This window comes from Suncus etruscus, chromosome 7 (genome assembly GCF_024139225.1).
Source record: "Suncus etruscus isolate mSunEtr1 chromosome 7, mSunEtr1.pri.cur, whole genome shotgun sequence".
NCBI classification, from domain to species: domain Eukaryota; kingdom Metazoa; phylum Chordata; class Mammalia; order Eulipotyphla; family Soricidae; genus Suncus; species Suncus etruscus.
In genome coordinates this window covers 66871447-67892938 of record NC_064854.1, presented here as the reverse complement: position 1 = coordinate 67892938, position 1021492 = coordinate 66871447, and the positions used below count along the sequence as shown (strand labels likewise).

The window sequence follows — 1021492 nt, the reverse complement described above, 5'->3', positions numbered from 1 at the left end:
TGGATTCACCTGATTCACCTCTTTTCCTTAAGTTTCTCTATTGGATTCACCTGTGTTCTTTAAGATTCTTCTTTTTTCCTGAATGTTCTTTGCTGAAGCTGGAACAATTGTACAGTGATCTTTGGGTTATTCCTATTGGTTTCTTTTTACTCTTGATTTCTGCGTGCATAATTACTCACTTGTGATTTGATAATATTGTGTTCCTCATGAATCTTCTAATTCATATTTGATTTTGCTGTGCACTCACTGTTTCTAATTCTTTGTGAATACTGTTTTCTTGTATTTCTTCATCTCATTATTTGATTCACCTGTGTATTTAAAGTTTGTTTTTCTTTCTTGAATGTTCTTTGCTGAATGTTGAACTATTGTGCAGTGATCATTTATTTTTGATTTATGCTTTTATAATTACTCACTTGCGAGTTGACTATATTGTGTTCCTCACGAATCTTTGTCTTCATATTTGATTTTGCTGTGCCTCAGTTTCTATTCCAATACCTTGTGAATACTGCTATTTTCTGGATTTCTTCATCTCTTCTTTATATTGACCTGTGTTCTTTAAGTTTCTTCTTTTGCCCTGAATGTTCTTTACTGAAGTTTGTACAATTCTGCCGTGATCTCTGTGTTATTCCTATTGGTTTCTCTTTAGTCTTGATTTCCGCGTGCAAAATTAGTCCTTTTTGAGCTGACAATACTGTTTTCCTCCTGAAACTTCTTATTAATATTTGAAGTTGCTGTGCAACTGGTTCTGTTCTAATTCTTTGTGAATACTGCTTTCTTTTATATTTCCTCATCTCATTAATTGATTCGCCTGTGTTATTTAAGATTCTTCTTCCTTGAAAAATCTTTGCTGAAGATTGAACAAACGTGCAGTGAACTTTGAGTTTTTCCTATTGCCTTCTTTTTACGTTTGATTTATGATTTCATAATTACACACTTGTGACCTGACAATAATCTGTTCCTCATGAATCTTCTTATACATATTTGATTTTTCTGTGCCTCTTTTTCTATTCCAATACTTTGTGAATACTGTTATTTTGTATATCTTTATGTATATATATTTGATTCACCTGTTCTCTTTAAGATTCTTTATTGGATTCACATGTGTTTTTTTTTTTTTGGTTTTTGGGCCACACCCGTTTGACGCTCAGGGGTTACTCCTGGCTATGTGCTCAGAAATCGCCCCTGGCTTGGGGGGGGACCATATGGGACACCGGGGGATCGAACCGCGGTCTTTCCTTGGCTAGCGCTTGCAAGGCAGACACCTTACCTCCAGCGCCACTTACCCGGCACCTCACATGTGTTTTTAAGTTTCTCTATTGGTTTCACCTGTGTTCTTTAAGTATCTGTATTGAATTCACCTGTGTTCTTTAAGTTTCTCTATTGGATTCACCTGTGTATTTTAAGTTTCTCTATTGGATTCACCTGTGCTCTTTAACTTTACTTATTGGATTCACCTGTGATTCACCTGTGTTCCTTAAGTTTATCTATTGGATTCACCTGTGTTCTTTAAGTTTCCCTATTGGATTCACCTGTGTTCCTTAAGTTTCTCTATTGGATTCACCTGTGTTCCTTAAGATTCTCTATTGGATTCACCTGTGTTCTTTAAGTTTCTCTATTGGATTCACCTGTGTACTTTAAGTTTCTCTATTGGATTCACCTGTGTTCTTTAAGTATCTCTATAGGATTCAACTGTGTTCTTCATGAATCTTATTTATTTTTGAGTTCGTTGTGACTTTCTTTTTATTCTATTTTTTTATGTGTACTGCTTTGTATTTTTGTAATTCTTCTTCTCTTTATCTGTTTCACCTGTGTTCTTCGAGTTACTTCTTCCTTGAATGTTCTTTGCTGAAGCTTGAACAATAGTATAGTTATCTGTGAGTTTTCCTATTGGTTTCTTTTTACTCTTGATTTCTGCCTGCATAAATACTCACTTGTGAGTTGACAATATTGTGTTCCTCATGAATCTTCTAATTCATATTTGATTTTGCGGTGCACTCACTGTTTCTGTTCTAATTCTTTGTGAGTACTGTTTTCTAGTATTTCTTCATCTCATGATTTGATTCACCTGTGTTCTTTAAGTTTCTTCTTTCTTCCTGAATGTTCTTTGCTGAAGCTAGAACAATTGTACAGTGATCTTTGGGTTCTTCCTATTGGTTCTTTTTACTCTTGATTTCTGCGTGCTTAATTACTCACTTGTGAGTTGTCAATATTGTGTTCCTCCTGAATCTTCTAATTCATATTTGATTTTGTTGTGCACTCACTGTTTCTGTTCTTATTCTTTGTGAATACTGTTTTCTTGTATTTTTTCATCTCATGATTTGATTCACCTGTATTCTTTAAGTTTCTTCTTTTTCCTGAATGTTCTTTGCTGAAGCTAGAACAATTGTACAGTGATCTTTGGGTTCTTCCTATTGGTTCTTTTTACTCTTGATTTCTGCGTGCTTAATTACTCACTTGTGAGTTGTCAATATTGTGTTCCTCCTGAATCTTCTAATTCATATTTGATTTTGTTGTGCACTCACTGTTTCTGTTCTTATTCTTTGTGAATACTGTTTTCTTGTATTTTTTCATCTCATGATTTGATTCACCTGTATTCTTTAAGTTTCTTCTTTTTCCTGAATGTTCTTTGCTGAAGCTGGAACAATTGTACAATGATCTTTGGGTTATTCCTTTTGGTTTCTTTTTAATCTTGATTTCTGCGTGTATAATTACTCACTTTTGAGTTGACAATATTGTGTTCCTCATGAATCTTCAAATTCTTGTTTGATTTTGCTGTGCACTCACTGTTTCTGTTCTAATTCTTTGAGAATACTGTTTTCTTGTATTTCTTCATCTCATTATTTGATTCACCTGTGTTTTTTAAGTTTGTTCTTCTTTCTTGAAAGTTCTTTGCTGAATGTTGAACTATTGTGCAGTGATCCTTTTAGTTTTGATTTATGCTTTCATAATTACTCACTTGTGAGTTGACTATATTGTGTTCCTCACGAATGTTTGTCTTCATATTTGATTTTGCTGTGCCTCAGTTTCTATTCCAATACCTTGTGAATACAGCTATTTTCTGGATTTTTTCATCTCTTTTTTATATTGACCTGTGTTCTTTAAGTTTCTTCTTTTGGCCTGAATGTTCTTTACTGAAGTTTGTACAATTCTGCCGTGATCTCTGGGTTATTCCTATTGGTTTCTTTTTAGCCTTGATTTCCGCGTTCAAAATTACTCCTTTTTGAGCTGACAATACTGTGTTCCTCCTGAAACTTCTTATTAATATTAGAAGTTGCTGTGCTACTGTTTCTATTCTAATTCTTTGTGAATACTGCTTTCTTTTATATTTCTTCATCTCATTAATTGATTCGCCAGTGTTATTTAAGTTTCTTCTTTCTTGAAAAATCTTTGCTGAAGATTGAACAAACGTGCAGTGATCTTTGTGTTTTTCCTATTGCCTTCTTTTTACGTTTGATTTATGATTTCATAATTACACACTTGTGACCTGACAATATTCTGTTCCTCATGAATCTTCTTATACATATTTGATTTTTCTGTGCCTCTTTTTCTATTCCAATGCTTTGTGAATACTGTCTTTTTGTATATCTTTATGTATATATATTTGATTCACCTGTGCTCTTTAAGATTCTTTACTGGATTCACATGTGTTCTTTATGTTTCTCTATTGGTTTCACCTGTGTTCTTTAAGTATCTGTATTGGATTCACCTGTGTTCTTTAAGTTTCTCTATTGGATTCACCTGTGTATTTAAGTTTCTCTATTGGATTCACCTGTGTTCTTTAAGTATCTCTATAGGATTCAACTGTGTTCTTCATGAATCTTATTTATTTTTGAGTTTGTTGTGACTTTCTTTTTATTCTATTTTTTTATGAGTACTGCTTTATATTTTTGTAATTTTCTTCTCTTTATCTGTTTCACCTGTGTTCTTCGAGTTACTTCTTCATTGAATGTTCTTTGCTGAAGCTTGAACAATAGTGCAGTTATCTTTGAGTTTTCCTATTGGTTTCTTTTACATTTGATTTCTGCGTGCATAAATACTCACTAGTCAGCTGACAATATTGTGTTCCTCATGAATCTTCTTGTTCATATTTGATTTTGCTGTGCCACTGTTTCTATTCTAATTCTTTGTGAATGATGCTTTTTTTTTGTATTTCTTCATCTCATGATTTGATTCAATTGTCTTCTTTTTTTTTTTTTTTTTTTTTTTTTTTTTTTTTTTTTTGGTTTTTGGGCCACACTCGGTAATGCTCAGGGGTTACTCCTGGCTATGTGCTCAGAAGTTGGTCCTGGCTTGGGGGACCATATTGGACACCGGGGGATCGTACCGCGGTCCGACCAAGGCTAGCACAGGCAAGGCAGTCACCTTACCTTTAGTGCCACCGCCCGGCTCACCATTGTGTTCTTTAACTTTCTTCTTTTTTTCTGAATGTTCTTTGCTGAAGCTGGAACAATTGTGCAGTGATCTTTGGGTTATTCCTATTGGTTTCTTTTTTTTAACATAATTCTTATTTTGGTCATAGTGGCTTTCATATTGTTGACAATAATATTTTAGGTACATATGTACATAAAATCAGGGGGGATTCCTATCACCGGTTTGTCTTCCCTACTCCTCCGTTTTTGTCCTACCTTCCATATCCACTTCCCTCACCCCCAGCGCTGCTAGAATATGTGGTCCCCTCTGTACCTATCCTATTTCTCCGTAGTCTTACTCCTGTTTGGTCCTGATGCCTCCTTTATTTCCCCCTCTAATTGGTGGGCAGGACTAGCTAGTCAAGTTATATGGTTTGTTTGAAGAGGAGAAAAATGATAAACTGGGGTAAAATTCTAATACACCAGGAATAAGCAGAATTCTTCTAGATGCTCTTGCCATCGGTTTGAGAGATGAAGGAGAAAAAGAAGGTGAAACAGTCCACCCCTACAAAATGAAGTGTCAAATATCTATTAAGAGTTCCAACAATAATGCTAAGCACCCCAAAAACAGAACAAAACAAACAAACAAACAAAAATGCTGTGGTCTTGAGAAAGGCATCATGGCAGAGCCCATGAAGAGAGAAAAGGAGGGCCCTGAGAGATCACATGGAGGCAAGGCGTCTACCTTTCATGCAGAAGGTCATCGGCTCGAATCTCTGCGCCCCACATGGTCCCTCGTGTCTGCCAGGAGCAACCTCTAAGCCCGGAGCCAGGCTTAATCCCTGAGCACTGCCGGGTGCCACCCAGAAATCTGAAAAGAAAAAAAAAAGAGAAAAAAAGATAAGTGGGGGGCAATAACTTCAATAACCACACTAAAACAAAGAAATCGACCAAAAATAGATAGGTAAATAAAAATAATAATAGTAGTACATGAAGATAAAAAGTAATATATGAAAAATAAACAATGTGTTTTTTTTCCCTCCTGCCCAGGCACAGTAAATATTGGGGTCATTCAAAAACGGATTCACATGGCCTAAGAGATATGGGGTTTCTTGGCCCTTGGAGTATATTGTCATGGGATCAACTATAGACTCTGTTAATGATCCTTTATTCTCCTGGTGGTGCCTTTGTGGAGTTTGGGAGGCTTCTGCTCCATTCTGGGTGTTATAGTGAGACCTTTGTATCTAGAGATCTCAGTATCTGCACAGTTACAGGGGTGGGACTTATGATGAAGTCAGTCTTTGTGGTTGTAGAAGTTCTGTTCCCTCAGTGTCACTCCAGTCCATCTGTTGTTGGTGGTCTTGGTCTTGGCACTAACCCTGGGATGGCACCTAGGATAACGCCTTTCCTTGCGTTTCCAGAAGCCCCATTCCGTTACAGTTGTCTCTGCCAGACCTTTGGAACTGGGGATCATGGTTGTTGTGCAGGTCGTAGCTCAAACCCTAGGCTAGGGCTTTTTTATTGGTCCCAAGATATATACAGTCTGGTCCTGGTTCTAGCAGTCAGTCCTCTGTAAATTGCGTTTTTGGCTTCTGGACCTACCAGCGGGTGACAAATCTTCTGATTTTGTTTTATCGGTGGCTAGTAGGGCAGGATAACCTGCTCTTAAATTAAGTTGTTCCCCTTTTCTTGGTGTCAGGATATCGTATTAGAACTGGCACTCGTTGGTGTTCCAGCAGTAATAAGGTTGTTCCGGATGGGGTTTGTTACCTGCAGCTGTTGTGAAGGACTGTGCCATTTCTGTGACTGGGATCCAGGGTTCAAGGTTGGATGGATGGGATCTAATCTCCTGAGGTCTAAGTTGATTCCACATGACATATTTTTAAGGTAGGAGTTATCCCTGTATTGTAAACAACTCTGAGTTTCTATCTCTAGTAGATAAAAGCTCTTTTTTATGTGAAAGCTTTCCCCTTTTTTTAGTGTGCCTTTGCAGAGAGAAATGGTGCTATGTTATATTGTTGGTGCCTTTGGGGGTGGACAGAGAGGAAAACAAAAGCAGGTCACATACCCAAAAAAGATTAGAAAAAAATAGGATTAAAAATGTATGTGCTCACATATGTATATGTGGACAAGGAAGTTAAAAAATGAATTAACGGAGTATTTAAAGGACCAAAGAGGTGCAAAAGACTACCTTACATTTGGGGAAAGGCAGGTAAAGAGGTGGTGTAATACAGGTCTTATGTTTATGTTGGGAGTATAGGTTTTCCCGTTGTCTTTTGGGTTTTTCTTGTAGTGTGTGGGTTTCCAGGCACCTTTCCATCACACCCCCTGACCTTCTTCAGATTGGTGAAAGATTTGCAGCAGGGAGGTCTTGGGAAGGGTTCTTGTATTGGGGCTACTTTTGGAACTAAGTCCGGTTTCAAGTAACAGTCCTCCTTAGGGGGAGATGGTAGGGAGGGCCACGCAGCATGGGTCTGAAGGGGAGTTAGTTGCCTTTTCTTGCAGGAGACGAAATGTGGGTTTGACTGGGTGTCTCTTCGTTTGGGTACTGGGTACTGGTTCATTGGGGTAGGAGGTCAATCTTGATGCCTAATAGATTAAGGACTGAGGGTGAAGAGTGTTAATACAGTGGGAAGTATGGATGGGAATGAGGGATGAGGGGGTATTTGGATTTCCAAAGGGGGGAAAGGGGAAGGTATATAGTAAGGGTAGGAAGGGAGAAACGAGAAAATACATTGGAAAGGAAGGGAAAAGAGGAAAGAAAAAAGTAGACAGAAGAGTGGAGAAGAAATGATAAAAAGAGAAAGTAGTGAGAAGAGAGGAGAGAATAGCAAGGGAATGTGGGTTTGCTTGAGTGTGTTCTATGAGTATAGTCTGTAGTTTAAGTCCGTATGTCACGGGTACTGCTTCAGTGGTCTAACTGGCCACGTGCTTCGATTCCTAAAAGAAGGTATAACCTTGAAAAAAAGTGTATGTTAAAGAGTTTTCTCGGGACCATCTCGTAGTGCCAGCTAGGAATGGTATCTCGTGTGGTATCCTGAGCTGCCATCTTGGTTTATCCACCCTTTGTATCCAAGGATGTCTGTGGACAGAAAAGCTGAGAGGTTATTTTAAATATAGTAAAATAAGGCATTAAAACATGATGTTATGGGATGATTCCATTAAAGTCAGTGATTTCCAGTGGTAGTCTTTACCTGTGATCCTGGTTACGATTTCCAAGGGATTATTGTGGGCCTTTGTCATAGAAGGCTGATTACGTACCTGTTCTCCCTATGCTGTCATTTCTGGTGCTGCTGTTTTCTTTGTGGTATAGAGTGGTCAAGAGTTTGCGTTGTCCCTTTTTTCATGTATTTTGGGCGCTGGACTCGAGTATATGTTGGCTATTACAGTGTTTAGAGATTCTACCCTATTAAACCCTATTATTTGATTGTTGAGTGTTAGTTGTGTATAAGATGTATGTTCTAGGTGCTTGAGAATAGTGCTATCATTCTGTGTTTATCTTTGATCTTCTGACTTATTTCGTTTAACATAACATGTTCTAGATCCATCCATGTGGCTGCAAAGTCTGTGATTGTATCATTTCTGACTGCCATGTAATATTCCATTGTGTATAGATACCACATCTTAATGATCCATTCATCTGTTGTTGGACATCGAGGTTGGTTCCAAGACTTGGCTATTATACTGAGTGCTGCAATAAATAGTGGGGTGCGCACGTATTTTGGAATGAATGTCCTTCCAACTTGGGGGTATATACCGAGGAGAGCAATCGCTGAGTCAAATGGCAGCTCAATTCTGAGTTCTTTGAGCACTCTCCAGACTGTTCTCCAGAGGTGTTGGACTAGGGGGCATTCCCACCAGCAGTGGATGAGAGTTCCTTTCATACCGCATCCCCACCAACAGAGATTGTTCCCATTATTTTTGATGTGAGCCATCCTTACTGGTGTAAGGTGGTATCTCATTGTTGTCTTGATTTGGATCTCTCTGATGATGAGTGAAGGTGAGCATGCTTTTATGTGTTTGTTGGCCATCCTTCTGTCTTCCTCAGAGAAGTATCTATTCATTTCTTCTCCCCATTTTATGGCTTTATTTGGTTTTGGGTGGCTCAGCTTTCTGAGTGCTTTTTATGTTCTAGATATCAGCCATTAATTTGATATGTCGAGTGAAAAGATTCTTTCCCATTCTGTTAACTGTCTTCTTGCATTAAGTAAGGTTTCTTTCGCCATGTAGAAGCTTTTTAGTTTGATATAGTCCCATTTGTTTATGTTTGATGCTAAAGTTCTTGCCATTGGTGCTTCATTCTCGAAGACCTTTTTGATATATAGGTTTTCGAGTGTTCTACCTATTTTGTTCTCGATAAACTTGATAGATTCGGGTCTGATTTCAAGGTCTTTGATTCTTTTTGAGTTGACTTTTGTATAAGGAGTGAGCTATGGGTCAATTTTCACTTTCGTACATGTGGTTTTCCAGTTGTACCAACAGCATTTGTTGAATAGGCTTTCTTTGTTCCATTTTAAGTTCCTGCCTCTTTTATCAAATATTAGTTGGCTGTATATCTGGGGGTTTATGTCTAGGATTCTGTCCTGACCCACTACTCTGAGGTCCTGTCTCTGTTCCAGTACCATGCTGTTTTGATTACTATGGCTTTATAGTATAGTTTCAAGTTAGGTAAGGAGATGCCACCCAGCTTCTTGTTTTTTAGTATTTGTCTGTGTCTTTTGTGGTTCCAATGAATTTTGTGATTGATTGTTCTATTTCTTTAAAGAATGGTGTTTGAATTTGGATAGGGATTGCATTAAATTTATATAGTAGTTTGGGTAGGATAGTCATTTTGACTATGTTAATTCTACCTATCCATGAGCATGGGATATTCTTCCATTTCTTTAGATCCTCTTCAATTTCTTTCTGAAGTGTTTTGAAGTTTCCCTGGTATAGGTCTTTCACTTCCCTTGTAAGGTTGATTCCTAGGTATCTGATATTTTTTTATACTATTTTAAATGGAATTGTATTTTTAATCTCTCTTTCCTCTACTTCGTTGTTTGTATATAGAAATGCTACTGTCTTTTGTGTATTGACTTTGTATCCAGCCACTTTGCTGTATTGGTTGATTATTTCTAGGAGTTTTATTGTGGACTCTTTAGGCATTTCGATGTATATCATCGTATTGTATGCAAATAGAGATAGTTTGTGTTCCTCTTTCCCAATTTGGATTCCTTTGATTCCCTTATCTTGTCGGATTTCTATTGCTAGGACTTCTAAGGTTATATTGAATTAGAGCGGAGAGAGTGGACAGCTTTGCCTAGTTCCTGATCTTAGTGGTAATGCTTCTAGTTTCTCGCCAATAAGAATAATGTTGGCTATCGGTTTTTCATAGATAGCTGTAACTATCTTGAGGAAGGATCCTTCTAACCCTATTTTGCTGAGTGTCTTTAACATGAAAGGGTGTTGGATTTTGTCAAACGCCTTCTCTGCATCGATTGATATGATCATGTGGTTTTTGTCTTTCTTGTTGTTGATGTGATGTATAATGTTGATTGATTTGCGTATGTGAACCAACCTTGCATTCCTGGTATAAATCACATTTGGTCATGATGTATGATCTTTTTGATGAAGTGCTGGATTCGGTTTGCTAAGATTTTGTTGAGTATCTTTGCATCTATGTTCATTAGTGTGATTGGTCTGTAGTTTTCTTTTTTGGAGGTGTCTTTACTATCTTTTGGACGGAGTGTGATATTGGCCTCATAAAAGGAATTGGGGAGGATTCCAGTTTTCTCTACGGTTTGGAAGAGCCTATGGAAAAGTGGTAGTAGGTCTTCTCGAAATGTTTGGTAGAATTCCCCTGTAAAACCATCTGGGCCTGGACTTCTGTTTTTAGGGAGTTTCTTAATTACATCTTCAATTTCCTCTGAGGTGATTGGTCTATTTAGGCTTTCTAGTTCTCCCTTTTCCAGTCTTGGAAGATGGTATTTTTCTAGGAATTTGTCGATTTCTGCTGGGTTCTCTAGCCTAGTTGAGTATAGTTGTTCATAGTATGATCTCATGATATGTTGTATTTCTGGGGGTTCTGTTGTAATCTCTCCCCTTTCATTTGTGATCCTACTGATTTGGGTGTTTTCCCTCTTTTTTTTGGCGAGTTTTGCCAGTGGTTTGTCTATCTTGTTTATTTTTTCGAAAAACCAACTCCTAGTCTCATTGATTTTTTTGTATTGTTTTCTTAGTTTCTATGTTGCTTATTTCGGCTCTGGTTTTTATTATTTCTTGCCTTCTGGTCGTGGTTGGATTTCTCTGCTGCTGCTTTTCCAATTCCTTGAGGTGATCGTTTAAACTGTTGATTTTATTGTTTTCCGGTTTCTTGACATAGGCCTGTATTGCTATGAGTTTCCCGCTAATTATTGCTTTTGCTGTGTCCCACAAATTTTGACAAGTTGTCTCCTCATTATCATTTGTCTCAAGGAATCTTTTTATTTCTTCCTTGAGTTTTTCTTTGATCCAGCTGTTGTTGAGCAGCATGTTGTTTAATCTCCAGGTATTAGTTTTTCTCCATTGTTTCTTCTTGAAGTCAATTTTGACCTCTATTGCATAGTGATCTGATAGGGTACTTCTAATGATCCTTACATTTGTGGTCTTATATAGGTTGGCTTTGTATCCTAAGACATGGTCTATTCTGGAGAAGGATCCATGTGGGCTTGAGAATAATGTGTATTCTGCTTTCTGGGGGTGGAGGGCTCTTATTGCTTTGCTATTTTTCTGTTTGGTGGATCTGTCCAGTGGTGATAGTGGAGTATTGAAATTCCCTACTATTATCACATTTCCTTTCATGTGTTTCTCCAGGTTTGCGAGCAGTTGTCTCACATATTTTGCTGGCTCTATATTAGGTGCATAGATATTGACCAGGTTTAGTACTTTTTGATCTAATGTTCCCCTGATCAGTAGGTAGTGAACCTCTTTGTCTTTGATCACTTTCTTGAGTTTGAATGCAATTTGGTCTGATACAAGAATGGCTGTCCCTGCTCTTTTTTGTTTTCCATTGGCCTGTATAATTACTTTCCATCCCTGTATTCTAAGCTGGTGTTTATTCTGTAGTTGTAGGTGTGTTTCTTGGAGACAGCAGAAGTCTGGTTTATTTTTCCCAACTTAGTTCTCTACTGTGTCTTTTATTTGGAGAGTTTAGTCCATTAACATTTAGGGAAATTATTGAAAAAGAGGACTGTTGTGCATTTGTATTTTGTGGAGTGGTTGAAGTTACAATCGGGGGTTTGGATTGTGTAATTTGTCTCTGAGTAGGTCGTTTAAGATCGGCTTAGTTTGCATAAATAGTTCAAGTTCGTTCATGTTTGAGAATGTTTTTAGTCTGCCCTCCCATATGAATGATAGTTTTGCTGGGTATTGGACCCTGGGTTGGAAATTTCTTTCATTCAGTCGTTTAAATATGTCATTCCACTGTCTTCTTGCTTGAATTATTTCAAATGGGAGATCTGGTTTGATTCTTATGTCCTTTCCTTTGTACTTGAGGTTTTTTCCTCCCTTATTGCTTTAAGGAGTTCCTCTTTCTCTTTGTTTTTTTTTTTTTTTTGTTTGTTTGTTTTTTTGTTTTATTTTTTTTTTGCCATTTGGATTATTATATGTCTTGGTGTTGGTTTATTAGGGTCTATTTTATTAGGGATTCTCTTGGCTTCCTGGATTTGCCCTGAATTTTCTTTCCAGAGGGTGGGGAAGTTCTCTGTTATTATCTCCCTGACTACCTGTTCTTCCCCTTTCCCTATTTCCTCCCCTTCAGGTATACACACAATTCTTAGATTGTTTCTTTTGTCCTTGTTCATTAGATATTGGATTTTTCCTTCCAGTGCTTTGCGTTTTATTTCTTTGTTGGTTTCTTGATCATTTATTTTTGCAGTTTTCCTTCGAGTTCTTCAATGTGCTTCTCCAACTCTGTGTTTCTGCTCGTAAGGCTTGTTACTTTGTCTTTTAATTCCTTCATTTCCTTTTGTATGGACTCTCTCATGTTCTTTGACTTTTCTTCTTTAATTTGGTTGATTCGTTCATCCATGGATTTCTTATATTTGGCAGCTAGGGTTTCTTTGATTTCTTTTATTAATTCTTGCATTTCCTTCCTCATGGCCGCTTTTAGGTCTTCTTCCCATGGATCTTTGTGTTTTCCTGGACTTGGAAACTTGCTAGGGTTTGTCACGGTGTCTCTCGATATTAGGGATCTCCTTGATTTATGCATATTTCTTTGTATTTAATGGTGTGCTTTGGAGTGCTGTGGCTTTTAATTTCGGCCTGCTTTGGTCCCCTGTGGTGTGAAGATGGGTCCCTTTCCTGAGAGTGGTTCTAGAGGGGGCTGTTGGGTGAGCTTGTTGAACCTAGCTCTTTCTTCTCCCCTTTGCTACTTAGTGGTCAGCCTTGTCACTTTTCTGCTCCTTATTTCAGTCAGCGGTGCAGTTCCGCTCCTGGCCACAATGGTTGCTGGCGTTGTTTAGCCTAGCTGTCTGTCCTCCCTCCTCTGGGAGTTTATGGTGCTCTACCCGTTCCAAGCCTCTGCTGAAAAAAAAAATTCCCTCTGCCAAACCCTGCAGACTCTGCCCTCAGCCTTGTGGAGTCCCAGGTCCGTTCCAGGGTTCAGGGGGCGGGGTGGTGGACTGCTCTAGGTCACCCAAGGGTCCAGGTGGCCGACCCAATCTCACCCCGTCAGTTGGTGCTAGTCTGTCCCAGTGGCGCAGGTGAAGGATTCTCCTCCCCCCTCCTACCTTCCACTTGGGCTTGGGGTCCCTGGGGCAGCTTGCTTGGATTGCCACGCCACTGCAGGGCTGGGCATCCACGTGGGTGGGAGGGACTTACCCAGTCGGCTCTCCACTCGGGCTTGGGGTCCCTGTCACTGGGGCGGGCGTCCACATGGGACGATAATAAAATCTTAACTAATCATTACATTAAATGTTTTGTTAATGATAAAATATAATATCAATATAGAAGTTATATGCATATTTACACATATTTTACTGAAGTATTCTAAAGATGTACTTGTAAGAATAAGACAATAAATAAGAATAAAAAGAATAAGATAAAGTGAACTTTATTATAATCATATATGCCATGATACTTTGTAGAATCAGACACACAACCATGGAATATGTGTTTTGTTATTTGCTTATTTTTGTTTTTTTGGGCCACACCTGTTTGATGCTCAGGGGTTACTCCTGACTAAGCACTCAGAAATTGCCCTTGGCTTGGGGGGACCATATGGGATGCCGGGGGATCAAATTGCGGTCCTTCCTTGGCTAACGCTTGCAAGGCAGACACCTTACCTCTAGCGCCACCTCACCAGCCCCTTGTTATTTGCTTTTGACATATGAAAACAAGATGTACAGGGCTGAAGCGATAGCAGAGTCTTAGAGCATTTGCCTAGCCTGCTGAAGACCCGGGACAGACCCGGATTTAATCCTCAGAATCCCATATAGTACCCTGAGCCTGCCAGGAGCAAATTTTGAGAGCAGAGCCAGAAGAAACCCCTGAGCATCACTGGGTGTTGCCCCCAACAAACAAACAACAACAACAAACTGAGTTGTACAAGTGCAAAATTTATTGGCACAATAGCAACTAAAATTTAGATTGGAGTATGGGGGTGAAGGAGAGAGGGCTAAGGTTTCAGATTAATTGCATAAGTTCATTTTCTACTGAAAATATCTAAAGCACTGGAATTTGCAATAATGTATTCCTTATGTCCTTTTTACTTTAAAACAGCTCTACCTTACAATTAGCTAAAAGGAAAAATGACAACTGGTTCCGTTATACTCAACTTGTATTCAATAGTATGTTCAGTTGTGAAAAACCACTAAATGGACTGATTAAGATAAGGGAACAAGAAAGATTAACAGCACACACCAAAAAAAACCACAGTCCTTAATCTATATTTAATTGAAGATTTTTCTTTACAAAGCAACTTCAGAAAGTGCAAAATTTCAATGCTTCTTAGACATGACTCCTTAGTCAACTATTTTTCTTTAAGCAAATAGTTATATATTAAACTTCTGCAGTATGAAAAATAAAGATAACAGTAATAAGAAAAAATATAAAGACCCACCTAAATTTAAGGGGAAAAAAGATGATATAACTGATAAAAATGTTCATAATATTCTATAAAATAAAGCAATAATGGTTGGTAGTTTATGCAGCTGACTTAAAAATAGGTAGAAGTTTTATATAGAATATAATTATATTGAGATGAAAGATTATGCATATGTATCTAAGTAAGTTCCATCATAAACTTTGTATAAATGCATCCCTATTAGATATCCCTAGACAACAAATTCACTTCAGAGAATAAGTTTCTCTTTATGCTCAGGATTCTGTGTACCTCCACTTAGAGTGGTCCAAGTAGGTCAAGAATAGTAGACTTTTGTTAGTTTATATGACATTATTGTTTGTCACTTCTCTGTACCAAAAATGAGTTAATAATATCAAGAAGCATTCTGCATTGATAACTATATATAATATTTAATAATTGGCAAAATATAGGTTGAGTTATTATGACTAAAATCAACTCTATTGCTCCTGGGATATATTAAGATACATTCAGGTAACATTAGCATCTCATATAAAACAAACCCCTTGAGGGAGGAAAGACAGTGCAAGGTTCAACCCCAATTTTATCTCATACATTTTGAAATACCACTAGAGTTTTATTAGGACAAATTTCTAAGCATGCAGCCAGGATTAAATCCTGGTCACATAAAAGCCCACCCCAAGGAAGAAATAAAGTGAATGTTTAGAATAAATTTCTTGTTTTCATATGAGTTTATCTACATATTTATTAAAAACTTTTCATCAATTATGTTCACTAAATATTATGTAGATACTTTTCATATGTACATAATAAAATACAATATTATATAAGATACAAAGAGATATAATATGTGTAAAATTTAAAAAGAATAGTGCAATAAACAAATACATGCTTATCTACAACCATTTTACAAAACCCATCAATGGTGCCAGATGAGAAGGCAGTAATGAATGCACATAGGAAAATTGGTTTTATTCCTAACACCTCATGGTTACACATGTGCAATCTGCATCATTTCAGAGTATGACCCCAAACTTCCCCCAGCAAATCACAGTATTACTATCACTTTCCAAGTCTTCTAAATGTTATGTTTTATTTTCCCCATTCCAAATAACCATAATCATATTTCTTATGATTTTTTCCTCTTTACAAAACTCACAAAATATATGCAAATAGCAAGCAGTTTACTTCTTTGAGAGTTTGTTCTTTAAATGAAAGTATCAACTATTCTATTGCATTTAGCTTTTTTACTTCAAAGTTATTGAAGATGTATGAGATTGTAATCTACTTATTTTACTGCTGTTTACTATTTTCCTAATATGACTATTCCACAATTTATATATTCAGCCTATTATTGAATCATTTCCATGATTATATATTCTGTTCACAAACAGTGCTTCTAACACTGTTCTGGCACATACTTCTTGTGGTTTTCAGGAATACAGACAAGAATGAAATTTGTAGGTCATAGAATTGGTGCACCTTCAATTCAATTGGAAAAAAATTAAATAATTTTCAATGACAGTTTTAGTTTACAAGTCCACCAAGTATATAAATTGTTTTAATAGCTCCCTAGAGTAGGAAAAAAATACCTTTTCTTAGATTGGCGGTTGGAGGGTGGAGAGATAACACTGGGGTAAGATGTCTGCTTTACAAGCAGCTAACCCCATTCAATTCTCCTGAGCACCACCAGGAGTGGTCCCTAATAAAAGATTTATGAGAAAGCCCTAAACACTTTCATGTAGCCAAAAAAGAAAAAAATACCTTTTTATCAAATGTAAATATATCTTATTCTGGTGCTTATGAACTAACTTCTCATTGTAGTCTTTATTTAATTTCTATTCTCCTGCTTCTGAATGAGATTAAACATTAAGGAGTCACTCTTGGCAGTATCCAACAGTGCTTGGCAGACCATGTGGTGCTGAGGATCCAACAAAGCCTCCTTTATGCAAAGCATTCCAGTTTACAGAACCATTTCCCAACCCATTCCAATTATTTTTGAACTTTCGATTCTCAAATGAAATACCTCTTAGAAATTCTATTTATTTTGTATTTGTTCTTAAACCCCAATTTTTTACTCACAGTTTTCTCCCATTACCCTATCTTTAAGAGTCACTTAATCACCATTAACGTAAGATACACACTTATCATAATTAAGTGTATGTTTCATGCTTTTTCTCAGAACTTCGGTTTTGTTGATTTGCTTAATTATTATAATTTTGCCTCTTCCCACCCTTTGACTAAGGAAGCCCCCATCCACCACCTTCCTCTCAAACCCATAAACAATTTCAATCCTTTAACCATAGCAACAAATTACCTCAAATTTCTCCATAATTACCCTCTTTGCAAATGGATTATAAGATATTTACCTCATAAACAATGAAATAGCATCTTTAGAGCACAGAAAGTCTTAGAGTATCAAATTATAAGGACTGTTTGCTAAAATATTAAGAAATAATTCAGGGGCCCGGAGAGATAGCACAGCGGCGTTTGCCTTGCAAGCAGCCAATTCAGCAACATAAGTGGTTGGTTCAAATCCCGGTGTCCCATATGGTCCCTCGTGCCTGCCAGGAGCTATTTCTGAGCAGACAGCCCTTCCATACAATATGATCGTAACAGCCCTTCCATACAATATTTTACAAGCCAGGAAAGAGTGGAATGATATATTCAAAATATTATATGAAAAAACTTTCAGTCTAGAGGTTGTTACCCTACTGAGCTATAATTTAGACTTGAGGGAGGGATAAGGACCTTCCCATGCATATGAACTGGTAGCATTTGCAACAGCTATATCAATTCTCCCCAAAATACTGAAAGGCTGTTTATAAAAATACAGAATTATTTTTAATAATATTTTTTATTTTGACCAAAGTGGATCACATATTTTTCACAGTAATATTTTAGGTATATAGTAACATTGAATCAGGGGCATTCCCACCACCAATGTTAACCTCCCCCCCACCATTCATGTATCCTATATCCTCTTCCTTTGCTCCCTGGGCTGCTAGTATAAGTGGTCCCCTCTGTGTCTAGCTTGTTGTAGATTGGGTATCAATCCTGTTGTCATTGGCTTTGGATTTGGTAACTAAGTCTGATCATTTTTTATTTCTACTCAATGTTCATACGACTGTTTGGTCTTGGTAACCTCCATTATTTCCCCCTCAGTTTGTGAGGCAGAACAAAATAGTTCACGTTATGTGGTTCTGTTTGAAGGAAAGAAGGAAAAGAAGGGGGAGCAAAAATGAAACAAGCAAAAACTTGAGGAGTTCTTCTTGAGGCTTCTTGAGAAGAAAGGCAAAAAGGAAGAAAAACATAGCAATAATACTAAAAAAAGAATCAAACTAAAAACCCAAAAAAGCACCACAGCAATAAATACAACAACCAAACAATACTCTCAATCCCAAAATAAAAACAAAACAGAGCTCAAAAACATAAATCAAAACAAAATAAAAAACAATAATAACACTAAAAAATTAATTTGTGCTTTTTTTTTGCATAGGCACAGTAAATATTGGGTAGGTTAGAAAGGGAATTCCCTTGACCTAAGAGATACAGGGTTTCTCTGCCCTTGAAGTATACTGTCATGTGCATAACTCCTAGTTCTGTACCTCTTTGTTTACTCTCGTCTAGGTCCTTTTGTGGTGTCTGGAAACTATTCACTCAGTCATGGATGATGAGATCAGGCCTTTGTAACTAGAGGTCTTGGTTGTTGTACAGATTGTAGGTCAAAGCCTAGACTAGGGTCTTTTTATTGGTCCCAGGATAAGTTCTGTCCAGTCATGGTTATCACAGTCAGTCTTCTCTTTCTCTATCTATCATCTTTATCTATCTATCTATCTATCTATCTATCTATCAATCTATCTATCTATCATCTATCTATCTATCTATCTATCTATCTATCTATCTATCTATCTTCATATACAAAGCTACAAAGCACAGAGTCAGTAACACTAAAACCATGATATCTATGCTGCAACATGATAATGGGCCACTTTTTAAAGTGGCAGGCAAGCCTGGAGATATGGAAAATGTAGGGTATGATTGATTATGAAACACTGGTGGTGGGAGTTAACATTGGTGGTATGATTTGTTAGGTTTCAGTTATTGAATATACACCACCCTTACCAGTGTAAATTTTCCATTTCCCTCCTCTGCCACCACCTGCCTGTCTTCAAGACAGACATTTTAGTTCTCTCTCTATTATTGTCATAGTAGTTGTTACAGCAGTTATGGGCTGGTCCTTCCAGACAAAACTTTATTGTCTCTGGGTATTATTATCATACTCTCTTTTATTTTATTTTTCTTAAATCCCACAGACAAGTGAGACTATTCTGTGTCTATTATTCTCCTTCTGACTCATTTCACTCAGCATGATAATCTCCTGTATCTATCCATGTTTGGGCAAATTTCACGACTTTGGTTTTATAATTAATTATTGTATTCTACACAATACCAGTCATTTAAAGTTCCATGTCTTGGTTTATACACAATATTTGGTTAATTTTTCAAGTATTCTGAGTCCTTTAATAAAATAATACATTTTATTTGAATCATTAAGTTCAACTTTTTTTTTTTTTTTTGGTTTTTGGGCCATGCCCGTTTGACACTCAGGGGTTACTCCTGGCTATGCACTCAGAAATCGCCCCTGGTTTGGGGGGGACCATATGGGACACCGGAGGATCGAACCACGGTCCATCCGCTTGCAAGGCAGACACCTAACCTGTAGTGCCACCTTCCCAGCCTCCAAGTTCAAATTCTTAATTGTGTTAATTAGATATTTTATTCTCTAATTTTATAAGTCTAGTCTCTTAGCTATAATGTGTTCAATTTCTTTCTATTGTACGGTATTTCATTTCATATATATGTTTTATTAATATGTATCTATTATGATATGATGTATATAAATATCTTCAGTATATTATTTAACTTTATTTAACTTAGCTGATTAAATACAGTTATTATATTATATATAATTATAAAATAAAGGCATACAAATTAACATTTCTATAATTTATTTATTTAAAGAAAATGTATCATATAGTTGATCATAATACATTTCCAGATAAGTGAAAGTGAAGTTATTGAAAGAAATAAAAAGAAAAAATAAAATAAAAGAGAAGGGAAGGGAGAAAAGAAAGAAAGAAAGAAAGAAAGAAAGAAAGAAAGAAAGAAAGAAAGAAAGAAAGAAAGAAAGAAAGAAAGAAAGAAAGAAAGAAAGAAAGAAAGAAAGAAAGAAAGAAAGAAAGAAAGAAAGAAAGAAAGAAAGAAAGAAAGAAAGAAAGAAAGAAAGAAAGAAAGAAAAAGAAAGAAAAAGAAAGAAAGAAGAAAGAAAGAAAGAAAGAAAAAGAAGAAAGAAGAAAGAAAGAAAGAAAGAAAGAAAGAAAGAAAGAAAGAAAGAAAGAAAGAAAGAAAGAAAGAAAAAAAAGAAGAAAGAAGAAAGAAAGAAAGAGAAAGAAGGAAGGAAGGAAGAAAGAAGGAAGAAGAAACAAGAAAGAAATACAAAGTACAGTGTCAAGCACATTTGTGAAAATTATTGTATCTCCACTGGAGTCATTAATTTAATGGCAAAATGTTTAGTAAGCTCTTGTTATCTGTTTTTCTGTTAAATTGGGGGTGTTCCTTTAGTTATGGCAGTCTTAAAACAAAGAAAATTGTCCAGAAATTCAAAGGACTATCACTAATTTTATGATTTGTAGGGGCATGTATTCAAGTGGCCAGGCATCCTGGAAGAAGGAAGATATTGGGAGAGGGTGCCTGCACTCTTTCCCCAAAGCCCTGGTGATATCAGCCCCAAAATTGGCATACCTGAAGTGTGGTCAGATTGGTCTCCATGAAGGGACCATAGAGGGTCAGTGATGAGGCATGGCTGTTGGGGAAATGGTGATTATGGGTGATGGAGACAGCAAGCAGAGCTTTGGCGAGATGGGAGCTTGACCCACCAACACCTCCTGAGGTGATATGATTAGCTTTTTGCTGGAGAAAAGAGTGAGTCTGTGGATCTGACGTGCTTCAAACATGGTGACTGCATTTTTGGTCCTGGTTACAGACAAATTAACCTTCTTAAATTTTGCTAACAAACTGACATTTTGTATTCTTTTAAATTACCCTTTTATACCTATTTCTTGTGTCATAAAATACATTTACTTTTTTGATTATCTTTGTTCAACATATTTTCCTTCTACCTATTCAACTTTAAATTTCTAAAACTGAATTTTTCATATAATTCTGTACTTAGGCCCTGTTTGAGAGAAATTTATTTTTGTACATACATATGCTTGGGCCATCTGGCTCAATAATAAAGCCAGCTGGCTCAATAATAAGGCTCAAATGTGAGACTGCTTATCTTGGATTGTGTCTGAGATCAGAGGGGCTATTCAAGTGGTGCTCGGTGCCATAGAGGTATGTTCCAGGTTATGTTCATGGGACAAACATGTAATCCCATTAATAGAGGCTAACATGTAACCTAACTACCATAATATCTTTCAGTTCTTTTTATTGATCTATTTATGTATTTATTTATTTAAATAAGTTTTATTTAAGCACCATAGTTACAAAGATGTTTTTAGTTGGGTTTCAGTCATCGAATGTATACCACTCTTCACCAATACAACTTTCCAGCCAAAAATATTCCCATTTCCCTCCCCCTCCACCCTGTCTGTCTTTCAGACAGGCATTCTATTTCTCTCTCTCACTCTCATTGTCATGGTAGTTGTAATGTAGTTATACTAGGCAGCTATTAGGAAAAATGAAGTCAAGAAAATTGCCTATGCATGGATGGTCATAAAGACTAGTTCATAAATAATTTAGTTTTATTATACACTGAGTTTTAATTTTAATAAAATTTTAGTTTTAATTTAATGTAATCCTATTTGTTTATCTTTGCTTCTATTTATTAGATAGTGGTGTTTTCTCCTTGAACTTGCCTTTAGTCTAAATGTCATGGAGTACTTTGCCTCTTAGATGTTCAGTTTTGATATTAAGGTCTTTAATCCTTTTTTATTTGACCTCTGTTGCATGTTGTTAAAGAGAGGTCTAATTTTTTTTTGTATGTGGTCGATCAGTTGTCCCAACACCACTGTTGAAGAATCTTTCATGGTTACACTTTGTGTTCTTGCCCCTTTATCAAAGACTGATTTTATGCCTGCGGGTCATTCTATGAATACTCATATCAGTTCCATTGAGCTAAGAGTCTGTCTTTATTCCAATACCATGCCTTTTTAATGACTATTACTTTGTAGTACAATTTAAAGTTGGGGAAAGTGATGCTTTCCATCTTCTTTTTCCTAAGGTTTGCTTTAGCAAATGTATTTCAGGAGTTTTTGATCCACTTCTTTGAAAAATATCATGAGTATCCTTAAAGAGATTTCATTAAATCTGTACAATGCTTTGGGGAGTATTGCCACTTTAATGATTTTAATTCTCTCATTCCAGGAGTAGGGTAGATGTCTCCATTTCCTTGTGTTCTCATCCTTGCAAGGAAATTACTAAACTACCTCTCCTACAATTGATGGTCCAAACAGTATATTTCCAAAGTCAGAAATAGAACTAAGCAAGAGTATATGCTTTGGAAAAGATTTTATGTGGCAAAGCCTTCTTGCCTCCAGTAAGTCTGAAGAGGATTTTTTAAGTATTATTTTTATTTTGATCATAGTGGCTTACATATTGTAGACAATAATATTTTAGGTACATATTTACATAAAATCAGAGGGAATTTCCATCACCAATTTGTCCTCCCTACACCTCCATTTTCGTCCTACCTCCCATATCCTCTTCCCTCATCCCCAGGGCTGCTAGAATATGTGGTCCCCTCTGTACCTAGCCTACTACTTAGTAGTCTTGCACCTGTTTGGTCTTGGTGCCTACCTTATTTCCCACTCTAACTGGGAGGCAGGACTAGCTAGTTCAAGTTACATGGTTTTGTTTCAAGAAAAGAAAAGTAATAAACTGGGGTAAAAGTCTAATACATCGAAAATGGGTGGAATCCTTCTAGAGGCTCTCATCATCAGTTTGAGAGATGAAGAAGAAAAAGAAGGTGAAACACTCCACCAGTACAAAAAGAAGTGTCAAATATCCAGTGAGGACTCCAACAATAACTATAAGCATCACAAAACAAAAAACAAACAAAAAAAACAACAACAATGCCATGGTCTTTAGATAAGAAACATGGCAGAGCACATAAAGAAAGAAAAGAAAAGAAGAGAAAAAAAAGTATAAATGGGGACAACAACTTCAGTAACCACACCAAAACAAAGAAATTGACCAAAAATAGATAGGTAAATAAAAATAATAATAATAAATGAAGATAAAAAATAATATATAAAAAATAAACAATGTTTTGTGCTTTTTCCTTTTTTCCCCCTCCTGCCCTGGCACAGTAAATTTTGGGTTCATTCGAAAAGGAATTCACTTGGCCTAAGAGATATGGGGTTTCTCCACCCTTAGAGTATATTGTCATAGGATTAACTATAGACTCTGTTCAGGATCATTTACTCTCCTGGTGGTGCTTTCGTGGTGTTTTGAAGACTTCTGCTCCATCCTGGGTGATAAAATCAGACCTCTGTATCTAGAGATCTCAGTATCTGCACAGGTCCAGGAGTGGGACTTATGATGAAGTCAGTCTTTGTGGTTCTAGAAGTTCTGTTTCCTCAGTGACATTTTCATCCATCTTCTGTGGTTGGTGGTCTTGGTCATTGCACTGAACCTAGGATGGCACCTAGGATAGCGTCTTTCTTTGTGTTTCCAGAAGCCCCATTCCATTGCAATAGTCTCTGCCAGATCTTTGGAACTGGGGATCATGGTTATTGTGTAGGTCGTAGTTCAAACCCTAGACTAGGGCTTTTTTATTGGTCCCAAGATATGTACAGTCTGGTCATGTTTCTAGCAGCCAGTCATCTGTAAATTGCGATCTTGGCTTTTGTACCTACCAAAGGGTGACAAGTCTTTTGATTTTGTCTTATTATTAGCTGGTAAGGTAGGATAACCTGCTCTTAGGTCCACTGTTCCCATTTTCCTCGTTGTCAGGATATCATATTAGAGCTGGCACTTGTTGGTGACCCAGAACTATTAAGGCTGTCCCGGATGAGATTTGTTTCCTGCAGCTGTTGTGAACAACTTTGTCGTTTCTATGTCTGGGATCCAGGGTTCAAGGCTGGACGGATGGTATCTAATCACCTGAGGTCTAAGTTGAGTCCACATGACATACTTTCAAGGTAGGAGATATCCCTGTATTGTAAACAACTATGATTTCCTATTCCTAGTAGATAAGAGCTCTTTTTTATATGTAAGATTTTGCCTTTTTTTAGTGTGCCTTTTCAGGGAGAAATGGTGCTACTTTATATTGTCGGTGAATTTGGGGGTGGACAGAGAGGAAAACAGAAACAGGTCACATACCCAAAAAAGATAAAAAATAGGAATAAAAATGTATGTGCTCACATATGTATATGTAGAATAGACATTTTTTTAAAAAAATGAATAAAAGAATTATTTAAAGGACCAAAGTGATGCAAAAGACTACCTTACATTTGGAGAAAAGCAGGTAAAGAGGTGGTGTAATACAGGTCTTATGCTTATGTTGGAAGTACAGGTTTTCCCATTGACTTTTGGGTTTTTCTTGTGGTGTGTGGGTTCCCAGGCAGCTTTCCTTCACACCCCTGACCTTCTTCAGATTGGCAAAAGATTTACGGCAGGGAGGTCTTGGAAGAGTTCTTGCATTGGGGATACTTTTGGAACTAAGTCCGGTTTCAAGTAACAGTCCACATTAGGGGAAGTTGGTAGGGAGGGCCTCACAGCTTGAGTCCACAGGGGAGTTGGCTGGCTTTTCTTGCAGGGAACGAGGTGTGGGTTTGACTGTGTGTCCCTTCGCTTGGGTGCTGGGTACTGGTTCATTGGGGTAGGAGGTCAATCTTGATGCCTAATAGATTAAGGACTGAGGTGAAGAGTTTTAATATGGTGGGAGGTCTGAATGGGATTGAGGGGTGAAGGGATAGTTGGATTTCCAAAGGGGGGAAAGAGAAGGTATATGAAAGGAGTAGGAAGGCAGAAAAGAGAAAATACATTAGAAAGAAAGGGAGAAGAGAAAAGGAAAAAAGTAAAGAGAAGAATAGAAAAGAAAAAAAATAAAAAAAATTAGTGAGAAGAAAGGAGAAAATAGCAAGGGAATGCTAGTTTGCTTGAATGTGTTTGATTAGTAGAGCCTGTAGTTTAAGTCTTTAAGTTGCAGTTACTTCTTCGGTGGTCTGACTGGTCACGTGCTTCAATTCCTAAAAGAAGGTATAACCTAGAGATAAAGTGTATGTTAAAGAGTTTTTCAGGACCATCTCGTAGTGTAAGCTAGGTATGGTATCTCGTGTGACTGAGCCCTGAGCTGCCATCTTAGTTTGTCCACCCTTTGTATTCAAGAACGCATGTGGACAGAAAAGTTGAGAGGTTATTTTAAATATAGTAAGATAAAGGCATTAAAACATAGTGTTATGGGATGTTTCCATTGGAGTCAGTGATTTCCTGTGATCCTTTATATAATCTCTAAGGGATTATTGTGGGCCTTTGTTGTAGAAGGCTGAATACATACCTGTTCTCTCTATGCTGCTGTTTCTGGTGTTGCTGTTTTCTTTGTGGTATAATGTGTAGTTAAGAGTTTGTGTTGTTTCTTTTTTATCTATTTTGGACACTGCTCCTGAGTATATGTTGACTATTACAGTGTTTGGAGTTTCTACCCTGTTAAAACCTGTTATTTCATTGTTGAGTATTAGTTGTGTATAAGATGCATGCTCTAGGTACTTCAGAATAGTGCTATCATTCTGTGTTTATCTTTTGTCTTCTGACTTACTTCGTTTAACAGAACATGTTCTAGGTCCATCCACGTTGCTGCAAAGTCTGTAATTGTATCGTTTCTGACTGCCATGTAATATTCCATTGTGTATAGATACCACATCTTTTTTTGTTTGTTTGTTTGTTTTTGGTTTTTTTTTGGGCCACACCCGGTTGTGCTCAGGGGTTACTCCTGGCTGTCTGCTCAGAAACAGCTCCTGGCAGGCACGAGAGTCCATATGGGACACCGGGATTCGAACCAACCACCTTTGGTCCTGGATCAGCTGCTTGCAAGGCAAATGCCACTGTGCTATCTCTCCGGGCCCTAGATACCACATCTTAATGATCCATTCATCCATTGCTGGACATCGAGGTTGGTTCCAAGACTTGGCTATTATACTGAGTGCTGCGATAAATAGTGGGGTGCACATGCATTTTGGAATGAATATCCTTCCAACTTGGGGGTATATACCTAGGAGAGCAATTGCTGGGTCAAATGGCAGCTCAATTCTGAGTTCTTTGAGCACTCTCCAGACTGATCTCCAGAGGTGTTGGACTAGGGGGCATTCCCACCAGCAGTGGATGAGAGTTCCTTTCTTACCACATCCCTGCCAACAGAGATTGTCCCCATTATTTTTGATGTGAGCCGTCCTCACTGGTGTAAGGTGGTATCTCATTGTTGTCTTGATTTGGATCTCTCTGATGATGAGTGAAGGTGAGCATGTTTTCATGTGTTTGTTGGCCATCCTTCTGTCTTCCTCAGAGAAGTATCTATTCATTTCATCTCCCCCTTTTCTTATGGCTTTATTTGGTTTTGGGGGGCTCAGCTTTCTGAGTGCTTTGTATGTTCTAGATATCAGCCCTTTATCTGATATGTCGAGTGAAAAGATTTTTTTCCCATTCTGTTAACTGTCTTCTTGAGTTAAGTAAGGTTTCTTTCACCATGCAGAAGCTTTTTAGTTTGATGTAGTCCCATTAGTTTATGTTTGATGCTAAATTTCTTGCCATTGGTGCTCCATTCTAGAAGACCTTTTTGATATATAGGTCTTCGAGTGTTCTGCCTATTTTATTCTCGATAAACTTGATAGATTGGGTCTGATTTCAAGGTCTTTGATCCATTTTGAGTTGACTTTTGTATAAGGAGTGAGCTATGGGTCAATTTTCACTTTCGTACATGTGGTTTTCCAGTTGTACCAACAGCATTTGTTGAATAGGCTTTCTTTGTTTCATTTTAAGTTCTTGCCTCTTTTATCAAATATTAGTTGGCTGTATATCTGGGGGTTTATGTCTAGGATTCTGTTCTGACCCACTGTTCTGAGGTCCTGTCTCTGTTCCAGTACCATGCTGTTTTGATTACTATGGCTTTATAGTATAGTTTCAAGTTAGGTAAGGAGATGCCACCCAGCTTCTTGTTTTTAAGTATGTGTTTTCTATCCTGGGTCTTTTGTGGTTCCACATAAATTTTGTGATTGATTGTTCTATTTCTTTAAAGAATGGTGTCTGAATTTGGATAGGGATTGCATTAAATCTATATAGTAGTTTGGGTAGGATAGTCATTTTGACTAAGTTAATTCTACCTATACATGAGCATGGGATGTTCTTCCATTTCTTTAGATTCTCTTCAATTTCTTTCTGAAGTGTTTTGAAGTTTCCCTGGTGTAGGTCTTTCACTTCCCTTGTAAGGTTGATTCCTAGGTATCTGATATTTTTTGATACTGTTTTAAATGGAATTGTATTTTTAATCTCTCCTCGACTTCATTGTTTCTATATAGAAATGCTACTGTCTTTTGTGTATTGACTTTGTATCCAGCCACTTTGCTGTATTGGTTAATTGTTTCTAGGAGTTTTACTGTGGACTCTAGGGTTTTCGATGTATAATCTGCAAATAGAGATAGTTTGTTTTCCTATTTCCCAATTTGGATTTATTTGATTCCCTTCTCTTGTCGGATTGCTATTGCTAGGACTTCTAAGGTTATATTGAATAAGAGTGGAGAAAGTGGGCAGCCTTGCCTAGTTCCTGACCTTAGTGGGAATGCTTCTAGTTTCTCGCCATTAAGAATAATATTGGCTGTCGGTCTTTCATAGATAGCTGTAACTATCTTGATGAATGTTCCTTCTAACCCTATTTTGCTGAGTGTCTTTAACATGAAAGGGAGTTGGATTTTGTCAAACGCCTTCTCTGCATCGATTGATATGATCATGTGGTTTTTGTCTTTCTTGTTGTTGATGTGATGTATAATGTTGATTGATTTGCGTATGTTGAACCAACCTTGCATTCCTGGGATGAATCCCACTTGATCGTGATGTATGATCTTTTTGATGAAGTGCTGGATTCGGTTTGCTAAGATTTTGTAGAGTATCTTTGCATCTATGTTCATTAGTGAGATTGGTCTGTAGTTTTCTTTCTTGGTGGTGTCTTTGCCATCCTTGGGAATGAGTGTGATATTAGCCTCATAAAAGGAGTTGGGCAGAATTTCTGTTTTTTGTATGGTTTGGAAGAACCTATGAAAAGTGGTAGTAAGTCTTCTTGGAATATTTAATAGAATTCACCTGTAAATCCATCTGGGCCTGCGCTTTTGTTCTTAGGGAGTTTTTTAATTACATCTTCAATTTCCTCTGAGGTGATTGGTCTGTTTAGGCTTTCTAGTTCTTTCTTTTCCAGTCTTGGAAGAGGGTGTTTTTCCAAGAATCTGTCGATTTCTACTGGGTTCTCTAGCCTAGCTGAGTGTAGTTGTTCTTAACATGATCTCATGATATGTTGTATTTCTTGGGGTTCTGTTGTAATCTCTCCCCTTTCATTTGTGATCCTACTGATTTGGGTGTTTTCCCTCTTTTTTTTTTTTTTTTGGTGAGTTTTGCCAGTGGTTTATCTATCTTGTTTATTTTTTCGAAAAACCAACTCCTGGTCTCATTTATTTTTTTGTATTTTTTGTTAGTTTCTATGTTGTTTATTTCTGCTCTGGTTTTTATTATTTCTTGCCTTCTGGTTGTGGTTGGATTTCTCTGTTGCTGTTGTTCCAATTCTTTGAGGTGATCTTTTAAACTGTTGGTTTTATCATTTTCCTGTTTCTTGGCATAGGCCTGTATTGCTATGAGTTTCCCCCTAATTACTGCTTTTGCTGTGTCCCACAAATTTTGACATGTTTTCTATTTATTATAATTTGTCTCAAGGAATCTTTTTATTTCTTCCTTGATTTGTTCTTTGATCCAGCTGTTGTTGAGCAGCATGTTGTTTAATCTCCAGGTATTAGTTTTTCTCCATTGCTTCTTCTTGACATCAATTTTGACCTCTGTTGCATAGTGACCTGATAGGGTATTTCTAATGATCCTTACACTTGTGGTCTTATATAGGTTGGCTTTGTATCCTAAGACATGGTCTATTCTGGAGAATGTTCCATGTGGACTTGAGAAGAATGTGTATTCTGCTTCTGGGGATGGAGGGCTCTATATACGTCTATTAGTCCTAGATCTTCTAACTTTTTATTCAGAGTTCTTATTTCTTTGCTATTTTTCTGTTTGGTGGATCAGTCCAGTGGTGATAGTGGAGTATGGAGGTCCCCTACTATTATCACATTTCCCTTCATGTGTTTCTCCAGGTTTGCGAGCAGTTGCCTCACATATTTTGCTGACTCTACATTAGGTGCATACATATTGACCAGGGTTAGTGTTTCTTGATCTAATGTTCCCCTGATCAGTAAGTAGTGACCCTCTTTTGTCTCTGATCACTTTCTTGAGGTTGAATGCAATTTGGTCTGATATAAGAATGGCTGTCCCTGCTCTTTTTTTTTCTATTGGCCTGAATAATTACTTTCCATCTTTTTATTCTAAGCCTGTGCTTATCCTATATTTTTAGGTGTGTTTCTTGCAGATAGCATAAGTCTGATTTATTTTTCCTAATCCAGTTCTCTACTATGTGTCTTTTTTTTTGTTTTTTTTTTGTTTTGTTTTGTTTTTGTTTTTTTTTTTGGGTCACACCAGGCAGTTCTCAGGGGTTATTCCTGGCTCTATGCTCAGAAATTGCTCCTGGCAGGCACGGGGGACCATATGGGACACCGGGATTCGAAACAACCACCTTTTGTCCTGGATCGGCCTTTTGCAAGGCACGCAAGGCTGTGCTATCTCTCTGGGCTCTACTATGTGTCTTTTAATTGGAGAGTTTAGTTCGTTAACATTTAGGGAGATTATTGAGAGAGAGGACTGTTGTGCAGTTATGTTGTGTAGGGTGTTTTTTGTTACAATTGGGGGTTTGGATTTTGTAATTTATCTCTGAGCAGGTCATTTAGGATCAGCTTTGTTTGCACAAATAGTTCAAGTTCGTTCTTGTTTGAGAATATTTTTAGTCTGTCCTCCCAAATGAATGATAGTTTTGCTGGGTTTTGAACCCTAGGTTGGAAATTTCTTTCATTCAGTCGTTTAAATATGTCATTCCACTGTCTTCTTGCTTGAATTTTTTAGAATGGGAAATCTGGTTTTATTCTTATGTCCCTTCCTTTGTATTTTAGGGTTTTTTTAATACCTTATTGCTTTTATTTTGAATGAGAGATCTGGTTTGATTCTTATGTCCCTTCCTATGTACTTGAGGTTTTTTTCTCCCATATTGCTTTAAGGAGTTCCTATTTCTCTCTCTCTCTCTCATATTTTTTTTTTTTTTGCCATTTGGATTACTATATGTCTTCGTGTTGGTTTATGAGGGTCTATTTTATTAGGGATCTTTTCACTTCCTGGATTAGCATTGAAGTTTCTTTCCAGAGGGTGGGGAAGTTCTCTGCTATTATCTCCCTGACTACTTGTTCTTCCCCTTTCCCTACTTCCTCCCCTTCTGGTAAACCTGCAATTCTTAGATTGTTTCTTTTGTCCTTGTTCATTAGATACTGGACTTTTCCTTCCAGTGCTTTGAGTTTTATTTCTTTGTTGGTTTCTTGATCATTTTTTGTTTGCAGTTTTCCTTCGAGTTCTTCAATGTGCTTCTTCAACTCTGTGTTTCTGCTCGTAAGGCTTGTTACTTTGTCTTTTAATTCCTTCAATTCTTTTTGTATGGAATCTCTCATGTTCTTTAACATTTCTTCTTTAATTTGGCTGATTCATTCATCCATAGATTTCTTATACTCTGTAGCTAGCGTTTCTTTCATTTATTTTATCAATTCTTGCATTTCCTTCCTCACTGCTGCTTTTAGGTCACCTTCCCATGGATCTGTGCATTTTGGCAGACTTCAAAACTTGCTAGGGTTTGTCTCTGTATCTCCAGATGTTAGGGTTCTCCTTGATTTACCCATATTTTTTTTTTGCATTTATTGGTGTGCTTTGGAGTGTTGTGCCTTCTAAATTTAGCCTGTTTTGATCCCCTGTGGCATGAGGATGGGTCCCCTCCCTGAGGGTGGTTCTAGAGGGGCTGTTGGGTGAGCTCGCTGAGGTTTGGCTCCTTCTGTGCTGTGGCCAGATTCGTTACTTTGCCCTTTTGTTGTCAGCTAGTGCTGGTCCTCTTCTGGCCACAATGGTGAAGGGTGCTGTTGAGTCTAGCTCTTTCTCCCCCCCTCTGCTACCTGGAAGTCAGCCTTCCTTCAGTGGGTCTGGTCAATTTTCTTCTCTTTATTCCTGTCAGCAGATACAGTTCTGCTCCTGGCCACAATGGTTGCGGGAGCTGTTGAGCCTAGCTCTCTCTTCCTCTCTTCCCTCCCTTATCTGGGAGTCAATGAAGCTCCGCCCCCTCTGAGTTTCGGCAGAAGAAATTCCCCCAGCCAATTCCCCCTGTAGCTGCCCTCACCCTTGGTAAGTCTCAGGTCCACTTCGGGGCTCAGGGGGCTTGGCTGCTCTAGGTTACCCAAAGGTCCAGGTGGCAGGCCCAAGCTCACCCAGTCTATTGGTCCCAGCCTGTCCCAGTGGCGCAAAGTGGGTCTGGCGCAGGTGACTCTGGCTGGCTACGTGCCAGGGAACTGCACTCCCCTGTCTAAGCTCGGGTCGGGTGGGGTAATCTCTGGGGACAGGAGAGTGAGGCAGCAGGTAATGGGTTCTCTGCGCATGCAGGCTGGTGGGCGTGGAGGTCTCCGTGTACCCACGTAGAGCGGCCCCAGGTGAATGCACTCACCCTGGGCACCGGCATGGGGGGGTCACGTAGGCAGGAGTCCCTGTGCCCAGGTGGAGCGGCCTCAGGGCACTGTACTCACTCTGGGGACAGGCACGCAGGCTGGTGGGCGTGGAGGTGTCCATGCTCCCACGTTTAGTGGCCCCAGGGGAATGCACTCACCCTGGGCACTGGGGGGGTAGTGGACGCGGGGGGGGGGTCCCTGTGCCCAGGTGGAGCGGCCTCAGGGCACTGCACTCACTCTGGGGACAGGTATGCAGGCTGGTGGGCGCAGAGGTCTTTCTGGAGAGGATTTTATGCAAATTTCATACCATCAGTGCTGACCAGAAATCCCCAGAATTGGTATAGAATTTTCCTTTTGAAAGAGGCTGAACCTGTAAGTTTGTTAGGTGTTCACTCTTGGTGTGGAATAAATCCATTGAGGTCTGTTATTTTTAAGCACTTCTAAGTGGATCTTCATATTTTTATACTTTGTATATATCTGCTATTAAAATGTCATGATAATAATATATTCTAACAATAATAGTAATATAAATAGTAATATAAAGGCTAGGAATAACTTCCTCAAACATCACTAAATCATTACTTAAACATGTAAGAGCTCTGTAGTATACAGAACATTTGAAGTCATATTTATCTCTTAATAGTTCTTATTGGAATTATTAAAAATTATGTCAAATTGTGTCAAAATTTGTTTTTGCAGTATTGAATGCAAATTACCTTGTCTTTCTATGCTTAAAATAATCATACACTGTTCCATAACTGAACACAATATATATATATATATATATAAATAAATATTTAGTAAGAGATGTTATCTAAATTGAATCTAGAAGCTAACTCTAAACAAATCTGATTGGCACTAAACACAGAAGCTAAGCCCTTAGGGACATAAATTTAGCCTGAGATAAGATCTTATCAGGAAACAGATAATTCTGCAAAAACCATAAAACATCTTTCTTGTACATGCATAGAACTTAATTTTTTTCCTGGTGCATATGTAGCTGTATCAACTGCTTTTCAGTTGAGGCAGTAAATCATTGGTAAAAGTCATTATTAGAAAATGAAAAATATTTAAAGTTCAGAGTGAGGTTTATCCCTATTTGGATTTACTACAACAATTGTATTTTTGAGCTTTCCATTTGCCCACATTATCTTTTATTTATTTATTTATTTATTTATTTATTTATTTTGGCTTTTCTTTTTAACTTATTGACTAGATTTTTTTCATTCACTTTTTTTCCTTTAAGATATTTTAAAATATTTTTCGGTATGTCAACGTCTCAGAATCAGAAATTAAAATGTTTACTTTTTCTAAACAGGACTGTATTAAGCTTTTATATCTAATCTTGCCTTCCTAACTGACTTGTTTGTAACTATTATTGAATTTGATAATTCAATCCTATTTAAACCTATAAAAAGGAATATTTTATGTTATTCATGCTTAATATTTGATTTATGTGTGTAGCATTAAAGAAAATGACACTGGAAGGAACTCAGGACCTCATCCTTGCAAGGCAGTTATCAGATCATCTCCACCATAATTGATCATATTTGTCCTTTAATATTTTATTTATCTTCTATGTAGGTTGGCTTTCTTTCTTTTTTTGCTTAGAGTCTCTTTTAATTGTTTATTTTTAGTTAATTATTTTTTTTTAGGGGCCATGCCCATCGGTGAACAGTAATCACTCCTAGTGATATTCAAGACATCATTACTCTACTTTAACCCCAGTACTCAGGATGCTTCTCCAATCCCACCAGATGTTATCACTGGCACAAGTGTTAAGGTGTCTGCCTTGCCTGCACTAGCCTGCACTAGTCTGCTGTTCAATCCTCCAGCATCCCATATAGTCCTCCAAGCCAAGTGAGATTTCTGAGCTCAGAGCCAGGAGTAACCCCTGAGCCCCCCTAAAAAAGATTGTACAAATTATTGTACTATAATAAAGCCATAAATTCTTCTAATGTATAATTTATTTTATACTCATTTGATGTATATCATGTCTCATTTTTGTATACTTGCAGAATCATCACAATATATCTATTTATCAAATTTCATTATTTTCAAATTTGCAATTTTATACTATTGACCATAGTTCTCATGGTGTACATTATATTCCTATGACTTATTTATTTTATAACTGGAAGTTTATACTCATGTATTATTAATTGAAGTAAAACTTATTATTTATTTGATGAAACTTCTAAAATATTATTTGTTTGATAGCTCTACTAAGTTATGATTGCAAGAAGAAATATTTTTATTAAATTTCTTAAAAAGGATGTAGCAACAATATAAATATGTTAAAATAACACTCAGATCAAATATCCATAAAAATATTTCAGAAAATACTCCTACTGAAGAGTTAGAAAAAGCAATTATCAGTATTTTATAGTAATTTTAATTTGCTAATTTTCATTGTATTAACAGTCTCAAAGAGCAGTTATATAAATTCATAAGGAATCTGTTAATATTTGAATAAACCTATGATATCATTTAACTATATTATACTAAATCCAGAAAGTTTATATCAAATAGCCCATCAAAACTCTGAATTGAGTTTTTATTTGATCCCTAACTTGCTATCTCTCTCATGTCTGTCCTAGACTAGAAATAGAAAGATATGCGAAGGTTTTAATTTTACTTGATCTTGATTTTGTTTTTATTAGATAGAGTTGGGATCTTTTCCTGGAAATGTCTAGGGACTTTGTTCAGCTTTCTCCCCAGTTCAAAATGCCAGTTTTCAGGTTACATAAAACTGATATAAATTTCACCTTCTAGTATATTACTGAGACTCTTTGAAAAAAAATTTTCATTAGAATAACTGGTTTTATTTTCCCAGACACATGTCAGAAACTAATATATATATATTAGTTTTTATATTTGCTTTGTGGATCACACCCAGTTGATGCTCTGGGGCTACTGCTGGCTATGTGCTCAGAAATCACTCCTGGCATGGAGAACCATATGGGACACTGGGGATCAAATAGCGGTCTGTCCTAAGGTTAGCATATGCAAGGCAAACATCCTACTGCTTGTACCACCACTCTGGTCCCAGAAACCAAAATTTTTAAGGAGAAACAAACTGATATATGCCAACCAACATGTATTGCTAAACTATAGCAAGCACATTTTTTATCTAAATATTTTCAAATATTGTCTTCATAGATTTGTCTAAAACTAGATTTTTCAAGCTAAGTTATATTGACATTTTGGATCAGAAAATTTATGACATCTACCTGTGATACACAAAGAATTATACCTCCCCTTTCCTCCAACTTTCTGAGCTATTTTCCAAAAATAAGTTCATATCTTAAAATTGTCCCTTAAGGAGAAAAATCACCAATGATATAAAATATTAGTCCTGTATAATTGCATAATTAAAAATTAGGTGACTTGAATTATGAAGTTATAATCTATTATTTTTGATGTATTTAAAATGATTTAAAGATTTCAAAACCTAAAATGTAGACTATATTAGCTTAGTTCTAGTGATTTGACAGCTGCTTGGCATTGAATAACTATTGTTGAATTAATTGATAAATGAACAAATTTATTATTTACCTATAACATGAACATCTAAATAAATGAAATAAAATGTTCTGTTTATATCCAAGTATGGTAAGTGATCAAGCTCATAATCAGGGCAGAAATGAATACTCACTTAGGGGAGTAGGCTGACCAGAGAGAATTCACACTCAAATAAAATATCCATAATCAAATATTTTAGAAAAATACCACTAACCAGTGGGGATCAATTATACTAGCAGTCTGGGGGGCAAAGAAGAGGGATGCTGGAAACAGAGTTGGAGGGAGAACACTATGGTGGGAATACTCCTGATTCAATGTCACTGTGTCCCTTAAATATTACTGTGAAAGACTTGTAATTCATATTGGTCACAAATAAAAATTATTTTAAAAATGAAAGAAAATACCACTAAAGAGGTAAATAAACAATTATCTATAATTAATAGTGACATACATGATACCCTGAAAACCAGTGTCAAAAGGAAAGAGAGAAAAAGAGAGAAAAGCAAAATGCCTTCCCCAGTAACAGGCAGGGGTGGGTGGGTGGGAAGGAAACTGCAGATATTTGTGGCAGGCAGGAAAAATGCACTCATGAAGGGTGGTGTACATTCTATGAAAGAAATTTAATCATGAACAATTTTGTAACCACAGTGCTTAAATAAAATAATTATAAAACTATAAGGTGTAAATTAAAAATATATAACACAATGTCCTTATGTTGGGTGAGGCTGCCCCAGGCAATGTGTTGTAACCCCTTACGCCAATGGGTCTGATGATGCAGGGTAGTGGTGGAGAAATAATACACAGCAGTCAGATAAGATATTCATCAGAGTCAGCTCCCTTTATTTCTCAGTTTTTTTCTCTGTCACTAAGTCTCTCTGTCACATGCTCATTTTTTGCCAAGCTTTCCCTATGCTGTTTTTCCCATCTCTCTCCTCACAAACTCTGTCTTTCCCCCAAAGCCAACACTTTTTTTTTTTAAACAGCCCACCCCATCCCAGGTGTGAGCAGGTCTGATTATACAGGGGAGATTAATATCTCTAAAGAAAGTTTAGGTTGGGGGAAGGGTTAAAAAAAGGAAACGTAGACATGTCTAACATACACTTGTCAGAGCTGAAGTTCTGGCTGGTTCCATAATCAACTCTCACCTTGCCTGAATAAGTAATTTCCATGGCTTGTATGTACTAATATGAATATTTTTAGCATTAAGCTATAATTAAAGTATATATTCATGTGTATACAAAAATGTTTACTTCAATTTGAAATATGCCTCAAATATCTAAATTCTGGAAAACTAATTTGGATTAGAAATATCAATATTTTGAGTAAATGTGTTCCTTTACTACAACCATGAAGATGAAGAAACAATGAGAGTTTAAGAACTCAATATTGAACTAGACAAAATCAACGAAGACTCAAAAAAATCACATCTGCTATTTAAAAGGCTTTATGAGGGCCAAAATCTTGATATATTGGGATTCCTTTGTTGCAATTAGAAATAATTGTGTTTATGTAATTGCAGCGTTAAGAATACCATGTACTGGGATTGAAGAGATAGTGTATTAGGTAAGGTGCTTATCTTGTATGACATTGACATGAGTTAGATTCCAATACCATATACCATACTCTATGACTCTTCAGAAGAGATCTCTGAGCAAAGCCAGAAGTAAGGCCAGAAGAGCACAGCCATATTTGGACCCAAACAAACCAAAAATAAGGCAAAGAAAGAAAAAAGAGAAAGTAAGAAATATAAAAGATATTTTTATAGTTCAGAGAGATAAAGGAAATTTTTGCTATTCCAAACATTCGACAGTCTTAGAAGTCTATCTTGAAGGTACTTCAAGAGAAATTTTATGAAATTTATTTTTTTTTATTTAAACACCTTGATTACATACATGATTTTGTTTGGGTTTCAGTCATGTAAAGAACACCACCCATCACCAGTGCAACATTCCCATCACGCAATGTCCCAAGTCTCCCTCCTCCCCACTCGACCCCCGCCTGTACTCTAAACAGGCTCTTCATTTCTCTCATACATTCTCATTTTTAGGACAGTTCAAAATGTAGTTATTTCTCTTACTAAACTCATCACTCTGTGGTGAGCTTCCTGAGGTGAGCTGGAACTTCCAGCTCTTTTCTCTTTTGTGTCTGAAAATTATTATTGCAAGAATGTCTTTCATTTTTCTTAAAACCCATAGATGAGTGAGACCATTCTGCGTTTTTCTCTCTCTCTCTGACTTATTTCACTCAGCATAATAGATTCCGTGTACATCCATGTATAGAAAAATTTCATGACTTCATCTCTCCTGACAGCTGCATGATATTCCATTGTGTATATGTACCACAGTTTCTTTAGCCATTCGTCTGTTGAAGGGCATCTTGGTTGTTTCCAGAGTCTTGCTATGGTAAAGAGTACTGCAATGAATATAGGTGTAAGAAAGGGTTTTTTGTATTGTATTTTTGTGTTCCTAGGGTATATTCCTAGGAGTGGTATAGCTGGGTCGTATGGGAGCTCGATTTCCAGTTTTTGGAGAAATCTCCATATCGCTTTTCATAAAGGTTGAACTAGACGGCATTCCCACCAGCAGTGGATAAGAGTTCCTTGCTCTGCTAGAGCCTCTTTTCGGCCCACTCCCGAGAGGTTCACGCAAGAGGACAGTAGACAGACATACACAGGTAGCACTCACAGTATTTCACAGTCGGGCCCCACTGGGCAGTCGTAGTTTCATGGATTTTCCCAGCCTGATGTTACAAACAGGGGACCCAGCTTCTGCAAAGCCTAGCCAGTTTTTATGTTCTGGAGTCCCGCCCTGGAAATGGCCTCTGGGAGAGCGAGTTTTCTGGAGCCTCTTTTCGGCCCACTCCCAAGAGGTTCACGCAAGAGGACAGTAGACAAACACAGGTACCACCCCTGAAATTTATTCAATTAAGATTCAATCTAAGATATAACAATCTGGAATCCATAATCTTGGATTATATTAATTCAGTGGTGTCTGTGAATCCTTGAATTTGCATTCAAAATTATAGATATGATTAAAAATAAATCATTAAAAATAAATTTTGATTTTTCAGGGATTTTTTTTTACCAAATTTCCTTACCATCTAATCTGAAACTCCAGAATCAAAGCTTTGCAGATGTTTAGATATTCTGAAATGATGGATTCAGCATCTGTCATCAGATATTAAGGACATCATAAATATTTTAGAGTGAAACAACTAAATACTGTTAGCTATTTGAGTATGGTTAAAAAAGAACACCATACAAACCCATAAATGTTAACTTCATTTTTTATATCTTGTCTTACTTCCTTTTCCCCACCTTCATCTTCAAATTGTCCTGAGCTTTAAAATAACTCAATCATGGGCCTGGATGGATAGCACAGCAGCATTTGCCTTGGAAGCAGCTGATCCAGGACCAAAGGTGGTTGGTTCAAATCCGGTGTCCCATATGGTCCCCTGTGCCTGCCAGGGGCTATTTCTGAGCAGACAGCCAGGAGTAACCCCTGAGCACCGCCGAGTGTGGCCCAGAAACAAAACAAAACAAAAATCCCAAAAAATCCAATTATTTCCATGCTTATGGATAGGCAAAATAAATATTATCAAAATGACTATCTTACCTAAACTACTATAGAGATCCAAAGAAATAACTGTAAAAATTCAGACAATATTCTTAAAGGACTTACAACAGTCAATTGTAAAGTTTGTTTAGAACAGTTAAAAACCCAAAATAGCCAAAACCGTACTATGTAATAAGAAACTGGGCGTCATCTCATTACCTAATTTGAAGCTGTAATACAAAGTCATAGTGATAAAAACAGCATGGAATAAAAAGAATAAAGATAAACTTTCAGAACAATGGGTCAGAATAGAATATCCAGTGACAACCCTCAAAGTATTGGGTCAACTAATTTTGATAAAGAAGCCAATGACATGAAATGGAATAAAGGCAGCCTCTTCAACAAATGATGTTGGAACAATTGGATAACCACATTTAATAAATTTAAGTTGGATCTGTATCATGGACTTATTCAAAATGGATAAAAAAAACCTTAACATCATACCTAAAACAACAAAGTACACTGAGTAAAACACTGGCAGTTCATTTGAAAATCTAGACCTAAAAAGGCCTATATATTTTTAATGTTATTTTTTATAATTTTTATTTTAATCATAGTGGCTTACTTATCGTTCTCAGTAATATTTTAGGTACATATTAAAATTGAGTCAGGGGAATTCCTACCACCGAATTGTCCTCCCTCCATCCCCCCTTTCCCGTCCTGCTTCCCATAGCCTCCACCCTCACCCCAGGACTGCTAGCTTACTACTTAGTGATCTTACAACTGTTTGGTCATAGTACCTCCATTATATCCCCCTCTAATTCGGAGGCGGGACTAGATAATTAAAGTTATGTGGTTTTGTTTGAAGAAAAGTAATAAGATGGGGTAAAAATCAAGTATGCCGAAAATGGGCGGAGTCCTTCTAGAGGCTTTCATCCTTGGTTTGGGAGACCAAGGGGAAAAAGAAGGTGAAACACTACAACAGTATAAAAAGAAGTGTTGGAGATTGTTTGGAATAATTAAAAAGCCCTCTCACTAATCAAAATGGAGTTTCTGAAAGTCTTAGCCAAAGTGCTTACAAGCTGCATGTGGCCTTCTTTGCCCTTAAACCCAAAGAAATAGAAATAGCCTAGAGCTAGGGAGTTACTAGGCTCCAAGATGTCCTTGTAAAGACAGGGGTCAAAAGGTCCAAGCTGAGATTAGATTTTGTATTTTGTTGCTCAAAGATAATGTAAATCTCTTGACTGATGATAATCTTATTAACCTTGGAAAATCAAGATGTTCCCGTGGAAAGTTACAGCAATTTTTACTGTGCCTCGCCCCTACTCTCTCTGTTTTGCATTGTCTATAAAAGGTCTATTTTTTCTTTTATTAAACGGACTCTTGATCGGAAACCCTCGTCTCGAGTCTCATTATTTCCCAGTCCCTCTTCTATTTCAGGCCGGATTCTTCTTCGAGAATTGCGAATTACTGACGTGGTCCCCAGCTTTACCCGCTGGTCGGGGTCCTTGGAAGACCACAAAGAAGTATTGAATAAAATATCCAGTGAGCACTATAGCAATGAAGATAGGCACCATATACTTGCCATGGACCTGATATAAAAAACATGACAGAGGACAAAACGGAAGAAGAGAAAAGACAGAAAAAATAAATAATTATAAAAAATGAAGACAACCAGTTCAATATCCACACCGATTCAAAGAAATCGACAAAAACTAGATAGATAGGCCTATATATTTTATATGTAGTATATATTAGAACAAAGTCACCGAATTATTTAGTCTTAAGACTTCACATTTTCTCAATGATTTCTTTTTTGAGTATCTTGCCTTCGAGTCTTCCTAAGACTCCAAGATTCCTAAGAGATCTTTTGTTCAATTTTTCTTTGTAAGTTAAGGCATAATGTTAGTACCACTAGAGGGCACAGAAAATTTCTAGTGCTTTAACTCCATGTTATTTTTCTTTTGTATCATCCTTTTTATGCAATTTCTAAATACATAAACTTTAAAAAGATCAAATAGCTGCTTTCACTTTACTTCCAAAAAGATTTTCTTAAGTAGTCAGCTGAAATACAATAGTATCAGATATGGACATGCTAGAAAAATGAAATCTGGTGTATCCGAATATATCTATAGACTTTTATGAATAAAATTGAAGAAAGTGTTAGAAAAATGAGAAAAAATAAGCATGATCTAAAACAAGTGATACAATAAGATTTTGTACTCTTTAAAAAATTTAATGCAATTAAATTTTCCATGTAGTCCTGACTTCAAGGAAAAATGAAGATGATATAAAGACTAATTCTGTATTTAAAATAAAATACAAATATATGCTTTGAAATAATATAAATTTATTAATACTTTTATTTTGGAAAGAAAAACTTATTTCAAAAGTTAATGTTATTGAAAATATTATTGGGTTATTGATCCTACCCTAATCAATAATGGTGCCCCACCCTAGGGTGTGACCTGGTGATAGTATACTGGATTATTCCTTATTTGCTATTCTGCTCTCACCCCAGGTGGTACCTGATTCTTGTGTATAAAAATCAAGGGTCTGAGGAAGGCAGGGGTCATTCTGGTACAAATTCTTCAGCCTTATCCAATGAATGAAGCTGATATCTCCTGAAGCCTGACTGCCTGTGATTTTTCTACCAGCCACTATCCTGAACTCTCAGACCTGCTGGCTGAACAGGGTGGCAGATGAGTGGTCCGAGCTGGAGGAGAAAGACCTTATCCTTCATCCCATCACCTTCCAGCCCCATCAAGGGCTGACTTGCAACAAATATGTTTTTAAATTTTGTTTTTACCTGGGCCTGGAGAGATAGCACAGCGGCGTTTGCCTTGCAAGCAGCCGATCAAGGACCAAAGGTGGTTGGTTCGAATCCCGATGTCCCATATGGTCCCCATGCCTGCCAGGAGCTATTTCTGAGCAGACAGCCAGGAGTAACCCCTGAGCACCACCAGGTGTGACCCAGAAACCATAAAAAAATTTTTTTTTACCCTAGAAGTTTGAATCATAACTCAACTAACTATTCTATATTTGGAAAATTACTATTTTTCTCATACCTTAATTTCTTCCCTTATAAATTAAATATGATTGCAGTGTGGACTTATGAGTTATTGCCAGAATCAAGTGAAATAATTACTGTAAATCATAGTGTCTGATGTAAATTAAATATGTGATAGTTACTATTTTTCTTTTCCTTTTTTTGGGGGGGTTTGGGCCACATCTAGCAGCGCTCAGGGGTCACTCCTGGCTCTACACTCAGAAATTGCTCCTTGGCAGGCTCGGGGACCATATGGGATGCTGGAATTCGAACCACTGTCCTTCTGCATGCAAGGCAAATGCCTCACCTCCATGCTCTCTCCAGCCCCCTATTTTGCTTTTTTAATGGTATTACATTATTGTAGTAATTTCTAGTAAAATGAATATTGATAGTTGTTGGAATGAAAATGACAAGAACCTTTAAAACAAAGATCTGTCTGTCTCCTACAATCTTCTCTTTAAAATTACACACTGCCAACTTTCTGCTTTCCTTAGGCCACAGTGGTATTCTGAAGGTATTTCCAATAATATTTATTCATTAAGTGAGGTAGAGGGATAATGATGGGATCTCTAGTATTTTAGAATTTGAATGTAATCTGGCTTGGTTTAGGTGATCTTTAATGATTCCTTGGGTTCTCTGTTTAAATTCTGTTTTGTTTTGTTTGTCTATTTGCTTTTTAGAAAAATGTGAAAAATTTAGCATTATATCACTTACAAATTAAAAATGTATGGACAAAAGTGGAGCACATATTTTACTTGTTGGAATACTGGGTTTGAGTTCTTACCAGTATGGTTCCCCAACCACCAAACTTAGTATATACCCCAAGCACCACAGAGTGTGACCCTCAAAGAAAAACAAACAAACAAAAAAACTCCAAAATTATTGACTGAAATGGTATACTTCTATTCTATTGTAGGAATTTGTCTTCCAAATAAAAAACTCAAGGACGGAATGCCCCTAGGTAAAATAGAATGCAGAAGGTTTGCAAATGTGTCTCCAATAAAGAATAGAGTGGCAGAAAAAAAAATAAAATAGCTGAGAAGTCAGCAGGCTGTAATTGTGTCCCCAAACAAGCAGATAATAAAAATAAGGCCTTACAGATGTAGATGAAATATCTATCAAAAAAATAGAGTAAGAAATTGTTACAATGTTACCCTATACTTAAAGGGTGTCAACTATGTAAAATACCTTAGTCTCTGATATTTATCTATTGTATATTGTATCATACCTATTGCATATTGATATTCTATGTTGTCTAAATCAATAACTCATGTCTTGGTAGCCTGGACAGGTGGACTGCGAGACCACCAATGGCTGCTCAGGAGACCTAAATCTTGAACAGCTATTGTGTATTTGCCTCCTTATACATTTGTTTCTCTCATTCTCTGTGACTGATGCCCGCTAGATTGGGGTGATGGTAGGAGATCGAAACTACTACTGATTGGCAATAGACACACTAACATCTTAAAGTACATTTAAAGTAATAAGAGGAGGTCAATATTTTTTTATTTTTTAATATATTTTATTTAAACACCTTGATTACATACATGATGGTGTTTGGGTTTCAGTCATGTAAAGAACACCACCCATCACCAGTGCAACATTCCCATCACCAATGTCCCAAATCTCCCTCCTCCCTACCCGCCCCCTGCCTGTACTCTAGACAAGCTTTCCATTTCCCTCATACATTCTCATTATTAGGACAGTTCAAAATGTAGTTATTTCTCTAACTAAACTCATCACTCTTTGTGGTGAGCTTCCTGAGGTGAGCTGGAACTTCCAGCTCTTTTCTCTTTTGTGTCTGAAAATTATTATTGCAAGAATGTCTTTCATTTTTCTTAAAACCCATAGATGAGTGAGACCATTCTGCGTTTTTCTCTCTCTCTCTCTGACTTATTTCACTCAGCATAATAGATTCCGTGTACATCCATGTATAGGAAAATTTCATGACTTCATCTCTCCTGACAGCTGCATAATATTCCATTGTGTATATGTAAGAGGTCAATATTTTTACTAAGTCAATAGCTATAGAAAGATAGTTTTCAGACACAGCGAAGGTTTGCCATTCTTATTTGTTTGATCATGGGGTTATGAGGTAACAGGAGGTAAATGAAAGCTAATCAAAGTGTGGCATGGCTTAAAAATGCTAAGAACTAGGATATTTAGGTTCTGTCTCTATGCCTTGCAAGTCAGTGACTTGAACATTTCCTTGAACAAAGGATAATAGATTTCCATTTCATCAAGAGTAAACTTCCTTTTTGCTTTATACTTTGAGGGCTCTATGTATTATTACATACATTACACTTAGGATGGTGAATCTTACAGGGAATCAAAGAGCATCCATTTCACTAAAAAGTGGCATTTATATTACTCACAAGTTGATAGGAAGCTTACACATGAGCTGATGGGAATGTATATTGAAGTGGTTTGTCTGGAACAAATAGGAAAACAGAGAAGTTCAGAAAATTTTAAAAAGCAAGAGATAAAATAGAGTTTCTGTGTTTTTGGTGCAACCAAATCAGAGATAGTTATTCACCTTAAAAGTGATTCATGGATATCATCTCTAGCTCTTGTATAGGATTTTCCTTATTTCTCTTTTAAAATATCCTTCAGCAGGGAAAATAATGATGGACCCTAAAACACACTAACATAAATAAAATTGTAACTGCTTTCAGTTGAAACCATTTCCATGTAAACTTCAGAGAATAAAAGTTTTCCAAGATCATAAATTTCAAGACAGGCATCTTAGAAAATGTGTAAAGAAGGGATAATTCCTACAGTGCAAATCCATCTGGAAAGGACAAGGAAAGTCCATCACATCACATCCTTTACATTGGCGGTTTTGTTTTTTGTCTATTTGCTCCTTACCTTATATATCTCTTGATAATGTGTGAATGTAAAAACTGTGCGTGTAAAGATCAGGTACAGAAACTGTACTATTTTACTCTGCGAACTATGCCACCCCTCTTCTGATATTTAGGTCTCAGTATTTCACCAAAAAGAATAGAAGGCAGTCTCCTAGCAACCTCTGTATTCAGAAGCACAACAATAACAAAAAACTTAATCACTTTGTTTTCCCCACTCTTTAATTTCTGCCTTTTGAGGAAAGTTAGCGGGTAGTAGGACTGTAAAGGCAACACTGCACAAACTGAGAATCTAAGAGGCAAGGCCATGAGCTGGGTTTCCTGTGCCCCTCCACATGGGAGATACCTAGCTTGGACTTGCAGCTAAATGCCTCATCCCCAAAGGTGCTCTTTTGTGGATCTACCCAACCCACACTGTTTGGTAACTTTGTTCGGAGGGGCCAAAGGCTATGTGGGAACAACAAAAGAACTGAAAGTACAGATTGCAGATTTCTAGCTAATTTCTTACTACTTTCTTCTCCAGAGCTCTGAACTGGGCGTTTATGATAGAAAAACAACAACAACAACAAAAAAGAAATAATCAAAAACCAACCTCAAAGGTCATTTCCAGTTCTAAACCACTACTGACCAAGCGGTCTGTTTTTGAATTTTTATGCTTTGTTTGTGTTTACACTTTTAATGACATTTGCTTTATCGATCCTGTGATTTCCTCAATATTAATTCTACACCCCCTCCCCCGTCTCCTAAATTATCACCGGGAAATGAAGCAGCTGGGTCTCTTCCAGGGACATGTGTCGGTATATGGCTAGACTTCCTGCAGACCCAACAAGTCTGGTGGCACCACCACCTTGTAAACTGTGGGATAGGAACGACCTTATCTACACAACCTAGAGGTGGTGGTTGCTGAAAGGAATGCTGCTTGGTTACAGGGGAAAAAATCGTTTTTATTTTTCCTGTCTGCAAAAAAAAAGTGGGGGACAAGCTTTTCACGTTGACAGACAGCCTGCAAGAGAGTCATTGCAGTCTCTAGCTCTCTCACCCTGAAAGTCCCTCCAGGGAAACTCCGCGGGGTTCTAAATATAGCCACAGCAAACACCCACCACCCGCAGGCGCCGGGGTCCTCGGTGGCCAGAGCGATGGGGACCTGGCGCCTGAACCAGGCGCTCTGAAAATCCTCTTGGAAGAGCGAGGCGCAGAGCATCTCCCCCACACCTCGGGAGCGCGGGCGTGTGAAGTGCCACCGGGCTGAGCGAAATGACTCTGGGTGTCGGGGCTTCGCGCACAGTCACGTGGTTGCGCGGCCATCTGGGCCCGGCGGATTCCAGCCTGTGTTCCCGTGGAGCCCGTGGGGCGCAGCTAGCCTGGAAAGCACCACCCCGATCCCTCAATCGCTCAACAGCCAGTGCGAGGGCAAAAAGAGGGCTCAGGGACACCGCCGCGCTGATAATGTAAAGCAAAAGTAAAGAAAGCACTTAACTAAAAGCTCAGGCCAGGGCGGAAGGATGCGTGGGTGCGTGCACCCCCAGAGGGAGTTGCGAGCCTCGGCAGCTTTAAATAAGACTTTGTCTTTTCTTTCGTGCTGCCTCGGTGTTGGGGGTGGGGGGAAGAAAAAGAAAAAGGAACATATTCAACTACTACTACCTTGCCTTGGCTTTATCTGGGTGACCATTTTCTAGACTTGAGGGGATGGGCGGTGGGGGTCCAGCCACTCTGGAGGAAGAAGATCCCAATGCTGAAATCCATCTACTTTCCTCTACTTAGGCGAATACAGTGGCGCTCAAGGCCAGCTGCCACGACAAGTGGGTGGCACGGAGTCGCCCTCAAGGGGGGCTTTGGGCCGACGGATTATCAAGTGATGGGAGGACACAAAGGGCGTCTTGCCCGGTGTAAGTCACGCACAGCCTGCGGGGGTGAGCTGCGGGGGGGTACGGGAGGGAGGGCTCCCCAACCTCCCAGATGTCCACCCTCAGACCACGGAAGGGATTTTTGGCAGGTCATGACTTTTCGGGACTTGGGTGGACTTATCCCGACCCAGAGGACCGAGTCCATTATCCCAGGCTTCTCCTGGAGCTCAGGTGCAGCGCGGGTGCAGCTAAGTCCTAGCGGAGTCGCCCCTTTCCCCACCACCCCCGGGCTGGGCATTTGCCTGGTTACTCGAGGGGTGACTGCTGTTGCGAGCATGCTAGTCCCAGACATCTAGAGGGGGCTTGCTGTTGAGAGATGCCCGGTGTCTGCTGCCTCGCCAGCTTGGCCGCCCGTCCATGAAGTCTCCTGCACTGTGAGCGGTCCAGGGCTCATGGGTCTCTTGGGCCAGCGCCCGAGCATGCAGCCTCTCGGCAGCTCCTCCGCCAGCGGACTGGCGGCCACCTAAGAGCCGGGAAGCCCGTGCCGGCTCGCACCTCTCGCGCCAGGGTGGCGGGACTTGGTGCGGCGGCTTAGCGGTGGGAGAGGGCGGCCGCCGGCCCGCGTGTCCAGGGACTTCTCCAGGTACCGGGTCGCTCGCACCTTGCAGACGGTGCAGAGAGTGCCTCGGAGAGAGACAGTGAAGCTGGTCCCCTCCAGAGGCGGACGTCGTCTGGAAGTGGGGGTGAAGACGGGGAAGAAAGGGGGAGTCTGGGGCAGGGTGTGTGCGCGCGTAGGAGCGCGCCTCGAGGCGCCCCGCACTCCCCGCCCCAGCCCGAAGGGCCCTTGGAAAGCCGGGAGCGGTGGTGGCGGCGGCGGCGGAGATCAGAGGCACCGGGCTAAGCCCCGCTCCAGGGACGCCCCGCGACGCGACAGGTCCATCCAGATCGTGCAAATTGGGGAGCCACAGGCGGCCGGAACCCGGGTCTCCCAGCGCGGGAGGTCCCGGGCCGTTGGGGCGCCCCGTCGGCCGCCGCTTCCTCCTCGAGAGCCTTGGGCGCGCATGAGGCCGCGGCCCCGGCGGCAGGCACGGGCGCCCCCTGCTCCCTCTCCGTGCCGGCGGTGATGCCATGCCCCGCCACCACGCGGGAGGAGAGGAGGGCGGCGCCGCCGGGCTGTGGGCGAAGGGCGGGGGCCCGGGCAGCGGCATGAAGGATGTGGAGTCGGGCCGGGCCCGGGCGCTGCTCAACTCGGCGGCCGCCAGGGGCGACGGCCTGCTGCTGCTGGGCACCCGCGCGGCCGCGCTGGGCGGCGGGGGCGGCGGCGGCCCGAGGGACAACCGGCGGGGCAAGCAGGGCGCCCGGATGAGCCTGCTGGGGAAGCCGCTCTCCTACAGCAGCAGCCAGAGCGGCCGGCGCACCGTCAAGTATCGGCGGGTGCAGAACTATCTCTACAATGTGCTGGAGAGACCCCGCGGCTGGGCGTTCGTCTACCACGCGTTCGTGTGAGTACCCGGGCGGGGGTCGCTGTCCCCGGGGTGGGGGTCCGGAGCCCCCGGGGGTCGTGCTCGGCTCAGCTTCCGCGTGTGCACCCCTCGTGCCACCCCCAGGCCTCACACACACAGATTCAAAACATGCACACACAGTTACACGCATACACATACACACACTCGCGTGCACACGTGGTGCGCTCTATTTTTTTTTACACGTGTTTACGCTATTCCTCCTCCAGCCTGCCACTTGTTCGGGCGCCACCTCTCCAGCCCATGCACTCTCCTTGGGAAGCTGCCCCGCCGCGCACACTTAGACTACATAGGGCTGCGATTGGTTCTTTGGGAGCGTTTAGGTTCCGAAAGATACGAATACTTGGACCTCCGCGGCTTGGGGCGCCCGGGAGCTGGGAGACGGCGAGGGGAGCCTGGTGTCTGGTGGGAGTGTGGAGAAGATGGGGACTGACGGTGTGATCGGACCTGGTGGAGTTGGGAGCGACCCGGGTCGAGGTGCTGGGGTGGCCGAGCAAGGGGAGCTCCGCTAGGTTACCAGAGCGCCGGAAACACGCCTCGCCGCCACCCCTCCGAGCAGGAACGGAACCTGTGTCAGCTGCTTGTCTTTCTTGCCACAAAAGGTGGCCGAGGTGTGTGTCTGGAAGGAGGGCCAGGACTTGGGGACTCCGCGCAGGTGGAGCTCCAGCCCAAAGGATGAACAGATTGGAAAACTTGCCGCCTGGACCGTGACCAGGCAATGAGGTGTGTGTGTGTGTGTGTGTGTGTGTGTGTGTGTGTGTGTGTGTGTGTGTGTGTGTGTGTGTGTGTGTGTGTGTGTGTGTGTGTGTGGTAAGTTCTCGCTATCTAGCAGAGAAAGCTTATGAGAAAATGATTGAAAACAAATGTCTATTTTTCCCTCAGGCACTTGAAACTTTTCAATGGCTTTAAAGTTTACTACTGTCCCCCCCCCCTCCCATCAAATAAAACAGTCCATCATTTATTCTGGCTCTAGCGATAGAATTAGACTCCTCTGGACTTGTTTAGGTACTTTGTATGCAGTTCTCTCTCTCTCTCTCTCTCTCTCTCTCTCTCTCTCTCTCTCTCTCTCTCTCACCCGTCTCCTTTCCTTTTCTCTCCCTTTCTCCCTTTCTCTCCCTTTCTTTTCTTTCTTCTTTCTTTCAGAATTTATAGATGCTTCAAAGTAGAAGAAATAGTAGAGTCACCCAAGATAGGAACCTGGAGACTATTCTCGACTCTTTCATTTTTTGTTTCTCATTTGACTCCTACTGGCTACCTAAATTATCATTAACTTTTGCATGTTCACTTTGTAAATATTTCCCAACTATATTTCTTTCTTTTCTTTGTTACTCTCATTATCTCTCTTTGTTTCACAAAATGTCTCTTTTGAATCATCTGAATTTTCTCCTGCTTAGTCACCTGCACTGGTTTTAGTTTTAAGATTTACAAATATTTCTTCCATTGCACAATGGATTTGAGAGTGAAGAATGGAATCAGGATGGTTTGTAGAGAGATTATAGTAATCGTCCATTTGTTCATGCATTTTATTAATAAATTAATTTTATAAATACTTCTGTTTTTTGCTATGTGACATAGACTTTTTGAGAAAAATTGGAAAAAAAAGGAACTAAGAAAATAACTATAGGAAGGAGGACTTTAATTGGGGAGATATTAAGGAAACTAATTAGCAAATTATTTTAAAATATCTGATGTATTTTGTGAGAATAATAATATTGATATGGATGACTTAGGGGATGAAGGTGCCCCAAATATAGGACAAAAGGTTGAATGGCATTAGTTTAGATTTGGACTTGTTCCATTTCAGGTGTTTGTAGGACTTTTATGTGGAGATTATCAATCATAAAAATACAAGTGTTATCCAGGGAACCATAGAGATAGTATAGTAGGTAAGATACTTGCATTGCTTGCAGCTAGCACAGGTTCAAACTTCAAGTTCAAAAACTTGTTTTTGATTCTGCTAGGAGTGATCCCTGAGTACAGACAGGACTGATCCCTGAACATTGTCAGATGTGGCCCCAAAACAAACACAACAAACTAATACTAACCAAAAAATATCCAGATGTTATCCAGTCATACACTCCCTTTTTATTTCAGAACCCCCAGGAATTCCTAACACATAAATATTAATATATTTGAATGTATGTGTTAAACATCTATAGCTTTATCTTGCTATCTAGGTTAGAGAGTTCAACAAGGACATTAATAGCAGTTTTAGGTGCTGGTATTTAAAGCAATGAATAGAGAAACTGTGACAGCACAGGAAATGAAAAGTGAGATGAGGAAATGGTGGAGAACACTGTCTACAGAAGATCAAACAGTGGGTAGAAGAATAAGAAAATACAGAAAACTCTGAGGAAGACATGAGGAAGTCACCAGCAAAGCAAAGTGGTTACTTATGAACTTTCCATAAATTCACAAAACAGTAATGTATATGGTTAGCTGACTTTAGGACTGCAGAAAAGACTAATAAAGGTATATTATGTTCAAATTGTTAGTCATGAAGGAGGTTTCTAATGCTCCTTTTTTTCTTGTTTTGTTTTTGGGCCACACCTGGTGATATTCAGGGGTTACTCCTGGCTATGAGCTCAGAAATCGCTCCTGGCTTGGGGGACCATATGGGATGCCAGGGGATCGAACGGCGGTCCATTCTGGGTGAGCCGCATGAAAGGCAAATGTTCTACCACTGCACTATCGCTTCAGCCCCTCTAATGTTCTTTATTAAAGCAGCTTCTGTGGTGTCAGAAATTTTAGATATAAAAATATATAAGAAGAATATAAGATATAAGAAGAATCATGAATTATTAAGAACTGAGAAAGGTAATGTAGAAGTGTAAATCAACTGCAAATCCCTTTGAAGATCTTATAAGACCTTTTATAATATTACCTTTACCTATTTTTCATGTCTTGTCTCTGATATATGCCCTGAGACTAGCAGTAATGAACAACAGCTGTACCTTTTCTCATGCTTTTTTTCAAAATACTTCCCACATTATGCACTCTGACTGTCTAATCTCTATCTTTTCATCAAGGTACAGGTCAAGAATTAGGGTCAGGTATATATCATCTCCATGTCAGAATGACTTAATTGTTCTATGTATAGGGTTGCATGGCACTCTAAGAAAGTCAACCGTACAGTGCTTGCCCAAATTATTGTTATTGTGAGCTATTTGGTTTCTTTTCTCCACAAGTTGGTAAATTTCCCATATAAAAAAATTCTCTCTCTGAATTGAAGGGCAATGTGTCTTTCATATAACAGGTCTTCAGTATGTGCTTGCTTAATAAGAAAACACAGAATTTTCCATGGAAGTTTCCGGTAGAAGAGTTTCAGAGTGAGTTAAAACTGAAGGAATTACTAAGTCTTTTTGAGTTTCTTAGACCTAATATACTGATGATTCATTTTGAGGAGAAAGGTAAATATCTAGACGTGAAAGATTGTTGTTTTTCTTCCAGCATACCCATTAGTTAGTGAGCTGGGATATTTTTAAATTATCTATTTATTTATTTATTTTAATATTTGGGGTCTTTAAAACTTTATTTATGGATAGTTAAGTTGTGTCTGTGATCAAGCCCAGAAGTTGAAAGATATTATTGCTAGTCTAAATTTCTATCCAAAAGAGGAGGAATTTTATTAATAAGAAGTGAGAACATTTTTACCACTTTGTGACCTCATATCTAAATTACTTTCTTCTATGAAGTCATCTTATTTTATTTATTTACTTATTTTTGGTTTCTGGAGCACACTGGGCAGAATTCAGGGATTCCTTCTGACCCTGCACTCAGAAATTACTATTACCAGGCACTGGGACCATATGGGCTGGGGATCAAAAGTGGGTTGGCCAAGTGCAAGGCAAACGCCTTACCTCCTTGGCTCTATTGAAGTCACTTCAATCTCCTGAAAAAGTAAGTGTGAAACACCCAAAGAAAGCGATCTTCTAAAGTGTTAATAAGAACACTCTGCTCTTCATCCAGTTCCTCAAATGCAGGGGTTGTATTTCTTGTTCTCTGTTGTAACACCAACACTCAAAACAGTGTCTACTGCATGCAGATGGATTCATTTACTCATAGATCAGATCCCCAAACTATTGATTCCCAAGCATCTGGTGGAATTTTACTTATGCCAAAAATCAAATATTAACGAATTAATGTATTAATTGCATGCCAGTTTGGTTCTGAATTATGTTGATGTCTATACAAACTAATGTTTACATTTATTTTTCTCCTGCATTTCTTAAAAAATATTATTTCTGGGGGTCAGAGTGATAGCACAGAGGGTAGGGTGTTTGCCTTGCATGCGACTGATCCAGGTTTGATCCCTAGGTATGGTCTCCTAAGTTTGCCAGAAGTAATTTATGAGCACAGAGCCAGAAGTAACCCCTAAGACACTACCAGGTGTGGCCAAAACCCTCAATTAAAAATGATTTATTTCCCCTAAATGTAAAAAGGCCTTATGTGGCTTTATACTCTGCAACTATAACAACTTAAAGTGGCCCATATATTTTAAATATATACAATATATATAAATTTATACAGTTTATACAATGCTATTTGAGGATTATATTACAACTATAAATATTGAAAGATTAATTATTAAGATCTTGGTAACAGGAATGTTATAACCTAAAATAAAACATATATAACATGTAATGAAGTTTTATTATAAGAAACAATATGAATAAGAAGTTATCCAGCAAACTTTTGAGAATTTCTTGAAAAGAACTGGTGCAAGTTTTAATGTTTAACTGCAAATGGCTATTTTGGCAGATGAAAAAGCCAGCATTCATGTTTTCTCCTAGCTTAGTGCTATGAAACTAGTTTAACTCTTAATTGTGGAAATGCTGCTGCCCTTGCTTATGATTTGTAAATTTCTTTTAAATTTCTATTCTTTAATTATTTCTAAATATGCTATTATAATTTTTATTTCTTTGCAACCTGAAAAATAGATTGGCCACACCAGTGTTGCTGTTTTTTTATTTTTATTTTTATTAAGACCAATGTGAATTACAAATCTTTCACAGTTATATTTAAGGTACATAGTGACAGTGAATCAGGGGAATTCCCACCAAGAGTGTTGACCTCCCTCTGCCACTGTTCTCAGCATGCCATACCTCCACCCTTAGCCCCCTGAAATGCTAGTGTAAAAGGTCCCTTTTGTCTATAGCCTGTTGTAGTTTGGGTCTCTTGAGTCTATTGTTGTTGTCTTTAGGTTGAGTACTTGGGTCTTATCATTTTTTAATTTTTACTCAATGCTCATGAGATTGCTTTGCCCCTGGTACCATTCACTTTCTTTTTCTCAATTTGTAGGAAGCCACAGAAATATGAGGCCAAATAAAATGATTTATGCTCTATGGTTCTGTTAAAAAATAAAGAAGAAAGCTGGTGGGAGCCCCTGGCTAGAAGCTATAAATATAAATATAAAAGAATAAAAACAGAAAAAAGAAGAAAAAGGGAAAAAAAGCAAAAGAAAATAAAAGGAGGGGGCTAATGTGGCAATTTTGTTTTTGTTTGTTTGTTTATTTTTATATGGGCTTAACAAGTATTGAAGAAATTAGAAAGGAAATTTCCTTGGCCTAAGATACAGGGTGTCTCTACCCTTGAAGAATACTGTCATGAGACTGACTACAGGCTCCAGATATGTTCATTGTCAAATCCCAACATTTTTCTTTATGGTGTAATTAGAGATCTTGGTTTTTGCACAGATCCTAGAATGAAGTCTAGGATAGAGACTTTTGTTATGGTTCTAAGAAAATTTCTGCTCAGTGTTGGTTGTTGTAGTTGGTCTTCTGTACTTCTGTAATTAGTTTTCTTGGTTTTTGCACAGATTCTATGATAGAGTGTCTTTTGATTTCATTTCACCATTAGGAGGCCACAGCACTGTTTTTTTTTTTTTATTGGGGGAGCAATTGCGGTGGTGCTCAGGTGTTACTCCTGGCTATGTGCTCAGAAATCACTCCTGGCTAGGGGACCATATGGTATGCTTGGGGACTGAACCCAGGTCCATCCTGGATCTGCCACGTGCAAGGCAAACACCCTGCCACCTGTGCTACCACTCTGGCCTCATTACAGCACAGTTTTTTAAAATTATTGATGTTTTCATGGTTTCCAGAGTCTCAGGTGAGAATGTGATCTTGTGCTATAACTTTATTTAAATTATCAATCTCCTAAGTGTTATTAAATAAGTTGTTTCTAAATTTAATTTTTTAAAGGCTGGAGAAAGTAAGTATAGAAAGTAATTTACTTGTCTTAAATTAACACACAAAAATAAATGGCCTTCCTATACACCAATAGTAATAAGGAAGAAATGGATATTAAGAAAACAACCCCATTCACAATAGTGCCACACAAACTCAAATATCTTAGAATCAACTTGACTAAAAATGTGAAGGATCTATACAAAGAAAACTATAAAACTCTGCTCCAAGAAATAAGAGAGGACACGTGGAAATGGAAACACATACCCTGCTCATGGATTGGCAGGATTAACATAATCAAAATGGCAATACTCCCGAAGGCATTATACAGATTTAATGCGATCCCTCTAAAGATACCCATGACATTCTTCAAAGAAGTGGATCAGGCTCTTTTGAAATTTGTTTGGAACAATAAACACCCTAGAATAGCTAAAGCAATCATTGGGAAAAAGAATATGGGAGGAATTACTTTCCCCAACTTTAAACTTTACTACAAAGCAATAGTTATCAAAAAAAAGCATGGTATTGGAATAAGGACAGGCCCTCAGATCAGTGGAATAGGCTTGAATACTCAGAAAATGTTCCCCAGACATACAATCACCTAATTTTTGATAAAGGAGCAGGAAATCCTAAATGAAGCAGGGAAAGCCTCTTCAACAAGTGGTGTTGGCACAACTGGCTAGTCACTTGCAAAAAATTGAAATTATACCCCCAGCTAACATCATGTACGAAGGTAAAATCCAAATGGATTAAAGACCTCTATATCAGACCCGAAACCATAAGATATATAGAACAACACATAGGCAAATCACTCCAGGACATTGAGACTACAGGCATATTCAAGGAGGAAACTGCACTCTCCAAGCAAGTGAAAGCAGAGATTAACAGATCGGAATATATATATATATATATATTTTTTTTTTGGGTCACACCTGGCAGTGCTCAGGGATTACTCCTGGCTCTATGCTCAGAAATCGCTCCTGGCAGGCACAGGGGACCATATGGGACGCCGGGATTTGAACCACGGACCTTCTGCATGAAAGGCAAATGCCTTACCTCCATGCTATCTCTCCAGCCCCTATGGGAATATATTAAGCTGAGCAGCTTCTGCACCTCAAAGGAAATAGCGCCCAGGATACAAGAGCCCCCCACTGAGTGGGAGAAACTATTCACCCAATACCCATCAGATAAGGGGCTAATCTCCAAAATATACAAGGCACTGACAGAAATTTACAAGAAAAAAAATCTAATCCCATCAAAAAATGGGGAGAAGAAATGGACAGACACTTTGACAAAGAAGAAATACAAATGGCCAAAAGACACATGAAAAAATGCTCCACATCACTAATCATTAGGGAGATGCAAATCAAAACAACTATGAGGTACCACCTCACACCCCAGAGATTGGCACACATTACAAAGAATGAGAATAAATAGTGTTGGTGGGGATGTGGAGAGAAAGGAACTCTTATCCATTGCTGGTGGGAATGCCATTTAGTTCAACCTCTATGAAAAGCGATATGGAGATTCCTCCAAAAACTGGAAATCGAGCTCCCATACGATCCAGCTATACCACTCCTAGGAATATATCCTAGGAACACAAAAATACAATACAAAAATCCCTTCCTTACACCTATATTTATTGCAGCACTATTTACCATAGCAAGACTCTGGAAACAACCAAGATGCCCTTCAACAGACAAATGGCTAAAGAAACAATACACAATACACAATGGAATATTATGCAGCTGTCAGGAGAGATGAAGTCATGAAATTTTCCTATATATGGATGTACATGGAATCTATTATGCTGAGTGAAATAAGTCAGAGAGAGAGAGAGAGAGAGAGAGAGAGAGAGAGAGAGAGAGACAGAATTGTCTCATTCATCTATGGGTTTTAAGAAAAATGAAAGACATTCTTGCAATAATAATTTTCAGACACAAAAGAGAAAAGAGCTGGAAGTTACAGCTCACCTCAGGAAGCTCACCATAAAGAGTGATGAGTGTAGTTAGAGAAATAACTATATTTTGAACTGTCCTAATAATGAGAATGTATGAGGGAAATGGAAAGCCTGTCTAGAGTATAGGCGGGGGTTGGGTGGGGAGGAGGGAGATTTGGGACATTGGTGATGGGAATGTTGCACTGGTGATGGGTGGTGTTCTTTACATGACTGAAACCCAAACACAATCATGTATGTAATCAAGGTGTTTAAATAAAATATATATAAAAAAGAAAGTAATTTACTTGTCTTGCATGTGGCTGACCCCAATTTGAAAGTCTGACACCACTTATGATCACCAGAGCTCTGCAAGGAGTATTCCCTGGGCATAGAGTTAGGGGTAAGCTCTGTACATATCTGGTTTGGTCCAACCTCCCCATTCCAAATAGGTTGAAATTTTTTATGTTGCATATATACACATTTTTTTTTTTTTGGTTTTTGTTTCACACCCAAATCGCTCCTGGCAGGCTCGGGGCACCATATGGGATGCCGGGATTCGAACCGGGATTTGTCCTGTTTTGGCCGCGTCAAGGCAAACACCTTACTGCTATGCTATAGCTCTGGCCCCCAAATGATGGTTTAAGGACTCTTTTTTTTTCTTCTGAGTCATACCCGGTGATATCAGGGGTTACTTCTGGCTCTGCACTCTGACATCACTCCTGGCCTGCTTGGGAGACCATATGGGATGCTTGGATTCAAACCACCGGCCATCCTGAGTTGGCTGCGTGCAAGGCAAACGCCTACTGCTGTGCTATCTCTCTGGCCCCCAGATTTATTAATATAAGGTGAAGGAGTTGTATTAAATCACTCAGTGAGGAAATGTCACCTTATCGTTCTTATTTTCAATATACTTGAAAGGGTAGCAATCAGAATACTGTTAATTATGAAATGAATCAGAAGTGAAGAGAGGGAATAGCAAATGTAGGCAAGGTATTCAGTAATTTTATAAAGTATGTAAGACGAGAGATTGAGCACTAACTAGAAGGAAATATATCACAACGGAGAGGGTAAGAGAAGACAAGTTATAGGAAAGTTAAAAATAATTATAATATATTCAGTAGCTGAATATTTTAATGGCACCCCAAAATGCTGTATTTTAGTACAGGATGGTTTCTATATATTTTATAATTTATGCTCTTTGATGGTGGTTTTTAAGTAAATGTAAAACAAACCATTAAGTAGCAGGAATTAAATTCCAAAGTCCTGTGTTTAGTAACAGAAATGGTATCATTATTGGCCTTCACAGAAAGAGTTGACCATATTTAACTAAAGCCATATGATTACATATATTTTTCCAGATTAAAACATTATCTTTGGGGGCTGAAAATATATTGCAATGAATAAAGTACTTGCCTTGTAAATAGCAGACCCAGGTTTGATCCTTGGCACCTCATATGATACCTTGATTCTGCCAGGAGTGATCCCTGGACTCAGAGCCAGGAAAAAATCCTGAGAACCAACATATGTAACCAGTTAAAAAAAGTTATCCTCATACGTTGTATTAAGTATTAATTATAGAGTCCTAGAGGTGCATGGACGGATGGATGGGCCTTTTTCGGCTCTGCACAACACCTGCAGCCCCTAAGGCAGATCTGTAGGTATCAAGGTGACAGCAAAAAAAATGATCCACAGCAGTCAGATTTCAGGAGAAGTGAATTTTTATTAGTAAGGCCCTAACCGCCATATGTATATCTTACATGACTTCTAAGCTAAGCAGCCTCTCTGCACCCAACCTGTCTCTCTTCTCTCCATACAGCCTCTTTCTTGATGAGCCTGTCTGTTCCTAACCCCAAGCAACCTCTTAAATTTAGCAACCACAGACCCCTCCCAGCTAAGGGAGGGTCTCCTCTCCAGGGGAGATAGGCAGGAAGTTGGGGGAAGGGTAACATCTCAAGGTTCTTTGTTTGAAAAAAGAAAAGAAAAAAACACTCAAATATTTCAATTTTAAATTGGAGAGGATTTGATTTGAGACCACACCAGGTAATATTATGGGGTCACTCCTAGCCTAGTCCCTGGGATCACCCTGGTTGGGGAAGTGTTGGGAAACTATGTTGCATTCAGAAATCCAGCATGTAAGGCCCGTGTTCAAATCTTTTAAAGTTATTTCTGACCCAATTCTAAATGTTTTAAAAAATTATTTATACCATATGTATATGTGTGTATATATGTATAATAATTTAAGTAATATGTCTTAATAGGTTTTAAAATTTTTATTGTTTTCATTCCCTAAAATGTTATATATCTTCTGGCATAATTTTAGATTTTAATTTAATATATAGAAATAATTGTTTTATATATATTTAATATCACTCCTCACTCCTGGCAGTTCACAGGGATTCTTACGTGGTGCCACGAATCAAACCTAGGCTGCCTGGTTGTATGGTAAAAGTCTTACTATCTTGTACTTCTTTTCAAGTTCCTGAGATTTATTAATACTTATTCATATAGTTTTAATTCCTTAAAATATTAGATGGTATTTTCTTGAACTTTGACAATACCGGATAGGAAGATATTATTATCTTTACATACATATATTTAATTTTACTACCAATGATACTGTGCAAGCAGTATCTATCATCTATCTATCTATCTATCTATCTATCTATCTATCTATCTATCTATCTATCTATCTATCTATCTATCTATCTATCTATCTGCCTGCCTGCCTGCCTGCCTGCCTGCCTGCCTGCCTGCCTGCCTGTCTGTCTGTCTGTCTGCATGATACCCTATGCTGACTTCCCTGGTTTCTGTAGCTGTGGAAAGAAGCAATATTCTCTTCTCAGTACACACCACAAACGCCTTTCCAAAGTCCAAAGTGCAACCTCATCTATGCCAGCATCCACGAAACCTGGCATGATGCTTCCATTCATATTGAATTTGCCATGAATAATGCTAAATTCAGTGAAAGTTGGTTCCTCTCTATGGTACTTGTTGTTATACCTGACAGAACTTTCTTATCAGATTGTTTATGTTTCATTGTTCCCTTGCTACATATGTGTTCTTATCCACCAAGTTGTCTTGTACATATTCTTGTACATATTCTTTATATTTAAGTGTTCATTTACTGAATAATCAAAATTAAGGTTTTGTTTAATTTAATTTAGTATATGATCTACTTTACAAAGTGACTTTTCTACTCAAGCTCTATTAGTCTACCTAAGGTCTATTATTCCTTACTGTCAATACTTTTATATTTAAGTGGAAAGTTATTACCATAGGAACTTAGATAAAAGAAATAAATTTGCCCCTTGATAGTGAAAATGTTAGTTACTTAGTACCTACTGATTGGTTACAGAGACTAGCTCCAACTGTATACTTACACATATAGATCTTAGGACCGCAGAAATCTTGGGAGCTGGAGGAAATATCAAATCTCTGACTTGGGCCAAAAGGTCTTTCTCCACATGACATCTCTGCTTTTACTCTGGTTCTGATCTATCTTCTTCCTTCTAAACAGTTTCCTTTATTTAGTTTGTTGTCCCTGGTCCTTTATAACTTCACTTTTACTCTCTCTCTCTTTCTCTCTCTCTCTCTTATTATGACTTGAACTCTAACTAATGGTATTTTCCCATTTCAATTTTACAGACAATTTACTCATCATAGGCATATATTCATATTTTCATTTCATGTTTCTATCAGTTGGCCAACTGGGAAAGAATATCTGATACAAAAGTTTTTGACTGAAGTCAGGCAGTATTTTCAGTTTTATGAACCATAACAAAAGAACAGTGTTGCAAATATGCATAATAGTTTCCTTGAAAGTTTATTATATAAACTAGTAGTAGCCCAGATATGACTCCTGGGACAAAGCTGCTGGCCTCTGGCCTAAGCAACAGAGATATAAAGGAAGCATCTGCTGATAACCCTTACAGAAAATCAGAATAGAAATAGGTAATAAACTTAAGATCTATAAAACCTGGACAGCATCTAACTTTTCTATGTTTATGCTTACCAAGGAACTTTCTGATGAGTATTTGCATTTGCACAAAACTGCCAATAAGAAGAGACTAAAACAATTATGTGCATTTGAGAACTTGAACTAGAGAGTTTTATGACTTTAATAAGAGTATAAAGTAATGGTAATCATATATCAGTGCTTACAAACAAGGTTGAATAGTGATTTGTAAAGGAGACAATGGATCTGAGCTCTACACTTCCTCTTGGGAAGTCATTTCACCTACATTTATAAAATTCTTTTTTTTTTTTTTTTTTTTTTTGGTTTTTGGGCCACACCTGGCGGTACTCAAGGGTTACTCCTGGCTGTCTGCTCAGAAATAGCTCCTGGCAGGCACGGGGGACCATATGGGACACCGGGATTCGAACCAACCACCTTTGGTCCTGGATCGGCTGCTTGCAAGGCAAACGCTGCTGTGCTATCTCTCTGGGCCCTATAAAATTCATTCTTAAAATAAGCTTATCACTTGTTTGCTGAAGTCATTTTTACAAGTATGCTAATGTTTTTGAATGAATTTTTATTATATTTTTTATTGTATTGTGCATATAGGCAATTGAATATATTCAAAGTTCCATATTCTCAGTATTTGAGAAGAGTGATGGATGAAACTATGCTGGAAGAAATTTAATTATATATGATATGAATTATTTTAGATTACATCTAACAACAGACATAGGCTAATAGTCCATAGGAAACTATCAAAACTTAATGAATTCTGATGACAATTAGATAGTGCTGTGTTATATCACCTTTTCTTTATACATTGTCAACTTAGTTTCGGCTGTTTTTCAACAGGGTGATAAAAATCAAGGTGATATGGGAGATGGGAAATTAATGTCTTCAGATTAATTAGAAGAAAGTTTATCTGAGAGTTACATTTATATTTAGTGCTTTTCATAGATGGCAAAAGAACACCATGATATTTTCAGGAAAAGGAATATCAGTCAAAAATTAAATATTTTCCCCATTTCTAAAGTTGCCAAATATGATGGCAAAATTTTAAAATAATCCAAAATATCAAGCTTAGAGCTAAAGATAAGCCAAAAATAGATGCTTGTAAGTTCTGAACATTCCAAAAGGAGGAGACCTCAAGGACTCTAAACCCAGCACAAAGTAAGAACCCAGCACATCAGTAAGAAACTGAGAGCTACTATCTCTTCAGACTTCAAAAGGGTCAGGGGTGAATGAAGACCAGAATTTAGCATTTACCTGAAGAGAATTTCCACACTCTATGTTATATACTTGCTGGATAGTCCAACATTTTTATTGATCATTTGTTTACAATATTATGTGATTTCATTGAGTTAACATCATACATACCTCACACATAAATAATTCTGTGTCTTCCCACTACCAAAGAGGTCCTTCTCATTTATCAAACTTACCCCCCTTTTTGGTAAATATTCCATAACAGTCTTCACTTAGTCTAGGAAGCAAATGAATTTCTTTTGATGACCATTTGGTCATTCATATTCCATACATGCAACCATCTAGTATTATCTTTCACTTTAATAATTTCACATAGCATAACCACAAGTTCCATTCACAGGATCATAATTTTTGACAGAATTGTACTCTGTTGCTTATACAAACCATGCCTTTTTCTTCTAATTATCTGTTGATATGCATTTATGTTGACTCAAGTTCTAACTTGTATATAATGCTTCTATGAATACAGTAGAAAATGTGCTTTCAAGTTTTTCATATCCTTCAGTTAAATGCTTAGGAATGGATACATTTCTATTATAAGGAATTTCCATTTTTGTTTTTAAATGAATATAAGCAGCCTACATTCCTACCACTAATAGTTTTATTAATTCACTTTTTCCTCTATTCTATTTACTTAACTTCCATTCCATGTGTGTGTGTGTGTGTGTGTGTATGTGTATGTATGTGTTTGTGTATGTGAGTATGTAAGAGAGAGAGAGAGAGAGTAGGGATTTGAGTCACACACTGTTGTGATCCTGAGGGCTCTAGGAACCATATGTGATGCTACTAACTGAGCTTACAGAATTAACCATGTGCAAAGCAAGTATCCTACCTACTCTACTATGTCTCTGATCTTTTAGTTTCCAATTTTTAAAATCTGTAGTGAGCATTTACGTAAGAATATTTCTGTTGCCTAAGTGCCCTGAAGTTCATGTCTTTTGGGGATGCTGGAGAACTGGATGTTTTATAAAACAAGTTACCCAAAGAACTCCTAGTTTGTGTCACCCTTAGCATCTGAAAAAAAAAACATCATTTGCAAAATTAGAATCCATCAAACTCTGCCAAGAACCATGTTAAGTATGTATTCACTATGATAAGTAGAGCTCAAATAAATTTTATAACTACAAATTCTCAGAAAATATGTATCATTATTGAAGGACAATAAACTTTGATGGTGTATATTGAAAATAAGACATTAAAGAGAATCCTATTGTTATAAAATATTAAAAAAAATTTTAAGTCATGTGAGCCAGACAGGACTAAAAATAAAAGTGTATCTTGTCTCACATCTGCCTTGTTCTCTAAAGATTACTTCCATCAAGCAATGCCTTTTTAATACTTTTGAAAACATTTCATTTGTATACAAATAAAAAAAGAAATATGTACATATTTATGTTTGTTACTAGAAGATTCCAGAATTTTAATAAAGTGTATGCCCTAAAGTCAATAGCATGAGTTATTCAGGCCATTTTCAGACAAAATAATAAGGTCCAAAAATCAGAATCTCCACATTTTTCATGTTCCCAATAGACATAAAATAAGGCAATTCTCTGCTTATTTCCTCTGCCCACACTGTAAACAAGTCAACTTTTCAAGGCCTATTTAGTGTCATATTTTTCACAGTTTTTTTTTCTTTTGCTTTAGAGGTGATTTTATTCTTTGAAATAGTTCCCACTATAGCTGCAAATGCTTTTTGGTGCTCTAATTGCAAAAAAATTGTGATGTGCCTTGCAAGACAAATACATAAAAATATAAAACAATTCAAAATGTAAATTACAGTTAATTAACTACATATTAAGCTTTTTTAAAACTGTAACACATACAAAAGTTATGCATCTACTCATTGATAAAATGTGCTCAAAGGCTCCTGAATTCTAATCCTTTACTTACTCTGGAAACAGTATTTCAGAACTCACTAGTTCAGTATTCAAGGTGACTTTATAACATATCATGAAATTGAGAATTTATAGTGTTTTTTTAAAGTGGGTACGGTGTATGAGATAGACAATGTATTGTGTTGATTTATTTACCTAATAATTCTTTATGGAAACCATACCATGTCAATTTATTTCATTCCTTTTTGAAAGATACAATTTTCTTTTGGACAATTTTACCATCATTGACTTAACTAGCTGCTAATAAGAGAGTATTAAGCTATATCTGAAATTTTAATTTTGTATCTGAAATTTTTTTGTTTTTGTTTTTGGGCCACACCCAGTGGCACTCAGGGTTTACTCCTGGCTATCTGCTCAGAAATAGCTCTTGGCAGGCACGGTGGACCATATGGGACGCGGGGATTCGAACCAACCACCTTAAGGTCCTGGATCAGCTGCTTGCAAGGCAAACGCCACTGTGCTATCTCTCCGGCCCCTGTATCTGAAATTTTTAAAACAAAAAATGTTTCAAAGAATATTTTATGCTTACCTCATTGTGAATGTAAAGATAAAAGAACTCTGGCCTCTGTTTGAAATTCCTATTAACTATAACTATAACTATCTTCAGACTGAGAAAGATTATTGCAGGCATTGGACCATAAGTAGCAATGCTCATGGATTTCTACTGCTCTGTGCTCAGGATCACTCCTGGCAATGTTCAGAGCATCTGATGAGATGCCAGGGGTCTAACTCAAGTCAGCTGTATGCAAGATATATTTCCTACCTGCTGTACTGTTGCTGTACACACATGACAGACTTAGGGCATAATAAATGAAAGCTCTTTATTTTCTCCAGTCATTTCTCCACCTCAAAACTGAACTAGCTAAAAGATGCTTGAAGAAGCTTATACAGTTCACATCACTTTCCCAAGGTATGTACATGACAAAAAAGACCAATTTATAGGAAACAATTTTAAACATATACCTCAATAGCTATCTCCTCATAGTATGTTAATGAAACTATAAACATTTTCTCCCCTTTTTGGGGGCCAAATTTGGCAGTGCTCAGTGGTTTCTTCTGTTTCTGCATTAAGGAAATACTCTTCTGGGGGCTGGGACAAAAAAGTAGGGCATTTGCTTTGCATGTAGCCTATTTAGGACAGACCTTGGTTTGATCCCTAGGCGTCCCATATGGTCCCCTGGGCCAGGAACAATTTCTGAGCGCATAGCCAGAAGTAAAGGAGTAACCCCTAAGCATCACAGGATGTGACCCATAAAAGCAAAAAATAAATAAATAAATAAATAAAAAGAGGAACTACTCCTGATTTGCTCTCAAGATCATATGGGATGCCAAGTACTGAACCTGGGTTTCGGCCACATGCAATGCAAATATCCAACCTGCTTACTATCATTCTAGTCCCAAACCTTCTTAATGATAATTACTAGCTACAAAACATATATATAGAGAAATATCAGAATTACTCATATAAGGACATTTTAGCCATTCCTATATGCTTTTAATTTTTAGTTTTGCTTTTGGGTCATACCCAGAGATTTTTAGGGTTTACTCCTGGTTCTACATGCAGGACTGAACCTGTGTGCTTCTATATGCTAGAAGAACCATACAGTGTGTCTGGAGTGGAACCTGGGTAGTCCATATGAAAACCAAGCACCCTACTATCTCTCCAGCCCCATCTTTCATATTTTCAAAAAGACATTTTTATTTCAAAGCTACTGATGTGCATCACTTCTCATGAAACAAAGCACAGAATTTCAGGAGTTAGGAAAATCTTATTATTCAACTCCTTCCTAAGTTTGTATGTTTCACCAGACCCAGTCTCATTTGGTTTTATAAGCTTAGTGTTTTTTTTTTAACCTACAAATGTTTGTTTATTTGAATTTCTGGAATGAAATTTTCCTGCCCCCAAAACGACATATTCCCTAGGCATCAAAATATTATGTTAACTCATTTATTCATTTCCTTATTCCTTAAATATGTTTTAACATGTGCTAGTCGTAGTCTTGGAGTAATCATTCTTATTTTATTCAGGATAATTCTTCCTTGCATGTGTTTGTTCCACCTGGGCGAGAGGTACCTCTGCATTGGCCACCAACTCCTACTGGTTCTCCACCTATTGGGGTGGTCCTACTCTTCCTAATAAAGACCTCAGGTCAGAGATACTTATAGTTTCAGTCCCACAGCTAGCTTGTCTGCCTGCTGATACCTTTTTGCCTGCTTGCAGATAACTTGTGGTAGAAGTTCTGAAAACGAGTTTGATCGTCTAAGCTGTGTGAATTATTTCCTATGTTGGCATTGCTTCCAGACCCATGTTCTATACCCTGGGATGGAGTGGGGTATCAGGCTTCCACTACACCTAGTATTACATTTCCTTACTCTAAAGAGGCTAAATTGCTATACTTGGTTGCAGGCATTAAAACTAATCAGTGTATATGTGTTTGTGTGTGTATGTGTGTGTAGAGACAGAAATAATATAAAGAGCTTTCCTACTTGCATATTTCCACACTTATCAGATGGTATGATTGGTGCTTAGAGAGATTAATGATTTGCTCTAAGTCACTCATATTTCATGGAGTAACTAATTTTTCATTCCCCTTACATTGGGCATAGCTGCTGAGCCAATGATTATACCTTCATCTACTTTTGAAATTTCCCTCGCACAATTCTATTAGGAAAGTTCTCAGACTCACTCTCAGTGAGTTATGACCAAACTCTGTCTGGGTCATTCCGTTTGTCAGGAAACCATGTTATTCATCTCCCTCTGCTACCACCATCCCAAACTTTTATTAATAAAAACAAATTAGTTTAATCCTTTTCTTTCTGGGGTAAGAAAAGGAGGAGGAGGTCTCTTTTCTTAGGCTTTTACATTTGTAAGACTTTCAGTATAAAGAAGACAAGTTTCCTATTAGTCTCCAAGTCCCGAATCATTCTCTTTATCTTTTCATTTGTCTGTTATGCAGCCTACTCTTTCTCCTCCTTCCCTATAGTTCTATCTGGTGCCTTTCCCCAAATTCTTTGGGACTAACTGCTTTGCACTTATCAGCATCACTTTTAGGGACTAAAGTTTACTTTCAAACATGATTTACTCTTCAAGCCTTATAAATCTTTTACATTTATCAGACCAGATAAATGTGAACTGCCTTCACAGTTGGCTCTCCAAGTACCAGGGTCCTTTCTAAAGTCTCTATTCCATATATGGCATAAGGGTCTCAAACTCAATTTACCTGCAGGCTGCAGGAGGCAAAGTCGGGGTGATCCTTGAGTGCAAAGTCAGTAGTAAGCCTTGAACATTGGGGGATGTAACCCAAACAACTAAAACAAAACAAAACAAAAAAAGATTCCTCTAGGGCAGGGCCACAAAATGTTGTACAGAGGGCCATTTGCAGCCTGCGGGCTGCGAGTTTGAGACCCCTGAATGCCTTCTAGAAGACCTATCACATTGTATGATTTATTCTGATTGCTATACCTAGTTGTTCTAGCCTATTCTACCTACTTGTTAAACTATTTTGGTTCTTTTCTTAAGCATGTTTTCTTTTCTTCCCCTTGAAAACTAAACATTCTCATATGAACATGATGCTGCAAATACTGTGGACTCTTACTTAAGTCAATGAATTTTCTTTTCTTTTGGTCACACCCTCAGGTGTGTGGCTCTACACTCAGAAATCACTTCTAGCAGGTTTGGGGGACCATATGGGATACTGGGATTCCAACCACCGTCCTTCTGCATGCAAGGCAAACGCCTTATCTCCATGCTATCTCTCATAGCCCTGAATTTTCTTTTAAGTGTGTTTCCTCTTCCTTTATCCTGACTTTGTACACTATTGCCTTATTTTTATTGCCTTTTTATTTAATTTTTTTATTTCCTTTCTTCATACTACTCTCAGCTCACTGCAATCCTGTAGATGCTATGTTGCCTTAGTCTTTCAATTCTCATTCTTTTCTTTTTGGTTTCTGGATCTTACTCCGTAGTACTGGATACTCCTGGTTCTTTTCTCCAAATTCCCTTCCAGTAGTGTTCAGGGGAGCATGTGGTGCTGGGTTTCAAATCTAGATCTCTTCACACAAAGCATATGCACTGCTTCTGAATCTCACCTCCAGCTATTAATCATTCTTTGACACGAATCTTTCTCCCAAATGTGAAATCCCTAAACCTTGTTCCCAATATTTTCTTCCAATACCTTTATGATTTTTTCATCTATTAAACCTACGTTGGTAGTTATACCCTCTTTTTTCCTTGCCTAAATCATAATAGGCTTTATGTGTGCTTGTGCAGCCTATCTAACATGCCAAGATACTTATTTTTTAACAACTGCTTACTTTACCTGTGGATCTTAAAGCAAGAATTTTTGAAAAATGTTATAACAGTTTTATTGTGTACATCTCCTTTAAATGTATTTTCAGCTGCCAACGTGTCTGTCTATAGTAAGACTTCAATATAGAAAGGTACTCTGGAACAACCCAAAACCAAAAATAATTCAGCTAATTGCCTATACCCTATTTGGCGGAAAAAATAATGATCCCTCATTGATGACAATTGTTAATTATGTTACTAATCCTTGTATTGGAAGAATATTATTTTTTTAGCACACTGTGACAGTTTCTTGACCATTCTTATTTATGGTTGTCTAGGATACCTCACTTATGCCATCAGCTTTTTTTCTATTATCCATTTCCTGCCCTGAAGCTTGGAATAAGACTTCATACCCACACGCCCTTTAAAAAGAGTTTTTAGCAACATGACCCAACTAGTTTGAGAACAGTAATCTGTAAAGTAGCTCAATAAGTCCAATACTTGCAACAAAAGTGTTTAAACCATGTAAGGGAATCTTTCGAGCTAAAAATAACTTCCACTTTCAGTGGAATGATTATGGACCAAGTGGGGCTGGAGCAACAGCACAAAGGGTAGGGTATTTGCTATGCACACAGCTGACTGGGTTCAAACCCTGGCACCCCATATGGTCAGCCCAGCCTGCCAGGAGTAATTTCTGAGTGCAGAGCCAGGAATAACACCTGAGCTCCTCCAGGTGTAGGTGAGCCCCACCAATATATATGTATATGATTCCCCCAATATGTGTGTGTGTATTTGTGTGTATGTGTGAGAGAGGGAAACACATTAAGAAATTGCAATGAAAAAATTCTTACATTACTGGCCTAACCTTCACTCTGACATACTACTCTCTAATCGAAGAAACAAGCCATCTTCCACATGAGTTGAGGAAGCAGACCAAATCATATGGAGCATTTCTAAAATGTTCCAAAAACATAAAATATGGTAACTAGTCATAGAACTTTAAGCTCTATGTACATATGGGCATATTTTTCTTCCCTGTAGTAAAAGTAAAAATATTACAAATTAAGACTGCATATTAAAAGTGAGTAGATATTTTTGGGGGGTTTTCCGGCCACACCCGTTTGATGCTCAGGGGTTACTCCTGGCTAAGTGTTCAGAAATTGCCCCTGGCTTGGGGGGACCATATGGGATGCCGGGGGATCGAACCACGGTCCTTCCTTGGCTAGTGCTTGCAAGGCAGACACCTTACCCCTAGCACCACCTCACAGGCCCCGAAAAGTGAGTAGAATTTTTTATTAGATTAAAATATGCTGATAGTAAGCCTTCTGGAAAGGGAAAAAAATGCCCAAAGTATTAGGAAGCAATATTGGTTTCCTTTGTTTTTAAAAATACTTTAGAGCAAATTAAACATTCAGAATGTTTTATTAACTAAAACTTTGAGTTTAACTCATTTAATTACTACTCTTTGTAAATTTGGGAAATCCTGTATTTGGTCTTTGTGTGAAAACGCCCTGCACAGAATGCCCTCCTGCCCAAGCCACTGAATACCAGTTCTAAAGTTTTGCAAGAGAACAGAAGAACCTACAATTAACAATTCTCATTGTGATGATACTAAAGTTTATCTAGAAAATTTATTCAATAGAAGCAATAGCTAAATGCCTTTGGAGAAGAGCCAACCTTTGCTTGTATCCTAAGTCAATTCAGTAAGATTTTTTTTTAACACAGTCAAGAGCAATTTCTTTTGGAATAAAATTTATTTAAAAGAGTAGGCTTTTTATATCCATTTAACTGCTGTAGTTACTATTAAAACTCTTACTATAAAATTAGGTTAGGTTACTGAACAAACATTGAGTATGCCCTGACTTTACAAACAAGAAATCACAGAAATGCACTTGAATCATAAGACAAGGCAGCTACATTCTCGTTTATATCTAATTTTAGACTAATTCAAATGTGAAAAAAATTAATAAAATGATAGTCTAGGGGCTGAAACTATATCACAGCAGTAGAGCATTTACCTTGCACAAGGCTGACCCAGGATGGAGCTCGGTTCGATTTTTGGCATCCCATATGGACTCCCAAGCCAGGAGTGATTTTTGAGTGCATAGCCAGGAGTAACCCCTGAACATTACAAGGTGTGGCACAAAAACAAAAAATTAAAATAAAATAAGAATGAAAAGGTAGTCTAAACTAGGTGCACACTTTGTGGTAAAGGTTATGAGACTAGCTTCAACAAAATTTTACTTGCAAAATTTACAAGTAGGAAAAATACATGTTTTTTTTTAAATCACATGTGTACTAGTTGTTTAAATTGCTTAAGTCCATGTTTAATTTTCTAATTAAATCAGAAAACTGCATTTCTCTATTGCCAAATTATAGATTTGTTTCTTGGCTCATAAGTAAGGAAATTCCTAATGATAGTAACAGTGTGATAAATATTTTTAAGTTCACTGCTACTTAAGTGTATGTGGCAAGATAAATTTAGCTATCTTAGGTGCCATCCTAGGTACAGTGCAAAGACCAAGACCACCAACCACAGAAGATGGATTAAAATGACACTGAGGGAACAGAACTTCTAGAACCACAAAGACTGACTTCATCATAAGTCCCACCCCTGGATCTGTGCAGATACTGAGATCTCTAGACACAGAGGTCTGATTGTATCACCCAGGACAGAACAGAAGTCTTCCAAACACCACAAAAGCACCACCGGGAGAGTAAATGATGCTGAACAGAGTCTATAGTTAGTCCCATGACAATATACTCCAAGGACGGAGAAACCCCATATCTCTTAGGCCAAGTGAATTCCTTTTCGAATGACCGCAATATTTACTGTGCCAGGGCAGGAGGGAAAAACAAAAAAGCAAACAGCACAAAACATTGTCTATTTTTATATATTATTTTTTATCTTCATTTATTATTATTATTATTTTTATTTACCTATCTATTTTTGGTCAATTTCTCTGTTTGGGTGTGGTTATTGAAGCTGTTGTCCCCAGTTATACCTATTTTTTTCTCTTCATTTCTTTTCTTTCTTTATGTGCTATGTCATGTTTCTTATCTCAAGACCATGGCGGTTTTTTTTGTTTGTTTGTTTGTTTGTGGTGCTTGTCGTTATTGTTGGAGTCCTCACTGGATATTTGACACTTCTTTTTGTACTGGTGGAGTGTTTCATCTTCTTTTTCTCCTTCATCTCTCAAATCGATGATGAGAGCCTCTAGAAAGATTCCGCCCACTTTCGGAGTATTAGACTTTTACCCCAGTTCATTACTTTTCTCTTCTTCAAACAAAAACTAGCTAGTCCTGCCTCCCAATTAGAGGGGGAAATAAGGGAGGCACCAAGACCAAACAGGTGCAAGACTACTATGTAGTAGGATAGGTACATAGGGGACCACATATTCTAGCAGCCCTGGGGGTGAGGGAAGAGGATATGGGAGATAGGACAAAAACAGAGGTGTAGGGAGGACAATTTGGTGATGGGAATTCCCCCTGATTTTATGTAAATATTTACATAAAATATTATTGTCAACAATATGTAAGCCACTATGATCAAAATAAAAATTATATTAAAAAAAAAGAAAAAGAAAAAAAAGATAAATTTAAAATCTCTTAATGTGGGGCCAGAGTGCTAGCACAGCAATAGGGGATTTGCCTTGCATGTGGCTGATCTGGGACGGACCCAGGTTCAATTCTCAGCATTTCATATGGTTCCCCAAGCCTGCCAAGAGCAATTTCTGAGTGCAGAGCCAGGAGTAACCTCTGAGTACTGCCAGGTGTGGCCCAGAAACCAAAAAAAAAAAACTCTTAATATAATATTTCTATAATTATTCACATGGTATAAAATAATTTTATTTATAGCACAATTCCAAAATGAAAATTATGATCTTTGAAAACTTGTCCACCAGTCCCTATAAGGGTACTCCTGACATTTTTCAAAGAAATATATCAAACACTTTTGAAATTCATATGTAATAATTAAAATTTCATGAATAACTAAAGCAATCCTTGAGAAAAAAGAACAGAGACACAATTTTCCTAAATTTAAACAGCACTATAAAGCAGTAGTAATTAAAACAGCATAGTACTGAAATTAAAGACAGACCTTCAAATCAATGTAATAGAGTTGAGTATTTTCTGTAAATGACCCTCAGGTATATGAGTGATTAATCTTTGATAAAGAAACAAGAAATACAAAGTGGAGTAAGGAAAACCTTTCAAAAGAGTGGTATTGGGAAAATTGGTCAACTACCTCTAGAAAAGTGAATCTGAACTCTCTATAACAATATGCAAAGAAGTCAAATCAAAAATGATTAAAGCCTTGATATGAAATAAGATGCATAGAGGAAAACATAGGGAGAACACTCCAGGGCATTGACGATATAGACATCTTCAAAGATGAAATGCCACTGTCCATGCTAGTGGAAGCAAATATGAACAAAAGGGACTGCATTACACTAAGAAGCTTCTACACCTCAAGGTTAAAGATGAGTAGGATAAAAAGGCTACCCATGAAATGGGAGAAACTATTCACCCAACACCTATCTGATCAAGGGTTAATATCTAAGATATACAAGGCACTGATAGAATTTAGCACACTCCCACAAATTAACCCTGTGCAAAAATGGAAGAAGAAATGAACAAGTATTTTCTTAAAAAAATACAGATGGGGTGGGCTGAAGAGATAGCATGGAGTTAAGGTGTTTGCCTTGCATGCAGAGGACGGTGGTTCAAATCTATCCATTCAGTTAAATGGCTTACTCCATTGTTTCAGGTACCCTGCCAGTCTGGGTACTAAACACCAATATTAAGGCATCAAAATGTGAATTATTCAGGAAAAGTGGCACTGAAGTATATTAAAATCCCAAGGGAGATGATTCTTTCTTTTTTAAAATATGACAAAACTATTCTTGTATAGTAAACATACTAAAACAAGCATTTACTACAAGATTTATGATTATGAAAAAAAATGGTACCTTGTGAAGGGGAATGTTCCTTGGATTGCTCTAGGTGACGGTACAGGGGAAATAAAAATATACAATGGATTCATGCAGTTTTATATCTGTTCTTACATTTTGTCTTTATGACATTAAGAATATAGTTCTAACAGTTCTAGTTTTATTGATGAGTAAAATCAAGACTTGAAGGTTGATTTTCTTGAAAAATTACCAGTCAAAGTGGAATGTGATATAGAACATAAAAGATCCAAAGGGTCCAAGGATACCCAAATTATATCATGTTTAAAAGGGACTTAAGGAATAGAAAATTAGTTCCAGTTCCATTCACCTAATTTATAGTCAACAAGCTCTATGATTTTTTTTGGTGAATGTGTAGGACAGAAGAAACATAAAAAGGGAGGATGGAAGAGGATAAAGTGGGAGGAATGGGAGAAAAAAATGAGAGAGAAACTTCATGTTGGGAGAAATGATTCAGAAGTTAATATTCCTCACTGTTAGATAGAAGTACATAATTAAAACTTCTTAATCTTCTGAAACATCTAACTAAAAAAGACTCAAGGGTAGAAAGCCTACTTTTTCTTTTTGCTTGTCACTAGCACTTTTTAAATTGCCTATACATTAAAAATGTTTATTGTTTGATTTCTTTTTAATGATATAGTGAACATTTGAAGTGTTTATAAATTTAATTTTGATACTCTATTGCTTATATAGAAGTCCTATTAAAAATTAAAATTAAAATATATGAGCACCCATATATAAGTGTGAGTATTAAGAGAGGACATAATGAAGGGTATTAAAGAAGCTTACAAAAACCTGTTTCTTACCCTATACATTCTCATCATTATTCTATAATTCATAAAATAACATAATCTGAGTTTTATATATCAATATTATAAAGAATAATGATTATGTTTTTAAATTATTTTCTGTTATACAGTTTTATGGCAAATTTTTTCTCTAAAAATAAACTTAAATAACAGACATTTACTCAAAATTTCAGCTGTCCACTCGCTTTCCTTATGACTATAGAATTATATTATTTTTTCTTCATTGATGGTATAGAACTAGTCCCATTGACTTCTAATACCATTTTAAAGAGTTATACTGTAAGTTAAAATTTTTTTCAGTGTATTCAGAATTTTCATATAATTGAAGTACACATTCCAAAATCATACTATTTTAACTGAACAACTTTCTTTGCTAGTGAAATATTTTATTTTAATGAAAGATTATACTTTTAAATCATAGGGCAGTTTAATTCAATAATGTAACAAATATAGTAGTAAAAAATGTGAGTCAGATTTTGAAAAAGGCAGGTTTAAGAGAATAATTTCTAATTTGTAGTAAAATCCAAGAGTATTTCTAATAAAAATATTTTATATACTACCACACCAGTGTATTGCATTTTTCTTCTATTTTGTCTTTTCACCAAAGCAATCATAATCTAATTTTTTCTAAAAACAGAATACACACAATGACATGCACATATATAAATACACAGATGCACCACCTTTTATTAATTCATGTTCATGTCTCATGACTATCCATTCTCTGAGCATCAGTTACTGCTTAGTTCACTATCAAAATATATTCTGTTGTTTCCTTAAGCTTCTTCCTTTAGAAATCTAACTTATTGAAGGCAGGTATCATTTATTTCAGCTCTCAAATAAGCATCCCATAAGTGTACAATCAATAAAAAAAGCATTACATATGAACAAAATCCTACTGTTATACTATTCGCATATTGTGATCTCTGTTACAAGAAATGAATTTTTTCACAGAGCAAATGATTTATTTATTCTCCTGACAGTATGAAATAGTTAAGTGTCAAAACTTCTAAGCCAATTTGAAAATATTTTAGAATATTTAGATGTATAATTTGGGGTAGGAAGTTGGGCAACAACTGGCAGTGCTCAGAGGTTTCTCCTGGTTCTACACTTTGAAATCACTCCTGGTAGGCTCGAGGAACTTTGTGGGATGCCGGAGAATTAAACCCAGGTCTGCCGCATACAGGGCAAACACTCTACCTGCTGTGTTATAGTTCCGACCCCGTATTTTTTTATTATATTTAATTTGGCTAGATGGCTATTGAAACAGGTAAAACTAGATAGCACCTAATTATATTAGTAATTCCAAACATAATTCAAGTAAGTGTATTTTATTTGTCTAATAAAGCCAAAGATGACAAAATGTCATTTTAAAAACAGAAAAAATTATATTGAAGTTATAATTTAGTATTATATTAATTAGTATCATTAGCTATCTAACTTGTGAAAGAGAACATTTAACAGTCAGGTAAAACAAAACATTTATCAATGAGACTGATTTTATTAAATACATTTAGATATTTTAGTCACTGCAATATTTACTCAAAAAAAACCAAGCTTCTGGGATTTCTGGGATCTCTTTGCCATCTAGTGAATAAAAATGTGTTAAGTTCATGTTGTTGGTGACCTTTTAGCAAAATTTTCATTTCTTAGTCATATTCTGCAGTGGTGACCAAAATATGATGCCAGGAACTTTGTCATCTGAATGTCTTTAACATGTAATTTTCAACTGTATTATGCCATTCTAAATTATATTATAGTAAGTGAAATGGATGACACATTGATGACGGGAATGTCGCACTGGTGATGGGTGGTGTTCTTTACATGACTGAAACCCAAACACAATCATGTATGTAATCAAGGTGTTTAAATAAAATATATAAAAAAATAAAGTAATTTACTTGTCTTGCATGTGGCTGACCCCAATTTGAAAGTCTGACATCACTTATGATCACCAGAGCTCTGCAAGGAGTATTCCCTGGGCGTAGAGTTAGGGGTAAGCTCTGTACATATCTGGTTTGGTCCAACCTCCCCATTCCAAATAGGTTGAATTTTTTTATGTTGCATATTAGCTTTATAGACATTAAATTTCTTAATTATAAAAATTTCTTTAGTAATACCATTACTATTTTTTAAATTAAATTAAATTTTATTCAAACCAGTGATTCACAAAAACCATAATTGTTAGATTTCAGACATAAAAGTGTCCACTTCCCTCCAACAACAGAGAGCATCCCATATCACCACCCTATGCTTCCCAGCCTGCCAGTATAACAGGCCCATTTTAAGTTTAGATTGTTAAATTTTGAGTCTCTTGATTCCATTGTTCTGACTTTGGCTTGAATATTTAATTCTGTCCATTTTAACTTCACCAGTGTACTTAAGACCACTTGGCCCCTGTCCCCATCCTTTCATATTTGAGTTTCTTCTCCATTCAGTATCTTTCCTTCTCACTGTACTCTGGGCCAATTGCATTTCTTCATGCTCTTATGCTAAATACCACAATTAAGTTAAACCATTCTGTATTTATTCTTTGTCTTCTGGCTTGCTTCATTTACATAATATCTTTCAGTTTCATCCATGTTGTAGCAAATTACATAATTACATCATTCTTTACACCTTTTTAGTATTCTATTGTATATATGTACCACATCTTTGTGATCCACTCATTTGTTGTTGGACATCTAAGTTGATTCCAAGTCTTAGCTATTGTATTGAGTGCTGCAATGAATAGTGGTGTGCATACATCCTTTTGGATGAATGTTTTTCTGTGCTGGGATAGATACTCAAAAGTGTGGTTGATGGGTCATATAGCAACTCATTTTTTAGTTTACTAAGGACTCTCCATACTGTTTTCTATAGGGGTTGGACCAGGCAGCATTCCCACCAGCAGCGGATGAGATTTTCTAATCATCACATCCCTGCCAACACAGTTTGTTCCCAATATTTTTTATATGTGCCATCCTCACTGGTGTAAGATGATATCTCATTGTTGTCTTAATTTGGATTTCCCTAATAATAAGAGATGATGAGCATTTTTTCATGTGTCTGTTGGTCATTTGTTGGTCTTCCTCAGAGAAGTTTCTGTTCATTTCTTCTCTCTCCATTTTATGATAGGGTTTTTAGGTTTTGTAAAGTTAACTTTTGTATTTTGTATATCTTAGATATCAGACCTTTATCTGAGATGTCGAGTGCAAATATTTTCTCCCATTCAATTAGCTGTCTTCTAATTTTAGCTTGTGTTTCTTTTGCCGTCCAGAAACTTTTTAGTTTGATGTAGTCCCATTTATTCAGATTTGATTCTATAGCCCTTGTCCTTAGCATACTATCACTGAAGACTTCTTTGAGGTCTAAGTCTTGAAGCATTCCACCTATGTTTTCCTCAATGAACTTTATGAATTCAGGTGTCAAGACAAGTGGTCAGCTGAGGAAAGAGCATGGAGGAAGGGATTGGTAGTTGATACCATTATTACTGATATATATTTTAAATAGACTAGAATAATGAGATAAAGAGAAGTTCAACATGTTCAAAGTCAGCCACAGAGCTAATAGCAAGACTTTTAGCCAAGTTAAGTTGTCCAAGAACCCATATATATTTATTTATATAATATAATTTATATATAATGTAATATAATAATATATTAATTCTTTTTTTTTTTTTTTTTTTTTTGGTTTTTGGGCCACATCCTTGAATCCAAGGATGCCTGTGGACAGCTGAGAGGTTATTTTAAATATAGTAAGATAAGGCATTAAAACATGATGTTATGGGATGATTCCATTGGAGTCAGTGATTTCCTGTGGTATTCTTTACCTGTGATCCTGTTTACGATCTCCAAGGGATTATTGTGGGCCTTTTTCATAGAAGGCTGATTACATACCTGTTCTTTCTATGCTGTTGTGTCTGGTGTTGCTGTTTTCTTTGTGGTATAACGCAGTCAAGAGTTTGTGTTGTTCCTTTTTTCACGTATTTTGGGCACTGCACTCGAGTATATGTTGGCTATTACAGTGTTTAGAGTTTCTATCCTGTTAAACCCTATTATTTGATTGTTGAGTGTTAGTTGTGTATAAGATGTGTGTTCTAGGTGCTTCAGAATAGTGCTATTATTCTGTGTTTATCTTTGGTCTTCTGACTTACTTCGTTTAACATAACATGTTCTAGGTCCATCCACGTTGCTGCAAAGTCTGTGATTGTATTATTTCTGACTGCCATGTAATATTCCATTGTGTATAGATATCACATCTTAATGATCCATTCATCTGTTGTTGGACATCGAGGTTGGTTCCAAGACTTGGCTATTATACTGAGTGCTGCTATAAAGAGTGGGGTGCACACGTATTTTGGAATGAATGTTCTTCCAAGTTGGGGGTATATACCTAGGAGAGCAATTGCTGGGTCAAATGGCAACTCAATTCTGAGTTTTTTGAGCACTCTCCAGACTGTTCTCCATAGGTGTTGGACTAGGGGGCATTCCCACCAGCAGTGTATGAGAGTTCCTTTCATATCACATCCCTGCCAACAGAGATTGTTCCCATTATTTTTGATGTGAGCCATCCTTACTGGTGTAAGGTGGTATCTCATTGTTGTCTTGATATGGATCTCTCTGATGATGAGTGAAGGTGAGCATGTTTTCATGTGTTTGTTGGCCATCCTTCTGTCTTCCTCAGAGAAGTGTCTATTCATTTCCTATCCCCATTTTTTATGGCTTTATTTGGTTTTGGGGGGCTCAGCTTTCTGAGTGCTTTGTATGTTCTAGATATCAGCCCTTTATCTGATATGTCGAGTGAAAAGAGTTTTTCCCATTCTGTTAACTGTCTTCTTGCATTAATTAAGGTTTCTTTCACCATGCAGAAGCTTTTTAGTTTGATGTAGTCCCATTTGTTTATGTTTGATGCTAAAGTTCTTGCTATTGGTGCTCCATTCTTGAAGACCTTTTTAATATATAGGTCTTGGAGTGTTCTACCTATTTTGTTCTTGATAAACTTGATAGATTGGGTCTGATTTCAAGGTCTTTGATCCATTTTGAGTTGACTTTTGTATAAAGAGTGAGGTATGGGTCAATTTTCACTTTCGTACATGTGGTTTTCCAGTTGTACCAACAGCATTTGTTGAATAGGCTTTCTTTGTTCCATTTCAAGTTCTTGCCTCTTTTACCAAATATTAGTTGGCTGTATATCTGGGGGTTTACGTCTGGGAATTCTGTCCTGACCCATTGGTCTGAGGTCCTGTCTCTGTTCCAGTACCATGCTGTTTTGATTACTATGGCTTTATAGTATAGTTTCAAGTTAGGTAAGGAGATGCCACCCAGCTTCTTGTTTTTCAATATGTGTTTGGCTATCCTGGGTTTTTTGTTATTCCAGATGAATTTTGTGATTGATTGGTCTATTTCTTTAAAGAATGGTGTCTGAATTTGGATAGGGATTGCATTAAATCTATATAGTAGTTTGGGTAGGATAGTCATTTTGATTATGTTAATTCTACCTATCCATGAGCATGGGATATTCTTCCATTTTTTTAGATCCTGTTCAATTTCTTTCTGAAGTGTTTTGAAGTTTCCCTGGTATAGGTTCCCTTGTAAGGTTGATTCCTAGGTACCTGATATTTTTTGATACTATTTTAAATGAAATTGTATTTTCAATCTCTCCTCGACTTCATTGTTTGTATATAGAAACACTACTGTCTTTTGTGTATTGACTTTGTATCCAGCCACTTTGCTGTATTGGTTGATTATTTCTAGGAGTTTTATTGTGGACTCTTTAGGGTTTTCAATGTATATCATCATATCGTCTGCAAATAGAGATAGTTTGTGTTCCTCTTTCCCAATTTGGATTTCTTTGATTCCCTTCTCTTGTCGCATTGCTACTGCTAGGACTTCTAAGGTTATATTGAGTAAGAGCGGAGAGAGTGGACAGCCTTGCCTGGTTCCTGATCTTAGTAGTAATGCTTCTAGTTTCTCGCCATTAAGAATAATGTTGGCTGTCGGTCTTTCATAGATAGCTGTAACTATCTTGAGGAAGGATCCTTCTAACCCTATTTTGCTGAGTGTCTTTAACATGAAAGGGTGTTGGATTTTGTCAAACGCCTTCTCTGCATCGGTTGATATGATCATGTGGTTTTTGTCTTTCTTGTTGTTGAAGTGATGTATAATGTTGATTGATTTGCGTATGTTGAACCAACCTTGCATTCCTGGTATTAATCCCACTTGGTCATGATGTATGATCTTTTTGATGAAGTGCTGGATTCGGTTTGCTAAGATTTTGTTGAGTATCTTTGCATCTATGTCCATTAGTGAGATTGGTCTGTAGTTTTCTTTTTTGGAGGTGTCTTTGCCATCTTTGGGAATGAGTGTGATATTGGCCTCATAAAAGGAATTGGGGAGGATTCCTGTTTTCTCTATGGTTTGGAAGAGCCTATGGAAAAGTGGTAGTAGGTCTTCTCGAAATGTTTGGTAGAATTCTCCTGTAAATCCATCTGGGCCTGGACTTTTGTTCTTAGGGAGTTTCTTAATTACATCTTCAATTTCCTCTGAGGTGATTGGTCTATTTAGGCTTTCTAGTTCTCCCTTTTCCAGTCTTGGAAGATGGTATTTTTCTAGGAATCTGTCGATTTCTGCTGGGTTCTCTAGCCTAGTTGAGTATAGTTGTTCATAGTATGATCTCATGATATGTTGTATTTCTGGGGGTTCTGTTGTAATCTCTCCCCTTTCATTTGTGATCCTACTGATTTGGGTGTTTTCCCTCTTTTTTTGGTGAGTTTTGCCAGTGGTTTGTCTATCTTGTTTATTTTTTCGAAAAACCAACTCCTAGTCTCATTGATTTTTTTTTGTATTGTTTTCTTAGTTTCTATTTTGTTTATTTCTGCTCTGGTTTTTATTATTTCTTGCCTTCTGGTCTTGGTTGGATTTCTCTGCTGCTGCTGTTCCAATTCCTTGAGGTGATCGTTTAAACTGTTGATTTTATTGTTTTCCTGTTTCTTGACATAGGCTTGTATTGCTATGAGTTTTCCCCTAATTACTGCTTTTGCAGTGTCCCATAAATTTTGACAAGTTGTCTCATTATCATTTGTCTCAAGGAATCTTTTTATTTTTTCCTTGAGTTGTTCTTTGATCCAGCTGATGTTGAGCAGCATGTTGTTTAATCTCCAGATATTAGTTTTTCTCCATTGTTTCTTCTTGAATTTTATTTTGACCTCTATTGCATAGTGATCTGATAGGGTACTTCTAATGATCCTTACATTTGTGGTCTTATATAGGTTGGCTTTGTATCCTAAGACATGGTCTATTCTGGAGAAGGATCCATATGGGCTTGAGAAGAATGTGTATTCTGCTTTCTGGGGATGGAGTTCAGTCACGTTTTTTAATTGAAAAGGTCTTAGAAATTTATGATTAAATGCTTGAAGCATTTTTTCTTATTTTTGAATATCAATTCATGTATTTCTCCATTTACTCATTCAGTTTATAACAGAACTTTTTCAGTGAAACAAATTTATATATTTTAATGTACTTTCTCAGTCAAAATACATGATTTATTTTACATTTGATAATTTTTGTTTACTGCATGAACTATAAAGTCTCAGAAGAAAAATAGGGTCTTGCTCACCCGCTGTGGCTCAGAGTTCACGAATGTGCCAACATTCTAAAACACTCTCCTCTAATAAATGGCTTTATAGAAAAAGTTTTATATATTAATACATGATTTCTAATTATAACTATTGTATTTTTCAGTTTTCTGTGATTGCTATAGTTTGATAAGTCTATGCAAACAATAGTCATTAGTTTTTTTGATATTCTCAAATATACCCTTTCTCAGATGTTACTTTCCATTCTGACTTCTCCAACTTTAATTTTCTTGATAAGGCTCTCAGATACTGAAAGACTTGATTTATATAAAGATGTAAGTATTAGAAAATTCCTCACAATGCTTGCATTTTACTTTACATCTTACATTCCAATGAATCAAAGCCATATGTTACATTTTGGAATCTGTGAACTCGAAAGCAAAATAAAAAGTACAGGCATTTCTTTAGAATTTCTAAAGTATTTCCCGATGTGTTCAGATCAATATATATTTTTATTTATGTTCTAAATTATTTGTGTATAAGGGTAAAAAAAACCAGGACTACAGAGACCCTCTGATAATAATTGTATTCAGTTGCTTTCTGTGTGTGTTTGTGTGTGTGTGTGTGTGTGTATGAATGTGAAGAGTCAATTACTTAATATTTTATGGAGTGAAGAAAGGTTTTTATTTTTTCATATTATGATGCTCAGGGCTTATTCCTAGTTCTATGCTCATGGCTCACTTTTATCAGTGCTCAGGGTACCATACACAATCCTGGGTATTGAACTGGGATTTTTTTTCACTAGCAGAAAGTTTAGTGAGCTCTTATTTATTTTTTAAAGAATGAGAATTTAAAAATACAGTAAAAACGGTGTGGGTAGCTATTGTTTTTTGCATAAGCCTGCAAAATATGGGGGAAATGGGAGGGAAAAGCCTTGGCCTAAGTGCGAGACCTTACCCCTGAAATTTTCTGGCGTAAGACCAACTCAGCACTTCAGGATACTAGGTTGTTAAACCCCTTATTCATTCTCTTTGGTCATGGTAAAAATTTATCACATATTCGCTGTTGTTGGTGTCAAGTTTCTGTAGTTAAAGAATTCTGGTTTCTGTATATCTTCTTCATCGAAGTCAGGATTATGTTGAGCATCCTCTAGTTTCACCTCACCATTAGTGGGCAATGCAGAGAGCCCAGCCCTGCAAGCAGGTTGTTGCTATTACTAAATCGTCTGGTTGTTAAGAGAACCCTCTTTTCAGAAAGTTCATGCCAGTGCAGCGGTAGGCTCCTGATTGGTTAGGTTTGCTTCCTGGTGATGTTATAGACAATTGTAGATGTATCTGTAGATGGTATCCATGGTTCAGGGGTGTATGGGTAATGCCTGTTCCTCTGAGACATGAGCCAAGTCATTATGACCATGATGAACTGGAATTTTTAATATTTTGAGCAAGTACCTCAACATATGTGCTATTTTTTCTGGGCCCAAGACAGTTCAGAAGTTAAAATAAGGTCTTGGAGAAGTATCCTCCACTGTACACTATGCTTTAGTGTACTTCTTTAGTAAACTTTAGTTTACTTCTTCCAGTATGCATTCTAGGTATTGAACGTTCCAGAAGACTTTATATACTTTAAAAAAAATTTTTTTTTATTTAAACACCTTGGTTACAAACATGATTGTGGTTGGGTTTCAGTCATATCAGATGATACCCCCCATCACCAGTGCAAGATTCCCATCACCAATGACCCAAATATCCTTCCTCCCCTCCCCGCCCCTACCTTTACTCTAGACAGGTTTTCCACTACCCTCATATTCTCATTGTTAGGATAGTTCGCAATGTGTTATATCTCTAACTAAACTCATCACTCTTTGTGGTGAGATTCACGAGGTTGGCTGTAACATCCAGCCCTCCTCTCTTTTGTCTCTGAAAACTGTTGAGAAATGTCTTTCATTTTTTTAACCCATAGATGAGTGAGACCATTCTCCGTCTTTCTCTTTCTCTCTGAGTTATTTCACTCAACATAATAGATTCCATGTACATCCATGTATAGGAAAATTTCATGACTTCATCTCTCCTGATGGCTTCATAATATTCCATTGTGTATTTGTACCACAGTTTCTTTAGCTATTCATCTGCTGAAGGGCATCTTGGTTGTTTCCAGAGTCTTGCTATGTTAAACAGTGCTGCAATAAATATAGGTGAAAGTAAGGGATTTTTTGTATTGTATTTTTGTGTTCCTAGGGTATATTCCTAGGAGTGGTATAGTTGGATCATATGGGAGCTCAATTTCCAGTTTTTGAGACTAAAGGAATCTTCAAGGAGGAAACTGCACTCTCCAAGCAAGTGAAAGCAGAGATTAACAGATAGGAATATATTAAGCTGAGAAGCTTCTGCACCTCAAAAGAAATAGTGCCCAATATAAAAGAGCCACCCACCATGTGGGAGAAACTATTCACCCAATATCCATCAGTAAGGGGCTCATCTCCAAAATATACAAGGGCACTGACAGAAGTCTACAAGAAAAAAACATCTAATCCCATCAAAAAATGGGGAGAAGAAATGGACAGACACTTTGATAAAGAAGAAATACAAATGGCCAAAAAGCACATGAAAAAATACTCCACATCACTAATCATCAGGGAGATGCAAATAAAAACAACTATGAGGTACCACCTCACACCACAGAGACTGGCACACATTACAAAGAATAAGAACAAGCAGTGTTGGCGGGGATGCGGAGAGACAGGAATTCTTTTTTTTTTATTTATTTAAACACCTTGATTATATACATGATTGTGTTTGGGTTTCAGTCATGTAAAGAACACCACCCATCATCAGTGCAACATTCCCATCACCAATGTCCCAAGTCTCCCTCCTCCCCACCCGACCCCCGCCTGTACTCTAAACAGGCTCTCCTTTTCCCTCATACATTCTCATTATTAGGACAGTTCAAAATGTAGTTATTTATCTAACTAAACTCATCACTCTTTGTGGTGAGCTTCCTGAGGTGAGCTGGAACTTCCAGCTCTTTTCTCTTTTGCGTCTGAAAATTATTATTACAAGAATGTCTTTCATTTTTCTTAAAACCCATAGATGAGGGAGACCATTTTGTATTTCTCTCTCTCTCTCTTTCTCTCTCTCTCTCTCTGACTTATTTCACTCAGCATAATAGATTCCGTGTACATCCATGTATAGGAAAATTTCATGACTTCATCTCCTGACAGCTGCATAATATTCCATTTTGTATATGTACCACAGTTTCTTTAGCCATTCGTCTGTTGAAGGGCATCTTGGTTGTTTCCAGAGTCTTGCTATGGTAAATAGTGCTGCAATGAATATAGGTGTAAGGAAGGGGTTTTTGTATTGTATTTTTGTGTTCCTAGGGTATATTCCTAGGAGTGGTATAGCTGGATTGTATGGGAGCTCGATTTCCAGTTTTTGGAGGAATCTCCATATCGCTTTCCAAAAAGGTTGAACTAGACAGCATTCTCACCAGCAGTGGATAAGAGTTCCTTTCTCTCCACATCCCCGCCCAAACTGTTTATTCTCATTCTTTTTGATGTGTGCCATTCTCTGTGTTGTGAGGTGGTATCTCATAGTTGTTTTGATTTGCATCTCCCTGATGATTAGTGATGTGGAGCATTTTTTCATGTGTCTTTTGGCCATTTGTATTTCTTCTTTGTCAAAGTGTCTGTTCATTTATTCTCCCCATTTTTTGATGGGACTAGATATTTTTTTCTTGTAAAGTTCTGTGTGTGTCTGTATATTATGGAGATTAGCACCTTATCTGATGGGTATTGGGTGAATAGTTTCTCCCACTCAGTGGGTGGCTCTTGTATCCTGGGCACTATTTCCTTTGAGGTGCAGAAGCTTCTCAGCTTAATATATTCCCATCTGGTAATCTCTGCTTTCACTTGCTTGCAGATTGCAGTTTCCTCCTTGAATATGCCTGTAATGTCCTGGAGTGATTTGCCTATGTGTTGTTCTATATATCTTATGGTTTCGGGTCTGATATCAAGGTCTTTAATCCACTTGGATTTAACCTTCGTATATGATGTTAGCTGGGGGTCTAAGTTCAATTTTTTGCAAGTGGTTATCCAGTTGTGCCAACACCACTTGTTGAAGAGGCTTTCTTTGCTCCATTTAGAATTTTCTGCTCCTTTATCAAAAATTAGGTGATTGATGTCTGGGGAGCATTCTCTGAGTATTCAAGCCTATTCCACTGATCTGAGGCCCTGTCCTTATTCCAATACCATGCTGTTTTGATAACTATTGCTTTGTAGTACAATTTAAGTTTGGGGAAAGTAATTCTTCCCATATTCTTTTTCCCAATGATTGCTTTAGCTGTTTGAGGGTGTTTACTGTTCCAAATGAATTTCAAAAGTTCCTGATCCACTTCTTTGAAGAATGTCCTGGGTATCTTTAGAGGGATGGCATTAAATCTGTATAATGCCTTGGGGACTATTTCCATTTTGATGATATTAATCCTGCTAATCCATGAGCAGGGTATGTGTTTCCATTTCCATGTGTCCTCTCTTATTTTCTGGAGCAGAGTTTTATAGTTTTCTTTGTATAGGTCCTTCACATTTTTATTCAAGTTGATTCCAAGTTATTTGAGTTTGTGTGGCAATATTGTGAATGGGGTTGTTTTCTTAATGTTCATTTCATCCTTATTACTATTGGTGTATAGAATGGCCATTGATTTTTGTGTGTTAATTTTGTAGCCTGCCACCTTGTTATATGAGTCTATTGTTTCTAGAAGCTTTTTGGTAGAGTTTTTAGGGTTTTTTAAGTAGAGTATCATGTCATCTGCAAACAGTGAGAGCTTGACTTCTTCCTTTCCTATCTGAATTCCCTTGATATCTTTTTCTTGCCTAATCGCTATAGCAAGTACTTCCAGTGCTATGTTGAATAGGAGTGGTGAGAGAGGACAGCCTTGTCTTGTGCCAGTATTTAGAGGGAAGGCTTTTAGTTTTTCTCCATTGAGGATAATATTTGCCACTGACTTGTGGTAGATGGCCTTCACTATATTGAGAAAGGTTCCTTCCATTCCCATCTTGCTGAGAGTTTTGATCAAGAATGGGTGTTGGACCTTATCAAATGCTTTTTCTGCATCTATTGATATGATCATGTGGTTTTTATTTTTCTTGTTGTTGATGTTGTGTATTATGTTGATAGATTTACAGATGTTAAACCATTCTTGCATTCCTGGGATAAAACCTACTTGATCGTAGTGGATGATCTTCTTAATGAGCCATTGAATCCTATTTGCCAGGATTTTGTTGAGGATATTTGCATCTGCATTCATCAGCGATATTGGTCTGTAATTTTCTTTTTTTGTAGCATCTCTGTATGGTTTAGGTATCAAGGTAATGTTGGCTTCATAAAAGCTATTTGGAAGTGTTTCCGTTTGTTTGATTTCATGAAAGAGTCTTGCCAGGATTGGAAGTAGTTTCTCTTGGAAAGTGGGAAAGAATTTATTAGTTAATCCATCTGGGCCTGGGCTTTTGTTTTTCGGCAGACATTTGATTACCATTTTAATTTCATCAATGATGATGGGGGTATTTAGATATGGTACATCCTCTTCCTTCATCCGTGGAATATTATAAGAGTCCAAGAATTAATCCATTTCTTCCAGTTCTCATTTTTAGTGGCGTAGAGTTTCTCAAAGTAGTTTCTGATTACCCTTTGAATCTCTGTCATATTAATAGTGATCTCTCCATTTTCATTCCTAATATGAGTTATCAAGTTTCTCTCTCTTTCTCTTTCTTTGTTAGGTTTGCCAGTGGTCTATCAATCTTGTTTATTTTTTCAAAGAACCAACTTCTGCTTTCGTTGATTTTTCGGATTGTTTTTTTGGGTTTCCACTTCATTGATTTCTGCTCTCAGCTTTGTTATTTCTTTCAGTCTTCCTATTTTTGGGTCCTTTTGTTGAGCACTTTCTAGTTCTATATAGCTGTGTCATTAAACTACTCATGTAAGGTCCTTCTTTCTTTCTTATGTGTGCTTCCAAAGCTATAAATTTTCCTCTCAGTACTGCTTTTGCTGTATCCCATAAGTTCTGAGAGTTTGTGTCTTTATTGTCATTTGTTTCCAGGAACCTTTTGATTTCCTCCTTGATTTCATCTCGGACCCCTTGGTTATTGAGTATGAGGCTGTTTAACTTCCAGGTGTTCAAGTTTTTCTTCTGAGTCCCTTTGGAATTCACAAATAATTTCAGGGCATTGTGGTCAGCGAAGGTAGTCTGCAAAATTTCTATCCTCTGGATATTATGGAGGTATGTTTTATGTGCCAGAATATAGTCTATCCTGGAGAATGTCCCATGTACATTGGAGAAGAATGTGTATCCAGGTTTCTGGGGATGGAGTGTCCTATATATATCCACTAGGCCTCTTTCTTCCATTTCTCTCCTCAGGTCTAGTATATTCTTGTTGGGTTTCAGTCTGGTTGACCTATCCAGTGATGACAAAGCCATGTTGAGGTCCCCCATAATTATTGTATTGTTATTGATATTATTTTTCAGATTTGTCAACAGTTGTATTAAATATTTTGCTGGCCCCTCATTCGGTGCATATATGTTTAGGAGAGTGATTTTTTCCTGCTCTACATACCCCTTGATTAATATAAAATGTCCATCTTTGTCCCTTACAACTTTCCTGAGTATAAAGTTTGCATTATCTGATATTAGTATGGCCACTCCAGCTTTTTTATGGGTGTTGTTTGCTTGAATAATTTTTCTCCAGGCTTTTATTTTGAGTCTATGTTTGTTCTGACTATTCAGGTGCGTTTCTTGTAGGCAGCAGAAGGTTGGATTGAGTTTTTTGATCCATTTAGCCACTCTGTGTCTCCTGACTGATGCATTTAGTCCATTGACGTTGAGAGAATGAATTGTCCTGGGATTTAATGCCATGTTTATATCGAAATTTTGTGTGTCTTTTGGGTAGTGTTGTCTTAAATTAGGTCTTTCATTTTTTCTCTTAAGAGTGGTTTTAAGTCTGTAATGTTTCTGAGCTGTTTTTTTTTTCTGTGAAACCATGTATTCTTCCGTCAAACCGGAAAGTGAGTTTTGCTGGGTATAGTATTCTAGGTGAAGCATTCATTTCATTCAGTCTTGTCACAATATCCCACCACTGCTTTTTGGCCTTGAGTGTTTCTGGTGACAGGTCTGCTGTAAATCTCAAGGATGCTTGCTTGAACATAATTTCCTCTTTTGATCTTGCTGTTTTCAGAATTCTGTCTCTATCTGTGGGATTTGTCATGGTGACGAGGATGTGTCTTGGGGTGGTTTTTTGGGGGTATCTTTTGGTTGGTACTCTTCGAGCATGCAGGATTTGATCACATATATTTTTTAGCTCTGGATGTATCTCTTTAATGATGTTCTTGACCGTTGATTCTTCTTGGAAATTTTCTTCCTGGGTTTCTGGGACTCCAATGATTCTTAAGTTGTTTCTGTTGAGCTTATCATAGACTTCTATTTTCATCTGTTCCCATTCTTTGACTAATTTTTCCATTGTCTGTTCATTTGCTTTAATTTTTTTTTCAATCTCTCCTGCTGTATGGAATTGTTATGTATCTCATCTTCCACAGCACCAAATCTATTCTCAGCTTCTGATACCCTGTCCCAGAGCTTATCCATTTTGTCATTCACTTTGTTTACTGAGTTTTTCAGGCCTGTTATTTGACATGTTATTTCAGTTTGGAGTTTTGTGATTTCTGCCTTCATATTTTCTTGGTTCTTATTAGTGTTCTTTTCAATTCAATCCATGGTTTCTTTGAGTTCATTGAGCATCTTCCATATTGCTAGTTTAAAGTCCTTATCCGAGAGGTTGATTAGTTGGGCGGTCATTATCTGGTCATCAGAATTGTCATCTTTATTCTCTATGTCTGATGCTGGCCTGCATTGTTTCCCCATTGTCACACTTGTATTGTGGGTTTTCTACGTGTTGTGGTGGTATTAATTGGCTATATGATGCAGGCAGCACACTTCTCTGGCTCCTCCCTTTCTGGATGGGCTGACTTGCCTCTAAGGGAGGGGAGTCCTCCATGGATGAAGCCTCACACTTGATCAAATCTTAGGCCCGAGCACACAGCAGAGAAGACAGTCCAGAGAGAAATGCTTGCTTCTGTGATCCAGCACAGTTATTAGTGTGATTTTTTCTTCTTGTTGTGATGGTGTTCTTTTCTTAGAAAGAGCACACGGCCTTGTCACAAAGCGGAGCTAAGTGCTCTGCTGGAGCCTCTTTTCAGCCCACTCCCAAGACGTTCACGCAAGAGGACAGTAGACAGACATACACAGGTAGCACTCACAGTTTTTCACAGTCAGGCCTCACTGGGCAGGTGTAGTTTTGTCACTGGGATTTTCCCAGCCTGATGTTACAAACAGGGGACCCGGCTTCTGCAAAGCCTAGCCGGTTTTTATGTTCTGGATTCCCGCCCTGGAAATGGCCTCTGGGAAAGCGAGTTTTCTGTAGCCTCTTTTCGGCCCACTCCTGAGAGGTTCACGCAAGAGGACAGTAGACAGACATACACAGGTAGCACTCACAGTTTTTCACAATCGGGCCCCACTGGGCAGGCATAGTTTTGTGGATTTTCCCAGCCTGGCGCCACAACAGGGGACCCCGAGACAGGAATTCTTATCTACTACTGGTGGGAATGCCGACTAGTTCAACCTTTCTGGAGAGCTATATGGAGATTCCTCCAAAGGCTTTATATACTTTTAAAGGATTCTTTTAAACAGACTCTTTTTGTGTGTGTGTGTGTGACTTATTTATTGTTTGCCTTAAATGATATTTTATTCCAAATATATGTTTGTTTTTTTATATATATATTTTTAATTTATTTAAACACCTTAATTACATACATGATTGTGTTTGGGTTTCAGTCATGTAAAGAACACCACCCATCACCAGTGCAACATTCTTATCACCAATGTCCCAAGTCTCCCTCCTCCCCACCTGACCCCCGCCTGTACTCTAGACAGGCTCTCCATTTTCCTCATACACTCTCGTTATTAGGACAGTTCAAAATGTAGTTATTTCCCTAACTAAACTCATCACTCTTTGTGGTGAGCTTCCTGAGGTGAGCTGGAACTTCCAGCTCTTTTCTCTTTTGTGTCTGAAAATTATTATTACAAGGGTGTCTTTCATTTTTCTTAAAACCCATAGATGAGTGAGACCATTCTGCATTTTTCTCTCTCTCTCTGACTTATTTCACTCAGCATAATAGATTCCGTGTACATCCATGTATAGGAAAATTTCATGACTTCATCTCTCCTGACAGCTGCATAATATTCCATTGTGTATATGTACCACAGTTTCTTTAGCCATTCGTCTGTTGAAGGGCATCTTGGTTGTTTCCAGAGTCTTGCTATGGTAAATAGTGCTGCAATGAATATAGGTGTAAGGAAGGGGTTTTTGTATTGTATTTTTGTGTTCCTAGGGTATATTCCTAGGAGTGGTATAGCTGGATCGTATGGGAGCTCGATTTCCAGTTTTTGGAGGAATCTCCATATCGCTTTCCATAAAGGTTGAACTAAACGGCATTCCCACCAGCAGTGGATAAGAGTTCCTTTCTCTCCACATCCCCGCCAAAACTGTTTATTCTCATTCTTTTTGATGTGTGCCATTGTCTGTGTTGTGAGGTGGTATCTCATCGTTGTTTTGATTTGCATCTCCCTGATGATTAGTGATGTGGAACATTTTTTCATTTGTCTTTTGGCCATGTGTATTTCTTCTTTGTCAATGTGTCTGTTCATTTCTTCTCCCCATTTTTTGATGGGGTTAGATGTTTTTTTTCTTGTAAAGTTCTGTCAGTGCCTTGTATATTACAGGCATCTTCAAGGAGGAAACTGCATTACAGGCATCTTCAAGGAGGAAACTGCACTCTCCAAACAGACTCCTTTTTAAAGTTTTCCCTGGAACTACAGCAATCCAGTCACTGACTCCTTTTCAGTGTTTCTTCAGCATGTGAGCCTTTTTAAAATACATGGAACCTTAGTGTTAAACAACTGTTGACTCCTCTCAGCTCCATAATTTTCATCTTAATCTCAGGGACAAACTAACTGAGTAAATACATATTAAGTTATGTAGAGACTAAAACCAGATATCAATTTGAATTTTTGAGTTGTTTGAATGCTTTAATATTGCAAAGTAGCCAGGCTTAGAGCATCTTGGATTAGCTTCTCTCTTTTCTGAGTATTGGCTACTTCCTCTTTTGCCTCCAATAGACACATTTTGTGTAGTTATTTTTTTTAAATCTGTTTTAGAATGGTCTGTGGGTTTAAAAAGTGTAAAATTTTCAGATGTATTTAACTACATTCAGTTTCAAAACTATGCTGTGCATCCAATTTAGCAATTATTCTGATAACGTAATGTCTTTTTTAAATTTCTATTAGGAAAATTTTTGTTTCCCTTATGGTTGATGCCCAATTGGGATTGGTTTATTTCAATATACCAAATATATTTGAGTCTCAATTTACATTATAACTTAAATGGTATGATTCTGTTTTCAAATCATCAGCCAAAACCTCTTCTCTTTATCCAAGTATCCGCTAAATATCTACACATTGCTCTAACAGTTCTTGCTGAGATACACAAGATACACACCAAATACCTGACCATCCAGTTCTCATTCCAAGCCATACTCTATCATGATTAATTGGATATATTTTTCTTCTCTCTCTTCCTCTTCCCCTTCTTCTCACCTGGCCCTCAGTAGATATTTTTTACATTATATGTTCCACCTGCAAGTTACATAACAGACGACAAAAAAAGTGACCTCCCCAAGCAAACAGAGGTAAATAATCTCCACAAATAATTTAATTATTATAATTTAAATTATTTGGTAATTAAAGTTCATTATTTTTAAATTTTAATAATGCTTTTATAATTAATTTTAATTATTAATTTGGTAATTACTTTTAATTATTAACATAAGTTTTCTCTCAAATCCCAAGCCTAGTTGATGAGGTAACCATGATAAGGCCTCACTTTTCTACTTCTCACCATTTCCTCCATTCTTGGATTGGTATTTACTGGTGAGAATAAGCATAATTTCTTGTTTCTGCTTTTGTCCTTTGCAGTCTGTATTCAACACAGAACCTGAGTGAGATTGTATTCTTCTTCACTGATAAACCTATAGTGATATTATCAAAATTTTATGAATAGTACTAAACCAAAATATGTTTTATTAGTATATGAATATACTATATAATTATTTGAGTTGTTAATATCTTAGTATATGTTCATAGACAATTATTCTGTTTACACAAATTATGTGGAAGAGCTATGCTAAAAATGTGTATGCAGATTCTCAATTTATCTTTGTTATCATTCTTATTTTAAACATGAGATAACTATATAAAGCAAGAATAACAAACTCTCAAAGTTACTCGGATAGTTAGGTTACATGTCTTTGAACTTGAGTTTCAGGAGGCATAGCATGGACACTTGAAATCAAAATTCAGTTTTCTCTAAGTTTAACTTCTTCATACAGCTATTGTTATAAATAAGATCTATGTGATATCCTATATTTATGAATGATAATAAACAACAAAATATATACATATATGGGCTTACTTCTTAAGTAAGGGCTTACTTAAGGCTTACTTCTGAGTCTCCTGTCAGGGAAAATTCCTGGAAGAATTTGGGGGGATCAAACACAGTACTGGGAATTACACTCAGGTTGACTGTGTGCAATCCAAGTACTTAACCCTTAATATCTCAAGGCTCAAATTTGTACTATATTTTGAAAGTTACCTATTTGAGTAATTATTATCCTGTTTCTATCAAATAGTTAACAGTTCACCAAGTAACCACTAAATATTTCTCTTGACCCTAAAACCTAGCAGTGTTTTGTTTTGTTTTGTTTTGTTTCTGGAGCATTTTAGCATTAAAATTTTGTTATTAGTCTTATTTTGATTTTTCAACAATGGGTGTGTTTTTTAAATCATTGTTCATTAGTAAGTGATAATATTCTTGGAAAATGCATTCATCAACACTTTATGAGTACTATCAGGAACTAAGAGGAATGTAGGTATCAGAGAGATAGTACAGTAAGTAAAGACGCTTGCCTTGAATACAAACATCCTGGCTTTGTTCATATTTGATCTTTAGAATCCTACTAGAAATTATCTCTGAGCTCTGAGTCAGAATTAAGTTCTGGGTACAGCTGGGTGATGCACCAAAATCAATATATGTATATATATATATATATATATGTATATAAGTCATATATATGATGCATTTAAAGTGGGACTTAGCCAGGAAAGTCTATACATAAGTTGAGTTCAGAGTACTTGTTCTGTGTATATTTTACTTTATAGCAAACAAAAAATACTTTATTTCTCAAGAAATTTGTGGCTTTAGCAATCCTGGAGCCAAAGCGGTGGCACAAGCAGTAAGGCATCTGCCTTGCCTGTACTAGCCTAGGACGGACCACAGTTCAATCATTATATATATCAATCAAATATATATATATGTATATAAGTCATATATATATGACTTAATAACAATGACTGGAACCCAAAGCTTACTAACTTAAATATTGGAACACTCCAAGACCTATATATTAAAAAGGTCTTCAAGAATGGAGCACCAATAGCAAGAACTTTAGCATCAAACATAAACAAATGGTCTTCAAGAATGGAGCACCAATAGCAAGAACTTTAGCATCAAACATAAACAAATGGGACTACATCAAACTAAAAAGCTTCTGCATGGTGAAAGAAACCTTACTTAATGCAAGAAGACAGTTAACAGAATGGGAAAAACTCTTTTCACTCGACATATCAGATAAAGGGCTGATATCTAGAACATACAAAGCACTCAGAAAGCTGAGCCCCCCAAAACCAAATAAAGCCATAAGACACATCACTTGGATTTTCTGAAAAGTCTAATTTTATCTACATCACAAAAAAATTGCATTGAAATTTACAGTCTGAGTTCACCTAAACCAATGTTACTTCAGGAGTACTTCTCAATAGATTATTCCCTCTGCCTCCCTCTTCTGGTATTTTTGGCAACTAAGACTAAACTGTGCAGCACTAATATGTAAGTTGATAGACTTGCAGAATAAGATAAAGAAAAAACATGTCTAAAAGAATATTAAGCCATAAATCATGTTAATTTTATGTTGTGCTCCAATCTGTAAATTCACAATGTGTGGCTATAATTTAAATAGAGATAATAGATTATGTAGCCTTTTACATCTCTAAAAGCAGTAAGAACTAAAGGTATATTAGTAACTTAATTCTGAGCAGAAGACAGTACCACATTATATATATATATATATATAAATTTCATTTGATAGCTACTTAGATCTGAGGATGTACATGGAATCTATTATGCTAAGTGAAATAAATCAGAGAGAGAGAGAGAAAAACGCAGAATGGTCTCTCTCATCTATGGGTTTTAAGAAAAGTGAAAGACATTCTTGCAATAATAATTTTCAGACACAAAAGAGAGAAGGGCTGGAAGTTACAGCTCACCTCATGAAGCTCACCACAAACAGGGATGTGTTTTGTTAGAGAAATAACTAAATTTCGAACTATCCTAATAATGAGAATGTATGAAGGAAATAGAAATCCTGTCTAGAGTACAGGCGGGGGTTTGCTGGGGAGCAGGAAGACTTGGGACATTGGTGATGGGAATGTTGTACTGGTGATGGGTGGTGTTCTTTACATGACTCAAACCCAAACAACACAATCATGTATGTAATCAAGGTGTTTAAATAAAAAATATATTAAAAAAAAACAAAAAAAACTAAAGAAAATAGAACTAGGTAGTATTCAGAATTTACACTTGATAAACTTTATGGAAAAAATTTATGTACTATTAAAATTTTTGTCACTCATAAAAATGAGTTTTCTTAATTTTTTCAGCACTTTCTTTAACGTGCCAATATTTAAGTTAGAGGGATCACATTAAACCTGTACAATGCTTTGGGGAGTATTGCCATTTTAATGTTGTTAATCCTGCCAATCAATGAGCAGGGTAAGTGCTTCCATTTCCACGTGTCCTCTCTTATTTCTTGGAGCAGAGTTTTATAGTTTTTTTGTATAGGTCCTTCACATTTTTAATCAAGTTGATAACAAGATATTTGAGTTTTGTGGCACTATTGTGAATGGGGTTGTTTTCTTAATGTCCATTTTTTCCTTATTACTATTGGTTTATACAAAGGCCATTGATTTTTGTGTGTTAATTTTGTAGCCTGCCACCTCGCTATATGAGTCTATTGTTTCTAGAAGCTTTTTCATAGAGACTTTAGAGTTTTCTATGTAGAGTATCATGTCATCTGCAAACAGCGAGAGTGACTTCTTCCTTTCCTATCTGGATTCCCTTGATATCTTTTTCTTGCCTAATCACTATAGCGAGTACTTCCAGTGCTATGTTGAATAGGAGTGGTGAGAGAGGACAGCCTTTCCTTGTGCCAAAATTTAGAGGAAAGGCTTTCAGTTTTTCTCCATTGAGGATAATATTTGCCTCTGGCTTGTGGTAGATGGCCTTAACTACATTGAGAAAGATTCCTTTCATTCCCATCTTGCTGAGAGTTTTGATCAAGAATGGGTGTTGGACCTTATCAAATGCTTTCTCTGCATCTATTGATATGATTATGTGATTTCTATTTTTCTTGTTGATGTTGTGTATTATGTTGATAGATTTATGGATGTTAAACCAGCCTTGCATTCTGGGATAAAACCTAGTTGATCGTAGTGGATGATTTTCTTAATGAGGCATTGAATCCTATTTGCCAGGATTTTGTTGAGGATATTTGCATTTGTATTCATCAGTGATATTGGTCTGTAATTTTTTTTTTATGGTAGCATCTCTTTCTGGTTTAGGTATCAAGGTGATGTTGGCTTCATAAAAACTATTTGTAAGTGTTCCTGTTTTTTTGTATTCATGAAAGAGTCTTGCCAGGATTGGTAGAAGTTCCTCTTGAAAGGTTTGAAAGAATTCATTAGTAAATCCATCTGGGCCTGAACTTTTGTTTTTGGGCAGAAGTTTGATTACTGTCTTAATTTCCTCAATAGTTATGGGTGTGTTTAGATATGCTACATCCTCTTCATTCAACTGTGGAAGATTATGAGTCCAAAAGTTTATCCATTTATTCCAGATTTTTATTTTTAGTGGCATAGATTTTCTCAAAGTAGTTTCTGATTACTCTTTGGATCTCTACCATATCAGTAGTGATCTCTCCTTTTTCATTCCTAATATGACTTATCAAGTTTCTCTCTCTCTCTTTCTTTGTTAATTTTGCTAGTGGCCTATCAATCTTGTTTATTTTTTCAAAGAACGAACTTCTGCTTTTGTTGATGTTTTGGATTGTTTTTCGGCTTTCCACTTCATTGATTTCTACTCTCAGCTTTGTTATTTCTTTCTGTCTCCCTATTTTTGGGTCCTTTTGTTGAGCACTTTCTATTTCTATGAGCTGCATCATTAAGCTATTCAGGTATGCCCCTTCTTTCATGATGTGTGCTTGCAAAGTTATAAATTTTTCTCTCAGTACCACTTTTACTGTGTCCCATAGGTTCTGATAGTTTGTGTGTCCATCGTCATTTGTTTCTAGGAAGGTTTTGATTTTCTCTTTGATTTCATCTCAGACCCACTGGTTATTGAGTATGAGGCTGTTTAACTTCCAGGTATTAAAGTTTTTCTTTTGTGTCCCTTTCAGTTCACATATAATTTCAGGGCCTTGTGGTCAGCGAAGGTAGCCTGCAAAATTTCTATTCTCTTGATATTATGGAGGTATGTTTTATGTGCTAGCATGTCGTCTATCCTGGAAAATGTCCCATGTACATTAGAGAAGAATGTGTATCTGGGCTTCTGGGTGTGGAGTGTCCTGTATATATCTACTAGGCCTCTTTCCTCTATTTCTCTTTTCAGGTCTAGTATATTCTTGTTGGGTTTCAGTCTGGTTGACCTGTCAAGTGTTGACGTTGCCGTGTTGAGGTCTCCCACAATTATTGTGTTGTTATTGATATTATTTTTCAGATTTGTCAACAATTTTATTAAATATTTTGCTGGCCCCTCATTCGGTGCATATATGTTTAGGAGAGTGATTTCTTCCTGCTGTACGTATCCCTTGATTAATACTAAATGTCCATCTTTGTCCCTTACAACTTTCTTTTTTTCTTTTGGTTTTTGGGCCCCACCCGGAGGTGCTCAGTGGTTACTCATGGCTGTCTGCTCAGAAATAGCTCCTGGCAGGCACGGGGGACCATATGGGACACCGGGATTTGAACCAACCACCTTTGGTCTTGGATCAGACAACTTTCTTAAGTATGAAATTTGTATCATCTGATATTAGTATGGCTACTCCAGCTTTTTTATGGGTGTTGTTTGCTTGGATGATTTTCCTCCAGGCTTTTATTTTGAGTTTATGTTTGTTCTGACTATTCAGGTGCATTTCTTGTAGGCAGCAGAAGGTTAGATTGAGTTTTTTGATCCATTTAGCCACTCTGTGTCTCTTAACTGGTGCATTTTGTCCATTGACGTTGAGAGAAAGAATTGTCCTGGGATTTAGTGCCATCTTTATATCAAAGTTTGGTGTTTCTGTGGGTCAGTCTTGACTTAAAGTAGGCCATTCAGTTTTTCTTTTAAGAATGGTTTGGAGTCTGTAAAGTTTCTGAGCTGTTGTTTTTCTGTGAAACCATGTATTGTTCCTTCAAACCTGAAAGTGAGTTTTGCTGGATGCAGTATTCTAGGTGAAGCATTTGTTTCATTGAGTTTTGTCACTATGTCCCACCACTGCCTTCTGGCCTTGAGTGTTTCCGGTGACAGGTCTGCAGTAAATCTCAAGGTTGTTCCCTTGAATATAATTTCTCTTTTCGATCTTGCTGCTTTCAGAATTCTGTCTCTATCTGTGGGATTCATCATTGTGACTAGAATGTGTCTTGGGGTGTTTTTTTCTGGGGTCTCTTTTAGTTGGTACTCTTCAGGCATGCCGGATTTGATCGCATGTATTCTTTAGTTCTGGTAGTTTCTCTTTAATGATGTTCTTGAGTGTTGATTCTTCCTGGTGATTTTCTTCCTGGGTCTCTGGGACTCCAATGGTTCTTAAGTTGTTTCTGTTGAACTTCTATTTTCATCTGTTCCTATTCTTTGATTAATTTTTCCATTGTTTGATTGTTTGCTTTAAGGCTTTTTTCCAATTTCTTCTGCTGTATGGAATTGTTATTCATCTCATCTTCCAGTGTACTAATTTTATTCTCAGCTGCTGTTAACCCGTAGGAAAGCTCAACCATGTTTTTCTTCAATTCATCTACTGAGTTTTTCAGACCTGTTATTTGACCTGAAATTTCAGTTTGGAGTTTTCTGATTTTTATCTTCATATTCTCTTGATTCTTATTAGTGTTCTCTTCTACACTTTCTTTGAGTTCTTCGAACATCTTCTATATTGCAATTCTAAACACCTTATCTGAGAGACTGACTAGTTGGTTGGTCATGTTTAAGTCATCAGAGTTGCCATCATCATTCTCTATGTCTGGCGCTGGCCTGCGTTGTTTCCCCATTGTCACACTTGTATTGTGGGTTTTTCTACGTGTTGTGGTTGTATTCATTGGCTAAATGGTGTGCACGGTTGGGAAGTGAAGCGGAGTGGCCATGCTCCTCTGGCTCCACCCTTTCTGGGCTTGTAAACTCACCTCTACGGAAGGCTCCAGGGAAGGCAAGCCGTCTGCAGATGAGCCACACACATTGTGAAATCAGGCCAATAATGGAGCACAGCACAGAAGACAGGCAGATAGGGGTGCTGGCATTTGCATTTCAGCAGAATTCAGTGGCTTCCCCTTTCTGAACTTGTAAAATCAGCCATTTCTTATTCACTCACTTGCTCACTGGGTAGCTTTAGAATGCAGTTTTTGGGGGTTCGCTTCCCAGGGCTCTGAGGAGAGCTTCAAGGATTCAGAAAAGACAGAGAAGCATAGGCCAGGTTCTCTTTAGGTACTCAGTTTCCTCAGAAGAAGCACAGCAGGGCATAGACTTCACAGGTGAAGTAATCAGCCCTTCACCTGGCAGTCCCCACAGTCAGCCATTTCTTACTCACTTGCTCTCTGGGTAGCTTCAGAATGCAGTTTTTTGGGGGTTCGCTTCCCAGGGCTCTGAGGAGAGCTTGAAGGATTCAGGAAAGAAGAGGAGCTCTGGACAGGCTTCTCTTTAGGTCCTCAGTTTCCTCAGAAGAAGCACAGCAGGGCAGAGACTCCACAGGTGAAGCAATCAGCACTTCACCTGGCAGTCCCCACAGTCAGCCATTTCTTACTCCCATCATAGATGTTTTGTCGCACATGTTAATTGGATGTAGCTTTCTATATGTAAATATATTTTAATATAATAACATTTATTTTAGGATGAAAAGCTTTTAATATGCAATCAAATCTTGCTTATAAATAAAATTATTACCTTTTCAAAAATATTCATATAATGAGTAAAAATTTCAGTTCTAAAACTGTTTTTTTTTCCTAAAACTGTTATTTGGGGGCAAAATATAATTCTATAATATGATACTTAAAATTACTAGTCTTATTATATATATTATTATATTCATATAATGAGTAAAAATTTCAGTTCTAAAACTTTTTTTTTCTAAAACTGTTATTTGGGGGCAAAATATAATTCTATAATATGATACTTAGAAATTACTAGTCTTACTTGATTAAAATAAAAATTGCTGGGGCCAGAGAGATAGCACAGTGGTAAGGCATTTGCCTTGCACTCAGCAGACCCAGCACTGATGGTGATTCAATCCCCGGCATTTCATATGGTCCCACGAGACTGCCAAGGGTGATTTCTGAACTCAGAGCCTGGAGTAATCCCTGAGCGCTGCCGGTTGTGACCCAAAAAAACCCCCAAAAACACATAAAAAAATAAGACTTGCCTTGGATATTTCAAAGGAGAATCAGTAATATTCTTGTCAACTTATAATAAGTGCTGGGCTGAATTATATAGTGTAATGGCTATAATATGATAAATCATTTTTGAATCAGAGACCAATGCAGTGTCCATGTGCTTTCTTCCATATTATTTTTCATACATAATCGCTTTTTCAAATTTTCATTTGGTCATTCTTTCTGTGGTGCCATTTGTCAAGAGCATCCTATGTGAGTGTGATTACAGTATATCAAAGGTTAAGTAAACCACAAGTTGTCCTTAAGGCAGGAGCACCTTGAGACCATAGCACCAGTAAATATTATAGGGCACTATTTCTCTACCTTGTTGGAATTGTCTTTAAAGCTGCTAAATGACCATATAAATTTCATCCATTCTTGCTTTTGTTCCTTTTAGTATTAGAATCAGTCACTGAAGGTTGGCGTGATAGTACAGCAGATTTGGTTCTTTACTTACACTCAGCCAAACTGGATTCAGTTCCTGGAATTCCATATGGTGCCCCTAGTCTTCCAGGAGTGATATCTAAGTATAGATCCAGGAGTAATCCCTGAGCATTGCCAGGCATAGCCCAAAACTAAAAAGGGAGAAAAAGAAACATTACCAATGTTGAGCTCCAGAAATATATCACTTGTATTATTTTATGCATTTTATGATTTCAGATTTGATACCCAAGTATTCAAAACTTTGAGTTAATTATTATACTTGATGCTAAAAAGTGGTCGATATTTTTCTTGCATGCTTCAACAATATTACTTGTTGACTAGCTCTTCTATTTTCACATTATATGAATGTGGCTTCTTTATGACAGGTTAGCTTTCTTTTAGATGTGCAAATTATTCTTGAATGTTCTATTCTATGCCATTACATTGTGTGCCTGTTTTTGCACCATTGTTTTAGCTTCCATTGCTTTGGAGTTAAAAAGTAAACTAAGGGACTTCATCAAATTAAAAAGCATTTACATGAGACAACAACGATAAAATCCTACAATACCAAAAAGACAACCTAACAACCAGAGGATATATTTTCACATTATATTGGAATGTATGTAATAAGGAGCTAAAGTCCAGACTATGTTGGGAACCCAGACAACTCAACAAGCCTAATCAAAAACTAGAAAATTGCTTAATTAAAACATAATCAAAATATATCAATGAATAGGCACATCTCTACAGAAAACATATAGCAGGCCCACAGACACATAACAATGCTAAACATCATATACTCCTAAGGAAATGCAAATAAAAATTCAATGAGATAACATATTTGAGAATGGCTTATATATAAAGAAGGTAGAAACAATAGAAATTTATTATGATGTTGAAGAAGAAAATATTTAGTACATTGTTGGGGATATAAATTGACAGAGCATCAATGTATACTTCCATCAATGGAAAAATGTATATAATTTTTTTCATAATTTATAAAAAATAAAATCAAACTCCATGAGCACCAGTAATATCACTCATAGTCTGCTATACAATGAATATGAAAACATTAATATGAAATTATACCCTAGCATTATAACTATTATTCATAACAGTCAAACTATAGAATCAACTTAATTACTCATCAAAAGATGCTTAAAGTACATGAAACACTAATTTGTCATTAAAAGATGAAATAATGTTATCTGGGTCAAGATGGATGGCTTTTGAGTTGCTTATGCTGAATGAAGTAAATAAACAAGTGCAACAAAGTTGCCAGGAGTTTTCACTTATAGAAGGAATATGAATATAAAGCAAAATGAACTGAGAAGATACATTAAAACTAATGCTGTGGAAACTATGGGGGCTAACAGAAGAAAATGCAAGAGAGATAGGAAAAATGGGTCAAGGGGTCTTTGTAAAGGTTGTATGGAATTGACACTTTGGTAATAGGTGGGATGAGAATTATATATCTATAGCAATACTAAGCTACAAATTCTTTTTTGGGAGAGGGTTTTGGGGGGTTTGGGTTACACCCAGCAGTGCTCATAGTTTACTCCTGGCTTTATGCTCAGAAATTGCTCCTGGCAGACTTGGGGGACCATATGGGATGCCGGGATTTGAACTGGAATCTGTCCTTTCTTGGCTGCGTGCAAGGCAAATGCCTTACCGCTGTGCTATCACTCCGGCCCCTAAGCTACAAATTCTTAAAGTCTATTACATAGTGAAGTCAATTCAAACAATTTTTAATTAATCATTGTTTGATTTGTCATGAATTATCACCCTTGGCTTCTCAATGAGTTTCCTAACTATCTGGACTTCTAATGAATTCATTTTCGTTTCCATAATAAACATAAAAGGAAACAAATACCAGCTAGGAACTACTACAGTTGTGGTCGTACAATGGGAAAAATTTTATGGCTCTCTTATCAATACCTTATTGATAAGAGTTAAAAAAACTACAGTTTAAAATATTTGATGAGCATATTTCTATACATTAAAATGTAAAAATTAAATATTCACTTTCTAGAAGTTAATAACAATAAAGAGAAAATAAATAGAACCATTTATATTATTATAAAGTATTTAATGTCATCAAAATTTAACCTCCAGGCACATATGTTACTTTGGTACATATGGTACCTTGGTGTCTGAGCACATGTCACCTCATCTGCCTTCTTGAGATGTGGACCTTCCTACTTTCATGCTTGCAGTGTACCAGGGCTTTCTCTACCTTTGGAGAAGCATTACCCTTTCTTATCCTCATCTTCCCCTTACTCAGCACCTCAAAATAAAACTCATTTTTTTCTTTTAAAAATATAAATTTTCAGTTCTAAACTTATACAAGTTTTAGCAGCGTATAAAAATTTAGCAAAATGAATAAATTTACATGCTAATTTATAGGGAATCCTATTCTTATCCCAACTTCTTAACATTTGCAAAATGTAAGTATCCATGTCATAAAATAAAATAATTTAAAATAAAGGAGGATTTAAAATTCTTAAGTAGTAAAAAATACATCAATGCCAATGTCAGGAAATAGAATTATTTAAAAGAGAGTTTATATTAATTTTTACTTTTTTTAATAGTCCTGTAAGTTATTTGTTCCTATTCTGAATCCATCTATATCTAAAAATTTGAATCTCTAATAGTCTCAGCTTGAGCCTTATACTGGCTCTTGTTCTGAATGTGGGTGCTGTCTATTGATCTCCTAACTCATGGTCATGGCTTCAATATGCAGAGGAAATCAGGATTTGCCTCCTAATTTTTGAGAGAGTGCTGAAATCAACCACTTGGTTTTTGAAGGTTGACCATTAACAAGAATAAAACAAGAAAATCAGCATTTGGGAAATATCCCCAAACTAATTGTTGCTAAGTAACAATATCTGCCAGTAGATGCGAAATGAATAAATAAAAAATGTAAAATTAGAAAAATTAAATGAGTAGATGAAATTTGAAGAAATACATTATTAACATATTCTCAAATATCACCCCACCCAACCTCTTTTTTACAAAGAGGAAAACAGTTCATTTATAATGGAGAAAATAGAAATGCCATTTATCCAAATGGTCAAGATTCTATCAGTAGTAATATATATTCCTGTCATGATTCCCACTAGGATGTAATGGAGTGAGTTAAAATCACATATTATATATTCATATTAACACCATAATCTGAATACAATAATTATGAAAATTATCATACATAGAACAGATTGAGGAAAATTCTTTCAGAAAATTGACCAATACTATTAAAGGACGAGAAAGGTAAGTAAAACTTTCAATGACTGAAGGAGTCTAAGGAAGAGCAAATGCAATATAGGAAATCAGTTTAAATCCTATGAGAGAGAAGACTTTCATGAAAAAAAATTACTGAAAGTTAAATAAAATTTGAAATTCAGTCTATAAATAATAATATGCTAAATATTTGATTTGAATAATTTTACTGTGTTTGAGTTAACATTGCAGAAGCTGGAAGGATAGTTTAGTAATCCCTACTATTTTTGTTGTCTCTGTTTTTTCATTTTGAAATTTTACAATGAATGAATTCCAAATTCAAAAAGTAATTTATATAAAGGGAACTTGACAGCTAAAGTCAATATAGTCCTATAGTGTGGACTCTACATTATTACTGTAAAGTTTCTTTCCTCCAATTTACAATTGGATGAGAACATTAAAATATATCAGTAGAATGAAAACTGATACAAAGAAGACATATTATTTCTGGTGAATGTGCATTTTTATGTCTTTTTGGGGTAGTAGATTTTGGAAATTTTTCTTTCAGTATGACATGTTATAGAACTTGAAGAACATATTTGACATAGACAGAGAAACACCAGGCAGAGAGACATCAGCATGAAGATAGAAAGTCTGTGTGGGTATTTGGAACTAAAAAATGTCTCATTTTGTCAGATCATATAGTGTAATTTGTGTATTTTTCTTGGAAATTAAAAGGATGACTAATCCTGGTTGCTATAAAATACCATAGACTAGGATCAGTGATGGCTAACCTTTTTGAGCTCGAGTACCCAAACTGTTGCACAAAACCAAAGAATTTCCTCAAAGTGCCAGCACATCAATTAAGCCTTAATAAGAAGATTTTAGTATCTAAAAACTCTTTATAAATTTTATAAATTTATTAATTTCAGACCTTCCTGCGTGCCATCTGCAAGGAATCCCGTATCAAGGTACTTGCTGATGTGATTGCTGATGAGAGATTTTTTTCTGGTAATGTGAGACATCTGTGTAGAGAAGGAGAGAAGAGGATAGAGGAAATCGGAGAAAAGAGATGAGAGGAAAATTAGAGAGAGGAAAAAGAATAGAAGAGGAGCTGAGAAAAAGGGATGGAAGAGATCAGAGGAAGTAGGAAGGAAGATAGAGAAAATACAAGAAGAGGAGATGGAGAGGGGAAAGTGAGAGGAACAGAGAAGAGAGGAGTAAAGAGAAGAGAGGAATAGATAGAGAGATAGATAGATAGAGAGAACGAGAGAGGTGGGGGAGCTTACTCTTCTTTTCTATCAGACCCTACTCTTAATAACCTCAATTGACTTAAATTGCTTTCATAGTCTTTTCATCTTCAAATATACACACATTAGGAGTTGGACATTAACATAAAAATTTTAGGGGCTAGAAGGATAGTATAGGTGGGCAAGTTGAACCTGGCCTGGAGTAAAGTTGATGTTTTTTATGAATAAGCTTCAGCCAGTACCTTATCCCATTGGTGACAGCTTTCTGATATGTGTTGGGGACAATAGACCTGTAATCTTGCATTCAAGTAGCTGTCTTGGACTCCAGAGACATAAAGGTTCATTTTCACTTTTGTCCTTTGTGCTTCCATTTGAGTCTGGGGCGATGTAACAGTATGGAATGTCTTATGCTCCTGATAATTATGGTTCACTTATAAAATAAACAATTGAAAAAAATCACACTGAATGGCAATTAAAAAAGGGTGGTCATATCAATAGACGCAGAGAAAGCATTTGATAAGATCCAATACCCATTCTTGATCAAAACTTTCAGCAAGATGGGAATGGAAGGAACCTTTCTCAATCAAGTTAAAGCCATCTACCACAAGCCAATGGCAAATATTATCCTCAATGGAGAAAAACTAAAAGCCTTTCCTCTAAATTCTGGTACAAGAGAAGGCTGTCTGCTCTCACCACTCCTCTTCAACATATTACTGGAAGTGCTTGCTATAGCAATCAGGCAAGAAAAAGATATCAAGGAAATCAGATAGGAAAGGAAGAAGTCAAGCTCTCACTGTTTGCAGATGACTGATACTCTACTTAGAAAAACCTAAAGACTTACAAAAAAGCTTCTAGAAACAATAGACGCATATAGCAATGTGGCAGGCTACAAAATTAGCACACAGAAATCAATGGCCTTTTTATATACCAATAATGATAGGGAAGAGATGGACGTCAAGAAGGCAATCCCATTCACATTAGTGCCACACAAACTCAAATATCTTAGAGTCAACTTGACCAAAGACGTGAAGGACCTATACAAAGAAAACTACAAAGCCCTGCTCCAATAAATAAGAGAGGACACACGGAAATGGAAACACATATCCTGCTCATGGATTGGCAGGATTAACATAATTAAAATGGCAATACTCCCCAAAGCATTGTACAGATTTAATGCAATCCCTCTAAATATACCCATGACATTCTTCAAAGAAGTGGATCAAACACTTATGAAGTTTATCTGGAACAATAAACACCCTCAACTAGCTAAAGCACTCCTAGGGAAAAGGAAAACGGGAGGCATTACTTTCCCCAACTTTAAACTGTACTACCAAGCAATAGTTATCAAAACAGCATGGTATTGGAATAAAGACAGACCCTCAGATCAGTGGAATAGGCTTGAGTTCTCAGACAATGTTCCCCAGACATACAATCACCTAATTTTTGACAAGGGAGCAAGAAATCCTAAGTGGAGCAAGGAAAACCTCTTCAACAAGTGTGCTGGCAGAACTGGTTAGCCACTTGCAAAAAAGTGAACATAGACCCCCAGTTAACATCATGTATGAAGGTAAAATTCAAATGGATTAAAGACCTTGATATCAGACCTGATATGGTATATAGAACAACACGTAGGTAAAAGACTTCATGACATTGAGACTAAAGGCATCTTCAAGGAGGAAACTGCACTTTTCACACAAGTGGAAGCAGAGATCAACAGATGGGAATACATTAAGTTGAGAAGCTTCTGCACCTCAAAAGAAATAGTGCCCAGGATACAAGAGCCACCCCAACGAGTGCGAGAAACTATTCACCCAACCCCATCAGATAAGGGGCTAATATCCAAAATATACAGGGCACTGACAGAACTTTACAAGAAAAAAAATCTAATCCCATCAAAAAATGGGGAGAAGAAATGAACAGACACTTTGACAAAGAAGAAATACAAATGGCCAAAAGGCACATGAAAAAATGCTCGTCATCACTAATCATCAGGGAGATGCAAATCAAAACAACGATGAGATACCATCTCACACCACAGAGATTGGCACACATCACAAAGAACGAGAACAATCAGTGCTGGCGGGGATGTGGAGAGAAAGGAACTCTTATCCACTGCTGGTGGGAATGCCATCTAGTCCAACGTCTATGGAAAGCGATATGGAGATTCCGCCAAAAACTGGAAATTGAGCTCCCATTCGACCCAGCTATTCCACTCCTAGGAATATACCCTAGGAACACAAGAATACAATACAAAAACCCCTTTCTTATACCTATATTTATTGCAGCACTATTCACAATAGCCAGGCTCTGGAAACAACCAAGATGCCCTTCAACAGACGAATGGTGAAAGAAACTGTGGTACATATACACAATGGAATATTATGCAGCCATCAGGAGAGATGAAGTCATGAAATATTCCTATACATGGATGTACATGGAGTCTATCATGCTGAGTGAAATAAGTTAGAGGGAGTGAGAGAGACGCAGAATAGTCTCACTCATCTATGGGTTTTAAGAAAAATAAAAGTCATCTTTGCAACAATCCTGAGACAATGAGAAGAGGGCTGGAACTTTCAGCTCACTTTATGAAGCTCACCACAAAGAGTGGTTAGTGCAGTTATAGAAATAACTACACTGAGAAATACCATAATCATGTGAATGAATGAGGGAAATGGAAAGCCTGTCTAGAGTACAGGTGGGTGGTGGGGTGGGATGGAGGGAGATTTGGGACATTGGTGGTGGGAATGTTTCACTGGTGAAGGGGGGTGTTCTTTACATGACTGAAACCTAATCACAATCATATTTATAATCAAGATGTTTAAATAAGGAAAAAATGCAATAAAAATGGAAAAAAAAAGGTTGGTTATGGGGCCAGTGAGGTGGCGCTAGAGGTAAGGTGTCTGTCTGCCTTGCAAGCGCTAGCTAAGGAAGGACGGCGGTTCGATCCCCAGCGCCCCATATGTTTCCCCCCAGCCAGGGGCAACTTCTGAGCACTTAAACAGGAGTAACCCCTGAGCATCAAACGGGTGTGGCCTGAAAAACCAAAAAAAAAAAAAAAGAAAAGAAAATAATAATAATAATAATATAAATGTTGGTTTAATTAAAGTTATTGAGTTGAGAGAGGTGATGAAAAAAGAGGACAATGTAGGAGGTCAAATAAACCAAAGGAGGATGATTTAGACAGAAGTGATTATTACTTGATTTGAGAGGATGGAAGGAAAGACAACAAAGGAGAAGGTAAGAGGAAGGAGAATTTGGGGTAAAAACTTTAATAAGGTAATGGCAGAACTTACAAAATTGTGGACATTGACATTTTATATCTTTTATTTTCTGTTGCTGAAAAGTGACTCTATTGATATCTAATTCTTTGATACACTTTTTTTTTTGGATTACCAAAGTGGATATTGAAAATTATTTTTTATACCGGTACTTGTTAAATATTTTCTACTGTTGTAATATATAAAGTGAATGAGGACTGCCACAAATGCATTAGATTCATTACATCATTTAATTTTGAATTTATTTTTATTTGGTGCATGCTCAGAAACACTTTACTATTGATAAATTTTTCCTGAACCTGAAATTAGTTTTGTCATCCAATATGAATTCATGAACAACTGTTTATAAGATAGTCTTTGGGCCGGAGAGTGTAGCACAACATGTAGGGTGTTAGCCTTGCACAATTAACCTGGGTTCAGTCCCCAACGTCCCAAATGGTTCCCCAAGCCTACCAGGAGCACAGAGCCAGGAGTAACTTGAGAGCCACCAGGTGTGGCCAGGAGCAAGCAAAAGATAGTTTAGAAGTAGTAGGCTTAGCAACAATCCAGCCAATATTCTCAAACCAGAAATTTTCCACTGCAGCTATCTAAAGAGGTGAATATGAAAAAAAAATATTGCTAGAATTTCAGTGGTCTTACACTCACAAATTAGTTTTTTCATTTTGATGAAACATTTTAAATTCACTATTTCTAAATTTGAAGGCTATGAAACTAAGAATATACAATTTTAAGTGTCACTACATATCCCTTTCTCCTAAATGGGAAAAATGATCTTATCTATTTTGTTTTCCCAACATCTTTGTAATAATAAAAATTAGTTTTCTTAACTAGATGGACTTAGATGGGTTGGAAAGATGCTAAACAAACACCCTTATGAAGGTTAAATGTTTCAAATTGTTTTTTGATAGCCTTAAGTAAAGTTTTTTAATTGTGGTTATTTGATCTATACAATTTTTTGTATTTTTTTCTTTGTAAATGTGCTGTGAGAATAACTTCATGGATGCTACTGGATCTCTCACTTTAATATAATTCATTCATAAAGACTGGTAGAAAATTCTTTGCCACCTTGCACTTTAAAGTTTTCATTATGTTAAGCACTCTACAGTTTGGTCTTTAAAATATACAGTAGTAATTTTATGCATTGTCAGAGCTTTCTGAGGCAAGGAATACAACATTATTTTCTGTTTTTATTTCACAGAAGATATTATACAGTGGTTACTAGGGATCACTAGGTTTTTAAGAGTCAATATATAAAACATTCTTAAGGACACATAAGACTTATTTATGAGCTTATTTGTTAAATTATCAAGTTAATTGTACTTTCTGGTCAAAGGATTTCTAAGAAATTATGGAATTCTCATACGTTGCAAATAAACATTTAATTTCCAGGGAAAATTATAAAAATAAACCTAAGTTATATTAGTTTACCTTGGAATTGAAGTAACATTTAAATTAAAACATGTGCTTTTATGTTCTGTTGTGGAAAGCTAGTTTTGTCTATGAGCCACTAATTTCAATGTTCAACTCTGGCTCTGGGGTCTGTTTCTTTATTATCTTTCAGTCTTGCCTCTTAAACAGACAAACATTTGAGTATAACCATCAGTAAGTTTAAGTGACTGGACAATAGTGAGAACTGCCAATGAGATAATAAGTATGAACTTTTCTGGAATGCTTTTGAGGGTTTGTACCTGAAATTCATCTTCTTAATTTGCCATAGATTCTTTTCAAAGAATTCTCCCATAACTTATGGGAGTTATGCTTCCATAACTTTCTACTATACATTTTTAAAGTGATGATTTTATGAGATGGAAGTAGTGTCTTAGTAGAATTGATCCAATTTATAATTGAGGGAATAAATCATTGAATATTTTAATGTAGTTTAAACTAGGAAAAATTTTCTTCTTTTAAAAAAAAGTATATCCAGTCTAAAGCACAATGACTTTTAAACTATGGGTTATTCTTTATATCACTATTTACATAAATTGAGGACATTATATCTCTGGAATTTATTGTATTTGATTTAATTAATTCTTAGATTCATTTTTCTGGTTGACCAAGGGAGAGGACATATCTGCCTTGATGTTCTATGCATCTCCCTAGTGTTCTGTAAAAAAGATAGATTTCTGTTGAACACAAAGAGACTGCTTAGCTTATAAAATAGGAATTATACAAGTGTGAGAATACATTATATCTAGAAGAATGGAAAATTCTCCCTGGTTTTTCACCTACAACTTGTAAAGTGTTGTTCTTCACTCATGAAGAGCACAACATATTTATTAGAAAGAATTTTATTCTATTATAAAAGCATTTATTGGTCAGAAATGATAGCATCTTTTCGTGGAATGTCAGAAAAAAGAGGATGGTATCTATAATCCTGATATTCAAAGTGAATTTTGGAATAAACAGCTAAAAATTTTTATAGATGAGAACATAAGTGACAAAATGAAATAGAACAGACTTTGGTAATTAAAACATTTTTTCTATTTCCTTATCTACAGAATGTGACATTGACTTTTTGAAATACCATCAATTCATAGTATTATTTTTTAACTTTTTATTTGAAGCATTGTGATTTACAAATTTACTCACAGTTGAGCTTTAGACATACAGTGTTTCAGCACCAATCTCAAAACCTGTGTCAACCTCCTTTCACAAAATTTCCTAGAGTTCATCCTATACCAGCTCCTTCCCAAAGCATTAATCCTCTTGGCCCCTTGCCCCTGGTATTTTATTTCTGTGTTTGTCCTCATCCATTCAATTTCTGTCTTTTTCCTCACATACTCTGGGGTTAAAAGTGTTCTAGGCAGCCCCCATTTAATTATTGCATTTCTTCACAGTTATTTTAAATACCACTTAAAAATTATATCATCTTGGATTTTTTCTTCTTCTAGCTTGCTTTATTTAACATGATGTTTCCCAGTTACATTCATGTTGCAGTAAATTAAATGAATGCAACATTCCTTACAGCGATGTAGTATTCCATTATACATATATATATATATATATATGTGTGTGTGTGTGTGTGTGTGTGTGTGTGTGTGTGTGTGTGTATACCACATATTCATGATCCACTCATCTGTTATTGGCATCTAGGTTGATTCCAACTTTTAATAATTGTAGTGACTTCTGTGATGATAGTGGCATGAATACATATTTTTTGAATGAATGTTTTCCTGCCCTGTGTATAGATACCTAAATGTGGAATTCCTGGGTTATGTGACAGCATGATTCTGAGTTTACTGAGAATCTTCAATATTTCAACCCACATGAGTTGAAGCAAACAACATCCTCACCTGAAATAGATGAAAGTAAGCAGAGACAGCTTATCTCTGCTGATGTGCACGAGTTGTTATGGGTGGGGTGTTTCTCAGCCACCAAATGAACCTGAGTAGGGAAGAAGCTGAGCAAAGACCATTTAAAATGTCTCCCGAGAGCCCAAGCACAGGTATCAGGCTCCACCCTCCGTGGGTGAATAAAGAATGAAGAAAGAAAGATGGAAAGAAAGAAAAACTGAGATAAAGAAAGAAAGACAGACAAAAAGAAAGGAAGGAAGGAAGGAAGGAAGAAAGATAGGTAGATGAAAGAAAGAAAGAAAGAAAGAAAGAAAGAAAGAAAGAAAGAAAGAAAGAAAGAAAGAAAGAAAGAAAGAAAGAAAGAAAGAAGAAAGGAAGGAAGAAAGAAGTAAGAAAGAGAAATAGAAAAAGAAAGAAAAAGAAGAGAGAAAGGAAAGAAGAAGTAAGAAAGAGAAATAGAAAAAGAAAGAAAAAGAAGAGAGAAAGGAAAGAAGAAAGGAAGGAAAGAAAGAAAAAGAAAGGAAGGAAGGAAAGAAGATCAAAAAATAAAGAAAGGAAGGAAGGAAGATCAAAAGAAAGAAAGGAAGGAAGATCAAAAGAAGGAAGGAAGAAAGAAAGAAAAAGAGAAAAAGGAAAAAAGAAAGAAGGAAGAAAGGAAGGAAGGAAAGAAAACAAAGAAAGAAAGAATAAAGAAAAGAAAGGAGGGAGGGAGTAAGGAAAGGAAGGATGCTGCTAATAAGCATTAAGAAATGTTAAAAATTTTTTTTGGTTTATTATATTAAATGAGAGTGAATTTATAACTAACTTCAAAAAAGCAGGAGGATTATGAATGGCTAAAAAAATATGTTGACCATATACTTAAAGGTTTATCATTGGATATTCTATTCTGACCCATTGGTCTGAAATTCGGTCTTGCTCCAATATCCATGCTGTTTTGATTACTATGGCTTTGTAGTATTTCTTTAAATTAGGTAATGAGATGCCTCCCAGTTTCTTGTTTTTCAGTATTGTTTTGACTATCTGTGGGCTTTTATGATTCCACAAAGTTTATAATTGCTTATTATAAGTCCTTGAAGAATGTTTTCTGAATCTAGACAGGGATGGAATTGAATTTATATAGTAGACTGTGAACTCCTTAGGGCCTCCAATATATAGTGTCTTGTCATCTGCAAATATAGACTGAGTTCCTCCTTTTCAATATGGATCACTTTGATTTCCTGCACTTGCCTGATTGATATTGCCTGATTTTTGTTGCTTCTAACAGTCATTCCAGTAAGAATTGAGATACTGGAGATCCTTGCCTTGTTCCTGACCTCAGTGGGAATGAATTTAGTTTTTCACCATTAGGAATAGTATTGTCTATGGGCTTTTTATAGATAGCTATTACTATCTTGAGGAATGTTCCTTCCACCACAATTTTGCTGAGGGTTTTGATTTATGATGGCATTTGTATCTTGTCAAAATATTCTCTGCATCAATTGATATGATTATGTGATTTTATCTTTCCTTTTACTGATATCATGTGTGGTGTTAACTGATTTGCAGATATTGAACCATCCTTGCATCTCTAGCATGAGATCCACTTGATAATGTTATGTCATTTTTGATGTGCTATTAGATTTGGCTTGGTAAGATTTTGTTGAGCATTTTGGCATCAGTGTTCATCAGGAAGATTGACCTGTAATTTTTTTTTGATATATCTGTCAGCTTTAGGGATCTGCATAATATTAGCTTCATAGAAGGTGTTAGGGAGGGTTCCTTTTTCTCTGCTATTTTAGAAGGGCTTAAGGATCAATGGCAGCAAAACGTTGAATGTTTGAAAAAAACTCACTTATAAAACCATCTGGGCCTGGATTTTATTCTTGAGGGACATTCTTTTTTTTTTTATATTTCTTTTTTTTTTTGAAGAATTTCTCATTTTGGGGGACACACCTGGCAGTAGTCAGGGGTTACTCCTGGCTCTGCACTCAGAAATTGCCCCTGCCAGGCTTGGGGTATCATATGGGATGCTGGGATTCGAACCAATGTACATCCTGTGTTGGCTTCATGCAAGTCAAATGTCCTGCCACTGTGCTTTTGCTCCAGCCCTGAAGAGTTTCTTTTAAAAAAATTTATCTTTATTTAAACACCATGATTACAAACATGCTTGTAGTTGGGTTTTAGTTGTAGAAAAGAACACCCCCTCCCATTCACCAGTGCAACTTTCAGACTACCAATGACCTCCTTCTTTCTCCTCCCCCTGACTTATTTCACTCAGCATAATAGTTTACATGTCCATTCATGTATAACAAAATTTCATGACTTAATTTTTGGTGACTATATAGTATTCCATTGTGTATATGTACCCGAGTTTCTTTAACCATCTATCTATTGTTGGGCATCCGAGTTATTTCCAGATTCTGGCTATTGTAAATATGTTGCAGTGAATATAGGTGTGCATAAGGCATTTTTGTGTTGTGTTTTGTGTTTCGAGGGTATATTCATAGGAGTGGTATAGCTGAGTTGTATAGGAGCTCAATTCCCAGTTTTTTTAGGAATCTCCATATTGTTTTCCATAAAGGCTGGACTAGAGTACACTACCACTAATATCCATCAGATAAGGGACTATACGCGCTACTGATGGAACTTAACAAGCAATAAACATCTAACATCAAAATAAAAATGGGAAGAAGAAATGAACAGACAATTCCTCTAAGAGAAAATACAAATGGCCAAAAACACATGAAAAAAAATGCTCCACATCACTAATCATCAGGGAGATGCAAATCAGAACAATAACAAGGTACCATTTCATGCCACAGAGTCTGGCACACATCACAAAGAATAAGAACAATCAATGCTGGTGGGAATGTGGGGAGAAAGGACATTCTTAATTACTTTTTTAATTTTTCTTGCTTGTGATTAATCTATTTAGATTATATACTTCCTCCTCATTCAGGCTTGGGAGATTACATCTTTCTAGAAAGAAATGTTTATTTTTTCTATGTTCTCTAGCTTAGTAGTGTAAAAGTTGTTCATACAAGATCCTATGATGTCATGGATTTCTGGAATTTTTTTTATATTTCTCTTTTTTCATTTCTGATATGATTTATTTGAGCACTTTATCTTTTTTCCCCTCTGAGTCTTCATGGAAAATTTTCTAATCGTGTTTCTTCTTTTGAAAAAATAGCTCCTGGTTTCATTCATTCTTTGTATTACTTTCTTGGTTTTTATATCATTTGTTTCTGCTCTGGTTTTTATTATGTATTTTCCTCTACTAGTATGTGGATTCTTTTGTTGTTAGTTTTGTAGATATTTAAAGTGTGTAATTAGGTTGTTATTTTATTTTTTTTCTTCTCTTCTGTATGCTTGTATTGCTGTTTTCCCCTGATTACTGCTTTTGTGTCCCATAAATATTGGTACTTTATTTATTCATTATCGTTAGTCTAAATTAATCTTTTTATTTCTTTCTTCATATCCTCTTTGATTGATCTGTTATTAAGCAGCATGTTGTTCAGTCTTTGGCATTAGAATTACATTATTTTATGATCAATTTATCTGTCTGATAGGATGCTAGGTATAATTCTTATGTTTACAAATTTATGTAAATTAGACTTATATTCTAAAATGGGATTTATCCTGGTAAATGTTCTGTGTGCACTAGAAAAGAGTATTCAGCCTTTTGAGCCTCCTGCATAAATTCCTTAGCCTCATCTCTTCTCATTTAGGGCCTTACTGATTGTCCTTACTGATATTCTGCCTAGTGAATCTATCTAGTGGTGAGAGTGGCATGTTGAAATCTCTAACTACTATTGTATTTCCCACCCATTTGTTTCTCTAAGTTTGTGAGCAAAAGGCTTATAACTTTGCTGACCCAACATTTGATGTGTATTTGTTGATTATAGTTAGTACTTCTTGGTCTATTGTTCCCATGATCAATAATAAGGGTCCATTGTTTTCTCTACTTTCTTTTTGATGTTGTTTGCTTTTTTGGGCAGCACCTGGGGAAGCTCTAGGCTTACTCCTGACTCTGTACTGAGAAACTGCCCCTAGCAGGCAGGGGGGATAATAAGGAGATGCCAGAAATCAAACCCAGGTCAGCTTCATGCAAGGCAGAGTCCCGTCCCTACCCTTGTGCTATTGCTCAGACCCCTGTTTTTTCTACTTTCTTTAGGTTGAATAATATGATGTAAGTATGACTGTCCAACTTTTTTTCCTCAGTGGCTTGTATAATTTGTTTTCTATACTTTTATTCTATACTTGTGGTTATTCTGAAATTTTAGATGTGTTTCCCAAAAGCAGCAAAAGGATGGCTTTTGTTCCTGATCCAATTGTCACACTATCTTTTATTTATTTATTTATTTATTTATTTATTTTTGGCCACACCCAGTGACACTCAGGAGTTGCTCCTGGCTATGTGCTCAGAAATCGCTCCTGGCTTGGGGGACTATATGGGATGCCTGGGGATGGGACCTCGGTCCACCCTAGGCTAGCGCGTGCAAGGCAGACGCCTTACTGCTTGTGCCATCACTCTGGCCCCACTCTGTACCTTTTGATAGGAAAGTTTAACCTATAGACTTTAAAGGATACTATTGGGGGAGAGAGAGCTGTTATACCTTTATTTTGTAGGTTTGCTGCTTCTACAATTACTTATTTGGAGTCTATAAGAGGCCTTCAGTGGTTTATTTAAAGTCAGTTCTCATGAATGTTGCCAGTTCTTTTTTGTTTGAGATCATTTTTATCTTTCTCTCAGAATTAAATGAGAGGTTTTCTGGGTAGTGATTGAAAGGTTTTTTTCGGGGGGGCGGTCACACCCTGCAGCGCTCAGGGTTACTCCTGGCCCAAAGCTCAGAAATTGCTCCTGGCAGGCTTGATGGAATGCCGGGATTCAAATTATCATCTTTCTGCATGCAAGGCAAACACCCTACCTTCATGCTATCTCTCTGGCCCCAAAGGTTTTTTTATTGAGTAATATCTCTCCCACTACTTGTTTTTTTCCTTTTCCTTTTTCCTCACCTCTGGTTTTCTTATAATTCACAGATTATTTCTTTTGTCTTTGTTTATTATGTTTTTGTTTGTTTGTTTGTTTTTAGGGGGTCACACCCGGCAGCGCTCAGAGGTTACTCCTGGTTCCACGCTCAGAAATTGTTCCTGGCAGGCTTGGGAGACCATAAGGGATGCTGGGGTACAAACCAATGAACCAATGACCTTCTGCATAAAAGGCAAACACCCTATCTCCATGCTATCTCTCCGGCCCCTTTATTATGTACCTTACGTTTCCTTCCATCCATTTGTCTCTCGTCTCTCTTTGCTTTTCCTACCTTCTTATCAATGCTGATTAGTAATTTGTCTTTAAGTTGATCTATACAGTACTTCTGTGAGAGTCTTCTATTATGGCTTTCTAGTATGTTCTTTAGCTCTTTAATTTAATTTGTATGGATTCTTGTATCTTCTGAAAAATTTCTTTGATTTGGTTGAATTGCTCATCTATTGATTGCTTAATTTCTCCAATTAGTGTGCTTACTTAATTTCTGTTGCCAATGCATTGAGTCTTGAATTTAGTCCTCATCAACCAGGCTCAAGCATTTTGATGACCTTGCATATTTGCCTAGGTTTCTCTCCCTATCTGTGACTAATTGAGTTCATTACTTTCCTTGGGTCCATGGTTTTTCATCCCCTGGTACCCTGAGCCTGCCAAGAGAGATTTCTGAGCAGAGAAAGAAAAAGAGAGAGGGGGGAGAGGAAGGGGAGGGGGGGGCAGGCAAGGTGCATCTGGCTGATGCATACTAGAGCAGGTCGAGCCCTGCCGGCTGGCTCTGGCTCCCTCTTTGTAACCATCAGGCCCCCCCCCCTTTTGTCAGTTGGCAGTTACAGGGGGCATTTACAATGTGTTGACAGTTGGGGGGCATTTAATAGGTCATTACATCCTTATAGTAATACGTATACAGTAACATACATTCAAACAAAAAATATTGTAAGCCAATATTTCCGCCATGAAACTTTTCTTCTCAGTAAAATGACTCTGCAAGTTAATTTTGCATTTTTGTACTTTGCCTGACATTTGGTAATATAAATTCATTGTCTTGACTAAATTAAAAACCACATTAAAAATAAGAGAAATTGTTCTCTTTTAATGTTATGCAACAATCAAGTCTAACAATAATCAATATAGTATTATGCAAGTAGAAATTAGTAGTATGTTTTCCTCTTTGTCTTTGTTGGGTTATTTCCAGTTAACCCAGGAGGAAACCTAAATCTCAATTTATAGTGAATTTTGTTGTTATCTGCTACTTTAAGTGGGTGTTCAGCAAGTAGCATTAGAAGAAAGAGCACTAAACTGCAATTAATGATTACAAATCACAAGTTGCTAAAATAACACTTACTAATTGTGTACCAAAGCTTTTGAGTAAAACAACATAGATTGGTGATAAAACCTTTGCTCATCCTGTTACTTGCTTCTGTAAACCATAATGCACATCAAATGACCTGTGTAGTTACTATAAGTCTCCTAAGCACACACATTGATCCTGTTTGTTTGAGAAGTCACAGCATTGAGTTGTTAAAAAGCAGGCATTAATGTTTGCTTGTGTGATGACATTTGCCTCTCATTACTATGGGTATAACAATAATGAGGATAAAAGGAGGAAATACCACCACTCATTTGGCAAATACTGGCTGATACATATTTTACAGCTATATTTTTTGTCTCTTAACTTTGCATCTCTTCAAGGTAACTTTGTCAGCCTTTTAGTTTTGAGAGAGATGAATGTCTCTGAAGAGTGAAATGATTTTTCCTGTACCAGATGACTAATAGACATGGAGTTGTAACTGAAGGATAGACATGGCCAAATTCAACTCTCCTTCGTGTGTAGTTAATTTATGGATAAATTACATCTACAGATGTCACAGATTATAAATTACTGAGCATATGCTTTATATAACCCAAAATAGTCAAACACATGTGTGTCCTGTAAACCCCATTTTGACTGCTTTGGTTTTATATCTTGCCATTCATAGTTGTTCATTAAACTTATTGCTATGATTTGTCTTTCTCCCTAATGCTGTGATCTTAGTCTAGTCAGGAAGTATAATAGAGTTTAAAGGCATCAATCTGTGAACCACCTATGCCTGTCTGACTTATAGAAATAGAATTCTTAAATATTCTTTAAAATACTGCAATATTTTCCTGAGAGCTTTCTAGGTGTACTCAGTTCTTGAAAGTTCTTACCCAAAGGAATTTAGGAAATTCCTGAAGTTTTCTAGATTTGAAAATATTTTAGCAGCAGAAGTTAACCTGCTTCTATGAGGCCCTTCAGGTTCTTAGAGAAAATATCTTGATTGAAGTCTTATTTCTATAAAATAATCTATCATTAAATGTATTTTAATTTTAAGCAGTCCTATTAGTGACATAGAAAAGATATACAAATTCCTTTCTTTGTCAATTTCTTTGGCCAGCACAATTTATTATTATTGATGCTGTTTAAATGTGTGACTTAACACTTCTGATCAAGGATCACTCTTGCTCTGCACATAGGGATTGTCTGGTGGTGTTCTTGGGCCATCTGGTACTAAATATTGAACCCAAGTTATCTGCATAAAAGGCAAGTGTCCTACCCACTTTATTATTTCTTCTACCTCTACATATTTGTCTTTGTCTTTTGTCCTTTAAAAAACTATTTAGATGAAATGAGTACCTATTATCAAAACTTTCATACATTTAATGAACAATGTTACTGTCCATTCAGCACCATACAAGATATCCAGAACCTCCACTACTCTCTTAGGTTACCTTTAGTTCACTTACCATTCTTTCTCTCTCCTTACCTCTGGTATGATTTTTCAAGTCTGCTCTCAAAGATCAAGGTTTGGGAGCTGGATCGTTAGTGCAGTGGAAAGAGTCCTTGCTTCACACACAAGATGACTTTGAATAACAATTTCCAGCATCCCCCAAAGCACTGCCAGGAGTAATTCTTGAGTATGGGATTAGAAGTAACTCCTGAGCACCTCTGGGTGTGACCCTCCAAAAAACAAACAAAAATAAAAAGGGTCAAGGGTTTGCCATTTTCTGATACTGTTTATGTACAACAGATGAGTGTGAGATTATCCAGTATTTATCCTTCTCCCTGACGTATTTCACATAACATATTCTTCTTTAGTTCTATCCAAGTTGCAATAAACTACAGTTTAATCTTTTCTTACAGATTTATAGTATTCTATTATTATATGTCATACAACTTATTATTCATTCATCTACTGTTGAGCACTTGGGTTGTTTCTAAATTCTGGCTGTTGTACTTAGCACTGCAACGAACAAAGATGAATTCATAACTTTTCAAGTTATACTTGTCACTAGGAATGACATACTGAGTTTCAACCCAGAAAGGTGTATCATCTGGAGGGATCATTTGGAGCAGTATCCTTGTTAAAGAGTAAAATACATCTATGATAAAGACACAACAGTGAACATCACAGAAAAAGTAAATTTACAAATCAGCAGTTTTGGTATTTCCAGTACCATACCTTTACGTTTCCTTTTCTAAAAAATTGTAATAGTGATAATGTAGGGGTTTATGCATAAAACATTCCTTTTTAGGAATGAATGCCACACACTCCTTCCATCCATTATGTTCCACTGTCCCCATTTCTACCAATCTGTCCTCTCCCCAAGTCCCTTTTGAGTAATATGCTTCCTACCAAAGATCAGTTTTCAGTATCTCTTGTCTTTGGGCACTTGTTACTTACTGTTCCTTTATATCCCAGAAATGAGGGAGGTCATTCTGTACCTGTTTCTTTCCTTTTGAGTTTCACTCAGCATAATATTTTCCAGATCCATCCAAATTACTGAATATTGTGTGACTTTATCTTTTATTTTAACAGAATAATATTCCATTGCATATATGTGCCAGCACTTATTTACCCAATAATCTGTTCCTAAGCACATGGGTTGTTTCTAGAAGTAAAAATAGAAGACAAGAGGCTTGCTTGGGCTTATACAACTTATGACCATGATTAGTCCTAAAAGTTGTTAGTAGATTCTTTTTTATTTCTCTATATTTTACTTACCATTCATCTCTTTGCCCTATATCTCTCTGCTATTTTATGAAAACATACCTTATGTATTATTTAGAATTGTGAACAGTATACTAAAAGAATTTCTTTTGTCACACATTGTTAAATTGACTTATATAAAATATTGATATCACCACAAAAATTACTAATTATTTTCTTTAGAAGTCATTAACAGTGACAGATGCAATGTGTATGTAGTGTGAACTTAAATGATGCTGTTTATGTGATGCTGTTGATATTAATGTCTACATCCATTCTCTCAAATACACATAGAGCTCTGAGACAATATTTAGCTTCTGGAATGTTGCAAAAAAAAATACCCAACAAAAATCCTACTGCATGATGTTTTGTGCATTTTAAGTTAGAATATTACAGTAGATAAATTTATGCAATTCTTTTAATCATTTGATTCCAAATAAAGATACTAATATATGGTATGTATAAAATATCACTTCAAGAACTATAAATGAGTTATGAATAAGCACTCATAACTCAAATAGCATTTCAAGCACTATAACTGAGTTATATTTATATATGAATTATGTATAAATGAGCCTTAAAGAACATTAAAAAGAGTAAAAATGACAGATAACCTTTTACTTCCTTCATAGTTAACAGTTGCTAAGTATGAGATAATGATTCAGAAATAACCAGAATTATAAGCTGTTGTAAGCTTGAATGCAAGTGAAATATCTATAAATTAAGGGGAACTTAGAATTTCAGAATACTTGATATAATACATTTAAAATAAATGTTTATTTCTATTATCCACATCCTTGTTTAACTTATATCAATTATACAATCTCTTCATAGCTTCAAATATAAAAAGAACTCAAGTTATAATGAATTTCAAGTTCTATTTTATAAATATTGTTTAGAACAAATTGTTTATGAACAAAATGCCAAATGAAAGAAGGTCTTATATGGAATGTTTTTACAGTTTACATGGGGTAAAACCTGCCTTTCATAATTGCTCTGCAGTTGACCCTTTAGTCCTATTTTGAGTTACCAGATGAAAATAGGGTTTCCCTTTAAGAGGTGGTTGCTAAGGGCAACTAGTACTGACGCCAAAAGATGAATACTCTACCTCCTTGGTATAATGCCTACTTTGTGTGCTAAATAAAGAACTAAATTGCAGAGAAAGAAGTCATGTAAATGTGAAATATCAGAATTGAATAGAAACAGAAATTTTAGAAGTGTGGAAATCAGAAGAAATACTTTTAGTACTTTGTATGTAATATCCTGATATTCATTTATAATTCAAATTAAAAATATATAATTGGGCCTCCAAAGTGGTACTCAAGAGGCCCCAGGACCTTACCAGTGGTTCTTTAAACTACAGAGTTCTTGGAATTGGTATGTTGAATCTGTTAGAAATTATCTGGTTCACCAGATCTCTAATTCCAGAGGTCTAACTTTGAAAACTGAGACTGAGCAGAATTTCTGGAACTATGCTGAAAGACTATACCCTAGGCTCTGCTCTAGGTTCTGAACAAAAATCAAGACCACTAATTACAGAAGACTGATTACAGCAGAGATGGAACAGAACTCCTAGAACCATAATGCAAAACTCTCTCCTAGCCATCACTCTATGATCTCCAGCTACAGAGTGGGATATCATCACCCACATCTGACTGGAAAGTTTCCTGGCACCATAAAAGGACTTTGGAGTGTACAAGTGAGTGAGCATGGAGCTGTTCCATGGCAGTATGAAGGGCAGAGAAACCCTTTATCTCTTAGGCCAAGGGAATTCCTGCTGTAATTTTCCTTATATTTACCGTGCCTATGCAAGAAGAAGAAGAAGAAGGAGAAGGAGAAGGAGAAGGAGAAGGAGGAGAAGGAGGAGGAGGAGGAAGAACAATAACAACAACAACAACCAGAACAACAACAACAACAACCTTTTTTTCATTCACATAATCATGTGAATGAATGAGGGAACTGGAAAGCCTGTCTGGAGTACAGGTGGGGGTGGGGTGGGATGGAGGGAGATTTGGGACATTGGTGGTGGGAATGTTGCACTGGTGAAGGGAGTGTTCTTTTCATGACTGAAACCTAATCACAATCATATATGTAATCAAGATGTTTAAATAAAGGAAAAAAATAAATAAAAATAATGGTAAAAATAAAATAAATAAAAATATTAACTAGCTACATGAGATATATAGAGAGGAGTAAAGAATAATTGCATATTTTATATCTTCTCATTTATCAAGTTTGTGCTTTGAGTGATAGAGTGACAGTGGTGGAGGGACTTGGGCACATTGGTAGTGGTTGGGTGTGGCAATTTTGGACAACAACCTATAAATATTATAAATATATAAATAAACATTAACACTATTATAACCATGTTATCTAAACCATAATATAAATATTTATAAAAATAAAAAAAGAAGTTGCTGGTCTTGTTTTTTGTTTGTTTGTTTTCTTTTTTCTTTCTTTTTTTATTTTCTTTTTCCATAGCTGATGGTTTTGGTTTTTGGCTTATTATGTGTTTATTCTTCTTGTAATCTTGTTGATACTCCCTTATTGTTTTTTGTTTCTGGTTGGTCTGTTTTACTACCTTTTCTTCTTTTTTTTCCCTTTCTTCTTCTAAATGGATATTTATAACACCTAGATGGAATCCTCCTAGTTTTTCTCTTTTTTCGTTTGCCTTTTCCCCCCTTTCTTCTTTTTTCCTTTTTCCCCCAGATGGCACCAAGGCCAGACAGTTCAATGTTTATTTGGTGGAAATAAAAACTGATCAGACATGAATACCAAATCTAAAGTCAATGATGAGAGAATTGATACCCAGTCTACAACAAGCTCTACAAGGGGGGAACAGTTGCACTAGCATTACGGGGTAAAGGAGGGAGATGTGCTATCATTCCATATTTATCCTTCATCTTCTGGCTTACTTCATTTAATATAATATTTTATAGATCCATCCATGTTGTTGCTAAATCCATGACTGTATCATTTATAACTGCTATATAGTATTCCATTGTGCATAAATACCACATCTTCATGATCCACTCATCTGTTGTTGGACATCGAGGTTGGTTCCAAATCTTGGCTATATAGTGGAGTGCACACATACTTTGAGATGAATGTCCTTCCGACTGATATCAAACAAATTTTAGACCTATACTTTGATATGCTTAGGATATCCACTTCCATTTCATTCACTGTGATTGCTGTATTTTTTTTTTTTTTGTGGTTTTTGGGTCACACCCGGCAGTGCTCAGGGGTTACTCCTGGCTCCATGCTCAGAAATTGCTCCTGGCAGGCACGGGGGACCATATGGGACGCTGGGATTCGAACCGATGACCTCTTGCATGAAAGGCAAACGCCTTACCTCCATGCTATCTCTCCAGCCCCGTGATTGCTGTATTGAAAGGTAGAGTAAACCCACCTTTAATAAATATCCATGGAAATCCTGCTTCAACTTTACATTTCACATAAGGAAAATTATTACTATTCCCAGATTTATCAGATACTCTATACATACAACAACAGGTGATATTTTACATTTCTACCATTTTACGTATATTAATACTTATTAAGTTAATTCATAATTTGACTTTATTTTAGAAATGTAATGAAAACAAATAATTATAAGTGGGAATTTAATGGCAAGGATATTGCAGGAAAATCTGTAGTATTTACTTATAAAAATGACAGAATATTTTATTTGGATATAACTTTTTTGTTGTTGTTTTTGTTTTTGGGCCACACCCAGTGATGCTTAGGGGTTACTCCTTGCTATGTGCTCAGAAATCACTCCTGGTTTGGGGGATCATATGGGACACCAGGGGATCGAACCATGGTTTGTCCTAAGTTAGCCACGTGCAAGGCAAACTCCCTACCGCTGCACCACTGCTCCGGCCCCTTGGTACAACTTTTGTAGCTTAATTTGTACCTGATCAAGGTAAAAAAGGATACTTGATTAAACCTTTATGTTCAGGAAAATTTATCAAGGTATCAAAAAGATCAGACTTTCTTAATTGTATGTTGCTGTGCAAAGAATTACTAAAAAGTACATTGTGTCTACAATATTTTGACACAATGTTAAACTCTTAAGAAAAATGCACAGTTTGTTTTACTTTTAGAATATGTTAAAGTTTTTTCTAGAAGTAGGCAGAAGAAAGGTAATAATAAAGAATCAGGGCAAGAAGGGGCCGGAGAAATATAATGGAGGTAGGGCATTTGCCTTGCATGCAAAAGGACAGTGGTTCAAATCCAGTATCCCATATCATCCCCCGAGCCTGCCAGGAGAGATTTCTGAGCGTGATGCTGGATGTGACTCCCCCTGCCTAAAAAAAAAAAACCAAAAAACAATCAGGGCAGAAATAAGTGAAATAGGATCCAAAACTATGATACAAATGATTAGTGGGACAAAGAGACTACTCTTCGAAAAGAGCAATAAAGTTGATAAATCTCACCAAGAAAAGAGGGAGAAAATCCTGATTTAAAAATAATAAGAAATGTACAAGGTTAATATGAATATTTATATGCAAACATGTTGGACATTAGAATAAATGAATATTTTTCTATATCATATCCTCCCATATGAACCAGAAAATAATTTGTATCTTAAATAGGCCAATTACAAGTATGGAAATTGGAATTTACATATAAATTTACTATAAGAAAAATATCCCAAAATTTTATGTGACTTCTAAATTTTGAAGGAATTAGTATGCATTTTTCTAAAAAGATAAAGCAACTACTTTCAAATACATTCTACAGAGTTAACATTACTTTGATCCTCAAACCAGAATAAAAAAGAATGACAAATATCTCTGGTAAACATAAATGCTAAAATCTCCAATAAAATCCTGGGAAACCCAAACCACAGAACATAAGAATCATCTATTATGACCAAGTGTAATTCATTCTAGTGATGAATTATTTTCATATACGGAATAATTCAGTATATGAAAACTAATAACTACAATATGATACAGCAAAAACATACAGCCAAAGTAATTCTGAAAGAAAAGAAGAAAAACAGAAGCATTTAACTCTTAACTAAAACCAAGTTACCAAAAAAATAATAATTAAGACAATATGGTACTGGAAGAAAAATTAGCCACAAACTAATGAATAAATTAGAGAGCCACACAAATAAATATACACACATATAGAAAACTTAAAATATGTTAAATATATCAAGTCCACATAAAAGAGAAAAGAAAGAGGTTTATTTTTTGTTTGTTTTTGAGCCACAACTGCAGGGCTCAGGGGTTACTTTTGGTTCTGAGCTCAGAAATTGACCCTGGCAGTCTCTGGGGACTATATGGGATGCCAGGAATTGAACCCAGGTTGACCACATACAAAGCAAGAGCCCTAATACTATTACTATTTTTATTTGGATACAACTTTTTGTTGTTGTTTTTGTTTTTGGACCACACCCAGAGATGCTCAGGGGTTACTCCTAGCTATGCGCTTAAAAATTGCTCCTTGCTCTCGCAGTTGGACCCAGCAGAGCGCACATGCCAGGAAAGCCGTCCCTCTTTTTTTCTGGTATGTCAGGGTCCCTTGTCAGACAGCGGGCCACAGATTTCTTGGACTGAACACTGGGTCCAGGAGACTGGGACCCCCCATGCCAGGTGGGTCTTCATGGCCGGCCCTGGCAACTCGGGCCCTGGGGGGTGGGTGGAGGAGGGAAACCCCTCCCCTATGTATATTGGACCCCCTGTTTTGTTTGCTAGTAATACTATTTTTTCAAAATTGCATGGTTTTAAAGCATTATCCAAAAATGTTCCTGATCCTAGACTGTTCCTAGGAATAGAATCAGGATGCCCAAGATTTTGATAAAACACTCAAATTGACCTTTATTGTCTAGTCTTCTATGTATTGCCTCTCCTCTCACCCATGTGTCTCTCCTACCTCCTCATACCCAAACCCTGAACCATTATCTTCCCCTTATTCAACCCTCCTTATCCTCAGTTCCTAATTGGGTAGACACCAAGACTGACCTTCTGCCCCAACACCACCATCCAGCTCCTCATTGAAAGACACCCTCTTGGTCCCCAGCTCATGCCTCTACAAATAACTACAACCAACACGCCTGTTGACCCATGCTTTGTGGCCCCTCATGCCCCCATCAAACTATGGACTGTTGCATGATACCTGAATCAGCTTCAGCAAAACCCCTATCTCAAGGACAATATAGGGTTCTGTAATGCCGCAAAACATGTCTCAAACTCAACTATCATCTGTTGTCTTCAAATACCCTTGTTTTCTTTCTTTTGTATATCTCAGATGTATTTCCTTAACATCTATAACTCTTTTCGAATATCCTCATATAGTGACAATTTTGCCCACTAGATTAGTTTGATTGTCCCCGTGTGAGATCTGTTTTATAAGCAATACTGGTATAAGAGTAACTTTGTATAGATTTCACGTTTATACCAAGTTACGGGAAATGTTGGACTTTATTCTTCGGTCCCCAGATGCACCAACAATATCTTGTGGCATTGCTTCTCTTTTGCATAGGCACATTAAAATGGGAAAATAATACATATGCAAACAATTTCTTATCTAATAGAGATGGGAACACAAATTTGGTAATGTAATTAGGCCTTTTACCCTGAACATTGGCATAATGATTTGGCTCAGGTCTCAGAAGAATGGGCATCGTCCACACACACCTGAACAATGGATACCATCTATGGAAACAACCACCATTGTCTTTTTTTTTTTTTTTTGGTTTTTGGGTCACACCCGGCAGTGCTCAGGGGTTACTCCTGGCTGTTTGCTCAGAAATAGCTCCTGGCAGGCACGGGGGACCATATGGGACACCGGGATTTGAACCAACCACCTTTGGTCCTGGATCGGCTGCTTGCAAGGCAAACGCTGCTGTGCTATCTCTCCGGGCCCCCACAATTGTCTTTAACATTACCAGGATCCAAGCCTCTGCCAGAGAAGACCTACCACTGCTTTGGCATTGACTTACTCCAAAGAGTGCTTCCAACACCCAGGTGACTCAGCAACAGTCTGCATGCAGTGCAGGTCGCTCTGCATTTAATGGTATGCTGAAATAGGCTTTACGTGTGGGTTGCACTAAAGCAGTCACTGGTAATCTTTTACCAGTCTATAGTTTCAAAACATTAATAGTTCTCACTATCATTGAATTATGTTTTTGTGTATGCAGAATGTCCATTTTGTACTCTGCCCTTTCGCACACTAGAACTGTAAAGAAAGACTTCATCATAGGCTCCACTCTTTGACCTGTGCAGATAGATACCAAGATTCTAGATACAGAGGTCTGATTTTATCATCTTTGACAGAACAGAATTTTTCCATACACCACAAAAGGACTAGAGGAGAGTAAATGAACATGTATGGAGTTTGTAGTTATTCCCATGACAGTATACTTCAGGGGTGGAGAAACCCTGTATCTCTTAGGCCAAGGAAAATCCCTATCTAATTTCCCCAATATTTACTGTGCCTATGCAGGAAATATAAAGAAGCACAAAATAATTTGGGGGGGGGGTTGTTATTGCTGTTGCTGTTTTTATTTTCATTTTGTGTGCTTTGTTTTGTTTTTATTCCAGGACCGTGGTTATTGTGTAGTGGTTATCTTTATTGCTATGGTGCTTTTGGAATTTTTTGTTTGATTTTTCTTTTTGTATTGTTGTGTTTCACTTCCTTTTTCCTTTTTTCCCTTTCTCCTCTCAAATTAATATTTATAGCCTCTTCTTAGAAGGACTATGCCCATTTTTTGCTTGTTTAATTTTTACCCCATTTTATTTTTTTTTCTTTTTTCTTTTCTTCAAACAGAACCACATAACTTGAACTATCTTCTTCAGCCTCTCAAATTGAGGGGGAAATAATGGATGGTACCAAGACCAAACAGTTGTATGATCACTAAGTAGTAATAAAAATGATCGGACTTAAACACCGAACCCAAAGCCAAAGGCAATAGAATCGATACCCAATCTACAACAAGCTAGTCACAGAGGAGACCACTTATACTAGCAGCCCGAGGGGTAAGGGCGGGGGATATGGGATGCATGCTGGGGACGGGGGTGGAGGAAGGACAACTTTGGTGGTGGGAATTCCCCTGATTCAATGTCAATATGTACCTAAAATATTGCTGTGAAAGATTTGTAATCCACTTTGGTCAAAATAAAAATTATTATAAAAATAATAAAAAAAATAAAAAGAGTGTGTCATAAGTCACAGAGTGTAGGTTTGGATCAAGAAATAAAAGCTGGGCCTGGAGAGATAGCACAGTGGCATTTGCCTTGCAAGCAGCCGATCCAGGACCAAAGGTGGTTGGTTCGAACCCCGGTGTCCCATATGGTCCCCCGTGCCTGCCAGGAGATATTTCTGAGCAGACAGCCAGGAGTGACCCCTGAGCACTGCCGGGTGTGGCCCAAAAACCAAAAAAAAAAAAAAAGAAATAAAAGCCATCTATTTACTGTTTACTGAAAACATATCTAAAATTTCAGGATAGACACAGAGTCAGAGTAAAATGATGTTAAACATTTATACAAACATTGGAGAACAAACACAAACACACACAAATAAAAGCTGGGGAAACCATACTTATAGTAGTCCAAATTGAATTTAGCCTTAAAAAAATAATTTGAGAAAAGGATGTGCACTATTTATTAATGAGGGAAAAAAGATCATGAACTGCTAACCCTAATTAACACACTCACCAAATGTTGATTCAACAAATTTTGTAAGGCTTTTGTTCACAAAGCTAAAGAAACACATGGAAGTAAATGTAACAGGAGTGGGAGACTTCAATATGCTACTCTCATACTAGATAGATATAGTAGGCAGAGTATCAATTAGAACATAAGGGCCCCAAATGAGAAACTAGAAGAGCTGCACTAATGGATTTATATAGGGCTTTTGATTGTCAAAAAGCTGAATACACATTCTTCTCTAGTGCATACAGACTTTCTCTAGGATAGATTGTTTTAATACAGATCTAACTTTCAAAAAAAATCACAAACAGCATAACACCAAGAATCCTCTCAGACCAAATACTACAGAAATAGAAATTAATTATAAATAAAAAGATGTGAAGAAATTCAAACATCTTAAGACTGAACTACATGCGGCTTAATAACAGTTTGATCAATGAGGAAATCAAGAAAAATAAAAACATTTTTTGTTACTACTAATAATGAAGAAACAAGATACTAATATGAAACACAAGAGCAATCATTAGGAGGAAACTCATATTGATACAGCATACATAAGGAAAGAAGAAAAAGATAAAATAACAACTAATCACACACCTTATCTATCTGGAATACTAACAACACAAGAAACCATACACTAATAGAGGAAAATACACAATAAAACCAGTGCAGAAATAAATGATATAAAAACCAAGAAAATAATACAAAGAATGAATGAAATGAGGAGCTGGTTTTTTAAAAGAAAAAACTTGATAGTCAATTTGTTATGATGACTCACAAGGGAAAACAGATAAAGTACTCAAATAAATCATATCAGAAATGAAAGGGGAGAGATTACAAAAGGACTGCAAAGAATTCAAGACATCATGAGAGTATATTATGAAGTTTATTCTTTTTTTTTTAGTGTTTCTTTTTTTAAACACCTTGATTACATACATGATTGTGTTTGGGTTTTAGTCATGTAAAGAGCACCACCAATCACCAGTGCAGCATTCCCATCACCAATGTCCCAAATCTCCCTCCTCCCCACCCGACCCCTGCCTGTACTCTAGACAGGCTTTCCATTTCCCTTATACATTCTCATTATTAGGACAGTTCAAAATGTAGTTATTTCTCTTACTAAACTCATCACTCTTTTTTTTTTTTTTTTTGGTTTTTGGGTCACACCTGGCAGTGCTCAGGGGTTATTCCTGGCTCCAGGCTCAGAAATTGCTCCTGGCAGGCACAGGGGACCATATGGGGCGCCGGGATTCGAACCGATGACCTCCTGCATGAAAGGCAAACGCCTTACCTCCATGCTATCTCTCCGGCCCCTAAACTCATCACTCTTTGTGGTGAGCTTCCTGAGGTGAGCTGTAACTTCCAGCTCTTTTCTCTTTTGTGTCTGAAAATTATTATTGCAAGAATTTCTTTCATTTTTCTTAAAACCCATAGATGAGGGAGACCATTCTGCCTTTTTTTCTCTCTCTGACTTATTTCACTTAGCATAATAGATTCCATGTACATCCATGTATAGGAAAATTTCATGGCTTCATCTCTCCTGACACCTGCATAATATTCCATTCTGTATATGTACCACAGTTTCTTTAGCCATTCGTCTGTTGAAGGGCATCTTGGTTGTTTCCAGAGTCTTGCTATGGTAAATAGTGCTGCAATGAATATAGGTGTAAGGAAGGGGTTTTTGTATTGTATTCTTGTGTTCCTACGGTATATTCCTAGGAGCGGTATAGCTGGATCGTATGGGGGCTCGATTTCCAGTTTTTGGAGGAATCTCCATATTGCTTTCCATAAAGGTTGAACTAGACGGCATTCCCACCAGCAGTGGATAAGAGTTCTTTTCTCTCCACATCCCCGCAACACTGCTTGTTCTTATTCTTTGTGATGCGTGCCAATCTCTGGGGTGTGAGGTGGTACCTCATAGTTGTTTTGATTTGTATTTCCCTGATGATTAGTGATTTGGAGCATTTTTTCGTGTGTCTTTTGGCCATTTGTATTTTTTCTTTGTCAAAGTGTCTGTCCATTACTTCTCTCCATTTTTTGATGGGATTAGATGTTTTTTTCTTGTAAAGTTCTGTCAGTGCCTTTTATATTTTGGAGATTAGCCCCTTGTCTGATGGGAATTGGGTGAATAGTTTCTCTCACTCAGTGGGTGACTCTTGTATCCTGGGCACTATTTCCTTTGAGGTGCAGAAGCTTCTCAGCTTAATATATTCTCATCTGTTAATCTCTGCTTTCACTTGCTTGGAGAGTGCAGTTTCCTCCTTGAAGATGCCTGTAGTCTCAATGTCCTGGAGTGTTTTGCCTCTGTGTTGTTCTATATATCTTATGGTTTTGGGTCTGATATTGAGGTCTTTAATCCATTTGGATTTTACCTTCAGACATGATGTTAGCTGGGGGACTAAGTTCAATTTTTTGCAAGTGTCTAGCCAGTTGTGCGAACACTACTTGTTGAAGAGGCTTTCTTTGCTCCATTTAGGATTTCTTGCTCCTTTATCAAACATTAGGTGATTGTATGTCTGGGGAACATTTTCTGAATATTGAAGCCTATTCCACTAATCTGAGGGCCTGTCCTTATTCCAATACCATGCTGTTTTGATAACTATTGATTTGTAGTACAGTTTAAAGTTGGGGAAAGTAAGTCCTCCCATATTCTTTTACCCAATAAATGCTTTAGCTATTCTATGATGTTTATTGTTCCAAACGAATTTCAAGATTGCCTGATCTACTTATTTGAAGAATGTCCTGGGTATCTTTAGAGGGATTCCATTATATCTGTATAATGCCTTGGGGAGTATTGCCATTTTGATTATGTTAATCCTGCCAATCCATGAGCAGGGTATGTGTTTCCATTTACACGTGTCCTCTCTTATTTCTTGGAGCAGAGTTTTATAGTTTTCTTTGTATAGGTCCTTCACATTTTTAGTCAAGTTGATTCCAAGATATTTGAGTTTGTGTGGCACTATTGTGAATGGGGTTGTTTTCTTAATGTCCATTTCTTTCTTATTACTATTGGTGTATAGAAAGGCCATTTACTTTTGTGTGTTAATTTTGTAGCCTGCCACATTGCTATATGAGTCTATTGTTTCTAGAAGCTTTTTGGTAGAGTCTTTAGGGTTTTCTAAGTAGAGTATTATGTCATCTGCAAACAGTGAGAGCTTGACTTCTTCCATTCCTATCTGGATTCCCTTGATATTTTTTTCTTCCCTAATCGCTATAGCGAGTACTTCCAGTGCTATGTTGAATAGGAGTGGTGAGAGAGGACAGCCTTGTCTTGTGCCAGAATATAGAGGGAAGGCTTTTAGTTTTTCTCCATTGAGGATAATATTTGCCACTGGCTTGTGGTAGATGGCCTTAACTATATTGAGAAAGGTTCCTTCCATTCCCTTCTTGCTGAGAGTTTTGATCAAGAATGGGTGTTGGACCTTATCAAATGCTTTCTCTGCATCTATTGATATGATCATGTGTTTTTTTATTTTTCTTGTTGTTGATGTTGTGTATTATGTTGATAGAATTATGGATGTTAAACGATCCTTACATTCCTGGGATGAAACCTACTTGATCGTAGTGGATGATCTTCTTAATGAGGCATTGAATCCTATTTGCCAGGATTTTGTTGAGGATCTTGCTTCTGTATTCATCAGGGATATTGGTCTGTAATTTTCTTTTTTTTGAGCATCTCTGTCTGGTTTAAGTATCAAGGTGATGTTGACTTCATAAAAGCTATTTGGAAGTGTTACCGTTTGTTCAATTTCATGAAAGAGTCTTGCCAGGATTGGTAGTAGTTCCTCTTGGAAAGTTTGAAAGAATTCATTAGTTAATTCATCAGGGTTTGGGCTTTGTTTTTGGGCAGACATTTGATTAACGTTTTAATTTCATCAATAGTGATGGGGGTGTTTAGATATGCTACATCCTCTTTCTTCAACCGTGGAAGATGATAAGAGTCCAAGAATTTATCCATTTCTTCCAGGTTCTTATTTTTAGCGGCGTAGAGTTTCTCAAAGTAGTTTCTGATTACCCTTTGAATCTCTGCCATATCAGTAGTGATCTCTCCTTTTTCATTCCCAATACGAGTTATCAAGTTTCTCTCTCTCTTTCTTTGTTGGTTTTGCCAGTTGTCTATCAATCTTGTTTATTTTTTTATAGAACCAACTGCTTTTGTTGATCTTTCGTATTGTTTTTTTGGGTTTCCACTTCATTGATTTCTGCTCTCAGCTTTGTTATTTCATTCTGTCTCCCTATTTTTGGGTCCTTTTGTTGAGCACTTTCTAGTTCTATTAGCTGTGTCATTAAGCTAGTCAGGTAAGTCCCTTCTTCCTTCCTGATGTGTGCTTGGAAAGCTATAAATTTTCCTCTCAGTATTGCTTTTGCTGTGTCCCATATGTTCTGATAGTTTGTGTCTTTATTGTCATTTGTTTCGAGGAAAGTTTTGATTTCCTCCTTGATTTTCTTTTGGACCCACTTGTTATTCAGTATGAGGCTGTTTAACTTCCAGGTGTTAAAGTTTTTCTTCTGTGTCCCTTTGGAATTCACAAATAATTTCAAGGCCTTGTGGTCAGCGAAGGTAATCTGCAATATTTCTATTCTCTTGATATTATGGAGGTATGTTTTATGTGCCAGCATGTAGTGTACCTTGGAGAATGTCCCAAGTACATTGGAGAAGAATGTGTATCCAGGTTTCTGGGGATGGAGTGTCCTATATATATATCCACTAGGCCTCTTTCTTCCATTTCTCTCCTCCGTTCTACTATATTCTTATTGGGTTTCTGTCTGGTTGACCTATCCAGTGCTTACAAAGCCGTGTTGAGATCCCCCACAATTATTGTGTTGTTATTGATATTATTTTTCAGATTTGTCAACAGTTGTATTAAATATTTTGCTGGCCCCTCATTCGGTGCATATATGTTTAGGAGAGTGATTTCTTCCTGCTCTACATACCCCTTGATTACTATAAAATGTCCATCTTATAAAATGTCCCTTACAACCTTCCTGAGTATAAAGTTTGCATTATCTGATATTAGTATGACCACTCCAGCTTTTTTATGGGTGTTGTTTGCTTGGATAATTTTTCTCCAGCCTTTTATTTTGAGTCTGTGTTTGTTTTGACAATTCAGGTGCGTTTCTTGTAGGCAGCAGAAGGATGGATTGAGTTTTTTGATCCATTTAGCCACTCTGTGTCTCTTAATTGGTGTATTTTGTCCATTGACGTTGAGAGAAAGAATCTCTTCACTGTATGGAATTGTTATTTATCTCATCTTCTACAGCACCAAGTCTATTCTCAGCTTCTGATACCCTGTCCCAGAGCTTATCCATTTTGTCATTCACTTCGTTTACTGAATTTTTCAGGCCTGTTAGTTGACATGTTATTTCAGTTTGGAGTTTTGTGATTTCTCTCTTCATATTTTCTTGGTTCTTCTTAGTGTTCTGTTCAACTCGATCCATGGTTTATTTGAGTTCTTTGAGCAGCTTCCATATTGCTTGTCTAAAGTCCTTATCTGAGAGGTTGATTAGTTGGTTGGTCATTATCTGGTCATCAGAATTGTCATCTTCATTCTCTATGTCTGATGCTGCCCTGCGTTGTTTTCCCATTGTCACACTTGTATTGTGGGTTTTTCTACGTGTTGTGGTGGTATTCTTTGGCTAAATGATGCAGGCAGCCATACTCCTCTGGCTAAGCCCTTTCTGGATGGGTCGACTTGCCTCCAACAAAGGGAGTCCTCCGTGGATGAAGCCTCACACAGGATCAAATCTTAGGCCCGAACACACAGCAGAGATTACAGTCTGGAGAGAAATGCTGGGCTTCAGTGATCCAGCACAGTTCTTAGTGTGATTTTTTCTTCTTGTTGAGATGGTGTTCTTTCCTTAGAAAGTGAGCATGGCCGCGTAGCGAAGCAGAGCTAAGTGCTATGCTGGAGCCTCTTTTTCGGCCCACTCCCAAGAGGTTCACGTGACAGGACAGCAGACAGACACACACAGACAGCACTAACAATTTTTCACTGTCAGGCCCCACTGGGTAGACGTAGTTTCGTGGATTTTCCTAGCCTGACGTCACAAACAGGGGACCTGGCTTCTGCAAAGTACTGCTTATAGCCGCTTTTCACGTTATGGAGCAGTTCCTTGGCGTTCTCGCCCAGGAATATCCTCTGGGAGAGCAAGTTTTCTGGAGCCTCTTTTCGGCCCACTCCCAAGAGGTTCACGTGACAGGACAGTAGACAGACACACACAGGAGCACTCACAATTTTTCACAGTCTGGCCCTACTGGGCAGGCTTCATGAAGTTTATTCTTTTACGCTAGAGCACCTAGATTTCTGGAAACAGATAATCTCACAAAAATGAAGGAGGAAAATGTAGATACCCTAAACAACAATCACAAATAAGTAAATTGAAAAAGTAACTAAGACTCTGCCCCAAAATAAAATTCCAGACCCAGATGTGTTTATAGATGTATTTTGTCAAACATTCAGAAAAGACTTAATACCATTGTTCTTTAAAGTCTTCTAAAATACCAAAATTTGGGAACCTTCCATAACACCTTTTATGAAGCTAAATTATGCTGATAACCAAAGCATATCATAGTAACAAAAGAGAAAATTTCAGACCAATCTTACTGGTAAACATTGATATCCTCAACAATAGCTTAGCAAACCAAATCTAAGAACACATGAAAAATCATACATCATGTTCAAGTGGATCACATGGATATAAGGATAGTACAATATATGAAAACCAATTAATGCCATATAGGACATCAGTAAAAAAATAAAATCATATAATGATATCAATTATAATACAAAGAAAGCACTTGACAAGATCCAGCACCCATTAATGATTAAAACCCTAGCGTTTTAATAGGGATGAAAGAAGCCTTCCTTAAGATAGTCAAAGCTATGTATAAAAAGCTCATAGACAATACTGTTTTCTTTCATTTTTTTGGTTTTTGGGCCACACTCAGTGATGCTCAGGGGTAACTCCTAGCTATGTGCTCAGAAATTGCACCTGGCTTAGGGACCATATGGGTCATCGGGGTATGGAACCACGGTTCATCCTAGGCTAGTGCAGTAAGGCCTTACCTCTTGCACCACCACTCTGGGCCTGATGATACTCTTTTTAATGGTGAAAACTGAGTGCATTCCTTCTGACATCAGAGAGAAAACAAGGATGTTCATTGTCTTCATTCTTATTCAATAGAGTGTTAGAAGTCCTATCAACAGCAATCATATGAGAGAAGGGAACCAACGTGATTCATATTGGAAAAGGGAATTAATATATCCCTATTTGCAGATGATATGACACTACATATTGAAGACTCTAAAGCGTTCTTAAAAAAGCTCCTGGAAACAATAAACCAATACAGCAAAAAATGATTAGCTACAAAGTCAATACACAAAAAACATCAGTTGTATTCCTTTATTCTTAAAGGAGAAAGAAATCAAAGAGTCAATCCTATTTAAAATAGTGTCAAAAATCAATCAAGTCTGAGGAATTAATTTAACTAACTTTGTAAGTAATAAGGAAAATGTCAAAATACTTAAAAAAAAACAATTGAAGACCTAAGGAAATGAAAAACATTCCATGTTCAAGGATTGGAAAAAAAAAATCAATGTTATCAAAATGACCATCTTCCCTAAATTAGTATATAAATTCAATGCAATCCCTATCCATATTTAGAAAAAAATATTCAAAGACTGTAAAACAGTCAATTGTAAAGTTTGAAAAAAACCATTAAATCCTTCAGATATCTAAAATCATACTGACAAAAAAAGAAAAAGAAAAAGAAAAGAAACTGGGAGGCATCTCATTATCTAACTTGACAGTGTTCTACAAGCCATGATGATCAAAACTGCATGGTATTGAAAGAAAGACAGACTTTCAGACTAACCATTCAGATTAGAATATCCAATTATGCACCTCTAAGTAAATGGTTAACCAATTTTTGACAAAGGAGACAGGAACATGAAATAGAATAAAGACAGCCTCTTCAAAATATGGTGTTGTGACAATTGTATAACCACATTAAAAAAATTAAAGCTGGATTTCTATCTCATACTTTACAGAAGAGTCAGATCCACGGAAGTGGATCAAAGACCATGAGATCAGACCCGAAAACAAGTTTGAGGAAAACATAATCAGAACACCTCAAAACTTAGATCTCAAAGGAGTCTTTAATTAATGTCAATGGCAAAGGCTACAGAATCAACCCGGAATAAATGGGACTACATCAAAGTAAAAAGTATCTGAAAGAAAAAAGAAATTTGGGTTAAAACTTAAAGATATTTGACTGAGTTGGAGAAAATATTTTAGTCAACATATCAGATATCTAGGTTGATATCTAGGTTTTAAAATTACTCTCAAGTATTAATGCCCTGAAGTCTAAAAATTCATCAAAATGGGACAAGGAAAATAACAGAAACCTTTCTGAGGAAGACCAACAGGTGGCCCAGAGGCACATGAAAAAAATGCTCATCATTTTTTACTATTAGGGAAATCCAAATCAGATGACAATGAGATATCACATTACATTGGAGAGAATGGCACATTCCAGAAATACTGGGAAACATCTATCTTGGTAGGAATACCAAAAAAAGGAATTCTCATCCACTTCTCATGGGAATGCTGTCTGGTTCAACCCTATGGAGGGTTCTCAGTAAACCTAGCCTCTAGCTACAATGTGAGCCAGCAATCTCACTTTTGGATATCTATCCCTAAGACAGAAAAACAAAAGAGCACCCCCTTTATTAATTGCAATACTGACAATATTTCTAATAGTAGATGTCCAACAACAGATGAGTATATCATGAAGATGTGATACATATATACAATGGAATATAGATAGCTGAAGAATGAAGCAATCATGCAATTCACTGTAATGTGGATGGGACTGGAAGATATGATGTTAAATGAAGTTAGCCAAAAGAAGAAGAATAAATACAGGATGTTGTGTGATAGTTGGAATAATTGCATGAACAAATGCAATGGTTTAAATGGGAGTGGTCTTAGCCCCAATGTATATTGAGAAAAAGGAAAGAAAGTGAATAGAGGAGAAAGGTGTGAATTATGGAGAACAGGGAATTCAGGTACATTGATGGTGCTAAGAAAGGGCAGAGCTATATATCTGATCCATGGAGTTGACAACAATGAAATCCTGAGAACGAAACTTTAGAAACCATGCTTAAAAACGACCTGTTATGGGGCCAGAGCAGTGGTGCAGTGGTAGGGCTTTTGCCTTGCATGTGGCTAACCTAAGAAGAACCATGGTCCGATCCCCTGGCATCCCATATGGTCCTCCAAGCCAGGAGCGATTTCTGGGTACATAGCCAGGAATAACCCCTGAGCATACTAGGTGCAGCCAAACAAACAAAATACCCACCTGTTATAATGGCAGACAGGGGAGGGGTGATAGTGATTGTGGTAGTGGTGATGGTGGTGGTATGATATGCACTCTGGGAACATTGGGGGAAGGAGGTTACTGGTGATAGTATTGGTGGTGAAACATTGTGTGTCTAAAACTCTCATTTCACTAAGCATAATACTCTCCAAGTCCATCTATATATAAGCAAATTTCATGAGTTCATTGTACCTAAAAGCTGCATAGTATTCCATTGTGTATATCTACCACAGATATGCTTCAGATTCTGGTGTAAATAATGCTGCCTTGAAAATCGGAATGCAGAGGGCTTTTCTGAATTTGAGGGGGGGTGTTCCTAGGATATATCCCTAGAGTGGTATTGCTTGATTATATGATAGTTTACTTTTAGTACTTTGAGGAATATACATATTTTTCCCCAAAGGCTAGAGCAGACTACATTCCCACCAACAGTGTCCAAAAGTCCCTTTCTCTCTGCATCTGCAACAGCATTGGTTCTTCTTTTTTTTTTTTTTTTTTTTGGTTTTTTGGGCCACACCCGGCAGTGCTCAGGGGTCACTCCTGGCTGTCTGCTCAGAAATAGCTCCTGGCAGGCACGGGGGACCATATGGGACACCGGGATTCAAACCAACCACCTTTGGTCCTGGATCGGCTGCTTGCAAGGCAAACGCCGCTGTGCTATCTCTCCAGGCCCGGTTCTTCTTGATCTTCGTGATGTGTGCCAGTTTCTATGGTGTGAGATATCTCATTGATTTGCATCTTCTTGCTGATTGGTGAGGTGGAGAATTTTTTCTGTGCCTCTTATCCATTTGTATTTATTATTTGAGGAGATATCTGTTCATTTCTTTTCCCATTTTTGCATGGACTTAGATGTTTGTTTCGTGCTAAGTTCTACCAGTGACTTGTTTATCTTAGATGTTAACCCCTTATCTGAGGGGGATTGGGCGAGTAGTTTCTCCAATTCTGTTGAGCATATTGGTATCCTAGTTACTGTTTCCTTTAAGATGCAGAAGTTTCTTGGTTTATTATAGTCCAATTTGTTTACCTTTGATTCCACATGCTTTGGCAAATGGTGTTTCATCCTTAAAGTTGGATTTAGTTTCAATATCATAGAGTTTTCTGCCTATTTTTTCCTCTGTGTGCATTATGATTTCATGTCTGATATCAAGAAAGTTAATGCAGGCCCGGAGAGATAGCACAGCGGCGTTTGCCTTGCAAGCAGCCGATCCAGGACCAAAGGTGGTTGGTTCAAGTCCCCGGTGTCCCATATGGTCCCCTGTGCCTGCCAGGAGCTATTTCTGAGCAGACAGCCAGGAGTAACCCCTGAGCACCGCCGGGTGTGGCCCAAACACCAAAAAAAAAAAAAAAAAAAAAAAAAAAGGAAAGAAAGTTAATGCATTTTGATTTGAACTGTGTTTAAAGTAATTGATCACTCTTTCCAACAGCCTTTGTTGAGGCTTTCCTTGCTCAACTATGTATTTTTTTGCCCTTTTATCAAAGACTAATTGATCATACACCTAAGACTCAGTCTCAGAATATTCAAGTCTATTCCATTGATCTGACATCTGTCTTTATTCTGGTACCACATTCCTTAGTGATTCACAGTAAAATTTAAATTTGGGGAATGTAATGTTTCCCAACTTTTACCCAAAGTTTGTATTAGCTATTTGTGAATGTTTACTGCTTTCTATGAATTTTAGGAATGTTTGATTCACTTCTTTAAAAAATGTCCTGGATATTCTTAATAGGAATTTTTGTTAAAACTCTACAACTGTACAGTGCCATTTCTATTATGTTAACCCTCCAATCCATGAACAAAGAGTGTATTTTTATTACCTTGGTCCTCTTTTATTTCTTGGAGCAGTGATTTGTAGTTTTTTCTGTATAGGTTTTTCACCTCTTTAGTTAGGCTGACTCTGAGGTACTTGATTTTCTGAGTTACAGTTGTGAATGAATTATTTAAATACCTTTTTATCTTTTATGATTTTCATATTAGTAAAATACACATTTTTATAATAATTTTGTGGTCTGCTATTTATGATATAGTATTGTTTATAGAAACTTTTTGTATTCAGGATTTTCTAAATATAGTATTATGTCATCTGAAAAGAGTGAGAACTTGACTTCTTCCTTTCCTATGTGGATGGCCTTGATATAGTTTCTTACTTAATTGCTATGGCAAGTACTTCATGTATTATATTGAGTAGAAGTGGCAAATGGGGGCAGTCTTGTACAAAAACTTAGAGAAAAGAATTTTAGATCCCCCCCCCCTTTGAGTACAATGTTTGTAAATGGATGCTGGTAAAGGACTTTAGCTAACTATATTAAGTAAAGTTCCTTCAATTATCATGTTATGCAGTATTTTTTATCATGAATGAGTACTGGACTTGGCTAATGCTTTCTCTGACTATTGATATAGCCATATTATTTGTCTTTTATTTATATAGTGAATTATATTGATTAGCTTGTGTTTGTTAAACCACCCATACATCTCTGGAATGAATCCTGCATGGTCATGGTCTATAACTTTCTTGATGAACGGTTGGATTTTATTTGCTGGTTTTTTGTTGAGGATTTGCATCTGTATTCATTAAGGATATTTTCTCTCTTTTTTGTGGGGTGTCTGTCTGCTTTTGGTCAGGGTGATTTTATCTTCATGGAAACTCTTTGGGAGTGTTTCTGTTGCTTCAATTTTCTGGAAGAGAATGAAAAGGATTGGCTGTAGGTTCTTTTTAAAGGTTTCCAGAAATTTACTAGTGAATCTGTTGAAGCCCGGGATTCTGTTTTGGGGTAGCTTTTGAGTAAATTTAATTTTCTCAATAGCAATAAGTCTGTTTATATATTCTAGAACATCTTGGTAAAACCTCAGGAGCTTATTTAAATTCTTTTTTAAATAATTTGTCCAGAATCATTGCACACAGATCTAAAATTATCTCAAAGTCAGCTCAGTATAAACTAAGAAATTCAGGAGCTTTATGTATATATGTATGTCAGCATTTTTAAGCATTCATTTGAGCTGATTCTTTCTAGCATGTTTCCACACATCAAGTCTTGTTTATAATATATGCTTTCATTTTCAGTTAGCTTGTAATAATGTACATGATTCTGCAAGGAAATCATTATCCACAATAATGACAGTGTGTTTACTATTTTTTGCAAAACTTGTAACACTACTCAATCTATATGATTATTATGTAGGCTTCTTAGTACACAAGTTTTATAAATGATTTACTTGAAGTTTTTAAATATAATATTTATACGGGGCTGGAGTAGTAGCATAGTGGTAGGGCTTTTGCCTTGCACGTGCTTGGCCCAGGACAGATACTGGTTCAATCCCCAGCATCCAGATGGTCCCCTAAGCCAAGAGCGACTGCCAAGTGAAAAGCCAGGAGTAAATCCTGAGTGCCACCAGTTATGACCCCCCAAAAAATCTTAAAAAAACAAATATTTTTACATTTTGTGTGTCGTAAAATATGACCAAATTATACATTTTAAAGCAAAAGTGAATTTTTATCTTTATATCTAACATATTTTCATGAATTTATTATTATTTTATAATTTTACTTTTTCATGAATTCCTTTTAGTAAGGCATCATAATTTACAGTTATTAATAGTGGCTTAGGCATATGGGTATTTAGCACCAATACTACCACCAATGTCAACTTCTCCCCAACAGTGTTCTTTCATCTCTACACCATCACCCTGTAGCTTAGTAGACATCTTTCTGTGCTGTTTATTAAAGTCAGACCACATGATTTCAGTATTGTGTCACCTGTGTTTTGGATTTTTAGCTATATCATTCCTTTATACCATTAACATATCTGAATCCCATTATGAACTTTTATGTTTCTGTATTTCTATAAGAGAAATAATCTATATGTGTCTCTCTTCTTGACTAACTTTATTGAGCCTGGTACTCTTCAGATTATTTATGTAATGGCAAATTTCATGATTTTGTTTTTTCTAATAGCCAAATAATATTCCTCTCTTTGTATACCATAGTTTATCCATTTATCAGAGACATTCTCATATATGGACAGATAATCTTCCACAAAGGACCAAAAAAAAAGCATGAAGTGGAATAAGGAAAGATTTTAAGATTTAAATGAAGCTGGGAAAGCTGGTCAGTTACACAATTAGGGCAAGTAAATGAATTCAGAGCCATGTCTCACAGCTTTCACACAGTTAACTAGAAATGGATTAAAAAACCTCCATATTAAACCTAAATCCATAAGTTACATTGAAACAGAATACAGTAAGTTATTGAATCTAGAAGAATTTTTAATATTAGTACCTTTGGCTAAGCAAACAACACAATGGAACTATATCAAATTAAGATGCTTCTACACTGTTATGAAAAATGGGTCAGAATTAGAAAAAAAGTCCCACAGACCGAAAGAAAATATTTGCCCTTTACTTATATAACAAATGGTTGATCTCTAAGAATCTGTAAAGCATTTTACAACTAAACAAGAAAAACAATCAATTCCATCAATAAATATAAAGACATGACAGAAACTTCCCCAAAGCAGACCTAAAGATGGTCAACAAATATATGCAAAAGTCTTCACATTACTAACATCAGGTTAATGCAAATCAGAACAATAATGATATTTTATATCAGTGACACTATCACATATCAAACAACAAAAACAATCTCTTGTATAGATATGGGAAAATAAATTCTTATCTAATGTGGTGGAAATTTCAATTGTTTTGGAAATCTGTAAGTACATTTCTTGAACATCTTGAACGTTCTTGAAAAAATCATATCACCATATGACCCAGCAATTCCACTTTCAAAGCCTCTCTTCTGAGAAGCATTTGTCCCCTCATATTCATATCAACACTATTCACAATTGCCAAAATATGGGTCTATCTTTTTAAACAAAAATTTAATCTTTAGGGGCTGGAGCAATAGCACAGTGGTAGGGCATTTGCCTTGTATACAGCTGATCCAGGACGGAGCTTGCCAGGAATGATTTCTGAGAGCAGAGTCAGGAGTAACCCCCGAGCATCGCCAGGTGTGGCCCCAAAACCAAAAACCAAAAATAAAATAAAATAAATAATAAAAGTACTTGTCTTTAGAGTTACAAAGACTTGGCTTTGAATCTTGAATTAGGTATAACATTTTTGTACACATATTTTTTTTTACCATTAAAGTACTCAACTCATCAAATGATGTGAAAATTTAATGAATTATTATTAAAGTAATGAAATATAGCTAATCTTCAGTCAATTAAAATCATGCTATTTTATCATTATGTAATAGTAAGTTTGGGTGCACTTAGAGGAAATTTAACTAATTCTGAGTTTTTGTTTGTTTTTTAGTTTTTCGGGGCACACCCGTTTGATGATCAGGGGTTATTTCTAGCTAAGCACTCAGAAATTACCCCTGGCTTGATATGGGACGCTGGGGATCGAACCACAGTCCTTCCTTGGCTAGCACTTGAGACACTTTACCTCTAGCGCCACCTTGCCAGCCTCTCTGAGTTACTTTTTAAAGTGATAGGCAGAAAAAGGAAAAATGTCCATTCTGGAGAGATTTGTCTTCTTTCTCAAAGTGCTTTATCTTTGAAGAAGAGATATTGTTTTATCTCTCAAAGTTCTTCAAGAAAGAATAAAATTTTTCTTTTTTCTTTTTTTTTTTGTTTTTTTTGGGCCACACCTGCTTGATGCTCAGGGGTTACTCATGGCTAAGTGCTCAGATATTGCCCCTGGCTTCGGGGGACCATATGGGACGCCGGAGGATTGAACCTCGGTCCTTCCTTGGCTAGCGCTTGCAAGGCAGACACCTTGCCTCTAGCGCCACCTCGCCGGCCTCAAGAAAGAATAAAACTTTTCTATCAGAAAAGCCAGTGAAGTATGGGGTATAAAACTTAGGTGGGAAATATGACTCCTGCTGGTTCAACTCATATTTTAGTTTATAATGAATAAAGAAAATATAATTTGAGAGAAATACAATTATATTTTGTTCTTTTTATAACATGAAAATCCTAACACATCACAAATAGCTATTAAATAGAAAATGCATGAATAAATAAATGCTGGTAAATAATCTTTATTGATTCTCATAATATAATGTCCCTTTACAGTTTTACATGCATGTTTGAATTGCACCTCAAGAATTACTTTTAGAAAACAAAGTTAGAGAATTTTTACATTTAATATAAAAATGACAGCTGATAAGATATAAACATGCACAAAAGCAGACCTGAAATGACCTTATGTTCGAGAATAGGAAAAATAACCATTAAAAATCTTTTCATTTAAAGTATTGTGATATACAATAGTTGAGTTGTAGACATACAATGTCTCAAGTAGCATCTTTCTTATGGCACTGTCAGTCTTTGAACTACCAGGAAGTTCTCAAAGAAGTTTATATTGGTAGAGATTATCTTGATGTGAATAAGCTGCTGTCAGCTCAAGAGTTCACACCCACATTACCCAGAATTTTTTTTAATAAGTAGTGGTAGTAAAGTGGACAGTCACATGAAAAACAATGAAAATTATACCACAGTCTACTACCTTCCAAAAATAAATTCAATGTGGAATAAAATCTTGTGTGTAGGATATAAAATGATAAAATACATAGAAGATAAAATAGCAATGCAACTATTTATATGGGCCTTACACATAATTGCAGGCTTATGAAATAGTACAGCAAGTAGGGCACTTGCCTTGCACACTGTCAACTAATTAGTTTCCTAGAGCCCCATATGTTCTCCTGAGTACTTTTAGGAATGACAAAGCCAGAAAATCTCTCAGCACATCCAAGTCTGGCCTCCAAATAAAAACAATCAAATAAATGTTTTCGACTTGACACTAAAAGTAAGGGGGAAAAAAGGAAAAATAAACAAACAAAATCTGGCTCAAATCCTCCCACAACAAAATTAATTGGCTCCAAAATAAAAATATATCTTAATAAAATGAAGAATGTATGTGAATACATATGGGATTCCGGGGATCCAACCCAGATCCCATATGGTCCCCCAAGCCAAGAGCGATTGCTCACATGTTAACTGAACTCTGGTAAAGAGTCAGTAACAGTTGATTCTGTTTTAGGAATAGTGCCACAAACTGTATGGCTTCCAAAGCAGCACACTTCCGTAGCTTAACTTCTAGAGTGGCTTCTATCCCTTAATGAGGAGAGCTAAGACATTATAAGACACTATACTTTTGAATTATAATGTCAAGCTTTTTTTGGGGGGTTGTTTGTTTTTGTTTGTTTTGGTTTTGGTTTTTGGGACACATCCTGTGGCCCTCAGGGGTTACTCCTGGCTCTGTGCTCAGAAATTGTTCCTGGCAGGCATGCCGGACCAAATGGGATGCCAGAATTAGAACATCGTCCTTTCTGGATCGGCTGTATGCAAGGCGAACACCCTACCACTGTGCTATACTCTGGCTGCTGTTTTGTATTTTAAATAATTTTACTACCTTCTCTTTTGCTTTCTTACTACTGTAAACTCATAGCTACTTAAGCTTCTGGAACATTTGCTTTTAATTTTCCATGGACCAGATTATTATTCATATAGCTTCTAAAATGATAGATGACAAGAATCTCAGGGAAGGACTCTTCCGCATTTATTTACTGAAATTTCTATTGATTTAAATGTTGTGTATTAAAGAATTTTCTGCTTAACTGCACACTCCCACTCTTTGCGGCAAGTTTTCTATCATGGACCAGATGTCTTGGCCAGTATCTCTATTGCTTTTGGTATTATTCCCATATTACTTTATTTTATATTGTACAAAATGAGTATGATCATCCTATGTCTATCTCTCTCCTCCTGACTCATTGTGCTCAGCATAATACTCTTCATATCCAGCCAAGTATAAGCAAATTTCATGATTTTATTTTTCATAATTGCTTTATAGTTTTTGTTGTGTAGATATACCACATTTTCTTTACCCACTCATCTGTTCTTGGACACTTGGGTTGTTTCCAGATTCTGGCTATTGTGTATAGTGTTGCAATTAACGTAGGAGTCCAGAAGCATCATGTTTTGGGCCTATATGGTATATTTCCAGGAGTAGTATTACTGGGCCATATGGAAGCTCAATTTCTAATTTTTCAGAAATGTCTATATTGTTTCCCCAAAAAGCTAGGCCAGTTTACATTCCAATCAGCATTGAATGAGAGTTCCTTTCTCACCACATTTGTCCAGCACTGGTTGTTCTTGTTCTCTATGGTGTAAGTTGGTATTGCACTGTAGTTTTGATTTGCATCTCCCTGATGATTAGTGATATGGAGCATTATTTCATGTGCATTTTGGATACCTGCATTTCTTTGAAGAAATATCTTTTCTCTTCATCACATTTTTGATAGGATTGGATTTCTTTCCTGTTAAGTTCTACTAGTGCCTTATATTTATTAAATAATAACCTTTTGCCAAATTGTTCTATTGGGGGAGCGCAGTTATGGCAGAGAAACCACTATGACAATAATAGATGGAAATGATCACTCTAGACAAGAACTGGGTGCTGAAAGGAGGTAAAGTGATGTGTGTGATGCCCCTTCAGTAAACATATGCAAACCACGGTGGTTAAACAAGAAAAAAGAAAATATAATGAGAGAGAGAGAAATAGAAGGAAACTCTGATATAAAAGCAGTATGGAGGAGGGTTGGGAGGACAGGAAGGAAACTGAGTAAATTGTTGGCAGGAAATATGCACTGGTAAAGATATGGGTGTTCAAAATTGTATGACTGAAACTGCCATGAACAACTTTGTAACTATCTCACAATCATTTAAGTAAAATTATTTAAAATAAAAAGAACTTTCTCATTTTTTAATTGACTCTCACTATTTCATCTCATTGATGTTTCAGCATTTTTAAAATAAGTGAGTATGGTAAAATATATTTACTTTATCCTTTGTTCCAACAGAATCTAGATAATGTTTGATATGCAGTTTCCTTCCATTTCTACCTTTTGTAATTTTGAGCCAAAAATATGTTAATCAACTAAAGCTTTTCTTAAGATAGAAAAAGCCAATCAGTGTGTGGTAGTATCGATATTGGATGTGAATCATAATTTCTTTTGACATAAAATATCCAGAAACAAGAAATATTAGATATAATTTTTGCTCTTAGTTTCAGATATGTTAAACATAAACCACCAAAATTAAGGGATTTATTCAGAGTCCTGAGATGGTGAACATTGTCAAGATTTATAAGACAATCTTTGGTTTTTAGTTTATTGCTTTATTTCTCAAATCTTCTTGAAAAGATTCAGTCATCTAAAGTAGTTATAGATTTATGTTTATATTTATGTGTAGAGTTGTCAATCTCCTGTGAAATTACTCCTGTAGAGAAAAATGTATTCAGATTTAGAAAATAGACAATGATCAAGCATTAATAGTTCTGTAATTTTCTAGCTGTGTGATACTGAGACATTTTAACCCTCTCACCATCATATTTTTTACCCCACAAAAGAAATTTTCATACTATTATCAACATCACTATTGTGTTATATAGAATTTACAGACTCTATTATTTTAAACATTACCTGGCCATTAATGTCCAATAAGTGAGATGAAATAATTTTTATATACCTTCTTTCCCTTTATCAAAAATATTTTCCTGTTATGATTACATAACAACTTTTGTAGTGATTCTATTACTTTTGGTTTCTAATACATCTTAAAGAAATCATAAAAGAATTGAAGAGATAACATGAATGCAAAGTATTTGCCTTGCACACAGCAGGATTTGATCTCTGGCACCTCATATGTTCTCCTGATCAGTACTAAGAGTGATCTCTGAGCATAGTACTAGGATTAAACCCTGACTGTGTGGCCTAAAAATTGAAAAGGGAAGTTTATGAATATATTTAAATGTTTGTTTGTTGTAGGTTCTTTTTCATTTGAGTCTGGTTCCCTGCTTAGACAGATGAAGAATTGAATGTCTATTTATGAAGCATTTAAGTACACAAAATATTTCTCAAAAAGAGATCTTAGATCACCTGTATAAGAATGGCTTAAGAGCATCTATTCAGAAAAGATGATTCCTAGACTCCACCAAAGTCAAAATGAATATGATTCTTTAGCAACGAGAGAACTTTGTTAAAGAATAGCAAAGAGAAATTACTGTGACAAACTCAAAAGATGATTTTTAACACTTTTTTAGGAACACTGATGTAAAAGAATCATCCTAAATACCAGATTACTTGGCCTCAGCTATTACTTGAATCATACCAATTACTATTCAATTTAAATAATAACTTTGTTTTTCAGACCGCACCCAGCAGTGCTTATAATGTACTCCTGCTTATGTACTCAGGAATAATTCCTAGTGGTACTTAGGGGAAATTTTGCTATACTAGGCAATTGCTCTGCCCATTGTATTTTCTTGAATAACTTTTAAATTATATGAGAATGTACCTGTGCAGTATTATGATAGGCTGAAGACTAGCCCCAAAGATATCTATACTTTGGAAATCTGTCACATTATTATGGCAAAGGTGCTTTGCAGATATGTTTCATTGAGCATCTTGGAATGGGAGATGGTCCTGATTGCCTGAATGGACCATTATAAATAATGTGAGAACTAAAACAAGTGGTTTAAAAAATAGTAAGTAGAGGTTTTGAAGCCAATAAAGACAGAACCTCAGCAATAGAGGTACCCAAACTCATTTGACCTATCATTCCTTTTTCAGAAGCACTCAGCATCTCCCTGATAATTTTAAGGGAACAGAATGAGCCTCTGTTCAGAATCATACCTGAATCACAGTGCTGCGCCTTGGGGAAGATCTCCTAATTTGAATAACATTGCTCTAGTATTCATAAAGAGGAAGATAACCTTCTCTCGAGGCCTTGGCACTCAGGTGTGCGTGGCTGCAGGGTTATAAGTCCCCGGGTTTGAGGCGAGGGGATGTACTGATGGAGCTGGACCAGGGAGGTGTGGATCACGCCCAGATAATCGTGGAGCTAGAGAATTCCACAGGCAGCGGGTGGGTTCATCGCTACAGTCTCAGTCTTTGGAAAATGAGGTGTAGGATGTGCTTATGATCCTTGGTTTCCCTTGCAGATCATGATGATTGTATGCGCAAAAAATATATAAAAATGATAACCTGCATAGTTATATTGAGCCTGATCATTTGCACTTCCTTAGCATTCTGGATTATGTCCATGACTGCAGGCACCTATTATGGTAATACAACCTATATCTCCATGGCACTGGCTCATCAAAACTTACTAAATGGAAAGCAGAAAGAAAAAAGTCTAGATTCAGAATGTAAGGTCAGAGAAATTGGCTTCAGGTGTTCTGTAATGCAGCTGTGCCTACAGAGCTAGCTTTGTTGTACATGATTGAAAATGGCCCTGGGGAAACCTCAATAGCTTTTTCCAAGCAGCATACTGCCTCTTGGATGTGTCTATCTCTCCTGGCTGCACTGTCCTCATGTGCTGGAGATACATGGTCTTCAAAAGTTGCCACTGTCCTCAGTAAAAGCCCACCAAGGGTGATAACAACCTGGAGAAAAGTTCCACAGAGGACCAATGAAGGAGTCATAATCTTGGGTCTTATCTGTAGTCTCCTTACCAGTCGACCTTACTTACTTAGACATTTGGTCTGTGTTAATGATTTGGACCTTTCTGCTCTTCAGTGGCCAATTATTGCATTTGGGTGCATGGCTGGATTACTAGGATTAATTCTGGATTCATATTTAAGTGCTACAATACAATTTTCTGGTTATCATGGAAACACTGACCTGTTGTTAGTCAATACTCCCCACAAATGAGGTGAAGCACATCTCAGGAAAGCCCATTCTGGAAAACAACACAGTAAATCGGTCCTTGTTCTCTTGCTCCCAACAGCTACTTGGGGGTTTTGGCCCAGGGAATAAACTTTATTTCCTTTCCAACCATTCTGTTAAATTTGCCATTCCATGTTTCATCCTAAAAGGAAGAATTGTCTGACAAAGAGGAAATGCCAACTCCCCTCATATCCCATTGTCATGGAATTCCACCATTTTCCTCTCACCAATTCCCTTGGAAACCATCTTTCTTAGATAGGCAAGAGTACATCACAGTTATCCTTGTATTTGCTCTGCTAAATGTGACTTCTTAAGCAATGAAGCTACACAATTTTCTATCTATTGGGGTATATTGAATTGAAAGTTCTGGCATGATATATAGAAATGCTATTTGTTAAATCACTTATAGAGACTAATGTGATAATAATTTGTGAATGGTTTTTGTTCAGGGAAGAACCAAAGTAGAGAGTATATTTCAAGCATGTATATAAGCCTGTATTTAATCCCTGCAACCCTTCCCCACTGAAAAGAAAAGAAATAGACATGATTCTCAGCTATGGGAGAGAAATGCTTATATGTCAGTTATCCAATGGTCATGTCTGTCTGAAGTGATTTTAATTGATGGCATCTTTTTGTTATGTTCTGGATTTTTTTGTTACTTGCCATTTGCAATTGTGAAAAGTGTAAAGTTCAGTGCCTAGTGAGCTATGAGGCACATTCCACATTTGTTATTCCATTCTCAGGGCTAGTGATTAAAAGTAAATGCGGGCCTGAGCAATAGTAGACTTGACCAACCTGGGTTCTTTTCTTGGTATCCAATATGGTCACAGCCTGTCAGGAGTGATTCCTGAGCCTAGAGCAGGAGTAATCCCTGAGCACCTCTGGGTGTGACCCAAGAAGCAATAAATGTCTTTTTATGTATGTTCATTAGACTGTATAAGAAGTTAGAAGATAGATAGATAGCATGAAGGTAAAATGTTTGTCTTGCATGCAGAAGGTCAGTGGTTCAAATCCCGGCATCCCATATTGTCCCCTGAGCCTGCCAGAAGCGACTTCTGAGCATGGAGCCAGGAGTAACCCCTGAGTGTGGCCGGGTGTGACCCGAAAACCAAAAAAAAAAAAGTTAGAAGTTATTTTTATGTAAAAGCAAAGGAGACTTATTATTATTATTATCACTCATGGTGGCTACTTGCCTTACTCACTGTACTATTGCTCTTGTCCCCTTCTGTGAGTTTCTACGCATTTGTGATTTGGGCAATTTATTTACACTCAGTCATATGGATCTTTATCTAGGAATCGAAATGGTCTCCTCCCCTTGGAAAAAAGTCAGTTTGTGAGGGCCAAAAAGATAGTACAAAAGGAAAGGTGCTTACTTTGCACATGTCCATCCCAGGTTCTTTCCCCAGCATCACCAGGAATGATGTCCAAGCATAGGGCCAGGAGTAAGTCCTGAGCACAGATGTGCCCCTCTACCAAAATTAAGTCAGTTGGTATGATGGTAGAATGAAAGTAAATGCTCCAAATAAAAATTATCATTTATTTTCTCTCATTGTCTTGGCAAACTGTTTATCATGTTTTGTATTTACTTACATTTTATTTGAAGTTTTATGATTTATAATACTGTTGATAAGGTATCATGATACAGTTATCCAACAGTAAACCCATCAGCCGTGTATTCATTTCTTTCCAACATTGTCCCATGTTCCCTTCACATCTATCCCTCCTCATACCCCAGGTAAGTTGAGTTCGATAGACCATCTTCTTTGGTCATTTGCTATTCTTTTACTATGGTTCTTAATGTCTCATATATGAAAGAGACAATTCTGTATCTGTCTCTCTCCCCCTGACTAGTTAAACTTAGTGTGATACACTCTAGTTCCACTAACACTGTGGCACACTGAATGACTTCACATTTTTCTATAGACATATAATAGTTTATTGTTATATATGCTATTGTTTCTTTATTCAGTCATCTGTTCTTGAACACCTATGATTATTTTCAGATTTTGGCTACTACTGAGAGCAATTTTTTTTCTAAAATAGTACCTTTGTGCTCTTGTGATAGATGCCAAGAAGTGAAATTTCTGGGACTGGGTAGTGTGAAAAGTCAATTTTCAGATATTAATTAGGATCAATATTATTTTCCTAAGAAATTGAATCAAATCAACATTCCTGTTAACAATAGCATCGGCTTCATGTCAGCACTGTTTCTCTGTGTGTTCAGGTGAGAGAGGAAAATAAGACTAGTTCAGGGAAAGTAGAATAACCAGAGAGAGAGAGAGAGAGAGACAGAGAGAGACAGAGAGACAGAGAGAGAGACACAGAGAGAGAGAGAAGCAGGTTCTGAAAAGAGTAGTGTTAGGGAAAATAAATTAATTTTCTGTCATTGCAGCATAATGAAAAACCACAAACTTCTTGCCTTAGAGCAATACAAAGCATGTGTTAGAGCAACAAATATATGATATGCACACTGTCAGTCTCATACATGTGAGGTGATATTTCATTGTTATGATATTTTTGATGATGTTTTGATGTTTTGAGGCTCACAAAAAACTAATTTTTAAGGACTTACTCCTGGATTTGCACTCAGGAATCACTTTTTGTCAGCTAGAAGATTATAAGAGGTGCTAGTATTTAGGGTGTTTTATAGTTCTATACAAATTTCAATAGAATTTGTTGCTGGAATTATTTTTACTTCAACTCCATATCACCTACTAAATATGACAGGTATATTAGAGTTGGTAGTAATTATTTTATAATAAGGAGAAAATTAAACTAGTTCCTTTAAAGGAAAAATTTCTTTACACATATTAAATAAATGCTTCAGGATAGAACTCATATCATTTTAACTTTTAAAGCAAGAAAAATTACCCTTTTTACTTTTCTCTTTGTAATTTATAGAGTGACTTAATTTGGTAAGTAATTTAGAAGATTAAACTTAACTAGATTGCAAGTAGGAATTCCTTGTGATCAGTCTGAGTCTGTTCTTTGTAGATTTTTCCTAAAGCACAGAAAAGTAATTACAGTGGTTGTTGGATCTCTACTGAAAACAGCCCAAATGTCTTGGAAAAGTGTCCATTTTGCTTTAAGAAGATATTCTGATTCAGAATGCCCCACCCCTCGCCAACAACAAAAACATTTAAAATAAGAAATGGAAACTTTATCAGAAAATAATAGAAATAACTGCTCTGTGGAGAGATTTGTGTGGCTATTTTCTTCCTTGGTCACCATTCCTTGAGTGAAAAGTGAGAGGCAAACAACATTGCTTGCAGCCTATACTCCTCCAGTGTCTTGATAAGGTCTGGCTTTACACAGGTATAAACATAAATTCATGTTTTTTCATAATATTTGTGACCTCTCACTGTGGTTGTCTCTCAGTTAAAAAATGTAATTGAGTCTGATCGAAACTATATTACTTAATTTACCATAGGCTTTAGGACAAATATACAAGTCATTACATGGTTACATGTAAGGAAAATGAGGGAAGAAAGGGAAATAGGCCATATGACTTAATTTTTAATAATTATAATCTTGAACTGCAGTAATTCTTAATAGATAAAACACATTTTCAAGTAATATATAAACTTTCTGTCATTTAATGAAAGATAGGTAGCAAGAAATTTTCAATTTATATAAGTTTTCTGCCTAAGCTGGAAGATGCTCTAGATTTCTGGTTTGAGGGAAATTTTACTGATTAATTTAAAATAGTATATATAGTTGCACAAAATAGCTACAGAATTTGACTTCTCAGAGCAGATAAATTTCCTCCTAAATTTTAGCATTAAAATATATAGGACTCAAAAATTATTACCAGAAACAACTAATACAGGGGCCAGAGCCATAGAATAGCAGATGCAACACTAGTTTTCCACATGGTTGACTTGGATTAGATCCCAAGCACCATATATGGTTGAATTATGAAGATGTAGATATTATTGTAGATATTATTGTAGATATTATGTAGATATATATGTATATATACATATATATATATGTAATGGAATATTACATTGCACTAAGGAATGGTACAATTATGTAGTTTGCTGCAAGATGGATGAAACTGGAAGACATGTTAAATGAAGTTAGTCAGAAGAAGGATAAGTACAGGGTGTTAATACAAGGAAATGTAATTGTTTAAAGAGATTACCTAAATCATTTGATCCAGAGTACAGTGTGAAAGAAAGAGATAAAATGGAGTGTGAGAGAGGTGGAATAATGGCTGGCAGGGGTCAAGAGCATTTGGATACATTGGTGGCATTAAAGAAGGACAGAGCTAAATATCTAATACCACAGAGTCAACAACATAAGACTGAAACTTTAATAATTAAACTTAAAAAGGTGCTTGTCAAATGGAAGGCTGGAAGTGAGATGTATGATAAGAATCCTGGGAACATTTGTGTAGGAAGGTTGAAATTGGTGGTGGGATTGGTATTGGAACATTGTATTTCTTTCTTTTTTTTTAATTTAATCAACTTTATTACATACATGATTGTATTTGGGTTTCAGTCATGTAAAGAACACCACCCATCACCAGTGCAACATTCCCGTCACCAATGTCCCAAATCTCCCTCCTCCTCACCCAACCCCCGCCTGTACTCCAGACAGGCTTTCTATTTCCCTCATACATTCTCATTATTAGGATAGTTCAAAACGTAGTTATTTCTCTAACTAAACTCATCCCTGTTTGCGGTGAGCTTCATGAGGTGAGCTGTAACTTCCAGCTTTTTTCTCTTTTGTATCTGAAAGTTATTATTGCAAGAATGTCTTTCATTTTTCTTAAAACCCATAGATGAGTGAGACCATTCTGTGTTTTTCTCTCTCTCTCTGACTTCTTTCACTCAGCATAATAGATTCCATGTACATCCATGTATAGGAAAATTTCATGACTTCATCTCTCCTGACAGCTGCATAATATTTCATTGTGTATATGTACCACAGTTCTTTAGCCATTCATCTGTTGAAGGGTATCTTGGCTGTTTCCAGAGTCGCATGTGAGTAACTTACATAAATTATAGTAATTTCATTAAAAAAATTAAATGAGGTGCCAGGGACCCAATGGTAGTGTCATATGCAGATAATGTCACCCTGACTTCTTTGCTATCTCTCCAACCCCACTGCTTGTACGTTTAAATGCATATTAATGGTTCTTCGAATGTATCTATGCTCCACTGAGTTGTTGTATTTTTATCTTGCTGGTTTCAATAGATACTGACTGAGTACTTTGTAAGAGCTGCATGTAACTAAAATAATTGGTTGTTTGAATTATAAGTAGTCAAAAGTAGGCTATTTGAATTTTAAGAATTTTATTATATTTATGATTCTGCTCATAGTTTCAAAATTTGTTCATAATTTTGTAATTAATATATGCCCCAAAATGTCCATTTTAATGTATAGTTTTTAGTTTTTGTTATACAATTTTACATATGGCTTTATTAATTTTTGGTTATAATTGTTACATTTTAATTTCTGATCCCTTATAGTTTTTTTTTTTTTTTTTTTGGTGTGTGTAAGATGAAGATGCAGCCTGTTTTCTTTCCCAATGTTTTTTTTGCATGGTGTCCAGTTGTCTCCAAAATATTAGTTTTTGTTTTGTTTTGGTTTTGGTTTTTTGGTCACACCCAGCAGGGCACAGGGTTACTCCTGGCTCTATGCTCAGAGATCTCTCCTGGCAGGCTCCGGGGACCATAAGGGATGTTAATTTTTCTTTTTCTTTTCTTCTAATTTTTCTTCTTCTTTTCTTCTAATTTTTCTTCTTCTTTTCTTCTAATTTTTCTTCTTCTTCTTCTTCTTCTTCTTTTCTTCTTCTTCTTCTTCTTCTTCTTCTTCTTCTTCTTCTTCTTCTTCTTCTTCTTTTCTTCTAATTTTTCTTCTTCTTCTCCTTCTTCTTCTTCTCCTTTTAATTTTCTTCTAATATTTCTTCTTCTTTTCTTCTAATTTTCTTCTTCTTCTTCTTCTTCTTCTTCTTCTTCTTCTTCTTCTTCTTCTTCTTCTTCATCTTCTTTGTCATCGTCATCATCTTCATCTCCTTCTCGCTCTCTCTTTTCCTCTTTTCCTTTTTTCTTTTAGACAACGTGCTACTGAAGGTGTACAAAGCATATCACTTTCTCTCCTTTCAGAACTTTGTGTTCAGAGTGATCATTTCCAGCTGTCATTGATGGTCACTTTCAAAATTTGCTTTATTTAAAAAAGAAATTTGTTTTATTTTAATTGCTCAGAAATTGCCCCTAGCTTGGGGGGACTAGATAGGATGCTGGGGGATCGAACTGCAGTCCTTCCTTGGCCAGCACTTGCAAGGCAGACACTTTACCTCTAGCGCCACCTCACCGGACCCAGAAACGTACTTCTTCATGAAATTTTCCTATACATGATGTAGATGGAGTCTATTATACTGAGTGAAATAAGTCAGAGGGAGAGAGATAGAATAGTCTCACTCATATATGGGTTTTAAGAAAAGTTAAAGACATTATTGTAATAATGCCCAGAGACAACAGAGTTGAGGGCTAGAAGGACTGGCTCACTATGTGAAGCTCAGCATAAAGAGTGGTGAATACAGTTAGGGAAATAATTACACTAACAACTAGCATGACAATGTTAACGAGTGAGAGAGGTAGAATGCCTGTCTTGAATACAAGCGGGGGGGGGGGGCATTAGTGGTGGGAATGTTGCACTGGTGAAGGGAAGTGTTCTGTTTATGACTGAAACCCAATCATACTTGTAATCATACATTGTAGTCATACAATCATACTTTTAATCATGTGTGTAAATAAAGTTTTTATAAAAAATAAAAAATTGTACTTCTTATGAGATGCTATTTCACAAACAAATTAATTTTGAAAAAAATGACTCTTTATGGTAATTTCCCTGCCCAAGAGCAATCTGTTTTTTTTTTTTATTGAGACCATTGTGAATTTCAAGTCTTTCACAGTTGTATTTTAGGCATTTAATGGCAGTGAATTAGTACCATACCCACCATCAGTGTTGACTTCCTCCAACCTACTTCCCTGCATGTATCCCATACCTCCATGCCCTGTTCCCAAGACTACCAGTGTAACAGGTCTATTTTGTGTTTAGCTTGTAGTTTGTTGTCTCTTGATTCTACTGTTGTTTGACTTTGGGATGGGTATTTAGATCTGACATTTTTTCCCCCTTCTAAGTGGCTCCTGAGACCACTTGGCCCTTGGCCCATCCACTCCCCCCCCCCAATTTGTAGTAAGACTTAGAAATAAGAAAAAAAGGGGGGATGGGTCAAATGTGACTTTTTTTTTGCATAGTTACAGCAAATGTTGGGGAAATTAGAAAGGAAATTTCATTGGCCTAGAGATACAAGGTGTCTCCAACCATGTTGCAAACTGTCAAAAGACTGACTACAGGCTCCAGGCTTGTTAGTTGTCCAACCCCAATGTCTCTCTTTTTGGTCTCAGAGAAAGTTCTGCTCAGGATAAAGTCTTTCTTTGTGGTCCCAAGGCAAATTCTGCATAGTCATGAATGTTGTAGTCAGTCTTGTGTACTTAGAGATCTTGGTTCTTGCACAGATCCTAGGACAGAGCATATTCTGATTTCATCTCACCATTGGGTGGTAAGATATATTGATCTGCCCGTAGATCAAGTTGTTGCTGTTTCCTCATCATCAACAGGGTGTTCTATTGACCTACCCTGGAGCAGGTTGGTGCCAGGTTGGCCTATGGGCCTCACTAGGGGGATTTTGATTTCTGGTGCTGGTGCAATAAACTGTGCAGGTACCAATGTTGGGATCTGAAGGGTTGGACACTTGATGTCCAATCCATTGAAGCCCAAGTCAAGTCTCCATGACAAACCTTTAGGGTAAAAGACAGCCCTGCACTATAAAATTTATAAGTTTTTGTCGCTATTAGATAAGGACTTCTTTCTATATGTAAGATTTCCCCCATTTTAGTGTTCTTATGTAGAAAGGAATGATGTCACCTGATAGTCCTGGTGCATATGGGGGAAAAATAACAATATAAACCTGATTTTAACCTGAGCTCATAATCTAACCATGACTTTTCCTTTTATAAAAATAATATTTTTATTTAAACACTGTGATCACAAACATAATTGTACTTGAGTTTCAGTTATAAAAAGAACACCTCCCCCTTCACCAGTGCAAAGTTTCCACCTCCAATGCCCCCAGTTCCTTCATCCTCCACCCCCCATCTGTACTCAAGACAGGCTTTCTACATCCCTCACTCAATGACATTGTTATGATAGTTCTTAGTGTAGTTATTTTTCTAACTGCACTCAACACTTTGTGTGGTGAGCTTCATATCTTGAGCCAGTTCTTCTGGCCCTAATCTCTGGGAATTATTTCAATGTCTTTAATTTTTCTTAAAACCTATAGATGAGGAGTGAGACTATTTTGTATCTCTCTCTGACTTAGCATAATAGATTCCATGTACATCTATGTATAGGAAAATTTCATGACTGCATCTCTCCTGACAGCTGCATAATATTCCTTTATACATATGTACCACAGTTTCTTTAGCCATTCATATGTTGAAGGGCATCTTGGTTATTTCCAGAGTCTGGCTGTTGTAAATAGTGCTGCAATGAATATAGGTGTTAGGAAGGGATTTTTGTATTGCTTTTTTTTAGTTCCTAGGGAATATCCCTAGAAGTTAACCATGACTTCTCTACTTGAATTTTCTACTAAGCAGACACACAGCAGATATGGGGTAAACCTACCTTTACATAGGGAAATAGACACTAAAAATTATAACTATTAAGAAAATGCATCTGCAAAAACATACAAAAGAAATATAGAAATCTTCTTTAAGTCTTTTGAGATAGGTGTGTAGAATACAGAGTGTAATTTCATCCAGTGTCATGGTCTTATGAAGTCTGAGAACTGGTTCACAGAAGTGGGGAATCAAGTAGTGTCCTTGAGCTGAGGGTCTCTCAGGAGCTGTATCTCATAGCAAGCTACAGTCTACATTGGGCCGAGATGGAAGGAAAGGGCCGAGAATGGGTCTACAGAAGTGGGTTTGCAGATTCTTCCAAGGGTGAGACAGGGCAGGTTGAGAGGGTGTCCTTTCACTTTGGGAGTTGGCTGGCAGCTTGCTGGGGTAGGGTGAAGTTTCTGGTCCCTGAGGAGTTAAGAACTAATGGTGATAAGAATGTTGCACTCGTGATTAAAACCCAACTACAATCATCTCTGTAATCAAGGTGCTTAAATAAAGATATTAAAAAAAAGAACTAAGGGTGAAGAGGTTAAATAGGGGTAGATAGAGGATCAGAATTGGGGTGGTGAGAGGTTAGAGGAGGACTTGTAAGGTGGTAGATGGGGGTAAGGAGGAAGGACATTATATAATAGGAACTATATCAATATAAACCAGGATTATGTACAATATAGATTAGATAGGCATACAGGAATCAACCACATGCACACTCTCACACAAAATCACACACATATAGACATACAATGGAGATCTATTTGTAGGTTACAGTTGAAGGAGTTACCTTTATAGAATGGGTCAGAGCTCTTAAAACAATAAAAAAAATGATGCCAGAACGTGTGGGGTGTTTGCCAGTATCTAGGCAATTCATTGATGGTAGGGATAAATTTTGCTAGATAAAGCTTCTGGGGTTAGATTTTGATGGAGCATTCTTAGAACAATAATACTTTTCCCATCAAATATAGTAAGCATTATGATAGTGAGCTCTGTACCCCATGGCATATTGTTTACTATGTCTGAAGCCTCCAAATTTCTTTCATGGAAGCAATCTGACAATATGGACCTTGTGGTCTAATAGTAAGATAGCTTGGCTTAAAAAACAAAAACAAATTGTAAAAAGCATAGTCAATGAACCAGGCCTGTAATAAACATCTATGGTGTGCAGTTGCCTATTTCAATAGTCTCTGTGGACATAAGCATTAGATCATGATAGTGGGTATAATCATATGGAAGATAGATAAGAGGGAGTGTTTTGTCAAGGCATTATCATGTTGAGGACTGTATTTAGAGTATAGTATGATAAAACACTATAATGCAAAATTCAGTTGACCAACCTATATCTTCAAGAACCCCTGCGGACAAAAAATATTTAAACAGTTATTATAGACATAATTAAGACATTGAATCATTCTAAAAGTGAGCTCTGTAGTGTGAGTCCTTGGGTTCTGTATGCATACTGCACCTGTTTCTGTGGATAGAAGTAATAGAACAAGGACCGGAACAGTGGTGCAGAAGTAGGGCATTTACCTTGTATGCAACTGACCTAGGACAGACTGCGGTTTGATCCCCAGGCATCTCATATGGTCCTCCAAGCCAGGAGTGATTTCTGAGTGCATAGCCAGGAATAACCCGTGAGCATCACCGAGTGTGACCTAAAAACCAAAAAAAAAAGAAAAAAAAAGAAGAAGAAGTATTAGAATATTGTTATAGGTCTCTATGATGAGTGGGCAGTCTGCTTTTCTATTAGGTTTGTTTTTTTATGTCCTTTAGAAACATTTCAAAATTGTTTTTTATATATTTCTGACATAGTTCTCATTAATTGCCTTTTGTTCTTATTTTACCTTGGACTTAGAAAATACAACAAAAGCCCCCAGATTTGTCTATTGCATACAACATGAGCAAGGCACAGACTACATAGAAAGAAGGTTCTGGGAGATAGAATAAGTGTAATTAATAAGTAGAAAAGAAATAAATCTAAGGATTTTTATCGTTTGAATTTGGCTAAATAAATTAGCTAACCCATGTAAAAGTGACTTTAAGCAAGATAAATTTTTTCACTTAAAAATTAGTTCTGCATATCAACTTTAAATATCAGTGGGATTACATAAATATTAGTGATTCCTATCTTTTATTGCTATACTAGTATCTTCATTGTATGATCCCATTTTTAAGTTTGCTTTATGATTCCAAGAAGACTCCTAACGTTAGCCAACATATACTTTCAGACATGAGAATAGACAGTCAGGGAAAAAGGTAGTACCATAAACTGAGGTAAACTTCCAAGACTCTTCAAAAGCTCAATTCTTTTTTGTTTGTTCATGTTATTCTTACCAGTATAAGGGGCTTATCCTAAGAATGTAGTGATTATGTTGCAATGGAAGAAGGAGAAATAGATTTATGGAGTTAACTTTCTATTACTGCCACTAGAAAGAAGCATTTTTTTTTTCTCCTCAAAGTATTTTCAGAGGAAAAAAAAAGAGACAATAAAAAGCAGAAAATAGGAAACTGAATAGAGTACAGTTTGATTTAATTCTATCTTTAAGACCAGTTAAGACAACTTAGCTTCAGCAAAATATGAACCTAGAAATCACCATTTAGTCTTACAGTTTATCAGAATTAAAATATTTTCATGAAAAATTAAATCACATTTTCATTTTTTTAGAACTAAGAAACCATTTTAAGGAGTTAAAATAGTACTCCCACGGTCACCACTTATACAGATTCATAAAATTTTGAGGTCATAGTCTCTGTCTTTGTTTTAAAGGATTCTAAAAAAATACATAAATGATATATTTTTCTCTTTAGAAGGCACCACACTGGCAGTTACAAGCAATTTCCTGAGTTTGAGGGAAGGTTGGAGTAGGTGTTGAAGAGTTTTCATCCTGTGGGCCTTGTACACTCAGTTTTGATATATAAAGAATAGTATGATTGGTTTTTGCTGTGGTTTTGTTTGTTAGGATGTTGATTGATTTTGTATTGCTTATTTGGGGATTTTTTGTTATGTTTATATTTTAATGAAAACGTACTCAATGTTGATTGTGATATAGTTTTACTTTACCATAATACTAATAGACTAGTATTATTTCATGAGATTTATCTTAGCTGTGTGTATGAGTGAATGATTTAAAGTAATACATTTGACCTACATGTTTGAGATCCTGGATTCTCTATCTAGGACAAAAAGATATCAATGGTCAGTATGAAAATTGTAAAAATATGAGATCTTGACCGCCTCATACAACAGAGAATGGCACACATCACAAAGAATGAGAATAAACAGTGTTGGCGGGGATGTGGAGAAAAAGGAACTCTTATTCACTGCTGGTGTGAATGCCATCTATTTCAACCTTTATGGAAAGCAATGTGGAGATTCCTCCAAAAACTGGAAATTGAGCTCCCATACGATCCAGCTATACCGCTCCTAGGAATATACCCCAGGAACACAAAAATATAATACAAAAAATCCCTTCCTTACACCTATATTCATTGCAGCACTATTTACCATAGCAAGACTCTGGAAACAACCAAGATGCCCTTCAACAGACGAATGGCTAAAGAAACTGTGGCGCATATACACAATGGAATATTATGCAGCTGTTCAGGAGAGATGAAGTCATGAAATTTTTCTATACATGAATGTACACAGAATCTATTATGCTGAGTGAAATAAGTCAGAGAGAGAGAGAAAGAGAGAGAGAAATGCAGAATGGTCTCACTCATCTATGGGTTTTAAGAAAAATGAAAGACATTCTTGTAATAATAATTTTCAGACACAAAAGAGAAAAGAACTGCAAGTTACAGCTCACCTCAGGAAGCTCACCACAAAGACTGATGAGTTTAGTTAGAGAAATAACTATATTTTGAACTGTCCTAATAATGAGAATGTATGAGGGAAATGGAGAGCCTGTCTAGAGTACAGGCGAGGGTCGGGTGGGGAGGAGGGAGATTTGGGACATTGGTGATGGGAATGTTGCACTGGTGATGGGTGGTGTTCTTTACATGACTGAAACCCAAACACAATCATGTATGTAATTAAGGTGTTTAAATAAAATATTAAAAAATAAAATTGTAAAAATGTAAGAATTGTGATAAATAATATTATTTATTTCTCTCTTATAATATTCACTAACAGCATAAAACGTTTGATAATAGTGCTATATCTTATTGACTTAAATCATCTTTGAGAAGCTTTGCGATGTACCCACAAATAATACAAAAGAAAAAAATCTATTTTAATTTTAGCATTTCCTGCCCTTTCAATGACCTTTCAGTAACTGCTCATTTTTTCATTTTACTCTGATTAGTCTGTTCTTCTGAACTTCTTTCATTTCATAACAGAAAGTCTGAGCTTTTGCTGCTTCACTAAATTTCATTTCAAACCCATTATTTCTTAAATGATAATATAGACACCACTTTTACAAACATAACATTTAAAGAGAATCATTGTCCCATAAATAATTTGTTTCTCTATCAGAGATTGCAGCAGAATTATAGATGGTATATTCAGTGAGTGAAAACTGAGGGCTGAGAATCTATTAATTCTCACAGCAGCTCTTCTGCTAGTTTATGGTCCCAGGATTTAATATCATTCAGAGTCTGCTTCATATGCTACAAATCTTTAATATGAGAGCATAAAATTAACTCAGAGTTTTTAGAAAACCTACACCACTGTAAGCTTAGGTTATTGTGTTCATTATCTACTGCAATGTTATAGTTAACCAAGGTATAATGGCTCAAAACAATAGAACTACATTATCTCACTAAATCTTTGGGTCTGGAATCGAGGTACAACCCATCTGTTTTCTTTGCTCAAAACCTCAGCAGACTGAAACCAAGGTGTGGCCACCCAAAATAGAATTATTTACCAAATTAATCATTTTTCCAGACATTTTTATTATAGTAATCCAATAAACTTTGATGTCTTTTTTGAATAGCATCTGCAGAGAGCCACTTGAGTGTTTCTATTTCAATTATCTCTAGTTCAAAAATTTGTATGTAATTTTTCTTTTTATTTATTTTATATTTTTGTTTTTGTAATTTTTCTTATTTTCAGTTCAAGGCACTAAAATTTCCAGTTGAATCTGAAGACCTATTGAATGCCCTAGTGGTGAAGCAGTTTGGTGGAAAGGTGTTAAGGGAGATCAAGTCTGAATCATTTTGAGTGGAGGAAGGAAAGTCATTTTAGCAGCCAGGATCAATTTGTCTTGAGAAAACTTTCCTAGTAGTGAGTAATTGTAAACTTTCTACAAATGTTGGATTTTCCCTGGGTAGTTGTTGTACAGAGAGGCAGAGGTAATTTGCAACATCTATCTCAGTGGACCTGGGCCCATATAGGATTGAATTACTAAGAGACGTGGTTCTCTTACACATGAGTGCACATCAACATGTGTGAAGCTTTGGATTCTATCTTTGTCACCACTAAAGAGATTACAATAGATTCTCAAAGGATAAGCTGAAGTTTTATCACATTCTATGTTGTTTAAAGTCATGGTCATCAAACCATAAAGAAGATGAAAGTCTGGCAGAAGTCGGGTCCCCTGTTTCTGACATCAGGCTGGGAAAATCCATGAAACTACGCCTGCCCAGTGGGGCCCAACTGTGAAAAACTGTGAGTGCTACCTGTGTATGTCTGTCTACTGTCCTCTTGCATGAACCTCTTGGGAGTAGGCCGAAAAGAGGCTCCAGCAGAGCACTTAGCTCCGCTTTGCTACACGGCTGTGCGCTCTTTCTAAGAAAAGAACACCATCACAACAAGAAGAAAAAAAATCACACTAAGAACTGTGCTAGATCACAGAAGCAAGCATTTCCCTCCGGACTGTCTTCTCTGTTGCATGCTCGGGCCTAAGATTTGATCCAGTGTGAGGCTTCATCCACAGAGGACTCCCCTCCCTTAGAGGCAAGTCAGCCCATCCAGAAAGGGAGGAGCCAGAGGAGTGTGCTGCCTGCATCATATAGCTAATGAATACCACCACAACACGTAGAAAAACCCACAATACAAGTATGACAATGGGGAAACAACGCAGGCCAGCATCAGACATAGAGAATGAAGATGACAATTCTGATGACCAGATAATGACCAACCAACTAATCAACCTCTCAGTTAAGACTAGCAATATGGAAGATGCTCAAAGAACTCAAATAAACCATGGATCGAGTTGAACAGAACACTAATAAGAACCAAGAAAATATAAAGACAGAAATCACAAAACTCCAAACTGAAATAACATGTCAACTAACAGGCCTGAAAAAGTCAGTAAACAAAGTGAATGACAAAATGGATAAGCTCTGGGACAGGGTATCAGAAGCTGAGAATAGACTTGGTGCTGTGGAAGATGAGATACATAACAATTCATACAGCAGGAGATATTGGAAAAAAAACTTAAAGCAAATGAGCAGACAATGGAAAAATTAGTCAAAGAATGGGAACAGATGAAAATAGAAGTCTATGATAAGCTCAACAGAAACAACTTAAGAATCATTGGAGTCCCAGAGACCCAGGAAGAAAATTTCCAGGAAGAATCAATGGTCAAGAACATCATTAAAGAGAAACTTCCAGAGCTAAAGAATATATGTGATCAAATCCTGCATGCTCTAAGAGTACCAACCAAAAGAGACCCCAGAAAAACCAGCCGAAGACACATCCTAGTCTACACAATGGAATATTATGCAGCTGTTCAGGAGAGATGAAGTCATGAAATTTTCCTATACATGGATGTACACGGAATCTATTGTGCTGAGTGAAATAAGTCAGAGAGAGAGAGAAAAATGCAGAATGGTCTCACTCATCTATGGGTTTTAAGAAAAATGAAAGAACTTCTTGCAATAATAATTTTCAGACACAAAAGAGAAGAGCTGGAAGTTACAGCTCACCTCAGGAAGCTCACCACAAAGACTGATGAGTTTAGTTCAAGAAATAACTACATTTTGAACTGTCCTAATAATGAGAATGTATGAGGGAAATGGAAAGCCTGTTTAGAGTACAGGCGGGGGTCAGGTGGGGAGGAGGGAGACTTGGGACATTGGTGATGGGAATGTTGCACTGGTGATGGGTGGTGTTCTTTACATGACTGAAACCCAAACACAATCATGTATGTAATCAAGGTGTTTAAATAAAAAAAAGAAAAATAAAAAGAATGTCTAATAGATTAAAAAAAAAGAAGATGAAAGTTTGTGAAGAGTTTCAAGTGTGGCTGAACACTTCTGTGGGCTCAGCTGTGCAGATGGAAGCCAAGCATCTAGGAAGTAAGAAACATCCATTAAAGGCAGTAACCCATTTTATACCTTAAACTCTAGTTCTGTAAGTTCTTATTTATTTGTCTAATCATATCCTCCTCCCTCTAATTTGGACTTGATAAATGCCAACATAGAGAATTTGTGGGAGGTTGAAGGTTAGGAATTATTCTAAATTTTTCAGGTGATTAAACTCTTAAGAAAAAGTCTTTTTCCAGTGCTTGCAATATAAAGAAAACATGACTGAATAATAGTACCAGGAGGCTTAAATATGAAAATTACACTAGTTATCAGTAAATTAGAGAAACTGAGTCCAGAGTGAGTGGATATGTAGGGCATATGTCTTGCACACAGTCAACCCAGGTTCAATCCCCAGCATCTCATATGGTTCTCCGCTGAGCTTGCCAGAAGCAATATCTGAGCATAGACCCAGGAGTAACTCCTGAGTACTGCTGGTGTGATTAAATAAGCAATAACAACAAATAAATAAATAAATAAATAAATAAATAAATAAAAATTAGAGAAAAGAGCCTCTGTTTAAAGGGTGGATTTAGTAATACATTATTGTCACCTATGACTGGAGATAAAACATAAGGATATTAAGAAATTTAATGGACAGAATTGAGACTTAGTTGATTTAAAGTTGACCACTAACAAAAGGTCTATGGTTAAATACAAAATGCCACATGAAATCACCTTCTTCGTTTTCTCTTGTCATCCTATTAGTAATAGTCAGGAAGACTTTGATTTAATAAAAAGTACAAAATTTACTATCTTACCTTCAGCAGCCAACCTGTAAGAAAGAGTGTCCTTAAGGTGAATGAGATTATTATCTTCCAACTGGAAAAGCAAAAATTCAAATGTCTTGTAAGGCATTGTTTCTTTAAAATGAATGCTTGTGAATCACCTGGGATATATTTAAAAAAAAAAAACTACAATATTTTTTGCTCCATAAGACGAACCTGGCATTTATAATAGATGCACATAGATTTTTATTTCTTTATTTATTGTTTTTTTGGGCCTCACCCGGTGACGCTCAGGGGTTACTCCTGGCTATGCACTCAGAAGTCGCTCCTGGCTTGGGGGACCATATGGGACGGGGGGAGGGGGGATTGAATGCTGTCCTTCCTAGGCTAGTGCTGACAAGGCAAATACCTTACCTCTAGCACCACCGCGCCGGCGCACATAGGTTTTAGACAAGGAAAATAAGAAAAAAGTATTCTAAAACAATTGGTGCATTACAATACACCGGTAAACAGCTGGTTAAACATATTTACCTAACTTTTTTTTTTACATCAGTAAAGAAAAAACATTTTTTAAATACTCAGGCTTCAGCTCCAGGCAGCATTCACTCCATAAAATGCACAGACATTTTCCTCTGTCTTTTGGAGGGAAAAAAAGTGAGTCTCATGGTATGAAAAATATGGTAATCTGATAGTGGTAGAAAATTGGTATCAGAGGTGAAACATTACATTTTGAACAACTTTCCCAGTGATATTGATGCTTCTAATCTGTAAGTATCACTTTAAGTAACATACTGGCACAGCTGAATAGGATGACATACTCTAAAAGATTTGTTTATCACTTTGTGAAAAAAGTTAAACTGAAAGTAAGAAGAAAATACTTATCTGATGCAACTAAAGTAGAAGTTAAACAATTAAACAAGCCTCCAGGAAAATAAGAATGACAAAGGAGACAAATATATTTGCTTTGAAACATATTTGAAGTAGGTCTGCCATACACTTCCATTTCACCCCACTCCCTGCTGACCCTTGCCATTTAGCCACAAACATCACAGCATTTAATTGCTATCATATATTAGGGAGCAACAAAATATTCCTGCCTTTTGAGTGAATTTAAGATTTGGTCAAATATTCTAGAGTAATATGATGGAGGTCAGAAGGATAGTGCAGAATGGCTAGGTTTCAAGAGACGTTTACTGTCTTTCATTGCAGTAGAGATCCTTTGAATATGTAATGCACTGCTATTCAAATATCATCTAATATATTTGTTTCACTTAAGACTCAGGACAATAAAATATACCTTGATATTACATTCAAGCACCCATTAGATCTCCCAAGGCTGCCAAGAGTGGTCCCTGAATATGAAATAAGTAATAATATTAGCCCTGGAAACTGCCAGCTGTGACCCCAAACCCAAACCCAAAACAAACAAAAACAGGGTTGCAAATGCTCTATTTGATCTGCTCACACGAAGAAATATAACTTTCCCTGCTCCTCTTTCTATTGCTATTTATATCAGCTGCTGTCCCTTCAGGGGATCAGTTTTCTTCTCAGTATTTGATATAAATAACCACAGTTCTCTAAGTAAGATCTGTCCAAGACTTACAGGTAGTTTATGGGCTGATATCCAGTTATTTATTTTTATGTTTAGGCAATGATATGCTTTTGTTAATAATAGAAGTAAATGATTTTCTATAAAGCACCTGATAAAAAGTATTTGATTAAAACTGATACATTTCTAAGCAAGTGGCTGTGGTGGTCTTTTGAGGCCATGCCCTTGAGTTGACATTTCTCTGAGAGAGTGCAGTGAAGTCCAAATGCAAAACATAACATAATGTGTTGAAGAGAGTGCAACTGTTTGATTTACCCAAGTCTGCTCTAAGATCTTTCATACCTAGGGAGTGTGGGCTTTTGCCAATTTTCATGCCCTTTACACTATAACAAAAAATTACCTGAATTTTTTTTCCTTTGAGGAAAAATATCAAGCAATAAACTAGAATAAAAATCTTCCCTTTTTGTTGTGCTGTGTTGCTTTACTTCTTTTGGGGGTTTTTTGGGTCATACCAGGCAGCGCTCAGGGGTTACTCCTGACTCTATGCTCAGAAATTGCTCCTGGCAGGCTCAGGGGACCATATAGGATGCCAGGATTTGAACCACCAACCTTCTACATACAAGGCAAACGCTTTACCTCCATGCTATCTCTCTGGCTCCTACTATTTTTTAATTTCATGATAGATAAACAAAAATGTTTCAAAAGAAAATATCTTTTATGGGTGAAGACAGCAACTAATATTTTTAGCTCAAAAAAACCCGCCAGTGTTGAAAACTATTCTTTGAAGCTTCTACACAAAAATTAAAAAAAAAAAGTTTGATTTTTTTTTAAATCTTTTTAGATAAAGCATGATTCAAATGAGACTTTTGACTTCAGGTTTCACAACATTCATAAAATACTTAAAAGATTTAAATGGCATTGAATGGGATAGACATAAAAGTGCAACTATATAAATAAATATAGTAATAAGTAGTGCCTTAATCTGCTGGTAATATCTAAGTATTGTTTAATCAAATTAATGAAATATTTCATAATGCAAATACTGCATTTTATTAAGTATTTTTCATGATTAGTGATTAAAATTTAACTCAATGTGTTAATAATTAAGTGAAATTTAATCTAATGTTACCTGCAGCTCTATAATTTGCATTACAAAATAAACTTGTAAATACAAGCCCATTTTATTTTTATTTTTATTTATGGAACATGATAAAAGAATGGCAATTTCAAAAATTCAGCTTTTCAATGTCTCTAGTAGTGACATACTTATTATTTGACAGCTTTGAAGACTATATTGGATCTATCTTTAACACCTACTTTTCTTTTTTCTCTTTTACTGTATCAGAGATAGAACATAGCCCCCCCTGCAGGCAAGGTATGCATTTTACCACCGAACCCATTGTTTGTATTAATACCAGAACTTAACACTTAATTTTAGCTTTCAGTGTTATGGTGAAATAGTGATTCTAATTTAAATTCTATCTATTTTATAGAGGTATTTTCTAGGTGAAATATTGTATGCATGTGCATTTTTACTGTGCTTCATTTGATAGACTAGGTTTTGTAGCTATAAGAAAAGTTAGCACAGTCCCAAATATAAATATTTGAAAAGCAGAAGTTAATTGTGTGGCCATGCATCATGTTTGCAGTAGCTGTGTGTTGTATCCCTAAGCAAGTCTGGCTATTTGAAGCCCCATGATCATGTATACTTCTGTCATCACAGCATAAGTGGAAGATGCGTGTGACTCATACACATAAAAGTTTCTCTAAGAAATGGCATAGGCTGGTGAGATAATACAGTTGGGTAGGGCATTTGCGCTGCATGCAGCCAAACCCGGGTTCATTTACTAGCATATGGTTATGCAAGCAGAACTGATTCCTGAGAATAGAGCCAGGAGTAATCCCTGAACATCACCAGGTATGACCCCAAAAGCATAAAAACCAACCAAATGAAAAAGATATGGCAGGTCCAATTCTTCTCCAGTTTAATTGACTAATACATCTTAAACCTAAAACCAGTGAAGTACAATTTCACCATATCCTAGAAAAATATGGGAACTGGGCATATATTCAAGATATAATAATTGTTATAGATATTTTCATGTAAAGCTGCACTTTATTCTGGAACAGATCTAGTGAAAATTACTTTGCCTTTTAATATTATGGCAAACTATTAAACAACTGCTATAAATCATGGATTTGTGTAGCTAAGTTATTATTTTTAGTTTTCAAATATTTTTACTTAAAGAAAATGCATCGTATAGTTCACATATAGTTGATCTATGATCATTTGTTTCCAGATAAGTGAAAGCAAAGTTACTGGGGAAAAAGGAAAGAAAAAAGAAAATGGAAGAGGAAAGAAAGAAAAAGGACAAAGGATAGAGGACAGTGGCAAGCTCATTTGTGAAAATTACACCAATGAAGTCATTAATGCAATGGCAGAAGGTTTAGTAAGTAAGCTTTTGTTATAAGTCCAGTCTGTCAAATTCAGGTTTTCCTTTATGGATGACAGCATCAAACAAATGTGGTTGTATAGAAATTCAAAGCTATGATATTATGAATTTTAGGGAAATATACTCATCTACCATCTGCCTTCTGGAGATATCAGCCCAACATTCAGCATGCCTAAAGTGTGGTCAGATAGGCATCCCTACAAGGAAATAGTAGAGGGCCATAGATGGGGCAGGCCATGGAGAAAACTGTAATTCTGGGCGATGGAGGCAGCCAGTGGGACTTTAGAGTGTTGGGGCTTGGCCCACACTCTTTTTTTTTTTATCATACAGCTTACAAGCTCTTATATTTATTTTATGCTTATTTCTGCTCATTGATATGCAATATTTCTCACAAAGTGAAATAATTCCACATTATTTCCTACCTTGTCTTAGATTCTTTTTCCTAATAATGATCTGCATTATTTATTTTGTTTGTATTATAAACACTTTTTTCCCCTTATTTTAAACATCTTGATTACATATATGATTGTGACTGGTTTCAGTCATGTAAAGAACACCCCTTTCACCAGTGCAACATTCCCACCACCAATGTCCCATATCTCCCTTCATATCACCCCTCCTCCACCTGTACTCTAGACAGGCTTCTACTTCCCTCGTTCATTCTCATTGTTAGGATAGTTCTAAATGTAGTTATTTCTTTAACTACACTCGCCACTCTTTGTGATGAGCTTCATGAAAAGAGCTGGAAGTTCCAACCCTCCTCTCATTGTCTCTGAGGATTGTTGCAAAAATGACTTTTATTTTTCTTAAAACCCATAGATGAGTGAGACTATTCTGCATCTCTCTCTCTCTCCCTCTGACTTATTTCACTCAGAATGATAGATTCCATGTACATTCATGTATAGGAAAATTTCATGACTTTATCTCTCCTGATGGCTGCATAATATTCCATTGTGTATATGTACCACAGTTTCTTTAGCCATTCATCTGTTGAAGGGCATCTTGGTTTTTTTCCAGAGCCTGGCTATTGTGAATAGAGCTGCAATAAATATAGGTGTGAGGAAGGAGTTTTTGTATTGTGTTCTTGTTTTCCTAGGGTATATCCCTAGGAGTGGAATAGCTGGGTCAAATGGAAGCTCAATTTCCAGATTTTGGAGGAATCTCCATATCGCTTTCCATAAAGGTTGGACTAGACTGCATTCCCACCAGCAGTGGATAAGAGTTCCTTTTCTTGTAAAGTTCTGTCAGTGTCCTGTATATTTTGGATATTAGCCCCTTATCTGATGGGGTTGGGTGAATAGTTTCTCACACTCGTTGGGGTGGCTCTTGTATCCTGGGCACTATTTCTTTTGAGGTGCAGAAGCTTCTCAGTTTAATGTATTCCCATCTGTTGATCTCTACTTCCACTTGTTTGGAAAGTGCAGTTTCCTCCTTGAAGATGCCTTTAGTCTCAATGTTATGGAGTGTTTTACTGACGTGTTGTTTTATATACCTTATGGTATCCGGTCTGATATCAAGGTGTTTAATCCATATGGATTTTACCATCGTACATGATGTTAACTGGGGGTCTATGTTCGCTTTTTTGCAAGTAGCTAACCACTTCTCCAGCACCACTTGTTGAAGAGGTTTTCCCTGCTCCACTTAGGATTTCTTGCTCCTTTGTCAAAAATTAGGTAATTGTATGTCTGGGGAACAATGTCTGAGAACTCAAGCATATTCCACTGATCTGAGGGTCTGTCTTTATTCCAATACCATGCTGTTTTGATAACTATTTCTTTGTAGTACAGTTTAAAGTTGGGGAAAGTAATGTCTCTTATTTATTTTTCTCTCAGAGTACTTTAGCTATTCGAGGGTGTTTATTGTTCCAGATGAGCTTCATAAGTGTTTGATCCACTTCTTTGAAGAATGTCATGGGCATTTTTAAGGGGATCGCATAAAATCTGTGTAATGCTTTAGGGAGTATAGCCATTTTAATGATGTTAATCCTGCCAATCCATGAGCAGGGTATGTGTTTCTATTTCATGTGTCCTCTCTTATTTCTTGGAGCAGGGCTTTGTAGTTTTCTTTGTATAGGTCCTTCACGTCTTTTGTCAAGTTGACTCCAAGATATTTGAGTTTGTGTGGCACTAATGTGAATGGGATTGAATTCTTGACTTCTCTTCCCTATCATTATTGGTGTATAAAAAGGCCATTGGTTTCTGTGTATTAATTTTGTAGCCTGCCACCTTGCTATATGAGTCTATTGTTTCTAGAAGCTTTTTGGTAGAGTCTTTAGGGTTTTCTAAGTAGAGTATCATGTCATCTGAAAACAATGAGAGCTTTACTTCTTCCTTTCCTATCTGGATTCCCTTGATATCTTTTTCTTGCCTGATCGCTATAGCAAGCACTTCCAGTACTATGTTGAAGAGGAGTGGTGAGAGCAGACAGCCTTGTCTTGTACCAGAATTTAGAGGAAAGGCTTTTAGTTTTTCTCCATTGAGGATAATATTTGCCATTGGTTTGTGGTAAATGGCTTCAACTAGATAGAGAATGGTTTCTTTCATTCCCATCTTGCTGAGAGTTTTGATCAAGAATGGGTGTTGGACCTTATCAAATACTTTCTCTGTGCCTATTGATATGATCATGTGATTTTTATTTTTCTTGTTGTTGATGTTGTGTATGATGTTGATAGATTTATGGATGTTAAACCATCCTTGCATTCCTGGGTTGAAACCTACTTTGTTGTAGTGTATGATCTTCTTGATGATGCATTGGATCCTATTTGCCAGGATTTTGTTGAAGATCTTTGCCTCAACATTCATCAGGGATATTGGTCTGTAATTCTTTTTGGCAGCATCTCTGTCTGGTTTTGGTATCAAGGTGATGTTGACTTCATAAAGGCTGTTTGGAAGTGTTCCATTTTTTCAATTTTATGGAAGAACCTGGCTAGGATTACCTAAATGTGGAAGGTTGTAAGTGTCCAAGAATTTTTCCATTTCTTTTAGGTTCTCATGTATAGTAGCATAAAGTTTCTCAAAGTAGTCTCTGATTACCCTTTGGATCTCTGCAATGTGTGTCATCATCTCCCCCTTTTCATTTCTAATATGGGTTATCAGGTTACTCTCTCTCTCTCTTTGTGAGTTTTGCCAATAGTCTATCAATCTTGTTTATTTTTTCAAAGAACCAACTTCTGCTTTCGTTGATCTTTCGGATTGATTTTGGTTTTCCACTTCATTGAGTTCTGCTTTCAGCTTTGTTATTTTTTTCTGTCTCCCTATTTTTGGTTCCTTTTGTTGGTCATTTTCTAATTTTTTGACTGCGTCATTAAGTTATTCAGGTATTCCCTTCTTCCTTCCTGATGTGTGCTTGTGGAGGTAGGTATACATTTTCCTCTCAGGACCACTTTTGCTGTGTCCCATAGATTCTCGCAGTTTGTATCTTCATTATCATTTGTTTCCAGGAAAGTTTTGATTTCCTTTTTGATTTCATCTTGGACCCACTTGTTGTTCAGTAGCAGGGTGTTTAATTTCCAATAGTTAAAGTTTTTTTTTCTGTGTGCCTTTGTAGATCACATCTAATTTCAGAGCCTTGTGGTCCATAAAGGTAGAATGCAAGATTTCTATCCTCTTGATTTTATGGAGGTATGTTTTATGTGACAGCATGTAGTCTATCCTGGAGAATGACCCATGTACATTGGAGAAGAATGTGTATCCAGGTTTTTTGGGATGGAGTGTCCTATATATCTACTAGTCCTCTTTCTTCCATTACTCTTTTCAGGGCTAGTATATATTGTTGGGTTTCAGTCTGGTTGACCTATCAAGTGTTGATAGGGCCATTTTGAGGTCTCCCACAATGATTGTGTTATTATTGATTTCTTTTTTCAAATTTGTTTTGGTATCAAGGTGATGTTGGCTTCATAAAAGCTGTTTAGGAGTGTTCCTGTTTTTTCAATTTCATGGAAGAGCCTGGCTAGGATTGGTAGTAGCTCCTCTTGAAAGTTTTGAAAGAATTCATTAGTAAATCTATCTGGGCCTGGCCTTTTTTTTTTTTTTAGGCAGATTTTTGATTACAGTTTCAATTTCCTCAATAGTGATGGGGGTGTTTAGATATGCTATATCCTCCTTACTTAATTGTGGAAGGTTATAAGTGTCTAAGAATTTATCCATTTCTTCTATTGATGCCTTCTTTCAGATTTGTCAGTAACTGTATTAGATAATTTGCTGGTCACTTATTGGGACATAAATGTTTAATAGCTGATTTCTTCCTGTTGCGCATATCCCTTGATTAGTACATAGTGTCCATCTTTGTCCCTTACCACTTTTCTGAGTATAAGGTTGGTGTCATCATATATTAAGATGGCCACCCCAGCTTTTTTGAGGTTGTTGTTTGCTTGGATGATTTTCCTTCAGCCTTTGATTTTGAATCTATGTTTGTTCTGACTATTCAGATGTGTTTCTTGTAGGCAGCAGAAGGTTGGTTTCATCTTTTTGGCCTATTTTGCCACTCTTTGTCTTTTAATTGGTGAATTTAGTCCATTGACATTGAGGGAGATGATTGTCATAAGATTTAATGTCATCTTTGTAAATAAGTTTGCTGTGTTTGTTGGTCTCTCTTGTCTTAGAGTAGACCTGTCAGTTTTTCCTTTAAGGCTGGTTTTTCATCTGTGAAGTTTCTGAGCTGTTGTTTATCCATGAAGCTGTGTATTCTTCCTCCAAACCTGAACGTGAGTTGGGCTGGGTGCAGTATTCTCGGGGAGGCATTCACTTCATTCAGTCTTGTCACAATATCCCACCACTGTCTTCTGGCCTTGAGAGCTTCTTGTGACATGTCTGCTGTAAGTCTTAGGGATGCTCCTTTGAATGTAATTTCCCTTTTTGATCTTGCTGCTTTCAGTATTCTATCTCTATCTGTGGGATTTGTCATTGTAACGAGGATGTGTCTTGGGGTGTTTTTCTTTGGGTCTCTTTTAGCTGGTACTCTTTGGGCATGCAGGATTTGATTGCATGTAGTCTTTAACTCTGGGAGTATCTCTTTGATGAGGTCTTTGACAGTTGATTCTTCCTGGAGATCTCCTACCTGGGTCTCTGGGACTCCAATAATTCTTATGTTGTTTCTATTGAGTTTATCAAAGACTTCTATTTTCATCTGTTCGCATTCCTTGAGTACTTTTTCCTTTGTCTGGTCGTTTGTCTTAAGGTTCTTTTCCAATTTCTTCTGCTGTGTTGAGTTTTTCTGCATCACATCTTCCAGTGCTCCGATCTCTCCTCAGCTGCTGTTACCCTGCTGGCGAGTCCACCCATTGAGGTTTTCAGTTGAGCTACTGTGTTTTTCAGATCTGTTATTTCAGTTTGGAGTTTTCTGATTTTTGTCTTTTTCTTCTTGTCAGATCGATCTATGCTTTCTTTGAGTTCTACAAACATCTTCCATATTGCTATTTTACGTTCCTTATGCGAGAGGTTAATCAGGTGGTTGGAAATATTAGGTCGTCCGAGCTTTCATCTTCATTCTCTGTGTATGGTGTTTGCGTGCGAGGTTTCACCATTGTCTCGCTTGTAGTGTTGTTTTTCCTGTGTGTTGTGGTGAAGTTCATTGGTTATAAAGAGTGCATGGCCGGGAAGCTTCTGCTGCCTCTAGTTGACAGTTCTTTGGAGGTGTGCTCCCTAGGCCTCTGAGGAGACCTTCAGGTATTCAGAAACACAGACACGCACAGGAGAAGTTTCCCTTGAAGTCCTCAGAGTCTTGGCCCACCCTCTCCTTTTGAAATGGCCAGTTTTGTGCTGGTATAACCATAATCTTTTACAACTCAGTTAACATCTCACTCTAAAAAGTAGTGAGTCTATGGAGCTTGCCTGGTTCAAACATAGCGACTGCATTTTTTCAGTTTTCTAACTTTTAAAAATGTTAAAAGCTTTTAAAATATAATTTTACATTTTCAAATATTATCACCTTAGTTTTATTACTGACCAAATATACAAAGAATTATGATTAATAAGCTTCTTTTTAAGTTTATTTATTTTATTAAAACCATTGCTATTTACAAAGTATTTCATAGTTAGCTTTCAGATATAAAATGAATCAGGGCCAATCCTACTACCAGTGTCAAACTCCCTCCATATTCTCAGAATGTATCCCATTCTTTGCCTCCCAGCCTGCCAGTATAACAGGCCCTTTTAAAATTTAGATTGTTAGAATTTGGATCTCTTGATTCCATTGTTATTGACTGTGGCTTGGATATTAATTTTGTCCCTTTTTCTTTTTATCTCCACCAATGCACCCACGACCACTAGGTCCCTGGTCTCATCCTTTTATATTTGGGTTTCTCCTCCTTCACTCAGTTTCTTTCTTTCTCCTCACTTTACTCTAGGACCAAGGGGTGTTTGAGACAACTCCAGCATCCAAGTTTTTAGAAGGTATCCTTAGAACCATACAACTAGGGATGAGGAGATAATACAAAGGGTATGGCACTGGCAGGTAGCTAACCTAGGTTTGATCTCTTACAGCACTTATGATTTCCAGAGAACTGTCAGGAGTTGAACCCAGTGCATGGAGCCTAGTATAAGTACTGAAGACTGCTGCAGTTATACAAATAAAACAAAACAGCTAGACTAGGAAATTTTGGAAGGAAATACTTGTTTTGAGGGAGAAACTTGTTTCAACTGGTTATGCAGAAAATGAGAGGATCATACATTTATAGAGAAGAAAGGATTGGCTAAATTAATGAAAAGCAAGTTATAAAATCTTATGCAGAAATTCTAATCTTTAGGCATTTTCTTTCTTTTTTCCCTTCCTTCATTCATTCCTTTCTTCTTTCTTTCTTTCTTTCTTTTTCTTTTTTTTCTACATTTTGTTTTTGTTTTGGGTCACAATACCATGGTACTCAGTGTTTATTCCTGGTTTTCTGCCAGAAGTTATTGCTGCCTGGATCAATGTAGTGCTGGGAATGCAAAGTAAACAGCCTACCCGCTGTGATATCACTCCAGTACTGACATTTATTTCTTAATAAGGACACTTATATTTTTTTAAATATCAACACCTTTTAATCTAGTGACTCAGCTTTTCTGAGCCTTTATTTATCTTGTACTTTATCTTTAATGTTGTGCCATTTAAAAATTTAACAAAGGCATTTTAGAAACTAGGTATTTCTTTACTTCTTTAAATGAAGGATCAAATAGAAAGCAGTATTTCCTTCCTACTTTTTTTGTCACTCTTAAAAATTTCTTGAATTGTGGGCACCAGACTTAAAAATTAATTATAATAGCAGATCAATAAAAATTAAATGTGTAAATCAATTAAGTATATATAATTTAATACTCCATGTAGGTTTGAGGCTCCACCCCTACATCTTTTGGCTTGTTAATAAAGGTAGCTTTAGGTTTTGATGCAGTGGTTTAAACATCTTTAAGACTGTGTTGTGGCACAGCCCTGTGGTCTGCTGTCAAAAGACAGCAACATTGCAAAAACTGTGCAGTTGGGCTTCCTTTCAACTGAATTTACAATTAGTTTGGAATAAAAGCAACTTTTAAGACAAATATTAGTGTGCTGTCTTGATTACTAGACATATTGAATTTTCAATTTTTTGTTGTAATTGGTTTGGGGGAAACATACAGAGGTTCTCAGGGTTCACTTCTGACTCTGCACTCAGGGATAACATGGAGTGATACCATGTGAAGACAAGCACCTAATATAGCCCCAAGTTGCAACTATATTTTGTTTAACAAATTCTTCAACTGAATCACCATGCAATACATGAGTACATGATTTAGAAAGTTTCTTGTGATTGAATTTCAGTCATAAAATGTCCAGCACACATCCTTTCACCAGTAAATCCTTTCACCTGCCACCAAAGTCCCCAGTTTTCCTCCCCCACCCCACCCTACTGCTCCTCTGGAGCAGACATTTTCTTCTTCTTCTTCTTCTTCCTCTCTCTCTCTCTCTCTCTCTCTCTCTCTCTCTCTCTCTCTCTCTCTCTCTTTCTCAGACACTGTGGTTTGCAATATGAAGGGCTATCATAATGATCACGTAGTCTCCTTTCAGCACCCAGTTCTTGTCCAGTTTGATCATTTGCAATTATCACTGGAATACTGGTTCCTTCTTCACCCTCACTGTGCTTTCTGTTCTTTGTGACAAGCTTTCTATCATAAACCAGTCTTCCTGATCTTGGTTGCTATTGTCTTTGCACACCAATTTCATATTATCTTTTTAGAAAATTTTTAGAATTTTTAGAAAAATTTTAGAAAAAATTCCCACAAGTGAGTGTGACAATTATGTGTTAACCCCGCTGGTTCATTTTACTCAGCATAATATCCACCATACTCATCCATGTAGAAAAAAAATATCATAACTTCATTTTTTACCTACTTTATAGTATTTAATTTATAGATGTACAACAATTTCTTTGTCCACTTATCTGTTTTCTGATTATTGTAAAAAATGCCACAACAACTATAAGAGTGTATATTGTTTCCTGCATTGTGTTTTTTGGGACTTAGGGTCTATGTAACAGTAATGCTGGGTCATATGGTAGCTCAATTTCTAGTTTTTTGAGGATAGTTTATATTGTTTTCCAATAAAATCTAGTCTAATCAACATTTCCACCACATCTCCACTAGCACTGGTAGTTCTTGTTCTTCTTGAAGAGTGCCAGTCACTGTTGTATGACATATATTTCATTGTTTTTATTTGCATCTTTATGATTATTAATGATGTCGAGCATTTGTTTCATGTGCTTTTAACCAATTATATTTCTTGTTTGAGGAGTTTTCTGTTCATTTCTTGTCCCCAGTTCTTTGATGGGTTTAGTTGTGTTTTTCTTGGTAAGCTCTACCAGAGCCTTATATATCTTAGATACTAATCTCTTATCAATTGGTTATTGGATAAACAGTTTCTCCCAATACATGGCAGTCATTAAATCCCGTTCACCATTTCCTTTGAGGTGCAGAAACTTCTTAAGTTAATGTAGTCCCATTTGTTTATATCAGCTTCCACTTGCTTAATCAATGGTGTTTTATCCTTGAAGGTCGTTGGCTTCAATGTATGTGCATTAAACCTATACAACTGTTTGGGGTGTAACAAACCCCTTACTTCTTGAGGCAATATTTTGTACTTTTCTTTGTGTAGGTCTTTCACCTTTTTAGTTAATTTAATCTGAAAGTATTTTATTTTCTGAGGTAAATTGTGTATGGGACATAATACTTGATATCCTCTTATAAGTGAGAATCTTGAACTCCACCATGCTGAATTAGAACCTGTACTTTAGCAAGATTCTCAAGTCAAAGGATTACTCATTAAAGTTTGAGAATCAGTGATGTCTTAATATTAGTCACTATAAAGAAATGATTGTGTTTCTATACTTTGATTTTTCATAGTTTAAAAAGTTTTATTGGGCTGGAGCAATAGCACAATGTTAGGGCATTTGGCTTGCACACAGCTGACCTGGAACTGACCCAGCTTCCATCTTTCGCATTTCATATGGCTGTCACGGGGTGTAGCCCCAAAACCAAACTGAATGAATGAATGAATTTTTAAAAGTTTTATTGCCATTGCTTTTAACATATTCAAAATATAAAGGCCAGAGTGATAGCACAGCAGATACAGATACAGCATTTGCCTTGCAAGTGCTGGCCCTGTTCAATATCCAGCATCCCATATGGTCCCCCGAATCTGCCAGGAAGGATTTCTGAGCACAGAGTCAGGAGGAATTCTTGAGTGCCACCAGGTGTGGCCTTTAAACAAAAACAAATAATACATTTAAAAGATATGAGGCCAATACTGATAAAAATTCTAATAATAATTACTTAGGTAAAAATCTCATTAAATAAAATTATTTACATATTGGAGAGAAAGGTTTTGTGTGTGTGTGTGTGTGTGTGTGTGTGTGTGTGTTTGTTTATGTTCCACACACAGCAGCACTCAGGTGTTACTTCTGACTCCGCCCTCAGAAACCACTCCTGGCAGTCTCAGGGGACCATATGGGATGTCCTGCCCTCTGTGCTATTGCTCCCATCCTGAGAGAAGGCTTATATGAAAAAGTACATCAAGAGTACATACTTGCCAGGGGTTTTCAGTGAATATAAGTAGGAAATGTTTAGAGGGAGGAAAAACTCCCAACCACTGCATTTAGGCAAATAATGCCTTGCATGCCAGAAAAACTGTTTTCCTTCACTGCCTTTAACATGTTCACACATGAATGTATTTCATTAAGAAAAAGGCAAGCCTTTAGAATGGTACATCTGGTTTTATGAGAAGCAAACAGATGTGTCACACATGTGTTCATCTCCTCCTTGACCACTAGCGATTTACCCATCATGACTCAGTTTTCTTGTTTTGTTGGATCTTGAACAGGTTCTAAATTATTTACTTACTTTTCTCTCTTTATATTCACCACTTATTGGTGTGATAGAACCTTGAAATTCAGAGGAATTTGAGCAAGCTATAAAAGGAATTCTGAGCACTCTAAAATGTTTGTTCTTAAAGGCAGATCCTTGCTCTGATGTCCAGATTGAGGTGCTGACATGAGATCAGATGGTACTAATGTATCCAGCTAATTAGAGTGAACTTTGTTTATAGTTTAAAATTACATGTTATTTTTAGTACTTTTATTTGCTACTTATTTTTCATCGGAGAGTAAGCATAATTGTCATTCAGAAATATTATAGGTGACATTGGTTAGTCACATAATCCTAAAGTCTCCCTGTTCATGGACTAACACATATAATTTTAAATCAGTAAAAGCTCCCAAACTTAACAATCTACTATTAAAAAGTCATTGTGACCCCTTCCTCTAACCACCCAAAAGTAAGCAAAAGAAAGGATTGGGCTTGATTTTATTTTATTTTTCTTTTCATGCTTTGCTTTCCATTCCACCCAAAAAACAGCAAGGAAATTGTGCAAACATAAGGAAATTGTGCAAACATAGGTAGATAGATGGAAAACTACAAGTTACAAATAGCCCACATAGGGAATACCGCTTAAACAGTCCTGGAAAACTTGTTTTTTTTTTGTTTTGTTTTGTTTTGTTTTTTTTAATTTTACTTATATAATTTAGGATTGTTTTGACATACCATTATACAATCCACTTACAATTTGCCTTTATTATTATTATTACTGTTATTAGTATTAGTATTAATTTGTTTGTTTTAGGACCATGCAGCAGTGATCAGGCCATCCTCTGTACTTAGAATCATTCCAGATGGGGCATTGGAGACCATAGGTTGTGCTGAAGATTGAACCTATATGGGCCTGTAGCCAAGCACCCTACCACTATATTATCTGTCCAGTCTCTTTTCTTAGAAGATATATTTGTTTTTCTGAAAGCATTTTATTTAATTTATTTTTTATTATTAAAATAAACAAATTTATATTGCTTTTAAGAGAAACAAATACTTTTCAAGAGTCAAATTATAATCACAGAAGTAATTCTATGAAAAAAGAAGCAAAAGTCTGTGATGTGGTTGAGAGATAGATGTCATGTCTCACATGTATGAGGGTCTATGTTCAGCTCCTGTCATAGCAACACAACTTAAAAGACTTTAAAAATGAGACATCATTTTTAATAATTGAAATGATTAATTAATTAAATTATTAAGTAATTTTAAATTGTTATTACTAATAACAATAAATTTAAACTCCATACACTCTGAGTACCCTATTATCCAAATTCTATTCAAAATAGCACATAAAAATTTTATGTACAGTTTGTAAATGAAGAAACTTAACTGACAAAGAAGCACACAGAGTGAGTCATTTGGCACTCTTTGAGAAGGAACTCCCAAATGCATTTCCTTTATGAATTCAAAATTCTTAAAGCCATTCAGAATGAATGTCCCCTAAATAATAATAATTTATAATGCCTGACATTAAATAAATTTCTATATCATTTGAGATCCATTTTCTGAGAAATAAAATAATCAAAGTCAACATGACATGTTTGGAAATGCAACACTACTTAAAATTTAGTCAGGTTAGCTAATCTTCAATTATTTGTCAATTTGCTTTAGAATTTATTAATTTTATGACAATAAAATAAGATAATGGTGGATTTGGGTAATATACTGAAAAAAGTAATGAGGTTTTTTTTTCCATTTATGTAATCACAGTATTGTTAGATAATTATAAATTTATGAAATTATAAGAAATAATACACAGATACCCTTTATTTGTGAATGAAAAGTATTTGCTCATTTTCTTTCAATGGTAACATCTTGAAAAGCTCTGTAAATAAACTGGATTATTAACCTTGATTGATATAATTATGCATAACTGTGATTGAGATAAAATTGTGCAACACAATTTAATCATCACAAGAGGCTCTTCTTTTCACAACTAAGCTTTTTTTTCTAAATTCTTTCTTTTTAAATATGTTTTATTACAGTAACTAATTTCTCACTTAATATCATTGAGATTTAGCACTGTGTAGATCTGTAAGACCAGCTACACTGAGAATTAATTTGTCCCCTTTGTCCTGATTTGCTTCTCAAGCCATTCTGCTTTGCTATTTCCTTATATATTAACTCTCAGTGATTTCTAGTTCAAAAGTTTATTATTGTCTCAGTTCAGCAGTTTATTTTCTTTATGTACTAATATGAGTAAAATCATACAGTACTTCTTAGTATGCTTTATTTCACTTAGCACAGAATCTTGAGGCTACATACATTATTACATATGCCAGGTTTTCATCTGGCTTTCTTGCTAAACTATATATTGTATTGTGAATATATAATACATGTATTGTAAGTATGATGTTTTAAAGTCAATTTAATTATAAAAAAGCCTTAACAGTAACATTTCTGTTTTGGGATGTTTTGTTTTGTTTTGGACTTTGGGCCACACTCGAATGTGCTCAAGGATTGTTCTTGGCTCATTCTGCATTTAGGGATTGCTCCTGGCAGGTTCAGGGATGCCAGGGAAAAAACTGCCTGTGCAAAACAAAACCACCAATTTGATATACTATGGCTCTGACGCAATGCTAACCAGTTCTAGATTTAAGTATGTTTCTGAACTAAATAAGTTTGAAAATTTAAATCTGAAATGCTTTAAGTGAAATAATATAATTAAAATACTAATGTATCATAGATCATAATGATTTTGACTTAGAAGAAAACCTACCAAATTCCTCCAACTACTACCAGTAAGCAACCTAATGCAATGAGCTGAGGCAGATCCTAAGTACCACCAGGTATGGTCCACAAATAAAAACAGAGAGAAAACAGAGAGAAAAAAAGGAAGAAGGATAAAATACAAAAAGGATACAACTTTTTCTATATAAATTGCCTTATCTGATTAGAATATTCCTAAAAAATTACTGATAAATCTGCTTCCATCCATTCTCTTCAAAATATATTTAGTGAGCTTCATCAACTTAGTCTCTCAAATCTCTTACATCTTCAAGATAATATTAGTTGACTAAATATATTATTTTAGAAGGTTATTTGGTTACAACTTGTATGTCTCCTACCATCTAATAAGAAGTCAGTGATTTGGAACAAAAGAAAAATCTATTCATATTCAGCTTAAATAAAAAAGTTTATTCACAGTAGTGATGCTAGAAGGAGAGACAAAGGGAGCAAAAATGTTGCATTTTATCTTCATCTTAAGTTATGGACAGTGCTTTTGATAAAAATATTAAAAGATATTCCAATGAAAGGTAGACATATTTACACTATAAAATCATCAAATAGTGTTAGACATGTAATTATTACTTTTAAAAGTCAATAAATATCAGTTTCACATAGTTAATCTTAATTGGTTAATTCTGGATACTTTGCCTTTGGCTTATTTTATGAAAAGTCAGTTTTAAAATGTAACAGAATTAAGAGTGAGTCATCCCTGTGATTTATTGTAAAAATCAGTCAATCTATTTTCCAGGTATTTTTCAAACACCTGCTGTGTTTGAAGCAAACTGTAGATGCATATTGATTGCCTCTGTATATTAATTATTATTAGACTACTTTAAAGGATGAGTGATTATCTAAATGCTCATATAAAAATCCTCCAAATTATTAGCACACAAATAACTGTTGTGGTTCAATTATGCATTCTTTTTATTACTTTACAATGACCAGTAACCCCCTACTGCAAATATCAAACACTTTTGTGCATATATCCATGAAAAACAAAGAAATACAGAATTGGAAGCTAAGGAAATAATATCAAAAATGGCAAATCAATTCACATTGAACTAGAGGATATATTGTTAAGAGAAGGCAGAAGGATAAATACTGGATGATCTCATGTATCAGTGGTAGAATATTAGGACAAAAAATGCAAGGTATCAAATGGTGGATATACCTGAATTACAATTGTCCCTAGATTATAGAAATGAGGAATGCATAAAAGTAAAAAATGGGGTGGGTCAATAAGAGTCCGAGGTAAAGTAACAGAATAGGGTCAGTGACCTCTGGCACATAGGTGATAATAGCAGTTACTCTGGTCCGGAATAAAGTTTAATACTTTAATATGTCTGCCAAAAAGACCCCCACACTGGCCAACCAGGGTCATCTCCCAAAAGAGATGAGTCCTGCCCAAGGTGAAGAGGAATATTATATATAGGGAAGGGATATATAGATATAGGGATAAATTATATATAGGGAAGGGATATATAATATAATAAATATAATAAAATATAATATAATTATATTTTATTATATTATTATATTATATTATATTATATTATATTAATTATATTATATTATATTATATTATATTATATTATATTATATTATATTATATTATATTATATTATATTATATTATATTATATTAATTAGGCAGAGAGGTCCCAGCTTTCTGATATCTTTAAAAGGATTGGCTATTGTGTAGGGTTACCTTCCTACTGCTCCCTTGTTCTTCCCTGATAGGCTACCTGGTATGGCCAGGTAGCTTGGGATGGTGCCTATGGAAATAGGCTTGTGAAGACCTAGCATGTGGTTCTCACAAAGTGGCATCTCTCCCTGCTCAGAACCTGAGAGGCTTGCCATGTGGCCTTTACAAAATGATGATCCTCCTTGTTCAGAAGCCAGGTCCCAACACAGTGAATATATAAACTACAAAGTATAAAACCCAAACCACAACAACCAAACATAAATGTATCCCTGTTAACAAAGCAGGCTGTGGGGTGGTGGGATTGGTGTTAGAACATTATATGCCTAAAACTTAGTTATGAAAAACTTTATAAATTGTGTTGCCTTAAAGAGTATTTTTAAAAAATGTGAATTCAGTGTATACCACATCTGATTTTTGTAAATGAGGGTTTCATTAATGCAATTCTGATTTTTGAAAAAAAAATCAGTGAATGGTTGGTCTATTTCTGTTCTTTGACTTATCTGCATGGATTTAACATATATATGTATGTATATATATGTATGTATGTATGTATGTATTTGATTTATCTGCATTACTTCCTCTTGGTAGTTGACAGTAGAAGATGCCTTTGGGCACATTACCTTGTTTATTTGCTTGCCTGTCCATGGATGCAGTAGTATCCCCATACTGTCAGTTTTTTTACCTGGACTTCAGCTCACGTATTTTTCTTACGCTACAGATCTTTTCTTATGGGCTATGGAAAGCCATAATTTTTATATCTTCGTATAAAAAGAACATAGCTCTCTTAAGGATTTCTACTTTCTCTACCTCCTTTGCAAAATAGATTCCTTTTCACCTCTACACAAATGCAAATTTAGCTTGTTTTGAATTTTTAAATGACTGAAAGCATTTTGAAGTCCAGCTTTGCAGGTTTTATATAACAGAGCCTATTTATCCCACGAAAAGTTGTGAAAAAAATAAATAAATGAATTTATAAGTAGGGTATGTCTATGTATAATTTCATTTTGAAGTATTTTTTAAGGATTACACATTAAAATACCAATGGTTCTTTTTATATATAAAGGTCAAACTAACTTCCTGAAATGCAGTAACTGAAAAAGTATTGTAATAACTTAGAAATTAGGAGGCAATATATTATAAAAAAATAATAATAAGTTAAGAGGCATGTGGAGGTGATAGTTTGTAAGCAGATCAACAATATGACATAATTAAATTCCTATTTGTTTACTTAATTTATTTTAATTCCTATAAATTGTATTCATAAGATTATTAGCCAGGTATGTGCTTTTTGTAATATATTCTATTAAAATAATTTAGGTAAAACATATTTGAAAACAAATTATATCCATTTTAAAATTCATATTTAAAAATTAAAAAATTTAAAACTCACAAGTAATCCATAATTGTTTATCCTTTTGAGCCTGAACTGCATATAAAAACCTCAAAATATTAGGATTCTATTGAAATAATTATTGCATAAAATCAGAAGAAAGGCCAATTTCTGCATATTGAACCTGGGGTATAAAAAAGCAATTAAAGTATAAATAATAATGTTAATGTCTGAAAAATAATTTTATTTTCATTTTGCTGGGATGAATGTTGTGACGACATTTTACATTTTATCTGGATTAATATAAAAAGAAACTGGACTATAGTAGATTGTTTAAATTAAGAAGTCCATGTACCATTATCTGTTCACCCTTAAGAAACCACTTTCAATGGAATCATAGCAGTAGTAGTGAGTAATGAAGCACAGTTTTTCTATGGAAAAATTTTTTTAATATGTATTGTTATTGGGCCAAACCCAGGGATGCTCAGAGGTTACTCCTGACTCTGAGCTCAGAAATCTTTCCTGAATTGGGAGACCATATGGGATGCTGGGAATCAAACTGAGGTCTGTCCCTGGGTCAGCTGCATGCAAGGCAAATGTCATACTGCTGCACTATCATTCTGGCCCCAATTTAATATATTTTTAAGGAAGATATATACATCATTTGTGTGTTAAGGTTTTATGTTGCCTTTCAGAATTTTTTATTATGAAAAACAGTTAATGTTATGGAGATTTACATTGGGTTGAAATTTATTTCTAAGAGCTAATCTTCAGTAGGAAGCTTACCACAGTGGTGAATGTGGTAGGGAGGGTACAGTAGGATAATAGTAGAAAGAAGTAGACACTAGTGGAAAGTGTGGTGTTGGAATGTTGTACATATAAAACCCTAACAAAAACATTTTTGTGAACTATGGTCTAAAATAAAGATTTGTTAAAATAAAAATTCCATTTTTCAGATAGAAGGAACTTGACAAAGTTAATTATGAAGTTTAAATGATGTCTCTTTGAAGTTGAGGAGTTCAGAATGAGTCAAAACAATTCAAAAAATGTTAATATACGAGGCACAAACTAGGTCTTCAGTGGCTGTAGTGGTTGATAGTTTCTGCTCTCAAGTAATTTCCACTCACGTAAGGAATTGAAGTAAATTCAGCAAAAAAGACTAGAAAATAGTCATGTTGATTATAAGTGCTGTAAGAAAAAAAGTAGGGATTTAGAATGCCCAGAGTTTTCCTGTGGAAGTAGAATTGGAAGTCCCTACTGTATGTAGGCACTGCAGGAAAGTTTTATATTTTTAAACAAAAAAATATAACATTTTTTTCAGACATGAACTGATTTTGAGTTATGGTCTCAAAACATAGTTTTTCTTAATAAATGTGAATTTCCTTGTGTAATTCACTTAACTGGGTTCAGTTCTTATTTCTTTCATCAATGCTACCTTCCTTTTTGTTCACATAAATACTCTTGGAAACTGCCAAATCACAAGTATAATGTTTTTCTATCTTCATTTGATGTTCAAGATTTTAAAGTCTTTCTATTTGAATATTTTTGTGGTGACTGTAAAAGTATAGTATTAGCAAATCTCTAGCCACAGATAACCCAGGGGAAGGATTAAGGAACAGGTGTAAATTTTCTCTTTGCATCTGAAGCAGTTACATAAGTACAGAGAGCTTAATAAAAAAAAAAAAGTGGAAAACTGAAGCCTGAGCTGAGAGCCATGATAGAAAAAAAGCCTCTGATTTTAAGAGTTGCCATGTGATCAGAAATCGCTCTTGGCTTGGGGGACCATATTAGACTTGGGGAAATGGAACCACGATCCATCGTGGATCAGCTGAGTGCAAGGCAAACACCCTACCGCTGTGCCATCAATCTGGCCCGAGAAATAGTATTATTAACATCTCTGTGAATAAACATAAATTTCAACATGACTAATTATCATAAATATTTATTGAAATAAGACTTAATAATTGGGAAATGATGTCTGGCTTTCAAAAACTTTTCTGGATTAAACAGGTTTAATGCCAGCAGGAAGTCAGAGATAATACTTCTTATTTCACTTGGACCTGTGTCTCCAGCACAGAGCCCTCACTGAGCTCCATTAGAAATGCATACATCTCCCTGATGATTAGTGATGTGGAGCATTTTTTCTTTTTTTTTTTTTTTTTGGTTTTTCGGGCCACACCCGTTAGATGCTCAGGGGTTACTCCTGGCTACGCGCTCAGAAATTGCCCCTGGCTTGGGGGGACTCCGGGGGATCGAACCGTGGTTCTTTCCTTGGCTAGCGCTTGTAAGGAAGACACCTTCCCTCTAGCGCCACCTCGCCGGCCCCTTGGAGCATTTTTTCATGTGTCTTTTAGCCATTTGTATTTCTTCTTTGTCAAATGTCTGTCCATTTATTCTCCCCATTTTTTGATGGGATTAGAGATTGGTACACATCACAAAGAATGAGAACAAACAGTGTTGGCGGGGATGTGGAGAGAAAGGAACTCTTATCCACTGCTGGTGGAAATGCCGTTTAGTTCAACCTTTATGGAAAGCTATATGGAGATTCCTCCAAAAACTGGAAATCGAGCTCCCATACGATCCAGCTATACCACTCCTAGGAATATACCCTAGGAACACAAAAATACAATACAAAAACCCCTTCCTTACACCTATATACATTGCAGCACTATTTATCATATTAAGACTCTGGAAACAACCAAGATGCCCTTCAACAGACGAATGGCTAAAGAAACTGTGGTACATATACACAATGGAATATTATGCAGCTGTCAGGAGAGATGAAGTCATGAAATTTTCCTATACATGGATGTACACAGAATCTATTATGCTGAGTGAAATAAGTCAGAGAGAGAGAGAAAAACACAGAATGGTCTCACTCATCTATGGGTTTTAAGAAAAATGAAAGACATTCTTGCAATAATAATTTTCAGACACAAAAGAGAAAAGAGCTGGAAGTTCCAGCTCACCTCATGAAGCTCACCACAAAGAGTGATGAGTTTAGTTAGAGAAATAACTACGTTCTGAATTGTCCTAATAATGAGAATGTATGAGGGAAATGGAAAGCCGGTCTAGAGTACAGGCGGGGGTTGGGTGGGGAGGAGGGAGATTTGGGACATTGGAGATGGGAACGTTGCACTGGTGATGGGTGGTATTCTTTACATGACTGAAACCCAAACACAATCATGTATGTAATAAAATTGTTTAAATAAAATAAAATATATTAAAAAATAAATGAAACCCAAATTAAAAAAAAGAACTGCATACAGTCAAAATTGGTGGGCAATAAATAACTATTATTAGGATTACTCTCTGAGAGTTTAAAAATAAGGTATCTAAATCCAAAAATAGATACATAAATTTTGGGAGCTATTAAGTCTAAAGTTAAATGTCAAATATTACCACATAAATTCTTTTTCTCCAAGTCTTTCAGTGCTATGCTGCTTTAGTTATACATAAAAGAAATAATAGTGGTAGAAGAAAAAGAGGTCAGGTCAAGCTAATGTGGATAAAATACCTACTGTCTGCTTCATATGATAATATTATACTGCCTCCTTCCATTTTCCACTAACTCCATGGTAGAATGATGATTGTACAGCTAAACATTTTGGAATAATTTCTAGTAGAAGCATTTCCAACATTTTACCTATCATATAAAGAGGACTGTCTGAGTTTGAGTAGAGTACGTCTTCCATCTTACTGGGTACAGTCCTATTTATTGACCTTTCATTTTCAAAATATGGTTTGGGTAAAAATGTAAAACCCAGGCCATTTGCTATTCATCTAGTCCTCTAGAGGTAAATCCTTCCTAGGGAAAACACTGGGAAACACACAGTGTTTGCACTCATAGATAGTAGATCTTTTCAAATAAAATGAAAATAACTTAAGTATTTCCTTCCTCCAAATAACACCACTGTCATACATTTACACAGATATATTCAATATTTGTGCAAATTGAAATGCTCTCAGTTATAAAAACATGGTAAGAAGAAAAGAGAAGAATATTGATAAGATATGCAAACAAGACATCCCTTGCTAAGAGTGCAAGAAGCTTAGCATTACTGAGCACTCAGCATTTCTGTCCCAGGATGGCAGTGAATGGTGAACAAGTAATTGTACTAGATAAAGTGTTCTTTTGCCAGATGATAGGTTTTCTTTTCACAATAAGGGTGTATTATTGGATTTTGTTTATTCTTGGTCATTTTAAGAATAAACAAAGTCATTTAATTTATGCTTTGCCCAGAAAAGCTTTTGCTGAAGAGCAGTCTGAGCATTCCACATTTAGGTTTTTAGAGTGTTGCAAGGCCTCAAGATTTAAGAACAATTAGAATTAAATAAGGAGAGGCTTGTCCAGCAGCTGAACATTATGGAAAAAAAAAGAAACCTGTAATTTGGCTTTTGATTTATGAATTGAACCCAAATTAAAGTTGAATTTTTTCAAATAGGGTGTGTGTCTTATGTATTATTGCATGAGGTTAGAGAGTTCATATTTAGACGTACCAGATCAGTTTTGGATAAAACTGAAAAGCTTCTTGGTTGCTTTCTTATCTTCCTAAAAATAGCTGCATATATCTACCAAAGCTATATAAACCGGATTTTCTATGGAATCCTCTGGGCTAGAAGGGGTCAGGTAATTATTTTTCACCAGTCATTGGTTGACTGGTTTTTGCTGATTTGTACATCACTCCTCTTCTTTATGTAGCACTGATATCTATTAGCAAAAACTGCTTAACTTACCCTAAAGGCACAAGCTTATTCGTATCTACTTATCTAAAGGAAAAAATGTCTATATTTGATAGAAAATTTTGCCAAGAAAAATTTAACAGAAAGGAATATATGTTGCACATATTGTGTTTAATACTTTTAATTTCCATTACTATTTAGTTTCTGATTCTTCATTTAATTTCTAGTCATAGCCAGATTTAATCCATGATGATAGTTATCCTTTACATTTTATGATTTTCAGGGCTGTCATCTACACTTGACATTTTGAAGTTATCCTTTAGGCAGTCTGATTTTTATTTTTAGATCTAAAGTTTAAGTTTCAAAAAATATTTAAAGGCTAAGGATATGGCCTAGGTGAGAAGTATTTACCTCACCAATTTCAACCCTGCTCCACATTGCTATCCTCCAACACTACCAGGAGTCACCCCTTTAAAACCAATATTAAGATTGAACAGTAATCACTGTATTTGTCTGTTTTCTCTTGGGAAGATAGTAGCTATAGGAAAAATCTCTTTAAAAATGGTTAAAACTAATTGTGATCATTTAATGGAGTCTGAGATAAGAACCTATTTTTTTTTGGGGGGGGGGGGCCACACCAGGCGTTGCTCAGGGGTTACTCCTGGCTGTCTGCTCAGAAATAGCTCCTGGCAGGCACGGGGGACCATATGGGACACCTGGATTCGAACCAACCACCTTTGGTCCTGGATCGGCTGCTTGCAAGGCAAACGCCGCTGTGCTATCTCTCCAGGCCCTGAACCTAAATATTTTTAAAGAATCAAAACCCAAGTGTTTAAGTGAAGTCTGGACATAATTATAGTGACAAACCATGTGCCCAGCATGTGTAAGTCCCTGAGTTCCACCCACCATCACACATGGCCTAGTATATCCTAGTAGTTGCTTTAGACCCTGTTTATCACTGGATGCAATTTCTAATATTTTAATAAAAACCTCAACAGATAAAAATTATTATTGTTTTCATGGCTAACTAATAGTCATATAAAAAGTGTAGCTTTATTCTTTCTTTTGATTCCCCCCCTTTAGCCTTTCTACCTAGAATGCTTTAGTAACTGCATTTATAAGTAGTAATTAGCATATCTGTGTCTTAATTAACACACTAAATCACGTTCATATACTCCGATTCTTAACTGTGAATTATAATATAAATAGCTAATGAAGCTCAACAATAATTTAATCTTCCAGTATTATAAAAATATGCATAATTCTTCTTGTCACTTTATTTTTATGTTTGACAGTATTTGATGTATAGTTCTAAAAGACTTCTTTGCAGCATTTGCAGGATGCATACTGTCTCATTGAGAACATGCATTTCTCTTTCTCTATTCTCAAAATTCTATATAGAAATTTATTTTAACTATATAAACTATTTGTCTACTTAAATTTATTTCAACTATATAACTATTTTGTATACTAAAAATTCTGAGGAAGAAATGCAACAATCTAAACAGTTCACCAAGCCAAATTACATCAGAAATTGTATTTTAGGATATTCTTTTTTTTTATTTTGGTTTGGGTTGCATCTGGCAGAGCTCAAGGGTTACTCCTGGCTCTATGCTCAGAAATCGCTCCTACCAGGCTCGGGGGACCATATGGGATGCTGGGATTTGAAACACTGTTTTTCTGCGTGCAAGGTAAACACCTTACCTCCATGCTATCTCTCCAGCCCCATTTTAGGATATTCTTATCCCTAGTAGTAGTGGCTAGTAGTGGGAAGAGTTGGAAGAAAACTTTGTAAGCACAAGTAAAAGTTTCCTCGATAGTGTACTTAAGTGTCTAAAAGCTACAAGATTAAAAGGGCAGGTTTTCCTTATTTGTCACACACAGCACTTGAGACTGTAAAGGAATCTGCAGATCCCACCTCCCTACTCCTCACTTGAAGCAGTATGAGAGACATGGCCATGAAAACAATACCCCATCTCTCCCAACAGAGGGGAGAAAATAGTCATGTTATCCAGAGACCTCATATAGGAGACCAGTCAAAAATATTTTCCTGGGCCGGAGTGGTGGCTCAAGCAGTAGGAAGTTTGCCTTGCGCAGCTAGCCCTAGGACGGACTGTGTTTTGATCCCAGACATCTAATATGGTCCCTCAAGCAGGAGCCATTTCTGAGCGCATAGCAGTAGTAACCTCTGAGCATCACGGGGGTGGCCCAAAAACAAGCAAACCATAAAACTTCCAGGCATCCTGTTAACGAAGAATTTATAAAATCACATAAAATGTTTTCTGGGGAAAAAAAAGAATAGAGAATTCTAAGAATGCTTCTTTTCCCTTTTTATTATATAAATATATATGTATTTCATTTATTGTAACATCAGATTGAAAAAACATTAGAGTGTGGTCTTAGTTTGTAAACAAGTCTAATGAGGAGGAGGAGGAGGAGATAAAAATGCCAGCAGCACAGATTTAGGATGTGTTTGAAACATAAAAACAGTGATTTTGCTACTCAGTGGGCCACTTTCAGATGATTTATATTTTTTCTTTTATAAGGGCCACAGGCAGTGGTACTAGGAGTGGATATCTCGTACCATTCTCTAAAGGAATTTTCCTGCCTAACTCTATCTGTGGGTCTCAGATAGAAATATTATTTTTGCGGGGAAAAAAAGTGTATGTATGGGCCAAATAAGAACACTATTGTAACCTCTGAGAAAGTTAATTTAGGTTGACACTCAAAATTAAGCAATATTTTCCTAGAAATTAGGGGAAAATATATGACCTATTGCCCAAATAAGAAGATAGCACTATCTTGTGATTGAAGTAGTGAATTGATTTTATGTATTGCTTGCAAAAATTGAAAAGGTTATGTTAACTTCTGAATCTCAAAGGTTACTTAAGTATGTTACATTAACCCATTAAGTTATTTGTTTTCTTGTTTTCTTAATGACCCTTTTGTGAAATATCAATTATCAGACATTATTTAATGATTTTGATAATTCCATTAACATTTAGTTATAGCAAGAAAATTAAATAGATTTTTTATTATTCTATAAAATATTTAAGCACCATGATTACAAGTATGATTGCATTTGGGTTTCAGTCATAAACAGAACACCCCTTCACCAGTGAAACATTCCCACCACCAATGACACCCCCCCCCCCCTTTGCCTGTATTCAAGACAGGCATTCTACTTCTCTCACTCATTAACATTATCATGCTAGTTGTTAGTGTAGTTATTTCCCTCTTTGTGGTGAGCTTCATATTGTGAGCCGGTCTTTCTGGCCCTCATCTCTATTGTCTCTGAGCATTATTAACATAATGGCTTTAATTTTTCTTAAAACCCATATATATGTGAGGATATTCTGTGTCTATCTATTTCTCTCCCCTCTGACTTATTTCACCTCAGCATAATAGATTCTATGTATAGGAAAATTTTCATGACTTCATCTCTCCTGACTGCTGCATAATATTTCATTGTGTATACGTGCCATTTATCTGTTGAAGGGCATCTTGGTTGTTTCCAGAGTCTGGCTATTTTAAATAATGATTCAATGAATATAGGTGGATAAAGGGATTTTTGAATTGTATTTTTGTGTTCCTAGAGTATATCCCTAGGAGTGGTATAGCTGGATCATATGGGAGCTCATTTTTCAGTATTTTGAGGAATATCCATATTGTTTTCTATAAAGGTTGGGCTAGACAGCATTTCTACCAACAGTGTATGAGTCCCTTTCTCTCCACATCCCCTCCAACACTGATTGTTCTTGTTCTTTGTGATGTGTGCCAGTCTCTGTGGTGTGAGATGATACCTCATTGTTGTTTTGATTTGCATCTCCCTGATGTGGAACATTTTTTATGTGTTTTTTGGCCATTTGTATTTCTTCTTTGAGGAAGTTTTTGTTCATTTTTTCTTCCCAATTTTTAATGGGGCTATATTTTTTCTTGTTAAATTCTGTCAGTATCTTATATATTTTCAATATTAGCCCCTTATCTGATGGGTATTGGGTGAATAGTTTCTCACATTCCGTGGGTAGCTTTATATCCTAGGTACTATTTCCTTTGAGGGGAAGAAGCTTCTCAGAGGGCTGGAGAGATAGCATGGAGGTGAGGCATTTGCCTTTCATGCAGAAGGTCATTGGTTCGAATCCCAGCATCCCATATGGTCCCCCTAGCCTGCCAGGAATGATTTCTGAGCCAGGAACCAGGAGTAACCCCTGAGTGCTGCCAGGTGTGACCCAAAAACCAAAAAAAAAAAGGAGCCGGAGAGGTGGTGCTAGAGGTGCCTTGCAAGTGCTAGCCAAGGAAGGACCGAGGTTCTATCCCCCAGTGTCCCATATGGTTCCCCCCAAGCCAGGGGCAATTTCTGAGCACTTAGCCAGGAGTAACCTCTGAGCATCAAATGGGTGTGACCCAAATAAAAAACAAAAAACAAAAAAAAGAAACTTCTCAGCTTAGTATATTCCCATCTGTTTATCTCTTCTTCCACTTGTGTGGAGAGTTCTGTTTCCTCCTTGAAGATGTCTTTAGTCTCAATGTCAACAAGGTTTTACCTATGTTTGTTCTATATACCTTATGGTTTCTGGCCTGATATCAAGGTCTTTAATCCATTTGGATTTGCCTTTGTGCATGGTGTTAGATGGGAATCTGAGTTTGCTTTTTTGCAAGTGGCTAACAACCAGTTGTGCCAACACCACTAATTGACGAGGCTTTCCTTGTTTCATTTTGGATTTCTAGCACCTCTTATCAAAAATTAATTGATTGTATGTCTGGGGAATAGTCTCTGAATACTCAAATATATTCCACTAATCTGATAATCTGTCTTTATTCCAATACCATGCTGTTCTTTTTAAATAATGATTGCTTTGTAATACAATTTAAAATTGAGACAGTAATACAATTTAAATTTGGGGGAAGTGATGCCCGCCATATTCCTTTTCCCAAGGACTGTTTTAGTTATTTGTGGGTGATTATTGTTTAAAATAAATTTCAGGAGTGTTTGATCCACTTCTGTGAAGAATGTCATGGGTATCTTTAGAGGGATTGCATTAAATCTGTACAGTGCTTTGGGCAGTATTTTTTTTTTAATGATGTTAATCCTGCTAATCCATGAGCAGGGTATGTGTCTCTATTTCCTTGTGTCTTCTCTGATTTCTTGAAGCAGTGTTTTGTAGTTTTCTTTGTACAGGTCCTTCACCTCTTTAGTTAAGTTGACTCCAAGATATTTGAGTTTGTGTGACTCTAATGTAAATGGGATTGTTATTTGTTTTTTGTTTGTTTTGTTTGGTTTTTTTTTTTTGACTACACACTGTGACACTAGGAGGTTACTACTGGATATGCAGTCAGAAATTACTCTTGGCTTGGAGGACTATATGGGATGCCAGGGGATCAATTGTGGTCCATCCCAGGCTAGCTTGTGCAAGGCAGATGTCCTACCTCTTGCCCCACCACTTCAGCCCCCGGGATTATTATTTTTTTTTTATTTTTGGTTTTTGGGCCACACCTGGCATTGCTCAGGGGTTACTCCTGGCTGTCTGCTCAGAAATAGCTCCTGGCAGGCACGGGGGACCATATGGGACACCGGGATTCGAACCAACCACCTTTGGTCCTGGATCTGCTGCTTGCAAGGCAAACGCCATTGTGCTATCTCTCCGGGCCCATGGGATTATTTTTCTAATGTCTATTTCTTCTCTATCATTAGTGGCTTATAAGAAGGCCACTGATTTTTGCATGTTAATTTTGTAGCCTGCCACTTTGCTATATAAATCTATTGTTTTTAGAAGCTTTTTGGTAGAGTCTTTAGGATTTTATAAATGTAGTATGTCATCTGAAAACAGGGATAGCTTAACTTCTTTCTTTCCTATCTGAATATCCTTGATATATTTTTTCTTTCCTAATTGCTAGGGCAAGTACTTGCAGTACTATGTTGAATAGGAGTGGTGAGAAAAGGGCAGCCTTGTCTTGTACCAGATTTTAGAGGAAAGGCTTTTAGTTTATCTTCATTGAGAATAATATTTGCCATTGACTTATGGTAGATGGCCTTGACTACACTGAAAAAGTTCCTTTTATTATCTTGATGAGAGTTTTTATCAAGACAGGGTGTTGAACCTCATTGAATGCTTTCTCTACATCTATTGATATGGACATCTGATTTTTATTTTTATTTTTGTTAATATGGTGTGCTGCAGACGGGTTAGCGTTGCTAAGCAGAACCTTCGTGGGGTCCGGGAACCTTTCACGGAGAGAGAAGCGGGAACACAAGTGGACGAATATGAAATATGAATAAATGAGACCACACAGAATGCTTTGTATGGGGATCCTCGCCCAAGGGACGAGAGACAAATTTATTTTTCAGCGGATGACATAAGCACAAACTCTGGTATGCAAGGTGTTCTCAAAGAGCAAGGAGAGCAATACAATGGGGAAACAAGCCTTGAATTTACATATTAAAAGACCATTCTTCAGGTGAGAAAGAACTCTAATGGAGGGCAGTGAAACCAGAACTGGGGATGTTTTTGCTTTAGCAAAAAGCAGGTTTTTCAAGAAACCAGGAGGAGAGAGATAGAGATATTTATGGTGTTTTATGTAGTAGCCGGATAATAGATTTTAGGGGGGACGAAATAATTGTTTACCATCATAGAGCTAGAGCTAGACTCAGAAAAACAAGCTGTTGGCGCCAGGTTATACGAACTAGCCAGCAGGGAACTTTTGGCGGGCTTTTGGTACTGACATTTCCTTGTCTGTAGGAGAGCTGAGGCTGGATTTCTATAGTGGTCAAATAGAGAGAAAAATGTAATGTTACAGCCATGTTGAATTACCGCCAATGATCCACGCAAAGGGTCAAATGATTGACTTCGCTAAGCGGGCCTTTTGGCAAATAATTCTTTTGGAGAAAGGCACCATGGAAGGAAAAAACCATATCTGGTGTGTGCTTTCCTTAAATGGGAGGTAACAATGGTGTATTATGTTGATTGGTTTATGGATGTTAAACCATCCTTGCATTCCTGCGATGAAACCTATTTGCTCATGGTGAATGACTTTCTTGATGAGGCTTTAGATCTTATTTGCCAGGATTTTGTTGAGGATCTTTGCATCTGTATTCATCAGGGATATTGTTCTGTAATTTTCTTTTTTGGCAGCATCTCTGTCTAATTTTGGTATCAAGGTGATGTTAGCTTTATAAAAACTATTTGGAAGTGTTACTGTTTCTTCAATTTTATGAAAGAACCTGAAAAGGATTGGTAGTAGTTCCTCTTCAAATGTATGAAAGAATTTAATTGTTAATCTATCTGGGCCTGGGCTTTTGTTTTTTTTGGAAGACTTTTTATTAACTTTTTAATTTCTTCAGTAGTGTTGGGGCTGCTTAGATATGCTGCATCATCCTGATTCCATCGTGGAAGGTTATAAGAGTCCAAGAATATATCCAGTTCTTTCACGTTCTCATATTTTATGGCATAGAGTTTCTCAAAGTAGCATCTGATTATCCTTTGAATCTCTGCAGTATCTGTAGTGTTCTCCCCCTTTCCGTTTCTAATCCAGTTTATCAAGTTTCTCTCTCTCCCTTTCTTTTGAGTTTTGCCAGTGGTTTATCAATCTTGTTTATTTATTCAAAGAACCAACTTTTGCTTTCATTGATCTTTCAGATTTTTTAATTTCCACTTACTTTATTTCTGCTCAAAGCTTTGTTATTTCCTTCTGCCTACCTATTTTTCATTCCTTTTGTTGATCATTTTCTTATTTTATAAGCTTTGTCATTACGCTATTCATTTAGTCCCCTTCTTCCTTACTTATGTGTGTTTTCAAAGCTATAAATTTTTCTCTCTTTACAACTTTTGCTGTGTCCCATAAATTCTGATAATTTGTGTCTTTATTGTCATTTGATTCTAGGAGTGTTTTTATTTCCTTTTTGATTTTATCTCGGACCCACTGGTTTTTCAGTAGTAAGCTGTTTAATGTCCAGGCATTAATTTTTTTTCTGTGTCCCTTTGTAGTTCACATATAATTTCAGTGCCTTGTAATCAGTGAAGGTATTCTGTATAATTTCTATCTTCTTGATTTTATGGAGTTATGGTTTTTTGAGTCAGCATGTGGTCTATCCTGGAAAATATACTATATCTATATCTTATATATATCTTATCTATATCTATATCTATATACATATATATCCCCTAGTCTACTTTCTTCCATTTCTCTTTCAAAACTAGTATATTTTCATTGGGTTTCAGCCTGGTTGACCTATCAAGGGGTGACAGGGCAGTTTTCTATTGATATCTTCTTTCAGATTTGTCAACAATTGTATTAAATGTTTTGCTGGTTTCTCATTTGGTACATATTTTGTTTAGGAGTGTAATTTCTTCCTGTTGTACATATCCCTTGATTAGTACGAAATGTCCCTCTTTTCCCTTATAATTTTTCTGAGTTTAAAATGTGTGTCATCTGATATTAATATTGTTTTGTTTTATAAAATTGTAAAGCATCATAATATATCTTAGCATGACTACCTAGTTCTGCATCATATTTCTATGTCTTCCTACAAATTGAGGGAAAAAAGAAAAAAAAAGTGGGTGGTACCAGGGGCAAAGTGGCCTCATGAGCATTGAATAGAAATAAAAATGATGAGATCTAAATATCCAACACGAGGTGAAGGACAATAAAATCCAGAAACCCAAACTAAAACAAGCTATACACAATAGGGACCTGTTACACTATCAGTCCAGGGAGCTAAGGATGAAGGTATAAGATGCATAATGAGAATAGTGGAGGAGAGAGGTCAACACTGGTGATGGCAATTGCCTTAATTCACTGTCATTATGTACCTTAAATATAACTGTGAGAGACTTGTAATTCACTTTGGTCTCAATAAATATTATAAAAATTATGTCACAAAATATAAAAGTGATCTGCAGGATTATCTGCCTAAGTGGGTTGTGGCTGTTGTGGTGTAGACAATCCCAATTTCTTTGCTTCACCAGAAAATTGACAAACCAAAATCACTGGAGGAGAGTTTAAGCATCTGTTTTTTTTTTAAATAGCTCATTAGGTGATTCTATATGCAGCCAGAATTGAGAACAATTAGCATGATCATTGATAATGCCTAAGAGAAATGCAAAGAATGAACTATATTCTGATCATTATAAACATCTTGTGAAAAGAAAAGAAAATTCTTCACCTTTAGAAGTGTCTTTCTCCCTCTTTGTGTGAAAACAGAGAAATTCATATAAAGGTGCAAGTTAAATGATAGACTTTTTCATTTTAAGGTGATGAAATAGAATTTGAAGTTCAGCAGGCTTTGGGATGCAGAGGACTCAACAGCTGTTAATTCAATTCAAGTGGAAAGTCAGTCAGATGAAGAACTATTTTTAGATGCTGTGCTGACAGGTGATATCTTCTATCATGCCCTACTAGAGAAGGCTTGCTTAGTGTTAATATGAATTTATAAATCACATTCAATAAAAGAAACAAAATCTTGTAAATCTGTAATCAGAGAAGGCAGCACAGATGTCTTTTCAATATCACCTAAAACAATAGACTGAGAAAAGCTTTAGGAAATATTGGAAATATGAGAAAATACTGTTTAAAAACAAAATTTTGATGACTGAAACTTCTTTTCAGAAAAAATAAATTCCACAAAATGCTGTTAATTTTGTCAATTTCCCTCCAATAATGTACTCAGAGTTCATGTCACATCTACACCACACCACACATCTTTTTAATTTTGGTTGTTAATGTTTGAGCCCCATATTTTTATTTTTTGTTAATTCCATAGGTTGGATATTTTGTTCTGTCCTTCCTTAACACCATCAATGTACCTGAATCCCTTTGGAACCTATCTCCCTTTGTTTCATATCTGTCTTTCTTCTTCTTCTTCTTCTTCTTCTTCTTCTTCTTCTTCTTCTTCTTCTTCTTCTTCTTCTTCTTCTTCTTTTCTTCTTCTTTTCTTCTTCTTCTTCTCTTTTCTTCTTCTTCTTCTTCTTCTTCTTCTTCTTCTTCTTCTTTTCTTCTTCTTTTCTTCTTCTTCTTCTTCTTTTCTTCTTCTTCTTCTTCTTCTTCTTCTTCTTCTTCTTCTTCTTCTTCTTCTTCTTCTTCTTCTTCTTCTTCTTCTTCTTCTCTCTATTTCATTCTTTGTTATTATAATCTGGGGCCAAGAGTGTTCTAGACAACTCCCCTTTAATCCATTGCATACCCTGATGCAGTTATTCTAAATACCATATGTAAGTCATATTATCCCTTACTTATCCTTCTTCTTCTGGCTTATTTCACTTACCATGATATATTCTGTAGTAGATGCCATTAATGTCAAATCGTGGGTGAGTTCGCAACCTCACCCAGATTGGTGTATGGTGGGTAGAAAATGACTGAGAGAAGTGAACTGAATCAAACTTTCTAGAGTGACTACAGTGAGGCTACTCTATATTACCAAGGCATAGAGTGTATTTAAACAGTTAAATAGCCAATAGGATTTACCTGGACGTGGAAAGATTGAACAAAGGGAAGGAAAAGTCCTTAGTGGTCAGCGTGTTAAAACTATTGACATGACCTAAGTGACTGGTTAAATGTGACATGTGTGATAAGGGAAGCATAGAAGGTGGGCTTTATTGTGATATGCCAGGTGTTTGCTCTAACAGGCACTCATTTTCCTCTCCCTCAGCGAAGAGGGGAGCCTCTACCTACAGGGGTCATTTTTGTGGGTGCTCCATTTGTTGGGTATGAGAGTCTGCTCTGCTAGAGTGATAATAGTAACAGGGCCCAAGCCTGTCTCTGAAGGACCCAGGCTACAATATTTCTGTTCTATCCATGTTGCAATAAATTGCATGACTGTATCTTTCCTTATAATCAGGTAGTATTCCATTGTATATATGTACCACATTCATTCATGATTGTTATTCTTAATTTACCCCTGTTTAATGCAAATTTGATATCTCAAAAATAATCTACAATTCTAAGCCCCTACTAATATAAATAAATGATTGAAAAATAAGATGTCAAATAATATATGAGGATGAAGAAAAGAAATCCTCTATAGGTAATTCAAATAATGGTGTAATTAGCTCGCCCCAAAAGAGTGGGATATTGCCTCCACCTCCACTTGTTACATAGATTAAGCCTAATGCCTGCCATTTAGAATTTGAAGAGAATGGAGAAAAAGTAACTTTTGATATAGGAACCTTTTATGGGGTGTTGGGGTCACACCCGACGACACTCAGGAGTTACTCCTTGCTCTGCACTCTGACTATGCGGGATGCCGGGGTTCGAACCGGGGTCATCCTGGTGGGCTGCATGCAAGGCAAACAATCTACCACTGTGCTATCACTCTGGCCCCTGATAAAAGAACTTTTGATACAATAAACACTATGAATGAAGGTGTTAAGATCAATATCAAGTCATATTGATGTATACTTAATGTGTTTCATAACAATAACAATGTACTTCTACTGTCTTCTTTCCAAAACCCATAACTCACAGTCTAATTATGAAAATAGCATCATACAAAACCATGTTAAATAACATTTTATAAATAGAAAATAGCTATCATTTTGTATTCTCAAATAGTGTCAAGATAAAAATAATAAGGAAAGTCTAAGGAGAACTTGGACTTGAATTGTCCTTATAAAACATAATCTAATTTGAGATTCTAGAATCAAAAAGGGATAGTAAGTCAAAACTAAGATAATTTAAGCTAAGTATAGGCTTTAATTAATGTATAAATACTGGTTCACTAATTATTTATATGCTCTATTGTAAGATAGTAACATATCCTGGAACTAGGTATTATGCTTGCAAACTTAAGTCTAAAATTATTCCAGAATAAATGGTATTAAATAAACTAGATTATGTATTTTGTTAAATGAAAAAGAATGACTTACCAGAATCAAATTAATGGTAATGAGAAAATGTAAGAATTGACAATAACTAGTATCACAACCCAATAGCAGCACTTATTCTTTGCCTTCTCTACAAGTTTGAGTGTATTTATAGTGATTAAACTATGAATGTGAATTTCTTTTTGTTTATTCTAATACATTAAGGTTGTAGCTTTCTGCACTATAACTTAGTGATATTTTAAGTTAAATTTTTATATTAAATTTTATTTGGAGCTTAGTGGTGAAATAGGGAATGTTTTGTTAATAATTACAGGCTATTAAAAATAAATTTTCACTCCAGTACACTCTTTCAATAAATATAATAGAAGAATCATAGAATGTTGGAATGGAAAGGGACTTTTAAGAGATTAGTTCTGCTCCTTAACTTCATATGAAATACTGAATGCCAGATAATTTTAGACTTGTCTAGAGTTATAATAAATTGACAGGAGAGCTGGAATTCACTTATTTAATTTAACAAGCATTTACTGAATATTTATTATACTTTATAGTCTGTTAATCATGCTAGAGTTATAAAAATCAATAAAAGTTTGTTTTTCAAGAGTAGATATAGTAGGAAGAGGCAGAGAAATGAGTGGATAAATATATGCAACGTGGAAATAAGCCAGTGGACATGAGCATGAGCAGACATGAAAGTAAAGAAATTCATCTAACACCACTAGACATTACCTGAGCCTTTGGAAGATGAACAGGATTTATACAGATGAGGAGGACGGGAGCAGATATTTCAAACAAAGTTGTTTATATGATACAAAGGCAGGAAAGGTGAAAAAAATGAATACATTTTGTAAATGAAACTCTATGCTGCCTTCTATTCTTATAAAATAGTGTAACAAGGAGAAAGCATAATTATGTTACATCTAGTTCATGGATTTTTTATTTCCCATTTAATGAACTGAGTCTTCATTCTGTAAGAAGTGGAGTTATTGGAAACTTTTAAAAAATTTTAGGCCACTCATATAGATTTGTGGAAAATAGAATTGAGGACGAAACTAATTCTGAGAACTTGGTCAAAGAGGTTTATTCAGTTCTCAATAGACAGAGATGAAAAAGAATGATTTAGGGTGGTAGTATGAAATACAGAAACAAGACAGCTCAGAAAGAAATTATTTTTAATTCTTGGACCTTATGCTTGTTGCATTCTTTTTTTTGAAATATTAAGGTAGAGTTGGATAGATTAAAATGCTGGCTAAATCATTTTTATCAGCTACCCAGCCTAGGGGGTCTTTAGAACCTCAAATTTCAAATATTACATATAGCCTCAAATTCCAGTTGCCCATTTCCATTCTGGGAAACACCTCGAATGTCAACAAGTAAAGCAGTCTTGGATAAGCATTAAAAAAAATTATAAACTTATCTTATGACAAAAATGTATTTTATGACATTAGCTTCATTTTACCAAGTCTAAATGAAAGAAGATTCTCTGTAAACCTGGGAATTTCCATACTAAATTTTTGTCTCCTTTCTTAAATTACAGGATGAATTCTTCCCAATTTCATATTTGCCTCGAGCTTACCATTACCTTGAATCCATGCCTTTGCACATGTTAGACTTTTGTAAATATTAATGATTGTGACATCTAAAAAGAGAAAAATAGAAGAATATTAATATAAAATATAGTAAGTTCAAATTTGAAATGTTAAATTTGAAAGGCTAAAGAAGTGGAAAGGTGACCCAGTGACATATGCTTTATATATATGAAGCCATGGACTTAGTCCTTGGCACCAAACAAACCTATAGAATCTATTTGAATTATAAATTTAAAAGTCACTAGAGTAGTTAGATCTAAATTGAAGGAATATATTCTAATTTGAATGTCATAGGTTATGGCAAGAAACAAATTGTAAGGGCCAGAGAGATAGCATGGAGGTAAGGTGTTTGCCTTGCATGCAGAAGGATGATGGTTCAAATCCCGGCATCCCATATGGTCTCCAGAGCCTGCCAGGAAAGATTTCTGATTGTAGAGCCAGGAGTAACCCCTGAGCGCTGCTAGATGTGATCCAAAAAATAAAAGAAATATATTGTATAAGTGATGCTATTTCTGAAGTTTTGCCTTTAGGATAGTTAGAACATTGGAAAGAATAATAGTTAAAATATGCAGATTACAAATTTCAAGAAAGTAATGGAAAAAATTCTGCCCCCTAATTTAATGAAATAAAAACCTAAATTAATTATTTTTAAAAATGAACTGTAAATATTTGAGGGGTTCGGGGAATGGGGTCACAAACACTTTTTTTAAATATAATTTTTATTTTGATCATAGTGGCTTACATATTGTTGACAATAATATTTTAGGTATATATTTACATAAAATCAGGGGGGATTCCCATCACCAAATTGTCCTCCCTACACCTCCGTTTTTGTCCTACCTCCCATTTCCTCTTCCCTCCCCCCCAGGGCGGCTAGAATATGTGGTCCCCTCTGTATCTAACCTACTACTTAGTAGTCTTGCATCAGTTTGGTCTTGATGCCTCCCTTATTTCCCCCTCTAAGTGGAGGCAGGGCTAGCTAGTTCAAGTTGCGTGGTTTTGCCTGAAAAAGAGAAAATAAATAAACTGGGGTAAGAGTCTAATACCCCGAAAATGGGCAGAATCCTTCTAGAGGCTCTCATCATCGATTTGGGAAATGAAGGAGAAAAAGAAGGTGAAACACTCCACAAACACTTTTTTAATTATTTAAATTCATTTTAATTAAAAAATAAAGCAAAACCTACCAGAAAAGAGAAATTTAGAGAAGGATCACAGTGATAAAAGATAAAAGTGATAAAAGTGATAAAACTGTGATAAAAGAGGCACTAAAAACAATACCTAAAGAAAGCATTAAATCATATAGTGTGGAGTATTTAGATGTTTTCTGTAAGTTATTTTTGTCAATTGATTTCTAATGGTAGTGAAGTGTGTTTATTGATATTCGGTTGATTAAAAAAGTGGGCACCACTTTCTATACTGGAGATAATTTGGGTAAACTGGAAAAAAATGGCAAAGAAGCAACTAAAGGCAAAACTAAGGAAGACTATTATTTCTGTTTGTTTTATTTGGGATGAGATGCCTAGTATCTCGGATTTCTATTTTCAATGAGATGTTTCCTTATAGGTCACATCTGTAAAGCAGATATTGATGAGAGGCTGATGTTGATGAGGCAGAATTTAGAGAAGCAGAAAGACTGAACAGAAGAGCACACAAAAGAAGGGAAAATGCTCCTGTACTTTAAAAGAAGGAAAGAAGGAAGAAAGGAAGGAAAGAACGAATAAACAAATGAATGAATGAACAAACAAATGAAGAAAGGAAGGAAGGAGGAAGAGAGAAAGTCAGGAGAGAGGAGGAGGAAGGAAAGATGAAGGAGGAAGGAGGGAAGAATGAATGAAAAAGGAGGGATAGATGGAAGGAATGAGACAAGGAAAAGAGAGGAAGGCAGGAAAGATGGAGGGAAGTAGGGAAAAAAGAGAAAAGAAGGGAGGGAGAAAGGAATGAAGGAAAGTAGGACAGAAAGAAGGAAAGAAGGGAGAGAAGAGGAAGGAAAGATCAAAAAATGATTTAAGAAGAAGATAGAGGAAGGAAAGAGCAAAAGAAGACAGGCAGGAAGGGGAAGGAATGAGGGAAGGAAAGAAAGAAGGAAGAGAAGGAGGAAAGAAAGAACAGAGGAAACTAGGGAAGGAGGAAAGGAGTGAGAGGAGGGAAGGAAGAAAGAAGGAAAGAAGGAAGAAAAGAAAGGACAGAGGAGAAGGAAAGAGGGGAGTAAGGAAGGGAGGAAGAGGGAGGAAGGTATGAAGGAAGGAGGGGAGGATAGAAAGGGAAAGATAAGAAAGAAGGAAGAAAGGAAGGAGGGAAGAAAAGAAGGAAAGAGGAAAGGAGTGAATGATAAAGATAGGAATACTTGTTTGTCCAAGAAAAGGTGATGCCAGAGCCCTGGGAAGCGAACTCCAAAAAAACTACTTTCAGAAGCTAGCCAGCGAGCCAGTGAGTGAGTAAGAAATGGCTGCATGTGGGGGTTTCCAGGCAGAGTGCTGATTGCTCTACCTGCAGAGTCTCCACCCGGCTGTGCTTCTTCTGAGGAAACTGAGGAACTGAAGGGAGCCCTGTCCTACTCTTCTCTGTCTTTCCTGAACTCCGGAAGCTCTCCTCAGAGCCCTGGGAAGCGAACTCCAAAAAAACTACATTTGGAAGCTAGCCAGCGAGCCAGTGAGTGAGTAAGAAATGGCTGGGTGTGGGGGTTTCCAGGCAGAGTGCTGATTGCTCTACCTGCAGAGTCACCACCCGGCTGTGCTTCTTCTGAGGAAACTGAGGACCTGAAGGGAGCCCTGTCCTACTCTTCTCTGTCTTTCCTGAACTCTGGAAGCTCACCTCAGAGCCCTGGGAAGTGAACCCCCAAAAAACTGAAGCTACCCAGCAAGTGAGTGAGTAAGAAATGGCTGGGTGTGGGGGTTTCCAGGCAGAGTGCTGATTGCTCTACCTGCAGAGTCTCCACCCGGCTGTGTTTCTTCTGAAGAAACTGAGGACCTGAAGGGAGCCCTGTCCTGTCTTTTCTGAATTCTTGAAGCTCTCCTCAGAGTCCTGGGAAGCGAACCCCAAAAATACAGCATTCTGAAGCTGCCCAGCAAGCGAGTGAAAACTACGCCTGTCCAGTAGGGCCCAACTGTGAAAAACTGTGGTGCTGCCTGTGTGTGTCTCTCTACTATCCTGTTGCATGAACCTCTTGAGAGAGGGCTAAAAAGAGGCTCCAGAAGGCACTTAGCTCCACTTCGCTACGCAGCCGTGCGCTCTTTCTAAAAAAAGAACACCATCACAAGAAGAAAAAAAACCACACTTAGAACTGTGTTGGATCACAGAAGCAAGAATTTCTCTCCAGACTATCTTCTCTGCTGCTTGCTCAGGCCTAAGATTTGATCCTGTGTGAGGCTTCATCCACGGAGGACTCCCCTACCTTGGAGGCAAGTCGGCCCATCCAGAAAGGGCGGAGCCAGAGAAGTGTGCTGCCTGCATCATATAACCAATGAATACCATCACAACACGTAGAAAAACCCACAATACAAGTGTGACAATGGGGAAACAACACAGGCCAGCATCAGACATAGAGAATGAAGATGACAATTCTGATGAACAGTTAATGACCAACCAACTAATCAACCTCTCAGATAAGGACTTTAGACTAGCAATATGGAAGATGCTCAAAGACCTCAAAGAAACCATGGATAGAGTGGAACAGAACACTAATAAGAATCAAGAAAATATGAAGACAGAAATCACAAAACTCCAAACTGAAATAACATGTCAACTAACAGGCCTGAAAAAAATCAGTAAGCGAAGTGAATGACAAAATGGATAAGCTCTGGGACAGGGTATCAGAGGCTGAGAATAGACTTGGTGCTGTGGAAGATGAGATACATAACAATACCATACAGCAGGAGAGATTGGAAAAAAAAACTTAAAGCAAATGAACAGACAATGGAAAAATTAGTCAAAGAATGGGAACAGATGAAAATAGAAGTCTATGATAAGCTCAACAGAAACAAATTAAGAATCATTGGAGTCCCAGAGACCCAGGAAGAAAATTTCCAGGAAGAATCAATGGTCAAGAACATCATTAAAGAGAAACTTCCAGAGCTAAAGAATATATGTAAACAAATCCTGCATGCTCGAAGAGTACCAACAAAAAGAGACCCAAGAAAAACCACCCCAAGACACATCCTAGTCACAATGACAAATCCCACAGATAGAGACAGAATTATGAAAACAGCAAGATCAAAAGGGGAAATTACGTTCAAGCAAGCATCCTTGAGATTTACAGCAGACCTGTCACAAGAAACACTCAATGCCAGAAAGCAGTGGTGGGATATTGTGACAAGACTGAATGAAATGAATGCTTCACCCAGAATACTATACCCAGCAAAACTCACTTTCCAATTTGACGGAAGAATACATGGTTTCACAGACAAAAAGCAGCTCAGAAACTTTACAGACTCCAAACCAGTCTTAAGAGAAAAACTGAAAGACCTAATTTAAGACAAGATTAACCAAAAAACACACCAAATTTCGATATAAAGATGGCATTAAATCCCAGGACAATTCTTTCTCTCAACGTCAATGGACTAAATGCACCAGTCAAGAGACACAGAGTGGCTAAATGGATCAAAAAACTCAATCCAACCTTCTGCTGCCTACAAGAAACGCACCTGAATAGTCAGAACAAACATAGACTCAAAATAAAAGGCTGGAGAAAAATTATCCAAGCAAACAACACCCATAAAAAAGCTGGAGTGGCCATACTAATATCAGATAATGCAAACTTTATACTCAGGAAGGTTGTAAGGGACAAAGATGGACATTTTATATTAATCAAGGGGTATGTAGAGCAGGAAGAAATAACTCTCCTAAACATATATGCACCAAATGAGGGGCCAGCAAAATATTTAAAACAACTGTTGACAAATCTGAAAAAAAATATCAATAACAACACAATAATTGTGGGGGACCTCAACACGGCTTTGTCAACACTGGATAGGTCAACCAGACTGAAACACAACAAGAATATACTAGACCTGAGGAGAGAAATGGAAGAAAGAGGCCTAGTGGATATATATAGGACACTCCATCCCCAGAAACCTGGATACACATTCTTCTCCAATGTACATGGGACATTCTCCAGGATAGACTACATGCTGGCACATAAAACATACCTCCATAAGATCAAGAGGATAGAAATTTTGCAGACTACCTTCGCTGACCACAAGGCTCTGAAATTATTTGTGAATTCCAAAGGGACTCAGAAGAAAAACTTTAACACCTGGAAGTTAAACAACCTCATACTCAATAAACAGTGGGTCCGAGATGAAATCAAGGAGGAAATCAAAAGGTTCCTGGAAACAAATGACAATAAAGACACAAACTATCAGAACTTATGGGACACAGCAAAAGCAGTACTGAGAGGAAAATTTATAGCTTTCCAAGCACACATCAGGAAGGAAGAAGGAGCTTACCTGAGTAGCTTAAATACACAGCTAATAGAACTAGAAAGTACTCAACAAAAGGACCCAAAAATAGGAAGACAGAAGGAAATAACAAAGCTGAGAGCAGAAATCAACGAAGTGGAAACCCAAAAACTAGTCCGAAAGATCAACGAAAGCAGAAGTTGGTTCTTTGAAAAAATAAACAAGATTGATAGACCACTGGCAAACCTAACAAAGAAAGAGAGAGAGAGAAACATGATAACTCATATTACTAATGAAAAAGGAGAGATCACTACTGATATGACAGAGATTCAAAGGGTAATCAGAAACTACTTTGAAAAACTCTATGCCACTAAAAATGAGAACCTGGAAGAAATGGATAAATTCTTGGACTCTTATAATCTTCCACGGTTGAAAGAAGAGGATGTAGCATATCTAAGCACCCCCATCACCACTGATGAAATAAAAATGGGAATCAAATGTCTGCCCAAAAACAAAAGCCCAGGCCCAGATGGATTCACTAATGAATTCTTTCAAACTTTCCAAGAGGAACTACTACCAATCCTGGCAAGACTCTTTCATGACATTGAACAAATGGAAACACTCCCAAATAGCTTTTATGAAGCCAACATCACCCTGATACCTAAACCAGACAGAGATGCTACGAAAAAAGAAAATTACAGACCAATATCGCTGATGAATGCAGATACAAAGATCCTCTACAAAATCCTGGCAAATAGGATTCAATACCTCATTAAGAATATCATCCACTATGATCAAGTAGGTTTTATCCCAGGAATGCAAGGATGGTTTAACATCCGTAAGTCTATCAACATAATACACAACATCAACAAGAAGAAAAATAAAAACCACATGATCATATCAATAGATGCACAGAAAGCATTTGATAAGGTCCAACACCCATTCTTGATCAAAACTCTCAGCAAGATGGAATGGAAGGAACCTTTCTCAATATAGTTAAGGCCATCTACCACAAGCCAGTGGCAAATATTATCCTCAATGGAGAAAAACTAAAAGCCATCCAAGGCTGTCCTCTCTCACCACTCCTTTTCAACATGGCACTGGAAGTACTTGCTACAGCGATTAGGCAAGAAAAAGATATCAAGGGAATCCAGATAGGAAAGGAAGAAGTCAAGCTCTCACTGTTTGCAGATGACATGATGCTCTACTTAGTAAACCCTAAAGACTCTACCAAAAAGCTTCTAGAAACAATAGACTCATATAGCAAGGTGGCAGGCTACAAAATTAACACACAAAAATCAATGGCCTTTCTATACACCAATAGTAACAAGGAAGAAATGGACATTAAGAAAACAACCCCATTCACAATAGTGCCACACAAACTCAAATATCTTGGAATCAACTTGACTAAAAATGTGAAGGAACTATACAAAGAAAACTATAAAACTCTGCTCCAAGAAATAAGAAAGGACACGCGGAAATGGAATCACATACCCTGCTCATGGATTGGCAGGATTAACATCATCAAAATGGCAATACTCCCCAAGGCATTATACAGATTTAATGCCATCCCTCTAAAGATACCCATGACATTCTTCAAAGAAGTGGATCAGGCACTTTTGAAATTTGTTTGGAACAATAAACACCCTAGAATAGCTAAAGCAATAATTGGGAAAAGGAATATGGGAGGAATTACTATCCCCAACTTTAAACTTTACTACAAAGCAATAGTTATCAAAACAGCATGGTATTGGAATAAATACAGACCCTCAGATCAGTGGAATAGGCTTGAATACTCAGAAAATGTTCCCCAGACATACAATCACCTAATTTTTGATAAAGGAGCAGGAAATCCTAAATGGAGCAAGGAAAGCCTCTTCAACAAGTGGTGTTGGCACAACTGGCTAGCCACTTGCAAAAAATTAAACTTAGACCCCCAGCTAACATCATGTACGAAGGTAAAATCCAAATGGATTAAAGACCTCGATATCAGACCCCAAACCATAAGATATATAGAACAACACATAGGTAAAACTCTCCAGGACATTGAGACTACAGGCATCTTCAAGGAGGAAACTGCACTCTCCAAGCAAGTGAAAGCAGAGATTCAGATGGGAATATATTAAGCTGAGAAGCTTCTGCTCCTCAAAGGAAATAGTGCCCAGGATACAAGAGCCACCCACTGAGTGGGAGAAACTGCTCACCCAATACCCATCAGATAAGGGGCTAATCTCCAAAATATACAAGGCACTGACAGAAATTTACAAGAAAAAAACATCTAATCCCATCAAAAAATGGGGAGAATAAATGAACAGACACTTTGACAAAGAAGAAATACAAATGGCCAAAAGACACATGAAGAAATGCTCCACATCACTAATCATCAGGGAGATGCAAATCAAAACAACAATGAGATACCACCTCACACCACAGAGAATGGCACACATCACAAAGAATGAGAATAAACAGTGCTGGCAGGGATGTGGAGAGAAAGGAACCCTTATCCACTGCTGGTGGGAATGCCGTCTAGTTCAACCTTTATGGAAAGCAATATGGAGATTCCTCCAAAAACTGGAAATCGAGCTCCCATAAGATCCAGCTCTACCACTCCTAGGAATATACCCTAAGAACACAAAAATACAATACAAAAACCCCTTCCTTACACCTATATTCATTGCAGCACTATTTACCATAGCAAGACTCTGGAAACAACCAAGATGCCCTTCAACAGACGAATGGCTAAAGAAACTGTGGTACATATACACAATGGAATATTATGCAGCTGTGATGAAGAGAGATGAAGAGAGATGAAGCCATGAGAGCCAAGAGAGATGAAGAGAGATGAAGCCATGAAATTTTCCTATACATGGATGTACAAAGAATCTATTATGCTGAGTGAAATAAGTCAGAGAGAGAGAGAGAGAGAGAAACGCAGAATGGTCTCACTCATCTATGGGTTTTAAGAAAAATGAAAGACATTCTTGCAATAATAAATTTCAGACACAAAAGAGAAAAGAGCTGGAAGTTCCAGCTCACGTCAGGAAGCTCACCACAAAGAGTGATGAGTTTAGTTAGATAAATAACTACATTTTGAACTGTCCTAATATTGAGAATGTATGAGGAAAATGCAGAGCCTGTTTAGAGTACAGGCAGGGGTCTTGTGGGGAGGAGGGAAATTTGGGACATGGGTGATGGGAATGTTGCACTGGTGATGGGTGGTGTTCCTTTTATGACTGAAACCCAAACACAATCATGTATGTAATCAAGGTGTTTAAATAATAAAAAAAAAGGTGATGGGCAACAGAGGGATGATGGTGTTGCTGTTTGAAGACATTGTCTCTTCTTATTTATTTATTTATTTATTTATTTTCTAATAGGAGGTAGAATCATTTATATTGAATGACAAAGTCAGAGAGTCCTAGGAGATCAGTAGGTTTGTATGAAGACTAAGAACTGTAGGCAAGGGAATTAGTGAGGATTTAAAAGAAATTAAACTAAGACTGTTTAGAGTAGGAGACTTAATTTTTGTCAGCAATAATCTGCATGCTTTGTGTGTCTTTTTTCTTTCACTTAGCTAGCAGAATTTTAGATATTTATTAAATATCCTTTAATCTATTCTTGGCCTAATGCATCACAACACTGTTTTGTAATTTAATACCCATAGTTAATGTTTAAGTTCTCCAAGATTTCATAGAGGATGAAAAGGAATAACAAATGTCTGTCCAGCTCCAAGCCAAATATTAGAAACCAATAAGTTCTATTGCTCCCAAGTAATTAGACTATTAATTATTAAAATACATTTTGCTTCAGGGCATTAAGGTACTAAGGAAGATATGTCACTAAATAATCACATTAAATATGAAGTATTGATAAACTTAGAGAAGCCAAAGGAGGCCATTCTTCTGAGTTTCAAGGTCACCTTAGGAAGTTGACACCTGAATATCAAAAATATAAGTCAGTATATCCCAGGTGAGCAAAGAGCAGAGGCACTCAGACCTGGAATTAATAAGTTCAGGCCTGAAAGCATCATGTCTCAATTTACCTGGGATACAGGGTGACTATTAGGCTATAGGTAAGAGAGTTAGAGGAGATACAGAACAAGATAATATGTGTATTGTGCCTAATAATAACTTACTTTGTTTAGTGATAAACTGACTCCTTAGATTTTTAAAGGAAATAAAGTCATTACATTTGAGTTTTAGATGCATAATCTAACTGTAAAGATCAGTTACATTACAAAATTAATCATTATAAAATTTAAAATTAATAATTGCAATTATTAATTATAAAATAATTATAAACATTGCAAATTGTTAGGACTAGAGAGACAGTTCAGCAGGTAATGAACATGCTCTGCATGTGACCAACTGGGTTCTATCTCTACCTTATGGTACCTTAAGTATCTGAATACTGAATGAAGAGCCAGGAGTAACCCCTGAGTATCGCCAGGTGTGTATATAAACAAAACAAAACAAAACAAAAAGCTGAAAATTGACAATCTATTGACATATGAAAATGGATTCAGTAACTATCATTGTTACATGAAATAAGTATACTTATTACCATTTCTGAGTAAGGTATTAACAAGTCAAGTAACTTTTTCAAGAACTCAGTGCTAAAATGTGACAGACACAGGACATTGTTTGGGCGGTTATGTATTATGATGACTATGGGTAAAAAAAAATGCTGAGGAGTAGGCATTAACAATGAGGCTCCGGCAGAGACAGCACTGAGGCCATTATATTTCCCTGGTATTCTTTCTTTTCTCTTTCTCTCTTTCTCTCTCTTTCTTTCTGTTTTGTCTTTTTCTCTTTCTCTTTTCTTCTTTCTTCTTTCCTTCCTTCTTTCTTTCTTTCTTTCTTTCTTTCTTTCTTTCTTTCTTTCTTTCTTTCTTTCTTCTTTCTTTCTTTCTTTCTTTCTTCTTTCTCTTTCTTTCTTCCTTTCTTTTTTCTTTCTTTTCTTTCTCTTTTTCTTTTATTTCTCTTTTTCTTTCTTTTTTTCTTCTTTTGTTTTCTTTTTCTTTTTTCTTTTCCTCTTTCTCTATTTTTTCTTTTCTTTCTTTTTCTTCTTCTTTTTTTACTTTCTCTCTTTCTTCTTTCTTGTTTCCTTCTTTCTCTTTTTGTAGATTTGCAGCTTTTATATAAGCACAACTCTTACCACAATGGTAGTGAATGGAATAATCTTTCAAAATCTTGCCCGTGTAGTCAGTGCTTTCAATGTTCCCTTGTTTGAAAGTAGGGTCTTTACAGTTGTGCTTAATTTTTTGTTTTTGTTTTTGTTTTTTTTTGGGGGGGGCCACACCCATTTGATGCTCAGTGGTTACTCCTGGCTAAGTGCTCAGAAATCACCCCTGGCTTGGGGGACCATATGGGACGCAGGGAGATCGAACCGCGGTCCTTCCGTGGCTTGCTTACCTCTAGCACCACCTCTCAGGCCCCATAGTTGTGCTTAATTTTGAAGATGATGTTTATTTTATTAGAGTGGGTCCTATACCTAATGGAGAAGAATATGAAGTCAATCAGATTTGAGTGATGAAATCACAAGCCAGAGAAACCAATATCACAAGGAGGAAAGAGCAAAGGCAAAATCTGTCTCTCTTATATCACCTTTATGATTAATGGTGTCCCACTAACACCTTGCCCTCAGACTTCTTGCCTCCAGGTTGTCAGTGATGAAATTTCTGTAATCTTAAGTACCAAAGTATATGCCTGTGCTTTATTAAAATGTTAAAAGGAAGTAATACAACCTACTTCTTTATTAAGTTCAATTTCCATTTAGGGTTATAATTCTCAAAAAAACATAATAATTTACAAATAAGTGCATATCACTGAAAAGTTTTTTATGAGCTCATCATCTTTGTTGTATCTTACAACCTTTACAATAGATTTATTTTTTTCTTAATTCTCAAGGACACCTCTTGCTTTTACCTTCACATTATTAAAGTTTTTCTTTTTGTTACAGAAACAGAATTATTTTTGCTCTTGCCTGGCAGTAACATGCAAACCAACTTTATAATTCAAATACTGCCTTCATGCTTGAAAGAGTGCATAAATATGCTCAATTGTGCTTTAAACTTAACTTTTGTACTGATATAGGAGCTGACAGAAACTTTTGTTTAGGACTGAAAATATTGGGGATTATTTGCACAGTGCCTGTTAAGTGACTTAAGCAAACACAGAAAAGTTTTTTCATATTTTATTTGAAACTTTGAAGTTCTAAAATATAATCTGCAGAAATTTAGAGCTACTTATTGACTTAACATGTAATTCATATGCAACACAATGGAGTTAAAATCATTTTAACTTTAATTCATGTCATTTGTTTATTTTTGTCACAAAACATTTGCTTGTTGACATGTAATTTTATATTTGTTACCTATTACACAGATATTCCGGGATAGGTACTATTCTCCATCTGTTTTCCATAGAGAAAAGCTGGGCACAGATGTTTAGGTTTTCTGCAGTTGGTTATTCAGACTCATGCTCACAGCCATGTCCAGACACACACATATGTGCACATACACACACCACACTCCCACAAAAGCTTGAAGTGCAACTATATGCTACAAGGAGTAGATTTGTTAACTTGAGTGGTTCTGCTCAAGCATCTTGTTTACTTCTTGCCACCTTGACCTCAGACAGTGCAATTAATCTCATGCTTTCATATAAACAGCAGTAATATAAATTGTGGTATAGTCTGAAACTGTAGGCAGTTAAATATAAAGGTTCCCTAGTAGAATAGATGCAGGGCCTCAATTGGGAATCTGAAAATAGTGCTGGATTCGGTATCAATAGAGTCAACAGAATAGATTTCACAAAGATGTGTGCAAAGTCAATGTAGGTTAGGGAAAAATGGGTAATTCCTAAAGTTCTGTTCATTGAGAAAATGAATGATGAGATGGAAAATATGTTTAAGGTGTTCCTTAAAAAAATGTGATAAAGGGGTCGGAGAGATAGCATGGAAGTAAGATGCTTGTTCAAGTCCATCCATTCCATATGGTTCCCTGAGCCTGCAAGGAGCAAATTCTGAACTCATAGCCAGGAGTAACCCCTGAGCACTACTGGGTGTGACCCCCAAAACAAAAAAAAACAAATGTGCTAAGGAAATTATACTCAAAAAAAGGAAGGTGTTGGCCTCTCAAACACCATTTTCAGAAACTGTGCAACAAGAATATTTAGTTTGAAATCTCCTACTTATGTCTGTAGTCCATGGAAAACAGTTTATAATGTAGGCCTAATACTAAACCTACCAGAAGACTGGAAAAATGTAATTTACCTTGATATAAAATCAATTAAAAGATGCAAAGCAAATTCAAGCCAATATTTGGTTAAACTTTCCTGACCTATTGAATGTGCCTTTACCTGCTCTTTTCAAATCTGATCTCACATGGCTTTATATAGTAAAGAAGAGAGGATTATTTCACTCAAATTTCCTAGGTACTTATTGCCAGGTGAGGAAATTGTAGAAAAAAAGCAAAGATGTCACTGTGTTAAAAGAAAAGTTGAGAATTCTAGCTCCATTAACCTTAGCCAGTGTCACTTAGTTACATTAAAAAGTTCTGAATAAACAGCTTGAGGGGAAAAAGTCATTTTCCTTTTCTGAGTTAATATGTTTCAGTACTGTTGTCTGGGCATCTTTTCAATTTTCCTTTGTTGACTTGGCTGGTTTTGAATTGGAGACTTTTCCCCCTTTATCATTGAAGAGGAATGTTTTTCTATCTAGAGAGCCTGATACTTTGCTGGGAATGACAAGACTTGGATGGGTTTAATATAAAATAAAAAAGCTGGTATCATCATAAAGAACTGAAATATGTTCTATGGTGCTACATGGAAATCAATAGATGGGAAGAAAGATTAAAATGTCAACAGAGCACCTCCCCACTGCCTCTCCTCCTTCTCTAGGTCTGATATTTTCCCCCTATGTAGAGTAATAACATCAGCAAATCCCAAAAGCAATTGACAATACTTTATATTGTCAACACTTTATATTGTCACCTTCTTCCCTCAGAGACCCAAATACCCCTAAATTAACCATAACTAAGTGCTTAAGGCTTCCTTTGACTCCTTCCTCTGGTGATGTCTGCTCCAAATGGTCTAATAAAGTCTCTGTCCCTACTCTGTGTGTGCATAACAGCTGGCACTATATCAGAGTAAGTTTCCTTTACCAACAGTTACTTAAAGTCTGTCATAATGCGGGCCCGGAGAGATAGCACAGTGGCGTTTGCCTTGCAAGCAGCCGATCCAGGACCAAAGGTGGTTGATTTGAATCCCGGTGTTCCATATGGTCCCCGGTGCCTGCCAGGAGCTATTTCTGAGCAGACAGCCAGGAGTAACCCCTGAGTACCGCTGGGTGTGGCCCAAAAACCAAAAAAAAAAAAAAAGTCATAATGCAAGTTCTGAAAAAAATCTTTAACTTAGAGCAGTTTTAAACTTCTGTCTTTAAGCAATATTGTACAATAGAAGTACCATGAAAATTTGACAAGTAATATAAAAGTTAACATTAATGCATTAAAATGGATAAAAGAAGCTGGTGAGATTAATTTTAAAATGTATTATTTAATATAACATCCCAAATATTAACTTAATTAATATTAATTACATATTATAAAATTATATCAAAATACCCAAATAATATGTCATGATAATCACAGTTAATAAGTTTACTTGTAAGATGTTTTGCATTTGATATTAAATATCACAACTCTATTTTTTTTTTTGTTTTTGGTTTTAGGGTCACACCCAGCAGTGCTCAGGGGCTACCCTGGCTCTACACTCAGAAATCAACCCGGCAGGCTTGGGGTACCATATGGGATGCCAGGATTTGAACCATTGCCCTTCTGCATGCAAGGCAAATGCCTTACCCCTGTGCTATCTCTCTGGCCCCAAATATTAAAACTCTTATTTATTTTTATTTACAGTACATTTCCCTTTGAACTAGCCATACTTATTTCTTGACCAAGCTTTTTTTTTATCGACCAAGGTTCTGTGATTTGTAATACTGTTAGTGATAGTTTACCATGCACATAATTTCAACACCACATGCATCACCAATGTACCACCGTTTTTCCTCAGAGACCCAAGTACAAATGGACTAAACCATATTTTAAGTGGCCTATGGCCACAGTCTATTTAAGTGGCTACATTCTAATGATACTCTAGAACTTATGGTTTGTGGTTGTTTTTTATTCATTAAATATTTCTAAAACGAGCTGATGGGGCACCCTGGGTTTTCCCCACTCCCAGGCCGGGCCCGGACACTGGCCTAGGGTGGGGCTTAAATCCCTGTCCTTCGGGCTTGGGAGGGTCTCTCTCCCTTCCTGGAGCAGGATTTTTAGCCAGCATGGGCGGGCAGCTAGCAGGCCTCCGCATGTGCCACCGGCCTCTTGGCCCGGCCTAGGGTAGGGGGGCCCGGACCTGGGTCACCCGACCCCCCTCTCCCTCTTTCCTCCGGATCTCCAGGTGGGTTCCTGGAAGGAGCTGATGGGGCACCCTGGGTTTTTCCCCACACCCAGGCCGGCTCCAGAGGTTGGCTTAGGGGGTGGAGTTTGATCTGGGGGGCAGATAGCTGCTCAGCTATACTCAGGCTGTCACTGGCAATTTCATACCAGTCTACATGTTGCAAACCACTCAGGTGCGCTAGCCCCCGCGCGAACATATGCTCCTCCCAACCATTAGTACCCCAGATTTACCCTTCTTAACTTCAGTAACACACAGTTCTATTCTCTGACCAAAGACATACAGTAGATCTAACAAATCCCAGAACTATTTAGAAGGACACAAATTGAACACATATTGAACACATATATCTTTTGAATATTTTATGGGTATTTTCTTTAACTGATGTAACTCTCTATATATTCTTCTACCATGATGTTTCTATCCACTTTTCATCTTGTCTTTTCTTTGTAAGCTGCTCAGTAAGGATTGTTGGTGGAATTGTCCCTCAGTTTGATGCCTATGATTGAACTATATCATGGAAATTGCTGGTCTTGTTCCTATTGCCTCCAGATGCACCAATAACGCTTCATGGCATTGATCCTTGTTTGCATAGACACATTAAAATGGGAAAACACCATACATACAGATAAGTTCTTATCTAATAAATTTCAGTACAATGTACCTTACACCCTGAACATTGATATAATGACCTGGCACAGGCCTCAGAAGAATGGGCATCCTCCATTCATGCCGGAACCAGGCAAGCTATCTACTAAACATCCAAGGTCTTTTATAGCAACAGCTGGAAGCAATCCTCTACCAGGAAAGACTCTACCAAGGGTCTGACATCGACCCCCTAAAAAGAGACTTCCGTTTACACTGAGAAGACTTGACAACAACAATGACCTGCTCTACAGGATGTGGTTCTCTCTATTGCCCCTTAAGTGTGAGGTGAAACGAGAGGATGCTCTGCACCATCCTGACTGCAATATAGGATATGCAGACTCCAGGATCTTTAATACAGAAGCATGATACCAACAACAGAGACTACATGAGGAATGGAGGTGTATTGCCACTACAGAGGATGACTTGAATTGGACAAACTAGTTTGCCTGGAGCCTAGAGTCAGTCCTGTGCCAGGAAACTTCAGGGGTAGGGTCTCCTTGTATTTAGACCATAATTTGCCTTTCCATGTCCCTTATGTTTTGGTGGGCCTATGCAAACAAATGCCACTTTAATACCGTTTTTTACTATGTTCCCTTGACTCCAATCCTTAAGAAAAACAACCCACTAAAACTTTTGAGGTTAACTTAAACTAGTAAGCATGTGCATGGAACTAGAGAAATGTACTTTGCCCTCAATGTTTAAGGAGTTACATAAGTCTAATGTCTTTAGATTTTATTGTGTGCTGCTAAGAAATCGTATGTACTACAACTGGGGATTTGAGGGACAAAGTAATTGTATTGTACATGGGTTCAGTTTTGTTTTTCTTAATGTTCTTTGGCTGAAAGTTCAAGGCTGGGATATCATCGATGGGACTACCAAGAATTCTGTTTATGGGTGATTGGGCTTCCACTGTAACTTTACCCTGTCCTCTTTCTTTGCATCTTTGTTGTCATAATTAAAATAATAATAAAAATATTTCTAAAATATATCTAATATGTTGAGCTCATGGCATGTGGTATCTAATATGTAGAGCTCATGGCATGTGGTAATGAAGAAAGCAGTCTTATATGAGAAAGTCCAGCTCTCCTAGTCACTTGCCCAAAGCAGATATTTATCTCAGCAGTTTTATCATTGCCCAGAGCCTAGATCTCAGCCTTACTTAAGTAGAAAAATTTTAACTTGATTTATTTGAAGTAATAAAATTGATTTACTGCAGAATCCTAAACTAGTTGAGCCATAAATAAACGCATAAAATATCCAGTGCCCAGACTCAGATAATATGGCTAATCTATGGTGTAGAGATCTAACCACTAATATTAGTTGACAGAATTCTGAGAGTGATGACATAAAAATGAGAATTCCAGTTCATTTGAAATGAGACATGTTAAGAGGTCTGTGTAGTTGGGTCATTTTAATAGAGCAATGGCAATCATCCTTCCTTTACAAGATAAATCCAGTGTATACCTCCTTGTTCTTTATTAAATTTTTTATTTAAATCATCATGATTTACAAAGTCATTCACAGTTAAATTTCAGATGTATGTTTTTAGAACCAATACCATCATCAGTATCAATATCTCTCCATCAATGTTTCTAGAGTCTATCCAGGGATCTCAAACTTGCAGCCCATGGGCCTTAAACGGCCCTCCGGTAGAACATTATGTGGCCCTGCCCTAGAGGAATCTTTTTTGTTTCGTTTTGTTTTAGTTGTTTGGGTCATACCCCCCAATGTTCAAGGCTTACTACTGACTTTGCACTCAAGGATCACCCCGACTTTGCCTCCTGTGGCCTGCAGGTAAATTGAGTTTGAGACCCCTGGATCCCATGCTACCACCACCACCACCACTCCTACCACCCCTACTCCAGCCTGCCATCATAACAGGCCAGTTTTTAAATGATCTAGAAATCATTTATATGCCTTGATATTATGGAAAATAGATCAAAATATAAATTTTAATACATATAATGTATGGAATTCAAATAAAGTGCTACTCTCATTCATTTAAGTATTACAACTGCCTTCATATAATAATGGCAGAATTGAGTAGTTGCAACAGAAGCAACATAGCCTACAAAGTTAAATGTATTAACAATTAACTTATTACAGAAAATGTTTGCCAACCTCTAGCCATAGACTCAGTAGTGTGCCACTTGAAGAGCTCATATAAGTACAATAACTAGTACCCTATTCCAGATTGTTTCAATGAGTCACTGGTGAAGCCCAAGCTTAGTATTGAAAAAGAAAAATTTTATTCTATTTAGTAATTTTTGGTTGTATTCTTCTATTTATTAATTTTTGGACTCAAATGCTCAAATGTTACTCCCAGATCTGCACTCAGAAATTATTCCATATTAATCATATGGGATTTTAGGGATCGAACCTGGTTGGCTGCCTGCAAAGCTAGTACTTTACCTGTTGGACTGTCTTAGCTCTCTGATCCACAGTTTTTATTCTAATATTACATCCAATTCATTAAGAAAGTCAAAATGATGAGAGTGTTGTTTGGAAAATGAAGATTTAAGCCAGAAAAGCAACTTGAATGCACATCCTCAGACAGACCAGCTTCATTAGCATGCCCAGGCACATTCTTTCTACAGGGAGCTCTAACAAACCTTTCATTATTCACCTCTGTGACCATGACATTCCTCCACTTTCAGACTTCACCAGCTCCTGCTGATTGACATGTTCTTCCTGTTCATTCTTTAGTTAATCTCTCATGATCAGCCTGGGGCTATCTATCTCTAAAGTAATTTTGTTTGTCTATTCTGATTCATCATGTGCTGCTTTTATAACTTCTCAAGACCAATTTGACCTTGTTTTTAGTTTTTATTTGTTTGTGTCTAAATATTTTTAGTTGCCTCAAATTCTGTAGCCTAGACAACTTACATTCCAATTGTTGCTTTTCTTGGTGGTGGTGGTGGTGGTGGTGGTGGTGGTGGTGGTGGTGGTGGTGGTATGTGTGTGTGTGTGTGTGTGTGTGTGTGTGTGTGTGTGTGTGTGTGTGTGTTGGTATTCCAGGTTGTACTTAGGATTTATTCCTGGCTCTCTTCACAGTTATTACTTCTGGTGGGTCTTGAAGGACTTTAGTTGTGTTGGGTATCAAACCTGGGTTCACTACATACAATGCAAGCCACTTTCCTTGGTATTTTCATGCTTGTTATAATTTTATCAGTAGTTAAGGAAGTGAATACAAAGTTAGAATAAGATGTGTATGAATAAGAGAGTGAGAGAGTGAGTGAATGAGAGAGAGAGAGAGAGAGAGAGAGAGAGAGAGAGAGAATGTGTGTGTGTGTTTGTGTGTGTGTAGGGACTCAGCCTGATGTTCTCGGCAACTTCCCCCACCCCTTTCTCTTCCCCAAGGCTGCTGCAGTGGCCTAGGCCATAGAAAATGAGCATTAAATGATGACATCGAGGTCTAGCCACATTGACAAATGAACTCATCAGAATGCACTGGAGCAAAAATGTAGGGGCCACATCAAAGACAGCTTTCAGAGTTTGTAAGATTCTGACCAAGGAGAGGAGGCATCCTGGGCCCAAATCCTAGACAAAGTCAAAATATATCCAATATATGCAAAGGAAAAACTATATTCATCAGCAAAACTGATTACGTCAAGTGGAAGAATGCTCTCCTTGGAGCAGCAAGTCCGTGCACTGGAAAAGGCGAGGTCGATTGTCCAACTACGGACCAACTACTCTTCCTGAGACAACAGCCTCTACTCTAGCTCCAAGGGAAGCACCTTCTCTGTCTTCGATTGGGGCTCGAACTGCAGCAGCTCCGAGTCAGAGCCTGAAAAGCCCCAACGCAAGAATAAGCTTTGGATGGAGGCCAGCTAAGTGCTGTGGGGCAGGCCAACAACAACAACAAAAAATCTGTCTTCTCCATATTCTGATCTTCCTATCAGTTCATTGTTAGAACCCTCAGAATAATTTAACATACTTAATTTTTTCTCTCTTTTTTGTTTTTAAATTTTATTTTTACATAGAAGCTCTTGGACAGCAGCTCCTGTTTTCACAATTTCCACTATTGTTTTTTAAAACATTTTCCTTCAGGGATTTCCTATTCCCACCAGGATTTTTTTTAAGACCAAAACACCCCAACTTGGCAGCTTTTTCTGTGGAGGACAGATTGACAGCCGGACTCTGAGCACATGGTGTCCTAATCACCCACCTACTCTGCCTGGCATGGACCCCAGGACTCCTGCTTCCCTACTGCCCAACCTCCTTCCGGGCCTGCCTCACCTCTGATAGACTTTGTGAAACTATGGACTCCTCTACTTTCAGGTGACAACCTGTTTGGAGGAATAAGAATTATGCCCCCTTTTTTAAAGGATATTTTCTTTTCCTAAAATGCTGTTTATTGCACCTGTTGAAAGACCAGATCTTCGAAGAAGCTTGTGATTTAGGAACGTGTTTGGCCTGTTCCACTCCTGCTACTCTCAGCCAGCCTTAGGGAGGGCTGCATGCCCCTTGTGTGGTATGTGCATGGGACAGGTGGCAATAGTGAGATGGGGGCCACCAGAGGGTGGCGGTAGGTGGATGGAACAGGGAGGAAGAATTGGGTGTGAGTTGAGGCTTTGTATTGAACGCCAGTGATAATGTTTTAATATTTATTTCCTGATACTGAAATTTGAATCTAAATGAATCTTCCCTATTTCTGATGATGACGGTATTCCTAAGGGACAGATCCATAAAGTAATGATCAAATCTTTCTTTCTTTTTATGTGTATTTTTAAGAAATAGAGCCAACAGATTTTGCATATAAATACCAAGAGCAATTTGCTGGTACTCAACTGGCATAGCAGTACAGACTTGACCCAACCTTCTCCCAACTCTTTCACTGTCTTCGATCCTGTCCCGGAGTGTGATCCAGCCTTAGTTTTGGCTGGAGTTAACATATCCCAGAAAAGAACTGGTTTTTGTGTATTTAGGCTTCATTTCTTCATCTCTTTCCTATTTTGTTTCAAACAATTGCTGAACTCTAGTGCATACTCTGTAGTCTCAGTTCATGTTTCATTTCATTCCAGAGAAATATAAAATGTATGTTGTATATACTGCCAAGGAATTGTCTTGCCAGTTAGGACTCCCCCTTTACTATAAGATTATAAATAAAAACTTATTTTATCCTTGAAAAAATTTAGAATCGAAGAAAGGCTAAATGAATAGAGAGGAGATTTGCAGATATATGATGTGGAGATGTTAAATTTGAGTCAAAGTGTCTAGTTTCAAGTCCCAACTGCTATTTTCCTTGGAGAACATTTTTGGAAAGATCTCTCCTCCTTTACCCCGACACTCTGACTTTTAGAATGCATGTAACACGGAAAAGTAACCTACATCATAGAACTACATTAGTATGATTTCTCAAGTATGTTCTTCCATATATAATGTCTAACTCATTATAACTGCTTACAAGAAATTATCTCTTCTTTCTCTATGACTATGGTAAAAATTTTTTGGTATTTAGGTATTTAAATGTCCTGACTTGGGGCTGTAGTGGTAGCACAGTGATAGGGCAGTTGCCTTGCATGCGGCGACCCAGGACAGATGCAAGTTCGATCCATGGCATCCCAAATCTTCCCCCAAACCAGGAGAGATTTCTGAGTGCAGAGCCAGAAGTAACATCTGAGCACCATCAGGTGTGGCCCAAAACAAACAAACAAGTCCTGATTTTGTTTATAGATGTAGTTTATAGAATTACATTAAATTATGTAATTGAAAGCAATATTACTTTTCCTTTTCTTCCTTTTGATTTTTCAGGTAACACCCTGCAATGTTTAGGTATTATTCCGACTCTACCCAGATATACTACTTCTGGCAGCCTCAGGGGACCATGGTATGTGGATCATTAACTCCCAGTTAGATATGCACAAGATATCCAAGTGCACCACCCACTGTACTATCTCTCCAACCCCAATAGACAGAAAGAAATATTACTGAAGGTGATTTAATCTTAAAACTTTTTACTTCTTGTGCTCGAGAGATAACATAGTGGGTAGGGCATTCACCTTGCACACAGCTGATCTGGATTTGAGCTCCAGCATCCCATATGGTTTTGCATGTCTGCCAGGAGTAAATTGTGAGCTCAAAACCAGGAGAAATCACAGAGCATCACCAACTTGCCGTCCCCAAATCTACTTCTTGATCATATGTTTTATGATACAAATTTTTAAAATAATTTTAAATAATAAAATTCCATAATTGATAACTACAGTTTGGTATAGCAGCTCTAACTAGAGTAGTTACAAATAGTGAAGAATCAAATGTGTCAGACTTGGTCTTTATGCAATAGTCACCTACAGAGACATTTTTTAAAATTCCAATACCTAGACCTACCTTATATAAGAATTTCTGTGGGGCCCGGAGAGATAGCACAGCAGCATTTGCCTTGCAAGCAGCCGATCCAGGACCTAAGGTGGTTGGTTCAAATCCCGGTGTCCCATATGGTCCCCCGTGCCTGCCAGGAGCTATTTCTGAGCAGACAGCCAGGAGTAACCCCTGAGCACAGCCGGGTGTGGTCCAAAAACAAAAACAAAAACAAAACAAAAAAAAGAATTTCTGTGGATGGTGCTAAACCTTCCTCTTTCAGTCTTTCAGATGAGACCTGTGGGCTTTCAGCATTGGAAGCCACAAATCTTTTGCATTCTATATCATCATATGAGGAAAAATAAAATCCAGAAGTTCAGTTTTCCTCCACCCACTGGAACCTAGACTCAGTTTTTCCAATTACATGCAAATATTCAAGCAACAAAATTGTACTTCTATGAAATATTGTTTAGAGTAATTTTAATGTGTAGATATAAATAATATCAGTGATAGAAAAATTACACGTAAGGGTGAGCAATTCCACAGCAGGGAGGTTGCTTGCTTTGCTGTGTTTGATGCTTAGCACCACCATATAATCCTCAAGCTCCTCCAGAGGAGATCTCTGAGCACAGAGTCAGAAAGAAACCCTGAATAGGTCCATGTTTGCCCTTCCTCAAAATAAATAAATATATAAATAAACAAACAAATAAATAAATAAATAGAGAAAAGGAAAAAATAAAGTAAAATATGAAACCGTAAAAGTAAAAAGAAAGACAAGAAAAATTAACATGTTTATATTTAATTTCTTTTAAAAATTAACAAAATACATATTATGTTTAATGATTCTTTAATTATTTGGTTTAATTTGTGAAATCAATTTCCTATTCTCTTTCTTAAAATGAAGAAATTGATACACAACCAGCAGTAGACTTGCATTTGTTTCCATAGCTAGTTCTCACACAACTAATGTGTGAAATAGCAGGAAATGAACCCCAAAGATAGAACATAATTGAGTATTTCTCCTCCCTAAAAATAAAATCTTGTATTTTGCTATATAGATATGTATATGTGTAGTTCATACATATATATAGACACTGTCTCAGTTGATTTGATCATTTTTTTAATTCTATGGAAATTTTTGTTTAGAAACTAGATAAATACACAAGATAAAGGTGGACTTATAAATTTTATAGGCAATATTCAATAGTTAAAAATGATCAATGAAGTTGGCTTTGAACATAGGGCAAATGTGAGACTGTGAGCTTAATGCCAGATGTTGCTGCATCCACTGAAACAATCTTGATACTACACCTGCCTGAGATAATTGACAAGAAAAAAATCACCTAAGGAAAGATGTAAGATTATATTGGCAGTTTTTTTTTTTATAAATTTAGTGTGTTGCATTATTTTGTTCTTTTGCTTTGTTCTTGGATGCTAAACTTCTTGGATAGAAATGATGAGCAAAAGGCCATTTGGTAATGAGCATGAATTGGTCTCAAGCCAAGAGAACAGAATGGTATTCAGAGGAGGGGATTCTTAAGTGTCCAAATAGAATCAGAACTAGACTCAGCCTGTTAGGTGTTTGACATAATTTGTATCTTCAGAATTTTTAAAATCTCGATTCAAATATTTTCTTAAACACATAACTTTAGTGTTTAAAATCATATGCTAACATTTATTTCCTTTCTTCTTCCTTGAAGACAGTATCTCTGGGTGTCTGTGGAATAGGAGCAGTCATAAGAAACAATTTAGTAGTAAAAATTCCTTTGTGTAAGTGAAAAGGACAGTAAAACTAGGGAAATCATATTGGCATCACAGGAATTTGAAGGCACTGAAGGTGAATGGGGCGGCTAATGCAATCTGGCATCAACTTAAATTACAGATTAAAAGTTTAAAAATAACTTGTAAAGCCTTTTTGTTTAGAAGACTACCTGGGAAAACTTAAATGATTTGAAAGCAAAAGAATGAAAGTATAGATCACAAATTATCAAACATGCGATTATGGAATGAAAGTTTTATGTCCAGAGAATCATATGCAATATTATCTTACTCAAAAAAGATTTGGGGGATATTACATTCTTCCATGTGCCAGAAATTGTCCTGTGTATGCAGGCTAGAATAATAAAGCAAAACAGATAAATGATCTTACATTCCAGTGACTTGTTCTAGTGGAGAACAATTCTCTAAACTATCAATAAGTCAACATATAAGATCACTGAAGCTTTGTGTTTTGATGAAAATGAATGGGGGATTGTCTTGGGGAAAAAACTGTTGATGGATAAGAACCTTCCCTTCTATAGAGAACTTTAGAGGCCTCTAGGAAGAGGTGGTATTTAAATTGAATTATGAGGCTAACAATTATCCACAGAATGAGTTAGGGAAGTAACCTGTTAGGCCAGGGAGCAAGTTATGTGATTCATTCAATAGATGCTCTGCATATGAGATAAGTGAAAAGGTGGCAAGATTACATATATGTTAGTATGTGTTAGTATGAACACCAAATGATGATCAATTGTGGCATTAGCTAAAATAGTATCCAAAAATTGGAATGGGAACTTGAGATGGAAAAAAATCCCCTTGTTTGTTTTATATATATATACACCTTCTTTTCTACTATTCCCAGGTTTTCTCTCTTCTTAAACACACATAGGTAACTGGGTAAAAATTTTAAAATATTGACTTCCAAAACCATCTCTAGCTCATATTTTCATAGCACATATTGCCTTGCCTAAGACTGGTTAATGGATAATTTCTGTTAATTCAATAATTTGGAAACTATTACTTCCAAAGCTGATTTGAAGCAAAAATATTTTTTTTTTTGGGCCACACCCGGTAACGCTCAGGGGTTACTCCTGGCTATGAAGCAAAAATATTTTTACGTCTGTATTTTCATGGAAGAAAGATCAATATCCTACATTCTCTAAATGGAAATCCCAGAAAATAAGCTGTTTTGATACCTTAGTATAAAATGTGTTTGGAATATGGTTTTTTAGACATGGTGGCAAGTCAACTATGGAATACAGCTGTGACTCAGTAGGAACTCGTGTTTGATGTTACAAAAATCTTAAAATATTTGTTTATTTTGTTCTTTTTCATATCTTATAGTTTTTTACCATGATTATTTGTTTCTCAAAGTCAACAATTATGAAATTTTGCAGAATTTATTTTTTTTAATTCAAACTTCTTGTTGCTATTGTTTCTTCTTTGGTAAGATAATATTTTGCTATGTCATTCTTCTAACTTTTGAAGCATACTAACACAAAAATTATAAATACATCTTGTAATATTGTGTATTTTTGAAATCAATGTTTTTCTGGATATCTTACAAGCAAATCAGCTTTTGAATGAAATATATTTTAAACTAAACATAGATCTTAAATTGACAATTATATTCTAGTAATTAAAAAGCCATTGAAAAAAGTATTTCAGTGATGGGTCATATATTTTCATGTTAAGTTAGAATTGTTTTAAGTTAGAATTTTTCTTTCAATTGACTTTGAAATGCTATGACAAATCAACATGCCTCTTGTGTTCTTTGTGTCCTGAAACTTATTGCTACTGTTAGTAACTGGGAGAACATATCTTTCCAATTAATGTGACAAATGAATCTTATTAAATTGTCTTCAACTAAGCATGTAATTAACATCTCTCTTTCAAGGCCATTTTTTGAAAATCAAAATCCAGAGCTGATTTATACAAATTTAGGAATGCACAATATTTCACTGCAGTGGAATTTTAACTATAACGATCTTTTCTTTATGTAGAATGTAAAAATCTATAGTAAGGTATCAACAAGTAGCTCAAAGGAACAGAATCTTAGAATTGGTCTATCTAACTAAGGTTACCAGGGCAATGAGACACGTAGAATTGGGTGGGAATGATGAGGTCGAAAGCATGGCAGACTCTGAGAGAACAGAGTAAAATGTAGGCTATGTTAGTGGTTCTGAAATACTACCACTGATAATATAATTATAAGTAACAATGAATAAAAAAATTTTATAAAACCATGTAATGCCTTATCATGTGTACTCAGTATTTTTATTATAAATCTTTCATAGTAATATTTTAAGTACATAGTGAAATTGTGTCAGGAGCATTCCCACACCAGTGTTGCTCTCTCTCCACCCCTGTTCCCAGCATGCATCCCATATCCCCTTCCTTTGACCCCAGGCTGCTAGTATAAGTGGTCCCCTTTGTGTCTAGCTTGTTGTAGATTAGATTTTGATTCTGTTTTCATTAACTATGGATTTGGTGTTTAAGTCTGATCATTTTTTTATTTCTACTCAATGTTTATACAACTGTTTGGTCTTGGTACCCTCCATTCTTTCCCTCTCAATTTGTGAGGCAGAACAAGTTGGTTCAAGTTATGTGGTTCTGCTTAGAGGAAAGAAAAAATAAAGGGAAAAAAGGGGGCAAAAATCAAACAAGCAAAAAAAAAAACACAACAGGAGGAGTCTTTCTAGAGGTTATAAATATCAATTTAAGAGAAGAAAGAGAAAAAGAAAGAAAAACATAAAAACAATACAAAAAAAATCAAACAAAAGAATTTGAAAAACACCACTGCAGTAAAGACAACAACCAAACAATAACCATGGTCCCGAAATAAAAACAAAACAAGCACAAAAAAGAAGGAAAAAAAAACAAGCAACAACAACAATAACAAAAAATTAATTTGTGCTTTTTTTTTTTTTGCATAGGCACAGTAAATATTGGGGAGATTAGAAAGGGAATTCCCTTGGTCTAAGAGATACAGGGTTTCTCCACTCTTGAAGCATACTGTCCTGGGAATAACTATAGACTCTGTACGTCCTTTTTTACTCTCCTCTAGGTCCTTTTGTTATGTCTGGAAACTTTCCATTCAGTTGTGCATGATAAAATCAGGCCTCTGTAACTAGAGATTTTAGTATTCCCACAGGTCATAGGATCAAGACTAGAATGAAGTCTTTCTTTACGTTTCTAGAATTTCTGTTCCATCTCTGTAGTTTTAATCAGTTTTCTGTAGTTGGTGGTCTTGGTTTTTACATTGATACTAGTATGAAGCCTAGGATAAAGTCTTCCATTATGTTTCCAGAAGTTCTGCTCAGTTGCAGTTGTCTCAGCTAGACCTCTGGAATTAGAGATCTTGGTTGTTGTACAGTTTTTCATCATGAATGGGTGTTGGATTTTGTCAAATGCCTTCTCTTCATTGATTGATATAATTATGTGATTTTTATCTTTCTTGTTGATGTGATGTATGACGTTGATTGATTTGTGTATGTTGAACCATCCCTGCATCCCTGGGATGAATCCCACTTGGTCATTGTGTATAATCTTTTTTATGTAGTGCTGGATTCGGTTTGCTAAGATTTTGTTGAGGATTTTTGGATCTATGTTCATTAGTGAGATTGGCGTGTAGTATTCTTTCTTGGCTGTGTCTTTACCATCTTTGGGAATGAGTTTGATGTTAGCCTCATAAAAGGAATTAGGAAGATTCTTTTTTTGTCTGAGAATGTTTTTAGTCCTTCCTCTCATATAAATGAGAGTTTTGCTAAGTAGTGGACTCTAGGTTGGAAGTTTATTTCATTCAGTAGTTTAAATATGTTGTTCCATTGTCTTCTTGCTTGGATTGTTTCAAATGGGAGATCTGGTTTGATTCTTATGTTCCTTCCTTTGTAATTGAGGTTTTTTTCTCCCTTATTGCATTAAGGAATTCATCTTTCTTTCTTTCTTTCTTTCTTTCTTTCTTTCTTTCTTTCTTTCTTTCTTTCTTTCTTTCTTTCTTTCTTTCTTTCTTTCTTTCTTTCTTTCTTTCTTTCTTTCTTTCTGTCATTTAGATTATTATGTCTTGGTGTTGGTTTATTAAGTTTTATTTTATTAGGGACTCTTTTCACCTCTTGGATTTGCTCTGGAGCCTCTTTCCAAAGGAAATTTTTCTGTTACTATTTCCCTGACCACTTGTTCTTCCCTTTTCCCTTTTTCCTCCCCCTCTGGTATTCCTACAATCCATAGATTATTTCTTTTGTCTTTGTTCATTAAATACCTAGCATTTTCTTCCAACATTTTACCTCTTATTTCCTATGACATTCCTTTGACATTTTTGGCTTGTAGTTTTTCTTCAAGTTCCTCTATGCAGTTCTCCAACTGTGTAATTTTGCTATTATGGCTTGCTAAGACTTTTTTTATTTCTTTAGTTCTGTTTGTATGGACTCTCTCATCTTTTGTAAAACTTCTTTGAGTTGGTTCATTTGTTCATCTATGGATTTCTTAAACATGTTGGGTAGTGATTCCTTTATTTCTCTTGCTATGGCTTTCATTGCCACTTTTATGTCCTCATCTATTGGTTTTGTGCATTTTGGTGGTCTTGGAAACTTGCTAGGATTTCTCTTTATATCCCCTGATGCTGTTGTCTTCCTTTGTTTACCCATATTTCTTTGCATTTGTTGGCTCAGAGCATTCTGCCTTTGGGTTTCAGCCCTACTTTGTCTCCTGTGGTGTGGAACTTGGTCCCTTCTTTGGAGTGCAGCCCTAAGTAGGGATAATGATGGTGGTCGCTGAGGTTTAGCCCTCCCAATACCTCTTAGAAGGAGCAGGGTTGCCTTCTGCCAGCAATCTCCAAGTGCCCACAAGGTGCAGATGTGCCCTCCAAGCCACAACCCACAAGTGCCCACAATGGTGACCTTCTCACTGGGGTAGTCATCCCTCACTTCTTCTTCCTGTACCTGGGAGAAGGTGCAGAATTGCCTCTAAGCCACAGCCCACAAGAGCCCACAATAGAGGCCTCCGTGCTGGTAGTCGACCCTCACTTCTCCTTCCTATACCTGTGAGGAGGTGCAGAAGTGCCCTCCAAGTTGCAGCCCACAAGCTCCCACAATGGTGGCCTCAGCGCTGGTCTGTTGTCAGTATTTTATCATTACTAAGGATGTGGTTCAAAACAAACTTTCACTATAAAGTCTCAGTAATAAAAAGAAAATTTTATTTTTTTAATATTTTTATTTCTTTAAACATCTTGATTACAAATATGATTGTGATTAGGTTTCAGTCATGTAGAGAACACCCCCCATCTCCAGTGCAACAATTCCCACCACCAATGTCCTAAATCTCCCTTCATCCCACCCACCCCCCACAGGTTTTCCAGTTCCTTCATTCATTCTTTTTTTTAAATATATTTTTTAAGTAACATGATCATATTTGGGTTACAGTCATAACCAGAACACCGCCCTTCACCAGTGTAACATTACCCCCTTCCCTCTTCCCATCCCCTGCCTGTATTCGAGACAGGCATTCTACTACAATTGTTTTTAAGTTTAGTAAGTTGTATTTTATTTTCCTTAAAGGATAAAAGTAAAAAAAAAAAGTAAAGATGTGATAGTAGCAATCGCCGTTGTTTGCATAGGTCCAGAAAAATGGGGAAAATGGAAAAAAATCCTTGACCTGATTACTAAAAAGGCCTCACCTCAGTTTATTGGCATAAGACAGACTCTGTGTTCCAGGCAAACCAGTCTGTCCAACTCCAGTCATTCTCAAGGTCCCGGTGAAACTTTTTCACACTTTAGCTGTTGTTGGTATCAGATTCTTATATTTAAAGACTCTGGATTCTGTACATTTCTTTCATCGATGTCAGGCTGATGTGGAGCATCCTCTAGTTTCAGCATACCATTAAATGTGGAGTGATCTGCCCTGCATGCAGACTGTTGCTGAGTCATCTGGGTGTTGGGAGCACTCTTTGGAGTAAGTCACTGCCAAAGCAGTGGTAGGTCTTCCCTGGTAGAGGCTTGGATCCTGGTAATGTTAAAGATAATTGTGGTTGTTTCCATAGATGGTATCCATTGTTCAGGTGTGTATGGGCGATGCCCATTCTTCTGAGGCCTGAGCCAAATCATTATGCCAATGTTCAGGGTAAAAGGCCTAATTATATTACCAAATTTGTGTCCCCATCTCTATTAGATAAGAACTTGTTTGCATATGTATTATTTTCCCATTTTAATGTGCCTATGCAAAAAAGAAGCAATGCCACAAGATATTGTTGATGCATCTGGGGACTGACGAATAAAGTCCAACATTTTTCGTAACTTGGTACAAACATGAAATTTATACAGAGATATTCTTCTACCAGTATTGCTTATAAAACAGATCTCAAAGGGAGAAAATCAAACAATCAAATAACAAATCCAGTGGGCAAAATTGTCACTATATGAGGATATTCGAAAAGAATTATAGATATTAAGGGAATACATCTGAGATATACAAAGGAGATACACGTGACCCTTTTATGTTTTGGAAATAGTCAAGAGGGAGGGGGGTATTTCCGAGACACTACTTTGGTCTGTGATTGGACAAACAAAGAGAGCATGGAGCCATGTCCTCCACTTGTTGCCTGCTGAAGCTTCCGACTCCCCGAGAGGCTTTTGCTTCCTAATTGCTGGAAGTTGAGAGTTCAGCAGTCCCCTAGCCCCTTGCATGAACAAGGAAACCTGGGGTCTCTTTTAAATTGCACTTCACTGGAACCCACTTGCTGGTACCCTGAGCAGGTGTCCAGGAATAACCCTGGGACAGGGAGGAAGGAGAGAGAAGGCTGTGGCGGGGCAACCGAGGCTACATCTTCACCTTATCTTGGCCAAAAAGCCTACAGCATGAAAACTTGCCATGATGCATTGCCTGCTGAAGCTTCAGACTCCACCCAAAAATTACTGTGAAAGATATGTAATCCACCTTGGCCAAAACAAAAATCATTAGTACAGAAAATGGTTAAATGTGTGGTAACAAGAGATGGGAGTGAGAGAGTAAAGGAATAAAAGGAGCACATGAACAATGTTCAGATAATGACTAGCAGATGAAACACAATGATATCCATATATTTCTTATAATATTCCGCCCGTGGGCCCACGCGGTTTCGCACTGGACAGGTTTAATAAGGAAACTTCCCTGATAAGTACTAATGCCAGAACCTATTGTGACCCTTGTCCCGCACCCCCTTCCTAGGCCTGGTTAAGGCAGCCTTTGGTTTGGCGGAGGGCTGCCAAATGCCATGCTTGCAGGACCTCCCAGCTCAGCTCCTAGGAATCAAAGAGGTCCTTCCCGAGCCTGAAGGCTGGGAGGTCGGAGCCCCCTCCCCCAGACCCTCCCTTTGGAGGTGGGAGGTAAATGGGGCAAGCCTAGGAATACCAATAAACTCCTCCAAGGGAACCACCTCGCTGGTTTGCCCCGCCATGTGGCAGGCAAAGCCCTGGAGTACCGGAGGAAGGAGGTAGGGGGGTGCTGGGGAAAAGAAAATTTTAATGGGAATATGGCTCTTTCCAGAATTTTTTGTTTACTTTTGCAACGGAGTTAGAAAAGGGAAGTCTTAGGCAGTAGTGTACACATGTAAGACATGCATGAACTCTATCATGGATCTGCATTCTGGCATTTTAGGAGAGTTTTTAACATAGATAAGATGTTTTTATGCTGTTACATGTTAATAGAGGTTAGAAGTGTTGAATGGAATAGCTTCACTTTGAAATTCTGCTGAGTTTTATGTAGATGAATAACCAGTTATAATCTTCTAAACATGGCTATTATTACTTGGAATAGCTAAGTAAATAAAGACAAATTTTAATTCTTATTTTGGGGAAATGCAACTATTATATTTTTAAAGTGTTAGTAAAAGTAATTCAACTGGAGAGATAGGGTGTTTGCCTTGCAAGCAGCAGACCTAGGACCAATGGTGGTTCAAACCCCAGCATCCCAGCATCTCCTGCCAGGAGCGATTTCTGAGGAGAGACCCAGGAATAACCTCTGAGCGCTGCTGGGTGTGGCCCAAAAACAAAAATACAAACCAAAAATAAAAAAAGTAATTCAAGAGATGACTGTAGTTAGTTTGTTTGGATTCTTCCAAAGAGTTTACCATCATTTAAAAAAAATCACTACATTGATGACAGAAGTGTGCTTAGTGTTTGAATTGCCAATAAAACATCAAGTAAATAAATCATTATTTGCAAAAGCTTCAGTAACAAGACTTCTATGGTTAGGTCCCTGTCCAATGTATTTAATTATATTTTTAATTAAATGTATCATACTCAAATATTAACCTACTAAAATATATTTTGCTATTAATTACTTGCCTACTATATTTTCATTATATCAGGGTTTGAAAGGCATGTGTATAGACACATTATTTTATTTATGAACTTTATTTTAATGTATTAGAGGAAAATATAGCATAATTGGATTTTCTTTCAAAGGAAAGATCTTTTCTTCAAAAGACAGTTGACTAAGAACAATGGCTAAGAACAATAAAGTATATTATTCCTTAAAGGAGTCATGATCACTGCTATACACTTGAACATGTTCAAGTGAAAGCAAAAAAGGGAAAGGCTGCAAAGAGTGATGGGAGAACTGGCCTTGATTTCAGCTTCTGTTGTTCATCAGCCTTGTATCCAACCCTTCAAATGCACGATTTTATTTTTTGTGCACAATGCTTAAAAATGCCATGTGTGCTCCGAATCTCCTGATCCTGGAGTGCCACATTTGGAGCTAATGGCTTGACATTTGGCGAGCAGAGAATGAGAGGAAATGAATAGTTGAATATTCTTGACTTTGCTAGAATGTGAAAATTATTTAAAGTTCTATTAAATAAGTGACAATCTCAGAATCTGATTTAAGGTATCTAATTAAAATTTCACAAAGAATATTATCATAAAATTTTAACAAAGCTCATAGTAGATGCATAGATGCATTCATGTGATATGAACATCCTGCACATTGCTGTGCACATACTTCTTATTAATAGTTCTCGGGACACATCCACAAGTGTTATGAATATTTAAATGTTACACATATGTTTATTTCTTTCTTTTTATTTTTATTTTATTTTATTTTATTTTATTTTATTTTTGGTTTTTGGGCCACACCCGGAGGTGCTCAGGGGTTACTCCGGGCTGTCTGCTCAGAAATAGCTCCTGGCAGGCCTGGGGGGCCATATGGGACACCGGGATTCAAACCAACCACCTTAGGTTCTGGATTGGCTGCTTGCAAGGCAAACACCGCTGTGCTAACTCTACGAGCCCACATATGTTTATTTCTACTTTTAGCTTTGGAGTTGTTTCAGAAGTGGCATCTTCACTAAGCCAAATCCCAGGCATTTAGAAAGTACAAAAAAACTAGAATTTCTAAAGTGAAGCAATTAAGAAAAAATAGGGTAAAGCAAAGACTGAACAAAATGACTGTCAAAAATCTGACACAAAGTAACTTTTAAAGGCACAAAACTTATAAAAAAAAATAATACGTTTTGTTGGCTTATAAAAACCTTGCTGATATATGTTGCTTTTTTTAAATGTTGAATTTTAATACAATACTTAAATTTTTAAGATGATTTTAATTTGTATAATTTCATATGGTCAATTTGAACATTAATGTATTATTTCATTAATTATGGGTTCAGTTAGTTTACATTATTATTTGTTTAATAAATAGTATGCATTTAATATTTAATGAGTATAGCATTGATGTAAGAAGGAAAAAAACAGCAAAGGAGTTGACTTAGGAAGGATTTCACTGAAAAATATTGGCATTTTGCATCCACTTCATAAAGTAGAACATGAGCAGAATCAATCCTTCATGGATTTTCTTTGTTTGCAGGTTGTAGAAACACAAATAAAATTGGTCTAGACAAAACAATGTGTGCTAGCTCATGAAACTAAGAGTATTACTTGCTTCAGGCTGAACACAATATAAGAACTGGATTGATTACTAAATTGCTTTCTCTTTCTCTCTTCCCCTTTTTTTTTCTTTCACTTGGTCTGTCTCTGTTTGTTTTTTTTTTCATTTATTTCTTACCATTTTTTGCTGTAATCCCTCTGAATATAGCCTAATTTAAATTCTCAACATGTTCATTGACAGAAGTTCCATGCTTAAATTATTCTTATTCAAACAGTATGAAATATAATTGGCCACACCCCTCAGTTTTTATATGGAATTTTAAAAGGAAAAAAATGGGATGTGTATTACTCAGCCAATTTGGACTATACAGACATGAATCAAATACTGTGAGCTGGAACATAGTCATGCTGACTGGCCTGACCATAATTGTCCTAGCCAAGGCTATGTACCTGTGTACCTTCATCTGGCAAGAGTGTTATCTCCATCAGAACCCAAACCAGGTGCTTTAGAGCTATAATGGCAATGAAATTTAATACCCTTCAACTGTTTTTATCCCAAATCCAGGAAGAGTAAGTTTATATCAAGAAATTTTGTTATAGTGTGGGGTCAGAGAGATAGCATGGAAGTAGGGAGTTTGCCTTGCATGGAGAAGGATGGTGGTTCTAATCCTGGCATCCCATATGGTCCCCCAAGCCTACCAGGAGTGATTTCTGAGTGTAGAACCAGGAGTAACCCCTGAGCACTGCTGGGTGTGACCCAAAAACCAAAAAAAAAAAAAAAGAAAGAAAGAAATTTTGTTATAATATAACTATATAAACTGTATGTTCATTTTATATGAAGTAAAATAATGAGGAATGACAATTTAAGAATGCAAATAGACGTTTGAATTTTTTGTAGCTGGAATGAATTTAAGTCACTTTTGAGTGACTTTAAGTCACTTATCTTTAAATTGAATCTTACTCATTTTAAGGCCAGGGAATCTTACACTCTAATTAAATATTTGGGAGAAAAATAAAATATGAATCAAAATTTTACTAAAAGCATTCTGGTAAATCCCAAAAACATTTTAAAAATCATCCACAAAATGGTCTATAAGTGTTATTATCAAAACTTTACATAGAACTTAAAGCAAGAAAAATTTTCCTTCATGGTTCTGATTATTATTTCTAAGGTTTGACTATGCAATATCTTATTACTTAGTCTAAAATTTTTAATGAGAGCGAGTTCAGAATTTTTAATCTTTATATTCTTGTTTCTTATGATCATTTCTATTTAATGCACACTTAAGCACTATTGCTAAGTTTTCTTTTCTAGTCAAGAATAAATATTTATGTGTTAATTAAAAATATTTATCTTTAAAAGGTTGCAGAGGCTGAAGAGATAGGACAGCTGTAGGACGTTAGCCTTGCATGTGGCTGACCCAGGACTGATGCAGGTTTTCTCTCCGACATCTTATATGGTCCCCCAAGCCAGGAGTAATCCCTGAGTGCCACAGATGTGCCCCCCAAAAAGGATTGCAAAATGAACTCCAAATGGACAGGTTCTCTTAGTCTTGACAGTGATGTGATTTAGGGATCATATTTCAAGCTATTTATGTAGTTCATAACTACAAGGAGTCAGCAGAAGTCTTTCATGTCTATTCTTGGTTACATTAGTTCATTAGAAATGAATATTGATATTCATGATAAATAATAAGCCCAAGTCAAGGATATGATATTTGGGAATGTCTGAAACACACCAAATCTGTGGACCATGGAGCATAGCACTGTCATATTCATTAGAGAGGGAAATGAATTGAGGATCTGTAGAGTAATACAGAACATTCCCTAAGTTGATAAATCACCTCTACAGAGAATGTTGTTTGCCTTAATAGTCATGCTTGATATCCCAGAAGATTTACTTTGTAAGTGGAATTTACAAAATAATATGAAAAATATCATACTGATTTTTACTGAGCTATCAATGTTTATTTAGGGTTTCAACCTAGTTAATGTCTTTGTCATATTAAAGATAGCAATATTAAATTTTGCAGAAAATACTGAGTTTAACATTTCTAAAGATCAAAAATTGAAATATAAATAGATTTTATAATAGGATTAAAGGGCAAGAAGAGCTAATAGTGAATCTGTTCATTGAACATAATGATATTATTTTCAAGCAGATGAGTCCTTAGCATAAACAAAATTAAGATACTTAGAATAGACATTTAAAACCGATTTCTCTGAAAACATTGACTTTTTCTGTACTGATCTTATCCTTAATTGTGATTTTTGTATTTTGTTTTATTGTTATTGCTTTGGGTTGGGTTTTTATGTTTATTTGGTTGGTTATTTTTTGTGGCTTCACCATAGCAGTTATTTAAGACTTACTGATGGCTCTGTGCTGAGGGAACACTCCTGGTGTGCTACAGGGTTCATGTGAGGTGCCAAGGATCAAACCTGTGTTGACAACATACAAGGTATCAGCTCCTGACTCTTTTAGGAGAAAAATGACAAAGAATCTTACCAAAGTTTTGCAGAAGTAAAGAAATTAGTATTTAGTCCTAAATTCACATGTATTTTAACTAGTTGAAAAATAAAAAAAATGTCATTCACATGACTTTTAACTATTTGAAATAGGACAACATGATAAATAAAATTTAACTTTGGTTTCTCATTCTTTTCTTTCCTTCTTCCTTCCTTCCTTCGTTTCTTTCTTTCTTCTTTCTTTCTTTCTTTCTTTCTTTCTTTCTTTCTTTCTTTCTTTCTTTCTTTCTTTCTTTCTTTCTTTCTTTCTTTCTTTCTTTCCTCCCTCCCTCCCTCCCTCCCTCTCTCCCTTCCTCCTTCCTTCCTTCCATCCTTCCTTCCTTCCTTCCTTCCTTCCTTCCTTCCTTCCTTCCTTCCTTCCTTCCTCCTTCCTTCCTTCCTTCCTTCCTTCCTTCCTTCCTTCCTTCCTTCCTTCCTTCCTTCCTTCCTTCCTTCCTTCCTTCCTTCCTTCTTCTTTCTTGCTTCCTTCTTTTATGGGCTTTTGAGCCACACCTGGTGATGCTCAGGGGTTACTCCTAGTTATGCACTCAGAAATCGCGCCTGGCTTGAGGGACCATACAGGATACTGGGGATCAAATCCAGGTCCATCCTGGGTCAGTCCATGCAAGGCAAATGCCCTACCACTGTGCTATCATACTGGCCCCTATCATTATTTTCACTTATTACAATCAACCACAAATATTATTTATTATTATTGGTAATGCTTCAAAATGCTGTTTGATATCAGCCAATCAAATTACTTATATATGTATAAATAATATAAAATGTCATTTGGATCTAGATTTAAATTCTGGGAAGCATACTTTAACATTTATAGAATGCTTATTTATTTATTTATTTATTTTATTAACTAAAACGTAGAATAGTAGTGTGAACAAATATTAACTGAAAATCAAATTTTGCTTTAATTTGACACAAAAATAGCAACATAGTATTAGTTTTTTAAAAACTAAATAATAATGGGGCCAGAGAGATAGCATGGAGGTAAGGCATTTGCCTTTCATGCAGAAGGCCATTGGTTCAAATCCCAGCATCCCATATGGTCCCCTGAGCCTGCCAGGAGTGATTTCTGAGCATGGAGCCAGTAGTGACCCCTGAGTGCTGCCGGGTGTGACCCAAAAAACAAACAAACAGAAAACCTAAATAACAATTAAACTAAACTTAAAATAAAATTTATTATTAGAATTATACTTTGAATCCTCATTTTTAGTTAGCATCAATTAATTTTTCAGTTCCCAAAATAAGAATTTTACCACATGAAACACATTGTCAATTACAGTGGAGTAATAGTACTATAAAACAGAATTGATTTCAAAGAATTTACATTGTAGATAGAATTAAAGACTTGTAATAACTATAATAATGATTAACAATATAAATAATAACAATAATATTTCTGTGAATATAATGAGATGTGTACAGTAATTTCACTCTATAGCAATTCAAAAATAGTAGACTATTTTAAGAAAAATAGTTTGAGAGATCATTCTAATTTATATTAGTGGAAAACATGTTTAAAAGTTCTCAAGTATGTCATGATTATCTTATCCAGATATTTCCTTGATGTTTTTAGTTTATATTTTTTAAGATAACTTTCAAGTGTGTATTTTAGTTTCAAGATTGAGATTTGGCTTAACATATTGTAATATACAATGAAATTTATACATAGGAATATATTTAGTGAGGAGACATAATAGGTTGATCAAGTTCTCCTCTTATGGCACACTAACATTACTAGTTCAAAGTATTTCTTAATTTATATAAAATACTCAAATTTTTATTGTATTTGCTCATTTAGTCTCCTATTCCTCAATCCTACTATTACATATAGACACCTTGTAGCTATACACACAATAGTTTATAATAATGAATACAAAAGGATATTAATTATAGTTAATTATTATTATTATTGATTTTTGGGTCACACTGGCAGCGCTCAGGGGTCACTCTTTGCTCTACGCTCAGGAATTGCCCCTGGCAGGCATGGGAGACCATATGGGATGCTGGGATTCGAACCACCATCCTTCTGGACACAAGGCATTTGCCTTACCTCCATGCTATCTCTCCGGCCCCATAATTATAGTTAATTATTGACAAAATTATTACCTTTATATATTAGCCAAGATAAATCCTTCATAAAAGTGAACCAGCTATATACAAACATATATATACACACACACAGGGCAGAGACAAATTCATTTTAAGTAATTGGTTTATTTGATTGTGGGGACTAACAAGTCGAAAACCTTTGGACTAGTAACTCTTACAAGAATTGAGGTAGAATTTTTCACTGTTACACTAGTTGTTTCATTGATTGATTGAGATCCACCCATATTACTGATGTAATTTCCTGGATTTAAAGTCAACCTGTGGGGCTGGTGAAATAGTATAGTGATAGGACATTTGCCTTGTACACATTGAACCCTGATGGACCCTGGGTTGATTCCCAGCATCCCATATGGTCCCCTGAGCTGCCAGGAACAATTTCTGATCAAGGAGCCAGGAATAACCCTTGAGCGCTGCTGGGGTTACAATCCCCCCTCCCCCAATAAAGTCAACCTGTTATTAATGTTAACTCAGCTAAAAAATAATTTCACAACATCTTTGATCATTTTTAATTGGTAACTTACTACTGTAATATGGCCAAGTTGCTGACTCATGGAACTATCACACATGACTTCTAGTGCCTGAGGTCAGATCTCTATTTATCTTTTATGGTACTTTATTTAATATGAAATATTAATATATTTAATATATTAATATAAGTTGTATATTCCATTTCCTCTATTGAGGAAAATGAAAAGTCCATTCTAGAAACTTTTTTTTGAGATCTCTAATTGTTTTGGTAGAACTAATTAGCCAAAGTCATACAAATTCAAAATGGATCAAGACCTGCACCTTTTTTTTTTTTTTTGAGGAAAAGTCTATCTATGTTTAATGCCCTTTAAAATCTGTTTGCTTTTTATCTTATCTTATCTTATCTTACATTTGCGTTCCCTGCTTTAAAAATATGTTCACGTCCTTGCTGGGGCTAGCTTTTGTCTGGTTGCATTAGAGAACTTCTTTGAATTCTCTTCAGGTAAGTGAGAACACAAATGACAGCGAAATATGAAGAAATGGGAGAATCACACAGAATTATTTGGGAGAACAGCTTTCTGATTTTTAATGTGAAAAAACAGGGGTATATATGGGGAATTTTGCTAGTCAGTCTTTTCTGTGATATATAAAGAATGGTCACATTTGTTTCTATGCAAAGTACAACATATCTTTCTTGTTAACAGAAGCTTTATCAGTAGACATTGCTTGATTTATGAAACAATTCACCTGGTTTAGGTGGTAAGCAGACCTGATGAATTAATACAAGAGTAAGAGTTCAGAGTTAAAAAGAGAAGGTTAATTTTAACATCTAAAAGCAGTTCCTGTTCATCTAGTTTCTGATGTAAATTGGGAATTTAGCAAGGAGCTGAGTTTCCCTATCAAACTTCCTATTTCTGAGGGGAGAGGCTTTTCTGTAGGGGCAAATAAAGGATACAAACTATATCTAAAAGGGATGCAAATCTATGCCTGGTAAAAGATCTCAACAGCCCAATGCTATATCCTGGCCAAACTTCTTGGATGTTAATTCTGAGGTAAAAATTAGTTAGCAAGTACTCAAAGTGCGTAAGAGATGTCCCAAAAGCAGAACATTCCTTTTTGTTATAAACTGCAAGGGCATTTTAAAGACAAAGAAGATTAGAGTTGTTTTTAAGTGTCTTTTGGTGCTAAGTTTTTCAGGTCAAGAGAAATTTAATCAAGGCTATATTTACCTGTAAAAATTCTTATGTTTGTCTTGTTACTGGAGACAAGTTGCAAAGATTTTTCAAAAAAGTAGAATTTCTTTCATGAGTGCTGAGAGGACATTTTGGTACAAGAGTGTTACACCTGAATATTGAATATAAGTCATTTAAGCCAGTGGTTCTCAGCCTAACTTCTACTTTGGAGTCTTGCATATTTGAAAAGATTGATTGTTGGTTTTCTAGTTAAGATCATGGTGGTGTGGGCTATGATAGTAACTGTAGAATTCAAAGGAACAGAAATGTTCCAGCTGATTTTAATACACTACATGAGCTCAGAACCACAGTGATACATTCATCATTTTCTCATCTGCAGCAATTAAATTTTTTTTGCTCCCTTTTATACTACCTCACAAAGATATTAAAGAAAGTAGAAAATAATGGGAAAGCACTTATGCTGTAGATAAAAAGTGCTACTGAGAGACAAGGTATATGTTATGTTTCTGCTGAAATTATGGTGAGGAAACTATCAATTAGTTTTATTGACATGGGACACTGGGAGCATCTCTTTAATTCTTTAATGAAGCATGCAGATGTGTAAGCAAAACTTACTCAGTCATATGCATATGTACTACAGTCTTGTGTTATACTTGTGGTAGTCTGTTTTAATTATCTGATTTTACATAGGAAAGACAAAATAGTAAGGCTTAAAGTCTGTAATCATCAATGGCTCATAATTCGTTAAAATTTTTCATACAAAAAATTCTTATGTTTAGAAGTAAACAGTTCAAATGTATACACCCTTAATACAGAAGAAAGCAGATTCATATTTAGGACAAATAAATGTTTGTTACTAAACATGAGAAATGACACCTTTCACTATAAAATATCTTGATCAGCCATCCATGCTGAGGGAAGACTTTTCAGTGGGCCTTCTGATGGGATTCTCATTAGATTGTGAGAAGTGATACTTCCTTATCTTCCTTATTGAAGAAGATATTACACTTATTGGGTAAAGTTAGAAAACTAAGAAAAATAGAATAACGTCTTCTAATAATGCCAAATTGATAATCCCACTACTTCTAATATGTTGCTATATTTATTTTAGACCTTTTATTAGTATTAATTTCCTTTTTTCTTTTGTAGTCATCTTGATGATTGGTATTTATTTAAAATGGATTTATTTAAAACTAAAAAAATTAAAGAGTTGTTTTATTTGTTATTTTATGTCTTGAGCCTTAGAAGCCTTGAACCAAGGAGCCTTTCCCAAGCCAAGCAGTGAATGAAAACATAAATAACACCACATTATTTTGGGAGTTATATTCACATAAACTTTCATATAGAAGAACACATGTAAAAGTAATCATTCTGTTGGCTGGATATTTACTACATTTAGTGGAATTTTTCATATAGAGTACTTTCCTATAATTTCACTATAATAATGTTGAAACAAGCATTTAATAAAATGTCTGAAAACAGATACCTTCATTTCAAAGGCTTCCCTTCCCTTACTTTCATTTTTTTCTACAGTTCACAGGTATGGCCTTGATGTGGTTTGGATATTTTTGTGAACTGTTGGAAAATTTCACTCACACACTAATGTTCCAATGAACACAAAATACCTCTTCAAGAAAGCAGTTGCCAGTAAGCAGTATTTTTAGAGACACATGTCACAGTTTCTCTTTGCTCTGTTGTGACTCTTATTGGACCTTGAGCAACTAAGAAACAGCCTTTGAGAAAAAACATTGCCCCACTGCTTTATTATATGCTTTGGGGAGTAAATGTTTACTACATTTTAGGCTCATTCTAATATGTGATTAAAGCATGTTCCAGTTAAATAAACTCTCAGTGAATAACAGGGAGGTTAGTTGTACATGCATGTCATATCCAAGTGTTTGGAATAACAATTAATTCTTTTGGTTTCTTATGGGCTAATTGTCCCTTAAAATAAAATATCATATAATGTGTTGCCTCCTCAGGGAAATGATTTTAATTAGCTTTTAATTCTTTGGTAAATTTTGTCCTTACTCCAGGAGAACAATCCTAAATAAATATTACTATTATTTGACTTGTTAAAAAAATTTTTTTAAGGAAGTAGCAAGGGAATGACACAAGTTACTTATATTTAAACATCAGGTGAGGTGACATTTTATTGCACAGAATATGCACTGTGACATTCTGCCATGTTGGAGTCACTTTCCTCTGGAAACTAGAGAACATTATTTCTAGTTTTTGTCCAAAGTAGTAATTTATTTTTCTTTCCTATCATAAGAGTGGTGAAAGTATCAAACTGTCTTAGGCTCTCATCCTATGGGAAACTTTTTTATTTCTTTTGCTTGGTTTAAAGATGAAAAAAGGAATTACTTGCTACGAAAAAATAATCTAGCTACTATAATATTAGTTCTATAGATTATGACTATAAGCAATTAAAGGGGAAAAGTCATCCAGGTGCTTTTTTGTTTTGCTTGCTATAAAATTAAGTGCCTCTTTGGGTATGTTTAGTTATTAATTATTTTGGGGTTACGAATGAATACAGGAAAAAATATCTGAAACATAAACATGTGTTTTTCATTCTGACATAGAGTTAACATTATTTCCACAGTTTACAATTATGAAGTGTTGGTGTTTTTAAACCTATTTAAAACCACAGAGTAATGTTTCTATTCTGGTTAACCTGGAGATGCTTAGAATAATGTATGTGGTTCTTATTGGTTCAAACTATTTACTTTTATGAGGTTCATTTCAGCATATTTACACAAGAACAGAGAAAATTGTTTGCCTAAAGCTCAGGCATGGCATCATCACAAATGGCATTGCTGAATCATAGATCTCACTAAATGGCCTCAAAATGCAGTAAGTGGAAATTTGTTAGGGTCCCAACCAGTATACAAAATAGCTGCCACTGTTGACCCTGAACTTCCACACTAATTTCCACTGCTAAATTGGTAGAAAAGGGGAAATTCTGTTGACAGTTCTGGAAGAAAAATAAAGTCTTGTGAGGTGTTTTGTTTTGTTTCGTTTTAGTTGGGGGACCACATTTAGTGCTACTCAAGGGTTACTTCTACATATGATGTCACATAAATACTAAGATCTGGTTTATTTTTTGAAATTGTGTTAAAACAGAAGCCCAGAGCAATATGATTCCTATTATGCTGAAAAACATTTGGAAAGTCAAGACTGATTCAATAGCAAAGCCCCTGTATAAGCTGTCATGGATTTAGTGCTAAAATTTTAGACATAGAGTATCTTGGATCTAAGTGAGAAAATAAATGGTGAGAAAGAGCAAGATTGTATGGCGCATATTGTTCCTGGATATTTCTGAATGATGGAAGGAAGGAAGGAAGGAAGGAAGGAAGGAAGGAAGGAAGGAAGGAAGGAAGGAAGGAAGGAAGGAAGGAAGGAAGGAAGGAAGGAAGGAGGGAGGGAGGGAGGGAGGGAAGGAGGGAAGGAGGGAAGGAGGGAAGGAAGGAAGGAAGGAAGGAAGGAAGGAAGGAAGGAAGGAAGGAAGGAAGGAAGGAAGGAAGGAAGGAAGGAAGGAAGGAAGGAAGGAAGGAAGGAAGGGAGAGAGAGAGAAGGGAGGGTAGAGGGAGGGAGGGTGTTAGATTTGTAAAGTAAGAACTACTTTTAAAGGCAAAATTTCCTGAGAATTCTCATTGAAATATTAAGTAAATCTAAGCTCATTCATTGTAAAAAAAAATTGCAGAAATTTTAGGAACAAAGAGCAAATTAATTTTTTTATTTAAACACCTTGATTACATACATGATTGTGTTTGGGTTTCAGTCATGTAAAGAACACCACCCATCACCAGTACAACATTCCCATCACCAATGTCCCAAGTTTCCCTCCTCCCCACCCGACCCCCGCCTGTACTCTAAACAGGCTCTCCATTTCCCTCATACATTCTCATTATTAGGACAGTTCAAAATGTAGTTATTTCTCTAACTAAACTCATCACTCTTTGTGGTGAGCTTCCTGAGGTGAGCTGGAACTTCCAGCTCTTTTCTCTTTTGTGTCTGAAAATTATTATTACAAGAATGTCTTTCATTTTTCTTAAAACCCATAGATGAGTGAGACCATTCTGCGTTTTTCTCTCTCTCTCTGACTTATTTCACTCAGCATAATAGATTCCATGTACATCCATGTATAGGAAAATTTCATGACTTCCTCTCTCCTGACAGCTGCATAATATTTCATTGTGTATATGTACCACAGTTTCTTTAGCCATTCGGCTATTGAAGGGCATCTTGGTTGTTTCCAGAGTCTTGCTATGGTAAATAGTGCTGCAATAAATATAGGTGTAAGGAAGGGGTTTTTGTATTGTATTTTTGTGTTCCTAGGGTATATTCCTAGGAGTGGTATAGCTGGATCGTATGGGAGCTTGATTTCCAGTTTTTGGAGGAATCTCCATATAGCTTTCCATAAAGGTTGAACTAGACGGCATTTCCACCAGCAGTGGATAAGAGTTCCTTTCTCTCCACATCCCCGCCAACACTGTTTATTCTCATTCTTTGTGATGTGTGCCATTCTCTGTGGTGTGAGGTGGTATCTCATCATTGTTTTGATTTGCATCTCCCTGATGATTAGTGATGTGGAGCACTTTTTCATGTGTCTTTTGGCCATTTGTATTTCTTCTTTGTCAAAGTGTCTGTTCATTTCTTCTCCCCATTTATTGATGGGATTGGATGTTTTTTCTTGTAAAGTTCTGTCAGTGCCTTGTATATTTTGGAGATTAGCCCCTTATCTGATGAGTATTGGGTGAATAGTTTCTCCCACTCAGTGGGTGGCTCTTGTATCCTGGGCACTACAAAGAGCAAATTAAGAAAATTAGTGAACAATAATATAGTGTATTTAAAATCATTTGCAGTTGGGTAATTTCCAAATCAAAAACCAGATGTGGACACTTATGCATGGAAGTATAGTGCTAATTTTTCTCTTTTTACCATTACTGAGCATAGGTTGCTTAGGTCAAATGGTTAAAATTAGGGAGTAATCTTTGCAATTTGTGTGTCATTGTTTATTTATTTTTTGATATATTTTGATTTGGGGGCCACACCTGCTGGTGCTTCAAGGTTAATCGTGGCTTTGCACTCAAGATCACTTCTGAGTTCAGGTAATCACATGATGTACTGGAATTGAACTTAGGTTGGCCACATGCAAGTCAAATATATTACCCATTGAGAGTGTATTATGCATAGGCATATCACTTTATCTCATTTTAGCACCCAGTTCTTGTCCAGAGTGATCATATTTGACCATATCTGACCAATCATTGTCAGAGTAGTTCTTTCTTTGCCCAAAATGGACTCCATCATTATTTATGGAAACTTTTCTACATAGACTGGTCCTCCTGGACTTTATCCTTTGTATCTCTCAATATTATTATACTATATTTTTAAATAGCTCACAAATAAGTGAGTATATTCATCTTCATATGATTCATTTCACAGAATATAATACTCTTCATATTCATCCAAATAAAAGCAAATTTCAAGAATTCAGTTTTCTTAACAGCTGAAGTATTTCATTTGGATAGATATCTCACTATTTCTGTATACATTCATCTGTTTTCGGGCACTTGGGTTGTTTTCAAATTCAGGCAATTGTTACTAGTGCTTCAATAAGCATAGAAGTGCAGAGGGCTTTTATGCATTGTGTTTTTAGGTTCCTAAGGGATATTTGTAAGAGAGTACTTGCTGGATGAAATGAAAGCTCAATATCTAGTTTTTTTGAGGAATACTCATATTATTTTCCAAAAAGGATCAACCATTTAACAGTCCCATTAGCAGTGAATAAGAGTCCTTTTCACCCCTCATTCATGCCAGTACTGTTTGTTCTTGTTCTTTTGATGTGTGTTAGTCTCTGGTCATTTGAGATGACATCTCATTGTTGTTTTTATTTGCCTCTCCCTGATGATTAGTAATGTGGAACATTTTTTATGTGCCTTTTTCCATCTGTATTTCTTATTGAGGAAGTGTTGGTTCATTTCCTCTCCCCAGTTTTTGGATGGGTTAGATGTATATTTCTTGCTGAGTTCTTCTACTGCTTTGTATATGTTAGAAATTAATATCAGATGGGTACTGAGTAAATAGTGTGTCCCATTCTATGGGTAGTCTTGGTATCCTAGTCACTATTTACTTTGAAGTGTGGAAGCTTCTTAGATTAGTGTAGTTCCATTTCTTTAACTTTGCTTTCATTTGATTGTCCCTTGGTGTTTCCTTCTTGAAGATGCCTTTAGCTTCAGTGTCATGTAGTATTCTGTCTACTTTTTCCTTTCTGTATATTAGGGTTTCAGGATCTTATATCAGGATATACGATACCAAGATTTTTGATCCAATATGATTGGATCTTTGTGCATCATGTTAAAGAAAGATCTAAGTTCACTTGTTTGCATGTAGATGTCCATTTTGGTGAACACCACTTGTTGAACACCACTTGCTCCAATTTGTATATCCAACTTGTATATTTATCAAATATTAGTTAGTTAAATACAGACTACAATCTCAGAATATTCAAATCCCAAGATATTCATTGAGCTGAGAGTCACTCCTTTTTTTTTCTTTTTCTGTTTTTTTTCTTTTTTTTTTTAGTTTTTGGGCCACACCCAGTGGCACTGAGGGGTTCCTCCTGGCTCTGCACTCAGAAATCACTCCTGACAGTCTTGGATATTTAGTTCTGTCCTTTTTAACACAACCTGTACACCTGAGATACTTGGTCCCTGTTCCCCATCCTTTCATCTTTGTGTTTCTCCTCTTCCACCCAGTTTCATTCCTTCTCCTCACTCTAAGGCCAAGAGTGTTCCAGACAACTCTCATTTAGACCATTGCATTTCTTCATACAGTTATTCTAAATACCACGCATAAGTGATATCATTCTGTATTTATCATTCTCTTGCCTTAATTCATTTAACATAATACCTTCCAGATTCATTCATGTTGCAGTAAATTTGCGTGTTTACATTATTTCTTGCAATTATGTAGAGTTCCATTGTATATATGTACTACATATTTATAATCCACTAATCTGTTTTTGGACATCTAGTTTGATTCCAAGTCTTGGCTACTGTACTGAGTGCTGGAATGAATAGCATTGTGCATACATCCTTTTGGATGAAAGTTTTATGTCCTTAAAATATATGCCTTATAAAGGGATTGCTAGGCCATATGGCTCAATGTCGAATTTACTGAGAACCCTTCCCAGTGTTCTATAAGGTTTTGACCAGACAGCATTCCCACCAGCAGTGGAGGAGAATTCATTTCTCACCACATCCCCATCAGTAGAGATTGTTCCTATTTGATATATGCCAACATCACTGGCATAAGATAATATCTCATTGTTGTCTTGATTTGGATTTCCCTAATGATAAGTAATGATAAACATTTTTTCATGTTTGTTGGCCATCTGTTGCTCTTCCTCAGAGAAGTGGCTGTTCATTTTCTCTCTTCATTTTTGATGAGATTTTTAGGTTTTGTGGAGTTAACTTTTGTGAGTACTTTGTATATCCTATTTATTAAATCTTATTTGATGTGTTCAGTGCAAAAATTTTATCCCATTCAGTTAGCTATCATTTAATTCATCTTTAAATGGATCAGTACATTTCCACTGATTTCTACATGGGAATAATATGTAAACCAACAGTAGTCAGTGTGGAAGTGAGACAAGTACAAGAGTCATTTAGAAGATATAAGTGATATGATACATTTTGAGCACCCAAGTGACAATGGCAGTCAGACAGCTGCATAAGAAGAGTTGGCTGGAGGGAAGATAGTGAGTCTAACTAGGGATTTATTAAGTTGATGATTTGCTGGCAAAACATTTAACACAGGACTGAAGGCGTTTTTAATGGAGAGCTCATTCACATAGAGAAGCAAGTGCAGACTTGGCATTAATAACCAGGGAGAAAGAATTGATAATAGAAAACTAAGTATGATTCTTAAGGAATATCTATTTTTAAGAGAAAGACACAAGTGAAGCAATGACCCCACCACTATCAACAACACACACAATTGAAATAAATATTATAGAGTATTGAGGAAGTTGCAGTGTAAGAAACTATTAGTAAGAAAAAACAGTTAGTCACTTTATTTATGCAACTAAATGTGAAAGCTGGAAAGAAAAGTTGAATATGGTGACCAGGAGGAAGCTGGGACCCTTTAATAACAGCAGAAGAGTAGTCAGGGCCAAAACCATCTGGTAAAAAAAATAAGGGGGAAATATGAGGTGAGAAAGGAGAAACAATGGTCATAAAATATTTTTTTCAGGCTATTTGTTGCTAAAGGGAAAGATGGCTTAGATTAAGATTAATTCTATTCCCTAAAAAAATCACTAAAATTCACATGTAATTTAAAAGGAAAGTAAAGGAATTTTGTAGAAACAGAGAAAACACAATGGGTCCATAACAATAGAAAGACCCAGTGTGCCATCAGGGAATATGCTTAAAAACTAAATGTGGGTGGTATAAGATCTAAAAGCAAGTGATAGTTTATAGGATAAAAGCAACACTTTTTGATATAGTCAAGTTTATCATATCCATGTTATGTGTCATCCAGATTACTGTAACAATTAATGTGGTCTCACCAATAGTTTAGAAGTGGACATAAGGAAACCCCCAGTGGTATATGAACAGTATAATATTAAGTTATGTGGTTTTCCCCCTTGACTATAATTTGATTTCCCAGGAAAGAATTACTTTCTTTCTCTATTATGATTGTTTATAATTGTCCTTCCATTTTTATTATACTGTTGAGATCATATAATGCTAATATATCTAAAATATATTTCTCCAAAATGTAAAAAAGAAAATGAGTTTCTCAGTAATATATTCAACAAAGAACAAGGGGAAAATATTTCCATAAAACTTGTCTTGCATATTACTGAGGGGTAGCATGCCTAACTATTTAATATACTTTCAGCATCCGATTCTTATTCAGTGTGATCAGTTCCAACTATCATTATCATAGTGGAATGGACCCCTATCTGCCCTAACAGCACACCACTGCTATTTGTAACAAGCTTTCTACCATACATCAGTCTCCTGGCCCTCATCCTTATTCTTTCTGTATATTATTATCATGTCGACAATTCTTACTGATGTTAGATCATTATCTTTTTTATTTTTATTTCCTGTAAAAGTGATGAGGACGATTTTTCATGTGTCAGTAAGTAATCTGTGTGTCTTTGGAAAACATCTATTCAGCCCTTCTTTTCATTATAATAGGGTTACTTGCTGTGTGTTATAGAGTTTTATGAATTCTTTGCATAACTTGGTATTTTTATAATTTTTCAGATGAAGAGTACGTGGCTATGTCCTTATTCCATGGGATATAACTTTGTTTAGATGGTCTGTTTCATGGTGCAGAAGATTTTTTTGTTTGATATAACCCAGTTTTGTTTTGTTTTTATTTGTTGGCCATGGGAGTTTAATTTCTAAATACATCTTGTTTTACTTACATTTATGCCAATTTTGTATCTAATGAAATTTTTGTCAATTTGTATCTAATGAAAGTTTTAATCCATTTCAAGTTACTATTTTGCATGAATTGAGAGTCATCCAGCAACTTTCTTTTGCATATTTCTAGCCAGGTTATCCAACACTATTTTTGAAAAAAAAATCTTCAATTTTACTTTTTTGACTTATTATCAGCTAGCTAACCATTCATGTGGTAGTTTATTTCTAGAGCCCCAATTATACTCCTTTGATCTGTTTGCTATGATTTTAATACCATGTTTGTATTACTGTAGTTTAATAGCATAATTTTTTTTAATTTATTTAAACACCTTAATTACATACATGATTGTGTTTGGGTTTCAGTCATGTAAAGAACACCACCCATCACCAGTGCAACATTCCCATCAGCAATGTCCCAAGTCTCCCTTCTCCCCACCCGACCCCCGCCTGTACTCTAGACAGGCTCTCCATTTTCCTCATACATTCTCGTTATTAGGACAGTTCAAAATGTAGTTATTTCCCTAACTAAACTCATCACTATTTGTGGTGAGCTTCCTGAGGTGAGCTGGTACTTCTAGCTCTTTTCTCTTTTGTGTCTGAAAATTATTATTACAAGGGTTTCTTTCATTTTTCTTAAAACCCATAGATGAGTGAGACCATTCTGCGTTTTTCTCTCTCTCTCTCTGACTTATTTCACTCAGCATAATAGATTCCGTACACATCCATGTATAGGAAAATTTCATGACTTCATCTCTCCTGACAGCTGCATAATATTCCATTGTGTATATGTACCACAGTTTCTTTAGCCATTCGGCTATTGAAGGGCATCTTGGTTGTTTCCAGAGTCTTGCTATGGTAAATAGTGCTGCAATAAATATAGGTGTAAGGAAGGGGTTTTTGTATTGTATTTTTGTGTTCCTAGGGTATATTCCTAGGAGTGGTATAGCTGGATCGTATGGGAGCTCGATTTCCAGTTTTTGGAGGAATCTCCATATAGCTTTCCATAAAGGTTGAACTAGGCAGCATTTCCACCAGCAGTGGATAAGAGTTCCTTTCTCTCCACATCCCCGCCAACACTGTTTATTCTCCTTCTTTGTGAAGTGTGCCATTCTCTGGGGTGTGAGGTGGTATCTCATTGTTGTTTTGATTTGCATCTCCCTGATGATTAGTGATGTGGAACATTTTTTCATTTGTCTTTTGGCCATGTGTATTTCTTCTTTGTCAAAGTGTCTGTTCATTTCTTCTCCCCATTTTTTGATGGGGTTAGATGTTTTTTTCTTGTAAATTTCTGTCAGTGCCTTGTATATTTCGGAGATGAGCCCCTTATCTGATGGATATTGGGTGAATAGTTTCTCCCATTCAGTGGGTGGCTCTTGTATCCTGGGCACTATTTCCTTTGAGGTGCAGAAGCTTCTCAGCTTAATATATTCCATCTGTTAATCTCTGCTTTCACTTGCTTGGAGAGTGCAGTTTCCTCCTTGAAGATGCCTGTAATGTCCTGGAGTGTTTTGCCTATGTGCTGTTCTATATATCTTATGGTTTGGGGGCTGATATCGAGGTCTTTAATCCATTTGGATTTTACCTTCGAACATGATGTTAGCTGGGGGTCTAAGTTCAATTTTTTGCAAGTGGCTATCCAATTGTGCCAACACCAGTTGTTGAAGAGGCTTTCCCTGCTCCATTTAGGATTTCCTGCTCCTTTATCAAAAATTAGGTGCTTGTATGTCTGGGGAACATTTTCTGAGTATTCAAGCCTATTCCACTGATCTGAGGACCTGTCCTTATTCCAATACCATGCTGTTTTGATAACTATTGCTTTGTAGTACAGTTTAAAGTTGGGGAAAGTAATTCCTCCCATATTCTTTTTCCCAATGATTGCTTTAGCTATTCGAGGGTATTTATTGTTCCAAATGAATTTCAAAAGTGTCTGATCCACTTCTTTGAAGAATGTCATGGGTATCTTTAGAGGGATGACATTAAATCTGTATAATGCCTTGGGGAGTATTGCCATTTTCATGATGTTAATCCTGCCAATCCATGAGCAGGGTATGTGTTTCCATTTCCGTGTGTCCTATCTAATTTCTTGGAGCAGAGTTTTATAGTTTTCCTTGTATAGGTCCTTCACATATTTAGTCAAGTTGATTCCAAGATATTTGAGTTTGTGTGGCACTATTGTGAATGGGGTTGTTTTCTTAATGTCCATTTCATCCTTATTACTATTGGTGTATAGAAAGGCCATTGATTTTTGTGTGTTAATTTTGTAGCCTGCCACCTTGCTACATGAGTCTATTGTTTCTAGAAGCTTTTTGATAGAGTCTTTAGGGTTTTCTAAGTAGAGTATCATGTCATCTGCAAACAGTGAGAGCTTGACATCTTCCTTTCCTATCTGGATTCCCTTGATATCCTTTTCTTGCCTAATCGCTATAGCAATTACTTCCAGTGCTATGTTGAATAGGAGTGGTGAGAAAAGACAGCCTTGTCTTGTGCCAGAATTTAGAGGGAAGGCTTTCAGTTTTTCTCCATTGAGGATAATATTTGCCACTGGCTTGTGGTAGATGGCCTTCACTATATTGAGAAAGGTTCCCTCCATTCTCATCTTGCTGAGAGTTTTGATCAAGAATGGGTGTTGGACCTTATCAAATGCTTTCTCTGCATCTATTGATATGATCATGTGGTTTTTATTTTTCTTGTTATTGATGTTGTGTATTATGTTGATAGATTTATGGATGTTAAACCAGCCTTGCATTTCTGAGATGAAACCTACTTGATCGTTGTGGATGATCTTCTTAACGAGGCATTGAATCCTATTTGCCATGATTTTGTTGAGGATCTTTGCATCTGCATTCATCAGTGATATTGGTCTGTAATTTTCTTTTTTGGTAGCATCTCTTTCTGGTTTAGGTATCAAGGTGATGTTGGCTTCATAAAAGCTATTTGGAAGTGTTTCTGTTTGTTCAAGTTCATGAAAGAGTCTTGCCAAGATTGGCAGTAGTTCCTCTTGGAAAGTTTGATAGAATTCATTAGTGAATCCATCTGGACCTGGGCTTTTGTTTTTCAGCAGACATTTGAATACTGTTTTAATTTCATCAATAGTGATGGGGGTGTTTAGATATGCTACATCCTCTTCCTTCAACCGTGGAAGATTAGAGTCCAAGAATTTATCCATTTCTTCCAGGTTCTCATTTTTAGTGGCATAGAGTTTATCAAAGTAGTTTCTCGTTACCCATTGAATCTCTGTCATATCAATAGTGATCTCTCCTTTTTCATTCCTGATACGATTTATCAAGTTTCTCTCTCTCTCTTTCTTTGTTAGGTATCCCAGTGGTCTATCAATCTTGTTTATTTTTTCAAAGAACCAACTTCTGCTTTCGTTGATCTTTCAGATTGTTTTTTGAGTATCCACTTCGTTGATTTCTGCTCTCAGCTTTGTTATTTCCTTCTGTCTTCCTATTCTTGGGTCCTTTTGTTGAGCATTTTCTAGTTCTATTAGCTGTGTCATTAAGCTACTCAGGTAAGCTCCTTCTTCCTTCCTGATGTGTGCTTGCAAAGCTATAAATTTTCCTCTCAGTACTGCTTTTGCTGTGTCCTATAAGTTCTGATAGTTTGTGTCTTTATTGTCATTTGTTTCCAGGAACCTTTTGATTTACTCCTTGATTTCATCTCGGACCCACTGGTTATTGAGCATGAGGCTGTTTAACTTCCAGGTGTTAAAGTATTTCTTCTGAGTCCCTTTGGAGTTCACAAATAATTTCAGAGCCTTGTGGTCAGCAAAGGTAGTCTGCAAAATTTCTATCCTCTTGATCTTATGGAGGTATGTTTTATGTGCCAGCATGTAGTCTATCCTGGAGAATGTCCCATGTACATTGGAGAAGAATGTGTATCCAGGTTTCTGGGGATGGAGTGTCCTATATATATCCACTAGGCCTCTTTCTTCCATTTCTCTCCTTAGGTCTAGTATATTCTTGTTGGGTTTCAGTCTGGTTGACCTATCCAGTGTTGACAAAGCCGTGTTAAGGTCCCCCACAATTATTGTGTTGTTGTTGATATTATTTTTCAGATTTGTCAACAGTTTTATTAAATATTTTGCTGGCCCCTCATTCGGTGCATATATGTTTAGGAGAGTGAATTCTTCCTGCTCTACGTACCCCTTGATTAATATAAAATGTCCGTCTTTGTCCCTTACAACCTTCTTGAGTATAAAGTTTGCATTATCTGATATTAGTATGGCCACTCCAGCTTTTTTATGGGTGTTGTTTGCTTGGATAATTTTTCTCCAGCCTTTTATTTTGAGTCTATGTTTGTTCTGACTATTCAGGTGCGTTTCTTGTAGGCAGCAGAAGGTTGCATTGAGTTTTTTGATCCATTTAGCCACTCTGTGTCTCTTGACTGGTGCATTTAGTCCATTGACGTTGAGAGAAAGAATTGTCCTGGGATTTAACGCCATCTTTATTTCAAAATTTGGTGTGTCTTTTGGTTAATCTTGTCTTAAATTAGGTCTTTCAGTTTTTCTCTTAAGACTGGTTTTGTGTCTGTGAAGTTTCTGAGCTGTTTTTTGTCTGAAAACCATGTATTCTTCTGTCAAACCGGAAAGTGAGTTTTGCTGGGTATAGTATTCTGGGTGAAGCATTCATTTCATTCAGTCTTGTCACAATATCCCACCACTGCTTTCTGGCATTGAGTGTTTCTGGTGACAGGTCTGCTGTAAATCTCAGGGAAGCTTGCTTGAACTTGATTTCTTCTTTTGATCTTGCTGTTTTCAGAATTCTGTCTCTATCTGTGGGATTTGTCATTGTGACTAGCATGTGTCTTGGGGAGGTTTTTCTTGGGTCTCTTTTGGTTGGTACTCTTCGGGCATGCAGGATTTGATCACATATATTCTTTAGCTCTGGAAGTTTCTCTTTAATGATGTTCTTGACCGTTGATTCTTCCTGGAAATTTTCTTCCTGGGTCTCTGGGACTCCAATGATTCTTAACTTGTTTCTGTTGATCTTATCATAGACTTCTATTTTCATCTGTTCCCATTCTTTGACTAATTTTTCCATTGTCTGCTTATTTGCTTTAAGTTTTTTGTCCAATCTCTCCTGCTGCATGGAATTGTTATGTATCTCATCTTCCACAGCACCAAGTCTATTCTCAGCTTCTGATACCCTGTCCCAGAGCTTATCCATTTTGTCATTCACTTCGTTTACTGACTTTTTCATTCCTGTTAGTTGACATGTTATTTCAGTTTGGAGTTTTGTGATTTCTGTCTTCATATTTTCTTGGTTCTTATTAGTGTTCTGTTCAACTCGATCCATGGTTTCTTTGAGTCCGTTGAGCATCTTCCATATTGCTAGTCTAAAGTCCTTATCTGAGAGGTTGATTAGTTGGTTGGTCATTATCTGGTCCTCAGAATTGTCATCTTCATTCTCTATGTCTGATGTTGGCCTGCGTTGTTTCCCCATTGTGACACTTGTATTGTGGGTTTTTCTATGTGATGTGGTGGTATTCATTGTCTATATGATGCAGGCAGTACACTCCTCTGGCTCCTCCCTTTCTGGATGGGCTGACTTGCCTCTAAGGGAGGAAGTCCTCCGTGGATGAAGCCTCACACTGGGTCAAATCTTAGGCCCAAGCATGCAACAGAGAAACAGTCCAGAGAGAAATGATTGCTTCTGTGATATAGCACCGTTCTTAGTGTAATTTTTCCTTCTTGTTGCAATGGTGTTCTTTCCTTAGAAAGAGTGCACGGCCTCGTAGGAGCCTCTTTTTGCCCCACTTGCAAGAGTTTCACGCAAGAGGACAGTAGACAGACATAGACAGGTCACACTCACAGTTTTTCACAGTTGGGCCCCACTGGGCCTGTGTACTTTGCGGATTTTCCCCGCCTGCTGTCACACACAGGGAGTCAGCTTTTGCAAAGCCTTGCAGGTTTTCATGCTCTGTAGTCCCTCCCTGAAAATGGCATCTGGGCGAGCAAGGTTTCTGGAGCCTCTTTTTGCCCCACTTGCAAGAGTTTCACGCAAGAGGACAGTAGACAGACATAGACAGGTCACACTCACAGTTTTTCACAGTTGGGCCCCACTGGGCCAGTGTACTTTCGCGGATTTTCCCCGCCTGGTGTCACACACAGGGAGCCGGCTTTTGCAAAGCCTTGCCGGTTTTCATTCTCTGTAGTTCCTCCCTGAAAATGGCGTCTGGGCGAGCGAGGTTTCTGGAGCCTCTTTTTGCCCCACTCGCAAGAGTTTCACGCAAGAGGACAGTAGACAGACATAGACAGGTCACACTCACAGTTTTTCACAGTTGGGCCCCACTGGGCCGGTGTACTTTAGCGGATTTTCCCCGCCTGGTGTCACACACAGGGAGCCGGCTTTTGCAAAGCCTTGCCGGTTTTCCTTAATAGCATAATTTAAAACTGAGGGACATGCAACATTTTCTCCTCAAGATTATTTTGGCAACTGAAAGAGGTTAATGTTTTCATACAAATTTTTGCTTTATATCTTTTAATTCCATAGAATTGTTATAGAAAATTATTGGGGTCTTTACAATGCTCTCGATAAGATGCATGCTGGGAATAGGGGTGGAGGGAGGGCAACACTGGTGGTGGATTGTCCCTCATTTATTGTCACTATGTACCTTAAATATCATTGTGAAATATTTGTAATTCACTTCGGCCACAATAAAAAATTTTAATTGCTATATATATTCCACCACTACTACCCCGAATAAATTCGCCTTGTCTGCATCTGGTTCACTCCATAGATTTTAGTCTCAAAAGTGAAGTAAACCAGGCTATAAAAATTTATGGGTATACAGGTCTTTCAGCTGAAAGCTGGCAGTTTCAGTAGGAGAGGTGGGCCAAGTCCCTAACCTACACAGACACCAATCTGACCAAAACTTTGGGTATGAGGGTATTTGGGCTAACATCTTCAGGACATTTTTGGAGTGAGTGTTGGCAACCATCCCCACATTTTCATATTTCCAGAAGGCTCACAGCTGAAAGTGTGCATCGTGAAAGCCACAGTGCTTAGAATTCCTGGACCATGAGGTTGCATGCAAGGCCATACAACAAGTTCAATTTTTTTTTAATGTTGTTATTGCAGTAGGAGCACAACAGTCAGAAACTAATGAATATCTGAAGATATCTAAAGTTCAGGAACAAAAGAATTAACATCAACTAGTAACAAGAGCTTTGTAAACCTCCTGACAATGGTTTAATAACATCAGTACAAGATGCAATAATTTTCAAAAATTTTCTTGCTGCTATACTCTTTTTCTTTTTTTCTTCTTTCTTTTATTTTTTTAAATAATTTTGCTCAAAATACTTAAAAATGTAATATGATCAATGTAATATCTGGTCTTCAGGTAAAGTAATATATGTACTAAAGATGCTAATTTTGGTACAGAGTGAGGAGTAAGCCTGAGTACCACTGGGTGTGGCCTCAAAACAAAATATTAATTCTTGTGATTTTTTAAAGTATAGATAATTTATATTTCTTTAAGTTTTCTTTTAATAATAACTTATAGTTATTAATACACTATATATTTTATATAGTTTTAAATGTAACGGTTCTACTAACTTATTTCACTTCTAGTTATTTTGAATATAGAACTACCACAGATTTTTGTGTGATGCAACATTACTACTTTACTGTCTTGGGATTTTTTCATTAAAATCTTCGGGGTTATATTTTTTTAATTTTTTATTTAAAGTATTATGATTTACAAAGGTATTCATAGTTGAGTTTTAGACATACAATATTTCAGCACCAGTCCCACCACTATTGTCAACACTTCCTCCACCAGTGTTCTTAGAGATCATCCCATACATTCCCATGACCCACATCCACCCCATCCTGCCATATTTTTAAGTTTAGTTGTTAAAAAATTGGGTCTTATTATTTCAGTTGTTGTTAATTCCGTAGTTTTGAGTTTTAGTTTTGTTTTTCCTTAACACTACTAATGTACCTGAATCTCTTGTATATAAAATCAAGTCATCTGCATATAGTGACAATTTTATTTCTTCTTCAATTTTATTTTTTCCCCTTTCTTGGGGGGTCACACCCAGTGGTGCTCAGGGGTTACTCCTGGCTCAGTACTCAGAAATTGGTCTTGGCAGGCACGGGGATTGTATGGAATGCTAGGATTCAAACCACCATCTTTCCTGGATTGGCTGCCTGCAAGGCAAATGCTCTACTGCTGTGTTATCTCTCTGGACCTTCTTTTTCAATTTTAATACTTTTTTATATTTCTGTGGATGGAGGTGTTAAGCTACATACAATGTGCTCAGGGCTTACTCTCCTAGTAATTCTGATCAAAACAGAAAAAAATTCCTAGTTTCTGATCAAAACAGGTAAGCTGAGTGTAAGTCTCTCTGTTACCTGGCTATCTCAATTGCCTAATTGCTAAAAGTAATACTTCTGTTGTTCTGCTGAATAATAGAGATGAAAAAGAATGTTCTTGTCTTGTGCCTAATCTTAGGAGAAAAGCTTTCACTTTTTGGCTACTGAATATATTGAATGGGCTTGTATAGGTTATGTACTGTGTTGAGATGTATTCTTTAAGTCACCATTGCATTGAAGGTTTTGTAAATTATAAACAAATGATTAATATCATCAAATTTATCTTTATTGATATTGTCATAATTTTTTATCATTTTTATCCTCTGGATGTCATTATAAGATGAATTGATTTGTATATGTTGATGAATCCCTATAATAATAAGTTTCAGTTGATATACAGTCATTTTAATGTATTGCTGAATTTGGTTTGCTAAAATTTGTTGAAAACCTTGGTGTCTATCTTCATAATGAAAATTGGCATCTAGGTTTATTTTTCTGACATCTCTGTTTTGAGTATCAGGAAAATGTTGACTTAATAGAAACAGTTTCTTTTTTTTTTTTTTTTTTTTTTTTTGGGTTTTTGGGTCACACCCAGTAATACTCTACGCTCAGAAATCACTCTTGGCACGCTCAGGGGACCATATGGGATGCCAGGATTCAAACCACCGTCCTTCTGCATGCAAGACAAACACCCTGCCCTATCTCCATGCTGTCTCTCTGGCCCAGTTTCTTCGATTTTTAAGCAATACAGGAGAATAGATAGAAAAATCATTTGAAATTGGACTTTGGGTGCGTTTTAATATTGGACAACTTTGGATTCACTTGCTTTTAATTACCTGTTTGCTTTTTCTCTTTCCTTCTGATTCAGTGTGAGAAATATGACTGAAAATTCATTCATTTCTTTTAGTAATATCAGCGCTGTAATGTGAAGTTGTAGATAGTACTTTCATGGCTCTTCATGTTGCTGAAAGTCAGCACGGTAACATGAAATTGTACATAGAACTTTCATATTTGTTTGTTTGTTTTTTTGGTTTTTGAGTCACACCCGGCCGTGCTCAGGTGTTACTCCTGGCTCTGTGCTCAGAAATCGCTCTTGGCAGGCTCGGGGGACCATATGGGATGCCAGGATTTGAACCATCGACCTTCTACATGCAAGGCAAATGCTTTTACTTCCATGCTATCTCTCTGGCCTCTTGTTTTTGTTTTTGTTTTTAATTTTTATTGAAACCAATGTGAATTAGAAGTCTTTCACAGTTATATTTAAGGTACATAGTGACAGTGAATTGGAGTCATTCCCACCACCAGCGTTGACCTTTCTCCACCACTGTTCTCTATGTGCATTAGAAAATCTCTATTCTGAATTTGAGTCTTGGAGAGCAATATTCTTGTGGTAAGTCACTTGCATTGCATATAGCTGACCCAGTTTAGACCCTCAGCTCCCTGTTTGGCCTCCTGAGAACAGAACCAGATGTAAATTTGATCATCACTAGATGAAATATTTCACAACTACAAAGTATGATGCAATTATGCAATTTGTTACAACTTGGATGGAACAAGAAGATAATCATGTTAAATGAAATAAGCCAAAAGAAGAATAAGTACGAGATGATAACACTTATATGGGATATTTAGAATAATTGCCTTAGGGAATACAAGTGTTTAAATGGGGGTATCCATAGGTCACTGTGGCTGCAAAATATAGGACGGCAAAATAATGAAATAGAATGTAGAAGAGGGGAAGAAAAGCAGAGAAATAACGGTGGGCAGGAGTCAAAGAGATTCAGACACATTGGTGGAGTTAAGGAAAAACAGAACTAAATATCTAAACCATAGAATCACTGCAATCATAAGTCCCAAACTTTTAAAAATCGAACTCGGCCAGAGTGGTAGACAGTGGTAGGGCATTTGCCTTGCGTGAAGCTGACCCAGGACAGATGAGGATTCAATCCCTGGCATCCCATATGGTTCCCTGAACCAGGAGCGATTTCTGAGTGCAGGGCCAGGAGTAACCCCTGAGCGTCGCTGGGTGTGGCCCCAAAAAACCAAAAGGAAAAAAAAAAGAATCAAACTCCAAAAGGTACCTATCAAGAGGACAGATTAGAAAGGAGAGGGAATCTGGGAATATAGGTGGAAGAAAGTTAACACTGATGGTAGGATCAGTGCTATAAAATGAATGTTTAAAACTCAATTATGAACAACTTTGTAAATCATAAAACACATAATACAAAACTAAAAAGTTTTGAAAGACCATTGCTCTATTATTTATATTTAGTTTGACTGAATCCGTTCAATACTGAGAGTGGAATATTAATGTCCTCTACTGTTACTCTGTCATATCTCTCTACAGATCCATTAATAGTAGTTTGATATGTTTTATTCCTTTCTTTTGTTGAATATATATAAGTTTAAGTTCTCTTGATTTGTTGATACTATTACCATTATATAATACCAATCTTAGTCTATTATTAAAACTAAATTCTTATTAAGACACTGTGATTTACAAAGTTGTTATAATAAAGTTTTTTCAGACATAAAATGTTCAAACACCAATCCTACTTCTGACGTCTACTTCCCATCACCAGTGTTCCTTGGTACATTCCCATCTCCTCCAGTCTGCTGTTCCCTTAATGGGAATATAAAATTTCATTTCATATTACATGCACTGATAAAACCTAAAGGAGTGGCAAATATAATTATCAGAAAAAAATAGTGAGAGTTAATTTGTAATGATTGATTGCTATATTGTTAACTTTCCTCACTCTAATAAAGGACGGTCATTTGTATTATTAATGAAAGCCACACTCAGTGCCACATGTTGAGAAGTTTCCCCGGTCCTTAGAGAAGTTCTATTAATGTTTCTTGCAAAACTGATTTCAAAGTTATGAATTCCCTGAGCTGTTGCCTTTTTGTAAACTTAGTATATAGTTCCTTCAAATCTGAATGATAGCTAATTAGAGAATTCTTGGTGAGGAGGTTCATATTTTGTTGAATTTTGTACTCTACTGGTTTAAAAGTCTCAGTTGATAAATCTACTGTATATCTTATGGAATGTTTTTGTATCTAAGTTAATTTTTTTAATATTACTGCTTTATGTATTCTGTCTTTATCATTGGATTTTGTTAGTCTGAGTATAATGTATAATGTATCTTGGAGTTTTCCCAATTGGGTCTATTTTCTCTGGGACCTTTCAAGTTTCTTGGTGTGTATAATCCTCAAATGTGGGAAATTCTTATCAATGCTTTATTTATTGTTTGTCCATCAATTTTTTCTTCTTGTTCTCCAGTAACTTAATTATTCTTATATTGTTCCTCTTGAACTCATTCTATAGTTCTCTGCTCTATGACAGAGGCAAGCAGGGGAGAGGGCAGGGAGGGGGACAGGAGGGAAATGGGGGACATTTGTAGAGGGAATGTGCACTAGTGAAGGATGTTGAACACTATATGACTGAAACTCAATTTAGTAACTGAACAATTTAGTAACTGTGGGGAAACAACTATTTTACAAACAATCTTATAAATAATGGTGTTTAAATAAAGTAATTTTAAAATAAGAAGTTCTATTGATTAAGCATTTTAAGTTTAGCATAGTTTTAATTTTTAATTTGTTTTCTCTACTCATTAAGAATTTAAACCTCATAACTCAATATACTTATGGCACTTTTTAACATATATGCTATATTATTTTATATATCTTTATTTTTCAAAACTGTAGTGTAGAAATTGCTAGGACAGATGTTTTTCAAGAGTTATACAATTTAGCTATGTTCAGTATATGTGCAACTATCTAATAAAAACTAAAAATATTTAATTTACATAAATATTGCTATTAATAGACATCTAAGTCTATGTATTATTTACAATAAAAGTTTTATATTTATCTTTACATGGTTCTCTTTGCTTTGTGCTAATTATTTTTTAAATTTTTTAACATTGGTGGTAGGATTGGTGGTGGAACATTGTATGCCCGAAACAATTCTATACTGAACAACTTTTTAAAAAATCAGTATCTTAATAAAAAATTACTTTTTAAAAAAAGGAAAATAAAAATATGTTGGAACTTGAATAACAGAGCAGGTCCACAAAATTAGATGATGAGTAAGGTGCTTACTTTCCATATGGCTGACCAACCTTTGATCCTCAGCACACCTAGACAATAAGCAAGAGAGGAAAATATTAGGGAGAGTGCCAACAAGTCCACTAATCCATTATAAGTAAAAGCATGTCGTTTTTCTTTTCCTTTTTATCTTGTAAGTAGATTTAATAGATTCGTAATTAAAATATAAGGCCTAAAAAGTAGGCTGTTTTTTATAAATACTTTATTTTATTATCTAATTTCTTATTATAGGAAGAATAAAATACATTACAAATCGAAACACAGAAAAAGCCTGAGGGGAGTTCAGAGAAAATTGCAATTTTATTTGCTTTACCCACAACAAATCAGACTTACTATAAAGACACAAGCAACCCTGGAGATCTCAGGGAAATCCATCATTTATCTACTGTAGTGAGGATCTGCCTCTGGGCACCACAGAGCTTTGAAAACATATACATGCCATGTTTATGAGTCTAGGATTTTATAAATGTATTACAAGAATTATTATTTTCCAAACTATCTTCTGCAGTAATCTTGTGAAAGCTAGGATATTTTATGAGTACATTTATAAATGTGGAAGACTGTATTAAATGATCTCATTGAACATTTAGAGAGACTTCTGGGGAAAGAGGCTGATACTGAGATGATGAATATACATTTCATGACAGGACTAGAAGGAGAAATGAAAGAAAAGTAACAGAGCCCCTCAAAGACTCTGTATCTTCAAAAACTTATTGTAACATGAGGTGATGTGGTAGACAGCGTGAAGTTTAAACAGAGATTAAAAAGACTGAAGGAAAGATGTGGATATATGCAAGAGTTGCAAATTTAATATAATAGTGGTAGAATATTTCACATACTTACCAGGAATTAGTATTCTAAGCAATTTTCAATATGTCTACAGTTTCTTGTACTAAAATACTTATTCCACATACTGCCAAGACCTTCTTTGCTCAAAGAATTGCTTTAAGCAGATAGGCCCTGAGTTCTAATCTCTTTTCTCTGGCACTGGATACAAATTATCTCCCTTCTAATTTTAACTGCAGCATGCACATTAAAAAGGGACAGAACTATTTGTTGTCCTTCCTTTAGTTTTATATATTATTTCTTCACTGAAGAGAATATTTGGAATTAAACATCTCATCACAGCTGATTGCCACAGCCATTTATCTTCCAAATATTTTTCATTGCTGAGAAAAATTGCTCAAAAAATTCAAAGGATTGGAAAAAAGATTACAGTCTTCTCCACATGTCCAGTCAGCTGATAATTTCTAAAGTCATTTTTTTCTCATATCTCTTTTGCAACTATTTTACTAAAAACCCATCATTTCCTACTTGGTCAGCCATCCTCATTTTTTGTTGTTTCTTGGGATCCAATGCCCTAGAAACCTCTCCCTGAAGCAACTGCTGTAGTGTTACTGCCAAAATCGTCTTCACTGAACTATTTAATTGTGTCAGGCTCTTCTCTCCAAGATCTTTGTGTGCTTTTTATTATTACCTAACAAAACAAGATTTTGTAACTTAGTCTTTACATTTAGCATTTACATTTGCTAGTCTCAGAGAGGCTCTTATAGTCATGATCAGTTTTATCTCTAACAATACTTCATGCTTTTTTTTTTTTTTTCCAAAATGGATCTTTGAAAAATCTATCTCCTGTATATGCCCTATCTGACCAACTTTGGGAAGTGATTATCATCCTGAAATGACCAAAGTTGTAGCTCCTAGACATTTTTCATCATCAATTTTAACTTTTCTTATATGATACATTATTATGACTTCACCTGTTCAGGCTACTAAAATAGAGAGTGGGATAACTGATCATTATAAACATGAATTTCTAACAGTTCTGATGCCTCAAAGTCTAGGATCAAGTTGCCCACAGATTCAATACCTGTATGAAAGTGCTCTTTCAGGAGGATGTGAGAATACTTTATGCCCATGTCTGCACTTGATAAAGGAGAGCAGAGTCAGAGCTGTGGTCTCTTTTTCTCAATTTATGAAAATGCTAATTCTGTTTGAGGAGACTCATAACCTCATTTCAACTGAATTATCTCCCTTAGTCCCTTCCAAACTCCAGACATTTGGAATTAGGTGTTGAACATATAAATTTAAAGAAGCAAAAACATGTGTTTTTGTTTATCAGCCACCCAGTCTCTGAGGATACAAGCCATATGGGTGAGTGACTGCTTTCTTGGATCATACTCTCCACCAGTCACAGAAGAAATATGTTTGTAGTAAATACCTAGGGATGGACCACTTGATAAAGTCACTAAATGATCTCATTAGAACTTTCTCCAATCTGTTTTAATAGTGTGAAGTTTAATCGGATTCAAATAATATATTATGATAATAAATAAAGTTCCTAAGTGTTTTCCATATATTGTGTTCCTAAAGTTGTGTATCTGGAAATTTGCAGTAATTCAGATTTCTTTGGTTTCTTTTCTTATTACATTTATCTTCTATTTTTGCTGATCTAGCAACTATTGTATAATGAAAGGAAAGTCAATTTATAAACATTTGGTGATATTTTCTATTACTTCTGTAAAAACTGGTTCTTTTCTATGGTAAAAGTGAAAAAATAGTAACTGATTCACTGTCTTAAACAAAAAAAATTATTTTTAAATTCCATTTTGGAGGGGCAGCACCCAGTAATATTTAGGAGTTATATCTGACTCTGCACTCAGAGCCTTGGAGAACTTGGGTGACTTCATGGGGTGCCAGAGATTGGTTCCGGTTGGCCATATGCAAAGCAAGCCACACCCACTGTAACTTTGATTAAAAGCTAAAGATCAGTATTACAAAGTGAAAACCAAGGTGTTGGCAATGCTATATTACTTCTGGATTACTTCTAAGAGATTACTTCTAAGAGAAGATTCCCATTTTTCATATTTTATGTCCCTACAATCCTTGGCTCAGAGACCCTTATCTCCCAGAGCTCTGCTTCTATAGTTATTTCTCTTTCTCTAACTGTGACCTTCTTATCACCCTCTTATAAAGAACCTTTGATCACCTCGGCTGACTATTCTGAACTTTTCATAAGGTCTTCAAAGACCTTTTCCAAATAATGGTAATACATACTTAAGTTTCTGAGACATTTGGTTTAGGATGTTATTATGATACCTCACTGTATTTCTTAGATATGAATTTGAGTTTGTGTATAATATATTTCACATGCTGAACTGAAATTAAGCACATTAATATTCAAATGAAGAAAAGAAAGTTATTTTTCATCACCATGATGCTTCATGATTGACAGCTTTGCATTGTGCTTCTTAGTTTTCACAAGGTGACTTCCCTCACTACTTACAGAATTGGAGAAGAAAGATATGGTACCTGCCATCAAACTCAGAGCCTCATTAATGTTACACTTGGGATCTGCCACTTAACTATCTCTCGTTATGTTTTTATAATAGAAGAATATTTTTAATATAATTTTTATTTTGATCATAGTGGCTTACATATTGTTGACAATAATATTTTAGGTACATATTTACATAAAATCAGGGGGGATTCCCATCCCCAAATTATCCTCCCTACCCCTCCGTTTTTGTCCTACCTCCCATTTCCTCTTCCCTCACCCTCAGGGCGGCTAGAATATGTGGTCCCCTCTGTATCTAACCTACTACTTAGTAGTCTTGCATCAGTTTGGTCTTGTTGCCTCCCTTATTTCCCCCTGTAAGTGGGGGCAGGGCTAGCTAGTTCAAGTTGCATGGTTTTGCCTGAAAAAAGAAAGTAAATAAACAGGGGTAAGGGTCTAATACCCCCAAAATGGGCAGAATCCTCCTAGAGGTTCTCATCATCGATTTGGGAAGTGAATGAGAACAAGAAGGTGAAACACTCCACCAGTACCAAAAGAAGTGTCAAATATCCAGTGAGGACTCCGGTTATATCGATAGGCACCACAAAAAAACGATTAAAAAATAATAAAAAAATAAAAATAAAAAACAAACAAACAAAAAAAAAAACACGCCGAGGTCTTGAAATAAGAAACATGGTGTAGCACAAAACAAAAGAAGAGAAAGGAAGAGAGGAAAAAAAATAAGAATAATTGGGGACAACAATTTCAATAATCACATCCAAACAGAGAAATCGACCAAAATAGCTAGGTAAATAAAAATAATAATAACGATAATAAATGAAGGTAAGATATATATATATTTATATATATATATATGAATATCCAAGGTTTTGTGTTTTTTGTATTTTTGTTTTTTTCCCTCCTGCCCTGGCACAGTAAATATTGGGGTCATTCGAAAAGGAATTCACTTGCCCTATGCGATATGGGGTTTCTCCGTCCTTGGAGTATAGTGTCATGGGATCAGCTCTTTGCTCAGGATCATTACTCTCCCGGTGGTGTTTTTTTTTTTTTGTTTGTTTTTTTGTTTTTTTTTTTTTGGTGTGTGGAAGACTTCTGCTCTGTCCAGGGTGATACAATCAGAGCTCTGTGTTTAGAGGTCTCAGTATCTGTACAGATCCTGAGGTGGGACTTATGTGAAGTCAGTCTTTGTGCATCTAGATGTTCTGTTACCTCAGTGCCATTTTAATCCATCTTCTGTGGTTGATGGTCTTGGTCTTTGCACTGAACCTAGGATGGCATCTAGGATAGCGTCTTTCTTTGTGCTTCCAGAAGCCCCATTCCGTTACAATTGTCTCTGCCAGACCTTTGGAACTGGGGATCATGCTTATTGTGCAGATCTTAGCTCAAGCCCTAGACTAGGGCTTTTTTATTGGTCCCAAGATGTATACAGTCTGGTCGTGGTTCTAGCAGCCAGTCATCTGTAAATCACGATCTTGGCTTTTTGGACCTACCAAAAGGTGCCACGTCTTCTGGTTTTGTCTTGTCGTTAGCTGGTAAGGTAGGCTAAACTGCTCTAAGGTCAAGTTGTTCACATTTTCCTCATTGTCGGGATATCATGTTAGAGCTGGCCCTTGTTGTTGACCCTGCAGTATTAAGGCTGTCCCAGATGGAGTTTGTTTCTTGCAGCTGTTGTGAAGAGCTGTGCCGTTTCTATGTCTGGGATCCAGGGTTCAAGGCTGGATGAATGGTATCTAATCATCTGAGGTCTAAGTTGATTCCACATGACATATTTTCAAGGTAGGAGATATCCCTGTGTTATAAACAACTATGAGTTCCTATCTCTAGTAGATAAGAGCTCTTTTTTTTTGTATGTAAGATTTCCCCTTTATTTAGTGTGCCTTTGCATGGGGAAGTGGTGCTCCGTTATATTGTCGGTGTATTTGGGGTGGACAGAGTGGGTAACAGAAATAGATTGCATACCCAAAAATGATTAAAAAAAAAGAAATAAAAGTATATGTGCCCACAAATGTATATGTAGGACAAACATTTAAAAAAATAAATTAATTAATTAAATAAATTACAAAAACAAAGAAAAAAAATAAAATAAATAAAATAAAAAAAATAAAATGAGTTAGCGAAGTTTTTAAAGGACCAAAGTGATGCAAAAGACTACTTTACAATTGGGGGAGAACAAGTAAAGAGGTAGTGTATTACAGGTCTTATTCCTATGTTGGAAGTACAGTTTTTCCCGTTGTCTTTTGGATTTTTCTTGTGGTGTGTGGGTTTGAATATTTATTGCATATTTCTAGTATCCCATAGTGGTCAATTGTCAAATTACTTTGACTCATGTATCTAATACATATGATAATATTTGCCATTTTATTTTTATTTTATTTTTTGGTTTTCGGGTCACACTCAGCAGCACTCAGGAGTTACTCCTGGCTCTATGCTCAGAAATCGCTCCTGGCAGGCTCGGGGACCATATCGGATGCTGGGATTCGAACCACCGACCTGCATGAAAGGCAAACACCTTACCTCCATGCTATCTCTCGAGCCCCATATTTGCCATTTTAAAAGTAAGTGCAATCAGGGAGATAGTACAGGTGGTAAGACACATTCCTTTTATGTAATTGATCTAATTCAGTCACCTGCACCACTTATGATCCTGAAGCATACCAGAATGATCTTGAACACAGAACCAGGAGTAAGCTCAGTGGGTTTGCATTTTTTCTGATTATGCAAGTTTTCCCCCAACATTTTTATTTGGACACAACTAACTTTCCCTTTCACAGTTTCCGATCTGATAATAACTGCAGTCTAAAACTCTACATGCTATTGACAGATAATTGGCTTACTTCAGTCCCTGACCTTTGCTGAGTTAACCAGCTGCACACCACTGAGGCTGCACACTAGTGGGCCAAACCATATGTTAGCATAGTAACTCAAGAATTAAAAACATTGAACTGAAAAAGATACTAATTGACTTAGTAAAGCAAATACACATGGAAACCCATTCAACCTATTGAATTTGAAGGTAATTCTTTTGAAATCAAACACTTTTTTTTATGGCCAACTTAAAGTTATTAAATTTCATCTATTTTATCCACCATATATGCCAATGTTCTATTTGCCTGTCTAGTATACATTATGCTTATATGCATATACTTACATTAATGTAAGTTTTAGTTAGGTTCATTTTCATTTTCTCAAACTTTTTTATGTATTAATAAGTGCAACTTTAGTATTTTTTGAAATTCTTGTTTAGAATAGGATCATGATTTGCAATGAATAAAATTAAACATGAGATGTTTGATCTCCATATTTGTTTTAGAAAATTAGTTTCCTTTTCTAAATAGTTGTTTATAGTATGTTAAAATAATAAACTAATTGCAGGCTTCCTAAGTACTACTTTAGAATTAATTGAACCATAGAAATTGAACAATAAATCAAAATTTTCTGTTCTTTCTATGTAGAACACTTAGAGGGAAAAGCTGTGAAATAATGAAAAAATACGTTTTAAAGGAGAACAAATTGAAAATTAAATTCGGAAATTGTTAGTTTTATTCCTTATGTCAATGTATTATTTTTTTATTGTTACATGTTCTTAAAAATAGACTTTCATAGATGTCCTTCATTTTCTGCTTGATGATTTTTGTTGTTTTCTATTTCCTAAATAATTTGACAGGCTGCAAGCTTAGCCTGCCTTTCAATTTACACATTTACTTATTAGAGTAAAGTCAATATTTTTATCCTAGAATTGAGTATATGCTTTCCAATGGTAAGAAACAGAAAAACCTACAAAGAACAAAGCTGTGCCATCCAGCAATCACTTTCTGGTGAAAAGGAGTATTATTTCATGTGAATAAAGTCAGCTATCAGCTTCATCTATGTTTCTAGCAAAGTCCTACATTTAATCCTTCCATTGCTTGCTCACTTGCTCTCAGACACTTTAAACTTTATACTGCAGTTATTAATGTTAGATAAAATAATAATTCCCTGTTTCTAACATGATTCTGATCATAATTAGCCAATGTGTAAAGAGCTTTCATTGTTTATCAAATGACACATTTTATAGCCATTGTCTTCTTTGATCCTCATGGTGCTGAGAGATGAATATGACAGGCAGTAATAGTTTCATCTTGACACATGAAGAGCCCTCTTCAAGCTTCAGTGCTTTGGAGTGTTTTCTCTGGGCTGTGTTGTTAGCCATAACTACCAGGTGAACTTATTTCCAAGGTCCACTTGTGGAGAAATAAAGAGCAAAATCAAAAATCACACACAAATAAAACACATTTTATTCCAGTATATCTTGATTTCATTTTGCCTTTATTCCATGGTATAATTCCATGGTATAAGGCGGTTAATTACCACCTTGTATTCAATTCACTACCTTCTATGCATTTAAGGGTTTTTCCCATCACCTCTTCAAATTCCACTGCAAAGAAAAATTTTCTGTTCCCTTACTTTGCTTTCTTTTTTTCTCTTGCATTCATTACTTTTGGATGCACTTAATATTTACTTATTTACCAATGTACTTTTTCTCTGGTTTTTCCTTGGAAATGTAAGATGCTTGGAGCTGTGTTTTTTTTGGTTTTTTTTTTTTTTTTACTTTTATTTCTCATAATTCTAATACTGCTGGCAAAGAGCATCATCAAATGTCAGCCTGAGTCACTCTGTACAATAAATACCAGTCCTGAGGACAGACAGGTCACCTGATTGCTGTGCTGGAGAGTTCTGTCCTTTTCACAAGTGAAGGTATGCATAGCCCTTTAAATAAAGTAAAAGGAGTTTTATAACAGTCTGGTCTCAGGTAATAGCCATTTACAGAATTTCTGGGAAACCCATGTGGAATCTTGAGGACCCACAATTAGAAGAGTTTATGAGAAGGGCCTCCTGTTTCTAAGTAGGGAGTTCAGGTGCCTTTCTTGAGCACCCCATCGTACTGGCTAGGGTCTCTCTTATTTGTCACTCACACTGAGACTTGAGAAGTGCTATATTCAATGAGTGGATGGATAGATGGAGGATAGATGAATGGATAATTAAGTCAATGATACTAGTTTATACTAAATTTGTATATTAAAGTAAGCAAATGTTACAGAATGCTTTATTTTTCCTTTTAGAGTAAAATTCAATCAGGTAAAATCAGCAAATAAATAAAGTATATTTAGGGTAGGAAAGGACAACTTGGTTAACCAATCTAACCAATCACATCAGCCTTCCTGAAGTAAGTATTGTCCCAGAAATCACACTTCCTCACTTCCTGGCTGAACAGCCACTGATTCTAGAATATTCTACTGCCTCTTCTTTCACAGAGCCATGTTAGAGTAATTTTCTCATACGTCTTCAAAACCACAAAACTACAAGGTAAAGAAATGAAGTTCATACTTGTTTCAAAAGATAAAGACAACTCAATTATGACACTAGAAAACTTAGTCACCAATCATTCTTCCTCTAAGATTAGTCATTAGGTTTTCTGATTGGAAAAAACAAGATAATTCTATGACCTATATTTAGGACACCAGTTATTTTTGTAAATTGGAAGTAGTGATAAATACTGTATCTTTGGTAGTCTTTCCACCTGAAAAGATATAAGACTATTATAAGAAATTAATATTAGGATGTAATATGACATGCTTTTGTTAAAATAGAGACTTTTATTTCAGATCTTTGTTGCATGCCTATTTATTTTAATGCAATCAAATATAAGTTTAGTATTATCTCCTAAATTTCCTACTATGATTTTAAAAGTTGTTTTTAAGCATTCTAGATTTAATAAAGAAAACAAGATTTATATATTTATGTCTATAAATTTTCTATTTATATGCACATATGTTTACATATTTATCTATTTTTATAAATCAGATTAGTAGTGATAAGGCCTATGTCTGCTCTTGTTTGTTCCAGGCTACCATTTGACTCTGCTAAGATGGTATTAGATATTTCTCTCCCTGGTATCAAACATGAATCTGATTCTGCCATACAGATTGAAATATAGTTTTTTTTTTATTAAATAACTGCTACTATGATGGAGAGATACTAGACTTTAGGTAGTGGATGTGTTTACATTTGACTCCTAACGCAAACATTTATGCTCTTATAAATCACTATTACCTTTTTTATTTTAAAGTTTTTAAAATGGTGAGTATTTATTTCAATAATTATAAAGATATGATAAAATCTTAAGACACTAAATAAATTAATTATTTATTTTAAAATGACTTTATTTAAACACCTTGCTTTACAAAGTTGTTCATAATTCAGTTTGGTTTTTTTCACATTTACAAAGTTGTTCATGATTGACTTCCAGTCATATAATATACAACACACTTCCAATGCATATTTTCCATCACCAATGTCCCCAGTTTCCCCCGTGCCCTCCTATCTGCCTGCCTCTGGAGCATGTATTCCCCCCTCTCATTTTTCCTTTTAGATACAGTGATTTGCAATATTGTTACTGAAGGAGTATCATATATATCATTTTATCTCCTTTCAGCACCCAGTTCTTGTCCAGAGTGATTAGTTCCAACTATCATTGTCATAGTGAACTATAGAAATGAAGGCTAGGAGGACGAGTCCATGGTAGTAAGCTTGCAATTAGAGCAGAGAAGGGTTCACTATGACAGTGATAGTTGAAAATGATCACTTTGTACAAGAACTGGGTGTTGAAAGGTAAAGTTATACCCATTTACTAGCTATAGCATATACAGTGCTTAAAAGAAGAGAGAGAGAAAAGAGAGAGAGAGAGAAAGAGAGAGAGAGAGAGAGAGAGAGAGAATAAGAAAAAATGTCTGCAACAGAGGCAAGCAGGGGAGAGGGCAGAAGAGATGGTGGGAGAGAAAAAACTGGATACATTGGTGGCAGAAATTTGCACTGGTGAGAAATGTTGTAAACTGTATAACAAGTTCAGTCATCAATAAGTTTGTGACTGTGGAGGTAAAAACTGTATTACAAACAACCTTGTAAGCACAGTGTTTAAATAATGTAATCATTCATTAAAGAAAAAGATGTGACCATGAGACTCCCATCCTAGTTTATATATATGCCAGGGCCGGGCTGCAGACATCCACAAAGACATGGAGATTCACACCATCATTAAGGTTTCTAGTGTTCCTACATTTATAAGTAATATTCTATTGTAATTTTCTCTTCTGTAATTTTTGGCTATTTAATCACTGATACAATTAGGATACTAAGGAAATATGAGAGTCAAACTTCATAAAAACCTTAAATAGCCTCTACTATGGGATATTTTAAAATGTATTTGTTTATCTTTAGTATTATATGCTGAAAATACTTTTAAAGATTTAATATTCATTTAACTTTTTAGATGATGACATTGGGAAAGATTTTGTTTGAGATTTTATTGGCTTCTAAATTGCTTACGTTAAATACTTGTAGAATTAGGAGCTGAATTAAAACATTTTTAAGATAAAAATTTACATGATTTATTTTAGAATTCTTTTTAGAAATACCTAATGTAGCCCTAAAGAAAATAGAAAATAAATTATGAAATATTTAAACTATGCAATAGTTAGAAAAATGATGTATTTGTCAAATCAGCTGATCGAAAATGCATAGTTAATTATAGTGATAAAAGCAAATTATAAAATAATATGCAAAATTATATTGCTTGTTTCAATTAAACAAGAATCATTAGGTAATATACTTTGTAAGTATGAATACAGTGAATGTATATAAACATAGACTCAAAGGCACATACCTAATTTGTGATAGTAATTGTATCTTTTAATAATAGGAATAAGGGTATAAATATGCACCAACAGATGATTGAAATAAACAATTTCAGGGCTGGAGAGATAGAACATAGGTTACAGTCTGGTATGCAACTGCAACTATGACAATGGTTTAAATCCTGGCACTGCCAGGAGTGGGCACTGAGCACTGCTAGGTTTATGCACCCTCCCTAAAAGTAAGGTATGAAGTTGTTTTATAAAACTAAAATATAACAAAATGATAATTTTAATCTAGGGAATTGCTTATGATAATGTTTGTTATATTATCCTCCATACCTTTCTTTGTTTTTCAGATTTATAAAAATAAATATTTAATTAAATTTGACTTAAATGTAAAAAAATAACTTAATTAACAATAAAGAAAACTCCTATCTCTGTCTGCCTGAAACTGTGCTTCTGAACTTCCGAAGGTTTCCTCAGGGGCCTAGGGAGCGCACCCCCAAAAACACTGCATTTTGAAGCTGGTGAGTGCCTGCATTGTGGGGCCGCGGAATCGCTTTGCCCTGCCCTGCCTTTGTTCACTCTGAGGACTTTGGGGAAAACTCCTATCTCTGTCTGCCTGAAACTGTGCTTCTGAACTTCCGAAGGTTTCCTCAGGGGCCTAGGGAGCGCACCCCCAAAAACACTGCATTCTGAAGCTGGTGAGTGCCTGCATTGTGGGGCCGCGGAATCGCTTTGCCCTGCCCTGCCTTTGTTCACTCTGAGGACTTCGGGGAAAACTCCTATCTCTGTCTGCCTGAAACTGTGCTTCTGAACTTCCGAAGGTTTCCTCAGGGGCCTAGGGAGTGCACCCCTAAAAAACTGCATTTTGAAGCTGGTGAGCAGCTGCATTCTGGGGCTGCGGGATCGCTCTACCTTGCCCTGCCTTTGTTCACTCTGAGGACTTGCAACTAGAGGCAACAGAAGCGCTCAGCCGCTTCGCTTCCCTTTGCAGCCGCGAACTCTTCCTAATCAATGAACCCCACCACAACACACAGGAAAAACCACACTACAAGCATGACAATGGGGAAAACTCGCAGGCAAACACCATCCATAGAGAATGAAGACGAAAGCTCGGTTGATCTAATAAATTACAACCACCTGATTAACCTTTCAGATAAGGAGTTTAGAGTAGAAATATGGAATATGTTTGTAGACCTCAAAAAGAGCATAGATCGATCTGAAGAGAACACAAAAACAGAAATCAGAAAACTCCAAACTGAAATAACAGATCTGAAAAATACGGTTGCTCAACTGAAAACCACAATGGATAGCCTCGCCAACAGGGTATCAGCAGCTGAGGAGAGAATCGGAGTACTGGAAGATGAGATGCAGAAAAGCTCAACACAAAAGAAGAAATTGGAAAAGAACATTAAGACAAACGAACAGGCAATGGAAAATGTACTCAAGGCATGCGAAGAGATGAAAATAGAAGTCTTTGATAAACTCAACAGAAACAACATAAGAATCATTGGAGTCCCAGAAACCCAGGAAGGAGATCTCCAAGAAGAATCAACTGTCAAAGACATCATCAAAGAGATACTCCCAGAGTTAAAGCCTACATGCAATCAAATACTGCATGCCCGAAGAATACCAGCTAAAAGAGACCCAAAGAAAAACACCCCAAGACATATCCTCGTTACAATGACAAATCCCATAGATAGGGATAGAATACTGAAAGCAGCAAGATCAAAAAGGGAAATTACATTCAAAGGAGCATCCCTAAGACTTACAGCAGACATGTCACAAGAAACTCTCAAGGCCAGAAGACAGTGGTTGGATATTGTGACAAGATTGAATGAAATGAATGCCTCCCCAAGAATACTGCACCCAGCCCGACTCACATTCAGGTTTGGAGGAAGAATACACAGCTTCACGGATAAACAACAGCTCAGAAACTTCACAGAAGATAAACCAGCCTTAAAGGAAAAACTGACAAGTCTACTCTAAGACAAGAGAGACCAACAAACACAGCAAACTTATCTACAAAGATGACATTAAATCCTATGACAATCATCTCCCTCAATGTCAATGGACTAAATTCACCAATTAAAAGACACAGAGTGGCAAAATGGGTCAAAAAGATGAATCCAACCTTCTGCTGCCTACAAGAAACACATCTGAATAGTCAGAACAAACATAGACTCAAAATCAAAGGTTGGAAGAAAATTATCCAAGCAAACAACACCCTGAAAAAAGCTGGGGTGGCCATATTAATATCAGATGACACCAACTTTATACTCAGAAAAGTGGTAAGGGACAAAGATGGACACTATGTACTAATCAAGGGATATGTGCAACAGGAAGAAATCAGACTATTAAACATATATGCACCCAATGAGAGACCAGCAAATTATCTAATACAATTACTGACAAATCTGAAAGAAGAAATCAATAATAACACAATCATTGTGGGAGACTTCAACACAGCCCTATCAACACTTGATAGGTCAACCAGACTGAAACCCAACAAAAACATACTAGCCCTGAAAAGTGTTATGGAAGAAAGAGGACTAGTAGATATATACAGGACACTCCATCCCAAAAAACCTGGATACACATTCTTTTCCAATGTACATGGTTCATTCTCCAGAATAGACTACATGCTGACACATAAAACATACCTCCATAAAATCAAGAGGATAGAAATCTTGCAGGCTACCTTTGCTGACCACAAGGCTCTGAAATTAGATGTGAACTACAAAGCCACACAGAAGAAAAACTTTAACAATTGGAAATTAAACACCCTGCTACTGAACAACCAGTGGGTCCGAGATGAAATCAAAAAGGAAATCAAAACTTTCCTGGAAACAAATGATAATGAAGACACAAACTGCCAGAATCTATGGGACACAGCAAAAGCAGTCCTGAGAGGAAAATTTATAGCTCTACAAGCACACATCAGGAAAGAAGAAGGAGCATACCTGAATAACTTAATGGCGCAGCTTAAACAATTAGAAAATGACCAACAGAATGAACCAAAAATAGGGAGACAGAAGGAAATAATAAAGCTGAAAGCGGAACTCAATGAAGTGGAAAACCAAAAAGCAATCCGAAAGATCAACGAAAGCAGAAGCTGGTTCTTTGAAAAAATAAACAAGATTGATAGACCATTGGCAAAACTCACAAAGAAAGAGAGAGAGAGAAATCTGATAACCCGTATTAGAAATGAAAAGGGGGAGATCACAACAGAAATTGCAGAGATCCAAAGGATAATCAGAGGCTACTTTGAGAAACTTTATGCTACAAAACATGAGAACCTAGAAGAAATGGAAAAATTCTTGGACACTTATAACCTTCCACATTTAAGTAAGGAGGATGTAGCATATCTAAACACCCCCATCACTACTGAGGAAATTGAAACTGTAATCAAACATCTACCAAAAAAGAAAAGCCCAGGCCCAGATGGTTTTCCTAATGAATTTTTTCAAATCTTTCAAGAGGAGCTACTACCAATCCTAGCCAGACTCTTCCATGAAATTGAAAAAAAGGGAACTCTCCCAAACAGCTTTTATGAAGCCAACATTACCTTGATACCAAAACCAGACAGAGATGCTGCCAAAAAAGAAAATTACAGACCAATATCCCTGATGAATGCTGATGCAAAGATCTTCAACAAAATCCTGGCAAATAGGATCCAATGCATCATCAAGAAGATCATACACTACGACCAAGTAGGCTTCATCCCAGGAATGCAAGGATGGTTTAACATCCGTAAATCTATTAACATCATACACAACATCAACAACAAGAAAAATAAAAATCACATGATCATATCAATAGATGCAGAGAAAGCATTTGATAAGGTCCAACACCCATTCTTGATCAAAACTCTCAGCAAGATGGGAATGGAAGGAACCTTTCTCAATCTAGTTGATGCCATCTACCACAAGCCAATGGCAAATATTATCCTCAATGGAGAAAAACTAAAAGCCTTTCCTCTAAATTCGGGTACAAGACAAGGCTGTCCTCTCTCACCACTCCTCTTCAATATAGTACTGGAAGTTCTTGCTATAGCGATCAGGCAAGAAAAAGATATCAAGGGAATTCAGATAGGAAAGGAAGAAGTCAAACTCTCATTGTTTGCAGATGATATGATACTCTACTTAGAAAACCCTAAAGACTCTACCAAAAAGCTTCTAGAAATAATAGATTCATATAGCAAGGTGGCAGGCTACAAAATCAACCTACAGAAATCAATGGCCATTTTATACACCAATAATAATACGGAGGAGATGGAAGTCAGGAAAGCAATCCCATTCACAATAGTGCCACACAAACTCAAATATCTTGGAGTCAACTTGACCAAAGATGTGAAGGACCTATACAAAGAAAACTATAAAGCCCTGCTCCAAGAAATAAGAGAGGACACACGGAAATGGAAACACTTACCCTGCTCATGGCTTGGCAGGATTAACATAATTAAAATGGCAATACTCCCCAAAGCATTATACAGATTTAATGCGATCCCCTTAAAAATACCCATGACATTCTTCAAAGAAGTGGATCAAACACTTATGAAGTTCATCTGGAACAATAAACATCCTCGAATAGCTAAAGCACTCCTAGGGAAAAGGAAAATGGGAGGCATTACTTTCCCCAACTTTAAACTGTACTACAAAGCAATAGTTATTAAAACAGCATGGTATTGGAATAAAGACAGACCCTCAGATCAGTGGAATAGGCTTGAGTTCTCAGAGAACATTCCCCAGGCATACAATTACCTAATTTTTGACAAAGGAGCAAGAAATTCTAAGTGGAGCAGAGAAAATCTCTTCAACAAGTGGTGCTGGCAGAACTGGTTAGCGACTTGCAAAAAAGCGAACATAGACCCCCAGTTAACATCATGTACGAAGGTAAAATCCAAATGGATTAAAGACCTTGATATCAGACCAGATACCATAAGGTATATAGAACAACATGTCGGTAAAACACTCCATGACATTGAGACTAAAGGTATCTTCAAGGAGGAAACTGCACTTTCCAAACAAGTGGAAGCAGAGATTAACAGATGGGAATACATTAAACTGAAAAGCTTCTGCACCTCAAAAGAAATAGTGCCCAGGATACAAGAGTCACCCACTGAGTGGGAGAAACTATTCACCCAACATCCTTCAGATAAGGGGCTAATATCCAAAATATACAGGGCACTGACAGAACTTTACAAAAAAAAACCCATCTAATCCCATCAAAAAATGGGGAGAAGAAATGAACAGACACTTTGATAAAAAAGAAATACAAATGGCCAAAAGACTCATGAAAAAATGCTCCTCGTCACTAATCATCAGAGAGATGCAAATCAAAACAAAGATGAGATACCACCTCACACCACAGAGATTGGCGCACATCACAAAGAATGAGAACAATCAGTGCTGGCGGGGATGTGGAGAGAAAGGAACTCTTATCCACTGCTGGTGGGAATGCCGTCTAGTACAGCCTCTATGGAAAGCGATATGGAGTTTTCTTCAAAAACTGGAAATTGAGCTCCCATTCGACCCAGCTATTCCACTCCTAGGGATATACCCTAGGAGCACAAGAATACAATACAAAAACCCCTTCCTCACACCTATATTTATTGCAGCACTATTCACAATAGCCAGGCTCTGGAAACAACCAAGATGCCCTTCAACAGACGAATGGCTAAAGAAATTGTGGTACATATACACAATGGAATATTATGCAGCCGTCAGGAGAGATGAAGTCATGAAATTTTCCTATACATGGATGTACATGGAATCTATCATGCTGAGTGAAATAAGTCAGAGGGAGAGAGAGAGACGCAGAATAGTCTCACTCATCTATGGGTCTTAAGAAAAATAAAAGTCATTTTTGTAACAATCCTCAGAGACAATTAGAGGAGAGCTGGAACACCAGCTCACTCCATGAAGCTCACCACAAGAGTGGTGAGCACAGTTATAGAAATAACTACACTGAGAACTACCATAATCAAGTGAATGAATGAGGGAACTGGAAAGCCTATCTGGAGTACAGGTGGGGGTGGGGTGGGATGGAGGGAGATTTGGGACTTTGGTGGCGGGAATGTTGCACTGGTGAAGAGGGGTGATCTTTATAGGACTGAAACCTTATCACAATCATTTATGTAATCAAGATATCCAAATAAAGAGGAAAAAAAAAAGAACTATGACTTTAATAGGCTTTTTCTCAATATGAGTTTCTCCACTTATAAAGTGACAAATATAAGTAAATTAAGTATAAATAATTCCCTCTCTTTTGGAAGGAAGCTTGCCATAGTATGAAGCTTGCCACAAAAAGAAGAGAGTACAGTTAGAATAGAGAAGGTTCTACTATAAAAATGATAGTTAGAACTGATCACTCTGGACAAGAACTGGGTGCTGAAAAGGAATGAAGTGACATGTACAGCTCCCCCCTTTTTTTTAACTGTAGTGCAAACCACTGTGTCAATAAAAGAAAAGAGTGGGGGAGGAGTGAGGTATAAAATTCCTTTCTCAGAGGGAGGCAGGGGAAGATCAGTAGAAAGAAGAGGGCATCAGGAAAGGTGAGAGAAAAACTGGGGACATTGGTGTTGGGAAATGCGCACTGGTGAGAGTTGTTGTACACTGTATATCTGTAACTCAATCAAGAACAACTTTATCTGTGGGGGATAAAATTGTATTATGAACAATCTTGTATCCACAGTGTTTAAATTAAAAAAAGAAAAAGAAAAAAAAAACAATAAAGTAACTTCCCTAAATTAGAATTATGTTGCCAAACCAGTAGTATTCAAACTAATTTTCCCTTCCCAGGGCCAGAGCAATAGCACAGTGGGTAGGACATATGCTTTGCAAACAGCTGACTTGGGTTTAATCCCTGGCATTTCACATAGTTCCATGAGACTGCCAGGAGTAATTTGCAAATACTGCCAGGTGTGTCCCACAAACCAACAAACCAACCAATAAACAATAAAGAACTTGCTCTCTCCCAAGAGGCTAGTACTCAATATTATGGGAATTTGTCTACCTTCTAAAGTACCTATAGGATACATGATTTTGAGATTTGAATAAAAACCCATCAGAAGATGCTTGTAGACACTTATAACTGATTTTACTAATATTTTACTCATAGATATCTTATTCTAAATAATACTCTAAATGTCAAGAGTTGTTTACAAAATAGTCCCAAGAAACCCCATATTTCTTAGGCCAAGTGAATTCCTTTTCAAATGACCCCAATATTTACTGTGCCAGGGCAGGAGGGAAAAAACAAAAATACAAAAAGCACAAAACCTTGGTTATTTAATATATATATATATAACCTTCATTTATTATTGTTATTATTATTTTTATTTACCTATCTGTTTGGGTTTGATTATTGAAATTGTTGTCCCCAATTATACTTATTTTTTTCTCTTCCTTTCTTTTCTTTCGTTATGTGCTGTGCCATGTTTCTCATTTCAAGACCATGGCGTGTTTTTTGTTTGTTTGTTTTTGTTTGTTTTTGTTTGTTTTGTTTTGTTTTTTAGTCTGGTTTTGTGGTGCTTATCGATATAGCTGGAGCCCTCACTGGATATTTGACACTTCTTTTGGTACTGGTGGTGTGTTTCACCTTCTTTTTCTCCTTCATCTCCCAAATCGATGATGAGAGCCTCTAGAAGGATTCCGCCCATTTTCGGGGTATTAGACTCTTACCCCAGTTTATTTATTTTCTCTTTTTCAGGCAAAACCACACAACTTGAACTAGCTAGTCCTGCCTCCAGTTAGAGGGGGAAATAAGGGAGGCATCAAGACCAAACAGGTGTAAGACTACTAAGTAGTAGGTTAGATACAGAGGGGACCACATATTCTAGCCGCCCTGGGGTGAGGGAAGAGGAAATGAGAGGTAGGACAAAAACGGAGGTGTAGGGAGGACAATTTGGTGAATGGAATCCCCCCTGATTTTATGTAAATATGTACCTAAAATATTATTGTCAACAATATGTAAGCCATTATGATCAAAATAAAAATTAAAAAAATAGTCCCAAGGAACACGTTGTTCCTTGGAAAAATGCTGAGACATTATTTAATTTTATTCGGTTCACTTAAGAAACTTACAATTGGCCTGCTGCAAGGTCCTGTTAATCTGGCTTTTTCTATATAGAAATTGTATTATTATAATGATTGCAAAGTCAAAGGCTTTGCAATATTTTGCTAAAATGCAACTGTAACATCCAATAACATATCTCAAATATATTCCTGAATAGCTATTTTTGTTGTACAAGAGAAAAAAACTTGACCAAACTTGAAAATAAAGAAAAATATACTTACCGCATTAAGGTAAGAGAGAAACTCTTGATATAGGAGAACTAGAACAGCAGGTCAGGGGTCAGGTGCTTGACTTTTATACAGCCAACCCAGGCATCAGTTATGGTCCTTTGAGTTTAATTGGGGTGATCCCTAAGCAAAAATCTAGGAATAACCCCTAAGCACCACCAGATGTAATTCAACAAAGAAACAAGCATGCAAAAGTATGCTGAAATGGAGCAGGGTACACCTAAAAGAAAAATAATTATACAATTAATATTTATTTATTAATGAATATGATACTAAATGTTGAGGTAAATTTAATGATGTTATTAATCATTCAATTTTTTTTCATTTAAAATATTTACATAGTATAATATAAACATGATTACTAATTTGCTTGTCTGTTTGCTTTGCTTTTTGAGCCACACCCTGTGGTGCTCAGGGGTTACTCCTGGCTATGCACTCAAAATTGCTCCTGGCTTGGGGACCATATAGGACACCAGGGGATCAAAGGACGGTCTGTCCTAGGTTAGCACGTGCAAGGCAAATGCCCTACCACTTGCACTTGTGCCACTGCTCTGGCCCCAGCATAATTACTTTTTAAATATGTATCCCATATGTACTTTGCTGGTACTGTCTTATAAAAACAAATAATAATTATCCATATAAAATATGAAAGAATTACTGTCTAAAGCATTGAGTTATTGTTTAGATCTGAATGCTGTACATTTCTAAAGTGTCGTCTTCTAATTGCATAGTACCTTATCTATGCTTCTAGAAAAAGACCAAGTGGGCTGAAGTGATAGTGTAGCCGTAAGTTGTTTGACTTGCATACAGCTGACCCTGGACAGACCCAGTTTTGATCCCTGGCATCCCATATGGTCCCCCTGCACATGTCAGGAGTGATTTTTGAGAGCAGAGCCAGAAGTAATGCCTGAGCATTGCCAGGTGTCGCCCAAAAACAAAAAAACAAAAAAGGAAAAGAAAAAGGCCAAGTAATATAGTTAGGAATATTGAGAAACTTTCAACCTCATTGGAGGAAAAAAAAAACATGAGTTTACATAAAAGACAAAAATTTAATACTATTTATTTAAGCCACAAGGTAAAAATTATCATATATAAAAGTCAGAAATAATAAATTTGTTTCTCAATTTATAGTAAGTAAGATGACATACAATGAAACCAAGTCCTCACTAACATTTGTATTCAAACTTGACTTAGGTATTTTTATTCCTCATAAATGTTATAACATTATTATTTTTAAATGAAATATTTTACTTTGTAATCTTTGCTATATATACTATATATCTCTTTTTATCATTAATGTCAAATATTGAAATAACAATAGCATTCTTATTTTCATTCCTGACAAAATAACTTTAAGAAGCTATCATTTATACACATATTTGTTACTGCCTATAATATTTTAGGATATATTCCAGATTGACTTAACATTAATAAATATAATTCTAATATATGTATCATTGATATATGCACACACATATATATATGTGCACCATGGGTACCAAGTTATTTAGTTTCTTCAAATACTAAAACGCTGACCCATCAAATATAGCAACTTTACCATGCATAAGACTATTGATTGAATAATTGCTTTGCATTTATACTACTTAGGTTATATGTAGAAAGGTTCACCAAATTAATTTACAAATTAAACCTCTGTATCCCATGATCAGTTAATTCAATTCAAATTATTAAATAAAATATTTTCTATCATCTTTGCTAAATTAATACACAAAACCAAAACTTAAAACAAAGTATTTTACTCACAAATTATGTGCTTTCAATTTTATGAATAATGCTTTTATGTATAATTTGTGTTATGTAACTTAAAATAACCTCGATATCTTTAAAATATATATTTCAGGATTGACTGCAGTTCTATTCTCCGGCATCCCATATGGTCTCCCAAGCCAGGAGCAATTTCTGAGTGCATAGCCAGGAGTAACCCCTGAGCGTCACCAGGTGTGGCCCAAAAACAAAAACCAATATATCTATATCTATATCTATATATAGATATAGATATATATATACATATATATTTCAGATCAAAATTTTGGAGAAATTAACTTAATACCACTTTATATATTTGTATTCTCTATTATTTTTTTTTATTTTGAGGGGCCACACGATGACACTCAGGGGTTAACCTGGCTATGTTCTTAGAAATCGCTCCTTGCTCTAGGACCATATGGATGCTGGGGATGAAACCAAAGTTGGCCCTGGATCACTGCGTGCAAGGCAAAAGCCCTACCACTGTGCTATCTCTCTGGCCCCTCTATTAATTTTCTTGTATAAATTATATAAATGTGTGAAGGAAGTTGGTTAGAACATGGAACATTTTCACAGAAGCCATGAGAAAGCCCTAAAGTACATCCAGCAATGTGGCCCCAAAACAAAAACTAAACCTAAAAATCATAAAGTAATTATCATTGCCCCATTTTCAGTGAAAATAGCTACCATATTTTCCAGCGTATAAGACGACTTTTGAAACCTTTGCTTGTTGTGATTGGCTCACTGTGGTACATATAGTTGCAGCACAGGAACGTTCTGTCTGATGCAGCGAATATAGGCCTAAACCTATGTTTTAACTGCAAAATTAGGGGGTCGTCTTATACACATAGTTATTTTATATGCCGGCAAATACGGTAATACTAAGAGATATTATTTTATTTATTTAAAGTAAAACTAATGCCTTGCAGAACAAGAATTACAATCACATAAATCTGACTTCTAGTAAGAATTTGTAATCATTTTAGAACACAAGCCCTTATACTTGACGGGGATGAGCTCACATAATAAGAAAATAACTTGTCTGTATTCTCTGCAAAGATTGCAATCTTTGGGGCTGGAGCTGTGGCACAAGCGGTAGGGTGTTTACCTTGCACGCGCCAATGTAGGACAGACCAGGTTCGATTCCCGGGCCTCCTATATGGACCCCCATGTCAGGAATGATTTCTGAGTTCAAAGCCAGGACTAATCCTGAGCATCACCGGGTGTGACCCAAAAACCAAAAGATTGCAATCCTACAGAGAAAAAGTGTTTAATTCAATCAATTATTTATTCATGTTACTCAAATTAGAAAAGTTTTCAATTGCTTATTTTTATTTTTAGAATTTCTTTAAGCACTGTGGTTAATTGTTCATTGTTGGATTTAAGTCATATAATGTACACCATCCATAATCAGTACACCCTTTCCATCACCATCACCTATGTCTCTCTTTTCCCTCCCACTTTCCAAACCCCCACCCTGCCTTGCTCTCTCCCTCTCTATCACTTGCTCTCTCTTTCTTTCTCTCTCTTCTCTACCTCTCTCTCTACCTCTATTTCAATATTTTCCTCTCTCTCTTTTCTTTTTTGGGACTGTAGTTTGCACTATTGTTAATGTTAATTTAGCCTGTTATTTTCTCCACTTTCAACATCAATTTCTTGTCCAAAGCGATCAGTTCCAAATATCATTGTCCTCGTAGACCTTTCTCTATGCCAGCTACAGTCACTGTTCTTAGTGACAAGCTATCTACCCTGGACTGGATCTCCTTACCTCTGTCTCTATTGTCTCTAGGCATTATTACCATACTACCACTTGTTTATCTCATATTCCACAAATGAGTGAGACTATTCTATATCTGTCCCTTTCCCTCTGGCTCATTTCACTATAGTGTTGTACTGAATATAGGAGTGCAGACGGCATTTTTTGTTTTGTTATGTGCTTTTGTTTTTCTGAGGTATATCCCTAGACGTTGTATTTCTGTCTTATATGGAAGCTCAATTTCTAGTTTTTTGACGACTGTTCACATCATTTTCCAAAAATAATGGACCAGTCTTCATTCCCACCAGCAATACATGAGAGTCCCCTTTTCTCTGCATCCACACCACCACTGGTAGTTCTTATTTTTGTGATGTGTGCTAGTCTCTGAAGTGTGAGGTGATATCATATTGCTGTTTTGATTTGCTCTCTGATTATTAGTGATGAAAAACATCCTCAAGACCACAAAAAAAGCATATAGAAACAATAGTCTTGTATAGTAAAGTGGCAAGCCACGAAGTTAATACACAATAATTCATGGCTTTTCTATACACAAATAATGAAAAGAAGAAAAAGATATTAACAATACAATCCTAGTAACAATTTTGCCTCAGAAAATCAAGAACCTTGACTTAACTAAAGAGATGAAAGAACTCTCAAACAAAATTACCAAATACTGTCTCAAGAAATAAAAGAGAATACAAGAAAATAGAAACTTTTTTCTTTTTTTATGTATATTTTATTTAAACACCTTGATAACATGCATGATTGTGTTTGGGTTTCAGTCATGTAAAGAACACCACCCATCACCAGTGCAACGTTCCCATCACCAATGTCCCAAATCTCCCTCCTCCACACCCGAAACCAGCCTGTACTCTAGACAGGCTTTCCATTTCCCTCATACATTCTCATTATTAGGACAGTTCAAAATGTAGTTATTTCTCTAACTAAACTCATCACTCTTCATGGTGAGCTTCTTGAGGTGAGCTGGAACTTCCAGCTCTTTTCTCTTTTGTGTCTGAAAATTATTATTGCAAGAATATCTTTCATTTTTCTTAAAACCCATAGATGAGGGAGACCATTCTGCGTTTCTCTCTCTCTCTCTCTCTCTCTCTCTCTCTCTCTCTCTCTCTCTCTCTCTCTCTCTCTCTGACTTATTTCACCCAGCATTAATAGATTCCGTGTACATCCATGTATAGGAAAATTTCATGACTTCATCTCTCCTGACAGCTGCATAATATTCCATTGTGTATATGTACCACAGTTTCTTTAGCCATTCGTCTGTTGAAGGGCTTCTTGGTTGTTTCCAGAGTCTTGCTATGGTAAATAGTGCTGCAATGAATATAGGTGTAAGGAAGGGGTTTTTGTATTGTATTTTTGTGTTCCTAGGGTATATTCCTAAGAGTGGTATAGCTGGGTCGTATGGGAGCTCGATTTCCAGTTTTTGGAGGAATCTCCATATTGCTTTCCATAAAGGTTGAACTAAACAGCATTCCCACCAGCAGTGGATAAGAGTACCTTTCTCTCCACATCCCCACCAACATTGTTTATTCTCATACTTCGTGATGTGTGCCATTCTCGTGGTGTGAGGTGGTATCTCATCGTTATTTTGATTTGCATTTCCCTGATGATTACTGATGTGGAGCATTTTTCATGTGTCTTTTGGCCATTTGTATTTCTTCTTTGTCAAAGTTTCTGTCCATTTCTTCTCCCCATATTTTGATGGGATTAGATGTTTTTTTTCTTGTCAATTTCTGTCAGTGCTTTGTATATTTTGGAGATAAGCCCCTTATCTGATGGGTATTGGGTGAATAGTTTCTTCCACTCAGTGGGTGGCTCTTGTATCCTGGGCGCTGCTTCCTTTGAGGTGCAGAAGGTTCTCAGCTTAATATATTCCCATCTGTTAATCTCTGATTACCATTTTAATTTTATCAATAGTGATAGGGGTGTTTAGATATGCTACATCCTCTTCCTTCAATCGTGGAAGATTATAAGAGTCCAAGAATTTATCCATTTCTTCCAGGTTCTCATTTTTAGTGGCGTAGAGTTTCTCAAAGTAGTTTCTGATTACCCTTTGAATCTCTATCATATCAGTAGTGATCTCTCCTTTTTCATTCCTAATACGAGTTATCAAGTTTCTTTCTCTCTCTTTCTTTGTTAGTTTTGCCAGTGGTCTATCAATCTTGTTTATGTTTTCAAAGAACCAACTTCTGCTTTCGTTGATATTTCAGACTGATTTTTTGGGTTTCCACTTCATTGATTTCTGCTCTCAGCTTTGTTATTTCCTTCTGTCTCCTTATTTTTGGGTCCTTTTGTTGAGCACATTCTAGTTCTATTAGCTGTGTCATTAAGCTACTCAAGTAAGCTCCTTCTTCCTTCCTGATGTGTGCTTGCAAAGCTATAAATTTTCCTCTCAGTACTGCTTTTGCTGTGTCCCATAAGTTCTGATAGTTTGTGTTTTTATTGTCATTTGTTTTCAGGAACCTTTTGATTTCCTCCTTGATTTCATCTCGGTCCCACTGGTTATTCCGTGTGAGGCTGTTTACTTCCAGGTGTTGAAATTTTTCTTCCGTGTCCACAAGGCCCCTTTTTCCATTTCTCTCCTCAGGTCTACTATATTCTTGTTGGTTTTCAGTCTGGTTGACCTATCCAGTGTTGACAAAGCCGTGTTGAGGTCCCCCAGATTATTGTGCTGTTATTGATATTATTTTTCAGATTTGTCAACAGTTGTATTAAATATTTTGCTGGCCCCTCATTCGGTGCATATATGTTTAGGAGAGTGATTTCTTCCTGATCTACATACCCCTTGATTAATAAAAAATGTTCATCTTAGTTCCTTACAACCTTCCTGAGTATAAAGTTTGCATTATCTGATATTAGTATGGCTACTCCAGCTTTTTTATGGGTGTTGTTTGCTTGGATAATTTTTCTCCAGCCTTTTATTTTGAGTCTATGTTTGTTCTGACTATTCAGGTGCATTTCTTGTAGGCAGCAGAAGGTTGGATTGAGTTTTTTGATCCATTTAGCCACTCTGTGTCTCTTAACTGGTGCATTTTGTCCATTGACATTGAGAGAAAGAATTGTCCTGGGATTTAATGCCATCTTTATATCAAAATTTGGTGTGTCTTTTGGTTAGTCTTGTCTTAAATTAGGTCTTTCAGTTTTTCTCTTAAGACTGGTTTTGAGTCTGTAAAGTTTCTGAGCTATTTTTTGTCTGTGAAACCATGTATTCTTCCGTCAAACCGGAAAGTGATTTTTGCTGGGTACAGTATTCTGGGTGAAGCATTCATTTCATTCAGTCTTGTCACATCCCACCACTGCTTTCTGGCCTTGAGTGTTTCTGGTGACAGGTCTGCTGTAAATCTCAAGGATGCTCCCTTGAATGTAATTTGCCTTTTTTATTCTTGCTGTTTTCAGAATTTTGTCCCTATCTGTGGGATTCATCATTGTGACTAGGATGTGTCTTAGGGTATTTTTTCTGGGGTCTCTTTTGGTTGGTACTCTTCGAGCATGCAGGATTTGATCACATATATTTTTTTAGCTCTGGATGTTTCTCTTTAATCATGTTCTTAACCATTGATTCTTCCTGGAAATTTTCTTCCTGGGTCTCTGGGATTCCAATGATTCTTAATTTGTTTCTGTTGAGCTTATCATAGACTTCTATTTTCATCTGTTCCCATTCTTTGACTAATTTTTCCAGTGTTTGTTCATTTGCTTTAAGTTTTTTTTTTCCAATCTCTCCTGCTATATGGATTTGTTATGTATCTCATCTTCCACAGCACCAAGTCTATTCTCAGCTTCTGATACCCTGTCCCAGAGCTTATATATTTTGTCATTCACTTCGCTTACTGATTTTTTCAGGCCTGTTATTTGACATGTTATTTCAGTTTGGAGTTTTGTAATTTCTGTCTTCATATTTTCTTGTTTCTCATTAGCGTTCTGTTCAACTCGATCCATGGTTTCTTTGAGTTCATTGAGCACCTTCCATATTGCTAGTCTAAAGTCCTTATCTGAGAGGTTGATTAGTTGGTTGGTCATTATCTGGTCATCAGAATTTTCATCTTCATTCTCTATGTCTGGTGATGGCCTGCGTTGTTTCCCCATTTTCACACTTGTATTGTGGGTTTTTCTACATGTTGTGGTGGTATTCATTGGCTAAATGATACATGCTGCCACACTCCTCTGGCTCTGCCCTTTCTGGATGGGTCGACTTGCCTCCAAGGGAGGGGAGTCTTCATGGGTGAAGCCTCACATAGGATCAAATCTTAGGCCCGAGCACGCAGCAGAGAAGACAGTGCAAAGAGAAATGCTGGGCTTCAGTGATCCAGCACAGTTCTTGGTGTGATTTTTTTCTTCTTGTTGCGATGGTGTTTTTTTCTGAGAAAGAGCGCACGCTCTGCATAATGAAGCGGAGCTAAGTGCTATGCTGGAGCCTGTTTTCGGCCCACTCCCAAGAGGTTCACGCAACAGGACAGTAGACAGACACACACAGGTAGCACTCACAATTTTTCACAGTCGGGCCCCACTGGGCAGGCATAGTTTCTTGGATTTTCCCAGCTTGACGTCACAAACAGGGGACCTGGCTTCTGCAAAGTACTGCTTATAGCTGGTTTTCGAAAATAGAAATTTATACCCTGTTCATGGAGGAGAATGTTGCACTGGTGAATGGTGGTGTTCTTTTCTATAAATGAAATCCACATACAAACATGATTACATGTTTATAATCATAGTGCTTGAAGAAAGGTATTATAATAAAAAATAAAGTCAGGAAAAATAAAAAGTAAATAAAGTGTCAGTATTTCTAAAGCATTGTACAGATTCAATGCAATTTCTATTAAAATTTCAATTCCCTATTTTAAAAATTCCTATAAAAAGTCTAATCCAAAGAAGTGGATCAAACACTCCTGAAATTTATATGAAGAAATAAATGTCCATGAATAGCTAAATCCTTCACACACACACACACACACACACACACACACACACAAACATAGAGAGAGAGAGAGAGAGAGAAAGAGAGAGTGATGGAAAGAATCACTTTCCCCAACTTTAAATTAGCAATCATTAAAACAGCATAGTATTTAAATAAAGACAGACTGTTAGATCAGTGGAATGTACTTGAATATCTGAACCTGGACAACAGGTTTATGAACAATTAATTTTTGATATAGGAGCAAGAACCACAAAGTGGAATAATGAAAGCCTCTTCAACAAGTGGTGCTTGGAAAACTGGTCAACTACATGCAAAAATATAATTGAACTTAATCATTTCCTTAACACCATGTAAAGGTCAAATCAAAATAAATTAAAGCCCTTGAGATCAAACCTGAAACCATAAAGTACATAGAGGAAAACTTTGGCAGAACATTCCATGACATTGAAGCTGAAGGCATCTTGAAGGATGAAATACCGCTGGCCAAAGATAAACAAATTAAACTACATTCAACTCGGGATACACAAAACTCGAGTTTTGTATCTGAAAGGAAATAGTGACTAGGTTACAAAAGCTACCCACAAAATGAGAGAAACCATTCACCTATTCACTCTACACCCATCAGATAAGGGATTAATATGTAAGATGTACAAGATTAAACTTCACAAGAAAAGAATATCTAAACCCATCCAAAAATGGGCAGACGGGTCCAGAGAGATAGCACAGCGGTAGGGCATTTGCCTTGCATGGAGCCTACCCAGGACAGACCCAGGTTCGAATCTCAGCTTCCCATATGGTCCCCCGAACCTGCCAGGGGAGCGTAGAGCCTGGAGTAACCCCAAAGCGCTATAGGGTGTGAACCACAAAAAGCAAAAAAAAAAAAAAAAGGAAAAAATGGGAGAGATGGAATCAGAAGAGGTATCGTCCTTTGAACTGTGAAAAATAAGAGCACCAACAACAGAAAACTAACTTTGACAACTGTGACTAAACAGAACCTACCGTAGGTTGTAGCCCAGGACTACAGCAACAACAAGATGTCTTATTGCAGAGGCCCAACTTGGACAACAGAGACTGAAGAAGCTTTGGATCCATAATATCCTAGGCTTTGGCTTAGGAACTGAATGAAAACAGGGAACAAGGGCCCGGAGAGATAGCACAGCGGTGTTTGCCTTGCAAGTAGCTGATCCAGGACCAAAAGTGGTTGGTTCGAATCCCGGTGTCCCATATGGTCCCCCGTGCCTGCCAGGAGCTATTTCTGAGCAGACAGCCAGGAGTAACCCCTGAGTACCGCCAGGTGTGGCCCAAAAACCAAAAAAAAAAAAACAAAAAACAGGGAACAAGTGTTACAGAAGACTGAACACAACAACAATGATGGATAGGAACCTCTAGAACCGTAGACACTATCCTAGACCCTGACCTATAACCTGCGCAAATACCAAGATTGCTAGCTACAGTGGCTTGATTTTCTCACACACAACAGAGAGGAAAGTTTCCTGGCACCACATAAAAGCCTTTGGGATGGGGTAATGAGTATATATGGAGCCAGGGGTATGCTTCAAGGATGGAGAAACCCTGAATCTCTTAGGCCACGGGAATTCCCTTTCTTCCCCAATGCTTACTGTGCCTATACAAAAAAAAATAAAAAATAAGTAGGAGGAAAGCCAAACCCTGCCACTCCAGCAGCCCTACTTTTTCTTGTTTTGTTTTGATATGTTAGTTTTTTACTTTATTTTCCTTCTCTTTTTTTTTCTACTTTTCTCTTTCTTTTTCACTCTTGTGGTTATTATTTGGTGATTTATTTTTATTTTTATTTGCCAGGTGCATATTTTTCTTCCATTTTTCTTTCTTTTTTCTTTTTTTTTCTTTTTTTCTCTTTCTTTTTTTGGTAGTTATTACCAATTTTTTTCTCCCTTTTTTCTTATCCTTTTTATCTCAATGATGGTGGAATGGATGCTCAATCTACAACAAGCTGTAAAGTGGAGACCAGTTGCACTAACATTCTGGGGAGTAACGGAGGGAGATATGAAATACATGCTGGAACAGGGGTGGAGGGAGGACAGCACTGGTGGTGGGAATGCCTCTCATTCATTGTCACTATGTACCATAAATGATGCAGTGAAAAATTTGTAATGCACTTTGGTCACAATAAATATTTTAAAAAAATGGGAGAGAAGAAATGGAGACATTTACTCAAAGAAGAAATACAGTAGGCCAAAAGGCACAAGAGAAAATATTTTGAAAGCCAAAGAATGATATAGAGATGCAAGGCATTGTTTTATCTTTGATCCTTTTTCTGTTTTCCCTATTTCTCTCACCACACTTGGTAAATAGATGAGTCATCCCAAAAACTGTGCACTTCTCCAGCTTACTCATCTCTACATCTATCCCATAATAAAATATAGTTCTCAAAAAATGATAATAGTATAAAAATAGAATTAAGGACAAATAAGTCCCTATTATTTACATTTATATATCAATCTATTGCATTTTTTTCTTTTGGGGTCATACCTAGAAATTCACAGTTTATTCTTGACTCTGCTCTCAGGATTTACTCCTGGCATTGCTCAAGTGACAATGTAGTGTAATAGGGATCAGACCTGGGTTAGCTACATGCTAGGCAAGTGCCCTAACCCATTACATGTTCACTCCAGCCTCAATATATTTTTTTAGTTTCTACAGTAATGAGTAATTGTAATTCAAATATATAATAATTAGCTAGCTGAGAGAATTATTCAAGTCTTCATTTAAATGTACTGCATAAAAAAATGGAATTGTAGGGGCCGGAGAGATAGCATGGAGGTCGAGCTTTTGCCTTGCATGCAGAACAGTGGTTCGAATTCCAGCTTCCCATATGGTCTCCTGAGCCTGCCAGGACCGATATCTGAGTGTAGAGCCAGGAGTGACCACTGAGCACTGCTGGGTGTGACCCAAAAACAACAACAACAACAACAAATAACAGAATTGTAATGATGGTTAAAAGACCTGCACAAAAATTCTGCAGTGTATATCTAATTAAAAAAATAAAACAATTGTAAAACTATAAACTCTTTACAAGTGGCATCCCTAACATTTTTCTAAATTACTTGAAAGTTGTGACATTTCGTGACCACTGGCACAGCTAAATATAAACAGCTTATTCTGTGCCTGCTCCCTGCACTTTTGCTGACTGACACAACAATTAAGAAAACAAGTTTCCTTTGTAAATTATAGCTCTGTGAAGCTTAGAGTAAGCAGAGTGTACATTAGAAATATTTTTAGCTTAACACGAAACTTTCCAAAGGCTCCTAATTAAGCATTTAAGCCCAAGAAACTATAATTGCAACTGCAAAATAACTGGGAAATCATACCTTGGGCAGAACTGAAACTATTGTTTGGCAAAAACTCTTTAATATCTTAAATAGAATGATATTTCTAATTCTGTCGATGTTGTGAGAAGTTTCAGGTGCAGAGCTTATTTGCAGAGGGTATAAATAATACATATGTAAGAACATATATACAAAATGACTATAAATATTCACCTTTGTGGTTAGAAATGAACACTTTCAGAGTCTTGTACTGAATGCTAAGTAAAGCTTTATAATCCCAAGGGTTAGATATAAGCTCTGGCTATGGGTATTTAGCTGTCAGAAACAGGTATCTTATTAGAGCACTGTCACACAAAACTTGATCTAAAGGAAAGCATTTAATCTTCATGAATGTGTAACATTCCAAAAAAATGGTAATGAAATTTTATGCACATTTCTATACACATTCATACTTCACATAATATTGCATGAAGGTAACATGACTTGCATAGTTTAAATGATAACTGCTTTCAGATTAAAATACTAGTTGCTGGGGCTGGAGTGGTGGCGCTAGAGGTAAGGTGTCTGCCTTGCCAGTGCTAGCCTGGGAAGGACTGCTTTTGATCCCCTGGAGTCCCATATGGTCCTCCAAGCCAGGAGCGACTTCTGAGTGCATAGCCAGGAGTAACCCCTGAGTGTCACCGGGTGTGCCCCCCCAAAAAATACTAGTTGCTTTTACTGAGAAATTTTAGGACCAATATTTATATGTCATCTAGTTATTATTGTCATAAAAAGTCATGCTTTAATTACTGGTACAATTACTGAGATAGAGACATATCAATAGTATTGCAGTTAGAACATTTGTCTTACATGCGGCTGATCTGGGTTCATTCATTCCCTCCAGAAACAAAACCAATTACCTAGATAAATCTTACATGGATGCGTTTAATATCCTGCAATATTAAGTATAATGGTTTTATTTATCATGTTGATATTTATATTTATATTTTTTATTTTATTTGAACGTAGATAGTATGATGATGTTTACAGACTAAGCAATCTCAGAGCACTGTCAGTGGCACAAAGTGGTCATTAGTAAAACTTTCTATAGCTGGCATTTCATAGACCCTGTTCTTGGTATCAGACAGTGTATGTATTTGCTCATTGGATCCCCTAGCCCATGCACTATGTTTTACTTATTTTACTAAAATGAGAAAACTGAGAATCAAGACAGAGGATGTAATCTGTCCAGGATGGCACAATACCATGTCTGAGTTGGATAAAGATCTAACCTATCTGGCTCCAAAATCCTTCTTGAACCCTGAAGTGACATAGTGACAGAAGGCCATTGGCACTCTGCAATAATTTTGAATTTTATGATTATAAATTTAAAGACTACTGTAATCCTATTACCTGAGATATAATAAAATATATTTTGGTCATTGGGCCATATCTGCCAATTATCATCTTCTGCCAAGGCTTATTCCAGGCTCTGTGCTCAAAGTTCATTCCTGGCAGGCTCGAGAGATCCTATAGGATGCCAAGGATAAAACAATTGTTGGCTATTATCTAACCCTAGTATAATAAAAATTTTACTCCTCTTAATATTCATAAAGTTTTCATGTAAAAAGTCTTGAGCAAGTAAATGAAAGAATGGGGCTCCAACATAGAAGATATCAAGCAACAATATAATAATAAATCAAATCATTCATAATTTTCAAATAAATAACTTCATATTGATTTATTATCTGATTCAGAGTAGGCCCTGATGACACTTTCATTTTATTCTAATGGCACCACCTATTCTTACAACAGTGTGATGTCATGTCTGTGAATTTATTTAGATCAAATTTATAAGCTACAAGTGTACTTTTTTTGGTTTTTGGGTCACACCCAGTGGCACTCAGAGGTTGCTCCTGGTTCTGTACTCAAAAATTGGCTCCTGGCACTTTCTAGGGACCATATGGGATTCCGGGAATTGAATCACTGTTGGTCCTGGATTGGCCACATGCGAGGCAAATGCCCTAATGCTGTGCTATCTCTCTGGCCCCACTACAAGTATACTTAAACTAAGGGATTTATAGTCTTACCATTTTTAAAACCAAAGGACCTACCTTGCATGATTATGTACCTTTTTCAAGGGAGTTAAAATACTTTGCTGTTAAAAGTGTCCAATTCATCATCCACTGTAAAGTATAAAAATGTGTCAGCTGCAAAGTAGCAAAAGTGATCTGAATTCAGATTCAATATCAGTTTATTTTAATCAGGTCTAAAATGATGTTGAGTTACAAAGAGAAGGTTATAATCTGTGTGTGAAAATACATTTTTGTTTTATGGTAAAAATGTGGGCATATCTGATGGGTAAGGTATACTTGTGAAGGAACAGAAGTGTTGGACATTGTATGACTGAAAACTGTGTACAGCTTTGTATATTATAGTGATTTAATTACTCTTATCAGAAAGTAATGACAAAATTATCAGAAAATAAAAATAAAGTTATCAAAACTAAATGTTTAAAAATATACATGTTTGAGGAAGAACATGGCTTGAATGAGCTAGCTCAGAGACTGCTTTTCATGAAAAGCAATTATAAACTCTTAAGTTACACTGCCATAATAACCACAAAGAGGTCTGTTCCATTAAGATGACCCCCTGGATAACTGTCATTTAGTGGTAGTTTCCCAGGGTTATATAAAACCCAGCTAAAATATGGGGGGTGTGGGTGCTGGCTGGTGCTGCTGTGGGGGTGGCTGATGCTGCTGTTTCTTCCAGACTGGCTGAATTTCCTTGACAGCTTTGCTGAAAAAAAAAAAATAACTGTTGCCTAGACTGTCCTGTTGCTCCTTCTGCCTATCCCTTTTCCCTTATCCTAGATCTGACTGAATCCTTATGCTCTTTCCTCTCTCTTTCCCCCTCTCTCTCCACTCCCTCTATCTTCCCCTCTTTCACCTCCCCCCTCTCCTTTCTTCCTCCTCCTCTCTTCCTCTCTCTTCCTTTCTCTTATCTCCCTCTCCTCTCTCTCCTCTCACTCTCCTTTCTCCCTCTCTTCCTCTCTCCTGTCTTCCTCTCTCCCTCTATCTCTCTCTCCTGTCTCCCTCTCTCTCCTCTCTTTTTTCCCCTCTCTCCGACTTTCCCTTTCTGCCTTTCTCTTCTCTCTCCTCTCTCCCTCTCTCTCCCTTTCTCTCTGTCTCTTTCCTCTCTTTCTCCCTCCCTTTTTTGACTTAGGTACTTGTTATAAGGCTCCTGGCCTCTGTACCCTGCCTGATCCTTCATTAAACCAGTTTCCAGACAAACAACTCTTGTCAGAGTCAGGCCTGCTCAGACACTGGCAAGTGGCAGCCTCTGGCAATCAACCAGACGCCAGAGTGCTAAGATCAAGGTGAAAAGAAACCAATGTTAAAGACCTGTGACTTCTGCATGAGCCTTTCATTTTTATCCATGATCATAGATTTCAGTTTGTTTGTATCTTCTTTTATAAATGCATGAATTTAGGCTCACAGAAAACCAAGCCTGTGTTTGGTTTTAATTCTTAAACTAAGGATAGTAACTGAAAGAAATGAAAAGAGGGAGGGAGGGAGGGAGGGAGGGAGGGAGGGAGGAAGGAAGGAAGGAAGGAAGGAAGGAAGGAAGGAAGGAAGGAAGGAAGGAAGGAAGGAAGGAAGGAAGGAAGGAAGGAAGGGAGGGAGGGAGGGGGGAGGGAGGGAGGGGGAGGGAGGGGGAGGGGGGAGGGAGGGAGGGGGAGGGAGGAAGGAGGGAGGAAGGAAGGAAGGGAGGGAGGGAGGAAGGGAGGGAGGGAGGGAGGAAGGAAGGAAGGAAGGAAGGAAGGAAGGAAGGAAGGAAGGAAGGGAGGGAGGGGGGAGGGAGGGAGGGGGAGGGAGGGGGAGGGGGGGAGGGAGGGGAGGGAGGGAGGGAGGAAGGAAGGGAGGGAGGGAGGAAGGGAGGGAGGGAGGGAGGAAGGAAGGAAGGAAGGAAGGAAGGGAGGGAGGGAGGGAGGAAGGAAGGAAGGAAGGAAGGAAGGAAGGAAGGAAGGAAGGAAGGAAGGAAGGAAGGAAGGAAGGAAGGAAGGAAGGAAGGAAGGAATAATGTAGGCTCAGATTTTTCTCCATTAGAAGATATTTATTGAGACTACTATCAGTTTTATTGTGACTCCTGGAAAATTCATCTGTTTGACCCTTGCCCCTAGGTCTTCTTTGAAAATAATATTTTAAAACATCTGGTTCCTAGACATGCATTGAAAATTGACAACTAATATTTAAGCATAAAAGAACACTACTTAGAGGCATAGCAGTTCTGTACTTTCTCTAACAAGCTGCATTTTTCTTATTGGAAGTTACTAGCTCAGGACTGGCTTCTGAGATAGCTGATGACCTTTATTTAATATCTTCATGACTCATGGCCTAGGAGATGATGAGGATATTAACAAATTATATGTCACATAGGCTAACTGATTATAATGTATTTCATTACTTTTTAGTGGAATGCCTCAGGCCTTTGTGATGCTTTTTTTTTAAAAAACATCCTTGCACTGTACCGTGTTCAGAAATATTCTGTTCAGAAGCCAAAAGCAATTGGTTGCTTAGAAGTTGGTTCACATATAATGAGAGAAAAAAATTTTAAGAATCCTATTGAATTTCAAAACAAGTTATGAAGCCATTGCATTAAATTATGTTTTATCATTTAATTCGATAATTTTTCTGTATTGTTGTGGTATTTTAATTACCTTTTTCACATCACCTCTCAAACTGAGGTTGTAAGCCTCTAGAGAGACTCAGCCCATTTTCAGCGTATTTGACTTTTGACTTCTTTTTTTTTTCCCTCTTATTTTGTACCCCATTCTACTGCTTTTCTTGCCTTCAAACAAAATCACATACCTCGATTTTTCTAGCTCTGCCTCTTAAATAGAAGGGGAAACGAGGGTTCTAGGACCAAACAGATATGAGATCACTAGAAGTAAGCCATACAAAGAGGGATCCACCTACTCTAGCAGCCCGGGGGGTGATGGTGGGGTATATGGGTTGTAGAAAGGGAACTGGAATGGGGGGGAGGACATAGTTGGTGATGGGTTTTCCCCTGATTCAATGTTAATATGTACCTAAAACACTATTGTGAAAGATATGTAAGCCATTATGGAAAAAAATATGTTTTTAATCAGAAACTTTCTTTGACTTACATGTATTATTATTATATCAATTATATTATATGTTATGTTATGTCACTATATTATGTTATGTTAGCTTACCTCATTATGTTAATCAATTTTGTCTCTTGAATAAATTCTTACAATAAAAATAAAAAAAGAGATGGGGAAAAAAAGAATCATATTATCACCTTTTAAGCTGTTTAAATAGCAGAAGACAATCTAGATGTAGTATTTTTTTATTTTTTTATCTAAGTAACATGATCATAGTTGGATTACAGTCATAAACAGAACACCCCCCTTCACCAGTGTAACACTACTCCCTCCTCCCTTCCCATCCCCTGCCTGTATTCGAGACAGGAATTCTACTACAGTTATTTGTTTTTAAGTTCAGTAAATTGTATTTTTTTTCCTTAAAGGATAAGAGTAAAAAAATATATAGTAAAGGTGTGATAGTGGCAATTGCTGTTGTTTGCATAGGTCCAGAAAAATGGGGAAAATGGAAAAAAAAATCCTTGACCTGAATACAAAAAGGCATCACCCCAGAAGTTTATTGGCATAAGACTGACTCTGGGTTCTTATGCCAATAAACTAGATGTAGTATTTTTAATAGATATGTTGAAAATGCAAGTTTATTTTGTATGTTAGAAATTTCTACTTTTCAATGTTGTCAACATAGATAAGAAATTATTAGTTTATGACTGAAGCCTCATCCCCCACCAAGGCTTCATATGACATGTTTTGTGAAATACAATTTTGTTCTTCTTGTAATATCTGTTGACATGTTGCAACATTAATTAGCACTCAGCAGCCAGGAGCTGAACTCATTTTCAGCTTTTAATCTGGGACCAATTCAACAAGACAGTAATGATCTAAACAAATCTGTCTACTGGTCCTCCAAATTCATAATACACCATATTTTCTGAGCAAAGATATACTGCTGCTTGATACTTATACTATCATAGGCAGGAGTTGCAGCTGAGTCCAAAGATCATTTTCTGAAGCATTCAGCATGTCCATGAAATGTGTAAAATTTTACCTCAGATAAGTTGTAATTTATTTTGATTTTGATTCATATTCAATCAATTTGAGCCTCTTAAAATTTTTTTCATTTACATTTTATAAATTGTAAGTCTTTCTCTAAACATGATAGGGGAAAAGTCATAACTTATTCAGAAGTAGTTTGACAGATATCATATTTATATTTTGAATTAGTATAGAAGTGATAACCTAAACATAGATATATCCATATGAAAATATTTTGTTTATAAATACACATAATATTAATGGATGATTAATTGTTTATTTCTAATTTTCTTCCATTAAAAAAGAGATTTCTCCACAGCTTTTCTAAATTTAACTTTTTTAATTTTTACTTTAACTTTGGTTAAAATTAACTTTAACATTTAAAATTAACTTTGGTAATGAGAAAATGGGGGAAAGGTTTATGTCTGTAGCTCTTATCTGATAACTGTATAAGCTCATGAATCAAGTTTCTTCAATAAAAGTAACAAATATACTTGATTATGTTGTAGAAATATGAAAATCCAGTAGGAATCAGAGAGGTAGTAATGGGAATGGGATATATGCCTTCTCTGTGGCTGACCTCTGATCCTTGGCACTTCATGATCCTTTATCAACTAACATTGCTAGCTTGTAAAATATTTTATCATGATAAATCTCAATGACAAAACTTAATTTCTAATTTAGTTGCTGTAATATATTAAAAACAGAAATATATTAATTATAATGATGTGCTCTGATAAAAGAAAGATGAATCTGGCATCTCAAAATCTTATTGTTTATCAGTAAAATAAGTGATATTATATGATATTTGTCTTTATCTTCCTGTCTTCTTTCACTGAGAATAATGATTATGAAGATACAGCTCTCAATATATGGAATATAGTAGAAGCAATACTTAGGAGGGAGTTCATTGTAATATGAGCTTACACCAGGAAACAAGAAAAATCCCAAATTAATACTGTAACCTCAGAATTAAATAAAAAGAAGAAAATAATAAAAATTATAACAAAAATAAATTTCACAGAAATCATGAAAGCAACGCAAAAGATCTCTAAAACCAAGAACTAATTATAAAAGAAATAAAAAATATATTGGCAAACCTGTAACTAGACTCCTGAACAGAAAAAGAGAAAATCATAATAGCTAGGATCAGAAATATAGCAGGAGAGATTATAACAGTTACCACAGATAGACAAAAGATTATAAAAGATTTCCATAAATCTTATATAAGTAAGCCAGAAAACCTAAAGGAATGAGTACATTTCTAGAATAGTAAAACTTCACAAAGACTGAACAAGGACAAAATAGAAAACATTAATATAATAGTTGCAATTAATAAAATTAAAACAGTAATCAAAAGTTTTCCTCTTGGCGCTGAAGTGATAGTACAATGGTAGGGTGTTTGCCTTGCAAGAGGTCAACCTAAAGCATCAATTACCTAGGAATAAACTAAGCAAAAGGAGGTGAAAGTTTGATATGATGAAAACTCTAAATTATTATCTTAAAAAAAATAACACTGCAAGTTAGTCAGGTACTCAATCCCTAGCAGTTGGGGACTTTAGTTGAACCATATCCTGAGGCACTTGCAATGAAGCAAAACCCTATTTGCCAAGAATCGTCAATGGGAACTCAAGGACTCCAGAGAACCCCTCATGTAACTCCTCTCCAAAAAAAAAGAAAAATGGGAAGATATTTTATGTATTCTATGTTAATGAATTAGAAACATTAATATTGTTAAAATGAACATTGTATCCAAAACATTGATTCAGTGCAATTCCTATCAAAATTCCCTTTCTGGAGCCAGGTAGATATAGAATAAATGCTACTGTAATTTGTATGCAACCCATAGCATTCTGAGAATAACTAATATGGGAGACACTATATTTCCTGGCTTTCACATACACTATGAAGCTATTGAAACCAAAACCATTTGTTACTGGAATAAAATCAGACACAGTCCAGTGGAATAGGATAGGGAGTCCAGAAGTATTCTTACAATAGAAGCAGTTAATTTATGACAAAGTTACTAGTTGCATTAAGTGAAGCAAAGAAAACGTCTTAAAAAGAAAGGATGAAAAGGAAGAAGAGAAGTAGGAAAGAAGGAAGGAGGAAGAAAAGTGGATTGAACTATTTCACTCTATACTGAAAAAATTATTTACACTAGACTTGATGTTAGAGCAGAATGCATTATATACATACACTAAGGAACCATGGAAGAACTCTACATAATATTAACCATGGCAAAGAAACCAACAAAAGAAGTTGTAAGCAAGAATAAATGAGAGGACATGAAACGTATTTTTTCACTACAAAGGAAACTAGAGTTTATATTAAAAGAAACTACTGAATAGGAGTAAATATTTACACATCACATTTCAGACCAAGGGCTAATATCTAAATAATATTAAACACTTGCAAACACACCTACACAAATACTCCACCAGACATAATAACAGAACTGTTGATTGTGTAATTTTGACTGATGTGTGCTCATTCAGTAAGATATATATATATAAGATATATATATATATGTGTGTGTGTGTGTGTGTGTGTGTGTAGGATATGAAACATGGTTATAAAAATGCCTTGTTTTAAATAGAGTTTAAATACACTTGTAAGTAGTAGTGCTTTTCACATTTCTTTTTTTTAAATAGCAAGATTCCTTTTTTTCACATTTCTTAAGTGAAGAATAGCTGAGTAAAAGTTAAAAAGTACTTTTCTCACTTGAAAGTTTTTTATTTAACTTTTCCATAGTTTCAATATTTACAACCATAGCTAAGTGACTGGATAACCAGTCTGTATACGAAAATATTTTACATATACTTACATATGTATACATCTACCTATAAAACCTGCCACATGGCTGACCAAATCAAGTAAATTAATTTCATCATCCCAGAAAAGAAGTGTCTTTTATAGATCTATAATTTCCTGTTTTAATTACATGTTCTTACTGAAGAAAAGATATAATTATAGTTTTCATTGTTTTTGGCCTCACTGAGCAAACAGTTCTTGAAAGTGACATTTTGTACCATAGATAATGATACTTTTCCTTCATTCAAGAACAAGAAGTGCTTTATAAGCATAAGTACGTCATTGACTAGTGTTTATCTTCATTACATTAGATAAAAAACAGCACCAACCCTCACCCAGTGATGTCTTTACAAATCCTCTTCAGTATTAAACATTCAAATTAAGTTTATGTTTTTGTTTTGTTTTGTTTTGTTTTGGTTTGGTTTGGTTTGGGGGCCACACCCGGCGGTACTCAAGGGTTACTCCTGGCTGTCTGCTCAGAAATAGCTCCTGGCAGGCACGGGGGACCATGTGGGACACCGGGATTCGAACCAACCACCTTTGGTCCTGGATAGGCTGCTTGCCAGGCAAACAACGCTGTGCTATCTCTCCGGGCCCAAGTTTATGTTTTTGATAAGAATATAAGAAACAAAGCAATTGTGGACTAAGATATTTGATGAGGTGTAACATTTCTGAACAAATTAAATTGAGACTACTTTAGTTAGTGATCATAAAAATTAAACACAAGCTATAAAAATGCTAATTTGATTACATTATGTATTATTTTTACAAACTCTAGGTTGCAAAGTTATTATCAAAAATGTCAATATGAATGACAAAGGTAATATTTGTTTCAAAGTACACTTTTTTGAAGGAAAGTTAAACAAAATTAGTAGGTCCTAGTTATATGTGTCAGCTCCCTTTATATTGGTAGACAAGGCTATACTATATGTTCTCCATTTATATTAGTCAAGTATTTTTCTTTATTTTGGCAAGATATAAAAGAAATATTCATATGCTTAATGAAATTTGGAAGGACACTAGTGAAATTCTGGGTACTGTTAAAGTAGGTCAAGGAGGTGAGGGAGAACTATGAACAATCTTATGAAAACCAAGTACTTAGAAGTGTTTTAAAGAATCAAGAACATATTAAACTGTATAAATAATGAATGCTATACACTGAGATATAAAATTTGTCATGCTGATTCACTCTCTGGTAAGGATGAGATTTTAAATTAAACTTTAGCTATCACCTGAATATTTTAATGAAAAATGTTGCTTCAAATACATCAGTATATCTGCTTTTTAACTTGAGACTTAATTAGGGAAGAAGTCAAATATAGGGTGCTGTTCAAAATCATTGTAATTCATGTCCACACCTTCTACAGAAGCTAAAATAAGAATTTTATTTCTTATGAGTTGACCATTAGGAATAAATGTTTGAATCTTGAATGAAAAATATTAAATATATTTATTAGACACAGCTACATACACATTATGTTTCTATTTTATTTAAGATTATTTCTGTCACTCAGTTTTCCCCTCTGCTTATTCAAATTTACAGAAAAAATGTCTTTTGAGAGTCGATGAAACATGAAACTGGTTTAGATCACCTCTCAGCATGTATTTACAGATTTAATATTTTTATTACATCATTTAGGCGAACTTCTTTCCTTAAAAGATTCAAAGGTTCTTTGTGAATTTTAGTCCTTAAGATAAAGTTTTCATATAGTTATAAACAGCATACTTAGGGAAATTTAATAATAAAGCAAACACATTATTTTTTAATTTCCTGTTTAATGACTGATTTTCATTTTTTCTTTTTTAAAAGTAATAACTTTATTTAAGCACCATGATTACAAACAGGTTTGTATTTGGGTTTCAGTCATAAAAAGAATACCCCCATACAGGTACAACAATCTCACCACCAATGACCCAATCGCCCTCCTCCACCATCCACTGCCTGTATTCGAGACAGGTATTCTACTTCTCTCACTCGTTACCATTGTCATGATAGTTGTTAGTGTAGATATTTCTCAAACAGTACTCAACACTCTTTGTGGTAAGCTTCATATCATGACCCTGTCCTTCCAGAACCCATCTCAATTGTCTCTGAATATTATTACAATAATGTCCTTTATATTTCTTCAATCCCATAGATAACTGAGACTATGAAGTGTCTATCTCACTCCTTCTGACTTATTTCACTCAGCATAATAGTTTCCATGTCCAGTCATGATTAGGAAAATTTCATGACTTCATCTCTACTGTTGGCTGCATAGTATTCCATTGTGTATATGTACCACAGTTTCTTTAGCCATTCATCTGTTGTCGAGCATCTGGGTTGTTCTCAGATTCTAGCTATTGTAAATTGTACTGCAATGAATATAGGTGTGAGGAAGGTATTTTTGTATTGTGTTTTTGTATTCCAAGATTATATAGCTAGGAGTGGTATAGCTAGATCATATGGGAGAAAAGTTTTCAGTTTTTTTAAGGAATCTCCAAATTGTTTTCCAGAAAAACTAAAAAAGACAACATTCTCACCAGCAGTGAATGAGAGTTTCTTTCTCTTCACATTCCTACAAGCACGAATGTTCATGTTCTTTGTGATGTGTGCCAGTATCTGTGGTGTGAAATGGCACCTCATTGTTGCTTTGATTTGCTTCTATCTAATGATTAGTGATGTGCATCATTTTTCATGTGTTGACCATTGACCATTTGGATTTCTTTTTTGAGTAAGTGGCTGTTCAATTCTTCTCCCCAGTTTTTTTAACAGAGTTAGATGTCATTTTCTTGTTAAGTTTTGTCAGTACCTTGTAAATCTTAGATACTAGCCCATTATCTGACGGGAATTGGGTGAATAGTTTTTCCCTTTCTGTGGGTGGCCTTTGTAACCTAGGCACTATTTCTTTTTAAGTACAGAAGCTTCTCAGCTTCATATAATCCCATTTATTTATCTCAGCTTCCACTCGTTTGGATAGTGCTGTTTCCTTCTTGAAGATGCCTTTGGTCTCAATATTATGGAGTGATTTACCTATAGTTTCTGCAATGAATAAAGTCCAAATGTCTTTTCTGTATAAAAATTTTGGGCCACTGGAAGTATATTCTATATCTATTTTTACCCATTCATGTGTTTAAAAATTTTGGATTAATTTGACACCTTGAACATTGATATTGATAACATTAATACCTTCATAATATGAACAGAGCTATAATGGATACAGACACGCAAATTTACAAAGATTTACACTAAGATTTACAAAATTTTGATTTCATTTATTTTAGATATACTTCTAGAAGTAGAAGTTTTGGCCATATAGTTTTGTGGAAACTTTTTTCCATAGTATTGCATTAAATAATTTCCATTCATTCACACACTTATTTTTTTAGCATTGATCAGCAACTTTTGTGGGGAGTTCTGGTATCTTATAGAATTTTTCTTTCTATAAGCACTGCTCTCTGGTTGTGTCTTTAGCAATTGCTGGTTCATGTTTTCTATTCCTGTGCTTTTCTGTCTGTCACATTTTCATAGTTCTTCTTGATGTAAATTACAATCTCAGAGAAATTTTATATTTCCTACAATAATGTAATGTTTTACTTGTTTGGATTTATTTCCTCATTCCAGCAAGGCCCACAATCTGAATAACACTACCAGTGTTGGAATTGAGGCTTAGGTTATTTTCTTTCCAAACTATCTCTTACTGTATAGGGATTAAGACAAATTTCTAGTAAGTAATCATTTAATTGATTGAATCTTAAAGACCTGAGGCCTATTCACTTTTGAAGTGAATTTTATCATATAACTATTCTCTATGGACACTTCTACTATATATACTTGAAAACAGGGTCTCTATAATAACAACACATAATGCTTCTGTGAAAATTAGAAAATTATATTCTCTTCTAAACAAACAAATTAAAAAAAGGTTTTCTACATCCTATCACCTTATCCAGGCCATGTAGTTTGACCATAGTCAAGTATGGAGGAAACTTTGGCCCTCATATCCTCTCAATATACAGTATACAAATTAGGAAACTCTGTATGATAGTCCAAGGCGAGGTTCAAATTCTTCACTATAAGTCTCAAAGAGCAACTGTAGTTTTTTCACGCAAGAAAATTTCAGTTATTTAGTAACTACTACTTCATTTCCTCTGCAATTTATCTTCTTTGGTTTAGATATTTCAAGTTTCTTTAATTATTCCTCTTCAACAATGTTTTCAAACCCCTTCACCTCCCTGTTCGTTCATTTTGAACATGATTCCAATTATCTATATTTTCCTTGAAGTACACTCTAAACTAAATGAATTAATACTCCAGCTTGGCATCACTAAAATAGAGTGAAGTGGGATTCCAATTACCTTTGTTCTACAATATTCTATGTTTCGTTTAAATCAGCCTATAACGGAGGAAATTTAAAACAGTCCGTCAATAGAGACTGTGTTTAAAAAAGCAAATATTTTAAGTTAACTATAAACAGAGCAAGACAAAGTTGCATTTTTTTAATTTAATTTTTATTTTGATCATAGTGGCTTACATATTGTTGACAATAATATTTTAGGTACATATTTACATAAAATCAGGGGGGTTTCCATCACCAATTTGTCCTCCCTACAACTCCGTTTTTGTCCTACCTCCCATATGCTCTTCCCTCACCCCTAGGGCTGCCAGAATATGTTGTTCCCTCTGTATCTATCCTAATACTTAGTAGTGTTGCACCTGTTTGGTCCTGGTGCCTCCCTTATTTCCCCCTCTAACTGGGGGGCAGGACTAGTTCAAGTTACGTGGTTTTGTTTGAAGAAGGGAATAGTAGTAAACTGGGGTAAAGGTCTAATACGCAGAAAATAAGCGGAATTCTTCTAGAGGGTCTCATCCTCAGTTAGAGAGACGAAGTAGAAAAAGGTGAAACACTTCACCAGTTCAAAAAGAAGTGTCAAATATCCAGTGAGGACTCCAACAATAATGATAAGCACCACAACAACAACAACAACAAAAACAAAACAAAACAAAAAAACCGCCACAGTCTTGAGATAAGAAACATGGCAGAGCATATAATAAAAGAAAAAAAAAAGAAAAGAAAAGAAAAAAGTGTAAATGGGGGCAACAGCTTCAATAACCACACCAAAACACAAAAATCAACCAAAAATAGATAGATAAATATAATAATAATGATAATAAATGAAGATAAAAATAATATATATAAAAAGATAAATAATATTTTGTGTTTTGTTTCTTTCCCTTCTGCCCTGGCACAGTAAATATTGGGGTCATTCCAAAAGGAATTCACTTGGCCAAAGAGATATGGGGTTTCTCCGCCCTTGGAGTATATTGTCACGGGATCAACTATAGCCTCTGTTCAGGTTTCTTTACTCTCCCGGTGGTGTTTTTGTGTTATTTGGAAGACTTCTGTTCCATCCTAGGTGATACAATCAGACCTCTGTATCTATCTATCTCAGTATCTGCACAGTTACAGGGGTGGGACCTATGATGAAGTCAGTCTTTGTGGTTGTAGAAGTTCTGTTCCCTCAGTGTCATTTTAATCCATCTTCTGTGGTTGGTGGTCTTGATCTTGGCACTAAACCTGAGATGGCACCTAGGATAACACCTTTCCTTGTGTTTCCAGAAGCCCCATTCCGTTACAGTTGTCTCTGCCAGACCTTTGGAGCTGGGGATCATGGTTGTTGTGCAGGTCGTAGCTCAAGCCCTAGGCTAGGGCTTTTTTATTGGTCCCAAGATATATACAGTCTGGTCATGGTTCTAGCAGCCAGTCCTCTGTAAATTGTGTTCTTAGTTTTTGGACCTACCAGTGGGTGACAAGTCTTCTGATTTTGTCTTATCGGTGGCTGGTAAGGCAGGATAACCAGATCTTAGGTCAAGTTGTTCCCCTTTTCCTCATTGTCAGGATATCGTATTAGAGCTGGCACTCGTTGGTGTTCCAGCAGTAATAAGGTTGTCCCGGATGGAGTTTGTTTCCTGCAGATGTTGTGAAGGACTGTGCCGTTTCTGTGACTGGGATCCAGGGTTCAAGGCTAGATGAATGGGATCTAATCTCCTGAGGTCTAAGTTGATTCCACATGACATATTTTCAAGGTAGGAGTTATCCCTGTATTGTAAACAACTATGAGTTTCTATCTCTAGTAGATAAGAGCTCTTTTTTATGTGTAAGATTTCCCCTTTTTTTAGTGTACCTTTGCAGAGAGAAATGGTGCTATGTTATATTGTTGGTGCATTTGGGGGTGGACAGAGAGGAAAACAGAAACAGGTCACATACCCAAAAAAGATATAAAAAAATAGCATTAAAAATGTATATGCTCACATATGTATATGTAGAACAGACAATTAAAAATGAATTAAAGAAGTATTTAAAGGACCGAAGTGATGCAGAAGACTACCTTACATTTGGGGAAAGGCAGGTAAAGAGGAGGTGTAATACAGGTCTTATGTTTATGTTGGGAGTACATGTTTTCCCATTGTCTTTTGGGTTTTTCTTGTAGTGTGTGGATTCCCAGGCACCTTTCCATCACACCCCCCTTCTTCAGATTGGCAAAAGATTTGCCGCAGGGAGGTCTTGGAAGAGTTCTTGTATTGGGACTACTTTTGGAACTAAGTCCGGTTTCAAGTAACAGTCTACATTAGGGGAAGATGGTAGGGAGGGCCGCGCAGCATGGGTTCGCAGGGGAGTTAGCTGCCTTTTCTTGCAGGAGACGAAGTGTGGGTTTGACTGGGTGTCTCTTCGTTTGGGTACTGGGTACTGGTTCATTAGGGTAGAAGGTCAATCTTGATGCCTAATAGATTAAGGACTGAGGGTGAAGAGTTTTAATATGGTGGGAAGTCTGGATGGGAATGAGGGATGAGGGGGTAGTTGGATTTCCAAAGGGGGGAAAGGGGAGGGTATATGGTAGGGTAGGAAGGGGGAAAAGGGAAAATACAGTAGAAAGAAAGGGAAAAGAGAAAAGTAGAGAGAAGAGTAGAAAAGAAATGATAAGAAAGAAAGTAGTGAGAAGAGAGGGGAGAATAGTGAGGGAATGTTAGTTTGCTTGAATGTGTTCGATGAGTAGAGTCTGTAGTTTAAGTCTGTATGTCACGATTATTGCTTCGGTGGTCTGACTGTTCACGTGCTTCGATTCCTACAAAGAAGGTATAACCTTGAAATAAAGTGTATGTTAAAGAGTTTTCTTGGGACCATCTCGTAGTGCCAGCTAGGTATGGTATCTTGTGTGGTATCCCGAGCTGCCATCTTGGTTTGTCCACCCTTTGTATCCAAGAATGCCTGTGGACAGAAAATCTGAGAGGTTATTTTAAATATAGTAAAATAAGGCATTGAAACATGATATTATGGGATGTTTCCATTGGGGTCAGTGATTTCCCGTGCTATTCTTTACCTGTGATCCTGTATACGATCTCCAAGGGATTAATGTGGGCCTTTGTTGTAGAAGGCTGATTACATACCTGTTCTCTCTATGCTGCTGTTTCTGGTGTTGCTGTTTTCTTTGTGGTATAATGCGGTCAAGAGTTTGCATTGTTCATTTTTCATGTGTGTTGGGCACTGCTCTAGAGTATATGTTGACTCTTACAGTGTTTAGAGTTTCTACCCTGTTAAACCCTATTATTTGATTGTTGTTAGTTGTGTATAAGATGTATGTTCTAGGTACTTCAGAATAGTGCTACCATTTTGCATTTATATTTTGTCTACTAACTTACTTCATTTAACATAACATGTTCTAGGTCCATCCACGTTGCTGCAAAGTCTGTGATTGTATCATTTCTTACTGCCATGTAATATTCCATTGTGTACAGATACCACATCTTAATGATCCATTCATCTGTTGTTGGACATCGAGGTTGGTTCCAAGACTTGGCTATTATACTGAGTGCTGCAATAAGTAGTGGGGTGCGCACGTATTTTGGAATGAATGTCCTTCCAAGTTGGGGGTATATACCTAGGAGAGCAATTGCTGGGTCAAATGGCAGCTCAATTCTGAGTTCTTTGAGCACTCTCCAAACTGTTCTCCATAGTTGTTGGACTAGGGGGCATTTCCACCAGCAGTGGATGAGAGTTCCTTTCATACTGCATCCCCGCCAACAGAGATTGTTCCCATTATTTTTGATGTGAGCCATCCTTACTGGTGTAAGGTGGTATCTCATTGTTTTCTTGATTTAGATCTCTCTGATGATGAGTGAAGGTGAGCATGTTTTCAAGTGTTTGTTGGCCATCCTTCTTTCTTCCTCAGAGAAGTGTCTATTCATTTCATCTCCCCCATATTTGTATGGCTCTATTTGGTTTTGGGGGGCTCAGCTTTCTGAGTGCTTTGTATGTTCTAGATATCAGCCCTTTATCTGATATGTCGAGTGAAAAGATTTTTTCCCATTCTGTTAACTGTCTTCTTGCATTAAGTAAGGTTTCTTTCGCCATGCAGAAGCTTTTTAGTTTGATGTAGTCCCATTTCTTTATGTTTGATGCTAAAGTTCTTGCCATTGGTGCTCCATTTTTGACGACATTTTTGATATATAGGTCTTTGAGTGTTCTGCCTATTTTGTTCTCGATAAACTTTATAGACTCGGGTCTGATTTCAAGGTATTTGATCCATTTTGAGTTGACTTTTGTATAAGGAGTGAGGTATGGGTCAATTTTCACTTTCGTACATGTGGTTTTCCAGTTGTACCAACACCATTTGTTGAATAGGCTTTCTTTGTTCCATTTCAAGTTTTATCTTTTTTTTTATCTTACCTCTTTTATCAAATATTAGTTGGCTGTATACCTGGGGGTTTATGTCTGGGAATTCTGTTCTGACCCACTGGTCTGAGGTCCTGTCTCTGTTCTACTACCATGCTGTTTTGATTACTATAGCTTTATAGTATAGTTTCAAGTTAGGTAAGGAGATGCCACCCAGCTTCTTGTTTTTCAATATGTGTTTGGCTATCCTGGGTTTTTTGTTATTCCAGATGAAATTTGTGATTGATTGTTCTATTTCTTTAAAGAATGGTGTTTGAGTTTGGATAGGGATTGCATTAAATCTATATAGTAGTTTGCGTAGGATAGTCATTTTGATTATGTTAATTCTACCTATCCATGAGCATGGGATATTCTTTCATTTCTTTAGATTCTCTTCAATTTCTTTCTGAAGTGTTTTGAAGTTTTCCTGGTATAGGTCTTTCACTTCCCTTGTAAGGTTGATTCCTAGGTACCTGATATTTTTGATACTATTTTAAATGGAATTGTATTTTTAATCTCTCTCTCCTCAACTTCGTTGTTTGTATATAGAAACGCTACTGTCTTTTGTGCATTGACTTTATATCCAGCCACTTTGCTATATTGGTTAATTATTTCTAGGAGTTTTACTGTTGACTCTTTGGGATTTTCAATGTATATCATCATATAGTCTGCAAATAGAGATAGTTTGTGTTCCTCTTTCCCAACTTGGATTCCTTTGATTCCCTTCTCTTGTCAGATTGCTATTGCTAGGACTTCTAAGGTTATATTGAATAAGAGTGAAGAGAGTGGACAGTCTTTTCTAGTTCCTGATCTTAGTGGCAATGCTTCTAGTTTCTTGCCATTAAATATAATGTTGGCTGTCAGTTTTTCATAGATAGCTGTAACTATCTTGAGGAAGGTTCCTTCTAACCCTATTTTGCTAAGTGTCTTTAACATGAAAGGATGTTGGATTTTGTCAAATGCCTTCTCTGCATCGATTGATATGATCATGTGGTTTTTGTCTTTCTTGTTGTTGATGTGATGTATAATGTTGATTGATTTCTGTATGTTGAACCAACCTTGCATTCCTTGTATAAATCCTACTTGGTCATGATGTATGATCTTTTTGATGAAGTGCTGGATTCGGTTTGCTAAGATTTTGTTGAGTATCTTTGCATCTATGTTCATTAGTGAGATTGGTCTGTAGTTTTCTTTTTTGGTGGTGTCTTTGCCTTCTTTGGGAATGAGTGTGAATATTGGCCTCATAAAAGAAATTGGGGAGGATTCCTGTTTTCTCTATGGTTTGGAAGAGCCTATGGAAAAGTGGTAGTAGGTCTTCTCGAAATGTTTGGTAGAATTCTCCTGTAAATCCATCTGGGCCTGGACTTTTGTTCTTAGGGAGTTTCTTAATTACATCTTCAATTTTCTCTGAGGTGATTGGTCTATTTAGGCTTTCTAGTTCTTCCTTTTCCAGTCTTGGAAGATGGTATTTTTCTAGGAATCTGTCGATTTCTGCTGGGTTCTCTAGTCTAATTCAATATAGTGTTCATAATATGATCTCATGATATGTTGTATTTCTTGGGGTTCTGTTGTAATCTCTCCCCTTTCATTTGTGATCCTACTGATTTGGGTGTTTTCCCTCTTTTTTTTGGTGAGTTTTGCCAGTGGTTTGTCTATCTTGTTTACTTTTTCGAAAAACCAACTCCTGGTCTCATTGATTTTTTGTATTGTTTTCTTAGTTTCTATGTTGCTTATTTCTGCTCTGGTTTTTATTATTTCTTGCCTTCTGGTCGTGGTTGGATTTCTCTGCTGCTGCTGTTCCAATTCTTTGAGGTGATCATTTAAATTGTTGATTTTGTTGTTTTCCTGTTTCTTGACCTAGGCCTGTATTGCTATGAGTTTCCCCCTAATTACTGCTTTTGCTGTGTCCCACAAATTTTGACATGTTGTCTCCTCATTATCATTTGTCTCAAGGAATCTTTTTATTTCTTCCTTGAGTTGTTCTTTGATCCAGCTGTTGTTGAGCAGCATGTTGTTTAATCTCCAGGTATTAGTTTTTCTCCATTGTTTCTTCTTGGAGTCAATTTTGACCTCTGTTGCATAGTGATCTGATAGGGTACTTCTAATGTTCCTTACATTTGTGGTCTTATATAGGTTGGCTTTGTATCCTAAGACATGGTCTATTCTGGAGAAGGATCTATGTGGGCTTGAGAAGAATGTGTATTCTGCTTTCTGGGGGTGGAGGGCTCTTATTGCTTTGCTATTTTTCTGTTTGGTGGATCTGTCCAGTGGTGATAGTGGAGTATTGAGGTTCCCTACTATTATCACATTTCCCTTCATGTGTTTCTCCAGGTTTGTGAGCAGTTGCCTCACATAATTTACTGGCTCTACATTAGGTGCATAGATATTGACCAGGGTTAGTACTCTTGATCTAATGTTCCCCTGATCAGTGACCCTCTTTGTCTTTCATCACTTTCTTGCGATTGAATGCAATTTGGTCTGATACAAGAATGGCTGTCCCTGCTCTTTTTTTGTTTTCCATTGGCCTGTATAATTACTTTCCATCCTTTCATTTTAAGCTGGTGCTTATCCTGTAGTTTTAGGTGAGTTTCTTGCAGACAGCAGAAGTCCGGTTTATTTTTCCTAACCCAATTTTCTACTATGTGTCTTTTAATTTGAGAGTTTAGTCCGTTAACATTTAGGGAAATTATTGAGAGAGAGGACTGTTGTGCAATTGTATTGTGTGGAGTGGTTGTTGTTACAATCGGGGGTTTGGATTGTGTAATTCGTCTCTGAGTAAGTCGTTTAGGATCGGCTTAGTTTGCACAAATAGTTCAAGTTCGTTCATGTTTGAGAATGTTTTTAGTCTGCCCTCCCATATGAATGATAGTTTTGCTGGTATTGGACCCTGGGTTGGAAATTTCTTTCATTCAGTCGTTTGAATATGTTATTCCACTGTCTTCTTGCTTGAATTATTTTAAATGGGAGATCTGGTTTGATTCTTATGTCCTTTCCTTTGTACTTGAGGTTTTTTTCTCCCTTATTCCTTTAAGGAGTTCCTCCTTCTCTTTGTTTTCTGCAATTTGGATTATTATATGTCTTGGTGTTGGTTTATTAGGGTCTATTTTATTAGGGACTCTCTTGACTTCCTGGACTTGCCCTGAAGTTTCTTTCCAGAGGGTGGGGAAGTTCTCTGTTATTATCTCTCTGACTACCTGTTCTTCCCCTTTCCCTATTTCCTCCCCTTCTGGTATACCCACAATTCTTAGATTGTTTCTTTTGTCCTTGTTCATTAGATATTGGATTTTTTCTTCCAGTACTTTGCCTTTTATTTCTTTGTTGGTTTCTTGATCATTTTTTTTTTTGCAGTTTTCCTTCGAGTTCTTTAATGTGCTTCTCCAACTCTGTGTTTCTGCTCATCAGGCTTGTTACGTTGTCTTTTAATTCCTTCACTTTTTTTTGTATGGAATCTCTCCTGTTCTTTAACATTTCTTCTTTAATTTGGCTGATTCGTTCATCCATGGATTTCTTATACTCGGTAGCTAGGGTGTCTTTTATTTCTTTTATTAATTCTTGCATTTCCTTCCTCATGGCCGCTTTTAGGTCTCCTTCCCATGGATTTTTGCGTTTTGCTGAACTTGGAAACTTGCTAGGGTTTGTCACGGTATCTCCAGATATTAGGGTTCTCCTTGATTTACGCATATTTCTTTGTATATAATGGTGTGCTTTGGAGTGCTGTGCCTTCTAATTTCGGCCTGCTTTGGTCACCTGTGGCATGGAGATGGGTCCCCTTCCTGAAGGTGGTTCTAGAGGGGGCTGTTGGGTGAGCTTGTTGAACCTAGCTCTTTCTCCTCCCCTTTGCTACCTAGAGGTCAGCCTTCCAGTGGGTCTTGTCCCTTTTCTGCTCCTTACTTCTCTCAGCGGTGCAGTTCCGCTCCTGGCCACAATGGTTGCTGGCGCTGTTGAGCCTAGCTCTCTATCCCCCCTCTTCTCTCTGAGAGTCAATGGAGCTCCACCCCCTCCAAGCCTCAGTTGAAGGAATTCCGTCAGCCAAACCCTGCCAGCTCTGCCCTCAGCCCTTGGGGAGTCCCAGTTCTGTTCCAGGGCTCAGGGGGGGTGGACTGCTCTAGGTCACCCAAGGGTCCTGGTGGTTGGTCCTATCTACCCCGTCTATTGGTCCTAGTCTGCCCCAGCAGCTCAGGGTTCTCCTCCCCCCCTCCTACCTTTCATTCGGGCTTGGGGTCCCGGAGCAGAGCAGCTTGCTCAACTTGCCGGTCTAGGCGCCCACCTGGGGGAAGGGACTCACCCAGTCCACTCGTGCCTGCACTCGGGGTATGGGGGGGGGCTTGCCGGGCTAGGCGCCCAAGTGAGGGGAAAGGGGACTCCCCCAGTCTGCTCTTGCCTGTGCTCGGGGTCCTGGGGGAGGGGCTTGCCAGACTAGGTGCCTTTGTGAGGGGAAAGGGGACTTACCCGGTCTGCTCTTGCCTGTGCTCGAGGTCCGGGGGGTGGGGGTGGGCTTGCCGCCAAAGTTGCATTTTTAAGATAATTTTTTAAAGGAATATAAATTTTCAAGTAACTGAGAAAGCAAAAGATAATTTTTGAGACATGTAATTATATTAAATATTAGTAACTCCAAAAGTGAATTGTTTTAAAATAATTTATAAAGAATCATCTTCATTCAAATTTATGTACATAAATATTTATTATTTAATTATTAAAATAAATTTTTGTTTTTGTGTTTGTTTTTGGGTCATACCTGGTTGTACTCAGCGGTTACTGCTGGCTCTGCACTTAGAAATTGCTCCTGGCAGGCTCGGGGACCATATGGGATGCCAGAGATTGAATCAGCATGATTCAATTCAAGCATTGAATCTTGCAGCATGCAAGACAAACACCCTACCATTGTGCTACATTCTGGCTTTGAAAATAATTTTTAATTTGTGCCTCCTTTATTTTATTAATAGTACTATTGCTACAATAGTAATGTCAGAGTTTAATGATATAAAATAATTCATTAACACTATTTAGAAACATTTTAACTATATTTTAGGAGCAAATAATTCATGCTAAAGAAGATAGTGGGGTAATGGTAAAAGTGAAGAGTTTATGTGTTTTCCATGTTAAGAATAAATGTTCTAATTATGCCTTAAGTCAGGGGTCTCAAACTCGCGGCCCGCGGGCCATTTGTTGCCCTGTGTAAACATTTTGTGGCCTGCGGCCGGCCTTCAAATATTGCAGTATTCGCGATTATTTGCTTACCAAATAATCGCAATAAAAATCGCATTAGTAAGAAAAAAAATTGCATTAAACATTTGCAGACCTCGAGCAGTTCCGTTTGGGGTATGCAAATGTTTAATACAATTTTTTGCGATTTTTTTTCTTACTAATGCGATTTTTTATTGCATTTGGTAAGCGAAATCCCTTATGCAGCCCTGCCTCACACCAACTTTGCCTCTTGCAGCCCCCAGGTAAATAGAGTTTGAGACTCCTGCCTTTAGTAATATTGAGATCATTCATGAAAAAGGTCATGAAGTTCAAAATCCTTACGCAGTGTAGTTAAGGCATGATTTGAATATGACATTGTTTTTATACTTATGTGAACTTGAGTTTGATAATTTAGATCCAAAGCAAGAACTGTATTCTAATAATTCTAAAGGTTCTAACTAACAAGATTAGGAAGCAGATAGATCAGTATCTCTGTTAACTTACATTGGTATAATCTTTTCTGGTTTTACCCAGATCAGATTAAGATCTTTATTGAGGATAAATGTGAGGGTTCAAAATGAAAGATGGTGGAGGAAAGATAAAATAAATAAATGTGGCTGTCTAAAATTAGGAAGCTTCTACACACTGAAAGGAACCTGCATCAAAGCTAAAAGACATTTTATCTAACAGAAGATATTTGTACCATATATCTAGGAAGGAGTTAATGTCCAAAATATACAGACTATTGAAATTCAACAATGCAAAACAAAATAAAGATGCACTTATATGAAGAAGATACACAGATATGCAATTGGCACATCATCTTAAATATCAGCTTAAATAAAGATTTATATTAAAAATAGAAACGTAAAATCACATGGGTCCCAGAAACCCAGGATGAAATTCCCAGTGAAGAATCAACAGTCAAAGGGACATCACGGAATGGAAATTGCACCTTGCCTTTCTGACAGATATAACAGAGCTACTCAACAGTTTCAATCTGCAACTTCAAGGCAAAGGGAAGCTCATCTGTGACATGGCATCACATGTGAAAGCATTTGAAGTAAAATTAGGCCTTCTCATCAAACAAGTACAGGAGGAAAACTTCAGTCATCTCCCAACAACTCAAAACCTGTCAGCGGACAAACCATTGTTTGCATTCCCAAAGGAAACAAAACTGGCTTCACTAGAATTGTTGCAAAAGGAGTTTCAATTTAGACTCAAATAGCTTCATCTCCATGAACAGGACATACAGCTTTTTCATAACCCATTTTCTGTTGAGATTGAAAATGTCCTTACAATTTACCAAATGGAATTGGCTGAACTGCAGAATTGTGACTCTCTGAAAGATGCATTTAAGTCAAGTAACCTTTTGAATTTCTATGCATCTCTCCCCTCTGAGACATATCCAAATATCAGGAACCATGCACTCAAAATGGTAACCATCTTTGGTAGCACTTATGCCTGTGAACAGACTTTTTCAAGAATGAAACATCTGAAATCTCCAACCAGATCAAGATTAACTGATGCCCACTTGCATCACTTGTTATGGCTGGCAGTGACAAATATGGAACCGGACATTGACCATCTCCTTAGCCAAAAGCAGGCCCACAGTTCCCATTGAAATACTGATGCATGATCTGTTTATTTATAAATGGTTTTCATTTTATTTATATAAGATATGTGCAGTGTGAGTAGGAATTAGTAGCTCATATAGTCGGGCCCTCCAGCTCTCTAAGGGACCTTAATCCGGCCCCCACTTTAAAAGTTTGAAGACCCCTGCTCCAAACCAACATTAAAAAAGAGCTAAAAGGTTTATATCAGGCAGCACTGACCCAACTAAGACACCAAACAGCTACAAAATGATTACAATTAATACCAGGGCAATCATTGCTATCAATGCCAATGGATTAAATGTATCAATTTAGAGACACACAATGGCAAAAGGGGTCAAAAATTGAATTCAGGGGCCGGTGAGGTGGCACTAGAGGTTAGGTGTCTGCCTTGCAAGTGCTAGCCAAGGAAGGACGGCGGTTCTAACCCCCAGCATTTTATATGGTCCCCCCAAGCCAGGGGCAATTTCTGAGTGCTTAGCCAGGAGTAACCCCTGAGCATCAAATGGGTGTGGCCGAAAAACAACAACAAAAACAAAAAACAAAAAAAAAGATTTTAAAAAATTGAATCCAATATTTTGTGGCCTGCAAGAAACACATCTGAGGGGCTGGAACGATAGCACAGTGGCAGAGTATTTGCCTTGTATGCTGCCAACCCAGGACCGACCCAAGTTCAATCCCCGGCATCTCATATGGTCCCATAGGTTGCCAGGAGTGATTTGTGAGTACAGAACCAGGAGTAACACCTGAGTGCTGCTGGGTGGGTTTGGTCCAAGAGAAAACAAAAACAAACAAACAAACAAAAAAAGAAACACATCCAAATCATCAGAGCAAATATGCATTCAAAGTCAAAGGTAGGAAGACAAATATTCAATCAAGTTTTCTTAAAAAGAGTGGGATGGCCACATTAATATCAGACAACAGACTTTACGTTTTAAAAGGCTATAAGAGACAAGATGATATTTCTAATAATCAGATATGTACAACATATAAGAAAAATAAGTCTTCTAAACATATATGTTCCCAATGACATATTTGCAATCAATGAGGGGGCAGAAAAATATTTAAAACACATTCTCCTCCAATGCACATGGGATATTCTCCAATATAGTCCACATCCTGGGCCATGAAACATATATCCACAAAATCAAAAATACAGAAATTTTGTCAACTACCTTCTCAGATAATCATGCACTGAAATTAGAAGTAAATGATAGACACAGAGAAAAATCTTGAACACCTTGAAATTAAACTCACTACTGGGTTAATGGGTTAGAAATGAAATCAAATATAAAATGAAAAAATTCCTGGGAGCAAATAAGAATGAAGATATAGGGGCTGGAGAGATAGAACGAAGGTAAGGCATTGGCCTCACATGCAGAAGGACAATGGTTTGAATCCTGGAATCCCATTTGGTCCCTTGAGCCTGCCAGGAGTGATATCTGAACGTAGAGCCAGGAGTAACCCCTGAGCACTGCTGGGTGTGACCCAAAAACCAAAAACCGAAAACAACAAAAACAAAAAAACAAACGGAATGAAGATATGAATTATCAGAATTGTTTTCAAGGAATCAGAATTTGTGGGACACAGGAATGTGGTATTAAAAAAAATTCATAGCTTTACAAGTATTCATTAGAAGGAAGAGCCTACATAATTAATGGAAAAACATAAAATTGGAAAATTATCAAATCAATTAAATGAAACAAAAGTAAGCAGATGGAAGGAAATAAAGCTCAGAGCAGAAATTAATTAACTGGAAATCCAAAAATATATCCAAAAGATCAATGATGTCAAGATTTGTTTTTTTGTAAAAATAAACAAGATCAATAAACCACTAAAAATATTCACAAAGATAAAAAAAAACTCAATAAACTGAATTAGAAATGAAAAGGGGGCCCGGAGAGATAGCACAGCGGCATTTGCCTTGCAAGCAGCCGATCCAGGACCAAAGGTGGTTGGTGCGAATCCTGGTGTCCCATATGGTCCTCCGTCCCTGCCAGAAGCTATTTCTGAGCAGACAGCCAGGAGTAACCCCTGAGCACCGCCGGGTGTGGCCCAAAAAGAAAAAAAAAAAAAGAAATGAAAAGGGTATTACTACAGATACTGCAGAAATTCAAAGGGCAATCATAGATTACTTTGTAAAACTCTATGCCTCAAAACAAGAGAACATGGAAGAAATGGATAAATTCCTGATCTCCAATGACCTCCCAAGGTTGAAGCAAGATTATCAGGAATATCTGAACATACCTATCACTATTGGGGAAATTGAATTTGTAATCAAAAGTCTCTCCAAAACAAAATCCCAGGTCAGATGGATGTACTAGTGAATTCTTTCAAATCTTTAGAGAGGACCCACTGCCAATCCAGGAAACTAAAACAAACAAACAAACAAAAAAAAAAACCAGAAACACTCTCAAATAATTTTTCTGAAGTTAACATCACCCTAAAGCCTAAAGTAGACAGAGATGCTCCAGAAAAGAAGAAAAAAATAAAGAAAGAAAGCAAAAAAGGACAATAACAGGAAAATTACTTTGATGAACACAGATGGAAAGATTCTTAAAATTCTAGCAAATAGGATCCAATGGATCTTTGAGGTCATAATACACTATGACCAAGTTGGATTCATTCTGGAGTAGCAAGAATAGTTTAACATACTCAAGTCTATCAATGTAATACACCATATCAACAAAAAAGAAAAAATTATGATAATATCAATAATAGAAAAAGAATTTAACAAGGGCCAATAACTATTCAAATAAAAAAAACTTTCAGTAAGATGGGAATGAAGAAACTTTTATCAATATAGTCAATACCATTTATCACAAGCCCATGGGAAATATTATAGTCAATGGAAAAAACAAAAAGCTTTTCCTCTAAGATCTGGCACAAGATAAGGTTGCCTCCACCCACCACTTCTATTCAATATAAGCCCCTGTGGTAGATGCCCAGAAGTGGTATTGCTAGAACCTCAATTCCTAGTTTTCTAATGTGTCCATATTGCTTTCCAAAAAGGCTAGCCAGTAATTTATCACTTTTTAAACAAAATAATTCAGCTCAGATAAATATTAGTATAACACATTGAAGTTTATGGCATCAATGCATGGTTTTTATGCACCTTCCTGGCACCAATTTTCCAAGATTCTACCTCACCACCCCTATTCATCCCTAAATTTCCTTTTCCATTGATTGATAATTTGAGTTTTATTATCTGAGGTAAAGAGTTTATAATCATTCAGCACTCTCTACTTTCTTTTTATGTACCTCTACCTTCAACAGATGAGTGAGATCATCTGGTATTTGTCTTTCTCCCTCTGACTTATTTTCTTTAACTTAACACATTCCAGTTCCATTCATGTTGCAGCAGACAACATAATTTTACCTTTACTTACAGTTGTGTAGTATTCTAAAAAGTAAAAACAGATCTCCCCTTGACCCTGCGATTTTTCTTTTTGGTGTCTACTCCCAAAACACTTAACTATTAATTTCAGAAATTAATACTTGCCTATATTTACTACATAGTATGATAATTAGGATATGAAAAACCCCAAATGTCCTAACAGAAGTTGTGGCACATATAAACAATAGGCTTAGTTTAGTGTTTTAATTAGCAAATTTTAAATGATGGTTCTTCATATTTTTTGTAACTGTGTTGCATTGACATACAGAGAGTTGCTGTGTACCACCCTCCTCTGTAGAAAACCAGCATTTCTTTCCTATATTTCACTTTAAGCATTCTAGAAATTAAAAAGAGACTCATAGTCAAGTTGAATAATGTCCATATGCTTGAGGCATTACTAATACCCAATTTTGTTTTCTGTTGTAGAGTGTGAACCCAGAAACTAAATAAATGAAATGTCCTAATTTTAACATGCTGTTGGTGGTGGCATTGGAGCCGAATTTTTATGATGTCTCTAGCTGGCAGACCAGTAGAAATTCTTTTCGAGATGACAAAACAACCCATTTAGGACTGCTTATAATCAAAATAACTCAGTATGGAGATTAGCCTGTCTAACACTTAATACATTGAATCTTATAGAGAGAAGGGCTGCTTTAGAAATATTATATGATCCTAGACTGTTTCAGCATTTGTGTTGAATTCACTAATTCTACTTAACTTTTTCAGTTATGGTAAATTAGGGAGACTACATATGTGGTATAAGTTTTTTTATTAATTTTCTGAATTTGGCCAAGTTTGTTCTTCAGTTTATATTTTTATAATGATACATTTTATGTATAGTAACACTTAAATGAAAATCAACATCAGAGAATGAAAAAAGGAGAGTTGAAGCAAAATAGCTTAAAAAAACAAATTCATATTTAGAGAATTTGGATCCAATATGAGTTTAAAGTGTTGTGATGGGCACTTTTTTTTTAACTTTTACTCTCCCTTCATGATACTATAAACATTCCATGAACTTCTACATCATGTAATGTACATCCTAAGGGAAAGGTGCAAAACAAGTTTATCCTGAGGCAAACATGTAAACTATTTCTCACTGTGTTGTTTCTCCAAGTTGTAGAAAGTTTATTAGCTACAAAATTAAATGATGTGCAAATAATGACTCACATGTAAAAGGTTCTTAGCACTCTATTTTTACACTCTAGTTTTTCTATTTCAATGGCATACATATTATTAGCCTTTCTGATAGAAGTTGTCAAACATCTAAAAAAAATAACTAAAATGGTATTATTTAAAATTTACCAAAAGAAGTAAAAAAAAATTGAAATAACTATAACTAAACTTAAGCCTAAAACCTCAAGAAAATGTTTGGGATTTTGGTTATTTGCCCTTTATATCTAAATTTTTCACAATATTATTACTGATAGAGATTATGGTGTTTAAACAAAGTAATTAAAATAAAAATTCCTAATAATGAATATAATAATATGAAAATATCAAGCTATTTTGAAATTAAACATGTTAATATTGTAGAGAAAATGATGAAAAGATAAGGAGATTAAGTAAGATCAGGTCCTGACCCAGATTTCTTAGCAAGTACACACTGCTTCTGGGTAGTTTGGTGTTTTGAATTGGTGTTAAGTTAGTAAAGACACTAGGACATCACTAAGCAATCTATTATCTTTTTATACTAAGTAAAGCTGTATCCTGAACTGTCCTGTAAAGAACACCACCCATCACCAGTACAACATACCCATCACCAATGTCCCAAATCTCCCTCTTCCCCATCCGATCCCCGCCTGTACTCCAGACAGGCTTTTCATTTCCCTCATACATTCTCATTATTAGGACAGTTCAAAATATAGTTATTTCTCTAACTAAACTCATCACTCTTTGTGGTGAGCTTCCTGAGGTGAGCTGTAACTCCCAGCTATTTTCTCATTTGTGTCTGAAAGTTATTATTGCAAGAATTTCTTTCATTTTTCTTAAAACCCATAGATGAGTGAGACCATTCTGCGTTTTTCTTTCTCTCTCTGACTTATTTCACTCAGCATAATAGATTCCATGTACATCCATGTATAGGAAAATTTCATGACTTCATCTCTCCTGACAGCTGCATAATATTCTGCTGGGTATATGTACCACAGTTTTTTAATATCTATTTATTAAAACAGCTTGATTACATACATGATTGTGTTTGGGTTTCAGTCATGTAAAGAACACCACTCATTACCAGTGCAACATTCCCATCACCAATGTCCCAAATCTCCCTCCTCCCCACCCGACGCCCACCTGTACTCCAGACAGGCTTTCCATTTCCCTCATACATTCTCATTATTAGGACAGTTCAAAATGTAGTTATTTCTCTAACTAAACTCATCACTCTTTGTGGTGAGCTTCCTGAGGTGAGCTGTAACTTCAAGCTCTTTTATCTTTTGTGTCTGAAAGTTATTATTGCAAGAATATCTTTTATTTTTCTTAAAACCCATAAATGAGTGAGACCATTCTGCGTTTTTCTCTCTCTCTCTCTGACTTATTTTACTCAGCATACTAGATTCCGTGTACATCATGTATAGGAAAATTTCATGACTTCCTCTCTCCTGACAGCTGCATAATATTTCATTGTGTATATGTACCACAGTTTCTTTAGCCATTCATCTGTTGAAGGGCATCTTGGTTGTTTCCAGAGTCTTGCTATGGTAAATAGTGCTGCAATGAATATAGGTGTAAGGAAGGGGTTTTTGTATTGTATTATTGTGTTCCTAGGGTATATTCCTAGGAGTGGTATAGCTGGATCGTATGGGAGCTCGATTTCCAGTTTTTAGAGGAATCTCCATATCGCTTTCCATAAAGGTTGAACTAGACGGCATTCCCACCAGCAGTGGATAAGAGTTCCTTTCTCTCCACATCCCCGCCAACACTGTTTATTCTCATTCTTTGTGATGTGTGCCATTCTCTGTGGTGTGAGGTGGTACCTCATAGTTGTTTTGATTGCATCTCGCTGATGATTAGTGATATGGAGCATTTTTTCATGTGTCTTTTGGCCATTTGTATTTCTTCTTTGTCAAAGTGTCTGTCCATTTCTTCTCCCCATTTTTTGATGGGATTAGATGTTTTTTCTTGTAAAGTTCTGTCAGTGACTTGTATATTTTGGAGATTAGCCCCTTATCTAATGGGTATTGGGTGAATAGTTTCTCCCACTCAGTGGGTGGCTCTTGTATCCTGGGCACTATTTCCTTTGAGGTGCAGAAGCTTCACAGCATAATATATTCCCATCTGTTAATCTCTGCTTTCACTTGCTTGGAGAGTGCAGTTTCCTCCTTGAATATGCCTGTAGTCTCAATGTCCTGGAGTGTTTTGCCTATGTGTTGTTCTATATATCTTATGGTTTTCTGTTTGATATCGAGGTTTTTAATCCATTTGGATTTTACCTTCATACATGATGTTAGCTGGGGGTCTAAGTTCAATTTTTTGCAAGTGGCTATCCTGTTGTGCCAACACCACTTGTTGAAGAGGCTTTCCCTGCTCCATTTAGGATTTCCTGCTCCTTTAGGTAATTGTATATCTGGGGAACATTTTCTGAGTATTCAAGCCTATTCCACTGATCTGAGGGCCTGTCCTTATTCTAATACCATGCTGTTTTGATAACTATTGCTTTGTAGTAAAGTTTAAAGTTGGGGAAAGTAATTCCTCCCAAATTCTTTTTCCCAATTATTGCTTTAGCTATTCTAGGTTTTATTGTTCCAAATGAATTTCAAAAGTGCCTGATCCACTTCTTTGAAGAATGTCATGGGTATCTTTAGAGGGATGGCATTAAATCTGTATAATGCCTTGGGGAGTATTGCCATTTTCATGATGTTAATCCTGCCAAACCAAGAGCAGGTTATGTGTTTCCATTTCCGTGTGTCCTCTCTTATTTCTTGGAGCAGAGTTTTATAGTTTTCTTTGTATAGGTCCTTCACAATTTTAGTCAAGTTGATTCCAAGATATTTGAGTTTGGTTGGCACTATTGTGAATGGGGTTGTTTTCTTAATGTCCATTTCTTCCTTATTACTATTGGTGTATAGAAAGGCCATTGATTTTGTGTGTTAATTTTGTAGCCTGCCACCTTGCTTTATGAGTCCATTGTTTCTAGAAGCTTTATGGTTGAGTCTTTAGGGTTTTCTAAGTAGAGTATCATGTCATCTGCAAACAATGAGAGCTTGACTTCTTCCTTTCCTATCTGGATTCCCTTGATATCTTTTTCTTGCCTAATCGCTATAGGAAGTACAAGTGCTATGTTGAATAGGAGTGGTGAGAGAGGACAGCCTTGTCTTGTGCCAGAATTTAGAGGAAAATATTTTAGTTTTTCTCCATTGAGGATAATATTTGCAACTGGCTTGTGGTAGATGACCTTAACTATATTAAGAAAGGTTCCTTCCATTTTCATCTTGCTGAGAGTTGCGATCAAGAATGAGTGTTGGATCTTATCAAATGCTTTCCTCCATCTATTGATATGATCATGTGGTTTTTATTTTTTTGTTGTTGATTTGTGTATTATCTTGATAGATTTATGGATGTTAAACCATCCTTGCATTAAACCTACTTGATCATAGTGGATGATCTTCTTAATGAGGCATTGAATCATATTTGCCAGGATTTTGTTGAGGTTCTTTGCATTTATCAGCGATATTGGTCTGTAATTTTCTTTTTCGTAGCATTTCTGTCTGGTTTAGGTAATCAAGGTGATGTTGGCTTCATAAGAGCTATTTGGAAGTGTTTCCGTTTGTTCAATTTCATGAAAGAGTCTTGCCAGGATTGGTAGTAGTTCCTCTTGGAAAGTTTGAAAGAATTCATTAGTGAATCCATCTGGACCTGGGCTTTTGTTTTTCAGCAGACATTTGATTGCAGTTTTAATTTTATCAATGGTGATGGGGGTGTTTAGATATGCTACATCCTCTTCCTTCAACCGTGGAAGATTATAAGAGTCCAAGAATTTATCCATTTCTTCCAGTTTCTCATTTTTAGTGGCGTAGAGTTTCTCAAAGTAGTTTCTGATTACCTTTTGAATCTCTGTCACATAAGTAGTGATTTCTACTTTTTCATTCCTAATATGAGTTATCAAGTTTCTCTCTCTTTCTTTGTATTTTGCCAGTGGTCTATCAATCTTGTTTATTTTTTCAAAGAACTAACTTCTGCTTTCATTGATCTTTCTGATTGTTTTTTGGGTTTCCACTTCATTGAGTTCTGCTTTCAGCTTTGTTATTTCCTTCTGTCTCCCTATTTTTGGTTCCTTTTGTTGGTCATTTTCTAATTTTTTGAGCTACGCCATTAAGTTATTCAGATATGCTCCTTCTTCCTTCCTGATGGGTGCTTGTAGAGTTATAAATTTTCCTCTCAGGACCTCTTTTGCTTTGTCCCATAGATTCTGGCAGTTTGTGTCTTCATTATCATTTGTTTCCAGGAAAGTTTTGATTTCCTTTTTGATTTCATCTTGGACCCACTGGTTGTTCAGTAGCAGGATGTTTAATTTCCAATTGTTAAAGTTTTTCTTCTGTGTGGCTTTGTAGTTCACATCTAATTTCAGAGCCTTGTGGTCAGCAAAGGTCGCCTGCAAGATTTCTGTCCTCTTGATTTTATGGAGGTATGTTTTATGTGTCAGCATGTAGTCTATTCTGGAGAATGACCCCTGTACATTGGAAAAGAATGTGTATCCAGGTATTTTGGGATGGAGTGTCCTGTATATATCTACTTGTCCTCTTTCTTCCATAACTCTTTTCAGGGCTAGTATGTTTTGTTGGGTATCAGTCTGGTTGACCTACCAAGTGTTGATAGGGCCATGTTGAGGTCTCCCGCAATGATTGTATTATTGATTTCTTCTTTCAGATTTGTCAGTAATTGTACTAGATAATTTTCTGGTCTCTCATTGGGTGCATATATGTTTAATAGTCTGATTTCTTCCTGTTGCATATATCCCTTGATTAGTACATAGTGTCCATCTTTGTCCCTTACCGCTTTTCTGAGTATAAAGTTGGTGTCATCAGATATTAATATGGCCACCCCAGCTTTTTTGAGTGTGTTGTTTGCTTGGATGATTTTCCTCCATCCTTTGATTTTGAGCCTATGTTTGTTCTGACTATTCGGATGTGTTTCTTGTAGGCAGCAGAAGGTTGGATTCATCTTTTTGACCCATTTTGCCACTCTGTGTCTTTTAATTGGTGAATTTAGTCCATTGACATTGAGGGAGATGATTGTCATAGGATTTAATGTCATCTTTGTAGATAAGTTTGCTGTGTTTGTTGGTCTCTCTTGTCTTAGAGTAGACCTGTCAGTTTTTCCTTTAAGGCTGGTTTATCATCTGTGAAATTTCTGAGTTGTTGTTTATCCATGAAGCTGTATATTCTTCCTTCAAACGTGAGTCGGGCTGGGTGCAGTATTCTCAGTGAGGCATTTATTTCATTCAGTCTTGTCACAATATCCCACCACTGTCTTCTGGCCTTGAGAGTTTCTTGTGACATGTCTGCTGTAAGTCTTAGGGATTCTCCTTTGAATGTGATTTCCCTTTTTGATCTTGCTGCTTTCAGTATTCTATATCTATGGGATTTTTCATTGTAACGAGGATATGTCTTGGGGTGTCTTTCTTTGGGTCTCTTTTAGCTGGTATTCTTTGGGCATGTAGGATTTGATTGCATGTAGTCTTTAACTCTGGGAGTATCTCTTTGATGATGTCTTTGACAGTTGATTCTTCTTGGAGATCTCCTTCCTGGGTTTCTGGGACTCCAATGATTCTTATGTTGTTTCTGTTGAGTTTATCAAAGACTTCTATTTTCATCTGTTCGCATGCCTTGAGTACTTTTTCCATTTCCTGTTCGTTCGTCTTAAGGTTCTTTTCCAATTTCTTCTGTTGTGTTGAGTTTTTTTGAATCACATCTTCCCGTACTCTGATTCTCTCCTCAGCTGCTGATATCCTGTTGGCGAGGCTATCCATATAGGTTTTCAGTTGAGCATCCGTGTTTTTCAGATCTGTTATTTCAGTTTGGAGTTTTCTGATTTCTGTCTTTGTGTTCTCTTCAGATCGATCTATGCTTTTTTTTGAGTTTTAAAAACATATTCCATATTTCTATTCTAAATTCCTTATTTGAAAGGTTAATCAGGTGGTTGGAATTTATTAGGTCATCCGAGCTTTCGTCTTCATTTTCTGTAGATGGTGTTTGCCTGCGAGGTTTCCCCATTGTCAGGCTTGTAGTGTGGTTTTTCCTGTGTGTTGTGGTGGGGTTCATTGATTATAAGGAGTGCATGGCTGTGAAGTGAAGCAGCTGAGCTCTTTTATTGCCTCTAGTTGACATTCCTCAGATTGAACAAAGGCACAGCAAGGCAGACTGATTCTGCTGCCAGAATGTACTCACTCAGCAGCTTCAAAATGCAATGTTTTTGGGGATGTGCTCTCTAGGCCTCTGAGAAAACATTCAGGGATTCAGAAGCAGAGTCTCAGGCAGACAGAGATAGGAGTTTCCCCTGAAATCCTCAGAGTGAACAAAGGCACAGCAGGGTAGAGTGATCCTGCAGCCAGAATTACTCACTCTGCAGCTTCAAAATGCATTTTTTTGGGGGGTGCGCTCCCTAGGCCTCTGAGGACACGTTCGGGATTCAGAAGCAGAGTCTCAGGCAGACAGAGATAGGAGTTTCCCCTGAAATCCTCAGAGTGAATAAAGGCATAGCAGGGCAGAGCGATCCTGCAGCCAGAATTACTCAGCAGCTTCAAAATGCAATTTTTGGGGGGATGCGCTCCCTAGGCCTTTGAGGACACGTTCAGGGATTTAGAAGCAGAGTCTCAGGCAGACTGAGCCTCATTTCTTGAATTTTAAGTTACATACCAGAAAAAATTTTTTTAAAAAGTTGTAAACAAGCCCTTGTTTCAGAAACATCTATATCTAGAGGAAACATACTCATCAATTTTCTTGGTCTAATTGGAATGTGACTAGTCTTCTTTGGATCTATTTAATTTTTTATATACAAGTGAAGTATTGAAAAATTAGTTTTGTTATTTCTAAGAATGGTCATCCAGCTGGTTCTCTCAGCAGCTAAATTTTTCTTTTCCTTAGCCTTCTAGGGTTTTTTCAATAAAATGTTTTGAACTTAATGAGAACAATATTGTGCAATCACATGCAAAAATGAATCCAAAATGTAAATATTAGATATCTGCAAAGGCTCAAAGAAAATTTTTAAAGTGGGTGTGATTTATAGTGCACATCTTGTCCATTGAGAACAAACTTGTCTGACCCTGTTTGTGTCAAGCTATCTGGTAACTTGTTTATAAGGATTAATATGTTAAGGAGGATCTGGAAAAACAGTAGTGTCTCTGGGCCTACATGATTTAGGCTGATCAGGAAGAAAAGAAATATTCTGAAGTCTCTCAAGTATGGATCATGCCTTGCCTTCCTATATTTTAATTGAACACATATGAGATATACCTTCTTAAAAAACACTGAACATATTACAGAATGTTTGATTATTTCATTATTTCATGCTTGAAATAAACATAAGAGATACACATTTATTAATTGCTTCCAGTTTTAAATCTATGTTCTCCAAAAATGAACACTCTGCCATATTCTTATGAAAAATAATGCAAATGTATTTAGCATAGAGGAAAATAAACAGGCATTTTAAATTTAGATATAAAAACACCATTATTAGTGGTATTTTACCTTAATAGTCACTGAAAGGGTGTATAGGACAAGATTGAACATGAATTTGCAAAAATGCCTTTTTAAAGTTCTTAGTCTAAGTATTGGAGAATAATTAGAAAGAAAACTGACCCAACTTTCTTTTAAATTAGTTGGCATGATATTCATTCAATTTTACTCATTCTAGAGAAGTTCAGCTTTCTCAACTCCCCAAGGAAAAGCTTTCTGATTCCATATCAGAAACTTTACTACAATTCCAGCCACAGCTAGTTGGATGAGGTAAATGGGGGCTAAGAGATAGCATAAAGGTAAGTAAGGTGTTTTTACCTTTCATGCAGAAGGAAGGTGGTTCCAATCCCAGCATCCCATAAGGTCGTCCCCCACAGCCTGCAGGGGAGATTTCTGAGAGTAGAGCCAGGAGTAACCCCTGAGCAATGCTGGGTGTGACCCAAAAACAAAAAAACAAACAAACAAAAAAAAAAGATTAGATGTAAAGAGATCCCATAGGTAGTCTCTCCTAGAGAAATGTTAATTAGCCCTTACAAACAGGAGTCAATTATTTGCCTTCAGGCCTTTGGTTTGAAAGTTCAATTCAGAGTCAGAGCCCAATTACATTTTAATCAGTCAGAACTACACCCATATCCATAGATCTAATCAGGTTGGAGGAGACTTGGGCATGAAAGGAAACAGCTTTTTTTTGTTTGTTTGCTTAGTTTTTGTTCTGTTTTTCTTCTTTTATTTAAACACTGTGATTACAAAATTGTTCATGATTGAGTTTGCCATTGAGTTGGAGTCATATAGTGTACACACCCTTCACCAGTGCACATTTCTCACTACCAATGTCCCCAATTCCCCCACCACCACCTGCCTCTGGGGCAAGCATGTTACTCTCCCTCTCTCTTTCCTTTTTTCCATTTTTAGACACTGTGGTTTGTACTTTTGTTAATAAAAGTGTAAAGTGCATATTGCTTTATTTTCAACACCCAATTATTGTCCGCAGTGATCAGTTCAAGCTATCAATTTCTTCTGGTCCCTTCTCTACGCTAACTGCACTGATCCAATATTTGTAGCAAGCATCCTCCCATGGAATGGTCCTCCTGGCCCTCCTCTCTATTGTCTTTATATATTATTATCATCATACTATCTTCTATTTTTATTACATCCCATAAATGAGTTTATTAAAAGTCTATCCCTCTCTTTGACTAATTTTACTCAGCATAATTCTCTCCATATTATCCATAAGTAAGCAAATATCATAACTTCATGTTTCCTAACAGCAGCATAGTATTCCATTGTATAGCTATACCACAGTTTCATTTGTTCTTGGGCACATGGGTTGATTCACATAGGTTAAAAAATTGATTACCAAAGATGGATTACTTGAAAAGCACCCATCTTTGTATTGGGGAAGGATCCATTTTAGTTTAAAAAAAACATACAATGTTCTGACACTTATCTCTTCATCAGGGCATATTTTCAGCCACAAATTTCCCTAGTTTCCCACCCAAATCTCCAAATTTCCTCTATAGCAGATAATTTACTCCTTTCTTTTAGGCACTATGGCTCACAATACTTTAACTGAGTGAGATTTATTTTCATAATGGTCCCTTTTATATCCTAATTGCGAGATCTACCCCCCTTTGTGGCAAGTTTCCTGCCACAATCCCCTTAGAGTAGTCCCCTTGGCCTTCATTTCTATTGTCTTTGTGTATTATTACCATAATATTCGTTTATATATCTCACTAATGAGTGCAACTATTCTATGTCTATCCCTCTATTTTGTGAGACCTGGACAATACCCTATTTTTTGAAAAATATTTTATAATTCCTGTAAAAACTTCCGTACAGTGGCTGCTGAAGCTTATATAAGAGACTATGAAAATAAAGCTCAATGTTTACATTCACCTCTGGTTCAAATGATTACTGAATAAGACATCTAAAAACTCAGTGAGATCAATCTTTTGCAGTAGATCAGAAGGAACCTGAGCTGATTTTTAAAGAAATCTTTCTAGATACCCCTAATTAGGAATACTGTGGAGAATCTGTTCTTTTGGTTCTTGCATCTTTGAAGTTTCATGTGTTCTTGGGATTATGAGGGCCATATTCTCTAATTAAATTTAATCTATAATTTCCACTACTATTTTAATTTTGCTGCTTGATTCTGAGTTTACTTGAGTTTTAAATTCTTTATTAGGGTCTAGGGTACACCTGATAACACTCGGAGTTTATTATTGTCTCAGATCTTATAAATAATAATATAATCTTCAATAAGTTTTCAATAAACAGCACTCATTATTAGACAGATGAAGCACACATAATCAACAGAGAAACAACCTTAAGAGGAGTTGAAACAGTTGGGCTTACTAAACACTTAAAAGTGCTCAACCCTCACACAATTAAAGACCATTATATCAGACCTGGAACCACACATAAGTTATATGTTATATAACTTATATAGATATTATATAGAAGAACATGTACCATATTTTCCGGAGTATAAGATGACTTTTGAAACAAAAAAAAGTCAACCGAAAATCGGGGATCATATTATATGCCAACTATACCCCGAAAAATGTTTCAATGTGCCGCTAAATAAAAATGGTCTGAATATTGCCACAAAACAAATTTTCCATCTCGATCCTGCAGCAATCACTGCAAGGCTGCTTGGACCACCTCTCTAACTCAGCCAATCCAAGCAGGCTTTTTATACATGCAAATTAGACAATGTTCTGAACCCGAATCTACACTGTAAAAAGCCTGCCCAGATTGGCCAGAGTCAGAGAGGAAGTCTATTGCAGTATAACTTTTGAACCTTTGCTTGTTGTGATTGGCTCACTGTGGTACATACAGTTGCAGCACAGGAACGTTCTGTCTGATACAGCGAATATAGGCCTAAATCTATGTTTTTTTTTTTTTTGTTTTTTTTTTGTTGTTGTTTTTTTTTTTTTTTTTGGTTTTTGGGTCACACCCGGCAGTGCCCAGGGGTTACTCCTGGCTTCATGCTCAGAAATCGCTCCTGGCAGGCTCGGGGGACCATATGGGACGCCGGGATTCAAACCGATGACCTTCTGCATGAAAGGCAAACGCCTTACCCTCCATGCTATCTCTCCGGCCCCTAAATCTATGTTTTAACTGCAAAATTAGGCGGTCATCTTATAACCCAGTCATCTTATATGCCGGCAAATACGGTAGTCCAGCCTTTCTGAAAAACAATATAAACATCACTCAAAAGAACCCTAGGAAATTGACCTTCCCTATACATAATTCGGTAATAATATTCAGAAACAAAAGAATCGTACAAGGGATAGAAGGACTAGTCAGTCCATGGTTGAAAGTTTACTAAAAATAGTGGACCATTGCTGTTAGGGTAGAGAAAGGACCACTATGACAATGATTGTTGGAAGTAATCACTTTGAACAGAAATGGTGAGCTAAAATGGGATAAAGTGATATGCATTACATACACTTCTTCATTAATAATCATGCAAAACTGCAGTGTTAAAAGGATAAAAAGAAAGGGGTGGGAGAATAGTAAAATGTCTGCCAAGATACAAGCAGGTTGGAAGAAAAACTGGGTGGGAAATATGCACTGGTGAAGGATGTTGTATATTGTATGAATGAAGCTCAATCACAAATAATTTTGTAAACACAGTGCTTTAATAAAGTAATTATTAAAAAGAAAAATAAAAGAAAACAGAATTGAATAAGCTAAGGATTGGCAGACTTCAACTGACTTCACGATAATAACAACAGCATATAGGAGACAATAAATAATAATTTTAAAATTCTAAGGCAAATTACCAATGAGAATAATTACATCCCTTTTAAGAGCAAAGGCGAAAATAGATTCAATTTTAGATGTTACAAAAAATAACTATTTAAAACTAAAAGAATTTATTACCATGAAATTCTCATGCTTGTATTTTTCTAAACATTGATTTTAAATAAAGGGGTAAATTATACCAAAAGATAATGAAGAATAATGAGCATAATTAGATAAATATAAGCAAAAAATAGAGAATGTTAATTGTAATAGTGTTAAAAATAGACACTGGAAAACTATAGCAAATATATTTGTAAGATGCAGTATCATAATAAAAAGTATTCTAAGGAAGAAAGAAAATATTCCTTAAAGGAAGATTTGCAATGCAACCAGGGCTGTTGAGTAAATATAAAACCCATAGATAAATCTTAGCAAACATAGACTCTAAAAAAAGATAAATAGTATTAAAATAGCAGATTAAATAAAATAGCTAGACTGGAACAATAATGTATTGGTTGGTGGTGGTATGTAGTTTTAATTATCTTTGCTTTATCCTCGTAAAGGATAAATATTCACAAATTTAGCTTCATATTGGTTAAATTTAAAGTTAAATGTGCATGTGAAAAATTAGAGTGGACACTAAATAAATAATAGAATTCAAAATTACAATATCAGATAAAATTTAGCCACAATATTAACAACAGTGCTTGAAATTCCTGGACAGCTCCAAATATTTTAATACTTTTATCCCACAGAGAACACAACAATTTAACCACCAATGTGATTCTGAAGCCATCTAATGTTCAGACATAAGAGTAGTAACAGAAAAATCAACTAGCAACAAGAGTTTACTAAACCTTCTGAAAATAACTTAATGACTTTATTGCAAAATACAATAACTTTCACAAATGTTCATATTGCTGTATTCTTTTTTTCTTGTCTTTTTTATGTTTTAATAATTTTGCTCCCAGTTACCTGGAAACAAATACATTATGATCAACTATGTCAACTATGTGACACATGATACTTTAAATAATTAATTTTTAAAAATATTATAATCTAAAAGACACAAGAATAATAGCTGCTAGCAAAAATTAATGGGATAAAACTTTTCTTTTTTGTGTGTTTTGGGGGCCACATTTAGCATTGTTCAGGGCTTATTTCTGCCACTGCACTCAGGGATTAATCCTGACAGTTTGGGGACCATATTAGGGTCAGAGGATTGAACTGATTCAACAGTGTACAAAAAAAGAGATTCCTTCTGTAACATCTCTTAGGCCCCTAAACTTTTACTGTATTTTTATTTTGGGTCAAATAAAAAATAATAGGACTCCTCAAAATGAGTGATTCAATGATAACAAAAAGACAGTGAAACAATATAGGAATGGTTTATATTTTCATATTCTATAAAATTTAATATTTTTAATATTGACTTTTTCATACATATATAAAATAAAGTTGAAAGTTTTTCTTCTTTTAACCCTGCTTTTATTTCTAACATTTGGTTTGAGATATTGTAGAAAATGAACTCAGAAGTTTTATACTCAGTTGAGAAAAAGTTAAAAATTTGCTTGATGATTAGTCAGGAACATGGGATAAAACTTAAGTATCTACATAAACTGTAGAAATTCAGCCGAAAATTGCTATTATAATCATTGTACACATCAAATAATTTGAAAATATTAAAGCTGTTTCTTAGTATTTGACTTAATATTTTGTCTGTAACAATTTCAGTTATTATTTGTATTTGTTGATACTGATAATATGATGTAACAAGGTTGACAATACTAATGAAGAACCCTGAATTACCATTAAAAAACAAGTAGGGGGGCCAGCGAGGTTGCGCTAGAGGTAAGGTATCTGTCTGCCTTGCAAGTGCTAGCCAAGGAAGGACAGCGGTTCAATCCCCTGACGTCCCATATGGTCCCCCCAAACCAGGGGCAATTTCTGAGCGCTTAGCCAGGAGTAACCCCTGAGCATCAAATGGGTGTGGCCCAAAAAACCAAAATAAAATTAAATTAAATTAAAATTAAAAAAACAACTGGGAAAGCTTTTAATATGCAAATTCTAAGTTTTGTTTTTCTTCAAGAATACATATAGAAAGTTCAGGTAATAAATAAATAATTAAATATTTATCCAAAGTATAAAATTTTGATTTCTGAAGAATGACACTAAGGAAAATGTCTGTCAATCTATGATTATACTGAAATATTTTTGAGCAAGAATTGCATATCTTGATTTTTCTTTCAACACTCTCGAAAAATTTTTTGATATTACACCCTCATCTCAAAAGTCATTTTATCATATACACTGTACATATACCAGAAATTCTCAGGAAACATCATACTTATTATATTTAATTTATTTATAATGATCACCTCATACATAATATTGAAATTAATATAGTTCTTCATAAGGCTGTTTCCCATGTAAAGGTTTTTTAAAGCATGTACAGAGAGTACGTTTATAGTGGTGAGATTATTGGGGCTAGTAAGGTTTGTTTGAGGTTCAAGATACATATTACAAATTACTCAAAATTAGTTTTTTGTGCCTTACATATATTCTTAGTGTGAAATATTTGTCATGTTTTATTGTATTTTTAAACTTATTTATTTTAGACAATCTAGTTTACAGTTGTTCGTAAAACGTTTATTTCTGACATTCAATATTCCACCACAAATTTAAAAAGTCCCTTCAAAGTGGTTATCAGTTTCCCAAACTCCCTGAAGCTTGTCCTTTGGCAGGTATGAATAATTTACTTAATATTTTGGTTATTACTACTGGGAAATAAAATTATGGATGCCATGTTTTCGCAAAACTTGCCAGGCAATACACAAATTTGAGGAGCTGTTGTGCTGGGCTATGAGCTCATATGGAGACAGCAGTTGTTCATTCATACCCTCTGAAGGGCCCCCTTGTGATCAGCTGTGATTCCCGTATGTCCATGAGTTTTCCCTGATAGCTGGGCCTCTGCTGCTGTTGTTGTTTGTTTGTTTGTTTGTTTTGTTGTCAGACCTGGGTGGGCCACATGGAGAGCAAATGCCCTACCCGCTGTCCTGCTGTGCTATTGCTCTGGTCCCTGTTTGGTTTTTCTCGTTTGGTTTTAATTTGGTTGGTTGGTTGGTTGGTTTTGAAGTTTAGGGCCATACTTGGAGGCGCTTAGGGATTACTCCTGGTTCTGCTCTCAGAAAACGCTTCTGGCAGGCTCAGAGGACCATGTGAGATGCTGGTGGAGCGAACCAGGGTTGGCCATAAACAAGGCAAAAGCCCTATCCTCTGTGCTATAGCTCCAGCATTGTTTTGTTTTATTTGTTTGTTTTTAGTTAACATATCTATGGCATTAACTGCTGGCACAGACAAGGTAGTAGGCTCTGGTTCGTGGGAGTGGCTGTAAGGGACTTCTGGAAGTAAAGAGCATGGGGGAAAGCCATCCATGCTTGGCTCCAAAGCTCCCTGGAGATGTCAGCTACAAAGCTGGCATACCTGTGACTCGGAGACTCTAGAGATGAGTAGTGGGGTTGTGAGTTTGGACCATTGGCATGGCGGCAGTTGTTGGGCAGATTTTTGTGTGCAACAGCAGGCTTCAGTGGGGAGGGGGCAGTGGGGCGGGCTTGCCTCCTTCCTTGGATAAGGATCCTAGGAAGATCAGCTGCTGCGAAGCTGATTTGTCTTTGAGATTTTCCTGTTGGTTGAGTCTCTCTTTCGGCTTCTGTATTTTTATAATAAGCTATTGACTAGTATTAATTCATATTGCTACCACGAACTAATTGAGTCAACTATAGCTACCCTATTTTTTTTCTTTATTGAGATAGTAATGTTTTTATTGAAGTTTGAAAGAATCAGCCTATGGATTTATATTATGGACCTTAGATATAATTTTATATTTTGGATATATACTGATTCAATATATGCTTTTTTATTATTAGTCCCAATCCTTGACTTTTTTAATTTAACATATAATGTTTATTTGAACATACAGAGTTGTAAGGTTTTTCTTCTTTTGATTAGGTATAATTTGTTATGTAGTTTTATATTTTCTACTGAGGAATATGATATTCCTTTCATAGCTACTTGTAGAGGAGTCTTATATACCTTAAATTTTCACTTTATGTCATCTTACTATACCTAATTATTTACATTTTCCTTTTAGAGTAATTATTTGCATTTAGCTTCAATGTTTACATGGATATTTGGGGGAGGGGGTTTGGGCCACATCCAGTGACACTCGGGTTACTCCTGGGTATGCACTCAGAAATCGCTCCTGGCTTGGGAGACCATATGGGACACTGGGAATTGAACCGAAGTCTGTCCTTGATCAGCAGGGGGAAAGGCAAATGCCCTACCACTGCGCTATTGCTCCAGTCCAGTGTTTACATGATTTTTGTTTTTTTTTTTTTTTTTTTTTTTTTTTTTTTGGCCACACCCGGTGACGCTCAGGGGTTACTCCTGGCTATGTGCTCAGAAGTTGCTCCTGGCTTGGGGGACCATATGGGACGCCGGGGGATCGAACCGCGGTCCGTCCTAGGCTAGCGCAGGCAAGGCAGGCACCTTACCTCCAGCGCCACCGCCCGGCCCCTACATGAATTTTTATAGCAGTGACTGATGTGGAAGTATGACTTCTTTATAAAGAGAAAGTAACCTGTCCTACAATTTAGTAAGCTTTTTCTTTTGTTATAACTGATATTTCTTCCACTGTCAGTCAAATGAACTTTGTGTATATTCCATTTTCTTTTACTCTTTTCATGTGTCTGTCAATGATATTACATAACATCTTCACTTTAATACTTTACAGTTTGATTTTAAAAAATCAGTTTATGATAAGTCAATATAAATTGTTTCAATTCATTTGTTGTAGAAATTTTAAGCTTCAACTTCAAATGAAAAATAGATTGCTGAGGGCGCTAAGCAATAAAATAAAGACCTTATAAAAATGAAATTTAAATCCCTTCATTTTGTCAAGAGAATGGAGGTGACTTAAAATGTGTTCCAAACATCCATCATTAAAAGAATGAAGGCTTAATGATTCTTAATGTTATGTGTTATGATTCATGCTGTGAAACCCATAGAGTAACAGTCCTGTTCTTTTCTTCAGTGTTTAGTTTATGCAATAAATTATAGCAAATAATTATTATGACTCTTGGAATTTTTAATATATAAGAGCATTGCAATCATGTTACTTTTAGACAAATATGCTCTATTACTTTTGGTATTTTCTTTTCAATAATAGATATCCTGAAAGTTCTTGGTTTAAAGTTAGCTTGAAACCTGATATTTAGCCAACCAGGCCAAATAGTTTAGGCCTGAGGCCAGTCAATAATGATGCTTGGAGCTGGAGAGATAGCATGGAGGTAGGGTTCTTGCCTTTGCATGCAGAAGATGGGTGGTTCCCTGAGCCTGGCAGGAGCGATTTCTAAGCATAGAGCCAGAAGTAAACCCTGAACACTGCTGGGTGTGACTTAAAAACCAAAACAAACAAACAAAAACAATAATGATGTTCAGTCACAGCAATGTTGGGAGCTCCCAGGGCCACGCTGCTGGGCTCAGGTCTCTTTCGTGCTACACACTTCACAATGCTCAGAGCTGACATGCTGTCAAACTGCTGGCCATGTCAGGTATAAAACAGGGCCTCATATATACAAACCAGACATTCCAACCTTTTGAATTAGCTCCTCATCACAACCCCTTTGCCTGTTACTACATGTTACTCCTGGAAGAGGATATTATGTGTGCTATCACTTCTATCTCTATGTATAAAGAGTCCTAGAAAGTAAAGAACCCAAATGTACAAAAACATTGAGGCTAAAGCAATTTCAGTCTTTGGAAGATCATTGTACTATTATCTCTACCTTGCCTCATGACTTTTATTTCTTTCTATGCTATTACTTCATTGACCTATTGAAACAAAGTCTTAGTAGTTCATTCTCATTCAGGACAGAAGCATGTATTTTCATGTATGTAAAAACAAAGTAATACACAGCACAATATAAGCCAGTCATATTAACAGAAATGTGTTGACAGGCAAAGACATTTTCACAAGTGCCTTTACCCAGTATGTATATTTGTTCAACATTTAGATGAAGACTTTGGATTTTCATCTTTACATTTTAATAAATGTGAAAGAATATGATTTCTCTACAGGGCAATTTGCATATCCATCTATGTCTCCAAAGAACATTTATCAACAGAAACTAAGCATATGGACTTTCTAAAATTAATAAAACCTTTTGGGAACTTGCAGAGTTCTGGAATAGTGTTGGATGCAAGAAGTGATTGTACAATTCAAAACAGGAGATAAAAAAAGAGTGGAGGAGGGTAGGGACACCATGTTTCTAGGCTAAAGTTTTTGCTTTCTATTTTCTCCAACTTTTGCTGTACCTATGCAAAAAACCTGCAACTCCTCCCCTTTTCCTTTCTTTTTTAGTCTTTTTGATAGGGTTTCTGCCTTTTTTATTTAGTGTTTGTTTGTTTGTTTGTTTGCTTGGAGGCTACACCTGATGATGTTTAGGGGTTACTCCTGGCTCTGCACTCAGGAATTACTCCCATAGGTATTTAGGGAACCTTATAGATGCCAGGAATCAAACTCAAGTTTACTGCATACAAAGCAAATAACCAACATGTTGTACTATCACTCTAGCCCCCAAATTTTCCTTTTTATACTTAACAATACATAAACTTATAATTAATATTCTTGAGAAATTTAATATGTAGACAGAAAAATATTTTATGGTCATTCTTATACTATTTTGAATCAGCAGAAATTTTAAATTTTAAGTAACAATTCAATGAAGAAATTGCTTAACAAAAGATAATGCTCTAGGTGTATAGTCTGACTAATCTTAAACCACTTGAAAGGAAAGCATAGGTGTAAGAAAAAGTTACAGATAACAGGATTTGATTGTTATGAGAAGTATCAGACAAAAACTAATCATGTTCTCTAAAAATAGCTTGGGGTCAGACAGAAGAGAAATAAGATATGATGTTGAATTAAAGTTTTTTAAATAAAAAAAGAAACAGGCAGTAACAGCAATGACAGTGCAGAAGTTGAAAAGAAGATTAAGATATAGAAAACTATATAAAGGATCCAGTGTTCAATTTGATGGAACATTAAATTATTGTAAGCTCTTGTACACATCAGATTATTTTCATGGATAGAAACTTGAGAAAAGTAATGGTTATGGTACATTTTGTCAGGAAATAACTAAACTCCATAGTCAGCATATGACTATAGTACAGGGTTAGGGTTGGAGCAATTTTATTTCTTTCTAAATAAATACTCTCTATCCTGGCTTTATTTATGTCTGCCTAGATATAAACTTTTAACTTATCCAGAAGTTGTTCCATTTACATTAAAATAATATTTTTAATTGTGGGCAAAGTGAATTACAAATTTTTCACAGTAATATTTAAGGCACATAGTAGTAGTGAATGAGGGTCATTCCCACCACCAGTGTTGTTTTGTTACATTAAATTTTTATGTGCTTCTTTGTTTGAATTTGTGATAGTCTGATATTATCTGATAATATCATTCATTGACAATATGATTATAATATATTGATTTTATGTATTACACACACATTAACTCACACAAAATTATGGGCTCTGAGGTGTAGTCACTACAGAATTCCTGAATGCACAGTAACTATAAGTAAAATAATTTTAAAAGTGGCATTATTGTGTTTCTTCACAAATCTTTCCCTAAAGGTGAATTTGATTTATTAAAGGATGAATTTAATTTGCAAATTAAATTCATGAACTTTGATTTGGAATTTGATTGCCAAGAGGATGCATTTAGAGGACAACATTTTTCTGTAGAGACAGTACAAGAGAACAAATAATATCAAACAATGACAAAAATTTAAATTATAACTTTATTAACAAAGAACTGGAAAGAATGGATTGAAATGAATAACAGGACAGAGTTAACATTAGGACCACGATGAAGAGTCGTGACCACTTTGGTGGTGGTGTTCATAGCTTAGTACATAAATCTATAAACTTAAATTGCAACAATAACAAAAACCCGATAATATTCTGGTTAACTACTGTTTGTTATTATTAGCTTCCTCAATGAAGAACAAAACTTATATAGGAATATATATAACATATATAGGAATATCAGAGTTTCTGCACAGACTGTGGCAATATAAGAGTTTAAAATTGGTCATCATAAACAGTTTATATTAAATTACACACGATGTTTGACAACCTAATAGAAGTTTAATTCAGAAATCAAAGTCACATTCAGTTGATAAAATAAAAAGGTGAGAGCCATCTAGTATTACTGATCACTGAATTTCTTTAGTGAATTAATATCTTAAATAATAAAAAATAAGAAAGCAAGTAGATTGTGGCCCTAAACTTCAGTGAATAAAGCACTCGCTTTGTATGTGGCCGATCCAGGTTCAAACTCCACCAGGAGTACACCCAGAGCACAAAACCAGGAGGAGTTAATCTGAGTACTATAGTGTGAGGAAGGAAGGAAGGAAGGAAGGAAGGAAGGAAGGAAGGAAGGAAGGAAGGAAGGAAGGAAGGAAGGAAGGAAGGAAGGAAGGAAGGAAGGAAGGAGGAGGAGGAGGGAGGGAGGGAGGGAGGGAGGGAGGGAGGGAGGGAGGGAGGGAGGGAGGGAGGGAGGGAGGGAGGGAGGGAGGGAGGAATGTAAATTAATCTAATTATTCAATGGTTTTTATTATAAAACTAAACTCTGAAGGTGTCTAGAGTTGGCTTTTTTGCAGCCATCAGGAAAGATGAAGTTATGAAATTTTTCTATACATGATGGACATGGAATCTATTATGCTAAGTGAAATAAGTCAAACAGAGAGAGAGCGATAGACACAAAATAGTTTCATTCATCTATGGGTTTTAAGAAAAATAAAAAACATTATTGTAATAATGCCTAGAGACAATAGAGATGATGGCTGGAAGCTCTAGCTCATGATATGAAGCTCACCACAAAGAGTGGTGAGTACAGTTAGAGAAAAAACTGCACTGCCAACTATGGTGACAATTTTAATGAGTGAGAGAGTTAGAATGCCTGTCTCAAATACAGGGGGTGGGGTGGGGGGAGGGAAATTGGGGACATTGTTGATTGGAATGTTGCACTTGTGAAAGAGGGTTTCTTTTTATGATTTGAAACCCAACTACAATCATGTTTGTAATCGAGATTCTGAATAAAGATATTTTTATTAAAAAAAGAAAATTTACACATTCTTTTTTATCAAATACGATTTAGGTTATTTTATTTTTAGTTAGATAATCAAATTAGATAATCACATTACTGCCACTTCATGATGGCACTCTTCAGTTACAGTAATTTATATGTACCTTACAATACAAATTGAACTATTTTATTATAATAAGCTTTAGAATTCTTTTTTGTTTGTTTTGGTTTTGGTTTTGTAGTCACACTCGGTGATGCTCAGGGGTTACTCCTGGCTATGCACTCAGAAATCGCTCCTGGCTTGGAGGGCCATATAGGAAACTGGGAGTTCGAACCTCAGTCCATCCTAGGTCAACCACTTGCAAGGCAAATGCCCTACCACTGCTCCACCATTCCAGCCCCCTTTTTAATAAATTCTTTAAAAGCATCATGATTATAAAATTGTACACTACACTATCCTAGTGCAACTTTACCACCACCAATGCTCTCAGTTTCCCTCCCTTCCTCCTCCAGTCAGTCTCTCGGGCAGCAATTTTTATTATTTGGACATAGAAAATCTATGAATTTATTCAGGTTACTTTTGTAGCCTGCCACATTACTATACAAATTTATTGTTTCTAAAAGCTGTTCGGTAAAATCTTTAGGATATTCTAAATATAATATCATATCATATGCAAACAGTGAGAGCTTGACTTCATCATTTCCAATCTGGATGCCCTTGATATCCTTTTCTTGCCTGATTGCTATTGCAAGAATACTATATTGAATAGAAGTGGTGAGAGGGAACAGCATTTTCTTTGCCAGAACTTAGAGAAAAGGATTTTTATTTTCCCTATGAGTATAATATTTGCTGCAGACTGTGGTAAATGGCTTTGATTATATTGAGAAAATTTTCTTCAATTTCCATTTTTTGAGTGTTTTTTTTTCATGAACAGGTGTTGGATATTATGAAATTCTTTCTCTGAGTCTACTGATATTATCATATGATATTTTTCTTTTTTTAATATGGTATATTATATTTATTGACTTGTATATGTTAAATCATCCTTGGATCCCAGAAATAAATTCTACTTGGTCATGGTGTATGACTTTCTTGATGGACTATTGGATTCCATTTGATATTATTTTGTTGAGGATCTTTATATCTGTGTTTATCAAGGACATTGTGTGTGTGTGTGTGTGTGTGTGTGTGTGTGTGTGTGTGTGACCTCTGTCTGCTTTTGGTATCAGGGTGATGTTAGCTTCATACAAACTATTTGAGGGTGTTTCTGTTTCTTCAATTTCCTGGAAGAGCCTGATAATTCTCTTTAAAGAATCCTGAGTAGGTTATCTTTAAAGATTTGAAAGAATTCAGTAATGACTCCATCATATTTGGGCTTTTATTTTGGGGGAGTCTTTTGATTTTAATATTAATTTTCTCACTAGTTATAATTCTGTTCAAATAATCAGGATTATATTGCTGCAATCTTTGCAGGACATAGGAGTCCAGGAATTTTCCATTTCTTTCAAGTTCTCTTGTTTTGTGGCATAGAGTTTCTCAAAGTAATCTTTGATTACCCTTGAATTTCTGTAGAAACTGTAGTGACCTTGCCCTTTTCATTTCTGATTCAGCTTATTAAGTTTTTCTCTCTTTCCTTGTGAATCTTGCCATGATATATCAATCTTGTTTATTTTTTCAAAGAACTAACTATTACTTTCATTGATCTTTTGGAATTGGCGGGGGGGGGGGTTTCCAGGTCATTAATTTCTGTTCTAAGTTTTATTATTTTCTTCTACCTGCCTATTTTTGTACATTTTGTTGATCATTTTCCAATTCTTTATTTTGGAGACACTTTCTTTCTTCCTTATGAAGGCTTGCAAAGCTATAAACTTTTCTCTTAAAACAACATTGCTGTGTTCCACAAAATCTGTTTAGTGTCTTTATTCTCATTTGTTTCCAGTAATCTTTATACTCCCTATTTGATTTCCTCTCTGATCCACTTATTTTTCTATAGTGAGCTATTTAATTCTATTTAATTCTAATTTAATTTCTATAGTGAGCATTTAATTTAATGTTATTTCTCTATGTCTGTTTGTAATTCACTTCTATTTTCAGTGTATCATGGTCTAAGAAGATAATAGAACAATTTCTATTCTCTTGATTTTATGGAGTATGTTTTATGGCTAAGCATATGCTCTATATTGAAGAACATCCCATTTGGAGATGAATGTGTATCCAGTTTTCTGGGGACAAAGAGCCCTATGTATATATACTAAGCCACTCTCTTCCTTTTTCTTTCTAAGAGCCTGTATATATCCTTATTATGTTTTATTCTGATTGTTTTATCAAGGGGTGACAGGGCAGTGTTGAAGTTTCCCACTATTTTGTGTTGTTATTGATGTTTTTCAAGTTTATTAGCACTTGTTTATGTATTTTTCTGGTCCCTCTTAAGTGCATATATATTTATGAGTGTGATTTCATCCTGGTGCACACATCTCTTGATTATTAAGAAATGCCCTGCTGTGTCTCTTCTAACCTTTGTAAGCCTTAAGTCTGTGTCATCTGATATTACCTTAACCAACCGAGCCTTTTTAAGGTAATTGTTTACTTGAATGAATGTTTTAAAACCTTTGGCCTTGAGTCTATATTTTTTTCTGATGATTTAAATATGTTTCTTGCAAGAGGCAAAATGTTGGATACAATTTTGATCCATTTTTACACTGTGTTTCCTAACAAGTATATTTATTCTATTTATATTGAAAGATATGATTGTCCTGGACTTAAGAGTTTGGCATGTTTGTTGGATCTACCTTGCCTTAAAGTAGGTCTTCATTTCTTCTTTTAAGGTTGGATTTGAGTCTTCGAAGTTTTTCTGTGAAGCTGTGTATTCTTTTACTCAGAAATTCTTGAATTCAAATTGTCATTGCTATGGCTCAATAGTTGGGCCATGATCCAGACAGATCCAGGGGTACTTGAAAACAACTTTGTTATCAGTGCTAACTAGAAATTTCAAATTTATTTCATGTAAAATGGTAAGGGCATGAGAGATTCTACCTGAAAAATACATGATCAAATTTATTTTTCAGAAATAGCCTGTAGCTTTAGAGTGAAGAGTAGAAAAACATGGCCAAAGGTAGTTAAAAAAAAAAAAGAACAGAAGCCTGCCAAATAAGATGTAAATGATAATTGCTCAGGTAGTGTGATAGAAGAAAGAAATATTTTGTAACTGAAACCCAGAAAAGATAAGAGTTACCCATAAGAATATGGTGGCTTCTTGTGGCACATACAATAGAGTGAACTTTCCCAGAGACAAGAAAGACAAGGACAGCTTCCTGTAGAAGGAAGCTTGCCACAAATTGCAGGGGAGTGCTGTTAGGAGAAAGAAGGGACTACTTAGACAATAATATTTGGAGCTGATCACACTGAACAAGAAACTGGGTGCTGGTAAGAGATAAAGTGATATGTATAGCACCACTTCAGTAACAATATTGCAAACCATCGTGCCCAAAAGGGAAAAAAATTCAGAGAGAAAGCCGGAGAATAAAAATGTCTGTCTCAGAGGCAGACAGAGAAGAGGGGAGGGGGAAGGCAGAAGGACTCTGAGGACATTAATAAGGGTTACTATACATTGTATGACTGAAACTCAATCATGAGCAATTTTGAGACTGTGATATACAAAGAAATGGGCAGGGGGATAGTTGTGAGGGTGACATGGGAGGGACTCTCGGAATATTGGTGGAGAGAGGCTGACACTGGTGGTGGAATTGGCTCTGAATTGTTGTCATGTCTAAAACGAAACTATGGCAAATTTTTATTTATTTATTTATTTATTTATTTATTTATTTATTTATTTATTTATTTATTTGGGTCACACCCGGCAGCACTCAGGGGTTACTCCTGGCTCTATGCTCAGAAATTGTTCCTGGCAGGCTCGGGGAGCCATATGGGATGCTGGAATTCGAACCACAGTCCTTCTGCATGCAAAGCAAGCACCATTTCTAAATGCTATCTCTCCGGACCCTTCTGATGAAGTTTTAAATCACAATGTTTTAAATTAAAAAAAAAAAAGTTTTGTTTCCTTAATGTCTGTAAATCTAAGACTGTCCTATGCATAAAAGCAGTGGGATAAACATGAGGAAAATAAAGTCTTTTTTAAATTTTATTCAACACAATGGCATTTTATTTTCTCTAACACTTTTTTTTCTTATGGGTATTATACTCTTTTACCACTAGCATTATAGTACTCTGACTTAGTTTTGCTAATGACTTATGTGCTTTAGGTATCTCACCATATATTTTCTCTTTCACCATGTGGCACTATATATTTGTTCCCTCATTCTTCAGAGCAACATTCAAACACATGAGACTTTCAATCATTAATATCTAGGAAAGGAAGACCTTGGGGAAAAGAATGAGAGAATCAGCAGATGCATAACTGGTGAATTATTGCAGTGCATTTCTATTTATCATGGCATTATGATCTAAATGTTGACAGGTGAATATTGAGTAGAATCAAGAACTCTTGCTGTCACTGAAAATATTACTTGGATCATGGGAATTATATGTTGCTGGCAAAGAGTCATGTACATTGAAGACAAAAGAAAAAGCTTTATTAATACACAAATGGAAAGTTTATTAATACACAAATAAAAAGTTTATTAATACACAATCTGTTTTTGCTGGTGTTGATATTTTATCTTTTTCAAACTACTTTATTAAACACTATGTTTGCTTTTCATAATACATTTAGGTTTTTTTCAGTTACAAAGTTCTTCATGATTCAATTACAGACATACAATGTACAACACCTTTTACCAGTGCACATTTCCCACCACCAATGGCTCCTTGCTCTTTTCCATGCCTGTCCTGAGGCAAGCATTTTTCTTTTTCCATTTTCCTCTCCTCTTCCTTCCATTTTTTCTTCCTTTTAAGAACTATGGTTTGCAATATTGTTATTGAAGGGCTATCATGCAGATCAGTTTATCTCTTTTCAGCACCTAGTTCTTGTACAGAGTGGTCAGTTCTAACTATTATTGCCTAAGTGGTTCTTTCTCTGCCCTAACTTCATACCTCTGCTCTTTGTGACAAGCTTTCTACCATGACTGTTCTTCCTGGCCCTTGTCTCTGTTGTCTCTGGATATTATTACAATACTATTTTTTTTTTTTTTTGGTTTTGGTTTTGGGACACACCCGGTGACACCTATGCACTCAGAAATAGTTCCTGGCTTGGGGGATCATATGGGAGGCCAGAAGATCAAACCACGGTCTGTCCTAGGTTAGCACATACAAGGAAAATGCCCTACCATTTGTGCCACCTCTCCGGCCCCTATGATACTATCTATTTTATGTCCCAAAAATGAATGTGATTATTTTATTTCTATGTCTCTCCCACCAATTCATTTCACTCAGTATAATACTTTCCATATTCAACCATGTATAGCAAATTCATGACTTAATTTTTCCTAACATCTTTGTAGTATTCCATTATGTAGATTTACCACACTGTTCACTAATTTTGTAATGACTTTATTAAACAATAAAGCTTTCCACTATAATTCTTGCTTAATTTCAGTAATGATTTTATGATTTCATACATTTGACAGAAACTGTTTTCCTCTTCTGAATTTATGAGTACCCTCATGCAAATTCAGAATCCTCAGGCTTAACCCCAATGCTGATTTAAGTTTAAATTTAAATTTTGATTTAGATTTAAATTGTGGCACTGGTAAGACGTCAATGTTCTTAAATCTGGATTTCTTGTATTATGTAAATAAAAATTACATTGTCAAATAAATTCTTAAGGAGTTTAATTATATTACGTTTAAATATCTGTTACATATAAAAGGATTTCAATAAAAATTTACTTTCTATATTGTATGCATTCATGACCATTAAGGTAAAAGAAATGTTTGTAAAAGCTGTACATCTAAAACATTTAAAATATCAGGTGGAATAATTTTTACTTTAATTTCTAATTGATGTTTCATAGTTTAAATAGTATTAAGTATAAACTAAAACCCCATACCATATTTACAACCCTGGGTGAGCTGGTATGAAGCAGGGTCATGATGCGAATTAATAAACTAAGCCAGGCATAAGGGAGAGAATTGTGGAGTTGGGTGGCTTCTCACCTCATAGTCTTTCCAGACCAGCCAAATCAAAACCTCTCCTTACTTACCAATTCAAACTCAAGCAGGAGAAGGAGAGTTCAGTGAGAGTCAAAAGTACCTATTCAGGTGGACTTTTACAAGTCAAAGTGGTTAGCAAAAAGAAAAAAAGAAAAAGAAAAAGAAAATTGGGCAATACCTTTGTTTTTGGTAAAAGCAGAGTGTAATCTAACAAGTGAGGTCATCATTTTATAGTTGCAGAGTACTACACCAATTCCTCTGCCAGTGATTCCATATTCCTCCATAATTATCTGTGGTTCCTCCTTCCCTTCCTCCCTTCTTCCTCAGACCCTCAGTTCCATATTTAATTGATCATGTCTCAGAATTTGTTTCCACTGGTGATTGTCTCATCCCCTTTTTGCTTTATACTCTGTGAGTAAGATTGTTATTTACATTTTACTTTCTGACTCCACTTAGCATGACATCTTTAAATTTCCTTCAGTTTCCATTAAACTGTAAAATTTTATCTTTTCTCATAGCTAAATAGTATTACATTGTTAATATATAGCAAAATTTGTTTATCTATCCATCTGTCGACCACTTGTATTGTTTCCAGAACGTATCTATTGTAAATAGTGTTACCATGAACAAAGATGTACATATGTCTTTTGAGATTAAAATGTATGTTCTTTCTATAAATTCATAGGAGTCAGATCACAGGGTTATAAGAAAGTTTTATTTGTATTGTTTTAGGAATATCTAAACTATTTTCCAGAGATGATGAACCATCAAGAGTTAATGAGAATTCCTTTTCAAAAACATCCTTCCAACAGTTATTGTTTTCAGTCTTTGTGATATTAATAGTGTGAGATGTTACCGCTTGTAGTTTTTATTTGCCTTTCCATGATATCAGTGATGATGAACATTATTTCTTATACCAATGATCATCTTTATGTCCTCTTTGTAGTAGTATCTGTTCATCCATCTCCCCATTTACTGAGAAAATATTTCAGTTTTCCTTTTTGTAGATGTTTCCGAGTGCATTGTATATCTTATATATGACCCCTTTGTCAATATATGGTGTACAAATATTTTCTTCCTATCAAATGGTCTCTTTTTATAGTTTTCACTTCTTTCACACTGAAGATTTTTGTGTTGATGCACTCTTATTATATTTCTGTTTTTTATTTCTTTGCCAGTGAGGTCCTATCATTGAATATTACTCTGAGACCAAGATCTTATATTTATATAAATATAAATATTTATATTTATAAAATATAATTTATTTTATAAATTAAATAAATTGATAAAATTTATTTATAAACTCAAGAAATTTTATGGAGAAATATTTGCTATCAGGGTCTGTAGTTCATTTTGAATTGAACTTTACATAGGGTATCAGATAGAGATCTACATTTTTATGCATGTGGCTAGCCAGTTTTCTCAGAAGCATTTGCTGAAATATTTCTTCTTGCTCCATCCACTTCATACACGAGTTCATTTGTCATCAATTAGATGCCCATAGATTTGAGGGTTCTAAATTCTATACCGTTGATCTAAGATTCTTTTTACAGTATCATGCAGTTTTGCTTAATATAACTTTATAATGTTTTATCAGAATTACTTTGGCTATTGGATACTTTATGGTTCTATACTAATTTTAGAAATATTTGTTCTCTGCCCTTAAAGAATGCAATTGAAATGAATTTACATTTTATGAACATTTTAGGTATTTGTTTTTACAATGCATAAATATTTCCTTGTATCTTATGTCTTTTAGAAGTTAATTATAGTTTTCACTGGTCTCAACTTTTCTCAATTTTTTTTCAACTCTTCTCAACTTTTGAACATCAGTGGGAAAAAAGAAATGATTGCATGTTCAGATGTTATTTGTCAAGGTTGCAAACTCAGTGCAAGTTGGGAAACAACACAATGAGGAATTGAAGACATTATAGTGGAAATGCTAGAGAAAAGTTAGAAAAAATTTTTTGATATTTTATTTATGCAGGAAAATGAAAAATAACATTTCTGAAAATGCATTTGTTTGTTTTATTATGAGCACAAGTCTTCAAGAGTCCAGATACCAAAGCACAAGAGAGTAATTTTCAGGGTTGACTCACTCTCATTAGCTAAAGCTGCAAAGTGTACATAAGAGAGACAAGTTTGGGGCAAAGCTAGTGCAAATTATATTATTATTACTTTATTTAAGCACCACAGTTACAACTGTTCATGATTGAGTTTGTCATAGAACATAAATGACCCTTCACCAATGTACTTTTCCTGCCACCAATATACCAGTTTCACTTCCACCCACATATTCGCACCTGACTCTGGGGCAGGCATTTTATTTTTCTCTCTTCATTTTGACTATATTTGACACTATTATTTTTGCACTATTGTTAATAAAAGAGTACCATGCTTATCACTTTATTATTCCCTTTCAGCACCCAGTTCTTGTCAGGAGTGATAAGTTGCAATTATCCTTTTTATAGTGGTTCCTTCTCTATCCTAATGGCACTCACCACTCTTTGTAGCAAGCTTCCTACCATAGACTGGTCCTCCTGATCCTCATCTCTATTGCCTCTGGTTATTATTACTATGCTATCTTTAATTTTTTTATAATTTTATTGTAATCAAAGTGAATTACAAATATTTCACAGTAATAGTTAATGTACATAGTGACAATGAATCAGGGCCATTCCCACCACCAGTGTTATCCTCACTCCACCCATGTTCCCAGCATGCATCCCATATCTTCTCCTTTGCCCCCTGGACTGCCAGTGTAACTGGCCCCTCTTGTTGTAGATTGGGTATAAATTCTATTGTCCTTTACTTTGGGTTTGGTGTTTAAGTCTGATAATTTTTTATTTCTATTCAATGTTCATAAGACAGTTTGGTCCTGGTACCATCCATACCCACCCCCACAATCAATGAGCAGAACAAGATGATTCAAGTTATGTGATTCTGCTGGAAAAAAAGAAAAGAAAAAATAACTGGGAGGAGTCTGTCTAGAGGTTATAAATATCAATTTAAAAGAAGAAAGGGATGAGGCCAGAGTGGTGGCACAGTAGTAGGGTATTTGACTTGTATGGGGCTAACCTAGGATGGACTGCGGTTCGATCCCACAGTGTCCCAGAAAAATTTCTGAGTGTGTAGCCAAGAGTAAACCCTGAGCATCACCAGCTGTGGCCCAAACACCAAATAATAATAATAATAATAATAATAATAATAATAAATAATAATAATAATAGAAGAAGAAAGGGGAAAAAGAAGAAAAACATAACAAACAAAAAATCAAAACCAGTAACTACAAAAAGCACTGCAGCAACAAAAAAAACAACCACCAAATAATAACCATGAGAATGGAAAAAAAAAAAAGGGAAGGAGAGCTGGTGTGGCAAGGTTTGTGCCTTTTTTTTTTTTTTTTTTGCATAGGAACAGTAAGTATGTGGCTTTCCTCCAAAACGAAAAAGTCCACATTTATCTAAAAATATAATCACAGTCATAATTTTTGTTAAAATTGTGTCTTCATTCTGGAGTCATTTTCTTGAATTCCCCCACCCCACCAATATGTCATGTTTAAAACTAAAGGATAGCAATCTTTCTTTCAGTGAAGTACTTCACCATATGTTACAAATACAAACACACAAACTCTGACTAAAATATTCTACCATTAAAAAATGGCAGACTTATTTCTATATTTCTATTTTCATATCTAGTCTTGTATAATTATTTTTATAAGAGATAATATTGTTGAGGCATAAAAATGAATGTCTTGAAATACTAAATCTGTGAAATGAATAGACATTAATAAAAATTATAGCCAGATCAAAGTTTTCACCTATAACAAAATTTTCACATGATTTTAAGACAAAATAGAGCCCTGAACATCAATTTGTTGATTGAATCTATTACTAGTTTATTTATACCTGACATATAATCTTAGAAAATTGATACATGATTTTAGAATCACTCATTGAAAAGTATCTATTTTTAAGTTAAACAAAGCTCTTAGATGCAATTTTAACTACTAGAGTGACAAAATCATTGGCAGTTTCTTTTTTTTTTTTTTTTTTTTTTTTTTTTGGTTTTTGGGCCACACCCGGTGACGCTCAGGGGTTACTCCTGGCTATATGCGCTCAGAAGTCGCTCCTGGCTTGGGGGACCATATGGGACGCCGGGGGATCGAACCGCGGTCCGTCTCCTAGGCTAGCGCAGGTAAGGCAGGCACCTTACCTCCAGCGCCACCGCCCGGCCCCCATCATTGGCAGTTTCTATGGCAGCATTTCTCATTTCATGCCCTCGTCCCAGTTGCTTTATTATTTATAAATAATTTTCAATCAGTGTTAAAGCAGAAAACAACACCATATCACTCTATACATTACATAACTGTACTTAAGTAATTTCTAAGTATCATATCTAGCTAGGAAACTTAAGAGAGCACTGATATTAGCATATGTTCCCTTATAACTTTCAGGGGAATCAATAAGAGAAAAATCAAATAGCCTCAATAAAAATAGTTCATGCACTGATGATTGAGACAGTGTTGCTCTCATCAATATTGACGATTCTTAGCAACTGTTTCCACCACTGGATCAGCATGTGGGTACCACTGTTTATAACCACCTGGGCATGCTTTTTCTATTCTACAGGCTCCTTTCAGATATCCTCTAGATCTTATAGAAAACCTTTTGACCTTAAAATGAAATTTTTGTTTTGATACCAGTTCTCCTGTGTTAGAAGTGAATTTTTCCCTTTTATATCGTGCTCTTAAGAATTTTATTTAGGGGCTGGAGAGATAGCATGGAGGTAAGGCATTTGCCTTTCATGCCGAAGGATGTTGGTTCGAATCCTGGCATCCCATATGGTCCCTGTGCCTGCCAGGGGAGATTTCTTAGCATAGAGCCAGGAGTAACCCCTGAGTGCTGTCGGGTGTGACCCAAAAAACAAAAACAAAAAACAAAAACAAGCAAACAAAAAAACAAAAAAATTTTATTTAATGTTGTGGTGCTAGAGAATGTACAGTGCCTTGTACATGCAAGGCAAGTGCTTTACCACTAAGACGCAGCCTGAATCCTGATTTCACCATTTTTCTTTATTTTCACTCAAAAATGTCCAGAATCACCTTACTACCTATTTACACTAGCATGACATATTCATGAGCAGACTGAAAATATATTAAAAAATAGGATAAATAATTAACCTCTCAATAGTTACTATATATAGTATATATACTATATATATCAGTAGTTTTCAACATTTGTAAGATATGTAGAATTATATAGATTATATAATTATATATATAGAATATATATATATATATATATAAATATATGGCCACCTACAGTCATCATCAGTGGCTCCAGTCATCACCTAAAAATGGCATGCAGTGTTATACTGGTCAGTGACCACAACTGCACCCCATTGCACCAGTGTCTTTTTTTTGGGGGGGGGGCATTGGGTCACACCCAGCAGTGCTCAAGGGTTACTCGTGGCTCTACGCTCAGAAATCGCTCCTGGCAGGCTCAGGGGACCATATGCGATGCTGGGATTCGAACCACCATCCTTCTGTGTCCAAAGCAAACACCCTATCTTCACACTATCTCTCCGGCCCCCACCGTAATGTCTTTTTCAATGCATCTCCTAAGCCCAACAAATGCACTCCCTTCCATAGAGTTGGCAAGATTATTATTATTACAGAGGAATGAGTGGGAGGCAATGTTCCAATATGAATGGGAGAGTGAAGGTAGAAAAACATCCCATTGACTCAACCTAGACTACATGTGATTGAACAGCAACCATCCAACCCCAAAACCCAGATCCCATCCATAAAACCAACACAGTTCCCTGCATCAGCACCAGAAATCAAACTCCCCTCAGGGAGTCCCTAATACTGCTATGGCACCAGCTTGTGCCAGGTTGATATTGACCACAAAATAGCAACAACTTGTTCTAAGAGCAGACTGCCCTACCTCATCACCTAATGGTAAGATGAATTCAGAAGACACTTCATGTGCAAAACCGAGATCAAACAACCGTGACGGAACAGAACTCCTAGAACCATAAAGAAAGACTGGATTCTAGACTTTTTCCTATGACCTGTGCAAATACCAAGATCTCTAATTACAGAGAACTGATTTTGTCAACCACAAATGACCAGAACATTTCCTGGCATCAGTAAAGGACATTGGGGTTTGTCAATGAGCATGTCTGGAGCCTGTTCCCATAAAAATATGCTTTAAGAATGGAGAAATTTGGTATCTTTTAGGCCAAGGGAATTCCCTTTCCAATTTCCCCAATACTTACTGTGCTTATGCAAAAACAAACAAACACAAAACCTTGCCACACCAACCCTACATCCCCCCCTTTTGTTCCCTTTTCCCCCTTCTCTTATTGTAGTCATTGTAGTTGGTGTTTTGTTGTTGTTGTTGTTGTTTTTGTTTTTTTTTTGTCGTGTTTCTTGCCTGGTTGTTTTCATTTTTTTCCTTATTTTTTCTTCTTTTTCTTTTTCCCTTTTCTGCTTTAAATTGATATTGATAGCTCCTAGAACAGACCCCTCCTAGCATTCTTTCTCCCTGCCCCACCCTTTATTTCAACAGAACCAGAGGGCTTGAATCATTTATTTTTGCCTCGTAAGTGTAAGGGGGAAAAAAGTGGATGGTATCAGGAGCAAACAGTTGTATGAACACTGAATGGAAATAAAAAAAAGATCAGGCCCAAACACCAAACCCAAAGTCAGTGACATCAGATTGAATGCCCAATCCTCAACAAGCTATACACAGAGGGGACCAGCTACACTAACAGTCCAGAGTGCAAAGTGGGGAGGTATGGGATGCATGTTGGGAACAGGGGTGAAGGGAGGACAAATCTGGTGGTGGGAATGGCCCTAATTCACTGTCATTTTGTACCTTAAATATAACTGTAAAAGACTTTTAATTCACATTAGTCACAATAGAAGGAAAGAAGAAAGAAAGAAAGAAATAGAGAAAGAAAGAAAGAAAGAAAGAAAGAAAGAAAGAAAGAAAGAAAGAAAGAAAGAAAGAAAGAAAGAAAGAAAGAAAGAGAAAGAAAGAAAGAAGGAAAGAAAGAGAAAGAAAGAAAGAAAAAGAAAGAAAGAAAGAAAGAAAGAAAGAAAGAGAAAGAAAGAAAGAAAGAAAGAAAGAAAGAAAGAAAGAAAGAAAGAAAGAAAGAAAGAAAGAAAGAAAGAAAGAAAGAAATAAATAAAGAAAGAAAGAGAAAGAAAAAGAAAGAAAGAAGAAAGAAAGAAAGAAAGAAAGAAAGAAAGAAAGAAAGAAAGAAAGAAAGAAAGAAAGAAAGAAAGAAAGAAAGAAAGAAAGAAAGAAAGAAAGAAAGAAAGAAAGAAAGAAAGAAAGAAAGAAAAGAAAGAAAGAAAGAAAGAAAGAAAGAAGAAAGAGAAACAAACATCCCTCCCTTTATAGGCCACTTCCAAAGCTGGCCATGATCTTTCTTTCAATTGGCAAACAGTGTCTCTCAGTGGCCTCCTTATCTGTCCTGTGTTTAACCTTGCAATCCTTTTTATGACTAATTTTAGAAGCGTTAAGCAAAATCGTACACTGAAATATTACCTCCAGATAGCTAGCAACTACTTTCTTAGGAATATTCATTTCCTCCTCCAATTCTTGCATAATGAACATAGTCTCTGGAGTAGAGGAATAAGACATGAGTATTCTGGTACATTCACAGAAATGAGTTGTTTTGGAGAAGTCAAGGCAATTCCAGGAAAAGCTACTACAAAAAAAAAAAAAGGGAGGGAACAACACTGCTTAGGAGGGGTGGCTAACAAGTTCGACACAAAGAGCCAAATTTTTAAACTGTGAGAGTCAGAGAGTCACACCACGCAAAACAAACACTCACACAAAAGCATATAATTTTAACAATGATATATTCAACACATAAGAGGCAAAGAGCCGCATTCATTTTGGCCGGGAGCCGCATGAGGGTCGAGAGCCGCGTGTTCGCCACCCCTGGTAGAGGAAGAAGAGACTAGAGCGCAAAAGGGAAAAGTAAGGAGAAGGAAAAGAGAGGTAAGATTTTATTCTTCTTAGGATCATGGTATTTGGAGAAGTCCAAATAGAATTCCAATAGATTCGAGGAAAGAATAAAACTGATAGCAAAGTTTCAAATTAAGAATCAAAGAAAATTGAATGCTACCTGTCCTACATTCCTTTCCCCAAGAGAATATCAAATCAAACAAATAAGTGACTTGATCTAAATAACTACTCAATAAAACTCTGAAGTTATATTTATTAGCTGGTGATTTCTATTTATATGTATATGGTCTTGTAATATTTAACAATGGATAAATAACAATCACATAAATAGGCTCAAGCATACAAGTGGCAAATATAGTAAGAAATGTGTAAAATCCTGGGGCCGGAGAGAACATGGAGGCAAGGCATTTCCCTTTCATGCAGAAGGTCGGTGGTTCGAATGCCGGCATCCCATATGGTCCCCCGAGCCTGCCAAGGGTGTAGAGCTAGGAGTAAGCCCTGAAATGTGTAAAATCCTGAATGTATTCAGAGTCTAGAGAAGGAATTAGGTGGACCTCAGTGAATGAAGTGCCTTTTCTTCCTTTCCCTTTCTTTTCCATCCCAGTTTCTTCTCTTCCTTCCCCTTCCCTATTCATCTCTCTCCTCTTCTTGAACTTTATTGTTCTTTTTTTTTTTCTTCTAGATTGGCTGTTCCCCTCTTTCTCTAGCTATTTCCATACTGTTCCACTTCTAATTCTTTCAGTTGACTTTGTTCCATGCTGTGGCTGTCTTTGCCCTGATTCTGATTAAACTTTTATTTTTTTTAATGACTTTGAGTACCAGGATCATCTAATGAATGAGTTGGCCCATGGTGAGCAAACAGGACAAAAGAGAAAGGAACATTGTTTTTACAGGGTCATTTAGGTCTTCCTATATATCATAAAATAAGGTCTTATGCAACTTTGTTTTGGTAGTGGTTTTTGGGTCCCACCCAGCGGCACTCAAAGGTTACTCCTGGCTCTGTGCTCAGAAATTGCTCCTGGCTCAGGGGACCATACAGGATACCTAGGATTGAATTTAGATCCAACCTGGGTCAGCTGCATACAAGGCAAACTCCACAGCACTGTGCTATCACTCTGACCCCATGTTACACAACTCTTAAAGAAAGAGAATATGAGCACAAATAACCAAAGAATATAGCTATTACAACTTCTGATTTGCTGAACTTTTAGTACTGTACTGGCACAAACCAAAATAAAAATAACAAATAGTTATTTACTGTACGATTGAGTGATAATGGACTCTGTTACTTCTTATCTTTTACTGTTCATTTATTTTTCCCACTTTTTTTTCTTTGCTGTTTTTACTTAAAACATGAGTGTGACTAGTCAAACTAGTCAAACTAGGGTCAAAGTTCTTGATTGTGGTGCTTTCATACTTAAGAGTCAGACCTCAGCAAACATTGTACACTTTCTTGCAGTGTGAAGACTGCAAACATCAGATTTTCCTATATTGCACATTTCTATATTAATGATTGGAGACAAATTTTAAATCTTTGATCAATTATTTTTTTCATAGATCATTTTGGGATTCTCTGAGCCCATATATATTCATCTATATTATTCTAAAAATGACAGATTGATAAACCATAAAAGATATTTTGTTTTATAATACATATCAGAAATGGGTGCATCTACTATTGAAAATTAACATTCATGAAAATAATAACTTTTAATAAAGATATATTTCTTGATTGCCTTTTCAAAAAGATGAAATAATAAGTATTCTTAAGCTTCTGAATAAAGAGATTCTCCCAGAAAATGAATGAGAAAGAGGAGCAAAATATCAGTGTATGTTTCCCAAGACTCCTCTTTTCTTTGAAATCTGTAAACAGTAAATATGCTTATAAAAATCAGTTAAAAGATATCTCTATAACCAGAAAAATTAAAAACTTTATGTTATTTCTTTATGTCTGAATTCTTTTGTATCTTATATTTATAAGAAATCAACATTATTGTAATATATTTAAAAATAATTATTTTCTTTATATATATTTTTTGATTAAGCATATACCAACTGCCAGTTCTTCCAGGATTATTCTAGGCAAAACACATACTTAATTTCATGGTGTTTATAGTATTGATTCAATGATCCAATAGGTAATTAACACTTGATAAGGGACTTTAAGAAAACTAAATGTGTACAATAGTAGTAAAAAAAATCACAAGATGATTTTGTTGTACTCTGAAAGTTGAAATATTCAGGGTTATATGAAAATTAGATAAAGAATTTGTTTGAGGAATTTGCTTAAACTTGAGAAACAGGAGAAATCTTAAGCTGGGTTTTTTCATACCAAAGGAGTTACTTCCAGAGGTGATGGTCAACAATTGCTTAAAAGAAAGTTTTGCATTTGTTTGTTTGTTTGTTTGTTTTTGTTTTGGGGCCACCCCAGGGTGCTCAGGGGTTACTCCTGGCTATCTGCTTAGAAACAGCTCCTGGCAGGCACAGGGGACCATATGGGACACCGGGATTCGAACCAACCACCTTAGGTCCTGGGTCGTCTGATTGCAAGGCAAAGACAGCTGCACTATCTCTCCAGCCTCAAGGTTTTGCTTTTTATTTTTTTTAAAAAAAAGTGTGTGATGCATAACTCAAATCCAAGATGTTGTATGTAAATTATGTGTTCCACTTCTGAATTATTTTCCCTGCTCAGGACTTTGAATTTTATATGAAAAAAAAAATGAAAAGCCAGTAAATGTTTAACTATATATATAAATATATAAATATAAATAATGTTTAACTATATATATATAAATATATATAAATATAAATAATGTTTAACTATATATATATATAAATATTTAACTATATAATTCAATAAGGTTATACAAAGAATACTCTGAATATGTAGGTTAAAGCAACATAAAATATCCAAGAAATAGCAAGGAGTCAGAAAGGGCTGCATCCAACATGGTGAACATAAAAATAAATTATTGATCAGTGGGAGGTAAAGAACAAGAGCAGAGATTATGTGTCTGCTTACTCACTCTTTTGCCTTCAGGGATCCACATTCATTCATTTTAGTAACTCAGGGAAAATGATAAACTACTCTGCTCCACAAAAATTTATTAGTTTGGAACACAAAACTGAAAAGAATTAATATTACTGCTGTAAGAAATTATCAGCTCATGAAAAAGCTAGACAGCATAAAAAACTAACATGCTTCTATTGGTTCTGGTCCATGGTGTCCCCTGAAGTATAATTGTTTTAATTTCCCTCCTATCTCTCTGGTTTTATCATTTATGTTCTGGAAATCAATATATTTTTAGCTATAATTATTACTTCTGATCTTGTAGCTAGTTATGTAAGCAATGGTACTTAATACCTCCCTAACCTTCAAATTATATTAAAAAAAAACAATAAGCAATATTTACAGGGTACAAACAACACTAATGTTCCTTAGAATTTCCAATTTAATTTCTTTGAAAACTGAGATGACCCTGAAAATTCAGGATTCTCTGAATATAATATTTTTAAGAGAAATATATGGCTGTGTTTTTGTTAGAAACTTGTAGGGATGGGACAAATACTGTGCTTCACCACATTTCTCATTACCATAGCAACTTCTAATATTTTATGTTCAACAAATCAGTTGTACTACTTAGTAAATGTTTAGATAGAGTCAAGATTCAGAAGCTTTCTTTTAAAAAAAACTGAAGCCTCATAAACATTGACACAAAGAATTAAATTTTACTAAACAGGATAACTTTGTTCCTACAATAGGAAATTTTATTTTGGTTTCTGTATTACATAGTAGCTCTTTATTGGCCACCTGAAAGTGCTAAAAACGTTTACAACCAAGTATTCTGAACTTTTTATATATGTAACAAACATTCTTTATGTGAACCACTGCTTTGTCAATTATTTCACTTATGACAACCTAATTTTTTTTTTCAGAAAATGTTGCTTGTTAATATTTACTTTGTGAAACTGCTTTATTTGTTTCTCTATTAGAAACCAGAGGCAAGTCGTTTCTGACTGCAAAGTGACAGGCATTTTTTTTTGTATTCATCTATGTCTCTAGATATCATAGAAATTTTCACAAAAGGTTTTTTTAGTTTAGAGTGAGTGATAACATGTTAACAAGAGAAACATAGTAAGTGTTTCACATTCCTAAATGTTTCTAAACAGACAGTATTCCAATATGGAGAAATGAAAATAGTGGGTAAAGAAAAAGAAAGGGAGAAGAATTTGGTTTACTTCTTTTACTAGGAAAGAATATATATACAGAGCATATGATAGATAATATGAATGACACATCAATCATGGTTTTATTTATAGGTACTGAGGAAGGGGAGGGAAAGAATAAAAAAGAGAGTACACCTCTCAAGAGAAGTGCTATAAGCAGTATGTGCTCAGGCACTATGTGCTGAGGCAACACTTAAACTCCTCTTAGTTTAAACTGTAAAGATTTCCACCACCTTTGGTAGTGACACTGATACCCTAATTGGAACTAAAAATATATAATTAAATAAAGGAAATAACTCAAGATAGAAAAATGCAAACTCCTGGGCTTTGAAATATTTATTTTTTCCAAGCTAATTTAAAGTGAGTACAATTGGTTAAACGTAATTTCTGACAAAATCAATAAAATTCTGGATGCAATTTAGAAAATATTAATACAATATAAATAGTTTTGTGAGATAAACTGTACCAAGGGCAGATAATACATTTACTTTACTTTGATTTATATGAAGTTTATATGATTTGGTATTTTTTTGTTGTTAGAATTGAGGGAGTTCACTGCACTATTTGAAACAGAATCAATGTTTATGTCTAACATTTGATTTTCTCATTCTGAGTTAATTTTATTAGATGAATGACTGCTTTTACATGTCATTTTAAATCAATAGAAGCTTGACCTATTTCCATTCCCACACAGTATGTGAACCTGCCTTTTGTCCACACCCTCTTCAGCACTTGTTTCTAATCTGTCTGATATAACCCATTCTCACAAGCATGAAGTAATGTCTCATTGTAGATTTGATTTACATTTCTCTGGCAACTAGTGATGAAAAGAATTTTTTCTTTTATGTGACAAATAGATATTTGTATTTCTTCTTTGGAGAAGTGTCTGTATCTTCTACCCATTTTTATGAGGCTGTTTGGATTTTGTTTTTGATTTCTGCGAGATCTTTAACCTGGATATCTGCTCTTTGTTAGATATATGATGTGTAAATACTTTCTTAGGTAGAAGGTACCTTTACTGTAAAAGCCGTTTCATGTGAGAAGTTGTATTTAGTTTGCTTTCCTTGTTTGGGTATCTGTTCTTTTTTGTGTATTTCATGGCTTCTGACCTAATTCCATTTTGAATTCATATTTGTATGAAGCATAAAATAGTTATCGTTTTCTTCTTCATGTGGCTTTCTATTTTTCTCAATATGTTAAAGAGACGTTCCTCATTTTATGTATGATCTTTGCTTCTTTATTGTCTCTCTACATACATGTGGATTTACAGTAAGACTCATTCTTAATGTGGTTTTTGTATTGTAGCCAGTATTTATTTATTTTTGGTTTTGGGGCCACACCCAGTGACACTCAGGGTTACTCCTAGCTCTGTGCTCAGAAATGCCCCTGGCAGGCACGGGGGACCCTATGGCATGCTGGGATTCGAACCACCGTTGCTCCAGGGTCGGCTGCTTGCAAGGCAAACACCCTATTGCTGTGCTAACTCTCCAGCCCCTGTAGCCAGTATTTTTGGCTTTCTAAGTTATTTGAAACAAAGTAGAGCATTTATATCTCATTTGTTAAGGATGTAATAAGCCAAGAGACATTGATTAATAATTTAGTTAAGGAATTTAATTCTGTTTAACATTTAGTTAAGACTATTTGGGTGTGGGGGGAGGGAGTTGGTTCACACCTGGCAGTGCTCAAAATAACTTCCGGCTCTATGTTCAGAAATCACTTCTGGTGGTGCTCAGGGACCATATGGGATGCTGAGGATTGAGCCTCGGCTATAGCTTTGGCCCCCATTTGTGCATTTTTTTAAATATTTTTATTAAAACCATTGCGATTTATAAGTCCTTTATATATATATATTTACATATATATATAGTGTTTCAGACATACAATTAATCAGGGTCAATCCCACCACCAGTGTCTATCTCCCTCCACCAGTGTTCTCCAAGTGTATCCCATATCACCCCCTGTTTCCCAGCCTGCCAGTAAAACAGGCCCATTTTAAATTTAAGTTGTTAAAGTTTGGGTCTCTTGATTCCATTATTGTTTCCTTTGACTTGACTAGTTCTGTCCTATTTTTAAACTACCAATGTACCTGAGACCACGTGGCCCCAGCCCCTATTTTTTCATATTTGTGTTTTTCCTCTTACACTGTTTATTTCCTTTATTTAGGTATTTTTTTAAAAGATTTTTAGAAGGCTTCAGTCATCATAATCTAACCCATGGTGAGTGAGTCTGAAGCAGGGTCACCACAAGAGTTAATAAACCGAGACATTCATATAATAAAAAAGCCTGGAGTGGGATGGCTTTCAGCGTCATGGCCCAAAGCCCACCAAACAGACCTCTTTTTATTGAACAATTCAATTCACAACCAGGCAGTGCAGGGTCCAGTGACAAAGTACAAGCAAATCCAGACTAGGTGGCTCTTTTATGTGTAAAGAGGGGTGGGTGAAAAAGAAGAATGGGCTGGGGAAAGTCATTGTTTTAGGTAAAACAGGTGTAGTCCAACATACCTTTATCTATGATTCTTAAAAGAGATCTAAAATCATTAAACTTAAATAAACCATATGCAAAAAATACATGATAATGTTCATGCATATGTTGCTTACATTAATTGCTTTCATAAGTTATTTACTACAACACAATTTGGATTCTATTTATTTGAAATTTAACATATGTTCAGACCAGCTATGAAAATGATTGAAAGCAATAAATGTGTAAACCATCAGTTTACATGTTTATTTTTTCTGACAGAATTGGCATATACTTTTATGTATCCAGAAATAATGTAATACTGATACAAACATTTATCATGCTGATATCCAATATGGTATAAAAATGTACATTGTTATCAAAAGTTTGTGTTTTAAAAAATGATCCATAGAGGGGCCGAAGTGATAGCACAGCAGTAGGGCATTTGCCTCCACTTGGCCAATTCAGGATGGACCTTTATTCAATACCTGGTGTCCCAAATGGTCTCCCGAGCCAGGAGCAATTTCTTTTCTTTCTTTATTTAAACATCTTGATTACAAATATGATTGTGATTAGGTTTCAGTCATGTAAAGGACACCCCCCTTCACCAGTGCAACATTCCCACCACCAATGTCCCAAATCTCCCTCCATCCCACCCCACCCCCACCTGTACTCTAGACAGGCTTTCCAGTTCCCTCATTCATTCACATGATTATGGTAGTTCTCAGGTAGTTATTTCTATAACTGCACTCATCACTCTTTGTGGTGAGCTTCATGGAGTGAGCTGGAAGTTCCAGCCCTCCTTTCATTGTCTCTGAGAATTGTTGCAAAGATGACTTTTATTTTCTTAAAACCCATAGATGAGTGAGATTATTCTGCATCTCTCTTTCTCCCTCTGACTTATTTCACTCAGCATGATAGATTACATGTATATTCATGTATAGAAACATTTCATCACTTCATCTCTCCTGACAGCTGCATAATATTCCATTGTGTATATGTACCACAGTTTTTTTAGCCATTCGTCTGTTGAAGAGCATCTTGGTTGTTTCCAGGAGCGAGTTCTAAAAGCATAGTCAGGAGTAACCTCTGAGCGTCACAGGTTGTGGCCCAAAAAGAAGAAAGGAAGGAAGGAAGGAAGGAAGGAAGGAAGGAAGGAAGGAAGGAAGGAAGGAAGGAAGGAAGGAAGGAGGGAGGGAGGGAGGGAGGGAGGGAGGGAGGGGGAGGGAGGGAGGGAGGGAGGGAGGGAGGGAGGGAGGGAGGAAGGAAGGAAGGAAGGAAAGAAAGAAAGAAAGAAAGAAAAGAAAGAAAGAAAGAAAGAAAGAAAGAAAGAAAGAAAGAAAGAAAGAAAGAAAGAAAGAAAGAAAGAAAGAAAGAGAGAGAGGAAGGAAGGAAGGAAGGAAGAAAGAAAGAAAGAAAGAAAGAAAGAAAGAAAGAAAGAAAGAAAGAAAGAAAGAAAGAAAGAAAGAAAGAAAGAAAGAAAGAAAGAAAGAAAGAAAGAAAGAGAGAGAGAAAGAGAGAGAGAAAGAAGAAAGAAAGAAAGAAAGAAAGAAAGAAAGAAAGAAAGAAAGAAAGAAAGAAAGAAAGAAAGAAAGAAAGAAAGAAAGAAAGAAAGAAAGAAAGAAAAAGAAAGATTCATAGATACAAAAGGACATTTTATTTTTATTTGTTGTGTAGTGTGATTTTTGTGTGTTTATTGTTTGTCTTGGATGCCACACCCAAAACAGTGGTGTTCATGGATTACTCCTGTCTCTGAACTTAGAATTCACTCCTGACAGACTTGGAGGACTAAATAGGGAACCCAGGTTAACAACACGCAACGCAAATTGCCCTACCCACTGTTATCGCTCTGGTCCCCAAAAGGATATTGTACAATGATAGAAATAATCTATTATTAAAACAAATATTACTTTTTTATTACATCAGGTTGTCTTCCTGCATCTAAATTATGTTAACTGGTGGAGATAGATAAATTACTATGATAATTCCTAGTATTAAAAACTAATAGTGTGATTGAATATTATCCTAATAAGATTAAAAACAAGATTCTAGTGTCAGAGTGATAGCAATACTCTTTTTGGTGAGCTTTAAACCCTAGGTTGGCCTGCCTGACCTTTGTCTCTATTGTCTCTAAGTATTATTACCAAGCTATCTCTTTCTTTTTTTCTTTTAGCCCAAAAGGAATGAGATTATTCAATGTCTGTTACTTTCCCTAAGGCTCATTTCATTCAGCAAATGGTCTCCAAGTCCATCCGTGTATAAGCAAATTTCATGACCTTATTTTTCTAACAGCAGCATTGTATTCCATGGCATAGATGTACCACAGTTTTAGTGACTCATCTCTTGTCTGGCACTTGGGTCTGGCACTTCATTTCCAGATTCTGGCTATTGTAAGTGATGCTGTACTGAACATAGGAGTGCATGGGGCATTTTTATATATTGTTTTTGTGTTTCTGAGGTACATCCCTAAGAGTGGATTCTGTTTGCGAGTTTGGAGGATCTGTGCATCTGTGTTCATCAAGAATATGGACCTACAATTATATTTGTGGTATCATTGTCTGTTTTTTTGTATCAGAGTGATGTTAGCTTCATAGAAACTATTTGGTATTGTTTCTGTTTTGTTTTGTTTTCCAATTTCCAGGAATAGCTTGAAGAGGATTAGCAGTAGATCCTCTATAGAGATTTGAAATAATTCACTGTTCAGGTATCCTGATCCTCTTGGTCCAGTTTGGAAAGTTGTAAAATTCCAGGAATTTATCTACTCCCTCCAGGTTCTCCTGTTTGTACCAGACAGATTTCAAAGTAATCTCTGATTACCCTTTGAATTTCTGTAGTGTCTGCAGTGACCTTGCCCTTTTCATATCTGATTCTGCTTTTTAAGCTCTCTCATTCTCTCTCTCTCTCTCTCATTCTCTCTCTCTCTCTCCCCCTTTGTGAATCTTGCTAATGGTCTATCAATCTTGGTTTTTTTTATTTTTTTTATTTTGAATTATGAGAACAAAAGATGCAAAGAAAGAGGACAAGGTAAAGTTACAATGGAAGGACAATCACCCATAACATAATTCTCAGAAGTCCCCTTGCTGATATCTTAACTTTGAACTTTCAGCCAAAGAACGTTAAGATAAATAAAACAGAATCCATGTACAATTACTTTGTCCCTTAAGTCCCCAGATTGTAACACATTATAATATTTCTTAACAGCACACAAAGCAATCTAAAGCCATAAAACTTATGTAACTTCTTCAACATTAGAGGCATAGTATTTTTTACATTTCCATGTACATGCATATTAGCTTAAGTTAACCTCAAATTTTAAGTGTTTTTTTTTAAGGGATAGAGTCAAAGGAGCACAGTAAAAACAGTGTTAGAGTGGCCATTGTTGTTTGCATAGGCCCACCAAAATATGAGAGGCATGGAAAGGAATAATCTTGGCCTAAATACAAAGAGATTCTACCCCTGAAGTTTCCTGGCATAAGACCAACTCTAGGCTCCAGGCAAGTTGTCCAATCCAAGACATTGTCCGTAGTGCCAACACACTTTTCACACAGTCTCTGTTGTTGGTATCATGTTTCTGTATTAAAGATCCTATAATCTGCATACCCTACATTGAAGTCATGATGTGGAGCGTCTTCTCATTTCACCTCACCATTAAAGGGCAATGCAGGAAGCCCTGTTCTGTAAGCAGGTCGTTGTTGTTTTCTCAGTGTTAAAGGAAGTCTTTTTTGAGCAGGTCGATGTCTGAGCAGTGGTAGGGTCTTCCGTGGTAAAGGATTGCTTCCAGGTGATGTTATAGACAAATCTCACCATTAAGGGGCAATACAGCAAGCCCTGTCCAGAAGCAGGTCAATCTTGTTTATTTTTTTAAAGAACCAAAAAAACACTTGCTTTTGATGATCTTTGGATTGTTTTATGGGTTCCAGTTCATTAATTTTTGCTCAAGGTTTTCTTTTTTTGTTTTGTTTTTTGGTTTTTTGGTTTTTGGGCCACACCCGGTGATGCTCAGGGGTTACTCCTGGCTATGCACTCAGAAGTCGCTCCTGGCTTGGCGGACCATATGGGACACCGGGGGATCCATATGGGACACCGGGGGATCGAACTGCGGTCCATCCAAGGCTAGCGCAGGCAAGGCAGGCACCTTACCTCTGGCGCCACCGCCCGGCCCAAGGTTTTATAATTTTCTTCAGCACACTTACTTTCAGCATATTTTGATGGTCATTTTCTTTTTTTAATTTATTTTTATTGTGACCAAAGTGCACTATAAATCTTTCACTGCATCATTTATGGTACATAGTGACAATGAATGAGGGGCATTCCCACCACCAGTGCTGTTCTCCCTCCACCCCTGTTCCCAGTATGCATCCCAGATCTTCCTCCTCTACCCCCCAGAATGCTAGTGCAACTGGTCTCCATTTTACAGCTTGTTGTAGATTGAGCATCTATTCCACCGTCATTGGAAATAAAATGATAAGAAAAAAGGGAGGAAAAAATGGTGACAACTACCAAAAAAAGAAAGAAGAGAGAGAAAAAAAGAAAAGAAAAATGGAAGAAAAAAGAAAATGGACCCGGCAAATAAAAATAAATCTCTAGATAATAACCACAAGAATGAAAAAGAAAGAGAAAAGTGGAAGAAAAAAGAGAAGGAAAATAAAGTCAAAAACTAACAAATCAAAACAAAACAAGAAAAAGTATGGGTGCTAGACTGGTAGGGTTTGGCGTCCCCCCCCTTTTTTTTTTTTTTTGCATAGGCACAGTAAGCATTGGGGAAGAAAGGGAAATCCCATGGCCTAAGAGATTCAGGGTTTCTCCATCCTTGAAGTATACCATCATGGGATCAACCCCTGGCTCCATATATACTCATTACCGTATCCAAAAGGCTGTTTTGTGATGCCAGGAAAGTTTTCTCTCGGTTGTGTGTGAGAAAATCAAGCCACTGTAGCTAGCAACCTTCATATTTGTGCAGGTTATAGGTCAGGGTCTAGGATAGAGTCCCTAGGTTCTAGAGGTTCCTATTCATAGTTGTTGTTGTTGTTGTTCAGTCTTCTGTAACACTTGCTCCCTGTTTTCATTCAGTCCCTAAGCCGAAGCCTAGGATATTATGGATCCAAAGGTTCTGCTCAGTCTCTGTTGTCCACGTTGGACCTCTGCAATAAGACATCTTGTTGTTATTGTTGTTGTTGCTGTTGCTTTTTATGTGTCCTGGGCTACAGCCTAGGGTAGGGTTTTCCTTATTAGTCCCAAGGTAGGCTCTGTTCAGTCACGGTTGTCAAAGTCAGTTTTCTGTTGTTGGTGCTCTTATTTTTCACAGTTCAAAAGATGATATCTCTTCTGATTTCCATTTAGTGTTAGGAGATGTGATAGGACAGCCTGGTCTGAGGTCAAGTTTTTCTTTCCTCATTGTCATATCAAAACTGGCACAAGTTGGTGCCAGAGTAGTGTTATAAATCTCCCAATGGAGCTTAGTTCCTGGTGGTGTTGCCCAGAGTGTATCATTTCTACGTCAGGGATCTGGGGTTTCGGATTGGACTAACACTGTCCAATCTCCTGGGGACTGGTTGTGTCCACATGACACATGTTCAGGATGGGAGGCACCCTTCTGCTATAAAAAGTGAGTTCTTATCCCTAGAAGATAAGATCTTGTTTCTGTGTCTATGGTTTCCCCTTTTGTTTACTGTGCCCATACAAAAACATATGGTGTAATACTGTGTTGCTTGGCTGCTTGCAAGGCAAACGCCGCTGTGCTATCTCTCCGGGCCCTTTTGTTGTTGTTTTTTCAGGCCACACCTGTTTGATGCTCAGGGGTTACTCCTGGCTATGCACTCAGAAATCACCCCTGGCTTGGGGGGACCAAATGGGATGGCAGGGGATTGAACTGGGGTCTGTCCTATGCTAGCGCTTGCAAGGCAGACACCTTACCTCTCGTGCCACCTTCCAGGCCCCCCAGGTTTTAAATTTATTTCTCCAGGTCTGCCTGTAACTCACCTCTATTTTCAGTGTTGTATTGTCTGAGAAAATAGAAACAATTTCTATTTTCCTGATTTTATGCCATGTTTTATGGCACAGTGTGTGGTTTATCTTAGGAAATGTCCCATATGCTTTGGAGAAGAATGTGTATCCAGTTTTCTGTGGATGAAGAGCTCTATATATATGTACCAAGTTACATTCTTCTATTTCTTTTCTTTTTTTTTTTTTTTTTTGGTTTTGGGCCACACCCTGTGATGCTCAGAAATCGCTCCTAGCTGGGATGCCAGGGGATCAAACCATAGTTCATCCTAGGCTAGTGTATGCAAGACAGACACCGCTTGCACCACTGCTCCAATCTCAGTGTTCTTCTATTTCTTCTTTCAAGCCAGTAAATACTTCTTGTTTTTTGTTGTTAATTTTTTGGGGGAAGGGTCACACCCAGCAGCGCTCAGGGGTTACTCCTAGCTCTATGCTCAGAAATCGCTCCTGGCAGGCTCAGGGGACCATATAGGATGCCAGAATTTGAACCACCATCCTTCAGCACGCAAGGCAAATGCCTTACCTCCTTGCTATCTCTCCTGACCTTTGTTAATTTTTTTTGGGGGGGGGGATATTCAGTAAATATTTCTTAAGTTTTATCCTGGTTGACCAATAAGGAGTGACAAGGTCGTGTTGAAGTCTCCCACTATTAATGTATTTAAACTTTATTCAAGTTTATTAGCAGTTGTTTAAGTATTTTGCTGGCCCATAATTGGGTGCATATATGTTTAGAAATGTGATTTCTTCATGGTTTACATATTCCTTGATTAGCAAGAAATGCCCACCTTTTTCTTATAAGCTTTATTAGCCTAAAATTTGTGTTGACTGATATCAGTACAGCCACCCCGGCCATTTTAAGTGAGTTGTTTGTGCTTGAATAATTGTTCTCCAACCTTTTACTGAGTCTATTTTTGACTATTCAGATGTGATTCTTGCTGGCAGAAAAATGTTGGAGTTAATATTTTGATCCATTTTGACACTCTGTGTCTAATTGGTGCATTAAGTCCATTGACTTTGAGAAAGATTATTGTCATAGGATTAGGTGTCATCTTTTTGTAGGAGTTTGGTATGTTTTTTGGGTCTGTCTTGCCTTAAAGTAAACCTTTTCATTCTTTTTTTTTTAAGATTTGTTTAGATTTTTAATTGTTCTGAGCTGTTGGTATCCAGGAAGCAGTGTATCTTTATTTCAAGCCTGAATATATGTCTGACTAGATAAAATATTCTTGGTGAAGCTTTTAGTTGAGTTTTGTCAGTATATACTGCCACTGTTTTCAGGCTTTGAGGGTTGTTTGTAAAAAAGCATCTATAAATCTGAAGGATGCTTCTGCAATTTTCCTTTTTGTTCTTGCTGCTTTCAGTATTCTATCCCTATCTGTAGTTTTCATGATTTTGACTACAATGGGTCTTGGGATGCTTTGTGGGGGCATCTCTTTTAGCTGGTACTCTTCAGGCATGCAGGATTTGGTTGCATGCAATCTTTAACTCTGGGAGTTTCTCTACAATGATGTCCTTAACTGTTAATTCTTCCTGAGGATTTTAGTCCTGGGTCTCTGAGACTCCAATGATTCTTAACTTACAAGTATTTAAATACTTATTACTTAAGTATTTATTCCATGCTCTATTTTTATTTTAATTTTTTATTTTTAATTATGAGAACAAAGATGCAAAGAAAGAGGACAAGGTAAAGTTACAGTGGAAGGACAATCACCCATAAACAGAATTCTCAGTAGTCCCCCTGCTGATATCTTAACTTTGAACTTTCAGCCAAAGAACATTAAGAAAAATAAAACAGAACCCATGTACAATTACTTTGTCCCTCAAGTCCCCAGATTGTAGTACATAATATTTCTTAGGAGCACACAAAGCAATCTAAAGCAATAAAACTTATGTAACTCCTTAAACATTGAAGGCAAAGTACTTTTTTACATTTCCATGCACATGCATATTAGTTTAAGTTAACCTCAAAAGTTTAAGTGGGTTGTTTTTCTTAAGGATTAGAGTCAAAGGAGCACAGTAAAAACGGTGTTAGAGTGGCAATTATTGTTTGCATAGGCCCACCAAAATATGAGGGACATGGAAAGGAAAAGCCTTGGCCTAAATACAAGGAGACCCTACCCCTGAAGTTTCTTGGCATAAGACCAACTCTAGGCTCCAGGCAAACTAGTTTGTCCAATCCAGGTCTGTAGTGCCAATACACTTTTATTTTTCACACAGTCTCTGTTGTTGGAATCATGTTTCTGTATTAAAGTTCCTGGAATCTGCATATCCTATATTCCATTAGGATGATGTAGAGCATCCTCTTGTTTCACCTCACAATTAAAGGGCAATGCAGAGAACCCTGTCCTGTAAGCAGGTCATTGTTGTCAAGTCTTCTTAGTGTTAAGGGAAGTCTCTTTTGACCATGCTCTATTTTTATCTGTGTTTATTTCTTGAAGGTTTTTTCTATGGTCTGGTCATTTATTTAAGCACCATGATTACAAACATGTTTGTAGTTAGGTTTCAGTTATAAAAAGGAACACCCCGGGGCCAGAGCAATAGCACAGTGATAGGACATTTGCCTTGCATGCAGTCAATCTAGGATGGACCATTGTTCGATCCCACAGTGTCCTATATGTTCCCCCGGAGCCAGGAGTAATTTCTAAGTGCATATCCAGGAGTAGCCCCTGAGAAAAAAGGCAAAATAAAAATAAAGAACACACCACGTACCAGTACAGCCTTCCCACCACCAGAGACTTCCATCTCCCTCTTCTCCCACCCCTTGCCTGTTTTTGGGACAGGCACTCTTATTTCTCCTACTCACTACCATTGCTATGATAGTTGTTAGTGTAATTATTTCATTAACTGCACTCACCAGTTTTTGTGGTAAGCTTCAGGTCGTGGGCTGGTCCTTCCAGCCCTCATCTCTATTGTCTCTGGGTATTATTACAATAATGTATCTTATTTTTCTTAAATGCCACGGATAAATGAGTCTTTTCTGTGTCTATCTCTCTCCCTCTGACTTATTTCACTTAGCATAATAGTTTCCATGCCCATCCATGTATAGGAAAATTTCATGATTTCATTTTTCCTGACAGCTGCATAGTATTCCATTGTGTATATGTAACACTCATGTGGTATATATAGCCATTCATCTGTTGTTGGGCATCTGAGTTGTTTCCAGAATATGACTATTGTAAATAGTGCTGCGATGAATATAGGTGTGCAGAAGGCATTTTATATTTGTGTTCTAGGGTATATTTGTAGGAGTGGTATAACTAGATCATGTTGGAGCTCAATTTCCAGTTTTTTTGAGAATCTCCATATTTTTTTCCAGAAAGCCTGGCCTAGACAGTATTACCACCAGCTGTAAATGAGAGTTCCTTTCTTCTCACATCCTCACCAGCACTAACTGTTCTTTGTGATGTGTGCCAGTCTCTCTGGTGTGAGATGATACCTTATTGTAGTTTTGATTTGCATCTCCCTGATGATCAGTTATGTGGAGCATTTTTTCATGTGTCTTTTGGCCATTTGTTTTATGATCTTTTCCAACCTCTTTTTTTTTAATGAGGAGTTGTTATACAGCTCATCTTCCAGCTCACTGATTCTGTCCAAATTAACTATTACTCTGTTAGTGAGGCCTTTCAGTGAGTTTTACAGTTTGCTTACCAAGTTTTTCAGCCTTCTTATTCCAGTTTATAGTGTCATTTATACTTTCACATATTCTTATTAAATATCAGTTCGTTCCATGCTTTCTTTAAGTTATTTGAAGATCCTCCAAATTTCTACTTGTCAGGTAATCAGAGCTACCATCTTCATTCTCAAAGCATAGTGGAGGTCTGCATTGCTTCCACATTGTCACAAGTGCACTGTGTTTTCTACATGCCAGTGCTGGGTGGGGATCATTAATTAGGAGAAGAACGTGGTCTTGGAGCTAAGTGGATCAAGCCACGCTCCTCTGGTTCTATCCCTCTGGAGGGGTCATCTCACCTGCACATTGGCAGGATTTTGGCTGCATATGGGAGGTCCAAGGCTCTTCTCTGGTTTTCTCCCTCTGGCACATAAATTATATAATAGCTAATCTTAGTCCTTAAAGCATTTTGTCTGAATATTTATAGATTGGCATTGAATATATATAGCACTTTAGATAAAATGGTCATACTGCTGTTTCCAAATCATGATCATGGAATGATTTTCCATTTCCTTATATCTTCATCAATTTCTTTAAGATTTTTTAAATCTTTATGGTAAAGGTCTTCCATCTCTTTTGTTAAGGTGATTGTTAGATACTTAATTCTTTTGCACTAAACTAAATAGAGTAGCCTTTAATATCTTTCTCATCTGATTCATTATTTGTATGAAATAATACAATTAATTGACTTTGTAGCTGTACACTCTGCTATATTGTTTTATTGTTCTAGGAGCCTTTTCCAGGATTTTATGGCCTTCAATACATATATATATATATATATATATATATATATATAATGTTATCTGCAAATAGAGAGTTTTATTTCCTTTATTCCAATTTGGTTCCCTTTAACTTTCTTCTCTTGCCTGATTACTATTGCTAATATTTCTAATATTGTGTTGAATACAAGTAGAGATAATAAATAATCTTGTGCCTGACCTTGGTGAAAATGCTTTTCACCATTAAGAATAATGTTGGCTGTGGGCTTTTTATAGATAATTGTTACTACCATGAGGAAGGCTCCTTTCACTCCTCTTTAGCTGAGAGGTTTAATCATGAATGGGTTTTAGATCTGTCAAAAGCTTTCCCTAAAACAATTTATATAATCATATAAATGTTTGCCTTTCCTTTGACAGGTGTATTGCTTTTTGTTAATTAGTTTGAGTATACTAAAGTGACTTTGCATCCCTAGAATGAAACCCACTTGCTGTATAATTTTTTGATGTGCTGTTGTATTTTATTTACTAAAATTTTGTGGAGGATTTTTGCACCAATGTTCATCAAGGAGATTGGTCTGTAATTTTGTCTCCTGGTAATATCTGTGTCAGATTTGGGTATGATTATCACCTTAACTTCATAGAAGGTGTTTAGTAGTGTTCCTATTTCTCTCATAACTTTAAGCTGAACTAGAAAGTGATAGTGATAAAATCGACATGGTATTTAAACAAAGAAAAACTTTAAGACCAATAAGTTCAAATAGAATATGCAGTCCTGTCTTCATCCAACTCAAAAGAGCCTGTCATCCCTGTGTCTTCATCCACCTCAAAAGAGCCTGTCACCCCTCCTGCCACCCACCCACCTTTCCAGTCCTTCAGCCCACCATTCCTGCCGGACCTGTTTCTGACTGACTCTGCCTAAGGGGAATGCTGGATTTGATACTCTGCCCAGCAGTCCTTCTATTGCCACCTTTGGCACGTCCACTGCCACCAACGACCCTGCTGACCTCCGATGGGGAGCTGAGTTGCACTGCAGCTTGACTTTAAGACAGGTTATGGGCGTCGGACTTTGCCTACTCAGACCATATATGTGCCCCCGTCCAACTATCAGACATTTGCAATCAAACCATTGTGGTTAACAACTCTTCCATCTTCATTGAAGACCCCAACTCCACTTATTTTGTTTGCTCCACTGGACTTTCTCCCCATATTGTTACTGAAATGTTTCTTGCTTATCATGACTATTGTGTTTTAGCTTTGTTAATGCCTAGATTAACCATTAAACCTGTTGGTCCGGTTTTCACCTCGGACCTCATCCTGCAGATGGTCAATGCCTCTGCCCAGGCACTCTCCGGCACCAGCTATGAACACTGTTGAATCTGCTATTCACCCATTCTACCATTCTATGAAGGAATTGTTGCCTTCAGACTGCATCACTTCACCAACAATACCAACCTTCTGCAATGGGGTATGGAGCCTCAACACCATGGCATGACTTTGAAACAAGTGGTGGGAATTGAACTTTGCTTTTTGGGACCGAATATTCTTCCCCCTATTCCCCTTATTAAAATTTGTAATCAAACTCTTGTTGTTAATTCCTCCTTTCAGTTTATAATTGCCCCAAATTTGGCGTTTTTTGCCTGTTTCACTGGTTTATCTCCCCACATCGTTTCACATTTGTTTCTTGAGTCCAAGGACTACTGTGTTTTGGTTGTTTTAATGCCTAAATTGACTGTTAGACCAGAAACTGATTTATTACCCCTTAAAGATAACTCTGTGTCTCTCTCCCGCCGCAGGAGGAAACCAGTCACTGCTCTTACCCTCACCTTATTGTTAGGCCTGAGTGTTACTGGTGCGGGCACAGGAATTTATTCATTGGTTCATACTCAAGAATCTGTTAATGCCTTAGCTAGAAATGTTGTTAGAGATGTTGAGGAACTTAAAAGAGGTTTAGATTATTTGGAACAAACTGTTGGCTCTTTAGCAAAAGTAGTACAGCAAAATCACCATGGCTTAAATCTTGCCTTTCTGCAGGGTGGGGGGTATGTGCTGCTTTAAAGGAAAAATGTTGCTTTTTTAAAGACAAATCAGGTTTAGTCAGAGATAGTATTAAAAGAGTAGAACAAAGCTTGGAAGAAATAAAGAGAAAGATAGATAAAGATGAATCTTGGTACAAAAACTGGTTTTCAACCTCTCCCTGGTTATCAATATTGTTGCCTAGTCTGCTGGGACCGTTTGTAGGATTTCTCTTGCTTGTTTGTTTTGGCCCATGGGCGTTTCGCCACTTTACCAATTTTGTTAAAAATCAGGTGGATGAGGCTACCAAACGCTCAGTCAGAGTCCACTATCAACAGCTCACCCAGCATGAACCCTGCTCTCTAGAATATGATCCTCTAGGAGATGGTGCATCCCACCACCTAGACTTTAAGGAGTTTGAGCACATTGCTAAACGCAAGCATTTGCTTCTCTCTCGGCTGTGGAAGCGCTTAAAACGGAGATAGTTTGGTGCCAGTGTTTGGGGCAAACAAGACTCTCTAAACTTTTCTCGCTGGCACTGCATACTCAATTGGAAACAACAAATTGTCATGTTCAAACCTTGAAGCACACCAAGTAACCTAAGACAGGCACTCCATCCGCTCCTCTCTCCTCTCTTTATTTTAGAGAAACGGGGGAACTGTTGGAGGCAGTTAGAGCTAGAGAGCAAAATGGAGTCTATGATGCCTGAAACATAAGGCCTGTGTACATGACAGGTGGCCACTGGACCTAAAAGAAATGTTAACCAAACAAGTCAGATGTCCCAGTCAACCACCCGAGTTGATAAGATAAGATCACATCCTGTTAAGCTACCATTGTGAAAGAATGTCTGTATGATATAAGGGTATGCTGTAAAACTGGAAAGTCCATCCTGCACGACCCCCCTATTTTTCTATAGATTCCATGGAAAAGTGCTGACTGTTACTTCCGTATTTTGCTCATCTATAAAAACTAGCCCCCTTTCAATAAATCTTAGCAAAATCAGCAAAAAAAAAAAAAAAAAAAAAAAGAATATGCAACAACACAAACCCAAATATATGGTCAGGTAATTCGACAGAGAAGATGAGAGCATGAAATGGAACAAAGAGAGTCCCTTCAATAAATCATGTTGGACAATTGGATAACAATATGGAAAGAAATTAGGGGCCGGCAAGGTAAGGTATCTGCCTTGCAAGCGCTATGGTCCCCCCAAGCCAGAGGCAATTTCTGAGCACTTAGCCAGGAGTAACCCTTGAGCATCAAATGGGTGTGGCCTAAAAAACCAAAAAAAAAAAAAAAGAAGAAGAAGAAGAAAAGAAATTAAAGCTAGATCTAACCTTACACCTTACAAAAATGTCAATTCAAAATGGACCAAAAACTTGAGATAAGACCTGAATCTATAAAATACATTAAAGAAAACAAAGGTAGAACTCTCCAAATCCTAGACTCAAAGGAGTCTTCAATGACATAATGAGAATGACAAAGGCTATAGAATTAAATTTGAATAAATGGGGTTACATCAATTTAAAAAAAATCACGTATTGCAAAATATAGCTGAGTGGAAGAAAATATTTGCATTGAATACATCAGATGAAGAGTTGATATGCAGGATACAGAAGGTACTCATAAAGATTAACCCTCCCCAAAATTCTAAAAACCATCAAAAATGAAGAGAAGACATGAAGAGAAATCTCTCTGAAGAAGATCAATGAATGGCTAACAGGCATTTGACATCTTCTTCTACCACCTTTTATCCTTTGGAAAATACAAATGAAGCTGACGATTAGAATTCATTTTACACCAGTGAGGATAGCACATATCAAAAATTTGGGAACAATCTGTTTTTGGCAGTGTTGTGGTGAAGAGGAACTCTCATCCACTGCTAAGGAATGCTGTCTGGTTGAAACCTTATGGAACCCTATATGGGGTTCTCAGTAAATGCAGAAACAACTTGCATATGACTCAGCAATTCTATTTTGGATATCTATCTTTAGGACAGAAAAACATGCATCCAAAAGAATGTATGTGTACACCACTATTCATCGAAGCACTCAGTACAATACAATAGTTAAGAGTTGGAATCAACCTAGATGTCCAACAACAGATAAGTGGATTTTCCTGAAGATGTACAATGGAATATTCAATACCTATTAGGAATGATGCAGTCATGCATTTCACTGCAGCATATGTGGAACTGGAAGATATCATGTTAAATAAAGTAAGCCAGAAAATAATAAATACAGGATGATATGACTTATTTAGAATAACTGAAGGAAGAAATGCAATAGTTTAAATGGAGGTTACCTAGGGTATAGTGGCAGCCATAGTATAGTGAAGAGTACTAAAGAATTTTGCTAATAACAAGTAGCAACAAACTTGGCCCCAGAGTATATTGAGAAGTAGCAAAGAAATAGAGTGGGAAATAGACAGATATTAAATAAGTGGAGATAGGTCAAGTGGATTCAGGTGTATTTGTGGCATTAAAAGGACAGAACTAAATATTCAAGCCAGAGCTAACAGTACTAAAAGCATGAGACCCAAACTTTAACATCAAACTTAAAATTGCCCCTCTTAAGATGGCAGATTGGGGGTAAAGTAAAGGATGGACTCTGGGAATATTGGCAGAGGGAGGTTAACACTGGGTATTGGGTTGGTCCTGAAAATTTGTATGTCTAAAACTAAACTAAAAATAACATTGTAAATCACAATATTTTCAATTAAAAATAATAAAGTAATATTATAATGAGGATTTTTATTTTTTAGCTCAAACTCATCAGGACATCATAACTGAACATAAAAAAGTGAACATAATCAAGTCTGGACATATGGACAAAAGATATCTGACTTAGCACACAGCTAAATGCTAAGTCAGTGGCTGAGAAAGCCCAGAAGTAGCCTGAATTAATGTAACAGACAGGAAGATTCAGGACTTTTCATATTAGGTTCTCTCAAAGTGGAAAGAAAGGAGAAATAGTGATTTCGTGGTAAATTGGCTGAAGAGGCACTGAGATCCCAGAAACCTCCCTAATTCTGATCCAACTATGTAGTTAGCCCTCCTGCATCTGGAAAAACAAAAAGTTATAACAATGGAGTCATTATAGGTTGGGGTCCGAGGCACAGTTGTGAATAGTGTACTCAGCAGTGTAAAAGAGTTCCTTTCTCTCCACATCCCCGCCAGCAATGCTTGTTCTCATTCTTTGTGATGTGCGCCAATCTCTGTGGCATGAGACGGTACCTCATAGTTGTTTTAATTTGCATCTCCCTGATGATTAGTGTTGTGGAGCATTTTTTTATTTGACTTTTGGCCATTTGTATTTCTTCTTTGACAAAGTATCTGTTCATTTCTTCTCCCTATTTTTTGATGGAATTAGATGTTTTTTTATTTGTACAGTTCCATCAGTGCCTTGTATATTTTGGGTATTAGCCCCTTCTCTGATGGGTATTGGGTATATAGTTTCTCTCACTCAGTGGGTGGCTCTTGTAGCCTGGGCACTATTTCCTTTGAGGTGCAGAAGCTTCTCAGCTTAATATATTTTGATCTGTTTATCTCTGCTTCCACTTGTTTGGAGAGTGCTGTTTCCTCCTTAAAGATACTTTTGGTCTGGGGCCGGGTGGTGGCGCTGGAGGTAAGGTGCCTGCCTTGCCTGCGCTAGCCTAGGACAGACCGCGGTTCGATCCCCCGGCGTCCCATATGGTCCCCCAAGAAGCCAGGAGCAACTTCTGAGCGCATAGCCAGGAGTAACCCCTGAGCGTCACAGGGTGTGGCCCAAAAACCAAAAAAAAAAAAAAAAAAAAAAAGATACCTTTGGTCTCAGTGTCATGGAGTGTTTTACCTACATGTTGTTCTATATGGTTTATGGTTTCAGGTCTGATATCAAAATCAAGGTCTTTAATCCATTTGGATTTTACCTTCGTACATGGTGTTAGTTGGTGGTCTGAGTTTGCTTTTTAGCAAATGGCTAACCAGTTGTGTGACACCACTTGTTGAAGAGGCTTTCCTTGCTCCATTTAGGATTTCTTGCTCCTTTATCAAAAATTAGGTGATTGTATGTCTAGGGAACATTTTCTGAGTACTCAAGCCTATTCCAATGATCTGAGGGTCTGTCTTTACTCCAATACCATGCTGATTTGATAAGTATTGCTTTGTAATGTCTCCCATGTTCTCTTTCCCAAGGATTGCTTTAGCTATTCAAGGGTGTTTATTGTTCCAAATGAATTTCTGAAGTGTTTGATCCATTGAAGAATGTCACGGGTATCTTTAGAGGGATCACATTAAATCTGTACACTGCTTTGGGGAGTATTGCCATGTTAATGATGTTAATCCTGCCAATCCATGAGGAGGGTATGTGTTTCCATTTCTGCTTGTCCTCTCATTTCTGGGAGCAGGGTTTTATTGTTTTCTTTGTATAGATCCTTCACATCTTTAGTCAAGTTGACTCCAAGATATTTCAGTTTGTGTGACACCAAACTGATATAATTTTAATTAATACGTCTACTTTACTCATTAAAGTATACATTCTATAGTAAACTCAATGTTATCAGTTCTCTTTTTATTTTTTGCTTGTTTACAGGTAAGTGGTAATGAATTTTTTGGGGGGTCACACCAGGCAGAGCTCAGAAATTACTCCTGACTCCATGCTCAGAAATTGCTCCTGGCAGGCTCGGGGGACCATATTGGATGCCGGGATTCCAACCGCCATCCTTCTTCTTGCAAGCAAACGCTCTACCTTCATGCTATCTCTCCGGCCCCAATGAATTATTTTTAAAAAATTACACGAAAGAGAAAATTTTTGAAAATTATTGTATCTTGCAATAAGACCATTAAGTCATTCATTGTGAGAAGACTTACTAAGCTATTTGTTGTAAGTTGATCTTTCTGTTATTTGTTTTGTTTCTGAACATTAGATGACTTTGAATCCACATTGACACTTAAATTGGTGTGTCCTACTTGGATGATGGCAGTGAAAAATTTGGAGATGTCATGGTGGCACACAATCTAGAAATTTCAAGCTCTTGGCTGATATTTTGCTTTTGTTTCAGTTTCAGCTGCCAGGACTTTCAGAAGTACAAGAATGTGTAGATAGGGTGTCCACATTCACTCCACAATGTATTAGTGATGTTAGCCAAAATATCAGCAAACCTGGAGTTTTTGTCAGTTTGGTCAGTTTGACCTTTCTGTCAAAATCCATGGGAAAGTGGTGAAGTTGGACCTTTTTCAAAGCAGCAGTTGTGGATAGTGGGTGCAACTGGTGAGACTTTAATGGGGCAGAAAATTGGTCAACTTCTCCTGAGCCTATCTGTTTTCACCTTGAGGTTGGTGTATCCATTTTTCACATGTTGGTGTACATCTCTTTCAAGAATTGAGTGAGTCAATTGATCTGGCTGAATGTAGACATGGCAGCAGTGTTTGTATGACATGTTTTCCAGCAGACAAACATTCCAGGAGTACAGGAAGGTGTGATGGGAGTGATAATTACAATCACTTCAACAAAGTGCTAGTTATATCACTGCAAATGCGAGAATGCCTGTAGTTTTGATCTATTTGGCAACTCTGCAGTGATCCATGGTTATGTGGTGAAGTTGGGATATTGGCAAGGTGACAATTGTGTTGTAGTGGGTGCAGCTGGTAAGGTTTCATCCTGGTGTTTGGCTCTGAAACTTGTGTATTTTTAGCTGTGAAGGCTTTGTACACATGATTTTTCACAACTTGGTTTACATATCAAAAATTCTTCTTTCATTTCTTTTCCTCAGTATAAATGTCCACACATTTTTAATCTTTCTATACTTTGGTTTCCTAAGTCTTGGAATAATTTAGTAAGTTCAGTTTTCAAATTCTCTGCTTCCATTTTATATTACCCTCCTACAAATACTTTTATGTATTTGCTTGTCTCTGTGATTTATCCACATTTCCAATGCTGTTTTTTTTTTTTTTTGCATATGTGGGATAAAGTCATCTCTGTAATGTAGTGGGGCTATACTAGTCCCCTAGAGAGTGGAGAATATGAAAAGAATAGTAAATTCATAAACACAATGACTCCTATTGACAAATAATACACATAAGCTAGAATTTTAAAGGGAGGAGATAAAAGTTTAGTGTAGTTTACAAATTATGCTTTCTAGTGAGATAGTGGTGTAGATGTAAAGCTTAAGGTGTTCTGAAAATTCTTCTTCATTTGAATATATTGAGGGGCCAGAGGACTTATTCAAACTCAAGGACAACTGTTCTTGAATGCATTGTTTATAAACACAAACCAAATTTAGTCTCATCTTAAAGTCATGTCAACTGAGAGTAGGAACTGTCACCATATATTTGAATCAACAAGAATCTGCCCTGAGGATTATTATAATGAACAGGTATATGCCAGTCATACCACTGTTAGGGATGAGTTATGCCTGCCTCTGCCACAATTATATATTTTCAAGTGAAGCACTTTCATCAAGTTAAAGAAAAATTAGTAATAGTGCTTTACTTTTAATATAAAAGAGCATAAACTATATCTATTAGTTTCATTAATTTTTAAAACATTCTTTCTTAATTTACCCCTTTTTTTTCTTTTTGTGTTTTCATGACCAGTGGTTACACATTATCTTGGTGCTTGCATACTATAGGTGCTGTGTTTATGAAGATTTAAGCACCCCAGTTGTGTGCTGACATATACTTTTTGCCATATCCCAGAGATTACACACTCTGTCATAAAACCAGGGATCCCAAACAGCAGGATCAATAGAATTACACTGGAGTATTTTGTTTTATAAATAGGGTGTTTATAGATATGCCCAGGTATTTATATATAACACCAGGTTCATAGGTTATTTAAGTTTACACAATTCAACTACTCTGAGAGGATAATTTGAAAATTATATAATCCTTTTTTTTTGAGGATGATCATACCCAACAATGCAAGGGATTAATTTTAGCTTTGTATTGGGCTTTGAGGTGTGGAAATGTGGATAAATCTTCACACCTTAAACCTACGGGAAAGGGAAGTAGGTTTAGAAAAGGACTGCTTCAGAAAATAATCCAAAGCAGGCTGGAGAGATATGAAACATGGGTCCAGTGGCCTTTCCACCATGATATGGAGGGGGAGAGAGAAACAAGTGGGGGGAGAGAGAGAGGTAGAGAGAAAGAGGGAGAGAAAGAGGCCCCTCAGATTACAGTATTTATTGGGATGATAGGGCTATCCTTATGGGTGGAGAATAGGTGGCATCAACAGCCTATCTAAAAATTCTTCCCACCCAAGTGTGTTTTTAATATGTAAAAGGGAAGCCATAGTGATTAAGGGTAAAGTCTGCCATGCTATACCAATTTAGAATAAAGACAGACTACTCCAACATTGAGGAATCATATGCAATAGTGTGGATCAAACCAAGATTAAACACATGCAAGACAAGAGCCTTACCCTCTACATAATCATTTTTTAGTTCTCTTCATAAATATTGATGCTACTGAAGGAGGCAATTTTTTTAACTTTTATAATATCTTTATTTAAGCACCATGATTACAAACATGTTTGTAGTTGGGTTTAGTCATAAAAAAGAATACCCCCTTTCACCAGTGTGACATTCTCACCACCAATGCCTCCTCCCCCACCCCATGCCTGTATTCAAGACAGAACTTTACTTCTTTCACTTATTAACATTGTCATGATAGTTGTTGGTGTAGTGATTTCTCTAACTGCACTCACCACTCTTTGTGGTGACCTTGGTATGGTGAACTGGTTCTTTTAACCCTCATCTCTATTGTCTCTGAGAATTGTTACAATATTGTCTTATTTTTCTTAAAACCCATAGATGAGGAGCTGGAGTGGTAGCACAGCAGTAGAACATTTGCCTTGCATGTGGCTGACCCAGGACTAACCTGGGTTTGATTCCCAGCATCCCATATGGTCCCCCAAGCCAGGAGTGATTTCTGAGCACTTAGCCAGGAATAATCCCTGAGCATCACTGGTTGTGGCCCAACCCTCCCCCCTGAAAAAACCCATAAATGAGTAAGATTATTCTGTGTCTATCTCTCTCCCTCTGACTTATTTCACTCAGCATAATAGTTTCCATGCCCATCCATGTATAGGAAAATTTCATGACTTCATTTTTTCTGATGGCTACATAGTATTCCATTGTGTATATGTGCCACAGTTTCTTTAGCCACTCATCTGTTGTTGGACATCTGGGTTGTTTCCAGAATATGACTATTGTAAATAGCACTGCAATGAATATAAGTGGGCAGAAGGCATTTCTGTGTTGTGTTTTTGTGTTCCTAGAGTATATCTTTAGGAGTGGTATAGCTAGATAATATGGGAGCTCGCTGTCCAGTTTTTGAGAATCTCCATACTGTTTTCCATAAAAGCTGGACTAGATGGCATTGCCACCAATAGTGATTGAGAATAACTTTCTTTCCACATCCCTGCCAGCACTGTTTGTTCTTTGTGATGTGTGACAGTGTCTGTGGCGTGATATGGTACCTGAAGAAGGCAATTAAATATTTAAGTAAAGACTGTTTCCTCTCCTTTACTATATAAATCAAATCTGTAGTAATTAGAATACTTTATTGTCTCTTTTCTGGATTTAATGTGTAGTTTATCTTATTCTTAAATTTTTAATTAAAAGGAAATGTTACCTTTTTGTATGCAACATAGAATCTGCATGACATTCTATAGTGTTGCAATTGTTAAAGATACAGCATCACCTCATATGGGAATTGAACAGTAGGAATTTGTTAGTGTCAAATGAATGCAAAGCTGATCTTACTGAGATGATATTTATTTTTAATTACTAACAATTTTGAATACTAAATTACCCAAAATAGCAATCATTTTCAAGTGCATTCACTCTTAAAACTAATCAGGGAACCAGGTTAATAATAGCATATTTGTATTAATAACACAAACACCTGTATTTATTCATTAGAAATATTCAAAATTATATGCTAGTTGATGAGTGTCAAAAACTTAAGAAATACTTGATAAGTTATGTGGACAGTTTCTTGCTATGACTGAATTAACTACATATTGAACATTTTGTTTAGATCTAGAAAATGACATGAAAATTAAGAGAAAGGCTCCAAAGTCAAATTACCCAGATCCCAACCTTAGTTTCAATATCTACTAACTGTAAAATTCTAAACAAGTTGGTTTTCTGTATCTCAGTATCCTCATCTATTTAGAAAAATAATAATAATAATAATAACTATCATTTTCAACATTTACAGAGCTCTAGTTTGCACCAGATTTTGGAGAGAGAAAATAGAAATGAAATGCTTTATACATTTGACCATCCCGATTACTTTATGTAATGAACATTATTGTTTTTCCTCTCACACATAAGAAAATAAGGAAAGCAAGAAATAAGACAGCTTGCTTAAAGGTAAATAAGGTAGCTAAGAGTGAGAGCTTGACTTTAATTCCGGTTATTTCATTTTAAGTCTGTCCTCAAGTATTGCTGAGGAAAAAATTAGAATTAATTAATTGTCCTTAATTCTAAAATAATTCCATATAAAACTATATGAGATAATATACATAAGCTTTTATTTTTATTAATATTTTTATTTAAGCACTATGTTTCAAACATGTTTGTAGTTGGGTTTTAGTCATTAAAAAGTAAATCCTCCTTTACCAGTGCAACCTTTCCACCACCAATGTCCCCATATACATAAATTTTAAAACCAGTTTTTGTTTCTAGTAGCTATTTAGTATCAGTGATCCTTAATTACTGGTAGCAATTTGTGAAATTTATTAACAATATTTCATATGTTGTTTTATGTCTTATGTTATTTAGTTTTCCACTGAAATTCTTACATCATTTAACTGTTTTGTGGGTTTGGTAATGTTAATTTGGATTCAGTATATGCTAAAAGCATCCCTTTTGTGGTTTCTATAATATTCAAGAGTGTGAAATCATCAAAGTGAATATTTATTTAGTAATTTCTTTCCTATTTTTCATAAATACCTATTCATAAAAAAATGCTTCCTATATACCACTTATACTTCTGGGGCATGTTACAATGTATAGAAAGCAAGACATGTAAGACAATACTGGCTATGATAGAATTTACTTCTAGTAAATTATTTTCTCATTGAGTAAATTCCAATTTAAACCTTTAATCCTAGGAAACAGTGCCACTACCCAAATGGCAATCTTCCATTATTAAACACTGGGAACTGGGCCAATGCATTATACGTAATAATATCTCACCAGCTTTTCCCTCACTACTTTAAGAATAGGCACTCTAGCATCTCTGAAAATTGCATCTTAAAATGAGGCCTTTTGGGAAAGAATTTACTGACCACATTTTTTTCCATTGGTACATGAAAGTGGTTTTCCCTATGTCAATACATTCTACTACAATTTAGATGGAGAAAGACAATAGAATTCCAAATTAGAAATGACTTTAAATTAATTCTTGAGAATGAAATTCAACTCTCCATCCTTTTCTTTTATGGTGTTTACTCTTGCACTTCTTTAAAAAGTTATTTTTAAATTCTACCACTATTCTATTTTTTTTTTTTTTAGTTTTGGGTCACTCCTGACAGCACCCAGGGATTACTCCTGGCTCTATGCTCAGAAATCGCTCCGAGCAGGCTCAGGGGACCCTATAGGATGCTGGGATTTGAACCACTGTCCTTCTACATGCAAGGCAAATGCCCTGCTTCCATCCTATCTCTCTGGCCCTCTATTTCAAATCAAATCATTAGTTGTATTATTGAAGGCTTTTTATATCATGTTTTGTCCCATGGCTATCTAAGAAAAACATTTGAACAGAATTCTTATTCAAAATATTTTTCTGTCACTTTATTATTTGAAAAGAAGTCAACAAAAAATTTTACTCCCTAAAAATATGAGATAGCATACATGTGTTTATTCCACTGATCTAGTGATCACTCCTTAAGAGATGACAAGGAAGATCAGAAATTTGACTGTATCAACCATTTTTAAATTTTACACACAAATCAAATTTAATCCACAAATACATGAATTTTATTTAATTCACACAATTCGGACAGTATGTTAAATCAAATATAAATAGAGATTCAGAAAATCCATGTGTCTGGTCAATTTAATGAAGTCAACAGAGCCAGGACAAGCCCAGTTGTGCCCTAAGCCAAAACCTTTGTCTTGCCCATGAAAGTATTTTTGTGAAGATTGTTATCAAACTCTGCTGTTCAAAAGAGAAAATAATCTGAACTTCTTTTAGTAGAGTACACTGTGATAAATACATATGTTAGATTAGCATGAATAATCATAGTTATATGTTTGTACATAACTCACCCAAAAAATTTCAAGAACATTACATGAACAAAACTAAGATAAAAGAAAAGCAAAACAGCTCTTACATAATATGTCATCAGCCATTTTAATGACAATAAAAGTGTCACATTGTTGTATAATGATTTGGAAAATATTTGCATTCATTTTTAAAAATTGTAAAATGAAAAGCCTACAGATAATTTGTGTGACTTTAACTATTTCTCCAAAGAAAACAAATGCCTTTCTTATACATATGTCTTTCCGTATACATACATTGCTAAATTTTTAAGATCTACTTGTCTGAAGTAGGAGGTATATAAATGAGAGAAGAGTTTATACGTCTCATTAAATGGTGATAAAGGTATTTTCCTCTCATTTTTTCTACATGATGCCCAAAGAGATATTGGATTCAGAGTTCATAGAGAGTTAATTTACCATGCTCAAGCCCCAGACTTTGGATTTAGCTGAGTATATTCTAAATTCTATATACCCTAGTTATGCACACTTTAAATTTTCCACCTGTGATTGTGTTAGTCATGTTCCTAAATGATACATAACTATAGAATTAAATAATTAAAAGGCCCTTTGGATGGAACTGGATGGTGATGGGATGCATGGAGGGGCCTTTCTCTGCAGTCCCAGGCCACATGGCTTCACCTCTCTCCAACTGGGGGAATTCTGGATTCAGGAAAGCGGCGGGTAGAAAACTCACATGCAGTCTTGCTTCCAGAGAAATAACATCTTTATTTTCCCTGGCCAATATGTGTGGCCTATATCATAAACCTATTTAAGCACATGCCATCCTTAGCTTGCCCTGCATCTTAACTTTTTTCAGCCATCTCTTCTCCTGCGCCTATCTCCAACCTCGTCCAACCAAATCCCACTTTGCCCGTTCGCCAAAGCTCTTATTAACTCCCAAGACCCCTCCCAGTAATGGGAGGCCTATTAGCAAGTAAGATTAGGCAGGAGGAATTGGGGTGTGGTTACACATAACCACAATAGTTTTCAAACTTTATAATTAACTGAATAGTAATAGTGATCCTCCAGGGCTTGGATCCTCCAAGGCATCGGTTCTTATAGTTCATAACTAACAAAAATGATGTCTAGAGACAGGAGTGAATATTTTTTTATTCAGGGCCAAGAGATAATTCAGAGAACTGGAAAACATTCCTACTTTTCAGGCAGAAAACTCAGCCTCCATCCCAGTTAACAGATAGTTCAACAGATTCCACCAGAAGCAAATATAAACATTGTTATCTAACATTAAAATTAATATACTCCACTTTACATGCTGTTTCTTGTGATTTCTGGACATAAAATATCCATCATTTTACTCTGCAAAAAAAAATAAATAAAGTAAGGATTTTTTAATTCTATAGCCCTAAGTTAGAGAAGAAAGTATGAAGCATTCAATTCTTCTTCATCATTAAAAATAATTTATTTGGGGCCCAGAGAGATAGCACAGTGGTGTTTGCCTTGCAAGCAGCCGATCCAGTACCTAAGGTGGTTGGTTCGAATCCCGGTGTCCCATATGGTCTCCAGTACCTGCCAGGAGCTATTTCTGAGCAGACAGCCAGGAGTAACCCCTGAGCACTGCCGAGTGTGGCCCAAAAACCAAATAATAATAATTATAATAATAATAATAATAATTTATTTGAACTGGTAAACATAATGATTTATTTATCAATGTGTAATAATAATAGATCAGCAGACTCATATAGCAAAGAAATTGCCTTCTCTATCCCCTCTACTAGCATCACTAGGGGTAATCTTTATTTTTAAAAAGCCCAATAGATTTTATTGTGCCACATTCAAAAGCAGACCATATTTTTTACCTTTCTGTACTTCAAAAAGGTAATGAGAACAATGTGACCTAACTATTAATGATCCCTCATGCCCCCTCTACCAGCACCAATCTGTGTGATACTAAAGTTTCCAGATTACAGTTGAGGTGACTCAATGGTCCTTGTACCAGAAAGCCAGAGCAGACCTGTATCCTCAGGTTCTCACATTGAACTCTCCAGGACAGTGGGTGGAATATTGCTGGGATATTCACCCTCAGATCCCTGAGCCCTGCTTGAGAGATCCCTAAAAAAACATCCCATGCCATGCCTCAATCATTATTAAATGCTTTTGTATTTATTTCATTAATATTGAACAATGGGACTTATTAGTGTAACCAGAGGACATATATATTTATAGAGTTATACAGGTAAAAATTTAGAAATAGTTTATAGATAATTTTTCAGTATAATTGTTTGACTATAATGTTATATATAATACAATTTAAATGCAATAACATGAATAAAATATAAAACCTTCATAAATCCTTGGAGTCCAGTTATAATAATGATAGGAAGAGCTACCAGAACACTCACAAGCATCATTCATGTAGCCACGTGTCATTTAAATGCAATTATAAGCTTTTCCACCATCCAAGGGTCAGTCTTCATGATGGGCAAATACTCAATCTTAAAACAATTGCTGGGTTGAACTCTGATCACCAATATCACAACTCTGAGGAAATTTGCTAAGGATCCTTGAGGTCATAAAGGGATTTTTAAAAATGGGTTGACTTCACCAACAGCCAAGACCTTTCTAATACCAGATGGCTCACAATTTCAACTGACCATACTTATCAGCTGAGAGTCATGAGAACAATTTGTTCTGAATCTTCTGGCTGACTTCCACATACAGTGAACATCAAATATTTTCAGTGATTAACATATAAACAGTGCTTCATTCAGTTTGGGCTTCCAATGAAAGAACAATTCCAATTCTTTCGTGTGTGTGTGTGTGTGTGTGTGTGTGTGTGTGTGTGTGTGTGTGTGTGTGTGTGTGTGTTTTGGGCCACACTCAGTGACGCTCAGAGATTACTCCTGGCTATGTGCTCAGAAATTGCTCCTGGCTTGGGAGACCATATGGGATGCCAGGGGATCGAACTGCAGACTCTTCTAGGCTAGCTCTTGCAAGGCAGTCACCTTACCTCTAGTGCCACCGCTCTGGCCCTAAAACATTTCTTTTAATGAACTTATGGGCACTACCAAATTTTTCTCTCTGGGTACACAATTTAAGAAAAAAGAAAATAAAAATTTTAACGTTCTTTTTACCCATACCAGTTCAAGATTATGTTATCTTAAATTTTAGTCTATTGTCAATGTCATTTTTTGCAATGTTCTTATTTACTTAGATTAACTTGAAAAAGGGAACAATTTTACTTTGAACTTGTTAGAATGGTAAAATACATAAAAAAGTACTTTCAAATGGGTGCTCCAAACTGAGTTGAGGTTCGTTTGCAATTAATATTTATTCTCAACAACATTATACAGATGATCTCTCTATGCTGTCTCATATGAAATATGAATACCAGAAGTAATTTTTCCTTTTTTGATAAATGGTGACACCTATATTTCATAGTGTAGAATCATACCAAATAGAATTATATTATTTCCAATCATGTAAGGTTGCTAGACACTTGTATCCATCATGTTGGAACAGAATCTCCTGTGTGTAGTGATGGACAAGAATAGCTGAAATGCATTTGTAGCCTATCTTTCCTTTTTCTTTTAGATAACTTATAAACATCCACATTTGTTAATGTGCTACTTCTGAATGTATTTTATAAAGCTATTTCAATGACATTGCAAATTATTCAGCAAAGATTTAGTTCTTAAGATATATCTTTAGGGCCCGAAGAGATAGAACAGCGGCGTTCACCTTGCAAGCAGCTGATCCAGGACCAAAGGTGGTTGGTTCTAATCTCAGTGTCCCATATGGTCCCCTGTGCCTGGAGGAGCTATTATTGAGCAGACAGCTAGGAGTAACCCCTGAGCACCGCTGGGTGTGGCCCAAAAACCAAAAAAAAAAAAAAAAAAAGAGATATATCTTTAAAATTATTCACATTACACTCCTCTTCACATATACTGAAATTCACTATTTTATCATATTAAATTTGGGCATTTTATCAATGGGGTATGAATGAATATTTCTATCATCATTAATAAATAATTCCTGTCATCCTTTCTCTAAATAATTATAGATTTGGTCAGACTGCTACTCCCACCAAAATTGCACAAAAAGCAAGGGTAATATTTGTCTTCCCTTATCTCTGTAAACTAATCTTGTTGTGAAAAATTATCAATATAATGCTATATTTCATATTGAGAGAAGACCAAGATTACTTCTATCCTAAAATATTGTAACCCTTTCTTTTTTTATTTAAACACCTTGATTACATACATGATTGTGTTTGGGTTTCAGTCATGTAAAGAACACCACCCATCACCAGTGCAACATTCCCATCACCAATGTCCCAAGTCTCCCTCCTACCCACCCGACCCCCGCCTGTACTCTAAACAGGCTCTCCATTTCCCTCATACATTCTCATTATTAGGAAAGTTCAAAATGTACTTATTGCTCTAACTAAACTCATCAGTCTTTGTGGTGAGCTTCCTGAGGTGAGCTGGAACTTCCAGCTCTTTTCTCTTTTGTGTCTGAAAATTATTATTGCAAGAATGTCTTTCATTTTTCTTAGAACCCATAGATGAGTGAGACCATTCTGCGTTTTTCTCTCTCTCTGACTTATTTCATTCAGCATAATAGATTCCGTGTATATTCATGTATAGGAAAATTTCATGACTTCATCTCTTCTGACAGCTGCATAATATTCCATTGTGTATATGTACCACAGTTTCTTTAGCCATTCGTCTGTTGAAGGGCATCTTGGTTGTTTCCACAGTCTTGCTATGGTAAATACTGCTGCAATGAATATAGGTGTATGGAAGGGGTTTTTGTATTGTATTTTTGTGTTCCTAGGGTATATTCCTAGGAGTGGTATAGCTGGATCATATGGGAGCTCGATTTCCAGTTTTTGGAGGAATCTCCATATCGCTTTCCATAAAGGTTGAACTAGACGGCATTCCCACCAGCAGTGGATAAGAGTTCCTTTCTCTCCACATCCCCGCCAACACTGTTTATTCTCATTCTTTGTGATGTGTGCCATTCTCTGTGGTGTGAGGTGGTACCTCATAGTTGTTTTGATTTGCATCTCCCTGATGATTAGTGATGTGGAGCACTTTTTCATGTGTCTTTTGGCCATTTGTATTTCTTCTTTGTCAAAGTGTCTGTTCATTTCTTCTCCCCATTTTTTGATAGGATTAGATGTTTTTTTCTTGTAAAGGTCTGTCAGTGCCTTTTATATTTTGGAGATTAGCCCCTTATCTGATGGGTATTGGGTGAATAGTTTCTCCCACTCAGTGGGTGGCTCTTGTATCCTGGGCACTATTTCCTTTGAGGTGCAGAAGCTTCTCAGCTTAATGCATTCCCATCTGTTAATCTCTGCTTTCACTTGCTTGGAGAGTGCAGTTTCCTCCTTGAAGATGCCTGTAATGTCCTGGAGTGTCTTGCCTATGTGCTGTTCTATATATCTTATGGTTTTGGGTCTGATATCGAGGTCTTTAATCCATTTGGATTTTACCTTCGTACATGATGTTAGCTGGGGGTCTAAGTTCAATTTTTTGTAAGCGGCTATCCAATTGTGCCAACACCACTTCCCTGAAGGTGAGTTTACAAGCCAAGAAATGGTGGAGCCAGAGGAGTACATCACTTAGCCAATGAATACCACCACAACACGTAGAAAAACCCACAATACAAGTGTGACAATGGGGAAACAACGCAGGCCAGCATCAGACATAGAGAATAAAGATGACAATTCTGAGGACCAGATAATGACCAACCAACTAATCAACCTCTCAGATAAGGACTTTAGACTAGCAATATGGAAGATGCTCAACAAACTCAAAGAAACCATGGATCGAGTTGAACAGAACACTAATAAGAACCAAGAAAATATGAAGACAGAAATCACAAAACTCCAAACTGAAATAACATGTCAACTAACAGGCCTGAAAAAGTCAGTAAACGAAGTGAATGACAAAATGGATAAGCTCTGGGACAGGGTATCAGAAGCTGAGAATAGACTTGGTGCTGTGGAAGATGAGATACATAACAATTCCATACAGCAGGAGAGATTGGAAAAAAAACTTAAAGCAAATGAGCAGACAATGGAAAAATTAGTCAAAGAATGGGAACAGATGAAAATAGAAGTCTATGATAAGCTCAACAGAAACAAGTTAAGAATCATTGGAGTCCCAGAGACCCAGGAAGAAAATTTCCAGGAAGAATCAATGGTCAAGAACATCATTAAAGAGAAACTTCCAGAGCTAAAGAATATATGTGATCAAATCCTGCATGCTCGAAGAGTACCAACCAAAAGAGTCCCCAGAAAAACCACCCCAAGACACATCCTAGTCACAATGACAAATCCCACATATAGAGACAGAATTCTGAAAACAGCAAGATCAAAAGGGGAAATTACGTTCAAGCAAGCATCCTTGAGATTTACAGCAGACCTGTCACCAGAAACACTCAATGCCAGAAAGCAGTGGTGGGATATTGTGACAAGACTGAATGAAATGAATGCTTCACCCAGAATACTATACCCAGCAAAACTCACTTTCCGGTTTGACAGAAGAATACATGGTTTTCAGACAAAAAACAGCTCAGAAACTTCACAGACACAAAACCAGTCTTAAGAGAAAAACTGAAAGACCTAATTTAAGACAAGACCAACCAAAAGACACACCAAATTTCGATATAAAGATGGCATTAAATCCCAGGACAATTCTTTCTCTCAACGTCAATGGACTAAATGCACCAGTCAAGAGACACAGAGTGGCTAAATGGATCAAAAAACTCAATCCAACCTTCTGCTGCCTACATAGTAACCCTTTCAAATTGTTTTTGTTCAAAACTGTTCTGCACCATCTTTATCTTCAAAATATTTTCTTTAAAAAAAAATCCAAAAGAAGTTTTTGTTCCTTTTCTTTAAGGACCAGCATTAATATAAAATTATTACAGAATTTTCTGAACTCTTTTTCTCAACAAAACTCCTATTAAGATAACTCACTAAAATAAAAAATCAAGAAAAGCTAAGAGAAACTAAAAATTGTGCTCATAAAGTGCACTAGAAATTTGATATCTTGTTGATATGTTTTGAAATCTCTCCGATAGTAATTTGGACTAAAATCTAGTCTAGTATCCAGTATCAATTCTTCCGCTAGTATCTTCCACAGTATCAGTTCTGCCACTAGCAGCCAGTTTGGGTAAACAAACTGATTAAACGATTATCTATCATGAGAGCTTCATTATCCTCTGCTGGTTCACTTGGTTGGAATCAGAGCACAGTTCCACTATTTCTGAATGGAATTAATATGGCTAGACTATCACTTTGAAAGGAAAAATTTATTTTAACTTTTACATTATACTGGTTTTACGTATACAATCTAGTAGTATTATATTTGCATATATTGTGAAGTTATCATCACAAAAAATCTAGTTAACATCCATGTCCATACAAGGCAAATTAAATTTATCCAAAATTCAGACAGAAAATGCTTATGATTATTGTCCACTTGTTTGATGAGTAAAAAAAAAAAGTCCTATCTTGGATGATGCCATTTGCAAACAACAAGAACCACAGAGATTCTCTGCTCCTCATTCTTTCTTAGCACTTCCTTGTCTGGTTCAAGCATATGTTAGCTACCATATTGTGCATTCACTTATTGCAGTGATTATTGGGATACTCGTAACTGGTGTAGTTATAAGAATGTCAGTGTTTGTTGTCAGTAGGTCCACAGCTATTTGTGCATTGGAGAAGACTGGGAGAAAGGTGAATAAGGCTGGAACTATTGAACAATTTCAGTCTTGAATGTCGAAGCTGTGTACTCATAACTTGGAAAGAAGCCATATCATAAAGAGAGTAACCAAAATATTGACTGTTTTGCTTATAGTGATGTCTTAAAGATTAATCATCCAAATATAAATTTCTACATTATACTAAAATTTTGTGAACTCAATTTTGTTTTTTTTTTTGGGGGGGGTCACACCCGGCAGAGCTCAGAAGCCACTCCTGGCTCTTTGCTCAGAAATCACCCCCAGCAGGCTCGAGGGACCATATGGGATACCGGGATTCGAACCACTGTCCTTCTGCATGCAAGGCAAATGCCTTACCACTGTGCTATCTCTCTGCCCCCTCAATTTTTTATTAATGTTTACATTAGATGTCATATCTCAAGACTGTAAACAACCTTTTCTGGATTTTTCTGTTGTTCTGAGCATGTAGATTGTTTTCTGAAAGTATTAAGTCTTTTCATCCTATGATCTGTGCAAATACCAAGATCTCTAATTACAGGGAACTAATTCTGTCAACCACAACTGAGCAGAATGTTTCCTGGCACCATAAAAGGACCTTCGGGTTAGATAATGAGCATAGCCGGAGCCTGTAATCGTTCCCATGACAGTATGCATCAAGGGTGGAGAAAACCTCTATCTCTTAGGCCAAGGGAATTCCCTTTCTAATTTTCCCATTACTTACTGTGCCTATGCAAACACACACACACACACACACACACACACACACACACACACACACACCTGCACACCAGCCCTCCACCCCTTATTTTTTTTCTCTTTCTCGTTGTTTTAGTTGTTATTTATTGTTGCTGTTGTGGTTTTTGTCACTGCCTTTTTTTCCCTCCTTTCTTCTTTTAAATTGATATTGACAGTTCCTAGACGGACTCCTCCCAGTTTGCTTTCTTTCTTTTTTTTTTCCCCACAGAACCACAGACCTTGAGTCATACTTGTTTTGCCTCATAAATTGGGCGGGGGGGGTGGGGGAGGGAGTGGATGGTACCAGGAGCAAACGTTCTAATAAACATTGAGTGGAAGTAAAAATGATCAGACCTAAATACCAAACACAAAGTCAAGTACAACAAAATCATGATGCCCAATCTACAAGTTATATAAAAAAGGGACTTGTTATACTAGCAGTCCAGGGTACAAAGAGGGGAGGGGATGCATGTTGGGAACTCTGGTGGAAAGAGGACAACACTGGTTGTGGAAATGGCCCTAATTCACTGTCACTATGTACCTTAAATATAACTGTGAAAGATTTGTAATCACATTTGTCAAAATAAAAAATAATATAAAAGAACTTGAAGTGTGGAGAATAAAAAAAGGATTAAGTCTTATTTCAAGTTTCTTCTGCTGCCCACCAAATCTTAAAACAGCAATGTTGAGAATTTTATTATTTTCTTATGCAGAGGAAATGCTTGAATATGGAGATAGGATATTCTTCCCATGATCTAAATTTTCAACTCTGTTCTTCCTTTGTTCTTTCCCACAGAAAGTAATTTTTCTTAACTCCTAGATTTTTGGTATACAGACCTATGTCCTCTCCTAAAATATGTAACCTGTCACTGTTCAAGAAATTTGTGCCTATTTTTATTTTTTAATTGGTTAAAATGTTTCTATTTTATCCTAACTCAAGCTTTTATCTGGAGAAGAAAATTTTTTAGGAATGAGAATGTCTCACCTAGACCAAAGGGTAGTTTAATTTTTAATATATAACAAAGCAGAGCTCATTTCTTAAGAGTATAGAGAAATGTACTTTTATAACTTTATATTCCATCCAGGTTCATTAAATTAAAAGGGAGATTGAAAGAGCTGTATGGAAAACAGTTAACATTTCACCAAGTAATGGGGATCATGTTTCTGAAAGTTGGCTTGTATGGCTGTGGTTAGATGGAAAAAGATAATGTTTGTGCTTGACAACTGAAGTCAAAAGTTTGGAACAATTTATCTATGTGGGGAAAAATTAGCCATTGTAAGATAGCTAAGTTAAAATAAATTTGAAGGACAAGTAGAAAATGGGGTGGGGGAGAATAGCGTGATTAAATATAAATTGTTAAATATGCTTCTTTAATGTGGATTCTTTGTTTCATATAAAGAAGTCAACTTTTAAAAAATCTTCCAAGAAGACACAGATATGAATGAACATAGACACAGATACCCATGCTGGCATTTGTACCACAGGTTTGCAGTTTATTAGGTTTAATTTTCTTCTTGAGATGTTTAATCATTTTTATCACTGAAAGACTTTGTTGATCATGATGCTTGATCCATTTAGGATCTTGCATTTTTGTTTTGTTTTGTTTTGTTTTGTTTTGTTTTGTTTTTCGGGCCATACCCATTAGATGCTCAGGGGTTACTCCTGGCTATGCGCTCAGAAATTGCCCCTGGCTTGGGGGGACCATATGGGACGCCGGGGGATCGAACCATGGTCCTTTCCTTGGCTAGCGCTTGCAAGGCAGACACCTTACCTCTAGCGCCACCTCGCCGGCCCCTGGGATCTTGCATTTTGTATGTGTCATATATACCTGTATGTATATGTGTGTGTCATATATAGCTCAAAGCTTCTCCTAAGCCACATTCTATTTTTTTTTACTTTATTTAAAGAAAATATGTCACATAGTTGACTTATTTGACCACATACATTTGTTTCCAGTAAAGTGAGAGCAAAATTATTTTTAAAAAGAATAGAAAAAAAGAAAAGGAAGGGAGCAAAGGAAGTTTGCTGGGTTTTTTTTGGGGGGGGGGTTGTTTTTTGTTTTGGGCCACATCCGGTGATGCTCAGGGGTTACTCCTGGCTATGTGCTAAGAAATCGCTCCTGGCTTGGTGGGACCATATGGGATGCCATGGTCCATCCTAGGTCAGCACGTGAAAGGCAAATGCCCTACCATTTGCGCCACCACTCTGGCCCACAAAGAAAGTTTTTTATTTAAAGGAAATATAGTGGCATGCACATTTGTTAAAAGTATTAGGTTTTTTTGTTCAACTAAGTCATTAATACAATGGCAGAAGATTTAGTAAGCTCTTGTTAGCTGTCCACTCTGTTAAATTGGTGTGTTCCTATAGGGATGACAGCATCAATCAAATGTTGTCTAGAAATTATGTGCACTGTTACTGACACTGTGGCTTTTAGGGGCATATTCTTACTTCACAGGCTTTCCAGAAGAAGGAAAATATTGGAAGGGGGAAGGGTAGTGGAAGGATATCTGCACTTACTTCAAAATGCAATGGCTATATCAGCCCAAATACCAGTGTACATGAAGTTTGGTCAGATTGGTGTCCTCAAAGAGAATAATAGAGGAGTGCTGAAGCAGGGCCATTGTCAAAATGGTGATTCTGGGTGATGAATGTAGCAGGCCTGGCTTCAGGAGAGTGGGGCTTGGCTCAACCTCTCTTTCTGAGATGGCCATATTTCTGCTGCATGGCAAGTATACCCATGATTTTTCATAGAAATTTTTTCATTGTTTCAAAAGACATTCTAAATATTTATAAAGTATATTTTTATTATTCTTAAAATGAAATTATGTTTATAATGTTGGAAATATGACAGAATATCTTAGCCTCTTACACCAAATCTAAATATAATCCTAAATTCTAAATTACACCATTTCTGGATTCTAAACCTAAGTTCTTATTTTTTTTTTCTTTTTTCATCATTGGCCACACTCAGTGACATTCAGGCATTGCTTCTGACTCTGCATTCAGAAATCACTCCTGGCGGACATGGAGGATTCTATGAAATGACAGAATTAATCCTAGCCTCAGCCACGTGCAAGGCAAATGCCCTACCCACTGTGCTATCACTAGTCTCCTAAGTTCATTTTTAATGGTTAGTTTAGCTCAGTTTAACCATTTTTAATGGTTAGTTTAGCTAAGTTTAGCTCAAGTCTCAGAGTCAAATTACCAAATTCCACCATCTTTACAATTCCCTTTATCACTTTGAAGGTTATTTTTCCATCATCAAAAAATTTCTAATTATTCAAGTTCTTGAATACCTTCCTTAGAAATCTTTAAATTTGGGGCTGAAAAGATAGTACAGTGGTAAGGCATTTTGCCTTGCATGTGGCCTACACAGGTTCAGATTCCAGCATCCCATATGGTCCCCCGAGACTACCAGGAATGACTACTGAGCGAAGAGCCAGGAGTTACTCCAGGGAGATGCAAGGTGTAACCAAAAAAAAAAAAGAAAAAGAAAAGAAACTTTTATTTCTTTAGATAACTCAATGTCATTTTAAGTCAAAAGTCATAGACTTGGGTTTTAAGTTACAGAATCATGCTCTGTCATCGCTCCTACTTTTTTGTTTCTTCCGAAAATCCTCTAGTTACTACTGAATGTAATAAATGCTTATTAACAATTTTCCAGTAAGCTGGTCCCATAAATTCCTTTATTTTTCCATGATGTAATTACTTTTGAATACTTAGTGATAATGTGTGAGACAGTGAACAAGGCTCTAGATATACCAATTGAGTGAAATAAACTTCATCCATGTTCTCATAGGTCTTGTAATTTGATAAAACATACATAATGAGAGCTTTTCCTAACATGCACTTTATGTTAATTATGCATGTACTTGTTTTATGCATGTATTTGCTTTTAAATGATAATTATCATTTTCCCCACAAAGGCTTCAGCCTGATTTGTAGCTAACTGGGTATAAATCAAGATTTTCTTCTGTGAGTAGCAATTTCAATTGGCAAGTAATGAGTCACAGTTCTATTTTCCAGTCCTCAAACGAAAGCAAATTTTTCTGTAAAGAAAATAAAAGAGGAAGTCTGTTAATGGTAAGAATAACTACACAGGGATGTGGCTCAAATGCTAGTGCATGCATCTTATGTGAGTATGCCCCTATGCCATCTTCTGCTGTTTGGTGCCTCCCCCAGCACTGTTTGGTGCCTCACAAGAGCAACAATGAAAAGCAGTAAGAAGAGCTAAAAGAGACAGCACAACAAAAGCCCTTCTTGTTCATATTTAGTTTTCATTTGAGGGTGAAGGGGATTGAGTTTCAGTAGAGTTCAGATGCTGTCAGGACTATACCCAGAAGTGCTAGAAGGTATTTTACTGTAACCATAGGCCTGTATAAACAAGTGTCTTTTTACCAGACAATTCAGTGTAATACCAATTCTGTATTGAAGATGAAAGTGTATGAGGCTAGGGAGATCATACCAGGTTTAGGGTGCATGTCTTGCATATACCTGACCAGAGTTTGATCCCAAGCAAAATGTTGCTTACAGAGGAGGAGCACTTGCTGTAGCCCTGGAGAAACTTGAGCACCACTAAGATGGACCTACTGCTTCCACTTCCACAAAACCAAGCAAATACACATCCACAGCCCATATCACTGAACCACCATTAGAGTTGGCAGAATTTATCTCTAGGAATGGCCCATAGACACCCTCAGCACTGCTTAGGAAACCCCTGTCCAATGAATAAAACTTTAAATAACAATTCAAATTTGAGGATGATTGGGAATAAAAAAAGAACTGGAGGAGGAGATTTAATAGAGGGTAAAGAGATGAACAGGGAGTTAAATAAAACATGGAAATTTGGCAGCAAGTTGGAAACTAGTACAGATCAAAACATTATTTTAGGTTATTTTTCACAGACAGTTCCACAATTTTTCATTGCTTTATTTTTTGCTTCAACATAGCCCTTCATAAAATCATTGCTAAGATGAGTCTGCTTATCATTCTTGTGATTGTATAGTCTGTATAATTATGAATATTATATTTAAATTTAAAACATATATGTGATGACAGAGCACATATAAGTCATCAAAGGCCTTCTGAATTATTCAGTTTATTCTTCTTAAAAGTTAGTACAAAATGTCAGTCTTTTGATTAAATAAAAAAATGAGCAACTAGAGTCCTTTGATGTATTTTTTCTCTAAAATCCTTTTGTATTTTAATTGCTTTAAATGTTGCCAAAATTTATGTTCACTCTAATCTATTACAAGAGTTAGTAGAATATGTAGACATCTAATGAAAAGAGTAAGAGGCATATATTGGTGATCTAATCCCACTTTGAACTGATTGGGTTGTCTCAGAAGTAATGCAGATTGATATAGATGGAACTAGGATCAGACTTAAATAGTGCCTCAGACTATGATGCAATCGTTTTCTTTTGTACTTTCAAAGAATTGTGATGCACCAAAATAGAAATCTTAAGGTTATATTTTTCAAAAACATGGAAAAACAACAGTTATAAAAATAGGGGCAGCAAGGTGGCACTAAAGGTAAGGTGTCTGCCTTGCAAGCGCTAGCCAAGGAAGGACCGCGGTTTGACCCCCGTTGTCCCATGTGGTCCCCCCAAGTCGGGGCAATTTCTGAGCGCTTAGCCAGGAGTAGCCCCTGAGCATCAAACGGGTGTGGCCCGAAAAACCAAAAAAAAAAAAATTAAGTCAACTTTAAAGTGATAATTTTAATAATCAACTTTAAGTGATAATTTTTTTTTTCATTATAGTCCCTGCACCCAGCAATGTTCTGGGGCGATCAGGGTCCTACTCCAAGTATTATTTAGGTGGTGCTAGGGATCTAACTCAAGACCTTATGCAAACTAAGCTTAAGGTCCTCCCTTTCCAACTGTCCTCCCATCTCCTAAAGTACTGAATTCTATCATCCAATGTCACCACTTAATAGAAATTTTTATTATTTTGTTTTGTAAAGTACAAGAGAAAGGTATGAGACTAATAAATTTGAAAACACATCCATGTTGTATGCTGATTTCATTCTCTTTACTTAATCCTTTCATGCATTCATAGTTTCACTTAATACTTAGCAATATTAAATTACAATGGCAATATCTTTTTGGGTTTGGTTTTGGTTTAGGTTTTTGGGCCACACATGGTGATGTTCAGGGGTTACTCATTGCTATGCGCTCAGAAATCTCTCCTGGCTTGTGAGACCGTATGGGACGCCAGGGAATGGAGTTGCAGTCTGTCCTGGGTCAGCCCAGTGCAAGGCAAATGCCCTACTGCTGCGCCATCGCTCTGGCCTCAATAATGACAATATTTTTATAGGTATAAAGTCAAGGAGGATCAGAGAGGTTCTCAAAATCCTCAAATCTAGTAATATTAGATAAGACCCAAAACAGGACCAAATCATTCAGCAGTGTCATCAGTAATTTTTTGTCTCACCCTTGTTCATACATTAATACATTTTCAAGAATACAAAGTATAATTTAGCAATATCTTAAAAATGATTCATTGTAATTTTTAATAATAATTACTTAATTTAAGTGCATGGTTACAAAATTGTTCATGATTGAATTTCAGTCATACAGTGGACCCCACCCTTCACCAGTGCACATTTCCTACCACCAATGGGACACCAAATGGGAGTTTCCCTCCCACTCTTCTGTCTACCTCTGAGACAGACATTTTACTGCTCTATCTCTCTGTCTCTGTGTCTTTCTGTCTGTATCTCTCTCTCATCTTCCCTTTTTTGTCACTGTGGTTTACACTATTGTTAATGAAAGAGACCAGGCATATCACTTTATCTCCTTCTAGCACTCAGTTTTTGTTCAGAGTAATTAGTCCCAACAACCATTGTCATAATGGACCCTTCACTACTGTAATTGCACTCCCTGTTTTTTGTGGCAAGCTTACTACCAAGAACTGGTTCTCCTGACCCTCATCTCTTCAACAAATGGGTTGGAAAGACTGGTCAACTACATTAAAAATGGTGAACTCAGACTTCTCTTTAACACCATGCACAAAGGTCAAATCAAAATGGATTAAAGTTCTTGTTATCAGACCTGAAACCATAAGGTACATAGAAGAAAATGTAGGCACAACACTATATGATAATGAAACGAAAGTGTGATGAAACACCATTAGCCAAGCAAGTGGAAGCAAAAGTAAACAAATGGGTCTACATTAAACTGAGCATTTCAAAGGAAATGGTGACTAGGATACAAAGACTACACACAGAATGGGAGAAACTATTCACCCAATACACAATGAATAAGAAATTAATATCATTGTAATTTTTGACACAGAGAAGAAGTTGTTTTATTTTTTGAAAATAGTGGAAATACCTGTGTTGCAAAGGGAAGAGGCAAATGGTACCTGGAGAGCACATTCAGGGCTTTTCGCATGCTGGCAATGCACTATACCACTTGAGCTATATCCAAGCCATTATGTTCATGGATTTAAGCTTTAAATTTTTTTCTGATCAAAAACTCTTTTATGAAAAACCTATATATTAAATAAATAAAAACATAAATAAAAACCTATATATTAAATAAATAAAAACATAAATTCTTAATGCTGAAGTAAGTTGCAAGGCAAAACTGACACTTTTGCTTTCCCCTTCTCCCACCAAGAGAACTTTGCACTCCTCAGAGATTTCAATAATAACAAACGTTATAATGTTTAATAAAATGTACACCTTCTGACTGAAACCTAATCATGAGCATGATGCTTAAATAAATATATTATTTAAAAAATAAGATTACCGTTGGTCAAATCTAAAAATTTTTCTCAAGAGCCAGTTTGCATAAAGTGCTGGAAGCAGTTGCTGGTCAAACTCACTGGCTTGGCACTAGGCCTAAAAACTTGCTGCAACTTTACAGTGTGATTTTAACACTTTGGCTCATAGATCTTATTTTTTTAATTATCCACCCTGTGCTTTCTCTCCTGTCCAAGGATCTGATTTCTCTAAGCTTTGAAATGTGATTATTTTGACCTAAAATAGTGCTGTCAACTTTGAAAGTTTTTATTTAAAATGCCAAAATTAAGATCGCACTCCCAAAGTGTCCTTCAGGTAGACCTTGAATATGGGGCTTTCTTTAACCAGATTTCATAGATAATGCCAAGGAGCACTTAGAATGAATAAGCTCTTTATTTCCAAATTAATTGTTTCTTGTTATTTAAATTGATGTCCCAACATCATGCCCTAACCAGTTGTCTTAACAAAGACATTGTTCAATATCTCAGACATTTTGCCCCAGCACATCAGGAGTTTAGGATAGTTCATTAAGATAAAATTTCACACTCCTAGTAACCTTTTTATTTATGCTCTAAATTTAATCACACAATTTTTTTTTCTACAGAAAGCCTGATTGAATTTTTGATAATTTAAAAGGTTTCCCAGGAAAAGATTTTATACTTGTTTTCATCTTCCTTTTCTAGGTTATTGTGTTGTTTTTCTATCAGTCATTCTTAAATGTTGTCAAACTTTGACTCTTTGAACAATGGAGTTTTTTAATATTTTATGTTGATATATTAAGGCACAATAAAGTGTAAAATTTACATGAAAGTTCACTCACATGGCACACAATAAACATATGTTTACTTGCAGGAACCTACTTTAAAATTGAGAATCAGGCAATAATTTCTTTTTTTTTTTTTTATGAAAATCAGGTAATGATTTTATTGACATTATCAGTTGTCCTAATTGGCACTGTAGTTTTTGCATTTTCCTTTTATTTTTTTTTTTTGGTTTGTTTTTTTGTTTTTGTTTTTGTTTTCGGGCCACACCCATTTGATGCTCAGGGGTTACTCCTGGCTAAGCGTTCAGAAATTGCCCCTGGCTTGGGGGGACCATATGGAACACCGGGGGATCGAACCGCGGTCCTCTAGCGCACCTCACTGGCCCCTAAGTTTTTGCATTTTCAAAGTACAAAATGCTATCTGAAAACTGGAAACATGTAGAAATATACTGTTTCTAGATCATAAGTAGGTCATATTTTACTAATAACAACAATGAGTATAAAGCTTTGTGGATGGTTATATGTATACTGTTTATTGTACTTATAGTAAAGGGAAAGATTTATAAATTGTTTGACCTTCTCTTTTCTCTTGTATATTTCTGAGATTTGTTTTAATATTTAAGATGCTACCAAGCAGCTTTAAATCAGATTTGTTGCTATGCAGGAGAAACTAAGTTTATCCATCTTTGGCTTCTTTTGTGGCAGAGCTGATATCAATAAGGAGAAAAGAATACATTTAGCTTTCAGGTGAGATCTGGACAATAATGATCCTGCAAATCAGAGGTAAAGAATTTTGCCAGAGGCCTCTTAGATCTTATTTTTGCTTTTTTATATTTGCTCTTATGTTACATTTATATGCATAAACTTGATGCTAACATTAATATATAGGCAAGAAAAGAAAGATGCTTTCAAGTTGCTGTAGTTAAGAAAGTTCAAGGAACACTTTAAGAAATATAGCTTCTAATCAGGTTCAGGTTTCCACAGTTTTAGAAAATATGCAGATAAATAGATTTTCTACAAAAGAAAAACTGAACATGCTAATTGATTTTAGATTTATGATACCTGTTAAAGATTTTGTTAAAATATTTTAGGAAGCATGGTATAGTACATAGTTTCAAGAATATTTAAGTCTACAGGACTCTAAGATTATTATATATTATATATATTATTATTATATTATTTTTGCTACCTAATGTGCTGAATAGTGCTAAAACTCAGAAATTTTGAAAAAATAAGTCTTAGGCATAATGAGAAAAATAAATAACACTATAAATAACACTGTCTTGTTTACAGTTTATAACACAAAGAAATCATTTTATCATTTTTTAAAATTGTTTAGGGGAAAGCCAAAATGAAACTGTTGGTGAATATAAATTTATTTATAAATGGAGATCTAGGAGATTAACAATAAAATGCATAGCTAATGGAGAGTATATTGATTGTGTTTGATTTTTTAATCTAAACTTTAGTCAATAAAATTTTACGTTCAACACTAAAATAAGAAACATATGGCCTACAATGAATATATGGCAGGTAGGATGCTGGCCTTGCAAGAGCTGATCAGAGTTTGATTTTCAGAATTCTACATTGTTTCATGAGCAACTCCAGGAATGGTCCTTAAGTGCAGAACAAGGAATAAGCTCTGAGCACCACCTGATAAGGCCCAAAATTTAAAAGTAAATTAATTAACAAAATATGCAAATATAGTATAAAGTAATTTTGTGCTGCTAATGATAGTCTTGGTTTAGATAAAAATTTATTATTGTGTAATGTCCAACTACTATCAACAACTATTTGTATTTTAAACTTTATTGAAGAAAAAGCAAAATATATATTATATACCCAAAAGAAGAAATCAAATACATTTCTGAACTTACCTGTTTCTAGGAGAAGAAAAAAAGATGTTTGTAGCTGGTTGCATTTAAATAACTAGAGATATTTTCAAATATGTTCAGTCAATTTTCTCTGGAAACTTTGAAAGTTAATTTTTTTCTTTTTTATTTATTTTTAAATTTTTATTGTGTTCAAAGTGAATTACTAATCTTTCACAGTAATATATAAGGCACATAGTGATCATGAATGAGGGGCATTCCCACCACCAGTGTTATTCTCCCTCTACCCCTGTTCCCAGCATGCATCCCACATCTCCCTCCTTTACCCCCACCCATAATGTTAGTGCAACTGTTCCCCTTGTACAGCTTGTTGTAGATTGGGTATCGATTCTGTTGTCGTTGACTTTGGATTTGGTATTAAAGTCTGATCATTTTTTATTTCCACCAAATGAATATACTACTGTCTGGTTTGGGTACCATTCATTTTCCCCCCTCCAATTATGAGACTGATGAAGGTGATTTCAGTAATGTGGTTCTATTGGAGATATAAGAAAAGATATGGGAGGAGTCCATCTAGGTGTTGTAAATAATTGGAAGTTATTTTTTATATGAACTGCCTTTCTAAAATAAAAGATTTTGAAAGATCTTATCTATACTTACCAAAAATAAAGTTTTCTGATGGAATTTTTTATTTTTTTTATTTATTTTTTTTTTTTTTTGGTTTTTTGGGTCATACCCAGCAGCGCTCAGGGGTTCCTCCTGGCTCTATGCTCAGAAATCGCTGCTGGCAGGCTCTGGGGGCCATATGGGATGTTGGTATTCGAACCACGGACCTTCTGCTTGAAAGGCAAACGCCTTACCTCCATGCTATCTCTCCGGCCCTTCTGGCAGAATTTTTAATGCTTTTACTCACAATATCATGGGATTCACAAATAGAATTCTATCAATAAATTATCTATTTTAAATCTAAGTGAAAATATGGGGTTGGAGCTGTAGTACATTGGATAGGGTGCCAGCATGGCATATGGCTAACCCAGATTCAATCTCTATATGTTCAATCTCACCTATATTCATTGCAGCACTATTTACAATAGCCAGATTCTGGAAACAACCAAGATGCCTTTTAACAGATGAATGGCTAAAGAAACTGTGTACTTATACACAAATGGTTCTTCAAGCCCTACCTGAGATCAGAGTCAGGCATAGAGCGTGAACACTGCCAGGTGATGTCTAAAAGCAAATTCCAAAAAAATGAGTAAAAAAATTTAGCTCAAATATTTACTAAAAAGGATTAACTACTTAATTTAACTCCTTTTTCACAGATAAATCTGTATTGATAGAATTCAGTTTATTGTTTATTTGAATATGTGACTTCATTCATTGAAAACAACTTATCATCAACCTTTTTTTAGTATGATAATGTCTAAAATCTCAGAGTTTGTTTAACAGCTGTGCATTATTTAATTGTAAATAGAAAGCATTTTTGTAAAAGACTAAATTTGAAACCTTCAATTATACTATAAATGTTTTTATTTTTTTAAGCTTTTATTTTTAAGATGGCAAGCACACATTTCTTGTAAAGTCAGTCCTGTTGAGTTTTAGTGACTCGTTTGACTTCCCACAAATTTCTCTCATTAAGAAAAATCAACGGGGCCGGGTGGTGGCGCTGGAGGTGAGGTGCCTGCCTTGCCTGCGCTAGCCTAGGACGGACCGCGGTTCGATCCCCCGGCGTCCCATATGGTCCCCCAAGAAGCCAGGAGCAACTTCTGAGCGCATAGCCAGGAGTAACCCCTGAGCGTCACAGGTGTGGCCCAAAAACCAAAAAAAAAAAAAAAAAAAAAAAAGAAAAGAAAAATCAACAAGAATATATTCATACTTAAATGGATTACAATGATATTCTCTTTTTTTAAAATAATATTTATTTAAGCACCATGTTTGTTGTTTGGTTTCAGTCATAAAAAGAGGGGGTAGGAGGCAAGGTAGTGGGAATGCTCCACTGGTGAAGAGGGGTGTTCTGTTTATGACTGAAACCCAACTACAATCATGCTTGTAATCATGGTGCTTAAATAAAGATTTTGTATATTAAAAAAAGAAGAAGAAAACATTCTCGAGCCAGCGTGATAGCACAGCGGTAGAGTGTCTGTCTTGCACGTTTGCCTTGCTGAACCAGGATATATCTGGGTTCTATCCTTGGCATCCCATATGGTCCCTCAAGGCAGGAGTGATTTCTGAGCTCATAGCCAAGACTAATCCCTGAGAGTCACTGGGTGTGACCAAAAAAAAAAAAAAAGAACACATGATCTAGTCACTTCTTTTTTATTATTCTTTTTTAATTTTTTTATTTAAACAATTTTATTACATACATGATTGTGTTTGGGTTTCAGTCATGTAAAGAATACCACCCATCACCAGTGCAGCATTCCCATCACCAATGTCCCAAATCTCCCTCCTCCCCACCCAAACCCCGCCTGAACTCTAGACAGGCTTTCTATTTCCCTCATACATTCTCATTATTAGGATAGTTCAAAACGTAGTTATTTCTCTAACTAAACTCATCACTCTTTCTGGTGAGCTTCATGAGGTGAGCTGTAACTTCCAGCTCTTTTCTCTTTTGTGTCTGAAAGTTATTATTGCAAGAATGTCTTTCATTTTTCTTAAAACCCATAGATGAGTGAGATCATTCTGCATCTTTCTCTCTCTGACTTATTTCACTCAGCATAATAGATTCTATGTATATCCATGTATAGGAAAATTTCATGACTTCATCTCTCCTGATGGCTGCATAATATTTCATTGTGTATATGTACCACAGTTTCTTTAGCCATTCATCTGTTGAAGGGTATCTTGGCTGTTTCCAGAGTCTTGCTATGGTAAATAGTGCTGCAATGAATATAGGTGTAAGGAAGGGATTTTTGTATTGTATTTTTGTGTTCCTAGGGTATATTCCTAGGAGTGGTATAGCTGGGTCATATGGGAGCTCGATTTACAGTTTTTGGAGGAATCTCCATATTGCTTTCCATAAAGGTTGAATTAGATGGCATTCTCACCAGCAGTGGATAAGAGTTCCTTTAGACTTTAGTCTTGACTTTTTTGAGCCTAAATATTATAAAAACCCTATTGTTGCCTACTGCAAGTTTATTTTTTTACTTGTTTTGATTTTTTAGTCATGATGAAATTACAGTTATTTATGATTGGGTATTAGGTATACAATGTTTCAACATAGATCTCTTCATTAGTGTCCACATTCTCTGTCAATGCCCCTTACCCCCACTATTCCCTTATCAGTCTGTATACTACTATACAACAGGTACTTTATATATATGCATATATATAATTTTTGCATAATTTTGTGGTTTATAGTTGTCATTGATAGGACTTATTAAAAACTCTTTACCTCCAACCAGCATCATCTCTTCCTTCTGGTTGAGTGTTTCGTACATCATAGATGTTGCCCCCTCCCTGACCTATTCCCTAGCCCCCTCACCCAAAAACCAAACTGGGAAAAGATTTTTACACCACTATATTTCTTGAAGTGTCAACCAGCATAGATAAAATCTGAGTGGTACATATACACAATGGAATATTACTTGACCATCAATCTATAAAATCATACAATGTGCAATTTACTGCTTCTGGAAAGGTCTGAATAGTGTTTTGCTGAGTGAAGTTAGTCAGAGGAAGTGATAGTGACACATAATCATTTCTCTCATATAAGGTATGTAAAAACAATGGTGGAATAAGGAATATTCAAAGAAGAGAGACACAAAGAACATGAGAACTGGAATTCAGTAGGAAACATATCTTGGTCACCATTATACTTATTCAACCAATAGATGCACATTGCAATTACACCCTTATAGACTTGCATGTAATCCAGAAAACATTAATAAAATGACAGTATTAGCATTATGATGCTTACATTTTTAATTATTATAAGTAGTCTGTGCTCATCAATATCAGGAACAAATCTTACTTCTACTCTCATATATGTCTGTGGACATAAACATTAGATATTATTAGCAGGCATAATAAAGAAGAAAATGAATAATGTAGAATTTTTGTCATGACATTATCATAATGAGCCCATTATATTGTATAGGATTATTATTATAATTGGGATTTGGTTTGTGTAATTACTCTTTGAGTAGCTCATTTAGGGTCAATTTGGTTAGCACAAATATTGTAAGTTCTTTTATTTCAGAGAATGTTTTTAACCCTCCCTCTCATGTAAATGAGAGTTTAGCTGGATAGTGAACTCTGGGTTAAAAGTTTCTTTTATTCAGTAGTTTGAATTTGTCATTCCACTTTTTTCTTGCCTGGATTGTTTCAAATGGAAGATCTGGTTTGATTCTTCTGTCCTTTCCTTTATACTTAAGGTTTCTTTCTCTCTTACTACCTTAGAGAGTTGATATTGCTCTCCTTCTATCTGTCTTCCTCTTTATATATATATATATATATATAGATATATATAGATATAGATATAGATATATTTGCCATTTGGATTACTAAATGTCTTGGTATTGTTCTGTTATGAACTATTTTGTTTGACACTCTTTTTGCCTCTTGGATTCGTAGAAAATCTCTTTCTCAAGGTGGGGAAGTTCTTTGCTATTATCTCCCTCACTACTTGTTCTTCCCCTTTCCTGTTTTCTTCTCTTCTGAAATTCCTATAATTCGGGGATTATTTCTCCTGTCTTTGTATTAAGTACCTTACATTTTCTTCCAGGGTTTTTACTTTCTTTTTTTTTTTTTTTTTTTGGTTTTTGGGCCACACCCAGTAACGCTCAGGGGTTACTCCTGGCTATGTGCTCAGAAGTTGCTCCTGGCTTGGGGGACCATATGGAACACCGGGGGATCGAACCGCGGTCCGTCCAAGGTTAGCGCAGGCAAGGCAGGCACCTTACCTTTAGCGCCACCGCCCGGCCCCTTTCTTTTCATTTTTGACTTCTTTATCCCAGCTGGCTTATAATTTGTCTTCAAGTTCATCTATATGATTCTCCACCTGTGTAATTCTACTATTATGGCTTGCTAACATGCTTTTAGTTCCTTGAGTTCCAGTTGTATGGATTCTCTCATCTTCTGAAAGAGTTCTTCTTTGAGCTAATTGAAATGTTCATCTGTAGCAGGGGTGGCGAACAAGTTCGACACAAAGAGCCAAAATTTTAAACTGTGAGACTCAGAGAGCCACATCGCGCAGTGACCTGCCAAAACAAACACTCACACAAAAGCATATAATTTTAACAATAATATATTAAACACGTATTGCATTTTGCCATTTTGAGTGAGGGTCAAAATCCTGCAGTGATGGTGAGGGTATGCTGCGTCTTCCACACTAAGAACTAACGGCAAGATGTGACCCAACATGTGACACACGGGTCCCCCACTGTCTGGCCCATGCAGTTGTTTCCGAGGGATGGGAGACGGGATGACGCAGCCTGGGGGCAGGACTACACACTTGAAGATCTCTCCTCAGAGGTCCCTCCTCAGAAGCAGCAGAACAAAATCCAAACTTGACAAAGAGCCACAGTATACAAAATAATGATAAGAGGCAAAGAGCCGCATTCATATTGGCCAGGAGCTGCATGCCGCTCGAGAGCCACATGTTCGCCACTCCTGATCTATAGATTTCTTAATTTCACAGGCTAGTTAGTCTTTGATTTCCCTTGCTAACCCATTAAGTGTTGATTTTAGGTCCTCATCTATAAGGTTCAGGCATTTGGGTGGACTTGGAGATTTGCCAGGATTTCTCTCCTTACTCCCTTCAGTAGATGTCTTCTATAGCTTCCCTATTGAACTTTGCATTTAGTGTTTTGGAGTGCTGTATTTATCAGTTTGTTGAAAGAAGTGCTAGATCCAATCAGTCAAGAAGTCTATGATATAAATGGAAATGACTTCGTGCTGATGTGCTAGTGTTTGGGAAAAATGAGGACTGATAGGGAAGGAGGGAGGGAAGGAGGGAGGAAGGAAGGGAGGAAGGAAAGAAGGAAGGAAGGAAGGAAGGAAGGAAGGAAGGAAGGAAGGAAGGAAGGAGGGAGGGAGGGAGGGAGGGAGGGAAGGAAGGAAGGAAGGAAGGAAGGAAGAGAGGGAGGAAAGGAGGGAGGAAGGAAGGAAGGAAGGAAGGAAGGAAGGAAGGAAGGAAGGAAGGAAGGAAGGAAGGAAGGAAGGAAGGAAGGAAGGAAGAGAGGGAGGAAGGAAGGGAGGAAGGAAGGAAGGAAGGAAGGAAGGAAGGAAGGAAGGAAGGAAGGAAGGAAGGAAGGAAGGAAGGAAGGAAGGAAGGAAGGATGCAGGGAAAGACCCAAACAGACAGCCTTGTTTGCATTTGGTGGAAGGGATTAAGGAGTAAGATTACCTATTCCCTCCCTAGCCAAATTAGCTGACTCCAAAGGGTAGATGAGCAGTGATGGCACTGATACACAGAAGAAGACTGAGGGAAGTCTGGAGAGGAGAGAAGGCCCCATTCCTTCAAGCTCGGTAAAGGGGATTAGTACTGGAGCCTCCCTGTTCTCACCCAGACACAGACCAGATTCAGCAATGGTCAATACTCACTTTTTAGAGTGAACCAAAGCACTGCAAGTATAGATTGGTGAAAGATCATTGCTGGCAAATTAAAGCTCATGGTGAGCTTTCCTTTTAAAGAAATAAAAATGTATATGAGAAAAAACACTACTCTGAGGTAAGGAAAGGGAAACTCAAGTTATACTAAATTATTAACCTTGGAGGGGGTAAAATGCATGCAATGATTGTGGAACAATTTGACTTTCTAAATTATACACTGCTGTATAATTTTATGCTGTTTTAACAGTATTATATTCTATAATAGAATGATTTGTAGTTATACTCAGATTATTTCTACCTAAAATTTACAAAGGTTAAGTTAAGAATGCATAATAGATATTACTTGCATAATTTATTTACATGTGTGCATACATGCATAATATAGATAAACAGCATTCTAACCAATTGAAACACTAAGTTTTTTAACTTTTGAAGGACCTATTGTTTATTCATTTCTTAAATGTTTCTGGTTTAAGGAGTGAGAATAAATGTGGTCTCATACTAAGTTTCCCTTTTGAGTGGTCAACCAATTAGTATATGCTAAATTTGTACCTGAAACTAGGTTGAATTTGTACCTGAAACTAGCCAACCTATGCTTCCTAACTATAGTGAACCTTCCTTAATAACTTTTTGCTGTTTCTGAATTTCACTAAGTTTTTTCAGTGGGTTCATTGTTTTTAGAATAGAAAATTCAGATATTTTGGGGCTAGAATGGTGGCACAGGCAGTAGGGTGTTTGTCTTGCAAGTGCTAACCTAGGACGGATCGTGGTTCGGTCCCCATGGTGCCCCATATAGTCCCCCAAGCCAGGGGCAATTAATTTCTGAGTGCATAGCCAGGATTAACCCCTAAGTGTCACCGGGTGTGGCCCAAAAACAAAAAAAAAGGTATTTCTTAATATTTAGTAAATTATTTCTAAAATAATAAAGAAACACATTTTTTGAAATATAAATAAATCATTGAACTAAAAGACTTCTAAGCAGAAGAGACATTCTCAGTTTAGGCAATAATTTTCCAATAGTTTTCCAATTCCTCAAGAGAATTTTTTATTGTTGGTTTTTTTTTTTTTTATCACACCCAATGTTGCTCAGGGTTTACTCCTGGCTATGTGCTTACAGATCCCTCCTGGCTTGGGGGACCATATGGGACACCGGGGGATAGAACCATAGTCTTAGGTTAGCTACAGCAAGGCAGATGCCTCCCCAAGAGAATATGTTTAAGGAAAAAATTTTAATTGGGGACTATATATATATATATGTATATTTCTTATTGGGTGTATTTTCTTATTGGGTGTACATAAATATTACACATATATGTGATGCAAAGCATAAGCATAGTACAGACATAACAAGTAAGACTGTTATAAATAGCTAAAATGTTAGTATTTTAGTAAAACAGTAGCAACAGTTGTAAGGCTCAATAGTTTAATAAACTGATGATTTAGCACAATTATTAATCACCTTTCTTTATTTGGATATAAAACTTGCCAGTTGTGTTGATTTTGCTATTATTCCATTCTTTTTTTCTGGCCTCCTTTACATAGGTCATTGCATTCTCTATCTTGCTTTCTAAAAGTCACTAACAGACTGTTTACTTTTTTGGTCCTTACCTGCTGATTCATTTCTTGGTTGAAAAATTCTCAGACATCAGATACATAAGTCTATGTATCTGTGTTGAATTCAGTCTCAGGGAAATGAAATTATACTTTTGTGACTATTTAATTTCCCTCTTTTTCTGTTAATCTTATTGTAAAGAGCATCTAGAGAATTCTTGACTTTCAGAATTCTGAGAATGCACTGAATGGGAACTTTTGTTGATCTGATGTCATTGCTGTGTTAACTGGCTGATGTTGGAAGGGCTGCATAAAAAATGGTGTTTGCCTTGCATGCAGAAGGATGGTGGTTCAAATCCCTGCATCCCATATGGTTCCCTGAGCCTGCCAGGAGCGATTTCTGAGCATGGAGCCAGGAATAACCACTGAGCGATGCCGGGTGTGACCCAAAAACAAAAACAAAAACAAAAACTAGGTCTGGGACAAATGGTTTCAAGAAAATATCCCTGGCAAATTCATCCATGCTTATTTCTCTTTTATATCCTATATTTTATTTTTGTTGCCCTGTCTACAGATCAACATACCTATCAACTTCTAAGAACTGCAAGTACAAAACTCAAGTGGCTTTACAGCCTATGTTGTTGACTCCATAAGCTGAAAATAGAAACTTGCCATGGATTCTCACCACATGCAATTTTAGTAATGCCAAATTAGACTTTGTAAAAGAGTATAAATATGTTCTAATGAGTTTTGTGTAGAAACTGAAAATTTTATTAAATAAATTAAATAAAAACAAAAAATAATATAAACAGGAGTGATTCTTTGTTATAGCTTTTCCATGAGAGCAAAGGCTGGACTATCTTCCTTGCTACAGGGAAAGATAATTTTCTAACCATGACATTTGTTATAACTTGTATCTCAGCAAATGTTCCTCAGTCTGAATACAAACTTCCCTACCAGAAAGCTAGTTTTCAGATCTTTCCTATTCTAAATCAAATATGAAATACAGCATAGGTCTGGGAAAGAAAATACAAGGGTAAGACATAGCCATATTACTTGCCTAATATTTATCTCACCTGAGTTCTATATCTGGCATGATACTACGAGTTATCTCGAGTTATCTCTCTCTCTCATAGTGTTAGCCCTAATCATCACTGAGTGCAGCTCAAAAGGGAAAAAAAAGAAATACCATCTAATAAAATCTTACATTTTCTGTTCATTAGTGAAATGTGAATTTCTATTTGTTATCAAATATTATATTTAATTAACACAAGTTAATGAATAAAAACTAAACTTAATTATTTAAGATCTGGTAGATGCCTAATATCTGCCTGATGCCTCATAGATGTGCACTTAAATTTTACAAAAGCAAACCAAAGGCAACTATCAAGATTTTAGGGGCCCAGAGAGATAGCACAATGGCGTTTGCTTTGCAAGCAGCCGATCCAGGACCAAAGGTGGTTGGTTCGAATTCCGGTGTCCCATATGGTCCCCCATGCCTGCCAGTAGTTATTTCTGAGCAGACAGCCAGGAGTAACCCCTGAGCAATGCTGCATGTGGCCCAAAAACCAAAAAAAAAAAATTAGAATTAGTTCACATGATTATGTTCTTATATAATACCTTTATACCAGACACAAATTCGACCTATGCATAACAGAAGTCATATTTTTCATTTAAAAAATAAGGAAACAAATTCTTTGAGATCAGAGATTTGACAAGAGTACTGAATGAAACAGATTCTGTAGATAAACAGAGCTAAATGAAGAATAAAATCTTATAAGGAAGAAACAAATGGCAAAAAAAAAAAAAAAGCAACAGAACTAATTTAGTGAAAGCTGGAAGACCCTTGGAATGTCAGTGTGGAAAACAGCCACTATGGTAATAGATGTGGTGTTGGAACAATAAGTGCAGGAAACTATTATTAAAGTATTATAATTGGGCAGAAGCATTATTAGAAGGGAAGAGATATCCCCTTACACAAAATTGCTTGGATTCAATCTCCAGCACCTCATATCATCCCCTGAAGTCCCCTATAGGAGTGGCCCCTAAGTATGGAACTAGGAGTAAGCACTAAGCACATCCATGTGTGATCCAAAACTTAAGAGAACATGTAATAAATCACAGTGCCCCAATAAAAAGAGAAACCTCTATATATCATGCATATAATTTAAGGAATGATATATGTGTGCATATAGTTTGAGGAATGAACCAAATCCTCAAAATTAGCATGTATAACATAGTAATATATATATATATATATAAATGATAAATTGGATTTTACAATTAAGGAAAGTAAGTCCCATGATCTGTAGTGTACTGGAGAGACAGGAAAGACCACTAAGTCTTATGGTCTTATGGTCTACAATGGAGATTCACTTCAGTCCAAACATGAGTACCAATAAAGCCTGATAGTATAAATCCCAGCATAGAAGAAGGAGCCAATATGATGAAATTGATTAAATGTCCATCAAACAATGAGACAGAAAGAAGGAGGAAAATTCTTCTCCAAATTCTCCGCCAGCTCTGAATGCTGGTCACCAACTTTGAAGAAACAATAGTTTTACTGAGTTCACCCACTCAAGTGCTAGTCTCATGTGGAAACAATCAGGCAGACATGTTCAGATATTAGCCTTAATCTGAAACCCTGTGACCAGTCAAGTTGACACAGAAACTGGCCAGCACAAATTTCAAGCTACAAGATGAAAGCTAAACTAAAACCCAGATCTTCTCATGTCTAATCAATGCTTATTCCACAAAATATATCAGACTGACCAAGATGAAAAGGATGTACTTTGGGGAGCCAGAGAGACAGCACAGCTGTAGGGCATTTGCCTTGTACGCAGCTGATCAAGACAGATGGTGGTTCAAATCTTGGCATCCCATAAGGTCCCCGAGCCTGCCAGGAGCAATTACTGAGCTCGGAGCTAGGAGTAACCCCTGAGTTCCACCGGGTGTGACCCAAAAATAAAAAAAAAAAAAGATGTACTTTGGAAAACAAAAGAAAATAAGAACCAATGATACACTGGTGGCCCTTCTTCAACTTACTACTCTAATTAATAACTTGTATGACTATGTAATAGATTACTGTGTCTCATAGTCATCATGTGAATGAGATAATGATTTTTAGGTAAAAAGAAATTTCCAATTTTGAAAGAATTTATCTTTTATGTATTGTAAAGAAAAATTTCAAGCCTTAGAATTTACAGTACTTTTTTTTATAATTTTTATTTTGATTATAGTGGTTTACATGTTGACAATAATATTTTAGTTAAATATTTACATAACATCAGGGGGGATTCCCATCACCAAATTGTCCTCCTTTCATCTCCGTTTTTGTCCTATCTCCCATATCCACCTCCCTCACCCCCAGGGCTGCTAGAATATGTGGTCCCCTATGTACCTATCCCACCACATAGTAGTCTTGCATCTAATTGGTCTAGGTGTCTCCCTAATTTACCCCTCTAACCGGGAGGCAGGCCTAGCTAGTTAAGTTTGCGTGGTTTGGTCTGAAGAAGAGAAAAGTAGTAAACTGGGGTGAAAGTCTAATACTCCTAGAGTGGGCAGAGTCCTTCTATAGGCTCTCATCATCGATTTGGGGGGCGATGGAGAAAAAAGAAAATGAAACATTCCATCAGTACAAAAACAAAAACAAAAAAAAAAGTGTCCATTATCCAGTGAGGACTCCAACAGTAATGGTAGGCACCACACATGCACAAAACAAAAACAAACAAATAAACAAAACAAAAAAACAAAAACCGCTATGGTCTTGAGATAAGAAACATGGCATAGCCCTTAAAGAAAGAAAAGAAAAGAGGAGAAAAAACTAGGTATATCTGGGGGCACCAGCTTCAATAACCACGCCCACACAGAGAGATCGACCAAAAAATGTTTATGTAAGTAAAAATAATAATAATAATACTAAATGAAGGTACAAAATAATATATAATAGGTAAACAAAGCTTTGTGCTTTTTTTTTTTTCCTCCTGCCCTGGCACAGTAATTGTTGGGGTCATTCGAAAAGGAATTCACTTGGCCTAAGAGCTATGGGTTTCTCCGCCCTTGGAGTATATTGTCATGGGATCAACTATAGACTCTGTTCAGGATCATTTACTCTCCCGGTGGTCCTTTGTCGTGTTTGGGAGACTTCCGTTCTGTTCTGGATGGTACAAACAGACCTCTGTGTCTGGAGATCTCAGTATCTGCACAAATTCAGGGTTGGAATTTATGATGACGTCAGTCTTCGTGGTTCAGGAGTTCTGTTCCCTCAGTGTCATTTTAATCCATCTTTTGTGGTTGGTGGTCTTGGTCTTTGCACTATACCTAGGATGGCACTTAGGATAGCATCTTTCTTTGTGCTTCCAGAAGCCAGATTCCTTTACGATTGTCTCTGCTAGACCTTTGGAAGTGGGGTTCATGGTTGTTGTGCAGGTCGTAGTTCAAACCCTAGACTAGGGCTTTTTTATTGGTCCCACGGTGCATACCGTCTGGTCATGGTTCTAGCAGCCAGTCATCTGTAAATCGCGATCTCGGCTTTTTTACAGTACTTTTTATAAAGGATTTTTTTTCAAGCAATTGAATGAGAAGTATTTTTAAGTGCATTTTAAAATGATATACTTGTAAATGATATATACTTGTAAAAAGCATTTACTTTTCTTCAGGGGGCAATAACAAAGTTGGTAAGGTACTTTTCTTCCACTTGACTGTTCTGGGTTTGATTCCTGGCACCCATACAGTTTCTGAGAAGTGGTCAAAAGTGATTGCTATGTACAGAGTCAGGAATAAATACTAAGGACATCGAGTTGTGGAAGCAAAAAACAAACAAACAAACAAACAAACAAAAAACCCTTTCTTTACTTTTAACAAAATAGAAGATGAAGATTTTAGAGATAATCATTAAAGATTAAATTATTATAAAAAAGTATTTTGAAATTTGAGAACACTACCTTTTCTCTGTACTTCACTCATAGAGAGATACTTCAGAAAAGTTCTCAAGCTCTTAGAGAATTTTAGATAATGGAAAAGTTGCCTGACAATTATTATACATAATAGTACCTGTTAAATTTCTACTGTCAATTATGATCTTTCACCAAGCAAGATTTAAAAATATCAAATACTCTTCTGACTGAATGATTTTTCTCTAATACAAATTAAAAAATAGAAGAATATAGAAAGAAACTTTTTCTTTACTTCTCAATAACAAAATAGTTTTGAATTATATCAAAGAACTCAAATTGTCTGACATCACAATGTCTGAATCAATCTGCTCTTTAATATTTTATGAGGGGAAAAATCTTTCTGTGTTATTCATAATTTTTTCTATTTTTTAGCATATATAAATGATAACCTTTAAATCTGAGATAAATGCTAGAAGAAAAGTATGTGCAGGAAGCCCTATGAGTCACTAGAACTTGAGTAGGAGGAGAGACACAAAGAAAACCTTTCCAAGTGGGGATGAAGAACAGAACAAGTTTGTTTAGCTGAGAATGAAAATCACTTTATTGTCCCATCACACCAAATTAAATATTAACAAACTACAGCTCACAGATAAAATTTTACCTATCATCTGCTTTTTAAATGGGTTTTTGTTAAAATACACCTGTGTTCATTCATTTACATATTATCTATATCTGCTTTCTCACTACAACTGTCAAGTTCAGTAGCTTCAAGAGAAACCATATGCCTCGCGAACTCTAAAACATTTACTATCCTCTTCTGTACTGAATAAGTTAGCCAATCCCTGCTGTAAACCATCCTTTGCTACAGATGGCAATGACTAATGGGCAAAGATAGAGCTTAGAATTTCTTACAGCAAGGAGTCAAAAATAGTACATTTTTCTTTTGAATTGTGCAGGTGATATATCTGGGTACTTCTCAGGCTCATACATTTTGAAGAGTCCAAAAATCAGAAGCTATTTCTGGTTTGCAAATGCTTAGTCTTCTTACTACTGCTCTCTAAACAGTAGCAGACATTCAGAATATCCAGAAACAGCTGATTTTTAATTTGTGTGTTTTAGATGTTACCTAATGCATCTTATCCACTCTACTGATGAGAAAACCAAGGAATATTTCCATTTTAAAATGACAGGATAGGAACAAATGAGTGAATCATGAAGATGTGGTACATATATACAATGGAACACTACATAAGGATGACGCAATCAAGTAATCCACTTCAAAGGAGGTGGAACTGGAAGATATCATGTTAAAAAAGAAAGCTAGAAAATGAGGATAAATACAGGATGATGTCATTTATGTGGCATTTTGAAGAACCACAGGAAGGAATGTTTAAATGAGAGTTGCTTAGAACACTCTTTGACCCAGAGTATAGTGAGGAGAATGAAAAAAAAATAGAGTGGAGGGATAGAAAGCAATGTGAAATAATGGAGATTAGGGGTCAAGGGGATTGATGTACGCTGGTGGTATAAAGGACAGAACTAAATATTCAAATCATGGAGTCAACAACATGGAAATCATGAGGCCTAAACTTTAATAACCAAACTTAACAAATTGCCTATTAAGATGGCAGACTAGAAGGAGGAAATATGGGATGGATTCTGGAAACATTGGTTGAGGGAGGTTGACAATGTACTGGGATTAGACTGTATGTGTAAAACTCAACTATGAATGTTGATGCTTTGAATAAAAAATTAATTTAAATAATTTTTAAATGGCAGGAACCTAGATGGATAGTACAAGGGTTAAGGTGCTTTTCTTGCATGCAGTTGACTCTGGTTTGATATCAGTACCACACATGATACCCTGCGTATAGTCAGAAGTGACTTTGTCCACAAAGCTAGTAGTAAGCCACGAGTGCCACTGGATGTGTCGCAAAATAAAGCATATACTAATTGAAGGATGGGCATGCATATATGAAATTTAGGAACTTAGAGAAAAACATTTATTCTAAAACCACTTTTAACTTTGAAAATTTTCCATCAAATTAAGTATATTTTATTTTCAACTGTGTAACTGAGATAGTAATAGACTTTTAGTAAGTCTCTCTAGAGCTTTTACTGAAAACTATATAATAAAATTTGCAACATTTTTGTATCCCTTTTCATTTTTTTTTTGTGGTTTTTGGGTCACACCCGGCAGTGCTCAGGGGTTACTCCTGGCTCCATGCTCAGAAATTGCTCCTGGCAGGCACGGGGGACCATATGGGACGCTGGGATTCGAACCGATGACCTCTTACATGAAAGGCAAACGCCTTACCTCCATGCTATCTCTCCAGCCCCCCTTTTCATTTTTAATTTTATGTCTGCATGTACACACCAACTTCAATGTTTTGATCTAATCTATAGAACAGTGGCAAGAAAATATCCTAAAAGAGTTTCTTGGAGACTGCAAATGTTTGTTTAGTGTCTGTCCACTGTTTACCAACTTTACTGATCCATGAAATAGTTCAGTGACTACATAAATGTATGATGCTTGCTTTCGGAGTTCTTTCAACTGGGGTCACTGAAAGCAGAAAGTGTCATTGAAACCTGTTCCAAGAGAGACATCCATCATCCAAATTCCTTGGGCAGGGACTTCCATGTGTTATAGATTCAGAGTTTATGGTTATTACTCTCTTGAGACATATATCTGCTGAGCTTTTTTTCCTAATGTTGTACCACATCATGAAGTCTACTGCCAAGAGTACACTATTTGGAAAGATTTTGTTTTCTGCTATTGTAGTTACTTTACTATATTATTTCAGTAAGCTAAATAGAGGAGAGAAAATCAGTAGCAATTACTCACTCTACAGCCACCATAACATAACCTGGCTCTATTAATCTTAAATTTTTAGTCTTTTAGAGCTTCTAAACCCTCATTGTGGTTCCAAAGAGAAAGCTCAAGGGTCAGAAGCACCAAAGTTTGACTCCTGGCGCCAAGTTTTATCTTACACTGCCAAGGTGGACCCCAATAGCACCTGTCTTGATCCCTGAGCATAATTTGGAGGTAGCCCCCTCCGACAAAAATTTTCATTGCATGAAAAGCAATGGCTTCTTTTGTGTATATTTTTCACAGAGATCTACAGTCAGATCTTCAAGAAATGGTGATTTCAGGATACCTTTTTTAAACCATATTGATATGGAGCTAATAAAATTCACTACTGATTTTTTCCTTTATTTAAATATCTTGATTACATATATGATTCTGATTAGGTTTCAGTCATGTAAAGAACACCCCCTTCACCAGTGCAACATTCCCATCACCAATGTCCCAAATATCCCTCCATCCCACCCCACTCCACCTGTACTCCAGACAGGCTTTCCAGTTTCCTCATACATTCACATGATTATGGTAATTCTCTGAGTAGTTATTTCTATAACTGCACTCACCACTTTTTGTGGTGAGCTTCATGAAATGAGCTGGAAGTTCCAGCCCTCCTCTCATTGTCTCTGAGGATTCTTGCAAAAATGACTTTTATTTTTTCTAAAAACCCATAGATGAGTGAGACTATTCTGCATCTCTCTCTCCCTCTGACTTATTTCACTCAGCATGATAGATTCCATGTGTAGGAAAATTTCATGATTTCATCTCTCCTGACAGCTGCATAATATTCCATTATGTATATGTACCATAGTTGTTTTTTGAGCAGAAAGAACCCAATTTTATCTTTTTATATATATATATATATATATATATATATATAAAACACCACCCATCACCAGTGCAACGTTCCCATCACCAATGTCCCAAATCTCCCTCCTCCCCACCCGAAGTCCGCCTGTACTCTAGACAGGCTTTCCATTTTCCTCATACATTCTCATTATTAGGACAGTTCAAAATGTAGTTATTTCTCTAACTAAACTCATCACTCTTTCTGGTGAGCTTCATGAGGTGAGCTGTAACTTCCAGCTCTTTTCTCTTTTGTGTCTGAAAATTATTATTGCAAGAATGTCTTTCATTTTTCTTAAAACCCATAGATGAATGAGACCATTCTGCATTTTTCTCTCTCTCTCTCTCTCTCTGACTTATTTCACTCAGCATAATAGATTCTGTGTACATCCATGTATAGGAAAATTTCAAGACTTCATCTCCCCTGACAGCTGCATAATATTCCATTGTGTATATGTACCAAAGTTTCTTTAGCCATTCATCTGTTGAAGGGCATCTTGGTTGTTTCCACAGTCTTGCTATGGTAAATACTGCTGCAATGAATATAGGTGTAAGGAAGGGGTTTTTGTATTGTATTTTTGTGTTCCTAGGGTATATTCCTAGGAGTGGTTTAGCTGGATCATATGGGAGCTCGATTTCCAGTTTTTGGAGGAATCTCCATATCGCTTTCCATAAAGGTTGAACTAGATGGCATTCCCACCAGCAGTGGATAAGAGTTCCTTTCTCTCCACATCCCCGCCAACACTGTTTATTCTCATTCTTTGTGATGTGTGCCATTCTCTGTGGTGTGAGGTGGTACCTCATAGTTGTTTTGATTTGCATCTCCCTGATGATTAGTGATGTGGAGCATTTTTTCATGTGTCTTTTGGCCATTTGTATTTCTTCTTTGTCAAAGTGTCTGTCCATTTCTTCTCCCCATTTTTTGATGGGATTAGATATTTTTCTTGTATATTTCTATCAGTACCTTGTATATTTTGGATATTAGCCCCTTATTTGATGGGTATTGGGTGAATAGTTTCTCCCACTCAGTGGGTGGCTCTTATATCGTGGGAGCTATTTCCTTTGAGGAGCAGAAGCTTCTCAGCTTAATATATTCCCATCTGTTAATCTCTGCTTTTACTTGCTTAGAGAGTGCAGTTTCCTCCTTGAATATGCCTGCAGTCTCAATGTCCTGGAGTGTTTTGCCAACGTGTTCTTCTATATATCTTATAGTTTTGGGTCTGATATCGAGGTCTTTAATCGATTTGGATTTTACCTTTGTACATGATGTTAGCTGGGGGTCTAACTTCCATTTTTTGCAAGTGGATATCCAGTTGTGCCAACACCACTTGTTGAAGAGGCTTTCTTTGCTCCATTTAGAATTTCTTGCTCCTTTATCAAATATTAGGTGATTGTATGTCTGGGGAACATTTTCTGAGTATTCAAGCCTATTCCACTGATCTGAGGGCCTGTCCTTATTCCAATACCATGTTGTTTTGATAACTATTGCTTTATAGTAAAGTTTAAAGTTGGGGAAAGTAATTCCTCCAATATTCTTTCCCCAATAATTGCTTTGGCTATTCGAGGGTCTTTATTGTTCCAAACGAATTTCAAAAGTGCCTGAGCCACTTCTTTGAAGAATGTCATGGATATCTTTAGAGGGATTGCATTAAATCTGTATAATGCCTTGGGGAGTATTGCCATTTTGATGATGTTAATCCTGCCAATCCATGAGCAGGGTATGTGTTTCCATTTCCACGTGTCCTCTCTTACTTCTTGGAGCAGAGTTTTATACTTTTCTTTGTATAGGTCCTTCACATTTTTAGTCAAGTTGATTCAAGGATATTTGAGTTTGTGTGGCACTATTGTGAATGGGGTTGTTTTCTTAATGTCCATTTCTTCCTTATTACTATTGGTGTATAGAAAGGCTATTGATTTTTCTGTGTTCACTTTATAGCCTGCCACCTTGCTATATGAGTCTATTGTTTCTAGAAGCTTTTTGGTCGAGTTTAGGGTTTTCTGAGTATCATGTCATCTGTAAACAGTGAGAGCTTGACTTCTTCCTTTCCTGTCTGGATTCCCTTAATATCTTTTTCTTGCCTAATCGCTATAGTGAGTACTTCATCAGTGCTATGTTGAATAGGAGTGGTGAGAGAGGACAGCCTTGTCTTGTGCCAGAATTTAGAGGGAAATCTATTAGTTTTTCTCCATTGAGGATAATATTTGCCAATAGCTTGTGGTAGATGGCCTTAACTATATTGAGAAAGGTTCCTTCCATTCCCATCTTGCTGAGAGTTTTGATCAAAAATGGGTGTTGGAACTTATCAAATGCTTTCTCTGCATCTATTGATATGATCATGTGGTTTTTATTTTTCTTGTTGATGTTGTAAATTATGTTGATAGATTTACGGATGTTAAACCAGCCTTGCATTCCTGGGATGAAACCTACTTGATCGTAGTGGATGATCATCTTAATGAGGCATTGAATTCTATTTGCCAGGATTTGGTTGAGGATCTTTGCATCTGTATTCATCAGGGATATTGGTCTGTAGTTTTCTTTTTTCGTAGCATCTCTGTCTGGTTTAGGTGTTAATGTGATGTTGGCTTCATAAAAGCTATTTGGAAGTGTTTTTTTTTTTTTTGTTCAATTTCATGAAAGAGTCTTCCAGGATTGGTAATAGTTCCTCTTGGAAAGTGTGAAAAAATTCATTATTGAATCCATCTGGGCCTAGGCTTTTGTTTTTGGGCAGACATTTGTTTACCGTTTTAATTTCATCAATGGTGATGGGGGTGTTTATATATGCTATATCCTCTTCCTTCAACCATGGAAGATTATAAGAGTCCAAGAATTAATCCATTTCTTCCAGGTTCTCATTTTTAGTGGCGTAGAGTTTCTCAAAGTAGTTTCTGATTACCCTTTGAATCTCTGTCATATCAGTAGTGATCTCTCCTTTTTCATTCCTAATACGAGTTATCAAGTTTCTCTCTCTCTCTCTTTCTCTTTGTTAGTTTTGTCAGTGGTCTATCTATCTTGTTTATTTTTTCAAAGAACCATCTTCTGCTTTCGTTGATCTTTCAGATTGTTTTTTGGTTTTCCACTTCATTGAGTTCTGCTTTCAGCTTTGTTATTTCCTTCTGTTTCCCTATTTTTCGTTCTTTTGTTGGTCATTTTCTAATTCTTTGAGCTGTCTCATTAAGTTATTCAGGTATGCCCCTTCTTTTTTCCTGGTGTGTGCTTGTAGAGCTATAAATTTTCCTCTCAGGACTGCTTTTGCTGTGTCCCATAGATTCTGGCAGTTTGTGTCTTCATTATTATTTATTTCCAGGAAAGTTTTGATTTCCTTTTTGATTTCATCTAGGACCCACTGGTTGTTTAGTAGCAGGGTGTTTAATTTCCAATTGTTAAGGTTTTTCTTCTGTGTGCCTTTGTAGTTCACATCTAATTTTAAAGCCTTGTGGTCAAGAAAGATAGCCTGCAAGATTTCTATCCTCCTGATTTTATGGAGTTATGTTTTATATGACAGCATGTAGTCTATCCTGGAGAATGACCCATGTACATTGGAGAAGAATGTGTATCCATGTTTTTTGGGATGGAGTGCCCTATATATATCTACTAGTCCTCTTTCTTCCATTACTCTTTTCAAGGCTAGTATGTTTTTGTTGGGTTTCTGGCTGGTTGACCTATCAAGTGTTGATAGGGCCGTTTTGAGGTCTCCCACAATGATTGTGTTATTATTGATTTCTTCTTTCATGTTTGTCAGTAACTGTATTAGATAATTTGCTGGTCCTCATTGGATGCATATATGTTTAATAGTCTGATTTCTTCCTGTTGCACGTATCCCTTGATTAGTACATTGTGTCCATCTTTGTCTCTTACCACTTTCCTGAGTATAAATTTGATGTCATCAGATATTAATATGGCCACCCCAGCTTTTTTGAGGGTGTTGTTTGTTTGGATGATTTTCCTCCAGCCTTTGATTTTGAGTCTATGTATGTTCTGACTATTCAGATGTGTTTCTTGTAGGCAGCAGAAGATTAAATTCATCTTTTTGACCCATTTTGCCACTCTGTGTCTTTTAATTGGTGAATTTAATCCATTGACATTAATGCAGATGATTGTCATAGGATTTAATATTATCTTTAATATTAATATTATATAGATAAGTTTGCTGTGTTTGTTGGTCTCTCTTGTCTTAGAGTAGACCTGTCTGTTTTTTCTTTAAGGCTGGTTTATCATCTGTGAAGTTTCTGAGCTGTTGTTTATCCATGAAGCTTTGTATTCTTCCTTCAAACCTGAACGTAATTCGAGCTGTGTGCAGTATTCTTGGTGAGGCGTTCATTTCATTCAGTCTTGTCACAATATCCCACCAATGTCTTCTGGCCTTGAGAGTTTCTTGTGACATGTCTGCTCTAAGTCTTAGGGATGCTCCTTTGAATTTCATTTCCCTTTTTGATCTTGCTGCTTTCAGTATTCTATATCTCTGGGATTTGTCATTGTAATGAGGATATGTCTTGGGGTGTTTTTCTTTGGGTCTCTTTTAGCTGGTACTCTTTGGGCATGCAGGATTTGATTGCATGTAGTCTTTAACTCAGGGAGTATCTCTTTGATGATGTCTTTGACAGTTGATTCTTCCTGGAGATCTCTTACCTGGGTCTCTGGAACTCCAATGATTCTTATGTTGTTTCTGTTGAGTTTATCAAAGACTTCTATTTTCATCTGTTCACATTCCTTGAGTACTTTTTCCATTGTCTGTTCATTTGTCTTAAGGTTCTTTTCCAATTTCTTCTGCTGTGTTGAGTTTTTCTGAATCACATCTTCCAGTACTCCAATTCTTTCCTCAGCCGCTGTAACCCTGCTGGTGAGGCCATCCATTGAGGTTTTCAGTTGAACTACCGTGTTTTTCAGATCTGTCATTTGAGTTTGGAGTTTTCTGATTTCTGTCTTTGTGTTCTGTTCAGATCGATCTATGTTGTTTTGTTTTGTTTGTTTTTTGAGTTCTACAAACATCTTCCATATTGCTATTTTAAGTTCCTTATCTGAGAGATTAATCAGGTGGCTGGAATTTATTAGGTCGTCCCAGCTTTCATCTTCATTCTCTGTGCATGTTGTTACCTGGAAGGTTTCCCCCATTGTCAAGCTTGTAGTGTGGTTTTTCCTGCGTGTTGTGATGGGGTTCATTGGCTAGAAAGAGTTGTGGCCATGAAGCGGAGTGGCCGCGCTCTTCTGCGGCCTCTAGATGACAGTTATTTTGGGGGGGTTGCGCTTCCTAGGCCTCTGAGTAGAGCTTCAAGTATTCAGGGAAGACAGACAAGCAAAGCAAAGAGTTCCCTTCAAGTCCTCAGGGTCATCCAAGGCACAGCAGGAGGGTGGAGCCAGCCAAGAACTTTTTGTAGTAGGCAGGATCGCCCACAGGAATGCTGATGAAATCCAGTCTCAGGCGGCTGGAAGCACTATGGCCCAAGATGGCTTTTGTGCCCTTCTGACACCCATCAGAAACCAGCAGGAATCAGTGTGTATAAGTCCGGACCCACCTCTGAAGCAGGCAAGATCAACAGCAGGAACGCAGATAAAATCCAGTCTTATGTAGCTTTGAAGCAGGCAGGATCACCAGCAGGAACGCTGATGAAATCCAGTCTCAAGCAGCTCTGAGGCAAGCAGGATCACCAGCAGGATCGCTGATGAAATCCAGTCTCAGGCAGCTCTGAAGCAGCCATAACTAATTTCTGAGTATTACCCACTACTGATCTTTAATGTAATTTGTCAAATATACCATTTCAAAATAGCTTTTTGTTTTTCTTTAAAGTAAATACCTTTATGCACATCTTTTTTTGCTTTTATTTTTAATCTCCAGCTGTACTCTTCAAATAAATCTATCTCAGAATTATTATTTTTATTTTCAGGTAAAATAATGGCCATTACCACAAAGTTCCAGAAAATCACATTGATTGAGTTATTATTTGTCTACTAAATGTGCAGACTTTTCTATGGAAAAATTATTTAAGCCAAACACTTGTCAAACATCATTTAACATATATTTTCAACCTCTGACATAGCACACTTTCTTATATAAACTTTAGACCCTTTGAAACAAGGCATGGAAAATTTAACCTTGTAGGATCATATTATCAAAACTATTATACTGGATTATTTTCCATGGTGTCAGCCCTGAAATTATCTCTTGAAAAAATGTTTTTGAAAGTACCGACTCTCAGATTTTACAAATATTGCCTTTTCCTTGCCCTTTAAGGATAACTTTCATTTAATTCATGGCTATAATTAGCTTGTTCTTTGCTCTGGCCTCTTTCTACATCCTGAATAATCAGATTGCCTGTTCATTAGACTAGCTGCCTTGGTCTGCAGTCATTAGTGGACATTTTAATGATGAACAAAGATTCATTCCCACGTACTGACTGTGGCCCAACAGTTACAATGGTACTACCCATTTATTTGAGACTTCTATGGGTCATTTGGAGTAATAAGGGCAGCAACACTGAGTGAGGCAGAAACACTGCCTTAGATGTTGCTCACTGAAGCTATATCTAAAGGTTTTCATGAAGAGTCACTCTTTATAATTCTTTATAATTCAGAGTGTAATCTAGATGTTACAGTGTGATGAATGTGGTGCTCAACTGGCTGTTAACTCAATCTGTATTTATTTACTTGTTATTTGCTTGTTATTTAGTTCCTTGTTAAAGTCAAATGAAGTGAGTAACTTGAGAGATACGTCATGCAAAAATGTAGACAGCAGTTTGGATAAAAAGCAGGAGTTGGGCACCAGCTGACACAAGACTTGATGACTCTGGCTGTAAGCAATAAAAGCAGCACACAGAATTAAAACCTGTTATGATTTACATTAGTATATCACAGCATGTAATTGTGCTAAAAAGGGAAAGGAGACAGGCCTTCCAAGATGATCTCTCTGAAGATTAGAGGAAGTTCTGATGAGACTCTCACAAGCAAGAATAACAAGAGAAAGGAGCCATGAGTTTAAAACAATGACTAGACATTAAAAAAGAAAAAGAAAAGGCAGAGTCCCTGCTTAAGGAAGAAGTTCTGGATGGCCTTAATGGATTGTGCAGTTTTACTTTAGAAATTCAATAAGTGGCATTTTTATAAATCTTTCCCTGATACTCTGTCATGATTTTAGATGCCACATATCTGAATCCTGTCTTTATCTGCCTTATTTTTTTTGCTTCTTTCTTATTTGTCACTCTCTAATGCTATGTATTTTTATCTACTGAATTGTATTTTTATCTACTGAATTGCTTATGACCTATATCTCCTACTAGTATATTGTACTGTAAGGGTATGAATTTTTTGTTCATTTTATTCACTACTGTTCTCTGCTGTACTAGAATACCTAAACATTCTGCTTAATGTTATATCCTGATTTATTCATGTTACAGAAATAAATGAATTTATATAACTGTCAATAAGGTAACAAATAATATAAATAAGTTTCCTACCTTCAAGAAAGCAGAGGAGTCCAAAATTTACAAATAAATAAGTTTAGGGTCTAAAGAGAGAGTACAGTAGGTAAGTACAGCTTTTAAGTTGGCCTTGCTCTAGTTTGATCCCTGGAATGACATGTGGTCTCCCAAACAATGCCTGGAGTGATTTCTGAATGCAGAGCTAGGAGAGAATAAATCCTTAAGCATCATGAGATATGGCTCAAAACCAAAAAATAAGAAGATGTTTTTTGGGACCAAAATGCAGAGTAACAAAATATAAAACATTAGAATATTTTTGTTACATGCATTGTTTATGACTTTATTCTTATGAAATATGAAGATTGCTTCATTTTTTTTCTTTTTCATCCATTTTCTTTAAACTATATGCATTATTTCGTTTTCCTTTCTGTATACTTAATGACATATTTTTAATTAATTTTTAGTTCTCTTTTTTAAATTTTTATTTTGAACAAAGTGAATTACAAATCTTTCACAGTAATTTTTAAGGTACATAGTGACAATGAATCATGGGCATTCCCACCACCAGTGTTGTCCTCCCTCCACACCTGTTTCCAGCATTCATCCCATATCTCTTTCCTTTGCCCCCAGGACTGCTAGCATAACTGGTCCCCTCTGTGAATAGCTTGTTATAGATTGGGTAGTTCTCTTATTTTTGAGAGGAGAAAAGAAATCATCTTTCAAAAGTAGCCAATCTTTTAACCCCCACTTTCTGAGAGGTATTTGCTGCAAGAATTGAGGAAGAGCACTGCAGAATGTGATATGATAGCTTGAAATGTGAAACTTTAGATATGATAGATTAGTAGTCTGTATATTTTTATAATAATAATTTTAATTTTGACCAAAGTGGATTACATATCTTTCACAGTAATATTTTAGGTGCATATTTACATTGAATCAGGTGAATTCCCATCACCAAGGTTGTCCTCCCTCCACCCCCGTTCCCAGCATGCATCCCATATTCCACTTCCATACCTCCCCCCCGGGCTGCTAGCATAAGTGGTCCCCTCTGGTTCTAGCTTTTTGTAGATTGGGTATCGATTCTGTTGTCATTGGCTTTGGATTTGGTGTTTAAGTCTGATCATCTTTTTATTTTTACTCATTGTCCATATGCCTGTTTGGTCTTGGTACCCTCTATGATTTTTCTCCTCAATTTGTGAAGCAGAACAAGATGGTCTGGATATTTTTAAACAGTCTCTGAGATCTAGACTTACTGGCAATGGAAGTGCTTCACTACATTCTAGTAGCAAGCAAAGACTTTAACTGGTAAATAAAGTCAAGTTATACTGTTTATGCCAAGGCAAACTGCATAATTTTGTTTGAATGACATCATATTTTACAGACATGCAGAATTTTAACATAATTATGGTTCTTGAGGTAGCATGAATGTTAATCTTAAAGTTTATGTTATTTTATGAATTGAGGCATTTAATTTGCAATATTATTTTTTGTTTGTTTGTTTGTTTGTTTTTGGGTAACACCCGGCAGTGCTCAGGGGTCACTCTGGCTCCACACTCAGAAATCACTCCTGGCAGGCTCGGGGGACCATATGGGATGCCAGATTCAAACCAATAAGGCAATGCCTTACCTCCATGCTATCTCTCTGGCCCAACTTGCAATATTATTAATGATGGTTTCCTATGGATAAATTTCAATGCTATCCCCATCACTACTGTGCACCTTTATTTCAAATCCTCATTACAAACTGTTTTGTAAATCAGTTCTCTCATAGTCTTTGGCCCTTTGTTGACACCTTGCTGTATAACTTTAAGTATCACATATGAGTGAGATCATTTTGTACCTATCCATTTACTTCTGACTTCACTCAACACAATGTCCTCTCTTCCCATCCATGTTGTAGAACATTGTATGATTTTGTTCTTTCTTAGATCTGCAAAGTATTCTGTTGTGTATATAAACACCACAATTTACTCCATTGATCTGTAGTTGAGCATTTGGGTTGTTTCCATATTTTGACTATTTTAATAATTGCTGTGATGAATGTAAGTGTGCATATGTCCTTTCAAGTTTATTTTTTTGTTGGGGGCAGTAGTCAAAAAGTAGTATTAATGGTTATAGAGGACTTACATTGTTTTTGATAAATCTTCATATTGCTTTTCACAAAAGCTAAATCAGATATAATAGCATCATAAAACAGTATTAAGAAAGTTTATGTTTTTGATGTGCAAGTTTAGTGCTCCTCTGTCACCATTGAATTGCCAAAAATCCACCACCAATATTCTTATATCATTATATTCTACAAAATTCCTCTCCACACCCCTATTCCCTTCCCATCTCATCCTTGGTAATCTCAGATAAGATTTCAAACTACAAGGGTTAGTTTTCAAAAGTATTATCTTTCCATTTTCCAAACACCTCAAAAAGACTAGGGGAGAGTAAAAGAGCATGTGCGGAGCCTGTAATTATTCTCATAACATTACGCTTCAATGGTGGAGAAACTTTATAACTTTTAGGTCAAGGGAATTTCCTTTCTAATCTCCCCAAAATTTACTGTGTCTATGCAAAAAAATCAGCACAAAATTTTTTTAGTTTTGTTTTTATTTTAGGATTGTGGTTATTGTTTGGTTCTTGTCTTTATTGCTGTGGTGCTTTTTGGGTTTTTGTTTTATTTCTGATATATTTTTTGTTGTTGTTCCTATTTTATTAGGGGGGTTGTTGTTTTTGTTTTCTTGTTTGTCTGGGTTTTGGGGGGTTGTATTTTTGTTATGTTTTTCTTCATTTTTTTCTTTTTCTTCTCTTAAATTGATATTTATAACCTTTAGATGGACTCCTCGTGGTTTTTTGTTTGATCTCCCCCTCCCCATATTTTTTCTTTCCTTCAAACAAACACATAACTTGAATCATCTGGTTCTGCTTCACAAATTCAGGGGGAAATAATGGAGGGCACAAGACCAAACAGGCGTATGAACATTGAGTAAAAATAAAAAATTGATCAGACTTAAACACCAAATCCAAACCCAATGCAACAGAATTGATACCCAATCTACAACAAGCTAGACACAGAGGGGATCACTTATTCCAGCAGCCTAGGGGCAAAGGAGGGGGATATGGGATGCATGCTGGGAACAGGGATGGAGGGAGGACATCACTGGTGGTGGGAATGCCCCTGATTCAATGTAAATATGTACCTAAAATATTACTCTGAAAGATTTGTAATTCACTTTGGTCAAAATAAAAATTATTTTTAAAAAATTATTTTTTCCATTTGTTTTTATTTATATACTACATAAGATATGTCATCAACCATTTGCCCCTCCCCCTGAATTATTTTACACATGACACTTTCTAATTGCATCTAAGCTATAACAAAAAGCAATATTTTTATTTTCTTGTTGCTGAGTAATATTTCATTATGTGTTTGTACCATAATTTCTCTATCCACTTATTTATAATGGATGTTTGGGTTGTTTCCAGAGCTTGGCTATTGTAAATATTATTTCAACAGGTGTGTCCACATTTTCTTGAATTAATCTTTTGTGTTCCAGGGATAAGTGTCAAGCAATGGTCACATTTTAATGATTTTAGAACTTCATAATGTCTTTCATTTCTATGAAGTTGAACCAGTCAACATTCCTACCAATAGTGAAAGAGGATTTCTTTCCACCAAATCTTCACCAACATTATTTATTTCTGGGTTTTATGACATAGACCATTTTCACTGGATTATGATTATATCTTATTATTTTACTTTCATATCCCTAATGCTGTCATAATGAACGATTTTTATGTTTGTAGGCCACATGTATACTTTATTTGTTGAAGTGACTGATCATTTCCTATCCACATTTTTAAAGGGTTGTTTATTTTGTTTTCAAATTTTGAAAATTCGTGTATCTTAGATATTAGCGCAATGTCAGATATAGATTGTACAAATATTTTCTTCTGCATAGTAGGGTATATTTCTATTTCAGTCATTGTTTCTTGTAGTACAGCATATTTTGTTTGTATAGTATTATTGTTAATTCTTGTTGTTTTATTTAACCAAAGCAGAGTTCTGCCTGTTTTTTTCCACTTTATTTTTTTTGATTTGGGTCTTATATCAATCTTCCTAGTTCATTTTGAATTAATTTTTGTGAATGATATGAGATAAAAATCCAAATAAATTTTTAAAATGTAGGTTACTAGTTTTCCCAGTACTATTATTTGAAGAGACTTTCATTGCTCCACTTATTTTACTTAACTCTTTTATCCTAAGTTAGCTGTCCATGTATCAAATTTATTTATGAATTTTTAATTTTATTATGTTAGAGTGTCTGCTTTCATTCAGTATCAAGCTGTTTTGATTACTACAGTATTATCATATTTTTTAAAGTAAGGAAATGCTAAATACTGATTTTAAGTATTCATTATTTATTCTGGAAAAGACACAATATGTCCTTGCACAACTGAGAACCTAAATGATGGCTTTCTAAGTTACAGGTCTATGATGGCCCCTATAAGAATGCTGCATTATTGACTTGTTCTATTTACCAATAGTCTTCCCCATCCATTCCGCTCAGACATAGATTGTTTCTACCATTTAATAAACTAAAAGTATGTATTTTAACATAGAAAATTTTCTATTAACTTTGGTAGACAAGAATTCTTTTTGGGGGGAGAGGGGCTACATCTGGCAGGTGTTCTGGGATTATTCCTGGCTTTGTGCTCAGAAATCACTTCAGAAGAGGCTTTGTGGGCCATAAGGAGAGCCTGGATAAACATATGTAAATTTCATGCAAGACAAATACTAGATCTTCTGTACTATTGTTTCAGCCCCATAAAATCCTTTTTAGTTCATACAGACAAATCAAGAGTCTCCAAGAAACTTAGACTTGAGATATATGCATACAGGAGGGCAACAAAGAACAGAAATTAGAATCTTCCCATTTTCAAGATATGGAGACTATCTTTCTTTTGTTTGGTTTTTTATTTATGTTTCCTTCTATGTATTTTGGACTTGGGTTTCTAATATCCAAAACTTTAATTCATTTGATTTATTTTTGTTTAATAATAAATTAGTGATTCTGTTCCATATTTTTTATGCAGTATCCCACTTTCTCCAATGTAGTTTGTTGAAGAGATTTTCTGATTTTCTCTTTCAGCTACATAGATGAAATGCTTAAAAACTGTGAGCTTATGACTCTAAATGTGTCCTTCCATGGAGATTATAGTATTGTATTTATTGACAGGTCTTTATTGATATGTAAAGCACTACAAAAAATAATAATGCAATGTTTTAATCAAGTATTACAAACCACTCTAAAGACAATAAAAGTGCTATATTTAATTTATAGTACTTTGTAATGGGAATCAAATAGTGTTATTTATATAAGGTGCAAAATATTTTTTATGGAAGGAGATAGGGTTGTTTTATTTGTTGAAAATATTCTTCTTTTAAGGAAAGTTATGCAGAAAGTAATTTTACAAACTTTCAAGTTTAGAAAGAAATGTAAATATAAACTGCTAAAAGAAAGGATTGGATTTTAGTAATTTCCTTTAATGGTAAGATTTTGATTTTATGAGGCAACAAGTGTCAATTGTCACTTCCAACAACATGTAGAAGCCAGTCTTCATATTACACTCATAAGGATTTTCATCAAATATATTAAACTACACATTATCAAAGCAAAATTTAAAAATACATAAAAATTTATACTGCATTTTAATTCTCTTTGGAAATTTTTCTTAATATACTAACTACTTATTTGCATTTATATTTTAATCCCATGATTCCATATTATTGAACACATCCAAGGTATCTCCCATCTGTCAAAGTTTTCTTAATGAGTCTAGCTGACTTCCAAGGATAAATTGTACCTGGGACAATCCTCAAAAATGCTGGCAGAAAGCAAATGGAAAACAAACATTAAGCAACACTAAAATATTAATAAAGGAACAAGTACACAAACTTGTGAAAAGATATACTTTGAACATAAATAGATCATAAAACTAGCACTGGGATGATCTTTGATAAAAAAAAAAAAAGATGCCTTAATTAAGTATATGGAGGCTGGAGCCATGACACAGTGGCTAGGGCATTTGCTTTGCACACGGCCAACCCAGGCTCAACTCCCGGCATCCAATATGGTCCCCCAACCCTGCAGGAGTAATTTCTGAGTGCAGAGCCAGGAGTAACACCAGATCACTGCTTGGTATGGCCCAGAAAACAAACAAGAATTAAGTATATGATGAAAATTGCACCCCCTTTGGAAACTTGGTGTTTTTTGTTTGTTTGTTTTGTGGTTTTTGGGTCACACCTGGCAATGCTCAGGGGTTATTCCTGGCTCCAGGCTCAGAAATTGCTCCTGGCAAGCATGGGGGACCATATGGGACGCCAGGATTCGAACTGATGACATCCTGCATGAAAGGCAAACCTCCATGCTATCTCTCCGGCCCAGAAACTTGTTTTTCTAATGTTTTCTGCTAAGCCAGGATTTAAGGGGGCATATCTAGATAACTGACTTTCACAGGGGTGAAGAACAAGAGGTTTCGTGTACCCGTTTGATTAAACATTATCTTCCCAACTAATTCAATAATTTATTAATTTTATTTTTGCATTAAGATTTATCAAAGGAAGGTCTGTAGATTCACTGAAGTTTGATTTCTCATTTATAATTTCCATGGCATTATAGTCATTTTAAGTATAATTTAAAATATGAGTTAAAGTATTATAGCTAGTTATTAACATCATGACTTATGTGATTTTTTTTTACTAGTAGATATCTCTCCCATGGGGACTTATTTCATTTAGAGTGACTATTACTTTACTCCTAATTTAAAGAAAAAAACAAGTTCCCTCCAAATCTTACTGACCACAGAGTACCATTATCATTCTCATATGTGCATGCTGATTTAATAAAATTGTGTGATATCTGAAGGATAGAAGGTGCTGAAACCCTATTGCTGCTATACATCTAGATGAGTTGCTGAATTACACAATGGTCCTAGTTTTGTCTTCCTATCTATAAAATGAGAATTTCTATTTCCACTCCATCAATTTGTGAGTAAGATGTGAATAGTTCATGTAGAAGGGACTTAGTATGTTCAATTTATAAACTTTCTATGGTGATAGTCATTATTATCCAACAGAACAGAAGCAAATATGAATGGCTACTCTGATTCTGTTTAAGATTAATATAAAGAAATAAAAGAATACAGGGTGCCCTTCTCAGGTCAACATTCTTTTTATCTAAGGGTGCAGAGAGTAAAAATTTTATAGCCATAATATAGTGTGAATGGATGTGAATTGTGCCAATAAAATCTTTATAAAAATAGACTCTAAGGACCAAGGGAAATCCATTTTACATATCAGATATTCAAAAGGGATAATTCCCATCTTAGGCTTTATTATTTCACCAACCCAAATTATTTAGTGTTTTATGCATTGGAAACAAAAAAAATAAGCTTTCATGATAAGATTTCTTATCAGATTTCTCCTCTTTTGTTGTTTTTCAGTTTCCTTCTTGTCTTTGGTTGCTTGATTTTGTCAGTGTTTTCCACCATCCCTGAGCATACAAAATTGGCTTCAAGTTGCCTCCTGATTTTGGTAAGTTAAACATGTGAGAAAAAATAATGTATATGAAGTTATATATTTTAAGAAATATATTTAATTTTTATGTATTATATCCCATTTTTAAAAGTCTATAAAGAGAAAAGATTAACTGTATATTATAAAATATGCAAATATCACTAAAAACTTTCCCTTTATTTTCATCTTTAGGCAAGCCTCAGAAATATATAGAAATACTTGATAGATTTACATAGCTGTATCTTCTTAGAGTCATGTAATAGAAAGCAAAACTTAGAAACAGTTTTAGTTATATTTTATGGTAATGAAGTAAAAGAAAAATCCTTTTTCTTCAGCTATCTTACTATGTTATGAAAGGATTCAGGACAGAGAGAATTTTTCCAGTAACTGCAATTTGAAAGTAGCTAGGTATAAGTAGCCAAGAATTATGAGAATATAGAACCTCTTGAGAAAATAAAGAACTCCTTCATTTTTAGTCCAAAAATATACATTATAAATTCTGTATAAAATTGCTCAATTAATTTTAAAATGGAAATAAACCTTCAACATATTTACAACTAATTGGTATAATGTCTTTTAAATTCTGGTACATTCTATTACAACTAAACAATACCACTGTATAATTATATTCAATTGAAAGAATGATTCATTTATATCTATTTTGACCCAACACTAAATAAAAAAACATTAAGCTTAAATAAAGATATTATAAAAATAAATATATATCAAGCTTAACTATCTCAAAATTGTCTGGAAAAACAGTAAAAATTAATAACATTTCTTCTATAAAATTATTGTATTCCTAAGCAAACTAACTCTAAAAGAACTACTCAAAGATCAATTTTATAAATCAAATAACTTGTAATAGTAACAACCATATGCAATATTATGGCTTTCTTTTTTATAAATTATCTTTATTTAAACATCATGATTACAAATATAATTATAGTTGTATGATTACAGTCATGTAAAGAACACCCCCCTTCACCAGTGCAGGATTCCCACCACCAGTTTCCTGGATCTACCAACTCCCCACTCCACCAACACCTGTACTCGAGACAGGCTTTCTTTTTCGCTCATTCATTCACATTATTATGATAGTTTTCAGTGTAGTTATTTCTCTAACTGCACTTATCACTCTATGTGGTGAGCTTCATGTCATGAGCTACATGGGAAGATGGGGTAAATAAGGGTTGGGACTGAGGCAGTAAAATATTAGAAATGAGATTTGTAGGGCAGTATCAAGGTCATAATACAAGATGGATGTTATAGATATATAAAATATATGCATAAAATACTATCAATAGGAAAACAAGGAGAAAAAAATCCAGTGACTCTCCCAACATAAACCAGTGCTAGAAAGGCCGGCCCTCCTCTCAAAGCGCATTCCCATTAATGTAGGGAAAGATAGGGGGGGAGCCTGAGGACCACTAAGAGTCCACCTGAACCCACTTCTGGCCATCTGAGCTGGCACCCAGGGAAGACCTGGAGTCAGGGGGAAAAGACAAGGACGGCTGGGGGCCTGCCAAGCCTCCCAGCACTCCCCAGGCCAGGGAGAAGGGCTCCGGAATGGGGCATCCCCAAACCCCATGCCTGGCAAGAGCTGATCTCCAGAATCAAGGAGGAAACCGGACGCCAGATATCTTCCAGCCCTTCTACCCATGCACCTCCACCCTGGAGTACGGAGGGAGGGGGGAAGCCTGAGGACCCTTAAGAATCCACCTGAACCCACTCTGGCCACCTGAGCCAGCACCGAGGGAGGGCCTGGAGTCCATAGGAAAAAGAGGGGGTAGGCTATGGGGCCTGCCAAGCCTCCCAGCACTCCCCAGCCTAGGGAGAAAGCCTCCGGCATGGGGTCTCCCCAAACTCCATGCCTGGCAACAGTTGCATAAGCTCAGTTTTTCTGATCTGTTAGTTCGGTGTGAAAATTTCTAATTTCAGTTGACAAATCTTGATGCTTAATTGTGTTCCAGTTAAGTCTATCAATGCTTTTTTTGAGCTCCCTGAACATTTTCTATAATTCTACTCTAAACTTCTTATTTGAGAGGATACCTATCTGTTTCCTAATTTTTAAATTATTAGAGGAGCCATCATGATTTCTGTAAATATGGGGGTGCACTGCAAAATTACTCCATTGGTACGGCTGTAGATTGCTTCCTACAATGTGCAGAAATGGAATTCAGGGGTTACAAGATAAGCGTGGCCGCAGAGCGAAATGAAACGGCCCTACTTTTCGGGTGTGTGTCCTGGAGAATGATAGACATATAAGTATTAACTTTAATCAACATACACTCACCAAATGTTGAATCAACAAAGTATTTAAGGTTTTTGTTTATATCATGATATTCAAGACAGCATGAGAGCTTAATCTGAACAACTGTACTGTTGATCTAGAGAATCTCGAAAAATGGATAGATCTCTGGAAACATAATCTCTCAAAACTAAATGACGAGGAAGTAGATAGTGTAGACAAACCAATCACAACTAAAGAAATTGAAACAGTAATTAATTATCTCTCCAAGAATAAAAAACAGGACAAGATTGGTTTATGTTATTCAAACATTCAGAATTATCACCATTGATCCTTAAATTCTTCCAAAATATCAAAGCAACAGGAACCCCCGCCTAATACCTTCTATGAAGCTAGTATTACACTGATTCCCAAAGTTGATCAAGAAAGAAAACTACTCTCACTGAAAAACATACATGTAAAAACTTCAACAAACATTAGCAAACCAAAACCAACAGAACATAAAAAAGTGTACATCACTATCAAGTGGGTTTCATCCCAGTGATGAAATGGATTGTTCAGTATATGCAAATCAATCAATATTATATACCACATCAATAAAAGGAAAGATAAAAATCATATGATCATATCAAATAAAGAGAGAAAGCATTTAACAAGATCCAACATCCATTCAGATTAAAACCATCAGCAAAATAAGATGGAAAGGGAACTGCCTCAAAATAGTAACAGCTTTCTATAAAAATACCATAGTCAACATTATTCTTAATAGTGAAAAATAGAAAGCATTCCCACTAAGGTCAGCAATCAGGCAAGAGAAGGAAATTGAAGGAATTCAAATTGGAAAAGAGAATGTCAAACTATTTATATTTGCAGATGACATTATGATATACATTGAAATCCCTAAAGAGTCCACCAAAAGATCTCCTAGAAGCAATAAACCAATATAGCAAAGTGGCCAACTAAAAAGTGAATACATAAAAGACAGTTGTGTCCCTTTATACAAATAATGACTCAGAGGAAAAAAGATCAAAGAATCTATCCCATATAAAATAGTGTCAAAAACCATCAAGTACCTAGGAATCAACTTAACAAAATAAGTGAGAGACTTATACTACAAAAACTTTCACAGAAAATTATCAAACATTCTATGCTCATGAATTGGAAGAATTAATGTTATTGAAGCAACTATCTAACCTAAACCTCTATATAAATTCAATGCAATCCCTAACTCAATTCACAAATTATTCTTCAAAACTTAGAACAGTCAATTGTAAATTTTGTGTGGAACCATAAAAGACACAGGATAGCCAAAACCATACTGAAAAATAAGAAACTGGGCAGTATCTCATTACTTAACTTGTAACTCTACTAAAAAGCCTTAGTGACCAAAATAGCATGGTATTGGAACAAAGACATACTTTTAAACTAATGGTTCAGAATAGAATTTCCAGTGACAAACCCCCAAGTAAATAGTCAATTAATCTTTGATAAAGGAGCTGAGAACATGAAATGGAATAAAGACAGACTCTTCAACAAATGGTGCTGAAACAACTGGATAACCATGTATATGAAATTAAAAATAGATCCATTTCTCACACCTTACACAAAAGTCAATTCAATGTGAATCAAAAAACTTAAGATTAGACCTGAATCCATAAATTATGTTGAGGAAAACAGGCAGAACTCTATAAGACTTAAACCTCAAGAGTCTTCAGTGATAGGAAACAAATGACAAGTGCTATCAAAACAAATCTGAATAAATGGGACAACAAGCTAAAAATTTTCTACATGGCAAAAGGAACATGGGCTAAAAATAAAAAACTGCTAACCAAATGGAATGAAATATTAGCACTCAATACATCTGATAATGGATTAATATCTAGAATATACAAAGAATAAAACAGGTTAACCCCACAAAACCTAAAAATACTATTAAAAAATGAGAGAAAATAAATAGACACCTCTCTGAGTAAGACCAATAGATAGCCAAGGGGCATGTGAAACAATGTTCATCATCACTTATCATTAGGGAAATTCAAATCCTGACAACAATGAGATGTCATTTCAGACTCTCTAGGCAATTGAAGATCAGAAACATGCCAAAACAGTTTCTATGAAACTAACATCACCCTGATAATGAAAGTAGACAGGGACACCACAAAAAAAGAGAGGTACAGGATGGTATCCTTGATAAACAAAGATAAAAAGATATTCAACAAAAATACTAGCAAATAGAACCCAACAAATCATGAAAAAGATGAGTAATTATGGTAATCCCAGGGATAAAAGGATCCTTTAACATATGCAAGTCTATCAACATAATGCACTATATCAATAATAGAAAAATATGGTTATATGATCATATCAGTAAATGCATAGAAAGCATTCAAGTAGATACCTAGTTCCTATTTATGATGATAATGCTCATAAAATGGGAATCAAACAAACTTTTCTCATATAGTCAGAGCCATTTATCACAAGCCCACAGCAAACATTATATTCACTGGGGAAAAGTTAAAAGTCTTCCCTGAAAAATAAAAGACATTATTGTAATAATACACAGAGACAATAGAGATGAGGGATGGAAGAATCCGACCACACTATGAAGCTTGCCACAAAGAGTGGTGAGTTCAGTTAGAGAAATAACTACACTGACAACTATTATGACAATGTTAGTGAGTGAGAGAAATAGAATGCCTCTCTCTAATATAGACAGAAAGTGGGAGAGGAGGGAGATGGGGACATTGGTGGTGGGAATGTTGCACTAGTTAAGGGGGGTGTTTTTTTTATATTTGAAACCCAACTATAAACATTTGTAATCAAAAATAGGGACTCACCTAGAAATATGTTCACTACATCAAAAATCTAAAATTTTAATGTGATTGTTCTTCACCAAAAACTATTTAGACAAAAGAACTTCAAACCTAGTCTCTTTTTCCTTATTTAATAATTAACAAATTAGAAGATTATGCATTTTAATTCTTTATCAATGAGTTGTGTATATAAGTTTAATCAGCTGTAGAATATTGGAGGAAGCAAAAGAAATTTTCATAATTTAGAGTACTTGTTCTTTTAACATCTGTATTTGAGAAATTAATTTGATTTCAAAGTCTGTGTATTGTCTAAATATCTAATAAAATTAACCTAAAGGACACAATTCTAACTAGCACTTTTTGAGTTCCCAAGATTGAATATATTTTAAAAATTACCAAATGATAGAATTAACTTTTTTGGATTTTTTGTTTTGGTTTGGTTTGGTTTTTGGTTTTGGGGCCACACCCGGTGATACTCAGGGGTTACTCCTAGCTACATGCTCAGAAATCACTCCTGGCTCAGGGGACCATATGGAACACCAGGGATCAAACCCAGGGTCGTCCTGGGTTAGCCGTATGCAAGGCAAATGCCCTACTGCTGTGCTATTGCTCTGGCCCCTAGAATTAACTTTTTTAATGTTAGAAAAAGGTATGATTCTCATTTTATTTATTTTTTATCAAAAAATACAAAGCAGAGGAATAAATTCAGGAGAAATATATAAATTATTCATTATGACTGTATATTTTTCACAACACTGTCATATTTGGGTTAGTTTTTGCTCTGCAAGGTTGTAGAGCCCTCTGGGTAATTTTTGGTCAACTGGATCATGGGTTAAATATAAGCACCCAGGAATGAGATTTTTTTTATGTCCTTCAGTGCCAATGATTAATAGACCACATCCTTACTACTCAGGGTTTCCAGAGCCCAGGGTTTTCAAGGCTATACATAGTGGTGCTCTGGAGATATGGCAGGATCAGAGATCAGCCACATTCAAGGCATGTGCCTTAATCCTTGTACTATACTCAAGTCCTTTGATTTTTGTTTCTAACATTTTAAAAAGATGTTCCTCATTATATGCATAAAACTTTATAATTAAGTCATGGTGCCAAAAATTTAAAAAATGTTCTTGTCTACACTAGACCAAATTCCAAAAATTCCATCAATTAAGACCAGTAGAAGTTATTTGTATCAAGAAATCTAAATATTAATTTGTAAGCTATCAAAGGCCTGATTCTTTATTTTTATTAAATCACTGTGGTTGCAAAATTGTTCATACTATGGTTCTTTTTTCACAGATAAAATTGTTTATGATTGAGTAATAGTTACACAATGTATAACTACCTTTACCAGTGTGTATTTCCCAGCAGCAATGTCAGCAGTCTCCCTCTCATCTTCTCTGATGTTCTCTTTTCTCCCATCCACCCACCCTGCTTGATTCTTGAGGTTAGTAGTCAAGTATAAAGTTGTGTCTTGGTTTCAGTTCTCTTTGTTTAGTGGAACAGCATGCTCTTGAAGAAAGTTTTCTGTTGCAGGTTAAACATCTGTGGGAAATTTTGTATTGGTTTGATTTAATTTCATTAGCATAGATTGCATCTTTTAACACTTCATTTCCCACTGTCATAAGAACAGAGTTGTTGGAATAAATTTATCTTTTGAATAACTTTTTTGCCTTCTAGATTAATTTTGGTTTTTTAATACCTTTATGTAAATACCATGATTACAAACATGATTATGGTTGGGTTTCAGTCTTGTAAAGAACACCCCCTTCACCAGTGTGTAATATTCCTATCCCCAGTGTCCCAAATCTCCCTCCTCCCCACCCCACCCCCGCCTGTACTCTAGACAGGCTTTCTACTTCCCTCATTTATTCTCATTATTAGGATAGTTCTCAATATAGTTGTTTCTCTAACTACACTCATCACTCTTTGTGGTGAGCTTCATGAAGTGAGCTGGAACTTCCAGCCCTCCTCTCTTTTGTCTCTGAAAATTATTGCAAGAATGTCTTTAATTTTTCTTAAAATCCATAGATGTGTGAGACTATTTTGCGTCTTTCTCTCTCCCTCTGACTTATTTCACTCAGTATAATAGATTCCATGTACATTCGTGTATAGAAATATTTATGACTTTATCTCTCCTGATGGCTGCAAAATATTCCATTGTGTATATGTACCATAGTTTCTTTAGCCTTTCATCTGTTGAAGGGCAGCAGATTAATCTTCAAGTATTTATTCCAAGTCTTTAAGTGTGGGCGTACAACACCTTTAAAATAAAAATCTCGAGGTCAAGGCTCAGTAGGAGAACATCTGCTTTTTTGATCCCCTCAGTGCCCTGCATTATTGAGACAATGTCACAAACCTGTGTGGTCTCTTGCAGACCAAAACCTAATGTGTATGAGTACCACTATCAAGTGCCTATTCTTTGTCAAGCACCACAGCAAAATGTGTGAGCTTTTGAAACAAGTGTGGAGCCTCTATACCTGGCTCAATGACAACTTCCACAACAAAAGGAAAAGAAATAGAATGAAAATAGATTTCTTCTCCACCTAATACAGGTGATGTACATCATTTGCTGTTTTCATTGAATATGGTCATTTCTAAGACTGTTCACCCACAGCAGAAGGAGGCATGTCATTTTTGTTTTGTTTTGTTTTTGGTCACACCTGGCAGTGCTCGGGGGTTACTTCTGGCTCCATGCTCAGAAATAGCTCCTGGCAGGCTCAGGGGACCATATGGGATGTTGGGATTAGGACCACCATCCTTCTGCATGCATGGCAAATGCCTTACCTCCGTGCCATCTCTCCGGCCCCAGAGGTATGTCATTTTTAATCTTAGCAAGACAGATTGTTTTAGTGAATTTGCAATTGACAGTAATGTTAGAAAGATTCCAGGACACAATTGGATTGTGGACAAGTACTCAAATCATAGGTATATGGTTTTTGTGCCAAAACACCTAGTTTTTGGCAGCTTCTAGATAAAGCTAATGTATCATTTCTGGGTTTGCTTCATATACTAAAACAACTATAGATCTGTTTTTATTTTGTACAGTGTATCAATTCCTAAAAATGTGAACATGTCCAATTTAGGCAGATCTAATTATATCTTAAATGCACTACTGGAGCTTACTATTTAAAGAAAATCTGTAATGATTTCTTTTGGCAAATCAATTGTCCCCTTGAAAACCTAATAAATTTGTAATTAATCTTAGTTACATGTTTTTCTTTTTCTAATATTGGGAGTGTTGGGTTTTTTATAACTGCTACATTATCTAGCACAATATTAATGCATTAGGGTTATTGCTGTTATTTTCCTTCTATTGCTGTTAGCATGAGGTGATACAGAGGGTTAGTCATAAACATATCTACTAAATCTTCACAAAGTAAAAAGGGTAGTATACAAAAACTATATGAACTAAAAATGATGGACTATCACATTGTCTTGACACTTAAAACTCTAGCATTTAAGATTGTTTGAAATGATAAGAGTTTAAGGGTAGGATCTATTTGAGAATATTAAGTGTGTTTGTAATGGAAGTGACAAAGTATGAGATATTAAGCGATCAGATATGAAGAATGAGTGATGCTTCTTTATTTTTAGCATGTCATTGTAATTTACTGAAAAAAGTTCTCAGAATATACCAGTGAAGACTTTTGCTTGTCTTTCATTAAAGAAAATGAAAATAAACTTTAAAATGATTCATAGAGACTAACAAACCTCATCAATCTACTGACTACTGAAAAAGAAAAAGCAGGAATAATTTAACACCTACACTGCATTTTAACTAAGGGATAATAATACAGTAAGTAAGTTGCCCTGTAAAAAAGTTCTTCAGATATCAGAGAAATAACTTATTTGAGTTAAAGATAATTAAATTGTGCCTGGAACAGACCATATCTTTATCTACAATTAAGAAAAGAAAAAATTTTCACATTTCTTATGTTAGCTCTGGTGTCTAACCAAACCATCTGATCTAAACAGAGCAGCCCTGTGCTATTTTGAAACTTGATGAGCAGCCAGATACACTTAGACTATCAACAAGTCACAGCCAGCCTGACTGACATTGATGCTGATTTCCTGTGTTCTCTTGTGCTCCAGAAAAATACATTTAGCTGAGAGTGAAAAAGAAAAGGAAGGTGATCTTATCAGCATTTGAGAGAGAAAAAAATAGACTCCAAGATGTTTAGCAATAGAAGAAAGAATGCCCATTTTTAAACCAACTTTCTTTTGTTAAATCATTTTCAGCATTGAAGGAACTCCTCCTTCCTGGAATGATTTGTTTCTTCCCTCTCTGTCTTCCTTTGGCACTGTGTGCCTGACATCGAATCACCCTCATTATTTATTCACTCAACACCCAATGTAGGGAAGGTATTTTTACAGGAGCTAATAACAAACAAGAAAAAATAACAACCTTCATATAACCCACATTTGGGTTGGATAAACACGATAAAATTAATTTGAAATTCAATACATTAAGTATTATGAATACTTGTAAGTCAAGATAAATGATTAAATAGTGTAATGAAAGTCTGTTTAGAAAACTCCACTGAAAGAGAGATCATGACAGCAGAGACTTTAGCAAAGTGATTCAACAAACCATACAGAGATTATAGCAAAGAACATTCCAAGCAGATGGAGTTTCAGGATAAAAGTCTTGGGCAGGGACATACCTGCTGAGCCAAGGAAAAACTAGAAGATGAGATCAGTTGAAGCCCAGAAAACTGGTGGGGGAAGGAGGTGAGAGAAAAATGAGGCAACAATTGGACTGTTACATTTCCTATAGTTAAAATCCAAAGTTGTGTCAATATAGCACTTAACACAGGTATCTGGTTATCAGTAAATACTTGATGAATAAAGATACACAATTGTTTAGTTATGCATTAATATTGAAATTTTCATACTATCATGTATATGGAACCAGAATTAAAATTAGTCCCAGAATCTGACTTTGGAATAATCTGGAAGTCATAAGCCAAAAGACATTTCAGAAGCATTTGATATCATTCAGTTAAAATGATAGACTCCTCTGGGCCGGAGCAATAGCACAGCAGTAGGGCATTTACCTTGCACGTGACTGCACCCACATGTCTTACACCCAAGACAGACCTGGGTTCAATCCCCAGCATCCCATATGGTACCTTGAGCTAGGATGATTTCTGATCACATAGCCAGGAGTAAGCCCTGAGCATCACCGAGTGTGGCTCAAAAAACAAACAAACAAAAAAGATAGACTCCTGAAAAAACAGAGGGATTGAAACATAGAACCAGATGTATTTGAGCAACATAGAGTTAAGAGGTTAGTTTAAATCAGAGAACCCAAGCCAAAGAAACAGTATGAGTTAAGATATATACTTTGCATGTATCTGACTCCATTCAGTCCCAGGCACCACATGATCTCTCAAACATCACTAGATTAGGTATAGCTCTGCAGTAAAAGATGTGGCCTTGAAGACCCCTGAGCCACCAGGTTGGTCTAGGTAAGCCTCAGCACTACAGGGCTGTTATCATGGCTTCTTCAGGTTCTAGAGCTGGTAATTTTACATAGTTGGACTGCCTCAGAGAAAGTTAAAGAACCTCTCTTCAGAATTGTGATTTTCTATTATAGTTTCTCAAGTAAATCTATATTGCCTCCTTGTAAGTAACATTTTCTCTCTCTCTAGCTTGTATTTTCCATCTATCTCCTTATTGTCTCTGGCTTTCACACACAACTTGCTTTAATTTCTCAATTGGTTTCTGATCCTTTGGATTACCATAAATCTCCAAGTCTTTCCCTGTATCCTGCCCATCCCCTAACCTATCCTCTCCAGGGCCTATCCCTTAACTCATTAATAGTATTAACTAAAAAATGTTATATGTTCTCTGTATGCCCACCTCTGGAAGTTGCCAGAACTGGAAGCCTAAACATGATTGGGCACTGCATGCCCTCAAAGCAAATCTGTCCTCAGCCACTGTTATTCTGTTGGAGAGGCTTTCCAGTGAGGTTTTCATTTCACCCACCAAGTTTTTCAGTCCTGTTATTTCAGTTTAAATTTTTTTTTCATTTCTATTTTCTTATCCTCTGGATTCTTATTTGTGGTTCATTCAGTTCGTTCCATGCTTTCTTTGAGTTCTATGAGGATCGTCCATATTATTTCTCTAAACTTCTTATCTGAGAGGCTAATTAGGTGGTCAGCACTTTTTGGAACATCAGAGCTGCCATCTTTATTCTCTATGCGTTGTGGAGGCCTGTGTTGGTTACCCATTGTCACACTTGTAATGTGGTGTTTTCTACGTGTTTTGTGGGGACTTATTGGCTAGGAGATGTGCACAGCAGCAAAGCAGAGTGACAGGGCTCCTCTGACTCTTCCCTTTGTGGGTGGAGACAGCTGATCTTTGTTGACATGCCATCAGGAGCTCTTCTGGCTTCATGGCCCACAGAGGAGGCAGTTAAAAAATGGCTTCCATGTTCCCTCAAAGCATTTCTAAAGCCTAATTTTCAATAACCTTCCACTGTCTCTAGAATAATGCTTTAAAGTCTTAAAATCATAGGTTTATAGAGACAAATATATAGGTTGATTTTTTATTTTATGATTACCAGTTTAAGATGTATATACATGATAGCAAGAATTAAAAAATTGAAGATATATGTATATGAGAATGTAGACATGTCTTGAGTCATCTTTTTATTCTAAAATTTATATTATCAAAAAACCATTTGCAGAGACTATGGAAGAGATTTGAAAAGCATAGAACACAGGTTTTGCATTACTTGAGGGCATTGGGCTGAATCTAGTATCAAATGGGAATGACCCCCACCAAACCACATCAGTGATGTGTTTAAACACCAATATGTTAGGCCTGCAATGCTAGAGGAGTACTTCTAGAGTGACCCCCAAAAGTAAGAAAAAAACCTGCTTTCTAGACTATTAATCATGCCCATATAGGATAGTTCCCCCTGTTCCATCCAAGGAGGTATTAGGATCATATTTAAGATGTAACTATACATCATTCTTCTACAAGAGCAATTAGAAGGGAAATTTTTATGCTATAAATGGCAGCTTGGCAAACAGCCAAGCTGGGTTTAGTGAAATTATTGCAGGCCTAAATTCTACCAGGGCTGCAAATCAGTGGATCCCACAACATTACCAGGAAATGGAGAACAAGAAAAGACTGAGAATGAGACATGCCCTACAGTCTTGATGTGCTAAAAATGAGATTAGTGCTGCAAGATGTAGCATCCTGAGGAGATATTAAAGGCCCTCCTGGAAGACCAATGCAGAGCAGCCACCATAAAGACATGCAAGACCTATGCCCAAACTTATCTCACACAAGACAATAAGCACCATTCAAGGAAAGCAAGCAGAAAGGGGATCACTGTTTCTTCCTCCTTCCATAAACTTAATACTTTTTAATGGTTTGTTTCTTTTTGGGACAAGTCCAGCAGTCCTCAGGGATTACTCCTAGCTTTGTGCTCAGGAATCATTCTTAATGGTACTTATAGACAGTGCCAGGGATTAAACTGGTGTTAGCTGCATGCAAGGCAAGCACCTTTCTCATTGTGCTAGTCTATTGCCCTCTAAACACTGTTTTCTAAATAAGGTAAAATAAATACAACCTTAAATGCATAAGAAATCCAAACATAAAGAAAAGGTTGTTATGCAGACCTTAAGTGTGATAAGTTTCCTACCCTTTTTGAATTTGTAGTGATAACTGGAGAGAGAATATTTTAACTGATTATTCAACTACTAACCTCAAGTGTTTCCTGTCCCAGATTACTACCCATCTTTCCTGGGTCAATTTATAATGTTTCAAAGCATCGGGAGAATTGTACACTTGAGATCATATGGCTGATTGGGAGAGATAGGTAATTTAGCAGACCTTTACCAGGCTTTGTGTGATTATTGATTTTAAACTTATCTTTTTGGGGGTCACACCCAGCTCTACACTCAGAAATCACTCCTGGCAGGCTCAGGGGACCATATTGGATGCCTGGGATTTGAACCACCGTCCTTCTGCATGCAAGGCAAACGCCTTATCTCCATACTATCTCTCCGGCCCCTCAAACCTATCTTTTATTTCAAGACTGAAATCAACATAAAAACAGAGACATGGGACAAAAAGTAGTATAGAAGTTAGGGAATATGCACCCAGCCTGGGATTGATTCCTGGCACCATATAATCTCCTAAGCATCTCTAGTGCACCCTTGAAGATACCAGAAACCACTGGAATGACCCTGATCTCAACACCTCAGTTCTAGAACAATACCAGCTCCTTAGATTAAACTGCCAACTGAATTGGCTGTGAATTGCTGGAGTGACCCCTGGACTACTAAGTACCACTTGGGAGTACTCTTCCAATCTCTAACACAAAGGCAGACTGTATAGTAGTAGTCTTTGTATTTCCTGTTCTACATTACAGCTCCTTGTACATAGAAGATGAGTGATATGAGAAAATAAAACGACTTGGCTATTCAATCTAAAGAAGCCAGAAGTAATTTTCCACCTGTTACTTTTTTTTATTTTTTATATAACATCAAAAACTATTTGATAGCATGCCTAAATGTTTCTGTTCAAAGACTTCAAGCCCTTTAGCTTGTTTTGCGCATCAATAACTCCATTGCTTAGAACAAAAACTGTGCCAGAAAAAAATCATCAATTGTGTAAAGTGAATCTCTGCATCCACATGTTCTTTCCTCGACTCATTGTAACCTTTTAATATTTAGCATATAAGTACAGTTCTTTAGTAATGAAAATATTCTTGATTCAATTAATCTTTCCATTTGGACTGTATTAAATTCCAAAGGCAATATTCACACATTTGGAAGATCTATGAAAGCAAATATAATTAGTAATATATAGCACAAATTGCAAGATCTAAAATATAATTGTTTGCTATTTTTGCCTCTATTTTGTTTCTTTCTGACTTGATACAGAATATGATTTGCCTTTCTGATGCAAGAAAATGAAGCAATTATATTATAAAAGTAAGTTCTCTTATCAAAGCAGGCTATTATTGTAGAATAATAGAATAGCATACATATGTAGCCAATGAATAGAATCATAAAACTAAAACTACCATCAGTAATTTAACACTAAATTTTTAATTAAAAAGATATTTAATAATAACTAAGTCATTCACTAATAATATTTAGAGATAAAAAATAGGTACTTATGTCTCCAAAGAGCTTCCTAGTGTAGCATTTTAGGTCAGCCAAGTCTAATAAACCAATAACAGTTATCATTCCTCACACATCACCATAATTTATATTTCATTTCTGACTTATATTTTTCTTTAAACATTTCATTAAACAAGCATTTTAATATAGATTTTATTCTCATCTCGATACCCTGGCCTCCATAATAATTGGGTTTAGATTACCATCTTATTTTCTATAGCAGACAGGAGCCCAACAGTGCTTAAAATCTGGGCTTTCGAAGAAATGGCTGACTGTGGGGACTGCCAGGTGAAGTGCTGATTGCTTCACCTGCGGAGTCTCCGCCCTGCTGTGCTGCTTCTGAGGAAACTGAGGACCTGAAGGGAGCCCTGTTCTGTGCTTCTCTGTCTTTTCTGAATCCTTGAAGCTCTCCTCAGAGCCCTGGGAAGTGAACCCCCCAAAAACTGCATTCTGAAGCTACCCAGCTAGTGAGTGAGTGAGTAAGAAATACTTGACTTTGTCTCTAAGAAAAAGCTTCTAGAAAAAATAGACTCATATAGCAAGGTGGCAGGCTACAAAATTAACACACAAAAATCAATGGCCTTTCTATACACCAATAATAATAAGGAAGAAATAGACATTAAGAAAACAACCCCATTCACAATAGTGCCACACAAAGTCAAATACCTTGGAATCAACTTGACTAAAAATGTGAAGGACCTATACAAAGAAAACTATAAAACTCTGCTCCAAGAAATAAGAGAGGACACTCGGAAATGGAAGCACATACCCTCCTCATAGATTGGCAGGATTAACATCATTAAAATGGCAATACTCCCCAAAGCATTGTAAAGATTTAATGCAATCCCTCTAAAGATACCCATGACATTCTTCAAAGAAGTGGATCAGGCACTTTTGAAATTCATTTGGAACAATAAACACCCAAGAATAACTAAATCAATCATTGGGGAAAAGAATATGGGAAGAATTACTTTCCCCAACTTTAAACTGTACTACAAAGCAATAGTTATCAAAACAGCATGGTATCAGAATAAAGACAGGCCCTCAGATCAGTTGAATAGGCTTGAATACTCAGAGAATGTTGCCCAGACATACAATCACCTAATTTTTGATAAAGGAGCAAGAAATCCTAAATGGAGCAAAGAAAGCCTCTTCAACAAGTGGTGTTGGCACAACTGGATAGCCACTTGAAAAAAATTGAACTTAGACCCTCAGCTGAAGGTTAAATCCAAATGAATGAAAGACCTTGATATTAGACCCGAAACCATAAGATATATAGAACAACACATAGGTAAACACTCCAGGACATTGAGACTAAAGTCATCTTCAAAGAGGAAACTGCACTCTCCAAGCAAGTGAAAGCAGAGATTAACAGATTGGAATATATTAAACTGAGAAGCTTCTGCACCTCAAAGGAAATAGTGCCCAGAATACAAGAGCCCTCCACTGAGTGGAAGAAACTATTCACTCAATACCCATCAGACAAGGGGCTAATCCCAAAATATACAAGGCACTGACAGACCTTTACAAGAAAAAACATCAAAAAATGGGGAGAAGAAATGGACAGACACTTTGACAAAGAAGAAATACAAATGGCCAAAAGACACATTTAAAAATGCTCCACATCACTAATCATCAGGGAGATGCAAATCAAAACAACTATGAGGTACCACCTCACACCCCAGAGATTGGCACACATCACAAAGAATGAGAACAAGCAGTATTGTCGAGGATGTGGAGAGAAAGGAACTCTTATCCACTGCTAGTGGGAATGCCATCTAATTCAACCTTTATGGAAAGCAATATGGAGATTCCTTCAAAAACTGGAAATCGAGCTCCCATATGACCCAGCTATACCACTCCTAGGAATATACCCTAGGAACACAAAATTATAATACAAAAATTCCTTCCTAACACCTATATTCATTGCAGCACTATTTACCATAGCAAGACTCTGGAAACAGCCAAGATACCCTTCAACAGATGAATGGCTAAAGAAACTGTGGTACAAATACACAATGGAGTATTATGCAGCTGTCAGGAGAGATGAAGTCATGAAATTTCCTATACATGGATGTACATGGAATCTATTATGCTGAGTGAAATAAGTCAGAGAGAGAGAGAGAGAGACGCAGAATGGTCTCTCATCTATGGGTTTTAAGAAAAATGAAAGACATTCTTGCAATAATAACTTTCAGACACAAAAGAGAAAAGAGCTGGACGTTACAGCTCACCTCATGAGGCTCACCACAAAGAGTGATGAGTTTAGTTAGAGAAATAACTACGTTTGAACTATCCTAATAATGAGAATGTACAAGGGAAATAGAAAGCCTGTCTAGAGTACAGGCGGGGTTTGGGTGGGGAGGAGGGAGATTTGGGACATTGGTGGTGGGAATGTTGCACTGTTGATGGGTGGTCTTCTTTACATGACTGAAACCCAAACACAATCATGTATGTAATAAAGTTTTTTAAATAAAAAAAAATCTGGGCTTCCCTGCAGTCCTTGAAAGGAAATGACAAGTCTAATGGGAGGTGTTCTCCAGCTTGCTGCACTGCTCTGGTCAGGTGGAGCTGGGGTCTCCAATGGAAAGCCGATGTTCACAACTCAGAACCTCAAGAATGCAAAGTAAAGCATATACTCCAAACCTTTGAACTATCTCACTAGCTGTTTCTATTTCTGATTATGCCACAGGAATATTCCAAATAAATGTTTTATTTTAGAATATATGATACTTTATATTTTGACAAAGAGAATAAAAAATAAGTAGGATTATATGCTGTGAGGTCCAGAAAAATTATGGCATAAAATAAATAATGAGAGATATCTGATTACAATAGAAGAAATGATTAAGTCTTCCAGAGGTGGGGGCAATGAGAAAAAGTACAAAAGTTACACATCTGAAGCAAGGTGGATAGATATTAGGTGGTCATATAGATTAAAAAAAGAAAGACTGAAAAAAGTTGGAGCCAAACTATTAAGCACCTAATTTTAAGTTATTCAGATTTTATACTAGAAGTGATAAAATTAAATTGTTTCTCGGTATTTTTGAGATATAATTAGCTTTATAAATTTACAGTAGAAAGCACAATAATTATAATAAACTTAAGAAATATATCATCTCACTAAGCTATACTATAGAAATACATGTTTTCTGCCTGTGATGAGAACACCTGAGATTTATTCTCTTTGTTTTTAGATGGTTTTGGGGGGATTTCCAAGCAGTGCTCAAGAGATTTAGAAACCTAGTGATACTTGACAGACCAGTCTAAAAGTTTAATGCAAGATACTAGTTATGTAGTACTGCTGATAGGGCCACACCTAAAAGTGCCCACATAGGTTTGGAGTTCAAACTCAGATCCTTACACATGCAGGGCATGCATTCTAACCCCTGAGCTATCTCCCTAGCATCCAGAACTTCTCAGAACAACTTTTTTTCTAATCAATCTTGCATTGGTTTATAGCATTGTGCTTGTTTCACCACTAGCGTCATTGTGTTATACCTCTATTACAAATTTATCTTGTAACTGGAACTTTGTATTTTTTTAAATAATTTTAATTTTGACCACAGTGGATTACAAATCTTTCACAGTAATATTTTAGGTACATAGTGACATTGAATCAGAAGCATTCCCACCACCAATGTTCTCCTCCCTCCACCCTATTCCCCTCCTTTACACACACACCCCTAGGGCTGCTAGTATAAGTCGTCCCCTCTGTTTTAACTTGTTGTAGATTGGTAGATTCTGTTGTCGTTGGCTTTGGATTTGATACCTAAGTCTGATCATTTTTTATTTCTACTCAATGTTTGGTCCTGGTACCCTCCATTATTTCCCCCTCAATTTGTGAGGCTGAACAAAATGGTTCAAGTTATGTGGTTCTGTTTGAAGGAAAGAAAAAAAGAGGGGGGGGGGGCAAAATTTAAACAGCAAAAAATGGGAGGAGTCTTTCTAGAGGCTATAAATATCAATTTAAGAAAAGAAAGGGTAAAAACATAACAATACAAAAAAGAAATCAAATGAAAAAACCTGAAAAGCACCACAGCAATAAAGACAACCAAACAATAACTATGGTACCAAAATAAAAACAAAACAAAACACACACACACACACACACACACACACACACACAACCAAGCAAAACTACAATTACAAAAAAATTAATTTGTGCTACTTTTTTTTCGTGGAAATTTGTATCTTTTTTTAACTTCATGATCTTAAAGCTGTTTCATTTTAATTATTGATGTCTACATACCTCAGCATCTTGGTGTTAAATTCTTTTTTTTTAATATAATTTTTATTTTGACCAAAGTGGCTTACATATCTTTCACAGTAATATTTTAGGTACATTTTAACAATGTGTCAGGGGAATTCCCATCACCAAAGTTGTCCTCCCTCAACCCCCGTTCCCATCTTGCATCTCATATCCCCCAACCTCAACCCCCGGGCTGCTAGTATAGTTGGTCCCCTCTGTGTCTAGCTTCCTACTTAGTGATCATACACTGTTTGGTCTTGATAATCTCCACTCTTTCCCCTTCTATTTGAGCGGCAGTACTAGATAGTTCAAGTTATGTGGTTTTGTTTGAAGAAAAGAAAAGCAATAAAATGGGGTAAAAATCAAATAAGCCAAAAATGGGTGGAGTGCTTTTAGAGGCTCTCAACCTTAGTTTGAGAGAGAAAAGGGGAAAAGGAAGTAAACCACCACAACCATTGTATCTTTTGACACCAGTTTCCTTTTCCTCTTATTATCACTTGGTTTAATCACAAAAATGATATCTATTGTTGTATCCACATATAAGTAATATCATGCAGTCTTTGTCTTTTCTCTATGTGAATGTTTCAGTTAATACTTTAAAGTCATCCATGTTGTAATAAGTGGCAAGATTTCCTTTATATGACTAAATAATCTTGCATTTTTGTATACATCTATATACTTATGTGTATGTACACAACCTCTTTAGCCATTCACCCATCACTAAACACTTAAGTTATTCCTATATCTTGACAGTTCTAAGCATTGCTGCAAACATAGAATTACAGATTTCCCTTTGAAAAATCTTAGGGTGTATTTCTAGAAATGTAATTTTTTTTATCAAAAGGCTAACTTCAAGTAGCATAATGATTTGTCATATTTGGTTTGGGGAAATAAAACTCTAGCTGCTCTTCATTTTTACTTTTTGATTGAGGTGCTGTTGTTTACAATACTAGTAATGATGTTTTCACACACACATATACATATATATATATATATATATATATATATATATATATATATATATATATATATATAACTCCAATATCACTCTGACCACTTCTTCAACAATAGATAGTTGAGCAAGAGCAGTGGAGGGAGGACAGGTGAGAAAGGAGACTTTTCCATTGCCCCAAGCCAGAGAATGTGAGCTAAAGAAGAAGCAAATGGGATGAAGAAAAGGGATGAAATTGAGGAATTTTATGGTATGAAAATCTAAGTGGTGTTTGAGGTTAGAAATAGTCTGCACTTTGGGATATAGTCAATAATGGTGTCATTACTTGATGCTAAGAACACAGGATATTTTATAGGATCAGAATAATGACTAGTTTTGTTTAAAATATATCACATTTAAACACAAATGCGGGGCCCTTATTGGGAATTGGAAATTTTTATGTATAGTCCAGATAATTCATAAGTCTAGATTTGGAAATCATGAGAATGTTAAAAAGATGAGGAAGGCCTGTACATTAGAGAGTAAGAAAACTGTAATAGTACTTCCATAATGATGAGTGAATTTCTCTGAAATAAAAATCAATATAAACACTCTTTGTGTAGTGCCCCTGGAAATGTAAACACTAAGTAGTCTTCTGTTAAAACTTAGATATAAGGAAATTCTATTAGATGTCTTCCCTGGGCTTGACACTGCCTGCATTGCCTTCAAACCTGCCCTTTAACTGGTTAGAGCATTGACTTAAAACAGCATTCATACAAGTCTTGGCAGTACTGGATAATGGAAGCAAAATTGCAGGTGGTACCTTTCTCCTTCAAGGAGCTAAATATGAACATTAAATTTAGAGTGAAATTCACTTTAAAATATGTAAGCTTACAGAAACAATCATAGATGGTGCAAAGTACTAGAACACGTTTTTTATGCCTGGAACCTGGGTTGATCCATGGCACCAAATGGTCTCTAAGCATCCATGGGAGTGATCCTTATGCAATGAATATGGTAGTCTCTAAGCACTTTGAGGTATAGCCCCCAAACAAAGCAAATAAATCACAAAGGCTCACTGATGAAAAGCCCTTAAACCAAACCTAGTATTAAAAGCATGTGGCTAGAAAGATCAAATAGGGTTAAGATGCTTGCCCTGATAGAGCAGGAGTGATAGCACAATGGTAGAACACTTGCCTTACACACAGCCTACCAGGTCAATCCCTCAATCCCAGGCTTCCCATATAGTTCCCTAAAACTGCCAGGAGTGATTTCTGTGTAGAAAACCAGAAGTTACCTTTGAGAACTTTAGGATGTATCCCCAAATCCAAAACCCAAACAAAACAAACAAACAAACAAACAAACCCGTTTACAGGACAGAGAGAGCTGTTTCTTAATAATCAAAGGATGTGTACATTAGCAAAAAAAATCACACTTATAAACATATAAGTACTCAGTGAAGGTCCAGCAAAACACCTAAAATAACTGCTAATAGGCATAAGGAAAGCTATCAATAGAAAAAATAGAAAATAGTGTAAAATCACCCCACGTGCTATATCTCCAAGCCCAAGTAAATAAGTCTGAATCAGAATCATGCATGAAATGACCCAAACCAGGATGAGGGTGAAACATGTGTAGTCTGGCAATCTTCTCCCTAGTGTGGAGTTGCCAGAACTACCATTTTTATTGAGTACAGGAACAGCCCTTGGGTGGAGCAATAAACCCACCCAGGTTTACAAGTAAGACAATTTCTGTTTTGGGGTAAATCTAAGTTGTAAACAAATATACAAAGAAACCAGGGATGATCTTTATTTTTAGTAAAATCAGATATAACCCAACCACTGCCCCTTTTTGTTCAAAAATTGTAGGGTACATAAGCCATGTTCTGCTAGAGGCAGGAACCCCAGATCAAAATTTACAGAAGTGGTTATTTTGCTTAGGCACAGTTAGAGTTGGCTGTAATAGCATCAAAGTTTAAACTGTATACATTATTCTCAAAACAATCAGCTTTTTCCATATCTTTGTCTTATACATCTCACAAAACTTTTGTATAGACATATTTGAACATAAACGTTAAAACCTTTCTGCAGATACATTTAATTAGAAAATTCTTAAACATTCCTACACAAAGCACTGTAATACAAGTCTAGAACATTCAAGTTCTTTTTCCATTGATTTCTGTGGACAAAGAGATAAGAACATTTTTGCAGACACAATTTGAGAATAAGTTGTTACATAAAATGCACAATAACACATCAGAGCAATTGGGAAATATTCACTAGGATAGCTGAGAATTTTTTAAAGCTAACAACATGCCTTTGCATGGAATTATGCAAAAAATATTTAATCACTAAAGTTGGATACAAAATTTTCTTTCTTTTTTTTGGATACAAAATTTTCTTTTTGCAGTAGGGCATAAAACAAAACAATAAGATCCATTCAGATAAAACAATTTAACCAGCAATATAGTGAACGATGAAAATAGGATCAAGAGATTAGCCTAAGAGAAAGTTATAAGAAGTTCTGAAAGCAGCTTCTTCTCTGTTGGACTTTGGTTGGGCTTGGATCCTCCATTTTCTGTAGTGTTTTCTGGGGTCTCTCAATAAGCTGCTACAGGTCGGGGGGTTGTGATCCTGGCAAAAAAGCGTCTCCAGTAAAAGAAAGATGGTAGACAGCATATGGGATGCTGCCCAGAGTCTTCATCTCTCTCCCCTTCACTTCCTGCTCCTGACCCGGCTGAGGGGCCCCTGTCATCATAGGTGGTGGGGCAACTGAGGAGACCAAGGGATGAATCTACAGAACCTATGTCAATTGCGAGCACATTCGCTACCTTTCATTGGCATTCCACCAGATCCAGATACATTAGCAGCTGTTAGTCCCCTCTCTCCTTTCACAACATCAAACTCCACCGTCTCCCCATCAACAAAGCTATACAGAAACTTCCTGAGATTGTTTCTTTTTAGAGCTGTCCAGTGAACAAAGACATCTTCTTTGGTGTCATTTCTTTTTTTTTTTTAATTTTTAAACAATGATTCAAAGAAGGAGGATAAGATAAAGTTACAGTGGAAGGACAATCACCCAAAAACAGAGTTCTCAGAAGAAATCCCCCTGCTAACACCTTAATTTTGAATTTACAATCAAAGAACATCAAGAAAAATAAAACAGAACTTATGTACAATTACTTTGTCCCTCAAGACCCCAGATTGTAGTACACAAAGCAATCTAACACAATTTCTTAGCAGTACACAATCTAAAGCCATAAAATTTATGTAACTCCTTAAACTTGAAGGCATAGTAGTTTTTTACATTTTCATACACATGCCTATTAGTTTATGTCAACCTCAAAAGTTTAAGTGGTTTTTTTTTTAAGTTTAGAGTCAAAGGAGCACAGCAAAACTGGTGTTAGAGTGGCAATCTTATATGCATAAGCCCACCAAAGTATGGGGGACACGGAAAGGAAAAGCCTTGGCCTAAATACAAGGAGACCCTACCCCTGAATTTTCCTGACACAAGACCAACTCTAGGCTCCAGGCAAACTAGCCTGTCAAATCCAGGTCACCATCTGTAGTGCCAATACAGTTTTATTTTTCACACAGTCTCTGTTGTTGGTATCATGTTTCTGTATTGAAAATCCTGGTATCTGTATATCCTACATTGAAGTCAGGATGGTGCAGAGCGTCCTCTAGTTTCAATTCACAATTAAAGGGCAATGCAGAAAGCCCTGTCAAGTAAGCAGGTCGTTGTTGTTTAAGTCTTCTCAGTATTAAGGGAAGACTCTTTTGAGTAGATCTATGACAGAGCAGCAGTAGGGTCTTCCCTGGTTTGGTGTCATTTCTGTTGATAAACCCATAACCATTCCAAACATTGAACCACTTGACATTGTCCAGGACTTGGATTGCCACACCGACTTGTCTACCTGACTCAGTAGTGCTTGGGGCATGGGGGTATCTCTGGCTGAGCCATTTTCAGACTCTGAGTCTGCAGAGATGGTAGCTGACTCATCATTCTTCAGAAATGGGGTCTTTCTGGTTTAGTGCCAGTAGTAAATAATAAATTATCAGCCCTAGGAAGGCCTTTAGATCGAGAACTCATCACCACTAGAAAGGCATTCTTTCCCTCTTGTGGCATGTGTGCAAGAGAATTTCTAGGGTGACAGGCATGTACAATTCAGAGTGAGAAAGTAGATGGACCAAAGCAACATGAAGTCATTCAGAACAGAAACCATGTTCACTGATGTTCCAGTGAAAGGCACAGCACATTCAGTCTAGTTTGATGGGACTGCCATGGTGATAATCATTAACCATCACAAGTCATTCACCATCAATGTGGTCTTCTCATGTCCTTGGGTCCTGTGTCACTGTTCAAGGCACCAGTTGTAAAATCACCTCATGTGCTGTATCTCCAAGCCCAGGTGAACGAATCTGAATCAGAGTTGCACATGAAATAATCCAAACTAGGCTAACGGTAAAAAAAAAAATGTGTAGTCTGGCAGTCTTCTCCCTGCTGCTTGCTTGCAAGCTTGAAAGCAGTGAACCCACCCAGGTTTACAAGTAAGACAATCTCTGTTTTGGTGTAAATCCAAGTTATAAACATACAAAGAAACCAGGGATGATCTTTGTTTTGGGTGAAATAAGGTGTAACCCAACAGAATAGTAGAGGGAGACTTCAACATGGCCCTATCCCACCTGTTAACAAATTCTGAGACATAGGAAGGCACCAAGTTTTAAAAGGCACTAACTGCCTGAATCCCTATGCTATTCCTTGCACCGATTGGCCTGTGATATATCACCTCTTGATAGATTCATCAGGTTAAAACTTAAAGATATAAGGATATTCTGGTTTAAAAAAAAAGAAATAGAAGACAGTGGTTTAGAGTGTATATATATATATATGTGTGTGTGTGTGTGTGTGTGTGTGTGTTTTATGTGTCTGTACATACATACATATATAGGGCATTTTATCTCTCCAGAAAGATAAATACACATTATACTTCAATGCATTTTGGAATATTTCAGATAGATTACATGCTGAGCCATAAAATATAGCTCCATAAATTCAATAAGATAGAAATGGTATCAACTATTTTTTCTGACCATGATGCATTAAAAACAGAAGTAAGGGGCTGAAGATGTGGCACTACAGGTAACATGTCTGCTTTGCAAGCGCTAGCCAAGGAAGGACTGCGGTTCAATCCCCCAGAGTCCCATATAGTCCCCCCAAGCCAGGGGCAATTTCTGAGCACTTAGCCAGGAGTAACCCCTGAGCATCAAACAGGTGTGCCCCCCAAAATTTTTTTTTAAAAGTAAATTACAAATAGACATAGAGAAATAACTTTAATAGCTGGAAATTAAATAATTTACTACTAAACAACCAGTTGGTCAGAGAGGAAATCAAAAGATTACTGGAAACAAGAATGAAGGAACAAAATTATCAGAATTTATAGGACACAGAAAAAGTAGTATTAAGAAGGAAATTTATACCTCTGCAAACATTCATCAGAAAGGAAGAAAATGCCTATATAAATATTTTAATGGCACGGCTTAATAAATTGAAAAAATAACAAACAAAATAAGCTGAAATCAGGCAGGAAAATAAAATAATTAATTTGAGATCAGAAATTACTGAATTGGGCCCCATACCAGAGCCTTTCTCCCTAGCCTGAGGAGTGCTGGGAGGCTTGGCAGGCCCCCAGCCATCCGTGTCTTTTTCCCCTGACTCCAGGCCTTCCCTGGGAGCCAGCTCAGATAGCCAGAAGTGGGTTCAGGAGGACTCTTAGTGGTCCTCAGGTTCCCCCCTCCCTCCATACTCCAGGGGGGAGGTGCATGGGGAGGAGGGCAGGCAGACATCTGGCTTCCGGTTTCCTCTTTGATTCTGGAGACCAGCTCTTGCCAGGTATGGGGTTTGGGGAGGCCCCATACCAGAGCTTTTCTCCCTAGCCTGGGGAGTGCTAGGAGGCTTGGCAGGCCCCCAGCCATCCGTGTCTTTATCCCCTGACCCCAGGCCTTCCCTGGGTGCCAGCTCAGATGGCCAGAAGTAGGTTCAGGTGGACTCTTAGTGGTCCTTAGGTTCCCCCCTTTCCTCCGTACTCCAGGGGGAGGTGCATGGGGAGGAGGGCGGGCAGACATCGGGCTTCTGGTTTCCTCTTTGATTCTGGAGAACAGCTCTTGCCAGGTATGGGGTTTGGGGAGGCCCCATACCAGAGCTTTTCTCCCTAGCCTGGGGAGTGCTAGGAGGCTTGGCAGGCCCCCAGCCATCCTTGTCTTTATCCCCTGACTCCAGGCCTTCCCTGGGTGCCAGCTCAGATGGCCAGAAGTGGGTTCAGGTGGACTCTTAGTGGTCCTCAGGTTCCCCCCTCCCTCCGTACTCCAGGAGAGAGGTCCATGAGGAGGAGAGCGGGCAGACATTTGGCTTCTGATTTTGTCCTTGATTCGGGAGACCAGCTCTTGCCAGTATAGGGTTTTTCTCCCCTAGACTTCAGACTTTCCCTGGGCACCGGTCTAGGTGGACTCTACAGGGGTCAACAGGCTTTCCTTCTATCTCTCCTTACACTAATGGGAATGCGCACTGGGAGGAGGACAGGCTGTTCTAGCACTGATTTATGTTGGGACAGTCAGTGGAAATTTTTTCTCTTTGTTTCCATATTGATAATATTGTATGCATATATTCTATATATCCATAATATTAATCTTGTATTGGGACCTTGATACTGCCCTACAAAGCTCATTTCTAATATTTTACTGCCTCAGTCTTTACTGCCAACCCTTACTTCCCCCATCCTCCCATGTAGGTGCAGCTAATGACATGAAGCTCACCACATAGAGTGATAAGTGCAGTTAGAGAAATAACTACACTGAAAACTATCATAACAATGTGAATGAATGAGGAAAAAAAGAAAGCCTGTCTTGAGTACAGGTGTGGGTGGGGTAGGGAGTAGGTAGATCTGGGAAATTGGTGGTGGAAACCCTGCACTGGTAAAGAGGGGTGTTTTTTTACATGACTGTAATCATGCAACTACAATTATATTTGTAATCACGGTGTTTAAATAAAGATAATTTACAAAAAGAAATTACTGAATTGGACACACACAAAACAATTCAAAAGCAAAAGTTGGTTATTTGAAAAATAAACAAGATTGATAAGCCATTAGCAAATGCTTTATTTTACCAAGAAATAACCTTAATAAAACAAATCAAAATAAAATGAGGTATCAGTACAGATACTAGTGAAATTCAAAGTACCATCAGATATTTCTATGAAAAAACTTTATGCCACAAAATGAGAGAACCTGGAAAAATATCTGATGATCTGGAATACCTGAACAAACCTATCATGATTGAGGACATTGAAATCAAACAGCTTCTTAAATATAAAGCCTGGTCCAGATGGATTTACTAGTGAATTCTAACAACTTTTTAAAGAGGTCCTACTGCCAAGCCTTTTCAAGATCTTTTAAAAATGTAAAACAAGAAATAGAAAAATGCCCAATTTCTATAAAGCTAACATCAGCCTGATATCAAAAGCAGATACAACACCAATAAAAAAGAAAATCTGAGTTCTTGATGAACTCATATATAAAGATGTTGTCAAATATCTCATCAAGGACCCAATGGCTCATCAAGGACACCATGATTAAGAAAAATTCATTTCAGAGATATGAGGATGGTTTAACATAAGCAAGTAAATTAATATAATATACCATATAAGCCAGGGGTTTCAAACTCAATTTACCTGGGGGCCACAGGAGGCAAAGTCAGGGTGAGGCAGGGCCACATAAGAGATTTCACTTACAAAATATTCGCAATAAAAAAATCGCATTAGTAAGAAAAAATCGCAAAAACTTGCATTAAACATTTGCATACCCCGAACGGAACTGCTTGGGGTATGCAAATGTTTAATGCGATTTTTTCTTACTAATGCGATTTTTATGATTATTTGGTAAATACTGCGATATTTGAAGGCCGGCCGCGGGCCACAAAATGTTGTACGGAGGGTCGCAAATGGCCCATGGGCCGCGATTTTGAGACCCCTGATAAAAGCAATAACATATAAAAATTATAATCATAAAAATAGATGGAGATAAAGCATTTGTCATGGCCTAACAACCATTTATGATATAAAAAATACTCTTAACAAGATGGGAATTGAAGAAACTTCCTCAGTATACTCAAAGCAACTTACCATACACCCATGGAAAATAATGGGGAAAAACTAAAATCTTTTTCTCTAAATTCTGGCACAGACAGGATTTTTCCCTCTCACTGTATCTATTTAACATAGTACTGGAAGTACTTTCCATAGCAGTTTGGTAAGAAAAAAATATCAAGAGCACCCAGAGATGCTCTTGATTGCCGATGTCATGATATTTACAAAGTGATATTTACAAAATCCTAAGACTACAAAAAAAATGGCAGTCTACAAAATTAAACACAAAACGCTATGGATTATTTATATGTAAATAATGAGAGGAAAAAACATATTTAAAGAAACATTCCTATTAACAATTGAGTCTCGGGAAATCAAGTACCTTGAAGTCAAATAAAGGGGTAAAAAACCTGATATACTTGAAGCAATCCTCAGAGGCCTAGGGAGCGCACCCCCAAAAAACTGCACCCTGAAGTTGCCCAGCAAGTGTGTGAGTAAAGTCTGGTTGTGGGGGTAGCCAGGCAGAGCTGAGCCCTCTGGCCTGCGGAGGCTCGTGCCTTGCTGTGCCTTTGACGACTTTGAAGACTTCAACAATAACACAGTAATTGTGGGAGAACTCAACATGTCCCTGTCAACACTTGATAGGTCAACCAGACTGAAACCCAACAAAAACATACTAGCCCTGAAAAAGTAATGGAAGAAAGAGGACTAATATATATATATATATATATATATATATATATATATATATATATATATATATATATATATATATATATATATATATATATATATATATATATATATATATATATATATATATATATATATATATATATATATATATATATATATAGTACACTCCACCCAAAAAAAACCTGGATAGACATTCGTCTCCAATGTACATGGGTCATTCTCCAGGATAGACTGCATGCTGACACATAAAACATACCTCCATAAAATCAAGAGGATAGAAATCTTGCAGGCTACCTTTGCTGATCACAAGTCTCTGAAATTAGATATCAACTACAAAGGCACACAGAAGAAAAACTTTAACAATTGGAAATTAAACACCCTGCTACTGAACAACCAGTGGGTCTGAGAGGAAATCAAAACTTTCCTGGAAACAAATAATAATGAAGACACAAACAAACAGAATCTAATGGACACAGCAAAGGCAGTCCTGAAAGGAAACTTTATAGCTTTACAAGCACACATCAGGAAGAAGAAGGGGCATACCTGAATAACTTAATGATGCAGCTCATAAAATTAGAAAATAACCAAAAAAGGAACCAAAACTAGGGAGACACAAGGAAATAACAAAGCTGAAAGCAGAACTCAATGAAGTGGAAAACCAAAAAACAATCCGAAATATCAACAAAAGCAGAAGATGGTTCTTTGAAAAAATAAAAAAGATTGATAGACCATTGGCAAAACTCACAAAGAAAGACAGAGAGAGAGATATCTTATAACCCATATTAGAAATAAAAAGGGGGAGATCAGGACAGATATTGTAGAGATCCAAAGGGTAATTAGAGACTACTTTGAGAAACTTTATGCTACTAAAAATGAGAACCTAGAAGAAATGGATAAATTCCTGGACACTTATAATCTTCCACAGTTAAGTAAGAAGGATGTAGCATATCTAAACACCCCCATCACTATTGAGGAAATTGAAACTGTAATCAAACATCTGCCCAAAGAGAAAAGCCCAGGCCCAGATGGATTTACTAATGAATTCTTTCAAACCTTTCAAGAGGAGCTACTACCAGTCCTAGCCAGGCTCTTCCATGAAATTGAAAAAAAAAAAATTAACACTCCCAAACAGCTTTTATGAAGCCAACATCACCTTGATACCAAAACCAGACAGATATGTTGCCAAAAAAGAAAATTACAGACCAATATCCCTGATGAATGCTGAGGCAAAGATCTTCAACAAAATCCTGGCAAATAGGATTGAATGCATAAACAAGAATGGCATACACTACGACCAAGTAGGTTTCATCCCAGGAATGCAAGGATGGTTTAACATCCGTAACTCTATCAACATCATACACAACATTAACAACAAGAAAAATAAAAATTGCATGATCATATCAATAGATGCAGCGAAAGCATTTGATAAGGTCCAACACCCATTCTTGATCAAATCTCTTAGCAAGATGGGAATAAAAGGAACATTTCTCAATCTAGTTAAAGCCATATTCCACAAGCCAATGGCAAATATTATCCTCAATGGAGAAAAACTAAAAGCCTTTCCTCTAAATTCTGGTACAAGACAAGGCTAACCTCTCTCACCACTTCTCTTCAACATAGTACTGGAAGTGCTTGCTATAGTGATCAGGCAAGAAAAAGATATTAAGGGAATCCAGATAGGAAAGGAAGTAGTCAAGCTCTCACTGTTTGCAGATGACATGATACTCTCACTGTTTGCAGAAAACCCTAAAGAATCTATCATAAAGCTTCTAGAAACAATAGACTCATAAAGCAAGGTGGCAGGCTACAAAATTAACACACAGAAATCAATGGCCTTTTTATACACCAATAATGATAGGGAAGAGATGGACATCAAGACTGCAATCCCATTCACATTAGTGCCACATAAACTCAAATATCTTGGAGACAATTTGACCAAAGAAGTGAAGGACCTATACAAAGAAAACTATAAAGCCCTGCTCCAAGAAATAAAAGAGGACACACGGAAATGGAAACACATACCCTGCTTATGGATTGGCATGATTAAAATCATTAAAAGGCAATACTTGGAGCCGGCGAGGTGGCGCTAGAGGTAAGGGGTCTGCCTTGCAAGCACTAGCCAAGGAAGGACCATGGTTTGATCCCCCCTGCGTCCCATATGGTCTCCCCAAGCCAGGGGCAATTTCTGAGCACTTAGCCAGGAGTAAACCTTGAGCATCAGATGGGTGTGGTCCGAAAAACCAAAAATAAAAAAGGCAATACTCCCCAAAGCAATAAACAGATTAATGCGATCCCCTTAAAAATACCCATAACATTCTTCAAAGAAGTGGATCAAACACTTATAAAGTGTTTGATAAATAAACACCCTCGAATAGCTAAAGCACTCCTAGGGAAAAGTAAAATGGGAGGCATTACTTTTCCCAACTTTAAACTGTACTACAAAGCAATAGTTATCAAAACAGCATGGTATTGGAATAAAGGCAGACCCTCAGATCAGTGGAATAGGCTTGAGTTCTCAGACAATGTTCCCCAGACATACGATCACCTAATTTTTGACAAAGGAGCAAGAAATCCTAAGTGGAGCAAGGAAAACCTCTTCAACAAGTGGTGCTGGCAGAACTGGTTAGCCACTTGCAAAAAAGTGAACATAGACCTCCAGTTAACATCATGTACAAAGGTAAAATTCAAATGGATTAAAGACCTTGATATCAGACCTGATACCATAAGGTATATAGAACAACACATCGTTAAAACACTCCATGACATTGAGACTAAAGGCATCTGCAAGGAGGAAACTGCACTTTCCAAACAAGTGGAAGCAGAGATAAACAGATGGGAATACATTAAACTGAGAAACTTTTGCACCTCAAAAGAAATACTGCCCAGGACATAAGAGCCACCCACCATCAGATAAGGGGCTAATATCCAAAATATACAGGGCACTGACAGAACTTTACAAGAAAAAAACATCTAATCCCATCAAAAAATGGGGAGAAGAAATGAACAGACACTTCAATAAAAAAGAAATACAAATGGTCACAAGGCACATGAAAAAGTGCTCCTCATCACTAATCATCAGGGAGATGCAGATCAAAACAACAATGAGATACCATCTCACACCACAGAGATTGGCACACATCACAAGGAATGAGAACAATCAGTGCTGGCAGGGATGTGGAGAGAAAGGAACTCTTATCCAATGCTGGTGGGAATGCTGTCTGGTCCAATCTCTATGGAAGGCGATATGGAGATTCCTCCAAGATCTGGAAATCGAGCTCCCATTCAACCCAGCTATTCCACTCCTAGGGATATACCCTAGGAACACAAGAATACAATACAAAAACCCCTTCCTCACACCTACATTTATTGCAGCACTATTCACAATAGCCAGGCTCTGGAAACAACCAAGATGCCCTTCAACAGACGAATGGCTAAAGAAACTGTGCTACATATACACAATGGAATATTATGCAGCTGTCAGGAGAGATGAAGTCATGAAATTTTCCTATACATGGATGTACATGGAGTGTATCATGCTGAGTGAAATAAGTCAGAGAGAGAGAAGCAAAATAGTCTCACTCATTTATGGATTTTAAGAAAAATAAAAGTCATTTTTGCAAGAATCCTCAGAGACAATGAGAGGAGGGCTGGAACTTCCAGCTCACTTCATGAAGGTCACCACAAAGAGTGGTGAGTACAGTTATAGAAATAGGGGCCGGCGAGGTGGTGCTAGATGTAAGATGTCTGCCTTGCAAGCGCTAGCCAAGGAAGGACTGTGGTTCTATCCCCCGGCGTCCCATATGGTCCCCCCAAGCCAGGGGCAATTTCTGAGTGCTTAGCCAAGAGTAACCCCTGAGCATTAAATGGGTGTGGCCCAAAAACAAAAAAAAATAAAGAAAGAACTACACTGAAAACTACCATAATCATGTAAATGAATGAGGGAACTGGAAAGCCTGTCTAGAGTACAGTTGGGGTGTGGTGGGATGGAGGGAGATTTGGGACATTGGTGTTGGGAATGTTGCACTGGTGAAGGGGGGTGTTCTTTACATGACTGAAACTTATCACAATCATATTTGTAATCAAGATGTTTAAATAAATAAAAAAGAAAAAAAACCTAAATAACGAAGTCTACAAAACATTGAGTCAATAAATAAAAGATAACTCAAAGAAATTAAAACACATACCCTGTTTATTAGAATGGCAATACTTCCAAAATATTGTACAGATTTAATGCAAGTTTCATAGGATACCCATGACATTTTTTAAAGAAATAGATCAAACAGTCCTGAAATTTATATGGACTAATAAACTTTGATACATTTCTAAAGCAATCCGTGGGAATTAAAAAAGAGTGTAGGCATTATTTTCCCCTATTTCAAACTGTATTCTAAAGCAGTAATCATTAAAATTGCATGGTATTGGAATAAAACAGACCCTCAGATAAATTAAATAGAGTTTAATATTCTGAGACAGAATATATAAACTATATGTATACTATGAACTAATTCTTGATAAATGGGCAGGAAATACAAAGTGGATCAAGGAAAGCCTATTCAACAAATGGTATTGGCAAAAATGGTTAACTAACTGTAAAAAAGTGAATTTTTTAACACTGCACAAAAAATGAATTAGACTGAAGACTTTGATATCATACCTGAAGCTATAGGATACATAGAGGAATACATGAGCAGAATAGTCCATGACATTAAAGGTAAAGGCATCTTAAAGGATGGAATACCACTGCCAAGCAAGTGGAAGCAAGATAAACAAATGGGACTACATTAAACTATGAAGCTTCTGCACCACAAAGGACATGGTGACTAGAATACAAAGACTACCCACAGAATGGAAGAAACTATTCACCCAATACCCATCTTCTTGCTAACATCTTGGTAGAGTCGACCAAAAAAATCTAATCCATCCAAAATTGGGGGAAATAAATGAGTAGGTCTTTCCTCAAAGAAGAAATACAGATAGCCAAAAGTCACATGAAAAAATACTCAGCAGCATTAATCATCAAGAAGATGCAAAACAAAACAGTGAGTTATCATATTATACCACAGAGACATCACCAACACAAGAACATTCAGTACTAGTGTGGATGCAGGAAGTAAGGGACTCTCATTCACTGCTGGTAGATATGTTAAGTGGTCCATCCTTTTTGGAAAACAATATAAGTATTTCTCAAAAAAGCCCTAAAAATTGGGGCCAGAGAGAAAGCATGGAGGTAAGGCATTTGCCTTGCATGCAGAAGGATCGTGGTTCGAATCCCGGCATCTCATATGGTCCCCCAAGCCTGCCAGGAGTGACTTCTGAGCATAGAGCCAAGGGTAACCCCTGAGCGTGGCCAGGTGTGAGCCAAAAAACAAAACAAAACAAAACAAAAAAAAAACACCTAAAAATGGAGCTTACATATTTTCCAGCAGTACCACTCCTGGGATATACCCTCGGAGTCCAAAAGGGCATTGTAGGAAAGCCCTTTTTATTCCTGTGTTCATTACAGCATGATTCACAATAGCCAGAAGCTGGAAACAATGTAAGTGCCCAAGAACTGGTGAGTGGATAAACAAACTGTGGTACATCTACACAATGGCAAACTTTCAGCTATTAGGAAAAATAAACTTATTAATTTTCTTTTTTTAAGCAATTTTTTTGGCTTTTCGGGCCACACTCATTTGATGCTCAGGGGTTACTCCTGGCTAAGCACTCAGAAATCGCCCCTGGCTTGGGGGGACCATATGGGACGCCAGGGGATCGAACCGCGATCCTTCCTTGGCTAGCGCTTGCAAGGCAGACACCTTAACTCTAGCGCCACCTCACCGGCTCCTATTAATTTTCTTATACATTGACAGATATAGAGAGTATTATGCTGAGTAAAATGAATCAGAGGGAGAGTGATAGACATAGAGTGATTACACTCATTTGTGGAATATGAATAAAAGATTGAATGGTAAATATCCAGATGCAATAGAGATAAGAGTCAGGAGGACAATTCCATGGTAGGAATCTTGCCACAAATAGTAGGGCATAGATGCGTAGATGGGACCTCTATGACACTGGTATTTGGGAAAGATCACTCTGGACATGAAATTGGTATTAAAAAAGATAAAGTGATAGGCATGATACCCCTCAGTAACAATATCACAAACCATAGTATATAAAAGGAAAAGAAAAGAAGAGTAAATGCCCCCTAAGGCAGGCAGTGGGGGGCAGGTAAATTGAGGACATTGGTGGTGGAAAATAATCACTGGGGAAGGGTTTTGTAATTGTATGGCTGAAACTCAGTTATGAATAATCATGTATCTGAGGAAAAAAAAAGTTGTTTTATGAACAACCTTGTAACTATGGTTTTTAACTAGAGTAATTAATTTTTAAAAGAACGAAAAATAAAAACCATATGCTTTCCCTATCATTGTGAACACTTGACTAAAAAATAGGGGAAATAATGCTATTTTATTCCTAATCTCTTTTGATTTAAAAACTATGATTTACAATAGATGGGAGGGACAGTTTAAGGTATAAAACATTCCATCACCACATACTTCTGTGTGGTCACTCCTTTACATGCATCTCTAATCATAATATCAGAAAAATTTTTAAACATCTTTTCTCCGATTTTAACTTAATTGTCAGAAAAGGGAAATGTAGTCTATTCTCACTCTTCATCTCTGCCAGAGACATTCGTCCCAATCATTACTCAAATTGGAGAATGGGATAGTGAAGGGAATGGAAATATTGCCAAAACTATTACAAGATTCCCAACAGGAAGAGGTTTAGTGGAGAAGGATATGGGATATGGGATATTAGCCTACAGATAAATAAATCAAACCCACTTTAAGTGTTTAAATTTTATGTAAATTTATTTTGAAAAAGTGTATAAAAAGCCAATGTTAGGGGTCGGTGAGGTGGCGCTAGAGGTAAGGTGTCTGCCTTGCAAGCGCTAGCCAAGGAAGGACCGTAGTTCTATTCCCCGGCGTCCCATATGGTCCCCCCAAGCCAGGGGCAATTTCTGAGCACTTAGCCAGGAGTAATCTCTGAGCATCAAATGGGTGAGGCCCCAAAACCAAAGATATATATATATATATATATATATATATATATATATATATATATATATATATATATATATATATATATCCAATGTTAGAATTTTTTTGTTTATCTGCATCCTTTCTCTCCTTTCTGCCATTAAATGATAGGAATTGAACATTGTTCCTCATGTCTTTAGAAGCATTCTCTAAGCTTGGCAGTTCAGGGACACATTGAAAACACACTGAACTGATCTTGGCATAGCATCCACTTGAATCTTCTGACAATTGTAGGAAATCATCTAATGAGGGTATGATATGTATTTTAGCCTCTAGCTTCTGTTTTAGCAGGTGTCAAGAAAAGCCTTATACATAGCTTAAGCTCTCATTCTTCTCATCTTCCTAGAATAGGCATATTTTTATACCCTTTATTTCCATACTTACTTCATGGTTCATCTTTGGTACCCAATTTCTCTCAGAAAAAAATATCCCATCTATACCAAACCCACGTGCATGAAAGGAGTTGCTAAAAGAGATACCAATGCAAGGTAATTCTTTCAAACCCTCAAATTTGAAGCATATTCCCTACTTCCCTAGGTAAAATTCAGGATTTTCATAATCTCTACACCCAAGGCCATCTTGTCTTCCATTCCTATCTTTCATTACTTCATATTGCTCTCCTTCTGCAATTGACTTCAACCATCTCATTTGCTATTTACTTGTTACTCATCCATATGTGGGGCTTTTAAATCAACCTGTTCCTCCTCTAGATATCTGATGGACCCTCTTCATTAACAACTTCTGCCCAGAAAAGCCTATTCTAACTGTTTTTTGACATCTTAGACCTCTTGCCATTCTTTGTAGCACTCATATTCTTATGGTCTATTAAATGTTCTTGTTTATTTGGTTCATTACTTGCCTCTCTCAAATAAAAACAGGGCTTTTACTTTTAATATACTTCTGTGTCACAATCTTCTTGAAAAGTACCTGGCACATAATAAGAATTTAATTTTAAAAAAATGAAAGAATACTTTTTATAGCCAACAACTTTATTAAGAGCAGTTTGTCCTTTCTCATCACCTAATGGTAAGATGAAATGAGAAGACACATCATCCTTTGATCTGTGCAAAAACCAAGACCTCTAACTACAAAAGACTGACTTTGACAACCATAACTGTGCAGAACTTATTCTGGGACCAATAAGAAAGACCCTAGCCTAGGCTTTGACCTAGGATTTGTACAATAATCAAAATCTCTAATTCCAGAGGTCTGACTTTAACAACTGTGACCGAGCAGTACTTCTGGCAGACTCTATCCTAAGCTTTATCCTAGGATCTGTGCAAAAAACAAGACCACTGATTATAGAAGACTTATTACAACAACAGTGATGAAACAGAACTTCTAGAACTATAAAAAAAAAATAAATAAAGCTCTATCCTAGGCTTTGTCCTATGACCTGTGCAAATACCAAGATCTCTAGTTACAGAAGCCTGATTTTATCATTCAGAACTGAATGGCAAGTTTCCTGGCACCATTAAAAAAAAAAAAAACTTGGATTACTATGGTCCCTGCACAAGAATGATATGCAAATTCGTTTTGTCTCATGGTTATTATTTGGTAGTTGTTTTTTGTTGCTGTTGTGCTTTTTTGTAGTTGCTAGTTTGGGTTTTTCTTCTTTTATTCCCTTTTTTCTTTTGAATTGATATTTATAATTCTAGACAGAGTCCTCCCAGTTTCTTTTTTTTTATTTTTCAAACAAAACCACATAACATGAATCATCTTGTTCTGCCTCATAAATTGGGGGCTTTGGGGGGGAGGAAATGACTTCAACATCAAACCCAAAGTCAAAACAACAGAATCGATACCCAACCTACAACAAGCTATACACAGAAGGGATCAGTTACACTAGCAGTTCAGGGGTCAAAAGAGGGAGATATGGGATGAATGCTGGAACAGAAGTGGAGGGAGGACAACACTGGTGGTGGGAATGCCCCCTGATTCATTGTCACTATTTACCTTAAATATTATTGTGAAAGATTTATAATTCACTTTGGTCACAATAAAAATAAAAAATAGAAAAGATCATGATGAAGATTATATATATATATATATATATATATATATATATATATATATATATATATATATATATATAAAACTAAAAAAATAAGAATACGTTTCATGCTGTAGATGATACATGGTGGTCAAGTAATTAATTTGAGAATCCGAATTCAATCCTTGCAGCAAAAAATGATAAACTAAATTTTTATTATATAACATGTCTAAAGTGTTATTTACTAGATGGTATGCTCTACTGAGATTCTAAGCATTATGAAACATTCAGTCATTCAAGCCTCTGGAACCACCCTTTAAAAAATAAGTTTTTATTCTATTTTATAGAAAAACATAACTGGAGCAGATATGTTAAGTTATTGCCTAACATCATATTTGGGCGGAGGTCTTCCACATTCCTAATCTTGGCTCTCTGATAAATAAATGAACAGAAAAATTCTAATTTTTTGCACTGTGACCTACACTTCCTTTCCACTATTACCAAGTTAATTTGACAATGACATAATCAATTTACTGTGCTAGTCCACAACTTCTCTAGAAGAGAAATGTACAGCTTCTTAAGTACCCAGAGAGAGAAACATATGCCTATCAGTGACATCAGGTCACAAGAGAGATCCACAAGAAATCAAAAGAGAGATTGTAAATTGCAATTAGGGATCTGGTGGAGATGTTGCTGAAGAAAAATGCTCAGGTGCCTTGAATCTTGTGCCTCAGAACTTTGCCTCTGATTCCTTTTCTCATCTAAGAATCTGGAGGTTGCTTCTAGAAGTCACAGGAACTTAAAGCTACCTGTGAGACAAACTGACATACATTTGCAAACTAATTTATGCAGCTAGTTTGTTGATGATTTCATCAATTTGGGAAAGCTCAAAATGGTTGAAAAGGTATAATTAGAATTGTTGAGGAGGCATATTTCCTACTAATTTCCTATTGAGTTGGTACTTAGGAAATTTGTGCTAACTGTTGCCAAATAAAGATCCTGCTTAGTTTTCTTTAATTAATAAGATGGCTTGGTTATAATTATTTCATTGGTAGCTTAAAGGCAATAAATCCAATTATGAATCTTGAAAAATATTTTCACTTAGATAGATCAAGCATCCCCCTTGCCCTCTCACTTCTTTTCTTAATTTGCTTAATAAATGCTATCTTAATAAATAATATCCAAAATGTATAATCAAAATTTTAGTGGAATTAAAAAGTTTGAATTAGTGTTGTCTGAATGGATGAGATGAATTGCTTTTGTGTTTTAAACATGATAATATTCTGTTGGGTCTAAATTTACTGTACACCCTCTAACAAAAGTGTCAAACAATGAAAAACTTGTAAAAATGAAGTTTTTCAGCCACATCAGCAATTTATACTCTAATAAAATGATACTCTTTTCTTCTATGTTCAATATTTTTATTGAATCACAATGGCTTACAAGCTTAGAAAGATATTTTTAACTGTTTGGGCATAGACTGTTCTGATACAAATTTATTCACAGGCTTCACTATCAGTTCAATAAATAAATATTGTAAAATGGCATTAATCTTTCTATTTGTATGTATTTAGCATATTTCTTTATTTTTTAATAAATATTTTTATTTTAACCAAAGTGAATTACGAATCATACACAGTGAAATTTTAGGTATATAGTGACATTCAATCAGGGGCATCCCCATCACCAATGTTGTCCTCCCTCTCCCCCCTCATTTCCAGGGGGTGAGTCTTTGTAGTCAGATCCCCCAGGAGACCTGAGAGAGCAAGCTAGAGGATGCTTTCTTTTATCTGCCTATCTTCACAGAATTACAGGAAGAATAACCTTGAACCATATGTAATCTGTTGAGTAGACCTGTCACATGGTTACTTATGCATCTACATGCTTTAGGAGCTTTGGAGTGGTGTCTTAATATAGCACAGGTAAGGTATGAAGGCTGCTGGAACACACCTGCTAGGGAAGGGCTCTTTTTCCTAATCTAGAATAAGCCCAATGATGTCTGCCACAGGCAAGCCTCACCTGAGATGAAGTAGCAAGTAAAATGATGCTAATGTTACATTTTCTCTTAAAAAGAAGCAAATTGTGGAGAGTCTTCCTAAAATATGTTCAAGTAAAAAGAATAAATATTCCTCACTTATTTTTTCTCCATGCAATATTAATATTTATCCATTGTTTTAAAAATATGCCTGTTATTCTAATAAGATGTGAAAATAGAAGAGATTATCATGAGATTATCAAGTAAATACAAAAATGTGTTATAAATCATATAATTGGGTAATTATTATACCTGTTCAGTAGTTTGATTTAATCAAAATTAGCACACACTGACACCAAGAGATCTTGTGGTGAAAAGCCAGTCACTCTCTGATTGCAATTAGTGTCAATAATGCTGAACAGGGAAATTAGAAAAAAATCAGAGGCCAATTAACTTATTTTTATTTTCCTACTCTGGCTAGCTTCTTTTTAGAATTTTTGTCTTTATGGCTTAATAAAGGAATAAATTAAATAGTTTATATTGAACTGAAGGAAATTTCAACAAAGGTTTAGTGAGAGCATAATGTAGGTAGAGTTACAACAAGTGAGTTGTTTTTCAAAGAACCACAGATAACACTTAAATTATTTTACAAGTTTGGCAAATGTCTTCTTATCCCAAATAGACAGAAGAGTCCTTCATGAGTGATAAGTATGTTGTCCACCTTGATATCCTGCTTGGCCTAATAAGTCAATTCATAGGAAAAAATGGAGGAATACCAGGAGATGAAGGCAGATGCAGAGCAATTAGTTATACTAAACAATGCAAATAGTCTAAAGAAGAAGGAAAAGACACATTTTTTGAAAACCAAGGATGTCTCAGGATAAAAGTAATTTATTTGGTCCAGACAAAAGCAGCTGTAAGAACTGAGATGTAACTTCCAAGTAAGAAAAGTAATACATTCTGAACGTTCTTCAAGAGTACACACAGTCCCGACCTAATTCTCAGCCTCTCAGTGGCATAGAAGTCATCTTAGTCAGCTCAGGCTGTTAAAACAAAATATGGAAGTCTGGGTGGCTTCAACAACAGATGTTTATTTTGCAGAGATTTGGAGGCTAGCACTCCAAGATCAAAGTGCCATCTGAGTCAGCTCCCTGAAGAGGGTTCTCTTTCTGACTTGAAGACAAAGAGCTCTCTTCTCTCCTCTTTATCTTATAAGAACACAAATACTATCATAGAATTTCAACCTCATGGCTTTACTTCCTAAATGCCCCACCTCCAAACACCATCATGTTACTGATCAGAGTTACAATGTAAGAATTTGGGAGTGAAGCAAACATTCAGTTCATAATTTAGTCCTAACTCTTGTCTTATATGTGTCTAACTCAACCCACAAGAGATGTATAACCCACAGGAAAAGATGGGATATGCTTTACAGCCAACATAATAATATGTACCAATTTCTTAAGGCAAAAAAATTAATTTCTTAATTAAAATATTGATTGAGGGCCCAGAGAGATAGCACAGAGGCATTTGCCTTGCAAGCAGCCGATTCAGGACCAACGGTGGTTGGTTCGAATCCTGGTGTCCCATATGGTCCCCCATGCCTGCCAGGAGCTATTTCTGAGCAGACAGCCAGGAGTAATCCCTGAGCATCGCCGGGTGTGGCCCAAACCCCCCCCAAAAATTGATTAAATTAATAAATTGTATTTATATTTTATAAATGGGTGTGACCAAAAACAAACAAATCAGAAAAGATAAGTTGTTAGTTGTATTATTCAGAGACAAGCTCATTATTGCCTAAAAAAACAGAATTAGAATTTGTTTAATTTAAAAACTTAATTAATTTAGTTTAATTAAAACTTAGCTTAATTAATTTAATAGTTGGAATTCAAGGAAAATTTTGTTTGATTTTATTCAGTTCAGATATTCTACTCTTTTTTTTAATAATTTCTTTATTTAAGCAACATGATTATAAAAATGTTGATAGTTAAGTATCAGTCATTGAATGTATACCACCCTTCACCAGTGTAACTTTCCTGCCACCAATGTTCCCTATTTCCCTTCTCCCCGAACCCTTGCTTGTCTCTGGGACAACCATTCTACTTCTCTCTTTCACTATCATTGTCATAGTAGTTGTCAGTACAGTTAGTGAGTGCTCTAACTCACTGCTCATTGTGGCAAGCTTCATATCATGGGCTGGTCCTTCCTGCTCGCATCTCTGTTGTCTCTGATTATTATCATCATACTTTTATCTATGTTTAGGTCATGTTTGTGTTTTAATGCTGCCAACTTTAATTCTAACTTGATTTGGTGTTTTGGCAATCATTCATCAAAAAGCATAATAAAATTAGTACTTAGGTCTATTTCAAGGTGCTGCAGCACATTGTTTTCCATTTTTCCAAAGTTTCTGTGACTCACAGATTTAGTTCTAATTCCAACTATATGTACAAACAGACACATACAGATATAAAACTTAAGCCAGTTACGTTTTTGTTTAGTTTGAGGTGGGAAAAAATGGAGAACCAAAGACCTTACTGAGGGGTCAGGGACATCAGGCAAAAACTCAGAAACCAGATTTTATGCCTGCAGTGCATGGCCTCCAGAATATCACAGTGTATCTCTGATCCTCATTAACCCACATCATGCAGCACTGCATTGTCAGGCACTATCACCAAACCATTTGATCTGGTTGGCTGAGTATCTTCAGAAGTGTTCCCAAGATCCCTAAGCATTAGTTGAAAGGTCCTCCAAAATAACAATACAAATAAGACAACATGAGGAAGTCCTAATTATCTGTAATTTAAACTTGGGTCATGTCTGATAAGTAGCCATTGGTGGAGATAGTGGAGACAAAGGGTGACCATAATTTACTTAGGAACACACACTATCTTCTCATGGCCCACATTCTTCCAACCTGTGTCTAATACCTCTGAAAAGCTTACCCTGATTTGCATCTCCCTGTTCATTAGTGATGTGGAGCATTTTTTCATGTGTCTTTTGGCCATATGTATTTCTTCTTTGTCAAAGTGTCTGTCCATTTCTTCTCTCCATTATTTGATGGGATTAGATGTTTTTTTCTTGTAAAGTTCTCTCAGTGCCTTGTATATTTTGGAGATTAGCCCCTTATCTGATGGGTATTGGGTGAATAGTTTCTCCCACTCAGTGGGGGGCTCTTGTATCCAGAGATTGGCACACATCACAAAGAATGAGAACAAGCAGTGTTGGCGGGGATGTGGAGAGAAAGGAACTCTTATCCACTGCTGGTGGGAATGCCATCTAGTTCAACCTTTATGGAAAGCAATATGGAGATTCCTCCAAAAACTGGAAATCAAGCTCCCATACGACCCAGCTATACCACTCCTAGGAATATACCCTAGGAACACAAAATTACAATACAAAAATCCCTTCCTTACACCTATATTCATTGCAGCACTATTTACCATAGCAAGACTCTGGTAACAGCCAAGATACCTTTCAACAGATGAATGGCTAAAGAAACTGTGGTACATATACACAATGGAATATTATGCAGCTGTCAGGAGAGATGAAGTCATGAAATTTTCCTATACATGGATGTACATGGAATCTATTATACTGAGTGAAATAAGTCAGAGAGAGAGAGAAAGATGCAGAATGGTCTCCCTCATCTATGGGTTTTAAGAAAAATGAAAGACTTTCTTGCAATAATAATTTTCAGACACAAAAGAAAAAGAGCTGGAAGTTCCAGCTCACCTCATGAAGCTCACTGCAAACAGGGTTGAGTTTAGTTAGAGAAATAACTACATTTTGAACTATCCTAATAATGAGAATGCACGAGGGAAATAGAAAGCCTGTCTAGAGTACAGGCGGGGTTTGGGTGTGGAGGAGGGAGATTTGGGACATTGGTGATGGGAATGTTGCACTGGTGATGGGTGGTATTCTCTACATGACTGAAACCCAAATACAATCATGTATGTAATAAAGTTGGTTAAATAAAAAAAAAAGAAAAGCTTACCATAATTTTTCTTTGGTAATAGGTGTATAAAACACTTTAAGGTGTTTATTTTTCAAAGTACTATCTTCTCTATGCCATCTGACAAACCTCAAAGAATAAGTGTGGCTAATTGAATTATACTTTAAAAAGAAATTTACACTTTAAAAATGGTCTGAAGACCCTAAGTTACAGTCCTGGTAGCACATGCCATCCACACTAACCTCACCAGGGATAGCCTTGATGGCGTTAAACATTTAAGAACTATTGTATAGAACCATCCTGTCTACTGCCAAGCCCAGCATTGACAGGAGTGATCCTTAGACATTCTCTGAGAACTATTTGAGCAGTCTCTGTATAGTGCTTATCAAAATGTATAAAATATTAAATAAAAGAAAATGGTGTAAAATCTTGAAGGGCTAAATTATTGCCAGAGAAATTTCAGGAAGGAACCAGGGGTCTTCAAACTACGGCCCGCGGGCTACATATTGTATTTATTTCCATTTTGTTTCTTCACTTCTAAATAAGATATATGCAGTGTGCATAGAAATTTGTTCATAATTTTTGTTTTTACTATAATATGACCCTCCAACAGTCTGAAGACAGTTAACTGGCCCCCTGTTTAAAAAGTTTGAGGACCCCTGCCGGAAACCAACAATCATGAAGACCAACAGAGGCATTGGATTTTCTTGTTGTTTCTAACAAGCTTATCTGTATCATCCTAAGCATTCCAACCTACAAGGTCAGCACCTGTGACCTAGTTTTCAAAACCCCACAGTAACTTTTCTCTAACAGATGTAGTCTGACATCTACTTTCTGACATCTACATCCTTCTTTGCACACCCCCACTCACTGTTGTATTTTGACACTTAGTACAAATCCATCATAATCACCACCACCCAGTCAGCCCCCCTCGCAAGCATGGTTCTAAAAGTATTAATGTGTGTTCATCAACTCTGGTCAAATGAGTTTCTTTAAGTTTTGTTGGTGGGGCTGCAAGGGTTAGGGTCAGCCCCCCTCGCAAGCATGGTTCTAAAAGTATTAATGTGTGTTCATCAACTCTGGTCAAATGAGTTTCTTTAAGTTTTGTTGGTGGGGCTGCAAGGGTTAGGGGGACACATCTGTTGGTGCTCAGGGGTTACTCCTGACTCTATGCTCAGTGATCACTTCTAGTGAAGCTCTGAGGATCTTATAGGGTACTTAGAATTGAACCTGGGTCTGCCAATTGCAAGGCAAATAAATACCCTATCCACTGTATTATCACTACATCCCCAAATCTCTTTAGCTTTAAAAAAAATCTCAAAATTCTCTTTCGGCACTCATAGAAGTGCTTTTAATAAGGGAAGTACAAGAGCTCGATTTATGGTTGCCTAGTAAGTATGTGGTTAGTCTCTTTATGCTGTTCAAAAAAGACTAATAACTGAAAGATTATTTACTTTTGTATATTGATTTCCACATTCTAAATTTAAGCATGGAACTATCTTACGATCCTAATTTCCTTAAATGTGTTATGCTAGGAGAATGTTAAAATTACAAAGAATTGTCACTGTGAGTCTTCAGACAGGTGCTTTTTTCTTTTTTTGATATAAGAATTGTTAGAGCCTCTACTCTCAAAAGTGATGTAAATGAAGCACTAAAAATTCATGAGCACATCACTTTGCAACTAAAAAAATCAATTTTCGGGGCCGGGCGGTGGCACTAAAGGTAAGGTGCCTGCCTTGCCTGCGCTAGCCTTGGACGGACCGCGGTTCGATCCCCCTGTGTCCCATATGGTCCCCCAAGCCAGGAGCAACTTCTGAGCACATAGCCAGGAGTAACCCCTGAGCGTTACCGGGTGTGGCCCAAAAACCAAAAAAAAAATCAATTTTCTTTCAGAGGAAAGTCAGGCCAAGTTTCAAAGACTCGCCAGCTGCACCTACCATTCACAATCACCACTTCGACAGTGGTTTAAATTCAATGCCTTACCACTGATATCTAAAAACATCAAACCAACCAAAACTTCAGGTACATTGGTATTTAAGATAAAATCACCAGGACTTTCTTGGAATGAATATAGTCACCCTTCCCTCACCTTCTTGTGTTTCCAGAAGGCCTGGCAGCTGAAACCATGCCCCACATTGCCAAAATATCTGCTATAGAGCTTGGAATTCTTGAACCACATGGCTGCATATACAGTTGTGCAACAACTCCAAAATTTTAAATACTTTTATTCCAGTAGGAACACAATAAAATCAAAGCCACCTAAGATTTAGAAACAAAGCAAATAACAGAAAATTCAACTAGCAGAAAATATTTCAGTAAATATACTGACAATGGCACAACAACCACATTGTAAGATGCAATAATCTTTACACAAATTTTGTTGTACTCCTTCTTTAATAATTTTATTACCACATTTCTGTAAACAAGCAATATAAAATATATTATCTCATGTATACCAAGGGGACAAGCAGTAAGGGTCAACTTCCATTCTCCCAGTGTGTTCAGAACCTTGCTGATGACTGGGAAAGAATAGATCCCATGCTGATGACCAGAGACACTTTATCCCATTCCACTCCAACAATTCCAACAATGCTTATATAATACAAGGGGACCTGGGATACATGCAAGGTGGCAGTAATTGCTTCAGAAGCAATACACAGGGCAATAAAAGTGGCCTGTAATATCTCTTAGTCTGAGCTCTCTGTGAGGGATGAGGAATGACCCAGACTCAAGCTTGAGAATAACAACTAATCATGGGAGATGATGCCCTCTTAGTGTTGTCTTTCCTAATCTCCGTAACAATGTCTCTAAGATGAAGTTGATTCACCTCAAGGAGAATCCCTAAGACAATTGTTCTATGGAGTTCCTGGAGCAATTGTTCCATCAAATTCTGTCTGCCAGTTGGTTTGGGTCTGGCATCATAAAGGAATCCAGCAGGTGGATGTTCAGGAATAGTGGTAGAAAGAATTTTACATTGATAGTGGAATTGATGTTGAAAACTGGAATGGAAGAAATAAATGTATTATGAGCAACGATGTAAATCATGGTCTTTAAGTAAGATAAATGTATTATGAGCAATAATGTAAATCATGATCTTTAAGTAAAATAATTAAAAATAATGGATTATTATCACAAATCCTTTACTTACAGGTATTACAAGAGGATATATGCCAGTCTTCTAATGCTATGTTATTTTAAGTAGCACACTCAGTCACAGAGAGACTTGGAGAAGCAAAAATAGCTGAAAATTGATTATGTTGATATTCTGACTAAAAATTGTAATCTCAATTTTTATGTCTAATTAGGTACACTCTTCAAGAATTAGTTTAAATGTCAGAGTTTATAATGTCCACGTTTTATCTTCACAAAAATTGCTGCTTGATGGCATAAAACCAGAAAATAATGAATGGTCACAGCAGATAGCTTGTAGATTAAATAAAGGTCACTGTATTTTAATTAGCAGTGCTGCTAATTAATGATAAAAATACTAGAACATGAGCCATTAAGCTTTGTGAATTTGTTTCTTCAAAAAAGTCAATGTTAACCACATTAAAAACTTTGAAAGAACAGTAACTGCAAGAACAGAATTTAATTTCAAATCATACAACAAAGTAATATATCCCAATAGAAAGCATCATGGTTCTCTGCATTACATTTTAAGTATCTTCCTTTGTTAAGAACATAAGTTCCATTAGGTTTGGTGTTTTTTAATTATTAACTTATTGACATAAATTTTATTTGCAATATTGTAAATGTTCATTTGCTTTAGGAGTGCAATGTTACCATACCACACCCACCATTAAAGTAGCAATATGACTCCCCATGTATCATAAAATCCTTCTCTTCCACATGAGTGGCTTATTAGATATACTGAGGGCTTTTCTTCCCCAGAAAGACGAATACACATTATAGCACATGGAAAATTCTGTAAGACAGACAACACACTGGGCCATAAAACATACTCCATAAAATCAAGAAAATAAAAATCATATCAACTACTTTCTCATATCATAATGCAGTTAAAATAGAAGTTAATTACAAATATATACAGAGAAATAACTTTAACACCCAGAAATTAAAGAATTCACTATTAAATAACAACTGGCTCAGAAAGGAAATCTAAAGATTCCTGGAAATAAGTGAAAATAGAGACACGAATTATTATATGGTAGGACACAGCAAATGTGGTATTAAGAGGAAAATTTTTAGCTTTAAAAGCATTTATCAGGGAGAAAGAAATGGCCTACATAAATAACTTAATAATTCAGCTTAAGAAATTGGAAAATAGACAACAAAATAACTACACTAACAACTATATAAAAAAAGAGTTGGTTCTTTGAAAAAAAAAATAACCTGACTGATAAAACATTAGCAAGACTCAGAAAGAAAGAGAGAGAAACTTAATAAAACAAATTAGAAAAGAAAATGGGAATGTCACTAGAGACAATATAGAAATTCAAAGAGGAATCAGAGGTTACTTTGAGAATCAATATGGCAGCCTACACAATTAATATGCAAAATTCCATTATTTTTCTATATGCAAATAATGAAAGAAAAAAAAATTAAAAAAGCATGTTATTAGAATAAAGACAGACCCTCGATCAATGGAATAGACTTAAATATTCTAACACTAATACCCAGCTACACTATCAATTAATCTTTGATGAAGGTACAGGAAATACAAAGTGGAGCAAGAAAAGCCTCTTCAACAAGTGATATTAGGAAAACTGGTCAACTACATATAAAAATAGTGAACTCAGACCTTTCTTTAACACTGTGCAAAAAGGTCAAATCAAAATGGATTAAAGACCTTGATATTAGACCTGAAACCATAGGTACATAAAGAAAAATGTAAGCAGAATACTCCTTGACATTGAAGCTAAAGACATCTTAAAGGATGGAACACCACTGACCAATCAAGTGAAAGCAAAAATAAACAAATGTGACTACATTGAACTAAGAAACTTCTGCATCAAAAAGTAAATGGTGATTAGGATACAAAGACTACACAGGAAATGGGAGAAACTATTCACCCAATACCATCTGATAAAGGATTAATATCTACAAGGTACTTATAGCACTTAGCAAGAAAAAAATTTAACCCATCTAAAAATGGGGAGAAGAAATGAACAGACATTTCCCAAAGAAAAATTACACATAGTCACATGAAAAAATACTCCACATCACAATGAGATATCATCTCATGCCACAGAGATTGGCCCACTTTACAAAGAAGACTAACCATTATGGTGTGGATGCATAGAGAAAGAGACTGTCATTCACTGCTGGTAAGAATGTCAACTTGTGCTCTCTCCCTTCCTGGAGCTGGATTTTTAGCAGCACGGGTGGGCAGCTGGCAGACCTCCGTATGTGCCAGCGGCCTTTTGGCCTGGCCTAGGGTGGGGGGCCCGGACCTGGGTCACCCGAACCCCCTCTCCCCCTTTCCTCCGGATCTCCAGGTGGGTTTCTGGGAGGAGCTCATGGGGCACCCTGGGTTTTCCCCACTCCCAGGCCGGGTCTGGGGACCGGCCTAGGTTGGGCTTAAATCCCTGTCCTTCGGGCTTGGGAGGGTCTCTCTCCCTTCCTGGAGCTGGATTTTTAGCAGCACGGGCGGGCAGCTGGCAGACCTCCGTATGTGCCAGCGGCCTTTTGGCCTGGCCTAGGGTGGGGGGCCCGGACCTGGGTCACCCGAACCCCCTCTCCCCCTTTCCTCCGGATCTCCAGGTGGGTTTCTGGGAGGAGCTCATGGGGCACCCTGGGTTTTCCCCACTCCCAGGCCGGGTCTGGGGACCGGCCTAGGTTGGGCTTAAATCCCTGTCCTTCGGGCTTGGGAGGGTCTCTCTCCCTTCCTGGAGCTGGATTTTTAGCAGCACGGGCGGGCAGCTGGCAGACCTCCGTATGTGCCAGCGGCCTTTTGGCCTGGCCTAGGGTGGGGGGCCCGGACCTGGGTCACCCGAACCCCCTCTCCCCCTTTCCTCCGGATCTCCAGGTGGGTTTCTGGGAGGAGCTCATGGGGCACCCTGGGTTTTCCCCACTCCCAGGCCGGGTCTGGGGACCGGCCTAGGTTGGGCTTAAATCCCTGTCCTTCGGGCTTGGGAGGGTCTCTCTCCCTTCCTGGAGCTGGATTTTTAGCAGCACGGGCGGGCAGCTGGCAGACCTCCGTATGTGCCAGCGGCCTTTTGGCCTGGCCTAGGGTGGGGGGCCCGGACCTGGGTCACCCGAACCCCCTCTCCCCCTTTCCTCCGGATCTCCAGGTGGGTTTCTGGGAGGAGCTCATGGGGCACCCTGGGTTTTCCCCACTCCCAGGCCGGCTCTAGAGGGTGGATCAGGGGGTGTAGTTTGTTCTGGGGGGAGGCAAATAATTTCTCAGCTATACTCAGGCTATCACTGGCAATTTCATACCAGTCTACATTTTGAAACCGCGCGGGGGCTAGCGCCCCCGCGCGAACATATGCTCCTCCCAACCATCAGTACCCCAGATTTACCCTTCTTAACTTCAGTAACACACAGCTTCAATCTCTGACCAAAGACATACAGTAGATCTTACAAATCCCAGAACTATTTAGAAGGACACAAATCGAACACATATTGAACACATATATCTTTTGAATATTTTATGGTTATTTTCTTTAACTGCTGTAACTCTCTATATATTCTTCTACCATGATGTTTCTATCCACTTTTCATCTTGTCTTTTCTTTGTAAGCTGTTCAGTAAGGATTGTGGTGGAACTGTCCCTCAGTTTGATGCCTATGATTGAACTATGTCATGGAAATTGCTGGTCTTGTTCCTATTGCCTCCAGATGCACCAATAACGCTTCGTGGCATTGATCCTTGTTTGCATAGACACATTAAAATGGGAAAACACTATACATACAGATTAGTTATTATCTAATAAATCTCATTACAATGTACCTTACACCCTGAATATTGATATAATGACCTGGCATAGGCCTCAGTTGAATGGGCATTCTCCATTCACGCTGGAACCAGGCAAGCTATCTACGAAACATCCAAGGTCTTTTATAGCAACAGTTGGAAGCAGTCCTCTACCAGGAAAGACACTACCGAGGGTGTGACATCGACCTCCTAATAAGACACTTCCGTTTACACTGAGAAGACGTGACAACAACAATGACCTGCGAGAAGACATGACAACAATGATGACCTGCTCTACAGGACATGGTTCTCTCTATTGCCCCTTAAGTGTGAGGTGAAACGAGAGGATGCTCTGCACCATCCTGACTGCAATATGGGATATGCAGACTCCAGGATCTTTAATACAGAAGAATGATACCAACAACAGAGACTATGTGAGGAATGGAGGTGTATTGCCACTACAGACTATGACTTGAATTGGACAAACTAGTTTGCCTGGAGCCTAGAGTCAATCCTGTGCCAGGAAACTTCAGGGGTAGGGTCTCCATGTATTTAGACCATAATTTGTCTTTCCATGTCCCTTATGTTTTGGTGGGCCTATGCAAACAAATGCCACTTTAATATCGTTTTTTACTATGTTCTCTTGACTCCAATCCTTAAGAAAAACAACCCATTAAAACTTTTGAGGTTAACTTAAACTAGTAAGCATGTGCATGGAACTAGAGAAATGTACTTTGCCCTCAATGTTTAAAGAGTTACATAAGTCTAATATCTTTAGATTATATGGTGTGCTGCTAAGAAACAATATGTACTACAACTGGGGATTTGAGGGACAAAGTAATTGTATTGTACATGGGTTCAGTTTTGTTTTTCTTAATGTTCTTTGGCTGAAAGTTCAAGGCTGGGATATCATCGATGGAACTACTGAGAATCCTGTTTATGGGTGATTGGGCTTCCACTGTAACTTTACCCTGTCCTCTTTCTTTGCATCTTTGTTGTCATAATTAAAATAATAAAAAAAATAATTAATAAAAAAAATTTAAAAAAAAAAAAAAAAAGAATGTCAACTTGTCTAGTCCTTTTGGAAAACAATATAGATATTCCTCCAAAAACTAGAAATTGAACTTCCATATAATCCAGTAATACTACCCCTAGGGGTATTCCCTAGGAACCCAAAAACACAATGCAGAAAAGCCCTCTATATCCCTATGTTCATTTCAGTACTACTTACAAGAGACAGAATGTGGAAACAACCCAGGAGCCCATGAACAGATGAGTGACTAAAGAAACTGTGGTACAACACAATGGAATACAATGCAAGTATTAAAAAATGAAGTCATGAAATTTGGTTATTTACCTAGATGGATATAAAAAGAATCTTGTTGAGTGAAGTGAGTCAGAGACATAGGGATAGACCTTGAATAATCTTACACATTTGTGGAATATAAGAAAAAATAAAAGCTAGTATGGTAATAATATCCATAGATAATAGAGATTTGGGCCAGGAGGGCCAGTCCATGGTAGAAAGCTTGCCACAAGTGGCAGGGGAATCCAGTTTGTATTGAGAAGGGTACACTATAAGAATGATAATTGGAACTGATCACTCTGGACAAGAACTGGGTGCTAAAAGAGGATAATGTGATATTCCTGGCATATTCCCTTCATTAGCAATAGTGCAAACCAAATTGTCAAAAATGGGAGGAAAATAGAGAAGAGAGAGAGAGAGAGAGAGAGAGAGAGAGAGAGAGAGAGAGAGAGAAGAGATATAGAGGTAAAATGCCTGCCCCAGAAGCAGAAGAAGGGATAGTGGAAGGGAAACTGGGGACATTGGTGACAGGAAATATGCTCTGGTGAAGGATGGAGTAGAATTGAAACTCAATCATAAACAATTATGTAACCACTAAGCTTAAATAAAGTAATAATAAATAAAAATAAAAATAAATAAAAAAGAATTTGATGAAAGAGAAAAATTCATCATTGCAGACACTTTGAATATTAAAATTAAATTAATTGTACTTGTTTAATACTATCTCAAATTTATTGTCCTTAAAGATTACAAGTAAAATGCAGATTATCTTCATTGTAATATATTAATTAAATATTAATGATGAGAATACAATGGCAACTGTAGAGCACTGACTGATACTGAAACTCAGGAAAATAAACTTTAGAAAATAAACTTTAACTAGAAAATATTGACAAATTTTTGAAAGTAAATTTCTTAGCAAAATTAGTAACAGCTGGAGAATGGAAAATAGCCAACAAAAATCTAGAAGTATTTGGGGGGGAATACTTGATCTCTTTTTAAATTAATATCTTTATTTAAACACCTTGATTACAAACATGATTGTGGTTGGGTTTTAGTCATGTAAAGAACACCCCCCTTTACCAGTGCAACATTTCCATCACCATGTCCAAATCTCCCTCCTCCCTACCCCACCCCCACCTGTACTCTATATAGGCTTTCTACTTCCCTCATTCATTCACATTGTTCTCAGTGTAGTTATTTCTCTAACTGCACTCATCACTCTTTTTGGTGAGCTTCATGGAGTGAGCTGGAACTTCCACTCTTTTCTTTTTTGTGTCTGAAAATTATTGCAAGAATGTCTTTCTATTTGGGTCATCAACATGAATAGCTAAAGAAACTGTGGTACATATACACAATGGAATATTATGCTGCCATTAGAAAAAATGAAGTCATGAAATTTTCCTATACATAGATGTACATGGAATCTATTTTGTTGAGAGAAATAAGTTGGAGGAAGAGAGATAGACACAGAATAGTCTCACCACCTATAAGTTTTAAGGAAAATTAGACATTACTGTAGTAAGGCCCAGAGACAATAATTTCATTTGCTTAAAGGAGGTTCTATTTTCTGGAAAACTGTAAATTTTGTTCAGGGTTCACTTTTTTTCATATGTTGCTCAGTCAATATATAGTAAGAATCAGCTACCCTCTATATTCCAGACAAGACCGATAGATTATTCAGCCTGAAGAGTATTAAAACTTTTTCCCAAATTTGCCAAGTATTCAAGACTTAAAAAGTAATGGTATCCTCCACACCCAAAGTCAACGACAACAGAACCAAGATCTACAAGTTATATATATATATATATACAAAGGGGACCTATTACACTAGCAGTCCAGGGGGCAAAAGGGGGAGGTATCAGATGCAGAACAGGGGAGAAGAGAGATCAACACTGGTGCGGAAATTGCCCTACTTCATTGTCACTATGTACCTTAAATATAACTGTAAAAGACTTGTGATGCACATTTGTCTCAATAAAAATTATTAAAAGAATAAAAAGAAAAGGTATCCCACAAAAAAATTGCAGATATAGGAGTTTCAGATGTTCTTCAGGTTTGGTTGGAATTAATTTGGAAAGAACAGATGTTTGTAATTTTAGAAATTGTAACTTTATGTTTTATGTGCAATGTTTACATGTCCAGAACTATCCATAGAGCTTATTGCGTCCTCAAATGTTTTTCTAACATGTCTGATTTGATATTTAGGAGTTCGTGATGATTGTCGTCTTTGGCTTGGAGTTCATCGTGCGGATCTGGTCTGCAGGTTGCTGTTGTCGGTATAGAGGATGGCAAGGAAGACTGCGCTTTGCCAGGAAACCCTTCTGTGTTATAGGTGAATATCAAATTCTTGCTTTCTGGATCACTGACATGGTTCCTTTTTCTATCTCTTGTAATGTACATTTGATTGGTATTCAAAGCTATAACTCATAGAGTCATATCCTCTTCTGTTTTAAAAGTGATGATTCATTTAATCTTCATAGCAAACTATGCAATGAGTATTTTCATTATTCTCATTTACATATAAAAATGAGGCCAAAATGAGTTAAACTAGGTTGCTAAAAAAAAAACATACTTTTAATAAATGATAGCGCTAGAAAATTCAGTTGGTCTAGTTTTCTAACAGTGATATTTTATTGTACTATATGGTTTCTGCTATTGTCCTGAATCTGGGAAGTATAGATTTTAGGAAGGATAATGACCCCTCTTTGTTCTATAAAATGAGAAGTCCTCTTTTGTGCTTGTGATCTGCTGGGATAGATTGTGCAATATGGTGGTGGTAATTCAATTCGATTGGCATGACTCAAGAATTACTTTCTGTGCTTTAATGCTTGAGCTGTTAACTTTAGTCCTGATAAAGTATCTTACACTCTAAAATCTGAGCCCTACACACTAACGTCTCAGAGCAAATATTGATTCTCTGCACTTCTCTAGCTGCTGAGGTTTCAAATGGATTCCATTTGCCTGCATACCAACTTAAAATCACACTTTTACTGAAGTAACTTTGGTATATAATTGCTGTAAAGTTTCAAGTTAAACTATACATCTTGCTGAAGATACCTTATAGCATTCCAGACAAGAATTCTTGCATTTCCTAGTAATATATTTTAAAGCATCATAAGAAATTTGAGTTTTCCTGGGAGCCGGGAGTCTAGCAGGAGGGGGTTTGGCAGGCCACCACCATGCCGGATGCCTTCTTAACCAGGCTTAGTGGAGGTGCGGGACTTGGGTAACCCCAGAACCCCTCTACCACCTTGCTCCAGATCTCCAGGGCTTCCCCGGGCCACATGCCTAGGCAAGCCGGTGAGTTGGGCCCCTTGGTGGAGCTTGAAGGTACCCTAGGCTTTCCCCATTATCCATTCAGCTCCTTAGGGAGGGTCTGGGTGGGAGCCCTGTACTTCTGACCTCCCAGCTTCTTGAAGGATCTCTCCTTCCTGGGAGCCGGGAGTCTAGCAGGAGGGGGTTTGGCAGGCCACCGCCATGCTGGAGGCCTTCTTAACCAGGCCTAGTGGAGGTGCGGGACTTGGGTAACCCCAGCACCCCTCTACCACCTTGCTCCAGATCTCCAGGGCTTCCCCAGGTCACATGCCTGGGCAAGCCGGTGAGTTGGGCCCCTTGGTGGAGCTTGAAGGTACCCTAGGCTTTCCCCATTATCCAATCAGCTCCTTAGGGAGGGTCTGGGTGGGGCCCTGAACTTCTGGCCTCCCAGCTTCTTGAAGTCACTGGTAATCTCTGTCCAATCTATATTTTCAAAATCGCACGGGGGCGATAGCACAAGAAACTTTAATAGTACTCACTATCATTGAATTATGTTTTTATGTATGCAGAATGTGCATTTTGTTCTCTGCTCTTTTGCATACCCCTTCATAAGTTCATATTTCTCTTTAACTTCCTTAACTCCTATTATCATTACTCCTCATTTACCCTTTCTAACTTAAATACTGTAGAGTCCTAAGTCACAGACCAAAGTGGTGCTCTGGAGTTAACACCCACCCAACTATTTTAAAAGGCATAGAAAGGACACTTACGTCTCTTCAACATTTTATGGGTGTTTGCTTTGATGGCTATAACTTTTGCTGAATATTTTCTTATACAGTGACGATACCCACCCATGTTTTTTATCTTCTCTTTGTGAACTGCTCAATATGAAATTTGGTGTGAAAGAATCCCTCAGTTTAATGCTTATGTTTGAACCAAGTCATGGGTCTTGTTGGAAATGTTCTTACGTCCCCATATATCTGATAGCACCACGTGGCTTTATTTCTTGTTTGCTTAGACACACTAAAATGGGAAAATACTATACATACCAATAAGTTCTTATCTAATAGAGATGGGAACACACAAATCTTGTAGTGCAATGAGACCTTACACCCTGAACATTGACATAAAGACCTGGTACAGGCCTCAGAAGAATGAATTCTCCATTCACCCCTGATCTAGAGAAGACATCTACAAAACATCCAAGGTTGTATATAACATCACCTGGAGGCATTCCTCTACCAGGGAAGACCCTACAGCTGCTCTAACATCGATCTACTCATAAAAGACTTCCCTTAACACTAAGAAGACTTAACAAAAACAATGACCTGCTTACTGGACAGGGCTTGCTGTATTGCCCCTTAATTGTGAGGTTTGTCTATAACATCACCTGGAAGCAATCCTCTACCACGGAAGACCCTACCACTGCTCAGACATCGTCCTGCTGAAAAGAGACTTCCCTTAACAATGAGAAGACTTAACAACGACATGCTTACAGGACAGGGCTTCCTGCATTGCCCTTTCATGGTGAGGTGAAACGAGAAGACACTCCACATCATGACTTCAATTTAGGATATGCAGATTCCAGAATCTTTAATACAGAAACAGGATACCAACAACAGAAACTATATGAAAAGTGTGTTGGCACTACGGGACAATGTCTTGGATCGGATGATAACTTGCCTGAAGCCTAGAGTTGGTCTTATGCCAGGAAACTTCAGGGGTAGGATCTCTTTGTATTTAGGCCAAGGTTATTCCTTTCCATGCCTCTCATATTTTGGTGGGCCTATGCAAACAACAATTGCCACTCTAACACCATTTTTACTGTGCTCCTTTTACTCTAATCCTTAAAATGCACCCACTTTAAATTTGAGGTTAACTTAAGCTAATATGCATGTACATGGAAATGTAAAAAGTACTATGCCTCTAATGTTTAAGGAGTTACGTAAGTTTTATGGCTTTAGATTGCCTTGTGTGCTGTTAAGAAATATTATAATGTGCTACAATCTGGGGACTTGAGGGACAAAGTAATTGTACATGGATTCTGTTTTATTTGTCTTAACGTTCTTTGGCTGAAAGTTCAAAGTTAAGATATCAGCAAAAGTACTTCTTCTGAGAATTATGTTATGGGTGATTGCCCTTTCACTGTAACTTTACCTTGTTCTCTTTCTTTGCATCTTTTGTTCTCATAACTCAAAATAAAAAATTTAAAAATAAATGCAAAACAAACATGGCAGAAGAAACACACACAAAAAAAGAAATTTGAGACTTTATTAAATTATATAACAATTTTAAAAGTTCATTTTTAAAAGGAGAGTTAAGCACAGAGGTTCAATTAGCACCAACCATAGCCCAGTAAATTTTTAGATACTGATTTTAGTAACACCATAGAGAGATCTAATAATCATTTTGAATTGGCCTATAGTTGTAACAAGTTGAAACAAGTAATATGAAGTAAATTGGTTTGTGCCTGCCTGGAAGTGGACTATGCTGGTGGGTAGAAAATTGGGGGACATTGGTGAAGGGAAGATCACACTGGTGGTGAAATTGGTGTTTGAATATTGAATGAATTATTTACAACTTGGTAAATTGTGGTGTTACAATAAAAATTAGAATAAATAAGAGAGTAAATTTGTATACATGGCTTGTTATCCCTACATATTTAAGCATAACTTTTCTATAAATAAAAAATGATCTCTTCAAAATATATAGCCTTCAGTAAACTGAACATTGTTTATGTAATCTTAATGCTATGAAGTTAACATTATTAATACGTTACATGATTCTGCTAAATCATCTTCTACTTTTGTAAGTGAATTCTATACTGGACTGGAGAAATGAATGTGGTATAGCATATTATTTTAAATAATTGCCGCATTTTTTCTCTTACCCGGGACAGAATCTTGTCTAGGAAACAATTACTGAGTCTTTGTATCATCTGATGCTGTTGAAGAACATATCATTCTTTATTAGTTTATTAATTAAATGATTGGTTTTGGGGCCACACCCAGCAGCTCTTAGGGGTTACTCCTGGCTCTTCCCTCAAAAATTGCCCCTGGCAGGCTCAAGGGACCATATGGGATGCAGGGAATATAACCAGGGTTCGTCCTGGGTCGGTAGCATGCAAGGCAAATGCCCTACCTCTGTGCTCTCTCTGGCTCTAACAATATTCTTTTGGAAAATAAAAACCCTAAATTTAGAGTAGGTACAGTTGTTACATTTATCAAATATATTTGGATATATTTTTATTTTTGTTTTCCATCTCAGTTCTAAAGAATCCATTCAAAATCAAATGTTGTCCTTCTTGATGATGTTTATATCAACTGTCCATTTTGAGAAAGTGTTTTGTTTTAATTTACTAGACAATTTAGACATATTCGTTGCCTCCAACACATTTTCCATTGTATTAGTTTTGTTTGAGGGGACAGAAATTGTTGATAAATTCTCATTTCTTTCTTATGCATCAGGGTGGATTTAAGGAAAAATTGGAGAGACTATTTCCCATTACTTCCATTACTGCGAACATTACTTCCAAGGATCCTGTATTATATTCTTTTTTTAATTATCTTTATTTAAACACCATGATTACAAATATAATTGTAGTTGTATGATACAGTCATGTAAAGAACACCCCCCTTCACCAGTGCATGATTCCCATCATCAATTTCCCAGATCTACCTACTCCCCACCCCACCCACACCTGTACTCGAGACAGGCTTTCTTTTTCCCTCATTCATTCACATTGGTATGATAGTTTTCAGTATAGTTATTTCTCTAACTGCACTTATCACTCTATGTGATAAGCTTCATGTCGTTAGCTGCACCTACATGGGAAGATGGGGGGAAGTAAGGGTTAGGACTGAGGCAATAAAATATTAGAAATGAGCTTTGTAGGGCAGTATCAAGGTTACAATAGAAGATGGATATTGTGGATATATAGAATATATGCATACAATACTATCAATATGAAAACAAGGAGAAAAATTTTCCACTGACTGTCCCTACATAAACCAGTGCTAGACTGCCCACCCTCCTCCCCAAGCACATTCCCATTAGTGTAGGGAGAGATAGGGAGAAAACCTGTTGACCCCTATAGAGTTCACCTAGACAGGCGCCCAGGGAAGGACTGAAGTCTAAGGGAGAAAAACCCTATACCTGACAAGAGCTGGTCTCCAGAATCAAGGAGGAAACCGGAAGCCAGATGTCTGCCCACCCTCCTCCCCATGCACCTTCTCCCTTGAGTACGGAGGGAGGGGGGAAGCCTGAGGACCACTAAAGAGTCCACCTGAACCCACTTCTGGCCATCTGAGCTGGCACCCAGGGAAGGCCTGGAGTCAGGGGAAAAAGACAAGGATGGCTGGGGGCCTGCCAAACCTCCCAGCACTCCTCAGGCTAGGGAGAAAGGCTCTGGTATGGGGCCTCCCCAAACCCCATTAAGAGCTGGTCTCCAGAATCAAAGAGGAAACCAGAAGCCAGATGTCTGCCTGCCCTCTTCCCACTGCACCTCCCCCCTGGAGTACGGAGGGAGGGGAGAACCTGAGGACCACTAAGAGTCCACCTGAACCTACTTCTGGCCATCTGAGCTGGCACCCAAAGAGGGCCTGGAGTCAGGGGAAAAAGACAAGGACGGCTGGGGCCCTGCCAAGCCTCCCAGCACTCCCCAGGCTAGGGAGAAAGGCTCTAGTATGGGGCCTCCCCAAACCCCACACCTGGCAAGAGCTGGTCTCCAGAATCAAAGAGAAAACTGGGAGCCAGATGTCTGCCTGCCCTCCTCCCCAATCTCCTCCCCCCTGGAGTATGGAGGGAGGGGGGAAGCCTGAGGACCACTAAGAGTCCACCTGAACCCACTTCTGACCATCTGAGCTGGCACCCAGGGAAGGCCTGGAGTCAGGGGAAAAAGACAAGGACCGCTGGGGGCCTGCCAACACTCCCAGCACTCCTCAGGCTAGGGATAAGGGCCCCGCTATGGGGCCTTCCAAACCCTATACCTGGCAAGAGCTAGCTATTTCCTAATTTTTAGATTATTAGAGGAGCCATCTTGATTTCTGTAAATATGGGGGTGTACTGCAAAATTACTCCATTGGTAAGGCTGTAGATTGCTTCTTACAATGTGCAGAAATGGAATTCAGGGGTTACAAGATAAGCGGGCCACTCTCCTACGCTCCTCGGCCAGGCTTTTCAGGTGTGTGTCCTGGAGAGATTACAGTCCTTGGTGTCTGTAAGCTGGCTCAGCAGAAAAGAGGCAGAGAGCATGGCTGCTCTTCTTTATAAGTCTCTGGGCTTCCAATCACATGGCAGGAATTGGCCCCACCTTTGTTGGACGGGGACACCTTAACGGGTGTGGGTCCTGGAGAGATTACAGTCCTTGGTGTCTGTAGGCTGGCTCAGCAGAAAAGAGCAGGTCCTGTATTATATTCTTATTTTTGAGGTAGAGACTTTCATGGAGATAAGAGAAGAGGTGGGTCCTCATTCATCCTACTACCAATGTTATTTCACAGTATATACTTTTTTAAAAGTCACTGTTTATTCAACCAAATTTATAGAAATTTGGTAGTATGAAGGATTGGGGTTATAATAATGAATCTAATAATATTCTGACTAAAATTTACTGTATTTTTATGCTTTTTAAAAATCTTTATTTTATAATATTTATTTAAGCACCATGATTACAAACATGTTTGTAGTTGGGTTTTAGTTATAAAAAGGAACACTACCCTTCACCAGTGCAACATTCACACCACCAATGCCCCCCATCTACTTCTTCCTCCACCCCTTGCCTGTGCTTGAGTCAGGCATTCTATTTCTCTCACTCACTACCATTATCATGATAGTTGTCAATGTATTTATTTCTCTAACTGAATTCACCAAATACCCCTTTGACTTTTGCTATTGCAGTCTGTCTGGCTGTCTCTCTTTTTTCAAAATAGTTTTATTACTTTCTAGAAATTATTACAGCATTTGGAAGTCATTATGCTAAAGTATAGAAAGACTAAGTTAAGTCCAAATTTTGCAGCCATCTCCAGTTCATATTAGCAAATGCATTTTACTTTTATCTCGAGATATTTTTCTTTTTAAGGTTTTCTGCTCAATGGGACTGGAGTTAAGGCATTTGCCTTTCAGTGCATCCAACCTGGGTTTAATCCTCAGCATCTCATATTAGCCCGGGGTGATTTCTGGATTTCTGAGTGCAAAACCAGGAGTAACCTTTAAGCATCACTGAGTGTATCCCTAAAACTAAATAATAATAGTAATAATAATAATAATAATAGTAATAATAATAATGTTTTCTGCTGAAGCAACAGCATGTAAGACTATAACTTGATATGAGATAGCACAATTGCTTTCTGTCTTATTGATGACCTAAATAAAGCATTTTAACATGGCAGGTAGTCAGCCAAAGTTCACTCACTTTTACAAGGTAAAGTTGGTTCATGGATGACTGCAGTAATATTCTGTTCCATATTTTAAAACCAATTAAAATGAGTTTGTTCCCATTTCAGAGGTAATGCAAATGTATTTATGAACTGCAAGCTAGAGTCCTGTTAATTTTACCTGTTGACTTTCAATAGCTTTCAACTATAGATACATGAGCACATTTCAGTCTGCTCTCTTTTTCTTCCTGCTTCAAATACTTGCAGATTCTTTTTTTTTTTTAATAATTTTTATTTTGACCAACGTGGATTACAAATCTTTCACAGTAACATTTTAGGTACATAGTGAAATTGAATTTTCACCACCAATGTTGTCTTCCTTTCATCCCTGTTTCCAGCATGCATCCCATATCCCCCTCCTTGGGCTTCTAGTATAAGTCATCCCCTCTGTGTCTAGCTTGTTGTAGATTGTGTATCGATTCTGGTATGGTTGGCTTTGGATTTGGTGTTTAAGTCTGATCATTTTTATTTCTATTCGATGTTCTTACAACTGTCTGATCTTGATACCCTCCATTTTTTCTCCCTCAATTTGTGAGACAGAACAAGAGGTTCAAGTTATATAGTTCTGTTTGAAGGAAAATAAAAGCGTGGGGTGGGGCAAAAATCAAATAAGCAAAAAAACAGTAGGAGTCCTTCTAGAGGCTATAAATATCAATTTAAGAGAAGAAAGGGGGAAAGGAAGAAAAATATAACAAGAATACAAAAAAAATTAAACAAAATAAAACAGAAAAGCAACAGGAAGAAATCACATTTTTAAATGTATATTCATCCAATGAGAGACTGGCAAAATATTTAATACAATTGTTGACAAAACTCAAAGAAGGCATCAATGTCAACACAATAATAGTGGAAGACTACAACACTGCCCTATCACCCTTTGATAGATCAACCAGGCTGAAACTCAACAAGAATAGACTAGCTCTGAAAAGAGAAATGGAAGAAAGTGTACTAGTAGATATATATAGGGCACTCCAACCCCAGAAAACTGGATACACATTCTTCTCCAATGCACATGGGTCATTCTCGAGGATTGTCCCATAAAAGATACATCCATAAAATCAAGAGGATAGAAATAGTGCAGAATACCTTCTCAAATCACAATGCACTGAAATTAGAAGTGAACTACAAAGGGACACAGAAGAAAAAATTTAACAGCTGGAAATTAAAAGGCTCACTACTGAATAACCAATGGATCAGAGTTGAAATAAAAAAGAAAATCAAAAGATTCCAGGAAACAAATGTTAATGAAGACACAAATTATCGAAATTTATTGGACACAGCAAAAGCTATACTAAGAGGAAAAAATGTTTAAATCTTTATTTAAACACCTTGATTACAAATATGATTGTAGTTGGGTTTTAGTCATGGAAAGAACACCCCCCTTCACCAGTGCAACATTCCCATCACTAAGCCCCAAATCTCCCTCCTCCCCACCTCAATCCCACCTGTATTCTTGACAGGCTTTGTACTTCCCTCATTCATTCACATTGTTATGATAATTCTCAGTATAGTTATTTCTCTAACTGCATTCACCACTCTTTGTGGTGAACTTCATGTCATGAAGTTCCAGCCCTCACTAAGAGAAAAATTTATAGCTTTGCAAGCACACATCATGATGAAAGAAGGAGCCTACATATGTGCTTCTATTTACCTGGTCTTTATTTAAATACAATTAACACTTATTCAATTACAAATAATTGTTCCAGTGATCTCAGTATTGAAAATGTTTGAAATAACATTGAAAAATAATCTCACTCTTTCTAGCTTTCATTAGCGATCTACCTGAAAATTGCAAATAGTAACAACACTTGTACTTAAATTATAATAATGCTTCAGAATGCCAATAAATTCCTGCTAAAAATTGTTTTCTGGATTCTCTAGTGATTCTAAAAATAAATATATCAGGACTATGTTTTTTATTTCTATAATGCAAATGAAGGAAGCAGAAAATATCATCTAATTTTCTTTTATATTTGATCTAAATGTGTTGATTACTTATTGCTACTTTAACAGTTTTTCTTCAGTGTAATAGTTTCAAAAAGATGACACAAAAGCAAAGAGCAGTGCAAATGTTTTGCCCATAACTTGACATCAGACCTTGACACGACAAAAAACTAACCACATCTTTTTTTTTTTTTTTTTTTTTTTTTTGGTTTTTGGGTCACACCCAGAAATTGCTCCAAAATTGCTCCTGGCAGGCGCGGGGGACCATATGGGATGCCGGGATTTGAACCACCATCCTTCTGCAGGCAATGCAAATGCCTTACATTCATGCTATCTCTCTGGTCCATAACCACATCATTTTAATTTTTTAATAATATCTTTATTTAAGCACCATGATTACAAACATGATTGTAGTTGGGTTCCAGTCATAAACAGAACACCCCCCTTCACTACTGCAACATTCCCACCACCAATGTACCCCATCTCCCTCTCCCCACCCCCTGCCTGTTTTGAGATGGGCATTCTACTTCTCTCACTCATTAACATTGTCATGATACCACATCATTTTTATAAGTAAAAAAAATCTTATTTGGCTAAAGCAGAAATAAAAACTTTATTTAAATCAACTACACAGCCAAGGCGACTATACTGCATCTGTAAGTTAGTCAATCTCATTAAAAGACATTTTAAGCAAATAAAGTATTCTAGATATAAACTAGAGACAGCTGAAACTGCCACTGGACTTTAAACTGAAATGTTGAGGTTTTCTTTCTTTCCACATATACATATGGGGCAGCAATATTCATATATCAAACCAATTTGCTTTCAACCTCAAGAAAGTAGAGACAGAATGAACACTAATCAGGAGAACAATAGACCAAGAAGTACTAACTCTAATAAACATATACTCAGAAATGTATATACTCAGCAAATTTCAGAAGGCTTTTGCTCACAAACCTAGAGTAACACATGGATCCAAACATAATAGCAGTGGGAGATTACAACACACCACTTTCAACACCAGATAGATCCACTGGACAGAGTATCAGTAAGGACATAGAACCCTAAATGACTGGAGGCCTTCCCTGGGTGCTGGGCCAGGTGGCCAGAAGTGGGTGCCAAGTGGACTCTAAAGGGGTCCTCAGGCTCCCCCCCCTCCCTACTCTAGGTGGGAGGGGTATGGGGAGGAAGGTAGGCAGATACCTGGCTTCTGGTTCCCTTTTTGGTTCTGGAGGCTAGCTCTTGTCCAGCATGGGGTTTGGAGAGGCCTTCTCCCTAGCTTGGGGGGTGCTGGGAGGCTTGACAGGCCCCCAGCCATCCCCCCACTTCTCCCTGGACTCCAAGCCTTCCCTGGGTGCTGGCTAGGTGGCCAGAAGTGGGTGCCAGGTGGACTCTACAGGGGTCCTCAGGCTTTCCCCCCATCCCTACACTAGGGGGGAGGGGCACGCGGATGAGGGAGGGCAGATGTTGCACTGGGTTGTGTTGAGTAGTCACAAAAAAAAAGAACCCTAAATGATAAACTAAAAGAACTTTATACAAGAACTTTCATCTTGAATATCTTTGTACACATTCTTTTCTAGTGCATACAGAACATTCTCTAGAATAGGTTACATTTTAGAACATAAGTCTAATTTACAAATTTTCACAAACATAAGAATCATACCAAGCTTCCAATCAGACCCCAATGTCACAGAATACAAGATGTGGAAAAACTCTAATTCCTGGAGACTGAACAGCATGCTACTAAATAACAAATAGATCAAAATGAAAGTAAAGTAAGAAATAAAAAGATTTCTTGAGACAAATTGTTAAGGTCCAGAGTAGAGAGGAATGGGACCACACAATTGAAATAAAACAAAGCAAAGTCTGATTCTGTCAACCAACCAACCTCCTTGGGGTCACAAACAAGATTATATAGGGCTATAAGCAAAAAGTCTTGACCTTTAAGTTGATTGCCTGTTGCCTAAGGTGTTTCTTATGTGTTTCATCATGTCATTTTTATGGCTAGATGTCTAGAGAAGTATATTGCAGTTTATAGGACCTTGAGATCTACATCATTATAGTTGGGATAGAAAGTTAGCCTTTAAATGGAAACTTATGTTAGCCTTAAATGGAAATTTAACTTTGAGTTGTTAAACTGTAGTCCCTTCTGCGCAGGCTTCTTCATGATAATAAACAGGTTTAAAATTTTTTATGGGAGACAGCCAAAGCAGTAGTTAAAAAAAAACTTCCCAGAGAGATAGTACAGTGGCATTTGCCTTGCAAGCAGCTGATCCAGGACCAAAGGTTGTTGGTTCGAATCCCGGCGTCCCATATGGTCCCCCGTGCCTGCCAGGAGCTATTTCTGAGCAGACAGCCAGGAGTAACTCCTGAGCACCACCGGGTGTGGCCCAAAAACAAAAAACAAAAAACAAAAAAACAAACAAAAAACAACTACCAGTGCTAGAGTTATACAGAAAGGGACAAAAAGATAAAAATCAGGGGCCGGAGAGATAGCATGGAGGTAAGGCGTTTACCTTTCATGCAGAAGGTCATTGGTTCGAATCCCGGTGTCCCATATGGTCCCCCGTGCCTGCCAGGAGCGATTTCTGAGCACGGAGCCAGGAAAAACCCCTGAGCACTGCCGGGTGTGACCCAAAAACCAAAAAAAAAAAAAAAAAGATAAAAATCAAAAATATAAAAGCATCTGTGAATACCTGGAGAATCAACAACAATCGGACCAAACTACAAAGAAGAAAAGAGAAACAAAAGAGTAGAAATCAATAATACTTAAACTAAGAAAACAATACAAAAAATCAATAAAGTCAGGAGTTGGATTTTCAAAAGTATAAACAAATAGACAAACCGTTCACAAGACTCACAAGAAAAAAAGGAGTGCTCAAATAAATTGGATATTAGTATTAATCATTTTTAATGGTTATAAATATTTAAAAAAAAACTACTAAGGGACCAGTTTAAGTCATTGTTAGCCTGGTGAAGTTACAAAGTAACTTGACTTGCTTCTATAAATGAAGAAACCTAGAGGAACATGAATAACTAAAAATCATTTTCCATTTCTATAAACTTCAGTGGAACACTATATTTTATGTTAGTCCTCTCCAGCATTGGATGTATTTATATATATTCCAAACATGAATGCAAATGAAAAGAATGTTAAGATAAATAAAACATGAACATTGCCTAAAAATGTATAATGTCCTGTGCCCTTAGAGAAAAATAGAACATAATGGAGAGAGTCTAGTTATAGTGAAATGATGGAGGTAAAAGCAGTCATGAAAAGATATAATAGAACATCATGACTCTTTGTATGAGTTATAGAAGTGAGGTTTACTGTGGGTTTTGAGCATAAACATTTATCAGGAAGTTAAATATTGTGCACCATGGTTTGTTATTTGTGGGAGGCTATGTTTCAGCAAAACAACAAGGTCCTGATAAATGTTTAAGCTCAAAACAACAAGGTCCTTAGTCTTCTAGTCCCAATATTTCAGTTAAGAAAATATTATGCACACATATTTTTGGTATACAATGTAATCTCAACTATATACAAATACAAAGAAAAAATAAGATATTGATAGTTTCCATAGGTAGGGTGGCCAAGGAGAATATCTCTGTGGGCACTCAAGTTTATCATTATATTAATAGGAGATAGCTATCTATGAGAATATTTAGGTACAGATCTTTCCAAAATAGTAGGAGATTATAGGAACACAGTGAGATCTTATACCCTAAAAGCCCATAGGCCACTAGGGACTGTATGTTACTGACAAGAGGCCTTCTAGAGATAGGCCATTAGAAGAAGATATAATAGTTCACTAGGATACCTAATTCTGAAAATTTGGGTAAAAATATTTTGATTTGGCATCAAAAATGAATGTATACTAAAGCTATGGGAATTTCAATCTTCTATACCTATATGAATTTTATATCAACAATATGTGGATTATTTCTCTTTAAAAATATATTTGTGCTTAAATTTATAAATAAATAATTTTATAAATATAACATACTTTTGTTTATGTAAAATAAATAAAGGCTTTTTGTTTCTATATGCTTTTAGAAATTTGTAGTAATCATATTGCAAGTAAGGTGCTTACATCTGATTCCAGGCATTCCATATAGTCAGTCCCTCGAGTCCTGCCAATTGTCATCTCAATGCAGAACCCTGAGCATCTTGGGTGTGGCACCAAAATAAATACAAAACACATGGAATTTCACAAGTAAATTTTTCTACTAGCAACTAGAATTAGGAGATTGAAATGAAAGCTCTTTTTATATTCCATTGATAACTATCACCAATAAACAATTTTCTAGAACCTGTGTACCAAAGTACTCTATTGCATACTCATTAAAACTGTTACAATGCATATTTGTCTCCTTTTTGAGTGGAGAAATTATATGAAGACTTATGATCAATAAGAAGCATTAAACTATCATTATGGGGTAAATTTTTAAAGTGAAGTTTGAAATTTGCCAGTATATGTTCCACTAAATTCAGTGAAAGTCCTGCTGCTAAACCACAGCACATAGCTTTGAAAATGTTCCCAAAAAGCTCTTGCAGTGCTTTTTTTTTTCTTTTCAAAAAATAAATACCACAGAGCAAGTTGCTGCACAGCTGATTGCAGTATTTAAGAAGGTGGATAATGTACTGTGCAGTAGGAGGCTTTTAAAATTAGATTCTAAAGCTTCATGCCTATTAAGACACAACAATGTAAATACATTTTTAATTCTTCAAACACCTTTCTATAAAGGAATTTGGAGCTCAGTTAGAATATAGAATTTATAAAGCGGCATGCATCATCACACTTATCTGAGAGACTGTTTATTCACATTATGGACAGAAAAACCAAGTCTTTATGAAGTAGAGGTCTTTTGTTAGGCCCCCACTCTGTACTTACATTAGGAATAGAAAATCAACTTCCCTATAGCTCATTTCTCTTTTATTTTCTATTTTTTATTTAAACTATTGTGATTTACAAAGTTATTCATAGTTGAGTTTTAGAGTTTCAGTACCGTCCCATCATCAGTGTCAACCTCTACTAGTATTCCCAGAGTCCATCCTATGCCACCATTCCTCACACCAACATATAATCATAACAGGCCCTTTTTTTTTTCATTTTTGTTGTTGAAGTTTGGGTATCATGATTTTATTGTTGTTGACTCTGAGGCTTGGATATTGTTTTGTCTTTTTTAATACCATCAATGGACCTGAGACCCCTTGGTTCCTATCCCCCATTATTTCACATTTGTTTTTTTCCTCCTTTACACAATTTCTTTTCTTTACCTCACTATACTTTGAGGTCAAGAGTGTTCCAGACAACTCCCAATTAAACCATTGCATTTCTTTATGCAGTTACTCTAAATACCATATATAAATAATATTCTATATTTCTTCTTCTGGCTTCCTTCATCACTATAATATCCTTCAGTTCCATTCATTTTGCAGCGAATAGTTTTATTGCATCAATTCTTTCTGCTATGTATATATGTACCTGGTCTTCAGGATCCACTTGTCCATTATTAGACATCTAGGTTATTTCCATCTCTTAGCTACTGTACTGCATGCTGCAATCAATAGTAGTGTGAATACATCCTTTTGAATGAATATTCATTCATTAGAAAGAATATTTTTAAGTCCGGGGGTTAGATACCCAAAAATAAAATTGTTGGGTCATATGGCAGTTCGATTCTGTGCTTACTGAGAATCTGTAAATACAGTTTTTCATAGGGTTTGAACCAGACAACCATTCTCATCAGTAGATGAGAGGTTCTTTTTCACCACATCCCCATCAACACAAATCACTCCTAATGTTTTTGATATGTGCCATCCACACTGGTAGAAGATGATATCTCACAATCTTGATTTGATGACAATCTTGATTTGACTTTCCCTAATGATAAGTGATGATGAATAGCTCATTACTCTTAAAGCACTGTCTCTTGGTGTAGTCAAATTTAATTACAGTATAGTCCATTTAATCTACACATGTAAGAGAAAATGAATTTATTAACAGGTTGATGGGAGATCATGTTATAAAATTTACAAAATTTTTATTTTTGCATGTTCTAATGGTGTTTGATAGCTTGGAAATAAATTATAGTATTTTTTCAGTCACAATCAGCAAAAGGCAACTTGATTTTTCTTGCTTTGAAATGCAAGTAAAGATTATACTTTAAAATTCTTGTTAAAACTTTTTTTCAGAAATTAGGTTTACCAATATTTCTAAACTATTGAAAATAATAATATGTTAATTTCCCTCAACATTTCTTTGCGTCATTAAAGAATGACATCTGGTAAAATATTCCACCACTAGTCTTCTTTAACAGAGGAGGAAGGACTTGGAGAGATAGCATAACAAGTTGGAAGCTTGCCTTGTACAGAACCAACCCAAGTTCATTGTTAGACATCTTATATAGTCCCTTGATCAATACCAGGAGTGATCAGGAGTGAGCATTGAGTCAGGAGCAACACCAGACATGGCCCCAAATTAAAATTAAAAATGGAGGCCAGGACACTCAAACTCATTCTCCCTTGAATATGTAGCTTTGTTTGTTTGCTTTCTCCACTCTAGATAAACCATAATCTCTCTTGAGCTTGTAACTCTCTTTCACTTCACATCTTTCTAAATACATTTTATTCAATAAAAACTTCAAAAAAGAGTGAGCCCTTTTCATATAATTTTTGTGACTTTTGGTTACTCAGGTACATATGGTGTATATATACATATATATGTATAACAATAATCAAATCATTGTATATTTACTTCATTGCATTAGAAAAGAACACAATGTTTAAGAGATGCATGGATAAAAAAATCTTCTCTTTGAAACTAAAAAAATAAGAGGCTAAGAGTTGTGCAACCTAGTGTAACATAAACATACATAAAACGTTATAGTTTATAAATATAGTGTTATATAGTTTATAAATATAATTATAAATAGAAACAAAACAAGAGTATAGAAAGTGTTGAACAATGATAAACCCCTAGGGGCCATCGGTTACCAAACAAATCTCCATTCACTGCCAAAGTCATGTTCACTATGATGCTGTATTGCCAGATTGCCAGATACTACCAGCAATAAACCATAGAGAAAGATAGATTCCTTAAAGTGACTGGAAAGATGCAAATCCTCACATTAAATTTACATCATGTTTCTCAAATGAAGCTCCACAGCAAGAATGGGCTGGAATGATATAGTCAATATACCAAATGAAAATAATTCAACCAAGAATTATCACTTATGTCAAGAGAGCAATGAAGTCCTTCTCAGACAAACAATAGCTAAAAGTTTTTATTTACATTGAAAGAAGTTCTGAAAATACTGAATGACCTCCTCAATATCTTATAATATTAGCTCAGTTATATCACAGAAAATATTAGGGGAAAGTTGCATAGTAATCTACCCACCTGAATGAGCCTAATCAGTAGCTTGAAGGCTCAATTAACATCAAATCACAGACCAGTAAATACTTAGACATTGACTTTAGTAATACTATGGAGAGATATAACAATCATTTCAAATTGGCCTATCTTAATCTAAAATTTGATCATTCCAGTCGTCTTTGTGTTGCAACAAGTAATATGATGTAAATTTGTTTATACCTGCATGGAGGCAGGCCACAATGGTGGTGAGTAACTGCAGATATAGGTGGTAGAATTGGTGTTTGAACATTTAATGCCTAAAATTATAAACACCTTGTGAATCACTCTATTATAGTAAAAATTAGAAATAGAAAAATGGCAAGTCCCCAAAAGTATCCAAAGAATATTAAATGTTCATTTAAGCATATACTCTCAACTATGTTGCAATGCCATTTACAAGAGCTGGGATTTAGACCAGGCTAAATGCATGACAAATGAGTAGATAAAGAATATGTAAGATATATATTTTACACATATGCAGTTGGATATTTTTATCTTAAGAGGAGATTAAATCCTTTTACTATGACATGGATGAAACTGTATGGTGTCAGATTAAGTAAAATAAGTTAAAAAAAACAGCAAAGTAAATACTAAATCATCTTACAGGGAATATGTAAAGAAACAAAGCAAAAGAACAGACATTTCCAACAAAAATAAACCCTTAGACTCTCACCACAAAACTGATTAAACCAAGATGAGAACACAGCAGGGAATAAGCCAAAAGGGTATAGTAGATGGTGAAAAATGTTACTTAGATGGTAGATATATCATGAGAACATTGAATCCCTAAGACATAAAAAATAAAATTTATAAATTAATTTTACCTTAAAATTAACTAAATAAGATATAGGGATGGATTTTTGAGAGACAGAAAAATAGAAACTTTTTAAAGTATACCATTAAATATAAGTATCCTTTTGTGTAAATAATGAGAAAAAATAATAGTCAAATAAAAAACATCAGAGCAGATCTTTGTGCTCTGGGAAATTAATATAAACTTGATGTTTACAAAGATCAAGTGCTGAGAGATCAATTTATGTAAGAAGTCAATATGTAGGGCCGGAGCAGTGGTGCAATGGTAGGGCATTTGCCTTGCATAAGCTGACCCAGGATGGACCAAGATTTGATCCCCCAGTGTCCTCTATGGTCCCCTGAGCAAAGAGCGATTTCTGAGCTCATAACCAGGAGTAACCCCTGAGAGTCACTGGGTGTGATCAAAAAAAAAGTCAATACTGTAAAAATTCCTAACTGGCCATTACTTCAATTTAACTTTACTTGGAAGAAAGCTTTTAATCAAACTTTTCTGAGACCAATATTAATTAAACTTGCAATCAAAGGACATACAGACTCATAAATTAGAACCTCAACATGAAGTCAGGTTGGAAGGTGATTTATTTTGGTATGGGGTCACACCTGTTCTTGCTCAAGGCTAATTTCTGGCTTTGTGCTCTAAGTTCATTCCTGGCTAAATTCCAGAACCATATATGGTACTACAGATTAACCCTGAGTCAATGTTGTGCAAGACAAGACCTCTATTACTCTGGCACTAAAGAAGTCTCCCTATTTTTATTTGTTGGTTTTAGTTTTGGTTTTGAGGGCCACACCTGCAGTTCTTGGGACTTACTCTTGGTTATGCACTCAGGGATCACTCAGGAGCGGTCACTCAGGACTCCCAGGGCTTGAGTCCATTTGGGATGTCAGTACTAAGAATCAAATGCTGGTCAAGTAGTGCACAGCAAATGCTCTAACCACTATACATCTCTCTAGCCCTAAGACAGGTAATGTTTGAAATTGCCACCAAGATACAATGGTGTTTTATAATTACATGTTATAGCCAATATCCAGCATTTGAAAATGTGATATTTTTTTTTTTGGTTTATGGGTCACACCCGGCAGCGCTCTCAGGGGTTATTCCTGGCTCTATGCTCAGAAATTGCCCCCTGGCAGGCATGGGGGACTATATGAAATGCCAAGTTTTGAACCATCATCCTTCTGCATGCAAGGCAAACACCTTACCTCCATGCTATCCTCCGGCCCCTGAAAATGTGGTTTTAAAAGAGCTGATGTATTCCTATTTTCATTTCCTAATATCTCCAAGTGTATCTTCTATCAAGATCAACAGAAAAGTTGTTTACTCTGGAGTTACATTCTTAAAGACTAAATTCATACAGTTTCAACTTTATCTTTACTCTGATTATAAGCAATGTTGGAGCAAATAATTATCCATTTGAAAAAAAAAAGATCAAGTTGGATCTATGTTTGTCTTTTCATATTCTAAGTTAAATGCAAATAAATCTACATTTAAGTTAAGTCAAATCATAAATATTGCAAGACAGAAATTGATACATTCCCTTATAACTTTGGAATTAGGAAGGTCTTTCTAACTATAGCTAATATATAGAGACCATAAAGTAAATATTTATATACTTAAGCTACAGAAAATATTTCTTTTTATGAAAGAGGAGGAGAGGGCCAGAGAGATTGCTCAATGGGTTGAGCACATGTTTTGCATGCTAACGGTTATTGTGATACACCCAGGCACTAAGTGGTTTTCCCTTTCAGCCCCCAAGAATCAGCAATGATGGGGCATCTCCAAGCCCTCTGAGTACTACTAGGTTACTGAACCAGAGAGTGGTTACTGAACCAAACCAGATACTTTATTAGTCTAGAGCTTTTTAAGTGACACACTTGTAAAAATGGTTAATAGGAAACCTAAATAATAATGAATTCATTGATTTTATCTTTGTCTCTAACAGGCTGTTAATTATGGCTTAATCTATACTTTTTACCCTGGAGAAGAGAGGTGAGATGCTTTCCTGGCCTCTCAAGATTAGCCAGTCCTGTTTTCCTTGTTTTTGCCTATCAGAGTATTCATCACTCAATGATTGTGTGATTTGATTCCCTACTTTTTTTTTAACCTTTTTTTTGTTTGGTTTTGATTTTTGGGCCACACCCGTTTGACACTCAGGGGTTACTCCTGGCTATGCGCTCAGAAATCGCCCCTGGCTTGGGGGACCATCTGGGACGCCGGGGGATCGAACCGTGGTCCGTCCTACGCTAGCACTTGCAAGGCAGACACCTTACGTCTAGCGCCACCTTCCCGGCCCTATTTGATTCCCTACTAACTATTCATTCACTCTGTGCAAGCAAGGAGTCTTTGTCCACCCACTCCATGCCCCAGCCATGAACTTTACTTTACATACCCTGGTACTAGCAGATGTTAATCACAGAAATATTTATTTAAAAGTACAAGAAATAGACACATGCAAATGTGCATGCCCATTGCACTCCCTTTAAACAAAATTAAAATAATGAAGAAAAATTTTGTGGGAATTTACTAAGCAAAGAAAGATGAAAAATAAAAATCACCTTGATCTCAGTTAATAGTTTTCAGAAAAAATGATCTTTTTTTTTTTGGTCAATTCTTCAGTTTCCTACTTGAATTAGATTGTGTGAAAATTACAATATTTTGTAATAAGAAGCAGTATTTATTTTTCATTCTTGTATTGTAGCTTCCTTTAATAGAGATTTTTCTTCTTTCTTGCCTCTTTCTCTTTTTTTCTTATTTCTGCCTTTTACAAAATACTTTGTAAGCACGTTATAAGTAATTCTTAGGTCATATGATCACATCTTTAAAAAAATTAACTTGTTTTTTATTGTCCTTTAAACATAAGTGTGTGTCTTATTCAGAAAACTCATGTTGATAGGAAAGTGAGTCCAGAGTAGGGTTTTTCTTATAATTTGTTATGATTTGTTATGCAACAATACATTTCAGTATAAGCTACAGTTTGGGGAATGGATTACTATGAATCCTAATTGTGTCACAAAGTAACTTCTTACACTATCTTGTTCAAATCTTTCTGGGACACTATTTCATTTTTATATTTTTAATATTTTTTATTTAAACACCTTGGTTACAAACATGATTGTGGTTGGGTTTCAATCATATAAGAGAACACCCCCCTTCACCAGGGCAACATTCCCACCACCAATGTCCCAAATCTCCCTCCTCCCCTCCCCACCCCACCTGTAATCTAGACAGGCTTTCTATTTCCCTCATACATTCTCATTGTTAGGATAGTTCACAATGTAGTTATTTCTCTAACTAAACTCATCACTCTTTGTGGTGAGGTTCATGAGGTGGGCTGTAATGTCCAGCCCTCCTCTCTTTTGTCTCTGAAAATTATTGCAAGAATGTCTTTCATTTTTCTTAAAACCCATAGATGAGTGAGGCCATTCTGCATCTTTCTCTGACATTTCACTCAGCATAAAAATTCCATGTACACTATTTCATTTTTAAATACTGATAAAAATAGCAATATGATTCTTAGAGTTCATGCATATTAGTATATAAAAAGCTACAACTTTTTCTAGTTCAGAAATTTTGAAAATTATTTTATTAATAAAAATATGGATTTTAAGTGTTTATTTAGACATTTCTCTTCATTTAAGTTAGAGATAAAGAATTAATATAAAAACAAAGAATATAACATGACTGTATATAGCGATTGGTATGTAGCAAGTAGAAAATTCAAAATTATAATGACTGTCAAGTATTTCTTTTGGCTTGTATTTATTCAAATTTACTCCTTCAAAGCACTACCTTTTCAATCTTCACTGAAGGAAGAGTTCATTTTCACAACTCAGTGTTTATCCCTAAGGATTATCCAGGACCCTAAACTGCATACATTTCTTATTTCTAAAAATAAGAAACTGTGCTTTGGAAAAGACTGACAGCCAGATGTACCAGGTAATACTCAATTTCTTGCAGATAATACTTTGAAATGAATTTTAATCCACAGATGTTCTGGTGTTCTTGGCTAAGTGACATTTTAGCTTAAATGGCATCTCCATCTGTAAAATCCACACAACACAGTCTATTCAAAGAACTTCTTGAAGACATCTTTTCAAAAACTTTTAGTAGTAGGTGATGATATTCAAAGCTCACATACCATCTAAAAATAAGCATCAGGTTTCTCAAAGATAAAGCACATATCCCAGCAAGCCAAGATACTAAGCCTAGATTTAAAGCCAGTATTCTTTCAACTGCTTAGACTAAGTGAAAAAGTGAATTATTGAAAGCTAGATACTTTGTTTATATTCTGTAAATTTAAACCTATAATGACAGGTTTTTGACCGTTGGCATAAAAAATTTCAGTTCTGACACTAAGCATTGAAATGCATCATAAAATGTCAGGGGAATTCAAGTACAGGTTTTAAGTTTGATCATAAAGGTGAGAAGCCAAATCTTTTTTTTTTTTTTAATTTGTAGTCAAATAATAGTCTGAGTCTCTGCTAAATTGTATCTGGTATAGGCTTGCCATTTATTTGATGTGTATGAAAATAGGTTATACTTGAGATAAATTTGAAACATTTGAAGAATTTAAAGTGAAAAAATGCTGTTTCTTATATCCTTTCTTTCACTTGTTTTTTTTAACTTTTTATTGATTCACGGTTAATTATGAAGTTACAAAGATATTTATAATTGAGTTTTAGGTACATATTGTTCCAATCCCAGTCCCTTCACCAGTGTCCACTGCTCCAACAACATTCCAAATTCCCTCCCACCTCCCAACTTGAATCTCCCTTCCCTATAGTCCTATTGCTCCCTTTTTAACTTATTTCCCTGTCCCAATGGTAAGCTTTCTATTGAAGAACAGTTCTGTTAGTCTTCATTTTTTTCATTTCTATTGCCATTGAGAATTTGATATAATGTTAGTCTTCATTTTTTTCATTTCTATTGCCATTGAGAATTTGATATACTACATTTGAAAGAGATCATCTGAGTCTTTTCCTCTTCCTCTGACTGATTTCATTCAATATGATTATGCTTTCCATATCCATTCACATTGCAGCAAACTGTAGGACTTTAATGTTTTACAACTGAACAGTATTCCAATGTCTATATGTGCAATCATTTTTTATCTTTTCATCTTTCATGGACATTTGGGTTGCTTCCATAACTTGGTTATTGTATATAGAACTACAATAAATGCAAGATTAAAGATGCCTTCTCTACATTGCGCTTCTGAGTTCTTGTAGAATTTTTGGGCCATATGCCCAATTTTTAGTTTTTGAGGAATGTCCATATAATCTTCAAAAAAGCTGGGCCAGTCGACATTCCCACTAGCAGTGAATAAAGATTCCCTTTACCCATATCCAAGTCAACACTGATTGTTATTATTCTTTCGATGAGTGTCAGTCTCCATAATGTGAAGTGATATCTTGTTTTTATTTGCATTTCCCTGATAATTAGTAGTATTGAACTTTTTTTCATATGCTTTTATGAAACATTTATATGTCTTCTTTGAGAAAGTGCTTGTTCAGCTTTTCTCTCCATTTTTTGATAGGGCGGAATATTTTCTTTTTCTTGTAAAGTTTAAAAAGTAATTTATAGGAACTGTAGCAGTGGTGCAGCGGTAGGACATTTGCTTTGCATGCAGCTGACCCAGGACAAACCGCAGTTCGATCCCCTGGCATCCCATATGGTCCCCTAAGCCAGGAGCAATTTTTGAATGCATAAGCCAGGAGTAACCCCTGAGCATCACCAGGTACAGACAAAAAGCCATAAAAGCAAAAAAAAAAAAAAAGTAATTTATATATCTTGTATATCAAATCTTTATTGGATAAAATGGTGGGTAAATAATTTCTTTCACTCATAGTTTCTTTTGCTGTGCAAAGCTTATGAATTTGATGTATTTGTATTCGTTTATCTTTTTTTCTACTTTTTTAGTCAGTGGAATTTCATCCTCAAAGATCCCCCTAGCTTCAATGTCTTGAAGAGCTCTGTTAGATTACACCTTATTTTGTCAAAAACGAAGATCTCACCTGGTTTCTTTGTATCTATTTGTTTACAAATTGACTTCACCAAAACAAAGATAGTTTTATATGTAAGCTTGGGCAGGACTGATTCAGAATAGCCTGAACTATCTACCCCTACTATGTCCTTTCTGCCCCACCTGGGGGTGTTATCTATACTCAATAAAAAACAGTTTAGGCAGGCAGCTTGCTGGAGATAAGAGATAAAAAATAATGATCAGACTATATATGTTTCATCCTCAGTCTGGTTTAGATTATATTATCTGGCACCTTGATTCAGGCTCATTTATCTGGGGTTGGAGATACGGTGCATGGTGTGATATTACAGAATTCCATCTGTACTTCTCCTATGTAATTTATAACTGCGTTTTAAATATAATATATATAGTTCATTTTAATTGACTTTTGTGCATGGCATTAGAAAGAGGCTTGGGTTTTTGTGGGGGTTTTTTTTGCAAGTGTTAAAGAATATTTCTTGTGAGCCAACATAAATAGCTTAATGACAAAGCTTATACATTTGAAAATGATCAACAAAAGGAACCAAAGTTAGGTAGGCAGAAGGAAACAACATAGCTTAGAGCAAAAATCAATGAAATGGGAATCCAAAAAACAATCCAAAGAATCAATGAAAGCAAAAGTTGGTTATTTGAAAAAAAATACAAGATTGATACCCCACTAGTAAAACTCACAAAGAAAAGGAGAGAGAAAACTCAATAAACCAAACTAGAAATGAATGAGAGGAGTGGTGGCACAAGCAGTAAGGTGTTTGCCTTACACGCACTGAACTAGGACAAACCGTGGTTCGATCCCCCAGCGTCCCATATGGTTCCCCAAGCCAGGAACAATTTCTGAGTGCATAGCCAGGATTAACCCCTGAGTGTCACCAGGTGTGGCCCAAAAATCAAAAAAAGAAAAAAAGAAAGAAAGAAAGAAAGAAAGAAAGAAAGAAAGAAAGAAGGAAGGAAGGAAGGAAGGAAGGAAGGAAGGAAGGAAGGAAGGAAGGAAGGAAGGAAGGAAGGAAGGAAGGAAGGAAGGAAGAAAGAAGAAAGAAAGAAAGAAAGAAGAAAGAAAGAAAGAAAGAAAGAAAGAAAGAAAGAAAGAAAGAAAGAAAGAAAGAAAGAAAGAAAGAAAGAAAGAAAGAAAGAAAGAAAGAGAAAAAGAAAAAATGAACAGGGGGAGAGCACTGCAGATACTGCAGAGATTGACTACCTGGAGGAACTCTATGCCATAAAACATGAGAACCTGGAAGGAATGAATAAATTTTTGGACTCATAAAATCTTCCATGGTTAAACCAGGATAATCTAGCATATCTAAACAGACCCATCACTGTCGAGGAAATTAAAAGTTATCAAAAGTTTCCCCTTTCCTCCAAAAAAGCCCAGGCCCAGAAGAATTCACTAATGAATTCTTTCAAACCTCTCAAGAGGTACTACTACCAATCCTTTTCAAGCTTTTACATGAAATTGAAGAAACAGGAACACTCACAAATAGATTTTATGATGCTAACATCACCTTGATGCCAAAACCAGACAGAGATGCTACAAAGAAAGAAAACTACAAAGAAAGAAAAAACAATATCCCTGATGAACACATATGCAAAGATCCTCAAAAAGTCCTACCAAATAGGATCCAATGCCTCATCAAGAAAGTCATATACCATGACCAAGTAGGATTCATTCCAGGAATTCAAGGATGGTTTAACATACATAAATCAACTAGTATAATACACCATATCAACAAAGAAAAAAAACATATGATCATATCAATAGATGTTTAGAAAGCATTCAATAAGGCTCAAAACCTATTCTTTATAAAAAAAAAAAACTCTCATCAAGATGTGAAAGGGTGGGGCTCAGAGATAGCATGGAGGTAAGGCGTTTGCCTTGCATGCAGAAGATCGGTGGTTTGAATTCCGGCATCCCATATGGTCCCCTGAGCCTGCCAGGAGCAATTTCTAAGTGTAGAGCCAGGAGTAACCCCTGAGCGATGCCAGGTGTGACCCAAACCAAAAAAAAAAAAAAATATGTAAAAGGGGGCCAGAGCAGTGGCGCAAGTAAGTGAGCTAGCCTAGGATGGACCATGATTCAATCCCCCAGCATGCCATATGGATCCCCAAGCCAGGAGCATCACCAGATATAGCCCAAACCCCCTCCCCACAAAAAAGATGTGAATGGAAGGAACTATTCTCAATATCAAGGCCATTTACCACAAGCTAATGACAAATATTATTCTCAATGAAAATAAACTAAAAACCTTTTCTCTAAAATCTGGCACAAGACAAGACTGCCTTTCTCACCACTTCTATTCAACATAGTGCTGGAAGTTCTTGCGATAGAGATTAGACAAGAAAAAGATATCAAGGGCACCCAGATAAGAAAGGAAGAATTCAAGCTCTCACTTTTTGCATATGACATGATATTATATTTAGAAAACCCCTGGGCCCAGAGAGATAGCACAGCGGTGCTTGCCTTGCAAGCAACCGATCCAGAACCTAAGGTGGTTGGTTCGAATCCCGGTGTCCCATCTGGTCCCTCGTGTCTGCCAGGAGCTATTTTTGAGCAGACAGCCAGGAGTAACCCCTGAGCACCACCGGGTGTGAACCAAAAACAAAACAAAACAAAACAAAAAACCCTAAAGACTCTACCAAAAATCATTTAGAAACAATAGATTCATATAGCAAAGTGGCAGGCTACAAAATTAACACAAAAAATTTAATCACCTTCTTATACACAAATAATGATAGAATAGAAATGGACATTAAAGAAACAATCCCATTCACACTAGTGTCACACAAACTCAAAGACCTTGGAGTCAACTTAAAGAGGTAAAAAGAAAACTAAGAACCCTACTTCAAGAAATAAAAAGAGGACACAAGGAAATGAAGACACATGCCATGACATTCTTCAAAGAAGTGGATCGAGAAATCCTGAAACTCATATGGAACAATAAACATCCACGCATAGCTAGAGCAACCTTTGGGAAAAGGTTTACAAAAGGTAATACAATTTTAAATTGTATTACAAAGCATTAGTCTTTAAAACAGCATAGTATTGGAATAAAGATAAATCCTTAGATCAGTGGAATAGACATGAGTATTTAGTGAATGTTCCCCAGACATACAATCAAGTAATCTTTGATAAAGGGGCAACAAATGCAAAGTGGAGCAAGGAAAGGATCTTCAACAAGTGGTGTTGGCACAACAGGTCAGCCACCTTCAAAAAAGTGAACTCAGACCTCCATCTAACACCATGCAAAAAGATCAAATCCAAATAAATTAAAGACCTTAATATCAGACCCAAAATTATAAGGTATATGGAACAACACATAGGTAAAACACTCCATGACTTTGAGACTAATGGCATCTTCAAGGAGGAAAGAGCACTCTCTAAACAAGTGGAAGCAGTGATAAACAGATTAAACATATTAACCTGAGAAGCTTCTTCACTTAAAAGGAAATAGTGTCAAGGATACAAAAGGATACAAAAATTCTGAGGATACCCTCAGAATTGGAGGAACTATGCACTCAATACCCATCAGATAAGGGCTAATATCTAAGATATACAAAGTACTGACATAACTTAACAAGAAAAATAATCTAATCCCATAAAAAAATGAACACTATGTCAAAGAAGAAATACAAATGGCCAAAAGACACATGAAAAAAAATGCTCCACATCACTAATCATCAAGAAGATGCAAATCAAAACAACAATGAGGTACCATTTCATGCTACAAAGATTGATGCACATCTCAAAGAATGATAACAAGGAGTGCTGGCATGTATGTGGAGAGAAAGGAACTCTTATTCACTGCTGGTGGGGATGCTGTCTAGTCCAGCCTTTATGGAAAACAATATGGAGATGCCTCAAAAAACTGGAAATTGAGCTCCCATATGATCCCGTTATATATATCACTCCTAGGAATATACCCTAGGAACACAAAAATGCAATTCAAAAATCTCTTCCTCACACCTATATTCATTGCTGCACTGTTTACAATAGCCAGAGTCTAGAAACAACCAAGATGCCCTTTAACAGATGACTGACTAAAGAAACTGTGGTACAGATACACAATGGAATACTATGCAGCCGTCAGGAAAGATGAAATCATGATTTTTTCCTATACATAAATGAATATGGAAAACATTTTTCTGAGTGAAATAAGTCAGAGGGATAGAGATAGAAACAGAATAGTATCACTCAGCTATGGGTTTTTAAAAAATAAAAGATATTTTTGTAATCATTCTCAGAGACAATAGAGATGAGGGCTGGAAGTTCCAACTCATGATATGTTCACCACAAAGAACGGTGAATGCAGTTAGAAAAATAACTACACTGAGAACTAATATAACAAATTTTTTTTGGTTTTTGGGCCACACCCGGCGGTGCTCAGGGGTTACTCCTGGCAGGCACGGGGGACCATATCGGACACTGGGATTCGAACCAACCACCTTTGGTTCTGGATAAGCTGCTTGCAAGGCAAACACTGCTGTGCTATCTCTCTGGGCCCTAACATAACAATTTGAATTAATAAGGGAAGTAGAAAGCCTGTCTCTAATGCAGGCTGGGGGTGGGAAAGAGGGAAATTTATGGCATTGGTGATGGAAATGTTGCACTAGTGAAGGCAGGTGTTCTTTGTATGACTGAAACCCAACTACAATCATGTTTGTAATCAGGTATTTAAATAAAGATATAAAAATATCTAACCCCATCAAAAATGGGGAGAAGTGAACAAACACTTTGTCAAAGATGAAATACAATTGGCCAAAAGGCACATGAGAAAATGTTCCACATCACTAATCATCAGGGAGATGCAAATCAAAACAACAATGAAGCATCATCTCACACCACAGAGACTGGCACACATAGCAAAGATCAAGAACAGTCAGTGGTAATGAGGATGTGGGGAGAAAGGAACTCTCATTTACTGCTGGTGGGAATGCCCTTATGGAATCAATTATGGAAGCCTTATGGAAATCAATATAAGATTTCTCGAAAAACTGGAAATTAATCTTCCATATGATCCAGCAACACCATTCCTAGGGATATATCCTAGGAACACAAAAACACAATACAAAAAAAGCCTTTCCCACACCTATATTCATAGCAGTGCTATTTACAATAGCCAGAATCTGGAAACAACCCAGACTCCCTTCAACACATGAATGGATAAAGAAACTGTGATACATATACAATGGAATATCATGCAGCATCAGGAGAGATGAAGTCATGGAATTTTCCTATACATGGTGAACATGGAAAACATTATGCTGAGTGAAATAAGTCAGAAGGAGAGAGATAGACACAGAAAAGTCTCACTCATCAATGGGTTTTAAGAAAAACAAAAGACATTATTGTAATAATGCTAAGAGACAATAGAGATGCGGGCTGGAAGGACCAACTCGCGATGTGAAGCTCCCCTCAAAGAGTGGTGAGTGTAGTTAGAGAGATTACTACAACTAATATCACAATGTTAATGAGTGGGAGAAGTAGAATACCTGTCTCGAATACAGACAAGGGTAGGAAGGAGTGGGGTGGGGGCTTTGGTAGTTTGAATGTTGCACTGGTGAATGGGGGTGTTCTTTTTATGTCTGAAACCTAACTAAAATCATGTATGTAATCATGGTGCTTATAAAGAAAAATATTTCAAAAAAAATTTTAAAAAAGAAGAATATTTTTTGCACCATTTTATACTTTTGCTCCTTTGACAAAGAATAACTGAAAAGAATAGTCTGTTTGTGGGTGTTCTATTCTATTCCACTAGGTCTGTTCTAATTCCAATGCCATGCTGTTTTAACTACTACTGTGGACATAAAATTTGAAGTTGGACAATTATGCCTTCCATTTTCTTTTACACAATGATTGCTTTGCAATTTGCATGGATTAATTTTTCATATAAATTTCAGGAATATTTCATCTATTTCTTTAATAAGAAATACCATGTGTATCCTATAGTCAGGGCATTGAATCTGCATAATGCTTTGAAATCTATTGCCATTTTGAAAATGTTAATCCCCTCAACCCATGAGTGGGGAATGTGTTTCCACTTTATTGTGTACTGTCTTATTTTTTTTGTTGTTGTTGTTTTTGGTTTGGGGCCACACCCGGTGATGCTCAGGGGTTACTCCTGGCTATGCACTCAGAAGTTGCTCCTGGCTTGGGGGACCACAGACACCTTACCTCAAGCACCACTGCACCGGCCCGATTTTTTAAGTGGTGTTTTGTAGTTTTCTTTGCATTGCTCTTTAACCTTTTTAGTAATGTTAAATCCTAAGTACTTGATTTTCTGAGGCACAACTGTGAACAGTATTTTTCTTATTATCTTTTTCCTATTTCATTATTTGCTTATGGAAAATCCAGGGACTTTTTCATGTTAATTTTGTAGCCTGCTACTTAGTGTACAAATATATTTTCTAGGAACTTTTTGCAGAGTCTTTAGAATTTTCTGAATATAGTATCATGTCATCTGCAAATAGTGTGTTTAACGTCTTCCTTTTCTATCTACGTTGATTTATGGTTGTGGTAAATAGCTTTGACTATGTTGAGGAAAGTTTCTTCAATTCCCATCTTATTGAGAGTTTTTAATCATGACTGGTTGTTGGATCTTGTCAATAGATGCTTTCTCTGTATCTATTGATATGATCATATTTTTATTTATTATGTTTATATTGCATTGATTGGCATATGTGAAATCTTCCTTGCATACTTGGTCATGATGTATATTTTTGATGAGTTTTGGATTCAATTTGCTAATATGTTGTTGAGTATCTTTGCATTTGTGTTCATTGCAGATATTGGGCTATAATTTTCTTTTTTTGTGATGCCTTTGCTTTTGGTATCAGGATACTCTTTGCTTCATAGAAAGAAGCAATATTTCTGTTTCTTTAATTTCCTGAAAGACTCTGAAAAAGATTGGCAGTAGATCCTCCTTAGAGATTTGGAAGAACTCATTCGTAAATCCATGTGGGTTTGGACTTTTGTTTTTGTGAAGATCTTTGATTATCATATCAATTTCCTCTAGTGATAGGTCTGTAAAGATATTCCAGATCAACTTGGTTCAGCCTTGGGAGGGTATAGGAGTCCAAGAATGCTATCTATTTCTTGTATGTCATGGCATAAAGCTTCTCAAAGTAGTCTCTAATGACCTTTGAATTTCTGTGATGTCGGTTTTGACTGTTCCCCTTTCATTTTTGATTAGATTAATTAGGGTCTTCTCTTTTTCTTCTTTGTGAGTCTTACTAGTGTTTCATTGTTATGTTTTTTTCTCAAAGAACCAGTTAGTAGTTTCATTAATCTTTTGTATTTGAGAGAAGTGCATGTGACCCAATCCCCCTCAAAAGGCAATGGTTTAGCTTCTCTTATTAGCAAAGATTACAAATATTTAATATCCTAAATATGTAAAACTGCTTAGAATGCTGTATATAGAAAATAATAAATTTTAACATTAATGCCAATAGTCTGTTAGCAAAAAATAAATTAAAAATATAAAAAAATAGGGGCCGGGTAGGTGGCGCTGGAGGTAAGGTGTCTGCCTTGTAAGCGCTAGCCAAGGAAGGACCGTGGTTCGATCCCCCGGCGTCCCATATGGTCCCCCCAAGCCAGGGGCGATTTCTGAGCACATAGCCAGGAATAACCCCTGAGCGTCAAACGGGTGTGGCCCAAAAACAAAAAAAAAAAAAAATATATATAAAAAAATAAACTAAAATATATGCATTATATGAAATGAAGTGTGATGGTGCCAACATTTGGAGAGCCATTTGATTCCAAATCTCAAAATATTCCAGGTGTTAGGAATATGACACATGTGATAACTGGAAGCATTTCAATATTTAATAAAATAGTTGATGCCTATGAAAGCCTATTTGTATATAAGTCTTCATTTCAGTATCATTATAATAGCAAGTGTTAAAGAAACTTCAGTTCCTTAATAAATTATTGTATATTGTATTTTCATAAAATTATGAGAAATTGGGGCTGGAGAGATAGCATGGAGGTAAGGTGTTTGCCTTTCATGCAGGTCATTGGTTTGAATCCCGGCATCCCAAATGGTCCCCCGAGCCTGCCAGGAGCGATTTCTGAGCATGAAGCCAGGAGTAACCCCTGAGTGCTGCCGGGTGTGACCCCAAAAAAAAAATTATGAGAAATTTAGCTTACAGGTAAGCCACTAAAATTAACTAAAGGGATCTGAACAAAACAGGTGGTGAGAGATAGGGGTCTGATATCAGAAATAATGTGTTCCCCCCTTTATTTTCTAGTAGAAAATAAGATAAAATGATTACATTACAAAGATGTTTAGCTATTAGATAAAACTTTATGAGAGTCTAAAATAAGTTATTAAAATTAAAAGTCTAATGTATAGAGACAATTCTAGGAATCAAGGATTCAATTTTTGTGGTCTACCTTGAAATAACTAGCCCATACATTAAATAAGTATGATCAAAATTCAGTATCACTTTGTTCCTTGTCTTAAACAAAGAGCTTTTGGCTTTTCACTGTTATATTATACATAATATATCATATATTAGCTATGGTTCTATTTGTAAACTTTTTATTTATAGTATATTTTTTATTCCTCATTTGTTGGAAGTTTTGCCATAAACTGTTATATTTGTTAAAAATGAAAAAATAGGACAGTCATCATCTTGGGAAGTAACTCACCACTCAATCTGTGATGAGTTTGGCCCTCTCCTCTTAGAAGCCCAAGTGTAAACTTTTCTCTTTTTATTTCTCTAAATAAAAAATATTTTCATTCCCAAAGTAAGTGAAAACATAAAATTGATCATGCTTTTTCTAATACATATCAGAGTCAGTGTTTTCCATTATGACATTACCTATAGCATTTTTGATAAATACATTAAATTATATAATTTCACAACATACATCCTCAATTTTAGGTGTACGGCTGACCTTACTTTAACCTAATCTTTGAGTCCATGCTAGGGTATCTTTAGCCATAATGTATTAGTATGTTGCTGACAAATTCAAAATGAGAATATTTTTTAGCATGTTGCTGACAAATTCCCTTTACACGGGGTCCTTCATGGTTATTTATTCTGAGTAAAGAATATTTGCTTATTAAATAGCAAAGTTACAGGAGAATCTGATAATAGACTCTTTTATAATACCAATGTGCTTCAAAAGTCATTACAAAATTTACTTCATTTAAATCTTATCAGTCTTCTCAAATCTCAAGAATTAATTCATAGGTCATTGTAAACATTTTGTTAAGTATGTAAATCTATTTTCTAATGCCTTATAAATCTATATTGCACATTACCATTGGGCTGCTGATAATAACTTTGTTCACTATTTCCCAACTTGTTTCACATCTGCTTCCTTTGGGAGAGGTAGATTTTGAGAGCCCAGATTCAAGTTTATTTTCCATATCATTTAGAGCTCCTACATTTTTTTAAATTAATAGTGATTCTATTTTTCTCTAACCCATTTTTTCTTGCTATATCCATAAAAGCACCATTTATTTTTAGTGTTGTTTTATTTCTACTTTATCCTCCCTGTTCTTTTTCTTCTCCTTGAATGTTTATTGTATAACAATTTTTATTCTTGTTTTATTACCACCTTCTTTCCAACAATTTTTATTCTTGTTTTATTACCACTTTCTTTCCCTGCCCTACTCATGTTACCCTGGATTTTCTTAATCCAGGAATGATGTTCTGTAACTCTTTAGGACACAGCTTCAGAGACATTTGTCCTGGTTCAGAAATACCAAAATGCAGAAAGAAATGTATCCAATGCCTGGTAGTACATAGTGAGGACTTGATAAAAATTCATGCTAGATTGACATAGGAATATTTATTTATGATATATGACTAGTGTATTATATTCATAATTAGCTGATTAACATGTGAATGGAAACAATGTCAATAATTATCAAAAGCTACCTATAAATTTCCACCTTATACTAAAATGTGGTCTGCTTAAAACAAAGAACCATTTTATATAATTAACTATCTGATGCTACTCTATCTGAATTGCTTTTGGCCGTTTATGTTTCTTTATATACCACATATGAGGGACATCATGCTGTATATACTCCTCTTCTTCTGACTATTTCATCCACATAGCACCAAACTGACCCTATCTTTTTCATAGCTGAATAATATTCCACTGTGTATATGTACTATAGCTTCTAGTTTCTTCATCCAGCCATCTGTTCTTGGACACTTAGGGATTATTTCTAAATTTTGGTTACTGTAAAAAGTGTTTTTATGAATATAGGGATACACATATCTTTATAAAATAATGTTTTAGATCCTTATGGTAGATGACTATAACACTTGTCACTTCTCATCATAATGATCTCCAGTTGACCATTTATATGTCGTTTTTGAAAAACTGTCCATACAGCTCCTGTGCCCATATTTATTGTACTCTTGGTTTTATTTTATATGAGATATTTATATATTTTAAATAATAATTCTTTATAGTATTGATCTGAAAGTATTTGCTCACATTCTATAATTACCCTTTAATTTATTCCATTTGTTGATAGTTTCCTTTGATCTGAAAAGCTTTTTAGCTATAGTCCCCCATAACTCCCTACATGTATGCACGCATGCACGCACACACACACACACACACACACACACAAACACACACACCACCTTTTATCTATTTGGTCTTTGTTGACTTTATGTTAACAAATATGAAAAAAAATTTTGCTCCATCTATGTTCAAGGAGCTTATCCTTAATGTTTTTTCTAGAAATTTTATAGTATCAGGCCTTAAAACCATGTTGAGTTACAAACTGCAGTTCTGCAATTTCTATTTCATTTCAATGCTTTCTTTTTTGTTGTAGTTGTATTTTTTTGTTTTTGTTTTTGTTTTTGGCTTTTGGGTCACACCTGGCAGCGCTCAGGGGTTACTCCTGGCTGTATGCTCAGAAATCACTCCTGGCAGGCTCAGGGGACCATATGGGATGCTGGGATTTGAACCACCGATCTTCTGCATGCAAGGCAAACACCTTACCTCCATATTATCTCTCCAGCCCACATTTCAGTACTTTCTATCTCTTTGCTGTAATTCTCACTTTGTTCATACACTATTCTGACCTCAGTATCTTTATAGCTATTGCTTTATAGCTATTTGTTTTATTAAAATATGTTTCTGGAGATTTATGTGATGTTGTATTTTTAATTTGGAACATATTCCTCTTTCTTCTTGTCCTTTGGCTGACTAATGCTCTCTGTGCTTGAAACAGGCATTTTACCCATTTCTTTTCTTTTTTTTTTTTTTTTTTTTTTTTGATTTATGGGTCACACCCGGCAGAACTCAAGGGTTATTCCTGGCTCCAGGCTCTGTGCTCAGAAATCACTCCTGGTAGGCTCAGGGACCATATGGGATGCCAAAATTTGAACCACCATTTGTCCTGGATCATCTGCATGCAAGGGAAACACCATACCACTGTGCAACCTCTCCAACCCTCAATTTACCCATTACTAACAGACAGGAGATGAAGGTGCCTATATTTATCTCACAAACTTTTTAATGTTTTTTCTTATAAATCTTTGTGATTGTCTAATTTATCTTCTTTGTTTCTAATAGCTCTAAATCATTTTTATTTTTCTTTATTTTTTATTGAAACCATTGTTAATTACAAGTTTTTCACAGTTGTATCTCAGTTGTTACCTCAGTAACTGAGGGCCATTCCCACCACCAGTGTTAACCTTCCTCCACCAAAGTTCCCTGAATGCATTCCATACCTCCACCCCTTGCCCTAGGACTACCAGTGTAACAGATTCATTTTGTGTTTAGCTTGCTTTACTTTGGGTCCCTTGAGTCTATTGTTGTTTAGTTTGTCTTGAGTATTTATATCAGACCTTTTTTTTCCCACTCAATGCTCCTGAGACCCCTTGGCCCTTGGGCCCTATCCACATTTTTTTCTTTATTCAATTTGTAGGAATAATTTGGGCCCTGTCCACATTTTTTCTTTATTCAATTTGTAGGAAGACATAGAAATATGAGACAGATCAAAATGACTCAAGTTCTATGGTTCTATTAAAAAAAAAAAAGGCAGGAGCTTAGAATATAAGAACAAAAAAGGGGAGGGGCAGATGTGGCTTTTTTTTTTTTTTTTTTTTTTTTTGCATAGGCATAGCAAGTGTTGGGGAAATTAGAAAGAAAATTCCATTGGCCTAAGAGATACAGGATGTCTCCACCCATGAAGCATACTGTCAAAAGACTGACACAGTATCCTGGCATATTGGTTGTCCAACCCTAAGGTCTTTCTTTATGGTCTCAGAAAAAGATCTGCTCAGTCATGGTTGTCAAAGTCAGTCTTTTGTAGTTAGAGATCTTCGTTTTTGCACAGGTCCTAGGATGAAGCCTAGGATAATCTTTCTTTGTGGTCCCAGGACAAATTCTGCTTAGTCGTGGTTGTTGTAGTCAGTCTTCTGTAATTAGAGATCTTAGTTCTTGCACAGATCCTGGGATGGAGCATCTTCTGATTTCATTTCACCTTTGGGTGGTGAGTTAGAGCAACCTGCTTTTAAATAAAATTGTTGTTTCCTCTGTTAGAGGGGATTGTTAAGTCCTGAGATTCTAAAGCTATAGCCAGCCACAATAAGCATGTAAAAGCTTGTAATGTGAGAATAAAGCAGTTGTCAAATCCCCTTTTTTGACAGGATGTTCTCACCAAGACGGGCCTAGATGTGGGCTAGTGCCCCTCAGAAACACCAAGGGGAGTTTGTTCCCATCAATATGGCTGGAGATGGCAATAATAGTTAAACAATAAGAGGTTAAGTTCATGACATAAGTTCCAAAAACTACTAAGTGTGCTTAGACTAGATACCAGGTAGCTGCTTGAAATGTTAATCTGATGTTAAAATTTAACTATATATATGATATGATATATATTATATATAATTGAATATATATATTGAATAATTGATACAGGGTACTTACTTAAGGTCCACTTTGTTGGGCATGAGCCCCAGCTAGCTGGAAATTAAACCCCCCTTTTGCTATTACATTATCAAAGCTGGTTTCTGAATTCCACACTGTTGGGGAAGCTTGATTCTGGAACAAACACCTCATCATCAGAGTATTTTATATACCTATCCTGGAGCAGGTTGGTGCCATGGCGACATTCAGGCCTCTCCCAGGGGGGAGTTTGAGTCTAGGTGCTAGTGCCATAAACTGTGCCAGTGTTGGGATCTGAGGTTCAGGGTTGGACGGTCAATGTCTGATTCATTGAGGCCTAAGTCAAGTCTCCATGACAAATGTTCAAAGTGAAATACAGCCCTGCACTATAAAATTTATGAGTTCCTAACCCTATTAAATAAGAATTTCTTTCTATATATAAGATTTCCCATTTTAGTGTGCCTACGCAAAAAAGGAATAATCCCACATGATACTCCTGGTGCATATGGGGGTAAAAATAACAAGTTAAACAATCTCTATAACCTGATTTTAACCTCATAACACAACCAAAACATTTCTACAAGAATTTCCTACTAAGCAGTTCCAAAACAGGAATGGGATAAGCTATATCTACATATGAAAATAGACACTAAGAATTTTAACTATTAAGGAAATGCATCTACAGAAACATACAAAATAAATATAGATATCCCCTTTAAGTCTTTTGAGATAGTTGGGGGTTGTAGAATCCAGAGCACAGGTTCATCTCACTCTGTGGTCTTGTGGAGTCTGAGAAATAGTTTGCAGGGGCCGGGTAGGTGGCGCTGGAGGTAAGGTGTCTGCCTTGCAAGCGCTAGCCAAGGAAGGACCACGGTTCGATCCCCCGGCGTCCCATATGGTCCCCCCAAGCCAGGGGCGATTTCTGAGCACATAGCCAGGAGTAACCCCTGAGCGTCAAACGGATGTGGCCCAAAAACCAAAAAAAAAAAAAAGAAAAAAGAAATAGTTTGCAGAAGTCAGGTATTAGGTAGTGTCCTCATAATAGCTCTAAATTGTATCATGTCCCAAAGAACATAATCACCACTTTTGGAAGCTGGACCCTCAAACAACATTTAGGCCTTTCCATGAAGAAACTAGGAGATGGGTGTTTTGAGTTGTTTGGTTTGGTTTGGATTGGTTTGGTTTGGTTTGGTTTGGTTTGGTTTGGCTTGGTTTGGTTTGCGGGTATCTCCCAAGACATACTCAGGGATAGTTCAGTGTTGGAGTCTTTAGGATTAATTCCTAAACCAGGAATTACCCATACATGTCAGTGCTTAGAGGTCTCCAGGGCTACACAGATGATGCCTGAACACCCATGTGGTGTTTAGATCCAATCAGGCCCTCACGGGCAGTACATATCCCCTACCCTTGTGCTATCTTTCCAGCCCTCAAAAGGTTTGTTCTAGTCCTGTGAGACTTCTGAATGAAAATTCTAGTCAAGATGACCTAGGAACCTTTCCCTTGATCAGCAGTGTCAAAAACTGAGGAATCAGAGATATGTAGCATCATCTCCCAAGTTGCATAGTCACAACTTCAAATAAGTTAGAGACAAAGGCTAGGCATAAGTCTAGAAGCTTCCCTGATCTGTGGGAAAGATTGCAGACAAGCCCTAGATGCTGGGTAAATGAGAAGATTTATCCTCAGAAAAAAATTTTAAAATACATGTACAGAATCCTGTCAGAGGAGGATTGGGTTTTCTGCTATCATTTTGCAGAGTCCTTCAATATAACTAAAACAAGAGCTCACACATTGGTTTGCTCTGGGTTTGTGTGTCTCATGGATGCAAGTTTATTTACTTTCATAGCTAAGCATAAGATAGGACACCTAGCCTGAGGTAGGAATCTTTAAAGATAGGGTGCTAGAAATGAGATCCATATCATTTTCTCTCTGGAAAAACTGGGGTTAGAAGTTTCCTCCTAGGTAGTACTAAAAGGTGGTAAGGTGGTATGAAACCCAGTTAGCAGCAGTACTGTAAACCAGAGTGAAAAACTTATTTGTTTATTTTTATTTAATTAAATAATTGTGGTTTACAATATCATTGATAGTTAGTTTTAGGAATATAATATTTTGATACCAATCCCATCATCAGTGTCAACTCCTTTCACCAGTGCCCAACACTCCATCATCCTCCAACCCCCAACCAACCTCCCTATCTTGGCAGACACTTTAAAGTCTATTGTTTCAGCTTGGATCTTTTGTTTTCAGTATTGGTGAGCCTGTGTTTTGCATGCGTAGTTATACCATGCTCCCAAATCTCCAATATAGCTGAAGCCTAGACCCCCGTTTCGCATTATTTCCCTTTCTCATTTTCTTCACTCTTGATTTCTTAGGTATATATATATATATATATATATATATATATATATATATATATATACACTACATATTCAAAGTTCATTCATCTATAGTTGAATACCTAGGTTGATTCCATATCTTAGTTATTTTACTCATTTGCAAAATCATTTTTAATGTGCTTTTCTTGAAGCAGACTGGTTGGTGTGAGGCAAATGCAGAGGATCAGGTCCATGATTGGTGGAAGAAAATTTACACTGGTAAAGCAGGGGTCTCAAACTCAATTTATCTGGGGGCCGCAGGAGGCAAAGTCAGGGTGAGGCAGGGCCACATAAGGGATTTCACAAAAAATAGTCCTCAAACGTCATTATTAACAGTTTTAATTATTTCTTCTGAACATGAATAGAACATTGAGTGAAGATCATAAACAGTTCTTCTGAATATGGCATCTTTTGCCTATTCCTTGCTGCCAGAGACTTGACAGCGCTTCTCACAAATCTGAACTACATTTGGCTTTAGAGAGGAAGCAGTTGAGACCCTCAGTATGGCTTGAAGATGATCATCATTAAGTCTAGACCTGTATTTTGACTTATTGAAGTTCAATGTGGAGAATAACTTTTCACACAAATATGTGCTCCCAAAAAGGCACATCGTGTGCTTGAACATTCGGGAAAGCTCAGGGAAGCTGGGGGAGGGGGGCAATTCTCTAAAGATTGCCCATGCATGTCTGCTTTTCCACTAATCTCCCTGAACTTGGCTTTGAGATCAGAGTTGCATTTCAGGTCAATGAACTCCATTTTAAGCACAGGAGGGGCATCTTGCACATAAAAGGAAAAGGGGTCCACAAAATTTTGGAAAGTGGCTCTGTGCTTTTTGAAGTCTGCAAATTTGTGATCAAATTTCTTCTCTAGCTTAAAAATAGCATCAACATATTTCTCACCACTGAATGGTATGCCTGCATCCACAAGTTCCTTGCATGCTGGGAAATGGCAAAGGTTTGTCTGAGAGAGCTGGGATTTCCATAACACAAGTTTTGTGGAGAATGCTCTCACGTTGTCATAGGCAGCACTGATAAGCTGCCCCGGGCCTTGTAACATCTTGTTTAGTACATTCAACTTATGTGTGATGTCAACAAAAAAAGCTAAGTCCATGAGCCATTTGTGATCACTCAACTCAGAAACAGCATTCACATTCTTCTCCATGAAGGCTTTCACTTCTCTCAACTCAAAAAATCTTTTCAGGACATTTCCCCTGCTGAGCCAATGTACCATATTTGCCAGTGTATAAGACGATTGGACGTATAAGACGACCCCCTAATTTTGCAGTTAAAGCATAGGTTTAGGCCTATATTTGCTGTATCAGACAGAACGTTCCTGTGCTGCAACTGTATGTACCACAGTGAGCCAATCACAACAAGCAAAGGTTCAAAGGTTATACTGTAATAGACTTCCTCTCTGACTGGCCAATCTGAGCAGGCTTTTTACAGTATAGATTCGAGTCCAGAACATTGTCTAATTTACATGCATAAAAAGCCTACTTGAATTGGCTGAGTTAGAGAGGCTGTCCAAGCAGCCTTGCAGTGATTGGTGCAGGATCAAGTTGGAAAATTTGTTTTGTGGCAATATTCAGACAATTTTCATTTAGGAGCATTTGAAACATTTCTCAGGATATACTTGGCGTATAAGATGACCCCCGATTTTTGGTTGACTTTTTTTGTGTGTGTGTGGTTTTGCGTGACACCCAGCAGTGCTAAGGGGTTACTCCTGGCTTCATGCTCAGAAATTGCTCCTGGCAGGCACTGGGAACCATATGGGACACCGGGATTCCAACCGATAACCTTCTGCATGAAAGGCAAATGCCTTACCTCCATGCTATCTCTCCGGTCCCTCAGTTGACTATTTTTTGTTTTAAAAGTTGTCTTATACGCCGAAAAATATGGTACCTCGGTGAAATAGAGCATATCTCCATATCTGACTCCATTTTCTCTAAAAAAAAGCACAGAACCTCCTGTGCTTTAAAACCCTGGATCTGATTTGCTTGGTGCATTTCACAACAACAGACATCACATTGTCACATGGCAGGCATTTACTGCAAAGGGCCTGCTGATGGATAATGCAGTGAAGAGCAATGGTCTCCTCTACACCCTTCTCTTCAAGTTTTTTTGAACAAGTGCCACCAGTTCATTTTTCCTCCCTGTCATCAATGGCACTCCATCAGTTATTATTGCAACAAACCTCTTCCATGGCAAACCTGCATTCTCAATGGCATCACATAGATGCCGAAATATCTCATTAGCGGTGGTCTGGCCATGCATTGGAATTATTGTGAGCAGCTCCTCTGTCAATTCAAAATTGCAATCAACACCACGGACATAAATTGTGAGCTGTGCAGTGTCTGTTATATCTGTACCTTCATCAAGAGCAACTGAGTATGCATCAAAACATTTGGCTTTCTCACACAGTTGATGATAAATGTCACTTGACATGTCAGAAATGTGCTCTGCCACAGTGTTGGCAGAAAGGCTGATTTTGCTAAACTGACCTTTCTTTTCCAGACAGATAATACTTGCAGCCTGTAACATGCATTTTTTAACAAACTCCTTCTGTGAATGGTTTTCCCGCCTTAGCAATCATCTCACTAACCATGTAACTAGCTTCAACTGATGCAACATTCTCTTTGGTTGCTTTCTTGAAGAAATCTTGTTGCCTCATTAGAAATGCTTTAAGACTGGCAACCTGCTTGGCTCTCTCATTTCCTTGATATTTTGCACATTCCTCAGCATGTTTATTTGAATAATGGCGTTTCAAATTGTATTCCTTGTGCACTGCAACTTTCTCTGAGCAAATAAGACATGTGGGGATGCCCCTGTGCTCAACAAAGAAATACTGTGTCTCCCACTTTTTCTGAAATTGTCTGTGCTTGTCATCAATCTTTCTCTTCACTGCAGGATTTGATGAAGTCATGATAAAGGTATGACAAAATCTAATTCTGTAATAAACTTCTTTCCCTTCTCTCCCTTAGGCCTCCGATAATGCAAGGGACAGCGGGCAGGAGCAGTGGAAATGACGTCTGCGCTAGGCGCAAAGTATTCATGATTATTCGCTTACCAAATATTTGCAATAAAAATCGCATTACCCCCGACGGAACTGCTTGGGGTATAGAATGTTTAATGTGATTTTTTTCTTACTAATGCGATTTTTATTGCGATTATTCAGTAAGTGAATATTGCGAATACTGCGATATTTGAAGGCCAGCCGTGGGCCACTAAATGTTGTATGGAGGGCCGCAAATGGCCCTCAGGCCAAGAGTTTGAGGAATCATTGTTGAAATATTGAGTGGCTGAAGTTCACTCATTAAGTTTGTAATTTCACAGTGACCAAATTAAAAAAAAATGTTTTAAGGAAGATTCCTCCTGTTTTTTATGAAACTCTGCTGGAAGTGAGGCTTATAGTGAGTGAATCTCATCATTTCCAGCCCATGTAGACAGATATTTTCTCATTTGCCCTAGATTTTTTATTTTCCTTCATTATTCATTTTTAGATTCCTTTCAGGGAGAACTAAGCCATATTTAGTTGTTCATTCTGTGAGTCTATTTCAGAGGGAACTTCAAGTGCCTCCTCTGATATCATCAGGGCTTGAACCAGGGTTGACTATTTGCAAGGCTAACTAACTCCCTTTCAGTTTGTTAGCTAGTTTGGAGCATGCCTTCCTTGTTCTTATTTTGGATTGTCTTTTCTTTTCCAGATTCCAGATTCCAAAATACCAAATTTAATGTTCTTCTATAGTCTAGAAACACTTCAAAAGTAGATTGAGGGCCAGAGTGATCATTCAATGTTCTTTGTTCAGCATGTGTTTTGTTTTTCAAATAATTTATTTCTCCCTCTATGGTTTGTGCCATATTTCGTTACATTTTTGACAAAGGTTTTACTGCTTTAACTAGCTGTTAATTAATCACTTCTCTTTTTAATATGATTTATTTTAAGTTTTATATTATTGCTATAGAATCATTTCCTCACATTTGTGGAGGGTAACCTCAGGTCTTTTTATGCCTTCTTTTTTTTTTACTAGTCCCCATTGCCACAAGTTTATCTACAGGACATTAAATAGTGACACAATGAAAGATTATTTCTTAAAAAAAAGATAGGTATCAGAGAGATATTACAGCAGTTATGACTCATGCTAGACTTCAAACATTTCCATGTATTTCTAGAGTTCCCTGAGCACCACTGGAATAGCCCAAATAATCAACTGAGCAGCTCCAAATTCTTGTGACCAGGCAATGAACTCCCAAATTCCATTTGGCTAATACTTACTGGTAAAATCTCTGACATTCTACCATTTGGGAGGCCAAAAGTATAAAATCAAATAAATCTTAGTGAGATTTTATTTGATAAACTTTAATGCCTGTTGCCCACAAACTAATATTGTAGTAGAAATCAGTACAGAATGATGAAACAATTTCTTGATTGGCTTAATGGTAGTTTATATTGCTGATCTAATTATTAAGCCACCAATATGGGAAGAGGAATAAGTTCAAGTTATTGTTTATTTGAATATCACACACAGTGATATTAAAGAGTTGTTCCCTATTTCTCGCAATGCTCAGGGGACCACATGATTCAAACTGGCCTCCCAAATGCAAAGCATCACTCAGCCTTTTGAATAATCTATCTGGCTGTCAAGCTACTTTTGAAGTGTTTATTAATCTAATTAATTCTATCAATATTTATTAAATGTGTGCCATTCCCCTCACACTCTTTTTTGATGGTTGGGAGAGATATAGTATTATATATTTAAGTATTCAACCATATTAAAGCTCCTGTCTATAAAGTATGAAATTACAAAAAATAACAAATTTTAAGTTAAAAGTTAAATTACTCATAACTCATAAACAACTATAATGTTGGTCTAGAAATGTTTTAGTTGGTGCTGAAAGCAAAATTCTAGTGAATTACTAGAGCCTAACTAGTGGATTACAGTATTTTTGTGACTGTTTTCACTCATTGCCATTTGATCGCTCATATGATTTTATTTTACTAACTCTGACTTCCTCATCTGATTTGAATTACAAGGAGATTTAAAATTAAATCTGTGGTTGCCCTTGAGTATTTTGTGACTTCTAACATTTTGATTATACTCCACTGTATGTATAATTTTGTATAATTCATTTCAAGCCACCACTAGTGTTCTTTTATCTTTTCTGGGTTTACTCTAATGAAACTAACACTCATACCACACATTTTGTGCTCTGGTTATCAATGTAAAACTGATTTTATTGAAGTATTACAATGTGTTTTCTGCTTTTATTTTTTTTATTTTTTGTCTGTAAAATAGTATATACAGGATACCTAACTCATTTGTTAAAAGGATTTAATAATATAATTATTTCCTTTTTAAAAAAGTTTTAAAACTTAATAGTAAGAAAATTTAAGTATAGGGGCTGGTGAGGTGGCGCTAGAGGTAAGGTGTCTGCCTTGCAAGGAAAGGAAAGCCAAGAAAGACCACGGTTCGATATCCCCGGCGTCCCATATGGTCCCCCCAAGCCAGGGGCAATTTCTGAGCGCTTAGCCAGGAATAACCCCTGAACCATGAAATGGGTGTGGCCTGAAAACAAAACAAAACAAACAAAAAAAAAACAGAAAATTCAAGTATAGTAATTTTTAAATGCCATATACTATAACACTCCTACTAGTTATTCCATCAATTCTATTTTTAAAAATGAAATACTGGTAAATGGGGTATTATCACCTTTATCCTCCTCTTTTTTCTTCAAAGGAAGTAGAACACAGTGATAATAAAATATTTATCCAAGAAATTTATGTAAAAAATCCATATGTAAACTATTTGTCTTTAAGAGAAATCCTTCCCAGTTATGTTTTCATAAAGAGATCTTTTTACACTGAATTCTTATGTTTTATGTTTGTTTTTCAAGTTTAAAAAATATTATTTTAAACTCTCATTACCACATTAGTAATGTAAAAATTTTAAAAATTAAAATAAAACCTTTATTCACCTACCTACCCCATCTTTCCACCCCCTGGAGAAATTATTGGCATAATATTCGTATAGTCTTATTTGTTATAATTGTACAATGTGTGCTTTATTAAAATAAGATGGTGTTTACTGCTTTGCAGTTGAATTGATTCACTCAAATAATTACTTTGGTGTCTGTGTCAACATACTTCATTCCTTATAATTTCCTGTGTCCCCATCCACAAACCCACATGGCATTCAGATTTGACTGGAGAAGGTCCCTGAGTCTTGTCCTGCCAATCCATGAATTTCCCCTTCTAGTGCTGATCCCTCTGCAGCATCAGGACTATGACTGTGAAGGTCTTTAACCGCTCTAAGGGATGGGACTTCCTTGGTGCAAGAAAGGAGGTGAATGAATACTCTCATGCAAGTAGTTAATTCTGTCTGTGGCTCACAGAAATAGGATAAATAGCACACCCTTGAAGTGAAATTCCCTTTTGATGTTTGGGCACACAATCATACATAACACACTTCAAGCAAGAAGGAAATTCTATCTAAGAATGTGACAGTCATACTAACGTATTTTAAAACTTCCATGTGATACCATTAACCCTCACTCCTCCCACTTCAAAGCTTTCTTCCATCATTCACATATTTACTCTTGTAGAAATTAAGTCCCTTTTTTATCTTCTATTTTCAATGGCTTCTCTTTTTCACTGTGTAACTTCAAAGGGAAGCTCTTTTTGAAGGCAAATGTCAATGTGTCAAATATTAGTCTTATGAAAGGAACAGTGTGTATACCTACACATTCTACCCAATGAGATGTTATGTTATTTCATTTGTGCACAAATTTTACTCATCATTAACTAACTGGGAATAAAGGGTATTCTTTAGAGAGATTATTCAGCTAGTTGAGACCTTTGTCTAAAATGTATGTAAAAATGCAGACTCAAAAACTTTTTTTCACTGAAAGAAGCTACAACAAGTTCTTTGGCAACAAAAGAAGTGGTATTAAATCAAGCTGTAATTTCATGGCTGGACAGGTTGATACTATCATGGTATCAACTTGAAGCCAGGGAAGGGAGCTGAGGCAGAAACTCTTGCTGTCAAACAGGAATGCTAATGCAACTAGAATGTCGTGGAAAGTTACACCATCATCCTAATACTCCTTGCAATACTGGACTGCTTGAAGGTCTTGGTCCAATAAACAGTAAGTGGTTCAGAATTGCCAAGGTAAAGGATAGACTGAGCCAGGAATCAGAACTCAAACGATAGGCAGAAGCTCTCGTCTCTGTCTTCTCCATTCACAGCACTGTGTGGTTTTTGACCAGTTCAGTATTCGCATATGGGTCACCTCAAAACAAGCAAACCCTTTTGAAACACTATTTTGAGAAAAAAAATTCCTAACCATACTACTTATGACTGTCTCAACCTGTTTCTTTCAGATACCATTGTTCTTATCGCGTCAATCGCAGTTGTTTCTGCAAAAACTCAGGGTAACATTTTTGCCACGTCTGCACTGAGAAGTTGTTTCTGCAAAAACTCAGGGTAACATTTTTGCCACGTCTGCACTGAGAAGTCTTCGTTTCCTACAGATCCTCCGCATGGTGCGCATGGACCGAAGGGGAGGCACTTGGAAATTACTAGGCTCAGTGGTTTATGCCCACAGTAAGGTAAGATTTACTTTCTGAGAGATGAACAAGTTTTTCTTTTTAACATTTTAATGGACTCCCACAATATAGAATATGCAAACTTTATATCAGAAAATGATTAAGACAATATCAAAACACAGTGTAAATGAATTACTTAAAAGCCATAAATATCGAAGTAGTAAAATAAAATTAGACATAGTTTTTCTCATACTCCTACTTTTTGACCTCTAAAAATGTTCCATTCCTTTTTATATCCAGGAATTAATTACAGCGTGGTACATAGGATTCTTGGTTCTTATTTTTTCATCTTTCCTTGTCTATCTGGTGGAAAAGGATGCCAATAAACAATTTTCTACATATGCAGATGCTCTCTGGTGGGGCACAGTAAGTATAAACACAGTTTTTATTATTTTGATACTCAATTAAAAATATTAATTCCAAAAAATGGATTTTTGTAAAAATACACAGTGCTTATCTTAAGTTTTCATCTAGTTTGTTCACCAAAGTAAATTTTCTTAAGTGCTATATTTTTCTAGAAGTAAAACATAGCACCTCTAAACTGTCATTAAAATGTTGATAGAATGTTGTGTTGATATAGCACAGATTTAATTTTCTTTTTTTCATTTACATCTCCCTAATGATTAATGATATGGAGCATTTTTTCATATGACTTTTGACCAACAGTATTTCTTTGAGGAAATGTCTGTTCATTTCTTCTCCACAATTTTTGATGGGGTTAGATTTTTGTTGTTGTTATTAAATTCTGTCAGTACCTTGTATATATAAGATATTAGCCTCTCATTTGATGGGTGTTGTGTGAATAGATTCTGCCATTTCATGGGAGACCATTTTACCCTACTCACTGTTTTCTTTGAAGTGCAGAAGCTTTTCAGCTTAATGTAACTCCATTTATTTTTTATCACTGCTTCCATTTGTTTGGATAGTAGTGAAGTTGCCTTTAGTTTCAATGTCATGGATATTTTGCCTATATTTTCTTCTATATACCTTAGGTTCATGTCTGATATCAAAAGTATTTAATTCATTTTGATTTAGTCTTTCTGCATGTTGTTAGATAGAAGTCCGAATTTGCTTTTTTTGCATGTGGCTGACCAGTTGTCCCAACACCACTGCTTAAAGAGGCTTTTCTTGCTCCATTTTGTATTTTTTGTCCCTTATCAAATATTAATCAATTTTATGTCTGAGGGTCATTCTCTGAATATTCAAGTCTATTCCATTGATCTGAGGGTCTGTCTTTATTCGAGTACCATGCTATTTTAATGATCATTGTTTTGTAGTACAATTTAAAGGTAGGGAAAGTGATGCCTCCCACCTTCTTTTTTCTCAGAGTTGCTTTAACTATTCTTGGGTGTTTATTGTCCCAGATGAATTTCAGTAGTGTTTTATCCACTTCTTTGAAGAATGTCATACATATGCTTAGAGATTGCATTGAATTCATACAATCCTTTGGGAAATGTTGCCAATTTAATTATGTTAATCCTCCCAATCCATGAGCAGGGATCCCTTCCTTTTTAATAGTCACTACAAAATAATCCCATTCACAATAATATCACAGAAATTCAAAGACCTTGGCATCAAATTAACTAAAAAAGTGAAGAATCTATACAAAGAAAACTATAAAACATTGCTTCAAGAAGTAAAAGAAAATACAGATTTGAATTTCAGTTGTTGCATTGGGTCATTAAAAATATTCATTTAAGGGGCCGGCGAGGTGGTGCTAGAGGTAAGGTGTCTAGCTCGACCGCGGTTCGATCCCCCGGTGTCCCATATGTTCTCCCCAAGCCAGGGGCAATTTCTGAGCGCTTAGCCAGGAGTAACCCCTGAGCATCAAATGGGTATGGACCGAAAAAAAAAATTTATTTAAAATATTGTCTGGATTAAAAAGAAAGCCTGGGGCCGGGCGGTGGCGCTCGAGGTAAGGTGCCTGCCTTACCTGCGCTAGCATAGGAGACAGACCGCGGTTCGATCCCCCGGCGTCCCATATGGTCCCCCAAGCCAGGAGCGACTTCTGAGCGCATAGCCAGGAGTAACCCCTGAGCGTCACCGGGTGTGGCCCAAAAACCAAAAAAAAAAAAAAAAAAAAAGAAAGCCTAATTAAAGATAAAGGAGTTAAAATATGATGAAAAAAACTATAAAAAGAATATTGTTAACCCTCTCTGGGATCTAAAATTGTAAATACCTAATTTCAAAACTTTCCACTCGAAAGCTTGATAATACAACTGTTAAAGAAAAGTTTACCAAATAAATAAAAGTTATGATGACTTTCAAACAGATAGAAAACAGGCACATGCTGAAACTTCTGCATTTAAGAAAATATTAACATGAGTGCAGAGGATTGCCCAGGTAACAAAAACAAAAATATCAAGAATATTGCACATCTATTTACATATACAGAGAGGCAAAATTGACTTCTTCCACAGTATGAAAGGGAAGTAAATTAAACCTTCAGTAGAAAATATTTATTAATATATCAATAGCTGTGGCTGGAGCAGTGGCACAAGCAGTAAGGCGCTGTCTGCCTTGCCTGCACTAGCCTAGGATGGACCGTGATTCGGTCCCCCAGTGTCCCATATGGTCCCCAAGCCAGGAGCGATTTCTGAGCACATAGCTAGGAGTAACCCCTGAATGTCATTGGGTGTGACTAGAAAACCCCAAAAATATCAATAGCCATATTTTTTGGTATTTTAGATAGTTGATAAGTAGCTCAGATGCCATGCAGAGCACTATAAAATCAGAATTTAATAACTTGAATCTACTGTAACCAACTTTATAATTTTTCTACAAGAGGAAATACTAAACATTCTGAATAGTTTTCCATTAAAGCAAAAAGTATCTCTAGTTTCACAGATTTTATACAGCCATTGCTGGAACATGTGTCCTAGTGAGAATGGGAATGAATAAAGAAGTTATATATGTAGTGAATATTTCTTTACATTTTATTTTTAAATAAATTTAAAGATGATGTTGTGTGAAAATACACAGCTTTGTAAATTTCTAAGAAATGTTTCCATCTTTTTTGGTTTTACAAATTTAACTTCTCTAAAAAACCATCACTAATACTTGTTAAGTACTATATTGCTAATGAAATAAAAATGCATCACCATCTTAAGCTGTGATTAAAATTGTGGCAGATTGGGGGGTAGGAAAAGAAAAGAAAAAAGAAAAAAAATGTTGGCAGATTGCATGTACCTTGAAGCATATATTTAAGTTAATATTTTTGTATTGTTCATTACTCATCAGATGCTTCTCAATGAGAACTAGAAATCTTGTTCTAGGGAGAAGGAAAATTTGCCTAGTATTGAATTTAGGGGATATTGATATATTTGTTGACTGATTAGCTGTAATGAATGAGTAAGAATTAGATATACATTCACCCAAAGATTAGTACCTGTTTTGTTAAGTCAGTGTCAATTTCCACAAGATTATGACATTGCTATAAAAATATTCTATGGGCTTAATAATTCCGTTTGGAACTACATTTCCCACTAAAACCCCATAGCAATAATGAACAATTTAAAAGGGGTAACGTGGGAAAACACAAAAGAACGCTATCATCTGATAGTATTCTTAAGAATACTTTCATATGTGGAAAGCAAATGAAAAATCTATGAATCATGGAGTTGGGGGAGGAAGTGGAGGTGGATAACTATCTAAACTGAGACAACAGGAATCTTTTCCATCATGTAATGAAAGATAGTTTATTGTCTTATAAATTATAATTATGAATTTAAGCCTAGATTTCCCTCCTTTGGACGATTCTAACATGTTTAAATGGATGGGTACTCAGGTGCACTTCCATCCATTAAGATCTAGTTGTTAGATTTATTCAAGCAGCTTGCTCATTAGCATATTCTCTTTTTCTGTCTCTCTCCCCTTTTTCTCTTTATTACTAATAAGGACTGCTGTATTTTGCATTAAATAGTGTGTGAGACACTCTTAATGTACCTCTCACTTAGTCACTAGCTTAGATCTTTTGCCAGAAAAGCCTATTTAGCACATTTTCCACAGTCATATTTGTGACTTTTAGAAAAAGCCACATATTTTGACTGAGGTTTAACCTATACTTCCTATCTGGCCTAAATATATTTCTAGTTTTAATGTAGTCTTGAATTAGATAGGAAATATATTGTAAAATTTCAGGCTTCTCAAAATCAAAAAGTCCTTGTTGGCTCAATATGGATTTCTTGATATTAAATGGCTCACTAATAAAACCAAAATTGAAAATGACTCTTAAGCAAATAAGAGCATTTATATGCATTACTCTTCAATTTTATGTGATTTAAAGGGTTTATTTTGAACAAAAATACAGTTTTGTTTTTTTGTTTTGGGTTTTTTTGTTTTTGTTTTGGGGCCACACCCGTTTGACGCTCAGGGGTCACTCCTGGCTATGCGCTCAGAAATCGCCCCTGGCTTGGGGGGACCATATGGGATGTGGGGGGAATCGAGCCGCGGTCGCGATCTTTCCTTGGCTAGCGCTTGCAAGGCAGGCACCTTACCTCTAGCGCTACCTTCCCGGCCCCTAAAAATACAGTTTTTAAATAACAATTTCTTTATTTAAGCTCTGTGGTCACAAAAATGTTTGTAGTTGGGTTTCAATAGCCGAATGAAAACCACTGCTCACCGCTGTAACATTTTTCTGCCACCAATATTCCTAATTTTCCTCCTCCCCCACCTACACCCCGCCTATTTTGGGGACATACATTCTATTTCTCTCCTCACTAACATTATCATGGTAGTTTTTAGTGCTGTTATTTATATAACTGTGCTCACCACTCTTTATGGTAAACTTTATATTATGGGTTGGTCCATCAGCCCACATGTCTATGGTCTCTAGGTATTATAACCATACAGTCTTATTTTTCTTAAATCTTGCAGATGAGTGAGAGCTGTGTCTATTTCTCTCCCTCTGACTAATTTCACTCAGCATGATAGTCTGCATGTTCAAACATTTACAGGCAAATTTCATGACTTCATTTTCTAATACCTGTATTGTATTCTGTTGTGTAGATGTACCAGTTTCTTTATACATTCATCCCTTTTGGGACACTTGGGTTGTTTCCAAATTCGAGCTATTGAGTTTTGTGTTTTTGTGTTCATCAAATGTATCCCTAGGAGTGGTAGTGCTGGATCATATGGAAACTCAATTACCAGTTTTCTGAAAAATATCCATACTGTTTTCCAGAAAACTTGGATTAGACAGCATAGAACCAGCAGCACTACTGGTAGTTGTTCTTTTTTTTTTTTTTTAATTTTTTTCTTTATTTAAACATCTTGATTATATATATGATTGTGATTAGGTTTCAGTCATGTAAAGAACACCCCCATCACCAGTGCAACATTCCCACCACCAATGTCCCAAATCTCCCTCCATCCCACCCCACCCCCACCTGTACTCCATACAGGCTTTCCAGATCCCTTATTCATTAACATGATTATGGTAGTTCTCTGTGTAGTTATTTCTATAACTGCACTCACCACTCTTTGTGGTGAGCTTCATGGAGTGAGCTGGAAGTTCCAGCTCTCCTCTCATTGTCTCTGAGGATTGTTGCAAAAATGACTTTTATTTTTCTTAAAAAACCATAGATGAGTGAGACTATTCTGCGTCTCTCTTTCTCCCTCTGACTTATTTCACTCAGCATGATAGATTCCATGTACATCCATGTATAGGAAAATTTCATGACTTCATCTCTCCTGACGGCTGCATAATATTCCATTGTATATATGTACCACTGTTTCTTTAGCCATTCTTCTGTTGAAGGGCATCTTGGTTGTTTCCAGAGCCTGGCTATTGTGAATAGTGCTGCAATAAATATAGGTGTGAGGAAGGGGTTTTTGTATTGTATTCTTGTGTTCCTAGGGTATATATCCCTAGGAGTAGAATAGCTGGGTCGAATAGGAGCTCAATTTTCAGATTTTGGAGGAATCTCCATATTGCTTTCCATAGAAGTTGGACTAGACGGCATTCCCACCAGCAGTGGATAAGAGTTCCTTTATCTCCACATCCCCACCAGCACTTATTGTTCTTATTCTTTGTGATGTGTGACAATCTCTGTGGTTTGAGCTGGTATCTCATCGTTGTTTTGATTTGTATCTCCCTGATGATTAGTGACAAGGAACATTTTTTTTCATGTCCCTTTTGACCATTTGTATTTCTTTTTTATCAAAGTGTCTGTTCATTTCTTCTCCCCATTTTTTGATGGGATTAGATGTTTTTTTCTTGTAAAGTTCTGTCAGTGCCCTGTATATTTTGGATATTAGCCCCTTATCTGATGGGTGTTGGGTGAATAGTTTCTCCCACTCGGTGGGTGACTCTTGTATCCTGGGCACTATTTTTTTTTGAGGTGCGGAAGCTTCTCAGTTTAATGTATTACCATCTGTTGATCTCTGCTTTCAATTGTTTGGAAAGTGCAGTTTCCTCCTTGAAGATGCCTTTAGTCTCAATGTCATGGAGTGTTTTACCGACATGTTGTTCTATATACCTTAGCAGGGGTCCTCAATCTTTTTAAACAGGGGGACAGTTCACTGTCCCTCAGACCACTGGAGGGTCTGACTATAGTAAAATCAAAACTTATGAATGAATTCTTATGCACACTGCATATATCTGATTTTGCAATGAAGAAACAAAACAGATACAAATACAATATGTGGCCCACAGGCCATAGTTTGAGGACCACTGCTTTATAGTATCAGGTCTGATATCAAGGTCTTTAATCCATTTGGATTTTACCTTCATACTTGATGTTAACTGGGAGTCTATGTTCGCTTTTTTGCAAGTCGCTAACCAGTTCTGCCAGCACCACTTGTGCAAAGAGGTTTTCTTTGCTCCATTTAAGATTTCTTACTCCTTTGTCAAAAATTAGGTAATTGTATGTCTGGGGGACAATGTCTGAAAACTCAAGCCTATTCCATTGATCTGAGGGTCTGTCTTTATTCCAATATCATACTGTTTTGATAACTATTGCTTTGTAGTATAGTTTAAAGTTGGGGAAAGTAATGCCTCCCATTTTCCTTTTCCCTACGAGTGCTTTAGCTATTCGAGGGTGTTTATTGTACCAGAAGAACTTCATAAGTGTTTGATCCACTTCTTTGAAGAATGTCATGGGTATTTTTAAGGGGATTGCATTAAATCTGTATAATGCTTTGGGGAGTATTGCCATTTTAATGATGTTAATCCTGCCAATCCATGAGCAGGGTATGTGTTTCCATTTCCGTGTGTCCTCTCTTATTTCTTGGAGCAGGGCTTTATAGTTTTCTTTGTATAGGTCCTTCACGTCTTTGGTCAAGTTGACTCCAAGGTATTTGAGTTTGTGTGGCACTATTGTGAATGGGATTGCCTTCTTGACTTCCATCTCTTCCTTATCATTATTGGTGTATAAAAAGGTCATTGATTTCTGTGTGTTAATTTTGTAGCCTGCCACCTGGCTATATGAGTCTATTGTTTCTAGAAGCTTTTTGGTAGAGTCTTTAGGGTTTTCTAAGTAGAGTACCATGTCATCTGCAAATAATGAGAGCTTGACCTCTTCCTTTCCTATCTGGATACTCTTGATATCTAATTCTTGCCTGATCACTATAGCAAGAAATTCCAGTACTATGTTGAAGTGGAGTGGTGAGAGCAGACAGCCTTGTCTTGTACCCGAATTTAGAGGAAAGGCTTTTAGTTTTTCTCCATTGAGGATAAAATTTGCCGTTGGCTTGTGGTAGATGGCTTCACCTAGATTGAGAAAGGTTCCTTCCATTCCCATCTTGCTTAGAGTTTTGATCAAGAATGGGTGTTGGACCTTATCAAATGCTTTCTCTGTGTCTATTGATATGATCATGTGATTTTTATTTTTCTTGTTGTTGATGTTGTGTATGATGTTGATAGATTTATGGATGTTAAGCCATCCTTGCATTCCCAGGATAAAACCTACTTGGTCATAGTGTATGATCTTCTTGATGATGCATTGGATCCTATTTGCCAGGATTTTGTTGAAAATCTTTGCATCAGCATTCATCAGGGATATTGGTCTGTAATTTTCTTTTTTGGCAGCATCTCTGTCTGGTTTAGGTATCAAGGTGATGTTGGCTTCATAAAAGCTGTTTGGGAGTGTTCCCGTTTTTTCAATTTTATGGAAGAGACTGGCTAGGATTGGTAGTAGCTCCTCTTGAAAGGTTTGAAAAAAATGCATTAGGAAATCCATCTGAGCCTGGGCTTTTCTTTTTGGGCAGCTGTTTTATTACAGTTTCAATTTCCTCAGTAGTGATGGGGGTGTTTAGATATGCTATGTCCTCCTTACTTAAATGTGGAAGGTTATAAGTGTCCAAGAATTTTTCCATTTCTTCTAGGTTCTCATGTTTAGTAGCATAAAGTTTCTCAAAGTAGTCCCTGATTACCCTTTGGATCTCTGCAATATCTGTCATGATCTCCCCCTTTTCATTTCTAATACGGGTTATCAGATTTTTCTCTTTTTCTTTCTGAGTTTTACCAATGGTCTATTAGTCTTGTTTAGTTTTTCAAAGAACCAACTTCTGCTTTCATTGATCTTTCAGATTGTTTTTTGGTTTTCCACTTCATTGAGTTCTGCATGTAGTCTTTAACTCTGGGAGTATCTCTTTGATGATATCTTTGACAGTTGATTCTTCCTGGAGATCTCCTGCCTGGGTCTCTGGGAGTCCAATGATTCTTATGTTGTTTCTGTTGAGTTTATCAAAGACTTCTATTTTCATCTGTTTGCATTCCTTGAGTACTTTTTCCAGATCTGTTATTTCAGTTTGGAGTTTTCTGATCTCTGTCTTTGTGTTCTGTTCAGATCAATCTATGCTTTCTTTGAGTTCTTCAAACATCTTTCATATTGCTATTTTAAGTTCCTTATCCGAGAGGTTAATCAGGTGGTTGAAATTTATTAGGTCATCCAAGCTTACGTCTTCGTTTTCTGTGCATGGTGTTTGCCTGCGAGGTTTCCCCATTGTCACGCTTGTAGTGTGGTTTTTCCTGCGTGTTGTGGTGGGGTTCGTTGGTTAGAAAGAGTGCGTGGCCCCGAAGCAAAGCGAATCTGCTCTTCTGCTGCCTCTAGTTGACAGTTTTTTAGGGGTGCACTCCGTAGGCCTCTGAGGAGACCTTCAGGGATTCAGAAATACAAGCAGACAGGCACAGGCAGGAGAAGATTACCTTGAAGTCCTCAGAGCAGCAGGACAGAGCCTCCACAGGCCAGAGAGCTCAGTTTATTAGATGGAGAGCCCCACAGCCAGAATGTACTCTCTGGGCAACTTCAAAATGCAGTTTTGGGGGATGCGCTCCCTAGGCCTCTGAGGAGACCTTTAGGGATTCAGAAATGCAAGCAGACAGCGGTAGTTGTTCTTGTTCTTTGTGATGTGTGCCAGTCTCTGTGGTGTGCAATAATACCTCATTGTTCTTTTGATTTGCATCTCCATGATGATTAGTAATGTGCATTTTTATGTGCCTTTGGCCATCTGTATTTCTTCTTTGAGGAAATGTCTGTTCACTTCTGCCCATTTTTTAATAGGGTTAAATGATTTTTTTTCTTGATACGTTCTGTCAGTATACTGTATATCTTAGATATACATACAATCCCTTATGTGATGGGTATTGGGTGGATAGTTTCTCCTATTTCTTAGGTTGTCTTTGTTTTCTAGTTGCTGTTTTCCTTCTAGCAAGAAAGCTTCCCAGTTGTTTATCTCTGCTTTGACCTGTTTGGACAGTGGTATTTTCTCCTTGAAGATGCTTTTAGGCTCAATGTGATTGTTTCACTTAAGTATTCTATATTTATGTGGTTTGGAGTCTGATCTCCAGGTCTTTCATCTATTTTGAGTTGACCTTTGTTCATGTGTTAGATACAAGTCTGAGTTTGGTTTTTTTTTTTTTTTTTTTTTTTTTTTTTTTTTTGCATGTGGCTGATCAGTTGTCCCAATACCACTTGGGACAACTTGTTAAAGACGATTTCCTTGCTCCATTAATTAGTTTTATGTCTGAGGGGGTCATTCTCTGAATACTTGAATCTATTCACTGAACTGTAGGCCTGTCATTTATTCCAATATCATGCTGTTTTAATGACTTTTTGCTTTGTAGTACAATTTAAATTTGAGTATATTGATGCTTCCCATCATTTTTCCCTAATGATTGTTTTAGCTATTCATTGCATTTATTGTTCCAAATGAATTTCAGGAGTGTTTGATCTACTTTGTTAAAGAATATCATGGGTATTCTTGAGAAATTGCATTAAATATGTATAATAATTTGGGGAGTATTGCCTCTTAAATGATTTTAATCCTCCCAATTCATGAACAGGGTATATGTCTCCATTTCCTTGTGTCCTCTTTTATTCCTTAAGCAAGGTTCTATAATTTTTATAGGTCTATGTAGGTTGAAAACAAGGTATCTGAATTTATGTGATGCTATTGTGAAAGGATTTTTTAAATATCTATTTTATTTATATCATTATATTGTATAAGAAGGCCAATGATTTTTTGATACAAATTTTGTAGCCTGACATTTTGCTACAACAAATCTATTGCTTTTAGACACTTTCTGGTAAAGTCATTAAATTTTTCTAGATATAGTATCATGTCATATGCAAACAGTGAGAGCTTAACTTTATTTTCTATTTGAATGACCTTGATATATTTATCTTCCTTAAGTGCTATGGCAAGTACATCTAGTACTTGAATAGGAAGGACGAGAAAGTACAACCTTATCTTTTGCCAGATCTTAGAGGAAAGACATTCAATTTTCTCCCATTGAGCATAATATTTTCTCTGAGTTGTGCTTAAATGGCCTTGATTATATTGAGTAAAGTTTCTTTTGTTCCTATATTGTTGAGAGATTTTTATCATGAATAAGTGTTGAAACTTACCAAATGCAAAAAAAAAAAAAAGAAACTTATCAAATGCTTTTTCTACATTTATTGATATGACCATGTGGTTTTCATTTTTACTTTTGTAGATGTGTTGTATTACAATGATTAACTTGTGTATGTTAAACCATCCCTGAAGCTCAGGAATGAGTTATACTTGGTCATGTCTATGACTTTCTTGATGAGCCATTGGATCATAATTGTTAGGACTTTTTTCTTTTTTGATTTTTGGGTGACACCATATGATGCTAGGGATTACTCCTGAGTATGTACTCAGAAATCGCTCCTAGCTTGGGGCACCATATGGGATGCCAGGGGATCAAACCATGGTTTGTCCTAGTTAGTGTGTGCAAGGCAGATGCCCTACAGCTTGTGCCACCGCTCTGGCCCCTGTTAGGATATTGGTGATGATCTTAACATCTGTGTTTCTCAGAGATATTGGTATCCAATTCTATTTCTGTGGCATCTCTCTGATTTCTTTTGGTATCAGGATGATGAGAGCTTCAGAAAAACTATATGGGAGAGCTATAGAGATAGCACAGTGGTAGGGCATTTGCTTTGCATGCAGTTGACCCAGGAAGGATGGTGGTTCAAATCCAGGCATCCCATATGGTCTCCCGTGCCTTCTAGGAATGATTTCTGATTACAGAGTCAGGAGTAACCCCTAAGCACCACTGGGTGTGATGAAAACAAACAAACAAAAAAAAACTATATGGGAAATTTTTTGTTTCTTCAATTTTCTGGAAGAACCTGAAAAGGATTTGCAGTAGGTCATCTTGGAAGGTTTGAAAGAATTTGTTCATGAATCCAGCTGGACCTTAGTAATTGTTTTAGAGAAGACTATTTTGTTTTGTTTAAGTTTGGTTTGGTTTGGTTTTTGGGTCACACCCAGCAGCGCTCAAGGGTTACTCCTGGCTCTGTGCTCAGAAGTCGCTCCTGGCAAGCTCAGGAGATCATATGGGATGCTGAAGTTTGAACCACCGTCCTTCAGCATGCAAAGCAAATGCCCTGCCTCCATGCTATCTCTCTGGCCCCCTAGAGAAGACTGTTGATTACAATTCTAATGTCCTCAATAGTGATGGGTCTGTTCAAATATGCTTCATCATCTTGGATGGAGTTATGAGATCAAGAAATAAGATCCGGGCCCAGAGAGATAGCACAGCGGCGTTTGCCTTGCAAGCAGCCGATCCAGGACCAAAGGTGGTTGATTTGAATCCCGGTGTCCCATATGGTCCCCCGTGCCTGCCAGGAGCTATTTCTGAGCAGACAGCCAGGAATAACCCCTGACCACCTTCGGGCGTGCCCCCCCCCAAAAAAAAGGAAAGGAAAGGAAAAAAAAAGAAATAAGATCCATTTCTTCCAGCTTCTCTTGTTTTGTGCCATAGAGTTTCTCAAAGTACTCCCTACTTCCCTTTGAATTTCTGTAGTATCTGTTATAATCTCCTCTTTATCATTTTAATTCGATTTAATAGGTGTCTCTATCTTCCATACTTTGTGACTTTTGCTAATGGTTTGTTGATCTTTTTTATTTTTTCAAAGAACCAATTCTTTATTTCATTAATCTTCTGGATTGTTTTTTTTTAATTTCTAATTCATTAATTTCTGCTCTAAGCTTTATTCGTTCCTTCCTGCTGCCTACTATTGGTTCATTTTGTTGATCATTTCAAATTTTATAAGCTGTGTCATTAAATTATTTATGTAATTCTTCCTTAATATGAATGCTTGCAAAGCAATAGTTTTCCTCTTAAAAGTGCTTGTGCCCCAAAATATCCTGACAGTTTGTGTCATTATTCTTGTTTGTTTCCATAAATCTTTTATTTCCTTTTTGATTTTTGTCTCTGATCCACTGCTGTCCAGTAGTGAGTTATTTCATTCCTAAGAGCTAACATTTTTCCTCTGTATCTGTTATTCAATTTTAATTTTAGTACATTATGATCTGAGAAGGTAGTTTATATAATGTCTATTTTCTTTATGAAGGTATGTTTTATGAGCTAACATGTGTTCTATTTGGAGATTGACTTATATGCATTGTAAGAGAATGTGTATCCAGATTTCTGAAAACGGAGAGCCATGTTTATTATATGTATTTCTGGAAATAGATAGCCATATATTATATTATACATATATAAGGCAGATTATTTCCATTTCTCCTTTCAGAGCTAGTATATTCTTGTTAGGTTTCAGCCTGGTAGACCTATCAAGTGGTGGCAAGGTGGTGTTGGAGTCTCTCATTATTATTATGTTGTCTATTATTGTTGTCTTCCTTCAAATCTGTCAACAATTGTTTTAAACTTTTTATGGTCTTTCATTGGGCATGTATATGTTTAGGAGTATCATTTTTTTCTGTTGTACATATTTCTTGATTATTAAAAATGTCCATCTTTGTACCTTATACATTTTTTAAGTCTATAGTCTGAGTGATCTGATATAAGTATAGCCACTACAGCCTTTTTAAGAGAGTTGTTTACCTGAATTACTGTTCTCCAATCTTTGACTTTGAGTATTGTTCTGACTATGCATATATGCTTCTTGTAGGCTTTTTGATCTATTTTGCCACTCTGTGTCTCTTAACTGGTGCATGTGGTCCATTGACATTGACGGAGATGATTGACATGGAATGTAGTGTCATCTTTTAGGAGTTTGTTGTGCCTGTTGGTTTTTTGTTTTAAAGAAGACCTTTTAGTTTCTCCTTTAAGGCTGCTTTTAAGTCTGTAAAATTTCTGAATTATTGTTTATCTGTAAAACTGTGTATCCTTTCTTCAAACTTGAATGTAAGTTTAGCTGTGAGAATTACTCTTGGTGATGCACTCATTTCATTGAGTTTTGTCAATATATCCCACCATTGCATTCAGGCTTGAGTGTTTCTTGTGATAAAACTGCTGTAGATCTTAGGGATGCTCATTTGAATGTAATTTCCTTTTACAGTATTGCTTCTTTCAGGATTCCATTCCTATATTGGGGTTCCTCATTTTGACTAATATGTGTCTTGGGGTACTTTTTTTGGAGCTCCTTTGACTGGTATTCTCAGGCATGCAGAATTTGGTTGCATGCATTCTTTAGCGCTGGGGGGTTTCTGCAATGATGTCCTTAACTGCTGTTCCTTCACAGATGTTTTCTTTCTGGGTCTCTTTGACTCCAATGATTCTTGTGTTTTTTTCTGTTGAGTTTATCAAAGACTTCTATTTATGTCTTTTCATATTCTTTGAGGGCTTATTCTATTGTCTGGTTTTTTTTTTGTTTTTGTTTTTGTTTGTTTTTTTGGTTTTGGGGCCACACCCGTTTACTCTCAGGGGTTACTCCTGGCTATATGCTCAGAAATCATCCCTGGCTTGGGGGGACCATATGGGACACCAGGGGATCGAACTGTGGTCCGTCCTATGCTAGCGCTTGCAAGGCAGACACCTTACCTCTAGCGCCACCTTCCCGGCCCCGTATTGTCTGGTTTTAAGACTCGTTTCCAACATCTTCTATTGAAGGGAGTTGTTATGCATCTCATCTTCCAGCTCACTAACTCTTTCTTCAGCAACTGTTTTTCTGTTGAAGATGGTTTCCAGTGAGGTTTTCATTTTGCTGACCAAGTATTTCAATCCTGTTATTTCAGTTTAAATTTTTCTCTTTTCGCGGCCAGAGAGATAACATAGAAGTAAAGCATTTGCCTTTCATGCAGAAGGTCATGGGTTTGAATCCCGACATCCCATATTGTCCCCTGAGCCTGCCAGGAGCTATTTCTGAGCATAGAGCCAGGAGTAACCCCTGAGCACTGCCGGGTGTGATCTAAAAAAATTTTTTTTTACTCTCATATACTCTTGATTTCTTTTTTTAATATGTTTATTTAAACACCTTGATTACAATCATGATTATGGTTGGGTTTCAGTCATGTAAAGAACACCCCCCCTTCACCAGTGCAATATTCCCATCCCCAATGTCCCAAATCTCTTTCCTCCCCACCCTACCCCCGCTTGTACTTTAGACAGGCTTTCTACTTCCCTCATTTATTCCATTGTTAGGATAATTCTCAATGTAATTATTTCTCTAACTACACTCATCACTCTTTGTGGTGAGCTTCATGAAGTTAGCTGGAACTTCCAGCACTCCTCTTTTTTTTCTCTGAAAATTATTGCAAAAATGTCTTTCATTTTTCTTAAAACCCATAAATAAGTTTCCAAAGTAGACTTTGATTAACCTCTGAATCTCGGCAATATCTCTAGTGATCTCCCCGTTTTCATTTCTAGTATGAATTATCAAGTTTCTGTGTGTGTGTGTGTGTGTGTGTGTGTGTGTGTGTGTGTGTGTGTGAGTTTTGCCAACAGTCTATCAATCTTATCTTTTCAAATAACCAATTTCTGCTTTTGTTGATCTTTCAGATTGTTTTTTGGATTTCACTTCATTGATTTCTGCTCTCAGCTTTGTTATTTCCTTCTGTCTCCCTATTTTTGGTTTCTTTTATTGATCATTCTCTAGTTTTATAAGCTTCATCATTCAAGTATGCCCCTTCTTCTTTCCTGATGTGTGCTTGCAGAGCTATAAATTTTCCACTCAGGACTGCTTTTTCTGTGTTCCATACATTCTGGTAGTTTGTGACTTCATTGTCATTTGTTTCCAGGAAAGTTTTGATTTCCTCTTTAATTTTATCTCGGACCCACTGGTTGCTCAGTAGTAGGCTGTTTAATTTTCAGTTGTTAAAGTATTTCTTCTGTGTCCCTCTGTAGTTCACATCTAATTTCAGAGCCTTTTGGTCAGCAATGGTATCCTGCAAAATTTCTATCTTCTTGATTTTATGGAGGTATGTTTTATGTGCCAGTATATGACCTATCCTGGAGAATGACCCTTGCACATTGGAGAAGAATGTGTATCCAGGTTTCTGGGATGGAGTGTCCTATATATATTTACTAGTCCTCTTTCTTCCATTTCTCTTTTCAGGGCTAGTATATTTTTGGGGGGTTTAAGTCTGGTTGATCTATCAAGTGTTGACAGGGCTGTGTTGAGGTTTCCCATAATTATTGTGTTATTATTGATGTCTTCTTTCAAATTGGTCAATAATTATATTAGATAATTTTCTGGTCTCTCATTGGGTGAGTATATGTTTAGTATACTTATTTCTTCCTGTTTCACATATTCTTTGATTAGTACAAAGTGTTCATCTTTGTCCCTTACCACTTTTCTGAGTCTAAAGTTGGTGTCATCTGATATTAATATGGCCACCCCAGCTTTTTTTGTTTGTTTGTTTGTTTTGTTTTGTTTTGTTTGTTTTTGGGTCACACCCGGCGGTGCTCAGGGGTTATTCCTGGCTCCATGCTCAGAAATTGCTCCTGGCAGGCACAGGGGACCATATGGGACACCGGGATTCGAACTGATGACCCTCTGCATGAAAGGCAAATGCCTTACCTCCATGCTATCTCTCCAGCCCCTCACCCCAGCTTTTTTAAGAGTGTTGTTTGCTTGGATGATTTTTCTCCAGCCTTTGATTTTGAGTCTGTTTGTTCTGACTATTCAGGTGTATTTCTTGAAGGCAGCAGAAGGTTGGGTTCATCTTTTTGATCCATTTCACCACCCTGTGTCTCTTAATCGGTGTATTTAGTCCATTGACATTGAGGGAGATGATTGTCATAGGATTTAATGTCATCTTTGTGTATAAGTTTAGTATGTTTGTTGGTCTCTCTTGTTTAAAGTAGACCTTTTAGTTTTTCCTTTAAGGCTGGTTTTGCATCTGTGAAGTTTCTGAGCTGTTTCGTATCAGTGAAGCTATGTATCCTTCCTTCAAACCTAAATGTGAGTCGAGCTGGGTGCAGTATTCTAGGTGAAACCTCCATTTCATTCGTCTTGTCACAATATCCCACCACTGTCTTCTGGCCTTGAGAGTTTCTAGTGACATGTCTGCTGTAAATCTTGTTTCTTTGTTTGTTTTGGTTTTGGGGCCACACCTGGCGGTGCTCAGGGGTTACTCCTGGCTGTCTGCTCAGAAATAGCTCCTGGCAGGCACGGGGGACCATATGGGACACCGGGATTTGAACCAACTACCTTTGGTCTTGGATTGGCTGCTTGCAAGGCAAACGCCGCTGTGCTATCTCTCCGGGCCCTGTAAATCTTATGATGCTCCTTTGAATGTAATTTCCCTTTTTGATCTTGCTGCTTTCAGTATTTTATCTCTCTCTGTAGGGTTTGTCATTGTGACTAGTATGCGTCATGGGGTGTTTTACTTTGGGTCTCTTTTAGCTGGGACTCTTCGGGCATACAGGATTTGATTGCATGCAGTCTTTAGCTCTGAAAGTTTCTCTGTGATGACTTTGACTGTTGATTCTTCTTCCTGTGGATTCCCTTCCTGGGTCTCTGGGACTTCAATGATTCTTAGGTTGTTTCTGTTGAGTTTATCAAAGACTTCTATTTTCATATGTTTTCTTTGAGTACTTTTTCCATCATCTTATCATTTAGCTTAAGGTTCTTTTTCAGTCTCTTCTGCTGTATGGAGTTGTTCTGCATTTGATCTTGCAGTTCACTGATTCTGTCCTCAGCTCTTGTTAACCTCTGGAGAGGCTGTCCATTGATTCTTTCAGTTCAGCTACCATGTTTTTCAGATCTGTTATTTCAGTTTGGAGTTTTCTGATTTCTGTTTTTGTGTTCTGTTTAGCTAGAGATATATTTTCTTTGATTTCTATGAGGAACTTTCATATTTCTATTCTAAACTCATTATCTAAGAGGTTAATCAGATGATTTGTATTTTTGGTGTCATCAGATCTATTATCTTCATTCTCTGTGCATGTTTGCCTGCTAGGTTTCCTCATTGTCACACTAGTAGTGTGATTTTTTTCTGCGTGTTATGGTGGGGTTCATTTGCTAAAACAAGTGCACAGTTGTGAAGCGAAGCAGAGCGGCAGTGCTCTTCTAGAGGTTCAGACACAGGACAGTAGAAAAACATGCAAGGCAATACTCACAATCTCTCGCAGTTGGTAAACACTCAGCAGGAGCAGATTTATCCACCTGATGGCACAGAGAACCCACCTTTCTGCCAGTTATCTCTATTGCCAGTTTTCACTCTGAGACCCAGTGTTTTTTTTTTTTTGTTTTTCGGCCCAACTAAGAGAGAGAATTTGCTGGGCCCTTCTCTGCCCACTCAGGAGAGCTTAGTACACAGGACACACACAGGTGACACTCAAAGTCTCTCACAGTTAGTAAACATTCAGCAGAGGCATATTTCTCCAGCCTGATGGCACAGAGGACCTATCTTTCTGCCAGTTATCTCTATTGCTTGTTTCCACTCTGAAACTCCATCCTCTTGATTCTTATTTGTGGCACATTCAGTTCATTCCGCTCTTTCTTTAAATTATCTTATTATCCTCCATATTTCTTCTCTAATGTACTTTTCTGAGAGGCTAAATAAGTGTTTGGCTCATCGGAGTAATGATGGAGGTCTGCTTTATCCCCATTGTCATGGTTGTAATGTGGCATTTTCTACATCTGGTGCTGGTGTTCATTGAACTAGAATAGTGTGTGGCTGCAGAGTGGAGAAGCTACACCCCTCTGCTCCCTGCCTCAGTCTCTGTCAATTCCTATACATTATTATTTAGTGGTGTAACATAACTTGTAAATTTGGTCATTCTATTAAATATTAATTATAATCTTAAAGAAATGTATGGCTAACTACTTCCTAAGTAAAAATAATTATGTAAATAATGGGTACCTTTAACAAAGTCAATTTCAGACTCAATAGCCAAATCAAAACATCTTAATATTTTCTAAGTGTTAGACCTTAGTAAATCATTTTTTTTATTTTTAGAGCCTTGTATGTCAACATTCAATATGAAATGTAATTTGTGCTTTATATAAATACTTGAAGAAAAGATTTATTTGCTCCTGTTTACATTTGATAATGCTCATTGACATATGTGTATCTCCTTGAATGCACCCAGGAAAGCAGTGTGAGTTCTCCAGTTAGCTCTTCCCCTCCTTGCTACTATTTTCATAGTATAGATTATATAATAAATTATCTTCAAAATATTTGTCTACTCCATTGTTTTATCTTATTTTAATTGGACATTTAGGGATTGTTGTAATTTTAATTGAGACTATACCAGTGTCCATTGCCATATTTGTCTTTAATACATTTTTGCTGCCAATAACGGCTGTGCTCATGTGTTAGTTCTGGCTCTGAACCCAGAATTTACTCCTGGCAAGCTTGGGGGGCCATATGGGCTGTCAGGTATTGAAACCATGTCTATCTCGGGTTGGTTGTGTGAAAGGCAAACACCTCCACTGTGCTATTTCTCAGCCAGGTAATATTGTTTTTATTTTATTTTATTTTATTTAAACCATTGTATTTTATAAATTCTTCATAGTTTCAGGGCCGAAGAGATGGCACAGCAGTAAGGTGTTTCTCTCGCATGCAGCAGACAGTTCAATCCCCTGGTATCCCATATGGTTCTCCAAGCCAGGAGCAATTTCTGAGCACATAGCCAGGAGTAAACCCTGAGTGTCACTGGGGGTGGCCCAAAAATTAAAAAAAAATCCTTCATAGTTTTATTTCAGACATAAAATGTATCAGAGACAAACTACTATGTGTCAACCACCTTATACCAATGTTCCCAGAGTGTATACCACAACACCTCCCCTGGGCCACCAGCACACCTGTATAATAGGCCAATTTTAAATTGTTACCTTTGCCTATTCCTCTTCTCTTCTTTCTCCTGAAACTCTCCTAAGAAGGCCAAGAAAAAAACCAGCAAAAACTGTCTCCCAGAGGCAACCCAGCAGAAAGGAACACTTCTTTGTCTATGAAGGTGGGGGGAGGTGTCTGCCCCCTGCTGTGTGCATAGCAACAGGTAGAGAAACTGAAAGGATGTTTCAAACTTTTAAAGAAGACTACTGCCCATTCTTTTCAGGGTCCTTCAGGAAATTGAAGAAACAGAAGCACTCCCAAATAGTTTTTATGAAGTTTATATTACCCTGACAGAGATATCACAAAAAAAAAGACAAGTACAGACAATATCCTTGAGGAACACAGATGCAAAGATTCTCAACAATATACTAGAAAATATGACCCAATGCCTCATCAATAAGATCATATACCATGGCCAACTAGGATTAATTCCAGAGATACAAGGATGTTTTAACATATGTAAATTAATCAATGTAATATAACATAACAAAAGTAAAAATAAATGCATATGATTATATCAATAGATGCAAAGAAAGCATTTGACAAAATCCAAAATTTTCAGGATAAAAACACTTAACAGGATAGGAAAGGAAAGAACTTTACTCAATATAGTCAAGGCATTAATTACAACCCAAGGGGAGCATTATACACATTGGGGGGAGGAGCCTTTTCTCTAAGATCTGGGAAAACATAGGTTTGCCCACCGCTCACCACTTCTATTAAATATAATATTGGAATTACTCACCACTTCTATTAAATATAATACTGAAATTGTTTATAGCTGATATAGCAATCAAGTAAGAAAAATATTAAGGACATCCAGATAAGAAAGGAAGATGTCAAGCTTTCACTGCTTGCAACTGACAGGATACTCTATTTAGTCAATCCTAAATAGTCTACCAAAAATCCTCAAGAAACAATAAATTTGTACAGAAAAGTGACAGGTTACAAAAAACCATGGCTTTTTATATACAAATAATGAAAGAGAAGAAAGAAATATTAAGATCATCCACCCACAGAACGGGAGAAACTATTTCCACAATGTCCATCAAATAAGAGGCTAATATCTAAGATATACAAGGTACTGACAGATCTTAAGAAGAAAAAAACAGGGGCTGGCATGGTGGCGCTAGAGGCAAGGTGTCTGCCTTGCCAGCGCTAGCTTAGGACAGACTGCGGTTTGATCCCCTGGCGTCCCATATGGTTCCCCAAGCCAGGAGCGACTTCTGAGCTCATAGCCAGGAGTAACCCCTCAGCGTCACTGGGTGTGGCCCAAAAAACAAAAGAAGAAGAAGAAGAAGAAGAAGAAGAAGAAGAAGAAGAAGAAGAAGAAGAAGAAGAAGAAGAAGAAGAAGAAGAAGAAGAAGAAGAAGACATCTAACCCCATCAATAAATGGGGATAAGAAATGAACAGACAATTCCTCAAAGAAAAATACAAATGGCCAAAAGATACATGAAAAATGCTCCACATTACTAATCATCAGGGAGATCCAAATCAAAACAACAGTAAGGTACCATCTCACAAGGAACACATCACAAGAAATAAGAACAATAAATATTAGTGGAATGTGGGGAGAGCAGAACTCTCATTCACTGCTGGTGGGCATGCTGTCTAGTTCAGCCTTTATGAAAAAAAATATATAGAGATTCCTCTAAAAACTAGAAATTGAGCTCCCATATGATCCAGCTATACCACTCCTAGGAATATACCCTAGGAGCAAAAAAACACAATGCAAAAATGCCATTCTCACATCTATATTCACTGTGGCATTATTTACAATAGCAGGATGAATGGCTAAAGAAACTGTGGGGCTTTTATGCCCAAGACTGCAAGAAGGGGGCCCAAACCCAGAGAGTCATTTTAAAGACTGCTGCCTTGTTCCCTGTCCAATTTTTAGTCCAAGACATCCAAGAAGATACCACCGAACATAATCTCCAGGACCCAAAATCTGGTAAGAGCCCCACCCAATAACGTGGGTGCTGATCCCTGCCATGTGATTGGGCACACGCGAGCCATTATTAAAGACTGCCTTGCCCAATAAGGAAGAGCATCTTCTAACCCATGAACCCAGCACAGCACATAGTAAAAACCACAACACAAGTGTTGTTATGGGGAAACAATGCATGACAATACCACGTATAGAGAATGAAGATGACCTGAAAAGTCTCTCAGATAAGGAGTTTAGAGTTTTAGTATGGAGGACGCTCAACGAACTCAAAACAGGCATAGATCAATCTGAACAGAACAAAGTGACAGAACTTACAACTGAAATAAGTTGTCAGAAAAACTCAGTAGATGAAATAAACACCTCAAAGAAAAGCCTCTCCAAATAAGTAACAGCAGCTGAGGACAGGGTCAGTGAGCCAAAGAATGAGATGCAGAATAACTCCATACAGCAGAAGAGATTGGAAAAGAACCTTAAAACAAATGATCAGACAATGAACAAACTACTCAAAAAATGTAAACAGATGAAAATAGAAGTCTTTGATAAACTCAACAGGAACAACATAGTAATTATTGAGGTCCCAGAGACTCAGGAAGAGAATATTAAGAAGAGTTGGAGAAAGTGTAAAAAGAAGAGGAAGAACAAGAGGGAAAAGATGAAGAAAGAAAAGAAGAAAAGGAAGAAGGGGAAGAAGAATAAAAATAAAAAGGAAGAAGTGGAAGAAAAATTCTGAGGACTTCAAGGGAAACTTCTACTGCGCCTGTCTGCCTGTGTTTCTGAATCCCTGAAGGTCTCCTCAGAGGCCTAGGGAGAGCATCCAAAAAGAAACTGCATTTTGAAGCTCCCTAGTGAGTAAATTCTGGCTGTGGGGGTCGCCATCCAATAAGCTGAGCTCTCTGGCCTGCGGAGGCTCCGCACTGCTGTGTCTTTGTTCACTCTGAGAACTTCAAGGGAAACTTCTCCTGCCTGTGCCTGTCTGCCTGTGTTTCTGAATCTGTGAAGGTCTCCTCGGAGGCCTAGGGAGCGCACCCCCAAAAAACTGTCAACTAGAGGCAGCAGAAGAGCACATTCACATCGCTTCGCGGCCACGCACGCTTTCTAACCAATGAACCCCAGCACAACATGCGGGAAAAACCACACTACAAGCGTGACAATGGGGAAACCTCGCAGGCAAACACCAAGAGAATGAAGACGAAAGCTCAGATGACCTAATAAATTCCAACCACCTGATTAACCTCTCAGATAAGGAACTTAAAATATCAATATGGAAGATGTTTGAAGAACTCGAAGAAAGCATAGATTGATCTGAATAAAACGCAAAGACAGAAATCAGAAAACTCCAAACTGAAATAATAAATCTGGAAAAACATGGTAGCTCAACTGAAAACCTCAATGGATGGCCTCGCCAGCAGGGAATTGAGGAGAGAATCGGAGTACTGGAAGATGTAATTGCAGAAAAACTCAACACAACAGAAGAAATTGGAAATGAACCTTAAGACAAATGAACAGGGAATGGGAAAAGTACTCAAGGAAATCAAATAGATGAAAATAGAAGTCTTTAATAAACTCAACAGAAACAACATAAGAATCATTGGAGTCCCAGAGACCCAGGTAGGAGATCCCAAGGAAGAATTAACTGTCAAAGACTTCATCAAAGAGATACTCCCAGAGTTAAAGACTACATGCAATCAAATCCTGCATGCCCAAAGAGTACCAGCTAAAAGAGACCCAAAGAAAACCACCCGAGACACATCCTCGTTACAATGACAAATCCCACAGATAGAGATAGAATACTGAAAGCAGCAAGATCAAAAAGGGAAATTACATTCAAAGGAGCATCCCTAAGACTTACTGCAGACATGCCAAAAGAAACTCTCAAGGCCAGAAGACAGTAGTGGGATATTGTGACAAGACTGAATGAAATGAATGACTCACTGAGAATACTGCACCCAGCCCGACTCATGTTCAGGTTTGAAGGAAGAATACATAGCTTCATGGATAAACAACAGCTCAGAAACTTCACAGATGATAAATCAGCCTAAAAGGAAAAACTGACAGGTCTACTCTAAGACAAGAGAGACCAACAAACACAGCAAACTTATCTACAAAGATGACATTAAATCCTATGACAATCATCTCCCTCAATGTCAATGGACTAAATTCACCAATTAAAAGACACAGAGTGGCAAAATGAGTCAAAAAGATGAATCCAACCTTCTGCTGCCTACAAGAAACACATCTGAATAGTCAGAACAAGCATAGACTCAAAATTAAAGGCTAGAGGAAAATCATCCAAGCAAACAACACCCTCATGGTGGCCATTTTAATATCTGATGACACCAACTTTATACTGAGACAAGTGGTAAGGGACAAAGATGGACACTACGTACTAATCAAGGGATATGTGCAACAGGAATAAATCAGACTATTAAACATATATGCACCCAATGAGAGACCAGCAAATTATTTAATAAAATTACTGACATTTCTGAAAAAAGAAATCAATAATAACACAATAATCGTGGGAGACCTCAACACAGCCCTATAAACACTTGATAGGTCAACCAGACTGAAATGCAACGAAAACATACTAGCCCTAAAAAGCGTAATGGAAAAAAGAGGACTAGTAGATATATATAGGACACTCCATCACAAAAGACCTGGATACACATTCTTCTCCAATGTATATGGTTTATTCTCCAGGATAGACTACATGCTGTCACATAAAACATACCTTCATAAAATCAAGAGGATAGAAATCTTGCAAGCTACCTTTGCTGATGACAAGGCTCTGAAATTAGATGTGAACTACAAAGCCACACAGAAGAAAAACTTTAACAATTGGAAATTAGACACCCTGCTATTTAACAACCAGTGGGTCTGAGATGAAATCAAAAAGGAGATAAAAAACTTTCCTGGAAACAAATGATAATGAAGACACATACTGCCAGAATCTATGGGACACAGCAAAAGAGGTCCTGAGAGGACATTTTATAGCTCTACAAACACACATCAGGAAGGAAGAAGGGGCATCCCTGAATAACTTAATGACGCAGCTCAAAAAATTAAAAAATGACCAGCAAAAGGAACCAAAAATAGGGAGACAGAGGAAATAACAAAGCTGAAAGCAGAACTCAATGAAGTGGAAAACCAAAAAACAATCTGAAAGATCAATGAAAGCAGAAGTTTGTTCTTTAATTGATAGATCATTGGCAAAACTCACAAAGAGAGAGAGAAATCTGATAACCCGTATTAGAAATGAAAAGGGGGAGATCACGACAGATATTGAAAGATCCAAAGGGTAATCAGGGACTACTTTGAGAAACTTTATGCTACTAAACATGAGAACCTAGAAGAAATGGAAACATTCTTGGACACTTAAACCTTCCACATTTAAGTAAGGAGGACGTAGCATATCTAAACACCCCCATAACTACTGAGGAAATTGAAACTGTAATCAAACATCTGCCCAAAAAGAAAATGATTATCAAAACAGCATGGTATTGGAATAAAGACAGAACCTCATATCAGTGTAATAGGCTTGAGTTTTCAGACATTGTCCCCCAGATATACAATTACCTAATTTTTGACAAAGGAGCAAGATGTCCTAACTGGAGCAGGAAAAACTTATTCAAGAAGTGGTTCTGGCAGAACTGTTTAGCCAGTTGGGCCCGGAGAGATAGCACAGTGGTGTTTGCCTTGCAAGCAGCCGATCCAGGACCAATGGTGGTTGGTTCGAATTCCGGTGTCCCATATGGTCCCCCATGCCTGCCAGGATCTATTTTTGAGCAGACAGCCAGGAGTAACCCCTGAGCAATGCTGGGTGTGGCCCAAAAACAAAACAAAACAAAACAAAAAAAAGAACTGTTTAGCCACTTGCAAAAAAGCGAACATAGACCCCCAGATAACATCATGTACGAAGGTAAAATCCAAATAAATTAAACACCTTAATACCTGATACCATAAGGTATATAGAACACGTCAGTAAAACACTCCATGACATTGAGACTAAAGGCATCTTCAAGGTGGAAACTACACTTTCCAAAAAGTGGAAGCAGAGATCAACAGATGGGAATACATTAAACTGAGAAGCTTCTGCACCTCAAAAGAAATAGTGCCCAGAATACAAGAGTCACCCACCAAGTGGGAGAAACTATTCACTCAACACCCATCAGATAAGGGGCTAATATCCAAAATATACAGGGCACTGACAGAACTTTACAAGAAAAAAACATCTAATCCCATCACAAAATGGGGAGAAGAAATGAACAGACGCTTTGATAAAAAAAAAAAAGTGATACTAAATAGTATTGCCATTCTCTGACCTGGGTTAAGCCTTCTCTCCTTGTTAATTAATGGATGCTTGGTACCCATTAATTGCTTGAGTACTTTTATGTATTCAATGCCATATCCACAGCCTCTAAATAGTAGGACTATTTATGAAGAGTGAAAAAGGACATTTGAGGAAATGACTGGTAGAGTGGACATTAGAACTCAGTTTTAAACAAGTTTAAATAACTATATGCCCTTCAAATAGAAATGTGAATTTGGAGCTCAGAAAGATGTTCCAGCCTGAAGACACAAATTGAATGTGTATTCAGCAGTAGAAAGGTATTTAAATCTCTGAAAACTTTTACTATCACCTGGTAAGAAAGAAAAACTAAAGGGGATAGAAGAGAAAGGAAAGTTAGAAGGTATAATTTCTTTAAAAGAGCACACTGAGAATCAAATCCTAAGAATCCTGTATTTAAAGCTTGAGTGGAGGAGCCGTAGAGATAGCACAGTGGTAGGGCATTTGCCTTGCATGCAGCCAACCCAGGACGAACCTAGGTTCGATTCCTGGTATCCCATATGGTCCCTTGAGCCTGCCAGGAGTGATTTCTGGGGGCAGAGCCAAGAGTAACCCCTGAGCTCCACAGGGTGTGGCTAAAAAAAAAATCTCAAAAGAATAAAAGATTGAGTAGGAATAGAAGGGACCACAGTAAAGAAATTACCAAATACATGCAGTGCAGGTAGGGAGTTTGCCTTGAACACAGCCAACCCAGGTTCGATCCCCTGCATCCCATATGGTCCCAAATCTGCCAAGAGTGATTTTTGAGGACAAATCCAGGAGTAATACCTGAGCATCACTGGGTGTGGCCCAAACTCCTCTTCCTGCCAGAAAAGTAAAGAAAAAAAAAATGTGGCCAACATTAGTTGGATGCTTCTGAAAACTCTGTTCAGTATCATAAACTCTGATTTATAGGACTATATTTAGCTCTTTTTTTCTTTATTTTTACTTTTCTGACTTTCCTGTTACCCATTTCCTGAATGTGGTTCCCAAGATCTCCTTAGATCTTTTCCTCACACCTTTTGTAATCTAATTTATTCCAAGGCTTCCACAATCATCCTTCTACAGGAAAATCTCATGCCATTCAAACTCTCTTGCTCAGAACTTGTCATTCTTCATTTCCTGTTTAGCATTTCTACGAACATCTTGTCAACTCTTATTTGCAAAGCCAATACCTAATCTTACTACGAACCATTTCTTTCTAGTTTTATTTTATGAGGTAGCCCTGGAAATTATCCCTTATGGTCCACTGAACCTGCCATGAATGATTTTGAACACAGAGCCATGAATTTTTCTCCCCTGGAAATTTTCAAGTCAATATAAAAAATTGGGGGGTGGGATTTGGGCTATACTCAGTGTCACTCAGGGGTTACTCCTGGCTCTGTGTCCTATCTCTTTAACTTTCACAAATAAATATTTATTCTGAACTCCCTAAACATGAATCTTTACTCTCCAATTCCTTATATATACCACTGCCACTTTTCCAAACTTACTTGGCCCCCAAATTCTGCTATTTTGTACAGACTTTTATAAACTCTGGAGAGGAACTGGGATGTTGTGGTAAATCAAATCAGAAGTCCATGGAATCATCTAAGGAAGAGACATGATTAGGTTATTGTTACACCCCACTCAGGAAGGGCACACATCAGAAGCACTTTTTAGCCTTCTTAGGTGTAGTGCTCTCCTGAAAAAGAATTATTTGCCAAAAAGGCCCTCTTAGAGTAGTCAAAATTAGTTGACCCTTTGCGTGGATTGTTTGGCTATAATTCTAAACGTGGCTGTAACTATCTCTCTTTTTATTTTTGACCATTATTAGAAATCAGGCCTCAATATTTCTTTCTAACAAAGAAGCACAGTATCAAATCCCGCCAAAAGTTTTCCACTGACTAGTTTTCTGTAATCTCTGTTACCTTGGCGCCAAGATCATGTTTTTTTTTTTTTTTTTTCAAAACTTAGCTCATGAGTAAAGCAATTTTTGGTTTTCCCCAAAACTCTAAAACATATCTTTCTCTTTCCACTTCCCTGAAAATTACCTGCTTTCTTCTGCTTATCCAAAACAAAGCTAACCCACAACAGAAACTTCTTTTCACCTTTAGTCTCAGTTTTTTAATATGCAGATTTTAGCCATAGCCTTTCATTCTGTTTCCCTGACCATTTCCCACTTTCTTTGATCTCCAAAATTACACCCCGCATTCCAGAGCTCACTCCTTAAAAGTTACCCAGCTCAAAAAATAAATTTGTTTTCGTCTTTCTAGACGCAAGTCCCCATGCATTGTGTGTGGTAATTCATTTCTACAATATTGTTCCGTCTTTCTGCCCATTTCGTGCTCCCACTCTCTCTTCATGAAGGTTTCCCGGACTCCACGAAGAAGCTGCTTAGAGGCGCTGGCGTCTGCAGCAGGTTATCTTTTTTTGGAGATGGGGGTTTACACCCAACAGCGCTCAGGAATAACTCCTGGCTCTATGCTCAGAAATCTCTCTTAGCAGGCTCGGGGGACCATATGGGATGCCAGTATTTAACCACCGACCTTCTGCATGCAAGGCAAACGCCTTCCCTCCAAGCTATCTCTCCAGCCCCAGTTTATCTTTTATCAAAGACACTCTCTGATTTTGCTTTAACAAATATAGTTATCATCTCTTCCACTGATCTCCAGATGAACCATGCCACAGCCCAACTGAACTAAACTATTCAGAATATATTAATTTACTTTCCAAACTTACCAAATCTGTTTCACTGCTATGCCACTGGTCACCTAGTTTTCCCCTCTTTAAATAATCTTTTTTTTTGTTTTTGTTTTTTGAGGGTCACACCCAGCATAACTCAGGGTTCACTTCTGGTTCTGTTCTCAGAAATTGCTCCTAGCTGGCACAAAGGTCCTTATGGAATGCCAGGATTCAAATCACTATCCATCCTCAATCGGCTGCATGCAAGGCAAATGCCATGCAAGGCAAACGCCTTACCACTGTGCTATCTCTCCGGCCCTAAATCATCCTCTTTTGCTTTCTCCATGCATTACCCTTCTTTCAAAGCCTCATTATTTCTTTTTATAAGTCTTCCTGTACATTCCTCAATCAAATTTACTCAATACATTATTTGAATTCCCATAGCAAATTATCAGTTATCTATAATCATTTTTCTGTTATACCCCACTTTCTCCTTTAATGATTTGTGTGTATCATGTCTCCCTTCTTATATTGTAAATATCTTCAGACAGAACTATGTATCTCTCATTTTCTTCCACCACAAATAATAATGTGTGCCTTGTACACATAAGACCTTGAGGAAGAACCTTAATTAACAAATTATTGTTTTGTGTACAGATGTAGTCCTAACTCCATGACAATATCAATTTCTGTATCAGTGATGGTTATCTACTTTCTTAAATAACCTCTTTTTAATCTATTTAGAATAATTGTTAGAAGAGAAGAACAAGTATGTAGGTTGTTCCTTTGCTTAAACAAAGGAAGTTCTGTTCTGTGTCACGGAAAATTAGAGCACAGTAATAAAATGCATCAACAGAACTTGTGGAATAATGATCAGTGGAAGCATTGCATCGTCTCCTGTTCATAGGTTCTAACTTTCCTCTAATATACTTAAGCCACATGTTATGTTTATTTTGTTTTAGATTACTTTGACAACGATTGGCTATGGAGACAAAACTCCCCTTACTTGGCTGGGAAGATTGCTTTCCGCAGGCTTCGCACTCCTTGGCATTTCTTTTTTTGCACTTCCTGCTGTGAGTATTTTCACAAAAAAAAAAAAAAAAAAAAAAAAACCCAAGCAGTTTTAATTAGATCTTAGAGTCTTATTTGTGTGTGAACTTTCACAGTTGGATGTTTTGGGAACCTATCTAAATCTATATTTATCTAATTAATTAGGAATGTACTTTTTCTAATAAATATTGATTTTCCTATATAGGTATATATACCAAATTGGGTAATTTTAAGTAAAAACACCTAACCTTTATGACCTTTATAACCTTATACCAGCTTTATGAGTTCTAAGGGCAAATTATAATCCAGATGCATTGCCTCTTTATCTACTAACATATTTAACATACTTGTAAAGATTTAAAGATCATCTTTTCATGCTGATCATTCCAACTTAGTTTGTAAAAAGTGTTAGTGAACAGAAAAACTGTACACAAATGGAGTATTTCCCTCTTAAGATCATTTGAGTGAAACCCCATGAGACCTAAAAGCTTTTTTTAATTACATCAGATGATTTATCTTTTTTGTCATTAGCATTGATTTTTTTTAATGAGCATTTTCTAATCCTTACCAGAATGAAGCACACATTTATCTTCTCCCCAGTTCCTGATTCATTTTTTTCTACATAGATAAAGCTTGCATAACTGACCATTATTTTATCCCCTTGTTTCTTTAAAGGCAGTTGGCCACAATTTTATAATTTGCCTCTATACACAAGATTTTACTGTTATTTACGTCATTCCTCATGGGAGAAACAAGTCCACAAATACAGGTTGAATCAGTGACATCAGTTATGCTTAAGAACAGAGCCTTGATCTTTCTCCAAAAACAAGCTCACACACACACACACACACACACACACACACACACACACACACACACACAATCCCTGCCAAGCAAAAAATGCAGAAATCCTATAAAGGAAACCAAAGTAGCATAAATTTTTCAGCATCCCCAGCCTTTCACAAACTGGGTTCCTCCTCTCCTAGTAATAAGTGCAGAGCAGTGTTTCTCAACTAGGTTGCCATAGGTCCTCCTGCAGATTCCCTAAGGGAACCACAGGAGAAAAATATATAAAAGGAGTCCATAGTACAAGACTCAAAGACAACCAGAAGGCAACAAGTTCAGAAGGAGACCATGTTCAGGAAAAAATTGAGAAGCACTGATGTAGAGGATGTGCATGTCTTTTCCATGGCCAATGCTGACTCAATGTGAGTGGTTGAATAAGCCTACTCTGCACCCCACAAAGTCATGGAGAGGAAGCAGAAAAGATGAAGCATTTAGACTTAAGTTTTAATGGAAAGACCCATACTATGGTTTTTGTCACATGCTACCAGAGTAATAGCAAGGCATAATAACCAAATAACTTAAACAACAAAAATTTACTGCCTAACAGTTCTGTAGTCTACAAGTAGAAAACCAAGGGCCTTATGACTCTGCTTGGCTTCTACATGACTGACTTGTCCCTGATTCTGTACTTAGTCTTCCTTTTGTGCCTGTATTGAACAAATTTCTGCCTATAGGGCACTGGTCTTATTGGATTAAGACCCAACCATTCTAATGATTTCATTGTAACTTGATTACTTCTGTAAAAATCTTATCTCCAAATCAGGTTACATTTGGTTCTGAGGATTATGATTTTAGAACACATTTTACCCAGCTCAGTATCTTGGGTTAGATTCTTCAATACTGTAAAGAAAGAATTATCACATAGAGAAATTTTGTGATGTTCAATGTGATCATGAATGTCAAGTGAAAAACTTGAAAATGCTGTTTTTATTTGAAAAAATGAAAATAAAAACTTTATCATAGAAAAGTTAGAAAAGTATTTCATGAAAGTTTACTTCTTGCCCTCTTTTAGCTTAGATATTTGTTTCCAATTGTGAAATGACTAAATCAAGGCAAGTCAGAAGGCATCTTACATATCTTGAGTTGACTTACCTATTTTAGCAAATCAGAAACAAAACTCAAAATTCAGATTTCCTATAGGAAAATACTTGTAGAAACAATAAAATGCCACCTCAAAAACACTTTTCCTAAAATAACATTAGAAACTATCTGCTGCTTTTATTTTATTCTTCATCTTTTACTATATATATAACAACTTCCAACAACTCAGAACAGGGGTAAGTGCACCTTTGAGCTGTTCAAATAGCCACTTTGTGGGAGCCAGGAGACAGTATTGTAGTGAAGGCTGACACCTATCGTGCACATGGCCAGGTTTGATTCCTGGCCATGGTTCCCCAGGCAGCCTTAGAGCCCTCTAGAATTGTGCGGTTTAGACCATGCAGTTCTGATATTGTAGGGTCTCAGCACTTAGCCCTTGCACTAAACTGCTCACAGGATTTGCTGAGAATTGTCACCATTTGAAGATAATCTCCCTCTTCCTTCCAAAAATAAACAGTGTACATGTTCTTCTCGTGGGAGAGCCTTCATAGATTGTTCTTTTTTTTTTTTTTTTTAATATAATTTTTATTTTGATCATAGTGGCTTACATATTGTTGACAATAATATTTTAGGTACATATTTACATAAAATCAGGGGGGATTCCCATCCCCAAATTGTCCTCCCTACTCCCCCGTTTCTGTCTTACCTCCCATTTCCTCTTCCCTCACCCCCAGGGCGGCTAGAATATGTGGTCCCCTCTGTCTCTAACCAACTACTTAGTAGTCTTGCATCAGTTTGGTCTTGATGCCTCCCTTATTTCCCCCTCTAAGTAGGGGCAGGGGTAGCTAGTTCAAGTTGCGTGGTTTTGCCTGAAAAAGAGAAAATAAATAAACCGGGGTAAGAGTTTAATACCCCGAAAATGGGCAGAATCCTTCTAGAGGTTCTCATCATCGATTTGGGAAATGAAGGAGAAAAAGAAGTTGAAACACTCCACCAGTACCAAAAGAAGTGTCAAATATCCAGTGAGGACTCCAGCTATAACGATAAGCACCACAAAAAAACAGATAAAAAATAAACCAAAACAAGCTAAAAACAAACACCAACAAACAAAAAACACGCCGTGGTCTTGAAATAAGAAACATGGCGTAGCACATAACGAAAGAAAAGAAAGGAAGAGAAAGAAAAGAAAGAAAAAAAAAAAAAAGAATAATTGGGGCCAACAATTTCAATAATCACATCCAAACTGAGGAATCGACCAAAATAGCTAGGTAAATAAAAATAATAATAACAATAATAAATGAAGGTAAGATACATAGATTGTTCTTAATGTAAAGAAAATTGTAATAAGCTGAGCTAGTTTACAACTCTTTGAAAGTTATAAGCAACACATGTAGATCAAGAAGAAGCAAACTGACATGTATTCAAAATGTGTAAGGAGAGGTTGATAGATAGTATCGTCTTGTATGAAGTCTTCCTGGATTTGATTCCCAGAACCACACCTGAACACAACCAAGAGTAAGCCCTGAGCACTATCCAGTTTGCACATCCCAATACCAAGAAAAAGATGTGTAAGGACTGAACCCAGTTAGTGTGTAGGTAAGCTACACACTCAGTAAGCTGTCTCCAGCACAATTGGATACCCCATTACTATGCTGAAACTTAGCACCACATACAAAGTTAAACTATATTGCTCTATTAACCAAACTACAGTAACCAAACTAAAAAAAAAGTGCACCTATTAAAGAGGAGCACTGGTGGATGGAGAATACCTGGGAACATTGGTGGAGAAAAGTTTACACTAGTAGTAGGATTTGTACCGGGGCATTGTATTCCTGAAACTCTACTATGAATAATTTTGTAAATCATGGTGGTGTAATTTTTTTAATTAAGAACTAAAAATGAAAAGAATTTTTCTCTATTAAGCTAGAGATCACGGTCTAAGCATATTTTTTAGAAATACGAGCTCACTGCCTGAGCAAGCAAAGTCCTTCTGCATTCCTCCTGGACCAATGAATTCCTCCACAGCAGGCCAGTCTCATTTTTAGTACTCTTTCCTTCTCTCTTGCTAAATTCACTTCCTATTAAGCTTTCTTCCTGGGGACCAGGGATATAGCTCAGTAGTAGAGCATGTGTTTGGCCCTGGGTTCATCCCCAGCACTGCAAAAAAAAAAAAAAAAAAAAAAAAGCCTCTAGGCCAGGGAAATGATTTATAAGGCTGGTATGCATGCTTTGTGTACAGTAAGTAAGCCTAGGTTCAATCCCTAATATATCACCAGGAGTACCACCAACCCATGCATCATAGCTTTGGGATCAGCCACTGAGAACTTTTGAGGTCAAACTAGGTTCATTTGGACTGGAAAGCAACTAGAAAATAAATATGTAAAATATTTAGAAAGAAAACATTTTCTACTTCTTGCATAGATAACACCTATCAGCTAAGTACTACAATTTTATCTCTGAAAAATAATATTATGTAACCTTAGAAAATTAATTAAAACAAAAAATTTCTAAGAGTCGTATCTATTAGTGATGATATTTGAAGGGAGCATGTAAATCATACACAAAAAACATAGATGAGTATAGGTATCTAATGTAAGAAACTACTTTAATAAATTTTTTATTTAGGTTCACTGAACTATGTACAGAGAGGACGGTAGAAAAAATTGGAATAGAGTCATGAATGATATGATGAACATACCTGGTTTAGTGATTATTATAATGTACAGTACTGAAGAAGAGATATGTAGCCAACATTTGCCATCAACTAATATATATTTCTAAGCAATGCCCAGTGTGATTTTTTTATTTTAGTTTATCAGATGCTGAATTTTTGCTATGGGCCTGTCATTTTCTCTTTTTTCCTTTTTTTTTTTTTTTTTTTTGGTTTTTGATTGTTTCTGTGGGGGCCACTTCCAGCAGTGTTCATAGGCTACTTCTGGCTCTGCACTTTAATCATTCCTGGCAGTTCTTGGGGAACTATACAAGACATTGCTCCAGCCCCAATGGCTTGTCATTTTCCAAAAAGGAATTAATGCTTAACTGCTAATTATATTTTTTCAAAGCTAAAATAATTGTTATTATTACCGGTAATTCAATGTCTACAAATTTGGAAATAGGCTCTATATGATTCAATTATACTCAATAAACATGCAGGATTTATACTCATAAAATTTATAAATATGTCCATAAATGCTTATAGGATTTAAGAATTAATTTTTAATTTTATGTTCTCTTACATTCTTTTGCTTCATTAAAATATGTTGAAAGAATAATAGAGAACTCATAAGTAGTCATGTAAAACAGGAAAAATGTAGAACATTTTTTTGGTTTGTCTTTGTTTTTGTTTTTTGGGGGGTCACACCTGGCAATGCTCAGGGGTTACTTCTGGCTCTACGCTCAGAAATTGCTCCTGATATGCTCAGGACCATATGGGACACCTGGATTCAAACCACCATCTCTCTGCATGCAGGGCAAATGCCTTACCTCCATGCTTTCTCTCCAACTCCAAAACGTAGAACTTTTAAATGACTAAAGGCTAATTTAAATTGGGAAATAAAGGGCTATTTTATTACCTCTAGATGAAGAAAAATGTTTAAATACATAAACAATTCCATACAGAATGATTTTGTCTTTGTGGAGAAGGGGGTGTGTGTAGGCCACACCTGGCAATTCCTGGCAGATAGTCCTAGCCCTGTGCTCATGAGACTTTCTAGGATTTACTCAGGGGCCATGTAGTGCCAGTGATCAAATCAGAGTCAGTTGAATTCCAGGCAAGCATCTTACCTCTTTAGACCAGACATATTTTTTTAAATAAATTTGGCTTATGCTGGGATGAAGAAATAGTTTCAAGGGCTGGTGTGTATACTTCATAGTTCAGTGCTCTGAGTTTGTTCCCTAATGCCATATGATTGCCTGAGCATCATCAGAAGTGCCACAGCCAAAGACAGTTTAACTTATACCAAATACAACCTGTGCTCATGAAGATTTTAATCAGCAGAAGACAATCACTGAGAACAGAGAGAAAACAGACCTTTAGATATAATTTCTTTTTTTCCTTCTTTATTTTTTTGGGGGGCTATAGGTAAGTCTATATGCAGTAGTATAAGCTGAAGTGTTTTTATTACTTTGATTTTCCTTTTCTGCCATGTTCTTTGGGGAGGGTATTATTTTTTACTTTAATAATTTTTATTTTTAATTAATATTTTTATTTAAACACCTTGATTACAAAAACAATTGTAGTTGGGTTTCAGTCATGTAGAGGTCACCCCCCTACACCAGTGCATAATGTCTTGGTACAGTCATTTACCCTAATTAATAATGAGATTATTAGGTTTTATTAACAGCAAATAGTGTTATTAATAACTGATTTAAAATAATGATAATAGTTTTATCAGGTTATTGTCATAGATGTAGTCACAATTATGAAACCTCAAGATAAGAGGAAGGTTAAAGGTTATCTAGACCCAAAAAATATTTTAACCAAGTTGTCATATTGTTGACACTTAATACCCAAAGATGAGAAACCCAGCACATCCCAGGCATTCTAGGCAATCTTTGATCTACTTTGAAACTTTAAAAACAAACAACCTTCCTTTATCTATGGAAATACTGACAGTATACTTAAAAAATGCCCAATCTACCCTGAAAGTAAGAATTCTTGAAGTTTAATTTTTAAAATACCCTAATAATTTATAGCTGGCAAGAAAAATCTACTGACTTGAAAGTAGTGGAGCTTTTCATCCCATGCCAATAAAATAGAAACTTACAGCTAAAACCCAGAGTCTGAATTTAGCAACTCCGAAAGCAAACCCACGGCTGAAAAAGTATTTTGATTCCACAAATTTAGACCAAAGCAAATTAAAAAGAAGTATATAAAAAAGACAAAAATTGGGGCCAGAGAGATATCATGGAGGTAGGGCATTTGCCTTGTATGCAGAAGGATGGTGGTTCGAATCCCGGCATCCCATATAGTCCCCCGAGCCTGTCAGGAGTGATTTCTGAGCTTAGAGCCAGGAGTAATCCCTGAGTGCTTCTGGGTGTGACCCAAAAAAACAAAAAAACAAAAAAAAGGAAAGAAAAAGACAAAATTTGAGCAGATCAAGCAGAAAGGAATAAATTCAGAAATATAAATATAGAAAGGGCATATTCATCTTACTAACCAACCCAAAAGCCAAACTAAAAACAGTAAGACTAGAAGCATGAGATCAAATTTTGGAAAAAAGAAATATGATTTATAATACCTCCATGCTCTTGTATTTATCACACAGACAAGTGTAATGAAAAATCATCTATATCTTTGAAACTGAGTGTATATCTTATCTGGATAACTATTCTCACTCTTGCACTTAATTTGGATAGCTATTAACTAGGGTGTCATGAAAGGCTTTTTTTTTTTCATTCTTTATTTTCTTTGGTACTTCATTCATCCTTATTTTTTCTTTTATTTTTTAACACCATGGTTAAAAAGTTGTTCATGATTGAGTTTTAGCCTTACAATGTACACCACTCATGCACGTTTCCCACCACTAATGTCCCTAGTTTCCCTCCTCCCACCCCCCCTGCCTGCCTCTGAAATAAGCATTTCTTTCTTTCTTTCTATCTTCTTTCTTTCTTTCTTTCTTTCTTTCTTTCTTTCTTTCTTTCTTTCTTTCTTTCTTTCTTTCTTTCTCTCTCTCTCTTTCTTTCTTTCTTTCTTTCTCTTTCTTTGGGGTTTTTTTTTTTTTTTTTTTGGTTTTTAGGTCACACCCGGCGGTGCTCAGAGGTTACTCCTGGCTGTCTGCTCAGAAATAGCTCCTGGCAGGCACGGGGGACCATATGGGACACCGGGATTCGAACCAACCTCCTTTGGTCCTGGATCAGCTGCTTGCAAGGCAAACGCCGCTGTGCTATCTCTCCGGGCCCTTCTTTCTTTCTTTCTTTCTTTCTTCTTTTTCTTTCTTTCTTTCATTCTTTCTTTTTTTTCTTTCTGTTTCTTTCTCTCTTTAGGCACTGATTTCCACTATTTTAATGAAGGGGTACCACGCCTAACACTTTATTTTTGTTCAGCACCAGTTCTTGTCCAGTATGATCAGTTCCAACTATTATTGTCTTATGGTCTCTTCTCTCCCCTAGCTTCATTGCTCCACTACTTGTGGCAAGCTTCCTACCTTGGCCCTCATCTCTATTGTATCTGGATATCATTGCCATTCTGTCTTTTACTTTTCTTATATTTCACAAATGAGTGAAATTATTCTGTCTACCTCTCTCCCTCTGAGCCATTTCACTCAGCATAATACTCTCCATATCCATCCACACATAAGCAAATTTCTTTTTTTTTTTTAATTTTTTTTGTTTGTTTTTGGGCCACACCCGGCAGTGCTCAGGGGTTACTCCTGGCTGTCTGCTCAGAAATAGCTCCTGGCAGGCACCGGAGACCATATGGGACACCGGGATTCGAACCAACCATCTTTGGTCCTGGATCGGCTGCTTGCAAGGCAAATGCCACTGTGCTATCTCTCCGGGCCCATAAGCAAATTTCTTGATTTCATTTTTCCTAACAGCTTTATAGTATTTTGGTTTGGGGTGGGTTTTTTTTGTTTTTTTGTTTTGTTGTTGTTGTTGTTTTATTGTGGATTTGGGGGGGGGGCATACTTGGCAGCACTCAGGGGTTACTCCTGGCTCTGCACTTAGAAGTGCTCTTGGCAGGCTCGGGAGACCATATGGGATGCCAGGATTCAAACCAGGGTCTGTCCTGTGTTGGTGCATGCAAGGCAAATGCCTTACCTCTCTGCTATTGTACCAGCCCCCAGCTTCATAGTATTTCATTGTGTAGAGGTACCACAGTTTTTTTATCCACTCATCTGTACTTGAGCATTTGGATTGTTTCCAGATTTTGGCTATTGTAAATAGTGCTGCAAAGAACTTAAATATGCAGAGGACTTTTCTGTATTGTGCTTTTGGGTTTGTAGAACATATCCCAAAGCACACTTTTGCTGGATAAGATGGGAAGGAGCTCAATTTCCAGGTTTTGAGGGATATTCATATTGTTTTCCAAAAAGACTGTGCCTGTTGACATTTCCTCCTGCAGTGAATGAGAGTGCCTTTCTTCAAGCACACATGCCAGCATTGGTTGTTCTTGTTTTTCATAAAAGATTTTAAACACATCCTCCATTGTCATTTTACTTCCATTTTTACATAAATGAGAAATATATACAATTTACTAGTCTCACCAAAGGTCTAGGAAAACTCTTAGGCTCCTAACAGCAAGACTATAATTCTTTAACTGGTCCCAATTTTTTTCTGGGTTTTGGTTTGGGAGCCACACTCAGTGGTGATTCAGGATTACTCTTGATTCAGTGCTAATAAGTTTCTTGGTGGTGCTTGGAGAAATATGCATTAATGAAATTCAGGCTGGGTCTCAATCTCTCTCTCTCTCTTTTTTTTTTTTTTGGGGGGTCACATCCAGCAGATCTCAGGGTTTACTCCTGGCTCTGCACTGAGGAATCGCTCCTGGCAGGCATGGGAACCATATGGGATGCTGGGATTTGAACCACCGTCTGTCCTGAGTCAGCTGCATGCAAGGCAAACATCCTACCACTATACTATCTCTCCAGCCCCAGTCTGGGTCTCATATATGCAGAGAATGCACTGAATTTACTGAGCCATCTCTCTGGCCTATATTCTAAATTTAAAGTTTAACTATAATCAGAATGCAATGATTCCATTATTGGATAAGAAATTTTACTTTAATTCTGACGTTCAGATAAATGTCATAGAGAACTAACTGCATATGATTGCATACACACACCAATTCACACATATACACATTTTTAAATTGTGGTCTTTACTTCTAAACATTGAAGGGCCAGTGTAAAAATGCCCCATGAGCCATATTTCTAACCCCAGATAAGTGGGTCTGAAGCAGAGTCACTGCACAAAATAATCCAAACCAGGCTGACGGTGAAATACGTGTAGTCTGGCAATCTTCTACCTCATATAAAGAGCCAGCTACCTGCCAGAACTGCCGTTTTTATTGAGTATAGAGAACACCCCTAGGTAAGGGAGTAAGGACAGAGTAAAGAACAGATAGCTCAGACTATACTGAGCTAGTCCAGCCCAGGGTTACATGTAAAACAATCCCTGTTTGGTGGTAAAACCAAGTTGTAAACAGACAGATTCAAAGGAACCAGGGATGTCTTTACTTAAGGTGAAATCAAGTTGTAATCTAACAGACTAGTATGATAATATATGAGGTTAATATTACTTGCTTTGCATTCCACTGACCCTGGTTTCAATCCCTGGCACCACATATAGTCCCCTTAAGCATTGCCAGGATCATTCCTGAGAAGAAAACCAAGAATAGCCAGCCTCTGTATAATTTTGGATGTTATTCAAAATTCTAAAGAAAGAAATACTGATAAGACACTGCCTAAATGCTTTGCCAAAGAATAGAAGTTATTATTGTTCTGACTGATTTACTTATCAACTTGCCATTAGGTATTATAGTCGAGGTAAATAATGTTTGTCTAAATAGGCAATATTTATACAGACTGCATACTGGTTTTTCTCAGGTTCATTTTTTCTATTTGAAGCCCCATAATTTGCAATACTATTAATGATGGAGGTTCATGCATAAAACATTGCAGCACCACATCTTCCATTAGAGAGTCTGTTTTCCTCCACCATTGTTTCAGGGTCCCCTCCCAAGCCTACCATCTGCACCGTAGTAAGTTCAGTTCTATAAAGCAGTTATTAAGTTCTATTTTCTTATTATTTAAACATTATTATTATTCCCATATATTATTCCCATATTATGCTTATATTATTTTAGAGAATTTTTAAATATGTGCCTTACCTACTTTAAAAAAAATAACTTTTTGAGGTTTCTGGGTCCGGCAGACAGTGATATGATGATATACATCGAAAACCCTAAAGAGTCTACAGCAAAACTCCTAGAAACAATTAACCAATAAAAAATAACTTTTTTATTGAGGAGAGATAGTACAGAAAAAAAGGTGCTTGCCTTGCATGTGGCCAACACAGGTTCTATCCCTTGTACTCCTGAACTTGGTCCCCTGAACTTGTAAGTCACCCATGCATTCAAGGCAAGTATAAAACCCTGAGCACTCCAGCTATGGACCCCCAAAATAATTTTTTCATTCTTTTAAGTTTTTAAAGTATAATTGACATATAACATATAATAGTTTCAAGTACAGTAACACACTCATATTTTTATGTACTAAAAACAATATCTTCAATATATTTCAATGATTTCTATCCCCATATGTAATCACAATTTTTTTCATGTGATGGGAATGAAAGAAAACATGTTAAGAACTATCTTTGCATTTTGTTTCAGGGTATTCTTGGCTCGGGTTTTGCATTAAAAGTGCAAGAACAGCACCGCCAGAAACACTTTGAGAAAAGAAGGAACCCAGCTGCCAACCTCATTCAGGTAAATGTCAATGTAATTGGTTAAAGGCAACATATGTCTCTGTAAGAGTCATAAGTTCATTTTCCAATCTCTGTGCCTCATCACTTAATAGAACTTCTGTTTTGTTTTATTTTTAATAATTGTACTTAATGTACAATCTTGGAATAATAAAACTATATATAGTTCACATAATGAGCCACGCAGTGCTTAGATTAATTGATTCCTCTAGGCCATGCTGAGATTAGTAATTATATTGCTCCTGGAATGACCTAATGTGTTATAAATTACTTGATAAAACAATTAATCATTTAATGATAGAACAGAACATTGTTGGCTATATTGGAATTATATATGCTTCTGTTCTAAACAACAACATATTTTTTCAGAATTTCAAGATTCAGTATCTATATAATCACTTTTAATATTATCTAGGGCAATAACTTGTTATTCTTTTTTTAAAAATGAAGGATTCCAGGATATATAAGCAATAAGAGTACAAAATAATACTATTGTTTGAAGTTAGTCCAGTGTGTGTGAATGTGTGTGTGTGTGCACACGAGTGTGTTTACAATAACTCAGGATGGACCTGGGGCCAAAGAGATAGCTCAACAGATTAAGCACAAGCTTTCATTTAATATCCTTTGGTTCCATCCTTAGCACTACACAATCCCAAATGTGGCCAGCTTTGGCTCCTCCCAACCAGAGTGCCAATAAAGAGAAAATCCTAAACACCACTGAGTGTGCTACAAAACAAAAAATATGAATAAATTACAGAATGGAAAAATTCTTCTTTTGTTATCCATATTTTTGTAGTACACTCATCCTAAAATAATCACCAATATGGAACCAGAGAACAAGAGTACAGCAAAAAGGGTTCTTGCTTTTCATGTGGCTGATTCTGGCCCTACTATAATCTCCCAAGGATGCAAAGAGTAACTTCTAAGAAGAATCTATAAGTAATCCCTGAGCAACCCTGGAGTGACACAAACACTCTCTATGAAAATGCTACGTATGCCATAGTTCCAATCCCTGGTGAGCAAGTCTGAAGTAGGGCTACTGCAAAGTAGTAAATTAAGACAGTCATGAGGAAGAAAGCATGGAATCAAGTGGCTTCTAGCCTCATGGGCTCTGGGCCCACCATACTGAAACCACTTTTTATTTACCAGTTCAAATCTCAAGTGGGAGGAGGAGGGTCTGTAAGAGGCAAAAGTAACTATCAGGCTAATCTAGTCTAGGTAGACTTTTACATGTCAAAGGAATTCCTGAAAAAAGAAAGAGGAAGCTGGGAAATGCCTTTGTTTTGGGTAAAAAACAGTGTTCAAAATTCACCCTTTTCTGTTCAAATAATGTTGATAAGTACATAAGTCTTGTTCTGTTGTTCTCTGTAAGAGACAGGAACCCCCAGAAAGGAGCTAGAAAAGTGACTGTAAGGTGGTGAGGAAATTTTAAGCCAATTGCTTTAGTAGCTAATTTTTAGGAACCACTGTTAGTAGGGTAAAATTGTCTGAGGGTTAGATTGTACATACATCATTCTCAAAACTATCAGCATTTCTATTTCCTTATCTTATACATATCAAAAATTTTTCATAGACTTTTCTAAACAAACATTAGAACCTTTCTGCAGATATATTAATTTGAAAACAAGTTGCTAAGCATTCTTATACCAAACACTATATTACAAGTCCATAGCACCCAAGTTTCTTTTTCATAGACTTCTCTAAACAAAATCATTAGAATATTTCTGCAGATATGTGTAATTTGAGAATAAGTTGCTAAATGATATACACAATCAAGCATCACAGCAATTGAGAAACATTCACTAGGATAGCAAAGGATCATTAAAAATCTTTACAACATTATGCATTTCCCTGGAACTGTGCAAACTAATATGAAACCACTAGAGTTGGATACACAATTATCTGTTTGCAGTGGGGCATAGAACAAAAGTATCAAATAGTATCAAGAAAGTTACCTAGAGGAAAGTTATTTTTTTGGAAATGATCCAGGTTCAGAATGTTGTGAAAGCAGCTTCTGCTCAGTTGACCTTTGGTTGGGCTTTGTTTCTGCAACTTCACCTTCTGTGATAGGCTGCTGAGGTCATCTGATATGGAATGGCCTTTGGTACCTGGGTCAGAATCTGGGTGGGGGTAGTAGAATCCCTGCTAATAGCCCCCCTCCTAAGGGGAAGTCTCTTTGGCTTCTACCCCATCAATGAGCTTGATAAACTGCTGCAGGTTGGGGAGGTACATAAATCAACTTTAATAGTAAAAGTTGTGGGTGTTGGCATCTAGGACACTGTACTTAGTCTTCAGCTCCCTTCCCTTCACTTCCTGCTTCTGTCCTGCCTGTCAGGGGTTTCATCACCATGGGGGATGGGCAGTTGAGCAAGGCTTGGGGATAAATCCACAGATCCTATGTAGATTAGGAGCACAGCAGCTACCTTTCACCTGCATCCCCTTAGGTTCAAATTCATTAGTTGTTTTGATATCCCTCTCTCCTTTCACAATATCAAACTCTAGTGTCCCCATTTCCAATGCTAAACAGAAACTTCTTAGGACTATTTCTCTTAATTGCTGTCCAATGAACAAAGACTTGGCACAGGCCTCAGAAGAATGGGCATTCTCCATTCACCCCTGAACAGGGAAGCTATCTACGAAACATCCAAGGTTTTTTATAACAACACCTGGAAGCAACCCTCTACCAGGGGAGACCCTACCGCTGCTCTGACATGGGCCTGCTCAAAAGAGACTTCCCTTAACACTAAGAAGACTTGACAACAACAATGACCTGCTTAAAGGACAGGGTTCTCTTTGCCCTTTAATTGTGAGGTGAAACTAGAGGACGCCCTGCACCACCCTGACTGCAATGTAGGATATGCAGATTCCAGGATCTTTAATACAGAAACATGATACCAACAACAGAGACTGTGTGAAAAATAAAAGTGTATTGACACTAAAGACAATGACTTGGATTGGACAAACTAGTTTGCCTGGAGCCTAGAGTTGGTCTTATGCCAGGAAACTTCAGGGGTAGGGTCTCCTTGTATTTAGGCCAAGGCTTTTCCTTTCTATGTCCCTCATATTTTGGTGGGCATATGCAAACAATAATTGCCACTCTAACACCATTTTTACTGTGCTCCTTTAAATCGAATCCTTAAGAAAAACAAACCACTTAAACTTTTGAGGTTAACTTAAACTAATATGCATGAGCATGGAAAAGTAAATGTTCTTTTGCTGAAAGTTCAAAGTTAAGAGATCAGCAAGGGGACTTCTGAGAATTCTGTTTATGGGTGATTTCCTTCTGCTGTAACTTTACCTCATCCTCTTTCTTTGCATCTTTGTTCTTATAATTAAAAATAAAAATTAATTTAAAAGACTTCTTTCTCTCAATGTCAATGGACTAAATGCACCAGTTAAGAGACACAGTGGCTAAAGGGATCAAAAAAGCTCAATCCAACTTTCTGCTGCCTACAAGAAACGCACCTGAATAGTCAGAACAAACATAGACTCAAAATAAATGGCTGGAGAAAAATAATCCAAGCAAACAACACCCATAAAAAAGCTGGAGTGGCCATACTAATATCAGATATGCAAATTTTATACTCAGGAAAGTTGTAAGAGACAAAGATGGATATTTTGTATTAATCAAGGGGTATGTACAACAGGAAGAAATCACTCTCGTAAACATAATGCAATGAATGAAGGGCCAGCAAAATATTTAATACAATTGTAGAAAAATCTGAAAAATAATATCAATAACAACACAATAATTGTGGGGGACCTCAACATGGCTTTGTCAACACTGGATAGGTCAATCAGACTGAAACCCAACAAGAATATACTAGACCTGAGAAGAGAAAAGGAAGAAAGAGGCCTAGTAGATATATATAGGACACTCTACCCACAGAAACATAGATACACATTTTTCCCAATGTACATGGGACATTCTCCAGGATAGACTATATGCTGGCACATAAAACATACCTCCATAATATCAAGAGGATAGAAATTTTTCAGGCTACCTTCGCTGAAATTATATGTGAATTCCAAAGGGACACAGAAGAAAAACTTTAACACCTGGAAGTTAAACAGCTCAAACTGAATAACCAGTGGGTCCAAGATAAAATCAAAGAGGAAATCAAAACTTTCCTGGAAACAAATGATAATAAAGATACAAACTATCAGAGCTTATGGGACACAACAAAAGAAGTACTGAGAGGAAAATTTATAGCTTTGCAAGCACTCATCAGGAAGAAAGAAGGGGTCTACCTGAATAGCTTAATGATGCAGCTCATAGAATTAGAAAGTGCTCAACAAAAGGACCCAAAAAAAGGGAGACAGAAGGATATAACAAAGCTGAGAGCAGAATCAATGAAGTGGAAACCCAAAAAACAAAAAGATCAACGAAAGCAGAAGTTGGTTCTTTGAAAAAATAAACAAGATTAATATACAATTAGCAAAACTAACAAAAAAAGAGATAGAGAGAAAAAAACTTGATAACTCGTATTAGAAATGAAAAGGGGAGATCAACCAATATTTCAGAGATTCAAAGGGTAATCAGAAACTACATTGAGAAACTCTATGCCACTAAAAATGAGAACCTGGAAGAAATGGATAAATTCTTGGACTCTTATAACCTCCCATGGCTGAATAAAGAGGATGTAGCAAATCTAAACAACCCCATCACTACTGATGAAATTAAAACGGTAATCAAACGTCTGCCCAAAAACAAAAGCCCAGGTCCAGATGGATTCAATAATGAATTCTTTCAAACCTTCCAAGAGGAACTACTACCAATCCTGGCAAGACTCTTTCATGAAATAGAAAAAACGGGAAAACTTCCAAATAACTTTTTATGAAGCCAAAATGACCTTGATGCTTAAGCCAGACAGAGATGCTACCAAAAAAGAAAATTATAGACCAGTTTCCCTGAGGAACACAGATGCAAAGATCCTCAACAAAATCCTAGCAAATAGGATTCAGTGACTCATCAAGAAGATCATTCATTATGATCAAGTAGGTTTTATCCCAGGAATGCAAGGATGGTTTAACATCCATAATTCTGGGGCTGGAGAGATAGCATGGAGGTAAGGTGTTTGCCTTTCATGCAGGAGGTTATCGGTTCGAATCCCGGCATCCTATATGGTCCGCCATGCCTGCCAAGAGCAATTTCTGAGCCTGGAGCAGGAATAATCCCTGAGCACTGCCGGGTATGACCCAAAAACCGCACACAAAAAAAAGAATCTGTAATTCTATCAACATAATACACAACATCAGGGGCCGGAGAGATAGCATGGAGGTAAGGCGTTTGCCTTTCATGCAAGAGGTCATCGGTTCAAATCCCGGCGCCCCATATGGTCCCCCGTGCCTGCGAGGAGCAATTTCTGAGCCTGGAGCCAGGAATAACCCCTGAGCACTGCCGGGTATGACCCAAAAACCAAAAACCAAAAAAAAAAAAAAAAAAATAATACACAACATCAACAACAGGAAAAATAAAAATCACATGATCATATCAAAAGACGCAGAGAAAGCATTTGATAAGGTCCAACACCCATTCTTGATCAAAACTCTCAGCAAGATGGGAATGAAAGGAACATTTCTCAACATAGTTAAGGTCAGCTACCACAAGCCAGTGGCAAATATTATCCTCAATGGAGAAAAACTAAAAGCCTTCCCTCTTAATTCTGGCCCAAGGCAAGGCTGTCCTCTCTCATCACTCCTATTCAACATAGCACTGGAAGTCCTTGCTATAGCAATCAGGCAAGAAAAAGATATCAAGGGAATCCAGATAGGAAAGGAAGAAATCATGCTCTACCTGTTTGCAGCTGACATGATACTCTACTTAGAAAACCCTAAAGACTCTACCAAAAAGCTTCTAGAAATAATAGACTCATATAGCAAGGTGGCAGACAACAAAATTAACACAGAAAAATCAATGACCTTTCTATACATCAATAATAATAGTGAAGAAATGGACATTAAGAAAACAACCCCATTCATATTAGTGTCACACAAACTCAAATATCTTGGAGTCAACTTGACTAAAGATGTGAAAAACCTATACAAAGCAGACTATAAAACTCTGCTCCAAGAAATAAGAGAGGACACATGGAAATGGAAACACATACCCTGCTCATGGATTGGCAGGATTAACATAATTAAAATGGCAATACTTCCCAAAGCATTGTACAGATTTAATGCGATCCCTCTAAAGATATCCATGACACTCTTCAAAGAAGTGAATCAGGCACTTTTGAAATTCATTTGGAACAATAAACACCCTCGAATAGCCGAAGCAATTATTGGGGAAAAGAATATGAGTGGCATTACTTTTCCCAACTTTATACTGTATTACAAAGCAATAGTTATCAAAACAGCATGGTATTGGAATAAAGACAAACCCTCAAATCAGTGGAATAGACTTTAGAACTCAGAGAATGTTCCCCAGACATACAATCATCTAATCTTTGATAAAGGAGCAAGAAGTCCTAAATGGAGCAAAGAAAGCCTCTTCAACAAGTGGTGTTGGCACAACTAGTTAGACATTTGCAAAAAAACGAACTTAGACCCCCAGCTAACATCATGTACAAAGGTAAAATCCAAATGGATTAAAGACCTCGATATCAGACCTGAAACCATAAGGTATATAGAACAACACTTAGGTATAACACTCCATGACATAGAGACTAAAGGCATCTTCAAGGAGGAAACTGCACTCTCCAAGCAAGTGAAAGCAGAGACTAACAGATGGGAATATATTAAGCTGAGAAGCTTCTGCACCTCGAAGGAAATAGTGCCCAGGATACAAGAGCCACCTACTGATTGGGAGAAGCTATTCACCCAATACCCATAAGATAAGGGGCTAATCTCCAAAATATAAAGGGCACTGACAGGACTCTACAAGAAAAAAACATCTAATCCCATCAAAAAATGGGGAGAAGAAATGGACAGACACTTTGATAAAGAAGAAATACAAATGGCCAAAAGACACATGAAAAAATGCTCCATATCACTAATCATCAGGGAGATGCAAATCAAAACAACAGTGAGGTGCTACCTCACACCACAGAGATCGGCACACATCACAAAGAATGAGAACAAGCAGTGTTGGCAGGGATGCAGTGAGACAGGAACTCTTATCCACTGCTGGTGGGAATGCCGCCTATTTCAATCTTTCTGAAGAGCGATATGGAGATTCCTCCAGAAACTGGAAATTGAGCTCTCATACGATCCAGCTATACCACTCCTAGGAATATACCCTAGGAACACAAAAATACAATACAAAAACCCCTTTCTTACATCTGTATTTATTGTAGCACTATTTACCATAGCAAGACTCTGGAAACAACCAAGATGCCCTTCAACAGATGAATGGCTAAAGAAACTGTGCTACATATACACAATGGAATATTATGCAGCTGTCAGGAGAGATGAAGTCATGAAATTTTCCTAAACATGGATGTACATGGAATCTATTATGCTGAGTGAAATAAGTCAGAGAGAAAGAGAAAGATGCAGAATGGTCTCACTCATCTATGGGTTTTAAGAAAAATGAAAGACATTTCTCAACAATTTTCAGAGACAAAAGAGGAGAGGGCTGGACGTTAAGTCTACCTCATGAACCTCACCACAAAGAGTCATGAGTTTAGTTAGAGAAATACCTACATTGCGAACTATCCTAACAATGAGAATATATTAGAGAAATAGAAAGCCTGTCTACAGGGCCCGGAGAGATAGCACAGCGGCATTTGCCTTGCAAGCAGCCGATCCAGGATTAAAGGTGGTTGGTTCGAATCCCAGTGTCCCATATGGTCCCCCGTGCCTGCCAGGAGCTATTTCCGAGCAGACAGCCAGGAGTAACCCCTGAGCAACACTGGTGTGGCCCAAAAACCAAAAAAAAAAAAGAAAGCCTGTCTACAGTACAGATGGGGGCATGAAGGGGAGGAGGGATAGTTGGGTCATTGGTGATGGGAATGTTACACTGGTGATCGGGGTGTCATCTTATATGACTGAACCCCAACCACAATCATGTTTGTAACCAAGGTGTTTAAATAAAAAAATATTTAAAAAAATAAAACAGTAGAGAAAAAAAAAGAAAAAAGAAATGGCTCCTGACTGGCTCTGGGGACCATATGGGATACTGGGGGTCGAATTTGAGTCCATCCTGGGTTGGCCACGTGCCAGGCAAACGCCCTACCTACCTCTCAGGTCCCCTGGAAAGGCCTTTAGACTGAGAACTCATCAAAGTGGGAAGGCACTGCTTCCCTCTTGAGGCTTGTGCACAGAGAATCTCTGGGGACCCTACACATACTGTCCAAACCAAGAATTGTAGGTAGATGGACCAGAGAAACATGAAGTCTTTCAGAAAGGGGGACATGTGCAATAATGTTCCAGTGAAGGGCATGGCTCATTCAGTTCAGCTTGAGTGGGCTACCATGCTGATGATCCACCAGAGCATCAAGTTATAACTACATTTTTGGAGTCATCTCAGGTTCCTGTTTGAGCCACAGATGTGACAATACCCCAGGTCCCATTTTTCAAACCTAGGTGAGTAGGTCTAATGCAGGGTCACCACAAATTAATAAACCAAAACCGTCATGCGGGTAAAAGCCCAGTATCTGGTGGCTTCTGACCTTGTGGTTTCTGGGCCTGTCAAACTAATTTCTCTTTCTTTACCATTTTCAATCTCAAAAGGGAGGGAGGAGGGTTGAGTGAGAGACAAAAGTACCTATCAGGTTAATCTAGTCTAGGTGGATCTTTACATGTCAAAGACCCTGGTACAAAGGAAAGCAGAAGCTGGGGGAACACCTTTGTTTTAGGTAAAACAATGTTCCAGTGCCCCTTCAAAATAAAACACAAATATGGGTCCAGAGAGATATTAAGATGTTAAGGAGCTTACCTTGCATGTGACTGAATTCAGTTCAATCCTTGGCATCACCTTGTCCCTGGACCATCACTGTGTGCAAGCCACAGGTGAGGGCCTGGAACTGCAGAGCACCACCAGATGTCCTAGAAATCATTCAAGCACCACAAGACCTGACCAGCATAAAATCCTCAAGTCTCCACATTGAACCACTAACCCAGCTGATAAAAAATTGTTAAGAGGAACCCCCCACCCCTGACCTCCTAAGCACCACTTAGGAGCCATTCCCCCCCCAAAAAATGTAAGGCTAATATTTAATTACAAATAAGATTTTAATGCAATTTTGACTTCCTTCTGTTTCTGCCACTCAGTGAAATAATTTCTAAACCTAAAGGTTTGGATGGCAATCTGAAGTGCTAAGAAACTTTTTTTTTTGTTTGTTTTGGGGCCACACCCATTTGATGCTCAGGGGTTACTCCTGGCTATGCACTCAGAAGTCACTCCTGGCTTGGGGGGACCATATGGGACGCCGGGGGACCATATGGGACGCCGGGGGATCGAACAGCGGTCCGTCCTACGCTAGCGCTTGCAAGGCAGACACCTTACCTCTAGCGCCACCTTCCCGGTCCTGTGCTAAGAGATTTACTGTCAAGCTGTAATCACACTTTGTTTAATTTAAGTTTGAGTGTAAGGGCCAACTGGGAGAAAGGGGAGACAAATCTACTCTCCTAGCCTTTACCTGTAGCTAAGATATCCAGTAACATCAACAGAAGTGTATTAGAGAGAAAAATCTTAGGGGGAGGATGGTTCAGTTATATCATGAAGAAATCCTGTTTATCTAATGACTAAATATGAACAAAATTAATTTTAATGATTACATAGTTAGTAGAACAGGTGAGGTGCTTGCCTTGCACACAGTAATGCTGGGAATCAGACTCCTGCTTCCATACATGCAAGTCAACTCTTTGTCATTTCTTGTCTCTTCCTTAACCAACTTAAACTTTTCTCCTTACATTGTTATTTTTTAATTATTATTTTATCCATTATATTTTAATTTTTAACAGTGCTTTCCAACCTATTAATACAAAAGTAGCTTCTGTCTACCTATGGAACCATAAATACATTCCACACATTTCTTTAATACTTGTTCATGTAAACATACTGATCATAAATAAATTTCAAATTTATTCAAAGCAGTTATTAAATTATTTGTTAGATATTTATTTTTTGGTTTATTTTCCTAATCAGTATATATTCAAAATTATAATCACTTCTGTTTATGCATCCTTGATACTTCTGAATATTTAAAGGAACTGTCTAAAAATTTTTTTTTTTTTTTGGGCCACACCCGGCGATGCTCAGGGGTTACTCCTGGCTGTCTGCTCAGAAATAGCTCCTGGCAGGCACGGGGGACCATATGGGACACCGGGATTCGAACCAACCACCTTCGGTCCTGGATCGGCTGCTTGCAAGGCAAACGCCACTGTGCTATCTCTCCGGGCCCCTAAAATTTTTTAGATTATCAGCAGTTCATTGCAAAACGATTAAGATCTTTGAAAAATTTTTACTGGATTTGGGTCAGACCCTGTAGTTTATAGGTCCTACTCCTGGACATTATGCAGCCATCAGGAGAGATGAAGTCATGAAATTATATCATGGATATACATGAAATTATATCATGGATATACATGAAATTTATTGAGTGAAATAAGTCAGAGGGAGAGAGATAGACACAGAATAGTCTTGTTCATCTATGGCTTTTAAGAAAAATAAAAGATATTTTTGCAATAATCCTCAGAGACAAAGAGAGGAGGGCTGGAAGGTCCAGCTCATGACATGAAGCTCACTACAAAGAGTGATGAGTGCAGTTAGAGAAATAGATACATTGAGAACTATCATAACAATGTGAATGATTGAGGGAAGTACAAACCCTGTCAAGAGTACTGGGGGGGGTGGGGTGGGGAGGAGGGAGATTTGGGACTTGGTGATGGAAATGTTGCACTGGTGAAGGGGGGTGTTCTTTACATGACTGAAACCCAATCACAATCATATTTGTAACCAAGGTGTTTAAATAAAGATTTTAAAAAAGAACAAATCCAGAAAACAAACAAACACAGAAAAATCACCCCTACAGGCTCAAGGGACCATATAAGATGGGTCACCCTGGAAAGCCACATGCAAGACAAGTACCTGCTGTACTATCTTTCTGACACTTTTTGTTAATGTTTTTTTATAATTTCAAAGTGAAGAGGATTTAATATATTTTGAGTCCAAGTTAGTATCTGAGACATGTGTATGTGATGATAGGGATCTGAAACAGGGTCACAGCCACAGCAGTCGCATGCAAGGTGTATGTTGTGCCTCCTTCTCTCTCTCTCTCTCTCTCTCTCTCTGGCCCTTGCACAAGGTTGCATCTCTGCTGTGGTTCATATTTCCCTTACATTAGGCAATAATACTTTAAGCGCTGTGAAATGTTTTGGGTCCTCAAACTTTTTAAACAGGGGGCCAGGTCAGTGTCCCTCAGACCATTGGAGGGTCTGACTATAGTAAAAACAGAACTTATGAACGAATTCTTATGCACACTGCATATATCTTATTTTGCAATGAAGAAACAAAACAGATACAAATACAATATGTAGCCCGTGGGCCATAGTTTGAGGACCACTTTAATACATTTTAATTGAATCACTGTGATTTGGAATTCAAGTTGTTTCTCATTGGAATTCAGTCATACAATGTCCAATTCCTATCCCTTCACCAATGCATATTTTCTACCATCAATGTCCTCAATTTTCTTTCTCACCCTGCCCTCCGTCTGCTCTGTCTCTATGGCAGATATATTTCTTCCTCTTCAGTAATTTCTTATTCATTTATCTAGTGATAGTTTCTTGCCTAGTGTAGTTTTTCACTAGTTATGTGTATCTTATTTAATTTTTTTATTAAAATTGGATATTCAAGTCTCAGGGACAGATCAAGAATTTGGTGGCTAGAAGGAATAATTGGCTACTATATTGTGTGAGTCATATATAGAGAATAAAAGGAGAGAATATATCACTTTGTCAACTCTTAAAGTATAGAAAAACAATTTCCAGTTAAACTTGAAAATAGATTACAACAAATCAAGAAACCATATTCATTTATATGATTCTAGCCAGTGCAAAACAAAGCCTTTCTTAGAGGTGACCCGCAGAAGTGGAAAAGAGATTAGTTAAACTTGCTGTTAAGAAATATTATAATATGTTACAATCTGAGGACTTGAGGGACAAAGTAGTTGTACATGGATTCTGTTTTATTTATCTTAATGTTCTTTGGCTGAAAGTTCAAAGTTAAGATTTCAGCAATGGGACTTCTTCTGAGAATTATGTTATGGGTGATTGTACTTCACTGTAACTTTACCTTGTCCTCTTTCTGTGCACCTTTGTTCTCATATAATTAAAAATAAAAAAAATTTAAAAAAAGAAATTAGTTAAACAGGCCTGCTTAGAGAGCTATAATCATGTTTTATGGATCTGGGTTATGTCAGATATATTTTGATCGGTAACTGTGGCTATAGGTAATAATGGAGTGAATTTATCACATTTCTTTTACTTTAAATGTACTTGTTTGGGGGCAAAAAGAGTGTGCAACAAAAAGTATAAGTATTCAAAAAGATTTTTAAAATCTATCAATATAATTTTATTCTTCAAGTAGAACCTGCAAATTTGAGAAACAATTGTTCCTCAATCCAAACAAATGTATTTGTTACATATATAATATATGTATTATTATATGAATATATATTATATGAATAATAATATAATTACTAAATATACTCATTCTTCTTTCTTCCTGCAACCCTTATCCAGAACCTGAGGTTTTGAGCCTTGATTGTATAGTTTTAAAATCTATTTTTTAAGATATACTAAATTAAAAGCAACTTTTATTTGCTGATCCATTTTCTTACCCAATAAACCTGCCTTACTTGCTAAACGCAAAAAGCATCTAGTCCAAGAACAGTCCCATTAATTTTAAGTTCCAACCTCTATCTTTCAATAAGAGTAGAAAGCTGCCTTAATTGCTTGGTCATTTGGTTGGTGAGACAACTAAATCAGCCAGCATTTTCAGGGCTTAGGGAAAGTCGAAAACCTCAGCAGTATGTATGTAATAAATTTAACAGTGTCAATATCTTTGCATGGCTCGTTAAAATTAACTTTTCATTTCTAGTGGCACAATCTGGGCAAAGAAAGCAGCTCTCACTAAACATTTTGAGTACCTTCCCACATGTCACAACTTTTCTTAATACTGCCTCAGACTTGAGAAGGGCTCTTTAGTTTTCTGAGTGCTTCTAACACATTCAGTGACTTGATACCCAGAAGAATAGGATGAGTAAGGACTCAATTCCCTGGTGTTTGTGAATCTGAATCTGTGACTGCTATCCAATAGAAACAGAGTGTGTGTGAGAGAGAGAGGGGGGGGGAGGAAGAGAGAGAGGAAGAGAGATAGACTGAGAAAGACAGAGACAGAGAGAAACTGAAGCCTTGGATTAGACTCTGGTTTATGTCAGACATGCTGTGATAACAATTCTGTGTCTGGAACCATGGAGATTTTAAATATACCTATAAAATTCTGTGCTAGAAGTTTACCTCTACAGACATTGAAACTCTTCAAGGTGGAGCCAAGATCTGTTATCAGAACATAAATGAGGGTGGTAAGTGAAAATTTGTAAAATTAAAACTGACAGGGTAACTTCCTTGTCTGAAGGAAGGTGAATAGAAGTTGCTGCTCTAAGAAAGTAAGCTAGCCCAAAAGGAAAAATCATATAAAAAAAGAAAAATCATATATTAAAATTTGGCTTCCACTAAAAAAATAACTTACCCAGTTACCCTAAAGTGAGATCATCAGCCAATGATCTCAAACATCTATTGAATACAAACAAAATCAGATTAAACAGGGTAAAATGGTATCAGAAAGAAAGAAAGAAAGAAAGAAAGAAAGAAAGAAAGAAAGAAAGAAAGAAAGAAAGAAAGAAAGAAAGAAAGAAAGAAAGAAAGAAAGAAAGAAAGAAGGGAGGGAGGGAGGGAGGGAGGGAAGGAGGGAGGGAGGGAGGGAGGGAGAGAGAGAGAGAGAGAAAGAAAGAAAGAAAGAAAGAAAGAAAGAAGAAAGAAAGAAAGAAAGAAAGAAAGAAAGAAAGAAAGAAAGAAAGAAAGAAAGAAAGAAAGAAAGAAAGAGAGAGAGAGAGAGAGAGAGAAAGAAAGAAAGAAAGAAAGAAAGAAAGAAAGAAAGAAAGAAAGAAAGAAAGAAAGAAAGAAAGAAAGAAAGAAAGAAAGAAAGAAAGAAAGAAAGAAAGAAAGAAAGAAAAAGAAGGAAGGAAGAAGGAAGGAAGGAAGGAAGGAAGGAAGGAAGGAAGGAAGGAAGGAAGGAAGGAGGAAGGAAAGAAGGAAGGAAGGACTCGGGCCTGCCGTCCTTTGTTCACTCTGAGGACTTCGGGGAAACTCCTATCTCTGTCTGCCTGAAACTGTGCTTCTGAATTTCCGAAGGTTTCCTCAGGGGCCTAGGGAGCGCACCCCCAAAAAACTGCATTTTGAAGCTGGTGAGTGCCTACATTCTGGAGCTGCCGGACCGTTCTGCCCTGCCGTGCCTTTGTTCACCCTGAGGACTTCGGGGGAAACGCCTATTTCTGTCTGCCTGAAACTGTGCTTATGAATTTCTGAAGGATTCCCCAGGGGCCTAGGGAGCACACCCCCAAAAAACTGTGTTTTGAAGATGGTGAGTGCTTACATTCCTGGGATGCTGGATAGCTCTGCCCTGCTGTGCCTTTGTCCACTCTGAGGACTTTCAACTAGAGACAGCAGAAGAGCTCAGCCGCTTCGCTTCACTTCGCAGCCACGAACATTTCCTAATCAATGAACCCCACCACAAAACGCAGGAAAAACCACACTACAAGCCTGATAATGGGGAAAACTCGCAGGCAAACACCACCCATAGAGAATGAAAAAGAAAGCTCTGTTGACCTAATAAATTCCAACCACCTCATTAAACTTTCAGATAAGGAGTTTAGAATAGAAATATGGAATATGTTTGTAGAACTCAAAAAGAGCATAGATCAATCTGAAGAGAACACAAAGATAGATATCAGAAATCTCCAAACTGAAATAACAGATCTGAAAAATACGGTTGCTCAACTGAAAACCACAATGGATAGCCTCACCAACAGGATATCATCAGCAGCTGAGGAGAGAATAGGAGTACTGGAAAATGAGATGCAGAACAGCTCAACACAACAGAAGAAATTGGAAAAGAACCTTAAGACAAACGAACAGGCAATGAAAAAAGTACTCAAGGAATGCGAACAGATGAAAATAGAAGTCTTTGATAAACTCAACAGAAACAACATAAGAATCATTGGAGTCCCAGAAACCCAGGAAGGAGATCTCCAAGAAGAATCAACTGTCAAAGACATCATCAAAGAGATACTCCCAGAGTTAAAGACTACATGCAATCAAATCCTGCATGCACGAAGAATACCAGTTAAAAGAGACCCAAAGAAAAACACCCCAAGACATATTCTTATTACAATGACAAATCCCATAAATAGGGATAGAATACTGAAAGCAGCAAGATCAAAAAGGGAAATTACATTCAAAGGAGCATCCCTAAGACTTACAGCAGACATGTCACAAGAAACTCTCAAGGCCAGAAGACAGTGGTGGGATATTGTGAAAAGACTGAATGAAATGAATGCCTCACCAAGAATACTGCACCCAGCCCGACTCACGTTCAGGTTTGGAGGAAGAATATACAGCTTCATGGATAAACAACAGCTCAGAAATTTCACAGATGATAAACCAGTCTTAAAAGAAAAACTGACAGGTCTACTCTAAGACAAGAGAGACCAACAAACACAGCAAACTTATCTACAAAGATGACATTAAATCCTATGACAATCATCTCCCTCAATGTCAATGGACTAAATTCACCAATTAAAAGACACAGAGTGGCAAAATGGGTCAAAAAGATGAATCCAACCTTCTGCTGCCTACAAGAAACACATCTGAATAGTCAGAACAAACATAGACTCAAAATCAAAGGTTGGAAGAAAATTATCCGAGCAAACAACACCCTCAAAAAAGCTGGGGTGGCCATATTAATATCTGATGACACCAACTTTATACTCAGAAAAGCGATAAGGGACAAAGATGGACACTATGTACTAATCAAGGGATATGTGCAACAGGAAGAAATCAGACTATTAAACATATATGCACCCAGTGAGAGACCAGCAAATTATCTAGTACAATTACTGACAAATCTGAAAGAAGAAATCAATAATAACACAATCATTGTGGGAGACTTCAACACAGCCCTATCAACACTTGATAGGTCAACCAGACTGAAACCCAACAAAAACATACTAGCCCTGAAAAGAGTTATGGAAGAAAAAGGACTAGTAGACATATACAGGACACTCCATCCCAAAAAACCTGGATACACATTCTTTTCCAATGTACATGGGTCATTCTCCAGAATAGACTACATGCTGACACATAAAACATACCTCCATAAATTCAAGAGGATAGAAGTTTTGCAGGCTACCTTTGCTGACCACAAGGCTCTGAAATTAGATGTGAATTACAAAGCCACACAGAAGAAAAACTTTAATAATTGGAAATTAAACACCCTGCTACTGAACAGTCAGTGGGTCCGAGATGAAATCAAAAAGGAAATCAAAACTTTCCTGGAAAAAAATGATAATGAAAACACAAACTGCCAGAATCTATGGGACACAGCAAAAGCGGTCCTGAGAGGAAAATTTATAGCTCTACAAGCACACATCAGGAAGGAAGAAGGAGCATACCTGAATAACTTAATGGCGCAGCTTAAACAATTAGAAAATGACCAACAAAAGGAACCAAAAATAGGGAGACAGAAGGAAATAAAAAGCTGAAAGCAGAACTGAATGAAGTGGAAAACCAAAAAGCAATCCAAAAGATCAACGAAAGCAGAAGCTGGTTTTTTGAAAAAAATAAACAAGATTGATAGACCATTGGCAAAACTCACAAAGAAAGAGAGAGAGAGAAATCTGATAACCCATATTAGAAATGAAAAGGGGGAGATCACAACAGAAATTGCAGAGATCCAAAGGATAATCAGAGGCTACTTTGAGAAACTTTATGGTACAAAATATGAGAACCTAGAAGAAATGGAAAAATTCTTGGACTCTTATAACCTTCCACATTTAAGTAAGGAGGATGTAGCATATCTAAACACCCCATCACTACTGAGGAAATTGAAACTGTAGTCAAACATCTACCAAAAAAGAAAAGCCCAGGCCCAGATGGTTTTCCTAATGAATTTTTTCAAATCTTTCAAGAGGAGCTACTACCAATCCTAGCCAGACTCTTCCATGAAATTGAAAAAACGGGAACACTCCCAAACAGCTTTTATGAACCCAACATCACCTTGATACCAAAATCAGACAGAGACGCTGCCAAAAAAGAAAATTACAGACCAATATCCCTGACGAATGCTGATGCAAAGATCTTCAACAAAATCCTGGCAAATAGGATCCAATGCATCATCAAGAAGATCATACACTACGACCTAGAAGGCTTCATCCCAGGAATGCAAGGATGGTTTAACATCCATAAATCTATCAACATCATACACAACATCAACAACAAGAAAAATAAAAATCACATTATCATATCAATAGATGCAGAGAAAGCATTTGATAAGGTCCAACACCCATTCTTGATCAAAACTCTCAGCAAGATGGGAATGGAAGGAACCTTTCTCAATCTAGTTGAAGCCATCTATTACAAGCCAATGGCAAATATTATCCTCAATGGAGAAAAACTAAAAGCCTTTCCTCTAAATTCTGGTACAAGACAAGGCTGTCCGCTCTCACCACTCCTCTTTAACATAGTACTGGAAGTTCTTGCTATAGCGATCAGGAAAGAAAAAGATATCAAGGGAATCCAGATAGGAAAGGAAGAAGTCAAGCTCTTATTGTTTGCAGATGACATGATACTCTACTTAGAAAACCCTAAAGACTCTACCAAAAAGCTTCTAAAAAAAATAGATTCATATAGCAAGGTGGCAGGCTACAAAATCAACCTACAGAAATCAATGGCCTTTTTATATACCAATAATAATAGGGAAGAGATGGAAGTCAGGAAGGCAATCCCATTCACAATAGTGCCACACAAACTCAAATATCTTGGAGTCAACTTAAACAAAGACGTGAAGGACCTATACAAAGAAAACTATAAAGCCCTGCTCCAAGAAATAAGGGAGGACACACGGAAATGGAAACGCATACCCTCCTCATGGATTGACAGGATTAACATCACTAAAATGGCAATACTCCCCAAGGCATTATACAGATTTAATGCTATCCCCTTAAAAATACTCATGACATTCTTCAAAGAAGTCGATCAAACACTTATGAAGTTCATCTGGAACAATAAACATCCTCGAATAGCTAAAGCACTCCTAGGGAAAAGGAAAATGGGAGGCATTACTCTCCCCAACTTTAAACTGTACTACAAAGCAATAGTTATTAAAACAGCATGGTATTGGAATAAAGACAGACCCTCAGATCAGTGGAATAGGCTTGAGTTCTCAGAGAACATTCCCCAGGCATACAATTACCTAAGTTTTGACAAAGGAGCAAGAAATCCTAAGTGGAGCAGGGAAAATCTCTTCAACAAGTGGTGCTGGCAGAACTGGTTAGCTACTTGCACAAAAGCGAACATAGACCCCCCAGTTAACATCATGTACGAAGGTAAAATCCAAATGGATTAAAGACCTTGATATCAGACCAGATACCATAAGGTATATAGAATAACACGTCAGTAAAACACTCCATGACATTGAGACTAAAGGCATCTTCAAGGAGGAAACTGCACTTACCAAACAAGTGGAAGCAGAGATTAACAGATGGGAATACATTAAACTGAGAAGCTTCTGCACCTCAAAAGAAATAGTGCCCAGGATACAGAGTCACCCACTGAGTGGGAGAAACTATTCACCCAACATCCTTCAGATAAGGGGCTAATATCCAAAATATACAGGGCACTGACAGAACTTTACCAAAAAAAAAAAATCTAATCCCATCAAAAAATGGGGAGAAGAAATGAACAGACACTTTGATAAAAAAGAAATACAAATGGCCAAAAGACACATGAAAAAATGATCCTCGTCACTAATCATCAGAGAGATGCAAATCAAAACAACAATGAGATACCACCTCACACCACAGAGATTGGTGCACATCACAAAGAATGAGAACAATCAGTTCTGGCGGGGATGTGGAGAGAAAGGAACTCTTATCCACTGCTGATGGGAATGCCGTCTAGTACAGCCTCTATGGAAAGTAATATGGAGGTTCCTTCAAAATCTGGAAATTGAGCTCCCATTTGACCCAGCTATTCTACTCCTAGGGATATACCCTAGGAACACAAGAATACAATACAAAAACCCCTTCCTCACACCTATATTTATTGCAGCACTATTCACAATAGCCAGGCTCTGGAAACAACCAAGATGCCCTTCAACAGACGAATGGCTAAAGAAATTGTGGTACATATACACAATGGAATATTATGCAGCCATCTGGAGAGATGAAGTCATGATATTTTCCTATACATGGATGTACATGGAATCTATGTTGCTCAGTGAAATAAGTCAGAAGGAGAGAGAGAGAGATGCAGAATAGTCTCACTCATCTATGGGTTTTAAGAAAAATAAAAGTCATTTTTGTAACAATCCTCAGAGACGATGAGAGGAGGGCTGGAACACCAGCTCACTCCATGAAGCTCACCACAAAGAGTGGTGAGCACAGTTATAGAAATAACTACACTGAGAACTAGCATAATCAAGTGAATGAATGAGGGAACTGGAAAGCCTGTCTGGAGTACAGGTCGGGGTGGGGTGGGATGGAGGGAGATTTGGGACATTGGTGGTGGGAATGTTGCACTGGTGAAGAGGGGTGTTCTTTATATGACTGAAACCTTATCACAATCATTTATGTAATCAAGATATTCAAATAAAGAGAAAAAATATTTTAAAAAAGGTGGGGGGGCTCAGAGAGATAGCACAGCAGCGTTTGCCTTGCAAGCAGCTGATCCAGGACCAAAGGTGGTTGGTTCGAATCCCGATGTCCCATATGGTCCCCCGTGCCTGCCAGGAGCTATTTCTGAGCAGACAGCCAGGAGTAACCCCTGAGCACCTTCGGGTGTGGTCCAAAACCAAATAAAGAAAGAAAGAGAGAGAAAGAAAGAAAGAAAGAAAGAAAGAAAGAAAGAAAGAAAGAAAGAAAGAAAGAAAGAAAGAAAGAAGGAAGGAAGGAAGAAGAAGAAGAAGAAGAAGAAAGAAGAAGAAAGAAAGAAAGAAAGAAAGAAAGAAAGAAAGAAAGAAAGAAAGAAAGAAAGAAAGAAAGAAAGAAAGAGAAAAAGAAAGAGAGATAGAAAGAAAGAAAGAAAGAATGAAAGAAAGAAAGAAAGAAAGAAAGAAAGAAAGAAAGAAAGAAAGAAAGAAAGAAAGAAAGAAAGAAAGAAAGAAAGAAAGAAAAGAAGGAAGAAAAAGGAAGGAAGGAACAAAGGAAGGAACAAAGGAAGGAAGGAAGGAACGAAGGAAGGAAGGAAGGAAGGAAGGAAGGAAGGAAGGAAGGAAGGAAGGAAGGAAGGAAGGAAGGAAGGAAGGAAGGAAGGAAGGAAGGAAGGAAGGAAGGAAGGAAGGAAGGAAGGAAGGAAGGAAGGAAGGAAGGAAGGAAGAAAGGAAGGAAGGAAGGAAGGAAATAGAAGTTTGTGAGAACCTAGTATATTTGTTCAACAAAAAGTCTTCCTTTAGTTTTCCTATTATTTTTTAGATATCCCTTTAAATAATGTACTTGGTCTCCAGTAAAGGTCACTCAATTCTCTCTCGTTTTGGCTTGTGAAAATCATCTAGTCTAGAAAGTAACATAAAAGAGAAATAAAATCAAGCCAAAAAATTTTAAATAGGATGATACTTACAGAAGGCTATGTGCATAACTAAAAGGGATAGTTCAAAAAAAGAACTGGAAAATTAAAGAAAAGGTTATATTGAAGAAAAATTATATTAGATTCTCCAGAACTGAAAAGTACCCAATACTGTATTAAAAACTTTCACCAGGGGCCAGAGCCATAACTCAGCAGGTAGGAAGTTTTCCTTGCATGTGGCTGACACAGTTTTGATTCCAGGTATGGTCCCCCAAGCCTACCAGGAATAATTTCTGAGTGCAGAGTCAGGAGTAAGCCCTGAGCACTGCTGGTATGGCCCAAAACCAAAACAACACTGACAACAACAACAACAACAAAACCCTCACCTGGGCTGGAGAGATAGTGCAGTAGGTGGGAATTTGCTTTGCATGCAATCAGTCCTAATTCAACTGCCAATCCCCAGCACCCCATAAGGGTTCACTAGACCTCCAGGAATTGATTCCTGAGGCTCAAAGCCAAGAGTAAACTCTGAGCATCACCAAATGTGACCCAAAAGCAAACCAAAAAATCTTCCCTCCTTAAGGACATCACAGTGGACTATCCAGACACTTATTAAAAGGAAATCCTAGATGCATATGTCCTCTCTGGGCCCACGTTTTGATATACACAAATGTGTGCTGCTGGCCAGCCCAGACATATATTGCCGAGCACTTGTTACCTGAATCTCTCCCTCCTGAGATGTGAATTATCCTACTTTCTTGATGGGTTGTATATCAAGGTTCTCTCTACCTTTAGAGAGCTCTAGTTTTCTCTTTCCCTCTCTTGTCCTCTCTCTCCCCTTCCTCAATACTTTCAAATAAAGTCTGTTTTTCCTTTTAAAATATAATAAAAGTTAAAAAAAATAAAAGAACAATCTCAGTCATAAATGGGATATGGAGAAACAAAGCAAGGAATGGACAAAATTCAATTTTGACAGACCTGAGGTTACCAAAAAGCCACCTAAATAGAATTTTACTCTGTAACCAAAGTACTTTAACCAAGGAAGTCAGAATGCAATCCAAGAAACTTTAGACTTCGCATAGAAAAAGTAAAGGAGATTTTGAGAGATCTTGAACGTGATCATGAAGAGAAATACCAGAACAAAAACTATATCCTGAGAATAGTAAGCAAGAGTCTGGGAACTCCACAAGAAAGATCTTCAAAGAAAGTGAAAATAGAACTGACAATTTTTACAATACATTTGACTAGAGGAATTTAGAATTTTCTTGGAAAACTTGAAAATGTGTTCCTAATGGATCCATAAAGGCAAATTAAGAAATTTATTAAACAATAAATTCTAGTAAAAAATATATTGGAAATAAAAAGACGTTATAGGTATATCACATGATGTAAGGGGAATAGTTAGATGGTCAATATAACACAAACACTAAATTAGAAACTTACCTAAAAATTGTCTGTATCATCAAGAGTGCATTCTGGGTAGTGCCATTATTTTTCATGGTGGAATTTTGTTGATAATACCTATATTTGAAAAATAAGCATAAGAATAATCATTACAACTATTTGTTCTTAATGGCAGGACTAATAGCTATAAGAAAAAGGGAGGGAGGGTCGAAGCAATAGGAATTTTGGCAATTCCTATCCAAACAGTAAGGCATTTGTCTTGCACATGGCCTATCCAGGACGAACCTTGGTTTGATCCCCCAGCATCCCATAGTCTCCCAAACCAGGAGGGATTTCTGAGTGCATAGCCAGGAGTAACCCCTGAGCATCACTGGGTGTGGCCCAAATAAAACTAAAAAAGGCGGGATTGCCTCTAATAAAAATCAGTATGAAACAAGGTAGAAAAAGGACTGCTGCTTTTCATCCTAAATCTTTTAGTCTCCTCTAATCTCTTAAAATTTGCACATAGGGACCAGGGAGGTATCATAGCAGAAGGTTGTTTGCCTTGCATGCATCTGACCCTGGATGGACCCGGGTTCTGGTTCCCGCATCCCATATGGTCCCCTGAGCCTGCCAGGAGCAATGTCTGAGCGTAGAGCCAGGAGTAACCCCTGAGTGCTGCCGAGTGTGACCCAAAAACCAAAATAAATAAATAAATAAATAAATAAATAAATAAATAAATAAATAAATAAAAAAGAAAAGAAAAAAAAAGAAAAGAAAAAGAAAGAAAGAATCAGTTTTATATTAATTGTACCTTTGAATGATCAACTGGTATCAAAATTCCCAGAAATTGTCAAATATAATAATATTGTAAAATTCAATATCAAATAAATGTTCCTTTATATCTTAATTATTATAGTCCATATATTGAATTTCTTTGCTGCCTAGAGCAAGTAGGGTCATCTAAAAATTTTGGTTTTCTTTTTTGGGGAGTGAGGGCATACCCAACAGCTCTCAAGGGTTATTTCTAGCTCTGCGCTCAGAAACCATTCCTGGCAGGCTTGGAGAACCATATGGGATGTCAGGGATCAAACCTAGCTGTCTGCAAGGCAAAAGCCCTAATGCTGTGCTATTGCTCTAGCTCCCAGTTTTTATTTTTTGTTTATTTATCCTTTGAGGTTTTGCTATGTATATTAAATCCCTCTGGGCATTATTTTTTTCTTTGTTGGCTACTATGCAACTTTGGTTTTAAATATAGGAATATCAAAACACAAAACTGAACAAAAAAATGTATTCCCCAAAAAAATTTAAGGCAAGAAAAAAATATAGGAGCATCAGCAACTTGATCATATCATTATACCCTTGAGGCTCAACTAATAGAATGATTAAAAGAGAGAAAGGACAGAACAAAACTATTAGAGATTAAGAATAATAAAGTTGAGCCCAGAGAGATAGCACAGCGGTGTTTGCCTTGCAAGCAGCCGATCCAGGACCAAAGGTGGTTGGTTTGAATCCCGGTGTCCCATATGGTCCCCTGTGCCTGCCAGGAGCTATTTCTGAGCAGACAGCCAGGAGTAACCCCTGAGCATCGCCGGGTGTGGCCCAAAAACCAAAAAAAAAAAAAAAAAAAAAAGAATAATAAAGTTGTGGCCGGCATGGTGGCGCTAGAGGAAAGGTGTCTGCCTTGCCAGCGCTAGCCTAGGACGGACCGCGGTTTGATCCCCAGCGTCCCATATGGTCCCCCAAGCCAGGAGCGACTTCTGAGTGCATAGCCAGGAATAACCCCTGAGCGTCACAGGGTGTGCCCCCCCCCCAAAAAAAAAGACTAGAGTTACTTTCTATACATCCATTTGTACTGTTAACTAATCAGTAATAAGCTATTTGCTTCGTTTTGCCTCCTATAATCAAGATATTTTAGATGAAAATAATAAAAAAAAAGTTTCATAGAAAAAGAGCAAAAAAATTGGCATCATTATTAGGAAAATCTTTAATTTTAAGAACTTGGTGTTTTTTGCCCCAAATTTTTATAGCATTCATAGATGATGGCTTAGCCTCGTTTTGTTGTTGTTGTTGTTGTATTGTTCTTAGTCCAGCCCTCCTCCCTGAACAATCCCATGTGTCGCTAATAATACACAGGACTACTAGTTCTATGTCAACCTTGATTTCAAACTATCTGCATTAGCATAGAGTATGTAGCCTACTAAATTTTCCTGATTAAAGCATCCATTTATGCTATCACAACATTGAAAATTCTCTGTGCATCATTGGAGAAACTACCATATATGTGTTTACACTAATTGCTCTCAAATATTCTATAATATTTGTTTGTACTGCATTTTTAAAAAGTTCAAAGAAGCTTAGCATACTTTTTCACAAACAGCTATGTGAGCTCCAGGCAAAGAAGCCTGCTTTATTCATTTGAAACTTCTTTAGTAATAACTTTTCAAAAATCCCTGAGGCCTTAAATATATATTTCTCTTTTTTGTCACTTTTTGCACATGTTATTGAGGTAAAATATTCATACTGAAGAGTGCATATCCTAGGAGGATAGAGCTCTCCTATGTATTTCAAAACCCTAGAAAAATAAAAATAAAATTGGGCTTGGAATATGGGTCAGCAATTAACTTACAAGTGCAAAGCTCTGAGTTTGATCCCCAGTGTAACCAAAGAAAAAGAAAAGAAACATACACACAATGTGACCAATACCTCCCATATATGCTTTCCATATCACTGTTCCCCTTGTGATAAATGTCATACTTCTTTTTAACAAATTAGATTCTTTTTCCGGTTTTATTTACTTCATAGAGATAAAAATTATACACTGTATGCTCTTTTGTGTCTCATTGCTCCCAACATTATTCATCTAACATTCATCCAAACTGTTTTTTAACATCTTTATTTAAACACCTTGATTACAAATATGATTGTAGTTGGGTTTCAGTCATGTAAAGAACACCCCCTTTCACCAGTACAACATTCCCATCACCAATGTGCCAAAACTCCCACCTCCTCACTTCACGCCCCACCTGTACTCAAGACAGGTTTTCTAGTTTCCTCATTCATTCACATTGTTATGATAGTTGTCAGTGTAGTTATCTCTTTAACTGCACTCACCACTCCTTGTGGTGAGCTTCATAATGTGAGCTGGGCCTTCCAGCCCTCATCTCTTTTGTCTCTGAGAATTATTGCAAAAATGTCTTTTATTTTTCTTAAAATCCATAGATGAGTGAGACTATTCTGTGTCTATCTCTCTCCCTCTGACTTATTTCACTCAACATAATAGATTCCATGTACATCCATGTACAGGAAAATTTCATGACTTCATCTCTCCTGATGGCTGCATAATATTTCATTGTGTATATGTACCAAAGTTTCTTTAGCCATTCATCTGTTGAAGGGCATTTTGGTTGTTTCCAGAGTCTGGCTATTGTAAATACCACTGCAATGAATATAGGTGTGAGAAAGGAATTTTTGAATTGTATTTTTGTGTTCCTAGGGTTATCCCTACAAGTGGTATAGCTAGATCCTATGGGAACTCAATTTCTAATTTGTGGAGGAATCTCATATTGTTTTTCATAGAGGTTGGACTCGACTGCATTCCCAGCAGCAGTGAATAAGAGTTCTTATCGTTCCATGTCCCCTCCAGTACTCTTGTTCTCATTCTTTGTGTTGTGCACTAATCTGTGGCATGAGATGGTACAACATAGTTGTTTTGATTTGCATCTCTCTGATGATTAGTGATGTGGAGCATTTTTTCAGGTGTCTTTCAGCCATTTGTATTTCTTCTTTGACAAAATGTCTGTTCATTTCTTCTCCCCTATTTTTTTTAGATGGGATTAGATGTTTTTTTCTTGTAGTTCTGTCAGTGCCTTGTATATTTTGGATATTAGCCCCTTATCTGATGGGTATTGAGTGAATAGTTTCTCCCACTCAGTGGGTGCCTCCTGTAATCCTGGGCACTATTTCCTTTGAGGTGCAGAAGCCTCTCAGCTTAATATATTTCCTACTGTTTATTTCTGCTTACAATTGTTTGGAGAGTGCTGTTTTCTCCTTAAAGATGCCTTTAGTCTCAATGTCATGTAGGGTTTTACCTACGTGTTGTACTACATACCTTATAAATTCAGGTCTGATAAAAAGGTCTTTAATCCATTTGAATTTTACCTTCATACATTAGCTGGGGATCTGAGTTCGCTTTCTTGCAAGTGGCTAACCAGTTGTGACAACATCACTGGTTGAAGAGGCTTTCCTTGCTCCATTTAAGATTTCTTGTTCCTTTATAAAAAAAAAAATTAAGTGATTGTATGTCCGGGGAACATTCTCTGAGTACTCAAGCCCATTTGACTTATCTGAGTATCTATCATTATTCTAATACCATGCTGTTTTGGTAACTATTGCTTTGTAATACAGTTTAAAATTAGAGAAAGTAATGTCTCCCATAATCCTTTTCCCAAGGATTGCTTCAGCTATTTGAGGTGTTAATTGTTCCAAATGAATTTCAGAAGTGTTTGATCCACTTCTTTGAAGAATGTCATGGGTATCTTTAGAGGGATGGTATTAAATCTGTACAATGCTTTGGGAAGTATTGCCATTTTAATGATATTAATCCCGTCAGTCCATGAGCGGGGTATGTCTTTCCATTTCCACATGTCCTCTTTTATTTCTTGAAGCAGGGTTTTATAGGATTTTATAGGTCCTTCACATCTTTAATCAAGTTGACTCCAAGATATTTGAGTTTGTGTGACACTAATGTGAATAGGGTTGTTTTCTTAATGTCCATTCTTCCCTATCATTATTGGTTTATAAAAAGGCCATTGATTTTTTTTGTTTTGTTTTTCTTTTCTTTTTGGCCATTGATTCTTGTGTGTTAATTTTGTAGCCTGCCACATTGCTATATGAATCTATTGTTTCTAGAAACTTTGTGGTAGAGTCTTTAGGGTTTTCTAAATATAGCACCATGTCATCTGCAAAGAGTGAGAGTTTGACTTCTTTCTTTTTTATCTGGGTTCTTTTGATATCTTTATTTGGCTAATCACTATAGCAAGTACTTCCAGTACTGTGTTGAATGTACCAAAATTTAGAGGAAAGGCTTTTAGTTTTTCTCCATTGAAGATAATATTTGCAATTGGCTTGTAGTAGATTGCCTTAACTATATTGAGAAAGGTTCCTTTCATTCTCATCTTGCTGAGAGCTTTTATCAAGAATGGGTGTTGGACCTTATCAAATGTTTTCTCTGCATCTCTTAATATGATTATGTCGTTTTTATTTTTCTTGTTGTTGATGTTGTGTATTATGTTGATAGATTTATGGATGTTAAACCATCCTTGCATTCCTGGGATAAAACCTACTTGATCGTAGTGAATGATCTTCTTGATGAGGCACTGGATCGCATTTTCCAGGATTTTGTTGAGTATCTTTGCATCTGTGTTTATAAGGGATATTGGTCTGTAATTTTCTTTTTCAGGCAGCACCTCTGTTTGGTTTTGGTATCAAAGTGATGTTGACTTCATAAATACTATTTGGAAATGTTCCTGCTTTTTTAATTGCATGAAAGATCCTGGCAAGGATTGGTAGTAGTTTCTCTCGAAAGTTTTGTAATAATTCGTTATGAATCCATTTGGGCCTGGACTTTTGTTTGGGGGCAGACATTTGATTACCTTTGTAATTTCCTCAATAGTGATGTGGGGTGTTTAGATATGCTACATCCTCTTTATTCAACCGTGGAAGGTTATAAGAGTCCAAGAATTTATCCATTTCTTCCATGTTTTCATGTTTAGTGGCATAGAGTTTCTCAATGTAGTCTTTGAATCTCTGCAATATCTGTAGTGATCTCCCTCTTTTTGTTTCTAATATAGGTTATCAAGTTTCTCTCTCTCCTTTGTGAGGTTTGCCAATGGTCTATCAATCATGTTTATTTTTTCAAAGAACCAACTTCTGCTTTCGTTGATCTTTCAGATTGTTTTTTGGGTTTCCACTTCATTGATTTCTACTCTTAGCATTGTTATTTCCTTCCGTCTCACTATATTTGGTTCCTTTTGTTGATCACATTCTAATTTTATAACCTGTGTCATTAAGCTATTAAGGTATGCTTCTTCTTCCTTCCTGATGTATGTTTTCAAAGCTATAAATTTTTCTCTAAGTACAACTTTTGCTGTGTCCCATAGATTCTGATAGTTTGTGTCTTCATTGTCATTTGTTTCCAGGAAAGTTTTGATTTCCTCTTTGATTTTATCTCAGACCCAATGGTTGTTCAGTAGCAGGCTGTTTAATTTCCAAGTGTTAAAGTATTCTTCTGTGTCCCTTTGTAGTGCACATCTAGTTTCAAAACTGTGGTAAGTGTAGGTAGCCTGCAACATTTCTATTCTCTTGATTTTATGGAGGTATGTTTTTTGTGCCAGCATGTGATCTATCCTGGAGAATGACCATGTATTTTGGAGAAGAATGTGTATCCAGGTTTCTGGGTGTAGAGTGTATATATATATATATATATATATATATATATATATATATATATATATATATACATATACTAGTCCTCTTCCATTTCTCTTTTGAGGACTAGTATATTTTTGTTGTGTTTCAGTCTGGTGTTGGCATGGCATTGTTGAGGTCTCTCACAATTATTGTGTTATTATTTATATCCTCTTTCAAATTTGTCAATAACTTTATTAGATATTTTGATGATTTTTCATTGGGTGCATATATGTTTAATAGTGTTATTTCTTCCTGTTGCAGTTAATTCATGTAGCTATGTACCCTTCCTTCAAACATGAACGTGTGTCTGGCTGGGTGCAGTATTCTAAGTGAAATATCCATTTCATTCAGTCTTGTCACAATATCCCACCACTGTCTTCTGGCCTTGAGGGTTTCTTGAAACCCTTAACATGTCTGCTGTAAATCTTAAGGATGCTCCTTTGATGTGATTCCCCTTTTTGATCTTGCTGCTTTCAGTATTCTATCTCTATCTATGAGATTTGTCATTAGAGCTATCATCTTCATTCTCTGTTCATGGTGTTTGCAAACAAGGTTTCTCCATTGCCACACTTGAACTGTGATTTTTTTCTATGTGTTTTGGTGGGGTTCATTAATTAGAGCTCGTGGCTGGGAAGCAAAGCAGAGCTGCTGCGCTCTTCTGGAGCCTCTAGGAGACAGTTTCGCTGGGTCTTTCTTGGTCTTCTTAGCAGAGTTTCAGGAGACAGGATAGAAGAGGAATAGGAGTAGGGGACAGATTCTTTCAGTCTCTCTCCCTGTTGTTATGCCCATAGCAGGAACTAGACACCTCCCCCACCTTCATAGAAAGAAGAGTTTACCTTTTTGCTGGGGCACCTCTGGGAGACTGTTTTCACTGGGTGTTTCTTGGCCTTCTTAGCAGAGTTTCAGGAGACAGGAGAGAAGAGGGAAAGGCAAAGGTGACAGAACCTTTCAGTCTCTCACCCTGTTGCTACACACACAGCAGGACTCATCCAAATTGTTTAGCATAGTAATGGTGTATTACTATTGCATTTTTCCATTTTGTTATATTATGTATATTTATCATTGCATCTACTTATTTTATTGTGTTTGATTTTCCAGCTTTGGTTTGTTAGGAATAATACTAAGAACTGGAGCCACAGCATTGTAGTTAAAGCATTTGTACACAGATCCCACCACTCATATAATCCTCAATGCTGCCAGGAGTTATCCCTAAGCACAGAGTCAACAGTAAGCCCTGAGCACAGTGTGTCTCTAAAACCAAAAAAAAGAAAAAAAAAAAAAAAGAATAATACTGTTCTGAACATAAAAGTATATTTTCATAATATAGTTAAGCATATTTGTTGAAACTGTATATACAAAATATATCAAGTACCCATATTAACAGCTATAATTGTATCTTAGGATATTTATGACTACTATAATATATATTATATATCATGTATATAATATATAATATATACTACCAAAAAAGTATCAATGTTCAATTTTTCAGTATGCATTATTGAACATTTCATAAAAATATTAGATCATTTTCCAGTTTTGTAGATTTAAATAATATAAGAAAATTAAATTTAAAAATTAAAACTGGGCACATTATCTCACACCTTAGAAAAATTTAAATCAAAATGGACTAAAACCCTGATATCTGACCTGAAACCTACAAACTGCAAGGAAAATATAAGAAGATTCCAAAATTTGAACCTTAGAGGGGTCTTCAATGATATGATGACATTGAGAAAGGGAACAGAATTAAAAATAATTAAATGGGATTATATAAAACTAAATAATTTCTGCATGACAAAAGAAATATATTAAAAAAAACTTAAGAGATACCAAGCTGAATAGAAGATAATTGCACTAAATACTTCAGAAAGAGTTAAAATCAAGGATATAAAAAGTATTCACAGAGATTACCACAAAAATCTTAAAAAATGGGAAGAGGATATGACATACCATTAGTCACATGAAAAAGTGCTCAACTGGGGGCTGGAGCAGTGACACTAGCAGTAAGGCATCTGCCTTACAAGTGCTAGCCTAGGATGGACCATGGTTCAATCCCCCAGTGTCCCATATGGTCCCCCAAGTTAGGAGTGATTTTTGAACACATAGCCAGGAGTAGCCCTTGAGTGTCACCTGGTGTGGCCCAAAAAAAACAGAAAAAAAAGTGCTCAACATCAGTTATTATTAGGGAATTCTAAATTTAAAAAAAATGAAATATCTCACACCAGAGAGAAGTACATATTAAAAAAAAACCTGCAAACAATTTGTATTGGCAAGGATGTGGTGAATAAAAAAATACTCTCCATTACTGATGAGAATGTTATCTGGTCAAACTCCAATGAAAAAAGTATGAAGATTTCTAAGTAAAGGAAGAGTTTAGCTTCCACAAGACCCATGAATTTTACTCCTGGGCATCTACCTCAGGAAACAAAAACATTTATTCAAAAGGACATATGCACAGCATTATTCATTGTAGCTCTGAGGACAATATCTCCAAAATGGAACTACCTGAGTGTCCAATGACAGATGAGCAGATTATAAAGATAATATGAAATGGATACACAATGAAATCATGCAATCTGCTGCAATTTGAATGGAACTGAAGGATATCGTGTTAAGTGAAAACCAGAAGGAAATTCCAGAATGATAATACTTATGTGTGTTATGGAGAATAACAGGACAAGAATCACAGGCGGATAACATGATTACTTCTATTCAGAACATTGGGAGAAAAACAAAGAGGGAAAGAAGTTGAGGTGGGAAGCAACAAGAAGCCGATGGGAAGTAAAAGAGAACAGAGGGTCAAAAAATCTTCAAAACTAGGCAGTATAGAGGAGTAGTATATATATCCAAATCATAGAGTCAATGATAGTGAAAGTAAGATATCCAAAGCACAACCAAACTTAAAAATGTGTCTGTCAACAGATGAGTAGTTAAAGAAAGTGTAGTGTGTCTGCACAATGAAATATATGCAGTCATTAATAAAATGGAAGTCATGAAATTTGCTCATATATGGATAGACATTGAGATTATTATGCTGAATGAAATGAGTCAGAGGGAAAAGGATAAACAAAATAACCTCACTCATCTGTGAGACATAAGGAAAATAAAGACAGTGTGGGGATGATATCCAAAGACAATGGGGAGGAGAATTAGGAAGACCAGTCCATGGTAGAAAGCTTCCCACAAGAGCAAAGAGTGCAGTTAGAGTATAGGAGGGTCTACTATGAAAGGGACATTCATAGCACTCCTTCATTATCAGTAGTGCAAATCAGTGTCAAAAAAGAAGAGATAGAGAGAAGTAAAATATGTCCCCCAGAGGCAGGGTGGGTGGGAAGGAAAAAAATATCAGAAATGGGGAGAGAGAAACTGTTGACATTGGTGGTGGGAATGTGCACTGATGAAGATTGTACATTGTATGACTGTAACTCAATCATTAATAACTTTATCTGGGGGAAAAACTGTAATATGAACAACCTTGTAGCCATGATATTTAAAAATTTTTTAAAACTCAAAAAAATCAGTGTCAGAGAGGTGGTGCTAGAGGTAAAGTGTCTGCCTTGCAAGTGCAACCTAGGACAGACAGCGATTCGATTCCCTGGCATCCCATATGGTTCCCCCCAAGCCAGGGGTGATTTCTGAGCACATAGCCAGAGAGTCAAATGAGTGTGGCCCCCAAAAAAACCTTCAAAAAACTCTTCTTTTTTTTTTTTTTTTGATAAATCTCTGTAAAACAAAGAGTCCAGTTAGAGTAGAGAAGTGTCACTTAAAAATAAGTGCCTGTCAAAGGGGTAGACTGGGGTGGTTTGAGGGGGTGGTGTTGCAAACTAAGGTCACTGTTAAAGAAAAGTTGATAGTGTTGTTAAAACTGATGCTGAAGTTTAGTATGCTAAAACTCAACTATAAATAACTTTAAAGACATTTTTTAATTTAAAAATAATTTTTAAAAAATAAGAATCAAAATATAGTAGAGATATGACCTATTTTTAATAAATTTACCACATAAAATAGGATGTTTCAATTTAAGAATTGTAGTAAAAATTTTATCAGGAGATTGTAAAAACAAAGAACATGCTCAGGAACTATATTAACTGACTTAAACAAAGGAAGAAATTCACCAAAATCAATATAGAAAATAAATTTATGGAAACTCTCAAATGAACAAAACGTTTTTTCAAGAGTTGTCAACTAAGACCAAAGCAGGCAGTCTAAGATTCCACCATGCTACCTGAAGGAATCTCTTTAGTTATCTTTTTGTATTCTCTCCCTTTATTTGTTTTATCTTTCTTTCCTCATGCATAAAATAGAGGTCTTAATCCTAATCCTAACTATGAGCATTAGACAACATTTTTCATTATAAATATCAGCTATAATCATATGAAATAGACAGCACTTATATTTTATATCACAAAGCTATAAACATATTCTTAGAACATAGCATTAAGTCATTGTTTTCCAAATATCATTCAGTGTAATGTTTTCCCAAAGCCCTGCTTTTTGTTATACCTTCACTTTTTAGCATTAGAAGTACTCCATAATTAAACTTCAGAGTATTTCACTACACCATTGATGTAACCTAGCAGTCACTAATTTACTATCTAGCCTCTCTCATAGAAACTTTAGAGATAAAATGTTAGGGGTGTTCAAATAACTAAAAAAAAAAAAAAAAAAAAAAAAAACATTGAATTGGAAGGAAATAAAATTTAAAAAGATCTGAGAGTAGAAATGAGAAACCTTCAAACAGATATGATAAAAATTTAAAAAAATTGAGAGGCAAATCCTTAAAAAGAACCCAGTTAAGATTTGAGGTCAACTTAAGCTAATATGCATGAATATGGAAATGTAAAAAAAAATGCTATGCCTGTAATGTTTAAGGAGTTATGTAAGTTTTATGGCTTTAGATTGCCTTGTGTGCTGTTAAGAAATATTATAGTGTGTTACAATCTTAATGTTCTTTGGATGAAATTTCAAAGTTGGGATATCAGCAAGGGGACTTCTGAGAATTATGTTATGTATTGTCCTTCCACTGTAACTTTACCTTGTCCTCTTTCTTTGCATCCTTGTTCTCATAATTACAAATAAAAAATTAAAAAAAAAATTGAGAGGCAAAATGAAAAACTCACTGGAAGGCCCCATCAGTGAAGTAACAACTACTACGGACAGAATCGGTGAGCTGAAAGATGAACAGCACAAAGCTTCCATACAACAGAAGAAGTTCATAAAGAGCCTTAAAAATAAAAGAAGACAAGAAGAAAGAAATACTTAAAATAACTGCCAACAACAATGGAACTCTGGGATGATTCAACAGAAATGACATAAGACTCGTTGGAGTCTTAGAACACTAGGAAGAAAAAAAACATGAAGAATTAATAGTTAAAAGCATCATTACTGAGAAGTTATCAGAGCTGAAGAATGTTTGCAACCACCTCCTGGATGCTTGAGGTGTACCAGCCAGGTACCTGAAGGCTTTTGCACCCAGAAGTCACATCAGCAGCACCCAGGTGAGAAACAGTAACCCAGGTGGTGAATCAAGAGTAGCTGAACCTGAGCAAGAGACAAGGCTGCAGGGGGAAGACACAGCGGCTGTTGGAACCGGAGGCTTTTGGACCCAAAAGTCATATTGACAGTGCCCAGGCGAGAAACAAAATCCAAGTCGAAGACAAAGAGCCAGTGAAGCACTAAGATTCACTCTAAGCTGTGCACTACTCTTATTCAAAAACATTTGCATATGACATAGAAAACATCACACTACAACCGCAACAATTGAAAACAGTGCAGGGCCCCATCATGCTTAGAAGACAGTAGCTCTGATGACCAAAAGTATATCAACTTACCTATTTACTCTCTCAGATAAGGACTTAAGAGAAGAAATATGAGAGATGTTCATAGAACTCAAAGAAAGTATGGAACAAATGGAATGCGCCACAAATAAGAATCAAAAGGATTTGAAAGTAAAAATAAAAAAAAACTTTAAACTGAAATAACAGGTTTAAAAATGTGTAGACAAAATGAAAAACTCACTAGAAAGCCTCTCAACAGAGTAACAATAGCAGAAGATAAAATCAGTGAGCTGGAAGATGAAATGCAAATCCATACAACAGAAAAGGCTGGAAAAAGTCTAAAAAAGATAACTGATTGACAATAGAAAACGTCCTCACAAAATGGGAACAAACAAGAAGTCTTTGATAAACTCAACAGAAACAACAGAATAATCATTGGATTCCCAGAGACAAGGGAAGAAAACCACCAAGAAGTGTCAATACTTAAGGACATCATTGTGAGAAACTTCCAGAGCTAAAGCATGCATGCAACCAAATCCTACATGCTCGAAATGTATCAGCCAAAAGAGATACAAAGAAAAGCACCCCAAGACACAGCCTAATCACAATGTTGAAGCCCCTGTATAGGAATAGAATGCTGAAAGTAGCAATATAAAAAAGGGGAATTACATTCAAAGGAGCATCCCTAAGATTTACCAAGAATAGTCACAAGAAGCCCTCAAGACCTGAAGACAGTAATGGAATATAGTGACAAAACTCAATGATAGGAATGTATGCCAGAGTACTTCACCCAACCAGACTTACATTCAGGTTTGAAGGAAAGATACACAGCTTCACAGATAAACAAAGCTTAGAAACTTTACATACTCAAAAGCACCCTTTGGGCTGGAGCGGTGCACAGTGGTAAGGTTTGCATGTGCTAATCTAGGACAGACTGCTGTTCAATCCCTCAGCATTCCATATGGTCCCCAAGCCAGGAGCAATTTCTGAGTGCATAGCCAGGAGTAACCCCTGAGCATCACTGGGTGTTACCCCCCAAAAAAGCAAAAAAAATCCTTAAAGGATAAATTAAAAGATCTACATTAAGATAAGACAGACCACAAGAAATACCAAACTCCTACCAAACTACCAAAAGATAACAACAACTCCCATGACAATCATCTCTCTCAATGTCAATAGACTAAATGCACCTGTTAAGAGACACAGAGTGACAAGATGGATCAAAAAGCTTAATCCAACATTTTGCTGCCTACAAAATATATATCTGAATAGCCAGAATTAATACAGACTCAAACTCAAAGGTTGAATGACAATCATCCAAGCAAACAACTCCTTTAAAAAGGCTGGAATGCTCGTACATTTTACAATACAGGGGCACCTTCCACTTTGAACATGTCATGTGGACCCATCTTGGACTCCAGATTAGACAGTGACTATACAACCCAGAACTCTAGATCTCAGACATAGAACCAAAACAGTTCAGACAGTGACTATACAACCCAGAACTCTAGATCTCAGACATAGAACCAAAACAGTTCTCCACAAGAGCTCCAGGAACTAAACTCCCTCTGGGACATTCTTTTTTTTTTTTTTTTGGTTTTTGGGCCACACCTGGCATTGCTCAGGGGTTACTCCTGGCTGTCTGCTCAGAAATAGCTCCTGGCAGGCATGGGGGACCATATGGGACACCGGGATTCGAAACAACCACCTTTGGTCCTGGATCGGCTGCTTGCAAGGCAAAAGCCGCTGTGCTATCTCTCCGGGCCCCCTCTGGGACATTCTTCATACTGTTCAGACACCAACATGCATCAGTATTGATTTGACATCCTAACAATGAAGAAATGGCAACAACTTGATATAAGAGCAGGTTTTCTTATCTCATCACCTAATGATAAGTTGAAATCAGAAGACATTTCATCCTTTGATCTGTGCAAAAACCAAGATTGCTAACTACAGAAGACTGACGGTGACAACCATGACTGGGCAGAACTTATCCTGGGACCTATAAGAAAGATCCTATCCTAGGTTTTGATCTACGATCTGTACAACAACTATGATTTCTAATTCCAGAGGTCTGACTGAGACAACTGCAACTGAACAGAACTTCTGGAAACATAATAAAGTCTTTATACTAGGCTTCATCCTAGGATCAGTGCAAAAATCAAGACCACCAACTACAGAAGATTGATTAAAACAACAGTAATGAAACAGAACTTCTAGAACCATAAAGAACGACTATCTAGACTCCATCCTATGACCTGTGTAAATACCAAAATCTCTAGTTACAGAGGCCTGATTTTATCATTTACAACTGAGCAGAAAGTTTACAGACACCACAAAAAGACCTAGAGGAGAGTAAAAGAACATGTATGGAGCCTGTAGTTATTCCCATGACAGTATGCTACAAGGGCGGAGAAACTTTCTATCTCTTAAGCCAAGGGAATTCTCTTTCTAATCTCCCCAATATTTACTGTGCCTATGGGGTTACTTCTGGCTCTATGCTCAGAAATCACCCCTGGCAGGCTCGGGGGACCATATGGGATACCGGGGTTTGAACCACCATCCTTCTACATCTAGGCAAATGCCTTACCTCTGTGCTATCTCTCCGGCCCTTTCTTTTCTTTTTATTTCAGGCTCATGATTATTGTTTGGTTGTTGTCTGCATTGTGTGGTGCTTTTTGGTTTGTGTGTATGTGTGTCATTGTAGTTTTGGTTTTTTGTTTTGTTTTGTTTTCTTGTTTGTCTGGGGATTTTTTGTATTTTTTTTGTCTTTTTGTTATGTTTTTTTTTCCTTTTTCCCTTTCTTCTCTTAAATTGATATTTATAATGGACTAGATGGACTCCACCAGTTTTTGTTTGTTTGATTTTTCCTTTTTTTGTTTTTTTTCCCTTCTAACAGAACCACATAACTTGAATCATTTTGTTCTGCCTCATTAATTGAGGGGGGGAAATGGAGAGTACCAAGACCATACCAAACAGTTGTATGAACATTGAGTAGAAATAAAATATGATCAGACTTAAACACCAAATCCAAAGCCAATGACAACAGAATTGATACCCAATCTACAACAAGCTAGTCACAGAGGGGACCACTTATACTAGCAGTCTGCGGTGCAAAGGAGGGGATATGGGATGCATGCTGGGAACAGGGGTAGAGGGAGGACATCACTGGTGGTGGTAATGCCCCGGATTCAATGCCACTATGTACCTAAAATATTAGTGTGAAAGATTTGTAATTCACTTTGGTCACAATAAAAATTATTAACAAAAAAAGGCTGGAACGGCCATACTAATTTCAGTTAACACAGACTTTAGACTTAAAAAAGTTATGAGACAAGAATGGACATTTCCTAAAATCAAGGGATATGTACACCAGAAAAAATAACAGTCCTAAAAATATATGCACACATTGAGGAACCAGCAAAATATTAAAAAACAGCTACTGAAATCCTTGAAGGAAGATATCAATAACAATATCAATAATGACACAATAATAGTGGGAGACTTCAACCCTGCCTTGTCATCACTTGATAGGTCAACTAGGCTGCAACTTCACAAGAATATACTAGCACTGAAAGGAGCAGTGAAACAACTTGATTAGATAGATGATAGATAGATATAGATGATAGATAGATAGATAGATAGATATAGATAGATAGATAGATAGATAGATAGATAGATAGATAGATAGATATAGATATGGGCTCCCACCCATAGAAAACTGTATACACATTCTTCTCCAAAGCACATTGTTCATTCTCCAGGATAAACCACATGCTAGCCTATAAACCATACCTCTGTAAAATCAAGAGGATAGAAATTGTACAAACTACCTTCTCACACCATGATGCACTAAAATCAGAAGTGAATAACAAGCAGACATAGAGGGAAAAATTAATACCTGGAAATTAAACAGCTCAATACTAAAAATCCAGTAGATGAGAGGTATCACTTTCCCAAACTTTAAATTGTACTACAAAACAATAATCACTAAAACAGCATGGTACTGGAATAAAGACAGACAGACCCTCAGACCAATGGACATATACTTGAATACTCAGAGAATGGCCCTTAGACTTACCAATCTTTGATAAAGGGGCAAGCAAAAGCAAAATGAAAAAGTAAAGCATCCTTCAACAAGTGGTATTGGGACAACTGGTCCAGCCACTGCAAAAAATCCAAACTTGGACTTCCAGCTAACAGCTATGTACAAAGGTCAAATCAAAATGGATTAAAGACCTAAACTAATGGATTACAATAAACTAAGAAGCTTCTATTATTCACATAAAACAGTGACTGACTAGGGTTAAAAAGAATGGGAGAAACTATTCACACAACACCCATCAGATAAGGAAATAATGACTAAGATATAAAAGGTACTGATAGAACTTTAACAAGAATTAAGACCATCTAACTCATCAAAAAATGGAGAAGAAATGAACATTTTTCTCAAAGAAGAAATACAACTGGCCAAGAGGCATATAAAACATTGCTGCAACATCACTAGTCATCAGGAAGATTCAAGTCAAAACCCCAAAAGAGATACCATCCTCATGCCACACAGACTGATACCACACCACAAAGAACAAGAACAACCACTGCTGGCAATGGATGTGGGGAGAAAGGAACCTTTCATTCACTGCTGGAGGGGAGTACCTTCTAGTCCAGCCTTATTGGCAAACAAATGAATCTTTCTTTAAAAATTGGACATTGAGGGCCAGAGAGATAGCATGAAGGTAAGGGCATTTGCCTTGCAAGCAGAAGGACGGTGGTTTGAATCCCTGGCATCCCATATGGTCCCCCAAGCCTGCCAGGAGCGATTTCTGACTGGTAGAGCCCAGGAGTGACCTCGAGCACTGCTGGGGTGTGATCCAAAAACAAAAACAAAAAAAAAATTGGACATTGAGCTCCCATCTGATTCAGCAATTGCACTCCTAGATGATATACTCTAGGACCACAAAACACAAAAGCCCAATACCATAATGCCCTCTTCACTCATATTCATAGTAGCACTATTTACTATTGTCATAATCTGAAACAACCAAGATGCCCAACAACAGATTGAGTGGCTAAAGAAACAGGTGGTACATCTACACAATTGATACTATGCAGCTGTTAGAAGAAATGAAGGTCATGAAATTTGCTTAAACATGGACTATTTTGTTGAGTGAAATAGTGAAAAGTTCAATAAAATGAATGTCCACGCCAAGAATAATGTCACACAGCCAGGTTATCATTCAGGCTTAACAGAAGGATACAAATCATCAAGGATAAACACGCACCTCGGAACTTTACAGACTCAAAACCAATCTTAAAAGAAAACTGAAGGGACTACATGAAGGCAAGACGAACTCCAAACTTCTACTAAAACAAACTTCTACAAAAAGATGACACTGACACTCCATGATAATAATCTTCCAATGTCAATGGACTAAATGCATCAATCAATATACACAGAGGGGCAAAATGAATCAGAAATGAATTTCACATTTTCCTGCCTGAAAGAAACACATTTGAAATAGAGTAAACACAGACTCAAAATTTAATGTTGGAAGATTATCCTTCAAGCAATTAAACCCCTTAAAATATCAGACAACATAGACTTCAGGGCTGGTAAAGATTATAAGAGACAGAGAGGGTCATTATTTAATAATCAAAAGATAAGTACGATCAAGCAAGAAATCATACTGGCTAAATATATAAATATATATGCTGTCAATAGGGACCAGCAAAATAGAGTTTACACTAAAAAGGTTATAATATTCAGAGATGGTCATTATTTAGTAGTCAAGTGATAAGTACATCAGGAAGAAATTATACTCCTAAACATATATTTACCCAATTAAGGGCCATCCAAGTACTTAAAACTATTGCTAATATACTTGAAGAAAGACATCTGTAGCAACACAATAGTAGTGAAAGACTTTCATATATATATATATATTATAATATATATATATATTTTATTATTATAATAATATAGGCTTTTCATTCTCAAAAGGCTCTGAATATACTTTCTTCTCCAATGCAAGAGAGACCACATGTTTTGCCATTAAACATACTCCATAAAATCAAAGTAGATAGAAATAGTATCAACAATTTACTCTGAGCACAATGCACTCAAAAACACCTGGAAGTTAAACAAACATCGATTAAGAGATTAAATCAAAGAGGCCATCAAAATTTCCTAAAAACAAATGAGAATAAGGTACAAATTGTCGGATATATGGGAAACAGCCAAAAGCAGTACTGAGAGAAAAATGTATAGCTTTGCAAGTATTCCATCAAGAAGCAAGAAAGGTTTCATAAATAATGTAATGGCACACTTAAAAAATAAGCCAAAGTAGTTAAAAATAAGAAAAACATAAAACTAAAGCAAAAATTAATAATCTGAACAGCAAAAAATAAAAAATAAAAAATAAAAAAAAAAACCTATGCTTGATAAACCACTAGGAAGAATTACCATAAAAGAGGAAAGGGAAAAACTTAACACACCGAATCAGAAATAAAAAGGAAAATGTTGCTACAGATGACACAGAAAATCAGCTATACTTTTGAGAAATATTTATTCCATAAAGCAAGATGACATAGAATCAATAGATAAACTTTTGAATTCTTAGAAATGCCCTGAGGTTAAACCAAGTTGACCTGGAATACTTGAACTGACGCCTATCACTAGTGATGAAATTGAAAATGGTAATCAGAAGGCTTTCACCCTCAAAAAACCGATGGCCCAAATAGATTCACTAATGGAATTCTTTCAAATCTCTAAAGAGGACCTATTGCCAATCCCTTTTTTTTTTTTGTTTTGTTTTGTTTTGTTTTTGGGCCACACCCGGCGGTGCACAGAGGTTACTCCTGGCTGTCTGCTCAGAAATAGCTCCTGACAGGCACGAGGGACCATATGGGACACCGGGATTTGAACCAACCACCTTTGGTCCTGGATCAGCTGCTTGCAAGGCAAACGCCGCTGTACTATCTCTCCGGGCCTATTGCCAATCCTTTTACAGATCTTTCTGGAAATTGAAGAAATGGAAATACTCCCAAACAATTTCTATGAATCTACCTAATACCAAAAGCAGACAGAGGCAACACACACACACACACAAAGAATGATAAGCCAATGTCCTAAATTAACACAGATTCAAAGGTCATCTACAAAATATTAACTAATAAAATTCAACAGCTTATCAAGGTTACACACCATGACCAAGTAGGAATTCATTCCAGGGGATGTAATGATGGGTTTAATACATGCAAGTCAATCAATATAATACACCATATCAATATAAGAAAAAACACCAAAAATCATATAATCATATCAGTCAATGCTTGAGAAAGTATTTAACGAGGTTCAGCGCACATTTCACTATAAAAACTCTCAACCAAAATGTAAATTGAAGGAACTTTCCTCAATATTATCAAAACCATTTACCACCAAAACCCATTGCAATCATTATACTCAGTGGGAAAAACTAAAAAGCTTTTTTTCTTAGATCTACACAAGAGCAGGTTGCCCTGCTCCAAGAAATGAGAGGACATGTGGAAATGGAAACACATACCTGCTCATGGACTGGCAGGATTATCATTAAAATGACAATACCCTAAAGACTCTACTAAAAAGATTCTAGAAACAATAGATACATATAACAATGTGGCAAGCTACAATACACACAAAAATCAGTGGCCTTTTTATACACCAATATTGATAGGGAAAAGATAAACATTAAGAAAGCAATCCCATTCTCATTACTGTCAGACAAACTTAAATATCTTGGAGTCAACTTGACTAAAGCCGTGAAGGACCTATACAAAGCAAATTATAAAACCCCACTCCAAGAAGTAAGAGAGGACATGTGGAAATAGAAACACATACCCTGTTCATAGATTGGCAGGATTAACATCATTAAATAGCAAAACTCCCCAAAGCATTGTACAGATTTAATGTGATTCCTCTAAAGATACCCATGACATTCTTCAAAGAAGTGGATCAAACACTTCTGAAATTCATTTGGAACAATAAACACCCTCGAATAGCTAAAGCAATCCTTGGGAAAAGGAATATGGGAGGCATTACTTTCCCAACTTTAAACTGTATTACAAAGCAATAGTTATCAAAAAGCACGGTATTGGAATAAAGACAGATCCTCAGATCATTGGAATTGGCTTGAGTACTCAGAATGTTCCCCAGACATAAAAGCACCTAATTTTTGACAAAAGAGCAAGAAATCCTAAATGGAGCAAGGAAAGCCTCTTCAACAAGTGGTGTTGGCACAACTGGTTAGCCACTTGCAAAATATCAAACTCAGACCCCCAGCTAACACCATGTACAAAGGTTGAATCCAAATAGATTAAAGACCTTGATATCAGACCTGAAATCATAGGTAAATAGAACAACACATAAGTAAAGCACTCCATGACATTGAGACAAAACGTGTCTTTAAGGAGAAAACAGCACTCTCCAAACAAGTGGAAACAGAGATAATCAGATGGGAATATATTAAGTTGAGGAGCTTCTGCACTTCAAAGGAAATAGTGCCCAAAATACAAGAGCCACACACTGAATGGGAGAAACTATTCACCCAATATTCATCAGATAAGGGGCTACTATCCAAAATATAAAAGGCACTGATGGAACTTTATAAGAAAGAAACATCTAATCCCATCAAAAAAATGGGTATAAGAAATGAACAGACACTTTGTCAAAGAAGAAATACAAATGGACAAAAGGCACATGAAAAAAATGCTCCACGTCATTAATCATCAGGGAGATGCAAATCAAAACAACCATGAAGTACCATCTCATGCCACAGAGATTGGCACATGTACATCACTAAGAATGAGAGCCAACAGTGCTGGCAGGGATGTGGAGAGAAAAGAATTCATTCACTGCTGGTGGGAATGCCATCTAGTCCTACCTTTATGGAAAGTGATGTGGAGATTTCTCCAAAAACTGGAAATTGAGCTCCCATATGATCCAGCTATACCACTCCTAGGGATATACCATAGGAACACAAAAATACATGGTAGTAAGTTTGCAACAATAGTAGGTCAGTGAAGTTCAGGTAAAGAAGGGACCACTGAGACAAGGAATGTTGGAACTGATCTCTCTGGGAAAGAAATGGGGTACTAAAAGAGGATAAAGTGATTTGCATGATAGATAACTCTTAATTATCAGTAGTGAAACCACCATGTCAAAAGGAAAAATAAAAGAAAAGAGGGTGAAAGAGAAGAAATAAGTCTGCAAAGAGGCAAGTAGAGGGTAGGATGGGAGGGAAACAGGGACATTGGTGGTGGGTAACATGCACTGGTGAAGGGTGGTGTATATTGTATGACTAAAACTCAATCATGAAAAATTTTGTGAACATGGTGCTTAAATAAAGGAATTATTATATTTTTAAATCATAAAAATAATAAACCTCCATGAATCGCAAAAGCAATCCTTGGGGGAAAGAAGATGGGAGGCATCACTTTTCCCAACTTCAAACTGGACTTTAAAGCAGTATTATTTAAAGCAGAATGGTACTCAAGTAAAGACAGACCTTCATACAAATGAAATAAACTCGAATGTCCTGAGACCCTCAGTTAATCTTTGATAAAGAGGCAAGAAATGTTAAGTGGAGCAAGAAAAGCCTCTGCAACAAGTGGTGTTAGTCAACTATATGCAAAATCATGTTAACTAAAACTTCTCTTTAATGTTGTGTACAAAAGTCAAATCAAAAATGACTAAAGACTTTGATATTACACCTGACACCATAAAGAACATAGAGGAAAACATAAGCAGAGTATTCTGTGACATTGAGGTTAAAGGCATCTTCAAGGAAGAAACAGCACCAGCCAAGCAAATGGAAGGGAAGTGAAACAAATGGAACTGCATTAAACTCAGAGTGTGAGAAACTCGTCACCCAATACCATCTGACAAGGGATTAATATCTAAAATATACAAGAATACTGAGAGAACTTAGCAAGAAAAAAACATCTAACACCATCCAAAAGTGGGGAGAAAAAATGAAATACTCATTTCTTTTCAGGAAGTTTTACCGGAGGAGGTCTTATCATTTCCTTGCCTCCTCAAAAATAGCCTTATATTAAAATTTTTGATACTTCAGTTATTTGGAGCCCAATAGATATAGTACAGCAGGTAGGGCTCTCACTTTGCATAACCCTGACAGTCAGTTGATGGCATTCCATATTGTCCCCTCTAACCCACGGCACCACCAGGAGTAATTCCTGAGTGCAGAGCCAGGAGTAACCTCTGAGCATCCCTGGGTATGGCCCAAAACAAAACATGGGTAATTAAGTTTTTAGTTCGATGTGATTTATTTTGTCAAGCATTTCTATTCCTGCATCAAACTATGTTGAATAGCTGGTAGAAAATGCTTAAGCAGTTTTCTGTACCCTCTGGGCATTTGCTTAGAACTGACTCTGAGTTCTTCCAGCGCATTAACTTACTAATCTCCATTTTCATTTCTTTCTATTTTCTTTGCTCTTGTTCTCCTCTTTGGGCATGTTCCCCTGGATGCAGTGCGTTTGGCGGAGTTATGCAGCTGATGAGAAATCTGTTTCCATTGCAACCTGGAAACCACACCTGAAGGCCTTGCACACCTGCAGCCCCACCAAGTAGGTATTAGTATGACAGCTGGCACCAAGTCACTTCAAATCATAATACACACTTTTCCATTTTGATTTGTCTTATTTCTGTTGCTCTTTGAGTCACATCTGATTAGTAGCAACTCAGACACAAAACAAAATTGAATCATGATTGTTCCTCCAACATATAGACAGCTAATGAATTAAAGTAATAAACTTCTATAGTCACTTACTCCTACTATTTTATGCTTATGTTTGATTGGTTGGTTGGTTTTTGAGCCATACCTGGCAGTGCTCAGGGGTTACTCCTGGCTCTGCGCTTAGAAATCACTCCTGGCAAGCTCAGAGGACCATATGGAATGCCAGCATAGAACCCATAGGTCGACTGTGTGCAAAGCAAATGTCCTACCCACTGTGCTATTACTCTGGACCTTATTTTATGCTTATTTTTAATGTCTCATCTCAAAAAGTCCACTATAATTCTAAAGATGAGTTGCATGGTTCTTGAAAAAAATAGTACTCTTTTAAACTCCATGAATCATGTGACTCCAAGTAGAGATATGTCTTCACACTTTCATTATTTCCCATCTGAATTTCCTGTATTAGACCCTAAGCTTTCACTTGCAGGTCACACTGTCAGTGGAAAAACAGGAGAAGAGGCATGACTTTTACAGGGCTACAGTTTAAAATGAGACTGTTAGGCCAACCAGAATAAAACATGGAACTATCATTCAGAATATAATAGTATGTGGCCAAGAAGATAAAACAAGTGGTAGAACATGTGCATAGTATATGCAAACCCTTCAGAACTATAAAGTACCCTGAGCATCAAGAGAAATGACACCACTCTTTTCGTACCTATTTTAAATGTTATTAGATATTACTTTTATTCATATTTTATTGGTTGAAGCAAATCTCCTGGCTATGCCTAAATTTAGAAGAAAGGGGAGGTGCAAACTTCCTGTGTGTCTGCAAAAAGAAAAGCACTAGAATATTCCATTCCCGTAATTACTCCAATAACTTGCACTTTTTAAATTTTAGTCCTAGAATAATACTCTCCAGCTCAACTAATAGAAAACATCTAATTAAAAAATTCACGTTGAAAACAAATCAATGAAGGAAGCTTTCTGTAAGCCATCCTGCTCCACTCTTAGTTTCCCAGGTTAAGAACCTGACTTAGTATTTTCTAGCTCCTGTTATTCCCCGCTTCTTTGCCCAACAAAACTAATCATTCTGGTTTTTAGGATTCCGTACATTAACTACTATGTTTCAGTCAACGAAAGCTACCTCACACTGATGTAAAAGAGAAGGTTGGGGAAAATTTCATCATTGTTCTCTGGAGCTGCATTCTCACAAGAAGCTGACTGACACACTGGGAAGCAGCAGGACTGACATTAATTGACAACTCTGATCTATTACCAGGCCTGCTCTGGGCTTCCATTTTTAACCTACCAAGTGAAAGTCAAAAACTGGTCAAGATTGGGGCTAGAGAGATAGGACACTTGCCTTGCATGCAGCCAACCCAAGTTCAATCATGAGCATCCCAGAGTTTTTATGGTCCTCATGAGTCCTCCTATCTTTCCTCTGTTTCCCTGTTTTAAGTGAAATGTTGATGGAGGAGAATTTATGTAAACACCTACATTCATCCTGTTCTCCTTTGACTTTCAACTGCCCACATCACTTCCTTTCCTTCCACTTCATTGACCTCTGAGTATGAGCCTCAGTTTACTGAAATATAGAAAATTGTCCAGATTAACACAAGTCACAGTATTGTAAGTTTTTTCCTAAGAATAGTATTTAACTTATTAAAAAATCAAGTTTTATGTATTGATAGGGTCCCTAAATTCAAATTTGGAATATTTGCATTAGAAAGAAAATCTACTTTAAACCATTCTGTTTGCAAACATTTCCAGGGATATTTTTTACATTTCCAGTTAACCAGCTAACTGAATGCAGAGTGAGGTAGGGAAATTCAGATTTAATTTGAAACTTCTTTTTCTTTACAGTATAACATTTAGAGCTTAAAAAAAAAAGAGTGGAACAAGCAAAAAAAAAAAATAAAAGAAAGAAAGAAAAGAAATCAAGGAAACCAGAGGCTGGAGCAGTGGTGCTAGAGGTAAGGCTTCTGCCAGGAGCGATTTCTGAGCACATAGCCAGGGGTAATCCCTGAGCATCAACGGGTGTGCCCCCCCCCAAAAAAAGAAGAATTTAGGCATTTGCTCCAGGCATAAGAAATGCAGCAATTGAAGAACAAGTTAAAATTGAAAAACATGTTAAAACCCCAACCCTAAGGAAAGAGTCAAAGAATAGTGGGGTAAACATTCAAAGTAAATAAATTTTTCAATTTTTCTTTCTTTTTTTCTTTTATATGGGGGGGGTGAACCACACCTTTGACGCTCAGGGGTTACTCCTGGCTATGTGCTCAGAAATCACTCCTAGCTCGAGGGACCATATGGAATGCCAGGGGATTGAACCACACGTGGTCAGTCCTAGGCTTGCACGCGCTAGGCAGACACCTTACCACTTGTGCCACAGCTCCGACCCCAACTTTTTTAATTTTTCAACTCTTGCTCTTGTTCCCAAAGTTTTAGAAATACAATGAGTATTTGGACCCTACAGCCTTCTCACAGGTAGAGAATTAAGGTGGGAGGTGTAACACCCAATTAGAGAGGAATTTACTATACCAGCTCAAACCCACCAGGGATCCAAACCAGCTGTTTTATAGTCTCCTCATTCTGATTTGGTTCAGCTCTTACATGCACTTTATTGCAGTTGTTGTTTTAGAGTTCTGTCTTAGGAAAGAAGGATTTCTAGAAATAACTTGCTTCTCTTGATTTTCTTCTCAAAGGGAGAGAAAAGGGGTCACAGGATGATACACAGGGAAATGTCTGTTTTAGGGAATGAGTTGATATTTTATGAAGCCACAGGGAATTATCAAACTCTCAGCAGGGCATATGGCATCTTAAAAAGTCAGAATTTAGATGTTATCTAATCTATAAGAAATAAAAATAATCAGGCCCGAAGAGATAGCACAGCAGTGTTTGCCTTGCAAGCAGTCGATCCAGGACCTAAGGTGGTTGGTTCGAATCCCTGTGTCCCATATGGTCCCCCGTGCCTGCCAGGAGCTATTTCTGAGCAGACAGCCAGGAGTAACCCCTGAGCACTGCCGGGTGTGGCCCAAAAAAACAAACAAAAAATAAATAAATAAATAATAAATAAAAATAATCAATTAGTCATAAGAAAATCAAGACCTACAAGGAAATATGGTGCCTGCACACGTACACGACTAATTTGTAAAAAGTAAAGTTTTTACAAAATTTTAAAAAAATTTTCAAAAATTTAAAATTTGCAAAAGCTGGTTATTAAAAATGATATCCGTCACTGGGCTAGAAAGAGTTCAGATAGGGCCCGGAGAGATAGCACAGCGGTGTTTGCCTGCAAACAGCCGATCCAGGACCAAAGGTGGTTGGTTCGAATCCCGGTGTCCCATATGGTCCCCCGTGCCTGCCAGGAGCTATTTCTGAGCAGACAGCCAGGAGTAACCCCTGAGCACTGCCGGGTGTGGCCCAAAAAAAACAAACAAAAAATAAATAAATAAATAATAAATAAAAATAATCAATTAGTCATAAGAAAATCAAGACCTACAAGGAAATATGGTGCCTGCACACGTACACGACTAATTTGTAAAAAGTAAAGTTTTTACAAAATTTTAAAAAATTTTTCAAAAATTTAAAATTTGCAAAAGCTGGTTATTAAAAATGATATCCGTCACTGGGCTAGAAAGAGTTCAGATAGGGCCCGGAGAGATAGCACAGCGGTGTTTGCCTGCAAACAGCCGATCCAGGACCAAAGGTGGTTGGTTCGAATCCCGGTGTCCCATATGGTCCCCCGTGCCTGCCAGGAGCTATTTCTGAGCAGACAGCCAGGAGTAACCCCTGAGCACTGCCGGGTGTGACCCAAAAACCAAAAAAAAAAAAAAAAAAAAAGAAAGAGTTCAGATAGACATCCTATGTATCACATTTACTCCAAAAGCAGACATACAACATAAAATATTGAATCTCAGTCACAATCACACATTAATGAATTCAGGTTAAGAACCCAAAGTTCTGCCTAAAACACAGGGATTGCAGCTATAATGTAGCATTACTTTTCTAGAAGTCTTTGTGAATGCTGATTTGTTGGCAATACTTTTTTTTTTTTTTGATCATGGATAACTTTAGCTAAAGGGATTTGTAGCTTTTACTAATATGAAGATAGTACAGATCTTGTTAAATAATGTTATGCTGTATCAGGTTTATTGCACAAAGAATAGTGCAATATCCTATTGTTGTGTTGGGTTAGATTACTCAAAAGATAATGGCTTCTGTGAATTTTGCTTGAAAGGGATTACGTAAATAATTCAATTCTTCAATTTCCAACATGATCATTAGCAAGTGCTATGAATATATTCACTGGTTTGTCATCATTTCTTTTCTGTCTGCCCGCACCTGAAGGAAAGAGCAAGGGGAAGCATCAAGCAGGTTTGTGATTTCTCTTCTGCTTTATGTTTGTTTATAAACCTGATGCCTAACTGATGTTTTAAATGTCTCATGTGAATAAAATCAATCTACAAATACAAGATGATTAAAAGTGACCTTTTCACAAGATTGCCTGTAAAGGATGCTATTTTATTGATTGTTCCCCATCCCCCTGGGGTACACAGTGTCTTTTCCTAACACACTCACTGGGTTGTTGGATTTTTTTTTTTTAATAATCGCAAGGCATGAAGTCAGGGGGTGGTGTCAGGGGAGAGTAATAATTATGGCTGGTAGCTATTCCTTGCTACCATTTTTCTCAAGAAAAATCTTAGCCCTAGTATCATATCCCAGGAGGCCATATAAGATCTATTCCCCTTCATAAGGGATATTCATTTAGAGTAAGAAATCAGGCTTGTTTTGTTTGTTTATATGTTTGCTTGTTTCGGCCAAAGGAACACAGTGCACAAGGGATATGGACAGTCTAGACTCTCTGTGACATCCCCCACTCTATGGGCTACAGTTTACTCAGGTTTGCTTTAGAAAAAAAAATCACCTCTGTCATTTAGGAAGAAGATAATCACCCCCAGAAATGTAACATTCTCTGGGGCATCCAGATAAGGTATCTTATCAGATTGATAGCAGAGAGTCGACCCTAGAGGGACTAGAGTTAGAAGACCTTTTCCTCAGCTTTTATCTGCCTTAGTGAGGAAGGGCCCAGCTTGAGGAGCAATGGCAAAAGAAACAAGGCCTGGTGTGTCTCAGCACTGACTCCTAGGAGCTACAGAAGCAGAGAAGGCAGAAAATTGCAGGTACCTGGAAAGGGAGAAAGAATGTAAGTCTTTTCCCTATGTCATCACTGTTTCAATAAACAAGACATGCTGGCATCACCCTGTTCCCAGCTGAGCCCTGAGTGGGGCCAAGGTGTGGCCAGAGTTTATTTCTTTAGCTTTGTGGTATTATGCTAATGACTTTAATCCTAGTGTATTTATACAAGATTAAAACTAGTTTTGAAAGTTCACAGGGTGGAGAGGGGCTTCTGGACATTTTTGAGCCTTTCAGGTGATGTTTGAAAAGCATTCTTTGTCTCAGAAGCTATTTATTTGTAATCTCAAAAAGATTTGTCTACAAATCTTAAAGGCAAAGATCATCTTTGCTACCAAATCCATAAATTGCCTGTTCTGAGCTCAAGAGCTGTTGAAGAGAAGTGAAGTACATGAAGCAGGACCTCTCTGGCTATGGCAGTCCTGAGTGAGGGATCACTTCAGATTAACCTAATAAAATGACACTTTCTCTAAAAGCTAGCAAGGCAGAAAACAAAGACAGAGTTAGATTGGAATGGGACAACTTGTAATCTGAAGTTCAAATAAAGCTTAAGCTTTATTCTACATAGTTGTAACATGGTTGTCAAGGATAATTTACATGTACGTGGTTTGAATATATACAACTACTAATGTACAAGAAAGAAAGAAAGAAAGAAAGAAAGAAAGAAAGAAAGAAAGAAAGAAAGAAAGAAAGAAAGAAAGAAAAGAAAGAAAGAAAGAAAGAAAGAAAGAAAGAAAGAAAGAAAAAAGAAAGAAAGAAAGAAAGAAAGAAAGAAAGAAAGAAAGAAAGAAAGAAAGAAAGAAAGAGAGAGAAAGAAAGAAGAAGAAAGAAAGAAAGAAAAGAAAGAAAGAGGAAGAAAGAAGAAAGAGAGAAAGAAAGAAAAATATGGAAAGAAAGAGAAAGAAAAAAGAAAGAACAAAGAAAGAAAGAAGGAAAAAAGAAAAAAGAAAGAAAAAAAGAAAAAAAGAAAGAGAATAATAAAAAAGAGAAGAAAAGAAAGAGAAAGAAAGAAAGAAAGAGAGAAAGACAGAAAGAAAGAAAGAAAGAAAGAAAGAAAGAAAAAAGTGAGAAAGAAAGAAAGAAAGAAAGAAAGAAAGAAAGAGAAAAAGAAGAAAGAAAGAAAGAAAGAAAGAAAGAAAGAAAGAAAGAAGAAAGAAAGAAAGAAAGAAAGAAAGAAAGAAAGAAAGAAAGAAAGAAAGAAAGAAAGAAAGAAAGAAAGAAAGAAAGAAAGAAAGGAAGGAAGGAAGAAAGAAAGAAAGGAAGAAAGAAAGAAAGAGAGGAAGAGAGGAAGGGAGGGAGGAAGGATGGATGGAAGGAAGGAAGCAGGAAGGAAGGAAGGAAGGAAGGAAGGAAGGAAGGAAGGAAGGAAGGAAGGAAGGAAGGAAGGAAGGAAGGAAGAAATGTGCTCAAAAGATAACTTACACAAAACAATACAATTCCTCTGACTTCAAATAGTTTATGGGGAAGAAAATAAAATATCAAGGAAAAGAAATATAAGAAATAGAAAATGAGAGCAAGTAAAGGATTTAATAGTAATCTAAAGAAAATAATCTGAAGATTCCATGGAATATTACATTAGCTTTTGCTTTATGTTCCACAAGCAATAGAATTTATTTATTTATTTATTTATTTTTAATTATGAGAACAAAGATGCAAAGAAAGAGGAAAAGATAAAGTTACAGTGGAAGGACAATCACCCATAAACAGAATTCTCAGTAGTCCCCCTGCTGATATCTTAACTTTGAACTTTCAGCCAAAGAACATTAAGAAAAATAAAACAGAACCCATGTACAATTACTTTGCCCCTCAAGTCCCCAGATTGTAATACATAATATTTCTTAGCAGCACACAAAGCAATCTAAAGCCATAAAACTTATGTAACTCCTTAAACATTGAAGGTAAAGTACTCTTTTACATTTCCATGCACATGCATATTAGTTTAAGTTAACCTCAAAAGTTTAAGTGGGTTGTTTTCCTTAAGGATTAGAGTTAAAGGAGCACAGTAAAAACGGTGTTAGAGTGGCAATTATTGTTTGCATAGGCCCACCAAAATATGAGGGACATAGAAAGGAAAAGCCTTGGCCTAAATACAAGGAGACCCTACCCCTGAAGTTTCCTGGCACAAGACCAACTCAAGGCTCCAGGCAAACCAGTTAGTCCAATCCAAATCATTGTCTGTAGTGCCAATACACTTTTATTTTTCACACAGTCTCTGTTGTTGGTATCATGTTTCTGTATTAAAGATCCTGAAATCTGCATATCTTACATTGAAGTCAGGATGTGGATCGTCCTCTAGTTTCACCTCACAATTAAAGGGCAATGCAGAGAGCCCTGTCCTGTAAGCAGGTCGTTGATGTTATCAACTCTTCTTAGTGTTAAGGGAAGTCTCTTTAGAGCAGGTCAATGTCAGAGCAGCGGTAGGGTCTTCCTTGGTAGAGGGGTGCTTCCAGGTGTTGTTATAAAAAGCCTTGGGTGTTTCATAGATAGCTTCCCTGGTTCAGGGGTGAATGGAGAAAGCCCATTCTTCTTAGGCCTGTGCCAGGTCATTATGTCAATGTTCAGGAGCAATAGAATTTTTAATACTGTTTAATATTGCAGAAAATGCAGAAATACTATTTAATAACAATGTACCATCTTAGGAATCAAGAAATATGGCCTTACATAGGCAAAATATGTGCAAAAGAAAATGCACCTATAATGAGAGTTCTCCCTTGGAAGAAAGCACCTTTGGGTCTTACAATTGTTTTCATTAATGTTTGACCTAATTTCAAATGAGTTCATTCACACATTTCAAATGCAGAGCTCCTTTACTACACAGAACTATCAGGTTATTGATATTAACTCAGAGAAGCAGAAAATATCAACTTGAACCTACTTTGTCTTCTTCCAGGTATCTCAAAGCAAGGAATCTACTAAATTCTTCCTCTTGGTTTTTCAATGTATTAAGAAGTGGAAGTAACTCAGTGTAGATTAATTAATTCAGTTCACCAGCCTACTGGTCTTGCATGGCCTGCCATTCCTCCCTCTTACTGTCAGGGCCACAACTAGAGATCAGCTGTGCAGTCAGGCTTTTTTTTCTGTAGAATGAAATGAGGCAGTACATCTTCCTGTGAGGCCCTCATTAAACTAGTTACCCTGATTAGTAATATACGTGTTCAACAGAAAAGATTGGGTCTTTTAACAATGAGGCTAGATGTTCAAACTAAAGTTATTTGTGATGTCTTCAATCACTGAAGAAACATTCAGCAATTTTGCTTTGTTTGTGACAAATCTTTAAAAAAATATATGATGATTTTGCTTTGTTTGTAACAAATATAAAAAAATGTTAAGACAAACTTTTATTTATACTAAATTACTTTGCACATCGTGTTAATTGTTGAGTACAGAATTATTTATGAATGGTGGCAGTTTCAATTCTATCTTGGTGCTTTCTTTTTCTTAAATTACTGCATTAAATATTATTTTTATGATACTAGCAAATATTATTATAGTTGATTTATATCAGACAGAAGATGATTATCAGTTCTTCCTAATTTGCTATGTTTGCATCCTATGTGGATATAATTTTGAAGATTCTTTTTACGTAGTCATATAGGCATATAATTGTTCTATCAGTCATAAATTATGTGAATAAATACTTCAATAAAAAAAAACACTTTCAAAATCACAGTTCAGGGGCCAGAATCACATTTTAATTTACAATGAGTAAGTTTAGGTTTGATCCTCACACCCTATATGATCCCTGGAGCCCCAACTAGGAATGATTCCCAAGTGCATAGCCAGGAGTAAGCCCTGAGCATTGCTGGGTATGGCCCCAAAACCAAACAAAAAACAATTCTTTTAATAAATAAATAAACTACAAACCCCCCTTTCAATTCTGGCACACCATCCCCCAAAAAAAGCCCAACTCTTAGGAACTCAATTTTTACATTTTTGGCACAGGGTCAAAGATAAATTGATGTTTTCCTCTCTTGACACTGCTTTTCTCTTCCTCTTTTGACTAGAAATATAGTTTCTTTGGTGGGGGTGGGGAGGATCAAGGAGGGAAGATGTCAGTTGTGCCACACATGGCAGTACTCGGGGCTTACTCCTGGCTCTGTACTCAGGAATCACTTCTGGCAGTGCTTAGGAGAACACAGGGCTAGAACTCCAGTTGGCTATTTACAATGCAAGCCCTGTACCCACTGTACTATATATAGATACAGCCCCCAAGTGTAACTTCTTTAACAGCATTTAATTAGTCATTTACTTTCCTTCGTCCTTCCATTAATAGCAGTGCTAATGTTTTATGTGGCATAAATATGCTTACCGATTTTATTCTAATTCATAATGCTATTAAGTAACTTGTCCCACTAATTTTTTAACTGAAAATCTTTTTTCTGTTTCAATACAAATTCTCATGACTTTCTCCCTTCCTACTAAAAAGCTCCCTTTTTCCTGACCTCCTGACCATCTTCCTGACTAACTCCCTTGCTTGTGAGTTAGTTATCAGGCTGATCCAAAGAAAGCTTTTACATTTACTTCTTCCTCTCTGTTAAGTTTTAATTGCTACAAGAATAGACCACACCACCAGAAGTTTGGGATTATCTCTAAATCTCTGCCTCTGCTTAGTCTCTCCCTAAGCAATCCTTGTTGAGCTAAATTAGTCTCAATTTATAAGGAAGGCCTTATCAGAAATATTTCTTAGTATACTGACTGTCTAAAGTTGCTTCTAGAGCTTCTTGTGAAGCCATTATAAAAATGTATGTCTTAAAAATACAAGCATGAATGGTATTTTTTGTTATAATGCAAAATTGTGTTGTGATCCACTGACTGCTTTGCCAGAATAAAACAGGATTGAGTTTTGAAGAGGTGTAGTTCTAGTGAGAGAGGTCTCTACGTTAGTGGAGAAGAAAATATGTATGTTCTGAGATTTCTTCTACATTTGTCTTTCCATTATTTACATGTTCTTCCTTTTGTATGCAATGAATAATCTGCATATATTTTAACTCAGAAAGATGCACAAGTTTTTTCCCCATGCCATTATAAATTTATGTGATAATTGGCAAAAATGTTAGATTGTCTCAAAAGCAATCTTTTCAAAGTGGTCTCTGAGGAGAGGGAGTAGAGAGCACTTGCTCGACATGTGTGAGGCACTGGGTTTAATCCCTAGTACCACAAAAAAGGGGGTGTCTCTCTGTTCACATTTATTAATAAGATGTAAACTTTTAAAAAGACACTATAACAGTTAAATTAAAAGATGTTTTTTGAGCCTGGAGAGATAGCACAGCAGTGTTTGCCTTGCAAGCAGCCGATCCAGGACCAAAGTGGTTGGTTCGAATCCCAGTGTCCCATATGGTCCCCGTGCCTGCCAGGAGCTATTTCTGAGCAGACAGCCAGGAGTAGCCCCTGAGCACTGCCGGGTGTGGCCCAAAAACCAAAAAAAAAAAAAAAAAAAAAAAAAAAAGATGTTTTTACAACCAACATAGAACCTTTCTTTTCTATTTAAACCTGTATTGTATAAAATAATTCTTATCTAAACTAACTATAACTGCAGATATTTTAAACTAATCAACGTTTTTATTTCACAATAATCAATATTTATTACAATGGATTCTGTAAAAATGTATTTCTGAGCTTTGAAATACTTTATACCTCAATTATTCATGCCCCATTATTATTTATTATAAAGGTTGCTATATTTTACCTTATTTATATTTTTATTTCATGTGAAACATGCTAGCATATTGGTTACTACTTATTTTAATGTATACTTCAATTCTAATTATTTTAACTTAACCATTAAGAGCACTGAATATGGGCCTGGAGAGATAGCACAACGGTGTTTGCCTTGCAAGCAGCCAATCCAGCACCAAAGGTGGTTGGTTCGAATCCCGGTGTCCCATATGGTCCCCCGTGCCTGCCAGGAGCTATTTCTGAGCAGACAGCCAGGAGTAACCTCTGAGCACCGCCGGGGGTGGCCCAAAAACCAAAAAAAAAAAAAAAAAAAGAGCACTGAATATATTTCAAGCAGCACAATTAAAACGACTTCCTTAGCACCTACTGCTTAAATAGTGCATACTCATATGTGAAAAGCAAAAAAGCCAAATGGCTTTGTTAAAACAGAGAGAGAGTGAAATCAAAGAAGAAATCCCTAAGCCCTTTCCTGGTGGCAAAATGCTTAATAATGTGCTGCTCTTATTTCCCTCACTCCTAGTAAGTTCTGTAGTAATAAGCAGAAGCTCTTCAGAATGTACACCTCACGGAAGCAGAGGTACCCAGCATCCCAGCTATTGACATGAGATTTGAGAATGCCAACTACTCTCAGGTGCATGAAAATCTAGGCTACACAGCCACACTACCTGAGCCCTGCTCAGAGACTCACGTTTCCTAATTACTTCTTGAATGAGGTTCTACACTGCTTGTAATTTTTTCTTGTTGCCTGTTGCCTTGCTTTGATACTTCCTACCCCTGGGATGAGGGATGTCGCGTGCAGTACTGGCACTCAGCCCTTTGGCGCCCCCTTGTGGTAAGACAACTGCTGAGCTGCTGCTGTAAATGCTGGATGGTTGACACAGTTGACATATATGTCTGAGGCAGGAATTTATAAAAATAAAAAACCATATCCTATAAGAGGCTAAATCTCGAATTAAGCATATCAGTGACTAGAGAATTTTAAGTCCAATAGTATTAGTGTAGGGTTAAGACCCCGGAGTACCACCAGTGGGTCAAAAAAAAAAGCTTCTGGATTAGAATCTTAATCTTACCTACATACAGATATGTCAATAGAAAAGGAAATAATGCATTATTTTTCTGATTTGGTAATATGTTTGAGTTATCTTTAAAAAATAGTCTTGATTGGCCTTAGTGATAGCACAGCGGCAGGGCATTTGCCTTGCACACAACCAACCTGAGATGGACCCAGATTCGATCCCCAGCCTCCATATGGTCCCTTGAGCCTACCAGGAGCGATTTCTGAGTACAGAGCCAGGAGTAACCCCTGAGAACAGCTGGGTGTGGCCCAAAAACTAAAAACCAAAAAGAAAAATCATGAGAATTGTATTAATATTAAATATTGGCAAGCATGATGCATTTTTGAAAGACCAAGGGGGAAGTGTCACCTAGAATTAATTTACATTAACTTCAGAGACTTTAAATAGTACTTAGTTTTAATGAATATTATTTTCACTTTCATTCATTATTAGTTAATAAAAATGTTTAATATTTTCATAGAATCCATTTTTTTTTTTTTTTGCTTTTGTGCCTCATCACAGGGATTACTTCCAGCTCTATGCTCAAAGAACACTTCTAGCAGGCTCAAGAGACATTCCAGGTTCTGGGGATTGAACCTGAGTTGTCTGCATGCAAGGCAATCACCCTACCTGCTATACTATGGCTCCACTCCCATATAATCAATTGTTTTAAGATACTTTGTTACTATTTTTAAAACAGCCATGTTAAATTTGATGCTAATATTTATTATAGGTTTTGCTTTTTCCATAATTAAAATTTTAAAATCAGAAAACACATTTTATATTAAATAATTTTATAATCTTTATCTGTTTCCTATTCATTTAATTGGTGTAAAGAAAAGACATCTTTTGAACTTCTTATAAAACTATGAGAACAAAACTAAAAAAAAAAAACCTATGAGAATAGGAGTCAAAGTGATAGTACAGCAAGCATTTGCCTCACAGGCCACTGACCCTGGTTCCACCTCTGGCATCTCACATGGTCCCCTGAGCACTGCCAGGAGTAATTTGTGTTTTAGGTTTCTTTGAGGGGGTCACACCCAGTGCACTCAGGCATTACTTTTGGCTCTGCTCTCAGAAGTTGCCCCTGACAGGCTTGGGGACCATATGGGATGCCAGGATTCAAACCGGGGTCCATCCTGTATTGGCTGCTTACAGGCAAATGCCTTACCACTGTACTATCTCTCTGGCCCCAGGAGTAATTTCTGAGTGCAGAGCCAGGAGTAAGTCCTGAGCAATGCCAGCTGTGGCCCCCAAATAATTTATTTATATAAGAACATAGTTTATTTTAACTAAACTCCACTTTCTATAATAACTAACATGAGGTACTTCCAGAAAGAGTAATTGTATAGGCAAAACACATGTAATGGTAGCAATATTGACTTAGTCTTTAGGTAGTCTTTAGAGATGGGAATAAGCTCCTGAACTCTATTTTCATGCCTATAAGTGATGGAACAAATGTCATAACCTATAAAAGGATTTTTAATTTTTACTATTTAAAATTATTAAATAGAAAAACTGAGCACTATGTGAGAATTCATTCAAATGCTCTGAATGACTTGGAGAACCTAAAAATAAAAAATAAAATAAAAAGCTGCAGTTTGATGGAGTTACCACTGCTGCAGTTGATGCAATATTGTATTTAATCACACCTTTGTCGAGAACAGAGCAATACTTGGACTGAGAGTTTGTTTGCAAAGAACTCCTGACTTCATCACTACACTGCTAGCCTGTTCTTTGCATGTGCCCTTGGCTAGTCACGCGCCATTCAGCTCTGTGTTTTTCAAAGGAGAGCTGTCGATTGCATGGTCTTGTTCATGGTGACCAAGCCTTTCCAATCACCTTGGCCCATTTATTTTGTTTTTGTTTGATTTGTTTTCTTGTAAATGCAAAGAATACGGTGCCTTTCTTTTTATAACGTCCTTTTTTAAGTTATTTAGCATGAAAAAATTAATGTGACTGTTTCTTGTTAGCTAACAAACACATATCCACTAAACACATTTGCTGTTGGCATGCTGCAGTTGGGGATAGTGGACAACACGGTAAGTTGAAGAATTAAGGCCTCCACTTGGTCTCAAGAAGTCCATGTCTCTGAGGACCCTGCCCATCAGACACTGCCCACTGCCAGGCTTTGCTTCAATGAAGAGCTGCTCCCTGTAAATTCCTTCTGAACACTCGCCTTTGTTTCTTCAATCCAAAAGAATACAGGGCCTCTCACTCAAAATTATTGTCATTCTCTACAGTGTCACACTGTAATTTATACATAATGGCAAACAAGCAAGTCATCATTTGAAGCTTCCACATTTTAGTTTCCACAACATTCCTTTAACTGGCTCACTCTTTTTGTCTTCATGGAAGAGGTGAGAAATCCAAAACACCAAGTCCAACATGCCCTTTGCACCAAACCATAATCTGCCACATCTCCTTAGGAAAGGAGAAAGATGCACTCTGAATTTATTGTTATCAGTGTTTCTTTTAACAACCTACATCTGATTTACCAGTAGCTGCCACAGCAAATCAATAACGTGTTTTATCAAAAGGAATTTTGTTAGTGAACATGACATGTCATTCCGTTGGTCGCCATCATGTTCATTATATGTCATGGCTGTTTTACTTTGGATGCTTTTGTCTCACAAGAATGCATAAAAGCATAAACAAATGTGGTGTTCAGTGTCATGAGTTTAATATTCTATATGCAGAACTATCAGCTGCTAGGTGATTGCATGAAATTATGGATATATATGCCTGGATTATAAATGCATGCTGAATGTAGATATATATGTAACCGTTATCCATATTTTTTTACAGAAACATTTAGGAATTACAAATATATGTTCCCAGATGAAAAGTAACTTTTTACATCTCAAGAGTTGTGGTCAAAGCTAAAATGTGTTTGTAAACCAATACCAAATCAGTCCTTTATTTCCAGTAAAATTGGACACAAACAACTGTGCTAGAATTCTGTCCTGTCTGTGAGGAATCCAGGAAGGGTGTGTATATCTAGACAATGAGATTTGTGAAGGGCAAATTGAGAAATAAAATAAAACAAAACCATTTCAATATAAGAAAAATATATTGCTGTGCTCCTACTTGCTCAACCATTTTGTCTGTTGAAATAGCTGATCATACCCCAATGCATCGGATTGCTTACCTAAATAAAGTGGAAGACATTGCTTGCAATGGAATAATCATTCCTCTGTTTTCCACAGTCAGAAGCTAAGTTTTAAGGAACGAGTGCGCATGGCTAGTCCGAGGGGCCAGAGCATTAAGAGCAGACAAGCCTCGGTAGGTGACAGGAGATCCCCGAGCACCGACATCACAGCCGAAGGCAGCCCCACCAAAGTGCAGAAGAGCTGGAGTTTCAACGACCGAACCCGCTTCCGGCCTTCCCTACGCCTCAAAAGCTCTCAGCCAAAACCAGTGAATGACGGTAAGCCCTGTTTTTCCATAAACATTTTTAGTTTGATAGGCTATAGTGAGCAAGACTATGAAGTAATTAATTCGCCATGGTGTCACTTGGAGATAGAAGGAAACAAACTCAGGGAAAGAATTGTTTGTTTCCTGTAAATGTATTTATTCATGGCTGTGGGCAATTGTATAAAGATCAGTTTACTTTTGGAAGCAACTTTGGCAGTTAAATCTGAATTTCAAAGAAGTAAAACAAAATTCATCTTCACCCCAGTCAGTGCTCAAGATTATTTCTATGTTTCTATGATTTCATAGATTAGATCAATGATAAGATCCAAGTATCTGACTTTTGAGAGAGTTAATTCTGAGAGGCAAAGGCCATGACCAAAGCCAACCAATGACTGTCTTGAAGCCCAGTGAAAACAGTGGCACCACATCATTGGACAATGAAAGTGCTCTTTCTTACAGAGATTCCTGGTTCTAATCCATCATTAGATGAAAATCAAGTTCTACTCTCAGGAGAAATTAACAATTCTTTTTTGTCATATTATGGCACAGGAGTTTACTTGCCAGCAAATTTTATTAAGTGCCACATAATTTTCATTTTTATAAAACTTTATTTTTCACTTAAGATAAGCTTGGCTTTTCTAAGTACAACCCCCACGTTGTTCTCCTACTGAAGAAACAAAATCAAGTAGCATCTTCCATTAATGCAAAAATCTGCAAAGGTTGTCAATCCTCCTCTTGTCCCTTAGTTAAACCTATATTTTCCCAGTCCCGGAGAACCTAAAGCATAAAGTTAACAACCAACAGTCATAAGCACATTAAGCTCAGGCTTCCTGTAGGGAAACAGTGAGCTACTACCAGATCATGCTTCAAAGATCACCATCCCTCTTAACACTGTGCTCTTTACAACCCCTCAAAGCCATGTTCTCTAAGTGGGCTACTGGCTGCCAATCTGATGGGCCCCCTTTTGGCAAGGCTTCCCCTTCTCCAACTACTATTGTGCTGAAGCAGGAAGCACCCTTCACCAGCACTGAGACTTATGACCACCAAGCCCCTGAGAGTCCTGAGTTATGAGGAACACAGATTGTCAACAACATCTAAATTCTACAATATTCTCTCTGAGAATTTGCTTGAAAGCCCATGAATAGCCGAGTCAAAAATTACTAGAGTTAGGACTCAGAGGTCCGGAGCATGGGGCTGGACAGATATAATGGAGGTAAGTTGTTTGCCTTTCAGGCAGAAAGTCATTGGTTCAAATCCTGGCATCCCATATGGTCCCCTGAGCATGCCAGTAGTGATTTCTGAGCATGGAGCCAGTAGTAACCCCTGAGCATGCCGGGTGTGACCCAAAAACCAAAAAATAAAGGTCTGGAGCACATGCTTTCTACACAGTAGCCCTGAATTTGATCCCCAACACCACATGATCCCCATTGTACCCTTGGGTGTGATCCAAAATAAAAGAAAAAAGAGAAGTCAGTTACAGGGCAATTAAAGGACTTTATTTAAATATGCTCAAAATATGCCCTTTTTTAAGTTAGGGCAGCTATGATTGGCCATAACATTATACTTATTTCAGGTATACATCATAATGATTTGATATTTTGATACGCTGCAAAATGATCACAAGTCCAGACACCTCTATCACTAAAGTCAGTTTAGGATTTACTCTCATGGCAACTCTAAGTGAATGCTACAATGTGATTGGCTGGAGTTATACATGAAGAATGGAGACAAGCAACAAAGAGGCCAAGAGATGCAGACTCCCAGAATACAATAAATCAGTCCTGGGGCTATAATGAAGGGAGTGGTGACTCAAAATAGCTTTCTAAATGTAAACATTTCTGGAAGGCAATTAGCAAGATTTATTTACAAAATATTTATCTTTTATATAATATGCTTAAGTTTGGCTTATATCCTATCTACCAATTTCATTTCTAGGTTAAAATTATAATCATCATAATAATATGTGAAACAAAAATGATTATAGGGGCTGGATAGATAGCACAGTGATAGGGTGTTTGCCTTGTACGCAATTAACCCAGGACCTGGGTTCAATACCTGACATCCCCTATTGTCCCCGAGTCTGCCAGGAGTGATTTCTGAGTGCCAGGAGTAACCCCTGAGTGCTGCCGGGTGTGGCCCAAAAAACAAAAAAAATTATTATAGATTAAAAATTACTAATTTTAGGAGCAGCCAGAGAGATAGCACAGTGGGTAGGGCATTTGGCTCGATCCCTGGCATTTCATATGGTCCCTTGAGCCGACGATGATGAGTGATTTCTGAATGCAGAGTCAGGAGTAATGCCTGAGTGCCACTGGATGTGGCAAAACAAAAATATGAATTTGGGAATTAGTAGTGGACATGATGCAATATATGCTATTGCCAGTCTGAGAGACTGTTTACCTGGACTATCCAGTGCTGTAAACCATATTACCTCAGTTTTGTTTAAAAAAATTATTATAGGACCGGAGAGATAGCATGGAGGTAAGGCATTTGCCTTTCATGCAGAAGGTTGTTGGTTCAAATCCCGGCATCCCATATGGTCCCCTGAGCCTGCCAGGAGTGATTTCTGAGCATGGAGCCAGGAGTAATCCCTGAGCGCTGCTGGGTGTGACCCAAAAACTAAAAAATTATCATAGTAAAGAAATTGTAATTGCTCCATTTTGCTCTGTATATAAATTCAAATTTTAAAAGAAAAGATTATGGAAAGGTTTTTAATAATGTATGAACCACTTTTTGCAAGTGGTAAATGATATTGTTTTTTTGTTTTTGTTCATCTCTATCTCTTCATTTATCTATACTACATGTGTGCAACATTTGTGGTTTGGAGTTTTTGTAATTTGGGATTTTTTTTGGTTGTTTTGTTGTTGTTGTTGTTGTTGTTGTTGTTGGTGGTGGTGGTGGTGGTGGTGGTGGTGGTGGTGGTGGTGGTGGTGGTGGTGGTGGTGGTGGTGGTATGTGTGTCTGTGTGATGCTAGGAATAAAACCATGGTCACATAAGCAAGGCACGTTATTGCTGAGTCACATATCTGCACTGAATAGATGAATACTTTGTCATAAGACATCAAGAGGATTTTTTTTGTAAACTAATAATTTAGGCCTTCCAGGTTGATGAGAAATCTAAAAGGACTAGTGTTAATGCCTGGTGTTTGGGACCTGATTTTGAATCCTGGCACTTCATGGTTCAGAGCAGAGCAGGGTATGGCTGTGCAAGAGAAAAACCTCCCCAAATAAACAAGGAAAAAGAAGTACCTGCTACACATCTGAAAAACTGTATTTCTTTTTTCTTATTTCTCATGTTGTTCCTAGACCTCCAGGCTTGTAAACTATCAACTTTCTTTGGTTTCACATCTTCATTCCTCCTTGTATATCAGTGTTCATATTTCATCTTCTTTCCTGTTATTTTTTGTCTCAGGAGGAGAGGGTTACATCCAGTAAAGCTAAATGGCTATTCCCAGCTCTGTGCTGAGAGGGATGGGATCATTTGAGGGAACATGTGGTGCTGAGAGTCAGGCCCTGGCCTCCCCCATGCAAAGCATGAGTTCAGTCCATGAATCATCTCTTCAGTCACCCATTTCCTTTCCTGTAACGATGCCAGCCATATTGGATCAAAACTTACCCTAAATACCTTGTTTTCACTGAATTGTCTCTTTGAAAGACACTTCCTCCAAGTACTATCACATTTTGAGATATTGAGGGGGAGAACTTCAACCTGTGAACTTCAGAGAAATAGTTCAGTCCTTGGAAGACCTGACTCATCCACAGTACAGCATTCCTAAGCAAGCCTGGGAGAAGGGAAGGCTTTATGCCTGTAGCCCTGCCTGGCCTGAGCTCAGACTATGCTACAATCCCATACACTAACCTTAGCAAGATGATTCTCTTCCAGCTTTCAGCAGAAAGCAATCAGCATCTTCTTTGTGACATCCTTTGGGTTGACTGAGCATACTAGAAATAAATAAAAATATGTAAAGTATGGATCCAGATTTTGATAAATGAATTTTACTTGTCTGTTTGGCCAGAAGAAAAGACTGCTTCAAAGGCACCTACCACCTATCATGGTATTTTCAAGTTACTGCCAAGATACCTCTCAGGTCAAATAGAAACAGAAGTTCTGTTCTCCCTTTACCAAATCACATATCATAACATGTTTCTACTATCCATTTTCTACATCAGTTTATACCAGTGCAGTCTGCTGGTAACAAAGGGATTGTTTTTCCTTGGTTGGTTCCCATATTGGTTCTGAGTGCCCCAAATGGTGAGAGATTTGATTGCTATTCCTCTAAAAGAGCTTGTAGCTTCCCACATGCAAGAGGACTTGACTCTGAACTCCTCATATTATCCAATATTTCAGTATCTTCACTTCTTATAAGACTTGACATTCATACTGAGAAAAGGGCAAGTTCTTTTTGATTGCATATTTGTTTAATTTATGGAACCGGGGCAGCCACAAGCAAGAAAAGCGCCCTTTTCACTGTACTTTTCTCCAGCCCCCAGGAACTTCTTTTTTTATAGAAAAAGGAAAACAACACCAAGGCATCAATCAAGTTCAGGCTTCAATTGTACATTTTTATTTATAGTGCCTCTCTAGAGCTTAAGTGTTTCCAAAATACATTTACCACCCATACAGAATAGTATACAAGACTACAGCCAGCTCCTAATTATTTCAGATCTGTTAGCTTACTCACTTCTAGGGTTCTTTTCTTCTACTCTTTTTCTTTCTTTTATAAAGGACACTTTGTTGCCCATCAACATGTTCAAGGAGAGTAGGTGAATAGCAGAGAGAATAATAGAGATCCAAATTAGCCTTTAAGTGAATAACCAAGTTACTTTCAAAGAATAAGCCTGCAACTGAAAGATAGCATAATAGAGAAAAATGAAATTTAAGGTTAATTCATAAACTTCAATAACCTTTTCAAACTAATATCCTTTGCTATTTATAGTATATTAATTTAATGATCCTTACAAAAGGTTACTAAATAACCCATGTTGTTTATGCTATAATGTTATGAAACTTACTATGCATGAAAAGCTCATTTGTTTCCTGCTATGCCTCTGTATATCAGAGATATTAATATTTAATTCAATATATGAAAGATATTGAAGCCAGAATTTTACAAGTGAAGAAAGTAAATAAAGAGGAAGATAATCATGAAGAATCAATAATGAGTATTCTTTTTTGGATTTTTCTTTTTTATCTTTTCTTTTTTGTCTCCATCCCACTTCTCCATCTTCAATACAAAGGATACTCTCAATGAACTATCCTCTACCCATCCCATCACTTGATTTTTTTAGACATGCAAGGCATATTCTCTGTCCCTGAGCTTTATGTTGGCCCTTCCATCCCATCTTTATTTCAATTCTAGCTGCCAGACTTCTGAACTGCATGACATCATCTTCAAAAACTGCCAGAGCTGGAAGATTAGGCAAATTGGGGAAATGGCCTTTCCATGACCTTCCTCTGTTTTGACTCAGTATCGAGGAAGATATTCAGAATAATTGCCTTGCTGGTTTGTGTCTATGTCTCTGGCAGGGGTCACCTTATGCTGAGTTCATCTGAAGCTGGTTTCAGGATAGAAAAAATAGTGTCAGGAGGTGGACAATAGTCAGTATCAGGCAGAAAAATGGAAAATGACAGATTTCAAAACACAAAAGTACTATACAGTTAAAACTGTTAAGAATAAAACTAAAAGTAGAAAGAAAATCTAAACTTCTGGTGATTATGAGGGCAGTAATACTTTCTAAACACTGCTATCCCTGGAAACTCCTAAGGCCTTTTCTATTTGCATCTAAAGAATATGGTGATCTTGATAAAAGAAGGCAAGGAAGGAGACAGCTGGAAAACACCCCTATATGATGGTGATTTGTTTCTCTTTATTTGAATATCTTGATTACATAAATGATTGTGATTAAGTTTCAGTCATGTAAAGAATACTCCCCTTCACCAGTGCAACATTCCCGCCACCAATGTCTCAAATCTCCCTCCATCCCACCCCACCCCCACCTGTACTCCAGACAGGCTTTCCAGTTCCCTCATTCATTCACTTGATTATGGTAGTTCTCTGTGTACTTATTTCTATAGCTGTACTCACCACTCTTTGTGGTGAGCTTCATGGAGTGAGCTGGTGTTCCAGCCCTCCTCTCATTGTCTCTGAGGATTGTTGCAAAAATGACTTTTATTTTTCTTAAAAAACATAGATGAGTGAGACTATTCTGCGTCTCTCTCTCTCCTTCAGACTTATTTCACTCAGCATGATAGATTCCATGTACATCCATGTATAGGAAAATTTCATGACTTCATCTCTCCTGACAGCAGCATAATATTCCATTGTGTATATGTACCACAATTTCTTTAGCCATTCGTCTGTTGAAGGGCATCTTGGTTGTTTCCAGAGCCTGGCTATTGTGAATAGTGCTGCAATAAATATAGGAGTGAGGAAGGGGTTTTTGTATTGTATTCTTGTGTTCTTAGGGTATATCCCTAGGAGTGAAATAGCTGGATTGAATGGGAGCTCAATTTCCAGATTTTGAAGGAACCTCCATATTGCTTTCCATAGAGGCTGTACTAGACGGCATTCCCACCAGAAGTGGATAAGAGTTCCTCTCTCTCCACATCCCCGCCAGCACTGATTGTTCTCATTCTTTGTGATGTGTGCCAATCTCTGCAGTGTGAGGTGGTATCTCATCATTGTTTTGATTTGCATCTCCCTGATGATTAGTGACGAGGAGCATTTTTTCATGTGTCTTTTGGCCATTTATATTTCTTTTTTATCAAAGTGTCTGTTCATTTCTTCTCCCCATTTTTTGATGGGATTAGATTTTTTTTTTCTTGTAAAGTTCTGTCAGTGCCCTGTATATTTTGGATATTAGCCCCTTATCTGAAGGATGTTGGGTGAATAGTTTCTCCCACTCAGTGGGTGACTCTTGATTCCTGGGCACTATTTCTTTTGAGGTGCAGAAGCTTCTCAGTTTAATGTATTCTTATCTGTTAATCTCTGCTTCCACTTGTTTGGAAAGTGCAGTTTCCTCCTTGAAGAGGCCTTTAGTCTCAATGTCATGGAGTGTTTTACTGACGTGTTGTTCTATATACCTTATGGTATCTGGTCTGATATCAAGGCCTTTAATCCATTTGGATTTTACCTTCATACATGATGTTAACTGGGGGTCTATGTTCGCTTTTTTGCAAGTGGCTAACCAGTTTTGCCAGCACCACTTGTTGAAGAGATTTTCCCTGCTCCACTTAGGATTTCTTGCTCCTTTGTCAAAACTTAGTAATTGTATGCCTGGGGAATGTTCTCTGAGAACTCAAGGCTATTCCACTGATCTGAGGGTCTGTCTTTATTCCAATACCATGCTGTTTTGATAACTATTGCTTTGTAGTACAGTTTAAAGTTGGGGAAAGTAATGCCTCCCATTTTCCTTTTCCCAAGGAGTGCTTTAGCTATTCGAGGGTGTTTATTATTCCAGATGAACTTCATAAGTGTTTGATCCACTTCTTTGAAGAATGTCATGGGTATTTTTAAGGGGATACCATTAAATCTGTATAATGCTTTGGGGAGTATTGCCATTTTAACGATGTTAATCCTGCCAAACCATGAGCAGGGCAAGTCTTTCCATTTCTGTGTGTCCTCTCTTATTTCTTGGAGCAGGGCTTTATAGTTTTCTTTGTATATGTCCTTCACGTCTTTGGTCAAGTTGACTCCAAGATATTTGAGTTTGTGTGGCACTATTGTGAATGGGATTGCCTTCCTGAATTCCATCTCTTCCCTATCATTATTGGTGTATAAAAAGGCCATTGATTTCTGTAGGTTGATTTTGTAGTCTGCCACCTTGCTATATGAATCTATTGTTTGTAGAAACTTTTTGGTAGAGTCTTTAGGGTTTTCTAAGTAGAGTATCATGTCATCTGCAAACAATGAGAGCTTGACTTCTTTCTTTCCTATCTGGATTCTCTTGATATCTTTTTCTTGCCTGATCGCTATAGCAAGAACTTCCAGTACTATGTTGAAGAGGAGTGGTGAGAGCGGACAGCCTTGTCTTGTACCAGAATTTAGAGGAAAGGCTTTTAGTTTTTCTCCATTGAAAACCTCAATGGATAGCCTCGCCAACAGGATATCAGCAGCTGAGGAGAGAATAGGAGTACTGGAAGATGTGATGCAGAAAAACTCAACACAACAGAAGAAATTGGAAAAGAACCTTAAGACAAACGAACAGGCAATGAAAAAAGTACTCAAGGAATGCGAACAGATGAAAATAGAAGTCTTTGATAAACTCAACAAAAACAACATAAGAATCATTGGAGTCCCAGAAACCCAGGAAGGAGATCTCCAAGAAGAATCAACTGTCAAAGACATCATCAAAGAGATACTCCCAGAGTTAAAGACTACATGCAATCAAATCCTGCATGCCCAAAGAATACCAGCTAAAAGAGACCCAAAGAAAATCACCCCTGGACATATCCTCATTACAATGACAAATCCCATAAATAGAGATAGAATACTGAAAGCAGCAAGATCAAAAAGGGAAATTACATTCAAAGGAGCATCCCTAAGACTTACAGCAGATATGTCACAAGAAACTCTCAAGGCCAGAAGACAGTGGTGGGATATTGTGACCAGACTGAATGAAATGAATGCCTCACCAAGAATACTGCACCCAGCCCGACTCACGTTCAGGTTTGGAGGAAGAATATACAGCTTCATGGATAAACAACAGCTCAGAAACTTCACAGATGATAAACCAGCCTTAAAAGAAAAACTGACAGGTCTACTCTAAGACAAGAGAGACCAACAAACACAGCAAACTTATCTACAAAGATGACATTAAATCCTATGACAATCATCTCCCTCAATGTCAATGGACTAAATTCACCAATTAAAAGACACAGAGTGGCAAAATGGGTCAAAAAGATGAATCCAACCTTCTGCTGCCTACAAGAAACACATCTGAATAGTCAGAACAAACATAGACTCAAAATCAAAGGTTGGAAGAAAATTATCCGAGCAAACAACACCCTCAAAAAAGCTGGGGTGGCCATATTAATATCTGATGACACCAACTTTATACTCAGAAAAGTGGTAAGGGACAAAGATGGACACTATGTACTAATCAAGGGATATGTGCAACAGGAAGAAATCAGACTATTAAACATATATGCACCCAATGAGAGACCAGCAAATTATCTAGTACAATTACTGACAAATCTGAAAGAAGAAATCAATAATAACACAATCATTGTGGGAGACTTCAACACAGCTCTATCAACACTTGATAGGTCAACCAGACTGAAACCAAACAAAAACATACTAGCCCTAAAAAGAGTTATGGAAGAAAGAGGACTAGTAGATATATACTGGACACTCCATCCCAAAAAACCTGGATACACATTCTTTTCCAAAGTACATGAGTCATTCTCCAGAATAGACTACATGCTGACACATAAAACATACCTCCATAAAATCAAGAGGATAGAAATCTTGCAGGCTACCTTTGCTGACCACAAGGCTCTGAAATTAGATGTGAACTACAAAGGCACACAGAAAAAAACCTTAACAATTGGAAATTAAACACCCTGCTACTGAACAACCAGTGGGTCCGAGATGAAATCAAAAAGGAAATCAAAACTTTCCTGGAAACAAATGATGATGAAGGCACAAACTGCCAGAATCTATGGGACACAGCAAAAGCGGTCCTGAGAGGAAAATTTATAGCTCTACAAGCACACATCAGGAAGGAAGAAGGAGCATACCTGAATAACTTAATGGCGCAGCTTAAGAAATTAGAAAATGACCAACAAAAGGAACCAAAAGTAGGGAGACAGAAGGAAATAACAAAGCTGAAAGCACAACTCAATGAAGTGGAAAACCAAAAAGCAATTCGAAAGATTAACGAAAGCAGAAGTTGGTTTTTTGAAAAAATAAACAAGATTGATAGACCATTGGCAAAACTCACAAAGAAAGAGAGAGAGAGAAATCTGATAACCCATATTAGAAATGAAAAGGGGGAGATCACGGCAGATATTGCAGAGATCCAAAGGGTAATTAGAGACTACTTTGAAAAACTTTATGCTACAAAACATGAGAACCTAGAAGAAATGGAAAAATTCTTGGACACTTATAACCTTCCACATTTAAGTAAGGAGGATGTAGCATATCTAAACATCCCCATCACTACTGAAGAAATTGAAACTGTAATCAAACATCTGCCCAAAAAGAAAAGCCCAGGCCAGATGGTTTTCCTAATGAATTTTTTCAAATCTTTCAAGAGGAGCTACTACCAATCCTAGCCAAGCTCTTCCATGAAATTGAAAAAACGGGAACACTCCCAAACAGCTTTTATGAAGCCAACATCACCTTGATACCAAAACCAGATAGAGACGCTGCCAAAAAAAGAAAATCACAGACCAATATCCCTGATGAATGCTGATGCAAAGATCTTCAACAAAATCCTGACAAATATGATCCAATGCATCATCAAGAAGATTATACATTACGACCAAGTAGGTTTCATCCCAGGAATGCAAGGATGGTTTAACATCCGTAAATCTATTAACATCATACACAACATCAACAACAAGAAAAATAAAAATCACATGATCATATCAATAGATGCAGAGAAAGCATTTGATAAGGTACAACACTCATTCTTGATCAAAACTCTCAGCAAGATGGGAATGGAAGGAACCTTTCTCAATCTAGTTGGAACCATCTACCACAAGCCAATGGCAAATATTATTCTCAATGGAGAAAAACTAAAAGCCTTTCCTCTAAATACTGGTGAATTTTTTTAAATGAAATCATAAGGGGGGCCGGAGAGATAGCCTGGAGGTAAGGCGTCTACCTTCCAGGCAGTAGGACGGTGGTCCCATATGGTCCCCTGTGCCTGCCAGGGGTGATTTCTGAGCATAGAGCCAGGAGTAACCCCTGAGCACTGCAGGATGTGACCCCCCCCCCAAAAAAAAAAGAAAAGAAAAAAGAAATCATCAGGAAATGGTCCAGATTAATAGTATAGCACTGATCTGATGCAATTCTGTCACCCCATATGGTCCTCTAAGCCCCACCAGGAGTGTTCCCTGAGCATAGATTCAGGAATAAGTACTCACCACAACTAAGTGTGGCCCCTAAAACAAAGAAACAAACAAACAAAAAAACCACTGGCAGAAACTGAAGGTAGAGCTCAATAAACTAGAACACATGTGTGCAGTAGGACCATGTGGTCCTCCAAGCACCACCAAAATGACCTCTAAACAATAAACTGGGAATAACACCATGTGTGGGTCCCCCCAAAAAAAATAAAAATAAAAATCTGCCTGGCAAGAGAGATAACTCAACAGGCTGAGCATTTGCTTTATATTCAGTCAGCATATTGTCTCATAAGCTGGGTATGACCCAAAGACAAACAATATCTTTCACACACACACACACATACACACATATACACACACATACACACACACAATCCATATATTTTAATATGCTTAGCATTATTTCTGCCAAAGGTATCATTTTAGCTAAACAATTCTAAAGATTCTTCATGGATGCTGTGGAAAATATAACCTTATTCCCATTTATTCAGGAAAAATAGAAAAATGGGCATCACTCTGGGTGTAGATGTGTGATACCTTCTAATGTGGAAATCTCTTTGGGAATATTCCCATGTTTTAGACACGGGCTCATCTCTCTTTTCTCTTAATTTTTTTTCTTTTTTTCTTTTTGGTTTTTGGGCCACACCCGGTAACATTCAGGGGTTACTCCTGGCTATGCACTCAGAAATCGCTCCTGGCTTGGGGGACCATATGGGACACCAGGGGATTGAACCGCGGTCTGTCCTAGGCTAGCACAGGCAAGGCAGGCACCTTACCTCTAGCGCCACCATGCCGGCCCCTCTTTTCTCTTAATTTTTCTTCTCTCTACTTTACTCCTATAAATGAGCATAACAGTTAGAACATTTGATTACAGGGCAAAAAAGAAGCAGATTCCAAATACATTTTACATAAAAATCTTACATAAATGTTCTAAGCACATGGCTTTGTCTGCTTTTACATGTCATTATTTGTCAATGTTTTAAAGAAGTAATGTCAGGTTAGACTTGATAAAATTTATGATACTTTAGATGTAAAGTAAGCTATCACCAAGTGAGGAAAATAGGAGCTCTGATTCTCTTTTCGTGACTTCTTCCATCTGCTTTGGGGGCATTCAGTTGTGATATTTGTACCTAGCCAAGTCAGAAATAGAACTGTGTGACATGGAATGGAGCTATGGATCAAACTCTGACTCTCAGCTCTGCAGAGATCTTCATCACAATTCCATGTGCCTGCCTCCTATGAAGACTGATATTGAGAGTGTGAGAGCAGCTCAAAGCATTTTATCCAAGCATATCCCTTGAAGGGCAGAAAGGAAAATATCTTCTGTTGGTTCCTGTACTTGAGAAATGCTCTCCCACCACATCTTCTTTTGTAGAATTTGAGTCTTCTGCATTAAATGGTCATGAGGCAGAGAATTGGCATTGGCAATGACCACTCAGAAGCCCCTAGATGGGGCTAGACTTCTTTAAAGTCCCTGGGCCTAGCATGTTGGTGAGGGACACAGATTTATGGTTTTAAGTTCCAGGATGGGAGAGCAGAGAAGGAATATATTGCTGTGTTTGAAATAGTCTCCGCTTTGAGATGAAAGCAAAGAGAAAGAATGCTCTGAATATGTTGTTTCCCAAATAATCTATCTATGTATTATTTATGTTCGTCTAAGTATCTATGCTTTTTATTTTTTTAATATTTTATTAAGATTCTGTGGTTTGTGATACTCTTGATACTAGTTTTTAACCCACATAATTTCAACATCACACTCTTCATTAGTATACCTACCTCCCTCTCATCATTTTCTTCTGCTCCTTCACAATTCAAATATGTGTATCAGTCTCCCTTTATATTGCCTTTGGACCTTTACTGCTACTTTGCTGTGTATCTTTAAGTCCCACACATCAGAGATATCATTCTGTATCTATCTCTGACCTTCAGACTAACTCTGCTCAGCATGATAAGAATAACTCTTTAAAGATAAAGACCAGATTCAGAGCTATCTTTTTCCTTTTTTTTTTTTTTTCCACATCATTTCCAAGAAAGAGCGAACATGGGCTGTTATAACTCTGATTTTTAAAAGAATGGAATAGGTAAAGGAAAATATAGGGGAAAATGAGTGAATTAAAATTCAGATTCTCTATTCCCTACATAGTCAGCCCAGGCATTTTCCATGAACAACACCAACCAGGGAAAGTGGAAGTGTGGTGGCCCACACCACTACTTTACTACCCCCACAGCACTGCCCTGCTGGAGAAGCTTGGCTGAGAATCTCCTTCCATTTCAGGCCAATGATAACTACCCAGCTCTTATCTCAAAGTAGTCTAAGTCCTTAGGACACTTGAGGAGGAAGATGGAATGTCTGGTGAAGGATTTGGTATTAGAATGATGTATGCATGAAAAGTGTAATTCACAGTATTATAAACCCCAGTGCCTTAATAAAAATGATTTTTATTTAAATATTTTAAATAAGTAAAAAGTAGTTGTGCTTCAGAGATAATATACCCAGTACTTGTCTTGCAGATGACCAGCTGGAACTTGTTTCTGGCACCACTGATGGTTGCCAAGCACTGCCAGCAGTGAGCATTACTGGGCATGAAAAAAAAAAAACAAACAAACTAATGAATTAAAGTAGCCACTGAGTAGAAAAGCACATCTAGTACCAAGCACTCTGCTCCTCTTAAAGATAGGGAATCTGGGCCTGGAGAGATAGCACAGCGGTGTTTGCCTTGCAAGCAGCCGATCCAGGACCAAAGGTGGTTGGTTCGAATCCCGGTGTCCCATATGGTCCCCCATGCCTGCCAGGAGCTACTTCTGTGCAGACAGCCAGGAGTAACCCCTGAGCAACTCCGGGTGTGGCTCAAAAACCAAAAAAAAAAAAAAAAAAAAGAAAAGATAGAGAATCCTTTATGTTGCTCCTTCCTTCAACTCTACAGGTCCTAGACCCTCTGGTCTGGTAGGACTGTTTTCAGATGATCTGCTTAAGGTCCACAAAAACATGGGAGTTGGGCCAGACAGCAAGTGCCTGGCTGTTACCTATAGCTTTGTGCTTGAGGTGCTCAGGAGACATATGGGGTACCAAGAATTAAAATGAGCCAGCTACATGTAAGACAAGCTCTCTCTCTCTCTCCCTCTCTCTCTCTTTCTCCCTCTCTCTCTCTCCCTCTCTCCTCCTCTCTCTCTCCCTCTTTCTCTCTCTCTCTCTCTCTCTCTCTCTCTCTCTCTCTCTCTCTCTCCCTCTCTCTCTCCCTCCCTCTCTCTCTCTCACCTCAAAAAGGCATTTTCACAAAGTGGTTTTGATAGTCTCTTGCATTGACAAAGTGATGTTTTTTCCCAAGAAGCATTAATTTCAAGTTATCAACATTTTATATTTGACTAATTTATACAAATATTCATTTACACTTATTTCCAATGGCTCCTTTTTCTTTATGTTTTTCTTAGCGTTCCCCAGATGACATTTTTTTGGTGTTTCTACAAAATGCCTAGCACTGTACTTAACATTTTTCCTAATTTTCCATATTGATGATCTGGCTTCAGCCAGAGTTTGATTATAATTTACCACAATGATAATGCTTCCTGACACTTCCTGACATAGTCTGGTAATATCTTTGTTGCATTGCATTGACAGAAAAAAAAAATATTTGTGAAAGTAGTCTTCTGTTAGTACTTTCTGAAGCTATCATATACATCCTGGGCAGAATGTCCTTGAATGAGAAGTGTAAGCTTTTTGTCTAATATCACAAAAAAAACCAAAGCTTTTCTTTCACAGTTAGTGAAAGAGAATTCTTTTTTAATAAAATAATATTTTAAGCACCATGATTACAAACATGGTCGTAGTTGGGTTTCAGTCATAAAAAGAACACACCCACCCACCAAGGGCTGGAGAGATGGCACAGCACTGGGGCATTTGCCTTGCATGTGGCCAACCCTGGAGAGACCCAGTTCAATTCCTGGCATTTCATATGGTCCCCCAGCCTGCCGGGGGCAATTTCTGAGTGCAGAAGCCAGGCGTGGGGCCTGAACGTTGCTGGGTGTGGCCCAAAAACCAACCAATCAATTAATCAATAAAGTTTTTTAGGTTGTTTTTGGGTTTTTGTTGTTGTTGTTTTGGGGATTTGGGGTGTTTTTGTTTTGTTTATTTTTCTGGTTTTGGGGTCACACCCAGCTGCACTCAGGGGTTACTCCTGGCTCTGTGCTCAGAAGTCACCCCTGGCAGGCTCAGGGGACCATATAGCATGCCAGGATTCAAACCAATCTGTCCTTGATCAGCTGCGTGCAAGGCAAACGCCCTACAGCTGTGCTATCTCTTTGGCTCTAAATAAAGTTTTCTTTATTAAAAGAAATAAAAGAACTCTCAGGGCTGGAGCTGGAGCTGAGCGGTAGGGCATTTGCCTGGCACGTAGCTTACTTAGATGGACCACAGTTCCATCCCCCGGTGTTCCATATGGTCCCCCAAGCCAGGAGCAATTTCTGATCAATTAGCCAGGAGTAACCCCTGAGTGTCAATGGGTATGGCCCTAAAACCAAAATAAAAAGAGAGAGAGAAAAAGAAAAAGAACTCCCCCTTTACAAGTGCAACATTCCCCCACCAATGTCCCCTATCACCCTCTTTCCCAGCCCCCTGTCTGTATTCGAGACAGGCATTCTACTTCTCTAACTTATTAACATTGTCATGATAGTTGTTAGTGTAGTTACTTCTCTAACTGTACTCACCACTCTTTGTGGTGAGCTATATATATCATGTGCAGGTCCTTCGAGCCCTCATCTCTATTATCTCTGGGCATTATTACAATAATGTCTTCTAGTTTTCTTAACTTCCATAGATGAGTGAAACTATTCTGGGTCTCTCCCTCCCTCTGACTTATTCCACTCAGCGTAATAGTTTCCATGCCTATCCATATATAGAAAAATTTCATGACTTCATTTTTCCTGATGACTGCATTGTATTCCATTGTGTAAATGTACCACAGTTTCTTTAGCCACTCATCTGTTGTCGGGCATCTGGGTTGTTTTCAGAGTCTGGCTTTGTAAATAGCAGTGCAATAAATATAGGTGTAAGGAAGGTATTTTTGTGTTATGTTTTTGTGTTCATAAGGTATATCCCTAGGAGTGGTATAGCTGGATCATATGGGAGCTCAATTCCCAGTTTTTTGAGGAATCTCCATATTGTTTTTCTTAAGGGCTGGACTAGACGACATTCCCACCAGCAGTGAATGAGAATTCTTTTCTCTCCACATCCCTGCCAGCACTTATTGTTCTTGTTCTTTTCTTATGTAAATTATTTACTTTTATATAAATCATTTATCATAATAAAATAAAATTATTTTCTTTCTTTTTAATATTTTTATTTAAACACCTTGATTACAAACATGATTGTAATTGGGTTCCAGTCATGTAAAGAACACCCCCCCTTCACCAGTGCAACATTCCCTTCACCAGTGTCCCAAATCTCCCTCCTCCCACCCCCTCCCCCACCTGTACTCTAGACAGGCTTTATACTTCCCTCATTCATTCATATTGTTGTGACAATTCTCAATGTAATTATTTCTCTATCTGCACTCATCACTCTTTGTGGTGAGCATCATGTAGTGAGCTTGTAGTGTTCTTGTTCTTTCTGACATGTGCTAGTCTCTGTGATGTGAAATGGTACCTCATTTTTGTTTTGATTTGAATCTCCCTGATGATGAAGCTTTTTTCATGTGCCTTTCGACCATTGGTATTTTTTCTTTGAGAAAGTCTCTGTTCATTTCTTCTCCCCATTTTTAATGGGATTAGATTTTTTTTTTCCTTCTTAGGTTCTGAGTGAAAGAAAATTCTAACAAAAAGATACAGGGCCAAAAAGCTGGCTCAACAGGCTGGACTGCAGACTTCTCAGGCTGGAGGTCCAATTCAACATAGAACTTTGAGTAGCTCCTGAGTACAACCTGTGTGCCCCCAAACATAAAAGGAGTAAAAATATTTCTTGAGAGAAACTAGATTTATTGGGGGGGCACATCTAATAGTACTAGGGTGCTACTCACAGTCAGGTATAGATCTCAGGACTCCAGTGTGTAAAGTATCTGCTCTAACCTTTGAATTATCACCTCTGCCCATGAATAGTTAAATTTCTAAATTGTGGAAATTTGCATTCTAGAACTCACTATATATATATTAAGTCATTAACATGTTTCTATGCAAAAATCTACCAGTAGAATCCTGAGGCACACTTATTTTTTCTTTATTAAGGAACTGATGAAAACCATTACCTGAAGTAATTTTCTTCTCATACATAATTCTATTTTGGTTTTTATTTGTCTTTCAATATTCTTTCTTTTTTTCTCTCTCTCTTGCTCTCTCTTTCTTTTCTTTTGCGTATTAGCCAGACAGGTGCTCAGAATTACTTCAGATTCTGTGCTCAGGGACCACTCCTGATGGGGCTCTAGGAGTGGGGACGATATGGGGTGCCAGAGATGTACCCCCAGGTCAACTGCCTGCAGGACAAAAGCCCAACCTGCTGGAATATAGCTCTGGTCTCTCAGTATTTCCTTATGCAAAGACACAGTCTACTTACTCCTTTTCTTTTCTTTTCTTTTCTTTTCTTTTCTCTATGTTATATGTTGTTCTTTATTGTTCCCAAGATCTGCTTTAGTGTTCCAATGTTCTTGTATTGGTGGGATCTGAAAAAGGTAACTTCTCAAACTCACTACCTTAACCACTCTGTACCTAAGTATCTTCTTGACCTGAATCAGGCAGAAAGTGTATAATCAATCTCTTGACCACTGTTCTCTTAGCCCAAGAGAGAAGCTACACAATTATTCACCTCAGAAGTGACAAATCACATTTTTTTCCTTATGCCTCTGCTCACACAAGCAGTAGGAATGGAATGAACAAAAGTGTGAGTACCAGTAAAGGGTTTTATTGAGAACCAGCTTAGTGACTGGCTACCACAAATACCTTAAATTAATAATGTCTTTCAAGTCAAAAATTTCTATTATCTTCCTAGAAATCCTAACTAATAGAAATATTTCCAGCACCTGAGAAGTGTGTGTCAGTGGTGTCACACCTACCATTAAATCTATGCTTCATAATGTAGCAGTCACAGGATTGGGATAAGCCTTCAATTAGCAGGTTTTAATTTCAACCAGAATGTTATGTGGGTTAGTGTATGTAGACAAAGTGAGTATAGAAAATAATAACCACTTCAAATAACTGGGCATTTGTTCATAAATATTTTCTTTCAGCCCTTCCCAGTTACAGTAACTGGCACAGAGATAGCAGAAGGCATCTTCCCATATTCTCAGACTCCACATGTTTCAAAATTCACCTATAAGAGACCTCTGAAATGCACTCCGAATAAACACAAAGTTGGTGATTACACAAATCACAGAGTTTATTCCAAAATCTAGAGAAGCACTTTTCCACTGGTGATTTTTTTTTCATTCTTATATCTCAAATTATTTCCTACAAAAGTACACTTAGTTGTCTGATTGACAAAAGAAACAATTATGACACTAAAAATTATATATAATCACTTTCATGTTGTGATCTACTTGTAAAAAAAAGATAGGTGAGGTAAAGGCTAGAATCCTTTCTCTGCAATAGACAATTCAAGAAAAGGCCAAACAACCCAGGCTTTGCCTTTTTCTACCTGCAGTAAGTAACTCACTTACAATGTTTCAAATTCTTTTTGTTTTCAGCATCTAGTTGTTCCCAGCTTTTTTCCCCCTCTGTTGCCAAGAACAATGCATACTAACAGTTCCTAAACTTCCAAAATATAGAAATCTCAAATGAATATTGCCTGAGGAAAATTAAACTATTTCTTCAGTGACAAAGATCCATTTGCATATGAAATCTTTAATTTTCATTGGTAGAGATTTGTATATTTTACTCACCTAATGTAGCAACTGGTGTACCACCTCATTCTGTTGAAATCAGTGGCTAATCGTCCTCAAATTGTTTTGAACGCATATACACATGGCTTTATGTCAGGGGTCTCAAACTCGCGGTCCGAGGGCTGTTTGCGGCCCTCCGTACAACATTTTGTGGCCCATGGCCGGCCTTCAAATATTGCAGCATTAGCGATTATTCACTTACTGAATAATTGCAATAAAAATCGCATTAGTAAAAAAAAAATTGCATTAAACATTCGCATACCCCAAGCACTTCCGTTCGGGGTATGTAAATGTTTAATGCAATTTTTTGCGATTCTTTTTCTTTTCTTTCTTTTTTTTTTTTTTTTTTTTTTTACTATTCCCCCCGGGAGAGTGCACCGTTCCTGGAGGTACTACAATACCAGGTTGATGCGTGGAATGGACGGAGCAAGCTCCTATTCCAGTTCCTAGTGCCAAAAATCCATTAAATATATATTCGTTGGATAGACAATGTATCAGATATTAAACTGATAAGAATAGATACTACACTTGATCTTAGCCAAAAGGCCAGGAAGAAATTCGATTTTTTTTCTTACTAATGCGATTTTTTATTGCGAATATTCGGTAAACGAATGATCGCGAATACTTTGCGCCTAGCGCAGACCTCATTTCCGCTGCTCCTGCTCGCTGTCCCTTGCATTATCGGAGGCCTAAGGGAGAGAAGGGAGAGAAGTTGATTACAGAAGTAGATTTTGTCATACCTTCATCATGACTTTATCAAAGCCTGCAGTGAAGAGAAAGATTGATGACAAGCACAGACAATTTCAGAAAAAGTGGGAGACACAGTATTTCTTTGTTGAGCACAGGGGCATCCCCACATGTTTTATTTGCTCAGAGAAAGTTGCAATGCACAAGGAATACATCTTGAAACGCCATTATTCAGCTAAACATGCTAAGGAATGTGCAAAATATCAAGGAAATGAGAGAACCAAGCGGGTTGCCAGTCTTAAAGCATGTCTAATGAGGCAACAAGATTTTTTCAAGAAAGCAACCAAAGAGAATGTTGCATCAGTTGAAGCTAGTTACATGGTTAGTGAGATAATTGCTAAGGCGGGAAACCATTCACAGAAGGAGTTTGTTAAAAAATGCATGTTACAACTGCAACAGAATGGGCCTTCTGGAAGCACAAAGAAAGACGCTAACCTAGGTGCCATCCTAGGTTCAGTGCAAAGACCAAGGTCACCAACCACAGAAGATGGACTAAAACGACACTGAGGTAACAGAACCTCTAGAACCACAAAGACTGACTTCACCATAAGTCCTACCTCAGGATCTGTGCAGATACTGAGACCTCTAAACACAGAGCTCTGAGTGTATCACCCTGGACAGAACAGAAGTCTTCCACACACCAAAAATCACCACCGGGAGAATAAATGATCCTGAGCAAAGTCTAGAGCTGATCCCATGACAGTATACTCCAAGGATGGAGAAACCCCATATTTCTTAGGCCATGTGAATTCCTTTTCGAATGACCCCAATATTTACTGTGCCTGGGCAGGAGGGGAAAAAACAAAAATGCAAAAAGCACAAAACCTTGGTATTTTATGTATATATGTATATATATATACATATATATATCTTTTACCTTCATTTATTATTGTTATTATTATTTTTATTTACCTATCTATTTTGGTCGATTTCTCTGTTTGGGTGAGATTATTGAAATCATTGTCCCCAATTATACTTATTTTTTTCTATTCTTTTCTTTTCCTTCGTTATGTGCTATGCCATGTTTCTTATTTCAAGACCATGGCGTGTTTTTGGTTTGTTTGTTTGTTTTTGTTTTGTTTTTTGTTTGTTTGTTTGTTTGTTTTGCTTTGTTTTTCATCTGTTTTTTTTGTGGTGCTTATCAATATAGCTGGAGTCCTCACTGGATAATTGACACTCTTTTTGGTACTGGTGGAGTGTTTCACCTTCTTTCTCTCCTTCATCTCCCAAATCGATGATGAGAGCCTCTAGAAAGATTCCACCCATTTTGGGAGTATTAGACTCTTACCCCAGTTTATTTATCTCCTCCTTTTCAGGCAAAACCACGCAACTTGAACTAGCTAGTCCTACCTACAGTTAGAGGGGGAGATAAGGGAGGCATCAAGACCAAACAGGTGCAAGACTACTAAGTAGTGGGTTGGATACAGAGGGGACCACATATTCTAGCCGCCCTGGGGGTGAGGGAAGAGGAAATGGGAGGTAGGACAAAAACGGAGGGGTAGGGAGGGCAATTTGGGGATGGGAATCCCCCCTGATTTTATGAACCGTGGGCTAGACAGGGTGGCAGACGCGTGCTCCGAGCTGGAAGAAAAGGGCCTCATTCTCCATCCCACCATCAGTCAACCTCTTCAGGGGCTGACCTGCTACATAACCGTCTAGCCCACGGTTCTGAGGTGAAACGGCGGGTAAACAGCTCGCAGACAATCAGGCTCGTGGAAATATTTGCTTTATTTGGATGGACAAAACTGAAGTCCAAAGACTCAGATTCAGTTCCAGCCAGCAAAAGCCCCCGCCTTCCACAGACCCTTGTTCTTATACTCCAGAGTCAGGTCCCACCCCATGGTGGGATCAGATACCAACCAATGGTGGAAGCAGAATCAGGTCCTACCCTAGGGTGGGGGCAGAATGCCAGGTCACACCCTAGGGTAGGGCACAATCACCTAATCAGATTAGGGTGAGCAACATAGTAATCCCCCAAAATATTTACATACACAACAATTCCCCCTTTTGTTTTTAGTAAACAAACAATATTGTCTACAATTATTAAAAGAAAAATTAGTCACTAATAAAAGAGCGGCTGTTTGCATAAGCGCATCACAGGAAAATGTAAAGAAAAACTTCTAACCTAAGCACAGGGTGTCTAAAACCAGAAACATGTATCAAGGAATCAACTACAAGCTCCTGACAAGATAAATCTAAGACGTACATAGATCTTTCGAAGAGACACCAGAAAGGTTGTGTAGCAGGCAAGGAGAAGCACCTTTTCTTTATTTGTTGTTGTTGTTGTTGGTTTTTGGGTCACACCTGGCAGTGCTCAGGAGTTACTCCTGACTCCACGTTCAGAAATCGCTCCTGGCAGATACCAGCATTTGAACCAATGACCTTCTGCATGAAAGGCCAACGCCTCACCTCCATGCTATATCTCCAGCTCCATTTTCATTCAAGTTCAGGTAGACCAGAAAGCCCATCTTTGAGGGCATTGAACTAGGCCTTTATTTCAGAAGAAGAGGCTCATACACCCTCTGCACAGTGGGGAGCCACTGCAATGATGATCAATAGGTATCTGAACTTAGTCCAAGTTCTTAATCCTGTCTGAAGTCCATAAGATGTCTGAAATTGATGTAGACTATTTATAGATGGGAGCTTAAGTCACAAACCAAAACAAAATGTTTAAGGCAGAGACCCTCCCTGTGTAAATAAACAACTTGAGGGCCCATCCAAAATGGATGGAACCTTCTATAAACCTAGTATTTTGCCTATGATGCGCCCAGCAAAAAACCCTGAGAACAGACAAAAATATCATTTAGGAAATTATAGACAATAATATCTAACTCACAAACCTAAAGTCAAGAAAGCAAAACATTAATGTAATACAACATCGATTCCTAATATTAAAAACTAAAATAGAAAAACATTAATTACGATAGTCAAAAGAAGTGTAGTACCAAATATAACTTCAAAGGATTACAGTTATAGGAAAAACAACAGATGAAATTTCTACAGAGTTATGTAACTCCTTAAACATTGAAGGCAAAGTACTTTTTTACATTTCCATGCATATGCATATTAGTTTAAGTGAACCTCAAAAGTTTAAGAGGGTTGTTTTTCTTAAGGATTAGAGTCAAAGGAGCATAGTAAAAAAGGTGTTAGAGTGGCAATTATTGTTTGTATAGGCCCACCAAAATATGAGGGACATGGAAAGGAAAAGCCTTGGCCTAAATACAAGGAGACCCTACCCCTGAAGTTTCCTGGCATAAGACCAACTCTAGGCTCCAGGCAAACTAGTTTGTCCAGTCCAGGTCATTGTCTGTAGTGCCAATACACTTTTATTTTTCACACAGTCTCTGTTGTTGGTATCATGTTTCTGTATTAAAGATCCTGGAATCTGCATATCCTGTATTGCAGTCAGGATGGTGCAGAGCATCCTCTTGTTTCACCTCTCAATTAAAGGGCAATGCAGAGAACTCTGTCCTGTAAGCAGGTCGTTGTTGTTGTCAAGTCTTCTTAGTGTTAAGGGAAGTCTCTTTTGAGCAGGTCGATGTCAGAGCCATGGTAGGGTGTTCCCTGGCAGAGGATTGCTTCCAGGTGTTGTTATAAAAAACCTTGGATGTTTCATAGATAGCTTCCCTGGTTCAGGGGTGAATGGAGGATGCCCATTCTTCTGAGGCCTGTGCCTGGTCATTATATCAATGTTCAGGGTGTAAGGTCCCATTGCACTACGAGACTTGTGTGTTCCAATCTCTAGTAGATAAGAACTTATTTATATGTATAGTATTTTCCCATTTTAATGTGCCTATGCAAACAAAGAACAATGCCACATGGCATTATCGGCGCATATGGGGGCCATGAGAACAAGTCCAACAATCCCCATGACATGGTTCAATCATAAGCATTAAACTGAGGACTCTTTCACCAAAATTTCTTATTGAACAGCTCACAAAGAGTAGACAAGATAAAAATTGGGTAGAATCGTCATAGGAGAAGAATATTTAGAAAAAGTTATAGCTGTTAAAGAAAATACACATAAAATATTCAAAAGACTTATGTGTCCATTTTATGTCTTTTGATACAGTTGGGGGTTGTTAAATCCAATGCACGACTTTGGTCTGTGATTAGAACTGTGTAGTACTGAAGTTAAAAAGGGTAAATGTGGGGTACAGATGGTTGGGGATGAGAGAGTTAAGGAGTAATAATGAGCTTTGTAGGGGTGGCGAAAGGGCAGAATCTGTTGGGGCAGGAGGTCAGTCTTGGTGCCTAACAAATTGAAGAACTGAGGGTTAAGAGGGTTAATTAAGGGGAAGATAATGAATCCCGATTGGGAGATGACGGAGTAGAAGGGGCTCTGGTGTGGAGGAGGGGAAATATATCAGAAGGGCTATATACATTGTATAGATGAATTGTTTATGGATTAGGCTTGGCAGAGGACCACTGTATAGGAAGTCACATCTACATATAAACTGATTTTACAGACCTATTTGAATATTATCCTCCAAATCAAGGGAATTCCATTTTTTCCCTAGAAACAGTCAAGAATTAAGAATATTTTTTGCTGTTGTTAAAAAGTAGAAATGTCGCACGGGCGCATTTGCGCCCACGCGCTTTTGAAAATGAATACTAGGAAGAAAAGAACACCTGAATGGGGTCCAGTATGCATAGGGGAGGAATTTCTCTCCCCCACCCTTCCCCCAGGGCCCGATTTACCAGGCGTGGCCCTAAAGACCACTCTGGCATGGGGGAATCTCAGTCCCCTGGACTAAGTAGTCAGCCCAGGGACCTATGGCTAGCTGTCCTGCCCAGAGCCCCCAACATACCAGTCGAAGACACCCAGAAGTCCTGGCATGTTGAGCCTTCTAAAGAATAGATCTTAAAAGATCTCATCAAAAATTGTCGCTGTGTGCTGATGGATATTATAACTAGAATTTATTAGTACTTTTACAATAAATACAAATAATTAAATTATTATTAAGCTGTATGATAGGGATGTGGTTTTGTAGTAAAGTATATCCTTACATCTTTGTCTTAGGTTTAATCCTTAACAACACACACACACACACACACACACACACACACACAAATTGTGAACCATTGTGTTATACTGCAACTACTATAATGTTGTTTATTCACTGTACCTTTATTTTTTTTTTAAGTATGCACCAAACTCCATCTTAAACAGATTAATTGTACTTGAATTATTCTTTTTGGGTTTTTTTGTTTTTTGGGGGCCACACCCTGTGAGGTTACTCCTGGCTATACCCGCAGAAATCGCGCCAGGTTCGGGGACCATATGGGACGCCAAGGGAACTAAACATAGTCCGTCCTAGGTCAGCTGCATGCAAGGCAAACGCCTACTTGTTTTTTTTGCTTTCCTTATTCCACTTTTGTGTTTTTTGCCCCTTTATAGAATATTAATTAATTTTATGTCTGGGCGTCATTCTCTGAATACTCAAGTCTATTCCATTGATCTGAGGGTCTGTCTTTATTCCAATATCATGCTGTTTTAATGACTATTGCTTTTTAGTAAAATTTAAAGTTGGAGAAAGTGATGCCTTACATCTTAACTTTCCTAAGCATTATTTTAGCTATTCGTGTGTGCTAATTTTCCAAATGAATTTCAGGAGTGTTAGATCCACTTATTTGAAAAATGTTACTGGTATCCTTAAAGGAAGTGCATTAAATATGTACAGTGGTTAGGGGACTATTGAAATTTTAATGATGTTAATCCTCCCAATCCATCAATGTGAATAAATGCGGGAAGAAAAAAGCCTGTCTCAAATACAGGCCAGGGCAGAGGCTGGAAGGAGGGAGATTTGGGGCATTGGTGATGAGAATGTTGCACTGATGGAGGGTGTTCTTTATATGACTGAAACCCAACTACAATCATGTCTGTAATCATGGTGCTTAAAGATATTTTTTAAAAGATTAAAAAAATAATCCTCCCAATTTATGAACAGGATATATGTCTCCATTACCTTGTGTCCTCTTATTTCTTGAAACAGAGTTTTGTAGTTTTCTTTATATAGGTCCTTCACTCTTTTAGATAAGTTGACTCTGTGGCATAATTGTGAATGGGATTATTTTTTTATATTTTAAATATTGTTATATTGAAAAATACAAAAATGTATCAATTACTTTTTGATTCATTTCTAATTACAATGATCTTAAATATGTCTAAAGAGCATTCTATTCAATATCTTAAATAAGCACCCATTAAAGTACCTTTTAACTACAATTTGATGGACATCTTTTTTTACATAGCTTCATAACTTTATTATTAATACATACATAGTTTCACAATCATTTGTATAAAAAATGCAAATACATTTTACATGGAATAGCAGTATGTAAGTGGAATTTATTGTTTAATACCATTTTATCTTATTAGTCAAAAATTGACCACTGAATTCAAGAGTTTGGAGTTTTCTAGAATTATTTAGTTTTTTTTCAGAATTATCTTTTTTTTTATTTACACATCTTAATTACAAATATGATTGTGATTTGGTTTCAGTCATGTAATGTCTATTTTTTCTCCATCATTATTTATATAAAAGAAGACCATGGTTTTTGCCTCCGCCCCTTCCCCTTCCCCCTGTCGCATCTGTGAGGCTTCTAGAGGCGGCACCAGGTGGGAGACTGTCCTTTGCCTCCGCCCCTCCCCCACGTTGCGTTTGTGAGGTTCCAGAGGCGGCACCAGGGGTTCCTGGATACAAAGTGTGAACATCCTATGGTGGTACCTAGGTGCTCAGTCACACGAGGCACTATACTCTGCTTGAAGCATGAAAATGGCCAGATAAAACTCTTTAACATACCCTTTATCTCTAGATTATGCCTTCTTTTAGGACCTGAAGCACAGGACCAGCCAGATCACCAAAGCAACAACTGAAACCTACAGAATTTTAACACAGGGCCCAAGCATCTAACCCTTTCAACCAAACTAACATGCCCTTGCTCTTATAGCCTCTCTTCTCATTACTTCATATTTTTGTTGTTTTTGGTGTTTGATAGTTGGTTTGTTTTGTTTTGTCTTGTTTTTCCTATTCTCTCTTCTTGTCTCCCTCTTCTTCCACCTTCTCCTCCTCACTATCATCAACTCAATCTATGTCAAATAAAAACCACATGGTTACCTCCTTTATAGGAAAGGAATGCTGACATATAGGATGCTGTCGACAAAACTGAAAAGGGTAAACACCTATATAGATAGAACCTCACTAACATAATGGTCAGTACTCAAGACACAAAACCTATACATACCCAAAAGTTGATCTATTAGTTTCCTTTACTTACAAGTACTATACTTAGTACTCAACACACCTCTTTCATTCCACACCTCTCTACATTAATATACACCTAAGCTAACTTCTATATGTTTATATGTGTGCAGGAGCACACAGAGACAAGAATTCTCCTTAAGGGACAAACCTAAACCACAAACAACTCATGCCTATACCCTATGTAACCCCTCCCATATACTATCCCCTCTCCCTCCTTCAGAAATCCAACTATTCCTTCACCCCTCAATCCCACCCCCGATATCCCCACCACACTCTAACTCTTCACCCTCAGCTCTTAATCCACTAGGCACCAAAAAAGACGTCCTACCACAACAAGCCAGTACCCACTACCCACGTGAAGAGACACCCACTCAAGCTCTCACCTCGTTCCCAGCAAGAAAATATAACCAACACCTAATCACCTAATCACCTCTCCCTAATGTGGACTGTGGCTTGATACCTGAACTAGCTCCAAAGGACCCCCACTGCAAGAACTCTACCCAAGACCTCCCTGCCTGGACCCCACACCTCACAAGGAAATCTCAAAAGACAAGGGGGACCCTATTCTTTCATCATAAGTATAGACCTATATAACACTACCTCTTATCCTGTTTCTCCCCAAATGTAAAGTGATCTCCTGTATCACTTTCTCCCCTTTTTCTTTATTTTTTTCTTTTTTCTTTTCTTTTTTATTCTTGTTAGTTTCTTTTGTTTGTTTTGTCTTGTTTTAGTTTTTTATTGGATTTGATTTGTTTTTTCTTTTGGGTCACTCCTGGCAGCGCTCAGAGGGTGCTCCTGGCTCTGCTTGGAGAACGTCCCTGGTGGGCACGGGGGATCATGTGGGATGCCAGGTTCTGAGCCACTGCCCTTGTACAGGAAGGACAGACGCCTGATCTCCATGCTATCTCTCCTGACCCCACTTTATCCCTTTAATTACATCTTTTATTTAATCTTTTTTTTTAAAAGAAACTTTTTTTTCCTTTAGATATGTGTGAGCATATATATTCTTAGTTTTTGTCGGGAGTCTGGTTTCTTTTCTCTCCACCCCCCAAATCCACCAGCAATATAAATGTAGCACCACTTCCTCCTGCAAAGACATATTAAACAAAGGGGAAATTGTATGTATAAAAACAAGCTCTTATCTACTAGAGATAAGAACTCATACTTGTTTACAACACAGGGACATCTCCCACCCTGAATGTATGTCATGTGGAAACAACTTAGGCTCCAGGGAACTAGACACTAACTGTTCAGCCTTAACTCCTGGATCCCAGACATAGATACGACAGAGTTCTCCACAACAGCTCCAGGAACCAAATCCCCTCCAGGGCATTTACAATGCTGCTCTGACACCAACATGAGCCAGTTCTAAATTGATAACCTGACAATGAGGAAATGGGAACAACTTGATCTAAGAGCAAGTTGTCCTTCCTCATCAGCTATCAATAAGACAAAATCAGAAACCAGGTCACCCTTTGATCTGTGCAAAAGCCAAGATCACTATATATAGATGACTGGTTGTTGCAACCAAGACTGGACAGTACGCATCAGGGACCAACAACAACAACAACAGCAACAAAAAGCTCTAGCCTAGCTTTTGGTATACGATCTGTTCAACAAACAAGAGCTCCAATTCCAGAAGTCTGACTGAGACAACCGCAACTGAACGGGTCTTCCTGAAACATAACGAAAGACTTTATCCCAGGCTCCGTTCTAGGAGCAACATAACGACCAAGAACACCAACTACAGAAGATGGATTAAAATGACACTGAAGAAGCATAACTGCTAGAACCACAAAGAAAGACTTCATAAACTCCATTCCCTGAGCTGCACAGCCACCAAGATCTCTAGAAACAGAGGTCTGATTTTACCATCCAAGACAAAGCAGAAGTCCTCCACACACCATGAAAGCAGCAAGGGGGAGAGTAAATGATCATGCAAGGAGTCTAGAGTTAATGGCATCACAGCATACTTCAGGGGTGAAGAAACCTTGTATCTCCTAGGTCAAGGGAATTCCCTCTACAATATCCCCAATAGTTACTGTGCCTATGCAGGGGGATAAAGAAAAGGAGAAAAAAAAAGCACAAAACAATCATTTTTCCACATGTTTATTTATCGATTGATCAATTTTTTGACGTCTTTATTTTGGTGTGGAGACTACGGTTGATGTCTCCAATATTATTTTATTTTATTTTGTCTTGTCTTTCTCTTTCTTTTAGCACTCAAGCATGATTTGATTTCAGAACCGAGACTATTGTGTGGTGCCTGTCTTTATTGCTTTAGTGCTCACCGGTTATTTAATTCGATATTTTTTTCTGTATTGTTGTGGTATCTCAATTACCTTTTTCATGTCCTCTCTCAAACTGAGGTTGGAAGCCTCTAGAGGGACTCTGACCATTTTCAGCCTTTTTGACTTTTTACTTCTTTTTTTTTCTCCTTCTATTGTGTACCCCAATCTATTGCTTTTCTTTCCTTCAAACAAAACCACATACCTTGATTTTTCTAGCTCTGCCTCTTAAATAGAGGGGGAAACAAGGGAGGGTTCCAGGACCAAACAGATAAGCCAGACAAAGAGGGGTCCACCTACTCTAGCAGCCCGGGGGATGATGGTGAGGTATATGGATTGTAGAAAGGGAACTGGAATGGGGGGGAGGACATAGTTGGTGATGGATATTCCCCTGATTCAATGTTAATATATACCTAAAATACTACAATGAAAGATATGTAAGCCATTATGCAAAAAAATTGTGTTTTTAATCAGAAACTTTCTTTGACTTACATGTATTATTATTATATCAATTATATTATATGTTATGTTATGTTACTATATTATGTTATGTTAGTTTACCTCATTATGTTAATCAATTTTGTCTCTTGAATAAATTCTTACAATAAAAAAAATTAAAAAAAAAAATAAGACCATGATGGTCTGATGGTCCCCTGTGCCTGCCAGGAGCAATTTCTGAGCAGACAGCTAGGAGTAACCCCTGAGCACCTCCGGGTGTGGCCCAAAAAAACAAAACAAAACAAAAAAAAGACCATGAATTTTTTTGTAGCCTGCCACTTTTAATTTAACAATTGAACTTTTAATTCTTGTAAAATATGCAATGGAATTTTGCCAGTACTCTTGATAGTCAATAAGTAAGGTTAATAAAGAATCTGAGATAAATTTGTATTCTAATTAACATAATTTAAGATGCTAATAACACACAAATTATCTTCTCACTGATGTAAGTGTTATAATTGATCCTAAAAAGAAAATCCACAAGTCCAGTAGCATCTCATATAACAATTCTCTCATTAGTGTGAACTAGTATTTCTGAATGTTGATAATTAGCAAGTTTGAGAATAAACAGGATAAAATTCAGGTTAGCCAAGTTGCAAGACTATGGTTAATGTATTGGGTAAACAGAGATTATTATATTTACAGTATTTTTATTTTATTAAAGCACTTTGATTTACAAAGTTATTTATATTTGGGTTTTAGACATACTATGTCACAGGTTACTATTTCATTGAATTCTGTAGTTAGCGGACACTGTACAATGTATATTTAGCTGGCCATGGAATAATCACCATGTGCTTAGTTTGTACTGAAATTTGAGGTAAATAATATTTTGGGAAGTTCCCAAGGATGCAGTTTTGTACAGAATAAGGAGATATTCTATTTCTGAAGTGATTAGAAATGTACAGAACTTTAAAGAGAAAGCAATATGAGTTGTTCTTTTTTGTCCCAGTTTCAATTTTATCTAGCATTGAACACCCTTTTTTATGCTATTGGATTTTTATGTTATAAGGGCTGCTAGGGGTTGGAGAGAGTGTACAGGTTAGGCACTTGCCTTGCAAGCAACCAATCCAAGTTTGATTCTGGCAACTGCATATGATCCCCTAAGCATCATCAGGAGTAAACCCTGAGCAAAACTAGGTATGGCAAACAAAAAAATATAAAGAGTATTGAAATATCACATTTAGGGCTGGAGCAATAGCACAGCAGTAGGGTGTTTGCCTTGCATGCAATTGACCTAGGATGGACCATGGTTCAATCCCCTGGCATCCCATATGGTCCCCCAGGCCAAGAGCGATTTCTGGACGAATAGCCAGGAGTGGCCCCTGAACATCACCAGGTGTAGTCCAGAAAATAAATAAATAAATAAATAAATAAATAAATAAATACTATATTTATTTATTTCTGTTCATTGGTTAAACAGAAATTAGAAAAGATGACAGGTAGGGGCCGGAGAGATAGCACAGTGGCATTTGCCTTGCAAGCAGCCAATCCAGGACCTACGGTTGTTGGTTCAAATTCTGGCGTCCCATATGGTCCCCCGTGCCTGCCAGGAACTATTTCTGAGCAGAGAGCCAGGAGCAGATAGCCCCTGAGCACTGCTGGATGTGGCCCAAAAACCAAAAAAAAAAAAAGATGACAGGTAAGAAACCTTAGGATAAAAAAGAGTTTTTTGAGAGGGGGGCGGGGGAGGGAGGAAGAGAGAGAGAGATCTGTAAATTTAAGTCAAAATAAAAATTTAAGAACTACTTCTCAGAATAATACTAATTTAGATAGCTCAAGCTGGAGCCCAGGTTCAATCCTGGTACACAGTCATTGGAGCACCACCAGGAGTGACACCAGCACCAAGTCGGGCAAGCATGGCTAGGTATGGCCCAAAACCAAAAAAAAAAAGTTTAAACAAATATTTAAACAAATATTGACAAGCAGTAAAGATGACGATATGTTGCAGACAGGAAAGACTATTGTTTTTATAACCAATGTAAAATACCATAAAGTATAATTAATAAGCTGTGATTAACAGGTGAGGGGCAGGATCACTCCCAAACATGATTTTTATGGCAATTCAGAGCTCAGAGTGATGATGTTGGGTGTAGTTCAAAAGGGTTAAAGCATGAGGTGCAGCAGAGCAAACTCGGGACCTAGTGACCCTCTGAGCTCTCTCACCCCAGCATCATAATTGTCATTTTGTATAAGAATTGTATAAAATGAGAGGAGATTATGGAGTAAGTTGGGAAAGTTTATACTATGGTAGGATGGGATGAGATAGGACAGAATAAGAAAGAATCTGTCACAGATAGTTAAGAGCCAGTATTACTTATGAGTTTGTATGATTTTTAAAAGGAATTTTTATTTGGGGTCTGAGTAAATAGTTTAAAGGCCAGAGCACTTATTTGATCATAATACATTTGTTTCCATAAGTTAAAATAAATTTATTAAAAATATATAGAAAATATAAAAGTGGCTGGAGTGGTGGCGCAAGCCGTAAGGCATCTGTCTTGCCTGCACTAGCCTAGGACAGACTTCAGTTCAATCCCCTGGTGTCCCATATGGCCCCCCAAGCCAGGAGCAATTTCTGAGTACATAGCCAGGAGTAACCCCTGAGCATCACCAGGTGTAGCCAAAAAACAAAACAAAACAAAACAACTATATATATATATATATATATATATATATATACACACACACATATATATATATAATGGAAAGAAGGAAGAATGTTACAAAAGAAAGAATAAAGAAAAAGTACAGTAGCAAGCACATTTGTTAAAACTATTAGTTATTTTCATTTTTCGCCAATAAAGTCATCAACAATGGCAGAAGGTTTAGTAAGCCCTAATTGTTATCTGTCCATTCTGTCAAATTGGGGTATTCATATAGGGATGACAGCATCAAACAAATGAAGTGTCCAGAAATTCAAAGCACTATTACTGTTACTAGCGTTTTAGGGGTATGTACTGAGGTGCCATGCCTCCTGGAAGAAGATATGGGGTAGGGTCCCACACTCATTCCAAAAATCCCAATGCATTTAGCCCAAAAACCAGTATACCTGAAGTGTAGTCAGTTTGGTATCCCCAAAAGGAATCATAGAGGGTCAGTGATGAGACAGGGCCATCAGGGAAATGGTGATTCTGGCTGATGGAGGCAGCAAGCATGGTTTTGACAGGGTCAGAGCTTAGCGCACTGTCTCCTCTCGAAAATAACCAGCTTTCTGTTGCATTGGCTGGTGTACCCACAATGACTTTCATGGCATCAGTTTACATCTCATTCAAGAAAAGAGTTAGACTGTGGAGATAGAGTTGAATATAGCAACTGCATCTTCTGTAGCTGTGTACCTAAAATTTTATGGCAGAAAAATTCATATTCACATTCAGAAAATATTCATAGCAGCTTCATTCATAATAACCAAAACTAAAAATAACCTACATGTACTTCAACAGACTTGCCATTGCAGACTGGCCATTCACACACACACACACACACACACACACACATACACACACACACACACAACTTGGAGATTCTTTTGGAAATTATGCTGAATGGGGGAGGACAAAAAAAGCTTGCATCGAAAACTCATATTATATATAATTCCATTTTCAAACATTTTCAAAATGATAAAAACTATAGAGTTGGGGGGTCAGAGTTGTGGCTTTCAAAAGTTATGAGTGAGGAAAGGGTGACAGGTCAATTGGCAACACCATTTCTATGATCTGGAGTTTGTGCTTTGCATGCAGGAGGTCCAAGTCTGATCTCTGCACTTTCACCCTCAATGACCCTCAAACACCAAGCCAGAAGTAGCCCTCAAACACCACAGGGTGTGACCCCAAAATCAAAATAAAATAAAAATCAATAAAGGAGCAAAAGGAGAATTTCTCATGAGTAATAAAGTGTTGTAATCTGACTTTATTAGTAATGTCATCTTAATGGCAAAGTTGTACCACGTTCTGTAACATGGGATAAAATAAGGGAATAGGCATCTGTGTTAATCTGTAGCCACATATTTGAATTTAGAAACAATCTCAAAGTTGGAAGCTTAATTTAAAATAAAGTATAAAAGCAACTAGTGTAGGCTTGGTAAGAACAAAGTATGATGCCCCTCCCCTCACTGCTTCAGCTCTCTTGCTCTACCTGGATATATTTTTTCCAGAAGCAATGATTTCTATTTTTGACTGCTTTTTCTGATATTTATCGGTTCTTATGTTTTTCAAGAGTATATGTGCAGAGCTAAATTTGGGTTTCTTGGCTTCTTTATTTAGATATGGGGTCATTCTGGTCAGTGCTCAGGGAACATTGTGATTATAACCAGAAGTGATGGTGATGGTGTCGTATAGAATCAAACCTCTTCTGGAATCAATTATGCCATGTCCTTGGCTCCAGAGTACACAGGTTTAAACATTTATTTTTATTTCTAAGGAATTTTCGATTCTAAAGGTAAAAATATATTCTTTTGCTTTTGGGAAGAAGTTTGGCATCTGGATTTATACTAGCAGTGTTCAGGAGTTATTCCTGGCTCTCTACACTCAGGTTCCAGGGTCAAATCTAGGAAGTCCATATACAAGGCGAACACCCACTGGACTGTCTATATTCTTTATATTTTTATCCTTATTTTTCTTTGAGGCTTTTGTTTTTGTTTGACTTTTGGTGCATAGGGCTTACTCCTGGCTCTGCACTCAAGGTTACTCCTAGGTGTGTGTGTGGAGGGGGGCGGTCCCCTCAGGGAACCATATGGAATACAAAGAATTCTTTCTAATTTTTTAATTAGTTCATGAAATTGCAGTTATTTGTGTTTAATTTTCAGGCATAATGTTTCAACACCAATCCCTTCTTCCCTACACCATTGATCCCCCCACATTTGCATCCTACTACCCAGTCTGCTTTGACATGAGATGTTTTTTATATATTTATATATATAATTATTTTTGCAATATGGTTTACAGTGTTGTTGCTAATACCTTTCTGGAATATTAAGAATTAAACCCAGGTGGGCTACGTGCAAAGCAAGCACCCTACCCACTGTACTAACACTTCAACCCACTCTTCTTAGGTTTAATCATTTTTTTAATAAATCAAAATGTATGCCTTTGTATTTGGGGGGAAGTGGGGCCTTGCAAATAATGCTCAAAGAATTGAGGGGTCAATCCTAGTGATTCTCAGCCAATTAGGCCAGCAGGTCTACACAAGGGCCTGAAAATACAGAATTAGTTCAAACTGGTAACTCATGACCACCTGTTCTGAAATATTTTCTTAATTTTTTGTTTGTTTTTGTTTGTTTGTTTTTGGGCCACACCCGGCGGTGCTCAGGGGTGACTCCTGGCTGTCTGCTCAGAAATAGCTCCTGGCAGGCACGGGGGACCATATGGGACACCGGGATTCGAACCAACCACCATTGGTCCTGGATCGGCTGCTTGCAAGGCAAATGCCACTGTGCTCTCTCCAGGCCCTATTTTCTTAATTTTTAAATGACTTTTTTCCTTCATTTTTTTTGTTTCCTCTTGTGTAAATATGTTAGGTGGATAGGTGGAGTTTATATTTGTGGATTGGCTCTGGTTTTTTGTTTTTTGTTTTTTTTTTTTATCTTTTCACTTCTTTTTCTGTTTCCTCTGCTTTCTATGAGTGTGGGCAACTTTGTCATCTAAACCTCTTCTTTTTTCTATATATAACTTTTATTGTGACCAAAGTGAATTACAAATATTTTACAGTAATATTTAAGGTACATAGTTACAATGAATCAGGGCCATTCCTACCATCAGTGTTGTTCTCCCTCCACCCCTATTCCCAGCATGCATCCCATATTTTCCTCTTTTGCCCCCTGGACACTAGTGTAACTGATCCCCTCTTTGTATAGCTTGTTGTAAATTGGGTATCCATTCTATTGTCGTTGACTTTGGGTTTGGTGTTTAAGTCTGATCGTTTTTTGTTTCCACTTAATGTTCATATGACTGTTTTGGTCCTGGTACCATTCATTTTCCCCCCCTCAATTATGAGGCAAAACAACAAGTTCTGTGGTTCTGTTGGAAATAGAAAAAATAAAGCTGGGAGAAGTCCATCTATTCTAGACTCTATAAATACCAATTTAAAAGAAGGGAAAAAGAAGAAAAACATAACAAATAATAAGCAAAACAAGCAACTACAAAAAAGTACAACAGCAACAACAACAACAAAGAAAAAACAACCATAAAATATACAAAAAGCGGGGCCAGAGAGATAGCATGGAGGTAAGGCATTTTCCTTGCATGCAGAAAGATGGTGGTTCGAATCCCAGCATCCCATATGGTCCCCTGAGTCTGCCAGGAGTGATTTCTGAGTGTAGATCACTGTCCAGTGTGACCCAAAAAAAAACCCCAAAAAACAAACAAAAAAAATACAAAAAGGAAGGAGGGCTTTTTTTTTTTTTTTTTTTTTTTTTGCATAGGCACAGTAATTATTGGGGAAATTAGAAAAGAAATTCCCTTGGCCTAAGAGATACAGTGTGGGGAGCCAAACTATTGGAACCTAGAACAAGAATGCCTCAGAAATCCCTGACCTTGTTACCCACGTGACCAGAGGCACCCATGCCCTGAGGACAAAGGAAATAGACAAACACTAAAGTAAATTCAAAGCAGCCCAACACATCCAGCCAGAGAGAAAAAGATAGAGCAACTTGCCTTTGTGTTAGCAAAAGATTAATATGTTTACAGCTGCTGTTTTATTTATGCTTGCTGAGTAAAATTTATAAGACCCTGTTTGGATCTTGTGCTTTCAGTATAAACATGTGCTCAGGTCTACCTCTTTATCCCTCTCTATTACCTGCCCCCAGCTTATGCTAATGAGTGCTTGCAATTGTAATTGGTGGAAAACCTGTAACACCCCCTGACGTATTTCGCCCTTAAAAGCTGATCTTCCTGGGCAATAAACCCCTTTTGAACAGCGAGAGTTGTCTTGAGGGTCTTTCTTACTAACTTCTTAAGTTTTCTTCACAGATCGGACCTGCTCGAGTAAACCCACAAATTACTAGCGACCCTCATTCCCACACCCCCTAGGGCCGGGGATCCCCCACCGAGGGTTGCAATACAGGATTTCTCTGCCCTTGAAGCATACTGCCATTGGAACAACTACAGGCTTTGTACATTCTCATTATCAAACCCCGAGGTCTTTTTATGGTGCCAGGAAAAGTTCTGCTCAGTTGTGAATGATAAAATCAGGCTTATATAGCTAGATATCTTGGTATTTGCACAGGTCATAGGACAAAGCCTATGATAGAGTCTTTCCTTATGGTTCTAGAAGTTCTATTCCATCACAATTGTTGTAATCAGTCTTCTGTAATTAGTGGTCTTGGTTTTTGCACAGATCCTAGAACAAAGCCTAGGATAGAGTCTTTTACTATGGTTACAGAAGTTCTGCTCTGTCACAATTATCAAAGTTAGATCTCTGGAATTAGAGATCTTGGTATTTGTACAAATTCTAGGCCAAAGCCTAGGCTAGGGTCTTTCTTATTGGTCCCAGGATAAGTTCTGCCCAGTTGCAGCAAAACCTCTTCTTGAGATTATTATTCCTGATATTATTTCTGAGATTACTGAGATTATTTCTGAGATTGTTTATTTATCTATTCCTTTATTTTAGTGTTCTCAAATGACTTTTCCTTGAAGATATTAATGTTTTGAAACTCTTTCCTTTGTGTTTTGTATATAAATGTGTGTGTGTTACCAGGGATTGAACCAAAAGCCTCATAAACAAAGTGCATACTTTATCGCTGTTACATTCCCATCTCAGTATGTTTTTTAAGTTCATTTTTGAACTTTGTATTGAAAAAGTCAAATATTTAATAAAACTTTGGATGTCCTGATAAAATGTGGAGGACAAGGAATTCTTAAATGCATAATTAGGACTGATCAACATATATTGAATGTATAATTAAGACTGACTAACCAGGGGCCAGAGAGATAGGGTGTTTGCCTTGCATGCAGAAAGACAGTGGTTTGAATCCTGGCATCCCATAAGGTCCCGAGCCTGCCAGGAGTGATTTCTGAGCATAGAGTTAGGAGTAACCCCTGAAAGAGTTAGAAGTAACCCCTGAGCACTGCTGGGTGTGACCCAAAAAAACAAAAACAAAAAAAAAGATTTTCTAACTAGATACTTATCTAGCTAGATTAGGCACTTCTTGAAGAATATGTTGATTAGCATCTTTTTTGTGGGAAGTGCAGCTGAAAGACACACCTGAGGACAACACACTGAGCTAGAAGACGCAGTGCTCAGAAAATATTTCTGACACAGTGCTTTGGTACAGTGCAAGGGATCCTCTTCAACCCTAGAATCTCCATCTCTAGTATCTTTAACTCCCAGATAGGGCTAGTCAGATTCCTTCAAGTTTTTACTCAAATTTCTACCTGGATGATAAAAGTCATGCTCCCCCTTATAATAGCAATGACCCATCACATCATTCAGATGGTTGCTTGACACTTCACTTTTGGTATACCTCCCAGCCTTCAGCTGTGCCTTGCCCTAAGACTAGCAGTCATGCTCCTCCTATGAGGCAGATGCATGCAAACATCCTGTCCTCATTATCCCCCAGAGGTGCTCTGGGCCTTTTGAGTTTTCTAAAGTGTAAGTTTTGTTTCTAAGCTTTTCCAGGTGTTGGCACAGAATTTTTCTCTCTTATATCAGCCAGTCAGTTACCTAACTCTTCCATCTGCTTTCCACTTTCAAACTCTTCTTGCTACCTCACACACACACACACACACACACACAGAGAGAGAGAGAGAGAGAGAGAGAGAGAGAGAGAGAGAGAGAGAGAGAGAGAGAGATACATATAGAGATCTTGTTTTAGTAGCTCATCAATGGAGTTTCAGTAGGTTTTTCAAAGAGATCTAGATTTCATGTGCATGCTCAACCCATCTTCTGATTCCCCTTGCCCAGATCCCAATCTCTGAGGCTCTCAGGATTTTCTCACTGTCTGCAAAGGCAGCTGAATCTTCGCCTCAGCCTTGCTCTGGATACTTGAAGCTACCTTGACACCCCACAGACCCCTCAGTCTGCTACTGTAACCCAATAGAAAGCTTATGTCATAATTGTATGTGTCATGAGATACAATGTTTTTTGTGGATGGCTGGTTTATTTGGGGAGGTTTGGGGAGGTTGGTTTTTGGTTTTTGGATTTTTTTTTTGGTTTGTTTTATTTGCTTTTAATTTTAAACTGCTGCTCAGCTTTTTCAAGTAATCAGGTCTACTTAAAAGTTAATTGCTTAGTGGGGCAGGGCGGTGGCGCTAGAGGTAAGGTGCCTGCCTTGCCTGCGCTAGCCTAGGACGGACCGCGGTTTGATCCCCCGGCGTCCCATATGGTCCCCCAAGCCAGGAGCGACTTCTGAGCGCATAGCCAGGAGTAAGCCCTCAGCGTCACTGGGTGTGGCCCAAAAACCAAAAAAAAAAAAAAAAAAAAAGTTAATTGCTTAGTGCTGAGCAATTCTACATCAGGTAGGGTGCTTTCCTTGCATAAAACCAGAACCAAGTTTTGATTCCCTGCAACTGATATGGTTCTCCAAGCCTGTCAGGAGTGATCCCTGAGCACAGAGCTAGGAGTAAACCTGGAGCAATATCAGGTGTAGCTGGAAAACAAACCAAATGAAAGAAATGGAAGAGGGTAGGAGGCCATTTTGAAGTGATACACTCTGGTGGTGATGCTAGAAAGTCGTATGCATGAAACGCTATCATGAACGGTATTCTGAATCACAGGGCCCACATTTTTCAAAAGTAAATTGTATTTGCCATTTACTATGAAAGTCTTCCCAAAAATTGAGAAAGTCTTATGGTCTCTCTGGCCAAAGCCCAGGGATATGTCTCAATAGTACCGTGCTTGCCACCTATTTTATAGATCTGAGTTCCAACAACAATAAAGTCTTTGGACCAAATTTCTTCAGAATAAGTTATTTACAGAAAACTTTTTTTTGTTGTTTTTTTTTGGGGGGGGCCACACCTGTTTGATGCTCAGGGTTACTCCTGGTTAAGCGCTCAGAAATTGCCCCTGGCTTGGGGGACCATATGGGACGAAGGAGGATTGAACCACGGTCCTTCCTTGGCTAGCACTTGCAAGGCAGACACCTTACCTCTAGCGCCAACTCTCCGGCCCCATTTACAGAAAACTTTAGATCCAAACTCTAGGTATAACTTTTGGGTAAAAAGAAAAGATAGATTTGCATACTTTATCTGCTTTTTAAAAAAATGTATTTAAATCCTTTTGATTTACAAAGTTTATAGTTGGGTTTTAGATAGATAATGTTTCAGCACCAATCCCACCCCAGGATCAAACCTCTCTCCACAAATGTTCCCAGAGTTTATCCATGCCACCTTCCCAGACTGCCATCATATCTGGCCCTTTTTTTTATTGTGGACAAAGTGAATTACAAATCTTTCACAGTAACATTTAAGGTACATAGTAGTAATGAATGAGGGACATTCCCACCACTAGTGTTGTCCTCTCTCCACTCCTATTCCCAGCATGCATCCCTCTTCCCCCTCCCATAATGCTAGTGCAGCTGTTCCCCCCATGTACAGCTTGATGTAGATTGGATATCATTTCTGTTGTCATTGACTTTGGATTTTGTTTTCAAGTCTATATCTGGCCCTTTTTAAATTTGGTTATTAAAGTCTAGGACTCAGGATTTTATTGTTGTTTGACACTGGCTCGACTCAGTTATCAGTTTCTTTTCTTTCTTTCTTTCTTTCTTTCTTTCTTTCTTTCTTCTTTCTTTCTTTCTTCTTCTTTCTTTCTTTCTCTCTTTCTTCTTTCTTTCTTTCTTTCTTTCTTCTTTCTTTTTTTCTCTCTTTTTTTGTTTTTGAGCCACAGCTATTGGCACTCAGAGATTATTCCTGGCTCTGCGCTCAGAAATCACTCCTGGCAGGCTTGGGGAACCATATGGGATGCTGGAAATTGAACCCATGTTCAGCCTGGGTCGGCCGTATGCAAGGCAAATGTCCTCCTGCTTTGCTCTCTCCAGTCCTTGTTCTGTTCTTTCTTTCTTTCTTTTTTTTTCCCTGGGTCACACCCAGCGGTGCTCAGGGGTTACTTCTGGCTGTCTGCTCAGAAATCGCTCCTGGCAGGCTCAGGGGACCATATGGGACACCGGGATTCAAACCAACCACCTTTGGTCCTAGATAGGCTGCTTGCAAGGCAAACGCTGCTGTGCTATCTCTTCGGGCCCTGTTCTGTTCTTTCTTAATACCACCAGTACCACCAGTACACCCCAGTCCTCTATTATTTCATATTGTTTTTTTGTTTTGTTTTGATTTGTTTTGGGAGGGTCACACCCGGCGTTGCTCAGGGGTTACTCCTGGCTGTCTGCTCAGAAATAGCTCCTGGCAGGCACAGGGGACCATATGGGACACCGGGATTCGAACCAACCACCTTTGGTCCTGGATCGGCTGCTTGCAAGGCAAACGCTGCTGTGCTATCTCTCTGGGGCCCCTATTATTTCATATTTGTCTTTCCTTTTTTTTTTGTTTTTTGCTTTTGGGCCACACCCAACGGTGCTCAGGGGTTACTCCTGGCTGTCTGCTCAGAAATAGCTCCTGGCAGGCACGGGGGACCATATGGGACACTGGGATTCGAACCAACTACCTTTGTTCCTGGATTGCTGCTTGCAAGGCAAACACCGCTGTGCTATCTCTCTGGGCCCATATTTGTCTTTCTTGTTCTCTACTCTATTTCTTTTTTTTTTTTCTCCTCACTATACTCAAGGTCTGAGTATTTTTTTTTTTTTTTGGTTTTGGGTCACATCTGGCAGTGCTCAGGGGTTACTCCTGGCTCTACACTCAGAAATCACTCCTGGCAGGCTCGGGGGACCATATGGTATGTCGGTATTCAAACCACCATCCTTCTGCATGAAAGGCAAGTGCTCTACCTCCATGCTATCTCTCCGACCCTGCCAAGAGTATTCTTGACAACTTCCTTTTTTTTTTAATTATGAGAACAAAGATGCAAAAAAAGAGGACAAGGTAAAGTTACAGTGGAAGGACAATCACCCATAACATAATTCTCAGAAGAAGTCCCCTTGCTGTTATCTTAACTTTGAACTTTCAGCCAAAGAACATTAAGACAAACAAAATAGAATCCATGTACAATTACTTTGTCCCTCAAGTCCCCAGATTGTAACATTATAATATTTCTTAACAGCATACAAGGCAATCTAAAGCCATAAAACTTATGTAACTCCTTAAACATTAGAGGCATAGTATTTTTTACATTTCCCTGTACATGCATATTAGCTTAAGTTAACCTCAAATTTTAAGTGGGTTTTTTTTTAAGGATTAGAGTCAAAGGAGCACAGTAAAAACGGTGTTAGAGTGGCAATTGTTGTTTGCATAGGCCCACCAAAATATGAGAGGCATGGAAAGGTATAACCTTGGCCTAAATACAAAGAGACCCTACCCCTGAAGTTTCGTGGCATAAGACCAACTCCAGGCAAGTTAGATCGTCCAATCCAAGACATTGTTCGTAGTGCCAACACACTGTTCATACAGTCTCTGTTGACAACTTCCATTTTTTACCATTACATTTATTATGCACTTATTCTAAATTCCACATGTAAGTTATGTCATCCTGTATTTATTCTTATTCTTCTGACTTACTTCACTTAAAATAATAATTTCCAGTTTCATCCATGTTGTAGAGAACTGCATGGTTGCAATTATTCCTTACAGTTATGCAGTACTTCATTATATATGTGTACCACATTTCATAATCTATTCATCTATTGTTGGATATCTAGGTTTGTTACAACTCTTAGCTATTGTATCGATAGCTATGATGAATAGCAGTGTAAATACATAGTTTTGGATGAGTTTTCTTGTCATGAGAATACATACCCAAAAAGAGGATTACTGGGTTATATGGCAGCTCAATTCTGAGCTTACTTAGAACTCTCTATACTGTTTTCCATAGGGGTTGGACCAGACAGCATTCCCACCACCAGTGGGAAAGAATTCCTTTTTCACCACATCCCTGTCAAGACAAATTGTTCTTATATAAAATGATATAAAATTGTATAAGTGGTATATATAAACTGGTATAAACTGATATAAACTGGTATAAAATGATACCTTATTGTACTACTGATTTCAATTTTCCTAGTAAGTGATGATGAGCATTTTTATGTGCTTGTTGGCCATCAGTTTGTCTTACTCAGACCAAATGTCTGTTCATTTCTTACCCCCATTGTTAACGAGATTTTTTAGGTTTTGCAAAGTTAAACATTGAGTAATTCCACTCAGATGTCTTTAAAATTTAGCCCATGTTTCTTTTGTCATACAGAAACATTTTACTCTAATGGAGTCCCATTTATTCAGATTTGATTCTATAGCCTTTATCATTGAAGATTGCTTTGTGGGCTAGGTCTTGGAGTGTTTTTGTTTGTTTTCCTCCTTGTACTTTATGGTTTCATGTCTGATCTCAAGGTTTTTGCTCCACTATGAGTTGACTTTTATGTAAGATGTGAGATCTGGGTTCAGCTTTAATTTTATACACATAGTTATTTAACTGACCCAACGCCATTTGATGAAGAGAGTGTCTTTATTATATTTCATGTTCTCAGCTCCTTTGTCAAAAATAAATTGACCATATACTTGGAGGCTTGTCATTAGATATTCTGACCCATTGGTCTAAAAATCTGTCTCTGTTCCAATATCATGCTGTTTTGATCACTATGGCTTTGTAAAATATTTTTAAGTTAAGTAATGAGATGCCTCCCTGTTTCTTGTTTTTCAGTATGGTTTTAGCTATCTGAGATCTTTTATAGTTCCACACAAATTTTACAATAAACTATTCTAAACCCTTAAAGAACATTGTTTGAATTTGGATAGGGATTGCATTTAATCTATATATTAGTTTAGGTAAGATGGTCATTTTGAGAACATTGATTCTTATGATCCATGAGTATGGAATGTTTTTCCATTTTCTTAGGCCTTCTTCAATTTTGTATTTAGGTGTTTTGAAGTTTTCCTTCTCACCTTGTTTGTTAATTTGATTCCTAAGTACTTAATGGTTTTTGACATTATTTTAAATGATATAGGCTCTTTGATCTCTTTCTCCCTATAATAACAAACCATGATGAACACTATTTAACTGCTTCATAAATGTTTAAAATACACATCTCAAAATACACAATAAATCTTACTCCTATAACTCATGCAAAAAATCATGGTGTTCTATAATATCTTTCCATGGCTACTTTTACCTCCATCATTCTCTGATTCATTGTAACTAGACTCTATTCACTATGTTTTATTTTTCTCTAAGGGCACAGTATATTATACTTTTGGGGACAGGTTAATATTTTGGGAACATGGATCACCTTAGCATTCTTTATAGCTGCAAAATTTTTGAAATATATGTAAATAAATCTAATGATACAGGGAACTAATATAAAACATAGTGTTCTACTGAAGTTAATAGGAATGGGAAATAATTTTTAGTTATTTATGTTCCTCTAGGTTCCTTAAGTCATATCAGCAAGTCAAGCTACTTTGTAACTTTGAATTTGTGCACCAGGCTAACAATTACTTTAATAGATCACCAAATAGTTTTTAATATTTATAACCGTTCACATGATTTATATAATATCACTTACCCTGGAGATGTCTTCAGTCGGAAAAGACTCAGGAAGCTTCTTGGTATTGTTTTAGTTTGGATGAAATTTAATATAAGCAAGTAAGTTTATTTTATTTTATATTTCATTTTTGGGCCAAACCTGGCTGTGCTTAGGGCTTACTTCTGGTAGGGTTTAGCAGGAGTCCTCAAACTTTTTAAACAGGGGGCCAGTTTACTGTCCCTCAGACAATTAGAGGGTCTGACTATAGTAAAAACAAAACTTATGAACGAATTCTTATGCACACTGCATATATCTTATTTTGCAATGAAGAAACAAAACAGATACAAATACAATATGTGGCCCGTGGGCCATAATTTTTTTTAATTTATTTAAACACCTTAATTACATACATGATTGTGTTTGGGTTTCAGTCATGTAAAGAACACCACCCATCACCAGTGCAAGATTCCCATCACCAATGTCCCAAGTCTCCCTCCTCCCCACCCGACCCCCGCCTGTACTCTAGACAGGCTCTCCATTTTCCTCATACATTCTCGTTAGTAGGACAGTTCAAAATGTAGTTATTTCCCTAACTAAACTCATCACTATTTGTGGTGAGCTTCCTGAGGTGAGCTGGAACTTCCAGCTCTTTTCTCTTTTGTGTCTGAAAATTATTATTACAAGGGTGTCTTTCATTTTTCTTAAAACCCATAGATGAGTGAGACCATTCTGCGTTTTTCTCTCTCTCTCTGACTTATTTCACTCAGCATAATAGATTCCGTGTCACTCAGCATAATAGATTCCGTGTACATCCATGTATAGGAAAATTTCATGACTTCATCTCTCCTGACAACTGCATAATATTCCATTGTGTATATGTACCACAGTTTCTTTAGCCATTCGTCTGTTGAAGGGCATCTTGGTTGTTTCCACAGTCTTGCTATGGTAAATACTGCTGCAATGAATATAGGTGTAAGGAAGGGGTTTTTGTATTGTATTTTTGTGTTCCTAGGGTATATTCCTAGGAGTGGTATAGCTGGATCGTATGGGAGCTTGATTTCCAGTTTTTGGAGGAATCTCCATATCGCTTTCCATAAAGGTTTAACGAGACGGCATTCCCACCAGCAGTGGATAAGAGTTTCTTTCTCTCCACATCCCCGCCAACACTGTTTATTCTCCTTCTTTGTGACGTGTGACATTCTCTGGGGTGTGAGGTGGTATCTCATCGTTGTTTTGATTTGCATCTCCTTGATGATTAGTGATGTGGAACATTTTTTCATGTGTCTTTTGGCCATGTGTATTTCTTCTTTGTCAAAGTGTCTGTTCATTTCTTCTCCCCATTTTTTGATGGGGTTAGATGTTTTTTTTCTTGTAAAGTTCTGTCAGTGCCTTGTATATTTTGGAGATTAGCCCCTTATCTGATGGGTATTGGGTGAATAGTTTCTCTCACTCAGTGGGGGGCTCTTGTATCCTGGGCACTATTTCCTTTGAGGTGCAGAGGCTTCTCAGCTTAATATATTCCCATCTGTTAATCTCTGCTTTCACTTGCTTGGAGAGTGCAGTTTCCTCCTTGAAGATGCCTGTAATGTCCTGGAGTGTTTTGCCTATGTGCTGTTCTATATATCTTATGGTTTTGGGTCTGATATCGAGGTCTTTAATCCATTTGGATTTTACCTTCATACATGATGTTAGCTGGGGGTCTAAGTTCAATTTTTTGCAAGTGGCTATCCAATTGTGCCAACACCACTTGTTGAAGAGGCTTTCCCTGCTCCATTTAGGATTTCCTGCTCCTTTATCAAAAATTAGGTGATTATATGTCTGGGGAACATTTTCTGAGTATTCAAGCCTATTCCACTGATCTGAGGACCTGTCCTTATTCCAATACCATGCTGTTTTGATAACTATTGCTTTGTAGTACAGTTTAAAGTTGGGGAAAGTAATTCCTCCCATATTCTTTTTCCCAATGATTGCTTTAGCTATTCGAGGGTGTTTATTGTTCCAAATGAATTTCAAAAGTGTCTGATCCACTTCTTTGAAGCATGTCATGGGTATCTTTAGAGGGATGGCATTAAATCTGTATAATGCCTTGGGGAGTATTGTCATTTTGATGATGTTAATCCTGCCAATCCATGAGCAGGGTATGTGTTTCCATTTCCATGTGTCCTCTCTTATTTCTTGGAGCAGAGTTTTATAGTTTTCTTTGTATAGGTCCTTCACATATTTAGTCAAGTTGATTCCAAGATATTTGAGTTTGTGTGGCACTATTGTGAATGGGGTTGTTTTCTTAATGTCCATTTCATCCTTATTACTATTGGTGTATAGAAAGGCCATTGATTTTTGTGTGTTAATTTTGTAGCCTGCCACCTTGCTATATGAGTCTATTGTTTCTAGAAGCTTTTTGATAGAGTCTTTAGGGTTTTCTAAGTAGAGTATCATGTCATCTGCAAACAGTGAGAGCTTGATTTCTTCCTTTCCTATCTGGATTCCCTTGATATCCTTTTCTTGCCTAATCGCTATAGCAAGTACTTCCAGTGCTATGTTGAATAGGAGTGGTGAGAGAGGAGAGCCTTGTCTTGTGCCAGAATTTAGAGGGAAGGCTTTCAGTTTTTTCTCCATTGAGGATAATATTTGCCACTGGCTTGTGGTAGATGGCCTTCACTATATTGAGAAAGGTTCCCCTGGATTCCCATCTTGCTGAGAGTTTTGATCAAGAATGGGTGTTGGACCTTATCAAATGCTTTCTCTGCATCTATTGATATGATCATGTTGTTTTTATTTTTCTTGTTATTGATGTTGTGTATTATGTTGATAGATTTATGGATGTTAAACCAGCCTTGCATTCCTGGGATGAAACCTACTTGATCGTAGTGGATGATCTTCTTAACGAGGCATTGAATCCTATTTGCCAGGATTTTGTTGAGGATCTTTGCATCTATATTCGTCAGTGATATTGGTCTGTAATTTTCTTTTTTTGTAGCATCTCTGTCTGGTTTAGGTATCAAGGTGATGTTGGCTTCATAAAAGCTATTTGGAAGTGTTTCTGTTTGTTCAATTTCATGAAAGAGTCTTGACAAGATTGGCAGTAGTTCCTCTTGGAAAGTTTGATAGAATTCATTAGTGAATCCATCTGGACCTGGGCTTTTGTTTTTCGGCATTTGATTACTGTTTTAATTTCATCAATGGTGATGGGGGTGTTTAGATATGCTACATCCTCTTTCTTCAACCGTGGAAGATTATAAGAGTCCAAGAATTTATCCATTTCTTCCAGGTTCTCATTTTTAGAGGCGTAGAGTTTTTCAAAGTAGTTTCTGATTACCCTTTGAATCTCTGTCATATCAGTAGTGATCTCTCCTTTTTCATTCCTGATACGAGTTATCAAGTTTCTCTCTCTCTCTTTCTTTGTTAGGTTTGCCAGTGGTCTATCAATCTTGTTTATTTTTTCAAAGAACCAACTTCTGCTTTCGTTGATCTTTCGGATTGTTTTTTGGGTTTCCACTTCGTTGATTTCTGCTCTCAGCTTTGTTATTTCCTCTGTCTTCCTAGTCTTGGGTCCTTTTGTTTAGCATTTTCTAGTTCTATTAGCTGTGTCATTAAACTACTCAGGTAAGCTCCTTCTTCCTTCCTGATGTGTGCTTGCAAAGCTATAAATTTTCCTCTCAGTACTGCTTTTGCTGTGTCCCATAAGTTCTGATAGTTTGTGTCTTTATTGTCATTTGTTTTCCAGGAACCTTTTGATTTCCTCCTTGATTTCATCTCGGACCCACTGGTTATTGAGCATGAGGCTGTTTAACTTCCAGGTGTTAAAGTGTTTCTTCTGAGTCCCTTTGGAGTTCACAAATAATTTCAGAGCCTTGTGGTCAGCGAAGGTAGTCTGCAAAATTTCTATCCTCTTGATCTTATGGAGGTATGTTTTATGTGCCAGCATGTAGTCTATCCTGGAGAATGTCCCATGTACATTGGAGAAGAATGTGTATCCAGGTTTCTGGGGATGAAGTGTCCTATATATATCCACTAGGCCTCTTTCTTCCATTTCTCTCCTCAGGTCTAGTATATTCTTGTTGGGTTTCAGTCTGGTTGACCTATCCAGGGTTGACAAAGCCGTGTTAAGGTCCCCCACAATTATTGTGTTGTTGCTGTTGATATTATTTTTCAGATTTCTCAACAGTTGTATTAAATATTTTGCTGGCCCCTCATTCGGTGCATATATGTTTAGGAGAGTGAGTTCTTCCTGCTCTACGTACCCCTTGATTAATATAAAATGTCCATCTTTGTCCCTTACAACCTTCCTGAGTATAAAGTTTGCATTATCTGATATTAGTATGGCCACTCCAGCTTTTTATGGGTGTTGTTTGCTTGGATAATTTTTCTCCAGCCTTTTATTTTGAGTCTGTTTGTTCTGACTATTCAGGTGCGTTTCTTGTAGGCAGAAGAAGGTTGGATTGAGTTTTTTGATCCATTTAGCCACTCTGTGTCTCTTAACTGGTGCATTTAGTCCATTGACGTTGAGAGAAAGAATTGTCCTGGGATTTAATGCCATCTTTATTTCGAAATTTGGTGTGTCTTTTTGGTAGTCTTGTCTTAGATTAGGTCTTTCAGTTTTTCTCTTAAGACTGGTTTTGTGTCTGTGAAGTTTCTGAGCTGTTTTTTGTCTGTGAAACCATGTATTCTTCCATCAAACCGGAAAGTGAGTTTTGCTGGGTACAGTATTCTAGGTGAAGCATTCATTTCATTCAGTCTTGTCACAATATCCCACCACTGCTTTCTGGCATTGAGTGTTTCTGGTGACAGGTCTGCTGTAAATCTCAGGGAAGCTTGCTTGAACGTGATTTCCCCTTTTGATCTTGCTGTTTTCAGAATTCTGTCTCTATCTGTGGGATTTGTCATTGTGACTAGGATGTGTCTTGGGGTGGTTTTTTCTGGGGTCTCTTTTGGTTGGTACTCTTCGGGCATGCAGGATTTGATCACCATATATTCTTTAGCTCTGGAAGTTTCTCTTTAATGATGTTCTTGACCGTTGATTCTTCCTGGAAATTTTCTTCCTGGGCCTCTGGGACTCCAATGATTCTTAACTTGTTTCTGTTGATCTTATCATAGACTTCTATTTTCATCTGTTCCCATTTTTTGACTAATTTTTCCATTGTCTGCTCATTTGCTTTAAGTTTTTTGTCCAATCTCTCCTGCTGTATGGAATTGTTATGTATCTCATCTTCCACAGCACCAAGTCTATTCTCAGCTTCTGATACCCTGTCCCAGAGCTTATTCATTTTGTCATTCACTTCGTTTACTGACTTTTTCAGTCCTGTTAGTTGACATGTTATTTCAGTTTGGAGTTTTGTGATTTCTGTCTTCATATTTTCTGGTTCTTATTAGTGTTCTGTTCAACTCGATCCATGGTTTCTTGGAGGTGTTTGAGCATCTTCCATATTGCTAGTCTAAAGTCCTTATCTGAGAGGTTGATTAGTTGGTTGGTCATTATCTGGTCCTCAGAATTGTCATCTTCATTCTCTATGTCTGATGCTGGCCTGCATTGTTTCCCCATTGTCACACTTGTATTGTGGATTTTTCTATGTGTTGTGGTGTTATTCATTGTCTATATGATGCAGGCAGCACACTCCTCTGGCTCCTCCCTTTCTGGATGGGCTGACTTGCCTCTAAGGGAGGGGAGTCCTCCGTGGATGAAGCCTCACACTAGGTCAAATCTTAGGCCCGAGCATGCAACAGAGAAGACAGTCCGGAGAGAAATGTTTGCTTCTGTGATATAGCACCGTTCTTAGTGTAATTTTTCCTTCTTGTTGCAATGGTGTTCCTTTCTTAGAAAGAGTGCACGCTGGAGCCTCTTTTCGGCCCACTCCCAAGAGTTTCACGCAAGAGGACAGTAGACAGACATATACAGGTCACACTCACAGTTTTTCACAGTTGGGCCCCACAGGCCGGTGTACTTTCGTGGATTTTCCCCACCTGGTGTCACACACAGGGAGCCGGCTTTTTGCAAAGTCTGGCCGGTTTTTCATGCGCTGTAGGCCCTCTTTGAAGATGGCCTCCTGGGCGAGCGAGTTTTCTGGAGCCTCTTTTTGCCCCACTCGCAAGAGTTTCATGCAAGAGGACACTAGACAGACATATACAGGTCAAACTCACAGTTTTTCCCCGTGGGCCATAATTTGAGGACCACTGGTGGGGACTAAATATGGTGACTGTTGTTCAATGTTGGCAGCATTCAAGGCAAGCACTTTCCCTGTGATGTTTTTCCATCTCAGAAGCTTATTTTAAAAAACAATGTATACTTTAAGCTAGAGAACAGCAATAGTAATTCTTTTAAATGATATATTTCAAGCCAACATGACAATGTTTTGTAAAGTCTGGTTTCTTATTCCCAGATGTTGAATTACTAATGATGAATATAAACATTCAAGTGTTTGACAATGGACAAAGTTCAATACAATTTATATTTTTTTTTATTTTTTGGTTTTTGGGCCACACCCAGTGGTGCTGAGGGGTGACTCCTGGCTGTCTGCTCAGAAATAGCTCCTGGCAGGCACGGGGGACCATATGGGACACCAGGATTCAAACCAACCACCTTTGGTCCTGGATTGGCTGCTTGCAAGGCAAATGCCACTGTGCTATCTCTCTGGGCCCACAATTTAATTTTTAATACTAATAAGTAATACCCTTTTCTTCACAGTTGGGTAGTCTGCTACAGTGGAAAATCAATATTTGCTGCTGTCTAGAGTTCGTGGCACATAACTCTTAAAACCCTTAGAATCTTAAGAGTGATATCTTTTGTATTCTAATTAGTTGTTTTGTGACTAGGGTACCTCAGAGAGAGCTTATAGAAAGAAAGGTGCCAAAAAACAGAATATAAATAGAGTTCTGGAACTTTCAACCCCACTCTGCACCTTTGGTAAAAGGGCCTAAAGATCTAATTAAACATGCAATGATCTATAATCAAATGAATTGCAATTATGCAATGAAAGTACCATCTATACTATAGAGCTCCAAGAACTTTGAAGTCTTTAAACATACTGAAGTACTAGGAAGTTCAAATCTGGTGCAACATGGCAATTCCACATCCTTAACACGTTGCCCTATTCATCTCTTCTCCAAATCACTTTCCTGAGTTTTGTGTGTTATTCTAGTGAATTGTACACTTGAGGTGGTGAGGTCAGACAAATATGAACTTGTAGTCAGTCTGGTAGAATACCCATTGTGGCTAGTAGCAGGGGTAGACAAAGGAAATGTCTTATCAGACTGAATCTTTTAACTGTGGAGTTTGTGCTAACTCCAGATGGTGTCAAACTAAATTGAATTGTTGAAGACCTAGTTGACACCTAGAGAACTGGAGAATTGGTTGGTATGAGAACTTCATCCTCCACATTTGGTGTCAGAAGTAATTTAAGTAGAAATAGCACACCATGTAGGTATGTTTTTATCTAGAGAGAAATCTCACTTAGTGAGCCTTGATTATTTACCTGCTATCTTTCATATATACAAATATATCCTATACAGAGTACTTTGAACATGCTGAGCATATATCAAGTCTCAATCAGTATTAAGCTATTTTTGGGGTGGAGTCATAGTACAGTAGATAGGGCACTTGCCTTGCACACAGATGACTGATCTCTTCTTTGCATTCCACCTTATACCCGAAGCACTGCCAGAAAGAAATTCCTAAGTGTAGGGCCAAAAGTAACTCCTGAACATCACTATGTATGAACCAAAAACATAACAAAATTAAAAAAAGCTTTTATTAACCAACAAGATTGAAATTCTCTAAGGGATCAATAAATACAACAGGTTAATTAATAATTAATTTGGGGCCCGGAGAGGATAGCACAGCGGCATTTGCCTTGCAAGCAGCCAATCCAGGACCATAAGGTGGTTGGTTCGAATCCCGGTGTCCCATATGGGTCCCCCCGTGCCTGCCAGGAGCTATTTCTGAGCAGACAGCCAGGAGTCACCCCTCAGCACCGCTGGGTGTGGCCCCAAAAACCAAAAAAAAATTAATTTTGTTTTTCTAATAATATATTTATTTAAACACCGTGATTACAAATATGATTGTAGTAGGGTTTCAGTCATAAGTTAATTTTGAAGTGTTAGGAATTGAACCCAGGGTCTCACACATGCAAAGTAAGTGTATAAATACTGACCTAATTGGAAATCCCTGACAAGATTTTTTTATTATTTATTTAAAGCAGTGTGATTTACAAAAATATTTGTAAAGTTTTAGGCATGAAATGTTTTCAGCACCAATTCCACCAGTGTTCAACCTCCCTCTACCAGTATTTCTAGAGTCTATCCCATGCCTCCATTAATCCCTCCCCAGTTTGACATCTTTTAAAGTTATAGTTGTTAAAGTTTGTGTCTCATGATTTTCGCTATTGTTGGTTCCATGGTTTGGATATTTAGTTCTATCCTTTCCTAATACTACCAATGCACCTAAATTCCCTTCTACCCCTGTTCCTATTATTTCCCATTTGTCTTTCTTTATCTCCACTCTATTTCTTTCCTTTCCTTCTCCTCACTATATTCTGGGGCCAGAATCTTAATTTAAACCACTGCATTTTCTCCTCATTTTACTATAAACACCATATATAATTGATATTATCTGTATTTTTTCTTCTTCTGGCTTACATAATTCAACATATCTTTCAGTTCCATCCAAGTGAATTACATGATTGCATCATTCCTTACAGCTATATAGTATTCCATGGTACACATCTTCATGATTCACTCATTTGTTGTTGGACATCTAGGTTAATTCCAACCTTTAGCTATGGTGTACACAATCCTTTTGAATGAATGTTCTCATCTATGGAAAGATACCCAAAAGGGGAATTGCTGGCTCATGTGTCAGTTTGATTCGAATTTACTGAAAAACTCTCCATACTGTTTTCCACAGGGTTAAACCAGATAAAAATTTCACTCAGCAGTAGATGAGAGTTCCTTTTTCTCCACATCCTCTCTAACACAGATTGTTCCCAGCATTTTGTTATGTGCCATCCTCACTCTTGTAAGATGATACCTCTTGACTTTAATTTCCTAATAATAAGTGATTATGAACATTTTTTTCATGTGCCTGTTGGTAATCTGGTGCTCTTCCTAGAGAGGTGTCTGTTCATTTTCTCTCCCATTTTTCACTGGAGTTTTTAGATATTGGGGTTAAACTTTATGAGCACTTTGTTTATCCTAGATATCAACCATGTGTCCTGATTGTTGAGTGGATATATTATCTCCCACTCAGCTGTGTTTTGGGTTTAGCCCATGTTTCTTTTGCCATACAGAAATTTTATTTGATGTAGTATCATGTGTATAGATTTGATTCTTCAGCCTTTGTCATTGGTATTAATCACTGAAGACTCCTTTGAAGTCCAGGTCTTGATGTGTTTCCCTAGGTTTTCCTCATTGTACTTTATTAATTTAGTTCTGATCTCAAGGTCTTTGAATCACTTGAGTTGATCTTGGGTTAGTTGGGGAGATCTGAATTCACCTTTAATTTCTTACAACAATTATCATCATTTGTGGAAGAAGCTGACTTTAATCCATTTTATGTTCTTATCTCCTTTGTCAAAAATCAGTTTAATCATACTCTTGAGGGTTTGTTATTGAAATATTCTATTCTGACCACATTAGTATAAAATGCCTTTCTTTGTTTCAATTACTATGCTGCTTTGATCATATAACTTTCTAGTATAGTTTCAATTTAGGCAATAAAATCCCTCCCAGTTTCTTGGTTGTTTTTTTGTTGTTGTTGTTGTTATTTAGGGAGGGGTATTTTTGCTTGTTTATTTCTGTTTTGCTTTATATAGTTTGGCTATCTGGGTCTTTCAGGACTTCATAATATTTTTATAAGTTTGGATAAAGATTGAATTGACTCTATACTAGTAGTTTAGGTAAGATGCTAATTTTGATAAGATTGCTTCTTCTGATATGAGCATGGAATAATTTTTCATTTCTTAGGTATTCTTCAATTTATTCTTAAATTTCTTTGAAGTTTTATTGATATAAATCTCTTACCTCTTTTGTTGCCTATTTGCTCGGGTTTTGACACTGCTTCTCTTCTTGCTGTTTTTGATGGCCACACCCTGCAGTGCTCAGGGGTTACTTCTGGCTCAGTACTCAGAAATCACCCTTGACAGGCTCAGGGAAACCATAGAAGTCTTTGATAAACTCAACAGAAACAATATAAAATCATTGGAGTCCAAGAGACCTAGGAAATATATCTCCAGAAGAATCAACAGTCAAGGACATCATTGCAGAGAAACTCCCAGAGCTAAAGAGTATATGCCCAAAGAGTACCAGCTAAAAGAGACCTGAAGAAAAGCAACCCAAAACACATCCTCGTAACAATGACAAATCCCACAGATAGGGATAGAATACTGAAAGCAGCAAGATTTAAAAAAGGAAATTACATTTCATAGGAGCATCACATTTTTTAATATCTTTATTTAAAACACCTTGATTACAAACATGATTGTGGTTGGGTTTCAATCATGTAAAGCACACCCCCTTCACTGGTGCAACATTCCCATCACCAATGTCCCGAATCTTCCCCTCCTCCCCACCCCATCCCCACCTGTTTTTTACTGGTATATTGAACTATCCTTGCATTCCTGGGATGAACCCACCTGATCATGATGTATAATTTTTAGTGTGCTGTTGGACCCCATTTGCTAAAGTTTTGTTGAGGATTTATGCATCAATATTCATCAGTAAAACTGGGCTGTAATTTTCTCTATTGACAGTATTTCTGTCACCTTTAGATATCAGTGTAATGTTAGCTTCATAAAAGATGTTAAGTAGGGTTCCTGTTTCTTTCTATATATTTGAAGAGTTTAAAGAGTAAATCTTTAAAACTGCATGTTTGAGAAACCCACCAGTAAACCTATATGATCCTGAACTTTTTCTATTTCAATTTCCTTGTTATTGGCCCATTTAGGCTGTATACTACCCTCCTCATTCAGTTTTGGGAGGTTATCTGTTCCAAAAAACTGTAGGTTCTTTAGCTTAACAGCGTCAAGTTTTTTATAGTAGGTTCTCAATGATGCCTTTCTTGGATTTCTGGGAGTTCTGTAATTTTGCCCCTTTCATTTCATTTTTTCTTTTTTTTAATAATTCTTTAAGACACAGAGTTATAAAATTGTTCATGACTGAGTCTCAGTCATACAATGTACAGTACCCTTCACGAGTGCTCATTTCCCCACCAACATATGTCTGCAGTTTCCCTCCTGTCCTCCCTCCTTGTCTTCTCCTTTGAGGTGACTGAAGAGACACTACTGGGGTTAAGACACTTGCCTTGAATATTCCTGACCCTGGTTTTAGCCCCTGCCACTACATATGCTTCATGAATGGCAGGACCTGCCGGTTCATGGGGTTGCTGAGCCACGTGGCCTGCGGATGGCAGAGAGAAATCCACCTCCCATCCACCGCCATCCAGCCCCATCCTTAATTAATTAATTCAACAGTTTCCCAAGCACAGCTTAAGCATTTGATCTGCCTAAGCACAAAGCCCAGGAATGGTCCCCTGCCATTCATGAAGCAAATGTTCATCAGGTGTATAGAAAGCTACCAGATTTCTAGTAAGATCTTTTAGCCTAAAATTATCCAAGAATTCTCCATTCTTTAAATTTATTAACAGTTGTAGCAGTTCATTTCTCTTTGTGCACATAAACAGGATTCATGCTTTACTGACCGTTTAGAAATGATCAACTATCACTCTTTTTCCCTTTACCAAATGTAGAAATACACCTTCTTTGGAATACATTTAGTGTTTAGGTTCCTTTTTCATGGTTTTCCAGGTATGTAAGATGCACCTTTAGGCTGTTGATTTTATCTGTTTCTTCTTTCCTTATGTAGGAGTTTCCCCCTACTATTTTTGTTGTGTCACAATGAATTTTATAACTTGTTTCTTCATCATAATTTTCTCAAAGAATATTTTTATTTCTTCCTTAATTTCCTCTTTGATCTAGCTATATGTAAAACAGCATGTTGTCCAGTATCCAGGGGTTAGTCTCAATACACACCTTCTGTTGTAATCAATCTCTATATCTGTGATTTTGTGTTCTGATTGGATGCTTGGTGTGATTCTTATGTTTGTGAATTTTTATTTTAGACTGTGTCCTAAAATGTGATATATCCTAGACAATGTCTCATATGTACCAGAGAAGAATGTATATTAAGCTTTTTGAGAAGAATGTTTCTGTATAAATTCATTACTCCAAGCTCTTCTAGTTTCTCATTTAGGGCTCTTATGTCCTTATTGATGTTCTGCCTAGTTCTATCTAGTGGTGAGAGTGGTGTATTAAAATTTCACATGACTGGGCCAGAGATATAACACAGTAGAGCATTTGCCTTGCACGCAGCCCAGTCCAGGACAGATGGTGGTTCAAATCCCGGCATCCTATATGGTCCCCTGTGCCTGCCAGGAGTGATTTCTGAGCACAGAGCCAGGGGTAACCCCTGAACACTGCCAGGTGTGACCCAAAAATTAAAAAAAAAAATCTCACACTAAAAGTTTTACAAATATTGCTGACCCAACATTTGGTGAGTATATAACAATATACAATATATAACAATATACAATATACATTTGGTGAGTATATTGTTATATATATGTATATATATTAAATATATTGGTCTATTTTCTCCAGATCAATAAATACTGTATATTTTATTCTCTAAATACTTTCTTAAGGTTAAATGCAATTTGGTTTGAAATAAGTAAGGTGGATCATATTTTTATTTTACATTAGCTTATATAATTGTTTTTTCATTCTGAGCCTGTGTTTCTCCTGAGATTTTAGATAAGCAGCAAATGGATGGTTTTGTTTTCTGATCCAACCCTCCACTCGATGCCTTTTAATGGAAGAGTATAGTACACTGACATTCAAGTAATCCATCAATAAAAAGGGCTGCCATGTCGTTATTTGCTTCTAAAATTGGTTATTTGGCTTATATAAATCACCTTTTAGTAGTTCATTTAGAGTTAAGCCTTTTCAATTCCTAGCACTATATATGGTACCCTTAGTACAGCCTGGTGTAATTTCTTTTTCTTTTTTTTAATGTTGCTATATTCTTTTTTCTTTCTTTTCTTTTTCTTTTTCTTTTTTTTTTTTAATAATTTTACTCCCACTTACCTGGAAATAACTGTATTATGATCACATGCTCTTTTTATTTTTTTTAAACACCATGATTACAAACATGATTGTAGTTTGGTTTCAGTCATACAAAAAACACCTCCCCCCTTCACCAGTGTAACTTTTCCACCATCAATGCCCCCTATCTCCCTCCTTCGCACCCCCTGCCTGTATTCGAGACAGGCATTCTACTTCTCCTACTCATTAACATTGTCATGATAGTTGTTAGTGTAGTTATTTTTCTAACTGCACTCACTACTCTTTGTGGTAAGCTTCATATTGTGAGCCAGTCCTTCTGATCCTCATCTCTGGGGATTATATCAATAATGTCTTTTAATTGACTTAAAACTCATAGATCAGTGAGATTATTCTGTGTCTCTTTCCCTCTGGCTTATTTCACTCAGCATAATGGTTTCCATGTACATCCATGTATAGGTAAATTTCATGACTTCATCTCTCCTGATGGCTGCATAACATTCCATTGTATCTATGTACCACAGTTTCTTTAGCCATTCATCTGTTAAAGGGCATCTTGGTTGTTTTCAGATTCTGGTTATTATAAATAGTGCTGCAATGAATATATATGAGGAAGGAATTTTTGTATTGCATTTTTGTGTTCCTAGGATATGTCCCTAGGAGTGGTATAGATGGATCATATGGGAGCTTAATTTCCAGTTTTTTAAGGAATTTTCATAAAGGCTGGACTAGATGGCATTCTCACCAACAATGAATGAGAGTTCCTTTCTCCCCACATACCCACTAGCACTAATTGTTCTTGTTCTTTGTGATATGTGCCAGTCTCTGTGGCGTGAGATGGTACCTCATTGTTGTTTTGATTTGCATCTCCCTGATGATTAGTGATGTCAAGCATTTTTTCATGTATCTTTTGGCCATTTGTATTTCTTCTTTGAGGAAGTGTCTGTTCATTTCTTCTTCCCACATTTTGATGGTGTTAGATGTTTTTTCTTGTTAAGTTCTGTTAGTACCTTGTATATTAGCCCCTTATCTGATGGGTATTGGAATACCCAGTGGTTCTTTTTTTGTTGTTTTGTTTTGGTTTTTTGTTTTTGGGCCACACCCAGTGATGCTCAGGGGTTATTCCTGGCTATATGCTCAGAAATCGCTCCTGGCTTGGGGAACCATATGAGATGCCAGGGGACCGAACAGCAGTCTGGCCTAGATTAGCACGTGCAAGGCAGACATCCTACTGCTTGCACCACCGCTTTGGCCCCACACCCACCGGTTTTTAAAGGTTATTACTTGCTTGATACTTAAAGGTGTTGCTTAGTGGTGCTCAGAGGACCATATAAAAGCCATGGCTCTAAATCCTACCCCTTTATGCAGACATGTGCTCCATTCAGCCCACTGAGCCCTCTATCTATCCATCTATCTCATCACTCTCTCTCTTGCTTCAGTATGCCAATACCTGTTTGTTCTGTTTTTGTTTTGTTTGTTGTTGTTGAAGCTATACTCAGCATTGTTTATATCTACTGCTTGCTCTGTTCTCAGGGATCACTCCTTGTAGTCTTCAGGTGACCATGTGGTACAGAAAAAGTAGGAGCTTAGTACATTAAGCTATTTTTATTCATGCCAATTTTGTTAGTTATTATTATTATTTGCTAATTAGATAATAATAAGTATACCTTTTCATAAAATTTAATTTTTTATTTCTAATAAGGTTGAGCAGTTTCCTTTTATGCTATTTATGGCCTTTTCTGATTGACTTTTTTTGCACAAATTTCAAATTTTTATCAGTTAAAATAAACTTCTTCTACACTATAAGTATTATACCTTTTCACTTCTCTTCATTTTTATAATCAAACATTTTTCTTTTCACTCTAATTTATTATTTCAGTTAGTAACATTTTCTGTCTCCATGATCAAAGTTGTCAGCTATCTCCTTTATAATTTCTTCTTTGATCCAGACAGCAAGAGATGACCATTCTTATACAGACAAATAAATATTTTCTTCCAGGTTTTGACAATTTAATTAATTTTGGTCTATGAACATATGAGCTTTTTGCATTTAAAAATATCAGTTATTTCTTCAAAGAGAAAAAATTTCCAAGCACAAAAAGAGTAGTGTTTCAGTCAGATGCTTAAGGAGTAGAAGATGACCAATAGATTCAGGAAGTTGAGAATTTTAGAATTATTTTTAAATAACCCAACTTTTTCCTTCATCAATCCCAATGTATTTGGGGATTTGGGGTTGAGGATATTTGATAGTTCTCAGGCCTTATTCATGATCTTAGGGATCACTCCCAGCTGTGCTGTATGGACCATATATGGTGCCAGGGATCTAAGTAGGGTTGTTTGCATGCAACAAAAGTATTTAACACTTTGTACTATCTGTCTGGCCCTCTCCAGAAGGACTTAAAGTTTTTCATGATATAATCTTCTATTGACTTAGCACGACTTTTGCCTCAATTTGATCCTAAACAAAATGAATGAGTAGTGCCAGGGTAGACGTGAAAAATTCAGTTCAAATCCAGTGGTGACCTAGTCAAATATACTCCTCAGTCTGAGTTGAAATCTGGGGCATTACTCCCCTTATAATTAGTGGCCCTGTCCTCTGGCTTCACACTGGATTCCTCTGGAAAGCTTAAAAAAAAATAGAAGAGGGAATGTAAAGAGTATACTAAAGGTAAGGTTTACCTTCATGTGGCTAATCCAGGTTCAATAACCAGGACCCATCACCCAATATGGTCAATATGGTCTCCTCAAGCGTCCTAGGAGTGATCCCTGAGCACAGAGTAAGGAGTAAGCCCTGAGAACCACCAGATATGCTCCAAAAGCAAACACAAAAAAATCAAGGGGCTGACATATAGCTCAAAATGCTAAAAGTACATCTTTTGTATGTGGGATATCTTAATTTTGTATGTGGAATATCTTATGGTTCCCATAGCGAGTAATACTCCAAACACCACCACCACCACCTGCAAAAAGGGGGAAATATCTCTTGCTGGGGTCCAGTCCTCAATTTCTAACATTTTTGGCACTTAGAACATCCTGAAGGTTTTATAATACACTCTCCTAGTGATTCTAAATTACTGCCAAGTCTGAAAACCCATCATTTTTAAAAAATGAAAAATAAAAGAGGGGCTGGAGCAATAGCACAATAGGGATTTGCCTTGCATGTGGCCAACACAGGATAGACCCCGGTTTGATTCCTGGCATCCCATATGGTCCTCGAGCCTGCCAAGAGCAATTTCTGAGTGCAGAGCCAGGAGTAACCTCTGAATGCCACAGGGTGTGTCCCAAACATCAAAAAAAAAAAATAATAATCTGGCCTGTCAGAGGAGGTGACCAATTGTACCTCCTGTTGTTCAGAGGTGACCAACTGAAACTGTGTGCCTTTTTTCCTAAATATTTGCATTTTGATGGAATGTCCATAGAAGGAACAGAATACTAGTCTTTGGACATGGCAGACGTTCCTAGAATGTTTTTAAATTTTCTTCATTCCCTGTCCCTTTTTGCTGTGGTAGTGGTTGTAATAGCCTGAGGATCACATACACAAAGTGTCATTGTACTCACTCAGGTTTCACATTTTTGTGCTTTTTGGTTTTAGAATAGTCGGGGGGGTGGTTGCCACACACCCCGTCTTTTCTTGATTTTATTTTTGTTTTTGTTTCGTGACCACACCCAGCAGTGCTCAAGGCTCACTCCTGGCAGATTTGAAGTACATGTGATATTCCAGAGATCACTCTTGGGCCAATCATGTTCCAGGCAAGCAGCGTACCAGGAGTGCTATCTCTCCAGCTCAGGAGTTCCTCCTTGCTCAATCCTGCAGGGTCACCCTGGCAGATAATGCTCCATATATGGGGGTGGTGCTACACTTGCCAGGCAAGTACAATTGCCTCTGAGCCAGACCTTCAGAATGTTCTCTTCACCTCTTCTTTCTTTGTTATCTAAAAGCTACCTGGTCCTTTCCAAACACCTTAAACTAGGGCCAGAAAATTAAGGCCAAGGACTGGAGTACATGCTTTGCATACTGAAACCCCCATCAGGAGTGACCCGTAAGCACCAGGCCTGAGAGCAGCCTTTGATCATTGATGGGTGTGGCCCAAAAAGAAAACAAATGTTTTGAAATAGGTTCCCAATTGGGGCCTGCGAGGTGGTGCTAGAGATAAGGTGTCTGCCTTGCAAGCACTAGCCCAGTGTCTCATATGGTTCCCCCAAGCCAGAGGCGATTTCTGAGCGCTTAACCAGGAGTAACCCCTGAGCATCAAATGGGTGTGGCCCCAAAAAGAGAAAAAGAAAGAAAGAAAAGAAAGAAAGAAAGAAAGAAAGAAAGAAAGAAAGAAAGAAAGAAAGAAAGAAAGAAAGAAAGAAAGAAAGAAAGAAAGAAAGAAAGAAAGAGAGAGAGAGAGAGAGAGAGAGAGAGAGAGAGAGAGAGAAGAAAGAAAGAAAGAAAGAAAGAAAGAAAGAAAGAAAGAAAAGAAAGAAAGAAAGAAAGAAAGAAAGAAGAAAGAAAGAAGAAAGAAAGAAAGAAAGAAAGAAAGAAAGAAAGAAAAGAAAGAAAGAAAGAAAGAAAGAAAAGAAAGAAAGAAAGAAAGAAAAGAAAGAAAGAAAGAAAGAAAGAAAGAAAGAAAGAAAGAAAGAAAGAAAGAAAGAAAGAAAGAAAGAAAGAAGAAAGAAGAAGAAAGAAAGAAAGAAAGAAAGAAAGAAAGGAAGAAGAAAGAAAGAAAGAAAGAAAGAAAGAAAGAAAAAGAAAGAAAGAAAGAAAGAAAGAAAGAAAGAAAGAAAGAAAGAAAGAAAGAAAGAAAGAAAGAAAGAAAGAAAGAAAGAAAGAAGAAAGAAAGAAAGAAAGAAAGAAAGAAAGAGAAAGAGAAAGAAGAAGAAAGAAAGAAAAAGAAAGAAAGAAAGAAAGAAAGAAAGAAAGAGGTTCCCAAAATGTTGGGAAGGGGCTGAAAGAATAGTACATAGCCAACCTGCATTCCATCCCTGGAATCTGATATAGTCCCCTGACCCTGCCAGGAGTGACCCTTGAGTGCAGAGCCAGGAGTAAGCAAAGCCAGGTGTGACCACCCCCCAAAAAATCAACAACAATAGCAATAAAAATTAAGGAAACAAAATATTTGTAAGCAAAACTTCACACTGGTAAGGAAAAGAACTGAGAGGGTAGGGACAGAGCTGGCTTGAAAGAGTCTTATCCTGTCCTCATTCTTTGGAGGCCCCTATGTCTGACCACATGATCCCCTCAGAAACAGAATACTTGGCAGCACTGCATAGTCTATCCTTGAGACTGGATGGTGTAGAGATAAGCATCTCCATGAAGTTCTGCCCCTGTGATGCAGATCGCCAGGGCCAGGAGCTAGCTGTGAGAGCTAGCAAATCAGAGCCCACACTGGTACCTTGGGTTCATCCAGGTGTCATGCTTCTGGGAATCATGAGAAACAACATTTAATGCCCGATTAACCTCACTGAAAAGAAAATTGGTATTTCAAGATACTTATGAAGCAGAAAAATGGCATCACAGCCCAGCTTTGTGGCATTATAATAAAGAGCTGACTTCCCTAATTCACTCTTGCTTCAATCTCAGCTAGCAGGGATATATTGCCTATACATGTGCTCTAACCAAATTTAAAACTGACCTTCTTTTGTTTTGTGTCTTTGTTTTTTTTCTGGGTCACACCTCGTTGGTGCTCAGGACTTACTCCTGTACACCAGGTTTTATTCTAGTTGGTGCTCAGGGACCATATGGAATACCAGAGATCAAACTCAGGTGGGCCCACATACAAAGTAGCATCCTACCCACTGTATCATCTCTCTGGCTCCCAAACATAAACTTTATTGGGAAGTGGGGGTGGGAAAGCACACAGGTAGTACACAGGGCTTACTCCTGGATCTTCCTTGTTCTTAAATATTGTTTGGGTTTTATTTTCAAAATGGAGTTTAAGTTATGCCTTGGATGGTGTAATTAAATTTTATAGTTGGGTGTATTTTGGATAAAAACACCTGACAAGAGACACCAATCCTCTGCCCAGTCTTTTTTCCCAAATATCAAGGAGAGCCAAAGAGCTATTAAAGTGGGTAGGGGATTTGCCTTGCATGCAGCCAAGCCATATTTTTATATGATATTGTTTTATCATATGGTTTTATCTGATATTTTATCAGATATGGTTCCCTGAGCGCCTCCAGAAGTAATCTCTGCATACACATCTAGCAGTAAGGTCTGAGCATCAATGAATGTGACCCAAGAACTGAAATACACAATATATATGGATAGACTAAATCTCTGAGAAACAAGGCCAGGGTGCAAGAAAGGAGCTATAGAGTTTTCACAACTTTAGGTAATCTGGTCACTTTGCATGTTCGCAGATCCACTTAAAGTGAATGCAAAGGGACACCTTGCACTGTCCTTACTTGTGTAGTTACAGTACATACATCTGCTGAAAAGTGTAATTCGCCTCCTAATCAAGGGACCCACATTTCATGCCATTTAATTTCTAGGACCTGCATCATGGTGGGTCAGTTGCTTATACTTATAGCTTCATGCAGTTTTTGATCCAAGTTTTTTATCTTAGTCTTTGATCCAAGCATTGTAAGATCTATCTTCTAATAACTTCTGCAGTGTTGTTTTCTGACAATTCTGAGATGGGGTTGTGTTAGAGTTCAGATGAGGGAAAGAAGTCATATACCTCTGTTTTGAAAATTATTATCAAATACTTTTATGGTTGGTTGCTTTGTGAGCTGGTTCAACCTATGTGGAAAACAATACCAAAAAGTTATTTAAAAATAGCCATCATATTACCCAGTAATTTAAATCCTTGGTATCTAGCATCTACTTCAAGAATACAAAAGCAGTATATATGTATATATGTGTACAGGTGGTGGGGTGGGACTCAAGTGGAGAACACTTGTCTTGCAGGGATGAGGTTTCAGTTTTATTCTCTGGCACTAAACAGACACACACATATATTGGTGTAAACCTATGTTCAAAGCTAATTACCATAACCAACGTCTGGTAACAACCCAAATGTCCAACAGGTGAGTGGGTTATAACACAAAACAATACTGCTCAGCTATAATCTTATTTTGTCACAATAGTTGATGGAACCTATAAAGGCAAATATTAATTAATTTACTCATAATTGGTATGTTAAGGAATAATGTCTAATGATAATAAATCCACTGATGCTAACACTGAATGTTACCAAGTGGAACACAGTGATTGCTCATTTTTTCTTTAGTAGTGGGCATGTCAAATATTATACCCCCAAAATATCATATCCTTAAATTTTTTTACACCCTTGTAAACCTTTGGTGTTGTCTTATTATTGATTTGGAACCACACCAGTAAGTGCTCAGGGCTTGTTCTTGACTCTATGCTCAGGAGGATTTGTGGTTTGGGTGGTGCTAAGGGATTGTTGCAAGTCACCCCTGAAAGGTTGCCTGATGGAGGGATGGAGGAATGAGGAGCCTTTCTCTTCCAGCTTGGAGCATGCGTCTGCCACCCTGTCCAGCCGACGGTTCTGAGGTGAAACGGCGGGTAAACAGCTTGCAGACAGTCAGCTTTGTGGAAATATTGGCTTTATTCGGTGGTTATGTTGCAAGTCAGCCCCTGAAGAGGTTGACTGATGGAGGGATGGAGGATGAGGCCTTTCTCTTCCAGCTCGGAGCACACGTCTGCCCCTTGTCCAGCCGACAGTTCTGAGGTGAAACGGTGGGTAATACAGCTTGCAGAACAGTCAGGCTTGTGGAAATATTGGCTTTATTCAGTGGGACAAGACGTGAAGTCCTAAAGACTCAGCATAAGTTCCAGCAAAAAGCCCCTCGCCTTCCACAGACCCTTGTTTTTATCCCCCAGAATCAGGTACCACCCAATGGGTTGGATCAGATACCAACCAATGGGTGGAAGCAGACATCGGTACTTACCCTAGGGTGGGGGCAGAATGCCAGGTCACACCCTAGGGTATGGCAAATCACCAATCAGGTTAGGGTCATGTAACATAATAATCCCCTAAAATATTTACATACACAACAAGGGATGATATCAGGAGTAGCATCTTATTCACTGTTCTATCTCTCTAGCCCATTGTAAATCATTTTTATCTCAATTTTTTTAAGTGGAAAAATATATGAATGTACAGTTGAATTTGTTTTGCTAAGGTTTTTTGTTGAGGATTTTTGCATTGAAGTTCATCAAAATTATGTGTCTGAAATTTGTTTTGTTTTTGTTTTGTTGTTTGGGGCCACACCCAGTGGCATTCAGGGGTTTCTGCACTCAGAAATTGCTCCTGAAAGGCTGGGGGGATTATATGGGATGCCAGGGATTGAACTGAGAGTTAGTCCCGAGTAGGCCACATACAAGGCAAAACACCCTACCCCTGTGCTATTATTGCTCTGACCCCTGGAAAAAAAATTGTATAGTATCTTTTTCAGCTTTGCGCATCAGTGTAAGCCAACCCGGATTGAATCCCTATAACCACATATGGTCCCCCATAACTACCACGAGCAATCCTGATCACCAAGATGTAATAACAAAATCTAATGGCGTGGGGAGAAACAGAAGTAATAAACTTCCTTAAAAGCATAGTAAAATTCGGGCCCGGAGAGATAGCACAGCGTATTTTGCCTTGCAAGCAGCCGATCCAGGACCAAAGGTGGTTGGTTCGAATCCCGGGTGTCCCATATGGTCCCCCATGCCTGCCAGGGAGGGCTATTTCTGAGCAGACAACCAGGAGTAACCCCTGAGCACCGCCGGTGTGTCCCAAAAAAAAACACAAAATAAAACAAAAACCATAGTAAATTCACCTATAATAATATAATAATTCACCTATTATAATTAATATATAAATTTATATAATTATATTATATATTATAAATTCACCTATTATAATAATATAATAATTCACCTATAATAATATAATAAAAATCTGGGAAACACCAGCAGAAACTTCTTTCTTCTCCATCCTTCAGAAATCATTTCCAAAGCCATTTAGTTCCTAATGTGTGTTTCCTTTACATTTGTTATTTGTTTTGCTTTTTTCTGTTCTGGGAGCTATACCCAGGTAGTATATAGAGACTACTCTCAACTCTGTACTCAGGAATTATGCTCAGCATCCAGAGACTGAATTTCAGGCCTCCAAACATGCAGAGGTGTCATTCAGCCTGATGGGCACTTGTATCACCACTGAAAGAGGTTCTTTTTTTTTTTGGGAGGGGAGGGTTTGGGCACACACCCGGCAGCGCTCAGGGGTTACTCTGGCTCTATGCTCAGAAACGCTCCTGCAGGCACGGGGGACCATATGGGACGCCGGGATTCAAAACCAACCACCTTAGGTCCTGGATCGGCTGCTTGCAAGGCAAACGCCGCTGTGCTATCTCTCCGGCCCCCCAAATTTGAGGGCTAAGATGGCATTTCTCAGCACCTATTGGCAAGGGTTATTGTTTGTTTGTTTGTTTGTTCTGGTTTTTTGGGCCACACCTGGCAGTGCGTCAGGTGTTTACTCCTGGCTCTCTGCACAGAAATAGCTCCTGGCAGGCTCGGGAGACCCACACGGGATACCCGGGATTTCGAACCACCTTTGATCCTAAGTCAGCCGCTTGCAAGGCAAACACCGCTGTGCTATATCCAGGCCCCTGAAAGAGGTTCTATAGCTCATACCTCATGTTGTACTATTTTCTTTTTTTTTTTTTTTTTTTTTTTTTTGGTTTTTGGGTCACACCCGCAGTGCTCAGGATTATTCCTGGCTCCAGGCTCAGAAATTGCTCCTGGCAGGCACGGGGGACCATATGGGGCGCCGGGATTTGAACCAATGACCTCCTGCATGAAAGGCAAACGCCTTACCTCCATGCTATCTCTCCGGCCCCATGTGTACTATTTTCATATTTACTTTATTTACCAAGTAGAAATGTTACCACTGTAGAAATGTTTAGAAACATATAGCCAAGAAAAGATAATAAATCATTCTCTATCATCCTGATGTTGTTTCTTTCCTTAGTTGTCACAACATTCCCAGCCACTATCTCCAACCTCACTTTTAACAACCCACAAATACTCCATTGTCTAAGCACTATCAGAATGTTTTCAAGTGAACCCTCATTATAACAATTTTAACTTATTTGCAGTATTCATACTAAAAATAAAACAGTAATGATATAGTCATTTCTTCTTGATTTTATAAATCCTAACTAATTTGGTATTTATTTCATTCTGCCTCCTTTTTTTTTTTTTTTTTTTTTTTTTTTTTTTTTTTTTTTTTTTTTTTTTTTTGGTTTTTGGGCCACACCCTGTGATGCTCAGGGGTTACTCCTGGCTATGCGCTCAGAAGTTGCTCCTGGCTTCTTGGGGGACCATATGGGACGCCGGGGGATTGAACCGCGGTCCGTCCTAGGCTAGCGCAGGCAAGGCAGGCACCTTACCTCCAGTGCCACCGCCCGGCCCCTCATTCTGCCTCCTTTACCAACATTTTCAATTAATTTCCTAAATTAATTTGCTCATTTACAAGGCTGTGATTTTTCTTATCTTCTCCAATCTGCTCCCTTCTTTGGAGGAAAGCTCTCCCCTTGTATCCAAGAACTGAAAAGTAGGCCTTGTTGGAGCTGACAGATGAGCACTTTTGTTCAGCCCATAGGACTAATAAGGTCAAGTGAGTCCAGAATCTATAGATTTAGGTCAATTATTTAAGTTGAAATATAGAAAGTCTATTTCTCTAATTCCAAACAACTTGTTACCTAAATGCTGACTGTTAGTTTCCGAAGAACTGGGCAAAAGAATGAAAATGAGTCAACACCAATTCCAACCACTTTTCACTGAAAAGAGTTCAACAAGCTTCATCTTCCCTGGGAAAACAGCTCCAAAACAGGTAGTCATGTTGAATTCCATAAACTTGATGTGGTAGAATAAATGCTGGGAAAATAATTAACTGGCCTTTTATATACCTTGATTTATAAGCTTCAGAGATGAATTCCTTCCACTTCCATTCTTTGCTAAGACAGCTTCAACACCATGTTCTTGGTTGCCAGTGAGAGTATTACTTAACTGGCAATTTGCTCTTTCAGCTGACACAGCGCTTGGCACAGATGATGTATATGATGAAAAGGGATGCCAGTGTGACGTGTCTGTGGAAGACCTCACCCCACACTTAAAACTGTCATTCGAGCTATCAGGTTGGTGAAAATCTTTCACAAAATTATTCAGAGATCTACCTCAGATTATTTGAGTTCCCAGTGTTGCAAATTTCTTTTTGCTGCAGGTAAAGCTCCAGAAATAATTAACTTCTTGTTTCCTATTCATCTGCATGCCTATTAAATTCAGAAAATTTTCTTCTTCTTTGTTGGTTCAGCACAAAGAAATCAAAGGTGGGTGGGATTTGAAAAGCCAAGCCATGCAAGGGAATTACAAAAATGGCTTGACATATGAATTTGTTGCCTTAACGACCATCAGTGGTGTAAATATGATTGGATTTTCAGTAATAATTTTATGAGTTGATTCTCCAGATTGTATTTTGTACTTAATATCTGAGAAAAAGTCTTTAGGGTTTTTTTCAAACAGGCTTAGTTGTGAAAATGAAAAATTCCAAGCATTCTGCAGTAGATCATGTCTGTTTCAAGTATTATTGTCAAGGACTCATGTTCAGATTGCTTTCCTCAATTGAGACAGAAAACTAAGAGAACCCCCCCAAATTAATTCACCCATATATTTCTCATATCTATTACCACAAAAAACATTCAGGATCAGGACAGATAACAACTGTGTTCACTATCTGTTCCAGCAAGTTCATTTGAAAGAATATCTGTCCTGTATTTTGAGTGATTATTGCTAAAAGTACCTCTGGTCATTTTGTCTATTTATGCTTTTTACAAAAAAGCCCAAGGAAAGCTTAAAATATCCTAACCAATTTAACTATTTGGACACTTTGTCTCAGTTTTTGTATCAGTATGATTATTTGCTCTATTTTTAGTTGGTCATTTAGCATCATGTAAGATGGTTGCTTTATTCAGACTGAGTTACTGGGAAAGCAGAAATAAGTTACAGAAGTGCCTGGAGCAGTGGTGCAGCGGTAGGGCATTTGCCTTGCATGCTACTGACCTATAATGGACCATAGTTTGATCCCCCAGAATCTCATATGACCCCCTAAGCCAAGAGCAATTTCTGAGTGCAGAACCCCTGAGCATCATCGGGGTGTGGCCCCCACTCGAAAAAAAAGAAAAAAAAACAAACAAAAAACAAAAACAAAAAAAAAAAAAAAAAAAGAAATGTTACAGAAATTGAGATTTTGAAAAATTCTGTGGGGCCAGAGAAAATTTCTATAGTGATGAAAATGGATACCCCATAAGGTGCGTAAACCTTTATCATATAGGCAGATTAAAATGAAGTGAAGTAAAGCCCAGAAACTTCATTCCAATTAGAAAAATTGCCTTTCACCCAGGTGAAGCTACTCTCTTATCTAATTGTTATTAATACTCCTCTTTCTCAATGCATCTGTTTGATAAGTGTATGCACACCCTACCTTAGAAACTTAGACTCTTTGGAAACATTGAACACCAGAAGAACACCAAGGGTAATAACAATAAAAGTAGCTTGGAAGTCTTGAGTTAAACAGGGTAGAAAGAATCTAAACTGGTGCTATTTAATACAGTGTCCACAGATCACATGTAATTTTTAAGCTGATTAAATTTAAATTTGATTAAATTTAATATGCAATTCTTCAGTCACATGACCCACATTTCAAGTGCTCAGTTGGGGGTTGTGGGTGTGCATTTCAGTGATAAAGTACATGCCTGGCATGCAAGATACTTGAATTTGATTCCTGAAATTTAAAAAAAAAATAAGTGTATATCATAAATAAAGAGCTCAATTGAGGTCACAGATGTGAAGGACTAGAGAAATAGTACAGCAAGTAATGCAATTGTCATACCCAAGAATGATCCTAGAACTCACACCAGGAGTATAACAAATGGCACAGTAAGATATGACACCCCCTAAGGTGTTTGCCTTTCATGCAGAAGATCATTGGTTCGAATCCTGGCATCCCATATGGTCCTCCAAGCCTGCCAGGAGTGATTTCTGAGCATGGAGCCAGGAGTAACCCCTGAGCTCCTGGGTGTGACCCCAAAAAAAAGATATGACACCCCCAAAAATATATATGTATATATGGTGTTTAGAAGAGTAGAGTATATTTCTTGCACATACAAGACTTGAGATTTAATTGCTAGCAGCTCATGACCTCCTGAACACCATTGGGTATGACCCTGATGGACCCCAATGCCACCCATAGTGATTCACAGACCTCCACTAGGTGTGACCCTCATAACAACAACGAATCAATCGATGATCAGTAGCTATAGATGTCAGAAAGGATAAAGAACATTTCTATCATTGCAGAAAGTTCTATTGGACTTACATTGGAACACTTATTTTTTGTTGATTTAGTAACAAGCTTGAATTTCTTTAGATTTATCAAGACCCTTGGGCCAGAGACATAGCATGGAGGTAAAGCGTTTGCCTTGCATGCAGAAGGTCAGTGGTTCAAATCCCGGCATCCCATAGGTCCCCCGAGCCTGCCAGCGATTTCTGAGTGTAGAGCCAGGAGTAACCCCTGAGCACTGCAGGGTGTGACACACACACACAAAAAAAAAAAACCCTAATTATTAAGACCCTAAAAAGTAAGTATGGGGCAATTAATCTGTAGATTGATAAGCCTAAATTATCACAAGTACAACAATTATATCAAATAGGAACAAATTTTTTAGATTTTTAGCACATTTTTGGTTTCCTAACAGTTATAATTAACCCAAATACATGTAATTCCAGACTTTCTGGTGCTTTCTGCTTTTGCTTGAAAACCTATACAAAAAAAATTATGAGCAGCAAGAAAAAAAATCAAACAGGTTTATACTGCTAACTAAGCATTTTAGCAGCAGTTTAAGCTTTATTTTGTTATGTCTTCCTCTTGAAACTTAAATGAATTTTGTAAAATCCTTTGCAGAATTTCTTATTGGTCCTTATTTTTTATTTATTATTATTTAATATGTCTGCCCCTTTTTCCCATTGTGAAGTTCTCTGCTAGCTATTTTGAGATAACTGAAGTTGTGTTTTTCTCCAAGTATGCCAGTTCTGCTTAGTGGATTATTTTTATTTTTTAATTACTTTCAGTTCCATTTAAATCATTGAATCTCATGAAAACGTATATCTTCAATAGTTAATTACTTCAGAAATTTTTAAACTCATAAGGGTAATTAATTCTTAAAAATTACACGACTGGGGCCTTGGAGAAGATAGCACAGCTGCGTTTGCCTTGCAAGCAGCCGATACAGACCAAAGGTGGTTGGTGCGAATCCCGGTGTCCCATATGGTCCCCCGTGCCTGCCAGGAGCTATTTCTGAGCAGACAGCCAGGAATAACCCCTGAGCACTGCCGGGTGTGGCCCAAAAACCAAAAAAAAAAAAAAAAAAAAAATTCACGACTGGCCCTCCGTACCAACTCCTCCTAACATGGACTGTTATTTGAAACCGGACTTACTCTAAAAGTGTCCCCAATGCAAGAACTCTTCCAAGACCTCCCTGCCTCAAATCTTTTGCCAATCTCAAGAAGGTCAAGGTGTGTGATGAAAAGGTCCCTGGGAATCCACACACCACAAGAAAAATCCAAAAGACAATGGGGAAACCTATACTTCCATCATAAGTATAAGACGTGTATTACACTACCTCTATACCTGCTTTTCCCCAAATGTAAAGTTGTCTCTTTTTTTTTTTAATTTTGATACTCTTTATTTGAATATCTTAATTACATAAATGATTGTGATAAGGTTTCAGTCATATAAAGAACACCCCTCTTCACCAGTGCAACATTCCTGCCACCAAAGTGCCAAATCTCCCTCCATCCCACCCCACCCCCACCTGTACTCCAGACAGGCTTTCCAGTTCCCTCATTCATTCACTTGATTATGGTAGTTCTCAGTGTAGTTATTTCTATAACTGTGCTCACCACTCTTTGTGGTGAGCTTCATGGAGTGAGCTGGTGTTCCAGCTCTCCTCTAATTGTCTCTGAGGATTGTTACAAAAATCACTTTTATTTTTCTTAAAACCAATAGATGAGTGAGACTATTCTGCGTCTCTCTCTCCCTCTGACTTATTTCACTGAGCATGATAGATTCCATGTACATCCATGTATAGGAAAATTTCATGACTTCATCTCTCCTGATGGCTGCATAATATTCCATTGTGTATATGTACCACAATTTCTTTAGCCATTCGTCTGTTGAAGTCTGTCTTGGTTGTTTCCAGAGCCTGGCTATTGTGAATAGTGCTGCAATAAATATAGGTGTGAGGAAGGGGTTTTTGTATTGTATTCTTGTGTTCCTAGCGTATATCCCTAGGAGTGGAATAGCTGGGTCGAATGGGAGCTCAATTTCCAGATTTTGAAGGAACCTCCATATTGCTTTCCATAGAGGCTGTACTATACGGCATTCCCACCAGCAGTGGATAAGAGTTCCTCTCTCTCCACATCCCCGCCAGAACTGATTGTTCTCATTCTTTGTGATGTGCGCCAATCTCTGTAGTGTGAGGTGGTATCTCATCGTTGTTTTGATTTGCATCTCTCTGATGATTAGTGACGAGGAGCATTTTTTCATATGTCTTTTGGCCATTTGTATTTCTTTTTTATCAAAGTGTCTGTTCATTTCTTCTCCCCATTTTTTGATGGGATTAGATGTTTTGTTTTGTTTTGTTTTTTGTAAAGTTCTGTCAGTGCCCTGTATATTTTGGATATAAGCCCCATATCTGAAGGATGTTGGGTGAATAGTTTCTCCCACTCTGGGTGACTCTTGTATCCTGGGCACTATTTCTTTTGAGGTGCAGAAGCTTCTCAGTTTAATGTATTCCCATCTGTTAATCTCTGCTTCCACTTGTTTGGAAAGTGCAGTTTCCTCCTTGAAGATGCCTTTAGTCTCAATGTCATGGAGTGTTTTACCGACATGTTGTTCTATATACCTTATGGTATCTGGTCTGATATCAAGGTCTTTAATCCATTTGGATTTTACCTTCGTACATGATGTTAACTGGGGGTCTATGTTCGCTTTTTTGCAAGTCGCTAACCAGTTCTGCCAGCACCACTTGTTGAAGAGATTTTCCCTGCTCCACTTAGGATTTCTTGCTCCTTTGTCAAAACTTAGGTAATTGTATGCCTGGGGAATGTTCTCTGAGAACTCAAGCCTATTCCACTGATCTGAGGGTCTGTCTTTATTCCAATACCATGCTGTTTTGATAACTATTGCTTTGTAGTACAGTTTAAAGTTGGGGAGAGTAATGCCTCCCATTTTCCTTTTCCCTAGGAGTGCTTTAGCTATTCGAGGATGTTTATTGTTCCAGATGAACTTCCATAAGTGTTTGATTCCACTTCTTTGAAGAATGTCATGGGTATTTTTAAGGAATTCGCATTAAATCTTATATAATGCTTTGGGGGAGTATTGCCTTTTTATGATGTTAATCCTGCCAAGCCATGACAGGGTAATGTGTGTTTCCATTTTCTGTGTGTCCTCTCTTATTTCTTGGAGCAGGGCTTTATAGTTTTCTTGTATAGTCCTTCACGTCTTTGGTCAAGTTGACTCCAAGATATTTGAGTTTGTGTGGCACTATTGTGAATCAGGATTGCGTTCCTGACTTCCATCTCTTCCTTATTATTATTGGTGTATAAAAAGGCCATTGATTTCTGTAGGTTGATTTTGTAGCCTGCCACCTGCTATATAAATCTATTGTTTCTAGAAGCTTTTGGTAGAGTCTTTAGGTTTTCTAAGTAGAGTATCATGTCATCTGCAAACAATGAGAGCATGACTTCTTCCTTTCCTATCTGAATTCCCTTGATATCTTTTTCTTTCCTGATCGCTATAGCAAGAACTTCCATACAATTTGAAGAGGAGTGGTGAGAGCAGACAGCCTTGTCTTGTACCCGAATTTAGAGGAAAGCTTTTAGTTTTCTCCATTGAGGATAATATTTGCCATTGGCTTGTGGTAGATGGCATCAACTAGATTGAGAAAAGGTTCCTTCCATTCCCATCTTGCTGAGAGTTTTGATCAGAATGGGTGTTTGGACCTTATCAAATGCTTTCTCTGCATCTATTGATTGATCATGTGATTTTTATTTTTCTTGTTGTTTGATGTTGTGTATGATGTTAAATAGATTTTACGGATGTTAAACCAGTCCTTGCATTCTGGGATGAAGCCTACTTGGTCGTAGTGTATGATCTTCTTGATGATGCATTGGATCCTATTTGCCAGGATTTTTGTGAAGATCTTTGCATCAGCATTCATCAGGGATATTGGTCTGTAATTTTTATTTTTTGGCAGCGTCTCTGTCTGGTTTTGGTATCAAGGTAATGTTGGCTTCATAAAAGCTGTTTGGGAGAGTTCCCCTTTTTTCAATTTCATGGAAGAGTCTGGCTAGAAATGTAGTAGCTCCTCTTGAAAGATTTGAAAAAATTCATTAGGAAAACCATCTGGGCCTGGCTTTTCTTTTTTGGTAGATGTTTGATTACAGTTTCAATTTCCTCAGTAGTGATGGGGGGTGTTTAGATATGCGACATCCTCCTTACTTAAATGTGGAAGGTTATAAGTGTCCAAGAATTTTTCCATTTCTTCTAGGTTTCTCATGTTTTGTAGCATAAAGTTTCTCAAAGTAGCCTCTGATTATCCATTGGATCTCTGCAATTTCTGATGTGATCTCCCCCTTTTCATTTCTAATAGGGATTGATCAGATTTTCTCTCTCTCTCTTTCTTTGTGAGTTTTGCCAATGGTCTATCAATCTTGTTTTATTTTTCAAAGAACCAGCTTCTGCTTTCGTTGATCTTTCGAAATTCTTTTGGTTTTCCACTTCATTGAGTCCATTTTCAGCTTTATTATTTCCTTCTGTCTCCCTATTTTGGTTCCTTTTGTTGGTCATTTTCTAATTGTTTAAGCTGTGCCATTAAGTTATTCAGGTATGCTCCTTCTTCCTTCCTGATGTGTGCTTGTAGAGCTATAAATTTTCCTTCAGGACCGCTTTTGCTGTGTCCCATAGATTCTGGCAGTTTGTGTCTTCATTATCATTTGTTTCCAGGAAAGTTTTGATTTCCTTTTTGATTTCATCTCGGACCCACTGTTGTTCAGTAGCAGGGTGTTTAATTTCCTCTTGTTAAAATTTTTCTTCTGTGTGGCTTTGTAATTCACATCTAATTTCAGAGCATTGTGGTCAGCAAAGGTAGCCTGCAAGATTTCTATCGTCTTGATTTTATGGAGGTATATTTTATGTGTCAGCATGTAGTCTATTCTGGAGATTGACCCATGTACATTGGAAAAGAATGTATAACCAGGTTTTTTTGGGATGGAGTGTCCTGTATATATCTACTAGTCCTCTTTCTTCCATAACTCTTTCAGGGCTAGTATGTTTTTGTTGGGGTTTCAGTCTGGTTGACCTATCAAGTGTTGATAGGGCCTGTGTTGTAGTCTCCCACAATGATTGGTTATTATTGATTTCTTCTTTCAGATTTGTCAGTAATTGTACTAGATAATTTGCTGGTCTCTCATTGGGTGCATATATGTTTAATAGTCTGATTTCTTCCTGTTGCACATATCCCTTGATTAGAGTTTCTTGTGACATGTCTGCTGTAAGTCTTAGGGATGCTCCTTTGAATTTAATTTCCCTTTTTGATCTTGCTGCTTTCAGTATTCTATCCTATCTATGGGATTTGTCATGTAATGAGGATATGTCTTGGGGGTGTTTTTCTTTGGTCTCTTTTTAGCTGGTATTCTTCACGCATGCAGGATTTGATTGCATGTAGTCTTTAACTCTGGGAGTATCTCTTTGATGATGTCTTTGACAGTTGATTCTTCTTGGAGATCTCCTTCCTGGGTTTCTGGGACTCCAATGATTCTTATGTTGTTTCTGTTGAGTTTTATCAAAGACTTCTATTTTCATCTGTTCGCATGCCTTGAGTACATTTTCCATTGCCTGTTTGTTTGTCTTAAGGTTCTTTTCCATTTCTTCTGTTGTGTTGAGCTGTTCTGCATCTCATTTTCCAGTACTCCTATTCTCTCCTCAGCTGCTGATATCCTGTTGGCGAGGCTATCCATTGTGGTTTTCAGTTGAGCAACCGTATTTTTCAGATCTGTTATTTCAGTTTGGAGTTTTCTGAGTTCTGTTTTTGTTGTTCTCTTCAGATCGATCTATGCTCTTTTTGAGTTCTACAAACATATTCCATATTTTCTATTCTAAACTCCTTATCTGAAAGGTTAATCAGTGGTTGGAATTTATTAGATCAACCGAGCTTTCATCTTCATTCTCTTTGATGTGTTTGCCTGTGAGTTTTCCCCCATTGTCACCTTGTAGTGTGGTTTTCCTGCAGTGTTGTGTGGGGTTCATGTGTTAGGAAGAGTTCGTGGCTGCAAAGGGAAGCGAAGCGGCTGAGCTCTTCTGCTGCCCTCTAGTTGAAATCCTCAGAGTGAACAACGGCACAGCAGGTCAGAGTGATCCCGGAGCCCCAGAATATAGGCACTCACCGGCTTCAAAATGCAGTTTTTTGGGTGGCGCTCCTAGGCCCCTGAGTGAAACCTTCAAAATTCAGAAGCACAGTTTCAGGGCAGACAGAGATAGGAGTTTTCCTGAAGTCCTCAGAGTGAACAAAGGCAGGGCAGGGGCAGAGCAATCCCGCAGCCCCAGAATGTAGGCACTCACCAGCTTTCAAAAATGCAGTTTTTGGGGGTGGCGCTCCCTAGCCCCTGAGGAAACCTTCAGAAATGTCAGAAGCACAGTTTCAGGCAGACAGAGATAGGAGTTTCCTGAAGTCCTCAGAGTGAACAAAGCAGGGCAGGGCAGAGCAATCCCGCAGCCCCAGAATGCAGGAACTCACCAGCTTCAAAATGCAGTTTTTTGGGGGTGCGCTCCCTAGGAGCCCCTGAGGAAACCTTCAGAAATTCAGAAGCACAGTTTCAGCAGACAGAGATAGAGTTTCCTGAAGTCCTCAGAATTAACAAAGGCGGGCAGGGGCAGAGCGATCCCGCAGCCCCAGAATGCAGGAACTCACCAGCCTTCAAAATGCAGTTTTTTGGGGGTGCGCTCCCTAGGCCCCGAGGAAACCTTCAGAAAATTCAGAAGCACAGTTTTCAGGCAACAGAGATAGGAGTTTCCTGAGAGTCCTCAGAGTGAACAAAGCATGGCAGGGCAAGAGCGATCCTGCAGTAAAGTTGTCTCTTGCATCACTTTTTTCTTTAATTACTTTGTTATTTCATTTTTTAAATGTTTGTTCTTTATATATATTATGTGGTGGTGTGTTGTGTGTGTTGTGTGTGTTGTGTGTGTGTGTGTGTGAGCACATAATATTTTCTTTCTATTTTTATCTTTTTTGGGTGTGCGACCTGTTTTCTGTTTTCTTCTCTTTCCACCCCCAAATGCACCGGCAATATAATGTAGCACCATTTCTCCCTGCAAAGACACACTAAAAAAAAGGGGGGAAAATCTTACGTATAAAAACGAGCTCTTAATAAGAACTCATACTTGTTTACAATACAGGGATATCTCCCACCTTGAAAATATGTCACGTGGACCCAACTTAGACCCCAGGTGATTAGACACCATCTGTCCAGCCTTGAACCCTGGATCCCAGACATAGAAATGGCACAGTTCTTCAGAACAGTTACAGGAAACAAATCCCATCTGGGACATCCTTAATACTGCTGGGAAACCAACAAGTGCCAGCTCTAATATGATATCCTGACAACGAGGAAAATGGGAATAACTTGACCTAAGACCTACCTCACCAGCTAACGATAAGACAAAATCAGAAGACTTGCACCCGTTGGTCTGTTCAAAAGCCAAGATCATGATTACAGATGACTGGCTGAATAGAACCAGACCGGACTATATGTATCCTGGGACCAATAAAAAAGCCCTAGTCTGGGGCTGATGAGTAGCGCTAGAGTAAGGTGTCTTTCTTGCAAAGCGCTAGCCAAGGAAGGACCACGGTTAGATCCCCCGGGGTCCCATATGGTCCCCCCAAGCCAGGGACAAATTTCTGAGAACTTAGCCAGGAGTAACCCCTTAGCATCAATGGGGTGGCCATAACAAACAAACAAACAAACAAAAAATGCCCTAGTCTAGGGTTTGAGCTACGACCTGCACAACAACCATGATCTCCAATTCACAAAGGTCTGTCTGAGACAATTACAACGGAATGGGTCTTCTGGAAATGCAATGAAAGATGCTATCCTAGGCTCCATCCTAGGACCAGCGCAAAGACCAAGACCACCAACCACAGAAGAATGGATTAAAATGACACTGAGGGAACAAACTTCCAGAACCACTAAGAAAAGACTTCATCATAAGTTCCAATCCTGGACCTGTGCAGATACTGAGATCTCTAGATACAGAGGTCTGATTTTATCACCCAGGATGGAGCAAAAGTCTTCCAAACACCACGAAAGCACCTGAATGGAGTCTATAGCTAATCCCATGACAATATACTCCAAGGGTGGAGAAACCCTGTATCTCTTAGCCAAGGGAATTCCTTTTCGAATGACCCCAATATTACTGTGCCTGTGCAGAGGGGGAAAAAAAGGCAAAAAGCACAAAACATTTTTTATCTTTATTTTTTTTATTTACCTATCTAGTTTTTGTTGATTTCTTTGTTTTAGTGTGGTTATTGAAGTTATTGTCTCCATTTATATTTATTTTTCTTCTTTTCTTTTCTTTCTTATGTGCTCTGCCATGTTTTTTATCTCAAGGCCATGGGCTTTTTTTTGTGGTGCTTATCTTTATTGTTGGAGTGCTCACTGGATTATTTTATTTGACACTTCTTTTTGTACTGTTGGGGGTGTTTCACCTCCTTTTTCCCCTTCATCAATCAAACCGATGATGAGAGCCCTCTAGAAGGACTCCACCTATTTTCGCGTTTTTGATTTTTACCCCAGTTTATTACTTTTCTCTTCTTCAAAACAAAACCACATAACTTATCTAGTCCCACCTCCCAGTTAGAGGGGGAAATAAGGAAGGTACTAAGACCAAACAGGTTTAAGACTACTAAGTAGTAAGCTAGACACAGAGGGAACTACATATTCTAGCAGCCCTGGGGGTGAGGGAGGAGGATATGGGAGATAGGACAGGAACGAGGTGTAGGGAGGACAATTCGGTGACGGGCATCCCCCTGATTTTATGTAAATGTGTACCTAAAATATTATTGTCAACAATATGTAGAGCCACTATGATCAAAATAAAAATTATATTAAAAAATACGTGACTGAAGAAACAAACCAATACAGTGAGCAATTCATAAAGGGGGCATCAAGCTATAGACACACTAATATACTATGGTCCTCTCCTTGGGCATGATTCATAAAATAAGCTGGATATCAGGTGACTGCGAGATTCTTTTGCCAGAACCTGCTTCACCTCAGGTTATATGAAATAATAATCTGACATGCATATTGCTGATTTCTTGTGTCACCCAGACACTATTCATCTCTAAAATGGAATCTTTGTTTGGGTTGCTGGTCTTGTGCACTAATTATTTGATAATTTAGTCTGAATATTTATATATGTCATTTTGTCTTTCAGTAAATCTTATAAAGATAATAATTTTGCTTTAGAACAATTTAAATTTAAAGTGTAATAGAATATATTTGTTTCCTGTAAGATGACAACATGGAAAATAATATTTGCAAAACGTAAAGTATGTATTGTTATTTTAATTGCTTATTTACAAAATTGGTTACAAAATTGTTCTTCGTTAGAATTCAGTCATACAATGTACACCATCCTTCGCTTCAACAATGTCTTCGGTTTCCCTCCCACTCTAAATCCCTGACCACCCCTGCCTTTGTTCTAGGGCAGGCAGTTTGCCTCTCTCTCTCTCTCTCTCTCTCTCTCTCTCTCTCTCTCTCTCTCTCTCTCTCTCTCTCTCTTCTCTCTCTTCTCCTCTCTTCCCCTTCCCACCGCCCTTTTTTTTGGTTTTTGGGTCACTTCTGGCAGAGCTCAGGGATTACTCCTAGCTCTACACTCAGAAATCGCTCCTAGCAGACTCAGTGGAACCATATGGGATGACAGGATTTGAACACCATCCTTCTGCATGCAAGGCAAAACGCCCTACCCCCATGCTATCTCTCCACCCCATAGTCGACACTTTTTAAGGTTAGTCTTGAGTTTGCTAAGTTTCTAAGCTGTTGTTTATTCATGAAGCTGTGGATCTTTCTTTCAGACCTGAAAGTAAGTCTAATTGGTGAAGTATTCTTGCAAAGCATTTATTTTGTTGAGTTTTTGTTACTATATCCTACCACTGTCTTCAGACCTTTTGCTCTTTGTGATAAAGTCTGCTGTAAATCTTAATGATACTTCTTTGTATGGATTACTTTTTTGGGGTGGGGGTTTCTCTTTTAACTGATACTCTTTGCATCCAGAATGTGGTTGCATGCACTCTTTAGCTCTGAGAATCTCTCTGCAATGTTGTCCTTGACTACGATTTTTCATGCTGATTTTCTTCCTGGGCCTCTGGACTCCAATGATTCTTATGATTCTGTTGAATTTATCCCAGATTTCTATTTTCATCTGTTCACGTTCCTTGAGGATTTTTTTTCCTCAAATGTAAATGACTGGTCATTTATTTTTGGGCTCTTTTCCTCTTCTGTTGTGTAAGTTGTTAAGGAGCTCATCTTCCAGATCACTTATTTTTGTCCTCAGCAGCTGTTACTCATACTGGTAAGACTTCCAGTGAGTTTTTTATTTCATCTACTACCAAGTTTTTCAGTCCTATTTCCATTGAATTTTTCTTCATCTCTGCCTTTCATATTTTCTTGAGTCTTGTTGTGATTCTTCAGTCATTCCATGCTTTCTTTGAGTTCTTTGAACATCCTCCATTTTCTTCTCTAAAATTCTTATCTGAGACTAAATAGGTGGTTGGTACTTGTAGGGTCATCAGAGTTACCATCTTCATTCTATAAGCATAGTAGAGGGTCTATATTGTTTCAATATTGTCACAATTGTATTTGCGCTTTTTGCAGTGTTGTGTTTTCTACATGTTATGCTGGGGTTTATTAACTAAGAAGTGTGCAGTAATGGAGTGAAGTGGAACAGCCATGCTGCTCTGGGCTTTGTCCTTCTGGGTGAATTCAGCTCACCTGCTGGAGGTGAGGTCTCCAGTGCAGGTGGAGGTCGAGGCTTTCCACCAGATTTTTTTCTGACCAGTTGGCAGGGTCCCAGGCTCCAGAGGGTGGCCAATGGATTTTCCAGGAATTGTTATTAATATGGTTATTAATAACCTATCACTCTCTAGTCCTACAACTTCTCCACACAGCAGTGCTCAAGAGCTACTCCTGGATCTGTGATAAATTGCTCCTAGAAGTGATTGAAGGGCCATGGGGTGTCAGGTATCAAATCCAATTCACCATATACAAAGCAAATGCCTAACACCTATACTCTCTCTAAACACTTGCTTCTACTTAATTTTAAAAGTAAATGTTTTCAGGCAGTGAAGTGATGAAGGCCATTCTCTGACTTGTGCGATTATTCAATTGCACTTTGAAACTTTTTTTAAATGAGTAACATCATTTTAAAATTTTTCTTTATATTAGTTTTAGAGCAAAACCAGATGGTAATGGAGTTTTTGCTCCCAGTGATTCTCAAAGGACCATGCAGTAACAGGAATCTAGTCTAGTCCTCCACGTATAAAGCATAAGCTCAATTCAGAGCATTGAACTCGCTCTCCAGCCTATAACATCCCTATCTGTAGTAGTGCATAATGAATATTCTTAGACACTTCAAAATATGTCCTCCCCCCACATCTATTTTAAACACACACCATACAGTGTTAGACGCTACTCTGGACTCAGTGCTTTGTAATTACTACTGACAATACTCAGGTACCACTCAGTGACATGGGTCAAATCTACATGCACTCAGCCATTTGACCTATCTCTTCAGTTCCCTAAAATACATCTTAATGAACAAAAAAACCCCACTATTTTCTTTTCTTTTTTTTTTTTGGAGTAGGTTGAGTTGGGGGACAGTGTTTAGGGCTTTCTCCTGGCTCTATGCTCAAGGAACACTCATGGTGGTGCTGAGTTCTGTGATTGAACTGAAATCAGCTGCATACCTTAAAACAGGGGTCTTCAAACTTTTTAAAGTGGGGGCTGGATTATGGTCCCTTAGAGAGCTGGAGGGCTGGACTATATGAGCTACTAATTCCTACTCACACTGCACATATCTTATGTAAATAAAATGAAAACCATTTATAAATAAACAGATCACGCATCAGTATTTCAATGGGAACCGTGGGCCTGCTTTTGGCTAATGAGATGGTCAATGTCCGTTTCCATATTTGTCACTGCCAGCCGTAACAAGTGATGCAAGTGGGCATCAGTTAATCTTGATCTGGTTGGAGATTTCAGATGTTTCATTCTTGAAAAAAGTCAGGTTCACTAGGCTTAAGTGCTACCAAAGATGGTTACCATTTTGAGTTCATGGTTCCTGATATTTGGGATATGTTCTCAGAGGGGAGAGATGCATAGAAATTCAAAAGGTTACTTGACTATAATGCATCTTTCAGAGAGTCACAATTCTGCAGTTCAGCCAGTTCCATTTGGTAAATTGTAAGGACATTTTCAATCTCAACATAAAATGGGTTACAAAAAAGCTGTATGGTCCTGTTTCATGGAGATGAAGCTATTTGAGTCTAAATTGAAACTCCTTTTGCAACAATTCTAGTGAAGCCAGACATGTTTCCTTTGGGAATGCAACCAATGGTTTGTCCTCTGACTGTTTTGAATTGTTGGGAGATGACTGAAGTTTTTCCTCCTGTACTTGTTTGATGAGAAGGCCTAATTTTACTTCAAATGCTTTCACATGCGATGCTATATCACAGATGAGCTTCCCCCTTGCCATTGAAGTTGCAGATTGAAACTGTTGAGTAGCTCTGTTATATCTGTCAGAAAGGCAAGGTGCCATTTCCATTCTGCATCATTGAGCTCTGGTCACTTTTTTGGTTTTTGAAAGTAGAAAAGCTCTAATCTGCGGAAGTAAGTCATAGAAAACGTTTCAAAACTCTCCCTCTACTCAGCCAAGGGACTTTTGTGTGGGTACAGATCATCTTCATGGGCAACATTTACCGTCAGATAAAAAATCCTGAAATTGTCTGTGGTTTAGTGCATGAGTTCTAATATAATTAACACAAGAGACCACACTTTCATAACAGAGTTCCACTTAAGTGATTACAACACAGCGCTGTTGATGGATGAGGCAGTGTAAGGCAATTGGATGAGGATGGCTATGTTGTCCATCTCTTGTGTAATGTGAGCAATTACTCCTCTCTTAGACCCCACCATGCTAGAGCACCATCAAGTTGTTACACTGACTAGTTTAACCCAGTTCAGCTCCAAACCATTCACAGTTTGGGCAAACCTTTTCAAATATATCCACTCCTGTGGTTGTACCTTTGATACTTTGCAGTGCAGCAAGCTCTTCTGTGACTTCAAAATACTCATTTGTCCCACGCATATAAATGAGAAGTTGGGCAGAATCATGAACAACATTGCTTTCGTCGAGTAGCCAAGGAAAAATAGCAAAGTTTCTTTGCAGAGTTTAGCAAATGGTGCAGCAAATTTTCTCCCATTTCTTCAATCCTTCATGTCATTGAAACTCCTGAAAGGCTCACTTTACTAAATAAATCAGCCTTCTCTGGACACATCTCTTTGGCAACAGAAATAAGGCATTCTTTAATAAATTCTCTCCTCCACAAATGGTTTGCCATTGCGCGCTATTTAGCTTGACAACTTGAAAACTTGCCCGCAGTGGAGAAGTATTTTAACTGCTTCTGATGTCACAAAAGTATTTTGCTGAGTCATCAGTGTATGTTTTTAGTTGTAATATTTTAATCTTTTCTCACTTCTCCAACCAAACAATCATATTTATCTTTATGTTGAGTTTGATAGTGGCATCGCAAATTGTATTTTTTGAACACAGCAACTATATTCTGGGCATATCAGACACACAGCTTTTCCTTTGTACCACATAAAATAGTAATCGTAAGTCCACTGTTCTTTGAATATCCTAACATCGCGCCGTCAATTTTTTTCTTGACATCATTGTTTCCTAGGGGATTCCAATCTGATATTAGTGAAATACAAATTTGTGTGTATATATACACACAGTGTATAAACCCCATTAGTCCCTGATGTGAACACTTTACCCCTTGCACGCTTTTCTAAGCAGAACCACCTCAGTCCCTGATAGTTCAATTATATCTCCCTATATAATGCCCAAAGTTGTAGTATTAAATAATTAAGGATGGTGGTGGATGGAAGTGGATGGTGAAGGGATGGAGGCCTTTGTCCTTAGGCCCCGGCCACGTGGCTTTATCCCCATGAACTGGCGGGTCTGGGTCCAGGAAAGCGACGGGTATTGAACTCACTCACAGGCAGCATCAGGAAGCATCAACTTATTCATGCCCTATTCACCACAATGTGTTGGCCTATCTCATAACCTTTCAAGCATTCAGCCATTCTTAGCTAGCCCTGCGTCTTAAAACTCCTTTCAGCCATCTCCCTATGACCTCCATGCTGGTCAAAGGACCAAAAGAGGCAAAGCGCCAGCCTAAAGTCAAAAGGGCAAAGACCCTAGTCCCCTGGGTCAAAGGCCTTATATAACCTTCCAAGACCACTCCCCGAATGGGAGGGGTCTTGCAGGTAAGGTTACATGTAATATCCGTTTCCCAAGACCCCTCCCAGAAATGTATCAGGTAGATACACCTAAATCCTGGGTGGAGTTACACAAAGTGATATGTCCCAAAAATGCATAAGAACACTGAAAAGCAATTGCAAAATGCATATAAAATTTTCAATGTAACCCCTTTAAAATGCTTCACATCGAACCCCTAAATTTTCCACATGGGCAATTCAGCACCAAACCCCTAACCTCTCCAAACACCGCCCCACCCCCTGACTTTGATTTCAGCACTGAACGCCTCACCCACCCCCAAAGGGGAATTTTCATATGAGTCACCCACAGCCCAATTGGCAGAACCCCTCCCCCCCATCTGGCAAAAATTTATTTCTATGGGCACTTTTTGACTGACCTTTGGCAGTGGACGGAGTGGAGGGAAAACCTCACTGACAGGCAGCCACAGCACACAGACATCACATTGCCTGGGGGTGGAGCAGGCGCCTTTTCACATCATATAGAAACCCACATGTGGTACTCCTCCCCACGTGGCGTTTGGCACCCTCCAGTGACATCATCAGCAATGCACCCGCCAGCGCCAGGGGCACAAAGGGCCGCATCAGTGGTCCCTCTCAACACCGCCTCACGCCCACCTCTCAACACACACCATGCCGTGGGGCGGAGGCGTTTGACGTCAATCCCTGAGAAACGGACACTGAGTGTATATGCGTGGGTAGTATCTTGGCAACCAAACAGCGCTCACTGCTGGCTGGCCGGATCATACTCCTCTGTGGGCCGCATGTGGCCTGCGGGCTGTAGCTTGAAGACCCCTGCCTTAAAACCTAAATAGCTCTCTACTCAATAAAACTTACTTTTGTCTAGTTCTTCTGAAATTATCACAGGTTAATTTTAAACAATTAATTTAATGAGCACATTGAATTTTGAAAACTGTGCTTTCAAACTCATGAGAGAATATATACTGCATTTTAATAAAAATTTAATCTTACTAATGATGTAATGCAGACCATGTGAAGTGTTATTTCATTCACATTTAGAAATTAATTTCTATGGATTCAGAGAGACAATTTAGAAAGACTGCACAATAAATTTTGTTGTTTGTTTTATTTCTTAATTTTTTGTTTCTTTTTCCTTTATTTAAACATCTTGATTACATATATAATTGTGATTAGGTTTCAGTCATGTGAAGAACACCCCCTTCACCATTGCAACATTCCCATCACCAATGTCCCAAATCTCCCTCCATCCCACCCCACCCCCACCTGTACTCGAGACAGGCTTTCCAGATCCCTCATTCATTCACATGATTATGGTAGTTCTCTGTGTAGTTATTTCTTTTTTATATATATTTTTTATTTAAACACTTTGATTACAAACATGATTGTGTTTGGGTTTCAGTCATGTAAAGAACACCACCCATTACCAGTGCAACGTTCACATCACCAATGTCCCAAATCTCCCACCTCCCCACCTGATCCCCACCTGTACTCTAAACAGGCTTTCCATTTCCCTCATACATTCTCATTATTAGGACAGTTCAAAATGTAGTTATTTCTTTAACTAAACTCATCACTCTTTGTGGTGAGGTTCATGAGGTAAGCTGTAACTTCCAGCTCTTTTCTCTTTTGTGTCTGAAAATTATTATTGCAAGATTGTCTTTCATTTTTCTTAAAACACATAGATGAGTGAGACCATTCTGCATTTTCTCTCTCTCTGACTTATTTCACCCAATATAATAAATTCTGTGTACATCCACGTATAGGAAAATTTCATGACTTCATCTCTCCTGACAGCTGCAAAATATTCCATTGTGTATACGTACCACAGTTTCTTTAGCCATTTGTCTGTTGAAGGGCATCTTGGTTGTTTCCAGAGTCTTGCTATGGTAAATAGTGCTGCAATGAATATAGGTGTAAAGAGGGGCCGGGCGGTGGCGCTAGAGGTAAGGTGCCTGCCTTGCCTGCGCTAGCCTTGGACGGACACATATGGTTCCCCTAAGCTCAGCAACTTCTGAGCACTTAGCAGGAGTAACCCCTGAGCGTTACCGGGTGTGGCCCAAAAACCAAAAACTATATATATATATATGTGTGTGTGTGTGTGTGTGTGTCTGTGTGTGTGTGTGTGTGTAAAGAAGGAGTTTTTTGTATTGTATTTTTGTGTTCCTAGGGTATATTCCTAGGAGTGGTATAGCTGGATCGTATGGGAGCTTGATTTCCAGTTTTTGGAGGAATCTCCATATCGCCTTTCATAAGGGTTGAACTAAACGGCATTCCCACCAGCAGTGGATAAGAGTTCCTTTCTCTCACATCCCGCCAACACTATTTAATCTCAGTCTTTGTGATGTGTGCCATTCTCTGCGGTGTGAGGTGGTACCTCATAGTTGTTTTGATTTGCATCTCCCTGATGATTAGTGACGAGGAGCATTTTTTCATGTGTCTTTTGGCCATTTCTATTTTTCTTTGTCAAAATATCTGTCCATTTCTTCTCCCAATTTTTGATGGGATTAGATGTTTTTTTCTTGTAAATTTCTGTCAGTGCCTTGTATATTTTGGAGATTAGCCCCTTATCTGATGGGTATTGGGTGAATAGTTTCCCACTCAGTGGGTGGCTCTTGTATCCTGGGCACTATTTCCTTTGAGGTGCAGAAGCTTCTCAGCTTAATATATTCCCATCTGTTAATCTCTGCTTTCACTTGCTTGGAGAGTGCAGTTTCCTCCTTGAATATGCCTGTAGTCTCAATGTCCTGGAGTGTTTTGCCTATGTGTTGTTCTATATATCTTATGTTTTGGGATCTGATATCGAGGTCTTTAATCTATTTGGATTTTACCTTCGTACATGATGTTAGCTGGGGGTCTAAGTTCAATTTTTTGCAGGTGACTAGCCAGTTGTCCCAACACCACTTGTTGAAGAGGTTTTCTTTGCTCCATTTAGAATTTCCTGCTCTTTTATCAAACATAGGTGATTTATGTCTGGGGAACATTTTCTGAGTATTCAAGCCTATTCCACTGATCTGAGGGCCTGTCCTTATTCCAATACCATGCTGTTTTGATAACTATTGCTTTGTAGTAAAGTTTAAAGTTGGGGAAAGTAATTCCTCCCATATTCTTTTTCCCAATGATTGCTTTAGCTATTCGAGGGTGTTTATTGTTCCAAACGAATTTCAAAAGTGCCTGATCCACTTCTTTGAAGAATGTCATGGGTATCTTTAGAGGGATCGCATTGAATCTGTATAATGCCTTGGGGAGTATTGCCACTTTGATTATGTTAATCCTGCCAATCCATGAGCAGGGTATGTGTTTCCATTTCCGCGTTTCACTCTTATTTCTTGGAGCAGAATTTTATAGTTTTCTTTGTACAGGTTCTTCACATTTTTAGTTAAGTTGATTCCAAGATATTTGAGTTTGTGTGGCATTATTGTGAATGGGGTTGTTTCCTTAATGTCCATTTCTTCCTTATTACTATTGATGTATAGAAAGGCCATAGATTTTTCTGTGTTATTTTTGTAGCCTGCCACCTTGCTCTATGAATCTATTGTTTCTAGAAGCTTTTTGGTAGAGTCTTTAGGGTTTTATAAGTAGGGTATCATGTCATCTGCAAACAGTGAGAGCTTGACTTCTTCCTTTCCTATCTGGATTCCCTTGATATCTTTTTCTTGCCTAATCGCTATAGCAAGTACTTCCAGTGCCATGTTGAATAGGAGTGGTGAGAGAGGAGAGCCTTGTCTTGTGCCAGAATTTAGAGGGAAGGCTTTCAGTTTTTCTCCATTGAGGATAATATTTGCCACTGGCTTGTGGTAGATGGCCTTCACTATATTGAGAAAGGTTCCTTCCATTCCCATCTTGCTGAGAGTTTTGATCAAGAATGGGTGTTGGACCTTATCAAATGCTTTCTCTGCATCTGTTGATATGATCATGTGGTTTTTATTCTTCTTATTGTTGATGTTGTGTATTATGTTGATTTATTTATGGATGTTAAACTATCCTTGCATTCCTGGGATGAAACCTACTTGATCATAGTGGAAGATTTCTTTTTTTTTTTTTTTGGGGGGGGTCACACCCGACAGTGCTCAGGGGTTACTCCTGGCTGTCTGCTCAGAAATAGCTCCTGGCAGGCACGGGGGACCATATGGGACACCGGGATTCGAACCAACCACCTTTGGTCCTGGATCGGCTGCTTGCAAGGCAAACGCCGCTGTGCTATCTCTCCGGGCCCAGTGGATGATCTTCTTTATGAGGCATTGAATCCTATTTGCCAGGATTTTGTTGAGGATCTTTGCATCTGTATTCATTAGCGATATTGGTCTATAATTTTCTTTTTTCATAACATCTCTGTCTGGTTTAGGTATCAAGGTGATGTTGGCTTCATAAAGCTATTTGAAAGTGTTTCTGTTCGTTCAATTTCATGAAAGAGTCTTGCCAGGATTGGTAGTAGTTCCTCTTGGAAAGTTTGAAAGAATTCATTAGTGAGTCCATCTGGGCCTGGGCTTTTGTTTTTAGGCAAACATTTGATTACCGTTTTTAATTTCATCAATAGTGATGGGGGTGTTTAGATATGCTACATCCTTTCTTCAACCGTGGAAGATGATAAGAGTCCAAGAATTTATCCATTTCTTCCAGGTTCTCATTTTTAGTGGTGTAGAGTTTCTCAAAGTAGTTTCTGATTACCCTTTGAATCTCTGTCATATCAGTAGTGATCTCTCCTTTTTCATTACTAATACGAGTTATCAAGTTTCTCTCTCTCTCTCTTTCTTTGTTAGTTTTGCCAGTGGTCTATCAATCTTGTTTATTTTTTCAAAGAACCAACTTCTGCTTTCATTGATCTTTCAGATTGTTTTTTGGGTTTCCACTTCGTTAATTTCTGCTTTCAGCTTTATTTCCTTCTGTCTCCCTGTTTTTGCATCCTTTTGTTGAGCACTTTCTAGTTCTTTTTTTTTTTTTTTTTTTTTTTGTGTGTGGTTTTTGGGTCACACCCGGCAGCGCTCAGGGGTTACTCCTGGCTCCACGCTCAGAAATTGCTCCTGGCAGGCACGGGGGACCATATGGGACGCCGGGATTCGAACCGATGACCTTCTGCATGAAAGGCAAACGCCTTAACTCCATGCTATCTCTCCAGCCCCAACTTTCTAGTTCTATTAGCTGTGTCATTAAGCTACTCAGGTAAGCTCCTTCTTCCTTCCAGATGTGTGCTTCAAAGCTATAAATTTTCCTCTCAGTACTGCTTTTTCTGTGTCCTATAAGTTCTGATAGTTTGTGTCTTTATTATCGTTTGTTTCCAGGAACCTTTTGATTTCCTCCTTGATTTTATCTTGGACCACTAGTTATTGAGTATGAGGCTGTTTAACTTCCAGGTATTAAAGTTTTTCTTCTGTGTCCCTTTGGAATTCACAAATAATTTCAGAGCCTTGTGGTCAGCGAAGGTAGTCTGCAAAATTTCTATCCTCTTGATATTATGGAGGTATGTTTTATGTGCCAGCATGTAGTCTATCCTGGAGAATGTCCCATGTACATTGGAGAAGAATGTGTATCCAGGTTTCTGGGGATGGAGTGTCCTATATATATCCACTAGGCCTCTTTCTTCCATTTCTCTCCTCAGGTCTAGTATATTCTTGTTGAGTTTCAGTCTGGTTGACCTATCCAGGGTTGACAAAGCCGTGTTGAGGTCCCCCACAATTATTGTGTTGTTATTGATATTATTTTTCAGATTTGTCAACAATTGTATTAAATATTTTGCTGGCCCCTAATTCGGTGCGTATATATTTAGGAGAGTTATTTCTTCATGCTCTACATAACCCTTGATTAATATAAAATGTCCATCTTTGTCCATTACAACCTTCCTGAGTATAAAGTTTGCATTATCTGATATAAGTATGGCCACTCCAGCTTTTTTATTGGTGTTGTTTGCTTGGATAATTTTTCTCCAGCCTTTTATTTTGAGTCTATGTTTGTTCTGACTATTCAGGTGCATTTCTTGTAGGCAGCAGAAGGTTGGATTGAGTTTTTTGATCCATTTAGCCACTCTGTGTCTCTTAACTGGTGCATTTCATCCATTGACGTTGAGAGAAAGAATTGTCCTGGGATTTAATGCCATCTTTATATCGAAATTTGGTGTGTCTTTTGATTAGTCTTGTCTTAAATTAGGTCTTTCAGTTTTTCTTTTAAGACTGGTATTGAATCTGTAAAGTTTCTGAGCTGTTTTTTGTCTGTGAAACCTTGTATTCTTCCATCAAACCGGAAAGTGAGTTTTGCTGGGTACAGTATTCTAGGTGAAGTGTTCATTTTATTCAGTCTTGTCACAATATCCCACCACTGCTTTCTGGCTTTGAGTGTTTCTGGTGACAGGTCTTCCCTTTTTGATCTTGCTGTTTTCAGAATTCTGTCTCTATCTGTGGGATTCATCATTGTGACTAGGATGTGTCTTGGGGTATTTTTTTCTGGGGTCTCTTTTGGTTGGTACTCTTCGAGCATGCAGGATTTGATCACATATATTCTTTAGCTCTGGAAGTTTCTCTTTAATGATCTTCTTGATCATTGATTCGTCCTGGAAATTTTCTTCCTGAGTCTCTGGGACTCCAATGATTCTTAAATTGTTTCTGTTGAGCTTATCATAGACTTCTATTTTCATCTCTTCCCATTCTTTGACTAATTTTTCCATTGTCTGTTTATTTGCTTTAAGTTTTTTTCCCAATCTCTCCTGCTGTATGGAATTGTTATTTATCTCATTTTCCACAGCACCAAGTCTATTTTCAGTTTCTGATACCCTGTCCCAGAGCATATCCATTTTGTCATTCACTTTGTTTACTGAGTTTTTCAGGCCTGTTAGTTGACATGTTATGTCAGTTTGGAGTTTTGTGATTTCTGCCTTCATATTTTCTTGGTTCTTATTAGTGTTCTGTTCAACTCGATCCATGGTTTCTTTGAGTTCTTTGAGGATCTTCCATGTTGCTAGTCTAAAGTCTTTATCTGAGAGGTTGATTATTTGGTTGGTCATTAACTGGTCATCAGAATTGTCATCTTCATTCTCTATGATGCTGGCCTGCGTTGTTTCCCCATTGTCACACTTGTATTGTGGGTTTTTCTATGTGTTGTGGTGGTATTCATTGGCTAAATGATGCAGGCAGCCACACTCCTCTGGTTCTGCCCTTTCTGGATGAGTCGACTTGCCTCCAAGGGAGGGGAGTCCTCCATGGATAAAGCCTCACACAGGATTAAATCTTAGGCCCGAGCACGCAGCAGAGAAGACATTCAGGAGAGAAATGCTGGGCTTCAGTGATCCAGCACAGTTCTTAGTGTGATTTTTTTTTCTTGTTGTGATGGTGTTCTTTCCTTAGAAAGAGCGCACAGCCGTGTAGCAAAGCAGAGAAAAGTGCTCTTCTGGAACCTCCTTTCGGCCCACTCCCAAGAGGTTCACACAACAGGACAGTAGACACACACAGGTAGCACTCACAATTTTTCACAGTCGGGCCCCACTGGGCAGGCGTAGTTTCATGGATTTTCCTAGCCTGATGTCACAAGCAGGGGACCTGGCTTCTGCAAATTACTGCTTATAGCTGGTTTTCACATTATGGAGCAGTTCCTTGGCGTTCCCGCCCTAGAATTGGCCTCTGGAAGAGCAAGTTTTCTGGAGCCTCTTTTTGGCCCACTCCCAAGAGTTTCATGCAACAGGACAGTAGACAGACACACACAGGCAGCACTCACAATTTTTCACAGTTGGGCACCACTGGGCAGGCGTAGTTTTGTTGTTTGTTTGTTTTTGGGTCATACCCGACAGTGCTCAGAGGTTTACTCCTGGCTCTATGCTCAGAAATTGCTCCTGGGAAGCCCGGGGGACCATATGGGATGCTGGGATTTGAACCACCGTCCTTCTACATGCAAGGCAAATGCCCTACCTCCAAGCTATCTCTCCGGCCCCCAACAATATTTTGAGTAATGTGTTTGCCTTCATTCCGCAGACCCCAGTTCAATCCATAGTAGCACATATGGTCTACTGAGCCCTACTCAGTAGGTGATCCCTGAGCCCAGGTATACCTGAGTGCTGCTAGATGTGGCCCAAAAATAAAGAGTTTTAATTTTTTTGTAAGTAGAAAGATGGAATTAGCAGAAAAGTGAATATATTGATTTTAAAAAAAGTTAATTCTTGAATATTCTACAAACTCTGTTTATAGGGCCAGAGCGGTGGTGCAGGCTGTAGAGCATTTGCCTTACATGTGCTAACCTAGAATGGACCACAGTTCAATTCCCAGTCCCCCAAGCCAAGAGCAATTTCTGAATGCATAATCAGGAGTAACCCCTAAGCATCACCGGATTGGCCCAAATACAAACAAACAAACAAACAAACAACAACAAAACTCTTGGTTTTAAAGCTGTTCTTAAAAAGATACCACGGGGGCTTTTGCCTTGCATGCGGCCAACCCAGGACGGGCCCAGGTTCAATCCTCAGCATTTCATATGGTCCACAGAACCTGCCAGGAGCAATTTCTGAGTGCAGAACCAAGAATAACCCTGAGTGCCACCAGGTGTGGCCCAAAAAACAAAAGTAAAAATAAAATAAATAAAAAAGATACTACAGATTGGAAAAGAGTTTAACTATGTAAATATGTTTTCTCACAGTTCTCTGGAGGCTAGAAGTCCAAGAGCAAAGTGTGGGCAAGTGTTATTACTTGTTATCTTACTTTCTAGTGAGATATGCCTCTCTCTGACTGAACTCTGCTATGTGTGTGCTCAACTTTCTCATCTTTCAATTATACCGGTCTAATTGAATTAGGGCCCATCTTAAAGCTCTCGTTTTAAAGTAATCACCCATCTAAAGTCACAATCTCCAAAACGGAGTCACATTCTAAGGTACTGAGTATTGAACTTTGGGTACATAAATGTTGGGGGATATACCATTCAGCCCAATAATATATGATGAAATACCAGTTTTCCTATCTCTGCTTTAAAACAAAAATTTAACAGGCAACACCTGGTGATGTTTAGGATTCGTTTATCAGGTTTAGCAGGCTTGAACGTACTGCTCTACCCACTGTTTAACACTGAAAAAAATTTTTTCAAATAATTTTCTAGGAATGTAGTTCAGGATTAGAATACTTGCCTTGCAAGTATAAGTTTCTGGGTTCAATCTCTAGCACTGAAAAAAATAACAAACTAAGGATAGCAATGATAATTTGGGATTAAAAATAAGCCTTTGGATTAAAATAATCTTATTAAAATAGACTTATTTTTAATCCAAACTGGGTGCTGAACAGGAATAAAATGATAGCCATGGCACCCCTTTATTAACTATAGTGCAAACTACAGTGCCAAACAGGAGAAGAAAGAACAAAATGCTTGCCCCAGAGACAGGCAGGGGTTAGGGGTTTAAAGGGAAACAAGGGACATTGGTGGTGGCAAAGGTCCACTGGTGAAGGGTGATATATATTCTATGACTAAAACTCAACTCTAAACAATTTTGTGACCACAGTGTTTATGAAAGCAATTATATTTTAATAAAATGAACCCATAAACTCTCTTGATAAGTTTCTTCATAGAGTCAAACAACTAGATATTAGGTATTATCTAAAGAGGTTAACCACGCCTTTCAATTTTGTACTTCGCACTATGTAAATACAATATAAGTATGAATCTTGGGTGATATTTTTCTAAAAAAATATATGCTTTTTATGGGGCTGAAACGGTGGTGCAGGGCGTTAAGGTGTTTGCCTTACAGCGCTAGCCTAGGATGGATCACATTTCAATCCCCCGGTATCCCATATGTTTCCCCAAGTCAGGAGCAATTTCTGAGCACATAGCCAGGAGTAACCCCTGAGCATCACCGGGTGTGGCCAAAAAATGCTTTTTATTTGAATGAATAAATCCCCTAAGTTATATATAAAAAGCACTCTGTTTATAACAGGATCTTTTTTTTGGGGGGGGGGGGGTCAAACCCAGCGAAGCTCAGGGGTTACTCCTGGCTCTGCACTCAGAAATTACTCCTGGCAGGAATCATATGGGATTGCCGAGAATTGAACCAGGGTCTGTCTGGGGTTGACCGCATGCAAGGCAAATGCCCTACTGCTATGCTATTGCTCCAGCCCTATAGCAGTATCTTTAAAAAATAATTGTTTCAAATAAAAAAAAAAACCATTGAGTTATGGATAAGTGCATTTTTTGCAGGAGGTTGGATTCTATCCCCAGCATTGCATGGCCCACCAAGCACCAAATTGATACTATCACATGAGCACCACCAGGTGTGGGTCAAAATAAGAACTAAAAATAATACAAGAAGAATAAATTTTTGTATTTGTGTTTCTCAATAAACACAATTCAGAACTTCTCAGACACCCACTCTAAGGTAGCTTATCAGAATTACACAAAGATCTGGCACTAAAAGAGTTAGATCTTTGGGTACATTGCAAATGCTAAGCTTGTACACATTCTTTCCAGTATTTATTCACAGAATTACTATCTCCAGGCTTGAGGCCACTTTTAATGAAAACTCACTAACAGTTATTCTCTTGTCAGCATGTTTTGTACAACCATGTTTTCTGCAATCATCAAGAAATGAATAAGAATATCAACAGCCTGTACTTGAAAAATAAGCACAACAACTTGAAGATTACTCATTATTTTGAAGAAAAATTGCCTGAAGAAAATATTTATTGTATCATATTCTAAATTTCTCTTAAGAGCTTTACACAATAGTAATCACACCTTCTGGATTTTACTTGCATGTAATTTTATTTTTTCTAAGCCACACCAACCTTTTAAGGAGTCAAATGAATAAAGTCTGAGGTAAAAATGAAAATAATTCTTTTTTTTTTTTGAACCACACCAGGTAGCACTCAGGGGTTACTCCTTGCTCTGCACTCAGAAATTGCTCCTGGCAGGCTCGGGGCATCATATGGGTTGCTGGAAATCAAAACTCAGGTGGGCTGCACACAGGCAAAGGCCCTACCGCTGTGCTACTACTCCAGCCCCCAAAGAATTCTTTTTTATGTGCAAAGTACATCCTGACTGTGCTCACAGTCTACTGTCAGTTCTGTGCTTGGGAATCCCTTACACTGGGGGCCCAGCAACAATGAAGTACAAGGTTTGAAACCCAGGTATTGATACCTGCATGCAAAGCATGCACTCAGCCCATTGAACTGTCCAACCTTCAAAGAATTCTTCAGGAGTTAGAGAGATAGTTTAAAAGACATTTGCCTGGCATGCAACTGGTTCCAATCCCCAGTACCATATAGAGTTACTCTGATTATTGCCTGGGGTCACTCTTGAGCACAGAGCTAGGAAAAGCCCTTGTGCACCAAGTGTAGCTCAAAACCCACCCCCACCACAAAAAAAAAAAAAAAGAAAGTTTTTAGTTGGGGCTACAGCTCAGCTTTATAAACCCTGGCATCACTGATTCTTTCCTTTCCTATTTAATGTGATTCAAGAGAGATGGGACAAGAAAGGATAGTCTCTGTGAAATATTGAGCAACTCACTCACTTCTCTGCACTGTTTTTCCTCAATGGGGAAATCAGGATATTAAGAATATTAGCCTTGGGCTGGGGCGGTGGTGCAGGCAGTAGAGTGCTTGCCTTGCATGCAACTGACCCAGGACAGACTGCGGTTCCATGCCCCAATGTCCCATATAGTCCCCCAAGCCAGGAGCAATTTCTAAGCATGTAGCCAGGAGTAACCCCTGAGCATCACCACGTGTGGCCCAAAACCAGAAAAAAGAAAGAAGAAAGAAAGAAAGAAAGAAAGAAAGAAAGAAAGAAAGAAGAAAGAAAGAAAGAAAGAAAGAAAGAAAGAAAGAAAAAAAAGAAAGAAAGAAAGAAAAGAAAAGAAAGAAAGAAAGAAAAGAAAGAAAGAAAGAAGAAAGAAAGAAAGAAAAAGAGAAAGAAAGAAAGAAAGAAAGAAAGAAAGAAGAAAGAAAGAAAAGAAAGAAAGAAAGAAAAGAAAGAAAGAAAGAAAGAAAAGAAAGAAAGAAAGAAAAAAGAAAGGAGGGAGGGGAGGAGGGAGGGAGGGAGGGAGGGAGGGAGGGAGGAGGAAGGAAGGAGGAAGGAAGGATGGAAGGAAGGAAGAAGGAAGGAAGGGAGGATGGAAGGAAGAAGAAAGGAAGAAAGAAAGAAGAAAGAGAGAAAGAAAGAAAAAGAAAGAAAGAAAAAGAAAGAAAGAAAGAAAGAAAGAAAGAAAAAAGAAAGAAAGAAAGAAAGAAAGAAGAAAGGAAGGAAAGAAATAAAGAAAGAAAGAAAAAGAAAAAGAAAAGAAAGAAAGAAGAAGAAGAAAAAGAAAGAGAAAGAAAAAGAAAGAAAGAAAGAAAGAAAGAAAGAAAGAAAGAAAGAAAGAAAGAAAAAGAATATTATTCTTGTCGGGTTTGGTGGGGGGAAAGTGAATGAACTTAGGCAGAGCACTGGAAGCAAGTAGCAAGCAAGATAAGCTCTGTGTGAAACCTGCATTTTCAGCCTTCTAGGCACTGAGCTCCCCTGCCACCAGCACAGCTTCCACTGCCCTCAGCCACTGGCCAGACTCTCCTTTCTGAGCATCAACTGCTCCCTCAGAGGACTGCTGCACTCCTCTGAGCACATTTTTTCTCTGATCTCAACTTTTTTTTTAATAATTTTTATTTTGATCGAAGTGGATTACAAATCTTTCACAGTAATATTTTTAGGCACATATTGACATTGAATCAAGGGCATTCCACTACCAATGTTGTCCTCCCTCCACCCCTGTTCCCAGCGTGCATCCCATATCCCCTTTTTTTACCCCCAGGCTGCAGTATAAGTGGTCCTCTGTGTCTAGCTTGCTGTAGATTGGGTATGGATTCTGTTGTCGTTGGCCTTGGATCTGGCATTTAAGTTCGATCATCCTTTATTTTCTTTTTTTTTGTTTTTTGTTTTTTTTTTATTTTGGGCCACACCCATTTGATGTTCAGGGGTTACTCCTGGCTAAGCGCTCAGAAATTGCCTCTGGCTTGGGGGGACCATATGGGATGCCAGGGGATCGAACTACGGTCCTTCCTTGGCTAGCACTTGCAAGACAGACACCTTACCTCTAGCACCATCTCACCGGCCCCAATTTCTACTCAATGTTCATACCACTGTTTGGTCCTGTTACCCTCTGTCACCTGCTTAATTTGTGAGGCAGAACAAGATGGTTCAAGTTATGTGGTTCTGTTTGAAGGAAGGAAAAATGGGGCAAAAATCAAACAAGCAAAATGTGAGGAGTCTTCTAGGGGCTATAAATATCAATTTAAGAGAAAGAAAGAAGGGGCCGGTGGGCGGTGGCGCTAAAGGTAAGGTGCCTGACTTGCCTGCGCTTAGCCTTGGACGGACCGCGGTTCGATCCCCCGGTGTCCCATATGGTCCCCCAAGCCAGGAGCAACTTCTGAGCACATAGCCAGGAGTAATCCCTGAGCGTTACCGGGTGTGGCTCAAAAACAAAAAATAAAAAATAAAAAAAGAGAAGAAAAAAAAAGGAAGAAAAAACATAACAACAATACAAAAATTTATTATTTTAAAACCTGAAAAACACCACAGCAATAAAGAAACAACCACATAATAACATGGTCCTGAAATAAAAACAAAACAAAGCAACAAAGCACAAAAAAGGAAAAAACAACAACAATAACAAAACCAAAAAAACAATATTTTGTGCTTTTTTTTTCATAGGCACAGTAAATATTGGGGAGATTAGAAAGGGAATTCCCTGGGCCTAAGTGATAAGTTTCTCCACCCTTGATGTATACTGTCATGGGAATAACTACAGGTTCTGTACATGTTCTTTTACTTTCCCCTAGGTCCTTTTGTGGTGTCTGAAAACTTTTAGCTCCATCATGGATGATAAAATCAGGCCTCTGTAACTAAAGATCTTGATATTTGCACAGGTCATAGGATAAAGCCTAGGATGGAGTCTTTCTTTACAGTTCTAGAAGTTCTGTTTCATCACTGTTGTTTTAATCAGTCTTTTTGTTTTGTTTTGTTTTGTTTTTGTTTTTGGGCCACACCGGCATTGCTCAGGGTTACTCCTGGCTGTCTGCTCAGAAATAGCTCCTGGCAGGCACGGGGGATCATATTGGACACCGGGATTCGAACAACCACCTTTGGTCCTGGATCAGCTGCTTGCAAGGCAAACACCACTGTGCTATCTCTCTGGGTTTTAATCAGTCTTCTCTAGTTTGTGGTCTTGGTTTTTACACTGATGCTAGGACGAAGCCTAGTATAGAGACTTTCAATATGTTTCCAGAAGATCTGCTCAGTTGTAGTTGTCTCAGTCAGAACTCTGGAACTGGAGATCTTGGTTGTTGTACAGATCGTAGGCCAAAGCCTAGACTAGGGTCTTTTTTATTGGTCCCAGGATAAGTTCTGCCCAGTCATGGTTGTCTTGGCTTTTGCACAGATCAAAGGATAGTGTAGATAGTGTGATCTTGGCTTTTGCACAGATCAAAGGATGACATGTCTTCTGATTTCATCTTATCATTAGGTGATGAGATAAGACAGCCTGTTCTTAAATCAAGTTGTTGCATTTCCTCATTGTCATGATGTCATATCAATACTGGCTCATGTTGGTGTCTGAGCAGTATTAAGAATGTCCCAGAGGGAGTTTGGTTCTTAAACCTGTTGCGGAGAACTGTGCTGGTTCTATGTCTGGGATCTAGGGTTTGGGGTTGTATGGTCGCTGTCTATTCCCCTGGAATCTAAGTTGGGTCCACATGACTTATGTTCAAGGTGGGAGGTACCCCTGTACTGTAAAAAAGTACGAGTTCTTATCCCTAGTACATAAGAGCTTGTTTCTATACGTAAAATTTCCCCTTTTTAAGTATACCTCTGCAGGAAGAAATGGTGCTATATTATATTGCTGGTGTATTTGGGGGTGGGAGTGTCAAGCTCCATCCTCTCTGTGCCCTGGTTTTGACCTGAGCTATTATCCCAGGCGAGACTTTTTATTGTAGGGTTTTGTAGCAAGCAGAACCAAAAGAAGTGAAGTTAAGGAGGAGAAGAAAACAAAAACAAGACAAAAAATTTAAAAAATATATTATATATGTATATATGTATATATATATATATATATATATACACACACACACAATCTCAACTTTTGAAGGTTTTGAATCCTGCCTGCCTGCACCCTCTTCTCCAGGAGGTAATTTCTGTCACCCCTTCACATCCCCACTTGGCTACAGAAGTTCTCAGGGTCCCATCATTTAAGGTTATTTTTTTACCAGCATATAATAAGCCTCTGCCCCTTCTTTCTTTGGGTGAGCTTCTTTCCTTCCCAAGAAGGACCAGGACTCCAACAGTAGAAATGATGTCATCCTCCTTCCATCCACTTGCAGACCTGACCACTGGCCCTTTGAAGTCCCTTCCAGGGAGCAGGAGAATAGTACAGATTTTAGGGCTTAGGGCTATCATGCATCTGACCCAAGTTTGATTCCTGATACCATCTGCCCCCCCTGCACCCCCAAGCACTGCAGAGTCTAGCCCTGGAGTTCCCTGAGTACCACCAAGAAAGTTTAAGTAATGTGCCATACTTCTGGGCCCAATAGCCCCACATCCTCAGGCCCTCGCATTGAACCAAGTAAACCCAGTTGTCAATAATCTCCAGGCTCATAAGGCACAAAAGATAAAGTCATAGCTGGGTCAATTCTAACCCTCATCGTGTGTATTGATCGTCTGTACCAGAAACAGCAGTAAACATGACAAAGAAAGATGGACCCCTGCTCAAAGTCAAGAGAAGTCCAAAAAGAGTCAATAGCAACAAAGAACAATATAGTACAAGAATTAGAAATCCAGAACACTTGGGCAGATGTAACATTAGCTCTTGTTGGGAAGTTGCACTGAGATAGATTTCTGGAAGAAGTATCTGAGCAGAGATGTGGGAGATGTGCACATATCAGCAAGCATTTGGAAGGGTGTGTGTGTAGGCAGCAGGAACCAGAGTGAATGCAGCACTAGAAATGATGTATGTTAGGCTGGAGAGATTGGACAGAAGATTAGGTGCTTAAATATATGGCTAACTAGGTTTAATTGCCAGCCCCCCATGTTGTCCCTGGAACCTAAGGCCATGAGGCTGATCCACGATAGTGTTCACATGTACTAATAAATACCACCCCAAGGCACAACAGAGTATTTCAATCTCCATCACACAGCCAGATATGTACAAACACCAAAACTAAGTAAATGTGAGCTTCAGCTCATAACAAACACTAAACAGATCTGACACACTACCACCACCACTCTCGTGCCCATGTTTCTGACAGCAAACAGGGCAAAGTAAGGACAAGGAAATTGAAGATAAAATAAAGTTAGTTTTTTCTTGGAGGAAAAAGATATCTGTGGTTTGAAGGGGACGGAGGATGAGGAAAGAAAAGGTTAGACCAAAGAAACAGGAGCTATTATGTACAACAAACAGAGAAGCACAGGGGCTTAAAACAATAAGTTAATAAATTGCCAGATGGGTGTTTTACTCTAAAACTGAAATGACTCTGGTTGCTGTGAGATGCATGATTAGAAAAAGGAATCTGGGCCTGGAGAGATAGCACAGCGGTGTTTGCCTTGCAAGCAGCCGATCCAGGACCAAAGATGGTTGGTTCGAATCCCGGTGTCCCATATGGTCCCCTGTGCCTGCCAGGAGCTATTTCTGAGCAGACTGCCAGGAGTAACCCCTGAGCACTGCCGGGTGTGGCCCAAAACCAAAAAAAAAAAAAAGAAAGAAAGAAAAAAAAAGAAAAAGAAAAAGGAATCTATTTTTTTTTATTTAAACACCTTGATTACATACATGATTTGTTTGGGTTTCAGTCATGTAAAGAACACCATCCATCACCAGTGCAACATTCCCATCACCAATGTCCCAAATCTCCCTCCTCCCCACCCGACCCCCGCCTGTACTCTAAACAGGCTCTCCAAGAAAAAGGAATCTTACAATACCTGATTTATGGTGCTAGACAGTACTGACAAAGAACTGTAAGGAATTGATTTAGAGCTTTGCAGAGAGGGGAAAGGATGTGGATATTTACTGGTTTAAAAGAATATAGTAGAGGGGCCTGCGCGGTGGTGCTAGAGGTAAGGTGTCTGCCTTGCTAGTGCTGGCCTAGGACGAACCGCGGTTCAATCCCCCGGCATCCCATATGGTCCCCCAAGCCAGGAGCGACTTCTGAGCACATAGCCAGGAGTAACCCCTGACCATTACCGGGTGTGGCCCCCCCCCAAAAAAAAAAAAAGAATATAGTAGAAAATGTAGGATATTTCAGGCCTCGGAGGGTCTGGTCAAATAAAGGTGAAAAGTAAGTGTAGAATCTTGAGGGATTCACAGTGTAAATCCCTAAATTTAAAGCCAAGGAGAAAACTAGACTGGGAACAAAATTGACTTCTTAGCCCAAAAATCTGTGAATAAAAGCATCTCACCCCAAGGAGAATATGGGAATCAGAGAGAAGACAGTGAGTCTTCTCTGACTAAGTCAGAGGCAGTAGGGAATGGCATTCCTTGGGGCTAAGAGGCCAAGCACATAGCACGAAAAGGTCGTGCAGGTCATGAAAATAGCAACAAGGAAGTAGATAATCTCACTGGTGGTTTGAGAAAGGTTCGCCAAGGCTTTGCAGCCAGAGTATCAAGAGAACATTTTCTTAATTTTCTTATTTTTGGTTTTTGGGTCACACCCAGATGCGCTCAGGGGTTACTCTGGCCTGGCTCTCTGCTCAGAAATTGCCCCCAGCAGACTTGGGGGACCATATGGGATGCCGGGATTCAAACTACAGTCCTTCTGCATGAAAGGCAAACACCCTGCCTCCATGCTATCCCTCCGGCCCAGAGAACATTTTCCATTTACCTCTGACACTTTTCCACTCTCCTGGGAGCAGAGATGAGGTGTCTAGAATTTCTTTATAATTAGTGCAGACTCATCAACCCTGCTAACATACTCAGATCTGATCCACAAAGACAACCAGTGGTTGACAAGTCAGTTTCTGATGTGCTATGCAAATCAGACCTCCCTGTCACCCTGAGCTAGGAGATGAAGTTTTCTCAAGGCCTTGGTTTGTGTTAATCCTGTTCTGAAAGGTATGTCTGAGAATACTTCCTGACCTAAGACATCCTCTGCTCAAAACTCTTCTGAAATCTCACTTCATGCTTCAGACAAGAAGACTCCACAAATAGAGACGAGGCACATGTTTGCCATTGTGGGTTTTTGTTAAAACTACAATCTGTTTAATCATCATCAGTTCTTCATTTTGTTGATGGCATCTCAGCTATTTTAGCTGAGGTGTTGAGTTTTGTTTGCAAGTCACTTTTAAAACATTCTTGAAAACCAAGGTCTGTAACAGGGCACAAAAAAGGATATTAGAATATTTTATGGATAGTTTAGCACATATCTTAAAATCAGCTGGAAAACTCTTTTTTTGTTTGTTCCTGTATTGTGACATTATTTTCATTGAAAATGCACTTACTTTCCACAACAAAAAAAGATTTTTGTTTGTTTGTTTTTAGGCCACACTGAGGAGTGTTCAGGGATTACTTCTGGCTCCATACTCTGGGATCACTCTTTAGTGGAGCTAGAGGAACCATATAGTATACAGGGTTGGCTGCATGCAAGGCAAGCATTCAGCCATCTGTACTATTTCTTCAGCTTAGCAGCTAAAAAACTTTAGCCTTTTAGGGCTGGAGTGATAGCATTGCAGTAGGGTGTTCGCATTGCACGCTGTCAACTCAGAATGGACTTGGGTTCAATCCCTGGCTTCCCATTTGATCCCCTGAGCCTGCCAGTAGCAATTTCTGAGCATAAAGCCAGGAGTAACCCCTGAGCGCCTATGGACATGGGCAAAAAAAAAAAAAAAAAAAAAAAAATTTAGCCTTTTATTTGTTGAGCATTTAAACTGGATCTCCTATCCATTACCACAACTAAAAACATAAAAGAATGGGCTGGCGCGGTGATGCTAGAGGTAAGGTGCCTGCTTTGCCTGCGCTAGCCTAGGACAGACCACGGTTCAATCCCTGGGTGTCCCATATGGTCCCCCAAGCCAAGAGCAACTTCTGAGTGCATAGCCAGGAGTAACCCCTGAGCGCCACAGAGTGTGGCCCCCCCAAAAAAATGTTTAAAAAAACATAAAAGAACAATAAACTTATAACAGACTTCATATGCTTATTATATCTAACACTTTATTTTTTTTTTTTTTTTTTTTTTTGTGGTTTTTGGGTCACACCGGCAGTGCTCAGGGGTTACTCCTGGCTCCATGCTCAGAAATTGCTCCTGGCAGGCACAGGGGACCATATGGGACGCCGGGATTCGAACCGATGACCTTCTGCATGAAAGGCAAACACCTTACCTCCATGCTATCTCTCCGGCCCCTTATCTAACACTTTAGAGTTTTTGAATAAATTTATATTGCTAAGAAAACAAAATTTCCAGATTCAGTTAACCACATCCATGCTCACAAGAATCTGAGGTGGGATGTTAGTTGACCACGTGAGACTTGCCTTTATCAAAAACTTCTCATTTATTTTTATTATCATTATTTTCTTTAAAAAGAAAGCTCATTGAAAAAAATTGTAAAAAAAAAAAAAAAAAAAAAAACAAGGGGCCGGTGAGGTGGCGCTAGAGGTAAGGTGTCTGCCTTGCAAGCACTAGCCAAGGAAGGACCGCGGTTCGATCCCCCGGTGTCCCATATGGTCCCCCAAGCCAGGGGCAATTTCTGAGTGTTTAGCCCGGAGTAACCCCTGAGCATCAAATGGGTGTGGCCCCAAAAAAAAGAAAAGAAAGCTCATTGGATACCAGGAGATAATACAGAGGTGAGGGTGCATGTCTTGCCTGGGTCCTACCTGGCACCTCACAGCTCTCAAGAATAACAAAAGGTGATATGATCCGCCCTGCCTGTAAGGAGCGATTCTCAGGAGTAACCTCTGAGTGCCACTGGGTGTGACCCAAAAAACAAAAAAAACAAACAAAAAAAAACCACACAAGAAAATCTAACAAAGATGATGGAGAAGCATACTAGATCCAGAATACAGAGCCAAATCATCATAAGCCTTAGAACAACTGCCCACCCAGGGTTGACTTTGACAGCCAAAATCTTGCGCAGTTGAAAAAGCACTTTTAAGTATATAGAAGAACATTTAGGTGACACACTCCATGATATTGAGACTAAAGGCATCTTCAAAGAGGAAACAGCACTGTCCAAACAAGTGGAAGCAGAGATAAACAGATGGGACTATATTAAGATGAGAAGCTTCTGCACTTCAAAGGAAATAGTGACTAAATACAAAGGCCACCCACAGAATGGGCGAAACTATTCACCCAACACCCACCAGATAAGGGGCTAATTTCTAAGATATACAAGATACTGACAGAACTTAACATGAAAAGAACATCTAACTCACCCCATCAAAAAAATAGAGAAAAGAAATGAACAGACAGTTCTTCAAAGAAATACAAATGGCCAAAAGACATGAAAAAATGTTCCACTTCACTAATCATCAGGGAGATGCAAATCAAAGCATCAATGAGCTACCATTTCACACCTCAGACTGGCATACATCACAAAAAAACAAGAACTATCAGTACTGGCAGGGATGTGGGAAGAAAGGAACTCTAATTCACTGCTGGTAGGGATGCTCTCTAGTTCAGTCTTATGGACTGGATATTCCTCAAAAAACTGAAAATTGAACTCCCATATGATCCAGCAATACCACTCCTAGGGTTATACCCTAGGACCACAAAAGCACAATACAAAAATGCCCTCTATATGCCTATGTTCACTGCCGTTTTATTTACAATAGCCAGAATCTGGATGCTTGACAACAGATGAGTGGCTAAAGAAACTGTGATATATCTATACAATGGAATACTATGCAACCATCAGGAAAAATAAAGTCATTAAATTTAAATATACATAGATAGACATTGAAACTATTATGCTGAGTGGAATGAGTCAGAGTGAGATAGACATAAAATACACTCACTCATCTGTTTTTTAAGAAAAATAAAAGACTGTATGGTAATAATACGCAGATACAATAGAGATGAGGGGTAGAAGGACTATATGAAGCTTACCACAAGAATTGGTGAGTTCAGTTAGGGAAATAACTACACCAACAACTATCATGACAGTGGTAGTGAGTGAGAGAACTAGAATGCCTGTCTCAAAGGGGTAAGGGGGGAGGTGTACTTTTTATCACTGAAACCTAACTACAAACATGTTTGTACTCATGGTGCTTAAAGACATTAAAAATAAAAAATAATGAGCCAGAGCTATAGCACAACTGTAAGGCATTTTCCTTGCACACAGCTGACCCAGGATGGGCCTGCATTCAATCCCCAGGGTCCCATATAGTCCCCCAAGCCAGGAACGATTTCTTTTTTTTTGGGGGGGGGCCACACCTGGTGACGCTAAGGGGTTACTCCTGGCTATGCGCTCAGACGTCGCTCCTGGCTTGGGGGACCATATGGGGCGCCGGGGGATCGAACTGCGCTCTGTCCTAGGCTAGCGCTGGGAAGGCAGACACCTTACCTCTAGCGCCACCACGCCGGCCCCACCAGGAGTGATTTCTGAGTGCGTAGCCAGGCGTAACACCCTGAGCATCACCAGGTGTGGCCCAATAAAATAAATAAAATGAAATAAAATTTGAAAGTAAGAGTGTGTTCAGGAGTCACACACCTGCCTTGCACATGTGAAGTCCTGGATTCAAATGGCACTGAAAAATGAAAGAGCCCTAGAGATTGTTCTAAAGACTGGAGTGCATTTTTGCATGTGGGAATCCCAGGTTTGATCCCTAGCACAACTCAGTCTTCTGACCACATCTAGGAGTGAAGACAAACACTGCCAATAAATAAATAAATAAATAAATAAATAAATAAATAAATAAATAAATAAATAAATAAATAAATAAATGGCAAAAAAGAGTTGAGAGAAGGGAAAATGGAACTGGCCACTCCATGGGAACCTCTGCCTTTCCTTTAGCCACTGACCTATCTGAAGTAAAAAGCATCTGCAATGTATATAATTTTATAACTAATTTCAAAGGATTTTGAGATTCTATATATGATACACAATAATGCAAGTCTACAGTATGACTACCAGGAAAAATAAAGTAAGGCATACAAATAGTACATGTGTCTGCTGCAGTAGTCACACCATTAACAAAGACCCATGGTCCGGTGAATATGCTCTAGTGTCTCTTAGTCAACTCAGGAATAACCCCAAGACCCTTTCTTTTAACATCAGAGAGAGACTGTTTCTCAGAGTCAAAATTAGGGAATGGTCATGGCCAGCTGGGAAAAAGGAAAATGTGCTACATGTTGCTAAAGTAAATTGACCCAACTCTGCAGCTTAGAACTCAAGAGGTCAGGAGCAAAATCTATATCAGAATGTCTGAGCAAAAGAAGGGTGCCATGGCCATGCCTTAAAAAATCTGGCATATCTGACTCCAGACATAGGTTGCAGAGTAGGTGAAGACACTTCCTTGCACCTTTACCAATATAAACTGAACTCTTTTCTCTGCTCCTACATCTCTTCCACATTCCACCCAACACCTTCCATGTGCCAAGTGACTCATAGTTGTCTCCTTCCTTGTCTCTGTGCTGTAAGAGATTGAAACGGCTTGAGCAATAGGGGCTTATTCTTACTCCTAGCAGGGAATTTGGCACACAGCAGATACTCAAGAAGCATCTAATGGATGAGTGGTGGATTCCCGAGTTCCTTCATCAGGAACTCCTGGGAGAAATAATCATGCTGAGCTTATCTAAAGAGCACCCAGGAGCCAGAGAGCTAGAACAGTGGGTTTGCATCCAGACAACACAAATTCAATTCCTGGGCAGCCTATAGCCCCTAGCTATTATTCAGCCCACCAAGAGTGATCCTTGGCACAGATCCAGGAATAAGGTCTAAGCACCACCACATGAGGCCCCCAAACAAATAAACAAACAAAAAAGTTCCCATCTCATGACAAATGTGATTTTGAATCTGGGAGGAGCATATTCCCAGCACTTGTCTTCCACCGGAAACCAAGTAATCATTGGCATTTCGCTGCCAGTAGATTTCATGCTCCTGAGCTCCAAATTGGTAACCTGTGGGTGACAAATGAGCCTTCATTGATATTTTTCACACGAGCAACTATGGAACCCAGAGCCTTGTGTGGTCTCTGCTGCTGAACCACATCTGACCAGGAAAGGTATGGATAGCATTCTCCTCTTAATTCTGTGCCATCCTGGGGTTCACCACCCTTAAGTAACTTTACAATAACCTTAACAGTTTAATAAAAAATTGGGCTATGCTCAGGATCCATTTTAACAAAATTCTGGAAGGAAGAATCAGATAACAGTATTTCCTAAAACTCCCCTGCTGATTCTCAGGAGCATCCACACGTAAAAGGTACTACAGTCTTTACAGTTCATCGAGCTGTGTCTGCAGTTCACAGTAGGCTGAGCCCTGCCCACCCAGCACAGTTTGGCTGCTGGCCCAGTTATCCATTTGGTGTGGCAATACCAATTACTGCCACTTCTGTTCTCTTATTATCCTATCTCTGCATATTCATAAGCAATGCTTTATATCCTTATTTAGAGGACTGGAACAGAACTTCTGCAAGATTTTATAACTCATGGCAGCACCACAAATGAACCTACATTTCCATATAAGTGCACATGTGTTTGTGTGTATATATAGATCTATTCTACCCAGTGTTTAACTTTGCTTTAGCTATTATTGCTCAGAAAACTGAGCATTCTTCCCTTGCTGCCAGTTTAGAATTATGGTGAATCTCTCTTGCCTCTAGTGACAGCTTCTAGACAAAGCAGCTTTGTATCCATTCCTCTAGACCAGAGAGAGCTTCTAAAACATTTTGCCAAGACCTCTATCCTCTGAGAAATGTTTATATGACCCCATTCAGTTATGTGACCTAAGATGTACAGATTAAGAAATCAAGCTACAAAGTGCTGAAGCAATAGTACAGTGGATAGGGCGCTTGAATTGCTTGCAGCTGGTTCAACCCCCAGCTCTGCATATTATGATCCCAAAACTATGCCCTAAGCACAGAGCAAGTACAGCCAAGTGTAGCCCAACAACCACCAACCTTCCCTCCGGGAGAGGGAGGGAGGGAGGGAGGGAGGAAGTGAGTGAGGGAGGAAGTGAGGAAGGAAGGAAAGAAGGAAGGAAGGAGGAAGGAAGGAAGGAAGGAAGGAAGGAGGAAGGAAGGAAGGAAGGAAGGAAGGAAGGAAGGAAGGAAGGAAGGAAGGAAGGAAGGAAGGAAGGAAGGAAGGGAGGGAGGGAGGGAGGGAGGAAGGGATGGAGGGAGAGAAAGAAAGAGAGGAGAGGAAAGGAAAGAAAGAAGAAAGAAAGAAAGAAAGAAGAAAGAAATAAAGAAAGAAAGAAGAAGAAAGAAGAAAGAAAGAAAGAAAGAAAGAAAGAAAGAAAGAAAGAAAGATAAGAAGAAAGAAGAAGAGAAAGAAGAAAGAAAGAAAGAGAAGAGAAAGAGAAGAAAGAAAGAAAGAAAGAAAGAAAAAGAAAGAAAGAAAGAAAGAAAGAAAGAAAAAGAAAGAAAGAAAGAGAAAGAAAGAGAAAAGAGATAAGAAGAAAGAAAGAAAGAGAAGAAAGAAAGAAAAGAAAGAAAGAAAGAAAGAAAGAAAAAGAAAGAAAGAAAAGAAAGAAAGAAAGAAAGAAGAAGAAGAAAAGAAAGAAAGAGAAAGAAAGAAGAAAGAAAGAAAGAAAGAGAAGAGAGAGAGAGAGAGAGAGAGAGGGAGGGAGGGAGGGAGGGAGGGAGGGGGGGTGGGAGGGAGGGAGGGAGGGAGAAAGGAAGGAAGGAAGGAAGAGAGGGAGGGAGGGAAGGAGGGAGGGAGGGAGGAAGGGAGGAAGGTAGGAAGGAAGGAAGGAAGGAAGGAAGGAAGGAAGGAAGGAAGGAAGGAAGGAAGGAAGGAAGGAAGGAGGAAGGAAGGAAGGAAGGAAGGAAGGAAGGAAGGAAGGAAGGAAGGAAGGAAAGAAAGAAGAAGAAGAAAGAAAGAAAGGAAGGAAAGGAAGGAAGGAAGAAAAGAAAGAAGGAAGGAGAGAAAGAGAAAGAAACTAAACTCCTTGTCTTTTTATTTTGCTTCTTTTGTTTATTTGGGGCCACAACCAATTATGGTTAGGGATTACTCCTGACTGTACTTGGGCAAGTCCTGGCAGGCTTGTGGGACCACATGGGGTTCCATTGATTAAAAAAAAAAAAAAACTTGGTTGGGCACATGCAAGGCAAGCATGTTACACACTGTACTATCATTCTAGCTTCATTGGGGGGGGGGAGTGTTTGGGCCACACCCATTTGATGCTCAGGGGTTACTCCTGGCTATGCGCTCAGAAATTGCCCTGGCTTGCTGGCTTGGGAGGACCATATGGGACGCGGGGATCGAACCGCCGTCCTTCCTTGGCTAGCGCTTGCAAGGCAGACACCTTACCTCTAGCGCCCTCACTGGCCCCTCTAGCTTCATTTTTGCTGTTGTTGATGTCTTGTTTTGTTTTCGGGAGTCATCCCAAGTTATGCTAATGGGCTACTCCCAACCAGATGCTTCTGGATATCACCAAAGGTGCTGGGGCAGGGTATGCCATATGTGACAGAGCTAGAACCAGGTTTCCTGCACTGCAAAGCATGTACTCAGGCTACTGAGTCATCTGTCCAACCTGATTCTTACCTTTTATAGACTAAGTTTAGGGTCTTTTCACTTTGCTGCTGTCTTAACTGCATTCTACAGCTGACTCTGAGAAAGGGAAGCTAGTAGGAGTGAAACTCACCCCCTTGGCTTTCTGTAGTGCTCTAATAGTCCTTCCAGTAGTATCAGTAAGAATGGGCCATTCCCTTAACAAAGTTCCAGAGCACTCTGCAGAGACACCAATCAGACCAAAACTGGTATTTGGGCTGACATCACCTGGACTTTTTGGAGTACATTTGGGCATCCTACCCACATGCCCCAACTCCGCCTTCTCCACAGCGAAAAGATGCACCACAAATGCTGCAGTATCAGAATAGTGCTTGGAATTCCCGGGCCTCACAGCCGTATGACAACCCCAATATTTTTGTTGGTGTGGAGTTTTTTTTCTTTTTGTTTGTTTTTTTAAACTCTTAATATAAGGTGAAAAGTTTTGTGTTGGTGTGGGTTTTTTTTGTTTTTGTTTTTGTTTGTTTTGACAACCCTAATATTTTTAATACTATCATCTCCAGAGGAACACACCAAATTAAATACCAGTATGTAATTGAAGTCAACTAATGTTCAGAAACAAAAGAAGTAATAGAATTGTCAGCTAGCAACAAGAGCTTACTAAACTTTCTGACACTGATTCAGGGACTTCATTGCAATATATAATAATTCTCACAAAACTACTTTTTGCTTCACTTTTTCTTTCTTCTTAACTTTCTTTTTTATTATTATTATTTTTTTTTTTTTGGTTTTTGGGCCACACCCGTTTGACGCTCAGGGGTTACTCCTGGCTATGTGCTCAGAAATCGCCCCTGACTTGGGGGGACCATATGGGACGCCGGGGGATCGAACCGCGGTCCTTCCTTGGCTAGCGCTTGCAAGGCAGACACCTTACCTCCAGCGCCACCTACCCGGCCCGTTATTTTTTTTTTATTTTATTTAAACACCTTGATTACATACATGATTGTGTTTGGAATTCAGTCATGTAAAGAACACCACCCATCACCAGTGCAATATTCCTATCACCAATGTCCCAAATCTCCCTCCTTCCCACCCAACCCCCACCTGGTACTCTAGACAGGCTTTCCAATTCCCTCATACTTTCTCATTAGTTAGGACAGTTCAAAATGGCAGTTATTTCTCGATCTCTAACTCTTCTCCTCTTTTTGGTGAGCGTCATAAGGTGACCTTGGATCTTCCAGCTCTTTTCGCTCTTTGTGTCTGAAAATTTATGATTGCAGAGAATGTCTTTCAGTTTTCTTTAAAACAGCATTGAGAGTGTGTACCAGTCTGACAGCTCTCTCCTCTCGCATCACTACTTTTTCATTCAGCATAATATAGATTCCATCACATCCATGTAGAGGAATATTTCATGACTGTCATCTCTCCTGACTACTGCTGCATAAGATGCCCATTGTGTATTAAGTACCTACAGTTGTCTTTAGCCATCTGTCTGTTGAAGGCATCTTGGGTTGCTTCCAGAGTCTTGCTATGGTAAATAGTGCTGCGATGAATATAGGTGTAAGGAAGGGATTTTTGTATTGTAATTTTGTTTCCTAGGGCATATTCCTAGAGTGGTATAGCTGGATCTTATGGAAGCTCAATTTCCAGTTTTTGCAGGTATCTCCATATCGCTTGAACTAGGCGGGCATTTCCACCTAGCATGGATAAGAGTTCCTTTCTCTCCCACATCCCCCCAACACTGTTTGTTCTCATTCTTTGTGATGTGTGCCAATCTCTGTGGTGTAGGTGGTACGCTCAGTAGTTGTTTTGATTTGCATCTCCCGAATGATTAGTGTGTGAAAGCATTTTTTTTCTTTTCTTTTTAAATAATTTTTTATTTAAGCACCATGATTACATCACATCGAACATTCTAATTAGGTTTCAGCCATTAAAATGCACACCCCTCTTGAAGCAGCTTTTTTTATAATTAATCTTTATTTAAACACTGTGATTACAAATATGATTATAGTTGTATGATTACATTCATGTAAGAGATCAGCCTCCCCTTCACCAGTGCAACATTCCCACCACCAATTTCCCAGATCTCCCTCCTCCCCTCCCCACCCACACCTGTACTCGAGTACAGGCTTTGCTCCTTCCTCATTCATTCACATTGTTAAGATACATTTCAGTGGGGCCGGGTAGTGGCGCTGGAGGTAAGGTGTCTGCCTTGCAAGCGCTAGCCAAGGAAGGACCGCGGTTGCGATCTCCCCGGCTCCCATATGGTCCCCCCAAGCCAGGGGCGATTTCTGAGCACATAGCCAGGAGTAACCCTTGAGCGTCAAACGGTGTGGCCCAAAGACAAACAGAAAAAAAAAAAAAAAAAAAAAAAGATACATTTCAGTGTAGTCATCTCTCCAACTGCTCTCATCACTCTATGTGATGAGCTTCATTCATGAGCTGCACCTACAAGCCCTCATCGCTCTTGTCTCTGAGATACTGTTAAAAAGTGTCTTTCATTTTCTTAAAGCCCATAGATGAGGGAAACCATTCTGTGTCTTTCTCCTCTCCCTCTGACTTAGCTTCACTCAGCATAATAGATTCCACGTACATCCATGAGATATGAAAATTTCATGACTTCATCTCTCCTGACGGCTGCATAGTATTCCACAGTGTATATATTCCACAGTTTCTTTAGCCACTCATCTGTTGAAGGGCATCTTGGTTGGTTTCCAGAGTCTGGCTATTGTAAATAGCGCTGCAATGAATATAGGTGTAAGGAAGAGATTTTTGTATTGTATTTTTGTGTTCCTCGGGTATATTCCTAGGAGTGGTTATAGCTGGATCATATGGAAGCTCAATTCCAGTTTGTGAAGGAATCTCCATATCGCTTTCCATAAAGGTTGTACTAGACGGCATTCCCCCACCAGCAGTGAAAAAGAGTTCCTTTCTCTCCACATCCCGCCAGCACTGCTTGTTTTCAATTTTTTTGATGTCTGCCAATCTCAGTGGCGTGAGGTGGTACCTCATAGTAGTTTTGATTTTGCATCTCCCTGATGATTAGTGATGTTGAGCATCTTTTCGTGTGCCTTTTGGCCATTTGCCTTTCTTCTTTTTCAAAGTGTCTGTTCATTTCTTCTCCCCCATTTTTTGATGGGGGTTAGTTGTTGTTATTGTTGTTGTTTGTATAATTCTGTCAGTACCTTGTAAATTTTGAATATTAGTCCTTTATCTGATGAGTATTGGGTGAATAATTTCTCCCACTCAGTGGGTGGCCATTGTATTCTGGGCACTATTTCCTTTGAGATGCAGAAGCTTCTTAGCTTAATATATTCCCATCTGTTTATCTCTGCTTCCACTTGTTTGGAAAGTGCTGCCTCCTCCTTAAAGATGCCTTTAGTCTCAATGTCCTGGAGTGTTTCACCTACATGTTGCTCTATATACCTTATAGTTTCAGATCTGATATCAAGGTCTTTAATCCATTTGGATTTTACCTTTGTACATGGTGTTAGCTGGGGGGTCTGAGTTCGCTTTTTTGCAAGTGGCTAATCAGTTGTGCCAACACCACTTGTTGAATAGGCTTTCCTTGCTCCATTTAGGATTTCTTGCTCCTTTATCAAAAACTAGGTGGTTATATGTCTGAAGAACCTTCTCTGAGTACTCAAGCCTATTCCACTGATCTGAGGGTCTGTCTTTATTCCAATACCATGCTGTTTTTTATAACTATTGCTTTGTAATACAGCTTAAAATTGGGGAAAGTAGGGGCCGGAGAGATAGCATGGAGATAAGGCATTTACCTTTCATGCAGAAGGTCATTGGTTCGAATCCCGGCGTCCCATATGGTCCCCCGTGCCTGCCAGGAGCGATTTCTGAGCACGAAGCCAGGAAAAACCCCTGAGCACTGCCGGGTGTGACCCAAAAACCACAAAAAAAAAATTGGGGAAAGTAATGCCTCCCATATATTTTTCCCAAAGAGCGAGGTTGTTTATTGTTCCAAATGAATTTCAGAAGTGTTTGATCCACTTCTTTGAAGAATGTGATGGGTATCATTAGAGGAATCGCAATAAATCTGTACAATGCTTTTGGAAGTATTGCCATTTTAATGATGTTGTTCCTGCCAATCCACGAGCAAGGTATGTGTTTCCATTTCCGCGTGTCCTCTCTTATTTCTTGGAGCAGTGTTTTATAGTTTTCTTTGTATAGATCCTTCACATCTTTAGTCAGGTTGACTCCAAGATATTTGAGTTTGTGTGGCACTAATGTGAATGGGATTGTTCTCTTAATGTCTATTTCTTCCCTATCATTATTAGTGTATAAAAAGGCCATTGATTTTTGTGTGTTAATTTTGTAGCCTGCCACTTTGCTATATGAATCTATTATTTCTAGAAGCTTTTTGGTAGAGTCTTTAGGGTTTTCTAAGTAGAGTATCATGTCATCTGCAAACAGTGAGAGCTTGACTCCTTCCTTTACTATATGGATTTCCTTGATATCTTTTTCTTGCCTAATCGCTATAGCAAGTACTTCCAGTACTATGTTGAATAGGAGTGGTGAGAGAGGACAGCCTTGTCTTGTACCAGAATTTAGAGGGAAGGATTTTAGTTTATCTCCATTGAGGATAATATTTGCCACTGGCTTCTGGTAGATGGCTTTAACTATATTGAAAAAGGTTCCTTTTATTCCTATATTGCTGAGAGTTTTCATCAAGAATGGGTGTTGAACCTTATCAAATGCTTTTTCTGCGTCTATTGATATGACTATGTGATTTTTATTTTCCTGTTGTTTATGTTGGGTATTATGTTGATAGATTTACGGATGTTAGACCAGCCTTGCATTCCTGGGATGAAACCTACTTGACCAAAGTGAATGATCTTCTTGATGAGGCACTGGATCCTGTTCGCCAGGTTTTGTTGAGGATCTTTGCATCTGTGTTCATCAGGGATATTGGTCTGTAATTTTCTTTTTTTGGCAGCATCTCTATCTGGTTTTGGTATTAAGATTATGTTGGCTTCATAAAAGCTATTTGGAAGTGTTCCTGTTTTTTCGATTTCATAAAAGAGCCTGGCCAGGATTGGTAGTAGTTCCTCTTAAAAGGTTTGAAAGAATTCATTCGTGAATCCATCAGGGACTGGGCTTTTGTTTTGGGGCAAATTTTTGATTACGGTTTTAATTTACTCAATAGTGATGGGGGTGTTTAGTTATGCTACATCTTCTTTATTCTACCATGGAAGGTTATATGAGTTCAAAAATTTCGTCCAGGTTCTCATATTTAGTGGCATAGAGTTTCTCAAAGTATTCTCTGAATACGCTTTGAATCTCTGCAGTATCTGTAGTGATCTCTCCTTTTCATTTCTAATACGTGTTATCAAGTTTCTCTCTCTCTTTTGCTTTATGAGTTTTGCCAATGGTCTATCAATCTTGTTTATTTTTTCAAAGAACCAACTTCTGCTTTTGTTGATCTTTCGGATTGTTTTTTGGGTTTCCATTTCATTGATTTCTGCTCTCAGCTTTGTTATTTCCTTCTGTCTCCCTATTTTTAGTTTCTTTTGTTGATCATTTTCTTTTTTTTTTCTTTTTTTTTTTCTTTTTTTTTTGTGGTTTTTGTGGTTTTTGGGTCACACCCGGCAGTGCTCAGGGATTATTCCTGGATCCAGGCTCAGAAATTGCACCTGGCAGGCACGGGGGACCATATGGGACGCCGGGATTCGAACTGATGACCTTCTGCATGAGAGGCAAACGCCTTACCTCCATGCTATCTCTCCGGCCCCTGCTGATCATTTTCTAATTCTATAAGCTGCATCATTAAGCTATTCATGTATGCTCCTTCGTCTTTCCTGATGTGTGCTTGCAAAGCTATAAATTTTCCTCTCAGTACCGCTTTTTCTGTATCCCATAGGTTCTGATAGTTTGTGTTTTTATTGTCATTTGTTTCCAGGAAATTTTTTATTTCTTCTTTGATTTCATCTCAGTTGTTCAGTAGTAGGCTGTTTAATTTCCAGGTGTTAAATTTTTTCTTCTGTGTCCCTTTGTAGTTCACATCTAACTTCAGAGCCTTGTGGTCAGCAAAGGTAGCCTATCTTTTTGATTTTATGGAGGTATGTTTTATGTGCCAGCACGTGGTCTATCCTGGAGAATGACCCATGTACCCATGGAAAAGAATGTGTATCCAGGTTTCTGAGGATGGAGTGTCCTATATATATCTACTAGGCCTCTTTCTTCCATTTCTCTTTTCAGGTTTAGTATATTTTTGTTGGGTTTTCATTTGGTTGACCTATCAAGTGTTGACAAGCCTGTGTTGAGGTCTCCCACAATTATTGTGTTATTATTGATATCCTTCTTCAGATTTGTCAACAACTGTACTAAATACTTTGCTGGTCCCTCATTGGGTGCGTATATGTTTAGGAAAGTGATTTCTTCCTGCTGTACAAATCCCTTGATTAGTACATAATATCCATCTTTGTCCCTTACAACTTTTCTGAGTATAAAGTTTGTGTCATCTGATATTAGTATGGCCACCCCTGCTTTTTTAAGGGTGTTGTTTGCTTGAATGATTTTCCTCCAGCCTTTGCTTTTGAGTCTCCGTTTATTCTGACTATTCAGGTGTGTTTCTTGTAGGTAGCAGAAGGTTGGCTTCAGTTTTTTGATCCATTTCGCCATTCTGTGCCTCTTAACGGGTGCATTTAGTCCATTGACATTGAGAGAAATAATTGTCATGGGATTTATTGCCATCTTTGTGTAGAAGTTTGGTGTGTTTTTTGTTCTGTCTTGTCTTTATAATAGATTTTTCAGTTTTTCTTTTAAGGCTGGTTTTGAGTCTGTAAAGTTTTTGAGCTGTTGTTTATCTGTGAAGCCATGCATACTTCCTTCAAACCTGAAAGTGAGTTTTGCTGGGTGCAATATTCTTGGCGAAGCATTTATTTCATTTATATCCCACCACTGCCTTCTGGCCTTGAGTGTTTCTGGTCTGCTGTAACTTTCAAGGATGCACCCTGGAATGTAATTTCTCTTTTTGATCTTGCTGCTTGCAGTATTCTATCTCTATCTGTGGGATTCATCATTGTGACTAGGATGTGTCTTGGGGTGTTTCTCCTGGGGTCTTTTTTAGCTGGTACTCTTTGGGCATACAGGATTTGGTCACATGTTTTCTTTAGCTCTGGTAGTTTCTCTGTGATGATGTTCTTGACTATTGATTCTTCCTGGAGATTTTCTGCTTGGGTCTCTGGGACTCCAATGATTCTAAAGTTGTTTCTGTTGAGCTTATCAAAGACTTCTATTTTTATCTGCTCATATTCTTTGAGTAACTGTTCCATTGTTTGATCCTTTGATTTAAGGCTTTTTTCCAATCTCTTCTGCTGTGTAAACTTGTTATACATCTCATCTTCCAGTGCACTAATTCTATTCTCAGCTGCTTTTAACCTGTTGGAAAGCTCATCCATTATGTTCTTCAATTTGTCTACTGAGTTTTTCAGACCTGTTATTTGACCTGATATTTCAGTTTGGAGTTTTCTGATTTCTATCTTCATATTCTCTTTATTTTTATTAGTGTTTTGATTTATACTTTCTTTGAGTTCTGTGAGAAACCTCCATATTTCTTCTCTAAACTCCATTTCTGAAAGACTGCTTAGGTGGTTGGCCATTGTTGGGTCATCAGAGTTTCCATCTTTATTCTCTATGGCTGAAGTTGGTCTGCGTAGTTTTCCTATTGTCACACTAATGCTGTGGGTTTTTCTACGTGTTGTGGTGGTATTCATTGGCTAGGTGGAGTGCCCAGCCGTGAAGCAAAGCAGAGGCCATGCTCCTCTGCTTCTACCCCTTATAGGTAGGCTTAAGGGGGCCAGCAGAATCAGCTTTATCTGCAACTCCGGCCCAGAAACACTCACCTCAGCCGAGGCAAGCCGTCAGGGGATGAATGCCAGAGAAGATCAAAGTTCCCAGGTTGAAGCAAGCCCGGGGAAGCCCCAAAATGTCTGCCAAGCTTTTAACTTTCTTTTATATTTTAAGAATTTGTCTCATTGGGGCCGGAGAAATAGCATGGAGGTAAGGCATTTGCCTTGCATGCAGAAGGATGGTGGTTCGAAATCCGGTATCCCATATAGTCCCCCGAGCCTGCCAGGAGTGATTTCTGAGCATAGAGCCAGGAGTAACCCCTGAGTGCTGCTGGGTATAACCCAAAAACAAAACAAAACAAAAAAAAATTTGTTTCATTTATCTAGAAAAAAATGCATTATGATCAACTATGTCAACTATGTGATTTGTGATCTTTAAATAAAATAATTTATAATTTTAAATATATATATATACTTACATTAAGGACCTTTTATTGGATGGGGTTGGGTCACACCCGGCAGAACTCAGGGCTTACTCTTGGCATTTGGGGGGAGGGGGTACAGGGGAAGGTGTTGGACTACATTTAAGGGCTATTCCAATATCTATACTCGAGTGATCCCTGATGGTGCTGGGGACTATATGTAGTATTAAGAATCAAACAATAGGGGCCAGCGAGGTGGCGCTAGAGGTAAGGTGTCTGCCTTGCAAGCGCTAGCCAAGAATAAGGACCACGGTTTGATCCCCCAATGTCCCATATGGTCCCCCACCCCAAGCCAGGGGCAATTTCTGAGCACTTAACCAGGAATAAACCCTGAGAACCAAAAAACAAAACAAAACAAAAAAAACAAAACAAACAAAAAAAGAATCAAACAATAGTTGGGGTGTTCTTTTTATGACTGAGAACCCAACTACAATCATGTATGTAATCATGGTGATTAAATTAAAAAAAAGAGTTGAGTGCTCGCTTCGGCAGCACATATACTAAAATTGGAACGATACAGAGAAGATTAGCATGGCCCCTGCGCAAGGATGACACGCAAATTCGTGAAGCGTTCCATATTTTGTTTTCACTCAAAAAAAAAAAAAAGAGTTGAGCTCATACAAAACAAATACATTAATTCCAATAGTACTATCCTTCAATTCAGATTTGGGGGTTTGTTTGGTTTTATTGTTTGTTTTCATTTTTAGGCATTATGTCTTACAATACTGTTAATAAGAGGATTTAATGCATACAATGTGCCACCACCACACCCTCCTCCAGAGTGTCTACTGCCCTCCACCAATGTCAACTACTTGCTTTCTTTGTAGTGTTAGAGAATGAACTCAGAGTGGCACACGTACAAACCTATTCAATTCTTAGGTCTTTAAGTTGGCCCTTCGAAATTTCAATGGATATTTTTTTAAATAGTGCAACACTTAAGAAAACATTTTTCAGGAGCCAGAGCGGTAGCACAAGCTGTAAGGCGTCTGCTTTGTGCCAGCCTAGGACAGACTATGGTTCAATCCCCCCGCATCCCATATGGTCCCCCAAGTCAGGAACGATTTATGAGTGCATAGCCAGGAGTAACCACTGAGCATCACTGAGTGTGGCCCAAACTCCCCCCCCCAACAAAAAAGAAAACATTTTTTAGTGATTTTATGCTCTTATTCTTTGTATATCTCTCATTCTTTATATAATATATTTATTATATTCATCTCTCATTATACTCCACGGTATTTTTCAATGGTCCACTGTAATCTGTAGTTTTGATATTGCAGTTCTGTTAAATATAATATAACCCTGTAAATGACTTCTTTCCCCAACTTTCTTTTTTTATATTATTATTATTATGATAACCATACCCACAACAATACTGAATACCAGAGATGAGGAATCCAGAGCCTCTCACTCACATGCAAGGCTGCAAGATAAGCACTCTACAACTTGAGTCTGACCCCAGCTCTTACCACCAGATATTTAAGGGGGAGAGGGAGATTAGGTAGAACTTTATTGTTTATATATTCTTGTTGTTTTGGTTTTGGGTCACACCCAGTGGTGCTCAGGTTTTACTCCTGGCTCTGCACTCAGGGACCACATAAGGTGCTAGGGACTGAGCCAGTTGTACTTTTTCTGGCCCCTACCTATTTTGGTACGATTTTTTTTTTAATCCAGGTTACAAAAGATTAAAATATAGTATATTTCTCTTACAGAATTATGAAGTTTCATGTTGCAAAACGAAAATTTAAAGAAACATTACGCCCATATGATGTAAAAGATGTTATTGAACAGTATTCTGCTGGCCATCTGGACATGTTGTGTAGAATTAAGAGTCTTCAAACACGGTAAGCAATAAAATGTTATTTTTTTTTGTAAAGAATAGTTAGTTAAACTATTTAGGAGGAAGTTCTTGAAAGTTCTTGAATCCTACATTTCTAATTTTCTTTTTATAAACAATGGATTTTGCTTTTAACAATCATTTAAAGGATTTTGGGCATTAAGAGATCCAACAGGGTTAGAAATAGCTCAGTGGTAGGCCCTATGTTGAATTCTCAACAAATAAGTAAATGAAAGCATCCAATCAGGGTTTGGGGAAACATTGAACAGAAAGAATACTTGCCTTGCATATGGCTAACCCAACATTGGGTTGATTCCCAGCATCACAAAAACCAAAAACAAGCAACAAATAAAAACAAAGCATCCAATCTATTAAAATGAGGATAATGTTAGTGCTTGCTAATAGGGATATATGAGTTGAGTAGTCAATAAATGTGAATGTTTATTTTTATACCATTTGAATGATTACTACCACTGTTTTTTTTTAATCCTAGTCATTTTTCAGATATAAACCTATCTTTTTTATTTATGAAACTTGATCCACAGAAACAGACCTTTCCCCTTTCAATTTTATTCAAGCTTTGCATCTACTACAGAGCAGAAAGACACTCATTACTTCCAAGAGTGGTGTCAATGGCAAACCTGACCATGAATCATGGGCTCATGTACTATTTCCTACTTGCAAAAGTTTTTCTCTATGTCCTCGGCTAAGCCTAGTGCCTTTCCTTCCTTCATGTTCCACAAGGTGCTGGATATATCCTTCCAATGAATATCCTAGTGATTGGAAGACATGAGTTGAAATATAGTTTCAACCAAATATTCATTTCTGTTATTTTGAAACCAAATATTTTGTCTATTCAGCTTTTTATAAGTCTTCTTTCAGGGTTAGGATATTACTCAATGGAAAAGCACAAACTGAGCTTGTAGAAGACCCATGGTCTTCCACAAACCAAAGCTGTGTTGTGATCCCTGATAAGCATTGGTGCAAGTGCCACAACCAATTGTATATGACCGTTAGTCATCAAATTGACAGTGAAAACAATGCAGTGCTAGGAAATGAAGTCAGGTTCTCACATATGCAAGGCTGGCATTGGATCCATGTTTGAACAATTCTTGAAATATCAGAATTGAGTCTTAGGGCCATATCAATAGTACAGAAAATAGGGTGCTTCCTTGGGGCTGGTGAGTTGGCGCTAGAGGTAAGGTGTCTGCCTTGCAAGCACTAGCCAAGGAAGGACCTCGGTTTGATCCCCTGGCATCCCATATGGTCCCCCCAAGCTAGGGGTAATTTCTGAGTGCTTAGCCAGGAGTAACCTCTGAGCATCAAATGGGTGTGGCCCAAAAACAAAAAGAAAGAAAATAGGGTGCTTCCTTAAATGTAACCAACCTGAGTTCATTTCCAGCATCCCATATGGGCATCCAAGCCCACAAGGAATGATCCCTGAATGAAGTGAGTTCAGGCATAAGCCCTGAGCAAAACTGGCGTGACCTAAAAACCAAATAATAATAAAATATTAACTATTAGTATGGTGAGAGTATACTTATTCCTTTATGAGGCATATATATTCATAATAAATACCTTACCTATTATAGACCTAAATCTTTGACTGACTTTAGAAAACACAATTTGTTCATTAATTTATTAAATGGATACTTTTAAACCCATAATGTGTGCAAAGCATTGTGGCCATGCAGAGACCATTATTGACCCCGTCCTTGGAAAGATTGAAATTTAATGAGTTAGATGTCATGGCAAAAGGTTGATATTACCAGAATTTCCAGGCAGATAAAGAAAACTACCAAGTTGAGTATTCCTGATAAGTCAATTCTATAACACACACACACACACACACACACACACAAAAGAATAAAAATAAAATCTCACACATAATGGCAAAGACTCCTTGGACACTGTTTTGAATCATCTGCAGTCATACTAATCTTTGCCCTAGGTCACCAGTCCTTAATAGAAGAATCTATGGATCACAAAATTCTTATGAAGTTAAACTACAACAGATTTTGCGAAACTAATTTTTTTAATATCTTTATTTAAGCACCATGATTACAATTATGCTTGTAGTTGGGTCTCTCAGAAAAAGAACACCCTTTTTCACCAGTGCAACCTTCCCACCACCAATGCCCCCTATCTCCCTCCTCCTCCACACTCTGCCTGCGTTTGAGACAGGCATTCTATTTCTTTCACTCACTAACATTATCCTGATAGTTATTAGTGTAGTTATTTCTTTTAACTGCATTTACCACTCTTTGTGGTGAGTTTCATATCATGAGCTGGTCCTTTCAGCCCTCATCTCTATTGTCTCTAGGTATTATTACAAAAAAGTCTTTTCTTTTTCTTTTTTTAATTATTTATTTTTATTATAGTATTTTTGTCCCCCAATTCACAATACAGACCAGGCAAAGGGCCTGTGTTGAGGTGTATATGGGGTGCATTTACTGTACCTCCTCTTTCTATACAGTCAGTGTAAAGAACAAAGCCTGAGGTAAGAACTGGGAGGCGTGAAACTAATCTTAAATTACTCACTTATATGTTGTATATTCTTCAAGTTAAATTCTACTCTCATTCTTCAATTATACAGTAAAATATACAAAAATGTTCACTAAGTAACCTGTTCTACTCACATAATCATAATCATAATTATGACTTTGTGATATTTGAAACAGTTGGATTGATAAAATGTCTGGTCAGACATAGAAACAAATTTAAAAAATGTGTCAATATAGGAGGAACACATTTGCCTTGCATGTGACCAAAGTGGCCCTGACCCCTGGTTCAAATCCCCTGTACCAGATATGGGCTCCTAAGTAATGCCCAGGCTTAATCCTGAGCACAGAGCCAAAAATAACCCTGAACATTGTCAAGTATACCATCCCCTCAAAAAAGGCACAACAAATTGAACAAGTTCGTTTTTATTTTAGCATAAATAAAGGTAATCAAATTTAATTTTTCTTTTCAAAACACCGTTTTGTATGTAGCCTCTGTGTATGAGACCTGAGTTCAATTCCTTGCACCAAACTTTTTATATCATTTTAGCCTAAAGGTAGCTTCTCTGTTTACTACACATAATAAATCTTTTTCTCTTTAGGGTTGATCAAATTCTTGGAAAAGGGCAGCTCACATCAGATAAGAAGAGCAGAGAGAAAATAACTGCAGAACACGAGACCACAGATGATCTCAGTATGCTCGGCCGGGTAGTCAAAGTTGAAAAACAGGTATAACTCAACTATCCTGGTTACCGTTTAAAACTGATTATAGGCAATGGATGTATTTCAATGATTAATATATTTAAGAGATTTTGTCAGTTGGCTTAAATTTTCTTTCTGCTTAGACAACATACTTGAATTTCCATTTAAGGAATAAAATTATTTTTATCTCATCAGCTCATCCATGCACTGGAAGCAACTATAGATTTTTTTTTAACAATAGGTTTTTTAATTTTTTTTTTTTTTTTTGGTTTTTTGTGCCACACCCGTTTGATGCTCAGGGGTTGCTCCTGGCTAAGCGCTCAGAAATCGCCCCTGGCTTGGGGGACCATATGGGACGCCAGCAGATTGAACCGCGGTTCGTTCAGTGGCTAGCGCTTGCAAGGCAGACACCTTACCTCTAGCACAACCTCACTGGCCCCTTAACTATAGGTTTTTAACAGTCAAAAATGATCTGTTTTGTATTGTGTTTTGGGTCTTTTGATTATCCCTTTTTTAGGTCACTCTTCTAAAACAAAAGGCTTCATTATAATTCACTGAATCTTAGACATAAGCCTAAAGTTTTGTCTTTTTATATAAAGGCAAATTTTTCAGAAGTCAAGTTGCTTCCCCAATTTAGCCCTGTATTAATTCTGAAGCATGTGTGCCTTTATTTTTAAATTCAGATTCACTTATTGATAACAAGGCATTGGTTTCCTCAGAAAATAAGTTCCTTCGTTGGCAGCAGAATCCCAGAATATCTCATAGGAGAGACTTCAGACTGCATTGTGATGGTCTGCAGAATCTTGCAGTTGCATTTGCTTTATAAGGGTCTTGTACTTTGAAGGTGGGTTTTTGTACCACACTCAGTGGTGCTCAGGGATTACTTCCGGTAAATTCAGGGGACCTTATGTTATGCTGGAGATTGAACCCTGGTTAGCGCAAAGCAAGCTCCCTGCCTACTGTCTATCAATCCAGTTTCTTGAAGTTTCTCCTTTGTGCCAGGCTTATACTTTCTTTAAGGATGTGCTGGTGAGGATTATATAGAAGCCAAAGCATTGCTCTATCTACATCCTCCTTTATCTTATCTCATCCTGCCAGATGGTGTATCCCAAGCTAGTCCTGAAGGTTAGGACTGCATTCGACTTTATGAAGTTCTGAACTAGAGAGAGTGCAGGGGGTAAAACATTTGCCTTGCATTTGGCCATCACAGATTCAATTCCTGGCACAGCATATGGTCCCACAAGCACTGTCAGGAATGATCACTGAACACAGAATCAGGATTGAGCCCTATGCTCCTCAGGGCTTAAAACCAAAAATAATAAGTAGATAAATAGATGAATTACTTTTGAGTCTGATAGTACAGTGGATATGGAGTTTGCTTTGCTAGCTGATGCAGGTTCAATTTCTGGCATCCCATATGGTCTCCCTTGTCACCAGGAGTGCAGATCCAGGAGCAACCCCTAAACATCACCAGTTGCAGACCCCTCAAAAATGTCTAATTTGGGAACCAGAGTGATATCACAGCTGTAAAGCATTTACCTTGCATGCAGCCAAGCTAGTTTTGATTCTTGGCATCCATATGGTCGCCCTGAGCCTGCCAGGAGCGATTTCTGAGCGCAGAGCCAGGAGTAACCCCTGAGACCCCGGGTGTGGCCCAAAAACCAGAAAACAAGTCTATTTTCAAGGTAACCATTTCGCCCCCTTTTAGGTGCAGTCTATTGAGTCCAAGCTGGACTGCCTTCTGGACATCTACCAACAGGTCCTCCGGAAAGGGCCCACCTCCGCCCTCACTCTGGCCTCATTCCAGATCCCACCCTTTGAATGTGAACAGACATCTGACTATCAGAGCCCTGTGGATAGCAAAGACCTATCCAGCTCTACCCAAAACAGTGGCTGCTTATCCAGATCAGCTAGTGCCAACATTTCTCGAGGCCTGCAGTTCATTCTGACACCAAATGAGTTCAGTGCCCAAACTTTCTACGCACTTAGCCCAACTATGCACAGTCAAGTGCCCCAGGTGGCACTAAGTCAAAGTGATGCCTCCACCGTGGCAGCCACCAACAACCTTGCAAACCAAATAAATGCAGCCCCGAAGCCACCAGCCCCGACAACTTTACAGATCCCGCCTCCGATCCCAGTCATCAAGCATCTGCCCAGGCCAGAGACCCTCCATCCGAACCCTGCAGGCTTCCAGGAAAGCATTTCCAACGTCTCCACCTGCCTTGTTGCCTCCAAGGAAAATGTTCAGGTTTCACAGTCAAATCTGACCAAGGACCAGGCACTGAGGAAAAGTTTTGACATTGGAGGAGAAACTTTGTTGTCTGTCCAGCCCATGATGCCCAAGGACTTGGGGAAATCTTTGTCTGTACAAAACCTGATCCATTCAACAGAGGAACTGAACATCCAGCTTTCAGGGAGCGAGTCAAGTGGCTCCCGAGGCAGCCAAGATTTTTACCCTAAATGGAGGGAGTCCAAATTGTTCATTACTGATGAAGAGGTGGGTCTAGAAGAGATGGAGACAGACACTTTTGACACCATTCAGCCTCCAGGCCGGGAAACTGCTTTTGCATCAGACTCCCTAAGGACTGGGCGATCCAGATCATCTCAGAGCATTTGTAAGGCAGGAGAATGAGAATGTACGGAATGCCCTCAGCTTGCCTCCTGTCAAACTGAAATAAGTTCTTTGTTTCATTTCTAGATATAGCAGTTTCTTTAGCCACACATATCATTGCATGGACTATTTTGAAAGCCCTTCAAAAATAATGAAATTGCAAGAATCAGGAAGAACTTGACAGGCCATGTACAAGCCCGTTATCTTTTAATTGCATGAAAATGCATGTTTAGGGATGGCTGAAATTCCAAGGTACATCAATATTAACCCACAGTACAGTAAAATACCTTGAGTTGAAAATTCTGAGAAACAAAACTGTTGATGCTCTGGGGGTGTGTGAAAATGTCAATCTTTGGTCACTTAGAAAATTTAACTATAATTTTAAATTATGGGAGTTAACACTTTCAAATTTTAGGCATTTCTGTTTTGTGGTTCAATACTTTTAAAACTAGGCTGTAATGTATATTTAAACACAATGGCTGGGGCCAGAGCAGTGGCATAAACAGCAGGACATTTGCCTTGCACGCGCTAACCTAGGATGAACCACGGTTCGATCCCCTGGCATCACATATGGTCCAGGAGCGATTTCTGAGTACATAGCCAGGAGTAACCCCTGAGCGTCACCAGATGTGGCCCAAGAACCAAAAAATAAATAAACACAATGGCTTTCATCAACAGCTGTTGACATGGTATCGAGTAAAGCAGAATCAGGGAGTAATAGAAATGGCTGCTTATTTCAAGATCTATTTGCCAACCCGTTCCTATTTAGCCATTTTATTATTAATATCATTCGAATAGCTATTTGTGTGCTTTTGGTGATTTAATGCTGTGGCTAGCAATTCTGCACATCATTTTCATGTTGTTCTTTAGAAGAGAATGGCCTTCAATTATAATGTGTGCAAATCATGCAGTTCAGGGCCAGTTTGGCAATCAGACAATTTGACACATTTGACTTTACAGGAACACTGATCCTCATCAACTTAGATGATAGGCTTCTGCACTTAGTAAGGGGCTGGAGCTTTGAGCTAATATGTAAGAGAAGCACTCCTGAGGTGCCCATGCTGTTCCCCCACAGGGGACTATGAGGAGCATTTCCTACTGAGCTGAGAGATGGGACCTGAGGGAGCCAACCCCTGAGTGAGAACAGACAGGAGAGGTCAAAAAGAATCCAACATGACATCTGGAAGTAGATAAAGTTAAAAAATAAAAAGTACTCCCCCTCAAAGGAAATGAGAGGAAAAGAACCCAAAATCTAAGAACTAGACTTTTTAAAAAAAAATGACTGTAGCTGGGGATTTTCCACTGCCTATCATCCCTTCTAGAGAATTTTGTAAGTTATTTATTGTTTACTATGTCCTGAATGTGTTTTGCTATTATGTATGTAGAACACTTTGGAAAAGTTAAAACTAAATCTCCTTTACTTTTTTATACTGTAGTCTACCTTTTCTATTTTTTCCAAGAATGTTGCCCCAACCCAGAAATTACTGGTCCCATTTCTTGGTTTTATATATATATATATATATATATATATATACATACATATATATATATACATATATATATTTGCCATTAGATGCCAGATAATGCCAGGCAGGATCAACAAATCAAAACACTCAACATTCAGCCTAACTGCAAAGAACACCAAGGGAAAAAAATAAAAAATATATTTACCAGAAAGAAAGAAAGAAATGCTGGCCAGATATTAGAAACCCAACTAACTATCTCAGACCATGAAGAACTTCAGCCAAGTGGCTATAGAAGGCAAGGGAGAAGGAGATAGCCACAGGTGGATTATTAAGAAAGTGATAGTTCTTTTCTTGGCAGATAGCACTTCTCACAGAATTTCTCCTGTAGCCAGAAGAATGAGCTGGAATAGCAACTGTCTATCCAAAAGAAGAAGGTGACCAATCCACCAGCTGTTCCCTGTACCCTCCCCTACTGCCTTTCTCTCTACTCTTCTCCATTAGCTGCTTATCAAGTTCCTCCACAGTTTTTTTTTCTGAATATCAGGGAAAATGTCAGGAGGCCTAGCCAGCCTCTTTCTCCAAGTGAGGCACCTCACCAATCTACCTGCAGTGTGCCCCTCCACTTTTTTTAAATCATTGTCACTTTTGATAAAAAAATTTAAATGCCCTCTTCTTAACTCCCTTGGATTGTATCACACTCCACTGGAGTGCAATTGTTCAGAATCTTCTTGGCTACTGAAAACTTACAGAAGCCAGAGTTTAGGTTTCACAATCCAGTTAAAACATATTTACCAACCTTTTAAATCAATTTTTCATTAGAGCTTTCATATAGAGCTTTAATAAATTATTATACTTAATTTTTCATGGCATCCCTCTTCCCACTCAGCCTGCATTGTGATACAATCCTCCCAAGGTAGATAAATGTACATGTAAACACACACACACACACACACACACACACACACAAAGAGTCTTAAGCCAAAAACCTGCCATGCATTAAGCAAATTCTCTCCAAGTACCAACTAAGGAAAAAGAGATAGCAACTTTCAGATAGTCCTAATTATTTATTGGACATACTCTGTCCTGGGTCAAACCCCACTGGCAGCAGGAATTCTGAATGTATAGGGGACCCTTCCATAGGCTTGTTAGGCCTCAAACATAGTACAATTTAGCTAGCATTGCTGAAAACTGAGGATCCAGAAAAATAATCCATATACATAACAATTTTGGATAAATCCCTTTGTGGAAAACTTTTATACAATGAAGCCATGATCGTTTTGTGTCAAACTTACTCTAGCACAAAAATTCTTTGCTGTTCAAAGCTAGTTGTATTGTGTGAGAACTGTAGAGTTCTCTGTTATGTCACTCTCTGTGGAGTTGAGTCGGGTCTTACACGTACACTTAGCAAAGTCCCATTGATCAATTCCAAGTGGTGTTTTGAAGCACAATTTCGCGGAACACTGAGTAGCCATTGGCTCTCAGTTTCAGTCTGCTTCTTCAAAATGTAGGGATGATCAAGTTAACAATTATAAACATCCATCTAGAAGGCCAACTAAAAATATTTTCTATCTATAATTTAAATGTTTACATTTTGTTCAATTAAAATTAATATCTATAGATTGCAAGTTTTATTTGAAGTAAGACACTTGAGTTTTGAGTCAATTTCTTCTGTTGTAAGGTAGGTGCCTTTTTTTATAATCCCCCATTGGCTTGGTGATTCTGAAAAGTCTTAATTTTCCAGCTGACTAATAGATAGGAGGAAATAAGACACAAAATGATTAACTTTCATGCCCATTCAAAGCAAAACCATAAGGAATGATCATGAAATTGAGATTAATGAATCATTTCATTCACTCAGATTGAGAATATATCAGAAGTACTAACATATCTCCCCAGAAGCTGGTATTTTTTGCCTTAAATGACATGGCTGTATTTTGTAAGAGAAACTTTAACTTAATATAATTATGTGCATTTAAGTGAGCAGTTCTTAAAGTCATGTATGACAATACAATTGTTCTGTCCTGAAAACAAATAAATCAAGAATATCATATCCATTTCAGCTACCATTAAAATGTAATTTTCAGGGGCCGAAGAGGTGGCGCTAGAGGTAAGGTGTCTGCCTTGCAAGCGCTAGCCAAGGAAGGACCGCAGTTGAATCCCCCGGTGTCCCATATGGTCCCTCCAAGCCAGGGGCAATTTCTGAGCGCTTAGCCAGGAGTAGCCCCTGAGCATCAGGGTGTGCCCCCCCCAAAAAAATGTAATTTTCTTTGTTCCTTTTTACTAGGATTATTTGTTTTAAAGTGAAACATTAAAAAGATGTCTATGGCCAATTATTGTGATTGCTTTTTTATCTGTTTTTAACTGACTGATTTTAAACTGACTTGTCCCACTTAAAAAACTCCACACAGATTTCAGACTGAAATATAACAGTCATTTCTTTAATAAGCCAGAGAGATAGCTCAAAGGCTGAGTATAAGCTTTACATTTGGGAATTCGGTATTCAGTCCCCGGCACATCATGGCAAGGCACAGAGTCACTTAAGTAGTCAAATTTCCAAGAACTGAACCAGGATTAGTCCTAAATGTGTGTGTGTGTGTGTGTGTGTGTGTGTGTGTGTGTGTGTGTGTGTTCTATTTTTCAGTATTGCTGAAACCTCTATCATTTGGAGAAAAGGTAGATTTGCAAATTTTTTCAGGGAATCATTAGAATAATCAAAGTGGATAGCATTTACCTTGCATGTAGTTTCATAATTGCAAGACTGAAACTAATAAATAGTACAGCAGGTAGGGTACTTTCTTGCATTTAGCCAATGTGGGTTCAATCCTTGGCACCAAATAGCCCACCCTGGAGCCAGAGAGACAGCACAGTGGTATGGCATATGCCTTGCATGCGACCAACACAGGACAGATCCCAGTTTGAATTCCACCATCCCATATGGTCTCTCGAGCCTGCCAGGATCGACTTCTGAGCACAGAGCCAGAGTAACCCCTGAGCACCACTGGGTGTGATTCAAAAACAAATAGCCCACCTAAATGCACAAAGAGTGTTCATTAAACATAGTGCCAGAAATAAACCCTGACACCTTTCGGTGTGGCTAAAAAATAAAAGAAATATAAAACGAGGGGCCAAAGCGATAGCACAGCAGTAGGGCATTTTCCTTGCATGCAGAGGAACAGTGGTTCGAATCCCAGCATCCCATATGGTCCCCTGAGCCTGCCGGGGGCAATTTCTGAGTATAGAGCCAGGAGTAGCCCCTGAGCACTGCCAGGTGTGACAAGAAAGAAAGAAAGAAAGAAAGAAAGAAAGAAAGAAAGAAAGAAAGAAAGAAAGAAAGAAAGAAAGAAAGAAAGAAAGAAAGAAAGAAAGAAAGAAAGAAAGAAAGAAAGAAAGAAAGAAAGAAAGAAAGAAAGAAAGAAAGAAAGAAAGAAAGAAAGAAAGAAAGAAAGAAAGAAAGAAAGAAAGAAAGAAAGAAAGAAAGAAAGAAAGAAAGAAAGAAAGAAAGAAAGAAAGAAAGAAAGAAAGAAAGAAAGAAAGAAAGAAAGAAAGAAAGAAAGATAGATTTGGTTCCGTCTCCATTCGTACTATATACACGATCATTTGCATCTAGTAACTGTGCTATCTGTGAACCCAAGAACCAAAAGCTATTTCAGGCCTCACTGCAGTCAAGTGTGTGCCAGCATTACAACTAAAAGATCCATATTTGGTAAGTACAACCCTCAGCAAGCACCTGATTGCACGTTCTCCAGCAAGCACCACAGCCAAATGTGTGAGTATCATGGCCAGGAGTGTATGTGACTGCCAGTCGCCACCACAACAAGGAGAATGGGTTCCAGAGCAGTAGGAGTGATTCATGAGTTCAAAGCCAGGAGAGTAAGTCTTGAGCACCACCAGGTGTAGCTTAAATAAATATATAAATAAATAAAACATGAGAAGGGAAAGCAAAAAATTCAACCATTCCACCCTAATCACTGGGTCTACAGACCGGTAAATAGCAACCTTTATTTATTTGTTTGTTGGTTTGTTTGTTTTGGTTTTTGGGTCACACCCAGCGGCGCTCAAGGGTTACTCTTGGCTCTGCGCTGAGAAATCGCACCGGGCAGGCACGGGGACATGTGGGAGACCAGGATTCGAGCCCATGTTGGTCTTGGGTCAGCCACCCTGCCACTATGCTATTTCTCGGGCCCCATAGCAAACTTTATTAACCTACTACCAACTGTTTCAAGAATCTGTATGGGCCGGAGAGATAGCATGGAGGTAGGGCATTTGTCTTGCATGCAGAAGGACGGTGGTTCGAATCCCGGCATCCCATGTGGTCCCCCGAGCCTGCCAGGAGTGATTTCTGTTTTGTTTTTTTTTTGGGTTTTTTTTTTTTTTTTTTTTTTTGGTTTTTGGGCCACACCCGGCTGTGCTCAGGGGTTACTCCTGGCTGTCTGCTCAGAAATAGCTCCTGGCAGGCACGGGGGACCATATGGGACACCGGGATTCGAACCAACCACCTTTGGTCCTGGATCGGCTGCTTGCAAGGCAAACGCCGCTGTGCTATCTCTCCGGGCCCAGGAGTGATTTCTGAGCATAGAGCCAGGAGTAACCCCTGAGCGCTGCCAGGTGTGACTCAAAAATGAAAAAACAATAAAATAGGGCCCGGAGAGATAGCACAGCGGCGTTTGCCTTGCAAGCAGCCGATCCAGGACCAAAGGTGGTTGGTTCGAATCCTGGTGTCCCATATGGTCCCCCGTGCCTGCCAGGAGCTATTTCTGAGCAGACAGCCAGAAGTAACCCACTGAGCACTGCCGGGTGTGGCCCAAAAACCAAAAAAAAAAAACAAAAAAAAAACAATAAAATAAAAAAGAGCTTTGCAAATTGCTGTTTATAAAAAGTAAATAATTGTATAATTGTATAATTAAAAATATTTAATTGTAAAAATTAAAAAAATAAAATAAAATTTTAATTTTAGAAGAAAGGAAAGTTTGGGGTTTGAGAGACTTTTGAGGGGGAAATTGTTTGTTTTTATGTTTTTGGTCAACACTCAGCAGAAATCAGGGCTTACTCCTGGCAGTGCTTAAAGGACTACATGAGGTGCTAGGGATTGAACCAGGGTAGGCTAAGTGCAAAACAAGTGTCTTAACCCTTATACTCTTTTTCCAAGAAAATATGAAATTTAAGTGTGGTCAAGTTTCTTTTGTAGTCAAATACAAATGTGAATTTGATATCTGCTAAACTTTTGCAATGAAAGTAGAGAAAATTTAGTCAATTTAGTTATGAGTTGAAGGATCTTAGGATCCTTTGTTCACAGAATTGTCCCTTCCCCTTCTATCTACCTACCAATGTCTGGCTACTTAATCTGACCCCTAGAATCCCACCTCTGCCACTTTTTTCCCTCTTTAGTTTGCATTTTAAGATATCAGAAGATTCTTGGCATCTATAAGGCCTGAGAAAAGCAGTTTGTACAAAAGCTGTCATTTTTTTTATTGAGAAAACTGTGATTTGCAAGTCTTTCATAGTGTATTTTAGGTATATAGTGACAATGAATTAGGGCCATTCCCATCACCATTGTTGACCTCCCTCCACCAGAGTTCCCAGCATGTATCCCATACCTCCACCCTTGGCCCACTGATCTACCAGTGTAACAGGTCCATTTTGTGTTGAGCTTTTTATGATTTAGACTCTTGTTTCTATTGTCACTGAATTTGGTTGGGTATTTAGTTCTGATCACTTTTTTTTTTCTTTTTTTGGTTTTGGGCCACACCCGGCAGTGCTCAGGGGTTACTCCTGGCTGTCTGCTCAGAAATAGCTCCTGGCAGGCACGGGGGACCATATGGGACACCGGGATTCGAACCAACCACCTTAGGTGCTGGATCAGCTGCTTGCAAGGCAAACACCGCTGTGCTATTTCTCAGGGCCCTGATCACTTTTTTTTTAACCAATGCACCTGAAACCACTCTGCCCCTTGGCCCATCCACACTTTTGAGGTTAAAAAAAAAAAAGAGGGCCTGGAGAGATAGCACAGTGGTGTTTGCCTTGCAAGCAGCCGATCCGGGACCAAAGGTGGTTGGTTCGAATCCCAGTGTCCCATATGGTCCCCCGCGCCTGCCAGGAGCTATTTCTGAGCAGACAGCCAGGAGTAACCCCTGAGCACCGCCGGGTGTGGCCCGTGGCCCAAAAACCAAAAAAAAAAAAAAAAAAAAGAATGATCCATGTCCTAAGGTTCTTTTTTTTTTTTTGGTTTTGGTTTTTGGGTCACACCTGGAAGTGCTCAGTGCTCAGAGGTCCCTCCTGGCTCTCCATTCAGAAATCACTCCTGGCAGGCTCATGGGACCATATGGGTTACCAGAATTCGAATCACCGTTCTTCTGCATGCAAGGCAAACGCCTTACCTCCATGCCATCTCTCTGGCCCCAGTTCTATGAAAAAGGCAGGAGCCCCTATCTAGAAAATATAAATAACATTTAAAAGGTGGGGCAAATGTGGCAGGGTTTTATTTGTGCTTCGTTTTTGTGAGGGGTTTCTTTTTCTTTTCTTTTTATTTTTTCTATAGCGCAGTAAACATTGGGGAAATTAGAAAGGAAATACCCTTGGCCTTAAAAAAAAAAAAAAGCAGGGTGTATCTACCCATGAAGCATATTGTCAGGAGACCAATTACAGGGTCCAGGCATGCTAATTGCCCAGCCCCAAGGTCTTTCTTTATAGTCCCATGAAAAATCCTACCCATTCGAAGTTGTGGTAGACAGTCTTCTGTAATAAGAGATCTTGCTTTTTGCACATATTCTAGGTTGAAGTCAGGGTGTCACGGAGAGTCTTTTAGAGCAAGTTGCCCTTAGAGTAAGTTGTTACTGTTTCCTCATTATCAGGGTGAGGAAGAGACCACAATGGTCTCCCCAAGCCTACCAGGAGTAATCCCAGAGCACAGACCATGAATAATCTCTGAGCACTGCTGTAAGTGGCCCAAAAATAAACAAGCAAAACAATAATAAAAAGTCCATGAGTCATCCAATCTGCCAGTCCCACAGAACTGGAAAGGATCTTGAAAAAAAGAGGCACATGTCATTCTGGGCCAGGAACATGTCATCAGCCAAGTCATTCTGGGTCAGAGACTGACTCAGGATCAGCTGTCGCATCTCAAATTATACAGGGATGTAAATGATGCTGGTGAAGTCAGATCCTAAGATGAAGAAGTCACTTATGAGGTTAGAGTTGCTGGTGAGCCAGATCCCAGTTGAGCAGAGTACTCACAAAGAAGCATCCATCAGCCACTACAGAAAAGTAACTCAGTTTATTGTAGGTGGGAAATGGATTTTTATATTAGGGGAGAATAGAGTGTGGACTCTATCTGCCAATCAGGTAGAATGTGAGGATTAAAACAGGGTGTGTGTTTCAGGGTAAGGGGATTCGGGAAAGCAGAGTGTGTGGGTGTTAACACGGGGTATGTGCTTAAAGTGATTAGCTACATCTCCCTCTTTTCTTTTTGTTAAACAAGAATTAAGATGCTTTGTTAAGCATAAAAATTGAGAAAAGCTAGACAAGTCATGCTAGATTGTCTTCTGCTAGAGGTGGGAACACCAGATAAGAGTTTACAGCAAAATGTTGAAAGTAAATTAATCGGCTTTTCCATATCCTGTCTTAAACAGATCACAAAAACTTTTTTATAAGTTGCTAAGAATCCTATAATGACCACTAAAATAAGAGTTAAGATCTCGGGCCCGGAGAGATAGCACAGCGGCATTTGCCTTGCAAGCAGCCGATCCAGGACCAAAGGTGGTTGGTTCGAATCCCGGTGTCCCATATGGTCCCCCATGCCTGCCAGGAGCTATTTCTGTGCAGACAGCCAGGAGTAACCCCTGAGCACCGCCGGGTGTGACCCAAAAACCAAAAAAAAAAAAAAAAAAAAGATCTCAAGCACTGTAGTACAAGTCCAGAGCACCCAACGTTTTTCTCCATAGACTTCTGTTTTAATTTATGCAGCTGTATCCATTACTATAGAATCCATTGAAGTATAAAAGAGGATATAAGCTGATCTGATTCCTACTGTGTTTTAGCAGATGACAAACATTGTGATTCTCTCTGCTCTGCTCAACTGGACCTTGAATCATCTGCCCAGAAGCTCCCTGAGGGCATTTCTTCAGGGGTGAACTGTAACCTCTCATGAAGGGTGAAACCTCACTCCTGCTGTGTGCTTTAGGACATGGCAGACATTGTGACTTTTTTAGCTGTGCTCGGCTGGACCTTGAACCATCCTGCCCAGAAGTTCCCTGAGGGCACTTCTTCAGAGGTGAGCTGAACCCACCCAGTAAGGGCAAAGACATAGGAATACAGCCACTTCACTTTGCTTTGAGGCAGCGCACATCTCCAAGCCAAAGAACCCTAGGACAACATAAAGAAAACACAACACTACAAGTATTACAATGGGGAAACAATTCAGGCCAACACCATACATTGAGAATAAAGATGGCAGCTATGATAAAAAGTCTGACTTATTTAGCCTTTCAGATAAGGAGTTTAGAGAAGAAATATAGAAGATGTCATAGAACTCTAAGAAAGCATAGATCGAGCTGAACACACCACAAATAAGAATCAAGAGGACATGAAAATAGAAATCAAAAATTCCAAACTGAAATAACAGGTCTGAAAATTTGGTAGGCAAAATGAAAACCTGACTGGAAAACCTCTCCAACAGAGTAACAGCAGCTGAGAACAGAATCAGTGAGCTTGAAGAGGAGCTGCATAACTCCATATATCAGAAGATATTAGAGAAGAGCCTTAATGCAAACAATCAGACAAAGAAAAAAATCCTCAAAGACTGTGAATAGACAAAAAGAGAAGTCTTTAATAAACTCAACAGAATCAATATAAGAATCATTGGAGTCCCAGAAACCAGGAAGAAAATATCCAGGAAGAATGAACAGTCAAGGACATCATTACAGAGAAACTCCCAGAGCTAAAGAGTGCATGCAACTAAATCCTGCATGCCCAAAGACTATCAGCTAAAAGAGTCCTTAAGAAAAGGTCACAATGACTAATACCACAGATAAGGATAGAATACTGAAAACAGCAAGATAAAAAAAATTACATTCAAAAGACCATCAGTAAGATTTATAGCAGATCTGTCACAAGAAACCCTTAAGGCCAAAAGGCAGTGATGGATATAGTGATGGGATATAGTAATAAAACTCAATGAAATGAATGCTTCACCTAAAAGACAGTACCTAGCCAGACTCACATTCAGGTTTAAAGGTATATTGCTTCATAGATAAACAGCAGCTCAGAATTTTTACAGACTCAAACAAGCCTTAAAAAAAAAACCCCGAAAGGTCTTCTTTAAGACAGGACAACCAAGAGACAAAAAAGTTCCTACATAATGATGACACTAAATCCCATGACAATTATCTCTGTCAATGTCAGTGGACTAAATGCACCAGTTAAGATACAGAATGGCAAAATAAATCAAAAGGCTGAATCCAACACACTGCAGACTACAAGAAACACACCTGAATAGTCAGGGAAAAAAAGACTAAAAATCAAAGGTTGGAGGGAAATCATCCAAGCAAACAATACCTGTAAAAAAGCTATAGTGGCCATATTAATATCAGATGATACAAACTCTAGACTTAGAAAAGTTAAATGGGACAAAGATGGACATTTTGTAATAATCAAGGTATATATACAATAGAAAGAAATCACACTCCTAAACATATACATACCCAATAAGGGACCAGAAAAATATTTAGTACAATTGTTAACAAATCTAAAAGAAGACATCAATTGCAGCACAATAATAATGGGAGACTTCAACACTGCTGTGTTACCCCTTGATAGGTCAACCAGGCTGAAACGCCACAAGAATATGCTAGCTCTCAGGGCCGGAGTGATAGCACAGCAGTAGGGAGTTTGCCTTGCTCACAGCTAATACAGGACAGTTCTTGGTTTCGGTCCCTGGCGTCCCATATGGCCACCTGAGCCAGGAGTGATTTCTGAGTACATAGCCAGGAGTAACCCCTGAGTGTCACTGGATGTGGCCCAAAAAGAAAAAAAAAATATAAGAGTTCTGAAAAGAGAAATGGAAGATAGCAGCCTATATATAGAGCACTCCACACCCAGAAAACTGGACACACTTTCTTCTCCAATACACATGGATTATTCTCCAGGACAGACTATATGCTAGCCCATAAAACATACCTCCATAAAATCAAGAAGATAGAAATTGTACAAACTACCTTCTTATATCACAATACACTGAAATTAGAAGTCAACTACAAAGGAAAATAGAAGAACTTTAACACCTGAAAATTAAACAGCTCACTCTTAAACAACCAGTAGGTCAAGGATGAATCCAAAGATGAAATCAAAAGACTTCAGAAAACAAACATGAATGAAGACACAAATTATCAGAAGTTTTGGGACACAGCAAAAGCTGTACTAAGAGAAAAATTTATAGCTTTGCAAGCACACATCAGGAAGGAAGAAGGGGCCTACATAAATAGCTTAATGTCACAGCATATAAAATTAGAAGAGGATCAACAAAACGAACCAATAATATGTAGGCAGAAGGAAATAATAAAGCTTAGAGCAGAAATCAATAAAGTGGAAATCCGGGCCCGGAGAGATAGCACAGCGGCGTTTGCCTTGCAAGCAGCCGATCCAGAACCAAAGGTGGTTGGTTCAAATCCCGGTGACCCATATGGTCCCCCGCGCCTGCCAGGAGCTATTTCTGAACAGACAGCCAGGATTAACCCCTGAGCACCACTGGGTGTGGCCCAAAAACCAAAAACCAAAAAAAAAAAAAAAGCGGAAATCCAAAAAAAATTCAAAATATCAAAGAAAGCAAATATTGATTATTTTAAAAAGTAAGCAAGATTGATAAACCACTAGCAAAACTTACAGAATGAGAGATTTAAAAAAACTTAATAAACCAGAATAGAAATGAACAGGGGGAGATCACTACAGATACTGCAGATATTCAAAGGGTAATCAGAGACTACTTTGAGAAACTATGTCACAAAACATTGAAATGGATAAACTCTTGAAAAGACCAGGCCAAGATAAAATAACTAATGAATTCTTTCAAACTTTTTCTTTTATTTTTTAGTTTGTTAATTTATTTATTTATTGGCTTTGGAGCCATACCCAGCAATGCTCAAGAGTTACTGCTGGCTCTGTACTTAGAAATTGCTACTGGCAAGCTCAGAAGACCATATGGGATGCCAGGAATTGACCCAGATCTGTCCTAATCAGCTGCATACAAGGTAAATGCCCTATTGCTATGCTATCTCTCCGGCCACTTTCAAACTTTTCAAGAGGAACAACTACCAATTCTTTACAGGCTCTTCTAGGAAATGGAATAAACAACAACATTTCCAAATAGTTTTTATGAAGCTAATATCACCCTAATATCAAGACATGACAGAGATGCTATAAAAAAGAAAACTACAGACCTATATCCATGATGAACAAAGAATCAAAGATCCTCAAAAAAAAAAAAAAAAGCAAATAAGATCTAACACCTCATCAAGAAGATCATACACCATGACCATGTAGGTTTCATTCTAGGAATGCAAGGATGGTTTAATTACATAAATCAATCAACTTAATACACCATATGAACAAAAAAATAAAAAAACATATGTTCATATTAATATATGCATAGAAAGCATTTGATAAGGTCCAACATCCATTCATGAAAAATAAATTCTCAACAAGATGGGAATAGAGGGCCAGAGAGATAGCATACAGGTAAGGCGTTTGCCTTTCATGCAGGAGGTCATCGGTTCAAATCCCAGCATCCCGTATGGTCCCCCATGCCTGCCAGGAGCAATTTCTGAGAGTGGAGCCAGGAATAACCCCTGAGCACTGCTGGTTGTGACCCAAAAACCACCAAAAAATAAAAAAGATGGGAATAGAAGGAACTTTTCTCAATACAGTCAAGGCCATTTACCACAAGCCAATGGCAAATAATATTCTCAATGGAGATAAACTAAAAGCCTTTCCTCTAAAATCTAGCACAAGACAAAACTGCCCCCTCTCACCACTCCCATTCAACATAGTACTGGAAGTACTGGAAGCAATTAGGCAAGCAAAGACATCAAAGGCATCAAAATAGAAAAGGAAGACGTCAAGCTCTCACTCTTTGCAAATGACATGATAGTATGTCTAGAAAACCCTAAAGACTCTACCAAAACCTCCTAAAAAGAATAGGTTTATATAGCAAAGTGACAGAATACAAAATTAACAAAATTAATGGCCTTCTAATACAAAAATAATGATAGAAAGTAAATGGACATTAAAAATCAATCATAGGGGCCGGAGAGATAGCATGAAGGTAAGGCATTTGCCTTGCATACGAAAGGACGGTGTCCTGGCATCCCATATGGTCCCCCAAGCCTACCAGGAACGATTTCTGAGCATAGAGCCAGGAGTAACCCCTAAGCACTGCCAGGTGTGGCCCCCAAAAAAAACAAAAACAAAAATCAATCATATTCATGGGGCTAAAGAGATAGCATGCAAGAAGGGCATTTGCCTTGCATGCAGAAGGATAATGGTTCAAATCCCAGCATCCCATATGGTCCCCTGTGCCTGCCAGGGGCGAATTCACATCCCTGAATGCTGCCGGGTTTGACCCAAGAACCAAAAAGAAAAGAAAAAAAGAAAAGAAATCGATCCCATTCACATTAGTATCACACAAACTCAAATACTTTGGAGTCAAGTTAAAGAGGTTAAGAACACATACAAAGTAAACTACAAAACACTGCTTCAAGAAATAAGTGGACACAAGGAAATGAAGACACATACTCTGCTCATGGATTGGGATGATTAACATCATCAAAATAGCAATACTTCCCAGAGCATTGTACAGATTTAATGTAATCTCTCTAAGGATACCCATGACATCCTTTAAAATAGTGGATCAAACACTCTTGAAATTCATTTGGAACAATAAACATCCATGAATAGTCAAAGCAATTAGGAAAAAGAAAATGGGAGGCATCACTTTCCCCAACTTTAAATTGTACTACAAAGCAATAGTCATTAAAACAGCATGGGGGGCCGGGCGGTGGCGCTAAAGGTAAGGTGCCTGCCTTGCCTGCGCTAGCCTTGGACGGACCACGGTTCGATCCCCCAGTTTCCCATATGGTCCCCCAAGCCAAGAGCAACTTCTGAGCACATAGCCAGGAGTAACTCCTGAGCCTTACCAGGTGTGGCCCAAAAACCAAAAAAAAAAAAAAAAAAGAAACATGGTATATAAAGACAGACCATCAGATCAGTGGAATAAACAAGTATTCAGAGAATGTGCCTCAGACATACAATCAATTAACCTTTGATAAAGTGGCAAGAAATTCAAAGTGGAGCAAGGAAAGACTCTTTAACAAGTGGTGTTGGGAAAGTGGTTAACCACATGCAAAAAGTCCAACTCAGACCTCCAACTGACACCATGTACAAATGTCAAATCCAAATGTATTAAAGACCTTAATGTCATACCTGAAACCATAAGATGTATAGAAGAACACAGAGGTAAAACACTCCATGACATTGAGACTAAAGGTATCTTCAAGGAGAAAAAAAAAAAAACGCTGTCCAAACAAGTGGAAGTAGAAAAAAACAGATGGGACTATATTAAGCTGAGGAGCTTCTGCACCTCAAGGTAAATAATGCTGAGGATAGAAAGGCCACCAACAGAATGGGAGAAACTATTCACCAAATACCTATGAGATAGGGGGCTAATTTCAAAGATATATAAGGTACTGACAGAGCTTAAGAAAAAAAAAAAAAAAAACATCTAAAACTGGGTAGAAGAAATGAACAGACAGTTCTTCAAAGAAGAAATGCAAATGGCTAAAAGGCACACGAAAAAATGTTCCACATCACTAATCATCAGGGAGATGAAAAGCAAAACAACAACAATGAGGTACTATCTCACACCACCGAGACTGGCACACATCACAAAGAACAAAAACAATCTGTGCTGGCGGGGATGTGGAGAGAAAGGAACTCTCATTCACTGCTAGTGGGAACGTATCTAGTCCAGCCTTTATGGAAAACAACATGAAGATTCCTCAAAAAACTGGAAATTGAACTCCCACATGATCCAGCTATACCACTCCTAGAGATATACCCAAGAACACAAAAATACAATTCAAAAATCCCTTCCTCACTCCTATATTTATTACAGCACTATTTACAATAGCCAGACTCTGGAATCAACCAAGGTGCCCTTCAAGATATAAATGTCGAAACAAACTGTAATACATATACACAATGGAATATTATGCTGGAGAAATGAAGTCATGTAAATTTCCTATGCTTGGATGTACATGTAATCTATTATGCTGAGTGAAATAAGACAGTGGGAGAGAGATAAACACTCATCAATGAATTTTAAGAAAAATAAAAGACATTATTGTAATAATGCCCAGAGACGATAAAGATAAGGGCTGGAAGGACTGGCGCATGATATGAAGCTCACTACAATGAGTGGTGAGTGCAGTTAGAGAAATAACTATACTGACAACTATCATAACAATGTGAATAAATGAGGGAAGTAGAAGGCCTGTGTCTTGAATACAGGTGTGGGGGTGGGGAGGAGGGAGATGTGGGGCATTGGTGATGGGAATGTTGCACTGGTGAAGGGAGTGTTCTTTTTATGACTAAACCCAACTACTATTGTGTCTGTAATCAAGGTGCTTAAATATTTTGTTTGTTTTTTTGTTGTTGTTGTTTTTGTTTTTTGGGCCACACCCAGCAGTACTCAGGGGTTACTCCTGGCTATCTGCTCAGATATAATTCCTGGCAGGCCTGGGGGACCATATGGGACACCAGGATTCGAACCAACCACCTTAGGTCCTGGATCGGCTGCTTGCAAGGCAAACACCGCTGTGCTATCTCTCCGGCCCCTAAATAAAGATATTTAATTTAAAAAAATGGGTAAAGTTAGTAGACTCATTGAACTGCTTGTGTCTCTGCCAAGCATGCTCTGCAACTTTTAAGTCATCATTTTTCTCTTTATGTCTTTTCTGCTTATCAGCTTTATTCAGGTCTTTATGGAGATTATTAATCAGAAATAGAAGTAGTTCAGGCATATCTTGTTGGCTGTGCCTTGCAAATTGATCATTGATCTTCCCAATGGTTATCTTATAGACTTTGGGCTGCTATGCCTTGCTGTCCTGCCCAAACAGGGCTTTCATAATTTTGCCAAATTCAGGTTCAGCAGGAATCTGTAGCTTGCTTTCATTATTTTTTAGAATTCTGCATTTGACAGGGGTAGTGAGACCAGGAATTTCTTGGTGGAACTGCCATCAGTGGAAATATAATCATATCATTTTCCTCAAAAGGGGAGATTAACAGTTTTCCACTCTTTATCAATGTTTACACATTAACTGTTTTGGGTTAACTGTTTTTTGAACCTGTGCTTCATCTTGAAAGTGTCATTCTGCAGCTGTGTGGACTTCTCTTCTTAAAATTCAAGTTCAGGGGCCGGGCGGTGGCGTTAAAGGTAAGGTGCCTGCCTTGCCTGCGCTAGCCTTGGACGGACTGCGGTTCGATCCCCCGGTGTCCCATATGGTCCCCCAAGCCAGGAGCAACTTCTGAGCACATAGCCAGGAGTAACCCCTGAGCATTATCGGGTGTGGCCCAAAAAACAAAAAAAAAAAAAAAAAAAATTCAAGTTCAGTGAAAATAGTGTTAAGGATAAAATGACAGTTGGTGTCATGCCCCTTTTCCTATATTTTAATAATTGATATTTGAGGGTTCTATGAGCACATTCAACTAGGCCTTGTCTCTTAGAATTTCAAGGGATACCAGTGATGTGTTTGATTTGCCATTCTTTGCAGAATGATTGAAAAGTTTTACTAATGTAGGCTGAGCCATTATCAGTTTTCATGATATGGTGAATGCCCAGGATGGAGAAACATTGTACAGTATTTTTCCGGCATATAAAATGACTGGGCATATAAGAAGACCCCCTACTTTTACTGTTAAAATATAGGGTTTGTCAAGATCTCAAGATACAGAGGTCTGATTTTATCTTTCATGACGGAGCAGATATCTTCCATACACCACAGAAGGATCTAAGGGAGAGTAAATGAACACACGTGCAGTCTGTAGTTAATCCCATGACAACATGCCTCAAGGGCAGAGGAACTCTGTATCACTTAGGCCAAGGGTATTCCCTTTCTAATTTCCCCAATATTTACTGTGCCTATGCAGAAGGAAAGAAGAAAAAAAGGGCCCGGAGAGATAGCACAGCGGTGTTTGCCTTGCAAGCAGCTGATCCAGGACCAAAGGTGGTTGGTTCAAATCCCGGTGTCCCATATGGTCCCCTGTGCCTGCCAGGAGCTATTTCTGAGCAGACAGCCAGGATTAACCATTGAGCAACACCAGGTGTGGCCCAAAAACCAAAAAAAATAAAAGAAAAAAGAAAAAAAGAAGAAGAAGAAGAAAAAAAAAAGGAACCAGCACAAATTTGAGTTTTGTCCTTTTTTTTTTTTTTTGCCTTTGTTTTTGCTTTTTTGGTTTTGTTATTGTTGCTGTTTCCTTTCTTCTTTTGTGCTCCGTTTTGACCTTTTTTTTTTTTTAGAAGCGTGATTAATGTGTGGTGTATATGTCTAGTGCTATGGTGCTCAGTGGATTTCTTGTTTGATTTTTCTTTTTTATTGCTGTGGTGATCCTCATCCTCTTTCCCTTTCTTCACTCAAAACTGAAGTTTCACAGTATAGGGTTTGTGATGTTGAGAGCCTCTAAAAGGACTCTGCCCACTTTCAGCTTGATTTTTACCCCCATTTTATTGCTTTTCTTTTCTTCAAACAAAACCACATAACTTGAACCATCTAGTTCACCTCTCAAATTGAGGGGGAAATAATGGAGGGAACCAAGACCAAACAGTTGTATGATCACTAAGTAGTAAGCTAGACACAGAGGGGACCACTTATACTGGCAGCCCGAGGGGGGTAAGGTAAGATGCAAGCTGGGAATGGGGATGGAGGATGGAGGGAGGACAGCTTTGGTGATGGGAATTCCCCTGATTTAATGTTACTATGTACCTGAAGTATAACTGTGAAAGATATGTAATCCACTTTGGTCAAAAAAAATAGGGTTTGGGCTATATTCACCATATAAGACTACCTCTCTTTTAATGGACACCAAATGGAAATTAAAATAACGTAAGAGAAAAAGAGTAGAACCCTCAAACATTAACAGTATAAGTTTAATAAAGCTAGACTTTGGAGTGCCAACAATCATTTGACATTTGTCATTTGTAGTGAGTGACTGTGATTTTTTTAATTGTGATCTACATCACAAAGAACAAGAACAACCAGTGCTGGCACAGATGTGGGGAGAAAGGGAATCTTCATTCATGGCTGGTAGGAATTTAGACTAATTCAGCCTTTTTTGGAAAACAATATGGACATTTCTGAAAAATCTAGAAATTGAGCTATATATGACCCAGCAATATTGCTACTAGGAATATACCCTAACACCCATAAACAAAATGCAGAAGGACAGTTGCATTCCTATGTTCATGACAGCACTACAATAGCCAAAACCTGCAAACAACCCAAATGCCCAAGAACAGATGAGTGGATAAAAAACCATGTTACATCTACCAATGGACTATGATGCAAATTTTAAGAAAAAGTAAGTCATGGAATTTTCTTATACATGGAGAGATATGGAAAGTATTATTCTGAGCAAAATGAGTCAATGGAAAGGGAAAGACATAGAATGATTGAACTCATATGTGGGATTATATATATTTATACATGTAAATATATATATAAAGATAGTATGGTAATTGGGGCCAGAGCAGTGGCGCAAGCAGTAGGGCATCCCATATGGTCCCCCAAGCCAGAGCAATTTCTGAGTGCATAGCCAGGAGTAACACCTGAGCGTCACTGGGTGTGGCCCAAAAACAAAAAACAAACAAAAAAAAGATAGTAGGTAATAATACCAAAGACAATAGAAACAAGGTCCAGGACTTGTCCACATGATAGGAAATTTGCCACAAATAGTAGGAGAGTGCAGTTAAGACAAATAAGAGACCACTGTGACAGTGATAGTTGGAAATGATCACTCTGGACAAGAAATAGGTGCTGATAGGAGGTAAAGTGATATCTATCATACCCCTTCAGCCACAATATTGCTAACCAATATCAAAAGAGAAAAAAAAGAAAGGTTGAGAGAAATAAAAGGAGAGAGAGAGCTAAAAGCAGACAGAGGGACAGAGCGGGAAGGAAACAAGATTTTGGTGGTGGGAATATTGCACTGGTGAAGGGTTAGGTGTAGGATGTTGTATGACTGAAACTCATTCATAAACAATTTTGTAATTATCTCATGGTGACTCAATAAAAATTGTTAAAAAATATTTTAAGAAAGTGGCTTATAGGGCCAGAGAGATAGCATGGAGGTAGGGTGTTTACCTTGCATGCAGATGGTAGTTCGAATCCCGGCATCCCATATGGTCTCTCGATCCTGCCAACAGTGATTTCTGAGCGTAGAGCCAGGAGTAACCCTGAGCGCTGCCGGGTGTGACCCAAAACCCATTAGCTGAGAGCTACTACCCCTAGGTATTCTGTGGTCACTCTGGCCAGTGTTTGGGGGAGCGTGAAGTGTCAGGAATGAAACTGGAGCTCTTGCATATGACTTATGCTCTCCAGCCCTCTGAGTTGTGTCCCTGTGTTCTCCCCTCCCCTGCAAGAATCAGATCTGGGTTGGAGAAGAAGTTGGGCCATGCCCAGCAGTGCTTAGCATTTACTCCTGGCTCGGTACTCACTGGTCTCCCCATAGAGGACCAAATGTGATGCCAAAACAGGATTCCTCGTGTGAGTCAAGTCAAAGTGCCTAAATCCTGTATGATGTCTCCAGTCCCATGCAGGTATTTTTTTTCCTACTAGGAGGTAGATCTGCTATCAAACATTTCATGAAGCTCTCTCTCTCTGGCAGCATCAGGGTCAATCGCAAGAAACTCCTTTTCGGTGTTGTCATCACCAAGAGTTGAGCATGCTACCGCTAGAACTTTGGTCCCAGGCCACAATCACTTTCTTCCTCTAGCCTCACTCCCGCAAACTCTGGCCATTTTATTTCCTCATCTATAAAAACAGAAGAAATAAGAAGTCTATTTTCCTCACAGGATACCTTTCTTTTTCCTCTGAACTGAAAATATACAAGGTCAGGATTCAACCACTGGGCTGGCTACACAGCTGGCTTCTTGCAACAGAGCATTAACCAAGTACCACAACAAAAATCGTTTTAGTGGTGCCAAAGAGATTAGATTGGTGAAGGGTTAGGTGTTGGATGGTGTATGACTGAAACTCAATCATAAACAATTTTATAACTCTATCTCATGGTGACTCAATTAAAAATTGTTTTAAAAAGAATAAAGAAAAGTGGCTTATAATCAATTCAGTAAAATTCAGTAAAGATAACTGCCATTCTAAGCTAGGTATGGAGAGAGACGCCTCTCAGGCCCAGTTTGATGCTTTCCACTGTGCGCATGCGCACCTCTAAAAGGCAACACGGAACAGTGAAGCCCGCATGCCAGCCTCGCTTCCCCCACGCTTCCACCACTCTTCCAGCTGAATCTCGGGCTGGTGGGAGATTGGCTGGCCTCAGCCAAGAGTCTCTCTGGGTTGGCTGGTCCAGACTGGAGGAAGCCAATGAGAGAGCAACTCCGAAGTGGAGGGCGGGTTTTTGGAAGGCGCTTTCGGAGCAGGCTGACGCAGGGCATTCTGGGTCCATGTTTTCTCAACATGGAGTCTCCGCTGCGTCCTGGTCCTAGGCAGGCTCCGAGGCATGGCCCTGGGCCTGATAAGAGCCTGGAGTACCCCAAGGGATCCAGGAGCCAATGGAATGTATTGACATTCCAGAACCAGCGTCCTGCTACACCCCGCGTAAACATGCCTCACTTGGCCTACAGCCTCAAGATAAAGCACTTTTTGAAGACGTCAGTGGTTCAAATGGAGGAGCGGCTGCTGAAACGGTTATTCGGTGATGTCTGCTGGAATTATTTTGGGGGTTTGATTTGGTTTGGGGGGTATAGAACCCTCGGGGGAGCACTGGGGGCACCAGTGTGGTGCTGGAATCCCCTTGCTGGGGAAAGAGGGTTTGGGGATGAACGTGCATGCGAGGAGCAAAGCCAGAGCACCCCATGCAGGCAAGTGAATCTGCGTTTTCCAGCAAAGCAGCAGCCTGGCCCAAGCGCTGGCTTCTTTCTTTCTGATGGTTTTGGGGCCCACCACACACCACCTAAGGTTGTATGTATTTGGAGGCCTGTGGATGGGATCGCATAGGCCACCCGCTCCCCCAGCCCAGGTTCCATCCGGCCTGGCTCATTCCTTGTTGTCCACAGGTCGAAGCAGAGACGTCATCACCAAGATTGAAAAGGAGTTCCAGATCTTACTGCATGTGGGCAAGCTGGACTCTGCGGGCAAGGTGGAAATCCTGATCAAGGGCAAGGGTTGGTACCGGAAGCGTGCCCAAAGGCTGCTTTCCCTTTTGGCTTCAAAATCAGAAGGGCAGAATAAACTCCAAGGTAAGGACTTTCATAACCAGCCTAGTTCTTTTCCTGACTGTCCATATGTCTCAACTTTCAGATTGGGAAGGACTCTCACTGCCCACTCCTGGAGGTAAAAAAAAAAAAGTTTGAGAAGCCCTGTACTTAGTAACTATCAGATTTAGAATGACCTTAGGAGCTCCGTAGAAATGCAGATTTTCCAGCACCAACATCCCATGCTCCACCTAGGAGTCAGATAGAGGCATCTTGTCAAACTACTTGCCTTCATAAGATAAACTTCCTTTGGGGCTGGAGAGATAGCATGGAAGTAAGGCGTTTGCCTTTCATGCAGAAGGTCATCGGTTGAATCCCGGCATCCCATATGGTCCCCCGTGCCTGCCAGGAACAATTTCTGAGCATGAAGCCAGGAGTAACCCCTGAGTACTGCCGGGTGTGACCCAAAAACCACAAAAAAAAAAAAAAGAGAGAGATAAACTTGTTTTAAGGTTTTCCTCAGGGTTAAAAGTGCACTAAAGGGGCCTGAGAGATGGCATGGAGGTAAGGCGTTTGCCTTTCATGCAGAAGGTCATCGGTTCGAATCCCGGCGTCCCATATGGTCCCCTGTGCCTGCCAGGAGCAATTTCTGAGCATGGAGTCAAGAGTAACCCCTGAGCACTGCCGGGTGTGACCCAAAAACCACAAAAAAAAAAAAAGTGCACTAAAGTACTTAGAATAAACTCAATATGTTAATAAATGGTGGGGTGGGGGCAAAGAAACAACCCACAAACCTCCCATAGACTTTATTGAAAATCACTTTTGTTGATGGATGGGTGAAGGCTCAGCCAGTAGCTGGCAGCACCAGAGAAAGTGGCAGGATCAGCACTAGCTGGTGGCAAGGGTGCTGAACAGCATGCATGGAAGCTAAGGCTCTGGATCACATAAGGATTGGGAAATAAATCTTTCCAGTTCTTCCAGCAGGAGGAAGAGGCCTGATTGTTGACTGGCTTGAGTCTCTGATGGCACAGGAGGAAGAAGTATTTCAACAAAGCACCACCCACCCTGGAAGCCTCTGTTCTAGAGACTGGGGCACTTGGGTGTAAAGAGATAAAAGGATCAGGCCCCATTATATTAGAACTGATTTGGAGCCTCTGACAAACAAGAGTTTTATGATTAGTTCTTGCATGTTTATGGTAATCCCAGTAAGATTGACATACCTTCCTGGCTTCAACCACCTCCTTTAAGATAGAGATGGAACTAGAATAGAAAGAGGAAGGACAGCCACAGAAAGGTACCCTGAAAAGCACAGAGGACTAGTACTTGGTCCATATGCAAATTGATCTGCTTTTGCAGTCTGTAGAAGTTAAAGAGGTTAAGTCTTATCTTCCAGCCTAGAATGTATTCCTACAAAGGGATATATATTTTTTAATGTATATAAATCTTACTAAAGGGCATCCCACACTAAATCTGAACAGATCTTGTTTCCCCACATGACCACTGTGAATGAACTCAGATGTTTTAATTTGTGTTCAAAAGCATACTTTTTCTTCCAGACATATTGATGCTCAGCCTGACAAACAAGTCTAAAAGACCCAACAGTCACTCCACTGCTTTCTTCTCTGACCCTGCAATGACAGGACTGAATGTGGCCATGCAGTCCCTGGAATTAAGTCATGATACAGCCCAAGACACTGCCAACAAAGATGATGAAACTACGTGATGGGACCAGATCTAGGTCTTTCTGAATTTTGCCTTTGTTCCTATGACTGGGTAAAGCACAAGTTTCGTCCATACTCTCTCCATTCTTTTGCCTACACACTTGTTTGAAAATGTAAACATGGCTGACAGAAATAAACATTTATTCAAATATATTGCTTATTATTGTTGTCAAAAAAGTTTTCTTTTGTTGCACCAAGAGGGGAGAGACTAAGAATTACAAAAAGTTTGTCCTGCCTTATATTTCTTTTTATCCCACTTTCTACTCTTCCTTTTTTTTTTTTTTTTTAGTTTTTGGGTTACACCTAGCATTGCTCAGGCTTTGCTCTCAGGGGTGCTCAAAGGATCATATGGGATGCCGAGGATCAAACCTGGATGAGCCATGTGCAAGATAAACACTCTACCTGCTGTGCTATCACTCCAGTTCCTTTACCCCATTTTCTGCTAGGCAGCTATGGGTAGGATTTTTAATGGCAGGGAAGGTTTTTTTTTGTTTTGTTTTGTTTGTCTTAATGAAAAAGAAAAAAAAAAATCATACTGGATATCAAGCCCAGTACTTCACACATGCAAGGCATATAATCCTACCACTGAGCTATATTCCTGATATAACCTGGGACGATAAAGTACCAAACACCTTGAAATCCAGGTACGGATTACTTCCTATCCCCCAGAAAATTTTCTTAGAAACAAATATTTCTAGGTTTTATGTTTGGTGAAGATGGAGCCAACTAAACCATAATCAGAGATTTAACTGGGTTCCTGTATATGCATTAGGTATGTGCCCTGACAACTAATCAACTACCTAGTCCTTCTGCTTTTTATGTATTATTATTGCTCAATGATAATTTTGAAAAGCTATATTTGCAAAAATTATTCAGTATATTCAAATTTTAAATCAAGATGTTGAAATACTGGGGCCAGAGCAGTAGCACAGCAGTAGGGCATTTGCCTTACATGCAGCCAACCCAGCACAGACCCAGGTTTGATCCCAGGCACCCCATATGGTCCCCCAAGCCTGCCATTTTTGAGCACAGTGCCAGGGGTACCCCTGAGTGCCGCTGGGTGTGGCCCCCAAAACAAAAATATCAAAAAGAATATCTTTTTTTGTTTTTGGGTCACACCCAGTGCCGCTCAGGGGTTACTCCTGGCTCAGAAATCGCTCCTGGCTTGGGGAGCTATATGGGGTGCTGGGGGATCAAACTGCAGTCTGTCCTATGTTAGCATGTACAAGGCAGACGCCCTAGTGCTTGCACCACTGCTCTGGCCACAGGTCTTTTTTTTTTCTTTGATCTTGAAATATTGATAAAGTGATTAGTTACTTTAGCTTTTTAATCTTAAAAGTATGTTATGTTGGGTCCCTGAGATAATACACAGGGGTTAAAACAGATACTCAGCACATTCTTTTTTGGGTGGGATCACACCCAGCGGCACTCAGAGGTTACTCCTGGCTCTGTACTCAGAAGTTGCTCATGGCAGGCTCAGGGGACCATATGAGATGCTGGGATTCAAACCGCTGCCAGTCCTTGGTCGGCTGCATGCAAGGCAACTGCTCTATTGCTGTGCTCTCTCTCTGGCTCCCTCAGCATAATCTTGACCTGAGTTCAAGCTTGAGTACAACATGGCCTCCTGAGTATCACCAAATGTAGCCCTGGAGACCCTCTGATATCTTTGGATTAATTCTGGCACCATGGTACCTGAGGAACCCTTAGACCTTTGTCTTGAATTCCCTGCCTGATTAGCCCTATGTGGGAGGTGGGGGGAGTCCTAGGTCTCCTAAGCATAACGTGGGAGATACAAAAAACTAAGTAAAATGGAGCTATTGTGTTTACTGTATCTAAATAGGCCAAACCTGGTCCCACCATTAAATGTTTTTAGGAGTCCAGGTAGGTCATTTGCCTTGCACACACCCAACCCAGTTTTGATTCTCCAGTGCCCCATATGGTCCCCTGAGCACTGCAAGGTGTGTTATACCACTCCCCCCCAAAAGAAATGTTTGAAAATAGCATTTCATGAGGGGCTGGAAAGACAATATAGGAGTACATTACTGGGTATAGCCTAGTCCCTTCTATACAAAAACCAAATGTATCACTAAGCATTTGGTATATAAAGGATCTGGTTTTTCATTTCTTTAGTTTGGGGCCACTCTCAGCAATGCTCAGGGCTAACTCCTGACTGTGTATTTAGGGATCACTCCTGCTGATGTTTCAGGGACTTTATATGGTACCAGGGATCAAACTCAGGTTGGCCACATGCAAGGTTGGCCACATGCAGTGTAACCACCCACCTGCTGTACTCTTTTTCTGTCTCTCTCTGACCCCTATATCAAGATTTGTTATGCAAATTGTTAGGCATAATGTTCATAATTGTACTGTTAAATCCATCATATAAAAATGTAATTTATAACTTTACAGGGCTAAAGATTTGTATAATAGGGGCCGGGCGGTGGCGCTAGAGGTAAGGTGCCTGCCTTGCCTGCGCTAGCCTAGGACGGACCGCGGTTCGATCCCCCGGTGTCCCATATGGTCCCCCAAGCCAGGAGCGACTTCTGAGCGCATAGCCAGGAGTAACCCCTGAGCGTCAAATGGGTGTGGCCCAAAAACCAAAAAAAAAAAAAAATTTTGTATAATAGGTAGGACATTTGCCTTGCACATAGCCAAACTAGATTCAATCTTGGGCATCCCATATAGGATGCCAGGAGTAATTCCTGAGAATAGAGCAAGGAGTAACCTGAGCATTGAAGGATGTGGCCTAATGATTTTACAGATAAAGGTACTAGAACATAGTGTTTCTACCTCCTGCCTTCTTTTTACTTGTTGATGCTATCTAAGAAAGTTATAAATTCTTTTTTTTGGTTTTTGGTTTATTTTTTTGGTTTTTGGGTCACACCTGGCAGCACTCAGGGGTTACTCCTGGCTCTATGCTCAGAAATCGCCCCTGGCAGGCACAGAGGACCATATGGGATGCCAGGATTCAAACCACCGACCTTCTGCATGAAAGGCAAATGCCTTACCTCCATGCTATCTCTCCGGCCCCAAAAGCTATAAACTTATGGTATGAGGGAGCTTCCAGTTTCTTCCAGCCCTGAATTCCAGTAATATGGCTAAATTATTTTTGTTTTTTAGATCAAATAAGGACCTCACACTTAAAGCATGAACCACATCCTGACCCGAATTGACAATTACAATGGTTTTTATCAAAAAAATTAACCCTAATTTATACAAACAGTGAATATGTCAGGTCCACCAACTGGCCATATGATTATGTATGTAAATGTTGTTTATTACCGAGAAAAGTTCTTGTTGGGGGACGGAGTAATAGCAGAGCAGCTGGACTTTTGCCTTGCATGCTGCCAACCAGGATCAATCCCCAGCATTCCATATGGCCCCCGCCCCAGCCTGCCAGAACTGATTTCTGAGTGCAGAGTAATGCTTGAGTGCTGCCAGACACACACAGACAGACAGGCAGACACAGGCAGACACACACACACACCAAAAAAGGGGGGGGGGGGAGTTCTTGCTTATACTTCATCAGGAAAGAGTCAGAGATACCTCAGCTAGCCTTAATGCAGGAAGCATAAGGTCAACTCCTAGAAGTGGGAAACAGCACCCAGCATCAAGCTTGGAATAGTCCCTGAACATTGCTGGATATGGATTAAAAAAAAGAATAAATAAAATCAGGACAATTTAAATATTTTCTCCATTTCATTTAGTGCTAATAAAACATTTGAGTCCTTAACCTAGAACTGAGAAAACAACTTGCTACTGAGTATTTTTTCTTCTTGGTTTTTGGGCCACACCTGGTGATGCTCAGGGGTTACTCCTGGCTATGCATGCACTCAGAAATTGCTCCTGGCTTGGGGGGCCATATGGGACACCAGGGATCAAACCGTGATCTGTCCTAGACTAGCACTCACAAGGCAGACTTCTTACTGCTTGCACCACAGCTCCAGCCCCACTACTGAGTTTTTAAGAGCCAGAGGAGCCAGAGACATAATACAATGGGTAAGGCATGTAGCCTTGCATGTGGCTAACCCAGATTCAATCCCAGGTACCACAGGAGTAAGCCTGAGTATGACAGGTAGGGCCTTCCAAAATAGAAATTTAACAGGAGGAAAACGGGACAATGGTGGAGGGTAGTAGACACTGATAAAGGGATTGGTGTTGTAATTGTATTCCTGAAACTCAGTCACAAATCACTTTCTAATTCATGGTGTTCAATATAAAAATAAACTTTAAAAAATAAATTTATCCAGGCCCAAGCACTATCTCTCCAGCTTCAATGATAGGAGTGTCTGATAAGAAGGAAGCAGTTTCTTCTTTCCAGTTTGTACTTTGTTGTGTGGTAATCAGTTCTGCACATACGTACTTAGTATTTAGTGCTTGTTCAATAAGACCTATTCACTTTACTAAACATACCCTTTCTGGGCCAGAGGATCAGGCATTTGCCTTGCAATCGGCCAACCCAGGACCAAGGTGGTCTAATCCTGGTCCCCAGAGACTGCCAGGGGTGATTTCTGAGCACAGAGCCAGGAGTAACCCCTAAAGGTTGCCAGGTATGACCCAAAAACCAAATTAAGGGGCCGGAGAGATAGCATGGAGGTAAAGGCGTCTCATGCAGAAGGACAGTGGTTCAAATCCTGGCATCCCATATGGTCCCCCGTGCCTGCCAGGAGTGATTTCTGAGCGTGGAGCCAGGAGTGACTCCTGAGCACTTCTGGGTATGACCCCAAAACCAAAACCAAAAACAAACAAACAAAATAAATAAATGTACCTTTTCTATTAAATGTTCATTTGATTTTTAACAATACCTATATATAAAGAAATATTTATATATTTGCCCTCATACCAGTTAATACAGATAAATTCATTTATTTGTGAATTAAAATAACCTTAACATTTCTATATTAATGTATTATTTTTATAATGTAATTTATAATGTATATATATATTTGGTCCATTATTCCTCTTAGTCCACAATTTATTTTTTAGTACTGTCTCTTTTTTTTGGGGGGAGGGGGGTTTTGGGCCATATCCAGCAGTGCTCAGGGGTTACTCCTGGCTCTGCACTCTGAAATCACTCCTGGCAAGATTGGAAGACCATATAAGATACTAGGGATTGAACCCGGCTCAGCCCCGTGCAAGGCAAACACCCTACTACTGTGATATCACTCCAGCCCTTCATAATTTCTATTTTAACAGTTTCCCAATCCTTGTAATTTCCTAAGCTATTAGAGCTATGGGAACATCTTTTCTTAAAATATTTTGTCTGGGGGCCGGGTGGTGGCTCTAGAGGTAAGGTGCCTACCTTGCCTGCGCTAGCCTTGGATGGACCGCGGTTCGATCCCCCGGCGTCCCATATGGTCCCCCAAGCCAGGATCGACTTCTGAGCGCATAGCCAGGAATAACCCCTGAGCATCACCGGGTGTGGCCCAAAAACCAAAAAAAAAAAAAAAAAATTTTTGTCTGAAGAGATGGTACAGTTGGTAGGGTATTTGCCCTGCATATGCAGTCAGCCCATGTTCAATCTCCACACACAGTCCCCTAAACCTCATCAGGGGTGATCCCTGAGTGCAGAGTCAGGACTAAGCCCTAAGTACCAATAGTGTGGCCACAAAACAAAACAAATTTTATCTTGACAAGAGAGATAGTACTAGGATCAAGGACTTTGTTTTGCACATAGCCAACACTGGGACACCACCAGAGCGTCTTGGGAGTGATTTCTGAGGACAGAACTAGGAGTCAGTTCAGAGAACCTTTGTGTATAGCCCCCAAAGGAAAAAAGACTAAAATAAATAAAATTTAATTCTAAATATTTTTTTTTATTTTGGGGCCACACCCATTTGATGCTCAGTGGTTACTCCTGGCTAAGCCTCAGAAATTGCCCCTGGCTGAAGGGGACCATATGGGACGCCGGGGGATTGAACCGTGGCCCTTCCTTGGCTAGCGCTTACAAGGCAGACACCATACCTCTAGCGCCACCTCACCAGCCCCTTAATTCTAATTTTTTTTTTTGGAAGAAACTTAAACATACATACACACACAACCTCAAGGGGCTAAAAGGGCCGGAGAGCAGGTAGAGCACTGCCTGGGTCTATACTGGCACCACATATGGTCTCTGAGCCCTTCCAGGAATAATCCCTGAGCACAGAGTGAGGAGTAAGCCCTGAGCACTGCCAGGTGTGGTCCAAAAATAAAAAAGAATATATTGATGTAGGACAGCCTCCTCACCTCTGCACACATGCACATTGGAATTGATGAGTTTTTTAATAATTGAAAGTAGAAGAGAAATAGCTACTTGGAAGCTTTTAGTCCATGGGTAAAGCTTGGTCATATTGGGCACATGGTACCATATTTTCCGGCGTATAAAATGACTTTTGAAACAAAAAAAGTCATCCGAAAATCGGGGGTCGTCTTATATGCCAAGTATATCCCGAAAAATGTTTCAATATTCCACTAAACGAAAATTGTCTGAATATTGCCACAAAACGATTTTCCTACTGGATCCTGCACTAATCACTGCAAGGCTACTCGACAGCCTCTCTAACTCAGCCAATCCATGCAGGCTTTTTATGCATGCAAATTAGACAATGTTCTGGATCAGAATCTACACTGTAAAAACCTGCTCAGATCGCCAGAGTAAGACAAGAAGTCTATTACAATATAACCTTTGAACCTTTGCTTGTTGTGATTGGCTCACTGTGGTACATGAGCACAGGAACACATGCAGCACAGGAACGTTCTGTCTGATACAACAAATATAGGCCTAAACCTATGTTTTAACTGCAAAATTAGGGGGTCGTCTTATATGCCCAGTCGTCTTATACACCGGCAAATACGGTACTTGAAAGAACCCTAATATCAGAAATCAGATTAGCCATGTTCAAGACTTAATTCTGACTCAGTGTTCAGGGATCATTCCTGTGCTTAGAGGCATATGTAGCACCAGCAACTTGAATCACTCCCAGAGTGGCTTGAGGGCTTTATATCATACCAGAAATTGAACCCAGGTTAGCCACATGCAAGGCAAACATCTTACCTATTGTACTAACCTCTCTAACTCATGTGTGGGTTATCTTCTGGGCTCTTATATCTGTTCTATTGATTTGTGTGTCTGCTTTATTCTGGTATCACTTTATAGTATCATTTAATGTCAGAGACCATAATACCACCATTCTTTGTTCTCATGGTTGTTTGGAAATTTGGGGGTTTTGTGTGTGGGTGTGTGGGTGTGATTCCATACAAATTTACTATTGTTCTGTACTAAAAAATGTCATTGAGGGGCCGGGCGGTGGCGCTAGAGGTAAGGTGCCTGCCTTGCCTACGCTAGCCTTGGACGGACCGCGGTTCAATCCCCCGGTGTCCCATATGGTCCCCCAAGCCAGGAGCAACTTCTGAGCACATAGCCAGGAGTAACCCCTGAGTGTTACCGGGTGTGGCCCAAAAAACCAAAAAAAAAAAAGTCATTGGAATTTTCAAAAAAATTACATTAAAGCCAGTTATCACTTTCTAAAAAATTAAGTATATTTAGTTTAGATACTGTGCTTTACAGAGTTGTTCATAATAGTTATTTCTGGCATTCAGTAATCCAACACCAATTCCCCACCAGTGTGACATTCTCTTCACTCTGTCATCAGTTTTCCAGTCTCTCTGAAACTGCATTACCTGTCTCCTTTGTACTGAGCCAAAAAGCAATCAATTGTTCTAAGAAACTGTCAAGCTGAGAACCTTTCAGAAGTCATAACTATGATAATTATGAATCATTTATTGCTGAGTATAGAATCATTAATCAGTTACATAAAGTCAAGAATAGTTTAAAATTAGCAAAAATTAACTACTTATTTTTAATATTTATTTTATTTATTTTTGGATTTGGGGCCACACCCAGCTGTATTCAGGGGTTACTCCTGGCTCTGAGCTCAGAAATCGCTCCTGGCATGCTTGGGATGCTGGGAATAGAACCCTGAATTCCAATCATTAATAACTGTGATTTCATGGTGACCAAATAAATTCTTTGCTTACTCTTAATCTAGAAATTTCTTATTAGATAGCAAAGTATATTTATTTGGAATCAAAGGATTGCAGTCTGGGGTGCATGGATTCAATTTTTTTTTTATTTTTGGGTCACACCCGGCAGTCCTCGGGTTACTCCTGGCTCCACACTCAGAAATTGCTCCTTGCAGGCTCAGGAGACCATATAGGATGCTGGGATTTGAACCAATGACCTTCTGCATGAAAGGCAAACACCTTACTTCCATGCTATCTCTCCAGCCCCAATGGATTCAATCTAAAATGTTAAATAGAGCCAGATAAGGTGCTCGTTTTGCATGTATTGAACCCAGGTTTGATTGCCAGCATCTTATATGGTGCCCTAAATCCATCAGGAGTGATTCCTGAGTACAGAGCCAAGAGTAAGCCCTAAGCACTGCCAAGCATGGCTGATAAGCAAAGGCATTTACCTTATACATGACCAATACCAGTTCAAACCCTAACAGCACATAGGGTCTCTGAAGTCCTACATACTGGAGTCCCAAAAATCAAAAATACAAATATAATTCATTTAACCTAATCTATTTAAAAATGAGATAGAAAATGCGCCCAAAGGCCAGAGCAGTGGGGCATCTGCCTTGCACATTGCTAACCTAGGACAGACCGCAGTTCGATCCCCAGTGTCCCATATGGTCCCCCAAGCCAGAAACAATTTCTGAGTGCATAGCCAGGAGTAACCCCTGAGCATCACCAGGTGTGGCCCAAAAAGCAAAAATATATATGTCCAAAGAAAATGGGTCAGGATTTTGTTGGACGGGGTACAGTTGGGCCACACCCAGCAATGATCAGGGCTCTGTGACTCCTGGCTTTGTGTTCAGAAATCACTCTTGGAGGGTACTCTGGGTGCTAGGGATTGAACCTGGGTTGGCTGCCTGTATATAAGGTAAGCACCTTACCCACTGTAACATCTCTCCAGCACCTAAGTCAGGATTACATGTTAAAAAAAATAATAAGGGGGGCTGGAGAGATAGCACAGCATTCAGGCATTTGCAATGCATATGGCTGATCCTTGATGGACCTGAGTCAAGGTGAAAAAGGTACTATATGCAGAGCCAAGTGTGACCCTCAAGTTCTCTGCATAGCCCACGCCTGGTCAAATCTGGGGCCACAGCCTTACCAAGCACCACACCATGAGTTTATAGGATCTTTCCAAAGTTGCTTCCCAGGGGCCGGAGAGATAGCATGGAAGTAAGATGTTTGCCTTGCATGCATGTCGGTAGTTCAAATCTCGGCATCCCATATGGTCCCCTGAGCCTGCCAGGAGCAATTTCTGAGCAGAGCCAGGAGTAACCCCTGAGCGCTGCCAGGTATGACACAAAAATAAAAAAACAAAACAAGGGGCCGAGCGGTGGCGCTAGAGGTAAGGTGCCTGCCTTGCCTGCATTAGCCTTGGATGGACCGCGGTTCGATCCCCCGGTGTCCCATATGGTCCCCCAAGCCAGGAGCAACTTCTGAACGCATAGCTAGGAGTAACCCTTGAGCGTTACCGGGTGTGCCCCCCCCCAAAAAAAAAAAAAAAAAAAGACAAAGTTGCTTCCCAGATATGTTTATAACTCGACATACAGGTGTTGCCAGGTCCTGGCAAATACAAACACTGTGGAATTATTCAGGTCTGCTTGGTGGTATAGTTACTACTGAACACACATGAGCAGTCTGATATCTCTACCACAGGCAATGTCAGGCACCAGCAACTGCAAACATGGGGATAAAGCTCAGGTTTACCAGTCTATAGTGCTCTAGTAGCTGTTAATCTTATGACTGCAAATTGCCAGCAGTAGTTTAGAATGACCCAAAGACTCTGTGTGGACTTAGGTAAATAAAATGCCCAGCTTGCTGTCCAGGTATGTACAAAAGCAGGCCCTTACACCTAGCATTCATGCAGCTCTCCAAGCAAAATGAGGAAGCATAAGAATTTACCCACAGGGGCCAGAGAGATAGCCTGGAGGTAAGGCGTTTGCCTTGCATGTAGAAGGACAGTGGTTCAAATCCCGGCATCCCATATGGTCCCCTGTGCCTGCCAGGAGCTATTTCTGAGCAGAGTCAGGAGTAACCCCTAGCAGTGCTAGGTGTGACCCAAAAAAAAACAAAAAAAAAAAACAAAAACAAAAAAAACTCCAAAAAGAATATGAGTGGTTATGGACAATTGTGTTTTCATGTAGGAACTAAAGTCATTTGACTCAGTCTGATGTTCCTTAATCACCATTTTTAGATTTTTTTTGGGGGGGGAGGCCCACAACGGTGATGTTCAGGGGTTATTCCTGGCTATGAGCTCAGAAATCACTCCTGGCTTGGGAGACCATATGGGACATCGGGGTATCAAACCGCGGTACGTCCTAGCTCAGTCACATGCAAGGCAAACACCCTATTGCTGTGCTACTCAGGCACCATTATCATTTTTTTTTTTTTTTTTTGGTTTTTGGATCACACCAGTAGCACTCGGGTTACTCCTGGCTCTATGCTCAGAAATCGCTCCTGGCAGGTTCAGGGGACCCTATGGGATGCTGGGATTCGAACCACCAACCTTCTGCATGCAAGGCAAATGCCTTACCTCCATGCTATCTCTCCGGCCCACATTATCACCATTTTGAGAAAAATTATAATGCCTCATTGCTATAAAAAATACTACATCATGGGGCCGGAGAGATAGCATGGAGGTAAGGCGTTTGCCTTTCATGCAGGAGGTCATCGGTTCGAATCCCGGCGTCCCATATGGTCCCCCGTGCCTGCCAGGAGCAATTTCTGAGCCTGGATCCAGGAATAACCCCTGAGCACTGCCGGGTGTGACCCAAAAACTACAAAAAAAAAAAAATACTACATCTACTCATAGAGGGAGAGAAAAGGAAGGAAGGAAGGAAGGAAGGAAGGAAGGAAGGAAGGAAGGAAGGAAGGAAGGAAGGAAGGAAGGAAGGAAGGAAGGAAGGAAGGAAGGAAGGAAGGAAGGAAGGAAGGAAGGAAGGAAGGAAGGAAAGAAGGAAGAAGAGGTGAGATGTTGCTCAGTGGCAGAATACTTGTCTTACATATATGAAGCCCTCAGTTAGATCCTGGTATCATAAACATATAAAAAGACAAGGTGGGGGGCCGGCGCGGTGGTGCTAGAGGTGAGGTGTCTGCCTTGCCAGTGCTAGCCTAGGACAAACCGCGGTTCGATCCCCCTGTATCCCATATGGTCTCCCAAGCCAGGAGAGACTTCTGAGCGCAAAGCCAGGAGTAACCCCTGAGTGTCACCAGGTGTGGCCCGAAAACCAAAAAAACAAACAAACAAAAAAAAAAGACAAAGAAAACTAAATTACAAACTATAAAGGCAGGGCTGGAGAGGGTGCAGAGGTTAAGACATGTGTCTTACAAGCAACCAATCAAGTTCAATCCTTAGCATAACATATGGTCCCTTGAGCACAATGCCAGGAGTAAGCCCTGCCAGGAGTGAGTGATCCCTGAGAACTGAGCATCAGTCAGCCGGGTATGAAAGAAAGGAAAAAAAAGGAAGAAGAAGAAGAAGAGAAGAAGAAGAAGAAGAAGAGAAGAAGAAGAAGAAGAAGAAGAAGAGAGAAGAAGAAGAAGAAGAGAAGAAGAAGAAGAAGAAGAAGAAGAAGAAGAAGAAGAAGAAGAAGAAGAAGAAGAAGAAGAAGAAGAAGAAGAAGAAGAAGAAGAAGAAGAAGAAGAAGAAGAAGAAGAAGAAGAAGAGAAGAAGAAGAAGAAGAAGAAGAAGAAGAAGAAGAAGAAGAAGAAGAAGAAGAAGAAGAAGAAGAGGAAGAAAAGGGAAGAAAAGGGAAGAAAAGGAAGAAAAGGGAAGAAAAGGGAAGAAAAGGAAAAAGGAAAGGAGAGAAGAGAGGAGAGAAAGAGAGATGTCAGTCATAGTAGTACATTGGATAGATGGAGTGTTCGCCTTACATGTGGCCAACCTGGGTTCAACCCCTAGAAACAACCCCATATGATCAGGTGCAAAGCCAAGAGCACAGCTAGGTGTGGCCCACAAAAAAAATAAACAAACAAACAAAACTAGAGGGATTAGAGGAATAGTATAGTACAGCAGGAAGGAAGCATGCCTTGCAAACAGCCAACCTGGTTCAAACCCCAGCATTTCAGATACTCCCCCAACACTCCCCACCCCAGGATAGAGCTCTGATCACAGCTAAAGGTGATCCAAAAAAACAAGCCAAATTGGGGCTGCCTTGCCTTCGCTAGCCTTGGACGGACCACGGTTCGATCCCCCAGCATCCCATATGATCCCCCAAGCCAGGAGCGCAGGAGCGACTTCTGAGCGCATAGCCAGGAGTAACCCCTGAGCACCGCCGGGTGTGACCCCCAAAAAAGTAAGGGTCTTAGAGATAGTACAGGGGTAAAGGCAACTGTCTTGTAATGGCCCCACTTGTACATTTTTTTTAATCCCAGCACCATACATGGTCCTCTCAGCACCACTAGGAGTGCTCCCTGACCACAGAACCAGGAATAAACCCTGAGCACTCCGTCAAATCTCACCCCCTCCAAAAAAGATAGGGAAGTATGGGCCACATGTGGCTATACTCATAGTCACTCTTGGAGGGCTCAGAGGACCATATGGATTATCAGGTAACAAACCTAGGTTATATGGATTATCAGGTAACAAACCTAGGTTAGTTTCAGCAGGCAATGCCTTTTCAACTGTATGATCTCTTCCGTATCCCCCAAAATTATTAAAGTATAAGATAAGCAATATGATAAAAATAAAAGAAAAGGAAAAATAGGGCCAGAGAGATAGCATGGAGGTAGGGTGTTTGCCTTGCATGCAGAAGAAAGGTGGTTCGAATCCCGGCATCTCATGAAGTAAAGGGAGGGAGGGAGGGAGGGAGGGAGGGAGGGAGGGAGGGAAGGGGGAGGAAAGGAGGAAGGAGTGAAGGAAGGAAGGAAGGAGTGAAGGAAGGAAGGAAGGAAGGAGGGAAGGAAGGAAGGAAGGAAGGAAGGAAGGAAAGAAGGAAAGAAGGAAGGAAGGAGGCAGAGAGATAGCATGGAGGTAAGGCATTTGCCTTGCATGCAGGTCAGTGGTTCAAATCCCAGCATCCCATATGGTCCCCTGAGCCTGCCAGGAGTGATTTCTGAGCATAGAGCCAGGAGTAACCCCTGAGTGTGGCCGGGTGTGACCCCTCCTCCTTCCCAAAAATAAAGAAAGGAAAGGAAAGGAAAAACAAATGGGATAGCATAGCCAGTAGGGCATTTGCCTTGCACAAGGCCATGCTGAGTTAGATATCTGGCATCCCATGATCCCCCAAGTACCTCCAGGAATAATTTCTGAGCCAGAGCCAGGATTGACCCATGAAAGCAGCTAGGTGTGGCCCAAAAACCAAACAAAAGGAAAAATAAATAGTTAACAAGCAAATTTTAAAATGCTAAATTTCATTGGGAACCACAAAAATGAAATTAAAATGCAATGAAACTGTATTTCATACCTATCAAGTTGCCAAAATATCTGACAAGATAAAATTATTACAATTCTGGGGCCGGGTTGATTTCCTGGCATCCCATATGGTCCCTAGAGCCTGCCATGAGTGATTTCTGAATGCAGAGCCAAGAGTGCTCTGAGTTATACCGAGTGTGGCCCAAAAATACCAAAAAAAAAAAAAAAAAAAAAAAAAAAAAAAAAAATTATTAAGATACAAAAAAAAAAAAATTAAAAAAACAAGCAACATTATCCAATGTAATAGACTAAATAAAAATACAAGAGGGATATTTGAGATGGCTCAAAAAAACCAGAGGTAGGGGCTGGAGAGATAGCATGGAGGTAAAGCCTTTGCCTTGCATGCAGAAGGTTGGCAGTTCAAATCCAGGGATCCCATATGGTCCTCTGAGCCTGCCAGATTTCTGAACATAGAGCAAGTATTAACTCCTGAATGCTGCTGGGTGTGACCCAAAAACCAAAGGTAAAATTTGTGATTTTTTTTTGTTGTTGTTGTTTTTGGGTCACATTCGGCAGCACTCAGGGGCTACTCCTGGCTTTATGCTCAAGAAATCAATCCCCAGCAGGCTCAGGGGACCATGTGGGATGCCGGAATTTGAACCACTGTCCTTCTGCATGCAAGCCAAACACTTTACCTTCCATGCTGTCTCTCCGGCCCCAAAATTTGTCATTTCCTTGTAAGAGCATATTTTAAGGACCCCAAGACCCCAACGCCTCCCAGGGTATATACTTATAGTCTCCACTCCCCACAAAAAAATAAATATGAATTTAAAAAAAAAAAACATAAAACCCCAGAAAAAGGAATGACCTTTCCCTGTGTAATAATAATATATATTAGGTCCTTGCTTCTAAACCAAAGTCCACAAATCACTAAGAAATTCCTAAGTCACAGAATAATAAAAGTCTTTTGTTATTTATAACAAGTCTCTACCAACCTAAAGAAGTTTATGTTAATGAGGTGACTTTTAGAAAAATCCCTGAGGAAGGGGGTTGGTTGTCAGGGTAACTGAACCTAAGCTGAGGGTTGTGACTTTCAGTGCCCAACCTACCAGGCAAGAATTAAAAATCTTCGGTACTCTTAATGCTGTTAGTCTTATAGTTCTTTCACATTTCCAATACAGACTAAAAAACAAAAAGAAATAATTGAGAGTTCTGAAATACTATCTTTTCTCAACATAGAACCTAGAACCTCTTTTCATAGCTAGTAAAATTTAAAATGTAAGTTTCATCAAAGTGTTGTATTACTTTATAATATTATTAAATGGAAATAAAATGTAAATCAATGTTGGTATGGAAAAGTACTACAATTTTATTCTAAAATTAGAACCAGTGAAAGAGTCAAGCAATCCCAAAGTTCCTTCATATTGGAAAGTTATGGTGGGGCTGATGCATGACTCCAATTCCCTTCCTGTAAGGTAAGATTTCCTTTGTGCACCCTTCCTGACCTCTCAGACAAGGTCTAATCTCCATTCCAGTTTCCTAAACACTTGTAAAATCCCCAAAATATGACAGAACATAAATCCTTCCTGGGATACCTGATTCCTCAGCCAGGTAGACATCCTTCTCTCTACCTGGGAGACTCACTCCAGCTCCAGCAGAACACACAGGCCAGTAATTTTTTTCCCATTGTGCCCTTGGTTTCCTGGGGGGCCTTGGCTGTACCTCCTCTGAGTATGATTGGGATTGGCTCAGACAATCCCCAAGACCAGACCAGGATTCCTTACTCTGGCCCTAGCAGAGTAATTTCAGATCTCCTTAGTTTGGCCCTATCAGAGTAAGCCCAAATAGTCAAAAATATTTCTGACATTCAAAAGTTGATATACATATTTAAATGAAATATGTGAATCATGGTAAGGAGGTGGAGTTGATGAGCTCTGCTTTGCAAATATGTGAAATGAAAAATGAATTGAGGAAAAAAAAGAAGTTTGACCCTCTCTGATGGGTGTGAGGCACTTAAAGGCATGGATTCTGATAAAGGATTGCCGATAAAAAGATTTATCTTTTATGTTTGTTTTGCAATCAACTCGGGCTTTTCTAGACAATTACCATAGTTTGATATCCACTTCAAGATTTTCCAAATCTGGACCCCAAGGACAGACCTTCCTCAGGATAGAACCTCATCTCCATTAAAATGAAAGCTTATTTCACTTCCCAAAATCTTTCCACTTATCCTAGAAAGAAAACAAGTAGCTTATTTCAAAACCTTCCTTATCTTTTTCTTAAAGGTTTTATTTGGTTTGTTTTTTGCGGTCCCCCCCCCTTGGGGGCCACACCCGATGGTGCTCAGGGGTTATTCCTGGCTTTGCACTCAGAAATCACTCCTGGAAGGCCCAGGGGCACCATATGGAATGCCGGGGGGGATGAAACCCAGGTCCCTCCCAGGTCAGCGCATGCGAGGCAAATGCCCTACCACTGTGCTATCTCTGGCTCCTATTTTCTTAAAGGTTTGAGTTGACTTCTTTAAGGTCTGTTTTAGTGCTTAAAATATCGATCTAGGGACTGGAAGGATCACACAGCAGGTAGGGCACTTGCTTGCAAGCAGCCAACCCAGTTTCCATCCCTGGCAACCCATAAGGTCCCCCGAGGCTGCCAGGAGTAATTTCTGATCACCAGTAGAGCAAGAGTAACACCTGAGCACCGCTGGATGTGACCCAAAAGCCCCCCCCTCCCCAAGTTTCTATCTAGTCCAGGGGACCAGAGCAATAAGATCCCCACATCCCATATGGTCCCCAAAACCTACCAAGAGTAATATAAACACAGAACCAGGAATAACCTCTGAGCACATCTGGGTGAAGCAATAAAAACAAAAAATCTCTAGTCCTGATAATGCATAAAATTTTTGGCATATTTTTCCATTTCCAGATTTTGTTGTTTTGGCATAGATTAACCTGGAAATCTCTTCTATATTTAGAAGCATTGGGGACAGAGGAGAGCACAGCAGTATGGCATTTGCCTTGCATGTGGCTAACACAGGAAGAACCTGGGTTAGATCCCCAGCATCCTAAATGGTCCCCTAAGCTAGAAGGGATTTCTAAGCACATAGCCAGGAGTAACCCCTGAGAATCAAAGGGTGTGGCACAGCGATAGGGCATTTGCCTTGCAGTGACCAACCCTGGATGGACCCATTTGATCCCCAGTATCCCATATATATGGTCCCCCCCCAATCCTGCCAGGAGCAATTTCTGAGTGCAGAGCCAAGACTAATCCCTGAGCACTGCCAGGTGTGACCCCAAAAATGTCTAGATTGTTTCTTATGAGCTGGCTTCCTAATCCAATTAAAATTAAGGTTCACAATATTTCACATACTTCATATTTCTATGCAAAAGCACTTAATGCCATCAATACTTTAAAGGTGTGTTATGAGGGCAATTAAAATTTTTTTGCACTAACTGTGCATGTTAGTATAAATGTTTATGCTGTAAGTGTGCAAAGTACTGTATCAGTAAATTTCCCTCCACTATCTCCCGTACTTGTTTTTTCTTTTTGGACCACACCCAGTGGCCCTCAGGAGTTGCTCCTGGTAGGACCATATGGGATGCCAGACCCGGGTTCCGCACAGGGTCGGCTTCTTGCAAGGCAAACACCCTACCCTTGTGCTATCGCTCCAGCCCTTCTCTTGTACCTTTTCATCAGCTCCCCTCACTTTTAGAAATATCAGTTCGACTGTCAAAGTCCAAAGATTTATTTTTATAGAGATAGTGCATTTCTGTGCTTCATTTATATACCACATAGGAGAAAGACTAATAATGGATCATTACTCCAGTGTTTAATCTTTCTCCTCTTTTTCACCTCACATTTTTTTCCCTCTAGTTCACTATCTGTTAAAGCAAATTAGAAGCTTTCATCTGGGCTGGAGAGAGAGTACGTACGTGGTCTCCCTTGCCTGCCAGAAGTAATTTCTGAGCACAGAACCAGGACCCAAAAACAAACAAACAAAAAAGCTTTCATCTGTGTGGGTTGTGTGTAAAACACAAGTTTATTTTTCCTTTTTATGTTTTGTTTGGAGATTTAACCCTCTGCTACTAGAAGGCAATTCCAGGCTTTGCTTTAGAGGACCATGCAGAGCCAGGGATAAATTCAAGCCTCAACATCTCTCTATAAAAAGACAAATAGAGTGATGGTAGAATAATCAACAGCAGGTAGCCAACACAGCACACAGCCAACACAGATTCGATCCCTGATGCCCCATTTGGTCCCAAGTCTTGCCGTTGTAAATCCTAATGCCAGGAGTAAGCCCTGAGCACCACTAGGTATGGCCCCAAAACAAAAACACATTTGTGAGTGGAGAGATAAAAAGGGAAGGGTTAAAAAAAAAAAAAAAAAGGACCAAAAAGGGAAGGGTTAAGCTAAGATAATACAGTGGCTAGGGCATTTGCTTTGCTCCCGACTGACCCAGGTACAATCCCTAGGCCTCCCATACAGGTTCCTTCAAGCCCGCCAGGAGTTATCAGAGTCAGGAGTAAGCCCTGACCAAGGCTGGGTGTAGCCCAAATGTCAATAAATCAGAAAAAAAGTGCTTGCCATATACATGGCTCAAAGAAGTCTGATTCTAGGCAGTAACGTGGTGCCTTAAACACAAGGAAGGAGTAAAACTGGAACACAAATGAGTATGGACCCCAAAAAATAAAAGGCTGGGAGAAAAGACTGCTCAAAATACTGCTCAAAACTACTGCTCAAACTGTTCATTTAATGTATCACACAGGGCCGGAGAGATAGCATGAAGGTAAGGTGTTTGCCTTGTATCCAGAAGGATGGTGGTTCAAATCCGGGCATCCCATATGGTCCCCTGAGCCTGCCAGGAGCAATTTCTGAGCATAGAGCCAGGAGTAACCTCTGAGTGCTGCCGGGTGTGACCCCCCAAAAAAAAATGTATCACATAGAATTTTCCAATCAGTTCTAGGTAACACTGCTGTGGGGAAACATATGGAAACATATACTCTCACATTGATTTATTTTACTTTAACCTCCTTAGTTGCAAAATGGCAATATCTTTTTTTTGTTTGTTTTTTGGGCCACACCCAGTTACACTTAGGGGTTATTCCTGGCTATGTACTCAGAAATCGCTCCTGGCTTGGGGGACCATATGGGACGCCAGGGACTGAACCCAGGTCTATCCTGGGTCAGCTGCATGCAGGGCAAATGCCCTAACGCTGTGCTATCGCTCCAGCCCCCAAGACAATAATATCTTATAAAGTCATATGTACATATAAAGCCAAACAATGCACAGTGGGTAGGGTGTTTGCCTTACACATGGCAGATTCAGGTTCTATTCCAGCATCCCATATAGTCCCCAGCACAGCCAGGAGTGATCTTTAGCAGAGCCAGTAGCGCCTGAGCACTACAGGTCTTTAAGATATTCACTCTACCTTTCAAAATTTAATAAACCAGAATATAAAATACAGTAATTTCAAAAACCCCAAATACCTGGTAAGGAACTTTTTAATAATGAATGGAATGGGTCCAGTACAGCAGGTAGGTAGGAATTTGCCTTACATGCAGCTGACCCAAATTCAATCCCAGCTTTCCATCATCAATGTCCCCTGGCACAGCTAAAAGTACTTCTGAGCCAGGAGTAACCTGAGCGCCTGTACGAGCAGCCCAGAAACAAACAAACAAAAAAAAATGGAATGACATGGACTGGAGTAATAGTATATAGCAAGTAAGGCTGGACATAGACAAGCTGGGTTTGAGCCCTGAAATCCTATATGGTCTTTCATAAGCTCCACCAGGAGTGATCCCTGAGCACAGAACCAGGAGTCAGCCCTGAGCACTGCCAGATGTAGTATCCGAAAAACCATCATAATCATGGAATAATGCCTTATTAAAGAAATAATCTACAGTTATAACTGCATTTGTATTCAAAAGTCACTTGGACAAGTGACTTTGACTAAAGGCATGTCACATTTTGTCTCATACAATAAACACTGCTTATCATTTGCTTTCTCTTCCACTATTGGTTAATATGCAAGAAACAATATTTGTTACTATGCAGAATGCCTGTTTTATGTACCAACATACCTGGAGGCCAGTTTTCTTCCATTTAAAGACCTTCTTTATCTCAAAATCTTCTTTGGGGGTCTCATGCAGCAATTCTCTGAATACAGTGGAAAATCCAACAGTCTGAGAGTCTTTCCCCACATATCTGTTTAAAAGTGTCTTCCAAGCCCAAAATAAATAAGTTTGTAGCAAGTCTAATAATACATATAAGAATCAGACTATGAGACAGTTAAGATCTACTAGCTACTTAGAAAAGGTTAAGTTTTTAGCCAAAATTAAACCTAGGTATAATAAAGCAACCCCGCCCCCCATCATTTTATTTTAGTGACTCTAGATCCTAGGTCTGAGTTTTTTTCCCCAATCTTGGCCTCTAGATTTTCCTTGTTCTCCTTTAAAGCCTCAAGGAGCATGCATGCTATTGAACCTCTGATTTGAAATTTAAGCTAAGAGTTAAATTCAAGGGGCCGGAGAGATAGCATGGAGGTAAAGTGTTTGCCTTGCATGCAGAAGGACGATGGTTCGAATCCCGGCATCCCATATGGTCTCCCGTGCCTGCCGGGGAGATATCTGAGCAGAGCCAGGAGTAACCCCTGAGCGCTGCCAGGTGTAAACCCCACCACCACCACCACCAAAAATAAGAGTTTAAACTCAAGTTTCACTGATTTGGTCTCTAGAACATACGGGGCCATCTCTCGAGCAACTATGTATTTAAAAATTTTTATTTTTTAAATTTGTAACCTTTGGGAGGAAAGCTACAGTGGGACTCCGGACTCGTGCGACATAGACAGAGATGCCCAAACATGATATTCTCTGATCAGACCACAGCAGTCGAAAGTAGGCCGGATCCCCTCCAGCTCTGCCTACAGTCTGCTGCGCACACTGCTGCTCCAGGATCCGCTGCTAGAAAAATGGCTTCACTTCTGGCCGGGATCTAATCCGAGAGTTTGCATGGCTTCCTCCAGTCTCAGCAATCCCTACAAAGGCAAACGGGGAAAGTTGGGTGTGGTGAGAGGAAAGAGAGGAGCGCTGGGGCTCGACTCTTCTCAGCCTCTCGGGACTTTCGCTTCCAGGCGCAGGCGTTCTGGGCCTCGCGATGCTCGTGGACCCTTCGGAACCTCGGAACGTTGGGGTCACCAGGACGGACTCGGGCAACCTCTAAGCAGCTGCAGGTGGCGAAGGTAGGCGCGGGGAAGCCAGCCCGGTAGGCCCAGAGCCCCGACAGCCTGGCAAAGCCTTGCTCCAAGGCCCGGGGAGCGAACGCCCAGCGGCGGCCAGCCCCCACACCCTGGAACCACCAACCCCCACTGAAATGCGCGGGGGTTGTGGACAGGGAGAGGGCAGGAAGGAAGAGGGGTGCTGCCGTCGGGCTTCTCACCTCTCTCCTGTCGCTGGCGGTGCCACTCGGCGAGCGACTGCATCATCCACCTGGTCCTGAACCTGTTCAAGTAGGGGCCGTAGATCGTCACTTCGGTGGAGGTCGGAGGACTCCAGAATCTTCAACTCGAGCATGACTTTGGCTCACTTTGCTCGAAGTAAGCGATGCCCGCGGCCGCGCGGGGCCTGGATGTTAGGAAGCAAGAAAGGAGGTCGGCCCGGGCCCACCGTGGAAGCCTGGGGCTCCCCACGAGGGTTCACTCACCCAAGATGGCTTCCAGCAGCCGCGTCTGGAGCTGGAACACCTCGGGGTCTCTCAGGTCTTCGGGCACCTTCACCCAGGGCGGGATGTCCTTCCGTTGTGGCGGCGTCCCCATCTGCAGGGCCTCAAAAACCTACCAGCCGCGTCCCACCCGGGTGCGTGCCTGGCACTGCGAGGCAAGTCGTGCGCGGGAAGTCTAGCTAGCACCTGGCGGGCACGCCCCCACCTGGACACGCCCCCACCTGCAGGGCCAATCCGGCCCCCAGACCCAGGCCGGCCCCGCCCACCGCGAGCCCTTCCCGGGCCGCATCTGGGCCCTCGGGCTGGGCCCCGCTAATGTCTTACTGATCTCACAGTTTCGCCTGCCTGGGGGCCCTCCTTTCTGCAGCAACTGTTTTCCCTCTGTCGGGGTGTGGGTGGGGTGATGGCACTGGGGACTCTTGAAGGCCGCTAGTTGAACCCCCGACCCCTCTGAGGGTGATGGCTTGAGGGGGGTGCTCAAGGCAACATCGGCTTGACATTCCTTTTCTCTGTGTCCCATGGGGGAGGAGGAGCGTGTCCCCTCTCTCCAATGAGGACCACGCTTCCCTGGCGTCTCCCTCCTTGGGACGCCTCCTCATTCCGCCATTTGACAAAGAGGAAGAGGCTTTCGTTCAAGGACGCGGTAGGACGCCTGAAGAGCGAAGTTCCTCATGTCGAACCTGAACTAGGACTCCTGTTGAATCTGGAAGGCTCAGCTGGACCCCTGCTTGGCCATTCAGGCCTTAGCAATCTTGCTCTGACCATCTGATAAAGCACGCTGCTTGCACCAGATTTACCCAATTAAGCTTAAGACGAGAAACAGAAGATGACCTTTTATATAGCTAATATCCCTGCTTGTCTTTGGGTGGGGTTGTTTTGGTTTGGGAGCCACACCCAGCAATTCTCAGGGGTTACTCCTGACAGTGCTTGATGAGATCAAACCTGGGCATCAAACCCTAACCTCTGTGCTATAGCTCCAGCCCCTCCACTTGGTTTTTTGTTTGTTCGTTTTTACTTGTTTTTTGTTTGGTTGGTTGGGTTTGGTTTGGGGGCCACACCCAGCAGCGCTCAGGAGTTTACTCTAGCTCAACCCTCAGGAATCACACGGAATCAAACTTGGCAGTGGCTAGGGGACCATGTGGGATACAGGGGCTCAAACCCTGACCAGCTGCGTGCAAGGCAAAAGGCCCTCCTGCTGTGCTTGTCTGTCCCTCCACTTGGTTTTATGAGGCACTTGTGAGAACCAGATCTCTTCACAGTCAAAACCTGTGGGTTTGCAAACAACCACTGGTGTAGCCCGATTAATGATTATTAACAAAACCATTAAATGAAAAGTTAAGTATGTTGTTTACAAGGTCTGGAAGGACTAGCCCCATAGACTTATGAATGGGTAAGGTCCTGTGCTATACTCCGGGATCACTCCTGGCAGTGTATTGGGGAACTCTAGGTGGTATTGGGGATTGAACCCAGTCCCAATACAGGCAAGATAAGGTGCCAAACACACCTGCACAAGACAGCCTAAAGCTATAAACACATTATGTCCTTCAAACATACTGAAACAAACTGGTTAAACAGTGAATCATCGAATATTACTCAGCAATAAAAGAAATAAATTATTGATCAAAGAAACAATCTGAACAACATGAGAGAATTATGCTAAGTGGAAAAAGTCAACCCTCAAAGTTTGCAAACTATCATTTAATTTTAGAACATTTTATATATAATTACTTTGTTTAAAGGTCATGTATCATAGTTGACATAACTGATCATAATACATTTGTTTCCATAGTGATGTGGGAGTGAAATTATTTAAAAGGAAAAAGTTAGTCAATAAGAAAATTTGTGAAAAGTATTATTATCATTTTTGTTTTTAGGATTAGTTTATATGCCATTTGTGTATGCCCACGGCAGATCCAGGCTGGGCAACATAGTATAAATGTAAATAAGATTTTGTGTGATGTGTGTCAAGTAAAATTTTTATTCCTGGCTATCTTAAGAATAATAAGTGGCAGCCTCCCAATTCTTACCACAGGCTGTGTTCTTTACACTGACTGTATAGAAAGAGGAGGTACTGTAAATGCACCCCATATACACCTCAACCCAGTCCCTTTGCCTGGTCTGTATTGTGAAATTGGGGGACAAAAATAAGAATAATAAGTGGCGGGGGCCGGGAGAGATAGCATGGAGGTAAGGCATTTGCCTTGCATGCAGAAGGTCAGTGGTTCGAATCCTGGCATTTCTTATGGTTCCCTGAGCCTGCCAGGAGCGATTTCTGAGCATAGAACCAGGAGTAACCCCTGAGCACTGCCTGGTGTGACCCAAAAAATCAAAATAAAACAATAACAACAACACAAAAAAAGAATAAGTGGCAAAACAACTTTATTTTGCATTTGAACCCAGAACCAACATTCAGCAAGACAGGCTTTTACTCCCAAGGAAATATGATTGTCCTGAGTTTAGATATCACAAGATGCCATATGGGAAATGCCTGTTTCAAAAATATTTACAGGGTGGGGGGGCGAAGAGATAGCACAACTGGTAGGGCATTTGCTTTGGCATGCAGTAGAATGGTGGTTCGAATCCTGTCATCCCATATGGTCCCCCTGAGCCTGCCAGGAGCGATTTTTGCAGAGCAGCTATGGCAAAGTATATATATATACATATAAATATACATTATATACAGTATACATACATACATATAACATATTTACAGAGGACAGTTCTATGTGTCAATTTGGCTCAGGTACAAGATTAAGCAAAACGTTCTAATTGTTAAGGTAAGGATGTCATTTGGAGAAATAAAAGTAAGGAAGAAGAATAAAACTGATATTATTAATATAGTTTTGTCTGGTTTTGAGGGGAACCCAAATGAAGATATTCAAGGGTTACTCTGTGCTTAAGGAACCCATTTGGAGCCATGACTGAAGCCAGGCTTGCCTGCATGCAAAGCATCACTTTTTTCATGAGGGATCATGTACTGAAGAGGAGGGTTGTATCAAATTGAGCCCTTTTTTTGCATGCACTAAACCCATGGAGGTATCTCTCTGGCCTTGGGTGATGGGGACAAACACCTTGAGGTTCAGTTAGAAGAAATTTTAATTGGATTGGGATCAAGAACATGAACCCCAAGTCTCCTGAGGCTTTTAGATTGGGAGACTGAGGAGATGGCAGAGAGAATGTGTAAAAATTAGATTGTGAGACAAAAGGGTCCAAGAGCTGGGGGCTGAAGCAATAAAACAACAGGTAGGGGCATTTGCCTTGCATGCCGCTGACTTGGGTTCAACTCCAGCATCTCATATAGTCCCCTAAGCTCACAAAAAGTGATTTCTGAGATCAGAGCTAGGAGTAACGCTGAGCAACCGCTAGGTAAGCCTTCCCACACCGCAAAAAAAAAGGTCCAGGAATCAGTCTGAAGATTCACTTGCTCACTCCCTTTGCTTTTTATTTCCTAACGTGTGTGTGTGTGTGTGTGTTGTGTGTGTGTGCGCGTGTGTGTGTGTGTGTTGTGTTGTGGCGCGCCGCGCACGCGAGCGTGCATTGCAAAAACTGAGGGAAGGAATGATGGAAGTGGCTTATCATCTACTCTTAGGGTTCCCTACTGAACTCCACACACACCCTCCTGATGGAGCTTTTCCTGCACCCCAGGCCATGCTGCTTATCATGCTGCTTATTCTAACCATTGCCTCATCAGTCCCTGGGCAGTCTGAGTGCCTATGAAAGTCCCAGTGAATGTAAACAGGGAAGCTCTGTGGGACTCCCATCCTATCTAACACAGTGTCCGGCTGACACCTCTTCTCCACCCTCCCAGTGTTGTTCTATCACAACAGAGTGGTGCAGGATTGAGGAGCTGGTAGGGCAGCAGGTATGGCAGTAGCCTAGATTCTATAGAACACCAGTTCTGGGGAAGGGCTACCCTCTCATCTTCAGGGAGTGAAGGTATGAGGAAGGCGGCCCGCCAGGGTCTTTACCAAGTTCACTCCAAACTCCACAAAGGACATCTCTTCCAGAAAGAAATCATGTAACGTGTTTTCATCTTGCAAACAGAGCTGCTTGTGAATCACTTTTGGAGGGGACAGGTTTTAGTTGTTGGGGACCACACCCAAAAAGTACTCATGGTCTAATTCCTGGTTCTATGCTCAGGGAATCATATGAGGTGCCAGAGATAAAACCTGGGTCAGTTACATGTAAGGACACCGTTCTTACCATAATACCTCTCCAGACCCTAATCACATTTTCAAAAATGTGATTTTTTTTTCAAAAAAGCAACATTATTACTTTAATAAAGGGTAACTACCATGCCACCTTCAAGCCTTACTCTGAGAAGGGCTTAGGGTTTGCAAGAAAACCCCACCTAAAATTGCCCCTAGAATTTTCCTTACAATACACAAATGAACCAGATCAAGTCCCAGTCATGAGGGAGTGACAGCCTCAAACCATCATCGCTTCCCAGGGCTGCCTTCTGTGTAGCTGAGTCCTGGCCCAACAGGTGCCTGGGAAGGCTTGAGTGCTGCACTCATTTTACTCAGCTTTTCTTAGTAACACCTGAGCTCATCTTGACAATGCCACAGAAGATGAAGCCCAGTCTCCCTGACTCTGAACGAAGCCTATTCAAAACTGGGACTATTTCTAGAACTAAGGGCTAATCGCTTGCCACACTAGAAGTGGGCATTTGGCTTCTAAAGCCAACCCTTATCTAAAAAATGGATGGGGCTGAGGAAATGGTTCAAAGGGATTGAGGGGCAAGAGGGCATGGCCTAGCATCACAAAGACCCCTCAGAACTCCCTTTTTGTATGTAGTGTTTTGATGATTCAAGTGCATATTTGACACACAGTGTCCACCTTATGTTTATTTACTCCGAGTGACTATCCAGACCTGCTACAATTATTAAGTGCAAAAGTACAAAAGGAAAGGGACCTTTTGTGTAGGAACACTTCTAATCTTTGGTGGAATGTTTGCCAATGAAAACTTAACAGTGATAAATGATAGATCTGGGTGAGGAGCCGGAGCCTTAATCAGTCTCAGGGAGTTGATGGATAGACTTTTCTCTGCTCCCACTTCTTGTCCTCTATGTCTCTTTCTTTTTATCTGTCCTCTCATATCTCTCTCTATCTCTGTGTCTCTGTCTCTCAGCCTGCAAAGCAGACAACTTACCGCTCCGCGCCACCACTCCAGTCCTAACTTTTTTTTTTTTTTTTTTTTTTTTTTTTTTTTTTTTGTTTTTTGGTCACACCCTGCAGTGCTCAGGGGCTACTCCCGGCTTTATGCTCAGAAATCGCCCCCGGCAGGCTCGGGGAACCATATGGGATGCTGGGATTCGAACCACCGTGCATCTGCATGTAAGGCAAACACCTTACCGCTATGCTATCTCTCCGGCTCTTACTTCTTTATTTTTATTTTATTTTATTTTATTTTATTTTTGGTTTTTGGGCCACACCCTGTGACGCTCAGGGGTTACTCCTGGCTATGCGCTCAGAAGTTGCTCCTGACCATTCAATGCGGAGAGACCTGCCCTGCAAGCAGGTTGTTGCTAAGTCGTCTGGGTGTTGAGAGCACTCTTTGGGGTTTGGGAAGATGAGTTTTTATCATGGAACTCCAGCTTGTATGATGAAATTACTGAGATCTCCTTACCTCTAAGTGTCATCTGGGCCCCTGATATCTTCATTAATGAATATGTGGATATTGAAAGATCACCCGATCTCCCCTATGTATATGTGAACTCCTCTGGGACCATCAAGAACTCGAAGCCCATCCAGGTGGTCTCTGCTTGCAGTTTAGAGACATATGCATTTCCATTTGATGTCCAGAATTGCAGTCTGACTTTCAATAGTGTCCTACACACAGTGGAAGATGTAGACTTGGCTTTCCTGAGGAGCAGAGAAGACATAAAGCATGACAAGAAGGCATATGTGAATGACAGCGAGTGGGAACTTGTTTCTGTGTCCTCGACATACAACATACTGCAGAGCAGCACTGGGAACTTCGCTCAAATTCAGTTTAATGTAGGTCCTGCCCTTCTGGGGCCCACCACTGCCATCTTTGTGGTTTGGGCTGAGGATACTGGGCCACATTGTCTCTACTCACTTTCAGCATTTCAGAAAAGTCAATTAAAAGGACTCTAGATCTGTAAAAAAATCTGGCTTCTTGGGGGACCATATGGGGACGCCGGGGGATCGAACCGCGGTCCGTCCTAGGCTAGCGCAGCGCCACCCGAGCCCCGGCCCCACTTCTTTATTTTTTAACTTAAATTTGTGTGTGTTGTATTATTGTTGTTGTTATTGGCACACCCGTAATGCTCAGGGGTTACTCCTGGCTCTGCACTCAGGACTTGCTCTTTGGTGCTCAAGGGGACCACATAGAACATCTGGGGTGGAACCCAAGGTGTCTCTGTACATAGACAAGCGCACTAGTATTATCTCTACTGCTGCAGTGTGTATACTTCTTTACCCCTTTACCTGTTGTTGGGTATTTTGGCCTCCTTTACAGACTTTCCTACTATAGTGAAATTAGGCGTGATGTATTTTATTATTATTATTATTATTATTATTAGTGCTCTGTTATTGGGATAGATTCCAAGGGTGTGGACGTGGCCGTGTCTGGCTCAATGTGGCAGTTAATTTTTGTGAAGATGTTTCTATCCTGGTGTCCTTAATAGGGCATCTTCTCAATCTCTCCCAGCTGGAACTTCAAGATCAGTGCTCTGCTGCTCCCTCCAGTACCCCCACCCCCCCGCACTACTGGGAAAAGTTGGGTCCAGATGATGGGGTTTCCCGGAATCAGCACACCTGAGCAATCTCGGGGGGGGGGGAATCCTCTTCCGGCTGGGGGACGGTGTTGGAGGGAGGCCTGGAACTCAATAAGAAACACGTGAAGGGGGAGGGGCTTTGCCCAAAAGCCATTGAAATAAAGCTCGGGTCGGAGGCCCAACCACTTCCGTAACTCAACTCCCATCTCCTGGCTCCTAGGAGTGAGTCATGGCTCCTAGCAGCTCCATGGCTGCTTCCAAGCAGTTCGCCACTGTCCTGCGTCTGGAGCAGCGGGAGAGCGAGTTTTTCGAGGTGCAAGGCGACCACACCCAGAAGCCCTACTGGTTCCACTTGGACTATCTGAAGAGTCCTAAGACAGTTTCTCCTGGAGGGGTGGCTGGTGGAGGGCGATCTTCGTGAGTGGCTGGCCGGCCGGCCAGGAGCAGTGGAAAATGCGGTCCCCAGGGCAGCGCAGAAGCTCCCCCAGCACAGTGGGTCCAGCCCGGGGCGCTGCCACTGTCACCTCACTCCCTGCCTCCATTCCCTCTCCAGCGCCCCCATGACAGCCACTCTCCGCTTCTCAAGCAGGCCGGGATGGAGAGCATATCCCTCGCGTGGAGTGTGTGTCCCCAGACGCTCTTGCACGTTCATCGATGGGACCCTGCAGGCGAGGCCGAGATCCTGATATTCGGTCGCCCTTATTACCAGCGAGACGTGTCCAAGATGATCTTAAACTTGGGCTGACTATCATCGCCAACTCCAACTCCGGGCGCAAAGTAAGCGGTCCGGAAGGGTGAAGGGGGAGGCCTGGAACAGGCTTCTGTGTTCGTGGGAGGGTTCGGGATACGTCCTGAGTGTCTCGGCAGCGATCCAGTCTTCATTTTCCACCGCAGAGGCTTCTTAGGAGATTTGCCGAACTCCCTCGGGCTCATTCCGGCTCCCAGCTTCTGCGGGACGTAGTGAGTTGCCCTTTACGGAATCTTGCTCTGTTCTCTTCCAGGTTCCCTGAAGACGCGGAACCAAGACGCCGGGACGCAGAGCATCGCTCGGAGCTGCGGTGCTCCAGGAGGAGACCCAGAGCTCCCCGGAACCGGCGCGTGAGGCGGCCACCCAGCGCTCCCCGAACGCGGGGCTCGAGGCGGCGATCCAGCGCTCCCCGGACGCGATGCCGCAAAAGTGGTCACGCAGAGCCCCCTTTTACCTCCCCCCCCCCACCGACGCCGTGCGCGAAGCGGGCCACGCAGCGCTCCCCGGACCCGGTGCGCGAGGCGGCGACCCAGAGCCTCCCCGGACGCGATGCGCGAGGCGGCCACCCAGAGCTCACCGAAACCCGGTAAGCGATGGCGGGCCACCCAGCGCTCCCCGGACGCGGGTGCGTGAGGCGGCCACCCAGCGCACTCCCCGACGCGGTGCGCGAAGCGGCCACCCAGAGAGCTCATCCGGACGCGATGCGCGAAGCGGCCACCCAGCGCTCCCCGGGACCCCGGTGCGCGAGGCGGCCACCCAGCGCTCCCCGGAACGCGATGCGCGAGGCCGGCCACCCAGCGCTCCCCCGACGCGATGCAGGAGGCAGCGACCCCAGCGCTCCCCCGACGCGGATCTGCGAGGTGGCGACTCAGTGCTCCCCCGGTCGTCACTTCCCTGAGATTCTAAAAGCATTTCAAACAGGCCAAGATGAATGAAAACAATCCTTTCTGGAGGCTATTTTTTCCAAGTCCCACTTCTACCCTGGAAGCTTTTTGAAAGAATGGTGGGGGCTATTAGGGGTCCCTTCTCTCTGTTCCAAAATAGATGTATATAAATAGTCCTACTACCTATACCAAAATAGTCCTAATAAAGAACAGATTTCTCCCTCGGCGTTAATTGGCTAATGGAAATGGTTGGCAGCAAGGGAAAGGTGCCTTATTTGCTCTTTCTTGTTATTTTTTAAAAACTTTATTTATTGGTTGGTTGGTTGGTTGGTTTTTGGGGGGGCAACACCCAGAGGCATAAGGAATGCCAGGGAATCAAACTGGGTTCCTCCCTGGCGGGCTGCATGCAAGGCAAATGCCTAAGGCCTGCTCTCCTCCAGCCCATTAAATCACCGTGAGATAGTTAAAAAGTTTATACTGAGTTTGTCATACAGTATTCCAGCACCCATTCCTTCACCAGTGTTTATTTCCCACCAATTCCCCCCCTCTATCTCCCTCTCTCCTCCTATCCCTGCCCTGGTCCCTTAATCCTCTCTCACTCTCTCCCTTCTTCCCCTCTACACTTTCTCTCCTCTCTCTCCCCTGATCTCCTCTCATTTCAAATCAGCTTTTTATTATCCATGTATAAGTAACTTGACTTCATGACTTCATTTTTTCCTAACAGCTGCATAGTATTTCATTGTTGTTCCTTTATTCATTCAACCTGTTTTCAGATACAGCGTTTTTCGGTAAACAATATCAACAGACCTTAGAAAATAGAAATTGAACTCCCATTGGACCCAGCAATAATAACTCCTGGAAAACAGACACTAGGTGCCCCCAAAAAAACATTGCAGAAAAGCCCTCTGCATTCCTATATCCATTGCAGCACTGTCCACAGTAGCTAGAATCTAGAAGGTAACTTTCTCTTTCAGCTAAAGAATCTCTAGATACTAGAGATACTAGGTCTAGATCTAAGCAGAGCAGGGGAAACACTATTTCCTGCCAGAGGCAGCAGGCTTCCACTGCTCTTTGACCACTGCAAGTGCTTTTCCAGGTGAAAGGTTTCTCAAGCCCATTGAGTCCTCAATGGGAAATTTCAAGCCCAGCTCATTTTTACTTTTTTTTTTTTTTTTTGTTTTTCGGGCCACACCCGTTAGATGCTCAGTGGGTTACTCCTGGCTACGCGCTCAGAAAATTGCCCCTGGCTTGGGGGGGACCATATGGGACACCGGGGGATCGAACCGTGGTCCTTTCCTTGGCTAGCGCTTGTAAGGCAGACACCTTACCTCTAGCGCCACCTCGCCGGCCCCCTCATTTTTACTTTTTTTTTTTTTTTTTTGGTTTTTGGGCCACACCCAGCAGTGCTCAGGGGTTACTCCTGGCTGTCTGCTCAGAAATAGCTCCTGGCAGGCACGGGGGACCATATGAGACACCGGGATTCAAACCAACCACCTTTGGTCCTGGATCGGCTGCTTGCAAGGCAAATGCCGCTGTGCTATCTCTCCGGGCCCTCATTTTTACTTTTAAGTGAAAATCCGGTTCCAAAACATTCCCAAGAACCTTTGGGTGTCTGGGTAATGCAAGACTGGAGAGGACAGGATAGAAGGAAGAGCCCAGACTGTATCTTGTTTTGTCTTTTTCTTTTTCTTTTTTTTTTTTTTTTTTTTTTTTTTGGTTTTAGGGTCACACCCGGCAGCGTTCAGGGGTTACTCCTGGCTCTGCTCAGAAATCGCCCCTGGCAGGCACAGGGTACCATATGGGATGCTGGGATTAGAACCATTGTCCTGCATGCAAGGCAAATGCTCTACCTCCATGCTATCTCTCTGGTCCTTGTTTTGCCCTTGATCTCTGAAAGACTAACATTGCTTATTACTTTCCTTAGTTAACAAGCAGTGAAGAGCTCTGTCACAGACCAAGACTGAGCCCTTTCTCATTTAAATCTAGCAAGAAGTGTAGGGTATGTTGACTCTATGATATAATGTAACCAAGTGGTACAGTTAATACTTCAAATTAGTATTGTATTACAGTTACTATGCCATTGAAGTCACAATTAGTATCTGTATCACTTGGCTTCAGCTAGGATTTTTCAGAACAAGCTAGAAAAAGGAAGCAAACTTTTCTGCTTAGGAGATCGCTTATGGCAGGGGTCTTCAAACTTTTTAAAGTGGGGGCTGGATTACAGTCCCTTAGACAGCTGGAGGGCCGGACTATATGAGCTACTAATTCCTACTCACACTGCACATATCTTATAAATAAAATGAAAACCATTTATAAATAAACAGATCATGCACCAGTATTTCAATGGGAACTGTGGGCCTGCTTTTGGCTAAAGAGATGGTCAATGTCCGGTTCCATATTTGTCACTGCCAGCCGTAACAAGTGATGCAAGTGGGCATCAGTTAATCTTGATCTGGTTGGAGATTTCAGATGTTTCATTCTTTTTTTTTTTTTTTTTGGTTTTTGGGTCACACCTGGCAGTGCTCAGGGGTTATTCCTGGCTCCAGGCTCAGAAATTGCTCCTGGCAGGCACAGGGGACCATATGGGGCGCCGGGATTCGAACCGATGACCTCCTGCATGAAAGGCAAACGCCTTACCTCCATGCTATCTCTCCGGCCCCCAGATGTTTCATTCTTGAAAAAGTCTGTTCACAGGCATAAGTGCTACCAAAGATGGTGACCATTTTGAATGCATGGTTCCTGATATTTGGATATACACTGAGTGTATATGCTGGCAGGTATCTTGGCAACCAAACAGCGCTCACTGCTGCGGGCCAGATCAGACTCCTCTGCGGGCCGCATGTGGCCCGCGGGCCATAGTTTGAAGACCCCTGGCTTAAGGGCTAGAGCACTTGAAGGAAGCAGGAGACTCCATCACATCCTGGAACAAGCCCAACCTATTTAAAGTCTCTGGCTAGGAGTATTAAAAGCTGAGTGTACAAGGCATTAATGTTTGAGTTTTAAAAAAGATCACAAAATTGACCTAATCGTCCCCAGATTAAGTTATCTCATAGGTCTTCTGGTCACCAACAATAATCGCTCAATTTTGTGTGTCATCCTTGCGCAAGGGCCATGCTAGTCTTTGTATTGTTCCAATTTTAGTATATGAGCTGCTGAAGTGAGCACAATGATCACTCCAATTTTAAGTAATCACTTATTTGACAATAAGGAAAATAAATCTGGGGGCCAAAGAGATAATAATATGGTGGGTTAGGTGCTTGTTTTGTATGTGGCTGACCCAAATATGATTCCCGGAACCCCAAGCCTACCGAGAATGACCCCTCTGTAGTGCCAAATGTGGCCCCAAAACCAAACAAGCTGAAAGCTGGATTTACCATAGCTTTAGATCATTTTTAAAGGAGGCAATGAAGAGCCTATGTGAAATATTATCAACGTTGTGTTGGTGATTAGATAAATTATTCATTACCTTGTGTTTATGTACATGTGCTCAGTCTTTATTTAGGACCTAGTGAAGTATTTAACAAAGGATATTGTTTTGTTTTGGGGCCATACCCAGTGACACTCAGGAATTACTCCTGGCTATGAGTTCAGAAATCGTTCCTGGGGGCAGGGAGCCATAGCACTGTGGTAGGGCGTTTGCCTTGCACTTGGCTGACCCAGGATGGAGTTCGATCCCCAGGCATCCCATATGGTCCACCAAGTCAGGAACGATTTCTTTTTTATTTTTTGTTTTTGTTTTGTTTTTGTTTTTGTTTTTGTGGGGGGGCCACACCCGGCGGGCGGTGCTCAGGGGTTACTCCTGGCTGTCTGCTCAGAAATAGCTCCTGGCAGGCACGGGGGACCATATGGGACACCTGGATTCGAACCAACCACCTTTGGTCCTGGGTGGGCTGCTTGCAAGGCAAACACCGCTGTGCTATCTCTCCGGGCCCGTCAGGAACGATTTCTAAGCACATAACCCCTGAGTGTCGCTGGGTGTGCCCCCCCCAAAAAAAAATCGCTCCTGGCTTGGGGGACTATATGGGATGCCAGGGATTGAACCCAGATAGGTCCTGGATCAGTCACTTGCAAAGCAAATGCCTTATCACTGCGCCTTTGCTCCTGCCCTGTAACTCCACCCTGGATTTAGGTATACCTACCTGAGACCCGCCCTCTTCTGGGAGGGGTCTTGGGAACCGGATATTAGGTGTAACCTTACCTGCAAGACCCCTCCCATTCTGGGGAGTGGTCTTGGAAGGTTATATAAAGCCTTTGACCCAGGGGATTGGGGTCTTTGCCTCTTTTGGTCTTTGACCAGCATGGAGGTCAAAGGAAGATGGCTGAAAGGAGTTAAGATGCAGGGCCAAGAATAACTAGTGCTTGAAAGGTTATGATGTAGGCCACACACATGTGGTGGATAGGGTATGAATAAAGTTAATGCTTCCTGATGCCTGCCTGTTCATGAGGGATGAAGCCACGTGGCTGGGGCCTAAGGACAAAGGCCTCCATCCTTCACCATCCAGATCCATCCTTAATTATTTAATTCAACACTGCCCCAACAAAGGAGTGTTTTGTTTTGTTTTGGGGTCACACCCGGCAGCACTCAGGAGTTACTCCTGGCTCTACACTCAAAAATCGCTCCTGGCAGGCTCTGGGGACTATATGGGATGCCTGGATTAGAACCACAGTCCTTCTACATGCAAGGCAAATGCCCTACCTCCATGCTATCTCTCTGGCCCCAACAAAGGGCATTTTAATAGTTAACAATAAATAAACTCAGAAGTAAGATACTTGGGTGCAAATTTTGATAGTTTTTTTTATGATGTTGAACAAGATATTTAAGCTCACCGCACATTATTCTCCTTACCAGAGGACCAAAATACATAGGTCAACTAATTTATTATCAAGTAATAGACCTGGATCTGATCCCCAGTAATACATGATCTCCTAACCAACAAGCTAGCACCTAAGTATTGCTGGTGTGCCCACAAACAAAAAATAAGATATAATAAAAAATTTATGTTTTCCAAAGTGGGTGACATCACTTCCTAGAGGGCACTGGAATAATCCGGGCTGAAGCAGTCCCAGGGGCTATTGAGAGGATTGAGTACTCTTCTAAAAACAAAGCAGTAGACTAAATAAGACAGGGATCTTCTAAAAGATTAAGTATTATAAGAGTAAATCACTTCGGGCTGGAGAAATAATCCAATGGGAAGAGCACTTCCTTGGCTTGGTACCACATATGGTGCCCAAAGACTACCAGGAGTGGTTCTCAAGCACAGACCAGTAGTAAGCCCTGAGCACTGCTGGGAGTCTCCCCTCACTAAAAAAAAAAAAAAAAAAAAAAAGTCACTTGCGAACTGGAGAGATAGTAAGTCTCTGGCCTTGCAGGTATCCACCTGAGGTTCAATCCCAACCCTCAGCTCCATCAAGAGTGACCCTGAACACAGAGGCAGAAACAATGAACCATGCGCATTTCCAAATATAGCCTTGCAAAAAAAAAAAATGATATGGAGAGAAAGCTCAAAGGGCTCAACACATACTTTGTATGCAAAAAACTGGGTTCTATCTCCAGAACCGCATAGTCCCAAATGCCACTGGGATGATCCACAGGCATTAAGTTAACTACAAGCACAATCATATGTGGCTCCAAACCCCATCCTCTACAAAAGAATTTGAGGCCAGAAAGTGTAACAGGCTGAGAACATGCTTCGCAAGCAGAAGGCCCAGATGCGGATCCAAAACCAAAACCAAAAAAGCACTGGTGAAATTTGAATCAAGCTGCAGTATGTGAACCCTAGCAGCCTATTGGTTGTGGGCAAAGATTGGGCCAAAAAATCAAGTTGAGGTGTGTGAAATTAGCAAGAGTAGCTGTAGGCAATGGTCAGAGTTGAGGTTTAAAAAGTGCCAGATTGAGGACAGGAGTATCTGATAGCACAGTGGGTAGGGTGTCTGCCTTGCACGCATCTGACCCAGGTTTGATCTCCAGCATCCCATATGGTTCCCTGAGCCTGTCAGGAGCGATTTCTGAGTGTAGACCCAGGAGTAATCCCTAAACACTGCTGGGTGTGACCTACCCCCCCCCCCCCCCAAAAATAAGTGCCAGATTGACTCAAGCTGAGGTACATAAACCTATCCAGACAACAGCCTGTCAGATGTCGGCTGAGTCTGGGCTAAAAACGACAGTTTTAATCTAGCTGAGGTGTGTGAAACCAGCAAGAGTGTTAGCCAGAGTTTGAACTTTAAAAAGAGCCTCTGAAGGAAGAAATGGAAGAGAGCACTTAGTAGATTATACATAAGGCTCTTCATCTCCAGAAATTTGGATATACATCCTTCTCTGATGCCCATGGATCATTCTTCAAGAGAGATCACATGCTGGACCATAAAACATATAATAAAATCAAGAGGATAGAAATTGTACAAACTACCTTCTCAGATCATGAAGTCATGAAATTAGAAGTGAATTATAACCAGGCATTGAGGGGAAAAAAATAACACCTGGAAACTAAACAGCTCATTACTGAATATAGAGTAGGTCAGAGATGAAATCAAAGAGGAAATCAAAAGATTCCTGAAAATAAACAAGAATGAAGATATATAAGAATTTGTGGAGGGTTGGGCCAGAGTAGGGCATTTCCCTTGCACTTGGATAACCCAGGTCAATCCCAGGTTCGATCCCCAGCATCCCATATTGTCCCTGAGCCTGCCAGGAGCAACTTCTGAGCACAGAGCCAGGAGTAACCCCTGTTTTGGGGTGTGGCCCCCAAACAAAAAAAATTGTGGGGTATAGCAAAAGCAGTAATAAAAAGTAAAATTTATAGCTTTGCAAGTATTGATCAGGAATAAAGAAGGAGCCTGCATACATAAATTAATGACACAGCTTAAAATAATTGAAAAATGATCAACAAAATCAACCAGAAATAGACAGAAGAAAATAGTAAGGCTCAGAGCAGAAATTAATGAACAGGGGCCGGAGAGATAGCATGGAGGTAAGGTGTTTGCCTTGCATGCAGAGGGTCGGTGGTTCGAATCCTGGCATCCCATATGGTCCCTGAGGCTGCCAGGATCAATTTCTGAGCGTGGAGCGAGGAGTGACCCCTGAACGCTGCCAGGTGTGACCCCCTCCTCCCAAAAATGAAGTTAATTAACTGAAAATTCTAAAAACAATCCCAAAGACCAATGAAACTAAGAATTGGTTCTTCGAAAAAAATAAAAAGATCGATAGATTCACAAAGAAAGAGATAAATTTAATAAAGCAAATTAGAAATGAAGTGGGAGAGGTTACTACAGAAATTCAAAGGGTAATTCTCGACTTTGAGAATTTTTATGCCACAAAATAAGTGAACCTGGAAAAAAATGGGTACATTCTTGGACTCTTATAACCTCCCAAGGTTGAACCAAGATAACCTGGAATATCTGAACAGACCTATTACTACTGGGGAAATTGAAATGGCAACCAAAAAGGCTTCCCCAAAAAACAAAAGTAGGGGCCAGAGAGATAGCATGGAGGTAAGGCGTTTGCCTTGCATGCAGAAGGATGGTGGTTCGAATCCCAGCATCCCATATGGTCCCCCGAGCTCTGAGCATAGAGCCAGGAGTAACTCCTGAGTGCTGCTGGGTGTGACTCAAAAACCAAACCAAAACAAAACAAAGAAAAAAAGTACAGAACCAGATGAATTCTCTACTGAATTCTTTCAAACCTTTTTTTTTTTTTTTTTTTTTTTACTTTCTTTCAAACCTTTCAAGACAACCTACTGCCAATCCTTTTCAGGCTCTTCCAGGATATTGAAGAAATGAAAATACTCCCAAATAGTTTCTATGAAGCTAACATCACCCTGGTACCAAAAGCAGACAGAAATGACACCAAAAAGGAGAAATACAGACAAATATTATTGATGAATATAGATGCAAAGATTCTCAATAAAATTTTAGCAAGGAGGGCCCGGAGAGATAGCACAGCGGTGTTTGCCTTGCAAGCAGCCAATCCAGGACCAAAGGTGGTTGGTTCGAATCCCGGTGTCCCATATGGTCCCCCGTGCCTGCCAGGAGCTATTTCTGAGCAGACAGCCAGGATTAACCACTGAGCAATGCTGGGTGTGGCCCCCCAAAAAAATTTTTAGCAAGTAGTATCCAACAGCTCATCAAGAAGGTCATAAATCAAAAAAAAAAAAAAAAAGGTCATATGTCATTGTTGATGTATGGTAGTTGGGCTTGGATATGTCCCATGAATAACCCCACTATAATGACAGTTGAACCTGGACACACACACCCTTGTCATGCCAGGTATAAAAAGAAAAACTTGGACCTTTACAGGGGGCCCAGGATAGTGACCAGAGCAGTGCTTGTGGCTTGCAGGGACCTGGGGAGAAAGCATAGGTGAGAAGCTGCCTGACTTGTAGCCATCCTTTGTTCTTTCTTTCTTGTACCAGGACCTCCCCCGGCCACCTGTCATTGTGAATTTCAATCTATCTCTCCATCTCTCTCAGATACCTCTGGGCAGTGGCAGCAGGCCTTAGACTCCAGGATGAATAAAAAGTATACTTGGTTTCTACTTCTCTCTTCTCTCTCAGTCCTGGGTGGGCAGTTGCTATACAACATGATCAAGTAGGATTCATTTCAGAGATGCAAGGATGGATAAACATGCAAGTAAATCAACATAATACACCATATCAACAAAAGGAAAATCATATGATCACATCAATAGATGCAGAGAAAGCATTTGACAAGGTCCAACACCCATTCTTGATAAAAAAAAAATTCTTAACAAGAAGGAATGGAATGGGGCCAGTGAGATAGCATGGAGGTAGTGGAGGTAGAGTGTTTGTCTTACATGCAGAAGAATGGTGGTTCAAATCCCGGCATCCCATATTGTCCCCCAAGCCTGCCAGTAACAATTTCTGGGTGTAGAGCCAGGAGTAACCCCTGAGCACTGCTGGGTGTGCCCCCAAAACCAAAACCCCCCAAAAACCGAAGGCATCGAAGAAACTTTTCTCAATATAGTCAACGCCATTTACCACAGCCCATGGCAAAAATTATACTCAATGGGGGGAAAAAGGCTTTTCCTCTAAGATCTGGCATAAGACAAGATTTCCCCCTCTTGCCACTTTTCCTCAAGATAGTACTGGAAGTTGGGGCCGGAGCGGTGGTGCAGAGTGATAAGGCATCTGCCTTGCCGGCACAAGCCTAGGACAAACTGCAGTTCGATCCCCCAGCATCCCATATGGTCCCCCAAGCCAGGAGCAATTTCTGAGTGCATAACCAGGAGTAACCCTGAGTATCATCAGGTGTGCCCCTCCCAAAAAAAAGAGAGTACTTTAAGTACTTGCCATAGCAATCAGTTAAGAAAAAGATATCAAGGGCATCTAGATAGGAAAGAAAGAAGTCAAATTCTCACTGTTTGCAGAAGACATGATACTATATTTAGAAAATCCTAAAGTCTCTACCAAAAAGCTTCTAGAACCAATAGATTTGTATAGTAAAGTGGCACCCTTCAAATTAACACACAAAAATCCCTGGAGTTTTATATACAAATAATGAACAAGAAGAAAGAGACATTTAAAAAATTCCATTCTTGGGGCCGGGCGGTGGCGCTAGAGGTAAGGTGCCTGCCTTGCCTGCGCTAGCCTTGAACCGACCGCGGTTCGATCCCCCGGTGTCCCATATGGTCCCCCAAGCCAGGAGCAACTTCTGAGCGTATAGCCAGGAGTAACCCCTGAGCGTCACCGGGTGTGGCCCAAAAACAAAAACAAAAACAAAAAATTCCATTCTTGGGACCGGAGAGATAGCATGGAGGTAAGGCATTTGCCTTGTATGCAGAAAGACAGTGGTTCTAATCCTGGCATCCCATATGGTTCCCTGAGCCTGCCGGGAGGGATTTCTGAGTGTAGAGCCAGGAGTATCCTCTGAGCACTGCCAGGTATGACCCAAAAAACAAGACAAAACAAAATCCCATTCTCTCGGGCCCGGAGAGATAGCACAGCGGTGTTTGCCTTGCAAGCAGCTGATCCAGGACCTAAGGTGGTTGGTTCGAATCTCGGTGTTCCATATGGTCCCCAGTGCCTGCCAGGAGCTATTTTTGAGCAGACAGCCAGGAGTCACCCCTGAGCACCGCCGGGTGTGGCTTAAAAACCAAAAAAAAAAAAAAAAAAAAAAAATCCCATTCTCAATTATGCCTCAGAAAATCAAGTACCTTGAAGTTAACTGAAGAGGTAAAAGACCTAATACAAAAAAAAAAAAAAAAAAAACTACAGAACACTGCTTTAAGAAATAAAAAAGAGGGCCGGGCAGTGGCGCTAAAGGTAAGGTGTCTGCCTTGCCAGCACTAGCCTAGGACGGACCGTGGTTCGATTCCCCGGTGTCCCATATGGTCCCCCAAGCCAGGAGCGACTTCTGAGTGCATAGCCAGGAGTAACCCCTGAGCATCAAACGGGTGTGGCCCAAAAACCAAAAACCAAAAACCAAAAAAAAAAAAAAAAAAAAAAGAAAGAAATAAAAAAGAAGATATAAGGAAATGGAAGCATACACTCTGTTCATTCTGTTCATGGATTGGGAGAATTAACAAAACTAAATTGCCAATACTTCCCAAAGCATTGTACAGATTTAATGCAATCCCTCTAAGGATACCCATTTTTCAAAGAAGTGGATCAAAACTCCTAAAATTCATTTGGAACTGAGGCTGGAAAGATAGCATGGAGGTAAGGCGTTAGCCTTGCATGCAGAAGGTCGGTGGTTCGAATCCTGGCATCCCATATGGTCCCCTGAGCTTGCCAGAAGCAATTTCTGAGCATAGAGCCAGGAGTAACCCCTGAGAGCTCCCAAAAACAAAAAAAAAAAATTATTTTGAACAATAAATGCCCATGAATAGCTAAAGCAGTCCTTGGGAAAAAAGAAGATAGGATGCATCACTTCCCCCAACTTTAAATTGTACTATAAAGCAATAGTCATTAAAAACATCATGGTATTGGAACGAAGACAGACCCTTGGATCAATGGAATAAATGAATATTCTGAGAATGATCCCTGAGTATACAACCAATTAATCTTTGACAACAGGGCAAGAAATACAAAGTGGAGCAAGGAAAGCCTCTTCAACTAATAGTGTGGGAAAATGGTCCACTGTTAGAAAAAATGAAGTCATTAAATTTGCTTATACATGGGTGGATATGAAAAGTATTATGCTAAGTGAAATGGTCTGAGGGATAGGGATAAACATGGAATAATCTCACTCATCTGTAGGATATAAGAAAAATAAAAGACAGTGTGGGAAATTTACTCAGAGACAACAGAGATGAGAATCAGAAAGACCAGTCCATGGTATGAAGCTTGCCACAAAGAGAGATGATTACAGTAAGGGTGGAGAAGGGTCCACTATGGCAATGATAGTTGGATAGTGATCACACTCTGGACAAGAACTGGGTGCTAAAGGGGGATAAAGTGACATGCAAGGTAACCCTTCATTAACACTAGTGCAAAACAGTGTTGAAAAGGAAAAGAGAGAGGAGAGAGAGAGAGAGGAGAGGAGAGGAAAGGAGAGAGAGAGAGAGAGAGAGAGAGAGAGAGAGAGAGAGAGAGAGAGAGAGAGAGAGAGAGAGATGCCTACTCTCAAGGCAGGGGGTTGGGGATCTAAGAGGAAAACTGGGGACACTACTGGCAAAAAATGTGCACTGGTGAAGGGTGTTGTACATTCTAAAATGAAACTTGATCATGAACAATTATTATCCATAGTATTTAAATAAAATGATTATAAAGAAAAAAATAAACTCTAGGTCTGAAAAATTCCTCCAGAATTTTTTATCCTTCCCTTTCCTCTCACTGCTGTTTCCATTTCTCCAAATTCCATCTATAATATAATCTGTAAACCCCTAAAATGGATGTAATTTAATATGACAGTAGATTAAATATTTACTGTAGTCATTATGTGTCCACAAACAATGTTAAATCAAGGAATATTTTCCCAAGTAGTTGGACAGACACACACACACACACACACACACACACACTGGCATTTTATACTCTAATTAGCTGTTCAGGAAAGAAATCTTTATAGAGACAGCAGATTGGCTTCTTATATCTGAAATCAATAGTGAATTGGGCAATTGGGGGCACAAAATACCCTGGGAAGTTTAGGAGCCATTCCTAGTGGTGTTCAGGGGACTAATAGGATTCAGATAAGTATTGTGGCTACATTCGCTTGCTAGATGAATGCTGCTACAAAGTTTTGTGCTATCACTGGCCCCAGTAGTAATTCATTGTAGGATAGTATATAGAAACATTTTTGATGATACAAATATTCCAAATCATTTTCAGGCAATAGCTGCAAAACTCAATTTTTGTTTTGTTTTGTTTTTATTTTTCGACCACACCCGGCAGTGCTCAGATTTCTTCTCGGTCTGTGCTCAGAAAGCTCTCCTGGTAGGCTCGAGGAACCATATGGGATGCCAGGAATCGAATCGGGATCCGTCCTGGGTTGGCATGTGCAAGGCAAACGCCCTAACGCTGTGCTATTGCTCCAGCACCACAACTCAAATTTTAATTTATTATACAATAATTATATGATCTGAGAACCTTTAAAAGCAATCCCTGAGAACAGAGCCAGTGCATGTGACCCCCCCCCCCAAAAAATAAATAAAATAAATAAAATAAAATAATAAAATAAATTGGTACTTTTATTTAGGATTTGATTTTAGTTCTCCCTATTTCAACTTTTTTGTTTGTTTGTTTTTGGTTTTTGGGCCACACCCGGCGGTGCTCAGGGGTTACTCCTGGCTGTCTGCTCAGAAATAGCCCCTGACAGGCACGAGGGACCATCTGGGACACCGGATTCGAATCAACCACCTTAGATCCTGGACCAGCTGCTTGCAAGGCAAACATCGCTGTCCTATCTCTCCGGGCCCTATATCAACATTTTTTAAAATTTTGTTTGTTTTTGTTTTTGGGTCACACCAGCAGCGCTCAGGGCTTATTCCTGGCTCTATGCTCAGAGATCACTCCTGGCAAGCTCAGGGGATCATATGGGATGCCGGGATTTGAACCACCATCCTTCTGCATACACGGCAAACACCCTACCTCCATTATATCTTTCCGGTCTCGATTTCAACATTTTTTTGTTTACTTTTTGGTCACATCCAACTGTACTCAGGGGTTAGTCCTAACTCTGCACTCAGGAATTACTCCTGGTGGTGATCAGGGGACCAAGACTGCCAAGGATCAAACTTGGGTTGGCTGCTTCGAGGCAAACACTATCAATAGTACTATCACTCCTGCCCCTCAACAATATACTTTTTAAAAAAAAGTGCTGTGTCTTGATTTGCATTTCCCTGACAATTAGTGATATTGAGCATCTTTTCATGTGCCTTTTGGCCATTCACCTTTCTTCTTTTACAAAGTGTCTGTTCATTTCTTCTCCCCATTTTTTGATGGGGTTAGATTTTTTTTTCTTGTATAGTTCTGTCAGTACCTTGTATATTTTGGATATTAGTCCTTTATCTGATGAGTATTGGGTGAATAATTTCTCCCACTCAGTGGGTGGCTTTTGTATTCTGGGTACTATCTCCATTGAGATGCAGAAGCTTCTCAGCTTAATATAGTCCCATCTGTTTATCTCTTCTTCCACTTGTTTGGAGAGTGCTGTTTCCTCCTTAAAGATGCCTTTAGTCTCAATGTCATAGAGTGTTTTACCTACCTCACGCCACTGAGATTGGCACACATCACAAAGAAGAAAAACAAGCAGTGCTGGCGGGGATGTGGAGAGAAAAGAACTCTTTTTCACTGCGGGTGGGAATGCCGTCTAGTGCAACCTTTATGGAAAGCAATATGGAGATTCCTTCACAAACTGGAAATTGAGCTCCCATACGATCCTAGAAATATACCTGAGGAACACAAAAATACAATACAAAAATCCCTTCCTCACACCTAATTCATTGCAGCGCTGTTTACAATAGCCAGACTCTGGAAACAAACAAGATGCCCTTCAACAGATAAGTGGCTAAAAAAAACTGTGGTACATATACACAATGAAATACTATACAGCCGTCAGGAGAGATGAAGTCATGAAATTTTCCTATACATGGATGTACATGGAATCTATTATGCTGAGTGAAGTAAGTCAGAGGGAGAGAGAAAGACGCAAAATGGTTTCACTCATCTATGGGTTTTAAGAAAAATGAAAGACACTTTTAACAGTATCTCAGAGACAAGAGAGATGAGGGCTGGTAGGTGCAGCTCATGACATGAAGCTCACCACATAGAGTGATGAGTGCAGTTAGAGAAATAACTACACTGAAAACTATCATAACAATGTGAATGAATGAGGGAAGTAGAAAGCCTGTCTCGAGTACAGGTGTGGGTGGGGTGGGGAGGGAGATCTGGGAAATTGGTGGTGGGAATGTTGCACTGGTGAAGAGGGGTGTTCTTTACATGACTGTAATCATACAACTTTAATCATATTTGTAATCATGGTGTTTAAATAAAGATAATTTTTTTTTTTTTGGTTTTTGGGCCACACCCAGCGGTGCTCAAGGGTTACTCCTGGCTGTCTGCTCAGAAATAGCTCCTGGCAGGCATGGGGGACCATATGGGACACCGGGATTCGAACCAACCACCTTTGGTCCTGGACCGGCTGCTTGCAAGGCAAACACCGCTGTGCTATCTCTCCGGGCCCCAAAGATAATTTTTTAAAAAGTGTTGTGTCTCAGTAGACTATACTATTGTCTATTTTTTTTTGTTTTGTTTTTTTGGGCCACACCCCTTAGATGCTCAGGGGTTACTCCTGGCTACGCGCTCAGAAATTGCCCCTGGCTTGGGGGGACCATATGGGACACCGGGGGATCGAACCGTGGTCCTTTCCTTGGCTAGCGCTTGTAAGGCAGACACCTTACCTCTAGCGCCACCTCGCCGGCCCCACTATTGTCTATTTTTAAAAACAATCAAGATTTTAATGCCTCTTAAAAACAATGAAAAAGTGTGTCTAAATTCAACTGTGGGAAAAATAAAAGCAAAATAAGAAAGTATAGAGGAAATCCCACACTATGATTAGATTGAAAAGTCTGTATAACAAAATAGCAAATTGGCTAGATCAATCTGAAATATGACTACTATAAACAGGTTTATACTATAAACAGTAGTAAAGGAGGCCTCTTCCCTCTTTAACCTGCAGACGTCTGCCTTCCTTTCATAATCCTTCCTGTATATGTATGTTTCCTCACATAAATTTTTTAAAATATAAATTATTTAAGCATCATGATTACAAACATGATTATAGTTGGATTTCAGTCATAAACAGAACACCCCCCTTCACCAGTCAACATTCCTACCACCAATGCCACCCCACTCCCTCCTTCCTATCCACTGCCTGTATTTGAGATAGGCATTTTACTACAGTTATTTTTTTTTTAAGTTTAGTAAGCTGTTTTTTTTTTCTTTCTTTCTTAAAGGATAAGTGTTAAAAAATATATATAGGGGCCGGGTAGGTGGCGCTGGAGGTAAGGTGTCTGCCTTGCAAGCGCTAGCCAAGGAAGGACCGCGGTTCGATCCCCCGGCGTCCCATATGGTCCCCCCAAGCCAGGGGCGATTTCTGAGCACATAGCCAGGAGTAACCCCTGAGCGTCAAATGGGTGTGGCCCAAAAACAAAACAAAAAAAAATATATATATATATATATACAGTAGAAATGGTGTGAGAGTGGTAATCGCCATTGTTTACATATGCCCAGTAAAATATAGAAAAAATGGGAGGAAAAAAAGCCTTGGCCTAATTACAAGGAGGCCTCACCCATGAAGTTTTCTGGCATAAGACCAACTCTGGGCTCCAGGCATACCAGGCTGCCCAACACCTGAGTCATTCTCTATGGTTCAGGTGAAACTTTTTCTCACATTAGCTGTTTTTGGTGTCAGGTTCCCATAGTTAAAGATTCTATTTTCTGTGCATTTCTTTCATCGAGTTAGGTTGATGTGAAGCGTCCTCTAGTTTCACTTCAATATTAGATGAAGGAACCTGCCCTGCAAGCAGGTTGTTGCTGTTGCTAAGTCATCTGGGTGTTATGAGAGCACTCTTTGAAGTAAGTCAATGCCAGAGCAGTGGTAAGGTTTTCCCTGGTAGAGGTTTACTTTCCTCACATAAATTTAGTCATATTAGGTAAGGCCACATAGTTTACCTTAATAGTCTTTAAAGGTGCTCTCTGGGCCCAGAGAGATAGTACAGCAAGTGAAGTGAATGCTTTATAGATGGCTAACCCATGTTTGATCCCTTGAACCACGTATGGTCCCCAAGCATTGGCAGAAGTGATCCCTGATTGCACAGCCAAGAATAAGCCCTGAGCACCACCAGGTGTGTTTCCAAAAGGTGAAGATGAAAATTAAACTCATCCAGGTTTTAACTTTAATTTTCCAGGGGCTATAGCTTAGCAGTCTTGCATGATTCTTTCCCCAGCATTGCAAAAATAAGCTAAAACCTTGAAAAATGACTATATCTATTACAGCTAAGTGACCAAGAAATTCTATCAATCATACCACCCCCCACTTTATCTGAATGCACAGATAGGTTATCAGTTACCTGTCTCAGTAGGTTACTTCCCACTTCTTCAAAAAATCCTACTTCCTGAAAATGGGGGCAAAAGCAGAAATTTTGCAGAATTGGCTATCAGTGTATTGGCAATAGAAATAACGGTCCATGCAGAGCATCTGTGTAAGTGTCAAGGTAAAGAGAGTCACCTGGTGGCAGGCTGCCTCCCACCCTCATGGTGCCCAAGATCTTGGCTCTTCTTCAGAATGTTTCAGAGGGAGAACAAACAGTTGTCTCAACCTGTGTGTAGGAGGGCAGGGATGGAACTCCACTCCCAGAGGAAATCTTTAGTTTCAAAGTGAGAGCTTCAGAAGAGAAGCATTAGTTTAATGTATGGACTTTAAATACCCTTATGGGGGCTGAAGCAATAGCAGAGGGTAGGGCATTCATTTGCCTTGCACGTGGCTGACCAGGGTTCGATTCCCAGCATCCCATAAGGTACCCCCGAGCTTGCCAGGAGTGATTTCTGAGAGCAAAGCCAGGAGTAACCCCTTAGTGCAGCCAGGTGTGCCCACCACACCAAAAGAAAAAAAAAGGGCAGTTTATGGCGTTAAAGCATGAATTAGATCACTCGAGAGTGTGCCTTAGTAGCTTGAGAATAAAAATAACCACTCTTATTTTTACTTAACAAATGATACAAAGAAACCAAAGTAGACTAAGCACAAGAACCTGATGTTGACCTTAAAATAATATCTGGATTGGTACTTTCCAAGAAACACACACACACACACACACACACACACAAAATAAAACTATTATTATTATGAGTCTTAACCACCCCTCCTATCAAGACGGGAACGAATAAGAATATTTTATAAATCTGCTTAATTTTAAGTGAGCAAATATCTTTATGACATCAAGAAATTGTATCTTTATTAGAATAACACTTATAAATTCGTTTGTCCCCAATCAATCCACAAGTACCATCAAAACACAAGAAAAAAGTAATTTCGATGTAAGGATTCTTGCTTCTCAATCTCATAGCCCAGGGTATCATAACGCTTCTAACAATATTTATGCATCAGGATCTAATAAAGGTCCCTTCAAGGAATCCTCAAGTTGTTGCATCTTCTCAGCTGGAAAAAAAGCAATTGATAACAAACATTGATAAGGAGTCGCTCAGATTAAAGCTACTCAATAATTGGCAAGTGGGAGCAGAGGCCAACATCATTTCTCAGCTTGGGGACTTGAAATCTCGAGGGATCCAAATGTATCCAAATTCTGCTTATTTCCCCAAGGCCCCTGAGCACCTCAGGGTGTGTCACGCCCCCACCCTCCAAAAAACAAATCAAAGCCAGATTTGCTGCAAGGTCTAGCCAAGACTATCCACTTGCTAAAATTTCAACGACCTTCACACCTCGGTTCTGATGTTGCCTGTGCCACAACATCAGGCTCACGAGCACTTTTCTCATCCGGTTTTGCATGCGTGGCCGTCCGAAGATGGCAATTTCGACGAAGTCTCCAGAGCTGGTGAGGTCCACTGTCAGAAGAACCTGGCCTTGCCACTCCATTTGCGGTATCTGAGCTCGGTCAGGGCCTGAATTAAGTAGAGAGGTCAGGAGGGCGAGCTTTGTAAGGATTGCTGACCTGGGAAGGGGAAGATCTAGCAGCTGGGCAGCATGGCCTCAAACATGTTACTAATTCGGGAAAGAGACTACTGAGAGAGAGTTGCTCTCATGGATGTGATCAGATTGGGGGAGTGGGGCGTGGGGACTAGGTACCATGACAGCCACAGCATGTCAGGCTGCTCACCGAAGATAGCATCAGCCACCCAGGTCTCCAGATAAAACACCAAGGGGTTTCTCAATTCCTCCACGGGAAACCACCAGGGCCGAATGTGGATCCGTGGTGGAGGAAGCGGTTTCTTGAGCAACTCTTCCAAGGGCGGAGCAGGCGTGCCATGGCCCCCCAAGACCTCCCCAGGAGCAGCTTCTTCGCACATGCTCAGGCCAGTAGCCCAGGACTGAGATGCCAGCAGCTCTCGCGATACTCACTGCAGCGAGAATGAAATCTCCGACCCCCTTTTCTGGCTTTCGGTGAGCAGGCTGCCCCGCCCCTTCCGGTGTGAGTCTCCTTTCTTGCCCTGGTGTGACCTGCTGGGCCTTGGGATGTTTTGTGCTCTCTTTACAACAGGGACTTCACTCAAGGCCTGGGGTTTGGTCATTTCAGGTTCTATGTGGTCATCTTAGTTGAGGAAGATGATCCTTGAGCAGCACTGAATGACACCTGAGCCCCTTTGGGTGTCTGGGTGAAGCTGCTCTTTGCGTCCTAATGGCCAGAGCAGGCCAGTCAGGGCTACATTTTCTCTCTACCCATCTTTTCTCTTTAGTGGGGGGGGCTTATAAAATATAGGGCTTGGGTGCTGGGCTTCCGTGGCGGACTTGGGGCAACCATGTCGCCCTTGTTGCTTCAGGAAACCAAGCACTAACTGCATCGTCAGCCCCTTGAGCTGTATCTGCAGCCCAAGAATTGTTTCTCAAGTTTCATGCTCAGGGTTGCAGTGCTCAAGAGACCCATATGGTATGCCTGGAATTAAATCTAGATCAGCCATATGTAAGGCAAGCTTAAGGGTATATATAAAAAGTGCCTTTGTCTTTTGTTTTGGGGGGGGGGGGTCACATCCAGCAGTGCTCAGAGGTTACTCCTGGCTCAACACTCAGAAATCACTTCTGGAAGGCTCGGGGGACCATATGGGATGCCGGGACTCGAACCACTGTCCTTCTGCATGCAAGGCAAAAGCCTTACCTCCATGCTATCTCTCCCGCCTTTACATGTCTTTATTGGTTATTGTTTAGGGGCCACACCTGGTGGTGCTGGGAAACAGGCCGATCTGCTGCTGACTTCTTTATGGACCTTTTGGTAGAGATGAAAACTCTTCGTTTCCAAAGCATCAAAAAGTCACATACAACTCCAGAAGCATTCGTGGCATCAGTATATATATATATATCAGTATATATATGTATTTATATATTTGTTCTCGGGATTTTTTGTTTGTTTTTTTTTTTTGGACCACACCTGTTGATGCTCAGGGGTTACTTTTGGCTATGCACTCAGAAATAGCTCCTGGCTCGGGGGATCATATGGGACGCCGGGGATTGAGTCCAGGTTCGTCCTGGGTCAGCCGCGTGCAGGGCAAACGCCTTATCCATGTGCTTTCGCTCTGGCCCCGACTAATCTTGTTTTGTTTTGTTTTGTTTTGCTAGTTAATAAGCCCTAGCAAATACAGCATATTCCACTGTCTGATCTACTTGGGGAGGGGGATCACATCTGGAAGCACTCATAGGTTACTCCTGGGTTGGCCGCTTGCAAGGCAAACGCCCAACCGCTATGCTATCTCTCGGGCCCCTATATGATCTACCTTTACCTCAATTGAGAATTATTCCAAAGGAAAGCTTAATTTGTAACATCATACCCTATTTGATAACATCCTCTTCAATGAGTTTATAATAAATACATCAACAAATGACTTCAGGTTAGAGTTTTCAATTGGGAGCCTTTAAAAAAACATTAGCAAGAGACCAGAGAGATAGCATGGAGGTAGGGTGTTTGTCTTGCATGCAGAAGGACAGTGGTTAAAATCCCAGCATTCCAGGAGTAGTCCCTGAGTGTTGCCGGGTGTGACCCAAAAACCAGAAAAAGAAAAAATAATTAGCAAGTATCAGAAAGTCCTCTAAAGTGAAATAATCATGGGGTTCTTTTATTCTAGGGGTATTTCATAGCAGGATTCAGAAATTGGAGTAGTAAATAATGTGAAAGAGGTCATAACAATTTCCTGTGAAATTAATAGATTTAGAAGTGTACTATATGTTGTCATTGAGGATATATCTGTGCATGAAACCATTAAACCTAGAAAGGTTTAGCAGAAATATTATATTTTGTATTTACAATCTTACAATAGGGAGGAGGTGCCTTTGCAGTTGGGTGCCAGGCAAAGCTTAGTAAGCAGTTGTTTTTAGGTGATGCCAGGAATTGAACTTAGGCCCTCGTGTGTATAAGGCAAATACTGCTGCTGAGCTACATCTCTAGCTCCAAGCAACGAGATTTTTTTTTTTTTTGGTCACACCCGGCGGTGCTTAGGGGTTACTCCTGGCTGTCTGCTCAGAAATAGCTCCTGGCAGGCACGGGGGACCATATGAGACACCTGGATTTGAACCAACCACCTTTGGTCCTGGATCAGCTGCTTGCAAGGCAAATGCTGCTGTGCTATCTCTCCGGGCCCAAGCAAAGAGATTTTGATGTTTCACATGAAGTTGAGTTAAAAGAAAAAAAGCGGGGCCCGGAGAGATAGCACAGTGCGTTTGCCTTGCAAGCAGCCGATCCAGGACCAAAGGTGGTTGGTTTGAATCCCGGTGTCCCATATGGTCCCCCGTGCCTGCCAGGAGCTGTTTCTGAGTAGACAGCCAGGAGTAACTCCTGAGCACCGCTGGGGGTGGCCCAAAAACCAAAAAAAAAAAGAAAAAAAGCCAAATGTCTAATCTAAATCACTCATTCAAAATTATGTGCAATGTTTTTTGTTTATTTGTTTTGGGGCCACACTTGGCAGTGCTCGGGATTTAAGCTTTGTGCTCAGAAATTATTCCTGGCAGGCCCTGGGCACCATATAGGATGCCTAGGATTGAATCTGGGTCTGGTCCCAGTTTGTTCCATACAAAGCAAATACCCTACCGTTGTGCTATCACTACAGCCCCATGTGTTTTGTCATTATTGTTGTTTTGTTTGCAAGGATGGCTGCCTAGGAAAGGAGTGAGATTGTGGAGGTGAGGGGAGAGAGGAGAGATAGAGAGTAGAGAGGGAAAGAACTGAGCTGCCACGTGTCAAAGATATTCCATTAAAGTAATAAACCTAAAGAGAGTTAAACCTTTCATCACTCACTGCAATTGTATAAGCAAAACCCTCACACCTGAAAGTGTAGAGGAATACTGTTGCCCCTTAAATCTTCCCTTACTAAGCAAAGTCTGGTATATAAGCACATGCATGTGATCCTAACAATTAAGAAAAGAAAAAGGCTTCTGCTATTGTATAGATTTGGGTGTATAGAGGACAGGAGGAAGAAAAGAAAAAAGAGAAAGGAGTAGAAAAGTACTAGGAACATGCATCAAAGTGGAAGAAAGTGTCTTCATGGTTTCCCACTGTCTTCTGGTCTCTCCTACCCTACCTTTTGCCCATGAGCACATTTCAACAGGGCCTCCTTAATAAGACTTCTGCCCAAGTCCCAGAAACCTAGCAATGTAGATATGTAGAGAAGCATGACAGGTCTGAGGGAGCCAAGTCTTTGTCTATAATGTCCCTCATAGGTAGACTGCAGCACACTAGCTGGCTTCTCTAAAAGGAAACTGAAACATGCAGAGTGGTAACATTGATATTTCAATACTAGTGCACATCTGCACATATATTAAATAAACCTCCCTATTGTCTGGAATGGGAGGAAAACCAGTTCTATTAAGCTGTATCCAAACAATGTACAGAATTTCCATGATTCCCCACCAGAGAAATTGTTTTGTTTAATTATGGACATTCAGTAGATGTCACCTAGCTATTAACCCAAAACAAAGGCATTCCCCCATATACCTCATTTTATTAAATCAACCTACCTGAATAGTTTCTCTGTCTCTGTCTGTCTCTCCTGGTGAATTGGTAATGGATTAATAAAGGAGGAGTTCTGGCTTGGTGCCCTTGGAGGAACCACAGAGAGAAGCCACCGACTCCAGAGTTCCTGACTGTTCTGATTTATTATTTCTTTTGCTACTACTCTATCAGCTTCAGACCCATCTGCCTAATGCATTAGAAAATGGCATGTGGGGTAATTTCTCACAGAAGACACACCAATGACCATTAGGCATTTTTTGTTGTTTTTTGGGCCACACCCAGCAGTACTCAGGGGTTTCTCCTGGCTCTGTGCTCAGAAATTGCTCCTGACAGACTCCAGGGACCATATGGATGCCAGGGATCAAATCCGGGTCTGTTCTGGTCGCCTGCATGCAAGCCAAATTGTTCTACTGCCCACAGGCATTTTATTTTTAAAAAGAAAGTTCATCACAGATTATTACAAAAAAGAAAACAAAACGACAGAGAGACATCACACCTCATACCACTGAAAATGGTCTACCTATATTAAAGAAATCGGAAACAATCAGATCTTATAGGAATGTTGTGAAAAAAAAGTAACCCTTATCACTGTTGGTAGGATTGTCACCTGAATTAGTATCTGGAAAACAATATAGAGACTTCAAAAAGCTAAAAATAGAACTCCTTTATAGTGACATAATTTTTTTGTTTTGTTGTTTGGTTTGAGGGTCATACATGATCGTACTCATGATTTACCCTTGGCTTTGTACTCAGAGACCAAAGAGACCAAAGAGACTAGACAGCCTTGCCCAGGACCAACTACCATCACTGATAGACCACTGAGTGACGGGGCACACTAAGATCTGAAGCTCAGAAATTCCCACATAGGCTTTGCCATTTTCACTCTAGGCAAATTAGTCTTTAATTCCTCCTGTTTGCCAGATTTGCACTTAGACCCATAAATCTTAGAGAGCACAAGGTACTAGAGGCAAGACTGGCCCAAATGGTTTTGGGCGAGGGGCCACTCTCACCACTGAATGCTGACCAGGTCAGACAGAGTCTCACCACTTTCCTGAGCAAACATCAGGGCCAGGTGGGTGTGCTTTCCTCTCCCATCTCTTCCAATAATTCCAGAGGCTGCTTGGGCCCACAATTGTTCCTATATGCTGACTTCAAACGTGAACAGGTCTAGTCAGGAAAGTGATCAGGATTCAGCTCTAGCTGAATCAAGCTTTTGCTTGAGGAATCCCTACTGTATTAGGAAAGGGCCTTCTGAGAGATCAACAGTTTGGTCAGATGGGGTACAAGGGGTGCACCTATAAACTCAGATTTGCTTCCCAGGTTCCCCAGGTTCGTCACCTACCTAGTGGAAAACAATTTCAGTAGACATATAGGGAAGTAACAGTTATATTTTAGAGACAAATGACAAGGTAGAAAGAGGAGTGTGTTCAAGAAAGAATGTGGATTATTCCTGAGGGGGGCAGCAGAGGGTACCACAAACTGTTTTAAGGAAAGAAATTATGCATTTGGGGCCAGAAACAACACAGTGGTGAGGCATTTGCCTTGCACATGGCCAACCTAGGATGGACCCTTTTCAATTCCTGGCATCCCATATAGTCTCTGAGCTTGCTAGGAGCTATTTCTGAGCACAGAGCCACAAATAAACCCTAAGCATAGCCAGGTGTGGCCTCAAAACCAATAAATAAACTGCTTTAAAAATTACACATTCCATGTTGAGATGCAGGTGACTCTCAAAATAGGACTATTCTAAACTTTACTTTGCAAAGTCAGTTTTATAGTTATTTCCCCAAAACTGCACCCACGTGGTACATTCTGTGTATTTAGAGTTTGTTGCTAGAGTCATCAAGGGAAAGGTTTGTATATTTGATGATCCTCTTTCATATTATTATAACCATTTGTCCTTTTTTTTTTTTTTTTTTTTGGTTTTTCAGCCACACCCGTTTGATGCTCAGGGGTTACTCCTGGCTAAGCGCTCAGAAATTGCCCCTGGCTTGGGGGGACCATATGGGACGCCGGGGGATCGAACTGCAGTCCTGATCCTTGGCTAGTGCTTGCAAGGCAGACACCTTACCTCTAGCGCCACCTCGCCAGCCCCCCATTTGTCCCTTTTGAAGCTCTTCTCTCCTAAGGCAATCCAGCGTTTTCTGGGCAGCACCTGTACTGCCAGTTATGGTCTTATCAGGCCTCAATTTCAGCTATCTTTATGCCTTAGGGCTACTTTAGGACTAGCAATAGGGGCCAGAGCAGTGTGGGGTGCGGTGGAGATCTAGCACTGTGGGTAGGGCGTTAGTCTTTGCCAGGAGCAATTTGTGTGTATATATATATATATATATATATATATATATATATATATATATATATATATATATATATATATATATATATTGGTTTTTGGGTCACCCCGGGCAGTGCTCAGAAATCGCCCCTGGCAGGCATGGGTGACCATATGGGATGCCGAGATTGAACCACTGTCCTTCTGAATGAAAAGCAAATGCCTTACCTCCATGCTATCTCTCTTGGCCCTGCCAGGAGCAGGAGCAATTTTTTTGGGAGGGTCACACCCGGCAGTGCTCAGGGGTCACTCCTGGCTCCATGCTCAGAAATCGTTACTGGCAGGCTCGGGGGACCATATGGGATGCCAGGATACGAACCAAAGACCTTCTGCATGAAAGGCAAAAGCCTTACCTCCATGCCAGGAGTAAACCCTAAGCACCACCAGGTGTGGCCCAAAAACCTTTAAAAAAGGTGGGGCGGGAGTTTGCGGAGAGATAGCATGGAGGTAGGGCACTTGCCTCGCATGCAGAAAGACAGTGGTTTAAATTCCAGCATCCCATATGGTCCCCCCAACCTGCCAGAAGTGATTTCTGAGCGTAGAGCCAGGAGTAACCCCTTCACACTGCCATGAGTGACCCCCCCCAAAAAAAAAGCTTTGGGGCCAGAGCAGTGGCGCAAGTGGTAAGGCATCTGATCCCTTGGTGTCTCATATGGTCCCCCAAGCCAGGGACGATTTCTGAGCGCATAGCCAGGCATAACCCTGAGCAGTCACTGGGTGTGGCCCAAAAACAAACAAAAAATTGTGTTGTCTGGTTAGAAGACAAAGATAATCAAAATTACTTCACATACTTTAGTTTTACCATCAAATCCTTTTTTGTTTGTTTGTTTTGTTTTTTGTTTTTTGTTTTTGTTTTTTGGGCCACACCCGTTTGACGCTCAGGGGTTACTCCTGGCTATGCGCTCAGAAATCGCCCCTGGCTTGCGGGGGGACCATATGGGATACTGGGGGATTGAACCTCGGTCCATCCTACGCTAGCACTTGCAAGGCAGACACCTTACCTCTAGCGCCACCTTCCCGGCCCACCATCAAATCCTTAATTTACTATATTTGGTGGATGACTGAATTGACATTCAGAAATCTTCAAGATGGTCAGTCATCAGAGCTGATCACATATCCAGTTTGCAACGATTGGAGTGCTTCAGGCAATTACTCAATTTATACCATTAGCTCTAATATAACAACAAACGTTCAGACCAAGCTATGTGTGACACACTGAATAAGCATCCCTCAGGAAAGATGTTGGTTCTTTTTTATTATAAAATCTTTATTTAAGCACCATAATTACAAGCATGATTGTAGTTGGGTTTTAGTCATAAACAGAACAGCCCCCTTCACCAGTGCAACATTACCACCACCAATGCCACCCCATCTCCCTCCTCCCCCACCCCTACCTGTATTCACGACAGGCATTCTACTTCTTTCATTTATTAACTTTGTCATGCTAGTTGTTAGTGTAGTTATTTCCCTAACAGCATTCACCACTCTTTGTGGTGAGCTTCATATTGTGGGTGGGTTCTTCTGGCCCTTCCCTCTATTGTCTCTGGAATTATTATAATAATGTCTTCTTTACTTTTTTTTTTTTTAAATCCACAGATGAGTGAGACTATATTCTCTATCTCTTTCCCTCTGGCTTATTTCTTTCAGCATAATAGATTCCGTATACATCGATGTATAGGAAAATTTCATTACTTCATCTCTCCTGACGGCTGCATAATAGTCCATTGTGTATATATGTACCACAGTTTCTTTAGCCATTTCTCTGTTGAAGGGAAACTTGGCTGTTTCCAGAGTCTGGCTATTGCAAATAGCACTGCAATGAATGTAGGTGTGAGGAAGGGATTTTTGAACTGTATTTTTGTGTTCCTAGGGTATATCCCTAGAAGTGGTTTAGCTGAATCATATGGGAGCTCAATTTCCAGTTTTTTGAGGACTCTTCATATTGTTTTCCATAAAGGCTGGACTAGATGGCATTACTCGGAGCAGTGAATGAGAGTTCCTTTCTCTTCACATCCCCGCCAGCACTTATTGTTCTTGTTCTTTGTGATATGTGCCAGTCTCTGTGGATTGAGATGGTACCTCGTTGTTGTTTTGATTATCTCTCTGATAATTAGTGATGTGGAGCATTTTTCATGTATCATTTGGCCATTTGTATTTCTTCTTTGACACAGTGTCTGCTCATTTCTTCTTCCCATTTTTTTAATGGGATTAGATTTTTTTTTCTTGTAAAGTTCTGTGTCTTGGTCATTAACTTTTATAGTTATGACTAACAGGTAAAAAAGATCATAGGCATAAATATATCAATCCACCTCAAGTAGTAAGGGTACATTTTAATCAATCTTTTTTTTTTTTTTTTTTTTTTTTTTGGTTTTTGGGTCACACCCGGAAGCGCTCAGGGGTTACTCCTGGCTCTATGCTCAGAAATCAACCCGGGCAGGCACGGGGAACCATCTGGGATGCCGGGATTCAAACCACCGTCTTCTGCATGAAAGGCAAACGCCTTACCTCCCATTCAATCTTTAGTTTCAAATTTTTATCTACATTTTTTAAAAATCAAATCTTGCTTAGACATTTCCAAGGCACAGGGGAGGATAGCTCAAAAAGTTGATCAGCGCATAATTTCTTTTGCATAGGTTTGATTCCCAGCAAACTCAGCCTTCTGAGCACTGTTCGGTATAGGAGAAAAATCAAAACATTTACAGGGGCTAGAGAGAGAGAGGGTACAGCTGGTAGGAAGTTTGCAGGGCACCAGCTGACCAACCAGGGTTCAGTCCAGGATATCCTGAGCCATAATTACCCAGAGGTAATAATTCCTGAGGGCAGACCCATGAGGAACTCCTGGGTGAAACCCAAAACGAAACCAAAAGTTACCTGAAATATGGGAGAAGAGGAAAGCATGAAGTCCTGGGGAGGGGGGACTTGCGCCAAGGGCCAGCTGCAGTTGTGAGAGAGGGGATTGGTCCAGCCGAGAAGGGAGTCCCGCCCATAGCGTGTCGCTGGCCAATGGCGTGGTGCGGAGGGCGGGGTGGCGGGTGGGCCGGTCACGTGCGGCCCCTAAGGCAGGATGCGTGCGCGCCCTCGGGCAGTGTCGGGCGGGCGACGGCGGCGGAGCCGGATCTCTTTCGGGGCACCATGTCGGAGCCAGAAGCCGGCGCCAACGCCTCCCCTTGCGTCGTGGCTTCCCGGCGGAGTGCGGGGGCATCCCGCGCCGCGGACAGGAGGCCGTCGGAGGAGGCGCCGCCGCGCAGGGGTCGTCAGGGCGGCCGTGGCGGTCGGCGGAGGAGCCCCTCGGGCCCTCCGCAGTCCGAGGCCGCGGGTCCCGGGGAACCGCCGCTCAGCTTTGAGCTCAAGAGCGATTGCGTGGGCGCCGTGATTGGTGAGAGGGGCCCCGGTGGACGGGGACTGGGAACCGCACCGCAGCTCCTTGCTGCTACCTACGGGAATTCACGGCTGACAGTGGTGGTGGGATCAGTTTTCAGGGCCCGAGCGGTGGCGCCAGCGGTAAGGCGTCTGCCTTGCACGCGCTAAACTAGGATGGACCGCGGTTCCATCCCCCGGAGTCCCAGATGGTCCCCCAGGCCAGGAGATATTTCTGAGGGCATTAGCCAGGAGTGAACCCTGAGCATCACCGGGTGTTGCCCCCCCAAAACAAAACAAAACAAAACAGGAGCTGGAGAGATATCATGGAGGTAGGGCATTTGCCTTGCATACAGAAGGACGGTGGTTCAAATCCCAGCATCCCATAGGGTCCCCTGAGCCTGCCAGGAGCGATTTCTGAGTGTAGAGCCAGGAGTAGCCCCTGAGCACTGCCCTGTGTGACCCCCCCAAAAAAACAAAACACAAAACAAAACAAAAAGAATCACTTTCAATGAACCTTTCTCTTTCATAGGGAAGATGGTGAGAAGAGTAGTAGAAGATTTCCGAAATCTTTGAGATGAAAGATTAAAACTGGGCCCGGAGAGATAGCACAGCGGCGTTTGTCTTGCAAGCAGCCGATCCAGGACCAAAGGTGGTTGGTTCGAATCCCGGTGTCCCATATGGTCCCCCATGCCTGCCAGGAGCTATTTCTGAGCAGACAGCCTGGAGTAACCCCTGAGCATCGCGGGTGTGGCCCAAAAACCAAAAACAAACAAACAAACAAAAAAAGATTAAAACTTTGGACAGCTTACTTTGTTTTTTTTTTTTTTTGTTTCAGGGTCACACTCAGCCCCAGCGCTCAGTACGTCCTTGGCTCTGCTGCTTATATCCTGGCAGGGTCGGGGAACCAAATGGGATGGCGAGGATTGAATCCTGGTCAGCCTCATGCAAGGCTAAAACACTACTCACCAGGCTATTGCTCAGGCCACTTGGGCAGTTAACTTAAGTGAACAAGAGTGTTGCAAATCTAAGCACCATTGAAAGCCTATAGATCTACAGTTTGTTAGAGGACTGAGCAGAGTAATTTCCTGTCTACACCTGTTTTAATTTTATGACTTATCTGCAAGAAAAACTGGGTTTTGTTTTTCTTACTACATCGTGAATTTTAAATTTTTACTTCCAAAAAGCACTTCTAAATTAGTAGAGTGTAGATGTGGCCCATTTATTCCTAAAATTCCTGATGATAAAGTCCTACATTTTGTCTATTAGGTACAGGGGCTAAGTATTTGCTTCTACTTATTTGTTTAAAACTGGAAAATAAAAAGCACACCGATTGCTAGAATAGCTAGAGATTCACTGACCTCTCTGCCAGGCTCAACTGAAAAGTGTTGTTTATTTATTTACTTGGTTTACTTACTTGTTTTTTTTTTTATTAGAGTTACTCCTGGCTCTGTACTCAGAAGTCACTCTTGGCAGGGTCGATTGTTTAGTAAGCAAAAGCTATTCATTTTGCAACGAAATTCACTTACGTTCTTCTTCTTCTCCTCCTCCTCCTCCTCTTCTTCTTCTTCTTTTTTGGTTTTTGGGTCACACCTGGCAACACTCAGGGGTTACTACTGGCTCTGTGCTCTGAAATTGCTCCTGGCAGTCACGGGGGACCATATGGGATGCTGGGATTGGAATCACCGTCCCACCATCCTTCTGCATGCAAGGCAAACGCTATCTCTTTGGTCCCTTTTTTGTGGTTTTTGAGTCACACCTGGTGATGCTCAGGGATTACTCCTGGCTATGTGCTCAGAAATTGCTCCTGGCTTGGGGGACCATATGGTACGCCAGGGGAACGAACAACTGTGGTCCATCCTAGGTTAGCTGCATGCAAGGCAAACATCCTACCACTTGCACCACTGCCCTGGCCCAAGCTCTTAATTCTTGGTTTTTGGGTCACACCCGGCGGTGCTCAGGGGTTACTCCTGGCTGTCTGCTCAGAAATAGCTCCTGGCAGGCACGGGGGACCATATGGGACACAGGGATTCGAACCAACCACTTTAGGTCCTGGATCGGCTGCTTGCAAGGCAAACACCACTGTGCTATCTCTCCGGGCCCCTAAATTACCTTTTTTTATGTACTAGAAAGACAATACAGTGGAGAGGGTGCTTGCTTTTGCGCATAGCTGACCTCTCCTCGTATTGTGATCCTGAACACAGGACATAAGACTAAGCACTGGGCACCATCAAATGTGACCCAGAAACCAAAAACAAAAAATTATCTTTGTTTTTAAAAACAGGTCGAGGTGGGTCAAAAATACGAGATATTCAGAGTACAACAAACACCAAAATTCAGGTAAGTGTTTTGTATTCTTAAAAAGCATGGTTCATTTCTACCTTCTGTCCAATGTTTGAAATACTCTAGAAATTTAGATAACAGGGTTGGAAATATGGTCTAAAGGACTGAAGAATGTGCTTTGCACACAGAGCATGAGATTTTGGTTTCCAGCACCACATGGGCCCCAAAGTATTAGCAGAGCAACTCTCTGAGCACCACTAGGTATGACTCCAAAACCAGGATAAATCAAAGTAAAAGCAATTGGGGCTAAAGAAATTACTTTTAGAGTTCCAGCATGTGCTTTTTTTTTTTTTTTTTTTTTTTTTGGTTTTTGGGCCACACCGGCGGTGCTCAGGGGTTACTCCTGGCTGTCTGCTCAGAAATAGCTCCTGGCAGGCACGGGGGACCATATGGGACACCGGGATTCGAACCAACCACCTTTGGTCCTGAATCGGCTGCTTGCAAGGCAAACACCGCTGTGCTATCTCTCCGGGCCCTCCAGCATGTGCTTTAAAGGAAGTAGTGCTGGATACAGTCCCCAGCATCTCTGTCTATCAAGCATTGAGCTGATAATGAGAGGGGACAGTCTCTATACTATAGTATTAAAAGAGGGGTGTGGTATAAAAGCAAAACAATAATAAGGACGATGAAAGTTGTCAATTTTATCTTCTCATCCTTGTTGTAGGCTTACATGCACATGTAAGCCCATTCCTTAAATTTTCATAATTTTAGTGAGTTCAGCTAGCTGTCTATAAAAATTAATCCAATCCATTATCTTTTCAATAGTTCTGAAAGATCAAGCCTAAATAAATCACTATTTTGCAAGTAAGATTCAAAGTACACATAATCAGGGGCCGGAGATATAGCACAGTGGTAGGGTGTTTGCCTTGTGTGCGGCCAACTGAGGACAGCCCTGGGCTCAATTCCTGGCATCTTATATGGTCCCCAGAGGCTGTCAGGAGTGATTTCTGAGTGCAGAGCCATGAGTAACCCATTAGCACCAATGGGTGTGGCCCCAAAACAAACAAACAAAAACCCAAAGTACATAATCAGAAATCAGTCTTTTTTTTTTTTTTTTTTTTTTTTTTGGTTTTTGGTTCACACCCAGCGGTGCTCAGGGCTTACTCCTGGCTGTCTACTCAGAAATAGCTCCTGGCAGGCACCGGGGACCATATGGGACACCGGGATTCGAACTAACCACCTTTGGTCCTGGATCAGCTGCTTGCAAGGCAAACGGCACTGTGCTAGCTCTCTGGGCCCCAGAAATCAGTCTTAACACATTATATTAAGACTACTATGTTATGATCCCTGTCACAGCAGTTATAAATTTTTTTTCATAAAAATTTTAAATTGTCCTGATCCTCTCCTGATCTGATCAGTTCAGTCTCTGTATATAAGAAACATCTCCTTGATCAAATAGAACTTTCAAGGCAGATTAATAGCAATGCTACATTTACTTTATACTATGAGTGATGAGAGTGATGGGAGAGGGTTAGGGAAGGGACTTCAGTCTCATTATTTCCCCTTTCTATATCATTACCTTATAGATAACGAAAGGATATCCTGGAGCTGAAGTCAAAATTTTTGGTAGCAAGGCAATGCAGTCAAAAGCAAAAGCAATAATAGATAATCTTGTTAAAAAACAAGAGATTTATCATTCAGAATCAACAGATGGTAAGTAAAATTTCCCCACCACTACCTGTACAATTTTATAGTTATATTTACTGTTGATAAACTTTCTCAATAAAGCTTTTGATTGCTATTTTTATATATTAAATTAAATATATTAAAGAGCTCATAATTTCTTTATGAAATCCCAGAATATTTTTCCCTTGAACTAAGTATCAACTTAGCCTTCCTATTTTGGTAAAGAGGTTTTCCTTTACCTGTGGATGAATGCAAAAAAAAAAAAACCCGCAAAACTCTAAATATACATTATTATTTTATGTGTGTGTGTGTGTGTGTGTGTGTAAAAAAAAAACGCAAAACTCTAAATATACATCATTATTTTATATGTGTGTGTGTATTTTTTCTTTTTTTTTTTTTTTGGTTTTTGGGTCACACCCGGCAGCGCTCAGGGGTTACTCCTAACTCTACGCTCAGAAATCGCTCCTGGCAGGCTCAGGGGACCATTTGGGGTGCCTGGATTCGAAACACCGACCCTTCTGAATGCAAGGCAAATGCCTTACCTCCAGGCTATCTCTCCGGCCCCAATACACATCCTTTTTTTTTTTTATTTAAACACCTTGATTACATACGTGATTGTGTTTGGGTTTCAGTCATGTAAAGAACACCACCCATCACCAGTGCAACATTCCCATCACCGATGTCCCAAGTTTCCCTCCTCTCCACCCGACCCCCGCCTGTACTCTAAACAGGCTCTCCATTTCCCTCATACATTCTCATTATTAGGACAGTTCAAAATGTAGTTATTTCTCTAACTAAACTCATCACTATTTGTGTTGAGCTTCCTGAGGTGAGCTGGAACTTCCAGCTCTTTTCTCTTTTGTGTCTGAAAATTATTATTGCAAGAATGTCTTTCGTTTTTCTTAAAACCCATAGATGAGTGAGACAATTCTGCGTTTCTCTCTCTCTCTCTCTCTCTCTCTCTCTCTCTCTCTCTCTCTCTCTCTGACTTATTTCACTCAGCATAATAGATTCCGTGTACATCCATGTATAGGAAAATCTCATGACTTCATCTCTCCTGACAGCTGCATAATATTCCATTGTGTATATGTACCTCAGTTTCTTTAGCAATTCGTCTGTTGAAGGGCATCTTGGTTGTTTCCAGAGTCTTGCTATGGTAAATAGTGCTGCAATGAATATAGGTGTAAGGAAGGGTTTTTTGTATTGTATTTTTATATTCCTAGGCTATATTCCTAGGAGTGGTATAGCTGGATCGTATGGGAGCTCGATTTCCAGTTTTTGGAGGAATCTCCATATTGCTTTCCATAAAGGTTGAACTAGATGACATTCCCACCAGCAGTGGATAAGAGTTCCTTTCTCCCCACATCCCCACCAACACTGTTTATTCTCCTTCTTTGTGATGTGTGCCATTCTCTAAGGTGTGAGGTGGTATCTCATCATTGTTTTGATTTGCATCTCCCTGATGATTAGTGATGTGGAGCATTTTTTCATGTGTCTTTTGGCCATTTGTATTTCTTCTTTGTCAAAGTGTCTGTTCATTTCTTCTCCCCATTTTTTTGATGGGATTAGATGTTTTTTTCTTGTAAAGGTCTGTCAGTGCCTTGTATATTTTGGAGATTAGCCCCTTTTCTGATGGGTATTGGGTGAATAGTTTCTCCCACTCAGTGGGTGGCTCTTGTATCCTGGGCACTATTTCCGTTGAGGTGCAGAAGCTACTCAGTTTAATATATTCCCATCTGTTAATCTCTGCTTTGACTTGCTTGGAGAGTGCAGTTTCCTCCTTGAAGATGCCTGTAGTCTCAATGTCCTGGAGTGTTTTGCCTATGTGTTGTTCAATATATCTTATAGTTTTGGGTCTGATATCGAGGTCTTTAATCCATTTGGATTTTACCTTCATACATGATGTTAGCTGGGGGTCTAAATTCAATTTTTTGCAAGTGGCTATCCAGTTGTGCCAAAACCACTTGTTGAAGAGGCTTTCCCTGCTCCATTTAGGATTTCCTGCTCCTTTATCAAAAATTAGGTGATTGTATGTCTTGGGAACATTTTCTGAATATTCAAGCCTATTTCACTGATCTGAGGGCCTATCCTTATTCCAATACCATGCTGTTTTGATAACTATTGCTTTGTAGTAAAGTTTAAAGTTGGGGAAAGTTATTCCTCCCATATTCTTTTTCCCAATGATTGCTTTAGCTATTCGAGGGTGTTTATTGTTCCAAACGAATTTCAAAAGTGCCTGATCCACTTCTTTGAAGAATGTCATGGGTATCTTTAGAGGGATAGCATTAAATCTGTATAATGCCTTGGGGAGTATTGCCATTTTGATGATGTTAATCCTGCCAATCCATGAGCAGGGTATGCGTTTCCATTTCCGTGTGTCCTCTCTTATTTCTTGGAGCAGAATTTTATAGTTTTCTTTGTATAGGTCCTTCACATTTTTAGTCAAGTTGATTCCAAGATATTTGAGTTTGTGTGGCACTATTGTGAATGGGGTTGTTTTCTTTTTTTTTTTTTTTTTTTTTTTTTTTTTTTTTTTTGTGGTTTTTGGGTCACACCCGGCAGTGCTCAGGGGTTATTCCTGGCTCCAGGCTCAGAAATTGCTCCTGGCAGGCACGGGAGGACCATATATGGGACGCCGGGATTCGAACCGATGACCTCCTGCATGAGAGGCAAACGCCTTACCTCCATGCTATCTCTCCGGCCCCGGGGTTGTTTTCTTAATGTCCATTTCTTCCTTATTACTATTGGTGTATAGAAAGGCCATTGATTTTTGTGTGTTATTTTGTAGCCTGCCACCTTGCTATATGAGTCTATTGTTTCTAGAAGCTTTTTGGTAGAGTCTTTAGGGTTTTCTAAGTAGAGTATCATGTCATCTGCAAACAGTGAAAGCTTGACTTCTTCCTTTCCTATCTGGATTCCCTTGATATCCTTTTCTTGCCTAATCGCTATAGCAAGTACTTCCAGTGCTATGTTGAATAGGAGTGGTGAGAGAGGACAGCCTTGTCTTGTGCCAGAATTTAGAGGAAAGGCTTTCAGTTTTTCTCCATTGAGGATAATTTTTGCCACTGGCTTATGGTAGATGGCCTTAACTATATTGAGAAAGGTTCCTTCCATTCCCATCTTGCTGAGAGTTTTGATCAAGAATGGGTGTTGGACCTTATCAAATGCTTTCTCTGCATCTGTTGATATGATCATGTGGTTTTTATTTTTCTTGTGGTTTATGTTGTGTATTACATTGATAGATTTCCGGATGTTGAACCATCCTTGCATTCCTGAGATGAAACCTACTTGATCATAGTGGATGATCTTCTTAATGAGGCATTGAATCCTATTTGCCAGGATTTTGTTGAGGATCTTTGCATCTGCATTCATCAGCGATATTGGTCTGTAATTTTCTTTTTTCGTAGCATCTCTGTCTGGTTTAGGTATCAAGGTGATGTTGGCTTCATAAAAGTTATTTGGAAGTGTTTCTGTTTGTTCAATTTCATGAAAGATTCTTGCCAGGATTGGTAGTAGTTCCTCTTGGAAAGTTTGAAAGAATTCATTAGTGAATCCATCTGGGCCTGGGCTTTTGTTTTTGGGCAGACATTTGATTACCATTTTAATTTCATCGATGGAGATGGGGGTGTTTAGATATGCTACATCCTCTTCCTTCAACCGTGGAAGATTATAAGAGTCCAAGAATTTATCCATTTCTTCCAGGTTCTCATTTTTAGTGGCGTACAGTTTCTCAAAGTAGTTTCTGATTACCCTTTGAATCTCTGTCATATCAGTAGTGATCTCTCCTTTTTCATTCCTAATACGAGTTATCAAGTTTCTCTCTCTCTCTTTCTTTGTTAGGTTTGCCAGTGGTCTATCAATCTTGTTTATGTTTTCAAAGAACCAACTTCTGCTTTCGTTGATCTTTCGGATTGGATTTTGGGTTTCCACTTCGTTGATTTCTGCTCTCAGCTTTGTTATTTTCTTCTGTCTTCCTATTTTTGGGTCCTTTTGTTGAGTACTTTCTAGTTCTATTAGCTGTGTCATTAAGCTACTCAGGTAAGTTCCTTCTTCCTTCCTGATGTGCGCTTGCAAAGCTATATATTTTCCTCTCAGTACTGCTTTTGCTGTGTCCCATAAGTTCTGATAGTTTGTGTCTTTATTGTCATTTGTTTCCAGGAACCTTTTGATTTCCTCCTTGATTTCATCTCGGACCCACTGGTTATTGAGTATGAGGCTGTTTAACTTCCAGGTGTTAAAGTTTTTCTTCTGAGTCCCTTTGGAATTCACAAATAATTTCAGAGCCTTGTGGTCAGCGAAGGTAGTCTGCAAAATTTCTATCCTCTTGATATTATGGAGGTATGTTTTATGTGCCAGCATGTAGTCTATCCTGGAGAATGTCCCATGTACATTGGAGAAGAATGTGTACCCAGGTTTCTGGGGATGGAGTGTCCTATATATATCCACTAGGCCTCTTTCTTCCATTTCTCTTTTCAGGTCTAGTATATTCTTGTTGGGTTTCAGTCTGGTTAACCTATCCAGTGTTGACAAAGCCGTGTTGAGGTCCCCCACAATTATTGTGTTGTTATTAATATTATTTTTCAGATTTGTCAACAGTTGTATTAAATATTTTGCTGGCCCCTCATTCGGTGCATATATGTTTATGAGAGTGATTTCTTCCTGCTCTACATACCCCTTGATTAATATAAAATGTCCATCTTTGTCCCTTACAACCTTCCTGAGTATAAAGTTTGCATTATTTGATATTAGTATGGCCACTCCAGCTTTTTTATGGGTGTTGTTTGCTTGGATAATTTTTCTGCAGCCTTTTTTTTTGAGTCTATGTTTGTTCTGGCTATTCAGGTGCGTTTCTTGTAGGCAGCAGAAGGTTGGATTGAGTTTTTTGATCCATTTAGCAACTCTGTGTCTCTTGACTGGTGCATTTAGTCCATTGACGTTGAGAGAAAGAATTGTCCTGGGATTTAATGCCATCTTTATATCGAAATTTGGTGTATCTTTTGGTTAGTCTTGTCTTAAATTAGGTCTTTCAGTTTTTCTCTTAAGACTGGTTTTGAGTCTGTAAAGTTTCTGAGCTGTTTTTTGTCTGTGAAACCATGTATTCTTCCATCAAACCGGAAAGTGAGTTTTGCTGGGTACAGTATTCTAGGTGAAGCATTCATTTCATTCTGTCTTTTCACAATGTCCCACCACTGCTTTCTGGCATTCAGTGTTTCTGGTGACAGGTCTGCTGTAAATCTCAAGGATGCTTGCTTGAACATAATTTCCCCTTTTGATCTTGCTGTTTTCAGAATTCTGTCTCTATCTGTGGGATTTGTCATTGTGACTAGGATGTGTCTTGGGGTGGTTTTTCTGGGGTCTCTTTTGGTTGCTACTCTTCGAGCATGCAGGATTTGATCACATATATTCTTTAGCTCTGGAAGTTTCTCTTTAATGATGTTCTTGACCGTTGATTCTTCCTTGAAATTTTCTTCCTGGGTCTCTGGGACTCCAATGATTCTTAAGTTGTTTCTGTTGATCTTATAGACTTCTATCTTCATCTGTTCCCATTCTTTGACTAATTTTTCCATTGTCTGCTCATTTGCTTTAAGTTTTTTGTCTAATCTCTCCTGCTGTATGAAATTGTTATGTATCTCATCTTCCACAGCACCAAGTCTATTCTCAGCTTCTGATACCCTGTCCCAGAGCTTATCCATTTTGTCATTCACTTCGTTTACTGACTTTTTCAGTCCTGTTAGTTGACATGTTTTTCAGTTTGGAGTTTTGTGATTTCTGTGTTCATATTTTCTTGGTTCTTATTAGTGTTCTGTTCAACTCGATCCATCGTTTCTTTGAGTTCTTTGAGCATCTTCCATATTGCTAGTCTAAAGTCCTTATCTGAGAGGTTGATTAGTTGGTTGGTCATTATCTGGTCCTCAGAATTGTCATCTTCATTCTCTATGTCTGATGCTGGCCTGCGTTGTTTCCCCATTGTCACACTTGTATTGTGGGTTTTTCTACGTGTTGTGGTAGAATTCATTGGCTATATGATGCAGGCACCACTCTCCTCTGGCTCCGCCCTTTCTGGATGGCCCGACTTGCCTCTATGGGAGGGGAGTCCTTCGTGGATGAAGCCTCACACAGGATCAAATCTTAGGCCCGAGCACGCAGCAGAGAAGACAGTCCGGAGAGAAATGCTTGCTTCTGTGATCCAGCACGGTTCTTAGTGTGATTTTCTCTTCTTGTTGTGATGGTGTTCTTTTCTTAGAAAGAGCGCAAGGCCGGGTAGCGAAGCGGAGCTAAATGCTCTGCTGGAGCCTCTTTTCTGCCCACTCCCAAGAGGTTCATGCAAGAGGACAGTAGAAAGACACACTCAGGCAGCACTCACAGTTTTTCACAGTTGGGCCCCACTCAGTCAGCAATTTCTTACTCACTCACCTGCTCACTGGGTAGCTTCAGAATGCAGTTTTTGGGGGTTCGCTTCCCAGGGCTCTGAGGAGAGCTCCAAGGATTCATGAAAGACAGAGAAGCACAGGGCAGGGCTTCCTTCAGGTCCTCAGTTTCCTCAGAAGAAGCACAGCCAGGCGGGGACTCCGCAAGTGAGTCAATCAGCACTTCACCTGGCAGTCCCCACGGTCAGCCATTTTCATTCTCCTCCCCAATACACATCCTTATTAAAGATAGAGCAAGGATACTTCCTAGTCTGCTGACTCTGGTCTGATCCCTACCTAGATCAAGATCAGATTTGTTATTTCTGAAATCTTAAATTTGTTTGAGTTTGAGGGAAAAACCATTCTTGAACTATTTCTAGAAGCCACTTGAAAGTGAAGGAAGAGTCTTGTGGTTTAGATGGCAGCATTACCTCAGTTGTTTTGTGGGAAAGAACCACTTGACATTTGTTCACCTGGAGTCACAGGTGCTTCATTGCAGTATAAGTGATGTGTGTGCATTTGTCTTCAGATCTTAAGTTTTCATGCTGTTTCCTTTCAATAAGTTAAAAATAAATCTCATTTCACAAATTATAGTAGTTGATAAAAAAACTATGTCAAGAATTGTTTTGCTACTATAATAATTAAAACCCTAATTTTAATTCCCCCTGCTCACCTTTCCTACTCTTCTCTCCTTCATTTCCTTTCCCATTGTGTGGTTGTGGCAGTGATGGGCTCCGCACATGTGGCTTGGGGGGAATCACCTTTTAGTTGTGATGCTGACATCTTAGGGTACCAGGCTCCCCACATTGATTATGGAGTACACACATTTAGTAAAGCCCTAAATTTTGTATTTCAGGAATTATTACATTCATGTTGCTTAATTGGTTATATTTTGTTTGGTTATGGAATGGTTATTGAATTGGTTTACGAATTTTGTACTGGTGTGCTTTTCCAATGAATTGGGTAAAATTCTTTTCAGCAGATCTTGCATCACAACCTCCTGTTGGAAAAGACATGAGGACAGATGAGGGCACTATGATAGACTGGGATCAAATTCGAGAAGATGCTTTGAAATGGGAAAAAAAAAAGTGGGCAGGTTGGTGTTTAATTCTAACATCTACATGTTGCAAAACCTGTTTCATTTATATGTTATATGATATGTGTTATTGGTATTTCTCGTAATAGAAGCTTTTTATTCTTTATTAAATAACTGTGTTTAGTAGTATATATAAACATAGTAAAATTAGAAATCGTTAGGAAGACTAACTACTAGGGCATTAACAGTATATGATATCTGCTTTGATAAATGCTATAAATAGAAATTTAAAATATTAAACTTATTCCTTTGACATAGACAAATATTACTGCAAAAGTTCAGTGAAACAAAATTAGGCTCAAAGGGAAATATGAAGGGAATAAATTTTTTTTTTTTTTTTTTTTTTTTTTTGGTTTTTGGGCCACACCCGGTGACGCTCAGGGGTTACTCCTGGCTATGCGCTCAGAAGTCGCTCCTGGCTTGGGGGACCATATGGGACGCCGGGGGATCGGGGAATCGAACCGTGGTCCGTCTCCTAGGCTAGTGCAGGTAAGGCAGGCACCTTACCTCCAGCGCCACCGCCCGGCCCCGGGAATAAATTTTTTTTTTTTTTTTTTTTTTTTTTGGTTTTTGGGCCACACCCGGTGACGCTCAGGGGTTACTCCTGGCTATGCGCTCAGAAGTTGCTCCTGGCTTGGGGGACCATATGGGACACCGGGGGATCGAACCGCGGTCCATCCAAGGATAGCGCAGGCAAGGCAGGCACCTTACCTTTAGCGCCACCGCCCGGCCCCCGGGAATAAATTTTTTAACCATAAGTTGTTAACATCATTGCTGTGACTGAGCAGCTGTTGAGCTTGCGTTGTCCTGTTTTGGGATATAACATACAGGACTATCTTGTGAAGAAATGCAATAGGGGGATTTGTGCTGCTCTTGGAGGGTGATGCAGAAAAAGAATTAAGTCTGGAGTAATTCTGTGGAGATATATATTTCAAATTGACCCTTGTTGATCAAACTTGCTCATTCCATTTGTCTTTGGGTTGTAACAAACAATATGAAGTAAATGCTTGTGCCTGCAAGGAAGCAGATATGTTGGTGGTGGAAAATTGGGGACACTGATGAAGGAAAGATTACAGTGGTGGTGTCATTGTTGTTTGAATATTGAATGCCTGAAATAACTGTATTATTAATAACTTGATAAATAATGTTATAATAAAACTGTTTAAAGTTTGGAATATGTATAAAGGATAGAAAGAAACAATAGTTTGAGACTCAAATATCACTTTGGGTAAAGTAATTGTCTTGACATGGGACACCCTGGTTCAATTTCTAGCATCTTACATTGGTCTCCTGAGCCAATCCAGTATTGAACTCTTAACACGCAGAGCTAGGAGTAAACCCTGATCAGACCAGAAGAAAAAAAGGCAGCATCAAGGACTACACTGAGCTCAGTATTAGAGCTTATATGTACGAGGTCCTAGGGGGATCACCAGCTTTAAGGAGAGGAGAGGCCAGTGAGATTGACCTGAGCTTCGCCACACCCAGGAATGAACTGCTGGCACTACCAAATTGCTCCCCCCACACACACACATACACGCAAAAGGACAAAGACAAACATCCAAAGGTAAAAACGGATAAATAATTCCCTAATAGTGGGACCAGAGCTGTGGCGCAGCGGTAGGGCATTTGCCTTGTATGTGGCAGACCTAGGATGGACCATGGTTTGGTCCCCCTGTGTCCCATATGATCCCCCAAGCCAGGAGTGATATCTGAGCCCATAGTCAGGAGTAGTGCCGGGTGTGGTCCAAAAAAAAAAAATACCTAATAGTAAGAAAATGCATCTTTAAAGAAAAAATAAGATTAACTTTCCTTTCTTTTGATTTTTGTTTTTTGTTTTGGGGCCATACCCAGTGGCACTCAGGGATTACTCCTGGCTCTGTGCTCAGAAATCTTCTTGGTACGCTCGGGGGACCTGATGGGATGTCAGGAATCGACCCAGGTCTGTCCTAGGTTGGCCTTGTTCAAGGCAAACATTCTACAGCTGTGCTATTGCTCCGGAATTAGATTTTCTTTTTTTCTTTTTTTTTTTTTTTTTTTTTTTTTTTGGTTTTTGGGTCACACCCGGCGGTGCTCAGGGGTTACTCCTGGCTGTCTGCTCAGAAATAGCTCCTGGCAGGCACGGGGGACCATATGGGACACTGGGATTCGAACCAACCACCTTTGGTCCTGGATCGGCTGCTTGCAAGGCAAACGCCCCTGTGCTATCTCTCCAGGCCCAATTCTTTTTTTTTTTTTTTAACTTTATTTTATTGATTGATTGGTTTGGGGGCTATACCCAACAGTGCTCAAGGATTATTCCTGGCTCTGCACTCAGCAATTGACCCTGGGGCAATGGCTGGGGGACTATATGGGATGATAGAAATCGAACTAGGTCCCTTCCGGGTTGGCACATGCAAGGCACTATCACTGTGCTATTTCTCTGGCTTCACATTTCCATTTTCTTGTGTCGTTTTGTTTTTTGAAATAGTATTTTTTAGTTTTCTTTATATATGTCATGGAGGTAGGGTGTTTGCCTTGCATGCAGGAGGACGGTGGTTGCAGGAGGATGGTGGTTTGAATCTCGGCATCTCACATGGTCCCCCAAATCTGCCCAGAGCAATTTCTGAGCACAGAGCCAGGAGTAGCCCCTGAGCGCTGCCGGGTGTGACCCAATCCCCCACCCAAGCCCAAAAATAATCAAGTTGATTCTGAGGTACTTGATTTTTTTGAGGCACAATTTGGAATGGGTGTTTTTATTTAAATATCTCTTTTCTTTTTATTATTTGTATATAGAAAAACCATGGATTTTTTCTTGTTAAATTTGTAGCCTGCTGCTTTACAAATTTGTTGTTTCAAGAAGCTTTTTAGTAAGGTCTTTAGGATTTTTATAGAGTCTTTAGGATATAATATGTCATTCACAAATAATGAAAGTTTGATATCTTCCTTTCCTGTGTAGATGCCCTTGATATCTTTTTCTTCCCTAATTACTATAGCAAGTATTTCCAGTACTATACTGAATAGAAGTGGCAAGAGTGGGCAACTTTGTCTTGTGCCAGATCATAGAGGAAAAGCTTTTAGGTTTTCACCACATTTGCCACAGGCTTTTGGTAAATGTCTGACTGTGTTGAGGAAAGTTCTTTCAGTTCCCATTTTGTTGAGTTTTTATGCTGATTGAGTGATGAATCTTGTCAAATGCTTTCTCTACATTTATTTTTTTAATATATTTTTTGTTTGTTTTGTTTTTTGGGCCACACCCATTTGACGTTCAGGGGTTACTCCTGGCTATGAGCTCAGAAATTGCCCCTGGCTTGGGGGGGGACCATATGGGATGCCAGGGGATCGAACCGCAGTCGCCATCTTTCCTTGGCTAGCGCTTGCAAGGCAGACACCTTACCTCTAGCGCCACCTCCCTGGCCCCAATATATTTTTATTTAAGTAACATGATCATAGTTGGGTTACAGTCATAACCAAAACACCCCCCTTCACCAGTGTAACATTACCCCCTCCCCTCTTCCCATCCCATGCCTGTATTCGAGACAGGCATTCTACTATACAATTATTTGTTTTTAAGTTCAGTAAGTTGTATTTTTTTTCTTAAAGGATAAGAGTAAAAAAATATAATAAAGGTGTGATAGTGGCAATCGCCTTTGTTTGCATAGGTCCAGAAAAATGGGGAAAATGAAAAAAAAAATCCTTGACCTGATTATAAAAAGGCCTCACCACAGAAGTTTATTGGCATAAGAACGACTCTGGGTTCCAAGCATACCAGTCCGTCCAACTCGAGTCATTCTCCGTGGTCCCGGTGAAACTTTTTTACACTTTAGCTATTGTTGGTATCAGATTCTTATATTTAGTTTTTTTTTTCGTTTGTTTGTTTTTGGGGGGCCATACTCATTTGATGCTCAGGGGTTACTCCTGGCTATGAGCTCAGAGATCGCTCCTGGTTTGGGGGGACCATATGGGACGCCGGGGGATTGAACCGTCCTATGCTAGTGCTTGCAAGGCAGACACCTTACCTCTAGCACCACCTTCTCGGCCCCCAGATTCTTATATTTAAAGACTCTGGATTCTGTGCATTTCTATCATCTATGTCAGGCTGATGTGGAGCATCCTCTAGTTTCAGCATACCATTCAATGTGGAGCTATCTGCCCTGCATGCAGACCGTTGCTGAATCATCTGGGTGTTGGGAGCACTCTTTGGAGTAAGTCAATGCCAAAGCAGTGGTAGGTCTTCCCTGGTAGAGACTTGGATCCTGGTAATGCTATAGACAATTGTGGTTGTTTCCATAGATGGTATCCATTGTTCAGGTGTGTGTGGGCGATGCCCATTCTTCAGAGGCCTGAGCCAAATCATTATGCCAATGTTCAGGGTAAAAGGCCCAATTACGTTACCAAATTTGTGTTCCCATCTCTATTAGATAAAAACTTGATTGCAGGGCCCGGAGTGATAGCACAGCGGCGTTTGCCTTGCAAGCAGCTGATCCAGGACCAAAGTTGGTTGGTTCGAATCCCGGTGTCCCATATGGTCCCCCGTGCCTGCCAGGAACTATTTCTGAGCAGACAGCCAGGATTAACCCCTGAGCAACGCCGGGTGTGGCCCAAAAACCAAAAAAAAAAAAAAAAAAAAAAAGAACTTGTTTGCATATGTATTATTTTCCCATTTTAATGTGCCTATGCAAAAGAGAAGCAATGCCACAAGATATTGTTGGTGCATCTGGGGGCCAACGAAGAAAGTCCAACATTCCCCGTAACTTAGTACATACATGAAATTTATACAGAGATACTCTTCCTAATTGCTGGAAGTTGAAAGTTCAGCAGTCCCTTCCCAGTCCCTTGCAGGAATAAGGAAGCCTGGGGTCTCTTTTAAATTGCACCTTACCGGAACCCACTTGCTGGGACACTGAGCAGTTGTCCAAGAATAACCATGGGGACGGGGAGGAAGGAGAGAAATGGCTGTGAGGGGCAGCCAAGGCTGCATCTTCACCAAAAAAATTACTGTGAAAGATATGTAATCCACCTTGGCCAAAACAAAAATCCTTAGTACAGAAAAATGGTTAAATGTGGGGTAACAGGAGCTGGGAATGATGGAGTAAAGGAATAAAACTAGCACCTGCATGGCGTTCAGATAATGACAAGCAGATGAAAAACAATAATATCAATATATTTCTCATAAAGTTCCGTGCGGGGGCGTGGTTTCACAATGAACAGGATTAGTAAGAAAAGTACTGTGATAAGTCCTAATGTCAGTCCCGCACCCCTTTCTAGGCCTGGTTACAGAGGCCTTTGGCATGGCGGAGGGCTGCCAAATGCCATGCTGGCAGGACCACCCGGTTCAGCTCCCAGGAAGGAAAGAGATCCTTCTGGAGCCAGAAGGCCAGAAGGTCAGAGCCCCCACTCCAGACCCTCCCTTTGGAGCCAGGAGGGAAATGGGAAAGCCTAGTGGCGCTCAGGGGTTACTCCTGGCTCTGCACTCAGAAATCGCCCCTGGCAGGCTCGGGACCATACGGAATGCTGGGATTTGAATCAAGTGTATCCTGCGTTGGCTGCATTATCAGAAAGGTTACATAATAGACTGGTACAGGTTGGTTGTTCAGAGCTACTGTCTTTGCTCACTAAGTATGGTGGGGTTCTGTATTGCTTTCCCATTCTGACCTTTGCAGTCTGTAGATGTTTATTATGTGTTGTTGTGTGGCTCATTGACTGGAGGAAATGTATGACCATGCACTTCTTTATTTATTTGGTTTTTGGGCCACACCTGCCTGCGCTCAGAAATCACTCCTGGCAGGTTCAGGGGACACATGGGATGCCGGGAATCTAACCATGACTGTCCCAGATCGGATTCTTGCAAGGCAAATGCCCTACTGCTGTGCTATTGATCTGGCCCCGTCATGTATTTTTTAGGGTTCACTGACCTCTGTGTAGCTTGAAGACCCCTCTCTTGTCCTGGTACTTCTCATTCTCTCGGGGACACTGAGCTAGGTGTAAAAATGGTGTTTCTCAATTAAAAAGAGAGCCCTGTTGGTGCTCTGTCTGCTTCAGTTTCTTGGGACTGTATCAGGGTTTTGTTTTAGGGCCACATCCAGCTATGTTCAGGATTTACTCCTAGCTTTGCATTCTGGAATCTCTACTGGCAGTGCTTGGAGTACTATATGGAATGCTAGAGATCATCAAACCTAGGTCTGCCACATATAAGGCAAGTCCCTTACCTACTGTACTATTTTTCCAGACACCATAATGGTTTCTCTTTTTAAACTTAATTATTAAAAATATCTTTGGGCCAGAGAGAAAGCATAGGAGATATAAGACAAGTGTCTTATATTATCTCCTTGAATGGGACTGTTCTGTGAGCTTGTTTGAATTCCAGGCATACACATTGCTCCTTGAGAAGAGAGCCAGCTATAGCCTCTGTGCACCCTGAGGTGTAGCCCCCCTCCAAATAATAAATTACTGAAAATACCTTGTGGGAAAATGTTACTGAAAAATAAAAACTATCTCTTATTTACAAGTCTCTTAGCTACCAGAAAGCACTATCTCTTAAAGCTAGGCAAAAGCCTGACTGGCAAAGTGTAGAACTGTGTAAGACTGTATGTTGCATGGTGAACTTAGTGTATAGTTTAGTTTGATTGCTACTATTATGAAAAAGCATCAATGAAATGTAAATTTTCATTATCAAAGTCTAAATTTTTATTTTTGTTTCAGATTTACCTCCCATTAAGAAAAACTTTTACACAGAGTCAAAAACCACACATTCAATGTCACAAGTACAAATAGATGACTGGAGGTTGGTAATCTAATTTTATTACCTTGTTTTCATGTATTGCTAAGTTAGCTCATTGACAGTGATGAAATGACTATATTTGAAAACTGTACACATTTAAATGAAAATCTGTTTGCACACAATGTTTCTGATCTTAAGAGTATGGCTACCTTATAAATCTTTCTACAAACGGGCAGATGGTTTAGATTTGTGAGTAATAGTAGTCACCATTCACCAATAGCTATTGAACATTTAAAATATAGTTATTTTAACTTTTTTTTTTTCGGTTTTGAGGGCATACCCAAAGATGCTCAGGTTAATCTTGACAGGTTCGAGGGACTATATGGGATGCTGGGAATCAAACTGGGGTCTGTCCTTTGTTGGCCATGTGCAAGGCAAAAGTCCTACTGCAGTGCTATCACTTTGACCCCATTATTTTAACTTTTCATAAAAAAATGAGTAACAGGACTTAAGAGTGATGAATTGAGAGCCCAGAGAGATAGTACAGTGGGTATGACATTTGCTTTGCATGCAGCTGACTCAGGTTTAATCCCTGGAAACCTATATGGTTTCCCCAAGCCTGCCAGAAGTGATCCCTGAGCACCACTGGACACGATCTGAAAACAGAAGAAGTGAAGGATGCTCATTTTGGCTGCACATATACTAAAATTGAACGATACAGAGAAGATTAGCATGGCTCCTTGCACAGGGATGCAAGTTTGTGAAGCGTTACATATTTTTAAAAAAGTGATAAATTTATCTGATGTTTTAAAAGGTTGGACAAATATTCAGATGAGATCAGTATTTTATATAGGTATGAACTATTTAAAAGTTTCATCCATTGTCTCCCACACACACACAGTTTTAATACCTGTGCTGTTATGTTAAAATTGTCCTTCTCCTTTCTCCTTTTTATACCTTGTCACTTTTTTAAGTAAACTTCCCTTTAAGCCAAAAATAGTCTAGTATAATTGAGGAAATGGGTTTGGTCTTGTTCAGAGCATAGCTTTGGACCACTTCCAGATGTTCTAAGTACTACTCGTGGCTCTATGGTTGGATTGTACTCAGCACTTCTGGGAGACCAAATTCCAGGGATAGAATAGGATGAGCACATAGGCAAGGCTTTATCCCCTGTACTATACCTGGCTCCAAACTGAGTAAATGAGGGGCCAAAGTGATAGCACAGTGGGTAGGGCATTTGCGGTGCATGTGGCTGACCCAGGTTCAATTCCCAACATTCCATATGGTTTCCCTGAGCCTGCCAGGAGTGATTTCTAATTTTTATTTTATTTATTTATTTATTTTTATTTTGGGGTCACACCCAGCAGCGCTCAGGTGTTATTCCTGGCTCTATGCTTAGAAATCGCTCCTGGCAGGCTGGGGGACCATATGGGATGCCAGGGTTCGAACCACCATCCTAATGCATGCAAGGCAAATGCCTTACCTCCATGCTGTCTCTCTTGCCCTTTTTATTTGTTTGTTTGTTTTGTTTTTGGCCACACCCATTTGAGGCTCAGGGACTCTTGGCTATGTGCTAGAAATCGCCCCTGGCAGGGGGGGACTTTATGGGATGCCGACCACAGTTACTTCTAGCGCCACCTCTTTGGCCCCCAGGAGTGATTTCTGAACTCAGAGCCAGGAGTAAATCCTGAGCACTGCTAGGTGTGGCCCAAAATAAAACAAACAAAAAACCCCCAAGGAAATGAGTTTCAAATTTAAATAGACACATTTTATTAGTGCATAGCAGACTTTTATTTCTCCAACTATTGAAAGTCATAAGATAATCTGAGATCTACATGTTAAAATAAGTTCTTATTCTTTAATTCTTATTCGGTATTAAGACCCCAATGGTGACTTTATTTGTTGTTTTCTGTTTTTTTTTGTTTTGTTTTGTTTTGTTTTTGTTTTTTTTGGGCCACACCCTGTGACGCTCAGGGGTTACTCCTGGCTATGCGCTCAGAAGTTGCTCCTGGCTTCTTGGGGGACCATATGGGACGCTGGGGGATCGAACCGCGGTCCATCCTAGGCTAACGCAGGCAAGGCAGGCACCTTACCTCCAGCGCCACCGCCCGGCCCCATATTTGTTGTTTTCTATCCAAGACTCTTCAGGGGGCCAGAGAGAAAGTACAGGAGGTAAGGCACTTGCCTTGCATTGCCCATAACCCTGGTTTGAATTTCATGTATCATATATTGGCTCCTGAGTACCACCAGCAATCATTCCTAGGCACAGATCCAGAAATACAGGAACAGCCCCTGCACACTGCTATGTGTTATCCCAAAGGCTAAATAATAATGATAATAACTGTTTTGGTTTTCTTTTTTGGTTTTTGGGTCAACCCAGCAGTGTTCAGGGGTTACTCTTGCTTGACTCTGCACTCAGAAATCACTCCTGGAAGGCTCGGGACCATATGGGATGCCAGGATTTGAACCACCATCTGTTCTGAGTCAATTGCTTGCAAGACAAATGCCCTACTGCTGTGCTATCTCTCCGCCCCGATAATGACTTTTAAAAACAGAAATAAGTTATACTGGATTGGGAAAGGACACAGACTTTTGTTAGGCCACATAGCAGTTTGCTCCTTGAGTAAAGGAGTTTACTCCTTGAGTGGTACTCAGCTCCCTCATACAAAGCATAAGCTTTAGTGCTTTGAACCAGCCTAGGACACAGACTTTTGAAAAGAAACTGATTTTGGACTCAGAGCTTTTCTTAAATGTTTCTAGTTCAATCCCCATGCACACATGTCCCCTGGAACACTTCCAGGAGCAACTCTCAAATATCACTGAGTGGGTCTCAACACACTGTCCTGAAAAGTTTTGCTTTTGTTTTCTTCTTTTATGGGCCACAGCCAACAACAATCAGGTGTTTACCTCTGGCTCTGTGTTCAGGAATCATGCTCAGTGGTGCTCAGGGAACTTTATAGACTTCTAGGATCAGAGGATCAGCTTTGGGTTAGCCAAGTGCAAGGCAAGTACTCTATCCATTGTACTATTTCTCCAGCCCTGAAAAGTAATTTTACATTCACCAATCAAATGAGAAACTTCTACTTCAATATGTGTTGAACACAGGACCTCAAGTATTTGTCAAATCACTTTTTTAATTATAAAGTATGTAATGGTCAGATTCTATTCTTTTGGGTATTTTGTTTTGTTTTGGTTTGTTTTGTTTTGTGTCATGCCCGTAGTGCTCTGGAGCTACTCTCAGCTTATTGCTTGGGGTTCCTCTCAGCAGCTCTCAGGGTGGAACATATAGTGCTGGGGATCAAACTTGAGCTTCCTGCATGCAGAACATGTGTTTTGGCCCATTATCACTCCAACCCCCCAGGTTCTAGTTTTTTGAAGGGTACCCCACAATCAACCATTCCTAGATGTTGTGTTCACAACTCTTTTCTTGGGGTACTAGGTAGTGCTGGGTATTAAATGATCCCTTGCCTCTTGCATGGTATGAATAAACCCCTATCTACCTTGTAGTATATTTTGTATACACTTGATTCATTAAGCACTCTGCCTTCTTTAGTTTTATTCTTAAACTTTCCATGAAATTTCATTGACCCATTCTTACTTAAAATAAATATATTTTTATTCTCTCTGCCACTATTCAAATGAGTAAAAGATGGACTCAGTTATTTTTTTTTTTTATGGAGAGTGGGCCACATCCAGCAGATGCTCAGGGATCACTCTAGGCAGGGCTCCAGGGACCATATGGAACGTCAGTGATAGTACTGGGTTAGCCATGTGCAAGGCAAATACTCTACCCACTGTACTATCTCTCTAGGCCATATGCTGACTGGTCTTGTTTAAGGCTTACTCTTGGCTCTCTGTTCAGAGATCACTGGTTGGGGGTCATATGCAGTGTCAGAAATTTAACCAGAGTCAGCCACATTGAAGGCAAGCGCCTTACTTCCTGACTATCTATCCATAGTTATTATATTTTACTATAACATTCCTATCAAATTTTAATATGTTTAAATATCAAAATTTAATATGTTGCTAGCTATGACTTGAATTAAAGCAAGAAAAATATTTGCTTGGATCGAAAGCCATTAATTCTTGTTTTGTTTTCTTAAAGGAAGGAAAATTATAATATAATGTGTGATGACTTAAAAGATGGTGAGAAACGTCCTATCCCCAATCCTACCTGTAAATTCGAGGATGCCTTTGAATGTTATCCTGAAGTTATGGAAAACATTAAAAAGGCAGGGTTTCAAAAGCCAACACCAATTCAGGTTTGAAATCTTTGCTGACTTTTTTTTTCTTCCCAAAACAATATCTGAATGTTAGGAGTATAATCATAGAAATTGTATCTGATCACTCCTAGACTCTCTGGCATTACCAATGATAAACATTGGAATATTTGTTGAAAGAAGTTCTGGACTGGCAGGGGTGGACACTTGAAAGTATTGTTTTAAAATTTATTCTTTTTCAGTCTCAGGCATGGCCAATAGTTCTGCAAGGAATAGATCTTATAGGAGTTGCCCAAACCGGAACAGGAAAGACATTGTCTTACTTAATGCCTGGATTTATTCACTTGGACTCTCAACCAATGTAAGAATTTTTTTTTTTTTTTTTTTTGGTTTTTGGGCCACACCCGGTGATGCTCAGGGGTTACTCCTGGCTATGCGCTCAGAAGTCGCTCCTGGCTTGGGGGACCATATGGGATGCCGGGGGATCGAACCTCGGTCCGTCCTAGGCTAGCGCAGGTAAGGCAGGCACCTTACCTTTAGCGCCACCGCCTGGCCCCCAATGTAAGAATTTTTATGGCTGGGTTCTCATCATAAAGTTTAATAGATTTAGGTGTCTAAGGTGTGTTAAATTTTTTCTGTTGTGTTAGTCAGAAGCTAATGTAAAATCTTGAAAATAAACGTGTATACTGTACTAGTAAGTCTATGTTGAGAAAAAAATTTTCTGAAGCAATTGTAGTATCTACCCAAGAGCCTTACTAGTTTGATATTGAAAGCAAACTGTCTAAATTATCCTATTCCCACTCCAATATCCCATCTGTGAAAAGACATTGATCTATTAGAAGAAAAGCCTTGCATTTGAATATTTTTAATTTGGGTGTTTTCAATCTCCCTATTTTCTTTGTGAATGTATATAACTTTTGACATTTATGTGAGTGTCAGTGACAACAAAAAGAATATATCATATTTACCTGAGATGGAGATACTCAAATATTGTTTCTTTCCAAAGACCTAGAGATAAGAGGAATGGACCTGGTATGTTAGTCCTTACACCCACTAGAGAACTAGCTCTTCAAGTTGAAGCTGAGTGTTCCAAGTATATATATAAAGGTCTTAAAAGGTGAGTAATTTCTTTGTAGTCATTCTCATATCAGAAATTTAATAATTTATAGTTTTATATACATTATATTCTCTATTCTGTACATTTTAGAGCCTGATTGGCTTGACCTGAATTAGGCATTATTATCCTTACTCCATATCAACTGTCTAGGACAGTGGAAACATCAACTAATGATAGAAACATGGCTTTTTTTTTTTTAGCTATATTACATTAGGTTTATGGGTGTGGATAGTTTTTAGAAACAGTTATTATCAGAGGCATTGGTTTTTGGTGGGGATGGAGTACCCTTGTGCTCAGAGCTATTTCTGGCTCTTTGGTTAGAAGTCATTCCTAGTAGTACTTAGGAGTAAATGGGGTCAGCTGCATACAAAACAAGAGCCTTAACTCCTGCACTCTCTCTTTCCAGAGGCACTGGACTTTTTAAAAATCCATATACCTCTTTTTTTTTTTTTTTTTGGTTTTTGGGCCACACCCGGTAACGCTCAGGGGTTACTCCTGGCTATGTGCTCAGAAGTTGCTCCTGGCTTGGGGGACCATATGGGACACCGGGGGATCGAACCGCGGTCCATCCAAGGCTAGCGCAGGCAAGGCAGGCACCTTACCTTTAGCGCCACCGCCCGGCCCCAAAAATCCATATACCTCTTATTTTGTTATAGTATAGTATGGTCAGATGTTAATGTTGGTTGAGATTTTGGGTTGTGATATTCTTTACTAAACATGTGACTTTTTTTTTTAAGTGTTTGTGTATATGGAGGTGGAGATAGGTATGGACAAATACAGGACCTGACAAAAGGTGTAGATATTATTATTGCAACTCCTGGGAGATTGAATGATCTTCAAATGAATAATTTTGTCAACCTGAAAAGCGTGACCTACTTGGTAATTATAAAGTGGGGGAAATGGGACATTAGGAGGAAGAGCTGAACTCTTTTTTTTTTTTTTTTTTTTTTTTTGGTTTTGGGTCACACCAGGCAGCGCTCAGGAGTTACTCCTGGCTCTATGCCCAGAAATCGCTTCTGGCAGGCACAGGGGGACCATACGGAATGTCAGGACTCGAACCACCATCCTTCTGCATGCAAGGCAAACACTCTACCTCCATGCTATCTCTCCGGCTCCAGAACTGAACTCTTAAGTTAAAGAGGTTGTTTTTTTTTTAAGACTAGCTATTCATTTCATATTAGTTTTAAATTCATGGAACATTCCCTGTTTTTGTTTGGTTTTGGTTTTTGAGTTTTGAGACCATACCCAGTAGAACTCTGGGGTTATTACTGGTTTTGTGCTCAAGGGTCCATAATATATATACAATACTAGGATAATCCTGGAGATTCGGCCCAAACAAGGCAAATACTTGAGCCCCTGTATTCAGAGGCTCAACTCTATAATATGGAAAAGATAATTATATTTTAATTTTTTAAAATAAACTCTGAAAATGAAGAGCAATTACAAAAAATAAAATTTAAAAGCACATGGATATTTTAGAAATACTAAATTCTCCTAAATTATTCTATTCATGGATGGACATGGAAACTATTATGCTGAGTGAAATAAGTCAAAGGGAGAAATATAGACACAGAATAGTCTCACTCATCTATGGTATTTAAGAAAAATAAAAGACAGTATGGTAGGGGCCGGGAAGGTGGCGCTACAGGTTAGGTATCTGCCTTGCAAGCGGATGGACCGCGGTTCGATCCCCCGGTGTCCCATATGGTCCCCCAAGCCAGGGGTGATTTCTGAGCGCATAGCCAGGAGTAACCCCTGAGCATCAAACAGGTGTGGCCCAAAAACCAAAAAAAAAAAAAAAAAAAAAAAGACAGTATGGTAATAATACTCAGAGACAATAGAGATGAAGTTTGAAAGGACCAGCCCCTGATATGAAGCTTAACATAAAGAGAGGTTGGTGAGTGCAGTTAACAGCACCAACAACTATCATGACTATGGTAGTGAGTGAGAGAAGTAGAAGGCCTGTCTCGAAGAGGGTGATGGGGAACTTTGGGGATGGGAAAGTTGCACTGGTGAGGGGGGAGATGTTCTTTTTTATGACTGAAACCCAACTACAAACATGATTGCAATCATGGTGCTTAAAGAAAAAAAATTCTTTTTTTTATTTTTTGCCACACCTGGTGGTGCTCAGAGGTTACTTCTGGCTCTGCCCTCAGAAATCATTCCTGACAGTCTCTGGGATCATATGGGATGCCAGATATCAAACCTAGGTTGGCTGCATGCAAGGCAAACACCCTACTCACTGCTATCACTCCAACCCCAAATTTCTTCCTTTTGATTAATCTCTTATTAGTAGATTGTTGACCTCCATTGTAAACAGCGGTGGAGTAAACATTTTTGTATATATTTCTGGAGGATAAAATTTTGTGGTGATTGACCCAGGGTAAAATAATGAACACTTTTTAACATTTTCATAAAATTCCAACTACTTTTCAATGAATTCCTACCAATTAAAAACAAAGTATGGTACAATGTGATAGTAATTAACACTGAAAGAATTGTGGAGAAAAAGAGATCAGTGGGAAAATTTGAAAACCCTAAAATAAACCCATGTGTTTATTATTAATATTTAATCTATACAGGGGTCTCAAACTCGTGGCCCACGGGCTGTTTGCAGCCCTCCGTACACAACATTTTGTGGCCCTGCCCTAGAGGAATCTTTTTTTGTTTTGTTTTGTTTTAGTTGTTTGGGTCACAACCCCCGATGTTCAAGGCTTACTACTGACTTTGCACTCAAGGATCACCCCGACTTTGCCTCCTTCGGCCCCCAGGTAAATTGAGTTTGAGACCCCTGATCTATGACAAATGATTCAAAAACATACAAAGGAGAAAGGGAACAGTAAAAAAAAAATTATTCTATTAAACTATCAGTCAACTTAAAATAAATCTGTATTATCAACGCCAAATGACATATTTTTCTCCAGAAAATTGGTTGTTCTTTTTTTTTGTTTTGTTTTTTTGGGCCACACCGTTTGACGCTCAGGGGTTACTCCTGGCTATGCGCTTAGAAATCGCCCCTGGCTTGGGGGGACTATATGGGTCGCCGGGGATCGAACCGCAGTCTGTCCTACACTAGCGCTTGCAAGGCAGACACCTTACCTCTAACGCCACCTTCCCGGCCCCAATTGGTTGTTCTTAAATATTTTTTGTTTTGGGGCCACACCTGGTGACGCTCAGGGGTGTGCACTCAGAAATCGCCCCTGGCTTGGGGGATTATATGGTACACCAGGGGATCAAACCGCAGTCCATCCTAGCTGCCACAGCTCTGGTCACTATTTTAAGAAATATTTTCAGGGGCTGGAGAATTAGCATAGCAGTAGGGTGTTTGTTTGCCTTACACATGGCCAGCGCAGAAGGATGGTGGTTCGATTCCCGGCATTTCATAATGATCCCCCAAGTCTGCCAGGGGCAGACTGAATGCAGAGACAGGAGTAACCCCTGAGCATCACAGGGGGTGACCCAAAAAACAAAAAAAAAATTATTTTTAATCTCATAATAACATATAGAGAGCACACATGCTCTACTACTTTCTGCAGCTAATCTAACCAAAGTCATCTTAATGCAGATTTTATTTTATCTACTTTTTTGTTTTGTGATCCACACCCACTGGTACTTAGGGATTCCCTCTTGCTCTACAATCAGAAATTACTCCTGTTGGGTTTGGAGAACCATATAGGATGCCAGGGATCATAACTGGGTTGGTAGGTAGGGAAATGCCCTACCTACTGTATTGTCACACCTGCCCCTTAATACAGGTTTTAGATGAAGCTGACAAGATGTTGGATATGGGATTTGAACCTCAGATAATGAAGATTTTATTGGATGTGCGCCCAGATAGGCAGACTATTATGACAAGGTGGGTATATGCTTGGTTATCAGTCTAATAAATAGATATCTTGTGGAATAGATTTTATTCTTATAAATATTCTTTATTGTTTGTTTGTTTTTTTGTTTTTGGGCCACACCATCTGCACTCAGAGGTTACTCCTGGCTATCTGCTCAGAAATCGCTCCTGGTAGGCACGGGGGTCCATATGGGATGGCGGAATTTGAACTACCGTGGCCTACTGCTGTGCTATCTCTCCGGTCTCTCATAGTTTTTATTCTGATAAAATTCTTATAAGAATTCTTATTCTTATTGGGGCCAGAGAGATAGCATGGAGGTAAAGCATTTGCTTTGCATGCAGAAGGTTGGTGGTTCGAATCTTGGCATCCCATATGATCCCCCAAACTTGCCAAGAGTGATTTCTGAGCATAGAGCCAGGAGTAACCCCTGAGCACTGCCTGGTGTAACTCAAACCCCCCAAAAAAAATCTTATTAAAATATTATAAATTTATTCATAAACATTTATGGTGGTGGGGTGAAATTAAGTGCTGAGGAGAAGAACCAAGAGCCACAGGCTGGAGCAATAGAGCAGTAGGGCATTTGCCTTGCGTGCATCTAACCCCAGAAGGACTCTGTTAAATTCCCAGCATTCCATATGGTCCCCCAAGCCTGCCAGGAGTAACCCCTAAGTGCTGCTAGGTGTGACCCAAAAAAGCAAAAAATAAATAAGAACCAAGAGCCATTTGAGACTTGTGTCCTACTTGCTCAACCACAGGTCTGACTCTAGAATTTAATTTTGGTTTATTTTGTCACAGTTTTAGAGCAATATTTGTACATTGACATGCCTAGTGACATGCTTAGGATGTCATTACTTAGCAATTTAGTACAATAATGAAACAATGACCACTGGATTCCTAATTAATACATAGATTTCTATAAAAATACATTGTTGCTTGATTTTTTTTTTTTTTTTTTGGCTTTTGGGCCACACCCGGTAACGCTCAGGGGTTACTCCTGGCTATGTGCTCAGAAGTTGCTCCTGGCTTGGGGGACCATATGGGACACCGGGGGATCGAACCGCGGTCCGTCCAAGGCAGCGCTGGCAAGGCAGGCACCTTACCTTTAGCGCCACCACCCGGCCCTGTTGCTTGATTTTTAATGTTTTATATTGTTTGAATAACTGCCTATCCTTATACTTTAATACTTGAGTAATGAATAATGTTTTGCCCAAGGTAAAACTGAGGAAGCAATAAAATACAAATTGATGCATGGACCAATTTTTTCTGGGCTTTTGTGTCATTAGTATTAAGACTAGTATATATTAAGGAAACATACAAATTTCTTCACTCTGTTTTCTTACTAATAGTCTTGCAATTTAAAAAAAACTGAAGTTGAATTTTTTTTTTTTTTTTGTGGTTTTTGGGTCACACCCGGCAGTGCTTAGGGGTTATTCCTGGCTCCAGGCTCAGAAATTGCTCCTGGCAGGCACGGGGGACCATATGGGGCTCTGGGATTCGAACCGATGACCTCCTGCATGAAAGGCAAACGCCTTACCTCCATTCTATCTCTCCGGCCCTGAAGTTGAATTTTATTCTGATTATTATGTGTTTTATTTTTTGTTTGGTTGCTTTTTGGGAGGGCCATACACGATTAATCAGTGCATATTCCTTTTCTGTTCTAAGGGATAACTCCCATTTCAAGGAGACCATGTACAGTCCTAGGCCTGTCGGTTGTATGCAAAGCAATCACTTTACTTGTTATATTCTTGCTCCTATTAATTATAATTACTATGAAAGCACAAAATGCATTTACTTTCATAATATTTACTATTGGAGAAACATTCGCACTAACATGTCAATACACTTAAAATGTTGGGGTTTTTTTTTTTGGGGGGGGGGGCCACACCCGACAGTGCTCAGGAGTTACTCCTGGCTATCTGCTCAGAAATAGCTCCTGGCAGGCACGGGGGACCGTATGGGATGCTGGGATTAGAACCATTCACCTTAAGTCCTGGATAGGCTGCTTGCAAGGCAAACACTGCTGTGCTATCTCTCTGGCCCCTCAAAATGTTTTATTTGGTGATAAACACTTGGTTTGCCTATTGACAATGCATAGGGAAAAATTGGTGGAGGTGTTTCCCCCAGTGGTCCTCTAGCTTATTCCTGTGGGTGCTTAGAGAATCATGTGGATTGAACCTGGGTGAGCCACACGCAAACACTCTACTGATTTCTTCTTTATTTTTTTGTTTTTTGGGCCACATCAGGTAATGTTCAGGGGTTATTCCTGACTATGCACTCAGAAATCGCTCCTGGCTTGGGGGACCATATGGGATGCTGGGGGATCAAACCACGGTCCGTCCTAGGTTAGCTAGCACGCGCAAGGCAAACTCCCTACTGCCTGTTCCACTGCTCCAGCCCCTGTGATTCCTTCTTTTTATGTAACAGTCAAAATATTCATCTAAAACAGCATTTTTTAACCTTATCATAGATTATCACTGATGTCTCTTTTATCTTTGGTTTATAAACCTATTTAAAACTTTCATTTAATAGCTTAACTAGTTGAACAATTCTTTGTGAAACACACATTATCTGTGAAGTCTTCCCTACTGAAAAAAATATTAAATTTGTCTTCTGATTTCTATGAAACTTAATAATATGATATATTTTGAATATTTGTTTTTTTCTAGTGCAACCTGGCCACATGCTGTCCGTAGACTTGCACAATCTTATTTAAAAGAACCAATGATTGTATATGTTGGAACTTTGGATCTAGTAGTAAGCCTTTTTTAATTACTATTGTTAAAGCAAATAAGCATAAAAACTCTTAATTTTAAAGCTTTGATCTTGTCTGCCTACTCCAATCCTAGAAGCATATAATTTTACCTATAATTTTGTATATGTCTCAAAGAATTTAATATACATATAATACTATTGTCTCACAGTTACTATTTTATTTTTAAACTTTATTGATCAGTTGATTGGTTTTTGGGCCACACCCAGCAGTGCTCAGGGGTTACTCCTGGCTTTGCACTCAGAAATTGTCCCTGGCAGGCTGGGGGACCATATGGGGTTGAACCGGGTCCCGCCGTAGTCAGCTGCGTGCAAGGCAAATGCCCTACTGCCATGCTATCTCTTCGGCCCCACAGCTACTATTTTAGTAGTTCCTTAATGTTAATAAGGATACAGTGTTTTTTATTTAGAGGCTTACACCCAGCAGTACTCAAAGCTTATTCATGGCTGTGTGCTCAGGGATCACTCCAGGCAGGGTCAAGGAAACCCAGGGTCAAGGTTGACCCAGATTTGCTATGTGCAAGGCAAGTGCCCCCTGCCCACTGTACTATTGCTCTAGGCCCTAATGTTCCTAATTTTATGATACTTCCTTTTCATTAACCTAATAGAATCATGACTTGTAAAAGTACTCATTTGTGCATTTTTGTAGTCTGATTTTTTTCATTAAGATGAATCATATTATTATATCAATAAATAAATATTTGTAATTAAATATTTCTGTTATATCTCTTCTCCACTAAAATGTTTTCTAGACTTTCACTTACTAATTGATATTAGACTGGAGGTATGACTCAAATGGTAGAGCACATACATGTATATATGTATGAGGCCCTGAATTGGTACCCCCATCCCCCAGCACTGTTGATTATGTGCTACCCTAGGAGCAACAACAACAACAACCTGATAATTGGCATTTCAGTTAGTCATTAATGAGAAAAATTATTTTTTTTATTTTTATGGGGCCCCACATCTGGTGGTCGTCAGGGATTACTCCTGGCAGGCTTAGGGGCCATAGGAGATGACAGGGATCGAACCCAGGCTATCTCACATGCAAGGTAAGTCCCCTTGAAATAAGCGATAACTTAAGGGACTGAATTGAGTGTTTTGCAGTATGGAGCATGGGTTTGATCTTGGCACCACATGGTCCCCCAGAACTGCCTGGTGCTACACGTGAACAGAGCTAGGAGCAGCCCCTGAGTACCACTGGATGTGACTCAAAAACAGCAAAAACTTGTTTCATGGTCACTGAATAAAAACTGTTTGCATAATGATCATCTTTATTGTCAGAGATGTACCCTAAATTCTTTGTGTTAGGCTTCTTTTTTTTTAAAGAGTTTTTGGAGTTTTTTCAACTTGATTGATTGATTGGTTTGGGGCCACACCCTTGGGTACTCAGGGATTATTCCTTCCTGCCTCTTCACTCAGAAATAGCCCCTGGCAGGCTGTGGACAATATGGAATACTGGGAATCCAACCGGGTCTCTCTTGGGTCAGCTGCATGCAAAGTAAATGCCCTACCACTGTGCTACTCTCCAGCCCCTGTGTTAGGCTTCTTACGTTCTTCCTCACTTCCTGTTTATTTCTTTTTTTTTTTTTTTTTTTTTGGTTTTTGGTTTTTGGGTCCACATTTGTTTGATGCTCAGGGGTTACTGGCTAAGTGCACAGAAATTGCCCCTGGCTTGGGGGAACCATATGGGACACGGGGATCCAACTGTGGTCCTTCCTTTGCTAGCGCTTGCAAGCAGACACCTTACCTCTAGCACCATCTCACCGGCCCCTGTTTATTTCTTTTTATACAATGGTAACCATTTGCTTCTACACACTACTAAATATTCAAGGACTCCAAATTTTGCTTGGATTAGTAATAACAGTGAAAAGCTGAGATACAAGTCCTAAGAGTAAAAAGAGGTAATTTTGCCAAGGACCTGCCTTCCAGCAAATTATGAAATTATTCCCCAGTGATGGAAATAAGGTGTATTTAAATACTATGTGTGGAATTTACATCTCATTATTGATATACTATGATCTTTGAATCTGTTAGGCTGTAAATACCGTGGAACAGAATATAATTGTCACAACAGAAGAAGAGAAACGATCTCTTATCCAAACTTTCTTAGAGAGCATGTCTCCCAAAGATAAAGTCATAGTGTTTGTCAGCAGAAAAGCAGTGTAAGTGGTTTTTTTTTTTATATTCCTTAACCACCAGTCAGAAATTTACTTTGCATTATTTCTAATAGTATTCTAATTTCAAATAGGGGTGTGTTATGGTATATTATTTTAGACTATTGAAAATAGAAGGAAAAACTAGTGAATTGATGGTATTAGAATAAGTACTTAAGATCACTAACTTTGTCTTTTGCTCAGGGCTGATCACTTGTCAAGTGACCTGGTTCTCCGACAAATATCAGTAGAATCTCTTCACGGAAACAGAGAACAGAGTGATCGAGAGAGAGCATTAGAAAACTTTAAAACAGGTATATTTATACAGTAGTATTTGATTGCAGTTTAACAAATGTTCTAATATATGTCCTCAAGTTTTCAGTTCCAAAACTACTTGAACTATAAACAACTATCCAATTCAAAAATTCACTATTTAACCAAGTATTAAGATGATAATTTACAATGGTAAGTATATTTATTTGTTTCTATTATTTTATCTGAGTTTGATATGCTTCCGCTTTCTTTTCGGGAATCATTTGCTGAACCATTTGGAATTGTATTGAATTTAATTGCAGTTAAAAGCAAAGACAATAAAAATGCCTTTCCCATTTTTACTACCTAATAAGGTCTTTTATTATGTTTTCTTTACTATATTTTGTTATTGCTTGTAATGGTTTACCTGATGAAGTACTGAAGAGAAAAAGACATCACTAATAGAGTCATAAGTTGGTATTGTGCTTGAAGTCTGTATTGATTTGGCTTTACTCTTAAGGTAAAGTAAGAATACTGATAGCAACTGACTTAGCATCTCGGGGTCTTGATGTCCATGATGTCACACACGTCTACAATTATGATTTTCCACGAAATATTGAAGAATATGTACACAGAGTGGGACGCACTGGAAGGGCTGGGTAAGTACAGCAGAATCCACTCACAGAAGAGGCAAAGCCTGGCTCCACATTCCTGTTCTGACTATTCTTGACTAAAGAATGTTTTGGGGGACCAGAGAGCTTATAGTACTGCTTCAGTCTCCAGCACCACATGTAGTCCTAGATATTCCAAGCACCACCATAGTGGACATGATTGTCTGTAGTGAGTCAGGTATTACTGAGTAGCCTTCAGGACCCAGAAGCACCACTTCAGAGATCCACTCCCTCCAAAATTTTTTTTTAAAAAGTGAGGTCCACAGTGCCAGAGCAGTAAGGCATCTGCCTTGCTGGTGCTAGCCTAGGACAGACCTTGGTTCAATCCCCCGGCGTCCCATATGGTCCCCCAAGCCAGGAGCGATTTCTGAACGCATAGCCAGGAGTAATCTTTGAGTTTCACCAGGAGAGGCCCAAAACACCAAAAAATAAACAAATAAATAAATAAAAAGAAGGGTCCAGACCCTCTGCTGCTCAGACTTACTCTTTTTTGTTTGGTTGGTTGGTGGGGTGTACACTGGGCAGTACTTAGGATTTACTCCTGGATCTGAGCTTAAGGACAAACCCTGGCAGTGCTCAGGAGACCGTAACGGGTATAAGGGATTGAACTCAGTTTAGCCGCATGCAACGCAAGTGCCTATCGCTCTGGCTCCATCAGACTCCATCTTAACTGTGCTTGGAGAAACATTACTGGTGCTCAGGGTACCATACACAGTGCTGGGAATTGAAGAGGCAAGCCAAGTTTTTAACCTTATACTATCTCAACACTCAGTAACCCCTACCTGACCCATTTTTATTTAGTTGTTTTTCTTTTGCCTGTAAATCTCTCAGAACACGTTTTACTGCCAAGTGACCTATTCCAAACTCTACCAGATCTCTCTATGATTAAAAAGCAATAAATGTTTCTTAGCCACTGTCACAATTCAGAACTACACCCAGTAATAGCTGTTATTCAAGTTGGCATGTATAAAAGAACTTTATCTCATCAAGTGAGTGTGAGAATAAATCATAAATCCCTTATAATATGCAGCTTAAAACATAATTTCAATGAGCTGGAGAAATAGCAGAGGGATTAAGGTCCTTACCTTGCATCCTGTAGACCCCAGTTCTATCCCTAGCACCAGGAGGGATCCCTAAGCCCTACCAAGTATAGCCCCAAAACAATACTAATCTCAAAAAATTGTTTAACTTCCAACTTGCTGTTTAAATAATTAGAAGTTTAATATGTAATATTTGTGGTAGTCAGGGTTTTTACCACTGCCGTTTTGTTTCTTTTTAATTGTTGTCTCAGCATCATTCCCAAGAATGCTGAAGGGCCAGTAGGGTGACATCCAGTGGTGTTGGAATTTAACCCAGGATTTTGCACAGACATGGCTTGAGTTTCACCATTTGTGTCTAGCCCTAGCCACTACTGCTGATATTTTTGTTGTTGTTGTTTTGGGGCAACACCTGGTGGCATTCAGGTTACTCCTGGCTCTGCACTCAGAAATCTCTCTTGGCAGGCTCTTGGAACCATATAGACACCATGGGTTGAACCCAGGTCCATCCCAGGTCAGCCACATCCAAGGCAAACTGATTTGAAACGCCCTAATACTATCGCTTCAGCCCTACTGCTGATATTTTTATTCAGTTGTTTTTTTCTTTTCTGACTTAATTATGACAACATTGAAAATCTTATTCCATATTCTTCATCTCTCTTAAAGGAGAACTGGAGTGTCAATTACATTGATCACTAGAAATGACTGGAGGGTTGCCAGTGAATTAATTAATATTCTGGAAAGAGCAAACCAGGTGAGAAATGCAACTCCTGGAGTTGCATATAACTTTTTCTACTATATAATAATTTTATGTAATCATAGTATTAGGGTTTATTCCTTACCAGGAAAGAGATATAAGTAGAGATGAAGTCTAATTATGTAATTAGATTATTGTCTAGATCATATAATTAGGACTAAGTAGCAGACTGGAGGAAAAGCTAGTGAAATAGAGGTGGAAAGGGATAGAATCAGAGTTTCAGCAGAGCAGTTCTCACAGTTGGCAGGATCACTTGTCTTCCCCCTTCCACCACCAGAATACAGGGAGACAGTAATAGCCATGGGTGTGATTTAGGGGGCATTTTGTTTGTTCACTTAAAGAAGGTAGATTTCCAGGAAAGCACTGAATAATATTTTTTTTTCCCAAAAAAGGGGAGATGGAGGGAGCCTTGAGCGATAGCACAGTGGTAAGGCTTTTTGCCTTGTATTTTGTCTACTTGGGACAGACCTGGGTTCAAGCCCCAGCATCCCATATGGTCCCCTGAGCTTGCCAGGAGCGATTTCTGAGCAAAGAGCCAGGAGTAACCCCTGAGTGCCACCAGGGATGGGAAAATAAGTTTGGGTACCTGTGCAACAGAGGAATATGTTCAGAAAGAACTGAGCACAGAAAGAACTTTAAAAAGAGGGGCACAAGTAAAGCATGTTAAGGCACCAGGAAGTAGTGAAGGTGCCACACAAGCAGAGGAATGTATATGGTGGTATTCAATGGGGCTTTTGTTTTATTGTTTTTGTTACCTACTCAGTAATGCTCAAGAGCTATACCTGCTTAATGGTCAGGGATAGTTCCCATTGATGGTCTGAGGACCAAACATTGCCAGGAACCAAATCCTGGACTCCTACATACCAAATATATGCTTCATCAAGTGATCTCCCCAGTTAAAATTGGTGGTTTTGTTGAAAGAATGGAACTCAGGACCAGCGGCAAGATGCAAAAGCAGCTTGGGGGAGGCTTTTGGAGGTGGCACTGCCTACCGTGGGGTTTCCTAGTGATATGAGGGACTAAACAGTCCCCCTCTCATCAGACACACCTGAGAGTGGGCAGGAGACAGAACGGCTGACTTGAAATTATTTGGAGGCATGTTATCACGTTATTAGATTTGCTGTACAAAAAGAAAAAAGTCGATCTCAGTAATACACTTAATTGTTTCAGATTATTCCAGAGGATCTTGTGTCTATGGCTGAGAGATTTAAGGCCAACAAGATGAAAAGGGAAATGGAAAAAAAATTGGGACGACCCGAAGGAAAACCCAAGAAATTTTATTATTAATGCCTGTGTTGGAAAGGGGTACCAAATTTCTTACACAAGGTAAAATTTTGGGTAACGATGCCTAATTTTGTATATTTGCGTTTTTTTGTTTGTTTTGGACACATACCCAGTGATTTTTCAGGAATTGCTCCTGGTGTAGTTCAGGGAACCGTATAGGATCTCATAGATTGGTCTAGACAAGGCAAGTGCCCTATCCACTGTACTATCTCTCTGTACCCTAAATGCTGATTTTCATAACTAGATTTTATTTATATATATATACATATATATGTATAATGTATAGTGCAGTCAGCATTATCTCTAACAGACTTTAACATAACAAATTACTAGGTGTTCATCTTCGGCTCTTTGTTTTGTTTGGGGGCAACACTTGGTTCCTTGCATGGTGCCCACTAGATGCTATTATTTACAACTATTATCTAAATTCCAGTTGATAAAATTTATTTAGGATTATAAATATTCATGCACCTTGAGAATATAAGCTTAAATTATACAGAAAGTTATTCAGAAAGTTGGTGGAGGAATAAACTCCTGTGCAATTTGATACCGTATATACACAAGCAAAAATATGGCAATATTTGTAATTAGAAAAGGCAACCATTGGGGGCTGGAGAGATAGCACAGTGGTAGGGCGTTTGTCTTGCATGTAGCCAATCCAGGAAGGACAGTGGTTTGAATCCCGGCATCCCATATGGTCCGCTCCGCCTGCCAGGAGTGATTTCTGAGCACAGAGCCAGGAGTAACCCGAGTGTGGCCAGGTGTGACTCAAAAACAACAACCAAAAAAAGAAAAGAAAAGAAAAGAAAGAAAAGAAAAGGCAATCAGAAGCTAATTGTCAGTACAGAAGGAACCATTTGAGTAAACTAAGAAGAAAATTTTTTTTTTTTTTTTTTTTTTTTGGTTTTTGGGCCACACCCAGTGATGCTCAGGGGTTACTCCTGGCCGTCTGCTCAGAAATAGCTCCTAGCAGGCACGGGGGGGACCTTATGGGACACCGGGATTCGAACCAACCACCTTTGGTCCTGGATCGGCTGCTTGCAAGGCAAACGCTGCTGTGCTATCCCTCCGGGCCCAGAAGAAAATATTTTTGAAAATAACATCTGACTAGGGATTGATATTGATAAGATAGAGAATGCCTAAAGCTGAACAGAAACCATCCCCATTAAAAAATGAACAGTGTTTCCATTTTCCAGGATACATAATGATCTCTCATATGTGAGACTTAAAGATACTCAGCACAGTAGAAACAAAGAATCAAAGGCAGCACATTTGAGTGTGTTCTGTAGTGGGAGGGGGGTGGGTACACTGGTAATGGTTGTGGTGTTGGGTATTGGAATTATGTGGAGGAGAAAGTATCATAACAAAACTTCAATCAGTTGTTTGTTTGGTTTTTTGGGTCACACCCAGCAGTGCTCAGGGTTACTTCTGGCTCTCTGCTCAGAAATAGCTCCTGGCAGGCATGGGGGTCCATATGGGATGCCAAGATTCGAACCACTGTTGGTCCTGGGTCAGCCGCTTGCAAGGCAAATGCCATACCCACCTGGGCTATCTCTCCAGCTCCATCAGTCAGTTTTTTTTAAATGTAAAAAATACATTAGACCAGAGTTTAGATATGAAAATAGACTGTTTTTCAAATGTCATAGGAATTTTTTAAAATTTTATCTTAAGGGCTGGAGTATAGCAGGTACTTGCATTGCATGCAGCTGACCCAGGTTCAATCTTTGGCATCCCCGACGGTCCCCCAAACCTGCAAAGAGTAAGTCCTAAGTACAGAGCCAGCAGTAAGCCCCAAGCATCACTGGGTGTGACACAAAAACAAAAGCAAACCAAAACAGTTTTATTTTAGGTACCATGATCAATAATACTGTTAATAGTAGGGTTTCATGTGAGGCTTTCATGTATAGTCCCTCACCATATCCTTCCCCAGTGTGCCCATCTCCCTCCACTATTGTCAGTTTCCTTCCCTTATTCTAGTCTTATCCTATGGTGAGCATCCTACTGAAAAACATTTCTTGGTTTCTGTTACCTTTGGGTATTTGTTTATATCCTTACTATGTTTCTTACTACCCATGTTAGATATTATCCCATTGTTTTCCTAATTTTCATTTCCCTGAGGATATGCAATGTAGAACATTTTAAAATGTGCCTTTTGGCCATCTCTGACTTCTTTGAGTTTCTGTTCATCTCTTCTCATGCCCCACTTTTTATGAGATTGGTTAATTTTTCTTATAAAATTCTACCTGTGGTTTATATATCTTGAATAGTAGCCCTTTGAGTGGTGGGCAAATACTCTCTCCCAGACTATGGGGTTTCTTGATTCTGATCCTCATTATTTTTTCCTGGTTTTCCAACCATACCTAGCAGTACTAAGGGCTTACTCCTGGCTCTTCACTCAAGGATGACTCCTGGTGGATTTGGGGAAACCACACGGGATTTCAGGATTGAACCCAGACCAGCTGCAGGCAAAGCAGCACCCTACTTGCTAGCTATACTTTCAATGTCATTCCATTGACAGTTGCTGCTTAGTTTGATATAATCTCACTTGTTTATCTTTGCTTCCATTTGCTTGGGGTATCAGGTTGAGGATACCTCTTGCTTTGGTCTTAAAGAGTCTGAGTCTTCAAGAGTCTTCAGTCTGTTTTCCTTAATGTAATTTATGGGAAGATGAACAATTTTTTTATTATAAAATGCCTAGTGACTTAAAAAAATCATCATAAGAATTTACTAGATATTTCTCTAGAGCAGGGGTCTCAAACTCAATTTACCTGCGGGTTACAGGAGGCAAAGTTGGGGTGATCCTTGAGTGCAAAGTCAGTAGTAAGCCCTGAACATTGGGGGTGTGACCCAAACAACTAAAGCAAAACAAAAAAAGATTCCTCTAGGGCAGGGCCACAAAATGTTGTACGGAGGGCTGCAACCGGCCCGCGGGCTGCGAGTTTTAGACCCCTGCGTAGAGAAAATATATAAAAACCTGGGGACAGAGCAGTTGTCCAGTGGGTATAGTGTTTGCCTTGCATGCAGCTGACTCAGGTCTATTACATATAGTCCCCCAAGCACCATCAGGAGTAGTTCTTGAGTGCAGAACCAGGAGTAACTGGTGCACACTGCTAGGTGTGGCCAAAAAATAAAAAACATTATCTATTTATAAATATATGTAAAGGTCTAAAAATATTAAAATATGATTGTCAGGTCAGAGCAATAGCAAAGTGAATAGGGTATTTGTCCTGCATGTAGGCAACCTGGGTTTGATCTCCAGTTATTCCATATGGTTCTCCAAGCCTGCCAGGAATAATTTCTGAGAATTGAGCCAGGAGTAATCCTGAGCGCTGCTGGGTGTGACCGCCCCCCCAAAGAAAAGTTTGATCAGAAAGATAGTATAGCAGTTAGGGCACTGGTTTTGCATATGGGTTCAGTCCCTGGTATCCTGTGTGGTTTCCTCAATCACCAGGAGTGATTCCTGAGTGCAGAGCCAGGAGTAACCCCTGAGCTGAATGCCACCACCGGGTGTGACCCAAAAAAAAAAATTAAAAGCCTGAGGGGAAAAAGGTTTGACTTCATTAATAATGGACTAAATAAATGTAGATCAGGGCCATTATGAGATATTTTCTTACCAGTCAGAAGTCAGAATGATTACTCTCAAATATAGGTGAGAATTTAGAATAATTAGAACCTTTGTGCACCAGAGGTAAAAGTATAAAATGATACATACACTACAGAAAATAAAACAGTATCTAAGAAAATTGTTTTCAAGAACATATGGTTTAAGGACTCAGAAGGTGAAACACATTTTTCTCATGTGGGAGGTGTTCCAAACACCACCAGAGTCATCCCTAAGTAAGGAGCTGGAATTGCACCTCAACACTGCTAGGAATGGGTTACAAAACAAAACATTTCTATAATTCAGGAATTCACTTTGTGGTACATATTCAAAAACACAGAAAGCAGAATCCTTAGATACTTTGTTTGCAAAGAGCAGCTCAGTTCAGTGTTCATGAATCAGCAAAGTAAAGTGTAAAAGGAAATTCTCACAGCAGCCACACAGGAACATTGAAGATATTATGGTGAGTGAAATAAGTCAGTCACTAACACAAATATTTTGTGAATCCACTTGCTTGCCTAGTGTCAATTCCCAGAGGGGAGGAGCAAGCTAGAGCTGCTTAATAAATTATTGTGTGAGTTAAAAAATGTTCTGCACATGGAACTGTAAAAAAATAATATGCCTTCAATGTTTAAGGAGTTACATAAATTTATGGCTTTAGATTGCTTTGTGTACTGCTAAGAAATGTTATAATGTTTTTTTCTTTGGGCCACATCCATTTGATGCTCAGGGATTACTCCTGGCTAAGCACTCAGAAATTGCCCCTGGCTTGGGGGGACCATATGGGACGCCAGGGGATCGAACCTTCCTTGGCTAGCGCTTGCAAGGCAGCGCCTTACCTCTAGCGCCACCTCGCCAGCCCCGAAATGTTATAATGTACTACAATCTGGGGACTTGAGGGACAAAGTAATTGTGCATAGGTTCCGGGTTTTTTGTTTTATTTTGTTTTTTGGTTTTTGGGACCGGCGGTGCTCAGTGGTTACTCCTGGCTATCTACTCAGAAATAGCTCCTGGCAGACATGCGGGACCAGATGGGACGCTGGGATTCGTCCTGGATTGGCTGCTTGTAAGGCAAAGGCTGCTGTGCTATCTCTCCAGCCCGTTTTCTTTTTCTTTTTCTTTTTCTTTTTTTTTTTTTTTTTTGGTTTTTGGGTCACACCCGGCGGTGCTCAGGGGTTACTTCTGACTGTCTGCTCAGAAATAGCTCCTGGCAGGCACGGGGGACCATATGGGACACCGGGATTCGAACCAACCACCTTAGGTTCTGGATCGGCTGCTTGCAAGGCAAGCACTGCTGTGCTATCTCTCCGGGCCCTTATTTTTCTTAATGTTCTTTGAAAGTTCAAAATTAAGGTGTCAGCAAGGGGATTTTTTCTGAGAATTCTGTTTATGGGTGATTGTCCTCCCACTGTAACTATACCTTGTCCTCTTTGCATCTTTATTCTCATAATTAAAAATAAAAAATGTTCTGCATATTGTTATAAAATTATAAAGTTGTATAAATATACTTAGCATTCTGGATAATCTAAATAATTGAGATGCTACATTTTACATGTATCACTTTTATCAAAATTTTAAAAAATAATTGGAACAGCAGTTTACTTTTTTCATACTTGTTTTTCAGCATTCAAGACCTTTGAAAAACATTATTTAAGATATATGGAAGTACTGGAAATATACTGGCAGTATGAAGAAACAACTGATTTTTAAAAACAATAGTGTTAAAAATATGTAATTCAACATATTTTTTATTTTCTTTAACAAAATCAGAAGTATTCCAATGAGTCAAATTTGAAAAAACATTTTGAATATTAAGGAATATAGTGTTAAGATTTTCTACTTTTTACTGTTTATTTAAAATAAAAAAATTTTGCCTGCTATAGTGCTGTTACATTAATGTTAATTCTTGATCAACTTAAAGCTTGTTCAAATTATCTGCTGACCATCGAAAAAGATACTGTTAAAAAATAACTTCTGGGGAAAAAAAAAAGGGCTGGCGAGGTGGTGCTGGAGGTAAGATGTCTACCTTGCAAGCGCTAGCCAAGGAAGGATCGCGGTTCGATCCCCCAGCGTCCCATATGGTCCCCCCAAGCCAGGGGCAATTTCTGAGTGCTTAGCCAGGAGTAACGCCTGAGCATCAAACTGGTGTGGCTAAAAAAAAAAAACAAAAAACAAAAAAAAACTTCTGGGGCCGGAGAGATAGCATGGAGGTAGGGTATTTGCCTTGTGTGCAGAAGGTCAGTGGTTCGAATCCTGGCATCCCATATGGTCCTCCGAGCCTGGCAAGAGCAATTTCTGAGCATAGAGCCAGGAGTAACCCCCAAGCGCTGCCGGGTGTGACCCAAAAACCAAAAAAAAAAGACTTCTATGCTAAAAAAAAGTGGGAGGGGGAGTAGCTCTTTTATTTTGTGACCACTAAGCATTATTTTATTTGGGGTACTTTCGTGAAGTGATTATACCACTCCTTCTTGGAATTGAAGCAGTAATGAGTTCTAAACTATGGAACATCTGTTTCTACATTTTAGCTCCATGCTAAAATAAATCCTAGAATTACTATCTCCTTTCAGGGGTGCCCAGGCAGAATATGGGGAGGTAACTAATACAGGAGGATGAAAGGAAATCCCCCATACCTTCCCATTCATTGTGACCCCAAGGAAACTTAGAAACTTGCCCTTCTCTTACTTGTACGGCAACACTGGCATTGCATAGCCGTCAACTCAGTCCTGGAACTGAGTTGTACAACAGTACAGTTGTTTACCTGATTCTTTATTGACACTGGAGACTCCACACATCACAGACTTCTCAGCCTCAGAGCCACCACATTCTGGGCTGTATCTCTTTGCCTGGTGCAGTCCTACATGTCAGAGGGCATTTAACAGACCCTAGTCTGTACCGAATAATACTAGTACCACTACCCCCACTAACTAGAACAGAAATCTTTCTGAACATTACTTAATGGCTTTTGAGGGAAGCATTCAAAACTACCCTATCTACCTCCCCCATTGACAACCACCAATGTAGAAAAATTCAATTATAACACATCCAACAGTTTATTCCAAAAGTCAAAAGAGCAAGTCAGGCAGCTAGGAAAATGTAGCCTATCACATGCAAGCCATGTGAATTCAATCCCTGGCACCAGATGTCACTCCCCCCACCTTCCAGTACTTCAGGATGTGGGCAAAAAAGATGCAAGGCTTAATGGGCTGAGCACCTGCTTTGCATGTGGATCCTGGATTTGATCCATCCACAGGATTACATGGTCTCTTGAACACCACTGGGAGAGACCCACAAACACAGAGCCAAGATTAGATTAAAAAAAAAGATATGACAATAATTGAACTCATTAATACATGTGCACCTTATTAAAGGGACAGCAGCAAAGTTTTGTTTTGTTTTTTTTTTTTTGTTTTTTTTTGGGGGGTCACACCCGGCAGTGCTCAGGGATTATTCCTGGCTCCAGGCTCAGAAATTGTTCCTGGCAGGCACAGGGGACCATATGGGACGCCGGGATTCGAACCGATGACCTCCTGCATGAAAGGCAAACGCCTTACCTCCATGCTATCTCTTCGGCCCCTGCAGCAAAGTTTTATGGGGGTGTTTTGTTTTGTTTTTGGGCCACACCTGGCAGTGCTCAGGACTTTTCTTGGCAGACTTGAAAAACTATTTGGTGTGCTGTGCGTCAAAATCTGGTTGGCTGTGTGCAAGGGAAATGCCTACTATACTATTTCTCCAACCCCAGCAATGTTTTGGAGTTTGTGTGTGCTTTTGTTTTTTGTTTTGTTTTGTTTGGGTTTTTTTTTTGTTTTTCGGGCCACACCCATTTGATGCTCAGGGGTTACTCCTGGTTAGCCAGGAGTAGCTTAGGTGCTCAGAAATTGCCCCTGGCTTGGGGGGGACCATATGGGACACTGGGGAATCGAACCGCAGTCCTTCCTTGGCTGGCACTCACAAGGCAGACACCTTACCTCTAGCGCCACCTCGCCGGCCTGCTTTTGTTTTGTTTTGTCTTAAGGTCACACCCAGCAATGCTCAAGTATTACTACTGGCTCTACACTCAAGAATTACTCTTGGTGGTGCTTGGGGGACCGTATGGGATATCAGGGATCAAACCCAATTTAGACACATCTTAACCACTATATTATCCAGTCCCCACACCACCCCAGGAAAGTTTTTAAAGCAACTAATAGATGGAAGGTAAGGTTAACAGCAGCACAACAGTAGTAGGAGACTTTAGCACTACACTCTCATTGGAGAAATCACCTTAAATGAGAAATTGGAAGAGCTGAGCTTAATAGATATGTACAGGGTTTTCTACTTAGAAACAGGCAAGTATACATTTTTTTTTTTTTTGGGTTTTTGGTTTTTGGGCCACACCCGGCGTTGCTCAGGGGTGACTCCTGGCTGTCTGCTCAGAAATAGCTCCTGGCAGGCATGGGGGACCATATGGGACACCGGGATTCGAACCAACCACCTTTGGTCCTGGATTGGCTGCTTGCAAGGCAAGCACCGCTGTGCTATCTCTCCGGGCCCACAAGTATACATTTCTCCCAGTGCACATGGAACATTCTCCTGATAGACCACATGCTAAAACAATTATTAAAGAGCATAAAAAGTCATAAAAATATGAGTCACATCAACTTTTTTTTTTTCAGACCAGTGCGATGAAAGTGAAACTTTTGGTTTGGGGCCGAACCTAGCATCGCTCAGGTGATACTCCTGGCTCTGCACTCAGAAATCACTTTTGGCAGGTCTGGGAACCATATGGGATGCTGGGAATCAAACCCGGTTTTGTTCTGGATCATCTGCATGCAAGGTAAATGTCCTACCACTGAGCTATCGCTCTGGCCTCATGAAGATGAAAAAAATTTTTAAAGCTACTTATGTATTTACTCACATGTTTTTGAATGTAAACAGAATATTAAGTATTTTTTGGGTCAAAGAGGAATCTGAATTGAATAGATTCCTGGAAATGAAGAATGAATACAAAAGCTATCAGAACCTTTGGTAAACAGCAAAGGTTGTAGAAAAAGAGGAGTTCACTGCAATATAAGCCTATAGGAAACATGGAAAAACTTAATCTAACCTCATCTTAGGAAACTAGAGGAAAACAAACTGAACCAAATAAAAAGGAATGAAACATGGAGCCTTAGTGATAATACAGTGGGTAGGGCATTTGCATTGCACACAGCCAGCCCAGGTTCTATCCAAAGGAATAAAAAAATTAGAGTTAAAAATTAAACCAGGTTGGGGCCGGGTGGTGGCGCTAGAGGTAAGGTGTCTGCCTTGCTAGCGCTAGCCTAGGACGGACCGCGGTTCAATCCCCCGGTGTCCCATATGGTCCCCCAAGCCAGAAGCGACTTCTGAGCGCATAGCCAGAAGTAACTCCTGAGCGTCACCGGGTGTGGCCCAAAAACAAAAAAAAATTAAACCAGGGCCAAAGCGGTGGTGCAAGCGGTAAGCCTTCTGCCTGTGGGCACTAGCCTAGGACAGAGCATGGTTCAATCCCCCAGCATCCCATATGGACCCCCCAAGCCAGGAGTGATTTCTGAGCGCATAAGCCAGGAGTAACCCCTAAGCATCACCTGGTGTGGCCCAAAAACCAAAACAAAAAAATTTTAAACCAAAAGTAGATTTTCAAAGGTATTAGTAAGATCGACAGGTTCTGAGATTCAATAAAGAAAAATCTTATAGTGAGTAGAGTATTTGTCTTACACTCAGGTAACCCAGAGTCAATCCCCAGCATCCCACATGATTCCCAAAACCTGTCAGGAGTAATCTCTTAGTGAAGTAAGCCCTGAGTACTACCAGGTATGACTCAAACCACCCCACATATACACACACAAAATGCAAGAAAAATAAATGAAAGGACAGAAGATGTTAACTACAGAACACAAAAGATCATAAGAGATTACTATGAACAACTTTATGACACTAAACTGGAGAACGTAGAACAAGTATATGAATTTCTTGACCTCCCAAAACCAATCAAGAAAGAACAGAAAAGCTAAACAGACTAATTGTGATAAGGAAATTGAGCTAGCAGTAGAAATTCCAAGGCCTAGAAAGATAGCTCAAGGATAAAAGTACATATTTTGCACTCAGGAATTCAGTGTTTGATTGTTGGTGCTGTATTTCATGAAGAGCACCCAGAGTGGCCCCCACTAATGTCCCAAAACAAAATCCAAGATTCAAATGGGTTTACTAATGAGTTCTGAACCTTAAAAGAGAACCTACTGGGCCAGGAATATAGTTCAACAGATTACTTCCCTGGCAATTGTAAAGGATTTGATTTGACACCCAGGACTGCAAGAAAAAAATAACAGAGGATCTATTACCTATCCTTAAGCTCTTCAAAAAAAGCAAAGAATAAATTCTGATAGTTTCTATGAAGTTATTATTCTAATACTAAAAGCAGAAGCTCACTAAAAAAAGAAAAGAAAATAGCTCAAAAAGTTTCTAACAGGGGGCCGGAGAGATAGCATGGAGGTAGGGTGTTTTCCTTGCATGCAGAAGGACGGCGGTTCGAATCCTGGCATCCCATATAGTCCCCCAAGCCTGCCAGGAGCAATTTCTGAGCATAAAGCCAGGAGTAACCCCTGAGAGCTGCCAGGTGTGACAAAACAAAACAAAAAAGTTTCTAATGGAAAAGTATTCAAATATCTTCAACAAAACTTTACTAATCTAAATTTTAAGAATTTTTTTAAAGGATCATATAGCATGGTCAAGTGGGATTTATTGCAGAGATGCAAGGATGATTCACTATATGTATTAAATGTGATAAGCTACATTAAGAAAAGGTCAGATAAGGTTGAAGTGATTGCACATCAGATACGGCATTTGCCCTGCACATGGCTGACCCAGGATGCTTGGCATCCCAAATAGTCCCTCGAGCCTTCTAGAAGTGATTATTGAGCACAGAGCACAGAAGTAATCCCTTAATGCCACTGGTGTAGGCCAAAAACAAAAGGACACATGAAAATTGTATGATCACAAACACAATCACTATGTTCCCAGCCAGCTCCATAGACTCACTCTTTTCTTGAAAGAGATGTAAACCAAGCCATGAAAAATTGTGAGTACACTGGCCACACACAACTGAAAGCTGACAATCTCAGGAGAGAATGAACCAGGTCCCCACCTTCCCAAAGCCACTCCTGCTGCTTTCTTCTCCCACAGTCACCACTTCACCAGAGCCCCTTCTTCATCACTCTATGGCCCTCTGCAGAGACACCAATCTTGCCAAAACTCCAAGTATGTCAGTATTTGGATTGATATCACCAGAACTCTTTTGGAGTGAGTGTGGGCACCATCCCCTGACTTCTCATACTTCCAGAGGCCCTGGCAGCCAAACTCCACACCCCACAAAAGCCTTAATACTGTCAATACCAGGGGCCGAAGAGATAGCATGGAGGTAAGGCATTTGCCTTGTATGCAGAAGGTCGATAGTTCAAATCCCGGCATCCCATATGATCCCCCGAGCCTGCCAGGGGCATTTCTGAGCATAGAGCCAGGAGTAACCCCTGAGTGCTGCCGGTGTGACCCAAAAACAAAAAAAAGACTGTCAACCCCATTGGAACACATTCATTTTGAGACTGATGTTCCTCTGAAGCCACCTAATGTTCATAAACAAAGTAACAATGGTTGGGGCTGAAGTGATAGGGTGTTTACCTTGCATGCTGCTGACCTGGGACAGACCCCGTTTCAATTCCCAGCATCCCATATATTCCCCCGAGCCTGCCAGGATCGATTTCTGAGTGAAGAGCCAGGAGTGATCCCTGAGTGCTGCCTTGTGTGGACCAAAAGCAAAAAAAAAAAAAAAAAGTAACAGAATGGTCAATAGCAACAAGAGTTTACAAAATCTTCTAGCCGCTGGGAGGGCTTTCCTCCCTTCCTGGGGCAGGATTTTCAGCCGGCACGGGATGGCTCCTGGCAGACCTCCGTATGTGCCAGGGGCCTCTTGGCCCGGCCTAGGGTAGGGGGGCCCGGACTTGGGTCACCCGACCCCCCTCTCCCCCTTTCCTCCGGATCTCCAGGTGGGTTTCTGGGAGGACCTGATGGGGCACCCTGGGTTTTCCCCACCCCCAGGCCAGCTGCGGAGATTGGCCTAGGGTGGGTCTTGAGCTCTGGTCCTTTGGGCCTGGGAGGGCTTTCCTCCCTTCCTGGGGCAGGATTTTCAGCCGGCACGGGCTGGCTCCTGGCAGACCTCCGTATGTGCCAGGGGCCTCTTGGCCCGGCCTAGGGTAGGGGGGCCCGGACTTGGGTCACCCGACCCCCCTCTCCCCCTTTCCTCCGGATCTCCAGGTGGGTTTCTGGGAGGACCTGATGGGGCACCCTGGGTTTTCCCCACCCCCAGGCCAGCTGCGGAGATTGGCCTAGGGTGGGTCTTGAGCTCTGGTCCTTTGGGCCTGGGAGGGCTTTCCTCCCTTCCTGGGGCAGGATTTTCAGCCGGCACGGGCTGGCTCCTGGCAGACCTCCGTATGTGCCAGGGGCCTCTTGGCCCGGCCTAGGGTAGGGGGGCCTGGACTTGGGTCACCCGACCCCCTCTCCCCCCTTTCCTCCGGATCTCCAGGTGGGTTTCTGGGAGGACCTGATGGGGCATCCTGGGTTTTCCCCACCCCCAGGCCAGCTGCGGAGATGAAACATTAATAGTACTCATACAAGAATCATTAATAGTACTCACTATCATTGAATTATATTTTTACGTATGCAGAATGTCTATTTTGTACTCTGCCCTTTTGCATACCCCTTCATAATTTCATATTTCTCTTTAACTTCTTTAATCATCTTTTATCATCATTACTCCCCATTTACCCTTTCTAACTTAAGTACTGTAGAGTCCTAAGACACAGACCAAAGTGGTGTCCTGTAGTTAACACCCACCCAACTATTTTAAAAGGCATAAAAGTGACACATATGTTTTCAACATTGTATGGGTGTTTTCTTTGATGTCTATAAACTTTTGCTGAATATTTTCTTATACAGTGACGATCCCCCCCCCCCATGTTTTTTATCTTCTCTTTATGAACTGCTCAATATGGAATTTGGTGTGAAAGAATCTCTCAGTTTAGTACTTATGTTTGAACCAGGTCTATGGGTCTTGTTGTAAATATTCTTATGCCCCCATATATCTGATAGCACCACGTGGCTTTATTTCTTGTTTGCTTAGGCACACTAAAATGGGAAAATACTATATATACCAATAGGTTCTTATCTAATAGAGATGGGAACAGACAAATCTTGTAGTGCAATGAGACCTTACACCCTGAACATTGACATAAAGACCAGGCACAGGCCTCAGAAGAATGGGCATTCTCCATTCACCCCTAGATCTACAGAAGATATTTACAAAACATACAAGGTTGTATATAACATTACCTGGTGGCATTCCTGTACCAGGGAAGACCCTACAAATACTCAAAAGAAACACACCTTAACACTGAGAAGACAACAAGAACAATGACCTGCTTACTGGACAGGGCTTGCTGTATTGCCCCTTAATTGTGAGGTTTGTCTATAACATCACCTGGAAGTAATCCTCTACCATAGTAGACCCTACCACTGCTCAGACATCGTCCTGCTCAAAAGAGACTTCCCTTAACACTGAGAAGACTTAACAACAACAACCTGCTTACAGGAAAGGCCCTCCTGCATTGCCCTTTCATGGTGAGGTGAAACGAGAAGACACTCCACATCATGACTTCAATGTAGGACATGCAGATTCCAGAATCTTCAATACAGAAACACGATACCAACAACAGAGACTGTGAAAAGTGTGTTGGCACTATGATCGGACGATAACTTGCCTGAGGCCTAGGGCTGGTCTTATGCCAGGAAACTTCAGGGGTAGGATCTCTTTGTATTTAGGCCAAGGTTATTCCTTTCCATGCCTCTCATATTTTGGTGGGTCTATGCAAACAACAATTGCCACTAACAATGTTTTTACTGTGCTCCTTTGACGCTAATCCTTAAAACACACCCACTTAAAATTTGAGGTTAACTTAAGCTAATATTCATGTACATGGAAATGTTAAAAATACTATGCCTCTAATGTTAAAGGAGTTACGTAAGTTTGATGGCTTTAGATTGCCTTGTGTGCTGTTAAGAAATATTATAATGTGTTACAATCTGGGGACTCGGACAAAATAATTGCACATGGATTCTGTTTTATTTTATCTTAACGTTCTTTGGCTGAAAGTTCAAAATTAAGATATCAGCATGGGGACTTCTTCTGAGAATTATGTTATGGGTGATTGTCATTCCACTGTAACTTTACCTTGTCCTCTTTCTCTGCAACTTTTGTTCTCATAATTCAAAATAAAAAAATTAAAAAAAAAAAATCTTCTAGCCAATGACTACGACAGACATGGATTCAATCCCGGCATCCCATATGGTGCTCTGAGCCTGCCAGAAGCAATTTCTGAGCACAGAGCCAGGAGTAACCAATGAGCGCTGCCGGGTGTGACCCCTCCCCCCCAAAAAAGTTCTGTATAGCAAAAGCCACATTAAACAAAGTGACATCTAAGACAAAATGGCCGAAAACAAATTATTTCCTCCCTGATCATGCACAAGACAGAATGTCTACCTTGTATTGAAAATCTTGGCCACAGGAATTTGACTAATAAATTAAAGGAATTCAAGTTGGAAAAGAAGTTAAACTATCGATATTTGCAGATATCATTTATATAAAAACACTAAAAATTCACAACTCTTTTATAAAATATAAACCATTGACAAACACAGTCACTATGCCTACATTCTGCCAGCCCCATAGACTCTGTTCCTTAAAAAGATGTAAGTTAGGGGCTGGAGAGATAGCATGGAGGTAGTGCGTTTGCCTTGCATGCACAAGGACAGTGGTTTGAATCCTGGCATCCCATATGGTCCCCTGAGCCTGCTAGGGGCAATTTCTGAGCATAAAGAGCCAGGAGTAACCCCTGAGTGCTGCTGGGTGTGACCCAAAAACAAACAAAAAGATGTAAATTAAGCTGTAAAAAATTATGGATACACTGGCTACAGAGCTAAACTCTGGCAATCTCAGGAGGAGAGGGTAGTCCAAGTCCCTGCTCTCCCAAAACCATCCCTGCTGCACCCATCACCCAGAATTGCAATTAGCCAAAGAATGGCCCTGCTTTACCACTCCTCTACAGCTGTCTGCAGAGACACCAATCTAACCAACACTCCAGGTATGCCAGTATTTGGGCTGATATCACTAGGACTTTCTGGGAGTGAGTTCAGGCTCTCCCCACCTTCTTAGACTTCCAGAAGCACTGGTAGTCAAAACCACACCACCACGAAAGCTGCATTATCAGCAATAGTGTTTGGAACTGCTGGACCACATGGCCACATGTGCAGCCTTGCTACACCATTTTTGCTTAATACTGTCACTCAAGTAGGAACACCAATTTAGATGTCAATGTGTATCTGAAGCCACCTAATATTTAGAGAGAAAAAAAAGTAACAGAATGAGCTTACTAAGAGCAATGAGAGCTTTCTCTCAGTGAGAGTAACAAGACAACAAGGTGTTACTAAGCCTGACAATGACTTAATGACCTCATTGGAGATACAATAATTTTTTGGGTTTGTTTTTGGGTCACACCTGGCAGCACTCGGGTTCCTCCTAGCTCTACGCTCAGAAATCGCTCCTGGCTGGCTCTGAGGACCATATGGGATGCCGGGATTCAAACCATTGTCTTTCTGCATGCAAGGCAAATGCCCTGCCTCTATGCTATCTCTCCAGTTCCCTACATACAATAATTTCTTTTTACAAATTCTTCTTGTAGTACTCTTTTTTTCTTCATTTTGTTTTTTTTAATTCACTCACACCTGGAAGCAAATATATGATTGACTATGTCAAGTATGTGATACATTGTCTTTAAATAAAATAAATTACATTTTAAATAAGCCATTAGGGTCCAGAGTGATAGCACAGCACTAGGGCATTTGTCTTCCCCAACCCTGAACGGACCCTGAAGATTCCCAGCATCCCATATGGTCCTCTGAGCCTACCAGGAGTGATTTCTGAGCACAGAGCTGCAAGTAACACTGCTACATGTGACCCAAACTTCTCCCAAAATAAATAAAATTAAGCCATCATATTAAAGTAGAAGTCTTTAAAATCAGCAAGAAATTTTTACATTCTGATATGTGAATCATTAGAGAAAGAAAAAAATTAACTACAATAATGCCCCAAATTTCAAGTAGCTTTAAAATAAAAAAGGTGAAAGATATATGCCAAAAGCATTGTCACTATTCAAATAAATAAAAAACATAAATGGGGGCCCGGAGAGATAGCACAGCGGCGTTTGCCTTGCAAGCAGCCGATCCAGGACCAAAGGTGGTTGGTTCGAATCCCGGTGTCCCATATGGTCCCCCGTGCCTGCCAGGAGCTATTTCTGAGAAGATAGCCAGGAGTAACCCCTGAGCACTGCCGGGTGTGCCCCCCCCAAAAAAAAAACAAATAGAAAAATATTTCATGTTTATGCATTGGAGGAATTGTGAAAATGATCATTCAACCTTAAACACTATATAGATTTAATACAATCCCTACCAAAATTCCAATGGTGGGCTGGAGAGATAGTACAGTGGGTAAGTATGTCATCTGTTCCCCTACTAGGAGCTCCTTGCTAGGAGTGATTCCTGGCCACAAAGTCAGGAACAAGACTGAGAACCACTGATGTAGCCCCCTCAATAAATTTTTAATGGAATTCTTTAAAAATATAGAACAAATACTGCAAACCATCTGATGAAAGTCTGGAGCATGAAATCATAAATATGAAATTCCATTAAGTATGAAACCATAAAAAGCAACAAATCTTATGAGAAAAGTAAGATGGGAGGTACTCTATTCCCTAGTTTTAACATTATTGTAAATTATGATATCTCAATACCTAAGATACCCTACATAATGAGAAAAAAACTGATCACACACAACTGATAACATTAATAAAGCACTAACAAAACTCAGCACTAAACTAATAGCCCAGGTTTTCCTGCTTTACTCCCTGCCTGGTTTTCTGCTTTTCTGCATGAGGCAGCCAAGAAAGGCCCCAGCAGACATAATCTAATCAGAGCCCAGCACAAGCCAAGAAAGGCCCCAGTGGACATAATCTATAATCTCTTCAGGGCTCTGTTCAAGGTAGTCTGACTCTGCTCACAAAGGGTGGGGCCAGAGGATCTGCTTCATTTCACAACTATGTCATACTCTAGCCCAGGAACCCCCACCACAACACATTGTAAAGTCCACTCTACAAGTGTGTTAGTGGGGAAACAATACAGGACATCATGCATAGAGAAAGAAGATGGCAAATCTGATGACCTGAAAAGTAGAAACCACCTAGGTAGCCCCTCAGATAAGGAGATTACAATACAAATATGGAGGATGTTCATAGAACTCAAAGAAAGCATAGATTGAGCTGAACAGACCACAAAGATAGAAATCAAAATACTCCAAACTGAAATAACAGGACTGAAAAAAATCAGTAGATGAAATGAAATTTCAATAGAAAGCCTCTTCCACAGAGTAACAGCAGCTGAGGACAGAATCAGCAAGCTGGAAGATAAGATGCAAAACAACTCCATATAGCCGGAGAGATAGCACAGCAGTAGGGTGTTTGCCTTGCAAGCAGCTGACATAGGATATACAATGATTCAAATCCCAGCATCCCATATTGTCCCCTGTGCCTGCCAGGGGCAATTTCTGAGTGCAGAGCAAGGAGTAACCCCTCAGCACAACCAGGTGTGACCCCCAAAAAAAGATGGGGGCCAGAGCAAAAGCACAGCAATAAGGCGTTTGCCTTGCATATGGCCAACACAGGACAGACCTCAGTTTGAATTCCCGCATCTCATATATTCCCCTGAGCCTGCCAGGAGCGACTTCTGAACTCAGAACCAGGAGTAACCCCTGAGCACCACCAGGTGTGACACAAAATAAAAACAAAAACAAAACAAACAAAAACTCCATATATCAGAAGAGAAAAGAACCTTAAAGCAAATGATCAGATAATGGAAAAATTATGCAAAAATATGAACATATGAAAATAGAAGTCTTTGAACACTCAACAGAAACAGCATAAGAATCATTGGAGTCCCAGAGACCCAAGATGATAATCCCCAGGAAGAATCAACAGTCAAGGACATCATTACAGAGAAACTCCCAAAGCTAAAGACTGCATGCAACAAAATTCTGTATGCCTGAAGACTACCAGCTAAAAGAGACCTGAAGAAAAGCACCCCAACACACATCCTAGTCACAATTGTTGGCTCCCATTTACTCCTTTGTTGGTTATTTGTATATCCTCAAAGAGCTCCAGAATGAGAAATTGATTCCCATCCCCTTGTCCTCTTTTAGGGGGAGATCTTGGTAATATTTATCTGCAGCAAATAATCCACACAGACAGGAGGGTAAAGGGGTAAAAAGGTTGGGTGCAGAGAGTCCTTTGTCTGCCTACTACCAGCTCCAAAAAACACCAGGAGCCCGCCAGCAAACTCTGGCAAAAGACCTTGAACACCTCTCTCCCAAACTATGTATTTGGCTCTTAACAGCGCCACAACCTGAGAGGTCAAGGTGGGACAACAAGTCAAGGTGGGACAATCTTACAGAAATGTTTTCATATACAACAACAATGACAAATAGGGATAGAACTGAAAGCAGCAAGATCAGAAAGAGAAATTACATTCAAAGGAGCATCCTTAAGATGTACAGAAAAAAAGGGGGCCAGCGAGGTGGGCTAGAGGTAAGGTGTCTGCAAGCGCTAGCCAAGGAAGGACCGCAGTTCGATCCCCCGGCATCCCATATGGTCCCTCCAAGCCAGGGGCAATTTCTGAGCCCTTAGCCAGGAGTAACCTCTGAGCATCAAATGGGTGTGGCCAGAAAAAAAAAAAAAAAAGATTTACAGCAGACCTGTCACAAGAAACCCTCAAGGCCAGAAGGCAGTAGTGGAATATAGTGACAAAACCCAACAAAATGAATGCTTTGCCTAGAATACTGTACCCAGCCAGATTCACTTTCAGGTTTGAAGGAAGTATACATAGCTTCACAAATAAACAGCAGCTCAGAAACTTTACAGACTCAAAACCAGCCTAAAAAAACAAACTTAAAAGGTCTTCTTTAAGACAAAACAGACCAACAGACACAACAAAACTTCTACACAAAAATGACACTAAATCCCATGACAATTATCTCCCTCAACATCATGGATTAAATGTACCTGTTCAAAGAGAGAGTGGCAATATAAATAAAAAAGCTGAATCCAACATTTTGCTGCCCACAAGAAACACTCAGAACAAACATAGACTCAAAATCAAAGGCTGGAGGAAAATCATCCAAGTAAAGAAGACCCTTAAAAAAGCTGGAGTGGCCATATTAATATCAGATGATGCAAACTTTAGACACAGAAAATTTATAAGGGACAAAGATGGACATTTTGTACAAAGAATATGTACAATAGAAAAAATCACACTCCTAAACATATACACACTAAATAAGGGACCAGCAAAAATTTTAATACAACTGTTTCCAAATCTGAAAGAAGATCTCAATAGCAACACAATAATACTGGGAGACCTCAACACTACCCTGTCACTCCTTGATAGGTCAACCAGGCTGAAACCCAACAAGAATATAAAAGCTCTAAAAAGAGAAATGAAAGAAAGTGGACTAGTAGATACATATAGAGCACACCATCCTCAGAAAACTGGATACACATTCTTCTCCAATGCACATGGGTCATTCTCCAGGATAACCCACATGCTGGTTCATAAAACATCTCCATAAAGTCAAGAGGATAGAAATTGTTTAGATTATGGAATGATGGTGCAAGTGGTAGGGTGTTTGCCTTGCATGCGCTAACTTCAGACAGATAGCAGTTCGATCCCCTGGCATCCCATCTGGTCCCCCAAGCCAGGAGCGATTTCTGAGCTCATAGTAAGGAGTAACCCCTAAACGTCACTGGGTGTGGCCCGAAAAAAAAAGACAAAAGAAATTGTACAGACTACCTTCTCAGACCACAAGGCACTAAAATTAGAAGTGAACTAAAAAAGGACACAGAAGAAAAACTAACACCTGGAAATTAAACAGCTCACTACTGAATAACCAGTGGGTCAGAGATGAAATCAAAGAGGAAATTAAAACATTCCTGGAAACAAATGACATTGAAAACACAAATTACCAGAATTCATAGGTAACAGCAAAAATCATACTAAAAGGAAAATTTATTGCTTTACATGCACACATCAGAAAAGAAGAGGCCTATATAAAAAGCTTAATGACACAGCTTGTAAAATTAGAAAATGATCAACAAAAGGAACCAAAAATAGGTAGGCAGAGGAAATAACATAACTTAAGAGCTGAAATCGATAAAAACAATTTGAAATATCAACAAAAACAGAAGTTGGTTCTTTGGAAAAATAAACAAGAACGAAAAACCACTAGCAAAATTCACAAAGAAATGGAGAGAAACTTAATAAACTGGATTAGAAATGAAAAGGGGGAGATAATTATAGATACTGTAGAGATTCAAAGGGTAATTAGGGGGCCAAGAGATAGCATGGAGATAGGGCATTTGCCTTGCATGCAGAACAATGGTGTTTCAAATCCAGGCATCCCATTTGGTCCCCTGAGCCTGCCAGGAGTAACCCCTGAGCACTGCTGGGTGTGACCCAATAAACAAAAAACAAAAAAACACAAAGGGTAATCAGAGACTACTTTGAAAAACTCTATGTCAGAAAACATGAGAACCTGGAAGAAATGGATAAATTCTTGGACTCTTATAATCTTTCATGGTTAAACCAGGATGATCTAGCATATCTAAACGAACCCATCACTACTGAGGAAATTAAAATAGTAATCAAAAATCTTCCCCAAAACACAAGCCCTAGCCCAGATGGATTTACTAAGAAATTCTTTCAAACCTTTCTCTTTTTTTTTTGGTTTATGGGTCACAACGGGCAGCACTCAGGGGTTACTCCTGGCTCTATGTTCAGAAATCGCTCCTGGCAGGCTGGGGGGGGAGGGCGATCATAAGGGATGCCAGGATTTGAACCACCCTCCTTTACATGCAAGTCAAACGCCTTACCTCCAGACTATCTCTCTGGCCCCACTTTCAAACCTTTCAAGAGGAGCTGATACCAGTCCTTTTCAGGCTCTTTCATGAAATTGAAAAATCAGGAACGGGACCGGAGAAATAGCCCAGCGGTAAGGCATTTGCCTTTCATGCAGAAGGACGGTGGTTCAAATCCCGGCATCCTATATGGTCCCCCCGAGCCTGCTGGGGGCGATTTCTGAGCATAGAGCCAGAAGTATCCCCTGAGCACTGCCCGGTGTGACCCAAAAACCAAAAAAAAAAAAAAAAATCAGGAACACTCCCAAATAATTTTTATGAAGCTAACATCACCTTTATACCAAAACCAATCAGAAATGCTGCAAAAAAAAGAAAACTACAGGCCAGTATCCCTAATGAATGCCGATGCAAATATCCTCAACAAAATTTTAGCAAACAGGATCCAACAACTTATCAAGAAGGCCATACACCACAACCAAGTAGGATTCATTCCAGGAATGAACCAAGGATGGTTTAACATACGTAAATCAATCAACATAATACACTATATCAACAAAAAGAGAAATAAAAACCATATGGTTGTGTCAATAGATGCAGAGAGAGAAAGCATTCGATAAGGTCAAACACCATTCTTTTGTTTTGTTTTGTTTTTGTTTTGGGGCCACACCCAATGAATCTCAGGGGTTACTCCTGGCTATGCGCTCAGAAGTGGCTCCTGGCTTGGGGGACCATATGGGATGCCAGGGAATCGAGCCACAGTCCGTCCTAGGCTAGCGCTGGCAAGGCAGACACCTTACCTCTAGTGCCACCACGCCGGCCCCATCAACACCCATTCTTGATAAAAAAACAAAAACAAAAACAAAAACAAAAAAAAAACTTCTCATCAAGATAGGGAATGGAAAGGGGCCGGAGGAATGGGAATTTGCCTTGCATGCAGAAGGACAATGGTACCCTTACTTCTATTCAATATAGTGCTGAAATTTCTTGCAATAGCAATTAGGCAAGAAAAAAGATATTAAGGGCATCCAGATAGGAAAGGAAGAAATCAAGCTCTCATTGTTGGCAGATAACATGATACTATATTAAGAAAACCCTAAAGACTCTACCAAAAAGCTTCTAGAAACAATAGATTCATATAGCAATGTGGCTGGCTACAAAATTAATACCAAAAATCAATGGCCTTCTTGTAAAGCAATAATGGTAGAATAGAAATGAACATTAAAAAAAATCCGGGGCTAGAGTGGTGGCACAAGCAATAGAGTGCTTGCCTTGCACACGCTAACCTTGGACGAACCATGGTTCGATCCCCCGGCATCCCATTTGGTCCCCCAAGCCTGGAGCGATTTGTGAGTGCATAGCCAGGAGTAACCCTTGAATGTCACCAGGTGTGGCCCAAAAACAAACAAACAAACAAAATCCCATTCACATTAGTGTCACAAACTCAAATATCTTGGAGTTAACATAACTAAAGAGGTGAAGAAAAAAAAATACAAAAAAAAAAAAACCGACAAAACCCTGCTTCAAGAAATAAAAGCGGACACACAGAAATGGAGACACAATTGAAACAAAGCAAAGCAATGCTTTATTTTCATCTATCAGCATGCCCCAAGTGGCCAGGGCCATCTCACGAAGGAGACTGCAGGAGGGCAAGAACTTGGTCTGCCCACTCCTCCTGAGTACCTGCTTTCAGCTGTGAGACTGGTATGCCCATGACCCTTTGTGGGTCAGGGAGAAAATTGTACCAGCATCAAGGTGGGAGTGAAGCCTACCTTGATGTGGAAACCCCGGATCCACCCAAGTAGAAAATCTATTGGAAAAACTTCCTGGGCCTAGATTCCCAGCCCAAGGCATTGGAATTGGACTCTGGTGAAGGCTCAGAGCCACTTATTCATGATGAAGAAATTACCTTGAGTTTACATAGATATGAGAAGTTGACGTTCACATTGCCTTTGTGTGTGTGTGTGTGTGTGTGTGTGTGTGTGTGTGTGTGTGTGTGTGTGGTTTTTGGGTCACACCCGGCAGTGCTCAGGGGTTATTCCTGGCCCCAGGCTCAGAAATTGTTCCTGGCAGGTCCACGGGGGGACCATATGGGACGCCGGAATTCAAACTGATGACTTCCTGCTTGAAAGGCAAACGCCTTACCTACATGCTATCTCTCCGGCCACATTGCCTTTAATCTGGGGTGTTTCACTGAAATGTTCTCCAGCTGCCAATCAATGCAAATCCTTTCTAGAGAAAGGTACCTTTAGTCTAAGATAAAATAAATCCTGCAAATAACTGTTCAGGAATAAGAAATAGTACAAGGGGTAAGATCTTGGACTTGCATATAGCTAACCCCAGTTCTGTCTCTGCTTGGCCCCATATGGTCCCCAAACACTGCCAAAAGTGTTCTCTGAGCACAGAGACAGGAGTAAGTTTGAGTACTTCTAGGTGTGGTCCCCAAACAAAACTCAACCTTATTTTAAGTATAACTTTACCAAAAGACTGAACATAATTGAACATGAATAAGTAAGCTAGAAGGTAACTCATTTTTTTTTCTTGGTCACACCCGGAGGTTTTCATTGTTGCTCACTGGCCCTATAATCAGGAATTTCCCATTGTGGTGTGAGGACCATATGGGATGTCAGGTATTCAACCAGGTCAGCCCCGTGCAAGGTGAGTGCCTTACCCACTGTATTATCTCTAATAGTAAGTCACTATTGAGACAGTAGTATAGAAAGAAAGCAAACTGGAAGTACAACATGATTAAATAGAAAATCCATGGGCATGAGCTATAGTAGAGCAGGTAGGGTATTTGTCTTGCACATGACTTCCCTGAGTTCAATCCCAGACATCCAAATATGGTTCCTTGGCACTGCCAGGAGTAATCTCTGAGCAAGAGCAAGGAGTAAACCCTAAATGACACTAAGTGTACCCATCCCCCCAAAGAGAAAATAATTCAATCCTAAATTCTGTAAACAAGAAATTGGATGTGGCCAATATTTGAAAAGATAATGAAAATGTTGAAAAAGATCATGGGAGGGCTTGCCTTGCCTTGCATGTGGCCAGCTGGCCCCAAACCATATGAACCTCTGAGCACAGCCAGGAGTGATTCCTGAACATCACTAGGTATGGCAAAGTAAGGTAAGGCAGGGAAAGAGGGTGGGAGGGAAGGAAGAAGATAGAAAGGGAGGGACGGAGGGAGATAATGAATGGGGCCAAATAGTATAGTGATTAAGGCATTTGTTTTACAAGGAGCCACCTGGGTTCAATCCCTGACATCCCTTAGGCTCCCCAGAATACCTCCAGAAATAAGCTCTGAGTTTGTGGCCCAAAAATGAAACAAAAAAGTAATGAAAAAGAACTATAGCACTAAGAAATGTAATGGCTCTTGCAGAATAAAACCATACACAGTTATACAAACCATGATAAGAGTCCAGAATACCAAACAAAATCTTAAATTGAGCTAGAGAAAAACATTAAGTTAATGTATCACTTCCTCATTTACTTGCTTTTAGCAGTGCTGGGAATCAAACCCAGGCCTCATACATGCAAGGCAAACGTTCTGCCTCTAAGCCACATCCTAGAACCTCACTGCTTTTTTTGGGGGGGGGGAGGGTGAGTCACACCCAACAGCACTCGGGTTACTCCTGGCTCTGTGCTCAAAAATTGCTCCTGGCAGGCTTGGAGACCATATGGAATGCCAGGATTCGAACCCGGGTCTTTCCTATGTTGGCCACGTGCAAGGCAAACGCCTTACCGCCAAGCTATCGCTCTGGCCCATCCCTCACTGCTTTATTAACACTTAAATGTGAGTGTTGGTGACTTGTTACAGTGAAAAGTTATAGCTGAAACATTTCATTTTTATCACAAAGTCCTATAGGCAAGTAGTCAGTCAAAAGGTCTACAAGGGTAATTTGTAACAAATCCTTAGCTCTTGGGCCGGAGTGATTGCACCGCGGTCGGGCCTTTGCCCTGCACACTGCCGACCCGGGACGAACTGGTGTTCAATCTCTGCCAGCTCTTCTGGTCCCCAAGCCTGCCAGGAGTGATTTCTGAGCACAGAGCCAGAAATATCCCTGAGAGCCACCTCAGGGTGTGCCAAACAACAACAACAACAACAAAACCACCACAAAAACCAAGTCCTCTTTTACCTTTTACTTCCACTACCAAGATGCAACCATTTTGGGGCTGGAGAGATAGCATAGAGATAAGGCGTTTGCCTCGCATGCAGAAGGACGGTGTTTCGAATCCTGACATCCCATATGGTCCCCCGAGCCTGCCAGGAGCGATTTCTGAGTGTAGAGCCAGGAGTAACCCTGAGTGCTGCCGGGTGTGACCCAAAAACTAAACAAACAAACAAAAAAAGATGCAACCATTTCACCTTTAAGCCATTTCTAAATAACATCGTGTTTTCTTGAATTTTTATATTTAATGGTGTCTAATGGCATCCCAATGTTGAGAGACAATTTAACATTCATACCTGTGATGTTCAAACTCCTAGGGAGTCAAGTCGTCCTCTGGTTCAATCTTCTGCAATTTCTATCAGTATAGGAGAATTGAACCTAGAGAGGTTTTTCCTTCTGGGAGGTAATCCAAACACCCTCGAAACACATCAGAATATCTAACAGTGTGTTTTATGGGTGGAAGTTCTTGGGTTCATTACTTTCAGCTCAGACAGCCTGACTTTCAGAGGGTTTACAGATAAAGGTTGGACAAGTTGGTAGCCTACCACTTAGCTCCAATTAAACCCCTGGACACAGGCTCAATGAGCTTCCCTGCTTGACAATATTCCATGTCCCTGTTATAGGTTGATAAAGAGAGTAATTAATATGCAAATTCAATGAGTTCCCCAAAGTCTAACTTCTTAGTATGCTCAAAAATAGTAGGTTATTCAACAATTTAAATAAAATGCACAAACTATAGAGAATATTGATCAATTTAATAAAATTTTAACCAATGGTCTGCTAAAGGCACTAAAAATATAAATACAATGTAGTGAGAAAAATTATGTCATACCAACAACAATTATGTAATACCAAAGAATAAGTATTCAAAATATATTAAAATCTTTATAAGAGACTGAGAAAATATAAAGTAGCCAATAAAATGTGCAAAATAATATGAATAGAAAGAAGTTAACCAACAAGAATTGTCAATAGATTGAACATGAGCATCAACAGAACATAAATTTATGTTTTATAGATTTATTTTTGTTTTGGGGTCACACCTAGTGACGCTTAGGGATTACTCCTGGCTCTGCACTCAGAAATCACTCGGGGGACTGTCCCGTGACTGCTGTATGCAAGGCAAACACCTACCACTTTGCTCTCTCTCTAGCCCTGTTTTATAAATTTTATAAAATAAAAAAAAACTTTATTCCAGGTTCTGTTTAAGTTTAATGCGTTGAATATCTAATGCCTTTTGAAAAATACAATGTCCTTAGTTAACACTATGACAGTATAGCAAAGACAAATAAAAAAAAATAAAATAAAAACAAATTCTCAAATGTCAATAAAGGTAGATGCTCCCAGTCAACATGAAACAAAGTAACATTTTGACAATTTCCACAAATATCACATATTTCAAAGGAGGATACCAGGACCAAACAGATACATGATCAATAGGTAGTAAACTGGACACAGAAAGGACCACCTGTTCTGGCGGCCTGGGGATCGGGGTTTGAGGGTGGGGAATATGTGAGGCAGGATGGGAGGGGGGGGGCGGTGAAACAAACTTGGTGGTGGGAATTCCCCTTATTCAATCTTAAATGTACCTAAAATATTATTGTGCAAGTTATGTAAACAATATGGTCAAAACAAAAATTATATATTAAAAATCACTTATTTCAAATGCTAGTATTCCTTAATATAAATAAAGTACACTAAATGTTTTCATTTACTTTTAATATTAAACATATATTTTCTTAGAAAATTCTGAATCATGGGGCCAGAGATGTGGTGCAGCAGTAGGGCGTTTGCCTTGCATGCGCTGACCTAGGATGGACTGCAGTTTGATCCCTCATATGGTCCCCCAAGTCAGGAGCAAAAGAAAAGAAAATTCTGAATCTTCTGAGATAACATAGAGCTTATTTTTCTATTTTTTTAACCTTTTTTTTTTTTTTTTGGATTTTGGGCCACACCCGGTGATGCTCAGGGGTTACTCCTGGCTATGAGCTCAGAAATCGCGCCTGGCTTGGGGAACTGTATGGGATGCTGGGGGATCGAACCTAGGTTCGTCCTAGACTAACACAGGCAAGGCAGGCACCTTACCTCTAGCGCCACCATGCCAGTCCCTTATTTGTCTATTCTTTCTTACCTATCTTACCACATAGGAGAGGACACCACAAAAAATACATTTGTACAAAAAGTTCACAATAAATGCTTGTTTCAATTAGTTAAGGTGATGGATATTTTGTCATTTTCTTCCCACCTGATCAATGTTTCTGCTATTTTTGTTATTTTTTGGTAACTAGTGTAGTGTTCAGGAATAAATCTGGATTTGCTCCAAGGATCGCATGGTGCTGGGATTGCACCTGGGGCTCCTGGATTCAAACTATGCACTACAGATCTCTGAGTCAGAGTCAACTCAAGTTTCCTCTAGATTTTGTGGGCCAGAGCAACAGCACAGTGGGAAAAGCATTTGCCTTGCAAACAACCTTTGCTGATCCAGGTTTGATCCTCAGCATCTCATAGTCCCCTGAGCCAGCCAGGAGTGATTTGAGTGCTAAGCCAGAAGTAACCTTTGAGCACCGCCAGGTATGGTTAAAAAAAAAAAAAAAAAGATTTTATTATTTTATTATTTGTTTAGGAGACACACCTGAAAGTACTCAGGGGCTACCTCTGGCATGGTACTTGTGGGTTACCTGATGGTGTTCAAAGGACTATGGTATTGGGGAGTGAACCTGGGCCTGCCATATGCAAAGCTTGCACACTAGCCCTTTTAGTTACCTCCCTCCTGAGTCCAGTTTTCTTTTTCTTTCTTTCTTTTTTTTTTTTTTTGTTTTTGTTTTTGGGCCACACCTGGCAGTGCTCAGAGGTTACTCCTGGCTCTGCATTCAGAAATCACTCCTCAGGGAACCATATGAGTAGCCGGGATCAAATCTAGGTCTGTCCTGGGTTGGTCTCATGCAAGGCAAATGACCTACCACTGTGCTTTCACTCTGGCTCCACAGTTTTCTAATTTTCTTTTTTGTTTTTTGGTTTTTGGTTTTTGGGCCACACCCGGCGTTGTTCAGTGGTTAATCCTGGCTGTCTGCTCAAAAATAGCTCCTGGCAGGCACGGGGGACCATATGGGACACCGGGATTCACACCAACCACCTTTGGTCCTGGATCGGCTGCTTTCAAGGCAAACGCCGCTGTGCTATCTCTCTGGGCCCCAGTTTTCTAATTTTCAAATACCTAGTTGGAGACCAGAATTGCAGCTCAGTGGTAAAGCAGTTATATAAGAGGGTCCAGTTCAATCTCGAACACTAAAAAAACTGCATGTATTTATTATACAAATATAACATGTATTTCAAAGTCCTTGACTAATTTCCTAGATTTATTTTTGGTGAAGCAAGAGTTTTTTGGTTTGTTTTGGTTTGGTTTTTGGTTTTTGGGTAACACCTGGCAGCACTCAGGGGTTCCTCCTGGCTCTACGCTCAGAAATAGCTCCTACCAGGGTCTGGGGACCATATGGGATGCCGATATTTGAACCACCATTCTTCTGCATGCAAGCTATCTCTCTGGCCCTGAAGCAAAAGTTTTTATTCAACAAAACTTACTTAGAAAGATGTGAGAGGAAAAAAAGAGGGGAAATATGAACAAAGTGAACAGACTTCTCCAGAGTGGAAACAGGCAAGCCAAGAAACATAGCAAAGCAACCAATATATGTATTCCAAGGAGAATAAGGACCTGAAGTGCAAGCCTAGAATAATAATTTTTAATTAATATCTTTATTTAAGTATCATGATCGCAAAGATGTTTGAAATTGGGTTTCAGTTATAAAAAGAATACCCACCTTCACCAGTGCAACATTCCCACTACCAATGCCCCTATCTTTCTCCTCCCCCCAAACCCTGCCTGTATTCAAGACAGGTATTCTATTTCTCACTCACAACTCATGATAGTTGTCAGTGTAGTTATTTCTTTAACTGAACTCACCACTTTTTGTGGTAAGCTTCATATCATGGGCCAGACCTTCCAGACCCTCATCCATAGGTTTAGCTCAGACTCTGAAAAAGTTGGGGTTTATGGTGGGAAGACTGAAGACTGGGACTCCACCATGAATTGCCAAAGACTCATAATTTCAGCATTCTAAACAAGCAGTCACCAGATAACCCATCCGTGCCCTTCAGCTTCATCAATGAGACAGTGTGGATTAAGGTAAAATGATTTCTGCAAATTCACTTTACAGTTGATATTGACTATTCATAGCAAGCGATAGTCTTCCATTTATTTGCTGTTGATGTTGGTTACAACTCAGTGTATGTCACTATAACTTCAGATACAAAAGCAGTCTTTTTTTTTATAAGTTGTCTTTATGGGGCTGAAGCGATAGATAGCACAGCAGATAGGGTGTTTACATTGTGCAAAGACAACCTGGGTTAGATCCTCGGCATCCCAGATGGTCCCCGGAGCTCACCAGGAGTAATCTCTGAGCAAAGAGCCAGGAATAATTCTTGAACACCACCAGTGTGACCCAGAAACCAAAAATATTAAAAAATAAAAGGGGGGCCGGAGAGATAGCATGGAAATAAGGTGTTTGCCTTGCATGCAGAAGAATGGTGGTTCAAATCCTGGCATCCCATACGGTCCCCTGAGCCTGCCAGAAACGATTTCTGAGCGCTGCTGGGTGTGACCCAAAAACCAAAAAGAAAAAAAAATTTTTTTTTTTTACTGATCAGAGTTTACAAAGAAAGTCAAATCATTAATGACATTCAGTTTAGTCAATCAAGTCTGTGATACATTCGAATAGTCAATTAATTATAAAACCACTTTACTTCTTGATTTTTTCCCAATTTTAGTTAAAAAAATTGGAAATCCATTGTTTAATTGATTTTCAATTAAGCTGTGAAGAAAGTCTTTACTTGTACTGTCGATGAGGTTCTTAGAAAAGAGATTGTACTCAGGAATAAAAAAATGGGGAAGCTTATTTGTGTTGAGGCACTGAAGAAAGTACTTCACAAAGTTCTCGAAGCAGAGTTCCAAGTTGCTGACTTGCCAGCACTGGTCTTCAGGAGCCTGTGCACACATGTGGAAGAAAGCTGTTTTCACCTGGTAAGAAAAGAACTGCTCCATTTTCTCATTGCCTTCATTTTCCCTTTTCAGTTGTTCTAAGAGATATTTCATTAATTTTAAACAATCTTTTCTGTTGAAGAAAAAAAGAAGAAAGTTATCTTTTCCTTTTTACAACTGCCTCTTCACACCAAGAACTTCAAGCAATTTGGAGGGAAATATATATGAAGGTATAATGAACAGTACAGACTATATATTGCATATTAGAATAAAAATCATAAATTGGAATATATAATTAGGTAAAACCAATAAAGACATACAACTAACATAAATGTATCTGTAGTTCTTCCAATCTGATTTAGGGTAGTGGGTAGCAGCAGTACAGGGAACTCATGAACCCAAGGAGGCAGAGTTGTCTGAGTTCTGCAATGCTGGGGACCCCAGGAACACCCCTGCAGTGTCCAGAAGCCTCTAGGGCTATATAGAGAACTTGGGGAGCATGTGGTGCCAGGGTCAAACCTCAGTCCTAGTGTGCATACAAATATATTCCTCCTCACCCCTGATCTTTGTCCCTAAAAAAGCCTAAAAAAGCATTGTGTGAGCCAGTAAGATAGCATGGAGGTAAGGCATTTGCCTTGCATGCAGAAGGATGGTGGTTCAAATTCCGGCATCCCATATGGTTCCCCTAGCCTGCCAGGAGCAATTTCTGAGTGTAGAGCCAGAAGTAACTGCTGAGCACTGCCAGGTGTAACCCCAAAAACAAAACAAACAAACAAAAAGCATTGTGTCCTATTGTGTACTTTAAATCACCAGCCCAGCTTTCTGAAAATTCAAACCAAAAGCAATTATTTGGGTTTAATAATATTTATTATGCTTTCCAAATATGCTTTGAAATCCCAAGATTATTTCATTCTTCTCTCTTCCCCATTCTTGGTTAAGATATTTTATTCAATAAAAATTAATTAAACTGATACATGGGGCCAGAGCAATAGTACAGAGGGTAAGGTGTTCACCTTGGATGCAGCTGACCCTAATTCAATTCCCAGCACTCCATATGGTCCCCTCAGGTCATCAGGAGTGACTCCAGAGTGCAGAGTCAAGAATAAACCCTGGGGGCCCGGAGAGATAGCACATCAGCATTTGCCTTGCAAGCAGCCAATCCAGGACCAAAGGTGGTTGGTTCGAATCCCGGTGTCCCATATGGTCCCCATGCCTGCCAGGAGCTGTTTATGAGCAGACAGCCAGGAGTAACCCCTGAGCACCGCCGGGTATAAACCAAAAAACAAAAACAAAAAACAAACAAACAAAAAAAAAGAATAAACCCTGGGCCGAAGAGATATCCTGGAGGTAAGGCATTTGCTTTGCAAGCAGAAGGTCAGTGGTTAGAATCCCCGCATTCCGTATGGTCCCCGAGCCTTCTGCCAGGAGCGATTTCTGAGCGTAGAGCCAAGAGTAACCCCTGAGTGCTGCTGGGTGTGACCCAAAATAAAAAAAAAAAAAAGAAAAGAAAAGAAAAGAAAAGAAGAAACCCTGAGCACAGCTAGGTGTGTCTCAAAAACAAACAGAAACTGATATTTACATTATTCAATAATTTAGTACCTAGAAAATCTGGTTTTAATTTTTCTAAAATTATTTTGCTTTATAGGACTTATGCTATTCATCCAGTTATTTATTAGCTGATATGATGTTGACATTTATACATCAAGGCAGTACAACAGTTAGGGTGCAGTCCTAGTGTGCACTCAAATCCAGCCTCCATTCCTGACTCACATGGCCCCTTAATATCTCCTGGTGTGGTCCAAAGGCTCCTAACACTGTAGGATGAGCCAGGTGATCATTGATACCACTGGGCCTAAAAAGGCATTGTGTGGGCCAGAGAGATAGCATGGAGGTAAGGCATTTGCCTTGCATACAGAAGGATGGTGGTTCGAATTCCGGCATCCCATACGGTCCCCTGAGCCTGCCAGGAGTGATTTCTGAGCGTAGAGCCAGAAGTAACCCCTGAGACTGCCGGGTGTGACCCAAAAACCAAAAACAACAATAACAACAAAAAAAGCATTGTGTCCTATTGTGTCCTATACTTTAAATCACTAGCCCAGCTTTCTGAAAATTCAAACCAAAAGCAATTATTTGGGTTTACTAGTATTTATTATGCTTTTCAAACTGTATCGTGAGTGAGTGAGTGAGAATGTGTGTATGTGTGGTGAGGTGCTGGGCATTAAACACAGGGCCTCACACATACACAGCAAGTTCTGTATCAGTGAACTACATCCCCAGAACTATTTTATGATTTTAGTAATTCTTTTTCTAGTGCAGGTAAAGGAACCCTAAGTCCCACATAAGTGATACAAGCATTCTACCAGAGAGCTATAATCTGCTTTTACTATTGCTTCAGAGCTGATTTATGAAGAATCTTTGGGGACAGGAGAAAGAATGGAGTAGTAGAAAGGATGTGCCTGCAGAAAGGAGTGGAGGGGAGGCAAGGGAAGCAAAATGGAAGGGAGGGAGGAAAGGGAAGATGAAAAGAGGGGAGGGGAAGTAGATTGGAGGAGAGGGAAGAGAGGGAGGGAAAGAGAGGGGAAGGGAGGAGAGGGAAGTGGAGTGGAGAGAAGGGGAAGAGAGGGAAGGAAGAAAGGGGAGGGCAGGAGAGTGGATGAGAGGAAAGGGAAGTGAGAGTCAAATGACTGTTTCAATATAAGCTCTTTATGGTGTATAAGAAAGAAGATAAATACTCAGGATATGTTAAAGTTTAGTAGGTGTCACAGGCCTTCAACATAGCTAAACCATCTCAAGTAAGTACCACGAATAGTGTTCAACACCTCTCACTCTATGCCTCTGTTCACATCCAAGTGATCGACATTCAGGACTATAGTCCCTGGTCTTGTCTTCCAATAACACTGTTCTTGGTCATTTGAATCTGGCTTCCCTGGTTTCATGTTCAACTTCAAGTGAACATTCTATGTCAATCTAGCCATATCCTGAACTGGGCTTACACTTAGCAAAGATCACCTTCAAATTTGAGTTCTCAGGTATTCAGTCAAGAAAGAATTAAACATTGCATAAACAATCCCATATTTAAAAAACATTGAAATTACCTGCAACACTTCACTCCATCACTTTCACAGCAGGTCTTAGTTTCTCCATGATTGTTCAAAATTATCTTCTCAATGTTAGAAAAGGATAGCCGCCATGTTTTATCTTAATTAAAAAAAAAAAAGGAACAAAAAGACTTTACCTGAAATATACATATATTAACAACATAAAATTTGTTTATTTGGAAGCAAAATCCAGAGGTGCTCAAAGCTTACTCCTGCTCAGGGGAACTCCTGACAAGGCTCAGGGAACCAATGTGCTGCTGAAAATGAAACCTAGGTTGGCCGCATGCAAGGCAAGTGCTATGTTATCTCTCCAGTCCCAAACACAAAAATTAAAAGTACTTTCTGGGCTGGAGAGATAGCATAGCAGTAGGGTGCTTGCCTTGCATGCAGCTGACCCAGGACAGGCCTGTGTTCAATCCCCGGCGTCCCATATGGTTCCCCAAGCCAGGAGCGATTTCTGAGCACATAGCCAGGAGTAACCCCTGAGTGTCACCGAGTGTGGCCCAAAAACCAAAAAAAGAATTACTTTCCTTCATTAAAAAACTGAAAAATAAAATCAAAGCCGGAGAGATAGCATGGAGGTAAGGCGTTTGCTTTTCATGCAGAAGGTCGATGGTTCAAATCCCGGCATCCCATATGGTCCCCTGTGCCTGCCAGAGGCGATTTCTGAGCATAGAGTCAGGAGGAAGGAAGGAAGGAAGGAAGGAAGGAAGGAAGGAAGGAAGGAAGGAAGGAAGGAAGGAGGGAGGGAGGGAGGGAGGGAGGGAGGGAGGGAGGGAGGGAGGGAGGAGGGAGGGAGGGAAGGAAGGAAGGAAGGAAGGAAGGAAGGAAGGAAGGAAGGAAGGAAGGAAGGAAGGACGGAAGGAAGGAAGGAAGGAAGGAAGGCAGGAAGGAAGGAAGGAAGGGAGAAAGAGAGAAAGAGAGAAAGAGAAAGAAAGAGAAAGAGAGAGAGAGAAAGAGAAGAAATAAAGAAAAAGAAAGAAAAAAGGAAGGAAGGAAGGAAGGAAGAGAAAGAAGGAGAGAAAGAGCGAAAGAAAGAAGAAAGAAAGAAAGAAAGAAAGAAAGAAAGAAAGAAAGAAAGAAAGAAGAAAGAAAGAGAGAGAGAGAGAGAGAGAGAGAGAGAAAGAAAGAAAGAAAGAAAGAAAGAAGAAAGAAAGAAAGAAAGAAAGAAAGAAAGAAAGAAAGAAAGAAAGAAAAGAAAGAAGAAAGAAAGAAAGAAAGAAAGAAGAAAGAGAGAGAAAGAAAGAAAGAAAGAAGAGAAAGAAAGAAAGAAAGAAAGAAAGAAAGAAAGAAAGAAAGAAAGAAAGAAAGAAAGAAAGAAAGAAAGAAAGAAAGAAAGAAAGAAAGAAAGAAAGAAAGAAAGAAAGAAAGAAAAAGAAAAAGAAAGAAAAAGAAGAGAAAAGAAATCACACCTGGCTTGAAGGACCATATGGGATGCCCGGGAGTCAAACCAAGGTCCAGCCTAGGCTAGCACTGGCAAGGCAACACAGACACTTTATCACTCCATACCACTGCTCCAGTCCCAGGGGGGGACCTAAACTTTTACAATCTTAACTGAAAGGGGCCTATTATACTGGCAGGCCTGGAGGCAAAGGATGGTGGTATAGGATGTACTTGGGGACAATTGGTGGAGGGAGGTTGACACTGGTGGTGAGAAGGGCCCTGACTCATTGTATAATTCAAATTCAACAATAAAGGATTCTGATGTTCACAATTGTTTCAATAAAATAAAGTTAAAAAATTAAAAATGAATATGTAAACACTATTGAGGAAGTGGGAGAAACTGCACTACCAGAGATCAAGACTAATAAATAAGGACTGGAGTGATACCACAGTGGTAGGGCGTTTGCCTCACATGCAACCAACTCAGAATGGATTCAGGTTTGATCCCTGGTATCCTATATGATCCCCTGAGTGCCATCAGATGAGACCCAGAAACAAAAACAACAGACTGATAAATATATATCACTAGTTAAATATAGTATTAATGCAAGAATAAAAATTATAATGGGATATAATAAAAGTATAAATAAAATAAAGTATAAATAAAAAGTGATAGCTATATGATATATGAACAATGAATACATGGTAACAGTAGGTCTATGCTAGGAATGTGGAATCCTATTGTGTAAATCTAATTATGACATCCATTTTACCAGTCTGGATAAGGCAAAACTATAGAGTAGGTATACAAATAAGTGGTTGTCCAAATACTATGAAAGGTATGATTGAATAAATTAAGTCCAAGTAATACTTTATGGTACTAAAACTATTATAAAAGAATAGATACAAGACAAAATGTTTTTGATAAAACTAGCATTTGTAGCACAAAATGTGAATCTTAATGTTTATAAACTTCTTTTTATGTATAGGGGCTTTACCCAGTAGTACTTTGGGACCTAGTATTCATTCCTAGCCATCCTCTCTACTGGGGGTAAGGTCACCCCTACAATAGGGAAATAGGTATGGGATATATGGGAAGTCTCTCTGCATTTCTGAGATTTTTTTGCAGACACTGCAAATCCCTCTGAAAGACTATCTTCAAATTGAAACTCTACGGTTTTCTTATTCTAGTTTTGTTTTGTTTTGAAGTCTGGGAATGAAACCCAAGAACCCACAACATGCAGCGTGTGTGATTTACTGCTGAGCCAGCTTAAAACTTTCTTTCAATTACAGTGAGATACCACTTCTCATTTTGGAGGTTGTCGGGAGAAATTCTAAAGCATTAAGTTTTGTTAAGAAGTCAAGGAGGGGGCCGGTAAGGTGGCACTAGAGGTAAGGTGTCTGCCTTGCAAGTGCTAGCCAAGGAAGGACCGCGGTTCGATCCCCGGGCGTCCCATATGGTCCCCTCAAGCCAGGGGTGATTTCTGAGCACTTAGCCAGGAGTAACCCCTGAGCATCAAATGGGTGTGGCCCAAAACAACAACAACAAAAAAAAAAGTCAAGGAGAGGGGCAGGAGAGATAGCTTGGAGGTAAGATGTTTGCCTTTCATGCAGAAGGCCATTGGTTTGAATCCCGGCATCCCATATGGGCCCCTGAGTCTGCCAGGAGCAATTTCTGAGTGTGGAGCCAGGAGTAACCCCTGAGCACTGCCGGGTGTGACCGAAACACCAAAAAAAAAAAAAAAATGAAGTAGTCAAGGAGAGGGGCCAGAGTGGTGGCACAAGCAGTAAGGTGTCTGCCTTGCCTGTGTTAGCCTAGGACAGACCGAGGTTTGATCCCACAGAGTCCCATATGGTCCCCCAAGCCAGGAGCGATTTCTGAGTACATAGCCAGGAGTAAACCCTGAGCGTCACTGGGTGTGGCTCCTCCCCCCCAGCAAAAAAAAAAAAAAAAAAAAAAAAAAAAAAAGAGGTCAGGGAGAGCTCTGCCTCACTGAGCATTGACCCTTTACAATTCCATTTGGGGACACCAATCTGACCAAACTTCAAGTACTCCAGTTTGGGGGCATATATCTCCAGGTGCGATATTTTGGAAGCAAGACTGTGCTATCACTCTGGCCCCCCTTTTATCTTTTGTTTTTTGGGTCATCAGCAGGGTTACTCCTGGCTCTATGCTCAGAAATTGCTTCTGGAAGGCTCGGGAGATCATATGGGATGCCGGGATTCGAACTACCATCCTTCTGCATGCCAGGCAAACATGCTATCTCTCCAGTCCCCTTTTCTCTATATTTTTTAATAACTTTCCTTTCCCTTATCTGGAAACAAATATATTATGATCAACTATGTCACCTATTATTTTTGTTTTGGTTCGGTTTTTGGGCCACACCTGGCAACTCTCAGGTTCTGTGTTCAGAAATCACTCCTGGAAGGTTCAGGGGGACCATATGGGATGCCAAGAATTGAGCCCAGGTTTATCCCAAATCAGCCGTGTGCAAGGCAAAAGCCCTACCACTACGCTATCACTCCAGCCCTATATCAACTATTGATGTATTTTCTTTAAATAAATTTAATAAAAGTAAGAAGTTAGGTTAAAATGGACAATTTCATGTATCACTGCAAAAATGCCAAAAAATAAAAATAAAAAACTCCCTGTGGAGGCAATCTGGAATGGTCTAGAAAAATTACATATGGATTTACTCCTTTTTTTTTTTTTTTTTTGGTTTTTGGCCTACACCCGGCAATGCTCAGGGGTTACTCCTGGCTGTCTGCTGAGAAACAGCTCCTGGCAGGCACGGGGGACAATATGGGACACCGGGATTCGAACCAACCATCTTTGGTCCTGGATCGACTGATTGCAAGGCAAATGCCACTGTGCTATCTCTCCAGGCCCTGGATTTACTCCTTGACTATATGTAAGCAGAGACTTTAGTACAGAATTAGGAGGGACAAGAGATATATACAGATTTAATAACAGAAGGACAGTGGTTCGAATCCCAGCATCCCATATGGTCCCCCAAGCCTGGCAGGAACAATTTCTGAGCATAGAGTCAGAAGTAACCTGAGCACTGCAGGGTGTGAGCCAAAAAACAAAAACAAAACAAAAACATATAAAAAGCATATAAATCTATTTACTTCGTGTGTGTGTGTGTGTGTGTGTGTGTGTGTGTGTTTTCTCTCTGGTTTTTGGGTCACACCCAGAGGGGCTCAAAAGTTACTCCTGGCTCTGCACTCAGAAGTCGCTCCTGGCAATATGGGATGCCAGGATTCAAATCGGGGTCCATCCTGTGTTGGCCAAGTGCAAAGCAAACACCCTACTGCTGTGCTATCGCTCAGGCCCTTACTTCTCTTTTTTGTTGTTTTTTTTTTTTTTTTTTTTTTTGGGGGGGTGGTGCTGGGCCACACCTGGCGGTGCCCAGGAGTTACTCCTGGCTATCTGATCAGAAATAGCTCCTGGCAGGCACGGGGGACCATATGGGACGCCAGGATTCGAACCAACCACCTTAGGTCCTGAATCAGCTGGGCGAGAGCAATGCTATAAAAGAGAAGGTTCTTGGCTTGAACACTGATTACCTGGGTTTGATTTTGAAACTTTGTATGGTCTTTTGGATTGTTTTTCGGGTTTCCACTTCATTGATTTCTGCTCTCAGCTTTGTTATTTCCTTCTGTCTCCCTATTTTTGGGTCCTTTTGTTGAGTACTTTCTAATTCTATGAGCTGCGTCATTAAGCTGTTCAGGTATGCCCCTTCTTCTTTCCTGATGTGTGCTTGCAAAGCTATAAATTTTCCTCTAAGTACTGCTTTTGCTGTGTCCCATAGGTTCTGATAGTTTGTGTCTTCATTGTCATTTGTTTCTAGGAAGGTTTTGATTTCCTCTTTGATTTCATCTCAGACCCACTGGTTATTCAGTATTAGGCTGTTTAACTTCCAGGTATTAAAGTTTTTCTTCTGTGTCCCTTTGTAGTTAACATATAATTTCAGGGCCTTGTGGTCAGTGAAGGTAGCTTGCAAAATTTCTATCCTCTTGATATTATAGAGGTATGTTTTGTGTGCTAGCATGTAGTCTATCCTGGAGAATGTCCCATGTACATTAGAGAAGAATGTGTATCCAGGCTTCTGGGGGTGGAGTGTCCTGTATATATCTACTAGGCCTCTTTCTTCCATTTCTCTTTTCAGGTCTAGTATATTCTTGTTGGGTTTCAGTCTGGTTGACCTGTCAAGTGCCAATTAGTGTCAAGTGTCAATTATTGTGTTGTTATTGATATTATTTTTCAAATTTGTCAACAATTTTATTAAATATTTTGCTGGCCCCTTATTCGGTGCATATATGTTTAGGAGAGTGACTTCTTCCTGCTGTACGTATCCCTTGATTAATACAAAATGTCCATCTTTGTCCCTTACAACTTTCCTAATATAAAGTTTGCATCTCTGATATTAGTATGGCCACTCCAGCTTTTTTATGGGTGTTGTTTGCTTGGATGATTTTCCTTCAGCCTTTTATTTTGAGTCTATGTTTGTTCTGACTATTCAGGTGCGTTTCTTGTAGGCAGCAGAAGGTTGGATTGAGGTTTTTAATCCATTTAGCCACTCTGTGTCTCTTAACTGGTGCATTTAGTCCATTGACATTGAGAGAAAGAATTGTCCTAGGAGTTAATGGCATCTTTATATCTAAGTTTGGTGTGTCTGTTGGTCAGTCTTGTCTTTTTTTTTTTTTTTTTTTTTTTGGTTTTTGGGCCACACCTGCGGTGCTCAGGGGTTACTCCTGGCTGTCTGCTCAGAAATAGCTCCTGGCAGGCACGGGGGACCATATGGGACACCGGGATTCGAACCAACCACCTTTAGTCCTGGATCGGCTGCTTGCAAGGCAAACACCACTGTGCTATCTCTCCGGGCCCGGTCAGTCTTGTTTTAAAGTAGGCTGTTCAGTTTTTCTTTTAAGAATGGTTTTGAGTCTGTAAAGTTTCTGAGCTGTTTTTTGTCTGTGAAACCATGTATTGTTCCTTCAAATCTGAAAGTGAGTTTTGCTGGATGCAGTATTCTAGGCGAAGCATTTATTTCATTTGTCACTATGTCCCACCACTGCCTTCTGGCCTTGAGTGTTTCCAGTGACAGGTCTGCAGTAAATCTCAAGGATGTTCCCTTGAATGTAATTTCTCTTTTCGATCTTGCTGCTTTCAGAATTCTGTCTCTATCTGTGGGGTTCGTCATTGTGACTAGGATGTGTCTTGGGGTGTTTTGCTGGGGTCTCTTTTAGTTGGTACTCTTTGGACATGCAGAATTTGATCACATGTATTCATTAGCTCTGCTAGTTTCTCTTTAATGATGTTCTTGACCGTTGATTCTTCCTGGAGATTTTCTTCCTGGGTCTCTGGGACTCCAATGATTCTTAAGTTGTTTCTGTTGAGCTTATCATAGACTTCTATTTTCATCTGTTCCCATTCTTTGAGTAATTTTTCCATTGTTTGATCATTTGCTTTAAGGCGTTTTTCCAATTTCTTCTGCTGTATGGAATTGTTATGCATCTCATCTTCCAGTGTACTACTTATATCCTCAGCTGGTGTTAACCCATGGGAAAGCTCAACCATGTTTTTCTTCAATTCATCTACTGAGTTTTTCAGACCTGTTATTTGACCTGAAATTTCAGTTTGGAGTTTTCTGATTTCTATCTTCATATTCTCTTGATTCTTATTAGTGTTCTCTTCTATACTTTCTTTGAATTCTTTGAACATCTTCTATATTGCTACTCTAAACTCCTTATCTGAGAGACTAACTAGTTGGTTGGTCATGTTCAAGTCATCAGAGTTGCCATCGTCATTCTCTATGTCTGGCACTGGCCTGCGTTGTTTCCCCTTTGTCACACTTGTATTGTGGGTTTTTCTATGTGTTGTGGTTGTATTCATTGGCTAAATGATGTGCACAGCCAGGAAGCGAAGCGGAGCAGCCATGCTCCTCTGGCTCCACCCTTTCTGGGCTTGTAAACTCACCTCCAGGGAAGGCTCCAGGGAAGGCGAGCCATCTGCAGATGAGCCACACAGGATGAAATCAGGCCGAAAATGGAGCACAGCACAGAAGACAGGCAGATAGGGGTTCTGGCATCTGAGTTTCAGCAGAGTTCCTCAATTCTGTCTCTCACTCTGAAGCAGGCAGGATCAATGGTAGGAATGCTGATGAAATCCAGTCTCAGGCAGCTGGAAACCGCATGGCCCAAGATGGCTTTTGCGCCCTTCTGACTCCCAGCAGAAACCAGCAGGAATCAGTGTATGTACATCCTGACCCATCTCTGAAGCAGGCAGGATCACCAGCAGGAACGCTCCAGAAATATTCTTGTAATTTTGTTTAGAGTTTATGAAAAGGAACTAGGATGTAATAGTGCTTGGTGAAATAGTGTTAAGAATTTCAAACTAAAAAAAAGAAAAGAATTTCAAACTACAAGTGTATCTGCAGAAAAGTTTTTTTGTTTTGTTTTTGTTTTTTTTTTTTTTTTGGGGGGTCACACCTGGCGGCACGCTGGGTTACTCCTAGCTCTGCGCTCAGAAATCACTCCTGGCAGGCACGGGGGACCATATGGGATGCCAGGATTTGAACCACCATCTGTCCTGGAGCAGCTGCACGCAAGACAAATGCCCTACCACTGTGCTATCACTCGGACCCCATGCAGAAAAGTTCTACTGTTTATGCTCAGAGAAGTATAGGTAAAATGTTGTGATATGTACAAGATATAGAAAAGGTTGACATTTTAATTTTGTACACTCTAAATTTGTTGCTTTGCGTTATATTAGAGTTCCCGCTAACTTTTCTCATTTTTTTGTTTCTTAACAAGGAAGGGAGAGATGTAACTCCTCCCCCAATTCCATATTCTAATCTCACCTGGATGGTCAGACCCACCCACAGCTGGAAGGGGTCTGCGGTTGGTTGGTAATTAAGGTGGGAGGGGAGAGAGATAGAGCAGACACAGGAGGGATCACGGAGGGCAGCTAGGAGAGGCTGCAAGAAAATCTCAGCTTAGAAGCCTTGTGGGGAAATGCACATGGTGGCCTGGGCCATGAAATAAAGCCAAATACCTCCTGAAACTTCAACTGATGGCTTGTGAAATCATTTCTCTGCTGTTACCCTGTAACCTGCAGACCTGCCAGCTGAAGGGACTACAGGCGGCGGGCTAAGCTGAGAGAGGCCTCACTCCCCAACACTAGAACTCTATATTTTATATTTAAACAATATATATATAGATATACATATATATAATTTTTGTTTGTTTTTGTTTTGGGGCCACAGTGCTCAGGGCACTGCTCAGGGGTTACTCCTGGCTCAGAAATAGCTCCTGGCAGGCACGGGGGACCATATGGGACGTCAGGATTCGAACCAACCACCTAGGTCCTAGATTGGCTGCTTGCAAGGCAAACACTGCTGTGCTATCTCTCTGGTCCCAATTTTTTTGTTGTTTTTTTTTGGCCACACCCAGTGACACTCGGGGGTTACTCCTGGCTATGTGCTCAGAAATCGCTCCTGGCTTGGGGGACCATATGGGACACTGGGGGATTGAACCACAGTCCGAGTGCAAGGTAAGACGCCTCACGGATTGCACCACCACTCTGGCCCCTTTATATATATATTTTTTAAAGGCAATAGAATAACAGATGCCGAGCACATGGAGAAACTCCAAGATTAGGAGGAAATCACCAGGAAAGAGAAGATAGAAAATAATCTGAAAAGAAATTAACCAGAGAACTATGGGATGAGTTCAAGAGGAACAATAGAATAATCATCAAAATCTCTGAAGAACAAACAGGAAGGCAAGTGTGAAGAAAGCACAGTCCAAAAAATTATGAATAAAAATTTCCTCAAGCTGGGCTGCTTTGAATGTAGCTGACCTGGGTTTAATCCTTGGCAACTTGGCATCCCATGTAGTCCCATTGAGCATCGACAGTAGTAATTCCTGAGTGCAGAGTCAGCAGTAATGTCTGAGCATCACCAGGTGTGCCCAATCCTCCTTCCCACCAAAATATAAGAATTTCTCAGCATTGAGGATTTCAAGCACCAAGACCCAAGAGGTCTGAAAGGTCCCAGGGAAAACACCCATCTAGGAAAATTCCCAAGACACACTACAGTCAAAATAGCAAAAGCCAAAAATAAAGGCAGCAACATAAAAAAATAAATAAATAAAACACCATATATAGCAGATCGATCAAATAAAACTCGGCAAACCAGGAGAGTATCAAGACATATGGTACTAAAAAAAATGAAAACCTCACCAAAAATACTCTATTCAACTAATTATAGTTCAAATTTGAATGAACTATTCAGAAGTTCAAGGACAGGCAATAATTTAGGGAATTCATAGGCTTAAAATCAGATATGCAAGAAATGTTCAGGGGGCCGGAGAAATAGCACGGAGGTAGGGTGTTTGCCTTGCATGCAGAAGGACGGTGGTTCGAATCCCAGCATTCCATGTGGTCCCCAGAGCCTGCCAGGAGCGATTTCTGAGCGTAGAGCCAGAAGTAACCTGAGCACTGCCGGGTGTGACCCAAAAACCAAAAAAAAAAAGAAAAAGAAAAAAGAAAAAGAAAAAAACTCAAATTAAGTAAGAACTCTTATTTCTAGGGCCAGGGAGATAGTTCAAAGCTGGGCAGCATACTTTGCATGTAGGAACCCAGGGGCTGATTTCATAGCATTGCATGGTCCCCTGAGTACTATTAGAGTAAAGCTTTGAATACTGCTGGATGTGGCAAAAACCAAACAAAGAGGACTTTCTCATTTTGATGATCTTGATAATATGCCTCATTGTTCAGTTACTGGGACACAGAGGCAGGGTTTTGACTGAAAACAGATGATGGGAGAAGGGGCGATGGGGCCAGAGCAATAGCACTGCAGGGAGGACATTTGCCTTGTAGGTTGCTAACCCAGTTTCGATTCCCAGCATTCCATATGGTCCCCTGAGCTTGCCTGGAGTAATTTCTGAACACAGAGTAAGGAATAACCCCTGAACACCACTAGATGTGCCTTCCCTACACCTCCCCCCAAAAAAAGAGACAGGAGATGGAGAAAATCAAGGAGAACAGTGAGCAAAGGTGAGATGAGCACTTCAATCTCCATTTTGTTGTTGTTGCTGCTGTTTTGTTTATAGTGGCTTTACCCCCCAAGCCATGCTCAGAGGTTACTCCTGGCTCTGCACTCAGGAATTACTCCTGGTGGTACTGGGCAGACCATATGGGATGCCAGGGATCAAACCCTGGTTGAACACGTGCAAGGCAAAAGCCCTACCTATTGTACTATCTCTCTGGTCCTTTCATCAGCCTCCACCTTCATCTTTATCTAAGGACATAAGCATTAAACCACTCAAAGATTTACCCACAACCACAGGAAAAACTAATGGGCTCTTTCTCATCTCTAAGTCAAATTATATCAAATGCTTTAAAGTTACTTGGGACATAGCCAGCAAGAGAGTAAAAGAGGGTTCTCCCAAAAATAGGGAGATTCTTGGATCTGATTCCAAGGTCCTATTTGGACTCCAGAACAGCATTGCATTTTATTTTTGTTTATATCAAGACAAACCCCCTCAAAAAAAAATCCAAATGAGACATGTCAGTTTGAGAAACTGATACTACTCTACCTTTTCAATTTCATCTCTCATAGTCTCCCTTCTTGCAGTCTACGAAGCCTGAAGGCTCCTGAATGTCTGAAACAAACACCTTTACATCTTTCACTGCCTCAGTAACACTATAAGTGCTTTTGTGTATGTGCTTTAACTTCTGTATTCACCATACCTTGATATCGATCTCCTTCCTTTGCACACTTGGCTACCAGGTAAAATGGTTTTCTTCTTAGATCTATTCTAACTTTTCGCCCCAGCCATTGACTAATTGTCAGGCCTTCCTGGGTGCTTTTAGGCCAGCTGCTTTTTAATTCCAATGCCAGGATTATATCCACGGATATTTCTTTAGGTTTTTTAATAAGCAGTGTTACAGCTGGACTGCCCATTTTCTCTTCATCCATAGTGACACCTGTAGGTTAAAAATAGGCAAGAAAGGTTGTATTAGTCTAATTTTATTTGAAATACAAAGAAATAATATAATTATTCTTGGAGAGCCATAGCATGCAATGGTAAAAATCAATTCTTTTTTTTTTTTTTGTGCTTTTTGGGTCACACCCGGCAGTGCTCAGGGGTTATTCCTGGCTCCAGCTCAGAAATTGCTCCTGGCAGGCACGGGGGGACCATATGGGGCGCCGGGATTCGAACCGATGACCTCCTGCATGAAAGGCAAACGCCTTACCTCCATGCTATCTCTCCGGCCCCCGTAAAAATCAATTCTAAGCAAACACTGATCCCACAAGGCAAAGCATTGACTCATTTAAACAATGTTTATTGATCCCTAACATGGATAGAAGCAGGGTTTGGGAGTATATAACTAATTTTTTGTTTAAATTTGTGGATGGCAATTTGGAAGGAAACCTGGAAAGAATGCCAGAATAGGGGGCCGGGCGGTGGCGCTAAAGGTAAGGTGCCTGCCTTGCCTGCGCTAGCCTTGGACGGACCGCGGTTCGATCCCCCGGCGTCCCATATGGCCCCCCAAGCCAGGAGTGACTTCTGAGCGCAATAGCCAGGAGTAACCCCTGAGCGTCAATGGGTTGTGGCCCAAAAAAACAAAACAAAAACAAAAAACAAAAAGAATGTCAGAATATCAGTGAGGAAAGAGGCAATTCTGGAGATCACAGAATAGCCCAGCACAGTCAGCAGGCACCCATGATAGCACAGATGCATCTTGACTGAGAATCAAAACTCGGGAGCACCCAGGTTTGACCCCTGGCACCAACATGGTATCCCAAGCACAGGTCAGGTATAGCCCAAAACTAAACCAAACAAACAAAAAAAATTCTCAGAGCAGCACATATTTGCTACAGCATTATTTACAAGCCAGGTATGTTAACACCCTTTAAATATTCAACGATAGATGGTGGCTGAAGGAAATTATGGTTACATGTGAAATACATGTGTACACATTTACATGAACATAAAAAATGAAAATATCGGGGTCCGGGCGGGGTGGCGCTAGAGGTAAGGTGCCTGCCTTGCCTGCGCTAGCCTAGGACGGACCGCGGGTTCGATCCCCGGCGTCCCATATGGTCCCCCAAGCCAGGAGCGACTTCTGAGCGCATAGCCAGGAGTAACATCTGAGCGTCACCGGGTGTGGCCCAAAAACCAAAAAAAAAAAAAAAATGAAATATTAAAAAAATTGGGACAGGAGATAGCATGGAGGTAGGAGTTTGCCTTGCATGCAGAGGTCAGTGGTTCAGATCCCGGCATCCCATATGGTCCCCCAAGCCTGCCAGGAAACCTTTTTTGAGAATAGAGCCAGGAGTAACCCCTGAGCACTGCTGGGTGTGACCCAAAAATAAAAAAACTAAAAAGAATTGGGGCTGCCTTGCATGCAGAATGATGGTGATTCGAATCCCGGCATCCCAGATGGTCCCCCCAAGCCTGCCAGGAGCGATTTCTGAGTGTAGAGCCAGGGTAACACCTGAGCGCTGCTGGGTGTGACCCAAAAACAAAAACCCAAAAATAATGAAGTATTACTTGCCCTATTGAAAGAGAGAGCCTACATTTGTGGCAAGAAAGAACATGAGAAGTATACTGTAAGCAAAATATACCATGCTTTAAAAAGACAATACTGGCCTGGAAAAATAATGCAGGGTTTAAGGCAGGAGTTCTCAAACTATGGCCCACAAGCCACATGTAGCCCACCAAGGACATTTATCCGTATGATCCCTGGCACCATATCATAGACCTGAATATTGCTTGATGTAGAATCACAGGGAGGGGGGCCTGGGGCCTTTAAGCCCTGCTTGACATGCCCAAATACAGGTGATTCTAAATTTATTATCATCTGAATTACACAGGACCCGTGCGATAGTTTTTATAATTTAATTTTTAGTACAGAATTCAATAAATTGTGTGAAATATCCAGTGCCTCATTATAAGTTATAAATTTGTGTTCAATAGTTTTGCCCAACTGTAGGTTAAGCACACTGAAGTGTTTAAGTGTTTAAGCACACTTAAATAGGATGGACTAGGGGCCGGAGCAATAGCACAGCAGTAAGATGTTTGCCTTGCACTGGGCAATACAGGACGGACCCTGGTTCAAATTCCAGCATCCCATATGGTCCCTCGAGCCTGCCAGGAGTAACTTATGAGCCCAGAGCCAGGAGTAACCTGAGTGCTGCTGGGTGTAACCCAAAACTCAAAATTAAAAATAAAAAAAAATATTTCGTTATATACTTAGTTTTTAAAAGAAGCAATTTAATAGTCCAGAGACCAAATGGTGCCAAGATTTTAGAGAGATACCAAACAAATAAAGTAGACTAAAACTGGGGCTAGAGCAGTGCTCAAATGGTAAGGCCTTGCCCCTCTCTAACTTAGAACCAGACCGCAGTTTCTATCCCCCTGCGTCCCATATGGTCCCTCAAGCAGGAGCAATTTCTGAATGCATAGTAAGGAGCAATCCCTGAGCGTCACCAGTTGTGATCCAAAAAGGAAAAAAAAAAGACTAAAACTAAGTGCAAAGGATATTTATAGGAGGTGAAGTCACTGGTCTTTCTTGTTTTCCTGGGCCACACCCCAGCAGTGCTGAGGGCTTTATACCTAGCTCTGTGCTCAGAAATTACTCCTGGTGGGTACTTGGAAGATAATATGGAGTGCCTGGGATTGAGCACAGACCAGCTACGGACAAAGCAAGCACTCTATCTGCTATGCTCACTAAAGCCTAGTGTGTGAACACCACAACTGAAGTCTATGACCCCAGAAGGCACAACACAACTAAAACAATGTTTTAACATTATGGCAAGGTGAGCCACCCCAGGTGCTCCACACTGTGAAGTCTAATGGCTGAGGATGTCAACTGCTGGAACAGATGGGTGGCCCAGAAGGAGTTTTTTGTTCTTTGCTTTTTGGGTCTCACCTGGCGGCACTCAGGGGTTACTCCTGGCTCTAAGCTCAGAAATTGCTCCTAGCAGGCTCAGGGAACCATATGGGATGCTGGAAATCGAACCCAGGCCCATCCTGGGTCGGCGGCGTGCAAGGCAAATGCTTTACCACTATTGCTCTGACCCCCAAAAGGAGGTTTATTTGGGGGGGTGTTGTTTTTTTTTGTTTGTTTTTGGGCCACACCTGGTGATGTTCAGGGGTTACTACTGGCTATGTGCTCAGGAATTGCTCCAGGCTTGGGGGACCATCTGGAAAGCCTCTGTCCATCCTAGGTTAGCATGTGCAAGGCTACCACTTGCACCAAGGCTACTATGCCCTACCACTTGCACCACTGCTCCGCACACACCCCCAAGAAGGAGTTTTGAGTTATTGCATCTGCACAATCACACAGAAAGGAGGAGGGTTAGGGAAATGGCACAAATGGAACAAAAGCTTTGTATCTGGGTTGCAAGGTTGGATCCCCAGAACTGCATGCTCCTCCAATCACAAGAAACCCCTGAGGCAATGCCCTCTGAAACCAAAACAAAACAAAGGAACAAAAACTAAAACTTGCAGACAGATGGTGCTACACTTACTCTCTCAACACTGGACATACTCAGATAAAAGAAAATTCTCAAGGTGTACCAGAGAACATACAAAACTCATGGTCGAATTAAATTATACAAGAGCTCTTTCTTACTGAAAAAGAGCAGCCCAAAGTCCAGAAAACAAAGGGCTAATTCACATACATTGCAAGTGGGGAGGACCAGTGTTGATCACTGCCACAACGTGGTCCCCAAGAACACCACTACAAGCAGTGCTGAGTTTTGCTCAGCATTTGGTGTGGCCCAAAAAAGAAAAAAAAAAACAAGCGGATTGCAACTAAAAAAAAAAAAAAAAAAAAAAAAGGAGGTTAACACAGAAGAAAAATCTTTAGTTAACAGAGAAGAAATGAGGGCCGGAGAGTGATAGCACGGTGGTAGTGCGTTTGCCTTGCATGCAGAAGACCGTGATTCAAATCCCGGCATCCCATGTGGTCCCCTGAGCCTGCCAGGAGCGATTTCTGAGTATAGAGTAACCCCTGAGCACTGCCAGGTGTGACCCAAAATCAAAACCAAACACACAACCAAAAAAACACAGAAAAAAAAACCAAATATGGCCAAGAAATAATTTCATCATAAAACAAATGCAGGGCCCGTAGAGATAGCACAGCGGCGTTTGCCTTGCAAGCAGCCGATATCTACGACCAAAGGTGGTTGGTTCGAATCCCGGTGTCCCCTATGGTCCCCCCATGCCTGCCAGGAGCTATTTCTGAGCAGACAACAAGGAGTAACCCCTGAGCACCGCCGGTGTGGGTGTGGCCCAAAAACTAAACTAAACTAAACTAAATAAAAAAATAAAACAAACGCAAATAAAATTTTTTACATCAACCACATAATGATGGATGGGAATCAGAACTCTGACGGAAGTGTGGGTTGGAACAGTGTGTGCCTGCAATCTTGTCATGAACAGTATTGTAAATCAGTTTCTCAAATAAAATAAATAAATGTAAGATCCCACACCACAAAAAAAAAAAATCAGCTAAGGAGTCTACATTGATAATTAGTAGGTTTAGGTACAATTTTAAGACCCCAAAGTAAAAAGTCTTACCAGGAATCTTTGCAATTTCTTCCTGAACCATTTCCCGAAATTTGGATAGCATTTTAGAAGCTGATAAATAGCCATCTTCTAAAAAGGCATTCAAGGGATTTCCTCTGGGGTTTCTCTTGAACTTCACAAAGTGGAAAGCAGCACAGTTTTCATATACTTCAAGTTCAGTTCTGGGAACCTCCAGTTTAAACATAACATCAAATTCATTAGGAACAGAAACCTGGGCGGGGAGACAAACACAAAAACAAAGCAATGAAATGCTTGCATGTGAATCTTCCAAGTAACTGAAATTTTTACTTAAAATTTCTACTTAAAAAAAAAATCAGGGGCCGGAGAGATAGCATGGAGGTAGGGTGTTGCCTTGCATGCAGAGGGGCGGTGGTTCGAATCCCGGCATCCCATATGGTCCCTCGAGCCTGCGAGTGTAGAGCCAGGAGAAATCCCTGAGCACTGCAAGGTGTGACCCAAAACCAAAACAAAACAAAACAAAAAAAATCAAACAAACAAACAAAAATTTTAGAAATCGGAGTGATATGGGGTTTGCCTTGCATGTGGGTCACTGAATTCAATTCCTTGCACCCTATATGGTCCCCCCAACCCTGCCGGGAATGAACCCTGAGCACAGGGAAAGGAATAGGCCCTAAGTACTGCTGATTGGGGCCAAAAAATTCAATAGGAAGAAAACATTAAAACTCTTTATTTTTTAAAAGATTTGTTTGGGAAAAAAAAAATTTTGTTTGGGGGCTTCACCTGATGGTGCTCAAAGCTTATTCCTGACTCTGTACTTGAGGATCACTTTTGATGGATTCAGGGGACCATATAAAATTCCAAGGGTCAAACCTAAATTGATCACATGCAAAGTAAGTGCCTGCCCACTGTACTCTCTCTCCAGCCAAAAAGATTTTTTTTTTTTTGTTTTCGGTTCTTGGGTCAAACTCTGCAGTGTTCAGAGGTTACTCCTGGTTCAATGCTCAGAAATCGCTCCTGGCAGGCTCAGGGGACCATATAGGATGCCAGGATTCGAACCACCGTTCTTCTGCATGCGAAGCAAACACCTTACCTTCATGCTATCTCTCTGGCCCCCAACCAAAAAATTTTAAATTACTTATAATCTCTGGAAGTGTAACTAGTGTGCCTATCAGGGTTTACTTTGTAGGTTTTATATATATACACATGTATATACATATACATATATATATATATATATACATATACATATATATATATATATATATATATGTTCCTTATTCCCACCAGGAACGATCCTTGAGCAAAGAGCTACAAGTAAATTCTAAACAACACTGGTGTGACCCCAAAACAAAATAAAACATATAAAAGTCTAAAAAATCATTTTCTTGTTTTTTTTTGGGGGGGTTGGTTTGAGCCACATCCAGTTGTGCTTAGGGCTAACTCCTGGCTTTGCTCTAGGGGATTGTTCCTGGTGGACTTAGAGCACCATATGTGCATACAAGACAAGAATCCTACCCAATGTAACAGTGTTCGGTCTCCTAATAATTTTTATTTAATAAATAGGTGAGGTTTATTTTTAATAAATTTAAATTTTTGAGGATCCCAGAGCCTGCCAGGAGTGATTTCTGAGCGTAGAGCCAGGAGTAACCCCTGAACGCTGCCTTTTGTAACCCAAAAACCTAAATAAACAAACAAATAAATAAATAAAGGGGCCTGAGAGATAGCACAGCGGTAGTGCATTTGCCTTAGATGCAGAAGAATGGTGGTTCAAATCCAGGCATCCCATATCGTCCCCCAAGCCTGCTAGGAGCGATTTCTGAATGTAGAGCCAGGAGTAAACCCTGAGCACTGCTGGATGTGACCCAAATAAATAAATAAATTTAAGATTTTGTTAAATCTTAAGTTTCAATTTTATTAAATAAAAAGTTTTAATGAAAGCAGATTATGAGAATTCTGAATGTAGCATCCTAAAAAAAATTAGAAGTTTTGAAAGAAATGACATTTTTTTGAGGAGGGGCTACTAGGGAACATATGGGAGGCCAGGGGATCAAACCGCAGTCTGTCCTAGGCTAGCGCTGGTAAGGCACACACCTTACCTCTAGCGCCACCACGCCAGCCCCGAGAAATGACACTTCTTTTGACCATTTTGATTGAGGTACCTGAATTTGCAATACTTTTTTTTGGTTTTTGGGTCATAACCGACAGCGCTCAGGGGTTACTCCTGCCTCTATGCTCAGAAATTGCTCCTGGCAGGCATGGGGGACCATATGGGATGTCGGGATTTGAACCACCGTCCCTCTGCATGCAAGGCAAATGCCTTACCTCCATGCTATCTCTCCGGCCCCAAATTCGCAATACTTTTAATCATATTTTTTATGCATATATCATTTCCATACCCACTTTCCCTCCACTAGGGCCCAGCCATGAAATCCCTTCCCCTCCTATTTAAGCTCAATTTTTTTTGTTTGTTTTTGTTTTTGGGCCACACCCAGCGGCGCTCAGGAGTTACTCCTGGCTGTCTGCTCAGAAATAACTCCTGGCAGGCACGGGGGACCATATGGGACACCGGGATTCGAACCAACCACCTTTGGTTCTGGATCGGCTGCTTACAAGGCAAACGCTGCTGTGCTATCTCTCTGGGCCCTAAGCTCAATTTTGTAGACAAAATCTCCAAGCCTGATGACTTTGGCCATTTGTTGTTCCAATACTATAACATTTCCTTATATCTCACAATATAAAAGACATTTTTATTTATTTTTTTTCCAGATACACCCGTTTGATGCTCAGGGGTTACTCCTGGCTAAGCACTCAGAAATTGTCCCTGGCTTGGGGGGACCATATGGGACGCTGGAAGATTGAACCACGGTCCGTCCTTGGCTAGCACTTGCAAGGCAGACACCTTACCTCTAGCGCCACCTCACCAGCCCTGAAAGACATTTTTAAAAATGTACTGTAGGACTAAAGAGATGGCATAATAAAATGCTTGTTTTGAACACAGCTGACCCAGATTCAATTCCCAGCAGCCCATATGGCCCCCTGAGCCCTACCAGAAGTAATCCTTAAGTGCAGAGCCAGGAGTAAGCCCTAAGCATAGCCCGGTGTGGCTCCAAAACCAATATATACATATTAGAGGTTCATGCAGCTTAATAAAATTTTAATTGAATCAACAGTTTTAGCCATGTCCAACACCCATCCCTTCATCAGTGCACATTTCTCAGCACCAATGTCTCCAGTTTCCTTCCTACCCTCCCCATGCCTGTCTGTATGGTGTAGTATAAAATAATAAAGAGGCCCTTTGGATGGAGCTGGATGGTGATGGCATGAAGGCTGATGGAGGGGCCTTTCTCTGCTGTCCCAACACCACGTGTCTCCAACCCCCACCAGCTGGTGGGTCTACCAGTTCAGGGTAGTGTCAAGGAGAAAATCCACTCACAGGTAGGCTTCTTCAGGAGATAACATCTTTTTTTGCCCCAGCCAACATGTGTGGCCTATCATAACCATTTATGCTGGATCCTTATTCAGCCCTACGTCTTAACTTGTCTTTCAGCCATCTCTCCTCCTGCTACCTTCTCCATCATCCATCCATGCAAATCCCCCTTGCTCCTGAGGCCAAACCTTTTTGTTACCTACCAAAGACCCCACCCAGAAATGGGCAGGTCTTTCCTGTAGGTAAGGTTACACAGGAAGAATGGGGGGATGGGGCTACAGTATGGCAGATGTTTTTCTTCTCTATCTCTCTGTCTTGTTGTTTTTCTTCCTTTTAGACATACTGTGGTTTGCAATATTATTACTTATTGGGTAATATACATAACACTTTACCTCCTTTCAGCACTCAGTTCTCATCCAAAATGATTATTTCTAGTACCACTTTATTTAAAAAATTTTGTTTGTTTTTTTTTGGGTCACACACGTTTGATGCTCAGGGGTTACTCCTAGCTAAGTGCTCAGAAATTGCCCCTGGCTTGCGGGGACCATATGGGATGCCGGGGGATCCAACCGCAGTCCTTCCTTGGCTAGCGCTTGCAAGGCAGACACCTTACCTCTAGCGCCACCTCACCGGCCCCTATTTTAAATTTTTGTATTTAATTAAAGACATGTGGTTTAAAGACATCGATAGTTGAGTTTTAGGCATATAATATTTCAACAGCAATTCCACCACCAGTGTCAATTTCCATCACCAGTGTTCCCAACTCCCACCACAAGCTCATCCCACTCTCTGATGACCTGATTGCCACCCTAGCAGATTCGGTGGTTGCTGCTTAGATCTCAAGTTTTGAGTGTTGTTGAATCTGTGCTTTGTATGTATAGCTATATCACTCTGCCACATCACCAATATAACTAAAGTCTCGACTATTCCCCATTACTTCTCTTTCTCACTTTGTTCCTTCCCACCTTGATTTCTTTTCTTCTCTTTGCTTTTCCTCCAGGGCCACTGTGGTAAAGGGTAATCTAGGCATCCCCCTTTACTATTATATTTCCTCATCTAGCCATTCTATATACCACAGGTAAGTGAAATCATCCTGTTTGTCTTTCTTCTTCTGACCTACTTCACTCTACATGGTATCTTCCAGTTCCCACCATGTTGCAGAAAATTGCATGATTTCATCGTTCCTTGCAGCTGCTCAATAGCTGCTCTTCTCTTTCTCCTCCTCCTCCTCCTCCTCTTCCTTCTCCCCCTCCTCTTCCTCCTTTTCCTTTGCCGCCTCCTCCTATTCCTATTCACTGTGTATGTGTACTGTATCTTGATTGTATCTTGATATCCGTCTGTCATTGGACATCCAAACTGATTCCATGTCTTAGCTATTGTCTTAATCATGCACTATTTTTTTTAAAAAGGTTATAATAGACCAGGGCTGGAGTAATAGTACAGCAGGTAAGTTGCTTGCCTTGCACATGACCAACCCAGCTTCAATATATGTTCTCCCAAGCCAACAGGAGTGACTCCTAACTGCAAAGTTAGGAATAACCAGGAGTAACCACTGATCATCACTAAGTGTGTGTCCCCCAAAAAAGGTAATAACAGATAAATATATGGGGGCTGTTGGACTATTAAATCAGGCCTCAAGTTCTAAAGCCAGGACACTGGAGAGACACTGGAGAGGCCTGGAAGCAAAAGTCGATGTAGAAAATAATCCACACGCTAGAGAGGGTGAAACGTGTTCAGGAGTTCCAACATATAAGCTTTTCGCTCCTAAGAAGCAGGAAGCTCAGTGGGGAATCAGGAAACACCAGAGAGCATTTCCCTAAGAACCGGGGTATTTATTAGGAAGAATCAAACCATACCCGGAGATGGAGATTAAGTGGTCTCAACACCAATGCAAGGTCCTATACTCCTGGCGAGTTGGGAACAAATGAGGGGCCAGGTCTGCTCCTGCAAGGCAGGCACCTTACCTGCTGCTTGTACTGTCTCTCCAGACCACTGGGTCTGTTAATTTGGGGGAACTGTCAGCCCTCCACTCCTATCAACTCCGACTCTCACCAGACCACCGTGCACGGCAACTTCACGCAAACTGCACACGCGGGAAAGTGGAGGGAATCCTCACCGAGGGCCAGTAGCAGCTGTGTGCGGCTGCACCTGAAGGTCCCTCGGGTCCTCTGTGCAGGGGGGTGGGGGGTGGCGGGGGGCGCTTCGCGAAAGGAACCAGTCCTGGGTCACGGGCCACCAGGGAGTCCCTGCGAGAGGAATAGGGGTCCTCTGTCCCTGGGGAGAGGGGGTCGGCGGCAGGAGGCGGGTCCCCACCAGACTCACCTTCACGCGCTCGTAGTAGCTGCCGGCGTTGAGCAACGTGACCCCCTTGAAGGGCGACTCACGGCCCCGCAGGCCCCGCAACACGCTGTCCACGACGCCGTTCACCGCGGCCGCCGCGGCCGACACCTCCTGGGACCTCAGGCGCAGCACCTCCAGCACGTCGCGCGCCTTCCAGCCGTGTGCGCCCGGCGCTGCGTCGGGCCCGGGGGTGCCCGTGGGCCCCGTGGGGGGTCTCGGCTCTCGCACCGAGCGACGAGATCGCGCCCTGGGTTCGGGCGGCGGCGGCGGCGGGGAGTCGGGCATCGTCTCCGGCCCCTCTCCGGACGCGTCTTCGTCCCGGGCGCGCGCGGAAGCCTTTCGGGGCCGGGCTGCCCGCGCGCTTCTCTCCGGCACGTCCTCGGGGCCCGGGCCGCGGCCCTTCCTCCGGGATCCCGATGCCCCTGCGGGGGCTCCATTCCGGAAAGCCTCGGGGGCGGCCCGACACTTGCCGGGCGCCTTGGGGGCGCGCGCCGCAGCTTGCCCCGAAACCTTCGGGGCTCCTGCTCGGGCCCCCGGAGCCTTCGACGGGGCCTTTCCACGCCGAGAACCCGACTTGGACGTCGCGGCCTCCTGGAAAGCGGGCTCGTCCTCGGACAAAGGCATGTCGAGGAAGGAAAACGGAGCGACTGCGATTCCAAATGAAACTTGGAAGGAGAAATGAAAGTTAGAAATGTGGCGGGAACCGGGGACGGCAGCCGCGGGAAACCGCGCCCCACGCTGCACCCCGACGCACGCAGAGCCACGCCCCGAAAGTAGCTGGCCGGGTCACCGACAGACTCGCTCGTGGGGCCCGCGAGGACCGAGGAAGACCCCGGGAGCTGCGCTCGACTCGGCCCTGACTTGAAATCCTGGACTCCGAGATCAAATCCAGTTTTTTGTTTTGTTTTTGTGTTTTTTGGTTTTGGGTCACACCCGGCAGCGCTCAGGGGTTCCTCCTGGCTCTACGCTCAGAAATGGCTCCTGGCAGGCTCGGGGGACCTTATGGGATGCCAGGATTCGAACCACAGTCCTTCTACATGAAAGGCAAAGGCCCTACTCCATGCTACCTCTCCGGCCCCTCAAATCCAGTTTTATCACAGAAATCCAAACACAGTCGAATCAAATCATAGTCTTCTGGCTGTGTAGAGGATTAGGACAGGCCCATTCCTTTCCCTGACCGGTTTATTATTAAAGGAAATTGGGACGAAATTATTTAAGTTTTTTATGGCTGATTTGTGCACTATTCACAGTTTTATGATAAAAAAATAAGACGAATTTGAATTATGGACAACTGCAGACCTTGTGCATTGAAAAAGACAGATATTTTCAACGTGAATCTAAATAAAGACTTTTTGTTTGTTTTAGGGCCACCACTCAGGAGTTACTCCTGGCTCTGAACTCAGAGACTGTATGGGTTGCAGGCTCCAGGGGACCCTACGGGTTGCGGGGAATCCAACTGAGGTCGGTCCAGGTTGGAACCATGCAAGGCAAACCGCTGTGCTATTACTCCGGTCCTAAATAAAGACATTTTAAAAATTAACTTGCAATGAAAAGTGTTTAGTTTTTTACAAGATGGTGTAACTCACACCTTTAGTGATGGTGGGGCTACTTCCAGCTCTGAGGGCTTCTCCCAGTACTGGGAATTGTTCCTGGCAATGCTCAGGAAACCAAGTAATGCTGGACATTGCACAAGGTCCTTGCATGCAAAGCCCTACCGCTCACTCACCATTCCTGCACAAACACTCTCTTTATTGGGCCAGAGACATAGTACAGCAGGTATGGAGCTAACCTTGCACGTGACCAACCAGACTTCAGTCTGTGACATCCCTTAGTGTTACAGGAGTGATCCCTGAGCGCAGAACCAGGAGTTACCCCTGAGCACCATTATGTGTGGTCCAAAATACAAACCAAACTCTTTTCTAAATTTCTTATTCACGAATTTGATCCTCTCGTTCTCAAAACCCATTTCCCCTTTTAAAGGCACATTTAAAAATAACACGTTTACTTCAGAGTGTTTCATTACAATACTCCAAGTACTATAAAGCAATTTGTGAGGGGCCAAGAAACACAACAGCAAGAAAGGTGCTTTTCTTGCACACAGCCAACCCAGGTTAGATCCCTGGCACCACCGGAGATCCCCATAGTTCCACCGGAGTGATCCATAGCATAGAGCAAGGAGTAAGCCCTGAGTACTGCCAGGTGTGGCCCCAAAAATAACCCCCCCCCAAAGGCCATTTAATAAAAGGCACTAGGCTGGAACCCTTGGATTTCTATAGATAGGCCTTAATTTGTTTGTTTGGTTGGTTTTTGTTGTTTTTTGTAGGGAGGGGTGGGATCACGCTTGGCAGGTTGGAATACTGTATGGAGTTCCAAGGAATAGAACTCAGGTCAGACAAACTATGTCAGACAAGCAAGTGTGCAGTACTGTAATCACTCTGGACCCAGCCTTGACTTCAACCATTTTAATCATTTTCTTTTTCCTTATCTTTATCTTTTTCATCTCCTCCTTCTCCTCCTCCTTCTCTTCCTCCTTCTCCTCCTCCTCCTCCTCTTCTTCTTCTTCTTCTTCTTCTTCTTCTTCTTCTTCTTCTTCTTCTTCTTCTTTTTTCTTTTCTCCTCCCTCTTCTTTCTCTTTTTATTCCTCTTCTTCCTCTTCCTCCTCCTCCTTCTTATTTCTCTTCTGATTCCAGCCCCTGACTGCCTCTGAGGTTCTTTTTTCTCCTTGCCACCGCCATGATTATGTACCCAGGGATATGGTAGCTTTACCATTCTCACCATTTTGAGACTTCATTATTATTATTATTTTGGTTTTTGGGCCACATTCCGTAATGCTCAGGGGTTACTCCTGGCTATGCACTCAGAAATTGCTCCTGGCTTGGAGGACCATATGGGACGCTGAAGATCAAACCGTGGTCCATCACGTGCAAGGCAAACGCCCTACCACTTGCGCCACCATTATGACCCCTATTATTAATTTTGTTTGTTTGAGGGAATCATTCCTGGCAGACTCGAAAGAACATATGGAGTACCAGGCATCAATCTTGGGTGGGCTGCATATAAGGCAAATACCCTACCTATTGTACTATTGCTCTGGCTTCCATTCTAATCATTTAAAAAATGAATAGCAGTAGATCAAAAAGATAATAAGGGGTTTCTGGCACCTACCCATCTACCTTGCATGCAGCCAATTCTTTTTTTTTTTTTTTTTTTTTTTGTCTTTGGGCCATACCCGGTGATGCTCAGGGGTTACTCCTGGCTGTCTGCTCAGAAAAAAAGCTCCTGGCAGGCACGGGGGACCATAGGGGACACCGGGATTCGAACCAACCACCTTTGATCCTGGATCGGCTGCTTGCAAGGCAAACGCCGCTGTGCTATCTCTCCAGGCCCAGCCAATTCTGATTTGATCCAATCATGGCGAATGGTTCCTTAACCCCACCAGGAGTGAGCCATGAACACAGCCAAGATAAGCTCTGAAAACAGTTGAGTGTGGTCCAAAAAAAAAAAAAAAAAACCTTTTTAAAGTGTACAATATGGTGACAAACTGCTAAAAATGTGTTTTCCTCTTGTAAAAGAAAGCCAAGGACTATTGTGTAGTCTGACTTGACCACATTTCAGGAATAACAAAAAGAGAAAAGAAAAGAAAAAAAAAAAAACAATATGCAATGTGGAAATCCATTATTTTTAACTGCAAGTACGAGGACTGGGATAATAGTGCAGTGGGTAGGACATTTTCCTTGTATGCAGCCAACTGGGGATCGATCCCTAAAATCCCATATAGTCCCTGAGCACCGCCAGGAATGACCCGAGTGCAGAGCCAGAAGTAAGCCCTGAGAGCCCAAAGAAACAAAACAAAAGAAAAAAACAAAAATAAAACTGTGAGCACATTTGTGTTCTCTTCCAAGATGTCCAAGCATATGCCTTCTTTATTCTGTTAATTTGTGATCTGTAGTTTTGTGGTTCTCCATGGACTCCAACTGCTTGTCTTGAACCCAATTAATGATCATGGCTAGTTCCAGCAACTTTCAAAGTCCTTAAATCCATGGATGTTTGTGTAGCTGAAAATATTTAAGCAACAATATAGCAGAGCAGAATCAAGTTCTTCTACTGCTGATGTCAAAGCTTATTCTTGCCTCCATTTTTTTTTGTTTTGTTTCGTTTTGTTTTGTTTTTGGGCCATACCTGGCGGTGCTCAGGGATTATTCCTGGCTATCTGCTCAGAAATAGCTCCTGACAGGCACGGGAGACCATATGGGACGCCGGGATTCAAACCAACCACCTTAGGTCCTGGATCAGCTGCTTCCAAGGCAAACGCCCGCAGTGCTATCTCTCTGGTCTGTCTTGCCTCCATTTTTACTGCAACCAATAATGTCCCAATTATAGAATGTCTTTTTAGTTGTGTTTAAAATTGATTTTATTTTGTTTTTTTGGCCAAACCCAGTGGCACTCAGGGGTTATTCCTAGTTCTACGCTCAGAAATCACTCCTGGCAGGCTCTGGGGACCAAAATGCAGGATGGGAATTGAACCCAGGTCAGTCCGTGCAAGACAAACATCCTACCCACTGAGCTATCACTCCAGCCTGCCCTAGATCTTTGACTTTTTATCTAGTAGACAAAGAGAATTGTTTGTGGGGTTTGGCTTTACACAATTTGAATTCACCTCTTATCCTTATTGCCTACTATTGCCTACTATATGTCAAGCTCTGTCCTAATGTCAAGGTAGATATATAAAGATATAGCAATAATGTCTACCTTCTGCAGAAAGAAACAAAATAAACATGCTATATAAGTTATTTCACATAGTTGAATATGATAAGTTATATTTGGAAAGGAGGAAAATAGTGCAAGAGGAACAATGACAAGGAATGGCACAGTTACTGAGAGTGTTCTTTAAGATAAGATTTAAAGGGATAGGGCCAGAGTCATAGTAAAGTGGGCAAGGTGCTTATTTTGCACTCTACCAACTTGGTTCCATCCCAGCACCACATCTGGTCCCTCAAATCCACCAGGAATGATTGCTGAGCACAGAGCCAGGAGTAAATCCTAAGCATACCTAGATATGATCCTAAAGATTTGAAAGGATTATTCAGGGTCTAAAGAAGTAGCACAATGAATCGAGTGTTTGCCTTGCATGTAGCTAACCTGTCATATGGTCCTCTGAGCTGTAATAATAGTGACTCCTGATTGCAGAGCTAAAGATAAGCTCAGAGTACTGCCAAGTGTGGCCTATAAATCAAAATAAAGTGACTCTTCAAGGGAGAGATATTCTGGGCAAAAGAAAAGCTAATGTTGGGACCAGCAGGTAGGGTGTTTTCCTTGCACACAGCCAACTTGGGTTTGATTCCCAGCATCCCAAATGGTTCCTCTAGCTGACCAGGAGTAATTTCTGAGTACAGAGTGTCACCAGGGGTGGTCCATAAATAAAAACAAAAACAAAATGGAAAGATAATGCAAAGAATGTAAGGTAGAAGTAGACCTAGTTGTTTGACAGCAAGCATGGCTGGAGCTTATGAAGCCTGATATAATATACCCATTAATCCTCTCAGCTCCAAATACAATCTACTGCATGCTCTGAAAAACAATGAACTTTCTTGGAGCATTTCTTCTCTTTTAAAGTACCTACTATGGTTTGTTGTTTTATTTGGAAGCAAGAGGCAGGAGATAAGCCTCCCAAGTGATACCCAGGATTCTCAGCCAACTGGGTCAGTGGCTCAATACAAGGACACAATGTTGGACAGGTCCTGTGTTGGGCAGGTCGGTGACAGGTTGGCTGTCCAGGTCCAGGTCCTGTGAAGGAAGGGCTGCCTGGGATTGGTCTACATACTAGGCATGCTCCCTTAACACCTGTACTATCTCTCCAGCCTCTAAGGGACTCCTATATTTATCCTTCTCAGTAGAAGTTGCTGGATAAACAGAACAGGAAGATGATTCCTGCAACTATCAGTATAGTGGAACTGAAGGCCAGCATGTGGATGTGAGAAAATCTGGCAGAGCCAGACCACAAGCCCAGAAGTTCCTTTGGGGTTTCTAATCTTGGTTTGACCATGTGAATAGTAATAGTTTACTAGTCAGAGTAAACAAGATTTCTGTCTCAGAAAACTGTCAGTCTCACACAGACATAGCTGGTCCCTTCGAAGCCTGACTCTTGCTTAGGACATGTGGAATCACTGCTGCTTCTGCCAGTCTCTACCTTAATATAGCCCATGCTTTTCACAACCATTTGCACTTGAGATCTAGACCCCTTCTGTAATGGCCTCAAGCACCATATTTCCGCCTAGGTAAGAGCCCAGATAATCATAGGAAATAGTCCAAGCAAAACTGAGAGTAAAATACACAGGGCAGAATAGTACTAATCTGTCTCATCAAGCCAAGAGAGAGCTGCTGCCAGAACTGCAGATTTTATTGAATACAGAGGGGGAGTAAGGACAGAAGGCCTGTCCTGAGCCAGTCCCGCTCAGGTTTGCTTGAGACATGTATAATATGGTAAGTGGGAAAATCTCTGTTTTGGTTAAAAACAAGTTGTAGGGGCTGGTGAGGTGGCGCTAGAGGTAAGGTGTCTGCCTTGCAAGCGCTAGCCAAGGAAGGACTGCGATTCGATCCCCAGCATCCCATATGGTCCCCCAAGCCAGGGGCAATTTCTGAGCGCTTAACCAGGAGTAATCCCTGAGCATCAAATGGGTGTGGCCAAAAAAAAGTTGTAAACAAACAGATACAAAGGGATGATCTTTGTTTTGGGTGAAATCAAGTTGTAAGTTGTAAACCAACACCCATCCACATTTGTCCTTTTGTGGATACTCTTTCTGAGCCCTAACGTACTATATAGAGTGTCTTCCTATCATACAATTATTCTTATTATAGTTAATAATTTTTTCAGTGAAACAAAAAATTTATTGAAAGAAATTGTCTTCCCGGTGTCCCATATGGTCCCCCATGCCTGCCAGGAGCTATTTCTGGGCAGACAGCCAGGAGTAACCCCTGAGCACCGCCGGTGTGGCCCAAAAACCAAAAAAAAAGAAAGAAAGAAATTGTCTTAGAAAGATATAATGGGAAAGGAAAACATGTTCAAAAAACAATCCAAGCTTCTCCAGAGTGTAAAAATCCCAGTTAATGATTCTTATAGTTAGTTAAAGCTCATAGTTAAATATTTTCTTTTTAACCTACTATGTGATTTCAATCGCTTGCATGGATCTAGGCTGCTATAGAATTGACACTGGCAGTTGACCCAGAAGATAAACACCCAAAGATGGAGATGAAGATTGATTTGGTTGTACTTTTACATAGGGCTTGGAGAAGAGGAACCAGCACAGGAGAGTGAAAAAGGAGAAGTAAAAAATAAAGAGTTAGGGACCAGAGCAGTGGCACAGTGGTAGGGCTTTTGCCTTACACAGACCGAGGTTCGATATTCCGGTATTCCAATGGTTCCCCAAGCCAGCAGCCATTTCTGAGCATATAGTCAAGGTTATCGCCTAACTCCCCCCCCCCCAAATTAAAACAACTGATGGGGCCAGAGAGATAGGTAGGGTGTTTTTCTTCCATGCGGCCTATCTAGGACAGACCTTGGTTTGATTCCCTCATTGTCCCATATGGTCCCCAGCCAGGAGCAATTTCTTGTCTTATACACAACCAACCTAGGTTAAATTCCCAGCATCATATATGGTCCCCTTGGAGCCTACAATGAGAATGACTCCTGAGTATAGAGTCAGGAATCAGTCCTGAGCACCACTGGGTATGTTCTTAACCCTTCAAAAAGAGAGGGGGGGGGAAACAAAACAGGAAAGTTTAACGTCTTAGAAGATAAACTGTGAGCATTCAGCAACAATGAAAGAAATAAGTACCTACCCTGTATTTTGTAGAGAACCCCCTTAAAAATTTTTAAAAAAAGGAAAAAGAAAAAATAACATCAAAATAAACCAATATATTAACCAAAAAGAAACTTTTCCAGAGACCTCGACATCACAGCACTATTTAGCCAGAATCTGGAAATAACCCAAGTGCCCAAGAACAGATGATGTGCTAATGAAACTGTCATACATCTACACAATGGAATATTATGCAGCCATTAGGAAAAATGAAGTCATAAATTGTGCTTATGCATGGGTGGATGTGGAGATTATTATGCTAAATGAAATGGGTCAGAGAAATAGACATAGAATAATCTCATAGGGCCAGAGAGATAGCACAGCAGTGTTTGCCTTGCAAACAGCCAATCCAGGACCTAAGGTGGTTGGTTAGAATCCCGGCATCCCATATGGTCCCCTGTGCCTGCCAGAAGCTAATTCTGAGCAGATAGCCAGGAGTAAATCCTGAGCACCTCTGGGCCACCTGGCAGCAACCAGGGGTTACTCCTGGCTGTAAAACAGGAGTATATATATATGTGTATATAACTATATATATATATATATATATATATATATGCATATATAAAATTAAGGTGTCGGCAAGATACCGCAGCTGCAGGGTGTTTGCCTTACACACGGCTGACCCTGGACGAACCTGAGTTCAATCCCTGGTGTCCCATTTGGTCCCCGAAGCCAGGAGCGATTTCAGAGCGCGTAGCCAGGAGTAACCCCTGAGTGTCACTGGGTGTGCCCCCCCCAAAAAAAAAGAATATAAAATTAAGATTTTAAGGGCAGTAGCCATGTTCACACTGGGCCAGCTCTACAGACTCACTCTTTTCTTAAACAAAATGTAAATCAAGCTGTGATAAAAAATCTTGGGTAAACTTCAGGCAGCAGAAAGCTGGCTATCTTGGAAGGAGAAAGCAGACCAAGACCACCACCATGAATCACTGTCTTTTTTTCTTTTTTTCTTTTTTTTTTGTTTTGGGTTTTTGGGCCACACCCGGCAATGCTCAGGGGTTACTCCTGGCTGTCTGCTCAGAAATAGCTCCTGGCAGGCACGGGGGACCATGTGGGACACCGGGATTCGAACCAACCACCTTTGGTCCTGGATTGGCTACTTGCAAGGCAAATGCCGCTGTGCTATCTCTCCGGGCCCATGAATCACTGTCTTGCCGATGGCCTTGCCACAACACCTCTCTAGGATTCCCTTTGGGGACACCAATTTGACCAAACTTCAGGTGCCCCAGGATTTTTGGACCGAGTGCAGGCACCCTCCTCACGCTTCCTCCTTCTTCCAGGAGGCCTGGCAGCTGATATGTCTCTAAAAGTCTCAGAATCAGTACTTTGAATTTCTGGACAACTTCATTTGTTTGATGCTATCATCCCTATAGGATGATATTTACCAGAATGGACAGCTAAGAAGAGTTTACTAATCATTGTGCCATTGTATTAAGGACTTCATTGGAGATACAATCCTTTTCACAAATGTACTTGCTAGCTACTGTACTTTTTTTCTTTCTTTACTTTTTTTGTGCTTCAACTACTGAATTTTATTAATTCTTTTTATTATTATTATTATATTTTGGTTTTTGGGTCACACCCGGCAGCGTTCAGGGGTTACTCCTGGGTCTATGCTCAGAAATTGCTCCCAACAGGCACAGGGGACCATATGGGATGCCACCATCCTTCACCAGTGCAACATTCTCATCATCAATGTCCCAAATCTCCCTCCTTCCCACCCACCCCCGCCTGTACTCTAGACCAGCTTTCTACTTCCCTCATTCATTTACATTGTTATGATAGTTCTCAATGTAGTTATTTCTCTAACTACACTCATCACTCCTTGTGGTGAGCTTCATGTCGTGAGCTAGACCTTCCAGCCCTCCTCCCTTTTGTCTCTGAGAATTATTGCAAAAATGTCTTTTTTCTTTCTTAAAACCAATAGATGAGTGAGACTTTCTGTGTCTATCTCTCTCCCTCTGACTTATTTCACTCAGCATAACAGATTCCATGTACATCCATGTATAGGAAAATTTCATGACTTCATCTCTCCTGACAGCTGCATAATATTTCGTTGTGTATCTGTACCACAGTTTCTTTAGCCATTCATCTGTTGAAGGGCATTTTGGTTGTTTCCAGAGTCTGGCTATTGTAAATAGTGCTGTAGTGAATACAGGTGTGAGGAAGGGATTTTTGTATTGTATTTTTGTCTTCACTAGGGCATTATGTAATTTTTTAGTATCCAGAACAAAAGTTCTTTTGAAAGGCAGATGAAGTTTGGTTTTTTGTTTTTGTTTGTTTTGGGGTCACACCCGGAGGTGCTCAGGGTTTACTCATGGCTCTGGCTCAGAAATCGCTCCTGGCTGGCTAAGGTGACTATATGGGATGCTGGGATTCGAATCACTATCTGTCCTGAATTGGCTGTGTGCAAGGCAAATGCCCTACAACTGTGCTATCTCTCTAGCCCCTCCTTTCTAATTATTTTTTAAAAATAAATTTGCTCTCACCTATCTGGAAACAAATATATTATGGTCAAATATGTCAACTATATGCATTTTCTTTAAATAAAGTAAAAAATGATTAGTAATGCTTTCCTTAAATCATATAGTCTGTACATTAAGGTCAGAGACATAGTACAATGGGTACCATGTACTATGACACAGCTGACTTGGGTTCAATCCCCAGGATCCCATATGGTCTCTGGAGCCTGTCAGGAGTGATTCCTGAGTATAGAACCAGGAATAACCCCTGAACATCATTGGCTGTGCCCCAAAATAAAAGTGTGTACATCAAAGGGTTAACTCTGCAGGAGGTTAACACCAAGGTTAATTTTTACTCTCCTGCAGTTTCCAAAAATAAAAGAATGACTACTTATAGGCACCTGAGAGGTAATTTCTAAGTCCTTATAATATACTGCTTGATTAAAGTATATTCATTTATACCTGGTGTTCATTTATATCTGGCTTTGGACAGTGCCAAACAGTTTTACAAACTTTTGAGAGATCACTGGGTCATCCTCTTCTCAGTTTCTCTCTGGAGTTACTGAAGACTGAGTAGCTCTGGACAGTTTTTCAGGCAGGTAGTCGTGAGTTGCCCTAAAAATCCCTGGTTAAAAAAATGGGTTCTTGAGGCCGGAGAGATAGCATGGAGGTAAGGCATTTGCCTTTCATGCAGAAGGTCATCGGTTCGAATCCCGGCATCCCATATGGTCCCCCGTGCCTGCCAGGAGCAATTTCTGAGCATGGAGCCAGGAGTAACCCCTGAGCACTGCTGGGTGTGACCCAAAAATCACAAAAAAAAAAAAAAAAAAAAGGGTTCAACTCTATCCTAGAATTTATCCTATGACCTGCGCAATTACCAAGATTGCTAGCTACAGTAGCCTGATTTTCTCATCCACAACTGAGAGGAAACTTTTCTGGCACCACAAACAAACAAACAAACAAAAACCTTGGAATATGGTAATGAGTATATATGGAGCCAGTAGTTGTTCCCATGAAAATATGCTTCAAGAGGGGAGAAACCTTGAATCTTAGGCCACGGGAATTCCCTTTATTCCCCAATACTTACTGTGCCTATGCAAAAAAAAAAAAAAAAAAAGTGGGGGTAACACCAAACCCTGCCACTCCAGCACTCCTTTTTCTTTTGTTTTGTCTGTTTTTAATATTATTTTCCTTCTCTTTTTTTTTTTTTTTTTTTGGTTTTTGGGCCACACCCAGGCAGGTGCTCAGGGGGTTACTCCTGGCTGTCTGCTCAGAAATAGCTCCTGGCAGGCACGGGGGACCATATGGGACACCGGGATTCGAACCAACCACCTTTGGTCCTGGATCGGCTGCTTGCAAGGCAAACGCCGCTGTGCTATCTCTCCGGGCCCTATTTTCCTTCTCTTTTTCTTCCACTTTTTTCTTTCTTTTTCACTCATGTGAATATTATTTTGGTGTTTTTTGTTTGTTTGTTTGTTTTGCTGGGTGTATTTTTTTCTTTCTTTTTTTCTCTCTTTTCTTCTTTTTTTGATAGTTGCTACCAAATTTTTTCTTCTCTTTTCCTTATCCTTTTTATCTCCAACAGAATCACATAACTTGAATCATTCAGCCTCATAAATTGAGGGGGGGAAATGATACCAGGACCAGTCATATGAACATGTAGTGAAAATAAAAAATGATCAGACTTGAACACCAAACCCAAAGTCAATGACAACAGAATAGATACCCAATCTACAAGCTGTAAAATGGAGACCAGTTACACTAGTACTCTGTGGGGTAAAGGAGGGAGATATGGAATACATGCTGGGAACAGGGGTGGAGGGAGGACAATACTGGTGGTGGGAATGCCCTTCATTCATTGTCACTATGTACCATAAATAATCCTCTGAAAGACTTGTAATACACTTCGATCACAATAAAAATTTATTTTAAAAAATGGGTTCCAAAAAAAAAAGGGTTCATTTTTCTGGACAATACCCTGGACATTAAGAGCTGTGTACTATTGAGAGCTTGATACTTCTTGGGCCTGGTCTCTTCTGGGACTCTGTCCTGTATGCTTTTTTTTGGGGGGGGGGACATACCCAGTGACACTCAGGGGTTACTCCTAGCTATGCACTCAGAAATCGAACCTGGCTTGGGGGACCATATGGAATGCCTAGGATCGAACCAAGGTCTGTCCTAGGTTAGCACATGCAAGGCAAAAGCCCTACTGCTTGTGCCACCACTCCGGTCTGTCCTGTATGTTTTTTGATATAGCTGAATGTAATGTTTCCTTTAACCACAATAATCAAAAATGCAAATATAACAACTTTTCAGTGGAATTCTTTTAGCTTTCCATTAAAGGTGGTTGAAAGTGTTCTTGTGGGACTTCCCCCTTCAAAAAAAAATAAGAAAGAAAGTAACAGGCTAACCTTAACATAAATGTTTATTGGGTTTGAACTCACACTTAGCTGTGCTCAGAGGCTATTTCTGGGTCTGTGCTCAGGGATCGTTCCTGCAGGGCTGAGGAATGTCACCAGAGGGCACCACAGGGACCTCCAAGAATCTTCAGGAGTGCTCCCAGTTCTCTTCAGCACCACTTGGGAGGTCTCTAAACAACATCAATTTAAAATACAATGCCTGCTGCACTGTAATAAAGTAATCAAATATTTTGAGAGATAATACAGTGGATAGAGTGTTTGCCTTCTATGCGGCTGACCCGGAGCAATACCTGGTATCCCATAATGGTTTCATAATACCATTAGAAGAAATTCCTGAGTGAGGAGCAGGAGTAAACCCTAAGCATCTCTGGATGTGCCTCCCCAATGATATATATTGCTTTCTAAAATCTTTGTGTCAGGTTTAAGATATGTGTGTGTATATGTGTGTGTGTGTGTGTTTCTAACACATTTGTGTGTTAGAAAGTAATTTAGCAGTTATTTATATTAAAACTTTAGTGAGGTGGCGCTAGAGGTAAGGTGTCTGCCTTCCAAGCGCTAGCCAAGGAAGGACCGCGGTTCGATCCCCCGGCGTCCCATATGGTCCCCCAAGCCAGGGGCAATTTCTGAGCGCTTAGCCAGGAGTAACCCCTGAGCATCAAATGGGTGTGCCCCCCCCAAAAAAAAACTTTAGTGGGCTATAGAGATAATACAGGGATATCCTAAGGCGCTGCTTTTGCATGCTGCCAAATCAATTTAGAACCCGGGCACCCACATAGGATACTTTAAGAACTACCAGGCTCACTAGTATCCCCTGAGCAACTCTGAACTTTTGCCAAACATCCCCCCACCCACACACCCAACTGGATACCACGTCCTAGAAAGCTAATCCAAGCGGCTGAGTGTACGCTTTGCATGCAGAAGACCTAGGTTCTATTTATTCCTGGCACCGTACACCCCACACAAAGAAGACAAAGAACGCAGCAGAAACCTCAACTTCAAACGCAGGCTCAACGTCAGTCACCCCGGTCGACCTCGAAGCCCCACCCCGGCCACAGTGCGCAGGCGCGCTGACCCCTGACGTCAAAGCAAGATGGCGGCGCCCTGCAACTATCTCCGCGCCGCCGTCCATTTGGGCGCCCGGGTCGTCTCCTAGACTCGCACTTCTCCGGCCATGCTTCCCCTCCGGGCAGGCGTCCGTCGGGTCGCGGCTTCCCACAGCAGACCGTCAGCCCGGTTCCGCGGTGACAGCCCGGGGCCACGGACGCCTCACTTCGACGTGCTCGTCGTCGGCGGGGGACATGCCGGGTGCGAGGCCGCCGCCGCCGCCGCCCGCTGCGGCTCCCGGACTGTGCTGCTCACGCACCGCGTGGACATGATCGGTGAGAGCCGGGGGCGGGGCGTGGGGGTGGAGGCGAACCAGGGAGGGCATGTATTCGCCTTGCACGCAGCCAACCGGGACAGACGGTGGTTCGAATCCCGGCATCCCATAAGGTCCCCCGAGCCTGCCAGGAGCGATTTCTGAGCACAGAGCCAGGAGGAACCCCTGAGCACCGCCGAGTGTGACTCAAAAACAAAGAAATAAAAAAAAAATACTGATTGCTCTGTTCATGTTGTCATTCTCCCTCCAGATAGCTTGCAAAAGGTATGTTAATGATGTTAGTTGTTTACTAAAATGACCTTACTATTTATCTCTATTTTATTTCTTACAGAATTGTATTTTACTGCTCGCTATACATATATTATATATAATACAATAACACAACTGTATGTTATTATTCTGTACTGACTTAACGGTCTTTTTTTTTTTTTGGGGGCCACACCCGCCAGTGCTCAGGGGTTACTCCTGGCTCTGTGCTCAGAAATCGCTCCTCGCTGGCATGAATCGCATGGGGAGGCAGCATGGGGGACCATATGGGACACCGGGATTCGAACCAACCACTTTTGGTCCTGGATCGGCTGCTTGCAAACGCCGCTGTGCTATCTCTCCGGGCCCAGACGTTCTTTTTTTTTTTTTTTAGAAGCAAAACATACTAGCATTAGTAAAAAAAAAATTGTATATCTAGGCATTTCCTAGTGCATTTTACACAAGGGAACCAATATCAAATTATTAACGGTATTTAGAAAACTTTGTGTGTAAGTCACGTTTGCATGCAAAGTCTCTTAAGAATGATCACTCTGGGGCCGGGTGGTGGCGCTAGAGATAAGGTGCCTGCCTTGCCTTGCTAGCCTAGCTAGCCTAGGACGGACCGTGGTTCGATCCCCCGGCGTCCCATATGGTCCCCCAAGCCAGGAGTGACTTTTGAGCGCATAGTCAGGAGTAACCCCTGAGCCTCACCGGGTGTGGCCCAAAAACCAAAAAAAAAAAAAAAAAAAAGAATGATCACTCTAGTTAAGGCCATCTACCACAAGCCAGTGGCAATTATTATCCTCAGTGGAGAAAAACTAAAAGCCTTCCCTCTAAATTCTGGTACAAGACAAGGCTGTCCTTTCTCACCACTCCTATTCAACATAGCACTGGAAGTACTTGCTATAGCAATTAGGCAAGAAAAAGATGTCAAGGGAATCCAGATAGGAAAGGAAGAAGTCAAGCTCTCACTGTTTGCAGATGACATGATACTCTACTTAGAAAACCCTAAAGACTACCAAAAAGCTTCTAGAACCAATAGACTCATATAGCAAGGTGGCAGGCTACAAAATTAACACACAAAAATCATGGCCTTTCTATACACCAATAGTAATAAGGAAGAAATGGACATTAAGAAAACAACCCCATTCACAATAGTGCCACACAAACTCAAATATCTTGGAATCAACTTGACTAAAAATGTGAAGGACCTATACAAAGAAAACTATAAAACTCTGCTCCAAGAAATAAGAGAGGAGACATGGAAATGGAAACGCATACCCTGCTCATGGATTGGCAGAATTAACATCATTAAAATGGCAATACTCCCCAAGGCATTATACAGATTTAATGCTATCCCTCTAAAGATACCCATGACATTCTTCAAAGAAGTGGATCAGGCACTTTTGAAATTCGTTTGGAACAATAAACACCCTAAAATAGCTAAAGCAATCATTGGGAAAAAGAATATGGGAGGAATTACTTTCCCCAACTTTAAACTTTACTACAAAGCAATAGTTATCAAAACAGCATGGTATTGAAATAAGGACAGGCCCTCAGATCAGTGGAATAGGCTTGAATACTCAGAAAATGTTCCCCAGACATACAATCACCTAATTTTTGATAAAGGAGCAGGAAATCCTAAATGGAGCAGGGAAAGCCTCTTCAACTGGATAGCCACTTGCAAAAAATTGAATTTAGACCCCCAGCTAACATCATGTACGAAGGTAAAATCCAAATGGATTAAAGACCTCGATATCAGACCCAAAACCATAAGATATATAGAACAACACATACTCAAAACACTCCAGGACATTGAGACTACAGGCATCTTCAAGGAGGAAACTGCACTCTCCAAGCAAGTGAAAGCAGAGATTAACAGATGGGAATATATTAAGCTGAGAAGCTTCTGCACCTCAAAGGAAATAGTGCCCAGGATTCAAGAGCCACTCACTGAATGGGAGAAACTGTGTTCACCCAATACTCATCAGATAAAGGATTAATATCCAAAATATACAAGGCATTGACAGAACTTTACAAGAAAAAAGACATCTAACCCTATCAAAAAATGGGAAGAAAAAATGAACACTTTGTCAAAGAAGAAATACAAATGGCAAAAAAAGGTGCATGAAAAAATCTCCACATCATTAATCATCAGGGAGATGCAAATCAAAACAACTATGAGGTACCATCTCACACCACAGAGATTGGCACACTAAACAAAGAATGAGAACAAGCAGTGCTAATGGGGATGTGGAGAGAAAGAAACTCTCTTTCAGTGCTGCTGGGAATGCCGTCTAGTCCAGCCTTTATGGAAAGCAATATAGAGATTCCTCCAAAAGCTGGAAATTGAGCTCCCATACGATCCAGCTATACTCCTAGGGATATACCTGAGGAACACAAAAATACAACACAAAAATCCCTTCCTCACACCTATATTCGTTGCAGCGCTATTTACAATAGCCAGACTCTGGAAACAGCCAAGATGCCCTTCAACAGATGAATGGCTAAAGAAACTGTGGTACATATACACAATGGAATATTATGCAGCCATCAGGAGAGATGAAGTCATGAAGTTTTCCTATACATGGATGTACATGGAATCTATCATGCTGAGTGAAATAAGTCAGAGGGAGAGAGACAGATGCAGAATAGTCTCACTCATCAATGAGTTTTAAGAAAAATGAAAGCCATTCTTGCAATAATAATTTTCAGACACAAAAGAGAAAAGAGCTGGAAGTTCCAGCTCACCTCAGGAAGCTCACCACAAAGAGTGATGAGTTTAGTTAGAGAAATAACTACATTTTGAACTGTCCTAATAATGAGAATGTATGAGGGAAATGGAGAGCCTGTTTAGAGTACAGGCGGGGTCGGGTGGGGAGGAGGGAGACTTGGGACATTGGTGATGGGAATGTTGCACTGGTGATGGGGTGTGTTCTTTACATGACTGAAACCCAAACACAATTATGTATGTAATCAAGGTGTTTAAATAAAAAAAAAAAAGAATGATCACTCTGCTTGTAATTATGGAGTTACTGTTTCTTTGTGTTTTATTTATTTATTTATTTATTTTGGTTTTTGGTTATTGGGTCACGGCAGTGCTCAAGTGTTACTCCTGGCCCTATGTTCAGAAATCACCCCTGGCAGGCACAGGGGACCATATGGGATGCCAGGATTCGAACCACCGTCCTTCTGCATGAAAGGCAAACACCTTACCTCCATGCTATCTCTCCAGCTCCATCTTTGCGTATACATTTTAATACTGTCTACATGTTTAAAAATAAAAACTAGTGCTGCCAATTAAAAAAGGAATTTAATTGATAAATCAGTATTCCCAACCTAAGATGATTATTACAGAGTGAATAAGAAATCTGGTTCTGATAGAGACAAAAGAATTTACATAAAAATTCTTATTCTAGGGGCTGGAGAGAGAGCATAGAGGTAGGGTGTTTGCCTTGCGTGCAGAAGGACGGTGGTTTGAATACCAGCATCCCATATGATCCCCCGAGCCTGCCAGGAGTGATTTCTGAGCCTAGAGCCAGGAGTAACCCCTGAGCGCTGCAGGGTGTGATCCAAAAACCAAAAAAAATAAAAATAAAAATCTTATTCTACAAACAGTATTTTCTTAAAATTTTCAAATATATTAATCTCAAAGCTATCTTTATCATTTTTTTCTTTGTGTGTGTGTGTGTGTGTGTGTGTGTGTGTGTTTTGTTTAGTTTTTGAGGACATCCAGCAGTGTCAGGGTTTACACTGGCTTCTGTGCTTGGGGATCATTCCTCCTGACTGGGACCATATGTGACACTGGGGCTTGGATCTATAGCAGCTGTACTCTCACCCACTGGCACCTTTCTCTCAGGCCCACAGTCTAGTTTTTTAAGGTAAATTGATAATATTGGCATATGAAGCATTTTTACTTGGCATCAGCTAATAAAGTTAACTTTAACTTAGAAGGTTGAACTTTGTAAAAATACAGACTGCAAAACTGACCTGTTTTGATTTGGTCATATGTTAATAATAAAATCAGAAAGATATCTATACTAACTTAGAAAATAATGCTTTTTCAGTGTTGGTGAGATTGTTTTGGCTACACTGAGGTTCTTTGGGGCTTCTCCTGGCTTGCTGCTTAGAATCATTCTGTTGGGGCTCATGGTAACATTGATACCAGGGATAAAAACCACATGCAAAATAGTCTCCATAACCCAAAAATAAATTGGAAGTGGAGAGATTTTTCTACTGCAACGAAGAACTGTGTGTATGTCATCTATCCTTTTCACATTTTAGGGAAAAGGTTACCCATTAAAGAGATGGACATTCGGGCCCGGAGAGATAGCACAGCGGCGTTTGCCTTGCAAGCAGCCGATCCAGGAGCAAAGGTGGTTGGTTCGAATCCCGCTGTCCCATATGGTCCCCTGTGCCTGCCAGGAGCTATTTCTGAGTAGACAGCCAGGAGTAACCCCTGAGCACCACCGGGTGTGGCCCAAAAACAAACAAAAAAAAAGAGATGGACATTCTTTTTTTTTGGGGTTTTTTTTTTTTGGGCCACACCCGGTAACGCTCAGGGGTTACTCCTGGCTATGCGCTCAGAAGTCGCTCCTGGCTTGGGGGACCATATGGGACGCTGGGGGATCGAACCGCGGTCCGTCTCCTAGGCTAGCGCAGGTAAGGCAGGCACCTTACCTCCAGCGCCACCGCCCGGTCCCCGAGATGGACATTCTTGAGCTTGAATCTAAGCTTTAGTACATAAACTTACACGGTGTTCACACATGTATGTAACAGAATCAGAATCTGTGGGTTGAGTTCCAAAACAAAAAACAAATTCCACCACTTCATTAACCCCAAACTTCTAGGCACTTGATTGAATTAACTGATTGAATTTTCTATACCAGTCAAAACGTCAGAGGTAAATCATTGGGTGATGAGCTAAGATCTAAAAGTATCTGATATATGTCCTCTGTAAAGATAAAGGATTACTTAAGAGTAGCACAGAATAATAAGGAAAACTATACCTGGTTATAATTCACATTTATATATTGGCTACTTCATTAATAAACAATTCAGATGTTTTGGGTGAGATTAAGACATTCTGTGTGGGGCCGGAGAGGTGGCGCTAGAGGTAAGGTGTCTCTGCCTTGCAAGCGCTAGCCAAGGAAGGACCGCGGTTCGATCCCCCGCCATCCCATATGGTCCCCCCACAAGCCAGGGGCAATTTCTGAGCGCTTAGCCAGGAGTAACCCCTGAGCATCAAACGGGTGTTGCCCCAAAAACAAAAAAAAATATTGTTTTGCTCAGGGGGACCATATGGGGTGCCAGGTATTGAACCTGCGTCTATCCCAGGTTGGCCACGTACAAGTCAAACACCCTACCACTGTGCTATTGCCCTGGCCCCAAACAACATTTTAAGGGAACAGCAAACAAAGGGATGAGTAGAAGTATACACCAAATAGAAATTTCTAAAGAAATGAGAGGGGGTTGGGAATGTGCCTCTGGTAGAGTGTGTGCCTTGCATATATGAGCCTCTGTTTCTGTCAGGAAAGAGAGATGGAGAACAAGGAATGGGCCAATGAGATGGCTCAGAGGCCTGGAGCACATTCCTAAGGTCCATGCCACCCCATGGCCTCCAGAGCACCAACTATTCTAGCCTAACAGTCCACCACTGGGAAGGCCTCCTCATAAACAAAGGGGAAGAAAGAGAAGGGAGGGAAGGAAAGAAGAGCAACTGTAGGCAGCTGTTTGTCTTCTAGGATTGTCTGAGTCGGGACTTTATAGTGTGCTTCAGGTTTTTAATTTCTTTAAATATATGAGATGGTTCTAATTAGGAGACCTTTCCCTACTAAACACTCTGTGTATGGTGCTCTTATATTTTGTTTATATCTACTCTCTATTCTTTACATTTTGTCCAGGTCAGATGTCCTGTAATCCTTCCTTTGGCGGCATTGGAAAGGGGCATTTAATACGGGAAGTCGATGCATTGGATGGCCTGTGTGGACGAATCTGCGATCAGTCTGGTATACATTACAAAGTCCTCAATAAGCGTAAGGGACCGGCTGTGTGGGGCCTGAGAGCACAGATTGATCGGAAACTCTACAAGCAGAACATGCAGGTAATTACGATTAGTACATGAAAAGGGAGCCTCTGGCTTGGATTACCTGGGCCATGTCAGTTGGAGTTCTCTTTTGACAGAAAGAGATACTGAGCACACCGCTGCTGACTGTTCAAGAGGGGGCTGTGGAAGATCTCATCCTCGAGGAAGCAGAGTCCGAGTACCCCGGAAAGTGCCGAGTGAGTGGTGTTGTTTTAGGTGGGTATTGCTTCTGGGTATTGGCTGCAGAGTTAATCCCAGTGAGAAGCTCATCTCAGAGCAGAGAGCGAAAAGATGTTGCTCATGCAAGGCCTTTGTTTTCTCCTTATGGCAGAGGGAAACTTGAAGTAAAAAATTCTATTACTTCATTTTGGCTTTTACGACTTTCATACTCTGCTTATCTGTTCAGTATTTTATATAAAAAAGTAATTCCTTTTTTTTATGGGCCAGAGAAATAGCATGGAGGTAGGGTGTTTGCCTTGCATGCAGAAGGACGGTGGTTCGAATCCCGGCATCCCATATGGTCCCCTGAGCCTGCCAGGAGCATTTCAGAGCAAAGAGCCAGGAGTGACCGCTGAACGCTGCCGGTGTGACCCAAAAAAGCCAAAAAAAAAAAATTGCTTTTTACTCAGCACTTTAATTATTTGTCACTGTTGAGTTTTGTCTCTGATTCTTCCCTCTGAAACACAGAACTTCCACAGCCAACTTCTACTTTCGTCTGCCGTAATCCCAACAATGCTCTCTGGACTTTTACATGAGATTTTCTTTCACTACTTTACTAGGTTGCATCATTCGTTACTTGGAACTCTTCTCTGTCTCTTTTATTATTTCATTTTGTTAGAGCATATTCTTCAGTAATTATTTAAGTTATACGGGAAATACATTGTTTGAATCATTGTGTCTCAGAAAATGTTGGTGGTTATGGTCCTCCGAGCTGTGCCAGCAATTTCTGAGCATAGAGCCAGAAGTAACCCCTAAGCGCTTCCGGGTGTCACCCAAAACCAACAACAATAACAACAAAAATGAGTGTCTCCCGAGGCCGGAGAGATAGCATGGAGGTAAGGCATTTGCCTTTTATGCAGGAGGACAGTGGCTCTAATCCCGGCATCCCATATGGTCCCCCAAGCCTGCCAGGAGCAATTTCAGAGCAGAGAGCACAGGAGTAACCCTCTGAACATTGCCGGGTATGACCCAAAAAAAGCCACCCAAAAAATTGCTTTTTACCTTAGCACTCTTATCTGTCACTGTTGAGTTTTGTCTCTGATCTTCCCTCTGAAACACAGAACTTCCACAGCCAACTTCCACTTTCGTCAGCTGTAATCCCATCAATGCTCTCTGGACTTTTATATGAGATTTCCTTTCACTACTTTACTGGGTTGGCATCATTCCTTACCTGGAACTCTTCTCTGTCTCTTTTATTATTTCATTTTGTTAGAGCCATATTCTCCAGTAATTATTTGTTATATGGGAAATACATTGTTTGAATTCTTGTGTCTCTGAAAATGTTTTATTCTTCCTTTTGACTTAACTCTTAAATTGGGGACTAGAACAATAATACAACAGATATGGCACTTGCCTTGCATGTAGCCAATCCTGATTCAATCTCCAGCACCACATATTCCGCCCCCCATTGCTGCCCCATCACACAGAGCCACGAGTAATTTTTGAGCACCTCCAGGTATGACCCCAAAACACTAAAATAAAGTAAAACAACTTTTGTTTTGGCTAATAATCAAAGTCTAATTTAAATATTTTTTCTGGAGAATTGTGGCAGTCTTTAAAAAATGTCTTTTCTGTTACTGAATTGATAATCAAGCCTCAAGCTTCAAAGCCAGGACACTGGAGAGATGTGTTTCTTTTTTTTTGGGGGGGGCACACCCGTTTGATGCTCAGGGGTTACTCCTGGCTAAGCGCTCAGAAATTGCCCCTGGCTTGGGGGGACCATATGGGACGCCGGGGGATCCAACCGTGGTCTTCCCTTGGCTAGCGCTTACAAGGCAGACACCTTACCTCTAGCACCACCTCGCCGCGCCCCAAGATGTGTTTCTTGAAGCAGATGGCGAGGCAGGAAATAATCCACATACACTGAAGTGGGTGAAATGGGTGCAGGAATACCAACTCACAAGCCTTCTGCTCTTAGAAGCAGGCAGCTCAGTGGGGACGTCCAGAAATGCAAGAGAGCATTTTCCTGAGACCCTAGGATATTGGGAAATAATCGGACGACCCTGGGTGGAGATTAAGTGGTTTTAACACCAATCCAAGGTACTACATTCAAAGATTATTTCCAACCTGTGAGTAACAAGGTTTATACTGAGTGGGATGGCTTCTGCTTAATCCAACACTGAATCAGTGGTAATTACAAAAGTTACAAGGTTATTCACTGTTTCAGCGCATGCAGTGACTGAGCGCCCATACATTCACCAGTGTCCCCAGTTTCCCTCCTACCTGCCCCATGATGCCACTATAGTAGATACTTTTTCCTTTTTCTTTTTTTTCCTTTTAGACATGTGGTTTGGCAATACTATCACTGAGAGGATATCACTCATATCACTTTACCTCCTTTCGGGCACCCTCAGTTCTCATCTAGGAGTGACCACTTCCTCTACCCATTACCAAGTGCTTCCTACTCTGTCCTAAGCCTTCTACACTAATGAACACTGTAACAAGCTTCCTGCCAAGACCAGGTCTCCTGCACTGTGTTTCCTATTGCTCTTTGGGCATTTTCTCCTATGTTTTTTTTTATTTTGCACAATGAGTATAATCATTCTGTATCTGTTCCTCTCTCTCTGGCTCATTATCACTCAATATGCATACTCTCCATATTGATCCAGGTATCAGGCAAGCTTTTACTTCATCTTTCCTAACAGCTGTGTAGTACTTTCTTGTGTATATACTACTGTAGGCTTCGTCTACCTAGTCATTTGCATTGGAGCACTGCTTCTTGGGTTGTCTTCTAGATTTCGGTTATTGTGAACGGGTGCTGCAAAGAACTTATGAGTGCAAAGGTGGGTTTCCTTTGTTATTGTGGTTTTGGTTTGGGACTATAACCTGATAGTGATCAGGACTTAAACCTGGCTCTGGGCCCCAGGGATCATTTCTTGGTGTTTTAGGTATCCCTTCCCCAATACCCTATGCTAATCGTCCTGGATGGTCAGACCTGCTCACACCTGGAATGGGTGGATGATTTTGAATAAAGGATTAGGAGAGTCTGCCTGGGGGAAAGGGAGGAGAGAAAGAGGCAGAGAACCCGAGAAGAAGCAGCAAGAAGACACTGCTGGGGAGAGGTTTAGCATAGAAGCCTAGTGAGGAAAAGCATATGGCAAATAGAACCTTGGAATAAAAGAAGCTGACTCCAATGAAACTTTGACTGAACTATTTTCCTTCTTACTACCCTTCTTCAGACCTTGCAAAAAGGCTAGAGGCTCCAATCCAAGAGAGGGCTCACCCAACATGTGGGACCTTAGGCATTATATTTTTATATTAAATCAATACTGGTGGATTCAGGTTACCATATGGGGTGATGAGCCCAACACCTTATTCACACTGTACTATCACTCTGGTCCCAATGCAAATATCTTTTATGCATTGTGTTTTGGGCAGTTAGGGTATATTCCCAGGAGTGAAATTGCTGGATTGTATGGGCCCAAGCTGAAGGTATGAGTTTTGGCAGTCTTGCATTATAATCTCTTTCTTTCAGTGTTGCTGTTAAGAATTTCAAAACAATGACTGAAACCCAACTGCAATCATGCTTGTAATCATGGTGCTTAAATAAAGATTTTATATATATTAAAAAGAAAAATTCAAAACAAGAAGCTAGATTCAGAGTACAGCAGGTTATGTATGTATCATTGCTGATGGCCTACCAGGTTCATTCCTTAACACCTTTCATTCCTTAACACCTGCGTTCTCCTGGGAATAATCTCTGAACCCAACTGGTTGTGGCCAAAAACCAAAACTAAAACCAAACAAAAAAGAAAAGATGAGGACTGGAGTGATAGCAGAGCAGTAAGGCATTGCACACAGCCAACACAGGACAGACCCCAGCTAAATTCCCAGCATCCCATATGGTCTCCTGAGCCTGCCAGGAGCAACTTCTGAGCACTATTGGGTGTGACCCAAAAACAAAAATAAGAAAAGAAAGAAAAAAATTCAATACAGGAAATATAGTACAGTGGTTAAGGCCTAGTTTTGCACACAGCTGACTCCAGTTTTATCTTTAGCTCTACATATTGTCTCCCTGAGCACTGCCAAGAGTAATTTATGAGCAAGAGCCAGGGTTAGCCCTTAGCACAGCTGGGTGTGTGCAAATCCTTCTGGTCAGTATCTGACTTGTACCTCTATTTTCCCATGCATTTAGTGATCTTTTGACCTCAAGTATAAAATAACATTGAAAACTACCAGCAGGGCTGGAGTGATAGTACAGCAAGTAGGGCGCTTGTGTTGTATGCTGCCAGCCTGGGTTTGATCCCCAGCATCGTATATGGTCCACCAGGCACCACAATGAGTAATTCCTGAGTGCAGAGCCAGGAGTTACCTCTGAGCACTGCTGGATATAGCTCCAAAACAAAACAAAATAATCAGCCAAAAACAAAACAAAACCTACCAGTAAATGAAAACATATTTTGAGAATGAAATCTTTCTCATCATAGTCAGTTTTTATATATTTTCACCACCTTGGCAGTGTGCTAGCTGATGTCTTTTTTTTGTTTTGTTTTGTTTTTGGGCTACACCCGGCGTTGCTCAGGGGTTACTCCTGGCTGTCTGCTCAGAAATATCTCCTGGCAGGCACAGGGGACCATATGGGACACTGGGATTCGAACCAACCACCTTTGCTCCTGGATCGGCTACTTGCAAGGCAAACACCGCTGTGCTATCTCTCTGGGCCCGCTAGCTGATGTCTTAGCATAACTCACATGACGTGAATAACACAGGTTGGTTTCTTTATAAAAAAAAAAAAGCCAACCATGGGACAGGATAGTCCCAAAGGACACCTAAGCACTGCCAGGAGTAGCCTGCCCTTCCACTCAGCATCGCCTGGCAAACATCTAGCTAGCAGCTAGATGAAAGCAGCAGTAACTGTACTCTGTACTCTGGAAGTACAGATCTGTTTTGAGCAATTTTTCACAGTGGACTTGGGGAAAAGCATGAGTCCATAAAGTGCTCAGCTCAGACTGTCAGTAGGCGTCTTTATCCCTCCAGCAGAGGGTGCTTTCTTCTCACTGTTTTTAAAGCCAGTGATCTCAGTGCTTCATTACCACAAATTTGTACCTGGGCTGCTTTATAGGCACTTTGAAGTGTACCAGCCAGTCTTGTGCCTCGACTTTGAAGGGGAACTCAGCAAGGCTGATCTGATGCTGGTGTCCGAAAGCAAGGGGACTCTGACTGTGAATCCAGGATACATGAGCTGACCTTTGTATAGGACAATTCCCATATATTGAGGTCTGTTTATTCTTGAGGGCTGGGAATCAGTCTTCCTCTAGAGATTAATAGGAAGGAAGGACTGCCTGCTGGCATTCTAGGAGGAAAGTGGTCAGAGGACTGGACTGGAGAATATTGTAATTTAAATTTTTTCCTTTTTTTCTGATAATTTCACAGGAATTGCTGTGTCCACATAGTATTGAAATCACATTCAAAAACTTAAAAAAAATTCTCTGGGTTCCATTATTTTTCCACAAAACTAGGTGTGAAAATATTTGCATATTCATGCAAAACTGCAGTTCTGTTTACAAAGACTTATTTATTTATTTATTTTGGTTTTTGGGTCACACCTGGCGGTGCTCGGGTTACTCCTGGCTGTCTGCTCAGAAACAGCTCCTGGCAGGCACAGGGGGACCATATGGGACACCGGGATTTGAACCCAACCACCTTTGGTCCTGGATTGGCTGCTTGCAAGGCAAAACACCGCTGTGCTATCTCTCCGGGCCCACAAAGACTTATTTAAACATTGCCCAAATAGCCCCAAGTTTTGGCACTAATTCTACCTTCCTACTTATTTCAGGGAGTGGAGAATTTAAATGCAGTTGTTGGGAGAGGACAGAACAATAATATAGTGGGCAGGGTGCTTGCCTTGGCTGGGGCCAACCTGAGTTTGATCATCAGCATTCCATATAATCCCAATTCCGCCAAGAGTAAACCCTCAGCATCCTGGATGTGGCCCCAAAGCAATAAATAAATAAATAGTTGTTCGTGAACAGGTATGTTTGGTGATAACATACTGATCTTAGGGGACAGGAGAGAAAAGCACAGCTGTAGGGTGTTTGCCTTGCATGCAGCTGATTCAGTATGGATGGTAGTTTGAATTCCGGCATTCCATATGGTCCCCTGAGCCTGCCAGAAGCGATTTCTGAGTGCAGAGCCAGGAGTAACCACTGAGCACTGTTGGGTGTGGCGCCCCCCCCCCCCAAATGAGGGGTCATACCCAGAGATATTCAGGAATTATTTGAGACTCTGCACTCAGGAATTATTCTTAGCAGTTCTAATTATTCTTAGCCATATGGGATGTCGGGGATTGAATCCATGTTGGCTGTATGCAAGGCAAGTGCCCTACCTGTTGTACTCTCTCTGCTCCCAATTTAGAATCTTTAAATGTTGGGTTATTTCTTCAATTGTTTTTGTTTTGGGCCAAACCTGGGGTTGCTCCTAGCTTTGCACTCAGGAATCACTCCTGGTGGTCTAAGAGGACCACATGTGCTTTCCCTACTGTACTGTTGCACTGGCCCAAATGCTGGATTTTTATTAAATCCTGCCATATATTGTATATTCCAACAATATACATTTTTGTTTGTGGTAAAATGTATATAACAAAAAGTACAGTTTTATCCCTTTATTGGGAAGAGAATTGAGTGTGCACTTGATCACAGGACCAAATCCCTGGCCCCTTTTAACCATATGAGGCGGGGGACTTCTCAAAATATGCTCTAGAGGCCCAGGGACAACTCCAGTGCAGTGCTAAGAACCACTAAATTATCTCAGTGGTGCTTGGGGACCTCCCAATCACACCCTGTGATTCACCCTGGAGGTGTAGGCTTCAGGTCTACACCCGCCATTGCTCAGAAGTAGCTGTAGTACCAGGGCTCTTATGTTAACCCCTAAACTGTTTTTCAGCTCTAACCATTTTTGAGGGTAAGAGTCCATGCTATGTGGTCTATCTTCCATGTTGTGCAGCTATTAGCACCATCCATTACCAGAACTTTGTAAATGAAATTGAAATTGCCCACAAAAGTCCCCATGACCCATTGCTAATGAATAGCATGATCCATTGTTAATTGAACCCATGTTGGCTGTATTCAAGGCAAGTGTCTTACCTGCTGTACTCTCTATGGCCCCAATTTAGTATCTTTTGTGTGTGTGTGTGTGTGTGTGTGTGTGTGTGTGTGTGTGTGTGTGTGTGTGTGGTTTTTGGGTCACACCCGGCAGTGCTCGGGTTATTCCTGGCTCCAGGCTCAGAAATTGCTCCTGGCAGGCACGGGGGACCATATGGGACGCCGGGATTTGAACCGATGAACTCCTGCATGAAAGGTAAACACACCTTACCTCCATACTATCTCTCCGGCCCCCCAATTTAGTATCTTTAAATTGTTGGGTTTTTTTTTTTTCATTTGTTTTGTTTTGGGCTACACTTGGGGTTGCTTCTAGCTTTAATAAACCCCCATTTTCTATATGGTAGCTCAGATAGGCAGATACGATGTTTATATGTAAATTTAAACTATTTTTCTCATTTTTAGCCTCAAACTTAATTCAAGCAATTCTCTTTTTAATTCTGGGTTTTTTGGGGCATTCCCAGCAGTGATCAAGACCACTGACTCAGTGCTTAGTCCTGGTGGTCAATGTTTGGGGAATCATATAGTGCTAGGTTTAGAACTGGAGCTCCCACATGCAAAGCACATATTCTAGGTCTTTGATCTATTTTCCTAGTCTAGTCCGTCCTTCCTCTCTCTCCTTCCCTCCCTCCCTCTCTGGCCACATGTGCCCTCACTACTATACTGTTGCTCTGACCCAAATGCGGTTTTTGTTAAGTTTTTCTTTCCTTCCCTCCTTCCCTCCATCCCTCCCTCCCTCCCTCCCTCCCTCCCTCCCCTCCCTCCCTCCCTCCCTCTCCTTCCTTCCTTCCTTCCTTCCTTCCTTCCTTCCTTCCTTCCCTTCCTTCTTCTTCCTTCATCTTTCTTCCTTCCTCACGTCATCCTTCTTCCTTTCTTCATTCCTTCCTCTCTTCATTCTATTTTGTTTGTTTTGGTTTTTGGGCCACACCCAGTGGCACTCAGAGGTTACTCCTGGCTCTTTGCTCAGAAGGCCCCTGGCAGGTTAAGGGGACCAAATGGGATGCCGGATTTCAAACCGGTGTCCTTCCTGTGTTGGCTGCCTGCAAAGCAAATGCCCTGTCCACTGTGCTATCACTCCAGTCCCCCCCTTCATTTCTTTCTTCCCTCCTTCCTTCCTGTCTGTAGGACCTGCCTTCTTCCCCCTCCCCTCCCTTCCCATTCACCTTCCTTTTCCTTTGCTTTTCTTTTTTGTTATTGTTTTTGACACACATCTGGCTGTGCTCAGGGGACCATATATGATGCTGGGAATCAAGCCAGGGTCAGCTACATGCAAGACAAGCCTCTTAACCCATGTACTTACTATCTCTCCAGTCCAGATTTTCATCCTTTTTTGTTTGTTTTTATTTTGGAGCCTCATATTCGGCAGTGCTCAGGGATTATCCCTGGCTCTGCACTCAAGAGCCACTTCTGGCAGGCTTAGGGATCCATACAGGGACCCATCCTCAGACTTTTTTTTTTTTTTTGGTTTTTGGTTTTTGGGTCACACCGTGCAGTGCTCAGGAGTTATCGCTCCTGGCAGGAACATATTCCTATGCACATGACACATATCTTACTTTGAAGTAAAAAATAAACAAAACTGGCACAAATACAATATTTAAAATGAAGAACAAGGAAAGTTTAATCAACAAACTTACCAGTATTTCAATGGGAACTATGGGTCTACTTTAGGCTGGCTATAGTTTGCAGGTCCCTGCCCAAGACTGAGAGGAGTTGAGACACAAAGAGAAGGAGAGGAATCAAGGAGTGTAGCACACATTCCACACATGTGCACTGTGTTCTGGGACTAGTCAGAAGCTAACAGGACAGGCAGTGGTGGCAAAAACACCCGGCAGGCTGGATAAATGTCCTCAGCGGGCTGCATGTGGCCTGTAGGTCATAGTTTGGGAACACCTGGTAATAGGATGTGGGGGTTCTTTCCCATTTCATATCCTTGTACTTTTTTTTTTTTTTTTTTTTTTTGGTTTTTGGGCCACACCCGGTGACTCTCAGGGGTTACTCCTGGTTATGCACTCAGAAATCACTCCTGGCTTGGGGAGACTATATGGGATGCTGGGGATCGAACTGTACTCTGTCCCAGGCTAGCAGATGCTAGCAAGGCAGATGCCTTACCACTTGTGCCACCACTCTGGCCCCTCATATCCTTGTACTTTTGTATTTCAGAGAGGAAAAGAAATCATATGAAATAATCTCATATTTTTTTAAAAAATTATTTCAAATTTATTTAAAACTATTTTTTGCACTGATGTAGTTTTAGAAGCATGGGAATTAATAACAACACATTTCCCTGGTATTTTTGGATTTTGAGATTGATTTCATAGCCTTCTCACTTAGAGGAAAAAATTTTTCTCAAGTCTCCAAAGGAAAAAATAATTAGCTTTAGTGTAAAATAAAATTCTTACTTTCTTCTTTCTTCTTTTTTCTTTTTATTTATTTATTTATTTATTTTTGGTTTTTGGTTTTTGGGTCACACCCTGCGTTGCTCAGGGGTGACTCCTGGCTGTCTGCTCAGAAATAGCTCCTGGCAGGCACGGGGGACCATATGGGACACCGGGATTCGAACCAACCACCTTTGGTCCTGGGTCGGCTGTTTGCAAGGCAAACACCGCTGTGCTATCTCTCCGGGCCCTATTTATTTTTCTTTTATTACTGGGGATTAAATCTGGTCTTTCCGGGGCCGGGTAGGTGGCGCTGGAGGTAAGGTGTCTGCCTTGCAAGCGCTAGCCAAGGAAGGACCTCGGTTCGATCCCCCGGCGTCCCATATGGTCCACCCAAGCCAGGGGCGATTTCTGAGCACATAGCCAGGAGTAACCCCTGAGCGTCAAACGGGTGTGGCCCAAAAACCAAAAAAAAAAAAAAAAAAAAAAAAATCTGGTCTTTCCTACATGACCAGGCATGTGCTGGGGTTTATGGTTTTGGTTCGGTTTTGATTTTTGGGATACACCAGCAGAGCTCAATGTTTACTCCTGGTTCTCCACTCAAGAATTGTTCCATGGGCCTGGAGAGATAGCACAGTGGTGTTTGCCTTGCAAGCAGCCGATCCAGGACCTAAGGTGGTTGGTTCAAATCCTGGTGTCCCATATGGTCCCCCGTGCCTGCCAGGAGCTATTTCTGAGCAGACAGCCAGGAGTAACCCCTGAGCACCGCCGGGTATGGCCCAAAAACCAAAAAAAAAAAAAAAAAAAAGAATTACTCCTAGGGCTGGAGAGATTGCATGGAGGTAGGTCATTTGCCTTGAATGCAGAAGGATGGCAGTTCAAATCCTGGCATCCCATATGGTCACCCGCGCCTGCCAGGAGTGACTTCTGAGCGTAGAGCCAGGGGTAATACCTGAGCGCTGCCAGGTGTGACCCAGAAACAAACAAAAAAAGAATTACTCCTAGTGGCACTAGGAGACCATATGCGATACTGGAGATCAAACCCAGGTCTGCCATGGATTCATTTCCCTTGAAAGCAAATGTCCTATCCATGTGCTATCATCTATTGCCTCTCACATTCTGTTTTGATCTGTCATAGAAGAACACAGTTTTATTCTTTCCTCTCATTTAGTGGATGGAAGTGCAGTCTATGCGGACAGTGTTGTTCTGACTACAGGAACATTTCTGCGAGGCCTGGTTGTAATTGGATTGGAGATGCATCCAGCTGGACGATTAGGAGATCAGTCATCCATAGGTTTAGCTCAGACTCTGGAAAAGTTGGGGTTTATGGTGGGAAGACTGAAGACTGGGACTCCACCACGAATTGCCAAAGACTCTATTAATTTTAGCATTCTAAACAAGCAGTCACCAGATAACCCATCCACGCCCTTCAGCTTCATCAATGAGACAGTGTGTTTTAAGGTAAAATGATTTCTGCAAATTCACTTTACAGTTGATATTGACTATTCATAGCAAGCAATAGTCTTCCATTTATTTGCTATTGATGTTGGTTAGAATTCAGTGTATGTCACTATAATTTCAGATACAAAAGCAGTCTTTTTTTTTTAAGTTGTCTTTATGGGGTTGAAGTGATAGCACAGCAGATAGGGTGTTTAACATTGTGAAAAGCCAACCCGGGTTAGATCCTCGGCATCCCAGACAGTCCCCCGAGCTCACCAGGAGTAATCTCTGAGCACAGATCCAGGAGTAACACCTGAGCACCACCAGTGTGGCCCAGAAACCAAAAATATTAAAAATAAAAAAAGACAATAAAAGTGGTCTTTCAGGGGCCAGAGAGATAGCATGGAGGTAGGGCATTTGCCTTGCATGCAAAAGGAGGGTGGTTCGAATCCTGGGATTCCATATGGTCTCCCGAACCTGCCAGGAGTGATTTCTGAGCGTAGAGTCAGGAGTGACCCCTGAGCGCTGCCGGGTGTGACCCAAAAAAACAAAGGGGGAAAAAAAAGAAGTGGTCTTTCAAAGTATTAGTCAATTGACCTCATTGGATGTTCTTCAAGACATAATTAAAATTTTCATTACTTTAATAATTTTTCCATGAAATTACAAAATAATTTAAATAAACATTGAAATTGTAAAGAACATGTAAATATTCATATAAACATTAAAATTTATACTTCATGAATATTTTACCATGTTTATTCTAGAAATAGAGATATTATATATGTATATACTATATTAAAGTAATATATAAGACAGTAATATACCCTTTTATCTTTTTTTTTTTTAAACTTGATTGATTGGTTGGTTGGTTAGTTGGTTGGTTGCTGGGCCACACCCAGCAGTGCTCAAGGGTTACTCCTGGCTGTGCACTCAGAAATTGCCCCTGGCATGCTGGGGAACCATATGGGATGCCAGAGTTGGTCGCATGCAAGGAAAAGGCCTACTGCTGTGCTATCTCTCCAGCCCCTCTCTCATCTTTTTCTAATTATTCAAAAGTAAATTACAGAGATCTTGATATTGGATCTGCATCAAAGTCCTACAATCTGTGACCTTACATATGCGACACATGTGCTCAACCACTTGAACCACAGCACCAACCAACAGCGTTTTAATGTTTGCAGTTTAGAGATGGGACACTGCTCAATGGCAGAGTACTTGCCTTGCATCTTTGAGACCCTGGGTTTGATTTATGACACCACAGTCCCCAATTACTGGTGGGAGTCACCCCTGAGTACCTCAAGGTGTGATCCAGAAAACAAAACAAAGAGAGAAACGGTGCAAGGATTAAGGTACTTGCCTTGTATCTTGCTGACTCCAGTTTAATCCCTGGTACCCTCATGCACTGGTAGGGGTGATCCCCTCAGCACAAATATACCCAGAGCACCATTGGGTACGGCTCTAATTCCCTCCCCCAATTAACAGTAAGTGCATATCATGTGTGGATTTATTTGAATAACAGGCAGAGTAGTGTTGTAACTGGTTCCTATGTTTTAGCCAGAAGACCAGCTGCCATGTTATTTGACTCATACCAACCCTAAAGTGGATGAAATTGTCCTTGAGAACCTTCACCTTAATAGTCACGTTAAGGAAACGACAAGAGGGCCAAGGTAAGCAAAACATACCAGTGCTCAGTGACTTGGTAAAGAATGTCATCCTCGGGCCCGGAGAGATAGCACAGCGGTGTTTGCCTTGCAAGCAGCCGATCCAGGACCAAAGGTGGTTGGTTCGAATCCCAGTGTCCCATATGGTCCCCCGTGCCTGCCAGGAGTAACCCCTGAGCACCGCAGGTGTGGCCCAAAAACCAAAAAAAAAAAAAAAAAAAAAAAAAAGAATGTCATTCTCTTACATCTTATTCCAGTTTTTTATTTCAATGCCCTATTCTAGGTACTGTCCCTCCATTGAATCAAAGGTTTTGCGTTTTCCGAACCGGCAGCATCAGGTTTGGTTGGAACCTGAGGGATTGGATTCTGACCTCATTTACCCTCAAGGGTTATCTGTGACGCTACCCGCTGAGTTACAGGAAAAAATAATCACATGCATCAGAGGCTTGGAGAAAGCCAAGATGATCCAGCCAGGTAAAGACCACAAGCGCACTTCAGTAGCAGCTCCGCATCACTTTAGTGGACTTTGAGGGAACTTTGCTTAGGACAGTGGTTTTCACTGTCTAAAAAGATTGAAAGCTTTTAAATGGCAACATTTAAAATAGCATTAGCCATTTAAAATGGCCTTTGGGCTAGAAGGAGTTAAAGCACTTGCCTTGCCTGCAGCCAATCCCATCTGACCGTCAGTACTGCATATAGTCCCCCTAACAGATCCAGGAATGCTCTCCACTCCCTACTCTATGGTCCCCAAGAGTTTGGGATTAGCTCCCATGCATTACTGTATAGTCCCAAGTCTCAATAAATAGATAAATAAAATGAAGAACATTTAATAATAGCCTTTGCATCTCTACCTTGAGACAAAAACAAGTCATTTACTTTGGACCATTTCTTCTTTGTTCAGGCTATGGTGTTCAGTATGATTACTTGGATCCACGTCAGATCATGCCTTCTCTTGAGACTCAGTTGGTGCAGCGTCTCTTTTTTGCTGGGCAGATAAATGGTACCACTGGTTATGAGGAAGCTGCTGCTCAGGTAAACAGTGTTTCAGAGGTTTACTGTGGACAGAAAGGAGGAACTATTTAACTTGTGTTTCTTTTTTTTTTTTTTTTTTTTTTTTTTTTTTTTTTTTGTGGTTTTTGGGTCACACCCGGCAGTGCTCAGGGGTTTTTCCTGGCTCCATACTCAGAAATTGCTCCTGGCATGCACGGGGGACCACATGGGACACCGGGATTCGAACCGATGACCTTCTGCATGAAAGGTAAATGCCTTACCTCCATGCTATCTCTCCAGCCCCTTAACTTGTGTTTCTTATTTAAAAAATTATACGGGCTGGGGCCAGGAAGGTGGCGCTAGAGGTAAGGTGTCAACCTTGCAAGCGCTAGCATAGGACAGACCGCAGTTCAATCCCCCGGCGTCCCATATGGTCCCCCCAAGCTCCTGGCAGGCACGGGGGACCATATGGGACACCGGGATTCGAACCAACCACCTTTGGTCCTGGATCAACTGCTTGTAAGGCAAACGCCGCTGTGCTATCTCTCCAGGCCCTGGAGTTGTCCTTTATATGCCACCGACCGAGGTTCAATCCCCAGCACCCCATATAGATTTCCAAGCCTACCAGTGTAGAGTCAGGAGTAGGGCCTGAGCACAGCCACATGTGGTCCCAAAACCAAAACAAATAGACATATACATACCTAAGAGCCTTTTATGTTAACCATCTTAGACACAATGCTGAAGACATTTCTATACTAGGGTATCAGACGATGGCTACTCTGTATATTGAGATTATTTTTTAATGCTTGTGACTATTATTTTCTGAATTCCTATGTCTGATACATGTTTATTAGATTTGTATTGCTTCTGAAGTTTTTAAAAAGATTTAAAAAATATTACTGTTGGGGCCGGGAAGGTGGCGCTAGAGATAAGGTGTCTGCCTTGTAAGCGCTACCAAGGAACGGACCGCGGTTCGATCCCCCGGCGTCCCATATGGTCCCCCCAAGCCAGGGGCGATTTCTGAGCACATAGCCAGGAGTAATCCCTGAGCGTCAAACGGGTGTGGCCCAAAAACCAAAAAAAAAAAAAAAAAAAATATTACTGTTGAAAATTATTGGGGTTAGAGCGATAGCACAGTGGTAAGATTTTTGCCTTGCACATGGCCAGCACAGGATAGACAATGGTTTGAATCCCAGCATCCCATATGGTCTCCAGTGCCTGCCAGGGTAATTTCTGAACACAGAGCCAGGAGTGATCCCTGAGCCCCACCATGTGTGACTCAAAAACCAATAATTTGAGTGTCACACCGGTGACACTCATGGGTTACTTACTCCTGGCTATGCGCTCAGAAATCATTCCTGGCTTGGGGGACCATATGAGATGCCGGGTATCGAACCGTGGTCTGTCCTAGGTCAACCGAGTGCAAGTCAAACACCCTACTGCTGCGCCACCGCTCTGGCCCCTATATTATTATTTTTAATTGTGATTTTTTTTTTCATTTTTAAAGAAAAGTGAAAACATTTTAGCAGGTAGATTTTATTTATTTGTTTGTGGCCCATACCTGACAGTGCTTAGGGCTTATTTCTGGCTATGTGCTCAGGGGTCACTCCTGTTTGGTTTGGGAGACCATATGTGACACCAAGGATTGAAACCAAGTTGGTCACCTGCAAGACAAGTTCCCTACCTGCTGTGCTATCACTCCCAGCCTACCTGGTAGATTTTTAAAAATGAGTAACAACCAACACAGTACATTGCCTATAATCTACTTTATGGTCTGAGGAAGTTATTGGATGGGCTATCCATAATCTTTTCCTGTGAGACTGTACTCTACACATTAGCTCTACTGGGAGCAATTTCTGAGAATAGCCTTCCTGGTCTGAGCACCTCTCAGTCTAACCCCAAAATGAACAAATAGCAACAGAAAAGTTCATTTGTATCATATTTTGTTAATCTCTGCTCTTCCAGTCTAACCAATTGCCTTTCTCTTAGGGTGCCATGTTGTTTTCCCACAGTGTTCTTTCTGTCTAGGACAGCTCTGTGTCCACTTCATAAAGGCGCTTTAAACATTTCCGTCTTCTCCTAGGGAGTGGTTGCTGGGATTAATGCAAGTCTTCGAGTCTGCAGCAAGCCTCCATTTGTCATTAGCCGGACAGAAGGCTACATAGGAGTTTTAATTGATGATCTTACGACCCTGGGCACAAATGAGCCCTATCGCATGTTCACCAGCCGAGCGGAGTTCCGCTTGTCGCTGCGCCCTGATAACGCAGACAGCAGGCTCACATTCCGAGGTATTCATTCCTGAGTCCTGTGGTCTGCGCTGTTGCTCTGAAGCTCTCTCTCCTTACCTTTACTCACCCTCCTCTAGGATACAAGGAAGCCAACTGTGTGTCCTTACAACGATATAAACGAGCTACTTGGATGAAGTCTGCTTTAGATGAAGGCATCTCTGTACTTCAGTCCATTGAGTTTTCAAGTTCCAAATGGAAAAAGTTCATCCCAGAGGCTTCTATAAGTCCTGATAAAAGTCTGCCTCTCAGGTATGGTTTTTTGTTTTTTTGAGTTTATTTTTGGTTTTTGGGCCACACCCAGTGGCACTCAAGGTTCTGCACTAAGAAATCACTTCTGACAGGCTCAGAATGCCAGGAATTGAACCCGTTACATCCCATGTTGGCAGTGTGCAAGGCAAATGCCCTACTGCTGTGCTATCTCACCATCCGAGCCATCCCTCCCTCCCTACCTCCCTACCTCCCTCCTTCCCTCCCTCCCTCCCTCCCTCCCTCCCTTCCTTCCTTCCTTCCCTCCCTTTATCTCCTCTCACATGCAAGACAACTGCTCTCTATCACAAAGCCATATCTGTGTTACATGTTCTGTAATATTTGAGAGGACAGTCATTTGCCTTTTTAGAGCTTAAGGTTATTTTAAGTGATTTTTATTATAACTTACTGGTGAAGCTGTTAAAATTTCTTGACCAGATTGTCTTCTTAGAGTTCAGCAGAGCTGACTAGTTATATAATATTACACGACTTTCCCAAAACAAGCTGGGAAGATATGAGGAAAGCATCTGCAAAGGGTGATTTGATAAATAGTTGACTGCAATAATGAATGAACATTTGGCTGGCGGCTTGGGCAGACTTGGGACTCATGGATAGGAAGATCTTTTTGCTGTCTGGATAATGAATTGGTTTGATTGATCTTAGGAGGACATTAGTTATAAAAAATGTTTTCAAGGTGGTAAAGATTTGTTTGTAAATAGAAATAATATGAATTAAGGCAGTAAATATAAGGAAGGTACAGATTATTTAGGCATTATAAGAACCAGACCAAATGAAAAGAAAATAAAAGGATTGAGTGATAAATGGGTCATAGTAGGTAAATCTTTCCCACTGACTTATTTTTCAAGATGAAGAAGTTGGAAGAAAGTTAAGTATTCAGTAATCATTTTTGGGAGGCCACACCCAGCAGTATTCAGGGGTTATTCCTGGCTCAGTACTCAGAGTTGCTCCTGGCAACCTCAGGGGACCATATGGGAAGCTGGGGATCGAATGCTGGTTGGCTCCTTGCAAGCCCTACCCACTCTGCAGTGTTGGTTTGGTTCACTGTATCTGGAAAAAATTGAGCATATCTTGATATTATTTATTCTGAGATTTGGTTATTTCCAAGGAATCTAGTCTCAATTTGCTTTATGGTTTTGGAAACATGGCTGATGAAATGTTGGGACTGGAGCAGTAGCACAGCAGATAGGTTGTTTGATCAGCATGTGGCTGACCTCGGTTCGATCCTCAGCATTCATGTGGTCCCTGAGCCTGCCAGGAGCAATTTCTAAGTGCAGAGCCAGGAGTAACCCCTGAGTGCTGCCGGATGTGGCCTTCCAAATATGTTTATATTGGTTCCCCCCTTCCAAGAAAAAGAAATGTTTATGTCTTTCAGAGCTCTAGATGTTCTGAAGTATGAGGAAGTTGATATGGAGTTGTTAGCCAGGGCTGTTCCAGAGCCCTTGAAGAAGTACACTGGATGTAGAGAGCTTGCTGAAAGACTGAAAATAGAAGGTAGGACAGAATTTCTTGCCTAATATACCTACACTTTCTTTTCCGTTTTTGTGAATTATGATTGGGTGGCCAGTTCACAAAGAGTTTTATGTCAAGAGAGCTGTATATTAGGACAATGGGAATAACAAAGTCTTCACATCTGTGCTAACTAGGAAGGACCTCCTGGGCTACAACATTGCCTCAAAAAGGAGAATTGTGGTCTCCAAAACTTCCCCAGATACACTATAAAGCATCCCTATCAAGATCCCCATCATACGTCACATCTAGAAACTGCTACTGTATTCTTCTGGGTTTTACTGGGGAAAGGAAAATTAGTATTTTTCTATTGTGGCTTCTCCCCTCAAAGGACCAGGGTCTCATGCTTAAAGCATTCTGTTACTGAGCTACATCCCTGGCCCCAATGCTTCTCTGTTTTTTTTTAAATTTATTTGAAGAAAATGTATTACATAGTTGACACAGTTGATCATAATACATTTGTTTCCAGATAAGTGAAAGCAAAGTCATTGAAAAATAATTTTTTGTGTGTGGGGTTTTTGGGTCACGCCCGGCAGTGCTCAGAGGTTATTCCTGGCTCCATGCTCAGAAATTGGTCCTGGCAGGCACAGGGGACCATATGGGATGCCGGGATTCGAACCGATGACCTTCTGCATGAAAGGCCTTACCTCCATGCTATCTCTCCGGCCCCAAAATAAATTAAAAAAAAAAAAGGAAGAGGTACTGGAGCAATAGCACAGCGCTAGGGTGTTTGCCTTGCACACAGCCAATCTAGGACAGATGGTGGTTTGGATCTCCGGTGTCCCATATGGTTCCCCAAGCCAGGAGCAATTTCTTTTTTTTGGGGTGGGGCACACGGTTATGCTCAGGGGTTACTCCTGGCTCTGTGCTCAGAAATTGCTCCTGTCTTGGGGGACCATATGGGATGCCAGGGGTTCGAACTATCCTAAGCTAGCACGAAAGGCTGTTTGTACCACAGCTCCGGCCCCTGTTAATCTATTTTTGTTGGTGGAGGTCCACATCCCCCAGTACTCAGAGCTACTCCTGGCTTTGCTAAGGGATCTTCTCCCAGCAGTGCTCTCAGGACCATCATTAGCCTTTGACTTGCCTTTATGGTTTCTGCTACATCAGATTCTTGTTCAATATTAACCATCAAAACTACTGTTGTAACAATGCGTTGTTAAAAAGTTTTTAGGTGAACCAGTGAGATAGTACAGTAGGTCAGGTGCTTGCCTTGTATGTAGATGACCCAGGTTTGATTCCTGGCACCCTTTGAATAATCTCTTAACACTGAAATAGGAATAATCCCTGAGTATTGTTGTTGTGCCCCCTCTCAAAAAATTAGTTTTTCAAGGCTAAAGAGATGGTACAAAGTTTAAGGCACTAGCCCAGAATGTCTGTGGCTGCCTGAATCCTGATCTAAATGATTCAAAAATTCTGATTGAAAAGTCACACTATGCGATGTGACTCTTGAGCCCAGAGCCCATGGGGTCCCCTGAGCACCAGTGGGTGTGATCTTCACCAACAACCTCACACAAGAGAAAAGTTGTTCTATGTGACATCATTTCTCTGTTTTTTTTTGTATTTTAAGGTTTCATCCATCTTTGGTGCTCAGGACTTACTCCTGGCTCTCTTCTCATGGACCACTTCCAGTCAGCCCTTGGTCATTATATGTGGTGCAAGGGATCCAGGTCAGCTGCAGGCAAGACAAGTAACCTGTGGCTTACTTTTTCTTTGGCCCTGAGTTCCAATATTTTTCTCAGCTATAACGTTGCTCCTATTTTTCCTTCTTCTTGATCCTAATTTATTTTTGTTCTTGTTTTGTTTTATTTTGGCCACACCTGGCGGTGCTCAGGGGTTACTCCTGGCTGTCTGCTCAGAAATAGCTCCTGGCAGGCACGGGGGACCATATGGGATGCCCGAGGTTCGAACCAACCACCTTAGGTCCTGGATCAGCTGCTTGCAAGGCAATTGCTGCTGTGCTATCTCTCCAGCCCCAAGGATCCTAATTTATATGCATTGATTAAAAGAAACAACACTAGGTTAAAAGATAACATGTCTAATTTTCTTTATTTTTCTTTTTGTTTGTTTGTTTGTTTGTTTTTGGACCACACTCGGCAGGCACTCAGGAGTTACTCTTGGTTCTGCACTCAGAAATAGCTCCTGGCAGGCTCAGGGGACCATATGGGATGCCAGGAATCAAACCTGGATCTATCCTTAGTCAGCCATGTGCAAGGCAAACACTCTACTGCTGTGCTATCTCTCCGGCCCCCTGTCTATGACTTTCTAATCACTGGAGACCTTCATTAGACAATAGACATTTTTTGTTTGTTTTATTATTTGGGGTTTTAGGTCACACCTGGCGGTGCTCAGGGATTACTCCTGGATCTGCACTCAGAAATTGCTTCTGGCGGGCTTGGGGAGATGACCGTATGGGGTGCTGGGAATCAAACCTAGGTCTGTCCCAGGTCAACTGCATGCAAGGCCCTACTACTGTGCTATCACTTCAGCCCTGACAATAGACTCTGATGGTAGAAGTTATATCATATCATATTATATTATATATTTTATATTATATAAATATATTTTACATGTGTTATATTTATATTCATATTATATCTCTAATTTTATATGAGAGAGAGAAATTCATTGTTTTGGGGCTCTATTTGGCAGTCGTCATAGACAGTTCTCAGCTCTGTGCTGGATATCACTCTTGGTGAGGCTTAAGTGATCATACGCAATGCCAGGGATCAACCCTGAGCTTGACAGGAGTGATTTCTGAGCACAGCCAGGATTAACCCTGAGGATCGCCAGGTGTGGCCCCAAAATCAATCAATCAATCAATAAACCTTTAAAAAAAGGGGGGGGTGCTCAAACTTAGGGCTACCACATACAGACCATGTCCTCCAGCCTTTGTGCATCCTGAGTCATCTCCCCAGCCCCAAGACTCCCTGTGGAGTGTGAGAGAGTGAGGAAGTGCTGAAGATTAAACCCAGGGCCTCACACATGCAAGAAAAAATTCTGGGCCAGAAGTAGTACTTCTGGTGCTTTGCACAGAGCCTTCCCAGATTTGATCTCCAGCATCCCATATGGTCCCCCAAGCACCAATAGGAGTAGTTTCCTGAGCTTTATAAGCTGTTAATATAATCTGAATATCATAACTTTGTTTTTGTTCACTAGCCACTTATGAATCAGTATTATTCCATCAGCAACAAGAAATAAAAGAAGTTCAGCAAGATGAAGCTCTCCAGTTGCCTAGAGACTTAGACTATTTGACTCTCAGGAATGTTTCCTTGTCCGATGAAGTCAGAGAGAAGCTCCACTTCAGCCGCCCACAGACGGTAAGACAGCAGCAGTGGGTAAAGACTGTAAGTAGAGACCCAAGAGTTTCATATTTTTAGCCTGGATTTTAATAGCCAAATAACTAATGAAAGAAACTGAACCTTAGACCTGGAAGATGCCTCAAAGGCTGGAGCGTATGCTCTGTGTATTAAAGCCCTAGGTATAACCCCTAGCCCACATGGTCCACTGAGTATTGCACTGGGAGAAGCCCCTGGTGTGACCTAAAAAACAAATAAAAAATTTTAGGGGCCTAAGATATAGTATAGTGAATAGGGCACTTGCCTTATACTCCATAGACCTGAGTTCTATCCACAGCATTACTTATGATCCCCCAAGTCCCACTAGGAATGATCCCTGAGTGCAGAACTAAGAACAAGCATTGAACACTGCCAGGTATGTGCCCAAACCAAAATAAATAAATAAAACCCTGAATCTTGGGGCTGGAGCAATAGCACAGTGGGTAGGGCATTTGCCTTGCATGTGGCCAGTCTGGGTTCAATCCTAAGCATCTCATATGGTCAACCACCCACACCTGCCAGGAGCGATTTCTGAGCGCAGAGCCAGGAGTAACCCAAGTGCTGCCAGGTCTGACCCACAAAAAACAAACAAACAAACAAAAAACAAAAAAACCTAGAACAGTATGTCTGACACTCAGTCATGTATAATTGTAAATCATAGTTCCTTAATAAAGAAATCTTAATCTGGGGCCGGAGAGATAGCATGGAGGTAAGGCGTTTGCCTTTCATGCAGGAGGTCATCAGTTCGAATCCCGGCGCCCCATATGGTCCCCTGTGCCTGCAAGGAGCAATTTCTGAGCCTGGAGCCAGAAATAACCCCTTGAGCACTGCCGGGTGTGACCCAAAAAAACCACACACACACAAAAAAAGAAATCTTAATCTATATATAATATAAAAACTATCCACTGTTTTCCAGAGGTTTAACAGAATATTTTTATTATCATTGGAAGTTCCATTTAAATTCCTGTCATCAGAGTTTACAGCATATTATACACAATCCCCAAATACCTAAAGCTCTAAAAAATATTTGCTATAGATACATTTGGTAGCAAAGCTGCCTGAACTGACATGAGAATAGATATTAGTTCTTATAACCCCTGAGAATGACTATCCATGAATTTGACTCTAGAGATACTCTGCAGAAATATTGATTAGTAAAGTGGAGCTCCTGTTTGTGTGATGAGACCACTCTGCTATGGATGTGTGAAGTAAAGTGTATGCCAAAAATACTAATGCTAATACTGTTGTAAATCATGATACCTTATTTTTTATTTTATTTTTCGGTGTGGAGGTCATAGCATATCCTATGATGCTCAGAGATTATTTATGGCTCTTCACTCAGGAATTACTCCTAGCTGGCGGTGCTCACGGGACCATATGGGATAACAGGGATTGAACCTGGTCTGTCTTGTCTGTAGGCAAGCACTCTACCCATTGTACTACCCAGCCCTGTACCTTAATTTAAAATAAAATTATATGAGAACTGGAGAAATAGTAGAGTACATGTTTTTAGCATGCAAGAGACCCAGACTCAGTCCTTAATACTACATGGTTCCATTCCCCTGCAACCCCAAGCATTGATCCAGGAATATTTCCAAGCCCTGTCAGGTGTGGCCCCCAAATCAAACAGATTTTCTTACACAAGTTATAGTCAGTCAGCCTCAGGTTCACCAGTTGGTACACTGAAGGACAATTTCATCTCCTTTATCTACTTTATAAAATCCTGAAGATGCACTAAGATAACAGATTTGGGGTTTAAGGGGCAGAACTCCTGAAAGGTACTTAGGGGACCCAAGGGCCTCTCTCAGCTATCCTCAGCCAACTCATCAATCTGTCAGTGTGATGACCAGATGATGTGGTATCAGGAAGGCCACGCCATGTTGGAAATGACCTGGGTAACCTGTGTAGGGTTCTGAGGTCATCAGGGCTGCACCCAGTGATACTTAGAGGGGTTGTTGTTTGGAAGCATATGGTACCAGGGATGGAGCCATGGTTCTCAAAGATAATAGTATAGTTGCTGTTTGTTTTTTTGAATAGTTTATCAACTCTAGTATATATGTTACCAGGAGGGAAACATCAGATTTTATTTGACAGAATAGCTTATTTTCTTTCTCTTGGTTGTTCCTAGATTGGAGCAGCTAGTCGGATACCTGGAGTGACGCCCGCTGCCATCATTAATCTGCTCCGATTTGTGAAGAGCACTCAGCAGAGACAGGCAGCCTTGGGAAAACTTCCCCAAGCCTACCACAGTCCACTGGAAGCAGATGCCCACGAAAAGAGACGGTTAAAGCCTTCTATTCCAGAGAGGCCTGTAAATCAATACAAAGTATAAAGAAGAATTTATATTTAGCATGTTAATATTAAGTTATTAGGAATAATAATCATGAGTTTGTTGATAATTTTAAAGAAGAGAAAATTACAAATGTGCCTTTTTGTGCATTTGAAAAAATAGCTGTAAAATTTTAATTTACATTTTTTTTGTTGGGATGTAGGTGATGACAGGATCAAACCGTAATTTTCAGGGAATATGCTTTACCACTGAGATTAAATCCTAACCTTTTAATACATGTTTTTTTTTCTCCCTAAATACTCGGCTAATGTAACTTTATGCTTCCCTCAATGAGAGAAATAATGTATTTAAAACTAAACCTGGGGCCCGGGGAGATAGCACAGTGGTGTTTGCCTTGCAAGCAGCCAATCCAGGACCAAAGGTGGTTGGTTCGAATCCCGGTGTCCCATATGGTCCCCCATGCCTGCCAGGAGCTATTTCTGAGCAGACAGCCAGGAGTAACCCCTGAGCACTGCCGGGTGTGGCCCCAAAACCAAAAAAAACAACAAAAACAAAAACAAAAAATAAAACTAAACCTGAAAAGAAAATCTCATATTTGTGTACTTGTAAAGACTATAACCATAAACAAAACTATAACCATAAATATACCCGTTTAACAGTCTTAAATTTCGGGGGGGGGGGGCGTGCGGAGTGATAGCGCAATGGGAGGGTGTTTGCCTTGCAGGCAGCCAACCTTGAACCAACCCAGGTTTGATTCCTGGCATCTCATATGGTCCCCTGAGCCTGTCAGGAGTGATTTCTGAGCGCAGAGCCAGGAGCAACCCCTCAGCACCACCAGGTAAACTTAAAATTAAAAAAAAAAAAAAAAAAGGCACCAGCGAGATGGCGCTAGAGGTAAGGTGTCTGCCTTGCAAGCGCTAGCCAAGGAAGGACCACGGCTCGATCCCCCGGCGTCCCATATGGTCCCCCCAAGCCAGGGGCAATTTCTGAGAGCTTTGCCAGGAGTAACCCCTGAGCATCAAACGGGGGTGGCCTGAAAAACCAAAAAAAAAAAAAAAAAAAAAAAAAAGTCTTAAATTTTTGTTTTAAAAGTTAATCATTTTAGGGCTAGGTTAACTACATTGGGTAGACACTTATCCTATAGGGCATACCTTCCTTTGATCCCCAGAACCTCATATGCTCCTCCGAGCCCACCAGAAGTGATATCTAAGTGCAGAGCCAGGAATGAGCCCTGAAAACCACCAGATTTGACCTCAAAACCCCAAAGTTAGTAGTTTTCAAAGTTATAGTTCTTTGATTATACAATTTCAAAGATCTCAAATTTGGAACCTAAAATTGGAAATGTGAGCTAGGAGATAACTGAATAGGAGATAGGCTGAATGCATGCTTTGCATGTTGAAGGTCTGAATTTGTTCCAGCATCCATGATCCTCTGCCTGAGCATTGCCAGAACTGACCCCTGAGCACCTAGCCAAGAGTAGCCCCTAGTACTGTCAGATGTGTCCCAATGCCTTATATGTGGCAACACCTGGATTTGATCTCCAGCATCCAGTACAGTCCCCTGAGCTCTGCCAAGAGTGATCCCTGGGCCCGGAGATATAGCACTGTGGCGTTTGCCTTTCAAGCAGCCGATCCAGGACCAAAGGTGATTGGTTCGAATCCCGGTGTCCCATATAGTCCACCATGCCTGCCAGGAGCTATTTCTGAGCAGACAGCCAGGAGTAACCCCTGAGCACTGCCGGGTGTGGCCCAAAAACCAAAAAAAAAAAAAAAAAAGAGTGATCCCTGAGTGCAGAACCAGGAATATTGCTGGTTCTGAATGCTCAGAACCCCTGAGTATTGCTGGCTGGATGTGACCCAAAACCAATAAACAACATAATAACAATCTAAACCAAAAAAAAAACCTATAAAATTTTGAAACAGTATGTGGTTGGAGAAAGAGAGTACAACTGGTACGGTGCTTGCCTTGTATGTGGCTGAACCAGGTTTGATCCCTAGCACTCATATTTCCTAATTCATCAGGAGTGATCTTTGAGCCCAGCCTAGACAATAACAAATATATCAAACAAAAATAATAAAAGTAATACCAAAAAGTCACCCTGAATCATTGGGCTTATTTCCATTGTTGGAATGCATTGTGGAAGTTGTACATTAATTTCAAGATATCTACTTTGCAGGAAATCTTCATTAGTAATTTGAACATTAATAAAAAACATATAAATTGAAAAGTTATAAATCCATTTTTATCATCCACAATGTGGAAGCTTTGGTAACCTGATTAGGAGAAAATAATGTAAGAGAAGGGAGAATCAAGAAAAGTTAGAGTAGGTCCTTGAGAGATAGCACAGCAGCGTTTGCCTTGCAAGCAGCCGATCCAGGACCAAAGGTGGTTGGTTCGAATCCCGGTGTCCCATATGGTCCCCCGTGCCTGCCAGGAGCTATTTCTGAGCAGACAGCCAGGAGTAACCCCTGAGCACCGCCGAGTGTGGCCCAAAAACCAAAAAAAAAAAAAAAAGTTAGAGTGCTTGCCTTGCCAATCCCTGGCATCCCATATGGTCCACCAGCACCCCCAGGATGATCTCTGAGCACAGAACCAGGAATATGGTTAAAAAAAAAAGTACCGTAGTTGTTATATCATTCATTTCCTTATGACTGTCAACTCTGTCAGAGCCATGACTTGTTAACATTGAAGACAAATTTATCTCGTCATTTCCCTGTTTTCATGTCAAAAGTCAAAATTAACAGAAACAGTGGGATAGTGATAGTGCTTGCATGTTTTGTCTCTCCAGTTCTTCAGTGGTTTGTGGACACAACACTGGGTGGGGTTGCCATCTGGCCTTTTGGCCAGCTCCTCGGAATCCTTGATCTTCAGGCTCAGTCCAGAGGATGAAGGTAGCTAAGTGTGCCAGAGGGCTCTGCTGTCCTTGAAAGTGCCAGCTTGGTGCCCTGGAATGGGTTTTGGGAGATGCTCCCATTTCAGCCCATGACAGCTGCCAGGGCCTGCAATCACATTGGTTACCAATCTATGTGCTAAGCCTGGTGGTGGTGGGTGTGAAGTGTTGAAAATGCTGCTGCTGTAATTATATATAACCACCTGGATACAACTTGATTTTCTGGGATTTGCTTCTTCTAATTTTAGATTCCCTATCATAAACCAGTCAAGATCAGTGGCAAGTTAAAAGTTATCTGTACTGCTAGATCATTCTGCAATGATTTAGTAATTTTGTAAAGCAGAAGCTTTATTTTATATGTGGCAATTCCAGGACAGTATTCTCCTCCTCCCCACTTTTTCTTTTGGAGTTTTGGGGCCACACCCAGAAATGCTTAGGCCTTTCTCCTGGCTCTTTGCTCAGAAATTGTTTGGGGGGGGGGGGGGGTTTGCCTGGAGTCTGGAATCCAGCACAATGATGCCTGAATATCCAGTTGAAATTAGGGGTCAGCTTAGTGACCTTAAAGGCACTGGCCTTAAAGCCCAAATTGCCTTGTCAGTTGCAGGAAATGACTTTTAGATCTATGACTCCCTCTACTTTTGTTTTTTTTGGTTTTTTTTGGTTTTTGGGCCACACCCGTTTGACGCTCAGGGGTTACTCCTGGCTATGTGCTCAGAAATCGCCCCTGGCTTGGGGGGACCATATGAGACGCCGGGGGATCGAACCGTGGTCCTTCCTTGGCTAGCGCTTGCAAGGCAGACACCTTACCTCCAGCGCCACCTACCCGGCCCCTACTTTTGTTTTCTGGCTAGGATTCCTTTTTTGAGGGGGGGGGGCACACTGGTGACACTCAGGGGTTACTCCTGGCTATGCGCTCAGAAATTGCTCCTGACTTGGGGGACCATATGGGATGCCAGGGGATCAAACTGCTGTCTAGCCTAGGCTAACACCAGCAAGGCAAGACGCCTTACTGCTCCTGCCCCATGGCTAGAATTCTTATCATGTAGTTGTAAGGTCATGATGACTCTGTCAGATTTTGTGTCTTTTCTCTGCCATTTACTTTGAGAATGAGAAACTGTACCTAGTCTCTTTATCACTAATGTAAAAACAGTAGTTATCATTTTTATATAAAGTTACAGAGATTAAAATAGATATAATTCTTGTTTTGTTTTGTTTTTGGTTTTTGGGCCACACCCGGCAGTGCTCAGGGGTTACTCCTGGCTGTCTGCTCAGAAATAGCTCCTGGCAGGCACAGGGGACCATATCGGACACCGGGATTCGAACCAACCACCTTTGGTCCTGGATCGGCTGCTTGCAAGGCAAACGCCGCTGTGCTATAAAATAGATATAATTCTATGATGTGTGCAAACGCCGCTGTGCTATAAAATAGATATAATTCTATGATGTGTGAAATAGTGACTGGCACTGTGTCACCCATATAATAAACTAATGTACATTGCTATGTTGAAATTAGTGAACCAGGTCTCATGAGACTGCAACTTGCAGAATGCTATCTGCTTTTCTAAATAAAAGTCTCTTATTTTAATATTTAAAAAAAAGAAATTATTTGGGGGACCATATAGAGTGCTGGATATTGAACCATGATTAACCTTATCTGCTGTACTATTACCTCTCTGGTCCCTGGGTTCTTACTACAAAACAACATGGATTTTAATACTGTGTTGTATTTTACTTGCCTTTGTTGTTTTTGTTTTTGTTTTTGTTTTGGGCCACACCTGGCGGCACTCAAGGGTTACTCCTGGCTCTGGGCTCAGAAATAGCCCCTGGCAGGCACGAGGGACCATATGGGATGCCGGGATTCGAACTACTGTCCATCTGGATACAAGGCAAACGCCCTACCTCCATGCTATCTCTCCGGTCCTTTGAGCTGATTTTTTTTTTTAAAACAGAGGTGATGTCTGGATTAATGGCTACAATGAGCATGTTTTGCAAAGCATAGATAGCTTTTTGAAGCAGGGTTTGAAGCAGGACACAGCAACTCTCAGCTCCAGAGACATACAGAGACCTAAACACGGGGCTTAGCTTGTTATGACAGTGTTTGCTGAGGTCAAATGCGCCCCCCTTTACAGAGCCTTGTGCTCCCTGGGGAGCACGCCCCACTATTTGAGAAGCACTGCTTTATAAAAATCTCCCAATAATGACAAATCCTCCAACAGAAGTTGGCCACATTTGTGATTACACTCTCTTGTGGTTAGCAAAATAGGTACCAACATTTATTTCAAAAGAACACCAAAATTAAAAAGGAGTGAAGAGGGCCAGAGAGATAGCACAGCGGTAGGTCATTTGCCTTGCATGCGGACCACACAGGATGGACCCCTAGTTCGATTCCCAGCATCCCGTGTGGTCCCCGGAGCATGCCAGGACAGATTTCTGAGCGCAGAGCCAGGAAGAACGCCGCCAGGTCTAACCCAGAAAAAAAGCAAAATAAAATAATAAAAAAATTAATATTTGGTTGGTTTTTTTGGATTACACCCGGCAGTGCTCAGGGGTTGCTCCTGGCTCTACGCTCAGTAATTGCTCCTGGTAGGCTCGGGGGACTATATGGGATGCCAGGATTCGAACCACCGACCTTCTGCATGCAAGGCAAATGCCTTACCTCCATGCTATCTTTCTGGCCCCACCAAAAATTATTTTAAAGAAAAAAATGAGTAAGAGGGGCCAGAGAGATAGCACAGCGGTAGGGCATTTGCCTTGCATGCAGCTGATCCAGGACGGACTGTGATTCGAATTCCGGAATCCCATATGGTCCCCTGAGCCTGGCAGGAGTGACTTCAGAGCACAGAGCCAGGAGCAGCCCCTGACTGGAAAAATAGCTTAACAAGAGTATTCTTTTTTTTTTTTTTTTTTTGGTTTTTGGGCCACACCTGATGCTCAGAAGTTACTCCTGGCTATGTGCTCAGAAATCGCTTATTACATGCAAGCTCAGGAGACTATATGAGATGCTGGGGATCTAACCTGGGTTGGCTGCCTCAATGCAAATACCTTACCCCCTATGCTATAATAGCTCTAGCCCAGGCCTAGGTTTAATCTCCAGCACTGAAAAAAAAGAGAATTGAATCTCAGGGCAACAGTACAGCTACCCTTGAATGCAGGCAACCTGGGATCAATCCTGACACCCTATAAGGTCCCCTGAGCCCTCCTGGAGTAATCTTTGAACATGCAGAGCCAAGCAAAAAATAAAAATAAATATGAGGTTTTTGGGTTTTTTTTTGGGGGGGGGGGGGCCACACCCGGCGGTGCTCAGGGGTTACTCCTGGCTGTCTGCTCAGAAATACCTCCTGGCAGGCACGGGGAACCATATGGGACTGTGGGATTCGAACCAACCACCTTAGGTCCTGGATCGGCTGATTGCAAGGCAAACACCGCTGTGCTCTCTCTCCGGGCCCTAATCAGTTTTATAGTACAGTGAATTAAGCACTTCTTTGCACTCAAGATATACCTGCAATAAAACAGCAGGTATTGTGCCTGCCTTGCACATAGCTAAACCAGGTTTGATCTGTTTCTCATGTGATCACCTGAGCTGTCTAAAATGATCCTAGTGCAGAGATAGGAGTAAGCCCTGAGGAACCCCTGGGTGTGTTCAAAAAATGTAATACACACACACACACATACACACACACAATTAGTACAAATGTTTTAACTACTTTCATATTATATATGCATGTGCATGAGGGTGGGGAACACATTCCACAATGGTCAACTCACACCTGGCTCAGGGTTCACTCCTATTGAGGTTTGGGAGGACTAGATAGGGTGTTGGGGATTGAACCCAGCTTGGCTATATGCAAGGCAAGCAACCTACCTGCCACCTCACACTTAAAAATTGGGGGGGGGGGGGGCTTTCACACCCAGCGGCACTCAGGAAGGCTTGGGGGACCAAGTATGTCCCTCAAACACCTGCTGGGAATGAACCCTGATGAGCACGAGCTGGGAGTAGCTTAAAGTACTGCCAGGTGTGGTAGTTGTATTAAGTCCATTTACAGATGAGAGCTTTTCCCCACTCATACCAATCTGACCAATTAATCCAAATGCATTCATTGAGGGGCTGGAGTGATACTACAGCAAGTAGATGCTTGCTTTGCAAGTGGCTGGCCTGGGTCCAATTTCCGGAGTCCATATGGTCCCCAAGCTTGCCAGAAGTTCACAACTAGAATCCCTTATCATAGCCAAATGTGGCCCCAAAACTAAACAAATGAGAAAACAAAGTTTAAATGAGATTATCTCTGGTCACTTTAATAAAAGCACACTCCAGAGCATGGGAACTAGTTCATAGGGTGGAAACATGTCTTAAATGCACGAGGGCCCCCCACCTGCCTCCATTTCAGGGATTTTGAAACGCTTGAGTAGAAAAAGTAACCAAGATAAATTTCAAGATTTTTTTTTTTGTTTTGATTTTTGGGCCACACCCAGTGATGCTCAGGGGTTATTCCCGGCTGTGCTCAGAAATCGCTCGACTTGGGGAACCATAAGGGACACCAGGGGATGAACTATGGTCTGTCCTAGGTTAGTGCATGCAAGGCAAACACCCTACTACTTACTTATGCCACCGCTCGGCCCTATTTAAGATCATTCTACATAGAACTAGACAAGAGTAAGAATGGTTGCACACAGCCAACCTGAGATGGCCTGCATTCCAGATTCCTGAGCCCACTAGGAGTGGTCCCATGGTCCTTAAATGCAGAGCCCTTAACCAGATAGTTTTAATAAAATGATGGGGCCAGAGAAGTGGTAAGGCAGACCTGAGTTCAATTCCTGGCTTCACATCCACGAGTGACTCAAGTGCAGCCAGGAGTAAACCTGGGCACCATCTGGTGTAATCCATAAACGAAAAGCAAAACAAAATTTTTTTCTCTTGCATTCTGTACGAAAAACGACTAAAATCAACATTCTCACCCTTTATGCAGTCAGTATCCTTTACTGGGAATACTCAGAAATTAAGAAAATAGAACAAAATTAATTTCCAGAGCAGGGGGCCGGGCGGTGGCGCTAGAGGTAAGGTGCCTGCCCTGCCTGCGCTAGCCTTGGATGGACCGCGGTTTGATCCCCCTGTGTCATATGGCCCCCCAAGCCAGGAGCAACTTCTGAGCACATAGCCAGGAGTAACCCCTGAGCGTTACTGGGTGTGGCCCAAAAACCAAAAAAAAAAATTCCAGAGCCAGAGACAGCATGGAGGTAAGGTGCTTGCCTTGCATGCCAGACAGTAGTTGGAACCCCGACATCCCATATGGTCCCCCAAGCCTGCCAGGAGCAATTTCTGAGCATTGATCCTGGAGTAACACCTGAATACTGCCAGGTCTGACCAAAAATCCCAGGCTCTTGCTTGCCTGTGTTTATGTTGAACATGTCTGTGTTGTCTGCTAACCTTCTCAACACAGAAACCAGTGCTGTTTAATATGTACTTCCTCTCATGTTTAATTTTCATTAGGTCATGCTTCAAACTTAAATTCCTGACTAATGCCAAGAGAGCTCGATGGACTAAGCACATTTTGCGTGTGCTAAGCCCAAGTTTGAGCCAGTTCCCCAAGAGCTGAAGCTTCCTTCTGCCCCCCCAGAAGTAGCTCCAGATCACTCACTGGACATCCACCCCAACCAATCTACTTTTTGACACTTTCTACCAAGTTGTGGTCTACTCATTTAGTGTAGATCACTAAATACTAGATATCAGAATAACTTTAGCACCCAATGACATGCATTTTTAGTGCCCTACTGTTTCCTTGTTAAGTCATACCCAAGGGTACTCAGGGACATCTCCAAGGCCCTATGCTATGCTCAGTTTCTTTTTGTGGTGCTTGGGAAACTAGTGATAAGGATCCAAGTTGGACCAGCTATATGCAAGGCAAAGTATGTTAACCCCTGTACTTTGGAATCCCATACCTACTCAGCTTAGATTGACATTTGCACCTTCCAACAGAGGCAGGTAAAAAGGAAACTATCCGGGCCTGGAGAGATAGCATAGCTGCGTTTATTGCCTCGAGTCCCCGTGCCTGCCAGGAGCTATTTCTGAGCAGCCAGGAGGAACCCTGAGCACCGCCAGGTGTGGCCCAAAAACCAAAAAAAAAAAAAATTATCATAAGTGAAAAACTATCCTGCAAGCTTAGTGGTTATTAGGAATAAATTGCAGTGTAGCCATAACTAGACTTTGATGGCAGTTTTTATCAGTATCTAAAAAAAATCGACAAATGAAACTAGTACATGCTTTGCCTGCAGGAAAAGTATTTAAAACTACAACTGGGCCCAAAGAGCTAGCACAGCTACGTTTGCCTTGCAAGCACCAGGACCAAAGGTGGTTGGTTGGTTCGAGTCCCTGTGACTGCCAGGAGCTATTTCTGAGCAGACAGCCAGGAGTAACCCCTGAGCACGGCCGGGTGTGGCCCAAAAACCAACAACTAAATCACAGGGAATACTTAGAAGACATTTTCTTGGGGTGCTGGCCCTGGCAGTACTTACTGCCACCTATTGGGAGTAGGGAGTGCATCAACCCCAGCCTTGAGCATAGGAAGTATGGGCTCCCAACTCCTAGAGGTGGTTCTTTTTTTTTTTTTTTTTTTTTTTTTTTGGTTTTTGGGCCACACCCGTTTGACGCTCAGGGGTTACTCCTGGCTATGTGCTCAGAAATCGCCCCTGGCTTGGGGGGACCATATGGGACGCTGGGGGATCGAACCGAGGTCCTTCCTTGGCTAGCGCTTGCAAGGCAGACACCTTACCTCCAGCGCCACCTACCCGGCCCCGAGGTGGTTCTTAATACCCACAATTTTATCAGCCAGGGTTCAGAGATTTACTCTTAACAAGAGTGAAAATTATCTACCAATAGGTGGTGCTAAAACCAGCTGTTTTCTAGTGAGGCTTTACAAAACCTTTCATACTAATTCTAGTTGCATTGCAGCTATTTTTGTTGCCCTTCCCCCGTCCTCCAAGTTAAACTGAGAATCCCAAAATCTTTAGTAATCCATGTAAGAACAAATCCAACTCTTACATCTAAATATTGTACAGTGTTGACCAAAGAAGACAGATAACTCATTAAACTTTGTTTTAATGGGTCTCAAAATTCTGTGACAGATTTTTGGTCAAGTTGTTTCCATTAAAAAGTATTGATTTTAAAAACTAATAACTTAAAACTGCCACGCACACACAAAAAACAAATGGTCCACAAAACATTTTCCTTTCCTTCTGAAGGTTTTTCGGTGCATTGTTATCATTAACCAGTCCTTTACTATTAAACTTAAATGGCCAATTGAGTCAAACAGTTCTGAGACCATTCTTCCACCACTGATTAAGACTGGGGTGGCAGGTACTGGGGATAATATTCATTTAGCCTTCTGAGCCTTCTGGGCTGACTTTGTAACCTTGCCAGCTCCAGCTGCCTTCTTGTCCACTGCTTTGATGACACCCACAGCAACAGTCTGTCTCATGTCACGAACAGCAAAACGACCTGTTGGCAACAAGATGCAGATTTGCCATTAGTTTTTTTCACTGTTAAAAATAAAACTTAATCAAGATTTTAAGGCATTCTTACCCAGGGGAGGGTAGTCAGAGAAGCTCTCCACACACATGGGCTTGCCAGGCACCATATCAACAATGGCAGCATCACCAGACTTCAGGAATTTAGGGCCATCTTCCAGCTTTTTCCCAGAACGACGATCAATCTTCTCCTTCAGCTCAGCAAACTTGCAAGCAATGTGGGCTGTGTGACAATCCAGCACAGGTGCATAGCCAGCACTGATTTGACCTGGATGGTTCAGGATAATCACCTGAGGAAGAGAAGTTATTGAATACACAAGATCAAAAGTAGCAAGAGCTTGGTAGTGAGTCACAGGGTATTGATTACCTGAGCAGTGAAGCCTGCTGCTTCCATTGGAGGGTCATTTTTGCTGTCACCAGCCACATTGCCACGACGAACATCCTTAACAGATACGTTCTTGACATTGAAACCCACGTTGTCCCCAGGAAGTGCTTCACTAAGAGCTTCATGGTGCATTTCAACAGACTTAACTTCAGTTGTAACGTTGACTGGAGCAAATGTGACCACCATGCCAGGTTTGAGAACACCAGTCTCAACTCGGCCCACAGGGACAGTACCAATACCTAAAATGTTTGCGAATAAATTAATGCAACTTTAAAAAGACAGGAAGATCAGCCCATACTATTATTTCTTTTCCCTTTACTGGCCACACCTGGTGGCACTGAACTGTTATTCCTGACAGGCTGGGGGGGTTCATATATAGACCCTACCTACTATGCTATCACTGACAACCCCCAACATTATAACGCAACTCTACCTCCAATCTTGTACACATCCTGGAGGGGCAGGCGCAGGGGCTTGTCAGTTGGGCGAGTGGGTGGCAGGATGCAATCCAGGGCTTCAAGAAGTGTGGTTCCACTGGCACTGCCATCTTTACGGGTGACTTTCCATCCTTTGAACCATGGCATCTAAAACCAAAGTCTCAGTTAGTGATTTTATCATATTTGGTTAATTCAATACCTTCCAACCACCCAAGAACGTACGTTAGCACTTGGCTCCAGCATATTGTCACCGTTCCAACCAGAAATTGGCACAAATGCTACGGTATCTGGGTTGTAGCCGATTTTCTTAATGTAGGTGCTAACTTCCTTAACAATTTCCTCGTATCTCTTCTGGCTGTAGGGTGGCTCAGTGGAATCCATTTTGTTAACACCAACAATAAGCTGCTTCACACCTAGTGTGTAAGCCAGAAGGGCATGCTCGCGGGTCTGCCCATTTTTGGAGATACCAGCCTCGAATTCACCAACTCCAGCAGCAACAATCAGGACAGCACAGTCAGCCTTTAAAAAGACAAAAAAATCAAATTAAATCAAAAAACCTTAAGGAACCCCCACCTATAAAGACCTTTGCAAGGGGAGCCAGTCTCACACCTGAGAAGTGCCTGTAATCATGTTCTTGATGAAGTCTCTGTGTCCTGGGGCATCAATGATGGTCACGTAATACTTGCTAGTCTCAAACTTCCACAGGGAGATATCAATGGTGATACCACGTTCACGCTCAGCTTTCAGCTTATCCAAGACCCAGGCATACTTGAAGGAGCCCTTTCCCATCTGTAAAGATTTAAGGACATTGCTTTCCAACGGAGACCCACCAAAACCTACAACCTAAGCTAGAAACCCACTAGAGCCCGGCTACCCTAGGCAGTTAAGTGGGGGAAAGTACGGCTTTAAAACAAGCAACTCAACTTGTGAGTTGACGACATTGCGACCCTGGCATGATCTTCCAACAGGCCATGCCGGGAACCCCGGGCACCTCTCCAAGTGCCCCGTGTGGGAGGTCATCCCCGGGCCAAGGGTGAAAAAAATAAACTTTACCTCGGCGGCCTCCTTCTCGAATTTCTCGATGGTCCTCTTGTCAATGCCGCCACATTTGTAGATCAGATGGCCGGTGGTGGTGGACTTGCCCGAGTCGACGTGGCCGATGACGACGATGTTGATGTGGGTCTTTTCCTTTCCCATCTTGGCTGGATTAGTTTAAGCTGTGTGGCTTTCACGACACCTAAGGGTGGAAGACGAGTCTACTACAACGACCCGGAGCGAGTCCCTGGGCCCAACAGGCCAATGCCCGCGGCCCGCACCTCCAGGCCGAGCTGCCAGGCGGGTGGCGGCCAGCGCCCAGCGGGCCGACTCCGTACTCCCCACCCATCGGGCCGCGGCCGGCCATCGAGGGGTGGCAGGGCGGAGCCGGGCCGAGCGGCGGGGCTCCTCTCCTGCGCCTGCGGTGACTCACCGCCCGCCGCCGCCGGCCCGCCGCGCGTCCTCCATTTTGAGCGGGGCGCAGGCGCGAGCCGCCATCTTTCCGCGCGCTCAACGAGGGGCCGCGTCGCGATCGGGCCGGCGGCACTCCCCCCGCCAGCCCCAGGTCGCCGTTAGTGCTCGGGCCACGGCGGCCGGGTCCCCGCCGGACACGCGCGCCGCGGGCCCGGCCCCGCCACGCCCCGAGCGGCCGTCGAGCCGGAGCCCCGGCTCCACCCAGCGCCCGTGCGCCCGGCCCGCCAGCCCCGACTTGCCGGCCCTCCGAGGGGGAAGCTCGCTCCCAGCGGCGAGGCGGCGGCCCAGCCCGCGGCCTCCGTCAAGCCCAGCACGAGGCCCGCGGGGGCGCCCCGGGAAAATGGCCGAGCCCCGAACTGTTGGTTCCCTTGCCCAACGACCACCCGAGGGTTCAAGGATACCGTCCAGGGCGGCTCGGCGCGCGCGAGCCGCCGGCCGAGAGCAGGCCCGCTCGCCCGCGGGCCACGCCCGCCGCTCACCTGTCCTGGCGGCAAACCCGTTGCGAAAAAGAACGTGGAGGGCGACCACGGCGCTTATATACGCTCTCCCCCGCCCTCGGGGAAGGGGCGGGGCCAGCGCACGACGCCGCTTTCCCAGCCTCCCCCGCGCCACCTCGGCGGGGCGCGCGCAGCGGACAGCACGCTTTCCCCTTCCCCTCCCCCCGCTCCTAGGGACCGTCGGCCGGGGGCGGCGGCGCCCGGCCACCGCGCATGCTCGGCGGCGTCGACGCCGTCGCCGAGGGAGGGAGGGAGGGAGCGAGCTTAGTTGAGCTTCGAGGCGCTCTCTGAGAAGGGCGGGGCGGGGAGCCGGGGGCGGGGGGGAAGCCTTTGGCTCGCTATTGTGAGTTTGACGACGGTCCCTGAGGTTCCGTCCGGATGAGGCCGAGGCCTTTTTGTGGGGATGAGTCCCCGGGGTGGCTGGGGAGGGCCGGAGACGCCTCGGAGGCTTCCTGAGGCGTCCAGAACTTTCCATCTCGCGCGCGGCCCAGACCTACGGAGCTGAGAGGAGCCCAGCCTTCCGTGTCGGGCTTCGGCCCCTGATCCGGAACTCCCGTTCCGCCCCAGCCTCCGAGGGCCCAGGAGCTCGTGTCCCCGCCCCGGGTCGACGGCGCCCTTCAGGCGTGTCCAAAGGTCCAGCCCGGAGCCGCTTCTCTCAGCTTCCCGTTTAGAACCGACTTCTGGGCCTAGTCACTCACTCTCTCCGTGTGGCCTCCAGGGCCTCGCCGTGTCTGCTCATTGCATTCCAAGCGCGAGAGAAAGGCAAAAGATTCTTGCCAATTCGGCCTCTGTACATGACCTCATGCACAGATGGCATCAGCAAGGATCCACCCAGTCTCCGATTTAAGTCTGAGATCTTAACGTTTAAGTCTAAAACCTCTCCTTTTTCTTTTCCTTTGGTTTTTGGGTCACACCCGGCAGCGCTCAGGGGTTCCTCCTGGCTCTATGCTCAGAAATCGCTCCCGGCAAGCTCTGGAGACCCTATGGGATGCCGGGATTCGAACCACCGTCCTTCTGCATGCAAGGCAAACGCCCTACCTCCATGCTATCTCTCCAGCCCCTAAAAATCTCTGCTTTTTTATGAGAATGACGTTTCTTGGGGTCTGAGAGCCAGTGCAGCGGGCAAAGCTCTTCCCTTGCCAGGGTCAGTCCCGGTTCTCTTTCCGGTGCCCAGTCTGGGCCTCCGAGCCGGCCAGAGACTGAAGTGAGCCCTGAGCCCTGAACACAGCCGGTGTGGTCCTCAAACCCAAAAGTACGACCCTCCCACCCCCTCCTCCAAATCCAAACGATAAGGACTTTTCTCTGGGGCCACACCACGTGCTAAGGCGTGGACTAACTCCAAGCTAGGTTGACAGCTGGAATAAGTTCAAGGTCTCTAGGGCACCTGACAGTGCCAGGGATCAAACCCCGGACTCAATGATCCTTATTTCAACGGGCTGAGCCATTGCCCTGGCACACAGCCTTTATTTTTAATGAGCTGATTGTTAAGACCACTGTATCTCATCCTCCGTGCGTACAGCATTACAGTCTAACTTCCCCCCCCCATCTGTAAATCTGAACATTTACTGAGACCATGGCTTAGCAAAATTTTTGTGCCAAAGAAATGTTTCCTTTGAGAAAAGAGCCCACAATCAAATTGGAAGAGGAAAGCAAATATATATAACTAGAAAGCAGTTAAAGGCAGTTTTGTATGGTGCTTACTTTGTTTCATTGTAGGATATAGTTTCAGAACTAAATTCAAGGTACTCTTAATAGTGCTTTTTTTTCCCTTTTTAAATGAAATCTTCTGGTGTAATCTTCCTATATCCTTGATTGTTTTTGTTTTGTTTTTGGGGGGGAGTTTGGGGCCACACCCGGCAGCGCTCAGGGGTTACTCCTGATTCTGCGCTCAGGGGATGCCGGGAATTGAACCCGGATCTGTCCCAGGTCGTCTGCATGGAAGGCAAATGCCCTACAGCTGTGCTATCGCTGTGGTCCCCTATAGATAGACATCCAAAAGTCACTTTTTCCTATTTCCAGCCTCCCCATTTTTTTAACGTTGCAATAATTTGCCTCAAAGAAGCTAGACTATAAAGATTTCTTAGAATTACATTTGGGGGGGGGGGGTTGTTGGGTCACACCCAGCAGCACTCAGGGATTACTCCTGGCTCTGCGCTCAGAAATCGCCCCTGGCAGGCTCGGGAGACCCTATGGGATGCAGACAATGGAACACGGAACCTTCCTGGGCAGTCCACGTGCAAGGCAAATGCCCTACCGCTGTGCAACTAGAATTACACTTAACTAATCTTTTTAGAAGTCCTCCCCCCAGGCTTTCAAGGATCCTCCTGGCTATGTGCTGAGAAATTACTCCTGGCAGACTTGAGGGACCCTATGGAATGCTGAGGGTTGAACCTGGGCTGGCTGCATAGAAGACAAAAGCCCTACTTGTTTTGTTATTGTTCTGGACCCCTCTTCACACTTTTTTTTTTTGGGGGGTCACACCCAGCGGTGCTCAGGGGTTACTCCTGGCTGTCTGCTCAGAAATAGCTCCTGGCAGGCATGGGGGACCATATGGGACACCGGGATTCGAACCAACCACCTTTGGTCCTGGATCGGCTGCTTGCAAGGCAAACGCCGCTGTGCTATCTCCCCGGGCCCCAAAAACTGTATTCATTTTATTTTATTTTTGTTTTTAGGTCACCCTGGAGGTGCTCAGGGGTTACTCCTGGCTTTTTGCTCAGGGGACCATATGGTATGGTATGCCAGGGATGAAACCTGGGTCACCCATATGCAAGGCAAATGTCCTCCTGGCTGAGCTATTGCTCCAGCTCTCTCCACACATTTTTAAACTTTATTTATTCATTGATTGATTGGTTTCTGGGCCACACCCAGCTGTGCTCAGGGATTACTCCTGGCTCTGCACTCAGAAATCGCCCCTGGCGAGTTGGAGGACTACTTGGGACATCAGGAACTGAACCAGGTTTCTCCCGTGTGAGCGCAAGGCAAATGACCCACCGCTGTCTTCACACATATTTTCACACTACATTTTCCTAGTGCCCTTACCAACTACATATATGTGTGCAATAAAATTATCTTGATATGGTTCTCAGGGCCCTGTCAAGAACACACAGCCTGACCAAGTATTTTAAGGGAGTGTTTCCCAGCCTCTTAAAAAAAGGTGGGTTGGACTGGAGCAGTGGCACAGGTGGTTGGTGATTGGGTGTTTGCCTTGCACGCGCTAACCTAGGACAGACTGCAGTTCGAGTCCCTGGTGTCTCATGTGATCCCCCAAGCCAGGAGCGATTTCGAGTAACCCTGAGGCGTAAAGGGGTGTAGCCCAAAACAACAAAAATAAAGGAAGAGGGTATAAAATGTGACCTTGCAGACTTCCGTAGTTTGTGTTTGGGGCCACATCCAAGTGGGAGGAGCTATTCCCAGCTGGAGCTCAGGTATTTTGTGGAGCCAGGGTTACTTTTAGGAGAGATACCTGAGCATAGAGAATAATGTAGGTGTGGCTGTACTTGAGGGCAAGACAAAGGCCTACCCACTATCCTGTCACTCTGTCCCCCTAATTCAACATTTACATATAGAAAATGAGGAGCTGGAGCAGTGGTGCAAGCGGTAGAGGCGCTTGCCTTGCATGCGCTAAATTAGGACAGACCGTACTTTGATCCCCCCACTCCCACCCCCGCCATTCCATATGATTACCCAAGCCAGGAGCGAATTCTGAGCGCATAGCCAGGAGTAACCTCTGAGCATCACCGGGTGTGCCCCCCCCAAAAAAAAACAAAACTAAAAATGAGGCTGAAGTACAGAAGGTAGGGCTTTTGCTAGTCAATCTGAATTCAATCCTAAGTGCCACATACCCCCAAGCTTTAGTAAAAGTGATCCCTGAGCACTGCTAAATGTGGTCCCAAAACAAAACAAAACAACAAAAAATATATGTATATATAATGATTTAAAGTGATTTAGGATAAATAAATGACAGCTGAGTTTTAATTAAGTCCAGAGAAAGAAAATTGAACAATGACTCCAAAAGCTATTCTAGAATACAGTCAAGGCCCTGTGACTGCAGATAAAAAAAATTAATGCAGGGGGGCTGGATAAATAGCACAGTGGTAAGGGCCTTTGCCTTATGTGTGGCCGACCTGGGACGGACTTGGGTTCGATTCCCAGCAACCCAAAGCCTGCCATGAGCAATTTCTGAGCACAGAGCCAGAAGTAATCCCTGAGCGCCACCACAGGGTGTGACCCAAAAACCAAAATCAAACCAACAAAAAACAAAAATAAATGCGGGTGTCGGGGGAAGGGTTGGAAGTTGAAAGAAAGAAATCAAGATCTGTATAAAAATATAAAATATATAATATATAAAAATAAAAATATATAATATAAAAATATTTTTAAAAAATAGCTGCTAAGGGGACCTAGCAAAAGTTTTTTTAGCCAAGGTACAGTTTCCCCCATTACCAACTCCAAATGGTCCTCTGAGCAACTCTCTGCTCTAAGACATATTTCTAGAGAAATACAAAATTACCTAAGCAATGATTGAATCTATGTGCCTGACTGGTCTAAGAAACCACAGTTCCCCAGCCTGGTGAGCTCACTTAGGGTGTAATTATGAGCCGGCCCGGATGGAAGAGGGGGTGTAAGGATCTGATTCCAAGGATCCGGTCTGGAGCGGACAGGGCCACGAGCTTGCTCCGGGGCAGACGTCACCAGGACCGGGCGGAAACGCGACTCCGGGGGGAGCCCCGCCGGCTCGGGAAGGGACGCACCCGCGACCGAGGAAGGGGGGCAGGGACGGCACCCGCAGCGCGAGGCGGGCCGAGGCGAGGAGGCGGGCGCGGAAGACCCTCCCCGGCTCCACCGGGCATCACGCGCTCCCTGGCCCGCTGCGCCGGCCCGCTGCGCCAGCCCGCAGCCCACGAGGTGGCCCGGCCCGGCCTGGCTCGGCCCGGCACGACCCGCCTGGGCCACTCACTCTCCGCGGACTGCGGCGGGCAGCGCCCGGAGGAGGGCCCTCTCTCGCCTCAGTGTCCTGCCTGTTCTGGAAGACGAAAGCAAGTGCGGCTTGCAAGTCTTTGGCCCAGACCCTGTTTGGAACAGGATCGTGACCCATTTTCCCAAGGCCAGTTTGTAGAGCTTGGTACTATCTTCAAAGTTGAAAAAACAGGCTGGAGGAGCAGGGCAGCGCGAAACGAAGGGCGCTTGCCGTGCTCGGTTGACCCGAGTTTGGTCCCCAGAGCACTACCATCAGGAGGGATCCAGGAATGGGTCACAGTCACGTAACCAAACATTTTCAATGTTTTGGAGTTCCCTGTGTGGTTCGGTTTTAGGGAAAAACTGAAGATTTTTCCTTAAAGTAGCCGTGTCTTGCATAAGGCGCCTCCTGCCTTGATCCTCAGTGCTATTCCTGTTCGTGAACAATCAGGAGCCTGAACCGCCCAGTGTGGACTCTCCTCCACCAAAAAATGTAGTCTATATTATTTAGATTGGCTAATTCTACAAAGTGACACTATTTTTGTTTGTTTGATTTTTTAAAAAATATTTTTTGTTGTTTTAAAGCATTGCAAGGAGACATATTATAGTGTGTGGCAAGTGGCTGCCTACGTTCGATCCAGGGCATCCATCTCATTTGGTCCCCCAGTACCTCCAGGAGTAATTCTCGAGTGCAGACTCAAGTGATTCTTGAGCATCGTTGGGTGTGGCCCAAAACAAATCAAGGAACAAAAAGAAGCATTTTAATTATCTGCTTTTTTGTTTTGTTTTTGGGGTTTTTTTTTTTTTTTTTTTTTTTGGTTTTGGGGCCACACCAGTTTGCGCTCGGGTTACTCTGGCTATGCGCTCAGAAGTCGCTCCTGGCTTGGGGGCCATATGGGATGCCGGGGAGCCCTGGCAAGGCAGACACCTTACCTCTAGGGCCACCTCGCCGGCCCCATTACTGCTTTTATTTTATTTTATTTTATTTTTAATTTTTTTATTGAGACCATTTGTGAATTACAAGTCCTTCATAGTTGTATTTCAGGCATATAGTGACAGTGAATTAGAGCCATTCCCACCACCAGTGTTGACCTTTCTCCACCAGAGTTCCCAGCATGCATGCCATACCTCTGCCCTTAGCCCCGAGTCGACCAATGTAACAGATTCATTTTATGTTTAGCATGTTATAGTTTGGGTCTCTTGATTCTATTGTTATTGACTTTGGCTCGGGTATTTAGTTCTGATCTTTTTTTTTTTGGGGGGGGGCCACACCTGGTGACGCTCAGCGGTTACTCCTGGCTATGCGCTCAGAAATCGCTCCTTGCTTGGGGGACCATATGGGACGTTGGGGGATCGAACCGCAGTCCTTCCTAGGTCAGCACGTGCAAGGAAAACGCCCTATCGCTTGTGCCACAGCTCCACCTCCCTGATCATTTTTTTTCCACCCAATGCACCTGACACCACTTGGCCACTGGGCCTCGTTCACTTTTTTTCCCCTTTTCTCAATTTGTAGAAACACATAGAAAAAAAAGTGATTCATGTTTCAAGGTCCTACGAAAAAGATGGGCATCCCTCTCTAGAAGATATAAATAAAATAAAGGGAGGCAATGTGGCAGGGTTTTGTTTTTGTTTTCTGCGTTGGCACAGTAAAAGTTGAGGAAATTAGAAAGAAAATACCTAATAGTCTAAAAAATAACAAAAACAAAAAAACAAACGGTGTCTACCCATGAAGCATACTGTCATAAGACCAACTATTGAAGAAACTATTGAAGACCAACTATTGAAGGCCTTTTTTTATAGTTCCAGGAAAACTTCTCAGTTGCGGTTGTCATGGTCACTCTTCTGTAATTAGAGATCTTGGTTTTTGCACAGATACTAAGCTGAAGCCAGGGTGCCACAGAGTATCTTCTGATTTCTTCTCACCTTTAGATGTCGGAGGCAGGGAAACCTGCCCTTAGAGCAAATTGTTTCTGGTTCCTCGTTGTCAGGGTGTCATATGAACCTAACCTGGAGCAGGTTGGTTTCAGGGTAGCATTAGGGCCTCCCCCAAGGGGAGTTTGATTTCTGGTGCTGGTGCAGAAAGCTGTGCTGGTTCCAAATGGGATCTGAGGTATGGGTTTGGATGGTTGATATCCGATCAAATATCTGCTTTTAGGGGGAAAAGGGGTTCTGGTTGTTAATTTAGTGGAAGGGTGTAATGATTTTCTGGTATCTGTAATTGTGATTCACCAAGCATCTTTTAGTTTTAGCTAATCACTCTGCTTATTAGGCCTAATTTATTTTTTTGCTTTTGCTTTTTGGTTTTGTTTTTTCGGCCACATCCGGTGACGCCCTGGGGTTACTTCTGACTGTGCACTCAGAAATCACTTCTGGCTTGGGAAGCTGGGATGGGGTGGGGTTTCAAACCCAGGTTTGTCCTGGATCAGCAGTGTGCAAAGCAAACACCCTACCTCTGCACCATCGCTCCAGCCCCTCTGTGTAGATTTCTTTTTTGTTTGTTTGTTTTTGTTTTTGGTCACACCCGACAATGCTCAGGGGTTACTCGTGGCTCTAAGTTCAGAAATAGCTCCTGGCATGCTCGGGGCACCATATGGAATGCCAGGATTTAAACCACCATCCTTCTGCATGCAAGGCAAACATCTTACCTCCATGTCTGGCCCCCTGTATAGATTTTCAAGGAACTTTTGTGATGCTGAATTCCAGTGTTTCTGCATACAAGAATATGTTCCAGCCATTGGAGCATCTCTTTGGCCTGAAGATATAAATTTGTATTGTGATAACAAAAATGGTACATTTAAAGATGCTGACAATACGTTAGGTGAAGAAGATAAAAATAATGGCAATAATCCCTTCAAATATATATACGTGCCCATGAATTAAAATATCTGAGGGTCGGGCCTGGAAAGATAGCACAGCAGCGTTTGCCTTGCAAGCAGCCGATCCAGGACCAAAGGTGGTTGGTTCGAATCCCGGTGTCCCATGTGGTCCCCCGTGCCTGCCAGGAGCTATTTCTGAGCAGACAGCCAGGAGTAACCCCTGAGCACCGCCGGGTGTGACCCAAAAACTAAAATAAAAAAAAATATCAGGGTCCAGAGCAATACATAGTGTGTAGGGCATTTGCCTTGGATGCAACTGAACCAAGTTTGATACCTGGCATCCTATATGGTCCTCAGAGTCTGCCAGGAGTGATTTCTGAGGACAGAACCAGAAGTAATGCCTGAGTGCCACTAGGTATGGTCAAAACAAAATAAAATAAAACAAATAAACAAACAAAAAAAGCAAATAAAAAATATCTGGAAGAGGGATGCTGGGAGACAGCTTAAAATGGTAGAGTACATTCCTGGCATATGGGCAGTCCTAAATTCAGTCCCTAGCACTGTATGATCCTTCAGCATCAACAAGTGACACCTTCCCTACCTCACCCCAAATATGTAGAAGAGACTCTTCAAAGTGTGTTGAGTGATTACTTTTCCTAAGAAGTGGAACACTTTATTGGGACATATATTTTTTATTTCTGCACAATAAATTATCACAATCAACAATTATTTTGATTTGGGTTTTTGAGCACCCGATGGTGCTCAGGAGTTACACCTGGCTATGCACTCAGAAATTGCTCCTGGGGCTGAAGAGATAGCATGGAGTTAAGGTGTTTGCCTTGTGTGCAGAAGATCAGTAGTTTGAATCCCGGCATCCAGTATGGTCCCCTGAGCCTGCCAGGAGCGATTTCTGAGCGTAGAGTCAGGAGTAACCCCTGAGCGCTGCCAGGTGTGACCCCAAAACCAAAAAAAAAAGAAAAGAAAAGAAAAGAAAAAGAAATTGCTTCTGGGTTACTCCTGATGGGTTCAGAGGACTGGGATCATATGGAATGCTGGGGACTGAACCTGGTCCTGGTCCTGGTCATTCCTGGTCATTGTGTGCAAGGCAAACGCCCTACCGGCTGTGCTAATGCACTGTCCCCACAATCAACAATTTAGATAGCATATTTTGTAGAAATTTGGTGAAAAAAAAAAAAAACTGAATTCAAGCTGTCAGTCAGGTTGCATTCTCATGTGGAGGACTTAAGAAAGATTTACTTACTTCCCAGCTCATTCAGTAGATTCTTGTTAACTTGACTTTTTGTGTGTGTGTGTGTGTGTGTGTGTGTGTGTGTATGTGCAATGCCAGAGATTAAATTCAGGACCTCACACATGAAGGCAAGCTCTCTACTGCCAAGCTACACACCTGGTTCCCTGTAAATTGTGATTTATATTAAGAAATGCACATTTGGTCTTTCAGTTTGGGGCACAGGGCCCCTAAAACCCTTGGGATTCCCATTGATAAGAGATACAAAAGTGTCTTTTGTCGTGTGAATAAGGTGACTTTTGGACTATAGCTAAGGATGGGAACAGATTGCCAGGAGAATCAATCAGGTGATTAGACATTTGGAACTTTGAGTCCTGTACCCTTGACCTTTGGAGAGGGGAGAGGGCAGGAAGTTGGATTAATCACCAGGGCCCTTTATTTCATCAGTCATGGTTGTGTAATGGAACCTTCCATTTAGGGTCTAAAAGGAGATCCACAAAAATAAATAAATAAATAAATAAATAAATAAATAAATAAATAAAAGGATGTTGGAGAGATAGCATAGAGGTAGGGCATTTGCCTTGCATGCAGAAGGATGGTGGTTCGAATCCCGGCATCCCATTTGGTCCCCTGAGCCTGCCAGGAGCGATTTCTGAGCATAGAGCCAGGAGTAGCCCCTGAGCGCTGCTGGGTGTGACCCAAGAACCAAAAATAAATAAAATAAAAGGAGATCCAGAAAGCTAGAACAGGGGTAAAATGCTTGCTTTGCCTGTGGTAAACCCTGGTTCAATCCCCAGCAACACAAATGGTCCCCAAGCACTTCCAGGAGTGATTTATGATTACAGAGTCAGGAGTAAGCCCTGCACTACTTTGGTTGTGCTCCCTACCTCCAGTTCCTGCTATAACAAATGGCCATAACAATAAATAAAACATAAGAACTAAGCTTATCACAAGGTGGGGGATGGGATTGAAAGGAGAGGCATTGATGGAAGGTAGTAGACACAGCTGAAGGGTGTGGGGCTAGAACACTATGTATGAAACTATCATGAACAGGATTGAACATCATCATGGCTCAAATAAAATTAGATATTTTTGTTTTGCTTTTGTGCTTGGGTCACACCTGTGGTGCTCAGAGGTTACTCTACATTCAGAAATCATTCTTGTTGGTTCACAGAGGGATTATATGGAAATTCAGTTTACAAACCTGTGTCAGCTGCATGCAAGGCAGCTGTATTATCTACACTATGCTATCCATAGTATATTACTATTATTGTACTATCACTCCTACCCCAAATATAATCATATTTAAAATGATTTTGGTGGATTTTTTGTTTGTTTTTTGTTTGTTTGTTTGGTATTTGTTCCTCACCTGGTGGTGCTCAGGGGTTATTCCTGGCGCTGTACTCAGAAATTACTCCTGGTAGACTCAGGACCATATGGGATGCTGAGGATCGAACCCAGGTTGACCACATGCAAGGCAAGCACCCTCACTCTGTACTATCGCTCCAGTTCCTAAAATGCTTTTTACACACACACACACACACACACACACACACACACACACACACACACACACACACACACACACAGATGTGGTATGGAGAGCTTCTGGGTTGATGAGCACTTGGAGATTCAGGGAGATTCAGGGAAATGGTGCATGTAGTGAGGACCTGGGTGCTCCTTGCTCTTCCTTTGTACCCTAACCTTGGTACCGCTTTCATCTGATTGCCTCTGAGTTGAGTCCTTTTATAAAAAGCTGGTAGTTACTTAAGGAATTGCTTTAAGTTCAATGAGCCTTACTAACAAATAAACAGAATTCAAAGAGGTGGGGGTGGGAAGGCTGCTGGAACTCCTGATCTCTGGTTCCTGAGTCTTAAGCTGCTAAACTGGGCTATCAAGTACTCAGTCAAATTGGGGAAGGGAATGTCTGGCACTTAGCTAGCAGGATCTGAGATTATCTTGGGGTGGATAGTGATGCATTAGTGCAAGTGTAAGACATAAGTTGGTGCTTGAGAATTACTGTGGTACGGAGACCCATTTCAACGCTATCCCCACTCCAGAAATGAAGACTAGATTGTTGCTGTGGCATCTCCTTATGTGTAAAAACTGAGATCTCTTCTTTTGCACTGTGGGTCAGGGACCACTTGCTGTTTCTAAGATCTGTTCTACCTCCTTCATTGTGTGACCCTTCCCTATGTGCACCTCTTCTTTCTCACACTTCCCATCACACATTGCCTTGGGATAGAGAGATAGCTCAACTGACTGGACACAGACTTTGAATGGAAGCCCTGGTTTGAATCCTGCCACAGCCTTGGCCCCCAAGCACCATCAGAAGCAACTGCTAAGCAAGAGCTGGGAGTAGTGTGCAACACAGTGTGCCACTGTGTGTGGCACCAAACCCCTATCTAAGATACCCATGGAACCAAAATTTTTCCTACTTCTACTCCCACTAACCAGAGAATACATTCTCTGGTTGTAAAGGATATTTGTATACTGTACAATATATAATGTGAGTAAGATGTGCCTTGGGTACTTTTATCTGGATCTCTTTCAGAACGTGAGTGCAAGCATTCTTCAGCTCTGGGAACTTCTCAGCAATAATGTCTTTGATTGTTACTTTCTCATGATTTTTTTTCCCCTGGACCTCTGGGAACCCAATGATTCTTATGTTGTTTCTGTTGAATTTATCCCACACTATTTATAGTGTCATCTGTTCACTTATTTTGAAGATATTTTCCATCTTCTGTTTGTGTATTTTAAGGCTCTTTTCCAACTTCTTATGTTGAATGTAGGTGTTACACAGCTAATCTTCCAGCTCAATGATTCTGTCCTCAGTAGCTGTTTTTCTGCGGGAGAAGCCAATGCCTTTTTTCAACTCTAATGGATTTTTTATTTTGCTTACCAAGTTTTTCAGTCCTGTTCTTTCTTTCTTTCTTTCTTTCTTTCTTTCTTTCTTTCTTTCTTTCTTTCTTTCTTTCTTTCTTTCTTTCTTTCTTTCTTTCTTTCTTTCTTTCTTTCTTTCTTTCTTTCTTTCTTTCTTTCTTTCTTTCTTTCTTTCTTTCTTTCTTTCTTTTCTTTCTTTTCTTTCTTTCTTTTTTTTGTGTTTTTTGGGTCACACCCGGCAGTGCTCAGGGGTTATTCCTGGCTCCATGCTCAGAAATTGCTCCTGGGGCCGGCGAGGTGGCGCTAGAGGTAAGGTGTTGCCTTGCAAGCGCTAGCCAAGGAAGGACAGAGGTTCGATCCCCTGGCGTCCCATATGGTCCCCCCAAGCCAGGGGCAATTTCTGAGCGCTTAGCCAGGAGTAACCCCTGAGCATCAAACGGGTGTGGCCCGAAAAACAAAAAAACAAAAAAACAAAAAAAAAGAAATTGCTCCTGGCAGGCACGGAGGACCATATGGGACGCAGGGATTTGAACTGATGACCTTCTGCATGAAAGGCAAATGCCTTACCTCCATGCTATCTCTCTGGCCCCAGTCCTGTTATTTCTGTTTGAAATTTTCTCATTTCTATTCTCATATTCTCTTGCATCTTGTATCTTCCTGGCTGTTCGTTCATGATTTTTTTTTTTTTTTTTGGTTTTTGGGTCACACCCGGCAGTGCTCAGGGTTACTCCTGGCTGTCTGCTCAGAAATAGCTCCTGGCAGGCACGAGGGACCATATGGGACACCGGGATTCGAACCAACTACCTTTGGTCCTGGATCGGCTGCTTGCAAGACAAACGCCGCTGTGCTATCTCTCTGGGCCCACTATTTATTTTCTAATGTTTTGATCAGAGAGTCTATATAGTGGCTGAGGTTAATTGGGCCTCTGGACCTACCATCTTCATTCACTAAGTGTGGTGGGGGTCTGTGTTGCTTCCTCTTTGTGACCTCTGTAGTGTGGTGTGTTTTTTATGTGTTGTGATGGGGCTCCTTGGCTAGAAGAAATATATGATTAAGAGCTAAGTGGAGTGGCAGCACACTCACCCCAGTTCAGGTCAATAAGTGGTTTTTTCGTCTGAACTCTGACCATAGCCTGCAGGCATTCCTTTTATTTTATTTTTTTTTTTCTGTTTCTTTCTTTCTTTTTTTTTTTTTTTTTTTTAAGGACTGGAAAGCACCCGCGGGACTCAAACTACCAAAGGTGATTGGTTTCAAAGCAAAGTAACTGCTGAACTAAGGCCAGTCCTTTTCTTTTCTTTTTCTTTCTTCTGGTTATTTTTTTTAGTCCCCCCCTTTTTTTAGTGCTCTTTTATAAAAAGAAATATCAAAGGGTTCTCTCTAAACACAAAATTGAGCTGCCATATGAGCTAGCAATCCCACTTTTGGGGGTATTTATCCCCAGGACAGAATAACATTCATCCAAAAGAATGTATGCACACGGCTATTTATTACAGCACTCAGTACAATAGCTAAGACCTGGAATCTACTTGGATGTCCAACAACAGATGAATGGATCATGAAGTTGTGACACACACACACACACACACACACGCACACGCACAATGGAAAACTACATATCTGTAAGGAGTGATGCAATCATGCAATTTGCAGCAACATGGATGGAACTAGAAGATATGTTAAATTAAGTAAGCCAGAAAAAGGAAAATTAGAGAATGATATTACCTATATGTGGTATTTATAATAACTGCACAATGAAACCCAATGGCAATGTGGTAGCTATCTCAAACACCATTAGCCCCCAAGAATAGTGAGGAGAAGAGAAGTAATTGAGTGGAAGAGGAGAAACACAAAAGCTTATATTCTCTTCTGTACTTCAAAGAGATCTATAGGAATGGATATAGCAATGAATACTGTTCCTTATAGATGTCTATAATAATGTTCTAATGCTTTTATCCACAGAAATAGGTGCAGAATGTGTTTGGAAACCATGGACTCCCACTATAGTGCTCACCATAAGAAGTTTTGCTGTTTTAACTTTATTTTATTTTATTATTTTTGAAGGGTCACACCTGTTGGCACTCAGGGGTTACTCCTGGCTCTGCACTCAAAAGTTGCTCCTGGCAGGCTCAGAGGACCATATGGGATGCCGGGAATTGAACCATCATCTGTCCTGGGTTGGCCATGTGCAAGGCAAATGCCCTACCGCTGTGCTATTTCTCTGGCCCCATGATGTCTTAATTGTAATGTCTTTAATAACTCATTGATCTTTTTATCTACAGTGGTACTTGGAGATATAGGTTGGTTGCCCTAGTTTTGTATTGCAGTGCTATATTATATTAGACTCAAAAGACAGTGCTCATCAAGATAATGTCTTAACAAAAATTCTAATCAATTCATTTTTTATTTGATTATGACTGCTAATATAAGTTTATGTCCACAAATAACAATAAGATATGCAACTACATGCCATAAACTCCTGCTACAGTGGCCATTTATTGAGTTGTTATTGCAATTTATTTTCAATTCAAGGTAGTTTACCATTATATCATATGCTCATGATTTCAGTAACCTGGATGCTCAAGACCCGCAAGATGATACTTCAGGATGTAGACTCCTCTTACAGTGCTTATTACTGTATTGCTTAATTTTTGTTTTTGTTTTTTGGTGTTGGGGTCACACTTGGCAGTGTTCAGGGGTTACTCCTGGGGTTACTCAGAAATTGCCCCCAGCAGGCTGGGGGACCATATGGGATGCCGGGATTCAAACCACCGTCCTTCTGCATGCAAGGCAAACACTCTATCTCCATGCTATCTCTCCTGCCCCCTTGCTTAGTTTTTTAGTTTTTTTTTTTTTTTGGTTTTTGGGTCACACCTGGCAGTGCTCAGGGGTTACTCCTGGCTCTAGGCTCAGAAATCGCCCCTGGCAGGCACGGGGGATTATATGCGATGGCGGGATTCGAACCAACGTCCTGCATGCAAGGCAGATGCCTTACCTTCATGCTATCTCTCCTGCCTCAAGTTTTCTTAACTTGAAAATTATGAGTGTTTTAAGAATACTCTAACCCAGGAAGCCTTTCTTCAGTAAAGTTTACTGTCACCAATGATAGTTTGTCTAGAAGATGGAATATCTTTTCATCTGACTTGCTGGCTTTGTATTTTTTTGTTTGTTTGTTTTTGTCTTTTGGGCCATACCTGGTGATGCTTAGGGTTTACTCTTGGCTATGTGCTCAGAAATCGCTCTTGGCTTGGGGGACCATATGGGACGCCGGGATTTGAACCACCATCCTTCTGCATGCAAAGCAAACGCCCTTTCTCTATGATATCTCTCTGGCCCCAGGAATTAGACTTCTACTGGGGAAGGCCCTAATGCTGCCATGGCACTGACTTCACTCCAGAGTGGGTTCATATGACTTTCTGATGACTTGGAAACAGTAACAACTTGCTTTCAGGCCATATTTCCCTTCAGTATCACATAATGGTGAGACAAAACCAAAACTCTGTGACACCCTGATTTTGACATAGAGTCTGTGTAAAATCAGGATCTTTAATTACAGAAACCTGACTGCAACAACCATGATTGAAAAGAACTTTTATTGGGACCATAATAAAAGACTCTGGGGTTAGACAACGAAGTATGCCCGGAGCCTGTAGTTGATCTTTTTTTCCCTTTCTTTCTTTTTTTTGGTTTTGGGCCACACCCGGCAGTGCTCAGGGATTACTCCTGGCTCAACGCTCAGAAATCGCTCCTGGCAGGCTTGGGGGGACTATATGGGACGGCGGGATTTGAACCACTGATCTTCTGCATGAAAGGCAAACACCTTACCTCCATGCTATCTCTCCGGCCCCTTGTAGTTGGTCTTATGGAAGTATGCTTCATGGGTAGGGACTCCCTATTTTTAGGCCAATTTTTTTTCCTTTATATTTTCCCCTTTTGCTGCACCTATGCAAAAAACTCATAAAAAGCCAAAAAAAACCAAAAAACAAAAAACTGCCACACACACACACACACACACACACACACACACACACACACACCTTTTTCTTTTGTTTTCTCTCTTTTTTTTCTTTTTTAAAATTTCTTTTTTAGGGGTTGTAGAGATAGCTCAGTGGTAGGGTGTTTGCCTTGCACACAGCTGATCCAGGAGAGAGGTGGTTCGAATCATGGCATTCATATGGTTCCCTTGGCCTGCCAGGAGCGATTTTTGAGTGCAGATCCAGGAGTAACCCCTGAGTGGCGTCGGGTGTGAAACAAAAATTAAAAAACAAAATTTCAGGCTGAAGAGATAGCATGGAGGTAAAGCGTTTGCCTTACATTCAGAAGGACGGTGGTTTGAATCCTAGTATCCCTTATGGTCCCCCAAGCCTGCCAGGAGTGATTTTTTTTTTTTTTTTTTTTTTTTGGTTTTTCGGTCCACACCCATTTGATGCTCAGGGGTTACTCCTGGCTAAGCCTCAGAAATTGCCCCTAGCTTGGGAGGACCATATGGGATGCCGGGGGGGGGGGGGGGAGGGAGGTCCTTCCTTGGCTAGCGTTTGCAAGACAGACACCTTACCTCTAGCGCCACCTCACCAGCCCCCAATTTTTGTTTTTGTTTTTGTTTTTGTTTTTGGGCCACACCCGGCGGTGCTCAGGGGTTACTCCTGGCTGTCTGCTCAGAAATAGCTCCTGGCAGGCACGGGGGACCATATGGGACACCGGGATTCGAACCAACCACCTTTGGTCCTGGATCGGCTGCTTGCAAGGCAAACACCGCTGTGCTATCTCTCCGGGCCCTTGTTTTATTTTTGTTTTTTTGTTTTGTTTTGCTTTTGGGCCACACCTAGCTATGCTCAGGGGTTACTCTTGGCTATCTACTCAGAAATAGCTCCTGGCAGGCAATGGGGACCATGTGGGACACCGGGATTCAAACCAACCACCGTAGGTCCTGGATCGGCTGCTTGCAAGGCAAGCACCGCTCTCCGGCCCCCAGGAACAATATCTGAGCACAGAGCCAGGAGTAACTCTGAGCACTGCCGGGTATGACCCAAAAACCAAAAAAAAAAAAAAAGTTTTTGTTTTTTAAATAGAGGCTCCCACCTTTTTCATAGACCCTTGGGACATAGATTATTTTGTTTTACCTCATGTCTGCATTTTCCTATAAAATTAAGAAGCAAGTATAAAAAAAAGGCTGGGGGCCAGGGGCCAAGTGGTCTCAGATGCAATGGTGGAAAAAAAATAAAGACAGGACTAAATATTCAAGCCAAAGTCAATGACAGTGTAATCAAGAAGCCTTATCTTTAATAATCTAAACTTAAATGGGTTTGTTATACTGGCAGGCCAGGGGGCAAAGGGTGATGATATAGGATGCACTCCAGAACCATTGGTGGAGGAAGGTCGACACTGGTGGTAGGAATGGCCCTAACTCACTGTATATCTGAAATTCAACTATGATGGACTTTGTAGATCAAATTGGTTTCAATAAAATAAAATTTAAAGGGGCCAGAGAAATAACACAAAAGGTAGGGCACTTGTGTTGCATGCAACAGACCCAGGTTCGATCCACAGCATCCCATATGATTTCCTGAACCCACCAGGAGTGATTTCTGAGCACAGAGCCTGAAGTAACCTCTGAGCATCACCAGATGTGGCCCAAAATAACAAAAAAAAATTTTTTTTAATTAAAAAAGAAGGATAGAAACCTCAAAGTTCTCCTCACTTTCTGCTGTGTGATGTAAGAATGTGATGGTGGGCCAGAGAGATAGCATGGAGGTAAGGCGTTTGTCTTGCATGAGAAGGTCAGTGGTTCTAATCCCTGCATTCCATATGGTCCCCCAAGCCTGCCAAGAGGGATTTCTGAGCAGAGAGCCAAGAGTAACCCCTGAGCGCTGCCAGGTGTGGCCCAGAAACAAAACAAAACAAAACAAAAAGAATGTGATGGTGCCTGACTATGAGACAAAAAATGTGATTTTATCAGGTCCCAAGTCTGTCAACACCTTTGTTTTGGACTTTCAGGATTCAGAACAATGAAAATCAATTATAACTGATTCGATTCACTATAGCATTATGTTCTAGCAACATGACTTAATATAATAACTTTACATTTTGAATACTATTTATTTATAGGTCTTTGTTAAATAGTACTAAATAGCTGTACTATGTAGGGATAAATTCTGGGGCTCACTGGTTGGCTGGTTTCTGGGGGTTGACGTCAGCTGCTTGTGGTATTTGCTATGCTTGTGTTTGTGCAGACCTTAGAATGGACGGTGGACAGCAATGAGTGGTGCACAAGAAACCAGAGTCACAGGAGAAAATGCCAGGGAAGTCGAGCAGCCTTGGATCTTACTGAGCCAGCCAAGCCTCTAGCTCTCTATTGCTTTCCCTGCTGCTTTTATTAGCCAGAGCTGAACATAATATGAGGGTCAGGGTTGATGTGAGGAAGGGTACTTGTGCTAATTAACTCAGAAAAGGTAAAAGTGGGCCTGAGAAATAGCACAGTGGTAGGGCATTTGCCTTGTACACAGCTGATTTGAAAAGATGGTGGTTCAAATCCTGGCATCTCATTTGGTCCCCCATGCCTGCCAGGAGAGACTACTGAGTGCAGAGCCAGGAATAACCCCTGAGTGCCGCCGGTGTGGCCCAAAAACAAAAACAAAAAAAATGAAAAGGTAAAAGTGAAAAGTAAAAAGTCATTTTACAGGTGTATGACAACAATACTGTAACATAGTTTTATTTCCTCTGAGTCTATAGGATGGTCAAACCTACATGATTGGGCTTCTATATATGTATGGGTGGTATGCATTCTGCATACACCAATCTTATTTATATTTGTTTCTGTCTTCTCTGTCTTCACATATGCAGAAACTAATATATCATTTGTAGCAGGTCAGCCCCTGAAGAGGTTGACTGATGGAGGGATGGAGAATGAGGCCCTTTTCTTCCAGCTCGGAGCACGCGTCTGCCACCCTGTCTAGCCCACGGTTCTGAGGTGAAACGGCGGGTAAACAGCTCGCAGACAATCAGGCTCGTGGAAATATTTGCTTTATTCGGATGGACAAAACTGAAGTCCAAAGACTCAGATTCAGTTCCAGCCAGCAAAAGCCTCTCGCCTTCCACAGACCCTTGCTCTTATAGTCCAGAGTCAGGTCCCACCCAATGGTGGGATCAGATACCAACCAATGGTGGAAGCAGAATCAGGTCCTACCCTAGGGTGGGGGCAGAATGCCAGGTCACACCCTAGGGTAGGGCACAATCACCTAATCAGATTAGGGTGAGCAACATAGTAATCCCCCAAAATATTTACATACACAACAATCATTCGTTGATTTTTTTTTTTTAAACATAATCATGGCTTCCTATGCCTCATAGGAATGAAAAGACAACTGTCTGGTCTGGCTCTGGAAGGAACCTCACAGCCTTTATGTGCAATAACCTCTTTCTCCTGGAGGGCTGAGGTCTGCCTTTGCAGGCTACTGCTATTCTTCACCTTTCTTAAAGGGCTGAAGAGAAAACAGATCTCTTCATCTTTGAGCAGGTCACAGTTTTTCTGTCTTCATTTCCCCTGGAGCAAATGGTATAGTGTTAAAGAAAGCATCCCCAGTGTAGAAAGTGAACTTGAATCATCAGTTCCATTTTCTTTAGCAGCCAAACCTCTTAGCTATGAAATGGCTATAGGAAGACACATGATCATTGGGTTTTGAGAAAGGTACTTTTTTTGTTTGTTTGTTTTTTGTTTTTTTGGGCCACATCCATTTGATGCTCAGGGGTTACTCCTGGCTAAGCGCTCAGAAATTGCCCCTGGCTTGGGGGGACCATATGGGACGCAGGGGATCGTGATCCTTCCTTGGCTAGCGCATGCAAAGCAGATATCTTACCTCTAGCGCCACCTCACGGGCCCCAGGGAAAGGTACTTTTTAATGACTTGAAGCCTTTGGGAATTGGGGAAGGTACTTTTAATGGCTTGAAGCCTCTGCAGCTCGAAGCATGAATGAACAAAGCTGCAGAGAGCCTCCTGCAAAGGGAAAGAAACCCCTGGAGCCCCAGCTCTCTAGGCTTTCAGTCCCCAGGCCAAGTGGCCTTGATTATTTGCCTCATTACTCTAGACACTGTTAATTTTTCAGTCTGCACTTGAAACTGTGCTGTAATTACCCACTGAGCAGTGAGGGAGACTAAATTGACTCCTGAAGAAGGTTTGGCTGAGTGGGGCTCCGTTGCCATCAAAGTTCCAAAAGCTCTCCAGGCACTCTTGAGCCTGCTTTTGAGAGGAAGGAATTACACTCGAATTAAAATTTGCTATAGTTGATTGGCTGTAGCCTTCTCGCTAAGAGGGAAATTAATTTTTATTTTAGACTGCAAGCTCATTTTTAGGTAGTTGGAATTATTTTAGCTTTCTTTTTTTTTTTTTTTTTTATTGACAACAAAGATGCAAAGAAAGAGGACAGGGTAAAGTTACAGTGGAAGCCCAATCACCCATAAGCAGAATTCTCGGTAGTCCCATCGATGATATCCCAGCCTTGATCTTTCAACCAAAGAAAATTAAGAAAAACAAAACTGAACCCATGTATAATACAATTAATTTGTCCCTCAAATCCCCAGTTGTATTACATACTATTTCTTAGCAGCACACAATATAATCCAAAGAGATTAGATTTATGTAACTCCTTAAACATTGAGGGCAAAGTACATTTATCTAGTTCCATGCACATGCTTACTAGTTTAAGTTAACCTCAAAAGTTTTAGTGGGTTGTTTTTCTTAAGGATTGGAGTCAAGGGAAAATAGTAAAAAATGGTGTTAGAGTGGCATTTGTTTGCATAGGCCCACCAAAATATAAGGGACATGGAAAGAAAAATTATGGTCTAAATACAAGGAGACCCTACCCCTGAAGTTTCCTGGCACAGGACTGACTCTAGGCTCCAGGCAAACTAGTTTGCCCAATTCAAGTCATCGTCTGTAGTGGCAATACACCTTCATTCCTCACATAGTCTCTGTTGTTGGTATCATGCTTCTGTATTAAAGGTCCTGGAGTCTGCATATCCCATATTGCAGTCAGGATGGTGCAGAGCATCCTCTCGTTTCACCTCACACTTAAGGGGCAATAGAGAGAACCATGTCCTGTAGAGCAGGTCATTGTTGTTGTCAAGTCTTCTCAGTGTAAACGGAAGTCTCTTTTTAGGAGGTCGATGTCAGACCCTTGGTAGTGTCTTTCCTGGTAGAGGACTGCTTCCAGCTGTTGCTATAAAAGACCTTGGATATTTTAGCTTTCTCTATGGAATCTGGGCTGCTCTTAGAAGAGTGATAATCTCATTTAATCTCATTTATTTTGGCTTTAATATAGGGCCAGCAATCCCTTAATACTGCAGGAAAAAAAGGGAAATAAATTTTAACTGTTTTCACCATAGTGAAAGTCTTTGGCAGTACATCCATGTATCTAGGTGCTTCTGTTTGCTGGTTCCACTTTATTTAGCTACTAAGGAAGAAGTCCAGCCACACATATCATCAACTTCTTTTTGGCCACACTCGCTGGCACTCAAGGGTTACTCCTGGCTCTATGCTTAGAAATTGCTCATGGTAGGTACAGGGGACCATAAGGGATCCTGGTATCTAACCCGGTCCACCTGGATCTGCTGCATGCAAGGCAAACATCCTAGCACTGTGCTATCACTCTGGCTCGGGACTAGGTTTTAACATACAAAATTTAATGTAGGCTAATGACTGAAATTTCAGGGTGTTTGCCTGTGGGAACATTTTAATTTGAATTGTACCCCAAAACAGATCTGTTTGAAATCTCACTATTTACTGATTTATTCATAGAAAGACAATGTGAGGGGCCGGTGAGGTGGCGCTAGAGGTAAGGTGTCTGCCTTGCAAGCGCTAGCCAAGGAAGGATCGTGGTTCGATCCCCCCCCCTCGGCGTCCCATATCGTCCCCCCAAGCCAGGGGCAATTTCTGAGCACTTCACCAGGAGTAATCCCTGAGCATCAAAAGGGTGTGACCCAAAAAACCAAAAAAAAAAAAAAAGACCCCCCCCCCCAAAAAAAAAAGACGATGTGAGACCAGATGGTCTAATCTAGTAACTTGTACACTGTTAGAACTACAAAAATTGGGCTCGGAGAGATAGCACAGCGGCGTTTGCCTTGCAAGCAGCCGATCCAGGACCAAAGGTGGTTGGTTCGAATCCCGGCGTCCCATATGGTCCCCCGTGCCTGCCAGGAGCTATTTCTGAGTAGACAGCCAGAAGTAACCCCTGAGCACCACCGGGTGTGGCCCAAAAACCAAAAAGAAAAAAAAGAAAAGAACTACAAAAATTGAGGCGAGTCAATCAGTGAATTTTTTTTTTTTTTTTGGTTTTTGGGCCACACCCGTTTGACGCTCAGGGGTTACTCCTGGCTATGTGCTCAGAAATCACCCCTGGCTTGGGAGGACCATATGGGACACCGGGGGATCGAACCGCGGTCCATCCGCTTGTAAGGCAGACACCTAACCTGTAGCGCCACCTTCCCGGCCCCCAATCAGTGAATTTTTGGAGATTGCTTTATTACAGGCAGGCCTGGGTTCGAGCACAAAAAGCTGTCTCGAACCCCGAGTACAGGGGAGAGCAGGTTTTTATACCTTTCAGATCATTCCATTACATTTTAGTCAGTTACACAAAACTACAAAGGGTGATATTTTAACATTTCACAGGTTTACATTAATTCTACTACACATCACACGGCTCCCATCCCTGGCGACCCTTTACCTTACTTCACCTGCCAAATGCTGTAGGAAAAGGGGAGTGTAGGTGCTTGCAGAACCAAGGGAACATCAATTGCCTTTAGCACCAGGGGGCTCTAGAAATGGTAATGAATTGCTTTCTTACTAAGCTGCGGGAGTCTTAGGACCAAAAGGTGTCTGGGCAGTTACATCTAAGAAAGCAGAATCTAACTGCGTAGTTGTATCTAATAAACTATAAAACTATAGAACAACTAAATAAACATTACATACACTAAACATATTCCATTAAGAGACCTT

The 1021492-nt window shown here is 38.7% G+C and overlaps 7 protein-coding genes, 4 non-coding genes and 4 pseudogenes across 11 annotated transcripts; 8 read left to right on the top strand and 7 right to left on the bottom strand.

Annotated features, from left to right (window-relative positions):
• Positions 1-47340: 47340 nt before the first annotated feature.
• On the top strand, positions 47341-770051 carry KCNQ5 (potassium voltage-gated channel subfamily Q member 5). The gene is given in 17 exon segments (XM_049777012.1): positions 47341-47636; positions 441445-441535; positions 495153-495279; positions 541446-541501; positions 541554-541673; positions 541911-542036; positions 571073-571183; positions 582382-582477; positions 627420-627514; positions 631978-632004; positions 642764-642984; positions 711403-711480; positions 711483-711510; positions 763594-763725; positions 766822-766948; positions 768630-769556; positions 769558-770051. Coding segments are annotated over 17 exon segments (2700 nt in total). The 3' UTR covers positions 769600-770051.
• LOC126013744 (transmembrane protein 19-like) lies at positions 148868-149767 on the top strand (annotated as a pseudogene).
• Positions 158637-223891, top strand: LOC126013600 (protein max-like; annotated as a pseudogene).
• On the bottom strand, positions 662275-662465 carry LOC126014913 (U2 spliceosomal RNA). The gene has a single exon (XR_007497861.1). It is a non-coding gene; the product is annotated as a U2 spliceosomal RNA (small nuclear RNA).
• On the top strand, positions 762361-762467 carry LOC126015008 (U6 spliceosomal RNA). Its single transcript, XR_007497917.1, has one exon. It is a non-coding gene; the product is annotated as a U6 spliceosomal RNA (small nuclear RNA).
• LOC126014721 (small nucleolar RNA SNORA51) lies at positions 766103-766235 on the bottom strand. Its single transcript, XR_007497721.1, has one exon. It is a non-coding gene; the product is annotated as a small nucleolar RNA SNORA51 (small nucleolar RNA).
• A 43517-nt stretch (positions 770052-813568) lies between the features above and the next one.
• On the bottom strand, positions 813569-814405 carry DPPA5 (developmental pluripotency associated 5). Its single transcript, XM_049777639.1, is given in 4 exon segments — positions 813569-813624; positions 814027-814126; positions 814128-814214; positions 814280-814405. Coding segments are annotated over 4 exon segments (369 nt in total).
• Positions 814406-816321: 1916 nt separating this feature from the next.
• Positions 816322-816455, top strand: LOC126014746 (small nucleolar RNA SNORA51). Its single transcript, XR_007497744.1, has one exon. It is a non-coding gene; the product is annotated as a small nucleolar RNA SNORA51 (small nucleolar RNA).
• Positions 816456-825753: 9298 nt separating this feature from the next.
• LOC126014544 (uncharacterized) lies at positions 825754-825851 on the bottom strand (annotated as a pseudogene).
• A 14383-nt stretch (positions 825852-840234) lies between these two features.
• OOEP (oocyte expressed protein) lies at positions 840235-841162 on the bottom strand. Its single transcript, XM_049777638.1, has 3 exons — positions 840973-841162; positions 840578-840757; positions 840235-840296 (listed from the first exon to the last, which is right to left on the bottom strand). The coding sequence occupies exons 1-3, from the start codon at positions 841160-841162 to the stop codon at positions 840235-840237; spliced, it is 432 nt and encodes a 143-aa protein (XP_049633595.1).
• A 9108-nt stretch (positions 841163-850270) lies between these two features.
• DDX43 (DEAD-box helicase 43) lies at positions 850271-886778 on the top strand. Its single transcript, XM_049776871.1, has 16 exons — positions 850271-850514; positions 852780-852835; positions 854365-854491; positions 861851-861967; positions 868646-868727; positions 872770-872926; positions 873127-873245; positions 873891-874001; positions 874739-874880; positions 877757-877857; positions 880513-880600; positions 882656-882783; positions 882979-883088; positions 883547-883685; positions 885401-885488; positions 886662-886778. The coding sequence occupies exons 1-16, from the start codon at positions 850271-850273 to the stop codon at positions 886776-886778; spliced, it is 1926 nt and encodes a 641-aa protein (XP_049632828.1).
• On the top strand, positions 869345-869444 carry LOC126014546 (uncharacterized; annotated as a pseudogene).
• Positions 886779-916379: 29601 nt separating the features above from the next.
• On the bottom strand, positions 916380-942074 carry CGAS (cyclic GMP-AMP synthase). The gene is made up of 5 exons (XM_049777637.1): positions 941433-942074; positions 935714-935933; positions 930870-931106; positions 919727-919829; positions 916380-916764 (listed from the first exon to the last, which is right to left on the bottom strand). Exons 1-5 carry the CDS (start codon positions 942072-942074, stop codon positions 916380-916382), a joined length of 1587 nt encoding a protein of 528 aa, XP_049633594.1.
• Positions 942075-955342: 13268 nt separating this feature from the next.
• On the top strand, positions 955343-985627 carry MTO1 (mitochondrial tRNA translation optimization 1). The gene is made up of 12 exons (XM_049776849.1): positions 955343-955567; positions 961716-961915; positions 961996-962113; positions 972760-973049; positions 974583-974695; positions 974973-975163; positions 975591-975721; positions 977763-977967; positions 978045-978216; positions 979607-979725; positions 982900-983060; positions 985207-985627. The coding sequence occupies exons 1-12, from the start codon at positions 955360-955362 to the stop codon at positions 985408-985410; spliced, it is 2112 nt and encodes a 703-aa protein (XP_049632806.1). The 5' UTR covers positions 955343-955359; the 3' UTR covers positions 985411-985627.
• A 9705-nt stretch (positions 985628-995332) lies between these two features.
• On the bottom strand, positions 995333-997832 carry EEF1A1 (eukaryotic translation elongation factor 1 alpha 1). The gene is made up of 7 exons (XM_049776895.1): positions 997652-997832; positions 997208-997387; positions 996821-997117; positions 996595-996745; positions 996144-996400; positions 995832-996066; positions 995333-995747 (listed from the first exon to the last, which is right to left on the bottom strand). The coding sequence occupies exons 1-7, from the start codon at positions 997793-997795 to the stop codon at positions 995623-995625; spliced, it is 1389 nt and encodes a 462-aa protein (XP_049632852.1). The 5' UTR covers positions 997796-997832; the 3' UTR covers positions 995333-995622.
• Positions 997833-1021492: the final 23660 nt, after the last annotated feature.

Bases quoted from the DNA above. Each gene is read 5' to 3' on its own strand.
- OOEP (XM_049777638.1), bottom strand. From the start codon at position 841,162: ATGTGCGAAGAAGCTGCTCCTGGGGAGGTCTTGGGGGGCCATGGCACG. The intron at 840,758-840,972 runs GTGAGCAGCCTG...TACTTAATTCAG, and splicing joins GGTGGCTGATGCTATCTTCG to GCCCTGACCGAGCTCAGATA. The intron at 840,297-840,577 runs GTGTGAAGGTCG...CTTTTTTTCCAG, and splicing joins CAGGCAACATCAGAACCGAG to CTGAGAAGATGCAACAACTT.
- DDX43 (XM_049776871.1), top strand. From the start codon at position 850,271: ATGTCGGAGCCAGAAGCCGGCGCCAACGCCTCCCCTTGCGTCGTGGCT. The intron at 874,881-877,756 runs GTAATTATAAAG...CCCTTAATACAG, and splicing joins TGAAAAGCGTGACCTACTTG to GTTTTAGATGAAGCTGACAA. The intron at 882,784-882,978 runs GTAAGTGGTTTT...TCTTTTGCTCAG, and splicing joins TTTGTCAGCAGAAAAGCAGT to GGCTGATCACTTGTCAAGTG.
- CGAS (XM_049777637.1), bottom strand. From the start codon at position 942,074: ATGCCTTTGTCCGAGGACGAGCCCGCTTTCCAGGAGGCCGCGACGTCC. The intron at 935,934-941,432 runs GTGAGTCTGGTG...CTCCCCGCCCAG, and splicing joins GCTACTACGAGCGCGTGAAG to GTTTCTGTTCCTAATGAATT. The intron at 919,830-930,869 runs GTATGGTGAATA...TTTTTAATTAAG, and splicing joins GGAAGGAGATCGATATCAAG to ATAAAACATGGCGGCTATCC.
- MTO1 (XM_049776849.1), top strand. From the start codon at position 955,360: ATGCTTCCCCTCCGGGCAGGCGTCCGTCGGGTCGCGGCTTCCCACAGC. The intron at 973,050-974,582 runs GTAAAATGATTT...CCTATGTTTTAG, and splicing joins ATGAGACAGTGTGTTTTAAG to CCAGAAGACCAGCTGCCATG. The intron at 975,722-977,762 runs GTAAACAGTGTT...GTCTTCTCCTAG, and splicing joins ATGAGGAAGCTGCTGCTCAG to GGAGTGGTTGCTGGGATTAA.
- EEF1A1 (XM_049776895.1), bottom strand. From the start codon at position 997,795: ATGGGAAAGGAAAAGACCCACATCAACATCGTCGTCATCGGCCACGTC. The intron at 996,746-996,820 runs GTACGTTCTTGG...CTTTGGTTTTAG, and splicing joins TGCTGGAGCCAAGTGCTAAC to ATGCCATGGTTCAAAGGATG. The intron at 996,067-996,143 runs GTAATCAATACC...TCTCTTCCTCAG, and splicing joins CAGCAGGCTTCACTGCTCAG to GTGATTATCCTGAACCATCC.